General features: G+C 39.2%; 6 protein-coding genes, 4 long non-coding RNA genes, 3 other non-coding genes and 4 pseudogenes across 43 annotated transcripts; 8 read left to right on the forward strand and 9 right to left on the reverse strand.

Annotated features, from left to right (window-relative positions):
- The first annotated feature begins 37,978 nt into the window (after positions 1 to 37,978).
- Positions 37,979 to 188,345, forward strand: WNK1 (WNK lysine deficient protein kinase 1). Of its 11 annotated transcripts, none has more exons than XM_032349185.1 (29): positions 37,979 to 38,849; positions 105,120 to 105,292; positions 115,769 to 115,989; positions 118,270 to 118,427; positions 140,087 to 140,175; positions 142,423 to 142,642; positions 143,426 to 143,759; positions 144,630 to 144,817; positions 153,115 to 153,198; positions 159,255 to 159,404; positions 160,596 to 161,054; positions 161,803 to 162,075; positions 162,213 to 162,266; positions 162,755 to 162,843; positions 162,947 to 163,109; positions 163,741 to 163,857; positions 164,174 to 164,347; positions 164,554 to 164,611; positions 164,739 to 164,861; positions 165,404 to 166,854; positions 168,029 to 168,112; positions 170,636 to 170,719; positions 171,355 to 171,415; positions 173,897 to 173,970; positions 175,353 to 176,014; positions 176,663 to 176,865; positions 178,256 to 178,450; positions 184,669 to 184,856; positions 185,321 to 188,345. In XM_032349185.1, exons 1-29 carry the CDS (start codon positions 38,091 to 38,093, stop codon positions 185,636 to 185,638), a joined length of 7,206 nt encoding a protein of 2,401 aa, XP_032205076.1. In that variant the 5' UTR covers positions 37,979 to 38,090; the 3' UTR covers positions 185,639 to 188,345. The 11 variants fall into 11 exon arrangements, with proteins under 11 accessions (XP_032205076.1, XP_032205077.1, XP_032205087.1 ...); XM_032349186.1 differs by having other exon boundaries at positions 159,258 to 159,404; XM_032349196.1 differs by lacking the exons at positions 160,596 to 161,054; positions 162,213 to 162,266 and adding an exon at positions 149,538 to 150,767.
- On the forward strand, positions 178,457 to 184,662 carry LOC116594169. 2 transcript variants are annotated; one of them, XR_004287082.1, is made up of 3 exons: positions 178,457 to 179,454; positions 181,714 to 181,755; positions 183,693 to 184,662. It is a non-coding gene; the product is annotated as an uncharacterized LOC116594169 (long non-coding RNA). The 2 variants fall into 2 exon arrangements; XR_004287083.1 differs by having other exon boundaries at positions 178,457 to 179,433.
- Positions 188,346 to 188,894: 549 nt separating the features above from the next.
- On the reverse strand, positions 188,895 to 225,597 carry RAD52 (RAD52 homolog, DNA repair protein). 5 transcript variants are annotated; one of them, XM_032349200.1, is made up of 13 exons: positions 225,491 to 225,596; positions 223,773 to 223,897; positions 211,063 to 211,167; positions 209,710 to 209,811; positions 209,044 to 209,137; positions 208,805 to 208,872; positions 206,145 to 206,263; positions 204,982 to 205,054; positions 191,948 to 192,144; positions 191,670 to 191,806; positions 190,614 to 190,706; positions 190,053 to 190,268; positions 188,895 to 189,604 (listed from the first exon to the last, which is right to left on the reverse strand). In XM_032349200.1, exons 3-13 carry the CDS (start codon positions 211,147 to 211,149, stop codon positions 189,543 to 189,545), a joined length of 1,248 nt encoding a protein of 415 aa, XP_032205091.1. In that variant the 5' UTR covers positions 211,150 to 211,167; positions 223,773 to 223,897; positions 225,491 to 225,596; the 3' UTR covers positions 188,895 to 189,542. The 5 variants fall into 5 exon arrangements, with proteins under 5 accessions (XP_032205091.1, XP_032205088.1, XP_032205093.1 ...); XM_032349197.1 differs by having other exon boundaries at positions 204,982 to 205,057; XM_032349202.1 differs by lacking the exon at positions 190,053 to 190,268 and having other exon boundaries at positions 204,982 to 205,057; positions 225,491 to 225,597.
- Positions 225,598 to 251,122: 25,525 nt separating this feature from the next.
- Positions 251,123 to 257,129, forward strand: LOC116594478. The gene is made up of 2 exons (XR_004287243.1): positions 251,123 to 251,164; positions 257,092 to 257,129. It is a non-coding gene; the product is annotated as an uncharacterized LOC116594478 (long non-coding RNA).
- Positions 257,130 to 263,993: 6,864 nt separating this feature from the next.
- LOC116592555 lies at positions 263,994 to 265,088 on the reverse strand (annotated as a pseudogene).
- Positions 265,089 to 276,191: 11,103 nt separating this feature from the next.
- On the reverse strand, positions 276,192 to 276,294 carry LOC116594606. Its single transcript, XR_004287316.1, has one exon. It is a non-coding gene; the product is annotated as a U6 spliceosomal RNA (small nuclear RNA).
- A 1,841-nt stretch (positions 276,295 to 278,135) lies between these two features.
- ERC1 (ELKS/RAB6-interacting/CAST family member 1) lies at positions 278,136 to 819,164 on the forward strand. Of its 13 annotated transcripts, none has more exons than XM_032349203.1 (20): positions 278,137 to 278,430; positions 318,729 to 319,552; positions 375,801 to 376,217; positions 392,810 to 392,884; positions 401,068 to 401,223; positions 402,515 to 402,607; positions 405,829 to 405,996; positions 426,345 to 426,512; positions 459,897 to 460,034; positions 461,787 to 461,927; positions 462,892 to 463,032; positions 474,062 to 474,255; positions 481,419 to 481,430; positions 510,797 to 510,932; positions 530,319 to 530,450; positions 565,528 to 565,688; positions 679,611 to 679,755; positions 737,709 to 737,807; positions 774,053 to 774,241; positions 813,566 to 819,164. In XM_032349203.1, the coding sequence occupies exons 2-20, from the start codon at positions 318,884 to 318,886 to the stop codon at positions 813,701 to 813,703; spliced, it is 3,372 nt and encodes a 1,123-aa protein (XP_032205094.1). In that variant the 5' UTR covers positions 278,137 to 278,430; positions 318,729 to 318,883; the 3' UTR covers positions 813,704 to 819,164. The 13 variants fall into 13 exon arrangements, 12 of the variants coding, with proteins under 12 accessions (XP_032205105.1, XP_032205106.1, XP_032205094.1 ...); XM_032349211.1 differs by lacking the exon at positions 813,566 to 819,164 and adding an exon at positions 739,293 to 739,359 and having other exon boundaries at positions 774,053 to 774,138; XM_032349205.1 differs by having other exon boundaries at positions 278,138 to 278,430; positions 402,515 to 402,598.
- On the forward strand, positions 319,952 to 320,057 carry LOC116594597. The gene has a single exon (XR_004287309.1). It is a non-coding gene; the product is annotated as a U6 spliceosomal RNA (small nuclear RNA).
- LOC116594582 lies at positions 498,092 to 498,195 on the forward strand. Its single transcript, XR_004287295.1, has one exon. It is a non-coding gene; the product is annotated as a U6 spliceosomal RNA (small nuclear RNA).
- On the reverse strand, positions 555,911 to 557,005 carry LOC116592413 (annotated as a pseudogene).
- Positions 724,551 to 725,287, reverse strand: LOC116594171 (chromatin complexes subunit BAP18-like). Its single transcript, XM_032349216.1, has one exon. It carries the CDS (start codon positions 725,231 to 725,233, stop codon positions 724,817 to 724,819), a length of 417 nt encoding a protein of 138 aa, XP_032205107.1. The 5' UTR covers positions 725,234 to 725,287; the 3' UTR covers positions 724,551 to 724,816.
- LOC116594172 lies at positions 754,359 to 754,706 on the reverse strand (annotated as a pseudogene).
- Positions 819,165 to 847,215: 28,051 nt separating the features above from the next.
- On the forward strand, positions 847,216 to 954,477 carry WNT5B (Wnt family member 5B). Of its 4 annotated transcripts, none has more exons than XM_032349219.1 (5): positions 847,216 to 848,009; positions 942,205 to 942,356; positions 943,578 to 943,825; positions 948,218 to 948,510; positions 953,051 to 954,477. In XM_032349219.1, exons 1-5 carry the CDS (start codon positions 848,004 to 848,006, stop codon positions 953,507 to 953,509), a joined length of 1,158 nt encoding a protein of 385 aa, XP_032205110.1. In that variant the 5' UTR covers positions 847,216 to 848,003; the 3' UTR covers positions 953,510 to 954,477. The 4 variants fall into 4 exon arrangements, with proteins under 4 accessions (XP_032205110.1, XP_032205111.1, XP_032205112.1 ...); XM_032349220.1 differs by lacking the exon at positions 847,216 to 848,009 and adding an exon at positions 939,996 to 940,251; XM_032349221.1 differs by lacking the exon at positions 847,216 to 848,009 and adding an exon at positions 940,456 to 941,065.
- Positions 906,141 to 908,945, reverse strand: FBXL14 (F-box and leucine rich repeat protein 14). Its single transcript, XM_032349222.1, has one exon. It carries the CDS (start codon positions 907,984 to 907,986, stop codon positions 906,784 to 906,786), a length of 1,203 nt encoding a protein of 400 aa, XP_032205113.1. The 5' UTR covers positions 907,987 to 908,945; the 3' UTR covers positions 906,141 to 906,783.
- Positions 910,730 to 912,125, reverse strand: LOC116594175 (annotated as a pseudogene).
- Positions 954,478 to 972,137: 17,660 nt separating the features above from the next.
- Positions 972,138 to 973,870, reverse strand: LOC116594179. Its single transcript, XR_004287086.1, has 3 exons — positions 973,794 to 973,870; positions 972,849 to 972,955; positions 972,138 to 972,641 (listed from the first exon to the last, which is right to left on the reverse strand). It is a non-coding gene; the product is annotated as an uncharacterized LOC116594179 (long non-coding RNA).
- LOC116594178 lies at positions 972,881 to 989,448 on the forward strand. The gene is made up of 3 exons (XR_004287085.1): positions 972,881 to 972,968; positions 982,874 to 982,971; positions 989,410 to 989,448. It is a non-coding gene; the product is annotated as an uncharacterized LOC116594178 (long non-coding RNA).
- The last annotated feature ends 21,809 nt before the right edge of the window (positions 989,449 to 1,011,257 follow it).

Genomic DNA, 1,011,257 nt, shown 5'->3' on the forward strand with positions numbered 1-1,011,257 from the left:
CAGAATGATTCTTGAGAATCTGTCTGAAAAGCAGAATCTGTGGGATAGATATGTATTAACCTATACTGATCTCCTAGGCATATTATCATGCTCAATGGGCACCCAGCCTCATAATGCTATCTTCTAGGACTTTGTACCAGGACTCTGCTATTTGGTATTATTTTGAACTTCAGATAGTACTTACTAGTTTACAAGATCCATCTCTTTATCTATATCTATCTATCTATCTATCTTCTAGCATTACTGTGAGGTTTAATGAGATAATGTGAAGTACCTAACCCAGTGCTTAGGACACAGTAAGATCTCCATGCATATAAGCACTACCTTCCTCTCTACTCTTGTTTCCCACTTCGCAGCTAAGCTAAAAGAAGGCACAAAGCCAAAGGAGAGATGAATGGATGACAGCTGGCAATAGAGAGATGTTAGTCAAATTCCACAGGATTAAATGGCTGTGAATCAGAGGTGTCAAGGTCCACTCCCAAGATTCCAAAGAGTAAATTTAAGTCTTGAAAGAAAAGTTGGTGAGAAGAGGGATAAGTGAGAGGCCTGCTGGAAGAAAGAGGAAGTAATTATTCTAGCAGAGGGTGCAATTGGTTCTTGGGATTCCTTCACTATCATGAGTGACTATTTTGTTGGCCAGGATGGACTGGCCTAAGGTTATTTAGAGATCTATGTATCTCATTGGGTCATCTGCATTTTACTGAGGAATAGGAAGATTAATTGCAGGCACCTGCCAGTCTGGTCATCCCACTTAATGCAACCAAGCCTGGAAAGTCCTCTCACATTCCAGAAACTGCTCAGTCTCCTGTTTCAACGAAGTTTGCCCCATCTGTCTGGAAAAAGGCATTTCAGGCCACATTTTTCCCAAGCAATAGAAAAGCCCATCTTGACAAGGCTAGAAGTTTGTCCTAAAAATCTGGAAGATTACTTAAGAGATATTTCAGCAACCTACATTTTCAGTAAGACTCTCCAGAAACAGACTGGAAGAGGAGAAATTACAACTGATACTAAAGAAATACAAGGGATCGCAAGAGACTAGTAAGAACAATTGTATGCCAATAAACTGACAACCTAGAAGAAGTAGATAAATTCCTGGAAACATATCATCTTCCAAGACTGAATCATAATGATGTAAAAATCTGAATAGATCAATTACTGGTGAGGAGATTGAATCAGTAGTCAAAAACCTTCCAACAAACAAACATCCAGGACCAGAAAGCTTCCCTGGTGAATTCTACAAAACATTCAAAGAAGATTTAATACTTAACCTTTTTTAAAAACTCTTGCAAAGTACTGAAGAAAGGGAACACTTCCAAACTCATTTTATGAGGGCAACATTACCCTGATACTAAAACCAGACAAGGATGCCACAGAGAAAAGAAAGAAAGAAAGAAAGAAAGAAAGAAAGAAAGAAAGAAAGAAAGAAAAGGGAAGGAAGGAGAGAGAGAAAGAAAGAAAGATAGATTATGGTGCTTGAACCTTTGAATTTATTGTAGAAGACACAAATAAATGGAAAAGTATCTTATGCTCATGGATTAGAAGAATTAATTTTGTGAAAATGTCCATATTACCCAAAGTAGCCTACAATTCAATGCAATCCCTATCAAAATTCCAACAGCATTTTTCACAGAAATAAAGCAAATAATTCTCAAATTTGTATGGAACCATACAAATCTCAAATAGCCAAAATAAACTTGAGAAAGAAGAACAAAGGCATCATCCTCCCTGATTTCAAACTGTATTTTAAAGCTATAGTAATCAAAACAGTATAGTATTGGCATAAAAACAGCTACATAGTCAACAGAACAGAATAGAGAACCCAGAAATAAACCCAGCATATATGGTCAATTAATTTATGACACAGGAAGCAAGAATATACAACTCAGGTCATGATCTCAGGGTCTTACTAGTTATACTTCAAGAGCTCAGTAGCCACATTTGTGGCTAATGGCTACCATTTTGAGCAGCAAAGATAGGTAACATTTCATCATTACAGAAAGTTCGATTGAACTTCACTTTTGCCAAACAAAAGAGAAGGAAAGTTTTGTGTATTTCATAGATTATAAAAAAAATTCTATTTGGGGCTGGAAAACTGCCAGCACACCCCAGCTGGCCCCTTCTAACACAGCCAGGAAGCTACAGTCTTCATGTTCCAGCTATTATTATCATTAAATATGCAAGTTATTGGATTAAAAGGTAGAAGGATCTCTGTTTTAGCTGAATGAGTCTATATAAGAGAAGCAGTTTTTGCAATCTACATTTGTAGGTACAGTGGTTCTTGCCTTTCTCCTGGGACTACCAGGGAATAAACTAGCTAGCAGATAAGAGTAAACCAAAACTTAAAAGATCCTAGAAGAAAAGTGAATGTGTTGCTACCTGACTTATTAATATCATTCTTTATAGATTTTTCTAAATTAATAATCAGAGAACATCATCAACCAGAACATCAGTTTATAACCCAAGTCTGTGATGAATTTCATGAACACAGCAGATGTACTCCTTCTCTTAATTAGCCTTTTGGGAGAAACCATGTTTTGAATTGCTGCCTGCAGCCCTGGGAGTCTTATACAAAGCAGGCTAAGATTAAGCTCTAGAAGAAAACCGTACCAAAAGCTGATTTTTACATACGATTTGGTGAATCTTGAACAGACACTGGCTAACATGCAAGATGTAACCAGGTAAAAAATGAGAAGACTATGTCATTATCAAAGGGAGAAACCATAAAGGATCTAATGTAAACATATTAAAAAACTATACATCAAAAACTGTCAAAATAAAATTAAAGACAGATGACTTAAATTTTAAAATATTGCTACCTATGTGACAGAATTGATATCATTATTACATAAGAAGTTCTTACAGATCAGTAAGGAAAAGACAAATCCCTCAGTAGAAAAATGATCAAAGGATAAGCAAGTCACAACACAAAAAATACAAAAGGCTAATAAACATTTAGTGTCTAGAATAGTACTTGTCACATGTTGCTGGTCAGTAAATATCCACTGCATGAATGCATGTCTGTTAAAAAATGTTTGATTTCAGGACTGAACAAGAACTGCCAATTAAAAGAACAGTGAAATGCCATTTTCACCTGTCAGCTTTGCAACAATGAAAACTAATACCCAGTGTTGATGGGAGGGTAGAGTGGTATAAACTTTTTGCTGGGAAAGTTGACAAAATGAAAAAGCTTTGTCTGAACCTTTGACACAGCAATTTCTTTTTTCAAAGATTTTATTTATTTATTATTTGAGAGTGAGAGAAAGAGAGAGAGAGAGAGACCATGCAAGCAAGAGGGAAAAGGAGAGAGAATCTGAAGCAGACTCCCTGGTGAGTGCAGAGCCCTACATGGAATTGGCTGGATCCCACCACCACAAGATCATGACCTGAATCCAAACCAAGAATTGGAGGCTTATCCAGCTGAGCCACCCAGGTGCCCCACACCCCTTTTGAAAAGATTTTATTTATTTATTTGACACAGCAATTTCTAGGAAGTTGTTCTAAGAGAATTCTTTGAACTGCCCATACCTATGTATACAATGGTAAGGTAGATGAAATGTATTTTTTGTTTGTTGTTTGTTGGGTCATTCTTTATAATATACCCTCCGGGGCTTAGTAGTTGGTACAGAGACACGGGATACACACAAGTCAGGCTTCTCCTTTCACACAATTATCCAAGTTGGAAATAGAAAATGAGTTCCTCTTGGTCTGTGGCATGTTGGCTTCTGGGTCAGCTCTGGAGTATACAGTGACCATGTCTCCACTAGAATGCAGTCAATGTACAGAAGTAGAAATGAGATTGAAAGATGGAGGGAGAAAGAAAGTGAAAGTATTCTGGTGTAATTTGAGTCAAAAGATCCAGTCAACCTTAAGGCTGGTATAGATTCTTCATTTCTGTGGTTATATTATGTGAGCCAATTAATTCTATATTTTTGATAAATTTGTATGAGACTTCCAATTCCTGTGAAGATGGAATTGTAGACGCCAAATTTATCTTTTCACCCAAAACAACTAAAAACATAGACAAAACATCTTTTAAATAACTATTTTCAAGACATTGGACATCAGGCCATGAAGAACAATGATCCCTGAGAGATGGGAAATAAATGAGGTAAGCCGCTATGATTGCCCAGCTTACTGCTTTGAGAGAATTTCCAGATGGTGGCACAGAAAAATGGAATCTATGTAGAGCCTGGCAGATTCCCTGGGGTGAGGAGATGAAGCAGAGAGTCTAGGGAGATCAAGACAGCTAGAGTTTGTAAGGTAGAATACCAGCTAGGAGACAGCTATGTACAAAGAGAAAAATGACTAACAACAGCAACAAAAATCTAGAGATCTTCACAAGGTCCCCATCAAGTATTCAACCGAATACTCACCAGTACATGAATGTGAGGAACTTGTTTAAGGCCAGGTAAAGAACTGCCTGAAAGTATTGTGGGAACAGTAACTAGAACTCATCAGGGACAGAAGAGTTCCTGTTACCACCAGCCAGATTGGAAATCTCGTAATTCATGGGGCATTAAGTAAAGTACTCAGAAGGCCCTTACCTCAATCGTAGAGTAAAATTGGCCCTAGCCTAAAGGCTGCTCTTCTCCTGCATAACAAATTTTAAAAGCAAGACTTGAAAGAATCAAACTGTTTCCAAATAACTGTGCTCCAAAACAAACTCAAGAATATTTATGGAACTGCAAAAATATCCAGCACTCAAGGTAAGGTAAAGTCACAAAGAATAGCATTACTGAATAATTATTGGACATACAAAGAAGCAGAAAATATGAACCATAATGAGGAAAGTAATTAATCAAATTGACCCAGAAGTGATGCAAATGGGATACCTGGGTGTTCAGTCAGTTGAGTGTCTGACTCTTGGTTTTAGCTCAGGTCATGATCTCAGGGTCATGGGATTGGGCTTGGCATTTTACTTGGCTTCAGCACTGGGTCTGCTAGAGATTCTGTCCTTCTCCCCACGCCCCTATCCCCACTGGTGCACACTCTCTCTCTAAAATAAAAATAAATAAATAAAATCTTAAAGAAAAAAAAAGGAGTTATCAGACAAGAGCATCATAATAGTTATTATAACTGTACTCTGTAGATTCAAGAGACTAGAGAAAAAATCAGGTATATCAAGTAGAGACATGAAAGATATTTTTAAAGGACCAAACTGAATTTTAAGAAATGAGAACTATAATGTATGAGATGATTACTATACTGGTTGGAATTAATGGTATATTATCCATAGTGTTTTCAAATTTCATCCATATTGTACATGTATTAGTGCTTCATTCTTTTTTTTAATGCCCAAATAAGATTTCACTGTACAGATAGGCCACATTTAATTTATCTATTCATTAGTTGATGGGCATTTGGATTGTTTCTACTTGTTGGCTACTGTGAACAATGCTGCTATGAACATTCGTGTACAAGTTTTCATGTGGACATGGGTTTTATTTCTCTTGGCTATGTACCTTTAAGTGAAATTTTTGTAAACTTCTTTATCCTTCTGATCTCCATTTATCAAGTATATAAGTAGCCTAATTCCACCCCGATTGTGGGGATTGCATCATAACTCTGTGTGTAACTTTCTGAGGAAGTGACAGTTTTCCAAAGCAGCTCCCCTACTTTATGTTCCTACCAGCAATGAAGTCCAATACACTCATTTTTGTTGTTGTTGCTTGGGCATCCTATGTAAGAAATCTTTGCCTAACTAAAGGTCACAAAGATTCACTCCTATGTTTTCTTCTAGTAAGGGTTCTATAGATTTAGCTCTTCCGTTTGGGTGTATGGTCCATTTTGGTTTAATTTGTGTGTGTGGTGTGAAGTAGATATTCAGTTTCATTCTTTTGTTCATGGCTATCCAGTTGTTCCAGATCATTTGTTGAAAAGACTATTCTTCCCATTGAATGGCCTTGACATTCTTTTTTTTTTTTTTTTTTTTTTTGAGAAAGAGAGAAAGCATGCATATGGGGGCAAAGCGGAAGAGGTAGAGAGAGAATCTTAAGCAAGCTCTATGCCTTGCATTGAGCCCAGTATGGGGCTTGATCTCAGGATACCGAGATCTTGAACTGAGCAGAAATCAAGTGCTTAACTGACTGAGCCAACCAGGCACTCTGATCTTGGGATTCTTGTTGAAAATCAACTAATCAGAGGTGCCTGGGTGGCTCAGCCAGTTAAGCATCTGCCTTCATCTCAGATCATGATCATGGATCCTAGTTTCAAGTCCCACATTGGGCTCCTTGCTCAACAGGGAGTCTGCTTCTCCCTCTCCCTCTGCCTGTGGCTCCCCCTGCTTGGGCGCTCTCTCTCTCTCTGTCAAATAAATAAATAAAACCTTTAAAAAAAAATCAACTAATTATAAATGTAAGGGATTATTTTTTGGACTCTCAATTCTAGTCCATTGATTTACATGTTTATCTGTTATGCCAATTCCACCCTATGATGATTCCTGTAGCTGTGTACTATGTTTTTGAAATCAGGAAATGCAAGTGCTTTAGCTTTATTCTTCAAGATCATTTGCTATTCCCTTGAGATTTCATGCAAATTTTAGGATCAGCTTGTCAATTTTTGCGAAGAAGCCAGCTTAGGTTTTAATAAGGATGATGGTGAACCTGTAGTTTAATTGGAGAGTATTTTATCTTAATAATATTAACTCTTCCAATTAATGAACATGAGATGTCTTTCTGTTAATTAGGTCTTCCTTGATTTCTTTTCACAGTGTTTTATAATTTTTAATGTATAAGTTTTGTACTTCTTTTGCTAAATTTATTCCTAATTATTTTATTCTTTTTGATGCTGTTGTAAATTAAATTGTTTTCTCAACTTGTTCATTGTTATTGTACAGAAATACAATTGATTTTTTAAAAAATATTTTATTTATTTATTTGACAGAGAGAGAGATTACAAGTAGGCAGAGAGGCAGGCAGAGAGAGACGGGGGAAGCAGGCTCCCCGCCGAGCAGAGAGCCAGATGCGGGGCTCGATCCCAGGACCCTGAGATCATGACCTGAGCCAAAGGAAGAGACTTTAACCCACTGAGCCACCCAGGCTCCCCACAGTTGATTTTTCTATATTGATTTTTTTTTAAGTTATTTTAAAAGGAGGGAGGCAGGGGTGCCTGAGTGACTCAGTCACTTAAGTGGCCAACTCTTGATTTTGGCTCAAGTCATGATCTCATGCATCATGGGATGAAGCCCTGTGTTGGGCTCTGTGCTCAGCAGGGAGTCTGCTTGAAGATTCTGTCAACTCTGCTCACATGCACGGACATTCTCTCTCTCTCTCTCCCTCTCTCTCTCTCAAAATAAATAAATAATTCATTCTTTCTTTTCTTTTATTTTTTTTTTTTACTTTTTTTAATTAACATATTATTTGTTACAGGGGTACAGGTCTGTGAATTATCAGTCTTACACAATTCATAGCACTCACCATAGCTCACACCCTCCCCAATGTCCATCACCCAGCCACCCCATCCCTCCTATCCTCTCCACTCTAGTAATCCTCAGTTTGTTTCCTGAGATTAAGAGTCTCTGAAGGTTTATTTCCTCCCTGGTTTCACCTTGTTTCATTTTTCCCATTCTTTCCCTATGATATTCTGTCTTGTTTTCCAAATTCCTCTTATCATTTCCCTTAACATAATACCCTCTCGTTCCATCCACTTCATTGCAAATGGTAAGATTTCATTTTCTTGATGACTGCGTAATATTTCACTGTGTATGCATATATATATATATATAATCACATCTTATTTATCCATTCATTTATTGACAGACATCTAGGCTATTTCCATAATTTGGTTATTGTGCATATTGCTGTTATAAATACTGGGGTACAGTTGCCCTTTTGGATCACTACATTTGTATCTTTGGGGTAAATACCCAGTAGTGCAATTGCTGGGTCATAGGGTAGCTCTATTTTTAACTTTTTGAGGAACCTCCGTACTGTTTTCCAGAGTGGCTGCACCAGCTTGCATTACCACCAACACTGTAGGAAGGTTCCTCTTTCTCCACATCCTCACCAATATCTGTCATTTCCTGACTTGTTAATTTTAGTCATTCTGACTAGTGTGAGGTGGTATCTCATTGAGGTTTTGATTTAAATTTCCCTGATGCCAAGTGATGTGGAGCACTTTTTCATGTGTCTGTTGGCCATCTGGGTGTCTTCTTTGCAGATATATCTGTTCATATCTTCTTCCCATTTCTTGATTGGGTTATTTGTTCTTTGGATATTGAGTTTGATAATTTCTTTATAGATTTTGGATACTAGCCCTTTATCTGATATGTCATTTGCAAATATCTTCTCCCATTCTTTCTGTTGCATTTTGGTTTTGTCAACTGTTTCCTTTGCTGTACAAAAACTTTTTATCTTGATGAAGTCCCAATAGTTCATTTTTGCCCTTGCTTCCTTTGTGTTTGGCAATGTTTCTAGGAAGAAGTTGTGGCTGAGGTCATAGAGTTTGCTGCCTGTGTTCTCCTCAATGATTTTGATGGATTCCTGTCTCTCACATTGAGATCTTTCATCAATTTTGAGTCTATTTTTGTGTGTGGTGTAAGGAAATAGTGCAGTTTCATTCTCCTGCATGTGGCCGTCCTATTTCCCTAACACTATTTGTTGAAGAGACTATCTTTTTTTATTGGACATTTTTTCCTGTTTTGTCAAAGATTAGTTGACCATAGAGTTGAAGGTCTGTTTATGGGCTCTTTTTTCTGTTCTGTTGATCTATGTGTCTGTTTTTGTGCCAATACCATATTGTCTTTGTGATTACTGCTTTGTAATAGAGCTTCAAGTCCAGAATTGTGATGCCACCGGCTTTGGTTTCTTTTTCAACATTCCTCTGGCTATTTGGGGGCTTTTCTGGATCCATACAAATTTTAGGATTATTTGCTCCATATCTTTGACAAAAGATGGAGCATTTTTCCATTTCTTTGTATCTTCCTCAATTTCTTTCATAAGTACTCTATAATTTTCCGAGTACACACTTTGCCTCTTTGCTTAGATTTATTCCTAGGTAGCTTATGGTTTTGGGTGCAACTGTAAATGGGATTGACTCCTTAATTTCTCTTTCTTGGGTCTTGTTGTTGGTATATAGAAATGCAATAGATTTCTGAGCACTGATTTTTATGTCCTGACATTTTACTGACTTCCTGTATGAGTTCTAGCAGTTTGGGGGTAGAGTCTTGGGTTTTCCACATAAAATATCACATCATCTACAAAGACTGAGAGTTTGACTTCTTTTTTGCTAGATGCCTTTTATTTCTTTTTGTTGTCTGATTGCTGAGGCTAGTACTTCTATGTACTACGTTGAATAGCAGTGGTCGTAACAGAGATCCCTACCATGTCCCTGACTTTAGATGAAAAGCTCTGTTTTTCCACATTGAGAATGATATTAGCTGTGGGTTTTTAAATACATGACTTTTATGATATTGTGGTATGTACCCTATATCCCTACACTGTGAAGAGTTTTGATCAAGAAAGGATGCTGTACTTTGTCAAATGCTTTTTCTGCATCTATTGAGAGTATCATATGGCTCTTGTTCTTTCTTTTATTAATGTATTGTATCACATTGATTGATTTGCAGATGTTGAGCCAAACTTGCAGCAAAGGAATAAATCCCACTTCGTTGTGGTAAATAATCATTTTAATGTACTGTTGAATCCTATTGGCTGGTATTTTGGTGAGAATTTTTGCTTCCATGTTCATCTGTAACTCTCTTTTTTGATGGGGTTGTCTGGTTTTGAGATCGAGGTAATGCTGGTCTCATAAAATGAGTTTGGAAGTTTTCCTTCCATTTCTATTTTTTGGAACAGTTTCAGGAGAATAGATATTAATTCTTCTTTAAATGTTTCATAGAGGGCGCCTGGGTGGCTCAGTGGGTTAAACCGCTGCCTTCGGCTCAGGTCATGATCTCAGGGTCCTGGGATCGAGTCCCACATTGGGCTCTCTGCTCAGCAGGGAGCCTGCTTCCTCCTCTCTCTCTCTGCCTACTTGTGATCTCTCTCTCTGTTGAATAAATAAATAAAATCTTTAAAAAAAAAAATGTTTCATAGAATTCCCCTGGGAAACCATCTGGCCCTGAGCTCTTGTTTGTTGGGAGATTTTTGGTGACTGCTTCAATTTCCTTACTGGTTATGGGTCTGTTCAGGTTTTCTATTTCTTCCTGGTTCAGTTTTGGTAGTTTATACATCTCTAGGAATGCATCCATTTCTTTCAGATTGTCTAATTTGCTACCATATATTTGCTCATAATATGTTCTTATGATTGTTTGTATTTCTCTGGTGTTGGTTGTGATCTCTCCTCTTTCATTCATGATTCTATTCATTTGGGTCTTTTCTCTTTTGTTTTTGATAAGTCTGACCAGGAGTTTATTGATCTTAATTCTTACAAAGAACCAGATCCTACTTTTGTTGATCTGTCCTACTGTTCTTCTGGTTTCTATTTCATTAATTTCTGCTCTGATCTTTATTATTTCTCTTTTATGCAGGTTTTAGGCTTCATTTTCTGTTCTTTCTTCAGCCCCTTTATGTGTAGGGTTAGGATGTGTACTTGAGACCTTTCTTGTTTCTTGAGAAAGGCTTGTATTGCTATATACTTTCCTCTTAGGACCAACTTTGCTACATCCCCAAGATTTTGAATAGTTGTGTTTTCATTTTCATTTGTTTCCATGAATTAAATTATTCTTTAATTTCCTCATTAACCCATTCATTCTTAAGGAGGATGCCTCCATGTATTGAGTTCTTTCCAACTTTCCTCTTGTGATTGAGTTCTAGTTTCAAAGCCTTGTGGTCTGAAAATATGCAGGGAATGATCCCAATCTTTTGGTACTGGTTGAGACCTGATTTGACCCAGGATATGATCTATTCTGGAGAATGTTCCATGTGTGCTGGAGAAGAATGGGTGTTCTGTTGCTTTGGGATGGAATGTTCTGAATATATCTATGAAGTCTATCTGGTCCAATGTGTCATTTAAAGCCTTTATTTCCTTGATCTTTTGCCTAGATGATCTGTCCATTTCCGTGATAGAGGGTGTTAAAGTCCCCTACTACTGTTGTATTATTGTCAAGGTGTTTGTTTGATTTTGCTATATAATTGGCTATTCCTGTGTTAGGGACATAGATATTTAAAATCGTTAGATCTTCTTGTTGAATAGACCATTTAAGTATGTTATAGTGTCCTTCCTCATCTCTTATTATGGTCTTTAGTTTAAAATCTAATTTGTCCGACATTAAGGATTGCTACCCCAGCTTTCCTTTGATGTCCATTAACATGGTAAATGGTTTTCCATCACCACCCCCATTTTAAATCTGGAGGTGTCTTTGGGTCTAAAATGAGTCTCTTGCAGATAGCATATCAGTGGGTCTTGTTTTTTTATCCATTCTGATACCCTGTGTCTTTTGATTGGAGCATTTAACCCATTTACATTCAGGGTAACTATTGAAAGATATGAATTTAGTGCCATTTTATTGCCTGTAAGGTGACTGTTACTGCATATTGTCTCTGTTCCTTTCTGGCATATGTTACTTTTAGGCTCTATCTTTGCTTAGAGGACCACTTTTAATATTTCTTGTAGGGCTGGTTTGGTGTTCACAAATTCTTTTAGTTGGTTTTGTGTGTGTGTGTGTGTGTGTGTGTGTGTGTGTGTGTGTGCTGGGAGATTTTATCTCTCCTTCTATTTTCAATGACAGCCTAGCTGGATATAGTATTCTTGGCTGCATATTTTTCTTGTTTAGTGCTCTGAATATATCATGCCAGCCCTTTCCTGCCAGGTATCTGTGGATAGCTCTGCTGCCAATCTAATGTTTCTATTGTTGTAGGTTATAGTCCTCTTGTCCTGAGCTGCTTTCAGGGTTTTCTCTTTGTCTCTGAGACTTGTAAGTTTTACTATCAGATGATGGAGTGTTGACCTATTTTTATTGATTTTGAGTGGGGTTCTCTCTGCCTCCTGGATTTTGATACCTATTTCCTTCCCTAAATTAGGGAAGTTCTCTGCTTTAATTTGCTCCAATATACCTTCTGCCCCCCCCTCTGTGTTTCTTCTTTTACTGGGAGCTGAATTATTCTAATATTGTTTCATCTTATAGTATCACTTATCTCTCAAAGTCTCCCCTCGTTATCTAGTAGTTATTTATCTCTCTTTTTCTCACCTTCTTTATTCTCCATCATTTGGTCTTCTATATCACTAATTCTCTCTTCTGCCTCATTTATCCTAGCAGTTAGAGCCTCCATTTCTTATTGCACCTCATTACTAGTCTTTTTTGTTTTTTAAAGATTTTATTTATTTATTTGACAGAGATCACAAGTAGGCAGACAGGCAGGCAGAGAGAGGGAGAGGAGGAAGCAGGCTCCTGGCAGAGCAGAGAGCCTGATGTGGGACTCCATCCCAGGACCCTGAGATCATGACCTGAGCTGAACGCAGCGGCTTAACCCACTGAGCCACCCAGGCGCCCTAGTCTTTTTTGTTTTGACTTGGTTAGACTTCAGGGGTTTTTTATTTCTCCAGAAAGGGGTTCTCCAGTCTCTTCTATGCTTTTTTCAAGACCAGCTAGTATCTTTACTATCGTTATTTTCAATTCTTGCTCTGACATCTTACTAACGTCCATATTGATTGTGTCCCTGGCAGTCAATAATGCTTCTTGTCCCTTTTTTTTTGTTTTTGTTTTTTTTTTTTTTTTGAGGTGAGTTTTCCTGTTTTGTCATTTTGTCCAGAGAAGAAAAGATGCATGAGAGAACAAAATGCTAAAAGGGTAACAATGACCCCAGAAAAGTATACCCTACACAAATCAGAAGAGATCCAAAACTAGGCAGGGGGTGAACAGGAGGGGGAAAAAAAAAAGAATATGATCAGGCTGGTAAATAGAACAGAGCCACACCCTAGATTTTGGGTGTATTTTGGTGTGTTAGAAGAAATTACCTCCCAAATATTTAAAGAAAAAAAAACTTATATATATACAAAAATAAGGGCAAATATTAGGACAGGATGGAATATGTAAAGATGAAAATTTAAAAAGAATTGCAGAAAGAAAAAAATTAAAAATTTAAAAAAAAAAAAGGAGAGACTATAATCAGGCAGGAGACTAGAACAAAGCCATACACTAGATTTAGGGTATATTTTGGTCTGTTAGAAGAAACTGTATTCCAAAATTTTAAAGACAGAAAAACTTATATATATATATATACAAAAATAAATACAAAAAATTTATATATACAAAAAATATATATATACAAAAATAAGTACAAAAAAGTATATATATATACAAAAATATATATACAAAAATAGGTTAAATATAATAATAGAATATGACTGTAAAAATGAAAATTAAAAAAGATTTTTAAAAAGGAATTGATAAGATGTTGGTTGAAAAAGGAAAGAAGAAAGATTCAAGAAAAATAGAAAAAGAAAAAAATTTTTTAAATTTATATAATTAAATTTGAAAGACTAAAGAATCCTGGGGGAAACAGCATGAATTCTATGTGCTGTATTCCCCTAGCACTGGAATTTTGCAGTTTTTCCTTGATAGGTAAACTTGGGCTTGGCTGGATGTTCTTGCTGATCTTCTAGGGGAGAGGCTTGTTGCAGTGATTCTCAAGTGTCTTTGCCCGAGGCGAAATTGTACCACCCTTGCCAGGGGTCAGGCTAGGTAATCTGCTTGGGTTTGCTCTGGGGAGCTTTTGTTCCCTGAATGCTTTCCATGCAGCTTTGGAGGACAGGAATGAAAATGGTGGCCACCCAATCTCTGGTCCCAGAGTGGCCAAGAGCTCAGGACCACACTCTTCAGTGCAGCCTCAGAGAAAAGTGGTTAATCACTCCTGTCTCCCTGGTCTCCTGTCACACTCTGAGCTCACCCAGTCTGTGACCAAGCATTTCTATCTCTGGTGCATGACCCCATTTGGAGTCTCCAAACCCAGCAGATTCCTACAGTGAGCTCCCCACTGTTCCTCCTGGAGAAGGAAGGAAGGGGATCTTCCCAGATCTGCCAGTTGTACGGTTCCTGCTTGAAGAGTGGTGGCCCAACTTTGCCTTGGATCACAGTTTAAAGCAACCCTGAGCTGAGAGCCCCCTCCTCTGCTCCATCTCTGTAGCCGGCTTCCCTGCTCCAACACCTGGAGCTCTGCCATGCTCGGACACCACTGTCTTTCTGTGACCCCGTGGGTCCTAAGACCACACTGTGCCTGTGAGGGCTCCACTCCTCTGCTTAGCCTCTGGAGCAATGTCCCTCAGTGGAGCAGACTTCTTAAAGTTCTGATTTTGTGCTCTGCTGCTTTCTCACTTGCCAGTAGCTGGCTGATGGAGACTGCCTCCCCACCATGGTCTATCCTCCCAAATATAACCTCTGTTTCACTTCTCTGCACATCCTACCTTCCAGAAAGTGGTAGCTTCTCTGTTTATAGAATTGCTGCTATTCTTTTCTTAGATTTCCTGTTGAATTTGTTGGTGTTCAGAATCATTCAATAACTATTTAGCTGAATTCCTGGGATCAAATGAAATTTAGGTCTTGCTCCTCGTTATTTCTTTCTGTCTTTCTTACTTTTCTTTTCTTTTTTTTTTTTTTTTTTTAAGATTTCATTTATTTACTTGAGAGAGCACAAGCAGGAGGAACAAAAGAGGGGAGGGAAAAGCCCAGGCTCCCCACTGAGCAGGGAGCCTGTTGTGGGGCTCGATCCCAGGATCCTGGGATCGTGACCTGAGCCGAAGGTAGACACTTAACCAGCTGAGCCACCCAGGCACCCCATAAATAATTTTTTAAAAAGAGGGAGGCAAACCATAAGACAGACTCTTAACTATAGAGAACAAACTGAGGGTTGCTGGAGGGGAGATGGGTAGGGGGATGGGTTAAATGGGTGATGGGTATAAGAAGGGCACTTGTTGTAATGAGCACTGGGTGTTGGATGTAAGTGATGAATCACTAAATTCTACTCCTAAAACTAATATTACACTGTATGTTAACTAACTGGAATTTAAATAAAAACTTGAAGTGGGAAAAAAAAAGCCATTTAAAAATTTTAATTAGTACCATTTACCAATGGAGAAATGCTCTTTATTTACACCAGCAGCCATAGGAGCAAGGGAAATACCCAGTTAGTTAGCAATCTGTATATGACGCATACTTAGACAAAAAAAAAATCTCCATAACAAAGGACAGTGGTGAACTTCACTACACTTCCCCAGTGGTCCCAGCATGTGATAATGCCAGGCAATGGCCCCTGGACATGAAGTGGTAGAAACTATTGTATGGAAGAAAAAGCCATAAACCACAAAAATTTGTTAAGAACCCCTTCACCCTAAACACACACACTCAGATACATAGTAGAATTACAGGGAGATCAACATACTTAATTGAGGAAGGAAGGAAGGAAGGAAGGAAAGAAAGGAATTCTGCTGTTAGAGGGGAGATAGGTAGGGAAAGAGAGAATTCCTAACCACGTCAACTATATGGTAAGGATTGCTCACACCCCAGAAAAGAAAGGAGTTAGTTATTCCCTCAGGCACCTGTTGGACCTAGCCCCCTTCATACCTTATCCAGGATAGGTCAAGGGCTACTGCCCTAATAATGTCAGGACAAAAAACAAAAACCAGTAAGTAAGAGGGAGGTAATATGAACCAACATTATTCAGAATTACTTTCCACTTCTTCCTCCTCTAACCAAGAGAAAGACCAGAAAGGAAACAGAAATGTCACAATCAGATCTCCCTCTCTGAAGGAAGGGTGGACCATGGCTTTACCACCAGCCTGTTTCCCAGATATTATTTGGAAGCAGCCAAGAGTTTCACTTGGACCCTCCTTTCCCTCTGCATCCCCACAGAAGAAGATGTCTATAAGTCAAGGGCAGACATCTAATCATTTTAGCTCTTGCCAAGGCTTAACCTTCTAAAAAATTACCACAGTTCTTGGATTGCAGACCAATCCGTAGGTCGACCTGAACCCTGATTAGCACAATCTTAGGGGGAGAATGCAAAAATAGATAGTCTTTTTTTTTTTTCCACATTGACCTTATATCCTGTAAACTTGCTAAACTCAGTATTAGTTCTAATAGTTTTTTTAGTAGATTCCTTGGGATTTTTTATATATAAGGCACACCATCTACAAATAGACATAGTTTTCCTTTCCAATCCATTTTTGTTTAATTGCCCTGGCTTGAACCTCCAGGATAATGTTGGACAGAACTGGCAAGAGCAGACATTTTCGTTTTGTTCTAGATCTTGGAGGAAAGCATTTAGTCTCTCATCATTAAGTATGATGTTAGCTATTGGTCTGCATTATGTTTATTTTTTTCTAATTAAGCATCTTGCTAAATTCATCCTGGTCATACACCAATATTTTACATATAGTTGTGAAATTTACTTATCTCTCAATCACCTATTGAATATTTAGAAGGAACAGAGCTAGTTTTATCTCCAGTATGTGTTGTACAAACACTCGAGCCCAGCTACCAGTTTATTTCCATTTTGTGCTGGCAGTAACAACAACAGCAGAAGATATTTTGACCAAAACATTAACCTTCTTCAAGGCTCCATTAAGCTTTTTTTTTTTTTTAAGATTTTATTCATTCATTTGGCAGAGAGAGAGTGATAGAGAAGAAACTCAAGCAGGAGGAATGGGAGACAGGGAAGCAGGCTTCCTGCAGAGCACAGAGCCTGATGTGGGACTTGATCCCAGGACCCCGGGATCACGACCCCAGCTGAAGGAAGATGACCAACAACTAAACCACCCCAGGCACCCCTCATTAAGTTTAATGCAAATATGGGGTAGGCACTGAAAGACCCCTGCCCTGGAGAGTCCCCTCCCTTAAGAGATAAATAGGATGGCTTTAGATGTCCTGACAGCAGCCCAGGGTGGCACATGTGCAATTATCAAGACAGAATGTTGTGTGTACATCCCAGACTATCACAAAAATGTCACAGGCCTGATAAAAGATATGAATACCCAAATTAAGGCCCTACAAGATCCTTCTCTCTCTCTCAGTGAATGGTTAAGTTCCTGGTTTGAAGGAGGACTATGGCCGAATCTCCTTTTCGGGCTTCTCATTCTTATCGCCTTATTAACCTTAATATGTTGCTTTGTTCCATGTTTCTCTGCTTGGTGCCGAGACTCCATTGCTACAATGACTACACCACGACAGACGATCCTTGTCGCGTGCGAGGATGCCTCTTCACTGTCAGCGCTGGATTCAGCTGCCTCCACCTTTCGTAACTCCCTTATACATTCCTACCCTGATCAATATCGACCCCAGTAGGTAGGGACAGCTCTACGCCCCTATTCAGCACGAAGAAGTTACAGAAGATGAGACCTTCCACCTTCAACCACCTTAAAGATTTAAGGGTCAAAATTGTTCAGGGGGGAATGATGAGGGAGCAGGAGGCTGGCTGAGGACAAAGCAAAAGCTGGCGCCTTGCACCCCCCCCCCTTTCATCCGCTCCCCTCCATATGTGTAGCATTCCTCAGGCACCCCTGACTGCCATAAAATGATAAATAGTTAACTTGCTGAGATCGCAATCCTGCAAGACAGGAGTCTCCCTTGGTTTACAAATTTCCTTGAGATTACAACAAAGTTACCTTATCAATAGCCCTAATGTCACCCTCCCCTCCATGAAAAACGGAAGGAGGCGGAGGTAGAAGGAAAAGTAAATAAAGTTCAATTTCTTCTAAACCTAAATCTCATCAAGGATGCTTGATAGCAGGAATGTAACATTCCACCAGGAGACTCCCAATTGTCTTTACTTGATAAGTAACCAGGCCTTCAATATCCTGGTAGTGCTTTTTTTTCGCATGCGTGGGCTAACCGGCCAGTTCTGCTTCTGTAAGATTGCTTTGTCTGCTTTTCGCGCGGGGTCCCCTGACCCAATCCACTGACGCCAAGTATGCCTGTTCAAAGGATCAATCAATCAGCGCCGTCCCCACCCAAAACTTGTTTGTACCTGTCTATAAAAACCCCGCTTTCCCCTCGGTCGGTGTGCTCGGTTAGCTGGAGCTGCCGACCACCCGCCGGTACCTGTGTCCCAATAAACCTCTTGCTGTTTGCATCCAGTGGCAGTGTTGGATTCTTGGGTAAGGGGATCCGCGGGTCTTTCAGGCACAGCATAGTTTTTATAAACCCTGAATGGCTATTTGGATGATCACAATGCCTTACGCATTGTAGGTTCTCAATAAATATGTGACATGTTGTTGCAGGTTAACTGATAATGGGAGAAGGAATAACATGGAAAAACAAAATCCAGAGATAAGACAAAATTCAAGTTTTAGACAGTGTTTTTTTATCCCAGCATCCCTCCTCACATTTTTTTTTCCCAAAGCTTCTTTATCCTTTTGTCTCCTTTGTCATATATATAAGTAGCCTAAAAGATAGGTAAGCCAAGAGAGGAGAAAGGTTGAATAATCCACAAACATTCTAATTTTTATGTGAATTATGAAAAGGAGTTGGTATACAAAACTCCAGTTTTATAAGAAATTCTTTTTTTTTTCTTTTTTTTTTTTTTTTTTAAGATTTTTTATTTATTTGGGGCGCCTGGGTGGTTCAGTGGGTTAAGCCTCTGCCTTCAGCTCAGGTCATGATCCTAGGGTCCTGGGATCGAGCCCCACATGGGGCTCTCTGCTCAGCAGGGAGCCTGCTTCGCCCTCTCTCTCTGCCTGCCTCTCTGCCTACTTGTGATCTCTGTCTGTCAAATAAATAAAAAATCTAAAAAAGATTTAAATAAAAAATCAAAAAAAAATCTAAAAATAAAAATCTAAAAAAGATTTTTTATTTATTTGACAGACAGACCACAAGTAGGCGGAGAGGCAGGCAGGGGTGGGGAGCAGGTCCCCGCTGAGCAGAGAGCCTGATGCAGGCCTTGATCCCAGGATGCTTAGATCACGACCCGAGTCGAGGCAGACGCTTTAACCCACTGAGCCACCCAGGCGTCCCTTTATAAGAAATTCCTACCATCAGGAAAGTAAACTCCCTGTTGGGACTGGGGAGTCCTCTGTATTCAATAGGCATTTGCCAGCTTAAAAAAAAGTATTGTAGTTTTAATATGCCTGGCTGGTAAAAGAATATCAGAATCTTGGGACAAGTAATTTAGTTTCCTTAGGTCATAGTTTATTTATCTGTTTTATTATTCTATTTAAGTCCATATTTTTACTCTGGGAAGACAATATTCTCTATGCTTCATTAAATAAAACCAAGAAACCACAATATAGATTAAAAACACTTTTCTTTTTTATTTGGGGATGGTGGGGAGAGGTACTAGGGAATTTGTCTGACATTGACAAGGATCAGGAAATCAAAGAATCTCAGAGTTGAAAGAGTCCTTACTGGTCATCGAGGCTAACCTACTGTCCAATGTGGATATTCCCTTCAATATCACTGACTGCAGATCAGTCATTCAGTTTCTGCTTGAACATTTCCTGTAACAAGGAGTTCACTGGCTCACAGGACAGTTGATTCTAATTTAGTGCAGCTTTAATCATTACCAAATTCTTGCTTATGTTAAGCTGAAATCTGTCTCCTAGTAACTTCTACCCTTCTGCCCTTTGGAGCCACACAGAATAAATCTAATCCATTTTACACACAGAAGTCCTTTCAGACATTTGAAGAATGTCATCATGTCCCCCCCAAAAGTCTCTTATCCATGCTATGTTTCCTAGGTTTCCACTGTTTTTATAAGACATGATTTCCAAGCCTTTTGCCATCCTGGCCTCTATTAACTGGGACTTGTTTTATCGGTTTTTTTAAAATAGTGTTCAGAACTGAACACTATGTTATAGATTAGTGGTTCTTAAGCTGTTTTTCTCTGATGGCGGAGAAGTCGAAGACACACCTGTAGGACTCCACTGACAACTACGCACACTCTCCTTTTAAAAAAAAGTAGACAAAAACTCATCATTTGCACAGGCTGTTCGGTGAATTTGAGAATTGTCTAAAGCCTTTATCTGCAGACCCCAGTTATTAAATTGTATTTATGGAATATAATAGGTCTATCACCTTCCTGAACTGAATATTTGGTAAATTCTAAGGTTTCTATTGTCTCATGTTTGTTTATTTGAATATTCAACTTGTTGGGGCACCTAGGTGGCTCTGTCAGTTGGAGTCCTGGAGTCCCCTGCATTGGGCTCCCTGCTCATCAGGGAGTCTGCTTCTCCCTCTGCCCTTCACCCCACCCACGCTCTCCCCTCAAATAAATAAATACAACCCTTTTTAAAAAATGAACATTCAGCTTGTCAATTTTGGCAAGTAGTCTTTCCTACCTTCCTTCCTTCCAACCTTCCTTTCTTCCTTTTCTTTTTTGTTGTTGTTAATCGGCAGTCTCTTCAGGCCTCATGTCATCTGAAAATTTAGCTCCCGTTTCTTTTAGTGTTTGCAGAACACACTGATTAAATTGTTGAATTGTACAGGCAAAGGACGGAGTTGTGTGGCATGTTCCTGAAGACCTCCTTTCAGCATGTCGCCTATACTCTTTTGATACCTCTCTGTTCACATTTCTCCCTTTTGTCTGTAAAAATAACCTAAGGGATTTTGTAATAAGCTTTGATAAAAATAAAATGACACTATGTCTTACGGCATTTTTTTTTCTTAATTTATCAAGGTAGTACTCCTGTCAGAAAAGGAAAAGAGATGGGGAGCCTGCTGGTTCAGTTGGTGGAACATGTGACCCTAGATCTCAGGGTTGCAAGTTTGAACCCCACATTGGGTGTAGAGCTTACTTAAAAATAAAATCTTAAAAAAAAAAAGTAAAATGAAATGAAATGAGGATTATTACAAGGAGTTCGTTTCAAGGTTGATACATATCTACCATTTTATGCAGCAGTGGCCCTCCTAAGAAGATTTATGCAAATCATGTATCAATAACAACTAACAGCCTAGGACTCTTCTGAATTTTTTTTTTTTAATCTACTCACTTGTTTATTTGATCTAACATCCTCTGAGGTGGGTACTGTTGTCATTCCCATCTTACAGATAAGGAAGAAAGCTGAGGGAGCTCAGGAACTTGTACAAGTTAAATTCCTATTAAGTGGCAGTCAGGGTTTGAATCCAGATAGGTTTTTGTTTTGTTTTGCTTTTTTTGAGAATTTACATGTGAATTTAGTTTCCTCTCTCATGACTTCTACCCTGCTTCCACAGCACAAATGAGTCAGAGAGAATGAATAGAGCATCCTTAACACTTGCTCTTTGCCCAGGAAGTAGTCTTAAGACAGGCAAGTTTCTTTCTAACCAGTAAATACGAGGAGAAAGCATGCTAAGATTCGGTAAGATCCAGTGACTTGGTCTACATGGAGGCTCTAGCTCTAATGCGAACACCAGAGAACATACTAGGTCAGTTTAATCACTAGCTGGGTGGCCTACCTCTTCCCTTTCTGTGTTGCAGTTTTCCCATCTGCTTTGTCCCATTCTTCTTCCTCAGAGGGACTGTGGGAAAATGGAAATAGGAGTATGACTTTGAGAAGAGCTTTGAGTTCGAAAGATACCAGGAAAATACAAAATGCTGTTAAAATTGATCTGTCCTGAACAATAACTCCTTAAAGACCAATTATCATAACCAGTATGAGTAGGCCATTGCGTCATCACCTTTTAAAAACAAGGACAGGCACCTCCACTTAGAAAACTATTTAATCTTAAATTAAAGGTGAGGATTAGGACTCCTGACTTCATTTAAATTACAAGTTACATAAATTGCCAGTGGCTAGTTTAGGGATTTTAACTGTGGAACGGACTGTTGTCAGTATTAGGCAGGTCAAACTTTATTTGGACACAATATGCACTGTCTCTGGTGCCTTTATTTTTACGTGAAAAACTATATGTAAAAACTGAGTGGGAAGGTCTTTTTAAAATCCCAGTGAATATTAAGTAAATACCAAAAGCTTATAGTGTGTTAGAAGCTGACAAGGTATCATAATATCTAAATGGATTTGTTGACCTTTAAAATGGAGCTTGGCTCTCGTGTCTATTTGTCACAATTTCCTACTTATTTCCTTCCACACCTTTTCCCCATTGTCAACTCTTGTTATTCTCAATGGTCATGGAAAAAATACATTAGTTTGAGTGCCTTAATGTAGCCAAAACAACACAGACTGGCAGGTCATCTCTCCTTCTTACTGAACTATTTTTCTTTTCTTTTTTTAAGATGTAACTGACATACAACATTAGTTTGAGATGTATAACACAATGATTTTATATTTGTATATATTACAGAATGATCACCATAACAAGTCTAGTTAACATACGTTTACTGAAGTATTTCATTTGGGCTCATTACAGAGCTTCTACCAGTAAGAATAAAAACCTTTAACACAAAGCTTGCACCAACAAACAGAATCTCATCAAGATGTTCAATTTGGCCTTCCCCCTAAACTCCTCAAGAGAATGTTCTAGTAATAACATCCAGTCCGATTGTATATCTTCTACACGTGATTAAAATGAACAGGATTATCAGGTTGCACAGACTTTGAAGTGGTCTTCTTATGAAATGAACAGTCATTGTGTTAGTGTGAAGAGAGAAACCAAATACTGGGAAGGAAGAATGAGTAAAATGATGAACTAGTGTAAATCAGATGACTGGGTGAGTCCAATTGGAATGGAGAGGGAAAGCAAATGAAGCTCTAGATGTTATATTTAGTATTTAAATAATAATTTAAAAAAATCTTTCTTAAAGAAGGTGTGTTGATGGGGCAGGCCTGGGGGAAAAGAAGAAGGCCTCTGGGGGATGCAGTCAGTTCACATTTTACTTGATTTCGATTTCCTACTCGATTTCCTTCTGTTCACAGTTTCCATTTTAGAGACAAATCTTCCAAAAGTATACCATATATAATACTGAAATATTAGTAACAATTTTAAAGTCCAGCAATGAAGTAGAGTTTAAGTAAGTCTTGGTTTACACTATGCTGTTATTTAAAATAACATTATAAATAAAAAATAATGATAATTTTGATGGTAATATGCAAATATTATATCTTAGGTAAAAAAATAAAGTACCATATAAAAAGCATAGATAATATATTGGAGAATATTTTTGGAAAATTTCAGATAATGTGGTTATCTCTCTGTTGTAGAATTATGAGTGATTTTTACTTTTTTTGCTTATTTTTCTTTCTAAAGTTTCAAACAAGAACATGTACACTGTTCGACTAATAAAATAATAACATTTTTAAAAGACTGCAATAAATAAAAATGTTTCTTGCCTTTAAAGAGATAAAATAATGTAATTATTTAAAATATGACTTTTGCTGTTACAGTGAACAGAATATTTATTTTTTTTAAAAACTTAGTTTGGGGACTCCTGGGTGGCTCAGTTGGTTAAGCAGCTGTCTTCGGCTCAGGTCATGATCCCAGCATTCTGGGATCAAGTCCCGCATCAGGCTCCTTGCTCAGCAGGAAGCCTGCTTCTCCCTCCGCCTCTGCCTGCCTGTGCTTGCTTTCTCGCTCTCCCTCTCTCTGACAAATAAATAAATAAAATCTTAAAAAAAAATAAAAACTTTGTTTGTTGTATGACTGTAAGTGTGGGAGTGGTTTGGATACACAGAGTTAAATTTAACATTTTGGATTAATCAATAGATAACATCTGCTATGACCAGGGCCCCCTCACAGATATTGTAGAAGACAGACTCATTATGAGGCACAGATCTTGTTTATAGAAAGGCTTACATCTGATTGTTGAAACAAGGCTTAAGCCAGCAGAAATATCAATAATAATCGTCATGACTAGCTGATGTGTTTTTCCACAAGTCATTACATGATGTTTTCATTAATGTAACTTGATGACCAAAAGATGCCTCTGGAGAGGACCTGTACAGTTGAAAACATCTTAGCTAATCTTTTTCTTGTGGGGGTGGGGGGGATATTATCTATCTCTAGGTAATCACCATGTATCACAGGCATCTGAAGAGGCAGGACATTTTTTTTTTCCATTAAAAAAATTGAATCAGAATTGATTTAGCCTAAGATAGGAGCTAAATCTTTACAGGATTTTTAAATTTGTCTTTGGGCCAGGGTTCAGCCTTTTGGGCCTCCTTCTAATTAGCACCCTTGACTTTATTTTTTCTAATCAAGACTTAGCATTTGTGTTCTGATTCTTTTGGGTAGCCAACCCAACACTTCAATCTGTCCTGGTTTGTTACAGACAGAGACAAGTGATAAGATTCGCCAAACCTATTCTGTCATAGCTTAATGTGACAAAACTCAGTGATAAGAGCTGGCAAGATGCTCAGAGAGCTAAAATTTCAATCTGGCAGTTGCAAATGTCTACTTTGAGAAGCTGCTCCCAACATGTACTAAGCTTTACGGCAACATTATCTTGTCTTTCTCTAGGAAACCCCTACCTTCTAAATTTAGATTCCACATGCTTATCTAACCTGGCCCCCGATTATCGTCATGATTGTTATTATTGCTTAGCACCCTTATCAAAGAATTAAAATCACACACATACAAAATGTGATGTTCAACGTCCTTCCTCTCTAGAGGGCACATAATCTAGATACACACACAAAAGAAATTTAGAACTATCTTAGGAAGAGGGAGGAGGAAGGGAAAGCAGTAGAGTGGCAAAGAAATAATCATTTTAGAATTTTCCTAGAGAACGTATAAAGGAACTTCACAGGAAGTCCCAAAGGGAGTAGGTTGAGGTCACCTGCCACTCTTGACAATGGAATAGCAGCTTATTATTAATTCAGTTCAATGAAAGGCCCAGCTTTGCAAAAGGAAATTTGCTAAGGTCTCATCCATTACTAACCTGAATGGCCCAGGTTCCTTTTCTTCATCTTTTTCCTCTATTGTTTCCTTGTATTGTGTATAATTTTATGAACTTTGTGATTAAGTTGAAGAAAAATGAGACTACTATTTAAGGACTATTATTAGTGTTTTAGAATGTATACTTCTGCCTACTGTAGTGTATTACCCAATGTAGAAGTTGGCACTTTTCCCCTAATTCTCAGATGTTCTAGGAAAGCACATTTACAATGATATCTTTAATTGGCCTCAACAGATATATTTGGAAGACAATAACATTATTGTTGTCAGGAAGTTTACCGAATACTCTTTTTAGCTGCAGAATGAATCTGTGAAGGTTACTAACCAAAGTATATTCAGTAAAATCATCACCTTTAGATTCAGAAAATTATCACTGAATGTTCATTTTATAGATATTGATGTAGTACATAGGATTTCCTTTGATCATAGATTACTAAATAATGCAAGCAAACTCTTAAGAGAGATCATATGTAATTGTAAAGCTTATCTTCCAATTTATTGGTAAAAAGATACTCAGAAGATGAGCAGTGATTATGTTCATAATTCTTTTCAGTATTTTTCCTCATAGTTATCCCTGTCCCTCCAACCAATGGAAATGGATGAACAATACCATCGCCTAGGGGTTTATCTAGCTGAACTAGTAATCTCATTTTTTCATTTTTACCCATAAAGTTCATGTAGACTTTTAAATATTCTGTTTAATTATAAACAGAATAAAATGCTTTGCAGAGTATTTATGTTTCAGTAATCTTGGCAGAATTATGTGCCACTTTAAAAATCTACTTTATTGAGGTAAACTTCTGTACAATAAAAATTGCCCAGGGGCTCCTGGGTAGCTCAGTCAGTTAAGTCTTTGGCTTAGGTCACCATCCCAGGGTCCTGGAATCAAGCCCCGCATTGGGCTCCTCCTTAGCAGGGACCCTGCTTCTCGCTCTGCCTCTACACTTTCCCCTGCTTGTGCTTATACTTTCTCCCTCAAATAAATAAATAAATAAATAAAATCTTCTAAAAAAATTATTCACTTAACCCAAAGTCACAGTGATTTTCTATGTTTTCTTCTGGAAGTTTTATAGTCTTAACTCTTATATTTAAGCATATGATCCATCTTGAGTTAATTTTTGTGAATAGCACGAGGAAAAAATCAAGGTTTATTTTTTCCTATATGGCCATCGATTTTTTTTTTTTAGCATTATTTGTTGTAAAGTTATTTACTTTTCCCATTGAATTACCTTAGCACATTTGTCTATGTGTCTTGGCACTCTCTATTCTGATCCAATCATCATTTGTTAATCTTTATGTCTGAACCACACAGATGACTCAATGATTGCAGCTTTATAGTTGAGTCTTGAAATCGGTTAAAATCTTTCAACTTTGTTCTCTTTGCAAATTGTTTTGGCTATACCAGGTTCATTGTATTTCTATGTAAATTTAGAACAAGTTTGTCAGTTTCCATTTTTTAAAAAGACTGCTGGGATTTTGATTAAGATTGTGTTGAATCTTTTACGGAGGGCTAACATCTTAATATTGAGTGTTCTGATCCATAACAGGGCAATATCTCTGAATTTATTTAGGTCTTTAATTTCTCTCAGCAATATTTTGTGGATTTTAACTTAAAAATCTTGTGCATAGTTTGTTTAATTTTTCCTGAAGCATGTTTTTTGACACGATCTTAAATGATATTTAAAATTATTTATTTACATTAAAAAAAAGTTGTATATATCTAGGGTATACAACATGATGATTCGATATACATATCCATAGTGAAATGATGAGTACTGTCAAGCTAATGGATGTATCTTCTCTTCACATGATTACCATTCTTCATCTGTGATGAGTGCACCCGAAATCTACTCTCTACTTTCCAGTGTTTAATACAGTATTATTAAGTATAGTCATCATGCCTATGCATTAGCTTTCTAGACCAACTCATCCTACGAAACTGTAGCTTGGACCCTTTGACCAACATCTCCTCATTTCCCCATTGCCACCTGCCCCAGACTCTGGTAAACACCACTACTCTCTGGTTCTAAGAGTTTGACTTTTTTTCTTTTTTCTTTCAGATTTCACATATAACTTAGATCATACAATATTTGTCTTTCTCTATCTGGCTTGTTTCACTTAGCATAATATTTTCAAGTTTCATCCATGTTGTCACAAATGGCAGGATTTCCTTTTATCTCATGGCTGAATAACATTTTGTTGTATATTTATACCACATCTTCTTTATCCATTCATTTTGTCAGTGGACACTTAGATTGTTTCCATACATTGGCTTTTGTGAATAATACTGCAATAAACATGGGAGTGCAAATATCTCTTCAAGATCCTATTTTTATTTCCTTTGAATTCCATTACCTTTCCTGAATTGGGATTGCTAGATCATATGGTTCGATTTTTAATTTTTTTGAGAAACTCCCATACTATTTTCATAATGGCTGTACCAATTTATATTCTCATCAACAATGTACAAGGATTCTCTTTTCTCCACATCTCAACAACATGTTATCGTTTGTCTTTTTGGTAATAGCGATTCTAACATGAGATATTGACTTGCATTTCCCTGATGATTAGTGATGTTGGGCACATTTTCATATACCTGTGTGTCATTTGGATGTCTTCTTTTGAAAAATATCTGTTCAGATCCTTGGCCAATTTTTAAAATTAAAATTAAAATATTTTCTTTTTCTTTTTTTTTTCTTTGCTACTGAGTTGTGTGAGTTCCTTACATATTTGGGATAGTAACTCTTGATCAGCTATATGGTTTCAGGTATTTTCTCCATTCTGTAAGTTGCCCTTTCATTTTGCTAATTATTTTCTTTGCTGTGCAGAAGCTTTTAAGTTTGATGTTAAGTCCCACTTATTTATTTTTGCTTTTGATGCTTGTGCTTTTGGTGTTATATCCAGGAAATCACTAATTGTGTTGTTTATTTGTGGTTTGTTGTTGTTGTTGTTGTTGTTCCTTAAGATTTATTTATTTATTTGAAGGAGAGAGCATGCACACAAGTGTAGGGAGGGGCAGAGAGAGAGAATCTTCAAGCAGACTCCCTACTGAGCAGGGAGCCCCACGAAGGGCTTGATCTCATAACCCATGAGATCATGACCTGAGCCCAAATCAAGAGATGGGCTCTTAACCAAGGAGCCACCCATGTTTTCTTGTTCACTGAATTTCTTTCAGAGGATTATTCTCAATTCTTTGTCAGATAGTTCATAGATCTCCATTTCTTTGGGGTCGGTTATTAGAGCTTTACTAGTTTAGTACCTGTTTCCTTATTTGTGATCCTTGTGACCCTATGTTGGTGTATGTGCCTTTTAAAAAGTGCAGGCTGGCTTCAGCAGGGAAAGCCCTTCACCAGTCAGCCCATCCAGAGATCATGGGTGGGTTGTCTGGTGGGGTCCGTGGGTGGGGCTTGTTGCTGGAATCCTTAGTCAGGCAAATCTGGTCCTGGGGTCAGCAGCTGGGCAGGCTTTGTGCTTAGGTCCAAAGGGACCAGACTGGTGCCTGAGTCATTGGGAGGAATGCTCCTGGAGCCTGATTCTATGGGGAGAGTTCTAGAGCTAGGCTTATGGGCCTGGCCCAGTGCCAAGGACTGCTAGTGCAGTCCTGGGCCCTGATTCTGCTGGAACCTGGGGCCTCGGGGGTCCCTCTGACACTACGGTGTGTCTGGGGGCTGGGCGAGGGGAACCATCAGGGAGTACGGGGCCACCTGTCATTGGGGTGGGCCCAGTCCTGGCATCTACACTGAAGATGAGTGTTTGCTTTACTCACTTTCTCCCATTGGGAAGGTATATCTCTCTGTATTGGACTGCTTGGTCTTGAGGAAAGAGTGACAGGAATAATGTGAAATGCATGTTTTCTTATTTCTTTGCTCCACCCAGGTGCCATAACTCCCACCTGGCATCCTTAGCTCTTGTGAAGTTATTTTGACGAGTCAATATTTGTTCAAACTCATATATCTGTGAGGGGTCAACCACTGGAAACCTGCTGATGTCTGAAAGCCAAATGGTATATTTTTAAATTTTAAATCATCCATTGCTTGTATATAGAAATGCAATTGATTTTTGTATTTTAACCTTGTATCCAATGTCATTGTTAAATCACTTATTGGTTTTAGTAGGGTTTGTTTTTTAGCTTCCTTGGGATATCTTTTATGTATGTCATCATGAGGTCTAGGAATAAAGGCAGTTTTACTTCTTTCTTTATAGTCTGCATGTCAGTCATCTTCTTCCTTCTCTTGTCGCATCAAGTCAGACAGCCATGTTATGAAAAATGGCAAGAGTGAATATTCTTTTTTTAAAAAGATTTATTTATTTATTTCAGTGAGAGAGGCAGAGAGAAAGAACATGCAGGGGGGAAGGGGCAAAGATGGAGAAAGAAACTCACACAGACTCCCTGCTGAGGACAGAACCTGATGGGGGGCTTGATCTCATGACCCTGGGATCAGACCTGAGCTGAAACTGAGAGTCGACCCAGGCACCCAAAGAGTGAATGTTCTTACTGTGTTTGCCATTTTAGAAAGCATTTGTTCTTTTACTTTTAAGTATGGTGTTACTCTAGGTTTGGTTTTTGGGTTTTTTAAAAAGATTTTATTTATTTGTTTGAGAGAGAGATTGTGAACATGAGCAGTGCGGAGGGGCTGTAGGAGCCAGTTTTTTTGTAGATGCACTTAACCATGTTGAGAAAGTTCCCTTTTATCTACGGTCAGCTGAAGTTTTGAGGTTTTTTATGAATATGTTGAGTTTTGTTGCATGATTTTTCTGCATCTATTGAGATATAACTATAAAATGTCTTTTCTATTTCCCAACACATTTATTTTTCCATTTCTCATTCCTTGTTTTATTTTTTTTGTTGTTTTAAAGATTTTATTTATTTATTTGACAGACAGAAATCACAAGTAGGCAGAGAGGCAGGCAGAGAAAGAGGAAGGGAAACAGTCTCCCCGCTGAGCAGAGAATCCAATGTGGGGCTCGATCCCAGGACCCTGGGATTATGACCCGAGCCCAAGGCAGAGACTTTAACCCACTGAGCCATCCAGGGGCCCTCTCATTCCTTGTTTAAGAGTGCCTTAAGGGTGTTAAGGGTGCCTCTGTCAGCATATGACTTCATCTCAGGTCATGAACCCAGGGTCCTGGGATAGAGCCTCACATCAGGCTCCCTGGTCAGTGGGGAGCCTACTTCTCTCTCTCTCTTTGCCCGCTGTCCCACCCCCGCCCCCTCTTGTGTTCTCTAAATAAATAAATAAATAAATAAACTCTTTAAAAAAATTTAAAAACCCTAATTTACTAATTCAACTATTAGTATTTTCTTTTCCTGAAGACTTAGAAAAAAACAAAAACAAAAACGGTTCTTATAGTGTAGGTCTACTTACAATAGGTTCTCTCTCCAAATATTCACCTGAGTTGGGTAGGGTAGTGGTGGTAACACCAACACAATACAACTCCAAGAGGTGTATTTTGTAATAGCTTCCTAGGCGATTCTGATAAATCTCTTCCTGTGAGAGCTTGTTAAGGCCTAAACATGATAGGGATTCCTGTATTTGTAAGGAATTTTCCCTTATGTTCTTTCTAGATGATATAATAAACTTATACTTGGTAATGTCATATGATGGAATCCTAGGTGGCCATTTAAAATAATGTTTCTAAAGAATATTTAATGACATTGGAAATGCTTATAACATAATTATAGATTTTTTTTTTACCATTCTGAAAAGAATGATACCTAAATATCAAAGGCTGGTATCTATTTTTTTTAATTTTACTGTCCTTTATTAAATTATGAGCACTTTCCAATATATTTAAATGTTTTAATAGCTGCATAATATAATTTTATTATTAGCAATTTTTGAAAAATTTAATAATGGAATAATATAGTATATATTCTTTTATGCCTGGCTTTCTTCAATTTTTTTATTGTTTCAAATTTTTATTTAAACTCTAGTTAGTTAACATATTAGTATAATATTGGTTTCAAAAGAAGAATTTAGTAATTCATTACTTATATATAATACCCAGTGCTCATCACAAGTGCCCTCCTTAATGCCCATCAGCCACTTAGCCCAACGCCCATCTATTGCTTCTACAGCAACCCTCATTTTGTTCTCTATAGTTAAAAGAGTCATTTATGGCTTGCCTTCCTCCCTCTTTCTTGATGTTCATCTGTTTAGTTTCTTAAATTCCATATATGAGTGAAATCATACTGTATTTTTCTTTCTCTGACTGATTTATTTTGCTTAGCATAATACTCTCTAGTTCCATCCACATCTTTGAAAATGGCAAGATTTCTTTTTTTTTTTGATGGCTGAGTAATATTCCCACACACACATGCGTGTGTGTCCATTCATCAGTTGATGGACATTTGGGCTCTCTCTCTCCATAGTTTGGCTATTGTTGACAATGCTGCCATAAACATCAGAGTTCATGTACCCCTTTGAATCTGTATTTTTGTATCTTTGGGGTAAATACCCAGTAGTGCAATTGCTGGGTCCTGGGTATTCTATTTTTAACTTTTTGAGGAACCTTCATACAGTTTTCCAGAGTGGCTGTACCAGTTTGCATTCCCAACAACAGTGTAAGAAGGTTCACTTTCTCTGCATCCTTGTCAACATCTATTGTTTCCTGAGTTGTTAATTATAGCCATTATGAAAGGTGTAAGGTGATATCTCATCATGGTTTTGATTTATATTTCCCTGCTGATGAGTGAATTTGAGCATTTTTTCATTTGTCTGTTAGCCATCTGGATGTTTTCTCTGGGCAACTATGTATTCTTGTCTTCTGACCATTTCTTAACTGGATTATTTGTTTTTTGGGGTGTTGACTTTGATAAGTTTTTTATAGATTTTGAATACTAACCCTTTATCAGATATGTCATTTGCATTTATCTTCTCCCATTCTGTAGGCTACCTTTTAGTTTTGTTGATCATTTCCTTCCCTGTGTAGAAGCTTTTTATCTTGATGAAGCCCAGTAGTTCATTTTTGTTTTTGTTTCCCCAAGCTCTGGAGATGTGTCTAGTAAGAACATCTAGTAAGAACAAGAAGTTGTAATGGCCAAGTCAAAGAGGTTGCTGCCTGTGTTCTCCTCTAGGATTTTGATGGATTCCTATCTCACACTGAGGCCTTTAATCCATTTTGAGATTATTTTTGTGTATGGTGTAAGAAAGTGGTTCGGTTTCTTTCTTCTGCATGTTGCTGCCCAGTGTTCCCAACACTATTTGTTGAAGAGACTGTCTTCTTTCCATTGCATAGTTTGCCTCCTTTGTTGAAGATTAGTTGACCATTGAGTTGAGGATCCATTTCTGGGTTTTCTATTCTGTACCACTGACCTATGATCTGTTTTTGTGCTGGTAATATACTGTCTTGATGACTACAGCTTTGAACACAGCCTGAAGTCCAGAATTGTGATGACTCCAGGTTTTCTTTCTTTTTTTTTTTCAAGATTGTTTTGGCTATTTGGGGTCTTTTGTGGTTTAAGACTGTTACAGTTCTGTGAAAAATGCTGGTGGTATTTTGGTAAGGATTGTATTAAATGTGTAGATTGCTTTGGATAGCATAGATACTTTAACAATATTTATTCTTCCAAACCATGAGCATGGAACATTTTTCTGTTTCTTTGTGTGATCTTCAATTTCTTTCATAAGTTTTTACCTCTTTGGTTAGGTTTCTTCCTAGGTATCTTAAGGTTTTTGGTGCAGTTGTAAATGGGATTGATTCCTTAATTTCTCTTTCTGCTTCTTCATTATTAGTATATAGAAATGCAACGGATTTCTGTACATTGATTTTGTATCTTGTGTGACTTTCCTGAATTCATGGATCAGATCTAACAATTTTTTTGCTGGACTTTTTCAGGTTTTCTACATAAAGTACCATGTCATCTGTAGATAGTGAAAATTTTACTTCTTCCTTGTTTATATGGATGTCTTTTATTTCTGTTGCCTGATTACTGAGGCTACAATTTACAGTTCTGTGTTAAATAATAATGGTGAGAGTGACATCCCTGTCTTGTTCTTGCTCTCAATTTTTCCCTGTTGAGGATGGTGTTAGCTGTGGGCCTTTTGTACATGGCCTTTATGATGCTGAGGTAAGTTCCCTCTCTCCCTACTCTGTTGATTTTTTTTTTAATCAAAAATGGATTTTGTCCAATGTAATGCTGTATTGTATGCAATATAGTGCTGTCCAATATAATGTCCAATGCTATATTTTGTCAAATGCAAAAGCTGATATCTGAAAGGTTAAAAGAGTTGCTGGGGATTTGCCTTTCATATTCTATTGTATTTTTCAAATTGTCTGCAATGAGTGAGAATATATTGGGAAATTCATACAATATAGATAAGAGTATTCCCCAGAAGTAATCCTGCTTTTCATGTTGGTGTATACTGCCCATACTTTTATTGTGTGCATTGAAATACATATAGAAACAAAATTTTTAAAAAAATACAACATATGATCTAGTACATATTATTCAGCAACTTGAGTTTTTCACTTACTATTTTTATGCCACTACATATATATCTACCTCCTTCTCTTTTCTTGTTGCATGATGTTCCCAAAATTAGATATACTATAGTTTAACTACATGCAGATTGTTTCAATTTCTTGTTATAGGCAAAGCTATAGTGGATCTTCTTATAGATATTTGTTAGTGCATATATGCAAAGTGTTTCTAGACGGCAGGGAAGGGAAGGGAAGGGCAGGACAGGGAAGTTTCCCAAGAAGTGAAGCTGCTAGCTCAAAGGCTGTGCACATTGTACATTTCAGTAAGTAGTAACAAATTACCCTCAAAAAAGGTTCTTCTAATTTATGCTATCTTTAATAGCACCTGAGTTCTCTACACCTTTACCTGTACTTGATATTTTAAATGCTTAAAAATTTTGCTAATTTTATAAGGGAAAAGTATATATCTTGTTTCAATTTGCACTTCCTTAGTTACTGAGTTTCACCATTTTAAAATTTAATTTAATTTTTTTTTTAAAAGATTTTATTTATTTACTGACACACACACAGAGAGAGATCTCTCTGTGTAGGCAGACTCCCTGCGGAGCAGAGAGCCAGATCTGGGGCTCTATCCCAGGACCCTGAGATCATGACCTGAGCTGAAGGCAAAGGCCCAACCCACTGAGCCACCCTGACGCTCCCACCATTTTTTTAAAGCTTATTTTTGTCATCTGGATTTCCTCCTGTGTCAATTGTCCCCTTTTTCTATAGGATTGTATTCTTTTGTGATTTAAGGTGTTATTTATATATATTTTGAATGTTAGTCTTTTGTTACACGGGTTTCCAAATTTTTTTGTCAGCTCATTGTTTGTGTTCTATTGAACAGAACTGTCAATTTTGAAATAGTCAAATATTTTTCTTTATGTTTTTTGGGTTGTTCTTTGATGTCCCTTCCTATCCTGTGTTTTCCTAGACTCTTAAAATTCTCAGAGCTTATTTTGAAAAGTGAGTCTTTAAACTATGTGAACACTAATTTTGTGAAGGGTGAGGGGTAGACATTGAACCTAACTTGTTTTTCAAATGAATAACTAGTTATCCAAACACTATTTAACCTTTCTCCTTTGACATGAGATGCCATCTTCCTCATATGCAAAATTCCCATCTACACATAAGACTCTGTATTATTTTTTTCTGTTTCATTGTCTATGCTTATCTCAATGTCATATAGTTAGTCTATAGTTTTATAATGTGCTTTGATATAGGGAAGTTCTACCTTCCCCAATATTTCATTATTAATAAAAAAAGGTTTAAAAAAAGTCTCTTCTTCATTGTTTAACTGCCTGGCTCTTCCTTCTTCCTTGAGTTCCATAGGACAGCCAGGTAAAATTAAAAATATCCATGGGGGGGCACCTGGGTGGCTCAGTGGGTTAAGCCACTGCCTTTGGCTCAGGTCATGATCTCAGGGTCCTGGGATCGAGTCCCGCATCGGGCTCTCTGCTCAGCAGGGAGCCTGCTTCTCTCTCTCTCTCTCTGCCTGCCTGTCTACTTGTGATCTCTCTCTGTCAAATAAATAAATAAAATCTTTAAAAAATATCTCCATAGGCATGGGAAACGAAAGGAGACAAGAAAAGAAATGTTCTCAAGATGGTATTTTTCCCCCTATACTTCAAGAAGCTACCCTGTGGATTATGCCACATACAAAAATAAGGTAGATTTTGAATGTTCAGCCACTGTCTAAATCAAAGCTGTTTCTGATTTCATTATTAGCCAGACACCAATGGCAGGGACCATGTTTACATAAATTGTGAGCTGATGGGAAATAGAACCATGACTCAGTTTGAGAAAATGAACAAGGACTAAAGTGAACAAAGAACATGGGAAGAGACAATAAAATACTGGGGATCCACCTGTCAGGAGCTAAAATCTCTGAGCTTAGCACATCCATGGTATCTTGAGTTTTTTCTGCTGCTTCTATTTATTTGATGTTTTATATAGATTACAGGGGGATCCATTCTTTATTTGATCATTGAAATGACAGAGAAAGGGAACGTACTATTAGGGATATTATAGTAATGAGTAACAGAAAATATCTTGTTAATTGGAAGATGGTAAACATTAAAAAAGGAACTTGGAAATGATAAACAGTTCAACCTTTAAATCCAACCATTGTACACAATATGGTTATATTCAACATAAAGTTGTACCTGTTTTCATAGTAAAGCTAATGTTATACTGGTAGGAGAAGTTGTCAGGTGGGCAAAGGTGGCTTTACCTCAACAGCTAATTATTTACAATGAATTTAGTTGTTTGTTGTTGAAAAAAAATTTTTGATAAGGCATGACTGTCAAGGACCTTGATAGTATGTACTCTAGTTGCCCTTCCTGAATTCATATTTTTAAGGTGTTCATATTCTGTCAGCTTCATGAAACCTAACAACCTTTCTTTTTAGAACCAACAAACTTTTTGTAAATCTGAAAGTGTAGCTTTTGAGGAAAAAAATTGAAACATAGTGTAACTATTTTACATATCAGATGAATCAATATAAATTATAAAGCAAATCTTCTCTAGGTGGAGTTTATCCCGATAAGTTGTGGGCATTTTCTAGGAAGCTGGTGCTAACGAATCTTCTGTCAGGTTGCTTCCAAACTACTCATACTCTTAGGGGGGCGCTGGGCTAGGAAGTGTGCTTCTGAGTTCCTTCGATAGCGGGCGCTGATCATAGGCGGGAGCCTATGGACGCTCTGCTGCGTTTGCGTTCGTTTAAGATCTTCCCGCTCTTACGGTGGGCTAAGAGCTTTACTTTTAACTGCCATCTGACTGGTCGGGCTTCCCACTCTGTCTGGTGCCCCCTGGTGCTCATCACCTGTACAATCTCGAGTAGTTGCGAGGAGCAAAGGGGTCCAGATAGCCTAAGGATGCTTTCAAGAAAAGCATTCCATTACTGTGAACCACCTGGATCTAGTTTTCTTCTATGTCCAAAGCCACGTATAAATTACATGTGTACATTCATGTACCTCTAGAGAAACGGGATGTTGTTTTACTAAGCCCTCAAGCAAATGAAAGATGGAAATGAAGCTCAACCGACTACATAACAAAGTCAACTCTGCTCTTTCAAGTTTGTGGTAAAAGACGCAAAGATCTCTTTAATCGAATCCTCGCTCACCGCATCGTTAATTTTTTCTGGTAAAGCAAAGGATTCGCTATGATCCTGGCTTTCAGGAGGGCAGCCCGTCTTTGAGAGCCAGAATATCTATCCTGGGGCTGCAGCTGAGAGTGTGGCCTTAATTGTTATGGAAGGGAAGAGGAGAGGAGGTAATACTCCCTGTCTCCTCCCCCAGCCCATTTAATCACTATTAATCCCATGCACAATCTTCACAAAATTTCTTTTACCCTATGGAAGGAGTCTTCAGCCCCTCTGGCTCTCTGGGCTCAGGTTCTGGTTCTCTTTGCTTTGCTTTCCTCCTCCACCCCCACACCCTTACAGTCACTCAACACTACTGCGGCTCTCTCCATTAAAGATGAACAACAGATCATCTTTCATCGCATGGCAACCTCTTAGCGCTCTCTCGCCTCAGCAGAGCATGATGGGAGTGTCTCCTCTCGTTGTGCCTCCTTCTTTTTTTTTTTTTTCTTCCGGCCCTTTTCCCACAATTAAACCCTAAATAATGATTTTCCTAGCTAGCCTTTAAGGATGGGGTTTAGCGACCTACGGTGACGCTCCCATCAGCCTTCCAGAGGGGGCGGTTTCCAAAGAAAACTACAACTCCCATGAGGCATCAGGCTAAAGCAACCACAGAGCATCACGGAAGTCGTAGGCTCCCTCCTCCCCAATCTCTTTCATGCTTCAAAGGCGAAAACTACAAATCCCAGAGAACCTCGGTACTAGCACGGCTGCGCGAGAGCCCCGAGAGCCGGGTGGGGGTGGGGCGCCCCGGGCGGCGGGGGGCGGGGTCCGAGCGGGCTGTGTGGAGGCTTCAGACTCCCGGCGCCATTTAGCGCGGAGAGTTTCCCCGGCGGACGCGGCTCTCCACACTCGGCCACTCTGCACCCCCATCTTCGGTGATAGAAAGCGCCTGGTGGGGGTGACTACTTACTCTCCCTAACCCCCGTCACCCAATCCTCTCGGTCTCCTCTCCTCTCGGCCCAGAGAAGCAGCGGAGCTCGGGCCCCGCGGTGAGCGGCCCTCCCCTCCCCACCGTTCCCTCCCTCCGTCAGCCCCCGGCACCGGCCCGGGAGGAGACGGGGTTTGCCAGGCCCGGGGCGGGCGGGGAGGCCTCGGGGAAGGGGGGGCCCGCTCCTCAGGCACCGAGGCTTCGAAGCTTCGGCCCTTCCTGTCCGGGCGATGGGCGCCCTGTGAGGCTGGTCCCCCTAGCTGGGGGCGCGTGTGGGAGGAGGCGACCGACTGACTGACTGACCCGGAGTCCCCGGGCCGGCCCTCCCTCGCCTTTCTCGGCCCCTCCCACCCTCGTCGGCTCTGGGACTGCCACCGCTCGGGAGTCCGCGCTCGTCCGTTCCTCGCGTTGCCGCCGCCCCCGGGGCCTAGCCTGCCCAGCCCCGGGAGCTGGAGCAGCCGCCGCATCCGCCGCATCCGCTTCGACTCGGTGCCGGCTCCTTGCCCTGCCCCTCATGACTGCGGCGCCTCTGCTGTTCCAGGCTTCCCGGCCGCCGCTCGCCGCAGGATGGATGCGGACCGTGAGGCGCTAACCCCCGTGCCTCAGCTCCTCGACCGCCCGCCGACGAGCCCGCCTCGTGAGCCGCAGCAGCCGCCGCAACTGGGCCCAGTGGCCCGCGTCTCCTTCGGGGCGGCTTGTCAGTGCTGAGCGAGGAGCCGTCCGGGCGCATCCGACCCCGCCGGGAGCCGGAGCCCTCGTAGCGGGAGCCGCACCCCGCCGCCGCTCTGCGGGCTCGGCCCCTCGCCGTCTCTTCATTCACAAGTCCGAGCCCGCTCGCCTCGCTCCTCGGACCGACCATGTCTGGCGGCGCCGCAGAGAAGCAGAGCAGCACTCCGAGCGCCCTGTTCCTCTCGCTGCCGGCGCCTTCCGCCAAGAATGGCTCCAGCTCCGATTCCTCGGTGGGAGAAAAACTGGGCAGCGCGGCGTCGGACGCTGGGACCGGCCGGACGGAGGAGTACCGGCGTCGCCGCCACACTATGGACAAGGACAGCCGTGGCGCGGCCGCGACCACGACCACCACGGAGCACCGCTTCTTCCGCCGCAGCGTCATCTGCGACTCCAACGCCACGGCGCTGGAACTGCCCGGCCTTCCCCTTCCTCTCCCCCAGCCCACCGCGTCGGCGGTCGCGCCTCAGAGTACTCCGCCGGAGCCGCACCGCGAGGAGACCTTGACCGCCACCGCCGCTGCCCAGGTAGCGCAGCTCCCTCCTGCCTCTGCCGCCCCCGGGGAGCCAGCGGGCGCGGGCCCTGCCGCCGCGACAGCCCCCGGCAGTACCAGCAGAGATCGCCAAGTGTCCCCGCCCAACCATGTGGGGAGCAAAGAGGAGCCTCCGTCGGCCAGAAGCGGCAGCGGCGGCAGCAGCGCCAAGGAACCGCAGGAGGAACGGAGCCAGCAACAGGATGACATCGAAGAGCTGGAGACCAAGGCGGTGGGAATGTCCAATGATGGCCGCTTTCTCAAGTTTGACATCGAGATCGGCAGAGGCTCCTTTAAGACCGTCTACAAAGGTCTGGACACTGAAACTACTGTGGAGGTCGCCTGGTGTGAACTGCAGGTATAGCCCCACTTCTTTATTTTACGGTGGTTTGGACCTACATTTGGCTCGGTGAATCCAGTTGATTGAATTTCTCTTCTACAGGTCATTCTCTTAACTGTTCGCTTCCGCGGGGGCGATGGGAGGGGTGGGAGGCCAACTTTTGAAAGAATTGAAAGTAGAATTTGGGGCATGACCAACGTAGGATAAGAATTACTGGTAGCCAAAAAGAGGTTTGCTACTAGAGCGGAGTGATGAAAATCTTCTTAGTACAAACGCTTTACCTACTTGTTACTCTTTTAGTGTCTGGCAGGAAACTCGAAGTTAGTGGGAAAGTTTCTGAGTTTGCATTTCAGTCTCACAGGAGGCTCTGCACTGTTGAGCTGCTGGTGTGTTACATGCGAGTTTCCATGCCTGAGATCAGGCTGTACTTTTAAAGAAAGAACGACCTTGTTCCTGAATGACCTTACTTGGGCTATATCTTAGTTGGTGATTGCACAGGCATTTAATATAAACTATGAAAAAGACTTTCTTCTCTGGATAAATGCCTTCGTACTAGAAAGGTACAGTAAGTGTTTGCTATTGTCCCTCTTGATGCTTAAGCTTTTTGGTAGCTAAGAGTTCTCTGACAGCATAAATTAAAACTAGTAAGTCTTCATCTCATTCACTATACAGTGACTAGTACAAGAGCCCATGTAAAACTGTGTAAGTGCTTTGAGAGTTGTAATGTCACTATGGTTATTTTAAACTTGTTATGAAAGGTTTTTAAGTCAGTCTTTCCCAAGAGTCCAAAGGACTCACAGTGCTTTGCTTTTAACCTCTCAGGGAGGTTTTCATGGTGTAAATAATGGTGTGTCATTCTGGTTGACAAGTATATTCTATGTTTAAATAGCCAGGTTTGGACAACTTGTTGTTTGACCTATAGCTGCTTGATTGAATGTTGCCCTCATCTGGAAGTGAACGGAGGTTATTGGAGGAATCAGAGTTAGACTGAATGAAAAAGTCAGTTACAGTATACAGGAAAAATGCCATTATTCATATTCTTCTTGTCAAGAAAATGGACCGAATGGATCAAAATAGGATATGAAAATGACCGAGTAATCTAGGAGTTTATTTTATCCATGAAATAATATGTTAACACTTAACCCTTTGAATGCCATCTTCCAAATGACCAAGGCCATATCAGAAGTGAAGGGAAGTCAGTGTGTGGAAGGAAGTGAACTTAAAAACTGACAAGTTCTTTAGGAACATAATAATTTCTTAAGTTTTACAGTAAATGATGTAGAACTTCTAAGGCATTGTGAAATAAAAACTAATCAATTTTGTGGTGGTTTATATGGGCAAGGGTTCAGGCCTTTTTGAAAAAAATCTTGTCAAACTATAACTTTATTCCTGTAGGTCAGTCATACTCAGAAACGTAGTTCTGATTCCTTTTGGTTTACAGGTTTACAGGCAAAAATTCTGGTGTACATGAGGACACTTTTTTTTTTTTTTTGCTTTTGTACTTGGGGTGCCTATTGTTGCTGATCCTGGATTTTACTCTTTTTTTTTAAAGATTTTATTTATTTATTTGACAGAGAAAGATCACAAGTAGGCAGAGAGGCAGGCAGAGAGAGAGGGGGGAAGCAGGCTCCCTGCTGAGCAGAGAGCCTGATGTGGGACTCCATTCCAGGACCCTGAGATCATGACCTGAGCTGAAGGCAGAGGCCCCAATCCACTGAGCCACCTAGGCGCCCCTGGATTTTATTCTTTTGTAAGGTTTTACATTTGAAGAGGTGCTTTATAGATCAATATTTTTTTAATTGGTTACCTTACTTTCTTAAGACTGGGCCCAAGTAAATTTTGAGCACTTTATGGACTAATTTTGTTAGTTTCAATGATTTAACTTTGAAGATTCATCAGAATGTAATGTGTGTGTTTTCCTTAATTACCGGGAATTTTTAAATGATTTTACTTATTTATTTGAGTGAGCATGAGTGGACAAGGTGGGGGGGAGGGGCAAAGGGAGAGGGACCTGCAGACATCGCCCCTCCCCCAGCAGGGAGCCTGTTGTGGGGTTGGATCCCAGAACCCTGGGATCATGACCTGAGCCAAAGACAGCCAGTTAACCACCTGAGCCATCCAGGCGCCCCTCACCTGGCATTTTTTTATTGTTCATTTATCTTGGAACTTATGATACAGTGGAAAAATCAGTTTGTCTAATGTCATAATAATTTTGTCTAAGCTTCTCAGTTTTTCTTTGAACTCATTGCTTTTTGGATTTTTGTTCTATATCTAGACTTGGGCATGGTCAAATTAAAGAATATCTGATGCCTTATGTATAATATCACCATATTATTTTTAAGCCAGTTGAGGATTTGGCTGTAGAACCAAATAAATCCTAGCTTATTGAGTGGTACCCTGCTTTAGAAACTTTCATGTGTCATTTGACCCTGTTCATATAATTTTTTTGTTTTGTTTTTTAAAATGTGGTTTTCCTAGCCCCAGGATCCTTAATAGCAGTAGTTGGGCAGCATTTTTGGTTTCTTGACCCAGGACATTTGTCTGATGTGTTCATTAGGTATTTGAGTTCTTATCTTCCTATACAAATTAAAGGACAAGTCAAGGGATTACTAAAGCATTGGGAAAAAAAGCAAAGCTTTTTTCACTGGAAGTATACTCCTAACATACATACTTGTCTGTAGGAAGGTAGGAGAAATATTGTATTCAGTTGTTGAGTTAAAAATCTTAGTGTATTGAAATTGTAAGAAATCATAGGTTATTCTGCCCAACTACTTACTGGATAAATAAAGAACCTGAAATCATGGAGCAGGTAAATGACTTACTTAGACTGGTAAAGGACAAATTTTAAACTGGTTAGGATCAGGGCACCTGGATGACACAGTCGATTGGGCATCTGCCTTGGGCTCAGATCATGATCTAAGGGTCCTGTGATTGAGCCCTGAGCTGGGCTCTCTGCTCAGCTGGGAGTCTGCCTCCCTCCTTCAGTATTCTTTCTTTCTCAAACGAATAAATAAAATCTTAAAAAAAAACTGGGTAGGATTTTTTTTTTAAAGGTTTTATTTATTTATTTAACAGTGAGAGAGATAGCACAAGGAGGGGGAGTGGCAGAGGGAGAGAGACAAGCAGGCTCCCCGCTGAGCAGAGAGCCGGATATGGGGCTCAGGGCTTGATCCCAGGACCCTGAGCTCATGGCCTGAGTTGAAGGCAGACTTTTAACTAACTCACTGAGTCGCCTAGGAGCCCCCCAAAAAACTGGTTAAGGTCTAATGATTTGGGAAATGTTAAAGCATTTGTAGTTTAGTAGATGCTGATTAGTACATCTCAAATGAAGCAGTTGTATTTTGGTGTGGAAGTCAGGGTCAGATTTCTTCAGAATTCTATAACCATATCAAATTCAGTACTTTGGTTTGGGTATTGATTTTATCAATTCAAATGTGTAAATAGACTTTTTTGGGATGGAGAATGAGGGAATGTGGTATACAAATCAGATTTGTTTCCACCAGGCTAATTTTTAGAGTCACAGTATGCATAGTTACCTACTAAAACAAGTATCAATTCCTAGTAAATAATATTAGTTAATACTTTGATACCATAGGATCTTAAGTCCTAACTTTGGTCTTTTAAGATGTAGGTTTCTTTACTTGATTTTATTAGGCAAATGATGTACCTTAATTTTGACACTCAGTTGCCTTGGTCAGAAAATGTTATTCCTGGACTTTGCAGAGTTTACATTGCTTTTCTATGTACGGAGCTTAGTTTTTTAAGAAATGTAGCATAATTTTTTAATGAATATGTATTTTATACACAGATTTGTAAATGATTTTACTTCACTTTAAGTACATTCTCCCCAAATTGCTTCTGTAGAGTTTGCCTGATAATTTGATACTTTGTGTATTCACTTTGTATATTGATGAGATTGTTTCCTGATCAACTTGGAAGGGGAAGTCAAATTTTGTTTAAGCTCCAGTGTTCTCAGTGTTTGCTTTGCTCTGGGTTCTTTTTGTTGTTGTTGTTGTTAATTAAGGGTCATGTCTCATCATGAGTATATGATATTAATTTTTTTGAACTTAATTTTCTTTTTTTAAGTTGAAGTGTAGTTGACACACAATGTTACATTAGTTTCAAGTGTACAGGTTTTTATTAATGTTTTATAAAGTTTAGCAATGCTGCAGAAATGTGATATGGTTCTGTGATTTCTTTGCTTTAGTTCTTAACATAACTCCTGAACTGACTCTTCCATTTGAACATTAATGTGTTTTTTGCTTTTATTTTTTACATTTGTGCCAAATTCCTTGTTTTTCAGGATGAGAATCTTCAGTAATTTTTCAGTCCCAGAACAAGATTTCAGGGAATAGTCTTTGGAGGTTTTTCTTGTTTATTTTAAGGTCTCAATCACTGATAAGTATGGGCAACATTGAGATAACTCAAGTGTTGCTGCTTTGCAAATTAAAGAATTATTGGTAACTTAAAATGTTGCAAAAGAAAAAAAAAAGAATTATTGGTAACTTGTTTGAGGTAATCCTTTTTCCCTCCTAACCAGACAGTGTGATTCAAGACAGCATAATTTTGGTTAGGTATGATTTAAACTCTATGTAAATTTATTGCTGTAGGAAGTAATTTTTGTGGTACAGGAATTGAGAATTATATTTAAGTTGACTTTTCAATGCTTTTCTTAGTGTTAAGGGTTTAAATGTTTTCCTTTTCTATTACTTTTTTCCCCTCACCTTAAGTATCTTAAGTATCACAGTTATTCCTAGTGTAAGGTTGATTTTGTGTAAAACAAATGAGGAATCTCTTGTACGGTGATTGAGTTCATTTCTTGATATTTATGTTTTAGTGCAAGATTCCCGTCACTGAAAGTCATTCTGCTTAATCTCTATGGAAACTTTGAACCAAAACTGAGCTCCCGTTTTCAGAAATTACTCTAAACCTGTTATTTGGGTTTTCTAGTAGCTCTTAAGTTTTTTTAGATAAAGCTGTAAAAGCAAGAGTGGTTATGCTCAAATTATAATTTCTGAAAATGTTAGTATAACATGAAAAAACTCATAATAGTTACTAGGTTTTGCTGTACCAGTTCTTTGTATTTATTTATTTTTTTGCATCTTGCATTTTATTTGAGGAATTTTTTGGTTTTTTTTCTTTTTTTCTCTTTTAACAGGACTACTGTAGTGTGCAGGCATAGGTGAGACTTACTATGCATGACCTAAATTTAGGTTTGAAGAGGGCATTATTTTCTGCAGTGTAACATAGTCATTAGTCATTAAGAACATAACTGCCTGAATTCAAATTCTGACTCTGCTAATGATTGTGTCACTGGGCAACTTCTGTGTTAGTTTTCTATTGATAAAATGGAATGTAATAAGAGTACCTACTTTATAGAGTTGTTGTAACAGCTAAATGAATTATATAAGTGTAAAACATTAGGGACAGGGCCTCGCACATAAGTATTAATTGTGATGATACAGCATATTTTTAGGTTGTCCTTTTGAGGGTATTTGTGAACATTTTGTTTGATTTGTCTATTCTTAAGCTTGAAAATTCATGTAGCAAAACTCTTACTGTTGCTATCATTCTTTTGGGGGAACTTTGGAGTTGAACATGTTGTCATCAGTGCTTTGAAATTCTTTAGCTTTACCTGTCTTCTGCCTAACTTTGTAATTTTATGACCTGTCACTTTCTCAAATGCCAGCCTTTTTGAATTATTACCTTCCAGAATTTGCTGAGATCTTTTTTCTTTTGGGATTCTTATGGTGTTCTTCAGAATGATTCAAAATTGTTTATATTGTCTCCTTAACTAGTTCTTGAGCTCTTTGAAGATAAAAGTAGATTCTCAATATACTTTAATAAATACTATGTTCTTTCTAAGTTAGAAATAGTTGTAGAACATTAGGTTTCTGTTACTCAATTATCTGACTCTGAGTAAGGAACTTAAATTTGTAATGCTGATTTATTATTAGTAATAATGACTTAACTGGATTGCTGAAGATAACTGAAAACCTATGTGAAGGTACTTTGTAAAGTGTTATAGATAATAAAAGGATAATGGTGCTTTAAAAAATCCATATTTTAAAGGACTTATGTTGTCACTTGTTACAAATTGGTGGGATATTTTAAACTTCTTAAAGTTGGTCTTTAGGACATGCAATAGAAAATTGGGGAAAAGGCACTGGAATTATAATTGAGTTTAAGAAAAGCTGCATTGGAAAGATGATATAATTCCTTTTTTCACTACTTTATTTAGCTCTGTAAGAGTTAAAAAGCAAAATTTTAAAAGTCTGGAAGAGAATAGCACCCAGATTCTAATATTGACAGATTCTTTCCTCATTCCCACCCTTTCCTAATTGACCTCAACTGGATTAACCCAAATAAAAGTTAGTAAAAAATAAAATAAAGTTTCTAGTTAGAAAAAAAAAAGTTGAGTTTTAGGAGCGTTTTGGTTTTTCAATTTTAGGAGTTTTATCAAATCTTAAGACAAATGGGAGCAGCTTTTCAGACTGAAGAGAAGTTGACAGAAGCTCTTCATTAGAGTGCTTTTATTTGGGAGAGTGTGTTGTCTTTATCAGGTGTAGACTTAATATTGTGTGTACTTTTTTTTTTTTTTTTTTTTTTTTTAAAGATTTTATTTATTTAACAGACAGAGATCACAAGTAGCTGGAGAGGCAGACAGAGAGAGAGAGAGGAGGAAGCAGGCTCCCCGCTGAGCAAAGAGCCCGATGTGGGGCTCGATCCCAGGACCCTGGGATCATGACCTGAGCCGAAGGCAGAGGCTTTAACCCACTGAGCCACCCAGGTGCCCCTACTTTTTTTTTTTTTAAGATTTTTATTTATTTATTTGACAGACAGAGATCACAAGTAGGCAGAGAGGCAGGCAGAGGGGGACAAGGAAGCAGGCAGAAGGCGGGGAAGGAAGCCGGCTCCCTGCTGAGCAGAGCCCAATGTGGGGGCTCGATCCCAAGACCCTGGGATTATGACCTGAGCTGAAGGCAGAGGCTTTAACCCACTGAGCCGCCCAGGCGCCCCTTGTGTGTACTTTTTAAAAGGTTGGTTAATGATAGTCTACATGAGAGGAATGATGTCAGTAATTTGCTTGGTTTTGTGATTGACATAATTGATCCTATCTCCACCTTAATTTATATTAATTTAGATTTTTCAGATGGGCTTTATTTTCTCTCTCTCTTTCTCTCTTTTTTTTTTTTTTTTTGAGTGGGGAGCAGAGGGAGGGAGATAATCTTATCTTAAGCAGGGTTCGTGCCCACCACACAATTTACCTCACAATCCTGATATCATGACCTAAGCCAAAATTACTAGTTGGACACTTACCTGGCTGAGCCACCCAGGTGCCTTTCAGATCGACTTTCATGAAGAATTTGCTTTTTGGCATTGTGACTTGAATCTTGGCATTGCAAGATTGACGTATTAAGTGTGTTATGCTAAATGAATGTGCTTAATGATTTTTTAGGAAGGAACCTTCAGGTAAACTGTCCTTAAAAGCAAATACAGTTTTTCTAGGAATTCAAGAATTCTTAAGAAATTTAAGAATTTAGGAATAATTTTTAAAGAGTGTTTAGAAATCTAGTTGGTATTTTCCTGTTAGTTAAGAAAAAAATATTTCTATAGAAATGTGCAGCCAAGGTTCTGCTTCTCAGAGACAAATGATTTTTTTTTTTTTTTTGGTCAGTATGTGTATAGTGGATGGTCTTGTGTTAATTAAACACAAGCTAACACAAAAATACATAAACCAAACAGTGAGAGATGAAACTAATTAGTAAATCAAATCATTATTGGTGATCATTTTCTCTACTAATAGAAGTAAACAACTTGCTTGGGATAATGACGGGATCATTTTATTTTTTAAGATTTTATTTATTTGAGAGAGAGAGAGACAGTGAGCAAGAGAGCATGAGTAGGGGGAGGGGAGACAGATATATATATAAAGAGAGAGAGAGAGAGAGAAGCAGACTTCCTGCTGAGCAGGGAGCCTGATGTGAGATTCAATCCCAGGACTCTGGTATCATGACCTGATCGGAAGGCATGTGCTTAACCAACTGAGCCCCTGACAAGATCATCGTAATGGCTAGTAGTTTTGTGCTAAATAACTTGATATATCCATTTCTATGGGGATACTCTCCTTGCTTGGACTGTTAGGTCATTGTGGATTAAGATAAATTTGGAATGCACAGGTCATCTCTTTAACATTTTGAAGAATTCCTAGCAATCATTATCATGTTTATATTTACATGCTCTTTGAATCTTCCACACACGCCTCCCACACAAATAAACTCAGCTATAGGCAGTGGAGAGTAAGTAAAGAATTATAAACAAAGAAGGTAAGTAGATTTGCATGGTACTAATTGTGGAGAATGGGTTTAAGGAATACAAGGGATGTATAGAGTTTCGCTAGGGATATGAGTATGAGGTTTCTACAGCCTGAATGAGGGCAGTAGTAGAGAAAGGAATCTTCATATTTCGGAGATAAAATATTCAGAGTTTAGTGATGAATTGGCATTTGGAGACAAAAACGAAGCACAGATAAAAGGGTAGGAATAGATGATTGTGCTGTCAGCTGAGGGAAGGAATAAGAATTAGGGATTTTATTTTTGTGGGGAGAGGAAAGGCTATGGAGATACATTCAATTTGATACATTAAGCCTGAGGTACTTGTGAAACCTCCATGAAGAAGTTCATTAGGCACTGAATCTCAAAAAATAGGTCCAAGGTAAAGCTATAGATGCCCGAATGTCTATGTTAGTCATTCAGTTGGCTGAAATAATGAAAGTACAAGAAATCATCTAGGGAGAGGATACATATAAATATACAGAGAAAAACAGAGTAAGAGACAGGGGAGGATAATTTTCCTGGGGCAGAATAGGAATAATTAGTGGGTGGGCAAAGGTAAAAAAGAACCCAGGGGTTGAACTAAATAGAACACTAGAAGAATGGTAGCATCAAGGGAATAAAATTTTAAGAAAAGAATGTAGTAGAGAAGTCCAATTTGCATAGTAGTAGTTTTGGAGAACAGATTTTAGAAGAACTAGAAAGGAGTTGTAGAGATTAGTTAGACTTTGGAAATTTATCGCATTTGGCTATTAAATCATTAACAAAATTCAGTATTATCTAAGAGAGGGGATGTGAACATGGGTAAATGTAAGTCACTGGTAACATCCTTGATTTATATACTGTTCACTAGCCTCCTGTGGCTATTTAACTTAATTAAAATGAAATAAAATTTTAAAACTCAGTTCTTCAGTTACACTAGCCATATTTCAAGTGCTCAAAAGCCATGTGTGCCTGTCCTGTTGGACGGCACAGATATAGAGCATTTACATCCTTGCAGGAAATTCTATGGGAACATGTTGTATCTAAATCTTGGGGTAACACGCGCGCGTGCGTGTGTGTGTTTGTGTGTGTTTATTTTTAACAGTTTCGTTGAGATGTAATTTACACATCATGAACATACAGTGTTGGGGGGCACCTGGGAGGCTCAGTTGGTTAAGTGTCTGACTCCTGATTTTGGCTCAGGTCATGATCTCAGGATTGTGAGGTCTGTTGTGCACTGGGTATGGACCCTGCTTAAGATTCTCTGTCTCCCTCTGCTGTTCCCTCACCTCTTCAAATACACACACCACACACATGCAGAGTATGTTGCCTTTATAACTTAAGTTCCATATTTCAAAAATATATTCTGTATTAATGAAGTAAAAATGGTTGTTCCTTTTTTGGGGAAGAGCTATATAAAGGATGTTATCACAAACTCACATTTACATGCAGAATTAACAGATTAACATTTATGTCACATTTGCTCCAGGTATTTGGTACTCTTACAGTTTCAGAATAGTGGAGAATTTGCAGTGGATTTAAGGGAATAGCTCAGGAAGGTTAGGAACTAGAGATAACAGAGTAGGCTATTTCTCTTATTCAGACAAGTTTGAATGAGTATGGGGCAAGAAAAATTGGCTAAGTGGAAGGCATGATCAAGGATGAGATTTATAGATCAGCAAGGAAAGGTCTTTAAAACCTGAAGCATTGAAATAAAGTATTTTCTCTGCCTCAGTATCTATCTTAAGGTTTTGTTCTAAGCTAATTATTTTAGTTTTGGTTATTTTTTGTGGATAGTTAGATTTAGTCCAAATAAGTTTTCATGTTTTCTTACTTCATGCTATTTATCAGCTAATGCCCAGAATACTTATGAGAATACTCATTGGAAGGAATGTTCTGGTTAAACAGTTTTTTTCTCTCCTATTATCACTGGCCCTCATGTTTCGTTTACATAATAGTATGGTGATATATATTTTTTAAGTGAGCATCTCTGAAATGACCATTTTTGTGTTTCACTTGAAGAAACAGCCAGATTTCAATTAAAATTTTATTACAAGAAAGATTCTGAATTACTGCACTGTTTCTAGAATGTGGTAAAAAATGGACCTTTCTATAACAAAAGCCCCAAATACTGCATACCTTTCTTTAGGCCTTTTTTGCAAAGTGTTCCTTGCTAATTAATCTGGAAAGGTATTAATAATAACTAATACTATCTAATGAGAGCTTCTTTTTGTAACAGGCACAGTACAAGGCAGATATTTTCTTAATTTTATATTTGAAGAAACTAACTTAGGTTTAATAACCAAAGATCATGGCATATCTTCTTCTTTCCACTGCAGAATACTTCAGTTAAATCAGGAAGAATTTGAATTCTTGTAGAATTCTAAGTCCTTTTGCTTTATTTACTAATTATAATTCATCATTGAGCATCTTACACCTTTATATTTCACTTTATGAAATAAATCTCTATTTAAATGTTCTTTAAAAAAAAAGAAAGAAATGTTCTTTTAGCCAGTATTTATATGTAGATTCTGTAAGGAGGGAGATGGCAGAGTCTTTTTAATTAACTTCTTGGTGCTTTCAGAGTTTTTTATTTTCTTTATTTTATTTTTATTTGAAGATTTTATTTATTTATTTGACAGAGAGACACAGTGAGAGAGGAGACCCAAGCAGGGGGAGTGGGAGAGAGAGAGAAGCAGGGAGCAGGGAGTCCCCTGTGGGGCTCGATTCCAGGACCCTGGGATCACAACCTGAGCCAAGGCAGACACTTAAGGACTGAGTCACCCAGGCGTCCCAACGTTCAGAGTTTTTTAGATGCTATTTACATGCATTGGTTATCACAGACTTAAGTATTTAAGGTAAAGCAGTGTTATTTCTGTGGCCTGTGAGTATCAAATTTCCATCTAACAGATAAATTGAATGGCTGTAGTGTTAGTAGATAGTGTTGTCAATGGTCTTTAGAAACTTCTGTGTATAAAGATTGTTCATTTTCTAGTATTACATTGTTAGTAAAAATTAATTAAATTCCTAAAATTGTTAGGCACCATTGCGATTTTTTTACTCAACCGGGAAAGCAAAATTAAGGATATTGGAGTACGTAATGAATAGATCAGCATTGTTAATTGTTATTGTAAAACTTCATAGGACTTAGTTTTATTTACTTTAGAGATTTAAGTTATAGTTTGTTAGTTTAGTTCTTAATGCTGATGGTAGGAATTGACTTTTTTCCTTGATTTTTTAAAAGAATTTTACCTCCCCTCCCCCACTGTGTACTTTGACATATTACATATACTATTGAGAAGGATTTGGCTCTCTTGTCCGTGTGAGCTCCAAGTAGAAGTCTCATTTAAATTACATAATTATGTTTTGAAATCCCCTGGAACGTTTAATTTATTCAGCATTGTTATAGGAATAAGATGTCATCTCACCTCTAGTAAGATTTCCAAATAAGTGAGATTTTCTTCTTGAAATATCAAAACTTTGTATTAATTTAGCAAAACACTTATAGTGTATCAGTTGATATTATTGGCCTGTGTATACACCAGGATAGACTAATAAGCGTGTCATCCCATAAGCCTGAATTCCTGGATGTTCTTTAGACTAAAATGGTTCTTTGAAGTCAGACAGTTCCTTCCCCTTTTATACCAGGGGTAATACATGTTTTGGCACATAAGATCTTGCCTCAAAGTGTGGCAGATTGTTCAAAATGTTCTTGTTTTGTTTAGAGTAACTGGGTCTGTAGGGGTTTTCAGCTTCCTTCTTTCATCCTAGGCATAGGTTTAGGCTTTCGTTGTCTTCCTTCAAGGTAAGTTGCGTTATTGTAGATGTTGAGGATGGGGGAAACTTCCCAGCCAGTGGACCTCCTTTAGGGCCATTTAAGTCTATCAGTTTCTAATAACGGTAGACTTGAAAGGCCTTGGAGTCTGCACACTTACCTAAGAAAGCCCCCTCCCCCTTTTTTTGCATATTTCTATGCACTTTCTCTTAGCTCAGTACCATTAAATATTATTGGTAGGGATGCTTTTATTAAGTCAAAATAGAGCCTGGTATGGACCTTCTCTAGGACAAAAGAGAATCTATTTGCCTCGATTACATTACTGAGAAGGGCCACTCAAATTGTTCTTCCCAGAACAAAGAAGGTGATGCTCAGGTGCAGTCCTCTTTTCTGCTAGACCAAAAAAAAAAAAAAAAAAAAAGCCACCAACAATTTTTAAATGGTAGGATCTCAACTTAAATATTTGTTCTGTTTGACCAGGCACCCTGTTATATGGAGGTACTAGTTTAGATACTACTTTTGTTGGACAAATTGTCTGTGTTACATTAGTACCGGCATCTTTATCTCTAGAGATACTCCTCCGCCTCACATTAAGTGGAGGGGTGGGGCATAGTGATATTCTGCTGGGGAGAATCTTGACCATTTTCTATCCCTCTTGTAAGGATAGAAGTGAAACTTCCCTATTTGCCATAAATGCCACTATTACAGGCTTTCTCAGATCTTACTGTGTATGTACTCTGCTTGAATATCTTATTTAATGTTTTAAACATCTGTCATCCTTAACCCTGGTCACAAGATGACTTCTTTAACAACCAGTACTTAGCTAACTATTACACAACAGAAGTTTTTTCCTCTTGTCTTTATGTGATAGATATACTAATACCTTAAAAAAGCCTTTTTACTATGAAATATTTAACAGTTGTCCCAGATTGGGCCAGAAGCTGCCTTCTGTGTCCTTTTTATTAACATGCCCCTATCGTTTTTTGATGATGTTCTTATTTTTTGCACAAGATGTTCTTTCCCCAGCCTGGCCCTGGACCAGTCATTTCTCCAAAGGAAGCAGGTTCCTTATAGTATAGAATAGGATTCGGAAAGCAGTGTGTACTCATGGCTACTGGGACATCACTGTTACGAGATTTTTTAGTGAAGAGTTAGGAAGTATTTATATGTATGCATGAGTGTTTGTGCTCTTTTTCTTATAAGTGTATATATATAAATGTGTATATACACATTTAATATGTGTATATATCAAGTTCACATTGATAGATCTAATTCCAGTTCAACATAGAGTTCATTATAACTTTCCCCTTTTCCTACATGTATGCTTCCCTTCTCCAGTAGTGAGAAACTCAGTTCTGATCTTGCTAAATATATGGATGAATTTGCAGAGCTCCTGTTTATATGGAAGTGGCATAATAAATATATATTTGATCTTTGCCCCGGCTCCTGACACAGAACTTGTAAACTTGGAATTTCCAGAGTGATATCTGCCATCTGGCTGACTTTAGACTGTATCCTTTAGCATTAACTGGTAAGTAAACTGTTTGAGTTCTTTGAGCCATTCAAGCAAATTATCAAATGTGAGGACGTTGGTCAGAAGTATAGGTGGCAGTTATCCTGGGACTTGGAGCTATCATCTGAAGTGGGGGCACTTTTGTGGGACTGAGCCCTTAATCTGTATGCTTTGCACTAACTTCAGGTAGTTAGTGTCAGGAATGACTTCCAGAGAATTGAAAAATTTGTTGCTGGTGTGAGAAATCCCATGCAGTTGGTGTCAGAAGTATTGAGAGTAAAAATATGAATATGAATATAACCTCTTAGCTCAACTGGGCTGAAGTCCCCTTTGGGACCCTTCTCACTGCAACAGAGCTGCCATCCTTTCCTCTAATATCTTCCTCTCTGGCAGTGGTACTCTTTTTTAAAATTAATTTACTGTTTTTTACTTTGACAGTCTTTCTACTGTTGCTTTGGGGATATGATGTGCACTTTTTAGCCTTAAAGGAAAACAAGTGATATAAACTGACCTGTTTTTACTTTGAAATCATAGGAGAAGTTTGCAGTAATCACCTCACTCACATTCAAAATCATTCCTAATAAATGCAGATAAATTCTGTGAGTCTTAGTTATCAAATTCAGTATCTGTTTTCTGTGGTTTTTCTGATAAAAATTTAGCATCCAGGGGCCTCAGTCCATTAAGGGTCCGACTGGTGATTTTAGCTATGGTCATGAACTCATGGGTCGTGGGATTGAGCCCCAGGTCAGGCTCCACATTCAGCAGGGAGTCTGCTTGGGATTCTCTTCTCTTCCTCTCCCTCTGCCCCTCCCCCCACTTGCCCATGCTTATGTGTGCACTCTGCTTTCTCTCATATAAGTAAATAAAACTTTCAGAATATTTAGCATCCAATTTGAGATGTGCGTGTGTAAATTGCACACCAAATTTTGAAGACTTAGTAAAAAACAAAGTTAAAATATTCCAATTTAAAAAATTGATTACATGAAATGATCATGTTTGGATATATTGGGTAAATATTAATTTCAGCTGATTCTTATTACTTTTAAAAATGTGACTACTTGAAAATTTAACATTGCATGTATAGTTCACATTGTTTTTCTGGCCATCTCTGACCTAGACTAGTCTGTTAAAATAAAATGTAAAGGAGCTGATGCTACAGTAAATTAAGTATACTACTTCCTTTAAAAAAAAAATGTTAGGGCCTTCCTTTCTGTGGTTTCTTTTATTAGTACCCTTTACAAACCATAATTCTTTTGCTGTTGCTGAACAAAGAAATTTGGGTTTTTGAAGTCTTTTCTGTTTGGTTTGTGGTGCTTTTAATATCTATTTTATGAAAATTGACATTTAGTCCTTTAAAATTTTATCTTATATTTTATTACTTAACCAGCATAGCTGTATTAGAAATGGTATTTCTTATGGTCTTGTTCTTTGGGTATTTTAGTTGTTGCTAAAAATATTAGAAGTCAGTTTTTATTGCAGGTATCTTGAAATATTTGGTAAATACTCTTGTTTATTTCACATAAACTGCTAATACATGTTTGGATATATACTAAACACATAAACTTGCTGCTTTATTTATATTCTTTAATTATTTCTGGCCATTGTGTTTCTTTAAACTTATTAACCAATTTAGTGCCCATATTCATATTTTAATGATACTGAGGAAAAAGTTGAGTTGATTTTTCATATCTACTGCTTATAAAAGCAGTATTTGTAGTTCAACTATTTGTGTTGACTTTTTCCAAAATAGTTCATTCATGGCTAGTTCTTCCTGTACAATAAGTAAGGGTGAAAAGATTAATGAAAGTGTCTTAGGTGCTTTGTTTTAATAAAATTATAAAATATCTGAGATGCCAAGGTAATGCTTTTCAAAAGCTAGATGGTAATTTAATAACCATAGAAGCCTACTTTCCTTTATATAAGGTTCTTTTGATAGTCATTGTTTAGAAAATGCTGATTTGATTTTGACTCCTATTATCAAAGTTATAACTTCACTTATTTCTACCTGGGTTTTGTGACCATCCTTAAATCATGCACAAAAAAGATTTTTAAGAAAAACATTTATAGAAGTAATATATTCTTGTTATAAAAGTTAGGAAATTAGAGGAAAAATGAAATAACAATGACCAGTGAATCCCTTCATCCAGAGATAAGCCTTGTTACCATATTGAACAGTCTAATTTCTATGTGTTTGATTTTTGTTTTTATAGTGTGATCATACTGTATGGTGGTAGTTTGCCTGTTTTACTGCATAGCAAAACCATAGCAAAACTGCGGTGTCTACCTGCAGCTCAGATCATGATCCCAGAGTCCTGGGATCGAAACCCGCATCCAGCTAGCTCCCTGCTTAGCCGGAAGTCTTCTCCCTCTCCCACTCCCTCTGCTTGTATTCCCTCTCTTGCTGTCTGTCTGTCTGTCTGTCTCTCTCTCTCTGTGTCAAATAAATCAATAAAATCTTAAAAAATAAACAAAAAGCCAGTATTGTTTGTATACTGTTTTCCTAATTGGGGTGTGTGTTCCCATAGTTGTGATTGTTATGTATAGTGGTATAATTTGCCCGATTTTCCTCACAGAAAAATACATTTCTTATGTTAAAAACTAGAAATTTTAGATAAAAATATGTATTATTTGTACACTGTCATAATTGTTTTTGAGACTTAGTACTACTACTGCACATGCAGTTGTGATACCAGTTTCAGAACTAACATTCTGATCTTAAATTAAGAGTAATAACACTTGAATTCCTACTTGACTGTGTATTTCTTTTAATTCTCAAGAGAAAGTCAATTAGAATATTTTGCCCACAAATGCTAACATTTAGTTACAACTACATCTAGGATATTGGTCATTGATGCATTTGATCACTCTGAACAGAAGTTTATTTTTTATTTATTTATTTTTTAAGATTTTATTTATTTGACAGACAGATCACAAGTAGGCAGAGAGGCAGGCAGAGAGAGAGGAGGAAGCAGGCCTCCTGCTGAGCAGAGAGCCCGCCCGATGTGGGGCCCGATCCCAGGACCCTGAGATCATGACCTGAGCCGAAGGCAGAGGCTTAACCCACTGAGCCACCCAGGCGCCCCCTGAACAGAAGTTTAAAAGTCATCGTTGATATATGGCAAAGCTGATTAATTTTTTCACTGTCAGCCTTTGTTCAGAGATTTGCTGAAAGTTCATTCACTACCTCATGATTTTGGGCATAGTCAGAATATTTTAAATCAGTAGTTTGTTTTTAGAACAGTGTTATTCTACTGGTACAGTTTTTAAGAGCCAAGTATTAGTACATTGAAAGTTCTTTGAGGAAGTTTAGTCTTGTATATTGACTAAACTATAGGAGAAACAGCTTTAGTGTGCTTTTTCTCCTTCCTGTCCTTCTTCCTTTATTTAAGTTTTAAGCTATCTATTCTAGAGGTTACCAAAGATGTTTTGAAAATACAGGATTTCTTTTTCTTTCTTTTTTTTTTTTTTTGTGGCAGAGAGGCAGGAGGGGAGGGGAAGCAGGCTCCCCGCTGAGCAGAGAACTCGATGCAGGGCTTCGTCCCAGGACCCTGAGATCGTGACCTGAGCCGAAGGCAGAGGGTTAACCCACTGAGCCACCCAGGCGCCCCGAAAATATAGAAAATTTTAATGCATTTAGAGGGAATTACTTCCCAATTATTATTATTTTTTTCCTTTATGGAAGTAATATATAGTCAGAGACATCTTAGAAGACAGGGAAAAATAGAAACCAAAATAACCCCACTAAAGTTCTATCACTAAAAGACAATGCCAGTATATCAGTTTGGAATATTTTCCTTTTCTCTCTCCCCTAGATGGGTTTTATATTTATTCAGTAACTATTTATTAATTTCCTCCTATGTGCCAGGTACTATCTTAGTTGGCAAATAGAGGAAAACCCTGCCCCTCACAGAATTTATGTTCTGCTGGGATCATAAGTGTATGTGTACATATAATTTTATTTCATGATAATTTTATAATTCACTGGAACATAAGAATCAATATAAACCTTTTTGACAGGGGTGTTTAACAGCAGTTCTTAGGCAGAAACACCATGATTTAACCCCATTGTTGCTATTATGTTTTTTCTTATACACATACAGTAGGCATGAGTCTAACCTGCTAAGGTTGTAACCGTGAAATATATTCCCATTTTTACCAAAATTTAACATGTTGTGTTGTGACTTCACCTGATTTCATTGGTCATTATTCCCTTGTATAACTCCTCCTTCCCCCCGTCTTTGGATAGTTTCATTTATTCTAGAACACTATCAGGAAAGGGCTTTCTAGCATCTACACTGCTTGTCAGTGACATGCTGTTTATATAAGCCTGAAAGGTTCTTTTGAAGGCCAACTTACAGAGAACCTTGAGTAGTAGGATCTTTCATCAAATTTTCCAAAACAAATTTTACTATCATTGTCTCTCTCTTATCCCCACTGCATCCCCATCCTCTTCTTCCACATGCCACTCCCAGTGGGATTGGGGACAGGGGTATTGATCTGAATCCTTTAAGTCCCTTGTTTCCCCCCAATTTCTATCTCTTCAACTCTTCATTCTTTCCACCCCCTCCCTCTCTAGTACTCCAGCAGAACTTCTCTTTTTGGGCCTGGGGTTTCTCAAACAATCCAGATGAAGGACTTTTCTTCTAACTGCTGGTTCTAAAATAATATAAAAGACCTTGAGACAGTGGCTTTGGAATGGAGGAAAGGAATTTTCCTATTGCCTTGTGAGCAAAACCCAAATTAATACCTCAGATTTCACTATTTAGACTTTTTTTTTTCTTTTTTAGGATTAAATTTCAGAATGTAATTTATTGGTTTCTAAGGCTAAGAACATTTAAATATTTTCTACAATCAGATTGTTTCCAAGAGAGATGCTCATGTATATTTCAGTGCCCCAAGTGAGACCTATTTTATTTATCAATACTGTTTTCTTTAAAATTTCTCATTGCTTTATATTTTATTTCTTAAGAACTTTGCCCATGTACTTAATGATAAATTATATATTCTTTTGTCTTTTGATATTTTGCCTACTTTCAGATGCCTTACTACTATAATCAATTTCCTAAATTCTTCAAAGCAAAATTAATAATCCTTTGTTATATTTTTGGAAAATCTTTTTCAGTGCTGGGAATTGAGTGTCAGTAATGTGATATTCTCTTTTTTCCTTCATTAGAATTAATTTTTTAGAGCCGCTTTACATTTATAATAAAATTGAGAGAGGGGTACGGATATTTTTCCATACACCTTTTTGCCCCATATCAACATCACTGACCAGAGTGGTATCTTTTTCTTTTTTTAACCGAGGATGAACCTACACTGAGACATCATAACCACCCAACGTCCGTGGTTTTTCCTTAGGGCTTTTTTTCTTAGGATGTTAAACATTCTGTGGGTTTGGACAATGTATAATTACATACATCCATTATTATATCATTTAGAGTATTTTCACTCCTCAAAAAAATCCTTGGTGCTGTCCCTATTCATCTTTTTCTCACCCTCACTCTTAGCAACTACAAATCATTTTACTGTTTCCATAGTTTTGTCTTTTCCTGAATGTCACATACATGGGATCATACAATACATAGTCTTTTCAGATGGGCTGCTTCTGCTTAGTAATCTGCATTTATGGTTATTCCCTGGAACCTTTTCATGACTTGATAGCTCATTTCTTTTTAATGCTGGATAATATTTCATTGCGTGTGTATACCAGTCTATCCATTCATCTCCTAAGGGACATCTCAGTTGCTTCCAAGTTTTGGCAGTTATGGATAAAACTGCTATAAACATCTGTGTTGCAGGTTTTTGTGGGGACTTAAGTTTTCAGCTCCTTTGGGTCAATGCCAAGGAGCATGATGCTGGACTGGATGGTAGGATCATGTTTAGTTTAGGAAGAAATTGCCGAAGTTTTCCAAAGTGGCTGTATCATTTTGCGTTTCTGCTAGCAATGAATGAGAGTTCCTGTTGCTCCACATGCTGGCCAGCATTTGGTACTATTGGTGATCCAGATTTTGGTCATTCTAATCAGTGTGTCGTGGTATCTCATTGATATTTTAATTTGCACTTTCCTGGTGACTTATGTAGAATATAATTTCAGATGCTTATTTGCCATTTGTCTGTCTTTGGTGAGGTGTTTGTTAAGTCTTTGGCCCATTTTTTAATCAGGTTATTTGTTTTTTTATTTTTGAGGGTTTTTTAAAAAGATTTTATTTATTTGAGAGAGAGAGCGAGTAAGTGAGCACAAATGGGGGGTCAGGGAGAGGGAGAGGGAGAAGCAGAGGAAGGGAGCCTGACTCCCAGGACCCTAGGATCATGACCAGAGCCGAAGGCAGATGCTTAATGACTGAGACACCCAGGTGCCCCTCTTACTGTTGAGCTTTAAGAGTTCTTTATATATTTTGGGTAATAGTCCTTTATCCAGATGTATCTTTTGCAATAATTTATCAGTCTGTGGCATGTCTTCCAGTTCTTTTGTATTGTAATTGATTCTATTTTCTTCATACATTTAATTATAGTGAGTCTTCACTCTAAAGTTAATAAATGAATTCCTAACTTCTTATCTCCTGATCTTCGTATTAAAAAATTGGATTGTCTTTTTGAGTGTATTTATGCTAGAGTATTATGATCCAAATTTTAATTTAACACAGAAGTAGATTATTTTAATGTTTATTTTTCCTTTTATTTTTCCCAACTCATCAGTGTTTAAAATTTTACAGTTACATTATGGTTATTCTCTCATTTCAATGTTTTTATTAGTATTTAGAGAGTAAATTAACAGATTACTGTGATGAGGTAAATGGCACATTGAGCAAGATGACTTCTGGTGACACAGAATAGTTTTTAATTTAGTTGTCTTTAAATTTCTGTCTTATTGTGACAGATTGTGGCTTTTTTTTTTTTAATGGTGATTGGATTTTCTTTTTTAAAGTTTATTTATTTCAGTAATCTCTACACCCAGTGAGGGGCTCAAACTCACAGCTCAGATCAAGAGGATCATGAGCTTCCAACTGAGCCAGCAAGGCATCCTAGTGACAAATTCTGTTTTTATTACTAGTTGCTTCTAGAGTCCAATGTGAGGTTTTATGAGAAATTTGAAGTGTATATGCATTTGTTTTTAAAGGACTTGGGAAAGGGCTGGGGATTTGGAACTATTTATGGTGCAGGTCCTGTGTTTTACATATATTCTCATTTAATTCTTATAGAACTCAATCATTTTATAGGTAAAGAGGCTATAAAAGTTAAATAATTTGCCAAGATCACAAGTAGCACATGGTAGAAATGGAAGTTGAGCATGGAACTTTTCTTTTTTGTTTCCTTTTCATTTGTGTTTTAAAAGCTAGCATGCTTCTCTTCAGACTTCGTAATTATCTTGTAGTACACACTAATAGGAATAGCTCAAGTTGTTTGTATGATCTAAAGACCAAATTGATAATTTTTCAGTTTTTTTTTTAAAGATTTTATTTATTTCTTTGACAGAGAGAGATCACAAGTAGGCAGAGAGGCAGGCAGAGAGAGAGAGAGAGAGAGGGAGGGAGGGAAGCAGTCTCCCCACTGAGCAGAGGACCGGATGTGGTACTTGATCCCAGGACCCTGAGATCATGACCTGAGCAGAAGGCAGAGACTTAACCCATTGAGCCACCCAGGCCCCCAATTTTTCCGTTTTTTTATCTGGTGTTTGAAGTATATGAAATTAAAATTGGATCTCAATGTGTTCCTCCTGTGTATGGCATTTGTAGCTGGTCTAGTGCTTTGAGAAAGAAATTGTATGGTATTCCAATGATTTCCAAGAGGCAATAAAATAAAATAGGGATCTAGGTAAGAATATGAACTGGGAAATTAACCAACAAACCTGTGTTAGTGTCATAATTGTTGATTAGAATGTTTACAAATGCCTCCTAGAATTGGGTACCTCTTCAGAAGTGTTGAAGACAAAAGATTGGAGAGATGATCTTTTCTTACCACTGTTCTGTGATTTATTGAAAATTATGTGCATGTATTAAAACTCATTCCATGATGTACAGTGTGACTTTTATGAGACTGATTATCCTACCTGATGATTACAGTTTGACTTTTAGTTATTCTCAGTGTATAAAAATCAGTCAGCATTGGTGGTTTTTCATTTGCAGTTTTAATTTTTTATTATTTTTTCAAGATTTTATTTAAATATTTGAGAGATTGCGTGAGCGAGAGAGAAAGAAAGAGCAGGAAGAAGGGGGAGGGGTAGAGGGACAGGAAGAAGCAGACCACTTCCAACAGAAAGCCTGATGCGGAGCTCATCCCAGGACCACAGGACCATGACTTGAGCTGAAGGCAGATGCTTAACGTATTGAGCCACCCAGGCACCCCTCATTTGCAGTTTTTAAATAGCTAAAGAGTTAGATTGGTTTCTTTGAGAAAGACAAATCTTTATCATGGAAGCATAGATGCTCCTGTTACTGAGCCAAACGTAATCTGTTAGAATTTTGAGATACAGCTAGATAAGGTCTACCATAGAACTATTACCAGCTATATAATTTCTCATTAGTCTGAGCTAAGAAGCATTTGAAGAGAAATAGTGAAAGCAAAACTTTCTTATAAGTATGGTATTTCTTTTGAAATGATAAATGGTAAATATTTAGGATGAAAGTTCCTTGTAGTTACTCAAGGAAACAAATGTTAATATTACATGTATCTATTTTAAAAACAATTTACTACAAATTCAGGAAACTTTAGAATGTTTGGCTTCCAAAAATTTACACTATTTTTGGTCTGTCTTTGTGTCTTGAGATATATGACAGGATTGTATTATTAAACTTGATCTTTTAGTAGTATTTAATTTTGAGTTGTAGCCACAGGTAAATATGACTCAAACGTAATTTAGAAGTTTTGGTGATGGATAGATACCTTGTTAGTTGATTTAGAAAGACTTCAGATTTCATTTATTTAGTGCCCTAGCTAGAATTCTGTAAGTGGTAGCTGGCTCCTGGTTTCCTAATGATTTAGGAAATCCTAATCCTAATCCTAATGATTTAAATTATATTTTCATCTAAGAGGAATTACATTCCAACCTAAGTGATTTCATGTCATTGCTTATAAATGAAGGTTAAATTTTGTTTAAACTGTTTAGTTGATCTGTGGGAAACTAGAACAGGACTATTGTCTAATAGTATTTCACATCTAGATTTTTCATACCTGTGAGTATGATCTTTTAAAATTTATTTTGCCCCCCATACTCCCCCACACACACCCTGAGCTCCACCATCTACGTCGTCTTCCTTACACTCTGTACCCCTGGCTGGGGGCTGATTGGCTCCAGCGCCCTGCCCGCATAGCCCTGGCTCACACCGCATCGTGATTTTAGGGCTTTGCCTATTTTCGTTTTATTTTAGAAAAATGAGTGAATGAACTTTGGCAGCTCTTATATTTGGCATGTGATTGGTGCTTGCTTTCAGAGTTAGAATTCCCTGTTGGGGAAACAATCTCTGTTATGTTGCGGTCGGCATAATTTAAGCATATACAGATGTACACATATTTATAAATTCCTCTTCCCTTAATCTTCTTTTTTTGATTAATTAATTTGTCAGAGAGCACAAAGCGGGGGGAGGAGCATCAGGCAGAAAGAGAAGCAGACTCCTGACTGAGCAGGGAGTCTCATGTCGGACTCCATCCCAGGACCCTAGGATCCTCACCGGATCGGAAGGCAGGTGCTTAACTGACTGAGCCATCCAGGAGTCCCTCCCTTAATCTTTTAAGAGAAAAATTCACATTCAATCTTGTGAATTGGCTGGACTGTAGATTAAAAATATTGGATTTTTAAATGTCTCTAGTACATGTACAGGTTTAAAAAAATAAAAAATAGGACATTTCTCTTTGGGTGTGAAGGACACTTGCCTCAGTCAGTTTCCCTTTCCCCTTCCCTGTATTTGTTTGCAATTTCTGTGTACTTCTATAAGGCTCAGAAGTCAGACGAAATAACTTTATAGCTCTGCTATTCCCAATATTTAGTGATTTTTAAAATCTGCATTTTGTTGGTAATCATTAACAGAATTAAGTGTAAACAATGATTTTTCTTTATAGAAGTAACTTGAGGAATTGCGGGGCATTCTTTGCAAGTATTATGAGTTATGGATATTGGTAGAGAGGATGTAGAAATAAATCTTTGCTCATAGTATGAAGTGTTATGATCTGCTTCCTATTTTCAGTGTTTAATCTTTTTAGCTCTTTGTAGAGATCACTTATGTTTAGTCTTCAGTCCTTATATTTTTCTTCTCTTACTGACTTAGTTATTGGTGAAGATTTATTTGTCAGGAGATGGAAATGAAATATTTGCATATGGTTCTCACTCTAAATGAGATCTCTTAAAATATTTATAATGTTTTATATAGAGTGAGGTATACAGATCACAAAAAAATTCGGTCTGATTTAGTGAGAGTTGTACTTTGCTTCTAAAATTTGAACAGAATATAGAAATTTAGGAAAATTTCATTTATGTTATGGTCCTGGTCATGCATTTTCAACAGCAGTGTGTTGCATTCCTAACCAGTGTATTGCATGCACTGCTGAACATAATGGGAAAAGAAAAGTGCCATAAAAAGCTAAGTACCAAGTAACTAGCTGGAAAAAAGCTTTTAATGGGAGAGCTGGTGAGGTCATTAATCTGTTAGAATAGTATCTGAGGAAATAGTTGCATGTGTTAAGCTGCAGTTTCTTTTGGACCAAAATAGGAAATTCAGAATTAGCATTAAAATGCTGATAACTTTTTTTTTAAAGTGACTTTTTGCAGTCTAGTTTAGTGCATTGAAAATTAGGATGGTGACTTGGTTTTAATGCTAAATACAAGTCTGACCTTGGATAAGTATGTTGTCTTATTAGTGAATTGAGTGGTAGAATTGCTGAGGATCCTTTTAGCTTTAAGCAATTGCCTTAAATGTGCCTTATATCCTCTTGAACAATCAAAAGGGAAGATTTTTAGTTTGATTGTTTTATTTCTCCCAACAGTCCTCCAGTTAGTAAACGTGTTGTAGATTTGCTATATGCAGGCTATACAGTGTCTTTCAAACCTTTTTGACTGAGATCCATTATAAGAAATATATTTTATGGGGTACCTGGGTGGCTCAGGGAGTTAAAGGCTCTGTCCTGGGATCGAGCCCCACATCTGGCTCTCTGCTCAGCAGGGAACCTGCTTCCTCCTCTCTCTCTCTCTCTCTGACTGCCTCTCTGCCTACTTGTGATCTCTGTCAAATAAATAAATAAATAAAATGATTTAAAAAAATACATTTTACATTATGATTGAGCACATTCACAGATAAAAAGACAAGTTTCACCAAATACTAGTGATGAATTATGTTTTCTGTTCGATTTCATTAAGGAGGGGGGAACCTCCCCCCTTTGTAAAGATTTTATTTATGTATTTTAGTGTGAGTGAGAGTAGGGGAGAGGCAGAGAGAGAGAGAATTCCAAGCGGACTTCTCCTGGGGCTCTATCCCAGACCACCCCCTCCCCATTATGACCTGAGCTGAAATCAAGAGTCAACCAGCTTAGCCACCCAGGTGCCCCAAAAGCAAAGGAGGAGCTGGGGGGTAGCTCTTTATAATCTACTCTTTTGTTGTTGTTGTTGTTTGTTTAAAGATTTTATTTATTTATTTATTTATTTGGCAGAGAGCACAAGCAGGGAGTATGGCAGGGAGAGGGAGAGGAGGCAGAAGGAAAGGAAGAAGGGAGAAGGACTCCCTCTGCAGGGAGCCCATGTGGGGCTCCATCCCAGGACCCTGGGATCATGATCTTAGCCTAAGGCAGATGCTTAACTGACTGAGCCACCCAGGCGCCCCTATAACCACTCCTTGAAAAATTCTTTATTTAGAGTATAAACTTGAAGCCAGATTTTTTTAAGTTAAATCAAGCAATAAATTGTTGTTAAATACTTGCCACAAAATGAAGATATAGTGGCTATATGAAGTTTAGCTCCTGCTTTGTTAATCGTAACACAAACTTTGAACATACTTGTTCCTTCCTAAGAAGGAACACTGATGATGATTTGGGGTAACAGCTGAAGTTAGGCACATGTAAAATTCAAAAGTTGCTTTTCTTCAATCCAGATAATTTAACGAGCTGTTAGTTTTATTTCATTTCTTATTTAGTTCCTTATCAGTGGGCACAGTACTAGCATTGGCTATAACACCAACTAGTGGTACTAAAAATCTTCAGCACCTTTTTGGATTTGAGTTTTGGGAAGATATTTTGTGGAGAACACATTTAATTTTCAGGCATACTTGTGCTGTTATTCTAAGTGAGTTTTTTGCTTTTGTGTTTTAATTATCTAGATACATTTTTTTTGAACCTTTAATTTGCTGAACTCCTAGTTCTGTGAGATTCCTTAATCTCTTTCCCCTACCCCCTTACAGGATTTGTAGCTTACTTTTTCTAACCTAAGGATTAAAATAAAGTTTTCTAGGAATATTACTTAATACTTGTATGACTCTGAACAATCCCACTCCCTTAAATTACTTATTTGAAAGTGATAATTTTCTGTACTTGACTGGATTATTTTAAATAATATAACCAAAAAATATATTACATTCACAACATAGTGTGAAAATTTATACAATTGTAAGTCATTGACATAGACTTGACTTTGGTAACTTAACTTCTGAGTTTTTTGATCTGAAGTGACCCAGCAAATTCATGACCTAATTATCATGTCACTGAAACTTGAATTCAAAGCCTGAATTCTGAGAGAAAATACTGTAGAAGTAATTACGTAGCTGACTATTTAATCTAACAAGTCCAGAACAATGCCAGTTAGTTCTTCTGTAGTACCTCTTTTCATTCAGTTCTCTCAGTAGCCCATACATAGTATGTTGTCATCTCTCTTATAGATGAGAAAGCCAAGGGAACTATTTGGTGGATAATGTTTGTAAAATAAGGGAACCTCCAATAGGTCTTAGTTATGTATAATTGAATATATTACTTTGGAGTTCCTAGGTCTATGACATTAATTAGAATTTAGAAATCTAAATCCAAGGAAAACATGATGGAAATAAAATAGTAGTGAGAGATTTTATCTTAACTATATTTATCCATAACAAGTTAAGTAGTTTAAAAAATTAATGTCTTGGGATGCCTGGGTGGCTCAGTCGGTTAAGCACCTGCCTTCAGCTCTGGTCATGATCCCAGGGTCCTGGGATTGAGTCCCACATTGGGCTCCTTGCTCAGCAGGGAGCCTGCTTCTCCCTCTGCCTGCCACTCCACCTGCTTGTGCGTATTCTCTCTGACAAATAAATAAAATCTTCCAAAAAAATTTTTTTTATATCAGCACTGTCCTAAATAGAAATATAATACGTACCACAGATGTAGTTTACATTATCTATAAATTTTCACGTTAAAAAACAAACAAACAAACAAACAAACAAACAGGTGAGGAGCACCTGAGTGGCTCAGTCGGTTATGTGGCTGCCTTCGGCTCAGGTCATAATCCCAGGACCCTGGGATCAAGCCCGGCATCAGGTTCCCTGCTCAGTGGGAAGCCTGCTTCTCCCTCTCCCTCTGCCTGTCGATTTTCCTATCTGTGCTCTCTATCCCTCTGTCAAATAAATAAATATATATTTTTTTAAATTTTACTTATTTATCAGATAGAGATCACAGGTAGGCAGAGAGGCAGACAGAGAGAGAGCGGGAAGCAGGCTCCCCTCTGAGCAGAGAACCTGGTGCGGGGCTCAATCCCAGGCCCCTGAGATCATGATCTGAGCTGAAGGCAGAGGCTTTAACCCACTGAGCCACCCAGGCGCCCCCTCAAATAAATAAATCTTTAAAAAAAAAAAAAAAACCCACAGGTGAAATTAAACATTTTATATAGCCCATAATCTCTAAATATCATTTCAACATGTGATTAGTATAAAAATTATAAAGATGTTTTGTATTCCTTTTTTCTGTTTAAATCTCCAAAATCCAGTGCATATTTTACAGTTTTACCCTTAACTGAATTCACACCAGCAACATTTCAGTGAAATATTCAATAGCCATATTTGGCTAGTAACTGCCATTACTGTATAACTCAGTTTTGAGGTTTCCAGTTTTTTTTTTTTACTTCTGAATGCTAAGAACCTCATTAAATTATTCTTGAGTAACCTTTTCCTATTATCTCAAGAAATTGGTGATGGTTTTAAATTATGCTGTATCAGTGGTAGGGCTGTGGTTGCAGCCATCGATGAAGTATCTGAGTTCTCAGTTTCAAGTTTAAGAAAATATTTTTTTAAAGGTTTTCATTATCAGAGTATTTTTAAAAAAGATTTATTTTACTGAGCAGCAAGTCTGAGGGGAAAGGGACAAAACAGAGGGAGAGAGAGATTCTCAGCAGGCTCCATGCTCAGCAGAGACCCCTGTATGGGGCTTGATCCCGGGACCCCTTAGATCATGACCTAAGCCAAATCAAGAGTTGGCTGCTCAGCTGACTAAGCCACCCAGGTGCCCCTTCATCATGTTTAGAGTATTAATCCTGGCTCTTTATGCATATTTTGGAAGATCTAGAGAAGGAAAGGAAAAAGTAATGCTTTTTCTTGTATACAATGGAATATTATCCAGCCATTAAAAGAAGAAGGAAATCTTGCTTCCTGTAACAACATGGATGGACCTTGAGAGTGTTATCTTAAGTGAAATAAGTCTGATAGATAATTAACTTGTGCTCTTCCTTGTATGTCGAATCTAAAACAGAACAACACAAACAGGTCATAGATACAGAGAACAGATTGGTTGTTGCCAGAGGGGCAGGTGAAGGGATGGTGAAAATGTAAAGGGACTCAAAGTGTAGAAACTTCCAGTTATAAAATAAATAAGTTCTAGGGCTGTAGCGTATAGCATGGTGACTATAGTAATACTGTATTACATATTTGAGAGTTGTAAAGAGAATAGATTTTAAAAGTTCTCATGGCAGGAAAATTATGTATAGTGAGGGATGTTAACTAGACCTTAATTAGACTGATGATTTCACAAAATATACAAATACTGGGTCATTACACCTGAAGCTTGTATAATGTTAATACATCAGTTGTACTTCAGTAAAAAACCCCAAAACTGTTACCTATCATCCAAAAATATTATGTTAATATTTTAGTGAATTTTCATCCAGTGTTGTCTGTGTGCAGGTTTTTCTTATGGTTTAGTTTATTTTGCTTTTCATGTGACTATTAGTGTCTTGCTTTATAATATATAGTTTAGTGGGGTGCCTGGGTGGCTCAGTCGGTTGGGGGTCTGCCTTTGGCTCAGGTCATGATCCTAGGGTCCTGGGATCCGGGCCTTGCATCAGGCAGGCTCTCTGCTCAGTGGGGAGTCTGCTTCTCTTTCTCCCTCTGCTCCTCCCCCTGCTCATGCTCTTTTCTCTCTCAGATAAATAAATAAAAATCTTTTAAAAGATAATATATATAGTTTAGCACCTAACATGAATATTTTTATGACATTTTTAATTTTATTTTTAAAAGTTTAGTGGAGGTTTAACTGATGATACAAAAAAGCTGCGTGTGTTTAAGTTTTGTAAGTTTTGATATATATACAAGTTTGTGAAACCATCATCACAGTCAAGATAATAGTTTCCTTGTGCCCCTTTGCTTGGTTTTTCACTCAGTATAATTAGAGTATCAACCATGTTTTAGCGTGTAACAAAAACCTCAGTTTTGTTATGGCTGAGGAGTATTCCATTGAATGGATGTACTAAATTTGTTTATCAATTTACTTGTCCTTGAACATTTGAGTTTTTATAGTTTGTGCTATTGCAGATAAAGGTGATATGTATATTTGTGTGCAGGTCTCTGTAAGGATATGTGCTTTCATTTCTCTTGTGTAAATACTTTGAGTGGAGAGGTAGGGTCATATTTTAGGTGTGTGTTTAATTTTTTGAGATACTGTCAAGCAGTTTTCTAAAATATTGTATCATTTTACATTTCTGCATGCAGTGTATGAGAGTCGAGTTGATAGACATCTTCACCAGTACATGGGTCATGTAAGAAAGGAATGAGGGAAAGTGATTTTCAACACAGGTACAAAAACAACTCAGTGAAGAGAGTCTTTTCAACAAACAGTGCTGTAACAATTATATAGTCATAAGAGAACATAATGAACTTCAATCTACACTTCATACCATATACAAATATTAACTCCTAGACCTAAATGCAAACCTAAAACTGCAAAACTTTTAGATAATCTCTGTGATGTTGGGTTAGGTGAGGCTTTTTTTTTTTTTTAAGATTATATTTATTTATTTGTCCTAGAGAATGAGCACATTCAGACAGAGTGATGGCAGAGGCAGAGGGAGAAGCAGGCTCCCCACTGAGCAAGGAGCCTGATGTGGGACTCAATCCCAGGATGCTGGGATCATGACCTCAGCCGAAGGCAGCCGCTTAACCAACTGAGCCACCCAGGCATCCCTAGGTGAAGCTTTTTTAGATATGTCACCAAAAGGATAAATTATAAAAGAACAAATTATTAATTCGACTTCGTAAAAATTAAAAACTATTGTTCTTTGAAAAACGTGAAGAAAGTGTAAAGACAAGCCATGGATGTAAGAAAATATTTAAAAACTCATATATTCATCAAAGGACTTGTATCCAGAACGTATAAAGAATTTGCAAAACTTAATAATGAAATAAACAAACCAATAAAAAAAGGTGGGCAAAATATTTGAACAGACACTTCACCAAAGATATATAGATGGCAAATAAGCACATAAAAAGATGCTGAACTACATTATTCATTAGGGAAATTAAAATACATGGGTCATTACACTGTATATTCAGACTTATACCTTTCATAACGGTATAAATAATTTATTAAGTGTCTTGGCTTAGTGCAAACGTGTTTGTGTAGGATGGATCCCCATTTGAACTGCTAGGGAATTAGATATGCACATTTATTACTTAAGTTTTAAATTTTATAATAGATTCTGTGCCTACATAATTTGGATTAGTTCTGTGTTGCTCACTACAGAAAATAGTAGTGCTCCTGTTCTCTCTCCCCACCGTTTTTTTCCTATTTCCTAGTCCCCAGAAGTACCTTCTTGCAATTTTTTTAGCTATTTCTTTTGGTGTTTACTTCCATAATATCTATGTAACATACTACAATTCTTGGTTTTTCAGTTTTCAACATTAGTTTTTAATACTCCCTATGGATTAATCTAGCTTCTTTCATGCATACTTTTGTCTGTCATTTCCCCAATGAAGTTGAAGTATTTAGTGTTTGTATCATTATGATTCTGTAAACGCTGTACAAACAGCCTAGTAATAAATGTGATTATTTTATTGTACAACCTTTTGTTTTCTCTGGAGTTAATATTGAGTTTTTGCTTAGTTTCCTGTGTATTTATTATGTTTTCCCCAAATTCTTCCCCTGGTTGTTTAAATTTCCTGTCAATACATGGAAACTTCAAGATATACTTCTATTTTGATGTTCCTCTTTTAAGGACTTCCAACCTTTACCACTTTATACTGATTGCTTTCTAGTTTATGCCCAGATTAGGGGTCTCTTATCATTCATTTCAGGAAGTCCTTTTATTTCTGCCTGATGTTTGATCTTGATTCTAGAATTCCAAGTCTTTCTGGCCTCTTCCCTCATTTTTGAAGCTATAACTTCATAGTTGTTTGACAAAAGCCATTTGGGAGAGAGAGTTTTTTTTTTTAAGACCTTGCATTTCTAAAAATATCTTCCTTCACCTTTCTTTTACTCCCCTCCTTAATTGGGAGTTTGGATAACGATTTATTGCATACAGAATTTTAAAGGCATTGCTCTGTTTTCTTCTAACTTCCAGTGTTACTATTAAAGTTTGATGCTAATAGGACTCTCTGTCCCCTGTAAAATCTTTTTTTCTTCCCTTTTGGCAGTTTTTAGATTTCTCTATATGACCTGTGTTTTAAAACTTCAGTGATACGCCTTGGTATAGGTCCTTTTTTGGAAAAGGACCAAATGGAAAACCCCATTGTGGCTCTTTGTGTCTGGAAATTCATTGGTCATTAACTCAGATAATTTTCCTTCTGTTGCTTTATTTCTTACTGTGTTTTGTCTATTGCTTCATCTGGTGCCCCTCTTATATACGTGTTGTTTCTCTTAAACCAGTGGTCTAATTTCCTATTCTTTTTTTTTTTTTTAAGATTTTATTTATTTTTTTGACAGAGAGAGAGATCACAAGTAGGCAGAGAGGCAGGCAGAGAGAGAGAGAGAGGAGGAAGCAGGCTCCCTGCTGAGCAGAGAGCCCGATGTGGAACTCGATCCCAGGACCCTGAGATCATGACCTGAGCCGAAGGCAGCGGCTTAACCCACTGAGCCACCCAGGCGCCCTAATTTCCTATTCTTATTTCTCTTGTTTTTCATATCTTTATTTTTCAGTTCTGTTCTCTAGATTTCTTCTTGGAAGATCTTGACTTGACTATGCTCTTGAGGGTTTTTTTTTTCCTCTCATATTTTTTGACTTCCATATTCCTTTTATAGTGTCTGCTTTTTCCATTTCTTTACTGATTCTAGTTGCTCCTTTTTTTTAAAGATTCAAAAAAAAAAAGTTATTTATTTATTTATTTGAGATTGAAAGAGCAAGAGAGAGAGAGCACACAACAGGGTGAGAGGGAGAAGCCCAGTGCAGGGCTCTATCCCAGGACCCTGGGATCATGATCTGGGCCTAAGGCAGACACTTAACTGACTGAACTAACCAAGTGCCTCTTTAGTGGCTCTTTGATATTAAAGGCTTTTTGCAAGTATCTCTAAGTCTTGGTTATGTGCTGATGTTTGAGTTGGGCATTTGAAAACTGATAACAGTTTTAATGGCTTGGCTTCTTTACTGTGGGCTCACTGTGATTTGACTGAGCTGTTGAGTAACTGTTGGGGCATCTTTTGAAACCTGAATGTTAGAATTTTTAGATCTTTCCATTTACTAGTTAGATTTACTAGTTAGATTCCTAGCTTTATTGCATATGGCCAAAGAACAGCTTATGGTTTGTGTGATTCCTACTTTAGGAATTTTATTAAAACTACTTATAGCCTAATATGTGGGTGTTTTAAAAATTGAAGTTCTGTGATCATTTGACTAAAGTTTTTTCTGTTAGGAGAAAATATTCTACATTTGTTTGTCATATTGCTTAAATTGCATGTATTTTTGCCTTGTTAGACCATTTGATTATTGAGAAACACTTATTAGCCCTATAAAATAATTGTGAATTTATCAGTTTCTCCTTGTATCTTTTTTCTTTCTGAATCATTCTAGTTTAGATATATTTTCTTATTACAACACTAGATTTAAAAAAATTTTGTTCCAAAGGTCTCTTTTTTTTAAAAAAAATTTTTTTAATTTATTTAACAGACAGTTAAATAATTTAATTTAACCCATCATGTCATCTTGATGTATTGGTAATCCAGCTGACTGTTGAGCATCCAGCTGTATCATCCCTGTGCAAGTACCCAAACCACCCCATCCATACAGATCAAACATACAGATCTTACCTTTCCTGTACTGCCATCAGACTCATTTACATGAAACAAAACTTCATGTTTCATTTTACTTTCTGTTGCCTAAAATTTAATTTTTCTGACTGAAATTTCGAAATTGAGAATGCATATTGTAGGATCACAAGAAGCCCTGCATTGAAGAAACCAGTTTAACTTAGTTCTGCCAACATTTTCCAGCATTATACTCTTGTTGGTATGTCTTTTAACATTCTAGAACGGTGTTCCCATTTTTGGGAAGTCCTGGCCTGTTACAAGATAAAGTCTAAATTCCTTAGCTTTGTCAGGTTTTTAGTCTTGTTCCAAACAATATTTTTAGCTTTATCTCTTTTCTATCTTATACACATAAAGTTATTCAAGGAATGAATATTGAGGATATACTCTCAAGGTACTGTAAAGATCAAGAAGCCGTTCTTTGTCCTCAAGTTGCAAATCGTTTTTGTAAAAAGTCTTGTGGTAGCATTTTCTGTGTTTAAGTGTCTTCTGAAAGGGCTAAGAACTTTCAAGATGTTTTTGGCTACAAGTAGTGGAAAATCCAACTTTACTCAATAAAGATTTATAGTTTTTCATAAGAGAGGGGAAATTTCCATATAATTTGATTCAGTTATGTCATTAAAGATCTCTTTGCCATTCTCAGCCTGGATCTCAGACCAGTGGTCCTTATGGTCCTGTTCCCAAGTGTATAGTGCGTCCTGGACAGCATTCAACAGCAGATGTAACTTTTTCTTTTGGATTGTCTCATGCCTAACTGGCCATGCCCACGTTCCCTTGCGCTGGAGGTGGAGCCTACCCTTCTTTCAGCACAGGATAGGTACTTGAACCAGATAAATGATTATGGTTAGCAAGAAGGAGGAGGCTTGGAAATGGCTGGTAGACAGTTCACAATTTAACTCAGTCTTAATGAACGGGTAGGAAGTAGAGTAGAAGGAAACAACTTTTTCCATAAAGTGATTTTAAGCTGAGTTTTGTGGACAAGGGGAGATCAATAGAGACACCTTTCCTTTTCCTTCTAAGCCACCTTTATTATTGTTTGTATTGTCTTTTTTAAGAATAGCAAACATGTTTAACCTATTTCTCTAGGAAAGTATCTTGACCTTCTGTGTATATGTGTGTAAAAGCTGTATCATGGACTTATTTAAAAGGAGCATGTAGCAGCTGATTCAGTTGAATGAAATATGTTCTGTAAGATTAAGGGTTTATAGGAAAACTGCTAATCATTGTTTATGAAAATGACAAAAAAATTTATTGATGTTTCATATCTTAATGTTAACTTAAAAAAAAAAAACTTTGAAAGATATTAAGAGTTTACAGCCTAAATGTTATTTTGTTAATGTTTATTCTGTCTCTCTTCTTTCCTACCATCCTTCCATCTTTCCCTTCTTTCTCCCTCTTTTCCTTAAGAGAATGCTTTCTGAAATAACTTGAGTACATCTTTTGGTTCTCTCTGCCTGATCTTGTTCAATTTTAGAGATGAAAATGTAGAAATCCAAAAAGATTAAATGATTTGTTTGAGATCATTTGGCTAGTAGACCTAGGTTTAGTAATCAAGTTGTTTAGGGAAATGAAATGCAGCTGAGGTGGAAAACTAGGAGAAATATGCTATGTTAAGACTTGAGAGACAATTGTCTTACAATCTTTTTTACTCCAAAAGAGCCTGATAATTTAAAAGAGGGTATAAAACTGTTTTTGCTAGGATTGGTGGGTTATTATAATTTTGTGGATGTCATAGTACCATCTTATAGTAATTAAGTAGGACCCTTAGAAATCTAGAAATGTCAGGAACAGAATTTTACTATTTTTAAATTATGAACATATGAAAAAGGTCTTTCTTGTTCTTACGAGAAAAAATAGGTAATTACATGAATAGTGAGGCTCTTCTGGAAATCTTCATGTATATACACTTAATTTTAGTGATATCAGAATGCTATTATAAATACTGGTTCTTTGTAACTATGTGATAAGAACTCTTTGTATAACATGGTCCTTAACTAAAACCTGGATCTGTGCTTTTCTTACTTTTTTTTTTTTTGAGATTTTATTTATTTATTTGACAGAGAGAGAGATCACAAGTAGGCAGAGCAGCAGGCAGAGAGAGGGGGAAGCAGGCTCCCTGCTGAGTAGAGAGCTGGATGCAGGCTCCAGTCCCAGCACCCTGAGATCATGACCTGAGCCGAAGGCAGAGGCTTAACTCATTGAGCCACCCAGGTGCCCCTAAATTTGTGCTTTTCTATATTCCTGGCTTAAGTTAATACTTGACCCAAGAAGAGGTGTTCTGCTTGGAGAGCTTCTTTTTTAAAAAAAGATTATATTTTGTAAGTATCCTGCCACCCTAACATGGGAATCCCATTTTATTTTAGTTCATCAAGTATTTATTAATGATTTACTTCGTGAAAGATCCTGAGGAGGGCAGATAAAATTGTCTGTGTTTACAGTTTACTTAGTGCAGGGCATTGTACTTGAAGTTTATAACACTAATATGATTGATGTCTTTTCTGATAATTTCTGTCCATTTCTAATCTTAATTGGGGGAGGATGTTTGCTTTTTTAAATCTAAAGTACATATGGTGATACAAGAAACATTTTTTAGTCCAGGTTTAAAACATTTCATAATACTCACACTCTTACCTCCAGGTCCCGTTCGTGAATAGTTTTATTTTACTTAGGACCTGTAGCTAGAGTACCCACAATGGAGGAGAGAAATTAGGGGATTCCTCATTACATCAAACTGTCTGCCTTTTTCCCCACCTAGACCTAAACACTACTACTCCTATATCCCCTGTTTCCCAAAAGTGAGATATGAGAGAATTCATTAAAGTTTTGTGAGGGAGAAATTAGCTATCTAGAAGTTGGGGAGGGAAATACGTATGTCGTAGGCTGAGGAAGAACAGAAGTTTAAAAATGGAGAACTTGGCACAGAACTATAGTAGTATATGTATTAGTTCTGATTAATAAAACTATTTTTTCCATTTTTGTTATATTGTTATTCTCATAAAAGAAAAAACATACAAATAGGAAAGGGTTTACATTGTTTAATATTAAAGCCAAATATAAATGTTGACAGCAGAACCTTAAGATTCCTTTCCTCTACCTTACTGCTTTCACTTTGCCAGAGGCGATCATATATTTGTGTGCTTCCAGTTCTCCATACTTTTATACCAATATGTTCCCATTAAAAAACAAAATCAAAAAACTTGTAAATATTGTCCTTTGACATGCTTTTTCTTTTCCTTAACTCTAATTCATGGAGATCTTATCAGGTCCAGTAGGACTCTGAGGAAAAGAGACATGATTTTTGGATTCAAATACCGCTAGCCGTTAAGTCTCTATTTTCTTCATTTGTGAAATGAGGTTAATGATAGCATCTACCTTTCAGGGTTATTACAAAGATTAAATGAGACTATATATGGACTCTCTAGCATAGTAGTTCTTGGTAAACTAACACGTGGTATCTATTATTATTAATAAACAAGACCAGTACATTTCTCTATTATCCTCCTATACTTAAGAAATGAACTTAGGGCAATAAAGCTCAGTCAGCCTACCCTCTAAATCTGGAGAATAAAATCTTTATGGGGCCTACCAGCGATGGCCGTGATGACTGTTACCAAATGATTAAAGGACTGTTTCATGAAGAACAAATCAGACCTTTCTCTGTGGTTTTTAGAACCATTGAGATACCAAATTGGTAGCTGTTTATAGACGCACTTTATAAAGCACAGCTTACCAAAGTTTGATGACCTGAAAAGTCTATAAAATGATAAAGGAGAAAACATATTGGTCTTCCTAATTGTCCTATATTAAAATATGTAGCCACCTACAGAAGAGCTAAATAGTAAGTTTAGGACAAAAATAAGGATTATATTTCTCTATTCAGTGGGTAGTAAAACTGGAACTAATAATTCTAAGCAAAAAGAGGGTGATAACAATTTTGAAAGGATTTAGATAATAGAGATTCAGATTGAGTGATAGTATTGTTTTAGTTAGGACTCCCTCCACAATTCTTTCTAAAGGAAACAGACTATTTTTTCTCACTATACAGTATATATGTTACTTTCTGGCACTGAGAACATGGATTAGAGAGACCATAAGTGTGAACTAAATATGGCAATTCTGAAATCTGTTTGGTGGTGGTTTGTATTATTTTATTAGCTTGATATTTGCATTTTTAAAAACAGCTTTCTTGAAGTAATTCACATATATTACAACTCACCCATTAAAGTTACATAATCCAGTGATTTTTTTTAAATATAGTCACAGAGTTGGTGTAGACATTGTAAGTCCATTATAGAACTTTTCATCACCTGCCAAAGAAACCCCATTTCCCCCATTTCTAACTATTCTAGCTGTGGGACACCACTAACTTATTTTCTGTCTCCATAGATGTGCCTGTTCTGGACATTTTATGTAAATGAAATAATATAATACATGGTCTTTTGTGACTGGCTTCTTTCCTTTAGCATGTTTTTAAGATTTATTTATGTTATATATGAATCAGTATCAATACTTTATGTATCAGTACTGTATTTCTTTATGAATGTATAATATTTCATTGTATAGATCTCATTTTGTTCAGTCATTCATCATTTGATTGATATTTGTTCCACTTTTTTTTTAGTTATTGTGAATAATGCTGCTATGAACATTAATGAACTGACTTCCGTATGGACATATATTTTCATTTCTCTTGGGGGAGATACTGAAGATACAAACTGCTAGGTAATATGGTAGCTTAATTTTTTATCTTTTGAGGAGCTGCCAGCCTGTTTTCCAAAGTGGCTGCACCATTTTACATTCCCATAGCAATGAATGAGAGTTCTAATTTCTCTACATCCTTGTCAACAGTTTTTGTATACCTTTTTTATTTTAGCCTCAAGTGTGTGTGGTGTCTTATTGTGGTTTTGATTGTATGTTTCCAGTGATTGTGATGTTGGGCATCTTTGTGGCCATTTGCAAATCTGTTCAGATCCTTTGTACATTTTTATATTGGGTTGTGTTTCTATTGTAGAGTTTTAAGAGTTTTCTACATAGGCTGGATACAAATCCTTTCTCAGAGGTAGTAGGGTTTACAAACATTTTCTCCCATTCTTTGTATTGTCTTTTCACTTTCTTGATAGTGTCCTTTAAGTACAAGAAGTTTTCATTTCAGTGGAGTCAGCTGATTTCTATTTTGTTGCTTGTGCTTATGGTTTCATATCTAAGAGACTATGCCCAACTAAAGATCACAAATAATTTTACTACTCCTCTGTTTTCTTCTCACTGTTTGATAGTTGTAATTCTTACATTTAGGTCTTTAATCCACTTGAATTGGTTGTTTTTTTTTTTTTTAATGGTGTGAGTGAGGAATCTGATTTCATTCTTTTCAAGTTGGTATCCAGTTGTCCCAGCAACTTTTTTTTTTCTTCCCCAAAAAACTTGTTTTTTTCCCCCTATTGAATAGTCTTTGGTACCCTTGTTGAAAATCAATTGACCATAGATGTTAGGGGTTATTTCTGGACTCTGATCCGTTCTGTTTAGTTTATATGTCTTTCTTTATGCAGTCCCACACTGTTTTGATTACTGCAGTAGTACTTTTATAGTAATAAGTTCTGAAATCAGAAAGTGTGAGTTCTCCAGTTTTGTTCTTTTTTTAAGATTGTTTTTACTTCTTGGTTGCTTCGCATTTACATATGATCAGCTTGTCTATCTCTGCCAAAAAGACAGACTTTCGGGGGGACTTTTGATAAGGACTGCTTTGAGTCTGTAGATAGTTTGATAAGGATTGTCATCTTAACAGTATTTAGTTTCCTGAACCATGAGCATGAATGTCTTTTCACCTGTTTAGATCATCTTTAATTTCTTCAACAATCTTCTGTGCTTTCCAGCATACAAGTCTTATGCTTCTTTGATTAAATTTAATTTGAATCATTATATTCTTTTTGATGCAATTACAAATGAAATTTTGTTAAATTTCAATTTTGAATTGTTAGTGTGTGGAAACACTCCAAGTCTATGGAAATATAATTGATTTTGTATATTGATCTTGCACCCTGCAACCTTATTGAACTCATTTATTAGTTCTAGTAGTGTTTTTGTCGATTCCTTAGGATTTTTTACATACAAGATCATCTCATCTGTGAATAAAGATAGTTACTTCTTCCTTTCAAATCTAAATGTCTTTAAAAAAAAATTTCCTCTCTAGTGGCCCTACCTAGAATTTTCAGAACAATGTCAAATAGAATTAGTGAAAGCAGGCATCCTTGCCTTAATCCTGATCTTGGAGAAAAGCCTTTAGTCTGTCACCATTAAGATTAAATAAAATGTTAGCTGTGGATTTTTTCGTAGATGTCCTTTATTGGATTAAAATTGTTCACGTCTACTCCTAGTTTATTCAGTGTTTTTATCATGAAAGGGAGTTGAATTTTGTTCAGTGCATTTTCTGAGTTTGCTGAGATAGTCTTGTAGGCTTTTTACACTCTGTTAATGTGGTATATTGCATTGATTGATTTTCAGGTGTTAAATCATCTTGCATTCCTTGGATAAATCTCACTTGGCATGGGATAGAGTTCTTTTTATTTGTTGCTAAATTTGGTTTGCTTATATCTTGGTGAGGATTTTTGTGTTTGTATTCATAAATATATTGTTCTGTAGTTTTCCTGTAATGTCTTTTTCTGGTTTTGGCATTAGGTTAACACTGCCCTCTTAGAATTTCTCTTCTGTTTTTTGGAAGAGTTTGTGAATGATTGGTGTTATTTCTTTAAACCTTTGATAGTGTTTACTAACGAAACCATCTGTGTCTGGACTTTTCATTGAGAGAAGTTTTTAAAAATTGCTAATTAAGTCTATTTACTTGTTATGTACATCTAGTCAGATTTTCTGTTTCTTCTTGTGACATTTTCCATAGTTTGTGTACTTCTAGGAATTTTTTTTTATTTCCTCTAGATTATCTAATCTGTTGCTATGTAGTTTTCCATAGTATTCCCTCATAAACAGTTCATTTAAATTTAATAGGATTGCTAATTCTGTTGCTAGTTGTTTTCTCTTTTTTTCATTTATTATTATTATTTTTAATCTTTTTGCCTTTGGGTTAACCGAGCATTTCTGTTTTATCTCCACCATTGGCTTAATAAGTGTTTTACTTTTGATATTTTTTTAAATGGTTGCAAAACATTCTGAGAATCATCTTAGACTTCTCTTTTTCCTTTATATCTTTTTCACTTCCCATTTCTTTTTTTTTAAGATTTTATTTATTTATTTGACAGACAGAGATCACAGGTAGACAGAGAGGCAGGCAGAGAAAGAGGGAGGGAGAAGCAGGCTCTCCACTGAGCAGAGAGCCAGATGCGGGCTGCATCCCAGAACCCTATCATGACCTGAGCAGAAGGCAGAGGCTCAACCCACTGAGCCACCCAGGTGCCCCCACTTCCCATTTCTAATCAACCACCTTGTAATACTTTGATTCTGTCTTTTCTGTATCAATGCAGTTGTCACCAAAAATGATTTTCCTAAGAAGTCTAAGTACATTTCTCTAATATGTGTTTCATAGCAGTGCCAATGTGATCTGTTGAGGGTGCAAATCTGATGACATATTTAAAATTTTTCATTGGTGTTCTATTCTCTACAGTGTAAATTTACAATATAAATATATTACAAAATATAAATCTCCTTATTAGGCTATGAATTTCTCCCCAAGATTTTACTGATGTTTATCTATCCTCCTCTCTTAACATTTCTATTCTAAAATTGTATGTTTAAACAGTTCCTGAACTTTTGTTTTGAAGTTATCTATATGCATACTTCTTTCATTTCCATGCTTATGTTATTTTTTAATTCCTAATAAATTCCTAATTCCTAATAAATTAGTACTGATGAATACTAATAAATTAGTATTTGTTTAAAAATAGGTAAAAATAGGTAATTACTTGACTTAAATTAAATTAATTTAAATTAAATTAATCTTTTTTCTGTCTCTTTGCTATACTTGGGTATTCTAATATTGATCTAATATTCAATATTGATTGATTGTTTTCTATCTCTGGTACACAGTAAATTCTTTGACACACTTGATTTTCATCTGTAGATGCACATGTATCAGTTGTAACTTGCACTTGTAAAGGTTGAACAGAGTTTAGCTAGAATTTAGTAACATTTTCCCAGTTTTATAATTGCCTTGTCTATAAGGCAAATACACATCATTGGTTTTCAGTCAGCCGTAATGTAAAATTTCCTTTTACCCATAAATTTAAGTTTTATAAAAAGATTAGAGATTTGAAAGTTTAAAAAGGTTATGATAATACAGTAGCAATTCAAATGGTGGTATTGAAATGATTGGGAGTTTAACTGTTTCATAATCTACCCATGCCAAACCTTTATATATTCCATCAAAGACAGGCAGTTTCTATTTTCTCCTTTGTAAGATGAAGATAATACCATTCTTACTCTGTTTCCTTTAATTCTTTTTTTTTTTTTAAGATTTTATTTATTTGACAGAGAGAGATCACAAGTAGGCAGAAAGAGAGAGAGAGGGAAGCAGGCTCCCTGCTGAGCAGAGAGCCCGATGTAGGGCTCGATCCCAGGGCCCTGAGATCATGACCTGAGCCAAAGGCAGAGGCTTAACCCACTGAGCCATCCAGGTGTCCCTCTTTCCTTCAGTTCTAATATCATACCTCCATTATATGTATTCTAAATTATAAAAATGATTAATATTAACACCCTGTGTTCTGTCCATTAACAGTATCTAGAATGAAAGTCAAGTAAACACTTGATGACTGCCCATGTTTATCTTTGAGCCATATAGTATGGATACAGTTCCTTTGCCTTGTACTGCTATTTTTCTTAGAGTTTTCAATTACCTTTGTATTTTTCTGATCATATTTTCAAGTATTTTTTAAATCATCCTATCCAGTATATTGAGTTTTCTCACTCCCAGAGAATTCTTTCAGAGTTTCCTATGACCCTGTTCTGGACTTGATCTCTCTATACTCTGTTTACATATACTGTACAACTGTCTCTGTTTCTCTCATGGATTGAATCTACTGTTTCCTGAATCCCTTGTGTTCCTTTTTTTTTTTTTTTTTTAATTTGTGAATACATCTTAAGTGTCTTGGTAATAAGAAAGTATGCATGTATAATAAACTTTGAGTGCTTCCACATATGAAAATACTTTTTAAAAAAATTCTGGATTTATTTAGGATTCTGTTAGTATCATTTTCTTTCACAGTACTGCTGTTATTCCTCCTTATCCCCTAGATATTCTGTGATTTTGGAAATTTGTCTTACAGGAATGGGCCTCCTCCTCTTTGCTTTTTATTGTCACTACCATCCATTGTGTTGGCTTGTTAATGACCCTTGTAAATGTGCTTATACTTTAGGAAATGTTTGATTTTTTGGATAATTCCCACTCCTCTATTTTTCTCTGTTGTTTTTTTCTGAGACATATTTATTTGTATGTTGAAACTTTTACAATGACTGTACTCTCTACAACTTGCACCTCTCAGCTTTATACCCCCAACCCTTTGTCTGCCATTTTTCTGTTTGACATAAATAAATTAAATAAATAATTGAATATTGAAATATTCAATAAATATTGAAATAAATAAATTAAAAAAAAAAAGAATAAGGCTTACTATTCACAGACCTGTACCCCTGGGGATAAAAATATATGTTTATAAAAAATAAAAAATTAAAAAAAAAAAAGAATAAGGCTTACTGTGAGTCCTGAAAATGGGTGGACCTTTTAACTGTCCTACTTCACACTACTTCACTCTCCCAGAGCAGTCGGGGAGCCCCTAAAATGACAGAACCTACTGATAAGAGGTTTTGTTTAGGGTACTAACTCCTGGTTTAATTGCCCCACTAGTTGCTTTGATTTCTTTAGAATAAACCTTAAGTTTTTTCCCTACCACCCAAAAATAAACTCTTAAATGAGCATTTTGCCATGTACAAGGAAGAGAATGGGCATTGATTAGTATGCCCTACAGATTTTTTTCCTTTTTTTCTTTTCTTTTCTTTTTTTTTTTAAAGATTTTATTTATTTATTTGACAGAGATCACAAGTAGGCAGAGAGGCAGGCAGAGAGAGAGGGGAAGCAGGCTCCCTGTCGAACAGAGAGCCCTATACAGGGCTCAATCCCAGGACCTGAGATCATGACCTGAGCTGAAGGCAGAGGCCACTGAGCCACCCAGGCGCCCCCTTTTTTCTTTTTTTAATTCGATGTCTCATTTCTGCTTTACTGAGCCTAATTGTTTTTGAGGAAAGGATTGGCTCCCTCCTTAGACACCCTCTATATTCTCAGCTCTTACTTTTTGGGTCAGAATGTCAGCATGCCAGACATCATCTACTGAAGGCTCCTCTCCATCCTTTCATTGTTTTGCATTTAGTATTTATTTCTCAAACTTTCCTGGGTTACTATGTTAATGGGGTCTGGAATGAAAGTAAGATAAGATGTTTATACTACCGTTTCAGTTGGAAACTTCTCAAGTTTCACACTTCTTAAACAATGATGTTGAATCATCTTTCTATATGAAGATGACAGTCTTGTTCCTTCATGTTAGTTGGTTATTTGCTTAGCAGAGCTTAAAAATTGGTGTATGGGGGTAGGAGGTTTTAAGATGGTAGTTGACTAACAGTTGCAAATACAGCCTTTCTTATTTTTCTTACTAAAATAATCACGAAATCAGGAATGAATGAAAACTCCTAATATTACCAGGAATGACAATTGATAGACATAAAGACAGAATGGGACTAAGTGTTACTGATGATGAGGCAGATTCAGCCATATAGGAATACTATGTAGTTTTCAGCACATGGAGTTTATATTGACTGGGTTTCTTTTTTGTTGTTGTTGTTTTTAAGGTTTTATTTATTTATCTGACAGACAGAGATCACAAGTAGGCAGACAGGCAGGCAGAGAGAAGCGGGGCGGGGTGGGGGGGGAGCGGGGAGGAGATGCAGGCTCCCTGCCAAGCAGAGAGCCTAATGCGGGGCTCGATCCCAGGAGCCTGGGATCATGACCTGAGCTGAAGGCAGAGGCCTTAACCCAATAAGCCACCCAGGCGCCCCGTGTTATTGTTGTTTTTTAAAAAATTTTGTATTAACATATAATGTATTATTAGCCCTACGGGTACAGATCTGTGAATCATCAGGCTTACATATTTCACAGCACTCCCCACAGCACATACCCTCCCCAATGTTCATAACCCAACCACCCTCTCCCTACCTCCCCTCCCCCGAAACCCTCAATTTGTTTTGTGAGATTAAGAGTCTCTTATGGTTTGTCTCCCTCCCGATCCCATCTTGTTTCATTTTTTCTTTCCCTACCCCTTAAATCCCCCACTTTGTCTCTCAAATTCCTCATATCAGGGAGACCATATGATAATTGTATTGACTGTTTTTTGAAATGAAGATCACCAGCAGGAAAAAAAAAATCCCTTATCTATCCTCATTATTTGTTCAAAAGTCTGACCTGGGACCTGAGTTATAGAACGTTGATCAGACATCAACTTTAGCCACTCTTACATGAGATGAACTGAGTGTCCTTTTTTCATGCCTCTAGTATGTGCCTCTCACAAATTTTCTGTATGTAAGCCTATTAGTAAGTGAGGTCGAGGGGAGAGGAGTGTATGGGTAGTAACTGTTGTACATGTAGTATACTTGGGATTGTTATCCAAAATATGGTATGTATACTTCTAGAGATAGATATTTTTAGGGGGTGCCTGGGTGGCTCAGTAGATTAAAGCCTCTGCCTTCAGCTCAGGTCATGATCCCAGGGTCCTGGGATAGAGCCCCGCATCAGGCTCTCTGTTCGGCAGGGAGCCTGTATCCCCCGCGCCACCCCCCACCGCCTGTCTCTCTGCCGACTTGTGATCTCTGTCTGTCAAATAAATAAATAAAATCTTTTTTTTTAAAAAAAAGATATTTTTAGGTGATACATGAAAGAACATTTGAATACTTACAAATTTTTTAAAGGGGGAGGAGGGGCAGAGTGGGTGAGAGAATCTTAAGCAGGCTCCATGCCCAGTGCAGAGTCCAATATGGGGCTTGTGTTGAGGCTCATTGCGCAGCTCTGAGATCATGACCTGAGCCAAAATCAAGAATCAGACGCTTAACCAGCTGAGCCACCCAGGTGCCCCACTTATAAATTTGTTTTAATCATCAACAAAACTAATTGGTTAAGAGGATGTCAAATTATATACTAAATAAAGTGATGTATTATAAATAAAAATACCAAGTAAATATTACTATAGCTAGTATTGGTTTTAGAAAAAAATTGTGAAAATGATGGGCAAGTGACAGAAGTTTGAGAAACATCTCCAGTAGATAAAAGCTTACTAGGAATTGGCACTAGTATTGCTATTTATGTATATCACAATATAAATATGATAAGGGAATTTGACTTCTATGTGTGTGACAGGCCATAAACCATGGAAGATCTGTTCTGTCCCTTTTATTCCCATGGCTTATTCAATTTTAAAGTGCCAATAATTGATAGACTAGGAGAAAATTTTTCTGAGTTTGAAAAAGAAGTTCTTGGTACACAGACACAAAGAACTCACTTAGTTCTAATCAAAAACCAAGGAAAGAGATATGTCCTAGCAAAATAATTGAACTTTAAAGTTTGGGGAAAGGGCAACTTATTAATATCAATGTAGAGAAGTGCTATTATTTATTAAAGATCTAAAATCAGATTTTTCAATATTATATGCTAGAAGACCATGGCATCTACTGTGTTTAAAGGGACTTGAGTATTGAGACAAGAATTAGGGTATGAAAGATCAAAGTCATTTTGTAATGAGTGACAGTATGTGTGAAATGGTTAAAATTGTAAACATGGCTATGAAAGGAATATAAATGCCACATGACCGACAATCTGTGGCATCAAAAGGAAGCAATAGTCAATATTTAGATTACTTTAACAACTGAGAAGTAGGTAAGGAAGGTGGTAAACATATTTTGAATTCAAATGTAATGCACTCCAAAGATCCTGATCCTAGATATAAGTTTAAGAATGTTGTTGGACAACTTAAAAGTAAGCACTAACAGAATTAAATAAGGTATCTTCTGAACCACTGGGAATGAAAATGAAAGTAATTCCATCATGTTAGGTTGAATTATATGATATAGCCTGTATTCAACCAAGATGACTGACAAAAAGACGATTTTCTTTGGTTCAACTTTATAATATGGTTAATTATATTTCTGCATTTTTAAAAAATCCTGAACCCCCCACCCCTCTTTGAGTTTCTTAAGTGCAAGTGCCACACTTTTTTTATACTTTGAATTGCTTGTGTTTTAGCATTGTCCTTAATAACCTTGTATATTATATCAGTAAGAATTTGGTTTTGCAGAGCCGACCTTAGGATTAAATAACAATAACTTTCCAGCCAACCCAAGGCCATATATAAAATATAGTTAGATCTAATTTTGGAAAATTAGGTGGATATGTTCAATAAATAAGAACTTTCCTTTGCAGTATCCATAGTTTGAAAATGATGTAGCTTAAAGAAAATGTGCATGTTCTTTTTTTTCTAATTGACAATTTCTAAAAGTATTCTAACTCAAGAATTAGTTTTATGTGTTGCAAATTGTAATAAGTAAATAACAGTTACTTTAAAAATGCAAATTATTGTTGCTGATTTGACCAGGATATTGCCACTGATTTGACAAGGATATTACTTGGGTATACTCAAAGGATGGTCTTCTCTGTTGGAATAGGAAAATAGTTCATTAAAAAAGATCTTAAGCAAAAAAGCCAGATTTAGAAAAGATTCAGAATAGCATTTAAAAATCAAATATCAAAAATATCAAGATACATAAAAAATCAAAATATATAAAGCAGTATCATTCATGAATGTGTACATATGTTGTAAAAATTATAAAAATATACATTAGGATGATAAATGCCATATTCCAGACAGTGTTTAGGTATGGGGAGGGGAGGGAAGGAATGACATTTTTATTTCATATAAAATAACCTAAAACAAATATGGCAAAACATTACGATATGGCAAATAGAGAAGGTGCATACATATATTCTACATTTCTCTCTGCTGAAAAAGTTCATGTAAAGTTTCAGTGTATTTAAATTTCCCATATACACACTGATCATATTGTAACAGATTTTTTAAAAAGATATATTAAAACCAGTTCATTGGGTGAAATGACACTTGGTAATGAGAACTAGTCTAGTTCCTAGTTAAAATTATCAAGAGGTTTGTATTGAGGTAGGATTATTTACTTGCCTTTGAAATAAGAAATTGTGAGATTTGTAACTTATTTTTTCTCTTATTTAGGGAGTTAATAAGATGATTAGTTGAGAGTATTTTTCTCTTAAGTGTGAAAGACTTATATACAATATCTCATATATATTTCAAGGTAAACATCAAGTACTTACCTAATGTAGGAAATAGAACATTATCTATAACTTTGAGGTTTTCAGTGTGCTTTTTCCCGGTAGTATCCCCTTGACTCTCCTGTCCTGAATTTTGCATTTCATTTTTCTTAAGTGTCAAGAGCAGAGTTTCTCAAAATCAGGTAATCTATAAACTTTTTTTTTTTTTTGGTGGTAAAATATACATAACATTAATTTACAAAACTTACTACTTTGTAAGTGTATATAATTTCAGTGGCATTAAGACATTCTCAGTGACGGGGCGCCTGGGTGGCTCAGTGGGTTAAGCCGCTGCCTTCGGCTCAGGTCATGATCTCAGGGTCCTGGGATCGAGTCCCGCATCGGGCTCTCTGCTCAGCAGGGAGCCTGCTTCCCTCTCTCTCTCTCTCTGCCTGCCTCTCCATCTACTTGTGATTTCTCTCTGTCAAATAAATAAATAAAATCTTTAAAAAAAAAAAAAAAAAGACATTCTCAGTGACATGCAATCATCATCACCATCCATATCCAGAATTTTTTCATCATCCCAAACAGAAAATCTGAGCTCATTAAAAACTTACTTGCCATTTTACCTTCCCCCCAACCTCTGGTAAACTCTTTTCTACTTTCTACCTCTGTGAACTTATCTATTCTAAGTACCTCATAGAAATGGAATCATACAGTATTTGTCCTTTTGCATTTGGATTATTTCACTTACTATAATGTCCTAATGCTTCATTCATGTCATACATAGCATCTGTCAGAATTTCCTGTTTAAGGCTGATTAATATGCTGCTTTACATATTTACCACATTTTGTTTTCCATTCATCTGTTGATGGGTACTTCACATTGTTTTAGCCCATTGAATGTTGTGAATAATGCTTATAGAAATACTAGTGTACAAGTATTGGAGTCCCTGCTTTTAATGCTCTTGGGTATATACCAAGGAGTGGACTTACTGGATCATATGTAGTTCTGTTTAGTTTTTTGAGGAAATGTCATATTTTCCACAGTGGCTATATCATTTTACATTCCTACCATAATGCCCAAGGGTGCCAATATTACCAATGTATCCTTGGTAATATTTGTTAGTTTCTAAGTTGGTTTCTTTTCTTTCTTCTTTTTTTTTTTTTTAAATAATAGTCATCCTAGTGGGTTTGAAGTGGTATCTCGTTGTTAGGTGTGTGTTTTTTTTTTTTTAATAAGATTTTATTTATTTGACAGAAAGAGAGAGATCACAAGTAGGCAGAGAGGCAGGCAGAGAGAGAGGGAGGAAGCAGGCTCCCTGCTGAGCAGAGAGCCAGATGCGGGGCTCCATCCCAGGACCCTGAGACCATGACCTGAGCCGAAGGCAGAGGCTTTAACCCACTGAGCCACCCAGGCGCCCCTAGGTGTGTTTTAAAGGAAAAACCAATTAGGGGACCCTTAATGTGAATTAAATTATTAAAATGTTACATGTGTAAATAGACAACAGAATACACAGTTCTTGTGTTTTATAGGTTATAGACAACTATAAAGTCAAAACACACTTGATTTAAATGCAAATTAAAATCAACTAATCAACTAAAATCAAAGTAGTGCTTACTTCATAGTCTGAATCAAATTATTGCAGTAAATCTTCCTTTATAAATAATTTAGTCTAATGAGAATGCCTTTACCAGTTACAAATTATAACTTGTAATTTTGTCTTTATCTTTCTAACTTTTTTTTTTAAAAAGGTTTTATTTTTTTGGCAGAGATAGAGATAGGGAGAGATGGCACCTGTGTGTGCACACGCACAAGCAGGGAGAGTGGCAGGCAGAAGGAGAGGGAGAAGCAGGCTCCCTGCTGAGCAAGGAGCCTAATATGGAGCTCAATCCCAGGACCCTGGGATGTGACCAGAAGGCAGACTCTTAACTGACTGAGCCACCCAGATGCCCCAGCAATTTTATCTTTAAATAGTAAAGGAATTCAGAGTAAATAGTTGACTGGGGAAATTTGCTGACATTAGGACACACCAGTCTACCTGCAGCCAAAATTAATTTTTTAGCAAAATTAACAATACATGGAATTTATAAATTGCCACTTAGCTTATCATTTGATTACTAATGTAATTTGGAAAATAAACTGCCTTGTGAAATCTTTTGGTCATCTAGTTGAGTCAGAATATACACATATAAATTTTATTTAATTGTCTAAGAGCACAGAAATCTTTTAGCTATTCCTGTTATGTCTGTAGTCCCAAATTAAGGAAATGCTACTTCTGATGACTTTCTTACCAGTCTCTTTCACTGCAGTATAAAAATGGCCAAATGTGAATTATATTCAGGAATATGTATGGGATAATAAATCCCTATGAATGGAGTAGCTGCCATTAAAATAATGTTCTCAGGGATACCTCGGTGGGGTCTCAGTCCTTTAAGAGTCTGCTCAGGTCATGATCTCATGGGTGGTGAGATTGAGCCAGGCATCAGCACTCTGTGCTCAGCAGGATATGCTCTGCCCCTCCCACTTGCGTTTTTACCCTCTGTTTCTCCAATAAGTAAATCTTTTTTAAAATGGTCTTACTTTATATAATTACTTTAATAGTTTTAGAAGCTTGCATGCAGTGTGTTAAATTCTCAGAATAATTCCTAGTCAAGAAAGATGAGGTTTTCGTTTTACAGCCAAGAAAACTTCGGGTCAATTACTTCAGCTATAAGAGTACAAAAGAAGAGATAAACATGGCATGTGAAAGTATAGGAATCCCTCCTATCTGGTGGGTTATGGTGGAAAGCTTTTTGGCGGGGGAGGTAGATCTGAGTGGCTTTTGAATTTGGATTTAATGTAATAGAGTGCTTTTAAAACATCTTGGTCATAAGAAGTACTTCCCCTGGTGACTAACTCACTGGGGCTATGCTAATGCTTCTGGAATCCTTAGTTGACAAATGCCACAGAAAATTCCTATAATTAGGCAGAGTTGGCTAATTTTTACTCCCTATTTCTGAGCAAGGGACTTGGCATGATAAAAGTAGTGTTTTGGAGGAATCTGCCTTCAAAGATTGATGTAAGGAACATGTAATCGTTGTTTTGGTACGAGATAGTTGTATGTTTTACTAGTTAGCAGCATGGAAATGGGATATGGAGAATTATGGAATTGTGGAATTACAAGGATTGAAAAATTCCAGTCTTATGGCCTGGGAAGACAAAGAGAAAGTGGGAAATTGAAGTTGTTAATAAGCTAATTTGTGGAAGAAGCTTTGTAGGGTTGGAGATTTATTGAGTCTTTGGTGATAAAGTGTGCATTAGACCTTTGTAAATACTAATTTGAATTCCAGAATTAGTAAAGTGTTACATTAAAATAGACCCTACAACACATGAACAAAAAACTTCATTAAGGCAGGTGCACTTGTGCAAAAAATTGGGCTTTTTTATTTTGTTTTTTCTCTGCTCTTTAAGTGTTACTTCTTTCTGCATTCCTGGGTCTCCCTGTAAAGTGGAAATACTTATTTCCTGCCCCCCAAAGTGGATTTGAGAAGGAGGGAGAGGTTGAGATTAAGCTGATAAGGAAAGGATCCTACAAGAAAAAGTGATACACAAGTATTTAAATATAATGTGAATGGGTATATTATACTCAGAGACATCTCCATATTTGTGTGTTGTGTGTCTCTCTTTTAAAAGATTTTTTTAGGGGCGCCTGGGTGGCTCAGTGGTGAAGTGTCTGCCTTTGGCTCCGGTCATGGTCCCGGGGTCCTCGGATCGAGCCCCACATCGGGCTCCCTGCTCGGTTGGGGGGAGCCCTCTTCTCCCTCTCCTTCTGCCTGCTGCTCCCCCTACTTGTGCTCATTCTCTCTGTGTCAAATAAACAAATAAAATCTTAAGAAAAATAAAAATCTCTCCAGATATTAAAAAAAATAATAAATAAATAAAAGATTTTTTAAAGTTGTGGCTTTGGTCTTACTTCTTAGGTCATGCCTTTTGACAAGCTAATGTGTTGTGTTCTTATATACTGGATTTAATTTTATTGATTTCTTTTATGGACATATGAGACAAGTTTTGGATATCAAACTCAGTGAATACTTTGGTGAGATTCTTGCTTTGCATTGTGCATCTACAGCATTTACTTTCCTGTGGTGCCGGATTCTTAACAGGAAGAAAATTTAGTGGATACTAAGTTTCAATGCTAATAACTGTTTGAGTTTTTAGTTATGTTTTATTGGCCGCCCCTTTGGGAACCCTTTGTTCCCCCCAAAATTGGAAACTTTCTCATACCCACTGCAGGGTATCATTTATCTCCGAAGTGTAAAATATCCTTTCTTTAATACGCAAGAATATTTTTAATCTTTCTTTCCACATTCAACTTCCCGTCTTGTCCCCTTCTCAGTCCTTTTGCTTTCTTTAAAAAGTTTTAGTCCATAGTCCTATCTATAACGATTGGAGTTAAGCTCTCTCCATTAATTGTTTTCTCATGTTCAAATGAATCTAATCTTAATAAAAACTTTTGAATTTTTGTGGATGGCTAAATAGTGTTCTGAGTTTTGCTATTACAGTGGATATTGTAAATGATTTAGTGAAAATGGTTTGCTATTTCTTAATAGGACTGAATGTGCTTACTTAAATTTGTGTGGTTCATCTGTTGTATCTGTTATATTTGTAGCATTAACGTAAAGCTTTCTATTTGTGCCAGGTTCTGGATACGTTTGAATTATTTCACTTTTGTGCCCTCTTCCCCCATAAGGAGATGGGTGGAGAGAATCTCTTAGGCTTCAAATTTACGTATTTGTGGCCCAGATTTGGGGGTGAATTGGGAGGATGCTTAATGATAAAACTATATAAATAATTAGTCTGGTTTGAGAAAGCATTCAATTTTTTTATGTAAGTAGATCATTTTTTCTTGCTGCTTTAAAACAGAGAACCTTTTTGGGGCGCCTGGGCGGCTCAGTGGGTTGGGCCTCTGCCTTTGGCTCAGGTCATGGACCCAGGGTCCTGGGATCGAGCCCCGCATCGGGCTCTCTGCTCAGTGGGGAGTCTGCTTCCATTTCTCTCTCTCTCTGCCTACTTGTGATCTCTGTCTGTCAAATGAATAAATAAAAATCTTTTTAAAAAATTAAAAAATAAAATAAATAAAATAAAATAAAACAGAGAACCTTTTTGTTTAAAAAAGAAAAATGAGACAAAATAAAGATGAACCAGACTAGGAAGAAGGGATTGATTGGGAGTTAGATCAACCAGGAGTTTTTTTTGTTTATTTGGTTTGTTTTTTTTACTATTCTTTTGATGACCTTTTTTGGTCTCTGAAGCTGGTACTCACTCTTTCAGAATAGTTCTAAAAAGACTCCATGGACAAGCAGGTGATACAAAGTAATTCTAAAAATATCCTTTTAGGGGCGCCTGGGTGGCTCAGTGGATTAAGCCGCTGCCTTCGGCTCAGGTCATGATCTCAGTGTCCTGGGATCGAGCCCCGCATCGGGCTCCTTGCTCAGTGGGGAGCCTGCTTCTCTCTCTCTCTGCCTACTTGTGATCTCTCTGTCAAATAAATAAAAATCTAAAAAATATATATATATATCCTTTTACTCTCTACTCTCCCTCCCCTTCCCATAATGATCGTATCTATTGACCTTTTTTGGTCTCTGAAGCTGGTACTCACTTTTTCAGAATAGTTCTAAAAAGACTCCATGGACAAGGAGGTGATACAAATTCTAAAAATATCCTTTTACTCTCTACTCTCCCTCCCCTCCCCATAATGATTGTATCTATTGACTTACTGAGTAAAATTAAGCTAACGTAGACTTCTGTATGGGATAGACCCTATTCTTCTCTAAGGGTGCGGATAAGAAGGCCATAAAGAAATTTGTAGTAGGAATTTACTCAACAGATTTGGCCACTTAAAATCCAGCTTTAATTTCATATTGTATTTCAAAACACCTTAATAGCGCTGTTAATCATTTTTGTTGTTAACATTTAAGAGTTTTTGCATGAGAATCATCATTTTGCTTCTATTATTTGTTTTCCCATCTTTCCCCAGGCCTCCAGTCTTTATTCTGAAATTTTCAAGACAAAAAACACAAGTTACCTAAATAGTTTAAAAAAGCAAAAATACTGGGCGCCTGGGTGGCTCAGTTGGTTAAGCAACTGCCTTTGGCTCAGGTCACGGTTCTGGAGTCCCGGGATGGAGTCCCGCATAAGGCTCCCAGCTCCATGGGGAGTCGGCTTCTCCCTCTGACCTTCTTGCCTCTCATGCTCTCTCTCACTGTCTCTCTCTCAAATAAATAAATAAAATCTTAAAAAAAAAAAAAAGGCAAAATACTTAAAAAAAAATACTTCTGTCATCTTGGAATTGTTATTAGACCATGTAGCCCTATGCAGGATAGATATGCCAGACTTAAATAATTACTTACATGATTCCTTTCTTTCAAAATATAGAATAACCTTTTAAAAAATTACTTCTTTACTAAATGGTAACTGAAACTCATGCTGCACTGGAAGGCAGTGTTTCAAACTGCTTTCCTCCTAAAGACAAGTTTAATTTCATTATCCCAACACCCACAATTAAGCATCACTTTAAAAGATGTAATAGATGCCTAGGTCTTTGCTAAGTCAGAGTGGTGCAAAAAATGATAAGGAGGGAGGACTCCAATACTGACCTAAAATATTTTAATCACAGAATTCCAGGCACTTCTCTCCACCCATATTTTGATATGTAAACTTATCATCTGTGGTCTTAATTTAGCAGTAAAACTTTGAATATTGCTAAAAATAAAATGCTATAGAAGGCTAAATGTTAATAAGACTTGAGTGCCAGATATTTTCAGGGTACAGGAGGGCCAATAAACTTAATTAATGAAAGCCAGCCTCACTGTTTTCATTGAACAGGAAGGTTTGCTTCTGGGCTAATAAAATAAACATTAAACATTAGTTAGGGATAGGGTTGTTACTTCAGAAAATAGTGAAATTTGTGGATAAAGAGAAAATGCCTCTAAAGGATGTTTAAAATAAGCTTCTTAAAAGCAAGCAAATGAAGAAATGCAAATTGCTAAAGGCCATTGTACCAAATATTAACATTGTGTTTTTCACCCAAGAAGAAATTACATCAGCAAATAATCTACTGAGCACTGTTATTTGGATGGTACTGAGATGAACAATTGTTTTAGTTGTTACCCAGCTCCCCACCTCTGCCCCTCAGCAGCCTGGAACTCTGTATATTATGGGAGGTCACGTGACAGTGATCCTTGGTTTTGTTCATTTAGCCTGTCAAAACAATTTTATGTAGGTGGAAAGAAATGAATGAAATGAATAGAGTGGGTTAGATGCATCAGCTCTAGTTTACACTGAAGTAAATGAATGATAGTGTATTAAGCCCCCAGGAATATCCAACTTGATAATGTTGGGGAGAAGGTCCTAAAAAGCAACAGTGGCTAATCAGTTTGAAATATCATTTGATTCTTTATTTTTTAATTTTATCATTATCTTCATGATAATTTGATTGACAGTTGGTAACATTTAAATAGTATATATTCCTCTTACTCTGTCTTGAATTATAATTTAGTAAAGTGACTAGTCCTTTTCAGTGATCTCTAGGTAATAGAAATATCAACATGGCTTTTATGAGAACTTTGTTTTAGAAGCTTCACAAAATGTTAAAATGTTTGTTCTAGTATAGTAAATGGAACATGAGCTTTGAATCAAATCCTCATTTAATTCTTGGTTCTTCTCCTGTGAACTTTTTTTCTGAGTTTGCTTATCTGTTAAAGTCATACTATCTACTATCTCACAGGTTTTTTTCCTGAGAATTAATGAGAACAGAATTAAACAACCAGCTACTAAGTAGCAAACACTTAGCAAATATTTTTAAAACCCCACTTATTCTTAATGGTTTGTGTGCTTGTTGGTTTTGATCTATTTTACTGTTGTCTTAAAAAAAGATTGGGGGGTGCTAAAATAATGTCATTCTTAGATATTTTATGATTATAGGTAGAACAAGTTGACAAATTAACTGAAAGAAGCACCAAGTTACTTGTTTGGGTTTTCTCCCCATTTAGTTGATAATCTGTACTCATGTAGTTACATATTTCTAATTTTAAAGACTTAATGGTTCTCAGACCTCTTAAATCATCAGTAATTTTCAAGGATAAAAATCTGCACAATAAATATTTAAAATAGCCTCTATTTCAGTATAGATGACATAGCAAAAGTAGAGAAAAGGTAATATTTCGATAGAATTTCAAGACTGCCATTTACTATGTTTACAAGGAAACTGGTTATAGTTTTTTGGTGAGGAAGAAGTCCCTGTTTGAGGTCCCCCCCCCTTTTTTGTACTTTGTGGTAGATAAAGAGTTGGCAGCTTTTTACAATGAGCTTTTACAAATTGTTTTTAAAAATGAAAATGGCTGTGACCGTTATAAGTTGGCCATTGTATTAGACTTACTGAGACTCAGAGACCTAATTTTAATTCTCATCTTTTTTTTTTTTTTTAAGATTTTGTTTGACAAAGAGAGAGCTCACAAGTAGGCAAAGCAGGCAGCAGGCAGAGAGCCCGACGGCAGTGGGGGTGGGGGTTTGAATCCCAGGACCCTGAGATCATGACCTGAGCTGAAGGCAGAGGCTTAACCCACTGAGCCAACCAGGCACCCCGAATTCTCACCTTTCTTTTAAGTCATAGAAATTTCTTTTATTCCTGGGGAAATGCTAATTGCACGTTAAGGATATACACATTTTTTTTTCTTGGAAAGCACTTTCATGGATTCATTCAATACATGGTTATTAAGTAAGTTCATTATGTTAGGTTGTCAGATACTAAAGATAGAACACTGAAAAAGCATTTTGTCACTGCTTTTAGAGTAAGTCTCAATGTAATATGACTTCTGAAGAGGCATATACATAGTTTATGAAAAGATACGTACGTGTGTGTGTGTGTGTGTGTGTGTGTGTTTGTGTAGCGGGGTATGATGACCTAGAGTAAAGGACAGTCAGGGGAGGTGTCCCTAAGGAAATGAACTGATCTTTAAAGGATGACTGTGCATTAACTAGATTAAAAAAAAAAAAAAAAACGTTGTTAGAAGGGTGTCCTAGATACAGAGGAAACTGAGTGTATGAAAGACCTGTATGGGAGGAAGCATAGCATGCTTATTAAGAGTGTAAAAGGTTAGATAAGAAATTAGGCTTGAAGAGTGGGCAAGGACGGTACTATGTGAGACCTTTTAGGTCACAGTGATTTTCCCCTTTGTCCTAAAGGCTGTAGAAAGTTATTAAACAATTTAAACAGTATCATGACATACAATATTTCATTGAGTCTAAAACTCTAGTAGTGGGACACATTCTAATTTCAGAAATAAGAAAAAATGTGAAAATGGTATTTCTAAAAATTATATAGAATTGATTAAATTGGCACTAAAAACATTCTGGCTATATATGGACAAAATGGAGAACAGATTATATAAGGGTAAGATTAGATTGGGAAACGATTTAGTAGGTTTCAGAAGAGATCATCCTGGCTTGAAATAAGATGGTGGTAGTAGAGAAAAATAACAGTAAATTACTTTGAGTTTCAGCAGAAAATTTGGCAAGCCTTGTTTTTTTTAAGATTCTATTTATTTGTCGGTAAGAAAGAGGGAGAGAGAGCACAAGCAGGGAGAGTGGCAGGCAGAAGGAGAAGCAGGCTCTCCGCTGAGTAAGGACTTGATTTCAGGACCCTAGGATCATGACCTGAGCAGATGCTTAACTGACTGAACCACCTAGGTGTCCCAAGCCTTGTGTACTTTTAAACATTATTGAAACTTTGAATTGTAGATATAATAGAACTGTCTTTAGATTTTAAATACAATTAAATTTTAAGTACAATTAGAGTGACTTGTGTTAGTGTCATATTTCACATCTAGTTTGTTTAAAATTACCTATCAGTTTAGAGAAGACACTTCACAATTGATGATTCAGTATGTCTTTTAAACTGTAAAGATTTTGTGAAAGCCCTATACAGAGAATTATTCAGACTTAAAATTAACTTCCTATTTGTACTACAGTGATTATATTTACATAATTTATATTTAAGCTATTACCCTTAAGCAGTATTCTCCCTTATCCATATTCCAAGTTTCGGCTACTGTGGTGTAAGTGATATATTTCCTAGCAGTTCCAAACTATGGGTGAATAAAATTTAAGTAAAATAAGTTGAAGTTTCAAAGCTCACTGTTATTAAGTTTGAATCTTCTCGACCCCAATCTATAGCCTACATTTCCAAGTTTTCCTTTACCACTTTTTACAGATCTTTGTGGTCTTAAGCATTTCAAGTATTATGTGACCACAACTGTGGGTACTTTCACGCCCATGATCTCATTTAATTCTTAAGAGTATCCTGCTGATAGGGTTTCTTCTTTTCTTACATGATTAACTCTAGCTTATACACAATCATGTACACAGAATTGGGTCTTTTGTAATATGCTCTCAGAGTACCCAGTTTTTTTCTCTTCATCATACATAATAAAATTAATGCCTCTGCCTCCTACACTATAAAGTCTATATAGCAGGACCTTTGTCCCTGATGTTGATTATATCCTGTTGTCTGATCCAGGGTACTCAAATCATTTGTTAAAATTAAGCAAACATTTATGAAGATGTAGAGTAATTGCTAAAAACAAAAATGGATGTTGCATGCTACAGAAGATAAGATTACTCATTAAGGGCGCTCCTGGGTGGTGCAGTCAGTTGAGCCTCCGAATATTGGTTTCAGCTCTGGTCATGATCTCATGGTTGGGAGATCAAGCTCCCCAGGGGCTCCTGCGCCCCTGTGCCCTCCTGTCCCCCACTTGCTTTCTCTTTTTTTTTTTTTTTTAAGATTTTATTTATTTATTTGACAGACAGAGATCACAAGTAGGCAGAGAGGCAGGCAGAGAGAGAGAAGCAGGCTCCCTGCTGAGCAGAGAGCCTGATGCGGGGCTCGATCCTAGGACCTTGGGACCGTGACCTGAGCTGAAGGCAGAGGCTTTAACCCACTGAGCCACCCAGGTGCTCCAAAAGGAAGGATTTTTTTTTTTTAAAGATTTTATTTATTTATTTGACAGAGATCACAAGTAGGCAGTGAGGCAGGCAGAGAGAGAGAGAGAGGAGGAGGAGGAAACAGGCTCCCTGCAGAGCAGAGAGCCCAATGTGGGGCTCTATCCCAGGACCCTGGGATCATGACCTGAGCTGAAGGCAGAGGCTTTAACCCACTGAGCCACCCCGGTGCCACCACTTGCTCTCTTTAAGTAAATCTTTCAAAAAACCACTTATCAAGACCATCAAGAAAGACAGACTATATATTAAAATATAAAAAATAAATGTCTTTGGGTGCCTGGGTAGCTCAGCGGGTTAAAGCTTCTGCCTTCGGCTCTGGACATGATCCCAGGGTCCTGAGATCGAGCCCCGCATCGGGCTCTCTGCTCAGCAGGGAGCCTGCTTCCTCCTCTCTCTGCCTCTCTCCTTACTTGTGATCTCTGTCTGTCAAATAAATAAATAAAATCTTTTTTTTTAAAAGTGTCTTAATTGCAGCTAGAACATAATTCATTTGGCTCATGTGATTGCTGTCTTCTGATTGTTTTGAGACTGGAGTAGCTTCACAATTTCTTTAAAATGTCTTCTTAATTCAACTATAGTGAGGTTTAGTCATGTATAAGGGAGTCAATAAGTGATCTAGATTTTTATGTTTTCTGTATAAATTTTCCTTAAATGAGGAACATTTAGGGATGAATGTATGGTAAATAAGATTTTTTTAAAAGTATTTTGGGAAGGGTGCCTGGGCAGTGCAGTCAGTTAGGTGTCCGACTCTTGGTTTCACCTCAGATTGTGATCTCAAGGTCATGACCCCTGTCAGGCTCCATGCTCAGTGTGGAGTCTGCTTAAGACTCTCTCCCTCCCCTGTAAAATAAACAAATCTTTAACCAGCTGAGCCACCCAGGTGCCCCAAAATAAACAAATCTTTAAAAAATATATATATATATATATTTTTTTTAAGATTTGTTTATATATTTTTATATACACACACGTGTGTGTGTTTGTGTGTTTATTTATTTATTTATGTAGGGAAACCCTACTGTAGGTCTTAAATGGAAAATCAAATAAACTGAAAACTCTTCCCACTGTAAAACACCAGATATTTTGAAAATTTTTATTAAAAGAACAATAAAAACCATCCTTTTAAGTATAAGCTTGTAGGAATGTAAGGATAATCTCCAAGGTCTAAAAACTAAGAAGAAACAAAAATCCAGAGTGGGAGAAGTGTGAACTGACACGATGAGAACTTTTCTGGGACAGTTGCCAATCTTGTTAATAACTAAGAGGCATGGTTTTACCATATATCTAATGATAGATGAAGTCTTAAGCCCAAGCAGGTAGTGGAATTGAGATGCAGTAAAGTTGTTCCTTGAAGAGAGCTACACCTTTATTTGAGAATTCAGACTAGAGAAAAAATCCATTTCTTTTTCTTTCTTTCTTTCTTTTCTTTTTTTTTAAGATTTTTTTTTTTATTCATTTAGAGAGAGACAGAGCACAAACAAGGGGAGAGGCAGACGGGAAGAACCAAACTCCCAGCTGAGCTTGATCATGGGGCTCTATCCCAGGAAAAGACAAGCTTCTTCAGGTCAGGTGAAAGAAAAGTTTACCCTGGAAACTTATAAACAAGGACCTGTATTCACACAGGTGATTTTGATTTTGAGCTGATTGCATGGAGTTAATGGCCAAGGCTAGTAATATCCCTAGGGCACTAGACCTAAACAAACTTCAGACCATCTACAGGGATACACCTGTAACTGAGGATATTCCAACAGTCAAATCACCGTTTAAGATAACCATTTTATTCAGTATTCTGAATCACATGAAGAAACAAACCACCACAAGTGAACCAAAACAGTAGGTAAAATTAAAGCCCCAGTAACTCAGATAAAAGTCGTATTGAATTGAGCCTTTAAAGGTAAGTTATTTTAAAAAGTTGAAGGACTAAAAACATCAAGTTAGTGTTAGAAAGGGGTAGTGAATGACTGATTTAATAAAGACCTGGAAAGAGATTCAAGAAATGAAAATGCAAAGAAAAAAAAAAGAAAGAAAGAAAATGCATTGTGATTAAAAACTGACAAATGGTACTTTCCTCAGGTATCTGCCTTTAAATATTTTGACTTTAGGGGCGCCTGGGTGGCTCAGTGGGTTAAAGCCTCTGCCTTCGGCTCGGGTCATGATCCCAGGGTCCTGGGATGGAGCCCCGCATCGGGCTCTCTGCTCAGCGGGGAGCCTGCTTCCTCCTCTCTCTGCCTGCCTCTCTGCCTACTTGTGATCTCTGTCTGTTAAATAAATAAAATCTTTAAAAAAAAAAAAATATTTTGACTTTATCTTTTCACTGTCTGTTCTCTCCAGAACAGGAACTTTTTAGGAGGATAATTCAGGACAAAATATCTCTGCTGCCATGGATCGGAGTCTCAGTGGACTTGTGGATAATTGTAGCATCTAGTTGAGAGTGGGAATAGAAGTGATTAAGGGCTGTGAAAAGGGGCCTTTATGGAACTTTGAGAGGAGCCAAGCTTGCAGTGATAATTTGGAGGTGGAGCAGGACTCTGGAACAGAGGAAATTCCAAGGAAGGTGCTGAGAAAACTTAATGTTCATGAAGCAGGGAATGTGGGGAGGTTAAAGGGGTTCTTTCCAAGTTGAGCTACCAGTTATCATGTCTCATTCAAAACCCATGTGTTAGAGTTGCCACTGAATGGGGAGGGCAAGTCTTTTCCCCAGGTATTAGGCCTGGTGAAATGGCAATAGAATTCCTTCCCCAGTGAAGCCATTAGTTAAGTGCCCAGTCTTTTTGTTCTTTTTTCCCTCCTAGCTTTGTTTATGATGTTAGGAGAGTAGGGACGGGAGTGGTGACTGAGTTCCTTTTATCACACCCTTTGATGGGTGCCTTTGGTGACAGACTAACAATTTTATTTTCTTTGCGGATGTCCAAATATATGCCCTCTTACCTTTATACCTAGCTTCCAAGACTTGTATGGTCAGTTGGAAGTGTTCATCTGGTTTGTGTTCATTCATCTCTTATTTCTGGAACAGGGACTGAGACTTGGCCACATGTCTTCTGCATCCCTTCTTCCTTTGGAGTTTAAAGTTTGATTAATTTAAAAGAGTTAATAAGCAGTTTAGATATAATGACTCAAGAGAGACTTAGGGAACAAGAAGGTAGATCTGAGAACATTGCCCAGAAGGTATAAGAAATGGAAAATGAGAGATAAGTTAAGATAGGAGGGATAGAGCTATGTTGTGTGCACACACACACACACACACACGTACACACACCTTCACACATAACACAAATAAATCTTACAAAGAAGAGAAAGGGAAATAGGAAGAGGCAGTAATCCAAGAGATAATAATTGAGAATTCTCCTGACTTGAAGACAAATACTGGAAACTTTTGGCTTAGAAACACAGTTATTATAAATACATAAAATTTATGTATAAATACATAAAAACTAGGTGCATGGTATTTTATGTTTATGTATAAACATTTGTATAAACATTTATGTATAAACATAAATATTTATGTTTATGTATAAATACATAAAACTAGGTGCATGGTACTGAAAGTGCAGAGCACAATTTTTTTAAAATAGTCTTTAGAACAACTGGAGAAAATTCAGATAAATTTACAAAGGAAGACATTTATACTGACAGCTGTAGTAGACACCAGAACACCACAAAACAATATCTTGAAAATGCTGAAAGAAAAATAAGCTAGCCTGGATTTCCACATCTATCTAAACTATCACTCAAGAGTGATGATGAAGTAAACATCTCAAACAACCTAGGATTATACCACTAATGGAACGTTTACTAAAAGAATTCTGAAAAACATTTTACAGAAAAAGAAAAATGAACCGAGATAAAGAGAACAGGGAGCAAAATAGAAGGGTGAACAAAAAGATATGTGGGTATATATAAGTAAGCAAATACTGCTAAATAACAATTATAATGTTATCTAAAGGAGTAACAGGACAAGAGGGAGCTAAAGTAGTAGGAAGAATAATGTATAAGATAGGGAGGGGATGATGAGAATAGTGATTTTTTTTTTAGTGGCATGTAAATTTACAATAAATTCTTTAAAATTAATTTATACCACTTGGGAAAAAATGTTGAACAGATTATCTATATAGTCTCTATAGCATTACAAATTATATGCCTTTAGTTAAAATTCTTGATAATATTCTGATAGTTTTAGTTGGCTTATGCTGTAATTTCTACATTATAGAAATAAAAGTCTTCTTGCTAGAAAAAAATAACCAAGATAATTTAGAAAATAAAGTTGAGGAAGGATTATAGGAACTGGTTCTACCAAGAATGAATTATTTTAAAACTATAGCAGCTAAGAAACTGTGGTATTAGTGCAGAATAGACAGACCATTGGAATAGAATATAGAATCAAGAAATAAAATTACACTTATATGGAAAGGATGGATCGTTCATCAAATGGTATTAAGTTATTGGTTGATAAAGAAAAACAAAACAGCCAATCCTCCTTTTATCCAACCAAATAAATTCCTCAGTAATAAATTCCCTAGTGTGGCAAACAAAACATACATATTTTAAAAAGGAGAGGAAAAGGTATGTCCTCAGTGTCTGGAAGAATTACTGAAGAGATAAAGCCCACCTACCTGCCATAAAGTAGAAGATTAATTGAACTGCAGTGAAATAAAAACATCAAAATCAGAAGACATCCTAAGCAAAGTGAAATTACGAACCACAAATTGAGAAGACATTTGTAACATAAAATTAATAAAAGATTTGTATGCAGAATATATTGAGAACTCCTACAAAGAAGGAAAACAAATGATATGATTCGGCATCTCACAGAAGAAGAAACTCAAGTAGTCTACAAAGAAAATAAAAACTTTTTCTCATTCTTGCCTCTAAAAATGTAAATTAAAAAACAGGATATGAGTTTACACCCATCACATTGATAAAAGTTAATGTCTGGTAATACCATACTGGTGACCATGTTTAGCAATGGAAACCTTCATACAATGCTATTAAGAGAGTATGTTGGTATAGTCCCCTTGAAAAGCAGTTTGTTGGTAGCTATGAAAATTGAAGGTGTGGAGTGCCTGGGTGGCTCAGTTGGTTAAGCATCTGCCTTTGGCTCGGGGCATGATATCAGGGTCTTGGGATCAAGCCCCGCATTGGGCTCCCTGCTGAGCAGGGAGCCTCCTTCTCCCTCTCCCATTCCTTCTACTTGTGATCTCTCTTTCTCTGTCAAATAAAATCTTATAAAGAAAGAAGGAAAGAATGAATGAAGATTGGAAGTGCCTATTTCTAATGATTAAGTAATTCTAGACATGATCCTAATAGATGTTTAGTATTTTTTGTGCCTCATGTCTCTTTTGAAGGCTAGAATAGTATTTTAAGTCTATATGGTAAAATACATAGGATTATAAGGAGACTAATTGTACTAAAATAGTTATAAAAATTTTTAAAGTCGGGGCGCCTGGGTGGCTCAGTGGGTTAAGCCGCTGCCTTCGGCTCAGGTCATGATCTCAGAGTCCTGGGATCGAGTCCCACATCGGGCTCTCTGCTCAGCGGAGAGCCTGCTTCCCTCTCTCTCTCTGCCTGTCTCTCCATCTACTTGTGATTTCTCTCTGTCAAATAAATAAATAAAATCTTAAAAAAAAAATTTTTTTTTAAAGTTGTGTTATAGTGAGCATTGTTAGTGTATACTGATCAGATCAACTGAAAGATCTCATTGTCAATTTCAAAGTAATGATTAATGTAAATGATATTTTGAGGTAATCTATAACCACTGTTAAGAGATATCAAAATATCTAGGGCTGTTGGTGACAAAAATCACAGGATTACTGAATACTTTCAGGTATATATATTATTCATAATTGATATATGGGCTTATTTCTAGACTTCCAATGCTATTCCTTTGGTCTACCTACCTGTCCTCATGCCAGTACCACACTGTTTTGATTACTTTAGCTTTGTAATAAGTGAAGAACCTGTTTCCTAGAGACACATTTAAATGTATAGCCAAGGAGATTAATATTGTAATACCACTGCAATATTATAGTAGCAAAAAATGGGGACTAGCCTAAAGATTAATCAATAGAAGATGATATAAATTATGATATATTTAGGTAACAGGTAACTGTGTAACAGTGATGATGAACAAAGCCAAGTTATAATAATATGGTAGATACCTTGTAGTGCCTGGTATATCATCACAGGTGATCTCAAACAATACTGAGTAAAAAAAACAAGTTTTTAAAGAAAACATACTCTAGGGGAGCCTGGGTGGCTCAGTGGAGTTAAAGCCTCTGCCTTCAGCTCAGGTCATGATCCCAGGGTCCTGGAATGGAGCCTCCACATCAGGCTCTCTGCTCAGCAGGGAGTCTGCTTCCTCTTCTTTCTCTCTCTCTCTCTCTCTCTCTCTCTCTGCCTGCCTCTCTGCCCACTTGTGATCTCTGTCAAAAAAAAAAAATCTTAAAAAAATAAAGAAAACATACTGTGTACATTTTATGAAATTTTAAAATGTTAACAAAAAGTATAAAAAACCATAGGAAGTGGTATGTCCAAATTCAGTCTAGTAGTTATTCAGGGGTAAGGAGTAGTGATGGGAAGGACAATCTTGTTACATAGGGGGCATTTAATTATGTCTATGTTTATTTAACTGTGTGATGGACACATTACTTTATTGTATGCCTGGAATCTTTTGTTAAAATATGTATTGCTTGATTTGACAGAATATTAGTGTGACAGAGATAGTTTCAGTTGTAATATACAGAATAATTCAGAGTATGTGTATATGGGACCTTGTCAAGGGAGGATCAACAAATTAAGTGCTTTGCCCTAGTTCATCTCAGAAACATCACATCACCTATGAAGTGCCAGGTGCTTTAAACGTGATGAAAGCATACCTAGTAGATTATTTAATATTTTCTTAAAGAAAATTCTAATCAGAGCAAAGACAGAATTAGAATTTACATTTAGATCTTTTTGCCTCCCAAAATCTCATACTTGTTCCATGTTATTAAATTGCATATACTGCATAGCAATAAATTATTATTTTAGAAGTGGTAAATTAACTGTAGCCACAAAATGATACTGTATTTGAGGAACATGTTAACATAAAGACATTGAAATAATTTCAAGCACATTATAATCCAGTTTTCTTAAGTATACTTTACCCTGTTCTCACAGTCATGAAAGGCTGAAGAATTATTAGTTATTAGTAACTTTAATGTTAAAGCATTCCTGATTTAAACATTATCGATCATTGTAATTTAGTACACGTTTGGCATTTGAACTTATTTTTGTGGGGTTTTTTCTTTGTTTTTCCCCCATTTAAAAAAAATTAACAATTAATATATTATTTGTTTCAGGGGTGCAGGTCTGTATTTCATCAGTCTTACACAATTCACAGCAGGTACCATATAGCATATACCCTCCCTAGTGTCCATCAGCCGGCCACCGCATCCCTCCTACTCTCCTCCACTCCAGCAACCCTCAGGTTGTTCCCTGAGATTAAGAATCTCTCATGTTTTGTCTCCCTCTCTGGTTTTGTTCCATTTCCTTTTTTCCTCTCTTCCCCCATGATCCTCTGTGTTTTTCTCAAATTCCACATATCAGTGAGATCATATGATAATCGTCTTTTTCTGACTTATTTCACTTAGCATAATACCCTCTCATTCCATCCACATCATTGCAAATGGCAAGATTTCATTTTTTGGTGGGTTTTTTTTTTCCCTATTTAAACTATTTTATTTTTACTTAAATATAATTAGCATATAGTGCTATATTAGTTTCAACTGTGCAGTATGATTCAGCAGTTCTATACATTTCTTATCAAGATAAGTGTACTCTTAACAGCATTTAAATTTGACTGTGTGACTTGGTATTCTGTTATTTTAAACCACATTTTGTTTTGGTTCATGATTTTAGGATCGAAAATTAACAAAGTCTGAGAGGCAGAGATTTAAAGAAGAGGCTGAAATGTTAAAGGGTCTTCAGCATCCCAATATTGTTCGATTCTATGATTCCTGGGAGTCCACAGTAAAAGGGAAGAAGTGCATTGTTTTGGTGACTGAACTTATGACATCTGGAACACTTAAAACGTAAGTCTATCAATGTTATAAAAATTGACCAAGAAGTTTGAAAGAACTTGAATTTTCTCATGTCATATTTTATCAGTCCTGCTTTTCTTGCCAAGCATACCAAGGAGGGAACAATCCCTCCACCTCTTGGTAGGACATTTTCCTGCCCACTAAGTCCTCTGGTGTATAAAATAATTTGATAATTATTTAATGGTAATATTAAAATAAGTTATTACAGAATAAACCTAGTTATTTTAAATCATGTTGATTTGCACTTCTAAAATTGAGCAACATCTGAGGGATCATGAAATCATATGACAATGTGGCCCTCTAGTGGTTTAAATGAGGTTGAAGCTTATTTACTTTTTCCATTTACTCCATTTACTTTATCACCTTGTATTGGACAGTTTGTGCTGCATCTGTGCAACTGTTATTATGTCAGATTCAAATGGTACTGTGACAGTTATTGCTAGATAAATACATTTGCCTTAGTATCAGAAATTAAAGCCGAGGGGCGCCTGGGTGGCTCAGTGGGTTAAGCCGCTGCCTTCGGCTCAGGTCATGATCTCAGGGTCCTAGGATCGAGTCCCGCATCGGGCTCTCTGCTCAGCAGGGAGCCTGCTTCCTCCTCTCTCTCTGCCTGCCTCTCTGCCTACTTGTGATCTCTCTATCAAATAAATAAATAAAATCTTTAAAAAAAAAAAAGAAATTAAAGCTGAAATAGCTAGACTCATCATTTCTTTCACGAAAGCAGGTCAAATGCAGAAATTTCTTGTTCTCCATTTGAACAATTCCTAACAAGGTATTCCCTTTCCCTAAAAGAGTTTTAAAGTAGGAATGGGAGTTTGCCTTTGGAATCCCAGGTCTCTCAGATTACATGTACTCAGAGAGGAAACTACAGTGAGAAAACTACAGTTAACCCTGAACAATGTGAGAGTTAGGGAGAGTTGACCCTCCATGTAGTTGAAAATCCAAGTTTAACTTTTGAATCCCTCAGACTTAATTACTTAGTAGCCTACTGTTGACTAAAAGCCTTACTGATAACATAAATGGTCGATTAACACCTATTTGCATATTATATGTATTATAGACTAATTTTATAGTAAAGTAAGCTAGAGAAAATAAAATCATTAGAGAATACATTTAGAGTACTATACTATAAAAAGTCTGCATGTAAGTAAATCCACACAGTTCAAACCGATGTTGTTCCAGGGTCAAATGGAGTATAAATTATATGGTTTAAATTTTTTATTGTGGAGGAATTGGACCTTTAAAAATTGTATCTTTTTTAAGATACACTTTCTTTAGTTAATATTACTGAGCTAATTCATCCCAGATATTTGAAACAGTTTTGTATCTTTTGGATGTAATGATTTGCATGTGCTCTTGGATGCTCAAGATTAACATATTGAGAAGCCAACAGATTATTTCCCTCCTGCATATTCTGGTTTCCCCACTCAGCTTCTCCAATATTTATGGTAACACCTTTATCCTCATCATCCAAGCTGCTTGTTAATATATCTCTTTCTTCCATTAGATTGTACTCTCTAGCACTATGCCTGAAATTTAAAAACTGTTTGAATGAATTAAAGAAAATTGTGGTTATTAGTTATGTGTATATCTGTACCTTGAGGTTCTTCTCACCAGTTTAGGTACTTTAGTGGGCTGTCAATAATCTGTTCAGGCATACCCTATAAGAGTACCCTCTGACATTTGTTTTAAGTTTGTTTTTATTTGTTTTTAAAAGTTTATTGAGAGACTTTGGGTTAACATAGTAGGCTAAGCTTCTGTGGAATTGACCCTCAGTTGGTAGAACACACAACTCTTGATCTCGGGATCATGAGTTCTAGCCCAATGCTGGGTATAGGCAATTATTAAAAAAAAAAAAAAAAAAAAAGTTCAGATGTAATAAGATCCAAAGAACTTTTAGAAATAAGAATAAATCCTTTTAAAAAATCCTTAAAATTAAAACTTCATTGATTAGGTTAAACAGCAGACTAAATTGAACTAAAAAGGATAAATATGAATATCAGAAAGCAAAAAAAACATGAGACATGGAGTGAAAAGACATTCATTATCATTCTAGAAGGCAAGAATCAAGAGAATAAGGAAGGACTTGAGGATGTGTATTTAGTTCTCAGCAAATAGATTCACTTTTAAAAATGAAGATTTTTAGAATTTATTTGACAGAGCACACAAGCGGGGGCAGCACCAGGCAGAGAGAGAAGCAGGCTCCCCTATTGAGCAGGGATCCCGATGTGGGACTCAATCCCAGGACCCCAGGGTCATGACCTGAGCTGAAGGCAGATGCTTAACCAACTGAGCCACCGAGGCGCACCCCCCACCCAAGCATGTGGATTTAAAACAAATCCATATTTTCATATAGTTACATATGACTTCCATACAGCCATGAAAGCAAGTCCTATAAGCTGCTTCTTGTTAATACTTTGTTAGCAGTTCAAATGAATAGCAGGACATTTAAGTTGTTTTCTTTCACAGTGCTTAATAAAGTTGACCATAACAGAGAACCAAATCTATATTCATACTGGAAGAATACAGAATAATTAGTAATATTGGTAGCATTTAGAGAAGCAAAAGGGGTAAAAGGGATGGGAGTTTGTTCCAACGTTGATGCTTTTTGGACTTTTTAGGTTTCTACCTTTGTTCCGCTTATTTATTAATACTTAAATTGGTACCCATACCTGAAAATTAATATGGGTTAGAAAATTTGATTCAGGAAGTAGAATAAAGCTAGATTTTTTTAATTGACATGAAATTCACAACATAAAATTAAAATTTTTAAAGTATGATTCAGGTATAGATATTTTGTCTATACAGTGTTGTATAACCACTACATGATTTATCAAGTTCTTAAACATTTTCATCACCTCAAAGGAACACTGTACTCATTAAGTAGTTATTCTCCATTTTCCTTCCCATGCTGTGTATTTACTCTTTAATTGCACACCATCAATACTCTGGTTTCTCTTCAGATCATATAAATCTTTGGCCTTTTAACTGCACACCATCTAAGTTCTTGGCATTTTCTTTCTAAGCTTAAAGTTCTCTTTCCCTATCATTGTTTCTGTTTCCGAGCCTCAGAGCTAAGGGAGCAGGAGGGTGTAGTAGAAAGCACTAAACAGAGTATGAGTGGTGAGTTCTACTCCTAGCTCTGTTTCTGCCTGACTGTGATTTGGGTCAACTAGCTCCCCATGTCTGGGCCTCAGTTCTCCATGTGCAAGATGAGGAATTATACTGAGCTCTACAATTTATGGATAGGAATTTTTTCTGTGACTAAGAAACATAGCAGGGTGCCTGGGTGACTCAGCCAGTTAAATGTCTGCCTTTACTTCAGGTCCTGATCCCAGGGTTGTGGGATTGAGCCCCTCTCAGATTTCCTGCTCAGCTGGACATCTGCTTCTCCCTTTCCCTCCGCCCCTCCCCCCAGCTCTTGCTGTCTCTCTCTCTCTTTCTCTCTCTCTCTCTCAAATAAATAAAATCTTTTAAAAAATAGCATAAAATTTGCCATCTTAATCATTATTAAGTGTGCAGTTCAATAATGTTAAGTACATTCACATTGCTGTGCAACTATTCTTTAACACTTTTTCAGTCCTGCAAAACAAACCCAGTAAGCAACTCACCATTTCCCCCTAATCCCAGCCCTTGGCAACCACTAACTGCTTTTTGTCTCTGGTTTTATCTGATCAAGCTATTTCGTATAAATAGAGTCATAAAATAATGGGGCCTTTTGTGTTTGGCATAATGTTTTCAAGGTTCATGATGTTGTACATATTCATACTTCATTCCTTTTTAGGACTACATAATATTTTGTTTCATGGATATACCACAATTCATTCACTTAGAGACATTTGTTTCCACCTTCTGGCTATCACTAATAGTCCTGCTATAAATACTTGTGTATAAGTTTTGAGTATATATTTTCATTTCTTTTGGATGTGTGCCTGTAAGTGGAATTGCTAAGTCATGTTAATTTTATGCTTAACTCTTTGAGGAACCACCAGACTTTTCCACAGTGACTGAGCCATTTTACATTCCCACCAACAATGTATAAGAGTTTCAGTTTCTCCATGTCCTTGCCAACACTTGTTTATTATTTTCATAGCCATTCTACCAAGTGTGACATGGTATCTCATTGTGGTTTTGATTGGGATTTTCATAGTGACTGATGATGTTGAGGAACATGTCATGTGCATATTGGCTGTTTATCTGTCTTTGGAGAAATGTCTATTCCATAATGTCTTCGGACAAATCTCTATTCAAGTCCTTTGCCCATATTTAATTTTTTTTGTTTATTGTTGAGTTGTAAGAGTTTTTTATATATTCTGTAAGCCTTTCCCAGAAATATGATTTGCAAATACTATCTCCCATTCTATAAGTTGTCTTTTTACTTCCTGTGATGTGTAAAGTTTTTAATGTTGATGAAGTCCAATTTACTTTTTTCTTTTCTTGTTGCTTGTACTTTTGGTGTTAGGTCTAAGAATCTATTGCCAAAACCGAGATCATGCAGATTTACCCCTAAGCTTTCTTCTAAAACTTGTACAGGTTTGTCTCTTACATTTACATTTGTTTCATTTTGAGTAAACTTTTGTGTATGTGTGAGGTGTGCAACCCAACTTCATTCTGTAACTGGTTATCCAGTTACCCAGCACTCTTTGTTGAAGAGACTGTTCTAGCCCTGTTGAATGGTCTTGGTACTCCTGTCAAAAGTCATTTAACCATAGATGTATGGGTTTATTTCTGGGCTCTTGATACTGTCCTTTTAATCTGTATATTTGTCCCTAGCCAGTACTACACTGTTTCGATTACAGTAGTTTGTAATATGTTTTCAAATTAGGAATTGTGAGTTTTCCAATTTTGTTCTTCTTTTTCAGTATTGTTTTGGCTAGGGGTGCCTGGGTGACTCAGTCAGTTAAGGGTTTGCCTTCAACTCAGGTCATGATCCCAGGGTCTTGGGATCGAGTCCTGCGTCAGGCTCCCTGATCAGTTGAGAGCCTGCTTCTCCCTCTCCCTCTTCATGTGTTCACTTTCTCTCTCTCTCTCTCTCTCTCTCTGTCTCACTTAAATAAATAAAATCTTTAAGAACAGTATTGTTTAGGCTATTTGAGGCCCTTGCAATTCCATGTGAATTTGAGAATTAGTTTTCCATTTCTGCAAGAAGGTTGATAGAATTTTGACTCTATCTGTAGATAGAATTAAATATATTTATAGATGCATTGAATCTATAGGTCACTTTGGTTTTTATTGCCATTTAACTAACTATATTAAGTTTTCCAATCCATGAGCACAAGAGGTTTTTACATTTTATTTAATTTTTCAACAGTGTTTTCTAGTTTAGAATGCATAGGTCTTTCACCTCCTTGGTTAAATTTATTCCAACATATTTTATTCTTTTGGGTGCTTTTGTAAAACAATTGTTTTCTTAATTTCCTTTTCAGGTTGTTAATTGTTGGTATATGGAACACAACTTATTTGTGTATGTTGATCTTGCACTCTTGGAACTCTGATGAATTGTTTTACTAACTCTAGTTGTGAGGGTGTGTGTATTCTTTGGTATTTTCTTTATATAGGATCTTGGCATTACAAATACAGTTTTACTGCCTTTCCAATTTGTATACTTTTATTTCTTTTTCTTTCTTAGTTGTTCTGGCTGGAACTTCTAGTACAATGTTGGATAACAGTAGTTATCCTGGTCTTATTTCTAATCTTAGGAAGCTTTCAGTGTTTCATTATTGAGTATGATGTAAGGTTTGGGTTTTTCATAATGTTCTTTATCATATATTCTCTGCTACTCCTAGTTTGAGTATTTTTATCATGGAAAGGTATTGGAATTTATCTAATTCTTTTTATCAGTTGAGATGATCATGAGGTTGTTGTTTGGTTTTGTCTTTTTACCTTTGTTCGAAGGTATATTATGTTGACTGATTTTCTAATGTTGACGGATACTTCCATTTCATGGATAAATTGTACTTGGTATATAATCCTTTTACTGTGTTGTTGGATTCAGTTAGCTAATGTTTTCCTGATGACTTTTGCATCTATATTCCTAAGAGGTATTAGTATGTAGTTTTCTTGTGGTGTCTTTGCTGACAGGGCAGATGAATGACTTATGAAGTCATTTTCTACTTTTTGGATGAGTTTCCTCCTTTTCTACTTTTTGGAAGAGTTTGAAAAGGATTAGTGGTTTCCCTTTAAATGTTTGGTAGAACTCAGCAGTGAAACCATGTAGTCCTGGACTTTTCTTTGTTGGGAGGTTTCTTGAGGGAATGTTCCATGTGTTTTTAAGAATATGTATTTATCCGTTGTTGGGTATCATGTTCCATATATTTCTCTTATGTTTAGGTGGTTTATTATTCAAATCCTCTATTCCCTTAATGATCTTCTGTCTAGATGGTCTGTCCACTTTTTTTTTTTTTTAAGATTTTATTTATTGACAGAGATAGCAAATGCAGGAACACAAGCAGGAGGAATGGGAGAAGGAAAACCAGGCTTCCTTCTGAGTAGGGAGCTCGATGCATTGTTTGATCCCAGGACTCTGGGATCATGACCTGAGCCAAAAGCAGACACTTAATGACCGAGCCACCCAGGTGCCCTAGTCTATCCACTTTTGAAAGTGGGCTATTAAGTCTCCAACTATTGCTATAGAACTTGTGTACTCCTCCTCTCGATTCTGTCAGTAATTGCTTCATGTACTTAGGAACTCTTTTTGATGTATATTATGTTTATATTTGTTATAATCTTCACAAATTGACCCTTTTATCAATATATATTCTTTATCTCTCGTATCAGTTTTTGATTTAGTCTATTTTGTCTGATATTAATATAACCACCCTATTCCCTTTTGGTTACTATTTGCATGGAATATCTTTTTTGTGTTCTTTCATTTTCAACCTGTGTGGGTCTTTGAATCTAAAGTGAGTTTCTTGTAGACAACATGTAGTTGGATCATATTTATCTCCATTTAGCCCTCTCTTTGATTAGAAAATTTAATTCATTTATACTTAAAGTAATTGGTGATAAGGAAGCACTTTTGCTATTTTTTTTTAATGTTTTGACACCTTTTTGTTCCTTCTCATCATTACTGCTTCTTAAAAAAATTTTTTTTGTAATAAACCATTTTAATACCCTTCTTGTTTCCCTTGTATATATTTTTAAATTATTTTCTTAGTGGTTACCTTAGGGATTACAATTAACACCATAAATTTCTAACAATCTAGTTTGAAAGGTTACCTGATTAGCTTCAGTGGCTTCAAAATCCTTGCTCCTATACAGCTTTGCACCTCTTTTGTATTTTTGTAGATTTTCAAAGATCCAAATTGCATCTTTATATGTTGTGTCCCCATTAATACAGATTTATAATTATTGATTTATGTATTTGCCTTTTAAACCATGTAGGAAATGAACAGAGAAGTTATAAGCCAAAAACACATTAATACTTGTTTTTATATTTAGCTGTGTAGTTACCTTTACCAGAGATTTTATTTCTTCCTATGGCTTCAGTTTACTGTCCAGTGTCCTTTTATTTCAGCCTCAAGGACTTGCTTTAGCATTTCCTGTAGGGCAGGTGTACTAATAATAGTCTCTCAGCTTTTGTTTAATGTTGCCTTTATTTTTGAAGGATTTGTTTTTGCTAGTTATAAAATTCTTGGTTGACAGGTTCCCCCCGACACACACCTTTCCACACTTTAAATATGTCATTTCTCTGCTTCTGGCCTCTGTGGTTTCTGCTGAGAAGTTGGCTGACAGTCTTCCTGAGGATCTCTTGATTATGATGAGTTGCTTCTCTTTTGCTTTCAAGATTCTCGTCTTTTGTTTTCAACAGTTTGAATGTAATATATGAATCTGAATCTCTTTATATGTATTCTTCTTGGGGTTTGTTGAGCTTCTCAGATATGTGGATTCATGTCTTTTGTCAAATTTAGAAAGTTCGTGACCATTATTTTATCACTATTTAGCTAAAAGAAGCAGCACAGTGTCCATCAAGGAAAGAGTGGATAAGCAAAATGTGTGTGTGCGCGCACGCACGTGCCTGTCTGTCTGTCTCTCTACACACACACAGTTGAATGTTTTTCATCCTTAAGTGGCAAGGAAATTCTAACACATGCTATAATATGAGTGAACCTTGAGGACATTATGCAATGTGAAATAAGCCAGTTGCAAAAAGTCAGATACCACTACTGCTTTCACTTTCTGTGAGGTACCTAGAGTGGTTGATTCATAGAAACAGAAAGTAGAGTGGTAGTTTCCAGAACCCAAGGGAAGGTAGCTTTGGGGAGTTATTGTTTAATGGGTATGAAGTTTCAGTTTTTTAAGATAAAAAGAGTTCTGGAGATAGTTGGTGGTGATGATTTCAATTACTTAGTGTCACTTTAAAATGGTAAATTTTATGTATATTTTATTCTAATAAAATGGGAAAATACAGTGTGTTGAATTTTCTCAAAATATAGAGATGGAACAATTATTGTTTAACTCATTTTATGAAGCCAGCATAACACTGATATCACTGATATCAAAACCTAAGATATTATGGAAAAAGAAATTTTTAATGAACAATGTCCTTCATGAATATTGATGTAAAAATCCTTTACAGAATAATAGCAGATTGGAGCCAGCAATTACAATACATTAATACCAGAGAGGGTTTATCCCAGGATCACGAAGTTGGTTTAACATTGAATGAATCAGTGTTATTCATCACATTAACAGAATAGTGGAGAAAAGCATATGACCATTTCAAAATATGTCGAAAAATATTTGACAATTCAGTATCTATCTATTTATGGCTAAAAACTCTTAGCCAAACTAGGAATGGTAAGGAACTTTCTCCAACTGCTAAACAACATCCACCAACCTATAACATATATGTCACACTTAACCATTGCTCCTGAGATTAGGAACAAAGCAAGAATACTTGTTTTAGCCACTTACAGTCACTGTTGTTTCAGAGGGCCGCCCATTAAATAAGACATAAACGCAGGAAAACTAGTAAAAGGCATAAAGATGGGAATGTAAGAATAAGAAATACCATTGCCCTTGTTTGCAGGTTATGTAATTGTTCACATAGAAAATTCCAGTGATTCTAAGCAAATTTAATGAAATTATAAGTTACAAGGTTAATATATAATTATGTTATGTTTTATATACTTGATCATTTTGTAAATGTGAAAGAGACTCAACTTTTTCCCAAAATTTTCTCCTAGAATTTTTCAGTTATACAGAAAAATTGAAAGAACTACCAATGAACATGTACATATTCACTGCCTAGGTTCTGTTATTAACTTTTGCTGCATTTACTTTACCACATATGTCCATCTAATCATTTCCCTATCTTTCCTAATTTTATTTATTCCAAAGTAAGGTGTAGACCTCAGTGTGCTTCACGTGTAAACACTCAAGTGCTTATTTCATTAAAGTTCTAATATTTATATGCTTTGTTTTTCCTTACAGTAAAATTTAAATACAATGAAAAGTGTAGTTAGTCATAATGGTATCGTTCTATGAGTTTTGACAAAGGCATATTCACTCAAGTAACCAAAATCCGATTAAGGTATAGAACATTTTTATTATCTTAAAAGAGATTTGGGCAGAATGACTATTCAGGATTTGGGACTCCCCTTCTCTACCACCCTTCTGGGATTTCCCTCCTTTACTTTCTAGATCTCTGCTGTCCACTGGAACTCTCTGTGGTGATGGAAATGTTTTATAATTTGTATAATCCAAAATGGTAGCCACTTGATATATGTGGCTGTTAAACATTTAAAATGTGGCTGATGCAGCTGAAAAATGGAATTTTAAATTTTAATTTATTTTTGTATAGTGAATACTATATTGAACAGACTGTCACTATAGAAAGTTCTTTTGGACAGCACTGTTCTAGCTGCTGTGGTCTTCTTGAACTTTTTCTGTTTCTCAGCTAATAAGGCTACAAGCTTCTATTTAGACTTGAGCTGATCTGTACATTCAGGCTAGAGCCTTTCCTAACTGAAAAGATTTAGAAAATAGGAAGCTCAAGCAGTGCTTCCTTTTTCCCTCATGTGAGCTCCCTTTCAGTTCATGCCTAATTTTGATTGCTCTCAAGAGCCTTGAAGTGGTTGTTTTTATTTTTTTTTTACACTATAGTTTATAATTATATCTGTGTCCAGTAAGAATTACTTCACCATTTACCAGAAGTCAAAATCTACCCCTTTACTTTTTTAAAATTTTTGTTGTTTATTTTTCTGTCTCTTAACTTCTATTTTAGTAGTGATCCAGTTTTAAGGAATTCGTTTTTTGTGTTTTGTTATTAGAGTTCATTTACCAGCCACTTGTTATTCTTTCCTCTTTAGCCTTGTTAAAAGTATCACTAACTTTTAAGGTTCCTGAATCTTAATATTGTAAATTTGATATTCCCATCTCAGATATGCTAGAATTTAATGGAATTCTTCAAAGCAGTAAACTCATATCATTGATAACCTGTTTGGTGTACTTTGCCTTTTCTAGGTACCTGAAAAGGTTTAAGGTGATGAAGATCAAAGTTCTAAGAAGCTGGTGCCGTCAAATCCTTAAAGGACTTCAGTTTCTTCATACTCGAACTCCACCTATTATTCACCGAGATCTTAAGTGTGACAACATCTTTATCACTGGCCCTACAGGCTCAGTCAAGATTGGAGACCTAGGTCTGGCAACCCTGAAGCGAGCTTCTTTTGCCAAGAGTGTGATAGGTATGTTTCAGGTGTACCTTGCATCCTAACTGGTTTTCTGATATTCCTTTTATTTTGATACCTGACCCTGTTAGAATTTTCATTATGTGAAATAAGCCTTCAAAAATTCCTAGCTTGAACTCAGGAAGTGATCAGTTTTACTTACGAGATGTGGAGTTCTCTATATGCTTCTGGAATCATCTGGAAGACTAACTCTTTCATAAAGTTATGTGAAGAGAAGTAAAGGGAATTTTGTTGACAAAACCTTATGTAATTATCAATCTTACTGGGTCATTCCGTTTATATGTATTAATTATGTAGTTATTCATATAATTATATAAGTAATGTATAATAATTATTATATAATAAATATAGAGTTACTTTCTTATGAAAGAAATTGAATTTATATGTAGTTTACTTTCTAAAAAAGTGTTAGGTTATATGTATTCAAAAGTAACTACCTGTTAAGACTTTATTTTAAAATGTGAGAATGAGTTTATTCTGAGTACTTACTTGGTTTTAACTTTTCTTACTCCTACTCTTCAGAAGATGTATCTGAAGCAGAGCTTTTCAATCCTAGTGTTATTTTACATTTGGATAGTTCTTTGTTGTAAGGGCTTTCTAGTGCATTATAAGATGATTTTAGATGCCAGGAGCACATCCCCTTTCCAGCCCCGCCACAGTTGTTATAGCCAAAAATGTCTCTGGACTAAATGTCCCTGGGTAACAAAATCACCCCTTGTTTAGAATCAGTGATCTAAAGAACAAGACTGTCCTTTCAGACTTTCAACTATATGTTATAGAGTTGCAGCTAGGAAAATAATTTAATGCTTATTATTTTGATAAGCTTTCACTCTCTGAAGAGGATATGACACTTTGAAAATTTGAAATCTTTGGGGATATTCTGTTCTCCCCCCCCAAAGTTGATGTCAGCAAGGAAACCATTAATTTTTAAGTGTGCTAGAATTTCATGTATTAAGAGAAAACCATAAAACACCAGTAATTTGTACATTCTTCTAAAATAGTGTCCTCCATAGAATATTATGTGACTTGGATTTGGAATGCTATTTTTAGATTTTCTTAAAATAGATTAACAAGAAGAATTGGGAAAGAGTTATGTAAAGCTGAATTTCCTTTTTGCCTTCCTTACAGGAAAAGGAAACATTTCTTTGATTGTCTTGAAAATCTCTAACCCTTGGGGCGCCTGGGTGGCTCAGTGGGTTAAGCCGCTGCCTTCGGCTCAGGTCATGATCTCAGAGTCCTGGGATTGAGTCCCGCATCGGGCTCTCTGCTCGGCAGAGAGCCTGCTTCCCTCTCTCTCTCTCTGCCTGCCTCTCCATCTACTTGTGATTTCTCTCTGTCAAATAAATAAATAAAATCTTAAAAAAAAAAAAAAAATCTCTAACCCAAGAGAGGTTCCCCCCACCCCTTTTTTTTTTTTTTGCTTAAACCATGCTATGTAAGCCTGTTCTTGGAAATGTCCTACAGTTTGAGGTATCCAGACTTAATTTCTTTGGAACCATTGGAGAACCTGGTCTGTGGGATCACATACTGCTTGTAACTCAGTCTGTATTTGAGTTCTTCATTTATGTGTATTTGTTTTTTGTCTGTAAGATCTGTAAGATGTCCTTCACTGTATTTCTTGTTATCTGCAGTAGACTTATTTGTGTACTGCAGGTGGTATGGTAAGTATGTAAAGAAAGGCTTCTGGTGAGTGGCCTTTATACCATTACACTTTTTTTTTTTTCTTTTAAAAAACATATTGAATGTTGGATTTTTCACTGCAAGGCCTCCTTAAAAGTGAAACTGATCAGGTGGAATTAATGGCCAAAGACTAGCTATAAATACTAACCTTACAACTACCGTACAGCAGGGGGCAGGCAAGTATTTTGATCTTTTTTAACCTATCTTGTCTTACTGGCGGATACCATTGTATCCTTTTTATTTCTTGCTAGTCTCTTACTTTTCCTTCCATTTGTTTTCATTATGAATTATATCAGTTTTTCTATTATGTTTCTATTTTGACATTGTATAACAGTAATCCATTTGAAACAGTAAATAAATAAATACTTGACCCTGTCCTGGTTTCTTTTATGAAGGCCATGCAGCAGAAGTTCTGACATACTTGGTGGAAGATACTAAGATTTTCTTCCTCTTCCCTGCCCCCACCACTCTTCTCTCTTCTCTTCCCTCCCTTCCACTTGCTTCTATCTCATAGGTCAACCCCTCTGCTTCTCCCCCAGGTGAGTAACATCTGTAGCCTCTGCTCACATTGAGTCTAAATTGTTCTTTTAATTTAAGGTACCCCAGAGTTCATGGCCCCTGAGATGTATGAGGAAAAATATGATGAATCTGTTGACGTTTATGCTTTTGGGATGTGCATGCTTGAGATGGCCACATCTGAATATCCGTACTCAGAATGCCAAAATGCTGCTCAGATCTACCGTCGAGTGACCAGTGTAAGTCTTACCCTGATTGATTAGTGAGCTTAAGTCACACCAAAAAAAAGGAATGCCAAGCTGGATATCATTGAACCATGCAAAAGGGTGCAATAGTAGAACGCATACTCAGTCGCTGGGGGAAGAAGGAGTTGAGAGATTTTATTGCTTCTGATTTGAGAGCAAAAATAAAGATCAAAGAAGTACCAGTATATTCTGGATTCTCCTTGCATACATTTAAAGCTTTATTTTGAGATATATTATGTTTAAAAATACTCTTAATACTACTGTTCAAGCCCTAATTGATTCTTCTAAGTTCTCATTCCCTCCGACCATAAAACATATTATCTGAGTTAAAAATAATGCTCTTACTCAGGTTGCTTTGTTCACAGACCTTTCCCTAAGTGGTTTAAAATTGATTTATGAATTTATTAAATCATTTATAAGTAACCACAAGGGTTTAAGGCATAACAGTAATTTCTGGATCATCTGAATACCCTCACCTATTAGGATATTTCTCCCATTGTTTCAGAGATGCCTGTTTACAGTCAGTGTTCAAAATAGGACCTATCAGGGTCCACAGAAGGTACTTTATTGTATGTCTCTTAATCTACAGCTGTTGCCCCCTACTTTCTTTTTCTCAGGCTGGGCGAGGGCAAGAGAAATGTAGTAAGTGTAGTTTGTTTAGCCTTCAGATAATTCTGATGAGTATCCTAATCACTATTGTACTTTGCCCTTAGAAAGTTCATCTGCTTTGCTTCTTAGATATCTGAGTTCTATATCTATATCCCAAGTTCAGTATTCCCCAGTTTTCCCCCAGTGCCTAATAATTTACATTATCCCTTTTTTCTTTGGGGAGTAGGATGGGACAGTCACTAGAATGAATACCCCTGTATTTTATCTAGAAAATAAATAAATAAATCCTCCCCGCATTTTATTTAGAATTCTTGAAACCTCAAGAAGTATATTCGATTCCTTGTTTTTCTATTCACCAGATCCTATTTATCAGGTTCTTGGTTCAGAATAACTCTTAGATATAGTCCTTCTTCATTCCCACTGTCAGAGCTCTGATTTCACATCTTACTTAATTCACACCTTACACTGCCATCCTGAAGTAGTTAACATTATGAACTTGTTTTTCTACTCCACTTGAACTAGTTGAATTTCCTTGCTATTTCTTTTTGGTGTAAGAAGCTTTCATGATACCAGTTTGCTTATGAAAGCATATACAAATTCTTACTATAATCTTCGCTCTTCTTCATCTTTGTCTAAACACCTTTTTTAGTCAAGCCAGTCTTCTTTATTTTTTTATTTTTTATTTTTATTTTAAGATTTTATTTATTTATTTGACAGACATAGATCACAAGTAGGCAGAGAGGCAGGCGGGGACTGGGGGAAGCAGGCTTCCGCTCTGAGAAGAGAGCCCAATGTGGGGCTCAATCCCAGCAATCCCTGGCATCATGGCCGGAGCCAAAGGCAGAGGCTTTAACACGCTGAGCCACCCAGGCGCCCTGCCAGTCCTCTTTATTATCTTGCACATCTGCCACATCCTTTCCTTTTTTCCTCTCCATTTGTACATGCTATTTACCTTGTATGCATGCTCTTTTGCTATCCAGTCAGTTTTTATACTGGATTTAACAGACTTCCCCGACAAAATTTTATCTGATGGGCTTCACTACATAAGGATTTTCACCTTTTCCAGGCTTCTCAACTGATCTCAATCATAACATTTTATTTGTAATTGATGATTTTAATTAGGAGTTCAAAAATTGAATTAATATAAAGCATTTAAAATGGTGCTTAGTATACAATAAGCACTATATGTAGGTGCTTGCTGTTTATTTTTACTGCTTTATATTCTTCTTTAAGATTTGTAGCCTTATCTCTACAAAGTATTTCTGTTTAATTCTTTCTTTACCTTTAGCACTATCCCAAATATAAAAATAAGTCTCACATGCAAATACATGCTACATACCAAGTTCAGAGCCTGACATCAAATAATTAAATATGAATAACATATATATTCTCTGTCTTCAGAAAACTAGCTCCAATATAGAAGATAAATGTGTAAGCAAATATTTCTAATTACAGGATGCTGATAAAAGCTTATTAACTGTATGTCTTTTCTCCTTTGGAAAAATGACTATTCAGATCCTTTACTTGGTTTTTAATTGGGTTATTTTTCTTTTTATTACTGAGCTGTATGAGTTCTTCATATATTCTGGATAGAAATCCTTTATGAGATAGGTGATTTCCAATTATTTACTCCCATTCTGTCAGTTGAATAATTTTTTTTTTAAAGATTTATTTATTTATTTGAGAGAGAGAGCCGGGGGAAGGGCAGAAAGAATCAAAGAATCTCAAATACACTCCATACTGAGTGCAGAGCCCGACGCAGGGCTCATTCTCTTGACCCTGAGATCATGACCTGAGCCGAAATAAAGAGTCAGACACTTAACTGATTAAGCCACCCCAGACACCCCAGTTGTAATTTCTTAATAGTGTCATTATATTACTAGTGCCTTTTAGGACACAAAAGTTTCTCATTTTGATGAGGCCGAGTTTAATGTATGTTATGTTTTATTTTTCTCATGCTTTTGGTGTCATATCTAAGAATCCATTTCCAAACCTCAAGTCATGAACGTTTACCCCATGTGTTTTCTTCTAGGAGTTTTATAGTTTTAGTTCTTATAATTAGATCTTTGTTTCATTTTGAGATAATTTTTGTATGTGGTGTGAGGTAAGGGTTTTAACTTGATTCTTTTGCTTATGACAACTATCCAACTGTCCCACTACCCTTTGTTGAAAAGACTATTATTTCTCCATTGAATGATTTCACCCTTGCTGAGAAGCAGTTGACCATAGGCACATGAAGTTACTCCTGGACCCTCAATTCTGTTCCATGGATCTGTATGTCTTGCTTTGTAGTAAGTTTTGAATTCGTTAAGTGTGAGTCCTTCTATTTATTCTTCAGGTTTTGGCTCTTCTTGGTCCTTTGCAACTCTATATAAATTTTAGAGTCAGCTTGTCAATTTTTGTAGTTCAGCTGGGATCCTGGTACATATCGCATTGAATCTGTAGATGAATTTGGACACATGACAACCATCCTGAGTCTTCTAGTTCATGAACATGGGATGTTTTTCCATTTACTTAGATCTTTTGTAATTTCTTTCTGTGGTGTTTTGTAGTTTTCAGAGTATAAGTCTTCTACTTTTTTTATTACGTTTATTCCTGAATAATGTATTTTGGGGGGGATTCTATTATAAATGGAATTGAGTTTTTTTTATTTCAATTTTTGATTGTACATTACAAATACTATTAATTTTTGCATACTGGTTTTGAAACTGACAAACTTACTTGAATTTATAATAGTTTTTTAGTAGATTCCTTAGGATTTTCTATATACAAGATAATTGAATCTGCAAATATAGTTCTTAAAAAAAAACATAAGGCTAGGGGCACCTGGGTGGCTCAGTGGGTTAAGCCGCTGCCTTCGGCTCAGGTCATGATCTCAGGGTCCTGGGATCGAGTCCCGCATCGGGCTCTCTGCTCAGCAGGGAGCCTGCTTCCTCCTCTCTCTCTCTGCCTGCCTCTCTGCCTACTTGTGATATCTCTCTGTCAAATAAATAAAATAAAATCTAAAAAAAAAAAAAATAAGGCTTGGCAAATATGGGTATATGCTTTACTTGTGAGAAAGAATTTTTTTAAAAAAGGCTGACTTAGTTTAATGAACAGAATTTAGGGATAAAGTTGAAAAAACAAAAGACTGGGTAGTGGTTGGTTTCTGGGAATTTTCTAATGTGAAAAAAGAGACCTATATCTTGATATGTCATATTCCCCCCCCCCCACGATAATTACACAATCTGTATAAGAGAAGATAAACACATAGTTCTCAACTTTTTCAGTGAAAGAACCAATAAGAGTTTAGTTTTAAAAATTAACTATCGGGAGGCCTGGGTGGCTCAGAGGGTTAAGCCTCTGCCTTCAGCTCAGGTCATGATCTCAGGGTCCTGGGATCAAACCCCACATCAGGCTCTCTGCTCAGCGGGGAGCCTGCTTCCCCCCCCCACACCCCACCCCCCGCCTACTTATGATCTGTCTCTCTGTCAAATAAATAAATGAAATCTTTTTTAAAAAATTAACTATAGGAATAATAAGTAATTTTATAAGTGAATTACATGTATGTATGTATGTATTTGTTACATTTCCTAAGGGTAATTTGCCCTTTTTTAAAAAATTGCCTGGGATTTTATTTCCTTTCGTTAACGCTCCCGATTTTGCTAGAAATGACAGACTAGTTGACAAAATACTACACTAAAACAAATTTGAACCACCTACTTTTTTTTAGTTAATCTTTTAAATTTTTGACCCACTTGTTTTGATAGGGTCCTGTCAGATCCTTTTTTGAATTCAAATATGTGAATTTAGTCATCTATTTTATCATATTACATTACCACATCCACACATATTAATTTTTTTTAGCTAACTTTCAAGGAAGAGTTGAGATTTGGGAGACACAGGAAACTGTATACACCTGAAGTATAAATTGGTTCACCAAGTATTTGAGCATAGGGAGTTGTTATAACAAAGGGCCACAAACTGGATGGTTTAAACCGGCAGAAATTTATTGTCTCACAATTCTGAGGCCAGAGGTCCAAAATCAAGGTTATAGCAAGGTCATGCTCTCTGACACATGGAGGGAAGTACTTTTTTTGTTGCCTCTTACCTTCTGATGGTTAGCTAGCAATCCTTAGCATTTCTTGGCTTGCATCTGCAGCACTTCAGTGTCTGTCTCACATGGTGGTCCTTCCTCTTCTGTCTGTGTCTTCTCTTCTTAGAAGGACACCAGTCAGAGTGTATTAAGGGCCCACCCCACTCTGGGGTTGTACCTGTAATCACAATGATCTGTTTTCAAATAAGGTCAGATTCTGAGATACTGAGGGTTGGAATTTTAACGTATCTTTTGGGAGGGCAAGAATTCAACCCATAATAGTTCATGCGTTCATCCAACAAATTTTTTTTTAGAAGATTTTATTTATTTATTTGAGAGAGAGACAAAGCGAGAGAGGGAACACAAGCAGGAGGCGTGGGGAAGGGAGAAGCACGCTTCCCACTAAGCATGGAGCCCGACGACGTGGGGCTCAATCCCAGGACCCTGGGATCATGACCTGAGCTGAAGGCAGATGCTTACCCAGCTGAGCCACCCAGGTGTCCCTGAATGTTTTTTTCTTATATCAAACAGACTGGGTAGATGAAATACACATTAGATAACCATGTATTTAAGCACTCTTAACATACCAGCCTCCTTTGTTGGTCTTATAATATTTCTCTTTTGAAAAGGGGGTAAATTTTGTTATGTACCAGCAGAAAATGGCTCTGCTGTTTTGTAACCTGTTGTTAGAGACTCGAAATAGGTATTGACTGGGCTGTCTCTTATTTAGTGGTAAGTCTCTCTGATTAATCTTGCAAATTAACTTACTTATTATTTCTCTAAATCAAGGTTGATATTGAAAATATCTCAAGGGATCATGACTAAGCCACCCAGACACCCCTCACAAATGTATCTTTTTTTGCAGATGCAGATCCAAGCTCAAAATCCCCTTCTTAAATGAGAGTTTTTCATATTAATGTAATAGAACTGAAAAAGACCAATACCACTTTTCCATATTCTTAGTATAGTATAGTTCCATATTCATAGTATAGTATGTAGCCTGTTTTCAGTTTTTCACCATGTTTTAAGAAAAAATTCACATACCATGGTGCCTGGGTGGCTCAGTGGGTTAAAGCCTCCACCTTCAGCTCAGGTCGTGATCCCAGGGTCCTGGGATCCCAGGGTCCCAGAGAGCATCGGGCTCTCTGCTCAGAATGGAGCCTGCTTCCCCCCCCCCCCCCCCCACTTCTGCCTGCCTCTCTGCCTACTTGTCATCTCTGTCAAATAAATAAATAAAATCTTTAAAAAAAAAAAAAAAAGAAAGAAAGAAAAAATTCACATACCATAAATTTATCACTGAAATAGTTTAAGATGTACAATTCAGTTTTTTAATATATTCATATTGAACCTATCACCCCCAAAAAGAAATTCTGTACCTCTTGGCAGTCACTCTCCATTCCCCCTTCCACTGAGGCCCTGTCAACCACTAATCTACTTTATGTCTCTGGATTTGATTTGCCTGTTGTGGACATTTCTTACAAATGGAATCATATGATATATGACCTTTTGTGTTACACATTTTCTGTTAGGTCTTTTGTATTATGCTTTGAAAACATTAGCTTAGTGTTTTCAGGGTTTACCCATGTTGTAGCATGTATTTCATTCTTTTCATCAGCATTTCATCTTTTCTTATGACTGAATAATATTCCATTGTATAACTATACCACATTTGTTATGTTCAGCAAATTTTATTTCTTCCTCCTTTTCTCTTTGTTAAACCATTTGAACCTATAGCTACCGTCCCTTCTGGAGAGGGACTGGGAACCGAAAGGATGAAATGTATAATGTCTTAAAAGACATATATAATGTCCCAGAGTCTGATTTATCAAGTCTTTGTTTATATGTATTCTGTTTATAGCATAGCATATGGAACATTGTAGGCACTTAGTAATATTTTGAGAATAAATGATTGTTAACTTAAGGAATCCCAAATATAGGCAGTCAGACATTGTGTAAGTTTGGAAGTTTGAATTTACCTTGCAAAAGAGGAATGAAACATAAGGCCACCTTTGAAGTATTAACAAAATTATCCTAAAATGAAATTGAATCATAACAAGTAGAAGCTGATACACATATAAAAGCAATACATATTATAGGATGAGTAAAACTATTTGATACAAGTAGAGCTGGAAACAATGACTTTAATAATTAGAAAAAATCAAAATTCCAGGATATGAAGTATATTCAAGAAAGCAATCTATACACATATTTTTCCATTGATTCTCAAATCTCTTATTTGTAAATTTTTTTAAATATTTATTTATTTATTTTAGAGAGCATGAACAGGAGGGGCAGAAGGAGATAGACTTTCAGGCAGACTCTGTGCTGAGTGTGGAGCTGAACGGAGGGCTCATCCCAGGACCATCAGATCACAGCCTGAGCTAAAACCAAGAGTTGGATGCTAACCAACTGTGCCATCCAGGCGCCCGTCATAGTTGTAATTTCTAAGTAACTCTTTCCGTTACGAGGCTAGGTCTGTTGAAGTATTTCACCATTATTTTTAACACTGTGATCACTTGCACTTTCTTTTCTGAGATTTCATAGGGAAAACCAGATCATAATTTCACTTATTAATACCTCAAATGTTTTGTTTTATTTTGTTTTGTTTTGAAACACCATGCTTACCATGAAACCCCTTAAATGCATTTTTATTTACTTTTACACTGTCACAGTAAACATCCACGAAATACCAGCTAGATCAGGGAATGGGGAAAACACACACACACACACACACACACACACACACACACACACACACAGGCGAGCCCGTGGCAGGGCCATAGTGACTTAAATGTGCCATATCCCAGGTTGCCATTGCCACACTTCATAGAGAGTTTTGCAACACAGGGTACTCAGCCAGCCCAGGAATCCTCACGAAAGCAGAAAGATTTCCACTCAAAAGTGCCAACGATGTATTCAACAGGCAGATTAATGTTGAAAACACAATCAGGTGTGGATTGGTGCTACTTTAAACAAAAAGCCCCACTGTGGTCTTTCGTTCAATATTGTACAATTTAGAATTCTGTCCAACACTAATTTATTTTGTCTTGAGTTTTACTACAAGGTGAGGCTGTGGGTCCTGTATGCCTGAATTCACTAAAGCCAGGGATGTGTAAGGCACGCTGCTCTTGTAAGACTTCTGTCTCCTCCTCATTGGCACACTTGCGGCTCATTACAACTTGTAGGATAGCATTCAATGTGATTTTCCACTCTCCATTTCTCCATGTTAAAATGAACGATTTAGGCACTACGTACAATTGGTAAAGGAAAAACATTTAAGAGTTTTAACTATATGTAAACATTGTATAATGGTATGGAATAAAATGCACACTGTAGGACATTTTCCAGCCACCTGGGTGGCTCAGTTGGTTGGGTGGCTGCCTTTGGCTTACATCACTATCCCAGGATCCTGGGATTGAGCCCCACATCAGTCTCCCTGTTCGATGAGCAGCCTGCTTTTCCCTCTCCACAGTTTGTGCTCTCTTACACTCTGTCTCTCTCTCAAATAAATGATGAAATCTTAAAAAAAAAAAAAAAAAAAACTCAAATGTTTCAGGCAGTTCCTGATTCATGAGACCTTTCTGATTGAGACCCATCATTTTCACTTTTAAGAGCTATAGGTTTCCTTCACTATCCATAAGCAGAGCATTCCTGTGCAATCTTTTATTAGTTGCAAAGGCATAAAGTGAAAGAATTTATATTAAAATATTTTGAGTACTCTCAAACCCTGAAAATAACCACTCTTAGGCTTTTTTCTAATACCTTAGGACATATCTTGCTAAAAAACACATAAAATAAGTCAAGATAAAGCACAGGTGTTCATAGGCACAATTCAAAGCTATAGTATCTTGATGCTGAATGTAGCTCCCAGGGGACTGAGCTTGGCATTGCCATTCTTGCTGCTCAGGGTATGTACTGTGTCTTTACTGGCTCACTGTAAAATAAGCCCTGAATTCTGTTTTCACTTTTTGCCCTTTTTCATAAAAGCAAAAGTTCTCTTTGGTTTTCTTTCAGTTAGTGAAAACAGGTACTAATGTAGGTCTTTCATAAAAGCAAAGTGGCATAATACAAACTTTCAAAAAGCAAGGATACCTGTTCCTTTAGATTTCTTGAGTGAAGGGACTTAACATGCTAATTAAAAGAGGGAGGAGCTCAGCAATTGTTTTCTTTAACCTAGAGGAGACTAAATAAAAAGGAAGAAAAATCATAATTCATGATAAAGAACTTGAAAAGATTATACAACATTACAAAGGCCTGCAAAGGTTTGAGATTCTATCCATTAAAATCTTCTGAGGAGATTAAGATAGCAGCTACCAGACTTGAATGATTTAGTTCAGTGGCTGTCAGACTTTTTTTATCAGGACCCTTTTATACCCATAAAAATTACTGAAGACCCCAAAGAGCTTTCATTTGTGTTATATCTATTTTACCATATTAGAAATTAACACCAAATTTTATAATGTATTGATTAATAATATAAAAAGCCCATTATATGTTGACATCAATAACATTTTTGCAAAATATGATTTTTTCCAAAACTAATTTTAAAGATTTAGTGAAAAGAATAGCATTTTTACATTTTTGCAACTGTCTTTAATGTCTGGTCAGAAAGAAGACAGTTGGGTTCTTGTATCTGTTTCTGTATGAAATCAGTTACAATATTTTTTATTTGGTTGAAATGTATAAAGAAAATCTGGCCTAATGCAGTTATGTCATTGGAAAAGAGACACCTCGTAGATCTCTGATAGAGTTTTGAATACTATACACTGAGAGTCTCTGATTAGATCTTTGCTATGCAAAGTGTAGTCCCCAGACGAGCAGATTTGGTATCCTAGGGCACTTGTTGAAAATGTAAAATTTCAACCCCCTCCCAGACAAATCAGATCAAAACCTAGCATTTTACGATATCCAAAGATGATTCGTGTGTGCACTGAAGTTTGAGAAGTGTGAGTGGAAACTGATCACCTCAGATCCTTTCTAATTATGTGTACCATAGACTAAATAATATAATACCAAAACGTTAACTGAAAATTATTATTCTGTCATTCTTGAGACCTTTTTACTAGCATTATAAGTAACCAGACTGATTTAGAAATTTTACCCTATTTAATTGCATTTTTTTCTGACTTATTTAGGAATTGCTTTTTTTTTTTTTTTTTAAGGAATTGCTTTTTTAAAAGCAAAAAAATAAGTCAAGCTGTAGAAAAGATGGAATAAAAAGCTTGAGGAGTTCTTTAAATCAGTTGGAACTTTTAGACTCCTTAGTTTCTAGGGACTTCTGCATGACTCGGTTAAGCGTGTGACTCTTGATTTTGGCTCAAGTCATGATTTCAGGGTCCATCGGATTGAACCCTAGCATGAAGCCCACTGAAGATTCTCTTTCCCTCTTCCTGTCCCCATCCCCCACTCTAGAACGCACCCATGCTCGCTCTTTATTTTCCTCTCAGCTCTGATAATTTAGCTCTGTATTATCTATAGTCCCTTATTCTGTCCTATCAGTCATTATATTTCTTATCTGGGAAATGTCTTGATTTCACCAACCTCCATCTTCTGGCTTCCAATTAATTCTGGCTTCCAGCCAAGAATTAAAAATGGCTGTGTCCTTTTTTAGTTTTCTAAAGGTTTTCTCATGTTTTGGGTGCTAAGATAAACATGGGGGATTGAAGTAAATCCCTAGCTTATTCAATGATTTATGTAATTATGTAAACAGTTAGTGATGACTGTTGTGATGAAATCCATCTTGAGTCTGCCCTGGATATAAATTTAACTAATTTTTTTTTTTTAAGTAAATGTTAGCATCCCTGCCTAACTATTACACATTTATAAAGGAAGCGTGCTTGGTTATCTATTGAGAGATCATAGGCCTCCCTAATGCAAATTCCCCCCACCCTGTCATTCCCTTACCACTACTACCATACAGTGCCCTTATCGCTCCATATTTCTGGTTTCCATCCCAGATCTACTATGTATACCCTATTAGTAATCAGTAAACATTGAAGTAGTAATTACACTAAAGCAGATGGATTTTATAGGCATAAGGAAGTAGCGTATTTGATCTCCTTTAGAGGGTCAAAGACAGTATTCCTGGAAAAGTAAGTTGAGAACTTTATTGGCCCCCCTGTCACAGAGGTGGTGAGACAAATTTTATATGAAGTAATTACCAGTAGCTTCAGCGCCCTGGCACTTTTTATCAAATATTTTAGCATTCTTGGAAGAAAGTCATGCCAATATCATTCTTCTATGTTCCCATCATATTCTACCTCTGTTTTATTAAAATAATAATTATTATTTGTTACTAACTGTTGTCCCCCCATTAGAACTGAGCCCTTCAAGAACAGGTTTCTTTTTTCCTCTGTAGATCAGTCCACTACTACATGTCGGATCCTGCAGTGGTGCACTGTCATACAAATATGTGTGATAGCAATGTAAATATTAATAAATAAACATCCTTTTGTACCAGACCTTGCATAAAACACTTTGCAACTCTTCCAACAACCTGGAGTGGGAAGTGAGTAATTGCTACTCTTATCAACGTTTTATAAATAAAGGTCTGAAACCCAAGAAGGCTAGCCCAAGATTACATATCTAGAAGATGAGAGAGCATTCTGTTATTTCTGTTATCTGATCCCAGATCCTGTGCCCATATCAAAATACTGTATGAATCTATATGCTTTGCTCATATCAAAATACTATACTGAATCCAGGTCAATTACAGTGTCAATCTGTGATCTAAAGTTATTTAAACCTGTCTGTGTAAGTGCTGATTTGGAGGGGGTAAATGTACACTGTGGCTTAACAATTATGTTCTATAGTGCACTGATAATAAATTGTTTCATGTCATTGTCTGTACATGCAGTTTTTTCAGGTCTGTACCTGAAATGTTACTTTCTCAGAGAGGCTTTCCTTGCCCACCTCTCTAAAATATTTTTCAGTGCATACACACTTTATTTCTGTTCCTTTTATTATTTTCCTTATGGCTTTTTTTTTTTTTAAGAATTTATTTATTTATCTGACAGACAGAGATCACAAGTAGGCAGAGAGGCAGGCAGAGAGAGAGAGAGAGGAGGAAGCAGGCTTCCTGCGGAGCATAGCCCGATGCGGGACTCAGTCTCAGGACCCTGAGATCATGACCTGAGCTGAAGGCAGAGGCTTAACCCACTGAGCCACCCAGGCACCCCTTCTTTATGGCTTTTATCACAGCCTTACAGCATTCATCTAAAACCCCAATTAGAATACATATTCTGTGGGTTAGGGGTTTTATTTGTCTTGTTCTTTGCTCTATTCCTAGTGTTTATAGACTGACCAGTCATAGAGCTCAGATTTTGTGAAATGTATACAGAATTGTAGAGAGTGAAAGCCAATTTTATGTTGCCTATGGAGGTCTCTGGAGTTGTGTCTCCTTAAGTTTAAATCCCAGCCATGTCATTTCCTAGTTGTGATACCTTGAGTAAGTTATTTAACTTCTCTGAACCTAAGGGGTTTATGAAGATTAAATGAGAAATGTATGTAGAACATAGACACGTGCCTCACATACAGTTAATCAATCCGTACTTAGTAGGTATTGCTGTTGTTAGCATTAACATCATTATGACATGCTTAGTAGTGTATTAAGTTGTCTCTTGGTCCATTCTTTATCCAGTGACATTCAGTAATTTGCAGTTATTAAAATGTGTTTAATGAACTTAAAATAAGTCAAGTTTTAGAACAGAATGAATGAGCTAATGTTTATTTTTAATCTTGCTTCTTGCCAGTAACCTTGGAAAGTGCTTTACATATACTATCTTATTTTTTTCCTGGTAAGTAGATAATATCTTCATTTCACAGATAATAGAATCAGAAGTTAAGTGTTTTGTCCCAAGGACATGAAGGAGAAATAGTAGTAATAATAATAGCAGTAGTGGTGCTGATGGTAGTGTCAGAAATCAAGCATATCTAGCATGACATTAATGCAAACCTTAATATTTTTTCTTGGCCTGTTTTTGCTTTTTAAACTTTTTTTTAGACCTCAATGGGAAAAAAATCTGAGCATAAAAAAATTAGGGTACACGGGCAGCATAAGGCTGTTATTACAGGTTTGAGCCCAATAGAGAGGGCTCATGATCCCTGTTTAAAGGAGAAAAACTTCAGTTATCTTGAAAATCTGCCATTGGTAATGAGAAAATCCGAGTAAGAGTAGTAATGTCCTTAGCACAATTTTTAGAATATTAAAAGAATAGAAACTACAGTAAAAATTGAAAGAATAGAAACTATTAAAAGAATAGAAACTACAGTAAGCAATGGCATCAATTTTTTATATGAAGGATAGTACACTTTAGGTTGGAGCCATACACAAGCTTTCATGTATCCAGAGAGTAATGAGCCTTGGGGAATCATGAGGTAAACTAATTTCCTTTGATTGAACTAGCTAGATTTGGTATAGAGTTTGAAGAGGTTTGTTTTCCAATGGGATCATAAGGTATGCTCAAATTCCTGTAAACTAATGGTTCATACCAATAAGAATCTGGCCGAATCCAGCCTCATAACAACCAAGTTAGAAATAATGGGGATTTTTAATTACTTTGTTTGTGTGATTTGACTTTGTCACTGATTCTATTAGCCATTGGATTGCAAGGTTTGAACATTCTGTCTGGGAAAAACAGAATTAAAGCAGTTAGGGTGAAATTCCTTTTAGTTTTTTATATAACAGATTACAGTTCGCTCCATTTTTTTTTTTTTTTATAGAAACAAGTGAGGCTGATTCCTGATTAGATCGTGTTTGAAAAATTGAGGGAAACTTTGTATTTTTTTCTTTAGCAGCTGGAATTTTTTATGCGATCCCAGAGTTCTAAATCCACTGGGATTAGCTGAAAATGGTTCCTTTATAAATTTTATTCCTGTTATCATCCAATAAATTTGAATTATACATGTAAAAAAAAAAAAAACTTTGTTCATCATGGGCTCTAAGGAGCATTTTGCATGATTTTCAGAGGCATTCCATTTTTCTGTGATTTTCTTTTTAAGATCTTTTTTATTTATTTGAAATAGAGAGAGAGAGAGAGATCACAAGTAGGCAGAGAGGCAGGCAGAGAGAGGGAGAAGCGGACTCCCCGCTGAGCAGAGAGCCCTTTGCGGGCCTCGATCCCAGGACCCTGAGATCATGACCTGAGCCGAAGGCAGAGGCTTAACCCACTGAGCCACCCAGGCGCCCCATTTTTCTGTGATTTGGTTAATTTTAAAGGTTCTTAATCCATCTGTTAATCTTAAACCAAACAGTTCTGATCACCATTGTTAATGTTTTAGGTACTAAGGAACAGTTGTAAAATTCTTATTTCAGAATTTCTCAAAAAGCTGGGGTTTTTTATACTCACTGAATGTTGGCCTATAATTCATAAGGCATTAGACTATAGAATAAAATAGATATATAGTCTATATAGAGAGAGATGGTTTCTATATTTAAGTACATTATAGCAATAATGGGTTTCCTGGTATTTTATAAATAACTAACATGCCAAAAGATTCATATATAGATGCTTTGTAGTTGCTGCCTTCTCATTATATATGATTTGTGGTATACCTTAAAAGAAGTGTAGAACTCAGTTGGCTAAAAAAGGGAGGAGTAGGAAGAGTATTCTTGTCAGTGAAAATGTGCACTAAGTACTTGGTGAAAAAGTAACCAGTTTGACTGGACTTATAGTCCAGTCAAATAGAGTAGAGAAGGTGGAAGTTGGATTGTGAGGGTTTTTCACACCAGATTAAGGAAATTAAGGAGGACTGTTACGTGAACTGAAGTAACATTGAGCTAGGCATGGTCTCTAGTTTCACTTTACCGTTGATGAGGCCCTTACCCACAGAAACAGACTGTTTTATTCTAGGTTCTGAAGGTAATACAGTGTATCTGGCAGGTATCTAATAATGACTAGAGTAGGGTAGATGTGTTACTCCACAGATGCCAGTTGAATTAATTAGTTAATTCTAGCTTTAACATGGCATTAATCTCTCTGGGCCGAAAATTGTCTCATTTGAACAAGTAGGAGCTCTCACTCTTAGTCTTCCTAGGTCTGTGATCCCATGGCCATCTTTAGATATGGAGAACTTTTAACCAGTTTTGAGTAGTGTGGTGTAAGTTAAATGATGTCAGGTGACTGGAAATAGCTAAATGTTAGTTGATTAAATGAAGCCAGATGACTGAGCTGGCCACAAAATAAAATACAAATAGGAGATGGAGAGAATGGAAAGAGTGAAGCCCATCTTAAATTGGTTAAGTTTAAAGAGGTGACTGGACTTTGGTGGTCACAATTGTTAAAAGAAGCAATGACTTTGAGAGGTAACAAAGAAATGAGTAAAAATCTAATTTTACCTGGCCAGAGATCTTTGACTATTGGAGGGACAGTTAGGAATGCTAGTAGCAGAAGTCTTTACCAGTTGCTTTTTTATCTTTGTTTAAAGAGCTCATAGAGAAAAATAGTACTTAAATATTTTGGGAGAAGAAGCATCTAAAAATGATTTTTCTATTCTGAATCATGAAAATAGGGATGGTACCATTGAAAGAAATGAGGAAATGTAGAGAAAAACACTGACTTAAAGAGGAATTAGAGGGGCGCCTGGGTGGCTCAGTGGGTTAAAGCCTCTGCTTTCGGCTCAGGTCATGATCCCAGGGTCCTGGGATGGAGCCACGCATGGGGCTCTCTGCTCAGCAGGGAGCCTGCTTCCTCCTCTCTCTCTGCCTCCTTGTGATCTCTGTCTGTCAAATAAATAAATAAATAAAATCTTTTTAAAAAATAAATAAATAAAAGAGGAATTAGAGCTGAGATGTGTTAACTGTTGTCTGTATGCGGATGGTATTTTTATTGTATATGTTGAAAATTCTTATTTTGAATATAGAAAAGACTGGTCTTTATAAATCTAGATATTTGTGCCTGTATTATGCCTTCATCCAAAAAAAGTGATCTCACCATGGTTTTATGTGTTGCCCAGCAGTTTTAAAAGCCAAGCAACAAATCACCTGTTTTCTAGTTCTTTCATTTTCATTTAGCTAGGTCCTAAGCAGGCTTACTCAAACATTTAAGTTAAAAGTAATGCTGGACCACATTTATTGTATTTCTGACCAATACCTGTCGTTTTAGACTACCTACTTAGTAATGATGAATTATGTTGAACCAGAGATCAATGGCAACTACTTTGAGGTGGCTTCTTAGAATTAGTAGTCATTAGAAAAAAAAATAGTTATTTCTAGTCTTTAGAGTAGAAGTCTTCCTACCAAATAGCTTCTAAGCCCTTATCTTATGTTACTGTTATTGAATAATTAAAGCCTTAATACCCACTGTCTTGATGGGGATTCCAGCTTACCACATTACAAGGGATAGACTTTATTCTGTTACCCGTACTGACAGTGCACTTAAAGGTGCTTTTTCTGTCATCTTTGTTAATGCCTTGAAGAAAAACCTTTTTTTAATCACTAAAGTAGTAGTTATTTGGGTTCATGAGATCTTCCTGGTAAATGCAAATATCTTTAGTTATAAATGCATAGTGAGGCTTTCAATAGAAGGGAAGGGAGAAGAGTAAATTCTTACCAATTTTATTTACTAATTCACAGCTGGTTTTTTTTTTTTTTTTTAATGTACCATGAGAGAGTAGTAAGGTTTTAATATCACCTCTTTTTCAAGTAGGTAAACATTTAAATTAGTTAATTTAGGTAAACTATTACCCACAGTTTTCATCTGAGTTTAAGGGATATGGCCCAGGTTGCACACACAGACTTGGTATATGAGAAGTAGACCTGAGAACCCAACTCTGGTATTGTGATTTCCTTGAACAGTGTTCTTTTGGCTACATATTCAGAGTTTACATTTTGGTTGTTGAGCCATTTTCCTTTAAAAGCATAGTTTGAACATGATTAGGGGTGAGGGAGTGTTTCGATAAATAGATTCCTAGTGTGGGTTTTGATGTCAAGGAGGCAGAACCTGTGAACATAATGGGTGGAGCTTTGACCAAGTAAAAATCTCTTTTTGCTTGTCCTGGGATCCATTGCTTTTGGAGGAAAAGCAGGAGCAGAAGCAGAACAGTTTCCCTGCTGTTCAGCATGTAGGTTTGTTTAAAGGGCCAATCTAGAACTATTGGCTGAGCATAGTTAAACTCATGTCTGAGAGTTGGAGAAGCATGGCTAGTGTTAAACTAGAAACTATGCTTCAGTCTGATTTTGATGTCTGCCTTGCTTATGCTGTAGGCTAATTTACTGTTAATTTCCATCTTATCCGTTCCCCCCCCCTTTTCTCTAACTATACACAAATCTATTTTGCCTTTTGTGATGGATTTTACAAAGAAAGACTTTTGCTCAGTGTTTGTCATCGTAAATTCTCATTGCTGCTGCTGCCCTCAAAAGGATTGTATAAATGAGGTGGGTAAGAATTTTGAATGTGTACAAAAGGTATATTATAGCCATTTGGTAATATATGTAGCAATATTAAACTGTTTACTTTAGAATGTTTTTTAAAATACTTGAATTTTTGTGGTTAACTTTCACTACATTTTGTATGAGGAGGAAGGAGGCTTTTCTCAATTCTAAATGGTTAGGAAAATTTTTACTTTTGTGAAAATACAAATGTTACTCTGACACATTTGAAACCTGAACTTTTAAGAAGCAGGTGCAGGGGCACCTGGGTGGCTCAGTCATTAAACTTCTGCCTTGGACTCCGGTCCTGATCCTGGAGTCTGGGATTGAGCCCTGCATCAGGTTCCCTGCTCAGCGGGAAGCCTGCTTCTCCCTCTCGCACTTCCTCTGCTTGTTTTCCCTTTCACTGTGTCTCTGCCTCTGCCTCTGCCTCTCTGCCGATCTCTCTCTCTCTCTCTCTCTCTGTGTGTGTTAAATAAATACATAAATAAAATCTTTATTTTAAAAAAAACAAGTGCTGTCTGTCTTAAGAGTTAGAATATTGAAACAGAAAATATTATATTATGACTCACTTTTATTTTTCCAGCAGATTAGTTGGCAAACCATAAGTATAAGAATTAAAAGAAAAACTAAGTGTATAAGACGCATGTATGTCTTCTTTATTTTTCTTAGTTCAGATCAACATTTTGTAAACAATTATATCAGCTCTTAATGTGACTTTGGAAAGAGCCACAATTGTTTTCTTTCTTTTTTTTTTTTAATACTCTAAAATTGCACAGAAGTGGCCTTTGTTTTAAGAGAATACATAATTTTATATAAATTCAAAAGTAAATTGATACACATTAGATGCTCAAGAAGAACTTTTGTTTAGTGCAGAGAAACATGCTACTCCCGTGTCAAAAAAAACATAACATAGCATAATATGCCTAAAGAGAGATCCTATGAATTACAAAAGTAAGCAAGAATATTTCTAGAGCCAGTGGGTTGCTGGCTGTAGAAGAATGGGGTAAGAGGGTATGTCTCTAACCAGATTTTTCTTATGTGTAAAATATTAGCCTAACTTATCTACCTTAGTACTTTTTTTTCTTCTGTTTTGTGTTTTTAAATCTCATTCAGAATAAGTGAGCAAAAATTTGCCTTTACTGGTCAGAACTGGACTAGAATAGTACTTGGTGGGGTCAAATCAGGAAGTAAAGGAAAGAGGGGACATTAGGAGGATTTTAAAGGCTCCAAATTGATCATCTTTGTTGAAGTATATGAACTAAAAGGGGAAAAGATTAAGACAGAATTTTATATTACCAAATATTTTCTCATCATTACTTTGGTGCTTAAAATCATGTTTTAGAGTAATTTTAGATCATTTTTTAATTTAAAATATCATCAGTTACCAAAAATATTTTTAAATATATTGAGTTCTTTCATTTCTTAAGAATAAGAAGCCTGTAAGTATGATGAATGTATCAAAATCTGTACTTGTTTATGTTAAGCAGCTTTCTCTTATATGTCCCAGATAACTTTTCTGTAGATCACTTTCAGGGTTAATGAGGTTTCATGCTCATTTTTACATTTTGAGGGTCATTTTCAGTATACAATCCTCATATATTCTTGCTTCTCGAATGATTCAGAAGCCAGATATTTTGATAATCCTGGCTTCTGGATGGTAGCTGACTGGTAGCTGAAATTTCTTCTACCTTTTTCATTATCTAAGTGGGTAACAGTAAGCTGCATTAATCTTTTAATACTATCTGCTGGTAAGGTGTATCTCAGTTTTATTGGCTCCCTTGGTACCTGAAATACATTTTTTAAGTTGGCAGTGCCATCAGAATGTTACATAGCATTGGTATGGAATTTTCTATATTTGAGTCTTGGATAGGTTAGGAAAGCAACTTGACCTAGTAGATGTGATTCACAGTTGCTGGTTTTGCTGTTATGACATTATATAGCTCATTTGTTCAGCTAGTAGAAATTCCTGTTTGTAGAGCAGTGAATGTAAATATGTTAGCTTGGGTAGGATTAACAAAAGTATTACTTTTTTTTTTTTAAGTAATTACTTATTTTTAATGATAACCAAGGATGAAAGTAGGTTCACTATAGATCTTGGTGATTCTTTTTTAAGAGAATTCTTTTGTTCCTTTTAGCCCTAGTTCCTTTCAGATCCTTGGAGATTGCCTCTGAATTCAAAAGTGGCCTTACATCAGCAAACTTAATTCAGAGAGCTTTCAATCTAGATACTACATCTGATTCTAGCTGCCATGAATATAAGTTGTACAGATACTATCCCCATTTGCTAGGCAAGGAATCTGAAATCATCTTTTCAAGATGCCTATAAATCAGAATAGGAAAGTCTTTTAATATAATCAATGCATGTGTGTTTTATTAATATGTAGTCTTACTGCCAGAAGACTAAACTGCATTCCCCTAAAATATATATGTTTATAGAAAAAGCATTTCTCCTAATCATATTCTATATTCTCTTTAGCCATTTTCCTGTAATACTTGAGTTGTCTCTACCTGCAAAGGCCAAATATGTATAAGTGTTCCAGTTTTACCAGAGAACATTCTTTTAGATAATTCATTCAATAGTGAATGTTCTGCAGACTTAATATGAGGTATTTTAGATTGCTCTTCATATTATGTTTATAAATAGCATCTTTAAAGTTTGCTTTTACACAGTTTTACATGTTTGTTGTAGAACATTAAAAACGAACAAACACAAAATCTCCAGTGTTTCTACTACCAGAGGACTTTTAGACTGTGTCATCCATTTTTTTCTTAAAACAGTTCATATTTTCTCAAGCCTTAGTCTGAACTACCATACCAGTTTGCTCAATTAAAGCGGCTTTTTAGTTTCAACAACATTATTTTCTTGTTCTCATTAGAGTTATTGTATGGTGACAAAGACCAGTTGGGAAAACTTAGCTGGATTTGAAAAATAAGAAGATTGAAGAAAATTGTGACCTTTTAGTCAGTACTTAGAAACTAACCTTTAAGGGATGCCTGCATGGCTCAGTCAGTTAAGCATCTGCCTTCAGCTCAGATCATGATCCCAGGGTCCCACATTGGGATCCCTGCTCAGTGGGGAGCCTGCTTCTCCCTTTGTCCCTCTTCTGACTTGATGCATGCGTGCTCTCTCTCTCTCTCTCTGACAAATAAATAAATAAAATCTTTTTTAAAAAAGAAAGAAACTAACCTTTTAAATGCATGGATTTAACTTTAAGGCCAGCCCTACTGACAGTTTCTTGGTGTAGAAAGTTGGCCCTAGAGATAGAGGTAGAATCTTCTAAATCAGGGGTTTTGAATAATGCAATTAAAAAATTGATGAGATGGGCGCCTGGGTGGCTCAGTGGGTTAAGCCGCTGCCTTCGGCTCAGGTCATGATCTTGGGGTCCTGGGATCGAGTCCCGCATCGGGCTCTCTGCTCAGCAGGGAGCCTGCTTCCCTCTCTCACTCTCTGCCTGCCTCTCTGCCTACTTGTGATCTCTGTCTGTCAAATAAATAAATAAAATCTTTAAAAAAAAAATTGATGAGAATTATCCCATCACAACTCCAGTATTTAAAGACTTTTTAGTGCTAACCATTTGATGCATTTCATTTCCGTCTATGAGAGGTTATATGATTTACCAAATTATTATCACTAATTCTGTTTTAATCTATCTTATCACTGAGACTATAGATGATTAAACTTTATATACTGTATTCTAACTTTTCTAGTCCCTCTCCCTTATTTCCCAATCCTTGTGTTTTATGTGTTTAGAGACTTACAGTGCTACTTGGGCAGTATATTAGTGCAGCTGCATCAATCCATGTGGTTACTTAGGGTGGGTAGAGAAAATGAGATGTTTTTCTCCATGTCACCTTTCAAGATTGTTTGTTACATCTTACATATATTTTCCACACATTGATGAAATTTTTATTTGCAAAAAATTTATGTTATGAAGATTCTAAAATACTACTAGAATACTATATAGTATTATATATTATAGTGGTATTGAGTTTTCTTCTGAAATTAATTAGAAATCCTCTTTTATTTGAGTCTATCACTTTTCATTTTATGTTTTCATATGTACAAGACAATTTGTTCTTTTATCATGCCAAACCAGTCCAAATCCTTAACTCCTATACTTGTTGAGTTTGTTGGAGTACTGTGGTAATAGAATACCTGCCAAACTAAGCATGTGAATTCATGCCCATTCATGGATTCACTATTCAAAGTAGTTAAATACTGTGTTGATTAATGTGTTAAGGAACAAGGCTGCACAAAAGATCTAACCATTTAGAACATTTAGACTTCTTTAGCCAGTAACTTCCTTTACCTGAAACACAGCAGAAAGATAGTGACAACAGCCTCAGTTTTTCTGTACTTATATGTGGAGTCCATGGAAGTAAGTGACTGCACTATCTGACTGTTCCTTGTTTTCTTATGGGAGCTAAATTGCCACTACCCAACTGTCCCTGCAGTGGACCAGCTCCTGCAGGCAAATCAGAAAAAAACCAGGATGGTGAAAAGACAATCTAATAGAACCTTAAGAGGCAATTCAGAATCAAAGTTCAAAGAACTTGCCTTTATTGATCTGTTTCTGCTGCTATTTTCATGTTTCTCAGGGGGTGAAGCCTGCCAGTTTTGACAAAGTAGCAATTCCTGAAGTGAAGGAAATTATTGAAGGATGCATACGGCAAAACAAAGATGAAAGGTAAGTTGCCACTTTGGACTTAAGTATTGCTTAAAAACCTAAAATGTAATATTATCCTCTGAATACAATATTCAATCTAAAGTGTATTTAATACTTTACTTGTGATTAATTTCTCTATTTATGTCATGTAAATATCTTTAAAAGTAGAGTTCTGGGAGTGCCTGGCTAGTTCAGTCAGTAGACATGCTACTCTTGATTTCAGGGTGGTGAATTCAAGCCCTACACTGGGTGTAGAATTTACTTAAAAAATAAAATAGGGGCCCCTGGGTGGCTCAGTTGTTAAGCTTCTGCCTTCAGCTTAGGTCCTGATCCCAGGGTCCTGGGATCCAGCCCCACATAGGGCTCCCTGCTCAGCAGGAAGCCTGCTTCTACCTCTCCCACTGCCTCTGCTTGTGTTCCCTCTCTCACTTTCCCTCTCTCACTGTGTCTCTCTCGGTCAAATAAATAAATAAAATCTTTAAAAATAAAATAAAGTAGGGGTGCTTGGGTGGCTCAGAGGGTTAAGCCTCTGCCTTCAGCTTGGGTCATGATCTCAGGGTTCTGGGATTGAGCTCCACATTGGGGGTCTCTGCTCAGCAGGGAGCCTGCTTCCTACCCACCCTCCCGCCTGCCTCTCTGCCTACTTGTGATCTCTGTCTGTCAAATAAATAAATAAAATCTTTTTTAAAAAAGTAATAAAAATTTTTAAGAATCTTTAAAAAAAAGAAAAGAGTTCTATCCATTTAAGATAGTATTGAGATTTGATAGAGTGGAATGTAAAAATGTGATATGGTAGAGTTTAAGTGAACCAAAACCACCTTGAACATAGCTGTTACATTCAGTGAGACCTACTTATAAAGCATAAACTACTTATAAAGCATTAGCATGATTTATAAAACTCAGTAAGCTTCAATCTCTCTCTAGCCAGATCTGTTGCTTAGTTCTTTACCCCTTGAATTCTAAAAGGTGAAATAAAATCTTGGCTTTTTAAAATCAGCTCAACTGCACATCTTGATTTGCTGACATTGTGCCAGAATTGAAGAGCAAAACATCAGCATTCCTTTCAGTAAAAAGAGACACCTTTGCCCAGAGCTTAGGAGGAGATTTGGCTTAGTCATTTGTACTAACAGGACTTTTCTCAGAGGAGTGGCAAGTATCTGATCTGTCATATAGCTGATTCATCACCCGCTAGGCATGGCAAAGATCCAGTGTCTGTTTTTAAAAAATAATCTACCCTTACCATCCCCACTCACCTTCCAAAAAAGAAAAAGTAGACTAGCAAGTATAAATATAAATTGTAAATTGAGCATAATCTACCTCCTGAACAATGTGAGTGATAAGGTGTATCAACCAAATTAAAGAATTCAGTATCTTCACTTCTCCAGTCTCATACTCTTTTTATAACTGTGTTATTTGGAAGAGCTTAACATTATGATCTTTAAGGCTGTTTAGTAGAAATTTAGTTTGGGTTTCTAATTTATACACAATGTTTGAAAAGGAGAGTCCTTCATCTCTCTTAAGAACTTTTTTTTTACTATAAACAAAGGAATATTTGTTTCCAGTCTTAGAATATACTACTCTGTTTCTTTTCTGGATGGTACAGTTTACTAAATTACTGGTATTTTGAAACCATTTATCTAAAGATTATTCTACAGTCAGACTTCTTGCCTATTACACAAATTGTCGAACAAGGAATTAAAAGAGAATTTATTGTGGTAAATAAAGTTGTAGTAGAAGGTAAAGAACTAGAAATCAGAAAACTTACTTTCAAATTTTGATTCAACCATTTGAGGCTTATAACTATGAGCAAGATTTTCACCTCTCTAAGCCTCTGTTTCCTAAAAATCAGAAAATAATATCTCATTGGATATTGGTCAAGGATCAGATAGGATCATAAAAAAGAGAAGTATTTGTTAACTATAAATTCTACATAAATTATGTGGTATTTTGAAGCTATGACATTCTGTATATTACTTGCCATTGTTAGTACATTGTTAACTAATACGAGATTAGATCACTTAGATTAAAAAGTATTGCTCTCAGCTCTTATTTATAAGTGATGTTGTATAACTTGAGAGTAAAGCTATAATCACTATTCACATGAAGCAATATAGAAATGAGTTATAAAATTTCCTTTGTTTTTTATGTTTTACAGCCTTTCTTTATTATTCCTAGAATAATTAGCCACACTTAAAAATTGTGTTTTCAATCTAATGTCATTTTGTTTTGTTTTGTTTTGTTTTTGTTTCATTTCTCTCTCTTTGGAAGATACTCTATCAAAGACCTTTTGAACCATGCCTTCTTCCAGGAGGAAACAGGGGTACGGGTAGAATTAGCAGAAGAAGATGATGGAGAAAAGATAGCCATTAAATTATGGCTACGTATTGAAGATATTAAGAAATTAAAGGGAAAATACAAAGACAATGAAGCTATTGAGTTTTCCTTTGACTTGGAAAGAGATGTGCCAGAAGATGTTGCTCAAGAAATGGTAAATTAACATGGATGGAACTAGAGGGCATTATGCTAAGCAAAATAAGTCATTCGGAGAAGGCCAGATATCACAAAGATTTCACTCTTATGTAGAATTTAAGAAACAAAAGTGATGAACAAATGGGAAGGGAAGGAAAAATAAGATGGAAACGGGGAGAGAAACTGTAAGAGACTCTTAAAAAACTCTTAGAAAACAATCAGGCTTGCCTAAAATAGTTAATATGCAGAGATACTCATAGAATATCTCTACTAGAATTTATGATAACTATTCAATAGAAGTTGCCTCTGAGAAGGGGTCAGGTATGAAGCATATTTATTGTAATTGTTAATTTTTTATACTTTGAGAGATTTGTATATGTGTGTGTTTAACTTTCATGTATTGATCACAGTTGTTTTATCTGGTTAAGTTGTTGCTTAGGGAAAAGAAGTAAAAACAACCTGGGTTAATATTAATAGTTACATGTGAGCAAGATAGAGTGACTAGAATAAAAGGAGCCTTATTGGCTTTATTTATTGTTTATTATTTTAAGAAGTGAGAGTATAACTACTTGAGTTTCTACAGAAATAATGACACCCACTCTGTGAGTATCTACAAAAATGAATGAGAAATGCATAATGCAGATAAGTAATTTCACAATTTTGGTTAAGACCAGTTGTTGTGGAGGTCTTTCTCTTTTCCCTTACTCCTACTTCTTTCCCCAGAAGTGCCTTTTTTGTTTTATATTTAATTTGTTTTCTTTTGATATCATACTGCTTCCTAATGCACTCTTTTATCCTGTAGGTAGAGTCTGGGTATGTCTGTGAAGGTGATCACAAGACCATGGCAAAAGCCATCAAAGATAGAGTGTCATTAATTAAGAGAAAACGAGAACAGCGGCAGTTGGTGCGGGAGGAGCAAGAGAAAAGAAAGCAGGAAGAGAACAGTCTCAAACAGCAGGTAGAACAACAATCAAGTACTTCCCAGCCAGGAGTCAAGCAGATCCCATCTGCCAGCACTGGCATGCCTCCTGCTTCCACCACTTCAGCTTCAGTTTCTACACAAGTAGAACCTGAAGAACCTGAGGCAGATCAGCATCAACAACTACAGTACCAACAAACTAGTATATCTGTGTTATGTAAGTATTTTGGGAAGTGCACACAAGTATACTCAGGATACTCCTAATTGACTTTTCATCTTGTTCGTTTTGCACTAGGCTCTTGGTTTGAATCATGAATCCACCGTATAAAAAGAAATTTGAAATGATCACTGTCTACTTTTTGTTTCTATTCTAATATCCATCACTAATAGACTAGAAGGACAGGACAGTAAGGAAATATGGTTAGGATATAAAATAATTTTACAGGATCCAACATCTTGGAAGTTCCAATTTGCAGATGTTTACTTTTCACAATTCCTTAAAGTAAAATGTAATTCTGAAACTAGTATTACAGTGTATGTTAACTAACTGGGATTTAAGTACAGAATGTTTTTAAAAACTTACAATGTACAAAAATAAAATGAAATGTAACTAATAATGAAAAATGAACAAGTTTATCCTAGCTATTTGTGATTGAACCCATTAGTCTGGTTCAGCTTTTCTTCGCAATGCTGAATGATGTATAAACTAGAAACTGACAAGGTGGTTAGTTTTCTATTGAACTGCCTGCTTAATACAAAGAACACACTGGTCTCCAAAGTTAAGACTTGTGGCTTACAGCATTCCATTTTATTTCCCTCATTCTTCAGGTAATAAGATTCTGTAATAGCCATGACGTTTTTTGTTTCCTTTTTTAAAGACATTAAACCTTTTTTTCCATATGGACCCTTCATGTTTTTAAACATAGAAATCGACTTAGTTAAAAACTAGTATTCATCTTTTATTTAGATTAGGTCTTTGCAAAGAAAAAACTAACTAACCCTAAAGTCTTGGGTTTGTAATGGGAAAATATAAATCTCCATTTTGTGATTTGTCTTTCTGTTTTTTGACAATGTATTTCTCCTTTAGCTGACGGGACGGTTGACAGTGGTCAAGGATCTTCTGTCTTCACAGAATCTCGAGTGAGCAGCCAACAGACAGTTTCATATGGGTCCCAGCATGAACAGGCACATTCTACTGGCACACTCCCAGGGCATACAGCTTCTGTTGTCCAAGCACAATCTCAGCCCCATGGGGTCTATCCACCCTCAAGTGTGGTAAGTAACTGCATAAAAGAGTGTAAGCCTATAATCAGAGCCAGTAGATAATGTGTTAAATTCACATTCTTCCTACTATCCCAAGTAATAGCAGGAATCTGAAGTAGAAAGTATAAATGGTATATTTCTGAAGGAAATAAGTTTATTACAGAGTACAGTTAGAATAGTTCTGGCAGGCTAAGACATAAACATTACTGTGTGAGAATTAGCTGAAATTCATATTTGAAGAAAGAAAGGATAAGATTTAGAGTAATCTGCATTTGGTTAAAGATAATGCTCTCTTTAGCACTTCAGAGTTGAAACTGTTCAAAGCAGCATAAGTTGGACATACAGATGATTTGGGGGTGGGCACAAGAAGATTTTTCAAAAGGTTACTTACTAAAAGGATTACTGAGCATTTTTTGTAAGATTTCTTACTGTATAAAACACAGGTAAGACATTCAAACCATTATAGAATGCTGCATGTGAGTAAAGTGAAGAAATCCTTTATTTGTATGACCATTTAATTTAGCGCTTGTGTTTAGTTAACCATCAGTTGCTATGCGTGTTCCTGCCTTAAAGTCTGTGTCGGACACAAATTTCTTCCCCAGTATACGTTCATTTGCTTTTTCTCTTTAGTTGGTATTGTTTTATTACAGATTTATTTTCAGAATCAATTTATGGAGATTATTTCTTGAAATATTGTATGCATTTATATATATATATTAACCCCCCCACACACGCACACACATAGACCCATGTTTTACATTAGTAACTTTTGCTTTTCATATAGAAAATGTTAAAATAGATCAGGTAATACCCCATTTCTTTTGTTGACACTCCATGAAGTCTTCAGAGGTAAATAAAGTACATCATCTGCCTCATGAAAGAATTGGAGAATAATTGATATAGCACTTATTTAGTGAGATCTTTAGGCAGATAGATTTTTTTTCTCTTTCTCAAAAAGCTTTTAAATCTGAATGTATGGAATTTCTGCTCTGCAATAAATGAAAATCTTTCTCTCTTAAGAAAATAAAATTTCTGCTTGCTCTGTTCGTTTATCCTACAGCTTGAAATAAAAGATGTTTGTTTGTTTCAGAGTCCATTCATCAGTCCTGCATTGTCTAGGTCTCAAAATGAATGGCCACAGTAACACAGACTATTAATACTGTTTTAACAGTCTACTTTTCTGACCTTTAAAATAATTAGGTAGGGTAGAAGAACTTACAAAAACTATATAGATGAATTTCTTTGTCCTAACTTATAATTTGTCAGCATTTCATGTCCATTTCTACTATTATTCTAATTGATTTTCTTTGGATCATAATAACTAGATTTTTTAAAAACTATTTTTAATCTCTTGGCTTCCCTCATCACATGGTAATGAACATTAGGTATTTCAGTTTGAGAAAAGGGAATAGAATGATCATTTATGAAGATTTTAAATATTTGAGCCACAAACATAGCTGTATTTATTGATGCTCTAAAAGACTATTAATGACAGCCTTGCCTTTTATTGACAGTATTATGTGGAGGTAGCCTATGAAGAGTTATCAAACATTGAGAATTTTTTTAATCTTATGATTCCTTATGATTTCTTATTCCAGAAAGAATTTATTGTGGCTTACAATAATATATCAATGTGGAATTAAAAAAAAAAATTAGAGTAAAAAAGAAACAAGTGTGGAGAAAAACAGAACCAGGAATGAACTAAGTATGATAAGTATAATGATACTTTCATACTTCCTACTGGTAGGTCACAATTTTGGCTCAGTGGATTCTATGCAGCCGATTTTGGAAAAGAAAATATGATTAGTGACACAGCTCACAGTACCTAAAAGAAAGTGGCGAGTTTGCTCAGGACAAGCTCAACAATATTAGGTGTACTGCTTTGTAGCTATATTAAAATTTTATGTTATAAAAATTTTATGTTAAGGCACCTCAGGCTTTGTAAACTTAATTTGAATTTCTGATATGCCAGAAAATTGTTCAATTTACTCGAGATTCAAATATAAGATGCTTTTCCATTGACTACTTTAGTAAAACTACACAATGTGTCTGTATCTATTGTGAATTACTTCTAGAAAGCTAATGCTTTTCCTACCAGAAAATGACTTTCTACCCTTTACAGATAAAGATAGGAAGTGGAATAAATAAAATACTGAGCCAGCAACTTTTCTTAGGCTGATGCTTTCTAAAATAGAAATGGAAAAACCTTTTCTGAGGTTTCCAGAGTTCCTACAAAGAAGTCCAGTCTTAAAATCTTCTACACCTTATAATGTGCATTAAACTAACATTTCGCTCTTGTTTAATTTTAATAAGTTTGCAGAAAACTGCAATCCAGTATTCATTGTTTTCCCTGTTATACTACCTTAGTCGGCCATTCTTATTCATACATTCATAATAATTGATGTTATTTCAGCATATTTAGGAAGAGAATTGATCATTATCATGGTTGTTGATAACCTGTATCTGACCAACAGTATAGAGAGAATAGTTGTGATCTGCCAGTTGTACTTTGTGGAATTATACCTCTCCTCAAAAAACTTGGATTTGTGGGATTGAGGGAGGTTGGAACACTTCTTTATGTCAGCTATGCCCTATTTTCATTGTACATTTGGTTATTTTGTTTTCAAAGTACTGTGTTTTTCATGTGTGTGTTTGTTTTCTGTTTAGCCTCGTCGTGGCCGTAGCATGTCGGTTTGTGTTCCCCATCTTTCTGCTGTTCCCTCTCTGTCCCGCATCTCTCCCAGTGCTCCTTCTACCCCACCACCAGTGCTGTCTGCACCTCTTTCTCCTTCCCTCCTTCGGATTGCCCCTGAGGAAACTTTTGCCGAAAAGCTTTCTAAAGCATTGGAGAGTGTCCTGCCTATGCACTCTGCCTCTCAGCGCAAGCACCGACGCTCCAGCCTGCCTTCCCTCTTTGTCAGTACTGTATGTAACCATAAACTTCCTGACAAATGAAAATTTATTGCCAATGAATACATCCAGGCATCAAGAATTTTAATAAAAATTAAATAAATAAAAGGACTACACTTAGTAATATATTATGCTTTCAGAATAACTGTTCTTCCCATAGGAAACTTTTTTGTTACAAGGCTTTAAGGGGGTCAGTGGGGAAGCAAGGAGGTAATGAGAGAGAATGCGAATAATGCCCTGGGCACATAGGAATATGTACACAATAAAATTTGACTTTTATTATATTCTCCAACTGACTTGTATAAATCTTTGCATTTTCTTATATTAGTAAAGAATACATATTACTTCATTGGCTTAATCAAAAGCAAATTTTCTCTTTATCAGAAATAACCCAAGTACATTTTCTCTTCACTTTAGTCTAAAGAGACATTAATGAAACTGTATGAGTCCCTTTTTTCCCCATAGTGAAGAGTAATTAAAGAGTGAAAGTTGGTTTTTAATTTGTTAGCTGTTTAAAATGGTTTGTTGACACACTAAAAGGCCACATGTTCCCTTGTGGAAATTTTTTTCTTAAAGAAGGTGGGATCTTGACCGTAATGAGTATATTAGATATACATGTAGTACATAAGATTTTCTTTGGCCCCATTTATATCTGTAAAAGATCCGTCTTTTAAAGTTTTGTTAAACACTGTGGGACCTTGCTGCTGCTTTTTCAGATAGAGAATATAGTTAATTTTTTGATTAATTATATTCAATACCAGAATCTTCAGATTTTTACTCAGGAGAATGATTAACTATATAATATTTTATGACTTCAGGACTCTCCTTGAATAAAGAGGAAAATATAACATTCTGGCTTAAAATAGAGGCCCTCTTTTAGCTGTTGTGAAGAAGTAACAGTTAAGCTATTTTACTAATTTGATAGGGACCATTCCTACAAAAGAATGAAACCAATCTGCTCTTTTTAAAAAGAATCCATGAAACTACACTGTTTGCATTTGGCAAGGTAGGATTTTGAATTTAGATTCTTATATGTAGAACTGCCTCTGTATATAAAAAGTGCTGTTAAGTCCATGTTATTTATATTATCCTTTTCACTTGATTTGAACACCAAATTACGCAACCCTTAACTAGGATCAGAAAAGTGGACATGCAGTGATTTGGCATCTGTAACATTTTTCATGTAGTGAAATTAACTGCATCTAGTCTGGGATAGATGTGAAAAGTACATTACTGTCAGTAGTCAGTAGTGTGTTTTTTGCTGTCCACCAGAAAAACCTCTTTTGATTTCTAGTTAGAAGGCATATGATTAATTGATAAGAAAATGACACTGGAGCCTGTAACACAGCACTGGATAATAAGAACACAGAGTATAGCAGCTTAAAATTGTATTGCAGCTTAAATTTAAGTATCTTACCTTTTTAAAAACCTGGGCTTATATTGTCTTACTGTCTTCCCTTAACTCTTACTATTTGAACTCTTTTTCCATTGATGTAATTTACATTATGTGTTAAGAGTAAGAATACTTATTGGTGGTAAAAACAATAAACACTTAGAAAGTTCTTCCATTTCCTCTGAGAGAGGATGTTGTGGAAAAGCAGCTCCTATCTGATGCCAAGAGTCCCACAGAGTAACTTTATTGACCCTGGATGTATTTAATGGATTTTTACTATGCACATAATTTTCAAAAGCATTGTTATTTATTAATTATAAATTTGGTGTAACCATTTCATAGGGTTACACAGAGCTACCCAGTTTTGCATGTCTACTGTAATTTCACATATGAATGTATGAATTACTTGTCTTATTCATGTTGATACAGCCTCAGTCCATGGCGCATCCGTGTGGGGGGACCCCAACATACCCAGAATCACAGATATTTTTCCCAACTATTCATGAACGTCCAGTTTCTTTTTCACCACCTCCCACCTGTCCACCGAAGGTGGCCATTGCCCAGCGGCGTAAGAGCACCTCCTTCTTGGAAGCCCAAACTCGCCACTTCCAACCCCTGCTGAGGACTGTTGGCCAAAATCTTCTTCCACCTGGTGGCAGCCCAACTAACTGGACACCAGAGGCTGTAGTTATGTTGGGCACTACAGCCAGTAGAGTAACTGGAGAGCCATGTGAGATACAGGTCCATCCTATGTTTGAATCAACTCAAGTTCACGGTGATTATAGACCTGGACTAGTACTTCCAGAAGAAGCTCACTATTATATTCCTCAGGAAGCGGTGTATCTAGCTTACCAGGCCCAGGTGACAGAACAGTATGAGGGTATTCCATACAACTCACCAGTACTGTCAAGTCCTTTGAAACAGATACCTGAACAGAAGCCAGTACAAGGGGGCCCTACCTCAAGTTCTGTCTTTGAATTTCCATCTGGACAGGCTTTCCTGGTAGGACACCTTCAGAATTTAAGATTAGATTCTGGATTGAGTCCAGGATCTCCCCTCTCTAGTATTTCTGCACCTATCAGTACAGATGCTACACGTTTGAAATTTCACCCTGTCTTTGTTCCTCATTCTGCACCCGCTGTATTAACTCATAACAATGAGAGCAGAAGCAATTGTGTATTTGAGTTTCATGTTCATACTCCAAGCTCCTCTTCAGGAGAAGGAGGAGGAGTTTTACCTCAGCGTGCTTACCGAACTCGACAGGTTGCAGTGGACTTGAATCAGGAAGAACCACCTCCTCAATCAGTTGGATTACATGGTCGCCTACAGCCCGTGACTGAAGAACAGCGTAATTACCATGCCCCAGAATTGACCGTTTCTGTGGTAGAGCCTATGGGACAGAACTGGCCAATAGGAAGCCCAGAATATTCCAGTGATTCCTCACAAATTACTTCTTCAGACCCCAGTGATTTTCAGTCACCTCCCCCTACAGGGGGAGCAGCTGCACCTTTTGGCTCTGACGTCTCGTTACCCTTTATCCGTCTGCCTCAGACAGTGTTCCAAGAATCCCCACTTTTCTTCTGTTTCCCCCAAGGAACCACATCTCAGCAGGTTTTATCTGCCTCATTTTCTTCAGGAGGATCTGCACTCCATCCACAGGTTATAGGAAAACTTCCACAATTCTTTTAAACTACCCTACTATGCATCATTACATTTAAGTTTTCTGTCTGTCCTTTCCATTTATAAGGATTATTTTTAATTTTATTAGTAGAGTTTCTCCTTTTGGGGGGTTTATAAACTACTTGTATATAAGAACAAACTATAATATGCGCAAACCCTTGAGAAAGAGAACACAAAAAGTAGAATTTTAGTCACTTGTTAAAATCTATTTGTACATAGAATAATTTCAACTTGTAGTGAAAATGTAAATGGCTGTAACTCAGTATTGATTATTTATAAATGCTAATGTGAAGTATTTTTTTTCTCCCTGGAGACAAACATGACTGGTTTTTGTTTTTGTTTTTGTTTTTTTAAGAAAAGATAACCTTGTTTTCTGTAAAACCAAAAAAAAAAAGAAATGGAAAATAGGGAAATTTCTTTTAGAGTATTAAGAATAGACAAAATTTACGGGGCGCCTGGGTGGCTCAGTGGGTTAAGCCGCTGCCTTCGGCTCAGGTCATGATCTCAGGGTCCTGGGATCAAGTCCCATATCGGGCTCTCTGTTCAGCGGGGAGCCTGCTTCCCTCTCTCTCTCTCTGCCTGCCTCTCTGCCTACTTGTGATCTCTCTCTGTCAAATAAATAAATAAAATCTTTAAAAAAAAAAAAAAAAAGAATAGACAAAATTTTCATTAGTGTGGAATAGACAAAATTTTCACTAGTTAAAAAACAGAAAGGAAACATCTTAAGAATTTAGGAACAAGTGAAAATGCCTTTTAAAATGGCATCATTTGAACAAGTCACTGTAAATTACATGTCCAAATAAAATGTTAATCCATAAAATTGACTGATTCTAATTTTTAGTAGCAAAGTTACAATCTAATGTGGGGTTTTTGTTTTTACAAATTTCTGATATATGTTGCAAGCTAAGAAACAGGTATCTCAGGCCTTGATTCTTTCCTCAACAAGTTAATTTGTTATTTATATATATGGGCATATGTACTCTGCTGCACATAAAGACAAAGTAATGGACGTAATAGAATTCAACAAGTGGAATCAGTCTTAACTATTTTCATGTATTCCATATATTTTATCAAATGTATAAGTCTTATGAAATCTAGCGGACTTCCAATTACATATTCAAGGCATCATTTGGATCTTCTAGATTTTCCACTCTTAACATTATACTTAATATTGTATGTTCTTGATACTTTCTTCCTGTGTTCTTCCCTCATAAGAGGCATAAACAGCCCCAAAAGTGTACATAAAGTATCAGTTATTTAGAATAGTTCTAAGAAGCCAAGATCCAGAAACTTGAAAATTATGCTGCACGGGCATGCAGTATACTCACATTAGTGCATCAGTTGTTAGCCTGTACTGTAAATCCTAATGCACTGTCAGCCATTCATCTTTAAACATTCCAAAGCAAAATATCAGGAGGTTAATTTCCAAACCTACTGCAGGAAGAAGGCATACTTAGTAGGGTTAAGATGCAGTAGAATGTCAGATCCAAGTAAACTTAAAGAGAAATCCCTCCAAACTGAAATTGAATGCCAAAGGTGGGCCTTTTCATTTCCTTAACTTACTTTATAAAATCCTGTGAATACAGGATTTCTCACCTCATTTAACTTGACTTAGACGCCTTCTAGATCAGGGTTTCTCAGATTCATCACTACTAATGTTTTAGGTTGGATAATTCTTTGTTGTGGGTTGTTCTGTGCATTGTAGGTTATTTAGCAGCATCCTTGGCTTCTAATCCTTAGATGCCTGTAGCAGTCACCTCCCTCAGTTGTGACAACCAAATGATCCCTGGGAGGCCAAAATCACTTGTAGTTTTGACAGCAATTACTCTAGGTTAGTGATGATAACAGGTTTTTTACATTTTTGGTAGAAGTCACCTCGGCACTACAAGAAGTAGCAAAAGGAACCAAATTAGCACTATCAAATCCCCTTTTGTCTTTGATTGTTCAGATATGGAATTTTTTCACATCGGTAGTCCTACTACTATTTTCCTGATTATTATATTTCAGTAAGAATTTTATTATGAATTTTGGTATTTTGTCAGGTAAAATTATAGCCGGAGCACAACAGTAGTAGGTTAGGTTTTAACCATCAATGGTTTTTGTGTGGGATCAGAATATGATCTGTGATACAATCCTTCCCTAACCTTTCTCATAAAAGATGCCCCAGCAGCCTCTCCCATACTAATGATTGATTAGCTTAATCAAGCTGCTGTTTTATTTTGCTCAAGCAAACTCTCAGGAGTTTATATATTTATTGCAAAAGCCTGACCTCTCTATATACTTAATTAGGGCTTCGCTAATTTGTTGTATTCACTTTTTCCTTCAGGCACAGGGGCAAAGCCAGGGTCAACCATCCTCAAGTAGCTTAACAGGCGTTCCATCTTCCCTACCCATACAACATTCTCAGCAGGTAAGAACAACTCATTGCTACATTTTATGGATTATCTGTAACCAAAACACTGCTTAATATCTTTTCATGAATTACATTCCTGATGTAAATAAAGGCTTGCTATGTTTTTGAAAGAAAAATCAAGAGATACAACATTTCTTGTATTCAGTAACATTTTAGAAAATCTAAAAGACATCAAGTCTTTTTAAACTATCTGCTGAGTTAGACATAGCATTGAAATTCAAAAGAATCATTGTTAACTGATACATTATTCATCTGCCTTGTGAAATAGATGATTCTAAACAATTTAACAATCCAGAGAATATCAATTTTGTTTTTATATTTGTGACTTATCCTTTTATGAGCATTTTGCCATTTCATAGTATTTGACTCTAATAATGCTAAACTCCTATTTAATTATTTCTAACTTGTGAGATGGGGTATCAGATTTTAAGCGAAGAGAAACTGAACAGCTATTTTAGGAGCTTCTTAAACATTTTTTGAACTTTTAATTTGGGGAATATAATTCCCCAGTGTTCAAGGAGCTCAAAAAATTAGTACTGCGCTGATGTATTGAACAGCAAAACTACTATTTCTAAAATTAAACATCTGTAGTTCATTATTGATATTAGTTAATGGTAATTATCTGCATGGGAATAATGCTTTTTTTGTCACTATTGACTATTTATTAACTGTTAGCCACTACATGTATCATAAAAACCTCCTGATGGACTATTTCCTTGATAGTTTCCTACGAAGTGTTTTTTCCAACCGCCAAATCATAAATTGGTTTCTCTTTCTATTAATTTGTTAAACAGAGCTTTTCCTATTACAAAATAGTCCCCTCCTAGTCCAGCATGTGATCATACAATCATTTGATACTAGTTTAAGATTAAATGTTCCTTGTACAAGATTAGTTTAGTTGGGGCACCAGGGTGACTCGGTTGAACATCTGCCTTCTGCTCAGGTCAAGATCTTAGAGTCCTGGGATCAAGCCCCACATCAGGCTCCCTGCTCAGTGGAAAACCTGCTTCATCCTCTGCCTGCTGCTCCCCCTCCTTGTGCTTTCTGTCTCATTCTCTCTCTATCACAAATAAATGAAATCTTTAAAAAAAAGATTAGTTTGCTTATATGTACATTTATTTGGTGACCAACAGCCCTGTCATAGAATTTGCTTTGTCTTGCTCTTGCTCTTTCAGACAAGTAGCCGAATCTGTATATAATTAAATTTAAGTAGTCATATTTTTCCCAACCGCAACAAATTGTGGGGTTTTTTGGAAAGATTTTAATTATTTATTTGAGAGAGAGCATGAGAGGAGAGAAGGTCAGAGGGAGAAGCAGACTCCCCATGGAGCTGGAGCCTGATGTGGGACTCGATCCTGGGACTCCGGGATCATGACCTGAGCCGAAGGCAGTTGCTTAACCAACTGAGCCACCCAGGTGCCCAACAGATTGTATTTTAATTGTATTAGTAATCCCTAATAAGAATACAAACAAAGGGGCCTTTGGGTGGCTCAGTCAGTTAAGTGTCTGACTCTTTTCACAGCTTAGGTCTTGATCTTAGGGTCGTGAGTTCAAGCTCTGCATTGAACCCCATGGTAGACATCAAGCCAACCTGGAAAAAAAAGAATTTACAAATTAAAAGTTACATAAAGGTGTTTGAGGACAGAAACACTATCATGGATACCACTGTCCTTGTTTGTTTATCTGTGGACACACCCAACACTAGAAAGCTGAGCAAATTTAAGTGTGTACTTTGTTTTTTCCTTTTCCAAAGGAAAAGATTAAATTTCCTTTTCCTTATATATTTTATATGTGGGCATGTATGTGTATACTTATTAACAAATGAAGGTATTAGTTGATTGGTAAGAAAAATATGTGGGGGTAAAGGTGGGTAGTGTGGCAGTAAAGGAGGGCAGTTCCATAGATAACAGGTTAAAAGAATTAGTTGAATCTTCTGGGGGAAAAAATGTAACTAAATAGGGCTGTTGCTGTAATACAAAATTTATATGTCAGTGATGCTTTTTTAAGGTAGCTTTATTTTATGAATTATTTTAAATATAGGATGGTATTTAAGTTGAGTAGAATCATAAAACTGAGCCCTCAATTTACATAAGTGTATGCAGTCTAGAATACTTGACTTTTTCAAGATTACATAGCCAGTAAGTGGATAGAACTAAAAACTACAAGTCAGAATTCAGTATTTCTAAAATAGTAAGAGTTTTTTCTGTATTAAAGTTCTACAGGGACTTTTGATTCTGCAGAGGTGCTTAAGAAGCTACTGGGGTTTCCTGTGTTTTTTTTCCTAAAGTGTAAGCCCTTTGTACTATATGGGTGGAGTTGTTTTGGTTTTTTGTTTTTTGGTTTTTTTTAAGATTAATTTATTTATTTATTAAAGAGTGAGCATAAGCAGGCAGAGGGGCAGGCAGAGGGAAAGGGAGAAGCAGACTCCCCACTGAGCAGAAAGCCCAACTTGGAGCTCTGTTCTAGGACCCTGGGATCATGACCTGAGCTGAAGGTAGACGCTTAACCAACTGGGCCACCCAGGTGCCCCAGGTGGAATTTATTTTTAGAGATGAGTTTCACTTTACCGACTATCAGTTTCCAGCCCCATCTTACAAAACCATATCTCTAGTTTTATTAGAGTGAGGAAAGAAATGTACTTAGCTAAAATTTACTTTCTTTCATGGGTTTCTGGAATGTAAACAATAAGGGATTGCTGTTTTGTTTTGTTTTGTTTTGTTTTGTTTAAGATTTTATTTATTAATTTGAGACAGAATGAGAAAGAGAGTGAGCATGAGAGGGGGAAGGTCAGAGGGAGAAGCAGACCCCCTGCTCTGCAAAGAGCTTGATAGACCCGATCCAGAGACTCCAGGATCATGACCTGAGCCTGAGGGCTGTCGTTCAATCAACTGAGCCACCCAGGGGATTGCTTTTCTCATGTTTTTAGCATGAGTCCTTTCTAGTGCTATGCTGTATATTAATGAGGTACCAAAAAGTAACTTCCTCCCACTAGAACACTTAGTATTTCTTTGCTATATGCCATACAGGCTATAACCCAGCTTGCTTAATAATTTCTTCCAAAGAACCATGTAGAGTCTTCATGTATTTAACTTTCTGTTCAACTAATGCTCATGAACATTTTTTTTTTCATCAAGTACCCTTCCTTGTCCAACATACACGCTATAGTCCTTATAGGCTATTTGAACTGGTTTCATGGGACAGGTTAAAAAACACGATTCTGAATTGCTGTGTGCAACAGTACCTGTTTGGCTGAAGTGCTGAATATTAGCCAGTGGGATTGTGCACAAAAGACCACTATATTCTCCTGGCCTACTCAGAGGTGCCACTTCTCCCTAAAGGCTCTAAAGTAAAATTGGCAAACGTGCCTCTCACTCTTATTTAAGCACAGAGTGATGGTATATGTCTATAAAACTGTTCTTTCTTGACAGTTTACACACACATACACACATACACATACACACACACCACTAACTATATAAATTATTTCCTAATTGAGTTCATGCTCCCAAAGGCCATTGCTAGATAGGCACTGAGGGTCTATCAAGATGGACTGATAAGATGTGACTACTTTCAAAGGAGCCTAAATAATCTAGTAAACATATCTGCCAACTCCTACAAAACAAATAAGCGTAGTAGATAAGATTATATTCAATGTGCAAAGCACTTTGCCTGTATTTATATTTAATTTTTATATGAACCCTATAAGTATACTGTTATTATTTTCATTACACAGATGGGAAGGCTGAGATAAGATCTGGAAAAGATAAATAATTTATCCAAGCTTAAACAACTTATAAGAGGTGGAAACAGAATTTAAATCCAAGTTGCCTAACTGCACAACCCACCAGTTAACTACTTCCCAGTTATGCCATTAAAGGAGAGAAATTACATCACTTTCAAGCAGGGAGAGGGGGTTAAGGAAGGCTTTATGAAAGAGATAGCATTTAAACTGGACTCTGATTATAAGTTATACTCAGATGCTAAGACTAAACAATATTCTAGACCAAAGGGAAGGAGGGGGTAAAAAGCACAAAGTAAACAGAAACAGATGTTTTAGTTCAGTTTAGCTAGAATGTAAATAAGTGAATGTGTATATTGGTTCTGCATTAATAGCGGGGAGAGGTAATCATATGCCTGTGTATAAGGTGGGAATTTTTTCCTCAAATTTCCCTCTTTCCCTTAATAAAGAAGGGAGTCACATATATTTGAACCTTTATCGTACTTCCATATTACAGGCTTTATTTTGAACAATAGCCAAAAAAATGTTAATGGAATAAAATAAAATGTGAAAACGCATGTGCCTGTAAGGACCTTAAAATAGTGTATATATAGTTGGAAATGTTTATAGACAGTATCTGACAGAATTGGTTTTAAACTAAAAGCCAAGGGGCACCTGGGTGGTTCAATCATTAAGGGTCTGCTTTTGGCTCAGGTCATTATCACAGGGTCCGGGATCAAGCCCCGCATCGGGCTCCCTGATTGGCAGTGAGTCTGCCACTCGCTCTCCCTCTGCCTGCCACTCCCCTTACTTGTGCTCTCTCTCTCTGTCTCCATCTCGGTCAAGTAAATAAATAAAATCTTCTAAAAAAAAAAAAAAAAAAAGATACTGGTTGTAGGATTATTTTAAGTGCCCCCCCCCAAAAAAACTACCAAAATGTTCATTATTAGGATATTGATGCCATTGATAAATTAAATGAAAATAGCACATTAGAGAACAGTATTTATAGAATGGGCATGCTTTTGTTTCAAAAAACAAATATGTCATTGTGTGTAAATGACCACTTATAGGGTGTGTGAGTAGCTTAGTAGGTTAAGCATCTCACCAGCTCTGGTCATGATCCCAGGGTCCTTGCTCAGTGGGGAGCCTGCTTCTACCTCTCCCTCTGCCTGCTACTCCCCCTGCTTGTGTGCATACATTCTCCTTCTCTGTCAAATAAAATAAAAGCTTTTTTAAAGAAATGACCACTTACATACAGAAAAAAAATTCATAAAGGAGATGACCAAGCCATTAATAGTGGTTGCCTCTGAGATATGGGGCTAGGGTATTTCTTTTTTCTTTTTTTTTTTTTTTTTTTAAGATTTTATTTATTTATTTGACAGAGATTACAAGTAGGCAGAGAGAGAGGAGGAAGCAGGCTCCCTGCTGAGCAGAGAGCCCGATGCCGGGGTTGATCCCAGGACCCTGGGATCATGACCTGAGCCAAAGGCGGAGGCTTTAACCCACTGAGCCACCCAGGTGCTCCGTTAACAATAATTTTAAATTACTTACAAGTATTAGAGAGTCTTGAAAGTCAGCTATGAAGTTCAGATTTTTGCTGGGCTCGAGAGAGCCATTAATTTATTACAAAATTTACAATTACGTGCCATGTGTTAAGTGTATTATACCAGAATGTCTAGCGCATGTTTGATTGCTAAATGTCACTTACTCCCTTTTCCCTACGTTGAATCAAGTGATCATGTCCTTTTTAAAGAAAGAAATATCTTCTTGGCAGTAAAACGAACAGTCTCTCAGGTGTTACAGCTAGTAAATGGTAAAGCTAAAATTCCACATTCAATGCTTTTCTCAATATTTTGTGGCTGTAATCAGAACCGTTCTTCAAATTAGTTACACAGTTGATAAAATACAGTAAGAGAAAGATTAAAATAGGAGATTGGATTTGTTTGATATAGGATCAAATTGTAAGAGGTGATACCAGGAAAGAGGGTAAAAAAATGGGGAGCAGTGGTTGGAGGAGAGAGGATCTATTTGGGTATGTTATCTAAAGATCTTTGTGAATGACTTACTATTGGAGTAAGAGGGATGATAGGTGAAGAACCAGTGGTGACTCCGATTTTGAAACATTGGTTAATTGCTCTTGGTTGTACCATCACAATGAAAGAATAGCAGAGGAAAAAGAGAAATATAAAAAAGAATTGTTGAATTTGGATTTATGCATGTCTTTATTACTAATATTGTCATTTACACATGCAGAAGACCTTAGGCAAACATACTTCCTTAGAGCCAGGCTGTTAATGAGTTGAAATAAAACTGAATAATTCTATTTTATTTTTAGCAGCAGGGAGTACAACAGACAGCACCTCCTCAACAGACAGTGCAGTATTCACTTTCACAGACATCAGCCTCCAGTGAGGCCACTACTGCGCAACCAGTCAGTCAGTCTCAAGCTCCACAGGTCTTGCCTCAAGTATCAGCTGGAAAACAGGTAAACTCTCAATTCCTAAATAGACACTAAAAAAGAATCTCCATAAAACTTTCTCATGGATAGGTTTCCATCTTCTCTAATGGTGAAATACTGACGTTGGTTATTTTTACCACAGAAATAAATTGACAGTTGTTCCTTTTGTGCACATGTATTGGTTACTGTAAATAGGTACATACTGACAGCATTCACAATCCAAAAATGTTTAACTTTTAGGTTTGTTAATCTAAAGCCCATTTGACAGGTATTTGAATCGTGGTGGGTTAAATAACTGCTTTGGTAGCTGAACCTGGACATTTTGTAGAATTGTGTCAACTATCCCTAATATTCTAGGTTTACAGCTATGCTGTATTTTTCATGTACATTTATGCATTGTTTCCTCCATTGCCTACTGACAGTAAGTTATAAAAACCCCTTTTATGGAATTGTGTTTGTCATCTTTCTAATCACTTTGGAAGGTATATTTTACTGAATGACCTTTTTTTAACTTTAACACTGGGGCTTGTCCTTGTATTTTGGCACAGTGTATTGTTTCTGTCGTATTTCAGACAGATAACTGAAATTATGAAACGCACCATTATTTTATGTAACCAAGTACTGACACACCATTAATTACAAACTGTGTCTCAGTTTCACAAATGTTAAAATGACCAGATGGTAGAAAGGGATGATTGCATCCTAGAATCAGTGAAATATGGTACTTACCTACCTACTTTCTTAGGCCAATATTAGACTTTAGAATTGTAGAAGCAACATGAATTGGAATCTACTTCCAGGGAGAAGGAATTCATTTTAATTCCAGTAACTACTATAGTAACAGTCATACATTTAGTGACAACAAACATGACAAAGGATTAGAGTACGTGAAATACATCTAAATAAAACTGTAAAAAAACAGAAAAGGCTTTGCCTATGGAAGTGTCCTCTTTTTATTGTTAAATGATGAAGCATGAACACAGTTTTCTACAAAAGAAGATCTGAAACAGCCAGTCTGTCAGCCTCTTTGTCTCCTATTATCCTTTCCCTATTCTTGTGTTTCACATTAACTTACACTAATGTATGCAGGGGTTTGGGGGTTTTTTCCTTCTTTTTGGCTAATTCATAAATCTTGCTTTAGGCAGCCTTGCTTTTTTTTTTTTTTTTTTTTTTTTTTAAAAAAAAGTCTGTCTGTTTTGTTTTTCTTTACCTTCCCAGCTTCCAGTTTCCCAGCCAGTACCAACTATCCAAGGCGAACCTCAGATCCCAGTTGCGACACAACCCTCAGTTGTTCCAGTCCACTCTGGTGCTCATTTCCTCCCTTTGGGACAGCCACTCTCTACTTCCTTACTCCCTCAGTATCCCGTCTCTCAAATTCCCATATCAACTCCTCTTGTGTCTGCGGCTCAGACAGGTTTCTCATCCCTTCCCGTTACAATGGCAGCTGGCGTTAATCAGCCTCTGCTCACCTTGGCTTCATCTGCTACAGCAGCCGGGATCCCAGGGGGACCAACTGTGGTTCCTAGTCAGCTTCCAACCCTTCTGCAGCCTGTGACTCAGCTGCCAAGTCAGGTTCACCCACAACTTCTGCAACCAGCAGTTCAGTCCATGGGAATACCAGCTAACCTTGGACAAGCTGCTGAGGTTCCACTTCCCTCTGGAGATGTTCTGTACCAGGTATTGTGTTGGCTAGCCAAAAGGAGGGCACCAGAGGGTTTGGTTCTACTAGTAAACCATCAAGGACTTGAAAACCTAATAGCTGAATATCAGAATAACTAGCAATAACAAAGTGTAGCTGATCTCAACCAGAGAAGCTAATATAGTAAAATTCAGAGAAAAGATAGGGTAATGAGATCTGATAATTCATTTCCATTTTTCTCAAGACACTTCTTAGGAGAAAGATGGTTCTGTTCTATTTGATGTAAGCTGACTGAATGCTAGATACCAGGTGTCTCCTTTTTTTTTTTAATAGGCTAGAGTAGCCAACATGGTTGGTACCAATAAAAATCTTCAGATTGTCCTGTCATGGTATGACTAGAATGATTGATACCTTGAAGAGTTTTTTCATTCTCCCACTTAAGATTAGCTAGAAAGTTGATATTTTTCTAAAAGGAATTACGTTTATTCCTCCTATTTAATCTTCAGGAGGAGAAAATCCAGCAATTTATAGTTGTAGAGTCCTGTTGCCTAAATGGAAACCAGTTTACCATTTCAAGAATCATCTTTGAATCTTCTTTAAATTATTAGAAAGAGAGTGGGCTACTACTGTTCTTCTTTGCTTTGTGCTTTCTTTTTTTTTGTTGGGGTTTTTTTGTTTTGTTTTGTTTTTGGTGTTTTGTTTGTTGGGTTTTTTATGCATGTCTTACTGTTTTGCTAATTTGATGACCCAACCTGCACTAACTCACCTTCCTCATTTCTGTCACAGGGTTTTCCACCTCGACTGCCACCACAATACCCAGGAGATTCAAATATTGCTCCCTCTTCCAGCGTGGCTTCTATTTGCATTCCTTCTACAGTCCTATCCCCTCCCATGCCTACAGAAGCACTGGCTACACCAGGTTACTTTCCTACAGTGGTGCAGCCTTTTGTGGAATCAAACCTTTTGGTTCCTGTGGGCAGTATAGGAGGACAGGTTCAAGTGTCCCAGCCAGCAGTGAGTTTAGCCCCCACTACATCCTCCCAGCAAGCAGCTCTGGAGGTAAATGGAATTACTGCATGTTTATATATAAAACATACAAACACATGGGATAAAAATGACAAGAAACAGGTGCCCCTGTTTTAGAACTCATTTGGAGACTATTTTCAAACTAACTTCTAAATGACTTTTTCTTCCAGCAGAATGAAATGCCAATGTGGGGGCCTTGTTGCCACTGGCTGTTCTGTTGGGAAGTGAGTGTGCCTTGGAGAAGATTAACCCTATTAGCACTTCACTTCTCTAGCTAGTACTTTAGCCATTATTCTTATCCTTTCATAAATTCTTGCCATTGGCAGTCATAAAAGGATCTTACCCTGCTGTGCTCCCGGTAATCATTTTTGCCCTGCTAGGAGAGAGATCTGAATCATCTTTGCACTTTGCTCTGCCTGCCCTGTTGCACACCTCTAGGAAGATGCTGGCTGCATGCAAGTTACTTTCTTACTACCTAGCAGCTATGTCGGCTGATGTCCCACCATGCAGTCTACACCACAGACTTAGCTCTAGAAAACTCCTTTGGAATTTTAAGACCACTGTCTCTAGATGCTGAATACTGAGAATTACTAGTAAATTTAGTGCTTCTAGGACTTAGACGGGGGAAAAAAAAAGAGTAGCTTATTGGAGATGATGAATAATAAATAAAATGTATTACTGCCAAGATATGTATTATTCTTTCTATTTACAGAGTACTCAGGGAGTATCTCAAGTTGCTCCTCCAGAGCCAGTGCCAGTGGCACAGGCACAGCCTACCACTTTGGTCTCTTCTATAGACAGGTATGTAAAAGTAAAATTTTGCTTCCTTGACTGGTAGGTAGGATCATCTAAAACTTCAAAATATTAAACCTTCAAGCACTGAACTTTTTCTCTTTTTTCAAAGTGCACATTCAGATGTTGCTTCGGGAATGAGTGATGGCAATGAGAATGTCCCATCATCCAGTGGAAGGCATGAAGGGAGAACTACAAAACGGCATTATCGAAAATCTGTAAGAAGTCGCTCTCGTCATGAAAAGACTTCACGTCCAAAATTAAGAATTTTGAATGTAAGTGTTAACCAGTTTATGGGTTTTATACATCTTAATATCATTTAAATATTTCTATGGCTCAGGTGTATTGATGAAAGACTGGAATTTTCTAATCACCCAGTAACATTGTTAAATTCCATATTTTTATAGTAAGGCATTATTTACTTTTTAGAAAAAGAATTTTAAATTGTAGAATAGGGGCGCCTGGGTGGCTCAGTGGTTTGAGCCTCTGCCTTCGGCTCAGGTCATGATCCCAGGTTCCTGGGATCGAGCCCCGCATCGGGCTCTCTGCTCGCTGGAGAGCCTGCTTTCCTTCCTCTCTCTCTCTGCCTGCCTCTCTGCCTACTTGTGATCTCTCTATCTCTGTGTCAAAAAATAAACAAAACCTTAAAATAAATTGTGGAATAGAGACTTTACATTCCTTTCAGACCCTTCAGTGGAAGATGAGGAAGTAGCACAAGGACTGATATTTTCTTAATGTTTTCTTGCTGCCAGTTTAAGAGGTAAAGTACCAACAGGTCTTCAAGGAATAGTGATAACATCAGGCTTAAGTTCAAGTGATAATCCACATTCCTTTCTCAAATTCAGTAGCAGCATTGAATATGGCTTCTGCAATACTAAGTACATTTTCTTTTCTTTTGTTTTTTAGGTTTCAAATAAAGGAGACCGGGTAGTAGAATGTCAGTTAGAGACTCATAATCGGAAAATGGTTACATTCAAATTCGACTTAGATGGTGACAATCCTGAGGAGATAGCAACAATTATGGTATGTCTGCATTTGGAGCTCCAGATTTTGCTTTAGTACTTTTTCATATCCACTGCCCTAAGAAAATGTACAGTATTTTATAATCTATTTTGACAGTTATATATTTATTTCAACATGAATATAATTAGTACACCAAACATGTGATTTAGAGATATTTTTGTCTAGGACATGTCTAACTCTAGGTATTGAAGAACTAACTTACGTAGCAAATAAATAGTGATTCAGGTGGAATGTGGGTAGGACAAAAGGCAACTGGAATGACCTAAAACATGTGTAACTCTCTAGTAATCAGACTGACATCACATTTCTTCTGCAGGTGAACAATGACTTTATTCTAGCAATGGAGAGAGAGTCATTTGTGGATCAAGTACGAGAAATTATTGAAAAAGCTGATGAAATGCTCAGTGAGGATGTCAGTGTGGAACCAGAGGGTGACCAGGGATTGGAGAGTCTGCAGGGAAAGGATGACTATGGCTTTGCAGGTTCTCAAGTAGGTTCACCATTCCTATAAAGAAGCGTGTTTATTCAAAATAATGCTGTGGTGGTAAATCTTCCACGCACAGCATTCAGTGATACCACATTACATCTGTGACAAGATTATCAGACATTTTTGTTCTCTCTGCATGTGGCCATTGGCTTTGCCCAGTCTCTAAGATTGTGTTTGAGAATGAATTTGATCACTTTTGTTTGTTGTAGAAGTTGGAAGGAGACTTCAAACAACCTATTCCTGCATCTTCCATGCCACAGCAAATAGGTGAATTTCTTTTCTTTCCATGTTTTCTCTTACCTTTGACCTAAGAAGTTGTATACTAATAATGAAGCCTCATGTTGGTGACAATATATAAATAATGCAATTAAGTGGTTTGTTTCTTTTTAACCAGGCGTTCCTACAAGTTCTTTAACCCAAGTTGTTCATTCTGCCGGAAGACGGTTTATAGTGAGTCCTGTGCCAGAAAGTCGATTACGAGAATCAAAAGTTTTCACTAGTGAAATATCAGATACAGGTAAGGAATTGCTTCTACCACAACCTCTATTAATCCTACAACATCTCTGCTGTATTGGAAGGTTGGTTATCAAGCCGTAGTTTACATGATGACATAGACAATAAAGAAGAGTAGAAAGTTGAGATTATAAACAACAGATATGGGGAGGGAAATAGATGATGAATAGAGAGGATTGAAAGACAAGAGCGGGAGAGGAGAACTGCACTAGATGTAGTCTGTGTCGTAGAATCTATGTCCTTACAGTAGTATGTGTTCATTCCTCCATTTAGGATTATTATAGATGCTCTGTGGTGACTTCTTTTCCGTTTTTCCTCCTTATCAAATTTTTTTGAACCTAGAAATAGATATTCACACAAGCCAATAACTTATTTTGACCAAACTGCTCTTTTACTTTGCTGTTTTAGAGCCTGTCATTTCCTTAGAAGTTTTAAGCCTTGTTGGTATGTGGCAATGTTGATAATCCAAAAATAGATTGTTAGGACAATTTTGAGCCCAGCTTTTTAAAAATGAACTAGTTCTGAATATTGTGTTTTCCTTTGCAGTTGCTGCCTCTACTTCTCACGGCGCTGGAATGAACTTGTCTCACTCTGCTTCATCTCTTAGCCTGCAGCAGGCCTTTTCTGAACTTAGACATGCCCAGATGACAGAAGGGCCCAACACGGCACCTCCCAACTTCAGTCATACAGGACCAACATTTCCAGTAGTCCCTCCTTCCATGAGTAGCACTGCTGGAGTCCCAACCACAGCAGCAGCCACACCTTCAGTATCAGTCCCTGCAACTAGCAGCCCTCTTACGGACATTTCCACATCAGTAATTCCATCTGAGATTCCAGTGACCACTGAAACAGGGATTGGGGGAGTTGCCACCTGCACAGGCGTGATACCTTCAAGCGGTCCCCCTGTACCACCTGTATCTGAATCACCAGTATTTTCCACTGTGGTTTCGAGCATCACAGTACCTACAGTTGTCTCGATATCCGCAACATCCCAGCCAGTTCAGGCTCCCACATCTGGGAGCACTGTTTCTAGTGTAGGCACTTTGCCTTCTACACCAGTTCCAACAACTTCAGCCTCTGCAGTGGGCAGTGCTGCTGCCCCGGGTGCTAAGCCTCCACCTGTACTATCTCAGCAGGTGGCCAGCAGTGCTACTGGGGCAGCCACATTAACATCTATTCCTGCCACCACGCCATTCCCCAGCATAGCTCCACAGCCATCTCTTCAGCTTAGCAGTAGCACCTCTGCTCCAACTCTAGCCGAAACAGTGGTGGTTAGTGCACACTCACTAGATAAAACATCTCAGAGCAGTACAACTGGGTTGGCTTTGTCCCTCTCTGCACCATCATCTTCCACCCCTGGAGCAGGGTTACCTAGTTCTGTTTCTCAGACTGGTGGGGTGCATCCTTTGGTCACCCCATCAGCTATAGCTTCTACTCCTGCCCTTCCTCAAGCAGCAGGACCTACTTCTACACCTTTATTACCCCAAGTACCCAGTATCCCACCCTTGGTACAATCTGTTGCCAGTGTGCCTACTGTGCAGCAGACACTAATTCATAGTCAGCCTCAACCAGCTTTACTTCCCAACCAGCCCCACACTCACTGTCCTGAAATAGATCCTGACTCACAGCCCAAAGCGCCTGGAATTGATGACATAAAGACTCTAGAGGAAAAGCTGCGGTCTCTCTTTAGTGAACACAGCTCATCTGGAGCCCAACATGCATCTGTCTCACTAGAGACTTCACTGGTAGTAGAGACCACTGTCACACCAGGCATCCCAACCACTGCTGTTGCACCAAGCAAGCTCATGACTTCCACTACAAGTACATGCTTACCACCAACCAGTTTGCCATTAGGCACAACTGGTTTGTCAGTTCTGCCAGTGGTCACACCTGGGCAAGTTTCTACCCCAGTCAGCTATGTGTCAGCCCCAGTCAGCACTACACCAGGAGTGAAAGCTGGAACTGCTCCATTGAAGCCACCTTTAACTAAAGCTCCAGTAAGATTCTTGTTTTGAAATAATTTGATAAATATGATCATTCACCCCCCCCCACGCCCATAAGTACGTTTTTTCAACTCAGCCTTGCAAATTAGAAATGTAGTTATAAGGATAGCCTGATCTATATTAGACATTTGGTATTTATTAAATAAGTTGAAAATGATTTTAGGATATATGTACATTGAACACAGGATACTTTTTTCTTTTGAAATATGGCAGGATTTGGGAGTTAATTATACTGCCTGATTTTCTAAGGATGTATAGTAGGTAAAATGTAGACATTTCTTCCCGTTTGGTACCAACTAAAGAAATCTGTGTCCGAAAAGGAAGCTAAATATTTCTGCTACCCAGTATACATAGTAATAGAAGTTCACAGCCAAAAAAAAAAAGAAGTTCACAGCCTTTTTTTCACTGAGAATGAAGCAAATTTTCTGCTTTGCTTAGATTCCACAGATGTACAATTTGGGATTTATAAAAAATTGAAAGTTGGCGATGAAATTTCATATAGAGGAAAAAAATCTAATCTTAGGAATAAAATAACTAAAATGTGTTTTCTAATTCTGCTGTGGTAGATTTCCTCTCGTTCTGCCGTCTTTAGTCTCCCTGATCTTCTCCAAATAATAAGGCTGTGTTTTTTTCTACTATGTTCTGTGCTACACTCATCTATCTGCTTTGCCAGTGATTGTAAAATTCTTTTTATAGTAGGGTATTAATAGAGGCTTTGTACAAACTGTTCAATAGTATTAGATTTTTGATGACTTTTGTTATCAGACTTGACCTTTGGTTGTTTCTGAACTGTATTGTTTTCTCAGAAAAGTGTTTGTTTTAAGAAAAGCCTGATGAGACTATACCAAAACAGTGGCTCAAGAATATCTGAACTGTACTGCTTGTGTCCTTAAAGCCTCTGATTCTATTTTCCCCTGGGGAATAAACTTTTACTAAATTTTACTGTTCGTTTTACTGGTATACAGTAGTAACCCCTGTAACAGTATCATGGTCATATTGTCCTTTATTTAAGATAGGTACCAGAATATATGCCAGGTGACAAGCATGTCTTAACTATAGATGTATTTTACTCTTACATTTCTACATTGAAATTAATTAATTTGCTCTCCAGTATGTAGTCTTTACTCTTAGTGTCTCATGGACTTGAATTTCCCTTCATTGTCTATAGGTGCTGCCAGGGGGTACTGAACTTCCAGCTGGTACTCCACCCAGCGAGCAGCTGCCACCTTTTCCAGGACCTTCAGTAACTCAGGTGCCCTGCCCCAAGACTTGGCAAATTTCTTTTTGTATCCCTATTTTTCTTTCACAAAGCTTAGTTAAATTCTCCACTGCATGATCTTGGCTTCTGGCTCCTCTTTGGTTTTGACTTAGGAACAACATTCTTTCAAAACAGTGTAGCTGGGGCACCTAGGTGGCTCAGTTGTTGGGTGTCTGTCTTTGGCTCAGGTCATGATCCCAGGCTCCTAGGATCAAGCCCAACAGGCTCCCTGCTCGGCAGGAAGCCTGCTTCTTCCTCTCCCACTCCCCCTGTTTGTGTTCCCTCTCTCGCTGTGTCTCTCTCTCAGATAAATAAATAAAATCTTCAAAAAGAAAAAAAAAACCACACAGTGTAGCTAATTATCCAGGCCCTATTTAAACTAAGAAGCTTCATAGTTCTTTTGTTTATAATACTGCTTCAAGTCATCTAGAAAACATTTGATAGTAATACTTTTTCATATTTTATGAGGGAAAAAAATGGCAAGGTTTACATTTTACCAGACCGATATAACTCCTGTCATTCACAGTTTTGTGGAATGAAATTGTATCTAAGGACTGAGATTAGGTTCTAGACTATTGTGGAAGTAAAAACTTAAAAGTAATCAAAATCAACTTTGAAAGTTCTTTAAGAAAAGATACCACACTGATAACGATCATGCCCCTTCTCTGTGAGTTCAACTAGTTTTTTTCTTGAATGTTTGACATTTCTTTCATTGATGACCTAACAAAGTAATTGGTTTATGTGTAGGTGGATGTAAGTGTCCTACTTCATAAAAGATAGGACAGTTTTCATAAAAGATAGGACAAAAGACTGAAAGATATATGTATTATATCTTTCAGTACAAAACCCACACAGCTCAGTTAACATGAGATTGATTACTCATACAAGAACTGAGACCAGTGACATGAATGTCAGTTTCCTATCTCACACTCAGTTCTGATCATTGGGTAGAACTATGTGCAGTATTTAAATTATCATTTCCCTTTCCCACCCTACTCCACCACCCCACATTTAGTTGAATTCCCATAAGGAAAGTACTTACTATGAATTCATTTTAACCCTGAGAACACTTCAGCCCTGAGACAAAGTAGTAACCATTGAAATTAAGCAGTGATTTATTTTAAAATTGTATCTAAGGAAAACATGATATATTTCTAACTTGAGAAGGCTGAATTTATCCCTGCTTATATAATCCTAGATGTACAATAGAACATAACTTAAAGAACTTGCTAGAATAAAGTGATAACTCCAAAGAGAACTCAGTCCATCAGCCACTAAATTTTGGGGAAAAAATACATTGTGCAATTCTGTAAATTAGGGGTTTTACACTTATTTTCTCTTTAAAAACGTGTTCAGACTCTTAGCTAAGAGGGCTCAAATAAGATAAGAAAGGCAAATAAGATTGGGGGATAGGATGAAGGTAAGTAGATATGGAAGGAGAAAGATAAATGAAGGCTGCAGGACAATAGGTTGATAGAAGCCAAACATGTGGGATTACAGTCTGTGTCAAAAGTAAAAAGTTAACGGCCTTGGGTGGATGGTAGTAAGACCCAGATAAAAGGATGGACTGTCTAAACCTCTAGTTCCTTCTTGCTGCCATCTGTAGCATATAAGAAGTATATATTATTAGGACTTAAAAGAATAATATCTCTCGATAGTAAAAGGGTATATTAATGCCATTTATAAGGACCAGTTCTCAGAAAATGTACCAAACTGAAAGGAAAATAGGGAGCGTGATACAATTAATCTACTGATAGATCTTGATACATTTATCAGAATGTTTTTTTTAAAAGATTTTATTTATTTGAGAGAGAGGCAGAGAAAGTGACAGAAATAGCAAGAGAGAACAGGAGCAGGGAGGAGAGGGAGAAGCAGACTCCTCATTGAGCAGGGAACTGACATGGAGCCCTATCCCTTAACCCTGGGTCGTGTGACCTGAGCCAAAGGCAGACACCTGACTGAGCCATCCAGCTGCCCCTATCAGAATATTTTTAAAGAGACGACAATTAGAAACTTTTCTGTCACTTTAAGTAACTTCAAACATAAACGGTAAGAAGACCTCAAAACTGTAAAAACGTAAATATAACTGAATTTCTCTAAGGCTTGGGAAATTGACATAAGTCATTCAAGCAATATAAGTTATTTAGTATATTGTTTCATTTTCATTGAATAGATAATGTGTTGTGTTAATCTAAAGCATCAGGGGCGCCTGGGTGGCTCAGTGGGTTAAGCCGCTGCCTTCGGCTCAGGTCATGATCTCAGGGTCCTGGGATCGAGTCCCGCATCAGGCTCTCTGCTCAGCGGGGAGCCTGCTTCCTCCTCTCTCTCTCTGCCTGCCTCTCTGCCTACTTGTGGTCTCTCTGTCAAATAAATAAATAAAATCTTAAAAAAAAAAAAAGGTGATTTATAAAAAAAAAAAAAATCTAAAGCATCAAACAGTATTTCTGTAAGATTGGCTATATATAATGGCTCTAACTATGCTGAAGACTTCTGTTTATTGGGCTTGTTTTTGTTAAGTCCCAGCAACCTCTGGAAGATCTTGATGCTCAGCTGAGAAGAACACTTAGTCCAGAGACTACTGCAGTGACATCCACAGTTGGTGTAAGTTTTGAAAATCTTGACATCTTTCCATAATCAGAATATATCATATTCCCAGAGCATACTATAACCTATTAATACCAGAGTTAGAACTATTAATTCAGAGTCTTTGCTTATTCCAGCAAACAGAAATGAGGCAGTTGGATGTAAGATTAACAACTAACCCAGTGGCGTCACTGTGGAAAAGATTTCATTTATTTGAAAGATCCTTTTCTTGTCTTACCTCTGGTTAGAATTACACCATAGATCAGTCCTATGGATTTTGCTCTTACGCTTTGGAGGAAGCTGTACTCTTTAAGTTAAAAGTTTTAACTTCTTCATTTTAAGCTTGTGACACAATGTTCTGATTAAAACTATTTTTCTATGAATATCGAAGTTACACTCTTAACCATGAGAAAAATGAAGAAAACAATATAGAAACAACTCAGAATTTCTTCCTTTTAAAAATCTTTTTTTTATATCAGACTTATTTTTAGGCTGGAAAAAAAAAGTAGAAAGCTCCCTTGGACATAAGTGTTTCTTCACATATACTATATTTCTTTTGCCCTTTATAAAGACCAGAGGAAAGACAGCATGGCAGAAGTTTAAAGAGTGACTGAAGCTAAAGATTTTGTGGTATCTGTGTGTATGTTTTGCAGCCTGTGTCTGTGGTGGCTCCAACAGCAGTTACGGAAGCAGGAGCACAGCCTCAGAAGGATGGTGAGGAGCATCCTTCTTCCTCTTATGTTACCATTCCCAGTCCTCTCTATAATCAAGTATAGATAGGGATTACTGTTTCAAAGACTTTCTTAAGAATGTAGGTGTATTTGAGACAATTTTTAAAAACACTTTTATATATTTCATAACTGAGGAGCATCAGTACTAATATTTAGAACATGTCATATTAGCAAATTAATGAATCTTTTGTATTGTTTTTATTTGTTTTCAAGGGGGGCATGCAAAGGGTAATGAAAGTTTCTTAGAATAAGACCATTTGTTATTAGCTGAGCCAGATCCTTGCTAAGAGAGATGAGGAAATTCAGGCGTATTTTCAAAAGTTAATTTACCTTAACCTCTTGGCTTTTGTGACACTAGAGATAGAGATAATCTTAAATAACATGGATGGTAGAAATAAAAATGTAAGATTTTAATCAGTTCAAGCATTTTTACCTATTTCTAGAGTCTTTAAAATTGGCATGTTCATATATATAGTCTCTTTAGAAGGTCACATTTCCAACTAAATTTTGTAAAAATAATCCATACCAACAATTAAAAATTTTCATGAGCATGCGCTAGGTCATAAGTTCATAATATCTAGTTCTTTTCTAAAGCTTTGTTGTGAATCTCAACTTATGACATCACCAGTTCCCCAGAAACTAGGAAATTTAAAGCTTTTATTTTCTGTCGCCTTTCCCCTTAGAACCATTTATTTTCAGAAGTGGAAATAATTCAGTGTGAGCTGTACTTATGTGATTTTGTAGAGCACTTGCTTAATATTTTTTCTTTTTATATAGTTTATCCATTCTCCTCACTACCACCTCCATAGATATATTTCCCTGTATAACTATTAGTAAGATTTACTTGGAATGCTCAGCTTTCTTTCATCCTTAAATTCTAAATTTCACTTCCAACGTCTCTAAATTATTTTCAATACAATTGTATTCTGAATTAGCTTTCTCATTTTAAAAGAAGTGACTTGAAAATCAGTGGAACAGACCAGGAAAGTCTAGAAAGGGACAAACTGTAAGAGAATGTAGAATATGAAAAAGGTGGGCTTTCATATCAGTGAGAAAGTGCTGGGATAGACAACTGGACAGCCATCTGGGGAAAAAACAAAAAAATAAATCACCAGTCTCAACCAAAATAAATTCCAAATGGATCAAAGATGGAAAATGGTATTGTAAAATAGTACTGTAACAAAACATAAAAGGAATCTTTTTCTTCTCTTTCTTCTTTTTTTTTTTTTAACTGTTTAGAGCAGGGTCAACAGACTTTCTGTAAAAGGCCAAGAAGTATGTATTTCAGGCTTTGCTGGCTGTATAGTCTCTGTTGCAGTTACTCGAATTTCCTATTATACCCCAAAAGCAGCATAGATGATACATGAATGAATGAGTTTTGCTCTGTAATCTGACAAGATTGATTTACAGAAACAAGCTATGGGCCGAATTTGGTCCTTGATAATAATTTGCTGATCCCTGATAGAGAGGAAAGTGTTGTTATTACTACATTTAATACTCAGCCCAGAAGCAATAATAGATTCAAAATTTTCTGCATTGGAAAAAGTGCCATGAGGTCCAAATAATGAAAAACAGGGTTGGGGGGTATATTCGTATCACAAAAAAGACTAGTAAGTGATAGCATTTCTTACCTCTCACTGGTAAATTCAGAAGTTTAATAGTTACCAGTGACTTGATACAACCTCTTTGGAGATCAATTTAGTAATGTCTGTTGAAGTTTTAAATGGGTATAATCCAGCATGTCCATTTTTAGGTATTTATTCCACAGATCTATAAGAAAATATTTGGTAGAGCACTTTTATAATAGCAGGTTCTGAAACCCTTAAATGTCCATCAGCAGAAGTCTGCTTAAAATAGGGTATATTTGCATACATACAGTAGGCAGACAGACCTAAAACACTATGCAGCCATGAAAGAGAATGAGACCGATATGGAATGTTCTGTAAGATCTCTTGTTAAAATATCAAAATTAGTGTTGTATAAAATACAACTTACTAGTTGTATAACATAAAGAAAATGCTGGACATTATCTCCAGGAATAAAAAGAACCTCAAACAAATGACTGTCCCTAGAGGGGAGGACCTAGGTGACTTTAAAGTTCAAAACTACTTATCAGTGATTCTGACACCTGTACTTTTTGTTCTAGGATTTTTCCTAAGTATTGCCTAAACCAGTTTGTCATGGTGATTTTCATTTAAAAATGGGTCTTTAATATCCTAGGTAAAATCTCGTGCTTTCTCTTCATTTACTTACATCTATCTTTTGAGTTAAAGAATGAGTAATTGAATTCTTACTGTCTGTTAACCATAGTTTTATAGTATCTCTTATGTTGTCCTGGCCTCAAACAATTTTCCTCACCTGATACATAGTTTTATTTTGCTATATTTCTGGCCTAAGGGAAAGGAAATTAGCTAAAAAGAGATGCTAATTTAAGTTCTTTTTCTCTTCCATGTACTTGTTTTAGTTTCTCAGATCGCAGAAGGTCCTGTCCTAGCAACTAGTTCAGGAACAGGTGTTTTTAAGATGGGACGATTTCAGGTAAGACAACTACTTTTCCTTGCCTTGATTTCCTCTTTGGGGTGAATAGGTATATAATAAAATTATTAATTTGGGCCATAGTTGCCAACTTAATGATATATCTTCTTTATAGCTCTTTATTATTTTCCCCTCTTAAAAGTAATGCATGCAAAAAAATATGTATATATATGCTGGGATCCTTGGCTGGCTCAGTCAGAAGAGCATGTGCCTCAGTCTTGGGGTCATGAGTTTGAGCCCCACATTGGGGGAAGAGATTACTAAAAATGAGTAAATAAGTAGACTTTGAAAAATAATAAAAAAACATGCCAATTAAAGAAAATATAAAATACTTAGTATAGTATAGAAACAGTAAACTATCTGCCCATCCCCCCACCTCCCTTCCCCATCTAGGATTAGGAAGGTGTGTTTCCTTCCGTTCCTTTTCTGCGCACATGTGTGTATCTACAATTGACCCTGCTACTTCTCTGAATGATATTTTGTGGCTTTTCTCCCCATCTTTTTTGTTTACCTAACTCATTCTCCCATTATTAGTCAGTAGGTTGTTTCTGATTTTTCCAATATAGTGAAATAACAGGAAACATTTTTATATATAAAAACACTTTCCATGTTTAGGATAATTTTTTAGGATTAATTTCTGAAGTGAAAATACTGACTGTGCATCAAGTGATACCATATCATTATATTTTCCCAGCTGGTCCAACCAGTGAATTTTTCTTCTTCTTCTTTTTTTTTTTTTACTGTTTCACAACTGCTTTCCAGTTATTCTCAGGATAGCACTGGGAGTTGGGGATAGTAGTGGATCCTCCTTATAGTCCCAATTAGTTGTGTTGATTCTTGAAGTTTAGTTTGCATTTAACATTTATTGGATTTAATCTTTGTAGTTTTCATATGCACAAGCAGCCTTTAAGATTCTGTTCCCTGTTGTTATTTCTATTTCCACAAAGACATAAATGTAAGTCCTGTGTATAACATGAGATATGAAAGTAAATAATTTACTTAATAAGCTTAGCGAGCCGCTGAGAATCTATATATCTAATCTATAAATCTCTGTACAGATACGTTGTTCTCTATAATGGTATTCCATTTATTTTCGCAGTGAAGATGGAGGGACTTTCTATAAAGACATATTTTACATACATAAAGACTTAAGTAAAAAACATCCTGGGAAATAAAGTAATTCACTTTTTTAAGATTTTATTTTTTTAAGTAATCTCCACTACACCCACTGTGGGGCTTGAACTCAGAACCCCAAGATCAGGAGTGACATACTCTACCAACTGAGCCAGCTAAACACCCCTCAATTTTTTTTTTTATTATCGTCCATTTGAAAAATTGAATATTGGAGACTGTTTTTTAATCTCAGTTTGGTCTCTTTCTATCAGGTTTCCGTTGCAATGGATGATATCCAAAAAGAGGGTAAAAATAAGTCAGAAGAAACAAAGTCTGTTCATTTTGAATCCAGTACTTCAGAGTCCTCAGTGCTATCAAGTAGTAGTCCAGAAAGTACTCTGGTGAAGACAGAGCCTAATGGGATAACCATCCATGGCGTCTCATCAGATATGCCAGATAGTGCCCACAAAACTCCTGCCTCAGAAGCGAAGTCAGAAACCGGGCAGCCTACCAAAGTGGGACGTTTTCAGGTGACAACTACAGCAAACAAAGTAGGTCGTTTCTCTGTATCAAGAACTGAAGACAAGATCACTGAGGCAAAGAAAGAGGGACCAACAGCATCTCCTCCTTTTATGGATTTGGAACAAGGTGTTCTCCCTGCTGTGATACCAAAGAAAGAAAAGCCTGAACTGTCAGAGCCTTCACATCTGAATGGGCCATCTTCTGACCTGGAGGCCGCCTTCCTTAGCAGGGATGTGGATGATGGTTCAGGTAGTCCACACTCCCCGCATCAGCTGAGCTCGAAGAGCCTGCCTATCCAGAATCTAAGTCAAAGCCTTAGTAATTCATTCAACTCCTCTTACATGAGTAGTGACAATGAGTCAGATATTGAAGATGAAGATTTAAAATTAGAGCTGGGAAGACTACGAGAAAAGTAAGTATATTTTCTTCTGTGAAAGAATAATGGCAGAACTCTGTTAAGACCTAGCTCCTGGTGCCTAGATGAGTATTCTTTTCACTGCAATATGTTTATATCTCATTTCTTTTAAAGAGAGGGTGAGACGCAAAAGCTATTATCTGAATGTAGTTCTCATTACGTCTCTTATAAGGACCCAGAGCATTTCTACTTCTAGAACTTCTTCACCTTTTGTTACTATATTTCTTTTTTGTTAATAGCACTCTTTATCATTATTAACCTAATCTAATTTATTTACTAATCTACCAAATGAATCCAGTAATGGCATTAGGATATAGATTATATTGGCAGATTTTATAGGTCATATTTAATCAGCTGGATCAGAGTAACAATTCAGTACTCCTGTGTATAGCCTCAAAAGTCAGGAAACCTTTTCTCCTAACACATCATCAACTATCTGTTGGTGGTTAGGAGCCTGTTGGAATGAAGGCCAACAGTATGAGATGACGAACTAGAACTTCAAGGTAGTAGAAATTAGGTTAAGTATATTGGGAAAATTCATGAGTAAGTAAATACTAGAATGGAGGTTAAAGAATATTTTATTAAATCTTAATTGAACAAAAGTGGTCATAATGTTTTTGAATGATGTTTGGTTATCTTTCATAGACATCTTAAAGAAATTCAAGACCTGCAGAGTCGCCAGAAGCATGAAATTGAATCTTTATATACCAAACTGGGAAAGGTTCCACCTGCTGTCATTATTCCTCCAGCTGCCCCTCTTTCAGGGAGAAGAAGGCGACCCACTAAAACCAAAGGCAGCAAATCTAGTCGCAGCAGTTCCTTGGGGAATAAAAGCCCCCAGCTTTCAGGTAAAAAGCCATGGACCAGGTCAGCCTTGGCTTTCCCATCCTTTGTTTCTGTCTTCAACTCTGTATGTAACCTATTGAACATTTGTTGTTTTTGTTAAATTTCAGAGGAGTTTGACTTTCCTAATATTCTTGCTTCCTTGATTTTTCCTCTCCCCCTGTTTATAGTACCTCTTTTTGTTGAGTCTGTGAAAGTAGACTGGATGAGGACAGTGGCTTATTCCATTGTGATCCATGTTACTATCTACTGGTAGTCATTTCTGGTTGTCCTTAAAGATAAATAATTGAGCATTACCTGGTTTTTCATATAACTCACATTTCACCAAACTCACAGGCAAATGGAAGAAAGTACACTATTTAGTAAAGTTCAGGTAGATTTTTCCCTTCAGTGAACAAATTATTCATAATTGCAGCTGGAATGAATGTAAATTTCATATATGTCTTAGTTGGTACTTTTTTTTGATTAAAGTTATTATTTCATTTATCTATATTGAAATAAACTTGCTAGTGGTTGTAATTTAAAAAATAGTTAAATTATAGTATCTTGTAATGAGCTATAGTTTGTCTGTTTTGCGATAGAATTTTTACCCTTCAGTGAAATTTTGATAATGTTAACAGATAATTAGTTGAAAAGTGAAAAAAACTGAAATAAGTTTGTACCTGTATTTTCTCTCCAGATCTAATGTAAATATATGTTGGAAAGCAGTTGCAAACTTCTTAGCAGCTTTCCATTTCTTGGAAGCTTTCAGAAACCCAAACCTCTTCTCTGGCACGTTAGAACCAATTCAGTGGTGGAAATACGATTATAAGGGATATCAGCTAATTGAGATCCTGATCCCAATTTTGACATACTTTTTCAGTGGCCTTCTATTCCACAAATTAGTAGGGAGCAGACACATTCATCAATTTTAAGACAGTTGTCTAGGGAATAAAAGCCACCTGCCACAAAATAATTTTAAAATATGCATTACTCTGTAGTCACTTGAATCAATTTTGACACCACTTCTGTACTCAATCTGACACATACTTGGGAAAAAGACTAAAAAGAGACTACCCACCAAACCTGTTGATGTCATGCTGCAATTCACTGTTTTATAATAGCGTTTAGGAAAGTGATCATGGAATTCTCTCCTACCCACGGAATGTTCTACTCGCCTGAGACTTGGGAACCTTCTAGGTCATCTAAAGCTACCTATATCCCTATTGCCTGTTGATTCTCATGTCATTCCTCAGTTCCCCTCCCATGAGGGAGGCCTTTTTTTTTCATCACTTACAGCTTCTGACTTGTGATTTGTCACTTAGTGGGACACAGTGGAGAAATGAGAATAGTGCCTATTCTCTAGGCACTGGGAAAGCTGTACATGTTTTCTCATGCCGCTTTATCTTTTGGCAGGTAACCTGTCTGGTCAGAGTGCCGCTTCAGTTTTGCACCCCCAGCAGACCCTCCACCCTCCTGGCAATATCCCAGAGACTGGACAGAATCAGCTGTTACAGCCCCTTAAGCCATCTCCCTCCAGTGACAACCTCTATTCAGCCTTTACCAGTGATGGTGCCATTTCAGTACCAAGCCTTTCTGCTCCCGGTCAAGGTAAGCAGTCAAAGCAACCTTCAGCTTCTAAACCCTGCCATATCTGTGGCAAACGCCTAAAGAGTAACCTATTGTTAAGGTCAGTTGGAAAAGCAGCTGACCAGAACACAGCCTGTCCGTTGTACATTTATGGATCTTGAGCTGGAAGGGGGAAATTGGGTAATGATTAGATAGGTGAACTCACTGCTCTTATCAGATGAAATCACTTTTTTCAAAGGATTATAGCAGAAAGTTGAATTTGTGACTTATATGAGGACTTTAACCAAATTAACAGCTCATTTGGGATTTGGAACGTACACTTTAATATACTAGAACAAGATTTCCTGAACCAAAATCAAAGAAATTTTAGTAGTTTCTGAAAGCTATTTTCTTAGCCAGTGCAGACTTTTTAAACTTTTAAGTATGGGAGTAGCACACTAGATAAATAGCCCTACAGTTCAGTTATTTATCTGTAAACTGCTTCCTAAATACAGTTTTATTTATTAATGATCATTTGAAACATTCCTGTCGAGGAGAGAGCTGCTAGCAACAGCAGGATGACCATTGGAATGACTTAGGTTATCTGGGTGGAAAAGAGTAGGAAAAGATACAGGTAACTCGCCTAGGGGCTTTTGTCACAATATCACAGGAATTTAAGATTAGTTTGTCTCTTCACAAAATGAATATACTTGCTTGCTTAGGAGTGCAGACTAGCTGGCATTATCCCCACTGGGAGGAGCTAAAGCATTTGGCAGAGGGAGGGCATTGAGACCTGGTATTTTCTGTCCTAGATATCTGACCTTTCCCTGGAAGCTTGTTCTTCTGTGTGCCATCTTAGCGCATTTCACCACTCCAGCCTCAAGTTTCTAACATCTTGTAGTTGTGTTCTGTCTCTTCTCTCTCTGTTCTTCCCTGTTTTTCCCCTCTCACAGGCTGTGCGAAGTTTAACTGTGCATCTGAACAGGTGACATTCAAACCTGGTGGCAGGAGGACCCGATTTCTGAGTACGCCCTGCTTGGCTCTTTGTGTGTAACACCTTTACTCCTTCCTCGTCCTTGTTTTTCTGCTGCTTGGATCTGATGTTTCATGCAGTCCATTTTCATTTGTCTCTTTGTATATCATCTACTCAGTGGCTTGGCTGAACAACTGTTGCCATCAGAAGTTTGAGTCTCTGTTAGTTATGATTAAAGATACAGAGATAATAATAGGTTTCTGTAAACTTCAAAAAAACTTTCTGGTAGAAGTGCTTCTTCAGAAGTCCGTGACAGAGAGAGAGAAGGTGGTAATGCTGTAGAGACTGCTGGCTCATTTGGATTAAGTGAAAACTGACGTCCCTAGTCCCTTCCGCCCCTTGCCCTAGCACTGGAAGTAACAGAGAGCTTCTTGACCACTGATACACTTAGATCCTGGCACCAGGGGAGAATTACAACCTTTTTTTTTTTAATTCTTTTTCCGAGTAGATTGAAATCTTTTTTTCTTCTCAGTTAAGCCTAACCATCTCTCAGTTGAAATGATGCTAGAGTCTCTGCATTGGATCCTTTCACTCCCCTACGCCCACCCTCTAAGTCCATAAAACCGGCACTTCCAAAAGGGTTTCTGTATAGTTATTCTGACCAAAGCCCAGCACCTGCCAGTGAAAATGGTCTTTTCAGCATGATTGCTAGGATTTCCCAGCTCTCTTGTTAAAAGTGAGATGCAATAGCAGATCACCCAATTTTCTCAGCCTGTCGTCCCAAAGGTGAGATGAAGATGATGCCTGTCTCTTAGGGTTGTTGTACAAATCAAATAAGATCACATGCACAAACACAGGCAGCACTTGGGAAGCACATGTCATTTCCTTCTGATCAGCCAGTGCTTACCTGGCACATAGTAGGCAGTCAGTAAATGTATATTGAAATAAAAATTTGAAAAACAAAAACAAGGCTCAGGTAGAAAACCTTTATTAGAGTTTGGTTAAAGATCTTCTTTGTTGAGGCCTCAAACTTCTGATGTGGTTATTGAAGTGCTTTTTAAATGCATGTGCAAAGGTCATCACTGTTTCTGAGTGTAGTTCACAGGTCCTTGGGCCTCACGTATCACCAGTCCAGGACTACTGAACAGAGGTGGAAGGTGTTATCCAATTTGGTAGCTTTCCAAAGCATGTATGGTTTTTGGGTACTCAGGTGGATAACTTTTCTGGTTAGACCAGGCTGGACCGAGCATGTTAGCACCTTGACACTTAAGTAAGCATTTAATTTCTGTGTCCAGCTAGCAAGATGAAAAGAATTCAGTAGTAGGAGACAAGAGTTGTAAAGTAGGATGTAACATGTCAGGCCTATATTATACAGCCTGAGATGTCTAAGAGGGAAGAAAGAGAACCAAGGCTTTTTTGCGAAGCATAATGTGAGAGATACACTTGAGATTAATTAATTAAATTCTCACACACTCTTAAAGGTAGGTGGCACACTTGTAACATCAAGTGAAAGTGGCTATAAATATTAAATCTTATCACTTCCTTTTGGGTCTAAAAAAAGAGACCCTACATCTGTTGAAGGCACTTGAGTATACATCATATAAGCCTTGGTGAACAAATTTGCAGGAGGTAGATTTTAAGCAAATATGGGAGGGAAAACAGGTACTTAACAGAGGTGGGATGTTTCTAGTTTTAGATGCGTTATTCTGTGCTCTCAAAATAGATTATGGTTTGGAAGCACGGCTTGGCTTAATGCTTTATTTATGTTCGAAAGTTGCTCGTTTTCCAGATACATTTAAAGATCTCTGGAGGGGAAGCGGTTAGTGTGTATATCTAGGATTTGGAAATGTATCAGCCAGTTTAAATTGACTCAAAACTATAATGGTGGTACTGGCAGTCTACTGGGGTAGAATTGCTAATGCATTTAATCAAGTGCTTTTTAACAACCCAGCAGGAGAAACAGAAAGTGGGACAGGGTCAGTGGAAAGACTGCTTGGGTATTTGCAATTCAAGCAGTAAGACCTGAGAGACTGGAGTTCCTCTCCCATCCCAGAACCTTAGTGCAGAGCATTACTCTTAGATCCAAAATTGGGTATGGAAGCTCTGCTGTCAGCCAGGTACCTCCGTTCTTCAGACACCCATGTTACAACTACGTAAGATGCGTCCATAGAACTTTACCTGTGGCAGGAACTCCAAGGTCCCACCAGTCTGTCTCTCTCTCTGTTTTCTCTTGCTGGGACTTTGTGTGCTATTTGGAGATTCTAAAGATTTCTAATATTTTACATTGATGTTTTCTTTATCTTTAACACGTTGCTCTCTCTTTGTGCTTCAGGGAAGATGGTGAAAAAAGTCTGTCCTTGCAACCAGCTCTGTAGTAATTATCTTTTCTTTCTCTTACTTTTTGGTCCTTGATTGCAAAGCGTGTTACCATGAGTTCTTGGAACCCTGAAGCTTCACAACGTCCTCATTCCCAATTTCCATCTATCTAGTTCTGCACCCTTTTCTAAGATTTTTTTTAACATGCTTAATTGCTGACCACTAGCAGATTAAGAAATCACCTCATAGTCTGCTCTCATGTGATGACCCTCTGTGAGTCTGGCTTTGTGACAATTACAGGTTGATAGCCCATGATATAGAGAGAGATGAGGGATGCCTGGCTCTTTGGGGAAAGGGAGTCCTTTAGTCAGCAGGTCCATGCCAGCCACTCTTCCGCCCACTGGGAAATCAGCACTGATCCAAACACGGAAAAATCCACATCCACAAATCATAGTGGGAGACATCTGGTGGATTGGTGAAGAGAGAAGCACTACTTTATAGAGTTGGCTTCTTAGACTGGTGGCTTCTCATTAACGTGCAGACAGTTCAACTACCCAACCGGCCACTTAGAGGGTCAGTCAGAAAACTCTGTATATTTGGCATATTGGGCAATGAGCTGTGACTCAGAGTAAATTATTGTTCCTAGGATCTGGTGGTGTGGGGTGTGGGAAATGTATTATGGCAGGAAAAAATTTAAAAATGGATTGTGGGTGGTAAAACATAGACTACTTCTTAGAACTTTGCAGCAGAACTGAGAAAGGTTTCAAGGTTACTTCTCTCTGGAAGGCAGTCAGCATTCTCAGAAATACCTGTATTGCAAGTAGTGTTCTTAACCCATTTACTGCTAAGATGGACTAAATGCGCTAAACGTACTCTCCATTCTCCTAGCTTTCGTAGTCAAGTCAGCTGTTGCCAGGCGTTTATTTCTGGTCAGAGAGAGATGTGTTTATTTCCTTTAATGGGAAAGCCTGTTTTCAGAAACCAGAATAAAAAGGTTAACTGTATGGTTGACCCCTCCCGCATCATGGTCTATAAACCCCACTTCAGAATCCAGTCCTGTGTAAGACAGATTAAAATGAAAAATGAGATTTGGTTATAAAGGAGCCTCACGGCATCAGAGGCGACTAGAGAGGTGTGACGCCCAGCATGGCCCCTCGCGAACGAGCAGTGTTCACCTCTACTGAGCTGCTTCGATTTGGCTTTTACCAGTTCTGCTCACTTGTGATTGTTTGTGGTTTTCATTTTGATTGTCTCACTCATCATCAAGCTCACCAAGCAATTATTACTCAAACAGGAAGAGAGTCCTCATGCATGTGACATGCTTGCTTTCTGGATTTTATCACTAGCACAACTGCCACCCTCACTGCTTGCGCTTCTTCCTCTCTGCTTCCCCACCACGGTCTGTCTTGCTTTTCAAGGTAGGCTGTTTCCTGTGCTTTTATCCTTTTCCACTTGGGTCTCCTGTACCGTAGGGGAACTGACACTTCCCTTCACGCTGTCTGTGCAGTAGCTCTCCCCTTGTGGCTCCAGTGGGCACTAAGAAGTAAGCTAATACACACACTGCAGTAGATCCATGTCTTGCCTTGGTGGTAAGAAGCATGTGACCGTCCTCACTCTGCAGCTTCACCTCAGAATTAGCTGTTAGTCTAATGCAGACATGCTTGTGTGTGCTGTTCCCAAGGTATATAAACTTGACCTGAGTCCAGTGATGAATTATCTAGGGCTTTTATGTGGCAGAGTTGCTTCGGGGCATGCCGCTGTGCTCTGGTGCTGCGTGGACCTGGAAAGCAGGAATATGTATGCATTTTTTTGAGCCCCCAGCATTACTTGGATATCTGAAGGCCTAGCAGCTCACAGCTTACCTTAGTAGCTTCTATTTATTCTGCAGGAATAAATGTGAGATCTGGTAAGAAAGTGGGGGGTGAGGGAAGAAAAACAAGATCCTGACTTTTCTTTCCCTCTTCCCTAAAACTTGCCTCTTCGAATAATCTTCAGTGTGCCCTCCAGCAGAGCCGAAATCAGGCAGGACACAGACCCCTTCTTCCTTTCTCATCAAACCATAGAAATAGAATTCCTTCATCATAACCTCAAAGCTTCCTCCTTCCCTTTGCACTCCTACCTCAGCTGAATGTTCCTGTTGCTTCCACTTGCGAGTGCTTGCTCTTCTGGGAAGGGGGGAGGGACGAGAATTCATGAACCAGTTGAAACTGAGGTCATCTTCAGGAAAACCATGTCTTCCTGCAGTTGAACGATTCAGGCACTGCAGAGAACCTTCCTCAGGAGTAATCTTGGTTCTTAACTCATAGGCAAATGGGAGAGGTTGAAGCCTTCATTCCTCCCGAGTTCATGTTTATGAATGTGTGTGTGTGGGTCCACATGAAAAAGGTTTTTGAACAGAGCATGCTATCTCTCCTATCGCTTCTTTCTGTTAAAGAATGGCTGAAGATTGTGGCATAGTATCCACATGGTTTGGGAACCCCATCTTTTCCCGGGCCAGGCAATCTACCTTTGCATTCCTTTAACTCCTGCTTTCAACCCTGCCTCAGGGCTCAAGAAATCATCTTCTTTTGCCCTGCATTCTGCAGCATTCTAGAGCCTCACTGACCTTAGCGCACCTCCCTCATCAGCGTGATGCTGGGAATGGGGTGCTGAAAGTTGAGTTTCAGTACGCTGAAATACCATGTGAGTGGGCTGAAAGCAGTCCCCAGCCTTTGTGCCTGCCCTCATCCGGAGTTTTTAGCTTCATCTGCCACAACTCCTAAAGAGAATCTGTTTTCATTACCCCGTTACCTATGTCGGAACATATGGCCAGACAAACCCTTGAACCCTTCCCCTCTTGCATGCCTTCCCAGCTTATCCTCTCCTCATTCAGTGGCTTGCCATTCATCATCCTGTGAAGTTTTCCCTCTTTCTGAAGTTCTAACCCAAGCTCCTTTTAATGGTTGTGTTCTGTTGCTTCGTCTAATTCTAGGGACCAGCAGCACAAACACCGTTGGGGGAACAGTGAACAGCCAAGCCGCCCAAGCTCAGCCTCCTACCATGACGTCCAGCAGGAAGGGCACATTCACAGATGACCTGCACAAGCTGGTGGACAATTGGGCCCGAGATGCCATGAATCTTTCAGGCAGGAGAGGAAGCAAAGGACACATGAATTACGAGGCAAGTCTTCTCTATTTGTCATTTCCCTCATCTAGCAGAGTATCACTTAGCACACACCTGAAGCAGAGGTGATACCAACTACCTAACTAGTGCTTAGCCTTCCATGTGGTAGCCTTCTTTAGCAGCTCAGAAATTCTAGCACCCAGTTACCCTTTTGCCTTTGAATCCCTAGCTCCCTGTTTGTCAACTCGGTTTTTTCTCCCCTTTTCTCTTACCACCCTGAATTGCATACATATATATATACACACACATGCACGTGACTCTACCCACTTCCAAGCACCGTAGTTCTTCTACCCTTATTTGGCAAGTGTAAAGAGACAGTAACTGTGAAAGGTTTGGTTTTGGTTTTACTATACCCTGTAAGGTTCAAACAGCCCCAGTTTTAGAATTACATTTCGGTACCACCCATTTCCCCTCTGGGCTAATACCACACCAAACTTGACATGCAGTTGTTTTGTTTTCAGGGCCCTGGAATGGCAAGGAAGTTCTCTGCACCCGGCCAGCTGTGCATCTCCATGACCTCAAATCTGGGTGGTTCTGCCCCCATCTCTGCAGCATCAGCTACCTCTCTAGGTCACTTCACCAAGTCTATGTGCCCCCCACAGCAGTACGGTTTTCCAGCTCCCCCCTTTGGCACTCAGTGGAGTGGGACAGGTGGCCCGGCACCACAGCCGCTTGGCCAGTTCCAGCCTGTGGGAACTGCCTCCTTACAGAATTTCAACATCAGCAATTTGCAGAAGTCCATCAGCAACCCCCCAGGTTCCAACCTGCGGACCACTTAGACCTAGAGACATTAACTGACTAGATTTGGGGGCAGGAGATGGAATGCTGAAGGGTGGGTGGGAGGGGGGAAGTGGGAAAGTAGCCTATATACTAACTACTAGTGCTGCATTTAACTGGTTATTTTTTGCCAGAAAGGAATGTTTTTAATACCGCTTAGAGCCCTCAGAATTAAGACTGTCCCTCCCCTTTCACCATTTATTGGAGTGGAACAAGAAGAAAAGAGCAGCTTTCTTGTGATGGGGCGGCTTCAAACTATGCTTTCCTATTTCTCTACACCCAATAGTGAGGGCTAGAAAAGAGAATCATTTATCAGAAAGCAACAAGAGAGCTCAGTGGAAAACCAAACCCATCTGTATATTCAAATGGGTGGAGCTCTTAATTTTGGTACCCACCCCAAATCCCTTATTCCCTCAAGAATCTAAACCACAAGACAAAACAAAAAAACTGTTGGGCTCTCTCCTACCCTGTTCCCCCTCCCATTTTCCTTTCTTTGTTTCTACTTTTGTTTCTTTCTTTTTTGGTTTAGAACCCAATGAAAAACACCAGGGGACTGAGGTTTCAACCCTTTCTTATAATAGGTCATTAGTGCTTTAAGCAAATGATATTAGCAGCTTTTGACTGCAGCATTAGCAATTAGGAAAAAAAATTAAGTCCCCTGCGGACATGTAACTTTGCCATCAGTTTTGATGTGGAAACACTGTGATATATAAATGTTGTTGGACAACAGTAGTTTTAAGAGTAAAATATGAAAGGTTTAAAAAGTTGAAAAAAAAAAAAAAGCAAGCTCTGTCCTTTACTTATTGAGACACTTTAGCTTTTTTCTTTGTATTTCCATTGTAGTAGATAAATAAATGTGAATGTAAGATTGTATAAATTACTGTACTTGAATACTTCTGTTCTCCCAGTATTGCTTGCTGGATATTTTAGTGCCTTGGACTTCTACTGCTTCTGCCATTAGCACCAACTTCTCATCAGACCCCAGGTCAGCAGAGGGCATATGGAAGGATATTAGGTCCATGTGACCCCAGCAGAGGATTATGCCAAAGGGAAACTGAGTGTTTTGTTCTGTTGTTTTTTGTTTCGTTTTCTTTGTTTTGAAGTCATTCAGTTTTGTCTAGAGCAGGTGTAAGATGAGCAGGGTGAGAAGTTACGTTGACATCAGTGGTTGAAAGCAGAAAGTTCCTGTTTCAAGAACAGTAAGGAGGGGTGTGGTAACAAAATTGAGCAATTTAAAAGATTAAGGGTGGTGTGTGATAAATGAAAGAAAGACTTAAGAACAGGAGAACAGACTTGTCGGGAAGCCGTGTGCTGCCTGGCCCACGGGGTGTCATGAGCCTTACTTAATCGTCAGGCTTGATAGACAAGACCTAGTGGAAATGGCTGAATAGAAAGGGAAGGGGGTGGGGGCTACTTTTTAAGTTGGGAAACGTTGATAGTGGAAAGTCACCGATGAAGAAAGATGCTCTAAGAAAAACTTTGCTTTCCTCTTGTTGCAAAATATATCCTGCATTTCTCAGCTTGGGGTACTGTATTTTGTGGAAAGTGGACCCACATCTGAATTAAGCATCAGAAGACAGAGTGCTTATTCCTATTCATTTCCTGTGTGATGTCCAGATGGTTGCAGGATCATACATCTGTTGTGCCACCTCTGTGTCTAGAACTGCAGCTGATATTCTCACATCCTCATATAAACAAATACTCCCCCGAAGTAATGACTGCAACCAATCAGTATTATGTAGTGCTACGCCTAGTTGTAATGGGCAATTCTGTTATTTTCAGAGCTTTCAGAAAATAACTCTCCTAATTGGCTATGTCTGGGATCTCTGTTATCTATGAAGATGCAGAAAGAAGCTAGGACTCCTAATCTTTTGGGTGCTTCTTCTCTTGACTCTTGAGTTGGGAAGTTAACACATTTCCAGTTTCTTACCCACCTCAACAGCACATCCCAGGAATCACCACAATAGGGGGAGCCTGCTTGGCTGTCCTATCCTGTTGTTCCTTCGTGGGCCCTGTTTTCGTCAGTAAGTTAGCCTAGGTCCCAGAGATGCACAGAACACTGAAGGTTTAGGAGAGTAGAAATGAAAAGGACAGGGGTTCCAAGCCCTGCTTCAAAGTTGTTTACTTATTTATTCTCTGCTTAAGATTCTTGGGGAGATGGTAAGAGTAAGGATAGAATAAAGAAGGTGCCAAGTAAATGAGAAATGGACCACCTAAGATCAATGAAACCATACTTTTTACTAGAGGAACGAGGGAACCAAATGCAGCACATTATTTTTTGTTATTTTGGTTTAATTTTGAGATCTCTTCACTTACACACAAAAAGTAAGAACTGGTTTTATTTACTGTTGATTTTTTTTCCCTCCTGTGGATGAAGTAACTAAAGCCTAGAGGAATGAACTAGTGCTACTGAACTGTTTAAATTATTTTTGTGTTAATAGTATACACTTTGAGTATCTTTTTCCACATTACAAAAAATCTTTCTGAATTATAAATGTTTTCCTTACATTATTTAACAATGTACACTGTTTAAAAAAACAAATAAACTGAATTCAAACCTTGGGGGTTTCTCAGCAGCCGTTAATTGTACATTTTGCACTAACTCTGGGTGTGGCGCTTCTTGTAAGACTGCGCTTCCTGCTTCAGTTTGTTACCTTTGTAGACTTATTTAATGAAACCATTCGAATAAACCAAACTTGCTTTTGTTGAGCTGTGGGGTTTCATTTCCAGCAAATTCCTTTTGCATGATCTCATTAGCTCAGTTTTGAGTTGTGTACAGTTTATAACTGGGTTCCTGATTCCGGGAACTTTTTTAAAGCAGCAGTTCTGAACTAAGATTACGCTTCAGAAAAGGGAGAGATTTTTTTTCTGGGGGAAGAAAAAAGGTAAGGATGTCAAAACCAAAAGATGAACATATGACCAGATCCACATGATGAGAGATACGATAAAGGGGAAATCATGGTAAGCTACAGCCTTTTCATCTTTCAAGGGAATAGAAATGCCTGACTGCCTTCCTGTAGGTTAAAGGAGTGCCCTGCCTCGGGTTCATAGCTTCCCACAGATGGATCTGTTATCTAAAAATTAATAAAAGCCACAGCTTGAAGATTAGATGAAAGGCACAGCCCAAGATGCATCTTAAAAAGAACCTGCAAATTCATCATGGGGGCAGGGGGTTATGAAACATTTAAAACTATGAAAAAAACCCAAGTTAAGATGGGTTATATCTCACATCTGAAATGGAGAAATACAAACACCTACTTGTGTTTTTTGTTACAAAGGAAAGAATTTATTTTGCTGTCTTAAAATGCCTTTTCTTTGGCCTTCAATCATTTCCTTGATCAGGAAAAAAACTGCAGGATAGTGACACCATAAACCTATAAACGAGAGATTATCATAGATGAAGACTGCAGCCAGGATTGCAAGGTAGCTAAACGCCGCTGTAGCTTTTGTTCTCAGGAGGATACACAACACAGTTGTGGACAACAGTAACACCGAGCCCCACGGTGAAAGGCGGCAGACGTTACAGTTCCATGTAGGCAGTTGTAAAAGTTGGTGCTTAGTAGTACGGCTTATGTTGCTTACAGGACAGGTAGCCACTGGGCATTCCTAAAATTTCTATACATACTACTAACACAGCACCTTAGCAATAAATAGTGAAGAACCTCAAGAGCCAAAGAAAAGGTGGTTCAGCTCCGAGCATTCCCCTGCAGGGTGTAAGCGCGGTTTTCTGACTGCTCAGCTTTATCTGCGGCAAGTTCCAACAGTCAGATCCTCTGGTTAAGTCGAAGCAAGGCAAATCCTTGGAAATAAAGCTTATTCCCTAGGAACGATGAACGGTTTTATGGCGAAAAAGTAGTTTTTGAAAGTTCCTTTCTGACAAAGTCAAGGATGTGACCTGAGCCTCCATTAGGATGGATCCAATTTCCTTTTCTTCAAGTCCTGGTTCTTCCCAGTGATATCACAGTTTCCTACGGGAGAAAAAATAATTTAAATGTGGCTGCTATTATTTTCCAAGTAAGAAATAAACTGACAGCTAGTGATTTCTGAACTGTTAGTTAACAATCCTAACTTAAGCTAAAAAGCCAAGAATGAAAACTTACAAGGGCAGAGCCCTCCGTCAATGCTAGATCAAGTTGTAGTAACCAAACACGATGGGCCTACTTTAATGAGGAAAAGCTCTTCATTCAGTTCATGGTTAAGCTTCCTACTACTATCAAGAGTTACGAGGGGTTGCACCTCTAGTCAGGAACTCAAAGGAACAGTTGTGGCTCAAACCAGTTACTTGTCATTTTCTTAGACCGCTGTTCCTCTGGCAAGACAGTACCCAACTTCTTCAAATGGAATATCATTCTTCCTTTAAAAGGCATAGAATCAAGCCCAAGTTCTTTTAATTTTTGTTCCTAAACACTTCACTACCTGTTACATCTTGGTTGAGGTTGTGAGTTTGGAAATGGGAGGGTCCCGATTTTGCTTGTGGATTCCGGTGGCACATGTTCTGTGGGGTCCTGTCCCAAGTCACCCTCTGGTTCTTCAGAGCTGGTGTAGCAGAGGTCTGGAGCAGTTCTGGTTTAGACAAGGGCCTGACATCACTGTCACCTGCATCTGGATCCATATCCCACATTCCAAGACTGTCTGCAAGGACCAAGATCATGGGAAAATGCAGCATCGCCCAGTGTTTTCACATAAAGTGCTGGGGAAAGCTGGTCCTAAGAAATCCCACGTCACATGTGGACTGGGAAGCTCCTGGCATTTCTCCTTCCCCTACCCTTGAAAGTACACTGGAGCTTCTCTTAGGCCAATCAAGGAGCCAAGTGTGTGTCCTCAGACCTGCCATCAGTCCATTGGGCTCCCTTTTTTCCCCAAAACTTCATGGGACTATAAAACAGATAAAAATGAAGATTTTTTTTTTATGCCAAAAGCGCATGTTGTAGGTACTTACTGATCAATGCTTAAGTCATACCCGTAGCTCTTACCGACCTGTAAGGAAGTCTTTCTCTGCGAGTGGTTCAGAAACGGCAGTCACAGGGGTGCTGTGCGTCAGAGGAGGTGCTGGCGGTGCTGCCAGAGTCACTGGGGGGTTGGGGGGTGGGGAGGACAAAGTCACAGAATCACTTAACCGTTGGAGAGAGCCTCAGAAGAGCAAAGCTGCTGGAGTCACACCAGTTTCTAGCACAGCGAGGAGCAGAGAAGATTCCTGATCCCGTCCCCGCCTGCAGATAGATCTACAAGACTAGAAAGACTTTTTTCTTCTCACCAAATTGGGGAACGGGGTTAAAGAGTTCATTTCTCCTTAAGCAGCAAAAATAGGTTATTATTAGAAGCTATCTCGTCCTTTTTTTTTTTCCCCAAAAAAAATCTTAAGCAGAAATTCAAAATGTAAAACCAATAGAAACTGCGGCTCTGGCTGTGGGAGGTCACTTCCCTGCAGCCTTCCTGCCGGGAGCTTCGGTGGCCTGGAAGTTCAAGATCCAGAAAAAACGTTACTATTAAGAACATCCCCACCACCGTAAGTTTTCTTCCCCCTACACTAGTTTAAGCCTGCCAGTGCTGAGGGGAATATTAATGACATAAACGCGAAGAAAGTCCTCTGAATCTTAGAGAGAAGCTGGGCAAAAGTCCAGCTGGTCTGGGATAAGCCCCTTCTTTGTTTCTACTCTGGGAAAGACAAAAAAGTCTGCTACTACTAAGTTGGCCTCGAATAAACTGAAGTTCACAGCTGAAGCATGGCCAAAAGCCCCCACTATCCTCAAACCATTCCGCCTTCTCTTCACAGATCACTCAGAAAGGCTTTATTCTAACAGACACGGCCAAAGTACCTGAGAGAAATGTTCTCTACCCTGAAATTTCTAGTTCTAGTTTCCCTCAAGGGCCATTTCCTTCCCTTAAAAAAAAAAGAAAAAGAAAAAGAGGAATGTCTTGAAAAATGGGGAAATGATCTTAGGTGCTTAGACTCCTCTAACCTGCGGGGAACCCGAGAGAAGTCCTACTGAGGTCTGCTCGGCCCCAAGCCCGGCCCCCACCCTTCTCACACACCCCGAGTCTTCTTCTCAACCTCCCGAGCAGACAGTTGAACTTGCTGCTGCTTCTCCATTTGCTCCCGGAACTGCTGCTGCAGCTGCTTCTGCCGGAGCTTCCGCTGGTAGGTGGCCTCGCTCTCGGCTGCGGTCAGACTTGAGCACCACGAGAGAACAAGCTGGGGTGATCCGGGGCCCGCGTAGCGAACAGCACCCAATGCGCTGGCTCAGGCGGTGAACGGGGAGGTAGTTCCACCCCGCGGGGAAGAGAAGAGAGGGAGGGAACCATGACCGTACCGGGAGCCGCTGGCCTTCTCTTCCTGCCCCACAGCGTGCGCATCACCCAAGCGGCTCGGTCTGCAAGGGGAGGTCACCTCCTGTGGTTTGGGGGACCCCAGAGCCACGTTCTGCCGGCAGCTGCTGTATCTCGCTTGTTCCACAGATGGTTCAAAATCTTGTCTTTTTGCTTTTGTTAAATCCACTTCAAGAGGCAACTAAGGACAGAAAGGGGGTAAGTAACTTCTTCCAGCCACACTTGCCCTTCCTTGTCCCTGTCTCAATGATCTAGATTCCTGAAAAATGGCATTTGATAGTCCTCGATCCATCATTCCCTCTAGGTCCTGAAAAGCTCAGACAATGGATCCACACTTCACCTAGTATTTTTATTACAGTAAAACAATTTCATGTTCTACTTTACACCATTTTGTATCGATCAAGTTTTGATAAAAAGGATTACCTTTATGATCCAGGGCAAATGGTCGATAGACCCTAATTGGAATCTCTCGTCAGCTGGATCAGTCTGACGCTATCTACTTTTTCACTCTTTTCATGGAAATGATCATATGTAATCTGTGGAGGCCTACCCCTTCTCTGCCCTTTCTCCTAGGACCTCCCCCTAAATACAACACTCATCCCTGAAGAAGCCTCGGGTTGCTTCCAATGAGAGGAAGAAAACTTGCAAAGCCCGGATGCAGGGTGCTAGCTAAGGCTCCTGGGAATCTCCAACTTGGGGTCATTCCTGCATCTCACCAAACGTGAAAACTAATGATAGTTCATGGCACTGGGCACAGTGCTCTACTTCCAAGCCCTAAGCACTACAGAAACCCAGAGCTTTTCGCTTGGGAGAACTTCTCCCTCAATTCATATTGATAGAATAATTGAAAAGGAGAAACTGAGATGACCACATTTTGATAAAGACAACCTAAAAATGATAACTGTATTATGAAATTTCTTATCTACATTGGAAAGTAACTAAGTAGGTTCAAAATAAAGGAACTTGGGGCACCTGGCTGGCTTAGTTGATAGGCTACTCTTGATTTCGGGGTCATGAGTTCGAGCCCCCATGTTGGGGGAAGAGATTAAAAATAATAGTAATGTATTTTTACTTAAAAAATAAAATAAATGAGCTTGTGCTACAAGAATGAGCACTGAGGACATTTGCTAAGTGAAATTAGGGCCAGTCACAAAAGGGCAAATATGTATGATTCCATTTATATGAGGGATGGACTTAGAGTAAAAAAGCAAGACAAAGTAGAATAGTGCTTGCCAGGGGCCGCGGGGAAGAGGAAGCAGGGAGCTGTCGTTACAGTTTCAGTTTTACAAGAAAAGAATTATAGAGACGGATGGTGCTGATGACAAAGGTATTCACTACCTCTGTCTACCTAAAATGGTTAAGATGGTAAATTTGGGGTGGTTTTTTTGTTATTTTGTTAAAGATTTTATTTACTTATTTGACAGAGAGAGAGAGCACAAGCAGGGGGAGCAGCAGGCAAAGCTTGGGACTTGATCCCAGCTCTGTGGGATCTTGTGGAACTTGATCCCAGGACCCCGGGATCATGACCTGCACTGAAGGCAGACACTTAACCAACTGAGCCACCTAGGCGCCCCAAGATAGTAAATTTTGTTATGTATATTTTACTACAAGGGGGAAAAATAGGGAAAAAGTGAGCTTTGAAAAAAGCTTAAAAGACTCACAATGCTAAGTACTGTCAAGGATGTGGAACAGCTGCAGCTGTACAGTGCCATGCAGGCGTGTGAATTTGTACGACCACACTGGAAAACTGGAAGAATCTGCCAAAATGAAACATGCTGTCCTCTGACCTGACCCAGGAATCCCCAAGACAAATGTGTGTGTGTGTGTGGTTGTGGGTGCACCAAAAGCTGTGTACAAGGATGCTAATAGCAGCTCAATTCAAAACAACCAACAACTACCCAGAAAACTCCAATGTCTGTTAAAGTCAGAATGGACAAATGAGTTGTGCTATGCTCATGTGATAGAAAAGTATACAATGGAAATGCTACATGCAACATGAATGAATCTGGCAAACAGGCTGAATGAAAGCCAAACACAAAATAGTCCGTATATTTGGGCTCCCAAACGTACAAGGAATCCAAACTAATTTATGCTGCTCAAAGTGGTTACCCGTAGTAGTAATGACAAGGGGAGGCCTTGGCAATGACTTGAAGGGACGCTACTGAGACTTCAGGGACACTGGCAATGTTTTATCTTGATTTAGATGCTGGTTAGGTGGATGTGTTCATCACACTGAACATGTATGATGCATGTACTTTTCTACATGTTTACATGTACATTTTAATACTTAAGTGAATTTTTATAAAGAATAATTTCATTTATCTGAAGTTCAAAAACGGGGAAAAATCTACAAGGCTGGGGCACCTGGCTGGTTCAGTCATTAGAGCATCCAACTCTTGATCTCGGGGTTGCAAGTTGGAGCCCCACATTGGGTGCAGAGATCACTTTTTAAGAAAAGAAAGAAAAAAATTCTAAGACACTGAAAGTCAGAATAGAGAAGTCAGGACAACAGTTCCTTTTCAAAAGAGAAGTCGAGGTAGTGAATGGGAGGGGGCAAATGGGGCCCTGGGATGCTAGTAAGTTTTAGTTTCTTATCTGGGAGATAAGTAACTGTTCACTTCTAAAAATTCATCAGACTGTGCTATTATGAATTATGTAGTTTTCTGTGTATATGTTGCACTTCATTTTTTTAAATCTTTTAAAAAATAATAGAGTAAGAAAAGGAAAGGAGAAAAGGAGAAGGATGTTATCAAAATGGTATACTCGAAAGCTCCAAGTGCCCCCTCCTCCTAGAGACACTGAGTTAAGTTACAGACTAGACCCTGCATCTAGTTAGACTACCTAACTAGACACAGACTAGAATACCTTTGTGAGAACTCCAGTGACCAGCTGAGAAGCTACAGGACTCAGGCCAGCATAAAACCAAGATAAGGAAAAAAAAAAAAAAAGACAGGATTCCAGTAAAAGGGGTAGGAAAATTCATGTTATTTTGCACGCCCACTCACACCCCTGCCCTCACCCAGCATAGAGCAGTACAACCAGGAGGAAACTTCCCATCCTGAGCTCTCCCCAGGGGATGGAAACACAAGAGTAGACTATGCCTCCACTGTTGTGGCTTGTCTGGGAGCTGCCCGAGGCACTGGTTTCTGTCTCCCTGACTCAGCACACTGATGGGACCAGCAGAGTTTAAGAGTCACTAGAAACAGGGACACCTGGGTGGCTCAGTTGGTTAAGCAGCTGCCTTCGGCTCAGGTCATGATCCCAGCGTCCTGGGATAGAGTCCCACGTCGGGCTCCTTGCTCAGCAGGGAGCCTGCTTCTCCCTCTGCCTCTGCCTGCCATTCTGTCTGCCTGTGCTCGCTCTCTCCCCCTCTCTCTCTCTGATAAAGAAATAAAAATAAAATCTTTAAAAAAAAAAAAAAAAAAAAGAGTCACTAGAAACAGAGCACCAGACCACAATGGAGCTACAGTGACGCAGTCAGATGCCAGAAGGAGAAGGAGATCACAAAAGGTTTGAGAGGTCCTAGGACCTCTAGCTGGGCTTACTGGTAAAGGTCTTCCCCTCCACAAAAGCAATACATAAAGACGGGGACAGGTGGTTGTTTCCTCAAATGCCACATCTCAACAAAAGATCACAAGGCATAGAAAGAAATAGGGAAATGTGGCCCAAACAAAGGAACAAAATGAAACCAAAAATTGACCCTACCCTCCCAAAATGCAATCTATGTGGTACCTAACAATGAATTTAAAATAATGGTCATAAAGATGCCTAATCAGCTAAGAGAGCAAACACACAACTAAATGAAATCAAGAAAATTATACATGAATGAAATGAGAAGAATATCAACAAAGAAAAACAGCCAACAGGTTCTGGAACTGAAAAATATAGTAACAGCTGAAAAAGTAACTAGAGGGATTTTACAGCAGACTTGAACTGACAGAAGAAAGAATGAGCAACAAGAAGACAGATAATTTGAAACCATCTCATCAGAAAGCAAAAAGAAGAATGAAGAAACATGACAGAGCCTAAGGGGCCTCTAAGACACTTGTCACACTATGTATTAAGAGTCTCAGAAAAAGAAAAAGAAAGGGGCAGAGAGATTTTATGAGGAATTAATGGCTTAGAACTTCGAAAACCTGAGGAAAGAGAAGACACACAAATTCAAGAAGCTCAAAAAACTAAACCTAGGATAAACGCAAAAGGCTCATATAATCAAATGGCCAGAAGTCAAAGATGGTACACTAATAAACAAATTACCAGAAAGAGAAATTAAGGAAACAAACCTATTTATAATTGCAACAAAAAGAATAAAATATTTAGCAATAAAGGAACCAAGGAGGTAAAAGACATGTAACTGTGAAAACTGTAAGACTGATGAAAGAAACTAAAGAATAAATGGAAACATATTCCATGCTGTGGACTGGAAAAATTAATATTGTTAGAATCTCCAAACAAACCAAAATAATCTAGATTCAGTGCAATCCAATGGCATTTTCCACAGAAACACAACAAACAATCCTACAATTTGTATGGAACCGCAAAAGACTGAACAGCCAAAGCAAACCTGAGAACAAGTGGAAAGCATCATGCTACTGGATTTCAAGCTACACTACAAAGTACAGTAATCAAAACAGCATGCTACTGACATAAATAAAGGAACCTAAAACAAGGGAACAAAATAGCTCAGAAAGAAACCCATGTTTATACGATCAACAAATTTATGACAAAGCCAAGAAGGTACAATGTAGAAAGGACAGTCTCTTCCACAAATGGTGTTGGGAAAACTGGACAGCGCATGCTAAAGAATTAAACTAGACCACTATCTGGCACAATACACAAATATACTCAAAATGAAGTACAGACTTATGTTAAGGCCTGAAACTGTAAAACTCCTAGAAGAAAACACAGGACATAAGCTCTGTAACACTGGGTTTGGTGATGACTTTTTGGATCTGACACAAAAACAAAGCCAACAAAAGCAAAAACAAACAAGCGCGACTCCATCAAACTAAAATGCCTCTGTGCTCCTGGGTGGCTCAGTGGGTTAAGCCTCTGCCTTCAGCTCAGGTCATGATCCCAAGGTCCTGGGATTGAGGCCCGCATTGGGCTCTCTGCTCAGCAGGGAGCCTGCTTCCCCCTCTCTCTCTGCCTGCCTCTCTGCCTACTTGTGATCTCTCTCTGTCAAATAAATGAATAAAATATTTAAAAACAACAACAACAACAAACTAAAATGCTTCTGCACAGCAACAGAAACTGCCAATGTGAAAAGGTAATACAAATTTTACAAATATTATATATATTTGTAAATATACAATATTACAAATATTGTATAAATATTTGTATAAATATAATATTATATTACATAATATTTGTAAACAATATAACTGATAAGGGGTTAATATCCAAAATATGTAAAGAACGCACACAACTCACTAGCAAAAACAGCAAATAACCCAATTAAAAATGGCACAGGGTCTATACAGACATTTTTCCAAAGAAGACACAAAGATGGGCAACAGACACATGATACTCAACATCACGAACCATCAGGGAAATGCAAATCAAAACCAAAATGAGATACCTGTCAGGGTGGCTATTATCAAAAAGGTAAGAAAGAAGTGTTGGAGGGGACGTGGAGAAAGATGAACCCTTGTGCACTGTTGGTGGGAATGCAAATGGGGGCAGCCACTGTGGAAAACACTATGAAGGTTCCTCAAAAAATTAAAAATAGAATTACCATGTGATCCACCAATTCCACTTCTGGGTATTTAGCCAAAGAAAACAAAAACACTAACTCGAAAAGCTATCTGTACTCCATGTCCACTGTGGTATTATTTTCAATAGCCAAGGTACAGAAATAACCTAAGTCTCCATCCACGGATAAATGGATGCAGAAAATGTAGTAAATACATAATGGAATATTATTCTGCCATAAAGAAGGAAATCTTTTATTTCCCATAATATGGATGCACCCTGAGGGCATTAGGCTAAGTGAAATAATCAGAGAAAGACAAACACCATATCATCTCACTTATATGTGGAATCTGGGGGAAAAAAAGAAAAAGAGCTCATAGGTACAGAGAATAGATTGGTGGTTGCCAGGGAGAGGCAGGTGTCAGGCAAAATAGGGGTGGGGGATGTGAAAAAGTACAAACTTACAGTTGTAAGTCATGGGAATATAGTATACAGCACAGTGATTACAGCTACTAATATTATATATTTGAAAATCGCTAAAAGTAAATCTTGGAGGTTCTAAAAAAAATTTGTAACTAGCTTTGGTGATAGATGTTAACTAGACTTATATATAATGGTCATTTCATTATATATACAAATATCAAATCATTATGCTGTATACCTGAAACTAAAATAATGTTATATTGCAATTATATCTCAATTTCTAAAAAGTCAAAGACAAAGAGAAATCTTGAAAGCAGCAAGAGAAAAGAAAATCATCACATACAAGAAAGCCTCCATAAGATTATTAGATTTCCTCTTACCAGACAGAACAGAATGGGATAATATATTGAAAGTGCTGAAAGAAAAAAGCTCAGCCAACAATATTGTATCCAGCAAAACTATCCTTCAAAAATAGAGAAATTAAGACTTTTACATAAAAACAAAAGCAGGGGGAGTTCATTTCCACTAGACCTGCTCCACAAGAAATGCTAAAAGGAGTTCTTCAGAGAAAAAAAAAAAGATGCTAGACACTAATACAAGGCTACATAAATATAGTAAGTTCTCCAGTAAAGGTAAATACATAGATAAATATAATAGCCTGAATTAATATCCTTTTGGTACACAGAATTTAAATGAAAAAACTATTAAAACTATATAATGAATATAGAAGTTTTTAAAACAACTATAGTTTTTATAACTGTAAATCTCTGTATATATATTGTATATATATATATACAATATATATTATTAAGTTATATATTATATATAATATAATATATTATTAAGTTAAGATATTTTATATATTGTATATATATATACAATATATAAAGATGTAGTCTGTAACATCAATGAGATAAGGTGGAGCAGGTGTGGAGTTGTAAAGGAATAGATTTGGGGGCACCTGGGAAGCCACTAATTACACTTAATTAGTTAAGCTAGTTAAGCAACTGCCTTCAGCTCAGGTCATGATCCCAGGGTCCTGGGATCCAGCCACATGGCAGTCTCCCTGCTCAGTAGGGAGTCTGCTTCTCCCTCTCTCTGCCTCTACCCACTCCCAACTTGTGCCCTCTCTCACTCTCTCTCAAATAAATAAAATCTTTTTTTAAAAAAAGGAATAGTTTTTGTATGCAAGTGAACTTGTTATCAGTTTAAAACAGAATGAATGCTGCAACTTTAAGATATTTTATAATTGCAAAAATAATCACAAGGAAATTATCTCTAGAATATACACAAAAGGAAGTATGAAGGAAATCAAATCATGTCACTACCCAAAAGTAAAACAAAACACAAAGGAAGGCAGTAAGGGAGGAAAGGAGGGACAAAAACAGCTATAAGACAACAACAAAATGGCAACAATAAGTTGTTCTCTAACAGTAATACTTTAAATGTAAATGGATTAAACACCCCAATCAAATGACATAGATTGGCTGGACAGATTTAAAATTATATGCTTTTTATTAGAGTCTCACTGTAGATCTAAGGACACAGGCTAAAGGTGAAAGGATGAGAAAAGATATGTAACTGGTACCAAAGGAGAGCAGGATGAGCTGTACTAATACCAGGCAAAACAGACTTCAAGTAAAAAAAATTGTAACAAGAGACAAGGAGAACATTATATAATGATAAAAGGGTCAATTCACTTAATATGTATAACAATTACAAATATTTGTAATTGTTAAACACCAGAGCTCCTAAATATATAAAGGAAACTTTCTCAGAACTGGAAAGAGAAATAGACAGCAACAAAATATAATAACAGCAGAAAACTTTAATATTCTACCTCCAATAATGGGTAGAATAAACCGAAGATTAATAATAGAGGATCTGAACATTATAAGCCAAATGGACCTAAACGACATATACAGAATACTCCACCCAACAACAGTAGGTTATAAATTCTTCTCAAGTACACATGAAATATTCTCCAGGGGAGACCACATGTTAGGCAACAAAACAAGTCTTAACCAATTGGGTACAGAAATCATACAAAGTATGCTGACTGATCACAATGGAATGAAACCAGAAATCAATAGCAGAAGGAAAAAGTGGGAAATCCACAAATGTGGAAATTAACAGTACACTCTTAAATAACCAATGGGTCAAAGAACAAGTCAAAAAGGAATTTAGAAAGTATCTTGAGACAAATGAAAATAAGACACACCAAAAGTTATGATACGAAGCAAAAGCAGTGCTAACAGGTAGATTTATAGCGGACATGAGCTAGTGAGAAAATGAAAGAAATGGAGATACATGACAGAGAACAGAAATGCAATAGGAAGAAATAAGGGACAAAACAATTTTTTGAAAAGATCCACAAAATTGATAAACTCTTAACTAGATTAACTAGAAAAGAAAGAGAGAAGACTCAAATAACTAGAATCAGAAAGTAGGGACATTACTACTGATGCCACAGAAATAAAAAAGATTATAAGACTACCCTGACCAGAGGCGTCTGGGTGGCTCAGCCAGTTAAGCCTCTGCCTTTGGCTCAGGTCATGATCCCAGGGTCCTGAGACAGAGCCCCATGTTGGGCTCCCTGCTCAGCAGGGAGCTTGCTTCTCCCTTTCCCTCTGCCTGCTGCTCTGCCTGCTTGTGTATGTTCTCTCTCTGTCACATAAATAAATAAAATCTTTTAAAAAAAGAATACTCTGCACAATTATATACAAACAAATCAAATAACCTAGAAGAAATTGACAAATTCCTAGACATATACAACCTACCAGACTGAAGAAACAGACAATCTGAACAGACCAATAACTAGTTAGGAGGTTAAATCAGTATTCCAAAACCTACCACCAACAACCCCAGAACTAACTGGCTTCGTGGGAGAATTCTACCAAACATTTAAAGAATTAACAGCAATCTTCCTCAAACGCTTCCAAAAGCTAAAGTGGAGGGAACACTTCCAAGCTCATTCTATAAGGTCAGTATTACTAAGATACCAAAGTCAAACAATGACACTACATAACACTTATCATGATGAGCACTGAGTAATATATAGAATTGTTGAATCACTATATTGTACATCTGAAACTAATGTAACACTCTATGTTAACTGGACTGAAATTAAAATTTTAAAAAACTTAATAAAAATAAAACAAACAAAAAAACCAGTGATACTACAAGAGAAAAACAACACTTTGAGAAAACTACGGAAAAATATTACGAATATTAATACAAAGATCCTCCAGGGGCACCTGAGTGGCTCAGACAGATAAGCAGCTGACTCTTGATTTCAGCTCAGATCATGATCTCAGGTGTCATGGTACTAAGCCCCAGGTTGGACTCCATGCTCTGCAGGGAATCCGCTTCTCTCCCTCTCTCTCTCTGCCCCTCCCCCAGCTCATGCATGTGTGCTCACTCTCTCTCTCTCTCTCTCTCAAATAAATTAATTAACTAAAAATTATTTTTTAAAAAATCCTCCAAATACTAGCACACCAAATTTAATAGCACATTAAAAGAATTATACACCATGACCAAGGGGTATTTATTCACAGGATGTAAGGATGGTTCAACTCCACAAATCAATGAATGTGATACACTACAGTAACAGAAAGAAGGGACAAAAGCACATGCTAATCTCAATTAATGCAGAAAAAGCATTTCGTAAGACTCAATACCTTTCACAATAAAAATATTCAACAAACTAGGAATAGAAAGAATATACCTCAACATCATGAAGGCCATATATGAAAAACACACCACTAACAACATACTCAATGGTGAAAGACTGAAAGCTTTTCCTATAATATCAGAAGCAAGGCAAGGATGCCCACTCTCACTACTCATACTCACATACTGGAAATCCTAGCCAGAGCAATTAGGCAAGAAAAAGAAATAAAGTGGAAAAGAAGTCAAATTATCTCTAGATGCAGATGACATGATCTCATATGCAGAAAACCCTAGAGACCACAAAAAAATTGTTAGAATAAATTGTTAGAACAAAAAGTTGCAGGATACAAAATCAACACACAAAAATCACTTCTGTCTATACACTAGTAATGAACAATCCAAAAGGAAAATGAAGAAAACAATCCATCTACAATAGCATCAAAAAGAACAAAATACTTAATAATAAACCTAACTACCACGAATGTGAAAGACTTCTACACTGAAAACTGCAAAAAGGTTGCTGAAAATAATTAAAGAAGCAACAAATAAATGGAAAGACACCCCATGTTCATAAAATTTAATATGGTTAAGATCCCCAAACTACTTATTCAATACAAACCTTATCCAAATTCCCATAGCATTATTTGCATAAACAAAAAAAATTTCATCCTAAAATTCATATGGAATCTCAAAGGACTTCAAATAGTGAAAACAACATTGAAAAAGAACAAAGTTGAAGGATTCATACCTTCTCATTTCAAAATAAACTGTGATCAAAATGATATGATACTGTCATAAATACAGACACACAGTCCAATGGAATAGAGAGCCCAGAAATAAACCCTTTCGTATATGATCAAATGAATATCGGCAAGCGTGCCAAGACCACTTAATGGGAAAAAGAGAGTCTCTTCAACAAATGATGCTGGAAAAAACTGGATATCCACATGCAAAAGAAGGAAATTAGACTGGTATCTTACATCATAAACAAAAATAAGTTTAGACAGACTAAAGACTTAAACATAAGACACAAACCATAAAACTCAAGAGAAGAAAATATTGGGGAAAAGCTCATGACATTGGATTTGACAATGATTTCTTGCATATGACACCAAAAACACAAAGCAAAAATATATAAATGGGACAATGTCAAACTTAAACATTTTAAAGGGAACCTATGACACAGGAAAAAATATCTGCAATCATGTCTCTGATAAGGTGTTAGTATTCAGAATATATACAGAATCCTACAACCCAACAACAAAATATTAAAATCCCCAATTAAAAAATGGGCAAAGAAACAGACATTTCTCCAAAGATGATATACAAATGGCCAAAAAGCATATAAAAAGACATTCAACATCAAAACTCATCATCATAGAAATGCAAATTAAACCCACAATAAGATAGCATCTCACACCCACTAGGATGGCTGCTATCAAAAAAACCCCAGAAAATAACAGGTGTTGGTAAGGCTGTAGAGAAATGGAACACTTGTGCACTGTTGGCTGAACACTAGTGTGGCCACTACAGAAAACACTATGGAAGTTCCTCAAAAAACTACCACATGAGGGCTGAGTCAGTTAAGTGTCCTACTCTTGATCTGAGCTCAGGTCTTGATCTCAGGGTGGTGAGCTTCAGCTCTGTGTTTTAAAAAAAACAAAAATACTACCATATGCTCCAGCAACACTACCTCTGGATATATAACCAAAATAACTGAAAGGAAGGTCTTGAAGAAGTATTTGCAAAACCATGTATATAACAGCACTATTCCCAAGTCAAGAGATGAAAGCCACCCAAATGTCCATTGATGGAAATATAAAGAAAATGTGGTGTGGAGACGCCTCGGTGGCTCGGTTGGTTAAGCAGCTGCCTTCGGTTCCGGTCATGATCCTGGCGTCCTGGGATCGAGTCCCACATCAGGCTCCTTGCTCAGCAGGGAGCCTGCTTCTCCCTCTGACTCTGCCTGCCACTCTGTCTGCCTGTGCTCGCTCTCTCTCTCTCTGACAAATAAATAAATAAATTCTTTAAAAAAATAAAAAATGTGGTGTGTACCTACAGTGGAATATTATTCAGCCTTAAAAAGGAAGGTAATTTTTTTTAAAGGACTTTATGTTTAAGTAATCTCTACAGCTAACCTGGGGCTGTAGAGCAACCTGAGATCAAGAGTCCCACACTCTACTGAGCCAGCCAGACGCACCAAAAAAAAGAAAGTAATTCTGACACAGGCTACAAAGCAGATGAAACCTGAGGACGTTGTGCTAAGACAACATAAACCAGACAGGAAATTCATAGGAGCCAGAAGTAGAATGGTGGTAACAAGAGGCTGAGAAGGGGGGAGAAGGAGAGTTGTCCTTATGGGTATAGAGTGGCAGAATCCCAACATTAAAAAGTTCTGGAGATCTATTTCATCAGTAAACTGTACACTTAAAAATGGCTAAAATGGTGAACTTTTGTTATGTTTTTTTACCACAATAAAAAAACATCCCTAATATCACTCATAAACACAGACACAAACGTCCTTAACAAGATATAAGCAAACGGAGGCCAACAACACATAGAAAGGATTTTAACAAGGGAAAGTGTGGCGTTTTGACAGCTGCCAAGTGCCATGCCCCTCTGCCAGGGCATCCCCCACCAGCAGCCCTCAAGGACAGGCCAGGGAATGCTGCCCTGGGCTGCAGCGCTGCAGGGAGGCTCTGACAACGCCCTGGAATGGACAGCCACTCGCCAGCCACCGGAACGCACCACTACCTGCCACAGCCCCCGCCAAGAGCAAGTCCAGGGCTGCGTAATCCCAGAACCCCCTCCAAAGGCTCAGCTCATGTGACAGGCTCAGGTGGAGAAAAGGGGACCTAGGCCGTGACCCCTAGAGCACAGACGCAGGCTGAGAAGGTGAGGTTCTTTCTGAGTGTTTCTAAGGAACCAGAGGGGTGCTGCAGGGAGCTCTGTGCTCCTTTGGAGGTTTCACACACCATTCTGGAACACAGCTCTCTGTGCAGAAAACAAGTAGCATGGATTCTCTAGGCTTTAAGTCCTTCAGCTGGAAAATTCGGTGATTGGTTCCTGCTGGCTCTGGTAGGCAGACAAGTCTGAAATACACATTCCAGACCCTCAAAAGGGCTGAGTCTCCCCTTCTTCTTTCTCCGTCCAGATACTCAACCCATGCCCCTGGGGCACTGGTCCTATCTTTACTGTGATGCATTCCATTCATCCATTTCTAACATACCTGGCGGGGAAGCTTATTTAGTGACCTCAGATAATCTTTGTCCAGAATACAATTTCCAAGTGCATTCCCGAAACTTCTAAGGGTAAGGAAGAAAAAAAAAAAAAAGAAAGAAAGAACGGAACAGGTTGAGAATGATTATGTGTCAATATCAGAGAACATAGTTAACAGTTACAACATTTGTGGCAAGGTGCTTCTCCACTGCGGCAGAGGAGATGGACCCCAATATACATGCAGAGACACTTCTTGGGCACCTGCCACTTTCAGGCACTGTATGAGGGTCTCAGTACAGCATGTGGCACAGCAGTCACCAGTCTCTGCCCCCAACAAGAGGCAGGGAGGTCCAAAAGACTAAGAAAACATTTGCAAAACCCCATGAGTTACCTCCTGCCATTCTTTTTTCAGGGGCGGTTCCAATTCCCCAGTAATAGTGGGCAACTCACTTAGGGCACACCATCCTCCATGCCTGAAGTTCTTTACTTGGAACATCTGGCCTCCCGCACAGGTTAGAGCACCTCAAGTTTTTAATGTAGGTTCATTACATGTGTGATTTAATTCACGTCAATTCTCAAAGGCCATGTATGACCTCCCAAAAAAAGTGTAAAAAAAAAAAACAAACAAAACCCTGTTCTATGCACCTTAGTTGTACATACCCAAGGAAACACTGTTTAGGTGTTTTAAAGAGAATGGGAAAGCGATCTCTGTCCTCGTGTGGAAAGGTTTCCAAGACACACAACTGAGATGGGGGTGAGCAAAATCAAGTACAGAGTAGAGAATATAGTATTCTTTTTTTTTTTTTTTTTTTAGATTTTATTTATTTATTTGAGAAAGCACGAGTGGGGTGAGGGGCAAAGGAAGAAGCAGACTCCCCACTGAGGAAGTCCGATGTGGGACTTGATTTTGGGACTCCAGGATGGTGACCTGAGCCAAAGGCAGATGCTTAACCCACTGAGCCACCCAGGTGCCCCGCGAATGTAGTATTCTACCACTTGTTCTCAAAGAAGGGAGACCTAAGCATAAAGAACCACAGGGAAAATTCAAAGTGTAGGAAACAGGGCTGACAGGGACAAGGAGGGAGTGAGGCTTGGGTTATTACAACTTTTTGTACCACGTGAATGAATTGTCTCACCAACTGACGCAGGTTAGACTCCAGCCCTCGTGCTCACCTCAGCGCCCGCTTCAGCCCATCTGTCACGGCCTCCTTCCTGGCCTTCTCCAAAGACAAGGCTTTTGACTTAAGGCCCTCGCTGACACCGTAGCCCACATCTTCATGATATGAACCATCCTACAGGTAGAAAAGGAGTTCAGAGTCCAACGTGAAGAGCTGCAGTTGTGTCCTGGTTCCACGGCTCTCCTCACCCTCAAGGGCATTTGCGCCAGGGCACACAGAACCTGGGCGCCTTGCTAAAGGGCACACGGGCACAGAGAGCTGGAAGAGAATTCATTTCCAGTGCTACGTCCTTGACCTGATCTGCCCGGAAATGTACAAGACAATTCTCCGTACCCACTTACAAGTGCACATAAAAAAGGCACATAGCTAACCCACCCTAAATCTTCCTAAGGTTCACTGCCCCAAGGTATAAAAACCTCTGGGACATGAAACAAAAGAAAAATGTGAAATACTGTATTTAACAGACTCTTAACGATTGGCTAGCAAATCAAAAAATCTTTTCACAGGTCAGGTGGTATCCATTTCCTGGCTTTCATCAAAAATGAAGGTATACCTGATCAAATTATTAGCTGACAGAGAACCAAATGTAATTTTGGATAGCACTCTGATTTCTGAGATATAACTCAGAAAGCTTATTCAAAGAAATGGTGATACTGCAACAAAATTCTCTCCATTCCCAGTTTATTTATGTGAGTAAGGTTTCTCAGTTTTGTTTTTGGTGTTTTTTTTTGTTTTTTTTTTTACTTATTTGTCAGAGGTAGAGAGAGACATGGCACAAGCATGGGGAGCAGCAGACAGAGGGAGAAGCAGGCTCCCCGCTGAGCAGGGAGCCCGATGCAGGACTCAATCCCAGGACCCTGGGATCATGACCTGGGCCCAAGGCAGACACTTAACTGACTGAGCCACCCAGGTGTCCCAAGTACTATTTATAAAAATAAGAAGTGAGAATAGAATTAATGCTGAATGTTCTATCTAGGAAAAAGTAATATTAAACTATGGAAATATAAACCACCCAGAAAGAAAAAAAAAGCTTCATCCATCTCATTAAGAAATGCATTTTCCAAAAAAATTTATTTTTATTAAGTATATAAATTTTGATGTAGTTATTTTGTCCCCCTCATAGACCCAACTGACTGATCAATTGTGTTAGTAATACCTGTAACAGTAATTCAATCCAGAAGAAATTTTTTTAAATTTAGAGCCTTAAGGTCACTGAAAATTTACCCCCCAAAATTACATTTATATGCCCATACATACACATACACACACACACACACACACACACACACACACAGGAATATGCTAAGGTTATTAATAAAAATAATATTACATGTGTTCATGTAATATATATACATAATATATATTCCAAACATATATTTTGTTTATACATGTATATGGACAAAAGCCAATGGGGAGACAGAATGAAAATATCAGTTTGAGAAGAAAAAAATGTAAAATTTCTCATGACTAAAGAATAGCTTGCTCATGTATTTTTTTAAGTGGATCATAGTATTTAATCGTTTATGATATTTAAAATACATTGATACGGGGTGCCTGGGTGGCTCAGTGGGTTAAAGCCTCTGCCTTCAGCTCAGGTCATGATCCCAGGGTCCTGGGATCAAGTCCCACATCGGGCTCTCTGCTCAACAGGAAGCCTGCTTCCTCCTCTTTCTCTGCCTGCCTCTCTGCCTACTTGTGATCTGTCAAATAAATAAATAAAATCTTTTTAAAAAATAAATAAATAAAATAAAATACATTGATACATTTTAAAAAGATGTAACAAGAAAAGAAATGTGAAATAACAGGGACTGAGAATACATTTATCCTGATGAGTCGTGAAAAATGTGTCGAAGTGCTGAATCACAATATTGTACACCTGACACCTATATACCACTGGATGTTAATTACACTTGAATAAAAAAAGGAAGAGAAAGATGTAACAGATTTTAGAGTGTCAACTTTTACAATACGCTAAAAAACATACCGTTGTAACTACAGGTTTCCCCTGCTATCCGAAAGTAGAACGAACATTCTCATGAAACCTTCCGTAAGCCAAAATAGTATAAAGCAAAGAATTGCCATTAATTTATATGGAAAAATCTCTCAGCATTCCCAGATCCAAAAAATAACCTGTTATGCTTTTCTGATAACATAAGGACACATCTTGCTAATGGATGCACACAATAAATGGAGCTAGAGCACAGATGCTCACGGACAGAGCTCAAAGCCCTGGCAGCTCGATGTCAAGATGGTGAGTGTAGTTCCCAGGGATGGACTCAGCGGGACCCCTCTTGCCACCAGGGTGTGCCTTTTTTCATAGAAGTGAAAATTCTCTCTAGATTGCTTTCAGTTAAGGGAAAACAGGTACCAGCGTAGGTTTTCATAAAAGCAAAGGGGTGCAGTGCAAACTTTTGAAATGCAGAGGACTTACAGTGCATTTGTACTTATGGTGAAACCTTTTAGGTGTCAACTTAAAATGTACAGGAAACACGCATTTTTCAGCATTCATTTAGGGGGCACGTGAGTAAGAATGTCTAAGGAACACTGGCTGAGCCCCAGCTCTCTAGGCCCAGTCCAGAGAATTCTCTACCTGCTCATTGTCTGTCACCACCCACCCGGCCCTTGGAGGCAGCGAGTCTGCTCCATCACCCTCACCTTCAACTGGACTCTCACAAACGCACAGACTCCCACGTAGAACTTGCCATTGTTAAGGTCAACAAAATCTAGGAGTGGGAAAGAGAACCAATTGAAGAGGATACTGACCCCTGTGCCTCACCCATATTCCTCCTACCAGCAACAAAATACACCGACATCCTCACCCACAAAATACTCTCATCAGAAATTTACACCAAAGTAAAGGAAATTAAGTCACCATTGCCAGGAAACATACTCACCCACATTCTGCTGTGTGATGGAGTGTGCCCAGCCGTTGTAACCGAACATCTCATTGGCCAGATTAATTACCCTGTGACCCTCAATGTAACATACCTGGGAAGAGAAATTAAAGGCAGAGGGGGGAGCTGGTTAAAAGTCCCTGCCATACTAAATGAGAATCAAAATTTACTTAACTTACTCCTTACCAGCTTTTTTGACAAAACTGCCCTTTAACATTCCAGGAAAATTCTCAGTGAATTGATTTCAAAGATCTTCCAGAAGGAACCAGTTAGAACTATTGTTTTGTCTTGGGGGAGGGATTAGACTCAGAGTAGAAAGATACCCACTCACCTAGCAGTTTCCAAAACTCACAGCTTCCAAAAAAGTACAAGTCTCAGGCTGACATATATTATAGGAGACCAAAAATGTACACATAAAATTAGAAGCAAAGGGCAAAAGAAACATTTTTAAAAGATGGTGTAAATATCTCAAGATGGAAGACAACACTTGGGTGGCTTCAGATGACAATGCCAGCTGGAACCCATCCCCTTCCAAAGACACTAGGAAACATCTAGCAACAGTGAGCAGGAGACCTTCTGAATCCATGAGGACCCAGAGAGGGAGAAAGATCCTCTGAGTAGCCAGCTAGAGGGGCACCCACTTCTCAAGCGTGTCATCTCTCCTACCCTCTGGCCTCCTCCAGCCATGCGGCTACTGATGTATTCCGGGCCCAGCCTCTGCCTCAGAGCGTTCTGGATGGCCTGGTACTCATCTGCTGTGTACTGATACTGCAATCCAGAAAAGGAAAAATTAAACTGACATTACCCCATTCCTATGCCAGCAAGTCTCCAGACCCTGTTACACTCTTAAAAAGTATTGAGGGCCCTAAGAGCTCTTGTTTACGTGGGTTTTATCTACCAATACTAGGAATTAAAACTGAGAAACTTCTAAGGCACACTTTCCATAAGCCATCAGAGCAGTATCCCCCCAGGCTGTGTGTGCTCTGTAGAGTCTCACTGTTCACTTGTAAGAGAATGAAAAGGAAAAGGCAAGAAGTTTTTTAGTATTATTATGGAATCTTTTTGACCCCGTGGACTCGGGAGAGGTCTGGTGGACCCCAGGGGTCACTGGGCCCCATTTTGAGAGGCATTGCCCTAGGTGTCACCACCCTCCTGATAAAATTTTCTCGAGTCAGAATTGGTAAACTGAAAAGTGCCACCTCAGAGTCTGTATATGACATTTATGCCCACAAGGTAGCAGGAGACATACCTCTTCTCTAGTTCAACACTCTTCCATCTTATACATACATAAATATACCACTACTTATTTGACTACTGTTCCCTTGGTAGTTTCCCCCTTGTCCTATTTAAATGAAATAAATTGGGGGTGCCTGGGTGGCTCAGTGGGTTAAGCCTCTGCCTTCAGCTCAGGTCATGGTCTCGGGGTCCTGGGATCGAGCCCAGCATTGGGCTTCTCTGCTCAATGGGGAGCCTGCTTCCCCCTCTCTCTCTGCCTGCCTCTCTGCCTACTTGTGATGTCTCTCTGTCAAATAAATAAATAACATCTTTTTAAAAAAATAAATAAATAAATGAAATAAATTTTCACAAACAGATCTATGGTAAAGACAAAGATGGACTCGAGGGGACAAAGCAAGAATCTCTTTTATACGTACAGAATATTGCCACAAAGAATAGGACACTGGAATCCTTGAAACTGGGTGAAATGTAGACAGGAGTGATGGGGAAAGAGCAAGACTTTGCATTCACATACAGTCTACGTTTCATTTTGAATGCTATACCATATGAATATGTAATGTATCAAAAAAATAAACAAAAGGTAAATCTCAATGTAATCCCCAGTACTACAAGATGCTACAGTTCCACGACACCCTGAGAGTTCCTCAGAGTCCCAAATAATGCACGGAACGGAAAACCCACTGACCGTAAATAGCTTCCACGTACATGATTATACCCTACAAACTACTTTCTCCTACCTTTTCACTTAACCTCATTCTTCCCAGGTATGGAAAACACAGTTACCTGTCCGAAGCATAACACGGAGTTGCCGCCAGCCACAGAAGGATGGTTGCCACGGGCTCCAAGAACTGCTTCCTCGGTCCCAGACATGTTGATTCCAGGTGACCTCTATAAAAAGAGAAAATTTAAAAAGATCTCAAAGAATGCTGAAGGTAAAAAGCAAGAGCCTCCACACAAAATCAGACTAAAGCATCCAAATGTAGTATCCTACAAGTCGATTTACTTAACACTTAATGTGGGTTTTGTTTTGTTTTTTTTAGATTTTACTTATTTATTTGACAGAGACAGAGAAACAGTGAGAGAGGGAACACAAGCAGGGGGAATGGGAGAGGAAGAAGCAAGCTTCCCTCTGAGCAGGACCCCAATGTGGGACTCGAACCCAGGAACCTGGGATCATGACCTGAGCCACGAAGGCAGATGCTTAACGACTGAGCCACTCAGGCACCCCAATGCTTTTCTTGTAAGCACTGCCCCAATCAAGGACTAAGTTCCTCAGTGCTTAGCGATCATCCAACATGGCACTAAAAATCCTTTAGGGTCCACTTCTATCTTTCTGTTAAAATTCTGGCTAGGGTTGGGGTGCCTGGCTGGCTGAGTCCGCAGAGCATGCAACTCTTGATCTCAGGGTCATGAGTTCAAGTCCCACATTGGGCAAGGAGCCTACTTAGAAAAACAAACCATAAAATGTTCATTTGGTGTTATTTAAGGTGATTTTTGAATTATAATGCATTATAATTGCAATGTTTATAATTGAAAAAGTCAAAATTACAAAAACACTCCAAGGGAGAGTAATCAATCAACTCATTACTACCTCATATATGAACAACATGATTCTGGCTTCCGTGGGGTCAAAAAGAGAAGTATAAGCCAGGGGTGCCTAAGTGGCTCAGTCATTAAGCAACTGCCTAACTCAGGTCAGCTCAGGTCATGATCTCAGTATCCTGGGATCAAGCCCCATACTGGGCTCCCTGCTCAGTAAGGAAGCTGCTTCTCCCTCTCCCTCTGACTCTCCCTGTGCTTGTGTTCTCTCTCTTTCTCTCTCTCTCAAATAAATAAATTAAATATATATATTTTTTAAAGTAAAAGCCACAAGAACTCACCTGCTTTCCAGGAGCTGGTAGGAGACTAACAGGAAAGAGCAAGAGAAGGCAGTGTGGATGGCCCTAATATTCAGGAAGAATAAAGCATTAGACCAGTTAGGTCTTTTGCAGCATCAGCATCACCTGGGAACTTATTAGAAATGCAAATCCCTTGGGACGCCTGGGTGGCTCAGTTGGTTGGACGACTGCCTTCGGCTCAGGTCATGATCCCGGAGTCCTGGGATCGAGTCCCACATCGGGCTCCTAGCTCCATGCGGAGTCTGCTTCTCCCTCTGACCTTCTCCTTGCTCATGCTCTCTCTCACTGTCTCTCTCTCAAATAAATAAATAAAATCTTTAAAAAAAAAAAAAGAAATGCAAATCCCCAGGTCCTACCCTAGACCTCCTGGATCAGAAACTAAAGGCAAAGCTGAGGAGTTAGTGCTTGCCCAAGTCCACCACGTGATTCTGACCCCGCCTCAAGTTTGGGAGCCAGTGCATTAGACTGAGACTATGCAAATGTACAGTCCATTAGTAAACAGAATTACCCTCAGAAGCAGCATTTGCCACTGGCTGACCCACTACCTGACTATCCCTACACCTGTCTCAGATCAGATGGATTCAGTGCTGGGCCCCAGCCTTTCTGTCCCTTTCCAGCGTTTAAGATATGGAAGCGAGGACATGGTGGGTCCTCCGGTGTGAAATTCCGGATTTCCTGGCTCTTCCAGTAGAAGCCATGATCAACTGTGCTAACAGCACAGGAGCCAAAAAATCTGCAGATGATCTTGGCGAGGGGGATCAGGGGCTGAACAGGCTTCCTGCTGCTGGTAGGGGTGACATAGTGACCACCACAGTGAAGGAAGGCAAACCAGAGCTCAGAAAGAAAGTATATCCAGCAGGTAACTGGACAACGGAAGTCCCTACTGGTGAGAAGCTGGTGTGTTTCTCTCTTTGGAAGATAACATGGGGGTCACAGAAAACAGTAAAGGCAAAATGAAAGGTCTGCTTTCACAGGACCAGTTGCAAAGGAGTGCGCACACGTGCGGCCCGGGACTGCAGCCGCTGGGGGTAGCACTGCAGGATTCTTTGGTGTTCACAAAAAATGAAAATTTATTTGCTCCCAATAGTTGCCTTCCTGTTCTTTACTACAGGTCACCTTTCTTGACACCACCTGACCCTTGCCTCCTTTAGTAAAATGAAATTGCTTGGTGCAAACTGGCTGTGGGTATGTGCAGAATAAACAGTACTTGACAAAAAGAAAAAGAAAAGTGTTGTGCCTCAGCACACTAGTATGCTGTAGTCTTCAGGTTATTTGCTGACAGTAAAACTACAAATCTAGGAATGCCCGGTGGCAGAACATTCCCCACCGCACCACAATACAGCGTTTGGGGGCTCAAGTTCCAAAGGTCGGTTTCTGACAAATACCCAGTAGGTGCTTGACCAAGGGAAAAATCCTACAATCTCTCTAAATGATGTCCTCTCATCTAGAAACGGACATAGTAATAATACCTGCATTTCCTACGGGTTCTGTCGAGATTACCACGATACTGCATGAAAACTGCATTAGAATAGTGCACACAGGAAGTACTGAAAGGTTAGCTATTGCTAAGTGCATCTTACCTTTCTTACTGTAGTATGACGAAAATGCAAAAAATCATTTAAATGATCACAAAACATTACATTTCAACTAACAACAATTAACTATTTCTAACCTGGCACTAAGAAAGTAGAAGAGTGACATATACTAGGTTAATTAATAATTAGTGTCTAAAATTGTTACAACAGGGCCATCTGCCTGGCTCAGTCAGAAGAGCATGTGACTCTTGATCTCAGGGTGGTGAGTTCAAGCCCCAGCCCCAGATTGGGGGTAGAGATTATTTAAATAAATAAATAAACTTCTAAAAAAATTGTTAAAACAGAATCACTGTATTATACACCTGAAATTAATATTACACTGTATGTTAACTAACTATATTTAAATAAAAACTTGAAAAAAAAGAAATACTTCACACATACTGGGATAGCTACAGTAAAAAAGAATAACCAACATTAGCAAGGATGTGGAGAAACTGGAACATACACAGACACACACACAATCTGTTAAAACAGGTTGGGTGCCCGGCTGGCTCAGCCAGTAGAACACTCAACTCTTGATCTCAGGTTGTGAGTTTGAATCCCACGCTGGGCACAGGGATTACTTAAAAAACAAAAAACAAACAAACAAACAAAAAAACACTTAAAATTGTTGCAATAGGAAATAGTGGAATAAGGATCATATTTAGAACACAATTATAGGGGTCCCTGGGTGGCTCAGTCATTAAGCATCTGCCTTTAATAAAAAGAAAAAAAATTGAAGACCTATTATATAAAGCAGAGGTCTGCAAACCTTCTCTTTAAAGTGCCAGATAGTATTTTAGGTTTTGCAGACTATATGGTCTCTGTCACACCTATGTAACTCTGGCATTTTAGTGTGGATGCAGCCACAGATGATATGTAAACAAATGGGTGTGGTTGTGTCCCAGTAAAACTTTATCACAAAAAGAGGTGGCAGATTTGGTCCACAGGCCACAGTGTACCAACCCCTGCTATAAAGCACACTTTGACTGTTTGAGTCAGATGTGGTTCAATATCACCCTCCATCCAATACGTTAAGTTGGACAATTACTCAAACTTTCTGTGTTTCAATTTCCTCATCTGTAAAGGGGAATATTATTAAAATCAACCTCATAAATGTATCATATTAAAATGATGTGATAAGAGACGCTGGGTGGCTCAGGCAGTTAAGTGCCGGTCTTTGGCTCAGGTCGTGATCCTGGAGTCCCAGATCAACCACCGCTGGGCTTCCTGCTCAGCCGGGAGTCTGCTTCCCTCTCTTCCTCTGCTCCTCCCCCAGCTTGGGTTCGTTCTCACTCACTCCCCCTCTCAAATAAATAAATCTTTAAAAAATAAAATGATGTGATAATAACAGTACCCAGCAGAAATCATCACTAGATACAAGAAAGTTGTAGGGGAGATTTATAAAGTCTCAAATGAGCACCTGTCCACTTATTTGTTAAAAAAACAAAGGGAAATACACTGGGAATATACCCAAAGCCACCGAGCTACACACTTAAAAATGGTTAAAAATATGGGGCGCCTGGGTGGCTCAATCGTTAAGAGTCTGCCTTCAGCTCTGGTGGTGATTGGGATCGAGCCCCACATCTGGCTCCCTGCTCAGTGGGAAGCCTGCTTCTACCTCTCCCACTCCCCCTGCTTGTGTTCCTGCTCTCACTGTCTTTCTGTCAAATAAATAAATAAAATATTTTTTAAAAAATGGTTAAAAATTTGTTATGTATATTTTGCCACAATAAAAAAAAAGGAGATAAAATAACACAATGAAGGTTTATATTCCTTCAGGTACCCAGTCTGGTGGCCCTGCCCAACCGGTGGCTGTGTCATCTAAGCACATGTGACCTCCAAGGTCATCACTGCAAGGGAAGAAAGAGTTGTTAAAGTCACACGGGTTCGTAGCTGCCTTAGGCCAGAAGCGATATGCATCACTTCTGGTCACAGTTCACTGGACAGAACTTGTCACAAGGCTCCCACTTAAAGGCAGTGGAGGCTAGAAGTATAAGAAAGCATTTGGTGGGGGCGCCTGGGTGGCTCAGTGGGTTAAAGCCTCTGCCTTCAGCTCAGGTCATGATCCCAGGGTCCTGGGATCGAGCCCCGCATCGGGCTCTCTGCTCTGCAGGGAGCCTGCTTCCTCCTCTCTCTCTCTCTCTCTCTCTGCCTCTCTGCCTACTTGTGATCTGTCAAATAAATAAATAAAATCTTTAAAAAAAAAAAAAAAAGAAAGAAAGCATTTGGTGAGTACTGTCTCTTTCATCTGCTTTCCCCACTCCAGTGTGAGCCCTTAGAAGGCAGGAGATTCTTGATTCTTCTTGGCCCCTCAGTGAGCAGCATGGTAACCTGTTCCCCCTAAGGGGTCAGGAAGGGAAGCATTCATTGGGGGAGTGATTAAGTGAATGGATGGATGGATGGATGGATGATGAAGTACATAGTGTAGGATACAGAGACAAAGTATATTTTTTAATTCCTTAGAAACTGATTTTATAAGGCAAGAGTTAATATTTCTCACACTTCAAAAGCAACTTGCTATTTTTCTAAACAATATCTTAGAAGAGTCAACCTTTTATCACAGAAAAGGACAATTTCATCTCTGCCCACAAAGTAAAACATGGAATCATTTTTTTTCCCCTGCCAGTTACTATTTGAGAAAAAGCTGACTGCCTTCCTTTCTAAAACTGTCTACAATCATTTTCCCATTATAAAATTACAACATCTTTATTATAGAAAGCTTTACACATATATCAAAAAATATGGAAGGAAGTAAAATTTGACTGGATCACCAACAACAACAGAAAACTCTTTTTCCTGTATGTGATCAAGTTCATGTATGTTTTGTGTGTGTGTGTATGTGCACACTTGCTAAACAAAAATCTGGAGTCTTCCACATTTATCAGGCATATCTTATGCAGCACCTCAAATCTTCTTTGCCTTGCCGATATCTGAGGCCCTTGACTACTTTTTCTACCCCGGTTGCCATGAGATAGACCAAATACGCATTGAGTTCTAACTGAATGCACAGAGGCACGACCACCAGTCCCTCACCTCCTGCTCATGCCATTTGCCTCTCACTCCCTCCCGGGGCTCCCCTCTCACCTTGAAGGTGTGATAACCTGTGGGACCCACCTGATGCCCACACATGCACAACCTGGAAATCTGAGGGAGGGAATACAGCATGCGGCAAACCTTTTACCGATGAGATACAGAAGCTGAGGGTTAAATTCTTCTCCCTCCTTTCTTTGGTGGGGAAGGGGCTGTCCTGGGATACAGAGCTTCATACATGCTTCTAAGAGACAGCATTAAGAGATCAAGCAGTCAGTTGTACTTGTTAATCAAGGGGTGGCCAGCTTGGAAATGTCCCCTTGAAATGACTTAATCTTCCTTCTCTCCTCAATCTCCCTTTCCTCACTTCTGCTTCCTGAAGAAATCATAGCACATAAGGTTTTGCCTCAAGTCTAGATTCTGGGGTTCCCAGGTATAGAGATACCATGGACACTCTGCTAACTATCCCTTCAGCTCTTACCACAATCATGCACCTAGGCCTAACTGCCAAATGCCAACATTTGTATCTCTTTATCTGAGGGCCTTTTTTGGCATCCAGGGCCCATTTTGTGCCTGTTCATGGTAAATTGGAAGCACCAGAGAACCGATGCCCTTGGGAGCAGCCCTCCACTACTGACTGATGGGAGCTGGTGTTTAAAGACCCTAGATCTCTTACCCACTTTGTGAGATAACACTGAGCTGTGAGTTCTACATTGGCTTGAGTTTCCCAGTGAAATTAGGTTTGGTTGCCCACTAGTGGTAACTGGCTTGGCCATGCACCTCACCCTCTGATAAATGCCCTTTCTTTCCTGTCTCACTCCCCTCACCTCTACGGCACATCCTGGGCTCTTCTCTCAGATAAGTTACGTATGTTTGAAGAAAAATATAGGGGAAGCAAAAGATACCTTTACAATTGAGAAATCTAGTAGATGCTACCTTAATCAGGTAATCAAACATAATGTCACCAGTGATAGTCCCATCATAAGCTCCCTGATGGATATACTAAAAAGGTCACAACGTCACTTAAGGAGTAGTTCTACCAATTTAATCATGACTCTAATCAAGAGGAAATAATTAGACAAGTTGAAACCTCTAACATTTGGATTCACACCATGTCAATGTCTTAAAAAGTAAAACAAAGGAGGGTATGTGCTTTGGTTGAGTGCTGTGAAGTGTGTAAACCTGGTGATTCACAGACCTGTACCCCTGGGGCTAATAATACTTTATATCTTTATAAAAAAAATTTAAAAATTACTTAAAAAATAAATAAATAAAACAAAGCAAAATATAGAATAAAATAAAACAAAGCAAATGAACTCTTCTAGATCAAGAGATTAAAGATACACAACGCACAACAACTACAACTACAGTGTGGTTCTTTGAAAGGATTTTAGATCAGGGGAAAAAAAAAACTGTAAAGGATAGTCTAGAGGGGATTCGGATGATGGACTGCATATTATTCAAATGCATTGCACTGTTGTTAAATTTGCATCAGAGTTATGTAAGAGGATGATCTTGTCCTTAGGAGATATATGATGAAGTAGTGGAGTGAACTGCCATGTTTTCTGCAACTTACTCTCAAATCAATCAACTAATAAAATGTGTGTGTGTGCACACATTCACAAAGAGGAGGAGAGGAAGATAAAGTAACAAATTTATGAATCTAGGTGAAGGATATGCAGGCAATCCTTGTATAACTTTTCTGAAAGCTTCAAATGTTTCAAAATAAAATATTAGGAAAGACTTTCTGCACAGCCACAGTTAGGGCAGCTATATAAATCCAAATATCCCAATACAACCAATGCAGACCAAAAAGAGGAACAAATAAAACCACAAATATCCTGTATCTTCTAATATAATGAGAAGACTGAAAATACTACAAGCTTCAAATTGCCTGAAATTAGAAAAAATAAACACCAACTTCTGGTGGAGATATTTCTCAAATGCACATCTTAACTCTTCAAGGAGAGGAAGGAGGGACAAGGATGGGAAGAGAAATGCACAGGAGAGAGAGGAAGATGGAGAGCCAAAGATGGAACTAAAATTGCTCCCAGAAGATAACCCACACGAAGAATGAAGATACTGACAGAGTTCTGGTAGGTCAGAGCAGTCCATGAAAAAAAGCATATACACTACTCAAGGAGGCAATCTTGGAAAGCCCGTATTTCTGGGGAGAAGAGGGCAAAAAAGAATGAGGTGCCTTTTGAAATGACACTGTGAAGAACAGAGAGGGCAGAGTATAGATCCTACAAGACAAGAGAAAATTCAAAATCACAGGACATATAACCATGTCCCTTTTTTGGCTTTTTTGCCTTCTAATAAAGAAACCATACTCACCACACTTCCAAAAGAATAGGAACTGTTCTTGAACTAGGAATTGATAAATCATCTATCAATCCTGTTCACAAAATACAAAATTAAAGACAAAAAAGAGTCAATGAACTTAAAGATGGTGCCATAGAAATTATATAATCTGAAAAGGAGAAAAAGACAAACTGAAAATAATGAGAGTCTCAAGGTCCTGTAGAATAATATAAAAACAGCTAACACAAATATAAATGAAGTCCCAAAAAAAGAGGTTAAAGCCAATGGAAAACAAAACAGTACCAAAAAAAAATTAATGACTTGGAATTTCCTAAATTGGGTGACAGGCATAAATTTATAGATTTAAGGTTAGAAAACCTCAAGAAGAATAAAAACAAAGAAAATCACACCTAGACACACTGTAGGCAAACTGCTGAAAAAAATAAATAAAGAGAAAATCTGGGAAGCAGTCAAAGAAAAATGGCCCATTATATACAAAATAACAATAAAAATGATGACTCCATCTTACATTAGAGTTAAAAAGGCATAATTAGGAATAAATTTAATGAAAGATATATAAGATCTTCCCACTAAAAACTACAAACAGATATGAAGTTGAGAGGCAACGTGGGGAGTTTGGGGGATAGGAAAGGAATAAATGAAACAAGATGGGATCAGGAGGGAAACAAACCGTAAGAGACTCTTAATCTCACAAAACAAACTGAGGATTGGTGGAGGGAGGGAGAGGGTGGGGGGGTTATGGACATTGGGGAAGATATGCACTACGGTGAGTGCTGTGAAGTTTGTAAACCTGACAATTCACAGACCTGTACCCCTAAGGCTAATAATACACTATATGTCAATAAAAAAATAAAAAATTGTTTTAAAAAAAAACTACAAACAGTCTTAAAGAAATAAAGACCTAGCAAAAAGGGGGGCACCTGGGTGGCTCAGGGGGTTAAAGCTCCCAGGGTCCTGGGATCAATCCCCACATAGGGCTCTCTGTTCTTCAGGGAGACTGCTTCCCCCCCTCTCTCTCTGCCTGTCTCTATGCCTACTTGTGATCTCTGTCAAATAAATAAATAAAATCTTTAAAAAAAAAAAAAGAAAAGAAAAAGACCGCAAAGGGAGATATATCATGTTCATATGTTTCGATAATCAATACCATTAAGATGTTAATTTTTCCCAAGTTGACCTAAAGATTAAATGTCACCCCAGTTATAATCCTAAAAGACTTTTTTTTTTTAAAGATTTTATTTATTTATTTGACAGACAGAGATCACAAGCAGGCAGAGAGGCAGGCAGAGAGAGGAGAAAGCAGGCTCCCCTTGGAGCAGAGACCCCGATGTGGAGCTCGATCCCAGACCCCAGGATCATGACCCAAGCCGAAGGCAGAGGTTTTAACCCACTGAGCCACCCAGGTGCCCCCTAAAAGACTTTTTTATAGACATTGATAAAATGGTTCTAATATTTATATGGAAAATGCAAAGGAACTAGACTGTCCAAATCAATTTTGAAAAACAACAAAGTTGAAAGACCATCAACAAAGTTGATGTCACACAGTCAAACTCATGGCTCACTATAAAGCTACAATAATTAAAAGAGAAGTAATTAAAACTGACATAAGAATTGATCAGTCGTGGGGCACCTGGGTGGCTCAGTTGGTTAGGTGGCTGACTCTTGGTTTTTGGCTCAGGTCATGGTCTCAGGGTCAAGGTCTCTGGGTTGTGGGATCAAGCCCTGCATTGAGCTCCATGCTCAACGGGGAGTCTGCTAGAGATTCTCTCCCTCTCCCTCTGCCCCTCCCCCTACTCTTGCACACACTCTCTCTCTAAAATAAACAAATAAATAAATCTTAAATTAAGACAAAAAATCAGTAGAACACACAAAAAAAGCCCAGAAACCAACCACCATTTATACAGTCATCTGAACGGCAATCGGAATTGCTAAGGTACAAATGTAATGCAATGACATTTTCAACAAATGGTGGTGGTATAACTGGATCTCCATATGGAGAAAAAATTTTATATTTTCCACAAAATATTTTTCACACAATTCACAAAGAATAGAGATGGGTCATAGGCCTAAATATAAAAGCTACAATGATAAAATTTCTAGAAGAAAATATAGAACTGTATCTTCACATCCTAAAGGTAGTCAAAATTTCTTAGACAAGACCCAGAAAGTAGTAACAATTAAAAAAAAAAGGATAAATATGACTACACCAAAATGTAATACCTTGCTTACCAAAGAGCACTCTGAAAATGATTAGGCAACCACAAAAGACTGATATCTAGAACATAAAAAAGATATAACTCCTGCAACTCAATAATAGAGACAAATAACCCAACTTTAAGTGGTCAAAAATCTGAGCAAGTACTTAAAGGAAGATACACAAATGTGAACAAGCCTAGGAAAGTGTTCCAAAATCATTAGTAATCAAGAACTAAAATTAAAACCATAATGACATACCCCTCCATACCCTCCAGAATGGCTAAAAATAAAAACTACAGCACCAAAAGTTGGCAAGGAAGTGAAGCAACTAGAATTCTCATACACAGCTGGCTGGAAAAAGAATGAAAAAACTATTCAGCTGTAAGCACGTTACCCTCCATGAAAAAAGACTAATGACTTGGGTTCAGAGGGTAGAACAGCAGGCCACAGAGGATTATCCCCAGGCCTTGAACCCTAATGGCTCTTTTTATATTCTGGAGGTCAGTCTTTTGTTAGGTAGGTGTCTTGGTGCTTGCCTATTCATTTTCTTAGAGTTGTCTTTGATGAGAAGTTTTGAATTTGTTGTTATCACATTTTTTAAGTGGGTATTGCTTTCTAAGTCTTGTCTAAGAAAGCTCTGCACACCCTCGGATGTGTCATGAAGCTATCCTTTTAGATTTTCTTCTAGAAGAATTGTGTTTTATAATTTTGGAAATTAAACTGATAATTTCTTTAGAAATTAAACATGCATCTGCCATATGACCCAAGAATTATTCTGATAGGTATTGTCTTAGAGAAATAAAATCATATAACCAAGAAAAGATTTGTGGGATGGAGACACCTGGGTAGCTCAGTCAGTTAAGCTCCGACTCTTGATCTTGGCTCAGGCCACCATCTCAGGGTTGTGAGACTGAGCCCCCCGCTGGGATCCACATTGGGCTCTGCACTGGGTATGGAGCCTGCTTAAGATTCTCTCTCTCCCATCTCCCTTGCCCCTCCACCACCCTCTCAAAAAAAAAAAAAAAAAAAAAGAAAAGAAAAGAAAAAAGATGTGTAGGATGGAAAGGTAAAGAGATTGAACCAGGACAGGGTCTATGAGCGAGAAATGGATGATTTTGAGTTATATTAAGAAGGTCAATGAGATTTGTAAAAATGTTTTTATTCTGATCTACTTCCTTCTCACCTAAAAGCATTTCTAATTATAAGTGGAGAGAAGGAAGGAAGGAATAAGGAATGAGGCATGTTACATAAGGAAATTTTCCTCTTTTGTCTGACCTTTTCTCATCTGTATTAAAGAAAGGACAGGGGGCACCTTGGTGGCTCAGTTGCCTAAGCGTCTGCCTTCGGCTCAGGTCATGATCCCAGGATACTGGGACAGACCCCAGCATCAGGCTCTCTGCTCAGTGGATTGCCTGCTTCTCTCTCCACCACTCCCCCTCCTCTCCATGAAATAAAAAAAAAATCTTAAAAAAAAAAAAGACAAGATAGGCAGGGCATAGAGGGTAATATTAGTCACCTTAAAAAGTTTGAAACATTAGTTTATAAACCTTGGGACAGCAATGGAAATTTTAAGCTGAGAATGATGAGATTATATTCAGGCATCAGAAGGCTCTTTGTCAACAGTGAATGAGGGAGGGATAAGTTAGGAATCTGTTCCAACAGTCCAGAGAGAAACTGATAAAGGAAGATCATGGCCATGTGAAGAAAGAATGGACTCTGGATATGTATTACAGGGGACAGAACTGGCAACTCAGTGACAGCAAGGATCTGATTGCAAGGATAAAGAACAGCAGGATTAGAGACCAAGTTTTTTTTTCTTTTATTTTCAGGTATGTACATGCTGCTGTAACATGTTGTGAAACTTCAAATGTCATCTTCTCTTTGAAGCCTTATGCAGGTTACACTCTAAACAGAATCAATCCTATGTTCTCTAGCATTTTAGACATACATCAAAACACACATTCCAAAAAAAAAAGGCACATACTACACTCTAATCCACACTCAGGCATTCAAGAACAGAAAGGCCATATACTAATTACTGAATCTCCAGCACTTAACATAGTCCTGACCCAGCACTAGAGCATTTTACTTTTATTTTAGCTTCTCTTCACTTTAAAACTGCCAGTATGGTATTAAAAACGAATGCCTTGAGTGGAAAAATGTTAGAAGTTATAGAGATAGAAGAATATCCACACTAGGCTTTCTGTCCTTGAATAATTACATTGGTTATACAGTCAATTCTCATTCATGGTAGTTCTATGAAGTCATCGTGAACACTGAATTATCAAATACTGAACCATTTGCTCCAAGGAGAAACACAGGGTTAGGTCCTTGTAAGCCTCTGGTCCCATTTTCTTAAACTAGTCAATACAGAATCTTGTTTCATGTGTGTTTCTACTGAAAGATACCTCACTCAATATATATTAACTTACTAATACTGACCTCACAGCCAGAAGCATGTAACTCATACCTGAACAATACTTATCTAAAAGAAGCTTTCTTTTCTCTGTAAGAGACATCACAGCCTTCTTGGACTTGTAATGCTAGACAGCACTTCGGCCACATGCTTGGAAGCCATTCCAAACTGCGAAATCACTAACAAAAAGTACAAAAATGAGAAAAATGTGACACTAAATATATCTCAAAACACTATGAGTGTTGATTTAGGGGTTACAAAAATTTATGGGTAGGTACGTCCCAAATAAAGACTCTATGAATAGGGGCACCTGGGTGGCTCAGCGGGTTAAGCCTCTACCTTCGGCTCAGGTCAGGATCTCAGGATCCTAGGATGGAGCCCCACATCACGCTCTCTGCTCAGTGGGGAGCCTGCTTCCCCCTCTGTCTCTGCCTGCCTCTCTGCCTACTTGTGATCTCTGTCAAATAAATGAATAAAATCTCTGAAAAAAAAAAAAAGAGTCTATGAATAATGAGGATCAACTACAGGTTTTTTTTGTTTGGTTTTGAGATAAAACCGCTCTCCCATAGTTCTATCAGCTACCTTTTTCATTCACTCATCCACCTACACCCAGTTTGTATCACAAGGTCATGGCACACATCATGCAGCAACACAAATATTTCTCTGCTAGTTACCACTACAATTAGCGGTTTAAGAGAGGACTTTAAAAGATAACTTACCCTAAAAGATACCAGACCTGAGGCCACTAAAATACCTGAGCCAATCCCAGAGTTAAACGCTGGCTTAGGAGAATTATATTTAAAAACGTGCCTCAGACTGTGAGTTCTGTGGAGGAATAGACCTTAATAGGTCTAGGAAGCCAAAAGTAGAAACAACCCAAATGTTCATCAACTAATGTAGAAACAAAATGTGGTATATCCCTACAAGCGATTATTAATATTATTCAGCCATAAAAAGGAGTGAAGTATTGACAATGCTTCAATAGGCATGAACCCTGAAAACGTTACGCTTGGTGAAAATGTGCCCAACACACAAAAACTGTAGGATTCCATTTATGCGAAATATCTAGAATTGGCAAATTCAGAGGCAAAAAACAGATTAGCGAGGTGGGGATGGGGGCAAATGAGAAGTGCCTGCTAAGGAGTTGTGGGTTTCTGTTCAGGGTGATAAAAATGTTATGGGACTAGATAATGGTGATGGTTGCACAACCTTGTGAATATACTAAGCCCACGGAACTGTTTAAATGTATGAGTTTAATCGTATATGAATTGCATCTCAATTAAAAAAAAAAAAAAAAAAAACCTAAGAAGGCTAACTATGCGGCAAAACACCAATGTCAGATTCCTTTAGATGAGTAATTCCTTCCCAACTGGGCCACTCCTCTCGACTCCGCCTAGCTATGGACACAAACTTCAGCACCCTTCACTCCTGTCAACAGGCAGCATTGGGGAGGTCTCACGCCCGTGCATGGGACCGCCACGCCACAATTAACAATACGCCGCCTGCACCCCGTCGTGGGGTCTCGGGGTGTTGGTCCAAGTCTCCTGAACCCCTGTCCCTCCTAACCAAACTCTCAGTTAAGCCCTGACCCTGAACTCCTACTGTTCTAACTAGTACAGGCCCCGGTCTCGGGACCACGCTGCTGGAGCCCTCAGGACGACCTCAACCGCCTCCCCAATCGATCTACTCAGAATCTGCGCCGCCCACGCTCCACAACCCCGGGCCGGAACCACCCCAATTGGACCGTCCTCCCTCCCTTCCTCTTCACTTACGCGCCTCAGGCAGCGCGCGGTGCACGCAGGGAGCTCGGTCTAGGCTAAATGCAAGAAGAGAGTTTAGGTAGAGCCGCGCGGAGGAGCCTGGGAAAGAACTGCAAGAGAACTCTGGGAAGAAGGTCCAAATCGAGTACGACGAGACCGGGGCAGGCGGGGAGGACAGGAGGAGGAGCTAAAAATTAAGTCCAGGGAGACGAGCCGCAAGGCAATCTGCCGAAAGCCGTAGAGCAACCTGGCAGCGCGACGCTGACTACGACGTGCCAAGGCCAATTTCTCCGAGTCACTCCTACTGCCTCCATCTCCCCCAAACTCCCTTTACTTTTGCTGCCGCCAGGTCTCTGCTGCCCCCTGGCGGACTCGGCAAGCTAACGAGGAGCATTTCGGCGCCTTACTGAGAGATCTCACAAACCCAATCCCCAGATAGAATGAAGCGATGGGGTGGGTAGGAACTTCTCGGATCCATCCGTGCACGCGAGGGATACTGCAGGAAAAGAAAAACAGGATTTTAAGTGTTCTTTAGAATGGTCATCACAGTCCTTTACAGATTCCACCTCAGGCAGGCTCAGCAAACCGAGGTAGGGTGGACACATTCGCTCATTAAGCCCTCTTCCTCTCCCGCTACTGCCGCACGCGCACACAAACACACACCTGATGGCTTCTTAAATTAGCTGGGACCGGAGGGAAATGAGAGTGTGGCGGCATGTAGGAAGGGAGTTCTTTAGAATGGCCCTTGGAACTGTGCCTTGCAACTGGGTGATGACTGCACACCCTATTAGCAGTGTTCAAAAACAAGATTAAAATGTTTAGTCATCACAGCCCCTCTTAAATACTAAGGACTCCAACAAAATCATTCTCTTACGTTTCCAAATTGGTTGTTTCAATACATCCCTTTAACCAGACCGTTCATTATCTGAGCAGCAATACTCCAGAACAAGTCATTTCGTGGATGACTACTCACTCTTCCCAGTAACACCATCGGAAGCTGAGTAAAAAGCCTAAATCAGATACAAAGCATGAACAATTTGTTTGGTAAAGGTAGCATTTCAAATCAACCAAGAAAGGAATGGTTTACTTTTAAAATGGTGTTGGGATGATTAATTAACCGTTTGGGTTGATTCCTTATCAAAACATACACTAAAATAAATTACAGTTGAATTCAAGAGTGAAATGGTAAACAAAGATACACATAAAACAAAATAAAAGATACACAGATGAGTATCCCTCAGAATGGAGGACTTTCTAAGTATAAAAATGAGACATAAATCATAATGTAAAAGAGGGACAAAATGTAACTACATAAAACTTTAATCTTCTGGAAGTTGAAAATAAACTTCAGAAGTAAACATGAAAAAGGGGGAGAATCATGAATGGTAGAGAGAGCTTGTGTATAAAAAGTTCTAACAAGAATAACAGACCAATGGTATGAGTAGATATTTCACAAAAGGATAATACAATAAATATGAAAAAATTTTTAATTTTAATAAAATTAAAAAACACGCATATTAAAATAAGTGTGTCATTTCACTCACTTCTGTGTTAATTTAGGAAATTAAAATAATTTACATAAATATTACATGATCACATTCTTATTGAAAAATACACACAATAAAAGTAAAAACATTTTATTTGACCACTCATACATCAGAACCAGTTTTATTCTCAGATTTAACCATTGTTGTCAGTTATGTATATTCTTGCTGACCTTGTATTTATGATCATACATTAAAATAATGTCTGAAGGATGCCTGACTGGCTCAATGGGTGAAGCATGGGGCTCTTGACCTCGGGGTCATAAATTAAAGTCCCATGTTGGGTGAAGAGCTTACTTTAAAATAATTAATTAAGGGGCACCTGGGTGGCTCAGTGGGTTAAGCCTCTTCCTTCAGCTCAGGTCATGATCTCAGGGTCCTGGGATGGAGCCCCGCATTGGGCTTTCTGCTCAGCAGGGAGCCTGCTCCCTCCCAACCCCCCGCCTAGCTCTCTGCCTACTTGTGATCTCTCTCAAATAAATAAATAAAATCTTTAAAAAATAATAATAATTAATATTGTCTGATAATATTCAGTGCAGATGATACTCTTACACTGCTAGTAGGAATATAAACTGATGCAATCTTTTAGGAAAGAAATCTGACAATATATATTAAAATTACATATGCTTCAGGGATGCCTGAGTGGCTCAGTTGGTTGATAGTCTGTCTTCTACTCAGGTCATGATCCCAGATCCCTGGGATTAAGTCCCACATCCAACTCTCCGCTCAGAAGGAAGCCTTCTTCTTCCTCTCCCTCCACCTCTTCCCTTGGCTTGTTCTCTCTCTAAAAAATAAGTAAAATCTTATTTTTTACTAAAAATCTTAGATTTTTAGTAAAATCTAAAAAAAAAATTATATATAGGCTTTGACCCAGGAATTCAACCTCTAGGACCTTATCAGCTAAAGAAAATATCAGGGATGTACACAAAGATTTCTACCCTAAAAAGTACTGGAAACAAATTAAAATACCACATTATGGGATCTGTTAAGCCACCTGGGTGGCTCAGCTAGTTAAGCTCTTGCCTTCAGCTCAGATCATGATTCCTGGGTCCTGGGATGAAGCCCCACACCGGGCTCCCTGCTTAGTAAGTAGACTGCTTCTCCTTCTTCCGCTACCTCTCTCTCTCTGCCCCTTTGCCCCTATCCCACTCATGTTCTCTCTCTCTCTCAAATAAGTAAATAAAATCCTTAAAAAATAATAATAATATGGCCATTAAAAATCATGTTTAAATGTCCATTGACATGCAAAAATTGTCCAAGATCTTTTTCTGTGGAAAAAGCAGGGTCCAAAATTATACACATAAAATAGCTTGCCTATACCCATTAGGATGGCTAATAGTAATTTTAGAATCTTGATCAGGATGTAGAAAAATTAGAACCTTTGAGCCCTATTGGTAGGAATGTAAAATGGGGCAAACACTATGGAAAACCACTTAATGGTTCTTCAAAAAATTAAAAATGGAATTACTATTTGATCCAGCAATTTTCCTTCCAGGTATATGCTCAAAAGAATTGAAAGCATAGTCTTAAAGAGATATATTTGTTTAAGATTTCATTTATTTATTTGATAGAGAGAGCGAGCAAGGGCAGGAACACAAGCAGGGGAGGGGGAGAAGGAGAAGCAGGTTTCCCACTGAGCAGGGAGCCCAATGTGGGGCTTGATCCCAGGATCCTGGGATCATGACCTGAGCCTAAGGCAGATGCTTAACAACTGAGCCACCCAGGTGCCCCTTAAAGAGATATTTATATACCCATGTTCATAGCAACATTATGCATGATAGCCAAAAGGAGAAAGCACCCCAATGTCCATTAACAGGTAAGTGGATAAGCAAAATGTGGTAAATACATACAATGGAATATGATTCAGCCTTAAAAAGGAAATAAATTCTGACACCTGGTACAATATGATGAAATTTAAAGACATTATGCTAAGTGAATTAAGCCTGTAACAAAAAAACAAACACTGTACAATTCTGCTCATGGGAGATACCTAAAGTAGTCAAATTAATAAAGATGAAAAGTATTAAGAGTATTATCAGGGGTTAGGGGAAACAGGAAATATAGAGTTGTTATTTAATGGACATTGAATTTCAGTTTTGCAAGAGGAAAAGAGTTCTAGAGATTGGTTGCACAACAATGTGCATATATTAATACTACTGAGCTATACACTTAAAAAATGGTTAAGCTGATAAATTTTATGTGTATTTTACCACAATTAAACAGTTTTATTTTTTTTAAAGATTTAATTTTTTATTTAACAGAGAAAGAGAGAGCGAGAGGACAGTAAGGGGAACAGCAGGAGGAGAGGGAAAAGTAGGCTTCCCCCTGAGCAGGAAGCCAGACTCAGGGCTCAATCCCAGGACCCTGAGCCAAAGGCGGATGCTTAACAACTGAGCCTTCCAGGTGCCGCTAAACATTTTTTTTAATTAGAATAAAATCGGTCTTTAAAAACTTGCCTACAATAAAGTAAATCAAAGAGCTTCCATACTGTCAAGGTCTCCAATGAACTGATTAATAGTTCATTCTTAAGTGTGAGGGCAATAAAGGAACCAAGGAATATCTTTGACATAAAATTTAAAAAAAAAATGAAAAAGTAAAACCAAGAGACAAGGTGAATGGAAAAACTTTTTTTTTTTTTTCAAGAAAACAATGGGACGCCTGGGTGGCTCTGTGGTTTAAGCCCCTGCCTTCAGCTTGGGCCATGATCCCAGGGTCTTGGGGTCGAGTCCCACACCAGGCTCCTTGCTCAGCAGGGAGCGTGCTTCTCTCTCTGCCTTTCTGCCTGCTTGTGTGCTCTCTCTCTCTCTCTTTCTTTCTGACAAATGAATGAATAAATAAAATCTTAAAAAAAAGAAAACAAATAATTTTCTCAGATAACAAGATATTATAGTCTATTCATGAATAGGATAGTGTGTTCTAAGAAAAAAACCTTTAAAAAAAAGCTTTTAGAAATTAAAAATATGATAGCTAACGTAAACATCTCGCTGATAGGTTTGGAAGAGAAAGTCAAGGAAATCTCCCAGACAGTTGATCCAAACAATGGGTAATAAAAGAGAAATAATAAGAAAATTAAAGTGTCAGTCAAGGAAATCCAGTATCTGACAAATAGCTTTCTGGAAAAAGAGAATAACAAAACACAAGGAAGAAATTAACAAAGAAAAAAACACAAAAGAAGTTTTCAGAACTGAAAAGATGTCTATGTGTCTATAGATCTTCATATTGAAGGAACCCACAGTAGAGCTCTGCATGATTAATTAAAAGCTATGCTGAGAGGGGCGCCTGGGTGGCTCAGTGGATTAAGCCACTGCCTTCCGCTCAGGTCATGATCTCAGTGTCCTGGGATCGAGCCCCCTATCGGGCTCTTTGCTCAGCGGGAGCCTGCTTCTCTCTCTCTCTCTCTCTGCCTGACTCTCCGCCGACTTGTGATCTCTCTGTCAAATAAATAAATAAAATCTTTAAAAAAAAAAAAGCTATGCTGAGAAATTTTAGATCATTATAGATGGAGGAAATCTCTTAAATGAAAATATCCAAAGTGAATACCAAAAAAGTATCATTATAAACAAAGTATCCAGTTACATCAAAAGAATCAGGAATCAGAATGACCTTGGCCTTCCCTCGCACAGCAATAGAAGCTAAATGACACTAGAGAGACGCCTTCAAAATTCTGAGGGAAAATAATTTCCAGCCCAGAATTAAATATCCAAACTATCAATAAAGGGAGAGTAAAAGTAACGATATTTCTAGACAGACATGTTCTCAGAAAAAAAATTCACTGGTTGCCCAACTTTTTTTAAAAGGTAAGAATGTGGGGCACCTGGGTGGCTCTGTGGTTTAAGCCCCTGCCTTCAGCTTGGGCCATGATCCCAGGGTCTTGGGGTCGAGTCCCACACCAGGCTCCTTGCTCAGCAGGGAGCCTGCTTCCCTTTCTCTCTCTGCCTGCCTCTCCGTCTACTTGTGATTTCTCTCTGTCAAATAAATAAATAAAATCTTTTTAAATAAATAAATAAAAGGTAAGAATGTGGGGCGCCTGGGTGGGTCAGTTGGTTAAGTGTCTACCTTTGGCTCAGGTCATGATCCTAAGGTCCTGGGATCCAGCCCTGCATCAGGCTCCCCGCTCAGTGGGAAGCCTGCTTCTCCCTTTCCGACTTCCCCTGCTTGTGTTCAGTCTCTCACTGTCAAATAAATAAATAAAATCTTAAAAAAAAAAAAAAAAAAAAGGTAAGAATGTGTCAAAATGTAAAACAAAACTTAGGAAGAGGGGACACCTGAGTGGCTCAGGCAGTTGAGCTTCTGACTGTTGGTCTCAGCTCAGGTTTTGATCTTTGGGTCATGACTTCAAGCTCCGCATTGGGATAGAACCTACTTTAAAAACAAAAATAAAATGAGGAAGGAAGAAAGCACAGGAATTAGGAAACAGGATCCAACACAGAAAAAAGGCCTGAAATTTCTCAGATGGTAAGAAGTAAAAATCTCTGGAAGGCAGCTATGCAGCAGGCCACAGGCCTATCAGTGCAGAGTGGAGAGAAGAATGACAAGCCCCAGATGGAATGTATGGGGGGGGGGGAATGTGTACAGGGGGAATGTGATAAGATAACGTGGCTTTTCTAACATGTGGAAAAATTGAACTGAGAATAATTAATGAGTCCTTCTGAATTAAAAAACAATAATAAAAGGGAGGTCTCGTGTTTTAGCAGAGTGACAAAGGCTAACTGACAGATGTCGAGGAAATGCCAGCCTTGGAAAATGATCATTTGGCAACCATCAAGCATCATCAGCAGGCAAGCATCATCAATGGGTACTAAATTTAAGGGGAAATTTTCATGAGGAGTAGACTATTTGCATGATCAGAAATTGTCTCCCCATAAACTAATAAGTTGCAAAGGAGGGAAAAAAACAGTAAGAGTATAGTGGAGAAATTGGGCAAACCTTGAGTAGGTGATCAAAATTAACATTACCAAGGAAGGGTAGCCAGCCTCCAAATGTGACATCCTGAGAAAGACGCAGCATCACCTGTGCGGTGTTCCTGAGAGAATGTGTGACCTCGATCTAATCACAAAGCAACATCAGACAAACAAAACGAAGAGGCTTCAATTACAAGAAAAAGTGTTATCTATTAGGGGCTGGGGCATGAGGCACTGCATTCTTCAAAATGTAAATGTCAGAAAAGATAAAGACTATGAAAATGTTCCAGAAAAAAGGAGGCTAAAGATATTTGACAACTATGTGTAATGCCTGACCCTAGACCGTGCTGGATGGGGAAAATGTTAGAAAGGACATTTTTGGCTCAGTCAATAACACTGGAATATGATTGGTAGATTAGATGAAATTCTTAAATTAATGTAAATTTATAAAGCTGACAACTGTGGTTATGGAGGAGAAAATTCCTTAGTCTTGGGAAATACACACAGAAGTATTCAGGGGTGATAGAGCCATGATGTAAGTAACTCACCTTTACACTTTTTATTGATATAGATGATAGATACAGACAGATGACAAAGAAAACAAATGACAAGGCAGATGGAGTAAAATGTTAACAAGAAACCATATCTGGGTAAAGGGTGGACAGGTATTCTGTGTGTTCTTTTTACTTTTGCAACTTTCTGTTAAGTTTGGAATTATTTCCAAATAAAATGTTTTAAAATACTGTAAATGCAATGTGATACTAATTTTGGATCGTATATATTATAGATGTATTCATTTTCTTAAAAAGACCAAAAGAAACAACGGATTTTTCTGGGCAATGGGAATATAAGTGATTTTATCTTGTTTTTATAAATGTGCACATTTGTTTCCCCAGCCCCAGCAAACAGAAATAAAGTGTTGCCTAAATGGCAGCCGAGGCATTCTTTGTTTCTTTCGGTCTATGCCTCCCATCCCAGCTTCACAATCGCGCTGCCGATTGGCATTCTGATACTTCCTCAATTCGCCTCACCACAACCAAGTTATTCATATTAAAACCCCTGCTGTTGGGGCCCTGGCTGGCTCAGTCCATAGAGGATGCGACCCTTGATCTCGGGGTCCTGAGTTTAAGCCCCACATTGGCCACAGAGCCTACTTTTAATTAATTAATTAATTAATTAATTAATACACCTGGTGTTTATCAAACAAGCTCCTTCTAACATGCCCCAGGATTTTATTTTTTTAAGATTTATTTTATTTTATTCATTTATTTGACAGAGAGAGAGAGCCCAAGCAGGGGGAGTAGCAAGCAGAGGGAGCGGGAAAAGCATGCTCCCCTCTCAGCAGGGAGCTGGATAGGGGGCGGGGACTCGATCCAAGGACCCTGAGATCATGCCCTGAGCCAAAGTCAGATGCTTAACTGACTGAGCCACCCAGGAGCCCCTGGGATTTTTCATAAAAATTCTACGTTATCCTGAGCATAATTCTTTTTATTTATTTTTAAACCCCTCCCCCAAGCATAATTCTTTGAGGTAGAGACAGGAGGGGTTGACTCATACCTGGTAACAAGGACGTTACTTCTTGTAACCTTAGAGCACCCCGCTGTGAGCTCTGCGGTCCGCTCTCCTCCCCGTACCGCTGTTTCTGTGACTCTGCACACACTTAAACCAGGCATACTAAAAATCTGTCTTTCCTACCTGAGTTGTCACCGGGGTGTAAGGAGAACTGAAAGGAGGGATGTGAAATAGACTAAACAGCAATCTGATGTATTTTCAGAGCTCACTGATTCTTCATTTCTGGAGCCCACGGGTATCCTGGAGTAAGAGAGAAGGAAGAACGTCTCTAGTCCCACAAATACTTCCCCTGCTACCCCCCACCCCCGCCTTCCGCCTTGCGTGACCCTACTCTACTGAAGGGATGCAGAGGTGAACCTAACCCCAGAGAAACAGCAGCAAAACTTTAAGAGATGACCGGCTGACTTTGTTGACAAACAGCAGCTGGGACCCTGGGAAGGGTTTAACAGGGCAGCAGGACGTGAATTAACCTTCATTTCCCATACATTCTCCTGCCTGTTCCTTAACAAGAAGAGGCTTTGAGCCCTCACGCCATCAGTGGTCATGTGGAAATCTCCATTCTGCATTCTTTCAATCATTTTCATTCCACAAAGCCTACCTTGGGCTCAAAATCCAAACAATCCGTTTCCGACCTGGAGCCAGCTGGGATCAGAACTACCCTGCCTCAATGAAAAGTACCTTTTCCCTACTAATCTCTGGGGGAGAAACTATTTTCAAGGGTCTTGAGGCAGTGGCAGGCAAGGAAGTTTGGAGATGCAGGGCTCGCTCTTCCTGTCACTGTAGTATCAGTAAGTGTTGAAAATGAAGTGAGTCTAGGGGCGCCGGGATGGCTCAGTGGGTTAAGCCCCGCCTCTTGATTTCAGTTCAGGTCACGATCTCAGGGTGGTGGGGCCAAGCCCCAGGTCCCAGCACAGCAGTGAGGCTGCTCGAGATTCTCTCTCCCTCTCCCTCTGCCCTTCCTCCTTGCTTGCAGTCTCTCTCTAAAATAAATTAATTAATCTTTAAAAACGATGAAGTGAGCCTTTGATAAGGGATTTATCTTCAAAATGGTGGACCTCCTGGCAGACTGTGAAGTGGCAGAATGGAAACGTGGGTCAGCATAGAGCCTGTTGGGCATGAAAGAGAAAGAAGGCCAGTGCTACCAACACAACCTCGCCTGCCTTCGTTTGGAGTCTTCATTTGCATTCCTTCTTACTGAGAAAAGTTTAAAGAGTCTGGCTCTCAAAGAACTTACTGTATTATCAGAGGCTTTCCTCTACTTTGATGGCATTAATTCCTAGTTTCCAAGACTATGTTTTCACCTTGGAGAAACCCCTAGTTTTCCTTTTGCGGTCCCCATGACTTTACTGTTTATGCCACTCCATCAGAAGCTGGATTAGGGAGAGCAACTCTTGACTATTTCCTTACATAAAAATATAATAACAAGAGAACTTACATGGTGCTTTGTGCCAGGCCCTGTTCTAAGCAGGTTATGTGATTTAACATGTTTTGTTTTTTTTTTTTAAAGATTCCATTTATTTACTTGACAGACAGAGATCCCAAGTGGGCAGAGAGGCAGGCAGAGAAAGAGGAGGAAGCAGGCTCCCTGCTGAGCAGAGAGCTGATGTGGAGCTCAATCCCAGGACCCCAGGACCATGACCTGAGCCGAAGGCAGAGGCTTTAACCCACTGAGCCACCCAGGCGTCCCGTGATTTAACATGTTTAATCTTACAATCTTTATAATGACTTCATGAGATAACCAATGAGATATCAGATTCACGGGATCTAAGATGTTGTCAAGTTTAAGACTCACCAATATTTTATTTACCATTAAGAAAGAAAAGAAAAAACTTCCAATTAATGATACATACCTGTTCACTAATCTGAAATTAACACCTATTGCTCTGTTTCCTTGCCTTTTTGCATACACAAAAAAGTTTAGTTTCAATGTCGGTTTATACTGTCTTTTTTTTTCCTTTTCTTTTCTTTTCTTTTTAGAGAGAGAGAGAGTATGCGCAAATGGGACGGGGTTTGGTGGGGCTGAGGGCGAAGAGAGAGAATCCCAAGCAGGTCCCACACTCAGCACAGAGCCCGTCGCAGGGCTCTCAGGGTGGCAGGGTCTCATGACCTTGAGACCAGGACTTGGACCAAAACCAAGAGTCTGATGCTTCACTGACTGAGCCACCCAGGCGTCCCTACACTGTAATTTTTTGAAAGCTATTTTTAAATACATGTGGTGTTCTAAGATTGCATATAGCTCATTTCAAGTATGAACAATATGAACTGACAATTAAGCCACAACTGCTATCTTGGTGACAGTAATTCTAATAAGCACCCTGATTTCAGAAATGTTAAAACAATTGTGTCTTAGACTCAGAGAAATTATCCCCATTTTATAGACACAGAAACTAGGTCACAGAGATTTAGTGGTTTGCCAAAAACCACCCATGTAGCAAGTGACTCAGACCAACTTTGAACTCAGGTGGTCTGGCTTCAGCGTTAATGCTCTGGCCACCAAGAGACTTTCAGAGCTGAGTAAGATTACACTCTATATACCTTCAATAATCATCCTATTTCTACTGGTAGAGACTCTGCAAGATAAGAAACCTCACCTTACAAGTCAGCAAATCTATTTTTGGACAACTCTAATTGGAAGAAAGTGCTTCTATATCAAACTTCTGCCCTCTTGATTCATCCTTTGAGACCACAAAAAACAAATTGAATGCCTCTTTTATTTATTTATTTATTTTAAAGATTTTATTTATTTATTTATTTGACAGACAGAGATCACAGTAGGCAGAGAGGTAGGCAGAGAGAGAGGGGGAAGCAGGCTCCCAGCTGAGCAGAGAGCCCGATGTAGAGCTCAATCCCAGGACTTCGAGATCATGACCTGAGCCAAAGGCAGAGGTTTTAACCCAGGTGCCCCGAATGCCTCTTTTATATGACAGTATTTTCGTTTTATTTTCCCAAATAATGTAGGGACTGGTTGTATTGCATTCATGCAACAAGTATTTATTGAACATTTATTGTGTGCAAAATACCATGCAAGGAACTATAGAGAATACAAAGAGAATGAAAGACAGCACCTACTCTTAAGGAACTTACAATGTAGTAGAGAAATAAGACATACAGAAATAACTACAACACAGGGGTGCCTGGGTGGCTCACTCAGTTAAGTGCCTGCCTCCAGCTCAGGTCATTATCCCAGGGTCCTCATCGGGGTCCCTGTTCAGCAGGGAATCTGCTTCTCCCTCTGCCTACCATTCCCCCTGCTTGTGCACTCTCTCTCTTGCTCTCTCTCTCTCTCTGTCAAATAAATAAATAAAATCATAGAGACAAAAAAAAAAGAAAGAAAGAACTACAATAGAGTCTAAAAATGGTATATGATAAGAAGTCCAGATAATGGAATTTGAGAAGAATGATGTTACTTCTAAAGAATCAGCAGGAAGACTTCATGGAGGAAGCGGCATGTGAACTAGGATTTAGTATCTGTCTGAACTGATATCAGAACTTAGGCTATAGAAGGCTAGACACTGCACATAATGCAATATCTTAGGAATATTATTTTAAAGTTTGCTGAATTTTTAGAAATTGCTTTTTCTAAAGGGATTTTAGTAATTTGGGGTTTTTTTTCCTTTTTCTTCCTCTTGCTTGTATAGATCTCTACCTCTGCTTCTCTCACCTATTCTTCCATTCTTCTATTCAGCACTACTTGAAATAAACTTAAGGGTCATCTCATTTAATATTTTTCAAAATCTTAGAAAAAGTATCCTTCTTGAAAAAATGAAATTGTAGATATAACCAACAGAGAAAATGCAGTGGTTTTGTCTTAATGAAATTAGAGTGGGAGTGTAAAGGCTTGCCCTCTCTGCCTTGAAAACCACTCCCCAGTCAAAGATTCAGTTTAAATAGCAAATAGTCAAGCAGCTGGTGTTTGACCATCTGTCTTGACAGATTATTATAATAAATGCAAAAATGAGTTATATATACACATATAAGTGAATTAAGTTATTATTTTGAAGGCATAAGATATTATATTGAAGTCAAAATTATTTTGAATTCAATTATATTGAAGTCTTCATTTATTGCCTAACTTTGAGTCTTATCTTCCCCACCTAAAAAAATGGAAATGAAACAGAAAAACTCGGATGGAGGAATATTGTACAAAATAAATGGACTATATGCCTAAAAATGCCAGGATCATGAAAGATAAGAAAAACTGAGGACTTGAAGGCTAAGGAGACAATGAAAACTGAATAAAATCTGTGATTTCAAATTTCCTTTTTCTATAAATGGCAGTAGGGAACAATTGTCAAAATTTGAATAATGTCTGTAAACTAGCTAATAGAATTATATTGATGTGAATTTCCTGATTTTGAAAGTTACATGGTGGTAATGTAAAAAGAGTATGCTTGTTTCTAGAAAATACACATTGAAACATTTAGAGGTAAAGGACCACAACTTCCAAACAGGTCAGGGAAAAAACCAAATGAACAAATGTGGTTAAATGTCAACAGTTGGAAAATCTGAGTAGGGTATATGCAAATTCTTTGTGCTTCTGCAACTTTTCTTTAAGACTGACATAATTATGTTAAAATGAAATGCTTTTACAAGGGAGATAATACCTGTTTATGCACTTCATATGATTTTGGGAAACATCAAATAAAATCTTGTGAGTGAAAGAGCTTTGTAAACTGTAAGTCTCCTTACAAATGTAAAACATAATTATTGCTACTGAAAAGAGCTTTATAAGCTATAGGGCTCTCTACAAATGTAAAACAATTATTTTTACTGCATTTTTATAGCTTCTACAGAGAATAAGTCTGGTTCTGTATCCATTAACTCAATTATTGCTCCTCTGAGAGAAGGTTTTTTATAGTCAAAAAGGATTGCCCTTTGGTTTCATTGTTTTAGAGGGTCAGTGATCAAGAGTAACTTTATTACCTCGCTTATTACCGAAAAATCTGTATCCTGAGAAATTTTCTCTTGTTCTGTATTTACTGTCTCAGACTAAATGTCCTCCAAAGTCCCTTTCCAACACTGGCATTTCATGATGTAACAAAAGCAATTCAGGAAAGTTATGGGAGGACTGGTGCTTCTTGTCCCTGTATCATTCCATGGCTGAGCCATGATGCTGTTTTCTTTGATGCTATGTGTTACTGACCAAACTATGGTAGGCTAGCACATAGTAGGTGCTCAATAGTACAATATATATAAATGAATCCTAGAAGACAGATTGAAGGACTTCTGCAAATTGGATCTAGCCCATCTTTCTTCCCTATTTCTTTTTTTTTTTTTAATATTTTATTTATTTATTTGACAGACAGAGATCACAAGTAGGCAGAGAGGCAGGCAGAGAGAGAGAGAGAGGAGGAGGCAGGCTCCCTGCCGAGCAGAGAGCCCAATGCGGGGCTCGATCCCAGGACCCTAGGATCATGACCTGAGCTGAAGGCAGAGGCTTTAACCCACTGAGCCACCCAGGCGCCCCTTCTTCCCTATTTCTGATGAATTTCTTCTTTTGTTTGACATATTAGAACCATAAGAAATGGACATTTTTACACGTCCAAAATGGTTGAATATTAGCAATTTCTTATATTTAAACCTATGGTTGAATGAATCTATTACATATGTATTAGGAGGTGTTCATTATTTATTTATTCTGGCACTAATAGATATGTAGTGCTGGATTATTTAGGCGGCTTGCTTCCCTTCCCCTCTGAATGACTACAGTTTGGTCCTTCCACAACTCGTTAATACTACCAAACGTTGGGTAGAGAACTGCAACTTATTTGTTATAGCTGTTCTGGTAAAACATTAGGTAAATTAGGTTGAGATTATTGCCTTCAATGTAACATGGGAATTCCTGTAGATTTTAGTTGTTCATGAAATATCAGTTTCCTTTGTTGCCAAGTAAAATCAGATGTTGGTTTGTGTGCAATTGTTCCTAAGCTAATGAAAGTCTGGGAGGAAATAATTTGCATATCAATGGCAGAAATAAAAACAGGCACCATTGTTTAAGTTCTGAAAGAAATCTTCTGCAAGAATCTGGGCTCTCTGCCTGGTATCATTTCAGTCTTTCTTTCTTGCTGACAAATTTCTTATCTGTATAAGGTTTTCATTGTGTTGTTACTGTAATTTATCTGTTTACTTGTGTGTATTCTCCTTAAAACTGTGAATTCCTGATAGGAAACTTGTATGGTGCTAGGCACAGAGCAGGTGACCCATAAATGGCTATTGTGGGGGGTGGGCATGGGGAGGTTGGGATAGATGACTTAATGTAACTTTTTTTTTTAAAGATTTTTTATTTATTTATTTGTCAGAGAGCGAGCGAGAGCGAGCATAGGCAGACAGAGTGGAAGGCAGAGTCAGAGGGAGAAGCAGGCTCCCTGCGGAGCAAGGAGTCTGATGTGGGACTCGATCCCAGGACGCTGGGATCATGACCCGAGCCGAAGGCAGCTGCCTAACCAACTGAGCCACCCAGGCGTCCCTAATGTAACTATTTTTATCTCTCAGTCCAGAATCTTAGAGTCCTCATAAATTGTCCCTTTAATGCTGTAGTTATATTTCATTTAAAAGAACCAACTTCCAAAAAAAAAAAAAAAAAAAGAACTAACTTCAAAAAACACAAGCAACGAAAGCAAAAATAGGATAAATGGGACTATAACAAACTTAAAAATCTTCTGAATATCAAAAGAAGCAAAGTGAAAAGGCAACCTATAGAATGGGAGAAATTACTTGCCCATTATATATCTGATAAGGGATTAATATCCAAAATTATAATGAATTTATACAACTCAGTAGGAAAAAATTCACTTAGAAAATGAGCAGAGGAGGGGGTACCTGGCTGGCTCAGTCCATTAAGTGTTTGTCTTGGGCTCTGGTCATGATCTCAGGGTCCTGGGATTGAGCCCCATGCCAGGCTCCTGGCTCAGTGCGGAGTCTGCTTCTACCTCTCCTTCTGTCTCCCGCCCCGCTATGCTCCCGTCCCCTGCCATTGAAAAAAAGAAAGAGAGAGAGAGAGAAAGGAAGGAAGAAAGAAAATGAGCAGAGGAACTGAACAGATCTTTTCCCAAAGAAGACGTACATATGGCCAGCAGATACGTGAAAAGATGAACATCACTAATTATCAAGAAAGGCAAATCAAAACCACAATGAGACATCACCTCATACCTGTTAGAATGACTATTATCAAGAAAGAAGATAAGGAATCACAAGTTTTGGCAAGAATATGGAGGAAAAGGAACTCTAGTGGCCTGTGGATGGGAATGTAAATTGGCACAGCCACTATGGAAAACAGTGTGGTGATTCCTCAAAAAAAAAAAAAAAAAAAATAGTATTAACATATAATCTAGCAATGCTAGTTCTGGGTATCTATCCAAAGGAAATGAAAACAGAATGTTGAAAAGGTATCTGAACTTCCGTGTTTATTGCAACATTATTCACAATAGCCAAGATATGTAAACAAATTAAGTGTCCCTTGAGGGATGAATGGATAAAGAAGATGTGGTGGACAGATAGATGATAGACAGATAGACAATCAAATATTATTCAGTCATGAAAAAAGAGGGAAATCCTGCCATTGGTGATGTGAATGGACTTTGAGGACATTATACTGAGTAAGATAAGTCAGACAGAGAAAGCAAATACTGCATGGTATCACTTATATGTAGAATCTAAAAAATCTGAATATGTAGAAATAGAGAGTAGAATGGTGGTTACCAGACTCTGGGGATGGGGATAGAATTAGGGAGATGTTGGTTAAAGGGTACAGATTTGTAGTTAGAAGATGAATAAGTTTACAATACACAGCATTGTAATTATAATTAACAATCCTGTATTATATACTTTAAAGTTGCAATGAGACTCCATCATAAATGTTCTCACCAGAAAAAAGAAATGATAATAATGAGACATGACAGAGGTGTTAGCCAATACTGCAAGGGTAATCATATCTCAATATATAAGTGTGCCAAATCAACATATTGTGTACCTTAAACTTACAGAATGTTCTATTTCTTTTTATTTTGTTTAAGTAGGCTCTGCACTCAGTGTGGGGCTTGAACTCACCACCCTGAGATCAAGAGTCACATCTCTACTGACTGAGCCAGACCAGCACCCCATAATGTTATATTTCAAATATTTATCAATAAGAAAATAAGAGGCAGGGGGAGAAAGAAAGAATCTTAAATAGGCTCCACGCCTACCTGGGAGCTGATGCGGGGCTCAATCCCAGAATCCCAAGATTATGAACCAAGCTAAAAGCATATGCTTAACCAACTGAACCACCCAGATGCCCCAGAAAAATAGTTTTTAATTTTGATGAAGTATTATTAATTTTTAATAGTTTGTGCTTTTTTTTCAAAGATTTTATTTAGTTTATTTGAGAGAGAGAGTGAGCAAGAGAGAGAAGGAGCAGGGAGATGGGCAGAGGGAGAAGCAGACTCCCTGCCTAGCAGGGAGCTCAATGTAGGGCTCAAACTTATGACCCCAAGATCAAGTACTTGTCACAAGCTCTATGGACTGAGCCAGCTAGGTGTCACTCATCTTCTTGGATATATACTCATAAGTGGAATTGCTGGATAATATGATGTTCTACTTTAAATTTTTTTAAGGTAATTCCATACTGTTTTCCATAGTGGCTGCACGAGTTTTCATTCCCACTAACAGAGCACAAGGGTTCCCCTTTCTCCACAGCCTCACCAATAATTATTTCTTGTCTTTTTCATTATAGCCATTCTGACAGGTGAGAGGTGATATCTCATCATGCATTTCCTTATTGATTGGTGATATCAAGCATTGTTTTCATGTGTGTGTTAGCCATCTGTATGTCTTTTTTGGAAAAACGTCTATTCAGTTCTTCTGTCCATTTTTTAACATTTGGGTTTTGTTTTATTTTGGTTTGGTTTGTTTTGTTGCTATTGAGTCATATGAAATTTAAAAAAAATACTTTGGATATTGGGGCTCCTGGGTGGCTCAGTGGGTTAAGCCGCTGCCTTTGGCTCAGGTCATGATCTCAGGGTCCTGGGATGGAGTCCCGCATTGGGCTCTCAGCTCAGCAGGGAGCCTGCTTCCCTCTCCCTCTCTCTCTGCTGCCTCTCTGCCTACTTGTGATCTCTGTCAAATAAATAAATAAATAAAACCTTTAAAAAAATACTTTGGATATTAATCCCTTACCAGATATATGTTTTGAAAATATTTTCTCCCATTCAATAGGTTACCTTTCTGAGTTTTACTTTTTTTAAGATATTATTTTTAAGTAATCTCTGCACCCAATATGGGGCTTGAACTCACAACCCGGAGATCAAGAGTCCCATGCTCTACTGACCGACTGAGCCAGGTGCCCTTGGTAAGGTTTTTACTACAAATTCAATTTCTTTTAGAGATGTAGAAATATGTGATTTATCTATTTATTTATTTATTATTATTATTATTTTAATCTACTTTTTTTTAAAGATTTTATTTATTTATTTGACAGGCAGAGATTACAAGTAGGCAGAGAGGCAGGCAGAGAGAGAGAGAGGAGGAAGCAGGCTTCCTGCTGAGCAGAGAGCCTGATGCAGGACTCTATCCCAGGACCCTGGGATCATGACCAGAGCTGAAGGCAGAGGCTTTAACCCACTGAGCCACCCAGATGCCCCTTTTTTAATCTACTTTTGAGTGCGCTTTGGTATGCTTGCCTTTCAAGGATTTTTTTCATTTTATCTAAGTTATTGGATTTATTGACATAAAGTTGTTCATAGTATTTCTTAATCATCCTTTTAGTGTCTGTAGCATCTGTAGTGTTGTCTCCTTTGATTCCTGATTTTAGTAATTTGTGTCTTTTCTGTTTTTTCAATCAGTCTAGCTGGAGGTTTGTCAATTTTATTGATCTTTTCCCAGAAAGAGCTCATGATTTTATTAATTGTTATAATTATTTTTTATTCTTAAATTTTGTTCATTTTAAAATCTTCATCATTTCCTTTCTTCTGCTTACTTTAGTTTTAACTTACTATTCCTTTTTTCTACTTCCTATTGCGGATACTGGACATTTGATTTTTTTTTTTTAAGATTTTATTTATTTATTTGGCAGAGAGAGAGACAGCGAGACAGGGAACACAAGCAGGGGGAGTGGGAGAGGGAGAAGCTCCCTGCTCAGCAGGAAGCCTGATGTGGGGCTCTATCCCAGGACCCTGAGATCATGACCTGAGATGAAGGCAGATGCTTAACAACTGAGCTACCCAGGTGCCTCTAGACCTTTGATTTTTTGACACTTCTTTTTTTCTAATATAAGCATTTAAAACTACATAATTCCTTCTAAAAAATACTTTAGCTGTATCCCACAAATTTTGATATATAAGTTTTGAGGGTTTATGTATTTTTAAAGTTCTCTAAATGTTATTGAATAGAATATCATTCTGTTTCTTCGTCTTCCTCTTCTTCTTTTTTTTTTTTTTTTTTGGCAAAGCATCATGTTTTTAAGATTGTTCCTGCTGATGTTTGTTGAGTGAATTGTGTCCCCTAAAAAGACATGTTGAAGTCCTAACCCCTACTATCTGTGAATGTGACCTTAATTAGAAATAGGGTCTTTGTTGGGGCGCCTGGGTGGCTCAGTGGGTTAAGCTGCTGCCTTCAGCTCAGGTCATGATCTCAAGGTCCTGGGATCGAGCCCCGCATCGGGCTCTCTGCTCAGCGGGGGGCCTGCTTCCCTTCCTCTCTCTCTGTGATCTCTTCCCTTCCTCTCTCCTACTGTGATCTCTCTCTGTCAAATAAATAAATAAAATCTTTAAAAAAAAAAAAAGAAATAGGGTGTTTGCAGATGTAATCAAGATAATATGAAGTCATAACCAATTAATGATGGAATTTAATCCAATATAATTTGTATACTTACAAAAAAAGAAAACAGACACAGACAAAGAAAGAAGACAGTCATATGAAGACAGAAGCAGATGGCCACCTGAGTGGCTCAGTTGGTTAAGGGTATGACTCATGATCTCAGCTCAGGTCTTAATCTCACTGTTTTGAGTTCAGGCCCTGCATCAGGCTCCACTCTGCGTGTGGATCCTACTTTGAAAAAATGAAGGGGGAACCTGGGTGACTCAGTCAGTTAAGTGTCTGCCTTTGGCTTGGGTCATGGTCCCAGGGTCCTGGGATAGAGCCCTGCATCAGACTCCCTGCTCAATGGGGAGTCTGCTTCTCTCTCCCTCTCCCTCTGTGTGTGCTCAATCTCTCATTCTCTCTCTTGCTCTCACTCTCTCTCAAGTAAATAAAATCTTTTTAAAAAATGAAGAAGAAGACAACAATGACAGAGGCAAACATTGGAGTTATGATGTCACAAGCCAAGGAACACCTAATAATACTAGAAGCTGAAAGAGGCAAAGAAGGGTCCTCTGCCCTTAGAGTCTTTGGAGACTACTAATACCTTTATTTTGGATTTCTTGCCTCCTGACTGTCAGAGAATAAGCCATTCTATCTGTGGTAATTTATCATGGTGGCTCTAGGAAAATAATACTCTAATTCATTGTGTCTACCTGCCATAGGATTTTCCACAGTGTAACCTGCACCACATTTCACCTATTTACTTTCCCCACTATAGACATCCAGGTTTCATCCATCTCCCCATTACCATAAATAATACTGTAGTGAATATAATCATACATGTCTCTGTATACACCTGTGTGGGAATTTCTTTGGAATATACATATAGGAGTGGAATTGTTGGATCATAGACACAGGTTTCATTTGCCTAAGCAATGACAGATTGTGCTCCACAATAGCTGCAGGGCAGGAGAGGGTTCTTGTATTTTTCTAACCTTTCACATTTATACACTTGGCATTACATAGCTTTCTAACTTTTGACAGTCTAATAGGTGCAAAAATATACTTTATTGTTTTTTAAAATTGCATTTCTAATTACTAGTGATTTTAAACATTTTCTCCTATGTATGCTCTGTGTAAGCTTTTTGGTTTTTTTATTCTTTAAGTTGGTTGTTCATATCATTCTTCTATTGATACTTCTTTTTCCTACATGGTCATGAATTTTTTCTTGTTGATTTGAGGGTATTATTGAAATTCTGGGTTTTAATCTCTTGGTAGATTTTGACTGTGTAAATATCTGTGTTTATTCTGTTAACCTATTAACTTTGTCTGTGGTGCCTTTTCTTAAACACAAATCCTTAAATTTTATGTAATAACACCCATAGATATTTCTCCTTATTGATTTCTACTTTTAAAATCATATCTAAAAATCCCTTCCTGGCTATTTTTATCTTACATCTCCATCAAAATTATAAATTAAATATTGATAGTGTAATCTTTTATATTTGGTCTTTAATCTAGAATTTTCCTTTAAATGTGGTATTGGTTAGGGATCCATGAGGGATGTGACTGAAGCATTCTAGATTTACAGCCTCTTAATTCTGTCACCAATAGGGCAAGGGATTCCTTTTTCTAGATCCAATTTGAAAAGTTATAGAGAAAGACTGATAGACTAACTTGAGTCACATACCTATTATTATGGCCTGATTAGCAAGATGCTTTACCAATTGCTAGGCTAACAGAACAATAGTCACTATAGAAGTGATAAGATAGGGGTGCCTGGGTGGCTCAGATGGTTAAGTGGCTGACTTTTGATTTTAGCTCAGGTCATGATCTCAGGGTCCTGGGATCTGGCCCCACGAAGGGCTCTAGGCTCCATGCTCTGTGCTCAGTGGGGAGTCTAAGGAATCTTTCTCTCACTTAGCCCCTCCCTCGGCCCCTCTCCCTGCTCACATGCTCTCTCTCTAAAATAAATAAATCAAAAAAGTGATAAGATAGGGGCACCTGGGTGGCTCAGTGGGTTAAGGCCTCTGCCTTCGGCTCAGGTCATGATCCCAGGGTCCTGGGATCGAGCCTGGCATCAGGCTCTCTGCTCAGTGGGGAGCCTGCTTCCTCTTCTCTCTCTGCCTGCTTGTGATCTCTGTCTGCCCCTCCCCACAAAGTGATAAGGTAAATATACCTATTAACTAGAATTTAATTAAGTTAACAGTTCTTAAGACTTCAAGTGTAAGAACAATTGCACCATTTGGGGGGAACCAGATAATTTTTCATGACAGAAATGACATTAAAAAAAAGAAGAAGAAATTACATTTTCTTTTTTTCCTTTCAGATTTTATGTATTTATGAGAGAGAGAGAGAGAGAGCAAGCACAAGTGGAGGAGAAGGGCAGAGGGAGAAGGAGAAGCAGAATCCCCACTGAGCAGAAAGCCCTATGAGGACCTCCATCCCAGGACCCCAGGATCAGGATCTGAGCCAAAGACAAATGCTCAACCAACTGAGCCAGCCAGGCGCCCTCAGAAATGACATTTTCAATAGACTAAGTATGAATAAGATTTAGACACATAAGAAATTACATGTGTAGTGACTTTTAAGTAGAAAAAAAAAGCATAATAAAAATTCAAGGGCTGGAAATTAGGATTGTGTCCAAATTGGACAAATGTGCCAAATTTCTCTGGAAAAAAGTTTAGTGTGTTCTGACACTCCGAAAAGGTATTTTTTAAAAGATTTTTATTTATTTCACAGACAGAGATCACAAGTAGGCAGAGAGGCAGGCAGAGAGAGGAGGAAGCAGGCTCCCCGCTGAGCAGAGAGTCCGACGCCGGGCTCGATCCCAGGACCCCGGGATCAAGACCTGAGCCGAAGGCAGAGGCCGTAACCCACTGAGCCACCCAAGTGCCCCTGAAAAGGTATTTTTAAAGGATAAATTGCCCAATGGCAATTACCCCAACCCACATCTTCGCTAACAGAACCCTGATTTGGGATGCCAATGGATCTCAATTGATCTAAGTCAATGGTGGCAATTCAGTTCCTCCAGGGCTGACACTCATATTCCTAGATTCTCTTGAATAAGAGGGAAGGCAGCCACCTGACTCAGTTCTGGCCAACTAAAACACAAGTGGATTTTGCATTTTGGGTCCTTCTCTGTCCATTCACTTCTATTTGGCATCTTGTGTCCAAATGGGAAAGGACAAGAAAATTGCAGATGCAAACCCGGAGTTCTGACATCATCAGAACTAGGTTCAGCTTCACAGGACCAGTCACACAGGCCTTAGCACTTAGAGCAACCTTACACTTGGTTGAGCACTCTGCTGTCACTGTTCTAAAATTAGGACAAATTTTTAAGAAGGGACCTTGCATTACCATTTTGCATTAGATCTCACAAATTATGTATCAAGTCCCAATTAGTGTGGCAGTATAAATTCTGGAATCTCTTATTTCTAAACTTCTTGCTAACAATACGTATTCTTCAGGATGGGCACACTATTTGGGGTTTTCTATTACTTGTAGCGAAACACATTCTAACACAATACATGAACTTGAGACAAGAGTCAAGAATGCTTCCTGTAAAATCACTGGATTCCAGTCTTGAGCTCCGAGTTGTGAGTCTGAGCACCATGTTTGGGACAGCATTTACTTAAAAAAATTTTTGTTTTTCTTTACTGCCCCACTCCCCTCCCCCCCCCCTTTTTTAAAGAAATCACTGGATTCTCCCCTCAGAGAGATGAAGACTGAAATTATGTAAAGATCATGAATTTTGGATTCAGGCAGCTCTATAAACTTCAGCATTTTGCTCTAAGCCTCTGAATGTCCGTTTCCTTTCTCTTAAAATGGGAATAGTTAACTTTAATGAGAGTTGCAGGATTAAATGAGTTGACGTATAAAGCACACAACTTAATATCTTACATTTAATAGATGTTCCAGAAATGTTTCTTGCAGTTTTTCTCAATTCTACACTTTACAATAACCCCACCTGATAAAAGAAGAGAAGCATAAGAATTCCATGCAGACCAAAGTCCTTGCTTGGGCAAACTGTTTTCAGATCTCAGTAAATAATAATAATAATAGGCATTTCAGAGATTAATAAGTAGATAACATTGTTTAAATTGAAGAATTGAAAGAATATGAAGAGTGAAATACAATTTTTATTTGTTAAGAGTTACCATTTTGGTATGGACATTGGCAAAAAATGGGCTTTATCCACATTCATTTTTCTCCTGTTACAAATAATATTTGTTTGGAGAGGGAGCCATCTTTTGTTTTGCTCACGACTCTCATTTCAGGCAGTGTTTGGCAAGGCAGCTTCAACTCTGCTCTTTGCGCATCCACTTGGATGGCCTGACTGGGGGCTGTGGGAATGGTTTTCAAGATGGTTCATCCATGGGGCTGGCAGGTAAGTGCTGAGGCGCAGCTCAGATTTCTGTTGTCGATAGGGGCTGGGACTAGGTTCTTCTCCATATGGCCCTTTTCACAGACGGCTGGGGACTTCTCATAGCCTATGACTGGGCTTTAAGAGCAACCATTCCAGAACAGCGGACAGGTGTATTGCTTTTTGACCTAGTGTTAGCAGTCACATAACATCTCCCTGAAAACCATAAACACACCCAGATTCAAGGGGAGAAAATATAGCCTCACCTCTCAGGAGAGAGTGACAAAGTCACAGTGTAAGAAGAACATGCAAAAGGGAAGGTACGCCATTTTGGGCAAATACTGTCTGCCACAGAATACTAACAATTTGGGCCAGGACATGAAGTGGTGGGTAAGGCTGAAATTGGAAGGACCTGGGCAATGTGGAATGGATGCGGTGATTCAGAAGTTCTTTTATTTTACATAAAATGGAGGTGGGTGGGGTGCTTCAGTGATAGGATCAAGTCTGGCTTCGGGAGACTGGGTGGCATTTTCCTCAAACATCGCTATGTGGGTATTAGTAACTTGGCCAGGTTCCAAGTCTGGTAATAACATTCTGTTTCTTTGAATTCGCCACGATCCCTAGAGGACAGAGTATTCTTTTTGTTTCCTGTCCTTGTCTATTGTATGGCGGCAGCTGGACTGATTATCAAGGCACTGCGGCTCTCTTCACCAAAGAAAGATGTCTTTAGGCCTATTCTGAAAGAAATTCTGAAGAAATAAAAATGCTAACATTAATCATTTACTCAACAGTATGCTAAGTGTTCAAGATGCAGTATCTCATTTAATTGTTAAAACTTCCCTAAGAACTAGGCACTATTATTATTGCTATTTCATAGTTATGGGAAGTGCATTTTAGAGAGATGAGGTAATTTGCAAGGTTAGGGAGTATCAGAATAGGAACTCCTAACTCTACTATTAAATTTAAAAATGTACTTTTGGGGCACCTGGGTGGCTCAGTTGGTTGAGCATCTGCCTTTGGCTCAGGTCATGATCCGGGAGTCTTGGGATCAAGCCCCACATTGGGCTCCCTGTTCAGCAGGGAGTCTGCTTCTCCTTCTCCCTCTGCCCCTCCACCTGCTTGTGCTCTCTATCTCTATCTCTCTCGCTGTCTCCTTCTCTGACAAATGAATAAATAAAATCTTTAAAAATATATTTAAAAAAGAGAAATGATCAAGAAGATACCTTGATGACTCTATAAGGAGTAGTTCTTTGGGAGCCTGAGTAGAATTGAGAGAATGGGAAATGAGGAAGTGGAAATGGCCGCTAAAGGCCACCCTCTGAAGAAGAGTCATGAAAGTGATCAGAGAAATGGCTGTACATGGTAGAAGTAAGGGCTATTTTAAAAAAAATGAGGGTCGCCTGGGTGGCTCAGTCATTAAGTGTCTGCCTTTGTCTCACATCATGATCCCAGAGACGTGCCTGCCTTTCTGCCTACTTGTGATGTTTCTTTGTCAAATAAATAAATAAAATCTTTAAAATAAAGTAAAATAAAATAAAAATTTTAAAAATGAGGCAGAAGCTAGAGAGTGATGACAGAAATGGTACTATTTTATTTATTTATTTTTTTAAAGATTTTCTTTTTTGAGTAATCTCTACACTGAATGTGGGGCTCAAACCCATGACCTTGAGATCAAGAGTCATATGCTCTACCAACTGAGCCAGTCAGGCACCCTGAAGTGATACTATTTTAGATGGAGTGATTCCTTGGGAAGGCATCTGAGAAGGTGACATTTACAAATGAAATGAGTGAGAGGGTATAGGAAAAACTAAACTCTTCCTCCTGTTGTGTGTCTCTTTTACTCTCATCACACTCTCACACTCACACCACCGGCTGGGTGTTCTACAATTCACTAACTAGAGTTTCTGACACTAATTAGAGTTAGGCAGACTCCACCAGTCAAGGGCTCAGTCCCAGGAGACTGCCCCTTGGTTCAAGCTCTGACTGCAAGTAGGAGGTTCCCAAGTTACCCACCGTTTTGCCCAAGTTGGCTACAAAAGTAGAGGTTCCCATTACCCCTCTTTGAATTAAGTCACTTTCTAGAACAACTCAACAGAAGTCAGGGAGACACTTAGATTTACTGCTTTATTAAATAATAAAGGATATGATAAAGGATGTTGATGAACAGTGAGATGAATAGTTACATACAAAGAGGTTTGGAAGGGTCCCGAGCACAGGAGCTTATGTGCTCATGATCTTGGCATGTGCCACCATCCCCACACATAGATGTGTTCACCAACCCAGAAGCTCTCCAAACCCCACTTTTGAGCTTTTTATGGAGGCATCCTCACAGGGGTATGATGGATTGTTAACTCAATCTCCAGTCCCTCTCCCCTTCCCAGAGAATGAGGGGTGGAATGAAAAATCTTTCTGGTGACCAGCCCCTATCCTGAAGAAATTCGGAAGCCCACCAAGAGTTACTTAAAACAAAAGACACTCCAGGGATTCCTGGCTGGCTCAGTTGGTAGAGCATGTGACTCTTGATCTCAGGGTTGTAAATTCCAGTCCCATGTTGGTTGTAGAGATTATTTAAAAATAAACTCTTAAAAAAAAAAAAAAAAAGACATTCTTGTTACCCAGGAAATACCGTGTTTTCTAAATCTTTGTATCATGAACCCAGAGTCAAAGACCAAATATTAGAACAAAAGATACTGCTAGCACTCTTACCACTTAGGAAAATACAAGGGTTTTACGAATTCTGTGCTGGGAACTGAGGACAGGAACCAATCTATATTTATGGGGTTTTTTCTTCCTTTTTTTTCTCTAACTGTATGCCATTGTACAAGTTTAAGGTGTATAATGTGACAATTTGATATACATATGTAGTGGGAAATGATTACCACCCAAAAGTTGGTTAACATGTTCATCATCTTACATAGTCATCTTTTGTGTGTGTATGATAAGAACTTTCTAAAAAATTGTTTTTATTTTTTATAAACATATATTTTTATCCCCAGGGGTACAGGTCTGTGAATCTCCAAGTTTACATACTTCACAGTACTCACCATAGCACATACCCTCCCCAATGTCCATAACCCCACCCCCCTTCTTCCCACCCCCCTCCCCCCAGCAACCCTCAATTTGTTTTGTGAGATTAAGAGTCACTTATGGTTTGTCTCCCTCTCAATCCCATCTTGTTTCATTTATTCTTCACCTACCCCCTTTACCCCCCATGTTGCATCTCCACTTCTTCATATCAGGGAGATCATATGATAGTTGTCTTTCTCTGATTGACTTATTTCACTAAGCATGATACCCTCTAGTTCCATCCACATCATTGCAAATGGCAAGAGTTCATTTCTTTTGATGGCTGCATAGTATTCTATTGTGTATATATACCACCTCTTCTTTATCCATTCATCTGTTGATGGACATCTAGGTTCTTTCCATAGTTTGGCTATTGTAGACATTGTTGCTATAAACATTTGGGTGCATGTGCCCCTTTGGATCACGACATTTGTATATGATAAGAACTTTTAAGATGTACTCTCTTAGCAATTTTCAATTATACAATAAAATATTAACCAAAATCACCTTGCTATATATTACACCTCTAGAACTTACCTTATAACTAGAATTTGTACCCTTTGACCACCCAGCCATCCTTCCCCCTATGCCCCCTGCCACCAAGCTACACTGTTTCCATGAGTTTAGTTTGTTGGGTTTTTTTTTTTTTTTTGAGTCCCCATGTAAATCAGATGATAGAGTATTTGTCTTTCTCTGTCTGACTTATTTCCCTTAGCATAATGACCTCAAGGTCCATCTGTGTTGTCACAAATCACAGGATTTCCTTCCTTTTTGTGGATGAATAATATTTCATTTTGAGCAACATAGGTTTGAACAGCATGGCTTCACTTATTTTCATTTGGATTTTTCTTTTTTTTAAGACTTGAGAGCAAAAGCCACAAGGCATTTATTTATAATTTCCTCCAATAGGAACAAATTGTAGGTGACTGGCACAGAGGTTAGGCTTGCTGCCCTCTAGGCATATGGGGAGGCCACAGAAGCCATAAGTAGCCCTTGGTTGATTCCGTGTCTTGGCTGTTGGAAGTAATGCTGCATTGAGCACAGGGGTGTATATATCTTTTCAAGTTAGTATTATCACTTCCTTTGGATAAAAACCCAGAAATGAGGGGCTCAGTCGTTAGCGTCTGCCTTTGGCTCAGGTCATGATCCCAGGATCCCTGAATCGAGCCCACATCGGGCTCCTTGCTCAGCAGGAAGCCTGCTTCTCCCTCTCCCACTCTTCCTGCTTGTGTTTCCTCTCTCGCTGTGTCTCTCTCTGTCAAATAAATAAATAAAATCTTAAAAAAAAAACAACAGAAATGGGAAATTCTGTTTCATATGGTAGTTCTATTTACTCCTCGTAAGAAGGAAAGCCACTGAAGGATTTTGAGAAGAGCAACATTACCTACACAAGTTTTAAAAGGATCTTACTAGCTGCTATGTTCAAACTAAAGGGGGTAATGATGTTATACAAGGGAACTAGTTAGAAGTCTATTTCAATAATCTGGATAAGAGATGATAACGACCTGAGCTGGAAATGAAAGAGTTGGACAGTAGAATTCCTTCTGAAGGTATAACTCAAAAGATTTGCTGACGAATTGGATACAGGCTGGGAGCAAAAGAGAAGAGTCAAGAATTTTTTTTTTTAAAGATTTTATTTATTTATCTGACAGAGAGAGAGAGAGATCGTAAGTAAGCAGAGAGGCAGTGGGGGGTGGGAGGGGATAAGGAGGCTCCCTGCCGAGCTGGGAAGCCGATGCAGGGCCTGATCCCAGAACCCTGAGATCATGACTGAGCTAAAGGCAGTGGCTTAACTCACTGAGTCACTCAGGCGCCCCAAGAATTTTCTTTAGGGACACCTGGGTGACTCAGTCGGTTGGGCAGCTGCCTTTGGCTCAGGTCACGATCCCAGGGTCCTGGGATTGAGTCCCACATCTAGCTCCTTGCTTGGCAGGGAGCCTGCTTCTCTCTCTCCCTCTGCCTGCCACTCTGCCTGCTTGTGCATGCTCTCTCTTTCTCTCTCTTTCTTTCAAATAAATAAAATAAAATCTTTAAAAAAAAGAATTTTTCTTTAACTTTATAAAACGTTCAGAGTGACTCTCTTTTAATCATAAATATTACTCTTAACTGTTGAGTGAGTTATTCAACTATTAGAATTAAAGCAATGTAGTCAATATAAACACAATCCAAGTCACTTGGGTTTCTACTTCTGAGCTCCTGAAATAATGTTTGCATTTATTGTTTATAAAGCCAAAGAGTTGGGGCACCTGGGTGGCTCAGCCTGCCAAGTGTCCGACTCTCGGTTTTAGCTCAGGTTGTGATTTGGATGAGATGGAACCCCACATTGGGCTCAGTGCTCAGGAGGGAGTTTGCTTGAAGATTCTCTCCCTCTGTCCCTCCCACAACGCGTGTGCATGCTCTCTCTCTCTCCCTCTCTCTCTCAAATAAATAATACATTTTTTAAAGATTTTATTTATTTATCTGGCAGAGAGAAATCACAAGTAGATGGAAAGGCAGGCAGAGAGAGAGAGAGAGAGGGAAGCAGGCTCCCTGCTGAGCGGAGAGCCCAATGCGGGACTCGATCCCAGGATCCCGAGATCATGACCTGAGCCGAAGGCAGCGGCTTAACCCACTGAGCCACCCAGGCGCCCAATAATACATTTTTTTTAAGCCAAGGGTTTTTTTCATTAATAAGTATGAGGATTCACTAAGGAATATGCCATCTGTTCTACAAAATGTACTGAGTTATTGGCATTTGAGAGAAACGTCTAAATCAGTCTAAACAAAGTTGTTAAACTAAATTTATTTTTTGCATTAAATTAATTTTCATATTGCCACTGTGTTAAGTTGACCTCTTTTGGGGCAAAACCAGATTTTCCTACCTTTTCCATTTTTTCCTACAAATGACTCCTGAAAGGATTAAAAATAGCTGCTTTGAAAAGTTGAATATGAGCAAATTCTGAGTGAAAGTTTCTGATCAGTCTCTCTTTTAAAGATATTAGCACATTAGGGGTGCCTGGCTGGCTCGGTTGGTAGAACATGCAGCTCTTGATCTTGGGTCGTGAGTTCAAGCCCCATGTTGGGCACAGAGCCCAAAAACAGAAAAAAAGAACAAAAATATTTGTACATTGTAGCACAGTGTGAGCTACGTAGGTTACTAGTTTTTACCTATATGCCCCAATTTTTAAATATTTGATGTTTTGGATAGGTATCTACAGAAAATGTGTCATACACACCTTTGCTTTCTTCACAGAATATTGGTACACATAATTTAACAATTTCATGAGGTCTCAGGATCTGCATTATTAACACCTATTATTAGTAAGTGTTGTTCTATATTATGGTTATGCTGTCTGTGTTCAACAACTCTTGATACATACAGGTTAGTCTTTTTGCTTCCTGATCAAATTGTCCTTCTGACAGAGATTGCTAGTTGTCTACCAAATCTATTGTTTCCTTTCTCATGAACAGAATTCCAAATTTTAGCTGCTCAGATAAAACACTTTATGTCTTAAGTTTCCTTGGATCTAGATCTGAACAGGTGACTAATTCACTGCCAATAAGATGTAAGTGGGAGTGTTGAGTGGAACTTCTGGAAAGCTCCTTAATATGGAAGAGTGTGTTCTTCTTTTCTTCTACTTTTTTATTGGCTGTGATAATGAAAGGCCTAGTGTTTATCTTGACCTGGAAGGGGTCTTGAGACTAGCAACCATGGGCTAAAGGTGGCAAAGTGGGAAAATGCAAAGTTGGGTCCCTCAATGAAAACTGAGAAATATCTTCTTCATACATCCCAACTACACTTCCAGTGATAGAATCTTAATTTAGTCTTTGTCTCTGGAGTCACAGTCCTTTGGTGTTGGTTTATTCTTTCATATGTGGACATTGGATTCTTATGTAGCACAATCTAATATAACCAGGAAGTTATTCATAGATTAAAATAAAAAGCAAGATATTTATAACCAAAAATGAAAGAACATTTCTTTTTTTAAAAATTTTTAAAATTGTATTTATTTGACAAACAGAGATCATAAGTAGGCGAGAGGCAGGTAGAGAGAGAGGAGGAAGCAGACTCCCCGCTGAGCAGAGAGCCCAACATGGGCAATCCCAGGACCCTGGAATCATGACCTGAGCTGAAGGCAGAGGCTTCAACCCCCTGAGCCACACAGGCACCCCAGAACATTTCTTTAAACCAAAATTCTTCTTGAAATTCTTGTAGTTTGAAAGGTTGGCCTATTATGAAAGGTGGTTAACAAAGATTATTAGCTGTTAGGTTAAAATAACAACTGGAGCGGTGAGGTTGAATTTGGGGTTGCAAGTTTGAGCCCCACGTTGGGTATCGAGATTACTTAAAAAAAAAAAAAAATCTTAAAAAAAAATGGCAAAGAACAGCAACCAAGTAGGAACTGTGAAACACTGATTTAGAAAGGCAGTGGGAGTGGGCATTAGGAGGAAATGATTGCAAATGGTAATTTAGAATAACATTTGGGAGTAGGTGGCTCATGAGACAAGGTGGTATCTGAAAGAAGTGAACTAGCAACTGAGTTATTTTATTTATTTATTTATTTTTAAAGATTTTATTTATTCATTTGACACAGAGAGATCACAAGTAGGCAGAGAGGCAGGCAGAGAGAGAGAGAGGAGGAAGCACGCTCCCCGCGGAGCAGAGAACCCAATGCGGGACTCGATCCCAGGACCCTGAGATCATGACCTGAGCCGAAGGCAGCGGCTCAACCCACTGAGCCACCCAGGCGCCCGCAACTGAGTTATTTTAGATAGGATTCTGGATTAGTTATTTGAATATATATGTATGTGTATATATATATATATATGTATATGTATGTAGTAATATACAGCCATATGTATGTAAGTATATAGCTGTATATAAATAACTACTCTCATTCTATGAAAATGTAATTAATTGTATGAATTTACTCAAGCAGAGATATATAATGCATAAGTATACATTCATAAATTACAAGGTGCTGAAGACATTGTGGGGAGGGGCATGGTATTTTTTTTTAAAGGCATAATCATGAAGGCAGATAAACTGCCTCTCCCTCTAATGTGAGATTCTGTAACGTAAGATAAAATCTAATGAGTATGACTTAGAATCCTGCACTTAGGGGACCAGTATGACCCTTAATGGAGGAAAACAGGAAGCAGTGTTTAGGATAGGTGATAAAATTCATATTTAATTATAGTTAACCAAAGATTAGTCAGAGTCACAAAGGTGAATAAAGCTGAGAAAACCTGTGGATGAGATTTTAGTTTTTTTAAAGTACTATTTTTATTTATATTATATTTATTTGTTTAAACATACTATTGATGGTTATAAATATTATAACCATATATATATATTTATTTATTTGTTTAAACATACTATTGATCGTTATAAAGACTCTTGATCTCGAGGTCGTGGGTTTGAGCCTCACACTGTATGTAGGGAATACTAAAAAAAAAAAAAAAAAAAAACTTTAAAAAATATGGAAAAATAATCAAATCTCCTAGTCTTCCCTATAAAATTTGTAGAAAATTTTAATGTGTAATGCCTAGCAGGAGCATCTTATAGCTAGTGCTCTCTACCTAATTGTATCAATCATTTCAGACAGCAATTTGATAACTTTTATTAAAAGCCAAAAATGTTTTTTTCAGTTGTCTTATTTTGGAAATATATACAAAGGAATTAGCCATAAAATATGGAAGTAATATGTATAAAACTTGGTACACACAAAGCTTGAAGCAACCCAAATGTCCAGGATTATTTGCTCATTCATTTATTCATTAAGCAATTTTTTTCTAAGCACCAGCTATGTTCCAAGCACTAGGGGAAAATAGGGAATAAAAGAATAAAAGAAAGTTTCTCTTATAGAACTTACATTTCAGAAAACGAGAAAATAAACAAAAAAGGGGCACCTGGGTGGCTCAGTTGGGCATCTGACTTTGGCTTGGGTCATGATCTCAGGATCCTGGTATCAAGCCCCGAATCAGGCTCGCTGCTCAGCAGGGACTCTGCTCCTTCTCTTTCTTCTGCTCGTGCTTTCTCTCTCTCCCTCTCTCAAATAAATAAATAAAATAAAAATCTTGAAAAATGAAAAGAAACAAACAAGCATAATTCATATACTACATATATAGTATGTTAGATTGAGATAAATGAAACAATAGGGGGATAGGGAGTACATAAAAAGATGGCTGTTCTTTATTTGTTGATTTTTATTGCCCTTCAGGGTAGAGAGCTGGCTGTTCTGTATAGGGAGCTGGGAGGCTTCAGAGATGGTGAGATCTGAGAGATCTGAGACCTGAAGGAAGTGAGGAAACAAGGCTTGAAGCTATCTGGAAGAAGGAAGAAGATGTGCCCATCTGAAGGAGCAAATCTTGAGGCAAGAGCATGCTTGGCATTGTTGAGAATCAGTAAGGAATTCAGTGCAACTGGAGCAGAATGAACTAGAAGGAGAGAACGGGATTATGTTCAAAGAGTCAGAGAGGACCAAATCTTGTAGGAATTATAGGCTACTCTAAGAATTTACATTTTGGGGTGCCTGGGTCGCTCAGTGGGTTAAAGCCTCTGCCTTCGGTTCAGGTCATGATCTCAGGGTCCTGGGATCAAGCCCCGCATTGGGCTCTCTGCTCAGCGGGGAACCCACTTCCTCTTCTCTCTCCTCTCTCTCTCTGCCTGCCACTCCACCTACTTGTAATCTCTATCTGTCAAATAAATAAATAATATCTTTTTAAAAATTCACATTTTGCTGTGATTAAGATTGGAAACCACTGGAGTATTCTGAGCACAAAGGTGATATAACATGATCTAGCTCTTAAAGGAATGACGGGGAGGGGGAAAGAAGCACAGAGACCAGTTAGGGAACTATCAAAATAATCCGGATGAGAAACCCCCGTGGGTTGGGTCATGGTGGTAATGGGGTGATGAATGTGGCTGGGTCCTGGACGTACTCTGAAAGTGGATTGAATGGGAGGGATGAGAGAGAGGAATTAAGGAGGACTTTTGGCTGAGTAGCTGGAAGGATGGAGGTGCCTCTACTCATACCTTTGGTGTCTCATCTTGGCTCAGTTTTACCAGCTGTGGTGGATTAAAGTTCATCTAGCAGCTGAATACCATGCAGTGAGTGACCTCAGGTGATGCCACGTGAAAGAGAATAATTGCCCAGCTGAGACAGCCTCAAATTTCTGATCCACAAAATTGTGAGCTACCAAAAAAAAAAAAAAAAAGTTGTTTCAGACACTAAATTTTAGGTTAATATCTCTTGTTGCAATAGACAACCAGAACAAAGAACCATCTCTTTGCTGATGACCCACATATTGACTGAACCCCTCCTCTGAATTCAACATTCATATTTAATTGCATATCTGACATTCCCACTTGGACATGTCTTAATTTTGGGTTCTAACAGAGGCGGACTCCAAGGCAAGGATTCAAGTACAAGTTAGCTTACTTGGAAGATGAGCTCAAGAAGTGCCAACAGAGTAATGGGGAAATGAGACAGAGAAAGCAAGCGGACAACAATGGGTGTGTTATTAAGCCAGTTATCACTGAAGAAAACTGGTCCATACTATTGGGAAACTTGGAGAATTCATGTCAAACTTGTATCTCACAGATTTCATGCTCAGAGGGCAAGGGAACTAGAACACTCACTTGCTAACTTGTATGAGACATCGGTTGAGGGCAGCTCCTGGGAAAGCTAATTCCCCATTGGTCCACTTTAGGCAGAGGTTTAAAAAAAAAAAAAAAACCTCACTGGGGCACCTGGGTGGCTCAGTGGTTTAAGCCTCTGCCTTCAGCTCAGGACATGGTCCCAGGGTCCTGGGATGGAGCCCTGCATCGGGCTCTCTGCTCAGCAGGGGGCCTGCTTCGCCCCTCTCTCTGCCTGCCTCTCTGCCTACTTGTGATCTCCCTTTCTCTGTCAAATAAATAAATAAATAAATAAAATCTTTTTTAAAAAGAAAAGAAAAAAAGCCCTCAGACAAAGAAATGAAAAACTGGGAGTGGGCAACACATTAAAGTGGGAAAGTTAAGGAAAAAATAGGAGCAGGACTCTGACAGCATTTGCTAGGACATTAACATTTTAATGATTCCAGGACAATTGTTTCTGTTGTTGATCTTGTTGTTGTTTAAAGATTTTAAGTAATCTCTACCCTCAATGTGGGGCTCAAAGGTACAACCCCGAGATCAAGAGTTGTACACTCCACTGGCTGAGTCAGCCAGGTGTCTCTCTGGAACAATTGTGTTGTAGAATGTTCTACACACTGGCTTCTGGGAGATGGTTCTCCATGGTCTCACATTTCTTCATGACTTGTGAGCAGAAGCACAGTCCTCTTGCTTTGGATTATCTTTCTGAAGATCTTTAGATAGTGAACAGTCTTGGAAACTAACATCTTCCATCAAGACGGGCTTATTTACCATTACCCAGTGTGATAAAGGTAATCTCTCTGCAAGGCAAAAGTCAGACATGTTTGCTTGCAGCCCGTTATAAAAAACTGGGACACCCTAAGCTTAGGATTCCTCTCCTGTAACTCAATACACATAATGTGCAGGTCTCACCCAGCCCTTGTATCATCCGGTGGTAACTGGGGCTTGGGAAACCGGCACAAGGAAATAATGATCTGTGATTGTTGTTACTGTTATCCAGCAGTCAAAAGCACTATTTCTCACAATAACCTCAGTGCATTTACTTTTGTGCTCTACCCTATAACAAAGACAAAATAGTTTCAGAATTACTATTCCACTGATGCCAACAATAACAAATCTAAGTAACTGTCAAAATTTCTTTGTAGTTAGTAGACTAGGTATTATTAAGGATTATCGTCTAAATACTATGTTCAAAAATAACAAGTGAAATTTTTCATCAATGTGGTTATGTACCAATTGATATGATCAAGTTCATTTGTTTTATTCTTTTTTTTTTTTTTTAATTTATTTAGGGGCGCCTGGGTGGCTCAGTTGGTTAAGCCTGTTTGCCTTCAGCTCAGGTCATGATCTTAGGGTCCTGGGATCAAAGCCCCACATCAGGCTCCTTGCTCCACAAGAAGCCTGTTTCTCCCTCTCCCTCTGCCTTCCTCTCCCCCTGCTTGCGCTATCTCTTTTGTTTATTTATTTGTCAGAGAGAGAGACTGAGTCACCCAGGCTCCCTATTTCATTATTTTTTAATTAATTTCTTAAAAACATATAAAGCATTGATGTGATTAAAAATTCAAACTTTACAAATAAAATTGTAAACTTCACAAAACAGTATGCTCAGAGAAATCTCATTAATATCCATATCCATTCCATTCACTCCCTAGAGGTAACTGTCATGGACCGAATTTGTTCCCCCAAAATTCGTGTGTTGAAGACCTAACCTTCAATGTTACTGCTTTTAGAGATAGGGCATTTAAAGAGGTAGTAGAAGATAAATGAGAGCATAAGGGTGAGGCCCTTATCAGGTAAGACCAGTGTTATTGTAAGAAAAACAGGAGACATCGGAGCCCCATCTCTCATCTCTTTCCCATCTCTCTCTCTCTCTCTCTCTCTCTCTGCACATGCAGAGAGAAAAGACCACGTGGGGACACAAGGAGGAGGCAGCCATTTGTAAGCCAGGAAGAGATGCCATCCGAGTGCGTGTATCAACAGAGACCGAATTTCCTGGCACCTTGATCTTGAACTTTTAACCTCCAGAACTGTGAGAATATACATTTCTTTTTTATTTTTTTAAAAATATTTTATTTATTTATTTGACAGACAGAGATCACAAGCAGGCAGAGAGGCAGGCAGAGAGAGAGGGGGAAGCAGGCTCCCTGCTGAGCAGAAAGCCCGATGCGGGACTCGATTCCAGGACTCTGGGATCATGACCTGAGCCGAAGGCAGAGGCTTTAACCCACTGAGCCACCCAGGTGCCCCTACATTTCTTTTTTAAAAGATTTTATTTATCCATTGGACAGACAGTAGTAGTAGACACAAGTAGGCAGCGAGGCATGCGGAGAGAGAGGAAGAGAAGCAGGCTCCCTGCTGAGCAGAGAGCCCAACGCGGGGCTCGATTCCAGGACCCCGGGATCACGACCCGAGCCTAAGGCAGAGGCTTCAACCCACTGAGCCACCCAGGCGCCCCGAGAATATACATTTCTGTTGCTTATGCCACCCAGGCTGTGGTATCTTGTGGTAGCCTCAGCAGATTTATACAGTAACTACTAATTAGGATTTGATTTATTCTTCTTTGTTTCTTTGTTTCTTTGATTTCTTCTTCTTTTTTTTAGAGATGGGGAGGGGCAGAAGGCGCGCGTGCGCGTGTGCGCACGCACAAGAGAGAAAGAAAATCTTAAGCAGCTCCACACCCAGCACAGAGCCCAAGGTGGGGTTCCGTCCCACAACCCTGAGATCACAACCTGAGCTGAAATCCAGAGTTGGTTGTTGAACTGACAGACATTCAGGTGCCCCTCTTTGTTTGTTGTTTGTTTGCTTTTCCAGAAAATAAACAAATATTGCTACTTTCTTATACAAAAAGTAGCATATCATAGACCCTTTTGCACTTAACAACATACCTACAAATCTCTCTGTATCAGTCTGTAGAAATCATCGGTCTTTTTCACAATTCCATTTCTTTATTATATGTATGAAGCATAGTTTGTCAAACTGTATTTGCAATATTTTACTACTACAAAAATGCCTGAATGAATTACTTTATATATATATATTGTTTAATGTTTGTGGTGGTACTTTTTTAGGGTAAATATCTCGAAAATGCATAGCTGAGTCAAAGGGTACATGTATATGTATTTTTGTTAGATAATGACTAATAATCCTTTAGAGGGGTTGCACTGTTATACATTCTCTCTCACAATGTATGAGAGTGACTTTTTCCTCACCGCCTCACCAACAGCGTGTTGTCAACTTTTGAATTTTTGGCAATCTGATAATGAGAGATAATATTTCATTGTATTTTTAATTTACATTTTTTAAATTTTTTTAAAAAGATTTTATTTATTTATTTGACAGAGAGGCAGAGAGACAGGCAGAGAGAGAGGAAGGGAAGCAGGTTCCCTGCTGAGCAGAGAGTCCAACATCGGACTCGATCCCAGGACTCTGGGATCACAACCTGGGCCAAAAGCAGATGCCTTAACCCACTGAGCCACCCAGGTGCCCTAATTTACATTTTTTTAATCATAAATGAAGTTGAATGTTTTGTCATTTTTTTTTTGTTTTGTTTTGTTTTGTCATATTTTTATGGGTAATTTGTATATCTTTTTCTCTGGTTATCTTTTTAAAACTACATTTTTTAAAAAGTTTTTTTTTTTTTTTTTTACAGATTTTTACTTAAAGATTTTATTTGACAGAGAGAGAGATGGTGAGAGAGGTAACACAAGCGCGGGGTGGGGGCGGTGGGAGAGGGAAACCAGACTTCCCACTGAGCAGGGAGCCCAAGGCAGGGCTTGATCCCAGGACCTTGGGATGGTGACCTGAGCCTAAGGCAGACACTTAATGACTGAGCCACCCAGGTGCCCCTTAAAATTACATTTTCTTAAAAAAAGGAAAAAAATTACATTTCCTAACCAGGGTATAGCATATGCTTGATTTTTGTATATCTATTTTGTGTCTAGGTACACTATTAAGTCATTTTATTAACTCAAGTGGTTAGTCTAACAGTTCTTTTTTTTTTTTTAAGATTTTATCTATTTATTTGATAGAGAGCGATCAGTAGGCAGAGAGGCAGGCAGAGAGAGATGGAGAAGCAGGCTCCTTGCTTGCGGAGCAGAGAGCCCGATGCGGGGCTTGATCCCAGGACCTTGAGATCATGACCTGAGTGGAGCGCAGAGGCTTAACTCACTGAGCCACCCAGGCGCCCCTAGTCTAACAGTTCTTTTATGTAAGAAACTCTAAAGCTGACCATCATATCAGTTGTGGATAATAATATTTTTGTCTCTTCCTCTTTGATCCTTATAAATGTCTGTTCTTGTGTTAATATGCTAGTTAGGACAATGATATGATGTTGAATGGGAGAGACAATAGTGGATCTGCCTTATTACTGATTTTAAAGAGAATGATTTTAATGTTTTTCCATGAATGGTAAGGCTTGCTATAAGCATTTTATTAATTTTTGTATTATTATTATTCTTTACTATAATCATTTTTAAGACCAGTAGGCTTTTTTTCTAAGTGGAGCTCAACATGGGGCTTGAAATACGACCCTGAGATTACAATCTGACCCTCAAAAATAGCTCTCTAGTAGATTAAATTTCTCCTCCATAATTGCTTTGCTAAAAGGTTTTTTTGCTTTTGTTTTTATTTTTGACTGGCCATGGTTTGATACTGTTCAGTGAAATGACACTTGGCCTCAGAAATCTGCCACTTCCTGCAATTCCAGCCCTCAGATGTGGTCCCCTCTGAGCAGGTGAATTCCTCTGCTGAAACTTGCATACTATAAGGAGACAGTGTCACCAACAGCCAGGGAAGTCAAAGGTCCTAATCTATCCAGGGACAAGGTGAACAAGCAGGCTCCAATATATTGGTTCCAAAATGTGACTCTGCAATCATGTCATGTAATAAAGTAGCAATTATAGGCATTGAGGCCAGTGCTCTTGGTAGAAAGATGCAGGATGCAAGAGTCTGGAAATGCCCTTATATTCTCATTTTCTGTTCCATGTCTGCCTTATGTTCCATAATGTGGCTTCACAGCCTTCCCCTCCAAAGCCGTTGCTGCAGGACACATATTTGTGTCTGTCCTTGCTGACCTTGCAGAAGTCTGAATATTGCTGCTTTGTAGGAAATGCATGAGGCACCTGCAGCCCCCGACTGTCCATAATCTGATGGTTTTATCTTCAGAAGTCTAAGTGTATGTTGTTCTTGGGGGACCTAGCGCAGCTAAGTGACTGGGTTCCTAGAGGCGGAGGCTCTCTGTACACGAGTCCCAACATCCCACAGAAGCAGGGTGCTGTCCCAAGAGCCAGGACACAGCTGTGACATGTCTGGACTCATAGCCAATGCAGTGACCACCAGGGTGTGGCTAGGAACTGTGGCCTTGGTTGTGAAGGACCATGTACGTCCCACATCATGACCATTCTTTCACGACAGGTGCTGAAGAACTGACTTGATTTGCAAATACAGGCTACCTTAGTGATTTCTTGTTCCTGTCCTCTGAACCTTTCACCACATTTCCAGTTTTCAAGTTAGAGGCCATGACTGGCTTATCTTTTCCTCTGGAGACACCCAGATCTGAGTTCAGAGCAACAACAGAGACAGTGTTCATGGGGGCTGGGCTCTACTGCTGACAAGCTTTAGTTCGAGTTCTCTCTTCTGCAATTCTGCTGGCCTCTATTTTTTTTAACTGAGAAGTGCTGTGTTTGAGTTTGCTTTGCAGTTTCCCCATCAGTGCACAGAATCTACATAAAACCTTCTGAGAAAGAGCTCATTTCAGAGGGCACCTGAACAGCAGCACCCTTGTGGCTGCTGGAAGTTGTGTCCCCCCCAGACCAATAGGATTTTCTTGGGGTGTCTGCCTGGCTTATTTGGTAGAGCATGTGACTTTTGATCTCAGGATTCTGAGTTTGGGTGTAGAGGTTACTTTAAAATAACAAAAAGTATATATATTTTAAAGATTTTACCTATTTATTTCTTTCGAAATAGCGAGAGAAGGAACACAAGCAGGGGAAGTGGGAGAGGGAGAAGCAGGCTTCCCGCTGAGCAGAGAGCCTGATGTGGGGCTCAATCCCAGGACCCTGGGATTGTGATCTGAGCTGAAGGCAGGCACCCAACAACTGAGCCACCCAGGTGCCTCAAATTAACAAAATCTTTTTTTTTTTTTAATGGGATTTTCTTGGTGAGTTGCTGTTTCAATGACTTGTACTGTTTATCCTTTGGAAAACAGTTCGGGCAGCCACTTGCTAATCTCTGTGATTCCAGCCGGCTGGCAGGTCACGGAGCTGAGGCTGGTGGGGCACAGAGTGGAGGGCGTCCACAGCTCCCACACTCCACAGCCTCTGGTGCCTCTGCCCTTAGCGGTGACATGCATCGCTAGGACAGGAGGTGTTTTGCTAGAATTTGTATCATAAAATGAGTATTGGATTATCAATTTTTTTTGTGTATCTATTATACATGTTTTTTCTTTAATACCTTAATTTGGCAAAGTACAATAATTTTGTAGTATTAAATTACATTTGTATATCCAGCATAAACCCAACCTAATTATTACACACTATCTTTTAAATATATTATTGTGTTTGGTTTGCCACTTACTATTTTTTGTACCTTTCATGAGAGTTGTTCTATAACTTAATGTTCTTAAACTGTCCTTGTCTGGTTTTGGTATTCATATTTTATTATTAACTTCAGTAAATGAGTTGGACTGGGGCATTTTCTAACTCTATTTTTCTATGAGTTATCTGGAAGAGTTGGAAATAAGTTTAAAATTATCTGTTCCTTACATATTTTGTAGAACTGATTTGTAAAAACTTCTGAACTGTTTTTTTTTAAATGAGAGAGTTTTTTACTACCAAATTTCTTTTTTATAGAAATATTCAGGCTTACTATTTCTTCTTCAATCAGTTTTGTAAAGTTATAAACTATGTGTATTTATTTATTTTTTTTCAAAAGATTTTATTCATTTATTTGTGGTGCCTGGGTGGCTCAGTGGGTTAAGCCTCTGCCTTCGGCTCAGGTCATGATCCCAGGGTCCTGGGATGGAGCCCCGCATCAGGCTCTTTGCTCATGGGGAGCCTGCTTGCCCCTCTGTCTCTGCCTGCCTCTCTGCCTACTTAGGATTGTTAGGGTCCGTGATCAAAGGAACAAGACAGACACAAAGTGAAAGTCAAGCAAAGCTTTATTTCGTGCCAAGCATCGAAAATCAAATCGACCAGTCAGGGCTGTCTTACAAAGAGGTGATGACGAGACACTGACCCCAAGGACTCCCCTACCCAGCGGGACCGCTCCCTGCTCCCCGCTCCCCAGTGAAGCTCATGACACCCCGGAGGATGCGGGCCCCACGACCACCAATCCCAACCTCACAGACTAACTTTTATAAAGGTGGTGGGGGGAGTTGAGCCCCGTCCACACACAGGTGGCCAATGAGATTGCAATACACAGGGAAAACTGCACAGTCATGCTAGGTCGGCAATACGGGTGACCAATCAAATTTCAATTTACCATAGTAAATATATGTGCACCCCACTGATTGGATGTTTCCATCTGGACTGGCCTGCTCCTATATCGGGGGGCCTGCAACCAAGTTCCTCTGGGAAGGGCAGGGTCAAACCAAGGCCACAAGGAAATGGCTCCCTCTGGCCAACCAGGCCCTTATAGTGATCTCTCCCTCTCTCTCTGTCAATTAAATAAAATCTTTTAAAAAGAAAGATTTTAGTCATTTATTTGACAGAGAGAGACAAAGTGAGAGAGGGAACACAAGCAGGGGGAGTGGGAGAGGGAGAAGCATGCTTCCCACTGAGCTGGGAGCCTAATGTGGGGCTTGATCCCAGGACCCTGGGATCATGACCTGAGCTGAAGGCAGATGCTTAGCCCACTGAGCCACCCAGGTGCTCCCAGCTATGTGTATTTAGATATCTCCCCTTGTTCATTAATTTCTTTGATCACCACATTCCTGTCTTTCAGAACTTTTTTCTAGGATTATTTTTTTTCCTGAAGTGTCACTTATATTTTCCTTTGGTGAAGATCAATTGGTAATAAACCTTGTGCTTTTGTTTATGTGAAATGTCTTTATTTTGTCCTTGGTCTTATAAAATAGCGTTACTATGTACGTAATTTCAAGATGACTTATTTTCTCTGAGTACTTGAGGATATTATTCTGTCTTCTGCCTTCCCTTTTGTGTTAACAAGTCTGCTGTCAATCTAATTATGGTGCCTTTGTAAATAAGCTGAGTTTTTTTTTTTTTTTTTTTTACTGATGTTAAGGGTTGAATTGTGTCACTCAAAAAGTTACGTTAAAGCCCTAAGCCCCAGTACCTAAGAATGTGACCTTAGTTTGAAACAGGGCAACTGCAGATACAATTAGTTAAGATAAGGTCATTTTGGAGAAGGGTGCCCCATTAATCCTATATGACTGGTGTCCTTTTAGGAGAGGAAAAGAGACACAGAGACACAGTTATATGAAGATATAACAGATGATAATGGAGTCAGAGATTGAAGTTTTGCAGTTGTGAGCCAAGGAATGACAAGGATTGCTAGCAAATCATCAGAAACAAGGTAGAGGCAAGAAAGGATTTTCCCCTACCAGTTCAGGGGAAGCATGACCTTGATGACCTTGATGACCTTGATGGCTTTTGGACTTCTAGACTTCAGAATTGTGATACAGCAAATTTCTGTTATATTAAGCCACCCAGTTTGTGGCACCATTATAGCAGCCCTTAGGAAAATAATGCAACTGATTTTAAGGTATGTTGTTAAAAAAAAAAAGAAAGAAAAAAAGGTATTATCTTTCATGTTGTCAGCTTCACTGGAATTTTCTAGGTTGGATTTCTTTTTACTTAGTCTTCTGAGTGACTTTTGATGTGTATAGATTTATGTTTTTTATCAATATGAAAAAATATCACTCACTATATGGATATAAGCTCATCTCCATTCTCTCCATTCTCCTCCTGGGACTCTCAAGTAGATTTAAATCAAGAAACTGCCTTTTCTATCCTCATGTCCCTAACCTGTCATATTTTCATCTCCTTGTGCCTCTGTGCTGCTTTCTAGATAGAGATGTGAGGCATCTCATTGTTGACTGCTAGCCATTTTCTCTTTGTTTTAGTAATAGAACTTAATTTCAATGGGTCCATGACCATCCACAATAAAAGCTGTATTTCCAGTTTGCCCTTGAGCAAAGAATGACCATGTAGTGAGCTTTTGCCATGGGATATAAGCAGAGGTGGTGTACACAATTTTTAGGAGATTTTCTTTTTGGCTACTTGTACATCATTGGAGAAATATCTATTCACATTTTGTACCCATTTCTTTAATGGGGTTATCTTTTTATTGTTACATTTTAAGAGTTATTTATATATTCTAGATAAAATACTAGATATACGGTTTGCAAAATTTTTTCCCATTCTATACACTGTCTTTCCACTTTCCTGACCGTGTCTGAGTGAGTCTCCTAGGGCTGCCATAACAAAATACCACAGACTGAATATGGCCGCATTTAACCTTTATTGCCTTTTATTTTATTTTAAAGATTTTATTTATTTATTTGACAGAGAGAGAGATCACAAGTAGGCAGAGCAGCAGGCAGAGAGAGGAGAAAGCACACTTCCTGCTGAGCAGTGAGCCTAAGGCGGGGCTTGATCCCAGGACCCTGGAATCATGACCTGAGTTGAAGGCAGACGCCTAGTGACTGAGCCACCCAGGACCTCAACATTCTCATTTTAAAAGAGAGAAAGAAGAAAGAGGGTGTGGATCCAAAGGAAGTCCAAAACTTAGCAATGCAAATTCCGTTAGATTTGAAGGCTCTAGTATAATCTTTTCTGGCTTAATACTTTGTCCTCTGGGCTATGGAGGTGGCAGCATCATCTTCTTGGTCCTGGGCAGTAGCTTTGTTCCTGAAGGACTGGTTGGTAGCAGCCTGACCGACTTAAACTGAGGATACAGCTTTGTCCTCCACCCCCAGACCTATATCCTCAGGGCTCATGGTAGGAGTGACAGCTCTGCTGATCTCTGAAAAGCTTTTGGTGCTATTCCTCCCTTTTCTTGAAGGATAATGGGGACTGGCAGAGCTCTATTTTTTTCATCCTGTAGAATCCCAGAAGTCCAACAGGATTCCTTTATTTTGTTGACTCTGTCCCCATTACTAAAAGTTGGCAGTGTTTCTGCTGGTATAATCTCCTCTCTATTCCTTCATACTTCTGAGATGGCTGACTGAATCCATGAGTCACACTGTTGGGAAGAAGAATTTTCTCTACCTTCAAGGTCCTTCTTGCTGGACTAAGAATCAAATTGATACAAGAGAGATTAACAGAAAATCAAATTTAATAGCATATATACAGGGAATCTACACAGACATGGAAATTCCAAAGACAGTCAGGCAACATGATGCTTACATGAGTTAAAGAGAATGCAAAGGGGAGAAAGACCATTAGCAGGAAGGTGAAAGATGTTTAGAAAAACAAGGTTGCCTTATTATGTAGACAAGTTTCTTAGGTAAAGAGGAATCTCTATTAATAGCTCTCTTCCTGATACAAAGAGAGAGTTGAGGGGGAGGTAAAAAGCTTTTTCTGAATCGGCTGGGTTTTAACTGTTTTTAGTTCAAAATAACGTTCACACCAAAGTGACCCATCTTGGGGCAGCCTGCCCTTGGATCCTATAGCATCCCTGATCTCTTTATTAAATGATTTTCCAGTCACACCTTTGATGTGCTTTGTAGAATATACCTTTTCTTCTTTTGTAATATGGCTATTCATTGAGTACTGCCCTCAATCCCAACATGTGGAAGGGACGTGGGTTACCCCACATTACCAAGGAGTTCTCTAGACACCAGCTGTGTATCTTATAATCCAACTCAATTCTGACAGTATCTATGCAGAGATGGTATCAGATCCCACAGGTTAAGGGGTCAGCCCCATAGGAGTGCTGTCACCCCACACTCTTTTCTGCTCCTTCATATGCCAGAAGCAAGTCTGTGTTATTACCTGTGTCCCTGGCCAACTGGCTACAAATCGGAAGTTCCAATGTTCCCCTCCAACTCAGGATGCCATATACAAGTTCAAATTATTACCTGTACTTCTGACCGGTTGGCGATAAATCAGAGATTCCCATGATCCCCTCCTTAGGGGATCAGAGATTCCCATGACCCCCTCCTTGAACTTCCCAGAGTGGCTCACAGAACTTAGAGACACATCCTTCTCAGTGGTTCTTCCTTTCTTACTGTTTTATTATAAAAGGATAGAACTCAGGAACAACCAGATGGGTGCGAGGCATTGGGCAAGGTATGGTAAAAGGATGAGAGCTCCCTCCACACCCTTGCATCACTTAACCCTCACCTTTGTGTGTTCACTATCCCAGAAGCTCTCCAAATCCCATCCTTTTGGATTTTTGATGGAGGCTTGATTGCATAGGCAAGATTGATTAAATCACTGGCCATTGGTAATTGATTCAAACTCCAGCCCCTCTCCCTTCCCAAGAGTTGGGGGTGGGGATGGGACTGAAAGTTCCAAACCTCTATTCCTGTTTGGTTCCCCTGGCAACTAGCCCCTATCCTTAGGGGCTTTCCAAAAGTCACTTTACTAACATAAGCCCAGTTGTGGAAAGGAGCTTGTTACAAGACATCTGTTTCACTTATGTCACCAAATACCATGACAAAAGATGTTCCCATTGCTTTTATTGCTCATGAAATTCCAAGGGTTTTGGGAGCCCTGAGCCAGGAATAGTAGATATATTTGAGAAATATGTTTGGTTATCTGAGTGACCAAATATAAATCATAATATCACAGATAGGCTAAGAATTTTCCAAATCTTTAATTCTAGTTCTTTTTTGCCTAATTCCTTCAATATATCTCTCTTCTCCTGCATTTTACTATAAGCAGTAAGAAGAAATCAGGCTGTACTTCAGCACTTTGCTTATAAATATTCAACTTTATTACTTTTAAATTCTACTTTCCAGGGGTGCCTGGGTGGCTCAGTCAACTAAGCATCTGCCTTTGACTCAGGACATGATCCCAGGGTCCTGGGATCGAGTCCCCATCAGGCTTCTTACTCAGAGGGGAGCCTGCATCTCCCTTTCCCTCTGCACCCCGGTTGTGCTCGCGCTCTCTCTCTCTCTCTCAAATAAATAAAATCTTAAAAAAAATTCTACTTTCCATAAAATATGAGAACATAATTTGGCCAATTTCTTTGCCATTCGATAAGGGTCACCTTTCCACCAGTTTTCAGCAACATGCTCATTTCTGTTCGAGAGCTCACCAGAATCACCTTTGATATCCATTTTTGTACCAACAGTCTCTCTTCAAGGCATGCTAGGCTTTTTCTAACATGCACTTCAAGACTCTTGTAGCCTTTAATCATAATCCAATTCCAAAGCTACTTCGACATTTTTTAAGGTATTTGTTGCAGGTAACATCTCACTTCTCAGTATCAAAATCTGTATTAGTTTGGGAGGGATACATTAACAAAATATCATGGGTTAAACAACAAAAATTTATTTCTCACAGTTCTGGAGGCTGGGTATCTAAGATCAAGGTGTCTGCAGGTTTGACCAGTTTGCTAATGGCCATCTTTAGGTTGTGTCTTCATGTGACCTTTTCTCTGTGCATATTCCCCAAGTGTCTCTTCCTTTTCCTACAAGGACACCAGTCCCATTGGGTTACGGTTCCACTCTTACAACCTCATTTACACTTAATTACCTTTTTGAAGGCCTCTCTCCAAGTATGTTGAAGGTTTGGGAAAGGGTGAGGAACTTTGAAGAGACACAATTTAGTCCCAACTAGTATACTTGAAGTATAAGAGATAATTTTTTTTTATTGTGGTAAAATATATACAACATAAAAGTTACAATTTTAACCATTTTTAAATGTACAGTTGTATGGTATTAAGGGCATGCATATTGATACACAATCATGACCATGATCATCTCCAGAACTTCAGCTTCCCAAACTGAAGTTTGGGAAGTACTAAACACTAACTCCGTATTCTCCCTTCTTCAACTCCCTTTTACTTTCTGACTCTATGAATTTGACTACTCTAGTTATCTCATATAGATGGAATCATACAATATACAGTCCTTCTGTGACTGGGTTATTTCATTTGGCATCATGTCTCCAAGACTTATTCATGTTGTAACATGTGTCAGGATTTCCTTCCTTTTTAAGGCTAAATAATACAAAAGTTTTCCATTTTTGGTGAAGTCCAGTTTCGCTACTTTTTTTTCTTTTGTCACTTGTATGTTTGGTTTCATAGCTAAAAAGCTATAATCGAAGGTCACACAGATTTATACCTGTTTTTTCTCTAAGAGTATTATATTTTTAACTAATTATATTTAGGTCTATGGTCCATTTTAAATTAATTTTTGTAAATGTGATATAAGGGTCCAGTTTCATTCTTTTGCATTTGGATATACAATTGTTACAGCATCCTTTGTTAAAAAGATTATTCTTGGGGGGTATGGATGGCTCAGTCAGTTAAGTGGCTGCCTTCAGCTTGGGTTATGATCTCCAGGTCCTGGGATCAAGCCCCACACGGGCTCCCAGCTCAGTGGGGATTCTGCTTCTCTCTCTGTCTCTGCCCCTCCCCCTGCTTATGCTTTCTCTCTCAAATGAATAAATAAAATCTTAAAAAAAAGACTATTCTTTTCGCATTGAATTACCTTGACATTCTTGTTGAAAATTAATTGTCCATAAATGTATGGGTTATTTCTGAACATTTAAGTCCATTTCAGTGATAGATATGTTCATTACTTTTCCAGTTCTACACTATCTAGATCACTGTAGCTTTGTAGTCAGTTCTGAAATCAAGAAGAATGGGTTTTCCTTTTTTTCTTTTTAAGGATTATTTTGGCTATCCTGTGTCCCTTACACTTCCATGTGAGGGACACAACTTGTCAATTTTGGGGGGAAAAAAAAAGGTAGCTGAGATTTTAATAGGATTGCATAGAATCTGCAGAAAAAATAGGGGCAAAATATTGCCATTATAACACTATTAAGTCTTCTGCTACCATTTCTTGACGAACTACCTAGATCGATGACAACTTAGCTTACTTATAAACCTTGTATCTTGTGTCTTCCTACCCTTTCAGTATAGACTAACAATTATTTGCTCCTCCATTAGTTACTTTTCCTACTTTGAACAATACGTTTTAATAACCAGAAAAGTTCTGCCAATAATAAACATAATCTCTTCAATGCTTTAGCTTTATTTCTACCTTTTTGCCTCTGTATGTTCCATGTCTTAAACTATCTACTGTATATTTTCCTTTATATTGCCCATGGTATAAATTTACAAACTATGCTTTAATGATAGCAAGATTATTTATAATTTATTAATATGTTGGGTCTAAAAGTTGAACACCAGAAAACAGCATTTTCTAAGCCTTCTATCACAATAATTAGTTATTCAGTTGAATTCTTTGTTTTTCGGATTTCTCTTCGAGAGCTCCTCTCTTTCCATGCCAGTCTAGTCTGGAGTTCTTGGGACCTCCCCGAATTAGATCCAGTAATCCTTGAATATGATATTGTCAAATGACCTATTTTCTATCTCATTTTGCTTAAGGATGTCTTCAAGGAACTCTATTTAAAAAGGGTTTTTGATATAAATGACTCTTAATCTCACAAAACAAACTGAGGGTTGCTGGGGGGAGAGGGGTTGGGAGGAGGGGGGTGGGGTTATGGACATTGGGAAGGGTATGTGCTATGTGAATGCTGTGAAGTGTGTAAACCTGGTGATTCACAGACCTGTACCCCTGGGGATAAAAATATATCATGTTTATAAAAAATTAAAAAAAGAAACTGGAAAAAAAAATAAAAAGGGTTTTTGAGGGGCACCTGTGTGGCTCAGTCTGTTAAGTTTCTTCCTTTGGTTCAGATCATGATCTCAGGGTCCTGGGATTGAACCCCCACCAAAGAGTCCCACTTAGCCAGGAGTCTGCTTTTCCCTCTCCTTCTTCTGCTCCCCCTGTTTGTGCTCCCTCTCTCTGTTCCTCTCTTTGTGAAATAAATAAATAAAATCATTAAAAAAAAAAGTTTAACTTTATGAATCCCTGCAGACCCAAAAATGTCTTCATCCGGCTCTTTACTTAATGATAATTTAGCTAGGAGTGGAATTTTTTAAAAATTGATTTTTTTCCCCTTAGGTTGTGAGGTTCAAGAAGTATTTCCCTAAGAAACTTGGAACTCTTTGTTATCTTCTTATATTTAGAGTTGCTGGTAAGAGTTCTAATGTCAGCTTGTTTTTGGGTCACTTATTTCCCCCCCCTTTGGAAATTAAAGATCTCTATTTTTGCAGTTCTAACATTTTTACAAGGTTGTTTTTTCTTTGTTTTTGCTCTGCGTGAGTAGACACTTTAAGCTCTGTGAAATTTTCTTCCATTATTTTTGAGTAATTTTCCATTCTTTATTTACTTTGTTTTCTCTTTCTCTTGTAATATTAGTCCTATTGGATTGATTCTTTCTCATATATTTTCTCTTGCAATTTCCATTTCTTTGCATTTTTTTTTAAAGTTTATTTACTTATTAGATCAAGAGTCATGTGTTCTCCTAACTGAGGTAGATAGGTGCCCTCTATTTCTTCTATTTGTAAAAAATTCATTCACTTCCTCTTTTAACACGTCAAGTGAATTTATAATTTTGGCAATTTCTTTCTTTCTTTTTTTAAGAGTTTATTTATTTGTTTGAGAGAGTGCGCTCACAAGCTGGGGAGGGGGAGAGGCAGAGGGCGAAGCAGACTTGCTGCTGAGCAGGGAGCCTTTATTCCAGAATCCTGGAATTTTTGACCTGAGCCAAAGACAGGTGCTTAACCAACTAAGCCACCCAGGCACCCCTAATTTTGGCAATTTCTTATTTATGATTTCAAGACTTTTTATTCTTTGATTGTTATATACTAAGTATACTATGTATGTTATTCTTGTTTCATAAGTGTAATAAAAAGTCCATGAGCATACTAATTATTATATTTTAAGTTCTCTGAAGTTTCTCTACTTCCTCTATGGCCACATTTTCTGTTTATCTTTCTCCCCTCCCCCTAAATTGGAGACTTCTTTTAAGTAGCTATTAATCTAATCCTTGGTTGTCTGTTCATGTTTAAGATGAAGTAATTGGAATGCTGATTAGGAATCTTGTGAACTTGGGAGGGTCTTGCCAACTTGCACAACTTCACTCAAGGGTGAGTGGGTAGAAAACCAGCTATTGTGCCAGTGAAGACTGAATGAAGACTGTTTCATTCTTAGTCATTATATACTCAAACAGCAGCCCAAATCCTCCCCAGAGATTATGAGAATGCTTGATTTTTAGCCTGGGATAAATGCCTACATACTGTATCGGAGATAAGGAAGGGTTCTTCAGTTCTGTATCAAGGTCTTTATTTCATCTTCCTGTTGGCCTCAGTATCCCCTGCACCTACTCCACATTATGGTTTCTTTCATTTTGTTTAGTCAGACCGCACTCACTTGGGGTGTAAATTTAAAAATATATATATGTGTTTTGGTGGTCTTCCCATTTTCTATTATGAATGGGTTTTGTATCATTTTAAAAATTCATTTATTAGCATTTTAATGGGTCTCAGGAAGAAGAGGTAATGCATGCCTGTACTTAGCTAGCTTTTTTAAAATTTATTTTTAATTTATTTTTATTACTATTACTTTAAAAGATTTTATTTATTTGAGAGGGAATGAGAGAGAGAGAGAGCGAGAGAGCACGCAAGAGCGGGGGAAGAAGCAGAGTCCCCTCTGAGCAGAGACCCCAATATGGGGCTTGATCCTAGGACCCTGGGATCATGACCTGAGCTGAAGGCAGATGCTTAACTGACTGAGCCACCCAGGTGCCCCCTAGTTTTCTTTCTTTCTTTCTTTTTCTTTTTTTTTTGTAATTGAAGTATAGTTGACAACCAATGTTACATTAGTTTGAAAATTATGGAATGCTTCATTAATTTGTGTGTCATCTTTGCACAGGATCTACACTGATCTTCTATCATTCCAATTTTAGTATATGTGCTACCCAAGGGTGCACTCAGCTGGCCTTAACGAAAAAATATAAAGCATAAGTTAAAACAAAACAAAACAAAACAAAACAAAACGTCTGGGGCAGAGTAGGAAATAAAAAAACGACCAGCGGAAGGGCAGAAAACCAAAAAATAACCCCCCCAACACAAAAAAACAAACCACCACAATTCTCAGTCTGTGATATTGATAGCACCCTGTGTACGTATAATCTAGTGCTTAACATAGTAACTCTTCAGATCCACATTATTTTAGCGACATAGCAGATCTCAGACATCGAGTTCACACTCCATTTTACAGTTAAGAAAAGTAGAACCCAGAAATAAAGTGATTTTGCCAAGGTCATTCAAGTAGAGCATGGCAGAATGGAAACTAGGATACAACTCCCACTTTGTTTTCTAAACCTCCCACACTGCTGGGGAGTAACAGGATGAGCAGATCAGCAGTTAGATGAGAAAGATCTTGAAAAACAGTCGAAGAAAGATGGCTTTTTTTGGGGGGGGGGAGGGTAAAAAGCCAGATGTCTAAAAAAATGAAGTATTTTAGGATGCTTCTTTGGCAGCTCTACAATCTTCTTTGGCAGCACAGTCCAACAATTGGTAGGCATATGTTGAATGTACTGAAGGGGGCGACGGTACAGCAGGACGGGGAACTGTAATAATCCAAGTGCGTGGTGATCTGGAAGGGAGCAGAGTCTGGGCAGGATGTCACTGTAGAATTTGGTGAATGAATGAATATGACTACTGAGGACAGACGGGAAAATGTTAGTGGGATTATGAAGGAGTGTAAATTGGTTAATTGTGGTGGAGAATAAGGAGGGGTAAAATATGAGTCAACCCCTTCTAAGGGCATTTTAAATTACCTGATACAACCTAAAAGACTGGGGCGAATATGTATCACATCACTCCTACTTTCTTGATTAGGGATAGTTTACCTACATTCGTAAATTAATGGATGTAGCTGCCCTCTTTGCATGACTCCAACAAAAGAAAAGCTGACTGCAATTCAGTACAAGAAAATTGGGTTTCCTGAAAGAAGGTACCATTTGCTTAGTAGACGCGCCTAGCTGCTGTGAAGACCAACTAAGACAACGTAGCTCCGCATTTGGCACATCGCAGGAGCTGAATGTGTATCTTAAATTCCGCCCACGCTCTGCTCTCCCGCCGGGTTCCCACACAAAAACCACGTACACTGGCGTGGGTCTTCTGCGACGCCGAAGTTCTTTCCCTAAGGTCGAGTGCACAGCCCCGCGACCACATTCGCAAAAACTAAGGGTGGGGTCAAAATCCAATTTCCCTCGGACAAAGGGTTCCCCCCCCCGGCCTCGTGAGCGCAGCTCAGAGTATACCACACTGCTAGACCTACTCCCCTACAGCAGTGGCGATCCTGGGGCCTGTGTAACGGGCCCCGCCAAGGAGGGGGTGGGGCGACTCTAAGGTTTGGGAAAGCGACGATTCCGCTCTTCGGGCCTGGCCGGTCCACTTCCTACGGCAAGCAGAAGGAGACAAACGCCGGCTTGCCTCGCTCCCACCTACCGCTTCTTCCCGGAGCCGGCTCCGGCTTTCCCTTCCCGTGGCCGCAGGGGCCGCGCGTGCGGGGTGTGGACGCCCCGCGCCCGTTGCTCTGCTTGGGCGCGCAATCGCCGCCGGAACCTTGAGTCACCCCACTCCCAGCCCGTGACCCGCCTTCCTCCTGAAGGCGCCGGAGGACTGTGGGCTGCCAACTCGCACTCCCTGGAGGGTGCGGGAAGGGTAGGTGGCCTGCTCGGGAGGAGGCGGAGCTCGCGGTGTCTCGCGGCCCGGGGCGGGGCTAGGTGTCTCGCGCAGGGGGCGGGGCGCAGTGACGTCGGTGGGCGCTGGGGCCGTACTGTGGCTGTGGTGGCGGCGGCGGCGGCAGCAGCGGTAGTGGCGGCGGCGGCGGTGGCGGCGTCCGGGCGGCAGCAGCAGCAATAGCGGCAGCCTTGAGGAGGGTGAGGCGGCCGCCGTGACGGCAGCTCGGAAGTCGGGCGGGACGGAGAGCTTCCCGCCTGCCGCTGGCGCTGAGGCTTTTTTTTTTTTTTTTTTTTTTGCCTTTTCTTAGCTTGCTTCTTCCTCACGGCCCTGGCTAGGGCTGGGCAGCGCGCCCCCGGGGAGGGGCGGAGCTGTAGGTGAGGCTTCAGGACCCCCTCCCCCTCCTCTCCCTACCGGGGGGGGGGGGATGGGAAAGTCCGGGGAGGAGCGGACCCCACCCCACCCCACCCCAGCCCCCCGCGGGCTCCACCCCACCGAGCTCCAGGAATGGGCGGGAGCTGAGGCGGTAGATGTGGGGAGCCCGAGGTGGGAGATGGGAGATAGGGGTTCTGGGCGTTTGGAGAGCTGCGGAGGGTTTGAAGCCTGATGTTGCGGGTGAGGTAGTGGCGAGATGGAGAAACTGGGGAGCCATGAGGAGGTTGGGGTGCGGTCAGAGTAGACCTGTGTGTTTAGGCGACTGATGTAAAATGTGGAAAGAGGTGAGGATTTTTTTCCTTCTGTGAAATGGTAAGCTAGGAGATGAAGGGTTGTATTTCAAAAGGAAGATGAACTGTGGATGTTGCCTTTGAGACAGTTGGAGAAGCTATTGCACTAGGTCTCACATTTCTACTTTAGGGTTTGGTTATTAATATTTTCCCTCCTGGCGAGATGAGTCGGGAGGGAAGAGACTCCCTCTGCTTTTGGCGCAGGTGGGTACTTTGTGAGGGTAGCTGGGTTTAAAGTTTTACACCCTTTAAGAAGAGTGAGATCTTGGATTAAGACAACTTCATTCTGGCAGCAGCAAAAGGGAATAGGTCCCATTACACCTAGTTCTTTAAAGGTGTTACCGTCCAGTCTTTTCTCTGTGCCTGAAAGATCTCTTTATATCACCTCACTTATAAGCATTATCCTGTCCCCTTAAGAGAAGGCCTGAAAAATCAGATGGTTGCTTTGGAAGATACGTTTTTGAGTAATAGTTGCAGGTGGTTGTGGTTGACTGCTTTGGCTGGATGATTTGGACAGTTCTGTTGGAGCTAATTATATGAAAAATACTTAATACTTAAATACTTAAGTATTTAAAAAAATACTTAAATACTTAAATACTTAGTATTTAAAAATACTTTTAAAGCACAGCTGTCTTTTACAGCTCGTTTTTCAACAGACCTTGACATTTAAACATTTTGTGTTCAATTCAGTTATTGGGGATTATTTTTATTTCTCAGTTGCAGATGTTGTTATTAGACAGTTTAAAAATGGAAGTGGAATAATCCTTCTCTTTTTTTTTTTTTCCGGGAGGTCCCTCAATTTCTGAGAAATGTTCTTGGAGTCTAGTGCTTTTAAAATGCTCTTTAATAACATTTTGGGGACATGTATCTCAATTGATAGGTAGATACATGTTACTAAGAGTAAACAGTGTTCAGTGTTCTTCACATCAGTGTTTCACAACTTTATTCATTAAATCAGAATCTTTTCTCGATTCCTGCTCCCTATTAGATTACAGTATTCACTGACCTTACCTATCAATTAGTGTCATTTAAGCTGTTTCTTGCTCAGAAAAACGGTCCTGTGCTGGACATGTATTATGTAAAGGATGGAAGTAGGCATGACTCTCAATAATTTATTTGTGGAGGAAGAGAAACCGTCATGAAATGGAATTTAAGCAGTGACTTTCCCAAGGCTTACTCAATTTATTTGGGAACAGAGCCAGAGAAGTGCTTTCCTGTAACCCAAGAGAGAAATATACAGATGTGAGTGTCAGTAGTTGCGGATCATTGCCCTTTTTAACATGCTTAATTAATGAGCAAACTACGATCTTCTAGAAATACTTCTGCTTCAGACTTTAGGCAACAGATGATACAATAGCTATTAAGTGAGAGTGTCCAGTATGTAATTCTAAAAGATTCAATTAAATGTATTCAAACAAATCAAATTAGAAGTTGGTAAATGAATACTTTTGATTTGGATTAGTTACTTAGAAGGAAAAATGAAAATTCACCTACCTAGTTTTGGCTTTTAAATTATACTTTGGGGCGCCTGGGTGGCTCAGTGGGTTAAGCCGCTGCCTTCGGCTCAGGTCATGATCTCAGGGTCCTGGGATCGAGTCCCACATCGGGCTCCTTGCTCGGCAGGGAGCCTGCTTCTCCCTCTGCCTCTGCCTGCTATTCTGTATGCCTGTGCTCGCTCTCTCTCCCTCTCTCTCTCTCTGACAAATAAAAATCTTTAAATTAAAAAAAAAAATTAAAAAAAAATTAAAAAAAAATTTAAATTATACTTTAACTGGGTATGAATGAGGACAAATGTGAACTAAGATACCAGGTGAAACTTTGTGCGTATATTGCTAAAATTACATTTGCATGGCTGACAGTGGGATGTGCTTTTTTGTGGGAATGAAGTCATGGGATTTGGGTGAAAGTATCAGGTAGAAGTGGCCTGTTTCTCTTTAGAATTTCTTGTGCCTAAAAAAAATACTACATTTTATTTTTCAAGAAATGTCGCTTGCTAGTCTTTACTGTGATGTTCTTGTTGAATTTAGTGAGCTCTCCCCTCCCCACCATTACTAAAGTCAGGTAAGTATGTCAGTTTGTTAATTCAACATTAGTACTGGAAGCAAGATAAAAGTGAAGGTTCTTACAGCAACAACTCCTCTTCTGTTCTAGGTTTATGCTTTTAGAAGTAGTAGCAGATTGTTAAATGTGTGTTTTACACATCTCCTATCAAAACTTCAATGGAAGACCAGGGAATTAAGTATTTATATATACTATTATATATAAATAGTATATTTATATATATAATAAAAAATCAGTACATTCTTTATCAATTTTCAGACAAATGTAATGAAGTAAACCATACAGGTTATATAGAATATAATTTATTTCTATAGCTCTTCAGTATCTGACCCTTGGGGGCACTGATTCATTCAATGGTTATTTTATTGAGTATTGTTCTAGGTACTTTTTTAGCCATTGGGGATACAGTAGTGAACAAAATTGACAGAAATCCCTGCCTTCATGGAACTACCTTCCAGATACCTTTTGGGGAGATGAGGAGAAAACTGGCAAAGGAAATTAATAAAAGGTCATTGGGTTAGGAAAAGCAGGAGAATGTGAGGTACTAGTAGTGACGGAGAGGAAGTTTTTAAGGAGAAGGCAATGATCAAGTGTGTCATTGTTTGAAGATGTGTCAGAGTGTTGGGTTAAGGAAGAATTTTTCATGGTTATAATGTCTAATAACAGAAGTATGAGTAAATGCTATTTAGTGTGAGATGAAATAGATGTAGGACTTTGTCAGCTTTTTACTTCCCTGGGTTGATTTTTTAAAAACATATATTAAAGTTTTTATTCTTTTCAGGATAAAATAGGCAGTATAAGTATACTTATATAAGTATACTTACATTAAAGACAGATATGACATTTTGGTTATTTTGTTTTTTTAATATACTAATAACTTACACTCATTTAAAAAAAAAGGTAATGCACATACCAAATCAGAAAGTATACAAGAGTTCTTAGGGAAAAGTAAGTTTCCTGCCCCATCACATTGTTCCTGAAGGCAGTGTAGTCACTGTTTCCAAGTTCTTGTTTTTCCTAACCAGTGAAATTTTGTGCAATAATATGGTTTAGCTATTTTAAAATTGCATAAATGTAATGTATTTTATCTTTTTTTTTTTTTTTTTGGGCAGGCTTAGTATTTGTTTTCATAATTTAAGTCTAGCTTCTGAAGGCCTTTTGTTTTTATTTATAACAGCTTTATTGAGAGATAATTCATACACCAGACAGTTCACTCATTTAAAGTGTATATTTCTTTTTTTTTTTTGGTGTAACTATCACCACAATCAATTTTAGAGCATTTTCTTCACCCTCAAGAGAAGCTGTTATTTTCTGACCTTTAGTTTAAGTATTCTTTTATATATTATGTGGGAAAAAATGTTTGTGAAATACTTGCTTACCAACTAAATGGCAGTTAAGCCATTTAGTGTGTACTTTTAATGTTCTCTGACTGAATTGGATTATAGGTTTGTGTAAAAGTCAACTTAGATAGCATTTTATTTGGTTGAATACATGCTTGTGAAATGACTTGATTACGTGTCTTCTTTTCATTATTCCTTCATTTATCACATATTTATTGAGTACCTTTTGTGTTCTAAGTCCTGGGCTAGGCCAGATGGAATCCATGATGAATAATGCACAGTGTCCCTTATTCTTAAGGAGTTTTATTCTGGTGAGAGAAGAGGAGTAATTAATAGGGGTTTGTGGGCTCCTGTGCTTCAGTAGGGTTCTACATCAGCTCATAGGATGAATTCCTAAACAGCATTGTTAGAGAATCTGAGATGAGATCTTAAGGATAATTAGGATTAGGCTAAATGAACAGGGTGCAAGTAGAGGGAACAGGGTTTGTAAAGACTGAAGACCAGAAAGCTATAGGGTGAATTGAGTGATTTGAAAATAGTTTGGTCTGCTGGAGTGTTGAGTGCTAGTGTGAGGTGTTGGTATCCTCCCTTCCTTATGTTAAATAGTGTATTGTCTTTTTATTTATTTTTTTTTTAAGATTTCATTTATTTATTTGACAGAGACAGCAAGAGAGGGAATACAAACAGGAAGAGTGGGAGACGGAGAAGTAGGCTTCCCGCTGGGCAGGAAGCCCAGTGCGATGCGGGGCTCGATCCCATGACACTGGCATCAGGACCTGAGTCGAAGGCAGCCGCTCAACGACTGAGCCACCCAGGCGCCCCAGTAGTGTGTTGTCTTGAAAAGCAAAATCATGGAGCACCTGGGTGCCTCAGACCTTAAGCGTCTGCCTTTGAATCAGGTCATGATCCCAGAGTCCTGGGATCAAGCCCCGTGGCCCCCTCCTTGCTCAGCCTGCTTCTCCCTCTCCTACTCCCCCTGCTGGTGTTCCCTCTCTCCCTATCTCTCTGTCAGATAAATAAGTAAAATCATAAAAAAGAGAAAGGCAAAATCATTACATTGTTAATTTGCTTAAACTCTATGGATTGCTGTCACTTTGTAGCTGTATAACTTTGGGTGAATTACTTTACTGTTTAAAACTCAGTTAATTTTCTCATCCATAAAATGGGAAAAATAGTCCTACTTCATATGATTGTTGTGCAGAATAAATGAAATAATACTCATAAAGCTTTTTTTTCTTAAAAGATTTTATTTATTTATTTGACAGATCACAAGTAGGCAGAGAGGCAGGCAGAGAGAAACGGGGAAGCGGGCTCCCCACTGAGCAGAGAGCCTGATGCAGGGCTCAACCCAGGACCCTGGGATCATGACCTGAGCTGAAGACAGAGGCTCTCACCCACTGAGTCACCCAGACACCCCAATACTTATAAAGCTTTTAATAAAGTGTTTGGAATATACTAAGTACTCAGTAAAAATCAACACCCTGATGGTGATGATAGCGTATGGTGATGGTGGTAATGAGGCCTGATTTGTGGAATTCCTTTAGGATATTGAGGAGCCCCAGGGCGTTCTCAGGAGACTGGAAAATGATACCTATCTTTCTTTTTTTTTTTTTTTTAAGATTTTATTTATTTATTTGACAGAGAGAGAGAGAGAGGGAGAGCAGGGAGAGTAGGAGTGGGAGAAGCAGGCTCACCGCCTAGCAGGGAGCCCGATGAGGGACTTGATCCCAGGATCCCGGGATCATGACCTGAGCCGAAGTTAGACGTGTAACGACTGAGCCACCCAGGTGCCCTGATACCTGTCTTTTTAACACTTTTTCTGAGAGGAATGAAATGAATACTAAAAACTTTAGGTTGGCACTGTCCAATAGAACTTTCGGTGGTGATAGAAACGTTTTATATCCCATTCAGTACAGAAGCTACTGGTCCTATGTGCTTACTGAACACTTCCAGATGTGGCTCGTGTAAGTGTTGAGAAATAACTAAAATTGTTAATTTTGTTAAGATTAATTTAAATAGCCACTGTAACTAGTGATTAGTGTTGGGCAGCATGGCAGTATGTTTATAGATTGATGACTATGATACTAAACTCTGGCAGTGTTTTAGCATACATTATTTAAAAAGTAGTTTCAGGGGCGCCTGGGTGGCTCAGTGGGTTAAGCCTGTGCCTTCGGCTCAGGTCTTGATCCCAGGGTCCTGGGATTGAGCAGCGCATTGGGCTCTCTGCTCAGCAGGGAGCCTGCTTTCCCTCCTCTCTCTCTCTCTCTCTCTCTGCCTGCCTCTCTGCCTACATGTGATCTCTCTCTCTGACAAATAAATAAATAAAATCTTTTAAAAAAAAAGTTTCAGAGAGTGTCTGGGGGCTCAGTTGGTTAAGCATCAACTCATGATTTCAGCTCAGGTCATGATCTTGGGGTCATGGGATGGAACCCTATGTTGGCCTCTGAACTCAACTCAAGAGTCTGCTTCAGATCCCTCCACTCCTCTGTGCTCTTTCTCAAATAAACAAATCTTAAAGAAAAAAAAAAAGGTAGTTTTAGAAGCCTTGTTAAAGGATATAGTGATCACTGGAATATAGCGTGGATTCATGAGGTCACTTCAGATAATAATTTCCATTTCCTAGAGTTGACATGGTTCCTAAGCTGATAAGGAAATGTAGTTGTAATTTATCTAGACTTTACCTCAATCTTTTCATGCTGTCTTTTTGGAAAATATGAGCTATTTTATGAGAACAAGGACTGTCATATGTTCTCTACTGAACAAATAGTAGATACTTGTTAAATATTTGATGAATGAATGATTGTAAGACAATTAAGTGAATTCCCAACTGGCTGTGAATGGATATACCCAGAGAATAGAGTTGCTTACTGAGAATGATGGGTTTGAGGAACCGGTATTAGATGACTCATCCATGTGTGTATCGAGATAACCCAGGAGCGGTGATGTTAAAGACAGTGGCAGTGGGAAGTAGTTGCCAGCCATCTACCCACTGAGAGTGGAGGATGTCCAGGTCATTAGCTGAAAAGGCAGAGGTAGAAGACTGTGTTGCTGAAAAGCATGAGAATCAGAGAAACAAAGATTTTACATGGGAGTTCAGGATTTTACATGGTCTGGAGGTGGCATGGGAAGAAAGAAGGGTACCGGTCTCATTTCCCAACATTGAAAGCGGAATGTGAGAGACTTAATAGCCTCCACTTTAAAGGGCTGCTTGGAAAGAGGGTCCTGGGAAAATCAGTTTTCAGTTAAGGCAGAGAGGCAGTAAAAACTTTCGGAAGAGTTTCTTCATAATGGAACACAGTTCCTTGAGGGTATTTTTCCACCTTCCTGGCTTCGAGTCCGTTAAATTAACTTATTTACGTATTTACTTACTTACTTATTTATTTATTTATTTTAGGTAGGCTCTACTACTGATTGAGCCAGCCAGGCACTCCTCATCACTTAAACTTTATTTATTTTTAAAACATATGTGTGTATGTAATCTCTGCACCCAACATGGGGCTTTAACTCATGACCTAGAGATTAAGATTTGCATGTTCTTCAAACTGAGCCAGCCAGGCACCCCATCATTTAAGCTTTGAAATATCTGTCTCTTCTTAACAAAAAACTCATCTCCCATCTTCATACTTTCTCTAAGTTGCTGTCCGCTTTATAGCCACACTTTTTAGAAGACTTATCTACATTTGTTACATTGTCTCCATTTCTTTGCCCATGATTCTCTTCTTAACCTATTGTTTCTGTCTTCACAATTTCATTAAAACTTTCTTGCTCGGTTACTAATGTGTTTAAAGCCAATAGTTATTTTTTTGTCTCTTATTTAACATTTTAGCTGTACTAGTTTTCTATTGCTATGCAACAAATTACCCTCCCAGCTTAACTTAAAACAACAAACATTTGTTGTTTCACAGTATCTGTGGGTCAGGCATTTGGGTGTGGTATGTCTGATTCAGGGTCACTCAGAAGGCTGCAATCAAATGTTGACTAGGATTGCAGTCATCCCAGAGCTCTACTGGGGGAGGGTCTGTTTCCAAGCCCAAGCATTTGGCTGTTGGCAGGCCTGAGGTCCTTGTTGGTTGTTTACTGAAGAAATCAATCTTGCCATTTGGGTCTCTGCAACATGGCACCTTGCTTCTAGATTGAGAACTCTGTGGAGGAGGAGCAGAGGTAGTAGCCAGTTTTTTGTAACCTATTCTTGGTAGTGCCAGTCTCTCACTTGCTCTATTCTGTTCTTTAGAATGGACTCTGCAAGGTCCGACATATGCAAGGAGGGGTTCCACAAGTGTGAATACTAAGAGGCAGAAATAATTCAGAGCCATTGTCAAGATTGCCTATCCCACCAGCATTTGATCCAGCTAATTTCTCCTTCTTTGTAATGCTCATTTCTTTTACTCTCTTTAGATCATGCTTCTGTGTTTTTTCCTGGTTTTTGGCTTTCTTTTCTGTCACCTTTGTTGAATCCTTCCTTAGCCATTTTCATTAAATGTGTGAATTTCTGTGAGTGATCTCATCTCCTATCTCATTTTTCAGCTACATGCTGAGTATTCATTTTTCTGACTTCAGCTTTTACCTCTTTGCTGACTGTAAGGACCATTGTTAGTCAGTATTTCCATTTGGATGCCGCTTAAACTCAGCACATCCAAAGCTGGTATTCTTGATTTCTCTTTATTCTTTTTTTTTTTTTTTTTTTAAAGATTTTATTTATTTATTCGACAGAGAGAGATCACAAGTAGGCAGAGAGGCAGGCAGAGAGAGAGAGGAGGGAAGCAGGCTCGCTGCTGAGCAGAGAGCCTGATGCGGGGCTCGATCCCAGGACCCTGGGTTCATGACCTGAGCCGAAGGCAGCGGCTTAACCCACTGAGCCACCCAGGCGCCCCGATTTCTCTTTATTCTTATACCTTCCATTTTATTGTTCCTATTGATTTTATAAAAGTCATTGGTGTTCAGTGATGGTGTAAATGTTTTTAATGAGGTAGTGCATCCCCTTTCAGATTCCAAGCATTGACTGAATGTTTGCTAGGTGGTTTTTAAGTTTCCTTCCCATTTTGAGTTACTGTGTTGGTAACTAGTGAAGATTTTTGATTAGGAGACACATGATCGGACTGTGCTTTGAAATGTAGCAACTCTTGAATTCATTAAAAAAAAAAACTTATAAGGGCAGTTTTAGGTACACAGCAAAACTGAGTGGCGGGTACAGAGATTTCCCTACTCCCACCCCACACATGCAGAGCTTTCTCCATTATCATCTCCCACCAGAGTGATATATTTACTACAGTTGAGCCTTGATCAGCACATCATTATCTCCCAAAGTCCATATGAACTCTCATTTTTAGTGGTTGACCAAGAAGGAAACTAAACTTGGTATTCCTTTTGGTTTTTTTTATTATGGTGGGCTATGCGATGAATAGACAGTGGTTTTCATCAGATAGTCCTTTATGTGTATTATTTACATTTTCCCTTATTTTATAGTTTCACTTTTTTTGTTTAAAAGACCTTTGTACGGAAATTAGGTAACTGGACAAAAATTGTCTGAACCTCAGTTAAACATTTCTGAAATTGTGAAAATATTTCAAGAAATAAGTTTGGACCTTAAACATAATTTTATTGTAGTAGTATAGTTTATTGTGAAGGAATTAATTTCTCCTTGAAGTCCTTCTTTAATGTAACACACATACAGGAAAACGTATAAAACAAATATATAGCTTAACTTATGAAACAAACACTTGTGTAACCATCATCTAGGTCAAACGCTAGCACCTTGCCATGATTCCATAGACTTTGTTTGCCTCTTCCCAGTTACATAAAGATAATTGTTGTCTTGACTTTTATGGGAAACATTTTTTACTTTTCTTTCTTACATAAACCTATATTTAGTTTTGTCTGTTTTTCCATTTTATATTTATGGGATCATATTGTATGTATTTTATGCTTGGTTGCTTTGACTCAGCATTTTGTGAGATTTAGGTTTGTTGTTTTTAGCTGTAGTTTGTTCATTTTCATTGCTGAATAGTCTTCCATTGTATAAATACACGACAATTTATCCGTATATCAATGATGGATATTTAGGTTGTTTCCAATTTTGGGTCATTATGAATTATGCCACTGTGGCCATTCTTGTACAGGTTTTACGGTGCATATGTTTCTGATGACTGTAAGAGCCTGGAGTGAAAGTTCTGGGTCATAGAGTATGTCTAAGTGGAGTTTTAGTGGATAATTGCCAAACAATATTCCTTTGTAGTCTGCAAACTTAACTGCCCCAAAACAATATTTGAGGGTTCCTTTTGTTCTATATCTTTGCCAGTATTTGGTATTGTTACTGGTAGTGTTACTGATAGCAGCTATTCTGGTAGATTTATGGTGATATCGCATGGTTTAATTTGCTTTTTACTGATAACTAGTGAAGTTGAATAACTTTGTCTTTTGGTCATTTGAAGTCGTTTTATGAAGTGCTTATTAAAAAAACACTTTGCTCAATTTCCTGTTTTGCTCAATTTTCTGTTTTTTTAATTTTTTTTTCTTTTTTTGTTGTTTTGTTCTTTTTTCTTTTTAAAAAGATTTTATTTATTTATTTGACAGACAGAAATCACAAGTAGGCAGAGAGGCAGGCAGAGAGAGAGGGGGAAGCAGGCTCCCTGCTGAGCAGAGAGCCCAATGCGGGGCTCCATCCCAGGACCCTGAGATCATGACCTGAGCTGAAGGCAGAGGCTTTAACCCACTGAGCCACCCAGGCGCCCCATGTCTTTTTTGTTCTAATTAATTTATAGGAGTTATATATTTTGGGTATGACCCCTTTGTTGGTTATTTGTGTTGCAAATACTCCACGCTGATCTATTGCTTGGTATTTTGCCTCTCAGTGGTGTCTTTTGAAGAACAAGATTTTTTAAAAAAATATTTTATTATTTACTTGAGAGAGTGAGCAAGAGAGAGAGAGCACAGCTGGGGGGAGGGGCAGAGAGAGAGGGAGAAGCAGACTTTCCACCGAGCAGGGAGCCTGACATGGGGCTCAGTCCCAGGATCTCCGGATCATGACCCAAGCCTAAGGTAGACACTTAATTGACTGAGCCACCGAGGCATCTCTTAAAGAACAAGATTCTTAATTTTAGTGTAGTCCAATTAACATTTTTCTTTATGGTTGGTGCTTTTTTTGTCTGCATTCAGAATCATTCCCTACCCTAAGGTCATGAAGTTATTCTCGTTCACTGTTTTCTGGAAGTGTCATTGTTATATAGCACTATGGTCTGCCTGTAATTGATTTTTTTGGTGTATGCTCTGAGGTAGGAGTTGTGGTTTATTTTTCTCCTGTATGGTTAGCTGATTTTCTCAGCACCATTTGTTGACAGTTGTTTCCTTTTCAAATTGCTTTGTCGGGGTGCCTGGGTTGCTCAGTCAGTTAAGCATCCAACTGTTGGACTGTTGGTTTCGGCTTAGGTCATGGTCTCAGGGTCCTGGGATCAAGCTCTGTGCTCAGCGTGGAGTCTGCTTGGGATTCTTCCCTTCCTCCTGCCCCCTCCACCTCTCCTGCCAGCTTGTGTACTCTTGTTCTCTCTTGCGCTCTCTCTCAAAAAAATAAATAAAATTAAAACAAACAAAAGCAAAGAACTGCTCTGTAATAAATTAAGGCCCTCTATTCTGTTCCACTGGTTTCTATCTTGGTCCAGTGCCAGACTGTTTTAATTACTGTAGCTTTATAGTAAGTCTTAATACCTGGTAGAGTAAGTGCTCCCACCTTGTTCTATTTTTCAAGAATTCTTCTTCTTTCTTTTTTTTTTTTTTTCCCAAGTAAGCTCTAGGCCAAATGAGGGTCTTGAACTCATGAACCTTGAGATCAGGAGTTGCATGCTCTACTGACTGAGCCAGCAAGGCACCTGAAGAATATCTTCACATTGAATGTTAGTGACTGTCACGGTCAGTAATCAAGACAGTGTGGTATCAGCATAGGGATAGCCATATGCGACAGTGGAACAGAGTAGAGTCCAGAAATGAATCAACATATTTATGATTAATAAATTTTCAGTAAAGGTACCAAGGTAATTCAGTGGAAGAAAGGATAGTCTTTTTAATGGAAAGTACTATAACAATTGAGTATCAGCATGCCAAAAAAATGAAACTCAAACCTTACCTCATAGGAGAAGATCTTTGAGACTTGGGTTAGGAGATAATTTCTCAGATATAACACCAAAGGCATGACTCAGAAAAATATTGATAAATTGGCCTTTATCAAAATTTAAAAATTTTGCTTTTCAAAAGAACCCTTTAAGAAAATAAACCATGAAATGAGAGAAAATATTTGCAAATACTTTATCTGATAAAGGACTTGCATCCAGAATATCTAAAGATCTCATAACTAAGTAGTAAGACAAATAACTCTCCCCAAAATGGGCAAAAGATTTGAATAGACAACTTCATCAGTGAAAATTGGCTGATGGTAAGCACTTGAAAGAGATACTGATTATCATTAGTCATTAGGGAAATGCAAATTAAAATTACAATGTGTAACTACTGCTACTAGAATGTGTTACTTTAGCCACTAGAATGGCTAAAATAAAAAAATTGAAATACCAAATGTATCAGGGATGTAGAGAAATTGGGATTTTTGTGTATTGTTGGTGGGAATGTTAAATGTCACAGGAATTTTGGAAAATAGTTTGGTAGGTTCTTAAGTTGAACACACATTTACACATACACACTCTGTATCTTCAACACACTATGTATCATTCAACTCTTAAGTATCTATCCAAGGGAAATGAAAACATATATCCCCACAAACACTTGTCTACATATATTCGTAATAGCCTTATTCTTGGTAGTAAAAACTGGAAGCAAGCCACATGTCCATCAGCTGGTCAGTTGATAAAATATGGTGTATTCATATAATGGAATACTACTGAGCAGTAAAAAGGAACAGACTACTAATTTAACAAAATAAACCTCAAAAGTGTTTAGCTGAGTGAAAAGACTGCCAGTTTATAATTTTACTTACATGAAATTTCTAGAAAAGCCTATATTGCTGAGGCTAGGCATGCAAAGGAAGATTTGGCTACAAGTGTGCATAAGGGAACTTACTGAGGTGATAAAAATGTAAAACTGGAATGTGGTGATGGTTGCACAACTGCATGAATTTACTAAACTCCTCAAACTAGATACTTAAAATGGATGAGCGTTATGGTATGTAAGTTTTGGCTTAATGAAGCTGTTCTTTAAAAAAATGTTTTGGTTGGGGTGCCTGGGTGGCTTAGTTGTTAAGCGGCTTCCTTCAGCTTAGGTCATGATCTTGGGGTCCTGGGATCGAGCCCTGCATTGGGCTGTCTGCTCAGCGGGAAGCCTGCTTCTCCCTCTCCCTGTCCCCCTGCTTGTGTTCCCTCTCTTATTGTGACTCTCTCTGTCAAATAAATAAAATCTTCAAAAAAAATGTTTTGGTTATTCTTGGTCTATTGTATTTCCATATAAATTTTAGAGTAAGTTTGTCAAGTTAAAATTAAGTGTTGGTGAGGGGTGCCTGGGTGGCTCAGTGGGTTAAGCCGCTGCCTTCGGCTCAGGTCATGATCTCAGGGTCCTGGGATCGAGCCCCGCATCGGGCTCTCTGCTTAGCAGGGAGCCTGCTTCCTCCTCTCTCTCTGCCTGCCTCTCTGCCTGCTTGTCATCTCTCTCTGTCAAATCAATAAATAAAATCTTTAAAAAAAAAATTAAGTGTTGATGAAAAAGAGAGAAAGAAAGGGAAAGAAATGTTGGTGTCCTGATTGAAGTTACATTGCATTTATAAATTAATTTGGGTAGAATTACTTCCTCATAATGTGGAGTCTTTGAATCGCTGAATATGGTATTTTCATTTATTTGTTTTTCACATCTCGGTAATGTTTTATAGTTTGTTGTGCATTATTCTTACACATCTTTTGTAGATTAATCTTAGGTTTCTGATGGCATTATAAATGGGATTTTATTTATTTTTAAAAGTTTTATTTATTTGAGAGAGAGAGTATGTGTGCATACACGAGCAAGAGGAGGGGCAGAGAGAGAAGGACAAGCAGACTCCCAACTGAGCAGGGAGCCCAACTCGAGATTCAGTCCCAGGACCTCAGGATCATGACCTGAGCCAAAGGCAGTTGCTTAACCAACTGAGCCACCCAAGCACCCATATAAGTGGGATTTTTAAAAAAAGATTTTATTTATTTATTTGATAGCACACAGGTAGGGGGAGTGGCAGGCAGAGGGAGAGGGAGAAGCAGGCCCCCTGCAGAGCAGGAAGCCCAGTGTGGGTCTTAATCCCAGGACCCTGCAATCATGACCTGAGCTGAAGGCAGATACTTAACAAACTGAGTCATCCATGGGTCCCTAAATGGAATTTTAAAATACATTTTACTTTCTGTTTGTTGTTGACATATGGAATAAAATTGAATTTGAGTATTGGTTCTATTTTGCCAGGTTTTGACCAAATCTTATGAATTCTAAAAACTATCTGTAGGCTCTCTTGGATTTCCTTCTTATGTAATCATGTCATTTGTGAATAATGACTGTTTTGTGTCTTTCCTTGCTGTTCTTATACTTTTTCTTGTCTTACTTTGGCGAGGATCTGTGGTGTGTTGTTGAGTGGAGGGGCAATAAGAGAGATCCTTGTTATTTTCCTGTCTCAAAGGGGTTTAACTTTTCACTATTAAGTATGATGTTGTCAAGGGTATACACATAAGACAAGGCCTGACTGATTTAACTGATACAGATACAGTGAACCCTTTAGACTTAAGCAGTTTATCTTACGTGGGCGGTGGAAAAGTGAATAAGCCAAAGGTGCCAGTTCCCTGTGACCCTTGTTTCACACATCAAAAAAGTCAATACCAGAACAAAAACCTTGCCAGTGAATACAGTGGGGTACCCTATTGATGGAAGAGCCCATTCAAATTTGCCACAAAGCAATTTTGTGGTCTATAGCTCTATTCTGAGATGGGCAGGCTGAAAGTCACCTAATGAGAAACTGTCTCATGTCATCCTCTAGGAGAGATAGAAAAAGCGATGGGAGATGGTCTAGTAGTAGCTCCTTATGGGCCTCCCATCCTTTCCTGTTCTGGGGGGATTAAGAGGCATTCTGCCCAGACTTAAGTATGGTACAAGTTGCCAAAAAAAATGGAACAGCAGGGGCACCTGGGTGGCTCAGTGGGTTAAGCCTCTGCCTTCAGCTCAGGTCATGATCTCAGGATCCTGGGATCGAGAGCCCCATATCCGGCTCTCTGCTCAGCGGGGAGCCTGCTTTCCTCCCTCTCTCTGCCTGCCTCTCTGCCTACTTGTGGTCTCTGTCTGTCAAGTAGATAAATAAAATCTTTAAAAAAAAAAAAAAAAAGGAACAGCAGAGCTCTTTCTCTGCAGATATTTACTTGCTTTTGCACATGTCCTTTATTAGATTAAGACATTTCCTTCTATTCCTAATACAAGGTTTTTAATCATAAGTAAATGCTAAAAATCTGCCTGATGCTTTTTCATATCTATTGAGACAGATTCTTTTTTTTTTTTTTTTTTTTCTTAACCTGGTACTGTGGCTTATTACATGGATTTTTGAAATGGAATTTCTACTGAGTAAGAGTTTCTTAACATTGCTTTTATAAGCTTTCACTTTAGGAAAAAACTATTGACAGAGACTTTTGTTTTCTTGGACGGTTTGCCTTTTTTCTCCCTTAAGTATAATTTTGCCCTTATACATATAGAATTTACTGTTGCTGACCTTTTCAAGGAAGAGACTGATTTGAACTTAAAATTGGTCAGTAAGTTATTAGAGATCTAAGAGAATAAAAAATCTGTATGAAAGAAGAAGTAGGTATGTTTTGACCTCTCTTTGAGTATATCCCTTCATATCTTTTAGGATACATCCCTACAGATGCCATGTAGGTGACCTTTCTGCCTTCATGGCAATATTGACTTCACTTTGATTAGTGGCAGATCATTTTGAGTATTTCAAATAGTTTTTCATTCCTTTTCTGAACTGCTTTATTAAATATAGGCCAAACCTTTGCTTGATGTTTTTCTTCCCTGAATAAGAAGAAAGAATGATTGAAAGGAGAGTTATTGACCGTTTCACTCAATTTGTTCAGGTGGCTTTTCTAATGGTCTGCTGGTTAATTTTATAGTATTGCCAAGTTTCTGAACCCATTTTGAAATAATTTGGTTATGGTAAGGCTTGGTATTTTTTAATTTTAATAGAGCAGCAATTTTTCTCTATTTCCCTGATTATTACTAACAAAAGTTAACTGAAAACAAACTGCTAGTTTAAATGGGAAGAACAAACTGCTAGTTTCCAGAGGGGGGGTATGGGTGGAGGGATGGGTGAAATAGATAATGGGGATTAAGAAGTAAAAACTTCCAGTTATAAGATAAATAACTCATGGAGATGAAAAGTACAAGGTAGGGAATGTAGGCAATATTATTCTAATAATGTTTGGTGGTAGATGGTGACTATGTTTATGGTGGTGAGCACTGAGTAATGTATAGAATTGTTGAATCAGTATGTTGTACACCTGAAACTAATATAACACTGAAGGTTAATTATACTTAAAAAAATAAGTTAGTGGAAAATGGATATAAATTCTTTAGGTTTGTATTCACAAATGTGAGGTAAGTATATAAATATTTATTTCTACATTGCAAGTATGTGTGTATAGTTTTTTGAAAGTACCAATCAAGATTTTCTTGAAAAATTCAAAAGTGGGTTGATTCATGTTAAATTTTGTTGAATAATATAACAAAAGTATCTACTCTACCGAATTTTTATTTTCATAGTTGTTCAAAAGTAGTACATATCTATTTCCTTTTTTCTTTTTTTCCCTTTCTTCCCTCATTCAAAAAAGATACATGGACAATCTAGTATACTTTGTTAGTATACTATGTGTATTATGTTCTGTCTTAGCAATGTAATGTTTGAAACATTGTCTCTGCCCTCAGGATGCTAGTAGACTGGGAAGGCAGACAAGTAAACAGGCAGTGTTAGTGGAGTATGATAAGCGGTAATGATACGACAAGAACTGTCGTGGAAGGGAGTGGTGAAAGATGAAGTTGGTGATTGGGTTTGGATCATGAAGGGCTTTGTAAATCATGTTAGAGTCTGGAATTTTACCTTGGGGCAATGGCAAGACTTTGGAGATGAATAAAGGAAATGTTTATATTTACATTTTATGAAGAGTAGGTAGGAGGAAGCTAAGTGAGGAGGCCAGCTAGGAAGTTGTGGCCTCAATCCATATAGTAGAAGTGGAAATAGGGAAGCAGACAGAATGGAAACCTTTAGAGAACGCAGGACTCTCTAATTCAGAGTGTGTGTGTGTGCGTGTGTGTGTGTGTGTGTGTACACACATGTGCTTTTATGGGGGAAAGGACAGTTGATGGGGAGGAAGGAGACTAAGTTGACTTACAGACTTTCACATGGAGCACATAGAACAGTGCTGTCCAGTTAGGAGCCACTAGTCGTATATGGCTACTTAAATTTAAAGTAATTTAAATCAAATAAGACATAAAATTCAGTTCTTCAGTTGTACTAGCCATATTTCATGTGCTTAATAGCCAAATGGGACTCTGTATTGGAAAGTGCAGATACAGAACATTTTCATTGTTGCAGAGAGTTCTGTTGTACAGCACTAGTCTGCAGTTTTTGTACCTACTACCTTTTCCCCAGAGGGAAGTCAAAATAATAGGTGGTATTTGCCTAAATCTCCTAAGAATTCTGGCTCCACAATATTTTAAGAGATTCTGTGAGTCTCACATAGTTGTAACCATCACCACCAGCACCAGTCGTCATCAGATCTAGAACATTTCTGTAATTAGAGATGGTTGGTTGGAGTGTTGAACTAGAGGGATGTCATGCCATTTACTGAACTACTGATTGCTGTGGTGAGGACAGCAGGGACCTCTAGAAGGTATTGGCCAATAGAAATATGACAGCAGGGACCTCTAGAAGGTATTGGCCAATAGAAATATGGCCAATAGAAAAATAGCCATGTATTAAAATTGCAGTATTCACATTACAAAGAGAAACTATTAGATCTTATAATTTTTATAACATTTTATTTAACTTAATACATTCTAAATATCATTTTCAACATGTTAAAACATATTTAAAAAACTATTAATGAGCAATTTTACATTATTTTTTCATACTGAGTTTTTGAAATGGGTTGTATACCTTTTTAATAGCGTACCTGTTCTTGTTTTTAAAATAAATTTTTTGTTTTAGTAATCTCTACATTCTGATCATGGGGCCTGAACTCATAACCCTGATCAAGAGCTGCATGCTGTTTCGCTCAGGTGCCCCCTTTACAGCACATCTTAATTTACATGCTAAGTTTTTAACCAGAAATACTTAATCTACATTTAGATTTCATAAAATTTGCAGTTGAAAAAGTGGCTTCACATACCCGACATTTTCCAAACATGCTTAAAAATTTTCTAGTAACTGAATTATCAGTTTTTCAGTATAACTTTTATTTTTATTTATTTTTTTCAAAAATTTAATTTGAGAGAGAGCGAGCAAGCATAAGCCATGGGGGCGGGTGGGGTGGGGGAAGGAGAAATAAGGAGGAAAGAAGCAGATTCCCCGCTGAGCAGGTAACCTGACTCAGGGTTCAGCATGACAGGGATGGGGTGGGGGCTCTATCCCAGGACCCTGGCATCATGACCTGAGCCAAAGGCAGGCACTTAACTGACTGAGCCACCAGGTACCCCTAAATTGAACTTTTAATTACAGTGACATAAAATTTAAAATTCAGTTCCTCAGTTTCACTAGCTACATTTTAAGTGCTCAACAACTAACTCCATGTGGCTAGTGACTACCATGTTGGGCAGTCCAGTTCTGGAATAACCAAGTACATTCCCTTGATAGTTGGAAATTCAGGTCTGGAGCTCAGGAAAGAGGTATAGAAACAGACAGCTAGATGGCAGGGACTGTGAGGAATGGGGAGAGAAATAAATTTGTGATTTAGGACAAATAAGTATTAACTTTTTTGGTGCTTCATTAAAAAACTGTAAATGCTTCTGGTATGATTTAAAATAGTAGCTGAGTATGCAGCATATTGTAGTGGTTAAGAAAGAGTCAGGTTTTGTGATCATGGGCAATTTACTGAGCCTTTTTAAGCCTTAGTTTCTTCATCTAGAAATGGAATAATCTTTCTCCCTGAAAGGTTTGCTGGAAGGGTTATAGGAAGAATCCATGGTAAGTATTTACCATGTATAATACCATGTCTCATTTCTAAGTTTCCATTTCTTTCTTGGACTGTACCATCAATTTAATAATTTCTTTATTTTTTGAAGATTTATCCACTTGAGAGAGAGATCTTGAGAATGTGGGCAGTGGGAGGGGCAGAGTGAGATGGAGAGAGAAACTCAAGCAGACTGTGCACTGAGCACAGAGACTGACGGGGCACCCAATCCATAACCCTAATATCACCACCTGAGCTGAAATCAAGTCAGATGCCCAACCGACTATGCCACCCAGGCTCCCCTTAATAATTTGTTTAAAAAATATATATACATGTTGATGTATACTGAATCCCAGTTTCAGGAACTTTAAATTATGAAAGAATGTTTAATTTAAAATAGAGGAAGTTGGGGTGCCTGAGTGGCTCAGGTTGGTTAAGCGTCTGCCTTGGGCTCATGTCATAATCCCAGTGTCTGGGATTGAGCCCCGCATCCAGCTTTCTGCTCAGTGGGTCTCCCTCTACCTGTTGCTCCCCCTGCTTGTCAAATAAATAAATCTCTAAAAAATAGAGGAAATATACTTATGTTCATACTGATGAGTGCTGATTATGATCCACATACTATGTTGAATGCTTTAAATGATGTGAAAAGTTTTTTTTTTAAAAAGGTACAGTGTAGCATATTTCTGTTGTAAAGTTTCACATAACCAGATTTTGTAATAGAAAATACATTTTAATTCTGGGACTTTGAAGTACATTATGGTCTACATCTTTTTTTAGGTAGTCCAGGAACCATTGAATTCTGTTTGAATCTCTTTGGATCTCTTAAACTTCTGATTTTGTACTATTTAAGAGTCTGTAATTCTATATTTGTGTATATATGTATAAAGAATTATAAAAAAAATAACCTTGGTGGAGTTTATTCAGAGAACTGTGGTAACAGGAGAAAAATGGACTCTCAAAGAGAAAAGAATTACAGTTTTTACTGGCTCTGCAGTTCTTTTTCTCAAGTCTTTTCCTGAAGTCCTGTCTTGCTCATTATATCTGGCAGTGTGCCATTTTTCAAGTGTGCTGGTAAAGACAAACATTTTTATAATGCTTACCCCATATGTTGAATACCTCGCAAGTCCTGAGAAATCTTGGCTGTCTTTTTCACAGTAGTTCCCATATACTCACTCAGGTCTAAAATAATATTAGACATCTTGCATCTGTATTATTACAAATAATGAAAAAAAGTTGTGATACCTTTAGGGCCAGTAGATAGGTTTGATATTATATTTGTGTATTGGGAAGGATTTTGAGACCAGGTTCAAAATGAAGAAATGATCACCTTAAATTATAGTGGCTTTTCACTCTTGTCTCTGTTTAAAACTTTAAAATATTTTTTTCCTTTTTTAACAAGTATTATATATCCATTTGGAAAATTTTGACAACTGCTAAGAACAGAGTAGACAGATTTCCTCTGATTCTTTTTGTTTTGCTTATATGGGTATTTGCAAACTCTAGAGTACACTATATGTTAAATGTATATCCATTTTCATGTACTGTATTGTAAATATTTTTTATGTCAGACATTAATTGTAGATGTATTTTTGTAGGTGGCGTATGAAATCTATAAAATTTTATGTAAACATTTCCCAAATGTATGAGTAATAATAAAGCTGGTATATCGTAATTCATAATATAATGGATTTATGTACATTTTAGATCATTTAAGTAGATAGGCTTCTTGCATATGGAATTATTGTATCAAAAGATACGAATGTTTTTAAGACTCTGAGCGAAACCATTTTCAAACTTGATGCTTCCCAAATGCCCTTGTATTTTAAGAAAGGAAACAAATATTTTGAATATAAATGCCTTTATTTTAGGCAAGAAAATCAAACATTGGGTACCTACAATTTTTCACTTAAACTTTTAAAGTTTATGAAATATTTTACTAAAGATTTTATTTATTTATTTGATAGAGAGAAATCACAAGTAGATGGAGAGGCAGACAGAGAGAGAGAGGGGAAGCAGGCTCCCCGCTGAGCAGAGAGCCCGATGCGGGACTCGACCCCAGGACCCTGAGATCATGACCTGAGCCGAAGGCAGCGGCTTAACCCACTGAGCCACCCAGGTGCCCCTAAAGTTTATGAAATATTTTAGATGTGCTAGAGGTTAAAATCATTCCCTGATTATAAATGGCTTGACAAACAATGATGTGGATATTTGATCTTCTCCAATTATACAGGCCTAAGTTTTTTGAGCAAGAATTCAGAAATTGTCAGATTTTAGAAAAGTGATACGATGCATATACTATATATATCTAATTTTCTTCTTCTTTTTTTAAGATTTTATTTATTTATTTGACAGAAATCACAAGTAGGCAGAGAAGCAGGCAGGGGGAGGAGGGAAGCAGGCTCCCTGCTGAGCAGAGAGCCCGACACGGGGCTCCATCCCAGGACCCTGGGATCATCACCTGACTGAAGGCAGAGGCTTCAACCGACTGAGCCACCCAGGTGCCCCTGTATCTAATTTTCCAAGCAGGATTGAGGGGCATCTTCCAATTCCTTCATCAAATACAGAAGTATTTCTGCATCACTTAAGGTGTGGCTTTGCCACCAAATTGGTTACAAAAGTTTTTGGTTTCCAGAGATTTTTGGAATTCAGGTTTGTGGATAATGGCTTGTGATAAACATGTGCAATTATCTAGTCACTGTGTTCAGTTTAATCAGTCTGGTAGGATTTGTTCATCTTTCTGTTGAATTGATCATAGTGTAGTAGTATGAGATGTGTAAAATGAAAGGTAATACAGCTAGAATTTAAAAAATTGAGTATTTTAGGCTCCAGCTGGACTCTCTTGAACTAAGTTGGCACAGGTTGTTTTAAAAGTAGAGAACAACTATGATTAAAACTTGTATTTGCTTCTAAGTAACTGCTTGATAAGATGTTTTTCATGTGAGAACTTTGATAGACCTTACAATTAACTTGATTAACTGATTGATAAGAATTACTAAAAACCATAATTACCTTAACTATAACTGAGTTAATCACCTTCTTTTCCTCCCATAAAGAAGAATGGAGGGCACGTGGGTGGATCAGTGAGTTAAAGCCTCTGCCTGCAGCTCAGGTCATGATCTCAGGGTCTTGGGATCGAGTCCCGCATCGGGACTCTCTACAGAGCAGAGAGCCTGCTTCCTCCTCCTCTCTCTCTCTCTCTGCCTGCCTCTCTGCCTACTTGTGATCTCTGTCTGTCAAATAAATAAATAAAATCTTTAAAAAAAAAAAAAAAGAATGGAATGGCAGCCATGACAAGTGTTGTGTTATTGCTGCTCCTGGCAGAGGGGCTTTTTCTTTTGGGTGTGTCACCAAAACTTTGCTACTGTAGCCACATAATTCTGTAATTTTTTTATTCTACAAGAATCCTATTATGGTCATACAAACCAATGCATGGTGTTAGCAAACCTGAAAAGCTGTATAGGAGGTTGGAAGTGGAGACATACGTGCTTTAACTGATTTTGTGTGTGTGTGTGTGTGTGTGTGTGTGTATGTGTGTGATGAAACTACTACCCACAGAGACTTTATCAGCCAGGAGCCTAGCCCATTAATTACCATACAGTAGTGCTGAATGGTTGAGGTCCTTACTTTAAGCCTTAAGTTTATAGTGAGAATGTGTGTGTGTGTGTGTGTGTGTGTGTGTGTGTGTGTGTCTATGTGTGTAAAAGTAATACATGCTCACCGTTAAAGGATTAAAAAAAAGTATATATGCAAGGGAAAAAGTAGTTCTATCTGACCTTTCAGAAATAACTTCTTACTATCCAGGTCATTTCTGTGTATATGCAAACATACATATATATAACCTTTTGTATACTGATGGGATTGTATTATACAGTTCTTCTGTAAGCTTCTTTTCTCCTTCAAAATGTATCAGATGGGGGTGCCTGGGTGGCTCCGTGGGTTAAGCCTCTGCCTTTAGCTATTGTCATGATCCCAGGGTTCTGGGCTCAAGCCCTACATCTGGCTCTCTGCTGAGCAGGGAGCCTGCTTTCTCCCCTCTCTCTCTCTGCCTGCCTCTTTGCCTACTTGTGATCTCTGTCTGTCAAATAAGTAAATAAAATCTTTAAAAAAAAAGTATCAGATGTCTTTATAGAGGTTGTCAGATACAGATTTAAGGAATTTTTTAAAAAAGATTTTATTTGACATAGAGAGTGCCCACAACTAGGCAGAGCAGTAGGCAGAGGGAGAAGCAGACTCCCTGCTGAGCAGGGAGCCTGATGTGGGCTTGGATCCCAGGACTCTTGAGATTATGACCTGAGCCCAAGGCAGACGCTTAACCGACTGAGCCACCCAGGTGCCCCCAAGGAATTTTTTGTAATAACAGTATTTTATTTTCTAGTTTGTAAATATCATTTTTTAGTCTCTTGGTAGAAACTAAAGAGAGATTTCTCTCTTTGCCATACAGATCATACAATAATTGAACATCCTTGCACATATATGCTTAAACCTGTGGTATTTTATTTATTTATTTTAAAAAAGATTTTATTTATTTATTTGACAGAGAGACATCACAAGTAGAGAGGCAGGCAGAGAGAGAGAGGGAAGCAGGCTCCCCGCTGAGCAGAGAGCCCGATGCGGAACTTGATCCCAGGACCCTGAGATCATGACCTGAGCCGAAGGCAGCGGCCGGACCCACTGAGCCATCCAGGCACCCCAAACCTGTGGTATTTTAAAAGTGAGACTTTTAAGTAGGTCAGAGGGCATGCACACTTGAAATGCATTTGATTGTTTCTGCCAAATTGTACTTGAATGGGATTTTAAAATTTGTTATGTTAATCTTTGCTTGAAGTACTTAGGATAGCAGCATACTTGCCCCTAGTGACTTTTATAGCCCTCTGACAAAATGAACAGAACCTTACAAATGTTGAAATACAGTATTTGAAATATTCAGTTCATTTCTGATTATAAATGCTAATTACTCATGAATATAACCCATCACAGCAGGTTGGACTAGTAATTTTGAGATTTAGTCACAATTTCACACAGAATGCTTTAAATAGCTAATGGGTGATGTATTTTCTAGTTTATGTTGCAGATATCCCAAAGCACATCTATGGCAGTTGTAATTAATTTGTAATAGGTTACTATGTTGCTTTTGAAGGATTTTCTCCTTTCCTTAGATTTATTAATATTTGGTGTTCCTTTGGAGATTCAGGTTGTAGAGCGCTATTATCTTTTTAATGTGTGAGGAAAGCTTTGAGACTATTGTTTGCAGTTGCCTGTTATGCTTGTAGCTATTTGTGGGAAGAGTGAGAATTAAAGGCTGACATACAATCATTGTGTGTGGAAACCTTTTTATTTTTAGGCTTCTGGTTGTACTCCAGGATTCTGAGAACCTGTGTATGGATGTCTGTGGGATAGGGTGCACTGGAGTGTGTTTTCCCTCAGTATGTATGTAGGTACCGGTACCAGTGCTCTTCTTATGGGGAAAAATGATTTCTGGAATTTTCTGGTATTCTTTTTATGGTTTTCCTAACCTGGTTGGCAAGTTTTGTGGGGTGAATATGTAGTAGTGGCCAGGTCTGAACTGTTTTGTTATTTCACTTTAAGACTTTGTGGAGATTTGGTCATGAATATGGGAAGTCTGTTTATGGGAAGTCTGAATATGGGAAGGATTTAGGATGTTAAGAAAAACTCTAGGTCACAAAGAATTGACTTCCACAAGCTATGCCTCTATCACCTTCCTTGAAGGTTTTGTCTCAGCAGCATTTTAGTTCCTTTTGGAGGCTTTGAAGTAGATTATTCTCATAGTTACTACTTCTGTATGGCCATCTGTATGTTCTGGCTAAGGGATACAAAAAACCACTTCTCCTGATAGGAATGAAAATTGAAATTTTCCAGAAGGAGCTTTTACTAAAGAACTTATGGTAGAAAACCCCAAATCTAACCTGTCCCTCATATACATGAGAAGGGTTTTAAAAATAAGAGAATGGGATAGTAAAAGCAATACATGTTTATTGTAAAAATTGTAAAATTACAGAGATAGGATACTACTTTCTTACTCTAACCTTTAGTTGATAGTTGCTGGACTGGTAGAGCTTATAGGATGTATAGATTCATGCTTTCACCTTAACTATGTCTCATGTTGATGCTGGTGAATGGATATTATAAAAAGGTACATAATGTCTGTAGTAGATTGGCTTTCATATTCTTGATGGCCTGATTTTTCCACTTCTTTTCTCCCCTCACCTTCCTTCCACAACTCTGTCCATCTGTTTATAACCATATAGTGACTGAATGCATGCTGTGATGCACTAATGACTAAGGTATGTGTTTGTATTAAAATCCTGTTTTCGTGGAGTGTATGGTGTAGTAAGAAATACAGAAAAAACACGTAAAGGAAGTATTCATAAATTCTAGTGCATCCTAGGAAGGGAGCAGGCAGAATTACATGTGCTCTGTAGTTCCTGTTACTATCTGGTTCTGCAGTGAGTAATGTTAACATTGTCATCGTATTTTAAACTATTTATTGGCTTTCTGTTTTTAGAGTTGATTGGTAGACAAAAGAAGACAGTTATAGATCAGAAAATAAATGTATTTTTACAATGCATATTGTAAAAATTACAGTAAAGGTGATTCATGTGAGGGGCACCTGGGTGGCTCAGTTGATTAAGCATCTGCTCTTGCTTTCCATTCAGGTCTTGGTTGAGAGTTCAAGTCCTGCATTGGGCTCCATGCTTGGTGTGGTGCCTACTTTAAAAAAAAAAAAAAAAAGTGATTCATGTGAGGAAGTTGGGTGTAATGGAAACCTAGATTCCTTATCGTATACTGAGATAGGTGGTAGGAGGTTAAGAGTTTAAATTTGGGGGGCACTGGGGTGGCTCAGTTGGTTAAGCGTCTGCCTTTGGCTCAAGTCATGATCCCAGGATCCTGGGATTGAGCCCTGCTTTGGGCTCCCTGTTCACAGGAAGCTTGTTTCTCCCTCTCCCTCTGCAGCTGCCCCTGCTTGAGTGTGGGCATGTTCTCTCTCTGTCAAATAAATAAGTAGAATCTTAAAAAAATATATTTATTCATTCATTTAATACATTTATCACCTACCTTTTATATGGTAGGCCCCATTCTAAGTGCTGAGGTACAGCAGTGGACAAAAAGTGAAGATTTTACTGTCCTCATGGAGCTTTCATTCTAGTGAAAGAGGCTGGCAATATCAAAAGGGAGAAGTGGAACAAATTGCATATTATATGGTAATAATAGGTATGAAGGAAAAGTTAATTAATTTAGAGTTATTTAAATTGCTTATCTAGAGTTAAACTAGACTTAAATGTAGAATGGTCAAAAGTGGTTATCTGCAATGAGAAGGACAGAAAGGGAGAGACTTTAATTTTATTATTTGAATTTTTATTTCTACATGCATGTATTATTTAATAGTAATATTTAATGCCATAAGTATAAACATATTAGTAACATAGATTACCAAAATGGACACTAAATATTTTTGAGTCCAAACAGTCTTATAATTTTTTGAAGATTTTTATTTAAATAAAAAGTCATAACATCACGATCACATTAAGTTAACACTTCACACCACCTAGGATGGCTAGATGAATAATACAAAGTGTCCATGAAGATGTGGAGAGATTAGTACCCTCATACTTTGCCACTGAGAAAGGTAAACTGTTGCAGATGCTTTGGAAAACAGTTTGACATTTCCTTCAGATGTTACATAGAATTTTCATATTGCTCAAATAATTTTACTCTGAGGTATGTACTTAAGAGAATTGCAAAGTATGTCTACACAAAAACTTGTACATGAATGTTCATAGTAGGATTTTTTATAATAGCAGGAACCCAGATGTCCATCAGCTGATGAATGGATGAGCAAAATGTAGAATTTCCAAAGAACAACATTTTTTTAGTTTTAGTTTTTTTTTTTAAGATTTTATTTATTCATTTGACAGAGAGAGATCACAAATAGGCAGAGAGGCAGGCGGAGAGAGAGAGGAGGAAGCAGGCTCCCCCCTGAGCAGAGAGCCCGATGTGGGGCTTGATCTTAGGACTCTGAGATAAGGGCCTCAGCCGAAGGCAGAGGCTTTAACTTACTGAGCCACCCGGCGCCCCTCAGTAGAACAAAATATTATCTAATCATTATATGGAATGGAAATCTGATATACTACACATGAATGAACCTTGAAAACATAATGCTAAGTGAAAGAAACCAGACACAGAAGGCCTCATTGTATGTTTCTGTTTATATGAAATGTCCACAGTAGGCAAATATATGGAGACAGTGGTTTTCAGGGCCTAGGGAATGAGAAATGGGGAGTGACTGCTTATGGGTTTGTGGGATTTCTTTTTGCAGTGATGAAAGTATTTTGCACTTAGTGGTATAATGTGTACAACCTTGTGAATATATAAAAAAATCTCTGAACTATACATTTTAAATACAACTATACATGTGAATTTTATGATACATGAATTATAGCTCATTTAAAAAATGCTGACGCAAAAATGAAAAGGCTTACCAAGAAAAGTGTATTGATTCTCAGTGGGGCATGGAGGGAGAAAACACAGGGTATTAGAATATGGCGCTTTTATCAAAATGAAAAATGACTGCCTGGCCTTTTTAGTATGTCTCCCACCCTCAATTTGATAATGTCTATCAAAGTAAACTATTATTGATGGTAATGTGTCATATCCCTTAAATATGTTGGGCTGGGAAAATAAAATTAAGGAACATCAGCAACTTGGAAAGAGGCAAGACTGTGTGGGTAAGTAGGCTGTTTAGGAGATTGTTGCAGTAGTACTGGCCAAACAGGTTGAGGTTGTAGCTGTGGGGATGGAAAGGAAATATATTAGAAAGGTAAGAATTGATGGTACACAGTGATTATTTAGTTAATGAGAATTGAATAGAGAAGTGAAAAAGGAGGCATCAAAATGAATTCTGTCAAAGTAGGGAACATAGAAGCTTATGTTTTAGGGAAAATGTATGCTTAGTTAGAACTGCTGAGTTGTCGATGGGAAATCTTGGTAGATCTATATGGTAAGTAGTTGGTCATAGAAGTCTACAGGCCAGGGGGGAAGCCAGAGTTGGCAATATTGATTGAGATAACCTAAACTAAAATAAGTACCTGACTAAAATAGGTGATAGTTGACGTGAGTTGAAACAGTGGCTGTGGATAAGATTGCCCAGGGAGAGTGAAATAGCAGGAGATAAAACATGTTTGGGCATAGAGCTATAAGGTACATATCAGTGTCTTAAGGATAGGTAGAGGAAGAGCAGCTAGTGAAAGGTATGAAAGAAGGATTGTCTTGGAGAGATAGTAGAATCAGAAGAGTAGTATTAGAGAGACTACTTGAAAGTCCCTGAAGGCTTTCAAGATAGAAGTGGGCAGTAGGGTCAAATGCAGTGAAAGTAAACAGAGTCCATTGATTTTGACTATGAAGAAACCATTCTGGCTTTATTCTAGAAGTGGTAGTGGAATTTCTAGTGCCTAGGGATTCATCTTATGCCAGTATACCATTTCTGTTGGATATCTTTATACCACCCATTCCTGAAAAAGTTTTATTTTTTGGCCTGATTATAAAAAATGGTATGCACTTGAAAAGAATCTGTGGTTTGGCAAGAAAGTGAGATCACCAGTAGAAATCTTTCTACCTAGAGTTGTACATCCTGCTGAAACTCAGAAAAGACCCGGCCAACCAAACAAACTCAGGTAGAGTCTATGTTTGTAACTGTTTATTTTTTCTCTTTGGTTTGACAATGGATCACAGACATCTTTCTCTGTCATTAAGTATAGAGCTACATCATCAGTTATAATGAGATGGTGTATTAGTTTTCTAGGTCTGCTATAACAAATTACCACAGACTTGGTGATGTAAAAACCCAGAAATTTATTCCCTCACAGTCTTCGAGGCTGGAAGTCCGAAGTCACTGTAGGCAGGCCTTGCTCCCTCTGAAAGCTTGAGAGAGAAAACTCACTGGTTGCTTCTTCTTGGCTTCTGGTAGCTGCTTGCAATGTTTGGTGTTCTGTGGCTTATAGCTGTACTGTTCCATCTCCACCTCCATCTCCTGTGTGTGTTTCTGGGACTGAATCTCTCTTTTCTCATAGAAAGGCACCAGTCATTAGATTTAGGGCCTACCATAATCCAGTATGAATTTATCTTAAGTTGGTTACATATGCAAAGACTGTATTTCCAAATAAGGTCACATCCAGAGGTCCTAATGGACTTGAATTTAGGGGTGACACTATTCAACCTATTGCAGATGGTATTTCATTTTATATTTTTGCCTTAACTTATATAGTCAGTGCCCCATTGTTGGACATTTAGATTGTAATTTTTCCCTATTATGAAAATAATGGAGACAGGGAATAATATATGTAGTAGGTGATCCAGCTGGGCACCGTTTGGTACTTCCTTGCCCATCTTATTTATTTATTTATTTATTTATCCATTCATTCATTCATTTGACAGAGAGAGACACTGAGAGAAGGAACGGCAAGCAGGGGGAGTAGGAGAGGGAGAAGCAGGCTTCCCGCTGAGCAGGGAGCCCTATGAAGGGCTTGATCCCAGGACCCTGGGATCATGACCTGAGCTGAAGGCAGACACTTAACGGTTGAACCACCCAGGTGCCCTGGCCTCCCCTTGCCCCATTTTAACTGGATGGACATTTCCAGTAACCCTGGCCTGAGATAAACATGATCCTCAAGAGGTTAGCCCCTTGGGAATAAAAGTTTGGGTTGCCATCAGGCAAGCCACTAAGACCTGTAAATAGGATGAAATTAGTGGAAGAAGGAGAAGAGTACCATTTGTGTTCTTGAGAGACAGCATCTGTAATTTATTCAGTACCTTCCTCTTTTGTGATTCCCCTTAAAAACAGAGGCCTGTGAGAATCATGGAGAAGGTGCTTCCTGTTCCTGTGCAGAGAAGTAATTTCTGCAGTGCAGGGGGTGGACTGTGGAAGCCATATGGATGTACTGTTCAGATCTCCTGTTCTGGGGAGAATTGCCTCATTTTCTCTACTGTTACTGCCTTTGTACTTTCATCAAAAATGAGTTGTCCATATATGTGTGGGTCTATATTACTTTTTAAATTATGAAAGTAATTCATATTCATGTTAAAACCTCAATCAGTGTAGAAAGTGTAAAAACCCACTTCTCCTCATGACTTCTTGTATTTTTCTTTTAAGTTTTTTAGAGATTACATTTATTTATGTATTTATTTAATTTATTTAAGATTTTATTTATTTATCTGATAGAGATCACAAGTAGGCAGAGAGGCATGCAGGGAGAGAGGAGGAAGCAGGCTCCCTATTGAGCAGAGAGTCCAGTGGGGGCTCGATCCTAGAACCCTGGGGTCATGACCTGAGCCAGAGGCAGAGGTTTTAACCCACTGAGCCACCCAGGCTCCCCTATTTATTTATTAAAACATTTTTTTTTTATTTATTTAACAGAGAGAGAGAGAGAGATCACAAGTAGGCAGAGAGGTGGGCAGAGAGAGGGAGGGAAGCAGGCTCCCTGCTGAGTGAAGGCAGAGGCTTAACCCACTGATCCACCCAGGCACCCCTTGTATTTTTCTTACAAATTAAAAAAATGTATCTTGTATATCTTATATCTCTTATTACATACAGATTTGATTTTTTTTTTTGAGTTGGGGGAGCAGGAGAAGGAGAATCTTGTTTTTTTTAATTTTTATTTTTTTAAAAAAGATTTTATTTATTTATTTGACAGACAGAGATCACAAGTAGGCAGAGAGCCAGGTAGAGAGAGAGGAGGAAGCAGGCTCCCCACTGAGCAGAGAGCCTGATGCGGGGCTCGATTCCAGGACCTTGGGACCTGACCTGAGCCTAAGGTGGAGGCTTTAGCCCACTTAGCCACTCAGATGCCCCAAGAGAGAAGGAGAATCTTAAGCAGGCTCCAATGCCCAGTGCAGAGTGGTGGAGGGCTCGATCTCACAACGCTGAGATCATGACCTGAGCTGAAATCAAGAGTCAGATGTTTGCTAAACCGACTAAGCTGCCACCCAGGTGCCGCAGACTTACGTTATTATTTTTAATATATTTAAAGTATTACCATAATTTTAGACTATTACCAGAGTCCTGTTATTTCAAAGAATTCAGTTTACTTTTACTCAATTTTCCTACTTGTGTGAAAGCATATGTAAGATGAATTCTAGAATGTAATGACTAACATTGAAAACCTACTAAGAACTAGATTGGTATTTTATACTTATTCACTGATTTGGTGGTCCTTTTAGCTATCTTTTGAGGAGGATACTATGTCCATTTTATAGACGAGGATACTGAGGTTCTGACAGATTTCATTTATTTGTTTAATGTTACACATTTAATAGTGGAGCCCAAGCCTTTCCCACTAGTTCCTACATTACTAAGCTTCAGGAGTACAGTAAGAATTATTTCACAGGGAGCTTGTTAGGATGAAATGTATATAAGGTCTATGCATTACATTTTTGTTACTGCACATTTTTATATTTACTTCCCAGAAGGTTTCAGGTCACATTTTTTGGTTTTATACTTGAACACAGTGTTATTAATATGCTTAAATTAAAAGAGCAACAGTGATAAGGAGGATAATATAAAAGCTGTGTATGTATTCTGAGCACTATTGCTTAATGATATGGAATTGTATTTTTATTTTTATTTTTAAATTTTTATTCATTTTTTTTAGAGTGGCATTGTATTTTTAATTTTTGTCATTCTACTTCATTTGGGGAACTTTGAAAAAAAATTTTTAAATGACAGTTGTTTTAAAAATAAATGTAATTATTTTAAATGTTGATTGTTTTGTATACTTCTAAAAAATTCTTTGCTTATAAGTGTATATCACAAAAACTAAATCAGTTTTAGGTTTCTTGATTTTATTTTCTGAGAACAAACTGAACCTTATCTTGATAGGGAAACCCACTATTTTGAGGCTTTTTAGGCTGTTTTTCAGTTAAGAATGCTTGTTTGGTGAAAATAGAAACTCAGTAAAAATTGTAATTTTTTATGGGACCATGGAAATACTATTCGATGATGAAACTATGTTAGTAATAAACACTAAATTTAAGATAAACCAGATTTCTAGTAATGTTCTTGTCAAAATTAGATTTTAGAACATTTTTCTAAACATAAGCCTGGGTAAACTTGCAGAGATTTAAATGCTGTCCTCATATTTTTTAGTATTTTTAAAAACACAAAATATATGATAAGAAAACTCATTTAAAGTACTTAATAGGTCTTGGACTATAGTATTAACTTGACAGATAATTTATTAGAGATTTTTCAGTATTAAGAGCAGTGTTGGGGGCGCCTGGGTGGCTCAGTGGGTTAAGCTGCTGCTTCGGCTCAGGTCATGATCTCAGGGTCCTGAGATCGAGTCCTACATCGGGCTCTCTGCTCAGCAGGGAGTCTGCTTCCCTCTCTGTCTCTGTGCCTGCCTCTCTGCCTATTTGTGATCTCTCTCTGTCAAATAAATAAATAAAATCTTAAAAAAAAAAAAAAAAGAGCAGTGTTGTATCCATAGGCATATTATCTACAGGTGATTGCTGTGTGTGTTGGGGAGGGGAGAGAGAATTCTTAATTTTCTTATAAAATGAGAGGTATTAGTCTATTCTTATTGAGCTTATGGTGTCTTTTTGGAATTAAAATGTAGCTACAGGATTTCCCATTTTTGTTCGTCTAAGAAGAACAGTTTGTTAATTAAGAAATTGAAATCTTGACTGTTCAGTACAAGGGCATTTATTAGAGGGCAAAAATACATAGCTATACGAAATAGAGAAGGAGGTTGTCAATGTAAGGAATTTGGTTACAATTTAAAAATGAAGTTTACTAACATGAAGGAAATGATAAAAGGGCTTTCATTATATTTGTCTTACACTGCATTCCTTCTCCTTCAACTAATTTCAACCTTACTACCACCTTCTTTATATAGGAACTATTTTAATGAATTGTACTCAGATTTAGGTTAATTTGTGGATTCAGCAAACATTGTGTATTTGATTTGTATTAGGCACTGTGCTAGGTTTTATTTATTTATTTATTTAAGATTTTATTTGTTTATTTGACAGAGAGCGAGAGAGGGAATACAAGCAGGGGGAGTGGGAGAGGGAAAAGCAGGCTTCCCGCTGAGCAGGGAGCCGATGCGGGGCTCTATGGGGCTTGATCCCAGGACCCTGGGATCATGACCTGAGCTGAAGGCAGACGCTTAGTGACTGAGCCACCCAGGCGCCCCTGTGCTATGTTTCAGAGATAGGATATTCCTTTAAGGAAGCAATTAATTAAAACATAGTGGGTACATTATTTTGAAAGCCCTTGGTTCCGTGGGGCACCTAAATTGGACTGAGGTATTTAAGGGTTTATGTAGGACTTAATTTGGAAGAATGAGCAGTAAGTAGTTAGCAGTTGTTGGGGAAGAGGAAGGTCATAGAAAGAAAAAGAAAGCATGGTATTTCAGGAAATTGCAGGTACTTGATCATGGTTGTCACATGAGAAAAGAGTGGTTAAGCAGTTAACTGCCTTAGGGAGGTAGGCAAGACCGAAATCATAAAAAATCTTACATGCACTGCCAAGGAATTTAAATTCTTATTTTGGGAAGCCATCAAAGGAAGTATGTAGGTGTGCTCATGTTATATTTAAATTTTAGAGCAGTGGTTCTTAAACTTTTGTTTTTACACTCTTGAAATCAGTGAGGACTATAAATAGCTTTTGTTTATGTAGGCTATATCTATTACTATTTACTGTTTTAGAAAGTAAAGCTAAAAAGAAGTAAAACTCAGAAAAATTTAAAGCACAAGAATATACAAGTATACATTCTGTTAGTTGTCAGCGGGATATACCACATATCTTGTAGCCTCTGAAAGACAATACTATACATTTGTAAGAGTGTACAGTGAAAAAGGCAAATAATATCAGAGTATTATGAAAATAATACTCATGGACTTCCTGAAAGGATCTTAGGGAATGGTGTTGAGAATTATTTAGAGCCTACAAAAAGAAATACACTTTTAATTGTGATGCAGTGTGTACATATGCTGCCCCCCACCCCGAACAAAGATTTCAGGAACAACTCTGTATCAGTTTCTTCTGTGGTATTAAAAGTTAAAAAAATTACTGGATTAGAAAAACCCAAACATCTTACAGTTGTTATGTGGAGCATGGCTGACTCAAGGGTCTGTGGCTCAAGATACTTTGTGAGGTTGCAGTCATCTGAAGGCTTCTTTGGGGTTAGAAGACTTTTTTTTTTTTTTTTTAAGATTTTATTTATTTATTTGACAGAGATCACAAGTTGGCAGAGAGGCAGGCAGAGAGAGAGCAGGAGAAGCAGGCTCTCTGCTCAGCAGTGCAGAGCTCCGTCTCAGGACTCCGGGATCATGACCTGAGCTGAAGGCAGAGGCTTTAACCCACTGAGCCACCCAGGCGCCCCATAAAAGACCTTTTTTGAAGCTATCTCATATGCCTATTAGAAGGAGGCTGCAATTTCTTACTATGTAGCTGTCGGGTAGCTTGAATATCCTTACAAATGGCAGTTAGGTCCTTGTAAAATGAGGGATCCAAAACAGTGACCAAGACAGAAACCCCATTGTCCTTTCTGAGTTTTCTTGGAAGTGAAACATCATCAGAAGCAAATCACTAAGTTCAGTTCACATTCAGAGAGACACAGAGAGGGGAATTTTGCTTTCCTTCCTAAAGGGAGCAGTATCAAAGAATTTATGGCGATACCCTAAAACTACCAAAAGACTTGTCAGGAGAGCAGTCATTCATGTTTCTTTTCTTTCCTGCATGCCTTGCTGGGTATGCTAAGAATACAAGGCCCTGAGTGCTCTTAACCTGGGCCATTTCTCAGGATTTTGTATGCAGCAAGCCACCTTCAGGTAGTGTTTCCCAAGGGGACAGAGCAGGCTTTTACTGCTTGTTTTTAAAGTGGTGGATTCCCAAAACTCAGTATCCTTAGCTGCAGTGCAAACCCACTGCATGTGTAGCATCTATCTGGGCCCCTCCTGTCACCTGTTGGACTTGGGGTTAACAGGTTAACATCCAGTGCAGACAGGATGCTCATACTGTTAGCTGTGCAGTGAGTAATAAAGCTTTTGGTCTCAGACCCAGGAGACTCATGTGTTCTGTTTGGCAGGCAGAGGGAGAAGATTTGAAATAATCACCACAACAGATAGTAGATAGGGAGCTAACAAAATATGGATAGGAAGCTAACTAAAGGACTCTGGGAACAACATTATGGGCTCAAACTGTACAGCTGCATGATTTTATCCAGCAGCAATCAGGATTCCAGTTGTATAATCAGTGAAGGTGTTTCTTTGGATTAATCAAGGACAAGGGAGTTTGGAATGTGAAAATTTTTTTCAAACTTTTGTAATATAATTAATGTATGCTAAACTGAATGTATTTAAAATATATAGTTTGACGAGAGGTGCCTGGCTGGCTCAGTCAGAAGAGCATGTGACTCTTGATATTGCAGTTGTAAGTTCAAGCCCCCCCATTGGGTGTAGAGATTACTTAAAAAAATAAAATATTAAAAAATATATATATAATTTGATGGATTTTGAAATGTATATGGCTATGAAACCATTACCCCAGTCAAGATAATGAATGTTTGGATCACCCTGAAAGTTTCATCCTCCTCCTTTTTTCCATGCCTTCCCCAACCCATCCCGCACTGATTTGCTTTGTGTCATAATAAATTAGTTCTAGAATTCTACATACATGGAATCATACTGTATAACTTTTTTTTGGTCAGAATTCTTTTTTGTCAGTTGTTTAAAGTACAAGAATTATTATTTTTGTGGTTGTGTGTCTGACATATTTTTAAAAGAAAAAAAATTTTTGAACACTATATTCCCTGAAGCCCATGAGATTAAAAAGTCAATGTGAGGAATTCAGAGCTAGTAAATTCCTTCCTTTTGTTGTAAATGGCTATAGTTCTGATAATAGCAAAGACTCCACATGCAAATGCCATTTTAGATCTGAAAGTGACTTGAACATTAGAGTGCACCTGCTAATGTTGAAAACTTAAGGGAATATTTGTTATTGGATCTTAGCCTATTCAGTGTGATTTAGTTACTTGACTACACAAAAATAGAATTCTGCACAAAAGCACAGTTGGGAATTTTTTTTTTTTTTTAAAGATTTTATTTCTTTATTTGACAGAGATCACAAGTAGGCAGAGAGGCAGGCAGAGAGAGAGAGGAGGAAGCAGGCTTCCTGCCGAGCAGAGAGCCCGATGCGGGACTCGATCCCAGGACCCTGAGATCATGACCTGAGCCGAAGGCCTTGGCCCAACCCACTGAGCCACCCAGGCGCCCGGGAATTTTTTTCTTGAATGTGCCGGTTTAGTGTTCGGATGTCACGATTCCGGAGACTCTGAATTATTATTACTACTTATTTTGTTAGTTTTACTTACTTTATTCTTTCGCCCACCATCTTATAAAGAAGACTTTCTCCTTAATAGAAAGATTAGTGTGATTATTTAAGCTTTATACCTGGAACACCTATAATTGCCTTAATTGAGTATTAGATTAGCAGGACACACTGCCTTAAAACTGTGGAAGCCTTTAATATCCTGTGAACAGTTGAGATGTTCTCATCAGCAGATGATCCTGGTTAAGTAGAGTAGTTAAGAGCCTCCAGGGCTGTGGAATTAGGCACCCTAATTCAAATCTTGACCCTACTACTTAATGGCTGTGTGACTTTAGATGTCACTTAACACCCATAAGCCTTACCTGCATCATTTCTGAAACGGAGATAATGATAGTACCTATGTTATGGGAGGCTTTTAAATATTAAATTAGATCTTATAAAATTTTTAGCACAATGCCTGACATATGGTAAATATTCAGTGTTAGCTCACTTAAGGTATTCTGGATAATGAATGGCTCTCTTATTTTAAACAGCATTCAGATTATTTAAAAAAAGAAAAAGCTTTGCATCTCTCTTTGATCTTGAAATAAAATTCAAGCAGTAATATGTAGGTTATTACTTGTCACCTGCCTCACAGTTCAGATTTATCATGAACCAGTCAGTAGAGCGCGTGACTCTTGATCTTGGGCTTGTGAGTTCAAGCCTCATGTTGGGCGTAGCGCTTACTTTAAAAGTAAAAAAAAAGCATGGAAAGAAACTTTTACTTCTTAAGCTAGGTTATTCCTGGAGAGGAATTTCCTAATGTTACTAGTAGAATATTGCAGTTTCCGAACTTGGTGTACTATTGCTGTTTCTGAGATGGAACCTTAAAGTTTCAGGCTCTGTGTATTTTCTTTTCTGCTTGTTGTTACACTGGGGCTGTCTTTAATAATGTTAAGGTGAGACTGCCAGTGTATTCATATTTCTGAAGAGTAACCTGTTTGAGTGTGACTGAAGTGTGTGGATTTTCTTTACAATCCTATTTTTGACATGTCAGTTATTTGGGTAGTATTTTTAGTGAAGAAGCACTTTTTTTTTTTTTTTTTTAAGATTTTATTTATTTGACAGAGACAATAAGAGAGGGAATACAAGCAGGGGGAGTGGGAGAGAGAGAAGCAGGCTTTCCGCTGAGCTGGGAACCTGATGCAGGGCTCGACCCCAGAACCCTGGGATCATGACCTGAACTGAAGGCAGATGCTTAACAACTGAGCCACCCAGGTGCCCCAGTGAAGAAACACTTTTAAGAATTCCCCAGTGAAGAAACTCTTTTAAGAATTCTACTTAACAGTGGGTTTTTTGAAAATATTTAATGTGCTAATGCCTGTTACTTGATCTAAGGCAAGTCTTTGGTACTATATCAGGAAGGTGAAAAATATATCCATATATGTGTAAAGATCCATTACAACATGTATTAAGAATTCATACAGGGAAATGCCAACTTTGAAAGAGCAATGATAAGAAGGATGGGAACCTGTATTGTAAGACAGGGTTGGGGCCAAAATGTTTATGGAAGCTTTAGGTTCACTTTATATTCATAATACAGTAAAACTCAAATTTTGGGGGGCACCTGGGTGGCTCAGTGGGTTAAATCTCTGCCTTTGGTTCAGGTCATGATCTCAGAGCCCTGGAATCAAGCCCCACATCCCCCCCATCGGGCTCTCTGCTCAGCGGGGGCCTGCTTCCCCCTCCCCCTCTGCCTGCTTCTCTACTTGTGATCTTTCCCTCTGTCAAACAAATAAATAAAATCTGTTAAAAAAAAAAAAAAAGCCCTCAAAATTTTTTGAAGAAAAACATGTTCATATTCTACAAGAATAATTAAAACCAATTTTAAAAACACATATCACAGCTATCTACTGTCCACACTTCTCTCAAAAAGAAACAAACTAGACCTCCATGGCTTCCTGATATAGTTTTTTGTTTCTCTTGTAATTTTGCTTAAGGTATTTTTTGGTATAATACTTTGCCCTTTCGACATAATTAAATATATTATTATTATTTTTTTTTTAAATTTTTATTTATTTGACAGACAGAGATCACAAGCAGGCAGAGAGGCAGGCAGAGAGAGAGAGAGAAAGAGGGAGGAGAAAGCAGGTTCCCCGCTGAACAGACAGCCGGATGTGGGGCTCCATCCCAGCACCCTGGGATCATGACCTGAGCCGAAGGCAGAGGCTTTAACTAGTGAGCCACCCAGGCGCCCCAATTATTATTTGTTTTTCTTTATGGTTTTTGCTTTTTGTTTCTTACTTAAGAAGCCCTGCCTTAACTCAGGTTCACAGTGGTGTTCTTCTGAGTTTTCCTCCAGTAATTTTGATAGTTTTAAAATTTATATCTTTGGGGTGTCTGGTGGCTGGGTGAGTTAAGCATCCAGCTTTTGATTTCGACTCAGGTCACGGTCTCAGGGAGATGAGATTGAGTCCTGCTTTGGGCTCCATGCTGGGAATGGAGCCTGCTGGGGATTCTCTCTCTCCTCCTCCTGCACTGCCTTCCACTCCTGTTCACGATGCGCTTGCACACACACTCTCAAAAAACCCAAAATTTATTTTTTATTTATTTTTTTTTTAAAAGATTTTATTTTATTTATTTGACAGAGAGAGATCACAAGTAGGCAGAGAGGCAGAGAGAGAGAGAGAGAGAGAGGAGGAAGCAGGCTCCCTGCTGAGCAGAGAGCCCGATGCGGGACTCGATCCCAGGACCCCGAGATCATGACCTGAGCCGAAGGCAGCGGCTTAACCCACTGAGCCACCCAGGCGCCCCTTTTTTTTTTTTTTTTTTTAAAGATTTTATTTTATTTATTTGACAGAGAGAGATCACAAGTAGGCAGAGAGGCAGAGAGAGAGAGAGAGAGAGGAGGAAAACCCAAAATTTATATCTCTAATGTACATAGAATTTATTTCTGTGTACTGTGTGAAGTCGGGATGTAATTTATGTTTCCAAGAGTACCAGTTGTTCAGACCGCATTTATTGAATAATTTGACTTTTCCTCACTCTTTTGAAAGTCCATATACTAGGATATACTAAACTTATATATACAATTTATGCTGTGTTCTTGAACCTGTGCTATGCAGTTTTAAATACTATAGCTTTAAAAGCCTGTGAGTCCTTATGAGAAATCCTGGTGGTCAGATGTGGTTTGGAGTCCAGATTTTTCCCCGATACCCAGTGGACATTATGTAGTATCCTGTAATCATATACATTGTTTTCTCAACAAGGTATGAACAATACCTATAAACAATAAAGTGACCTCATACCAGATCAAGTCAGGTTTTGCTGCTAAATGGTTTAAGAAGAAACAAAACTTACTTTTTTTAATGATTTTTGGATTGCAAGTAAAGGATCACGGACCTGTAATTTATCTTGCTATTTAGGGAACATCTTCCTTCTTTGTTCTTCTCTTGCAAATTGTTTAGATTATTCTTAGACCTGTACTCTTTTTTTTTAAATTTTAGAGTCAGCTTGTTGAGTTATTTGGAGAATCCTATAGAGATTTTTATTGGGATATGAAGTATTTCGTACTTGGACCTTCTTATTAGATTTATACCAAAGTGTTTTTATGGTTTTGTTGCCATTGTGAGTGGGATTTTTCTTTTTAAATTGCATTTTCTAATTGTTATTACTAATGTGCAGGGAAAGTACTGATATTTATATGTTGATCTTGTATCTGACCGATTTGTAGATTTCTGTTAACTTAATAGTTTATGATCTTGGCTTTTCATGTTAGAAAATCGTATGATCAAACATTGAGTTTTATCTTTTCGTTGCTAGTATTTATGCCTCTTATTTCTTTTTCTTTCCACTTGCGTGGCATGGTTTTAGTATTCAGTTTTGAGACATACATGCAAAATACTGTTAAAAACAATGTTTACAGTAAAATGTGCTGTAATGCATGAATTTTGAATGCATGAATAAATAGATGATAGAAAGGGAGATCTTTCTTATGGTGGGGTAATGAAAAGTTTCTGAGAGGCAAATGTTTATTATTGGGGGATATAATGTGTGATCTTTTCATTACAGATATGGTGTAAGGTATTTCTTCAAGACGGGACAGCCGAAGACGTGTTACTTCTGATTAGTCTTAAGCAGACTTAGAGCCATCAAAAACCTCACAGAATTTCATATTTTGCTTTCTGCTTTATACCTTTCTTGGCACCGAAGTTCATCTTGCAACCATGTATGGAAGTGCTCGCTCAGTTGGGAAGGTGGAACCGAGCAACCAGAGCCCTGGGCGTTCACCTAGGCTTCCACGTTCCCCTCGCTTGGGTCATCGTCGAACCAATAGTACAGGAGGGAGTTCTGGAAGCAGTGTTGGAGGTGGCAGTGGGAAAACCCTTTCAATGGAGAATATCCAGTCCTTAAATGCTGCCTATGCCACATCTGGCCCTATGTACCTAAGTGACCATGAAAATGTGGGTTCAGAAACACCTAAAAGCACCATGACACTTGGCCGTTCTGGGGGACGTCTGCCGTATGGTGTCAGGATGACTGCTATGGGCAGTAGCCCCAATATAGCTAGCAGTGGGGTTGCTAGTGACACCATAGCGTTTGGAGAGCATCACCTCCCTCCTGTGAGTATGGCATCCACTGTTCCTCATTCTCTTCGTCAGGCAAGAGATAATACAATCATGGATCTGCAGACGCAGCTGAAAGAAGTATTAAGGGAAAATGATCTCTTGCGGAAGGATGTGGAAGTAAAGGAGAGCAAATTAAGTTCTTCAATGAATAGCATCAAGACTTTCTGGAGCCCAGAGCTGAAGAAAGAACGAGCCCTGAGAAAAGATGAAGCTTCCAAAATCACTATTTGGAAGGAACAGTATAGAGTTGTGCAGGAGGAAAACCAGGTTAGTTTTATATGTGTGTTTGTCTTTATTGACTGAATTCATGTAAGTGAAATGAGCTGTTCTCTTTCTTTCTTTGTTAGGTTTTCCTCTTCTTGCTTCATTTATCTTTCTTTTTCCTACTTACCAGAGTATTTTCTATCCGTCATTTCTTAACCTTCTCTGGATTTGATTCTGAACCTGTTTTTTTCTGGTTGCCATGTCTGCTTGCTCACTATTGTTGCTTGCTTTTCCCACTTGCATTTTCCTGCTTCTCTTTCTCTTCCTGTCTTTTCTTTAAACCTGTATTACCTTTCTCCGTTCTTTGGAGAGTATAATTTTTTTATCTGCTCTAAGATACATTATCAAAATTATTCAGGCTACGTATCTTAAGTGTGAGGTGTAGAAGTAAGACTTACCATAGTGCTCGCTTCGGCAGCCCATAGACTAATACTGAAATGATACAGAAGATTATCATAGTCCCTGTGCAAGGAATGACACATAGATTCGTGAAGTGTTCCGTATTTTTGCTGGTTGAACTTGGCGTTCAGGCATCATGCCCCTAGCACAATTTATGGGTCATGTAATTATCTGGCAGACTGGTGTGCTGAGACTCATTTCACCTGACTCGGAATCTATTCCTGGGCACTGCTCCCTGTGTGATGTTAAGTTAGTCATTGCCAGGCCTAGCTCTAAAGTGAGGGCTCGGATAAAATGAACTCAGAGGTCTTTCAAGTCGTCATATTGTATTGGTCCATTTGTTTGTATGTAAAGTATCCAAATCTCCAAGGCCTGCAGAGTTTGGGGGAGGGGGCAGAGAAAAGGGAGGGAAGAGATATATAAGTGTTAGTGGCTGCTGCACAACTGTGACATCTCACTAGTCTGCCAGGAAGACTTAAGAAGGCAAGAGGCTGTCCATAAAGAGAAAAGGAAAAAAGAAAGAAAGAAAAAGATTTACCATAATAGGTGTCAAAAAACCAGTCTTGAAAAAAACCAGAAAAACTACTGCAAGGCAAATCAGTATGTTGATAGCACAGAATGAAAATTAGTTTTAAGAAGTGAATATTGATATAAATATTAAGTACCAACAATGGGAAGCAGTTTTTTTCTGTTGGCATTCATGAAAGTTTAACTTTAGGATGTTTATGTAGCTTTTTAAAAATAAAAAAAGTTTTTTTTTTCTTTAGTTCTTCAAATATAAGGTGTAAGAAATGCAGCTTGGTATGGTTGGTTGCTTCTAGAAAATAAATGCGATAGCTAGGCATTTTAATTAGGGCTTTGCAGTTTGAGAGCTAAATGCTATCCTATTAGATATATGAAGCACTTTTTTTCTCTACTCCTCCAGGTTATAGTAGATGTTTTGCCAACACTGTCATGTCACATTGAGTGACATATGACTCCAAGGATGTGAACAAATTATATTTATGCTTCCATCAATTAAAATCTTAATCATACTTTTTGTTTGAGACTTTTAGAACTTTTCTTTAACTTGTGAGTTTGAATTATTTGCCTTCTTAAAAAATTCTACTACTCTTACAGGAGAATTTTAAAGCAGCCATCTTATTGTTGATTTTATACTTCATTTTGGGGTTAGTTAATAAAAATTATGAAGAAAGTAATCAACTTATTTGGATTTCTTCAGTGTTCTTGAATGATGCTAAGAAAGAAGGAATTAGAAATGACCTGTCTTTGAAATAAATCTAAGATTTCTGTTGATTGTTTTACCATTCTATTACTAATACTTAGTTCAGGCATTCATATCTACTGTTTTGGTTATTTGAAGAAGAGTGCTAGTTACATTGTTTTGTATGTTAAAGCCCCAGACTTACCTTTTCAGTAATAAAAATAGCTTGTTCAGTCATAAAAATAATACTGAAAAAGATAGATATGAAATAGAAATTTATCCTAAATCCTCCCATCTCTGGTAACTTTGCTTTTCCACTGTTAACATTTTGTTGTTTCTCTGTAATGTACATCTCTGTACATACACACATAAAATTAATCCAAATGGAATATTATAGGTGTTACATTATTACCTTTCTTAGCCAACACATCTGCTGTATATTAAAGCCCCATGTGACTGAATCATTATTTTAATGCCTATATACTATTGTGTCTGTACTAATTAATTTAACATCACAGAGTTAAAAATCTTCAAATTTATTTGATAGTACAGTATGAACTAAAAACTAAACATTGGGGCACCTGGGTGGCTCATCAGTTAAGCATCTGTCTCTTGATTTTGGCTCAGGTTATGATCTAAGAGTTGTGAGTTTGAGCCCTGCGTTGGCCTCCACACTCAGTGAAGAGTCTGCTTAAGATTCTTTTCCCTCTCCCCCTGCTTCTCCTCTGTTTCTCTCTCAAATAAATAAATCTTAACAAAACAAAACAAAAAAGGGGCTCCTGGGTGGCTCGGTCTCGTCAGTTAAGTGGCTGCCTTCGGCTCAGGTTGTGATCCCCGGGGTCCTGGGATCGAGCCAGGGGTCGGGCTCCCTACTCGGTGGGGAACCTGCTGCTGCTTCTCCCCCTCCCTGCTTGTGTCCCTCTCTCACTGTCTCTCTCTCTGTCAAAAAAAAAAAAAAAAAACCACCAAAAACTAAACCTTTAATTCGTTTAAATCAGAGATTTAAAAAGAATTAGAATTTATAGGGGCACCTGGGTGGCTCAGTGGGTTAAAGCCTCTGCCTTCGGCTCAGGTCACGATCCCAGGGTCCTGGGATCGAGCCCCGCGTCGGGGGGTCTCTGCTCAGTGGGGAGCCTGCTTCCTCCTTTCGCTCTCTGCCTGCCTCTCAGCCTACTTGTAATCTCTGTCTGTCAAATAAATAAATTAAATCTTAAAAAAAAATTAGAAATTATAATTTTCTCTTTTCCCAGATATAACCTCAAACTACTTTGCATCTAGTTTTTAACTAATGATTAAATGTAATTTGTCATTACACAAAATCTGAATGTTTTATTAGTATGCTTAAATCTTACGTCTCTTAAGTCTCTTATCGACCCAGCCTTTTTTTTTTTTTTTTTAAGAAAAGAGGAAATAGCCTTTAAAAAGTATTCCTTAGGAAGTTTCTTGAGTTTGAATCTTTAAGACTTTAAAAACAAAAATGTGAAAAGAAAGAGAAGAATTAAAATAGACCCCAGTGTTACATCTTAAAAGTAAGGACAAGTTTCCTAAATGTTAGTTCTGATACACTTACTTATTTAAAATACAGATTTCCAGGCCTTTTGCTTCATAAATATCTCTGGAGATGGAGTCCAGGAGCCTGTATGTATGTATGTATGTATGTATGTATTTATTTATTTAAAGATTTTATTTATTTATCAGAGAGAGAGGGAGAGAGCGAGCACAGGCAGACAGAATGGCAGGCAGAGGTAGAGGGAGAAGCAGGCTCCCTGCTGAGCAAGGAGCCCGATGTGGGACTCGATCCCAGGACGCTGGGATCATGACCTGAGCCGAAGGCAGCTGCTTAACCAACTGAGCCACCCAGGCGTCCCAGGAGCCTGTATTTAAACAAGCTTCTCTGGTAGTTCCGAGATAAACTAATTTTGGAATCTTTAGAATGTCGTACATCTAATTCTTAAACTAGTTTGTTGCTCATCTGCCATAGGGAATTCATGAATGTTTTCTTGTCACCTTTGAGCTTAATTGTGACAGAAGGGAAAATAAACAAGGGACCATTGGCTAAGTGTTTCTCAACCTTTTTTTCCTGCCTACTGCATTTCAGAGTAGCGACAGACTCCTGTACATAATGATCATTAACTGTGACAGTGACCTTTAGTAGAAGGAGTGTGTGTAGAGAAAAAAGTGTTTAAGATCTTAGATAGGGTTATTTAAAAAACACTCTGGTGATTTGATGTCTCCTCACCTTGAGAATCATTGATGTACAAGATAAGATATTTAGATGACATAGGACAGTAGAAAGGGGAAATATGTTGTCTTCAGTTCACATTTATGTTCATGGAAGGTGAAGTACAACACAAAAGTTTATCATTCCTAAATATGAAATAATAGTCGATACATTCTGAAAGTTTTTACAGTTTGGTGTTGAATTGTAAATATCAAGAGAGAAAAAAGGAGTTTGCTTTGTTTAATCTTTATTTTTTTTAAAGATTTTTTAAAAATTTATTTATCAGAGAGAGAGAGAGGGAGAGAGAGCGAGCACAGGCAGACAGAATGGCAGGCAGAGGCAGAGGAAGAAGCAGGCTCCCAGTCCAGCAAGGAGCCCGATGTGGGACGCGATCCCAGGATGCTGGGATCATGACCTGAGCCGAAGGCAGCTGCTTAACAACTGAGCCACCCAGGCGTCCCTGCTTTGTTTAATCTTATGGTAAGGTACTAGTGTAGCATGGGTCTTAAAAACTATCTGTATTTCAAGAGTAGGTATTAGGTTTTTTAATTTGTAAAAATCAGATTAATAAATTTGGAGTATGTACTGATAGTGTTTCAGTGTTCGAATATGAGGTACTTTGTATGTATTTAGATAGTTAAGCATCATAGTGTATCATACTTGAATATTACTCAATCTCAAATATATTGTTAATAAGAATCAGTTTACTTAGGTTTACCTGAAAAGTGGTTGAACTGTAACTTATTATATTGTGTAAAAATTACACATTAATAAACAATTCCCTTTTAAGTTTCTGCCTTTCAAGAGTATATTGACAATATATGTGTATATAAATGTAATGTGTATCAGTATAGGTGTATGTATAATTTAAAGTGGATTTTGGCAGAAGTGGAATTGAGATTACTAGATTTATCCTTGAATTAGCTAGCCTCCAGTATACCTTTCTGATGATGCTGAAAATAGGCCTTTCACCAAGATGGTTTTTATCATCAAGCAACTTGGAAATGCCTATTTTAACAAGGGAAAAAAATTATTGGTATATGTCTTTATTTTCAAATAATCGAGGCTGCTAATTATGTCTATACTTTGAAAGCTGTGTGGATAAAAAGCAATGACAATATTCTTTGTAGTTACTAAACTACATTCAAAAGTAAGGTATTTGAATCTTCTGCAGAGTGTAGGGGGAACTCAGCACTTCAGTCCAGTGGAAGTGAAACAGTCCACAGGACTATGATGCCAAAAAAACCATATGCACTGAAGGAGGGTGAACACAGCCTTATCTAGATTCCGCCCCTTGCCCTAATTAAGCAGCAGTGCTGGCAGGAATATATTCTTCCTGCACCCACTATAATTACCACACAATACTAAAATTGTATAACTTTAGTCCAAAAAGCAAAGGGTGCAATTTTAAAGTAAAGTGAGACACTGCAATGAGATATAGAGAACTGAGAATGCTAATTAATAGATTATAGTGAGCCAACAGTGGGCCCTAATTAAACTCTGCATTCATTATACCCTCCAGAGCCCTCAGAGGTCAGATATTTTCCACTTTACAAAGAAGATTGGTTTAATAGGATTTACAGTAATTAAACAAATTTCCCCATTCCAATTTGAGACTGGGGATTTAGATGCATTCTAAATGTTTGATCTGATTGGGCCACAGAGGTTTGTTCTAGAATCTATCAAATGTAAAAACACATTTGCTTAGAATTGCCTAATATGTGTGGTTCATTATTACAGAGTTCTTTTAGGAAATTGTTTCTAAAATAAATACCCAGCTGTTTTTATGTTTCATACCCCTTTTGTTGTTTCAAATACTGGTGGTTGGAGAGGTGGAACAATACATGTTTTAACAGGAAAGACCTTTTCTTTTTCTTAAGTTGAGAGTGAAGAAGGTTTTTAGTGTGTGTTTGCTGAAGAATAAAAGTCCAGGTATGAGCTTGGTTGAATTGCAAAGCTAAGGCTTTCAGTGATTTCTGTTTCATTTTATTCTAACCAAGATTTAACAAGTTATTATCATACTTTTTTAATATTATGCCTTCGTAATATTTTTATATGTTGAACTTAGTTGGAAGCTTAATTTTATTTTATTTTATTTTTTTATTTTTTTTAAAGATTTTATTTATTTATTTGACAGACAGAGATCACAAGTAGGCAGAGAGGCAGGCAGAGAGAGAGGAGGAAGCAGGCTCCCCACTGAGCAGAGAGCCTGATGCGGGGCTCGATCCCAGGACCCTGGGATCATGACCTGAGCCGAAAGCAGAGGCTTTAACCCACTGAGCCACCCAGGCGCCCCGAAGCTTAATTTAAAAAATAACTGTTTTAAAGCAATCATTGGGATTTTGTGTGGTCAAAGTACATTCAGTTCAACAGTTCAGTATGGTGAGTGAGTTTAATGTTTTATGTATTTTTTTTTTTGTTTTTGGAGTCTGATTTTATTTAGGATTTGATTTTTTGGTTTTTATTTTATTTGTTTAAGGATCAAGAGAATTTCCAAGTTCAGAAATACAAAAAGATAAACTTTGTTCTTTGTTCTGTTGGCACACGGGTGGCTGTTAACATTTTTACAGTTTTAGGTCGTACCTTCATTTGTAAAAGCTATTATAAGCTTTTTCATGATGTTGCTAATTGTTTCACTTTCATTTAAGTTGATCTTGAGATCTGGAATCTGTGTCTTGGACTATTTAACTTTTTGATAATTCTTTTTTTAACATAGAGATGAGTTATGAATGATAAAGCACACTATGGTGGATACAGATAGATGTGATCTTTTTAGGTGTTTCAGAAATGAGATGTGTTAAGGAACTATGCAGAATGAGCCGAGAATATTAAATCAGATGTAAAGTAGAGTAAAGTGGTACTTTGTAGAGAACCATTTGGGGAGTTGTCCTCCCCATCCTTCCACCTCTTTTTCTCCTCCCCGTCCCTTGCTTCCTCCCTCTCTTCCTTCTTGACAGCTTTATTGAGATATAATTCAATTCATCCTTTAAAAGTGTGTAATTTTTTCTTTCTTTTTTTTTTAAAGATTTTATTTATTTATTTGACAGAAGGAGAGAGATCACAAGTAGGCAGAGAGGCAGGCAGAGAGAGAGGAGGAAGCAGGCTCCCCGCCGAGCAGAGAGCCCGATGTGGGGCTCGATCCCAGGACCCTGGGATCATGACCTGAGCTGAAGGCAGAGGCTTAACCCACTGAGCCACCCAGGCGCCCCGTAATTTTTTCTTTCTTAATCTGGATTTTATTTGAAGAAGAATTTGAAGAAAGTAATAGGAAGTTGCCCTAGGGATTTCTTGAGCAAGGAAATGAATGACATAACATTAAATACTATTTAAGAGCAGCTTTTGTTGCTGTCAGCAGAATGGATTGAAGCACAGAAGGCGGGGAAAAGCAATTGATTTTGTGGCAGAAGGCCTGGATTAATGTGGGTAGTAGGAATGGAGAGGAAGGTACACAATCATGAGATACTTTCAAAGAAATATTTGGATATAGACTGTGATGGCAAAAGAGAAGACTGTGATGAACCATGGTATTGAGATAGGGGAAATGTTTGGCTATCGAGGGAAAGTGGATAGAGATTAGAAAGTGGAACTAGAAAGCATAAGCATTTAGAAATAAGGGACTAATGACTGTGACCTGAGGTACATGTACGTAGACGTTATTACATATGTGCTTGTGAGTGTTGGAAAATTTACTGCCCTGGTTATTTCAGTATCCCAAGCTACAGGTCTCTGCTTATGGGAGTAAGGAGTGGAGAGGCAGAGAGAAACCATTAAATGGTGTATCTTTGATAGGTATTTTCTCACCGAGCTATTTATGTGTTTCAGTCTTCTTTGTTGTGCATTTCTTTGAATGCAGACAGCTTGAGAGAATCTCTAATCTCTAAATTAAAAAAGGGTAATAATGGTTTATGTTCCTGTGATAAGTGGACTTCTTTGATAATAGATGTCTTTTAGTTAGCAAGTTCACCGAAGATCATGTACCTTTGTGTGATGAATTTGGAGTGAATTTGTCAAAAACAGAAATATTGCAGAAAATGTGCTTTCAGGAGGAAGTGATTAACTTTGTATTGGAAGTGTTCTGTTCTTTCCTTATGGACAAGATTAGAAATGCTTTTTTGAACTGTATTTTTCTTTTTCTGTGCTGCCATATGTATCTCTGAAAATAATTTTCTTCCTGGAATTGGGAAGTTTTTAGCAGAGATCTGTTCCTTTAATTTTTTCATATTATTAGCAATAATGCTTATTGAAACTACCTCCTTTTCTATTTGTTCTGGCAGTCTTTCCTACCTGATAGGCTCATGGTAAGTTCTGTTACGTTTTGACAGTTGGTGGAGAATATGGGATTGAAATGATACCTTTCTAGCTTAATTTCATCTGTGGAGACCTTGTGAGCTGAGAAGGTGAGAAACAGTTCATCTTTGATGTGCACACTGTACCATCCTTCAACAGCGATTGGTGGCTTATGTACTTTCAGAGTTTGTGATATGCAGAGACCTGTTGCTTTGAAATCACTCTGGGATAACTCTTCTGGGATTGTATGAGCCCTCAGGCACCTGTATGGATCCCTTTAACAGCAAGTCTCAAATGTTTTGGCCTCAGGAGGTTGTACACTTGTAAAAATTATTGAGCCCCAAGCAGCTTTTGCTTATGTGGACTTCATCAATATTTGCTATATTAGAGACTAAAATAGAAATTTAAAACAGTTTATTAACATTTAAAAATAATAGACACATTAAATGTTAACAAAAATAATATTTTTTTTTTTTTTTTTTTTTTTTAAAGATTTATTTATTTATTTGACAGAGAGAGATTACAAGTAGGCAGAGAGGCAGGCAGAGAGAGAGAGGAGGAAGCAGGCTCCCTGCTGAGCAGAGAGCCTGATGCGGGACTCGATCCCAGGACCCTGAGATCATGACCTGAGCCGAAGGCAGCGGCTTAACCCACTGAGCCACCCAGGCGCCCCAAAAATAATATTTTTAATGGAAACTAGTTTTGCAAGTCTCATGTCTGACTTAATAGAAGACAGCTGATTGTCAGAACTGCTGCTTCCAATGATCTATTGCATTTTTAAATTTTGGTTGAAGTATTTGAAGGAAATTAGGCCTCACATAAATATGTGGTTGGAAAAAACAGAAGTGTTTAAAAAGCCTTTTTAGGGGGCACCTGGATGTCTCAGTTGACTGAGCATCTGACTCTTGATTTCAGTTCAGGTCATGATCCCAGGGTTGTGAGGTAGAGCCCTGCTTCAGGCTCCACGCTGAGTGGGGAGTCTGCTTGAGATTCTCTCTCTCTCCCCCTCTGCCCCTCCCCCTGCTCTCATGTGTTCTCTCTCTCTAAAATAAATTAATAAATAAAATCTTTTTTTAAAGCCTTTTTTTAGATAATCATGGATATTTTGAAATGACACAAAAATTTATTTTTTGACACTTTACTGATGTTTTATATGCCCTAAAACTCATTGATTTTTAGTGTAAATGCAGTTCAGTGACTTAACTTTTGTTTTTGTAGTAAATTTGCTGAGGTGTGCAACCATAACCATAATCGAGTTTTAGAGTATTTTCATCAAGTGGTTGTTGCACTGTGGAATCTGAACTCTTATCAATGAATTTTCCATAATTTGTTATGTTAAAATGAATTGGTCTGTCTTGTACCTTGAGTAGATCTTGTAAAATGTAGAGAATATACAGGAATACATATACTTTCTCCAACATTTGTAACATTGCATAGTGGTCATTTGGAAGGTATTGGTTCATTTGAGTTATGCAGATCTTCCAAATGTTGCCATATTTCATTAGACAAATAAAAAAATTTGCATTCATTGGTATTAATTCCTAGCTCATTAGAAAAGTCTTTTTCAGTTTTGGTAGGCTATAATCTCACCAGATGGGAGATACAGGTTTTCCAGAATTCTGATTTTTGCATGAAAATTCAAGTTTTATCACCAGCAAGAAATACTGTCCATTATTGTCTTTGAAGTGACATGTTTGTTTTGTTAATTTTTGAGAAAAATTGTCATATATGAGACAATAATTATAGGTTGTCAGTTCAGTCTTTAAGGTGTTCAGGTAACCATTATATTTCAGTATGCAGCAAAAGTGTTTTATGCCTCTTTGAAGATGTTACTTGAGCAAAGAGAGACCTGAGTGATGTGACTGGGATAAAATATTCCAGGCAGAAGAAACTAACTGTCCAAAGGCCTTAGGATCTTTTGATTCTAATAAGAGGTTGCCAGTAAGGGTCTTAACTAGATTATTCTTTAGCTAATAATGTTCCTCTTCTGTCTATTCAGTGTTGTAATAAGATGCCACAATTTGTGACCTCAACAAGGCTTTTGGTTCTTTGCCATAGTTTAGGAAGGTACACTATTTCTTCAATAATAGTGAATAATGGGAAAAGATTGGCTAAAACCTTATAGGCCACAAGATAGCCCAGGCAATATTAAATAAAAGGAGAAAGCGTCACTGTTCTAGAAAGCCAAAAAAAGCACTTTTTAGGAAAAATTATTTATTTATTTATTTATTTACTGACTGACAGAGAACACTAGTTGGGGGAGGGGCAGTGGTAGAGGGAGAATCTCAAGCGGACTCTGTGGTGTGCATAGAGCCTGAGGTGGGGCTCAGTCTCATGACCCTGAGATCATGATCTGAGCTGAAATCCAGAATTGGATGCTCAATCAACTGAGCTACCCAGGCACCCAAAAACTACTTCTTCAAAGTTTTGGAGGGAGTTTATCCATGCATATTGAATAAAAAATTCTGCTTTGAGATCTGTCGATAATGTTTTTTGATTTTACATTCACAGATAATAACTGATTAGAGATGTCACCCTTTTCCTGACAAGCTATAAAAGTGTTCATCTGTTACTAATTGCTACTTTTAATATTTATTATTTATTTATTTATTTATTTATTTATTAAAAGATTTTATTTATTTATTTGACAGACAGAGATCACAAGTAGGCCGAGAGGCAGGCAAAGAGAGAAAGGAGGAAGCAGGCTCCCCACTGAGCAGAGAGCCTGATGCGGGGCTCGATCCCAGGACCCTGGGATCGTGACCTGAGCCGAAGGCAGGTGCTTTAACCCACTGAGCCACCCAGGCGCCCCTATTATTTATTTTTGATTTAACAAATATTGAGTACCTTCTTTTTATCCTTAAATTTTTCTTGGTGAACTGCCCTAAGTAAAAAATAAAGCTGAAAGCAGTGTGAAAACTTCACAAGATAATGACTTGTTTTCTTGAGTTTTTAGATTCCTGAATTCACATTAAACTTAATTTTAGTGATTTAGAGGATGTATACAAAGAATACATACATTTTCTCTTGGATTTTTTGAATATTGTCTTATATTGTAGAGTAGAATGGATTTAAAGATAATAGACTTCTAGAAATATGTAGTAACCCTTAGAAGAAGCATCAGTGATAGTAAGAACTACAAAGTGAAAAAGGCCAAAAGAACCAGTGCTTTTTTTCTTGTTTGTTGATAGCATGTATTTCTGTCCTTAGAGTTTCGCTAGGAGGCTCTTAAATAGCCAGTAGTTACAGTCGGATAACCAGAAAGTATTCTCCTTATTGAGTGTTTTGTGGTAAGGATTCCTTTTTGTCTCATCAATTACCCAGCTTTTTCTGTGAAGAAATTAAAAAAGGGAAAGGATATATTGATTTATTTTTGGTTGGAATGGTGTTCACACTAATACTAATTTTGTTCTCCCACTCTCTGGAAGCTATTTAATATAATCATATCCATAGCCCTAAAAGGAGGGCCCAAACTCTTCAAGAATCACTGTATACTTTAAAAATTATCCTTTTTTTTTTAAACCAGCAAAAGGTGGACTTATTTGGGAATAGCAGAAAATTGCAATCTGGGACTGGCAAGCTATAGATAAGTCCCCCAAATTATTATGTCATTAGCAGTGCTTGAACATTATAATTCATTGCCTTGAAGAAGAAGAGAACAAGTCATCTAGAATTTCTTGACATTTGGAATCTATATTACCATTACTTAACTATTAGAAAGCATTGTAAAATTCTGAAAGAGAGTTCAGTTTTAAAGACTAAGAATATGACAGGCAATGCATAGTAAGCCACTCTCATGGAAAATTTTATGTAACTTTTTTTTAGTTAAATATATTAAAAGAATTTTAATTCCAGTGTTTTTAACATGCAATGTTACGTCAGTTTCAGGTATACAACATAGTAATCCAAGAGTTTCACTTAATACTCCGTGCTCATCAGAAGAAGTGTACTCTGTATCCCCTTCACCTGGTTCACCCATCCCCCTACCCTCACCTCCTTTCTGGTAACCATTAGTTTGTTATCTAGAGTTGAGAGGCCGTTTCTTGGTGTCTCCCTCTCTCTCTCTTTTTTTAAAGAGAGAGAGTGTGTATGTGTGTATGAGTGTGAAGGTGGGATGGCGTGGAGAAAAGAGGCAGAGAAAGAGAATCCCAGTCAGGCTCCCACTCAGCACCGAGGCTAGAACCGGGGTTTGATCTCAAAATGAAATCATGATCTGAGCCAAAAACCAAGAGTTGAAGGCTTAACCAGCTGAGCTACCCAAGTGCCCCCCCCCTTTTTAATGTAACTTTTTATTACCTAGTTTGTGCTTGAGGAGTACAATATCTTCCTCCCCATTTTATCAAGCTTAAAATAAGGTATTATTTTAGAATGGTGAGCCCAAGATTGTGTTGCCTTCTGCTGAAGTTACATTGTGTGTTAGAGGCCTGTTAATTCTGTATGTTTCATTTTGATTTGCTTTTAAATTCTCTGTATCATAAAAAAGAGTATTGTTATTTTTTGAAACTTTTAGTCTAAGATCTGAAGAGAGGTTGTCAGTGTAGTACATTTTTTTTTTCCCCCTGAAGCAGGGATTTGGACAAGATAACTTGTAAGTTTTCCTTCATGGTGTAAAATTTTGTGATAAAGAAACTTTGTTTTCCATTTTCATAGTATCTTAAAAGCGCTACTGAAGGAAGTATTTTTTTCATAGTTTATATTGAGGTTTTTCTTTAGACCTTTATTTACTAGAGAGTATGAGTAGAGGGAGGGGCAGAAGGAGAGGGTCAAGTGGACTCTTCACTGAGCACAGAGCCCAATGAGGGGCATGACCCCTGAGATCATGATCTGTGCTGAAGTCAGAAGCTTAACTGGCTTAGCCACCCAGGCACCCCTGTATTGACATACATTTAATTAAGTAAGTAAGTAACAGAGAGAGTGCGCAAGTAGGTGGAGTAGCAGACAGAGGGAGAAGGAGAAGCAGGATCCCAGCTGAGAGGATCCTGACATGGGGCTCAATCCCAGGACCTTGGGATCATGACCTGAGCCGAAGGCAGTTGCTTAACCAACTGAGCCAGCCAGGCACCTCCGTATTGACTTTTTATTACACATTTTGTGAAATCTAGGAGGAGATATCTCTCTGGAATTTAGGTGTTTTCATTGCCAAAAATTATAAATAATGGTATGTTATAGTTTATCTGTTTGGAGTATAGAGTTTTAGATAGGCATCTATATATACATATATATATTTTTTTCTTTTTTTAAAGATTTTATTTATTTATTTGACAGAGTTTACAAGTAGACAGAGAGGCAGGCAGAAAGTGAGGAGGAAGCAGGCTCCCTGCTGAGCAGAGAGCCTGATTTGGGGCTTGATCCCAGGACCCTGGGATCATGACCTGAGCTGAAGGTGCCCATATATACGTATATATATATTTTTTGAACACAAGTGTCATTGCTGTCATTGGTCTGAGGTAATGGTATTAAAATGAAAAAACTGCTTTGATTAGCTGTTTACAGATACATATTTATTGTATTAAAAAATATATTTTTAAAGATTTTATTTATTTATTTGAGACAGAGAGCACAAACACGGAGAGGCAAAAGGAAAGGGAGAAGCAGGTTCCCCCACTGAGCAGAGAGCCCGATACATGGCTTGATCCCGGGACCCTGGGATGATGACCTGAGCAGAAGGGAGACGCTTAACTGGCTGAGCCACCCAGGCGCCTCTTTTAAAAGTATTTTTTTATACAGTTACATCCTGTGTGTTTGCATTATATAAATTTATTGGCAACAAAGGGAAAAGACTGTTGGGTTGAAAATCTGAAAAGTTGGAAGAATATATTCAGAAAACTTTTTTTTTTTTTTTAAGATTTTATTTATTTATTTGATACCGCAAGAGAGAGATGACAAGTAGGCAGAGATGCAGGTGGTGGGGGAGTGCAGAAGCAGGCTCCCTGCTGAGCAGAGAGCCCTGATGTGAGGCTTGATCCCAGGACCCTGAGATCATGACCTGAGCCAAAGGCAGAGACTTAGCGCATGGAGCCACCCAGGCGCCCCCAGAAAAAAAACATTCTTAATTTTGATTATCTTTCATAGATTTGATAACCTGTATACTAAGTAACTTAAACTTGCCACATGGCTCTTTTTCATGCGAATACGAACTTAGAATAGATGCCAGATTCTTAGGAGAGAAACATACTTTAATGACTATTTCCAGTCTTTCCTGTAATTTCCTGGGGGTATATTTCTTGTTTCTCTATGAAAGCATGTTACCCATGGTACAGAGCGTTTTGTTTTTGTTTTTGTTTTTAATTAACAAATAATGTGTTATTTGTCCCAGGGTTACAGGTCTATGAATCATCAGTCTTACACATTTCACAGCACTCACCATAGCACATACACTCCCCAATATCCATAACCACCCTATCCCTCCCCCCCGACCCCAAGCAACCCTTAGTTTGTTTAGTGAGCTTAAGAGTCTACAGAGCATTTTTTAATAGGTGAAGCAGATAAAAGAGAATCTGTTCAAGTGATGGCAGGTAAATTCTTGATTTCCTCTTAGTATTTCTGATGATACGAATTTTCAAGATGAGGTATGTTGGTTCTCATTTATTGGAAAGTTGTGCTTACATTGGCTGCTAGAATAGCTTGGAGGCAGAAGGTATTTTTTGGATTTAGGTTAGAGAGGGCTTAGGGTTGCTAAATATCCTGCAATGCTTAGAATGGCCGTGCGTATTTATAAGTTCCCCCACACTCCATGATTTTCAGATGTCTTGGCCAGAAATTTGTGTAGGTGAAATGCCTATTTATAAGATCCTAACTACATAAATGTGCATAAATGGATTAGAATTTTTTGAATGGCTTCAATATATGCTGAATTTTCTAGCAGTGGGAGTACTGTTTAAGTTGATGGAAGATTGTATATTTTTGGAACCTTACCTATAGTTTTTTTTACTGGAAAATCACTTTAACAGCAGCATTGCCTTGTTGGATATAACCGCTTTTTCAGCCTCTTTTTGGGAGTACATGTGTCTTTGGGTGTAGCTGTGCCACAGCATTTACACACACATGCACATATTTAGCATTTACATATTAGCCCACATTTTATTATAAAATCCCTTTTTTTCATAGAGCATTACATTAGTTCTTTTTTATTATATGTGAGGATGTGCTTATTATCTATACACTTCATTTCAGAATAGTAAAGGCCACATTACAAAATATTATAAAAAGGGGAGGGGTGGTTTTGGGTCTGATGAGCTTGAGAATCACTGGTGTAGTGGACACTGAATTTTAAAAAGGGAGGTTTGTGCATTTTTGTTTTGGTCCTGGTCTTGCTAATCAGTGACTAGGTGTTTGAGACCACAGGCACGTTGTTCAATCTTTTTGGACCCAGGTTTTTCATCTGTAAAATCGAGAGAGTTGGACAAGGTGTTCTCTAGAGATTCCTTCTTCTAGGATGATCTGATTTTAGTTTTGTCTGCTACTCTTTTTTTCTTTTTTTTTCTAAAGAATTTATTTACTTACTTGACAGGGAGATCGAAGTAGGCATAGAAGCAGGCAGATAGAGAGAGGGAAGCAGGCTCGCTGCTCAGCAGAGAGCCTGACATGGGGCTCAGTCCCAGGACCCTGAGATCATGATCGAAGCTGAAGGCAGAGGCTTAACCCACTGAGCCACCCAGGCACCCCTTGTCTGCTATTCTAGTGCCATTCTCTAGTAGTTTTTTCACCTTGATTATAATGCCCTAATTCAAGACTGATTCATATAACCAAGTTAGTACTTCTGGGAATAAGAAATACTTGACTTTCTTTCCAAGGTAGGCAGCATAAAATCCATCCTTCTATATAAAGAGCAAGAGAGTGGTCATGTGAGTTTCATCAGTTGTCAAGTGGAGAAGATGCTGTTATGTTTGTTGTGATAGTAAATGAAATTAAAGGAGATATTACAAGTATAATAATAAAAGTGTAAAACTATGGACAAGCTTACTTGACATAATCGACATGTACTACAATAGAGGTTAATTGAATAAGTCAGATATTTTATAAATACAAATAATATTGTATAACATTTTTTGAAGTATGTAATGTACCTTAGAGTCTCCCCTGAGAAGAGAAATAGTAGGATGGGATCTATATGGGTTTCCTGGAAAGTGGGTCTCAATGGATAATAAGTTTCATTTGGATAACTAATCACTACTAGTGTAGCCTTAATAGTCCTCAAGGAGTTACCAGGAACCTTGAGTAGGGTAATTAGCTCTCAGAATTTTCAGTTACAGTCGTATCCATTATTTAACATTTTTATTTCCACAATGACTCATCCTGAATTATAGAGTGCTTTCCCAAAAGGAATGTAATATTGCTGGAAATAAATTTTTTCACTGCTCTATTTTCTTTCTGCGGCAAGGAGTTCCTGGCTGGTTAGCTGGACCCAAAACTCCCCGCAAATAAACTATGTGCCTTTGTGTGAAGGAGACTTAACCTTCACAACACAGTGGAGATTTTTAAAAAAAGGGCAGCACAGAATGCTTATATTTATTCATTATGTTTATTTTATTTTACCTTTTTAAAAAATTTTTATCTTTTTTTTTTTTTTTTTTAATTTATTTATTTGTCATAGAGAGAGAAGCGAGAGCAAGCACAGGCAGAGGCAGAGGGAGAAGCAGGCTCCCTGCCAAGCAAGGAGCCCGATATGGGACTCGATCCCAGGATGCTGGGATCATGACCTGAGCCGAAGGCAGCCGCTTAACCAACTGAGCCACCCAGGCGTCCCAAAAAATTTTTATCTTTTTAAAAAGATTTTATTTATTTATTTGAGAGAGTGCACATGCCTGCACTCAGGCAGGGGGAGCTGCAGAGAGAGAGGGAGAAGCAGGCTCCTCGTGAGCAGGGATCCTGATGTGGGGCTCCATCCCAGGACTCTGGGATCACGACCTGAGCTGAAGGCAGACGCTTAACCGACTGAGGGACCCAGGTGCCCCCATTATGTTTATTTAAACTATTAATTTCTGTGCTGTGTGGGTTTTTTCTTTAGCTGAAATTTTACATAAATGTATGTTACTAAAAAGGATGCTTTGCTCACATTACTTATTTGACTGACTTCAAAAATGTAGCATTACGGTGTTTTGCAAGGCATTAGGAGTCATTAGTGTGGTTGGAGGGTAGGGCAGTGGTGAAGGTTGATTTTTGACTTGTAGTTCACTTTATTTGGGAAGTTGCTGTTTTTTGTTTTTAATTTTTATTTAAATGTAATGCAAATAAAACTGCTGTGCATTCTTTAGAGGGAATTGAATTTGCCCAAGTGTTGAGTTGTTTTTGAATTTTTGCACGTATGTGGTTTCTGCCTGCTATGTTGTTGAGTGTTGGTGGTTTTTCTTCCTCTTATCCCTTCCATTCATAATTTGACACTAATAAGTTTGAAAAAATGTTTATTACAAGAATTAGCTGGAATTAAAACCTAAAACTTGACTCTACCAAGGTTAAGGTGGCATGTTACAGCCCTTGACAGCTCCTGCCACCTCTTTTTCTTGTGACAGATGGCTTCCCCTCCTGATTATAATCCACTGCTGATTTTTTTTCAAAGAATGAATACCATGTGTTCTCCATTTTGGCTGTGATTGTCTTCTGCCCACTCATTGGCTTCAGAGGAACTTGAAATTGGATGTACTTGCTGCTGGCATTTGTGGCAGGAAGTGGATACAACTGTGACTCTCTTTGCCAGGTGTTCATTTATTAGAAGAATTGTAGCTTCCTAAAATTAAACATTATGTCTTTGTCATACCAAGTGTAAGTGGAAAAAAAGAGTGAAGTGAATTTTATTACTTTTTTTAGAATATACTTTTTACTTGATGATACATAGTAAATATTTTTTGGTGGCATGTTTATTACAAAATAGGCTTTTAAACCTGAATTTCACATACTCAGAAGTATATGATGTATTAGATTGCAGTGTGTACAAGATACTGAATAGATTTAATTTTACTGATTAAATATAATCTTGAAAGGGATTTATATCAGAGAGACCCCAAAAACAATTGAAATTGCTTGTGATGTATGGTATTGAACTTTGTACCTATATTTGAATTTACTTTGTGGTACAAATGGGCACTAGTATCTGTTCATAGTTTCCTGCTCAATATCTTTCTTGTCCATTGGTAGATATAAATGATACCAGCATAGGCACTGAGGAAAATTATAAGTCTAAATCTGAGCTAGTTTAATTCTCTAAAAATTCTGTTCATATTTGGAGGTATGGTGTTTGGCTTTAAAAACACTTGCTAGGTCAGAGTAAACAAATACAGGATATTTCTTGACAAAAAAGAACTCTAAACAAATATTTGCATATTACCCTCATTAGTGTCGGAATTTGAATTTCTGTCCTCAGAAGTCACTGTTCTCTCAAGAGTCCCCTGTATTTGGCTAAGTGAATCTAGTGCAGTAATGGCTAAAAGTATTGCCCACCCATGGCAGACAGCCTCTAAATGTATCATGTTAATCTTTCCAGCTGAATCTAGCTTAGTGGTTCTCAATCTTGGTTGCATGCTGGCATAATTTGAGGAACTTTAAAAAACAAAAGTGCCTTGTCTTCCTCACCTCCAGAGATTCTGATTTAACTGGGGCTAGAGTGTGGCCTTCATGTGGAGGTTTTTAAAAGCTCACTGGATAATTCCAATGTTTGGTTAAGGTTGAGAACCTCTGGTTACTACTAATGGATAAAACTTGGTAGAACTGAAAGCTGTTTTTCAATTCTCTGCCTAGTGAGGTGGTTTATAAACAGGGAGTGGTCTACAAACATTTAAAAACAAATTTCAATTTGAATGGATACAGAGAATGTTTATCCTTGGGGATTGAGAGTACAAATACAGCCTGGGGGTGATTAATTTGTGCTGGTATCCTGTGACATTTTAAAAGAATTAGCTTCACTGGGTAGCTGGAAAGGGGGAAAGGTGTGGAAGAAGAGGTGGACATGTTGGAGTGGGATACTCAGGGCAGGGGACTCTTGTAAGGAAGATGAGAAAGGTGAAAGGAAGGGAGTAAAGTCAGAATGAGCTTCTGGAGACTTGTAAAAAGGGGGATAAACTGGGAAGTCAGGAATGGATCTAAGTTCTGTAGTAGAAACGACTTCTGCTCACCAGGTGGGTGTGGCTGGGGCTCACCCTTCTGAGAGACCAGGATGTGATGGTAATGAAATGAATGGAATGAGAGGGCTTCCTTTTACATCCAATTTGTTCTCTGCCCAGTGGCAAAAAAGCTGAAGGACCTCTTATTAGAGCATTTCTCAAGCTTTAGTGAATAAGAATCACTTTTACATTTATGGGTGCTACTTCCAACCTTTATGGTTTAGGACTGCTGGGGTAGGCCTCAGAATCTGTGTTTTTAATAAACACCTTGGTCAAAGTTAGCCAAACCTTTTTTTTTTTTTTTTTTTTTTTAAAGATTTTATTTATTTATTTGACAGAGAGAGTTCACAGTAGACAGAGAGGCAGGCAGAGAGAGAGGGAAGCAGGCTCCCTGCTGAGCAGAGATCCCGATGCGGGACTCGATCCCAGGATCCTGAGATCATGACCTGAGCCGAAGGCAGAGGCTTAACCCACTGAGCCACCCAGGCGCCCCAAGCCAAACCTTTTTTGATTGCCTACCGTCTTTGCAGTGTTTGCCTTATTTCTCGTACCATTCTTCATTTAATTTTTTAAAAAAATTGACTCACTTTTAGAAAATGGAATCTTATTTATTAGGAAATCCTTACTGACACACATGGAAAACATATCACTTGGAATTAACAAAAAACCGTAAAAGAAAATACATAGCTATTTAAAAAAGTTTCTTATATGTATGTTATCACTGAAGATAACCTTGAATGTAATTTTGAATATCTGCCTACTGATTCTCATACAAGTAGTTTTTCTCATCATACTTGGAAATATATCAAATAGAGACAACTATCATTTAGACTGAGTGGTTTTCAGCTCTGGTTGCACACTGCAGTTGCCTAGGGTGCTTTTAAGATACTTTTGGCCAGTCCCCATGCCCAGAAAATGTGATTTAATTGGTTTGGGAGAGGAACTGGGCATCAGTATTTTAAAAACATTCTCTTAGGTAATCTAATCGTAATGTATATTATGGGCTGAGAATTTAGAGATTTTTAAAAAAATACAGTGTAAGTAGACTAAAAAGCATACCACTCATGAGTGCTAAATGAATATATTTGGGTAGAATTAGAAATTAGAAAGAGTGGCCTTGTAGGGGTCTGTAAGGAAGGAGGTGAAAGCAGGTGAATTAAAGCACCAACACTCTTTATCCTCATTATCTCCTCTGCCTCAACCCCCTTCTCTTGTCTTCTGTTTTTGATGAATGGTAAGATTTTTTAATCTAGTCAGATGGTCCTCAGACTTGTGTAAATCAGAATACATGGGGAGGGTTTGTTAAAGCACAAATTGTTGGGCCCTAGCCTCACAGTTTCTGATTGAGTAGGCCTGGGGTGGGACCCAAGAATTTGTACCAGCAGTTTCCCAGGTGATGTTATGCCACTGGTCCATCTGGGCTAGAAACCTAGAACATTAGACGTACATTTATTTTTTTCTCTATATATCCAGAAAAGTTAAAAAATGGTAAACATAAACCCATGTTTCTGTTACCTAGAATTATCAAGTGTTAATGGTGTGTGGAGAAATACTCATTATGAATTAATATTCCCTTCTTGGTCATTATAGGCAGTCGGTATCTTATTTCGCACTTTTGAGTACAAGGAATAAAATAAAGGCATCTTTTCTGGATTCAAGATCAGTGCTCTTTAGGTTAAACTGTATTTTTCTATTTAAATAGTTCCTTTCTGGGGCACCTGGGTGGCTCAGTGGGTTAAAGCCTCTGCCTTTGGCTCAGGTCATGATCTCAGAGTCTTGGGATCAAGCCCCACATCGGGCTGTGCTCAGCAGGAAGCCTGCTTCCCCGTCTCTCTCTGCCTGCCTCTGTGCCTGCTTGCGATCTCTGTCAAATAAATAAATAAAATCTTAAAAAAAAAAATAGTTCCTTTCTTCAAATAGTTCACAGAATTAATAAGCTGTATTTATTTGTGTGTCTAGAAACTGGGGAGGAGAAAGGGTAAGCTGTTAAATGTAGGGTGGTATAAACAGTGTGACAGTGTTGTGAAAACATAGAAAGTCAGAATCTGAAGGAATAACTGTATCATTTATTCAGTTCTAAAACAGCATGTTCTCCCTATGGGTAACTGACATTCTGCACAAACATACAAGTTAAGGGGAAAGAATATTGATGGTATTATTTAATAAACAGTGAATTGATAATCAGTGCCAATGACTTGATTCTGCAACAGTTAAGGTAGTTTTGATTGTTTAGCTTTTTGTCATGTTTTAAATATATATATTTTAAAGATTATGTTTATTATTTGACAGAGACAGCAAGAGCAGGAACACGAGCAGGGTTGTGTGGGAGTGGGAAAGCAGGCTTCCTGCTGAGCAGGGAGCCTGATGTGAGGGCTTGATCCTAGGACCCTGGGATCATGACCTGAGCCAAAGGCAGATGCTTAATGACTGAGCCACCCTGGCGCTCTGTCATGCTTTAAATAGATGCTTCATTTTGGTACAGATGTCTCTTGCCAAGTTAGTTTTGTGAGATAGCCATGATGCTGTTTTTATATTCTTCTGAAGGACATTATTAATCACCTCTGTGTATCTTTTTCTTAATCTCGGAGCGAATGTCAGGATTCCCTGAACTTGCCAGCCTCTGAATTTTCCTGATGATTTTTTAAATTTAAATTTAAAATTTTTTAGAGGGTGAGGGGTGGGGCAGAGAGAAAGAGAATCTCAGGCAGGTCCATGCTCAGCCCTGCCCTATGCAGGGATTGATCTCATGACCACTAGATCATGACCTGAGTTGGAGCATCCAAGGGTTGGATGCTTAACCAACTGAGCCACTCAGGCACCCCTTCCTCAACACTTTTTAAAAAAAAAAAGATTTATTTATTTGAGAGAGAGAGTGAGCATGGGAGGGGAGGGGTAGAGGCAGAGAGAGAAGGAGAGGGAGAAAGAGAATCTCAAGCAGACTCCTTGCTGATCTCAGAGCCTGACTTGGGGCCCAGTCCCAGGACCCTGAGATCATGACCTGAGCCCAAACCAAGAGTCAGATACTTAACCTACTGACCCACCCAGGGTGCCCCTCATCACTTTTTGAAGTGAAGACTTGTGCATGGCTTTGTAAAGTATAAACTTACTGTGTGATGAAAATCCTTGTATAGCTTCAGTTTGTCTTCCTTTTTCTGTCCTTTCCTCCTTCTTCCCCCCTCCCATTTGTACATCCATCTCTCCATTTATTCTTTGTATCACAGTATTTCCTACATGTATCTTCTTGACAAACTTGTTTCTTTCTTTCCAGACTCTTTTCCTGTTTGCTTTCTTTCTTGGATTATTTATTCCATCTTGCTAGAATTCTTTATCATAAGTCACATCTTCCGTAGAATTTAGGAAAATAATCCTTTCCTTTTTTTCTTTTAAGGCGAGGGCAGTTGTTTTTGTTTGCAGCTCACATAGTAAGTATGTGCAGGTGGTAGAAGGTAGATAAAAGCAGAGACCATATAAATTACTGAGGTGCTTGCTTCAGTTTTCATACAGTCTGGGGATTTTTTTCTCCTCTCTGGAAAAATGCTTGCTTACTTGCTTGCTTGCTTTCTGTTCTTCCTTTCTTTGTCTTTTTTCCTTTGGCAAACGAGGTATGGCCTTTAAGCCATCCTTGACTTTCTAGGTAGTAGTTGATCATCTTTCAAGTATTTGCAGTAATTAGAACTAATACATCAAAGCACACTACCTATGTTATTTCTGATGTCTGGGTCTTGTAGATTCAGAGAAAAATAGGTTATTGATTTTTTTAACTGAATTTCTCCTGTTTGTGGATAAGGATCTGTAAATTCACAAAGAGGAAATCATTTTCCGTATTATGTGCTGTAAAAATCAGGTATTCGAAGTTCGAACGATCACAACTTTGAGTTCGTGAGTAGTAGCCAAACTTTGAAATTTAAGGCCAATCATTAGCTGACCCTTGTAGAGGGCTTCTCTAAAGCCAGGTGATTTTCCAGGACCTAGACACATGGTATGGTGAACATCACAGAAAATTGCAGGTGGTTAGGAACAGCATGTTGTAAGCCTCTTAGGATTTTCATTTTTGCTGGTCATTCATGTGTCACTCAGATTCTTGCCTCCTTTTAAAAATAATTCACTTAGTTTGTACCTTGCCTGTTTGTATATTTACCTGACCGTAAATGGTGCAGTCAAAGTTCAGTATTTAGGCAAAGTGGGTGGCAGTGTTAACTGTTTTTCTCTGGTATGTCACTATGCATTATCTGCTGTGGAATGCTTTGTGGGTCTCTTGTGGTTTCCTGATGAGAGAAAGCTGGTCCAGCTGCATTCACTGTCACAAGATGACCTTTGTTTCTGCATATTTTCTACTTCAACATAGCATTGTCTAACCAGTCTATCAATATATATTTATTGAGTGCCAACTGTGAATGCCCCATAGTATGCTGGGTGCTTTGAATGATTCTTTAAGAAAAAGGGAGAGGGTGAAAGAGAAACAGACATGCTTGTGAGGCGTTTAAAACCATGTTGTCATGAAGTATATATGCTCTGTGGTTTCAGAAAGATGAATTTTACAAATGCTAGAATTCTAGAGTATTTTGGCTTAGACTAGCTTCAAGATTTGAATTATTCATAAGAGTAAGCTGTTTCCTTACTAAGGTGCAACTTGTTCATGTAAATGGAACATTATTATTATTTTTTTTAGATTTTATTTATTTGACATAGACAGAAACAGTGAGAGAGGGAACACAAGCAGGATGAGTGGGACAGGGAGAAGCAGGCTTCCCTCTGAGCAGGGAGCCTGATGCAGGGCTTGATCCCAGGACCCTGGGATCCTGACCTGAGCTGAAGGCAGATGCTTAACGACTGAGCCGCCCAGGCACCACTGGAATATTATTTAAGGTTAAGAATTTCCTTAAATTTGGTATTTATGGATTTTAAAAAATCATTATCTTAAAATACATAGTGTATTTCTTACAATTTCAGGATTTAAAAAATCATTGAAATGGAAAGATACTCATAGATGGTATATATACTATGATCAAGTTTTTGGAAGAAGTATAAAGTCATAACATAGTGTTAAAAACACAAAAAATGAGGCCAGACTGCTGGGTGGTTTATAGGAAGGTAACCTGTGGCCGGTTACTTTTCTTCTTTGTGTCTTGGTTTCCTTATTTGTAAAAAGAAAATAATAATAGTGCATTATGGGAGAAATGTGAGATTTATTTGAGTTCAAAATACATAGAGCAGGGGTGCCTGGGTGGCTCAGTGGATTAGCCGCTGCCTTCAGCTCAGGTCATGATCCCAGGATCCTAGGACCGAGCCCCGGCATCAGGCTGTCTGCTCTGCGTGGAGCCTGCTTCCTCCTCTCTCTCTGCCTGCCTCTCTGCCTGCTTATGATCTCTGTCTGTCAAATAAATAAATAAAATCTTAAAAAAAAAAAATATGGACTGGCACTAATTAAATGTTAGCTGTTTTATTTTTATTATAATCTTGTTTCAAAAGGTGAAATTCAGCATAGGAAAAAATGTTTTGAAGGATATTCACCAGAATATTTTCAGTGATTTTTTTCAGATGAGTAGGATTATGGATTTTTTCTTTTTGTTTATCTGTAATTCCTTCTTTCCTCTTACGATGGGCAGCTTTTCTTACATAATGAAGTAAAAGGTAGTAAGATTTAGTCTGAATGTTCATATGAATTGTTACATGACAAAAGCTAGAATTAATTGCTAGTAAATTAGTAAATATTTGAGTGGTATTGAATGGGTTATTAAGGTATGATTTTATCTTTTAAAGTTCACAATTTAGGGGCACCTGGGTGGGTCAGTGGGTTAAGCTTCTGCCTTTGGCTCAGGTCATGATCTCAGGGTCCTGGGATCGAGCCCTGCATTGGTCTCTCTGGTCATCGGGGAGTCTGCTCCCTCCCAACCCCCCGCCTGGCTCTCTGCCTACTTGTGATCTCTCTCAAATAAATAAATAAAATCTTCAAAAAAAAATAAAGTTCACAATTTAGTATAGGAAACTTGGTAGGAATACGGATGGGAAGAAATTCTTAAAGGCGGTCTTGTTCAACTCTCCATCCACCTCTTTCAGAATGTTCCTGACAGATGCAATATCAGCATTAAATTTGCAGTGACTGATTGTTATGAGGTAATTTGTTCAACTTAAAAAGGGCTTTTTGATAGACATCTAAATGTTAGAAATTTTCTTAGATTGAACTAGACCTACCTTGTGTAATGCTTCTTCCAGGACAATGATGTAGTAGAAAAGAAGTTTATCAAATGGATGTTGAGTAGCTTACAGAATTGCTGGTAGGCTGGTGAGGCTTAGCTTCTCCAGTGTTCTCTGCTGTGGTGATGAAGAAACTGTCACTGCTGCTGTTGGGTCACTGGATTCTGGGGGAGATTCTGTAGTTGAGGCTTTGGTGCCTTAATAGAAGAATTGACCTTGTGATCACTGGGAGACTGCTGCTGTTTCTGTCTCCCAGAACAGGAGTCATCTGTCATCAGCTACACCGGTAAAACGGGAAATAGGGCCTTTTTGTTTTTGTCACTCAGTTGCAAGACAGTCTATGCATACATCTGATTGGCAGAGTCTGGGTCACATGCCTGGGCCTAGCTACAGGGGAATGTGGGAATTTGAGGTTTGATTCCTACCTTGGCGAAGTGGGCCCCCTAACAAGGGGATTGCTTCGTATGTAGAAAGGCAACTTGAAAGATTATAAGCATAAGCACATGAAAAGATGTTCAGCATTCTTAGTCCTTAGGGAAATGCTGGTCAAAACCATCCACTTGGATGGCTATAATAATACTGAAAAAAAGAGAAATAACAAGTGTTGGTGAGGAGATAGAGAACACTTTTACATTGCTGGTGGGAAGGTATAGTGGGCTCAGCTGCTGTGGAAATCAGTTTGGCAGGTCCTGAAAAACTTGAATATAGGACTACCATATGACCGTGCAGTTTCACTCCTGGGTATATGCCCCAAAGAAATGAGAACTGATACTCTAACCAGTACACATATATACATGTTTCTATAGCAGCATAGTTCACAATAAGCAGAGTTTGGAAATGTTCCACATATCCATCATTTGGGTAAACAAATTGTGGTATCTAAATACAACAGAATATTATTCAGGCATAAAAGGGGATGAAATTCTGATACATATTAACATGCAGGGGTACCTCCAAAATGTTATACTAAGTGAAAGAAGGCATATAAAAAAAGGTCACATATTGTTTGATTCCATTTATATGGAATCTCTGTAATAGATCTGTAGAGCTAGAACAGGACTTGGTGGTTGGTCTGTGGGAGGGAGGAGTAGATGGAAACTGCTTAATGACTAAGGAGTTTTGCTTTGGAGGGATGGAAGTATTTTGAAACTAGATAAAGGTGGGTGCACAACATTGTTCATATACTAAATGCCACTGAGTTGTTCACTTTAAAAGAGTTGATTCTATGTTATGTAAATTTCACCTCTTACAATTTTTTAAAGATTTTATTTATTTGAGAGAGAGAGAGTGTGTGTGTGTGAGAGACAGAGGGAGAGCGAGCGAGAGAGAGAGAGAGAGAGAGAGAGAGAGATCAGACCAGGGGGGAGGGGTAGAGGGAGAAGCAGACTTCCCACTGAGCAGGAAGCCCCATGTGGGACTCAGTCCCAGAACCCTAGGATCACGACCCTAGGCAGACACTCAGCCGACCGAGCCACCAGAGGTGCCCCTCTAAATTATTTTTAAAAAAAGTTTATGAATAGCCATTAACAAAACATGTTCACTATGAAGATGATGAAGATTTATTTACTATAGGCTGAAGGCTTCACATACATTGATTCTAATGGCAACATTGCAAGATAGGTATTCGGGACAAGAAAACAAAGAACTATATTAGTGGGTTAAAAAAATTCTTTACAGTTTAAAATACTGATTTTGAATCAATCAGATTAAAAGTGAACTTTGAAATCAAAGATTGGCCGGTAGGGAGCACTCTTGTTACTTAACCTTGCTCTTACTATGTGCAGAGCATTTTATGTCATAAATTTAGATTTGTTGTATGAGTTTGATGCTTTGAAAATTGACGGTTGGCAGCATCTGCTTATGAACTTACTGTTCTTTGAATTTGTTTTATCTTCCAGTTTTCAGTATTGTAGTTGAAAAGTTGTTTTTTCCCCATTAAAAGGTATATTTGCAACCGCATGTATTTGAAGTGTAGGATATTCTTTATTTAAAAGAAACCATGAAAATTACAGTTAAATAGTAAAAATATATGTATTGTATGGTTTGTTAAACGATATATGGGTGATTTGTTTAAAAGAAATAGTAAATTAGTCTTTTTTTTTAAACTAGGAAAGGAATTTCCTTTTTGATAGTCCATTTACATTTTTGTTTATTTGCTTTAAATTAAAAAAATAGGAGCGCCTGGGTGGCTCAGTGGGTTAAAGCCTCTGCCTTCGGCTCAGGTCCTGATCTCAGGGTTCTGCGATCAAGCCCCCACATTGGGCTTTCTGCTCAGCAGGGAGCCTGCTTCCTCCTCTCTCTCTCTCTGCCTGCCTCTCTGCCTGCTTCTGATCTCTCTCTGTCAAATAAATAAATAAAATCTTTAAAAAAATTAAAAAAAATAGTTTTAAAAATATTTTATTTATTTATTTGAGAGAGTGAGCGAGAGAGTACACAAGCAGGGGCAGAGGGAAAGGGAGAAGCAGGCTCCCTGCTGAGCAGGGAGGCCCACACAGAGCTTGATCCCACGACCCTGAGATCATGACCTGAGCTGAAGGCAGATGCTTGACCAACAGAGCCACCCAGGTGTCCCTGTTTTGTTTTGTTTTTTTGTACTTAGTTCTAAATCCTGGCTAAATAAACTTTTTTTTGGGGTTGCCAGATATTGATGTTTTAGGCATGACTGGTCCATTGGGAACATTATATGAACGAAGGTTTGCATCCTTCAGTAGCACTTTGAACTTAAAAAGTGGTAGTCATTTTTTCATAATTTTTTTTTTTTTTTTAAATGTAAGCCTTAGGCACTTGAACTCAAAACCCAGAGATCTACAGTTAAATGCTCTACAGACCAAAACAGCCAGGCGCCCCCTGGTGGTCACTTTTTACAAAAAATTTTAGTAACCATTCTTTTTAAGCCATTTAGTGACATCTAAAATTTTGAATTAATTTAGCAATATATATTTTAATTTGGCATACACAGAATGCTTTTTTTGTCATAACTTATAGAAATATGTCATATATGCCTCAGTAACCAAAATACAAGTTTCTTAAAACATTTTCTCTTTATGGGAGTTGTACTTAGATATTTTAAATTTTATTTTTTTCTGAGAAGATAATGTTGGTTGTCAACCACTAAGTTTATTTTACAGCTCATTTTATAACAAGTCAGCTTGAAAATTGCTAGTGTTGTGTTTCTTTATCACATGGACACCATCAGGTTATGTAAGATTTCCCTGTAGGAAGGTGAGGGTTTGGGGGAGACTCTCAAAATATATGCAACTTTGTGACTATGACAGTTAACAGAAATAATAAATGGTGCCTCAGGAGATAACTTGGATAGCTCCAGGATGGCAGGTCATTTTGGTTGGAGGTTGTTCCAACAGAGGCTGAAAATTCATAATAATAATAGAGTAGAAATGTTTGCTTGCATTGCTGATACAATGCAGATGGAAGTGGAGTTCTGAGCCCAAGAGGAAATGCAGCCTGTCTTGAACAGAGAGCCGTGAGTGCTTAGGGGTGTGCTCCTGTAGGAAGGGAGTGCCTTGGCTGCAGGTGCTCATTTTTAATTTTCCTAAAATAGAGCTGAAAGGATTCCTGTTTATGCAACAGCCAAGCTGAGGGCATTTTCCTTTCCGCTGAAGGCTGTAATTCTGCTTCTGCCCTTTGTTGTTTCTTTGCCTAGGAGAAATTACTTATGAATCAACACAACTTTGATGTGATGATAGTTCTCTATTTATCATGATTATGTAGGAGCTAATACATTATATAAAAACACACTTTATGGCAAAACAGCCTGTATGTGTGTCCTTTGGAGTTTGCCACTTTGACTGTATTCCATTTTAGCTGCTGCTTTTTAGAGTAATTGCCATAGCTGGTTGTGTTAGCTTGACATTTTGATTTCAAAGATCTTATTATAGTCTTGTTTGAAATGTCAAGCAGTGACTTCAGAGTTTCTGAATGATAGGCACAAACTCTTACTAGTGCTTTGTTAGAGCATAAGATGATTTTACAGTTTCTTTGTTACTGTCTGTATCTGTAAACTCTGTGTATATGGCTTAAGTGAGAGTTTTACTTGAGTCTAGAAAAGACATTTAGATTGCCAAAAGAAACTTTTATATATATGGGCTTCAGGTTATTTGCTAAGTTTATACACTTTTGTGAATTTTGAGCTTGGTTAGAAACTTGATGACACTAGGTGGAGAATGGATTTTCACATAGGTGGAGAAGCACCAGGTGGAGAAGCAGATTTTCCATATAGGCCACATCTCAAGGAAAAGTATTGCTTAATACAGTTTTTTCTTTTTTTTAAGTTGAAAGTAAGTATAAATAAGTAATCTCAACACCAACATGGAGCTTAAACTCACAACCTCAAGATCAAGAGTCACATGCTCTCCAACTGAGCCAGCCAGGCAGCCCAGTTAAGATAGCTTTTAAATGTCCCTCATCAGTGTATATTTGAAGGGTCAGCAAATTTTTTAGTTTTAGTGTACTAACTGTAGTAAACATTTAGCTTACTAAATATGCACGTGGTTGTAATTAAAGTTTGTTGACTAAGTTTATTCCCAAGAGACTGACTTTGGTATATGTGGAAAGATATTATCAGAGTAGTACTGTCAAGAATATTGATCTTATATTCTTCAAGAAGAATATGTGTTTAATTTCTTTTATAAAGCACAATTGTGTCATCTTCAGGAAGCAGACTTTATATTTTAGCAGTGTTGCTTCTTTGAGCAGGGTAGATCATATAGTAATTTCTAGTCATTTTTATAACCTTTGTTTCTCCTTACAAAAGTAGTAAAATACTGGGGCACCTAGGTGGCTCAGTTGGTGAAGTGGCTGCCTTCAGCTAGGTAGGTCGTGATCTCAGGGTCCTGGGATTGAGCCCTGCATCGGGCTCCCTGCCCTGTGGAAAGCCTGCTTCTCCCTCTCCCACTTCCTCCCGCTTGTGTTCCCTCTCTCGCTGTGTCTCTCTCTGTCAAATGAATAAATAAAATCTAAATAAATAAATAAATAAATAAAGTAGTAAAATACATTTGGTAAAACATCTTAGTATATAAATATACGTAGGAAAGAAAACTCTTGTAGTTCCATTTGTCATAGACTTATCCAGTTGGGAGTATATTTAGTGTGTCTATTTGTCTATGTGTGTGCATACACATACACTCTGTTAACTTTTTAAAATTTAGTATGAGTTGAGCATTCCCCCTATGACAGTAAATATCCTTCAGAAATGTTATTTTAAATGACTACATGAAATTATTGAACTTTTAGCCATTCTTCTATTGTTAGACGTCTAAGGTTTTTCAAATTTTGTTATATGTAATACTGTTTTGGCCATATTTGTTAATGGATTTTCACATTTCTGATATTTTCCTGGGATAGATTGCTGAAAAATTGAATATGTTGATCAAGGAGGGTCAAAAGATTTATAAGAGAGTTGCTTTTTTTTAAAGATTCTATTTATTTATTTATTTATTTATTTGACAGAGAAAGAGAGAGCACAAGCAGGAGGAGTGGGAGGCAGAGCAAGTGGGAGAAGCAGTCTCCTTGCTGAGCAGGGAGCCCAATGGGGGACTCTATCCCAGGACCCTGGGATCATGACCTGAGCCAAAGAAAGACACTTGACCAACTGAGCCACTTAAAGCGTCCCATAAGTCATGCACATTTCTTGTCAAGGTTGCTACTGTGTAATTTGTAAAAAATTTTTCTTTTCTTTTTAAAAAATTTTTACTTTTTAAAAAATGTATTTAAATTCAATTAATTAACATATATTATTAGTTTCAGATACAGAGTTCAGTGATTCATCAGTCTTATATAATACCCAGTGCTCATTCTATCACATGCCCTCCTTAATGTCCATCAACCAGTTACCCCATCTCTCCAGACCTGCCCAAATTTTTTTCTATTTTGGAGTTTTTTTTCCTATCATATTTTTGAGTAATTAAAAAGCACAACCTCAGACTTAGAGAAAAGTTGACAAGGATTCGCTCCTACAAAATGTTAGTATAATCAAATTCACAAAATTAACATTAATACATTGCTACCATCTCTTTCTCAGACCCTGCTTAGATCTCATCAGTAATCCTAATGATAATCTTTTTTATAGGAAAAGATTCAGTTTAGAATCACAGGTTGCATGTCTCTTTCAGTTTAGGGCTGTTGCTCAGTGTTTGTCTTTTATGACCTTGACACCTAAAGATTATAGACCCATAATTTTATAGATTATAGTTTAGATTTGTCTCATGGTTTCCTCATGATATATTCAGGTTGTATATTATTGGAATGAATAGCACAGAAGTTGTTTTGTTCCTGTCGTTGCATTCTTTCAGGTGGCACATGATTTTCATTTGCCCCATTACTGATGATAATCTCTTTGGTCACCACTCAGTTAAGGTCATGACTGTCAGGCTTCTCTGGGGTGCAGTTATTCTTTCCTTTTGTAATAAATATTTTGTGAGGAGATACTTTGTGACTTACGTAAGCAGCCCTTCCTCATCATGTAGGTTGTATACAACCTTTATTATTATTATTATTTTTAAAGATTTTATTTATTTATTTGACAGATAGAGATCACAAGTAGGCTGAGAGGCAGGCAGAGAGAGGGAGACGAGGAAGCAGGCTCCCTGTGGAGCAGAGAGCCTGATGTGGGGCTCAATCCCAGGACCCTGGGATCATGACCGGAGCTGAAGGCAGAGGTTTAACCCACTGAGCCACCCCAGTGCCCCCAACCTTTATTATTTTGATGCTCGGTTTGTCCCAGAATTGGGCAGTTGTAGTCCATTGAGTCTAGTTCCTGTATCTGTTTGACATGTTTCCATTATTCTTCGAGCACTGTCTTTCTGGCATAACACGAGATTCCAGACTCACCTTGAACTTTCTATGCTTCAGCCTACAATCAGCCATTCCTTTAAGGAGCCTTGGTTCCTTTTAGTGGAAAATATTTAGAAGCCAAGATCTGAACTTGAGGTGTGCTTGTTGCTCTTGAGATTTTACTGGTCCCAGTCCATCTCAGTGGACAGAGCTAAGGCATTTCTGTATGTGTGTGTGCATAAATATATTTGTCTCTGTACACTAAAAAGCACGAGTTCCAGTCCCAACACCACAGGATTCATTCTAGTTCTTTTTTTTTTTTTTTTTTTTTTAATTTCTGTTTCTGTAAATCCCTTTCTTAGAGTAAGGAACTTGGCTACCATTATCCTTAATATATTTGCGTATTTTATCAGTCTATATGTGACTGTGTCCCATGTCTGCTGAGGCCCTCTCCCTCCCTAGTGTGTCTGAATGTTATACCACAAACTATAAAGTTTGTTTTATCAACACAAACAAAATTCTGAGCTTAAAATTGCTAACACAGTGAGTTTTAAATATTATAAAGCTGAGGTGTTATTTCTGTCCTAGTGCACAGTGTCCCTTATTAATGCATATATATATTTATATGCTTTTTCTTTGTAGTGTGGGTATAATGAAAGAACCTAAGGTTTTTAATATTGGTTGAGTAAGGAAATACTGCTACATTTTATTAACTCAGTTCTTCAGCTTATCAGTGGCTTTTCTTCATTTCGGACTTCTCATCCTCCTAAATGTTTTGTTGCAGGTGCTGATTTTGTGCCTAACCCTAATAAGTTTCTTCACTTAAATGCTCAGAGATCACTGAGCTTTTATTACTCCTGCAGTTTGGTGTTCATTGTTATTTCTTATAATCTTTGGGTTTGAGAACACGGTGTTAATTGCACTGCAGTCAGTGCCATTACTGCCGTCAGAGCATCATAGCCTTAGAATCAGCAGTTTTGTTGTTTGTTCCCTTAAGATTGCAACTGCATGAACACTGAAGAGTTAAACTTCATTAAAATCACATAGGGCTTTTTTTTTTTTTTTCATGGAAAATAAGGTTGGTTAATATACTCAGATTACTTCTGGTTTCTTTTAGATATGCCTGTGCAAAGGAAAACACTTGGCTAGAGCACCAAAAAAAGTATTGCAGCTTTCTATTTTTGAAATTAATTAACTTTTTTTTCTAGGGGGAGAGGGGCACAGGGAGAGATTAAGTAGGCTCCATGGCCAGCACAGAGCCCTTTTTGGGGCTTGATCTCAGGACCCTGAGATCATGACCTGAGCTAAAATAAAAAGTCGGATGCCTAACTGAGTAAGCCACCCAGGCACCTCTGAAATTAGTACCTATACAAACTTTCTTTTAATAACCTTTTCTTTTGCTGTTAATTATTTATAATTAATTATTTTTCACGTCATCATCATGTCTGGTCCTCTCTGAGGCAATTATCCCACATATTCTTTAGTTTACTCTGTAGAGCCCTTGCTTCTCTGGTGCAACTGAAAATTCTCAGGGACACTTAGTTTGAGAAACTCTGAGTTACAAACATCCTTGCACTTTGTTGTAAAATGGGACAAAGATTTTATAGAGCCTTGCAGATTTTGTGTCCAAGACACTGGCTGTCTTTTTTACTTTCCTACTAGTAGGAATTTTCAGTGACAGATCAATTAGCACATAATCAGACAGGTTGTATTTTTTTTTTTTTTGAAGGCTTTAATCTTGTCTTTCTTTTAATGTGTTTCAAAATTGTATTCTTTTGAATTGCTGTTGGGATTCTTATGACCTAGCTTGTGAAGGACATTTTGAGCAATTATGTAGGATCCACAGGGTGGATCAATAGTTGTCTTCATTTTAACAACTAACCTAATAATGAGGAACATCAGAATGAATTTGGAAGATTTGCTATGAAGGGAAGTGACTTCTGAAAAGTTGTGTATTTGTGCTTATACTGCAAGGTAGGAAATATTTGTTGATAGGACATTGGCTTATTGAAATTTGTGGTAATAAAACTTGGTTTTCCATGCTTTGGCATGTCATATAAAGATTCCATTTTAAGTGTGTATTTTAAGGATTTATAGATAACATGGGTTTTGTGTACTGTCTCTGGCCACAAATTTTCTCTCCTACTTTTGAAGAACAGTTCCTCAACCCCCACATTGGGTGTAGAGCTTACTTAAAAAAAAAAAAAATCAATTTTTCAGTACAGAAACAGCTAGTTGATTCTTAACCATTATTCTAATAATGTAATTTTCATAAATTGTAAGTTTCAAATTGGGATTATGTTATCAGATGTGTTGTTTTGTTCTTTTCTCACAGATTTTACTTTTGAAGAAGAACTAGAGATTAGAATCCAATTGAAGGCACTATTGAGATAATCCAGTCAGTGGTTTTTGAAAAATTTTAAAAGTTGCAGATACCTTTTTTCAAACAAATATTATTCCAATATAAACAAAACTTACCTTAAGCAGTAAAATAAAGAAGGCAGAGCTGTTCTGATTGAGACAAGAATGTGACTGTCCACCTCTTCCAGTATTATTCTGCCAGGCATTTCCTGAAGATGATCTCCAGAATCCCTAGGACTTCACAGAGTGTGGTTTGATAAGCCACCTACCAACTTCTTGATTTTACAAACAACTACAAATAGTAATTATTATTTATTGATAACTTGCAGTGTGACAGATGCTCTCTCTGTTATTGCTAATTACAATAATTCTGCAAGTTAAATTTCATTATGTTCATAATATAGATTAATAAATTAAGGTTCAGAGTGTTTAAGTAAATTCGCTGAAGTCATCCTAATGAAACGAAGAGTTAAACACAGTGCCAGATCTTTCTTGGTCTGTGTTTTTCCCTTAACCTAGAGAAGGGGGTCTTTTAAATAGCAAAATTTAACCAAGTGAATTTTAAAGATCTAAATTGGCTTTATTAATTAATTCATGAATTTCAGGCAGTATCCCATCTAACAAGTAGAGGCAAACTCTGGGAACTGTATAAAGTAAAAGCATTTCAGAAATGAGCATCTCATTTAGTAAAAGAAAAGATAGGACTGTTTTAGGTATCCTCACCTTTCCTTTAGGGACAGGCAGGGAGTCTTACTATATGCATTTCCTCATCTTCCTTTGGGGGAGGATAGAGATTGCCCACATGACAGATTACCTCATTGGTGCTGACCAGAATGTTACTAGCTGATGGGTTAAGAATACATTTTAGGGGGAGGTGGAAACTGCAGTTAGGTGTTAAGTCCTGGTTTGGTGACTTGACCTAGCCCTAAGTGACTCCATTTTGGGCCTGTGGTTTTTTCTTTTTCACAGGTCCTATCGCTTCTGCTGCTGCTACCTTTTTTTTTTTTTTTTTTAAAGAGAGAGCATGAGCTGGGGAGAGAGGCAGAGGGAGAGGGAGAAGCAGGCTCCCCACTGAGCAGGGAGCCTGACATGTGGCTCCATCCTAGGACCCTGAGATTATGACCTGAGTTGAAGGCAGATGCTTAACTGGCTGAGCCACATAGGCACCCTTGTCACTTCTTTTAGTTTCTGTGACATGTGTTTTCTTGACCCCCCCCCCCCCATTTTTTTGGCTGCTCCTCTTGTCTCCTTTGCCTCTCATACTGTACCTGCCATTTAATGTAGGCTTAGTCGTTTGACTATTATTATTATGTCTATTATTAGACTATTATTAGACTATTATTATTATGTCTTACTCTCTTTTTTTAGGGATGCTTGTTCACTGTTGTGGTTTCAGTTCACATCTGTCTATCAAAACTTCCACATGTGTATCTTTGGCTCATGTCATTCCTTCAAGCTCCAGACCCACATACTCAGTTTGCTCTCTTGAAACCTTTTATCAGTATCTCAAAGGCTCCTTAGATTCAGCTCATGATTTTCCCTTAATTCTTGTCTGTCCTATTTTCCCATTTTTATCAATGGTACCACCGCTTGTCCAGGGTGTTTAAGTCAGAAACCTTATTATTATTATTATTATTTTATTTTTTAAAAGATTTTATTTATTCAGTTCAGAGAGAGAGCATAAGAGAGACAGAGGTCATGAGTGGGGTGAACGGGTAGAGGGAGAAGCGGACTCCCCGCTGAGTGGGGAGCCCTATGTGGGACTCCATCCCAGGACCCCAGGATCATGACCTGAGCTGAAGGCAGATGCAACCAACTGAGCCACCCAGGTACCCAAGTCAGAAACTTTAGAATCTTCCTTGATTCCTTCACTCCCTCATTTTCCACCTGGTCAGTCAAATCCTGGTGATTTTTTTCCCCCTCTTGAGTATTTCTCTAAGCCATCTATTTTTCCACCCCCATTGCCACTACCATCATAGTCTGGTCATCATCATTGTTAGCTTAGATTATTGCAACGGTCTCCCAGTTTTTTCATCTTTTTCCTTCTTCCTAATGTTTTAACTTTTAGTGATGTTTGAGTCCTGGCTTCACACTCACTAATTATATGACCTTTGTCACGTTGCTCAGTCTTTTCAAAGCTTAGTTTTCTCACCTGTAAAATGGTTCTAATAATCTTTACTGCCTGTGATTGTAATTTAATGGTATAATATGCGCTTGGCATGTGGTAAGCGCTTGATATATTAGTGATGATGATGGTAATAATACTGCCCTCAGAACTTTTCATGGCCCCCTGCTGCCCTTTAAAGTCTGTTAAAACTCCTGCCACACTTCCTTTAAGTTCTTGATGCTTCCATCTCCTTCTTAATTCTCATTATGTGTCATGCCTCCTCCTTTAGATTCTTCTTGTATGTTGTCCTCTCTTCAAGAGAGTAAGTGTCATTTCTTTAAATAGCTAATAGAAGTTAACTTACTCTTCAGATCTCATTTAGTCCCCAAATCACATTTTTTGGGTGAACTTTTTGAGGCCCTCACAAGGTAGGTTAGGTCTTTTTGTTATGTATTCTCTTCCATGAATTTGTAGCTTTTTTTCCTGTTTGCAGGTATAATTGTGTGTATTGTATATATATTTTGATTAATGACTATCTTATCTATTTTTATGTGGACACAGATCGTGTTTATTATGCCTACCTACCATTGTGTCTTTAGCAACGAATATAATGCCTGGTACGTAGTAGCTACTAAAAATATTTTTTCCATCAGTGAGGGATTATACTTTAGTATTTTTTCTTTCATTCTTCAATATTTGGTTAAGTCTATTTTTTCATTACTGCTGCCTTATCTTTAAAGCTGTCTGAAGTAGACTCATTCATGTTAATTACTAGCTTTTGTTATTGATGGGGAGATCTACCAGGGTGGCCAGATTTTTTTCCTTGAGTTGCTAGGGGTTTCATGTTTCTGTGGTGCTGGTCTGTAGATTGGAATTGAAAATTTCTTTTGCGTAAGTCTATATTAGGAACAAATATGAAATAACTTAGGTTTGCTGAAGTCCTTAAATATTCCTTATATTCCTTTGTAAACATCTCATTTAAATGTTCTTATTTTTGACCTCGGGAAAATAGCAGAGTATGAGGACCCTAAACTCACCTAGTCCCATGCATACAACTAGGTAATACTTTGGTGTAAATGATCCAGAAAACAACCTGAAGACTGGCCAAACAAACTCCACAACTAAATGTAGAGAACAGGCCACACTGAAGAGGGTAGGAAGGTCAAGGATTCTGTGAAAACCTAAACCCATGCGCCTGACCTCTGGAGGGAGGGAATTGTGGATGTGGAAAGGGGCAGGGAACACACTAGCACACCAGGGAGCCTGCATAGTGAAGGTGAATCCCCAAAACATTTGGCTTTGATGGTCAGAGGGGGACATTTCATGAGTTCTTAACAACCAGCAGGACTTTAAGCCTGTAACTTTTTTTTTTTTTTTTTTTTAAGCCTGTAACTTTAAAAAATTCGCAGGCTCACCTCCAGGAGAAGGAGGGCAATAGGAGGCTGAGTCCCCACTTTTTTTTTTTTCTTTTTAAGAGAGAGAGGTGGGGAGAGAGAGAGAGAGAGAGATGTGTGTGAGCAGGGTGGGAGGGAAGGACAGAGGAGAGGAGAGAGATAATCTTAAGCATGTTGAGTATGAAGCCTGATGCTGGGCTTGTTCTCATGACCCTGAGATCATGACCTGAGTCGAAATCAAGAGTCTGTTGCTTAGCTTAACGTGTGAGCCACTGAGGTGTCCCTGAGTCCCCACTCTTAAAGACAAATAGCGCTTAGAGATACTGCTTGGAAGCAGCAGTTTGAAAAATGCTTGGGATATGTGGGAGGGAGAGGGAATTAGTTACTAAACTCAGTTTGCTGAGGGACTTCTCTAAGAAGAAAGGAACTGACAGGCACAGTTTCCTTCCTCCGCCCCCAGCCCCCAGCATATTCACACGGCCACCTGCTAAACTAGTTCAGTGCTGATTAACTACCTAACTTGCTTACACTACTCCCCACCCCCTCCAGGTAGGCCTGTGTTAGTCCTGGTGCTGTGGGTCCACTCCCAGAGAAGACCTGTGCAAACCTTGCCAGCACTACCTCTTTTGACCTCCTGCAGAGGCCACTCATATTTTCTTAAAGCTGTACCCCATTCTGTGTACGCCCTTCCAGGAGTGGTCCCGTCTGACCCAGTCTCAGTAGCAGCTATGTATCCCCTGTGGAAGAGGATCAGCACCACCTTAATAAAGTGTGTGCCTGCCCACTCCTTTCAAGAGCAGGGGATCTAGCTAACTTTCCTCACTCACAGAAACAGATTTAGGCAAAATGAGGAGACAGGGTAATATGTCTCAGATGAAAGAATAGGATAAAGTCACAGCAAGAGACCCAAGTGAAACAGGTAAGTAATATATGTGAGGGAGAATTTTAAGTAATGATTATAAAGATCAGTCGGTGGACTTGAGAGAAGAGTAGAGAACATCAGTGAGACCTTTATAAGAGAGAGAGAAAAATAACAAATCAGAGATGAATACAATAATTGAGATTAAAAATACACTTGAAGGAATAAATAGCAGGCTAAATAAATAAATAAATGGAGGAAGCAGAGGAACAAATTAATGACCTGGAAGACAGAGTAATGGAAAGTAATCAAGCTGAGGAAATGAGGGGAAAAAAAAACTCTGCAAAATGAGAACAAACTTAGAGGACTCAGTGACTCCATCAAGCATAATATTTGCAGTATAGGGATCTCCAGAGAAGAGAGAAAGGGGCAGAAATGGCATGATCCATTCAAAGTGCTGAGAGGGAAGAATCTGCAGCCAAGAATACTCTGTCCATCAGGGTTATCATTCAGAGTAGAAGGAGATATAAAGAGTTTCTCAGATAAAAACTAAAGGAGTTCATGACCACTAAACCAGCCCTGAAAGAATTATTAAAGGGGATTCTGAGTAGAAAAGAAAGACCACAGGTGGGAGTATGAAAAGTATGAAACATAAAAACGGTAAAAATAAGACATCTGTAAAAATCAGTCAAGGGATTCACAAAAGTATATAAAATATGACACCATATATTTAAAACATGGGGTGGGAGAGGAGTAAGGAATGGGTTCAAACTTAAGTGACCATCAAGTTAATTTAGACTACTATGTGCATAAAATGTGGTATACAAATCTAATGGTAACCACAAATCAAAACCCAGTAATAGATATGCAAAAAATAAGGAGAAAGGAATCCAAGTAAATCACTAAAGAAAGCCAACAAACCATGAAAGAGAGCAAGAGAAGAAAGGATCAGAGGAAAACTACAAAAACAACCACAAAACAAATAACAAAATGGCAATAAATACATATCTATCAACAATTACTTTGAATGGGAATGGACTAAATCAAAAGACGTAGGGTAACAGGGTGGATAAAAAAACCAGGATTCATCTATATGCTGTTTGCAAGAGACTCATTTTAGACCTAAAGACACCTGCAGATTGAAATGAGGGGTTGGAGAAATATTTAACAAACAACTGTCCAAAGAAAGCCGGGATAGAATACTTACATTGGAATAAATAGACCTTAAAACTAAGGTTGTAACAAAAGATGAAGAAGGACACTATATAATAATAAAAGATACAACAGTTGTATCTTTTATATCTTATATAAAAAAAAGATACAACAATTGTAAAAATGTATGTATCCAGCATGGAGGCAAATACATAAAAGAGTTAGTAACAAACATAAAAGAACTAATTGATAGTAATACAATAATAGTAGGGGACTTTTTAACACCCCAGTTACATCAATGGACAGATCATCCATACGAAATCAAGGGGAAGCATCTGGCTGGCATGGCACGGTAGGGGGAGGGTGCGACTTTTGATCTTGTAGTTGTGACTTCAATACCCGTGTTGGTTGTAGAGACCCCCCCCCCAAAAAAAAAATCAACAGGGAAATGTTGGCTTTGAATGACACACTGTATCAGATAGATCTAACATATATTTAGAACATTTCATCCTAAAACAGAATGCACATTCTTTTCAAGTGCACATGGAACATTGACAAAACAAGTCTAAACAGATTTTAAAAGATTAGAGTCATACCATGCCTCTTTTCTGACCACAATGCTGTGAAACCAGAAATCAACCAGAAGAAAAAATCTGGAAAGAGCACAAATACATCAAGACTAAATAGCATGCTACTAAACAATGAATTGGGTTGGCCAAGAAATCAAAGAAATTAAAAATTACATGGAAACAAAGGAAAATGAAGCACAATGGTCCAAAACCTTTTGGGATACAGCAAAAGCAGTTCTGAGAGGGAAGTTTGTAGCAATATAGGCCTATCTCAAGAAGCAAGAAAATCTCAAATGAACAATTTAAGCTTACACCTAAAGGAGCTAGAAAAAGAACAACAAAATCCCAAACCAACAGAAGGAAGAAAAAAAATAAAAGATTAGTGCAGGAATAAATGGTATAGAAATTAAAAAATATAGAACAGATAAATGAAACCAGGAGCTGGTTCTTTGAAAAAATCAACAAAATAGGTAAACCTCTAGCCAGATTCATTTAAAAAGAAAAAAAAAAAAAGAGGACTCAAGTAAACAAAACCAGAAAGAAAGAGGAGAAATAACAACTGACACTACAGAAATAAATTAAAAGAGAATATTTTGAAAAATTAAATGCCAACAAATTTGGCAACTTAAGAGAAATGGATAAATTCCTAGAAACATATAACCTCCCAAAACTGAATCAGGAGGAAATAGAAGATTTGAATAGGATCAATGATTACCAAAAGTGAAATTGAACCAGACATCTTCACAGGTGAAGTCTACCAAACATTTTATTTTTTATTTTTTAAAGATTTTATTTATTTATTTGACAGACATACAGTAAGAGAGGAAACACAAGCATGGGGAGTGGGAGAGGGAGAAGCAGGCTTCTCGCCCAGGAGGGATCCCGAGGACCCTGGGATCATGACCTGAGCTGAAGGCAGATGCTTAACAACTGAGCCACCCAGGCGCCCCTCTACCAAACATTTAAAGAAGAGTTGGTACCTATTCTTCTCAAACTATTCCAAAAAACAGAAGAAGGAAAACTTCCAAATTCATTCTATGAGGCCAGTATCAGCCCAATACCAAAACCAGGTAAAGACACCACTGAAAAAGAGAACTACAGGCCAGTATCTCTGATGAACATAGATGCAAACATTCTCAACAAAATACTAGCAAACAAATTCAACACTGCATTAAAAAAGTCAATCACCACCATGATCAAGTGGGATTTATTCCTGGGATTCAGAGGGTGGTTAAGTACTTGGAAATCCTAGTCAGTGTGTATCACACAAATAAGAGGATAAAAACCATATGATCATTTCAATAGATGCAGAAAAAGCATTTGAGAAAGTACCACATCCATTTCTTTTTTTTTTTTTTTTAAAGATTCTTATTTTATTATTTATTTATTTATTTGAGAGAGAGAGTGAGAGAGAGAGCATGAGAGGGGAGAAGGTCAGAGGGAGAAGCAGACTCCCCATGGAGCTGGGAGCCCGATGCGGGACTCGATCCCGGGACTCTGGGATCCTGACCTGAGCCGAAGGCAGTCGCTTAACCAACTGAGCCACCCAGGCGCCCCACCACATCCATTTCTGATAAAAACCCTCAACAAAATAGGTTTAGAAGGACCATACCTCAACATGATAAATGTCATTTAGGAAAAACACACAGTGAACATCATACTCAATGGTGAGGAACTCATAAAATGGAATATAGGTACAAAATCCCTTCTTCCAAAATACTTACGGCAGATGTATTTTCGAATTTAGATTGTTTCAGATTTTGAAAGGTAATCCTGTGTGTGTGTGTGTGTGTTTGTGTGTGTAGTATTTTGTGTTTGGCAGCAGCATACTAATATATCTGTAGTGTAACTTGGGTGTATTCACATTAATTGGATAAAGAGATGGTAAACACCCTCAGCAGTTGAAGACTTGTTGGATCATATAGTAGTTCTATTTTTTAATTTAATTTAATTTTTTTTAGAACACATAGGTCAGGGGCGGGGTGGAAAATCAGAGGGAAGGGGAGAGAGAGAATCCCAACTCAGTGGCTCGATCCACCACCTTGAAATCATGACCCAAGCCAAAATCAAGAGGCGGCTCCTTAACTGACTGAGCCTCCTAGGAGCCCCCCATAGTTCTATTTTTAATTTTTTGAGGAGCTTCCTACTCTTTTTCATAGTGGATACAGCACTTTCCATTCTCAGGCACATTAGCTAGAGTAACAAAACAAGTTGTAAAGAGAAGCATGTACAAATGACATCATTTATATGATTTATAAACCCATAACAGAGTGTGTGTGTGTGTGTGTATGTGTGTGTGTGTGTGTGTATGAGTGAGAGAGAGAGATAGATCTGAAGAAAACTAAGGCACATTGTTGATGGTTATTTCTTTTGTTGCATATTTGAATGAGGGTTTTTTTTTTTTTTTAAAGATTTATTCACCAGTTTTAGCGAGAGTGTGCACACTTGTGAGCTGGGGAGAGCGGCAGAGGGCCAAGGAGAGAGAGAATCTCACAGATTCCTTGTTGAGCTCAGAGCCCAATGAGGAGCTTTATCTCATGGCCCCAAGATCTTGACCTGAGCCAAAACTAGGAGTTGGTAACTCAACTGACTGAGCCACCCAGGAACTCCTGAATGAGTCTTTAAAACCCTAAGCTTCTGCCTTTTTCTCTTTTACCAGTTTAAGAATGTAACGTTGGGGGCACCTGGGTGGCTCAGTGGGTTGAGCCTCTGCCTTCGGCTCAGGTCATGATCCCAGGGTCCTGGGATCGAGCCCCACATCGGGCTCTCTGCTCTGCAGGGAGCCTGCTTCCTCCTCTCTCTCTGCCTGCCTCTCTGCCTACTTGTGATCTCTGTCAGATAAATAAAGAAAAAAATCTTTAAAAAAAAAAAAAAAGAGAGAATGTAACGTTGCCACTGAGTCAGGTGATAGAACATCCTACAGAGCATGTTAGAACTGGAAGAGTTCTTAAATTGACTAAATTACTGTTGTTTCTTTTTAAGTGAAGTCGTTACTAGTTAAAATATCTTGAATATTTAGTTTTTCCTTTTCAAAGGTATACCTTTAAGTCTTGATTTTTTGTTTGTTGTTGTTGAGAAGGAGGGACGGTATGGGGGAAGGAGAGAGAAACTTGAGCAGGCTCCTCCCTGAGCTCGGAGCTGGATGCAGTGCTCCATCTCATGACCCTGAGGTCGTGACCTAAGCTGAAACCAAGAGTTGGATGCTTATCTGACCCTGCCACCCAGGGACCCCGTAAATGTTCTTTTTATACATATGTGCTTGTGGACACGTTTTCACTTCTCTTAGGGAGATACCTAGGAGACTTTATGAGAAACTGGCTGGGGTACTTGGATGGCTCACTTGGTTAAGAATCTGCCTTTGGCTCAGTTCATGATCCCAGGGTCCTGGGATCGAGCCCCTCGTTGGGCTCCCTGCTCAGTTGGGGAGTCTGCTTCTCCCTCTCCCTCTACCACCCCCCCACTCATGCTTGCTTGCATGCTGTCCCTCTCAAATAAATCTTTTTTTAAAAAATTATTATTTATTTATTTGACAGAGATCACAAGTAGGTAAAATCTTAAAGAAAAAGAAAAAGGAAAAAAAATTAAAAAAAAAAATACACCTGGCAGACTAATTTCCAGAGTATTGGTATAATTTCACATTCTGGTTGCTTCACAGGTTTCCTATGGTTACCAATGTTAACATGTAGAAGAGCTACATGTTACTCTTCTAGTGGGTATGTGGTGGCATCTCATTCTGGTTTTAATTTTCATTTCTGTAATTACTAATGACATTGGTCATTTTTTCACTTGCACATTGGCTAGTTGTGTATCTTTCTTTACAACGTATATAAGTCTTTCACTCATTTTTAAAGCATTAGTGTGTTTGTTTTTATTTGTGTTAGAGGAATTGTTTATATATTCAGGATGCAAGTCCTTGGACAGTCACTATTTCTCCCAGTATGTGACTTACCAGTTTATAATAGTCAGTTTGATAAAAGTTTTGATAAAGTTTTAATTTTGGTTAAGTTCAGTGTGTCAGTTTTTAATTTTATCAAGTGTGCTTTCTAACATAGATGTCTAAATATATTTTACTTAAAAGTATTCAGTCAGGTGAAGTGATGAAAGATTTTGTGGACTTATGTCTAAGTATTTGAATTCCAAATATGATGTGGTAAATATGGGTGCAGGAATTAAATATTTGAAAATAATGGTAACAAATGTATTTATTGGGGTTTATATGGTAGAATTGGTGAGAGTCAGCAAATTAGTTTTCCTTTTTATACCCCATGAAGATTCCATCTGGTGCTTTTATTTGCTCTTAACAGCAATGCTAAATCATGAGGCAATCTTTTATACTGTTGTTTACTACCCAAATTCATTTTTTTTGTTTCTTCATTAATTTTTCAAGAAATTTCATTAATTTTTAAAGATTTCTTTTACCTATGCTATTTTATTCTATTTTTATAGAAGCATGTGCAAGCACCTTATTTGATGATTGCCATGGAGAATATTAAAGGATTGTGTACAATAAATATTTATCTCAGTTACTTTTCAGAACGATTTTTGATTTTATCTATAAAAGCTTTGTATTTCTGTTGTTGTTGTTCATATTTATCCCCAGGTACCTTTTTTTTCTTATCAAGCTTCTCTCTCTCTCTTTTTAATTATACTTTTGAAAGATTTGTTTCTTTGTAGAGAAATGTGGTTTTTACATGTTGATCTTACATTTACCAGGTTGCTGAACTCTTGATACAGATGTCTTGTCTGTAATTTTTTTCTGAGTTTTTATCAAATAATCCTGTATAATGACTGTTTCTTCTTTTCTGATTCTTATACCTTTCATTTCTTTTTATTTTTTATTTTTTTTATTTTTTTTAAATCTTTTTTTTTTTTTTAAGATTTTATTTATTTATTTGACAGAGAGAGATCACAAGTAGGCAGAGAGGCAGGCAGAGAGAGAGAGAGAGGAGGAGGCAGGCTCCCTGCCGAGCAGAGAGCCCGATGCGGGACTCGATCCCAGGACCCTGAGATCATGACCTGAGCCGAAGGCAGCGGCTTAACCCACTGAGCCACCCAGGCGCCCTCTTATACCTTTCATTTCTGACTACACTTGTTCTTAGTATTTCTTTCTTTCCTTTTTTTTTTTTTAAGGTTTTATTTATTTATTTGACAGAGATCACAAGTAGGCAGAACAGCAGGCAGAGAGAGAGGGAAGCCCACTGCCAACTGAGCAGAGAGCCCGATGCGGGGCTTGATCCCAGGACCCTGAGATCATGATCCGAGCTGACGGCAGAGGCTTAACCAACTGAGCCACCCAGGCACCCCCTATTCTTGGTATTTTTGTGGTAGACTATGGTAGTCTGTCAGTTGCCTAGTGTAGTCAGTTTCACTCTGATTTGTTCAATAGTTAGATCTGATTTTTTTTTGTTAGATTTGATTTTTATAGGAAAGCACATTTAATAGAAATAAAGTATTGAGATAAGATGTGAATAATTTGGGTTAGTTTATTCTTTTTTGAATGTTCTTTGTGTATGTTTTCTCCAGAGAGAATTAATTATATACATAATTTTGTTGGGCTTCATCTCAAAATTTTTTTGGTGATAGTATATGTCAAAGTATTTTATTTTTTTATTTTTTAAAAGATTTTATTTATTTATTTGACAGAGAGAGAGATCACAAGTACACAGCGAGGCAGGCAGAGAGAGAGAGAGAAGGAAGCAGGCTTCCGGCTGAGCAGAGAGCCCAACGTGGGGCTTGATCCCAGGACCCCCAGATCATGACCTGAGCTGAAGGCAGAGGCTTTAACCCACTGAGCCACCCAGGTGCCCCTGTCAAAGTATTTTAAATAGTAGCACTGTACATGAATGCTTTTCTTTAAGGCTCTAAGGTCATGATCTCCTTGTACTCTTAGTATCAGTCTTCCTTGCTTCTTTCTCTGGAGAACGTGGTGGGGGAGGGAGAAAGAAATTCTATAGTTTCTGATAAGCTGTGGGCACACAGTGACTTCAGTGTTGACATAGCTCTGTGGCACTCAGACATCAGCCCCTGGCAGCTTTATGTTGTGTGCTGCAGCTGAATGTCAGCAGGGACTCCCTTCAGATTGCTAAGCTTCTTGCTTCCTGTGTGTATTCATTCAGCAAAATCTATTCCCCAAAGCAGCATTGGCAAGATTAGCTGTTAGCACTCTCATAGCTGATGCATATCACCTAACTCTTTGTTCTTTATTTTTCTTTCTTTTTGATTCACATACCAGTATTTCAGTGACTAAGTTTGGGGATTTTGTTAACCTCATTTACCTTTGTTGCAGGTGTTTGCAACTTTTGGGTTATAGAAAATGAAGAAAGAAGTGAATTTGATACTTGAAATGCTGCTGGAATGAACAGTATCTTTCTTGTAGTTTGTAGTTCTGCCACTGCAGTTGTTAACTGCTGAATGTTTTCAGGTTAAACATTTATGGAAATGGTTGTGGTAGGATCCCTTTGCTGGTGGATTTTACTTTTGAAGTGTTGGGTTTGTTTGTTTTAAGTTATTGGATGTTATTTACAATGAGATGAATCTCTTCAATCCTGGTATTGCTTAGCATGATAGTTTTACTATTTTAATTTCTGTTTTGGGGTTCTGTCCTTTCTATACTTCTTTTACCAATTCCTTCTTCCCTTTTTCTGTCTTTGTTTCAGTTGGGGGAGTCTGAACAGGCTTTCTAGAGGACATAATGCCTGAGCTAAGAGTGATAGGACAAGTAAGATTTTACTGAGAGTGATAGAGGGAAAGGGCAGAGACTGCATAAATAGAGGTGAAGGGGTAGATGATAGTATGGCAATTTGGATGTAACTAAAACTAATTTGGAATTTCTAGGACTTGTAGTAAAAGTGGTTTATTGTTACTTGAATTGTTGATTATGAGGCCATAAAATATAAAATGTACAGTTGACCTTTGAGGAGTGTGGGGGTTAGGGGCACTGTTCCCTATACTGTTGAAAATCTGCATATAACTTTTGACTTCCCCCAGATTAAGTATTAATAGCATACTCTTGACTAGAAGCCTTACTGATTATATAAACAACACATATTTTGTATATGTATTATATACTATATTCTTATAATAAAGCAAGCTAGAGAAAAGAAAATGTTATTAAGAAAATTATGAGGGGGAGCCTGGGTGGCTCAGTTGTTAAGCATCTGTCTTCTGCTCAGGTCATGGTCCAAGGTCCTGGGATGGAGGCCCACTTCAGGCTTCCTGCTCCACGGCAAGCCTGCTTTCTCCCTCTTCCACTCCCCCTGCTTGTGTTCTCTCTCTCTCTTTCTCTCTCTCTGTCAAATAAATAAATAAATAAGTTTTTTTTTTTTTTTTTTAAAAGAAGATCATGAGGAAGGGGCGCCTGGGTGGCTCATTTGGTTAAGTGCCTGCCTTCTGTTCATTCTTGGGATTGAGTCCACATCAGGCCCCCCGCTCAGTGGAGCCTGCTTTTCCCTCTCCCTCTGCTGCTCCCCTTGCTTGTGCTCTTACTCTCTGTCAAGTAAATAAATAAAATCTTAAAAAAAAATGCCCCGAAACAAATAATACATTATATGTTAACTTTTAAAAAAATCTTAAAAAAAAAAGAGAAAATGTGGTTACATTTATAGTACTATACTGTTTATTGAAAAAAAAAATCTATGTGTAAGTGGACCCATGCTGTTCAAACCCATGTTGTTCATTCTTTTTTTTTTTTTTTTAAAGATTTTATTTATTTATTTGTCAGAGAGAGAGCGAGCGAGAGCGAGCACAGGCAGACAGAGTGGAAGGTAGAGTCAGAGGGAGAAGCAGGCTCCCTGCGGAGCAAGGAGCCCGATGCGGGACTCCATCCCAGGACGCTGGGATCATGACCTGAGCCGAAGGCAGCTGCTTAACCAACTGAGCCACCCAGGCGTCCCCATGTTGTTCATTCTTGAAGGTCAACTGTATTTTGACCTTAGGGTTTCCCTATTTTGATAGCATTTTCATTTATTCTTTAACTTCCATTCTGGGTTATACTACCATAAAGATAGATACTCTTATATTAACTGGATTCAAGAGCAGAGAGTAGCTGCTAGAATTCTGTATAATTGCTTGTTCATTTTCTTGACTCTTTCTTTTTTAGAGGAGAATCAACTCAAATTAGAGGGTGAGAATGTTAAATAATTTTTCTTTTTCTTTTCTTCTTCTTCTTCTTTTTTTTTTTTTTTAAAGATTTTGTTTATTTCACAGAGAGAGAGAGAGAACGCAAGCAGGGGGAGTGAGAGAGGGAGAAACAGGCTTCCCGTCGAGCAGGAATCCTTATGTGGGCCTCGATCCCAGGACCTTGGGATCATGACCTGAGCTGAAGGCAGTTGCTTAACAACTAAGGCATCCAGGCGCCTGATAATTTTAATTTTTCCATTTGAATTCTGTGTGGTTGTTTCTTGCATTGGAGTGTGTCTCTTGCTGATGTTTAGATTAGTCTGAGAACTTGATTTTGGTTTAATATTTGCTGCACAGAAAATAAATCCTTGTCATCAACTGTGTTAATAGTAAACTGATGATTAGTAGAAATGAAGGGCACCTGTGTGGCTCAGATGGTTGAGCATCTGCCTTCAGTTCGGGTCATGATCTCCAGGTCCTGGAGTTGAGCCCCATGTCAGGCTCCCAGCTCAGAGGGGAGCCTGCTTCTCTCTCTCTCCCTCTTCCTCTCCCCCTACTTGTGCTCTCTCTTTCTCTCTAATAGAAATAAATAAATAAAATCTTTAAAAAAAAAAAAAAAAAAGAAGAAATGAATTACCTTAAAGGCACTTCCACTGGTTCAGTTTCTGAGACTCAGACTGATTAAATTACTCACCAAGTTCCTTCTAAAATGACAGAAATTAGAATACTTTCTTTTCATATTAAGGATTCATGAGTCTAGCTCAAGTGATCTCTAATAGGTTCCAAACTTCATCTTACTATATTGCATGTAGAAGAAGTGCTTTACATGTATGTGTCCCATTTCTCTCTTGAATATTGTTTTCTTTCTTTCCTTTTTTTTTTTTTTTTAAAGATTTTATTTATTTATTTGACGCACAGAGAGTACGCACAGGCAGGGGGAGCAGTAGGCAGAGGGAGAGGGACAAGTATGCTCCACTGAGCAGAGATCCTGACATGGGGCTCGATCTCAGGACCCCAGGATCAGGACTCAAGCCAAAGGCAGCTGCGCTTAACCAACTGAGCCACCTACGTGCCTCTTGAATATTGTTCTTAATTTACAATTTGTGATAAGATATAGTGCTGGTGAGTGAGTGTATCTCTGTAACTATTATGTTTTATCATTTTCTAAGCTTTATTTTTGGACAAGAACTCTATGTGCTTTGTACAGTACTAAAAGTATAAAGTTCTTGTTGACTGTTGATTATCTGAAAATACTTCTGTTTGTTTTAGATTGAACATGAATAAATTCAGGGATGGCTGGCTGGCTGAATCAGTGGAGCATGTGACTTTTGATCTTGGGGTGGTGGGTTCAAATGTCACATTGGGTGTAGAGGTTACTTTAAAAAAAAAAACACAAATAAATCCAGAGTATATAGTTAACATTTTTTGATAGGATTTTGTTTTGTATTTTGGATAGTTAGTATTTAAGATAGAATTTTTTTTTTGTAGTTGGTAAAGAACTAATTGTTAGAGAAGATGAATAATTTATTGTATTACAGGGGAAAGATACAGCTTTCTAGGAAAATTTGATGTACTATCTACTAGCTGTTTACTTTCAAAATAATTTTTCAAAATTTGTTTTGGTCATTCTTTCATCAAAAATTTATTGAGCACTAACTATACCAAGCACTATGCTATGCCCCAGAGTAAAGAGATGACTGCCCCAAGTCCTAGAAAATTTTTAATGAAGGCAGAAACAAAGAAATACATTTCAGATTAGTCTGGTAGGTGCTGTTGTTTAGGGATATAGTAAAATGGCAGTACAGATCAGACCATCACATAGCCTGAGGAAGCTGTAAGCTTGACTCAGATGACTTCAATAAGAATTATTATAAGCTCTTTTGCATCTTACATGAATAAGGTTCCTTAATGTATACATTTTTATGTTTCAGAAAAAACTTTTTAATTTAACATAATATGGTGCAATACTGGTACTTTTTCTAATGGATCATCTTGACAAATGGTGCATTGAGTTCTCCATGATGTATTGTTTTTAACGTTGACCATTTTCTTGTATCTATAGTAGAGTAGTCTGCCCTTTGCATGGTTTTGCTCTCTGTGGTTTCAGTTAGTGGTGGTCACTTATGGTCCAGAAGCAGACCTCATTTTCCTTCTGATTTACTGTTAGAAGGTCACTTATAGCCTAACACTACCTCACAGTGCCTGCGTCATTCATCTTACTTCAGTCTGTCACGTAGGCATTTTATCATCTCACATTATCATCAGAAGGTTGAGTACAGTACAACAAGATATTTTGACAGACCACATTCACATAACTGTTATTACAGCATATTGTTATAATTGTTCTATTTTAGGTATTTTTGTTAATCTCTTACTATGTTTAATTTATAAATTAAATTTTTATCATAGATATGTATGTATTAGAAAAAACTTAGGATATAGAGGATTTGGTACTATCCATAGTTTTAGGCATCCAGTGGGGATCTTGGAACATATTCCCGTGGAAAAGGTGGGGAGCAATACTGTATTTTTTCTTTTTTCCTAATTAAAAGTAGCTCTAGACTACAAAGTTCTGTCATTTTAGAAATCAGGATAAACTGGATCAAAGTGTTCTGTTGTTCCAAGAAAACTAATGATTGTATTTGGGAAGTTCTGCCTCACAGGAGTTTCTGATATGTACCCAAAAGATACTGTATGAAGGGTGATCTTTCATTGTTTTCGCAGATAGATGTGTTAATTTTCTAATTAAGTCATAGTCCCTGTCAGAGATTACGGTTGTTCACAGTGTGCTGCCATTTCATTGAGATACAGCATGGTGTAATAATAGCACAGTCCTTGGAGTAAATTTTAAGCCGTTACTTTTCCAGTCTTTCTAGATCAACTGAATGTCAGAGTGGAAAGTGGTAGACTGGTGAGTGTTGGTATAACATTTGGAATGTGAGAAGTGTGAGTTCGTTTTGGGGAGTGTCATGAGCAGAGTTCCCAAATAGAAGCTCTCCTGATGCTACTCTCTGTTTTTGGTTGATCACTGTGTAAGACACTTGTAAATGTCTGTGAGATGTGCAGGTTTGCTCATTTTATCATCTGTATGAATATGCTGGAGAAGGAGTAGCCTGGCTTCTAGCCTGCTGCTGCTTCTCCCAAGGGAACTGGCAAGAATTTTTTTTAAGTAAAGCTAGCTTGAATGTGGCCTTAAGTAGGAATGGTGATTCCTATTTCAATGGAGAAGATTGCTCTGTAGCTTTCTAGACTGCCAGTCAGACCATCATTTTGTATTTCCTAGGAAATATTTCATAGTAAAATGTGTGCAAGCAGAGCTGAAGAAGTAGACCTTAGTTAGTAGCTGTAATTTTTTCTTCACCAAAATGATAATTGCTATACTAGATATAAACACAAGTGGTAAAGTATATGTGAGACCAAAAGCTATTTTGGTCAACGTCTGTTTCTCCTGACTTGAATAGTGATGAATGTCCAAAAAAACGAGGAACAGTTGTACCTAGAAATCAGTTTCATTGTTGAATTTTACTTTTGATATTTCTCTTTGGGATAAATTCCCTCAGACTTTTTCTGGGTTTTTTTATTTCCAGGGGTAAAGAAGGAAACTAGAATTGATCCTAGACTTCAGAGAATTAGCATTTTGACATATCTTTTTACTAAGGATTTTGGAACTCTACAGTTGTTAAGAATCTTTACAGGGTGATGCTGACAGTTAAATGCATTTAAAGAAATCCTGTTCCTGAATTAAAATATCTGATAATTCTGTTCTTGGTAAGAAAAAAGCAGTGCTTTTCAGAAGTTTGAAGATTATCAGAATTGAAAATTCACTACTCGCCAAGCATAATAGCAAAACCAGAAACTATGAAAGAAACAGTTTGTATGTTTGCACTAAATAAATGAATAAATTCTCTATAATACTCATCATAAACCTTGTTAAAAGAAAAATGACAGCCTTGGAAAAAATATTTGTAACATACACAGCAGGCGAAGGTTATTTAATCCACTTAGGAAAATAACAAAATGGGCAAAGAACAAGAACAGATGAGTCACAAAGGAAGGACTGCAAGGTGCCAGTAGATATGTGGCTAGATATTCAGCCATGCTTGTAATTGAAGAAATGCCAGTAAAAGAAAGAAAATGCCCAGAGTTTTAAAATGTGTGGGAAATGGCCACTCCAGATATGGTTTGGTGTTAAGTTTAAATGTGTACAGACCCTTTTAGAGATAATTTTAATATATATCAAAATTATAATTGCATATCCTCCAGTTAAGCAATTCTACCTTTGAGAATTTATCCCTAGGAAAAAATTGGATACATGTACAAAGACAAACATATGAAGGTGCCACTTGTAATAGTGTAAACTGAGAACCAACCCAAATGTTTATCAGTAGTCATAAATAAATTATTTCCATATCCATACATTGGAATTTTATGGCAGACATCATCTTTCCTCATTTTCTTTATTGTTATAAAATACACCTTATATTTACCATCTTTTTTTTTTTTCAAGTTTTTATTTGTTTGACAGAGAAAGTACAAACAAGGGGAGTGGCAGGCAGAGGGAGAGGGAGAAGCAGGCTCCCCACTGAGCAGGGAGCCTGGTGCGGGGCTCGATCCCAGGACTCTTGGGATTGTGACCCGAGCTGAAGGGAGATGCTTACCAACTGAGCCACCAGATGCCCCGAAACATTTACCATCTTAACTATTTTGCAAGTTCAGTGGCATAAAGTACATTATGTTATGCAAACATTATTACCATCCACCTCCAGAACTCTTTTCATCCTGTAAAATTGAATCTGTGTACCTATTCAGCAGTGACTCCCCATCCCTCCCCAACCCCCACTTTTTCCAGGCCCTGGCAGCCATTCTTCTACTTCCTGCATTTATAAATTTGACTACTCTAGATACTTCATGTAAGTGGAATCATATAATATTTGTCTTTTGTGACTGATTTATTTAGATTTCATCCATGTTGTACCATGCATCAGAATTTCATTCTTTTTTAAGTATAAAATATAAACTTCTTTAAAATTTAATTTTTGAGTGAGTAGAACATCTGTTCAAATTCAAGAGGATGGTTGGGAGGAGAGGAGATGGGATGCGAATGCATAATTGGGATGGGATTTCTCCAAGGGGTGATGGAAGTGTTCTAGAACTGATAGTGTTCCAGGTACAACTTTTAATATGCTAAAAACGACTGAATTATATACTTAAAACTGGTGAACTTTATGGTATGTGAATTGTATTTCAGTAAGACTGTTACTAAAAAAAATCCAATGTCAATTATATTATACTTCAGGTAAAAAAATTTTTAAGAGGAATACAATACATTTCTAGTAAAGGATTCTTACAAGGTGTCCCTCAACTATTCTAGTTTTACTTTCTTTCTTTCTTTTTTTTTTTTTAATAAGAGAGAGAATGAGAGGGAAAGGCAGAGTGGGGAGAGAAACTCAAGCAGGCTCCATGGTCAGCAGAGAGCAGGTTACAGGGCTTGATCTCATGACCCTGAGATCATGACCTCAGGTGGAATCTAGAGTTGGATGCCCAACCAACTGAATCATCCACGCACCCTCTAAAAAAAAAAAATTATTTCTCATGTGACTTTCCAGAAATATTTTTATTTTTTGTGAATATTTTATTTATAGTAAATATTACTCCCTCCCTTTTAACAAAAGTGGTAGTAAATTGAACATAGATGGTATTCTGTACCCAAGCAGACATCTCTGAAGTCTGTTTCTCTTGGTTTTAGGTTAAAAGGGTTTTTTTTTTGTTTTTTTTTTGTTTTTGTTTTTTTAATTACAAAAGGATCACATGGTTAGTATAGAAAAGTATGAAAAAAATGTAGAAGCTGTCCATACCTGCGATAGTCATTGGCAGTTGCTTATATATCCTTTTAGACTTTTCTCTCCATGTTTGATACGCTCTTTTGAAAATTAGAATTGAGATCATCCTATACTTGGTATTGTGTAGTCAGCTTTTTTATACTTTAAACAATATATTGTGATCATAGTTTTTAATCAGTAAATATCTGTATTGTGTGGACATTTCTCACTTACTTTAGCTCATCACCTGTTAATTAAATCTATTTAGGTTGTTTCTAATTTTGTCACTTTATAAACAAGAATGAATATCTTCCTGTGTACACCTTTGTACCCTTGCCAGATCATTTCTTCGAGATACTTACTACATTGGTATTTTGCAGTCTGCCAAAATCTTTTAACAGCCTGTGTTTTAAAATATAAACTTATAAAGATTTCCACGGTACTGTTAACTCTGTGAAAAGAGGGTGCAGGTATTTAAATCCTTATTTATTTTTAAATATGAAGGGTCTGAAATGCTGAAAGTGGCATTGTGTCCACAATTGCATAGCAGTTAGTGTGAGAGCCGGCGCTAAAACTCATGTCTCTTATTGTGGGTTAGTGTTCTTTCCACTGTGGCATACTGCCATTCCTTAAATACCTTCAATACAAGGAGTGATTTTGTTATTACTGTTTCTTCATTTCTAAAAATATGATTCTAAAAATGTTAGTTATTGTTTAATATTATTTAATACTTATTTAATATTTAATTTAATTTTCACTTTATTTTATTATTTATTTTTAATTAATATAATTAATTTATATAAATATACACAATTATTATTTTATTATTTATTTCATCATATAATTAATTATTTAATTATTGTTTGTTATTAATTATTTAATATGTGAATTTAACTTCTTAATAGTCATTTTGTGTTTTGATATCCTTTGTATTTTTTGGTGAAACTTTAAAAAATTTTTCAATTTTTTTAATTTTTAAAAATTAATTAATTGAAAAGATTTTATTTATTTATTTGACAGAGAGACAGTGAGAGAGGGAACACAAGCAAGGGGAGAGAGAGAGGGAAAGGGAGAAGCAGGCTTTTTGCTGAGCATGAATCCCAACGTGGGGCTCAATCCTAGGACCCTGGATGATGACCTGAGCCAAAGGCAGGTACTTAACCACTGAGCCACCCAGTGGTCCTGAAACTTTTCATTTTTAATTAATTAATTTATTTGAGAGAGAGTGCCTGAGCATGGCGGGAGAGACAGAGGGAGAGAATCTCAAGCAGACTGAGCCAAAATCAATCATTGCATGCTCATCTGACTGAGCCAGTCAGGCACTCTTTTTGATGAAACTTTTGTTGATGTGTTTGTATTCCTGTAGATTTCCCCTTTCTCTCCCCTCCCCTTTGGTTCTCTGTAATACCTCTTACTGATTTTGAACAATCTCTTTATTTTGTTATGGCTCATGCAAAGTGAGGAGCTGTCCTCTTTCCTGTTGGGAATAAACACATGTTAAATTACTGAGATTTTATAGATTATCACAATCATTTTTTTTTTTGAGACAATGTAAAAAAACAATTTATTGAATTCGGGGTTCTGAGAGCCATGGTAGCTACTTCCTGACTTCCCCAGTCTGCTTTGTTTTTTTTTCTTGAGGAGGAAAGCTGATTTGGGGTTTTCTTTTTTGTCTTGCTTCTAGCACATGCAAATGACAATCCAGGCTCTTCAGGATGAATTGCGGATCCAGAGGGACCTCAACCAGCTGTTTCAGCAAGACAGTAGCGGTAGGACTGGTGAACCCTGTGTGGCAGAGCTGACTGAAGAGAACTTCCAGAGGCTACATGTGGAGCATGAGCGGCAGGCCAAAGAGCTGTTCCTTCTTCGAAAGACTTTGGAGGAAATGGAGCTGCGTATTGAGACTCAGAAGCAAACCCTAAATGCTCGGGATGAATCCATCAAGAAACTTCTGGAGATGTTGCAGAGCAAAGGACTTTCTGCTAAGGCTACTGAAGAAGACCATGAGAGAACAAGACGACTGGCAGAGGCAGAGATGCATGTCCACCACCTAGAAAGCCTTTTGGAGCAGAAGGAAAAAGAGAACAGTATGTTAAGAGAGGTGAGTGACCACTTTTTCCATCTTAAGACTTACTGATGGTCCTTTTTTCCCCTGATTAGTCAGCATCTTGGCTTTGATAAATTTACATGTTCTATTGAGTTAGTGGGAGAGAATTTCTTCTTTGTTATTTAGGTGCTTCACTGATTTCTATTCTGATTTGCTCTCTTGCATGAGATGGCATTGATTGGTATGTACGCTGGCTTGATGACTTTCTGTGTCTTTTTCTGCCTCTGTTTGATTTCTGTAGACTCATTTTGTTGCTAGAGGGGCACAGAATTTTCTTTGTTACTTATCTCTTAATTTGTTCATAGAGACACACCCAACAAAACCAGAATCAGAGTACCTATTATTTAATTTTAGAATATTACTAAGAGAAAGTAAGTGGTTACCTCAGTTTAGGTGTGCTTATATAAATAGTCCTTGGCAGTAGTAATGGATGTTTGCCCTGTGGTTTCCATGGAAACCTGCCTTGCTGTAAAAGATATGTAATAAAAATCATTTGCTGCCATGGAAGCACAGTGAGAAAGAATGATATAGAGGCATGCTGCAGTATTTTTTTATAGAGAAAACTCAGACTTAAAAAACTCAGACTTCAGCTGACCACTGTGATTGTTAATTTTTCACTTTCCTAAGTAGTGAGTCATTTTGAGAAAGAATAAATGAATTTTTAAAAATTGACATATAATTCCTTACATGTGGTCAGAGACTTCAGCCATTTGGATGGGGAAAAAAAAAAATTTCAGAACTGTGTTAGTGCCAGTCTGAATGAAGTATGAGGAAAGAAATTTTTAAAATGGACTATTCCCCAAACGGCAAAATAACAACTTCAAAAGGATACTTCTAAATTTGAAGTTCTGTGACTTCTCCTTTTGTAAAAATTCTGAAATATTTATTTACAGTGAGGATATTTTATTTTTGATAAAGGGGAAATTCATGATTTTATTACACAATAAATTCACTGTAGATTATTGTAGTAAGGTTAGGAAATAGTTAAGCAAAAATTTAAAACCCCAGGTGTCATTACCTAGCGATAAACTGCTATGTATATGTTTCTAGTCATTTTTTTTTTTAAAGATTTTATTTATTTATTTGAGAGAGAGAGCGGGAGAGAGAGCATGAGAGGAGAGAGGTCAGCGGGAGAAGCAGTCTCTCTGCTAAGCAGGGAGCCTGATGTGGGACTCGATCCCGGGACTCCAGAATCATGACCTGAGCTGAAGGCAGTTGTCCAACCAACTGAGTGACACAGGTGCCCCTGTAGTCATTTTTATTATGTATAGAATCTTCTACATTTCTTTCTCTGAAAAAGATAGAATACCAGGGGTGCCTGGTGGCTCAGTTGCTGGAACGTCTGACTCTTGATTTTGGTTCAGGTCATGATCTCTGGGTTGTGTGATCGAGGGATTTAGCCTGTGTCCCTGGGCTCTGTGCTCACTGGGGAGTCTGCTTGGGATTCGCTCCCGCTACCCCTTCCCCTCTGTGCTCTTTCTCTCTCAAGTAAATAAATAAGTAACTCTTAAGAAAAAGATAGAATACTATCCATTAGTATTGTCTAATACAGCTTTCTGTGATAATGGAAACGTTCTGTATCTGCTCTGTTATAGTAGCCACTAGTTACATGTGCCTATTGAGCCCTTGAAATGTGTTGACTGAGGACCTGAATTTTAAATTCTATTTAAATATAATTAATCCAGAATTAAATTTAGTTAATCAAATGTAAAGTGTCTGCATGAAGCTAGTGGCTGCTGTATTAGTGCAGGTATGCATAATGCAGTGTTGCCAGCTTTTCTTAATAATTTGTTTTGACCACTTTTCTTTTGTTAGGTACCTGTAGAGTACTGTAATTTCTGATGAATTTATAAAGTTCCGTTGCATTTATTTGAATACTTTCTACCACTGAAAATTTTATTTTCATATTAATTTTTCAGTATAATAAAACTGCTTCACTGAATATCCTTAACCATATATCTCTCTACATTGGCTTTTATGTTTAGGATACATTTCTAGAAATGAATTTGCTCAAAGTGGGTGCACATTTTTGAAACTGAGTACTCTTATCTTCCAGAGTGATTACACCGGCTTATCTTCCCAGCAGCATCTAATATGTTCTTAACGATTAATAGGCAACTATGTACACGTTATTCTCTTCAGATTATCAGACTGTAATATTTTAGGAAATTGTTAACCAGGTGCTTTGTCAAGGAACATCCTGAGTTTGTTTCAGTTTGCTTTCAATTTACTTTACTTTATGACCTGACCATAGAACATGGTTAGAGAAGTTGTGGTAATCTTACACACAGTGCAACAGCAGCATCATGAATTTCGAATGTTAGGTTTTTAAGGCTTCTCTTCTGAATATTTCGACCATTGCATATTTATTTATTTAAAAAAAATTTAAGGGGCACCTGGGTGGCTCAGTGGGTTAAGCCGCTTCGGCTCTGGTCATGATCTCGGGGTCCTGGGATCGAGTCCCGCATCGGGCTCTCTGCTCAGCAGGGAGCCTGCTTCCCTCTCTCTCTCTCTCTGCCTGCCTCTTCATCTACTTGTGATTTCTCTCTGTCAAATAAATAAATAAAATCTTAAAAAAAATAAATAAAAAAATTTAAATTGAAGTAGAGTTGACATGCGTTGTTAGGTTGTTTTCAGGTGTACAGTACGGTGATGTGACAAGTCTATACATAATGCGCTTTGCTCACCACAATATTTGCTGCCATTTGTCACCATACAATGCTATTACAATACCATTGACTATTTTTCCTCTGCTGTACCTTTTATTCTTGTTACTTATTCGTTCCATAACTGGAAGCCTGTATCTCCCATTCCCCTTTACCCATTTTGCCCACCCTCCCAACCCATCTCCCCTTTTGTTCTCTATATTTATAGGACTGTTTCTGGTTCTTGTTTTTTCATTTATTTTGTTTTCTAGATTCCATGAATAAGTAAAGTCATGTGATATTTGTTTTTGTCTCACTTATTTCACTTAGCATAATGCCCTCTAGGTTCATCTATGTTGTCATAAGTGGCAAAATCTCACTCTTTTTTATTATGCCTATTTAATTTTGAATTTTGAAGTTAGTAAGTAATGAATAGTGAAGGACTGTGAAAAGCCACACTGTTATTCTGGCAGAGAACCATTAATAACATGGTAAATTTGAAAAACTCTTAGAAAAAAATAAGAATGATCTTTCAAATAACAAGCTCTACAAATATTAAGTCCAACTTATGTACATAATATGTAAAGAAATATAGGCCTTGTCAGTCATACCAACACACAATTCCAGTTGCCATTAGTCACAGCATTATTTTATAGGAGACACAGTCATGGGAATTAAAATTACTCAAGAGCAAGTGGAAATGATTGCTTCAGAAACAAAAGACTTATTTACTTAGAATGAGCAAGCATGAGTTAGGGGGGCTAGAGGGAGAGGGAAAGAAGCAGACTCCCTGCTGAGCATGAAGCCCTGAGTGGGGCTTTATCTCATAACCCTGAGATTGACATGAGTGAAATCAAGAGCTGGGTGCCTAACCAGCTGAGCCACCCAGGTGTCCCTGGAACCAAATATCAAAAAAAAAAAAAATGTTTAGAGTTCTTGTTCTCTCTGTTTCTCCTATTTACCTTCAGGACTTAGACCAAATTTCAGTTCTTTTATGTTTTCCTTGTGCAGCTTTATACATATATGTAGATTAATCAGTCATAGTATATTTATATTTACATGTATGTTTCTTCATTATTCACTTAATTTTTTTGCGTCAAAGATACATTTTCTATTTTTTATTTATTTTATTTTAAAGAATTTATTCATTTAGTTGACAGAGAGTGACACAGCGAAAGTGGGAACTCAGGCAGGGGGAGCAGGAGAGGGAGAAGCAGGCTTTCTGCTGAGCAGAGAGCCCGATGTAGGGCTTAATCCCAGAACCCTGAGATCATGACCTGAGCTGAAGGCAGATGCTTAATGACTGAGCCACCCAGGCATCCCAAAGATACATTTAAAAAAAAAAGGTTTTATTTTATTTTATTTTTTTTGAGAGAGAGACTGCAAGCTGGGTGGAGGAGCAGAGGGCAAGAGAGAGAATCTTAAGCATGCTCCATGCCGAGCACAGAGCCTGACAGAAGGCTCAGTCTCACGACCTTGAGATTGTGACCTGAGTTGAAATCAAGAATTGGTCACGTAACCAACTAAGTTACCCTGGTGCCCCTAAATATTTTATTTTTAAGTACTCTCTACACCCAATATGTGGCTGAACCCACAACACTGAGATCAAGAATCCCATGCTCCTCTTACTGAGCCAGCCAGGTGCTCCCAAAGATACATTTTTTTCTTAAAGTTTACTTTGAAGATTCGTTTATTTATTTGAGAGAAAGAGAGCGTGTGTGCACACATGCACACATCATGTGGGGAGGGGCAGAGGGAGAGAGAGAGAGGGAGAGAATCCTCAAGCAGACTTCTTGCTGAGTGGGAAACCCAACCTGGGGCTCAGTCTCACAACCCTGAGATCATGACCTGAGCTGAAATCAAGAGTCGTAGGTTTAAGGAACTGAGCCAAGCACGTGCCCCACCAAAGATATATGTTTTTAAAAAATCTTTATTTTGCCAGTGTCTAACAAACACACAGTGGATACTTGAGAAATGTTAGTTGAGTAAGTTGAAGTGCAGGAAAAAATTTAAACCTGGATCTTACATATAGGATACCATTTTGAGTTTTTTCCCCCCTGGTGTGACCACTGGGTACTAACACCTGATGAAGGTTTGAAAACAAGTTAAGCCCCAAAGTTAGTTTTGCTTCTGAGTTCAGTTATACATATCATAAATAAAATATTAGCAGATAGAATCAGCAATATGATAAAATGATAAATAAAAGTGATAAATAAAAATGATATTCTGATCAGAAGGGGTTTATTCTAGGAATGGCAGAATGACTCATACATAGTTATAGTTTGTATTAGGTAAAAGGAAAAGAGAACCTTGTGGTATTTGATAGCTGTCTCAAAGATACTAGATAAAATGTTACAAGTATTTTCATTGAAAATGGGACAAAATGAACTAAAAATAAGGATTGAATGTTACTTTTATGGTAAGATTTAAATAAATAATAACATAATAAATGTATATTATAAACATACTTGAAACTAATAGCCATCATCCAGCTTACTGTGACATACTAGAAATGCCCATTGAAGTTAGAAAGTGGTCAGAGATGGTTGTGTTTGTTCATCAGTATTTAACATTATTTTGGAAGTGTTAGGGGGTGCAATTAGATAAGAAAATGGAATAAATAATATCAGTAATGGTAATGGAAAGGAAATGGCTAAATTTTCATTACAGTATCGATGGGAATAGTAATATAAAGATGTTACTTTACCCTAAATCTGTAAATTCAATGTAATCACAATGGGAATGATTTTGAAAGATGCCCTACAGATGTAGTTTATTTGCAAGAACAGTGCAAGAACACTTACTTAAACAGATCATGATGCATGTATTTGAAACCCTGTGTTATTAAAATGTGTGGTATTGGCATAGCAATAGATAGCTAAATCAATGAAACAGAATAGAATTTAGAAATAATGTAGTTTTCAGTACATAATAGATGTTTTGAAATAGTGGCCATTCATTTGGAAAACAATTACATCATGATATCAAATTCTGGATGAAATAAAGAGCTACTTTTTTTTTTTAAATAAAAATACTAGAAGAAAATATAAGTAAAAAATTTTTTATATAATCTTGAGATAGGAAAGAATCTTTTATTGCCATAGCGGAAACCTTAAAGAATTAAATTTGTGTAAACTAGAAAATACAGTTAACAAAAGTTAAAATGATAATTTGGGGTAAAGCTTTGTAATATATGGCTAGGTTAATATATAAAGATTGCTTCTAAAACAATAAGAGGCTAAAGGCCCTTGGTACCATTTTCCTTTCTCATTTATTCTGTTGAGTCTCTGATATATATTAGATCCTGGGATGGTCATGGGGTATCCATTTTTCATGTCAGCATATGTGGTCTTGGCCCTCCTAGAATTTAGAAATCTGATGGGAGACAGTAAACTGATAATTACAAGATAAACTACATGATTGGGTGGTGTCTAATTATGTTGGGGGAGGGGATTTCTGTAAACAGGATAAGCATCTTTGAGGAGGTGCCCCTTAAGGGAGATCTGAAGAAAGATAAGGAGAAAATCTTACTGAGCATTTGGATAAAATCATTTCCTGAAGAAAGGTTAACAGTTTCAAAAGGCCTGATGGGAAGGAATTTTGAGGGAACAAGATGGCTAGAAGGCAAAATTGTTTAAGGTGAAGGCTGGCATCAGATGACAGGTTGCAGAGGTAGCTAGGGCCAAATACCTTCCTTTCATTCATCAGATATTTACTGGGCACTAACCTTGTGCAAAGCAGGGAAATAGCAATGAGCAAAACATATCCTAGAAGACAAAGTACTTGGCTTTATGATCCTTGCAGGAAATGTAGTTGTTATATTCAAAGTGCAAGAAGAGTCCATTCCAATGTTTAATCAAGGGATTGTTAAGATCTGGTCTGCTTGGCACCTGGGTGGCTTAGTTGTTAAGCGTCTGCCTTTGGCTCAGGTCATGATTTCAGGGTCTTGGGATCAAGCCCCACATCGGGCTCTCTGCTCAGCGGGAAGCCTGGTTCTCCTTCTCCCACTCTCCCTTCTTGTGTTCCCTCTCACTGTATCTCTCTGTCAAATAAAATCTTAAAAAAAAAAAAAAAAAGATCTGGTTTGCCTTTTAGAATTTACTCTGGTTGTGTTGAGAATGCATGGGGCAGGGAAGTCTAATAAAGAACTTAACAACTCTAATCTGGGTTAGGTGAGTGGCAACTTGAAATGGCCATTGCATGTTCTGTTACTAGTGGATTAAGAAAGTCAAAAGAATTGTGAGTTGGCAACACCAAGATATCCATAGGTTTTGTTATTTATTGGACTTTGTCCATCTTTAAAAAAAAATTAATATTTCATCAATTATAAGACTCACGGTTTTTCATACTTTAATAATATTGAATTGAGTTAAGTCTTACCCTTGATGGCGTCTTACAGTCTGTCCGCGAGGCAGTAGTCATGCTGGATTTGTTTGCCTGTTCATTATTCACAGTCGTACCTGTTCCTTTTGTTACCACTTTAGTTGAGGGTGTGAGCATTGTTGGTATTTCACATATTAACTTTAATTGTTGATCTATATGTCATCGGTAATATTATGTAGAGAATTGACATTGAAAACAAAGTTACTGGCAAGGGGAAAGCTATAAAAATAGTTCAAAATGATATATAGTTAATCTTGGAAAAAGTAAAAGAACTCTTACAGTCAGTATAAAATACAAATTTTGAATGATAAAGCTTTGTGTCATAATTTATTTGGAGGCATTTCCTCCCTTTCTTTCCATTACATAAAACAGTGGTATGTACTACAATGAACGGCATCTTAAATTTGATGAAGTACTATAACATTAAAATGGCATTCATATCCAGTAGCATTTGTGATTAGTTTTCCATTTTATTTATAAAAATGATCCTGTAGCTAAGAGGTAAATAATTCTCCTAAATAAGAGCCAAAGAAGAAAAAAAAATTTAAATTAAGCATCATTTTTTTTGTACTGAAATTACATTTTTATGGGCATTTATTATTAGATTTTATATTGTTTCCTGTAATACTTTTCCTTTGATTGATAGAAAAATGAAGACATTTATTGAACAAATGTTGAACCACACTTGGGGACTTGGGCATACAGAGTTTTAACAAGCTTTATTAGTAATTGAGTTATATACTAAAGTGTGAGACCCAAGTTTGGGTTCTCAGTCGTTTGGCAGAACATAGCTAAGTTGGCTATGGAATTTTTTGGCTCTTCATTCCATATGCATACCAAACATTATCTTTAGGACAAATAAATATTTCATACCTATATATGCTCTGAATTTTAGAAATGTAGATGCTGTTGTGGTAAATAAAATATAAATTTGTTTTAAAACATTATTATATTCATGCTAGTTTTTGTATTTGTAATATTTCAATCAACAAACCTTGTTAGCATGTTGGGATTTACAGAAATGTTTGAGCTTAAAAGTACTAATATTTGACCAGGTTCTAGGCTAGGAATTCTGAATTTAATTGGTATATCTGAAGAATGCCTGTTTTTGCCATTAGCAGTTGTAAGGTAGAAATAGAGAAGATATGAGGGAAAAAAAAATAAGAGAAAAAGTAGAAACAATAGACAAAACATAGGAAGAATTTAAAAAATTTAAAAAAGAATTAAAAAATAAAAAAATTAGAAGAATTAAGAAGAATTAAATTAAAAAAAAGAATAAAAAAAGTCAAGTTTGCTGCTTTGTGAGTGATTTTGGAAAATATGGACAGTTGCATACCTTAATCAACTTATTCCTCCCCTTTTCCTTGTGTCATTTATGCCCATTTCAAAATTTGACAAGAAGATCAGATTCTCTCAGAGTAATGCCATTATTAGAGGTGGTAAAGGGTTAAGGTCTAATGGTTTCTGACACAGACAACCAGGAGGATTCTTTCTGCTTATTCTCCACATCTTCTTTATTCCTGTCTCCTCTGTTTTTGAGTACAGTAAACCCAGAACTTGTGTGGAGGATTGAATCTGTGAAGGGATCTCACAAGCAATCTGGAACTTCTACCCTTGAACCAAGGGTGCTGGGGTCTGAAACCTGAAACTTGAAAAAAAAGAAATTTCAGACATAAGTACTACTTTTCATTCACAAATACTCCTTTCTCTCAGTTGTATAAGTAAAAGTTGACTTACTTTTTAAAAGAAACTACTAAAAAGAGAAAAATATGAGAATTCCTAACTTGCTTGTTTTCTAACTCGAACTCTTCATTATTCCTTGGTAAATTAATGGCAGAAAAAAGAACACCTTTTCTGTTGTCTACCATAGTTGACAGTATAACAAGATCCAGATAATCCTACCTGTACGTTAATTGTTTTTGAAAGAAAAATTTCAAGCCAAAGGAGTGAAATAGGACTAGCAAAAAAAAAAAATTCTAGTTCCTATATTTATTTGAACAGTACATTCATTTCTATTTCCAGTCTTCTCTCTTTATTTAACAGTGCATGAGTCAGAGGCTTGATGTACTCAGTGGGAAAGGGGAGTTTATCAGCTCACTGACTGGAAGATATGTTCATAGTGAGTTTTAATGTGCAGGCCTTTGAATGGAAATTTGTTACAAGTGATAGGTTTAGAAGTGTCTTAATGGTAAAACTTTGTGTCTTCGAGTGATTTAAAATGCATCCTAGTTCTTTAGCAAAGGAGGATTTTTTTTGTTCAAATGGATTTCGGATTTCTGTTTTCTGTTTTGCTTACGTGCTTATTAGCATTTAAAATAAAATTATTATCATTTAACCTTAAGACATTTGGAGATCTACCTTAGTTGGAACGACGTAGTAAGAAAGAAGTCAGATAAAATTAGTTCACTATCTGAATTGTGAGGTATTTCAAAGAAAGGCAGTTTGAATATTTTCAAGTTGTTACAGAAATACCAAATGAAAAATGTAAAGTATATGTTATAGAATTTTATTAATAGATGAAGATAATTTACAGTTAGCAGGATTCATTTTATTTTTATTTATACTTTTTAAAGGTTTACACTCATTTTATTGAATAATATTATTAAATATCTGCTCTGTGCCCAGTTGATCATCTTGCTTACAGTGTGGAGAATAGATGAAATGTGGACAAACTGGAGGCTCAAGAGGAAGTGGATGAGGTTGCTGTTTTAATGTAACTGAGAGAATGTTGTTGCCTGAACTAATGTGTTTGAGATTTTGTCCTGGATTAGTGTGTTCTGGACTTTACTCTCTTCCTTAATGAAGTGTTTTGCCTTGTGAAAATTAATTGTGGATTGGCTTGATCTTTAGAAGATTTGCTTTTAAATGCTGTTAGGGCTGACATAGATAGCCTTTCCTCTTTCAGGGCTAAATTAGCTTTACTTCTAAGACTTGGCCTTTCTTTTTTTTTTTAAAGGTTTTATTTATTTATTTGACAGAGATCACAAGTAGGCAGAGGCAGGCTCGCTGCTGAGCAGAGAGCGGGATGCGGGACTTGATCCCAGGACTCTTGAAATCATGACCTGAGCTGAAGGCAGCGGTCCAGCCCACTTAGCCACCCAGGCACCCAGACTTGGCCTTTCTGGTGTCTCTACGAAAAGCTTCTGATGTTCTCCTTACTTTGGCCATTTGTAACTAGAGTTTTCCCCAGCCCCATGTGAGTTGAGGTAGTTGCTCAACTCATAGCTCTCTGGTAGTTGTTCTGTCGCTAGTAATTGTTCTTTGTCTGACATTGTGGAGTCTTGCCTTGTGCACATACACTTAGTGTTTGGCCAGAGAACAATGAGACTCAGGGGGACCTGTGTCAGATTAGATATTGCTGCTTTTATGGCTAGCTTCCTTCTCTGTGATATTCTGCTCTGCAGAATTTCCACTGTCTTAGGAGTCTTTTCTTTGATCTGTCTTCTGAGTTGTGTATGACTTGTTTTCTCTATGGGCTTCCTCTCCTTGTTTCTCATACTGAATAGCAAGCCTGGGCCATCGATATTTGATTCTCTTCTTTCAAAGGATCATAGACCTATGCGCTTGTTTTCCAATGTCTGAAAAGTTACTTTGTGCATTTTATCTAATTTTAAAATAGCTCACAACAGGAGGGCCAGTCTTCTATCCATTATGGTTAGATCATGTTGATTTTGTAGAGAGTGAAAAGTAAATGGGAAATTCATTGAAGGAATCAGAGAAGACTAAACTGTTTAATTTGTTGATGCTCTATGGAGATTACCCTGTTGCTCTCTTGAGAATGGACAGAGGAAGTAGAAGGAAACTAATGGCTGTCATAGTAATCTAGGGTTCAGCTGAACTGGAAATGGAGTGAAGTAGAATAATTCAAGATATAGATTGAAGATGGAACAATCCCTGCCTTCTGTTTGAGTTGGTTGTGGGAAATGAAGATCTGGGAAGAATGAGACACTGATGTTTAGCTGTGCCACTGGGAGGATAGTGCCCTTTAATGAGTGGAGAAGACTTAATCTCTCATCACACTTAGCAGATGAGGGGCTAGATTAAGGAAGAGAAAAATCAAGAGTTTAGTGAGGGACAATGTAAATTACCTATTAGACATCTAAACAGAGATATTAAATGGGCAATTCGATAAATGAGTCTGAAATCAGAGGAGAGGGCCTAGGAATTCACTAGTGTTTCAGTTGAATTTTAAGCAATGTTATGCATTAGAGAGTTTAGATGGAAAAGAGAAGAGGTTTTAGTACTTGTAACCTGGTCACTATAGTACTTAGGGGTCTAATTTAGAAGGAAGAACCTGCTAAAGAAATAGAAGGAGCACATGGAGAGAAAGAAGAGTAGGAGAGTGCGGTATCATAATAGTCAAGAGGAAATGTGTATATAGGAGGGAGTGGCCCACTGCTTTGAATGCCTCTGAGAGTTCTAGGAAGGTGAGGACAGAAAGATATCCACTAGATTTGGCACCCTGGAATTCACTGGTGGTGGTGGATGAATTGTTTGAATGGAGAGGTAGAGAAAGAAATAATTAAAATAATTAAAGCAACAGTCTTCAGGGTGCTACTAGGGAGATCAACTTTGGAAGACTGTTGGTATCATCCAGGCAGAATCTCTAGGAGGGCTGGAGAGACTGGGTGCAGAAGTTATATAGCCAAAACAGTCTCCAGTCCATCATGTTCCTTTATGGGTTTGGTGAAGACAGGGCTGCTCTTGGTGCAAGGCGCAGACACGCAGCTTATTTGGCTGCCCCATTGACCCTGCTCACTACCCTTAGAGCTTCTTTCATTCCTGGGACTGGGAGCGTGAGGTTGCTGCTGCTTCTACCACTCATTCTCAGAGTTGTCACTGTTCATGTCCCCAAGTCTTCTGTTTAAAAGATTCTGATTAAAAAGAAGTGATGTATGTGTCTGGTAGGGGAGATTAGGTCTTGTGTCTGGACTTTAACTGCAAGAAAGGCTGGGAAAAAAAAGTATGTGACATTTTTAGCTTTTAATGTGGAAGGAAGACTATTTTAAAATGTGGAATCCCCAAACATAAAAGGGAGATTAGATACCATGGCATGAAAGAGTGATAGATGTCCACTACAAGGTTAGATAAATAGCTTTTCCAGGTTATCCAGGGAAAGGTATGACCGTTGACTTTTGAACAATGAGTTGGGAGCTGACCCTTGTGTAGTCGAAAATCCTCATAAAATGAATGTCTTACTCCCTGGAACTTAACTACTAATAAGCTACTGTTGACTGCAAGCCTTACTGATAACATAAATGGTTGATTTTACATATAGTTTGTATGTTATATGTATTATTTACTGTATTCTTCAGGTGAGCTAGAGAAAGAAAATGTTATTAAAAAATCAGAGGGAAAAAAACCAAAAACAAATCAGAGAAAACACATTTACAGTACTGTATTATATTTATAAAAAAAAATACATGTAAGGGTGCCTAGGTGGCTCAATCGGTTAAGCGTCTGCCTTTGGCTCAGGTCATGGTCCTGGACCCTGGCATGGAGGCCTGTGTTGGGCTCCCTACTCAGTGAGGATTCTCCTTCTCCTGCTCCATCTGCCCTTCCCTCTGCTCGTGGTCTCGCTGTCCCTCTAATAAATATAAATAATAAAATCTTTAAAAAAAAAAAAGAAAAAATAATACATGTATAAGTGGACCAGAACAGTTCAAACCCATGTTGTTTAGGAGTCAACTGTAGTTGAATCTGTGGGATTGGGGAAGGGCTACTTTGTATGGTTGGTGTGCATGTTGTTCAACCAAACAAGGGTTTCCTGCTGATGGAACAGGTGGGGCCTAAAACTCTACCAGTGTTTCATGGTGAGGTTGCATCTACTCCAGAGGGTTTGCTTTTTTTCTAATTCATTTTAAGTTTCTCTGTGGGCTAGTAGTGTTCCTGGAGTGGGGCTATAGAACAGTTCCAGGGATGGAATTTAGAAAATGTCTGTGCTTAGGGGAAAGGACAGAGAAGAAGCCTTCAGAGCTGGGATAGTCTTTAAATTTTTTTTTTTTTTTAAAGATTTTATTTATTCATTTGACAGAGAGATCACAAGTAGGCAGAGAGGCAGGCAGAGAGAGAGAGAGAGGAGGAAGCAGGCTCCCCGCGGAGCAGAGAACCCGATGCGGGACTCGATCCCAGGACCCTGAGATCATGACCTGAGCCGAAGGCAGCGGCTTAACCCACTGAGCCACCCAGGCGCCCTGGGATAGTCTTTAATAGAAGGCAGTCGATAATTTTATAGCTGTTCCTCCCTTAACTCTCTCTATGGTTTAAAAAAAAAAAAAAAAAAAAAAGCTATTACATGGAGTTCAGAAAGGATGTGGACTGATGACAAAAGCTATTAGATTTAGGAACAAGGAGGTCCTTTATTTGATATGGTAGAGAGAGTCGTCCAGTAGAGAGGTGAAGAAGAAAACTAGCTGATAATTTATTCATTTTTTTCAGTCTTTTCTTCATCTAACAAAAGAAGAATGGATATGAAGGAGAAATAATTTTTAATGATTGCTTACATGTCACACAGTGTCTGAGGAATACAAAGGACAGTTTTGCTCTGAAGGAGTTTACAGTCTGGTATGTTAGAGAAGATTATTCCAAATACACTGTAGTAAGTGTTAGAGGAGGGCTATGTAGAAGTTAGAGGGGGTGTATGTGATTTAGCACAGGAATAGAAAGGAGTTCAAAGATTTCCTCTTCAAAGAGCCAATTCTTGAAAGTTTGGTAGCTTTGTTATTCATTCACTCATCATTCATTCATATGTTGTTAGAAGATACATCCTCTGGGAGAAGGAAAAGTAGAGTAAGGGGTTCTTTTTTTGTCAGTTTGAAGTTTTAAAATAAGGAATGTTGTGTTGACATTAAATGTTAATTTTTTAATGAAAAATGTCAAACCTATACTTATCACTTAGATATACCAACTACCAAAGTTTTGGCGACACTTGCTGCATGTGTCCTATTTTTTTCCTTTTCTTTCTTTTTTCACCAAAGATTTTAAAACAATTTTTTAAAATTTTTTATTTTTTATAAACATATATTTTTATCCCCGGGGGTACAGGTCTGTGAATCGCCAGGTTTACACACTTCACAGCACTCACCAAAGCACATACCTTTAAAACAAATTTTCAACATGATGTGATTTACCTCTACAGAGTTTACTATACGATCTCTAAAATATATGAACATTTTCTTATATAACCACAGTGTGATTATCACAACTCATAAACCTAATAATCTAGAGAAGACATTTGAGTCAAGACTTGAAGGAGACAAAGTCCTCCCCATGAGCTGATGAAAGAGAGTTTAGGTAACGGGAACATCTCGTGTAAAAGTCCTAAGGAATGGGAGAATGCCTAGCATATTTGAGGAACAGCGAGGAGTCCATTGTGGCTGAAGCCTGGTGACAGAGAAGAGTGGTGAGAGATGAGGTCTTGTAGGCTACTGAAGGGACTTTGTGCTTTGAGTCAGATAGGGAACCATGACAAGAATTTTGAGTAGGGGAGACAAGATTAAATTGAATAGAGGAGACAAGATTAAATTCATGCTTAAAGGTCACTGTGAGTGCTCTGTTGTAGACTGCAGTGGGGCAAGACAAAGGGTGGGGACCCTAATTAGGAGCTTGTTATTGTGTTTAAAAGATACCTACAGATGTATATGTATATATGTGTGCGTACACACAAACTCTCTTTCTCTCTCTCTCTCTCTCTATATATATATATATATATAAATATATATATTTATTTTTTTTGAGAGAGTGGGAGGGAGAGAGGGAAAGAGAGAGAGAAAGCAAGAACGAACGTGCTGGGGGAGGGACAGACAGAGAGTCCCAAGTAGACTCTGCTGAGTGTGGAGCCTGATGCGGGGATCCATCCCACGACTCTGAGATCATGTCCAGAGCCAAAACCAAGAGTTGGATGCTTAACCAACTGTACCATCTAGGTGCCCCTAAAAGATATATTTTTGTTGGTGGCTTATTCCAGGTGGTAACAGTAGAGATGGCAAGAAGTGCTTGCATTTTGGATATGTTTTGAAGGTAGAGTTTACTGGATTTCCTGATTGACTGACTATAGCTCCAAAGCAAAAGGAAGGCATTAAAGACTCAGGTGTTTCACCTGAATGACTGAAAGGATGGAGCAGGCTTTAAGAACACCTGGAGTTAGGGAGAAAAGTAGCAGAAAGAGTGTTATCTATTAATAGTGGTTTGCACTATAGTTTCAGCAGCCAAGTGGTAAATGTGGATGTTCAAAAGTTACTGGTTTTTAAATGCTGACTGTTTATAATTTAGAACTTTTGTCAGTTCAATTGTACTGCTCTTTCAGGAAGAGGTAACTCTGTGAAGTGTACCGTTCTGTTTTCTGTTTTCTCTCAAACCATTTTTCCTGGCCAGGCAGGAATGAATAAATTAGGTGAAAGGTATAATTAAAGTATTATACATTCCTTTCATTATGGTTGAGTATAGTTCAGATGGAAAGTATTCATATGTGTATTCTCTGGGATCACTGAACTTGATCTTAGCCAAAAGGCCGAGAAGCACTTCTCTCTGGGATTATTAGAAGCTTTGCCAGGGTACTTTGGAAATGTTGACTGGTTAAGTCGGAGGCATTCACGAAATCTGACAGGAAATAGCCTGAGGTGGTCCGATAACTTTCCTGTGACCCTTGAAGACCCTGATTATGATATTACTACCATTGCTTCCTTTCTTCCTGATTCTGAGATCACTAAAATTTAGATGAAAAAGAATAGTTACGTTTTTATGACATTTTATTTTTATTTTTTTTTTTTTTTTAAAGATTTTATTTATTTATTGGACAGATGGAGATCACATGTAGGCAGAGATACAGGCAGAGAGAGAGGAGGAAGCAGGCTCCCCGCTGGGCAGAGAGCCCGATGTGGGGCTCGATCCCAGGACCCTGGGATCATGACCTGAGCCGAAGGCAGAGGCTTTAACCCACTGAGCCACCCAGGCGCCCCTATGACATTTTATTAACATGAACAATCTTACTTTCTTTTTTCTTTCTACTTGTCACCCTGCTAGAGAGAGATTTTCATCCCAGGTAGCCAGGTTGTTACTCTGGAGTAGGTGCTGTAGAAAGGATGTGATTAAAACAAATGCTTTTAGTAGCTTTGTGCAGTGCAGACTGATGTCTGCTTTTATTTCTCCTTTTAAAAAGGAAATATTTCTGATCTCCCTTTGGACTGTGTGTGGAGTTCTGATTTATAGGTCTTAGAGTCATGTGGAAAATTGACACTGCTCTGGGATTGCATTGTAGTTTCCATCTGTTGTACTGATTTCACCTGTGTGACTAATTTTAAATAACTAGGTGTTCACTGACAGGGGCTCATATGCCTGTATGTGTGACCCTTATAATCCTTTAGCCTGAATGCAACCTGTGGTTCTCTGATCCACTGGGGAAGGTTTGGTAGACAGGGATCTGAGTGTCTTGTAAGGCTGGGGTAGTCATTTTTTTTACACAGTTATTCCCTCTCGCCATCCTTCTCTGCTCTCCCTTTAGGAAAAAAAACAAGAGTGAAAAGGAGGACACTTACTCTCATTTTTACTTTTCTGATACAGGAGATGCATCGGAGATTTGAGAATGCTCCTGATTCTGCCAAAACAAAAGCCCTGCAAACTGTTATTGAAATGAAGGTAAGTAAGAGTCTGCAAAGAATCTTGTGAGTCACTTTATACTTTTAAGTGATTGCACATTTTCCTGTGTGAGTTTTAGAAAATCGTATATAATAATATTTCACTTATTTTGTAGATTGAGAAGACATAGTAAGATGATGAAAATGACACTTCAGTTTTATTCACTTTTAGTTACAGAAAACTCAAATGGGACCAAAAAGGCTTGTCCAGAATTTCTTTTAAACAGCTGTGCTTAAAACTTTTGATCTCAGGACCCCTTTTTCTCTTAAAATGACAGACTCATTCATTGGTTTTTAGAAAATGCCTGCCTAATACTAAGTCTAGTAACCATAGTTAGTCAGTTGTTCTTTCAAGTAAAAGTGATGTTACATGAAAAAATTACCTAATGCAGCAAAGAGGCAAACAAGTGCTGTTCCTAAGGAACAACTTTTGTACTTCAGTGGGCAGAAATGCCTAGCTCCTTCCCATTTCATCACAGAGAATATTAAAAAAATGTGTTCTGAAGGGTTGTGATTAATTAGAAGTAATAATTTTTACTGCTTCATTAGGAACATTCTCAAGGGAAGCAGTCTTCCAAAACTTTTATTTCTAGGGGCGCCTGGCTAGCTCAGTTGGCAGAGCATGTGACTCTTGACCATCGGGGTCAGTGTGACCTCAGGGTCACATTGGGCCTAGAGCTTATTTATTTATTAATTTTTAAATTTCTAATATTTCTTTCTTTTTTTTCTGTGAGCGTCTGATGCTGAAAAGTGCGATGACTGCTGGTATGGTTTGGTGCTACTGCCTGTTGTCCTAAGACACTAGCAGTTTTTTTCCCCTCACTATTGCTTATATACTTTTAGTGCAAATGTTAACATAGTGGATAAGGCAAATAAAGTCATAGTATTATTATGAAAATGGCTTAGACTATGTAGACTTCTTGAAAAGGTCTTGGGGGATCCAGAATTTAGAACGTGAACCATACTTTGAAAAACTCTGCCTTAAGTTAATGAATAGTTAGAAGTCTTTGAGCTCTGTATTATATTAAGAGCTTGCCTTCCAGATTCCTTGGTTTCAAAATTTGGCATTCCTTGAATCAGTTACATGATCACAAAGTAAGTTACCTAACCTCCCTATACCTCAATTTCTTCACTGTTAGAAGGAGGTAATAAGAGTGCTATCCTATAGGTTGTTTTGAGGTTTAAATTAGGTATAGCAAGTAAAACACTTTGAACAGTACCTGGCATGTCACAAACTGTTAGCTGCTGCTATTATTACTTTTATGAACATCGTATTCTTTGTTCCAAAAGCTGAAAGACTCTTACAGGTAAGGATCTCTCTGTCTTTCTCTTTTTTTTAGCTTTTTCATATTCCTGAAAAAGATTGACACTTTTTACTTTGTGAGCTTTTATTTAATATTTGTTAATATAACAAGAATATTTAGTTATTGGTATATGGTTTTATGTAAATAGAGGCTTCCCAAATACAGTTTTAAGAACTTTTCTCTGAATTTAAATGATTTCCTGTTAAAATTTTGTGTATATCTTTATTTCCAGTGGGGAAAGGATTTACCAAACAAATTCTGAATTAGTAGAATTCTGGGCTGTTTGTAGTTAGTTTACAGTCTTGAACATAATCCTGCAAAGAGCCTTAAAAAGTTTCATTGTATGTTCACATTTCCCACAAATCTCTTTGTGTATTTTATTTCCTGAGCCCTGTTTAAATCTAAGAATAAAACACATGAATGTACCTGTTTCCAAAATCATGTTACTCACCTTTTGATAGAATAGGGAAATATAGGGGGCACCTGGGTGGCTCAGTGGGTTGAAGCCTCTGCCTTTGGCTCGGGTCATGATCCCAGGGTCCTGGAATCAAGCGGCTCTCTGCTCAGCGGGAAGCCTGCTTCTCCCTCTCTCTGTCTGCCTCTCTGCCTACTTTTGATTTCTGTTTGTCAAATAAACAAATAAAATATTTAAAAAAAAAAGAATAGGGAAATATAATAGTATTAATTGGTAGTGGCTTTATTTTAACTTGTGTTAACCTTTAGCCATTTGATTAAGAAACAAGAGATTCTGAGATTCTGGTGGCCCAGCTGGGTCAGGTGGATGCTTTGCTAAAATCACAGCTGCAAGTATAGCATGAACTTGAGAGAATTATGAAGGTCTAGAATAGTCTTGGGGGGAAGAGGAAAGGAAGATGGTTGATAGACCATAAAAAAGCCCACTGTCTTCAAGGTGATGTAATTTTCTTTTCTCTTCCCTTTGCCTTTTCTTCCTGTTCTTCCTCCCTTCTCTTGCCTTCTTCCCCCCGCATCTTCTCCCTCTCCACTCTACCTCCCCCTTCCTTCTTCTCTAATTTTTTTTCTTTTTTCCTTTAGCAGTGGAGGAACAGGTATGAATTACTGTGCTGCTCTAGGTGAGAGTTTTGTCAGGTAGATAATGGCAGAATTATTGGGATGCATATGAATTGAGGATCATGGTGAGAGAGTTTGTATAATCAGGAAAAGAATGTAGTGTGGATAGTAAGAAAGAGAATTCAGAATGGACTGACAGGTTGGGAGAAAATGTGACAGGGAATGTCTATGAGGTTTACGAATAGCAAATAGAAAGTGATGGTGCCACAGGCCTGGGGAGAGAGTCCTGGTTTTAGGATCCAGAGTTTAGTCCTGTCGAGTGGGTAGTGAAGTGGACTGGTAGATGAGGTCATTGGAATTAAGGACATCATGGAATTAGAACATTGAAATCCCAGGATGATGGCAGGAGTGGTATTTGAAGGGAAGATTGATTGTGAGTCAGGAGCCAAAGATGTTTTCAAGTGGCCGGAAGTGATTGGGAAGTCCCTAGATGGCAGCAGCGAGGAGGGTAAAGTGAAAAGGAGTGTGTGCTGTAAATAAAGGGAGGCAACACTTTTCCCCCTGCTCTTTTCTGGTACTGGACGGTTAGTAACCTTCATCGGGGATAATGCAGGGAAAGTATATCCTTTGTGAAAGCCAAAAGGTTTACCTTTTGGTGAGGAGAAAATTGTGGGGGGAAAAAAGGTGAGGATTTGAGAAATTTTGCAAGGAACAGGGGATGTCAGTAGGCTCATTGGAAATGGCTGATTAATGATGGGAGACCCAGGGCTGGGGGAAGTACAGAATAGTAAGATGATAAATAATTTATTTACTTAGTTATTATACATTCTAGGAGTAGGAAACTTGGTTGGAAGGACTGTCCTGACATAAACCCAGTCTGGTTGAGTTGTGGTAGAACAAGTTGAGCATATCAGACCTTGTTTTTCTGCCTGATTTCAGTGAGTAGTCTGGCAGGTCTCTTATCTGGGCAGTCAGTGGCTGCCTCAGGACTTTCAGAGTTATAGTTTGGTCCCTTTTGGGGAGAAGCTTTTATGGGACATGATTTGGTAGTGAGGGTGCTGATTGCGTTAAGAACTGCCTCTGTATTTGTGTTGGAGTTCGGGGAGAAGATTGATAATGTTTCTTGGGGCATTGTGGGGACTTTGTAGAGTTAGAGGCTGTGTAGGTAATGTGCAGAGCTTGAGTTCATAGCTGGAGGCAATTTTGTGTTGTGTGGAGTACCAGTTGTGGAGTACCAGTGGTGCTGTGGACTGCTCTGCAGTCCCTCTTGGCATTGGCCCCTTTTTATCCACCCACCGCCCCCAACTAATGTCAGAGGTTAGCCACGTTTCATTGGTAGGTTAGTCCCATGCATATGCCTGGTATTTTAGCTATTCTTAAGGAGCTACATCCTGATATTTCCAGGAAGATGTATAGTGATCTTGAAGGTAAATTTTCAGATAGTACAATGAAAACAGTTTACAGGCATACCTCGGTTTATTGTGATTCACTTTATTGTGTTTTGCAGATACTGTCTTTTTTTTTTTTTTTTTAACAAGTTGAAGGTTTGTAGCAACCTTGTGTCAGACAGGTCTTTTTTTAAAAAATTAAAAAAAATTATTTTTATTTTTTTAAATTAACATATAACGTATTATTAGCCCTGGGGTACAGGTCTGTGAATCACCAGGTTTACACACTTCATAGCACTCACCATAGCACATATCTTCCTCAATGTCCATAACCCCACCACCCTCTCCCTACCCGCCTCCCCCTGGCAACCCTCAGTTTGTTTTGTGACATTAAGAGTCTCTTATGGTTTGTCTCCCTCCTGATCCCATCTTGTTTCATTTATTCTTTTCCTGCCCTTCCCAAACCCCCCACACTGCATCTCAACGTCCTCATATCAGGGAGATCATATGATAATTCAGACAGGTCTTTGGGTACTATTTTTCCAACACCATTTGCTCACTTCATGTCTCCGTGTCACAAGTTAGAAATTTTCCCAGTATTTCAGACTTTTTCATCATTATTATATTTGTTGTGGTGATCCGTGATCAGTGATCTTTGATGTTGCTATCATAATTGTTTTGGGACACCACAAACTGTGCCTATGTAAGATGGCAAACTTGATAAATATGTGTGATCTGCCTGCTTCACTGACCTGCCATTCTCCTGTAACTCTCCTTTTCCTCAGGCCTCCCTATTCCCTGAGACCCAACAATATTAAATTAGGCCAATTAATAACCCTACAATGATCTCTATATGTTTAAGTGAGAAGAGTAACATGTCTCTCACTTCAAATCGAAAGCTAGAAATGATTAAGCTTGGTGAGGAAGACAGGTCCAAAGCTGAGGCCTCTTAACACCAAATAGCCGAACTGTGAAGGCAAAGGAAATGTTCTTCTTTTTTTTTTTTTTTTTAAGATTTTGTTTATTTGACAGAGAGAGAGAAATCACAAGTAGGCAGAGAGGCAGGCAGAGAGAGAAAGAGGGGAGGAAGCAGGCTCCCTGCGGAGCAGAGAGCCCGATGCGGGGCTCGATCCCAGGATCATGACCTGAGCCGAAGACAGAGGCTTTAACCCACTGAGCCACCCAGGCGCCTCAAAGGAAACGTTCTTAAAGGAAATTAGTGGTGGCTACTCTAGTGAAGACATGAATGGTAAGACAGCGAAACAGTCTTATTGCTCATATGAAGAAAGTTTTAGTGGTCTGGATTGAAGATCAAACCAACCACAATGTTCCCTTAAGCCAAAGCCTAATCCAAGGAAGGCTCTAAGTCTCTCAGTTCTGTGAAGGCTGAAAGAGGCAAGGAAGCTGCAGAAGAAATGTTTGAAGCCAGCAAAGATTGGTTCATGAGGTTTAAGGAAAGAAGCTACTCTATGACATTAAAGTGCAAGGTAAAAGAGCAGGTATGGAGGGAGAAGCTGCAGCAGGTTACCCAGAAGACCTCATAAGATAACTTATGAAGGTGGCTCCATTAAACAACAGATTTTCAGTGTAGATGAGACAGTTTTCTGTTGGAAGAAGATGCCATCCAAGACTTTCATAGCTGGAGGAGAAGTCAGTGCTTGGCTTCAGAGCTTCTTGTGAGGGGCTAATGCAGTAGTTACTTTAAGTTGAAGCCAATGCTCATTTACCATTCCAAAAATCCTGGAGCTTTAAGACTTATATGGAGTCTGCTCTGCCTTTGCTCTGTAAAAGCCTAGATGGCAGTGCATCTATTTGCAACATCACTGAACATTTTAAGCCCACTGTTGGGACCTACTACAGAGAAAAAGAGTTTCTTTTCAAAATATGGCTGTTCATGGACAATGCACCTGCTCACGGAAGGGCTCTGATGGAGACGTACAAAGAGATTATTGTTGTTTTCATGCCTACTAACAAAACATTTATTCTGCAACCCATGGATCAGGGAGTCATTTGATTTCCAGGTATTATTATTTAAGAAATGGATTCGTAAGGCTATAGCTGCCATAAAGAGTGATTCTTCTGAAGGATCTGGGCCAAGTAAATAAAAAACCTTCTGGAAAGGATTCACCATTCCAGATTCCTGTAAGAACACTTGTGATTCATGGGAAGAGGTAAAAATATCAACCTGAATAGGAGTTTGGAAGAAGTTGACTCCAACCTTCCTGGATGACATTGAGGGGTTCAGGACTTCAGTGGAGGAAGAGCTGCAGATGTGGCAGAAATAGCAAGAGAACTAGAATTAGAAGTGGAGCCTGAAGGTGTTGAATCTTATGCTAAAACTTGAACAGATGAGGAGTTGCTTCTTACGTATGAGCAAAAAAAAAGTCGTTTCTTAAAATCGAATCTTCTCTTGGTAAAGATGCCATGAAATGCAACCAAGGATTTAGAATACTATAGAATGTTTGTTGATAAAGCAGCAGCAGGGTGTAAGAGGATTGACTGTAGTTTTGAAAGTTCTGTGGGTAAAATGCTGTCGGACAGTATCATCTGCTATAGAGAAATTGTTCATGAAAGGAAAAGTTAATTGATGTAGCAGACTTGTTGCCTTATTTTTAGAATTTGCCACAGTTGCCCCAAATTCATCCACCACCACCACCACCACCACCCTGACCAGTCAGTACCTATCAACATGTAGGTGAGTCCCTTCCCCAGCAAAAAGATTATGACTTACTGAAAGCTCGTATGATAATATTTTTTAGCAATAAATTATTTTTAAGTTAAGGTATGCATATTTTTTCCCGTAATGTTATTATATACTTAATAGAATATAGTATAAACATACCTTTTGCATGCAGTGGGAAACAAAACAATTTATTTGACTTTCTTTATTGTGATATTTACTTAACTGCAGTGGTCTGGAGCTGAGCCCAAGATATCTTTAAGTTATGGTTGTATTTATTCTTTATGGGCCAGGAGATTAAGTGTGTCCCACTGTTTTTGTGTGTGTGTGTTTTTTTAGGCTGTGGTAGAAATGGGATGCACCCACTTATTTTAAACAAGTAATTCACAATTTAGGTTTGTTGTATCTCTTGATTGCATTACTTCGGTGCATTTAATTTTGAACTACATCTACGTTTAACTTGGGTAGATTTGTAAAAGAAAATTTTTGCTGTGATATTTTTAAAGGTAACACAGGACAAGTAATATATCCCCCTTCTCTCCCCTGAACCTAAATATTGCTAGTTGTACTTGTCTCGTGATAAATCCTTAAAAACTTTTATCTTCATGCTCTAAGATTTATGATAACAAAGAATATCAATCAAGAAATCTTTGAGGTAAAGTACAAAAGGAAGTAATTTCAAAATTCTTTCTAAAGGAGTGGTTTCTCTGAAGTTCCAAATAAAGTAAAACTATACTTAATTTATGATTCTACTTCTTTATTTGTTAGGTGAATGAAACATATACAACTTTAGGAAGTGTTCATTCTGTGTAGGAATTTTTCTGTAATTGACATCTAATGTGATCTTTTTGCAATTGATAATACCTAAAGTAAACTCGGGGATAAACTAGATAGTGTGACAAGCTAAACCAAGAAATTGAATATAGAAGAATATTCTACTGGGAGATGATATTTGTGGAGATGATTTATAAGGACAGTGATTTAAAAAAAAAAAATTATTATAAAATACTTAAAATGTGTAGAAAACTAGAGAGAATAATATGATAAACTATAATTGTTAGCATAATCATCCCTTTGTTATTTTTACAATGAGATGCTATAAAATATTATTGCAAATATAGTTATATACATTATTGCATAAGTCTTTGAAACACTTTTACCTTCCTCCTTCCTTTGGGAGGAGAAATAAACCTTTTAGGGGTCACAGAGTAGAATGATAGAGTAGCTAGGAATGGTTTTTCTGTTAATATTACAGAATTTTTCCCTAGAAATTTGTTGACCACAAAGAAACTTTTTTTTCTTTTTAAAGATTTTATTTATTTATTTGACACAGAGAGATCACAAGTAGGCAGAGAGGCAGGCAGAGAGAGGAGGAAGCCGGCTCCCCACCGAGTGGAGAGCCTGATGTAGGACCTATCCCAGGAACCTGAGATCATGACCCGAGCTGAAGGCGGAGGCTTAACGCACTGAGCCACCCAGGTGCCCGACCACAAAGAAACTTTAACTAGCTTTCCATTTCTTTTACTTTTTAAAGAAGATAATTCTCTCAACTTTAAGCAAAGGGGTATAGACTGGAGGAAGGGACAGAGGAAAAATCGTATTCTAGATATGAACTCTCCTCCTTTCACCCAAGGGGCCATAAAGGATATAATTTAGAAGCAAGGCACCAAATGCTATCTTTATTTGTTTATCTTTATTAAATTCAACATTGTAAAGACTTAGTTTTTCAACGTCTCTCATTTGTTGTGAATACTTTAATGTCTAAATCTTCCATTGTCTTCAGGATTCAAAAATTTCCTCTATGGAGCGTGGGCTCCGAGACTTGGAAGAGGAAATTCAGATGCTGAAATCAAATGGGGCCTTGAGTACGGAAGAACGGGAGGAAGAAATGAAACAAATGGAAGTCTATCGGAGCCATTCTAAATTTATGAAAAATAAGGTAATGGTGTGTGATACTATAGTTTTTAAAAGAGTTTTGAGAAATTGATGCATATTTCTATTTCCTTAGTGATGATGAAGAACTTCACATTGTTTTATCAGACTTCAGGGAAGGATAATTAGAATTCTTTCAAATGCAACTTTCCTAGAACTAAAGTCAGAATTACTGATTGTAATTTCAAGTTTTCACTTAAAAGAAAATTATTGTAATTTCAAGTTTTCACTTAAAAGAAAATTATTCCTATGAGCCTGATTATGTGTTGTCACAGTTTAAGATTTATATCTATCAGTACTTCTGAGATGATTTATTAGAATTCTTTTTTTTTTTGATTTATTAGAATTCTATCCAAGTTGAATTTTTCTCACTACATGAGACACCAAGTTCTTTAACTCTTGTGTAGTATTTTAACAGCCAAAATCCTGAACCCAGTTCCCCCACCTATTTTTTTTTTTCCTGAAATGGCTTAAATAATATCCTATTTTCCCTTCAAATACAGTTCTATAAAGAAAAACCCTTTGTTCTGTCCCTTGGAGAAAATGCGTTTGTATCAGGTTTATTGTTTCCCGTGTGCACTTCAGATATACCTACAGTAAGATCACATACCAGCGCAGCATGTCAGTCCATATTTAGAAACTCAGTCACAATATTTTTTCCTTAGATCCAAAGCCATTTAGTTTGATTCTATAAACTATTTGGGCAAATTGGAGGATCTAGTTTATTATCGTTATCAATTTGCCAAGTTTGTTTTGGTTTAATTAAAAATCACAATTATGATTACATAATATTAGCTGCAAATAAGTACCCCTTGCATCCCAATTGTATTAGTTCCTCAGTTTCTCAGAACAGAAAACTGTAGAGGAATGATACACAATTATTCTAACTTCCTCTCCAGTTTCTAGCTTCTTGCTGTGGTACTCAGACCTGACATAAAAGTCAATAGAATATTCCTTTATTATTTTAAGAATCTGTTATCAATGACTACTGAAAATCGATGCTAATTTTAGAACTTAAAAATTCACATTTTCAACTTCTATTAGTTTGTATTTTTCACGCTAATTTGAGAAGAAAATAAACTACCATACAGTCTCCATTTGCTGATTGGCACATTTAAGTCCATTAAAAAATGTGAAAATAGAGAAACTATCTAGGGTTCTTTGAAGAGGGAATTAGGGGAACAGATTTGATTGTGTTATACAGGTTATTGTTATTTCCAGTTACTGCTCTGGCTGAAAAGCAGATAGTAAGACGTAGATTGACACATAAGTGAAAAAGAATAACAATGTCGTGACAGGTAGAGCAACTGAAGGAGGAACTAAGTTCGAAAGAGGCTCAAGGGGAGGAGCTGAAAAAGAGAGCGGCTGGTCTTCAGGCTGAGGTCTTTGCCGTAAGATTTACTCTTTGTGTGCAGTGATCCCACAGTGGGACCCTGCTAGCTCTGGCTTCTGGGTGGCTTATACTTTCATTCTCTTTGGTTGGCAGCTTTGCCCAATACTAGCACTAACCAGCCTGCTCTGCTCTTTAACTGACTCCTGTTCACCAGTTTGACCCATATTTCACTTTGTGTGCAGTGAGCCCTCACTTGTTCTGGTTCTTTATTGTTGCTTTTGTCATTGTATGGATGGGACTTCGAAGCGTGTTTTTTCTCCTTTCCTTTTGTAGATAATTGTTTTATATGAATGGTGATCTCCATTTCTTCTTCGGTATAAGAATATGCAGATGTTCTCCGTTTTAGGGATTATTTGAATTTGAAATCCTTTTTTTTTTTTTTTAAACTGAGATATAATTGATTTATAACTTTATATTTCAGATTTGCAACATAATGATTTGAGATACACACAGACACACACACACACACACACACACAAATGATCTGCACAGTAAGTCTAGTTAATATCTATCACAAAAATTTTTTTTCTTCCTTTGATGAGAACTTTTAAGATCAACTCGCCTAGATTTTGAAATTCTTGAGTAAAGTGCTTTAAGTTCATAGGTATTTAACTTTAAGTCTCCATTAGGTGATTTTCCAACAAATGTTACTTTTTAAAGAATAGATGTGTAGAAAGTGATTTGCTTATTTAGAGTTAGCTAGTCAATTAGAATTAGCATGAAACATAAAATCTCTAAATCTAGTTTAATCTTCTGTCTAAAGAACTTAAAATTCCATTTCAAAATGTAACAAAAAAATAATAAAATAGCTAACACTCAAACACTTATAACCTGCCAAGGTTGGTATATGACCCAACCCCAGTTTATAGATGTGGAAACTGAGGTAGCAGAGTGGTACTCAGGTGATATACCTGGTGAGAGGTAGAGCTTGATTTTTACACAAGCAGTCTGGTTTCAGAACCTGTGCTGGTGAGCTTTTCCATCTTCTGCCCTGTACTAGGCCACGTGCGTGTATGTCACACCAGTGTCAGGGAAAAAACTGCTTCTGAAAATAATTGTGGGATAAGACAGGAACACAGCATTAAAAAAACCAAACCAAACCAAACCAAAACAGAATTTGTGCTGACTTGATGTTTTTGCTATTTATGGGCCCCTTTATTAGTACAGATAGTAAAGTGAAATATTTTGTCTATAAGGCACTTATTTGGTTTATGGTAACTGTGTATTTTCTAGAGGAGTAGTTGATGCATAACTTTACCTTTTTTTTCCCTTAGCTATTATAAATATTTCTTTCTTGTGTCAGACAATGGGCTATGTACATTCCATACATTATTTTATTTAATCTCCAAACAGTATAGTAGCGTCTGTTTACTTTCTCCATTTTACTGGTCAGGAAACGAAGGCTTAGAGACGTAAATACTCAGAGATACACTTATCCCCAGGTGTGAGTGACTGCAAAGCCTCATGATCCTAACTTTTATGGAAAATGTGTGCTTTTAAACTCTGCTTTCCACTTAGAATATTTTCTTCCCTTTCTCAGTCTCTGTGGTCAATATAGCAGACTTTGATGATTCTTTAATAAAGTAGATGATGAGGAAACAGGGATTTTATACCTATTTTTAACTATGTGATTAGAGGTAATCTTTAAACCATAGTAGTTCCTTAGTTGAGGAAGTGATAACATTTTAAACATTCCTCCTGAATATTCATTCATACACAAGTATGTTTTTAGTGCAACCTGTATGTTAAGGATGGAATAATATAAATATGTACTTTTTGTTGGAAAAGGGATGTCATGAAAGATGCCACAGCATTACATTACAGGTAACTCCAAGGTACATATTTATATTATAGGGTGAAGATAGCTGCCATTTATAGTTATCTTCCATTGATGTTCTTAGTACCCTCAAGTAGTTTGCATACAGTATGCATATAGAAATATTTGTGGAATGAATGAATAACGAAATCTGCAAGTAGAATTTTCATGCATATGAGAAAATGCTTGTCTTCTTGCTAAACAAGAAGAGTAAATTAGACACTTATTTTTAGCACTCCTTAAAAGTCTAATTTAATTAAACTGATATTTATTTCATACCTCCTTATGGGAAAATGTTCCCCAAACTGTCCCTTATACCTAAGATTATTATAGTGAAAATACTATAGGTACAGTCAATGAAAAAATACAGAGAACTTTCATCAGTAATACTGAAATTACTGAACTTGTCAGTCAGATTTATACTTCCAATAATTAATCTTCTTGTGCATAGCTACCTTGCTAGGCAGAAGACAGAATAGAATGTAAAAGCAAATCTGATACTTACTTATTTGGTGTACATTTAGAATAAGAGACTATTTAGAAAATTCTTAGAAACAGTAGAATGTAAATGAAATGTTTGAAATAAAAATTTTTTAAGTTGAGATGAGAGAAATTTATGGGAGATTGATTGGCATCTTTTGACTATGGATTCCTCTGTCAGTAATTCAGTTTTAAATTACACGTGTTGATTCTTACAGAATGAGCCTTTATGCATTTAAGTTATATGCTTTTTAATCCCTTTAGCTAATAGACATTGTAGATGATATAACTTTGTAGGTGAAATCTTTTTTAAGGTCAGTATCTCTAACTCATCAAAATTATATGATTTCTGAGAGGCACAGGTTTATAATGCCTCATAACACTAAATGTGGCTTTTTAAGATAAGGGTTTTATATAAACTTTTGTTTGCGAATGAAAAAAGTAAACAGTATACCGGCAGCAGCTTTCGAATTTAACTTTAAATAGCAATGCTAGGAGGTTTTCTTTTTCCCTTCTGTTTTGTATCTACGCTAATTCTACTTTATGTTTTAAGAGGTCTGACTTAATAAAATGAAAACTGTTTCATCACTGCAGTGGTATTTAGATGCTTCCTGCTATTGCATAGTAATCTAATTGAATTGGGATTTCTCTCCCTCTATTCATTTTCTAAGGGATTTTGAAGAGTATTTAGGAGATGCAGTAAATGAAAACTGGAATTTCCCTATTTGTTGAAAAACTGTGTGTGTGTGTGTGTGTGTGTGGTGGTTATCCAAGATTAGATGATGGAAAAAAGATGAATTATGTTTTGTCAGAAAACTAATGCTTTTAGTTTCATATTTTGTGACTCAGATCTGTCAAAGAGCCAGATCAGAGGTGGTTGTTTCATTTCTTTTTTCCTTACAGTATTTTATTATCTTCTCTAGATTGGTCAGGTGAAGCAGGAGCTATCCAGAAAGGACACAGAACTACTGGCCTTACAGACAAAGCTAGAAACACTCACAAATCAGTTCTCAGACAGTAAGCAACACATTGAAGTGCTGAAGGAGTCCTTGACTGCTAAAGAACAGCGGGCTGCCATCCTGCAGACCGAGGTAAGAAGAATTCTGGCTTTGGCAGGCAGTCATTCCTTGGCACCTTTTCATGTGTATCACCTGTGCAGTTTTTTGTCATACTTAGATTTGGGAGATATGAATAACGTGCTGAATAATTGTTTCGCAATGTGGTCATACTGTACTAAAATAGAACTATCTTGTTTCATTTCTTAGATCTAACAGTCTGGTGCAGTTTATGTATGCCTTTAATTCTTTGAACTTGCCCTAAGTTTGTACTACTAAGTATACTTAAACATGAAATGTTGTAAAGATAGTTGTAAAAAAGAAATCCAAATCCATCTTTTGTTCTCACCCATGGTGAATCATGAATGGCAGTGAGCTCGGTTACCCTTTGTTTAGATTATTAAGGGTTCTTGAGTTTTGATATTATGACTAGCTTTATGTAGGCAAGCTGCAGAATCTAGAAATGTTCTAAATAGATCTCATTTTGAACTTCAGATCATGAGACAATGTGCCTTCATATCCTATTTGAAAATGAAGTTAGAAATTGTAGATTATTTAGCCTGTCTTCCTTTTTCTTTTGAAGAACTGGATAGGTAAATAAGGGTGTACTTAGATGAAAAAGAGGAATGAAAAGTAAAAACACATAAAAACATTATAGACCCAGAAAATGAGAATCCTTTAGTGAGGAGGAATGGGGAAATGACCAAAACTCTTTCATGTAATATTTTATTTTTGTATAGGTTGGGACTTTGTTGAAAATGAGAGATTCAGATGTTGAGAGATTTGAATGATGTATTTGTAATTTTCCTTACAACTCAGACTTTCCTTCAGTCATGTTTCTTATTATCAGAATATAAACCTCATTCTACCTCACAGGGATATTTTAGATAAAAATTAGGCTTTGGCTCTGGGGTCATAGTTGCTGAGTTTGAACTTCAGCCTTACCACTTAGTACCAGGTATATGATTCTGGGCATGTTATTTAAGTTCACTGTGCCTCACTTTCCCTCCATCTGTAAGATGAAGGTAATAGGAGTGTCTGCCTCGTCGGGTTGTTGTTAGGATTAAACTAGTTTATTACACACAGTAAAGCCTTTTTCTGTTATTGTTATCATTGTAGCTATTGTATTAAAATCAGCTGATTATACACACACACACTGAAAATAATTAAGAGAACACAGTTGGTTTTCTTTCCACTGGAATACATTTTATTTAGAAGATCTGCTCTTTCTTATTTTTATTCAGCTAGTTTTATGTTCATCCAGGGAATTGCAAGTATAAAATTATCTGGAAAATGTTACCTGCAAAGTTACTAACTCATGCCTTTATTAGAGTTTTTCACCCCAGTAACTGGTGTGCATGCAGTACTACACAAGGGTCAGAAGAGGGTGCCAGTGTTTTAGAGGTGAGCCTACTTCCAAGTTTAGGAGTGTGACAGTGTTGGCTAGAGGTGGCAGGTGTGCGAATCGGAGAACCAGGCAGTTGGTTTAATGATAATGCAAACATTTAAAACCTTGTCACAGTCTAATAAATGACTTTTTTCCTCTTGGAAGTCCATCCTTTTCTTTGTACCCCTTTCAAGTAGTGTTCTTATTCGATCACAAATGGGCTTGTGATTGATTTCTTGTACCATAGAGAGTAAAAACTGTATTTGTGGTCATTCTTGAATGGTTCTTATATTTGTTTTTAGCCATGTGGGAGTAACTGAGTTTCAGTGATTACCCCTATGAGTCACTAGGACAACTGCTCTAGTATGACCATCTCATCCTAAAATATAACAGTGTAAAAGTCAATAATCTTTTGAGTATAGGATAATTAAATGAAATTGATATGGTTATTTATTAGCATGTGCTTTTTTTTTTTTTTTTTTTCCAAATTACTCTGGTGACATTTTACAGGGGTCACTTTTTCCCAACATCTTTCTCATGTTAGAGCCCAATAAAAGGCAGTTTGAACCAGCTCTTGGAAAATTCTCACTTTTTTTTTTTTATAATTTGCTCTTAACTCATACTGTCCTCATTTCTGCAGCTGCCCTAGACTTTGATCTAACTCTCACAGCACTACGTTAAGCATATATGAAAAAGAACATGGATCAAGGAGTTTTTAAGAATCCTTTAAGGAAAAATAGGCTATGGCAAAAGACTTGATTTTCTTCTTGTTCCTGGTCTGGGGATTGAGGCCCTTTTGTTTTGGGCAGTGTACAATATATACTATTTCTGGAATTGCTCTTATTTTATGACCATCCCCCCCCGCTTTTTTTTTTTTTAAAGATTTTATTTATTTATTTGACAGAGAGAGAGAGCGCAAGTAAGCAGAGCGGCAGGCAGAGGGAGAGAGAGAGAAGCAGGCTCTCTGCTAAGCAGGGAGCCTGATGTGGGGCTGGATCCCAGGACCCTGGAATCATGACCCGAGCCGAAGGCAGCCATTTAACCAACTGAGCCGCCCAGGCGCCCCATGAACTTCCCTTTTAATCTGTTGATCTTCACGGAGGTGGTCTGTATTTAGTAACAGAGGTTAAAAGCTTGGGCTTTGGAGTCAGACCTTAATTTGAATGCAGCTATCTATGTTTATTACTTATGTGATCTTGGATGAATTACTTTACCTCTTTAATCCTTCATTTCCTCATTTGTAAATGGGGATAATAATAGGATTGACTTCCTAAAATGGTTGTGTCTAGAATAGATGTTTAATTATGTAGCTCTCATCTGAATTGAGAGGGAAATTCTAAATATCAATAGGTTTCAATTTTTTTTACTTACCTTATAGTTTATAAGCCCTTTTATTTTTTAAATTTCTGTTGATATATGTGATCTCAGATTAATGGTATTTATTAGGCAAGATAAGTTTTTTTTTTTCCTTTCATTGTGGGGAATTATGTGAAGTTTTTAATTAGCATATGACTTTTGGTTGGTACTTGAGGCCAATTTCAGTAGTACCCTGGGACTTTCAATATTGGTTATAATATTTTCAGGAAATTTTCTGTTTTATGTCCAGTGGCTTGTTTCTGAGTCTTGATGACATACTGTGGACCTACCAGTGAATTTATTTTCTTTTTGAGTTAAAACTGTGCAGAGCTGATTTTTCTCAATAAATTAAAATAATTGATACCTTACTGCCTCAAAGTAGTACAGTTTTTTCTTCTTCAGGACATTGAATTTTAGAATTCTGTTCGTTATAGGTGAATATTATCTCTATCTTACTGACAGTTTATAGGAAGTGGCTCTTTGTTCATAGCTGATCCAGCACAAAGTAAAGACCTGCCCTGGCTCTAGGATGTTTAGGCACTGGAGCTTGGATGTTGTTTGCCATGCACCTTCTACTTGCATTCCCAACGCGGTGCCCCAGTGTGCTGTGCTCTTCAAGCTGGAGCTTTGAACTTCCCCAACACATTGGGGAATTCTAATTAGAATTCACATTCTAATTCTAATTAGAAATACATCCTTAGGACAGAAGTGCATTTTAGAGATCTAGTCTTTCCATAAATTCATAAAACATGTTTGATAATACCTGACATTGGATGCTTTCTGTGTGTCATGCAGGGATGTATATTTTCTTCCGTTTTCTCAGTTAATCCCTGCAGTAATCTTCTAAGAAATAAGAATTGTCGTAACATCTTGAAGATGGGCACATTGAAGCTTGGAGAGATTGAAGTTACATGAGTAGTTGAGTGATTACCTGGGATTTAGAATTTGATCAGTTGAAACTCCAGAACTTATGTTCTTGATCATAATGCTATAATGCTTCCCTGTGAGGAATCTGAATATATGTGTATGAGTGAAACAGCTGTTCAGTATAAAAGAGGATTTGGCATCATGAGGTGGTTTGGGTTATTTTTCAGTAACTGTTTCTCTCTTATTGTTCTAGGTGGATCATTGCTCCATCACCACTCTGAGCAGTCCTTAGCCTGTTACGAGTCATGGGGTGGTGGTGAGGCAGGTGCTGTAGTGTAATATTGGTGAGGTACTGATTAGCTTCTGAGTGTCCCCTTCTTCCTCCACATTACCTATACCTGAGTAGAAGATCACCTCAGAAAAAGTGTTGGCAGAGTAGAGATACATATTATTACACTAGAGGTTCTCAGATTTGGGGGCTTCCTGCCTACCACCACCAGTCCCCCAGTTACAAATGGTAGAGTTGGCACTGTTCATAGTGGTGATGGGGCAGTGTCTTCTTTTGAAGGGATACAGATGATGATAAGCTTAAGAAGATGACAGGAAAATATAAGTGTAAGTATGGCTGTTAATATGCTAGGGGAATAAAACAATGTATAAGTTTCAAATCTTAAGTATAAAACTCTCAATTTATCTAGTGGAGAATAGAAAAGAATAGGGGAAAGGGCGGGGAAAAATGAGAGGTATGTAGACACCATGAAAAATGTTGACCAAAATGGTATGAATAATGAGAAAAGCAATATATTAAACTTAGATTAAAATACTGACCTCAGTTGGATTAAAAAACAAGATGCAGAATATATTGTCAATAAGAGTTAAGCATAAGGCAAAAAATAGTAGAATTAAAAATAAAAGAACAGGAAAATTTTTTATAAATAAAAGGTATATCAAGAAAATGTGTCTTCTGAATCTGATTTATTTTAACATAAGTTAAATTATCTATCCATCTATCTATCTAAAGTAGGCTTTATACCCAGTGTGGAGTACAACAAGGGGCTTGAACTCATGACCCAGAAATCAAGACCTGAACTGAGATCAAGATCTGGATACTTAACTGACTGAGCCATCCAGATACCACTAATTAAATGATCTTTTCTTTTTTTTAAAAGAGAGAGTGAGTATGAGCCGAGGGTGGGGGGTGCGGAGGTATGGAGTGGAGGAAGAGGGACAGGCAGATTTCATGCTGATTGTGGAGCCCCACATGGGGCTCAGTCTCATGACCCTGAGATTGTGACCTGAGCCAAAATCAAAAGTCATATGCTTAAATGACTGAGCAAAGAAGTTATAAAGCACACAGAGGAATGCTACATATTGATAAAAAGAACAGTAGATCAAGAAAATACAATGATTGTAGACATTTATGCATTTAAGAATATTGCCTTTAAGTGTATAAAACAACAGTGGGAGAAACAGATAAATCAGCAGTTGCAGTTGGTCATCAGTACATGTTCCTTTTAGAACTTGATCAAAGAAGCAAAAATAAAAAATAATTTAGAAAATTTCAGTAACATTAATAAGCTCAAATAGGTATTCTGTAGAATATTGCACTAACAAACAGAGAATATGCATTGATTTTAAGAACTTAATGAATAGTTATAATAGTTAAAGGCACTAGGCCACATAGGAAATGTCAAAATTCCCAAGAATTAAAGTCTCATGAACTGTGTTCTTTGACCCTTAATGCAGCAAAATTAGAAATCAGTAATGAAGAATTGCAACATAAAACTAAAATAAATCTGGAATCTGAAAATATAGTACTTTTTTTGTGGGGGTATAGTTGATACACAGTGTTTATTAGTTTCAGTTACAGTGATGATATTATCAAGTTTATACATTATCCTGTGTTCACCACACGAATGGCTACCATCTGTCCTATTATATTGCTGTTACGGTATCATTGTATTCCTAATGCTTTTCATTTATTCCTGTGACTTATTTATGCCATAACTGGAAGCCTGTACCTCCCACTCTCTTTCATCTCATTTGCATAACTCCCCCCTCCCCTGACCTCTGGCAACCATCAGTTTGTTCTCTGTATTTATAGGTCTAATTCTGTTTTTTTCTTTTTGTTGTTGTTGTTCATTGTTTTAGATGACATGGGTAGAATCATATGGTATTTGTCTTTCTCAGTCTGACTTACTTCACTAAGCATAGTATTCTCTAGGTCCATCAATGTTGTTTCAAATGCCATGATCTCATCCTTTTATTATGGCTGTGTAATATTTCATTTATATATCTACCATGTTTTCCTTATCTCTTTGTCTACTTATGGACACTATATTACTTCCATATCTTGGCTGTTGGAAATACTGCTGTAAAATAAATATAGGGGCGCATATATCTTTTGGATTAGTATTGAAAATATACTTTGAGTTAAGGGAGACTAGAATAGGGGTGCCTGGGTGGTTCAGTCAGTTAAGCGTTTGCCTTTTGATCTTATCCCAAGTCTTGATCTCAGAAACGAATAGAAAGTAAAAGAAAATCTGTGGGATATAACTAATCCTCTAGTGTTTAGAGGGAAATGTCTTGTTATATTTATCAGAAAGCAATAAAGAATGAAAGCAAATAAGCTAAGGATGCAAACCAGGAGACAAGGAAAAAAACAACAGCCAAAACCAAAGAAACAGTAAGATGGAGGATAATAGAAACTAAGTCAGGAATCATTAGAGGATCAGATAAGTTGTTAGTTGTTTTAAAAAGGCTAATCAGATAGGATCATCTCTTATAGAATGATAAAGAAGTAACTACTAGTACCATACAATTTAAAAATAATGAAAGATTATTATATTCTAATAAGCTTGAAAATACAGAACAAATACATTTCTGGAAAATGTAACAAAGTAGGTTCAAGAGGTAATAGAAAATATGAATAATGATCATTATGAAAATTAAATTGCTAATCAGTCTCAACCCTTTCTCCTTCTAAATCCTATGTTCAGATGGCTTATCAAAAATTCAAAGATAAATAATCATTTTTACATTTAAGTTTTTCCAAAAAAGTAAAAAAAGCAAGAAAGCCCAAGACTCTATAGGAGGATGAAGAAAAAGAAATTCAGAGAGATCTGTTGATATCAGTAGGTGGTATAATTTAATACTGTGAGGATATCAGTTCTGCCTAAGTTAGTGTATACATCAATTGAAATGTTCCCAGCAGTAAATTTTTAGAAACTAATTTTACCTTAAGTTTTACATGGGCGAGTCACAAAAAGATATTATCATTTCACTTACAGAAGATTCTAAAGAAGTCAGTAGAATGTTGGTTGCTATGAGTTGGGGGGAATGAGTTTTTTTGTTGTTGTTTTGTTTTTTTATTGAACAGTTTTTGTTTTGCAAGATGAAGGGAGTTCTGGAGATTGGATATACAACAGTGTGAATGTCACTGAGTTCAGCACACTTAAAAATGGTTAAGATCGCAAATTTTATGTTTTGTATATTTTACAACAATTGAAAAATTTTAAAAATTATATGGACAAATAAAACTATCTTAACATTAATGTGAAGAAAAAGAGGAAAAGAAGGGAGATCTGCTCTAATAGATCTGAAAATGTACTTCAGAGCCATATAACTAACTAAACCAGTCAGTGCACCCCAGAATGGTATAGTACTGGTAGAGGAATGGGCAGATAGAGCAGTGAAAAAAAAAAAAAAAAAAGAGTTTAAACATGTATGTAGAGGGGAGCATCATAAACTAGTGCTAATTAAGTGTGTGTTAGAAAACTGGCTTACTATATGGAGAATAAAATTGGCCACCTACCTGGTGCCAGATAGAGTGGACTCCATATTGATTAAAGACCCCAGTGTGAAAGGCTAAACCATATAGCTAATCAATGAAAATGTATCTTAGGTGAGAAATCTTAACTGACACCATCAAATTTAAGTATTTTTGTTCAAGAAAGAACACTACTGACAAAGTTAACAGATGTGTGACTCATTGGGAGAAGGTATTTTCACACCTCCCAAAATAACAAAGATTGACATACAGAATAAAAAAAGGATGCTTGTAAGTCTGTAAGAAAAAGAGACTATAAGGAGAGAGAGGATTTAAATAAACCTAAGTGGTTAACAAATAAATATAGCATGGGATCCTCAGTCTCATTAGTAAACAAAGAAATGTAAATTTCAGAGACAAAAAGCTACATTCCATTGTTCAAATTGGTATAAATTAGAAAATGAGTCAATGTTTAGTGTTTGTAAGGAAGCTAACAGGAACATAGATGGCATAGTTGGTTCCAGTAATCCCACTCCTGGATATGTTCCCTAGAGAAAATTTCCCACTGGTCTACAGGAGGACATGTATAAGGATGTTCACTATAGGGGCGCCTGGGTGGATCATTCAGTTATTTAAATGTCTGCCCTTGGCTCAGGTCATGATCTCAGGGTGCAGGAATCAAGCCCCGTATCAGGCTCCCTGCTCAGTGGGAAGCCTGCTTCTCCCTCTTCCACTCTCCCTGCTGTATTTTCTCTTTTGCTGTGTCTCTCTCAGTCAAATAAATCAAGAAAATCTTTAAAAAAAAAAAAAAAAAGGTTGTTCACTATAGCACAGGGGATTGAAGGCAGTCCAAATGGTTTTTCACTGGAGGGGTTAGATAAGTGAAATACAGTGGATATATACCATGTAATACTATGTAAAAGTCAAAAGCAATGATCTAGAAGTATTCATAGGGCCACAGATACATATTTTTTAAAAAAGTAAGAGAATGAGGTATAAAGCATTCATATAAATTAAAAATACGTACATATTTTTAAATTTAAAGAGGCTTAAAAATAAGCCTCTATATTTCTAAGTTATATGCACATTTAGTAACATCACACACAGAATGGATGTGTATTGAATGAGGAGTGGATATTGGATGTGGATGGAAAAATAATAAAATAAGACAACAATAGAACTAAGTGAATTGAGGATTCTGAGTAATTTAGTTCTTTCTTCAAGTTGATAGGCGTTTGAAAGCATTAATTCTGACTATGTAACTACCGTGAGGTGTGTTGGTTATGGTGTATGTACCACATTGATTCTCAGAGTTGTTTTGGCAGATCTCTCTGGCAGGGCAGATGTCCCTGTTTTTCCCCATCCCTTCCAACACTATGCATCTGTCAGCAAGGACTCTACTACGGATGTTCTGAAGGGTTATTCTTTTTGGTAACTGAGGGACTTAGATTTTAATGGTGACATGTTGATAGCGGACCTTGGCCCTAAATGGGGTAGGGTTTTGAAACTGATACTCCTGTGTAAATCCAGGACTTTCCTGGGAATAAGTGGACTAGAAAAAGTTCCTTCTACACTATTAGTTGACAATGTGAGAAACTAACTTACCTGGTCTTAGGGTCAGAAGAAAGGTGTCTTCTCATAAGCTTTGAGTTTGTATATGCACAGCTGCTGGTTTTTTTTTTTTTTTTTAATCTTTTGTTTATTTATTTGATACAGAGAGAGAGATCACAAGTAGGCAGAGAGGCAGGCAGAGAGAGAGGGGGAAGCAGGCTCCCCACTGAGGAGAGAGCCCGATACGGGGATCGAACCAAGGACCCTGGGATCTGACCTGAGCCGAAGGCAGAGGCTTTAACCCACTGAGCCACCCAGGTGCCCCTGCACAGCTGCTGTTAACACTGATTTTAGCCTAGTTCATACAGAATCCCATAGATGGGAGCTCTGCTTAAATGAATTTGCAATCCCAAATTACTTAATTACCTGTGGAATTTAATCTACCCCGAACCAATATTAGAAGTAAGAACAAATAGAGTGATTAGACCCTTAGGAACATTGGGTAATAGAATGAGACCATAAATGAAATGATTAAAATAATGGATGGAGTAGTAAGCATAGGCACACTCTTTAGAATGGAGAAGATAGAGCTTCTTGGGCTATTGTTTGAGGACTGTTGAGAGGAAAACCTGAGGCAATGTAATAAAGGTAGCACTAGCTCTAGTTGTTCAGTGTCTTTTAGTCTTGGCTTTGCCATTTACTTGTTATGTAAGTTTATACTTATTGTGCTTTAATGTCCCTATTTATGAGAAGAATAATAACATTACCTTCTAGAGTATTTTAAGAGTAAAATGAATTAATGCATGTACTTTTAGGGCTCAGTAAATACTACCAATATCAAATATATGAAGGAAGGATTTAAAATATGAGCAAAGGAAAAAACACTACAAATAATACCAGGCAGGTTATTAAGGAACAAAAAAGTGTTGTAAACTTTTTTTTTTTTTTTAAGATTTTATTTATTTATTTGACAGAGAGAGATCAGAAGCAGGCAGAGAGGCAGGCAGAGAGAGGAGGAAGCAAGTTCCCCGCCGAACAGAGAGCTCAATCCCAGGACCCTGAGATCATGACCCAAGCCGAAGGCAGAGGCTTTAACCCACTGAGCTACCCAGGCACCCCAAAAAAGTGTTTTAGGTACGAAATACCTAATAACTAAAGTCAAAGAATAGTATAGCGGTTTAACTGCAGAGGAGAGAATGCTATAGGAAAAGTTCGTGAATTGAAAGATACGTCTGAGGAGTTATATCCAAAAAGCAATAAGGCACATTAAGAGATAGGAATTAAAGAGAAGTGTGTTGAAATAGAAATCTAACATAATATGGGAGTTTCAAAAGGGGAGGCTAGAGGGAATGGGAGGCAATTTTAGAAGATGTAATTACTGTGAGTATTTCTGATTACATGATAGGAATGGACCTTCAATTTAGGAGCAAATAATTCTTGAGCAGGAAGATATCCACAACTACCATAAATCACAGATAAACTGATTTTAAAAACCACCAGAGAGGAAACATAGTGTACTACAAAGGATTAACAGGCCAGCAGCAGGCCTTCTAAGAGCAACAACAGGAGCAAGAGAGAATATTGTAGAGTGGAATCTTCAAATTTAGTGAAAAACTTTGGCAACACATAATTGAACCCAGTGAAACTATTATTCATCAGTGGAGGTAGAATAAAGACTTTTTTTTTCAGACTAACACAAACTGATAGTTTACTACCTATGGATCACATATAAAGAACTGCTAAAAACAAAATTGTTCTACAAAGAAGGAGTGAGATTCAGGAGAGAATAGTAGAAAAGGGAGATTAATGTGACAGGAAAAGAAAATCAAATATCAATGTAAGAATTTGGCATAGTCCATATAACAACAATGCCATTAATATCAAAACTCAGTGGTGCCTGGGTGACTCAGTGGGTTTTAAAGCCTCTGCCTTCGGCTTAGGTCATGATCTCAGGGTCCTGGGATTGAGCCCTGCATGGGGCTCTCTACTCGGCAGAGAGCCTGCTTCCTCCTCTCTCTGCCTGCCTCTCTGCCTACTTGTGATCTCTCTCTGTCAAATAAATAAATAAAATCTTTAAAAAGAAATCAAAACTTCAAAATAATTGATGTTATCCAATAAAAGAGAAGACTTTCGGAGGAAGATCATAAAAGGTTGAGCTTGTCATTTGCTTCTGGTTCTTGGTATAGAGTTGTTAAATGATACAGCAGGTGAAATTCTGCATCTAGATTGCTGTTGTCTTTTCTATAATAGAACTAAAAGGAGTAGGCTGTGTATTTAGTGTTGGAAAAATGAAAGTGAGGGCCCAAGATGTGTGAAAAGAGAAATTCTAAGAAAGCATTCAAGAGATCTCTTCAAAGTGTGATTCAAAGACCAGCGGCCTCCATTCACTTAAGAACTTGAAACAACATCTTTTTATTTTTATTTTTATTTAAATTCTAATTCATTAATGTACATGCATTATTGGTTTCAGGAGTAGAATTCAGTGATTAATCACTTACATATAACACCCAGTGCTCATCACAATAAGTGCCCTCCTTATTACCCGTCACCCAACTAGCCCATCCTCCACCCACATCCCTCCATCAACCTTCTATTTGTTCTCTTTTTCCTAAGTGCTATTTTAGGGTAGAATTGTTGGAGGGCCTTGAATTGGGAATGGTGATCGCTAAAAGTCAGCATTAAAACTAGGTCATCTAGGGCTAATTTTATATTATTCTTTGGCAGTATTTCTAGTTTTGGAAGATCAGGAATTTATGAGAGATATAGTAGACCTTTACTTCTTCAAGGCACTGGCAAGGCAGTGTAAGTAAGATGGAGAAATGTAAGCTAGTTAAGGTGATAATTAGGTTTCTTCATAACTGTAGGTTTTTTCATAACTATAAAATGACTTTTCCCCAAATATGGTGTTTAATGATATATGGTAACCTATGTAAAAGCTTCTGGTGATATTATGTATTCTCTAAACTTGACTCCTCCTCGTTAAATATTTTTATTAATGAATTGGATGGAAAAAATATGGGGGTTAATGTGTATGTTAGATAAGAAATTTAGCATTCTGAAAGATCTTTAAAGAGCAGAGTAATGTCTAAACCAAGCAGGATAAAAAATTTAATAGGATAACTGTAAAAGTCTTTAGAGTTCTCTCCCTCCCTTTCTCCAAAAAAAGCTAGCCAGTAGAGGTGCCTGGGTGGTTCAGTTGGTTGAGGTATGATCTCAGGGTGGGATCAAGCTGGGAGGTGGGCTTCCTGCTCTGTAGGGAATCTGCTTGTCTCCTCCTTTCTCTGTCCCTCCCCCCACTACTGTGTATGTCATCTTCTCTTTCAAATAAATAGTTAAATAAATCTTTAAAAAAAAAAAAAAAGCCCTAGCCAGTAAACAAAAGAATCCCAACCAAACCCATAAAATCTGACAAAAGCAAAACAGTCTACTTCAGTAATTCTTCAGTATCTGTGTAGTGGCTGCCAGAATACACCCTCAAAAACAAAAAAAAACATATGCAATCTTCAGTTGTTTTGTAAGTGTCTAGAAGTAAGGGTGAAGTAATCAGCCATAACATACTGAATTCTGGGTATAATGATTTAAAGGGCATTGGTATATTTAAGCATGTTTAGACGTAAGGAGTCTGAAACCATGGCATATTAAGGAATAGTTGAAGGGTAGCTTGGAAAAGAAATGCTTTTGGGAGTACATGATAGATGCATGTATCTGAATGGCTGTTATGTGGAAGAACATCTAGCTTGAGGGGTTGAACTTGGGCCAGTCAATAAAATTACAGAAAAAAAATATATATATATATATTTTTTAAAGATTTTATTTGTTTATTTGACAGAGAGAGACAGAGAGGTCACAAGTAGGCAGAGAGAGAGAGGGAGAAGCAGGCTCCCCGCCAAGGAGAGAGCCCGATGTGGGGCTTGATCCCAGGACCCTGGGATCATGACCTGGGCCGAAGGCAGAGGCTTAACCCACTGAGCCACCCAGGCGCCCCCAGAAAAATATTTTTTTAAACTTCGAGATCAGAGATCGCTTTTATGCCTGGTAAAAGCAGAGCATGGGCAGCCTCTAGAGAAGAACTGTGTACCTGGGTTTTACTAGAGGTTTTCAAATACTAGAGAAGCCTGTTTATTTATTTATTTATTTTACAGACAGAGATCACAAATAGGCAGAGAGGCTGGCAGAGAGAGAGAGAGAGAAAGAGAGAGAGAGAGAGAGAGGAGACAGCAGGCTCCCTGCTGAGCAGGGCCCGATCTGGGGCTCGATCCCAGGACCCTGGGATCATGACCTAAGCCGAAGGCAGAGGCTTTAACCCACTGAGCCACCCAGACGCCCCTAGAGAAGCCTGTTTAAAGGGGATATAGAGGGCGCCTGGGTGGCTCAGTGGGTTAAGCCGCTGCCTTCGGCTCGGGTCATGATCTCAGGGTCCTGGGATCGAGTCCCGCATCGGGCTCTCTGTTTGGCAGGGAGCCTGCTTCCCTCTCTTTCTCTCTCTGCCTGCCTCTCCGTCTACTTGTGATCTCTCTCTCTATCAAATAAATAAATAAAATCTTTAAAAAAAAAAATAAAGGGGATATAGAGACCTGGGATTTAGATGAAAGATTGAATCAGGTGACCTTTAAAGGTCCTTCTAAGGAGGATATTGTCTCTTTCTGTGATTCGAAGGGTTCCACACAGAGAGGGGTATAAGGTTTAATAAGGAAGTGTTACATATGTGTTGGCTTAGAGGGGTCGGGGTGGAAGAACTATGATGGCTGTCTTGCTTTATCAGATTTGCAGAGATCAATATAACGTTTCTACTGTGACTACATAGCTGAATACAGTTTGTTATTGTATACATTGTACATTGTTATGTTGTCTTTAAAACAACTTGATTATTTTACAAAGATTATGAATTTTCAGGGTAAAGTGGGTGGAGACAATATTGACATTGGTTTTTAAGTCTAAATTTGTAGCCTCTTTTTTTTTTTTTTTTTTTTGGTGTGCAAAGTACTGATAAACTGTACTGTGTACTGTAGAATAGCACATCTGTAACCCTGGCCTTTTTGATGTTTTTCTGAGCTCTTCAACTTTTTGTCAGGTAGGAAGCTTCAAACAGAGCTCAGTGCAGTTTGTCAAAATAGCCTTTTAAAAAGGTTTACTTGTGGATGTTGTCAATCCCATGGCCCAATGCTCTTCATTCAGCCTCTTTTCTAGATGAGAACAATGAGAAATATGGTGATAGGAAATTATACTTAGTGATCTTGGGCAAATCACTTAGTTTGGGCTTTGATTTCATCACCTTTAAAATGAGGAGTTTAGGGGCACCTGGGTGGCTCAGTTGTTAAGCATCTGCCTTTGGCTCAGGTCATGATCTCGGGGTCCTGGGATAGAACCCTGCATTGGGCTCCCTGCTCAGCAGGGAGAAGCAGGTCTCTTGCTTCCCACTTCCCATGCTTCCTATGTCCCTTTCTTGCTGTGCCTCTCTTTCTGTCAAATAAAACCTTTTAAAAAAACAAAATTTGCTTAGATTATTAATTTTTTAAAATTTTATGAAATAATGCCAAATATAGGGAAAAAATGCAGAAAGTAATATAATAAATACCAAAAGATTTAACTTACATTTATGTTGGACCACATTAGGTGATATTTAAAGGTTCTTTAAAAGAAAAGGTTCTTTAAAAATCTTATTCTAAACTAAATATTCAGTGGAGATCTGGATTAGGAAGATTATTTTGTTAGAACCTCAAGATTTTTGTACTGTTGGGGTTGGGAGTAAAGATGAGGAAGTTGTTATTATGGAGGTGGTGGTTAAAGCCTAGGATTGAATTGGTTCCTCCAGAGGAAGTTATATAAAGTAAGACGTGAAGAGGGGAAAATGATAGAGGATCCAGTGAAGAAAACTGATCCAGTGGGGTCAGAGAGTTAAAGAGGAGTGAAACATACTGGCAAAGCCAAGTTAGGAGTTATAGGAAATAAGCCATTGTATCCATGCAATTCTTAGTGCTCATGTGTATTTAGATAGATGTATTTATTGATGTAAAATGAAAGAAGATAAGATAAATAATAGTTAAGATAAATAATAGTTTTGTGCTCAGAAGTGAGAGGCCAAAAGAGCAAGGTAGCCATTTTTCTGCTCATGTCCATTGGTAGAAAAATCTTATAGAGAAAAACCTTCTGTTTTTGTTGAAGTTGGCATAACCTGCTTGCCACAGACCTTGACTCTTGGCAAGGTAGGTGGATGCTGTTCTTCCATGCATTTGAATTGAATAAACAAGGTCTTATTCCTCCTGCCAGGTATGGTATTAGGGTGATGACTGTGTGTCCTGCTAGTCTCTGAGGGGCTTTCCTGAATGTGTTTTTTTGTGGTTTGCAAAATATGGACCCCACACAAAATTGTGCTATGAACTTTTAGCTCAGTACTGACCAAAAAGATCAGTGTAGAATTCAGAGCAATTAATCTAGTAGTAGCAGAGTGGTTTTTGTGGTTATTTTTATCTTAGATCTCCAGACCAGCACATTTAAATTCTGTATTGTACAAAAAAAACCAAAAAAAAGCAGACCAAGAAAGAGAGTATGGATTAAATAACTAGTAAAGGAAAGATCACTTAGTAATTAGAGTATGGACTTGAGTAATTTCTGTACCTAATATTTGTGAGATGAGATTTTTTTTATGTGAAAGACTGAATTCCCAGCTACTCTTACACTGAAGATGTAAGATGAAAACAAGAGTTTTCATTTTTGGCCTTTTTCACTCACCAATTCCTGTGGGTCTCATACCTGACATTCCCTCAAAATGGCATGCAGGTATTTATGACTGGTTAGCACTGGCACATTTACGGGTCACTTAACTGAGTGAGGGATCTAATGTAAACATGCAGCTAGGCCATCTAGGTACTCTTGGTAAAGAAGCAGCAACAAGAGGTCTTACAGTTATTGTTCTATGGGACTTTAGTACTATCAGAATGAGAAACATTTGGAAATGCTCAGGGATGTATTCCTGCTCTATTCTGATTCCTTACCCACAGATGGAAAACATTTTATTTTTTGAAATTAATGCAGAGAAGAACTGAGAGACAAGGAAATTAGGCATTTAAGACTTACCTATAAGTTTAAATATCTGGGCTTTTTGTCTTTATAAAAATAATTTAATAATGCACTTTGGGACTATTGTGTGAAGTGTTTTTTGGTGAGTTAGTTTGGTTTTTGCTTGAGGTTATTGGGATATGTGGTAGATACGTTAGAAGTAAGATATACAGTATACAGAATACAAATTAGAATGTAGAAGTTAGGCACAAATGATTTAGCATAGGATTTTTTTATTTTTAAAATTTTTGACATGTATACTTTGCTAAGACTTTGACCTCTTTGTGCAGAAGAGTCAGTGGGTTCAGTAAGCACCCTCTTGAATAACCGTGACTGATGCCCTGTAATGGATTCAGCTAACAGGAACCAAATCTGATACTGTCAAATAGGATTAGTAGCTATGCAGGCCAGTTGAGCTGTGCCTGAATGCCAAATGGATAAGGGTCAGTTGGCTCTTTTGGCATCTTAAGTAGGCTGGTTGTTGAATTTCATATTCCACAAAAGTCCTTGTTCTATGGTGGCAGTCCTTTTCTCCAAATTGAATCCGTATTCAGTTCTGACATTTGTCTTGTGGACCTTTTTGCTTCTTTGCATGGTAGAGTGTTTCTGATTTTATTTTCATTTATTTATTTATTTATTTATTTATTTATTTTAAAGATTTTGTTTATTTATTTGTCAGAGAGAGAGGAGCGAGAGTGAGCACAGGCAGACAGAGAGGTAGGCAGAGGCAGAGGGAGAAGCAGGCTCCCTGCCAAGCAAGGAGCCCGATGTGGGACTCGATTCCAGGACGCTGGGATCATGACCTGAGCTGAAGGCAGCTGCTTAACCAACTGAGCCACCCAGGTGTCCCTGTTTCTGATTTTAATAGGTTGGTGAAGAAAAACCAAGGAAATGTAAAGACTTTTGTCATCATGCACTTTAGAAAGGGCTATTGGGGAACTCTGTGGAAATCACATCATTCATCTTTGTTTTGCACTAGATTTTAATTCTTGCTGTGAGATCTTTAGTGCTGAATTTAGGCACCCAAACTGGACATTTTTAGTGGTAACATCTCGTGGATTCACTGGGCTTGATTTATTGTAGTTCTCCTGTTTGTCAGCAAAACATTTATTATTACTTTATTACTTTTATCTTTTATTACTTTATCTTTTCTTTTTCCATGTCCCTGAGGAAAATTTTAAGTAGGCTGGCTATCTTGACATGCATTTCATAAAGTATTCAAGGAAAGAACACATTTAGACAGGTTTTTTTTATTAGTTGTAATTGTCAGCATATAGATACTTTACATGTTTTGTTATACCTAGATATTTAAATATTTTTGAGGGATTGTAAATGGTCATAAATTTAAAAAATTGAAGTTCAGTATTGGATCTTACTTAAATTTGTCAGTTTATAAAATATTTACATTTTTAAAGCAAGTGTAAATATTCATCTATTTTCTTTAATATTATTGCTATTAGGACCTGTTTTAGGCACATGAAATATAGATAAAAAAATAAAACAAACACCATGAAATGGTATCATGATGCAAAGTTTTAAATTATAACAGAGTTGGATTTACCACTATTTTTTCTTACGATAAATCTTTTCTGTTTCTTTAAACATGAAACCTTACATGCCTCTGTGTCCTAAAAGTATTTTCCTGTATTTTCTTCCAGTACCACAGTTAAGATAATGAACATGCCCCCCATATATTTTCTTGTGCCTCTTTGGTAATCCTTTTCTTTTGCTTTTCCCTGATATTCTTCACTACTTTCCCCTTCTCCCTCTTCCCAGGCAACCCTTGATTTATTACTATTCTTTTCTATTACTGTAATTAGTGTATATTTTCTAGAATTTCATATATATATGAAATCATATTTACTTTTTTTTGTCTAGCTCTTAGTGGAGTAGTATATAATTAGTCGCTGAGATTGTAGGATCTAGAGACAGTCCAGTTAATCTTAAATTCCTACTCTATTGCTTATTTTTATCTGTCTTTCCTAAGTGTCAGTTTCCCAGGTTGCCATGGGAAAGTGCAATTGTCCACAGGGAGGATGCAAGTGAAGAAGATACAATGCTTGAAGACAGAATTGGGAGGATTTTTAATATACTGTATATAGCGTTGGCAAGCATATACATGACCATATGCAGAAAGGTTCTGAAATCTAAGGATAGAATGAAGAAAACCATTTAATTTAGAAGTAAAGATTTATAAAATAAGTATGGCTAAAATAGAAAGGAGATGATAAGACACTGTGTTGGAAAGGATTGCTCAGACTGGGAGAAAAGACAAACCAGAATAGGGATGAATGATGAAAAAGAGATGATAGATGAGAGGTAATGCTATGCACGAAGAGTAGTTTTAGTAAGTATAGAAGAAAGGAAATGGTGGTTTCAGAAATAAGAATTTAAATGTTTGGAAATTTTTAGGTGGGCCTTTCCAGAATATAACAAGGTTACCATATATCATTTATTAGAATAGAGGAAAGTCAGAAGTGGAAAGTATTTATTAAGGGAGCATGGTAGAACTTGTGGTGAAGAATTATAAATGGAACTTACAAAGATTACTTCCCCAGTATCTGGTTTGGTGGGACGAGTGGTATTGAAATGGTTGATAGAAGTGTAGTTTAGCAGAATGAAACTTGGTTTATTTACATGTTTTCCCTTTCCAGCATAGTCCAAGATAATCTGTAAGTACATAATGATTTAACTATAGAGTCTCAAATGAGACTAGTCTTGTAGGACAATTTTGCATAGTACTTAGCAGTGAGTAATACCATACACACGGTATTGGTTCTTAGACATCTTACAGCTTAGATGTAATATTATATTTTCCCTGAGAGTTTTGGTGTGCTCTAAATATGAGTCATTACCCATGTTACCGGTTTTTTCTTTGTGGGTTGGTTAATCTACAGACAGCCAGGAAAAATAATATAGGACAAGTTCAAGATTAAGGATGTTTTATAGAAATATACTTGTATCTTAGATTTGCACTTTCAGTGTTATAGCCACCAGCCATATGTGACTGTGGAGCACTTGAAATATAGTAATCCAAATTGAGATATGATATAAATATAAAAATTAGAATATGCATTGGACTTTTAGGACTTAGTATGAAACAAAGAATATAAAATAAAATAGTTGATTATTTTTAATATGGATTATGGGTTTGAAATGATAATATTTTAGATAGATTAAATAAGTTGTCTTATTAAAATTGTATCTGTTTCTTTCTTATTTTGTAATAGAGCTCCTAGAAAGTTTAAAATTTCATATGTGGCTTATATATGACTCACATTATATTTCTATTGAAAAACACTGTCTTGGGGTGCCTGGGTGGCTCAGTGGGTTAAAACCTCTGCTTTCAGCTCAGGTCATGATCCCGGGGGTCCTGGGATCAAGCCCCACATCGGGCTCTCTGCTCAGTGGGGAGCCTGCTTCCTCCTCTCTCTGCCTACCTCTCTGCCTACTTCTGATCTGTCAAATAAATAAATAAAATCTTAAAAAAAAAAAAAGAAAAGAAAAACACTGTCTTAAGATGAAAGAAATCCACCTCTCTGTGTTGTTATAATTGTATAACTGTTTGCTGAATTGTAAATCATTAGTGGAAAAGCAAAAAAAAAAAAAAAAAAAAGCACCCCCGAAAACAAAAACCCAAAATAAATTTGATGTATGAGTATGCTTAATGAAATTTGCTTCGAATGGATTTAAAAATAAGTACTGTCATTAGACTTACTTGATTTCATTAGATTTCTAATTATTTAAACATTCTATTTAGTCAAAGCTGTTATTAAACTTGGGGGAGAGAGTTTACTGATGCCAGACTTTAGCTAACTAGTCTCTGGGCCTGAAAGTGGACCTTTGCTTTCCTTTGTGTGATTTCATAGTGCATTATGGGATTGTTGGTCTCAAAAGCATCATATTCTACCTCTAGTTTCTATTATGTGATACAGCGAGTGTCATGCTTGGTGATGTTTATGGTTTTCTTTCTAATTTTAGATTTTCTAAATCAGTGTAGCATCACTGGGAACTTGTTAGAAAAACTAATTCCTGAGCCCCAAACCCACTGAATCAGAACTCAGGTGGCTGGGCCTGGGAATCTGTTTAAAGCCTCCAGTAGAAGTGGCAAAACTCAATTTCTTTATGACAGTTCTCAGTTTTGTCTCTTGATTCAGATCTATTTATCCTGGTATCATGGTATATTTAACTAATGTAAATTTTATTTTTATTACAAAAGTGCTCATAGGTTTTAGGATTTAATTTCTAAATAGCTATATTTATATTTAGAGTAGCATTTTATCATTCTAAAGAAAGTTTACTGTATAAATATCATTTGGGCAACTATACACAAGTATTTGGAAGAATTACGTTCCTTTCTTTTCATTTAATCAATTGTAAAAAATGTCACATTCTTAGGTGGATGCTCTCCGATTGCGTTTGGAAGAGAAGGAAACTATGTTGAATAAGAAGACAAAACAAATTCAGGATATGGCTGAGGAGAAGGGGACACAAGCTGGAGAGATACATGACCTCAAGGACATGCTGGATGTGAAAGAGAGGAAGGTTAATGTTCTTCAGAAGAAGGTAAAGTGCGGTGTTTTTTGGAATAGTTTGAGAAGAATACGTATTAACTCTTCTTTAAATATGTGGTAGAATTCCCCTGTGAAGCCATCTGGTCCTGGACTTTTGTTTGTTGGGAGATTTTTGATTACTGGTTCAGTTTCTTTGCTGGTAGTTGGTCTGCTCAAATTTCCTGTTTCTTCCTGTTTTAGTTTTGATCATTTAAAATCCTGAAATTTATTCATTTCTTCTAGGTTGTCCGATTTGTTGGCATGTAGTTTTCAGTAATATTCCTGTATAATTGTTTGTAATTTTGTGATGTTGTATTTCTCCTCTCTCATTTGTGATTTTATTTATTTGGGTCCTTTCTCTTCTCTTTTTGATGTGTCTGGTTAGGGGTTTATCAATTTTATTAATTTTTTCAAAGAATCAGCTCTTCCTAGTTTCACTGACCTGTTTTTTTTTTTTTTTTTTTTTTTGGTAAAGTTTCTATATATTTTTTTAAAGTTTCTGTTTCTGCTCTAATCTTTATTATTTCCTTCCTTTTGCTGGCCATAGGCTTTGTTTATTGGTCTTTTTCTAGTTCCTTTAGGTGTAGGTTTAGGTTGTTTATTTGAAGTTTCTTTTGCTTCTTGAGATAGGCCTGTATTGTGATAAACTTTACTCTTAGAACTGTTTTTGCTGCATCTCAGAGGTTTTGGACCATTGTGTTTTCATTTTCATTTGTTTCCATGTGGCTTTTTAATATGTTGTTTGATTTCTTTCTTTTTTTTTTTAAGATTTTATTTATTTATTTGACAGAGAGAGATCACAAGTAGGCAGAGGCAGGTGGGGAGAGAGAGAGAGGAAGCAGGCTCCCCGCTGAGCAGAAAGCCCGATGCGGGGCTCGATCCCAGGACCCTGGGATCATGACCTGAGCTGAAGGCAGAGGCTTTAACCCACTGAGCCACCCAGGCGCCCCTCTTCTTTGATTTCTTAGTTGACTCATTCATTATTTAGTAGCATGTTGTTTGACCTCCATGTCTTTGTGATCTTTCCAGACTTTCTTGAGGTCGACTTCTTGTTTCATAGTGTTGTGGTTAGAAAAGGTGCACAGTATAACTTCAGTCATTTTGTATTTATTGAGGCCTGTTTTGTGACCTAGTACATGTTCTGTTCTGGAGAATGTTCCATGTGCACTTGAAAAGAATGTTTGTTCTGCTGTCTTAGGATGGAATGTTCTGAATAGATCTGATAAGTCCAGCTGGTCCAGTGTGTTATTCAATGCCATGCCTCCTTATTGATTTTCTGCTAAGATGAGCTGTCTGTTCATGTAAGTGGGGCATTAAAATTCCCTATTATTTTGTTACTATCAATTATTTCCTTTATGTTTGTTACTAATTGTTCTTTATATTTGTGTGCTCGCATGTTGGGTACATAAATTCTTACAGTTGTTATATCTTGTTGAATTGTCCCCTTTATTATTATATAGTATGCTTGTCTCTCTTTATCAGTCCTTGAAATCTAGCTTGTCTGATAAAGTATTGGTATTCAGCTTCCTTTTGACACCCATTTGTGTGGTAATTGTTTCTCCATCTCCCCTTCACTTTCAATCTGGATGTGTCTTTAGGCCTAAAAAGAATCTCAGGGCGCCTGGATGGCTCAGTTGTTGAGCGTCTGCTTTTGGCTCGGGTCATGATCCCAAGGTCTTGGAATCGAGCCCCGAATCAGGCTCCCTGCCCTTTCCCCACTTCCCTTGCTTGTGTTCTCTCTCTTGCTATCTTTCTGTAAAATAAATAAATAAAATCTTTAAAAAACTAAAATAGGGGTACCTGGGTGGCTTAGTGGATTAAGCCTCTGCCTTCGGCTCAGGTCATGATCTCAGGGTCCTGGGATTGAGCCCCACATTGGGCTCCCTGCTCAGCAGGGAACCTGCTTCACCCTCTCTCTCTGCCTGCTTCTGCCTATCTGTGATCTCTCTCTGTCAAATAAATAAATTTTTTAAAAAATCTAAAAAAAAGATATAAAAAAAATAAAATGAGTCTTTTTGGGTGTTGTTTTTTTAATCCATTCTGACACTCTCTTTTGATTGGAACATATAATCTATTTACATTCAGAGCAGTTATTGATAGGTGTGTAATTATTACTTGTTTTGTGGTTGTTCCTGGAGATTTCCTCTGATCCTGTCTTGTCTTTTTCATGTTTTGCTGATTTGCTATAGTGCTGTATTTGGATTTCTTTCTCTTTATTTTTCTCAAGTTTATTAGTGGCTTTTGATATGGTTACCATTGGGTTTGTATATAACCTCTTCTGCAAATATCAGTATATGTGTGTGTGTGTGTGTGTGTGTGTGTGTGTGTGTGTGTGTAGACTTAAAAGATTTATTTATTTATTTTAGAGAGAGATTGTGAGCATGAGGGGTAGGGGCAGAGGGTGAGGGAGAGGGAGAATCTCAAGCAGACTCTCTGCTGAGCATGGAGCCTGATGCAGGGCTCCATCTCATGACCCTGAGATCACAACCTGAGCTGAAATAAGAGTTGGACACACAACCAACTGAGCCACAGAGGCACTCCCAAATATCAGTCTGTATTAAGTTGATTGTCATTCAAGTTTGAACTCATTTTTTCTTCTTCTCCTCCCCATGTTTTAGGTATATGTTATTATATTTATATCCTTTTTATGTGAGTTCCTTGATGGATTTTTAGGGAAGTATTCATTTGTACTGGTTTTGTTTTTCCTACCTTTATTACTGTCATTTTTGGTCTCTCCTTTCCACTCAAAGAGTCCCCTTTAATACTTCTTGCAGGACTGGTTTAGTGGTCATGAAATCCTTTAGTTTTTGTTTGTCTGGGAAACTCTCTCTCTCCTTCTATTCTGAATAATAGCCTTGTTGGATAGAGTATTCTTGGCTGCAGATTTTTCCCATTTAGCACTTTGAATAGATCATGTCACTGTCTTCTGACTTGCTCAGTTTCTGTTGAGAAATCTCCAACTAGCCTATGGGGTTTTCCCTTGTAAGTTATGACTCCTTTTGTCTTGCTGCCTTAAGACTTTTTTTTTTAATCACTGTACTTTACAAATGTAATTACAGTATGTCTTGGTGTTAGCCTGCTGTTAATGATTTTGAGGGGAGTTCTTTTTGTCTCCTGGAGCTGGGTGTTTGTGTCCTTTCCCAGATGAAGGAGGTGTTCAGCTATCCATCTATCCTTCCTTCCTTCCTTCCTCTCTTTCTTTTTAAGATTTTAATTTATTTGTTTGACGAGAGATAGAGAGAGCGAGAGTGCGCACTAACAATCGGGGAGCAGCAGGCAGAGGAAGAGGGAAAAACAAGCTTCCCACTGAGCAAGGAGCCTGATATGGGGCTTGATCCCAGGACCCTGAGATCATGACCTGGGCCAAATGCAGACTTTAAACTGACTGAGTCATCCAGATGACCCTCAGCTATTATTTCTTGAAGTAAATATTCTGGCCCCTTTTCTCTCTTCTTCTTTTGGGACTTCTATACTATGAATGTTATTATGTTTGGTGGAGTCACTGAGTTCCCTAAATCTGTTCTTGTGTGGCATAATTCTTTTCTCTTGTTCGTTCAGCTTCATTGCTTATCATTACTTTGTCTTCTAGGTCATTAATTTGTTTCTCTGCTTCTTCCAGCCTGCTGGTCATTGCATCAAGCATGGTTCTAATTTCATTTATTACACTCTTTATCTCTTTTGATTCTTTTAAAATTCTTTTATCTCTGTGGTAAGGGTCTTACTGATGTCTTCTTTTCTCAAGGCCAGTGAGTATCCTTATGATTGGTGCTTTAAATTCTTCATCAGGTGTGTTCTTTATGTCTGTTTCACAAAGATCTCTGGCCATGGCCTTATCTTATTCTTTCATTTGGGATAAATTCCTCTGTCTTCACATTTTATCTGTGTCTCTGCCTTCTTCTGAGTGTTAGAAAAGACAGTTATATATCTTCCTGAAAGTAATGGCTTTACAAAGAAGAGGTCATGTATTTCCCAGGAAGAGACCTGTCAAGGAGTATTTCCTATATGTGCTACAGGTGCTCTGCTTTTGTGTTCTGGCTGCTCTGTCCTTCAGGCCAGTCATTTATAGGGGCTTTCCTTGCCTGCTGTGGTCAGTGTTTGGTCCCTGGCCTGAATGTGACAAGTTTTTGCTAGGTGTGCTCTGGTCTGCTTGTGAAATGAGACTTGTCACCATCTCCACCATAATCGAGGCCCTGCAAAACTTTATGGTCTGGAGACATGGTATGGATGGGGGTTAATCCTGGTCTTCTGGGACAGGGTCCTGCTGCACTGGGACTGAGGCAGGTGTGACTGAGAAGGGCAGTTCCACTAGAGCCCAGTGGGGTAGGGCTTAATATAAGTTAAGCAGCCAGTGTGGGTGCTATGCTGTTTCCCACAGTTAGCTCTGTATGTATGCTGAGGGGCAAGGGAAGGAAATGGTATTGGCAAGCTCTATTGTTCCCAGAGATGTGTCTCTGTGAATGCTGCCTCTCAGGGAAGTGCTCTGGGAAGTGTGATCTCCCCACTCTGTACCCCAGATGCTCTTCAGATCGTTGTTTCTACACTGTCTGCCCTCATGTTTTTTGCCTGCCATCTCTCCAGGAGCAGTTCAGTGCCCTCCAGACTCTATTCCAGCTAAGCCTGCTGACCTTTAAAACTCCAGGCTCTAATCTCCACTGCTTGGAAGAACTCATGAAATATACCTCCTCTCTTTTTACAAGTCAGTGACTTTGGAGAAATACTCTCCTTGTGCTTTCCCCTGTGCTCCTTTCTTTCTCTCTCACCTTTCTCTGACCACACCTTCCTCCCTCTGCAAAGATCTTTGTCTCCCCCAAACCATGTCTTCATACTGCCTGCCTTCTCCCATGTGGCCTCTTCTCTCCCTTTAGTTGTAGAGTTTGTTCTGTCAGTCATCAGGTTGATTTCTGGGGTATGTAGGATGATTTGATAGTTATCTAGTTGTGTTTGTGGGACAAAGCGAGACTAGGGTCCTCCTACTCTGCTGCCATCTTCCTGCTTCATACCCCAAGGTTTAAATTTTTATTTAATTATTGGTTGCTCTAGAATTCCTTTGAAAATATTTCAAGAAAAATCATAGGTGCTATGTTTCCTAAGTTCCTGCTTATTAATTATGTGTTAATATATTGTCTCTTTATATTTTATAATTATTTCAAAGATATGAAGAATATAGAGAATAATAAAATAAATAATGGTAATTATTCAGCTTAAGAAGTAAAATTTCAGGGGCGCCTGGGTGGCTTAGTCAGTTAAGTGTCTGCCTTCTTCTCACATCATGATCACAGGGTCCTAGGATTAAGCCCCGTGTCGAGTTCCCTGCTTGGTGGAGAGTCTGCTTCGTCCTCTCCCGCTGCCTGCCACTCTGCCTACTTGTGTTCTCTATTTCTCTGTCAAACATACAAACACATACATACATACATTATTGAAAAAAAAAAAAAAGGAAAATTTCAAATATAGTTGATGTTCCTTGGCATATCTTCACTTGATTAGGTACTATTGTCCTCCGTTTGTCCCAGAGTTGAACATTTAATTTTGATGTTTATGCATGCCCCCATATATTAGATCAGGATACATGGTTTTATACTTTTATAACCTATGTATCTATTAATGAAACATATATAATATGAGGAAGTATACCTTACAAATAAATATGGTAAGTATTTATCTGAATGTAATCAGGGGAATGTAAAATAAGACCAGATTAAGAAACAACTTTTTACCTATCCTTTTACGCTATGTTGTCAAAAATTAGAGGTCTGTGACAGTATCAAATGTTCATAAATACAGCAACTGGATTTCTTGAACAGTGCTGTTGGATTTTTAAATTGATACAATTGCTTTGGAAAGTAGTTATGAAATTAAACATAAGCATACCCTCCCTGATACAGACACCTTAGATGAACTCCAGGGTATGTGTAGGAATGTTCATAGTAGCCTTGTTTGTCTGTAGAAAAACAAAACAAAACAGAACCGAGGAAACATTATACAAAAGTTCATTAAGAGAAGAGTGTGTAGGTAAATTTGATATACTCACTCAATAGAACCTATTATTTTAAGGGAAATTAATGTTTCTGATTAAAAATTCAGCAGAGTAATTTCTTCTAGGTGAAGGGAGATAAGGAGGAATATATAAGTATCTTGAGATGAGTTAATGAGTTTGTGTATATTATACTTCACAACATATATATATTAAATAGTATTTAATATAATTTAAAATAACGAGGCAGATTAAGTTTTGTTAAATTTGCATGGTACATTGGTGTTTATTATTATATCTTTTATATATTTTCCTCTGTTTGAATATTAATTTAAAAATTGCTTAGAATAAAAGCCTCCATATATATGCATATTAGTATTTTCTTTGAAAAAGAACTTTTCATATATTTCAGTTTAAATTTGTTCCTAATTTTATAGTTATAAAATTAGAATCACTTTTCCCTAGAAGTTCATTTATACATTTTGAAACAATGTCTGATACAGATGTAGGGTCTTACTTGATAACGTTTAACTGCCTGATTAAGATTTTTCATTTAAATTCTCTGGTAAAAGGGTTTATTTAGCTTATGGTCAAGTATGTCCAATTATGATGAACTGATGACTTGGACAGTTTGACCCACTTTCCTAGAACCAGAATTTAGCTATTTATAGTATTTGCTGATTGAGATGAACTTGGGGCTGTATTGAACAAGTATAATCCTCCTCCAGCAGGATGACTTTTTAGATATTGGGAACTTGCTGTTTGACAGCCCTCAAATCTTACTTTTCTAGATGGTATATTTCTGTTCCTCCCAGTGTTCTCATTTGCCCTGGTTAATTTTTCTGATTGCAGTTATTTGTCTCAACTCATTTTTCTCCTGTACTTTAACAGTTGGAACTTTGGATCTAATTGCAAGAGAGATTAGAACATTATTGATATTCTTGGTCCTAACTGGTATGATATTGGGCAACTCACTGAAACTGGCTAACCTCCAGTTTTTGTTTTTGTTTTTTTTAACTATAAACAGTATAATAGTTATGTCAGGAGGTTTTTGTTAAATGATGTCATGTGTAGGAAAATACCTTGGAACCTGTAGAGTGTTGCATACTGTGGATATAAGGTCATATATATATATATGTATATAAATTTTATTATTTTTAAAAGATTTTTGTTTATTTGAGAGAGAGAGCACGTGCACATGAGTTGAGGGAGGGGCAGAGAGAGCGGGACAAGCAGACTCCTCGCTGATCAGGGAGCCCTCTGCTGGTTTCGTTCCTGGAATCCTGACATCATGACCTGAGCTGAAGGCACGCTTAATCGACTGCGCCACCTAGGCGCTCCTTGATATTGTTTATTCTTACTAAATTTTACTTTGCTTGATTCAGCCAATTAATCTTTGAGGATCTTTATCTTTATGCCTTCTACCCATTTATTCTTTATACTTTCATATAAGTGATAAAAAGTTGAATAGACCAGAAAAGGCTTTTGTGATATATTTTACCTCTTTCAGATTGATAATTTATTGAAATAGTTCTCAAAGCTCTTTTTGTTGTCTGTAGAATTTTTTTTCTTATAGGCTCAGTTTGTTTTCAGTTCTAGCCTTTTTAAAAATCCTTATTTCTCAGTGTTCTTCATTTAGACCATTACAAACCTGTCTTAAAAATCTGAGTCAGTTGTAGAGATCGCTGTGTAATTCTTTCTTACAGCAGTGCCTGGATTATGAGCCAGTGATATGCTCAGCTGTTTTTGGCTTTTTCAGAACAACTACCCACACATTTTCCTAGCTTTCTAAGCAATGTATATATTTATATACACTGGAGTGTTGTTTGGTCTTTCTCCTTTTTCTCCCTTACTGAGTACATTTCTAGTTGCATAGTCAGACTGTGTTTTGTGGCTTCCCCATCTTCCTAAACTGCCTTTTTTCATCCATTCAGTACCTTCTGCTATATAGTAGGCACTGTGCTAAGTACAAAGACAAATGAGATGTGGTTTCTGCTCTCAAAGTCTTAGATTTCTGGGAGTTAAGAAGTGATGATATACATGGTGTACAGTGAGGTACAAAGCAAGAACTTTTCGATTTGAACGTGTGTGAAAGGAGCTAAGTCTTGAAATTGAATGAACTTTTGCCGGGTAGATGGGGAAGGATTGAGATATCCCAAGCCAAGAGAGCACTGTGAATGAAAACTTGGAATTCCTTTCCCCAGTGTCATGCCTTGGAATTCTGCCTTTGCTTTTTAAACATTTTGTAATAGGAATTCTTAAAAGTTTCTGGTAGAGCTCTGTCTGTGAATGCCTTTTCTTTCTTATTATTAACTCTCTTATTACTTAGTCTCTGGGAAAATTATTCCCAGTAGTTGTATAATGTGGAAGTTTTCAGTGAATATGCTCATCTTTATTTTCCTTTCAGTGAGTATACTCATCTTTATTAAATTTATTTAGGAAACTAATAAAGAGAATTCAGCTTTTCTTTTCTCTGGGCCTGAAGATTTTCTTTCAAAAACTGAATATTTATCTGCAGTGGGATATTAAGATAACCTTTCAGTTAGAACTTAAGGTATTCCTGGGGAGATGGCTTAATTCTGCACACACTTAACCAACTTTGTTTCTTGATTCAGACTTAAGCCATAAGGAAGAAGGATAGGTTAACTCTATTTTCATCCTTTTCTTATTTTTCTGACATCAGAGTTCTATAATCATTTTTTCCACAAATATTTATTATTATATGTTTAAGTAATATTTAAGGAGGAATACCAGGAAACATATTACTTTGGGTATATTGGATATGCATTTTAAAAAAAATATTGTTTTTTGAGAATAGTAGCAGCCGTGATAATTGCTGGATTTTAAGTCACATACTCTGCACTGTTTATGTCTCTCTTTTGGCCACTGCTGCCCACCCACAATCTCCTCAGTAGTCTCTAGGCAGGGTATGTATTTGTATGCACTGGGATAACCCTGTGCTCAGAAAACAAAATGGGACCAGAGCAGATGGCCAAGCATGCTGTACAATGGGATTAGCATTGGGCTCCTCCTTCCCAGGGTTCTCCCCTATGGTTTTAAGTAGTTTCGTGTTACAGTAAATTTCTTATCTTTATAATAAATCACTGACCTGGAAAATGTAATTGAGCATTTGAATCTTAGCTTCATTCAAAAATCTGTGTTAAAATTGTACAGCTTCTTGCTTGATTGATTATAAATGATAATGTAGCTTGGAGTTTAATTTGCTGATGCAGATGTTACCATCAGTCCCTTCTATGCTTCTGTAACTTACGTTGATTTTGCCTTGCTTACTTCTCCAGTTTCCTAGGTTTGGGTATTTAGAGTTTAGATTTAACAGTAGCAGAAAGCTGATTGATACAAGAATTAGAAGGTTGCAGTTGGTTTGTTAGTTTGGTCCCAGATTGGTTCTTACAAGTCTCTTCTGGTATTTTGTTTTTGGTAGGAAGGCAGAAAGAGTACGTTTTTTATATATCCTATTTGTTTTCTGTGAGTCTTGGTTTAGATAGTGTTATTTTCTTCACTTTTTCCATATCATAAGATGGAAAGGAAACTATGTTTTATCACTAAAAAAAAGTAAAAAAGTAATTTTACTCAGAAAATTAATATAAAAATTGTTATATTTTATTTTTAATAAGGATTAATTGCATTGTTTTCTCAGTTATTTTTAAGTCACAACCCAGCTATTAATGAAGTTAAAAAGAAGAACAAATCAGTCTCTAATCAAATATTAAGTTGGAAGTTTAGTATATTTAGGCATTAGAATTTTCTATTTTCATTCTTTTACTTATTTTTTAATATAATACAGTTTAATTAAATTTTTTTGTTTCTGGGGAATATGTACAGCTAAATTCTTAAAATGTTTTGTCAAAAGCTAGAATGTGTAGTAGATAAAGTCTGATTGATGATGGTATTTTTATTGGGAATATACTCTGTATAGATTTACTTTGCTTCATATAATCTTTCCTATCTCCTTCCCGCCACCCCCTCCTTTTCAAATAAACCTCAAGGAGATTAATAGCTGAATTTGGACAGTCTGATTTAAGTTCTAGTTTGTCAACAGGTAACTTTTTAAATGATGTTCGTTTTATACTATTGACATTTTGTAATGAGTGATGAGTTGTTCCCTAAGAAAAGTTGACCTTTTTATAAATTGCCTTAATTATGATAGATTCCTGCTCAACATCCTTTATACTTCCAGAACATATCTCTCCAAAAAATAAAAGCAATAAAACAAACACAACACCCCTTGTCTCTACATCTGATAATCTAGAAACCAGAAACTTTAGTAATGTGTGATTAAAGCAACAATAGCAATAGCACTGCTTTCTAGTAGATGGAGAAAAACCTACTACTACATAATGAACTATTTCTAAAGCTTAGTAGCTTAAACAACCATTTTTGAATGCTCACTTATTTGTGAGTCATGAATTCAGGAAAGGCTCTCTTGGGTAGTTTGTCCCTGATTTGTTTGATGACAGCTGGGGGTGTCAGCAGTTGTATGATCCACTGCCAGGCTGTGGATCACTTTTCACTTGCATACATTCGTCTAGGTATTCCTTGGCCTCTGGCTACATGGCTGCATGGTGTGTTTTGCCTCAGGGCTTCTGCATATGTCCTGGGTATCCCACAGCATGATGAGAGTCGTCACACTTCTTATGTGGCATCTAACTCTACAGTCATAGATGTTAGAAGCAGAAGGTGCCTGACAAGTTAAGATTTATGCTATGAATGGGTTTAGAAGTGACAGAGGACTCCTTTTGCTATATTCTGTTTGTTATAGTTACAGGATTTATCTTGATTCAGGGGGTTCAGGAAACAGACTTCACTTCTTAATGGAGCTGTGGCAAACCACATTGCAGAGGAGCCTGTAAGTTGGGAGGTATTATGGTGGACATATTTGGAAAAAAACACCTACTCCAGTTCAATAAAAATACTGAATAAAGGAATAAGATTATGAATCTTTATTCAGTCATCCACTGTTCATCCACTGTTCATCCACAGTAATCCACTGTTCCCAAAAGAAGTCACCTGAAATCAGAAGGAATTCTGAACAGTCTGTGATTGTTTTACCCAATTCAGGAATTATCACAGGGTATAAAAATATAAAAAAAGAGAACAAAGGAATAAAAGGGAAAGAAAGGATACAAAGGAGAGACTAACAGAAGGTGAATTAATGCTCTTTTATTTTAGAGATTCACCTTAGGTAAGAAGCATAACTGTCTAGATGAAAACTTTGTGTATTAGTGCTCTCAGATGGAAGAGACTGCCATCTACAAGATAATTGGACTGAGTATGTGCATAGATTCAAAATAATTTGAAAGTCTTTAAAGAAGAGAGAAACTTGGCTAAGTTTTTTTTTTTGTGTGTGTTATTTGGGGAATAAAACAGGATAAATCTTAGGCTTAAGATTTTTTTTTAAATTTTTTATTTTTTATAAACATATATTTTTATCCCCAGGGGTACAGATAGGCTTAAGATTTTTAAGCTAGCACTAGAGGTTAAATTTTTATTTTTCCTAATTGAGCTATTATTCACCTATCATTGAATTTACCATTTTAAGCTGTAGAACTCATTGTTTTGTGTATACTTACAAGTTTGTACGACCATCACCACTATTCAATTCCAGAACATTTTCAAGAAGAATCCCATACCTGTTAGCACTCACAACTCCTTATCCTCTGGCAGCCTCTCATCTACTTTTTATCTCTATGAAGTTGCTTGTTCTGACATTTCGTATAAATATAATTGTATAATATGCAGTATTTTGGATCTGGCTGGTTTTTTTTTTTTTTATTTTTTAAAAATTTCTTTTCAGCGTAACAGAATTCATTGTTTATGCACCACACCCAGTGCTCCATGCAATACGTGCCCTCCATAATACCTACCACCTGGCTTCCCCAACCTCCCACCCCCCGCCCCTTCAAAACCCTCAGATTGTTTTTCAGAGTCCATAGTCTCTCATGGTTCATCTCCCTTTCCAATTTCCCTCAACTCCCTTCTCCTCTCCATCTCCCCATGTCCTCCATGTTATTTGTTATGCTCCACAAATAAGTGAAACCATATGATAATTGACTCTCTCTGCTTGACTTATTTCACTCAGCATAGTCTCTTCCAGTCCTGTCCATGGTGCTACAAAAGTTGGGTATTCATCCTTTCTGATGGAGGCATAATACTCCATAGTGTATATGGACCACATCTTCCTTATCCATTCGTCTGTTGAAGGGTATCTTGGTTCTTTCCATGGTTTGGCGATGATGGCCATTGCTGCTATAAACATTGGGGTACAGATGGCCCTTCTTTTCACTACATCAGTATCTTTGGGGTAAATACCCAGTAGTGCAATTGCAGGGTCATAGGGAAGCTCTACTTTTAATTTCTTAAGGAATCTCCGCACTGTTCTCCAAAGAGGCTGCACCAACTTGCATTCCCACCAACAGTGTAAGAGGGTTCCCCTTTCTCCACATCCTCTCCAACACACATTGTTTCCTGTCTTGCTGATTTTGGCCGTTCTAACTGGTGTAAGGTGGTATCTCAATGTGGTTTTAATTTGAATCTCCCTGATGGCTAGTGATGATGAACATTTTTTCATGTGTCTGATAGCCATTTGTATGTCTTCATTGGAGAAGTGTCTGTTCATGTCTTCTGCCCATTTTTTGACGTGATTATCTGTTTTGTGTATGTTGAGTTTGAGAAGTTCTTTATAGGTCCTGGATATCAACCTTTTGCCTGTACTGTCATTTGGAAATATCTTCTCCTTCCATGGGTTGCCTCTTTGTTTTGTTGACTGTTTCCTTTGCTGTGCAGAAGCTTTTTATCATGGTGAAGTCCCAAAAGTTCATTTTCACTTTTGTTTCCTTTGCCTTTGGAGACATATCTTGAAAGAAGTTTCTGTGGCTGATATTGACGAGGTTACTGCTTATATTCTCCTCTAGGATTCTGATGGATTCCTGTCTCACGTTGAGGTCTTTTATCCATTTCGAGTTTATGTTTGTGTATGGTGTAAGAGAATGGTCACTTTTCATTATTCTACATATAGCTGTCCAATTTTCCCAGCACTGTTTATTGAAGAGACAGTCTTTTTTCCACTGTATATTTTTTCCTGCTTTGTCAATTATTTGACCATAGAGTTGAGGGTCCATATCTGGGCTCTCTACTCTCTTCCACTGGTCTGTGTGTCTGGTTTTATTGTCTGGCTGTTTTTTAAACAATGTTTTCAAGGTTAACTCATGTTGTAATTCTTTACTCAAGTATCAGTACTTCTTTCCTTTTTATGTCTGAATAATATTCCATTAGGATGAATATTTCGTGTATCCATTCATCAGTTTATGGACATTTGGATTGTTTATAGTTTCTGCCTATTATGAATAATGATTTATGAACATTGATGTATAAGTTTTTGTATGAACTTGTATGTTTTCATTTCTCTTATATATATATCTGAGAATGGAATTGATGTTAATGTCACGGTTTTTTGAGGAACTGCCAAACTGTTTCTAAAGCAGCTCTATGACATTCCTATCAACATGTGTTATTTTTCTTTTTAAAATAATCATTCTTATGGGTATTGCATTGGTATCTTTTGTGGTTTCATTTGCATTTCCATAATGACTGATAATGTTGAACACCTTTTCATGTACTTGGCCATTTGTATATCTTCTTTGGAGAAATGCCTGTTCATGTTTTTTTGGTTTATTTTTCAGTTATTTGTCTTTTTATGATTGAGTTCTGTAAAGTCTTTATATATTGGAGACTCCACCCATATCAGATAAGGGATTTGTAGATATTTCTCCCAGTCTGTGGGTTATCTTTTCATTTACTTGATAGCATACTCTGGTGCACAGTATTTTATTTATTTATTTATTTATAGATTTTATTTATTTATTGACAGAGATCACAAGTAGGCAGAGAGGCAGGCAAAGAGAGAGGTGGGGGAAGCAGCCCCTAATGCGGGACTCCATCCCAGGACCTTGAGATCATGACCTGAGCAGAATGCAGAGGCTTTAACCCACTGAGCCCCCCAGGCGCCCCTGCATGAGAGTTTTAAATTTTGATTAGGGCCAGTTTATCTTTTTTCCCTTTGTTGCTTTTGCTTTTGGTGTCATGTCAAATAAACACATTGCCTAATTGAAGGCCACAAAGATTTCCTCCCACATTTTCTTCCATGAGTTTTGTAGTTTTAGGTGTTTGTATTTAGGTCTTTGATCCATTCTAAGTTAATTTTTGGTGTAAGGTAGGGGTCAACTTCATTATTTTGTATGTGGGTATCCAGTTGTCCCAATACCATTTGTTGAAAAGACAAATCTTTCCTCATCGAATAGTCTTAGGACTCTTGCTAAAACTCAGCTGCTTATGGACATGTGTGCTCATTTCTGAACTCTTAATTCTAGTCCATTGATATATATGCCTCTCCATGTGTCGTACTACCCTGTCTTTTTTTTTTTTTTTTAAAGATTTTATTTATTTATTTGACAGACAGAGATCACAAGTAGGCAGAGAGGCAGACAGAGAGATGGGGAAGTTGGCTCCCTGCTGAGCAGAAAGCCTGATGTGGGGCTCGATCCCAGGACCCTGGGTTCATGATCTGAGCTGAAGGCAGAGGCTTTAACCCACTGAGCCACGCAGGCACCCCCAAACTACCCTGTCTTGATCACTGTAGAATTTTGTAGGTTTGGATATTGGGAAATTATCTATCTTTTTTCGTTTTCAAGGTTTTTTTTGTGGGGGTAGGATGGGTCTCTTATAATTCCATATGAATTTTGAGATCAGTGTGTCCATTTCTGTAAAAAAGGCATTTAGAATTCTTGTAGGGATTGTGTTGAAACTTTTCACCAATTTGGAGAGTATTGCCATATTAACAATATCAAGTTTTTCAGTTAATGGACATGGGGTCTTTTGCCTTCTTTAGGTTGTCATTAATTTTCTTTATCAGTGTTCTGTAGTTTTCAATTGTTAAGTCTTGAACTTCTTTACATTTATTCTTGAATATTTTATTCTTTTTGATGCTATTGTACGTGGAATTGTTTTCTTCATTTCATTTTCAGATTATTAATTTTTATAATTAGATATATACTATATATATTTAGATATATACAACTGATTTTTTGTTTACTGATTTTGTATTTTCAACTTTGCTATACTTGTTTATTAGCTTCTAGTAGTGTTTGAGTGGATTTTTAAATATTCTGTATATAAGATCATGCCATCTGCAAAGAGGTAGTTGTACTTCTTTTTTTCCAGTGTGGCTGTCTTTTATTATTATTTTTTTTCTTCCCTAATTGCTATTCCAAAATGTCCGGTACAGTGATGAATAGAGGTAGTGAAAGCCTATATCCTTATCTTTTACTTAAAGTTTTATTTTATTTTAATTTTAAGAGACCTGTACACCCAGCACGGGGCTGAGTGAGACCAAAACTTACATGCTCTACTAGCCAGGCACTGCCCCCCCCTCCCCTCCACCATTTTGTTTTTTATCTTAGGAGAAAGGCTTTCATTTTTCACCGCTAAGTGTGATGTTAAGTGTGGATTTTTCATAGATAACCTTTATTAGATTGAGGAAGTTTCCTTTTGTTCCTAGATTATTGAGTATTTTTATCATGAAAAGGTGTTATACTTTGTCAAATGGCTTTTCTAGATTTATTGAGATGATCATGTGATTTTTGTTCTTTATTCTATTAATAGGGTACATTATATTGATTGATTTTTTTTGTATGTTGAATCACCCTTGCATTCCTCGGGTAGGGATGAGTGTTTTTACATAGCCTTGCAGTTTTCATCTGGAGGAATGTGGAAGCTTGTTCTATCAACATTAGCATCTTGGCAATAGGAACATACCTGAGAGAACATAGCCTTTGGATAAATGCCTTATTTTTTATTTTCTTTTTGTTAAAGGTTTTATTTATTTCACAGAGAGAGATAGAGAGGGAGTGCAAGTAGGGGGAATGGGAGAGGGAGAAGCAGGCTTCCTCCTGAGGGAACCCAACGTGGATCTCAATCCCAGGACCCTGGGATCATGACCTGAGCCAAAGGCAGACAATGACTGAGCCACCCAGGTGCCCGTAAATGCCTTATTTTTAAGTGCTAAGGTATAATATAAGTAAGAACCATTCAAAGACTTATATTGTAATGCTTATACAATAGAGAAGTAGTTTTGACCCTTAATTAAAATATCATTTCCTTGGACTTTAAACTATGTTTGAATAGTTATTAAGTAACTTGAGGATTTACGTTTATCTGGATCCATTTTCTATTGATAGAATGCCATATAAATATTCTGAGTCTTGCAAGTTCTAGTTCAGAGTGCTCTGATTTCTGCTTTGATTGAGCACATGTTTTAAACTTGAAAATGGTAATTAGCAAGCAGATATGAAAGGGTCAGATCCCTGTTGTGATAAAGGTTGTTCTGAGAGGTCTCTCAGGAGACCTCATAGCAGGAAATTGTTAGAGTAATAAATACATATAAGTATCTGGAAAGGGACAAAGGAATAAAAAAAATACTGATCAAAGTTTTGAAGCACAGTCAGTATTTTCTTCTGCTTAAAAACTGCTTCTAATTTGACATGAATTAACTTGCATTGCATTCTCACCTGTGGGAATGGCCATTTGGATAAATGCCCAGGTGCCTGTCAACTCTGGTTACGAAGTTGAAATAATTAGCCACCTGAAGAAGTTATTAAATCAGACTTCGATGGAGTAGCTTTTCCGCTGTTTCTTCTTTCTGCTACACCAGTATGTGCCCCCTAACCAGAATATAGCTTCAAATGTCAGACATGTATTTTGTCTTTATCTGTTTCATCTTCCTGTAATTGCCAGACCTACTTTTTTCTCCTAACCCTTTTTTCCCTAGAGGAATTTTTTTGGATTAGAAAATTCAGGGGTGCCTGGGTGGCTCAGTCAGTTAAGCATCTGCCTTTGGCTCAGATTATGATCCCCAGGTTCCTGAGATTGAGCCCCCATTGGGCTCCCTGCTCAGCGGGAGGTTGCTTCTCACTTTCCCTCTGCTGCTCCCTGTGCCTGTGTGCTCGCTCTGTCAGATGAATCAATAATATCTTAAAAAGAAAGAAATTCTTCCAAATCTACCAAAGAAAATATACTAAAGTTGATAAGATCCTTAGGTTTCTGTTATATATAGACAAAGGACTGTTGTTTGGATCCATTTTCCCTGTGTCTTACCCAGGCCAGACTCTTATTTTAGACACAGTGAATTTGGTAACACAGTATTTTTATAAAGTAGCTAAGTGAGCAATTTTCAATGAAGTGGCTGTTGATTTTAAATGACATTCTGGGTATTTGAAAAGAATGCCACTGATGAATGATATTTAACTTCCCCTACCCTTTTGACAATCTGATGAAAACTGTGGGCTCTCTCCATATAAAAATGTATATAGCTCATTTATGTGGACTTGGACATCATACACCCTGCTGTCCGTGAGCTTCTGATTAAAAATGAAACAAAAATTATTTGTTTCACTGTCTGTGAAACAAACAAGTTTGTAAGAAGGGCCCCTGGGTTTTACAAAGCCATTAAATTATGTGTGTGGTTCAAATACAAACAATTTCATGTTAACTGTAATTTAACTACAAAGTGTATAGCTGCTGGGTATAATGGATACTATGATGAGTGACACAGAGTGCCTCCTCCACCACCACCTCTCTCCCACCCCGCCAGGGGGTTGAGGATGTATTCACCCCAATGCTGGAAGTGCTGTTGACATAGTCCTTAGTTGTTAGCTTCTGTGGAGATTGCCTGGGTGAGAGACGTCCCTTGCATAAGAGCATACCACTTTCCTTTGAAATCCCAATAATTGATCTCTATAGGATACAGGGGATTGAATTCATTGCCTCGACTTGAGACAGCTCTTAAAGATCATCCTGATTCAGAGCTCCTCAAGGATTTGTCTGCATCCTTTGGAACTTGGTGGCAGCTGATTTTTTCCCTCTGCACAATCCTGTTCTACCCCGACCTCCTTCTTTTCCGCTAGTAGTGATCCCAAAAGCACCCTTTAATATACTTCTTGCATAGTAAAATCTGTCTCAAGGTCTGCTTCCTGAGAAACCCAGCCTTGTCACACTGGTATTGAGTAGTAGTACAAGTTAGCTTACTTCAGGCCATAAAATTAGGCTTGGCTGAAATAAAAGTTTAGTGAGATGAACTTGAATTTAGACTCAAAATACGTGAAACATCTCAGTATTACTTTTAGCCTTATATTTTCAATGGTTTTTGGAAATCTGGCTTCTTTGAATTCATTGGTGGCTTCCCAGTCTTACTTTAGCTTTGCAGAAACCCCGCAAAGTCTCTAACAGCTTGATTTGTTTGGTCCCACAGCATGAAACTGTGAAAGGTATATGTTATATGAAGGGTTACTTACATGTCCTGCAGAAATCCCTGGAGATTTCCCGTGTTGATAAGTACATATGATAAGAGAACTCCTCTTGTCATAATCCTAATCATGTTACTTATCACAAATCCTAAGATTTCTTTCTTAGATAGTATTTAGAAAATTCTTGCTTTTGTCATTCTTATTGAAATGATATATAGGTCTATTCTTAAGTATTAGAAAAAGATGGAAAACCTTTAACCAGGAAAATTCTATGTGAAACTAAATTTTTCTTTCCTTCAAATTGTTAGAATGCTGTACATACTTTTTGATAACTTTTATTTTTCATGTAATATATGATAAACAAGTTTCCATACCCTCAGTTTATGAACTGTATATGGCTGCATAATATTCCATCCAGTGGATAGACCATGTGTCACTTAGCTAGCCACCTGATGTTATGTCTTTGATTTTTCTCAGCTTGGTTGATGTTAATAGGTAGCAATAATCATGGTTGCTTTTTCTTTGAAGCTAAGCCGAGCACATCTGTTTTAATTAATTAATTAAAAATACTAAATGTACTAATCTAAATGAACAGTACTAAATGTACTGAACCTTTAAATATAAGACTGTTCTATCTTGATAGTCGTTGCTGTTGTGCAACTTAAAGGGATACCATTCGTACAGATGATGTAAGTTGTGTTCCTAAGTGCAGTGTCACCATTGTCACCGCCTCCAAAGGATTGCCATTGTGAATTTGTAGATCTTCTTTGTTTGATTTTTGCACTGGAAGGTCAGGCAAATTTTTATGTGTGCCTGCCAGATAAAAAAGTTATTTGAGATATTTATAGAATTGTCTATCAAGCATACCTTGACTTACAATGACCTTTGGTCTTCCCAGGTTTTGCTTCAGATTACCCTTTTAATGCAGGTGGTCCCTAGTTCCATTATCTGTCCCATAAGCAAGTTTATCAAACAACTTACTTTCCCTCTCAGCAATTTATAAAATCTGTCAGGAGCAGTGGACTCTGAGTGTCTTGTCCTAAAGGTCTTACCTACACTTTCTGTATTGTTCAAATTAAATAGTTTTTAAGATAAAATATAGTGGTGCTCTGATGAAGTTTATTACTTGTTAAATGTTCTTGTCTTCCCCCTAAGAATGCAGTTGTATTTATAATTGAAAGGAATATTACTGTTCTTTTTAAAAAGATTTTATTTATTTGAGAGAGATAATGAGTGAGAGAGCAGAAGCAGGAGGGAGGGATATGGAGAGAGACAGACTCACCGCTGAGCAGGGAGTCTGCTCTGGGACTCTAGGACCCTGTGAAGCAGATGCTTAACCAACTGAGCCACCCCAGCGCCCTATTCTTCTGTTTTATAGTAAAGTAATTAGAAAGATCAAGTAATTTGCCCAAGATGACATAGCCAGCTAGTTTTTCATTACAATAATCCACTCCATGACTTACATGGTAAGAGAATAGCACAGTTGAGAAGGAAACTCAACCAAAGAAATAGTTGGTTACCAACCAGAATCCTTGCTGGGCTTATTAACGACCATAAACAGTAATTGCCAATACAGGTGTGAAAGCTTTTCACAACCTAAACTGAGTTTAACACTTTGGGTTAGAGTTTCTCATGATTTTGTTGTTCTTATCTCATCTCATAACTGAAAGCACATGATTGGACAAGTAATACTTTTTTTCTCCTTCCTTCCTTTCTTTTTTTCTTTCTCTCTCTCTCTCTTCTTAAGATTTTATATATTTATTTATTTGACACAGAGAGAGAGAGAAAGAGAGAGAGACAGAGAGAGAGAGAGCGTACAAGTAAGGGGAACAGTAGAGGGAGAGGGAGAAGCAGACTCTCTGCTGAGCAGGGAGCCTGATGTGGGCTGGATCAGAGGCAGAGGCAGATGCTTAACCAACGAGCCACCGTGGTGCCCCTGGACAAATAATATTTAAAGGCCAATATAAATAGTCTGGGCAGAAACTCATTTTGGTAAGTTGTAATTGTGCCTAGTTGAGTTTTTTTGCCAGAGCGTAGGGTAGTAGATAAACAGTTACCTAGAAATTAGGGGGCTTAGCAAATTTTTCCTTTTTCTATTTTATTAATTACTGTAGTTCCCTTTTGCCCCTGATTATGGAGAGTTCATATGGAGAGACTGTACTTCTGCCATTGATATTGGAAGATACCGTTAACAAAGTAGGTAAAGGTCAGAGCCTCTCTATAATTTGCTCCACATAGTAAGTTGATGCTGATGACTGCTTAGAACAACTGTGGATAATACTATTTAAATGATGTTTAAAGTAGCTAGGTGATTGCAGGAAGTGTTTTGGGATTCCTTGTCCTTAGAACTATATCCTAGAGGAAGTCTCTTTTACCTTTACTCAGTGATTAGAACCTCAAAGGCAGAGTAATCAGTTCCACTTGACTAGGAATAAATCACCCACATTGAAACATGATAGTTCCTGACAACTGGCAAGGCTGATAAAAACCAAAACAAAAGATGTCAAAAAAAATCTGTGCCAATATGGAATTGGTATGCAGCTTTGTAGAATTCACATGTAGCATGCATTTGGCATTAGTCTTGCTCTGGTTTCCTACATTTTTCTCTCTCTTTATAAAATAAAAATTATACAAGGAGAAAAAGGCTTTATATAATATAATAATTATGTTGTTTCAATTTTTTTTTTAACAACCCAGTTATCAGAGCTATACTATGATTAGAGAAGGAAGTGTCATCTTTCTGTAAATAGTTATTTTAAAAAAAATCTTGAATTCTAAGTTCTGCTCTATGGTAATAAACTGTATGTGTAAACCTGGTTGATTCCTCTCCTTTCTATTTATCATCAGGGACATAGACATAGAGAATAAGCACCAATTACTTTGATCTCTTCAAAATTATACTCATGCAGAAGTTGAATATACACTAATAGGTACTTTATGATCTCTTTCTGTGTCAGATGGGGTTTATGGAAAGTAGGAAAAAAGCCCGTAGGATTATAAAATATGTCATTTTCTGTAGCAGTCATTAATTTTCAATATGATAAAACAAGTAAGAGAAGGAAAATCTTTTAAAATCTTTTCCACTGTTTCATTGTCAAGTGCTTTCTAGTCCAAACTAGCTACTTCTTTCTAGCCCTTGGACATCAGGGTACACAGACTGTTTTAATAATACCTTGATACTGAAATCCTGATTATCAAGCCTGTTTGGCTCTGCCCACTAGCTTGAGTGTATTGCGTTTGGATATATGTTTCTTCCATGGAAGATGTACTTTTGCATTTGCGGTGTTTTGGTACCTCCAGCCTTCATTCTTTGCTTCAGTAAGGGATTGATTTTAGTATAAGTGACCATAGTAAAATGTACTATGTTTATTAGTAAACAGTATTTAAAAATAAGGGATAGTTTATGTAAAGATGCGTAAGTCATTTGTATTATTGTCTTTTCTTTTTTTTTTTTTTTTCATCACAACATAATTTATAGCATAGTGATTTAAGAGTAGGATTCTAAAGGTTGATTACTTAGTAATTAGTCTTCTTAGTAATTCATAGTCTTCTGGTGATGCTTAAATAGTTGTTATATATAAAGTTCTTACAACAATGCCTGACTTAAAAAGAATACTATTATTTTTTTAAAAGATTTTCTTTATTTATTTGGGGTAGGGGGGGCAGGAGAGACTGAGTGAGAAGGAGAAGTAGACCCTCTGCTGAGCAGGGAGCCTGATCCGGGGTTCTGTCCCAGGACCCTGGAATCATGACCTGAGCTAAGAGCAGACACTTAACGGACTGAGCCACCCAGGTGCCTCATGAGGATACAGTGTTCTTTTTAAATGTTAGTTATCACCACCTCCTCCTCACCACCACAACCATTATGATTATTGTTATATTGTTATTTTAGGGATTTTGTGATTTCTGTTCCCACAAAATGGAGAGGGCTCCCCCCCGCCCCGATAGCCCAAGCATATTTAAAAGAGTGTTTTCCCATTTAACACGATCCCAAATCATTTTTATTGTTCACATTCAAGTATGTATGCAGTCGATCCAGTTTTTTCCTTGGATATTATATTCAAAGCTCTTTGTAAGTTTTTTTTTTTTTTTTTAAGATCCTGTTGATAATTGAATTTAGTACAGAAATAGGAAACTGTATATTTTATAGAAATTGCATAGTAAGTACTGAAATACCATGATATGACACTATTGGGGTGATCAGCTTTTACATCATCAACAGTAGTTGAGAGCACGATTTTGAATCACAACCACAGTGAGGATATTTAACAGCAGCTCTCTGTAGGGCTCATGTTATCCATCATGTTGCTGGGTAAACTAAAAGAGAAGAGTTTTGTACATCCTCCTCCTCCCACATACCACACACAGCATCTTTAGCGTTTATTCAGTGCTTATGTAGCTAGTTTGCACATATCAGTGTCTGTTTCAGGTCTCCTTGCTGATGGCAGCTTCCCCAAAGGAGGCAATTTTACTGTCCACTGTCCTTCATTTTGTCCGTTCTTTTCACTATGGAATGTTTATTCCTCCTCTTTAGACGTGAATAGCCATCCTTTTCTTCCCCTCCAACTCAGCAATCTGTTTAGACAGCTGGGTAATTGAAAAAGAAAGTAGCTTAGGGAGAACTTGTTAGTGGGGATTTTACCAAGTTTAGCAGCTTCTGCACCTGAGTATTTTATGAAAAGTTTTTGCCTGCAAAGAAGAATGGATTCCTTTAATAGTGTGACTACATAGAAATTGTATGATTGGTATTGTTAGTAGTTTGTTTTAATTTCTTTCTTAGATGCTGAAGATGGTGGTGGGGGGAAGAAGGGTGTTCTCCTTATGATGCATGTAAGGGCTATTTGTGTATTAGGTGGGCTTGTAAAACAAAATCTGTTTTCTTGTATGTAAAACTTGGTTGGTTCTTTGAAATTTTATTTTAAATAATGGCTCTTGTATTGCTCTTTCTTGACAAGAAAGTCTAATTAGCAGTGTGATTTTATCTTTTCTTTGCCTAATAAGGCTTATATGTTAGCAACTGGAATGACATGTGTAGCTGGTTGAACATGTAAACAGCAGGACATTATGTTCTCTGTGTATATGAAGTATTAGATTTTTGAGTGGCAAAATTCTCTTTACTGGTTGTGAGTTTACCTAAGGATTGATCCACATGAGACTCTAATAGAAATGTTGATTAAATGAAGACTAATGATTTTCTTCTGTGATGGTGTTTTCTCTGACAGCAGCTTTTGAACTTTCAGTGGCATTGAAAAGACTGAAACCCATTTCAGGGATTTTAGTGGTTTACCTGTATGATTATTTCATTGTTAAAGAATAAAAATCTAAGCCTTACACAGCATTTATGATATCTTCGTCTGAAGTTACCATATCTTTTAGCATAGCTTATTTTTTCTTCTAGTGGAATTCTTATTCACTCTAGAGAGAGACTTTTCTCTTTCCCTGTAGAATGAGGCAGTTACTTAATGAGCTTATATTAAATTGATTAGTGCAGAAAGTTATCTGATTGTTGTATCTAGACTTCTGTTTTGTTTGTCATTTTTATTAAATTCTGGTTAGTTAACATATAGTGTAATATTTTCAGGAGTAGAATTTAGTAATTTATCACTTATATATGACATGCAGTGCTCATCATGATAAGTGCCCTCCTTAATACTCATCGTCCGTTTAGCCCACCCCCCCACCCACCTCTCCTCTATTAACCATCAGTTTATTTTCTGTAGTTAAAAGTCTCTTTTAGGGGCACCTGGGTTGGCTGAGTGGGTTAGGCCTTTGCCTTTGGCTTGGGTCATGATCTCAGGGTCCTGGGATCGAGCCCCATGTTGGGCTCTCTACTCAGTAGGGAGCCTGCTTCCCCCTCTCTCTCTGCCTGCTGCTCTCTGCCTACTTGTGATCTCTCTCTCTGTCAAATACATAAAAAATCTTAAAAAAAAAAAGTCTCTTTTATGGTTTGCCTTTCTCTTTCTCTTTTTTCCTTTCCCCTATGACCATCTGTTTTAATTCTTAAATTTCACATATGAGTGAAATCACATGGTATTTGTCTTCCTCTAACTTATTTCTCTTAGCACAATACACTCTAGCTGCATCCACAACGTTGCAAATGGCAAGATTTTATTCTTTTTGATGGCTGAATAATATTCCTGTGTGTGTGTGTGTGTGTGTGTGTGTGTGTACGTACACCACATCTTCTTTATCCATTCATCAGATGATGGACATATGGGTTCTTTCCATAATTTGGCTATTGTAGATAATGCTGCTATAAACATCAGAATGTATGTGCCCCTTCGAATCAGTACTTTTCTATCTTTTGGGTAAATACCTATTAGTGCAGTAGCTGTATTGGGGGATAGTTCTATTTTTACTTTTTGAGGAACCTTCATACTGTTGTCCAGAGTGGCTGCACCAATTTGCATTCCCACCAACAGTGTAAGAGGGTTGCCCTTTTTCTGCATCCTCGATAACATCTGCTGTTTTTATGTTGTTAATTTTAGCTACTCTGACAGGCGTTAAGGTGGTATCTCAGTGTGGTTTGGATTTGTAGTTCCCTGATGATGAGTGATATTGAGCATCTTTTTATGTGTCTGTTAGCCAGTATCTCGACTTCTTTTGTTGTTCCATTCTTGGCAGGAGTTTATGTGTATGCCTAAATTCAGTTTCTAGAAGTCTAAGCTTATATATTATTCATTTACTGATTAATGAACTGATATTTATCATACACCTAGTGTGTGCCAGATATGAGGGGCAGGATCCAGTCTACGTGTAGAGACACGTATCAAAGAATTACAATATGGTCAGGGATTAGTGTTATAATGTAGATGGGATAAATAGAGATAAAGGTGGTAAACATATAGATAGATGAAAGAATGGAGAGAGTCTGTGTATGTATATGTAATATGTATATGTGTGATTGAGTATAAAGAGCATTTTATTCTCAAGGAGATCTTTTCAAAGGAGATAATATTTATGTTGCTTTTTGAAAACCATGTAAAATATACCAGCTCACTCTAGTATTAGTTTAGAGTGGACTAATTTATATCTCTTCTTGATTTTTCTCTATAGTACTTATCTCTAGCTTACATACTGTGTTTATTTCATTCATTTAATGTCTGCTGTACTAGGATGTTACCTCTTTGAGGATAGGGATTTTTGTCTGTTTTGATTACTTCTATATTCTCAACACTGAGAAAAGTTTCTGGCACATAGCAAGAGCTCAAGTATGTGTTGAATGAATGAATGAAGTTTGTGAGATCTACAGTAATTACCTTATTTTCTTTTAGTTTATTAAGACTATCTTGCTACAATTCCTTCATGTTTATTTCCTCAGTGTTTTTCATTATATGTACTTTAACCTCCCATGATAACATCCTGTCTCTATAGTGTTTCTCAAACCAACCCTTCTTTTCCCATCTCTCTTAGCTCATTTAATCTTCAGTATCTCTTGGGGGATTGATAAACTCTAATTATTTTCCATCTCTATACAAGTCTCCTTAAATTTTTTTCTCCAGAACCATCAGAATTATCTGTCTAAAATGCAGAACTGACCGGATCATTTCTTTGCTTAAAAATACCTAATGGTTCCCATCTGTCTAGAATAAAATTTGTGCTCTTTAGATTGCACACAAGACCATTCTTAGCTTGGATTCAGCTACATAATGGTTAGTTCTCTTACCATCTTATAATAAAACTTGGTCTATTCATTTTTCTTTGTACCCACTAGTGCCTTGCAATATAATAAAGAATTTGGTAAATACCTCCTTGAGTAAATGAATGCATATAGATGTGTATGAAGGAATGAATATCTACAATAAGGAATTTCATTGAAAATGCTTCACGTTTACATAAAAGGTGATATAAAAATATATTTTTACACTAGCATTTAAGAACAGTTTTTCTTTATAGAGCTGATTTGTCTTTCTTACTATCTTGCTCTGATTCACTGTGAAGTGATTTACAGTGTCATTATTGAAGTTATCCCATTTCCGTTTTTTATATATAGTTTTTTATTTTTTAAAATAAATATATATTTTTTATCCCCAGGGGTACAGGTCTGTGAATTGCCAGGTTTACACACTTCATAGCACTCACCATAGCACATACCCTCCCCAATGTCCATAACCCCACCCCCCTTCTCCCCACCTCCCTCCCCCCAGCAACCCTCAGTTTGTTTTGTGAGATTTAAGAGTCACTTATGGTTTGTCTCCTTCCCAATCCCATCTTGTTTCACTTACTCTTCTCCTACCCCCTTAAGCCCCCATGTTGCATCTCCACTTCCTCACATCAGGGAGATCATATGATAGTTGTCTTTCTCCGCTTGACTTATTTCGCTAAGTATGATACCCTCTAATTCCATCCACATCGTTGCAAATGGCAAGATTTCATTTCTTTTGACAGCTGCATAGTATTCCATTGTATATATATACCACATCTTCCTTATCCATTCATCTGTTGATGGACATCTAGGTTCTTTCCATAGTTTGGCTCTTGTAGACATTGTTGCTATAAACATTCGGGTGCATGTGCCCCTTCGGATCACTACGTTTGTATCTTTAGGGTAAATACTCAGTAGTGCTATTGCTGGGTCATAGGGTAGTTCTATTTTCAACATTTTGAGGAACCTCCATGTTGTTTTCTAGAGTGGTTGCACCAGCTTGCATTCCCACCAACAGTGTAGGAGGGTTCCCCTTTCTCTGCATCGTCGCCAGCATCTGTCATTTCCTGACTTGTTAATTTTAGCCATTCTGTCTGGTGTGAGGTGATATCTCATTTGGGTTTTGATTTGTATTTCCCTGATGCTGAGTGATATGGAGCACTTTTTCATGTGTCTGTTGGCCATCTGGATGTCTTCTTTGCAGAAATGTCTGTTCACGTCCTCTGCCCATTTCTTGATTGGATTATTTGTTCTTTGGGTGTTGAGTTTGCTAAGTTTTTTATAGATTTTGGACACTAGCCCTTTATCTGATATGTCGTTTGCAAATATCTTCTCCCATTCTGTCAGTTGTCTTTTGGTTTTGTTAACTGTTTCCTTTGCTGTGCAAAAGCTTTTGATCTTGATAAAATCCCAATAGTTCATTTTTGCCCTTGCTTCCCTTGCCTTTGGCGATGTTCCTAGGAAGACGTTGCTGCGGCTGAGGTCGAAGAGGTTGCTGCCTGTGTTCTCCTCAAGGATTTTAATGGATTCCTTTCTCACATCGAGGTCCATCCATTTTGAGTCTGTTTTTGTGTGTGGTGTAAGGAAATGGTCCAGTTTCATTTTTCTGCATGTGGCTGTCCAATTTTCCCAACACCATTTATTGAAGAGGCTGTCTTTTTTCCATTGGACATTCTTTCCTGCTTTGTTGAAGATTAGTTGACCATAGAGTTGAGGGTCTATTTCTGGGCTCTCTATTCTGTTCCACTGATCTATGTGTCTGTTTTTGTACTAGTACCATGCTGTCTTGATGATGACGGCTTTGTAATAGAGCTTGAAGTCCGGAATTGTGATGCCACCAACTTTGGCTTTCTTTTTTAATATTCCTTTGGCTATTCGAGGTCTTTTCTGGTTCCATATAAATTTTAGGATTATTTGTTCCATTTCTTTGAAAAAGATGGATGGTACTTTGATAGGAATTGCATTAAATGTGTAGATTGCTTTAGGTAGCATAGACATTTTCACAATATTTATTCTTCCAATCCAGGAGCATGGAACATTTTTCCATTTCTTTGTGTCTTCCTCAATTTCTTTCATGAGTACTTGATAGTTTCTGCGTATAGATTCTTTGCCTCTTTGGCTAGGTTTATTCCTAGGTATCTTATGGTTTTGGGTGCAATTGAAAATGGGATTGACTCCTTAATTTCTCTTTCTTCTGTCTTGTTGTTGGTGTAGGAAATGCAACTGATTTCTGTGCATTGATTTTATATCCTGACACTTTACTGAATTCCTGTACAAGTTTTAGCAGTTTTGGAATGGAGTCTTTTGGGTTTTCCACATATAGTATCATATCATTTGCGAAGAGTGATAGTTTGACTTCTTCTTTGCGGATTTGGATGCCTTTAATTTCCTTTTGTTGTCTGATTGCTGAGGCTAGGACTTCTAGTACTATGTTGAATAGCAGTGGTGATAATGGGCATCCCTGCCGTGTTCCTGACCTTAGCGGAAAAGCTTTCAGTTTTTCTCCATTGAGAATGATATTTGCGGTGGGATTTTCATAGATGGCTTTGATGATATTGAGTTATGTGCCCTCTATCCCTACACTTTGAAGAGTTTTGATCAGGAAGGGATGCTGTACTCTGCATCTATTGAGAGTATCATATGGTTCTTGTTCTTTCTTTTATTAATGTGTTGTATCACATTGATTGATTTGCGGATGTTGAACCAACCTTGCAGCCCTGGAATAAATCCTACTTGGTTGTGGTGAATGATCCTTTTAATGTGCTGTTGAATCCTATTGGCTAGTATTTTGGTTAGAATTTTTGAATCTGTGTTCATCAAGGATATTGGTCTGTAGTTCTCTTTTTTGATGGGATCCTTGTCTGGTTTTGGGGTCAAGGTGATGCTGGCCTCATAAAATGAATTTGGAAGTTTTCCTTCCATTTCTATTTTTTGGAATAGTTTCAGGAGAATACGAATTAGTTCTTCTTTAAATGTTTGGTAGAATTCTCCTGGGAAGCTGTCTGGTCCTGGGCTTTTGTTTGTTTGGAGATTTTTGATGACTGTTTCAATCTTCTTACTGGTTATGGGTCTGTTCAGGCTTTCTGTTTCTTCCTGGTTCAGTTGTGGTAGTTTATATGTCTCTAGGAATGCATCCATTTCTTCCAGATTATCATATTTGTTGGCGTAGAGTTGCTCATAGTATGTTCTTATAATTGTTTGTATTTCTTTGGTGTTAGTTGTGATCTCTCCTCTTTCATTCATGATTTTATTTATTTGGGTCCTTCCTCTTATCTTTTTGATAAGTCTGGCCAGGGGTTTATCAATCTTACTAATTCTTTCAAAGAACCACCTCCTAGTTTCATTGATTTGTTCTATTGTTTTTTTGGTTTCTATTTCATTGATTTCTGCTCTGATCTTTATGATTTCTCTTCTCCTGCTGGGTTTAGGGTTTCTTTCTTCTTCTTTTTCCAGCTCCTTTAGGTATAGGGTTAGGTTGTGTACCTGAGACCTTTCTTGTTTCTTGAGAAAGGCTTGTACCACTATATATTTTCATCTCAGGACTGCCTTTGCCATGTCCCACAGATTTTGAACCATTGTGTTTTCATTATCATTTGTTTCCATGAATTTTTTCAGTTCTTCTTTAATTTCCTGGTTGGCCCATTCATTCTTCAGAAGGATGCTGTTTAGTCTCCATGTATTTGGGTTCTTTCCAAATTTCCTCTTGTGATTGAGTTCCAGCTTCAGAGCATTGTGGTCTGAAAATATGCAGGGAATGATCCCAATCTTTTGATACCAGCTGAGGCCTGATTTTGGACCGAGGATGTGATCTATTCTGGAGAATGTTCCATGTGCACTAGAGAAGAATGTGTATTCGGTTACTTTGGGATGAAATGTTCTGAATATATCTGTGATGTCCATCTGGTCCAGTGTGTCATTTAAGGCCTTTATTTCCTTGTTGATCTTTTGCTTGGATGATCTGTCCATTTCAGTGAAGGGAGTGTAAAGTCCCCTACTATTAGAGTATTATTGTTGATGTGTTCTTTGATTTTGTTATTAATTGGTTTATATAGTTGGCTGCTCCCACGTTGGGGGCATAGATATTTAAAATTGTTAGATCTTCTTGTTGGACAGATCCTTTGAGTATGATATAGTGTCTTTCCTCATCTCTTATTATAGTCTTTGGCTTAAAATCTAATTGATCTGATATAAGGATTGCCACTCCTGCTTTCTTCTGATGTCCATTAGCATGGTAACTTCTTTTCCACCCCCTCACTTTAAATCTGGAGGTGTCTTTGGTTTTAAAATGAGTTTCTTGTAGGCAACATATAGATGGGTTTTGTTTTTTGATCCATTCTAATACCCTGTGTCTTTTGATTGGAGCATTTAGCCCATTAACATTCAGGGTAACTATTGAGAGATATGAATTTAGTGCCATTGTATTGCCTGTAAGGTGACTGTTACTGTATGTTGTCCTGTTCCTTTCTTTTTTTTTTTTTTTAAAGATTTTATTTATTTGACAGAGAGAGATCACAAGTAGGCAGAGAGGCAGGCAGAGAGAGAGGAGGAAGCAGGCACCCTGCTGAGCAGAGAGCCCGATGTGGGACTCGATCCCAGGACCCTGAGATCATGACCCGAGCCGAAGGCAGCGGCTTAACCCACTGAGCCACCCAGGCGCCCCATGTTCCTTTCTTATCTACTACTTTTAGGCTCTCTCTTTGCTTAGAAGACCCCTTTCAATATTTCCTATAGAGCTGGTTTGGTGTTTGCAAATTCTTTCAGTTTTTGTCCTGGAAGCTTTTAATCTCTCCTTCTATTTTCAGTGATAGCCTAGCTGTATATAGTATTCTTGGCTGCATGTTTTTCTCGTTTAGTGCTCTGAATATATCATTCCAGCTCTTTCTGGCCTGCCAGGTCTCTGTGGATAAGTCTGCTGCCAATCTAATATTTTTACCATTGTATGTTACAGACTTCTTTTCCCGGGCTGCTTTCAGGATTTTCTCTTTGTCACTAAGACTTGTAAATTTTACTGTTAGGTGACGGGGTGTGGACCTATTCTTACTGATTTTGAGGGGCGTTCTCTGCACCTCCTGGATTTTGATGCTTGTTCCCTTTGCCATATTGGGGAAGTTCTCTCCAATAATTCTCTACAGTATACCTTCTGCTCCCCTTTCTCTCTCTTCTTCTTCTGGAATCCCAATTATTCTAATGTTGTTTCGTGATGTCAGAGGCAGGCCCCTGGCCAGGGCGGCCTCCACCATTAAAAGATGGCACCTGGCTAGTTGCCAGGTTAGGATTGCCTCGTGAGACTAAGCGGAACGCCCAAAGAGGAAGTAAACAGCATTGGTTGCTAGCGAAGTTGTTTGTTTAGGTGCACAGCCTGATTTGCTCCCTCCTGTACCCTGCTTGCTGATTGGTCATGTAAACGTATATAAGTGTGTAGACTTGCGGAAATAAAGAGAGAGAAGATACATCTGAACTGGGGCTTCTTGTTGTCCTTGCGGGTCGAGGGCAATATGTCTTATGGTGTCACTTATCTCTCGAATTCTCCCCTCGTGGTCCAGTAACTGTTTGTCCCTCTTTTGCTCAGTTTCTTTATTCTCTGTCATTTGGGCTTCTATATCGCTAATTCTTTCTTCTGCCTCATTTATCCTAGCAGTGAGAGCCTACATTTTTGATTGCACCTCATTAATAGCTTTTTTGATTTCAACTTGGTTAGATTATAGTTTTTTTATTTCTCCAGAAAGGGCTTTTATATCTCCCGATACGGTTTCTCTAATATCTTCCATGCCTTTTTCGAGCCCGGCTAGAACCTTGAGAATCGTCATTCTGAACTCTAGATCTGACATATTACCAATGTCTGTATTGATTAGGTCCCTAGCCTTTGGTACTGCCTCTTGTTCTTTTCTTTGTGTTGAATTTTTCCGTCTTGTCATTTTGTCCAGATAAGAGTATATGAAGGAGCAAGTAAAATACCAAAAGGGTGGCAACAACCCCAGGAAAATATCCTTTAACCAAATCAGAAGAGACCCCAAATCATGGGGGGGTTGGGGTGGAGAAAGGGGATAAAAAGAGGTTCAGAAAAAAAAAAACGCAATTAAAAAAAAACTAATAAAGAAATAGTATAAAAAAGAAAAATATATATATTAGATAAACTAGTTAAAAAAACGTTGAAAAGGGTAAAGGTTAAAAAATATTTAGCAGAAGAAGAGAAAAAAAATTGAAAAAGAAAAAAAATTAAATTTAAGTACAAGACTAAGTAATCACCGGGAGAAAGCCATGAGTTCCGTGCTTTGCTTTCTCCTCCTCTGGAATTCCGCTGCTCTCCTTGGTATTGAAACTGCACTCCTTGGTAGGTGAACTTGGTCCTGGCTGGATTTCTTGTTGATCTTCTGCGGGAGGGGCCTGGTGTAGTGATTCTCAGGCATCTTTGCCCCAGGCGGAATTGCACCGGCCAGGCTGAGTAAGCTGCTGGGGTTTCCTTTCGGGAGCTTTTGTTCCCTGAGCACTATCCCTAGAGTTCCAGAGGACGGGAATGAAAATGCGGCCTCCTGGTCTTTGGCCTGGAGGAGCCGAGAGCCTGGGGCCCCACTCCTCAGTGTGCCCTCAGAGAACAGCGCCCAATTACTCCCGTCTCCGTGGCCTCCCGCCGCATTCCGAGCTCACCAAGCCTGTGACCGGTTCAAGGTAACTCCGAGCTGTGAGCTCACTGTTGGTTCTGTCTCTTTCGCCGGCTTCCCTGTTGTAATACCAGTAAGGTCTGCAACGCTCAGACACCCACCATCCTTCTGTGTCCCTGCTGGACCTGAGGCCACGCTGACCCCGCGTGGGCTTCGCCCCAGTTTAGCCTCTGGAGCGATGTCCCTCAGTGGAACAGACTTTTAAAAGTCCCGATTTTGTGCACTGTTGCTCCGTAGCTTGCCGGGAGCCGGCCCCTCCCCCCAGGGTCTATCTTCCCTTCGCCTTGGATTCATTTCTCCGCCAGTCCTACCTTTCAGAAAGTGGTTGATTTTCTGTTTGTAGAATTGCTGTTCTTCTTCTCTTCCATCTGCCATTGGATTTGTAGGTGTTTGCAGTCTTTAGATATGCTATCTAGCTGATCGCCTGTTAGCTGAAGTAGTCTCAGCCTGCTACTTCTCCGCCATCTTGACTCCTCCGGAAGTTATCCCATTTCTCTTGTCTTTCCTATCTTTCCACTCCCAATCCCATCTCTGAATGTTGGCTCTTTTCTCTCTAGCTACTTTCCTTATTTTTTGAGAGATTTATATATATGCATATATGTCCATAGCTACATGTGTGTCTTTTCTGTGTTCTGGCTCTAAATTCTGTCTTTTAAATTTTGCATTCAGTTTGGAGACCCTTAGTATTAAATTATTTCTGTGGAACACACATTCAGAGACAGCCCTGATCTGTTTCTAACGTAAAATGATTTTTATTGTGACTATTTGTATTTCTCTTAATTTCCTTTTTTTCCCCCACACTTAGATTGAAAATCTTCAAGAGCAACTTAGAGATAAGGAAAAGCAAATGAGCAGCTTGAAAGAACGGGTCAAATCCTTGCAGGCTGACACTACCAACACTGACACTGCCTTGACAACTTTGGAGGAGGCCCTTGCAGAGAAAGTGAGTAACAGGTTTGGACCCTTTGTAGACACATTTGCTCTTCTTTCTCGTTAATGTTAAATTTAGTAATGAGACTTGGATTTAAAAGGCAGAAGAAATCCCTTAGGGCAAAAGAGAAAAGAGTTTTCTGTAATATTGCTGTTGTAGATAGTATAAAGGGATAGAAAAGCCATTTTGTTTTTGTCAACTTAAGCATCTGTTGCTAGGCAAGATGGATTTCACACTGGAGAGCAGTGGCTGAAAGTTTTCCCCTCTCCTTTCCTTCTTCTTTCCTTCCTCTTTTTTCTTCTTTACTTTAATAGATATATTAAATATCTATTAATGTAAATATTAAATATTAATAGAGGGGGGGAGGGGCAGAGATGGAGAGGGAGAAATAAACTCAAGCTGACTCTACACTGAGCTAGGAGCCTGATGTAGGGCTCCATCTCACCATCCTGAGATCATAACCAGAGCGGAAACCAAGAGTCAGACTCTTAACCAGTTGTGCCACCCAGGTGCCCCCATTGGCTGAAATTTCTAAAGACTAAGCCATAAGTTCCCACTTACTGTCTCCTGAACGAAAAGAAAAGTACTTTTTATTTATCTCATCTGTTTGAATTTGAGGATGTGAAAATATCAGACATTGACCATTAGGAAGCAATATATAATTAGTTCTCCTTTACTGTACCATGGTAGTGCCTAATAAAATATGGGATTTTAGTTATCAACAGAAACACACTTGTTGTTTTTCTAGTCTTGGCCCAGCTACTTCGTTTCACGTTTATGAGCAAACCTAAGTTTTCAGAAATGGTTGACATAATAAAGAAGTGGCCCAGCCAGTTAGGTGTTAATGTATTAGAAGGAGGTTTAAGGAATCTTGGTGGTGCATTGTAATTGGATTTTTTTAAAGGAATAGGGTCACTGTTCCTTAAGTCTCTTGGACTCACAAGCTTCAGGGTATGTGCCAGGGATCAAGTCTTGATCCCTGGATATAGTCAGAAATAATAACCAGAAATATACTTAAAATTGCTTCAACTTTCAGACTTACCGAGTATCTGTTGACAGAAGTTTTAATGGACTGTCCCTCCGAGAGATTGAGAGAGAGAGAGAGAAAACTGAGAAAGCAGGGGGAGGGGGAGGGTGGGAGGAACAGAAGGAAAGGGACAAGCAGTCTCCCCACTGAGCAGGGAGCCCAATGTGGGACTCGATCCCAGGAACTTGGGATCATTACCTGAGCTGATGGCAGACACTTAATTGACTGAGACACCCAGGTGCCCATCTCCCCCTCGCCCCCCTCCCCTTTTTTATGCTTTAATTCAACATATCGAAATCTCCTAAATCTCTTCCTTTTTTGATATGCAAATTGTGAGTCATTTCCATTGTTTGTGGGCAACATGTGAGTTACATATAAAAAATATGTGTTACTTATCAGTCTTAGGTCTGTGTGTGTGTGTGTGTGTGTGTGTGTGTGTGTGTTAAGTTTTTGTTATTGGGAATTGAATAAAGGGGATTTTTTCAAAAGGACTTCTAATACTATTTGAGATTATAGGAAAAGAAACCTAGGGGAATCAAAAGAGCAAAGCTACATCTTTGTTATTGCAAGAGAGGTAGGAAGGGTGAATTCCTTGAAAAGTTGATTATTAACAGCTTATCCCTGTATTTTGAATGGAGCATGAAAATGTGAAATTTTATCAGCTGAAAGCTGAATTAGGGTCATATAATATAAGTATGAAAGGAATTTTCTTACATATTGATGTGTTCTCTCATCAGGAGCGGACAATTGAACGCTTAAAAGAGCAGCGGGACAGAGATGAACGAGAGAAGCAAGAGGAAATTGATAACTACAAAAAAGATCTTAAAGATTTGAAAGAAAAAGTCAGCTTATTGCAAGGCGACCTCTCAGAAAAAGAGGTTAAGATCACCAAAATAGAATGATTTGGTTTGCTTAGTGCATTGTATGTATATGTTGTTGGCGTTTACATAATGCAGAAAAAATGTATTTGATGGAAGATTTTCCTTAATATTCTTACAACAGGGCTTTTCAGAAGATATTAAGGGGAATTATGGGAAGCTTTGCAGAGACATAATAGATTGGATCATTCATTTCCTAAGTCTTTAGCTTTTTCAATATGTTATATTGGTTTCTTACTCGTTAATGACATTTTTATAGATCCTAAAATAACTGAAGTTGTCACACATGGAAATGCTATGCTAATGGTAAGAAGGGTGATAAACAAAATTTTATGTAATGGAGGGCTGTGTATTTATAATATCTCTTAAAGTACATCTCAGTATTGGCAGAGAAATCATAAGTAATTGCTGACTAATTAGATTACTTAGTATATTTTGGTCTTGCTTTTGGAAGGTCCTGTTAATGTGACCCAAATAGTAAAAAATACTGCCTGTGATCATGTAATAATGCCTGAGCTTTAGGGGCACTCTTGGATTTTATTTCTGGTTATTTTTAAGACAGTTTATGGATATTTAAGTTTCTAGTGGAACTTTCCTTTTAAAAGGGAAAAGTATTTTATATTTAATTCATTGTAGCTACTGCAGTAACTAGTAGTGAGTACTACTGCTAATGACTAGTTTCATTCATGAAACTTGATCTACTTTCATTTAATTTATGGGAATGAATATGTATTGGTAGAACTCTTTAAATCACAGTTCAGTTGGTATTTCTTGGGAATTAAGCTTTAGTTAGGACTCAGAAGCTGAAGCTGACGCTGTTTTATATTTCATGAATGTTCTTGAAATGGAAGTGTCAGTATATAGTAATAAAGAGCAACTACAAGCCACCAAGATAATAAATTTTAAAATTTACATTTCCATTTTGTCTGTACTGAGTATTCTAGACATGTTTTGCTTCTTTCAGGCTTCACTCCTGGATCTGAAAGAGCATGCTTCTTCGCTGGCTTCCTCAGGACTGAAAAAGGACTCACGGCTTAAGACACTGGAAATTGCTTTGGAACAGAAGAAGGAAGAGTGTCTGAAAATGGAATCACAATTGAAAAAGGTTAAAGAAAATTTTTCTACTTTTCTTACTTTGCTTTAAATAAGAGCGTAGTAGAGAGCTCTGCAGTGTTCAATGTGTAATAATTTGCCAATGGTGTAATATTCCCCCATAGTTCAAAATATCATTTATACCTTCATTAGTTCTCTTAATGTTCTTGTCTTGTTTTATTTTACTACTGAGAATCCTCAAAATTTTAGAGAATTGACAGATCAGAGAAAGATTAAAAAATGCAGCCCCTTTATGGACAAAGTATAAGACAGTGTAAAAATCTTAATTTTCTGATATGTTCCTTCCATTAGCATTAAGTCTCCTAGAAGGAGGTAATTTAGCAATGATAGTCACCCATGCTGCCAAGTATTAGGATGTGGGACATATATTTGTTTTCCATTTCTTTGATTTATTTCCCTCTAAGATTTATATGGCAATTTATAGTTTTCAAAACACTTTCATATTTTTAATCTCTGAGCTACCAACTCTGTGATCAGTTTATAGTTACAGTTTGAGCAGTTACATTAACTGAGGCCAGTTCAGTTAGTCTCAACTATTGAGGCCAACTCAGTATTGATGACTAATGAGAAAGGGTGCAGCCTAGTCTCGACACTTTAAGTCTTGTTCTCCTTCCATATATTGGGTGTATTCAACATGATACCCTTACACGTAGGGTGTGTCAAAAGTAAAATCATGTTTAAAAGCAATAATCACCCAGTATATTAAACTGCTATTACTTTAAAGTGTTACTTTTAGGTGAAGAAAAAGAAAGAAAGAAAATCTAATATCTTAAAGTTACTCATGAATAAGTAGGAGAATTCTGTTTGTGAGATTGCAGATTTTGATTATGACCAATTCAGATTTGATGGCTGGCTATTTTTCCTCACTGAAAAGGTGGAGGTAATTTTTTATTTTATACCTGAATATCGAAGATGAAGCTGCTTATATGTATTTTATGTAATAGAGGAGTAACTATCAAGAGTGATATTATTCATTAATATTCTAAACTCCCTTGTTGTGACAATCCCACATTTTCTTCTGTTTGTTTATTTTTAACTTCTTTGTTACCATAGTCTCTTATATCTTGGACTTTAAATTTAAGCTTATGAAAAAAACTAAAGTTATCTTTGGGTAGAGGAGGTTGATGGCTTTCCCCTACTTGAATTTATTTATTTTACTATTGGCCAATTTTCTTTTCATATTTTCCCTTGTTTCATTCTGGATTATTGTTTCTTTCATTTTAATTCATTACTGATATTTTCCTATTATACTTCTTCCACAATGCCCAACTCCAGTAGGGAGGTTATTACTTTAGTTTTCTGTATGTTTCATTTGTTTTGTGCTTTTTCTCCCCTCTTTTAATTGGGCATATTTTATAATTCCATTTTCTTGTTCCTTTTAACATATCAGTTATATTTCTTAAATCTTCTCAAGTGATTACCCTAGAGTTTGCCATATACATTTTGACTTATCCTCCAACTTTATTGAGATATAATTAGCAACTAAAAATTGTATATATTTAAGGTGTACAACATCATGATTTGTGTATACATTGTGAAGTGATGACCACAGTCAAACTAGTTAACACATTCATTACTTCACATATTACTGTTTTATTTTTTTGTGTTGAGAGAACTTTTTAATACTCCTAGCAAATTTCAGGTATATAATATAGTATTAGTAAGTATGGTCACCATCCTAAATGTTAAATTCCTGGAGCTTATTGATCTTAGAACTGAAAATTTGTACCCTTCCTTTGATTAGCATGTCCTCACTTTTCCACCCTCCAGCTCCTGACAACCACCATTCTATTTTGCTTCTATAAATTCCACTTTTTTAGATTCTACATATAAGTGAGATCATGCAGTATTTGTCTTTCTGTGTCTAGCTTAATTTCACTTAGCATAATGTCCCCCATATTCATTCATGTTGTCACAAATGGCAGGATTTCCTTTATTTTTATGATTAAATAATATTTCAGTATACACACACACAAATTGTATTTCCTTTATCCATTCATCTATTGATGGACACTTAGATTCTTTCAGTATTTGGCTCTTGTGAGTAAATGCTGCAATGAGCATGAGAGTGCAGGTATCTCTTTGAGATAGTGATTTCATTTCTTTTAGTTGCTGGATCACGTAGTAGCTCCATTCAAGAATTTCTGCGAAGGTGTCATCATACTGTTTTTATAATGGCTGTATGAATTTGCATTCACACCAACAGGGTACAAGAGTTCCTTTTTTTTCATACTCTTCCCAACTCTTATTTCTAGACTTTTTTTTTTTTAAAGATTTTATTTATTTATTGGACAGAGAGAAATCACAAGTAGGCAGAGAGGCAGGCGGGGCGGGGGGTGGGAAGCAGGCTCCCTGCCGAGCGGAGAGCCCCATGTGGGGCTCAATCCCAGGACCCTGAGATTGTGACCTGAGCCGAAGGTGGAGGCTTAACCCACTGAGCCACCCAGGAGCCCGTCTAGTCTTTTTGATGATAGACATTCTAAGATGTTAGTTGTTACCTCATTGTAGTTTTGATTTGCATTTCCTTGGTGGTTAGTGACATTGAGCTACTACTTTTCATGTACCTCTTGGCTATTCGTCTGTCTTCTTTGGAAGAGTATCTATCTGTTCAGGTCCTTCACCCGTTTTAATGGGATTATTTGTATTACTTGTGTCTGTGCTATTAAGTTGTATGAGTTCCTTATATATTTTGAATACTAACCCCCTGTCAGCTATAAGGTTTACAAATATTTTCTCCCATTCCGTAGGCTGCCTTTTTATTTTGTCGATAGTTTTCTTTGCTGTATAGAAGCTTTTTAGTTGGATGCAGTTTACCTGTTTTTGCTTTTGTTGTCTGTGCTTTTGGTGTCATATCAAAAAAAAATGCAGTAAAACATTTTTAATCTAAATTCATTTTCAAAAAATGTTATCCCACTTTATATGTCATGCAGGTACATATAACAGAATACTCCCAGCTCCTTCCTTCCTTCCCTGATAACACTGTTATCATTCATTTCATTTATCCATGTACAATAATCACCCAGTACATTACTGTTATTACTTGAAAGTATTACCTTTTAGGTGAAGAATAAGAATAATAAAAAGATTTAGTTTTAGCTTTCTGTATATAAATATATATTTATATAGCTTTCTATATAAGATGTAGTTTTAGCTTTTCCTTCTCCAGTTCCCTTTTATATATATATGTGAGTTTCTGACCTATATAATTTATTTCTGCCTGAAAACTTTTTTTTTTTTTTTTTTTGAGAGAGAGAGCGCGTGCCAGAGTGCATGAGTTGTGGGGGAGGGGCAGAGGGAGAGTAAGACTCTTAAGTAGGCTGCACTCCCAGGGCATGGCTCCATCTCACAACCCTGAGATCGTGACCTGAGCCGAAATCAAGAGTCAGAGGCTTAATTGACTGAACCACCCAGGTGCCCTCTGAAGAATTTCTTTTAATATATTTTTGCAGGGTAGGTCTCCTGGCTATGAATTTCTTAGTTTTTATTTGTTTAAGAAAATCTCTATTTCTTGTTCACTTTTGAGAGATGACAACACTGGACGTGGGTTTCTAGATTGGACACTTTAAAGGTTTCACTCTGCTTTCTTAAGTGATTTCTGATGAGAAATCTACTGTAGTTCTTAACATTTTTGTTCTATAGATAAAATGTTTTTTCCCCCTCTGACTTCTTTTAAGCTTTTTTGTCTTTCACTTTCTGCATTTTTAATATGGTGTGTCTTTGTATAGATGTATAGAATTTATATTGCCTGGTGTTCTGAACTTCCTGATTTGGTGTGTATCCATAATTTTGGAAAATTCTCAGCCATTATTACTTACAGTATTTCTTCTTTCCTTTCCTTTTCATATTCCAGTTATGTGTATGTTGCACATTCTGAAATTGCTCCATAGTTCCTGAATGTTCTGTACTGTTCTTTTTATTATTTTTTTTCTCTTTCCATTTTATTTTGGGAAGTCCCTGCCTCCCTTCCTATGTCTGTCTGTCTGCCTTCCTTCCTTCCTTCCTTCCTTTCTTCATTAAGATTTTGTTTATTTGATAGCACACGCAGAAGGGGATGGGGCAGGGGGAGAGGGGTGAGCGAACTCCCTGCTGAGCAGGGAGCCTAATGTGGGGCTCATTCCCAGAACCCTGAGATCATGACCTGAGCTGCGGCCAGACACTCAACTGACCACTCAGGCGCCTCCATTTTGGGAAGTTTCTGTTGACTTGTCTTTAAGCTTACTGATTCTTTCTTCAACCATATCCAGTCTACTAAAAGGGTCCATGAAAGGCATTAATTTTTCTTGTGTTTTTTATACCTAGAATTTCCTTTTGATTCTTTCTTAGAGTGTCCACCTCTCTGATTGCATTACCGATCTATTTTTGATATTGCCTACTTTCCCCATTAGAGACTGTAAAGTTTTTTCCGGCGAGATAAACACAACACCAGGCAAAGTGGGTGCAAGGCAGGATTTATTAAAAATCCTCTCCGGCGAAGTTTCAGGGCTCAGGAGAAGGGGAGCCAGGAAAGTTGTGCCGGGAGGAGGTGGGCACCCTCGGGCGAGGTTCTGCGACTCTGGAAAGCAGAGTGGCGGAAGTCGCGCCCAAGGCAGGGAGGAGGGGGCTTTTAAGGGGTCTCGGAGGAAGCTCAGGGGTCTTTTGGAAGTTTCCCTTATTTGGATATCCCCCCTGCTCATCGGGATCCCATTGGTCCACGGGAGCCCGGGGCGGGGGTCTCAGATTCCTGCTTGGGTCTTTGTTCTCCTGTCCGAGCTCAGGTCTTGTGGCGGGAACTTTCGCCATCTTTAGTAGCCCTTCCTGCCAGCCCAACAGAGACCTTAACTGTTAATCAGTTATTTTAAATTTCATGTCTGATTAATTCCAACATCAGTGTCAGATATCTGAGTCAGGTTCTTATGTTTGCTCTGTCTTTTCAGACTGTGTCTTTTCTTTTAGCACACCTTATAATTTTTTTGTTGAAAGGCAGGTATGTTGTATTAGATAGTGGGTAAATAGGCCTACGTGTAAGGTTTTAATCTGGCTAGGAGTTGAGCTGTATTTATTGTTTGCTGTAGCTATAGGTGCCAGAGGCTTCAAATTCCTCTAGTATTCTCATCTCTTTTACTTTGGGTTTCTCTCTTCAGAAAGAGTTTGCATCTTGTAGCTCTTTCAGCTGTTATCCTTTGTTATTATATTGGAGCCCTATTGGTGTGGTGGTAAGATGTGGGGGAAGATAAACTTTCTATAGTCTCCTGATTAAGTCTTTGGTCTTTTATGAGCCTTTGTCCCTGGCTGTGACCTTCACAAAGGTTATCCCCCTTAGCTAGAGGGGGTAGAATGAGAGAAATGCCTGTCTGCCAGGTGGGATTAAACTCTGTTAAAATCTTTGCTCCTGGAGGCTCTGTGTTTGGGTAGAGTATAGTTTGGGCATATTTCACAATTACTGCTGCCCACAGCCTTACCAGAACCCAAAGGGATTTTTGTCAGTTCTTCACTTTGAGAACCTGGTGGGGTTTCTGGATGTAAAGTCCATCAAAATAAGGTGAGTTTGCCCTAAAACTGCAGCTTCTAGGACTGTCATGCTCACTGTCATGCTCATCCACACTCAGCCTCTAGTAATTCCTCAAAGTCACCATTGAAGTGTTTCTACCAACAGCTTTGCTCTAGGTGGGTAGATTTCAACTATGACTCTTGATTTCAAAGATGTAGTTTGCCCTTTGACCTTAGTTCTCTGATAGGTCCCAGAAAAGTAATTGATTTTCAGTTTTTTAACTTTTTCTTGTTTTAAAAATTGTAGTGATGACTTACAGACTTTTTACATGTTGGAGCTGAGGTTACAGCAGTTTTTTATATGGAGCATGCCTATACATTCTTGTTTTGTGAAGGTGTATATGTGAATTTTGCTATTTAGAATAACATCTAAAACCTAAAATAAAAATACAATTATTGCCTATATCTGGGAATCAACTTTAGTTTTATTAATTAACACATAAATATTTGTGAAATCAATAGGTTACCTATCCCAGGGAATTTGAGATTATATCACAGAGCTCGAATTAACAACATACATGGCTATTTATTTACTTATTTATTTATTGGCAGGGTGCATATCTGTATGACTCCGGGGAGGGGTGGAGGAAGAGGGCAATAAACAGACTCCCCGCTGAGCAGGGAGCCTGATGCAGTGCTTGACCCAGGACCCTGAGATCACAACTTGAGCTGAAATCAAGAGTTGGAGGCGCAAGTGACTGAGCCACCCAGGCACCCTCAGTACACGTCTCACATAGCTTTTTTAGTTCTACTAGATGTCAGATGAACTTGAGTATTTTGTATTATCAGAGTGTTTCTAAACTCATTAATTTATATTGGAAATTGCCTTTTAAGAAAAAAGAGAAAAATCTTTGACTTTAAAATATTTCTTAGAATAAATGAGAGTATATTTCCTAATGTAAGATTGAGATAAGGATAAAGCAGTAAGATGTAATAAGACTCAGAATAATTGTTAAATATTGTGCTTCAGATTTTAGCTCATTCTAGTAGATAAATTTTTCCCTAGCACTATTAACATTTTAAAAGCAGGGCAGTGACATAGAGAAAGACAAATACCATATGATCTCACTTATATGTGGAATGTAAAATCAAAAATAACCTGAATACATAGAACAGATTGGTGGTTGCCAGGAAGGTGGGGGGAGTGGTGGTGTGTGGGCAAAATGGGTGAAGCAGGTCAGAAGGTAAAAACTTCCAGTTATAAAATAAGTAAGCCCTGGGATATAATGTACAGCATGGTGATTATAGTTAGTAATACTTTACTGTATATTTGAAAGTTGCTAAGAGAGTAGATCTTAAAAATTCTTATCACAGGAAGATTACTTCTAACTTTGTAGTAATAGATGTTAATTACATTGTGGTGATCATTTCACAGTACACCACAGATTTGTCAAATCATCATTACAGTATACACCTATAAATAATATAATGTTATATGTCAATTATATATAAAAAAATAGAGCCAAATATCATCAAATGGTTTTTGGTTTTTTTTTTTTGCTACAACTTTAATTTTTTTCCTTAAGGTTTTATTTATTTATTTCTCAAAGAGAGAGTGTACAAGCAGGGGGAGAGGCAGGCAGAGGGAGAAGCAGGCTCCCTGTTGAGCAAGGAGCCTGATGCAGAACTCAATCCCAGGACCCTGGGATCATGATCTGAGCTGAGGGTAGACACTTAACCAACCAAGCCACTCAGGCGTCCCTACAATTTTAATTCTTTAGGAGCTTATTAGGCCTAGGATTGTGTTGTCTTTGTTTTCTATATTAGCATTTGTTTTGTTTTGTTTTATAGCTTATTTGTAGGTTTATTTATTTATTTATTTATTTATTTATTTATATAGAAACTATTTTATTTTTTGTTTGTGGGAACTTTAAAGATTTTCTCTCAGCAGTTTGCAAATTGAACAGTATTGTTAACCATAGTCACCATGCTGTGTAGTACATTCTGAGAACTTACTGTTTTATAATTGGAAGTTTATACTCTTTGACTGCTTTGATCCATTTCACATACTCCTCTCCCTGCCCGGGTAACCAGCCATCTGTTCTCTATTTGTCTGAGTTCAGTTGTTTAGATTCCATGTATAAGTGAGAGCATATAATATTTCTCTTTCTCTGACATACTGCATTTTGCCTGATGCCCTGAAGCTTCATCCATGTTGTTAGAAATGGAAGGAATTCCTTCTTTTTTTAATGGGTTAATAGTATTCCATTCTGTATATGTACCGTGACTTCTTTACCCATTCATCCATTAGTGGACGTTTAGGTTAACTCCTGTCTTAGCCTCCATAAATAATGCTGCAATGAATATGGGAGTATGGATATTCTTTTCAATAGTGATTTTGTTTCCTTTGGGTGTGTACTCTGAAGCAGAATTCCTGGATCATATGGTAGTTCTGTTTTTAACTTTTTAAGGAAGCTTCATACTGTTTTCCATTTCTACCAACAGTGTATAAGAATTCTCTTTTCTATACATCCCCACCATACTTATTTCTCTTTCTCTCTCTCTCTCTCTTTTTTTTTTTTTGGTCAAACTATTCCAAAAAATAGAGAAGGAAGGAAAACTTCCAAATTCATTCTGTGAGGCCAGCATTACCCTGATACCAAAACCAGATAAAGACTCCATGAAGAAAGAGAACTACAGGCCAGTATCCCTGATGAACATGGATGCAAAAATTCTTAAAAAAAAAAAACACTAGCAAACCACACAACAGTGCATTAAAAAAAATCATTCACCCAGTCAAGTAGCATTTATTCCTGGTTTGCAGGGGTGGTTTAGCATTCGCAAATCAAAGTGATACACAACATTAACGAAAAGAGCCATATGATCATTTGAGTAGATGGAGAAAAAGCATTTGACAAAGTATAACATCCATTCATGAGTAAAAAGCCTTAACAAAGTAGATCTAGAGGGAGCATACCTCAGTGTAATAAAGGCTTACACAAAAATCCTACAGCTTATATTATTCTCAGTGAGGAAAAACAGCTTTTCCTCTTCGTACAGTCAGGAATAAGACATAGATGTCTACGCTCACTGCAGTTATTTAACTTAGCACTGGAAGTAGTAGCTGTAGCAATCAGACAACAAAAAGAAAAAAGGCATCCAAATTGGTAAGAAAGAAGTCAGACTTTCACTATCTGCAGATCATGTGATAGTTTGTTTAGAAAACCTGAGACTCCACAAAAAAACTGCTAGAACTGATAATTCAGTAAAGTCTCAAGGATACAAAATAAACTTTGAGAAATCTGTTGTATTTCTATACACCAATAATGAAGCACCAATAATAATTAAGGAATCAGTCCTATTTATAGTTGTACCAACAACAGTTAAGATCCTTAAGAATGAACCCCTGACACAAAGAAATGGGAAGACATCCCATACTTATGGATTGGAAGAGCAACTATTGTTAGAACATCTGTACTACCCAAAGCAATCTGTACATTTAATGCAGTGCCTATGAAAATACCACCAGCAGGGTCACCTGGGTGGCTCAGGTGGTTAAGCATCTGCTTTCAGCTCAAGTCATGATCCCAGGGTCATGGTATTGAGCCCTACAGGGGGCTCTCGGCTCAGCAGGGAGAGGGTCTGACTCTTCCTCTCCCTTAGCCCCTCCCCACCTTTGTGGTCTTTCTCTCTCAAATAAAGAAATAAAATACTAAAAAAAAAAAAATACCACCAGCATTTTTCACAGAACTAGAACAAACAGTCCTAAAATTTGTATAGAATCATGGAAGATCGCAAATAGCCAAAGCAATCTTGAAACAAAAGCAAAGCTGGAGGCATCACAATTCTGGACTTCAAGTTTTATTACAAAGCTATAGTGATCAAAACAGTACGGTACTAGCACAAAAATAGAACAGAATAGAAATGGAGTAGAAATACTTCTAGCTTAGGAATTTATATCCTCTATGTGTATTTCCATATTTTATGCCTTCAGCATGAGATAATAACCTCAGAATTATTAAGGAAAGCCTTGAAGTTGAACTTCTGAGTTACTAGAACTGTAAAAAGTGCTGAATTCTTTTTTTTTTTTCCTTGAGGGGGAAAATAGCTCTTTCTGGAGGATTTTTTTGTTGCAAGTTTTAAAAAATTACATATTTTTATTTTTTTACTTTTCTTTCTCTTTTTTGTTCTTTTCTTATACCATACCTTTTCCATCTATGTTTTTTCTTCTTTTCTTACTGACACTTTCCCCCCCTTTAGGATCCTGAAATAGTATTAAGTCACCCATTTAGACCAGTAAGTGATGTGACAGAGTAGTGCCATAAAGTCCTGGTTGGTGTTTTTTCTGTATTTTGTATGAGTGGTTTTTTACTACTCTGTAGAAAATGAAGGCACTTTGACCTTTTCTCTCCCTTCCTCAATTAGGAACTCTAGATTTTTCAAAAAATGACTCCTTTCCAAAGAATATTTGGATGAATACAAAGTGGGAAAGTTTCTATGAGATCACAATTTCCTCCCAGGCTTGGAAGTGTTTCATTTCTACTGCTTTTGCCTTGTTTTATTCTTAAATGAGTTCATTCATTCATTAGGGCTGCCTCTCTTTCCTCTAGATTTACTCTGTTGTGGCTTTTAACCATACCAGTTTAGGTTAGAATTTTGCTGACACATTAAAATACATGTCTGCCAGTGGAATCATTTTTAAAGGCCACTGTTAGTAACTGGATTTTCCTAACCGATTAAACCTGAAACAAAAGATGTTGGTAAAGGTTTTGGTCTTAGAAGTACAGCTTTTGCTTTGACAAAGCATTTAGCCCAATTTATGGGAACATTTCTCTTTTACTTAAGGTATTTTGCATCAGTGCTTTCTGAAGTATTTCCTAGCAATATATATGTACCCCTTTAATATATTTTTTAAAGATTTTATTTATTTATTTGATAGAGAGACAGCAAGAGAGGGAACACAAACGGGGAGTGGGAAAGGGAGAAGCTGGCTTCCTGCAGAGCAGGGTAGTCATACATGTATGAGTATGAATGTTTCATTAATACATAAGCATGATTCATACATGCTTGGTAAAGCAGTATATAGGAAAAGGGAAGGGGGAAGTAAGGGTCAAGTGGGAATTAGAGCTCAGCATTGACATTGGTTATAGTAACATCAACAGTGAATCTCTGGCAATGCCTTTTTGAGGGAGATTGGAAAGATTATCTTGGAGAGATCAATAACAGATGAATAGTAGTCTAATGGCTTGTCTGAATATCTCACTTAGACTTAAAAAAACCCGTGTGTTGTCATATGATGATTTTTGGCCTGATATTCAGATATGTACAGTAGTACATCTAAACACAAATCCATTTGAAATCCATGATAATTATTTCTCAAGTTATTACTAATATTTTGTCTATGTAATATTTAAGCAGAGAAAAACTTCATAAATTAAAGACGAGCTATTAGATATTTGATAATTCTCTATTTAATTGAAATACAGATGGTCCTTTGGGACATGGTTTGCCTGCTGCCACTATATATGTCTTATACTGAACACTTTTCTTTGAAGGCACATGAGGCAACACTGGAAGCCAGAGCCAGTCCAGAGATGAGTGACCGAATACAGCAGTTGGAGAGAGAGATTGCCAGGTATAAAGATGAATCTAGCAAGGCCCAGGCAGAAGTTGACCGCCTCTTGGAAATCTTGAAGGAAGTGGAAAATGAGAAGAATGACAAAGATAAGAAGATCGCAGAGTTGGAAAGGTAAGGATAGGCAAACTGAATGATGTATTTACTATGTTAGAAAGGTTAAAGTATGGTTTTAAAACTGTACTTCTGGGGACATACTTGTTCGGTATATCTGCCTCTTGGACTTTAGGTTCTTGTATTATTTTATTAACTTTTTATTCTGAGTCATTGTAAATTAATTGCTGCAACATCTGAAAGGCAGCAACAAATGGGGATATATTAAGAAGTTGTGGACATCAGCATCATTGATTGGAAAGTAAGAAAGTATTCATCAGTGGAGAAGTTAAACTTTTCTATTAGCTAATCATGAGAGTGCAAGTAGCTACTTGCTTTTTAATTACTTTATTATCCACAGAGCAAATGAACCTCAAGTTCAGGGAGGTAATACTTTTTCATTGGCTTAGACTTTTTTTATTGAGCCCGATGCTCCCTTTTGGCTGTGAATTTTTAGACTTTACACAGTTTGTATTGTGGAGAAGCCAGCTATTACATCAGTCCCTAGGTCAAATTTAGAAGAAGCGCCATTTTGAGGATAATTTCAGTGACTTGGATATGATTTTTATGGGTCTTGACTTTGAATTCTTCAAAATGAGCTGTGTTTACAGATCTAGCCCTACAGCTCTCTTGGAATCAATCTTTCTTTCTTTCTTTCTTTCATAAATAGGGTGTTTTATACTAAAGATTAAGTAAATGCCTTTTGATCTCTTCTTTTACAGCATGTATTTAACATAAATTTATAAGTACATAGAAGTAGTTCTTCTAGTAGAATTTCATTAATCACCTCTATTCTTCTAGAGACAACAGTGACAGAATGAAGTCATTAACCTATGGAGCTGAATCTTAGGAATATTTTATTTTCATGTTCTTGAAGATTGGGAAATATGAAACGACTTTCATAAGTTGTTTATTAAGTCTAAAATTTTTGGGTGACTGGGAGATTTGATAATCCCCTGTGGGATTGATTTTTCTCTTACTCTGTTCCCAAGAAACTAAAACAATAAAGTCTAACCCTCATAATTTTTCTTCACTATACTGATTGCATACTCATGAGATTCCTCTTACTTTTGATATTAACTCTATTCATATTTTCTGGTTCTGGATAAGATGAATGGATAGAATCTTTAGATCAGAATTAAAAATTACCCATCTTAAAATGAGATTATTGAATTTTTGTATGCCCTTTTTCATGTTTGTATTGCAGTTTGTCCCCCAGCACACACACACTACATACTCACAAGAACACATGCCTCTCTGTTTTTGTGTTGGCCTGAAATCAGCAGTGCTGCACAGGTTTTAAAATGTAATAATTTTGATGGATTAGTGACTTCCCACCAAATATTTTAATATTTCAGAAGAGAAATTCTTTGATCATGTTTCATTTTTTGGTTTGTTTTCTTGTATTAGAAATCTACATTGAAATTACTGTTTGTTATTCCAGGCAGCTTGCTTGAAAAACTTCTTGATTCATTTTTGGACCTAATACTGATTTTTGGAGTTGGGTGTGACTTGAAAGACAGTAAGAAATAGGATTAAATCTATATTTTATACCCAAAGCACACAAATTGCTTTTATTAACCACTGTATTTCTTACATTTTGAGAAAGTTGTAAATGATCTACTCTTTCCACAGAATATAACTTAAAAGGTTGAAAAGCACTGCACAGTTTTAGCTTCTGGCAGCATTGTAATTTTGTCTTAGGATTTGACACAAAGTTTCTTGGCTACCAAAAAAAGGAAAGTTTTTAAAACTCAGTTTTTGCTCCTGGGTTCATAATTTGTTGCTCAGCTATATAGTTTAAGATCTGAATGATAGAGACAGTTAGGGTTATATTATGCCTCTTGTTCCCCTGTTTAGTACTGAGGTGCATGTGTGTGGCTGCCATGTTTCTTACTAACCATTTGCTTCTTGTGTTGCCATTCCACTATTTCCTAATGTGTGGGTGTCTGTCTCCCCATAATTTATCATTTGAATTTCTTCACCTTTCTTTTAATTTGTATTATCATGGTCCTAATCCATTGGGGTTTTGGTCTCTGTGTGTCTCCCCTCTCGGCCATGCTGTTTCTCAGAAAGCCAGTCTCCCGCAGTTTGTATCTTCCACGCCAGGTTTCTGTCCCTGCACCGTCAGGGGGGTTTGTTTGGGACTTCCTGGGAAAGTGAGTGTTATGTAAGGCTACAGTACTGTACTAGACTGAATTGCTCCTGCTGCTCCTGCTACTGCTGAGGCTTGCTGGGAATTTTGCTTGATCAGAATTAAAGAACAGCCAGTTTGTGTCAAGTTGAACTGTAATTCTTGGGTACTTGTTTTGTGGAAAAAGTATGAGTTCTCTCTGGTAAGGTTCTGGTATTGTCGATTATGATTGTCGTTGTCTTTGATTGTCGTCTTGATTATGATGTCATCGTCTTGATTATGATTGTCATTAGACGATTCCAGCTTCGTCTAATGCTAGAATGCCCTTTAAGTAATGTCCCTTTACTAGTGTGATGGTAGTGCCACACCATAATTCAGGATGTAGAATTCATTCCCTAGGGTGTTCAGCAACCTTCTAAATGAAATAACAAAACAAAACAAAACAAAAAACAAAACAAACAAAAAACCATAATTGAACTAGAGAAAATTCTTAGTAAATTTTGCACATGTCCTAGTATTTCTTACATAAGGATCTTCAAGATTAAAGAACTCACAAAGAATCCCCAGACCCTATTCTTTGTGATCTAGATAAAAAATGATTAGTCCCTTACATTGCCCTTGTAGAACAAGAGTAGCTGCTGTTAGAAGATGACTCAGTGTTGTACCACTCTGCAGTTTTTAGATTATTTATTTATTTATTCATTTGACACAGAGAAATCACAAGTAGGCAGAGAGGCAGGCAGAGAGAGGGGGTGGGGGAAGCAGGCTCCCCGCCAAGCAGAGAGCCTGATCCAGGGCTTGATCCCAGGACCCTGAGATCATGACCTGAGCCAAAGGCAGTGGCTTAACTCACTGAGCCACGCAGGTACCCCAACTCTGCAGTTTTTAAAAGGATTTATATGTATATATCTGTACATATATATATAAATATCTGCACATATAAAGTATTTTCCCAACTAAATATAAGAAGTATTACTTCTAAATTCATATTTTATACTGTGGTGTGATTAAGTTGGGAGTGCAGCCAGAGAGGCAGAAGTAGTAGAAAATACACATATTATATATAATGTCTGGAAATTTATTACAAGGAGTTGTCTTGCATGATTGTGAGAGACTGTCAAAGGAAGTCTGAAATCTGAGGGACTAGCTAACGGAAAGAGAAGGTCATCAGCAGGATAGAAATCCCATGGGCATGGGCAAAAATTCTGCCAAGTCCACAGGCAGAATTTTTTTTTCTCTCCTGGGGAAACCTCAGCCTTGCTTTTAGAGGCCTTCCAAAGGATTCAGTTATACCCACTCTGATTATCTGGGATAATCTCCTTTACTTAAAGGGATTAGAGGATTTAATTGTATCTGCAAAATACCTTCATAGCAACATCTAAATTAGTGTTCAGTTAAGTATCTGGGCACTTTAGTCCAGCCAAGTTGACATTTTAAGAAGTAATCACCTGGTGATTTTGGATAGTCTTAATAAATCAATTTAAGGAAGAATAAAAACAAAAATAAACAAACCCTGGAGCTTTACCTGTCCTTATATAAGTAGATCAATTTAGATTAGCCTCAGGAACCCTGAATGTAATTAAGAATTTTGCTTCTAAAGTGATCATAGTAGAGTTTCTATTTAGATTTATTTTAGAGAGGTTGATCTTTGGCATAATGTTTAAAATATTGAGAGAAGAGGAATGTAGGCTGATAGAATTCTGATTTAGTATCTTTTCAGACTTCTGCAATAATGGTTTAAAACATTTTTTAATTAAAGAAATTATTTTTATTGAGGTATAATTGGCATATGACATTATATTAATTTTAGTATACAACATAATGATTCAGTAGATTGTGTAGATTGCAAAATAATCACCACAATAGCTACAGTGAACAACGTCATCTACCTTTTTGTAAAAGCCAGTTTTACTAACTTCCCTGAGGTAGTAATTTCTCTTTTCTTTATTTGTGCTATTCTTACAGTGTCTGTCATGTTCTGCTCTGTGACTCTACATTATTGAGGGCCTAATCAGTATATAGTTTGATACAAAAAGAGCTCCTTTCTTGTTTCACTGTCTAATCATCCCACATTTCTTTCATTTTTATCTACCACTTGTGTATTCAGACCTTTCATCAATTAAATAGATGATTTTAGTCTATTATACACTTATTAGTGATACTGCAAATATTATTTTTTACTCATTTCTTCTATGTTTGTAATGTGTTTACAGTTGTGCCTATACTTTTCCTTCTGTAATAGTATAAGTAAATTCGTATCTATAAAGTATTTTTATATAATTTAAATAATCCTGTGGGATTATTTTTCGATCTGTAGGTTAGATAGAGGTGTAGATAACTTCCTACCTCTTTTGTCACAATGAAATACCAATTGTAACTTTTATTTTTACATTTTAACATCTCTGAATCTGGGATATGTGTGCAAATAATGGCACCACATAGTTTAATTAGTATTTTTTTTCATCTTAGTGATACATAAAGTAATGGTACATCTTCTGTCCTTGGTGAATTGATTTTGAAGATGCATGCAAAGAGAGTGAATTAAATTGCTTCAGAGAATGTGGAAGTGGAAGAAAGTATTTCCAGATTAACTTTGTTTTCTGATGTACCCCATTTTAAATGTGTGTGTAGTCAAATGTATATATTTAGTATTATAATTAGATATTGATTATCTTACCTACTTCCTGTTTATTTATTTATATAGGTTGACCTGAAATTTTTTTGGACCTTTGTATTGGGAAAATGAGCTTTATGTTTGTGATTGCTTCATATTGGTTTCACAGTATATTTAGCCATCTACACAGTATAACCTGAAAATGTAAACCTATATATTTAGTCTTCATACTTACAAATTTTTTTTCGTAAAGAAATGCCAAATTGATACTCAGCTTAAAGTCTTCCGATATCTTCTGTCTAAAAATTTAATTAAACTGTATATAGCTTTGGCATAAACTTGTATACAATTATGAGGAAAATATATCCTTAGAGAAGAATTTCCTTTCTTTTAAATTCATGATTATGTATCTTTGACCCATGAAGTTCAGTGTCAGAAAATGTGGTCTTCGTGTAGTTTGAGTAGAAGAGAAGTGACTGCTGCTGCAGGGGTTGTGTGTTCTTGCTTGAGGGACAATGGACTGTGTTTTTTTTTTTTTTAAAAAAAGGAAAGAAATATACTAAGAATATGATAACTGAAGATGACTGGTTCTTTATCTGATCCTGCTTGCTTCAGCTTGCTTTCTGATGAAACTGCTTGTTCTTTCTTCTTCTTCCTTGATGAATTTCACTGATTTTATTTAAAAGAAGAATAAATCACACAGCTTTGCATAGTCAATTCTGTTAGATCATTTTTCCAAAATTTCTTGTGGGCACAGCACCTTGTAATTTGTTAGTACAGTCTTTATAGGAATTTTTGTTTAGTGGTTACCTAAAGTTTTTACATGAAGGGGCAAACATTAGAATTCTATGGAATTATTCTATATGCATATTTTTTCTTCCATATCAGTTTCCCAAGAGCTATAGGTTGATGCCAAAGTGAAATATGACTCATGAACAATGAAATAGGTAAAAAGTTGCTCACTGTTGGTAGGAGTAAGCTTAATTTTTTTCCTGGTGGATGTACCCAGGTCTTATTTAAAGCCTTGCAACCATGGGAAATTTCAGTGTCATTGTTGATCTAAAATTATTCTGATTTATTGTGTCATAACCAACAAAGAAAAGATACTTGAGAACAGTCATTTAGAGATTGGCCTATTTTTGGATTTGAACATTGTCTGCATTCTTTACTGTGTTAAATATGCCAAAGATGCATGGATTCATTTTATACATTCCCTTTAGGAATCTGTAAGCATCACAGAACATATAAAATATGCCCAGGGAGATGTCAGCAGACCCACATTTTTATCCTGCATCTGCCACTTACACATTGTGTGATTGTGAGGAAGTAATTTTTTTTCTCTGTTTTTCATTTCTCTTTATCTTATAGAATTGGACTAATAAATTTTGTCATCCTTACCTTTCATTATTTTCACAATGACTTTTAAAAACCCTGGTTTTAAATACTGAAAATTTAGAAAACATTAAAGTACAAATTGAAATGGTGCTTGCATTCAAGAAATAAACCTTTTGTTTTGGATTCTGAAAGTAAAATTTAGATCCTAAAGACGATCTGCATGGTGCTAGCCACTAGAAGTCTAAGTATTTGGAGGATAATACTAACTTCAGTGAAATTGATTAATTTTTAAAAGGGAAAAACTGCCTGTTGTTATAAAAAGCAATAATGAACCACTGGGGCTTCATTATGTGTAGGAATATTGAGCATGGCAATTTTGCATCTCTAAGTGCTGAGCACTATTAGAAATGGGATCATGTTTATAGAGCTGTATATTCTTGTTCATTATTGCTTTTAGATTGCACCATTTCAGGTAGATTTTGGTAGATTTGGAATGAGAAAAAAATTAGGCTCTAATTAGGAAAAAGTTACTGTTTTCACATTTGGGATCATTATTTCAAGTTCTTCCTCATTATTTAGAATTCTGTGTTCCACAGAATGATTGAATCTCTTGATGTTTTTCTGCTTTTGTTGTGGATAAGTTGGATCCCAGAAATGGAGTTGGGGGTGTGTAAAGGAGTAGTCAGTTATAAGGTGGGTATGTATAAAATTAAGATGATTGAAGTTGTGAAATCACAGTTAACTACTTAAATGAGAAGAGGGAAGCGTTGACCTTCTCTCTTTTTCCTTTGTGTTTAATAAATTGTTTCTTCCCCCTGCTTCAAGAAATGATAAATTTTAAACAAAAGTTTTCCTTGAAACTTATATTAAGGTACAATGGTGTAATCTAATATGAAAAAACACATGTTGAGAGTTGAAAATCTGAAATTACTAATTTTTAGTGCCTGTGCAGAATCTGTGTTACTCCCTTACCTTCTCTAATCCTGTGCTTTTATGTTTTGTCTGTGTCTATGAATAACATTATTTCTTGAATATTGTCCTTATTAATTCTTTCTAACTTTCTCTTTCACATTTCCTTCCTGGATTTGCTGTTTTCTTCAGTCTCACCTCAAGGTCAGTATGCTTGTACTAAAACAAAGATTAAGAGCATGGCATACTAACATTGTCTTGAGCTTTATTTAATGAGGTACTGAAACGATAGCACTTACCCCAAGAAAGATATGTCTAGAAATCTTGTTAGGAGTGTATAAAATGTCAGAAGTTCTAGGTTTACCAGAAGAGTGGATTCAAAGTTATGTGCTTCAAAAGACAAAGTAGTCAGAAAGCAAGAATCAGACTGAGCAGGTTTTGACTGAGAGCGAAATAAAGATGAAAGGAGTCACCAGGGGAATGAGAAGAAAAAATGTTTTAATTTAAATTTCATCAAAGACATAGAAAATGCAGCATGAATGTTGGAGGGAAAATTGCTATAGTCTGTGGATTTTTAGAAGAATCTTAAAATTATTTTACATACACAATCCTTTACACCCTTGAAATTTTGGTTTTGTTTTGTGATTCTGCTGAATGGTAGAATAAGAGATAATCAAAAACAGCCGGTGCCACTTCGATTTATAAGTGCCAGAGGCACTACAGTAGAATCTTTATATAGTTCATTTCAGTTGCTCTTCCCAGCCAGTATGTAGAGAGATTTATCATTTCCCCTGTTCAGGTGGATAGCATAAATTCTGAGCCCATTAAGTAATTTGTCCATCTTTATTAGGAACAGAATCTAACAGTGCACAATTGGAAACCTGAATTTTTAAAAAATATTTTATTTATTTGACAGACGGAGATCACAAGTAGGCAGAGAAGCAGGCAGAAAGAGAGGAGGAAGCAGGCTCCCCACTGAGCAGAGAGCCCAATGTGGGGCTCGATCCCAGGACCCTGGAATCCTGACCTGAGCCGAAGGCAGAGGCTTTAACCTGCTGAGCCACCCAGGCGCCCCCTAAATTTTTTTTTAAAGAGTGAGGGGGAAGGACAAAGGGAGAGAGAGAGCATCCCAAGGAGGTTCCACACCCAGTGTGGAGCCTCATGGGTTTTGATCTCACTACCCTGAGATCATGACCTGAGTCAAAATCAAGTCAGACACTTACCAGACTGAGCCATCCAGGCACCCCAGAAACCTGAATTTTAGAAGTTATCTCTTTTGCATGTGAGCATGGAAATGTAAATGAAGGCATGAGAATTTCTGATGTGGTTCCAAAAATGATATGGTTAACACCATATGCACTTTACCTGGCTGCTGTTTTCTAATAGTAATGGCATCATGTAAATTACTGTTTATCAAAGCAGTTGTCTTCTTTGAGTCTCACAGGTAGTGTATGGGTTACACAGGACAGATTATCATTCTGATGAGCAAGAAAGATTAGGGAACATGATTTCTCCAGGGTCAACCAACTAGTAAGTGGTGGAATTAGATTTGAAGCCAGAGCTTCTCATTTCAACCTCAGGACTTTATGTATTCTCTGTACTCTAATGTCAGAATTAGAGTATGAGCTATAGAGTCCCAGGTAGGTTGAATCTTCTTTGGTAGATTTTTATCTGTGGTGTTTTCATCTGTAAAATTGCGATAATTATCTAATTTAAAGAGTCCTTGTCAACACTGAATGAGTTCATATAAATAGAACAGCATCTGGTACAGGGTAAACAATCAATAGATAGAGCTATTATGGTATTTTTGCCTTTTCATGGAGTCCTGTTGGATCTAGCATATGATAGTATGGTAGTATGGTGTGAAATATTTCAGGTTCTTTAAAGTACTATACTGTTCTTACTGATTCTTACCACGGTTAATAGAAAGTGCAAAGTAGAATCTCAGGGCAAAGTTGTATTTCTGTAGAAAATGTGAAAAGGAGACATATTCCTTCTGTAATGATATTTTAAGACTCCACTTAACCTTTTTAGGTGCTACATTTCTATTATGGGTAGATAAGATGTTGAGGCGTTTTAGGAAAAAGGTTCTCTTTCCCATTTCTGCTCCCTGGTATTTCTTCTCATTGTTTAAATTGATGACCTAAATGATATTTCTGAAAAAGTCCCCTTACCTTTGACTTATTTAAGAATAAAGCAGTTTGGGGGCACCTTGGTGGCTCAGTTGTTAAGCATTTGCCTTTCTGCTCAGGTCATGATCTCGGTGTCCTAGGATCCAGCCCTGCATCAGGGTTCCTGCATCAGGCTTCCTGCTCAGTAGGAAGCCTGCTTCTCGCTTTCCCACACTCCCCCTAGTTGTGTTCCTGTGCGTGCTCGCGCTTTCTCTCTCTCTCTCAAATAAATAAAAAGATAAATAAAATATTTTTAAAAAGTATAAAGCAATTTATGTGGGTTTGAAATACAGTAAAAAGCAAAATTAACCTGGGTCACCTGGGTGGCTCAGTGGGTTAAAGCCTCTGCCTTCGGCTCGGGAGATGATCTCAGGGTCCTGGGATTGAGCCCTTTGTCGGGCTCTCTGCTCCGCGGGGAGCCTGCTTCATCCTCTCTCTCTGCCTCTCTGCCTACTTGTGATCTCTGCCTGTCAAATAAATAAATAAAATCTTAAAAAAACAAAAAACAAAATTAGCCCTTCTTTCATACTTACACTGATCTAGTTTTTGAAGAGGTGTCTTCTTCCGATTTACACTGTTCCATTCCTTTTCTCTTAGCAGATAACTTCCCATCCTTTGCCCGGTAAATAGAGCTTTAGGGTATCCATAGTCCTGGGATAATGTTTTCACTCATGTTCCAGCTCTTTTCCAAGGCCACATTTTCCTATCCTCTTTTATTCCTTCCCTCTTCTCTGTTTTAAAACCCTTGCTCCGTAAGTGAAGTGTTCTTCTCCTTATTTCTATTCTCTTCCTTTCCACCGATTATCGCAAATGTAAAACATATACTAGTTTCCCCCATCCTTAAAAAGAAACAGAGGTAATCCTTCTCAGTATCTTTTCCTTGGCCTCAGTTCAATACAGCTTCTTATTTTTACCTTTTTTTTTTTTTCCTACTGACTTGCACAGTTTCTGGAAGAAATCATTTATGTTTCCTGCCTCCACTTTCCACACTTGTATTTCTTTTCCAAATGTAATCTGGACTCTTTTCTCACAGGGGTGCTAGATGGCTTCAGTGGTAGGCTGTTGCCGAATTTGGTGACTTTGTTTGTGTTGGGCCTTTTGACCTTTCTGGGGTGTTAGATATTATTATCTCTTTTCTTTTAGAAGGCTGTCTTTTGTCATTTATGTGACATTGTTTTCTACTAGCTATCTTAACACCTCCTTGACCTCCTTCACTCTATCTTGCTTTTCTTTCTTTCTTTTCTCCTCCTCCTCCTTTTTCTCTTTCTCCTTCAAAGATTTTACATGTTCATTTGAGCGAGAGTGGGACACAGGGAGAAGACACTCCGCGCTGAGTAGGCTGAGCAGGGATGCTGCTGCAGGGTGGATCCCACGGTCCTGGGATCTTGACCTGAGCTGAAGGTAGACTCTTTTTTTTTTTAATTTTATTTTATTTTAAAGATTTTTTGTTTATTTATTTGACAGAGAGATAACAAGTAGGCACAGAGGCAGGCAGAGAGAGAGAGGGAGGAAGCAGGCTCCCTGCTGAGCAGGAGCCCGATGTGGGGCTTGATCCCAGAACCCTGGGATCATGACCCAAGCCGAAGGCAGAGACTTTAACCCACTGAGCCACCCAGGCGCCCTGAAGGTAGACTCTTAACCAATTGAGCCACCCAGGCACCCCTGCTTTTCTCCCTTTTATATGTTCCTTAACCCTTGGGCTTTCTCATAATCCTTGTAAAAAAAAATTCATTTTTGTTTACATTATTGGTTACCTGCCTTATTACTACCAAAGTCTCAGTTTTATTTATTTTGTTTTGTTGAAGTTTTTATGGAACTTCTATTTCAAACCGTACTTACTACAGAACAAATCCTACATTGTTTGCAATAAAAGTAGCAAGCACAAATACTGCATTTAAACAGTGTTATTCCCATTATCTACTGTAAATGTTTTCTCCACATACTTTAATAAAGCAGTGTGGGTACCACTTAAGTAATTCCAAGTATTGGTACAGTCTGAACACAGTTCACCTTTAGTAACAAAATACCATGAAGGCTTGTGTTTGGAGAACTTTGATCTCTAACTTAAACATGAAGTGGACATATTTTTACGGGGAGGTTTTAGCACTTTTGCCTTTTGTATGACAGGTTTTGATCTAAATACCTCTAAACAAAACCTGCCCCAGAAGAATTTGTCTGTGGAAGTCATTGTTGTATGCGTAATTCTCTGAGTTACAAATTGTGCTAATTATCATACTGTTAGTTTTTTGTAGTTTTTACTCCAGTAATAAATGCCATTAAGCTGTACTTACTTCTAAATAAGTTTATTTTCCAAGGAATACAAAATAAAACAGGTTTTGTTTCTCCATTGGCAAAGATCGTTTTGGTTGTGGGTGTAAAAAAAAGTCTTTCTTAGCTTCAGGTTGAAATTTATGCAGTATTTTTTTCTGTACAGAAGCATTTCACTTGGTTTTGCCAAGTCCAGTTGAGCAGATCCTTAAGAGAGTATTAATAGTTTAAGATTGGATTGGATAATTTGTATAACTTCATTATGGGACCTTGGGCAAAATACTTAACTCTTAAGTGTTTGTTTTAACCACCTGTTTTGTGTTAATAGTGACACTTAAGCGTAGTGTTTGTTTTTTAAGCATTTCTGGTTTGGACAGATTTATTTGTTTTCTCTCCTCCTCTGTTCTCTCTGTTTTCCTCTGTCCCTGTTTCCATTAGTACAAAGCAGAGAGATTTTTATTTAGAGTGATGAGCCAGGAGCTATTTCTCTGATTGCCCATCTTAAGAGTTTTTTTTTTCATTATTGTCTGATACTAAGCTCTAAGACCTCATAAGGTGACATTTACAAAAAGAGGTGTAACTATATATTCAAGGCTTCATTCTTTTTTGTTTTTAGCTGAACTGTTCAGGATTTTGTAGGCCCCAAAGCATTTCTGACCTTGTTTTATCTGTTTACAAGGCGTTTGATTCATAGACAAGAGTTTTTAAATCTAGGAGAATGACCTGTTTTTAGTTGCATTTTTTTGTTCCTTACCTGTCATTCTTTTGGCTTTCTTAAACAGCATTATTTTTCAAGAATGTATCTCCTTATTTTTTTTCCTTTCAAGCAATACTATTGCCTAGTCTTTTTTTAATGGGTTACGCAAGCATAGTGTAGCCACACCTCCATTAACTAACTTCTCCTGAAATATAGTGTTATTATTTTGAATTATTCATTGGTAGAAAAAAATGTATGAACACATACTTGTTCTGATCTACCTGACTGTTCTGCTGAAAAGTATTGAGTTTTGTGCCATCTTGCACTGAGAAGTGGTAAATGTAGTTTTTCTTAGTAGAGCTGTAGACAATTACGTGGCATTCTGTACATGAGCTAAAGATGGCAAATTCAATAGCGAAGGGAAGAAAGTCTAAATTTACAGTTAGTTGAAATTTGAATTTGTATATGGTTGCCAGATTTAGCAAATACACATATGAGATACCAGTTAAATTTGTAAACAATGACTACTTTGTTAGTATTAATGTGTTGTAAATACCAGGACATACTTGTACTAAAACATTGTCACATATCTGAAATATAAATTTGAAAGGACTTTCAGTATTTTATCTGACAAACATCATTCCTCCCAATCTCATTCTTTATCTCATTTCATATCATAACAATTCTAGGAAGTGGATGATATTTTCCTGTTTTACGGATGAGAGAGAATTGAGGTTCAGTGGAGTTAGTGGACTTACTTAGGGTTATTGCTACAATATGGCAGAGTCTTTAGTACAAATTCGGTTTTTCTGATTTCATGTTTACCACATACTTTAATTTTCCTGTTTCCTGTTTTATATATCCGTGTGAGGTCCAGATGCAATCTGTAGATTATAATATGTTTTAAATATATATTTTTACTTCCTTGGAATATGGGGGTCAGAAGTTGGATTAATTGTGTTATCCTTTGGTGAGAATTGCCTCTCTTACCATTTCTAGCCTGCTGTATGAGATACTCCTTCAGTAGTGATGGGATTATTTCCGGGTGTTCCCCTGATGATTCATACAATACTTACAGCTTTGTTCAAGAAAAGCTCCACAATAACTTATATTTTAGATAGTGTGATTTGTTTGGTAAGGTTAATTTAGAACCTTGCTTCCTAAATTTTAATAGCATACAAATTATATTGGAGTTTGTTAAAATGTTTTTCTGATGTGTGGGTTTGGATAGGGCTTGGGCTTTTTACGCTGATAACAGCTGTCAGACAGTGTCAATGATGCTGATTTGCGGATGTTGCTTTGACTGGCAAGGCTTTAGAACACTGGCTATGAATGAACAGTTTTGGAATTGATTTTTTTTTTTTAAGATTATTTATTTATTTATTTGACAGAGAGAGAGAGAAATCACAAGTAGGCAGAGGGGCAGGCAGAGAGAGAAGGGGAAGCAGGCTCCCTGCTGAGCAGAGAGCCCGATGTGGGACTCTATCCCAGGACCCTGAGATCATGACCTGAGCCGAAGGCAGAGGCTTTAACCCACTGAACCACCCAGGCGCCCCTTGAATTAGTTTTTATCTTTTTAAAAAATTTTTCACATTTAACATTATCCCTGTTGATTTCTCTATATCAGCTCATATTTGAACTTACAAGAATCTATTCTTCATTGATTTCAAGGTAGTAATGCCACCTTTTGCCTCTGTTAAAGATCCTCTGGGGTGTCATACTGGCATGGATACAGAGACAAGTGGAACTCTTCAGGATACTAGAACAAAAACATTGTTTTCATTAGCACCTATTACCTGGTCATTTATATGTATAAAAACACGTTGAGTAGTATAATGGAGTAACAGAATTGAGAATGGAGCAGGGGGAAAGGAGTGGGTCACAAAACTTAAAGACAGTTGGCTGGCTTGGGTGCGGCTCACAGTTTTGCAGAAACCTTCCTTCCAACCTCCAGTTTCTATTTTCTGTATGACTTCGAGGTCTCAGAATTTGAGATTGTAGACTAGGAGATAAAGATGAGGAAATCAAGAGTCTAAATGGGCAGCTGTAAGGTGATTTGGTGGTGTTTGGTTGGAGTGTTTATGTTGGTCTTTGTCAGTGAAGATGATACAAGTTTAATGAAATGGAAGAACTTGACCTTTGTCATATACAGGAAGAAATGTATTTGCTTAAATTTTCTTCACTTATTTTTCTTAAGAGAGAATTATTTTGTTTCTGTTTTGCTTGGGATATTTACCCCCACTGGCCCTAAAAGACATTGTTAAGATGTTGTTGCTAGCTCTTTGGTCTAGGTATTAAGCATTTCAGTGTTAGTTATGAGTTTCTAAATTAAAAAATCACTAAAGTTTGTTAAACTTAACTATTTTGAAAGAGGTAGCAGAAATTTATTACCTTCATATGTGATCTTTTAATTGAGATGTAAAAAGGAGAGTTCTTTGCAGATGACTTTCTAAGGGAGCTAAAAGCAAGGAGTAATAGGTTTAGAGAAGTGGTCATGATTTAGTTTGGAGATAATAAAAAAAACTTAGAATATGTGTTTTGAGAGGAAGAGTCAGCACAGGCTATCCTTACCTGATTTAAGGGAGGTTGGTTAGTATAAAGTATATTAACTTGTCTGTTCTCATTACTAGTTCAGTTTATCAGTGTAACTTCAGGGCAAAGTCAAATTGATCTTTTTTTGCATTACTGTAAAAGCTATCTAACTGTCCCTCTGTCCCCCAAATTATGATTCCCCTTCAGTGTGTTTTCCTAAATTTTGGAAATCTGATTGTACCACTTCCCTATATAAAGTCTTACACATTTGGGATAAACTGCCAATTCCTTGCTTAATGTTACGTAATTATTTGATTTTTGTTTATTTTAGCTTCCTTTTTCTCTGTTCTCCAATTTTATTTTAAAAGTTTAAAGATTATTTACTTATTTATTTAGAGCATGCATGCAAGCAGGAGAGGAGCAGAGGGAGAGGGAAAGAGAGAATCTTTATCTTTTTAAAGATTTTTTGTTTATTTATTTGAGAGAGAGCAGAGCAAGGAAGAACATGAGTGGGGCAAGGAGGGGGAGAAGGAGAAGCAGCAGGGAGCCCAGTGTAGGGCTCCATCCCAGAACCCTGGGATCATGACTTGAGCCAAAGGCAGCTGCTTAACTGACTGAGCCACCCAGGTCCCCCGAGGTAATGTCTTATAGATGTAGAATTATTCCCTGACTCTTTCTACCTGAAGCTTTTGGCTCCTTTTTTGGTCTCTCCACGTAAAGTTAAAAGTTAAAATGTCTTATGTTTAGTTTCTAATAGTTCGCAGTACACTTTCACATCTACACCATCCATACACACATTTACACCATCCAGTGTAAACGAAGAGACGAATGTATGGAAGAACTAAAGGCTTATTTTTTTACACTCATAGTTTTAAGTCGAGGGAAAGTGTAATTTTTAAAAGGCAGGTCTGCATAGAAATGCTCCCAACTTCAGGGCTGAAGCTCACTATCTGAAGAGTTCAGTTGAGAAAAATGAAATGAGTCAATATGAGAATGCCAAAATGTGCTGGTTCTTCTGGAAACAGGAAAAAAAGACTGAAAGATGAAATTTCTTCAGAACAAAGGAAGCCATGGAAGATAATAGCTCTATAAAGCTATAGCTTTCCACCTTTCGCTTATTGTGTATGTATCATGTAAGCCGTATTAGTCAGTATTTGGTTTCAGAGATGTTACCAAATAATCATTTTTTGCTTATAATTAGACTGGTTAAGTATATGATATTTGTAGTCAGACAGCCCTAGAGTTGAGTATTATTTCTTTGTGTGTAAAACTGTAATTTGGGCTAATTACTAAATTTTATTGAGGGTTTGGGCTTTTATCTATAAAGTAGAATAAATGAAAGCTCATGAAAGTGTTTTGAATAAGGTGACAAAAGAGATGATGTGATGATAAACATTAAGGTGCTTGGTATATGATGAAAAACTTACAAAGGTGATAAAAAACTTATATGATGAAAAACTTACAAACTTACAAAGGTTATTATTTTACTTATCTAACATAGTGCTGTACTTAACATTCAAATATAGAATGTTCAGTCACACACAAACCCACCTAGCCCTTCCCACCACCTGCAAAGGTAGGTGAGCATTTCTGTAATTCCATAATTCTCTGCAGGTTAATGTTTGGGGAATTTAGGATTTACATTTATGTATTCTTATATAATAAGGTAGATATGTGTGTTTATGTGCATGTATGCATGTGACAATGAATGTCACTAGCTTTTTGCCATGTGCCAGATCCTATGCTATGCATTTTTCATACATTCCACATAACAACTCTATATCACAAATTAAAATATAAAAAACAAAAAGCCCCGAAACTTAAAAAGAGCATTTGATCACTTAGGTAATGAATAGTAAACCAATATTTAATCCAGAGATCTCCAATCTTAATCATTATATTCTCATGAGGGGTTCTCACAGTCCCAGGGACCTTGAACATGTTTTGAGATTTATGAGTTTCCTATGCTGATATTATGATTTTGTATTTTTATTTCAGTGACAGTTAAAAACACAATTTTTGTACATATTTTGGATCTTCTGGGTGAAATCCTATAACTAGCACATTTATCCATATGCACTCAATTCGTGGTTATGATCTCATTGTTATTAAGTATTACTCCTGTAATTGCTATGGACCAATGAGGAAAGAAGGAAGCTTTTATTTCAGGCAAAGTTCAAATGATGTTATGATGTGCTGTAGGAAGCAAACCTGTCTTTACCACTTTGACGAAGGAAAGTTTGGGGACAGTTTAATCTTCTTATGAGTCAAAAGCACTTGGACCATAGTAGTAAGTACCATATGTGCACTGTGAGCAGTGATTTGCCTGCATCTTAAATCAATATTGGCAGTTTGAATTTCACTGTGTATTTTAGTTTTTCTTGTATTTAATCTCTAAGTCTAGAGTTAATATTTGTGTATTTCAAGTAATATAATTTATGAACAGAGTCTAGAAAATATTTTCCTTTACACATTATGCTATAATATATCATACTAGTTCAGGTGTAGACCCTTCAGTCATGGGGATGAAGCAGTTCTGGTCGCGGGGAGTGCTGGAAAGCTTTGCCAGGATGCTAGCATTTCAACTTCATTTTAAAGGATGAGTACTTGTATACTAGGCAGAGATAGGGTAATGGCATTAAGACATCTGAAGAGCCCAAAACAAAAAACTTACTGCAGGAGGAAATAGAATTACAGACACATGAATAGAAATGTAGATGATCGTTAAGGGCCTTTGGTGCTAATTAAGGGAGTTTAGATTTTATTATGAGGTCACTGTGTCTCGAAAGTGAAACACCGGCATGTAAACTAAACTTTTATAATTCACTTGTGGCATACTGAATTTTTATAAATTAAATCATGTTTTGTGTATAGTTGGAACTCTGTTGCTTAAAGACCCCTTGGAAGAGGAATTTAAATGTTTTTGTAATGAAAATACAATGTAAATTTTCAGATTTATAAGTTACAATTTTTATTTATTTTTGCCTCCCTTTCTTCCTGTAGCCATCCTTTATTAATGAAATCAGAAACTTTAAACTTGATTCTTTCCCTCCATTTCAGTGGAATGCTTTAGTGATTGATAGTCTTCTACCCAGTTGATTTAATAATTTTCATTGAATTTTACCCAAAATTTATGAAGAAAACCACTTAGTGAGTTTGCTGATCGCTAGCTTTTATTTGCACCAGAGAAAAACTGTTAACATTATCTACTCAATATATCTGTTTTTTATTAATGTTGTATTAATGCTTTGATTCCCATAGTAGCCTCCAGCTATTACTTATCCATGTGCATGTTACAGAGAAATGTCCAAGTTAAATTAGTTTTTAAGCTGAGCCCTGTGAAACCAAGTAAAGAAGTATGAAAGATGTCCTCTTTCTGCACACCAAGCTTGGTTTACTGTTTTGTGGTGTGATTAAACTGGCATTCACAGTGCTTATCATTGGCAGAGCCTTGGGCCAATAAAAATAAATGCCTTAATATCTACAAAGCACTTTTGAGATAGAAAGAGGGAAACAAGAGAGCAGGAAGTAAAAAGCTATATGTGTTCCATTGTTCTTTGTGCTAGAATGTTACTTTTCCTAGGTCATGAGGCCTCCTAGGTCTGACTTCCACCAAGAAGGGTTGTTATCTCTGGTTGAATCTGTGAGGCCTGAGGTGTAGAAACAAAAATATGAAAGAGAGAAGAAAATTAAATAAAGTAGGAGTGTTGGGGAAGAAGAATAAAATTGGAAAGAAAAAATAGAGGTGAGGCTTGAGGATATATATGTTTATTTCTCTTAGTACCAACATTTTGCTCAAAAGTCTAATGTAGGGGGCACCTGGGTGGCTCAGTGGGTTAAGCCTCTGCCTTTGGCTCCAGTCATGATCTCAGGGTCCTGGGATTCTCTGTCTCTCTCTGCCTGCTTGTGATCGATCTCTCTCTCTCTCTCTCTGTGTCAAATAAATAAGTAAAAGCTTAAAAAAAAAAGTCTAAGGTTATATGTCTTGTTTTAGACAATGATAGAAATTAAGATTAATGCATAAAATAAATGGATGCTCTCCATAAAATGCTTGTTCTTTCTTGTGTCATTATCAATAAATTAAGGAGAAATAGAGTGAGCAATACAGACCCAGCTCTTTTTAAAGAATGAAAACAAATGACAGTATAATTATTTTGCCACAGATCCCAAAAGTCAATTCATTATTTTTTTTTTTTTTTTTTTTTTTTTTTTTTTTTTTTTTTTTTTTAAAGATTTTATTTATTTATTTGAGAGAGAGACAGTGAGAGAGAACATGAGCGAGGAGAAGGTCAGAGGGAGAAGCAGACTCCCCATGGAGCTGGGAGTCCGATGCGGGACTCGATCCCGGGACTCCAGGATCATGACCTGAGCTGAAGGCAGTCGTCCAACCAACTGAGCCACCCAGGCGCCCCAATTCATTATTTTAAGGCAGGAATTTTCTTTCATTTTCTGTTTTTCTATCACATGTTCAGATTTCTTGGCACAATACAACCATAGCATTGTGTCATATTCTTGGTCTGGTTTTTTTGGACTTTAGAAATTGATTTCGAATATACCAACAGTGCTGGGTTCTTCCCTTTATAGAGTTTGGGTAACAGGCATCAACTGTTGCAGTAAAACAACTCCAGAAGTTATATTGAGATGTGAGAATGGGTTCTCTCATTTTCTTTTCCTCTCTTCTGGTGTCATTCTAAGCAGAGTCTCTTTTCTTAGACGTGGGGGATTGTGTGCTTGTTCTGGCCAGCCTAAAACTTCTTCTCTCTTTCCTTTCCTGTGTATTTAAGTATGAGGAGATGATGGTTATCTGTTGGAATTCTGCATGTTGGCTGAGTGCTGTTACAAGATACAGTGCAGCCCTGACTGCTACTGCACTGAGATGCTGAGTAGAACTTGGGAGAAGAAGACACACAACTGTCCTGACAGGTCTCGCTTCAGATTTATGGCTCCATATTTCAAATGTGTTCCCAATTATACAGGCAAATGCCTATTAAATTTGATTCTACATTTCCAGAGATGATTATATCCAACTCTCTCTTCTCTTATAAAATCTACAAAGTCCCTCCCCTCTCCCCCTCTCCCCCTATCTCACAGCTGCTGACCTCACTTCATATTACAGTGAGAAAAATGCAGATCAGATGCCACTCACTGCATCTTCCCAGCATTAGATCTGCCAGTTTATGTGCATCTGTACTGGTGTGTTTTGCATGTTCTTTTACAGTGGTGTCACTATTCTAAGTTTAACACTACCACTTTTTCTCTTAATCCTATCCTAGTCCCCCAGTTCAAGAATGGTGCTTTCCTTTATTTTAGAAAATTTGCTCTCTCCTAGTGCATTATTTAAGCATACTTCAACATTTCCACCCTCTGTCTTTGAAAATCCCTCCCTTGACATGATAGTCCTTTCTAGCTGGCTCTCCCTTTTTCTCTTTCCCTGCTCAGTAAATCTTGTTAAAAAATTGACTGTATATAATTGCTATCAGCGTTATCTCACCTTTCTTCAAGTTCATCAAGTCAGGCTTCTCTTTCATTTATTTATTTATTTATTTATTTAGGCTGTTTTTAATCACTTCCTTGAAACTGCTTTTGCCAGGATTTCAGATGGTGTATTTCCAGGTTCCAGGTCCATAAGTCACTTTCTGTCACCTTACTTTCCCTTTCAGCATCATTCTATCCACTCCCTTCTACCTTCTCCCTTCCTTGAAACGCTATTTTCTTTTGGGATTTCTGACAACAGATTCTACTTATTTCATCTGTCCTTCATTTGTCATTTCTTCTCTGTTGTCATTTCTGGCTCTCCCATACTCCCTTAGAATTCACAGGGCTCCATTTTTAGCCCTCTTGTCTTTTTTATTACGTATACATTTCTCAGAAGATGTCTTCAAGTCTTATGACTTCACGACTTTCAATATTGATCATGTATTTATTGCTCCCATCTATTGTGTATATGGGATGTATCTGTCATGTATATATACATGTGTGTACACACATACACACACACGTAAGAAGCTCCAGAATAATATACTGTGGAGATAATTTCTCCATGATATCTTTAATGAGATATCAGACTTCACTTGGCCCAGAACGAATCTCTTCATTTTGCCCTGCCTTTTCAAAACTTGTTTGCCACGTTCCCCAGTTTAATAAATGGTATCACATTCATCTGTTGCCTAAGAATAAATCACCAACTAATTCCTAATTTGTCTCTCACTCCCTACATTAAAACTATAAGGAAGTCCCAATATATATGAAATTCAACCTTTTCTGTCCATGCTTTCCTCCTGTGAAGCATCATCTCTTGCTCAGACTACCAGAGTAGCTTTCTGACTGGTACCTTCTACTAGTCTCTTCTCCATAGCTAGCTAGACTGAGCTCTTAAAGCTTATAGTAAATGTGGTCACTCCTTGCTTAAGGCCTTGCTGTGCTCCCCGCTTACACTGAGGATAAAATCCAAATTCCTTACCATGGTTTATGAGATTCTGCATCTCTGACTACTTGCCAGCTCTGTGACCCCACCACTTACGACTTCTCCTCACGATATCAACTTTAAAAAAAAAAAATGAGCCAAGTTTTTGCTATGCTCAAAGCATTTATGTTCTCTCTACCTCTTCCTCTAGTTCCTTACATGGCGCACTTTTCACATCCTCCATGACAGTTCCTTAGTGATATCTACCCTGACCATTGTAGCACAATAAACTATATCTCTATTCATGTATTCAGTATCTCTATTACATGGCTCAGTTTTATTTTTGCCATAGCACAAGCCACTGTGGTATGAGATGCTTCTTTTTTAGTTTATGTTGTTTTGCCTCTTTCAAAAATAAGTTCCATGAGACCAGTGAGGTTATACTCTATTCTCTTTCTTAAAACTGTGCAGCCCTTGGTTGGCATTCAGTATTTGCTAAATAGATAAGTGGAGGTTAGCTCTTTTCAGAAAAAATTGACAGTTGGGTTTAGAAAGCATGCTGGATTCTCCCCCACCCCCCACCATATATGTGCTGCCAAAGCAAGCATGAGGATTTTTTTGTTTTTTTGTCTTAAGATATACTTATTTATTTGAAAAAGGGAGGGAACATGAGTGGTGGAAGGGGCAGAGGGAGAGGAAAAGAGAGAATCTCAAGCTGACTCCCCCTTGAACATAGAGTCCAACTTGGGGCTTGATCCCACCACCCATGAAGTCATGACCTGCGCTAAAATCACCATTTGGTTGCTCAACTGACTGAGCCACCCAGGCTTTCCAGAATGCATACTGATTTTAACTTTATCTTAGTTGGTAGAAACTTGAATTTTTATTAGGTTATTTTTAATTAGTTTTTAGGAGATATTCTTTTGTACTTTATGATACCAAGGGATTACTTCCTAAAGGAGAAGGTGGGGCGCCTGGATGGTTCAGTTCGTTGTGTCTGGCTCTTGGTTTCGGCTCAGTCTGTGATCTTAGAATCATGGGATCAGGCCCTACATTTGGTTCACTGCTCAGCTCGGAGTCGTCTTGAGATTCATAATCCCTCTCCCTCTGCACCCTTCCAAATAAATAAATCAGTCTTAAGAAAGGATAAAATAAAAGGCTTTTCAGTGACTTATAAACTTCTGCAGCAAGGATAAGCAAACTATGGGCCCTGTGTACCCTTTGTACAGCCTGCAAGCTAAGAATGGTTTTCATATATTTAAAATGGTTAAAAACAACAGAGAAGAATATGTGACATGGATTAAAAATGGCTTACAAAGTGCATAATACTCTCTGGCTTTTTACCAACCAAAAACAAAAAACAAAAATAAAAAACCCAAAAAAAGTTTGCACACCCTTGCTGGAGGGTCTGGCCCTTCATTCCCTGTGTGACCTCATCTATCAGTATGCTGTGTCTCCATCTACTTTGATCACATTAGTCAGGCACACTCTTAACATCAGGACTTTTGCATCTTCTGTTTCCTCTCTATGGAACACTCTCTCCTTCATAGGTGCATAGCTGTGGCTTATTTCTCCTTTTCCTTTACATCTTTACTTAGATGTTCTATTCACAGTGCGGCTTTTCCCAAGCACTTCATTTATTTTTTAATTTTAAAAGATTTTATCACTTACTTGACAGACACACAGAGGGAACACAAGCAGAGGGAGTGGGAGAGGGAGAAGCAGACTTCCTGCTAAGCAGGGAGCCCAATAGGGGGCTCGATCCCAGGACCCTGGGATCATGACCTGAGCCAAAGGCAGATGCTTAATCAACTGAGCCACCCAGGCATACGCTGAGCACTTCATTTAAAATTGCAGTCTCACCCCCATTCCCTCTTTTTCTCTTATTTTTTTCCACTAGATTTATTACCACTGACATGCAGTGTATTTTACTTATATTCTCTCTCTTCCCATAGAGAAGGAAGAGAAGTTTGGGTTTTATTCTGAGTGTAAGGGGGGAGCACAGCAAGGCCTTAAGCAAGGAGTGACAGGATTTACTGTAAGCTTTAGGAGTTCAGTCTAGCTGACTATGTAGAAGAGACTAGTAGAAGAGTAAAATACAGAAGTAAAGGTACCAGTCAGAAAGCTACTCTGGTAGTCTGAGCTAGATAATGCTTCACAGGAGAGCATGGACAGAAGTGGTTGAATTTCAGATATATTTGGACTTCCTTATAGATTTAATGTAGGGAGTGAGAGACGAATTAGGAATATTCCCAAACTAATACCTAGCACATAGAAGCTTTCATGAAATATTTATTGAATTAATGGTAATGGATTAGAGTTTCTTTGAGATCAAAATTTTAAAAAGAGCTTTTGGGGCACCTGAGGGTCTCAGTCAGTTAAGCATCTGCCTTTGTCTCAGGTCATGATCTCAGGGTCCTGGATGGAGTCCTGCATTGGGCTCCCTGCTTAGCAGGGAGAGGCAGACTCCTTCTCCCTCTGCCTCTGCTGCTCCCCTTGCTTGTGCTCTTTCATGCTCTGTGTCTGTCAAATACATACATACATACATACATACATACATACATACATACATATTTTAAAAAGAGATTTCTGTCAAAAACATCAATTCTGTTAACTTTGAGTAACTGCTGTCAGTTAGGCCTTGCCTCAGATATGTGGAGATATATAATACAAGGTCCTTGCCTACAAGGTGACTAGTGTAGTAGTGAGAACAAACATGGAAATAAGTGAAATTAAATATAAGATGGGACTAATCATGGTGCTTTTCCCTTGCTGATTAAAAGCTGTTGAGTTGGTGCTCCCTTCGGCAGTACATATACTAAACTTTGAACAATACAGAGATTAGCATAGCCCCTGCAAAAGGATGACAGGCAGATTTGTGAAATGTTTTATTTATAAAACAAAAACTGTTGATCATTTAAAGCATTTTTTGTAAAATTTAACAGTGTTTATATCAAACTCTACATTGTTAATGATTTTATATTCTTTTTTAATGATTTTTATCATAAAATCTTTCTTTTTTTTAAATCATGACTTATTATCTGTAGATTGTTAAGGATACAGTTCCATAAAAATAAATGTCCCTCCTTAAAGCAGCTCTTAAACATTGTCATTAGACATAAAACATATAAAACTATTATTTATTTTCTTGTATACTTTTGGGGATGGTATCATATGAAATTGATATATGTTTTTAAAGGTTTTATTTACTTATTTGACAGAGGGAGCAAAAGCAGGGAGAGTGACAGGCAGAGGGAGAGGGAGAAGCAGGCTTCCCGCTAAGTGGGGAGCCCATTGTGGGGCTTAATCCCAGTACCGTGGGATCATGATCTGAGCTGAAGGCAGACGCTTAACTGACTGAGCCACCCAGGCACTCCTGAAAGGGATATTTTTTAAGCCAAGTGTAGGTGTTTAGGTAGTATTACGAAATTTCACATCTTAGTTTTTATACTAAGTGAGTGTTAATGGAGCTGTTCTCAGGAAGATAGAAGGAGAGGAAGTGTGTGTGTGTGTGTGTGTGTGTGCGCGCGCGCGCGCGTGCACACACATGCAATATCTGTATATTCTCTCTCTCTCTAGCATTTTCGACATTATATAGATGTTTAATAGGTAATACTTTATCAGTATAATTTTGCTTCTAAGTAGCATATTTTTAAGCTCTTTTTCTTTTTTTGAAGATTTATTTGTTTTAGAGAGAGAGCATGAGATGAGCAGGGGAAGGGACAGAAGGAGAGAGAGAAAATCTCAAGCGAACTCTGCACTGAGTGTGGGGCCTGACACAGGGTTCAGTCTCATGCCCCTGAGATCATGACCTTAGCTGAAATCAAGAGTTGAATGCTCAACTGACTGAGCCAGCCAGGTGTCCCTTTTAAGCTCTTTTTTTTAGCTTAAACTTCTTTTTTCTGGTGAAAACACAAATAGCTGAGTCAGGTTTGATTTTTGGTATTTCTTTAAACCTGACAATAGTAGCATTCTATTTTTTTCTTAAATTTGCGTGGGAGATTTTTATGTTGGGTAACCTATTATGTATGTATTATGTGTGTCTTTTTGAGAAAGGGAAAGCCATTAGACATGTAGTTTCTGAAAAAAGTATTGATGGCTTCTTAATAAAATGGAAGTTTTGAAGAGCAAGAATTATTCCTTTCTAGTTGTTCTTAGGTGCTTAAAGATAAGGAAAGTGTTCATTTTTCATTGCATTGTAATGTTAAACTGTATTTTCCCTAAACTCTATTGTTTTGGGTAGATTTATCAATAGAGGGGATGTACTTAGTTTCCTTTTTATGCATGTGTTGAACAAATATTTAATGAGCATCTGTACACTAGGAGGAACTATGCTAGGTGTTAAGAATTAGGAAAATGTAGCAAACATGGACCTTGAACTCTAGGAAAGCATTTTCATTCCTTTTTCTTTAGTTTTTTTTTTTTTAAGATTAAAAAAATTTTTAAGTAATCTCCACATCCAGTGTGGGGCTCAGACTTACAACCCCTAGATCTAGAATCATAGGCTCCACTGACTGAGGTAGCCAAGCGCCCCTAGGAAGACATTTTCATAGATACAATGAGATATAAATCTGGTTCACAGTAATATAGCAGCAATAATAGGAACAAATTAACATGTCATAAGTTATATTTAGTTAAAGTGAATGCAGGAGCTGAAAGGGATCAGTAGTAGTTATGGCCTAACAGATTTACCTAAGTTTGGGTTTGAATTTTAAGAGGTAGAGACTGAGGGAACAATGACAAATTAAATAGGGGCAGATTTAGTAGATCTGATGTGATCCTGAGAATTCTGTATTTTCAGCAAGCTCCCACATGATGCTAATGATATATATTCATATAAAACTTCTTGTGACGGAGACCAGTAGAGATCAGATTGTCTTTTCCATTTTTGCTTTTTTCTCTTCTTACCCATTAATTTATTCATGTTTGTGTGAGAGTGGAGAGTGTTCAGTCTATTATTTATCATTTCGTTGTTAAAATAGTTGAGAACTCATCAATTGAGAATCAGATTTTAAAGGATTAATTCATTTATGAATCTCCTTTCTCCTTTTCCTGCTTGAAGAATAATAAATATATAAGTCCACTTAGAATTTAATCCCAATTAATTAATTCAGGCATAATAGCAGTCTGAGAGAGTTTATAAAAAAATCTATACTAAGCCATTTAAATCCTTTTCATTCTGTTTGTACTTTAAGGTATGGATTTACTAACATATTTGGATTTTGTTGTCAATTTGGATTTAAATCAAATTATATATTGATCTTTTATAAGTAAAGAAAAGGTAATTTCATGTTTCAAAGGTTCTGTTTTGTCTCAGAATATTTATTTCTGAATATACATTGTAGTAACATCTTTTATTTTTACTCTTAACATATGTTTTGATGATACTGCCTTTTGTATTCTTTACCTAAGAAACAGTATTGAAAAGGATATTAGTGAGATAAGAAATTGGGTGTATTCATTCCCTCTAGTTAATTTGTGAATTCAGAATTCTACATACACTCGTGCTTGTGTGTGCACACATACATAATACAAGGAGGAGGGGTAGAAAAGACAATAGGAGAGAGATTGATTTAATCCTCTTATAATATTCTGTACTTTTTTTTACTTCTCTGACTTTCAAGATAAAATCGTTTTATTTTCATATTTAATTATCCTTTATTCTGTACAGTGAAAATATAGAAGTAATAGCCAGAAAACTAAGATAAAGAACAGAAATTGAAAGTATAAAAAGAAAACCTTAGGAAGTAGAAAATTAAAGATCAAAAAAATAAGGGAAACTTAAATGTGCCATAGTTGGACTACCTTCTATTAGTGTGATACAGAAGACCCTATTTTGAGATAAAACTGTATCTCATTTAAAAAAATGTAGGTATTTATGTATTTGTTTTAGAGAGCATGCATGTGTGTGCACGTGAGCAGGGGGAGGGGTAGGGGGTGAAGGAGAGAATCTCAAGTAGGCCCGGTGCCAAACAGGGAGCCCCATGGAGGGCTTGATCTCATGACCTAACCTGAGCTGAAATCAAGAGTCTGCTGTTTAACCAACTGAGCCACCCAGGTGCCCACATGTCTCATTTTTTAAAAACATAACTTTAAAATGTTTTAAAAAAACTTTGTCTATTGGGGCATCTGGGTGACTCAGGTCATGTCTCAGTGTTGTGAGATCAAGCTCTGAGTCAGGCTTCACTCTTAGCTTGGAATCTGCTCGGGATTCTTTGCCTCATCTTTCCCTCTCCCTCTGTTCCTCACCCAAACTGTGTGCTCTGTCTCTCTCTCCAAAATAAATAAAATATATAAAAAGTATTTTGTCTATTTTAGAAAATTTAGAAACTACAGAAAACCATTAGGAAAAAATTAAAAACAGCTGAGATTTTTAACTTTTTAGTATTTTAATTTTTAATTTTTTTGATTTTGCGTGTGTATGTGTGTACATGCACACATGTATGTTTAGGATCATGCTTTGAATTCAGCTTGGTATTCTGTATTTGTTTCTTAGCATTTTATCATGTCTTTTTGGAGTTGATGGAGATAATCATTAAAATTCTGTGACCAGTATTTTGAAAATCAGAAATAACATTTTTGGTTTTTAAACACACACTACAAGTTGGATTGGAATGGTTGTTGGGATGGGGTAGGGACAGTGGGATTTTTTTATTCTCTTTTCTGAAATACAGCTAAAAACACCCTGAACTAGATCTGTGACTTAAGGGTAAAGTCAGAAATTTTAAGAAATCATTAGCTCTCGGATAATATTATGATAAAAAGTACTGAAGAGTGAAATGGGTTTTAATTGGATTAAATGTTAAGCGTATAAAGTTGGCCCTCGAACCAAAAAATACACAGGTAATTTTAATTAGGTTTCTTACTCTATGTAACCAAGTCACCAGGTTGCTGTAGGCATTAGTGGTTGCTAGCACCATCTGGAATAATGCATATATGTAGAGTGAGAAGAATTATACGCCAGGTGAGATTTTTTTCTCCCTTAAAACAGAGTGAAATGTTTGTACCTAGTAAAGCAATGTTATGAGGAATTTAATTTTGAGAAAGAGCAATTTGATTCATGAAAACAATTTTGCTTCATTTTTTTGGCCTTTTTAAATGCAAAGTACCAATCTTTTTTTTCCATTAGTTGATATAATTGATATCAGACTAACAAAAATGGAATTACTAGCATAGAAAATGATGTAATGAGGAGGGTGAAATGTAAACATGACTTAGGTTTCTATTTCTTTTATTGGTAACTATTTTTATTATATTCTCTGTGGTTGAATCTTTCTGTGAATAGTCAAGATAGCAGAAAGTACAGATCTGAAATGTGACCTTGGCATAGCTTATTAGTATGTACTTCCATTAGAGAATGACTTTTTATCCTACTATTTATGTCATTAATATAGTATTTGATTTTGAATAAGTTTTTTAGTTAAAATTCTATGCTGAAGAAACATTTAGAAATTACTTTTAAAAATTTTGTTGCGTGTAGGTGGGATCATATTCAGATCAACCTAAAAGAGAATGTGTGTTTTCAAAACCTTGTAGAGAGGATTCCACAGTTATGTTTTTGACAGTATTATTAACTATATTCTCTGAGAAACCTTCGTTACAGACAACAATAAAAATGCCAGAATTCTTTCATTAATTTCATAAATGTATAGTTAAGCTGGAGGAAAGTAAAGAAATTTATAGGGGTAAATACACAAAATATAAAAGATAGGGTTTGTCTTGTGATAAAATTGGTTTAACATTGGAAAATCTCAAAGACATGTCAATAAAATAAGCATTCATGTATTCACAACTAAAATGACAACTTTTGGCAGACAAGGAAAGATTAAAAAGTTCCCACAGAAAAAAGTTAACAGATATTCTAGTCAATTATGAAATGTAAAAGCATTTTGTTGAATCAAGAGAAGGACAAAGATACTCACTCTTACTACTCCTTTTCATCATGCTTCTGGAAATTCTAGGAAGTTCAATGAGAAAAGATAAAAAGAATGAAAGATTGAAAAAATCCTGAAATACCCAAAAGAATATACAGAAAAATTATTAGCAGAAACATTTACCAAGATCGTTCCATATAAACCCACATATTGAAATCAGATGCATGTCCACATGCCAGCAAGAAAACATTAGAATAAAATTAATTTAATAAACTATATCACTGGAATAATTGATTTAAGAAAGGTTCATCTGGGTTTGGGACTATTAGATGAAAAGTTGATGAAAGGTGAATTTTATACACAGATGAGAAGGCTGTTACTACCTTAATACATTGATGAATCCTAGCTTTGTTAAGAATGGGAAAACCAGACATTACATGCTTTCCAATGTGAGGCAATATGAAATATACACTGCCATTATTTAGTATTATGACTTACAGAGTTAAAACTGAATCTGGTCAAGTCTTTCAGGCTAAATCTCAGTATCTAAAGAAAAGGAAAAGCAGGAAATGAGTTAAATGACTCCATGAAGAAACAGACAAATAGCCCAAAATGTATGTCATTTTATAAGAAAAACTGAAATCTGTTTCTTTAAGAAGTCAGTGGCATTTTAAAAAGGGGGCAGAGGAAGAAGTGAGGGATTTTTCACTAGATTAATAGAACTTGGAAGGATTTAACAAACACAGTGCTGTGAACCTTTAATGAATTCTGATTCAAACAAGCCAACTGTGAAACAATTTATTTTGAGATGACTGGGGACCATTGAATATGTATTGGACATTAGATAACAATGAATTGTTAATTTTGTCAATACTTACATTGTTGAAAACTATTTTTGGGGGAGTACTTTTTATAAGGAACTTTGTAATGACATGGTGTCTGAAATTTAAAATGACAACAAAAAATATAAGGTCCCTAGGAATAAAATAAAGTCTTTTATTGAAGAAATTCAAACACTTGTTGAAAACAAAGGTTAAGGATAACTAAATAACTAGAGAGACATACCATGTCAATGAATTGAAAGGTTAAAGAGCATGAATATGTCTGTTCTTCCCATATTGATTTGTAGATTCAGTACAGTTTCAATAAAATTCCCAAAAGGTGGCTGCTGAGTTTTGATTGCTCTAGTTGATTGGTTGATTGGCTGGTTTTGCAGAGTTTGATAGCCTGGTTCTGAAGTTTATATGAGAAGTCTAAAGGCCAGGAAACACCAAAATGGTCCTGAATAAGAACAAGGTAGGCAGGCTTGCCTGAAATAACTATTGAGATTTTGTATAAAGGCATAATAATTAAGGAAATACAGATTTGGCACAGAAATTTGCAAAGATACCAGAGAGCCACAAAATAGGCACACTTGTTTTCAGAAACTTTCTATATGACAGTTGTGACAGTGCATGTTAGTGCTGCTAGGACAATTAGCTATCAATATATGTAAAAAATGAAATTTTATTCTTACCTCATGTCATACCCGAAAAGTGAAATTATGTCTTTAGTTCATATCATATACAGCATCAGTGTCAAATGGATTAATGACTTCAGTGTGAAAGACAAAGTTACAAAATTTTTAAGAGAATATCTTTATGAGGTTGGGATAGGGAAGATCCTGTGAAAAAAATCACAAAATTGCAAACCATAAAGAAGATTGGTACACTTGATACAATAAAAATTTTAAAATTTTATAATTAAAAACATATCATAAAGGTAATTCATAGATTGGAAGAAAATATTTGTATAACATATAATAGGGGATTATTATACAAAATACATAAAATATACTTAAAGTCATTAAGAAAAAGATACCTAATTAAAAAATGGGCAGAAGATATAAGTAGCTATATCACAGATGTAGAAACAGGAATGGCCAAATACCATATGGAAAGATGTTCAGAACTACTGGGGAAGATGGCAGAGTAGGAGGGCCCTAAGCTCACCTCATCCAATGGATACATCTAGATAACAGCCACATAATTGTACATAACCCAGAAAATGACCTGACGACTGATAGAACAAATTCTCTGTAGCTAAATGTAGAGAAGAGGTCACATTGAAGAGGGTAGGAAGGGTGGAAAAGTGGTCAGCAGCTAAAGGGACCCACAGGGTTTTCTGTGGGAGGGAGGGATGCCTGAGATGTGCAGAAATCAAAGAAACAGACTCTCACACTAGGAATTCCAAAATCATTTGTCTTTGAAAAACAGAGGTGCTGAATTTCATGAATTCTTCTAGTGAGTGGGGCTTAAAAATCTGGAAATCTGAAATTCAGCAGACTCCTGGGAGAGCCAGTAGAGTGAGAGGAACCTGAGTCCCCACTTTCAAAGAGATAGCACAACAAATAGCTCCCTAGAGATACAGCATAGAAGCAGCAGTTTGAAAAATACATGGGGTATACTGGAGGAAGATTTGTTTACTAATCTCAGAGTGTGTGCTGGAAGGAGAAGCATCCCGTGAGATTTCTCCAGGAATGAAGAAGCTGTTGGACACCATTTCCCTACCCAACTCACAAGCATAAACACATGGCCACCTGTGGGAACAAGCTCAATGTCCATACTAGTATGGAAACCACTTAAGGCTTTCAGCTGACTTTACAGTAGAAACTTTGCAGGCCAGAAGGGAGTGGCATGATATATTCAATGTCCTGAAAGAAAAAAACCTGCAGCCAAGAATACTCTATCTAGCAAGACTATTACTCAGAATAGAAGGAGAGATGAAGAGTTTTTCCCAAACAAAAGTTAAAGAAATTCATGACCACTATACCAGTCTTAGAAGAAATGGTGAAGGGGACCGAATGGAAAAGAAAGACCATAAGAGTAAAAGCAATAACATAAAAGAGTAAACACAATAGAATTAAGTATATCTATAAAAATCAGCCAAAGGATTCACACAATAAAGAGATGTATGATACTGTATACCTAAATGTGGGAAGTGTACGGGGAAGGAGTAAAGAATGAGCTCAAACTTAAGTGACCATCAACTTAATATAGACTGTTACCTGCATAAGATGTTGTATATAAACCTAATGGTAATCATAAAGCAAAAACTGATAATAGATATGCAAAGAATAAAGAGAAAGGAAGCCAAATGTATCACTAAAGAAAGTCAACAAATTGTGAAAGCAAGAGAAGAACTACAAAAACAACCATAAAACATGTAACAAAATAACAATAAATACATAGCTATCAAAAATTACTTTCAATATAAATGGACTAGATGCTCCATTCAAAAGATACAGGGTGACAGAGTAGATAAAAAAAAAAAAGCAAGACCCATCTGTGTGCTACCTACCAGAGATTCGTTTCAGACCTGAAGACACATGCAGATTGGAAGTGATGGGATAGAAAAGCAATTATCATACAAACCAAAATTAAAAGAAAGCTGAGGTAGCAATACTTGTATCAGACAAAATAGACTTTAAGACTGTAACAAGAGACAAAGAAGGACACTATATTATTATAAAGGGAACAATTCAACAAGAAGGCATAGCAATTGTGGCAATTGTAAATATGTATGCACCTGACGTGGCAGCACCCAGATACATAAAAGAGCTAATAAACATAAAGGAAATAATTGATAGTAATGGGACTTGAACTTCAATTGATAGAAGGGACTTCAACACCTAATTTACATCAACGGACAGATCATCTAAACAGAAAATAACAAGGAAATAGTGTTTGAGAAGGACACATTGGACCAGATGGATCTAACAGATATATTCAGAACGTTTCATCCTAAAACAGTAGAATACACCTTTTTTTCAAGTGCGCATGGTTACGTTCTTCAGAATGGATCACATATTAGGCCACGAAACAAGTCTCAACAAATTCAAAAAGGTCGAAGTCCTACGATGTCATTTCCAACCACAGCACTATGAAACTGGAAATCAACCATAAGAAAAAATCTGGAAAGACTACATATACATGGAGGTTAAACAACATGCTGTCATACAATGAATGGGTCAGCCGTGAAATCAAAGAGGAAATAAAAAAAATATGAAGACAAACATAAATGAAAAGACAGCAGTCCAAAATCTATATAGCAATATAGGCCTACCCCAAGAAGCATGACAAACCTCAACTAACCCTCCTGTAAGAGCTAGGAAAAGAAGAACAAACAAAACTCAAAACCAGTAGAAGGAAGGAAATAATAAATAGTAGAGCAGAAATAAACATAAACTAAAAAAGACCCCAACAGAACAAATCAGTGAACCCAGGAGCTGGTTCCTGGAAAAGATCAACAGGATTGATCTTGACTTGACTCCCCACAGAAAGAGAGGACTCAGATAAACAAAATCAGAAATGAAAGAGATAAAACAACTGAAACCACAGAAATACAAGGGTTATAAGAGAATATTTTGAAAAATTATATGCCAACAAATTGGATAGCCTTGAAGAAATGGATAAATTCCTAGAAATGTATAATTTACAAAAGTGAAATAAGAAGAAATAGAAAATTTGAACACATTGATTACCAGCAATGAAATTAAGGCAGTAATCAAAACCTCCCAACAAATAAAAGTTCATGACTAGAGACTTTTAGAGATTATTTCTACCAAACATTTAAAGAAGACCCATACCTATTCTTTTCCAAACTATTCAAAGAAACAGAAGAGAAAGAAAAGAAAGCTTCCAAATTCATTCTGTGAGGCCAGTACTATCCTGATACCAAAACCAGTTAAAGACTCTACTAAAAAAAAGAACTGCAGATGAATATCTGCATGAATGTAGTTTAAAAAATCTCTGATGAATGTAGTTTAAAAAAAAATCTCTGATGAATGTAGTTTAAAAAAATCCTCAACAATGTATTGTCAAACCAAATCCAACAATACATTAAAAAAAAATCAGTATCACCAAGCGAGATTTATTCCTTGGATAGAAGAGTGGTTTAATTCATAAACTAATGTGATATGTTACATCAGCAAGAGAAAGGATAAAAAACTGCATGATCATTTCAGTACATGGAGAAGAAGCTTTTGACAAAATACAACATCCATTCATGATAAAACTCTGAACGGAGTGGGTTTTCAGGGACCACGCTTCAACATAAAAAAGGCCATATATGAAAAACCCACCATAGGCATCATACTCAAATGAGGAAAAGGTGGGAGCTTTTCTCCTAAGTTCAGGAGCAAGACAAGGATATCCATTCTCACCCTTTCATTCTGGAAGTTAATAGGCTGGATTTAATAGGCTGTGTGTAACAGACAAGTTGGGGGAGTCTTGCTTTAGTGTGTCCTGCCATCCCTAGGAGGCTGCCAGGGTACTCTTTTTTTCTCTCTGTCAAGTCACTTTCTTTTGATGGCTCTTGTCACCATGATGGCAGTGAGGTCTGGGGACTGGAGACAGTGTGTCCCTAGAACCACAGCACGAATTCCTTGCCAGGGCCCGAGCATTCCTGATGCAGAGGCTGCTGCGGTCTCTGCTGTGAGCGCCTGCTCCTCTTGGCTCATCGTTTCTTCACATTCCATGTTACAGAACATCTGCACCCCAAGAAGGGTCTGGTGGAGGCAGATTTAACCCCTTGTTTTCCAAGGATCATGTAAAGTCATTGAAGTTGTGAAAGTCTATTTTTTTCCCCTGTAAATCTATTTTTCACAGAATATAAGAAACATCAATGACCGGATCTGTCCTCCCTCCTCTTTCCCCTTCACCTAAGATCATCATTCCTGTTTGTATTGTCTTTATGTCCAGAATAAACTAGGTGACTTATTTGTACAAAATGTTATTTTGTCACAAGAGACAGTAATAAAAGATTTTCACAGTTAAAAAAAAAAAAAAAAAAAGAAGTACTGGAAATCCTAACCATAGCAGACAACAAAAAGAAGTAAGAGGCCTCCAAATTGTCAAAGAAGAAATAAAACTTCTATTTGCATGTGACATGATACTGTATACAGATACTGTATACAGAAAGCCCTAAAGATTCCACCAAAAACCTTCCTGAACTGGTAAATGAATTCAGTAAGACCACAGTATACAAAAGCAATATATAGAAATCTGTTGCATTTCTATACATAGAAGCAGAAAGAGAAAATTAAAAAATAGTCCCTTACACAGTTGTACTAAAATATAAAATACCTAGGAATAAACTTAACGAAAGAGGTCAAAAGCCTATAATCTGAAAACTATAAAACATTGACGAAGGAAATGGAAGATAACACTAAAAAATGAGAAAATATTCCATGCTTATGGACTGAAGGAACAAATACTGTGAAAGTGTCCATATAGCTGAAGTAATGTATAAATATAATGCAATCCCTATGAAAATATCCATTATTTTTTTTCAGAGTTTCAGAGTTAGAACAAATGATCCTAAAACTTCTGTGGAACACAAAAGACCCTGAATAGCCAAGTGATCTTGAAAAAGAACAAAACTAGAGATGACACAATCCCAGATTTCAGGATGTAGTACAAACTTGTAGTAATCAAAACAGTATGGTACTGGCATAAAAATGGACACATAGATCAGTGGAACAGAATAAAAAACCCAGAAATAAGCCCACAATTACATCATCAATTAATCTATAAAGGAGGCAAGAATATGTAGTGGTGAAAAAGTCTGTTTAAAAAAAAAAAGTCTGTTTAAGAAATGGTGTTGGGAAAACTGGAGAGCTATGTGCAAAAGGGTGAAAGTGGACCACTTTCTTACACCATACACAAACATAAATTCAAAATTGACTAAAGACCTTGAAAATCCTGGAAGGAGATATTACTATTACAGATAGTAATTTCTCTGACATCGGGTGTAACAACATTTTTCTAGATATGTCTCTTGAGGCACGGGAAACAAAAGCAAAAGTAAACTGTTGGGACCACATTAAAATAATAAGCTTCTGCACAGCATAGGAAGCAATCAACAAGCAAGAAGAATGCGAGATCTTTGCAAATGACGTATCTGATGAAGGTGATAGGGATAAAGTATATAAAGAACTTCTGCAACTCAACATGAAAAAAACAAATAATCCAATTTAAAAAAGGACAGGAGACATGAATGGACATTTCTCCAAGGAAGACGTACAGATTACCAAAAGACACATAAAAGACGGTGAACACCACTCATCATCAGGGAGATTTATTTATTTGACAGAGATCACAAGTAGGCAGAGAGGCAGGCGCAGAGAGAGAGAGAGTAGGAAGCAGGCTCCCCACTGAACAGAGAGCCCGATGCGGGGCTCGATCCCAGGACCCTGGGATCATGACCTGAGCTGAAGGCAGAGGCTTTAACCCACTGAGCCACCCAGGCGCCCCCAATCTACTCTTTCATAGCACTGATGTTGGTAGCCTTTCCCTGTTTCCAACATAAATATCTGAATTGATTTCTTCAGACTACCCTTTCTCATGTTTTATGGCTTTGTGCTTCGTAAAGTACGTGCTTAAACTTAGTTTCTGAAATATCATTGTAACCAATTTGCTACCTTTGTTAGGAAAGAATTTTGAATTGCTAGAAAAATCTTGCAGCAAGAATTCTTTGTTCATTTTCAGCTGTTACTTGGTGTCAGTGGTATAGATTTGTAAATGAAAATGTTCTTTTCTGTGCATATATATGAAAAGCTTGGTTTTTCTCCCCTTTGTCAATAGGCAAGTGAAAGACCAGAATAAGAAGGTAGCAAATCTGAAGCACAAGGAACAGGTAGAAAAGAAGAAGAGCGCACAGATGCTTGAGGAGGCGCGACGAAGGGAGGACAATCTCAACGACAGTTCCCAGCAACTACAGGTTAGAACATGAGGACAGTCTGAAAGGATTGGGTGAAGAGATTTGATCCATAATTGCATGTTGTTTTCCTCTTCACCTTTATCCTCCTCTTTTTTCTCTTTGTAACCCTGCTTGCTGCCTTCCTCTGAGACCAACTGTTTAGCAATAAAGGAATGGCTTTAAATAGAAAAGGCAAGTTTTATTCCACAGCTTTGTGAGGACATCCCAGCATAGGAGAAAGTTCACCTTGCTTCAAGTCGATCACATTTAATTGGTAAGTTCAGTGTCAGTTTAATGAGTGGGTTCTGTTAAACTTCAGGGTGGTCCATGTTACAGTTTGCCATCTTCCTTCATTAAAGTGCGTTGCTAAACTTGGTTCATGTCTGTTGAGCTTCCCCCTGTGTTTTTCATTCTTCTTTTCCCTTTTTCCCTGCCTTTTCCTTTTTGACCTCTCCCTCTTTCTTCCCTCCTTTTTAAACATTCAGTGTAGAAAGCATATTTCACAGTCATACAGGATGTATAAACTATACTTTTTTACTTCAGCAGAGTGATAATTGATGTGTAGACCTAATGATTCACAAATGAGGGTGTAGTGATGATATGAGAAGTGTGTATATGTGCCCAGTACTTGGCCGTAGGCCCTGGTCATTCATAGCTTCTAACCTTTACAGTGATCCAGTGGGACAGATGGTTTTGTACACATTTTATAGGTAAGGAAACAGACTCAGAGAAATTGAATTAGTCACCTAAATGCACACAGTTTTCAAAGTGGCTCAGCCGTGACTTTAACTGAGACTTTGTGGATCTCTAGCCTGTCAGAATGAAGGTTTAAATTTTAGAGAAGACTATCATAAGCTTTGCTAGAAACCTCTGAAACTTCTGCCAAGGCTGCTAAGCCATTGTCACTTCATTTTTCTCTTTACAACTTCGAATTGGGTATGAGAGACTTTGTCACAGTTGCATTATCATGAAATCTTTACTAGAGAGATTTGGAGGAGTTATTACTGTAGAAGCCATTTTTAGGCTTTACAACAAAGTCTATTTCGGACATATTTTTAATTTCTTTTTTCATTTATCTTTTATATAAAATTTATTGATTATAAAGTACATAGTGCTTATAGGAGTAGTATACATTTTCTCAAATGCAGCACCTTTTGATAAAGCAGCATACCAATTTTCCCTCCCTCTTGCCAACAACAGTCAATACTGCCAATTTTCTCTTCCTCCCTGCCAATCTGATGGATGGAAAATATTTAATTTTTGTTTTAATTTATATTTCTCTGATTACCAGTGAGGCTAAGTATTTATTCATGTCTTAAATTGTCATTTGTTAATGTAAATCAGATATTATTTCTCCTCCGTGTTGGCCCTTTTCCCAAGCATTTTTTGGTTCATTTATTCCTGTTAAGGGAACATATAAATATTTATCTACAACTATTTTTAAGTTGTTCTGGGCTTTCACTTTTTACCTATATATTTTTTTAAAGATTTTATTTTTTTGAGAAAGAGAGACAGAGCATACACAAGCCAGGAGAAGGGGCAGAGGGAGAGGGAGAAGCAGACTCCCAGCTGAATTGGGAGCCTGATGCTGGGCTCAGTCTCAGGAGCCTGGTATCATGAACTGAGCCGAAAACAAATGCTTAACAACTAAGCCAACCAGGTTCCCTCACCTTTACGTTTGTTTTTTTTTTTAAAGATCTTATTTATTTATTGAACAGAGATCACGAGTAGGCAGAGAGGCAGGCAAAGAGAGAGGAGGAAGCAGGCTGCCTGCTGAGCAGAGAGCCCCATGAGGGACTGGATCCCAGGATCCTGGGATCATGACCTGAGCTGAAGGCAGAAGCTTTAACCCACTGAGCCACCCAGGCACCCCTTACCTTTACTTTTTCTTTTCTTTCCTTTTTTTAAAAAAAAAAAAAAAAAAAAAAAAAAGATTTTATTTATTTATTTATTTGACAGAGAGAGCACATGAGATCACAAGTAGACAGAGAGGCAGGCAGAGAGAGAGGGGGGAAGCAGACTCCCCACTGAGCTGAGAGCCCAATGCAGGACTTAGTCCCAGGACCCTGAGATCATGATCTGAGCTGAAGGCAGAAGCTTAACCCACTGAGCCACCCAGGCATCCCTACTTTTTAATTTAAATTATTTTAAGGTATTTTGTGTCATGAGGGTCTTATTTTTCTTCATTGCTAAATTTCACTACGTTATTGATAGGAAATTATTTCATTGCTCACAAGTTTGAATTGGCATCTTTATATTTGATGAAATTATTTAATAGACTATTCCTAGGATTTCTTTCAACCTCATTTGTTGAAGTAGGATCACATTATTTTTAATTACAGAAAATATTTATTTTATAGGACAAGCCCTTATTTATGTTACCTCCTTAACGATTTCATTTATCTTGTGCCATCTGTCCCTTTAATGTTTTGTTACTTGTCTATCTGTGTAAACGGAAAGATGCCCTTTTAATCTTTTGTCGGTTTTTATGTTAACATCAAAGAAGTCTTCACGTGTAATATCCCATTTCCTCTTAGTATAATTTAAGAAGTAAGTCAGATTATTTATTTATATATTACATAGAAAAACTAATTTAGAGTAGATGAATGATTTTTCCAAGGTGTTTCAGTAAGTGATAGCTATAAATTTTATGAGAAATGATAGTTCATGGCCATATACAAGATACACATGGATGTAATTTATTGAAATATAGGGAAAGGGCATAGTATTACAAATAGGATAATTTGCATCTGGTCTCAGCTCTTTTACTAATTTTGCCACTTACTTCTTAACCATTTTAGTGCAAATGACAACCTAGTGGTAGCTAGCATTCAGATTGTGATCTCTGAATAGGATTCCCCACTAAAAGAAGCTAGAGATTCTTGGAGAAATGGCTAATCACAGTTTTCATAGGAGTAAAATAGTAGAAAAGCAATTGATTTAAGATTTGTATTAACAGTAGCTCTTAATACCTGAATCTTTTTGTGTTTTAAATTTCTGCATATATATTTGGGCCCATCTATTGATGGTTTTATGAAATAGGAAATGCAAATGGAAGGAATTATTTTAGTATTTCCACTATAGGCATAATAATTCTAGGATTATAATATGTTCTCTATCATGTTAAAAAGTATAGTTAATGATTTCAACTTTTATGAACAATGAATATTTAATCTTCATCAAATGCCACCTGTCTTCCAAAGATTAATTCTTTTGATCATGTTAATAAGCACATAGTGTGTTTTGTTTGTGAAGATTTGAACCTACTTTAAAACTAGAAGGTTCATTTTCATGTTTTGTTATTCAGTGACTGACTGCCAGCTATGGTAGTTTATTGTGGCTTCAATTTTCCTAGCAGAAATTACAATTTGCCGCAAAGCAGTAGTACTGCTTTTTAAATTTGCCTTTCTTTATTCTGAAAGATAAATATATTTTAAAAAATACATAATAAAACGCATATGCATACACACAGTGTAAATAATACATACAAAGTGATCATCTCAGGAAATGAGAAGATTATTGGTATCCCAGAAGTCACATGTGGATTCCTTCCCAATCATTATTTCCTCCCTTCCTCTAGAGGAAATTATTACTTGGACTTTTATTGCTCTTTGCAACCTGTTTATATATTAAATTAAAAGTATAAGTTAGCTTTACATATTTTTATTTTATATAAATGGAGTCATCAAATTTATTCTTTTGTGACTTATTTTGTTCAATATCATATGTGAGGTTTGTTCTTGATAGTTGTGTGTAATATTTGCACATTTGTCCTTGCTGTACTGTTTTGTTTTTTAACTTCAAAAAACTATGTTTTATCTTGAAAGTGTTTTGAAAAGATAACTTCATTTCTTCCCAGTTTTCCATGTTTTGAATATTTAGTTGGAACTTAAAGTATTCCTTTTTGGCAGAGCACGAGTTTGGAAATAAGTTGTTACTTTACTCATTGTCCTTGGCTCAACACATTAAAAATGTTCCAAAAAGATTAAACAGATTCCTTACATATGAAATGAAAATCATACCTGATAATGGAGGGAACTTGGGAATCCTGCAAACTATAAACATAGCCATTGTTTATCATGGCCTTAGTTATGAGTGTTCTTTTTAAGATATGACTGCATACCATTGTATTCTGTTTGTACCTTTGTATTTTGGACTGTTATAACTAAGATATATTAACTAGTCTCAAACTTTTTGGTTTTAGAAGTCCTTTTATACTCTTAAAAATTAGTAAAGTCTCAAACAAGATTTTTTAATGTGGGTTATAATTAGCATATACATATACAGTTAGCTTATTGACCTGGGTATCCTTCATCTCGTTGTATCTGAAGATGCATCTCCAGTAATATAAAATATTCACATAAAAAGTTATTTTCAGTGTTGTTGGTAAGTGTGAACTATTGGACAACCTAACTGCCTATAGATAGAGAGTGCTTGAATCTCCTGTGGTACACCCACACATTGGAGACTTGGCAGCTTTAAAAAAGAGAGGAAGATCTCTAATGAGCTGATACGGAATGATTTCCTGGACATCCCATTAAGTTGAGGAGGGGGAGAAGCACAAAAACCATTTGTTGTATGCTAATCTTTGTATAAGAAAATATACACATATCTGATCTTTTTTTACAAAAGAAAACAGGAAGGGTAAACTAGAAAGTAGAGAGACCAGTAATCTATGGGAGTGTTGGGAAGAAGAATGGAAAGAAGGGGGAAATGGAATTGGGGTGGTACATTTGAAGAGAACCTTCTCTTAGCGTATCTCTGTAGAGAATAGCTCTGACTCGCCAAACCACAGTAATATTTCACATACTCTAAAACCTAAGTAAACAAAACCAATCAGATGCATTGGGGGTAACCAAAAGAGAATACAAACACTAACAAGCAAACTTGTTTTATAAACAAATAATACAAACACCCTCAAAGGGGCAGGGAGGAAGGGAACGAACCTAAGTAGCTTTGGAAAATATTTTCTTGATTGAATGCTATTAAGCTAAATAGAACTGTATATAAATCTTGTAATCTAGTAATGTGTTTCTCACAGACGATAGGCTAGCCATTCTGAAAGTACTTGATATGTGTACTAGAATTCAAATAAATATTGATAATGAGGGTTGAGGTTTTCATTGTTCAAGAATTTATAAATAAGTAAAGTGGGAAGGCTTAAGTGAGCCTTGTGGTGTTAGACTGGAATCAAGAGATATTACTACGAAGTCATGGTATTTAATTTATATGCAGATAGATGTAGAAATATTACTGCTGTGTGTATGTGTATGGGGTTATTGTATATGCTTTTATTTCCTAACTATCCATTAAGAGGGCTTAGAAGCAATATGCATACCTAACACCCAGATTTTGTTTGCTGTATACCTTTCTCCAGTGAAGTGGACCAAGGCATCATGGAGAAGTAGTTGATTTCAGGGCTAGGGCAGGGAAAATAAACAGTGAGCCTGGATAACTTTGTGGTTCCAGAAAATAGGAAAGTGCTCAATAGAAAAATGGGGGCTTGTGGAAAGAAAATAGGAGCCAACCTAAAGGAGCATCTGATAGCTAGCTCATGCTAAAACAATTTGAGTTAAAAAAAAATGATAATATTTTAATCCATAGTATAAAATAAATAGTCATGAGTCCATACTGATAAAAGTAATCAAATGCGAAAGTTAGTGCAGGAGTAAGGATAGCTCTTTTCCAAAGAAGATTTCTAATTAGTAAGTGTAGAAGGAAATAGATTTTAAATAATCACCGTGAAACAAACACCTCAGTAAGAACTGTTGCAGACAAGATCCACTGATGCTTGGTGAAAATTAGTGGGTGAACATTTAAATCATCATAAGATTGGCATAGTTTCAAAATATATTCCCTAAGATGTTTACTAATGTAAGACTGTAATGGTTCAGTGAACGGACCTAGCAGATACCTTAACAAAATGATCAAGGTTAACATTACCAGTAGTCAGATATACTGAGAAAGAGACAGTATCATTTTTGTGTTGCTCTTTCTCCAAAATAAATTATCATATTCCAGTCATGAGAAAATACCAGGCAAATCCATATTCTGGGACATTTTATAAAATAACTGTGCAGGGGGCACCTCGGTGGCTCAGTGGGTTAAAGCCTCTGCCTTCGGCTCAGGTCATGATCCCAGGGTCCTGGGATCCAGCCCTGTATCGGGCTCTCTGCTCAGCAGGGAACCTGCTTCCCTTCCACTTTCTCTGCCTGCCTTTCTGCCTGCCTGTGATCTCTGTCTGTCAAATAAATAAATAAAATTTATTTAAAATAAATAAATAAATAAAATAACTGTGCAGGATACTTTAAAAAGGTATCAAGGGGGGTGCCTGGGTGGCTCAGTGGGTTAAAGCCTCTGCCTTCGACTCGGGTCATGATCTCAGGGTCCTGGGATCGAGCCCCACATTGGGCTCTCTGCTCAGCAGAGAGGCCTGCTTCCCCCCACCCTCTCTGCCTCCCTCTCTGCCTACTTGTGATCTCTGTCTGTCAAATAAATAAATAAAAATCTTAAAAAAAAAAAAAAAGGTATCAAGGTATCGAGATCATGAAAGACAAAAACTGAACACTGTTATAGGTGGGTTGGTGGGGACTTAGAAGAAATGTTAAGTAAATGAAATGTGAGATCCTGGATTGAACCCTGAGACAGATAGAGGACCTTAGGGAAAAAATGTTGAAATTAGAATAAGGCCTTTAGTTTGGTAAAAAGTATTGTACTTTTGTAAAGTATTGTCAGTTTCGTAATTTTGATCATTGTTATGTAAGCTCTTAACATGAGAAGAGGTTGGGTGGAGAAGTATATGGGAACTGTGTACTAATTTTGCAGCTTCTCTGTATATTTATAATTAGTTCAGAATAAAAAATTTATTTAAAATTGTCATTGACTCTCTTTTCTCAGCAATTTTAATTACCTACTTCACTTTCCCATCCCCTTAAAAGAAATGAGTGATCAATTTCAAAAACCTCTTACCACCAAGCTTAATGATACAGGATAGATATATTAGGCTTTTTTTGAAATAGTGTTTCTATGTTTGCAATGCAGATGCTATTGTGTTCTCTATATTGTTTGATATCCTAAAGGCTTAATTTAATGTAGAATTTAGTTGAACAAGTTGATTGATCTGAAAATTCGACCCAAACTGTAAAGCCATGATATGATAATATGGTTCTTTTGTTAGAGCTGATGTACTTTGACTAGTCTCTATCCCTCTAAGATATTAAGCTTACTTTTCACTCATTTTCCTTGATGTCTTTCATTTATTCCATATAAATTCATCAAATGCTTTCTAAGTGTAAAGTTCTATTGCTAGAGTTGGTTATAGTAGTGAAAAGTCTTATTTCCTGTCCTTCTGGAGCATATTGTCTTATGGTGAAGACAATACACCATAACGATAAAACTAACCAAGTAATAAATAGAAATTATGGTAAATTAATTTGGGGGACTTGAGTTTAAAAATAATTCTGAACTCCATAAGAATCAGTGATATCACCTAGAGGTAAACTATTAACAGAAGAACATGGAGTTAGAGTTGAGCCCTGAAGGTCCTCAGTAGATAAAGATGGGGTTAGGTGGGAGAAGGTGGTGTTTGAAAGGAAACAAATGAAAAGACCAGTTGAGGTGGGATGGAAAAGGAGACTAAGGCATTATAGAAGGCAAGAGAGAAGATTGTCTCCAGAGAGGGAGTAATTACTTCTTGCTAATGGTGCTGAGAGGCTGAGAATGAGGACAGCATAGTTGAGTGGTGTGGTCCAGTGTATTCAAAATGGTCAAGAGCAGTGGTGGTCTTGGGTTAAAGTAAATAGATGTCTTCATACCGTATTGACCTTGGAGATAGTTAAATAGTCCTATGTTGATGCAGACACTTCCTCTGAACAATTTTTCTGTCACACACTCACCAAAATTACTGTCCTAAGGTCACAAGGTCTTTATAATGTCTTTCTTGGGTATATACATAACTAATGTTAAGACTTGATTATACGATGGTTAAGGTGTTTTTAGTATGATCCATACATACGTTTAAACTATTCTACAATTCCAGTTGATATTCACAAATATAGGACATGAATGATAAAAGCAATGCAGTACATACTCGCAATGAGTCTTTCCCATTATCATGTTTTTTAATTATAGTGCCTCTTCCCTTGATATTCAGCATTTAATTTTGCCAAATTTTTTTTTCCTTACTCAAGATCTTAGTTCTGTGTTAAATTAGTTCTGAGTTGTTTCATTAATGTTTTTTGTAAGCTGTATTTTACTTTACTTGACTAAATAAGACTTTAGGATAATCTGTAGTTGTCCTCAGTAAACATTTATTGAGTGCCTATTATGGAATTGTCACTGTGCTGAGTGCTGTGATATGCTGGATATGTTAAAAGGAGTGTTATTGTACAGTTTATGAACTACAGTAATTGCTGTATAAAAAACTGAAACTAGGCAAATCCCAACAAGGGCTTCTTCCTTCCTAAATAAACATTATATGAAAGCATAATCTTTGCTGATTTGACTGATGGTGATGTTGCGATTAGAAAAACTCTCTGTTGAAAGCCTGCCCATCTTCTGAGGTTCAGATCAAATGCTAACTGCCTAAACCCTCACAGTTGGAATTAATCAGGCCCTGTGTTGTAAATCTATTAGACTTTGTTTCTGCTTTGATTTCAGAGCTTATTTTCGCTTACTTTGTATTATATACTAATAATTTGTGTGCTGTTTCCCCCTCATATTTGAGTTTGGGAACCAGGTTTTGGTACATTGTACATAGTCAATTCTCTCTAAAAGTGTTTATTTATTTCAGTGGCATCAAGAGATGTCCAGAACCCTCCTTGTTCACAGGCATTTTAGCTTGGCCTTTGGAGTCTCCCATCAGCCAAACCTTTATTTCTAACCTAATTTTTAGGTGAGATACTTACTAGCATAGCTACTGTATCCTAGAGAAGCTGATAGTGTTTATGTTTCTTAAGTACGGTTTATTGATTTTCTAATCTGTGCTCTTTTTCTTACACAGAATCCTTTCTCTTTAGATTTCCAGTTTTACCACCTAAAGATTCTGGCTTAAAATTAACCTTTGTTGATCATCTCTACATTCTGTTTTGTTATTATTTTATTCCTTGTTCCTCAGCCTGTATGTTTAATTGTGCTATATTGTTTTTTACTTTTTAATGTTATAATTATTCCTGTGTGATTTAGTCACTCTTCTCTTCTCGACTAGTTTCTGTCTGCCTTAGGTTAAGGGCTATTTAAACATTTCTTTTCAGAAATATTGAAATAATGTTTTAGGTAGGTAACCATTCATTAAGTGCAGCTATCATTGTTATAAATAATAAAATATAAAGATTTAGTTACAAATTAAAAATTAAAATTCTTAAAAATTTGATTGAAAAATTAAAAATTTTAAAAAACCTTGTATGATGCTACAACATTTAGCATCCTAGTATTCTCTAAAATTTCATTGGTTACCCTTTAAGGAGTTCCCATATTTTAACAAAGGAAATAATCGGGTTTTTACCTTAAATATTTTTTTTCTTTAAACAATAACACTCACTTTGTCTTTTGACAAAACTTCGGTTTTAGTCATAATCTAATAAGACAAAGGAGTCTGAAACAGGGAGGGGTGAGGAGCTCATATCAGTAGTAGTTTAGTGCTTTGTTTTTATTTATAACAAAGATAAGTATTTGAATTTAACCTTGAGAGAGGCTACTGTCACAGAGATTAATGGGGCTGCTGAAAGAACACTGCAGCTCTTGTGAGTCAGCTCTCCTGAGACCAATGAATATTAAGAATAAAGTTCAAAGAAAGTGAAAACAACAGAAATAGAGATAGGGAAACTTTACATGTATTTAGGCATATTCTCTTTTTAGATGCATTATCGGTGAAACATTTGTGTTTTTCTTTAAAATTTGATTGGATTTGCTCTGTCAAAAATAATTTTTCCATTTTAGCAAGAGATTTTTTTTTTCCTTTCTGAAATGAAGACTACTTATCTTTGGTTTTCACATTGGCCATGGGGATACTTATTTAAGAAAACCTTTAAGAAAAATTAAGAGTGTCTGATACCTTTCTAGAAATACTATGGGATGCGTCATCTGATTAGATACCTCTGATCTATTAATGTTCTTGTAAAAATCAATTTTGGTTTCTTAACAGACATTCTCGACCTCTTTAAATATTTAATCCTGTATTATTTATTCCTCTTTAATTAATTTTTTTTCTTGGCAAGAAAGTTCTTTTTTCTGTCTAGAGTATGGGCATAGGTGGGGTTTTATGATGTTCTCGGCAAATATTAAGTAGAGTTAGGGATTACACTGGAAGAGTATACATACAGATAGCATCCATTTTAACAACCTTTTGCATAGTTGATGGAATTAACTTGAAAATTTGGTTTTCCTGCAGGTGAAGCACCTACTCAAATTGTTGGCATGTGTGTGATTTTTTAAAGCTTTTAGCCCAAACTGTGCTGCTTTTTATCATTTAGAAAAAAGCAAAACAAGTCATAAAATCATTTTAAGGAACTCTACAGTGTTGAAATGGACTCTATAGATACTTTTCTTTGGCCAAAATTCAGTTCTGTTTGATAGCCAGTGAAGATACTGAAGGAGTGTTTATTGATAATATTCATGTGTAGGTAGCCTACTGAGCCGCTTCCTGCTGTTAAATTAGACCTATTCTATGGAAACCATTAGCCAACACACTTTTAGCTTATTACAAGAATCAAGAATCCTCTCCCTAAAATAATGAGTAGTTAAAGTTACATCTGGCACTAAAATTCTTACAAGTACTGTGTCCTCACTTCAGTGAAATGAATGGTTTAGTCCTTTCTTTTGTGTTGTTGTGGAAACCCCTCTTTTATATTTGGAAAGTGAAGTCTCTGAGAAGATTCTTTTTATTTTTGAGAGAGCAGAAGCAGGTATTATGTATCCCCTTTGCCAAGACCTCAAAGACAAAGGTCATTCTCTTATGGACCACATCAGTTGTTTATTATTTTAAGTAAAAGATTATCTTTGGGTTTTTGGTAAAGGCTTTGAAAATGTATGCTTGTTGTTTTTATAAACGTTATTGATCAGAGGAGATGTGTAGTAAGATCAGGCAAAGCCTATGTCCTTGCTCAAGTTTCTGATACCCAGCTCCCAGAATTTTTAAGATAAGAACCTGGCTTGTCTACATGGATATTTGTACAATATGCTCTGTAAAAATTATTTTATATGTATATATTTCTGTTTCTTTAATGAAACCCATCTGCTCTTGTTCGACTTTGATTTTTAACTATTAAGGTCGTAACAGAGTTCTCTAAAACAGGGGAGATATTTGAGGGACTTTGGACAGAAGGGGGAAGAAAATATCTTTAAATATTGACCCCAAGCATTTCTTTAAAATAAAAAGTAGTTGGTGTATAATCAGTTTCTGTCTCTGTGTTAGGCTAGCTTTCTTTTCTTAAAATTGACTTTATCAATGCATCTGGCTTCAATTTTTTCACCTCAGTAAGCATATGAGTAGTTAGTAATTGAATTCTGACATGTTGAATGATTTAAATGAAATCTTCTGCTATGTGTGTATGCTTGCGGGATGGGGAAAAGGGAGGAAGAATAAGCAGTGGGGTGGAGAGTAATGAAGAATTACTGTCTCTTTACATTAAGGATAATGGATAGCAGTTAACATTAATATCTTTCAGAACATGTTAAAGCCTTTTTGGTAAGTGGTGTTTACTCCATGGGAAGTAGCTCTTAATATTAACCCAAAGAAATGACCTCCATAATCATGGCAGAGTTCAAGTTGGATGGGTGAACAGGGGAGGCTGGGTTACCTTGGATAATCTGTGGGAGATCTGCAGTGACTTTCCCTCTGCTACTGACAAAGGGAAAGGTTTAATAAGATCTGTCATTATCAAATGATTTCTTTTTAGGTTACTGTAGTATTGAACCTTTTTCCCTTTTAATTTTGATGGTGATATTTGAAGAGAACAAAAAATTACTTTTTAACTGCTGCATTGTTTGTTTGTTTTGCCTTCACTGTTCTTATTGAATGTTTGGTTTGAGGGAAAGGCAGTGGAGACTATAGTCTAACAGCTGCAGTGGTATGTAGTTGATGTTGACAGAGCTAATGCCAAGAAGCAAAGTTCAGATGAGTGTCAGTAGTTGTCATATGGGATTTGCTAGAATCCGGTCTTCTTGTTAATGTGTGTTAATGTGTCACAGCTTTTGCCCTAATTTCTCGACTAGTAGGAGTCTTCTTATTTAAGGATATGAGGAATTTTTTGGTAGCTTCCCACTTCCTCTGTCCCTTTACCATCCGCCCAGAACTAGTCACACAACCCTCCTGTTTTGAACCCTATACTCTGTAAATGAAGTGGTCTTATTTAACCTTATTTGGTAAGTGTAGTTGGCATAGTAAGTAGGTTTCAGCACCTAATTTAGGTGTAGGAAAACTGGTTTGTGTTAGTTTTGATGAGTGCAAACATAATTTGTAGCAATTGAAGTAAAATTCTAAAGATACTGCTTTCATTTTAAGTGATAAGAACTATTTAAAATGGTGAAGCATGTTCCTTTCCTGTCTACAGATAGATTTTAAGTGAGTTACAGTACATGTCTAAATTTTGGGTTGCCCAAATTGGTTAAACAGAGTGAAATTCCAAGTTACAGTAGGTGAATGAAATTCAAATTTCTTTCTCTATCTAGTTTTCGCCCTCCCATCCAATGCTGCCAATTTGATATTCTTCTAAATAATGAGGGCTAGAAAATTGGATAGCTCCAAACAGTACAAATAATTCACCTCTTTGTAATTTTGAATTAGACTTGGTTTTTGCTAAATTTTATGATTTTTTTTTTTTTTGCCTCTCAAGAGTAAAATCAATTTTAATGAAAATTCATAAGGGAACAGAATTTAAGGAGGGTCTTTAGTCAGTGGGGGCCAACAAGACCAGGAATACTTCATTCTCATAATTACCTTAAAAATGGGTTTATTCCCCAAAGAGCATCACTAAAATATGAAGACTGAATTTATTAAATAACTTCTATTATATATAGCTCTTTAAACATCTACCAAGTAATTTTTTTTTAGTTGATCTCTGACTGATTGGTATATCATTGAGTATTCTTAGTACTGAACCACTAACAAATTGAATTGGAATCCTCATCATTTTTACCTTAATCATAAGAAAATATTTCATTAGAACTCAGTCCAATTGCAAGTTTTATTCTGAATAATTTGTGACAAAAGGCATATTTTGCTCATCTCATATCCAATGGATATCCCAATTTTGTGTAGTATCTTTAATCTCTGCCTTTTACATTTTAGGTAATCTAGTGTAATTCGGTTCCATTTCAATATAACCTCATGAAAAACGCTCTTTCTGGTAAAGACCCTGCTATCCTAACAGGTATTTTTCTGTCAGGCGCAGTTGTGATAATCACTGTTTTCATGCCCCATTGCTTTGTTGATAATTTAGTTTTCTTATGCTGAGTATACTCTAGCATACTACGATAATCATCTTCGAAGATGGCCCCAGATCATCCTTACCTCCTGGTGTTCAAGCCCTTGTGTAGTTCTCTCCCACATTGTATCAGGATTAGTCTGTGACCAATAGAAAACATCAGAAGTAGAAGTATGCAACTTCTGAAGCTAGATCATAAAAGATACTGCTGTGTCTGTCTTGTTTTTTTGGGTCACTTGCTATGAGGAAAGCCAGGCGCCATATCATAATGACACTCAAGTAGCCCTGTGGAGAAGAAAAGAGGCCCCTTGCCAATAGCTATCACCAACTTGCCAGCCATGTAAGTGGAAACAGGACCAAATCCTGACTGACATCTTGACTGTGACCCCACAAGAGACCCTGAAACCAGAACTGTTTGGCTAAGCTGTTTTTGAGTTTTGGACCTACAGAAGCTGTGCATGATAAAAAAAATGTTCACTGTTATTTTAAGCTACTACATTTTTAGGCAATTTGTTATATAACAGTAAACAACTAATACAGGTACTTTATATCCTATGTATTAAAGTGATATGCCATATATTGAATTTTTTTCCTTGAAATCCAGTTTGTTTTTCTCTGTTGGGAGAAAGTTAATGCTATTTGAATTTCTTTTATTAATGTTACCACTGCAGTACCTTTCAGTGCTTTAGATTGTTAGAATTTTAGGCAGTTTGTCATAAGGATTCTTACCTATGTAACTCGTATTTCTATGTTAATGGGCTCTGAGCTAAGAAAGGAGATGAACCTATTTTCTTTTAAAGCTTTTATTTATTTAACAGAGCGAGAGAGCACAAGCAGGGGGAATGGGAGAGGGAGAAGCAGGCTCCCCACTGAGCAGGGAACCCAATGCAAGGGTCAATTTCAGGATCCCAGGATCATGACCCAAGTTAAAGCAAATACTTGACTGACTGAGCTACCCATGCACCCCAAGAGATGTATTTATAACATGTGTTCTAGTTATTGCTGTGTTGTCCAGCAAAAATAGAAATGTGGGTACATATATAATTTTGAATTTTCTAATGGCTTCATTTAAAAAACTAAAAGGAAACTTAATAATTTTAATAATGTTCTTTATTGAATTCAGTATATCCAAAATATTATCATTGCAACATATAATCAATGTGAGGATTATCACGTGACTTTTTTGGTACTGTCTTCAAAATTTATTGTGTATTTATGGCACATCTCATTATTTGTGTTGTCTAATACAGTAACCACATGTGGCTGTATTAGACAACACAAATAATGTATTTGCTATAACTCTATTAGACAACTCAAATAATGTATTTGCTGAAGATTTTATTGCAGGCTAAAGCAGCAAGTCTTAGAATGGCAGGACTACCTCATGATTTATCTTAAAGACTGGTGTATGTGGGCTTTTTAAAAGAGAAAATAGAATTAAATGTTTATAGCATATAGTCAGAGCCTTAGGATGTATCTGGTATAATCACTGTCACTATCTGAGCGACCAAGAAGCACTTCCCAGGGGTTTTTTCACATCCCCTTACTTCCTCCAGCCTTGTGTTAACAAAAGCAGAAGTATATGAACTCCTTTGTGTTTTGCAGTTTCTGAAAGTGCTATACCTTACTGACATTTTATTGGCTTACACATATTTGGAGAAGTGGGTGATAACTGTCACTTTTTCTACTTAAAGTTTAGGCGTTGAATAGAGATTTTTCTCTTTGTTCAAACCAAAATACACCGTTAAGTGTAGTGTAAATGAACAGTTCTGTCACTAGAATTTTGTGTCAAACTCTATCACCAAAATCTACTCAACTACTGTTTTCATAGGTATTAAAAAAAAGAAGAAGAAGAAGAAGAAGAAACTATTTGCGCAGAAAGGGGGATGGGAACAATTTTCAAAGCGCTTGGCTTGGTGCTGTGTCTTACACATATGCTATTGGTATATTTATGCATTAGGTATTTTCAGAATAATAGCAGAACTTACTGGAATATTTTATCTCTTTAAAAAAAGTTCTTATTTAGAATATTCCATGGTTACCTAAAGACTGGAAAAGAATTTCTCATAATTTTGACCTGCTATGCAAATTATTTGCATGACGAAATTCAACTTTTGAACAAAAAACTGAGGAAGAGAGTGACTTGAAATTCATATATTTTTTTCACCATTGGCACTGTCTTGAGATACATTTGCCCAGTCTTTTCTCTTTACAGTAAATAGTTAGCCCATATGTTTAGAGTATCCATACCTGAAATAGTCACCACATTTTTAACTATTTCCAGAAATTCAGTGTTCTTATTTATTTGCATTATCTGCTTTTCTTTCTCAGCATTTTAAAATTCGATTTTGAATTTTTTTCTAACAGTGCTTATTTATATAATTTACAAAGTGACATAATACTGCATGGCTTATAAAAGTGATAGTCCTCTACCTCATTCTTGTCTAACCTAGATTCCTACTCCCCTGAGACAAGCATGCTTTCACCCCTTTTTCTTGTTTCTAATACTGTTTAACACTTCCACCTCTCCAAATGACATTTTTGGACTGTTGTCTTCTTATTTGAACATTAATTATCTACTGACTTCTTACTATGAATGATGAGGAATTAGCCTTTCTAAGCAAGTCACCACACATACTTCCCTCTTTCTGTCTTTCTAATATAAGTTTTACATTATTCTGTCTCAGTTACATAGTATATTATGATTACATTTCCTCTACTGTACTTTTAGTTTTTCCTGGTGGTAATAATAGCATTGGGTTTTTAAATTTGTTTTATTATTTATTTGTATACATATCTCCAGTTTATTCCCAAATTCCTTTCTCCTACTATAACATTCCTCTCAATGTTGCTAATTACAGAATTCATAAACCCTGACTTATTAACCTCATAATCAGTTCATCCACTGTTTTTTCTTGGAAATATCTTTCCTTGGGTTTCTATCCTCTCCTGTGAATTCTCTTTATTCTCTAGGCTTCTGGTTACCCTGAGGTTCCCTTCACTACTCATTTATGGTAGATATCCTTTTTTTTGGGTCCCATGTCTTCCTCTTTCTAGGTTGACTTCTTAAGTTTGATGGACCACATCCCTAGTAGCTTTCTGAGAGAGTCTGTGATTTTAAGATTTTGATTTTGCATTTTTCCCTTACATTTGATTGATAGTTTGGATATAGAATTCTAGATCAGAAAGCATTTTTCCTTCAGAGTTTTGAAGGCATTACTTCAGTTGTCTTCTGATTCTTTGTTTTACATAAAAAATTCCAGTGATTTCCAATTTTTTATTCTTTGTGGACAATCATTTTTGGCCTTTCTAAAACTTAAAAATCTTTTCTCTAGTATTCTAAACTTAAAATAAAAAAAGGTAGAATACCCATATTATAGTCTAAGTATAATAAATGTATTTAATCTTCAGTGAAAGTGTAAGAAAAAGGAAGGCTCATTATAAATATGATCTAGCAGTGTGCTTAGGACCTCAGTATTTGTAGAACTAAAAGATTCTATTCATTCCTGGCACTGGCTCAATATTTTATTAAATAAAAAAGATTCAAGGTGTGTAATTCAGTACAAAGAAAACTTCCTTGGTGTACCTTAGCAGGTATCTATTAAGATTCTGAAAATAAGACTGGAGCCACATTTTACTCACTAGATGGATTAAGTAGTTATAGACTTTGTTGGTCGTGGTGTTGAATGTGATGAGAATATTCGCTGTCTTCATTCTTTTGTTACTACCCTGGTTTAATACAGCTTTCTTGGACTGCATGGTTCCATATGTTATTTTACATTGATTTCAAATTGTATTGTAAGTTATGTAATTTACAGTATTTCATAAATAATATTTTAACAGTTTTCTGATTTTTATTTGTGGTATTTCTTTTGTTTTTTGTCCTTATTATGGACACGGATTTTGAGCCATCTTTACCATTAAGTCCAGAAAGTTTTCTTAAATAAATGGCCTTGTACACAGAGCTCATCGGATAGACTCTAATTTTTGTACTGGTTTTGATGAAACTTGCAGTATGAAAACTGATTTTCTGGATTATGACAGATTACTAAATATCCTCTCTCTAAAAAAAGTTTTACTGATAAAGCCACAAAGCTATTTTTCAGCCAGTGCAGAAAAGCAGATAATCCTGTTTGTTTGAAATAGGTTCTGGGAAGTTATCTGGGATAAGTTTTTCAGCCTCAGTTTAGGTTAGAATAACAGAAGCCTCTCAGGAGATCTCTCAAAGACAGTGTTAAGAGTAAAGAATATCACAGACTGGACAAAAACATAATAATATTGTGTTATTCAGAACCAGTTGTTAATGGGAAGCATTTGTGTTTCTTTTTGCTTATAGCAATCTGTAATTCAGAATCCCATGTTACTACAAATAAAGTGATTCATTGGAGTTTTTGAGAGGACTAAATTCACTGACAATTGCATCTGTCTCTTTCCACATAATCCTTCTGTTACATTTCATATTCTTTGAATCAAAAGGAACTATGTTGGACTTTGTTTCTATTGTCCTTCTCTGCTTGGCATTGTTTTAGAAATGTTCCACAGTAACTTCAGCAGTTTTGGAAGCTGCACTTTGCTGCTCACAGCAGGCCACCTGGAAGCATTAAGATTTCAAGAAAAAACATTTTTTGATATAGCTAAACTGCCCTTATAAGAGAACCTTACTTATGGGGCTAAATCAGGTTATTTTATAACATATTCTCCTAGAAAAATGAACACTTAAAAACAAATGAATGTGCCATACATTACTGAAATGTGAATATTTTTTTAATCTCATTTTTTTTTAGTTGAGAAAATGAGAACATAAGATTTATCAACTTTTGATTATGAAAGATGTTAAATAGTAAGATATTCTTTCAGTGCTAGGAGAAAAGTCTGATTTACCTTTGACAGATTTCCAGTTCTGGATTTCTGAAGACAAGGTTGTTAGAAAGGACTTTCTGTGCCTTACACTTAAAAAGTGAACTACAGTCTAATTAAATGAGAGTTGCATAGATGAATGACAAAATCCTGTGATATCTTTTACTGATACGAGTATTCTGAAAGTTGGAGAGTGTTTCAGCAACTCTTGTTCTTTTGTTTTTAATTTAATTGTATTAGTAAAAGATAGCACTTTAGAATCTTTTGGTTCTAGAAAAATTTCAAGAGGAAATGCTTAATAATAACCTGATGCATCTAATTCTTAATACTGCTTGAACTCTGCTTCATTTATCCTTTTTATTTTAAGATCTTTCCTTTCTTACATGTTCTTACATGTTCAAAATCTGTAGGATTTTGTCTTTCTTTTAGGAATCCATATTTGCCTTCCCAGGAGTTAATTTTTAAACTTATTTAGAATATCACGGTTAGTGGGAATTGGTTGGCTAACTAAATTACTCATCCTCAGCCTGATCACTTATATCCAGTGACCATTTTTAGTTTTCTCTAGGAGATTAAGAGAAACCTTTGATGTCTTAAAATCATTAGGAAACTACTTTCTTTTTCATTTATTTTTTTTTCTTAATTTTGCTGACAGTTGTCTTTGTGAAGAATATAATCTGAAAAATCATGCTATTTAACTTTCTCATCAAGGCTGAACTTTGTAGGGAGAGAATGTTTTGATATTAAGTCTTATTACTTAGGCTTCATCAAAGCTGGCTGAAAGCCCAGGTTAGAAAGTAATTCAGAAACAGCTTTGTGTTTTTAAGTAATCAAGCCCTTGCTGCCTATGCTGTTTAACACAGTTTTAGTCTCTCTGTTTACAGAGAACAAATCCGTCACTAATTTCTCTTGCTTAACTAACTTGACCTTTTGCTCTTAATAATATACTTCAACCTCCTACTATACTTCTTTTCTTCCCTTGTTCTTTGCTTTGTGAAGATATCTTTCTGGCTTGGATTTACTTCTGGAGGGAAGGATATTTAATAAGCAAATAGTCCTTTCTTGATAAATAGTCTCTCCTTGGGTTAACTAATTAGTCTACTTCACCTAGTCTTCCATCGTTTTCCAGGACAGTCTCCGTAAGAAGGATGACAGGATTGAAGAGCTGGAAGAAGCACTAAGAGAAAGTGTACAGATAACTGCAGAGCGAGAAATGGTGCTGGCACAAGAGGAGTCAGCCAGGACCAGTGCTGAAAAACAGGTCTGCAATTTCATACAGTTACTGGCAATGCTGCTGGTTAAACACAAGGTAAAACCCAACCAGTATAGTATAGGTCAACTGTACATATGTTCAGAGGGTTTCGAAAGCACTTCATCAGGTGTAAGTACTTAAACCTAAAAAAGAATTAAAATAAGAGAATTGCATAAGAACGAATTGAAATAAAAGAATTGTGTAAGAACGACTCATGTTAAGAGTCAATGCATTAATAAATTGGGGCTTATTTCACATATATGGGTGTGGTATATGCTCTTGTATCTGGTGAGATGGAATGGAATTTGTCTGTTGTGAGACTGGTCACAATCCTGATTTTAAATTGAATGGGAAAACACAAACATTTCTGAGTTAAAATGTTAAATTTAAATAACAGTTTATTTTATACCCTGCCTTGTTCAAAAGAGCAGTTAAAGTTATCACAAGATATTGACAAGGTTAGTAGCAAGTATGAAGGACATAGTTATCATGGGACTTGAGAGCCCCAGAGCAGCATGTCTCAGCCCTGAAGTGACTTGCTAAAGACTTCTGCTGCTGTGTGTGTGGTGTTTGCTTTATATAGTTTTTACGTCTTTTAGATTCCTGTACACTTGCTTTTGACTTTTTGTTAGGATGGATAAGTAAAATTGGGAAATGTGAATGGAAGAAATGGTTCTAACAAGAGAAGGCTCTGATCTCAGTTCCTAGTGTGAGTGTGATTGGAGGTTTTGAATGTCCCTTAGAGATTCGTGGCATGTAATTTTTTGTTATTGTTTCCTTTCCATTTCTTTGTTGGAGAACTGTATGTGCTAAAAAGGTAAAAAATTCAATGAGAGGGTAACCTGAATCTTTTGGGGAACCCCCATGATGAGACCCCCTGTGGTCTTGTGAGTTAAGGTAGTTGCACAGCAAGGAAGTAGGGTACATTTTCAAAGGAGACATGATGTAGTGTGTGCCATAAGGGAGTCCCTTCATAACTGTGTTAGGATGAGGATATGCTTTCTTTAGTGCTAAATACAGAAAGAAAGACAAACTGATAGTTTTTAGTCAAACTGAAGAAAAATGGAACTTTTCATAGTCTTTCAGTGCCCTGTTCCTACATAAATGCCTTATTCACTTCTAATTTGAATATTTCCAGAAATAGAGTGAAATAGAGCTTAGGTAGTAGAGAGCTTCAGAGAAGGGATGGTGACAGTCATTGATCCAGGGTGAAGAGGGATTTTCTTTTATCTTGATTTACCTTTTTTATATTCTTACCTTTATTTTCAAAATGTCCCTATTTTTTTTTTCCTTTAAAGATTTTTTCTGCTTGGCGATCGTTATTTAGTGACAGGTCTTACATATCATGTAGAAATGTTGGCCATTAATGATTATACATCATGTCATTATGGCATATAAGTTGCTAGTATGCTTTTTAATTTTAAAATGTCTTCTTGTGTGAACTAGTTATAATTTGCTTTTTGGGGGCTTGATTTTTATATATTTATGCATTTATGTATTATTTAAAACAGACTTATTTTAGATCAGATTTTTTTGTTTTGTTTTGTTTTGGTTTATAGTTTACAGAAAAGTTGAGCAGAAAGTACATGGAATTCCCATCTTTTCCTTCTTCCTCCTCAGTTTTCCCTATTGTTAACATCTAGCATTGGTGTGATAGATTTATTAGAATTGATGAGCCAATATTGATACATTATTAACTGGTCCATAGCTTAAATTTTGGTCTGCTCTTCATCTCCTACAGTTCTGTGGGTTTTGCCAAATGTCTGATGTCATATATTCACTGTAACAGTATCATGCAGAATAGTTTAATTGCCCCAAAGATCCTCTGTGCTCCACTTGTTTGTCTTTCCTCCATCTCCCCAATCCTTATCTTTTTCCTCTCTCCATAGTTTTTCCTTTTCTAGAATGTCATATAGGTGGAATAACAGTATGTAGCCTTTTCTAACTGAGTTTTTCCATTTAGCCTTGCACATGGTTCTTCCAGGTCTTTTTGTGGCCTGATAACTCCTTTTGTTTTACTTCTGAGTAATTTTCCAGTGTATAGACATGCCACAATTTGTTCCTTCACCTGTTGAAGAACATCTTGATTACTCCCAATGTTTGGCAATTATGGATAAAGGTTCTATGAACATTTATGTGTGGGTTTTTGTATGGACATAAATTATCAACTCATTTAGGTAAATACCTGGGAATTACTGGATTTTTTGATAAGACTATAGTTAGCTTTGTAAGGAACTGTGAAACTCTCTTCCAAAGTGGCTATATGTAATTTGCTTTTAATTGCATGCTTTTTCTTTTTCTCTTTCCTGTTTATCTTTTTTCCACCATTCTGCTACTCACTGCCTTTCTGAAGCTGTTGAATGAAGTATTGCATGAGACCAGTCATTTGGGCTCTAGGTGGTTTAAGGTATGAAGAAGCTGTTTTCATGTTTGTATTTCTGAGGCCGTGTAACCTTCATCCACTGTCCCCTCCTGCTGTCATCTTCTGTTCTTATTTTTATCTTTTTCCATCCTTTAACTCCACTGTTAATTTTACTGATACATATTAATTGTATATAATACCAAGGTACTCTACAGATACTTATTTTGAAATATCTTAAATGGGTAAAGCTTTTTTTGGCTGGGGATTTTATTCTTATTATCTATTCAGGTTCAGAAATTATCTATCTCTTATCTAAATTTAGCCTCAGAGAAGAAATAACTCCCTGTGATAGAAGGAGGATATCTATATCTCTTGATTTCTTGAAGAGCAAAGCAAAATTGTTTGGGAATAATTTCTTTTAACTAAAATAAAGTACAGAGCCTTTTAAAGTTTGAGAGGGGAAAACTCACAAAAGAAAAAAATTTCTTCTTATAGGATCCCCTTATAGTTTCTTTATTCCCAGTACTACATGTTGTTCCATATTGAGCCCATGCCCCAAATGAGAAATTGTGTAATGATCCCACGAAGGAAGATGTCCTAAAGCCTGTGTTGTCAAATGGAGAGATGAAAGTGAATAATCCCATGAGGGCAGTCCCAGGGGCTCTGTTTACTTTAGCTTTGTGCTTTTCTACATGGATTTTCTTCTTCTGAAACTTACCTCTGCTCAAGTTTTAGCAGGTTTTGTGTTTTGTTGAACGTGAGAGTCCATTTTCTTAAAATGAGACTAGAGTAGAATCTGTTCTCTAAAGTCTCAGGATTCTGAGGAGGTAGGGAGCAGCATCTGTAGTTCAGCAGTGCTGCTATCAACTTAAATTTAAATGCAGTACGTGCATGGAGTACTGGGTGTTATCCGCAAACATGAATCATGGAACACTACATCAAAAACTAATGATGTACTGTATGGTGACTAACAAAATAATAAAATTTAAAAATTAAAAAAAAAACAACCTTAAATTTTTGAAATGTTTTTTTTTCTTTTACTTAAAAAGAATGGTTTAAATATCTTCACTAAGAGTAAGTTTATTTTTTGAAGAACCTTTTTGCCAACTATATTGCTAACTAAAGTTTTAAAAAATGCCTCTCAAGTAATATGGTATTTTTTTGTGGCTCAGTAAGCTGGGTTTCTATCTGTTCCTGAAGAGTATTTCTTTTTTTGAGCAGTGATAAAGATATATCCTCTCAGTATAACTGAAATTTGCACATGAATTCTAACTTTTATTTTTATATAAAAGCTCATTTTTAATAGTGTTACTCATTTTTTAAATTGCCATTTTTGATGATATTTGGCTTGAATGTTAAATATAAATTTTGACCTAGAAGATCATAAGGTTTTACCTATGATTTGCAAGTAGTTATGGAACAATGAGCATTTTTTAGGGTTATATCCTCAACCCTCCCCCACATCTGTATTTTAAATATTGTGCATTCCAATAATTAAAATCACTTGAATAGCAAAAATGGCAATCTGATTAAACGGCATATTATAGCTTAACAGGACATGTTGGACCCACTTGGTTTTTTACTCTGAATCTCACAGAATACCCAGCTGCTTCTTTTAGTGTTTAACTTCTTTTCCTTCCCTTGGCCTTCACTGCCAGTAGTTCTTGATTTTTTATTGTGAAAAGGGGCAGTAGAGTCACTTAAATTTGATCCAGTCTCTTTGCGTCTTACAAAATTAAATAGCTAAAAAGAAGTAAAATAAGAAGGCAGTGCTAATGGCATGTATGGTACATATTGGTGGCACATGCTTCATTATGATTCGCTTGTTTGCTTCTCGGTTCCGTTGTTACTTTTGAAGGCAGTGGATTTTTTTCTTGTGTTTCTATCTTCTTCAGTTTCACCTTAATCAAATTTCTTATCCTCAGCCATGTCTGGTTTGTTAGACACAGTCGTGGAGGAAATGGAGCGAGGTGCAAGAGTGAGTGGGGTCCAGACTGCAACTGGCAACTGCCAGGTGTCCCATTTTTTTTCCTTCTTAAAGATTCATTAAATTCTCTATTGGCTGCGAGTCAATTCCATCAGTTTTATAGCATTTAAATACTTTCTAAACAGAACAGGTTACCACTACTGAAGCATCACTAGTAACTGGGTAGCCTGTAGAAGATGATGTGTGCTAATAAAACTATAGTTGTACTCTCCAGTACTTCCCATGGCCTTCTTACTTTTAGCTGTTCCCAGAGTTGACAGTTTATTCTTTGGCCATATAATCACAGTCCTGTACTGGTCTGAACATTTGTAGTAAGCTATATTTCTCATTTTTTTAATTAAATGGCAGTAATGCTCAGAAAATAAAATAATGATCCTTTTACTAATGCTACTCTTTCTGCAAAGATTTATTGGCTACCTTGTAGTTTTGCAGATATTACACTAGGTGCTGGAAATAGAAAGGTAATAAAAACAGTCTCTGCCTCAAGAAGTTAATTGTTTATTTGGAAAGACTGAAGAATGAACCTATAATTATGGTTCAGTTTGATAAGTGCCGTGGTAGTGATCTGAATAGAGAGCATTAACAGTAGAAGAGGAGGAGCAGGCATACAGGCCCGATCGGAGAGGTGCATAGAAGGCTTCCTGGAGGAAGTGACTAATGCATGGGCTGAGTCTTAAGAAGAAAGAACTAAGCAAAAAGGAGGTGGAAAGATATTGACCATAGTCCATATAGAGGGATCAATATATGTGAAAGCTGGAAGCCTCGGGAATCTTTAAATAGCGGTTAGTAGCTATAGTTCAGGATAAATATGTATGCCACAATCTGTGGGAAGGAGGGGAGTGTTACAGTCTGATCATGCTGAAGCATGTTTAGTCAGATGTTGTGCTCCAGCATTTAATTTTATGATCAAGGCAGTGGAGAACTATTGAAGCATTTTAAGTACGTAACAATATTTTATGAAGAGTTTGCTTCCTCATTCATTCATTCATTCATTCAGCAGATCTTTATTGAGCATCCAGGGGTCTCTGGTAGTCTGGGATAATATATCATGGTGCAGAAAGCAGCTGTGGTCTCTCCCTTGAGAAAGCTTATAGTCTGCAGAGGGACACAGACACTAATCCAACAAAAAAACCATTTAATCACAAGTTACCACGAAGTACTGTAAAAAATTGAAATAGGTTTTCTATAATTTGGTGGAATTTGGAGAGGATAGAACTTATTTTTAATTGAGTGCTCAGAGAGGGTCCTCTGATAAAGTAACATTTAACCTGGGTCTTGAAGTGTGAGAAGCCTGCCATGTGAAGAATGGGGAGGAATCAGTGTTTGTGACGGCAGTAAGGTGGAAAGAACTGGACATGTGTGAGGATGACTGGTATGACTTGGGGGGTGAGAGCACCGCAAGGCATGCGGGGCCTTAGGTAAGGGGTGGTCAGGAGTTGGCATTTTTTTTTAAGTGTTTTTTTGTTTGTTTGTTTGTTTGTTTTTTACAGAGATCACAAGTAGGCAGAGATGCAGGTAGAGAGAGAGGAGGAAGCAGGCTCTCTGCTGAGCAGAGAGCCCGATGCCAGGCTCCATCCCAGAACCCTGGGATCATGACCTGAGCCAAAGGCAGAGGCTTTAACCCCCTGAACAACCCAAGATGTCCCGATCTGGGATTTTTTTAAGAATGGTAGAAGCCATTAAAGAGGTTTAATCAGTGCATGACATCCACTGATTATGTTTTTAAAAGACTGTCTGGCTGCTAGTTGGAAAATGGATTCCACAAAACTAAGAATGAAGCAAGAAGATCAGATGAGTTATTAGAGTAGCCTAGGCCAGAGTTCTTCAAACTGAGGTACACATATATCTGGAGATGGCACGAACATTTTCCAAACGGATATATGGGCACAGGTGCCCAGCTTCTAAACATCCTTTTCCTTCAAATTGGTCTGCCTTAAAGGGCACCTAAGATGAGCAGATTCTTTTTACTTCCCTTTTCATAGTGTGCATCCCTCACTTTACAATAGGTGCATCTCTCCTGAATCTTAGTGTTTTATATTCCTCTAGGGAGGAAAACAAAACAACCCTGGAACAGTTACACACAGATAATTGCAAATATTGGCATTAAGAAGATGGATCAGAAAATTCAGATTGTTTATAATTCTTTGTTTTCAATAGAATTGGATAACCTAATTAAGTTGTCAGCTGATAGATAATTATAAATAATTTTTAATAATAGGCTACTGTGTGATTTGGTGCATATAATTCTGAAGGAGTGCAAAATATTGGGACATACTGCTATAAAACATTTCCTTCCATTCCTGTCTATTTATATAAAGGTTTCTTAGTCCTATGAAAAGGAAGCATGCAATAGAATTGATACTAAACCCTGAATGAGTAATACTCATCAAGGAATAGCTAAACTAATAAAATAAAAATTCCATTAATTTCATTAAGATAAATATGTTTAATGATATGACACATTTTTAGTAAAATTTTACTTTTCACATTTAATATGTATTCTTTCAAAATATCACATATATAAGTTTCGATTGATAATGTAATAATATAATATTACATTGATATATTAATCGATATATTATCGATTGATAATAATAATAATATAATAATCATTTTGAAAGAATTTTTAATAGAGTTATGATGATAGGAAATGTAAATATGAAATTTAAATGTATTTATATATCTTTGATGGAGAAAAGTATGAGAGAGGATCTATACAAACAGTCTAGCATAAAATAAATTACATCATTATAAAATTTTAGGAAGAAATGGAACAGAAATACCAGGTTAAAGAGAAAAAGGAACACGTAAAATGTTTAATCACTTAAGAATAGTTTGTCTTTACAGTTTTTAAATAGATAAAAATATATATAAAGTCACCATAGTATTTATATTTAATTGGATACTTTCTTTTTAAAAAAAGAATGACACTTTATTTTTTGAAAATATTTTAAAATACCTAAGAAATCACATTCTTTGCAGTTCTTTGAACTTATGAGTTAAAAATAGATATCAGGTTAAAATTATAGTTATGTAAACTATTTTAGGAGGCATACTAACAAAGTCATGTAGGCTTCTGGTCTAGGCAAGAAACTGTAAATTAGGATGTAGGTGGGTAAATTGCATAGTGGCAGTGGGAATGGAGACAAGTAGATGGATTTAGAATGTCTTTTGGAAGTAGAGCTAAAAAGACTTGGTGAATTCCATCTATGGAATATGGTAAGGCTGAAGGAGAAAACAAAGATGATTTTCCAGTTACTGGCTAGACAACTGGATAGATGTTGGTTCCATTTTCTGAGATGAGAAATCCTCAGGGAAATACTTGTTTGAGGATAAGAAAGAAATCATGCTAAAAAAGATAGTTAGTATTATTAGTAGTGGAATTATTACCACATCAGATGTATATATCAACCCAGTTTTCTCTTCTGAAATAAACTATTGTCTACTTCATGTCTACTTTGTACCTTTTTTCAGCTATTTCATTGACATCTCAACCTGAAACCATCCAAATCCAGAACCCTTGATTCCTTGCCTTAAACCAATTTTTCCCCAGGCCTTTTCATCTCATGTGAGAAAACACTCTTATCCTACAAATCTGAAATTAGTCGTGGTGTGAGTTAGGAGAAGCAAGTCCGAGAAAGGCTGAAGTGATAGGTTAGGTACAGAGATTGTAAACTCTGGTTCAGAAAGCTACTCCAGAGGTTTGGGGAAGCTGTATTACATAGTGGCTAAGAAAGTGGGTTCTGGGTTAGAATCCTTGATTGGAAGTATGGTTTAATCACTTAAAAATTATAATTGCAAACAAATTATTTCTGTGTCGATTCCCTGAGCTGTCAAAAATACTTACTGTAACTGCCACACCAAGGAGAGGTTATATGTATAAAGCACTTATAACAGAGTTGGCATATAGTAAGCACCCAGTAAACCTTAGTAGCTAAGGTTAAGTAGCTACGTAGGCTTCTCTTGTTACTACTGTGGCTCTTGATAGCACCAAGGAAAGAGGTTGCTGTCATCAGCAAACAGCCCCAGAGAAACTTACTATCTACAGACCCCATCTTAGTGGTCAGTACTGGTGATAACCAGCTTTTTCTTAGAAGTTACCATTTGCATATATCAAGTTTTAATCCTTGGGACGTGAGGAAATTCTGTCCCCTGGCACTTCACAGCCTAGAATTTATAGTATCTGTATCCGCTGGAAATACCACAGCCAGCTAATAGGTTAGTCAAATGGGTATCGTTCTTATCATTCAGTTATTCCTTCTCTGAGAGTCTGTCTTAGGTCAATGCAGGATCTTAGTTCTGTCCATTATTTTCCAATATTCTTTTAGCTTCCTCTCACAAAAATAGTCTTAGTAGCTTTAGTAAATGGTTACAAATTTGTGCTGTGAAATCCAATCCTAATGCTATCCTTCAGTTTTACAGAGTTATGTATTATTCTGTGATTTCCTTCGGAAGGAAAGTAGGGAGGGAAAGAAGAATGCTTTCTTTAGCACAATTTAAAACAAAATGAGAATTTGAGAACATTATGCTTAGATTTTATTCATAGAAGTCGGAAGATAGAGAAAATTTAAGATTAAAAAATGTTGTGTTTGATCCTCATAATCTTAAATTGGAAATATCTGATTGAATATTTGTGACTTTTTCCTCTTACCAAACACTCAGATGCGCACACAAACATACACATTTCCTGCATACTGAAAATACCTCAAAAACATTATTTCAGTTGCAGTGCACCTTCCTAGTGCCCAGGTAGGGTATCCAAATACCACTCGGTATTAAGAGGATTTGAGTTCCAAATAGAAGTTACTTTTTTCTTTTCACATAAAGTGAATTCTAGGAATACACATTTTTCTTCACAAGTGCTTATTTGTGACCAAAACTTCTGTAGTCCTTATAGCAGCATTCTTCAATAGAACTTTGACCCAATGGAATCTCTTCTGTTCAGTATGGTGGCTGATGAACACTTAAAATGTGGCTAGAACCCCTGAAGAACCAAATTTTCAATCTATTTAATTTTAAAATCTATTTAATATTAATTTAAATGGCCACATCTGGCTAGTGGCTGCTGTATTAGACGGTGTGTTAGATGGATGGATACTTATATAGACATATACGTTACTTAGCAACTACCATTTAGTTTTTCCTCCTGGGCCTGACAGAGTTGTAGTACTGCTGTATAAAGACAGGCACTTTCCTGATGTTGTTGATCCTTTTTTTGTTTTTGTTTTTGGAAGTTTTTCCAAACTGTGGTCTTAAAACGCATTTGTCAAAAAGTAATTATTCCTTTTTTATTCTTAAGATTTTATTTTATTTTTTTATTTGACAGAGAGAGAGAGAGAGATTACAAGTAGGCAGAGAGAGGACGAGAAGCAGGCTCCCTGCCAAAGCAGAGAACCCAATGTGGGGCTCGATCCCAGGACCCCGTGACCATGACCTGAGCCGAAGGCAGTGGCTTAACCTACTGAGCCACCCAGGCACTCAAAGTAATTATTCCTTTAAGAAATAATGGTGAAAGACTAGGTTAGTAAAAGACAAGGTCACTTTCAAGAGATACCATAATGTGTGTGTCTGTGTGTCTCTGTGTGTGTATTATCCCATGTTTATAGAGTAGTAGACATTTCAGTTTATAGCATGCATGATGGAATTAGTATAGGAAAAAGGAATATAAAAGTTATAGAAACAAGAAAGCAGTGTCTGTCCATAGAGAGAATATGCCACCCTAGTGTTAAGTGTTTAATGGCTTCATAGATAACCATTTACTCCATTACTCTGTTATTCATTCCAATAATGCTTATTGAGAGTTTACTATATGCTGGGAAATGGAATACACTAGTGAACAAAACAAATATGGTCCCTTTCCTCCTGGTGTTTATTTGTTAGGAAGATTAATCACATGTTCACATACATAAACATACTCTTTAAGATTGTGATACAGTCAAATAAATGAAAATATAGAATTATAAAAAGAGTATAACAGGGGGAACTTATTTAGAATGAATGGTCAGGGAAGACATCCCTAAGACACTGATACTTAAATTGACACATCAAAAGTAAATAGGAACTGGTGAGATTTAGAATGTCAGGGAATTTACTTCATGGAAACCACCTGTGTGGACACCCTAATAATGGGAAGAGCATGGTATAGTTATGCTATAGAACTAAAAGGAAATCACCAGTTAATGGAGAATGCTAAGTAGAAGTGAGTTGGTGGCTGGGTGGGTAGGTAGGTAAGTGAGTGAGTGAATAAAGGAATGAAAGAACAGATGGTATGACATGGAGAGTTAGGGAGGAACCAGATTATGTAGGATGGTCATGTCAATGATTTTAGATTTTATCTTAATTGTAATGGCTAGCCTTTAACTCACTTTAAGAAGAAGAATGATAAAAATCCATTTCATGTTTCTTTAAAAATTTTTTTAGTTATTTATTAATTTATTTGACAGACAGAGATCACAAGTAGGCAGAGAAGCAGCCAGAGAGAGAGGAGGAAGCAGGCTCCCTGCTGAGCAGAGAGCCCGACTCAGGGCTTGATCCCAGGACCCTAGGATCATGACTCAAGCTGAAGGCAGAGGCCTTAACCCACTGAGCCACCCAGGTGCCCCACCATTTCATGTTTTAAAAAGATTATTCTGGCAGTTATATGAAAAATAAATCAGGGATAAGTAAGAAAAAAATAAATGAACAAGGACACTAGGCAGAGTACCTGTTAGGAAGATATTGTGTAATCCAGGAACAGAGTAGGGTGTTAGCCATGGAGATGGAGAGATTTATTTGGAGATAGATGTAATGGGATGTGCTGATATTTTGCATGTGGAAGATCAGGAAGAGGGAGGTGGTATTTGAGATATCTGTGCCCTCTTTCTCATGAAGGTGTTGTCAACTAGGGACTTGGGTATATGGCTTTAGTTCAGAGATGTGCTGTGAGCTAAAATAGAAACATACTCCAATTACTCTCAAATGCACATAAATTAAGAAAGTACCTCTTTATTATTACTAGAAAATGTGACACACTGGACGTATATAGCATCTTACTCTTAATATAATTACAAGGCTTAAGATACTGACATATTGATTACCTATTAACTGCTGATCATTGTGATAAATAATTAATAGTATTTAATCACTTAAATTCTTAGATATATTAGTGTTTCCTGGAGAGAGAAAGAACATCGGGGCTCATAGGGTACTTTTTCAGAAGAATGAAGACAGGTTTGCATTTGTTCCCTCTCAATGAAGCAGTGTCTTTATCTTTATTCCATCCTCTTGTCTGGATAAATCCTACTTCTCCTTCCATAAAACCTTCTTTTACCCCGCAAGTCTGAGTTACATGTCTCTCCCATGTTTTTCAGCAGCACTCAGTTTGTTTGATGACACTGTGTTATTATTACTTACTCTGTCACTCTAAGAGTTTATCTCCACCTTCTCTATTAGAATGAAAGCTCCTTGAGGACAGGTGTTGGGTCTTGTTTATTGTCGTATCTTTAGTAACTACTGCCATCATGTCTGGTACATAGTGGCATTCAGTGAATATTTGTTGAGTGAATGAATTAATAATGAGTGAATGAATAAAATTTTATTCTGACCTCCTGACTGCACTCCTGGTAACAGAAGCATCACTTTATTTACTAAACAATGTGAAATTTAATTGCAGTTTTATGACTCTTACATTAGTTATCAAAAAATATTTTGTATTATTATAAAAATATATTGAATTATTACAAAAATGTTTTGAATTGTTTTCTTACTTACAATTCCTCTCCATGGGATTTGATGAAGTACTTTGTCATTTGCCGGAAAAACTCAAAAAAGATTTCACAATCGTAGATTTAAAGAATTAGATAGTATTACTTGAAAGCTTATTTTTTGTGGTAAAGAGTATTTGATATTAAAGCATGGTAGCTGCAATGGAAAAATAAAATTTAGAAATCTTCATTATCCCTGACCTATCCTTACTTTGGAAAGTAAGAGGATTTGCTATGTCTCATGCAGTGAATATGTAGCACTCTGTCCCACCGTGACTGATCTTTCAGATAGTGGGAGCTAACAGAAAGTGATGTTATATACCATCTAGTCTTCAACTCTGAGGTAGCAATAAGCCATGTCATAAAAACATGTAAAATTTCAAAACACTCTACAGAGCAGATGTAAACTGTGATCAAATTAGGATGAAAATGTTTTTGATTCTACTTTATTTCCATCTGGTGGGACTAATACTTATGATCATCACCGGTGATTTCATTAGGTTTTTCAAGATTTGTCTCATCTCTCCTGCCTTAAATATAGATTTATAATATTAAGATTGTTTCCTTTTATACAATACTCTAATGGGCTACATTTATAGCTTATAGAAGTTTCTTAACATATATGTATGTATTTTACTATTTATCCTTTTATGCCTTAAGTCAGTTTCTGTGTTGGTAGTGATGGGGGTTTTTGAGGTGAGTAGCTGAGCGGTCTCAAAGTATTATAAATACAAACATGTTTCTCAGCTACGTGTCTTAGAAGAAAATCCAGTCGTAAATAAGCAGTATGAACTTTGCATTTAAAAGAGATTGCTGATTTCTGCAGAAGTCATCATTTTTGGTCAGTGCAAAAATTGAAGGTACTTTGTTCAAAGATTTCGTTTTTAAAAAGATGTTATTATCAAACATTTTATTGGTAAACATGGGGAAAGTACTACGTTTTTAATATTCCAAGAATCTGATATGGTGACAGTTAAATTCACAGTCATTTTCTCTTTGCCATTGTGTAACCATTTCAGTGTTTAAATCAAGCTCTGTCAAGAGGAACTTAGTAAGTTTCATTGTAGACTCTTGCTCTAATGTCAGTGAGTTTGAATCTCCTTTGTTATGGTGACTGGTTATGAAATCAGTCACTTGACAGACCCTGAAGTGAGACTGCTGGAAATACGTCATGTCTGCCTTCATGGTGACAGCTGGCTACAAAACAAACCCCACCAGAGCCATTCTGCAATTGACAAGGGATTTCAAAGGCCAACAGGGCTGCCACTTCAAAGAGAATTCTGCCATCTCTGGCTTGTTGAAAGAAGAAGTTAAATGGCTATACCCTGCCATAGCAGAAATCTCCATGTTTAGACTTCTCCTGCTTTTGATCTTAGAAAGATGTATGAAATGCTCTTTAAGTTAAAGGAATGATATAGTCTATAGCAATGGCAACCCAATATTATTCTGCATTTCAATTTACTTCTTAATGGAAATTACCCAAATATGTTCAAATAACAGTAGGTCTAAAAACTCAAATGTCTCAGAGGATGAGTGCTCAAAAAAGGAATCAAAACTTCGTATTAATGTTGTAGCCACTTTCACAAATGTGGAGTAAGTCAGATGGTGAATAAAATGGAGCTCTCAGTGTGTTTTTAAAACTCCTTCAGTTTCTCCTGGTAATTTTAGTCTCCTTTAGTAGAATCATGTTCTGAATATTGATAGTAGGAATGGCAGACAACTAAAACCTGTTGTCTCAAGTCCAATTTGCATGGTTTAAACAGACATTTCTCTTCCTCCCCTTTTAGTAACTTTGTACTTGAAATTTTAAACTACCTTGTACTGTTTGAAATGTTACTCATCCAGTTATGCTGGATACGATATTGATATAATTACCTTATTGTATTCAACAAAGGGAAGATCTCAGAGTTTTAATAAAACTCTTCCAATAAAAGATCAAAATACTAACAAGCATCTTGAAGAATAACAATGAAAAGGCAGCAACATGAATATTTTCATTTAGAATACTGATAGCCATGAAAGATACTCATTTGATGGAGTTATGTGTAGTGTACTTGAAAAATAAAAAAGGAAACTTTATAAATAACAGGGCAGTAAAAATATGGAGATTTTATATGTAGTATGAAGCGAGAGTAGGGCTTGGCTTGAAATCTAAAATTATTACAAGTCAATGGCATGACCTTTTTTAATGGCAATGTTTTCTCTCTCATCCTCTGTATTATAGGGTAAAACTAAGAATCCTTAGATTATTTTGCCCTGATCTTGTGTTCTTTTCTTCTCTTAAAATTTCTACTTACATATAATAAAAGGGTTGACTTAGCAGAAGCTTTAGAGCACTGTAATAACTTCCTCTTTAATTTTGCCAGATGGGGTCAGTAGACAACAAGTAAAAAAATTCTGAAGGGAAACTGGAGCTCCCAGGAAATAACCACATGTGATGGTATGACCAAAAAATAATAATAATAATAATAAAATAATAATCTTTTTACACATGAGTGGTTTGTAACAGTACTTTTGAAAGTAGTGCATTTGGGTATGCCTTTTTTATTACAGTTTTTTGCTCTTGAAAAGTTTTTGATAAAATAGTACATGATTATATTATTCTGGAAGTTCAGGAAATATCTATGTTTCTAAATTTTGGCTTGATTTTTCCTTTTCTTTCAACAAAAGGACCACATCTGTGTTTTCCAAAGTTATAATCAAATGAAAAATTAACTGCAGTGGAAAAAAAATAAAACCTTGGCACACCCTAAAATTGAACCACAGAGATGAGTGCCAGACTCTGTAGATACTGGTTTTCAAAGTAGACATGTTTTTATACTTCTGACTAAACTATATAACCACTACTGCACTGGGAAGCACTTTTGGAATCTATGTGGCAGATCTGTAACAGATGATATTTAGTTTGCTTCTAATGAGTTCTTGGGGTGTTTGGCCCTTATTCTGTTATCTCCTACTGAGAAGTTTGATAAACCAAATTATTGACGATAGAGGCAGTCATCCAAGATATCGCTGAAGGTGAAGTCATGAGAGCCAGATGGCTTCCCACTGATTTTTATATGCAGTTTATGTTCTCCTTGGCTGCACCTTCTTGGATGTTTTCAATAAACATATTTTCCTAGAGAAATATGCACAGCAGGATTTATCCTACACAACAGATAGTTTTTGTGTGTGGCATGGCCCATGCTCTGTTTTGGCACTCATTTGTCCCCTCCTCTTATCTCCACCCTCTGTAATGAATGAGTAAAGAGATAATAAGGGCTAGTGTAAAGTGCAGTGACCCAGAAGTCCAGTGATGTGGATTTTAGCTCTTCTGTTTACTAGCTGTGATTTAAGGTGAGGTTCATAGTCTTTCTAAGCCTCTGTAGTGGAATGAAGTAATTATTAGCCCACAAGTGTTTTGGTAGCTTATAAAGACAGTATACAAATGTCGAGCATTATTGCTCAACATTATGGCCAGAATAATCTTGTGTGTGTGTGTGTGTGTGTGTGTGTACACATTTATGTCATGTTTATGAGTTCTCTCTTGGTGTCCTTGAGTTGCCAGACATTAAATCTCATCATTTTGTATTTCTTCTTTGACTAATAGTAAATTTGTGGTAAGTAAAATTTTGGTATTTGATGTTACTATTTTTAATAGTATAATATTAATTTTTGATTTTCATATAACTTATTTCATTTGCCAGTATTTTTTTTATGACCTTTTTCAGGGGTTATATTGAAATAATATGTTTTCTCCACAAAAAGCATCTGCAATTGATGAAATATCATTCTGTTTACTTCTAGGTAGCTGTTTGACTTTTTTCCAGCAGTGCAAATGAGAAGGATTAAAATTTTCCATTAAAGAGTCAGTAATCTTTTATTGTTGCAAACTTAAGATAGGAGTATGAAGCTGTTTTATTCAAATTGTTTATTTGATCTTAGAAAAAGGGCTAAGACCTAAATGCTCTGGTCTCTGTTGGTAACTTTATGCTAGTGAGGGGATTGCTGTTTTCTGTCACGAAAAGGAATTAATATTTTCTCCATGTGAAATGGCCAAATGGTTTCAACTATGAAGGAAATTTTTTTTCAAATGCTGGGTATCTTGTACAGCCTTCCTAGCCTGTACTTTAGTCTGTTTTTTGTTTGTTTGTTTGTTTCTTTTTTTTGTGTGTGTGTACTTTAGTCTGTCTTGACTTTCTAGTAATGCAGAAAATAACCTTTTTATTTTTCAGAAGAGAATTTACTAGAGCTTGAAGTTCAAGGGAAAGTCTTGTCTTCCCACCTCTGTTTATATTTCCTTGAATTACTCATTTGTCACAAACTCTAATGAGATATAAGGAGGTCTCAGACCCAGATGCAGAAGAGTGTAAAATGATGGTTGCCACATCTTGTTACTGCTGCTGGAGAAAAAATGTGATGTTGCTTAGATTATTTCTATCCTTTTTTCTTACAGGAGTAGAGAAGAGCCATGGAGTCTTTGTGAACCCAGGCAGTTACTAATTTTTGTTTCATTTGATTCTGGTATGAATTCTTGGTTGCTGAAGTAAGCAAATTATAGGAGACATTAATCAAGAAACAGTCTTCTGAAAACAAACAAACAAAAAGTAGTTTTGAGTGCTTTAATTCAGATTTTTAGTCATTTTGATGCTTTGTTACCAAAAAAATCATTTAAGTGGAATTAGCAATGAGATAAACATTATTAGCCCTTCTTAAACCTGCTTTCCAACCTTGGTGACACAAATGATGAGATTAATAGCAGCAAGGGGACATTTGCTTTGCTTTGAAAATGTACACCCACATTTTATTGCTGTGGGATTTTTAAAGCTCCACTTAGGAATGATAAGGGGTTATATTATAGGGTTTATCTACCTAAGCCCTCTGGGTTGATAAAGAAAAATTGAGATAACTTAGGGGATGGGGGAAGCATTTCTTTCACATTGTTGTGTTTGCAGTCTTTTAAAAAAATTTTTAAAAACAATGAAATCTTGCCATTTGCAACTACATGGGTGGACCTAGAGGGTATTTATGCTATGCAAAGTAATTCAGAGAAAGACAAATACTGTATGATTTCATTTATATGTGGAATATAAACAAAAAAAGCAAATGATCAAAAAGAACAGAAACAAACTCATAGATACAGAGGACAAACTATTGGTTATTAGAGTAGGGAAGAATTGGTGGGTGGGGGAAATAGGTAAAGGGGATTAAGAGGTAAAAATGTCCAGTTATAAAATAAATTAGTCATGGAGTTATAATATACAGCATATGGAATATAGTCAATAATATTATAATTACTTTATATGTGTATGGTGACAGGTGACATACTATTTACTAGACATACTGTGCACATATTGTGTCATTATTCAATAATGTATAAAGATACTGAATTACCAGGATGTACACCTGAAACCAAAAGGTTATTGTATGTCAATTATATTTTTATTTAAAAATATTTATCTTCAGCTAAAGATGTGTAACCACAGCACAATATTACTGGAAACTTAAAGGGAATTGCCAATGAAGAAACATAGCCCAGTCAGTGTACATTTATTTCTTCTACAAGTCAGTCTTAACTGTGGGTTCTTATAAACCATATGCTTTTACAGAAATACCCAGCATCATTAACTGTCCTATGGGAATGTGAGCCATATTTTTAGAGATGGTAAAAACATTTTGTAAATTCCTCACCAGTGGAACACTAATTATTTCAAGTGTCTTGCTGATTTTATTCACACTCACAAACTTTTGACATTGTTGACTTATTAGAGAAATGCCACACTATTTAAAAAGTTAAGAAATCTAATGACTCCCAAGTTGAATTGGAGAAATGTGTTTTCTTTGGTTTCTTTTTCAGTGTTATGTATGTGACTCCTACTCATATTTTGGTTCTTCATAAGGTCGGGAGTAAAAGATAGCAGTAGTACCTTACAATTCCTAATCTTTTTTTTTTTTTTAAGATTTTATTTATTTATTTGACATAGAGAGAGATCACAAGTAGGCAGAGAGGCAGGCAGAGAGAGAGGGGGAAGCAGGCTCCCCGCTGAGCAGAGAGCCCGATGCGGGGCTCGATCCCAGGACTCTGGGATTGTGACCTGAGCCAAAGGCAGAGGCTTTGGCACCCCCCTAATCTTAATATACTGCTAAATTCAGTGTTAATTTAGTAAATTAAGTTACTTCAGGAATCACAATATCTTATTTTCAATAAACAATAGAAAATTAAAGCAGTGCTATCATGTAAGTCATACACATTAAGGAAGTAATTCTTAATTCTTACTTTGGTATCATCTTTATTTCGAAGTTATGGCACAGTAGGGCCAGTGTCCTCCACCCTTTTTAAAGAACTTAGTAGAATTAATTTTACTGTGCCTTTCATCCTAGATTTCATTAGAATTGTCCAAAAAAATAAGCCTCCAATTATCTGTACTGCACCATTATCCGTATCTGTTCAGTACTTTCTTTGCCTCAACGTATTCTTCAGTTCTTCTTACTCCTTCTACATCTTCCCACTTTGTCACCAAAATTCAGATTCATTTGTCTTCATTCATTCACCAATTCACCAGGTAGTTACTGAGTTTCAGTTCTGTGCCAGGCCCTGACATATACATTCTTAATTTCTTTTCACTCCTCCTCCCCCACCTCTTCCTTAATTGTAATTAACATATGGTGTTATATTACTTTAAGGTATATAGTATAATGATTCAACAATTCTATATATTGCTCAGTGGTCATCATGGTAAGTGTACTCTTAATCCCCTTTATTCCACACATATACCCACCCACCTGTCCTCTGGTAACCATCATTTTGTTCTCTGTATTTAAGAGTTTGTTTCTTTTTTGTCTCTTTTGTGTGTTTGTTCATTTTTGTGGTTCCTGTTGTTTCCTGAATTCTACATATGAGTGAAATCATGCTGTATTTGATTTTTTTTTTTTCCTTTCTTGAACCATCTTTCACCTTCTTTGCATGAAGTGTCATTTTGCCTCTCCTTTGACAACTTCCAGCAACTCTTTCTGGTGATACATGTTTCTCCTGAACCGTAGGGTTAGAGGTAGGACTCTCATCCTGTTTCCTGTTACACTTTCAGACCATTATTCTATCACGTTATTATGAGAACCCCTACTTCTTCAAGTCCCATGCCATTCTGATATAGCATGGAAGGTTTTCGTTGAAGATTTTTATCTCACTGATTTCAGAATCTGCGTGGATAAATCATTTGTTTTCTAATCCTTTCAGTTTCTTTACCTTTGTCTCCTTTGACTTTTTTCATCCCATATCTGGCATTCTAAACCTTATAATCTAGCCTGCCTCCAAATTCACTCATTACAGTATCTTTCTCTCTAAACACAATTGCCTATTATTTTAGCATTCTTATTCATTTGTACTATCTTTCCATGTCATTTGAACAACTTTTTCTCTTTTTGCTTCATCTAATCCATTAGTCCTCTCTTTCCTTCCTTTTGTATTCCCCGTCTTTGCCTCTTCCTATATTCAGCTTAGAATCCCTTTTCCATTATTTTAGTAGCTCTCATTTTCACATTCTGAGTCTTCTGGCCCCTCTATTTAGTCAGAATCCCTTTAGTACCTTTCTGTTGTATTTGTGAAAAATCCCATATCCTTCATGTAGCCTACAAGATCATTCTACATTTAGCCCCTTTCTCCCTCTCCTACATTTGTACCCTTCTCCTTGTTCTCAGGGCTTGTATCTTTAATCTTCTCTCTCTGCTTTCCCATTTTAGGGCTATTAGACTAGCTGGAATGCCATTTTCCTCCCCATCTGCTTCTTACTTTCTTTGGGAAACTCTCTAGGCCCCCAAAACATAGATCAAAACCTCATGTTACTTACTCTCATGGTATATGTACTTTCTACATAACATTGTACATAGTTTATAATTAAATATTTATGAATTTTATTAATGACTATATGGACTCAAAGCTCAGGAGCTATAGAGAAATATGTCTGTTTTGTTTTCTGTTACATCTTCAATGCCTAACACATAGTACCTGGCACAGGTTGGGAATGAAAGGTTTAGAAGGTAAAAGAGAAGGGGGAGAAAGGAAGGAAGGAAAGATGCAAAACTGGGCATGGGAGCACTCTGCGGAGCAATTTATTAGATATAATTGTGGAAAGCTGTTATGGAACAGTGATACATTGTAGCAAAGCAAAAATAACTCTGAATATAGTGGGTTCCGGCTGCCTAGGTTGGAATCCTGGTTCTATGCCCTCTAGCTGTTAAGTTACTTAAGCTCTCCAAACCAATAGTATTGTCTTCTATAAAAGTGAGATAATAATAATACTTAATATCTAGCCTCACAGGCTTATTGTGAGGATTTAATGAAATGATATTGTAAAGTGCTTTGAACACTGAAGTTTTCAGACAAGGTAAGTTGCTGCTGCTGTTGTTATTATTCTTTTAAAATAGCTACAGCTATTCCCTGTTAATAAAATACTGTACTATTGGTATATATCCTGTCAAAGAATTACCATGCATTGACGAAAAGAGTATAATGGGGAAAGAGAATATTTCTAGTATGTAGGCTAGTATGCAGCGTAATTCTGTAAATTTAAATACACAGTAGTGGTGATTGTGTGATACCTAGAGGATTTTGTTGGGAGAGGATGGTAGAAGGTGTATATGAATATATGTGTGTAAGTTCTCACTGATACTTAAGAAATGCTCCTCAACTCAGGAGCTTTTTAAAGAAAAACTTTTTTTAATTTAAAAAATTTGGGGGGTAATTCTGTAGCAGAGTGGTTCCTAATCTAGTATTTCTTTGAAATCAAGAGAACTGGTGGACTTCTCAAATGAAAATCTGACTTCTATGATGAATGCTTAACCTCTAGGTAATCTTCCTTTGTACACTCCTTTTTTCTTCTAATTGTTTCATTCTTTTGGAGACTTATGCTTCTTACCCTCCTAAGAAACCATAACAAGATAAGCATCTTGGAAATGACAAAAAAGTATTTTGCTCTCTGTTGGGGAATGGAAGAAGGTGGGAGACTTGAAGATGCAGTCTTTGCCAGCACCTGAAGCACCTAATTTCTTTGCTTTCTTAAGGAAAATGGGTCTGTGGTAAAATCATAATTTGTTCCTTCTTATTCTGAGTAAAAGTTTATTAGCTTGTGATTTAAGCAGACCATCTGGTCGTGCTGGCACTGCACACTATCAAGCCCTGTGCTTTCTCTTAGTATGTTACTGGAGGCAGTTAAGTTGCATACTTGAATCCCAGCTCTGGCCTGGCTTTTTTTTTGTATCTTGAAACATATGTTTTTAAAGATCATACTGTAACCTGGAGCACATTTTTAAATGGTGGAGAATTTCTTCGTTGTTTAATGTGTTATATATCTCTTCATTTCTTCTGTTCAGCTTTCATTACTTTCATCTCTCAGTGACTATACCTAAAACTGTATAACTAATGTGTGGTAGGCATGTAATGGAACATATATCCAAATGGAGATAGTTGGATGTATACTCTGGAGTTGTGGAGAAGTAACAGAGTAGTTCAGTTTGACCTTGAAACTGTTTCCCTGGCTGGAGCCCAAGCACAAATGAGATAATTATTTGGAAATCCTTGCCTGTGGTACCATTCTAGCCTTAAAAACAAAAATGCTTTAACACTTACTTGGTCATATGTATTATCTTGGTTGTATGTATGTATAATAAGCTAGGAATACCTTGAGGGTCTGGCACTAAAATGGTTGGGAAAATGAAGCAATCTTTAAGAAAATTACATTTTGCTAACAAGCAAGATTCTGTAAGTGGAAGTATGGAATGAAAGTTAAAACATGTCTGTAAACAGAGCAGACTGGATGCTGGGAAAATAACTTCCACAGAAAGAACTGAAGATGGTTGATAAAATATGTATCATAAGTTGAAAAGAAAGTAAGGAAATCTCAGGAGCTGAATAAGACAGGGAATTAAAATACAGGTATTTGATGAGCTGTTAAACTTGAACATTAGCTCTTAAACTTAAACTTCTTAGAAGGAAAATGGTCCATGGATGCCCAAAATGGAGAATCTAACAGACAACCAAATTCCCTATACCCTTTTTATTTTTTATTTTTTTAAGTAGGCTTCATACCCAGTGTAGAGCCCAACACCAGGTCTGAACTCTTGACCTGAGATCAAGCCCTGAGCTGAGATCAGGAGTTGGATACTTAAAATGTCAGAACCACCCAGGCACCCCTCCCCACCCTTTTAAAAAGGGATCCATGGCCACCTGGGTGGCTCAGTTGATTGTCTGCCTATAACTCAGGTCATGATCTGAGGCTCCTGGGATCTAGTTCCACATGAGGCCCCTTGCTCAGCGGGGAGTCCGCTTCTCCCTCTCCCCTCCACTGCTCATGTGTGTGCACATGTGCATGCTCTCTCTCTCTCACAAAAATAAATTTAAAAAACCAAAAGGAATCCACAATACCCAAAATTGGTCCTTTGAAAACATTAAGAGAAGTGGCTTTTGGTGATATTAAAAGTGTAGGGGGCAGGCAGAGTGGGGGCGCCTGGGTGGCTCAGTGGGTTAAAGTCTCTGCCTTCAGCTCAGGTCATGATCCCAGAGTCCTGGGATCAAGCCCCGCATCGGGCTCTCTGTTCAGTGGGGAGCCTGCTTCCTACTCTCTCTCTCTCTCTGCCTGCCTCTCTGCCTACTTGTGTCAAATAAATAAATAAAATCTTAAAAAAAAATTTGAAAAAGGCAGAGTGAACAATTTTTGAAGTGATAAAGGACTTATAACTATGAATCCTGCAAGTTTTAAAAAGATAAAAGAATATTTCGCCAGTACATATGACAAAAGAATTTAGCAAGACTCACTACATGTGAAAAAGAAAACATGAAAAAATGAGTCAGTAATAAAATTTTTCCTACAAATTTCAATCCTGAAGAGTTAACAATGGTGACTTTTTAATAGACATAAAAGGACAAATAACTTCAATCTTACAGAAACAATTCCAGAAAATTAAAAAGAGGGAATAATTTATCACGAACATACTTTATAAGATTAACATAACTTCGTATCAAAATTTACAAGATTAGTACAGGAAAAGAAATGTTTAGGCCTGTCTCAACCGTGAACATAAATGCAAAAATTCCTAAACAAAATATTTCCAATTTAAAGTTAGTGTATGAAAAAGAAAAATAAACATGAAGACATTTTAGGCCTGTTGCAGGAGTCAAGATTGGTGTCTTTAGAAAATTAACTACCATAATCTGCCACATTAAAAGATGTTAGGGAAAAGTCGTATGATCATCTTAAGAAATGTAGAAACTTTAGAAGGAAATTTCTTTTAGAGGTGCATAGCTGGCTCAGTTAGTTAAGCGTCTGCCTTTGGCCTATGTCATGATCTCAGGGTCCTGGGATTGAGCCCCATAGTGGGCTGAGACATTGGATGTCCCTATGGGGAAAATGAGATTGGTTCAACACCATACACAAAAAAGCAATTCCAGGTAGTTTAAAGACTAGATGTCAGACACAATACTTAACACTCTTGGATAACTTGTCATTTAGGTATTGTACAGTAACCACAAAATAACACAAGTTGTGGTGGTTAATTTTATGTGTCAGCTTGCTTGGGCCACAAGGTGTCCCGATAATTTGGTCCAACAAACTGTTATTTTTTTTAGAGTGTTTTGGATGAGATTAACATTTAAAGCAATACACTTGAGTAATTCACATTGCCCTCTGTAATGTGAGTCCTGTTTTATTCAAGTTTTCCAGTCAGTTGATTCTCCTCCCCTGACAAGGAGTAAATCCTGCCTGATTGTGTTTGAACTGGGATGTTGGCTTTTGCCTGCTTTTGGACCCTAACTGCAATACTGAGTCTTGAGTCTTGAGTCTGTCAGTCTTTGGACCAGAACTTCACAATTGCTTGCCTCTCTTGGGTCTCAAGCTTGCTCATTCAGTTTGGAGATCTTGGCATTTGTCAGGTTCCATAATCATATGAGCCAGTTAATTTTAAAAAATATATATGTATGTTTTCTAATATGTATTACACATTACATTTTGTGTATAATTTCTTATAAAATATACATTTAATATATAATATATACAGTGTACTTCATATATTGATATAATTGCTATGGTATATTAATATAACTAATTATCTTAATTTAACAGTATATTTAATTACTGGTTATATTTCTCCAGAGAAACAAAACTAATAGGATATATATTCAATACAGTATGTGTGTATATGTATATGTTTGTGTATGCATGCCTATACAGGCGTACTTAGGAGACTTTGTCAATTTTGGTTCCACTACAATAAAACATACAAGGCGATAAAGTGAATCAAATGAATTTTTTGGTTTCCCAGTGTATACATATATAAAAGTTACGTTTACACTGTATTGTAGTGTGTTAGGTGTACAATAGCATTATGTCTAAAAAATAACGTACATGCCTTAATTAAAAAATACTTTATTGCTTAAAAATGCTAACTAGCATCCGCACTTTCAGCAAGCTGTAATATTTTTGCTGTTGGAGGTTCTTACCTCTGTTGATGGCTCTGACTGATCTGGGTGGTGGTTGCTGAAGGTGGGGGTAGCTGTAGCAGTTTCTCTATTTTCATTTTTTGGGGCTTTTTTTGAAAAGTATTTAGGACCTTTAGTAAGATTTTTTTTGCTGTTTGTTGACTTTTTTGAAAAAAAAATCAAGTTAACTTTTTATTACAAATAGAAATGAGGCTTTTATAAAAATCTCATCGTGGGGTACCTGGGTAGCTCAGTTGTTAGGTATCCGCCTTCAGCTCAGGTTGTGATCCTGGGGTCCTGGGATCGAGTCCCACATCGGGCTCCCCGCTCTGTGGGAAGCCTGCTTTTCCCACTCCAGTTCCCCTGCTTGTGTTCCCTCTCTCACTGTGTCTCTCTCTGTCAAATAAATAAATAAAATCTTTAAAAAACAGAAAAAAGGGGCACCTGGGTGGCTCAGTGGGTTAAAGCCTCTGCCTTTGGCTCAGGTTATGATCCCAGGGTCCTGGGATGGAGCCCCACACCAGACTCTCAACTCAGCAGGGAGCCTGCTTCCTCCTCTCTCTGACTGCCTCTCTGCCTACTTGTAGTTTCTGTCTGTCAAATAAATAAATAAATAAATAAAATCTTTAACAAACAAACAAACAAACAAATAAATAAATAAATAACATTGAAAAAATAAAAATAAAAATCTCATCTTGCCCAGATATGAAACAATTTAAAAACCCTTGTAAGTGTAGTAGGCTTTTTTTTTTTTTTAAAGTTTGTCCTTACTAAAAAGGGATGTTTTTAGGCAGAAACAATAAAAACCCCATACTACAGATAATGCAGATAGTTCTAGTTATTTTGTTGATGGGCAAAAAAACAAGCACTTAAGAGCTTCAGCTCCAGTTTTTTGTTAATTTCTTATTTCTGGAATATCAAACTCATTTCTTCTTATTGGATGACTGAACCAGATGATGGTAGAGAATTGATAAACCAGTATTTACTTGGCCCTGCCCTAGTCAGAAGTTGGGGGATTGGGGCAGATGAATTCTTTGCTGGTGGATCAGCTGCTTTTATCTCTTTGCCACTTTGTTGTTTGGGGTTTCCTCGACACTCGTGTCAGTAATTGAAGTTGTGGAAGTACCAGTGTTGAGGTGGCTGCTTACCGTGGGTCTTATGTCCTTGATTTTCCTTAATTTCTTTATTGCTGTCTTCTCTATGTTGTCTCTGGTAAGGAGGCCCCTGCAGAATTGTTGTCTGTGACCCTGATACATACTCTCTCTCACTGGTCTACCTTGTGCTCCTGAATTCTGGTTGTCAGCACCTTCCAGCACTTCACCCTGCCCAAGCGATTTAGAAGACTGTGGTTGATGCCCCCATAGTCTCCACATATAGTAAGATGGGAGTTGTTGCCTGCAGAAGGTCTGGAACTGTTGGGTCTGGCCTTGAAAGCATGTCTAATTCCTCATTCGTATCCCCACTCTCACTATTTTGGCAATTCTGCTAGTAATTGCATGGAGGACCCATGTGCCATGGATAGTGCCTATAATGGTTACGATCTGCTGCATATTTACTGCCTTGTACTGGAACTCCACCAGCACCTATACCATTTGCTACCTCCTTACATTTTCCCCTTCACCAGCATCATACTCCATAGTCCCTCCATCCTCCTACACTATGAAGGTAGTTCTTGGGAGTTACTCCTCTTTATGACAGTCAGGTGTACAAATACATCTTCCTTGTTTATTCCTGTTGATGAGACCATATCCATATCTCACATTGGACCATTCTGCTCTTTCCCACATCTTCTTACACTTGCTGGCAGTGATGTGAGGCCTCCACCACCAACTGTGGGGTCAGGCTTGGTGTCGGCAGTGATGGGACACGGGCCGGGACTGGGTGACTGGAAGGTTTCCACTTCATTGCTCATGGTTGTAGTGATGGTGACGGGGCTGGTTTAGGCAGCTGCAGCTCCTCCTGGGGTATGATGGTAACTAGACCAGAGTTGGTGGGGCTCTTCCAGGCTTTTTGAGGTCTGCTCTCCATCCCACTACCTATTGGAATTTTTTCAAATACAGAAACAATGGAGGCACCTGGGTGGCTCAGTTGGTTAAGCATCTGCCTTTGGCTCAGGTAATGATCCCGCGGTCCTGTGGTCAAGCCCTATGTCGGGCCACCTGCTCATTGGGGAATCTTCTCTTCACTCTCCCTCGGCCTCCCACCCCCCACTCATGCTTGCTTTCTCTCTCTGTCCCTCAAATGAATAAATAAAATCTTAAAAAAAGAGAAAACGATGAAGTTTTCCACATCAACTTTTTCTTTCACAGACAGTTTCTCTGTAGCATATGATTCTCTGTGTTAGCATTGTAGTCACAGTAGAACTTCCTTCAGAGTTGGAGTCAGTCTTCTCAAATCTGTTATTGCTTTATCCAGTAAGTTTACATAATTTTTAAATTTCTTTGTTGTTGTTTCTACTGTCTTTATGGCATCTTCAGAGGGAGTAGATTCCATTTCAAGAAACCACTTTCTTTGCTCATCTAAAAGAAGCAACTCCTCATCTGTTCAAATCTTATCATGGGATTGCAACAATTAAGTCAGGTCTTCCGGCTCCACTTCTAATTCTAGTTCTCTTGCTATTTCCACTACATCTGTAGTTCCTTTTCCACTGAAGTCTTGAACCCCTCAAAGTCATCCAGGAGGATTGGAACCAACTTCTTCCAAACTCCTGTTCAGGTTGATAGTTTTACCTCTTCCCATGAATCACAAGTGTTCTTACCAGCATCTAGAATGGTAGACTTTTTTTCCAGAAGGTTTTCAATTTACTTGTCCCAGATCCATCAGAGGAATCCCTGTCTATGACAGCTGTAGCCTTCCTGAAATGTATTTCTTAACTAATAAGACTTAAAATCTGAAATGATTTCTTCTTGCTCCATGGGCTACAGAATGAATGTTGTGTTAGACATGAAAACTACAATAATCTCATTGTATGTCTCCATCAGAACTCTTCAGTGTCAGTGAGCAATCATATTTTGAAAGGAATTATTTTTTCTGAGCAGTAGGTCTCAGCAGTGGACTTAAAATATTTAGTAGACTATGTTGTAAACAAATGTGCTGTTACCTAGGCTTTGCTCTTCCATTTATAGAATATAGGCAAAGTAGACTTAGCATGATTCTTAAGGGCCTTCGGATTTTTAGAGTGGTAAATGAGCACTGACCTCACTTAAAGTCATTAGCTGTGTTAGCCCCTAACAAGAGAATCAGCCTATATTTTTAAGACAAGCGTTAACTTCTCCACTCTAAGATGACTTCTTCTTCCAGTAGAAAGCTGTTTCATGTACATTGAACATCTGTTGTTTAGTGTAGCCACCTTCATTAATGATCTTAGCTAGATCTCCTAGATAACTTGTTGCAGTTTCTGTATCAGCAGTTACTGCTTCATCTTGTACTTTTATGTTATGGAGATAATTCTTCCCTCAAACCACATGAACCAACCTCTGACAACTTCAGATTTCTCTTCTGCAGCTTCCTCACCTCTCTTAGCCTTCACAGAATTGAAGAGAGTTTGGCCTTGCTCTGGATTAGGCTTTGCCTTAAGGAATGTTACAGCTGTTTTGGTCATTCCATAGAATGGAGGGTTAGTAAAACTTTCTCCATAAAAGTAATAAGGTTGTTTCTCACTTTCTTATTGTTTGTGTATTCACTGAAATAGCATTTGTAATTTCCTTTAAGAACTTTTCGTTTGCAGGAGCACCTGGGTGGCTCAGTGGGTAAAGCCTCTGCCTTCGGCTCAGGTCATGATCTCAGGGTCCTGGGATTGAGCCCTGTATCGGGCTCTCTGCTCAGCAGGGAGCCTGCTTTCCCTCTTCTCTCTCTGCCTGCCTCTCTGCCTACTTGTGATCTCGGTCTGTCAAATAAATAAATAAAATCTTAAAAAAAAAAAAAAAAGAACTTTTCCTTTGCATTCACAATTTGGCTGTTTGGTACAAGAGGTCTGGCTTTCAGGTATCTTAGCTTTGGACCAGTCTTCCTCACTAAGCTTAATCATTTCTAGCTTTTGATTTAAAGTGAGAGATATGTGACTCTTTCTTTCACTTGAACATTTAGATACCATTGTAGCATTATTAATTGACCTAATTTCAGTATTGTTATATCTCAGCAATAGAGACGCCCAAGGAGAAAGAAAGTGACAGGGGTTGGTGGAGAAGGCATAGTACACACTACATTTGGCAGATAAGTTTGCTGTCTTATATGGGTGCAGTTTGTGGTGCCCCAAAAAGAATTAGAGTAGTAACATCAAAAATCACTGATCATATACCACTATAACAAATATAATAATAATGAAAAATGGGAGAATTAACATTGTAACAGACATGAAGTGAGCAAATGCTTTTGGAAATAAGGAAACAGACTTGCTTGACATGGGTTGCCACAAAACTTCAATTTATAAAAAATACAAGGGCTTTGAAGTGCAATAAAACAAGGTATGCCTGCACACACACACATACATAATGTATTCAGAATATATCCTATTGCTTTTCTTTCTCTGGAGAACCCTAACACACCTATAATAATCATTTATTTCTTCATCACATAGATTGGAGAGTTAGTATAGTTGGCCTTGCTTTAGTTGTTGACTGGGATGGCTATGCCCTCATGATTCTTTCTAGAACCCAACTGAGAGGGAATAGCTACTCAGAATGTTGCTTTTTTGGCAATGGTGGAAATGTAGCCTAACCACATGTATTATGAACTTCAGCTTGTTTCTGAATTGCTCACATCCCAATGCTCAAAGCAAATCACATAGCCAAGCCAAAATCAAGGGTCAGAGGAGTATTTTCTTCCCATTATTATGCTATGGGAAGGATGTGGATGAATACTAGTACCATAGAGGAATGAATAATTGGGACCACTAATTCAGTCTATTCCTGAAGGCAGTATAAAAGTAGGAAATACCATATGACCCTGAGAATAGGAAGGATTTCTTAAAGAGGATATAAAAGTCACAAATCTTAAAGGCTTAATAAATTTGTTTATATAAGATATTTGGGGGCACCTGGGTGGCTCAGTTGGTTAAACGTCTGACTCTTGATCTCAGCTCAGGTCTTGATCTCAGGGTGATGAGTTCAAGCCCCACTCTGGGCTCTATGCTGGGCATGGAGCCTACTTTAAAAAAAAAAAGATATTTTTGATCATACAAAGATATCATAATAAAAGGGACAGTTAAGGTACACGCTGGGAGAAGAAATTTGCTAAGTGTTTAATTGATGAAATGTTGGTCTCTAGAATATATGTTTATGGGTATGTTTAAAATTCCTCCAAAATCAACAAGGATGAGAGAAGCCAGTGGAGGTGGGAAGCAAAGATTTCAGCTTCAAGGAAAAGCAGCACAAATGGTTCCTAAACAAATGAAAAATGTTTAGTCTTAACTGATAATTATTGAAGTAATAAAGAACTTGATAAAATATGTATTGAGAAATTTATAAAGAGGAAATCAGATTATTGTTTTCTGAACCCGTATCTGATCAATGTTACTGCTATAAGTGTCTCTTCACTTGATATGTCTCTTCATTTGATACAACATGAAGTACACAGCTTTATTTGTGAAGTACTATTGTTAAAAAGACAAGTCAGATCTCAATCTAATGAAGACTTTAGATATAACTGTCATTTTATAGGAAGCATGAAGATAAGAGGAGCAATGTAAATAGCACCATTAAAAAAATAGTTCACCGAATCCAAAATGTGGGACATCGTATTGGACACATTACTCAAGTTTGTTTATTTCTCAACTCAGTTCTTTTCCATTGATCTCTTTTTCTATCCTTATGGCAACACTACCTTGAAATTTTATAGATTTTTGAAGTCAAGAAGTATGAAATTTTCAACTTTATTATTTTGTTTCAAGATAACTTATTCTGGCTCCCTCATTTTAATATCAATTTTAGGATTAGCTGGTCAATTTCTGTAAAAAAAGACAGCTAGCATCTTTCTGTGGATTACATTGAATCTGTGGATCACTCTGGGATGTATAGTCAACTTAAAAACCTAAGATCTCTGAACATGATATTTTTCCATTTATTTAAATTTTCTTTAATTTCTTTCAATAATCCTGTAATTTTCAGTGTATATATAATGCATTTTAAGTGAAATTTATACCTAGCTATTTCCTTCTTTGTGATGCTATTTTAAGTATAATTGTTTTAAATTTCATTTTTGAATGTTTATTGCTTGTATATGGATAGACAGTTGATTTTGTATATGAATCTTATATTCTGCAACCTTTGTATACTTATTGATACTTTGTATTCTTATTGATTGATATACATGTATATATATATATTAAAATATATATATCTACTAAATATATATATATTTATATATATATATTTATATATATATATATTTAGTAGACTCTTGGTGTTTGTCACTATATAAGATCATGTCATTTTCAACCAGAGAAAGTTTTGTCTTCCTTTTAATTTTTTGTGTATTCTAATTTTGCTGGCTATCACTTCTAGTACAGTATTAAATAGACATGGTGAGAAAGGACAGTCTAGTCTTGTTCTTGGTGCTTGTCCTAGAGGGAAAGCATTCTGTCTTTCATTGTTAAAGTTTATATTAGCTGTGAGTTTTTCATAAATGCCCTTCATCAGGTAGAGAAAGTTTTTCTTTTTCTCTATCTTCTTGACTGTTTCTATCATGAAAAGTTGTTGGAAATTGGTAAATACTCTTCTGCATCTTCTTAGATGATCATGTAGGTTTTTTGGCTTGTATTCTACTGATACGGTTTATTACATTTAATTTTATATGTTAAACCAACCTTGAATTCTTAGGATAAATCTCAATTTTTATATCTTCCTACGTTTGATTTTCTTTTCTTTTTTTCCTCTGTATTCAGAAGGAATACTCCTGTGTAATTTCCTCTTTTTTTTTTTTTTCTTTTTAGATTTTTCTGGCTTTGTTTTCAGGGCTTCTGCATCATAATCCCTGTTTGCCATGATTCCCATTTCTCTTACTTTTTGGCATAAATTGTGCAAAGTTCATCTTTTGTACATTTCTTCCCCCAAATCTGGAATCAGCTGTGTTTTTACGGAGCCTGTTCAATTTAGTGGGAAACTATAATCTGGGTGTTGTAGTGCTCGAAGTTGTTGGCTCTAACTGCTTTTAACTCCTAGGTAGTACATATGTAGGTGTGTTTTTTCCTTTTGGTTCTGGAATATGTAAAGTGTAGGCCCCTTTTTATGTACATGAAAAAACAAAGTTGGATGAAATAAGGAAGTCAGAAGATTCCATTATAAAATCTTCATAAACTGATAGAATGAACCAGTGATTTATTTTGGAATATATATGTCAAAGACAAAAACAAAGAAATGGAAGGGATTAAGTAACAAATTTAGAATGGTGATGAACTGTCATGGGGGACTTTTGGCCATACAGTTGGATAGATGCACCTACAAAGCTTGTGGATAATGAGTATATAGATGTGTATATTGTTCTTGGTTCTGGAATATATTTGTATTCCTTCTTTATATACATATATTTCACATTGGTTATTTATGAAACTTAAAGGTATTTTATGCACAAAGCATTGTGAAATTATCTTTCCTATTATTTTTAAGTAGTCTTTAGATAATTTGTGTTCTTGGGTGCCTGGGTGGCTTGGTTGAGCGTCCGGCTCTTGGTTTCGGCTCAGGTCATGATCTCAGGGTTGTGTGATCAAGCACTGTGTCAGGGCTCGATGCTCTGTAGGAAGTCTGCTAGAGATTCTGTCTCTCACTCTTCTCTCTCCCTTTGCCCTCCCCTCTTTTCCCTTCTCTCTAAAAATATGTAAATAATTCTTTTAAAAAAATATGTAAATAATTCTTAAAAAAATAATTTATGACCTTTTGCCAACTGGACCAAAAGTGCCTTCTTACTGTGGCTATTAAAGTTCTTCTTACTATTTATAATGCGGAGTTAGTTCAATACCCATATTGATAAAAATGAATTATGACCATTACACTGTATTTATTCAGTTGCATTTATATTGTAGATCTAAACGTGAAATAAGTTAGAGAAAGACAAATACTGTATGATCTTATTTCTAGATGGAATCTAAAACAAAACAAAAGATACAGACTCAGAAAAAGGATCAGTCTTGTTACAAGAGGTAGGGGGTGGGTCAAATAGGACTTGGAAAAAGGTGGTCAAAAAGTACAAACTTCCAGTTAGAAGATAAGTAGTAAGGATGTAATGTACACAGCATGAGGACTGTAACTAACAGTGCTCTACTATATATAGGAATGTTATTAAGAGATCAGATCCTAAGATTGGCCATGAAAAGGAGGAAGTTGGTTTTTTCTTTATTCTTTTTATTGTATTTATATGACAAGATGGATGTTAGCTGATCATATTGTGGCAATCATTTCACAATATATGTAAATCCAACCATTATGCTGTACATCTTAAAATTACACAGTGATGTATGTCAGTTCTTTCTCAGTGAAACTGGAAAAGGGCTTTTTAAAAATTGTTTTTATCAAAAGTACCTTCAATAAATTTTGCTAATTTCATACAGTAGAATTCTATATAGTTGAGAGAATTACAGAACTATAATTATTATACCCAGTAATATGGATAGATCTCTGAGTGAAGAAAATCTGTACTTAAAATTATATAATAATTCCATCTGTACAAAATTAAATAGGCAAAACTAATGTAGTGCTAGAATAAAGGTTAGTCTTAATCTAGGAAGCGGTTTTGAGATGTGTTTCTGGGGGACTGTTAATGTTTTGTTTATTGGTCTGTATTCTCATTACATAGGTGTGTTCAACTTAAAGAAAAATTTTCAAGTTGCACATTTATCATTTGTGTATTTTTCTGCATTTACATTGTATTTCCATAAAGCATCTACCAAAAATTTTAGATGCATAAGCGTATATATAAAATGAGCTTCCTTTTAAAGGAAAAAGGAATAAATTGTTTGTAATACATCTAAGTTATATAAGAAATTGATACCATAACTTACTTGGGGTAGTGAAAGACAGTTGGGAGGCAGATTTTTTTTATTTGTTTAAGGTGAGTTCATAAGATATAGAAATATCGCACACTTTATTAGAGCTTCTATAAATGGTGACGTCCATTACTGATTTTGTGTTATAAGATTTGTGTTATAAGAACATATTATATGTCATTATATCATTTTAATTCAGTTTTAAATAAGATTTTAAATGAATTAAACTTATTAAAATGAGATTATCCTTATTTGCAGTTTTCAAAGGGTGGATAATGATATATGGTAACATAAAGCTTGTAAATATTTAAATACATATCCAAGGAGAGCTGCATGATGATATATATTCTCACAGCAGTGTTCTCACAGCTGTTAGCTGAGAACATTAACTTGATCACTTCTGAAAAGATACACAAAGTAGGATGATTCAGGTGCCAAAACACTAAATGTATCTGTTTATTATCAGTGTTGAGCAGCTGTTACCAATCAATATGGAAAGTTTGGTTAGGTCTGAGGCACTAACATCCTGGGGTCTGTTAACAACTCTGATTTGTTATATTGCAGTTTTGTCTCTAAACTGTTCTCAGTTTTAGTATCATACAAATTGATTTTATGTAGAAGTCAGTGAATGGCAAGTCCCCACCCATCTCTTCCTCTGAAAAGCCTTGTCATCACTAAAATTATTTCTTGGCAAGCAGCAGCCTGACATAAACTCTTATGATTGGTGCAGTTGGCTGGTTGATTACCTGGTTTAGGTTGGTTTTGGTATTAACACATTTTTGCCTACATATATTTTGCTTCGGAATTAAAATGTACTTGTTTAAGTAATTCTGATTTGGATGCCACCCAGAGTGAGTGGAAATGACTGATGAAGTGTGTACTGTGTTCTCTTAGTTCCTTGTGTTGTAGAGTTCTGTCTTTTCTCCCTCAGGAGTTTTTTCAAGTCTTGTTAAAGCATTCTCTCTCCTCTCTTTGTGGTCATGTATTTTTCTTTCTCTTTCCTGCCTTCCTTGAGAAAACTCTACTTCAGAGCAAGAAGTTGTCTGATTGAATTCCAGCTCTTTTCTCCAAAAGAAATTATTTTTAATGGTGTAAACAGAAAAATCTTTGGATGAATAAAAATGACTTATTTTGTTTATACTGAGTGTTATTAGTCAAGTTTATGTCTTTTTTTTCTTATAATCCTTCAAGAGAAATTTACTATGATTTTGTTCCTTATATTTTTATCTGTGTTATATTGTGAATTCCATGGAAATTTGTGGGCCTTTTCCAAAAAATTATAACTATGGCAAATTTGACTTCTTGAACTGATACAGTTGTATTTATCAAAAAGAAAATGAAGTTCTTTTCCGCGTAACTTGCGAAGAATTAGGGGGGAGGAGAGACCAGAGATGCATTTCTTTATTTGGTATATGGTCTGGGTATATATGTTTGAACCAACAACAGTACAGGATTTTTGCTATAAGTGTGTGTTTTTAGTCTTGTGGACCTGGAAATTGCCCGTTACTTAGCTCCTCCGTCAAAATGCCAAAATGATCAAAATGCTCAGTTTTTCTCTTTTCCACACTTATCACAGGTGGAGGAATTACTGATGGCCATGGAGAAGGTGAAGCAGGAACTGGAGTCCATGAAAGCCAAGCTGTCCTCTACTCAACAGTCTCTGGCAGAAAAGGAAACTCATTTGACCAATCTTCGTGCAGAAAGAAGGAAACACTTAGAGGAAGTTCTGGAGATGAAGTAAGTGTTCATAATCTTATTTTTCAGGCATGTGCTTAGTAGAAAACCTTTTTCTCATTGCTTTCATCATCGGACCCAATTTATTACCGCTAACGCGTTAGCTTAATTTTAACGCAAACCTGTATTTCTCACTCCCTAGAACAAATTTGAAACAAATTCTGGTCAAATCGAATTATTTTTGCCTCCTCACTGAATTTTAAAGTCCTCTAGAGAGGGAGAGAGAGAGAGATAAAGAGTGTGTATAGGTGTGTGTGTATAACCATATCCAGTTGCATCTCTGAAATTTCTAAAATCTTCTGGAAAGTTTGCCGTATTGCTGAGCTTCCTGAGGAACATGACTGTTGGTCCTGAGGTCCTGTGATAGCCAGGCACTTTTTAAAAACATTTTTTATTATAAACACTTCCAAAGGTATACAGAAGTAGAGAGAATAATATAATGAGTCCCTACATAAATATCCTCCATATTTTCCTCTGTCATTTTCCTACTAGTCCCACATCTTGTGGCTTCCTGAGATAATTTGTTGTGAAATATGTGCATGTCTGCTAGTCCATAGCAGATGCTCCTTTTTCTTCATTGTGGCACCATGCCCAACCCTCACCCCTACAGAATTGCCCTGCTTCCAGGTTTTATAAAGACAGATTTATCCTGGGACAGCTCAGCAACCTTCTTTACCTCAGCAGTTATCCACATTTTTGTTGTCTTTTCTTCTGTTTCAGAAAAGATGCTCTCTCTCCATCATAAGGCTAGCTTCTGATCTTTTAAGCACACGTCCCCTTCTCTGCAGTCTTCATCTGTTAGTCTACTCTCACATAATCTGTGCTCATTTTCTCTTAGTTTCTTCTTCTCTGCATAAAACTGAGTCTTTCTGACCTACATTAAGTAGACTTCTCAGCTTAGCAAGTACTTTGGGTTAATATCCCTCTTCTTTTCTGCTGTTTGGAACTATCAATAAGTGTTGAGTACTCAAATTACAGAACAGACGAGCATCTTGCCATGAGAGTTTTCATGACACATATGATATCCTGACAGCAGCCTTAGAGTTGAGAAAGCAGTTGTTGGGGTGTCACCTGCATGTAGGATAGGTTATTAGGCCACAGTGTAAGGTTAAGAGATTCTAATCTTTCAGGAAAGCGTTACAGGTGATCTACTTTTAGAAGTGATGAGTACTTGAAGCCACAAATTAATTTGGATGCTGGGAGAATAGGGGGAGGTTAGTGTTCTGAGTATCATCACGAGGATAAACTTTGTTAATATGCTGCAGTTAATGTAAGACAAGTGTTTTGTCACTGGTGGTTGAAACTGAAAGCTTGGTATTTTGGAGATGGAGTAGTAGAGGTAACTTTTGAATAATAAAGCATGAAATTATTTGAATGGAAGAGGTCTGGGAACCATTCCTAAAACATGGTAGGGGATAGAGTTGAGAAGCAAATTAAATCACAGCCTAAAGGATTTAAGAAGATGGAAGAAGGATGGATATAATGTGGAAAACAGAGTATCTCATGATGTTCTGAAGCAGAAACAGGCCTCATTAAAGTAACAGTAGGGTAATGTTGGTTTTTTTTGCTCCATACACCAATAATCTTGATTTTTACCTGTCAGATATTTCCTACTAAGTACAGGTACTTGCTTATAGCAAAATCATGGTGTATTTGTATGGGAATTTTCTCTTATCATTAGGACTTTGAAAAGATATGAAAGACGTTTTAAAGGAATGCTTGACTTCAAGTCATGAAAAGGGAGTGGTGTATAATTTTTTTTTTCTTTTTCGGTACTACAGTGCTATACTCTGTTGTGGACTTCCCTTTCCAAACCAGGTCTGGGATTACATTTCTGAAAACTATTATGATTAGCAAAACTATTTTTGGTAATATCAAGCACTCACACAATAAGGCATGGGATAAACGATTAAAGTATGTAGAGAAATTTTTAAGTAGTCTGGAAATTTAGTAAAACAAACATTAAATGAAAGTTTTAGAAATAAAGTGCTAAAACCTGGCTCTGATGGACGACCTATCTCTTAAATCACCTTTTTCAGTTGCCCATAGTATATTCTGTGGCATCATGACGCTCTAAGATTTTTCATTAGTTTGTGTCATACAGATTTACCAACATAAAGGTTTTGTTGTTATTGTTGTTTTATGTTTTGGTCTGTGGTTTATTTTTTTTATTATGTTCAGTTAGCCAACATATAGTACATCATTCGTTTTTGATGTAGTATTCCTAGCATAAAGTTTTAAAAGTTGTCCTTGCTTTAATTTCCACTTAAATTTCCCCTTGTCTTTCAGTTTCATATCTTAGTAAAATAGTGGTCAAATACTTCCCTTTTAATAAGTTATCTCAGCATTTTAGACATAATCCTCTATGCACATATTCTGTTGGGAGTGTGGTTGTTCTTTAACTGGCCTGCTCTGTTTTCACTGCCCTGTAGGCCTACCAAGTCTAGAAAGCAGCTAGTATTCTGTTCTTTCCTCTTAGAACAGTGAATTGAATTCCCTATTTTTTTAAAATGCAGATTTCCAATGTATGGCTTACAAATACAAAGTAATGCTTCATAAAACCTCAGTTGAAAACTGTAACCTAAGTGTAATTATATACAAAACTCTATGAATAGTGTGGGTTCTCATACAGCGAGCTTTTGATTCCTTTTCGCTATGAAACTGAGCAAGAGAAGAGCTTTTCTTCTATATTTTAGACTCCATTCTATATGTTGAGCAAGTTCTTCTAATCACCTGTGCTTGGTTGGGGGTGTCTCAGTTCCTACAGCTTTGCTCCGAATTTACTTCATTCTTTGGTTAGTTTATAAGGAGTTTACTCCCTCCAACTAGTTCCGCATGATCTCTGTCTCTAATTATTTACGGCAACTAGTAAGAACATACTTCATGGAATGAAGGACTCTGAATCAGAATTTACCAGTTCTATGACTTAAGCAAGTTCTTTAACCTCTCTCTGCCTCAGTTGGCTCATTTTTAGAATAGCGATAATAATTGTTCTGCTTCATAGAATTTTCATGACATTTTTTCATTGTTTCATGGCAGGACCCACCATATTTTAAATGTTCACATTGCTTAATTATGGATAATTGAATAAGTAAAAGGATTTATTCATTATAACCTGAGAACTTGAAATGTAGAAGAAACATGAGAGGAATGGCAGTGTGCAAGAGACTGAGACACGTATATGTGTGAGTCAGAATCTAGAATAAGAAACGTCTCTCCTGAGAAAAAGGCAGAGCTGACCTATATATCTAAAAATATAGAAAATTTTTTTAAAGATTTTGTTTATTTATTTGGCACAGAGAGAGAGAGAGAGCACAAATAGGCAGAGGGGCAGGCAGAGGGAGAGGGAGAAGTAGGCTCTTCACTGAGCAGGGAGCCCAATGTGGGGCTCGATCCCAGGACCCTGGAATCATGACTTGAGCCAAAGGCAGTTGCTTAACCGACTGAGCCACCCAGGCGCCTCTAAAAATATAGAAATTTTTTTTTAGCAAAGCACAGGAATAGTCTAGTTTTCTGCAGTAATCCTGACCATGTCAGACCAAAAGGAATGACCTAATCATACTTCTCTAACCCTAGCATTTATGATTGTCATTTCTGAGCATCTTTTACAAACAAATGGTGGCCCTGAGTTTGAAGACATGTGAAACTGCTCACTTAGTAGCCTGCTAGTGAGCCAGTAGAAACATTTGTGTTGGTTCACCAGCCTTGAAGGAACATTTTTATTGGCAGATCCCCTGTTGGTTCTTCTTTTCCTTATGCCATGGTTTTGTTAACCTTTATTTTTTTATTCCACTTTTATATTAGTCTCTTTCCCTAAGAAAGAGAGGATGAATTGGAGAAGGGGACAAAGTAATAAAATAACAATTATAATAACTGTAATAAATTTTAAGTATCAGCTCAGGTCATGAGTTTGAGTAGTACGATTTCTAGATGAGAGCTGGCTCATTCTCCACTGCCTTGCATTCACACTCCTACTGCCGTCTCACCCTATGTTGGCACTTTGAATAAAAAGACTCATTTTTCATGTTTAATAAAAATTTTTATGAAACTATGAATTTGACTACCCTGAGAACAGGTTTGTCTGGGAGAAGTGGTAGAAGAGCCCTTTTGTTTCTTTGAGATTCCAGAGGCATTTGATAAGTAGCATTCCATTAGTAAAGTTGGCAGAGAAATTCAAACCTCTCTGGGCTAAATTATATACTCTTGAGATGCCTTTGGCTAAAGAAAGCTCTTAACTTCCCACAACAGAAAGTAAATTTTCATATGTACCTAGGAAGAATCGTATAATACAATCTAAATTCTGACGTTTAAAGTATCTTTTAAGAGAAAGGAATAGAATATGTTTAGAATTAAGAAAGTTATTGAAAATGCTTACTTGAAAAAGTTCAGACTATTTGGGGATAGTATAGGTTAGGTGTCAATCTATTAATACCTTGAATAATTAAAATGAATCTTTTTTTTTTTTAAAGATTTTATTTATTTATTTGACAGAGACATAGAGAGGGAACACAAACAGTGGGAGTGGGAGAGAGAGAAGCAGGCTTCCTGCCGAGCAGGGAGCCCAATGTGGGGCTTGATCCCAGGACCCTGGGTTCATGACCTGAGCTGAAGGCAGACTCTTAACAACTGAGCCAACCAGGCGCCCCAAGTCAGTATTTTTTTTAAAGATGTTACTTATTTGAGAGAGAGAAGACGAGAGAGAGCAGTAGAGAGAGAGAGACCACGAATGGGGGGAGGGGCAAAAAGAGAGGGGAAGGCAGGCTCCCCCCTAAGCAGCAGCCCCTCCAAATGCTGGGATGGATCCCAGAGTACTGGGATCACAACCCAAGCCGAAGGCAGACCCTTAACTGAACGAGCCACCACGTGCTTGAGAGTTTGTATTTTAAATTGTTTTATCTTCTGATATCCTATATTTCATTTTCAAATTTATTATAATGTTGCTGACATTAAAGAAAAGAAATCCCAATTGGGCATTTATGACAGCCTTCTAAATTAACCACAAAATTGAAAAGTCATGCAAATGTATCATAGGAACAGTTATACCCTAGTAACAAATTGAAGTGTTTTCTAAGTAACATTAGAACATGTATGCTTTTTGCATAGCCACATTTATTTATACGTCTATCACATACCTTTATTAGAGGCAGTAGACATATGATAAAGGACTTGTAGTGAAACTGGAAGCATTTTTCACATTGACTTGAAATACTGAAGTTTAAATATTCTGTAGGAAATCACATAAATTAATATAAAAATTTCCTGTACTTGAAAAAGAAAGCAAAATATGCTGAATAGCATAACTATAAACAAGAGACAGAGCTGGGACTGGTCCTTGATAAAATGATAAAGTAGAGTTTGTGTCTATAATCAACTCTCCCTTGGGACTTTGGGTCTTTCCCTCTGGTCTTAATTCCTTAATTCTGCCCCCTTTTCTTCTACCCTTATCTCCAGCTCACTTATGTATCCCCCTAATAGGAAGTGTAATCTTAACTGTTCTTTGTATCTTTCCTCATTAGACTAATAGTTTACTTGAGGCTCTTAGTTATTTTAGAACAGTGGAAGAAATGGCTTTGTTAATATAATAATTGTTAGAATTTTCTACCTCTTTTTTCTCCTAAACTTTGACCACGATGCTCAGCTTTTCACAAGATAGGGATGTGTATTATAAATGTTTTTCTCAAATGTTTTTATTTTCTTGTGACCTGAATTGGGATGAATTACCAGTAACCCCAAATATCCCATGCCTTTCTCTTCCCTAAACCTTAATCCATCTTTTAGCCATTTAAAGCCACATATCACTTCCAAATAGAAGAAACCATATTCTTAAAAAAATAATAATAATAATAATAATCATGCTTCTTAATCATCTTTTCATGTAAAGAGCCTTAAAAGGCTGGAATAATCTCTAAGTAACAAGTAAAGCATTGAGCTTTTTAGATAAAGACCCTCAAAGTACCTTTCTTTTTCATCCTTCATAGTACTTTCTCTGCCCCATCAATATATATGGTTTGTGTGTAAGAATGTCCTTGTATATGCAAGGATGAAATTAAGAATATAAGTCATCTTCTTTCTCTCAAAGGAGAAAGGAGTATGATTTATTATCCTACCTTCTTTTCATTTTCTCCTCTCCTGGAGGTGTAGGGTCAATCCTGGTCCCTTCTGTTAAATATAAATGCATCAGTTAAAGGACTGACTGTTGCAGGGAGGTAAGCCTTAACCTAATTGCAATACCTATTTTGAGAAAATCTGTTGTGTAATATACAGTATGAAAACTTTTTTGGTTTGAGAGTTAAAACAAACTTTTCCTTTCATGACCTTTCTTTACTGTGCCCTCAGAAGGTGCTTTACAGAAGGTACCTACCTAGGTAATTACTCATTCTGTAAATGGGTAAAACTTCTGTTGGGCTTTGCATGTAGATCGTAGTAATCCATCCATTTAATCCTAAGTTTTTCCTATCAGAAGGTCCAGTTATGAGTATTATAAACATCAAAGATGCTCCCTGCAGCAAAGAGTGTGTTTACATTTAAGCCAGTTTGCTTATATATAAAACAGGTATAATAATATTTAGACCCACCTCATGCTGTTGTTGTGAGGATCAAATCAGGTAAAGTTATGGAAACATTTTAAAATTAGTGAAGCTGAATATTTGCAAAGCAAGATACTCAGAATTGAAGATCCAGTTCTTTTTCTTAACTCCTTTTTTCCTAACTTTCCTAATTTCTTAGGTCTGCAGTTTTCTTATTCTGAAATGAAAGGGTTTCTTAAATCTCTAAGATCCCTATCATTTAACAGTTATATGTATAGTTCTTTAAGTGACCATTTGAAGTCCCTTGATTCTATAGTTGTAAATGCTCTGAGTAAATCTGGGAAGTAACTTACATGTAAACAGCATACTGAAAAGAGGTTGGGGGTCAGATGTCCATGAATTCTTAACCTAGAACTAGGCTGCATATTCTTTGGATGAGACTACCCAGGGTTTACCAGAGATTAACTACTACAGGGATGAAAGTGGAATTGTGTGATACTAAAGGTAGAGAAGGGCTGGGGAATTTGGAGTTCTAATCCAGTCCAGAGTGGCAAAATGCTTGTTAAAATGTCTGGCATCTTGCTGAAGTAACAGGAAGCTGGGGGGAGGGGGTTGTTTGTTTGCTTTGTTTTGTTATTAATTATTTTTATTAACATATAATGTATTATTTGCTCTAGGAATACGGGTTTGTGAATCATCAGGCTTACATACTTCACAGCACTCACCATATCACATACCCTCCCTAATGTCTATAACCCAACTACCCTCTCCACACCCCCCTACCCCCAGCAAGCCTCAGTTTGTTTTGTAAGATTAAGAGTCTCTTATGGTTTGTCTCAAGAATAGGGAACATGAACTCTAATAAAGCCTACTGTAGACCCAGACCAACAAAACTTGAAGTTCTAAGAAAGTCTGTAGGGAAGATTGAATTTGGAAAATGAATCTTACCAAGATAGAGAGATCTGGGAAATACCCTGCGCTTTTAGCAGATTAGCCTAACAAAGAATAAATATAAGCCTACAAAAGGATAGTGAAGTCATCTGTTAACTAAATTACCTTCTAGAATAAAAAGTATTGCCCTTCAGAGGAACATAACAGAATCCAGAGTCTTTATAGTATATCAACTACGGTATTCTATATTGGGTTTTAAAGTTTGCCAGACATGCAAAGAAACAGTAACATATACCCATAATGAAGAAAAACATGTAGTAGAAATTGGTTCCAAGAAGTCCTATGTATCATATTTAGCAGAAAAAGACTTTAAAGTCACCTTATAAATATGCCTCAGGGACTTAAAGGAAAATGATGATATAGGAAATCTTAGCCAACTAAGGAAACTATTAAGAAACGGAAATTTGGAAACTGAAATTTTAATGAAAAGCTCACTGAATTGCTTTAGTAACAGATTAGAGCTGTCAAAAGAAAGAGTCTATAAATTTTAAATGAAATCAATAGATATCCAGTTTGAAGAGCAGGGAGAATGAGGGGTATTACAAAATGAATGGAGCCTTCGTGATATGTTGGGTAATGGCAAATAGTAGACTAACATACAGGTAACTAGGACACAAAACAATTAAAAGAGTAAGACAGGAGCAGAAAAAAATTTTTTAAATAATAACTGAAATATTTCTCTAATTTGAGTACATAGATTTAAATACATAGATTAAATACATAGATTTAAAGAGGTCTATAGGAAATTTAATTTTTTTGTAAACATAAAATCGCTCTAAAAATATCTTAAAACAAAACACATGTATTTATAGACCCAGAAACTTCGTGAAACCTAGTAGGATAAATACAAAGAAAACCACAACTGTTGACATTGTAATTCAGTTGCTGGAAACAAAACATGGGGAGAAAAACAAAAGCAACAAGAGGAAAAAAGACACTACATAAAAGGAAAATATGGTAACTGAGTTCTTACCAAAAACATTGGAAATCAGAAGAAAATGGAGCTTCTTTTAAAGTACTGGGGAAAAAATTGTTAGACTAGAATTCTATGGCCAAATAAAAGAGTATTAAAAAACTAGGGTTAAATATGGACATTTTCAGTTAAACATGAAAAGGCTTTGTTTCTAGAAAAACTGCTCTATAAGAAATGTGAATGGATGTTCTTCTAGCTGAGAGGAAATGAAACCAGATAGGAGCATTGATTTATAGGAGAGAATAAAGAACATCAGACCTGGCAAATTAGTTGACGTATATAGAAGACTTGTTTTTTTCTTCGCATAGTCTCCTTAAAAGACAACTGACTATTTGAAGCAAAAATAAAGCATTGTTTGGTTGAGTTTATAATGTGTATAAAAGTGAATATGCCAAAACTAGCACTAGAGGTGGGGATGTAGCTCTATATTGTGTTAAGGTTGTTACCTTTATGAAATAGAAAGTAGGAAGAATCAGGAAGTTTTATAATTTCTAATCTTAACAGACTGTGGTAAGTTGAAGATGCATATTGTTAGCTATAAAGCAACTTCAAAAAGTTAATCAGAAAACCAAAAATAGAACACACACCCCCCCGCCGAAAATCCAGTAGAGGAAATAAAACATAATACTAAAAATTATTCTATTTAATCAGAAAAAAAAGGACAGGAAGAGGAACAATAGAGGAACAAAGAATGGAAGGGATAAATGGATGACAGATAGAAATTCAGCATATCAATACTTATATCAAAATCTAAAACACTCCAATTAAAGGACAGAGATTATCAGAATGGATTTTTGAAAGAAGCAATGTTGTCTATAACGCACAGACTGTAATAAACACAAATACAGGGGCGCCTGGGTGGCTCAGTGGGTTAAAGCCTCTGCCTTCGGCTCAGGTCATGATCCCAGGGTCCTGGGATCGAGCCCCGCGTCGGGCTCTCTGCTTAGCAGGGAGCCTGCTTCCTCTTCCCTCTCTCTCTGCCTGCCTCTCTGCCTGCTTGTGATCTCTATCTGTCAAATAAAATAAATAAAATTAAAAATAAAATAAAATAAAATAAAATAAACACAAATACATTTAAATTAATGAATGGAAGAAGATGGTCTTTGTAAACAGTAATCATAAGAAACCTGGTATGGCTGTATTAGTATCGGATGAAAGAGACTTCCAAAGAGTCTTTCTGAATTAAGGATGTATCATAATGATAGAGGAAATAATTCATCAGAAAGATATAACAGTTCTTTGTAATGTAGGTACCCAAAAACAGAGTTTCAAAATTCCTGAAGGGCAAACTGGAAGAACTCAAGGGGAAAACAGACAAATCAGTAGTTATCAGTCATCACTGAAGATTATAACCCCTGTTTCTCAGGATTTGATAGAATAAGTGACCAAAAAAAACAAGCATTAAAAATATAGAATATTTAAGATTATCAACTTGACCTATTTGATATTTATAGAATAATACACCTGAAACTGAAGGATTATATATATTGTTTTCTGAATATGTGTGGAGTGTTCACCAGTGTAGACCATATGTTGGGCCATAGTAAATCTTAACCTCACAAGACTAAATATGTCAGAATTGTTCTCTGACCACAGTGTAATTAAGTTAGAAGTTATTAAGATATCTGGAAAAGCCCTCAAATGTTTAGAAATTAAATAATACAGTTCTAAATACCATGGCTCAGAGAAGTCATAAGGAATATGAGAAGTCATTTTGAACTGAATGAAAATGAAAAATGTTGAATTTTGTGTTATACATTCAAATAGTGCTTATACCTTTGAATGTCTGTATTGGAAAAGAAGAAAGCTTAAATTCAGTTATTTGAATTCTACACTATGAAACTAGAAAAAGAAAAAGCAAAGTAAACCAAAGTAAATAGAAAGAAGGAAAAAATAAAGATAAGAGCAAAAATCAAGGAAATAGAAAACAGCATGGAAAGTTCACAAAGTCAACCATGGTTTATCAGAGAATTAATAAAATTGATCAGCCCCCTAGCAAGACTGACCCAAGGAAGAAGGAAGACATGTGAACTAACATTTTTGGAATGAAAGAGGGGAAGAGGGCATAACACTCAAGATTCTAAGGGCATCTGAACAGATAGTAAGAATATTTTGAATAAGTTTATAAGTTAATAAATTTGATAACTTAGATATAATAGATTAAATTCCTTTAAAAATACAGTTCATTAAAACTGGTTCAAAATTAGGAATATCAAATTGACTATATGTATTAAAGATACTGAATTTATAATCAAAAAACATTTCCACAGAGGAAACTCCAGGCCCAGATGGCTTCACTGGTGAATTATACTAAACACTGAAGTAAGAAATAATAACAATCTTGCAGACTCTCAGAAAATAAAGAAAGAAATACTTAATTCATCTTATGAGGCCAGAGTTAGCCCCACACCTAAACCTGGCAAAGACATACAAAAGGAGAATTTTACAGGTCAATCTACTTCATGAACATTGGCATGAAAGTCCCCAACAGAGTCTTAGCAAATGGAATCTAACATAAGGAGAAAGCTAATGTATTAACAACCAAATGAGGCTTATTTCTGGAATGTAAGGTTTGTTCAATATTTGAAAATGAATTAAGTTTACAACATAAGAGAATAAAAAATAATACAACTATCAGTACATTGAGGAAAATCTTTTGACAAAAGGTAACACGCAGTCATGTTAAAAACTCTTAACTGACTAGGAATAGAAAACAGTTTACTCAGCTAAATGAAGGGCACATGTGACAGACTGACAGCAGATGTCCCGCCTAATGATGCAAATTGAAGACTTGCCCTCTGAGATTGAAGAGAATATAGAGATGTCCATTCTTATCTCTCTGTTCTTAATTATATTGGAGATTCTAGTTATGTAGTATATCAAGAAAAGAATAAAATTCCAAAGGAAGTAGTACAGTTTTCTTTATACACAGACAACATGATTATCTAAGCAGGGCAATGTATAAAAATTTCCATACACTAGCAGCAAGCAAATGGAAACTGATATTTTAGAAAATATTTACAGTTGCTGCTTCCTGACAGCTCATGGGAGAAGAATTAGGCACACACAAGTCAGCTGCCAGAGAAAGGGAGCGGGGGTCAACAATAGAAAAGACTTGCCGGGAACAACTCCTTAGTCTCATATTTATTGGAAAGTAGGTAACTACCAACAAGGAATCTGGAATAGGTTACCCATTGACCTTGAGTCTTGTAGATAAGTAAGAAGAAGGGCAACATCTATCTGGTCAAGCAGTATAAAGTTTATAGTTGAGCAAGCACATTTAAAGGGATCATCTAATTAGCCACAGGTGGTCTCTGGAGTAGGGGCTAACAGAAAAGAGAAGCCGGCGGGTTCCCAGCTGCTCGGCTTCAAGGATGTATACCGTCTTCTCCCCCAGAGGCCTGTTGCCACTACATGTTTTTCTTAAGGCTATATCTAAGCGTGCTTAGTGGCTAGTATAATTTCTCATGGATTATATTTTAAGCAGTATGTTGTTCTGAGGGACAGTTACAACAACAGCATCAAAATGCATAAAGTATTTCAGAATAAACAACAAAAAATATATAAGATCTCTACATGGAAAACTACAGAACATTACTGAGAAAATTTTAAAAACATCTAAATAGAGGTACATCTAGTTAATGGTTTGGATAAGGAAAGTTTGAGATGCCATTTCCCCCAGGCTGATTTATATTTGTACCTCAATCACAGCCAGAATCACAGGGAACTTTTGGGATAGAAAACTGACAATTGGAATATAAAATTTATATGGGATTGCAATGGCTGTAGCAGAGCTAAACCACTTCTGAAAAGAACAGAGTTGGAAGACTTGCACTACCTAATTTTAACTCTTGCTATAAAACAACAGTAATAAAAATGGTATTGGTATGAAGACTGGCATATAAAATAATGGAACAGAATACAGAGTATAAAAATAATATATATACATACATATGTATGGTCAAAGGCACCAATGGAAGAACCACCAATTACCTTTTCAGTAATTGGTGGAGATACAGCTAGTTTTTTGTAGGGTTAAGATAAAGTAAAAACCTCAGACCATATGCAGAAATTAATTCAAAATGGATCATAAACCTAAACATAAAAGGTAACCATAGTCTTTTGGAGGAAAACAGGAAACTTTGGAATAGGCAAAGATTTCTTAGTATACAAAATATACTAACCAAAAAGAAAAAATTGATTAACTGGATTTGACCGAAATTAAAAACTATTCTTCAGAAGATACCATTAAGAAAATTAAAATAATTAAATGTTAAAGATAAAAGGTATTTATGTGAAAAGCATTCTGCACAGGAATTTTTTTTTTAAAGATTTTATTTACTTGAGAGAGAGCACGAGGCAGTGGGAGATACAGGGGGAGAGAGAGAAGTAGGTTCCCCACTGAGCAGGGAGCTTGACGTGGGGCTTGATCCCAGGACCCTGAGATTGTGACCTAAGCCAAAGGCAGCCACTTAGCTGACTGAAACACCCAGGTCCCCCTCTACAGAACTATCAAATGGTAGTTAAAGGGGTGCCTGGGTGGCTCAGTGGGTTAAAGCCTCTGCCTTCGGTTCAGGTCATGATCCCAGTGTCCTGGGATCAAGCCCCACATTGGGCTCTCCGCTCAGCGGGGAGCCTACTTCCTCCCTTTCTGCCTGCCTCTCTGCCTCCTTCTGATCTCTATTTGTCAAATAAATAAATAAAATCTTTTTTAAAAAACGGTAGTTAAATATCTATTTCATGTGTGTTTCTATAGGATTTACCCCACTATGTTACAGTCATTTATTTGCAGGTTTTTATAATCTTCCTCCAGACACCTGACATTTAGAAATGTTGCTCATCTTAAATCTGTCAGAATAAGCCTAGTACCCAACATATAATTGGCACTCAGTAAATATGTTGGAATTGTATTTTTATCTTCAAAGTGAAAGTAAGTATCCTAAGAGAATATAAAGCCAAATAACTTTTTAAAATAGCCTTTGTATTTGTCTTTTCTGTAAGTTAGACACATTAAATATTGTAGGCCGAGAGTTCATCTTTTCTCTCTGGTTTAATAATCTAGGAAATTAAACAAAAGAGGCTTATTTGGTTAGGAACTGTTGCTATGGAAAATATTTGTGATATGCTCATCAATTTTATATATGTCATTCTCAGAGGGAAAACAGATGAACCTTTCATTTTAAGAGAGGGTATCTTTGCTGTGCATGTGAAAGCAATTGTGGCTGGATTCATTCTTTTTCATCTTTGTCTTTTCTTTCACATAGTGACATTCTTATAACACCCCATCAACACTTGCACTACCTAATTTTAACTCTTGCTATAAAACGACAGTAATAAAAATGGTATTGGTATGAAGACTGGCATATAAAATAATGGGACAGAATACAGAGTATAAAAATAATATATATACATACATATGTATGGTCAAAGGCACCAATGGAGGAACCACCAGTTACCTTTTCAGTAATTGGTGGAGATACAGCTAGTTTTTTGTAGGGTCAAAATATTTGACCCAGAATTTTCTACCCAGAATAAATTTATTTCTTCTCAGTGTATTTGTGGTCATGCATTTTATGGTTAGAGATACTGTTGTTTTTCGAGCAAGGTGATTGGTTATTAGCTACTAGAGATAGCAAATACTTTTGGTCTTGAAATTGAGCTTGAGTTTCACAGGTGGTAGTGTACACATCTGGAGTGGACTTACTAGAATATGTCTCCCTATTCAGGGCTCTGGCATCATGTTTGGTGTTATCTTTCAAGATCAATGTACCCAAAACTATATAACACTTTAGTATTCCTTTGTCTTTCGGTACATCTGCCTCATATAACTTTCCTTTTCTTCGTTATTTCTTCGGTTTGGTTTTTTGAGGGAGGGGTGCTTTTTGTTTTTTGGCTTTTTGGAGTCTTTAGTTTTGCTTTCTTTCTTCTTTTTCTTTGTATTTGCATTTTCTTAGCTCATTTATAAAACATTTGCAGTACTTAGAATTATCAAATGGTTAAACCTAGAGTTGGGGTTTAAAATCATAAAAAGAGCCAGACAGTGAAAATAAGATGATTCTCTTCTCACAAAAATCTGATCAATTCAAATGTTTATGGATATTGTTTGTTATCTTTTAAAAATAATCAAGATTTTTAGTCACTGTTACTTTGTTATTGTTGAAAGGCAGATGTTAGAAATATTAATTTCATATCATGGTTCCCTTTCCTGTAACATGAAATATAATGAAGTGTCATGTTACTGCTTTCATTTTCTTTTTTTCATTTTTGGGAGTGAGTGGTGTTGTGTAATCCATATCACTGAATTAAATGTGGACTGGCTGAAAGTACTATCATGATCTTTCTAATATCCAGGCTTCTATTTGAAACATTTATTTGTAACAAATTCCTACTTTCATTGGTAACATAAATCTGATTATGTTGTACTCATGTTTGCAAACCTTCAGAAGGCCCATATATCAATTAAACCTCTGTAATTTTGTCCCTAGATAAATTTCTGGCTTTTTATCCCTTTATACTTTTTATCTTCATTCTCCAGAAACATCTAACTTATATTCTCCTTCCCAATGCTTTTGCTAAAACCATTCTTCATAATTCTATCTTTTATGGTTCTACTTTTTTCTCATGGCTCACATCAAATCACATCGGCTATAGAGAAACCTGCCTAAATCTTGATGGTTGTCACTAATTACCCTGAACTTGGTTCTTTGTTTTGTTCCGTCAGCGCATTTTACAGTATTTATGCCTCATTTCTAGACTTACTACATTTCTGAAACTATGCAAAACATGGTGAATGTTTTCGTTTCATTTCATTTCATTGAGATGATATGTGAATCTTCAGAGAGCGCATAGACTTAAGCACAATTTTTTGTAAAATGAAGCATAAGGTTCTGTGGGTGAATATAAAAATAAATGGCCAATATGAGTGGGGTACATCCTTAGATAAAACATCCTGGAAGAGATAATATACTTTAATAGAATTGGTTTCATATGTGTTAAAGTTTTGTTTTTTACACATAAGTCTTTAATACATCTGAGTTGTTTAATGTGAGGAAAGTTGTTTTAGTTTTTCCCCTATGGAAAGTCAGTTATGGAAAGTCACCCATATAATATAGTAAGTTCCTGTATGTGCTTGACTCTGTTTCTGGGCTCTGTACAGTTTTCCATTCACCTATTTGTTATTGCTATGCTAGTTAATTACTATTTTATTTACCGTTTTACTTTTGAATTCTGGTATATGGTGAAACAAATCTCTATTCAGTGTTCTTTGAATCGTTGGAACCCTTACTTTTTTCAGATGGGTGATATTTTTTTCTGTTAAATGCTCTGGTTTTTACTGCTGTGTGCAGAAAGGCTATTTTTTAAAGAAAATATTGCTATTGTATACCATATTTCCACTTTAATACTTTTATTAGTTAGAGTAGCACGAGCTGTTGTAAAAAACTCACCCCGAACTTTCTGTGGCTTAACACAATAAAAGTTTAATACTCACTTGCCTAACAGTCTGGTGCTATTATTTCTGATTGGTGGGTCCTTTAAAAATCTGTATTATATTTATGCCCTGTTTTCATTCATATACTTTGTGACGTTTTTTTTTTTTTTTACATGTTCATTGTCACTAGAAGTTTGTCTACTTTATATTTCTTTTTAAGGAGCCACATTTGGATGTTGTTTAATCTCTGTTCTTAGGCACTAGTTTCTTTTCTGTTAATGACTTCCTTCTATTTTCCTTATATTTTTAATGTTTGGTTTTTTTCCAAGTTACTTGAATTGAATATTTTTAGTTATTATTGAATGCTATAAATTTTTTTCTAAGACTCCAATTAGCTATATCCAAATTTTGATATATAAACATTTCTCCTTTATGTATTATAAAGTCTTTTAGTTTCCTAAGCTTTTCTCCTTTATATGTTATCCAGAGTGCAGTGGTTTTGTATTATGAAATTGGCAGGAAAAGTACTCATTGTTGATTTCACAGTATTGCATTGTAGTGAGAAAACAGTCTGTAAAAGGTAAGCCAAAGAGGTATAAATATAACTACAATTTAATGTAGAAATGTTTAAAATTATCCATTGACTGAGTATACTGACCTTAGACTGTATGTTGATTGTATCTTGTTATCATGATGATGACAGCATTTACAGGTGTTCCTGAGACTCTTCCTAAAATACAAGAACAACTTTCTCAGAAGTCTTCTTCCTTCTCCCATAGTAGGGTTCCCTTGAACCCTACTTGAAGGGTTGACCACAAAGTGGCCAGCCTGAGTCACATGATAAGTGATTGGGAAAGGAAAATGGGATTGCCATTTTGTCTTATTTTAATTACTGTCTACTTCTGAGGTCTTGAGGTAGGGTCTTTATCTTCAAGTCACAATGTGGAAGAGATGGATACATGAAAAATGTTAGAAAGAAGAAGGTAGAAGATAGGAATATGAATGTTGGTTAGATAGCCCAGTACAGTCTTCTACAGTTCCCTCCTGGTTGCCATATTTCAGTATGCCTTGAGCATCAGTGAATTCATCAGAAGGGAGAAAGAGGATGTTGATTTTTCTGGAGAAGTCTGATACATGGCATTCTGTTAGGAGAACTTCTGTTATTTCTGTTAATTGCCCTTTAACACACTTCAGTTATTTAGTTTTGATAGTGTGAATTCTCGTCTATGGCCATACCACCCTGAACATGCCTGATCTCATCTGATCTCAGAAGCTAAGCAGGGTCGGGCCTGGTTAGTACTTGGATGGGAGACAATATAAATTCTTTGGTTTGCGGTAACTTTTAACTTTTTCTCATGAGGATTTTTCTTACATGGTTTGTAATTTTTGATAATGAGCTCATCTTCTGTGGGGCTACTTTTCTTGGGAGTCTTACTCAGATCAGCTTTGAATTGGTGCAAGGACCAAATACATTCTTGAGAAGTTTCTGGATCAATTTTTATATGGATCTCTGTGCTTGTGTGTTTCATGACTCTAATGATTTCTTATGGATGATTGTTTTCTCACCCTTAACTATAGACTCTTTGCTGCTCCACTGGCCTGGTAGGCAAAGTTTTTCTGGTCCTCATTTTACAAAAGGAGCCAACCTTTGTGACTTTCTTTAGCTTTAAACACATAATCATTTCCATCTCTCCCCAAGCCTGAATCCTGGAATCTTCTCCCTAATCCTTAGCTATTAAGACCTATAGCCCAGTTTTTTACCTCTCATAAGCCATTTCCACTTAAGCTCTCATCAGTGCTCTTTGAGTTCAATCTTCATTACTCACACTTCTGGTTTAGCTCATGCTTGATACCTAATTGTTATTTTCTGTTTCATGCAGTATTTTCACAAGTTTTGAGCAGGAGAGGAGGGTGTTTTTATGCTTGCATAGTTGGTAATATTTATCAGAATTATAAATTCCATTTAAACCAGATTTATTTTCAGTATGTTAGTTTTTTTTTCTTTTTCTCTTTTCTCCTAATTTTTGGTGGCCTTTTTTTTTTTTAAGATTTTATTTATTTATTTGACAGAGAGAAATCACAAGTAGATGGAGAGGCAGGCAGAGAGAGAGAGAGAGGGAAGCAGGCTCCCTGCTGAGCAGAGAGCCCTATGCGGGACTCGATCTCAGGACCCTGAGATCATGACCTGAGCCGAAGGCAGCGGCTTAACCCACTGAGCCACCCAGGCGCCCCTGGTGGCCTTTTTTTGTGTGTGTGTGTATATATATACATATATATATATATATATGTATATATATACACACTTTTCATTCCTGAAATCTTCAAAACCCATAACAAGGGTTTTGATTACTACCTTATAGACAGAGTATGTGTATCAAAAATTTTGCTGTTTTTTAAGGGATGGGATAAATTACAACTCTCTTAAACCAAAATTTTATGTGGAAAGGTAGCAAGAAGCAGTGATGAAATATGTGCTTGCCCCTCTTCATCTGTATTTCTGAAATGTTATTTTGTTCTCTTTAAGTTTTTTTAAGTTACAGATTTACTTCTGCATAAAAACTTTCATCTTTACCCAAACTTTGTGTGTCTTAGGGAATAGTTTATTTTTCCAATATACTTTAGAGAAAAAAAAAACCTTTCTGTTCCCAGCCTGCTCATGCTATCCAGCTCCTGTTCCTTTGGCTCAGAGTTCCATTCTACCTCATGATAAACACCTTCGTATCTCATTATATCTTAAACTCTGTAAGCTCTAGGAGCAGACTTATAGAGGAAACTTACTATACTATCTAAATGAGCCATGACAAGCCTGGGAGTGGAATTTACTGCTGGGAAATAGACCAGGTGGTATTACAGAGACTTGTTCCATGTGGTAATATTGAAGCAAAAACTGAAGGAGTGAACCTTTTTTGGCTGCTAATTTCCTGAAGAGATAAGACAGTCACACTGTGCTTGTGTATTTCCATCTCTCCATGTAGAATTGTTTTTAAGGACTCTTCCTGTTATTTCTAGGTCTGATTTTTTATTCATTTTATTTTTATTTTTTTGACTGGCTAAATGTAATTAAGACCCTCAGTACTAGAATTGTAAGACACCAGGAGGTAGATTAAATTGTTGTATTATTAAATAGACTCTACAGCTCTTCTTGCTACAGATAAAGGCTTATATGAAGAAGTAATATTGTTCAAAGATGTCAATAATTTCCAGATGTGGAAGAGAGCCTAAGCAGAGTGTTGCTTTACCAAAACAAATATACATTTTCTAGTTGGGTCTGTGTGCTAATTAAAAGAGTGTTTTGTTCACATTTTGTCATTATTCCATTTGTTAGAAAATATCAAAGTAATTGCACTAAACACACAAACTTTTATGCATTTATCACATGCAAACAATAGAAATATTTTGACATGGTTGTTTTGGGGAGATTTCATATGGGGATAGTGTGGGTAAATAAATACCCTCTTCTTCCCAGTCACCATCCTAGAAAGTACTGTTAGACTCTAGAGCAAGAACAGCGCTAAAGACCGTTTATAACCCATATCTTTTGTCACTAAGTTGAGGGCTATTTTAGCAAATGGCAGCTGTTCTCAGTTTCTTTAGATTGAAAGTAAATAAATTCTGTTTTTGTTCTGCAGATAATTAATCAGGTCACTTAATTTTGAGCCAATAAATACAGAAGGAATAGTCAAGTTTAAAAAGGGTTACATAAAATAAATTGTTTGTGATTTGACTCTGAGTGGAGGTATTTTCTTCCTTTTTTTCAATTCCCCCAAATCCTTTCATACTGCATCCCCTGCTTTGTGGTTTGAACAGAATGCTTTAGTGAGTCCACAGGCCTAGGAATCATGTTTGTCATGTTTTAGTACTTGAGATTGAGTAGAACTTCTTCCCCTTGAAGTTAACTCTGGGTGTCATCAGTTTGAAGGAGTTCCTTCTCATCCAACTGCTTTTTAGTTTTGGTGCTTACCTGTTGAATCTTTCTAATAATTACATCTTTCTTCTCAATTTTAAAGTAAAAGATAGTTCCAGAGCTGTGTTTTATCTTTATTTTAAACTAATACCAGAGTACGTCTGTAGTCATCAATCACTGTTTTGGTAAGTTGGTGAGTCCTTTATGCTACCCAAGATTTTTTATTTAAAATTGAGCATTTTTTAACTTGCTTTTTAGGTCAGGGGAATCATATGCTCTGTGGTATTCCTTTTTCATCTCAGCTTCTTAAAGAAGTGCTATAAATAGAGGCATTCAGCTTAGAAAGCACTGTTTATTTCATTGACTAGAACTAAACTGAACTGTAAGCTAATAAAAAGTACCAAATGAAAATATTATGGTATCTGATTGCATTCTATTGTAGGTGTAATGTAGTGTGAACAGTAGTAGCTTTGATTCATTGTAAATCCCATCTGAATACTGGCAACATGGTTAAAAATATCAAGAGATAAATCCCATAGGTCACATTTGTGGGAATGCTCATTGTACATATGTAAGACCTTATTTCATTATTTAAAAAACAGCAGTATTGCTTGTAAGGTAGGGTAATACCATATAGGCTGTGACAGGGATAGAGGTAACGTGAGAGGTGTGAGTGGCTGCTGAATTACAGTACTCATGCAGCTGAGATTTTTTTTCTGTTTTAGCTATAAGCTTTTTTGCATGTATAGTAGTGATCACTTCATAGGCAATTTTCCCTTAGATCCCAGAGTATTGCAGCAGATCAGAAACAGGTAAAGACCTGAAATTTAAAAAAAACCTCAGTTTCAATTATATTAAAATGAGGTATTTTTAATGAGAAACAAAAATCATTTATGTTGTTGCACATGGACAAAATGAAGGGGTATGTGAAATTTCTTCAAACTTATTGCTAGATATTATCTTATAACTTCCTTAAAGGAAATCCGTTTATTTACAGTAGGGCAGAGATTCCCAAACTTCCTTGGTTCCAGTGCAGTCAGCAAATTTTTCATGACCTCTAGCCAGGATAAATACCCCAAAATTCCTGATAGTGATTAAGTTCATACAATTTAAGTAATTGTTTTCCGATAATTTACTAATTACTCAAAAAAACCTGGTAATTTGAATGAAAAACAAATTTTAGGGTGCCTTGTTGGCTTAGTTGGTTAAGCAACTACCTTCGGCTCAGGTCATGTCTTGGAGTCCTGGGATTGGGAGTCCTGCGTCCGGCTCCCTGCTCAGCGGGTTCACCTCTCCCTCTGACCTTCCCCCTTTTGTGCTCTCTCTCGCTCTCTCGTTCTCTCTCTCAAATGAATAAATAAAATCTTTAAATAATTTTTTAAATTTCATCCTTAAGTCACCACTGCAGCTTACTACTGGGATGTGTGCTTGTTGGACACTGCAATTTTTCAAATCTTAGTATCAGATTGAACACTGCCACCTGATTCCTTCTTCTACATTTCTGTGCATTATGCTTATAATCACAAGGGCTATGCTTATAATCACAAGTATTGAAAACTCAGTTTCACGGAAAGAGATTGTCATGAAGTGGAACATAGCATGATCCCAGTGGTAAAGCCGTAAACTACTTTGAGCAAGTAATTTTCACATCTGACAGATGTCACTAAGTTTCCCCCATGAATTTAAAATGTTCTGCAGCTCCCCTGTGAGTTCGCTGGGTGATTTGGGAACTGAGGTAGTATTGTAGAGATTAAAATTAGCTAATAGTAAGTATTGGTGGCATCTTAGTTCAAGAATAATTATTGCCCTGCCAAACCATAGGGGAAGTGGGTAAATTGTAGAGTAAGCAATTAACTGACTATTCATCTACCTATGGGGAGACTGCATGACATATTAATTAAGAATAATGACTTTTAAACTCCTTTGACTTTGACCACAATAAGAAAAACATTTTTACATCTTCTCTGCTTTCCATTCTCTCTCTCTTCTTTCCCTCTCCTCTTCTCCTCTCTCTCTCTCTTTTACTCTCATACATGCACACATAAGTGAAACGTGTGTAATGACGATTTTCCTCATTTAGAAAATGGGAATTAATAATATACAGTGTTGAGGAAATTAAATAAGCTAACACATGTGAATCACTTAAAGCAGACTTTAGCTGTTAACTACTGCTGTATTATTTATTATTAGAATCTTAATTCAATAATCTCAATGAATAATCCCCAAGTATCTTGATGAGGTTAGGACTTTTGGGAATTGGAAAAAAAATAATAGTTCCAACCTCTAAAAAGGGTAATATATGTAGTAAAGGGCCCAATTATTTTCTGGATTTTTACTCCTGGGCAGATGAGTTTTGTATCCCTTGCCAAAGATTTTCTGCATTTTTGCTTTGAATTTGGATCCAGTTGAGAGATAGAGAAATCAGACCAAGCGAGAAGAAAACGTTATCTTTATACTGATAAAGCTGATAAGAATACATGACTTCATATTTACAGCCAAGTGGCCCTTCTAATATTTTATTTCTGATTTAGATCTACCAACTAGCACAACCGAGTAAGTGCAGACATTTTATTACATGCAGAGAGCAGAACACGATCTTCTTTCTAAATAGAGAAATCAGAGGAAAGGAGAGCACAGGAGGCTGAAACAAGCAAGTGTGTCTTTCTTCAAGACTTGCCAGTAAGCTTTCAAGGGAGTGAGGCTGGAAACAGAGGCAAAAAAAAAGTGGAGAATGAGTCATGTTACCCTAATAATGGGAACATCTTACAGGAATACAGGGGGCCCATAATCAAGTTTATGTTTCATAACTTTTAGTGTTAGGTATCCTTTCTGGTATGAACTTTAAAGATAGACACATTGGGATTTGAATCTTGCCTGTCTCATTTAATTGTACTGGTTTGGGCAACCTAGAATGTCTAGGAGCCCTAAAACAGACCCAAATAATTTGTTTGTCAGAAAAATTGACCACTCATTTCTCTTCCCCCATTCCATTCATATACTATTAAGCTTATTAATGTTTGCTTTTTTAAAAATATTTTTGTTTATTTATTTGGCAGAAAGAGAGCAAGCATAAGCAGAGGGAGCAGCAGGCAGAGGGAGAGGTAGATGTAGGCTCCCCACTGAGCAGGGAGCCAGATGCAGGACTCAATCCCAGGACCCTGGGATCATGACCTGAACCAAAGGCAGCCGATTAACCAACTGAGCCACTCAGGCGTCCCAGTGTTTACTTGGGATTGATCTACAGTACTGTTAGAGTCATGAGACCAGCCTTAGTTGATCAGTAGTTACTTCTGATAGAATAGTTCTGTCACTTTGCCCCTGTATTAATTGTAGTTGATACTTCCATGAGGTTGTAGCTGGTAGAGTAGTACATAATGCCTAGCGCAGGTTATTAGGTTTTATTATGTTAAGAGTATATAGAACTTACCCTTTTCATTATAAGAAGTGGTAGAGTTATCTTGGCTTGTTTTATAGACATACTTACAGTGAAGAAGTTTTCCTGGTGAGAGTTTTGATTGCCCTCTACTTCTTTTCCTTTACTCTTCATCTTCTTCCTCTTGCTTCTTTGTCCTCCCCCCTCCATCCTTTAATAAACATCTAGAGTAGCACCTGTGTCTTGGAAACGATACCAGATAATAATGATATAATTTTGAATAAGATGTATTCAGTCCCTTTCTCTAAAACCCTAGTAAAGCAAGGACACATTACACAAATAATTATGATTGTGATGTCTGCCTGACAAGAAGTATAGTATTAAATGAAAATTTATAACTGAGAGTTTGAACTAATCTGCTATGATTTTCCTTGTGAAGTGGCATTTAAAATCTAAGAAATGAGAGTGATAGCCAGAATGGGAGTGTGGGACTTTCTAGCACTCTTGGACCTTCCAGAAACATCAGTTTGAACAACTCTCTCTGTGCAGAATACCTTCAGAGGAACCAGGGATTTGTGTGAGCGATTATAGCATCTGCATGAAGTACAGAAATAAGAAAAGATATATTGAGGAGGGTAAAAAAGATAGATTTACACTACTCCCATCACCCCTTCCCCAAGCACAGGCAACATCGTGCAGTGAGTGTTACCATCCCTGTGGAAAAGGGAGATTGAGAAGTGAGTACCCAACTTCGCCGTGGTTCCTGAAGTTGGTTCACCCCAGCACTAGGAAAATTCCTGAAGCCATGGGTGGCTCTTCCTGGGGTGGCTACTGTAGCTGCAGGCAATTCCTGTGGCCTCAGGCTCCTGATGGGTTCCTGTGAACCCAGGGTCCCAGCACATCCTAGCACTGGGTTACTCCTGTGGCCCAGGATTTCCATTAGCTTCTCTGAACCCAGTTCCAGGTGGATACTTGTGAACCCAGGCTCCCAGCTGGGCCCAGCACCATGCCAGCAGCTATCACAGACCCATGTTTTGACCCATCCTGGGACTGAGCCAACTCCCATGGTACCAGACTTCCAGTTACTCCAGCATGAGGCTAATCTCTGCCAACCTAGACTCCAGACCAGCTCCTGTAGACTCAGGATTGAAACTCACTCTAGCACCATAACATCCCCCCGCAGCCCCACCTGCCCATATCCAAACTCCCGGGTTGGCCTCTGCAAAGCAAGTCTTCTGGCCTTTCCCAGGACTAGACCAGCATCCACAGATCCAGACACTGAGCCCAACCCAAGTGGTTCTTGGTACCTGACTGGCCCCAGTGGATCCAGGATTGAGGTCTTCCCATGCAGACCCAGGTCCCAGGCTCTTCACCACGGACTCAAGTACTAGGCCTACCTTCACAGACCCAAGCACAAGACCTGCCAAGCCAAGGACTCCAGCAGCCAACTCACTCTTAGACACCACCTGACAGTACACCTGGAATCTCTGGATGGACTGTCTGGTGAAAGGTTTTCCCTGTCAAAGTCAGCAAAGACTGGAAGCCTGCTTCCTCAAATGCACAGACACCATGCAAGGGCCAAAAGAATCATGACTAATCAGGGAAACATGACACCACCAAAGGAAACTAATAAAATTCTAATGACTGACCCTAAAGAAATGTATTTTCTGAGAAAGGATTAAAAACAATCAATTCCCTCAAAGAAAAATAGTGAAGTACAAGAAAACACAGACAACTAAATAAAATTCATAAAACAGTGCATGAACAAATGAAAAGCTCAATGAAGAAATAAAACCATTTCCAAAAATCAAACAAATCCTAGAGTTCAAGAATATATTGGCTGAACTGAAGAACCTGTAGAGAACTTTGTTAGCAGACTAGACCCAGTAGAGGAAAGAATTATTTAACTGGAATACAGGTAAATATAAATCATCTAATTGGAGAAGTGGGGGAAAAAAAATTTTTAATAATAGGAAGAGGAAGTTTCTCAGATATATAGGAACCCCCATAAGGTTATCAATAGATTTCTTAGCAGATACTTTCAGGCCAGGCAAGAGTAGGATGATACATTCAAACTGCCCTGGGACAGGATAAAGGATAAAAGATAAAGGAGAAAACTGCCAAGGATACCTTACTCTATCTGGCAAAGTAATCTTTCAGGAATGAAGGAGGTATAGACTCAAAACAAAACAAGGTATAGACCCCAAACAAAAGCTGAGGGAGTTCGTCACCACCACACCTGCCTTAAATGAAATGCTGAAAATTCTTCAAGCTGAAACAAAAGGATACTAATTAGTAACATTAAAAACATAAGAAGCTATGAAGCATATTGGTAAGTGCTAAGTATATAACCGACCTCAGAATATACAAATCCTGTAATACGGTGGTGTGCTAATCACTTAACTCAAGATTAAAGGTTTAAAGGACAAAAGTTTTAAACTATATAATATATATATATATAATTATATAACTATAATGTATGTGTAGTATAGCTATAATAATTTTTAATGAATGCATAATATAAAAAGATAAATTTTGACATCAAAAACGTAAGGGGAAAGGAGAAAAGGATAGGGCTTTTGATGCTAACTTGTTATCAGATTGAAACAGACCATTATATATCTGTAAGATTTTTTTTTTTAAAGATTTTATTTATTTATTTGTCAGAGAGAGAGCAAGCACAGGCAGACAGAGTGGAAGGCAGAGTCAGAGGGAGAAGCAGGCTCCCTGTGGAGCAAGGAGCCCAATGTGGGACTCGATCCCAGGACGCTGGGATCATGACCTGAGCGGAAGGCAGCTGCTTAACCAACTGAGCCACCCAGGCGTCCCTTTCTGTAAGATGTTTTATGTAATCTGTGATAACCCCGAAGCAAAAACCTACGCAAAAACCTACGCAGATACACAGAAGATAAAGAGAAGGGAATCAAAGCATAGCACTATAGGATGTCATCAATTCATGAAGACAGATAACAAAATAGTAATAAAGAAAAGGAGGAGCCAGAAAACAATTTATAAGATGGCATTAGTAAGTCCTTACCTGTCAGTAATTACTTTAAATGTAAGCAGATTAAATACTCTAATCCAAAGACCTAGAGTGGCCCTATGGATTGAAAAAGAATACCCAACTGTGCTAACTGCAAGAGACTCATTTCAGCTTTAAGGACACACATAGGCTCAAAATGAAGGGAAGGAAAAAGATAGTCCATGCAAGTGGAAAACAAAAGAGAGTAGGCATAGTTATATCAAACAAAATAGGTTTTAAGTCATAAACTGTAACTCAAGAGAAAGAAGGTGATTATATAATGATAAATGAGTCACTTCATCAAGAGGACAGAACATTAATATACATTTGTTTACCCAACATAGGGACACCTAAATTATAAGGTAGTTAATAATATATCTGAAGGGAGAAATAGACAGCAATACAGCAATGGTAGGAAACTTTAGTATGTCAAAATGGATAGATCATCCAGACAGAAAATCAATAAGAAAACATTAGACTTAAATGACACATTAGTTCAGATGGACCTAAAAGACATTTGTAGATAGTTACATCCAGCGGTCACAGAAAACACATTTTTCTCATGTGCAAATGGAACACTACCCAGGATAATTCGTATTTTTAGGGCACAAAACAGTTCTTAATAAATCTGAGAAGGCTGAAATCATATCGCACATCTTTCCCAGCCACATTGGTGTGGAACTAAAAATAAACAACAGGAGAAAAATTGCAAAATCCACACACATGTGGAAATTAAATGTATACTCCTTAACAACCAGTAGGTCAAAAAAAGAAAGAAAACACCATCTTGAAGCAAACTGAAATGGAAACAACATACCACAACTTATGGGACAGCAGAAGCAGTTCTAAGAGGGAAATTTATAGTAATTAATGTCCACATTAAAAAAAAAAACAAAGATTACAAATAAGTAACCTAACTTCATACCTTAAAGAATTAGAAAAAGAAAAGCAAACTAAGCCCAAGTTTAGCAGGACTAAAGAAACTACAAAGATCAGAGCAGAAATATACAAAATAGAGATGAGAAAAATTATAGAAAAAATAACCTAAACTAAGAGTTTGGTATTATTTGAAATGATAAAATTTAAAAATCTTAACTGGATTAGCTAGAAAAAAGACTCAAAATCAGAAATGAAAGCAGAGAGATTACAACAGACAATACAGAAATACAAAGGATCATAAGAGACTACTATGAACAATTATTTGCCACAAATTTGATAACATAGGATGGATAAATTCCTACAGGCAGGCTTCCAAACTAAACCATGAAGAAACAGAAAATTTGAACAGACCAGTAACAACTAAGGGGATTGAATCAGCAATCACAAACCTTTCAATGAAGCAAAGCTGGAGACCAGATCATTTCACTGATCTGAATTCTACCATACATTTAAAGAATTAACACCAGTCTTTCTGAAATACTTCAAAAAAAAGTGAAAAGGTTAAAGTCTCACAAATTCATTTTATAAAGCCAGTATTTCCTGGTACCAAAGTCAGATAAGAACACCACAGGAAAGGAAAGTTACAGTCCAAAAAAAAAAAGAAAAAAATTACAGTTCACTATCTCTGATGTGAACATAGATATAAAAATATTCAACAAAAATTGAGTTTAACAACATATGCAAATCTATGTCATAACACATTTGTAATGAAAATCATATTATCATCTCAATAGATGCAGAAGAAGCTTTTGACAAACTTCAGCATCCTTTCATGATAAAACTTCTCAACATATTGGATATAGAAGGAATCTACCACAACATAATAAAAGACTATATATGCCAAACCCATAGTCAGTATCATGCTGAATGGTGAAAAGTTGAAAGATTTCCCAGTTGAATTGGGAAAAAGACAAGTATCCCTACTCACAGCACTCATAGTCAACATAGTTCTAGAAGTCCCAGCCAAAATAATCAGACAAGAATAAGGAATTAAAGGTATCTGAATCAGAAAGTGAGAAGTTACCTTGTCTCTGTTTGCAGATGATATGATCTTATATATAGAAAACCCTAAAGAGGGTGGCTCAGTGGGTTAAGCCTCTGCCTTCAGCTCAGGTCATGATCTCAGGGTCCTGGGATCGAGCCCTGCATCAGGCTCTCTGCTCAGCGGGGAGCCTGCCACCCCCTCTCTCTCTGACTGCCTCTCTGCCTACTTGTGATTTCTGTCTGTCAAATAAACAAATAAAATCTTAAAAGAAAGAAAGAAAGAAAACCCTAAAGATTACACTAAAACTTTCTTAGAACTATAAAATAGAGCCTAGGTGGCTCAGTTGGTTAAGCAACTGCCTTTCGCTCAGGTCATGATCCTGGAGTTCCAGGATCAAGTCCCGCATTGGGCTCCCTGCTCAGTGGGGAGTCTGCTTCTCCCTCTGACCCTATCCCCTCACATGCCCCCCCGTCTCTCTCACTTTCTCAAATAAATAAAATCATTTAAAAAAATTTTTTTAACAATTTTATTTATTTATTTGACAGTGACAGAGTTCACAAATAGGCAGAGAGGCAGGCAGAGAGAGAGAGAAGGAAGCAGGCTCCCTGCTGAGCAGAGAGCCCGATGCGGGGCTCCATCCCAGGACCCTGAGATCATGACCTGAGCTGAAGGCAGAGGCTTTAACCCACTGAGCCACCCAGGCGCCCCTAAATTTTTTTTTAGTAAATCTTAAAAAAAAGGAACTATAAAACAAATTCCTTAAAATTTCAGGATAAAAATCGATAAAACAAGTCAGTTATGTTTCTGTATGCTAACAGTATACTCTCTGAAAAAAACAAAAAACAAAAAAACACAATCCCATTAATAATAGCATCAAAAATAAGGAAATATCTGGAAATAAATTTAACCAAGGAGGTGAAAGAATTTGAAGAAGACAAATAACTGGAAAGATACCCCATTTTCATGGATTAGAAGAAATTAGTACTGTTTAAATGTCCATATTACCCAAAGCCGTCTATAGGTTCAGTGTAATCCGTGTTAAGATTCGAATAGCATTTTTCACAGAAATAGCAAAAACAATCCTGAAATTCCAATGAAACTGCAAAAGTTCCCAGATAGCCAAAGCTCCCAAGAAAGAAAAACAACACTGTATGCCTCACAATTCTTGGCTCCAGACATCATTGTCAAGCTATAGTAATCAAAACACTATGGTACTTGTGTAAAAGTGGACACATAGAACAGTGGAACAGAATTGAGATCCCAGAAATAAACCCCTGCACATACAATCAGCTAGTATTTTGACAAGGGATCCAGGAATATCTAGTGGGAAAGGGTAGTTACTTCAGTAAATGTGGTTGGGAAAACTGGATATTCTCATGCAAAAGAATGAATTTGGACATCTATCCTATGCCATACACAAAAATTAATTCAAAATGAATTAAAGACTTTGAAACTGCAAAGTGTAAAACTACTAGTAGGAAATGAGGTAGGGTTGGGAGGGACTCCTTGGCTTTAGCCTTGGCAATGATTTTTTTTTTTTTTTTTAGATTTTAGTTATTTTATTTGACAGATAGAGATCACAAGTAGGCAGAGAGGCAGGCAGAGAGAGAGAGAGGAGGAAGCAGGCTCCCTACCGAGCAGAGAGCCCGATGTGGGGCTTGATCCGAGGACCCTGGGATCATGACCCGAGCCAAAGGCAGAGGCTTTAACCCACTGAGGCACCCAGGCGCCCCAATGATTTTTTTTTTTTTTTTAATGTGACAGCAAAATTTCAGGCAACAAAAGCAAAAAAAAAAAAAAACAATTGAGACTACATCAACATAAAAAGCTTTTTCATGGCTAAGGAGACAATCAGCAAAATGAAAACTCAGCCTACAAAATAGGAGACAATATTGCAAACCATCTATCTAATAAGGTCTTAATATCCAAAATATACAGGAATTCATATAACTGTACAGCAAAACAATAACAAAGAATCTGTTTTTTTAAATGGCAAAGGAGTTGAAGTAAGCATTTTCCGAAGATGTACAGATGGCCAACAGGTACGTGAAAAGATGTTCAACCTTACTGATCATCAGGAAAGTGGAAATAAAAACCACAATGAGATACTACCTCACATTTACTAAAGTGGTTGTTAACAAAAAGGGAAGCCGTAATGAGTGTTCACAAGTGTGGAGAAAAGTGAACCCTTTTGTACTGTGGATAAGAATGTAAATTGGTACAGCCACTAGAGAAAGCACTATGGAGATTCCCCAAAATATTAAAAATAGAACTGCTATATCATCATCAGTCTCACTTATTTGTATGTATCTGAAGGAAATGACATTATTTCAAAGAGGTATCTGTACCCTCGTATTCATTGCAGTGTTATTTAAGACATGGAAAACAACTAATATGTCCATCAATGGATGAACAGATATAGAAAAAGTGTTGTAGGTATATACAGTAAAATATTCGGCCATAGAAAAGGAAATTCTTTTATGACCATGTAGATGGACCTTGAGGAAATAAGACAGAGAAAGGCAAATGCTGTATATTCTCACTTTTTTGTGGGATCTAAAAAAGCTGAACTCATAGAAAGGAGAATAGAATCATGTTTGCCAGAGGCTTGGGCTTTGTTTTGGTACAGGGGTATAACCTTCCAGCTATAGAATGAGTAAGTTTCAAGCATCTAAGACACAGCTTGGTGAGTGTAATTTACAATGCTGTGTTATGTACTTGAAAGTTGTTAAAGAAAGTATGTCTTAAATGTTTCCGCCAAAAATAAAAATCATCATTCTGATGAAATGAAGATATTAGCTAACCTTTTTGTGGTAATTTTAAAGTGTGTGTGTATGCACACACATATACACACACACACATCAAATCATCATGTAGTACACCTTAAACTTACATACATTACATACCAGTATCTCAGTAAAATGAAGAAAATAATTACATTTCTAAAGATTTAGATAAAAACGAACTGGGGGATGAGTAGGAGTGCCATCTGACTAAGGAGGCCAGTAAGGGATTAGAAGAGAAGAATATTCCAAGCAGAAGAATCAACATCAGCAGAGGTCCAGTGGTGGTAAAAAGCTTAGTTTATTCAAAGATCTGAAAGAAACTAGTATTGTTAAGTATAGAGAATGGGGTAAAAGTATCCAAGATATGTGAAGATGGTAGGACTTACATCGTGCACGATCTTTTAGCATAGTCAAGGATTTTACACATAAATTTTACACATAAATCCACATAATTTACTTAATTTTAATTTTCTGCTCCATCCTTAATATTAAATTTTATAATTTTGATTTAATGTGGTGTCTTACGGATACACTGTGTGGTTTTTTGTTTTAAGGATTTATTTATTTATTTGACAGACAGAGATCACAAGTAGACAGAGAGGCAGGCGTGGTGGGGGGGGGGTGGTCAGCAGGCTCCCCGCTGAGCAGACAGCCCGATGCAGGGCTCAATCCCAGGACCCCGGGACCATGACCTGAGCTGAAGGCAGGGGCTTTAACCCACTGAGCCACCCAGGCGCCCCAGATATACTGTTTTTGAATAGTTTCTTATTATTTCCTTCCCCTTTATTCCACTGAGACTTTGTTCTTTAAGAAACACAATGAGGAGCTCTGGGTTGGCTCAGTCGTTAAGCATCTGCCTTCCGCTCAGGTCATGATCCCAGGGTCCTGGGATTGAGCCCTGCATCTAGCTCCCTGCTCTGTGGGAAGCCTGCTTCTCCCTCTCCCACTCCACTTGTTTGTGTTCCCTCTCTCTCTTTCTCTCTGTCAAATAAATAAAATCTTTCAAAGAGAAAGAAAGAAGCACAGTGAAAAGTATTTGGTTTTATTTGGAATGAATTAGATCCTTAAAGTTACTGCTCTCAGCTACATACTGGATAGCAGATTATTGTGGTTCTAAGTCTAATGTGACAATGTTTATTAATTTATAGATGATCTTATTTTAGACCAGAAATTCCTAGAAATGGTTGTTATCCATGGCAGAAAATTCACAAACACTATTTTTTTTTTTTTTGACTCAAAAAAGAGCAATTGCTTTCTTGTACAGAGTTACCAATTATTCTTCTGGCTATTTCACTTGAACTAGCCATGCTTTCCTTTTTACTGTGGAGATATATAGCAAAAACTAAGTGTTTTCAACAGTTGAATGGAATGGCGTTTGATTAAGTCCGAGTAATTTAAACTTTTCCATTGGCTTATATGATTGAATTTGTACTATGGAAAACTAAGCCAAGTATTATTTATGCTTCCCAAAATATATAATTGCATTGTTTGAAAACCGTGTACCCTTTTCTTCCCCAAGAACCTAATTTTGTTTTTTGCATCTCAGTTCAGGAGTTGGATAGCATATTTTCTTCTCTTAGCAGTGTATTTTCTCTTGTCCGTGGCTACAGTTTGTATTATTTAATCAATAACAGGAATAAGTGGGGCTCTTTATTGGTAATCAGGAGTATAACCACACACCCCATATAGAGTTTTTAGTAAAATTTTAGTATACTGCTGAATATACTTTCAGTACCTTGAACTTGAACCCTGGCCTTAAACATGAAAGGTTATAGGGAAAAAAACAGTTGGGGGTGGGGGGAGGATGTTTGCTTGTAACCCACAAACATTTATATATTGACTTTGGTTGATTCTTTCCTCACTCCTAAAATAATTCTCTTTCTTAAATTACATTTATTTTTAGGCTTGAATCATCTACCATATTTGTGAATCGTTCCATTTTTTCACATGAGTTGGATTTGTTTTGAGATATTTTCTTGCAAAGTCTCTTAGATTTCATACCTTTTCTGTTTCTGCAGCCACTTGCATTTTAGCATTTAGTGTGTTATCCCTGAATAACTGCAACCTGTCTTCCTAACTCTTTTCTTAACTTTAAACTGACATGTAAATTTATCTGACATGTAAATGCTAGAATGACTTTTCTCAGTAATCAGCTTTGACAGGATACTCTCATATAATTTAGTATTGTTTTCATTTTTAATTAAAATCCAAATGATGCCCCTATTCCAAAAAAAAGTGTAAGAAAATATTAATAGGATAGGGTTTTATTTTTCTCACCTAACAAGAAATACAGAGGAAGGCAGTCTAGTACAACTTGCTTGGTTCTATGATACCAGAGGGTCTGGGCTCATTGTTTTTTGTTTTTTTTCACTATTCTTTAGTACATGGCTTTTCTCCTTATGCCTGCAAAATGGCTGGGTACTACAGATTTGCATGAGTATTACAGACAAAGACACATACAAGGGGCAAAAGGTGTTTGCCCAAATAGTCTAACTCTTTCATTAAAGACTGACCCACTAGATTTCCTTTTATTTCTTACTGACAAAGGAGCTTGTTTTAGTTGGTGAGGGACACTGTGATTCAAAGCCTAGATTCCATTAGAAAACAAGGAAAATGGAGGGGCACCTGGGTGACTGTTGGTTAAGTGTCTGACTCTCGGTTTGGGCTCAGGTCATGATGTCTAGGTTGGGGGGTCAAGCCCCACACCAGGCTCACCACTTGATGTGGAGTCTGCTTCAGGTTCTTTATTCCTTCCCACCTGTCCCTCCCTGCTCGCTCTCTCCTTCTGTCTCTCAAATACATAAAATCTTTTTTAAAATAGAAAAAGTAAAAGAAAACAAGGGTAATGGAATAGGTATTGAATAGGTAACTAATAGTGTCTGCCAAAGTCTCTTGTTCGGAAAAATAACTCCAGAGACCAACCAGAGTCAGGCATTTGGAGGCTCTAAGCTACTCAGCGAGAAAAACAAAAAACAAAACAAAACAAAAAAACATCTACTTGCCTCCTATATGTAATTCAAACTTTATTATCACTTGAACAAGATATGTGTAAAGAGGACCAAAAATGTTCTGATGTATCCATTACTGTTTCAGGGTTTTGTTTTTTTTTTTCAAAAATAACAAATGTGATTTTAAAAACATTTTTTGTTTCCTTGTTTGTGGTGGTGGTCATGGGCTAGAGCATGTCCTGAGCCTACACGCTACGCTTACTGCTGATCAGAATTTCCGCAGTACTTCCTATACATACACCTATAATGTTAGAAAGACACCCAGATTTTAACTTTAGGGATATTATTAATTCGCTATAGAGCCTTGAGGAGGTTAACCTGTCAGGGCCTCTGTTTTCTTCATCTATGAGATGGCAACATTGGTCCTAATAGAAAAGGAGGCTAAAGATATAAATAATCAGCTCACAAAAATGGAAATGCATTTGTCCAGCAGAATTACTTAAAAAAAATATTAAGCCTCACTTATGAAAAAAGAGTATCTAATTTAAGAGATGCCTTTCTCAAACATGTAGCAGAGATAATACCCCATTACAATAAGAATATATATATATATATATAATAAGTTAAGATTTTTCCTTTTCTAGTGCTGTTCTACCTTCACAATATTCTATACATTTACATTCTAGACTTGGTACATTGAGAGACAGGCAAAGATAAGAGACAGATGGTATAATGGAATTTCAGAAAGGCAAGTGAGTCATGGCTCCTACCTCTCATCACTTGATAAAATTGATAATAATTATATTATCTCTAGAAGCACAGATACACAGTTTAAATGCTAAACATCTTTTTTATTTTGATGGGCACTTTGAGGCTATATAAGAAGCCCTTCTGATCAGTTTATCCTTAACCCTTAACATACTTGTTAGATTAATTGAGGCTTTATTTTTACTGTGTTAAAGATCCTAATACAATGCTAGAACATCTAGGGGCACCAGGGCGGCTCTGTAGGTGAAAGCCTCTGCCTTTGGCTCAGATTGTGATCCCAGGATCCTGGGATCGAGCCCCGCACTGGGCTCTCTGCTCAGTGGGGAGTCTGCTTCTCCCTCTCTCTCTGCCTGCCTCTCTGCTACTTGTGATCTCTGTCAAATAAATTAATAAAATCTTTAAAAACAAAAAAAAGAATGCTAGAACATCTAGTATACCACTCTCAAATATACCCTGCCAATTTCAGTTAACCTTTTGAGTTGTATGATTGCTGTAAGTTATGTTTGTTTTCAATATATATATCAAAAATATAATTATATTGTTAATTACAATATCAAGAATAAGTAAAATAAGTATTTTTATGATTGATGAAACTAGTGACATTTGTAAGACCAAATATTTTTATGAAACTGAAGCTGAAAGTTGATGTTATGAGAAGAGGATACAAGGAAGTCATTTAAAAATCATTGTTGAGGGGCGCCTGGGTGGCTCAGTGGGTTAAAGCCTCTGCCTTCGGCTCAGGTCATGGTCTCAGGGTCCTGGGATTGAGCCCCACATCTGGCTCTCTGCTCAGCAGGGAGCCTGCTTCCTCCTCTCTCCCTGCCTGCCTCTCTGCCTACATGTAATCTCTGTCTATCAAATAAACAAAATCTCAAAAAATAAATAAATAAATAAATAAATAAAAATCATTGTTGAATGAGGTGAAAAGATAGTTATTAAATATTGGGGGAATTTAAAAAAAATTTATTTACTTGAGAGAGAGAATAAGAGAGGGAGAGAGAGAGAGCATGAAAGGGGGGAGGGTCAGAGGGAGAAGCAGACTCCTTGCTGAACAGGGAGCCCGTCGCAGGACTCAATCCTAAACTCCAGGATCATGACCTGAGCTGAAAACAGTGCTTAAAAAACTGAGCCACCCAGGTGCCCCTTAATATTGGAGGAATTTTTCATTTTATTTATTTATTTAAGAAAGGACATTTTTTTTTAAGATTTTTATTTATTTATTTGACAGAGAGAAATCACAAGTAGGCAGAGAGGCAGGCAGAGAGAGAGAGGAGGAAGCAGGCTCCCCGCTGAGCAGAGAGCCCGATGCGGTACTCGATCCCAGGACCCTGAGATCATGACCTGAGCCGAAGGCAGCGGCTTAACCCACTGAGCCACCCAGGCGCCCTGGAGGAATTTTTTAAATCTGAAGATGTTTTAGGCTGAAATTGCTTTCAAAAATCTCTAAATTCTAGTCCTACTTTAACAAAACGACCTAGACAGGGTACAAGAAAGACAATGCACAGTTGAAGTCAGTGGGTCATATGGTGAGCTTTGGACCTCACCTGCAACAAGAATTGGTAACACGGTATACATTTATATGTGCAATTTTTCCATGCTATAGTCAGCTTTTTTAAAGTTAATCAACTAGCAGAATTGAGTATCATAAAAAGGACATCCTCTATAATTTCTTACAAATAATCTGTTGTTTCTGGGAACCTCAAAAGAGAAAGTTTTTATACAGAGTGCTGTGTAGTATAAATTATTTATTAAAATGTTATAAATACCGGATTCTCAAGTGATAAATAAGGAAAACCTACAGCACCTTTTCTATGATGTAATATCGTCAAGATTTAATACAAATTGGGTTAAATTTTTTCATATAGATTTGTTTTGAATTTTGAGGACAACTTGATCAACAGATATTTTAATTTTTTATATGCTAAAAAGTAATTTTTTTTCAACCCTCACAAAAACTAATTCTAATCCTTGGGAAGTCAAGACAGCTACATCATGATATGACTTGCCTAGGTTTGATGTTTTACTGAGATACTTGCCAATTGGAATTGAGACCCTATGGGTATAATCAGGATAGACTTAACTATTGGCTTACTCTATTTAAATCAGAATGAAAAGCTTACAGAATTTTGTACCCGTACCCTGAAAAAATGTGAAGCTGTTTTGGACTAAAATTTCATAGCTTTTGTGGCTAATGAGGCATGAAATAAATTGGCAAGCTCAGACTACTCAGAGTACAGTGGTACAGTGTGCATTTTCTAATTCCCAGCCCTTGGGATTCCAGCAAAGGTCACAAATTAAACAAAGTTGGGATTAATCAAAACTACAATCAAATAAAACCCAATCATTAATCCTCTCCCGAGTTACAATGGAGTGATTGTGTAATTGTGTGAGAAGCACTGGAGAGGGCTCTTTTGTAGTATATAGGAAAATCAACATTAAGGTGTCAAACAGAAAAATGAAACCCTGCAGGTGAAGCTGTCTCTGGAGCCAAGAGAAACTGGCAATTTATGCAGAGTTGCCAGTGAACCTTCGGAGTATTGAAAAGGGTGTTGGCACTAGCCGTAGAACATGTGGGTCTCTCAGTGGGGCCCTCCACAGAGATCAGTTTATGGGCTGCGGCAGGCCCTGTTTGCTGAGAAGCTTAGTGTTTGGGTGTAACAGCTCTAAGCAACAGTCTCTCCAAGGTTAACTGCCAAAAATTTACTGTGTAATTCTCAGCTCTTTGTAATTTTAAAAGAATTTATAGAAAAGCATTTCCTCTGTGGGAGTAATTAAGTGTCAGAATATGTCCTTCCCAACCAAAAGGAGGAAAATTCGCAAAGAAAAGTTTAAGCCCACATTTCTTCTATGTTTCTGACTTTTGAACTTACTGATGCTTGCTTTATGATTGCTGTCTTACTGTTTCTGCTATTTTCTATTCCACAGTGATTATTTTCTTTATTTTTCATCCCTTAGTATCAAGTCAATGTCTGTTTTGCCTATTTTAGAAAGTCAACAGTGATATTAGCCAGTTATACTAAGATTATAACTTAAGAAACAATTTTGATGTTAATTTATTCCATATTGTTTATATTATATATGGGGATAGTTCGGCATGTGTGCTTTAAGGATAGCATTGAGTTTTTATTGGTTAGCTCCCTGCTTTGCTTCACATCCGGAAAAGAAAAAATTAAATCATTTATTCCATCTCTTACCTGGTTACTGGTTCAAAAGCCCCAAAACAGATGATTGATTGCCTGTTATTACATGACTCAGACTGGGTTTTTGTATTACAGAATTTCTATTTCTTAACTTTTTTTTTTTTTTTTTTTGTCCATTTATGTTCTAAGCCCTTTGTGTGTGCAGGACAGTCTTAGATGCTGTATGGGATACCTGTTCTCTCCTCTCAAGTAATTTACCAACTAGCATCCATGCATACTTACAGCTAGTTAGTCCCATAAACTTAACATTACTAAAAGTATCACTTGGATTTTATCCTCAGCATTATTATAACGAGGTATTATTTCAGGTTTTGTCTTCATTTATGACATTTTCATATCACCACTGAAACATCACAAATTGAGCTTTATCATTGGAAAATAAAGGGCTTGAAATTTTAATAATTTGATTCTTGCATTTAAACTTTTGGCCGCTACAAAGATGTTCTTGGTGTGTTTAAATTCTGCATGTCTTTACTTAACTACAATAAGTTTTCATTTTCAAAATAGCAAATCTTTGTTCAGTAGAAAAGGGAAAACATATAGGATACTTGTGTGTCTGTTTATGTGTTTGTGGTGGGGGTAGAGTTCTTGTTTCATTTTATTTTACATTTGTTTTTCTGATTTTATGTACATAAATGAAATGTTAGTTACATTGTTCTGCAATGTATTTTAAAATGTATTTTAACTGAAGAATATGTCATGGTTATTTTCTCCCATCCAAGTACTAACCAGGCCCCACCCTGCTTAGCTTCCGAGATCAGACGAGATCAGGCGCGTTCAGGGTGGTATGGCCGTAGACGGTTATTTTCTAATGTCAAAGTAAAGATCTGCTCTCTTCTGTTTAACAGCTGGTTAGTGTCCCATTACATGCATGTTATACTATTTTTTAAAATTATTTTCTGCTGAAGGCCATTTGGATTATTTCCAGTTTTTCAGTATTGTACCCAAACTGCAGAGAATGTTATGCATCTTTTCACATGCAAGCATCTCTCTGTAGAGTAGATTTTTTTAATGGAATTGTTGAGTCAAAGCATAATGCATATTTTATTTTGGTACCTGTTGTTAAATTGTTCTCAACAAAAAAGGCTCTCCCACATATGCTTTCATCAGCTGTGTACGAGAGTGTGTATTTCCTCACACTGTTGGGCGTACTCTACATTATCTTTTAAATTTTTGCTGACCTGTTTTTATATTTGGAATATCTTTCCATATCATTAGTCTTTCTCCTCCAGTAGGATGGTATTCCATGGCACTATATTCAGTTAGTTCTCCATTTTTGGGAATTGAAGTCACTTCTAATACTTAGCTATTTTACATACAATGCTACAAAATAGTAATAGGGTTATAATACAGAATTTGTATAAAGATATAAATAACCCTGTACAAAAGGTATTTTGCATGTATGCAGGTATATCTGTAGGATAAAGCCCCAGAAGTGGAGTTGTAGGGTTAGATGGCATATACAACTGAAATTCTAGTTATTATTAAATGAAAAAAGGAAAATGGAAAACAGTGTGCATAATATGCTGCCAATGGTTGAAAAGAGGGAGGTGGAGGAATGTACATGTGTTCTCTCTCTCTCTCTCACACACACACACTATAATTTTTTGGATCAGTGGAGGACAAAAGGATGGACAAGAGTTAGAGGGATATTTTTCGCTCTGTGTACATACACATAATTTTAAATAATTTTTTAAAATTTTAACAGTGAGAGCATATTACGTATATGATATTTTAAGTGTTTCCTTAATGTTGTGATAAAATCCTGAGCTTTCAAGTTAAAACTAAATTTAACATGCACTGCATGACCTTCAGGATTTATTTCACTCTGGATCTCAGTTTCCTCATGTATGTGTATGAAACTGGTAAATGCTGTCTTGTAGAGTTAGAAGACTGAAATAAGAAATTGTATGGGAAAGCATATACATAGTGGCCAGTGTTTGACACATGTAAGTAAATAGTAAGTTCTTTTAGATTTTTTTCATTCTTTCTGCCAGAGTTATTCCTGTAAAATGAAATCCTGAGAGGTAATGTTTTAAAGGGATGAAACTTAATCACAAGAATGTCTGTTATCTGTTCCAGTTTATGTACATGTGACTATAGAGGCAGAGGTGAACCATTTGGTTTATCAGGAAGGAGTCCTTTATCCTGGCCTGATTTTTGTGACAGTGACTTCTCTTATGTTACCAGACAGTGAGAAAATGATCATGAGTTCGAAACTAATACTTATCAGTATACACACATACATGCACACATAGAAGAGCTGTTACAGTGCTTCACTGAGTAAAACATTTACTCAGAAGCTATGACTGATGCAAGCGGTCCTTAAGCCAGGTTCATATGTTATCAGGTGTATATGTTGCAGTCTTGCATTGGGGGGTGTGTGTGTGTGTGTGTGTGTGTGTAAATGGGATGTATTTAAAAGCCACTAAAATTTAGCTAGTGATAGCTCCTTGGAAATTCTGTGAAGAAATTTTAAATTAGTAATGTGTATATACACAAAAGAATATCAGCTTTTTGTAGAGCATGCGACTCTTGATCTCAGGGTTGTGAGTTAAAGGCTAACGTTTGGTGTAGAGATCACTTAAAAAAATAAAAATATTAGAAAATAAATAAAATAACAAGTACATTACTACAGTATATTTAAGTGTCTCATGTTTCTTCTTCACTACGTTTTACTTCTAAATCATCTGTACCTCAAAGACTTCATAAAACTTTTTTCTTATCAAAGATGTCAAGTTACAGGGGTGCCTGGGTGGTTCAGTCAGTTAAGTGTCTGCCTTTGGCTCAGGTTATAATCCCAGGGTCCTGAGATCAAGTGCTGCATTAGGCTCCTTGCTCAGCAGGGAGCCTGCTTCTCCCTCTGCCTGCCATTACCCCTGCTGTGCTCTCTCTGTCTCTTTCTCTCTGACAAATAAAATCTTTAAAAAAATGATGTCAAATTAGAGAAGACTGCTGACAAGTTTATCCCTAGAGGTTTCTACACCTTGGGCAAAGGTCTTTTAACTCCAAAGAATTGAAGAGGTCTTAAATGCAATTTTTTTTTTTTTCTCTCTCTCTCTCTTCCTAAAATTTTGTATCCTGTACACTAATTTTCATCTATTTCCTCTGTATCAGTTTGCTTTGCAGTGCTTCAGATTACCCAGCCCCCTCTCTGCCACTTTGGATGGCCAGCAATTATAAAAGATAAATTACTTACTAACACTACTAAATGTGTAGCAATGAAAGTCCCTCTTTGTATATCTACTGCTTAAGAGAATAGAACATGATTTTAGGTGATTTAAATTGACTCGGTAGGATATTAATCTAATTATTCTCTAGACTTTGAAATGTTACAAGAATTCATAGTCAAGCATACTCAAGCACTGTAACATACTCTAGAGTTAACTTGCTACCTATTTTTCCCATAAGTCTTTAGATCACCTTTGCTAAATCTACTGAAATATCTAAACATGTAACATATACAGACCCACACACACATTGCATTCTGTCTCACTGAAAACAGTTTCATTTAATAATACTTTCATTTTCAAATGAAGAACATTCTGGTATTTTATATTATTTCATTTGTTTTACTATAGATAGAGCAGCACTAAATTGATGGATATTACTGTGTTCTTCTTCTGGTGACCAGCATTTCTAAGCCTTTGAAGATACTGTAACACCTCAGTGATTTTCAGGTATTTTTCTTATAAAGTCAGCCTGTCCATAAGCTGCCTTTTCTATAAACATAGTATCTCCATGTAGACTACAACATATACAATTATACAATAGGTCTGCAATGTTCTGTTTGTATCCCATTCTACTTATATGATATGGAAAAACTATCTACTTTTATAGAACATTCAAAAATATTTTGGGGTAACTTTTACAATTTCTATTTCAGAATTTTTTTTATGTAGCTGAAAGGTGTGGCTAACACTAAAGAGATTGTTTTGTTGTTTTTGTTTTTTAAAGAGAGAAGACAGACTCTTTTTTTTTTTTTTTTTTTTTTAAAGAGGCTTTTATTTATCACAAGTAGGCAGAGAGGCAGGCGGGGCCTGAGGGTGCAGGAGAGGGGTAAGCAGGCTCCCGCTGAGCAGAGAGCCCAATGCAGGGCTTGATCCCAGGACCCTGAGATCATGACCTGAGCCAAAGACAGAGGCTTAACTTACTGAGCCACCCAGGCACCCCTCTTGTCCTCTTCTTTTAAACACAACTGTCACTAGTATAATTTGTACCTTCATGTCGATTTTTGCTTGAATTTCCTTAATTACCTCCTAAGTGATCTTGTCTCATTGTAATACATGCTTCATATTGCCTGCCATAATGCTTGGCATATCGTTTGGGTAGGTGAATCGTCAACATAAAATTCTTCAGTGTCTCTGTTTTCCTCTCTCCTCATATTCCTCCCACACAAAAATACTTTTCTTAATATGGTATATTTAGATCTTCATGATCACTTTCTTTCTGCTACACCTACATGTAGTTTGAATTCATTTATTCTCATTGCTATGTAGATTCTAGACCATGACTATACAGCAATTTGTCAATTGAACCATAGGTTAGAAATTTGGGTTGTTTGCAGTTTGGAGATATTACAGATAAAACACATTATATTTTATTTGCCTCTTTACCTATAGTCTCTTCCGTATAGATCTTGAATTTATCAAGGCCATATATTGTTTTTATCTTTGTAATTTCTAGCACATTGCTAGCACATTCCATGGCATATAAATGTTCTTGAAAGAATGGAGAGAGGGAGCAGGAAGTTACTCTGCTGTTGTAACACAACAGACAATACCCATTGCCCTTCTTAGAATGGTATTTTTAAAAAAAAAATTTGCCCTTTATTTCTCAGGCTCCTTATTGTAGCTATGTTCACTCATAAGCCTTTGTAATGGGAAAGCAAACTCATATCTCTTTTAAAAATTTTAGGAATTTATTAAGATGCCACTTCTCCATATCTCCACTTAGTAAATTCTTCCGCTTCTTCCCTGACTATTGAGCACATTTTTGTTGTGTCTTAGAGACAAAGTTGTCTACGTGAAATCAGTGGTAGAATGTTCATATATACAGTCAAGCTGTTAAAGTTGCTGGAAGAATACAGATGACAGGGAATCAAACCTATACCTTTCTGAGACTTTCCATCTCAAGAATCCACAAGGAATGAATCTACCTTACAATTGGCAAGAGAGAATCCTTATCATGGATTATAATTTGAGGATGTAGAGATAGATTACAAATTCCAGTATCTTTAATCCATTCATAAACTTAGTCTTCATTGATTTTACCCACAGTTTTATTTACATATTCTTATTCAGGAATTTATGGTGATGTGATTGAAGCATAGTAAATAGGTATTTTGCTGTCCATTTAGTTTCTTGATGTGCAGCTACCCTGCGTATTTTCTAAACTAAAAGTGAAAACTTCACTAAAAGTGAAATGGTTGCCCCTTTCAGATCATAGTCACTCTAAGAGGAATTAGGATTGACTAACGGAATAGAAAATTAAGGTTTGTTTTCATTTAATAAATTTGAGAAACAAGTACAATCAACCCTCATTATTCATGGATTCTGCAAATTCACCTACTTTCTGAAATTCCCTTTAACTCTAAAATCAATACTCATGACACTTTCAGAGTCATTTGTGGACATGGACAGAATGGCGAAACTTTTTGACTCACCCTACATGCCCGTCACTAGCTGAGGTTGAACAAGGTGATGTTTTACCTTCTTGTTTTAGCTCCCAAGCCAAACAGTATCCTTTTCTTTTCTTTTCTTTTCTTTTTTTGCCACTTTTCACATTTTTGCATTAGTGTTCCTAAGACACAAAAGCTGTGATGGACCTTATGGAGAAAATATGTGTGTTAGTGAACCTCCATTCAGGCATGAGATACAGGGCTGTTAGTGATGAGTTCAGTGTTAACGAATCAATAATATATATTTAATAAGATACATTGAACAAGAACACACATAAAATACAGTTATGTATTGATTGGTTGATGAAAATGTTGTAGCAGAGGCTTACCCAACAGTATTGTCCTTAGGAACAGAAGTTTGGTATTTGCTAATTCAGTTACTGTAGCTACTTTATACATTGTTAACTACCACAAATAAGAATTATTGACTATATTTGATTGCCTTTTACTCCTGCTGTTATCAAGCTAAATTTATTACTATTTTCTCAGTCTTTTTTCCTCTAGCACTTAATATGAAACAATTACCTTCACTTTGCTGTAAATATATCTAACTTTATCTCAAGCTTAAATTTCTTTTGCTACATATTCTCATACGAGACAGGTTTCTGTTGTAAAAGTAGCAGCTGTCTGGTCACATAAACACAGTGGAACCCGATTGTCAATGATGGTTTTTATTTAATCAGTTATACATTGAATTCTCAGTATAGAAAATGCTGCTTCTGCTTTGAATTACCAGTTTCACTTCAAAGTATAATTTAAAGGGGAAGCAGCTTCATTCCTAGAAACTTGAGACCTCTAAAGTGTATTCTCTTCCTCGTGAGTGTTCTCTGTGGGCACTTCAAATAGAGTATCTTTTACCTGCGGTTTTAGGTGATACACTGGGAAAGCATGCAGTTGCTTTAGAAGCTTTTATAAATAACTCTTGGCTATTTGTATAATAAATATTTATCTTCCTTTAACATTTCCTACTTCTATTCCATAAGTTTATTGAACTCACTGCCTCCAACTATATGTATTAAGCACGTCTCTCCTTTTTTGCTAATAAAATAAAAGACTAAGAATCACTCTCACATTAATAGCATATTCCTACAAATAAGGGATTATTTCTTTCCATATCATGTTCAGCAGTACTAATCCTTTTAGAACCAATGATGGAAGCAGTTTCTGTATTTTAATGCTTTGAGAAGCAGTCAGTCCTCCCCTTTCAAGTTTGTTACAGGAGAGAGTAAATTGCTCATATAGAATTATATACTTGAATCAATATCTACCTACTTGATGCAGTGGGGGGACTCAGGTCCCACACTGAATTTGTCATATGCAGTGTTTGGAATTATGGGAATTTATAATCTACATTTGAGTGAAAGTGCCTAACTGGAGAAGCACCTTTTTCAATATGAAGTTGCAGAATTTGTTTACTTAACAAAAGTTAAGGAACAGACTGTTGGTCCTCATTCTGTGTAGATGTTCTATACTATTTGCTATACCCTACTAATTCCCACCACCCCATTCTTTTCCTTAAAGCTGTCTCCTCCGTTTGACTGTATGATCCCTCACTCTCGTACTTGTTGTCTTCTACTAGTCCTTTTAACCTTTGGATAATGGGCAGTAATGAGTAGCTTGTTATGAGTGGAATGATGAGGTTAGGAGGAAAAGTTGGAAACAATGCTGTGAAAACATTCATATGTATTTCCAAAGATTTTGGCATTTTCCCTATATTTTGAGCCCTTATGCAAGAATATAAAAATAAGTTTGTATCTCTTTGGCAGGTCACTCTGGTCACAAAATGAGAAGTAGATGAGGGAGAATAGAGATTGGGATGGGAAGAACCTGTCAGGGAGCTAGGACAGTACGCCAGACACATATTTTGGTCCTGTTGTCTATTCTGTAGGTGTGACTTTGGGAAAATTAGTCTCCTTGAATTGACTTTCATCACTTATGAAAGTGAGAATACTAATTCACAAAGATGTTACAAGCATAACATGTTATTATCAACTAAGTGAAAATAACTAAGAATGCATGGTGTACATAGTGGGCTCTTAGTACGTGTTGGTTTCTTCTCTTCGTTTCCATTCTCTTAGTTTACATTTAAAGAAAGAAGCATTCAGAATGGCTAAGTAGTTTGTACAGTCAGACCAATTTAGTGACAGAACTGGGACTAGATCTGCAACTTGGATTGCCCGTGGATTCGTTCCACCATATCAAGCAACATCCATATTCATTTATTCTCAAGTATATAGTTTTCAGTGAGAAAAAACAAAAACTACTGGTTTATCTTTTTTTCCCCTTGGTATAATAAGATCTAGTACTTAAAGAAATTGCTAAGAATTAAGCACTCATTATACTAACCCCATTCCAGAAAGATGGGTGTTGAGTTCCAGTATAGTCGTCTTCACTAATATTTCCACAATTATCAACAGTTGTTTTTAAGTTTGTCTCTTAAGTGATAAAATTTTTCATATCTGAATTTTTATTTTTAGTAAAAGCTGCTATAGCATTTGGGATATGTTTACATTTTCTAAATTTTCATTTCTAACTCAGTTTTCCAGTTTGCCAAACTCATTTAACCTATTTTATTTTATTTTATTAAGTTTTATTTACTTATTTTAGAGGTAAGGGGAAGAGTGAGAGGGGAGAGAAAGAATCCTCAAGCAGACTCCCTGCTGAGCATGGAACCCAATGTGGGGCTTGATCCCATGTCCCTGAGATCACGATGACCTGAGCTGAAACCTAAGAGTCAGACACTTAACTGACTGAACCACCCAGGCACACCCCAGTTTGCCCATTTTAGAACAGCCAAACTATCCCTGAATTTGCTAGATCAGTTCTGTTATCTCTGATATAATTTTTCACATCCAGATTTCCTTAGTCTTGCTGATTAAAACTTAATAATATGCTTTAATAGTAGATTGATAAAAAGAAAACTCTAAGAATTGAGAAACCTGCTCTCTTTTGCATCTCTCTTCTTACTGCTAGGCTTCTTCAGCATAACAAGAGGAAAAATTACATTTGTAAAGTAATTTTGTATCATAAAAAAGAGGGCCCAAGTTGATATATAGTATATGTTTAATGAGGAATATGAGTAGTTAACTTTGACAATTAATTTTGGACATAAGTAGGTAGAGTAGAATAATTCTGATTTTAATGTCAGCACGCCTGATGACTTAAAATATGATGCTGTTAATAGAAAAATGAAAGCTTACATCCTAAGATACAACATTTATAGTTACTTACAATGTGTTCTGCCTTTACTTTGAGTATTAGCTTTCCTTCCTGCCAAGGTAAACTATTAACTTTGAAGATAAAAACTACTTACATTTACATGTTGTAACATTTGAAAGCAATTTTATATTCTAATGATGTATATGTAAATAAAATTATATTTCAGCATAAAAAATGCTTAATGTTTATGTTTCTTTTATTATCACACCATTTGGAAAAGACTTCAAAGCTTACCTTTCTATGGATACTGTAAACTGTAAGTCAGGAATCAAATGCTGTATTTGTCTAAGGAAAATACAGTCATATCTAGAATACAGTTTCTTATGTTTATGTCTAAAATCTGTTCTCAGTAATCTTAAGTAAGTTTTCTTTCTGAGTATGGACAGAAAATGTAGCGAATTAGTTAGTGATTAGAGTAGAGACTTAACTATGGCTACAATTTACCCAGAGAAAAACTGAAGACTTGAACCCATGTTCGAAAATAGGAAAGGCACTGGGAAAATATTTTGTGTAGGATTGATTGCTTTTGTCGTGTTCTCTGAAAACAAACCAAAACACCACACATATTCCCCATTTTAAATGTGCAGCATGTAACTACTTCTTATCTTGAGGCTTATATTGTTAGCTTTTCTACTTCCTGGGGCACTTCATTGCTTTTACCAGGATTTCACTTCTGCTGTTTTGCCTTCTGAATCTGCCAGACTTGAACCCAAGTATTTGCATTAAATCAAAGGTAGGTTAGTGCTTTTATGTCCCCCAATTTACATCTTGATTTACTTGCTCTTAATTCTGACAATTGAGTATTTGAATGGTGCCCATTTAGTCACATATCTAGTGTTAGTTGTTTCCTCTTCTTGGTTGAGTTAATTGATCTAATAAATTAAAATGAATAAATGGGCATTGTAGGCTTAAAAAGTATCTGTTATGCTTTTGCTTTAGAGAAGTCAGAAAGTCTGGTTGTTAGTGAGTGGTTTAGTATTCTCTCACCATTGGAGCTGACAGACATACTGATGAGGTGATAATGAACTCATATGTCTGAGCAGTGCCTGAGTGGGAAGGGAACCCAGATAGTAGGCATTGCTTCACTCTGGAGCCTGCCAAGATTTTTACTTTTTAATAGAATACATTTCCAGCTTAACAGGTAGACATTCCTGGATACTTGTCAGAAGTGTAACATGTCATTCATGGGTACCAAAGAGGAATGTATGTAATCTTACTTTGGATGTAGCAAGTCAGAGGTTTTAGTCACAGTCACTGGGGATAGTCCAGTAATAGAGAAAGCATTGCAAGTAGGATTTGAATGCAAAGTCCGTGTGTGTGCTCTTGCATGCGCACATGCGTGTGTGTATGTTTGTGTGTGAGAGAGAATTAGTTGCAGAGAATTAACAAGGGCCATATTTTGCAAGGTGGTTGGGATAAATACATATGTCATCTTGGTGATCTCCCCCTCTTCAAATTTCTAATGAGCTGACTCTTCCTTTGAGCTTCCATATGATATCTCGTGCATATCTTTTAAAAGATATATATATATATAAATCTCTATATATGTCTTTTCTTTCCATTAAAAAATTATCTGATACATATTGTATATTACATTAGCCATCAGAATTATTAGGTACTCTTATATGATTTCTTTTTTTTTTTTTTCTTTTTTTAAAGATTATTTATTTGAGAGAGAGAGAGCCGGTACATGCAGGTTGGAGGAGCAGAGGGAAGAGAAAATCTTCAGCAGACAGTGCTGAGCTGGAGCCCAATGTGGAGCTTGAATTGTGACCCTGAGATCACGACCCGGGCACCCCTAGCTACTCCTATTTGATTTCTGAAAAAAAAAATTTTTTTTTAAGTTCTTAATAAAGATTTTACTTATTTATTTGACAGAGAGAGAAAGAGATCATAAGTAGGTAGAGTAGCAGGCAGAGAGTGGGGGGAAACAGGCTCCCCACCAAGCAGAGAGCCCATCTCGGGGCTCAATCCCAAGACCCTGGGATCATGACCTGAGCTGAAGGCAGACGCTTAACCAACTGAGCCATCAGGTGTCCCGGAAATGTTACCTTCTACTAGACAAGAGTTGAATGTTTCTTCCTTTGCTTTGACAACTTTTTGTTTTCTGTAACTTTTTTTTAATTAACCACTCAAATAAAAGTATAAGATAGTTTTTAAATTTCTGATACTCAGTCTATAATTCAAATAATAATAATATATTATGTGATTCCAATGTTTAAGATAAGACATGGGCTATTTTTTTTTTTACTGTGGAAAATTTTAAACATATTCCAAAGTTGACCAAATAGAATAGTGAATCTCTGTACTTACCTGTCATTCATCTGCAATAGTTAGCAACTTGTGGCTAGTTTTATCTATATCCTTACTTCTGCCATTCTTTTTTATTTTGAAGTAAATTTTAGACATCATATGATACTATACTAAATCTTTCAGTATATATTTCTAAAAAATGAGAATTCTTTTTAAAAAACATAGCAACAGTACCATTATCACAACTAAAAAATATTAATTATTCTCATCAAAATTAATATTTCTATTTCCCAGGTTCTTTTTTTTTTTTTTTTAAAGATTTTATTTATTTGTTTGACATAGAAAGACAGTGAGAGAGGAAACACAGTAAGGGGAGTAGGCAAGGGAGAAGCAGGCTTCTCCCGGAACAGGGAGCCTGATACGAGGCTGGATTCCAGGACGCTGGGATCATGACCTACGGCCAAAACCAGACGCTTAACAACTGAGCCACCCAGGTGCCCCACCCCAGAATGATTTATCATTTTGATTATTTATAGCTTATGGAGTTTGGCATCCAGTTCAGTATACATATTGCTGTTAGTTTACAGGTCTCTCGACTCTCTTTCAAGTTACCCCTCCATCTTTTCTACCTCTTTCAGTGTATTTATTGAAAAACTAAGCTCTGCATTTTAGATTTTGCTAATTGTATCACTGTGAAGATATTTAACAGATTCCTCCATTAATAGTATTTCTGTACATTGATTCTTAGACTTATAGGCCTGTCGCATTAAATTGTCATTTCCAGTAATCATATTTTTGCTGGCAGTATGGGTGTTTAAAGACATAGGTCAAAATTAGAGACAAAAATCTCTGTCACTTGTTTGGCTATGTAAATTTGAACAAGTTACTTAACTTATCTGTGTCTTTCCTATCTCTAAAATGAAGATAATCACATCTACCTTTTTGGGTTGTTGTGAAAATTAAATTATTATCATTATTGGTTGTGGTTTTGGCATTCATGATCATACTAATGAAAAGATTGATCAATGGCTTGAAAGTAGTCCACTGATTGCAAGAAATATTTGATAGAAAAGTGTCCTATTATGTAATGAAAAACTTACTGTTTTGTTATTGACAAAGAAGCTCTTTAGCTTTCCCTTTTCAGTTTTAGGCAGATCATGAAATTTAGAAAGTTTTAACAAATTATCTTATTAATACCCATCCAGGTTTCCCTTTTTTCTTTATCTACAGTAGTGGCCCAGTAGTTTAGGAGATTGATTAGAAACAGAAAGCCACATTGTTAAAAAGAAAATAGTATGAATAAAAGCAGTTTATATCAGTGTTCTTGGAGACTGTATCGATGCACATTTCCAAAATGTCAGGGTCTTTTCTTGTGTAACTTCCATTGATAAATTTCAGGGAACCAGTAGTGTGCTTTTTAAACTAGATTAGAGGATGAAAAAAATGCCAGCTGATTATGTCTGGAGGTTTGGTCAGTGTTCCTGATCTTGTCCAGTAACCCCTGAGTTTGGCTTTTTTACTTGTTCTTTCTAACTAGCATTTTCTGCTGTAGGAGAACAAACCTCAGAAGCCAAGACAACTGATTTTACTGTTAAGCATATAAATGAGGGCATGTTTCACAGAAGCCTGTAAATTTAACATTAGAAGGAGAAAGCAATTCAGTAAAAAAAAATTACAATTTAAACTTTACATTTGCTTTTCAGATTTGATTTTTAAAGATTGTGATTCTTAATATTGTTCTTACCAATCACTTATTCCTTTTTCTTGAGGAAAAAAAATGAAAAAGCAAAAATGTGGCAACATTAGGGAATAATATAAAGATAATAGTTCTGAGTCAATTTCTTTCATCAATATAGCTTATCTCTTACCTCTTCCATAACACAACCTACGTTGTAATTTGTCTGCCGGTTTCCTCTTCACTTCCCCATGCCTGCTTCTTTGTGTCTTCTTTTTATTTTATTATTAATTGTTACCATAGGACACAGTTATTTCAATTTGATATTTGCTTTAATTTGGTAGTATACAAACACATACTGAAGTCAGATAAACCTGATCAGTTTCAGGGACCTTCTGAAACCATCACTCTTCTATTTGAATATTCATAATTGAAAAACTTCTCATTTTTTTGGGAGAAAACAAGCCAAGTTAGTTTGGTGTTAGTAGTCTTTAAATTACATTTTGATTTCTTTTCCTTTAAAGAATATCAGAATTTTTTACATATTTGGTGTGAATCCTTAACAAAGCCAAGGTAGAAAAAGCCTCACTATACTGATCATAACCTGTGGCAAAGTGGAGCAAGGTTAGAAGCAAGACATTTTACTCAAAGTCTCTTGATTAAAAATTGATAAGTCAGGGTCTGGCCTAACAATCCTTGACCTGACAAATTAGATTGAAGACCTAACTGCACTAAATCCCATTATTCCACCTAAATTGCCTAATCATAGATGGTAACTTCTGGAGAGCCTTAGGATAATACTGAATCTATAAAACTGAAAGTATTCATAACAAAAGGTCACTTTAGTGTACTGCCTTTGAAGCAGAAAAGCAATTAATCTGTATCCAAAAATGATGCAAACTAAGTTTTGATCCTGCTTGATAGTGCTGTTTCCAAATTGAACTTTGTTAAAACATTTTTTTATCAAAGCCAGAAAGATTATACGCAAGAAGAATTTGGGACAGACTAGGAGCCATAATTCTTTGTGTTTGAAATGTGAGGTTTTAGATACAGAGCAAAAACTCTCCCATGAGTTTATAGGATCTGCTTATAAGGACAAATGTTTTAGGTTAAAAATCCAAGTATTTTTTGGTTTGTTTGTTTCCTATTTATGAATAATTCATAGAGTAATAAATCTCCAGTCATTTACAATTATTTCTTCCTCTCGGAAAGGTTAGGGATTGCCTAACAGGAAGAAAGTACTTCCTGTTTATACATGTCTTTTTTCAAAATGAAGAATACAGCACAGTCATATTATTCCAGGCTTAATTTTAGATAATCTCCCAGTACACTATTTTTTTTTTTAAAGACTTTATTTATTTATTTGACAGACAGAGATCACAGGTAGGCACAGAGGCGAACAGAGAAGGAGAGGGGAAAGCAGTCTCCCTGCCGAACAGAGAGTCTGATGCGGGGCTCTATCCCAGGATCCTGGGATCATGACCTGAACCGAAGGGAGAGGCTTAACCCACTGAGCCACCCAGTGCCTGCACTGCACTATTTTTTAAAATAATTTCACTATTTTTTAAAATAATGACATGTAATAAGTTTGCCCACATTCCACTAAAATGAAAATATTTCTATTGGTAATCGAATGTACAGTACATGTCATGTTAACTCATTTATAGTGGTCCATAAATTCTGAGGTTTTTGTTTACTCTTTTTATATCTAACATTGAAAATCAACACAATTTGAAATTATTTTGTGGTCTGATTTTAGTTCTAAATCTTGGGTCCTAAGTTTTCTAGTTGCCGTATCACTTCAAATTTATAACACGCCACCTCCCCCACCTCCACCACTTCCCACTTTTTTTAAGGGCTGGAAACCGTAAGATGTTCCTGTTAAAATAACAAGAATGAATTTTATATGTCTTTGTGGACCCATCCCTTTAGAATCCTTTTAGAGTCATATCTCATATCTTTATGTTCTAACAATAAGCTTCTTATGAATATCATTATTATATATATTATATAATATATAACTATTATATATAATATAATTATATTTTTTTAGCAGAATAAATGTATACTCAAGTATTTTAGTTACTTAGAGCAATGTTTAGAGGCTTGATGAGTATATAGCATTAAATGGATCTAGCTGAAATAATTCTTCTATAGAAAGTTCTTCACATTGTTTGGAGATTGATCTTTGGTTCTTTTAATTACTTATCCTGATTTTCCTCCTACCTCTTTGGCCATTTTTTAAAGGGTTCATTTTTCTTTCTCTTAAGGTTTATGCTCCCCATGAGTCCATTTTTTAGTTCCCTTCTCTTCTCCTCTACTTCCGCCCCTGATATTTTCTCCCCAAGTAATTTTAACTATTTAATGGCTTCTACCATCTATATGTCCTGATGACTTCCAAGTAGAAATACATACACATACATTGTTTATTCCAGCCCATGTCTCTCTTCCAAGCTTTGAACATTTATATCAGCAGCTAACTTTAAATGACCTCCTTGACATTTCAAAAATCTCAACATGGCTAAAATTATGCTCATCATTTTCTTTTACAAAAACACACATGGGGAAGCCTGGCTGGCTCAGTGGACCCATGTGACTCTTGATCTTGGGATTGTGAGTTTGAGCTCTATGTTGGGTATAGAGATTACTTAAAAACAAACAAGTGAAACCACTCTTACTCTAGTGTATCTAGTATATCCAGTAATAATAAATGTGATCCATTCATTCAGTTGTTCAAGGCAGAAACCAATAAACAATTACTAATGGCTGACTTTCTTTTGCCCTCCCCCCCTCCCCCCTCCCCCAGCTTTTTCAGTTATGTCTTATTGATCTTTCGAATTATATCTCCATATCATATTGTTTCTCTCCCTATAGCAGTTGTTCTCATGTTTTATTGCTTTTGTTTTTGTAACACCATCTTAAATAAACAAAACTGAGTAGTTTTGTCCTTCTAGTGCTTCTCTTCTGTTTCTGGCAGGTTACTACTTTTTAAAACACATATATGGGCATGTCATTTCCCCTTAAATTTTTCCAAAGACTATTCATTGCTTTCATAATAAAATTAAAGCTCCTTAGCATATTATTCTTAGTTCTTTCTCTTGTCCTTTCCTTCTGTTCACCATTTCCCGGGCCTTGGTACCTCACTTCCATCTTATTTCTTCCTCCCTAACTCCTCCCTTTGTTTTTCTTTCTTCTTCTTCTTTTTCTTTCTTTCTTTTTTTTTTTTAAATATTCATTTATTTAGGAGAAAGAGAGAGTACAAAGAGGGGGAGAGGCAGAGGCAGAGGCAGAGGGCAGAGGGAGAAGCAGACTCCCCGCTGAGCTGGGAGCCTGACATGGGGCTTGACCTTAGGACCTAGAGATCATGACCTAAGCCAAAGCAGACGCTTAACCATCTGAGCCACCCAGGAACCCCTGGTTTTTCTTTTTTCTCTCTCTCTTCCCCCACCCCTTTTTTGTCAGTTTGGTACCACAGCAGGGAGTAGTCACTACTTGCTCTGAGTTTGATCTGAACCTCTCTTACTGCTTGTCATTTTCTGCCACCAATTGAAATTATCTGTGTATATGTTTTCTTTTCTATTAAATTATAAGCGTCTTGAAGCTGTGTTAGGATCTCTTTTACATTCCGGCAGTATAGCTGTGAATAAGGCACAGTCTGTTCTCAAGGAGAAAAGGAGGGTTCTCACCTTTTTCATTCTTGGAACTCCTGAAGACTTAATGATAGCCTTCTATGAATGAAATCCTATTTGGTAGGCAAAAAGATGCAACAAATACACCACCACTAATAATAATAGTATTATTAGATTGTTTCACATTTTCTGAGTACGTACGGTATTAAGTTAATTTATGGAAGCCTCATTAGCCTGTGAGAAAACTGCCTTCATTGTACTCATAATAATTGAGGTGACTGAGTAATAAAGTGAGGGTAATTTTGCAAGTTATACTAATAAATGGAAAGCAACAGATACAAAACCTTGGTTTCCTTTTGCTGCCTCATGCTACTCTTATAAATCTTACCTGATTGAGGAATAGGGAAAATGAATAATTAAGATACTGAAAAAGGAGATGTTAAAGTAATCCAGGGAAGAAGTAATGAATTAGGATTATGTTAGAGGTAGACAATGAAGAAAATTTGAGGAGGTAGAATGAAAGAAGATTTAATGACCAAGGGATATGTGGACTCTGAAGAAAAGGAGGAGTCAATGATGATTTAAGCTAAAAGCTCCCAAGACTTTTGACCTCAATTTTCTGGTATGCTTGGTTTCTCCTTTAAGGAGACTGGAGAATAGTTTAACAATTCCCACTGGAAGCAAATTATAAAAGCTGAGACGGAACTACTTATTTATGTTTTATTTTTTCCTATCTTCAGTGAATATTTATTCATTTACTTTCTCAAGCCAGAAACCTGTATTCTTCTCAGTCTCACCTCAAAATCTTGAAGCTATGTCTCCATTTAATCATTATGTCCATTTAATTGTATTATATTACTCAAAGCCATTCTCTTAGGTCAGCTTCTGTGTAAACTTACATCCTTGTTCTTTCTCTGCTGTATTTCTGCAAGTTTTCTACCATGTCTTTATTCTTTTCCCATTTAGTTCTATATGCCATTTGCTGCTTGAGTGCTGTCTTCTCAGCATAAAGCTAATCCTGTCTGTTGACTACCTAAAGGCCTCACATTGCTCATTCTGACTTTCAAGATAAAAACTATGTGGCAACATGTGCCGGGCTCTTTAGTATCTGCCTTGAGTTCATCTCTGCAGCTTTTCATCTTGTCCTTTCTTCACATCACAGTTCTTTTTAGCCACACTTCTCAATTCTTTGACATAGTTTTTTTTTTTTTTTTACTTATTTCTCTATTTTTAAATATCTTCATATTTTATTTACTTACTTATTTATCTTTTTTACTTATTTATTTTTAAGTAAACTCTATGCCTAACATGGGGCTTGAACTCATAGCCAAGACTTTCATGCTTTACTGACTGAGCCAGCCAGGTGCCTCTAAACTTGGCTGTTTAAATTCAAATTAATTAAAACTAGGGTCACTGGAGTGGCTGAGTCAGTTAAGTGTCTGACTTGATTTCTGCTCAGGTGATGATCTCAGCTTTTTGGGATTGAGCCCCAGTCTCACTGGGTGTGGAGCCGGTTTGGGATTCTCTTTTCCCCTCTCTTGCTGCCCCTCCCCCCAAAAACTTGAATTAATTAAAACTGAATAAAATTTTAAGATCTGTTCCTCGACTCCTATATTGGACAACTCAGATAAAAAATATTTCTAGGGGCGCCTGGGTGGCTCAGTGGTTTGGGCTGCTGCCTTCGGCTCGGGTCATGATCTCAGGGTCCTGGGATCGAGCCCCGCATCAGGCTCTCTGCTCCGCAGGAAGCCTGCTTCCCTCTTTCTCTCTCTCTCTCTCTCTGCCTGCCTCTCTGCCTACTTGTGATCTCTGTCTGTCAAATAAATAAATAAAATCTTTAAAAAAAAATATTTCTAACATTATGTAAAAGTTGTAGTGGATAGTGCTATTCTTGATTATGTATTAAGCCCTCTTTTTCCTATGTCTTTATGTACGTTTCGCTCCTTTACAGAATGTGTGATGTGTCCTTCCTTGTTTTGCCTAGCTATTTGTTTTGTTTCTAGCTATCTGTTTTGTTTCTTAAACTCCACATGGTTTCTTAAACTCCTCACGTGGTATTTGTCATTTTCTGACTGACTTGTTTCACTTAGCATTGTACTGTCTAGCTCTATCCGCGTCATTGAAATAGCAAGATTTCATTCTTTTTTGTGGCTGTGTGTGTGTGTGTGTGTGTGTGTATCACATCTTTATCCATTCATCTATCAGTAAACACTTAGGCTGTTTCAATAATTTGGTTGTTGTAAATAATGCTGTTATAAACATAGGGGTGCATGTATGTGACATGGGAATATTTGAATCCTAGAGCCAGCAGCAGTGGACTCAATGCTGATTATAAGTAATAGTTTTGTTTTATGACTGAGAATCAATATTCTCTATTATGTAGCTAGGAACAGCAACTTCACTTTTCAGAGGACCAACATTTTCTATTATCTTCTTTGTGAGATATATAATTAACATATTATATGACCATGTTGCAGAATCAGATAATACAAAGGGACTTAAAAGGAAAAACAACAATACTACCTTTCCTGCCAATGTTCGACCTTCTAGAGTACATTAATTTTTCTTTTTGAGGTTTCTTCATTACTCTAGCTTCAGTACTATTTTTTCTTACTGACTCCTTGCTACAGATGTTAAGATTTAGCTCACTTAAACTGCTGCTTGCCTTCCCTCACTGTCCCAGTATTCCTATCTGTTACCTGTGTGACTTTGAATCATATCCTTAAAACCAGTTGCTGTTCTCTCAACGTTTCATAGGCTCTCTGATGAGCAGCTATGCAAAATCTAATTGTCAGTATCTCTTCTCTCTACTTTTCCCCCTCTAGCCTTCAGCTCCTAAATGTTGCCATAATTTTTATTTTTATTCATTTTATACAAGACACACAGCGGTGCTTTAAAATGGAAAACTCAATTTTTTTTTTTTCTTATTTTGGGAAATGAGCAACGGTTACCTATTCAAATATTCTTACTCCAGTCTCTCTAGAGTTCTTCAACTCCTAGTGGACTTATAGTAGAGTCTCTCAGTCTTTCTTCTGTGTCTCTTAATTTCTATTGTCTATTTTTATCTCCTTATATCTCTTTTCTCTGTTTGAGTGAATTCCCAATACATTTATTCTTTCTTCTACTATGTTCGGTGATAAGTCTCACACTTAATTTAGTTTTTTGTTTTTAATTTCAGTAACAATTTCAGTTCAATTCTTTGTTGAAGTATACTACACTTATAGGAGAAAGCATTTTGTTCAGTTCACTACATTTTCACAAATTGAAAAACATAAGTAAATTGGTCCCAGTTCAGGAAACACAGTATTACCATCTTCAGAGGTCGTCTTTGCGTTCCCCTCCCTTCAGTAACCAGCATTCTGACTTCTGAAAGCATATATTGGTTTTACCTGTTTTTGTATTACATAAAATAGAATTAGGAAGTAAATACTGTATCTGGGTTCTTTCACTTCATATTTTTATTCCACTTGTTACATGTAGTTCTTTCAGTCTCGTGCTATTTATATTACATCATGTGATTGTATCACTCACTTATCTACCACTTATCCATTTAATAATTTCTGTAGTGTTGATGGAGACATAGACTGTTTAGGGCACTTAAAAATAGTGGTACCATGAACATTTTCAGGGGTTCCTGACCCACTGTGATATTGAAACTTTTACAAAGATCAACTCACAGAGCTAATAAATGCTCTTTTCTCTTTCTGTTCTTGAGACTGTCTTCCTGATTCTCTGTGTCCTAATCCTAGAGAGCAATTAATGATTGGGAAGGATGAGGGGTAGGGAATTTTGGCTTCTAGAGCACTTTATACTTCTGCTCCATTTCTGATCCACAAATATGTTTAGATTATATTTAATCCCAGCTATAGCTTTTTAGAGTGCTCTCTCTTTTATCTCTCACTGCTATATATTTTATGCCTGAAAGCATGAATTTACTAAAATATCTTCACCAGAAGTCTTTCTTTGAAGACTCCTGGGTTTAGGAACATACCCATGTCTGTTTTTCCCCATTTGTGTAAGCTCAGAAAAGTTCTAGTGTTAGTTCTTTGGCCATTTTCTTTTCTCTATTTTTACTATTCTTCAAAAATCTCTAATAGTTGGATTTGAGATCTCACTAGATTACTTCTCACTTTCTCTTACATTTTTAACTGTTTCCTTCTTCCTTCAGTTCTAGGAGTATTTTCTTGACTTTATCTTCACTCCTTTTGAATGTTTTTATTTTGGTAATGAGATTCCAACTTTCTCACAATCTGAATGTTCTTTTTCATGCCCTCCTAAATCTTGTTTTATACCCTTAATATCTTCATGAAGTTCTCTGAGAAAAGTAATTAAGTCTTTTTTAAAAAAACTTCTTTTGTTTACTGAATTGTTTTTTCTGCTACCTCAATTATTAAGATTTAAAAATTTCTCTCTTGTTTTATTTTTTTTTTTAATTCATTTATTTGAATGGTAGAGAGCATGCATGTGCCAGTGGGGGTAGGGGCAGAGGGAGAGGATCTCAAGCAGACTCCCCACTGAGGGTGGAGGCCAACACAGGGCTTGAACCTATGATCTGTGAGATCCAAGATTGAGAGTTGGATTGCTTAATCGACTGAGCCACCTAGATGCCCCTCTCTTATTTTAGAGGTTTATCACATATATCTGCTGATCCTTAATTGTCATTTGTATTTAAGAACAGAGTTGATTATAGTATGTGGCTGAATTGAGATTCCTTTGTTGGTGTTTGTAGGTTTACTTCTCTGCTAGCCCTCTCCTCTGAATGGTATAGCTAACAAATAGTTTTATATACATAAGAAGAACTTGTCAACTATCAGGAATCTCTTTAGAGTGGATGGGCATAGATCCAGCTGTTAGGTTGGAGACTGCCCCCAAATGCAAGAATTAAAGATTTACTCAAGGCCACCAACCCTGACATAAACAGCCTTCTGTTCTCCCCAGTTATTTAGTTAGTGTCATAGAGAAAATCCCTTCAGATTTCTTTACTTGCCTGTTTAGTTTGGGGAAAATAAAAAACTGCTTGTCCTATATAAAAGGACAGGAAAGTAAGAAGGAGCATTACGCTATTCAAAAGATAGAACTTTAATGTGAAGTCCCTTATTTTTGGCTTCTCATTTCTATTCCTTACACTTGCTGGTTTCGAGTCCTGAATTTCTTCACAGAGTTTTGCAGATCTGCTCCCATTTCAACATTAGTCCTCTACTGCATGAATCCTGGATGTAGTTCGCCTCTATTTCTGTTTCTTTGTCAGCCTTCTTGCTTTCATGTTATTTCTTCCAGAAATGTGTTGAATTCCCCCATCTGATATTAATACTATAGAAATACAAACAGGAAATAAACCCCTAAAAGGGAAGTTATATCCCCTTGTATTTCGTTAGTATCATTTCCATAGGATCTCCATTAGACTAGGAGAGTTTTCAGATGCCAAGCTGAAAGATATATTTGGAAAGTTTATACAGCTACTGCCAAATAATACAGTTATTTAACAGCAATTAATTCATTCATCACTTACTAAATATCCCTTGTGTACTGGAAGGTGTTCTAATATCAAGACATACACAAGTGATTAAGACAGACAAGGTCCCTGCCTTTATGGACTTATTTTAGTGGGGAAAATGGAAGTAAAATGAGTAAATAAAATGGTTTTAGACAATGATTAAGTAACAGGAAGAAACTGTAAGAGTTCTTTTCATAAAGGTAGACTAAGCTAGAGGAGTTTGATGGTATACTGGGAAAAATTTTAGATAAAGAAGTTAAGAAATGCTTTTAGGTCATTTAAATTCCAATTATTTAACATAGTATGTAATACTCGTTTCAGATGTACAATATAGTGATTCAGAATTTCCATACATTTCCCGGTGCTCATCACAGTGCCCTCGTTAATCCTGTCACCTATTTATCCCATCCCCTCAAAAACCTCCCCTCTGGTAACCATCAGTTCTCTATAGTTAAGAGTCTGTTGGCTTGCCTCTTCTCTCTCTCTTTCTCTTTTTCATGCCTTTACTCATTTCTGTTTCTTAAACTCCACATGAGTGAAGTCATGTGACATTTGTCCTTCTCTGACATTTTGCTTAGCATAGTACTCTCTAGCCCTTTCCACATCATTGCAAATGGCAAGATTTCATTCTTTTTGTATGATTGAATAGTATTCTGTGTGTGTGTGTGTGTGTGTGTGTGTGTGTGTGTGTGTGTACACACATATTCTTTATTCATTCATCAGCTAATGGACATTTAGGCTATTTCTATAATTTTACTATTGCAGACAGTGCTGGTATAAACATCAGGCTTATGTATCTCTTTGAATTAATAATTTTGTATTCTTTGTGTAAATACCTAGTAGTGCAATTGCTGGATCACAGGAGTTCTATTTTTAACTTTTTTTTTTTTTAAGATTTTATTTATTTATTTGAGAGAGAAAGTGAAAGAACATAAGCAGGGGGAGCAATAGAGGGAGAGGGAGAAGCAGGTTCCCCACTGAGCAGGGAGCCCAATGTGGGACTCGATCCCAGGACCCTGGGATCATGACTTGAGCCAAAGGCAGATGCTTAAACATCTGAGCCACCCAGGCGCCCCTATTTTTAACTTTTGAGGAAACTTCATACTATTCTCTGAAATGACTGCACCAGTTTGCATTCCCACCAACAGTGCAAGAAGGTTCTCCTTTCTCCATATCCTCTCCAAGGACTGTTTCTTTTTCTGTTGCTTTTAGCCATTCTGGGAGATTTGAAGTGATATCTCATTATAGTTTTGATATCCTTTTTTTATGATAAGTGATGTTGAAGCTTATTATCAGGTGTCTGTTGGCTATCCGTATGTCTTCTTTAGAAAAATGTCTATCCCATTCTTCCCATATGTTAAATTAAATTATTTCTGTGTGTGTTGAGTTTTATATATAGGTTCTTTATATATTTTGGATACTAACCCTTTATCAGATATGTCATTAGCAAATATCTTTTCCCATTCCGTAGGTTGTCTTTTATTTTGTTGATTGTTTTCTTCACTGGGTAGAAGCGTTTTATTTAGATGTAATTCCAATAGTTTATTTTTTATTTTGTTTCCCTTGCCTCGGGAAACATATCTAGAAAGAAGTTGCTGTCTCCGCTCTCTTTAAGGATGTTTGTAGTTTCAGGTCTAACATTAAGGTCTTTAGACCATTTTGGTTTTTGTTTGTTTATTTTTCTTAAGGTTTCATTTATTTGTCAGAGAGATAGAGAGAGCACAAGCAAGGGGACAGGCAGGCATAGGGAGAAGCAGGCTCCCAGATGAGCAAGGAGCCCAGTATGGGGCTAGATCCCGGGACTCTGGGATCATGACCTGAGCCAAAGGCAGACGCTTTTTTTTTTTTTTTTTTTAATGTTTAATTTATTTATTTGACAGAGAGAGATCACAAGTAGGCAGAGAGGCAGGCAGAGAGAGAGAAGGGGGAAGCAGGCTCCCCACTGAGCAGAGAGCCCGATATGGGGCTCGATCCCAGGACCCTGAGATCATGACCTGAGCTGAAGGCAGAGGCTTAACCCACTGAGCCACCCAGGTGCCCTTTTTTTTTGTCTTTTTTAAGATTTTAATTTATTCATTTGACAGAGAGAGCAAGCAAAAGCAGGGAGAGCAACAGGCAGAGGGAGAGGGAGACACAGGTTCCCCGCTAAGCAGGGAGCCCAGTGTGGGGCTGGATCCCAGGACCCTGCGACCATGACCTAAGTCGAAGGCAGGCACTTAACTGACTAAGCCACCCACGTGTCCCTTTAATCCATTTTGAATTCATTTTTGTGTATAGTGTTAGAAAGCAGTCCTGTCCGGTTTTCCCAATACCATTTGTTGAAGAGATGGTCTTTTTCCCATTGCATGTTCTTTTCCTGCTTTGTCGAAGATTAACTGACTGTACAATCATGAGATTATCTCTGGGTTTTCTATTCTGTTCCATTGATTTATGTATCTGTTTTTGTGCCAGTACAATACTGTTTTGATTACTATGGCTTTGTAATATAACTTGAAGTCCTGAATTGTGATGCCTCCAGCTTTGCTTTGCTTTGCTTTGCTTCTTCTTTGATGTGCTTTGGCTGTTGAGGGTCTTTTGTGGTTCCATACAAATTTTAGGATTGTTTCTTCTAGCTCTGTGAAAAACGCTTTTGGTGTTTTGATAGGGATTGCATTAAATGTATCAATTGCTTTGGGTAGTATAGACATGTTAATAATATTTGTTCTTCCAAGGCATGAGCGTGAGCTGTCTTTCCATTTCTTTGTGTCATCTGCAGTTTCTTCTATCAGTGTTTTAGAGTTTTGCAGAGTATGGGTCTTTCACCCCTTTGGTTAGGTTTATTCCTGGGTATTTTACTGGTTTTTGTGCAGTTGTAAATGGGATTGATCCCATAATTTCACTTTCTACTGCTTCATTATTGCTATATAGAAATTCAACAGATTTCTGTATGTTGATTTTGTACCTTGTGACTTTACTGAATTCATTGATCAGTTCTAGCAATTTTTGGTGGTGTCTTTTGCATTTTCTATTTATAGTGTTGTGTTATCTGCAAATAGTGAAAGTTTGGCTTCCTTGCCGATTTGGATGCATTTTCTTTCTTTCTGTTGTCTGATTGCTGTGGCTAGGACTTCCAGTACCACGTTGGATAAAAGTGGTGAGAGTGGACATCCCTTTCTTTTTCCTGACCATAGAAGAAAAGTTCTCAGTTTATCACCATTAAGGATGATGTTAGCTGTGGGTTTTTCATATATAACCTTTATAATGTTGAGGTATGTTCCCTCTAAAGCTACTTTGTTGAAGGTTTTTATTATGAATGGATGTTGTACTTTGTAAAATGCTTTTTCTGCCTCTATTAAAATAATCATATGTTTCTTATCCTTCCTTTTATTAATGTGATGTATCACTTTGACTTGCAAATATTGAGCCATCTTTAAGGCTTTTCTTGAATTTATCTTCTTAATACTGAAAAAAAATTTAACCAGGCGAATATCTAGGGTAAGAGCATTTCTGGCAAAAGATAGTACAAATACAAAGTCCCTGAGGCAGAACTGAGCTTAGAAAATAGAAAAAAAAAAGAGAGAGAGACCTTGAGTCTAATAAAAGAGGGGATTCATAGGAAATGTGCCCAAAACCGTTGGAAACACCCAGGTCATTTAAGACTTTAAAGAAGTTTGAGTTTTATTCTAAATGAAGTAGGAGACCATTGAAGTATTTTAAAGAGGGTTTGACATGGTCCAGTTTATGTCTTTAAGGCTTATAGACCTAGAGTATATTTTGCAGGTTGAGCCTTTGGCATTCTCATGGACTAAATATTGGGGGTTAAGGAAATGGAGGGATCAAGAATGGCTTATTTGCTTTTGGCCTGAATAATTGATCCTGCTTAGTTCTAGGGATACTCCTATTTTGCTGTGGTGCTGTGCCTTGTGTAGCTCAGATTTCTGCAGTGGCCACTGTGGTGACCCCTACTTAGGTTCCAAGATTTCTAATTTACACTCAAATGCTCAGACAGTTATTTGGCATATCCAGGGTGTGTAAAATCAGAAGGACTTAGGAGCAGGGCGCCTGGGTGGCTCAGTGGGTTAAAGCCTCTGCTTTCAGCTCAGGTCATGATCCCAGAGTCCTGGGATTGAGCCCCACATCAGGTTCTCCACTCAGCAGGGAGCCTGCTTTCCCCCCTCTCTCCCTGCCTGCCTCTTTGCCTACTTGTGATCTCTGTCTGTCAGATAAATAAATAAAATCTTTTAAGAAAAAAAAAAAAAAGACAGACTTAGGAGCTTAGCAGTATGGTGTGCTGAAACTAGTCTTCTCCCACAAAGGTGTCATGTTTTTCAATTTATGAGACACCTGTATATTTTTAAGAAGTACATGAATATGAGGAGTACATTGTTAAGTCCACATAAGTGAGAAGATTCTGCCTTGGCTGTTTGCTCCAGTTTTTCAATCTTGTAGGCCTATAGAAGCAAATCAGATATAGTCAGTGATGAAACAGGTAATATAAATTATTGAAATGGAACATAATACAATCATTAAAGTGGGACAGTCTGAGGCACTCAACTTCATTGAAAATCAAAACAAATGCCATGCAGATAAATAAAAATATGGTAAACCATATTTATACCACAGGAAGCAATTTCTGATAGCACTCTACAATTTTTTTTTTTTTTTTTTTCCAGTTCTTGAGGTGGGAGGTGGGGCTGGAGTGGAAAGACAGAGAAGTGATGTCAGCTTTGTGGCTACATAAGATCTTTCATTTTAGTCGTTTCCCACAAACCCCCAACAATAAATACTTGGCATCCATATACAAACAAGAGTGTCTTTGTGGGAGCTATGGGATTTCCCACTGGACACCAATAGACCTGGAAAGAATCTTGCCCACCCATGCAACATATGATAGGCAGAGAGACCTTTTTCCTGTCTGTGGACACTGAAGTGATCCATGTATCAGCTCTTGACCAAAGTCTGGAGCCCCTGGAAAACACTAACTCAGACAGTCACCAACAAAGAAGAAAGCCTTTGTGAAAGTTTAGGTCACAGAGGATGTAGCTCACTTTTGGAGCAAACAAAAATGAATTTGGACATCCTGGAGTGGGTCATGGTTCCCACTTCAAATGTGAAGACAATACAAAATTCAAAGGAACACAAATAACCAAAGAAATAGGACACCACCACAGAATCATGATAATCTTCCAGTGACGAAACCCCCAAACATGGAGATCTACAACTTCTACTTAAGCATTCCAAATAGCTGTTACAAGGAAATTAATTGAACTACAAGAAAAACTCGAGAAAACACAGAAAGACAATTCAACAGAACCGTGAAAACAATGTATGAACAAAACAAGAAGTTTAACAATGAGATAAAAACTGTGAAAGGAATCAAATAGAAACTCTGGTACTGAAGAATTCAGGGAATTAAATGAAAAATGCCTCAGTAGCAGGCTTGGTTAAGCAGAAAAGAAATCAGTGAGAACTAAGACAGGAATTTTAAAAATTATCCAGTCAGAGGAGCACACAGGAAAAAGAACGAAGATAGTCTACATGATTTAAATGTTACCACCAGAAGGACCAATTTGTGAATGATTGTAGTTCCAGAAGGAAAAGAGAATGAGAAGGGGACAGAAAGCTTATGTAAAGAAATAAAAACAGGACTTCCCAAATTTGGAGAAATATTTTGGATATCCAAGTTCATGAACCTTGCAAGTCACAAACAGAATCAACTTAAAGAAATCCTCTGCTGGGGTACTTGATGGCTCAGCCAGTTAAGCATTTGCTTTGGGCTCAGGTCATGTTCCCAGGGTCCTAGAATCAAGTTCCACATTGGCCTTCTTGCTTGGGAGGGCATCTGCTTCTCCCTCTGCTGCTGCTCGCTTGCTCTCTCGCTCTCTGTCAAATAAATAAATAAAAGCTTTTTAAAAAAGAAAAAGAGGAAATCCTCTCCTTTCTATTCGACATAGTATAAAAATCCTAGCCTGAACAATTAGGCAAGAAATAGAAATTAAAGGCATCAGAATTGGAAAGGATGAAGTAAAATTGTCTTTATTTAAGATAACATAGTTTTAAAATATAGAAAATCATAAGGATGCCGGGGTGGCTCAGTCTGTTTAAGCATCTGCCTTTGGCTCAGGTCATGATCCCGGGATCCTGGGATCAAGTCCTAAACCAGGCTCTGCTCACTGGGGAGCCTCCTTCTCCCTTTGGCTATTGTTCTCACTGCTTGTGCTCTCTCTCTCTGACAAATAAATAAAATCTTCAAAAAAAGAAAATCATAAAGACATTACCAAAAAACCATTAGATCTAATTTGTGAATTCAGTAAAGTAGCAAGATACAAAATTAACATATAAAAATTAGTTGCATTTCTTTCACTAACAGTGAGCTGTCTGAAAAAGAAACAATCACATTTGCAATAGCATCAAGACAATAAAATAGTTCATTAATCTAACCAAAGAGGTGAAAGATCTCTATAGTATAAACTACCAGACATTAATTAAAGAAATTGAAGAAGATACAAATAAATGAAAAGATATCCTGTGTCATGGATTAGAAGAATTAATATTGTTAAATGTCCATGCTATCCAAAGCCATCTATACATGCAATGTAATCCCTACCAATGTTTTGATGGCATCTTTTACAGAAGTAGAAAAAGTAATCCTAAAATTTGTATGGAACCACAAAAGATCATGAATAGCCAAAGCAAACCTGAGAAAGAACACAGCTGGAAGTACCACATTCCCTGATTTCAAATGACATTACAAAACTATAGTAATCGAAACAGTATGGTATAGGCATACAAAAATATGTATATATCAGTGAAATGGAATTGAGAATTCATATTTAAACTTACACATATACAGTCAATTAATTTATGACAAAAGAGCCAAAAATACTCAGTGGGGAAAGCATAGTCTCTTAATAAAAGGTTTTGGGAGAACTGGTCACTGTCATGTACCATACAGAAAGTCATCTCAAAATAGATTAAAGACATAAACATAAGACTTGAAACCATAAAACTCCTAGAAGGAAAACAGGAGTAACCTCCTTAACATTGGTCTTCAGGGTGATTTTTAAAATTTGACACCAAAGCTAAGAAAACAAAAATCAGTGAGTGGGACTATATCAAACTTAAATGCTTCTATACAGCAGCACAAACCATAAATGAAATGAAGAGCAACCTAGGGAATGAGAGAAAGTATTTGTAAATCATATATCTGATAAGGGGTTAATTTCAAAAGTATATAAAGAACTCATGCAATTAAATTGCAAAAGAATCTCTTAGATAACCCAATTAAAAATGAGCACCTGAGGTGCCTGGGTGGCTCGTTTAATTAAGCATCTGCCTTTGGCTCAGGTCATCATGATAGATCCTGGGAATAAGGCCCATGTCTGGCTCCCTGCTCAGCAGGGAATCTGCTGCTGCTTCTCCCTCAGCTCCTCCCCAACCATCGCCCAACTCCTGCACTCGTTCCTGCCTGCTCACTCTCAAATAAAAATAAATAAAGTTTAAAAAAAAAAATGGGCACAGGACCTGAATAGGCATGGTTCCAAAGAAGATAATCCAAACAGCCAAGAGCTATATGAGAAGGTGCTCAACAAGACTAATCATCAGAGAAATGCACATCAAGGCCATAAAATCCGAATCACCTCATGCCTGAGAGAATGGCTTTCATCAAAAGGACAATAAATAGCGAGTGGTGGGGAGGATGTGGAGCAAAGGAAAGTCTTGTACACTGTTAGTAGGAATGTAAATTGTCACAGTCACTATGGAAAACAGTTTGGAGTTCCTCAAAAAATTAAAAATAGAACCTACCATATGATCTAGCAACTTAATATCTGGGTATATATCTGGAAAAAAAATCACTATCAAAAAGATATTTGCACCTCCATGTTCATTGTAGCATTACTTACTATAGCCAAGACATGGAAACAGTCAAAGTTTCCAACAGGTGAATAGATGAAGAACATATGGTAGATATATACAATGGAATATTATTCAGCCCTAAAAAGTAAGGGAAGTCTGCTATTTGCAACAGCATAAATGGACCCTGAGAGCATTATACTAAGTCAGAGCAAGACAAATACTCTGTGATCTCACTTACATGTAGATTCTAAAAAACACCAAGCTCATAGAAAAGAGATAAAATATGTGGTTTCCAAAGATGGGGAGTGGGGAAATTGGGTTGGATTAAGATGTTCAAAAGGTACAAACTTCCAGTTTTAAGATTAATAAGTACTGGGGGTGTAATGTGTACAACATGATGACTATAATGCTGTTAATTTTTTCTCTTTGTTAAAGAATGCTGATATACTTAAATTCAATGATAAATATTTTAAGAGGAAATGAAAATCACTTATAATCCTACCTAGAGCTAACTAATTCATCATTATATAACTGTTCAGGCCTCATGCTCTGTATCTTCAAGAAAAGAATTTTCCAATTTAACACTTAGCACTAAAAATCTTTTAAAATCAACTAATGTTGATCTTTATCATTCTTTTTTTTAAGATTTTATTCATTTATTTGATAGAAAGAGATCACAAGTATGCAGAGAGGCAGGCAGAGAGAGAGAGAGAGGGAAACAGGCTCCCTGCTGAGCAGAGAGCCCGATGTGGGACTCCATCCTAGGACCCTGAGATCATGACCTGAGCCTAAGGCAGCGGCTTAGCCCAGTGAGCCACCCAGGTGCCCCTTTATCATTATTTTCAATGCTAACATAATACTCCTATGAATGATATACCATAAATTATTTTTCTGGCCCCTTTTTTTAAGGATATCGTGTTTTCCGTTTCTTATTATTTTAACCGTAAGTAGTATGTTGTCATTTTACTTTTGGGAAAGTGAAACATCTCTGTGTTTACTGTTATTCTGGAGGAACAAATAAATACATATTAGTTTAAAGCATTAGGTACTAACATTCCTATTTTCCCTTGAAATGCTATTCATTCTATACTATACAAAATATGTGAGAGAATTTGGAGATTGAATAAAGAGTTGCAGAGACATAAACTAGATCCCAGAAATACACTTTATCTGCTAGAGAAATTTAGTTGTTTAACATATTGAATCATTAAAACTAATTGAGTGTCTGCTATATATCAAACATTGCTCTGAAGCAGACTTTCATAGTCATTATATTTATGTTTTAGCTTACAGTTGTCTTTTTAATTCAGGACTTTCTTTACAGAGATGAAAAAACACAAGGCATTAAATTTGCCATTTCAACAAATTTTAAATGTGCTGTTCCCCTAGTGTTATGTATTTTACAGTGCTATAAAACTGACCTTCAGATCTTTTTTACCTTGCATTAAACACCTCTTCTTTACCCCCTTCCCCTCTGCTCCTGGTAACTTGGTAGTGCTTTCTGTTTCTATGAATCTGACTACTTTAGGTAAGTGTAAGTGGAATCATTCAGTATTTGTCTTTTTGTGATTAGCTTATATCTCTTAGCATGATGTCCTCAAGATTTATCCATGTTGTAGCATATAACAACTTCTTTTTTTTTTTTTAATAGGCCAGGAATTTGAAACTTTGAGATTAGCTTGGCATACTTTAGGTAATTCTGTTAACAAGTTTGTTTCTGAATCACAGAATGGATATTCAAAACTTTGGAAAAATATTTTTAAGAACTTCTTATATTTCACAAAATGTTAAGCAGTTTGTGCCAATTACTGGTCTTGGAGAATTCATAGATGAAAGCCATGGAAAACAGGAAATCATAATATATTGTGATGAAAAATATAATGGAGATATGAACAGGGTTCAATGGGAGCTTGAAGAGTGGGAGTCGCCCAAATCTACCTGTAATTAAGGTAGACTAAGAGAAGAAAGCATTGGAAGTATTCTTTTTTTTTATTAATTATCTTTATTAACATATAATGTATTATTTGCCCCAGGGATACAGGCCTGTGAATCATCAGGCTTACACACTTCACAGCACTCACCATATCACATACCCTCTCCAATGTACATAACCCAGCCACCCTCTGCACACGGCCCGCCAGCAACCCTCAGTTTGTTTTGTGAGATTAAGAGTCTCTTATGGTGGGACGCCTGGGTGGCTCAGTTGGTTGGACGACTGCCTTCGGCTCAGGTCGTGATCCTGGAGTCCCGGGATCGAGTCCCGCATCGGGCTCCCAGCTCCATGGGGAGTCTGCTTCTCTCTCTGACCTTCTCCTCGTTCATGCCCTCTCTCACTGTCTCTCTCTCAAGTAAATAAATAAAATCTTTAAAAAAAAAAAAAGAGTCTCTTATGGTTTGTCTCCCTCCCAATCCCATCTTGTTTCACTTATTGCTTCCCTACCCCCCAAACCTCCCACTCTGCATCTCAAATTCCTCATATCAGGGAGATCATATGATAATTGTCTTTCTCTGATTGACTTATTTTGCTCAGCATAATCCTCTAGTTCCGTCCACATTGTTGCAAATGGCAAGTTTTCATTTCTTTTGATGGCTGCATAGTATTCCATGGTATGTATGTATGTATATATATATATATATATATATATATATATATGTATATATATATATATATACCATATATTCTTTATCCATTCATCTGTTGATGGACATCTAGGTTCTTTCCATAGTTTGGCTATTGTGGACATTGCTGCCATAAACATTTCGGTGCAGGTGCCCCTTCGGATAACTACATTTTTATCTTTAGTAGTGCGATTGCTGGGTCATAGGGTAGCTCTATTTTCAACTTTTTCAGGAACCTCCATGCTGTTTTCCAGAGTGGCTGCATCAGCTTGCATTCCCACCAACAGTGTAGGAGGGTTCCCCTTTCTCCACATCCTCTCCAACATCTGTTGTTTCCTGACTGGTTAATTTTAGCCATTCTCACTGGTGTGAGCTGGTATCTCATTGTGGTTTTGATTTGTATTTCCCTGATGCGGAGTGATGTTGAGCACTTTTGCATGTGTCTGTTGGCCATCTGGATGTCTTCTTTGCAGAAATGTCTGTTCATGTCTTCTGCCCATTTCTTTTCTGGATTATTTTCCTCGTTCATAAACAAAACATTTGACTGTTGTGGGGTACCTGGGTGGCTCAGTGGGTTGGGCCTCTGCCTTCAGCTCAGGTCATGATTTCGGGATCCTGGGATCGAGCCACGCATCGGGCTCTCTGCTCAGTGGGGAGCCTGCTTCTCCCTCTCTCTCTCTGCCTGCCTCTCTGCCTACTTGCGATCTCTTTTTCTCTGTCAAATAAATAAATAAAATCCTTTTTAAAAAATAACAACAACAACATGTGACTGTTGTGTCATAGAATTGAAGGCAGGGGAGTATCCACTTTGGGGGAGGGTCTTTTTTTCTTCTTTCTATTTTTCTTTTTCTTTTTCTTTTTTTCTTTTAAGAGCACTGATCACTCTTGTGTTGTTTTCTTTGCTAATCATGCTCTTACTTTCAGGATGCAGTAAATCCTGTCACCATCTCAATGGGGAAAATAGACTTTTAATACACTTTAAATATAATATTTTCTTTGCATTGAGTCAAGAAGATACCAATTTCTCAGCAGGAGGAAAGAATCTGAAACCGCGTGATAATTTGTATTGTGAAACCCCTTTACAGTACATTTTGGTCATCGTGTTGTAACAAAGCCAACAGTCCTTAGGCACATGAATCTAGGGAGGTAAGACCCATGACTAAAGGATTCTTAACTAGATGTTAAAAGATATAATTGGAGAGAAATATAAAACCCAGGGTCTAATTGGGTTTCTTCTTTGTATTTGTTAAGTGCCTTCCATGTGTCATATTCACAGCTGTAATGAGGTATATTGTTTCTAAGTGCCTCAATCTTAACAACTACTTTGGGAAGTTTAAGAATTTGTACAACCATTTTATAGATAAGAAAAATGAAGTTCAGGAAGTCACTTAAGTCACACAGGTAGTAAATGGCAACATTGAAGTCCAAAACACATATTCTTGTTTCTGATAGTACAGCTCAAGTCAGAGGGTTTTATTTATCTGTTTGTTATTATATTCTTTTTAAACATTTAAACAATAGCAGAGGCACCTGGGCGACTCAGTCAGTTAAGCATCCAACTCTCGGTTTCGGCTCAGGTCGTGATCTTAGAGGCCTGGGATCAAGCTCCAGGTCAGACTCCACACTCAGCAGGGGGCCTTCTCAAAATTCTCTCTCTCCTCTTGCCTCTCCCCGCCACTCATGTGCATACTCTCTTTCTCTCTAAAATAAATAAATAAATCTTTAAAAAATTGAATCAATAGCAGAAGTAGAAAGAATAAAGCAGAAACAAAAAAGGCTCAAAAGTTAAGTGCTTAGGAAATAATCATTATATGAAGTGAGTATTGATTCCTGTCATATTTCTGTGCACATATAAAAAAGGGAAAATGAAGAAATAATAGAATCATAACAACATGCCATTTTGGGGTTTGTTTTTTTTTAAGATTTTTAAAAATTTACTTGACAGAGAGAGCACAAGTAAGCAGAGAGGCAGACAGAGAGGGAGAGGCAAAAGCAGGTTCCCCACTGAGCAGAGAGCCCAATGTGGGGCTTGATCCCAGGACCGTGAGATCATGACCCGAGCCAAAAGGCAGAGGCTTAACCCACTGAGCCACCCAGGTGCCCCACAACATGCCATTTTGAATGAAAACTGAATTTCATTTTACTTGATTGTAACAGAATGAACAAATGGAATTTCAAATATTTCTTTACTGCACACGAGAATTTCTAAGACTTCCTCTCAAGGAAAAAAAAAGATAGAGACTAGGGTCATGTTTTTCAGTAATAATCAGTGTTAATTCATCCCATGCTCCAAAAAATTAGGAAATTTACACTTCTCACCAATATTTAAATATATTTCCCTCATTCAGCTTCACTGAAGTTTGTATCATTTACATTTTATTATAACTGTAATTCCAAAATTTACTTTATCTAGGTTCTACATTTGAAGTCAGTGGTAATTACTTTCTTTCCTGAATTCTTTTTTTGTTGTTGTTGTTTATTGAATGTCATCTTTTTAAATAATTTTTAAATTTTTTTTAAGATTTTACTTATTTGAGAGAGAGAGCACCCTTGAGGTTGAGTTGGGGGGTGGGGCAGAGGGAGAGGGAGAAGCAGACTTCCTGATGAGCAGGGAGCCCAACACAGGGCTCCATCCCAGAACCCTGTGATCATGACCTGTTCCAAAGGCAGCTGCCTAACCCACTGAGCCACCCAGGTGCCCCATGAATTTTATCTTTAATTGGCTGTTTCAGGAAAGATTTATGGATATTGAATTCTTTTCTTTCTTTTTTTTTTTGTTGTTTGTTTTTACATGTCTGATGTTTATTTTGCCATTATACTTAAAGAACTATTTAGCTGGTTATAAAATTCTTGGATATATTTCTTCTAATGTGGAGTGGGCGAATATTCTCTGATACCTTTCCTTACCCCTCCCTTATCTGAAACCTGGTTGCTTCCTCCTTCTAGACAATAATGTAGCATTGAAATGACTTTGCTCTGCTTTGCTATAGCCTGAGGAGGTGAGGAGAAGGGACAGTATTCAGCTAGGGCCATGCACAGTCTTTGTTGTACCACCTCCTGGGCTCAGTTTTTTTGTGCTCTGTAATTTGATAAAATAGCACATGTTCATCCTGCTAGGAGTGAGTAGGATTCAGATCATTTGTGAAATTCTTTAGTGATTCCCAGATAATGATCTAACCTGGTCATTTTCTTGCCTATACTGAGGCTTCTGTAGGTAAATATTTCTCCTGATTGTCTTTTTGTAAGCTGTCAATTCAGCTTTCAGTCTTATTTTCTCCAAGTTTGGGGTTATTACTTGGAATCGTCACCTTTTGTCACCTCATTTCTAACTTTGTTACTGTTTCTGGCCTTAGAACACATTTAAGAACTTTTCCCTTCCCCACCAGCATTTTTCTTTCATTTCCTTAGATGTGGCTTAAAATAAGGTTGTGTCTTCTGTTTTGTTTGGTTCCTGCAAGTGAATATTTTCAGGCTTTTACAGTGTTTTATTTATTTCTTCTAATAGAGAAGACATTCTGAAATCTGTCACCTTTAGGCAAACTTATCATATTTAATATTAAACGCAATATATGTGATTTCATTTAATATGGAATCTAAAGAAAAATGAATAAACAAATAGGAACAGACTCATAAATACAGAGAACAAACTGATGATTGCCAGGGTCGGTGGGGAGAAGGGCAAATTAAGTAAAGAAGATTAAGAGGTACAAACTTCCCATTATAAAATAAATCATGGAGGTGAAAAGTCCAGCATAGAAAATCCATTCGACAGTATTGCAACTACATTGTATGGTGACAGATGGTAACTACACTTATCTTATTGAGCGTTGAGTAGTGTATAGAATTGTCAAAATCAATATGTTGTACAACTGAAGCTAATATAACATAGTATGTCAAATACACTTTAATAATAAAATTTTTTTAAATTATTTATTTATTTTTTTATTTGACAGAGAGAGAGAGAGAGATCACAAGTAGGCAGAGGCAGGCAGAGATAGAGGGGGAAGCAGGCTCCCAGCTGAGCAGAGAGCTCAGTGTGGGGCTCGATCCCAGACCGTGAGATCATGACCTGAGCCGAAGGCAGAGGCTTTAACCCACTGAGCCACCCAGGTGCCCCAATAAAAATATTTTTAAAAGAGAATTTAAGGGGCGCCTGGGTGGCTCAGTGGGTTAAAAGCCTCCGCCTTTGGCTCAGGTCATGATCCCAGAGTCCTGGAATCCATCCCCGCATTGGGCTCCCTGCTCCTCAGGGAGTCTGCTTCCCCCTTTCTGTCTCTGCCTTCCTCCCTGCCTACTTGTGATCTCTGTCTGTCAAATAAATAAAATCTTTAAAAAAATAATAATAATAATAACAGTAAATAAATAAATAGAGAATTTATGCAGGGTATTGCAACCGATATGAGCCAAGAGCAACCTCATCTTGTTACCTTTAGCAGACTCTGTGCTGTGTTACCTGAGTTTTCTGAACAAATATCACTTCCTTGTGTTCCATGTTCAGAAGGGATTGGGAAACATTGATCTAAACTACAGGACCTGAAATCCTCATGGTTTCTTTTTTTAACAACAAAATTTTTTTTGTTTTGGGTATGGATTACCTAGGAAACATTCTCTGTATCTCTATAGACCATTAGTTTCCTAGGCATAAAAAGTTTTGATTTGTTACTAGAGTAATTAAAAATAGCAGATTAAAATTATAATTACAGTTCTTGTTTTTTAAAGTTGTGTATTTTTATTGAAAAATAATTGATATGCAGTATTATATTGGCTTCAGATGTACAATATAGTGATTGAATAGTTGTATACATTATCAAATGGTCACCACACTAAGTCCTTACTGTATATTACTACACATCGCTGTTACAGTATTGTTGACTGTATGCTGTACGTTACATCTCTGTATCTTACTCATTTTAAAACTAGGATATTGTACGTCTTAATTTCCTCTTCCTAGTTCATCTACCACGTACCTGCCTCTGCAACCATCAGTTGTTCTCTGTATTTATGAATTTGTTCTTGTTTGGTTTGTTAATTTGCTTTTCAGATTCCACGTGTAAGTAAAGCCAATATGGTATTTGTTCTCTGTCTGATTTATTCCACTTATTATAGTACCCAATAGTCCATCTATGTTGTTACAAATGGCAAGATTTCTTTTCTTTTTTTGTTTAATGGCTGAGTAATATCACATTGTGTACATTTCCTTTAGCATTCATTTATTCATTGATACTTGGGTTGCTTCCGTATCATAACTATTGTAAATAATGCTGTGAGGGATATAGGAGTGCATGCTTCTTTTTGAATTAGTTTTTCATTTTCTTTGGATAAATACCTGAGAGTGGAATTGCTGGATCATATGGTAGTTCTATTTTTAATTTGGGGGTGGAATCTCCATTGATGTTATCTTTTTTTAAAGATTTTATGTATTTCTTTTGAGAGAGAGGGGCAGAGAAAGAGGCAAAGGGAGTCTTAAGCAGACTCTGTGCTGAGCATGGAGCCCAGTATGAGCCTGAGATCATGACATGAGCCAAAACCATGAGTCGGACACTTAACCAACTGGACCACGCAGGTATGCCCCATTACTATTTTCCATAATGGCTACACCAGATTTACATTTCCCCTAACAATCCATGGGGGCTCCCTTTTCTCTACATCCTCACCAACACTTGATATTTCTAGTTTTTTTGATAATAGCAATTCAGACAGGTGTGAGGTGATACCTTACTGTGATTTTGATTTGCATTTTCCTGATGATTAGTGATGTTGAGCATCTTTTCTTTGCCCTTTTTTTTTTTGCTCGTGTCCATTTTTAATCAGATTTTTTAAAATTTAGTTTCATGAGTTCTCTGTATATTTTGGATGCTAATTCTTGAGAGCTTGTTTGGAGGTTCTAGCAGGGGAGCGCTGCTACTCGTATACCCTTGACCGAAGAACGGTCCTCTCCTCTATCGGGGAAGGTCGTCCTCTTCGACCGAGCGCGCAGCTTCGGGAGGGACGCACATGGAGCGGTGAGGGAGGAAGGGGACACCCGCCTAGCCAGCCAGATCAGCCGAATCAACCCTGGCGATCAGTGGGGTGACAGATGTCGCAGCCAGATCGCCCTCACATCCATGGATGCTAATTCTTTATCAGTAAAATTACATATTTTAAGTATCCATGTACTCTGGTTATATTAAAAATTTAATACAAGTGTTCATTCAATAAGTGTTTATTGAATACCAATTTTAGATACTAAGGAGGAATCTGTGAACAAATATATTAAAGCGTGATCAAGATAAAAAATGGAAGTGTATACATAAAGCCATGTATATTGCACATATATTGACTACAACTCAAGTTGTGCTAGGCAGTTGGCCATATATAAAAGTAGCACAGAATTCTGGCAGTGGCCAAATTATCTGAGACATAAAGGGAATTGGTGAGCAGGAATGGCTTTGAGGAGGTTGTGATATCAAAGAAGCGGGACAGCCGTTGATAAGATATGGTGAATTTTAAGTAATTGATAATATTAAAGCATAAATTAAAATTGTGGGAGAGAGAACACCATAATCATAGCTCATATACCATGCTATGGATTTTAGCCTTTATCCTATATTTCCACCTAACAAGTTATCCCAGATTTAGTCACCTAAAACAAAAATTACTGTCTCAGCTTCCGACGATCAGAAATTTGGGAACCCTTTAGCTGTGTGCTTCCGACCCCAGACCTCTTATGAGATTGTAGTTAAGATGTCAGCTCAGGCTGCAGCCATCTGAAGCTTGACTGTTGGGTTCAAGAGCCGTGACCTGGATGACTAACTCACATAGCTGTCAAGAAGAGTCCTCGATTTTTCATTGGCTATTTGCAGGAGCCTTTACTTCCTCACAGAATGGGCTTCTCTGTAGGCTGCTCATAGCATGGCAGCTAGCTTCCCATAGAATGATCCCAGGGTGAGAGGACACTGAGGAGAGAAGCCACAATATTTTTTATCACATGATCTTGGAAGTGATTTACATCACTTCAACCATCTTATCTTATATAGGTCACATAGATCACCACCGGTATGATATAAAACGAATTTATAAATCCTATGAATACCAGGTTATGGGGAACCAGTGGGGTCCATGTTGGAGGCTGACTGTCCTATCATGGAAGCAGTAAAGAGCTATTAAACATTTTAAATGTAGAAGTGACATTTATATTTGCATTTCAGATATATGATTCTGCTGTGGAAAATCAAGTGTAGAGACAAAATTAAATCATGAAAACACTAGTAATCTCAAGTTTTTGAGGCCCTGAAATAAAGCAGCACTTAGGAGGTGTAAGAATTTTTGAGAAACACTTTAAAAAGACAAAATTTATTGGTTGCTGATTGGATATGGTGAATTAGGAAGTAGAGGAGTTAAGGATGCCTGTTAGGTGTCTGGGTTGAGAAACTAAGCGGATGTTGATGTGGTCCACTGAGATGCAGGACAGGAAAGTAGATCTATCCAATAGACAGTTGGATATCTGTAAGTTTGAAGTCCAAACAGAAGGGAATGAACAATAGAATAAAATGAGAAGAGGGCCTATAGTAGTATATCGCTAGGGAATTCAACACATGGATGAGGGGGAAATGATCCTGCAAAGGAGATGAAGAAGAATTGTTAGGAGCTAGATAGTAAACCAGCAAAGTGTGATTTTATGGAAGCCAAGAGAGAATGCAGTGTTGAGAAAATAAGGAAGGATAGTTAACCTATAAGCATTAAAATGTAAAGCTCAGTGAAGCTCTGAAGTATAGTTTCAAAAGCCTAAACTAAATGGTTTAATTTAGTTGGTATGGTGACGCTAACCTCAGTGTGAAAACAAAATGTAATTTTTTCCAGGATAGAAGTGTTAGGATCTAATGATCCCCCCTCCATAATACACACACATACACACACACGTACATGCGTGCACATGTGCATCTACCCTCCCACACACACAGAGCCCACACGACTTTATAAGACAAAATTAGCTTCTTCTCCACCCCTCCCACATCTTACTATGGTGGCCAATAAAAGGAGTCAGCACACTTTTTTCCATAAAGAGCTGGATAGAAAAGATGTTAGGCTTTGTGGGTCATATGGTCTCTTTTAAAACTACTTAGCTTATGAACTACTCAGCTGTGTCATTGTAGTAGAAAAGCAGTCCCAGATAGTATGTAAATAAATACATGTGGCTGTGTAAGAGTACAGCTTTATTTACAGAAACAAGTGGGACAGCAGTTTTACTCCTAGGTACATAGGCAAAATAATTGAAAGCGGGAACTCAGATACTTGTACACCATTGTTCATAGCAACATTATTTACAACAGCCAAAAGGTGGAAGCAACCTAAGTATTCATCAACACATAAGTGGATAAACAAAAACAATGGAATATTATTCAGCCTTGAAAAGAAATGAAATTATGGCTTGTGCTACCACATGGATGAACCTTGAAATCATTATGATGAGTGAAAGAAGCTGGACACAGAAGGACAAATATTACATGGATCCACTAATCTGAGGTAGATAGAATAGGCCAAATTCCTGTAGACAGAAAGTAGACTACAGGTTACACCAGCTGAGCAAATGGGGAATGGGGAGTTATTGTTTCATGGGTACAGAGTTTCTACTTGAAAGTATGATCAAGTTCTAAAAATGGATTACGGTTTTTACTTATGTACTGTGATGTACTTAATGTACTGTGATGTACTTAATGTGACTGAATCGTGCACTTAATGGTTAAAATGGTAAATTTTATGTATATTTTACTACAGTTAACAACAGCAACAACAATAATGATGAAATAGACAGCAGGGTAAATTTGGCTCCTGGGTTATAGTTTACCAGTGTCTGGACTAGAAACTCTTGAGTACAGAGACTGTTTCTTTCAACTTAAATCCGTAGCATCTAACACAGCTGCTTTATTAAAGATGTGCAGAAGCTCAACATAGCCAAATGAAATTAAAAATTTGGATCGTTCTCTATTTACTTGTATATTTATTTTCATAGTCTGGTTAATGTTTATTTAGTACTTGTTTGATTTTTTATTGCAAATTGAACACATTTATGATGTCTAAAGATCACAGGGGGAAAAAGAAAATACATTTTTGTCATTACACATTAAATGACTTTTATCTTCATACAGTTTTGAAAAATATCAGTTCTGATGAGCTCATCTTATACACAAAATGTTTATGTTTTCTCTTTGCACATGTAAATAACAGCCTTAGGTTTTGCACAGTAACTGGCTTATTTTCATGGTAGAATCTGGGAAAACAAGGCTTCATGTCAGTCTATAGAAATCACTAATACTGGAAAAAACATCAAAGGGTTTTTTGTAGAAGAAACCTGTACTTTTTTCACATTACATCATTTACGTTTCTTCAGGGCTATTTACAAATATTTATTAATGTTCATTTTTTTAAATATAGGTTCCTCTTTACAAGGAAGGAAATTGAGAGGGTAAAGCTTGGTAAACTTCAAAGGGAACCATAGTTCTTAATGGCAGGAAGAATCTTCATCTTTCAGTTAAGAACCTTAGTCAGCTATGGCCCGACTCAAAAAATTGACCACCTTCCTTTCATTTCTAGGCGAATCACTGATTGATTGACCCTAACAGAGTAAGTAGATATTATCAGTTAGTCTCTGTAGTATGTAAGAAACAGTATGTTGTGACATTTGTTTCCTATAGATAGATGGTTTTGGAGGTTTTTTTCCTTTTTGGGTTTTTTGTTGTAGGGGTTTTTTTTGCTTGTTTGTTTGTTTGTTTTTTAGACTGGGGGTCAGAATCAAGTGAGGATGATATTTTTTAGTTCATTGTATAAGTAGAATTGAGTCAAGACTCTTGGCTGTTTTCAAGTGTATCCTCTTGAATAGCCACTGAAATACTAGGATATATTTTAGTGCCAGTACTAGTGTCAAATTTTAGTTTTTCAAACTGTGCTTCACTTACTAATCAATTTAAAATGCGCTCAAAACAAAATCAACTACCTTGAAGGGGAAAGTTGAAATAATATAGTAGTTTCTTTGTAGAGAAATTGTGTGCAACTGAAACATGTCTATTTTGATGGTCCTTAAGCTTTATTTCCTATACAATACTAAATAAATTTTGTGACTGGTATCAATTTTCACATTAGCCCAGGAAGTATTCTTTTACTGTCAGGTTTAGAATTGAAGGCTTCTCTAGAAAAGAGCATTTTTTTTTTTTCTTAATGCCAGTTTTTCATATGTCTCTCCAATTTGTTGATTCTCTAGAGCGTGATCCATTTTAAAGCTTACCTGCAGTGTTTACAGGCTGCGAAGGCTTGTGGCATTTCCTTTAAAAAACAACCCACAACCAGTGTAAATGATTTGCCAAACACTTCTTCATGATTTGGGTGTCTTTTCTAGTAAGATGCAGATGCAAGAAGGGAGCCAGAGGTTATTAAGAAGAAACATACCTGTCCCTCTTGTTTATACAGAAGCTTTCATATTTATTAATTAAAGAACTTGTGTTACTGAATTCTTTTTAGGAAACTTGTTGGATTGTACAGTCAATGATTAAGTATCAACTCTTACGGAAAAAATGTATAATGTCTTAAAACATAATATGACAAGATTTACAAAAACCTATGTCCGTTGAGAGTTATGAGCAATCAATCCCATTGTCCTCAATATGTAGTTTGTTTATAGTTGCTGAGAAGTCCCATAGTCATTTTTTTCTTTTTGATTCACTGAAAAGCTTTTCCCTTGATAGGTTTATGATTCAATTATTATAGTTTTCCTTGATCTCCAGTTACCATGCTCAAATTTTTGAACACCTCATGTATATGTACAGTTCGGTCACTTTAATGACTTGGGAAATTGTAAAGCGGCTAAGGAGTCAGACTCCATATTTTCTCTTGGCCTGTTTCTTATTGCAAAGGAATGTAGTAAAGCACTGCAGCTTTTTGTCTATTGGCTCCATGTGCCCAAAACCTATTCAGTCAAGTACGTCTTTATTGATAAAAGTAAATTTGCCTCCATTATATCTGGACATGGGGGTCATGGGCTCCATGGGGGCTCCTTTTTATCAGGACATGGGGGTCAGTTCTGTGGTCATCATAATAGAGAGTCCCAATACTTTTTCTCCAGGCTTTCTTCAAGAAGAAGTATAAAATAATATTAGTATGTGATGGGCCTTTGGTTTGGAGACTTTAGTAAATGCATAAAGTGATATTGATCATCTAGCCTAAAAACTGGTATCTTGGCTTAAAAGTAGTTCTTTTTGATAACCAGGAATGTGGTTTTGTTTGTTTCAGTGGCTTTAAGCATTTTATCAAAAAGTTGAGGACATAAAAAGATAACTTGATGATTATACTGAGATCCTAATGTAAAAACCCCGTAAGAATTCACCAAACATTGGGGCGCCTGGGTGGCTCAGTGGGTTAAAGCCTCTGCCTTCGGCTCAGGTCATGATCCCAGGGTCCTGGGATCGAGCCCCATGTCAGGCTCTCTGCTCAGTTGGGAGCCTGCTTCCTCCTCTCTCTCTCTGCCTGTCTCTTGGGCTACTTGTAATCTCTGCCTGTCAAATAAATAAATAAAATCTTTAAAAAAAAAATTCAACAAACATAATTTTGACAGCTGGTTAGATTTCCAGTTTTCCTTAGCAACGGTATGGAACTATTGCCAGTCCTGATTTAAAGTATATATGATACCTACAAAAATCGCACTGATTACAGTATTAGGTCTCCAAGCCCAAAGAATGCCCTGATGACTGTCTCCAGGACTGCTCTAATTGGTACTCCTTATTAAGTTACAAGAGGGAAGCCCAGGTTCATAGTCATTTGCTTTTTTTAATTTTACACACCAAAAGGTGCTTTTCTTGGTTTATGAGTTTTAAAGACTGGGAGATTTACACAGGGAATATTATTTCTTGAGTGGGTAAATAAAGTTCAGGAAAAGCAGTGAACAAAGGAGGTTTAAAAAAAGGATGGGATGCATTTAAATTTATTCTGTAGTTCTGTTACCATAATAATTCACTCAAAAGGGATTCATTTTGAATTTAGTATTTAGTGTTAAAAGGAACAGAGCTAGGGCAAGTGCAGGCCGGCACTAAGTAACAATGGTGGATTGAGACCTATTGTATTTTTTAAGTGATTCCAGGGCTGTCCAGGTGTCCTGATTTAAAGGCTGCTTCTTGAGTCAGGAAATTGTATCTTGTTCTGAGGTTTACTGTAATAAAGTGCATAGTCCTAGGGGATGGTACTGCTGGCCTCATGAATCACTTTACAGGCTAGCTGTACTGACCTAAGCCCCATGATTTATTTGTGTCATACCATAGTAGGAATGGCAAATATGTAAGGCGCACATGGTTTCTGGGATGGTTCCTTAACAGGAAAACTGCCATAAATCCATAAAGTGAGATAGGGCAAAGCCAGCCACAGCTCACATCATGTCCAAGAGATCTCTTCCTATTTTATAGGATATATAGTTTTAGCATGGATAAGTTTAACATTCTTCTTGGAATGAGTCCATGGGCTTTTTGTGTGCTATGTTTTAGGCTACCCAGTCTTAGTTTCATTACTTACATCATCTTTTGTATCTAAGCTTGTGATTGACAGCATTGCAATAAGATTAGAATTTTACCTTGTGTCTGAACTTCATTTGATTCCCAGCATTAATAAAGAGATTCTCTTAAAATTGCACTTAGGATGTAAGCTAGTCTTAGGCTAGTCAAATATTGAGCCAAAATGGTCAAGATAATAATTAATTTTTCATTTAAATCTGAATGAAATAATCTGTTATTTTAATTAAGCTTTTTATTTTGAGATAATTTTAGATTTTATAGATTCACAGGTAGTTGTGAGAAATAATAGAAGATCCCATTGTACTCTTCAGGCAGTTTTCCCAGTGGTAACATCTGGCAAAACCAAGATACGATATTGTATACAGTAGCACAACCAGAATATGGACATTGATATGGTCAAGATACAGAACATTTCTGTCACCACAGAGACCGCTTTTTATAGTCACACCCACTTCCCCTCTCATCCCACCTTCCTTATCTCATGGTAGCCACTGATCTGTTCTCCATTTTTTAATTTAGTCACTTTAAGAATGTTCTATAAATGGAATCATACAGTATGTAATCTTTTCAGATTATTTTTCACTCTACACAGTTATCTGGAGATGAATCCAGATTGTTGCATTTATCGGTAGTTCGTTCCTTTCTATTACTGAGTGATGGTCCATGGTCTGCATATACTACAGCTTGTTTAACCAGTCCCCTGTAGAAGGACATTGGAATTGTTTCCAGTTTTTGTCTATTATGGAAAAATCCGCTATAAGCATTGGTACATATTTTTTTTTGTAACTTAAGTTTCTACTTTTCTGGAATCAGTTGTACAGTTGTTAGATCATATTGTAGTTGCCTATTTAATATGTTAAGAAACTAAATGGGGGCCCAGTCAGTTAAGGGTCCAACTCTCGGTTTCCGCTCAGGTCATGGTCTCATGGGTCATGAGATTTAGCCCTGCCTCAGCTCTGCACTCAACAGGGAATCTGCTTGAAGATTCTGTCCCTCTGTCCCTTCTCCAACTCACACTCTCTCGTACCCTCTCTCTCTCTCTGGAATAAATACATAAATCTTAAAAAGAAAAAAGAAACTGCCAAACTGCTTTCCAGATGGGTGGCACCATATTACATTCTTACAGTGTGTAAATGAACCTATCTTTCCATATCCTTGCTAGCATTTGGTATTGTCTGTTTTTATTCTAGCAGTTCTGACAATTGTATAATGGTATCCCATTGTAGGTTGTTTTTGTTTTAGATTTTATTTATTTATTTGACAGAGGGTAGGCAGAGAGGCAGGCAGAGAGAGAGGAAGGGAAGCAGGCTCCCTGCTGAGCAGAGAGCCTGATGCGGGGCTTGATCCCAGGACCCTGGGATCACAACCTGAGCCGAAGGCAGAGGCTTTAACCCACTGAGCCACCCAGGTGCCCCTCTCATTGTGGTTTTTATTTTGCATTTCTCTGAGGGAGAATAATATTGACTATCTTTTCATGTGCTTATTTGTCTCCTATATATTCTTTTCAGTGAAATGTCTCTTCATGTTTTCTTTCCATTTTCTAATTAGAGTGTTTATTGTTGAGTTTTGAGAATTCTTTATTCTGAATACCAGTCTTTTGTCAGACATATGGTTTGCAGGTATTTTCCTTCAGTCTGTGTGTTACCTTTTCATCCTCTAAACAGACTTATAACTGTGACTTTAGTAATTCAGTGTATCTTTTAAGTTAATTTTGTTTTTTAGGACAGTTTTAGGTTAATAGCAGAATCAAGTGGAAATTACAGAGTCCCCAGGCTCTGCAATCCCCATATATACACAATCTCCCCCATATATACACAGTTTCTCCCACTATCAACAATGGGTACCAGGGTGGTATATTTATTACAGTCAATGAACCTACATTGTCATTGTTACCCAAAGTCCATAGTTTATATCAGAGTTCACCCATAGTTTTGTACATTCTTTATATTTTGAAAAATGTATAATGTCATGTACCAGCCACTGTAGTATCATACAGAAGTTTCACTGCCCTAAAAATCCTCTGTGCTCATTTGTCTCTTCCTCTTCCTAACCCCTGGAAACTGCCTATCTTTTTATTGTCTCCATAATTTTGCCTTTTCCAAAATGTTATATAGCTGGAATTTTATTCAGTGTAGCCTCTTCAAAATCACTCTTTCACTTAGTAATATGTATTTGAGTTTCTTTTACATCTTGGCTTCTGTAGCTCATTTCTTTAGTGCCACACAATTTTCCATTGTCTTGATGTAACACAGTTTATCCACTCACCTACTGAAGGATCTCTTGATTGTTTCCAAATTTTGGCAGTTAAGAGTAAGGCTGCTATAAACTTCCCTGTCCAGGTTTCTTGATGTAAGTTTTGTGTGAGCATAAGTATTCAGTTCATTTGGGTAAATGCTGAGGAGTCTGATTGCTGGATTATATGGTAAGAGGAAGAGTTAGTTTTTTGAGCAGAAACTGCCAAACTATCTCACAAAATGGCTATATACTTTTGCATTCCCACCAGTGGTGATGAGAGTTGTTTATTCTCATCAGCATTTAATATTGTCTGTGTTTGGATTTTGGCCATTCTATTAAGTGTGCACTGATACCTTATTGTAGTTTTAATTTGCAGTTCTCTAATGACATCCAATGTTCAACTTTTCTTTGTATGTATCTTCTTTGTGAGATGTCCAGGTCTTTTGCCCATCTTTAAAATCAGGTTATTCATTTTATTAGTGGTGAGTTTTGAGTTTTTTTAATATTCTGGATAATAGTCCTTTATCATTTGTATCTTTTGCATATGTTTTCTCCCATTTTAAGGCTTCTCTTCTCAGTCTTTTGATATCTGAAAAAAAAAATTTTTTTTTTTAAAGATCTTATTTCTTTATTTATTTGACAGAGAGAGAGATCACAAGTAGGCAGAGAGGCAGGCAGAGATAGAGGAGGAAGCAGGCTCCCCGCGGAGCAGAGAGCCCGATGTGGGGCTCAATCCCAGGACCCTGGGATCACTACCTGAGCTGAAGGCAGAGGCTTTAACCCACTGAGCCACCCAAGCACCCAATATCTGAAATTCTTAAGCACATGCTTTATGAAATAATGGTATATGTTTATTTTACAACAGACATATCCAAAGACTTGTATGTGTAAATTAAATAATTTGAGATTTGTTTGTTTTAATAGTGAGATATTATTAATAAAATGTAGGGAAAATAATTCTTAGATATACATGTTAACCAAATAGGAGAGGGATCATTTTCCAGGTTTATAAGTGTCATTTACAAATAACTTTTTTTAGAAGGTAACAACCAATTCCTTTTTTAAAAAATAAGATTAAACAATTGATAAATTACTACTTAGATACTGCCTCAAAAAGCCCCCAAATCCATTAGACCACCAATTGCAACCCAGCACAACATACTCCTCTCCCCAGAGCTTCAAAAGGCCTAAGTCTTCACCTGCCTTATTGCCTTGGTTCTTAGGGCACTCCAAGCTCAGTCTACCACCAGACTTCATAATGCTCCCATGTTCTAGTCACCTAGATTTCTCAGGATAACATATTAAGATTGAGGCCTTATCTTGGCTCAATGCTTAGTTTGATCTTTATCACATACAAGACATTTAATGAGTGTGTACTGAACTGAGCTGAACCAGCAGGAGCAAGAGGGATTAGAACACTGAATTTTAAGTAAAAAGGGTTTAAGAGGCACTAAGAAAGTATAGACTTGGGAAACGTGAAAATTTTCAAATGACTAAAGCATCAGTCTGGAAAATATGGGTTGGAGCCAAACCGAAGGGTTGGAATGTCGTGTAGAGTTTGTAAATTGATACACCTACCTTTTACATAGAATGGTGAACTTTTGTAGGTAAAAGTATTTAGAATTTATATTCTTAATCCAAAAAACATCAAATTGAGATCTGTCAGTAGATCCTCAAATAATTTCTCTTTCTCCTGTACCTTCAGTGTTAAAGCAGGTATCCTCAAATACTGGCACATGTAAACAGAATTCAGAGAAATTGCAAAACCTAAAATAACACATGAAATTAGAAATTATCTGGGGTGTGTTTTTAGATGATAACACTTGCTTTTATTCTTTCTGTTGCTTTCTCTCTTTTTTATTTCTTTAAAAGTACATCCAAATACAACTTCCTATATTCATGATCTCCTCTTAAGACTGTGTATTTGCAATAGGACTGTTTTAAATTTGAGGTACCTTTTTTCTTTTTCAAATGTAATAGTAAATGCCAGTTCAGTATGTGTACTCAAATCAGTCTCTCAGTTCTCAGTGTGATAAAATTCTCAGGTATGAGAAGCAATCAAGTCTTCTTACCCAGACATGTGTTCAGACAAATGAGATAATCAACTTTATTAATTAATATATAATGTTATGTTGTGCTGTTTTTACCTTCACAAAAAGCTTTTAATTTCTTCACTTCCTAGACTAGTAGCAGAGATAAGGTGTCTTAAGAATTGCTACTCTGGGGGCGCCTGGGTGGCTCAGTGGGTTAGGCCGCTGCCTTCGGCTCAGGTCATGATCTCAGGGTCCTGGGATCGAGTCCCGCGTCGGGCGCTCTGCTCGGCAGGGAGCCTGCTTCCCTCTCTCTCTCTCTCTGCCTGCCTCTCCATCTACTTGTGATTTCTCTCTGTCAAATAAATAAATAAAATCTTAAAAAAAAAAAAAAAAAAAAGAATTGCTACTCTGCAGAGAGTATCATAGAAACTACCACAGGGAAGTTAACAGAACTCCCAGCCAATTAGTAGATAATAAGACCCTTTGTTGGGGGCCTCCGTGGCTCACTTGGGTAAGCATCTGCCTTTAGCTCAGGTCACGATCCTAGGTTCCTGGAATTGAGCCCCACCTCAGGCTCCTAGCTCAGTGGGGAGTCTGCTTCTCCCTCTCTCTCTGCACCACCACCCCCCCGACTTGTGCACTCCCTCTCAAATAAATAAAAATCATTTAAAAAAAAATAAGCCCCTTGTTGGCTGTGATATTCACAGAAAGTCATTTCATTTTGCTTCATTTGACTCAAGCAAGAGCATTCTGTGATAATGTTATATTTTAATCCCTATGAAATTTAATAGTATTCTAATCATGAACAAACCATGGAAGATGCACATTTGTTGTTTTTACTCTTACTGGTAATTTCTTAAGCTTTACTTTGTTCTCAAATAATCGAGGTGGGAGTTCCAACATCAATTAACTATTTAACTGAGATTAGAAGAATATACTTTACTAATTTACAGCGTATAGATTTCTTTAAATGAAATATTGGGATTTGGGTTGAAGATGGTGACATATGAAGTTCATAAATTCACTCCCTCCCCTGGATACAAATGAATATACAACTGTATATGGAACAATTTCTTTTGAAAAAGACCAGGAAACTGGATGAGCAGAGTCACCAACCCAAAAAAAAAAAAAGCATCAAGATGGGTAGGAGACCTACCCCCTTTGTAGCAGTTCACCATTATGAGAGATCTCAAAAATGCTGAACTATTCCCTAATGAATGAGCAGTTTCTCCTCCACATCAGGCATGCCAGCCCTTGGATTCTGCAAAAGAAATAAGACCCCTAAAAGCCGGGTTTTGAAATACAACAAGGACTATGTCCAGGAAAGCCACAGATCTATAGGGATCAGAGAACCACCCACTCTCCCGCCCTTAAAGGGCTCACTCACAGATTTATTACCCTTGGGACCTAATGCAAAAACACCAGTTTGAAAAGCATGTAGACCAGTTGTGAAAGACTCCCACTTACTAAACTTAAAGTGCCTATTAGAGAGGTAGGAAACTGTTGGGACTTTCTCCATGGATGGAGACATTGACAGATACCATATTTGTGATTTCATCCTACCTTGCCATTGTCAGTGCCCCACATGCTCAGTGCAAGTATGTGTCACAGCCAGGTTGGGTGACAGCCTACCCCACATGTACTCTCCAGTTTCAATCACATGTTGCAGCTGGGCTGGGCGATAGCCGTGCCAACCCCCTCACAGCAAATATGACCCCATCATAACATATGGGAGCACAAAGTCCACACAGGGGACACCGCTTAAGTGCCTAGCTCTGGCAGTCAGAGGGGATCACACTTCTGGGATCCATGTACCATCTCCTTAAAAGGGGGACTAACTCCTTTAAGAGTGGGAAAGGTAGTTTTTTTGCCTAAAACATAGAAACAGAGTTAAGCAAAATGAGGAGATAGAGAATCATGTCCCAAATGAAAGAACAAGACAAAACATCACAGAAAGACATTAATGAAATGGAGATAAACACCCCACCTCATAAAGTATTCAAAGCAATGGTTATAAAGTTGCCCACCAAGCTCAACAGAAGAATGAATGAACACAGTGAGATCCTTAACAAAGAAATAGAAACATAAGAAAGTTTCAAATAGAAGTTACAGAGCTAAAGAATATAATAACTGAACTGGAAAATTACACAAGAAGATTTTAATAGCAGACTGAATGACCCCGAAGATCAGATCAACAAACTAGAAGACATAACAATAGAACTTACCTAGTCAAAGAAGCAAAACAAAAAAATAATTTTTTTAAATGAAGATAAATTCACTCTGGGGACAATGTCAAGTAGAATAATATTTATGTAATAGAGCTCCCAGAAGAGAGAATAAAGGTCAGAAACTTATTTGAAGAAATAACGGCTGAAAACTTCCCTAATCTGGGAAAGGAAACAGACATACAGATCCAGGAAACCCAGAGAGTTCCAAAAAAAATGAACACAAAGAGATCCACACTAGACACATTATAATTAAAATAGTAAAAGTTAAAGACTGAATCTTCAAAGCAACAAAACAAAAACAACTTAATGCATACAAGGGAAACTCCATAAGGCCATCAGCAATTTTTTTTAGCAGAGACTTTGCAAACCAGGAGAAAGTGGCACAACATATTCACAATGCCAACAGGAAGGATAAAACAAAAAAACAAAAACTTAAACAGTTCCCAACCTGTCAAGACTATCATTCAGACTTGGAGAGATTAAGAATTTTCCAGACAGATCTAAAGATGCTGGCTTTGGCAGTGAGGGACTCTGTGGTGCTGTACATGAGTACTAGCCAGCCCGTGGCTTTTGTCAGAAAAATTCCCTGGACCGCCACCTCAATTGAGCTCAGCAAACACTTTGCTCAGTTTGGCCATGTACAAAAGTACACTGTATGGGGACGCCTGGGTGGCTAGGTGGTTGGACGACTGCCTTCGGCTCAGGTCATGATCCCGGAGTCCCGGGATCGAGTCCCACATCGGGCTCCCAGCTCCATGGGGAGTCTGCTTCTTCCTCTGACCTTCTCCTCGCTCATGCTCTCTCTCTCACTGTCTCTCTCTCAAATGAATAAATAAAATCTTTAAAAAAAAAACAAAAACCAAAAGTACACTGTATGGGTTAAAGCCTCTGCCTTCGGCTCAGGTCATAATCCCAGGGTTCTGGGATTGAGCCCCGCATTGGGCTCTCTGCTCAGCAGGGAGCCTGCTTCTTCCTCTCTCTCTGCCTGCCTCTCTGCCTACTTGTGATCTCTGCCTGTTAAATAAATAAATAAAATCTTAAAGAAAAAACAAAAACAGAAACAAAAGTACACTGTACCTTCTGACAAGGATACCGGATTTCACAGGAATATGAATTGGATTCAGTTTTCTTCAGAAGAACTTTTAAGGATGCGCTACAACAAGAATATCATATTATTGATGGAGTAAAGCTCCATGTCCAAGCTCAAAGATCAAAAGTTTTGCAAGGGGATCAAACATCTGATGAAGAAAAAGATTTTTGAGACTGTTCATACCTATTAAATAAACAAAATTGGCCAAAAAAAAAAAAAAAAAAAGGTTTTCCAGACAAGCAAACATTAGAGTTCATCACTGCTAAACTGACCTTAGTGGAAATAATAAAAGGACCTCTCTAAATTAGAGGAGGAAGTACTAATTAATTACAAGAAAACATACAGAAGTAAAAACCTCACTGGAAAAGGTAAATATGTACCAAAAGTAGTAAACTAGTCACATAAACCAAACATGAAGGTTAAAAGACAAAAGTAGAAAAATTAACTTAAATTACAATAATTAGTTTAGACATTAAAGGATGCTTACTTTAGACATTAAAGGTTGCTTACAATGAAAAGATATAAAATGTGACATCAAAAATAGATTAGTTGGCATTCACTTTTCCCATTGCTTGACTTATTTCTCTTAGCATAATCCCCTCTAGTTCCATCTGTGTTAATGAAAATGGTGGGTATTCATCTTTTCTGAGGACTGAGTAATATTCCACTGTATGTATGAACTGCATCTTCTTTTTCTGTTCATCTGTTGAAAGGCATCTCCGCTCCTTCCATATAGTTTGGCTATTGTGGACATTGCAGCTGTGAACACTACATCAAAAAAAATTCTCAGTCTAACTTTAAACCTAGGAAATAAAAGAATAAATAAAGTCCAGTTTCAGTTGAAGGAAGGAAATAATAAAAATCTGAGGAGAAATGCATGAAATAGAGACTAAAGTAAACAAAGATACCTATGAAACTATGATATGGTTCTTTGAAAAGATAAATATAATTGACACACCTTTGGCTAGACTAATCAAGAAAAAAAACAGAACAAGCTTTAATAAAATCAGAAATGAAAGAGGAAAAGTTAAATTGACACCACAGCAATGCAAAGAATCATAGGAGACTATTATTGTACAGCTAATATGGAAGAAAAAATTGTACAACCTTAAAGAAATTGATAAATTCCTACAAACATATAGTTTTCTAAGCCTGAATCACAAAGAAATAGAAAATCTGTATACAAGTAAGGAAATTGAATCAGTAATCAAAAAAAACAAAAAATAAATCTAGGATCAGACAGGTTTACTGGTGAATTCTACCAAACATTCAAAGATTTAATGCTTATTTTTCTCAAACTGTTCCAAAAAGTTGAAAAGGAAGGAACACTTCCTAACATATTTTATGAGGCTGGCATTACCATTATATCAAAACCAGGCAAGGATACCAGACGCGCAAGCATACATATACACAGAATTACAGGCCAATATCATTGATGAACATTAATGGACAAATTCTCAACAACATCTTAGCAACCAAATTCAGTAATATGTTAAGAGGACCAAACACCATAACCAAGTGGGATTTATTCCCGGGATGTAAGGATGGTTCAGCAGCCACAAGTCAATCATCTTGATAAACCACAGCAACAAAATGTAGGGGAAATATCATGTGATCATCTCAGTAGATGCAGAAAAAGGATTTGACAAAACTCAACATCCATTTATGGTAAAAACTCAACAAACTGTGTAGAAAGTGAACTTACATCAACATAATAAAGGCCACATGTGACCCAGAGCCAACATCATACTCTGGTGAATAGCTAAAAGCTTTTCTTCTTGGATCTGGAATAAGACAACAATGTCCACTCTTACCACTTGTATTCAAAATAGTATTGGAAGTCTTAGCCATTATCAGTTAACCAAAAAAAGAAATAAAATGTGGGGTGCCTGGGTGGCTCAGTTGGGTAAGCAACTGTCTTTGACCTGGCTTATGATCCCAGAGTCCTAGAATCAGAGCCCTGGGGAGTCTGCTTCAGCCTCTGTCCCTCCCCACTCCTTCTCTCTCTTACTCACATTTTTGTGTAAAAATCTTCTAAAAAAATAAAAACAATAGAGGGGCGCCTGGGTGGCTCAGTGGGTTAAAGCCTCTGCCTTCGGCTCAGGTCATGATCCCAGGGTCCTGGAATGGAGCCCCGCATCGCGCTCTCTGCTCAGCAGGGAGCCTGCTTCCTCCTATCTCTCTGCCTGATTCTCTGCCTACTTGTGATCTCCGTCTCTCAAATAAATAAATAAAATCTTTAAAAAAAAAAAACTTTAAAATAAATAAATAAATAGAAAATAAATAAAAGGCATCCAAATCTTAAGAAGTAAAACTGTAATTATTTGCAGATGACATGATATTATATATTAAAAAGACTCCACCAAAAAACTTTTAAAACCAATAAATAAATTGAGCAAAATAGCAATATACAAAATCATCATACAGAAATCAGTGGCATTTCTATACAGTAATAAAGAATTAACAGAAAGAGAAATTAGGAAAACAATTCCATTTATAGTTACAACAAGAAGAATGTAATGCCCAAGGAAAAAATTAACCATAAGGTGAAAGACCTGTACAATGAAAACTATAAAACTCTCATGAAAGAAACTGAAGGAGACACAAATAAAGGAAAGATATTCCATGCTCATGGATTTCAGGAATTAATATTGTTAAATGTCCGTATAACCCAAAGGAATCTGTGGATTCAGTGCAGTCCCTATCTAAATTCCAAATGTGTTTTTCACAATTCTAAAACTTTTATGGAAACAAAAAATCCTGAATAACCAAAGCAATATTGAGAAAGAGTAGCAAAGCTAAAGAAATCATACTCCCTGGCTTCAAACTCTCCTACAGAGCTATGGTAATCAAAACCATGTGGTATTGGGCATAAAAACAAATCAGTGGAATAGAATTGAGATCCCAGAACTAAACTCACACATACACAGACAACTAATTTACATGAAAGGAGCCAAGAACATCCAATGGAGAAAGGATAGTCTTTTCAATAAACAGCTTTGGTTAAACTGGACAGCTACATGCAAAAGAGTGAAACTAGACTACTATCTTACACTGTACACAAAAATTAACTCAAAATGAGTTAAAGGCTTGAATGTTAGACCTGAAAGCATAAAATGCCTGAAATAAAACATAGGTGATAAATGTTGATATTGGTCTCAGTGAGATTTCTGTGGCTCTGACCCCAGAGGCAAGGGAAACAGAACCAGAAATAAATAAATGGGATTATATCAAACTTAAAAGCAGCACAGTGAAAGAAACCATCATTAAAACAAATGGGAATCCTACTGAATAGGAAAGGATTTTTGCAAACCATATATCCAACAAGGGATTAAAATCCAAAATACGTAAGGAACTCATGCAACACATCACAACAGCAACAAAAAAACAACCCAAATAAAAATGAACAGAGGTTCTGAAAAGGCATTTTTCCAAAAAAGACATAGAGATGACCAACAGGGACATGAAAAGTTACTTAACATCACTAATGATTAGGGAAATGCAAATTAAAGCTGTAATGCAGTATTACCTCATACCAGTTAGAATAGCTATTATCACTATTACCAAAACGACTAGAAATAACAAGCATTGAAGATGTGGAGAAAAGGGATCTCTCATATACTTTGTGGGAATATAAAATTGGTAATACAGCCAGCAGAAAGAAGAGTATAGAGTTTAATCAAAAAATTAAGAATAGAACTGCCATATGAACCAGTTCTTCCTCCTCTGGGTACTTATTTAAAGAATTCATACATGCTGATTTGAAAAGGTATACCAAAAAGAGATGTGTTTACTGTACCATCATTTACAGTAACCAAGAAATGATAGCAACCAAAATGTTACTTGATGTATTGGATGGATTAATGGATAAAGAAATATTGTGTATGTGTGTGTCTGTGTACACACACACACACACGTATACATATATATGTAAAATTGATCCCTTCACTCCTTTTGCCTACCTATCAGCCTCCTTCCCCTCTGTAACCACCAATCTGTTCTATGTGAGTTTTTCTATATTTTGTTTTGTTTGTTCATTTGTTTTGATTTTTTAGATTCCACATATAGCTGAAATCTTATATTTGTCTTTCTCTGTGCGACTTATTTCACTTAGCATAATATCTTCAAAGTACATCTGTGTTGTGGCAGAATATCTTTTTTTGTGGCTGAGTATTATTTCAGAGTGTGTGTGTGTGTGTGTGTGTGTGTATGAGTGTGTGTGTTTACTCCTCAGCCTTTTCAGTATGGCTTTTGCTACCAGCCCTGAAGCTGCTTTCTGCAGTAACTAGAAACATTCTAAAAGCTAAATCAAATGGAAATTTTGTAGTCTTAGTTTTGACTTTGTCTATAAATTCTTTAAAGTATTTGATCTTTGGTTATTTCTTGAAACTTATTTCTTTGGCTTTCAGGATACCACTGTCTCCTTGTTTTCTTCTGTTGCTAAGACTGTCCCCCCTCAGTTCTTTACAGACTTTCATTCTGTGAGTGCTATGTGCCTCCCTTCTGATCTCGGTGGTTTCTTGCACTCCTGTTATTTCAACTACCTTCTCTGCTGATCATTTCCACATCCATCTTTAATTCAGGATCTGGCTCCAGGCCCATCAGTACAACTGCCTACTAGATACGTCCTTTCTCAAATTCATAGAGTTTTTGTAAGGATTAAATTACTTAATCCACATAAAATGCTTAATAGTAGCCGACTCTGTAGTAATCTTGTTGGCAATATTGATCGTGGTGAATTTTTTTCCCAGCACATTCATACTCTTTTATTCATTCTTTCAAGATCCATTGGCTTCTGGTTAAGTCATTACTTTCCAAACTGTGTTCTTGAAATATTAGTATGCTTCCAGGTATTAATTGGTATTCTCCAGAAAACTGAGGAAGTAGTGTTCCATGGTCAACTAAGTTTGGGAAATAATTTATAAAAGGCTTGCCAAACTTTTTCTCTGAAGAGCCAGATAGTAAATATTTTGAGCTTTGGGGACAATTTGGTGTCTGTCATAACCACTCACATTTTCTCTTGCCATGCTAAAGTAATCATAGAGAATACATTAACAAATGAGTATGTTTTGCCTCATTCATATTTTTTTTATGGACATTGAAATTTGCATTTCAAATCATTTTCATAAAATACTATATTTTTATATATTAGAATATAAACTATGTGTCATATATATGTTATATTATGTCACAAAAAATTTCTTTTCAACCACTTAAAAATGTAAAAGCCATTCCTTGTCTACAGGCTCTATATCAGCAGGTGGTTAGTCAGGGTTGGCCTGTGGGCAGTGGTTTGGCTACCCCTGCTTTAAAATATAACATCCTATTAAAGATATGTCATCTACACCATAGAAAGCTCTTGTGAGTTCTGTATCAGTGGGCTATTAGATTAGCCCAGTGTTCCTCCTATTTATTTGACCATGGAAATCTTTTTTTCATGGGACATATGTTAGTATCTGTCCATACTTCTGTGGAATACACTTTTGAGAAGTGTTGACCTAGAGAATAACTGTGTGTGCTAAAGGTGAAATTTTGAGCTGTGGAACAGACTGGAAGTAAGAGAAAGTATCTTGCCTTTATTACTCCTCTTATCAGGTGAGCTAACTAGTCAGAGAGAGAATGCGCTTTGGAAAATTGAATTACCCCTGGAAGGAAGGCACTGGTTAGACACTATAGCTGAGTCAGATTGGCTGACTTGAAGGTAGACTTGATTAAGTTCATGCCATCAGTTGGCTTTCAGAAATAGGGAAAACATGTACAGTGTTATAACGTAAGACAAATAGAGGTGCTCTAAGAGAGAGAAAATATCCAGTTGTGGAAGAAGAAATCCAGAGGCCATAAACAAAATGTAATCAGTAATAGTTATCATTTTCTCTAGTTTTAAAATATTTACTCCTCTTTTTAAAGTAACAAGCAAAGTTTAAGAGTTTTTAAGTAATCTCTCTACCCCATGTGGGGCTCAAACTTACAACCCCAAGATCAAGAATCACATGCTCCACTGACTGAGCCAGCCAGGCACCCCTAAAAGATATTTTTAAATTTTAATTTCCATGCAGTAAAATTCTAAAACTTGTTTTGAAATAATATTTTCAATTGTCATTTTCCTGTATTTTTGAGAAATAAACATGTGACTTAGTAGGCTGTGATGGTTATTGCTTTACTAATTTTGAGCATAGTTTCCCTGTTAGAAATAATAGAAATAATAGGGAATAATAGAAAATAATAGGGAATGCTATGTAGAGCAACTTCAGAAGAAAAAAAAAACCACCAGAAGATTCTGCATTTCACATTGTTTTATGCTTACCATAACCATGTGCCCCTGATATATATATATAAGAAAAAATAGGTGTAATAACCATGCTTCCCAAATTGTGTTTGGCATTTTGTAAGTAGGAGAATCTAGGAAAAGATGCAGAGAAGGTGGAATCATCCAAGCTGGCAACAGTAATAATTCATCTGCCAAATACAAGCACAGCTTGTTACCCATTCCTATAGAATTTCCCCACCAGATGTTTCATTCCAAAGCTGTGTAGGAGAGGAGTTGTTCTTATAATTTTTGCTAACAAATCGACAGCAGATGGACGATAGAATTGTTGAGTCATTAACAGAGGAAAGTAATAAATTACTGAATTTGTTTTCATCTATTTTGGCCACCAAGTACTTTTGGTGACCTTCAAGATTTCAGCAACCCCGGTATCTCTAGTTCTCTCTCACCACTCCCCACAGTTACTCATATATATCCCTGTAGATTTTATATGTATCATATATAGCCTAAAGAAAATTGTGGATATTTAGTCATTGGAACATTACCCACTTTTTTTCAGGCAGTATACCAACCAATTCAAACATTACATGTTCTCTATAATGTAGGATTTTTTAAAAATCAGGACACACTTAGCTGTTGATTATGCTGCAAGATAGAGAAATGAGTACCATGATACCAAGGCATTCTTCTAACAAGTGTCATAGCAAACAGACTTGGAATGCAATGGAAGCTTTAAAAACAGGGAAGCTGGCCTCCACGGTAGCACAGTGTGGACAGCTGGTATGAACATGTTATCCATCTATGACTGGAAAAGGTTAACTAAACAGTGGGACAGTGACAAAGTGCAGGGATTAATTGCTTAAAGCATTCAATAATTCTTAAAACAGACAACTAAATAAATGGGGGTGTTCTTGAGTTTGAATTCTGAGAAACAACATAAGACTTTATTTTCCTTTGGAAATAGAGGCTTCCCTAAGAAGACACAATAAATGGTATAACCCAAAAGTTTGAGTAGAAGAACAGCAGGTGTGCCTTATTTTGAAGGGACTATGTCTTTATAAGGGGAATTTGTATCCTGAAATTTTCTGTTCATATTATGCCATTAAACTTGAGGCAGAACAGACATACTATTATGAAATAGTAAAGACAAAATGAAAGAAAAGACCAGTATAAATCATTTTGTACACATCATCCCCAGATGTTACTGTGAACCCACCACTTAGCTTCATCTCTTGAGGCTCAGCCTAAGCTGTCTGTCCACCCCCCAACTCCAACAGAAATCAGTGGGTTTAAGAACATAATACACTAGGGATTTTGATAGGATTTGAATAATCCCCAACAAAACTCCCCTGGCTGCCATCTATTTTTTAAAGGCAGAGATTTAGAAAGCAGAATATCCTAAGTTCACCTATCTGTCTTGTGATGGCCCTTACCATAAAGAAAGGAGGAAATTTACCTATGAATGCATTATGAGGTGTTCAACTAAACCTTTTCTCAAACAGTCTGTTGGGTAGACCAGAAGTCCTCTCCGTGTTAGATTTCTAAATCCAGTAATGGTCAATATTGTTAGTTTCTACAATATCAGAATTTAAGAGTTTAAAAAAACTGGTCATTTTCACTATAGAATTGGAAGATTTTCTATGTATTTTTGAATTACAAACAGTAAATGTAAATCCTAAATGAAAACTCAGTCTTGGCGGGGGCGGGGGGAGGCGGTTGGAGATACCTGTAATACCTTACTATTGGTCTTTTAAATTAGTTCCTCTGTAAAGTAATGGATCTCAAATTATCTGGACTGCTGCTTAAAAGTTATAGATGCCCATCCTCTGAAATTCAAATATAGTAGGTCAGCAGTAGAGCACAGACTTCCATTTTTAATAATATTTGAGAACCACTGTAAGGTAAGTCTGATATATTACTGTAAGTTATACTACTTTCTATAGCTATTGACCTGATCATTCTTGAGCTCTTCTTGGGTAGGTAAATCTGCTTCCCTCTCATAGCTGTTTCCCTCAGCAGACACTTTGGATTGGTTTTCCTGTGCTAAGAATTTTCTATCCATTTTCTCTTTATGTTATCATTTGCCATAACATAAATCTTACTGTATCAACAAAGGTTGGGTTTGTTTCTGTTTTTTCTTCTCTTGATATTTGAGAATGATTTTCCTAAAGTAGAAGGGAACTGAGGTTTTTGTTCTGTCATCCTGAAATAGAAATCCAACATTTTAGTTAGAAGTCTATTGGAGTTTTTAAAATTTTGGCCAGGTGTGTCCATTGACAGATGAATGGAGAAAGAAGATACAGTATGTGGCTACAGTGGAATACTACTCAGCCATTAAAAGGAATGAAATCTTGCCAGTTGCAATGATGTGGACGGAACTAGAGGGTATTATGCTAAGTGAAATAAGCTAATCAGAGAAAAACAATTACATGTGTTTTCACTCATATGTGGAATTTAAGAAACAAAACAGGATTATAGGAGAAGAGAGGAAAAAGTAAAACACATTGAAACCAGAAAGGGAGACAAACCATACTGAACAAACTGAGGGTTGCTGGAGGGAAGGGGAGTGAGGAGATGGGGTGGCTAGGTGATGGACATTAAGGAGGGCACATGATGTAATGAGCACTGAATATTATGTAAGACTGGTGAATCACTGATCTCTACCTTTGCAACTAGTAATATATTACATGTTAATTAATTGAATTTAAATTAAAAAAATTTTTAAGAATAAATAAAATAAAATAAATTTTTACCAGGAGGGCAAAAGAGAAGTCATAGCAGTTTAGGGGAAAGTAAGGCCTATGGAGGCTTTTTTTTTTCTTTTAAGAATAAAATAATTGTAGCATGGAGAGGGCCTGAACAATCAGGCATTTTAGATCAAATAAAACACATTTTTGCTTTTTATGAGTTCTGTCTGGAAATAGCTAGGCATTAGGTAGAATCAGAAATCACTTCTATACTGAACCAGAGATAGAGACAACTTACTCTAATTAACTGTGGCTATATAGAAAACAGTCTGAGGCTCTTACCCAAATGATATTACTTTCCTTTCTGATATGATGTTTCATTATAAATTATAGTTCCCTGCATAATACATTGAAGGGACTTTTAGAGTCCATATATTTGGGTGTCACAAAAAATACTTGATCATTAGAATGATGAACACATTGTCTAATTAGAACCCTCTAATTAGAATGCATAGATGCATTTTATATACAATTTGGTAGTTGACTATAGTTCTATATTTTTTTTAAAGGTAGGTATTGTGTACCATTATTTTACAAATTAATATGGATCCTATAAAATTTTAGTGGATCTTACTTTAATCAATAAGTAAAGTGACACATCAATAAGTAGATATTATCTTAACAAAGTAATCCTTTCTTTATGGCTTCTTTTTTTTTTTTTTTTTTAATGTATTCTGAGGATGCCCGGGTGACTCAGTCAGTTAAGCGTCCAACTCTCTTTTTTTTTTTTTTTTTTTTTTTGAAAGATTTTATTTATTTATTTGACAGAGAGAAATCACAAGTAGATGGAGAGGCAGGCAGAGAGAGAGAGAGGGAAGCAGGCTCCCTGCTGAGCAGAGAGCCCGACGCGGGACTCGATCCCAGGACCCTGAGATCATGACCTGAGCCGAAGGCAGCAGCTTAACCCACTGAGCCACCCAGGCGCCCAAGCATCCAACTCTTAATTCAGCTGAGATCAAGATCCGAACCAGGGTTGTGAGATCGAGCCCCAGGTGATGCTCTCTACTGGGCATGGAGCCTGCTTAAGATTCTCTCTCACTCTCTTCTTCTGTACCTCCTCCTCCTTCTCTCTCTCCCTCTCTTAAAAAAAAAAAAAATGGGGCGCCTGGGTGGCTCAGTGGGTTAAGCCGCTGCCTTCGGCTCAGGTCATGATCTCAGGATCCTGGGATCGAGTCCCGCATCGGGCTCTCTGCTCAGCAGGGAGCCTGCTTCCTCCTCTCTCTCTCTGTCTGCCTCTCTGCCTACTTGTAATCTGTCTCTGTCGAATAAATAAATAAAATCTTTAAAAAAAAAAAAAAAAATGTATTCGCAGCGTCTGGGTGGCTCAGTTGGTTAAGCATCTGCCTTAGGCTCAGGAGTCCTAGAGTCCCAGGATCGAGCCCCACATCGTGCTTTGTACTCATCGGGGAGCCTACTTCTCCCCTCTCTCTTTGCCCCTCCCCACTCATGCCCTCTCTCTCTCACGCTCACTCTCTCTCTCTTAAATAAGTGGGTAAAATCTTTTTAAGTAATGTATTCTGAGACTAATTCTTATCCTTAATTTCTCTTCTAATTTTTAGATTCCAGTTATATTGTCTATTTTACTGTAGACTTTTTACTGTAGACTTTTCATGTATTTTACTTCATGTATGCAAAATACTAAGGAGATTTAAAACATTCTATTAAAACTAATTTAGGATTTATATTTTCCTGCTTTGACAAAAATAGCACGGTAAACTGCATATAGATTTGTGTCTCTTTCATGTAATAGCCCAAACTATGGTATTATAACTTCACTCCATGAAGTTTTCAGGAGTTCAGAGTCATGAGTTCAAGCCCTGTGTTGAGTATGGAGAAAACTAAAAAATATTTTTTTAAATTTTTTAAAATAGAATATCTGTAATTAGTGTGTAGTAACTGAAACATTTTATCCCCTATTCTTTTCATTTTACTGTAGGCATTTTCTTAAAGATGCCTTTCCTGTTTATTAGGCCAGTTATTGAATATGAGTTGGATAAATTTCTTACGTGTTTGACAAACTAAAATTAATTTTCCCCCTCTGAAAAATCATTACGTTATTAAATTGCAGAGTAGCTTGAGTCAAAAGCCTCTCATTCAGAAATCTTAAGTGATTTGGCTTTATGTAAAAGTGTCTTCTTCCTTAGAAATCATACCATGCTTTCCTTCTACAATCCTATTCAGTTTTTATGTAGATGTTTCTTACTAGAGTCAGAAAGGGATGCTGTTTTCTGTAGGGCAGTATGCACCTTTAATGTACTAGGACTTCCTCAAGAAAGTTTCATCTTTAAAAGATCAGCATAAAGAAAAGTGAACATAGCAGTCTTGTGCAAAGAATTATTTGCTTTCTGTGATCCCATAATTGTGTAATTATTGAGGAAAATTTGTTTGTTTGATTATTGAAGGGTCTATCTTGTTGCATATAGGATAGGTAATGCTATAATTAGTCATTTATCATTTTCTTTTCTCTAATGTTTGGGTAAATGGGCTTTCCTACCATTGGTTCAGAGACAGTTGACCAAAAAGTATTTTTAGTTCTGGACTAGTTTAGTTTTGAACAGTTGGCTCTAATTTACGTGTGTGTTTGTGTGTGTGGAGGATATAGCGTATATGAGGATAGATAGGTAGATATATCTAAATGGAGGATATACTGTAATTAAGACATGGTCTCTATACTCAGGAAACTTACATCCTACTTGAATAGTCAGGATTTAAATATGTGCAAAATTCCCTTTTTAAAAAAAAATTTATTTATTTATTTTAGAGAGAGAGAGATCTCGATTGAGGAGAGGGAGAGGGAGAGAATCCTCAAGTAGAACCCCTGATGAGCAGGGAGCCCAACTCGGGGCTCAATCCCAGGACCCTGATCATGACTGAGCCAAAATCAAGAGTCAGATGCTTAGCTGAATGAGCCACCCAGATACCCCTCAGAATTCCCTTTTTTAAAAATCCTCCTCAGGGATGCCTGGGTGGCTCAGTCTGTTAAGCGTCTGCCTTCAGCTTGGTTCATGATCCCAGGGTCGTGGGATGGAGTCCCGGATCAGGCTCCTTCCTCAGCAGGGAGCCTGCTTCTCCCTCTGCCTGCCACACCCCTGTTGGTGCGTGCGCAGGCATGTGCGCTTGCTTGCTCTGACAAAATTGTTTATAAATAAATAAGTAAATAACCCACCTCAGCTTACCAGTAATGTCTCTTCCAAAATCATATATATGGTATAGGTGATAAAGTTCTTCGTGATTAGACAAATGAAAGATGTCAGAAATAAAGAAGCTTGAAAAGATTTTATTGAGAAGGTACATGTAGACTTTAAAAGAAGGCAAGGTATTCAAAGACAGACCCATTAAATTGAGGTGATGCTGCTTTAGTCTCTAGCCTAAAAAGAAAAAGTTGTCTGTTTGTATTAGACTAATCAAGAATTTATGGAAATCTGTGCTTCGGTGAATTTTGCATTACAACCTCACTTTCTCTTTAGGGAAGCTTGGTACTGTACTTAAATACCAGATCCCTGCTGCCTTCTTAATCTTGAGCACTGTAAGCAAGATCTAGATCTAAACATTCCACAGTCAGGAATATGGAGTGAAAATCTCCCCTGAAATTGGTTATATAAAAGTGTCTTTAAACAAGCAAAGCTCTGGAACATTGGACCACATAATGCATCATTTGTAAAACTATGATTATTCATAGGGTTGAAGTGTAGTTTTTGAAAGCTTTTTGCTTATTGTCAGCTAGTCAGTCCAATGAAGGATGAAACTGACAGCTGACTCTTTGTATAAAACTTGGGAGTAAAGAGTAGAAAGAATGTCCAGACTTTATTGGGACCTTATCTACAGTCAGGGAAGCTAATTTTACTTAAAATATTCATGGAAAAGGAGCTGAATTCCATTGTTTCTTAAAAGTAAACCATTCTGTTTTTGCATGAGGTTCTTTATTTTAGACTTCTTATCTCCAGATTGCTTTATTCTGTTGTTAGTACTTAAGTGTTATTATCTCATATAGCTCGAGAGAAAATTGGACAAGCTTTTTTATAATCAAATACTTACATCAAGTTTAACCAAATATTAGAACTCCAATAAATATCACCCTCACTTTCTTAAAGAGATATTCAGTATCACTGTAAATGATATTTAATGCCAAAAGAAAACAAACTGCAGAAATTCCAAGTTATGTACAGTCTAGCAGCACTGAAGCCCTGAAGCCATGTTTCTGTATTATACTCTCTTTTTTAAAAAAGATTTTATTTATTTATTTAACACAGATTGAGAGAGAGAGAGAGAGAGAGAGAGAGATAGATACAAGTAGGCCCAGAGTTAGTCAGAAGAGAGGTGGAAAGCAGGCTCCCCACTAAGCAGAGAGCCTGGTGTGGGGCTCGATCCCAGGTCCCTGAGATCATGACCTGAGCCGAAAGCAGAGGCTTACCCCACTGAGCCACCCAGGCACCCCTCTATATTATACTTTTGAACTAGACTTAATAAGGGAGAGCATCGGGACCCCAAGGAGGCCAGTGTCATTCAATAAGTCCTGTCAGTACTTCCACCTCAGACCTTTCCTCTTCTCAGTTCATCCTAATCTTGGCTCTTCCCACCACCACTTCCTTGTCCAACTATAACTATAAATAAAAGGCATAGTTTTTAGGGATGTAATTTTCTGTTTTAGAAAACAGTAATAAAGGAAAAGAGTTTGAAAGAAGGAAACTAATTAGGAAAAATACTACATACAAAACATACAGTGTATGTTTTGTCTTAAAGATCACTTAAATTTGGAAGAATAAAAATACATTGTATTTTAAGACATTATGCTAAGTGAAATAAGCCAGATACAAAAGGACAAATACTATATGGTTCTACTTATAAGGAAACTAGGGTAGTTAAAAATTCATAGAGATGGGAGGTAGAATAGTGGTTGCCCTGGACCGGGGGTCGAGGGAAAGGCGAATTAGTGTTTTATGGGTACAGAGTTTTAGATGGAGAAAACAAACAACTTCTAGAAAAGGATCATGATTTTGTTGGTTGCACAACATTGTCAGTATATAGTGCTACAGAATCATATGTTAAAAAGTGATTAAAATGGTAAATTTGATGTTACATATATTTTACTATAATAAAAAGATGCATTGTACTTATTGTTGTCATGTTAGCTGTGTAATATTCCTCATTCACAAAATGTTTATGATTTTGAAAACTATTTGATTATATTATTGTTAAAATAAAATATATACACGTTAAGGGTATAATGTGGTGAGTTTTGACAAGTATAGACACTGTGTTACACCCACCATAGTCAAACTATAATACATTTCCAGAAGGTTCTCTTGCTTCTCTGACCAGCCTTTCTGAAGCCCCTGCTCCAGTCCCTGGCAACCACTGATTTGCTTTCTGTCTCTTTGTGGATTAGGTTGCAATTTTTTTTTTAAAACAGATGGAAAAGATACAAGCTTCTGTTTTTTCTAACAAATATAGCTACAGACATCAACTTTGCCAGTCTGAGAAGTAGGCAGAAACTTTATAACAGAAGTATCAATATCATAGTAGACCTGTATCCTCCAAATGTGTCACAGTCTGCCGGTTTGGGAATACCAAAACGTTCATAGTTCAGAAAAAATGAGGAGAAAAAATGAACACAGGTTTTCTATGCAAAATTTTGTTTAATCAGCTTCACTTACTGAGCTGTAACTACCAACAGTTACGGATTTTATTGTGTTAACTTTGATTCTTTTCAAGGACTTCTGAAAAATAAATCAGCCCATATTGGGATAACTTCTTTGCCCCTTCTTATGTCAGTGTATATCTTAATATAAATCACTTTTCTTCCCTGATTTCAGGAGATAGAGAGACATTAAACAAGAGAAGATTGAGAAGATTCCAAATTATTCTGGGCAAAGGCCTTGCTACAGGAAGGTTATATGAGGCAGGACCCCAGCATGCCTTATTGGATCAAATGCCCTGAGATAGTCTGTATTTGGTAACATTTGAAAGTTATTTTCCAAGGGTGCCCGGGTGGCTCAGTGAGTTAAGTATCTGACTCTTGGTTTCTGCTCATGTCATGATCTCAGGTCCTGAGATCAGATAGAGCTTCATGCCTTGTTCCTCCCCAAGCTTGCGTGCACAGGCTCGCGCTCACTGTCTCATAAATAAATAAAATCTTTAAAGAAAAAAAAAAGTTACTTTCCAGCATCAAAACATAAATGTGATGTATTTTATATTTCATATTCATTGAAATATATAGCAATTTATCATAGTCCCACCTTTGACTTTTGAATCCGTAATTCAGATAGCATCATTTTATTCTTCATTCCTTAAAAATAATTTTTGTAATGTAAGTTTTATTCATAATACATCTCCAGCAGTAACATCCTGACCTTCTGCTTTGAGAATCATTCATTCTCCCCTCTTTGCCTCTAAATCAGTCCTTTCTAAACCCTTGCTTTACTTTTCTAGAACTTTTGATGCTACCATATTATCAGAATCAAATTATTCTTAATTCAACATTTTGAGTAACCCCTACTTGTCAAGTTTGGGTCAGAATCCTCGAGGATTTCATAATCTTAAGTGTATTCCTTACTACTATTCCACACCATCTCTACTCTGATCCAAAGCCACCTTTTCAGTTTCTCTTTGCCCATGGAGACCCTTGAATCCAGCTATGCAGTGTATCCTCACACATGCCTGTGCTTTTACACTTGCCACTTTCTCTTTCTCACTATCTCTGTCAAAATAGGTCCTTCTCAGGTTCCAAGTCTTCAGCCTAAGGTGATTTCTCTGTACACTGTATGACTTGAGCATCTATTGTTCATCTATTGTGCCATCTATTGTGCCATCTATTGGCACTTAAAAATTTATTGTCTCATCTCATTCGTTTTATTGAAATATTACAGTTAAAGAGGATAGACCAACTCAAAACAACACCATTTATACAGTATCTCTGATAACCTCTTTAAACACCCAGTCATGGAAAGCCCTACCACTTTTTAGGTTTCCAATTCTTCTTATTAATACAAGTTAATACATTACATGTTTCATTAGATGAAATCTCTTTGTGACTTTCCCCCCTTTAATGCCATTTGTGTCCTCTAGAGGACCACAGATCTAATGTCTTACTTCTGCTGTTCTGACAGCAATCATGTTATATGGATAAATCTTTTTGGATTAACATGCCTTTTATAACCCCATTCTGCCACCTTCCTTTGGATACCCTCTACTTGGACACTGTTGCTTAAATTATAACATCTAGAATTGAACCTATGACTCCAGTTGTCATCTGTCTTCTTAGAGAAAAAACAAAACTCTTTTCTTTAAGTGAAAGATAAATTAGCCAAAGTTAGTGGTCTCTTTTCCAGTCTTGGTTTTCTTCATGTTTTCAAATTCTTCCCACTCTCTGCTCACTAGCTTGCCATGCTACTGGACAAAACAAAACAAAAACAAACAAAAACTTTAAAGTGAAATAAGGGAATAGCTTCAATAAGGGAATACATTGGAACAGTTGGGAAACCAAGCCACCAAATTGGATAGAAATGGAAACAGAATTGGAGGAGCTCTTGGCACAAGATGAATTTGTGAAGTGCCTACTCCATTCCAGGAACTATTCTTACACTTGGGATACATTAGTGAACAAAACTGATGAAGATCTTGCTTTCTTGGAGCTTATATTCCAGCTATTTTGAAGCAAAGGCTTTAGGCACAAAGGAAGACTAGAAAATAGTATCAGAGTATATAGAGTACAGAGAATACCTCATACCAAATAAAAGAAAAATTGTAAATGGTTTAGGGACATGCAATGCAGAAAATTAATATTTGTAAGCTTCTGGTGTGCAAAGCCATGAATTTAGACTCTAAGGAAAATAATATATTTTAAAAATTAAAGATGGGGTATTATTCACAATGGGCAAAGGTGGAAGCAACCCAGATGTCCATCAGCTGACGAATTGTATATATACAGTGGAAATTTTTCAGCCTTGAAAAGGAAGGAAATTCTGACACATGCTACCACACAGATGAACCTTGAAGACAATATGTTAAATGACATAAGCCAGACACAATAAGACAAATCTGTGTGATTCCCTTTATATGAGGTTCCTAGAATAATCAGATTAATAGAGACAGAAAGTAAATAGTAGTTGCCAATGGTTGGGGGTGGGGAATGGGGAATTCTTTATTAGGTACAGTTTGAGTTTTACGAGATAAAGAGATTGGTTATCTGGAGATAGGTTACACAACAGTATGAATGTACGTAACACTACTGAATATACACTTAAAAATGGTTAAAATGGTAAACTATATTATATGTATTTTACCACAATAAAAAAATTTAAAAATATTTTTGAAATAGTGAGCTAAATTGAAAGACCAATAAACTCATAGAAACCTGAAAAGAAAATTTTAAAAACATAAACCATAAACATAGTATAGTTGAGGAAGCAGACCTTCGGATGTGTAGAAGAATTGGAGGACATTTACAGAGCGCATGTCTATTAATATCACTTAAACTGAACGTACTGAAAGGAAATACTGAATAGACAAAAATTAGGTGAGGAGTCAGTTTGCTTTTTTTTTTTTTTTTAAAGATTTTATTTATTTATTTGACAGAGAAATCACAAGTAGGCAGAGAGAGGAGGGGAAGCAAGCTCCCTGCTGAGCAGGGAGTCTGGTTCGGGGCTTGATCCAAGACCCTGAGATCATGACCTGAGCCGAAAGAAGAGGCTTAACCCACTAAGACACTCAAGCGCCCAAGGAGTCAGGTTTTAAAGGAGAGATAGTTTCAGGCATTTCAGGTAGACGGCATAGCATAAACCTAAGTGAAAACATGCAGTAACTCAGTGATACAAGGTCCTTAAAGGACAATGAAGAAGTAGGTTGAAAATTGTAGCTGGTCAAATACTAAGCCAAAGTGCTTGATGTGGTAAGAAAGCAGATGAAAATGAATTGGGAGAGTAGGACATTGTATAAGAATGGTGAAATCGGAATGGGCTTAAGAATGATATAGACCCAGGGTATCTGGGTGGCTCAGTTGGTAAAGCACCTGCCTTGGACCCAGGTCATGATCCCAAGGTCATGGGATGGAGCCCTGCATGGGGTCCTTGCTCAGCAAGAAGTCTGCTTCTCCCTTTCCTTCTGCCTGCCACGCCCCCTGCTTGTGCACTCTCACACACTCTCTCTCTCTCTGTGTCAAATAAATAAATATTTAAAAAATGGTATAGACCCATGATAAAAGGATGGTAGTGACTGTGATAATTACAGATACAAAGCCCAAGGCTCATTAAAAACTATTAGAAATGAAGCAAACAATGTGAATGTTGGTTATGGAGAGCAAAGAAGTCAGATTACTTACATGTTAGCCTGTGGATCTAGGAATATAGTGATTTAATTAACATGGAAAAAAAAATTATGGTAGATGAAAAGTTTTATTTAGTGTTGGCATTCTACATTAAAGATATTTTTGGGTACCTAAAACAGAGATAATAAGACCAAGGCTTGAAAGATCAGATGTTTCAGTCAGGAATGCCCAAGTAGGCTCACCCACAGGCTGGTTTTCACTGAGCTTAATTAAGGTAGTGTGTCTGCCATACTTTCTGAGACCTCTCTGTAAGTGAAGTTAGAGAAAATAATATTCAAAAGGATTTCTCCAGGAAATGAGGTGGAAGAGATTTCCCGGTAGTTTACGAGTCACTCTGGATAGTTAAATGGTTAAATAACAAGTAAAGGAGGCATCAGAATCAAGGAAGCATCAATAAGAGAATCTAGATTTCAGGTTTATTTTAAATTGAAGTTGATTAAACTATGCTTACATGTCCATGACAGTAATATATCTAAAGCAACTGACTTTATTCTTACTGTTATCTGAGCTCTCGTGATGTTTTCAGGATTATGTAATTTATGAAACATGATTGTGTAATCATTCAATTTGAAATACCCAGTTGGAGGAAGAAGGGAAAATAAATCTTGATGGTATCCCTTCATTCTCACCCCTTTTCTGTCTGTCATTTCAGTGAAAAACACTCAACATAGGGATGCCTGGGTGGCTCAGTCGGTTAAGCGTCTACCTTCTGCGTAGGTCATGATCTCAGGGTCTTAGGATCAAGCCCTGCCTCGGGCTCCCTGCTCAGCAGAGAGATTGCTTCTCCCTCTGCCTCTGCCTGCTGCTCTCCCTGCTTGTGCTTTCTCTCCCTCTCAAGTAAATAAATAAATAAAAATTTTTTTTTTTTTTATTTTTTATTTTTTATTTCCAGCATAACAGTATTCATTATTTTTGCATCACACCCCGTGCTCCATGCAATCCGTGCCCTCTATAATACCCACCACCTGGTACCCCAACCTCCCACCCCCCGTCCCTTCAAAACCCTCAGATTGTTTTTCAGAGTCCATAGTCTCTCATGGTTCACCTCCCCTTCCAATTTCCCCCAACTCCCTTCTCCACTCTAAGTCCCCATGTCCTCCATGCTATTTGTTATGCTCCACCAATAAGTGAAACCATATGATAATTGACTCTCTCTGCTTGACTTATTTCACTCAGCATAATCTCTTCCAGTCCCGTCCATGTTGCTACAAAAGTTGGGTATTCATCCTTTCTGATGGAGGCATAATACTCTATCCCCAGGGGTACAGGTCTGTGAATCACCAGGTTTACACACTTCACAGCACTCACCAAAGCACATACCCTCCCCAATGTCCATAATCCCACCCCCTTCTCCCAAACCCCCTCCCCCCAGCAACCCTCAGTTTGTTTTGTGAGATTAAAAGTCACTTATGGTTTGTCTCCCTCCCAATCCCATCTTGTTTCATTTATTCTTCTCCTACCCACTTAAGCCCCCATGTTGCATCACCACTTCCTCAACACACACACACACACACATACATATTTAGGACTCACTCTTAAATTGTTAACCACCATCAATCCAACACTGATCATATTTCTTTTTTACTAGTGATAGCAGACTAATGTTGTGTTGTCCTCAAAGACTCGGGCATTATGGAAAAGATTTTGAGCTCCATTTGCCTTGGATGTTTGCTTCCTATTTCTAAAGGTTCTCAGAAGGGAGATGGGGACAAAGGAGGTGGTCTTACTATTTCTTAAAGCTCAAATGACACAGTAGAATACTTTTAGAGACATCTTGATTCTATTAGAATTTTCAGGTCAAAGGGCAGGTTCAACTGTTATGTAGTTTAAAGCACCAGGGATGGATTGAAAAGACCTCTTTAATGACTTAAAGTTGGATTTCTGCTACTACCTACTCATTATGCAAGTAATATGGCATGTTAGTCAAGCAGTAGGGGGCCACTAATCACTTTGAAAGGTTCTGTGTATACATTTTCTTTTTCTTTTTCATTTTTTTAGCTGAGGAAAAGACATTAACAGAACAAGGAGAGCAGTTGAGCATTGCAGTTCTTTATTTTGCTGTGGGCTTGTGGCATACATATATTACCTTTCATATTATACGTGCTTGTATTACTCCCTAGGGGCTCATGGGAAATGAAGTCAGAATGTGCTTCACTAGCAAGTCTTCCTTTTCTATAGATAGACTTTAGTTAGTAAAGCTCTTGAAGTCAGTTATTAATCCATATCAAGGTTCATTTTCTTTAAAATAGCCATGTTAGACTTAGAATAGGTGAGTTCCACATCTCAAGCAATTGACTCTGATTAAAAAGGAGCTATTTCTGGTATTCTTATTTTCTTCTTTTTAGTTTTTTGGATCTTCCAGTTTTTATTCCATGAATGCATATTACTTTTGTATTCTTATTTTCTTCTTTTTAGTTTTCTGGATCTTCCAGTTTTTATTCCATGAATGCATATTACTTTTATCAGAAGATATCTTTCTTTTTTCAAAGAACCAATTTTATTAAGAGTTAAGTGCCTACTAAAATAAGATACTAAAATAATTTGCTTTTTTTTTTCACTCTGAATTCCATTCCCTCTGGAAAGCAGGGCATTCTTTAAAATTTTTAGTTTTGACACTTCTGAGTGCTCTCTGTGAAACTTAGCCACGTAAGTTCAACTATACCATATAGTCTTTTCTATCAAATAGTATTGAGGGAACAACAGTTTTCTTATTCCCCAAAATTAAATGGCTGTTACTGTTTATTAGCTTTAATATTCTTGACGGTCTTTCAGATTTCTAAGAGATTGCTCTCCTTATAATTGTCCATTTCAAATTTACCAAAATTGTAGGCAAGAGAACAATACTCTTTCAAAAACAAAAGAAAAACATAAAAGCTAATATATCCATAAAAAATACTGACATTACCCCCAAGTTTATATGTTTATATGTGCAGTGTGTAATGAAAAATTTTATTCTCTTGACTATCAATTGACCTTTTTTTTAAAAAAAAAGATTTTATTTATTTATTTGACATACAGAGATCACAAGTAGGCAGAGAGGCAGGCAGACAGAGGAGGAAGCAGTCTCCCCGCTGAGCAGAGAGCCCGATGCGGGGGGTGGGGGGGCCTCGATGTGGGGCTCAATGCGGGGCTCAATGCGGGGCTCGATGTGGGGCTAGATGCGGGGCTCAATCCCAGGACCCTGGGATCATGACCTGAGCCGAAGGCAGAGGCTTAACCCACTCAGCCACCCAGGCGCCCCTATCAATTGACCTTTTTAGGCATATACACACATAGAAATCACTATCAAGAGTATACTTTCAAAATGGAAAAGACAGTAGTGTGTTAAGTTAGAATATATTTAGAGGTTGAGAGCGATGGGTATGGGAGAGAAAGTTTGATTCTGTGCAGTTTGTAGTATTTATCAATGCTCAATAAAAAATAAATGACATAATAAAATTTCTATTTGGATTTTATATAAAAAGAACAAAAGACTTAAAATTATATATCTTAGTAAAAAAGACATTATTCTAGTGGCTCAGAGTCTAGTACTACATCCTTTATTTTAAAAATTTAGAATCTGAATTGTCACCTGTTATATCATATTGCAGTATGGGAATATGACATTTTACCCCAGAGATTAACTGTACCACAGTAGCTGACCAAGCATATCATTTATAAAAGAATTTGGAATTCAGTCAAGATACTTCACCAACATAGAATAATTTTTACTATTTCACATTATGATACTTTCCTTAAGCACAGAATGGAACGCAGATCCCATCACCTTTGTATCTTCCATTTTGCAAAAGTGCTCCTTACTTCATCTGATTGGGTAATTTATCTTTCATTCATCTTCTGTTATTTGCCTGCTGCTAAATGTGTAATTCTGTTAGTGCACAGAAATACTGCAGCACCCTTATTGAAAAAACACATTTCTCATTCCAGCTTTGTCAGTCTTTGAGCTTCCCCAAAGGGAATAGATGACGGCAATCGGCAGGAAATTGTGCATAGTGAGACCAACTTGAACTCCTTCACCTTTAAGCTCATTTCACCACTTAACATATTTTTTTCAAGTGGTCAGTGGGTATATTTAGACTATTGTTATCCCTTTGCTTTTGACTAAAGCTTCATGGGATAAGCCATCCGCCATTTTTTAGAAGTATAGAGTTTAGGGACAGTGGAAAATTACAGTGGGGTCAGTCAGAATCTTCTTCCCTTCCAACAGCAGAGACTGGTTAAACAAATCTTCATTTCCATAATGTAAGCTGATCTGTCTCCTCCGTTTGTTGGTACTGCTTGTTCAGAGTTCTCCAGACCTACCCATCCAGAAAACAGAAAATCCTTGTCAGAATATGCAAAAATAGTCTTCCAGTTTGTGGCTAAACTAAAACTCTTCCAGATGACTGCTGTTGAGGCATAATTATCTTAACAAAAGACAGAAGCAAGGTTAAACTTGGGCAGTTCGTTCTTAGATTCAGCATTTCCTCAGGTCAAAAGCTCAGGCCACTTAAATAGTTCCTGTAAATCAAATCTGCCTTCTCACTGATGACTTAAATAATAGATGAGCTATTGAGGAATGCATTTTTGCCAAGGAGACTAACTGTTCACCAACTTCATTCAGATCATTTTGTAAATTTCTCGTGTTCACCCTCTTCTAAATCCCACCTTCTTTTCCTTCTGGATGTGAGCCAAAAAGTAGTTAGCTAAACCACAAGGAATCCGTAAGGTTCAAGTTATTGTTTCAAAGTCCACAAACGTTTGCCAAATAAAGCCACGACTGGAAACTGATTTGCATTGATGAGAGAAAGAGAATTATAGATGTTTAGAATGCCCCAAGAACAGATGGCTGATTTTCTAAATCCTATTTCCTAATGTTTACAATTTGTTACACACTCTATACATAAGAGTGTTTTCAGTTTCAGTAATGCCTCAATTTGCCTGGCAGGAACAGAATGCTTATGAAAAGAATGAATTAATTGGGTAAAATGTATGGGTGATAGTTTTAGTCTTAGTTCTAAAAATTCATTAATTTTGTTTACTTTCTGAGTCTAACTATAGGAACTCTTTAGTAAGATGTCAGGATAACACAATGATATAGACATTTAGAGTCAGAGAAATCTGAGTGGGATTCCTAGCTGCACCATTTACTTCAAGTGTGAACTTGGGCAAGCTATATAGACTCTCTGAGCCTTGGTTTCATCACCCATAAAATGGGGGTGATTATAATAACTTCAAAGGATTGTTTTGAGTACAAATGAAAGTCTTGGAATTTTCTTTATTTTATAGGCAAGAAGCTCTTCTGGCTGCCATTAGTGAAAAAGATGCCAACATAGCCCTTTTGGAGCTTTCATCCTCTAAGAAAAAGACCCAAGAGGAAGTGGCTGCACTGAAGCGGGAGAAGGATCGTCTAGTGCAGCAGCTCAAGCAGCAGGTAATAACGAAATACCAGGGAGAGCCCATGCTAGAGAGGCAGTAAGACCAGCTCTCACACCATTCTCTACCTTTGTCTTTGCCAGCTTATTAGACATCTGATCTTTGTATCTAGCTAGGTTTTGTTTTTTGGTTTTTGTTTTTCAAGGTGGAGAGGGACAGACAGGACAGACAGAATCCTAAGCACACCCACACAGAGGCCTTTGCGGGGCTTCTTGCTCTCACAACCCTGAGATCATGACCTGAGCCAAAATCAAGGGTCAGTCGCTTAACTGACTGAGCCACCCCAGGCATGCCTCTAGTTAGTTTCCATAAGCAGAGACTTTAATCTTCTTGACATATCTCTGGCTATATCTTGGAATTAGAGAGTGTTCTAGGTAAGAGCACTAGTGTAGAAGATGTTACAGGTCGTCTGTGAGAGGGCTTTTTAACTTAGCTGGATGAAATTAGCAAAGTTCTGCCTACTTAAAATGAAAAAGGCTTATTAATTTTTTTACATGCACCCAAACTCCTACTAAAGCAGGCACTAAGTATAGGGTTTTTTGTTTGTTTGTTTTGTTTTGTTTTATTTTAAAGATTTTATTTATTTATTTTGATAGACAGAGATCACAGGTAGGCAGAGAGGCAGGCAGAGAGAGAGGAGGAAGCAGGCTCCCCGCTGAGCAGAGAGCCCGATGCGGGGCTCGATCCCACAACCCTGAGATCATGACCCGAGCCCGAAGGTAGAGGCTTTAACCCACTGAGCCACCCAGGCACCCCTACTAAGTGTAGTTTTAATTTAAAAATTTCTAGCTACTCAGAGCTGAGTAAGCTTTGAAGATAAGAGTAAAGTTTTCTTTTTCCATTTTTTTTCCAGCCTAATCTTTCCCTTAATTTCATGCTTAATGTTTATGTAAGACCTATGAAAATAAAAGCTAAACATTTCCCCTTTGTTAATGGTCTGACAACAGTATAAATGTACTTAATGGACACTTAAAGATGGTTAAAGTGATAAATTTTGTGTTATGTATACCTTATTACAAATTTAAAACTTGGGGGAAAAAATCTTTGAGAATGAAGAGAAAGCAGAATTTTAAAATCTAAGCCTCTTTCTTTATTTTAATGCGCCTCACTGGTCATTCCTTCACTATTTGCAGTGTCCACAAGTCCTGCCTTCTAGTATCATCTCCTTCATTCTTGGTCACGTTTTCTGTGCATTGTGTCTGCCTAGATTTTCTTTTCTACCTGAGGTAATAAGACTGGGAAAGAATTTTTCAAGTGAAGGAATTTCTTCTTTCCTATGCTGGGGGATCAGTCATCAATTGATAGCATTTTTAACATAATATTTAATGTTCAAATGAATAAGAATCAATATTTACACAATAAAGATATTTCTGTTTGTAGACCAGTACTTAAAACTGCTTTGAAATAGATTTTATATTTATTTATGGGACCAACTTTGCTGAGAAAATACCAAAAGTGTCCCTTTTCTATAGGATAGATCAGTAACCAGCAAAAAAATAACCCATTGCTCATTTATAAGCAGAGAATCTTTTCCAGTGTCCTAAAATACTTTGTCATAAGAAGAAGACATCATGCAGTATTTGGATACCTGTTAAGTAAAACAAGAAGAATGTGCTTAATATTAAAGACATCTGTCCAGTAGTTCAAAACTGAAATTTGGCTTATGAAAACTGATAATATGAGCCGAATAGTGGTTGCAGTGGCCTAAGAGGGTGGGGAAGGTGGGGAGGTGTTGGTCAAAGAGTACGAAGTTTCAGTTATGCAAGATGAGTAAGTTCTAGGGATCTAATACACATCATGGTGACTGTAGTTAATAATAACCTATGGAATATTTGAAATTTGCTAAGAGTAGATTCTAAGGGTTCTTAATAAAGGTAACTTGAAGTAATAGAAATGTCAATTAGCTTTATTGTGATGGTGATTTTATGATGTATACATGTATTAAAACACATTGTACCTTAAGTACATACATATATATAAATATATACAGTTTATATTTGTCAGTTATACTTTTAGGGGTGGGTGCTGATAAATGAAAAAGGAGGATATTGTTGAGGAAAGGCGTTCACTTAGTTTGTGAGTGAGTTAATTATCAGTTCCCCTAAGTAGTTAGGTCTAAATGTATAGACATAAGATTTAAGTAGTTCTTGGTCCCTCTACTTTCAGACACTAAAACAGAATAAAATGTCTAGCAGACTAGAGTACTGTATCTTATTCTTAGTGGCTTTTGATTACTTCATTCTTAAGGCTACATGTTTTCAGTAGGATATTCATTAATCCATGAACTTGCAGTCTTAAAAAAAGAGCATCTTAATGTCTTTCCATCTCACTATATGCCCTGAATATTCTGTAGTGATGTGATCTATGTAAGAAAAAAGATAAATGTAGTTTTGGGGAGTCCTTCCTGTTTTTCTATCTGCTTTCCATGTAAAGTTTCACATTCCTGCCCTCTCAGAGAGTGTCTAGGATTCTGTGAGCAAGAAGGAACTGGTCTTGCCAAAGATATTTGATTCTTTAATTTTTCTAAGTGTGTGTACTAACTTTAAGACAAGGGAGAGGCCTTTTGGAAAGAGGATACGGCATCAATATTGTTTTAATTTAAAGCTTCTAGTCCTTGAATTGCTGGAATGTGCCTCAATCTAAAGGCCATTTCCTAACAAGGAAGCAGTCAGCATTGACCAGGCTTTCCAGTAAGTGGAGCTGCCACTGGCTGATGGGCTCTTGATATTTGTGTGCAGTTCCTATTTTCAGAAAGGGATTTACAGATTTGGGGGTCACCCTCTGAGATGGGCCCAATTTGCATACCCATCCCAGGGTAACTTCTCTCCTTGATTCATTCATGGCAAAGCAGCACTTGGAGAGGCTGCATCAGAGGAAGGGGCCAGAGCCAATGAAAGAAAGTAAAAAATAAAGGTTGTCTAACAAACTCCAGATGTGCTGTGGTGGGTGCCAACCAGTATGTTCGGATTTTAAGTCATGAAGAAGCCCCCGCTGTGATTGTCAAGCACCCACACTGGATTTAATGTAAACTCACATGGAACCCTGGAAAGCATTAACACAATCTGTTTAGCCACAGCAGCTGTCACAAGATGGCCTTTCTCTCAGCAGTATTTTCTTCTTTTCACCTCAAGAATTTTACAACCTCCATATTATATTTGCTGTTAGTGTGAAGTCTGGCTCTGCCCCTATGTGCTCTATACAGAATGCGTCATGGGCAGATTGGGCTTCTCAAGACAAGCTGCATGGTTTGGTTTGGTTTGGTTCTTTCTCTGTTTTTTTAAAGGTCAGCGATAACAGAAGAGGAAAGGCTACAAACTTACACTGATTTGGTTCGAATCTAGATAATCTCATTTACATCTGTAATTGTAGAATCTTCTGGATTAGGGCGAAATGTCAGACAATATATTCCTTTATTCCAGCAATGTCTAGGCATGAGGGATATAAACAGACAATACTTGCCTTAAAGAAGCTCACAGTATAGTGCTTAAAATACTAGCTATTCTAAACATTTGGCAAAACCATTCTGCAGAAGGTAGCCTTACCATCTTTTCCTGCTGACAGCAAATCATCCCTGCATTATGTGATTTATTTGCCCGTCCATTTCAGATTCTTTGAGTATCTCCTATGTGTCAAATACTGTATTCATGGAAAATGAATGTCTCTCTTTCTAGTTAACAGCCTGGCAGCTAATCAGACCTAGGTTGTACCTTTAACTATCTCTTTTACCAGTTAGACAAATTTTTTCTCTGAGGTTCATGTTCCTTGTCTGTAACATTTGGATGATGTTACCTACCTCACAGGGTTGGTGTGGAATTAAATAGTATAGAAATCCAAAACATTTAGGCTCCCACTTCTGTTCCCTCTCAGGGATCTCTGTTTCACAGTAAACGCTATGCTATAGGTGATACAGGCTACAATGAGAAAAGGGGAGACATCAGTAATTATGGCTCTCATTCAGTCATCTGTATTAACTATTGAAACTATTGAATTTTCAATATGACTATAGTATTTTTCTTAAGGTTTTATTTTTAAGTGATATCTACACCCAGTGTGGGGCTTGAACTCACAGCCCTAAGATCAAGAGTCCCATGCTACCAAACTGAGCCAGCCAGGAACCCCTCATTATGACTGTAGTAATTAGAATTATCCAACCAGTGCATTGTGTGGAAGAACATATTTCTCAGAGCACTTAGGAGAATAAGTGGTACATTTTATCCTTCCTTTATTCTACCTGTTTTTTTTAAAATGATACAACTATAGTATAGCCTTTTTCAAAAATAATTCTAATATGTCTTTCTTTAGTCTTGCATTTTCATCATCAAAGAACATTGTTTAAATGCCCACCTACCTGAAATTGTCAGCACTAGGAACCTTATAACTCCAAGCATGAGTTCTATCTCACTCACTCTCTAGTTCTGTGACTTTCTGCTTGCCTACGTGACTCTTCTATCCCTGACTCATATGACTTTACAGAAATATGTGAAGATAGAATAACTACAAAAATGGCTACCACTTATCATTTGACTATACATACTATGCTGGGCACAGTTGCTTTGTATATATCATATCTAATCCTCACCACAATTCTGTGTATTATTATCTTTATTATGTAGATGAAGCACCTGAGACCCCAAAAGATTACATTTCTTGGGTAGATTTCACAAGGACTAAGTGGTAGGACGAGAGCTGGTTCTCTTCTTACTCCTACCATCTTATGTGGAAATTCCAGACAATTGGTAATTAGAAATGTTGTATTAGAATTAGAATAATACAAACAATGCAGGGGTACCTGGGTGGCCTGATCAGTTAAGTGTCTGCATTAGGCTCAGGTCATGATTCCCTGGTCCTGGGATTGAGCCCCGAGTCTGGCTTCCTGCTCTCCGGGCCTGCTGCTTCTCCCTCTGCTTATACTCACTCGCACTCTGTCTCTCTGTCAAATAAATAAAAAAAATTTTTAAGTAAAAAAAATAATACAAGCAGTGCTATTTCAAGTCTTATGGCACTTCTTTGTTCCCCGGAGACATAGGAAAGGGTATTTGTTTATATTCCAAACCCTCCCCTCTCTGTCTCTGAAGAACCTGAAACAAAAAACAAATGGTGGATTTGTCCCTTTTCTTCAGATTACTAAAAGAAGTGATATGAACTTCAAGCTACAAAATTACAGTGAAGTATATTAGCTTCTTTTATGTCTTTGGTGATGGCAGTCCTGTATCAGAACTACACATGCTATTGTTTTCTAACAGTGCACCTTCTCATTCTGCCTTCTTTGAACCATCTGCAGACAATTCCTAAAAGCACCAGCTGGGAGCCAGCCTCCAGAGACTTTGACCATCCCGAGTATATGGAGACTTTTCAACTTCAGAGTGATTATAGAGGAGTGTTTGGCCCCCTGGTCCCCCAACCTGATAGTGAAGGGATATTCTAACCTTGTAGCTATCTAGCAAGTAGCCTGTTCTCCCAGTCTGGCCTTTACATGGGGTTAAAAAGTTGCCCACCTAAGCTCTGGTCCCCCTGAACCTTTATCACCTATGAACGTGATGTGCATGGATTAAAGAGCAATTACAATCTCCTGAGAGCAGGCAGTCACAGTAATCGTTTCAGGGTCCTACAGGTTTTAAACTCCTGTTCTAAAGAATATGTAGTGGACCACCCATTTGAGATTTAGACTGAATTGATTTAGTTGCTTTACAGAATGAGTTTCTTTTTAAAAAAACAAAAATCAGGGCACCTGGAGTGGCTCAGTCAGTTAAGCGCCTGCCTTCGCTCAGGTCACAATCCCAGGGTCCTGGCATCGAGCCCCGCATTAGGCTCCCTGCTCAACAGGGAGCCTGCTTCTCCTCCCTCTGCCTACTGCTCTGCCTACTCATACGCGCTCTCTCTCTCTCTCTCTCTGTGTCAAATAAATAAATAAAATCTTTTTTAAAATTAGAAAATCATTATGCTTTTAAAAAATAATCTGAAATAACCACCTCTAAAATATTAATTTTTCATAATCAGAGGTTACCCTGAAAACTTAGTTCTTGATGATGTTATTCACTGTGAACTTTTCAACTCTTGAGTTCCATAGGCAAATGCTCTACTTTCTGTAATAGGATAATGCTAAATTAGGTTTAAGTAAAATAAGTAGATAAGTCAATTCACTCATAATGAGAAGCCCCAAATTTTGATTAGTTGCTTTTTTTTTTAAATCACTGCTTTTGAGTTATATCACAGAAGATGTTTTAGGCTTTAATGTTTTCTTTTCAAATATTAATTTCTTATAGTCATAATTTTTTATGAAGATTATTGTCAGCATTTAACCTGTTTCTTTATACCTCTGTATCCCCTTCTCCATGACCTGAACTACTTCTCATTGATGATATGTTGAGAAAACTATCAGGAACTCTCCTCTGTGGTGATACTGACATCAAAAATCAGTTGAGTTTTAAAAGGATCTTTAGAAAGTCAGGATGGCCTCACATTTTTATTATACCCACACACCTTTGGCTATCTGTAATATTGAGCTTTTTTAGTAATATTGTCTTGCTCCTTGTTGGGTGTTTGGAAAATTCTCTCATCATTTTCTAACAACATCCCCTATAAGGAAAACAGGTTATTAATAATAGAGTTCCATTTCACAGAAGATAAAATCAAGGCCACTGATCAGCTAAGAGCACAATCAGCTATAGGTATCAAAGAGCAGGGTCACACTTCAGCACAGTTAGCATACACCATCCTGTCAGTGTTCCTAATTGGAACTCTGGGGCTGTAATTCAAGACAGCTGTAGCGTTTCCCCTGCTGTCCAGGAATCTTCCTTGACCCACACCCTTTACTGTTAACAGACCCTTCCAGACTCTCATCTAAATTAATTTAGCATAGATTAACTAATTTAGCACTGTCCACAAATTATTATTTAGTACTTACTATATACCAACCCTCTTCTAGGTGTTGGTGATAGAAGGGTAAGCAAATAAGCATGGCTCTTGGAGACTTCTCTTTATTGCACATTCAGTCACTTTACCTAGCTTTTCTAGGTATTTTTGTCACGTAAGAATTTCCAGGTCATCTAGTTTGACATAGAAGTTGTACTTCTTTTATACTATACAAAAAATTGACCAAAATATTTATTCGTGTTTTGTCAAAAATTTTTCATTCTGAGAACTTTAATTTTAATTTGTCCTTACTTTATATATTCTGAATAAATTAGCAGTTTCTAAAATGCTCAAATAGAAGAATTATAAGTAGATTAAAGATAGTCAAGTTTACTAGCTGAGTGGGCCTAAGGAATCATAAAAATGCACACGTCCAGTAAGGTGGATACCAAAAAACTTTGGATAAGTTGCTGTGTATCTGTGCTTCATTTCTCCCAAACAGGATGAGTATTACCTGTTTCCTCTTTCTGTTCAGGAAGTTTGAAGATCATTTAGAACCAAGATCTTCTTGGGGCATCTGGGTGCCTCAGTCAGTTGAGCATCCAACTCTTGATTTTGGCTTGGGTCATGATCTTGGGGTTGTAGGACCTGAGCCCTGTGTCAGGCTCCACACTCAGCAAGGAGTCTGCTTGAGATTTTTTCTCCCTCTGCCTCTCCCTCTCCACTCGCTTCCTCTCTCTCAATAAATAAATAAATAAATTCTTTAAAAAGGAAAAAAAAGACCCAAGAACCAAGATCTCCCAGAAAAGAAGATCTGTATATAGTATATAACTACTGTGTATAAGTATAGAGCTGTGTGTGTGATACATCAGGATCTCCTGGTGTATGTTCTGCAGAAAGCTGTCACATGGGGAAGCTCACTGACTGTCAGGTTCATCTGCACATTTTTCAGATAACCAGAGCCTGCTCCTGGTGTCCTTTTACTGTTCAGTCAGAATGTCGCCTTTCTGTTCACATAGTCTTTGCCAGTTGCCCCACTTCTGTTTCCTTGCAGTTACGCTCCAGTGACCCTGACTGGTACTGGAGGTGACCCTGTACTCTTAAGTGTTACCATTTTCTCTCTTAGTTTTCTATTGTATTTGTTTTATTTGTTTAACCCCCATAAGACTATTTCCCTAATCTCTAAGTTCTTGATGGAAATGGGTTGCTTCAGTGTTGCTCCAGGTATTTTTAGTAACTACAGTATGAAAAATAAATGAAGTGAATTATACTTTGTCTTTTATTAAGTTCTGCCTACTCTCAAGTTTTTTAGTCTCTTGCAAGGAGCTATGTATGGCATATATGATACCTTGTATGATACTTTTGTTTATTGCTTAATCAGGTAGAGCTAAGAACTTTGACAGCCTCTGATAAGGTCCAGGAAACTGGCCTGTGCTTTGAGTTGGCACCTACTAAAGGCCAGCTTAGCATACCTTCACTCATCCATAAACCCACATGTATATATTTTCTTGGGCTTCCTCAACCCTGTTAGGGTGCTGGTGACTGAGAATGACAGTATACAATGTGCCGTCCACATGTCTCATTCAGAAACAACCGGTTCTGTAATATGGATTTGTTCTCTTTTACTTCCTTTATTTTGGATTATTTTACACCGTTGTTTGTGAGCAGAATGCATGTATATAGGTTAACGCCCTTCTTATTTTGACTTTAGACCCTTTGCTCGCATGTTATAGGGCTGACCATTGGCCCACCTTTAAAGAGAAATCCATCGTCTCTCTTTTCCTCATAGCCACGAAGGCTACTATTATAATAGCATGATGTGCTAACTCTGAAGTTAGAGTTGAAAAAAGTCACTTATCATAACCACTTAGGCACTTAGAGCTTTCCAAATAAATTATCCTTTGGACTAAAATTTCTCATGCTTATTCATGGTCCAAAGGAGAATAAATTTTTGAAAGTTCAGTAAATTCCTTTTGTTCGGTACTGACGATTAGGGCGCAATAATATCATTTGTTCCAGCCCCAACTTTGGTGCACGTGTTTTTTTTATCACAGTTTCAATGAAAGAAAGTGCTATTTCAGTATTGATTCTAAGTAAGCCAAGCTCAAATCATTTTATTTTGTTTGAAGTGTCTTTCTCTACCTATCTCATAGTTTTGAGTAAACAATGTAAATCTTTTGTTTTGTATGTAAAAATGTAAGTGCTTCTTAAATTTACTAAGTTTTGGGAAGAACTGGCTCGACTTCATTCTGAAAATTCAAAGTATAGGATAGTTACATTAGAACAAACACAGCAACTCACATTTGGTTTTCATATTCATTGCCCCAGGCCCTGACCCACTTACTGGAATAACATTTATTCTTCTTTTTTTTTTTTTTAAGATTTTATTTATTTGACAGACAAAGATCACAAGTAGGCAGAGAAGCAGGCAGAGAGAGAGGGGGAAGCAGGCTCCCCGCTGAGCAGAGAGCCGTATGTGGGGCTCGATCCCAGAACCCTGAGATCGTGACCTGAGGCAAAGGCAGATGCTTTAACCCACTGAACCACCCAGGAGCCCCTGGAATAACATTTAGAACTACCGATTTGGAGCATGATAAATAATTGGATTTTTACTTGCCAGACTTATTGTTGATTCTCTGTAGTATGCATAGGTTTTTTTCTGAACAGAGCTAAAATAGTGTGAGGGCATATGTAATGTAATGTAATGTAATGTAATGTAATGTAATGTAATAATATAACAGTATGAACTCAGTTTAGTGAAGGTCATGACTTTGGATTGTCTTTTATTTTCATAAATGGAAAAAATTTACAAAAAATCCTTTTAACTAGCCAAGAAAATAGACATTTCAGAGGCTGCTTATTCATTTAAAGCCTTTTCCTTACGAATGAAATTCTTCATGGAAGTGTGTTGCCAATAAGTTTATTACTTGTTAAGTTCCCCTAAACATGTAAAAGGACCAAGGTAAGCTATCCTTGGGGTGGATACATTAGTGCTTTTCTTTCCTCTCATATAAGAAGCAAGAGGGTACCAGGAACACACCTTCAGGCCTCTAGCTGGAGGTCTCTTTAAATCACTCAGTTCATCAAGTGCAGCTTTTGACCTTCCACATTACAGCTGATAATGTTGTGGCTGAACTTTCTGCTGCTACTTAACAAGGATCCCCTTGGGCGCCTGAATTGCTCAGTCGTTAAACATCTGCCTTTGGCTCAGGTCATGATCCCAGAGTCCTGGGATGGAGGCCCGCATCAGACTACCTGCTTGGCGAGAAGCCTGCTTCTCCCTCTCCTCCTCCTACTCCTTGTGTTTCCTGTGTGTGTGTGTGTGTGTGTGTGTGTGTGTGTGTGTGTGTGTGTGTGAAATAAATAAATAAATAATCTTCTCTTGAGGGCCCCATTCATCTCCTCCTCAAAACCTATTTCTACTGTCTATTCAAGGCATATTACATTTTCACTAACACTATCCTCAAAATCTTTCCAGCTCCTCCAGCTTCCACCCCACTGCCCAATACCAAAGCCACTCCCACATTTTAAGTTTTTGTCATGGCAGTTACTAAAATTATCTATTACTGCATAAAAATTACCTTAAATTTAGTATCTCAAAACAACAAACATTGGGGGCTCCTGGCTGACTCAGTCGATGGAGCATGTGGCTTTTGATCTCAGAGTTGTAGGTTCAAGCCCCACAATGGGTATAGAGATTACTTAAAAATAAAATCTTTTGGGCGCCTGGGTGGCTCAGTGGGTTAAGCCGCTGCCTTCGGCTCAGGTCATGATCTCAGGATCCTGGGATCGAGTCCCACATCGGGCTCTCTGCTCGCCAGGGAGCCTGCTTCCTCCTCTCTCTCTCTCTGCCTGCCTCTCTGCCTACTTGTGATCTCTCTCTGTCAGATAAATAAATAAAAAAAATCTTAAAAAAAAAAAAAAAAAACAGGTTACTTTCAGAAACAAAACACTTTAAAAAAAAATAATAAAAAAAAATAAAATCTTTTAAAAAGCACACACACAGATATTTGTTATCTCACATAGTTTCTGGGTGTCAGGAATCTAGGATCAGCTTAGCTGGTTGTTCCAACTCAGGGTCCCTTGAATGCTTGACTAGAGCTACAGGATTCACTTCCAAATTCACTCATATGATGCTTGGCTCTACACCATGAAGGCTTCTTTATAAGGTTACTTAGTACATGACAGTTCACTTCCCCCAAGCATGTGATCCAAGGAAGAAGAAGAGAGCAAAGAAGATGGAAGCCACAATGTCTTTTATAGTGTAATCTCAGAAGAGACATACCGTCACTTCAACCTTATTCTATTGCCCACATACACCAAACCCCTGTGATGCGGGAGGGAACAACCCAGTGGTTTGAATAACTATAGACTGGGGTCAAGTAAAGGCTGGCTACCACACGTGAGTGAATAAACAAATTGTGGTATATACATGCAACGAAATACTGCTTGGCATTAAATAGGAAAGAACTGCAAACACACACATGACAGTGTGGATGAATCTCAAAAACAGAGCAAGCAAAAGAATCCAGACAGAAGAATATTCAGTATTTATATTAAACACTAGAAAAGACTTTTAATTTATTACCTCAGAAAGCAGATCAGACAACAAGGCAGAACTGGTTTCATCTTCTTTTCCCTACCTCAGTTCACAAGCAGGGCGCACAGTAGGAAAGGGACAGGTTCTATTCTCATTCCTGTTTTTTCCCCCTCCTTGGTGTCAGGGCCTTTGAATGCTGTAGCAGTCCTCTCACACAGTTCTCTGACCAACACTGACTCCCCGCGCCACCCCCCCCCCCAGTTCCTCGGGGAAGAGCAATAACCGAAAGACACAAACCTGGCTGCTTTCTGTAATGTCACTTGCCTTGTAGGAAACTTAAGCTTCTTTGCTATGCTTATCAAATAGTGAGAATCTATAAGCCTACAGACTGAGTACTTCTCTGTCCAGCCTATACTTGTTTCCAGTGGTCTCTTTTCCTTCCCAGATAAGCACAAGGCAAATCAACAAGTCTGATGCCTAAGTAGGTATGGAACACAGGAATGAGATAGCCATTTCCTTTCCTTTTACTCTCACCCAGTTTTAGGATTGAATATACTAGAATTTAGGATTGACTTCTGTTTGCGCCTTCACACTCAGCTCAGACACAGGGACCCTCACATGCATGAATATGTATCCCTATGCTATCAAGTTTCCTGTCCCAGTCCCAGCATCACCCTCACATCAGTCTCAAGAGAAAGAGGCACGTGCTGACATGTTGGACTGGTGGAGAGTCATCCCTTTTCTACGATTTCTTAGTAAGCTCTCTTTATAATATGGCTTAGGGGCACCTGAGTGGCTCAGTCGGTTAAGCATCGGCCTTCTGCTCAGGTCATTATCCCAGGGTCCTGGGATCAAGCCCCACGTCGGGCTCCCTGCTCGGCGGAGAGTCTGCTCCTCCCTCTCCCTCTGCCCCTGCTTGTGGTCCCTTGCGTACTGTGTGTCTCTCTGTCAAATAAAGATATAAATAAATAAATATTTAATATATATATATAATTTATATATAAATAAATATACATGTATATGTATATATATATATTTTTAAAACTTTCTTACATATATATATGTATATGTATATATTATGGCTTGTTTAACTCTTTGTCCCCAGCTTTGGTCCCTAATCGCTAATTCTGGAACCACTGAAAAAAACCATTAATCATAGTATTAACACTAGTTTAAAAGTGACCTCTAAAATTGAAGAGAGAGCAATAAAACTATGTTACATTCTTTAGAAAGAGAACATTAGTAAGGTAAGCTACAAAGAGCTCCTGAGTTGTTAATGAACAAAGGGGAAAATAAATAGCAAGTGTTGAAGTAAATTGAGCCCTACAGAAACTCTTGGTACAAAGTAAAATCTAGCAGTCATCTGTTCATCTCACTTGGCAGTGTAAATTCTTAATAATGGAGAGCATTCCATTTGTCCATCACATATATATAGTGCCATGTATCTTTTGCTTGGTGGGGCATACATTCTTCGAGAATACATGTGCAGGCAGTACTGGACAACTCCTTGATGATCGCACTTGACTGTGCCTGCTTTCTCCTTTATTTGCCGTATAACGTGTCCACCGCTCAGCTCTCCGGCGCACATTATCTCCTGAGTGACTGTTATTTTGTGATCGCAGGAAGTAAAAACCATCTGTCTAGGTAAAACACGTAATATTCAGAAGTGGCCAGAATAGAAGATTGCAATTCAATCAGTATTTAATGATTCAACAGCCTTATTGACTTGGTCAGATAAAAATGTTAATCTCAGTGGCTCAGTCTGTTAAGCAGCTTAGGTCATGATCCCAGAGACCTGGGATCGGGTCCTGTGCCCCACTCTCCACCCCCCACGCCTGGGATCCATGCTCAGGGAGGAGCCTGCTTCTCCCTTTCCTTCTGCCCTTTTCCCCAGTCATGTGTTTTTTCTCTCTCATTCTGCTCTCTCTCGCAGATAAATAAATAAAATCTTTTTAAAAACATTAATCTCTTTTTAATTATCTTCTCTTCAATTCTAGATTTTTATGTATTAAGTTTTCACTATACATATTTCTTTCTCTAAACCACTACAAACGTTAAGATCAACTAGATTTTTCCTGCTGATGGCATCCAGATTTATTTGAAAGGAACTGGATGCAAAGCATTTCCCATTCACTGTCCTCACCTCTGGAATTGCCTCCTACTTCCTCATCTAATCTCTACTTTAATCTTTACTTGAAGACTTATCTTTGTAGTTTGGAATTTCCTAGCCATGAAATCTAGTTTGATTTTTTCTTTTTCTTTTTTTTTCATTAGCAAAGTCATTCTGTGCCTTTTTTCACTCGTGCATTCATCCTCCTTTCGGTGGAAGTTGAAATGTGAGAGTGGAGGAAGAAAGAAAAAGAGAAATTATTCACTTGATTGTACTACAGTTGTTAATTTTATTTATTCCAAGCCAAGTTATTCTCGTTGGCATGGCTGTTTCTTCAGATATAGGAATTCCCATTCTGTAATGGTACGGGAAAATAGCACAAAAGTGAGTGTCAAGAGACCTGAGCTCCAGCTCTAACTCTTTTAATAACTAGGAGTATAATCTTAAGCAGTAATAACACCATCAACTAACATGCACAGTTCATAGTTTACAAAGTACTATTCAGATACTTGATAGCACCTAACCCTGTGCCTCAGTGAGCCAGGCAGATAGCGTAGATTAAAGAAGTGAGTGAAGTGTGGAAAACAGTAAGACAGACTGGGGCCACATGCTTTTTTTATAAAAGCAGCCAGTTTTAGGGGTGCCTGGGTGGCTCAGTCTGTTGGGCAGCTGCCTTCGGCTCAGGTCATGATCCCAGGGTCCTGGGATTGAGCCCCACATCAGGCTCCCTGCTCAGCAGAGAGCCTGCTTTATTTACTCTCTCTCTCCCTCTGCCTGCCACTCTGCCTATTTGTGCACTCTGTCTGTCAAAGATAAATCTTTAAAAAAAAAAATAAGCCAGTTTTAATTCCACTTAGGGCCGTGCATGATGTGAACCTCATGTTATGCAAGGATCCACTTTTTCCTCATAGAATCCACAATTTTACATAAATCTCTTGAGATATAATCAACATATAACATTGTATTAGTTTTAGGTATGCAGCATAATTTGATATATGTATGTACTGTGAAATAATTACCACAATCAGTACCGTTAACATCCATCACACTCATGTTTACACATCTTTTTCTTACGTTGAGAATACTGAGATCTATCTGTAACTTCCAAATATACAGTATGGTTTGTTAACTATGGCCACGGTGCTGTACATTACATCCCCAGAACTTAAATAAGTAACTAGAAGTTTGTCTTTCTTAACCCTCTTCACCTTTAAATCTCTTGATATCTAAATGTTGGCATCTGGGGCGCCTGGGTGGCTCAGTGGGTTAAAGCCTCTGCCTTCGGCTCAGGTCATGATCCCAGGGTCCTGGGATGGAGCCCCACATTGGGCTCTCCGCTCAGCGGGGAGCCTGCTTCCTCCCTCTCTGCCTGCCTCTCTGCCTCCTTGTGATCTCTGTCTGTCAAATAAATAAATAAAATCCTCAAAAAAAAAAAAAAACAAAACAAAACTCTTTAAATGTTGGCATCTAATTTACTTTTTGTTTGTTTTTCATATAAAGCCAGGCCACAAGTTGCCTCACTTACCTCACTGGGTTTTATCTTCCTTATCTATAATATTGGAAGAATAGATAAAAGGAATTTTGAAGTCTAAAGTTCTTTATTTTTCGTTGTTTTAACAACTTAATGTATTTTCTTATAGCTATATTATCTGCTAATTGCTGACATTAGGAATATTTTTAGAAAAACAATTACAAAGCATAAGAAAACACATATGTATATAAAGATTATTTAAATGCCTGTCTATAGAAATTCGCTTATTTTATTAAAGTATTGCATTTTGACGTAAAAAAATTCTGGTTACTTAGTATCCCTTGAAAACCTTTTTTTATTTTGCAAAAAAATAGATCATCTTTTGATTTTTGTTTGTTTGGAGTTAAGTGAAGTCCAGAGGTTGGAAGATGTGGGGAAGTCTGGATTCCTCTCAGTCTCCTTTCATCCATCTGTTCCATCTTTTTGGTCATCAATTCCAGATGTAGGAAAATTCTTCACAAAAATTTGATAAGACTTTCTTCCCTTCTTTTCTAGCATCAAATCTAACTTGCCCTTCCTATTGTCAGGCTGCTGCCTTTTATAATGCAACAGGGAATTTATAAATCTTCTGAGTTTCTTGATCCCTCTTGAATTGTCTCAGTGCAGATAAATCAGCCTAGGTTTCCTGCCCCTATGCATGTATCCCTCCTATTCCTGCTTCTTCTGTGTCTTGTCAGGTGCCATGATCTATAACTGTGTTTCTTGTGCTTATTGACCTTGGTCTGAGGAACTCATTAAGCATAAGTAAAACTAGAAAGATTGGTTTGAGGGTGTTTCCCCTCTCCTCCACTAAACTTTTCTTGATAGGAATCAGTCAGACCAGTATATTCCACAGAGTATATTCCTACTGCCTTTTTGTCTCTTTTGAACTAACGTGGATACTTATTAATAAGTCAAGAACAGCAAGAGTGATATTAGATAAACTCCAACATTTGCTTTCGCAGAGTGTCCTTTACACGAGCAGTTTACATAACCAAATTAAATCATGTGTACTACTACATGGCTCTCTAGAAAACAATACTCATGCCATTATTCATCTCACAGATAATAATATCTAACATTTATTGAGCTAAGCCTTGTTTTGAGGGCTTCATGTGAATTAGTTAATCTTTACAACAGCCCTGTATAGTAATCCTCATTTTACTGCGGAGATACTGGGAGAGGGAAGTTAAATAATTTGTCCCAGGTCACATGGCTAGTCAGTGACTGGGCTAGGAATCCTAACAGCTCCTATCATTCCAGTGCCGGCACTACTAATGACTACACCAAAAGGTGTTGCCATCACTCTGCTTTTGGTTAGAGATTTCAGTGGTCTTCAACCATTATTAATGATCCCATAATTCCATCTTGTGATAAATAGTACTTTCATAATCTCTTATTTGTTTGGTTGTTTATTTTCTAATATAATTACCATGCAGTGTTAACCTTAATTTCAGGTATACAGTATAGTGATGCAACAATTCTATTCATTTCTCAGTGCTCATCATGATAAGTATACTCTTAATTTATTTCACTTATTTCATCTGTCTCTCGCCATCTCCTTCCTCCTGGCAACCACCAGTTTGTTTTCTGTATCTAAGAGTCTGTTATATCTTTGTTCATTTGTTTTGTTTCCTAAATTTCAAATATGAGTGAAATCATAAGATGTCTGTCTTTCTCTGATTGACTTACTTCACTTAGCGTTATACCCGCAGGATCCATACATATTGTTGCAAATGGCAAGATTTCATTCTTCTTTTACGGCCGAGTTGTATTCCATTATATATAAATGCATACACACCACAACTTCTTTATCCATTCATCAGTCACTGGACACTTGGGCTCTTCCCAGAATTTGACTATTGTAAATAGTGCTGCAGTAAACCTAGGAGAGCATATACCCGTTCGATTTAGTATTTTTGTATTCCTTGGGTAAATACCCCATAGTGCGATTACTGGATGATACAGTAATTCTATTTTTACTTTTTGAGGAACCTCCGTACTATTTTCCATGGTAGGTGTACCAGTTTGCATTCCCACCAACAGTGCACTGCCGCTTCCAGTCGGCGACAAGAGAAGAATTTGGCACAAACAAGTCAGCTGCAAAAGACTGGGAGCAGGGGACAACAGTCGAAAAGGACTGCTGCCACGAGCAACTCCACAGTCTCACTTTTATTAGATAGAAAACAAGAGCCAACAGAAGGACTGATGAAGGTCAAACGTTAATCCAGTCTTGCAGACAGGCAAGAAGGAGGATAAAGTTTATAGTTAACCAAGCACGTTCAAAGGACTCTTCTAACTAACAGCGAGCACTTCTGGGAAGAGAAAGGAGCGATAACGAAAAAGGGAAGCAGGCGGTTTTCGTTCCACCCTGAGCTGACTGGGCGTTCCCGGATGCTGGGCTTCCCTGAAGCAGGCGGCGTTCGGCCCTGGGCGGGCCGGGCATCCCCAGCTGCCCAGCTTCTGTGAAGGGGCAGCATTCCACCCTGGGCGAGCCGGGCATCCCCAGCTGCCCAGCTTCACGGTCGTATATCGTCCTTCTCCCCAAAGACCTGTTGTCAGTATCAGTATTTTTTTAAGGCCATGTCTAAATGTGCTTGGCAACTAGTAAAATCCTCCAGGGGTTACAGTTTAAGTAACAAATTGTTCCGAGGGGCAGCAGCAGTGCATAAATGTTCCTTTTTCTCCATATCCTTGCCAACACATGTTGTTTCTTATGTTGTTGATTTTAGTCATTCTGACAAGTGTGAGGTTATACCTCATTGTGATTTTGATTTGCATTTAACTGATGATGAGTGACGATGAGCATCTTTTCATGTATCTATTGGCTATCTATCTGTATGTATTCCCTGAAGAAATGTCCATTCATGCCTTTTGCCCATTTTTAATAGGATTTTTTTGTTTTTTGGTGTTGGCTTGTGTAAGTTCTTTATATGTTTTGGATACTAAACTTTTATTGGATATGTCACTTGCAAATGTCTTTGCCAATTACACAGGCTGTCTTTCAGTTTTGTTTCCTTGGCTATATAGAAGCTTTTAATTTTGATGTGGTTCCAAATATTTTTGGTTTTGTTTCTGTTGTCTTAGGAAACATCTAGAAAAATGTTGCTAAGACTGATGTCAGAAGAAGTACTGCCTGTGCTCTCTTCTAGGATTTTTATGGTTTCAGGGCTTATATCTGCTCTTAAATCTATTTTGAATTTATTTTACGTATGGTATAAGAAAGTGGTCCTGTTTCATTCTTTTGCATGTAACTCTCCAGTTTTCCCAACATCATTTGTTGAAGAGATTTTTTTCCCATTGTGTATTCTTTCCTGTTTTGTCAAAGACTAATTGACCATATTAGGTTTATGTCTGGACTCTCTATTCTATTCTATTGATCTGTGCATCTGTTTTTGTGCCAGTACCATACTGTTTTGTTTACTGTAGCTTTGTAGTATATCTTGATCACCGGGATTGTGATATCTCCAGGTTTGTGTTTTGTTTATTTTTTTTTTTCCAAGACTGTTGTGGCGTTCAGGTCTTAGATGATTCCATACCAATTTTAGGATTATGTGTTCTAGTTCTGCGAAAAATACTGTTGGCATTTTGATAGGGATTACATTCAATCTGTAGATTGCTTTGGATAATACAGACATTTTAACAACATTTGTTCTTCCAGTCCATGATCATGGAATAGCTTTCCATTTGTTTGTGTCATTTTTAGTTTCTTTCATATTTCATATCTTTCATAAAATTCCTAGGTATTTTATTATTTTTGGAGTAATTGAAATAGGATCATTTTCTTAATTTCTCTTTCTGCTACTTTGTATTAGTGTATAGAAATGTAGCAGATTTCTGTCTTTTGATTTTGTATTTTGTGACTTTACTGAATTCCTTTATCAGTTCTAGTAGTTTTCTGTTCGAATCTTTAGGGTTTTCTATAGGTAGTATCATATCATCGCAAATAATGAGTTTTACTTCTTTCTTAGTGATTTGTATGCCTTTTATTTTTTTCTTTTCTGATTGCTGTGGCTAGGATTTCCAGTACTATGTTAAATAAAAGCGGTAAGAGTAGACATCTTTGTCTTTTTTCTGACCATAGAGAGAAGCTCTGTTTTTCACCATGGACTATGTTAGCTGTGGGTTTTTCCTGTATGGCCTTTATGATGTTGAACTGTGTTCCCCTCTGAAGCTACTTTGTTGAGGGTTTTTCTCATGAATGGGTGTTGTACTTTGTCAAATGCTTTTTCTGCCTCTATTGAAATGATCATATGGTTTTTATCCTTTCTCTTATTGATGTGATGTATCATATTGATTGATTTGCAAATATCAAACCACCTTGCATCCCAGGAATAAATCTCACTGATTTATTTGTAACGTATCATTGGATTTGTTTTGCTAATATTTTGTTGAGAATTTTTACATCTATATTCATCAGAGATCGAGATATTGGCCTATAGTTCTCTCTCTCTCTCTCTTTTTTTTCTTTTTTGGTAGTGTCTTTATCTGGCTTGGGGTTCAGGGTAGTGCTGGCCTCAGAGAATAAATACAAAAGCTTTCCTTCCTCTAGTATTTTTTGAATAGCTTGGGGAGAATAGGCAGTAACTCTTCTTTAAATGTTTAGTAGAATTCACCTGTGGAGTCGTCTGATCCTGGACTTTTGTTTGTTTGAGTAACCATCTCTTACTTTAAGTTATACTGAAAATACATAAATTATCATAAAAGACTGCTCTCAATCCTGAAAAATTATTTAGAATCTCTTTTTAAAGATTTATTTACTGATTTTAGAGGGAATGAGAGATTGCAGTGGATGGGGAAGGTGGCAGTCCCAAGTAGGCTCCATGTTTAGCACAGAGCCTCACTTGGGGCTCAATCCCATGAACTTGAGATCACAACCTGAGCTGAAATCAAGAGTACGTTGCTCAACTGACTGTGACACCCAGGCACCATTTATTCAGAATCATGACAGGTCAAGACTCTTCCCCATCTTATATCAAAAGATGTCTCATTTCAGGGTAATCTTAGAAATTGTTGGCTGGATTAATGAAAGTTAGAAGTCAGAGAGTTCTGATTCAAAGAATATCTGAAATCAGATAGGGTGATTTATAAGCAGCCAAGTTTGAAAACCTATATGCTAGTAACCCTAAATTACCATCACAAATAATTCTGGTATGAAAATGCTAATATATATATATTTATATGGAAATCTGACACCAAGATATGACATGGCATTTATTAAGATAGCTTTTGGACACCAGAATTGTTTAGTTTTAAGAATCAGTAAATTTGCAGGTCACCTGGGTGGCTCAGTCAGTTAAGCTTTGGTTCAGGCCGTGATCTCCCAGGGTCCTGAGATTGAGTCCCCCATCGGGCTCCCTGCTCAATGGGAAGACTGCTTCTCCCACTCCCTTGGCCTGTCTCCCATCCCCACCCCTGATTGTGTGCTCCCTTGCTTGCTCTCTCTCTGAAATAAATAAGTAAACCTTTAAGAAAAAAATAATCAGTAGATTTGCATTCTCAGGAAAAGTTCATAGAGATGAGAGATTGAAACTCTGTTATTTAGAAGGCTTCCCCAAATTAATGACTGTTAAAGAATGAGCATTGATTATACCTGAGCTCATGGTTTTTCCCCCTTCATATTCCAGATGTTTTATAAAACATAAGAATTTAATTAACTAAATTGTTGAGATTTAGTACAAGAACAGTATTGTGATCATTGGTTTTCAAGGTGGACAGTGCTTAAAATAAAGTTTATGGTCTTACCCATCATGTTCCTGAATAAGGCATTCTGAACTGGATATGAGGTTTTCCCTGGACTTGTGTAAAATTGCAGCCTACTAATGGCCAATTCTAAAATTATGGGTTCTCCGAAAACAGTTTAGGACATGCACTTTCTAGGCCTCCCTAGCTTTAAACAAGCTGATTCATCAGAAATACACAAAGAGCTTGAATTGCTGTTTAAATATCTATATGTTCTCTCTAAAAGTATTCCCAAATTGCATACCTGAAATGAATACCAAGCTGTCTATTAAGACTCACAGTGAACATTCTTAGGAGCCTGGCTGATTCTTCATTGGCTCTTAGTTACTGGCCTGAATCCAGTGAAAGAATATAGTTGTATCATATCCCTGTAGTCTCTGTTTAACATTTGTTAATATCAGTCATTGTTAAATGGAAGATTCTTAAAATCAAATTGTCTTTTGTAATGGTTTTCCCATGACTGCCTCTCTATTTGCCTTATTATTTAGGAGAAAAAAAAATAGCCAAGCAGAATTATTATGGCACAGGAAACCAATTTTCAGTGGTGGTTCTACTTCAGCTGATTGCCATCATTGACTCTATTTGTATTTAGATGTGGAAACAGTGGTCACAGTAATATTTCCTAATCCTGATTATTGTCTTGAATGGTAATGATATTACTGACTACCACCTTGCAGCAGTTCCTGTGGCTGCAAAGTGAAATAAATGTTTCTTTTAATGTACAGTAGGAAAGATAGCTAAATTATATCTTTTAATCTGAGATTGAGATGGGTTTCTCACCTTTATGTCAGCTGATGAGAGCACTCATAACTTAACATCTTTTCATTACCATAATATTGTAATTATAGAAAAGATAAAACATGAGCTATAATCGAAGGAAATGACTTTCCATCAAAGATCATTTCCTCTGTTGCTTAAAGCTTCTTGTAGTACAACCTTTTGAAAAAGTCTTTTTTATTGAAATACAACTTACACATAGAAAAGTCACATCATAAGTATACATATCAGTGAATTGTCACCAAAGAACTTATTGGTGTAACCAACATGCACATCATTAGTTACCAACACCTCAAAAAGTAGCCCTCATGCTCCCTTTCAGGCACTGTACTTCCCAGGCTTGGGAGATTAACTGCAATCCTAAATTCTAACAATGTTGGTTAGTTTTACCTTAAAATCAAGAATTTAAATTTAAGATACTATGTTAGTGAAGCTACTGGGGATAGGGAGGCCCAGAGACAGAGACCAGTAGAGCAAGTGCTTGCCCAGAGAGCAGAGCTATGAGCCACACAGGCTCAGTCACAGGCCTTGAAATATAATGGAATTTGTTCTGCTTGATTTCAGCTTACTTAAGACTGATGACCCCTTCATTACTTCCAGTTTTTCTCTTTTGGAATGGAAATGTCTATCCTGTCTATACCTGTCCCAGAATTATAGTTTAGAAACTGATAATTTGTTTCCTAGTTTCACATGTCAACAAATGCAGAGGAGTTTTCCCAGGATGGATCATACCCAGAATATTCTTGACCCAATTTTGATGGTGAGATTTGAGACTTTTTGAGCTGACAGTATTTAGATGAGATTTTAAATTTAGAGTTGATGCTTTCATAGGTTAAGACATTGGGGGATGTTGGGTTAGAGTGAATGTATCTTGCATATGAGAAAGATACAAATTTCGGGGGCTAGAGAACATGCTTCAGTGGTGCTTTCTAGAAGTGGATGTCCATGTCCAAATCCTAGAATCTGTAAATGACCATAAGTTCCAAATAATTGGAAAAGCAGTCTTGGCAGATGGAATTAAGTTAGAGATCTCAAGATGAGATCTTTCTGGATTATCTGGGTTGATCCCAAATTCAATAACAAGCCGTAAGACCCAGAAGAGAAGACAGCTCAGAAGAGAAGGCAGTATGAAGGCAGAGGCAGATGGAATGATGTGGCCATGAGCCAAGGAATGCCAATAGCTACCAGAAGCTGAAAGAGATGAGGGAGAATTCTCCCCTAGAGCCTTCTGAGGGAGTATGCCCTATGAATTTTGGATTTCTTGCCTCTAGAACCATGTATAAATATATTTGTGTTGTTTTAAGTAATTTGTTACAGTATCTTTAGGAAACTGATACATGGGTGTAGATGATACAGCTTCTTGAGTCCTTCATACTAACCATTTCATTCTCCTATATCTTCAGGGTTCCATAATATATAAATGAAAGTGGTTATAAAAATATATAACTTCTTATACTTATATTCTGAATTTTGTTTGTCTCAAGTTTACTCTGGGATGTGGGGTAAGAATTCGGTTTAACCTTTTATTTTGTGCCAAGTATTTCTAAGTGTAGGAATACGAAGACAAATGGGACAAATTTGTTGTCTTTGAATGTGTTAGGTTTGCTCTTTATTTGAAAGAGAAATATAGATCATTTCTATGTAATGATTAGCATTCTTAGATATAGATATATGCATTCTCTCAACAAGCAATGTTGCCTGGAGGCAGCTGAGTCAAATAATATTTTCTGAGAAAGGAGAATCCTAAAAGAGTAATAAGAGATAGCTTCATGGGGCACCTGGGTGGCTCAGTGGTTAAGCATCTGCCTTTAGCTCAGGTCATGATCCCAGGGTCCTGAGGTCGAGCCCCAGATCATGCTACCTGCTCAGAGGGAAGCCTCTCACTTCCCCTGCTTGTGTTCCCTCTACTGCTGTGTTTCTCTCTGTCAAATAATTAAAATAAAATCTTAAAAAATAAAAAAAGGTAGCTTCATGAAAAATACTGGTAAAGAATCCTTTTTAGGTGGAGGCATGAAGGAAAAAAAAGCATGAAGAAAGCATCATGAGATCAGAGCGGTATAAGACATTCATTATTATTACTGAGTATATTCTGCTCATAGGAATGACATAAGATGAGACTCTAGAGCTAGAAAAGAATGATATCCTAGAAACCCTTGCATTCACAATGCTGATGTTAGTTTGGAATTGATTGTATAGGTAATGCCAAGCTGTGGAGAGGTTTTTAATCTCACTGATATTTTCAGAGTGTTATTTTAGGTAAATCACTCTGGCAGTTAATAGGAGTTTGAGGGGGCCTGGAGTGATAAAAGTATGGTAAGGTGAAAGACGGGAAGATGAAGAGTCTCTTCCAATTATCTAGATATGAAAATGATGAAGCTGAAAATACAGGGCAGAATCAAGAAGATTCTGGTAAGATGGCACTGAAGGAAGTACCAGGAATCCCCACCAAAACAGTTGTCCTGGCAGAATCTGTCCAATGTAACATTTTTGGAACTCTGGAATCTGTTGAAGGCTTGCAGTTTCCAGGGGGAAGACTTGCATTTTCCAGGGGGAAGACTTGGTTTGTAAATTACGGTTAATTACAGTCAATTTCAGCTCTTAGCAAACTAACAGCTACCCATCCTCCACTACCAGCCATGTGGCAGGCAGCTGTGTATGTGTTCCTGCAGCAGCTTGCACACAGCTTCCAAGAGGCAGAATTGGCAAAAAGGGCCCATCCTGCAAATTCTGGAGATCTGTGCTCTGATCACTGATTGCTGCTTCTGATCACAGAGGTGCAAAGAGGCAGGTAGCCCTTGTTGTTGTTCCTCCCTTTCTTCCCCCACTCCATTATTGTAAGGCCCTCCTCCTCTGGCTGAAATGACTTCCAGGGGACTTAAAAGGCTAGCCCCATCTCCCGCCTTTCATTCTTTGCATTTTCCACTATTGGGAACCAAACTTTAAAGACCAGGACATTCAAAAATAATTGAATATTCAGGGAAAATTAGAAAATGACCATGCATGCTCAGGGAAAAGCTCAGAAAAGACCTTAAGTTTATACCTCAGGCTGAGCTTCAGCAGACAGAGAACCTACAACAATCAATCAGTTTAATTAAATGAATTAAATTTAAAAAAATTTTAAAATTTTCAAAATCCGAGGGAAGAAGGAGAATTTATTTCCAGAGTTACCACATTAGCAAATTCAGATGGCCAGTATTCAACAAAAAAACCCACAAGACATACTAAGAAATAGGTAAAAGTTTGTGCTATTCAAAGGAAAAAATAAATCAACAGAAACTGTCCCAGAAAAAGACTTACTGGCAAATATATTAAATAACAACATTAAAACAACAGCCTTAAAGATGGTCACAGAAATAATGGAAGATGTGGGAAAAGTCAAGGAAAAAATATGTGTGAATAAAAGAAATATCAATCAATAAATAGAAAATGTAATAAGAAACCAAACAAATTCTGGAGGTGGAAAGTACAGTAACTTTTGTAGTAAGTAAAGTAAAGCAGAAGAATCACTGCATTTGAGGATAGGACAATGGAAATTGTCAAAGCTGAAGAGCAGAAAGAAAAAAGATTGCAGAAAAGTGAGCATAGCCTAAGAGATATCAACAAGTAGATGAACATATATGCATCATAGGAGTCCCTGAAGGAGAAGAAAAAGGGTTAAACTAATTGAAGAAATAATGGCTTAAAACTGCCCAAATTTAATGAAAGACATGAGCATAAACATACAAGAATCTCAACAAACTCGAAATAGGATAAATTCAAAGAGATCCACACCTAGACATATAATAATTTCAAAAGATATATAATAAGAAAATAATTTCAAAAGATAAGGTGTGAACTTGAAAGGCAGCAAAAGAGAAGTGAATCGTCACATACAGTGGGGTCTTCAATATGTTTTTCAGCAGATTTCTCGTCAGAAACTTTGAAGTCAGAAAACAGTAGGCTGATATATTCAGATCACCAAAAGAAAAAACAAACAAAAAGAATCCTCTGTCTGGTAAAACTGGCCTTCAAAAATGAAGGCAAAGTTAAGACATTCCCAATTAAAGGGAGTCCTGCAGTGAAATGAGAGGACACTAGACAGTAACTTGAAAACCTGTGAGAAACAAAGATTTCAATATAGGTAAAAAAAAAAAAAGGGACTTTTAAAATCTAGTGTTATTGTAACAGTTGTTTGTGACTTTACTTTTTCTGTATGATTAAGAAGCTAATGCACTTTAAAAAGCAGTTATTAACATAAAACCTCATACTACTCTAACTTTGGTTTGTAACTGCATATCTCATTTTCTATGTACTTAGCAGATGAGTAATTTAAAGGAATTACTAGTTTATGTTTTCAGGTACAAAATCTGTAAAGATATAATTTTGTACATTAAAAGCTGAAAAGATTGACACAGCTGAAAAGGAGCAGAGTTTTCATATGTTACTGCAGTTAAGCTGGTATATATTCAAATTAGAGTGTTACAACTTTAGGTTGTTAAATGTAATCCCTATGGTAACCATGAACAATATAGCTATAGAATATACACAAAAGGAAATGAGGAAGGAATTTAAACATTTCACTACATAATTAAAAAAAAAACACAAAATAAGATAGTAATGCAAGAATTGAAGGATAAGAAATCTATAAAGCATATAAAAAACAAATAGCACAATACAAGAAGTAAGTCCCTCCTTATCAGTAACTACTTTAAGTGTAAATGGATTAAACTCTCCAAAAGACAGATTGGCAGAGTAGATGCAAAACATAGGATCCAACTATATGCTGTCTACAAGAGATTCACTTGAGATCTAAAGACAAAAACAGTTTAAAATGAAAGGATGGAAAGTGATGTTACGTGCAAATAGTAATCCAAAAAGAGCAGGGATGGCTGTACTAATATCAGACAAATAGACTTTAAATCAGAAATTTACAAAAGACAATGAAGGACATTATATATTTATTAAAGATTCAATACAGCAAGAAAATATATAACAAATATAAACATTTACATGCTTGTTGACTTCAAAATACATGAAGCAAAACCTGGCAGAACTGATGGGAGAAATTCTTTTGGAGTAATAGTTGGAGACTTTAATACCCCACTCTCAATAATGGATATAATCACCAAACGGAACATAAGCAAAGAAATAGAGGATTTAAACAACACTATGAACCAACTAGACCACACAAACAGAAAGAGCACTCTACTCAACAACAGCATATACCTTCTTCTCATGTGAACACGGGACATTTTCCCAGACGGACTATATGTTAGATCACAAATTCAGTCTCTGTAGATTTTAAAAGATATCATATAGAGTATCTTCTCTGACTACAACACAATGAAAATAGTAATCAATAACAAAGTAAAACTGAAAAATTTTAAATAATTGTGAAAGTTAAACAGTATGCCTTTAAATAGTAGATCAAACAGGAAATGACAGGTAAAATTAGAATATACTTAGAGATGAATGGAAATGTAGCTACAACATACCAAAACTTACGGGATAAAGTGAAAGCAGTTCTAAGAGGGAACTTCATAGCTGTAAATGCTTATGTTAAAAAACAAGAAAGATCTCAAGTCGACAACCTACCTTCACAACTTACAGAAGGAGAAGAACAGACTAACCAAAGTGACCAGAAGAAAGGAAATAATAATTAGAATGGAGATGAATGAAATAGAGAATAGAAAAACAAACCAAAAAAATCAATGAAACTAAAAGTTGGTGCTTGGAGACATACAAATGGCTAACAGACACATGAAAAAATGCTCAACATCACTAGCTATTGGGGAAATACAAATCAAAACCACAATGAGATACCACCTTATACCAGTTAGAGTGGCAAAAATTAACAAAACAACATGTTGGAAACAACAAATGTTGGTGAGAATGTGGAGAAAGGGGAACTGTTGGTGGGAATGCAAGCTGGTACAGCCACTCTGGAAAACAGTGTGGAAGTCCCTCAAGATGTTAAATCTAGAGCTACCCTATGACCCAGCAATTGCACTATAGGTATTTACCCCAAAGATACAGTTGTAGTGAAAAGAAGGGGCACATGCACCCCAGTGTTCCTAGCAGCAATGTCCACAACAGTCAAACTGTGGGAGGAGTCGAGATGCCCTTCAACAGATGAATGGATAAAGAAGATGTGGTTATATATACAATGGAATATTATTCAGCCATCAGAAAGGATGAATATCCACCATTTTCATTGACATGGATGGAACTGGAGATTATGCTAAGTGAAGTAGGTCAAGCAGTGAAAGATAATTATCATATGGTTTCACACATATGTGGAACATAACCAATAGCACGGAGGACCATAGGGGAAGGGAGGGATATCTAAAGGGGGAGAAATCAGAGAGGTAGACGACCCATGAGAGGCTGTGGACCCGGGGAAACAAACTGAGGGTTTCAGAGGGGAGGGGACTGAGGTGAGGGGTAACAGGGTGATGGGTATTAAGGAGGGCACATGTTATGATGAGCACTGGGTGTTATATGTAACTAATGAATCACTGAATACTACACCAAAAACTAATGATACAGTGGCTAACAATGTAATAAAAAGATGGACTTGAACTTAAAAATGAAAAAAAATAATATATATATGTATGGTCCTGAATAAATGCTGCACTTACACACACACACAAAGTTGTTTCTTTGAAAAGGTTGGCAAAATTGGTAAACCTTTAGCTAGAAGACTAAGAATAAGGAGAGAAAACTCAAATTACTAAAATCAGAAATGTAAGTGCAGACATTACTACCGATTCTACAGAAATGAAAAGGATTATAAGAGAGTACTGTGAATACTTGTATGCCAAAAATTTGGATAGCATGCATGAAATGGACAAATTCCTAAAAACACAAAACCTACAAAGACTAAATCACAAAGAAATAGAAAATCTGTGCAGATCTATAACTAGTAATAAGATTGAATCAATAATCAAAAATCTCCCAACAAAGGAAAGCCATGGTCCTAATGGCTCCTCTCTTGAATTCTAACAGACATTTAAAGAACTAATGACTATCCTTCTCAAACTTTTCCAAAAATGTGAAGTCCAGGAAATACTCCCTAACTCACGCTGTAGGGTCAGTATTACCCTGATACCAAAGCAAGAGACTACAGGAAACTACAGACCACTATCATGAACACTGATGGAAAAATCCTCAGCAAAATACTAGCATAAAAAATTCAGCAGTATATTAAAAGGACTATACACCATGTCCAACACATTTATTCCTGGCATGCAAGAATGATGATTCAGTACAAAAATCTATCAATGTAAAACACCACATCAACAGAAAGTGGGGGAAGCATGGGGGGGACCCACATGATCATCTCAATTGATGAAGAACAAAGACCTGGCAAAAACACATTTTCACTATAAAAACACTCAACAAAATAGGAATAGAAGGAAGCTACTATCTTGCACATAATAAAAGCCATATATGAAAAACTCACAACAAACATCATACTCAGTGGTGAAAGAGTGAAATGAAATCTTTCTTCTCAGATGAGGAACAAGGAAAGAATGCTCACTTTCACTTCAGTATAGTACTGCGAGATCTAGCTAGTGCAATTAGACCAAAAAAAAAAAAAAAAGTAAAATATCCAAATTGGAAAGGAAGAAAATTACGTCATTGTGCAGATAATATGATCTTCTATGTAGAAAACCCTAAAGACTCCACACAAAAGAAACCTGTAAGGACTAATAAATGAATTCAGCAAAGTAGCAGGATGCAAAAAGTCAACAGAAGAATCATTTTGGAAATAGAGAACTATAACTATATGAACAATCTTAAAAGGAAATTACGAAAACAGTTCTATGTAGAGTGGCATCAAAAAGAATATTTACCCAAACAAAACAAACACTAATTGGAAAAGATACATGCACCCCTGTGTTTATTGCAACATTATTTACAGTAGCCCAATTATGGAAGCAAGTGTCTATCAGTAGATGAATGGATGCAGAAAAGGTGGTATATAAAAATAATGGAATATTACTCAGCTATAAAAAAGAATTAGATCTTGCCATTTACAACAACATGGATGGGAGAGGATATTATACTAAGTGAAATAAATCAGAGAAGACAAATACCATATGATTTCACTAATGTGGAATCTAAAAAACAAATAAATGTATTCTTAAATACAGAGAACAAACCGATGGTTGCCAGAGGTAAGGTAAGTGGGGGTATTGCTATAATAAAGGAATTAAGAGGTACAAACTTTCAGTTATGAAACAAGTAACTCATGGAGATGAAAAGTACAACATAGGGAATATAGTTAATAATATCATAATGTTTTTTGGTGACAGATGGTGACTATACTTATGTGTACTGAGTAATGTATAGAATTGTTGAATGAATATGTTGTACACCTGAAAATAATAGTGTATGTTAATTACACTTCACTTTTAAATAAGGAGAAAAATAAATACAATTTTAAGAAGACTGCTTAGCAGGGAATTTGCTTGTCTCCCTCTCCCTTTGCTCCTACCCCCTCCTCTTGCACACTTGCTCTCTCTCTGTATAAATAAATTCTTTTTTAAAAAGACCTAATATTGTTAAAATGTTGGCAATATCCAAAGCAACCTCAATGCAGTGTTATATAAATTCCAGTGATGCCTTTGCAGAAATAGAAAAATCCATTCTAAAATTCGTCTCTCAAGGGACCTCAGATAATCAAAACAATCTTGAAAAAGAAGAACAAAACTGGAACTCACACTTTGTAATTTCAAAACTTATTACTAATCGATAGTCATCAAAACAGTATTCTAATTGGCATAAAGACAGACATACAGACCAATGGGTTATGGAGCACAGAAATAAATCTTACAAAACCAAATGATTTTTAACAAGGGTGGCAGGATCATTCTGTGAGAAAAGAACCATCTTTTCAACAAATGATACTGGGAAGACTGGATATCCACATGCAAAAGAATGAAGATCGGGGCACTGGGTGGCTCAGTCAGTTAGGCATCTGCCTTCAGCTCAGGTCATGCTCCCAGGGTTCTGGGATCGAGCCCCGTATCAGGCTCCTTGCTCAGCAGGAGTCTGCTTCTCCCTCTTCCTCTGCCTGCTGCTCCCCCTGCTTGTATTCTCCCCCCCCTCTCTCTTTCTGTCAAATAAATAATAAAAAAAAAAAGATTCAAGTTGGACACTTACCTAGGATTATATGCTTAAAATTTAATTGAAAATAGATCAAGGATAAGTTTAAGACCTGAAACAATACAACTCTTATAAAAGCTTTATGAAATTGGATTTGACAATGATTTCTTGGATATGACACAGATAACAAAAGGAAAAAATAGACAAATTAGACTTAATGGGAATGTTTAAATTTGTACATCAAAAGATACTATCCAAGATGTAAAATGGCAACAGAATGGAAGGAAACATTTGCAAATCATATTTCTGATAAAGAATTAATATCCAGAATATATAGATAACTCCTTCAACAACAAAAACAAATAACCCAATTTAAAAATGGGCAAAAGACTTATATAGAAATTTCTCCAAAGATATATAAATGGCCAATAAAAACATGAAAAGATGTCAATATCACTAAATATTAGGGAAATACAAATGAAAAGTGTGGTGCGGTATCCTATCACACCAATCAGGACAACCACTGTCAAGAAAATAGAAAACAAGTGTTCCCAAGGATGTGAATAAATTGGAACCCTTGTGACATATTGGTGGGAATGTGAAATGGTGTAGCTGCTGTGAGAAACAATATGGGTGTCCCTCCCAAAGTTAAAAGTAGAATTATCATATGAGCCAGAAGTTCTGTCTTTGAGTATATACCCAAAAGAATTGAAAGCAGGGTTTCAAGGACCCAGGTTCATAGCAGCTTTATTCATAATAGCTAAAATGTGAAAGTAACCCTAATGTCTGTCAAGGGATGAATGGGTAAGTAAAATATGATATATACTGATGACTCTTCAACAACATAGGTTTGAGCTGCATGAGTCTACTTATCTATGGATTTTTTTTAATAAATCTAGAACTATGAAAGTATTTTCCTTATGATTTTCTTAACATTTTTTAGCTTCCTTTATTGTAAGACTACAGTATATGATACATATAAGATATGGGTTAATTGACTATGTTATCAGTGTGGCTTTAATTTTTTTTTAGATTTTACTTATTTATTTATTTATTTATTCATTTGACAGAGATACAGCGAGAGAGGGAACACAAACGGAGAGAATGAGAGGGAGAAGCAGGCTTCCTGCTGAGCAGGGAGCTGGATGCGGGGCTTAATTCCAGGACCCCAGGATCATGATCTGAGCTGAAGGCAGACGCTTAATGACTGAGCCACCCAGGCACCCCACCAGTGTGGCTTTAAATCAACACTAGGTTACTAGTAGTCAAGTTTTGGGGGAGTCAAAAGTTACATGCAGATTTTCAACTGCATGGTAAGTTAGTGCCTGTAACCTCCATGTTGTTCAGGGATCCATTGTACATACAATGAAATATTATTTGGCCTTAAAATGGAAGGAAATTCTGCAATATGCTGCAACATGAATGAAGCTTGAAGACATTATGCCAAAATAGCCAATCAGAAAAAATCAAATACCCTATGATTGCACTTAAATGGGGTGCTTAGAGTAATCAAAATAATAAAGACACAGAATATAATGGTGGTTGCCAGACACAAGGGAGAAGGGAGACTGGTGACTTCCTGTTTAATAGGTATAGAGTTTCAAAGTCACAAGATAAAAAGGGAGTCATGAAATTAGATGGTAGCAGTGGTTGCACAACTGTGTATTTAATACCACTGAACTGTACATGTAAAGAGAGTTAAAATGGCAAATTTTATGTATGTTTTACCACAATAAAAAGGTGGTTTTTAAAAAGATTTTATTTATTTATTTGGCATAGAGAGAGAGAGAGTGAAGAGAGACGGGGAAGACAAGCAGGGGGAGTGGTAGAGGGAGAAACAGGCTTCTTGCTGAGCAGGGAGCCCTATGAGGGGTTCCATCCCAGGACCCTGGGATGACCAACTGAGCCACCCAGGTGCCCCAAGAAAAGGTTTTAAGTTAAATTAAAAAAGAAAATAACAGGGCAGTTGAGATGAATAGATAGTATATATCGTAGACTATAGTGTGATAGTAAACACCACATAATCTCAGTAGTTTAACACTGTAGAAGTTAATTTCTCCCATTACACAGAATCTGCTGCTTGTCTTGCTGCCTTGTGAGGTATTGCTCCCCGTGCACCAGTGCAATGATCTCAGCCTGTTTAAATTTTTATAGCTTAACTCTGTCACTCTGAAGTCTCCTCAGTGATTGCGGAAGGAAGAGACAGCTGGAGGGTTCAGTGCAGTTTCTTCTATGCTTGGGCCCAAGATTACTTGCACCCACAGATCACTGGCCTGTCAGATACCTGTTTTGGGTGAGTGGAGGTAGTTCAGTAGTTGAGACAGTTATTCCAAAAGAAATACCATATGTGGAGGAGAAGAGAAAACGTTCATTTTTACTAAAGTTGAATCTAAGGTATCTGCAGGATATACCCAGGTAGAGATATCAAGAAGGCTATTAGACAGATTAGTATGATGTTTCAGATAAAAGTGAGAGCTAAAAATACTGATTTTGGAGTCATCACAGAAGTCCCTATAGTTAAAGCCACAGGAATAGATTATCTTAAGAGAAAATACAGGTAAGTTTTATTTACTTTTTACTGTTTCCTGAGACTCATATTAAAATATTAATTAGGGGCACCAGGCTCAGTCAGTTAAGCATCTGCCTTTGGTTCAGATCATGATCCCAGGGTCCTGGGATCAAGCCCCATATTGGGCTCCCTGCTCAGTGGGGACCCTGCTTCTCCCTCTGCCTGCCACTACCTCTGCTTATGTGCACTCCCTGTGTGTGTGTGTGTGTGTGTATGTGTGTGTGTGTGTGAAATAAATAACATCTTTAAAAAAAAAATTAACTCATGCCATTCTTTTCATCCTTACGTAATATAATGAGCATATGCCCCCTATACAACTTACTATTTACTAATTTCAGAATTTGCTTTAGTGGATAAAAACTGAACAAGTTTTTTAAATGCGTTAAGCATTTCTGGCACAGTGTATCACAGGCAGTTGTAATATATTATGTACCCCTTAGCCATTTTACTGTTTTGACATTATAAATTTAAATATGTTTCTGGAAACAAGGAGGATGGGGGTATAAATGCTACACTAATCTTTCAAAGAGGTAAAATAAAGGAAAGCCAAAAAAAAATTCCTTAAAGGAAATAATTCAGTCCAAATCCTATCAGTTGCAGGTTATTTTTTTCTGTTTCCTATAAAGCATCTGAAGTTTTCAATCTTTACATATTTGATTCCTTAGGAAAACTATGTAGTATCCTTTTGTTTGTTGGTTTTTACTCTGGGTAGGTTAACCTATTAATTTAAAGTGCCATTTAGTTCTTTTCATCTATTTGGGTAGTGAGTTGTACTTCAAAATACAAGTAGAAGTTTGAGTTTTTAAAATAAATTTTGGTTAATTGTTTCCTTCTAATCACAATAACAAAATTCTATATTATGGTTAGTAATTAGCTTATAAAAAGCATTTTAACAGAAATAAATTAGCCTGTTCAGTAATAAACCTCTCTCTTGATATCATTAGAACTGATCCTTGGCCAGTAAATTTCTATGTATTTGTAGAACAGTATAGTCCCCTGTAATATAAATTATAAGTTTTTTAAAAATCAATTATACAGTAAATACCAGATGTCCATTAATATTGATTAATAAGTCAACTTTAAAAAATCAGTAATTTTTCAAGTTGGTAAAAGTAAATAATATATTGATAAATTACTGAGTTAATTAGTATTTGTTGTCACTAATCTAAATGGGAAGGAGCTGCATGTGTGACAAGGAAGGAATCTTTTTTTAACCTAAAACAGGAAGGAAATCTGGAAGTCCCTACCTGAATATGCTTAGAAAGTCCAGAGGTATTTCACTTCTTCTGGAAGGGTGTGGAGGACATTTAATTACTTCCAAAATGGATCTAATGTCAAACATAAGTTCTGGGTGATTAGATGAACTCAGCTGCAGCACTAGGGCCACAGTTTTTTTCTGTGGCCTTTGGAGTCGAGTGATTATTGTCTTAAATTTTTTTCTGTCTCGCTTCACTGGCCCTTTCCTTTCTAGACTTCTGTGGCTAGAGAACAGAAGCTTTTGAGGTTTGTGACTGTAGGCATTTCCAGGTGGCTGGGTTCTGCAGCTCCAAGTCTGGCTATATGAGGAAATCCAGGGAATTTACCACTTGTATCATTCCTTGGGTCCCAGTTTCCCTAATCCTGTCTTTTCACCACCCTTTTTATATTTGTGTGGGGTTGGGTTTGTGGGGATGTAGTTTGGGGGTGGGGGGCGGACAGTGAAAGATTTATTTCAGTGAGAGAAAGAGAGCAAAGGGGGGAGGGGCAGAGGAAGTGGGAGAGAGAAATTTAAGAAGACTCCCCACTGAGTTTGGAGAGACATGGGACTCAATCTCACAACCGTGAAATCAGACCTGAGTCAAAACCAAGAGTCAGTCCTTTAACAGACTGAGCCACCTAGGCACCCCAGATGTAGTTTTATATGAATATATACCTAGCTTATACACAGTTGTAAGTTTTACTTTTTTTTTTTTTTTTTAAACTTGTACTTTTGTACTTATTGAAAGGGTTAGGGAAAGGTATGTCTACTCTGTCTTCTAGAAGTGGAAGTCAAAGCTAACATTTAGGAACATCTGGGTAGCTAGGTCAGTTAAGTGTCTGCCTTCAGCTCAGGTCATGATCCCAGAGTCCTGGAATAGAGCCCCAAGTTGGGCTCCCTGCTCAGCATGGGAGTCTGCTTCTCCCTCCCCCACTCTCTCAAATTAAAAAAATAAGATCTAAAAATAAATAAATAAAGCTAATATTTATTATTGAAGGAAGATGGGCAAAAGTGTTTTTCTAGCTGGGAAATTTTCTACTTAGGAAAACATAAATTATCTTGGGTTTAGATACCTAAGTAATCAATGGGCTAAATTTTACTGCTTGTATTTTTAGATAACCCATTTTTTTTGAATCACAGTTTTCAATCACTACCATTCCTCCAGCCCCAGTTACATATTAATGTGTTTAGAAAATGTTACCCCTAGTAGTGGACAAATTTTGTTGTCTAGTATCATTAATTTATTCAGTCTCTAATCTTATTTATTTTATTTTTTATTTTATTTTGTTTTTTTTTTTTTTAGAGATAGTGTGTACATGAGCAGGGAGTGGGGTGAGGGGAGAGAATTTTAAGAGGGCTCCACACCCAACAATAGCCTAATCTCACAACCCTGATATCACGACCTAACCCAAAATCAAGAGTCAGACCCTTAACTGACTGAGCCACCCAGGCACCCCTCTAATTTCTTTTTAATGGCCCTTAATGGGTATCCATTCCTTATTAGAATCTGCCTGTACCTACTGTGTCTTATTTATTTCTAAAATTCAAAGTTTCTTTTTTAAAGATTTTACTTTTAAGGAATCTCCACACCCACCATGAGGCTTGAGCTTATGAGAGTCTCATGGTTTAGTGACCGAGCCAGTCCTCAAAATCAAAGTTTTTTAAATACTTGAGTTTATCATATAGATAAGTGAATTATTTCAATAGCCATGAATCTTTTAAAGTACTTCTCTATATTTTAAGAAGTAACTTTGGGGAATGGAGAAAACACCAAGAAGGTACTGGTGGTAGTATGCCAGTTCTAACAGTTTATCCACATATAAAAGTTTGTAAAACCACATAGGTACAGAGAAATCCTTTTATAAGGAATTCTCACAGAGTAGGGAGAGAAGGTGGGACTGCAGAGTTTGGCTCTATGTCCATTGCTTCAGTATAAATGGTTTTCAATAAATATCTGAATGCTTTCAAAGCGCCTAGGTTTATTTAAAGATACTGCAGTGCACATGCACTTGAATGTACCCCTTGTACCTAACATATTCTGAGTCAGTTTCATTCTTTCCTTTCCCACACATGCACCATGATTTTGTGAAAAAGAAAGATTAAATTTCCTGAAAACTTCTTACTTTAAGGATTTTTGATTCATGTCATCTAGTCTTTTTTTTACGTATGAGTATATTTAAAATGCTCAGAATTCTTTTTTTTTTAAATTTTTTTAAAGATTTTATTTATTTGAGAGACAGAGATCTCAAGTAGGCAGAGAGGCAGACAGAGAGAGAGGAGGAAGCCGGCTCCCTGCTGAGCAGAGAGCCCAATGCAGGGACTCAATCCCAGGACCCTGGGATCATGACCTGAGCTGAAGGCAGAGGATCTAACCCACTGAGCCGCCCAGGTGCCCCAAAATGCTCAGAATTCTTGACAGCCACTCCTCTGTCTACCTAATTATTCTCAAACAGGATAAAAAAAATTTTTATCTAAAGCATTAAATAATTTTAAGTTGATTTCTATGTAGTAAGGAAAAGGCTTTTTATTTAAAGGGAGAATACTAAAATTTTCCACTTTGCAGCACTAAGTTGTTGGGCAGAGGGTGTATCTGATTGTAACTGATACCTATGGTCTTACAGTCCTAGAGAAAATGATTTTTTTTAACTTGTTCTAAAAAAAATTTTTTTAAGTATCTTTTTCATTAGATGTGAAGAAATTTAGTGTCACCTCTTTTCTCCTGGCTTTCTGTATTGGTAAAATTATATAATTGTATACTCAGCCACTCAGATAGCCTTAGCCATAGACAAAACTCTGGTAAATGTTTTCAAATCCTGGCCTTTGTTGATTTCTACAATAACAGAAAACACCTGCTTACATTTTCTTCTTTCCTTAGGTATGATGGTGATTCTCACTGGATCCAGCTAATAGTTCCCTTAAACATTCTGGTTGCTTTCCAGAATGTAGGGTGTCCATTTCTTTGAAAATGGATACAGCTGGCAGAAATGATCCTAATGATATTAAAACCGGAATAGGGTTACTTTAGGCTTCTTGCAAGGATGAGGAAATATGTGCTAGAGAGTAAGGTGGCACTTTCTAGCACATAAAGAAAATTTCGATTGTACTTTGAACAGTCTCATTTCAGACATTAGTTTGGGTCAGTAGAGGCAAGTGGAGCCTATAAAATATTTCATTTCCTGCAACTTAAGTTTGTGACCTAATTTTAGAAATGACTTTATGGATCTGATCTGACTTTAGCACTCCAGTGTACAGCAGTTACACACTAGACCTTGCCAGAAAACATCACAGCTGTCAAAATGAAGAGTAGAGTAGAAATTTTTATTTAAAAATTTTTAATTTGGGGCTCCTGGGTGACTCAGTCAGTTAAGCATCTGCATCCAGCTCAGGTCATGATCCACGTAAGAGTCTTTCATCAGGCTCTATTCTCCATGGGGAGCCTGCTTCTCCCTCTGCCTGCCCCTCCCCCTGCTTGTGCTCTTTCTTTCTCTGTCAAATAAATAAATAAAATCTTTAAAAATTTTTTAATTTAAAAATGCTGAATATATCTTTATCATGTTAATTTTTTAGACAAAGAAAATATAGGTTAAAAAAAAAATAAGATAGGGGTGCCTGGGTGGCTCAGTGGGTTAAGCCGCTGCCTTCGGCTCAGGTCATGATCTCAAGGTCCAGGGATCGAGTTCCATATCGGGCTCTCTGCTCAGTGGAGAGCCCACTTTCCCCTCTCTCTCTCTGCCTGCCTCTCTGCCTCCTTGTGATCTCTCTCTGTCAAATAAATAAATAAAATCTTTTTTAAAAAAATTAAAAAGAAAATATAGGTTGCTCTCGTCCACAGTTAATGTCTGCATGGCATATAGGAAACTGTTAGATATACACAGTAATCAGAATTAACCATTAATATATTCTTTCTGACAGCAAAGATGGATTATCTTCAGTTTGGTGAAATCTATTAACTATGTTTAAAAATTCTCCTAGCTATATTATGTATCTCTGTTATAGAAGCAAGAGTCGCATACAAGCCTCTCTAAGAATTAAGAAATGATCATAATGTGATGGAAGAGTTTTGGCTCCTACAAACAAGCAGATGGACAGTTTTGTGGGTATTTGTTGTTGATTTGGGTTTTTTGGTGTTTTGTTTGTTTTCCTTTCAACTGAGAGAAAAAAGTGAGATTTTGGTAGGAAATACAGAACATTGAAAGAATAGATATCCTATGAACTTAATGCTATAAATGGTGATGTACCAAAGAGTACTCTTTTTTTTTTTTTTTTTTAACTAGGAACTGAGTTGATACTAAGGTGAGTGAATGAGTGTCCCCACTCTCAAACTTACAATCTATTGGAAGAAAATATATGTAAACAGATTATTGCAGTCTGAGAGAGGTTCCAGATAACATTGAAATGCTTTTGTTCCAAACGTAAAGATGCAAGCTTTAACTCCTCTCAAAATTTTTGATGCATGATTGAGCTCATTGAGAGAAAAAAAGCAAAGTCTCCAGGTGTCAGAAGCAAAGAGGGTATCAGAACGCAGAGATGGAGGTATATGAATGAATGCAACAGCAGCCCTGGGAATTATTATTGGTTATGACCCAGTTATAACTAGGAGCTTGGATTTCATAAGGAAAGGGGGAGAGACATTAGGATTACATGAGGTGGGGAGTTGGGACTGAACTGCTGTAGGATAGGACAGCCAGAGGAATGTAATAAAAGGGAAAGAAAGACTAATTCAGTCAAACTTTTACAACCGGTAGGTGACAAACAAGTTTTTTCTCTGCCATGCCTCTGAAAAGAAACCCAAAGTCCCTTATAAGATGTCAGAGTCCTAAAGCCTGTACCTCCTGCAGATTCAGAGTACAAATTTACAGTTGGTGTGGAAGTTCCTACCTGAAATACTAGTTTAAAAATTTATCCCAGACTTATATGCTCCTTTAAAGCAATTACAATATCACTGTAAGATCCTTCGACAACCCAGACTTCACAGTAAGCCATAGAATGAAAAGGTGCCCCTTAAGATGAGTTCATAATCAGTCCACCATGAGAGGGATGTAAGAAACAGGAAGATCACCTCTTTTAAAGACTAGCAATATTTTTATTTTTTTAAAGATTGATTTATTTGAGAGGGTGTGTGTACCCATGCACAGGGTTGGTGCAGAGGGAGAAGGAGAGAAAGTCTCAAGCAGACTCCATGCTGAGCATGGAGCCTGACTCGGGGCTCAATCCCACAACGCATGAGATCATGACCTGAGCCTGAAACCAAGAGTCAGATGCTTAACCAACTGCAACCCCCAGGTGCCCCAGGAGCAATATTTTTAAATGACTTTAAAACAAGAAATAAAGTACAAGGAAAGAACAAGGGATGCACTATAGTATGGTAAAGAGTATGGGCTCTTAAAATTAAAACAAATGTGAAACTACAGAAAAGATACTATGTCACAAACACCTACTATCCCTAATAAAAAGATTTTCTGAAAATTCAGAAAATAATTTAATGGGGGAAAATGGTTAAAAGGTCATAGGGAAGAAAGGGAGATAATTTGCCTATTCTAGGCATTTCATATAAATGGAATCCTATAACAAGATCATGAGTATTTACTCCTTTTTTTTTTAATAAGAGTTTCATAGTCTTAGCTCCTACATTCAGGTCTGTGATCCATTTTAAGTTCATTCTTTCATGTTGTGAGGTAGAGGGCCAATCATTTTTTTTTTGCATATAGGTATTGATTTCTTACAACATCGTTTGTTGAAAAGACTGTTCTTTCTCCACTGAATTGTCTTGGTAACCTTGTCAAAAATTGACCATAATCAAGTTAAAAGTTTATTTCTGTACTCTAAATTCTGTTTCCTTGGTCTGTGTTTCTGTCCCTATGCTGATATCGCATGGGCTTCCGTAAGCTCTGTGGTAACTTTGAGATCGGGAAGTATGAATCCTCCCAACTTTGTTCTCTTATTTTCTTATTTCAAGATTGTTTTGGCTGTTTTTATATTATTTTTTACAACTGCACTGAATATAGTTATTTCAAAATTAAGTTAAAAGAGAATATAGAGGGGCGCCTGGATGGCTCAGTGGATTAAAGCCTCTGCCTTCAGCTCAGGTCATGATCTCAGGGTCCTGGGATCGAGCCCCGCATAGGGCTCTATGCTCAGCAGGGAACCTGCTTCCCTTCCTCTCTCTCTGCCTACCTTTCTGCCTACTTGTGATCTCTGTCTTTCAAATAAATAAATAAAATCTTTAAAAAAGAGAGAGAGAGAGAATATAGAGATAATAAATAAAATAAAGAGAAGGGGGAATAAAAGAAACAAGTAGAACAATATAATGATTTCTTTTTTCTCCTTTTGTGTAAGTTTAAAATTCACGATATACAATGTATTTTTTTTTTTCAGTTATAAAAAAGGGTAGAGTTTCTTCTTGTCTAGAAGCTAGACTGTTGGTATTAGCTTCTAGCCCTTTGAATTATTCATCATATGAACTTTATCACATTTATCACTGGGCTCTGTGTACCTGCTTCTTCATATATAAAGTTGGGATGATAATTGTACCTACTTCCTGTTTTTGCTATGAGGATTAAGTTAATTAAGTTACCTAAAGCTCTTAGAATAGTGCTTGGCACATAGTAAGCATTGGGTTGGGGAAGAGGAACTATTTAAAAAGTATATATAGATTTGCCAAATAATCAATATGAAATGAAACAAAAAATCTAATCATTTAATTAAAAACTTGGTGAGCAAATTAACACATCTAAAAAGAGAATTAATGTTTTGAATGGTAACATTGCAAAAATCACCCAGAGTGATCACAGAACAGAGAGATAAAAATAAAATCAGAAAAAAACAAAACAAAACAGACAGATAAAAATCACAGAACAGAGAGATAAAGTGGGATAGAAAATTAGAAAGAGATTAACAGACACAAGAGCTAGACTGAAAAGGTACAACATTCATCCAATAGGAGTTTTGAGAAAGACGATAGAGAAAATTCAAAAGAGGCAATATTAGAATGGATAAAAATGTATTTTTATTATTGATGAAAATCATGAATCCTCAGACTGAAGATGCACTGCAAGTCTTGAGATAGACTGGTAACCACACATACAAATCTTTTAATGAAACTGCAGAACATCAAAGAGAAAAACCTGTTACAAGTAATCAGGAAGAACAGATAGATTACCCACAAAGATATAAGAATTTGTCAGTAGATCCAATAGAATCAATAAAAGGCATAAGAGAGTGAGGTGATAAGTATCTTTAAAGTGTTAAGGAAAAGTAACTGCAAATCTAAAATTCTGCACCCAAAAGTATGGATGAAATAATATTTTCAGACAAAGGCTGACAAAGTTTATCACTCATGCTCCCTCATTTAATATATGTGCTGCCGAAGCGAGCACATCATGCTCCCTCATTTAAAAAATAAACTACTTCAGTAAAGAAGAAATTAGGTGAGATCCCAGAAGCAGTACTTGGGGGTGGGAAGAATGACTGTGTAGGCAAATCCTCATAAGCATTGAGCATAAAACATTAATTTAGTTAACAATGATAGATTTCCCCAAGTGTTCATATTATTAAGAAAGGAGAATAAAGATGCAATAACTTTGTGATACTTGGCAAGCATATGTGCTAGTATTATAGGTAAGCAGTAAAATAAAAGGAAATAGAGTGTAAAACTTCAAAATCATGAAAGAAAGCACTAAATAAAAATTTTCTTCATCCACTACCTGAAGTCAAGAAAGAGGTAGTAAACAAAATACCTATATGTTATCAAAAATAATGTTAAAAATGAATCTAAATGTGTCAGTAATACATTAAAGGAAAATAAGTTATATTTTATTGAAGATGAAAAAAATCAAAATCTAGTTCTAGGCTGTTTTTAACTTCAGCCAATATTCTTTAAAATGTAAGCTCCATGAGGGAAGGGGCTTTTGTTCATTTATCACAGCACCTAGAACAATGTCATACACATAGTATTTGTTGAATGAATGAATGAATATGCTATTTTTGAGAAACATCTCTAAAAATGATACAGAATGAAAGAGAGTTAAATGATTTTTTAAAAATATGCAGGGCAGATACTGATCGTAGAGTTGAGCTCTGTGATTATTGGACAAAACAGGCTTTAAAGCAGAAAAGCAAAATTAGGTATAAAAATACTTATTATAGTTACAAATGGAATAATTCACCTGAAAGATAATAACAGACCTAAAGCTCTGTGGACCTAAGAACAATGTCACCTAAAAAGAGAAATTCCCAAGGTTATAATCGCGTTGAGAAATTTAACAGATCAAACATGAAAAAACTAAAAAGGACATAAAAGACAGTTAACAGTCTTTACCTGTGTGTGCCTGTAGAACCCTGGACCCAACAATTAGAAAATAAACATTCTTTAGAAGCACACATGAAACATTTATAAAAGTGATCTCATACTAAATCTTAGAACAAGATCAACAAACGCCTATGAGTTTATACTATTCTGATCAAGTTCTCTGAATATAATGCTGTAAAGTTAAAAATCAATAATAGTAAATGCCACACATCTGGAAATATTAAAGCTCATTTTAATCAGTTCTAAGGGAACTGGCAAAATATTTAGAGCAACAGTGAAAATACTACATATCAGAATTTGTGGGGGTGTTGTTAAAGTAGTTCTTGGGGGAAAATTTATACCCTTAAATGCATATATTAGGAGATTAAAAATTAATGAGCTAGCATTACTCAAATTAAAAAGATGTCAAATTAAATCCCCCCCAACACACACAAACCTAAGAAAGGAAATAAAAGCAGAAATTAATGAAACAGGAAACAAACCATAGAGAAGGTTAATGAAAACAAAAGCTGGTTCTTGGAGAAGACTTGCAAAATAGAATTTAATGACTTTATTGAAAATGAAAGATAGGAGGACAGATTAAGAAAAAGACCAGATGTAGAGAGGCAAAGGAGACACATCTACAGCTATAAAAGAAACTTTTAAAATCATAGAAAAATAGGATAAATGGTGTGACAATATGTAACTTACCAAACCTGAGAAGTTTGGGTTTTTTTCAAGCTTTTTGTTTTAATTCCAGTGTAGTTAAAACAGTGTTATTGTCAGTTTCAGGTGTACAATATAGTGACTCAAACTTCCATACCACAATGATGCTCATCATAATAAGCGTGCTCTTTAAACCCCATCCCCCCACCTAGGTGGCACCTAGGCTCTGCCCCGAGCCTAGCACCCCTGGCTCCCCACCTGCTGAGGAAGGGGCTAGGACTGGGCCCCCAGAGCCCACGCATCAGGCCGAGGTTGCTAGCACTGGAGAGCCCCTGCCAGGGTCCGGGGGCTTGGCCTTGCCTTGGGAACCCCATAGTCTGGAGATGGTGCTTATCGGCTGTCATGGCTCTGGCACAGTCCAGTGGACCCAAGAAGAGGGCACAGGGGTCTGACTGCTGGCCCAGGAACTCAGTGTTGCAAGACATGCTGCCATCTGCTGCCCTGCCTGGCCTCGGGGCGGAAGGAGGGTGGCAGCCACCCCTGGACTCTTTGCTGCCCACTGGCTCAGGGCCAAGCCCCGACTTTCAGTGGGCTGGAGCCTAAGGGGCGGGCCCCAGGCTGGGACTCTCTGGGCCCCTCCTCAGCCTACTCCTGTTTCCCTCTGCAGGGTGGGAGACAGAGGCCTGAGGCCAGAGAGGGATTTGGTTATCCATCCCCTGCAAGTGTCCCTGCCACCTCGGGGCACCCATCCCCCCACCACCTCCCCTATAGCAATTTGTTCTCTTGTAGTAACAATCTGTTTCTTGGTTTCTCTCTGTCTCTCTCTCCCTTCCTCCCCCCCCCCCCCCACCTTTTTCTTTTGCTCTGAGCAGTTCTTGAAGTAACAGATATAAATCAGCTTAAAATCTTCCTAGTAGTAGATAAAGATCCTGCTTGTTTTTAGAGGTTAGTTCCACCAGACAGCAAACAGCAAATAATTCCTACCTTAAAACAACTATTCCAAAGAATACAAAAAAAAGGAAAGTTCCCTGATTCATTTCATAAGTTTAGCATAATTTTGATGCTAAAATGCAAATAGAAAAAAATCATGGGCCAATATTACCTATGAATGTAGATTAAAAAATTCTAAATAAAATATGAGCAAATTCAACAATGTGTAAGAGTATTACACAATTACACAGTACAGTTTATCTTAGGAATTTGGGGATGTTTTAATGTTTAGATTCAGAGCAAATGGGAAAAAAGGATAATCTCAATATATTCTGAAAAAGCCTTGGGAAAATGAGGCTAGAGTGGTAGGATGTGATCAGACAGTGAAGGCCTTTGGTATGTAGTTCATGGTGAGAGTTGGACTTGTGGCTGTGCTTGCCAGTGGATAGATTTTTGTTTGTTTGTTTGTTTGTTTGTTTGTTTTGGAGAGGGCAATCTTTATTGTTTTCTGTATAAAAAAGTCCATCAGGTGGAGGTCAGAGGGGTTTGGGGGCAGATGCGTGTACAGGAACGGCGTGGCTGGTGTGGCCCCAGCAGCCTTGTGACTGTCCCTCTCGTGCAGGCTTGCTCAGAGTCCCGGGCGATCCACAGGTCCAGGGGGAACAGTGAGAGGGGTCAGAGGTGGGAGGCTCAGCGAGAGAGTAAAGGAGGGTCAGCAGAGGTCATGAGAAGGCCAGAATCCAGGGTCAGGCCTGGTCGAAGTTGAGTTTCTTGGCTGGAGGAGTTTCTCCTAGCCCTTCAATATCCACCAGGTCGCTGTTGGCATCCGAGTCATTCAGAGCACTGAGTGTCACATCGGCCTTCTGTTTCTTTACGGGAGGCCCCCCGGCCTCAGGGACACTGGAGCCGCTTGGCAGAGGGGCAGCTGGAGGAGGTGACAGGACACCGGAGGGCACCTTCTTGGGTCCTTTCTTGGGTGACTCAGCTGGAAGAGGGATGCTGGAGTCTTCGTAAACCTTGCGCTTCACGGTGGCCTTTATTTGGGCCCCCGCGGGGGAAGAGTCGGCCACGGGATGCAGCTGCATCGTCAGCTCCCCGAGCTTCGTGAAGGCGGCGCCCGCCGCGGAGAAGATCTCTCTGACCTTGGTGGACGCTGACGTCATGGCCCCGCGCACCTCCCCACCGAGGAGACGCCGCCGCCGCCGCTGCCGAGCCGGGGACCAGATTTTTTTTTTTTAAACAGGATAGTATTAGGATCAAATGGTCTTTTGGAAGATAACTGTGACAGCAATTTAGAAGAAGCAATAAAATAGTATGCCAGTGATAATACAGATGAAACTGTACACTTAATTACAGGGGAAATATTTGGAAACAGGATCACTAGGGCTTTGTGGTGTAATGGGATTAGTGAAAAAGGAGGAGTCTAGAATGATTCTGAGATTTTTTAGATTGAGCAACTAACTCAGTGAATAATGACTGCATTTATGGAGATAAGAAACAGCAAGCGGAGAGTTATATGTGGAGTGGTAGGAAAGGAGTGGAGAGTTCAAGTGTTTCTGCATGGTAATATGTTTGACATATGCTGTCCTTTTTGTGTCTTCATCTTTAAGTCCCCGCACTGATGTGAAGAAACAGCATAAGGAAATAATACAACAGTTAGAAAGAACAATTTGTGATTCATAAGGAGCCTCACAAACTACCTCTAACCTACTCCTATTTGTCAGAAGTATAATAGCTTTAACAGTGACTTAATCTGATGTCCCTTTATATCTCTGTTAAAGGATGTAGAAACCTTTTTTAGGCTGCAACAGAGCCTGCAACTATAACTGTTAGATGATTTATCAATAATGAGAACATAGGGTGCCTGGGTGGCTCAGTTGGTTAAGCAGCTGCCTTCAGCTCAGGTCATGATCCTGGAGTCCCGAGATCGAATTCTGAATTGGGGTTCCAGCTCCATGGGGAGTCTGCTTCTCCCTCTGAACTTCTTCCCCTCATACTCTCTCTCACTCTCATAAATAAATAAAACCTTTTAAAAAAATGAGAACATAATATATACCTATGTCATTATTTCCATAAACCTCAGAAATAATAAAATGGATACAAATAAGATACTTGAATATATTAACCTTTCTATGTCAGATAGGAATACATTTTTCTAAGAGGTGTATATATTTTTTGATGCCATCATTGTTCATTGGTCTTTGTTTAAATTAGGTAAAAGTCTACTAGATATATGGGTGTTTTTTATCCATTCTCACCCCTCTTTACCTTTGGGTGAAACCAGGTATATATCTGAGGAACCTGGCCTTCCTAACATTCCAGCCATATGACCAGATTTAGTTCTTTCAGCTAAGGGGGAAAGCTGTTATTTGGAGGAAGAGTGGTGTAAAAACTAATGATACTTAGTTTTAACAGTTGAGTTTTATCGGTTTTCATATACACAAGATTATTATTTATAACATTGTAACAGCAAAATATTAGAAATAATCTAAATCTGCATCAAGAAGTCAACAAAAAGAATGAGACAGCTCTTTATTTGCTGATATGGAAGGCTCTTCAAGATAGTTAGATGGAAAAAAATAGTTCAGAACAGTGACTAGACTATGCTCCCATTTGTTGGAGGGAAATGTGTGTGTGTCTGCACGTGGCTGTGTAGTTATATAGCCGTGGAATGTCAGGAAATCTTTGGTGGTACACACAAGAAACTGCTAACTGTTGGTAGCCGCTTGAAAAGGAACTGTCAGGGATAAGAGATAGACTGACTTCTACTGTTAAAAACTCTCGTACCACGTAAATATCAAAAATATTCAAAAGAATCAAAATTAAATTTTTTAAAATAGCTTGGCAGTGATGGGGAGAATTGGTCAGTTCAGGTCACTGCAGCTGATTTTCTTCCTGGTTTCATTTTTCTTGATGTATAATAGTGTTTGCAGGATAACAAGCTTCAAGATTTCATCAGTTAACTCAAAATACTAATCAAGACCACCAAAATTAAACTACCAGACTGATTTATTTAAGAATGAAAACAAAATCAGTGGAAGATATACTCTGTTGTTTTAGAACTTGAACACCAGTTGAGAAAATAAAATCGGATGTGAAGGTAATCTGACTGGGACAGCTGTTGGGCTAAATTCAGTACAGATACTCCTTCTAATCTTGTTGCCTTCCCTTCATACTGCACTGCCTCACATTGTTCTTCTGAAAACTGTTCAGCCAGTGGAATACAAACGTTCCTGGCTACAAAGATAGTTCTCAGTCATTTGTGTATACAGAGACAAATATATAGCACAACTCAAGAATAGTTAATGACTGAGGCCCCTGGCCGGCCCAGTGAGTAGAGCATGCAACTCTTGATCTCGGGTTTATAGGTTTGAGCCCCACATTGGATATAGAGATTACTAAAAAAATAAAGTAAAATCTTTAAAAAAAGAATTAATGACTAATTTATATTTTTTTATGATACGAAGTTGTTTAAAACAAAGCTTAAAGGTAATTTGTTGAGATTTTGTTAAATGTATAAGGAGCACTGAATCTGACACACCTAACTGAAATTGTTAGGGATTATGCTTTATTCATTTTGTATATCAAATACCAATATAACTAATTAAAGTTTAATTATAATTCACTATGATAAAATTATTTCCAAGGTTTAACAAATGTATACAGAAGTAATTTTAATATTTTCTTAAAGATAATTATAATTGGGGGCACCTGGGTTGCTCAGTGGGTTAAAGTCTCTGCTTTCGGCTCAGGTGGTGGTCCCAGGGTCCTGGGATCGAGCCCCGAGTCGGGCTCTCTGCTCAGCAGGGAGCCTTCTTCCCTCTCTCTCTGCCTGCCTCTCTGCCTACTTGTGATCTCTGTCAAATAAATAAAATCTTTAAAAAAAAAAGATAATTATAATCGGAAATAATCCAAATTAATAAAGGTAAAATTTATTCACAATGTTTTCTAAAATATCTCAGAATATTTCCTTCCAACTGTGACTATGTCTGAAACTATTTAAGTGGTTTAGTAACAATAGCACAAACTGAAAAGCAAAGATTAGTGAACTAGAGAAAATCTTAAAGATTGGAATTCAGACCTTTTCTTTAAATACCTGGGTTTCGATAGCTTACATACACCATCTTTTACCTTAACTAAGTATTTTTCTGTGAAATATAGTTTATCTAACTATAACTGACATCTTAAAGAAAGGATTACAGAATGAACTCCTTTTCCTCTGAGAGGGTATGTATACCTGTATACATAGATATATGCCTTTACAACTAAAGAAGCTTATTATTTTAGTAAGTTTCTTCCTTTTTCTTTCCCTTCCTTTCTTCAGTCTTATTCTTTATGTTATTGGGATCGGGGGAATTCAGCTATCTGCACATGCACATGGCATGGCCTAAGAGGGAAAATATCTGGATATAAACTACCTTTCATATCAGTAGAACATGAAGGACTTACTCTTTTTGCTTGTTGGTCTTATCTTCAGAAGAGCAGAGTAATAGGGCTCCTTAAGAGCAGAGAGTCATTGATACGATCTGTAATTGCTAATGCTCTGTGAGCGGTCAGTATTTTAGAGCTCAATCTCATGACTATGCAGGGAACAAACTTTGAAGTTCTGAACACTAGATATAGAAGCACTAAACTTTGATTATCTTCGTGTCTTCTGAAAATGGAGAACTAAGTTCTTATGACTATTTTTTCTTTCACTTATATGTATCAAATAAGTAGTCTTTGGTCTTATCTGTCTGCTGTGATCAATTCCTTTGGGAGGATTTCATACTCCTAAGAAATATTTGAAATACCTTCTACCTTCAAAGTGGATTTGTGTGTGCTTTATTAGAACCTCTTTTTAACTTTCTATTTTTATTCATTTTTTACATGAATGGCTCCTATTGGAGGTCACTATATATATATATTTTTTTTAAGATTTTGTTTATTTGAGAGAGAGACAGAGCACAGGCAGGGGGAGCAGCAGAGGGAGAGGGAGAAGCCAATTCACAGCTGAGCAGGGAGCTCAACACAGGGCTCAATCCCAGGACCCTGTGATCATGACTCAAGCCAAAGGCAGACACTTGACCGACTGAGCCACCCAGGCACCTCAAATTACTTCTTTTTAAGTTTTTAAACTTAAACTAGGTATCACATATTAAAGATTAAGGATGACATGTTCTAGGAAAATAACTAGCCAAGAATATTTTCACTGTGCATTACTACTAAAGTCAACATGGAAAAGTTTCTCAACCATATGAATTACGTGCAAATGTTTTGCTTATTTTCTAGGTACACCTTTTTATCCTTTCCTCTCTCCTGTCCCCTTCCCCAAGACCCACTTTGCAAAAAGACTTTCCATTTGTCACGCAGTACCACATGACATAGGAGAAATTACCCTACATGTTTTCAAGGTCACCCTAAGTCATCTCTGAAAAGAGAAATTTGGTTATCCCAGACAATTTTTGGTATTTTCTTTGCTATCATTTTTTGGAGGGAGGAAACAATTTAGTAATGTGCATGTATTACCAGATGAAAATGTGGAGAACCTAAATGACCAACAATGAGATTCATTAAGCATCCATTCAACCGAATACTATGCAGCCAGTTAAAATTAGACTTAAGAATAATTTTTTTTTCTTTCAATTTTTTTTTAAAGATTTTACTTATTTATTTGACAGCGATCACAAGTAGTCAGAGAGGCAGGCAGAGGGGCGGTGGGGGGAGCAGGCTCCATGCCAAGCAGAGAGCCCGATGCGGGGCTCGATCCCAGGACCCCGGGATCATGATCCGAGCTGAAGGCAGAGCCACCCAGGTGCCCCTCGTTTTTTTTTTTATCATGATAAATGTACTCTTTAATCCTTATCACCTGTTTCACCTCTCCCTCCACACATACCCCCTCTGGTAAGCATCAGTTTGTCCTCTCTAGTTAAGAGTGTTTCTTTCTTGTCTCTCTCTCTCTCTTTTTTCCCCCTTCATTCCAAGAATAAGTTTAATATAATTAGCATTTCAGCCTACTGACTTTTTAAAATTTCATAACTCACATTTTTTTGCTTGTAATTTTTTTGAAAAAACCTGTAGAAGGAATACACAGTTCCCATGAATATTTTTAAATTATAAAATATGTAAAATAATAACAGCTTAGAGAACAATAAGGTACATAAAATAAAATAGGAATATGACAGTACAAAGAATCTGTCTCTGTAACTTGATGAGAAATCTCTATACATATACCATGTCACCTACTCCAGATAATGTACAACAATCCTTTCCCCTTTCCCACCTTCCACACCACTAACTTCTACTTTTATGGACACTTGTACTATGTATGTATATATTCCAAAGCAACCAGTACAATCGATTCATATGCTTTTAAGCGTTATGTGAATGGCATCATGAATTTTAAGAATATGTTCTAGCTCTCTGAAGTTATTTTTCAGTGCTCTGAGGGACTGTTTGTGATTTCAATCACAGATAATTTATTGTATAGGAGAGTGTGTATCTTTCTAAGTTCATATATTACTAGCTATTGTTATGTTTTCTCATATTACAGTTTTAATTGGTTAATACTTGTATTTAACAGTCATCTGTCTCATAGTTTATAGATTTCACAGATATTTTAGGCTAATGCAAATAATGAAAGTTGTATCTTTTCCTTTTCAATTTCTGTATCTTTGATTTTATTTGATTTCCTTATTGCCCAGGCTGGGACTTTCATTATAATATTGAATAAGAGCAGTGGTTAAAGATAGCCCTTTGGGGGGACACCTGGGTCACTCAGTCAGTTAAGTGTCTGCCTTTGGCTCAGGTCAGGATCCCAGGGTCTTGGGATCGAGCCCTGCATCAGGCTCTCTGCTGAAGCAAGAGAGAGCGAGCCTGCTTCTCTCTCTCCCTCTGCTGCTCCCCCTGCTTGAGTGCTTGTGCATTCTCCTCTCTGTCAAATAAATTAAATCTTACAAACAAACAAACAAACAAAAAGAACCCATTCTACTATTGAAACCATGAAAGTTTTCCTTATTATTCCCTGCATTGTAAAGAGAATTAACAACTTAAAGAAAACAAAACAAGAAAAACAAAAACAAAAAAAAAGGTAGGCCTTTTTGTCCCTCAGTTTAATGTTTTCACTTCAGAACTTTCACCATTTCACAGGATGTTTGCTCTTTAATGAAATGAGGAGAGAGTTCTTCATTAACTGTTGATTTATTAATATTTAACATTTCTTTTGCATCATTTTTGATGTTATTTAAGAAAAGTATCCCCTTTACCTAAGTATTTAAATGTATTGGCGTACATATAGTATTTGATGATTTTTAAAATCTCTGCCTATAGTTATGCCCTCATATTTTGGTTCCTTCTAATATGTGCTTATGTCTTTTTTTCTTGACCTGTTTTGGTGGACATTTATTATTATTTTTTAAATTTTTTAATGATTTTATAAACATATCATGTATTATTAGCCCCAAGGGTATAGGTCTGTGAATCGCCAGGTTCACACACTTCACAGTACTTACCATAACACATACCCTCCCCAGTGTCCACAACCCCACCACCCTCTCCCTACCCCCCTCTACCCAGCCCCCCTCAGTTTGTTTTGTGACATTAAGAGTCTCTTATGGTTTGTCTCCCTCCCAATCCCATCTTGTTTCATTTATTCTTTTCCTACCCCCCAAACCACCCCACGTTGCATCTTTACTTCCTCATATCAGGGAGATCATATGATAGTTGTCTTTTTCTGATTGACTTATTTCGCTAAGCATAATATCCTCTAATTTCATCCACGTCATCGCAAATGGCAATATTTCATTTCTTTTGATGGCTGCATAGTATTCCATTGTATATATATACACCACATCTTTATCCATTCATCTGTTGATGGGCATCTAGGTTCTTTCCACAGTTTGGCTGTTGTGGCCATTGCTGCTATAAACATTTGGGTGCATGTACCCCTTTGGATCACTATATTTGTATCTTTAGGGTAAATACCTAGTAGTGCAATTGCTGGGTCGTAAGGTAGCTCTATTTTCAACTTTTTGAGGAACCTCCATGCTTTTTTCCAGAGTGGTTGCACCAGCTTACATTCCCACCAACAGTGTAGGATGGTTCTCCTTTCTACTGGACACTTATTATTAATTTAAAGAACCTGATTTTTATGTTGTTAATTATATCTTTTTAAAATTCACTAATATTTGCTTTTGTCTTTGTTTCCTCAATTTACTTTAGGCTTAACTTACTTATTTTCAATCTTGACATTTTTCATTTTTAATTTTTCTAAAGATGATTTGAGAGAGAGAGAGTGCACAAATGTGAGTGCAGCGGGGGTGGGCATGGAGGGGAGCAGAGGGAGACAGAAAATCTCAAGCTGACTCCACATTGAGCATGGAGCCCAAATGCAGTGCTCCATCTCATGATCCTGAGATCTCTATCTGAGCTAAAACCAAGAGTCAAACACTTAACCCACTGCACTACCCAGTCACCCTCTGACTTTTCTTTAAACAAGCGTATTCAGAGGTTGTTCGAGGTTATAAATTTTCGTCTAAGGACTACTTTAAGTTGTATTCTCAAGTTTGGGTATATTGTATATTCATTTTTTGTTGACTATAAATAGCTTACAATTTCCATTATGATTTCCTCTTCTTCTTTTAAAATACATTATTTATGGGTATTTACCCCAGAGATACAGATGTAGTGAAAAGAAGGGCTATCTGTACCCAAATGTTCATAGCAGCAATGGCCACAGTCACCAAACTGTGGAAAGAGCCAAGATGCCCTTCAACAGATGAATGGATAAAAAGATATGGTCCAGGGGCGCCTGGGTGGCTCAGTTGGTTAAGCAACTGCCTTCGGCTCAGGTCACGGTCCCGGAGTCCCAGGATCGAGTCCCGCATCAGGCTCCCAACTCCATGGGGAGTCTGCTTTTCTCTCTGACCTTCTCGCCTCTCATGCTCTCTCTCACTGTCTCTCTCTCAAATAAATAAATAAAATCTTTAAAAAAAAAAAAAGATATGGTCCATATATACAATGGAATATTATCCCTCCATCAGAAAGGATGAATACCCAAATTTTGTATCAACATGAATGGTTCTGGAGGAAATTATGCTGAGTGAAATAAGTCAAGCAGAGAGAGTCAGTTATCATATGGTTTCACTTGTGGAGCAAAGGATTAACACGGAGACATTGGGAGAGGGAGAGGAGAAAGGAGTTGGGGGAAATCGGAAGGGGAGATGAATCATGAGAGACTGTGGACTCTGAGAAACAAACTGAGGGTTTTGGAGGGGAGGTGGGGTAGGGGGTTGGGTGAGCATGGTGGTGGGTATTAAGGAGGGCATGTATTGCATGGAGCACTGGGTGTGATGCATAAACAATGAATCTTGGAACACTGAAAAAATGAAATAAAATAAAATTCATCACATCACATTATAACATAACATAACATAACATAACATAACATAACATAACATAACATAAAAATTTAGGAGTGCCTGGGTGGCTCAGTCAGTTGGGTGTCTGCCTTTGCCTTAGGTCATGATCTCAGGGTCCTGGGATCAAGCCCCATGTCCAGCACTGTGCTCGGCAGGGAGTTTGCTTCTCCCACTCCCTCTGTACTCTCCTCTTTCTCTCTCATTCTCTCTCAAGAAAGAGGTTTATTTAAAAATAAGATCTTCTTTAAAACTTTAAAAATACATTTAATTTTTATACAGTTTTTTAAAAAAGATTTTTATTTATTTGACAGACAGAGATCACAAATAGGCAGAAAGACAGGCAGAGAGAGAAGGGGAAGCAGGCTTCCTGCTGAGCAGAGAGCCTAATGCAGGAATCCCTGGACCCTGGGATCATAACCTGAGCCAAAGGCAGAGGCTTTAACCCACCGAGCCTCCCAGGTGCCCCAAAAAATACATTTTATGTTTTTAAATGTTCAGTTTTTCTTATTGTACTTTAAAATTTTATTGAATATGATTAACATACAGTTTTACATTAATTTCAGTATAATGATTTAATAATTCTGTACAGGGACAGCAGGGTAGTTTAGTCAGTTTAGCATCTGACTTTTGATTTCAGCTCAGGTCATGATCTCAGGATCATGAGATGGAGCCCCACGTCTGGATTTCGCACTCAGCAGGTCTTTTCTCTCTCCCTGTCCTTCTGCCCCTACCCCCAGGTCACGTGCACACATACATATGCGCGCGCGCTTGCGCGCGCTCTCTCTTTCTCTCTCTCTCTCTCGCCAAAACAAATGTTTTTTAAAAATAATAGTTCTGTACATTACTTAGTGCTCATCACAATAATGTACTCCTTTGGGGGGGTTCAGCAGAAGTAGATGTTAGAGTGAAATTTATGCTATAAATGCTTGTATAATAAACAACTAACATTACATCACAAGGAACTGGGAAAAGAAACTTGGCTGAAATTTAATAGAGGAAGGAAATAACAAAGAAAAATCAGAAATAAATGAAATAGAAACCAGAAAAACAATAACAACATTAAAACTAAAGGCCATTAAAAAAATAATAAAATTGGTAATGCTTTAACTATATTTGCTAAGACAAAAAAAGAAGGCTCAAAAACCAAAATGAGAAACGGAAGAGAAAATAAGACAACAGATAACCACAGAAATGCATAGTGTGATAACAGGTTACTGTAAATAATTATATACTAACAAGCCAAATGGCTTAGGGAAAATAAAAACAAATAATTCCTAAAACCTCACAAGTTACCAAGATTGAATCATGAAACTTGAATCCAAAAAGTAGGAAATCTTCTTAGACCAATGAAAGAAATGGAGACAGAAAATCTGTCTGTATGAAAGGAGAATTAAAAATTTTAAAAATCTGGGCGCCTGGGTGGCTCAGTGGGTTGAGCCGCTGCCTTCGGCTCAGGTCATGATCTCAGGGTCCTGGGATCGAGTCCCGCGTCGGGCTCTCTGCTCAGCAGGGAGCCTGCTTCCCTCTCTCTCTCTCTGCCTGCCTCTCCATCTACTTGTGATTTCTCTCTGTCAAATAAATAAATAAAATCTTAAAAAAAAAAATTTTTTTTTAAATCTCCCAGCACAGAAAAGCCCAAGACTATAATGGCTTCATTGGTGAATTCTACCAAACTATCTATCTATCTACTTTAAAGATTTTTATTTATTTGACAAAGAGAAACACACATCAAGAGAGGGAGCAGAAGCAGGGGGAGTGGGAGAGGGAGAAGCCTTGCATCAGGCTTCAGGCTCAGCATGGAGTCTGCTTAAGAGTCTCTCTCCCTCTGCCCCTCCCCCCCCACTCTTATGCATTTGCAAATGCTCTCTCTCTCAAATAAATAAATAACAAAAAAAATTTTTTTTTAAATAACCATATTGTAAGGGCATGCATTTGCCTTCAGCTCAGGTTGTAATCCCAGTCTCCTGGGATTGAGCCCCACATTGGGCTCCTTGCTTATCAGGGAGCTTGCTTCTCTCTCCCTCTGCTGCCCCCCACATGTTCTCTCTGTCAAATAAATAAAAGTCTTGGAAAAAAAAATACCATATTCTATTAGAAATAGGGAAGGGGCACCTGGGTGCCTCAGTGGGTTAAAGCCTCTGCCTTCGGCTTAGGTCATGATCTCAGGGTCCTGGGATTGAGCCCCACATCAGGCTCTCTGCTCAGCGGGGAGCCTGCTTCCCCCTCCCTCTCTTTGCCTGCCTCTTTGCCTACTTACGATCTCTGTCAATTAAATAAATAAAATTTTTTAAAAAAAGAAATAGGGAAGGAATAGAGAAGAAAATGAGAAGAGTATGCCACTTTTTATGTTTACAGGGAGGAGGCTGAATGGATACACCTAAATAATAAGAGGAATTATTATTTATCAGGGATTTACAGGTGATTTTTCAGGTTACCTACAGTAAACATTTTTAAATCACACAGTATTAGGCATTTTCTTTTCAATGCTTTAAAACTTTAGGTTTTAGCAATATTTTGTTAGTGCAGTATATTGCTATTTAGTTTTATGCATAGGCTGCCCTGCAGTTTCTGAATTGCTTGGTGTACTTTTAAAATGTGTCTGTAGATATATATACACACATACTGTGGGACATCCTGATCAGATGAGGAGCCAGTGGCATAAGCAGTAAAAGATTTCACCCAAGACAGAACAAAAGAGCTAGAAGTTTATTAAATACACTGCAAGGGAACGGCAGGCAAGACAGCAAAGGAGAGACTGTCTGCAACAAGGCAGTGTTGAGGGACCAGTTATAGCGCAGAGTGAGAAATTATGGGAATTTATTGAATTTTCCCTTTTTTGGTTAACTGTGCCTGGTTTTATATAGCACTTTGGTTAGTTATGGCCTCTGGCTGGGTCACTTAATGAGCCTGTTTACATCAGCTTGGCGGTCACTGTGGGCCCTTTCATCTTGCTCAAGTTCCATTGCTCAAACCTATTGCCTAAAAGCAGCCTCTGCATTTATATTTATATTTATCCTTATACCTGAATTTATATAATACGTGTGTGTGTGTGTGTGTGTGTATTTTATGTATTCATTCATTTATTTAGGTCTTGTATTAACCAATCACACAGAATCACCAGTCCAGTCCTTTACGGTAAACATGGAGAAAAGACGATGGTGTAATAATCTTCTAGCCTAGTGTTGAAGAGAAGAATTTCAGAATCTCTGACTTATTTTGAAAACCCAAACGTTTATTGATGGTGTTAAATTAAGAAAGCTATTGAATTTTATGTATGTAGCTTCTGTGTGATCATATTACTAAACTTTATTATAAGTTGTAATAGTTTTTCAGTTGATTCTCTTGGATTTTCTAGGTATATAATCATTTCATTTACAGATAATGATTACTTTTTTCCACAATATTTATGGTCTGTATGTTATATAACATCCCCCAAAATGGAATAGTTGTTTAAAAAATGAGTAGTTCTTAAAATAACATAGAAATATGAGTCCTATGTATCATGAAATGAAAAAACAGAGTTACATAGTCCTATCCTAGGTATGGTATAATCCAGTCTTTATTTTAAAAAACAAAGCAAGCACTGCATAGAGAGCTTGATTTGAGAAGATTACTCTTTCCTTCAAAATTTCTGTACTAATTTAGGTACCTGTCTTAGTTTGCTTGGGTTGCCGTAATAAAAAAGCATAGACTTGATGGCTTAAAGCCCAGTCTAAAGGCTGGGGAGTCTAAGATCAAGGTGCCAGCTGATTCAGTTTCTGATGTGAGCTCTCTTCCTGGCTTGCAGAAGCCATCTCCTTACTGTTTCCTCCCTTGGCAAGGAGGGAGAGAAAGAGAGAAAGGGAAAAAAAGAGGGGGGGAGGAGTGACTGAGAATGAGGGAGAATGAGAATGATCTCTCTTCCTGTTCTTACAAGACCACAGTCCTATCAGATTAGGGCCCCACCCTTATGTCTTCATTTAAGTTTAACCTTAATTACTTCCTAAAGACTTGAGCCAGATATAGTTACACTGAGGGTTAGGGCTTCAACATGACTGGGGTTGGGGGGGAAGGGGTGCACAATTCAGTTCAGAGCAGTGCCTAATTTTTTCCCCTGATCTCTTCAGAAATCCTATGTTTAATATTATTTCAGACAGAACTAGTTTAATTATTTCTTATGACATTCTTAAAAGACTTGTTACTTTACAGTGTATCATAGAAATTTTATCTCAGTTTAACTTCATGAATCATTTCTTCTTAGACACAAAATCGAATGAAGCTAATGGCCGACAACTATGAGGATGACCACTTCAAATCATCCCATTCCAATCAAACCAATCATAAACCCTCCCCAGACCAGGTAAGACTGTTTGTGAATGTTTTATAAAAACAAATGTGCTTTTATTTTCATGTATCTTATACTAGCATGTTATAAATGCCAGAGTATAAGTTAGAAAAATAAAAATAAATAATTAATTTCTGAAATCTCCTTCACTCATATTTTTAAACACAGATTTAATTTCTGTGCAGGAAGATGGTGGTAGATGATTCTGAATATTTTAAGAGGAGATACTCAAAAGATCTGAGGACCATAAGGAATCCTTGAATTAGTTGAGAAAAAAATTAATCTCAGAAATACATACTAATTTGTAAATGTCCTACTTTTCTTATTAAAACAGTGCCTTATTTAAAAAAAAAAAAGACTTGTGACTCAGTAAGACAGAATTCTGTTTAGAGATTACTATTGTTTAATTGCAAATTTTTAAATCTCTCATCATCACCTATTGTAAAGAGTAAAAATTTTTTCTCTCCCATTTCCTTGGTTGATTCCTCAAGTATATGTTATTCTCAAGGAAAATTGTTGGCCTTCAGCTTCTCATCATTGCAAAAGAGGCATTGATAAGTCTGAAGGGAACCATACTCCACTCCAGTCTTTTGGAAGAAGGGAACTCTCCCAAGATCTTGAAAATGATGGATGGGAGAGAGTGGTGAACAGATTACCTCATATCCCATTGCCAAAAATCAGATTTCAACATCTCCATCACACTCAATCTTAAAATATAGAGCTGAAGGGAAAAAAATAATAGTTAAGTAATTACATCCATATGACTAAAGAGCCAAGGGAAACTCCCCCACTAAACATCTCCATTGAATGATAGCCGTGACATTGTCTTAGAAGAAGAAATGTTGCAGATGAAAACAGCAATAATACCCAAATTACAATTTCTTCTAGGATTCAGAAGATACAGTCACAGTATGATGACGTTTACTAAGCCTGTTGAGGCTAGTCTTATATTTTAGAGGGAAAACAATACCAATCTTCATGTAGGCAGAATGCGGAATAATCTGCCTGATGTCAGCCATCTTTCTTTGCCAAAAAATGATTTTGCTATCTCTGCCTGTTCTTGAGACCCAGAATTAAATTTATGCCAGTGTATATAAGATGAATACTAGATCCTTTCCTTGAAACAGGTTTTGATCATGAATAAATACAAGAAATTGGATGCCTGGGAGTAGTGGGAGGAAAACAGAAATGAGGAAAGTTTGAAGAAAAGGCAAAAATAAAGAAATCCTCCAACCTGATAATTTTGCCCAGATCCAGCCCTGGGATAGACACAGTGTCTTGGAAGGGTAGGAAAGTAGAAGTGTAATGACAAACTAATTACTAATTTGGGTAGGTTAGGGAATTTAGAAAGTTAGAACCTAATATAAAAGGAGTCAGGAAATTAGAGACCATTTTCTTCTACTACATTATGCTTATGTCTTTGTTTTAAATACTAACCAACTCTTTTTCATTCCCATGCTGCTCTGGGGCATTGTTCCCTTTGTCATCTCTCTCCCCTAGGATGAGGAGGAGGGTATATGGGCATAGCCAATCAGATGCTCTTAGTTCAGCCATTTTGTTCAGAACGGTGAGAAACACCTTTCCTTAACTATAGATATGTTTTTTGTTTGTTTGCTTTCAATTTTTTTTTTTTTTACACAATCATTCTCACATCTTATTTCCCTGTAATTCATGAAGTTGTTTGGTGTGCTTTCTGTTTTCTCATTTTCACATGATTCCTGTGTGTATTTCTTTGCTTCTGACATAGTGGGATCGGGTTTTGTGGGGTTTTTTTTTCTTTTTGTGTGTCAATAGTCACTTTTATAATTTCTTTTTATACATTTTTGGGAGAACTTCCAGGGCATATAATTAAATTTCTCCTGTTGTGATTTTATTAATAAACTACCTTATCTAGCGTGATTTTACAGTGTCCTGGTAAGGTTTATAGTGACTTACATCAAACTGGAACTAGAAAATTGATCAAATACTCTGCCGGTAGGTTTGGGATATACTTTTTATGATAATTAATTATAAATATATGTCTTTAAAAAAAATTGTACTGTAAACTAAAACCTTTGTTTCTGACTGTAAAAGGATGCTCTGAATTCTCAGGGTCAGTGGTTCTTATAAAGTGCCTACCAAGGACATTCCCCTAGAGCTTTGACATTACTCTCAAACTGTCCTTAAAAATAAGAAGTAAAGGAAGACCTTTGAAAAAGTCGGTTTAAAGAATTCTTTTTCCTCTCTTTTATTGATTGCTGCTGTATTAAACAGTTGCCAGGACACTGTCTAGATTCTCCTTTTCAGGCCAATTGGCTGGAAAATATAGTCCAGCTGTGGCAGTATCTCCCTTTGATCTGATGCCCTGGAGGTTTGACTAAGGAAATCCTTTTCTTAGAAAAAATAATAATTACAATTAATAAGTTCACACATATTGGTGGCCTTGCACTCCCTGGATTCACTGCCCTTGCTTATTGGTGATCTCACTCTTTTGGAGTCCGTTCTCTCTGAAAAGTCTGTGTCTTGGTGTTACACTTCTTAAAATGATGAGGACATGTATAGGCCTCTCACTAGCAAACACAGCCAAGAAGGATGATGAGGTAAGTTGTGGAAAGGGGCATATACCGTGAAGATGGGAACCTCTCCAAATCACTTTATCCTGAGGGTGTACAAGGCAAAATGTGTATCAGCCAAAAAGCTCTTTGGGTTAGTGCATTGCATGCCAGGCAAAGCTAAAGCTGAGAAAATTCATGTGCTAATTCTCTTTATCTATACTGCCCCCTGCAAGGGAATTTATTTGTCATCATGAAGGATGTGGGGGCCATCCAGTAGTTGAATGTAGAATACCAATCCACTCCCTCTAAATGAATCTGCCTTGTCTGTTTTGACAGAATATAGGAGCCTCTTGGTATGCCTTAGCAGGAAGCACATCCCTGATGTATATGAATAGGATTATATTGGTTGAATACCCTTTTTCTAGCCAATCAGAAGAGACAAGTTAGTGTTACAGGAAAGAAGGGGCATTGATAACTTCACCAGGAGACTGAAAGATAAACAAACCTACACATAGACTTGTTCCTAAAGTCTCCGTTTTATTTTCTCATCTTCCCTAGTAGAATAGCTGCTAGTAAGAGTTCAAATGCTATTGATTTTGTTGGGTTTTTTTTAAATTATTGCACTGTTGAGCTTACTGCACTAAAATATTAATTGCCAGTGGTTTAACAGTACGGTTGCAATTACCTGGCCGTAACTGGAGTTTCTATGATGTGCTATTAAAATTTTTTTGAAAATGTCTTAAAACATTTTGTTCATGTTTATATATATGTATATGTCTGTAAATGTCATAATATCATAAGGGCTTTACCTAAAGAAATTCATGAGTGACCCCTAGAACATTACAGAAGTCTTGACTTGATCTCAGTTTTCTTCACTTGTTTTCTTGCTAATTCTAGAGAACAGATTTTCTTAACAAAAGTTCAGATTTTTGAAATTGATGATTTCCCTTTCCAAACTTAAGTATGTGAATAATGCTTTACAACTAAAATATTTTATAAAACACGGTATATATGTCAGCAAAGCATGAGTCGTACTAGGTATAATCAGTACTCAGACAGGGAGAATCAGAAGTAGAGACCTGAAAGGGGTCTAGGCAATTTCACAAGAAGTGGTAGAACATAACAGTTAAGAGTGGAGGCTTTGGAGTAGAATGCTTCTGGTCAGATCCTACCACCACCATGTATTAGTTTGTGACTTTGGACAAGGTATTTAATCTCCCCGCACTTCAGTTTCTTCATCTTTCTAACGGAGGTTGTTGTGAGAAGCAGATGAGTTGTTAGAGGCATAAACTCTGGAGCCAGACTGCACAGCTTTGCACCTAGACTCCTCCATCTTCTTTGTGGCCTGGGGAAATTAACTCATTCTTTGAACGCCACTTTTTCTGTAAAAAGGGATTATTTTATTTATTTGTTTTTATTTATTTATTTATGTATTTATTTTGAGAGGAAGAAAGAGAGAAGAGGGGAGAGGGAAGGATAGAGGGAGACGGAGAGACTTAATTAACAGGCTTTTCATGCTTGGTGCAGTGCCCGACATGGAACAGGATCTCACAACCAGGAGATCCTGACCTGAGCTGAAATCAAGAATCAGACACTTAAGCAACGGGCCACCCAGGTGCCCCGGTAAAAATGGTTTTATTACTGGCCTACTTTGTAGGGTTGTTGGACAGATTAATAAGTTAACGTATATGAAATGAATTGAACAGTGCTTTCCACCATGTACTCTGTTTATGTTATTATATTTGTTGTTGCCGTTGTCATCATTAACTTGAATCCATCTCTAGGAAGTAGTCAGTGTTTAGTAAGTGTTAACTATTTTTCTTAATGTCTAGTCAGTGCCCTCATTCTGTAGGTAAGGGTGCAAATAAATAAATAAATAAATAAAAGGATTTAGATGTGATGTTAAGGTCCCCAGGCATTTCTGTGCTCTGGAAAGAGGAGCTCATAGCTGACAGTGAAAGAGATAATCTAAGACATACATATTAGTGATTATATCTCCCTTTTCATCACCAAAAATGTAATCTCTTATATCCTGAGGAATTTTTTCCCTTGAGAAAACACCTTGAATTTTTCTGTAAAAGGAATTCATTCATTGAAACTTTCATTGAATTTGCTATCATTACCCTCCAGAGACACACAGAATAAAGCAAGTGTTACCTTCAATTAGAAAACATGAGAGTCCCTTCTCTCTCCTCTCAACCTATAGAGAATCCATGTGAAATGTGTCCCTGCCAATGACTATCCCCTTAATTTGTGTTTTCTTTCTTGTTGTTCCCTGAGAGTAGAATGTAGGCCCTGTGGGGACAGGGACTTTAATATGTTTGCTTTTGTATTTCTATTATCTAAAATAATGACTAGTATGCAATAGGCCCTCAGCAAGTATATATTGAATTAATTAACTTCTGAATTCATGAAGTCCAGAGAAGAAACAGTAAAGTTTACATTGAAACCAAGAGCATAGAATTAGCTGTTACCTTTAATATCAGCGTTACTAATACAAAAAAGGAAAATTTTGAAAGGGGAGATAGGAAAAATATCTATAAACAAAAGACTTAGAGAGAGAAATGTTAAGAATTTAAAGGAAAGTCATAATGAAGTCATAGAATCTGGCCCCTGTAATTTCATACTAAATAAAAAACAGTTGAGTATAATTTAGAAATCTTTTCTACTTGAAAACTGAACATCCTTCAGTTTTCAGTTTAATTTAGTATAATTTAGTTTAATTTAATTTTAATATAAATTAGTTTTAATTTATAAGTTAATAAATTAATTTAAATTAGTATAAATTTAGTATAATTTAATTTCAGTATAATTTAGAAATCTTTTCTACTTGAAAACTGAACATCCTAAAGTAGAAAACAGTTTTCTGCTTGAAAACTGAATATCCTTCAGGTGGAAACTTTTCTCCAAATAACCTGTAGTTCATAGCCATCAAGAAGAGCCCACAGCATACTAGGCTATACCATGGCCATGTGCTCTTCGTGGACCTCATTCTGGGGAAGCGCTTTGTGTAAACTGGCACCAGACCCCTCAAGTAAAGGAAGTACTTGTCAAAAAGCTTAGCAGTTGGCCTTATTATAAAACCATCTCACTAAAATCTAGAAATGAGTTGAATGACTATTAGATCAGCTCTATAGCCTCTCAAAACATGATTTGAACCAGTAAGTTATGAAACTTTTCTTTTTTAATTAGAGATGATATCAGTGTTAAGACAAGCTTTTAAGACAAATGTTTTAAAACAAGTGTGTCTTTCTTTAGGCATTTCCTTTTCCTCATTGTCTGTCCTAATTGAGTTGTCCACAGAATCTTCTTCTTACCAGTTTGAACCATCCTGAAAGTATTCTCTTGGTTAGTACTACAGTGGAGATCTCTTAAATCTCTAGAGAATGTATCTCTAGAAGAGGGGTATTAGATTAAGATGTTACAGAATTTTGGGGGTAGTACATTAGAATATTTTGTCAGTGTGGTCCAAGTTGTTTATTGGACCAACTGTTTAAACAGTTTGGACAATACCAGGATCAGTTTTTGACATAAGAGCCAAGAAAGAATTTGACCTTGTATTTTCAGAAGTGGATCAGAGAGTTTAGCAAGATGCTTCTTTCGTAAAAAGCTTGGCAAGACCAATAGAATTAAGGAAGTAGGAAAATCCTAGTTGTAGGAAAAGGTAACATTTGTTAAACACTATGGGCCAAACACTTTCATATCTCTTATCCCATAATTAATTTTCACAACCACTCTGAGAACATGTTTATCAGTGAGGAAACAGCTCGTACAAGTTAAATAATTTTCCAAGATTATACAGGTAACAAGCGGCAGACATTTTAACCCAAGACTGACATCATATTCCCATGCCCTTTCCACTATACCATAATTTAAAGAGAAGGAATATTCTACTTTACAGTTCTTCAGTAGAAGTATGTTGAATTGAATTGTATTTCTGTGTATGAAAGTAACAAAATTGCCTTTGCCAGTAAGGGATTTTCCTTATAATAAAGGAACCTAAGTGGATTTCTGACTTCACTTCACTGATTTTTTTAAAAATAAATATAACTATCCAAGAATCTGGTGACAAATTTAGAACTGTAGAGATTAAGAAGGGACAAGAAATGGACCTTGGAGGGTGGATAAAGTTTGGGTGGACGGAAGAGGAAAGAAAAAGAATTTTAGATGGGAACTACCTTGAAGGAAGGCCCTAAGAAGGAGAAGGGGCCAGTGCAGAAACCAGCCGTGCTAGGACAAAGGATGTCATTGTCCTTTTATTTTTTCATTGTTTTGTCCTACCCATATTTCTGTTTTAATATAGGGTACCCATGATTCAAATAGGAAAACTATAAATATGTTTCACAAGAACAGTTTTATTTTGAACTTTACAAAAGATTAAAATAGCAGTCAGGGGGCACCTAGGTGGCTCAGTCATTAAGCCTCTGCCTTCGGCCCAGGTCATGATCCCAGGGTTCTGGGATCAAGCTCTGCATTGGGCTCCCTGCTCCACAGGAAGCCTGCTCCTCCCTCTCCCATTCCCCCTGCTTGTGTTCCCTCTCTCACTCTGTCTGTTTCTGTCAAAAAAAACAAATAAAATCTTTTAATTAATTAATTAATTGATTTGATTAAATACCAGTCAGCTTCCCCTGAACATTGTCTGAACCTGTGTTCTGAATTCCTCTTAATCTACTTCTGATGCTGTAGGGTCCTAGTCAGAATGTGGGCTTTGGACCAGATTGTCTAGTTCCAAACATCTGTGTACCTACTTTATTCATTTGTAAAATGATAATAGTAATATACCAACCTCATAGGATTGTTGGATGACTAAATGATATAATATAAAACCTTTAAAATATTGTATATCGTGGTTGCTTGATTAATGTTAACTATTAATGTCTGCAACATGAAGACACATTGACAGTTTATAGCATGATGTTCACCTCCCTTCCCTTCCTGCCTCCCTCCCTCTCTTCATGCATTCTCTTTCTCCCTCTTGGTTCTTTTGTTCTTTTGAATAGGAGGATTAGGTGGGAATTCATTAATAGTTACCGTTGGATTCAAGGTATTCTTCTATCACCTAAACTCCAGTTTAGTAGTATTTCCTGTATACTCTCCTCTAAGAAGTGCACAAATTAAGTTACGGTATTCTGTGAGTTTTGACAAATGTATATGCATATACTTGTGTAACCTCAACCCCTAGTGAGATACAGAAAGGGGTTAGCAAATCAAGCATCACACAGTAAGGGTGCCTGGGTGGTTCAGTTGGTTGAGTGTCTGACTCTTGATCTCGGTTCAGGTCTTGATCTCACAGTTGTGAGTTCAAGCCCTGCATTGGGCTCCACACTGGGCATGGAGCCTACTTAAAAAAAAAAAAAAAAAAAAAAAAAAAAAGGCATGTAGTAAATATTTTGGTCTCTGTAGCAACTACTGACGTCTGCCCCTATAGTGGAAAAGCATTAGTGGACAATAAGTAATTAAATAAGAATGGCTCTGTCCCAATAAAGCTTTATTTATAGTCACTAAGATTTGAATGTCATGGAATTTTCACGTATCATGAAATAGTTTTTCCCAACCATTAAAAAATGCAAAAACTGTTTTTTGCCAGTAGGCTTACAAAAATGACAGCTGCCTAGATGTAGACCATTTGACCATTGTAGTTTACAGATGTTCTGATACAGAACATTACCATCTCCCAAGAAAAATTTTTCTTGCCTTTTTCCAGTCTGTACCTACTCTCACACCTAGAGGCAAACAGTTAATGTTTGTGCGTTTGTTTGACGTAACTTAGTTTTCCTGTTCTGGAACCACATACAAATGGAATCATATAGTCTGTACTGTTGTGTAAGACTTCTTTTACTCAGCATAATACATTTAAAATTTATTCATTTTCGTGAATTAAGGACCTAAATGTGAGACCTGAAACCATAAAAATCCTAGAGGAGAGCACACGCAATAATTTCTCTGACTTCACATATACCAGCATCTTTCTAGATATGTCTCCTGAGGCAAAGGAAACAAAAGCAAAAATAAACTATTAGGACTATATCAAAATTAAAAGCTTCTGCACAGCAAAGGAAACAACCAAAAAAACTAAAACACAACCTACTGAATGTGAGAAGATATTTGCAAATGATATATCTGAAAAAGTGTTAGTATCCAAAATGTGTAAAGAACTTATACATAACTCAGCACCCCAAAAATAATAATAATAGTACCATTAAAAATGGGCAGAAGACTTGAATAGACATTTCTCCAAAGAAGACATCTAGATGGCCCACAGACACATGAAACAACATGACTCATTATCAGGAAAATGCAAATCAAAACTACAATGAGATACCATCTCACACCTGTCAGAATGGCCAAAATCAAAAGCTCAAGAAATAACAAGTGCTGATGAGGATGTGGGGAAAAAAGGAAACCTAACCTAGTGCACTGTTGAGCATCCAACTCTTGATCTCAATTCAGGTCTGAATCTCAGTGTTGTGAGTCACCGTAGGCTCTTTTCATACTGGGCATGGAAAAAAATAGAACTGTGATCCAATAATAACACTACTGGGTATTTAGCCAGAAACACTAACTTGAAGGGATATATGCAGCCTTGTGTTTACTGCAGCATTATTTACAATGGCCAAATTATGGAAGCAGCCCAAATGTCTATCAATAGGTGAATGGATAAAAAGTGTGTGTGTGTGTGTGTGTAAAATGGAATATTACTCAGCCATAAAGAAGAATGAAGTTTTGAGGCACCTGAGTGGCTCAGTGGGTTAAAGCCTCTGCCTTTGGCTCAGGTCATAATCCCAGGGTCCTGGGATCAAGCCCCACATCAGCCTCTCTGCTTGGCAGGGAGCCTGCTTCTCCCTCTCTCTCTCTCTGCCTACTTGTGATCTCTGTCAAATAAATAAATAAAACCTTCCAAAAAAAAAAAAAAGAATGAAGTCTTAATTAAAAAAAAAAAAAAAAAAGGAATGAAGTCCGGCCATTGTTAACAACATGGGTGGAACTAGAGAGTATAATGCTAAGCTAAATAAGCTAGTGAAAGGAAGACAGATACCATATGATATCACTCATATGTGTAATCTAAGAAATAAAGGAGTAAAGGGAGAAGAGAGAGAGAAAAACCAAAAACCAGACTCTTTAACAATAGAGAACATGCTGATGGTCACCAGAGTGGAGATGGGTGGTGGATGGGTGAAATAGGTAAAGGAGATTAAGGGCACCCTTATCTTGATGTTCACAGTCGTATATAGAACTTTTGAATCACTATATTGTATACCTGAAACTATTACAACACTGTTAACTACACTGGAATTAAATTCATTCATTTTCTTAATTGTAGAAGTTTATTTTTATTGCTGAGTAGTATTCCATTGTGTGATGACTGATAACAGTTCATTTGGACCTCTTGAATAATCTGGCTCATTTCTAGTTTGAGACAGTTATGGATAAACCTAATATGAACATTCTTATACATGTCTTTTGGTGGACATATGCTTTTATTTCTTTGGGTAACTACCTACAAATGGACTTGCCTTAGTATTATAGTTATATGTTGAGTTTTATAAGAAACTGCTACTTTTTCAAAGTGGTATTATCATTTTATGCTCCCACCAGCAACAGATGAGAGTTGTGGTACTCCATATTCTAAACATTTGATACTTTCCATCTTTTTAATTTTGACCATTTTTAGGCTCTGGAAAGGTATTTCATTGTGGTTTTCATTTTAATGCTGCCACTGACAAAGTGATGAACACTGTCATGTGTTGACTGGCTATTTGTATGACTTTCTAAAGTATCTGAAGAAAGTACTTCTGTCCTTTCTGAAGTATCTGCTCAAATGTGTGTTTTTAATTGGATTTTATCTTATTAAGTTGTAGGCATTCTTTATATGGCCTAGATACCAGTCGTTTTTGAGATAAATATTTTGCAAATATTTTCTCCTAATCTGTGGCCTGTGTATTCAGTTATTTTAATGGTGTTTTTTCATTATCAAATGTCTTTAATTTATTCAAGTCTTATTTATCAGTTCTTTTTAAAGATTTTATTTATTTATTTGACAGAGATCACAAGTAGGCAGAGGCAGGCAGAGAGAGAGGGAGCGAGGGAGGCAGGCACCCTGCCAAGCAGAGAGCCCAACGCGGGGCTCAATCCCAGGACCCCCACAACCCAAGCTGAAGGCAGAGGCTCCACTGAGCCACCCAGGCGCCCCTATTTATCAGTTTTTAATGGTTATTGCTTTTTGGCTTCTAAGAAACTTTTGCATAATGCATAGAGCTTAAATATTACCCTGGTAATATTTAAGTTCTTTTTTCCTGTACACCTTTGTAAAAAAAAAAAAATCGAAGATGTAAATATGTATCTATGTTTGTGCCTTCTATTTTTTTCATTATTTAATTTGTTGATCTGTATTACCACACTGTCTCAACTACTATAGTTTTGCAATTTGTTAAAGTCTGGTAGTGTAAGTCTTTCAAAGTTAAACTTTTTAAAGATGTTTTAGTGATTTCAGGTTGTTTGCATTTTCGTATAAATTTCAGTTTGTCAGTTGCTTTTTTAAAAGATTTTATTTATTTGTTAGAAAGTGAGCATAGCAGGAGGAATGGCAGGCAGAGGGAGAAACAGACTCCCTGCTGAGCAAGGAGCCAGATGCAACACTCTGTCCCAGGACCCTGGGGTCATGACCTGACCTGAAGGCAGATGCTTAACTGACTGAGCCTCCCAAGGGGAGTCAATTTCTCTGACAGTTTGTCATTTTCTATGACAAATCCTGGAGGAGGGGTATAGAGATTGCATTGATTCTGTAAACCAATTTGGGGACAGTTAACGTCTTACCACTATTAAGTCTTTAAAATCATGAACATACTGTTTCTCCATTTAATTAGATCTTCTTTGGGGTGCCTGAGTGGCTCAGTTGGTTAAACGTCTGCCTTCAGCTCAGGTCATGATCCCAGGGTTCTGGGATCATGTCCCGCATCGGGCTCCCTGCTCAGCAGGGTCTGCTTCTTCCCCTCCTTCTGCTGCTCCCCTGGTTTGTGCTCTCTCTCTCTCTGTCAAATAAATAAATAAAATCTTTTTTAAAAAATTAGATTTTTAACTTTTTAAAAAAACATTTTATTTATTTATTTGACAGAGAGGGACCGATCACAAGCAGGCAGAGAGGCAGGTGGGGGGTAGTGGGAGGGAAGCAGGCTCCCCACTGAACAGAGAGCCCGATGTGGGGCTCAATCCCAGGACCCTGAGCTTCATGACCTGAGCCAAAGGCAGAGGCTTAACCCACTGAGCCACCCAGGTGTCCCAGATCTTTAACTTTTATCTACAGTGTTTTATTTCAGTTGTTTGCTGCTAATATATAAAAGCACAAGTACCTGGAAGTACCTTACAACATTGCCAACTTTTTTCCTAGTAGTTTTGTTATTATTTAAAAATCTCTTCTCTTTTTCCTGTAGATTTGCAAAAGTGTCTAGTTTCAGTTTTTCCCTAGGTTGTATGGTTATTGATTTCTAGGTTGATTCCATTGTGATCAGAAAATATACTTTATATTATTTTAATATTTTACATTTTCTGAGGCTTATGTTTTGACCTAGAATATCATCCATTTTGGTGCACATACTTTATGCTCCTGAAAGGAATGGTATTGTTTAGCTGTTACATACAGTATTCTATAAATATCAGGTAGGTCCAGGTGGTTGATAAAGTTGTTCAGATATTCCATGACTTTACTAAAAAACTTATAGGGTGGGGGAGTCCAGTCTATTAGTTGCTGAGAAAGAAATACTAAGATCTTTGAGTATAATTGGAATTTTTCTATTCATCCTTTGAATTATTCAATTTTTGCTTCATGTATTTGGAAGCTGTTATTATTTGTATAACCATTTATGAGTGTTTCATACTCTTACTAAACTTCTTGTCATTAGGAAATACATTTCTAGGAATGCTCTCTTAAAATTATTTTACTAGTCTTAAATCAATAAGGAGCAATATAAAGTGACACTAGAGGTCATTTACATGTTGTCTGGCAAATAATAGGCATTCAATGAATATTTCTTGAATATTGACTTTCTCCAGCTTTTTTTTCTCAAGATTACTATTAACTATTTATGGTCTTTCATGGTTCCATACATATTTAAAGATTATTTATTTCTGTGGAAAATGTCTTTGGAAATTCAATAAGGATTACACTGAATCCTAGATTAGATTGCTTCATGTAATATGGACATTTTAACAATGTTAATTCTTCCAATTCATGAACGTGGAATATCTTTCCATTTATTTGTGTCTTCTGTAGTTTCTTTTGTTAATGTCTTACAGTATTCAGTATACAGGTCTTATACCACCTTGGTTAAATTTGTTCCTAGGTATTTTATTCTTTTTGATGTAATTGTAAACAGAATGGGCTCCTTAATTTCTCTTTCGGATAGTTTATTGTTAGTATATAGAGACACAAAAGGTTTTTGTGTATTGATTTTATATCCTACAGCTTTATAGAATTCATTTATTAGCTGTAACAGTTTTTGGTACAGCCTTTAAGGTTCTCTGTATCTAATGTTATGTCATCTGCACATAGTGACAGATTTACATCTTCCTTTTTGATTTGGATGGATTTTATATCTTTTCCTTGCTCAGTTGTTCTGGCTAGGACTTCCAGTACTTTGGTGGAGAAGTGTGGTAAGAAGGGAGTTGAGGGAAATTGGATGGGGAGATGAACCATGAGAGACTATGGACTCTGAAAAACAATCTGAGGGTTTCAAAGGGGCAGGGGGTGGGAAGTTGGGTGAGCCTGGTGGTGGGTATTATAGAGGGCACGTATTGCTTGGAGCACTGGGTGTGGTGCATAAACAATGAATTCTGGCACACTGAAAAGAAATCTAAAAAATTTTTTAAAAATCACAAGAATTAAAAAAAAAAAAATAGACATTCTTATTGTGTCCTGATCTTAGAGTAAGCACTCCCATTTTTTGGTCGCTGAATATGTTAACTGTGGGCTTGTCATATACGACCTTTATTATATTAAGGTATGTTCCATCTATATCTACTTAGTTGAGGGTTTTTATCATAAATGGATGTTTAATTTTGTCAAATGCTTTTTCTGCGTCTCGAGATAATCATGTGATTTTTATCCTTCATTTTGTTAGTCTGATGTATTGTGTTGACTAATTTTGCAAATGGTAAAGCATCCTTGCATCATTGGAATAAATTGCAATCAGGGGTGTGATCAGGATCCTTTTATTGTATTGTTGAATTCAGTTTGTGAATATTTTCTTTGAGTATTTTTATGTCCATATTCATCAAGGATATTGGCCTGTAATTACTTTTTCCTGCGACATTTTTTTCTGTTTTGTTTTTGTTTTTGTTTTTTTTTTAATCATAAAAAGAGTTTGGAAGAGATCCCACTCTTCTGGTGTTTTGGGTTTTTTTTAAGAGTTAGAGAAGAATTCCTGTTGATTCTTTAAATGTTTGGTAGAATTCACCAGTGAAACTATCTGGTCCAGGGCTTTTCTGTTTGGAGAGGGTTTGATTATTGATTCAGTCTCCTTACTCAATAATGGTGTGTTTCGGTTTTCTCTTTCTTCATGATTCAAGCTTAGTATTTTGTATATTTATAGAAATTTATCATTATCTTCTAGGTTGTCTATTTTTTTGGCACGTAATTGTGCCCAGTAGTCTCATGATCCTTGGTATTTCTGTGGTATCAGTTATAACATCTCTTTTATTTCTGATTTTATTTATTTGAATCCTCTCTTCTTTTTTTCTTGGAGAGTCTAGCTATTATTTGTCAATTTTGTTTACCTTTTCAAAAAAACAATTCTTAGTTTATTGAATTTTTTTCTATTATCTCTTTAGTTTCTGTTTCATTTATTTCTGCTCTGATCTTTGGTATCCTCCCTCTACTGACTTTAGACTTTATTTGTCCTTTTTTTAGTTCCTTGAGGTGTAAAGTTAGATTGTTTACTTGAGATTTTTCTTGTTTTTTGAGGTTAGACATTTATTGCTATGAACTTCCTTTAGGTTGGTTTTGACATTTTAAACAGAAATAAAGCAAACACTGAAGTAGTCACCTGTGATTTTCTTTATGGACCATCTGCTGAAACATTGGTCTTGAGAAGAGCTGATGATGTATGTACTCTGCAAGTCAATAGTAACTCACTAACTCATAGCCAGAGAAAATACTAGTATGGCTCGGGACCTCAAGAAGCTTATACTTGAATCTTTAAAACCTAAGAATTTTTTTTTTTTTGTCTTTTCTCTCTGTTCATTTGGTTGTTAATCTTTTTAGCTTTGGAATGGCACTTTGCTGCTTAGACTAGAAGAGAGCTAGGATTCTTGGCTGCCAGGACCTGTTACTTTCACATTTGTATTTCTGTTATATAAAGGGTGTGTGTGTGTGATTTTGTCAATTCACTTGTGCTGGATTGTGCTTAATAGCTAAGAGTGAGAATACTTTTGGGTATGTGATTTTGGTATATCTCTTGTGGAGATAGTAATATTTTCCTGCAACAGTGGGTGGTATCCTTTTCTACTTTCTGCTTCCCTCTTTCCCCCAAACTCGTAACAGTCCTGATGAACAGAGTGGAGAAACAAGCATTGTGCACCAGCATTCTCACCAGCCTCACCAGATCCTGAATCTTTTACTCACCTAAGAGAGGTGTCGGTCATCTATACCTATTCAGCCTTATCTCACAGCAAGAAGAAGAAAAAATTGGTTACAAAAATAATTATTCCTCTATGAACAAAGGTCTCATGCACATCCTCCTTGATTTATTTGGGCTTTCCAGAATAACTAAGGGACCATGTTGATCTGTTTATATGACTTGGATAGGGGGCTTTTAGCTTTTAGTACAGCCTTCCAACTGCCAAAGTTGTTTTTCTCTGATAGACTTACTATTAGGATCAACTATCATTTTTCTGGCCATCATGCACTGAGCTATTAAATTCCTCAAAGTTCAAATATGTCTGTTTTTCTGTTTCACATGAACTGTCCAAGAAAAATGTAGACAGCTGTTTGATATAATTAAAAAAACACTGAATGAAGGTCAGAGATTTCAAGTAAGTCATTAACCTCTTAGAACCTCAGTTTATTCATCTCTAAAACGAGTGTGATGATAACTATCCTATTCTCTTAAGGCAGGATAATGAATGTGAAAGTTGTAAATCCGTAATTTGCTATGCAAACAATAGGTGTTATTTGGTGACCTACACACAGCCAGCACTCACTTCTGTATAGCTTCTGTGTGGTACTTGAAATATAATACAGGCAGTCTTCATTTTTAGTTTTAGAACATTTTTAATGGATACATCAAAGGAATGCTGATGAGAGCAGAATATAATTGTTTGATGCCAAATCTCTGTATTTTTAACACCAACATTCTGTATTTTTAAGGTTAGTCACTCTTCCTAAGAAAATCAACATTTTATGAAGCCCATGCTTTGTGATAGCTTACAAATATTCTCAGAATTCTAGGACCTTTGCTCTAGGCCACAGTTTTTGCCAAATTCAGGCTACAACTATGTTATGTGCTTTGTGGATTATAATCATTGATACAGTAAGATAAAGTAGTGCATACTAATGAGATTTGAAAGTTCTGTCAACATTATTGTAGAAATAGAATGTGGCTTCTATTTCCTAATGATAACCATGCCCCGTTTTTTTCACCATGTTTTGTCTGCCTTTGTAATTCTTAATTCAACTTACCATTCTCTTTTCCTTCAGAATTTAGGATGGTCTGTGACTGAACCAGATTTTATCTTCTTTTTTTTTTTTTTAAGATTTTATTTATTTATTTGACAGAGATCGAAAGTAGGCAGAGAGGCAGACAGAGAGAGAGAGGAGGAAGCAGGCTCCCTGCTGAGCAGAGAGCCCGATGCGGGGCTCGATCCCATGACCCTGGGATCATGACCTGAGCTGAAGGCAGAGGCTTTAACCCATTGAGCCACCCAGGTGCCCCAGATTTTATCTTCTTTATCTTTTTCTTTTCTTTTAAATATAATTTCTTTCTTTTTTTCTTTTTTTCCCCAGAGGATAGCTTTTCTTCAGCCTTAAAAACTCAGCTCCTTACATTGGCTTTGGCAGAGGTGATGGGGCAGCACCTGTAGGTCTAAATCATGGTTGAAGGTGTTTGGTTCTTCTGGGCTTCACAAAAAACATCCCTGACTACCTTGCTGTGAATGGCACAATTCCTGCAGTAATGTAGTTTCACTGACAGCTTGAGAAACATAAAGGTGTCAAAGACCCTTGTTTCAGAGATGTCCCGATGCTGCGTCCTCTACTGTGTTTCAGACAATGAATGTCTTAATGGCCTATTCCTCAGGTACACATCAGGCACAGTTAGTGCTATAAATAAGCTGCACATGGTTGGCAGCACTTTTCTTCATGATTATTGTTCCTTCTTTTCTTGGTCATATTGGAAGCAATCACCTAAGAGCTCCACTTTTTCTTATAAAAACATTTTTCCACTGTAGAGGTGTTGTTAGTGTTGGGATTCCTTCGAGATAGCTTCCTCTGCCCTCCTTCTAATAGCCCACTAGGACATTTAGGCTTCTAGAACCCACAACACACTGGTACTCCAGGTGAATTTATACATCTTATTCCCAAAAAGATTTCTCTCATAACTGGTCACCAGCCTAGAAGTAGATACTTCAAACTCCCTTTCACTACTTTTTTTTTTTTTTTCTGAAAGCCTAGACAGAGTCTTCCAGAACTGGATTACCATCAAAATAGAGTCATACCCGATTCCATATTCCCATTCCAGATGCAGGAAAGGAGTAGGCTTCACTGTATCTCCTAGATTTATATGTACTGTCTTCTCTCTGCCTGTTGGAATGCACAAATACTGCAGAAATGAGTATGTGAGGACTTCTTTGTATGAAACCTAGATGTCTTGATGCATATCTGAGCTTTTACCTAAGGAAGGGAGATTGAGAAGAGGATTTGTAGTCAAAACCAACCACTTAACTTGGAAAATAGAAAAGGAAAAGAATTACCCATAATCCCACCACCCTGAAGCAATCTCAGTGAATATTTTGTTGTCTCACAGTCGAGTATTACTGACTTTCTGGTATGTGTTCTTGTCATAGCTATGCTACATGCACATTAGTGCACTTAGAAGTTTCTTTTTTTTTTTTTTTTTAACATTTTATTTTATTCATTTGACAGAGGGAGAGAGATCACAAGAAGGTAGAGAGGCAGGCAGAAAGAGAGGGGGAAGCAGGCTCCCTGCCAAGCAGAGACCTCAGTCCCAGGACCTGAGGTCATGAGCCGAGCGGAAGGCAGAAGCTTAACCCAATGAGCCACCCAGATGCCCCAGAAGTTTCTTCTTTCTTAAAAATGTAGTATTACCTCCCACCTGTGAAACTGACAAACTATATTTTCTCTTGCGGTTCTTTATAAGGCCATTGTATTCTTTTTATGGCCTTTTAGCTTGGTGGTAAATAGCATGTTTTGTCTTTAGACCTAATTTAAATGTCACTTGGTAGCTGTGTAATTTCCCACAAATCACTTAACCTCTTCTCTCAGTGTCAGGTTCCTCGTTTGTTAAATGGCAATAATAAAACCTGCAGCAAAGGCTATTGTGCAGATTAAATATAATAAGGTATTTAGTGCACTTAGCTCTTTGCTTGGCACATAGGAGGTAATCAATAAATGATAGTGGCAATGACATTTATAGTGGTTGTGATACAACCCTAGAATATTTATGAGATCCACTGATGCTACTGTTTATTATACAGATTACTCCTTTCTTCTAACATTACTTTAATTGCACAAGTAACCCACAATCCTGGCAATTAATTTTTCCTGCAGCAAAAGAAATTATTTTATTTCATGAATCTCTAATTGAATTGTTCAAGTTCACCAGTACTGCCTGAGAAACAATATAGGTACCTCTCCAAGGCCTCAGGGCATGGGAGGTTAGCCACAGGCGTTGTCAGATCTAATTACCTTTCATTAAGTACCCCTGGTGGCAGGTGACTTTTGCTTCTGGAGTTTTCTGACCTGAGGGTGATTTTCAGGCAGTAGTAAGAAGCAGAAGCCACCACCTCTACACTGGTTCTAAAGTAATTCTGGACAGGCTTGCTAATTACATGAGCTCAATGGAGGCAGAGACCTCTTAGACAATGTGAGAAAATTGTAATTTGCTGGAGAGAACTTTCTCTTAAGTATTCTTAAGACATCATTTATAGTGTTCTGCAGGTATATCCTATGTGTTTGTAGTTTCTCCTGAATAATTTAAGGTGGTATTGTCTTGTGACTCACATGATTTCTCTCTCAGACTCAAAATTATAGTGTTTTAAATGTCTCTGGAATATACGCTCTCAGATCCATTGGTCCTTAGTAATTATGAGTATTTGACTAATGAGGAAAAGCTGTCTTTTTCCTCTTTGGAGTATCATTTGTGATTGAGACATTCTTCCAGGACAATAAAAATAATCTTATACTTTAGGGGCACTGAGTGGCTCAGTTAAGCGGCTGACTCTTAATTTCGGCTCAGGTTATGATCCTCAGGACCCTGGGGTTCATCTCATGTGGCTCTCCACACAGCAGGGAGTCTGCTTGAGGTTTCCTTCGGCCCCTACCCCCACTAACACTCTCTCTCTCTCTCTCAAATAAATAAATAAATCTTTAAAATATCCTTGTACTTTGTACAAAATAGAATTCTTCACATCTTACTTGATTTTTACAGCCATCTGAAAATGTGGGGGCCCTGCAGAGTTCAATATATATTTATTTGAATGAAAAAGCTGGTGAGTTTTTACCCTAAAGGAAAGTTACATGTTTTGTTTTTTCAGTAGGCTCCAGGCCCAGTATGGGGCTTGATCTCACAACCCCAAGATCAAGAGTTGCATGCTTTACTGACTAAGCGGGGCAAGTGCCCCATAGAGTTGCATGTATTTTATTTAAGGTTTTATGCATTAGTAGTAGATATTTTTAATCTTTTAATTTCCTCGTGTACCTTAACAAGTTATTTATCCTATAATCTGACAGCATTCATGTGTATCAGTTTCTCGGACTGATCTTAGCTCTAGTCAATGTCTGGTGTACCTTCTAGAATATACCATTAAGTTTACCCACATCTACCAGTTAACATATGATAGGATTCCCTTTTAATAGTTTTGGAAGACAGGCCTAGCAGTTGCCTATTAGATCATATTTTTATTTTATGGGGTTATGTTTTGGAGGATATGATTTGAATCACATTTTATCTGAACTATCAAACAACAATCTTGTTACAATAGGGCTCTACATTCTTCCTTTCATTAACTTGTCCTCAGCTTCTCACTAATTTGTTATTTTCTGTACATTCTCTCTGTCTTTAAGATTACTGTCTGTTTTGGGTTAAAGGAATATTTTCTTGGATATAAAAATGTATCATCAACCAAAACAAAAGAGTCATTCTCTGTTGATGTGTCTTCCTCCTTCCTCCTGATCTGAGGATGACGAGGCTGAAGTTTCCAGCTGGATCTGGCAGTCAGCATTTCTGGGATAAATTAAATGAGCACACTTGATTGAGGTGTAGCTGGACTGTATCACTGTCTTCCTATTATCCTGGGAGATCAAAGCAGAGCACAAAATGGGGCTTAGTCTTTAAAATATTTGAAACAGATGCTGGTTCTTTTTGGTGAAAATTCAGGTTTTAAGGCAAACCACTTGTTAGCAAGACTTCATTTCTTTTCATTGAAAGAATAGTCAACAATGAACATATACCACTCTTTTCTTCCTCATTTTCAAGACTAGAAACACAAACTTTTTGCATGAGGAGGTATTTGGCAGACCTAGAAAGCACTTGGACTGTCTGGGTTCCTTTTCATATAAATATAAAATAAATTATTCAGATTTTGCTTTTGGCATTTTGGGTGTTGAATGAAAACATCTTAAATGTTTAAATTTTCATAGTCATTTTGTTGATGGATCACTATTTAAAATCTAGCATTCATATGGTTGTATCTTCTAGAAATTGAACCAGGATGTTTACCCTCACTTCATGTTTTAACAAACCAAAACACCCATTCTCTAAAACCTTTATCATTGACATATGGGTCCTAAGTTCATATAGAATAATTCCATAAGTATGGTTTGAGATTTTTATTATTTGGTTAAAACAGACTGAAAATGAGAGAATTTACTCAAAAATACTTCTTGGGCGTCTACTCCCAATCCATATATACTGTGTTAGGTGTATGGATTTAAATACATCATTCAACACTGTAAAACAAATAGTAAACTACATATTCTCCAACAGAAAAGTTATACAAGGTATAGTGGGAAAACCCAGGCCTCTACAAAGAGGCTCAAGGTTTCACAGAGAAAGTGACCCTTGAGCTGCCTCTTAAAGGAGCAGTTGGCTTTTGCCAAGCAGATGTAATTTTAGACAAGGACATAGACATATAAATAGCATAACAAATTTGGTATACTCTTTTTTAATTTTTTTTTAAGATTTCATTTATTCATTTGAGAGAGAGAGATAGACAGTAAGAGAGAACATGAGACGGGAGAAAGTCAGAGGGAGAAGCAGACCCCCCTGCTTATCAGGGAGCCTGATGCGGGTGTGATCCCGGGACTCCAGGACTATGACCTGAGCCAAAGGCAGTGGCTCAACCAATGGAGCCACCCAGGCACCCCCAAATTTGGTATATTCTAAATAGTTCATGATGAATAGTGCTTAAGATGTATTTTAATTATTTGTACATAACCTATTACTCCCAAATTTGGCAGCATAGAAAAACAATAAGCTTTTGTCATTTCCATGGTTTCTGTGGGTCAGGAATTCAGGAACCACTTAGCTAGGTGGTTCTTACTTAGAGTCTGTTATGGGTTACAGTCACGATGTCAGTTGGGACTGCAGTTATCCAAAAACTCGACTGAGAATGGAGCATCCAGTTTCAAGATGGTTCATCCACTGTCCATCTGGTTATTGGTAAGAACTTTCATTTCCTTGCCATATGGATCTAGCCACAAGGTGGCCAAGGTGGCCAGCTTCACCCAAAATAAATGATTCAGGAGAAGAGAACAAGGATGAAGCCACAAATGCCTTCTATAACCTAGAATCAAAAGTTACATATCATCACTCTTAGCATATTCTGTTCCTTAGCAGCAAGTCACCAAGACCATCCCACATTTAATGGAACAGAGTATCTTGAGCTCTACTTTTTGAAGGGAGGCATGTCTTAGAATTCATGGACTTATTTTAAACATTACAGTGTGTCAAGGGGATAACAATAGGATAATAACAGGGGATAAGGGGATGACAAGCCATGAGGGTGATGCAGTCATCAGGTAGATCATGAAGACAGATGGACAAAATAGGGAGAATACTGGAGACAAGGGCAGTTAAGATTAAGTTCTTATTTTGTCCTGGGGAGTGATGCTAAAGGCCTGAATGGATACAACTGCGGAATAGTTAGTAAACTGGGAATATGTTCATTATCAAGAAACATTGGTTCTTCTAAGAAATGTCCTAAATTGTTTCCAGTTTGGTTTAGAAAATAGAGAACACAGTCTGAAAGGCCAGTTACAGTCCAGAAAGTTAGTGTGTCCAGAGAAACTATTTGGATAAACAGCAGTGAATAAAGCCTGCATGTTTTGTATTGTTCAAGATGAGAAGCATCAAGCTGTGACACACATGGCCATTAAGCTGAGCTACATAGCTCCTAACCATATTTACAGGTCAGGTTACTTCTCTAGGCCTTGAGCTTTTCATTTAGAAAGTAGGGCAAGGAGAAGTGGAGTAGATGACCTACATGATCTCAAAAACTCCTCCCATCTCTTGTGTTCTGTACTGAAAATGAGTACCAGGTGCCATTTTGATCCAATTAGTGTTTAATTTTTGTTGACCTTGAGAATGTTTGACTCAATAAAAATATTTGACCTATTCGCCCATATTTAAATCAAAATAAGCGGTGCCCGGCTAGCTCAGTCGGTAGAGCATGAGACTCTTAAATCAGAATAGACCAGTATCGGAATTTTCACTGAATATTTGCTGGAGCTGAAACTAAGTTAATTCCATTTAATTTCTTTTTTTCTTTCTTTCTTTTTTTAATTATTTATTTGAGAGAGAGAGAGAGAGAGAGCATATGCATGTGTGACCAAGGAAGGGGTAGAGGGAGAGGGAAAGAGAGAATCTCAAGCAGACTCTCCCCACTAAGCATGGAGCCCAAAGCAGGGCTCAATACCAGGACTCTGAGACCATGACCTGAGCCTCAATCAAGAGCTGGCCTCTTAACTGAGCCACCCAGGTGCCCCCAGTTTGATTTCTTTATCAATTTTCTACACATATAATTGAAAATACCTAAACTTCTTCAATATTCTTATTTTAGTGAATCATTTTAGTATCAGTTATTTTCCATATTTAAATTGTATAATGATTGGGGCACCTGAGTGACTCAGCTGGGTAAGTGTCTGGGTCATGATCTCCAGGTCCTGGAATCAAGCCTCATGTCAGGCTCCCACCTTAGCAGGGAGTCTGCTTCTCCCTCTCCCCCTGCTTGTGCTCTCTCTGTCTCTCTCTTTCAAATGAATAAATAAAATCTTTAGAAATAAATAAAAATAATAAATAAATTGTATAATGATTTTATTTATCATTCAGAGTTTTGCCCATATCAGATTTTACTAATTACAGTTTTCTGCAATGGAATTTTCTTTCTGTGTCTGTTGCCAAATTCAGTTATCTATTTTGCCAGTATTTTGTTTTGATATGATGTCGATGCAAATAATATTCATTATGAATTGATTTTATCTATCATTTTATTTTTTTGTCATGATAAGTGTATATTCTCTTTAATCCTCATTCTCTTTTTCCCCCATCCCCCTACCCACCTCCTCTCTGGTAACCATCAGCATGTTCTTTGTTCTTTATAGTTAAGAGTCTGGTTTCTTTTTCTTTTCTTTTTTTTTTTTCCTTGTTTTATTTCTCAGATTCCATATATGAATGAAATCATACAGTGTTACCTTTCTCTGACTGATTTATTTTGCTTAGCATAAAACTGTCATGTCATTGCAAATGGCAAGAATTCATTCTTTTTTAGGCTGAGAAATATTCCATTGTGTGTACCACATCTTCTTTATCCACTTATCCATCCATTCATCCATTTATCCATTCATCCATCAATGGACACTTGGGCTGCTTCCATAGTTTGGCCATTATAAGTAACACTGCAAGAAACATAGGAGTGCCTATGGAGTTATTAACTGAATTTTTTTAATGGTAATTATTATTTATGTCTTAACTAGTCTGTGAGAAGATTATAAGAATTAACTAATATTACAGTTACCCCATTGTCTGGAATTGATCTATTGTAGGGATTGGCACATTTTTTGTGAAGGTTCATATGGTAAATATTTTGTACTTTATGAACCCTGTGCTCTGTCACCACTATTCAGCTCTGCTGCTGCAGTGTGAAAGCAACCGTAGGCAATGTGTAAATAAACGAGTATAACTGTGACCTAATATAACTTTATTTATGGGTCCTGAAATTTGATTTTTATATAATTTCTACATGTCACCAAAGGTTCTTCTTTTCTCTTTTTTCAACCATTTGAAAATGTAAAAACCATTCTTAGATGTTAGATTATAGAAAACAGGCAGTGGTATTAAATTTGGTCCACTGAATGTAATTTACCAACCTCGAGTCTATTGCTTATCCAGTTCTTCGTTGTTCTCATCGCTTCCCATGCTGTTATCTTACCATCCACAGTTGTTGGTGGAGCTAAGGGCAAATGATAGGGTTACAGTGTCCTCAGGGTCAGAATGTCAGCTAAAGTTATCAAGAATAATTTGTATTTTACATGGATTCGGATGCATTTTATAGATGATAAAACAGAGTCTTGAAAATAATAATTGTTAATAATTACTGAAGGAGCTTACTATCTGGTAGACACATAGATTATTACAACTCCATAAAATGTACTGTCCCCAAAGTAACTTGTCCTAGGTCTCATAGCGAGAATGTTGCAGAGCCTGGAATTAAACCAGTCTCCAGAGCCCATGCCTCTTAACAACATGGTATTGCTCTCTAGTTCTTCACTTCCTCACAAGAGTCATCAATACAGAGCAAACATTTTGGAGCAGGTAATATAAGTGATACAAATCTGTCTCCGGTGAGGGCAGGCTCTGGGTAAAAAAGCCTTTCTTCACCAGTCCTTGAAACTACTGGATGCCCAGTAGTTAATATGATTACCAGCCAAGGGCCTACATGCTTATGGCTACATGTTTATGGGTGTAGTACTATACGACGTGAGATGCCACAGCAGCTTTTGCCAGAGAAATACTCAAGTCGATAAGATTCTTAACTAAGATCCTAAGATACAGAGGACCACCAACATTACTTTTTTTCTGTAGTTAACTAGCAAAAACTTACATGAGTGAAGTAACTAATATGAGGCAGGTAAAGCAGGCAGCCAGGTAAACAACTGTGCTTTCCTAGAAGGTACAAGTTATAATTGCTCCAAGAGACACAGGGATGCAGGAGTTCCAGCTCAGAGGAGCCCAGGCCCTGCTGATCAAACCTCATAGTGCATTGGCGGGGAGAGAGGGGTGTTAAGTAACACGTGAACCTGATGCTTTATTCTCATGCACAGAAAAGTATGGTTGTTTAGATGAGCCTGTTAAATGAAATCAAGGAATGCTAAGAACCTCCCAGTACCATAAAATGTATGATACTGAACTCACAAGATAGTCTGAGACACAAATGTCAGCCTTAGGATGCCTTTGCAGTATTCTTTGTTTTTGTTTTTTAAGATTTTATTTATTTATTTGACGAAAGATTCCACAAGTGGGCAGAGTGACGGGCAGAGGGAAAGGGAGAGAAGCAGGCTCTCCGCTGAACAGGGAGCCTGATGTGGGGCTCGGCCCCAGGACCTTGGGGTCATGATCTGAGCCAAAAGCAGCTGCTTAACCAACTGAGTCACCCAGGTGCCCCAGCTTTGCAGTATTCTTTGAAATGGAATATCTGGGAAATGACTTGTGGATGGTTTATTAAATAGACAAATACAGAAGTACACCAAACCAGATGAGATCTTACTGCTGAGATGAAGATGGCAGAGACTTTGCTTCCTGTGGATGATCTGAAGCTTCTGATTTCTTGCCAGCAGTAACATCTCATATATATAAGATTACAGCTGCTAAAGCCTAAAAGCAATAGAGTATGAAGAGTTCCCCCAAACTGTATTTGAGCAGATTGCTTAAAACATGGAGAGAGCTATTCCTCCTTTCAGTTGCTGTGAAAGTCTGTGGCACTGAAAGTGTGCTCCCTGGAAAGAAACCAAGGAAGAGCACTAATGACATGAACAGATTAACACATCGAAGCAAAGGTGTATTTTGCATTCTCTTTTTGTTTTTCCTCTTTGCATGATCTTTAGAGTTGGAGTTGCTACTTCACTTTTCCATCCCATTTCCTATTTTCTAAACACCTGTAATGTGTCAGGGATCTGATTTTATCAGGAACACAGTCTCTAACCTTCGTAGTTCCTCACTAAACTGTTATAGAATTTGGATGTGGGTCCATTTATATGGTAGCTCTTTCATGAGGATGAAAAGCTGGGGCTAGAGCCCGGTAGATAAAACAAATTTGAAGATTCTGCAGAAACATAACTTCTTCCCCCACTGTCAAGTCACTAGGAGCCTTCCTGCTCTGGTGTGTCACATATCTTCACCTGCTTCAGTATAGATAGACTCCCATTTCCAGGTCCTCGGAGCTTTCTCTCTTGGTCTGCTGGCACTCCATTTTTTCACTTGCTAGCACTCTAACATTTTTCTCCCCAGATCTGTCAGCTCTATCAGAACGCTTGTGTTGCTCTTTCTGACCACTCTGTTCTCACATTCTGGTGGGACTGCTGCACTCTGCCATTGAACTTCACAGTTCTTCAGTCAGCACTTAATGAGCCCTGTGTTGGATCAGAGGGAATCAGGGCACATGGATCCTTCTTCCAAAAGTTGGGGGATGGATATAGGGGTGTGGGGGTGTGTGTGTGTGTGTGTGTGTGTGCGCGCACACACACACACACACACACACACATATACATACAGAAAACTTGGCTTGCCCCACATTATTTAATCCTGAAATCTCCTGGCTGTTACCTTACAACACATAACATCAGCCACATCTTGTAGGATTTCTGGTACTTCTATGCTGAGCCTATTTTGTCATAGTAATGTTTTTATCCTCAAATAATAATAAAGCTTTGCTAAAGCATCAGCTACTAGTCATAATGAAATGGTGATATCTATCAGAGTTTGTGTTTTGCTAAGAAATTTTAACTTTCAGAGAGTGAGGAGGGGAGAGATTAATTCAGTGACTGTATGGGAGGTTTTATTCTCAAATAAAGAAAATGAGTAGAGAAAACCATCTTGCTAATTTTTGTTTTTCCCCAGTGTTTTTTTTTTTTTTCCACCCAAATCCTGGATTGCTCCCAAGGTAAAAGTCGTAATGTCTGGAAATCGTTAATCCGTGGGATTTGTTCATGGTGTATAAAATTTTCAGAAAGAATTTGCTCCTTAAATATTATTTCCTGATTGACTATGGCAGACATAAATCCAGGAAGGACAGCTCTGTCGGAACAGCCAAGAGCCCTCCCACATTTTTTGGTGTGTGTGTATGGAGTGGAAATAAAGATTCTCCATGCGGGTAGGTCAGGAGGAGAGAGAGGTAAAGGGGAAAGGAGAGAACAGGGATGCTGCAGGGGTGGAAGGAGGGGCCGCACATCCTGATCTCTTGGAATTCGCTGCAAGCTCACTAGGATCCTAGCTTTATTTCAATTTATAATAATGAGAGAAAGAAGTTAAGGGATCACCCTTTGTGCCTGTTGTGGTACTGGTTCTGAAGCGCGCCCATCCTCCCAGTTGGCCGAGTTCGAAGCTGTGCTCAAGCTGAAAATAATGGCTAAGGGCCATTTTACACAGGTCTTTTCTTGCATTTTGCCCTTGTCACCCCCCTGTCACTGCAGGCACATATATGTGCCCTCTCATGCACACCAGATCACGTGTCTCCACCCTGTCATTTTGTTTCCTGGTTATTTCTGACTTTAACATTAAGAGATCAGATTTCTGTACATAATTAGTCTTTCTCTAAATAGTGCAGATACTTCACTTCTGATATTTATACACAGCTGCAGATCCATTTATATTTTCCTGCATTTCAAGTGAGAAGTAGACTCTCCTTCTCTCCCACCTGCCCCCTCCTAGGCCATGTTCTTGTTAAGCGCTGTTTAATGAAGAGCCATATCTTCCAAAGGCTTCAGACACAGAATGAGCCCCTCAGTGGTCCCAGTCTATCAGCGAGCATTCTGCAGTGAACTTCTAAATACCTGCATGGTCCCCTTGTGTTTGCTTTGACACTAGAGTTGAAATAATAATGTGACTAGTGGCAAACTATCCCATTCTACCCCTCCCAACTCTTAGATTTACACAGACACACCACGCACGTGCACCTTTAACCTGACCTTGAAATAAGCTAATGACAGAACAGTCTCCTCCGAAGACTGGCCTCTGTTTGGGAGCCCTTATAGAGGTAAACTATCCAATCTTGTAATTGCTAGATAATCATACTTGGCTCTTCTCTGTATTCCTGTAGACTGTGAGAAGGAGCCAGTGGATGTGTTCCCTGTAGTGTAGATTCATATCCTTTGTTATGTCGTTCCTTATTTATTGACATATATCAAGGTCGGAAAGTTCCTTTTGTTTGACCTGGACACCTCTACTTGGCCTTCTCTTCCACTTCTGGTGCAATTGGTACATTGCATTAGAAAGAGAAGAAAATGAGATGTTATGACAGATTGTTACCGTGGTTTGCCCTGCAAGCAACAAGCATGTTGCTGTTTTCCAGATCCATCTGTCTAGCAGACATGTAATAATGCCAAGAAGTGTTGTTGTGCTTGACTGCAACAAACAATTATAGCAGGGGTACTTGAGGCACCAGACCTCAAAGGATCAGAATGGAACGTGAGTTAAAATTTCAGCACTCAGATATGTGCACAGGCATGCGAGGAGTTGAAGCCGCCATTTTTGCCTGTGGCCAACTGTCTAACTAGTTTGCAGCATCAGCATTCATTTGGCTCACCTGCTCAAAGAATGTGAGCCTCTTCTTCTGCCTCATTATTCTCCCCCATACCTAGGATTTTTTCCACATAATTTCTCATTCTTAAGTGTGTAGCTGTGGAACTTTCCTGTAGAATGGGGAAGTCATTCATCTATTTGTGCACTTTTAGGTGCACACACACACAAATATTTAAGCCCTGCATTGTTCATTGAAATACAGTAAATGATTTGTTGTGGCCAAGAACTGAACTGAAGGTGGATGCTTTCCCATCCTTACTAGCTCTTAAGAGCAAGGAGGAATTTTGGAACACACACCTGCTCTTAGCATTTCTTAATCTAAGATCTTAAGATCTTTTTTTCTTAAGATCTTATTTATTTATTTGACAGGAGCTGTAGGGAAGGGAAAAGCAGGCTCCCCACTGAGCAGGGAGCCTGATGTGGGCATCCATTCCAGGACTCTGGGATCATGACCTGAACCAAAGGCACACGCTTATCCGACTAAACCTATCCAGGCTCCCCAACTGGATGGCTTTCTTAATTATTCTAATTATTGAACTCTCTCATCTGACTACATTTTCTGGGAGCCTAAAATATGTGTCCTCTTAATGGGTTAGATTATAGTAGCTTCTGTACCTCCTAATAGCATTCTCTCCACTTAATGTCCATTTATCTGTACTTCTGCATCTGTACATACTTGTCTGCCCCCTTAATAGTAAATGACCATATTTTTATGTATCTTACAAGTTTCCAAATATTGAAGTAGGTACTTGAAATACCTACAGACTTAACATCCTCCGTAAGCATATAAATAAAGGGGCTCAGCAGATTTCTTCCCTCACTAGTGGGCAGTCCCCCAATACTCTACTATATTTGAGTAACATTTATTATACTGCATAAAATAAAATAGGTCTTAACAAAATGGAGAAAAAAATAGGCAAAATGTAGTTAGCAGTTCTGTGGTTCAGATTTTGGGATTCATTTTATTCTGTACCATTTCCTATCTCCTTATGACTTCGAGTACAGAATTTTTTTTCTCCGTCTAGATCAACAAGTAAGGGATGTTTTGTTTTGTCTTGCCGAAATGGTAATATATGCTTAAAGAAAAATTGACAACAGACTTCTGAGCTGTAAGACTAAGAGGAAATGATCACATATTATTTTAAAAAATTACTCCCACTTTTGTTTGTACTTCAAAACCCGTAGTCTTTTTTGGCTTTCATAGACACATTTAAACTTTAACAAACCATAAAGCCCTTTAAATCTGAAACCTTTGAAGAGAGTTTTTACTTTAAGAACCAGATATTTCTATTTGTGGTAAGATTTCTGATGAACATTTATTCATCTCAGTTATCCAGTAGTCCCTGGACCTGAACTGCTAATGATAACCAAGTATTTACTCTTTCTCTCCTTTACCCAGTGTTAAAGAAAAAGAAAAATTATCCATTCACTTCTTAAAACAGTAAGACAGACTTCATTCAGGACCATTGTGATAGATATAGGGATCACTGCAGTGGAGTTTTTCAGTGGGGAGAAAGATTGTGCTTAACAGTCTTTAAATACAACAAGGAAAAGTGGAAATTATAGCCAAGGAGCAGGGTAGGGGTCAGTAGGTGGAGGCTTACTAAGAGGAGACTTTAGGGAGAAGGGCGCATTTTGGCTCAACCTACCTAACAGGATCCTCGCTAAAGGCAGGCCAGAGTGATCAGATATCACCTGGAGAATGGTGGAGGGTGAGAATCCTGGTCAGACATTGAGGGTAATCAAGTATCAAGGATGAGAGATTCTTGATAAACCAATTTAGCAGGATTCTTGCTAGAGCTGGACAGTGTAGAGATGAACTCATATTTGAGATACTTAGTAAATATGTATAACATGAGTTATAGTAATAGTATAGTATAGTATACTAAATAATATAGAAATAGTCTGAATTATTTTGCTTTTGTTGTGATTTTTATTTTTGGTTTGGAAGATAAATGTAAGACAGCCACATTCTATACAATATGGGGAGTCAAAGAGATCTACATGAAAAGCACTTACGAAGTGAGGGTCAGGATTTGGAGCCCTTAAGTTTTTTGTCTTTAACTTTAGGTTATCTCTTAATTTTTCCTGAAATTTTGGAAGTCTATTGACTTACCCTAAAAGAAAGGCAGCTATGCTGTTACAGAATTGTTCTTCAGTAAGTGACTAGTCCTCTAAGCACAAACTCAGTCTAAAGCTGTTAAAATTTTCCAGATTCTCAATTTTAACAACAAGGTTTGGTTTTTGATGGAGGTTATGTAGATATATCTTATAAACTGTTCTGAATTTTTTACTTTTTTATAAGCTATTATGAAGGTACAGACATGCTAAGCATATTTCTGTCCAGTGTGTCTCTTGCAGGAGAAGTATCAAATGAGGGCCAGTCTCAAATTTATGTATTTGATTCTATTTCGTAGGGTTAAAAATGGGTAAGGACTGTAACACCAAAAATATTTAGGGAGTCCACTAATTGTCCACTTGGGCTTCAAATGAGAAGGCTGATTAAGAAGTTGGATCTCAAGGGTGGCTGGGTGGCTCAGTTGGTTAAGCATCTGCTCTTGATTTTGGCTCAGGTCATAAGATCAAGCCCTGTGTCAGGCTTCTCTGTCCCTCTCCTTCTGCCCCTTCCTGCCTCTCAAAAAAAAAAAAAAAAAGAAGAAGAAGAAAGAAAGAAGAGGTTGGATCTCAAAGACCATTGAAAATTAAAAACTTGAATTTTATGACCTTATGTATGAAAACTAAGTTAAGCTAAGTTTCAAATTAAGGCAAAGAGGTTTATTTAGCAATATAAGTGTTTACCTGAAGTAAACTTCAAAAGTAAACTTAATGCAATTTATGCATTTTTATTCTTATGTACATTCAACATAAGGGAACACATTAGTTCCACTATTTCATGATTTTTAAAAAAATGTAGACCAGAACCACACCTTATTCTTAATATTCTCATCAGCTAAAACCAGACATGGCATGGCACAAAGACATTCACTAAAGGTTTGTTACGTGGTAACTTTTTAGTTTCAATATATGTCATTTGATATGCAACATCTAATCAATGAAGCAAAAGTATTATGAGGATTACTGTATTTTTCAGACAACTCTATTCTTTTACCAAATTGCTGCATATAAGTGAGAACATAACACAGAGCTCTAAACCTTTGTAAAGAGACTTAACACTATCCTTCATCTTTCTGATCCTGAGATATGTTATGGTCAAGAAGATAAACTTAGTTATTGAGGGGGGGAAAAGACTTTGAGATTAGACTGATGTATTTCATTTTCTTGTTTCCTTTTTTACTTTTCAGAGTTAGTTATCTGCTGGGACCTCTGGACAAGAATGCAATTAAGAGAGTAATGTCTCTAGAAAGATAATATGTTAGTTGTTCTGCGACTTTCTTGATGTACCTACATTGGGGGATAGAAGTATAATGGTGACCCAGTGAACAATCAGAACTACCACCAGCATTTATGCTGTTAATATATGGACAGTTGAACCTGCCTCTGAAGGCTTCAGCAGCAAATAGAAAGAACAAAAAGGTTTTGTAGCCAATTAAATAAAGGCAGTGCACTAACCACAGAAAAATCATAGTAAATTTAAAATTGTTTACAAGGAACACAGTAAATGATCAATAAACCTTAGCTTTTTAAAAAATGGCATATTTCAAACAACAAAATATTAATTACCCCAAAAGCAAATACCTTAGGTCCCAAATAATACTCAGTACCTACCCATTTCAGTCTTTATGAAGGTAAAGCATTCCTTTCAAAATGAGTTCCTAGAATGTGTTACAACCAACTAACCCATATTTAGAGTAAATGTCTGACACAGAAACAATAGAACAGGAAGAGAAAAGCAGGCTATGGAATGGACTAGTTAGGAGTCTTTCACTCTGCACAATCCATCCTCGTATTGAAGAGTCAAATGGTCTGAGAAAGTATGTTCAGATACCATAGATAAATGGGTCGCAGAAATGGAATATTGTGGAATTTTCAGCTAAAATCTACATTGAACCTGAATACAGGTTCCTGTATACAGATTCCTGAACACAGGAGCAACTCTTCTGTCTTCCAAAAGACCTTTTCCCATCTAATCTTACTTAAGTGGAAGGGAGGTTAAAATAAACACCTCAGAAGATCACTGTCCTCTGTCACCATATGTCATCAAACACTGGCCTGTGAAGTCAGTTTGAGAACCTAGTACATAAGCAAATAAATCCTTACACGACACAACAAAGCTATCAGTACTTCAACCAAAAATCTCTCATCCCTTTTTACAATTTAAGTACTTTTCCTTAACTATTTGGTAAATATGGGATTGGGGGAACATTGCCATTTGTCATTATATTTGATACAAACAGAAGTTGTCATACAAGTTCATTTTTTAACTTCTTTTTGCCAGAAAAGGTATATAACGATTGTTCTGCATAGCTATAGAACTCATGTAGCCAGACCACATCTCTCATAGTTTTTGGTAGGACTTCTGCCAGTGGGCTGACATTGTATGTGGACAGAGATATAACTTAGGGATCCTATAAGGCATCCTCATTCTACTTGGCAAGTGTCCCCGTTCCCTCTTGAGATTATGCAGTGGCAGTTCTACCTTGTGGGAAATGCAGTTTCTTTTCTAAGTGGCCTGCCCAAGTCGGATAGAGAGGAAAAGAAAGAGATAAGGGCATTTCCCACATGATTGACATGGTTAAATATGTCCCAAAGAGGCCAAAGTGATTTTTTTTTTTTAGTGGGTAGATTTGGGAACTGTGCTATTTGGGCTGTTTCCTATTATTTCACGTAGTAAACTCCATGGGTTTTGTTTTGTTTTTTTAAAGCAATACCCTTTGACATGGAAAGAAAGGACAGACATCTGGGCTATTACATGGAATGAATTTTTGTCCTGGAAAAAATGTCGAATTCCATCATTTTTTTAACTTTTCAATTTGGACTTTGAAAAATTCTGGAATGCAAAAGACTCTTACATTTTTAAAATCAGTTAGCACTTAAGCATGAAATGCATTTAAATTAACTTGAAATTTATCTTTGATTAAGAACAAAGACCTAAAACATAAATTTTTTCATCTGAAGTCATATAGTGGTGAGGTAGTATCTTTCTAGATTCCATTTACCCATAAGAAATTTGACTTCTCCATTACTGCCATTTATCACATTGTCCCCTTCCTCTGTAGTCATATTTGTCATACTTTTTTATGCCAGTTTGCCTATTCAAACAAACATTAATTACCTAAGATACCAGCTTTTTCAGCCTTGCATTCCAGATGTGATAACAACTATAGATACACACACAGAGAATGGGAATAAGTGGAAATCCCAAAAATGAACCCCCTCCCCAATTTGTTTTCAGTGTGTCAGTGAAAGAAGACAAGGCCAATCTGAAAAAAAGAAAAAAGAAATAGGGGCTGCATTGCTTGGAGGCCTCAGGGATGTGGTATGTGGTAACAGAACCATGACTAGGGAGTTTAGTTACTAAGGTGCAAAGTGTGCGTTCATTTAAAGGAATACTGCTTTTAAAGATTATGCTTTAGAATTCTTTATAAAATTTTCTGCAGTGGGTATGCATTTATGATCAGAAATAAAATACAATTCTTTTTGAGAGATAGGTGATGTTTGTGGAAAATTAACCAACTTCACCACTCTCCAAATCCTTTGCTTTCTTGAAACAATTCCTTCTTGGGCTCTTACGTGGTTCAGTTGGTTAAGCATCAGCCCTTGGCTTGGATCCTGATCCCAGGGTCCTGGGATGGAGTCCTGCATCAGGCTCCGTGTGTGCCTCTCACTCTGCCTCTCTCCCTCTCCCTCTTTCTCTTTCTCTCTCTCATGAGTAAATAAAATCTTAAAAAAGAAAAAGAAAGAAACAATCCCTTCTGTGACTGGCAGTGTTCATATGTCTATCATAGGTAGGAAATGCTAATGAAGAACTGGTACCATGAGCCTGCTGCTAGGGCTCTCGTATAGAGCCCAAGAACCTTCCACATCAGCCCCTAAATGTTAAACCTTATCCTTGAAGAATTGTGTATATGAGTTTAAAAAATAAAATAATGCTGAGTTGATCTACTTTCTCTGGTTTGTATAGCCAGGCCTCAATTTCTATAATGTGTAATACTAGATAGGCCTAAACTCTGAACTCTCATCTTTTCATAAGCTAAAGATTATTTTAGCCATTCAGCTCTCTTAATTACTTCATGGAAATAACATAAAAAACAGGAAATGTGATTTATTTATAAAGCAATCATTGAAAACCATGTTTTCTAGGAATACATGATATTTGAGTAGTACTCATAATATTGAATAGATAAACAGTATATCAAGCAAATATAAAGTGTGATACTATTAAAAGCTGAATTATAAAAGTTTATAAAAAGGCGTGGAGGAAATCAATGTTGTAAATAGTAGTCTTGTTGGAACACTTATAGCCTATTTTATTATTTATTTTACACTTTTTCCCCATATTTTTCAGAGTCAAATATGTATTGATTTTATAATAAAAAATTTAAAACTTTGTTCATTTAAATACTCTGAAAGAGAAACAAAGGAAAGCAGCAGGAGCCAGCCTCTTAGGAGGCCAGGGAGAAATCAGTGTCACTTTTGAGAGTAATACCAGTCCTCGTTTCTGTAAATGAAGATTACTGAGCTCCTTATTCATTAGGTGGGTCAGAGGTGTCCTGTGCATGGAAAATGCCAGCCTAGTGAAATGCAACAGGTGCACTGTAAGCCCTGGGAACATTTTGAGAATTGCCAGCATTTTGGTGGGGCTTTGCAGCTCTCACAGCTGCTGTGTGTCAAGCAGGTGCTGCTCTAACACTTTAGCATTCTGAGATGTGAGATCCGGCCCAGCTCTTCCCAAGCACACCAGCCTTTGACCAACTACCAAGTACCTAATCAGAATGTTGTCATAAGGGCCGTCAGATGAATTTCTGGGCAGAAGCCATCTGTCATTTAATGTGTTTCCAAAGGGAGCAAAGAGATAGTTAATCATCCAGGGTGAAGGAAATACAAAAAAATAAAAAATAATAACATAGGACTGTTTTTCAAGAAAAACATCAAACCAGTCTTACAACTGAGAGAATTTCAAAGTCCTTGGCTGTGAGTCAGGTGTTTGGTGTTATATAAGGATTTATCAATCACTGTTTAGAAGGAATATCGGATAGCTCTGTGAAATGAATGAGGGGAGCTTAAGCCAGGTTGAGGCAGATTTAGTAATAAGTTCACTCATCACATCTCATGGCCAAGAAAAACATGCACCTTCTCCAGAGACGGAATTTTTCTTCCATTCCAGGAAGAGAAGGAACATATGAAGTATATGTTGTCCAGGCTTTCAGTGAGCAAATTTCACTAGCAGTTTTTTGTAACCACTCATAAATAAATGGGAAGAGAAATCGTGAGGTAACTGGAGTCTTTCTGTATCAGGAATGTCATCTTTGTAAAAACAAGTTAGTCCTGTGTTTAATCCCCTGCCTAAATATGGAACTCTGTTGATAGACTAAGTCGACATTCCCTACCTGTCTCCAGAAACGGTTGGGTGTGACAGTGTAAATGTGCAAGTGTGTGGAACAGTATCTTTTATAATCCTGAAGATTTCAGTGGTGCTTAGAGGAGCTTTAGTCTTTGGTCAGCTTTCTTTGACTTGGGAGGCATGAAGATATTTGAACTTCTTGTTTCAGAATGACCTTGACTTTCCTCATTTTTTTCACTTCAGATCATCCAGCCCCTCTTAGAACTTGACCAAAATAGAAGCAAATTAAAGTTGTATATTGGACACCTGACAGCCCTCTGCCATGACCGAGACCCCCTGATCCTTCGTGGACTCACTCCACCAGCTTCCTATAATTTGGACGATGACCAGGCAGCTTGGGAGAATGAGCTGCAGAAGATGACCCAGGAACAGGTAAGCCCTCACTTGAACTTTGACAAGACCTTGTTAAAATTCAGCTGCTAGGGGCACCTGGGTGGCTCAGTTGTTAGGCGTCTGCCTTCAGCTCGGGTCATGGTCCCGGGGTCCTGGGATTGAGCTGCACATCGGGCTCCCTGCTCAGGGAGGAGCCTGCTTCTCCCTCTCCCTCTGCCTACTGCTCCCCCTACTTAGCTTATTCTCTCTGTGTCAAATAAACAAATAAAATCTTAAAAAAAAAAAAAATTCAGCTGCTACTTAGGTTGGTGCAGTTAGAGCCCCTTGAGAAGTTCAGTGTTCAGATTCAAGATTCTTAGCAATGGGCAGTTCTTCAACAGATATAAGAATTACCATTTGCAAGAAGTACCCTCAGTGTGACTTACTCAAGTCAGAAAGGGCTGATTAGAAAGGTGAGGGTTGGAGTGCCTGGGTGGCTTAGTTGGTTAAGGTCCAACTCTTGGTTTCTGCTCAGATCGTGATCTCAGGGTCTTGAGATGGAGCCCCAAGTTGGGCTCCATGCTCAGCACAGAATCTGCTTGAGATTCTTTCTCTCTCCTTCTGTCCCTCCCCCTTCTGTGCTCATTGTCTCTCTCTCTCTCTCTAAAATAAATAAATCTTTGAGGAAAAAAAAAAAAGGAGAGGGTTAAAGGTAGTCTGTTAATATGCTGTACTTTATTTCATAAAAGTGATGACCACTAATAATTACGGCCACTGAAGGAAAATCTGAGCTAAGGATACTTTGATAAAGGATTTTTTTCAAGATTTTTTTATTATTCATTTGAGAGAAAGAGAGGTAGACCACAAGACCCTTGGGGAGGGGCAGAGGGACACAGAGAAGCAGGCTCCCCACTGAGCGGGGAGCCAGACCTGGGGTGGGGGGATCAATCCCAGGATTCAGGGATCATGAGCTGAGCTGAAGGCAGATGCTTAACTCACTGAGCCACCCAGGTGCCCGCGGATAAAGGAGTCTTGACAAGTCAGTAGCAAGTATTTTCAGTTGTCTATAAGGAACAGTGGGTCACAACAGACTAAGTTTTTAAGTGAAAGAACCATTAGATGAATTAATTTAGGTGCTCTGCATGCTACATTTTCTACATACTGTTGCCTGTAAAAATCCAGTGATTCTCTTTTGTTCATACTGTGATTTTTGTTGTTGTTGTTCGATAAAGAAAGGCTAGTCTGGAGATAAAAACTGAGGATAAAAGAAATAGGGGCGTTTGGTGGCTCAGTCAGTTGAGCGACCAACTCTTGATTTCAGCTCAGGTCATGATCCTGAGATCCTGGGATCGAGCCCCAAGTTGGGTCCCTGCTCAGTGGGGAGTCTGCTTCTCTCTTTCCCATTGCCCCTTTTCCCCCGATTCATGCTTGCAAGTGTGCTCTCTCTCTCTCAAGTAAATAAAATCTTAAGAAAAAAGGAATAAAAATTGATGAGAATAGCAATAAAGAGCAGACATGGAGAGTGAAGGAAAGAAAACTAAACACAGAAAAAGAGAACAGTTTTAAAACATTAGCTCTGAGCTCCTTTAGTTGCTCTTCACAGAGGGGTTGATGATATCCCTAACTAGGCTACGATCATACCAACAGAGAGACTTAATTGCACTCTTGTTGTAAATTCACTAAAATTCTCCAGAATTTTGAAGGTATATGCTATTTTCCAGCTAAATCCTTGCGATTTGTTAAACAGTCTTTGTTTACTCATAATGTGTGAAGAAAAATTATGTTAAATACAGACACTTCCATGGTATAATATTAAAGTCAACCCACAGATCAAGAAATACAGATTAGAGGCTTCGAGCTCTACTTACTTCTCCATGATATGGATATTGCCTCATAGTAGTCATATTTAATAGCCTATAGTTATCTGCTTTACACTATTTGATGAGTAAAGGTAAGACCTACCTCTCAAATTTAGCATATTGCCAAAAGAAATTTTGAATTCCCTCTTGAAAGAGGGGAGAATGTAAAGGACAGAATAAAGTTGGACTCCCAATAGCTAAAGGATATTAATAGCCATGTAGTAAAAACGTAATTGAAAGCCCACTGGAAGCAGAATGCATGCCGAGTTAATTTTAAAAACTTTCACTTCCAAATTTTACAGAAGAACAGTGCTTCCTGTGACGCCTGAGTACTCAGTTAAGCATTTGCTTTCAACTCAGGTCAAGATCCATTCCTCTCCCAGGGTCCTGGGATTGAGTCACCTCAGGGCTCCCAGCTCAGCAGGGAGCCTCCTTCTCCCTCCCTCTGCTGGTCCCCCTGCTTGTGCGGTCTTGCTCGCGCGTGCGCACGTGCTCTCTCTCTCTCTCTCTCTCTGTTAAATAAATAAATAAAATCTTAAAAAAATAACAGTGCTTCTTAAAGCACTGACATAGTGAAGTATCAAAATTGAACTGCCATTAAATTATGTCTTTGTATAACAGCTTGTCTTTGAAATGAAAAAAGTATTTTTGCTTTGTTCTGTTTTTCAAATATGCTTCAATGGACTTAACTTAGTTTTTCTAAGGGAAAAAATACCTCCAGGGTGAGACCAAAATAGGAAATTTCAAACTAAGAATTTTTCGGAAAGTTTTAAATCAGTGAAACCAAGAATTCATTAATAGGCTTGCCATTATACATTATGTTACAATCAAGCTACTATAATCATCAAAAGAGTTTTGCTCACATACATGAATTGTGTTAATATGTTTCATCTTGACTGAGAACGTTCTTCAGTCACTGAAGTTATTGCCTAAGGTGTTTGAAGTTGTCTATTTAGCAGGCTTCCCTGGGAACCCTGAAAAAGAGAGGACTTAAGTTATCTGTAAAGAAATACAGCAACTAACACCACCTTCTGTAAGCTTCTCCTTGGGTGATAAACATTGGTGGAGAAACCAGCCAATTTTCTTCCACCTCACCACAACTAAGAATTGAAGGGAATAGTACAGGCTCTTGAGAAAGATGACCCCCTAGCACTGCAAAATGATTGGTCTGTGAAAATATTATGATCGAGGTTTACTATAGTTTTTGAAGCCCAGAAAACATAAGACGCGAATCATTGCCAAATACACACATTGGTTTATTTTGTGTAGGCAAAAACATTTTTGTTTTGGGGAATGTAGAGGCCTCTGCAGCTGACATTTGTGTTATCCAACTATGTGTGCCCAATGCCTTTCACTGCCACTGTGTTTCCCCCCACCCAATAACACCCTCATGAGGACAGGAAAGAGCCTTGTCTATCCCCAGAATAATGCATAGCAAGTAGTATCTGCTCAATAAGTATTTGTTGAATGAATAAGAAAAGACAGATTGGATAAACTCCATACTCCTTATTATATCCTACAAGGCTTTCTTTCATTGGCCTGTTTATTAAATGCACTTCTCTTCTCATCCTAGCCTTGAAGCATACCCAACCACTTAATTTTAAACTACTAAAAGTGTTTATACTTTTTCCCTTTTGCTCATATTGATCCTTCTGCCTAATATGCCCTTCCCTACCTTGTCTCCCAGACAATACCTAAATAGGAATCTATTTAGTTTTTAAGTTCAGCTCAGACATCATTTCTTCAATGTATGCATTCCTGAAACCCTAGGCAGAATGTGCTGCTCCCACCTTGGCGTTTCTGTAGTACCTACGACAACTTGTTCTACTTGTTTTTATATCCGTCTTCCCATTCTAGCCTTTCTGTCTGTTAAAGACATGAACTATATAATATAAATTAGCACCATATCAACAAGTACCACTTGCGCAGTAACTTAAATGAGTGAGTGAATTCTAGTGAGTTCTGCGTATTTATCAGTTAGTGTTTTCTATTTGAGATTCTTATTTCCCCAACCAGGAAAGTCTTCACTGCTGGAACCATGTCTTATATTTCTAAAGTGCCTAGCACAGTATTTGTTTCGTGTATATACTTAGTATATACATATATACACAATGTATGTTCATACATACTTAGTGTATACTTATACACACAGTGTAAGTTTTGTATATACTTAGTGTGTACTTATATACACAGTGTATGTTTAATATATACTTAGCTGATTATTTATCTATTGGGCAACCCAAGACAGTTTCCTCCAGGCCTTTCAGTAGCTTTGGATAAGCTTACTGTTGATGTCAGGAACCATTCAGACTCATCCTGAGTCATAACCCTGTAATCCGCAACAGCCCCGCCTATAGAAACGTAACCTTATATCTGAAGATTTACCAGAAATTGTTTTGTTTCCTTTGCCTTTTTAGAACATGGCTACCATACCAACTTAACTTACAGATTTGCTTATTTTTCTTACTGGTTTTTGTTTTACATATCCTGAGGCTCTGTTATTAAGTGAATACACATTAATGATTATTATGTCATCTTGATGAATTAATTATTTTATTATTATGTGACAATAACATAATCATTCCAGCTTTCTTTAGGTTAATATGTGCATGGTATATCTTTCTCCATATATTTGCTTTTAAGCTGTCTGGGTCTTTATTATATAAAAAGAGTTTCTTGAAGATAGCATATATTCCACCAGCACCGGGTACAGGTTTAGGGGGCAAGGCTATCTCTTCCTCCTTGGTTCCAGAGGGCAGGGCTACCTCCTATGTTCAGTAGACCAGGCTATCACCCAGGGCCAGAGGGGTGGAGTTGCCACCCCAGTGGACCTGGAGGACAGAACATCCAGCCAAAGAGGATTATTCTTGAGCCTTAAAACCTAATGGAGTTTACCCTATGAAGTTTTGAACTTGGCTTGGGATCCATGACCCTTTCTAAAATAGGAATGTCTAAACTATGCCTGTCCTACCATTGTATTTTAGAAGCAGATAATTTGTCTGATTTCAACAGATTCACATCTAGAGAGGAATTTTTGCCTCAGAGACTCAATGATGCCTTGAATCTCCTCTACCTTTGATTTAGATGAGATTCCAGATTTAGAATTGAGGCTTAAATGAGTTAAGACTTTTGGACTGTTGGGATGTGTTATGCATGTGAGAAGCACATGAATTTGGGGGGTATGAAGATGAGGTATTATGAGCTGAATTACATTCCCCAAAAATTGTATACCAAAGCCCTAACTCCCAGAATGTGATTGTATTTGGAGATAGAGCATTCAATGAGGTAATTAAGTTAAAATGAAGCTGAAGAGGTAGGCCTCAATCCATTGTGACTGGTGTCCATATAAGAAGAGGAGATTAGAACCTAAAGAGAGATGCTAGGAATATGTAATCACAAAGGAAAAAAACATGTAAAAACACAGAAAGAAGGCAGTCATCTGCAAGCCAAGGAGAGAGCCTCAGAAGAAACCACCCTGCCAACACCTTGATCATGAACTTCTAACTTCCAGAACTATGAAAAAATACTTTTTTTTTCTGAGTGTTGAGCTACCCAGTCTGTGGTACTTTGTCTAGCAGTTTTGCTAAATATGCCTTCTTTTTGAAAGATACTTTCTCTGGGTACAGAATTCTAGGTTGTCTGTTTTGTTTTTTAATATTTTAAAGATGCTGTTACATTTTCATCTGGCTTCCATAGTTTCAGATGAAAAGTCTTTTATATTCATATTTTTTTTTCTTGGTCATGTTTCTTTTTTATCTGACTGCTTTCAAGATTTTCTTTTTATCTTTTGTTTTCAGTCATTTGAAAATAATGTGGCTACTTGGATTTTTCTTTATATTTCCTGTTTGAACTAAAACCCTCTTTTGGATGTCTAAGTATCTTGAGTCTGTGTTTTGTTGGCTTTCATTAATTTTAGAAAATTCTTGGCCATTATTTCTTCAAATATGTTTTTGTCCTTTCCGTCTTCTTCTATAACTATAGTTGCATATTTGTTAGATCATCTAATCTTGTCCAACATCTTTTGTTTTGTTTTGTCTTTCATATTATATTTAGAGATTCCTGCTATCCTTTTGGATAGTTTCCATTGATCTGTCTTCAAGTTCACTTGGGTTTTTTGTGTGTCTCGTAATTTTTTTTATTAAATGGCAAATATTATATATGAAAGAACAGTTGAAACTGAGGTCAATAATATTTTTATCTGGAAATAGGCATTCCTCTTTCATAAGACCTTTAGCATTGGAGACTATTCACATAAGGCAGTAATTGAGGGGCGCCTGGGTGGCTCAGTGTGTTAAGCCTCTGCCTTTGGCTCAGGTCATGATCTCAGTGTTCTGGGATCAAGCCCCACATTGGGCTCTCTGCTCAGCAGGGAGCCTGCTTACCCCACCTCCTCTGCCTGCCTCTCTGCCTACTTGTGATGTCTCTCTGTGTGTGTCAAATAAATAAATAAACCTTTTTTTTTTTTAAGTCAGTAATTGAGCTGGATTTGAGTTTTGTTTTTGCTGTTGTTACCTTCACTACATCACAGACTCCACATTTCCTGTTGAGTTACCACCATCACATCTTTAACATAAATTCTAGAGTATTGATTTTTTTTATTTTCCTACTTTGTTCTCAGCTTTTAGCAGATTCCTGATGCCTGTGTCACAGAGGGCTCTTATTGTATGCCTTTGCCCTTCTCCAGGTGGCAGACTGCTTTTGTTTCTCAGTCCAATACTCATGGGGGGAGGGGCAGGGGAATTTCTTCATTTTTCTGCTCCAGACTTAGTCTTAGGCAGCCTCAGTTTCAGTGTTCCTGCCCCATCTCCAGTGACAGACAATTCTCCCTGCTCTTTAGTGCAAGGTCTAGACTGCGGAAAGATTTCTTGCCCTTCCCCAGTAGCAGCAGACTTCTGCTTTGAATCAGTTAAGACAATGGGGGCATGATGGACTTTCTGTCTCTTCTCTGGTGATAGATTTCTTTGCCTACTGTCAATGCAGAAGGTAGGCTGGATTTTTTACTACTATAGTGGCAGCCAGTCTTTGCCTAGGAACAGGGGTCATGGGGGTTCCTGCTCTGCTCCTCATAGCACACAGCTTTTCTTGTCAAAACAAGGTTAGGCTCTAGCACTTCTGCAGCACATGATTTTCGCTTTATATCAGAAAAGAGTCCAGGGTCAAAGTGTACCTTGGGTGCCTCTTCTCATGGCAGCCATTACCACTTATGCTCAAACAGGGCCCAGAGTGTGGAAAGACTTCTAGTGCTTCTGCTTTACCCTCAAACCTTGCCAGGCCCCACATTCCTGTATCATAGAGGGAGGACTGTCTCAGGATTCCTGCTCTGCCCCTTATCTTTCTAACAAATATACTGTGACATCCAGTAGAATTATTAGGAAATATGAGGATTGATACCATTTTTATTTTTGGTGTTGCATAAAATTGACAGAACTGGCATTGACTTACCCTGATAAGTCCTTTTTTGAAAGGTAGAAGATTGTGTAGGCCCATAGCACTATTAAAGTTATTTTTTTTTTCAACCTGTCAGACTTAATAGGTTGGTAGCTTAATGGTAATTATAGGATAGCTAGATGGCAGAATGTGATGAATTCTTTCTAGGCTCTGCCTTGAAACAGTTCACACAGTGACTTTTTCTGAATTTTGTCAGTCTTCCTCCAAATTTTATACTCTCTGGAGTTGTCTTTAGTTAAAAGTTTTGATTGGACTGAACTTGATAGATAGGTACATGGATAACAGGCAAGCGTATATACATTAGTGCTACTGGTGTCAGCCTCATGGGAGATGAGAAGTGGTAGATTTTAGTTCCTCATTATTTTCAGTTATTATTTTACTAAGACTCTGTCTCATGAGCCCCTATCAACCTTGGAATTTTCACTTGTTCTAAAATCTTGAACATGAAAAATTCTGACCCTACATCTCTAATCATATCTGGGCTTTCTTAATTTCAGGCTTCCTATCATACTGAGTCCATGTTGTTATCTATGAGAGCAATCTTAAATATACATATTTTAGGAATCACAAAAATGTTTTGCAGAAGATTGAGAAAACCTATAGTTGCCATTGTTTATGTTATATGTATTTGGTTGCAGTTTTGGTCCATATGTTCTTCTCTGTGTGTGGTTGTACCAAATTTTTAATGAAATTTCTTAAGCATTCAGACAAAGTAGAGAGATTAATATAACATCAGCTTTATACTCAGAATTAGCAAATATTACTTTGTTATATCTACTTCAGGGGTTTTATAATACTAAATATAGTTAAAGTCTTTATGCCCCTTCTCAGTTGCATTTTTCCTTTTTCATCTATAGTGGCAATCACCATCCAAATCTGGTGTGCATTTTTTCAGTCTACATTTTTACCTTTTTAATAAAAAACACTTATTTGTTTCTATAAACAATATGTAATATTGTTTACTGTGATACAAATTTGGAATGAATGATACAAACTACTTAGGCTATAAATCTTACACCATTTTACATATAATTCTGGAGCCCCGAAGAAGCTTTCTTTGAAAAAATAGATTGAGGTAGTGTCAAAGTAGAATGCTATTATGGTACAAAGTGGCTAGTACTAAGAAGAAGTTTTGTTAAGTTCAATTTTAGATTTTAACATCTTCTCTGTTTATTTTAGTCCCATATTTGATCACTGTCTGTTATCTTCCAGAATCACAGCTCATAATGGCAATTCCAGATCTGTGTTTCCCACACTACACTTCTACCCACTTCTCCTACATAAGGTGCCTTCATTTCTTTGCCAGACCCTCTTGCCACCTCTTGGACAGGAAATCTTGTTAGTGTCTCCCTGAGTCCAGCATTGACACTAGCTAACATATGACAATTTAATCTACTCAAGGAGTTGGGTTATTGGTTCTTAGGGCAAGTATTACAGAACCATGGAAATTGGTGAATTTTCACCTAAAACTTGTCAGTGTATACAGGAAATTAGAGGCTTTAAATTTTCAGACTTATTTTCATTGAGCTCAAGAATTTGGGTCTTGATGTATTTGGGATGGATAATGATGAGTTTAACGCAAGTGTTACATATGTCTTTAAAAAGGTTATATCGAACATACACTACATATCATCTCCTTGGTTTCAGAAAGATACGACAAGGTGGGACACTCCAGATATTTGCAGGTGCAGATATTAGAAAGACCACACCCCTATGTGTAAGCTTTCTCATAGCTGCAAGTGATTGTATCAGACTTTACAATGAGGTGAGGAAATATTTACAAGTCTCCAATGGCTCTCCTATTCATACACTTCTGTGTTGTATAACATGATTTCCCTGCAACAATGAACAACTTTTCAACTTGTCACCAGCACAGTGGCTCATAGAAAGTGAATGTGGTGACCAGGGTGGAGCATAATATTATTCATGGGTCAGAGTACCCTGATTTGAAGATATTGTATGTATTGTGATGTACACACACTGGCCAGAGTCAATATAGTCACCAAAGACTAAATAGATTCGTTTGGGAATACCTGTAGTTAATTGTACCCACTTTTCAGTATTTTGGTTTGCAGGTGAATGGATACATGCATACATACTTTATATTTTAAGGACTTCATATTTGAGTCCTATTCCTTTGGGCTTCTGTCTCTACACTGTACCAGGCATACATTGTTCAAATAATGAATTTAAGGCTATTTCATCTCCAGCTGTGATTTTGTCAAGGTCAGACAACCACGTAAACTTGGAACAGGTCACATTTGAGATCATTTTTGGCCAGAGAAAGCTTGTTTTTAAATATCTTGTATACATGAAAGAACCATTATTTTATCTTTGAGATAATTTTTTCTAGCTCACATTATTTTTACTTCTTATCATAAAATTAAGAAGTTATATTCACAATATTATATTCATTCAGCTTTGAGGTTAAAGGGAGCCATGTTCCAAAAGGATGGAATGAATAATCAGAAATCAGTCTAGGGCACCTGGGTGGCTCAGATGGTTAAGCGTCTGTCTTCTGCTCAGGAGGGTCCTGGGATCGAGTACCGCATCCGGCTCCCTGCTCAGCGGGAAGTCTGCTTCTCTTTCTCCCTCTACCTCTCCCCCAGCTTGTGCTCTTTCACTCTCTCTCTCAAATAAATAAATAAAATCTTAAAAAAAAAAAAAAAAAGAACTCAGTCTAAATCTTACAATACTCCAAATTGAGTGAGTAGTCTCGAAGCAATTCTTCTCTGAAGGAATAGAGGATATCAGAATCTCCTGAAGAACTGTCCTCAACTCTACGTTCCCATCTTCATGATTCTAATAATCAAGGGGAAATGAGGTTAGAGAAAAATAAGGCAAATGTGGAAGTGAGCTCTCAGGCACTGTCAAAAGAGGAGTTTGATTGGTTATACAGTCTGTAGTGTCTCACAAGATTAAAACAAACTGGGATTCCCCATGGATCCTCATCTAGGATCAAATTTTAAGCTGCATCTTCAACCTTCTTCCGGTATACACAACAGTGAGTTTTATAGGCTTTTTTTTTTTTAAACATCTCAACAATATAATAACACCAGAGTTCATTTAAATAGAAATGACGTTAAGGAGATCCTAAATATTGCTGCCCAAGTACTCAGATATTCAGGACTCCTTGGAGACATGTTGAGTCTAACGCCGTGTGTGGCATAGCACAACATAAATCTAGAACATCTCACTATACCAGAAAGTAAGGAAGTGTTCCAAGAGTGGTAGAATATATCAAAAGGACATGGGGCTGTCAATGGCAAAAATTTGGGAGAATGTGAACAACAAAATCAATATTGATAATAGATTATAACCCATTGAATAAAATAGAAATCTATAAATCTATACTGGTATAAAGATGTAAATGGATAAACAAAGGGGAGGGAAAGGAAAGCTTTATCCTGTGAGAGAATGTGAGCTAATAAAGGTGGAAGGAATGATGGAATTAGAGAACCACGATTTGGCAACCATCTTAGTAATAACTGCTTTGGGCAAGAATCATCAAGAAATGTGAAAACCAGTAGATAAAAGTTTATATTTGCATAGTCTGAAGGTATCTCTTCATTAATAAAGTATTTCACTTAGCATAAAACTCTTTTAGTTAATTTACATTGGAAGAACCTAATAAATAACATTTAAACCAAATGACTAAAGTTAACGTCACCATTAGTGGGACAAATCAGCATTACATGTTTTCTTTTTTTTTTTTTTTTTTTTTTTAAAGATTTTATTTATTTATTTGACAGAGAGAAATCACAAGTAGATGGAGAGGCAGGCAGAGAGAGAGAGAGAGGGAAGCAGGCTCCCTGACGAGCAGAGAGCCCGATGCGGGACTCGATCCCAGGACCCTGAGATCATGACCTGAGCCGAAGGCAGCGGCTTAACCCACTGAGCCACCCAGGCGCCCATACATGTTTTCTGATAATATGCACTGAGAAGAACTCAGATTTCTGCCAAACAATATGTAATCTAAATTTAACAATTAGGAAGCATATACAAAGTTACATGTAGATATAATAAATGAATGATAAAGCAAAGATAGTGAAATATTGGCAATTAAGTAATCTGGGTGAACGGTTGGACAGTTCTAGTATTCTTGCAACTTTTCTGTAAGTTTGAAATTTTTCAAAATAAAAAGAATTAGGGGGGCGCCTGGGTGGCTCAGTGGGTTGGGGCCTCTGCCTTCGGCTCGGGTCGTGATCCCAGGGTCCTTCGATCGAGCCCCGCATCAGGCTCGCTGCTCAGCGGGAAGCCTGCTTCTCCCTCTCTTTCTGCCTGCCTCCCTGCCTACTTGTGATCTCTGTCAAATAAATAAATTAAAATCTTTTAAAAAAATAAAACAGAATTGGAGGACAATTGGGTGGCTCACTCAGCTGGGCATCTGCCTTTGGCTCAGGTCATCATCCCAGGGTCCTGGGATTGAGTCCCTCATCCGGCTCCTTGCTCAGTGGGGAGCCTACTTCTCCCTCTGGCTGCTGCTCCCCCTGCTTGTTCTCTCTCTTTCACTGACAAATAAATGAAAAATTGTTTTAAATAATTTAAATAAAGTTAAAATTTAGGTCAGTAAATATGGGGTTCAGATTTTCATCATCTTGTGAAAATGGAGATGCCTAAGAGTATTGAAAATATTAAGAAGTGTCTAGACAACTCTAAAATATTACCTATAGGCAGCAACAAGATGATACAATCAGTTACAGAATGAACTTTTTGTATATTGACTGATTCAGTGTGGGGTAGACATAAGAAGGCAGTTTTTATTTTTTATTTTTTTTTAAAAATTTTATTTATTTATTTGACAGAGAGAGATCAGAAGTAGGCAGAGAGGCAGGCAGAGAGAGAGAGAGAGGAGGAAGCAGGCTCCCTGCTGAGCAGAGAGCCCGATGCGGGACTTAATCCCAGGACCCTGAGATCATGACCTGAGCCAAAGGCAGTGGCTTAACCCACTGAGCCACCCAGGCGCCCAAGAAGGCAGTTTTTAGTTAAACAAAAAAATCTTACTAGATCTGTCAGAAAAAAAAAAAAATGGACAGCTGTATATGAAATCAGTTCTTTACTAGAGGAGAAACTGCTCAGTTGGATTGTATAAGGAATTCAGCATTGGGAGAGAATTTGAGTCAGATTATTTGTAAGGTTGGTTTTTCACCCCCCCAACCCTGATTGTCTATTATTCTAACATAAACACCCTCCCAAAATTTTAGGACTGCATTTGAATGTGACATTGTAGCTCAAGCAAAAAATGAAATAATTAGGGGTGCCTGGGTGGCTCCGTGGGTTAAAGCCTCTGCCTTCAGCTCAGGTCATGATCCCACAGTCCTGGGATCAAGCCCCACATTGGGCTCTCTGCTCAGCAAGAAGCCTGCTTCCTCCTCTCTCTCTCTCTCTGCCTGCCTCTCTGCCTACTTGTGATCTCTATCTGTCAAATAAATAAATAACATCTTTTTAAAAAATAAAATAATTAGAAGACTTAAAAAGAGGAAAATAGAAATACTTCAAAAATAAACAATTGTTTCAAAAGGGCAGCTTACATAGAAAAAATAAAGATGTAGAACTCAATTATAGGGTTAAGGCTTTTGTCTAAATGGTGAGGAAGCCTGTGTTTCTCCTTTTTTCTATTTCTTCTGAGAGCAAAATGAGAGAGTATATTAAATTACATAAAGAAATATTTCAGTTAAACAAGGAAGGATCTGTGAACATGGAATTAATTTCAAAGGGCTGTCTTAGAATTTCCTTTCAGAGAGATTTAAAAACTAACGTTGAGTCTAGACATTTAGTGCCCCTCCCTAACCCCATCATACTTGTCAATATTGTGCCCATTTGATACAGATCATCTCATACTATCAGTAAATATATATAGCCTATATAATGAATGATTGAATATTTTTAAAAAGCGGGAGTTTTCATTTTTAAAACTTTAATTTTAAAATTAAAATTTAAAATTAAAACTAAAATTTTAATTTTAATTTTAGGTAAAGCCAGTGTTTTGGGTTCTAAAATTGTGCCTTTGTAAACAAGGATTAGCAATGGGTAGTTGTTTTAAGGACTTTAATTTAAAAATGTGTTTTAATTTCAGGTATTAGCCACATGCATATATATAGCTATAAGTACCCTCACTTTAGCAGGCATAGAAATGTAAAACACTAAACAGAAAATTTTTTTAAAAATTGGACTTTATCAAATCTTTAAACTTGTGTTCATCAAAATGCTGGGAGAAAAATATCCACCGTGTGTGTTAAGCAAAGAACTTCCATGAGAAGATATTTTAAAAGTCTATAAAAAAAGATAAAATAATAAAATTTTTAAGCAGGCAAGACTTGATTGAATAGACACTTTACAAGAAGAAGATACACAAATTAGGCACATAAAAAATGCTCACACAGTTGAAAGCCACAATGAGATTGTACTAACTACAGTCCCACAAAAAAATGGTTGAAATTAACAAAACTGGTAATACTGGTTGTTAGTTGGGGATGTGGAGTGACTGTAACTCTGAGAAATTGCTGGTGAGAATTTAAAGTAGTACAAGACTTTGGGAAACTGTTAGGCAGTTTCTTATTAAGTTAGATATACTCCTATAACTCAAGAGAAGTGTCCACAAAAAGATGAATACAGGAGTGTTCATAACAACTTTATTTGTAAAAGCCCAAAACCGAAGACAATACATGTTTTATTGATAAAATAGATATTTTTAATTATTTTGTGTCATGTAATGGAAACTAAACAATAAACGACAGTGAACCAATATAGGCAACTTTACAAATGAACCTCAGAAACACTCTCAAGCAAAAGAAGGCAGTTACAAAATAAAATGTAATTAATGTATGATTTCACTTATATGACAATTTATGAACAGGGTAAACAATCTATGGTGGTAAAAATTAGAACACTGGTTACCAAAGGAATTGACTAAAAAAGAGAGTACGAGAGACTCTGGGATGTTGAAAATGTTTGGTTGTGGAGACTCTTTATGTGAGCATATGGATTTATCGAAATTCACCAAATTGTACACTTAAAGATCCATGCATTTCACAATATGTCAATGATAGTTAAATTAAGAGGAAGACAGAAGGCGCCTGGCTGGCCCAGTCAGAAGAGCATGTGACTCTTGATCCTTGGGGTCGTGAGTTTGAGCCCCATGTTGGGCATGGAGCCTACTTTTAAAAAATAAACTTTTTTTTTTTAAGTTAATAAAAAATGAAAACAGGAAAAGCATACCCCACTACCAGTCTCTTTTTAACTTATTAAAGCAGTTTGACTGATAAGCAGCATCTGCTAAAAAGCTAAAAATGGAATTTCTCCTTAGAGTGCAAATTTTTTTTTTCCACCATGAATGCCAGCCTCCCATCAGGGGCCCAACCACACTGGAATGAACTTGTATCAGCCAGCCTGCTCTGTGGGTCATGGAGCTTTGGATTCCAGCTCCCTTTCCCAGCACTCTGTCCCATTTTTTAATTTCCAGGGAAGTATTGTTCTAAAACTTGGCTCAGACCTTGTCCTCTCCTTGGATTCCTTCTTCCATTTGTTTTCTTGATTTTGATCAATCACTCTTTGGCTTATATCCCTCTCTTTTCAAGGTGGTGAATCAGGGGGGTTTAATGCTGGGGCAGTATTGGGCACAGAACCTAGAAGTCATCTCCCTCACTCAGGGAAGGCATCAATCACCCATCACAACATGACATTTCATTCTTCTCTCTTGAATGCATTTGCACAGATTGTTGTCCCACACAAGTGAGCCAAATGGACTTATGCGCTATTGGGGGACAAGAGATGGGGGCAGCAGGAAGGGAAAATAAAGGGAGAAAGAAAAAGAATGGTTCTTTGTGGGGCAACAAACTTTGTTCTGGTTCCCAGCCTGACTGTTTCTGATCTGGTTTTCTTCTTTCTGGGATGTTTGAACTTGTTTCCTCAGCTCCGATGTTGAACTCTTGTCCAAAAAACTAAGAGCAGCAGAGTGTGAGAGGCTGAGAGAGGCAAGGCCAGCAATCCAGCAAAAATAAATGCAGAGCTGTGAAGATAAATGTGCGTCTGTATAGGAACTGGGCTTGAGAATGGGTGGGTGTGTGTGTGTGTGTGTGTGTTAACAAATTTATGAGAAACACCCTGTGGAGTAGCCTCACCGCTTCTCTCCCTCTGCTCTCACAGAGTCTGGCACTTTCTCCTCCCTCTGACAGCTGCCATTAACCTTTTTCTGCAAAGAGCAGAGTATCTTGCCAGTTGGATGTTGAAAATCTGGCAGAGACAAGCTTGTTCAAAAAAAGGAGGGAGGAAGATAGGGAAGAGCTTGGCAGACACCATAAGAGAGGATGGGGGCTGACAGGGTGCTAAGCTGGACTGCGGGACACAAAACTGTTGCCTTACTTCTGATTAAAACCCCCAAAAGCTGAGTTGGGCAAAGGAAGAAGAAATGAGGATTTGCATACAGAGGCGGTAAGGACCTCTTACGTAGCTGAAAGGACACAGTTACTAAGTTTTATTTGCAGCTCCCCAAACTCCCAAAACTACAAACTCTGTGCAGAATGTAGAATAATCTTGCTTATGGAGAGAGAGAGAATATTAAGAGACCCAGCTAGACCAAAACTTTTTTTGATAGAAAAGATCTCTCCAACCCTTTCCTTTCTTAACTTGTCTCAGAGAAGCGGACTTCTCCTGTTTCTGTTTTGTTGCAGGTCTTTCCCTCTGCTTCTTGACTAGGATAGCTCTTGGTCCTCATTACTGGGGCGTAACCCCAACAAGCCTGGACTAAATAAAAGTGAGCGTAAAACACCTACTCTGAGTTCACCTCATGTGTCCTTGGCTTTGCAGCGAAGAAGGCAAGAACGTTTTTTTAGTCCCGTTTTTATTAGCTTGGTCTTGCGCTGGACTCTTCAAAGTTCTAAAATATGAATATGGAATATTTTGTTAATTACAAACCTCTGTATTTATAGAGATCATAATGTTTTCTAGCTGCCCTAATTGCATTTTTCCCTTTGTTATTTAAAGTATTGCCATGGGAGAAGAGGTTAATACTCCTGATATCCTAGAGCTCCTGTAGAAGCAATTATTTACCATCTTGGAATTTTAATGAGTCTTGACAATTACTGTAGTCCAGTATATTAAACACAGGTCTGTCGTCTCCAGTGTCATCTTATAGAGGTAATGCTCTCCCAACTAAGCAAGGAGAAAATTAATCCTATGGATACAAAACAAAATAAAATAAAACAAAAAAACCCATGACCAGCATAGACAGTGCAAATTTTAAAGCCAGTGGAACTTAGAAACTTTGGAAATGACAGTTTTTTGGTCTCGTCAGAGCATTTGAAATAAATGGCCCTTAGCTTTCTTCCAAACTATTTAATTCTTTACCAGTGGTTTGGTGGGACAGTCCAGAAATAGAAGTAACTTAAATTTTTTATGGGTAGTATCTCCTGTGGTGTATGCCAGGGGCTCTCAGCCATGTTTGTGCCCCAACACCCCAAAAGGATACAAGGCTCCTATGGTAACAGGGCTAGATGCAACAATAATTCTCTCAGGGAAATCTGTTTAAACTTAGGAAAAAACAAAGGTGTAGGACTGCACCCCTCTCGAGTGGGGCATGATCTCTTAGGTGTAAAATCAAAAGGGTACCCTGCAATATAAGCAGTCTTCAGTCTCCATACAGGCAGTACTGTCATTCCTGTGCCCTATAACTTACAATGCCCCACTTCCAGAGAGTAGGGGGAAATGCTGCCACAACGTCCCTTCCTGTATTAGTCACTCGTCTGAGGAGTCCCTGCTACGTGAATGAGCCAGCCCTCCTCAGCAGCCACTGGCTGCCATTCTAGCTATTGCTGTTACTCCCTGAGCCTCTAAGAGAACCTCCTGCACCCCTTATAGAACGTCCTGCTGCTGGAGCCGCCTCCATAGAAATGAGGTTTTCTGCCAAGCAGAGATGGGACTGGGCCACACTCACTTGCCACTGCCGCAAGCAAAGACGTATTTCTAATGTCTGGAGTTAGATCCCAGAAGGGATCTTCCAATATGTAAAATGTTATGAATGGTGGTTAAGTTCCACGACCCCATACACCAACAATACTGTCTTCATTTGCAGGGCTGCCATAACGAAATACCACAGACAGGGTTGCTTAACAACAGTAATTAATTTCTTACAATTTTGGAAGGTAGCAGTCCAAGATCAAGGTGTGGGCAGGGTTGGTTCCTCCTGAGGCCTCTGTCCTTGGCTTGCAGACGGCCGCCTCCTCGCTGTACCCTGACACAGCCATCCTTCATGTGCACGCCTCCTTGGTGTCTCTGGGTCCAGATTTCCTCCCCTTCTTCACAAGGACACCAGTCGTTGCAACCAGACACCCCCTACCAAACTCATCTGAACTGTTACCTCTTTAAATACACCTCTTTAAGTCTCCGCCTACAGGCACCTTCTGAGGCTATGGGATTAGAGAGCTTCAACGTGTGAGTTGAGGGAGGGAGCATGATTTGGCCCATAACAAGCATTATGGTCAGTAGTCTTGTGGGGACTACTTGGGAACCTAACTACCACTTAGGTAATTGTTTCTGGCTTTCAGACAACCGACTTTGAAATGGACTCTGGAAACGGCATTCCAAATAAATCATGGGGCCCTGCCTATTAAAAGGTAGGGGGGTACTGCGCAGTTGGTTACTCACATCCACTAATTACAGAGTACTCCCTCAGGGGGGTTGCAGAGCATGCTGGTGATTTCAGTCCAGAATACTGTATGAAAAGAACTTAGTAACTGGACTGTTCTTAAAAACCTGTGTAATCTACATAAAGGCACATAAAACATGAAGCAGATACTTGTTTGTGAATGAGTGAGATCAGGAACTTTCTGGAGGTATTCTTCTACATGGTGTAAATGCTATCTTACTGCTTTGTCTACTTATTTTTCTATGAGACACCACCTAGACACAAAAGCAAATCTCCGTAGCTGGGATACGCCCTTCTGGAGAAAGCTGAGCCTTTAATTTTAACACTTAATAGATCTCGCTGTAATTTTAGTGATGATCAGGAGCCCTAAAGATTAGGTTTTGAGGGGTACCTGGGTGGCTCGAGTCAGTTAAGCATCTGCCTTCGGCTCAGGTCATGATCCCGGGGCCCTGGGATGGAGTCCCACATGGGGCTGCTGGCTCTGCGGGAACTCGCTTCACCTTCTCCCTCTGCCTGCCACTCCCCCTGCTTGTGTGCGCTCTCTCTCTCTCTCTCTGTCAAATAAATAAATAAATCTTTAAAAAAAAAAAAAAAAAGATTAGGTTTTGATTGATGAATTAGGTTTTAACGTTATCAGACTAAAGAAAAACCTTACTTTTTCGTTGAGAATTTATTTTTAGGTAGTCTCTATACAACCCCAAGATCAAGAATCACATGCTCCACTGACTGAGCCAGCCAGGCACCCCTACTTTTATTCTTTTCTTTTTTTTAATATTTTATTTATTTATTAGAAAGAGCATGAGGGAGTAGGGGAGGGCAAAGGGAGAGGGAGAAGCAGAATCTTCACTGAGCAAGGAGTCCAGTGCAGGGCTCAATCCCAGGACTTTGGGATCATGACCTGAGCTGAAGGCAGACACTTAACTGACTGAACCACTCAGACGCCCCTAATCCTACCCTTTTCCTTTAATTATTTTTATTAACATATATTATTTGCCCCAGGGGTACAGGTCTGTGAATCATCAGGCTTACACAGTTCACAGCACTCACCATAGCACATACCCTCCCCAATGTCCATAACCCAACCACCCTCTCCATACCCCCCCAGCAACCCTCAGTTTGTTTTGTGAGATTAAGAGTCTCTTACGGTTTGTCTCCCTCTTTTTTCCTTCCCTACCCCAAAACCCCCCACTCTGCCTCTCATATTCCTCATATCAGGGAGATCATATGATCATTGTCTGTCTCTGATTGACTTAATTCGCTAAGCATAATACCCTCTAGTTCCATCCATGCTGTCGCAAATGGCAAGATTTCATTTCTTTTGATGGCTGCATAGTATTCCACTGTGTGTGTGTATATAGATAGATAGATAGATATACAAAATCATCTTTATCCTTTCATTTGTTGTTGGGTATCTAGGTTCTTTCCATAGTTTGGCTATTGTGGACATTGCTGCCATAAACATTTCGGTGCATGTCACTACTTCAGTCACTACATTTGTATCTTTAGGGTAAATATCCAGTAGTGTGATTGCTGGGTCAAAGGGTATCTCTATTTTCAACTCTTTGAGGAATTTCCATGCTGTTTTCCAGAGTGGCTGCACCAGCTTGCATTTCCAGCAACAGTGTAGGAGGGTTCCCCTTTCTCCGCATTTGATGTAATCCCTAAGCCAAAGGTCAGGTGCTAATATCCTTTTGTTAACTTAACAGGAAAGAAGGATAAGATAGTGGCTTAGAAGTAGTAGGGTGGAATGTTTGGTAAAGCTCCTGCCTATGTGCCTGAAATTTCACTGTTCAGTTTATTCCTTTGAACCAGTTACCCTCCAAAGTATTCCTTTTTTAAATGCAGATATATTTTTTTAAATATTTTATTTATTTATTTGACAGACAGAGACCACAAGTAGGCAGAGAGGCAGGCAGAGAGAGAGGAGGAAGCAGGCTCCCCGCTGAGCAGAGAGCCCGATGTGGGGCTCGATCCCAGGACCCTGGGATCATGACCTGAGCCGAAAGCAGAGGCTTTAACCCACTGAGCCACCCAGGCGCCCCTAAATGCAGATATTTCTAGGAAGGATAGCATGTTAAAATCATCACCTTTGCCTGCCTGGGTACCCGAACAACAGAATAAGAACAGTGAGTAACTGGGGAAAGTTCAAGAAAGGACCAAATTGCCAGATTAAAAACTAGATTAATCTCCTTCTCAGTGTAACCCAGGCCTGGTGATAAAACATCACTGTACTTCAGATTCTCTTATTTTAGGCTATTTGATATATCTAGAGTATATGGAAAATCACACCAACCTTTTACACGTATTTAGCGTAAATTCGAACCGTTAGATATTATTCCTAAAAGTACATTTACCACAGATGGATATTAGGAAGCATCTAGCAGAAAGGTAGGGAATCCAGTTAAGGTACTGGGTTTTTTTCTAGCATCCTATGTGATGAGACACAGAGAAGACAATGTAAAGTCTTCATGAGATCTGAAAAAGTCCTCTAACTAGAAATAGCCTGCAGACTTCCAGTTGGGGATCACTGTTCTAATGGTATTTTGTCAGGAGTGAGCTATAGTTATTCATAGATAAAGTTGGAGAGAATTTAGAGATCTTTGAATCTCCCCCCACCCTTCTTTTTTCTTTTGCACACGAGAAGGCTGAAGCCAGAGAGGTGAAATGACTTGCCCAAGATGCTAAAGCTAAGTGGCACCATAGGGACTGGACATTTCAGACTTCTTTCCACTATTGCACCCTTTGGAAGAAAACCCTCTCAGCCAGTAAGAGGAGGCCCTGCTAATAACCGTATTCTTCCACAGCGATGTGACTTTTTTTGAGGGAGAAAAGTACATGGTAGACCACTTAATATATCTGCTAAGAAGTTTCTGTAACCTCTCTCAGGGCTGCAGCTTTGCCAGCATCCCTTTTGCTCCCTGCACACACTGCTGAACCCTTAGCGTTCGGCTCTTACGTACCATCTAGGGTAGTACAGCCCACAGGCAGCAGTCCTGTAGGCACTGGGGATACTTGGAAAGAGCCCAATGCGGGACTTGTTGGGTTCTGTGTGGTGAGATAATCCCATGACTTCTCCATCTTCTCTTGAAGAACTGGCTTTCTCACTTGGCTACTTCTGAAGGTTGAGCTCCCGTCCCTCTCCAGCTGCCTCCTCAGGAGGAGACTTAGAGCAGAAAGATCTGGTGAACCTTCTCCCCTTCAGTAAGCTGGGTGAAACTTCCCAGAAGTAGTTGCTTTGGTGTGGACTTTCCCTCTCAGGCTTGGTCATTCCTTCCATGCGGAAATGCAGCTGGGTGAGGCCCCTGGAGCTCTGCACTGCTGCGGCTTCGCCTGCACTTTCTGGGGAGCCATGCTTATGAGTGTGGTGAGCCTTAGCATTTGCTGAGCCAGGTTGGGCTGGAAATGTCCCTGGAGTCTCTCATTCTCACCCTTCTTCACCTAAGTAAACACTGACTGCAAAATTTTTTGAGCATTAGGAGTCTATGGGAATATTTTTCTTTCAACCCCAACCATCCCCAAGAACTTTCGAATCACATCACATATTTTCTTCCCTTTAGCAATCCAAAATTAGTTACATACAACTCCAGACCCCTACCTCATCCCCATCCTTCTCCATGTCACGAGACCCGATTTACCGTATCCCTGTATTATGCTTGCCCCTCACAGCTACTCATGGTCCTCCATAAGATGGCCACGCATACCCAGGGGAACCACTCAGAACCGCCCACATGACTCCAGAGCCTTGCTCAGTAATGACACCCTTTCCAAGGCCCTTCTGAATTACTGGACCAGCAACTTGTACCATACTCAGGGTCATTTTGTCATCTCACTAAGGAGTCAGGAGATACCACCCAGGCAATGATTCAGGTTGGCAATTTAAAAAAAAAAAAAAAATACTCAAGCAAGATCCATAGTTTCCTGTGGGAGGCTTTCTAGTCTCTCCCTGCCACACTCATCCCAGAATCAGATCCAGGTGCTAGAAACAGCAGACAGCAATCCCGGACATAGAGTGTGCATTGAACACATGCCACTGTGGTGAAGGAAATTTCCTTCTCTCTTCCTGCTCTGCCAGAGCGATGAGCTGGAACTGGCTCAGGCTTTAAGGTGGTTTAGCATTAAAATCTCAGCTGCAACAAAGCCTTGTTCTTACCACCCTGACAGTTTTCAGCATTAGATTTCTTATTAGTTGTTTGGTTTTTTTTTTTTTCCCACCCTCTCCCTTTTGACACTTTTCTTTTCTGAGAGCCAAACCAAATACGCTGGGCTGGCTAGCTAGCCTGTATGTGTCTGCGATTCCCAGAACTCCGCTGCTGTTCTGATGGATCCCTTTGGCAAGGAGGGAAATATTTCTTCATTTTGATAATGACAGACCCTTAATTTTAACGTCTTTTTATGTCAGTTAACAGATTCTAAGAGATAATGTGAGATACTACCAATCAGCTAAGGCAACCATATGAAAATTCTGCCTAGCTGGAAAATATGGTTCTTTGTTTATAACACTCTACACTTTCTGCAGCCTCAAGTAATTACCTCCGTCAGTCTTTGGACTGGTAAAGCCTTGTGCAGACCATCCCATCCATCTCTGTGCCTCAGGTGTCTGCTTCATGTGAGCACCCCACCCAGAAGGGTAATTGGCTCGTTGGACTTAAAGGCTAACACACGACTGGTCCTGAGGCAAACACTTCTGTTGGTCGAAACTCTGCTGGCCGCTGTACCTTCTTAGGCCTTCATTGTCTGACTTGCTTGCAGGGCTAGAGAACTGAACTAGTAGTTCTTAGCTCACTTCCAGGCTTATGATTCTCAGGTTCAGAATCAGTAGTTCTACTGTTTGATGTTTTGTTGGGGAGGGGATTAGTGTGGAAAACTAAGTTACAGTCTTCATATTAATGCAGGTTCACTAAAATTCTTAACTACTTATTTCCATCAGAGCTAGGGAGCTTCTGGCACTGAAGGATTTTCAGAGCCACAGCTAAGAAAGAGAGCAGCTCCTGAGTTGCTTTTGTTATTATTTTCTTTTTAACCTTTTAAAAGGAAAGGTAAAAACACATAGAGAAATCTAGCTACCCCAAGGCATATGGCATACATTCATTCAATAAATATTTGGGGGGCACCTACTATGTGCCAGGCATAACATGCTCTTGAAAGTACTAGAAAGGGGTGCCTGGGTGGCTCAGTGGGTTAAGCCTCTGCCTTCAGCTCAGGTCATGATCTCAGGGTCCTGGGATCGAGCTCCACATCAGGCTCTCTGCTCAGCAGGGAACCTATTTCTCTCTCTCTCTGCCTGCCTCTCTGCCTACTTGTGATCTCTTTCTGTCAAATAGATAAATAAAATCTTAAGAAGAGAAGAAAGTACTAGAAAATTCTAGAAAGTCATTTATGATTTTCTTGCTCTGAGAGGCTTAAATACCCGGGTTCCCTCCGACCCTGATGCTTTAGTCATGGGGGAATGAAATGAGGAAGTCCCTTTGGTGATATAAAACCAAATGAGTCTTGGGGAGATCTCTGTCGTACTGCTCAGCAGTGGAATTTTGAGTGTGGATCATGTATATACAGGCCCCCTTAGTGGAATGGAGCTAAACTCTTGTTTTTATTACGCCATTTTGTTAAAGATTCATCATGGAGGAGCAGCAACATCTTTCTTAATTTTGGCCCAAGGCAACAAAGAGCCTTTCCTTCCTTTTATTTTTTTTTTTAAAGATTTTATGTTTTAATCTATTTACTTGTTTGAGAAAATGCGAGAGAGCGCAAGGCAGTAGTGGGGGACAGAGTGGGAGGGAAAAGGACAAGCAGATTCGTGCTGAGCGTGGAGCTCGATGCCAGGCTCAGTCCCATGACTCTGAGACCCCGAGACCATGACTCCTGCCAAAATCAAGAATTGGCCACCATCCAACTGAGTCACCCAGGTGCCCCTGGCCTTTATTTCTTATGAGAACAAAATCAGACATTGCCTGACAAAGGAGCTCATTACAAGTTAGGGAGAAGAAGGCCCCATAGCAACCTCATGATCATGACCACTTCCACTCAGCATTGCACAGAGCCCAAAGCCATGGTGGCTGTTGCTCCAGGCTCCACATGCCAGGCAACTGGGGCAGATGGAGACCTCAGGAAAAAAAACTATAGGAGATTCAACCTGCAAGCTCAGACTTGAAAATATCAAGGAAGAAAGAATTTCGGGGTTAGTCTTAATCTGTGGGAAATAATCATAGGACAGATACTTCAAAAGTAACTTTAATTCTCCCTGGTACTAAATGCTAGAGGAACCCTACAGAATGAAACAGTGGCCTGAAAAAGCCTGCCGAAAAGTAAATGACCAGACAAGCAATACTCACATGTGCTCAGATCCCTCTGACCACGTACGTGCACTTCATGTTTTATTAACAGGTATTGTGACAAAAGACATTTTATTTTATTCTAGTTTTTCGAAAATCCAAACTCAGAAGTTCTTTCATGTCTTTAAACTCCTAAGCAGATGTGGTTGAACAGCCTGCTGATTGGGGCTGGGGGGCTCTAGCCCGGGTCTGGCTGGGGTAGAAAACCATTTCAGCTTGATCCGTCACCTCCAAAAGGCTCCAATTATCATGCCAGTTACCACCTCAGACCTCATGGCCTATGCATCCTGGGACCTAGCTGTTAAAAACCTCAAGTTCAGATTCTTGTCTGCTTCGACCAAACTAAGCATCTCTGTATAATTTCCTGCCCACCGCAAAACCATCCTCAGAAAGGAATTAATCTGAGTCACTGCCAGCCACAACTGAATTCATTCAGTTACATCTCTTGTAACCATATCCCTTCTTCATATGCATCCATCCACCCTCTTCTTTCAGCTCCCCTGCCCCCGCCAACTGTGACTGTGAATAGAGCTCTTTACCTTGAAATAAAGCTATTTTTCTCTCCTTTAAGACTGCCTAATTTTGTGAATTTCTCTTAGCTCTCCCTGTGCCTTTACTTGGCTATGGAGACATATAGTAGCTATTCTGAAATCCTGACCTGTGCTGGGCAGGGAATGTTCTGGGGCAATTTCCCCGAACCAGCCAGCCCGTCCCTCAGCTGCCGTTCTCGTCGTCCATCCAGCCCAGCTACGTTCCTTATTCTTCATACCCTCAGCTCTGTTCTCTGACAGACAACCATCCTAGCATTGAAAGCAGGAAGGGAACTTGGTTTGTTTCCTCTTACTGCCAGCCTTTTATAACAATGTTTTTGGATGGGTGTGAGGCTGTAGAACATCGTCTTTGAAATACCTCAGTTTCTTTCTGAGCTCCCCTGTCCGCTCGTCCCCGGAGCAGTGATGGCGGCTGAAGCATTCTCTCCTCCCCTTGTGTTCACACACTTCCAGTGTGTGTTGCTTCGAGCACTCAGAGTGAGTAACTTTTGCATTTGTGATTCTTGGCTCGAGTCCCTCTAGAAATCATATTACTGCTCTGAGTTCAGGGAGGGCTGGAATAGCTACTAAGAACAGAATACATTATAATAACATTCAGCAGACAAAGCCAGAAAAAACTCTGGCCAGAGACCACCTTAGTATCCTTTACTTGGCCCATATTCCATTTTCTGAGAACTTTAAACCAAGTGAGATGCCACCGTATACGGTTTACATGCCCCGCTGTAAGATCTGCATCATCACACCGTCTTGTTTTTGAGATGATTCACATTTTATCTTAAAAAGCTCTTTGGAGAGTTATCCGTGTTTTTCCTCAGTCACCAGCTTCGGGCAGGATATTTTTGCTAGGCAGCATTGGTATGTAAAAACCTGTCAAGGCATTTGAAGAAGAGTTGGGGAATTAAACAAATAGCCAACTGTTGAAACATGAAACCAAATTAATACTTCAGCACTAGTTCCCTCTGAACAGAGAAGGCTTCACAGAGGGAAGAGCCCATTGGGCTCAGTTGTGAAGAGTGAATAACAGGGAAGAGGGATGTGTAGGAGGGAAGGTTGTCTGCATTCTAGGATGTGGGAAACACGTCAAAATAAAAGCAAAGACGAGGGCATGTACCAGGAGGCTGTATGCATATGGCGGGGCTATCCCAGGAGGTGAATTTAGGAAGGTAAGATAAGGTCATATTGGACTCTGTTTTGTAAGTAGGAAATCATTTAAGATATTGGAGGAGGAGGCAAGAATCTAATCCAGCCTGTTTTTAGAAAGAGTGTTCTCATAAGCCAAAGCTAATCCTGCTTGTGAAGCTATTACAGTAAGCAAGGGGTGCCTGGGTTGGCTCAGTCAGTTAAGAGTCTGCCTTTGGCTTAGGTCATGATCTCAGAGTCATGGGATGAGTACTGCATTGGGCTCCTTGCTCAGTGAGGAGTCTGCTTCTCCCTCTCTTCCCCCCTCATGCTCTCTCCCTCTCTCAAATAAAATCTATATAAAAAAATATTGTGTGTGTGTGTAATATATTATAATAAGCAAAAGATACTAGAATGAGAGAACTTACATTAGGGCTGTGACCAGGAGATCAGCAAAGAAACTTAAATCAAAAGAAACATAGCCTGGGACACCTGGGTGGCTCAGTGGGTTAAAGCCTCTGCTTTCAGCTTGGGTCATGGTCTCAGGGTCCTGGGATCGAGCCCCGCATTGGGCTCTCTGCTCAGCAGGGAGCCTGCTTCCTCCTCTCTCTCTGCCTGCCTCTCTGCCTACTTGAGATCTCTATCAAATAAATAAATAAATAAAATCTTTAAAAAAAAAAAAAAAAAAGGAAAGAAAGAAAGAAAGAAACATAGCCTGGAAAGGCCATTAACAGGAATTTCCCAGATTAAGAAATGGCCAGTAAATATACTTATAAATGTTTGGTCTCAATTTTTGGCATCACTACAAATGAAAAGAATTACAAAGAACTACAAATGAAAATAGCCTCATCATATCAGCAAGATTGGGGTGTGTGTGTGTGGCCCCAATATATTGGGTAGGTGGGATAATGAGCACCCTTATTCATTGCCTAGAATCTGAAAATTAGTGCAGCTCTGCAGGAATAGTTTGGTAGCATGTCAGAAGCTTAAAGAGGTATATACACTTTGACCCAGAAATTTTGAGAAAATGATCATAAATATGCAAAGATTTATGTACTAGCAAACAACATGTTACTATTTGTAGTAATGAAATATTGAAAACAAAATAAACTTCTAATAATGGAATTATATAAATTATGATATGTCTATAAAATGGATTACAGTGTGACCTATCTAAAAATTACGTTTTAGAAGAATATTTAATCACATGAAAAACTATTTGTAGTAGTAATTAAGTGAAAACAAGAGTTTATTAAACAGTATGAATGGTATGAGTTGATGTGTAAGTGGAATATTCACAAAAAAGTGTTTATTCAGCATTTGAAAAATGTGGGTCGAGCTCCGTAAAGAGAAGGGAGTTAGAATTATATTGACATACCTTGATAATCCTTAAGTTTAGGTCACATATGGGTTATTTTACTATTTTCTTTTGTATGTGTATGAAACTTTCTATGCTAAAAGTTATTCAAACCCCACAAAAACCCACCTCAAAAGAAATAATTAAATTTGCAAAGAAAGTAGATTTGCAAAGAAAGTGTTAATGCACTAAAGAATAATAATAATATAGAATAATACCTGGACCATAATAAATGTCCCTTAAGTTACTTGCTGTTTTTATTACCGCTTTATAAAGCTAAAGATAGATAGTGTTACCCCAGCAAAGGACAAAAGAGGAAGAACAGAGGAATGCCTCCCCCCGACTGGAGCCCAGGAAGCCCCTGCATGTGTGGGACGAAGCAGAAGAGGAACAGGGGTAGGAAAGAGAAGAAAGACAAGGACAGGCCGAAGAGAGCCAGAAAGTCAAGAGGCAGAGAGATTTTAGAAGGAGATGTTATCAGAGCAAATAGCCCAGAGGAGTTCAGGTAGGTTGAAGACAGTTAAAGCCATTGGATTATGCTGTTCAGGAATCCTTGAGGTTCAGTTTTGGGTTTTGGGTTTTGGGTTTCTTTATAACATGCATGCAAAAAAAAATACACCGATGAAAAAATGCAACTCAACAAATTTTGACACACTCACGTAATGAGCCTTTGGAACAGGAAGCAGAAAATTCCCCAGCACCTCAGAAGCCTCTTGTCTTGCCACTACTCTGCCCTCCATGGGTGACCTGACTTCTAATACTGGAGATAAGTTTTGCCTGTTTTTTTAACTGTTTGTCCCTGGAATCAAACAGTGTGAACTCTTTTGCGTCTTGCTTCTTTCGTTCAACATCATGTTAATGAAATGTGTCTGTTATGATATACATAGGTATATTTCATTCATTCTCATTGCTGTACGATACTCCATTGTATGAATGACTATACCACAGTTTATCACCTAGTTGTTGATGGACATTTCAGCTATTCCCAGGTTTGGGCTATTTTTCTGGATTCCCTTCTCTCTTCCATTGGTCTGTATGCCTGTTGTGCCAGTAGTAAACTGTGTTCATAACTATAGCTTCATAGTAATACTTTTCTTCATGATTGTTCTTCACGTTCTTATAACTTTGTTCTTTGAGTTTGCTTTGGCTGTTGCTGTCACTTTACACGCATGCGTGCATCCACCAGCCAAAGTTCTTACTGGGCCTGCGTTGATACTGTAGATTAGTTTGGGCATAATTAACACTTTATGCTACTGAGTCTGACGATCCATGGCCATCATGTATTCCTCCATTTAAGATATCTTTTATTTCTCTAAATGATGTTTTATAATTTTCAGTGGAGCAGGCTTAGCTTAGTAACCTTTTGAGAGAGCAGTTTCAGTGAACAGCAAAATGTAAATTCTCAGATGCTAAAGAGGGAAATGGGAAACAGAGGTAGCAAATGTAAACCGTTCCTTTGAGATGTTTGATAGTGAAAGAAAGAGGAAAATTGGTACTAGTTTGTGAGAGAAGCAGATTTGAAAGGTGGTTTCGGCAGAGAGTGCCCTCAGAAACCATGGAGAGAGTCCCGGGGGTAGGAGAGGTTGGAGGCACAGAATGAATTAAAGGGACAGGGACATGGAAGGGTGGCTCAAGTTAGCCTGGAGAAGAAATTAGGAGCAAGGAGTGTTGTGAAGTTATTTTGAGGTAGTGTGTTCATGTCTGGATTACCTTAATAACAATTTCTTCAGACTCACTGGTTGCTTACACAGTGAATAGTACTGAGCCATCATGAGTGCTGTGCCCGTTGTCACTCATGGCACCAGAACTCACATTCAGGGTGTTTGGAGCAGCAAGACTTGCTGCCCTCCCAGTCATCCCTAATCCACATGCTCAAATCCCTATTTCTTTGAGCAAAGCATATTACTTTGTATTTTCTCCACTGTGCATACTCATTCATTTATTATTCCAATAATCCCCTCTTCCAGAGTATCTTAGCTAAATTGAGGCTTAGTAGATAGGGGCTTTTCCACTAAATCTTGAGGTGCCCGAGAGACTTGAGGAAGATTCTGTAGTAGAGATTTTGTATATGGAGGAAATGATGGTGCTGAGATAAGGGATTTAATACTTAAGTTCTAGAAAGAGCTTGCCGGATTCACAGGAACAAATCTGTTTGGTAGTTTAGTGGAAGTTATTTTACTTTGGAAGTAAGTTTTTAAGTCTGTTGTTTGCTTTAGGTGCAAAGCTTTCAATACATATACAGAAAATTGTATCTTTCCATCTAGAGAGGGCACTATGTAAACTTACGTGCTACATATAATTACGGTGTTTTCAAGAATGTAAACCAAGAAGACAGTGTTTTCACTGTAGTACTTGCAATGGTGGAATTAGCTTGCCAATATTAGAAAGTAGAGAATAGGAAGTGGAAGATCTTGTTGGATTACTCAGCCTTATATCCACTAAGTTTGGATAGGTAGCTTTAACAAGGAAGGGAAAGAGGGAGAGAAAAGGATTTAATTCATTGCAGCTAGGATATAATAAGCATTTTCATTGAATCCCAAATATTACATGTTTGTACTTCTGGGGAAATTCCTTTCTGATGTTAAGTCTAAAGTGGCCTTTCTTTGGGGAGAAGGTGAGAGTTGAGTAGGCAGGCATGGGGGCAGGGCATGGGCAGTGGGCAAGGGATAGAGGGAACAAGAATGTCTTGGGTGAAATCTGGTAACTGACACTTCAGAAGCTAGAACACACTTTTCCCAATTTAACCATAGGACACGCTGCATACTGGTAACCATACAAAAACTTCTTTTTTTTAAACATGTGATGCACATGCTAAAGAAATATTTTAAAATAACAAGGTACAAATACATTCCAAGATTTGTTTTTACACCTGTGCTGTATAACACATCTGTCTACGTTTTTAGTTTGATAACTTCACATGGCCTTTCTTTCCTAAGTGCTTTTTTTTTTTTCTTTCACACATTCCTGTAATCCTTTGACTTCCGAATGACTAAAGCTTTGCATTTTCAAAGTCAAAATAAAAATCCTCACTTTTAATGTAATTCCAGTTTTATAAGAAAAGTTGGTCTTTGAGATTTTTTTTCAAGACAGGAAATGTTAGCATATAATGGCTCAAGTGCCAGTGAGCTCTCTCTCTGCTCAGCCGTGCCCACCTCTAATATTGCTTGCAGATAGAACACAAACCATGCCTAATCCCTGGAGAACAGAGAAAGCCCCACCAGATGGAAAGCAACTTCAGCTAATGAAGGAACACTTCCTTCTCTAAACTTTGTGATTCTTCTGATCTCCTCTCTTTCTAAACACCTTTTCCCAGCAAACCATTCATTAGCCTTTGGAAAAAGCATAGTCTTACAGTGTGCCTCTGGTTTTTCCCCCTGATCTTTTTCTATCACTTCTAGTTCTAATTCCTCCTCCAGGGCTAAATCAGTCCTTCTGCTTCTCGTGTACACCCTCCTGACATTTGTAGGTCGTAATCACATTCCCTCCCCTTCGCGTTCAGTTAGTTCAGGCCTACTGCTTCGTTCTTCTAATCCTGCCTCATGAAATGATCCTTTCAGCTTCTTCGTCATGCCTGCCATTTGCCTTTGAACTTAGTCCAGTTTGTCTCCATTTTTTCGGGTAATGAGGTGTGTGAAATGGAACGCAGTGCCCTAGGTGTGTTTTCACGGAGCCACTGAACAGAGCAAGGGCCCTCTGAGGGATAATGCCCAGGCCTAGCCAGCCTGAGGGTCCTTTTGTCAACCTCAAAGACTGGTATTGCTTCTGTCAAGACCCAGTAATTCCTGTATTCCTGACCTCCCATGAAGAGCCAAGTGCACATCCATGCTTTGGGAGCTCATATTTCTCCGTTTGGAATGATCCTCTGTTCTGTTCTCTCGTATCAACAGTCATATTCCTCAAGAAGTTATCCCTTCCTTCTCTCCTTTGTTCCGTCCAACCTGAAGGCAGCAGCACTTTACCTGTCTGTGGGCATTTGCTTCATAGTATGTTGAATAGAGTACTCAACGGTATTTTTTTTTACAGTGTTATTGAGCTGTAATTCACACACTGTATAATTCACCTGTTTGAAGTGCACAATTTAACAGGTTTAGTACATTCTCAGAGTTGTACCACCATCACCACATCCAGTTTTCAACATTTTCATCATTCTAAAAAAAAATCCATGCTTCTTAGCCACCACTTCCATCTACCCCATCCCACCCCAGCCCTAGGCAGCCACTAAAATCTACTTTGTGACTCTGAACTAAAGACCTGAATGTGAGAGGGGCACCTGGGTGGCTCAGTCATTACCTGGGATCAAGTCACACATCAGGCTTCCTGCTTGGTGGGGAGTCTGCTTCTCTTTCTCCCTCTGCCCACCCTACCCCCCACCGCCAATTCATGCTCTCTCTCTCTCTCTCTCTCAAATAAATAAATAAAATCTTTAAAAATAAATAAATAAACAGGGGCACCTGCATGGCTCAGTGGGTTAAGTCTCTGCCTTCAGCTCAGGTCATGATCTCAGGGCGCTGGGATTGAGGCCTACATCAGGCTTTTTGCTCAGCGGGTAGCCTGCTTCCCCCTGCCTCGCTGCCTGCTTCTCTGCCTATTTGTGATCTCTCTCTCTCTCTGTCAAATAAATAAATAAATCTTAAAAAAAAAAAATTAAAAATAAAGACCTGAACATGAGACCTGAAACTGTAAAAATCCCATGAGAAAACCTAGGCAATAATTTATTTTTGCCATTTGCCTTGGCCACATTTTTCTAGATTTGTCTTCTTAGGTAAGGGAAACAAAAGCAAAAGTAAACTATCAGGATTATACCACAATAAAAAGCTTTTGCACATTGAAGGAAACCATCAATAAAACAAAAAGGTAACCTACTGAATGGGAGAAAATATTTGCAACCTATACATCCAGTAAGAGGTTAATATTCAAAATATATAAAGAACTTCTACCACTCAACACCAAAAATCCCTCCAAATAATCCAATTAAAAATGGGCATAGGACTTGAGCAGATATTTTTCCAAAGAAAATATACAGATGGCCAACAGACACATGAGAAGACGCTCAGCATCACTGATCATTAGAGAAATGCATATCAAAATGATGATGATATGATGAGATCACCTCAACACCTGTCAGAATGGCTAGAATAAAAATGACAGAAAGTAACAAGTGTTGGTGAGGATGTGGGGAAAGGGAAACCCTTGAGCATACTTGGTGGGATTGTAAAACAGTACTGGAAGTTCCTCAAAAAATTAAAAGTAGAAATACCATATGATCCGGTAATTCCACTACTGGCCTTTTTACCCATAGAAAATAAAAACACTAATCAGAAAAGATGTATGTACCCTTATGTTTATTGCAACATTATTCACACTAGCCAAATTATGGAAGCAACCCAGGTGACTGTCAGTAAAGGAATGGATAAAGATGTGATACGTGAGAGAAACAGACAGACAGATGTATCTACACACATACATATCTACAATGGAATAGTACACATCTGTGAAAAAGGAACGAGCTCTTGCCACTTACAACAACATGGAAGGATCTAGAGGGTATTATGCAAAGTGAAGTAAGTCAGACAGAGAAAGAGAAATACAAAGATAAATGATTTCACTTACGTGTGGAATCTAAACAACAAAATAAATAAACAAAAAAAAAACATAAACAGACCCATAAACACAGACAATGGGCTGGTGGTTCCAGAGGAGGAGGGTAGGCAGCTAGGCAAAACGGATGAAGGGAAGCAGGAAATACAGGCATCCAATTATGGAATGAATAAGCCATGAGGATAAAAGGTACAGCAAAAGAATATAGTCAGTGGTATTGTGATAGTGGTGTATGATGACAGACGGGAGCTACACGTTTGGTGAGCTTAGTATAACATACAGGTCTGTTAAATCACCATACTGTACACCTGCAACTAATGTAATAGTGTGTGTCAGCTGTATTTCAGTTTAAAAACAAAAAAAGGTAGTAAAGATTGGAAGTCCTTCCATCCATTCAAACTACCTATTCTTAATAGTTTTGGATTTATCTTTACATATTCTTTAGATAGACAGATTGATCTCCAAACATACCAATCTCTCTGACCTCTTGTTTGCTGCTGAGACTGTTAACAAATTTTTGTTCTTGCAAATTGTCTTGGCAAACAAACTTGTGTATACATTCTTAAATTTCTTACTGGTGTATTCCACTTTTAATAATTCCGATCTCTTAAAAGTAGAAGTATTTGGTCAATGGATATTTGCTTTTAAATTTGATTGATGAGTCCAGATAGCCCACTATATTCCCACAGTAATGTGAGACTGCCCACTTCTCCTGATAACAGTCTTTCACAAACTTTTGCCAGTATGATGAGGGAACAAAACCCTTCCCAGGGACGCCTGGGTGGCTCAGTTGGTTAAGCAGCTGCCTTCGGCTCAGGTCATGATCCCAGCATCCTGGGATTGAGTCCCACATCGGGCTCCTTGCTCGTCAGGGAGCCTGCTTCTCCCTCTGCCTCTGCCTGCCATTCTGTCTGCCTGTGCTCGCTCTCTCTCTCTCTGATAAATAAATAAAATCTTAAAAAAAAAAAAAACCTTCCTTATTTAATCTGTATTTCTTTAATTACAAATGGAAGAGCATTTTTATGTGCTTATTCACCATTTGCATTTCTTCAGTGAGTTTTTTGTTCAGATCCTCTGCCCATTTCTCTGTTATTAGGCTGTAGTACCACTTTCATCGATACCAATACTTGTTCTTTTGTCTTTTCTCCCTTTATTGTTGAGGTATATTCACTTTGTACCCTCTTGGTTGAGGGTTGTTATCATAAATGAATGTTGAATTTTGTCAGATGCTTTTTCTACATCTGTTGAGGTGATCATACAATTTTTATTCTTCATTTTGTTACTATGGTGTATCATATTTTTGATTTATAGATGTTGAAGCATCCTTGCATCCTTGGAATAAATCCCACTTGATCTGGTGTATGATCCCTTTAATGAAGTATTAAATTCAGCTTGTTCATATTTCATTGAGGATCTTTGCATCTGTGTTTATCAGGGATATTGGCCTGCAATTTTCTTTCTTTGTGGTGTCCTTTCCTAGTTTTGGTATCAGAGCAAGCAATGCCAGTCTTATAAAATGAGTCGGGAGTATTCCTCCTCTTCTGTTTTTTGGAAGAATTTGAGAAGGATTGGTATTCATTCTTCTTTAAATGTTTGGTAGGATTCACCACAGAAGTCATCTGGTCTTGGACTTTTGTTTTTTGAAAGGTTGATTAATGATTAATGATTCCGTTCCCTTGCTAAGAGTCGGTTCAGATTTTTTTGTTTCTTCATGATGCAGTTTTGGTAGGCTGTGTTTTTCTAAGAATTCATCCATTTCTACTAGTATGTCTGATTTGTTGGCATATGATTTTTTATGGTAGTCTTTTTTGATTCTTTGTATTTCTCTGGTATAAGTTAACATCTCTTCTTTCACTTCTGATTTTTATTTGAGTTCTCTTGCTTTTTTTCTTGGTAAGTTAAGCTAAAAGGTTTGTCTCTTTTGTTTATCTTTTCAGAACACCAGCTTGTAGTTTCATTATTCTTGTCTGTTGCCTTTTTATAGTCTCTATTTCATTTATTTCCACTTTCATCTTTGTTATTTTGTTCCTCCTACTAACTTTGGGCTTTTTCTAGTTCCCTGAGGTGTAAAGTTAGATTAAGATCTTTCTTGCTTCTTATTGTAAGTATCTGTGAGTTTCCCTCTTAAGAACTGCTGTTAGGGGCGCCTTGGTGGCTCAGTAGCTTAGGTGTCCAACTCTTGACTTTGGCTCAGGTCATGATCTCAGGTTTGTGAGACTGAACCCTGCGTTGGGCTCCATGCTCAGTGGGGAGTCTGCTTGAGATTCTCCCTCTCTCCCTCTGCCACTCCTCCCCCTCTCTCCCAAATAAATAGATCTTTTTTAAAAAATGCTTTTACTTTTTTAAAAAATGCTTTTTACTTTTATATATCCCATATATTTGGTATATTGTATCTCCATTTTTATTTGTCCCAAGATATTTTTTAATAAATTTTATTTATTTATTTGCCAGACAGAGATCACAAGTAGGCAGAGAAAGGGTGGGGAAGCAGGCTCTCTGCTGAGCAGAGAGCCTGATGCAGGGCTCGATCCCAGGACCCTGAGATCATGACCTGAGCCGAAGACAGAGGCTTAACCCACTGAGCCACCCCGGCACCCCAGCCCAAGGTATTTTTTTTATCTCTCTTTTGATTTCTTTCTGGACCCATCAATTTTTCAGTCACATGTTGTTTAATCTCCAAATATTTGTGAATTTCTATTTTCTTTTTGTAACTGATTTCTGGTTTCATACCATTGTGGTTGGAATACATGCTTGATGTGACTTCAGTCTTAAATTTATTAAGGTTCATTTTAAGGCCTTACATATTATCTGTCCTGGAGAATGTTTTGTATGTGCATGAGAAGACTATGTCTTTGCAACATAATTTTTAAATTTAGATCTTTAGGTAATTTTAAATTTATGCTTATATAGGGTATGAGCAGGAATCTAACCACAAGGCCCAGTTGACCTAATACAATTCACTGACTTCAAATTACTCCTGCTCATATTCTAAATCCCAGTGATCTAATTTTATCAGTACAATACTCTTCTAATTAGAGGCTTTTTGCAGTATGTTTTATAATCGATAAGCCAGTCCACACATCATTTTTTTCCTTTCAAATATTTTCTTAGCTCCTTTTATATATATGAATAAATTTAGAATGAATTACCAAGCTCTGAAAGAGCCTTTAGGATTTGGTTTCTGAAATGTGTTTGTGGTATATTTTTAGGTGAAAACAAAGTCAGTTCACAAATAATCTATATACTGTCATTGCCATTTTGTTTCTAAAATTACCTGTATATATAATAAAAGAATGTCTCAAAGGATATACAACAAAATAAGTGGCAGTGGTTATCTCTTGATGCTAATATTGTCATTCTTTTTTTTCTGGGTGCTTTTGTTTTCCAAATTTTCTACAGTGTTTGTGTAGTACTTTTTTTTTTTTTTAAGATTTTATTTATTTATTTGACAGAGATCACAAGTAGGCAGAGAGGCAGGCAGAGGCGGGGCGGGAGCAGGCTCCTTGCTGAGCAGAGAGCCCGATGTGGGGCTTGATCCCAGGACCCTGAGATCATGACCTGAGCCGAAGGCAAAGGCTTTAACCCACTGAGCCACCCAGGCACCCCTGTAGTACTTTTTAAATTAGGGGAAAAAAAACCTGAAAAAATAATAATTTTAAATAAATTTAAAATGTTAGAAACTTCATTATTATCTACTTAACAAACAGAAGCCAAATGGGAATGGAAAGTATTTCACAGGAAGTAAACATGTGACTTATAGAGAGTGAGTGCAGACACCTGGCTCTGAATAAACCAAAGATGCCTGGGGTATTCCTGGGAAGGACTGAGATGGGAAACTGAGGCAGAACAGCCATACAGTCTCCTCCATTACTTTGCGTGGTTGACTTTGGTTCTGTTCAAGAGATTTGAGAGTCGTCGTGTCCTCACCTAGCAGTCTTTCCGGGCTGTCGTCTGTGCAGCTAGATTGAGAAGGCACCTGCTTTCCTTGGTTTCCCCGTTTCAGAGATTCGCATTCACACAACACAGCCAGACCTTGAGATGGGTCAAGACTTAGGGTAGTCTTAATCTGGTCCTTGTGTGTCCTGGTGTTTTAGTCAACATTTAACAGAAAGAAGATTGCAAAATCTGTCCCCAGCTCTTTGATATATTTGAAGCAGCGGCATGCTCACTCTTGGCTCAGGGCACGCAGATTCTGTCAGCGGTGCAGTTAGAACTTGGTTCTGTGTGCTCTCTAATCAACATGCTCTGTCAAGGTAATCTTAACCAACTTAGCAATAATTACAACAACATCTAACATTTGTCAGACATTTTCTGTGTCAGGCATTGTACTGCACTTTATATGAATATCCCACTAAATCCTTAAAACAACCCTATGAATGTTACTGCCTCATTTTATAAATGAGAAAACCGTGCCGGCTGACATTGAGACCCAAAGGACCTAATCAGAACCTGCATCCTTAATACATTTGGAACTCAATTTTTAATCTCTCTGCTTTCCTAAAAACCTTCTCTGCCTTATTTTCAGTCTTGTTTAATGTCCCCAGCTAGAGCAATCAGAATGATCCTCCCTCCCCTCTCTCTGAACTTCACCTCCCATCAGTCCTACATTTGGGAAGTCTCCTGCCCATCTGTTGCCCTCCATGTCCCCTGGCCCTGCCCCAGGGCCTCTGGGCTTGCCACAGTAACCTCCCTTGACTGATTCTTCCTTCCACTCAGTCTAACGTGTTTTTATCTTCCCGGTTCTCTTCTGAGAACATGAAGCTGATCATGTCACTGCACTATTTAAAAGCTCTTAGACTTCCTTTTTTGTTTTTTAACCAGATTAAATCTGAGCTCCTCAGCTTTCCATCCACAGGCCGGCCCCGGTCTGCCTCTTCTCAGCTTCATTGCCTGTCATTCTTTGCGCAGTGCCCTTACCTTGCGCTCCAGCCACACTGAAAGGTTCCATCTTCCCAAGGTCTGTGCCGAGCCCCTTCATAGCTCTCACATCTGCATTTCTTTCATCTGCTTGAAAGCCTCTTGTTTGATCTCCCAACAGACTCCTATTCTGCTCTCAGGCTCCACATCACATACTGCCTGTAGTAGCGTCTTCTCAGACCCCTCTGGGACGCAGCAGTCATTCTCACGTCTTCCCCTGTAGCACGTGTACGGGCCTCGCTTGCGGTAATTAATTATCTGTGTATATGTTTGTCTCCTCCATTAACCTGCATGGATCTCGGAGCAAGAACCAAATGCATTCGTCTTTCAGCACCCAGCACCCAGGAGGCCCTCGATAAATCTGGCTTAATGCTTGAAGGGATGTCCAAGAGAGCGTTTGAAATGATAGGAATTTAGAATTATACTTAGTCCTAAACAGAGGACTATCTTATGTGTTGCTCCAAATAATCTCTTTAACTAAATTATCAGGTCGTCTGACATACTGAATAAAAGTGGTTTATAGCAAATGGGGAAGGTCTTTTAAAAACAAGTTTCCCCAGGATAAAGGACCATTATGCAAGATTAAGATCCGATCTGAGATCACGTGTGTGCCCCGGTCCCTGTGCTGGGTATGGATATGATACTGCGACACATTAGAGAGAACTTCCCCCCGGCATGAGAGCGCTGGTGCTGGCTTTCCAAGCCTTTGGGACTTGGACTAGTCACCCCTTCATGAGCAAACGCTCGATATTAACTTACACCCTTTCCTGGTTGGGAACTCTGATGCAGGAAGACTTCCCATAGAAAGTGCCTTTTTTTTTTTTTTTTGGTCATTTCTTTTTTCATTTTCAGCTTTATTAAGGTTTAATTGACAAATAAAACAGACATAATAAACGTATAACATGATTTGATACACGTTGGTGAATCCCACACTCGAGGTAATGCATCTGTCATCTCACATCACTCCTTTTTTTTTCCTTATGAGAACATTGCAGTTTTACTTTCTTAGCATATTAATAATATTTTTTAGATGGGGGAGGGGCAGAGGGAGAAGGAGAGAGAGAACCCCAAGTAGGCTTCATGCTCAATGGTGCGGTGCCCAATGCGGGGCTCGATCCTATGACTCTGAGATCATGACCTGAGCCAAAACCAAGAGTCAGATACTCAACTGACAGAGCCACCCAGGCTCCCCTCTCTTAGCATGTTTAATTATACAGTACAATTGAATCAACTGTAATCATATTATACATTAGATCTTCAGACCTTATTCAGGTTATAACTGAAAGTTTGTACTCCCAATTTCCCCCACTCCCCCAGGCCTCAGTAGCTACCATTGTGCTTTGTGTTTCTGTGAGTGTGACTCTTCCCCACTCCCCCGGATTCCACTTGGAAGTGATACCATGTAGTATTTGTCTTTCTGGCTTATTTCCCTTCACATAATGCCCTCCAGGTTCACCCATGTTGTTGGAAATGCCATTTCCTTATTCGTGAATAATAACCATTAGCCCAGTGCAAACAGCATCACTTTATTTTATCTGAAATTCATCTTTCCTCTCCCTTTCAGCTTCAGAATGAGCTAGAGAAAGGTGAACGGGACAATGCAGAGCTACAGGAATTCGCCAATGCCATTCTCCAGCAGATAGCAGATCACTGCCCCGACATCCTGGAGCAGGTGGTCAACGCATTGGAAGAGTCGTCCTGACCCTACTAAATGGGGAGCAGCCAGCCCGGCAGTGTTGCTAGAGTAAACCCGGGAACCAAGAAGAAGGAGCTGTAAGGAACGGGCACCCAGAAACTTCCTGGCACCCAACAAACACTACAAACTCTGTCCTATTTTGGTTGGTCCTTCGAGTGTGATTCCACCAGCCTCTCTACAGCTGGCATCTGACCTCTGCCTTTCTATCTTGGGTATTGTCTCTACACTAATCCTCCTGATATCCAGGGTGGGTAAGTGGCCAGGTTTCCATGAAGAACTGCCATCCCGTCATCAGCAGTGGAGAACTCTGGAAGCTGGTGGTTCTGCCCTTACAGAGGGACATGGAGTGGAGAGCCCTTTTTCCTTCTGTCCTTGACATGAGAACTAAACAGGAATCTCCTTGGAGTTCAACATATTGAAAGAAACTTCCCAGTGGACTAGAGAGCTGAGTGTTCTAATATCACAACAGGTGCTTTCTCCTAAAATGGTTAAAAAAAAAAATCTGAAAAAGAGAGAGGGGAAAAGAAAGAACAGGGACAAAGAGAAACTGACTCTTCTCTTCTGCTTTCTTTCACGTGTAATGTTTTATGCAGGGGAGCTGCGAGCGGGCCTCATGATGGCTTCGTGAACACTAATAACCCAGGTTGCGAGTCACTACCCAGCCCTGTCTGTCTCACTCATCCTTGCTCTTCTCAACCAGTTAACAAGAGGATGGTGCAGACAGTTCTCCCCCAGGTCCCTCTGGCTTTAGACCTTTGACCTTAATATACTTCAGTTGTCAGATCACATATCTGGATCTGAAAGAGAAGGGTTTGACGTGAGGGCCTGCCTTCACCACCTACAGCTCTGCTTCTGTGGAAAATGATGGCTCCCTAGGCCCGGGCTGGTTTCTCCTAAACATCTTTCATTGGCATTCTAGGCCCCTGAGCCCCAAAAGAATGTTTCTGCCGTCCCACCACCCATGTTCCACGCTCTTGCAGCCCAGTGTTTGCTGAAGTTCATGACCCACCTTCCTCCCTTTTACCTTTACCCTTGATGTGCACGCCCAGAACCGTAGCCTCGAGCATTGTCTGGAACCTCCTTCTGGCACAAATGAATGTTTCTCATCCCTCACACTCTTCCTCAACTCTTTCATTCAGAGAATATTTATGAAATGCCTACTATGTGCAATTCACTGCTGGGTACCCATCCTTGACAAAAGTCTCTTCAGTGAGGGAGAAATGTGAGGGACTCTATGAGACGTACCTGCTTGAGTTAGAGCGCTCAAAGGCGTACCCTCCCCGCTCCTTCTGTCTTAGTAGAGGTTATCTTTCCAGAAGACTCTTTCACAAATGAGCCTTTCTCATTTCTCATTATAATGGAATGAGTGAGTTTGGGAGGCAGGGGGCTGAGTCTTTTACTTGCCTTCAGGATCTTATTGGGTGGGTGGTTCAGGATTGTTGTTGCTGTTACCCCACAAGAGTGTAGTGTTTAGGGGGGCTACAGTGGATAGTGTTATCTTAACACATCCGCACACACCACGTGGCACTTGGCCAGCTCCGTGTCACAGATGAGAAAATGGACCCCAAAGTTGCAAATCTGGTTGAAGGTATTGGCATTTTGAAGGGCGTTCTTCCCAAGCCCGGACAACAGCAGTCATAAACAATCAGGCAGCAAGAAAGAGCCCACTTAACCCCAATCTAGCTCTTTGACCACCTCTCCGGCCAGACTCCCACCAGACACTCACATCTTCTGATAAGAGTTGCTGAGCTAAATGTTTTTGTCTTACATTTCCCTCTTTCCCCCTCCCCAGTTACTCACCCCAAGAATCTGATGCTGCCTGGAAAGTCACCACGGCTGTCAGTCCAGTATCTTCCCACCGGCAGCCCTTGACTATCCCATTAACTTATATGGTCATATCTCCAGCTGCCCTGATTCCCTGCTGTCAAACAGGCTCCCTGTGAGACAGCTGTAGAATGTTTCCTTTCGAAGGTTTAAATGGACTCTGCTCAAAACCTTCTTAGTGCAATGCTTCCTGATAGCCCAGCTGGCCAGAAGCGGGCAAGGTGGGAGATGGAGGGGTTAGATGGTTGGTGGTGGTCGTTTGTGGTCAGTCACCACAATTCCATGCACTGCCCGTAAATCCTGTAGAAGGCCCCCTGTATTTTAGGCCTGGAGTATTAGAATCTCACTTTATCTACCCTAACACAGAGAACTGAGGGATGAGGACACCCTTGGTAGGACTCCTGCAGAGCAGAGCAGGCAGGAGCAGAGGCCATGCCCAGAGAGGTGGCCCCAGCCCCAGCTGCTGTTCTCTAGACCTGCGAAGCAAGCAGGTCTCCCCGGGTCTTATTCATTCTGTTTCTGCTCTCAAATACAGGACCTGCCACACTTGTCCACTGTGTGGGTGACTCTCACTGTACCTCCTTTCTTCCCCTTTTGTTTTCAACCCTTCCTGTTGCTTCCCTTGGAAGTCCTCTGGACAAGTGCTTCTGAGAAGAAAAATTTCTGGGCCACCATCATCCATCTGGTTTCTGTGAATCTCCTTGATTCCTCTTGGATGGCCATCCTAGCACCTCAAATGGTTCTGGGGACTTCTGGGTTCTAGATGAAAGTAGGTTCTGGCTAAAATTTAATAGCACACATGACCAGATTTTATATTACAAGGGCAAAATTACTACAGTGTCTAGCACTTAGAGTATCTTATTGAGTTGAGATCATTCATCAGGCCACCTTTTACTAAATGCGCAGTGCCCGTCACACAAAGACTTACCAGTACATGGCACTCTTCTAGTGTTCATGGTTTCACAAGGTCACTCAGCTGCTGGGGAAGGACTGTAGTCTGAACACTCACTGCAGGTTGTCTGTTATATTCACCAAATTTGTCCACTCTATTGGCAAGTCTAGTTGCCCCTTAGCACCTGAAGATCTGCACCCCAAATCAAGGTCATTGTAAAAGGGGACAGGAAGAAGAGTGGGTGGAGTTGAACGTGGGGCTCATGACTGAAAAATACAATGTGATTTTTCTCATCTTTTCATATACCTCTATCCCAGGTACTCACTCAGTTCTTGATGAAGTATCTGAATTGAGATTTACAAAGACTTGGATACCATTTGAAATGGAAAAGATTTTAAATGGGCTTTAATATGTTAAGAAATACGAATGGGAATCCCCACATCCATCTCAGCTCTAACCCTGGTACCTTATAGTCTAACAAAGAGCTAAGTGCTTCTCTGTCTTCCTTACACTTGATCTTTAGAAATACTAGTAAAGCAGATGGGACCCAAGACTGCCTTCAGGGTCAATAGTGGCAGTGTGACTTAGTACCTTTTGTCAATAAAAGTCTGTTTGATTTTCCATGAGGAGCTCATTGGCTCACCCACTCCTCAGAGAAGAAGAGGAAGTCATCATCAAGTTTTAGTCAACTGCTGAGCTAATCCCTCCCCATGACGTTCAGGATTGGCATTTGGATTTGCTGCTAGAGAGTTCTGCTGATCCCAGAACCATCCTGCCCTCCCCTTTGACCCTAGTCATGAAGCACAGGCCCCCGGCTACCCTCAGCGGTTCTGAGGAAAGAGCACATCAAGAACGTGATGCCACATTGAATGTGACCTTCCCATCACCCTTCCTGAGTCACAGTGGGCCGTGTCCATAATATCAGTACCTCATGTCTGCCTCCCCAGCCTCATCCCACCCGCAAGAGTCCAGAGCTGTGGGAAAGCAGATGAGGACAGAGTAGATGCAGCAGAGCCCACTGACCTTTGCCAAGCCTGCCAGGCCAACCCATCCATCACTGCCAGTCCCTGGGCTTCTCAGGACAGCAACTTGAACTGGTCAAAGAAATGTTTTAAAAAGAACCTGGAGTTTTCCCCCCACATGGACTAAGGGAATGTCTGGGCAAGAAAAAACACACACACATTACAGGGAAATCCTTCTGAACAAAATGGCTGTCTTTACTTAATCTTTTTAAGCAAAAACTGTTTCCAGACTTTTTAGTGTCAAAACTGTAACCAAGTGTCTCCTGATTTTTTTTCCCAATGTGTTTGGCGAGTGCTGTGACCCTCTTGTAGGTGTTTCTCCTCCTGACTTTCTTGGGGGAAAGGTGGTTTTAGGGATTGATTTGGAGGGATTTTGTCCCACCCCACCTCCTCTTTTGTTTCTCTGCTTGTCAATATTGTCTGTGTGGTTCAGAGCATTGGGGCAGTTACATTGTGTCCATTGTTGAGATTATTAAGATATTAAAAAGTAGTTTGTAGAACTGAAAAGTTAAAGAGCTGTGTTTTAAGAAATGCAAAACGATATCATGTTAATAAAGGAATTCAAGCTATGGGGCAGCCCAACTCCTCCCCGCTTCCTCCCAAGCTGGCCGAGGTGGCAGCTGGGCTAGTCCCTTGGAAAACACCAGTGGCCACCCTCCAGGTTGGCGACTGCCTGAGTGAGAGAGCTACTGAGTAAGAATTGGAATCCGGGGCTCAGAGAGTCCCACTGGTGCCAGTGGTCTCCTTTACATCCTCAGGACCTCTGGGTAGACGTTTCAAAGTTTGAGACCCCATAACCACCCTCAGAGACCCACTTGGTCCCAGCTCCGTGTGCCTAATACTGTGTGGTAACCCGGGCTTGGCCCTGCAGCCACGCAGCCGGCGGCAGCCCCATGCGGGCCACAGACCCGCTCTCCGCCCACTTGGTGCTATGTCAGCCAGGGAGTCAGCCAGCACAGGCCCAGCCCGGGCCAGCCTGGAGCCCACAATCCAGGCCGACGAACTGTACTCAGATCTCAGTTCCTTCTGGCTTCAGGCCCCAGAGTCTTGCCCTTGAAGCTTTTTAGACCCCACATCTCCCATGCCCAGGCTGTCTCGTTTGGCCCCAGAGATACCATGGTCAGCCAAGAACGGGATCCCTGCGAAGCCTGGGGTGAACTACGCCCTGGGCCAGCACAAGTGCTCCAAGCCGGGCCCTTCTCTCCACGCCACACCAGTATTGCATTCGTGCTCTGATGCAGCCAGACCCACCTGAGCGCCACACCCCGCCCACGCCGGCCAGCCTGCCCACGCCGGCCAGGACTAGCCCACTGGCCCGGGGTCCTGCAGAGCACACCGGGCTGTCCAGGGTGGAGACCCAACGTCTGCCTGGGATCTGCCCCCCGCCCCGCCCCTGAAGACAAGTGCAGCACTTGAGTGAGAGGCATTGGGGGCCCTGGGCACTCACTCCTTTTAGCTTGAGTTCCTTGTGGTGACAGTAGCAGCCGCAATGATGGTGTCTGTGATGCAAATGCACCTGCTGCCTTCAACTGTGTGTGTGTGCATGTGTGTGTGTGTGAGAGAGAGAGAGACGGCCGGAGTCGTGTTACTGACAGGATAATGACATTACAAAGAAATTGTGTTATAGTCAACTTTGCCTTGATAATTATTGTAAACACTTTGTCCATTTTTTTTCTTTTTTATTCACAAACTAAATCCATCGGGAAATTATAAAGTTATTTAAAAATCGTGTGCTGTGTCTTTCTTTGAGTCTAATCCAGTCTAATAAGCCAAGTGAGACGAGTCCTCAAATGCCAGAAAAGCAGGGAGAAGCCGGTGGCCTCCAAGAGATGAACGCCACGGTAGGTAAGCCAGGAACCAGCTGTGTCCAGAACCCCCAGGCTTGCCTGGGGTGAAGGCAGGGATGGAGGAGCCAAGGCTGGCTGGGCCCTGATAGGCCTTGGCGGGGTGATGTCCTCAGAAGAGTCGGTCTGCTTTAGGTCTCCACCTGAACTCCGGTTTGGTAGCCCCGTAATTGCTCTTCGAAGTCAATTTCCACCTCCCTTTCTCCTTCCTTACGTGCTGGACACGGAGCCAGTTTCCCCATTTCGCATTGAACTGTGTTTCTGGAGCTTGGGGTGGGGGGAGCAGCCAGGGCCTGGTGGAGGGGGTGGTTCACACAGGACTTGGACTCGGTCTTCACTGGGGTGTACGTGACATGTTAGCTCAGGGGTGCGAGAGCTGTAGCAGCCAACAGAAAGCAAACCCCAAGAATAAACGAACCAGAGAACCTGTGCTGGAAAATCCCCCAGTGTGGGTATTTGTCTTGGGCCTTATGCTCAATAAGAAAGTATTCTGGGGTGGGAGGGAGGGCGGACTTGTTGTACGAGAACTAGTTTTCTGCTTAGCTCCATTTATCCATCTACCCTCAGAGGGGATCAACCTGCTTGCCTCACTCTGCCCCCCTTCCTTGGAAATTCCTGCCCGCTGTGCACTGGCTCTTGGGAATTGGACGGGAGAGTCAGCCATCGCCCCTCCTGGCAGGTTCTCCCTGCACCTGGGCTCTGGCCCTGCCTCCCTCCACCTGGAACAGCTGCTGAGACGTCCCGCCAGGTGGAGGAACACCTGGGACACCACGCCACTTACAGGACTCGGAACCTGATGTTGCTCATCACGTCGTCATGAAGCAGGAGCAATTTCACTTGTGGAACATGTCTCATACTGCAAAATACAAGATCACAACCACAAGCAGATGTGTCCACAGAAAGCTGTCAGATTACACTGCTCAGCTGTTTCCAGGGTTTTCCATTAATCTTATTTCACTATTTATTCACTCTGCGGTCTACCAGCACTCTGTTGCAGACAAATGGACTCAGAGACCATAAGGTTCAAGGAAAATAGGAGAGGAGAACTTGCAATTGAGAATTCCATCCATTAACTTTTTTTTTGTCTTTGAATGAGGAAAAGACTACTACTATTAATTTTTTTAGGTGGAATATCTTGGACTGGCTCGAAGATGATTAAGAACTAGTCAGACTTGGGGCACTGGGGGGCTCAGTTCGGTTAAGCGCCGGACTCTGGATTTTGGCTCAGGTGGTGATCTCAGGCTGGTTGAGATCAAGCCCCTACATCAGGCTCTGTGCTGGATGTGGAGCCTGCCCAAGAGTCAGCCTCTCTCTCCCTCTTCCACTGCCCCTCCCCAGCCCCTGCCCTCTCTTGCATGCGCACGCGCTCTCTCTCAAAACAAAACAAAACAAAAAAAAAAACCTAGAGTCTGGAGTGAGGGAGTGTTTGAGATCCCCAAGCTTTCCCAGATGTCCTGGGAAGAGCCCTGGACTCCCAGCCCAGAGCCTTTGGCTGCTCCCTGACCCCCCAGCCTTTCTTCGACCTTCCCCTTGAAACTAAAGCCGCCTTCATCTAAGCCATAAGTCACAAAGCCATAATCCATGAGGAACCATATATGATTATGTGTTTTCTTTTTGAAAGCTCCTTTGAGAGTGTAAAGCATAAAATTGCTCTTTTTGCACCTGCAATTTGCTTAAAGCCCATCCAGCACATGGGGCGGGGCATTGGCGAGGAGCAAGTCACCCGTACAGAAGCATGGGCAGTGGATCAGTGTCTGGCAAAGCTGGAGATCGGATGCCCGCAGCTTGTAATCCCACTATTACCCTGTATGTTTGAAATGTCCCCAAGTTAAACACTCACGCCCTTTGATCATGCTCCCCAGTCACCGCACAGGGACCTTTTCCCCAGGATCCAAGTCATCTGAATCCTGAACGGATTCATGCTCTGCTGTGGTCTGGGCACCGGTCATGCCAATAAGAGCCTGGGGCGTGTCTCCCAGGAGCCAGCTTCAGGTGTCCTCACTCCCCCAGCTTTCTCTCACTTCATCTTCGTAGCCATCCTGTGAGGTGGGTGCTGCTGTGCCCATTTTACAGATGAGGCATGGGGCAGTGAGACAACCTTCCCCAGGTCCTGCAGCTCAGACATGGGGTTCAAGGTTCAACCCGGCTCCAGCTCTGGCTCCATGGCCTGTGCTCTTTAACCCACTACTGTGGCCGCTTCTCTTGGGGAGCTGGGACCAGTGGCAGAAAGGAATCCCATAAAATGTGGGAAGACATAAAATGTGAAGGCCATGCTCTTCACAGAACTTCAAGTTTGACCTTGAAAGGTAAACTGCATTTTGCCAGTGGAGGAGTTCAAGGATGAGGGAGGCAGAAAAGAGGGCCTGAGCAAAGACAGGGAGGTAGGCAAGGACGCAGGGTATTCAGGGATAGTAAGCAGTCTAGTATCAAGATCAAATACTGCTTGGCCTAAGACCATGGAGGAGAATGAGGCACCTGGGTGGCTCAGTCCATTAGGCGTCTCCCTTTGGCTGCCATCGTGATCCCAGGGTCCTGGGATTGAGCCCTGCTCAGCAGGGAATCTGCTTCTCCCTCTGCCCCTCCCCACTTCTCTCCGGTCCCTGCTCATGATCTCTCTCTCTCTCTCAACTAAATAAATAAAATCCTTAAAAAAGAAAAAAGACCATAGAGGAGAAGACATGGTGGCCACAGTCACACCTTAAAAGGTTGGATGGGCTCATACTGTGAAAGGTCTCTAATGCTCTGGAAAGGAAGGCCAGACTGGAGGAACCTTAGCCACACCACCACCAGTGACCATAACCACAGCCAGCATAAGAGGCTGGTCAGTAAAAAGAAAGAAAAAGAAAAGCACCTGGGTGTGCCCACTCTGGAAAGCATCCAGGCCTAGTGACGGTGGGGGTTGTGGAGGTGGCCAGGAGCAGGTGATGGCTGGAGCCCTGGAGGGAAGTCTCCCAACGCCCAACGTTACAAGGCCAGGAAGTGATGGGCCCCGGGTTAAACCGGAGGCAATCTGTGTGCGGGTCTCTCTCTGGGCAGGTCATTTCCCCAGCCCCCAGGCCCGCCAGAGCTCATGGCCAGGCAGGAGGCTCTGTGTGACCCCTGCAGGGCGGGAGGCACCCAGGAAGGAAGAGGGAAATCCTATGCCCCATTGTCCACCCGCGGGGTGGGATGAGTCACCCAGGAGTCTGCTCTCTCCGCCAGGCCCTGGATGAGAGAGGAATGAGGTCTGAAACCCCGGTGATGCGGTGGTAGCCCTCCCGGGCACCGAGCCCTTCCCTTGCCATGCCCCACGGGGAAGAAGTGACGCCTCCGCCACAGGCGGCGCTCACAGGGCGAGGTGCGCTGGTCCTGGTCCCGGCCTCGTTCCCAGCCGCACTTCAACAGCCCGCTGGCCTTCGTCCCTCCCTCTCTGCATGAGCGCTCCTGGTCTCCCTCTCTCCTTCCGGCTCAGCGCCTCCCCGCCAGCCCCGGTCCCCAGCACTTCAGCCTGGCTCCTGAGGGTGAAGACCTTGACCCGTGTTCATCTAAGAGGGCGTGTGAGGACAAAACGTCCATCAAATGCAGGGTTTCCGTGCCCAGATGCCCCCTCGCGCCCCCGGCGGAATGCACACGCAAGGCGCGGGTCCTTTTGGATCATCTTGGGCTTGAATTTTTTATATTTTGATTTTATCCTTTGTGTGTGTGTGTGTGTTTTGTTTTGTTTATTTTATCCTTAAGGAGTGTCTGAAATGAGGCATTGGAGGGAGTCCATTTGCAATCTTACCTTGCAATGGCATGTGCAGTTGACTGGGGTGGCACCCCTGACTCCTCCCCGTGTGCATGCGCGTGCGTGTGGGTGTGTGCTTGCGGGGCTGGGGGTGTAGCAGAGATGGGCTGGAACAAAGCCCAGCCCTGAGAATGTCCGTGTGAGGCCTGCAGCCATGGCTGCCCCTCCCCTGGCAGCGGGAGTAACTGGTCAGCAAAGGGGACACGCCAGGCGACCTTGGAAACACACTGCTCCAGGGTGACAGGGTGGCTGGAGGTTTTTGTATCCAGCTTTCCTTTGATTGTTATCATGGGCACTGATGATCAGAAGATCCCGCAGCTTTGAGGAGTCAGCTGACTCCAGGGAAAAAGAAAAGCCAAGAAGCCAGTCAGCCCTCCTCATCTGTGGGGCTCATCGCTGGCTATCCCCGCGGCACTAGCTGCCCAAAGGACACTTGTCCAGCGGGGCCTGTGCCGTCTCAGGGCGGCTGAATCCAGGCCACACCGGCTCCTGGCCTACACAGCCTCTGTGTGGCCCGCAGGGCTGTGGGGGGACAGGATGCTTATCCTGCTGACTGGGCGGAGAACAAAAGTAACACAGGGCTTGATGTGTGGAAACCCTGGCCCTGAAATGAAGGAAGACCCAGGTTCTCATCTTCTCTTCATTGCTTATTAAGTGTGTGACCTTGGAGAATTCACCTGGCTCCTTTGACCTTCGGTTTTTTTATTTTTAAAACAGAGATAATAGTGCCTAGGGGCGCCTGGGTGGCTCAGTGGGTTGAGCATCTGACTCTTGGTTTGGGCTCAGATCTCAGGGTCATGAGGTCGATCCCTGTGTAGACTCCAAGCTCAGCAAGGCGTCTGCTTGAGATACTCTCTCTCCCTCTGCCTCCCCCACAACTGTCTTTCGCTCTCAAATAAATAAATAAATCTTTAAAAAATAAAAATAAAGAACAGTGCCCACTTCACAGGTGTATAGTGAAGCTAGGCGAGCTGATGCACAGGAAGGCCCCTGGGAGCCCCTGCAGCTGTTTGTGGCACTAATCAGCGCAGGTGAGCCATCCTTGGCCTGGGAAACCCTTCCTGGATCGCACCTACCATCTGCAGGATAGAATCATCCCCGTGGCCTCAGAGTAAATCCACGTATTATTTTGCCTAAAGACTTGCCAAGGAGACCATCACCCGCCGGAGACCATCTGACCATCTGACCGGGGCCTACCAGTGCTATTTCCCCTGTCTGAAATCCTACAGATGGGAACGCTCAGGCCCGGAACCAGGAGTCTTACGTGGGGGAATCGCGCCCACCTCTCCCCTCCGCCCCCATCCGAGGATCCCTGCTGGCCCTGTGTGAACTCGAGAAAGCACATGGGACAGCTCTGGGCCTGTCTTCTGGGCGCCCAGTCCCGGCTGAGGCTGCTGTGCCCTCCCCCAGGGCAGTCCGATGCCAACAATCATATTGCTTCTGCTTTAGGAGGAAAAAACCCCAGATGCCAATGTGCCTGCCTCATCAGCTGGGGCTGTGTTATCCTCCTGCGGGGATGGGCTCCTGAATGCGAGCTTTGTCTGGCCTGCCTGTTAGTCACTGTGACAAAAGAGACCCAGGGAGACTGGAGCCCGCCGTTGGATTCTTTGGCCAGAACGTCACGTCGAGGAGGCCAGGCCGCCGCGTGCAAGCAAAGTCCAGGACCTCTGAGCTCTCCTGCGTGCGCTGGGACCTGCAGAAGACGCCCGAGGTGTCCCTGTTCGACCCCACCCATGAGCGCACGCTGGGCCCTGCATTCCCTGCCCTTCAGACTCCACGGCCCCTTCATCTCCCCGAGGGCAGGAAGCCGGGCTGCCTCCCTCCTGGGTCCCCCGCGGGCCCGCAGCCCATGCTCTAGGGCTCACTAAGTGGTCCAGACTGACGTGTTCCCTTGTGGGCTGCCCTCCATCTCTGGATTCTGCGCTTCTCTTTTCCACAGCTGCCCAGTGTTAGCCCATGTCATTGGAAACGTATTGGTCCCTGAAATACTCACACAGGCATCTGTCATGAGCCCAGCTTCCCCCCTTGGGCAGGACGAGTCCCAACAAGCCTGTGCCTGGGCTACCTGATGTCATGAGGAGTCCCGTCTGCTGCCTCCTCGGCCCAGTTTCTTGTTTCCAGGCCAAGCCACAGAGCAGCAGGTCCCCAGGATTGCAGCTGGGGCGGGGGCAGGGGGTGCGGTGCTCACATGCTGGGAGGGAAGCAGCTGGGGTTTAACCTTGAAAGTTCAGGATCCTGTTTGAGGGGCTTCCCAGGGCTTTCCCTATTCCCCCCATGCTAACCTCTTCGTGGGTTTTCCCTGCGTGGGAACGAGGGCAAGTAGGAGCCCTTCACAGGAAAATCTTCATGCTGAACGGCTCAGTGGATGTCTTGGGAACTTGCCAGGGACTGAGATGCGGCCAGTCTTTCTAAAGGTTGCTCCTGTCCCTCTGAGTGTGTGCATACACACAGCCATATGCCCGAACTCCGTGTGAATGCACGCTCACACACACTCACACACATGTATACACACAGGCTTTGGCCAAGTGTGAGGGTCTCCATGTTAGGGAGGGACTAAGTAAACAAGCTCAGCATTTCTGTTTCCCTCTGAGGCTTGCAAAGAAGGTGTTAAGAGCACAAGATTTAAATCATAAACTTTATTAAAAGCCAAACAACCCAGTGTGTGACTCCTGCCAACTCGGACAGTCTTTGGGGTAAAGCTACGCTGAGCTAACCCAAAAGGAATCAAGTAGAGAAGACAGCGGGTGGGAGGAAGCCAAGGCACCCAACCTACAGAAGGTAGAGGGGCGGCCGCCCTGGGATTCAGCCGCCAGCCCAGCGGAGCACGGAGGATGGGGCAGGAGCCCAGTTGAGGACTTCAGAGTGTTGAATCTTTGTTTCTGACTTTCTTCATTCTATTTCCTTAACAAAGGGAATAGAATTTATATCCGAAAGACTCCTGGCAAGGCCGGGGAGCCCGAACTCCCGCCAGTCTCAGAACTGGCCCAGATTGCCCAGTGAGTAGCATTTGAGAGACGAGCAGGAGAGGACTGTCCAGCTGTTCCCCGGCCAGGCTTGTCTCCACTCAACCCGAGGGAGCCTCCCTCCTCCAAAGATTAGTGGCCTCTTTACTGGGGACGAGGACTATGGCCTCAAGGCAAGGAGTTCTAAATTCAGTTAGGGAATCAGAACAAAGACACGAATCAACAGCAAGCACTTTGATTGCCCCGCGAGGACAGGATCGGGGCAGACGGAGGGACCAAGCCGAGGAGCTTTTCCAAGCCAAAGGGAACCACTCTTGCCTCCCACCCAAGTTTGGCTCCAAGAGGTCTTCCTAAAATGGCTCTGCCAGACTCCGGCACTTCACTAATGCTTAGCCCGGCTGCTGTCCTCCATCTGTTCCATCTCCTAAAGACATTTCGGCACCACTAGTGTGGACTGAATGGAGTCTCTTGGGACTTTGTTTCATTGAACTTGAAAAGTCTCACCTCCACTCTCCAACGCAAGCTGGCCAAGGAGGAGAGCCTGTCATTGCAGAACCCTGTGGCCCCTGGGATAGGAGCCATCCCATGCCACACCTGACAGAAGCCCTCCATCCCGGAGCTGGCCCTCGTGGGCTCTCAGACCCAAGGGGGCCAGTGAGGACCCACAGAAAACAAGGGGGCCAGGAGGGAGGGAGACAGCCTTGGTTAGCAGACACGGGACCATGCTGTTCTTTTTTTTTTTTTTTTTTAAGATTATTTATTTATTTATTTATTTGACAGAGAGAAATCACAAGTAGATGGAGAGGCAGGCAGAGAGAGAGAGAGAGAAGCAGGGTCCCTGCTGAGCAGAGAGCCCGATGCGGGACTCAATCCCAGGACCCTGAGACCATGACCTGAGCCGAAGGCAGCGGCTTAACCCACTGAGCCACCCAGGCGCCCCCCATGCTGTTCTTTTTCAGGCCAGTTAGACTTCCTAGGCTGAGTGGCTTCAGAAGACCCACCTGTCTTTTTTTTTTTTTAATATTTTATTTATTTATTTGACACAGATTGAGAGAGAGAGGGAGGGAGAGGGCAGGCATGACCAGGGGAACAACAGGCAGAGGGAGAAGCAGACTCCCCACTGAGCAGCGATCCTGATGCGGGGCTCAACCCCAGGACCCGGGATCATTACCTGAGCTGAAGGCAGATGCTTAACGACTGAGCCAGCCACCCAGGTGCCCTGAGACCCACCTGTCTTGTATTGATTTTATTGTAAGGTGTTAAAGATCAGCAAGGGCCAGGCTGGCTGGGTTAACAGAGCACAAGACTCTTGATTCTCAGGGTTGTGAGTCTGAGCCCCACTTTGGGTTAGAGGTTAGTGTAATAATAAAATAAAACGCATTTTTTTTTTTAATCATCAGCACAGCTTGGGACCGGCCACAGCATTCTTCCAAATCTTCTCCGTGTAATCTCCTGGGAGCACGGAGGGCCTTTGCCCAGAAGCCCTACAACCTTTAAAGAGCTGAAGTGTGGAGGTGGGTCTGGTGGACTTGATCTAATCCCCTTGGAACAATTTCCCATATACGTGTGTTTGTAGGTGTCTCTGTAAATAGCGATTAAATATTCTTGCCTGGATATCTGTGTCTGCAAACCAGGGCTTCTATTAAGTGTAATTACTTCCTCCTGGAGCTCTTTGATTTCTCCCTCCTGAGAGAGATGAGCGAGGAAGAGCGGAAAGGTGTGCGCTTGAGCCTCGCTGGAGAAGCCAGGGTCTGCAGTGGCTCGCGCAGGCCATGGTGACTGGTCACACTTTTCCTTGACAGCTGGGAGAAGCCACGACCCAAGAAGACCCGGGCCTGCGGTCCCTCTGCCCCCCTTACCCACACCTGCCCCGAAGCCACCCCAGCGGGACAGCCTCTCCTCCCCAAACCTGCCCAGCCTTTCCCAGCAGCTGTTCTTACTTTCTTTCTCTTCCATTTTCTCCCTTTGCCTAAAAAGATCCCACCACAAAATCAAAACAAAACAAAACAAGTATTCTCTTCTTCCACATGGAGCCGCCGGATCCGGCAACCACAGGGGCTGGAAAGCGCGCTGGTCTGCAGGCCGGGGGTCCCCCTCTGCAGGTGTGGGCCGAGGACGGGTTCAAGATCCCCGCTCCACTCCCAGCAAGCCTGGGAAGGAATGTGTCCTGCGTCTCCGGGACACAGGATCCCAGCTGCTGGTGGCGGGGCCGGGTTGGTGGAGAAACTCCATCACTTATGCTCCCTGCCTCTCCCCAGCTTTTCCTGGGATGCCTTTTGAGGTTTGCTGATACGTGTTTGTTTCCAGGTTTGCGTCAGTCACAGTTGACTGTGGGTAACTTTCGTTACCAGGGCAAACCTGGGCCCGGCCAGCTCCCCACAGTGCCCCGGAGGCCTCCTGCCCCAGCCGCGGCCCGCTGACCCGACCCGGCCCCCCACCCCTCGGTCTCCCCTTCGAACACACTGCTCTCGTCCACACCACCCATCCCTTGGGTGTGCTGTTATTTTCACAGTGGCCCTCTGTGAATTAAAAAAAAAGAGAGAGAGAGAGAATTAAAAGAGTTATTTATATGAATAGCTCTGCAGGAGGTTATTTATATGAGGACATATAGTATCCTTGATCATCTGGCTGCCGAGTTCAAGGGAAGGAAAGAACCCTTTATTAAGTGCTTCTGATGAGTCAAACCCATGCCAGCCCTCTCCTATGTGGCTGGGATCGTTGCCCACGTTTCAGACAGATGTCGAACGCGAACATGACCCACATCTGTTTTACCATCCATATAACCTTATGCTTAGAAGAGTGGCGGGGGCATTCTAGGTGTTCAGGAAAAATGTGTTCTATAAATGAATGGAAAGGAAACAGGCTCAGTGCAGGAGGCTCCTGATGTGGAGTCACACGGCCTGGCCGTGACCAGATGGACGGAGCCCCAGGCCCGCCTGACCCTCAGCCCGGGCTCCTTCCCTCCACCTTCCACGGGTCCCCCTCATCTTCTCTGGAGGTAGCCACTGGGGCTCTTGCAAAGGCTGGTGTGTGACTCAAACGGCACGGTGTTTCCTCAAAAAGTTAAGCAAAAAACAACCATATGATCCCGCAGCCCCTCTCCTGCGTGCCGCCCCCAGAGAACGGAAGGCAGGGTCTTGAAGAGACGTGCGTACACTCGTGTTCGTGGCAGCATTAGACACAATAGCCAGAAGGCTTCGGAAGCAATGCAAGTGGCCGGCAATGGATGAACACGTAAAACTAAACAGTCATCAGTGGCATCTTACTTTGCCTTCGAAAGGAAGAAGTTCTGACACAGGTCACAACGGGTCTGGACCTGGATGACATGACACGAAGTAATTAAGGCCGATGCCCAAGGAAAAATGTGGAGGGATTTCTCTTATATGAGGGACCTAGAATAGGCAAATTCATAGAGACAGAAAGCAGATTAGAGGGCACCAGGGGCAGGAGGAAGGGCGGGGGAGGGGGTAGTGTTTAATGCACAGTTACCATTTGGGAAGATGAAGAATATTCTGGAAAGGGATGGCAGCAGTAGCAGAACATGGGGGTTCTTAACGTCACTGACCGTACACATACAAGTGGTTCAAACAGTCATTTTTAGGTGCTCTAAATGTTATCACAATAAAAATTAATTACAGCTAATAAATACAGGGGCACCTGGGTGGCTCAGTCGGTTAAGCGTCTGCCTTCGGCTCAGGTCATAGTCCCAGGGTCCTGGGATCGAGCCCCACATCGGGCTCCCTGATCAGTGGGGAGCCTGCTGCTCCCCCTGCCCCTCCCCCTCCTCAATGCTCTCTCTCTCAAATAAATATATAAAATCTTTAAAAATAAATAAATAAAAGTATACCCGAAGGCTTCTTCAATTTTCTAAATGTGGAATCGGAAGCAAAGAGGTTGAGTAAACTACCTTTTATTAGATTTGTTTAGTTTAGAGCAGAACGCTCCTGAGGAATTCACTTTATATTAGAGAAAGGCTGCTTTCGATTAAAGGAATCATAAGAGAGCAGTGGGGTTGACACAACTTCCCTCTCACGGCAGGATCCCCTCTTACTCTCTAAAGCAGCCGGTTTTATTTCTGAACAGATTTTTATATTAGAAAACTCTTCCCTATAGGTTCATAGATAATGAGAGCCAGAAAGGATCTTAGAAACAATCCTGTCCACTCTCTTCATTTTCAGTAGAAGGGGGTTGAGAAATACTAAGCAACGTGGTCAAGATCCCACTTTTGGTGGCATCCAGACCCCTGTTTTAGAGGCTCGGGCTCTCTCCAGGATGGCACAGAAACGTGGTCAAGATCCCACTTTTGGTGGCATCCAGACCCCTGTTCGAGAGGCTCGGGCTCTCTCCAGGACGGCACAGAAGACCCCTGAGCTGGGATGACCCTGCCCTAGCTAAACTGGACCCCAGCCAGAATCTTCTTCCGACAGCCCGTCTGCCTCCTGCTGCAGCCCCAGCAACGAGCTCCCCTTGCTCAGGGAGCCTCCCTGTCCACAGGCAACGAAGGGCACACCTTCCCCAAGGTCAACCCAAGAGCTAGTCAGCTCGAGGCCAGGCCCAGGCTGCGCCCAGATACCCATCCCCAGGTCCTTTCTCCCTCAAGGAGAATAAATCAGTTCAACTAGAAATAGCAAAGATCAATATTATTTGCAGCAACTAGAAGTGGACACCCCGCTGGGACCGTCTGTGGAAAATGTGTCTCCCCTTTATTTAACAAGTTGATGTTATCTTGTGGCAACGGCCAGACGCTGGGTGCTGCTGGCAAACTGCTGGCAAGCTTACATCTCAAAATCGCCGGCGACTACAGGGTGTCGATATGAAACTTTGCGGATTAGATGGGGAGTCACCCATCCCCCACTTTGGAGCCAGAAACTGTATATCCGCTGCCTAGGTTTGCCCCGAATTCAATCGCTGTCTCTGACAAAAATGCTATTATATTCAGCTGCATACACGGCCTCTGAAATGATTTGAGGAAATGAAGCCCAAATAACTTCAAAATAACTCAAAAGTAATTTTTCCACCTTATGAAGGTATATAGAGCAGACTTTCACATGAGTTCTCACAGTTCCAAGAAACAAGACTTAAGAAATGTATGCTTTTATACTTTAACTTCATGTATGAAGAGAATATCCTGCATTTTCCCTGCTATTTTGGGGTCAGCCTGGGAGGGCCTCCTGAGCTGAAGGACAGGCGCACACAGCAACAAAGCTGACTTAAGCCGCCTTGCACTCCCCCACCCCCACCCCGCGGATAGCTAGTTCTATCAAAAAAAAAAAAAAAAAGAGTCTAATTTGCAATGATTTTTAATGACTCCAAATTGAGTCCTAGTATGTAATAATTTTTCAAAGTATCTAGACAATTTAATAATTTTCTTTAAATTTTTTGCTGGAGACTAACATTAAATTAAGAGTGTGTGTGTGTGTGTGTGTGTGTGTGTGTGTGTGTTTGAATCCCTAGAACAGAGAGTGGAAAACTTTTTTTTTTAAGTTTATTTGTTTATATTCATGTGGCACCTAGATGGCTCAGTTGTTAAGCATCTGTCTTCAGCTTGGGTCATGATTCCGTGATCCTGGGATCAAGCCCCAGGTCAGGCTCCCTGCTCAGCATGGAGTCTGCTTCTCCCTCTCCTCTGCCCCTCCACTCCTGCTCTCTCTCTCTCAATCGTGCCCACTCTCTCCCAAATAAATAAATTAATTCTTTTTAAAATATGTTTTTTAAGTTTATTTATTTATATCCTCTACATCCAACATGGGACTCAAACTCACAACCTTGAGATCAAGAGTCGCACACTACACTGACTGAGCCCATCAGGACCTCCAGCAAACATTTTCTGGAAGGAGCAGGAGAGTAAATATTTTAGTCAGTGCTGGCTTCCTGGGCAGTCACACAGGACCCTGACTTTAGAGAGGCCAACATACTTGGTTTCATGTTCTCTCATGGCCATTGTGGAATTTTTAATATTCTTTTTTAACAAGGGGCCCCAGGTTTTCATTTTGTACTGCAAATTTCATAGCCAGTCTTGCTCTCAGGCCCATACAGTGTCTGATAAAACTGTTCAGCTGTGCTACACTGCTTGACAGCAGCCATAGGCAATATGGAAACAAATGCATGTGTTCCAATAAAACTTTATTTGTAGACACTGAAACATTCAATTTTCACATGTCATGAAATACCAGTCCTCAAAAGAATTTTTCCCCAAGCATTTAAAATTGTAAAGCCGGGGCGCCTGGGTGGCTCAGTGGGTTAAGCCGCTGCCTTCGGCTCAGGTCATGATCTCGGGGTCCTGGGATCGAGTCCCGCATCAGGCTCTCTGCTCAGCAGGGAGCCTGCTTCCCTCTATCTCCCTCTCTGCCTGCCTCTCCATCTGCTTGTGACATCTCTCTGTCAAATAAATAAATAAAATCTTTAAAAATAAATAAATAAAAATAAAATAAATAAAATTGTAAAGCCATTCTTAGCTTGCCATACAAAAATAGATTGTCGTCTGGATTCTGCCCCTGAGGTGTAGTTGGCTGACCCCCTAGTCTACAAAAAAATCTGGGGAGACCATAATTTTCCTCTTGTGGAAGTTCTAGATGTTGGTTCAAATCCTGGGACTTTACACAGGCCATGCTAGTGTGCTGCCATACAGGGTGCCACCACATTGACTGCAGGAATAAGATGTTACCAGTTAAGAGCTCTGGATGTCTGCACCATGGTGGAGAGGAGGGAAACGGACCCTTTGCCAACACCTTTCCAGGAAACTGGCTTCTTCCTTCTGACACCCTGGATCTGGCCCACCCAGTGAAAGTAGAAACGGAGATTCAGCCACTGCTCCCTTCTCCGTCTCCTTGCCCCTCCCTGTACAAAGCCACTGAGTTGTAATGTCAAGTCACCTTCCTCTGCCTGACCAGAAACAGGAGGGACGCTAGAGAGCTCGGTGTCAACACATGTGCTGAATCCTTCCCAAAGACTCTTACTTATGTATCTCTCTGGGGAGCGATGGCAGAGGGCAGAGCCCTAGTCTGACCCCAGAGCATCAAGGCTTTGGAACACCCAGAACTTCCCTCTCAAAGGCACCCCTGAGCAGATGCCCGCTACAGCTTGCTGGCTCAAGAGCCCTCGGAGAAGCACATGGAGACAGAATGGAGAGGCAGCCTTTCCCACTCACTGCCTTTGACAGAAGCTCCTACTCCAGGCATCTGAGTTTCACAAACACCCTCCTCCCACTGGCCTGTCTCCCTCAGAGCCTCAGCCCTGACTGATGTTATGAAAGGCGGTGAGATCAGGCCCACTCAGCGACAGCCCGGCCCTTTCCCCAGCCACTAATTCTTCTTCAGTTACACTTTCTCTGGCTCCCTCCTAATGTGCTCATCCGGAAAGATGGATGACTGCGGCTAAGCGCTGGTGTCTGAGTTCATTCCAGACTCACGTCTTGAAGGAGCCAAGTCAGCCCCCCAAGGAAGGTTATAATTGCTGGAGGAAATAATCAGGAGGGGAAGGGTGGGGGGTGGGCTATGGTGAAGACATTGCACATCCAAGACCTTTGCAACTTGGACTTCTCCAGGAAAGAAGAGAAGAAGCAAGAATTAGAACCTCATTGATGGCTGAACTCAAGCCACCTGCAGGCTCACCAGTGACTGTGTCTGATGCAGGATCATCTAGATAGCTGGCCAGAGTGAAGGTGGATATCCAGCGGTGGGTGTGAGAATAAGCTCTCATGATCAGTGGCTGCTTTAAAGTCAGTTAACAAACTGGGCAAAGGGCTGTTGAAAATACAAAGCAGCCTAAGTTAAGGAACTTACCCTGTAGTTAGAAAAGTAAAATGAAGACAGAAGTAGACGTTTAATGTCAATACAAGGCCATATGTGATAAGTTCATAACACTTATTCAGGAAACCTGTGCTGAATGCCTACTGTGTGCTTGGTAGAGACCTAGGTTCTTCCTGTGTGGGGGGTCGGCAGAGTAGGCTTCACAGAGCATAAAGACTGAAGATGGGTAGAATCTAGGTGGGCTAAGAATGTTGTGAAAGGATCTCTGTGAGTAACACTGCATGCAAGTCAGTCTGGGGCCATAAAATATTTCAGTGGAGGAGACAGTTTGTGTGGACAACAGTGGGAGGAAGTAATGGACATTTTTTTTGAAGTAGGCTCCACACCCAGTGTGGAGCCCAGCATGGGGGCTCGAACTCATGACTCTGAGATCAAGGTCTGAACTGAGATCAAGAGTTAAATGATTCACCGAATGAGCCATCCAGGCCACAGACATTTCTGAAGGAGGCATTTGGCAGTTGGCCTCCAGGGCCCAGGACTAAGCCAAGAATTTGGCCCTTAGACTTACACTCAGGAGAGTCACAAGCAAAAGTGGTGTTTAAGAAAAAACATAAGGGGGGCGCCTGGGTGGCTCAGTGGGTTAAAGACTCTCACTTCGGGTTAGGTCATGATCCCAGGATTCTGGGATCAAGCCCCACATCAGGCTCTCTGCTCAGCGGGAAGCCTGCTTCCTCCGCTCTCTGCCTGCCTCTCTGCCTACTGGTGATCTCTGTCTGTCAAATAAATAAATAAAATCTTAAAAGAAAAGAAAAGAAAGGACGTAAGCTTTCAAAAGGCAAGGATTTGATCTGATTAGCTTATATGGATGCCATCGAACAGGATAACCTGAGGGGTGAGCCACTCAATTAACATTGATTGAAATAAGTGCACCGGGCTCATTTCTGAGTGGTGGTAATTTGGGCAGTCAAAGTCAAAACTTGACCATGCCTTCCTCCTCATGCTCTCAACCTCAAAAACTCATGGGCACTTCAACTCCCTCAAGGCTCCCTCAAGGAAGATAGGCTTTAAGGTCAGGCTGACTTGGTTTGAAACACAATTCCACCACTTTGGGCCTTGGTCTCCTTGTCTATAAAATGGGATAATAATACATGCTTTGCACCACCATGAAGACATCAAACAATGATCCTTGGAGAATGCGTGCTTCAGGTCTGGGCAAAGGAGAAATGTTCCATGACACTCACTTCCCTTGTCTTTCTTGTCTCTTAAAGATCTGAGTGCATTTCTTCTAGTCCTTTTATTTATTTATCTGGATTGACAGGAAGTTACAAAAATAGTACTGAGACATCCTGTGAGTGCCCTTCACCTAGTTTCTGCCAATGGCCTCCTCTTACCTAACAATATAAAAACTAGGAAACTGACATGGTAAAGCTATAGACCTTATTCCGAGCTCACCAGGGTGTTCATTTTCATGAGTGTGTTTCTATGAGACGTTATCATGTATAGATTCTTGTCAGCCAGGGGACAGAATTGTTCCATTGCCACTCCCTTATGCTATCTAAACACTCCATCCTCTTCCTGCCCACCTCCTCCTTAACCCCCAACACCACTAATACATTCCCATTTTTATAATTAGTTTTAGACTTTTCTATCCACAGAATCATGCAGTAGGGAACCTTCTGAGTTTGACTTTTCTCAGCATAATGCCTCTGAGATCCATCCAAATTATTGCATGTGTCAGTAGTGAGTTCTTTTTCATTGCTTAGTAGTATTCCGTGGCATGGATATACCATAGTTTGGGTAAACAGACACCTCTCAAAGGATATCTGGACTGTTTCCAAGTTGGGGCCATAACCATTATAGCTGCTATGAACTTCCACAGTTTTTGTGTGAGCATTGGTTTTTGTTTCTCTGGGATAAATGCCTAGGTATGCAATTACTGCCTTGTATGGTCAGTGTACGCTTAGTACACTTAGTACACTTTTAAAAGAAACTGCCAACCCATTTTCCAGAGCAGCGTTACCATTTTATATATTCACTGGCAATGTGCAAGGAAATTCAGTTTCTCCATATTCTGCTGGCACTTGGTGTTGTCCCTTATTTTTATTTTTGCTATTTATTAATGCATGTGTAAGTGATAGCTCGTGGTAGCTTTAATTTGCATTTTCCTAAGAGTTAATGAGAAACATGTTAATTCTGGAACAAGTGCGAGATTTAGGGTTTAATCCATGGACGTCCGATGGCTCCAGCACTGACCATTTGTTGAAAGGCTAATCTTCCTCCATCAGATGGCCATCGTATTTTTGCCAAGTCGGTTGGGCATGTTTGCGCACGTCTCTGCCTTTCTGAGTTCTCCACTCTGTTTCGTTGATCTGTCTGTCCTTCCACTGAGACCATATTGTCTTGATTGCTCTAACTATGGAGTAAGCTTTCATATCAAGTGGAGTAATTCCTCCCATGTTATTCTTCCAAACGGAGTGGATTTTTTATTTTTTTTTATTATTATTATTTTTTTTTAGATTTTATTTATTTATTTGAGAGAGAGACAGTGAGAGAGAACATGAGCAAGGAGAAGGTCAGAGGGAGAAGCAGACTCCCCGTGGAGCTGGGAGACCTATGCGGGACTCGATCCCGGGACTCCGGGATCATGACCTGAGCCGAAGGCAGTCGTCCAACCAACTGAGCCACCCAGGCGTCCCGGAGTGGATTTTTTAAAAAGATTTTATTTATTTGACAGACAGAGATCACAAGTAGGCAGAGAGGCAGGCAGAGAGAGAGGAAGGGAAGCAGGCTCCCCACTGAGCAGAGAACCCAAAGCGGGGCTTGATCCCCAGACCCTGAAATCATGACCTGAGCCGAAGTGAGAGGCTTTTTTTTTTTTTTTAAAGATTTTATTTATTTAGCTGACAGACAGAGATTACAAGTAGGCAGAGAGGCAGGCAGAGAGAGAGGAGGAAGCAGGCTCCCTGCTGAGCAGAGAGCCTGATGTGGGGCTCGATGCCAGGACTCTGAGATCATTACCTGAGCCGAAGGCAAAGGCTTTAACCCACTGAGCCACCCAGGCGCCCCCAAATGGAGTGGACTTTAAGACAATATTCAACTAGATTTCATATTGAACAGGAAATTTCAACATAAATTGGGTGATCTGAAAAAAAATTTTTAGGAACCTGTTAAATGTGTGTTTTTTTTCACACACACACACACACACACACACACACACACACAAGAATGAACCCATTCTCACTCTTTTTCCTGTTTGTTTTTCTTATGGTAAAATATACACAATACAAAATTTACCATTTTAGCCATTTTTAAGTGTACCATTCGGTGCCATTAAGTATATATACATTGCTATGCAACTATCCATCCCCACAGCTTTTTCATCATCCCCAACAGAAATTCTGTGCCCATCAAATAATTAAAAACCCACTCTCTCTTCCCTTAAGCCTCTGGTAACCATAAGTCTACCTTCTGTCTTTCTGGGTTTGACTAGGTACTTCCTATAAATGGAATTATACAATATTTGTCCTGTTGTGTCTGGCTTATTTCACTTAGCATTAGATCTTCAGGTGTCAGCCATATGGTAGCACGTGTCAGAACTTCCTTCCTCCCTAAGACAGAATAATGTTCTGGAGTGCCTGGGTGGTTCAATCGGTTAAGTGTCTGACTCTTGGTTTGGGCTCAGGTCATGGTCTCAGAGTCGTGAGATCAAGCCCAGGATAGGTCTCTGGACTGGGTAGGCATGGAGTCTGCTTAAGATTCTCTCTCTCCCTCTCCCTCTGCCCCTCCTCCCACTCACCCCTGTCTCTTTCCCTCTCTCTCCCTCTCTCTCTCTCTCAAATAAATAAATAAATAAATAAACAAATAAATCTTTTTCAAAAAGAGGACTGGATAATGCTCCATTGTTTACGCATTCATCTGTCAATGGACATTTACGTTGTTTCCACCAAAAGGTGAATATTGTGAAAAATGCTTCTAGAAACATGGATGCATGTTTTCCATTCCTTCAGGCATATACGCACCAGTGGCCATTGCTTCTTAGGCCGCAAACATCTGCTTCCTTTTCTTTTGGAGAGACCCCAGGGGCCATCAGCAAGTGGGTCCATTGGGCCACTAGGGGGAGCTCCCCACCCTGGGATTTGGTGGGGTCTTTGCTTTGCAGGATGGTAGAGGCGAGAAAGGACTCAGCGGGACCACAATGAAGGAAAAGAGCAGCCCTCCTGTGCGCTCAGAGCCATTTCTCATGGCTTTGACCCAGTCACAACCTGAGCGGACTTGGGGGGTTTTGTGTCCTGGAGTTCTAAGCACACCCTCAAACTTCCTTTATTAAAAGCAACCCTTCTGTGTCCCCAGGCGTGAGAGATTGAGGAATCAAAGAACTGACCTTTCCTCAGTTCTTAGTTTGGGGAAAATTGGTTTCCTGCATTATTGTGAACTTGAACAGATTGTATATAAAAAGCAGTTTACCTTCCACATTTTTCTCCAGTTCTCCAGCCCCAATCTTCCTCTGCCACTATTTATAGAATTAGAGCCAGAGTGGATCTCCTGTCCCTGAGAGACTGAAGGCAGTGGGAGTGGAGGGTTACCTCTGGGTAGGTCTGTAGTGGTTTCAGGCAGAGAATCTGACCTAAACTGCTGTAAGGGTCCTCCTGGTTGTCTCTCCCCTCAGGCTCTTCCACAACGCGTGTGCAGCTGACCCAGCTGCCTGTCAGCTGCGGAGTTGTGGGTAGGTAACTTGACCTCTCAGTTTTCTCATGTGTAAAATGGGATAATAATGGCGCCAACTTCATAGTGTTGTGAAGATTAGATCCCTCGACACACTGTAAGCACTCAGTTAGAACGGGTTATTATTGTTGTCCTGATGTTATTATAATTCTCCTATAGAAGTAAGTCCTGGACTGAGGCGGGCAACCATCCACATACTTTCTCGCACTGCAGACCAAGAGAATGGACAAAAAAGCAAACACCTGTACATACGGGGCAGTGCGATGGGCTCCCTCATTAGCAGCCAGGGAAGCCTTCTCAGTCCAGAAGCTTCTCCCGAGGACTGAGCTCCAGAATCTATGCTACCAAGATTGGGCTTCTAAGGCTAAGTTCTGCTGGAGAAGGCGTTCCCTTCCCAAGCCACTAAGGACCATCAGCCTCACCCCAACCACCGTGCCTGGGGCGCTGGAGTGAAACCAGAGAGGAGGAGGCTGCTGGGCCGGGTCCAGGAGAAGATGGACAGCTCCTCTAGTTAGAAACAAGGGCCTGATGGAGTTACTTCCTCCTCCTTCCTTGTGTCTCTCTCGGCCGCCCTCTGGAGCAGAGCAGGGGTCAGGTGGGAAGTCCCAGAAACAGCCCCGGGTTAAGTGGTTCCCCTTGTCGCTGCAGCGTGAGTGACGAAGAGTTAGCTGACAGCGGGCGGGGTGTCGCCCAGGGCTGCTCCGATCTGGGGTTCCGGGAGCCAAGTTTGTATCTGTGGGGTCAGCGGCTCCGAACTTCCTTTATTGCTACCAGTTGGCCAGCCCTCTCTGACTTCACTGAGACTGGAAATCAAGCTGCAGTGGGGGTTCTGTGGGTTTCAGCCTGGGGGCTGGGGTGTGAGTGGGGGGTCGTGCGTAACCTACATCGGGAGCATCTGCTTGCCGGCACAGATTCCGGAGCCCAGTCCACAGCAGGGCAGCCCTGCTGACCTGGGGCAGTGAGCAAGGGCCTGTGGTCACCTCCCTCCCTCTCTAGGTGTTACTCCGTTCCCTCCTCCCATCTTTGGCCCTTGGAAGACCAGGCTGAGATCACTGTTTCAAACAGGGCTGAGAACCCAAGAGGGCCCCTTGGGCCCTGGCCTTTGCTGGTGAGGGTGATGCAAGGCCCTCTCAGGCGGGGCTCCCCTCTCTCGTGCCCTCTCAGGACCCCGCCATGCCCTGGTGCTGCCAGATCCAAGCTGCCCTCTCCAACTCCTGCAGCTAATAGACAGCTGCTCCCCAGAGAAGAAACTCCCCTTCTTTCCCCATCCTGGCCCAACTGCCAACCTGCCTGGTCTGTGCCTCTTTCCTACCACATGAAAGGCACACGGGCCTGGCTCAGACTGAAGTCAATATTTATATACTTGCTATTGGGAACAAATGAGCGTCCTGTGTCTGTCTGGGTCGCCGTCATCAGCCATCATGGCGAGCAAGGCCAGACTCAGCATTCTCTAAGTGAAAAGGGACAAGGTTTTAAAACAGTGTCTGTGACCAGATTTGTTCTCATCCTGTAATCTGTAGAATGAAGGCAACTTTGAAACATGCACTGAAAACCCCTTCCAGGGAGGAAAGTCCTAAGCACTGTGCATTGCCCGGCATAGGTTTTGATGACCTGGGCCTTCCCTGTCAGCTTCTGGGGACCTCTTCCCCGTAACTTACTACAAAGCCAGATGGACATTTAAATTAAGGAAGCCAAACAAGCAGCCACTGGCTTCCTGCTCCGGGCTGGGGCAGTGGGGAATCCTGAGCAGAGCGCCATGGGGCGGGGACGGAGGTGGGCAGTTGCTGGGTGGTAAGACCCAAAGACACTGGGGAGGCTCCCTGTGGACCCCCCACTTCCTCAGGAACCCCGAAATATCTCCTGCACTCAGAGGCCTCAGTTCCTGAAATTCTACCAGCAGAGAACCATCTGCTGGAGATCTGGTAGCTCTTCTGTTTCCAGAACTTCCTGCCTAAAGCCCACCACAGATGGCAGCCCAAGAATGAGATCCGGGTGGGGATATAGGTATGGTTGCCAGGCTACAGGAAAAGCAAGAAGGAAATTAAAAGGGGAGGTAGGAGGCATGAAATGAAATAGGACCACAGCGCCCGGCAGGAGGGTGAGGTCACCAGTCAGTACTGCCTCTCCCCGGGCTAGTCGCCTCTTGCCCTGTTCTCTCCTTATCTGTTTCCCTCCTACCTCCTCGGGCTCGGGCAAAAGCAAGTCAGCTCCTCCAGCGTGTTCCTAAGCCTATAAAGGCAATGATATTTGTCTGTCCACTCCCCTCTTAGATTCGAAGGTTTCAAGGCCTGTATCTGAAACGTGGCAGGAAAGGAAGTGCAGATGCAGTTTTCAGTCTCTGCTGATGAGCATTCTTGATCTTGGTGTCTTCGTGGTGATGCACGGAGTTCCGAGAAAGACTTCGAGAATGGGAGAAATGTTCAAGTCTAATCATTCACAGTGGGGCTGATCGCTATTTTATTGGAATCCTTTTTACTGATCAACCTATTGAAGACCCTCAGGGATTAATGCGGGGCGCTCCAGTTAGCTCGGCGGTAGGACCCAGATGCAAACTGTGCAGTGAGAAACGACACCAAGGGAGGGCGTGGCACCAAATATTTATTTATTTACTTATTTTAAGATTTTATTTATTTGAGAGAGCCACGGAGGGGGGTGCGGAGAGCACGAGTGGGGAGGGAGGATGGGGGAGGCAGAGAGGGAGAAACAGATTCCCCACTGAGCAGGGAGCCCCCTTTGCAGGCTCAATCCCCAAATCCTGGGATCATGACCCAGAGCCAAAGGCAGATGCCCAACCGACTGAGCCACCCAAACCCCCCTCCCCCCCCCCCAACCAAATGCTTTCAAGTTAACATTCGGAATGTTAACAATTGTCCATTACAATGATACATTTTCACGTGTCACTGTTTGTGTCTTGTGGTACAACCACGTTTCTGCAAGCCAAACACACGCTTCACATAGGAAACTGCCTAGCAATTCATCCCAGCCCTGAGAGTGGAATTCGGGAGTTTATAAATGCTTTTGATGATAATTACAGATCAGAACAAACTGTTACTTACCTTGAGATGTTGGGATTACCTGTGGATTTCCTTTATCATCCTTATTAGTACCATTTAGCAAAAGGTAACTCGAGCACGTGGTAATGGCGGCACCTGGAACCCAGGCTCACTCAGGTCGAGCGCACCCCACCTAGACCTTGCACAGGCCAACACAGGAAGGAACCAGGCTGGTGGAGACCCCGGTGGATGGAGCCACACCCCTTCCCTTCCTCCGCCACTGCAGTATGGTCTGAGACGAATAAACTGGCTATTTCATGGGGCTCAGGGATGGCCCCAGTCAGCACAGTTCAGCAAGCGCCTCTTCCATACTCACATACCCCCCACCGGCAGTTGGCTGGGTGTGGGACCTCAGCGACCTCGTGACAGGCGACCTGTGGGGCCTTCAAAGTTGCAGACTGCAGCCCCATGTGTTTTGACGGTCTGACGTGTAGCCTGGGAAGCTATTTCTAACATTCATTCTTTGCTGGAAAATTCTGATAAACCAGCAGTTCAGGTGGCCTGGGAAGCCTCCCAGGGAGCTCCGTCAGAGCCAATGACCTTGGGACAGCCTCTGGTCACAGGCAGAGGGTTCTCTCCTGCTTGGGGCCACTGTAAGGCTCTTGGCTGCAAACGCAGCCTGCTTTATTCCTCCTTCGTGCTCTCGGTACTGCCTTTCCTGGCGTCCTAACAGTCTCCTGAGAGGAAGGAAGAAGGGCCCCCCTGTCATGCTGTGGAATGCTACCTCCCCCAGCTGTGCTCCTGGCCTCCCTCATCGAAGGGAATCAGATCTTGCTCCAACGCTATCCCAGCCCTTCCTAACAGCAGGGATGTCCCACCCTCCCCATTTTTCTTCCCTCTGCTTTCAAGCATGTCCAAGGCCCCCTTATCATGAAAACCACATCACTTGACCCCACGCCCCCCTGCTGCACGGTCGAGACCCTCCCCCACTCTCCTCAGCTAAACTTGCAGGGATTATCCACACTTAGATGCAAGTTCCCGGCCATCTCCTGAGCCTTGACCCTCACAGCCGCTCTGTTTGCCAGTTCCCCTGGATGTGGTGGCGACTGCATTTCCAGCCACCCTGACCTTTAACCCTCCTCCCCCTTCTCTGTTCTGGCTGTCAACACTGGCTGTCCCTGTTGGCACTCCCAACAAAATGGTCTGGAGCAGTCAAATTCATTGTCTTCCACCCACGCTTCCATCATTCTGTCTCTCCTTCGATTCAACCACAGATTCATTTAGTTCTGGAAGAAATCTCCAGGATTCTTTAGGGAGACCCATGCTCTTTACAGGTGAGGACACTGAGGTCCGGAGAGAGGAGGCGAAATGCCCAGGGTAAAGGAGCCCTTCGAGGAAGGAAGCGGGGACAGCCCAGGCTTCTACCTGTAGTCCTGATGGATGGCGTAGCTGCCGGTCTTCAGCCCCAGGGGGTGTCTGTCTTGGGCATCTGTCCTTGGTTTGGTGTCTCTTTGCTCTAACCCTGGCCCCACCATGAGAGCAGAGCTCCTTGAGGGCAGGTATCCTGTCTCCCTTCCCTCAGTAGGTATCTCAGCACAGAATACGAGAAAGGACTCCAGTCAAAGCTGAGAAGGGAAGACACAGGATGGCCGTGTGAGACTATCGAAAGGGAAAATAGCATTTCATGTTGATTACAATTCCAGATAGTGCCTCATACTTTGGTCAAGCTTATTAATAGGACTGTATTCATTAGCACTTCTGATTTTCTCTTTATTTTTTACTTACTTATATTTTAAAGATTTTATTTTTAAGTAATTTCTGCACCCAACATGGGGCTTGAACTCACAACCCCGAGAGCAAGAGTCACACACTCTAACTACTGTGCTCCCCCACCCCAATTTTACAGGTGGTACCCACTTGAAACTTTTGCCTCCCCTGTCAGCTGGGGGCTCCGGGTTTGGCCAATTCTTAGAGCCACCTTCACCTGTGTCATTCTAGGTATTTGTAAAGTGGGAATTCATTCAAGGGATAATTTAAGACTCTGTCTTCTCTCGGAAGAAAAAAATGGGGATGAAAATCCAGGAGTTCGGGATGCCTGAGTGGCTTAGTGGGTTGGGCCTCTGTCTTTGGCTCAGGTCATGTTCTCAGAGTTCTGGGATCGAGCCCCACATCGCAGGGAGTCTGCTCCCCCCACCCCCTCTGCCTGCCTCTCTGCCTACTTGTGATTTCTCTCTCTGTCAAATAAATAAATAAAATCTTAAAAAAAAAAATCCAGGAGTTCAAGAACTAAGAGCAACATTAGACTGCCAAATGAAAAATCAGGTCATGTCTACTTAATAGGAATAATACTATTAGTAATATTTATTGAGTGTATAAGACATAGTTCTTGTTCCTTTTATCTGTATTATTCAATTCAGTTCTCACAGTCCCATAAAGTAGAAAATCTTGCCACTGCTCCCTTTCAGATGAGAACACTGAGGCTTCCAGACCAAGATCCAAGATCCAAGTTCACACAGGTGTGAATCCAGTGGAGACTTCCTGGCCTGGGACAACTTGAAGCCATCTGCTCAGTGACCATGCTTGATCCCCTCCCCGAATGGGCACTCATCTCTCTTTTGGGGGGAACTCACCAAAAGTGGTGAGCGGGACTCTTCTCATTTGACAGATCTCTGTTAACATAAAAATAGAAAGGCCATTTGTAAACTGGTAAATTCTATGCACATACCAGGTGTCAAGACTTATCAAAACTTTCATTCCCTCCCCCCCCCCCCCCCCACCGACCTTCTGACTTGACATAAATGTCTTCAGCTGCTGGCATCTTCATGTGAGCTTTCTACCCTACAACTAAGAGGCAGAGCCAGGTTCGAACTCAACGAGAGCAGAGTTTTCTTACCAAGCCTGCTGCCTTCAGCTCTTAGAATTTTCCTCGACCCAGATGTCCCAAATTGTCTTGTAAGTCTGTGGGGGTAATCTATGCATGATGTCTGGATATTTGGGTCAGAATCTACCAGTTCTGTAAGCCCTTGTTCTTAGGGAAACATCCAGATAACAAGCACAGAAGGAGCCCTGAACATCCTGGAGGTAAACCAGCTGTGAAGCGGCTGTCGGGATGAAAGGTCACTAGTTTTGCCTCTCTGATTGTTTGGGGCTTCGAAGGCTCATTAGACTGGTTTCCCCCAAGACATTTTCTGTTCATCTGAAAGAAATGCTTTGAAAGAGACCAGAGAAGCAGGCTGGGGCGGAATGGGAAGACTATCCAACAACAGGGGCCACCTGAAGCCCTTCCCGCTGAGGCTGGGCTGGGTAAGGGAACAATTGCCCTAAGAAGGCACAGTCCAAGGGCCAGAGGTCAGCCCGAGATCTGCCCCCATAGGAAAGCCACAGAGAGCTAAGGAAATGGAGGAGCCTGGCTTCTCTCTGACTCTTTCCGACAAGGTTTTGTGAGCCCATCTGACTCAGAAGAGACCTCTGGGGGTGGCTGGTGGCCTGTGAGGGCATGGCCAGGAAAGGGGGGGACTGCATCTCCACCAAGCGGAGCAGGAATCAGTACACGTTTTCATAGGCCCAAATATTTGTTTTTACTTTCTTTGTTTAAACCACAAATGCCAAGTCAGAATATGTTTTTTTCGGGGGGGAGAAGGCAAGAGACCCCACCCAGCAATCACAGACAAAACATGGGTGAGAGCCGTCAGCATTCCCATCAGGGCTTGCCTCCAGGGCTGGCTCTAGACTCCCCAGCAGCTCGCTGACTCAAGCGACGGGGCACTCACCACTTCCCTTGGGAATCTGGCCCAGGACTCTGCCTGCTCCTCATTCGAATGTTTTCCCAGTTACTGGGCCACAGGCTCCTTTCCTGGGGGCACTGCAGCTTTCCTCTGTGGGCCACAAGTTTTGACTCATCCTGGACAGACACTGTGGCAGGAGGGGAAGGATGATATGCAGGCGTTCAACTGGGGCTGCTGTTGTCTGTCACCTGCTCCTCTCCTGGGTCGTCAGCGGGACACCAAGCCAAGGTGTCCCTTCTTGTGCTCATGCTAGGCCCCAGATGAGAAGTATGTCCCCTAACTCCACCCCACTCCTTAGAGTTGAAACTTGTTGAGCTGGGAACCAGTCTCAGGCATCCTCTCTATGTTGAAGGCTCAATAAACAGTTTATGAAGCATCCCCCCCAATCCCCCAGGTTGCATTCCAGAATGATAGGGGCCTCCAGGACAAGACTTCCCCTTGACCTCCCACAAAGGCCCTACCCCCACGACTGATGCTTTCTTCTGAGGAGGAGAGGAACTGAGCCTATTTGAAATTTGACAAAGTGGATTCAAAGCCTTTATGGCTGCTTTAGACCAGCTTTGCTCCCCTTCCCATCTGTCCCCAAAGATAAAGCCTTGAACTAGCTCCCCTCGGTGAAGGCAGCCCCCCCCCCCCCCACAGCAATTATAGGCCATTCATTTAAGGTTGCTGGACCTGGTCTCATAAACCCCATTCACTGGGAGGTGAGAAAAGTCGTAGAGAACCTCCGGCCCGAGGCAGCACAATTCCAGGGAAGCCTTTCCCTCTAATTAGTCAGGTATTTGCTAAAACAGCTCTTACTTTCCTTATTGTAAAAGCTAAAGGACAATAGCTCCTTATTGCCAAGCCAACATGGTGGGTTCCTGGGCCCTCATTTCTTCAGGCTCCCTGTGGCCCCTTCCCCCACTGAAAGGGGAGGCTGTCACCTTGTTGCGTTACTAATTAAGAAAAGGCAAAGCCTTCTGATTATTACAATTGTTTTGTTTTGTTTCCTCACTGTACTGCATTCAAAGGCAATTTCTTTAGCAGGGTGACCTCCTACTCAGGGAAGAGGGGGTTTCAGAATGTAAAAGAAAAGGCATTTTGAGGGCATGCTGGAAACCTGCTGACTGCTCTTGGTTGGTATACTGTTACTAGAGTCTGGAACAGGGTCCAGCAGCAGGAGCTTGAGCCCTGTCTCCTGTGAAGCCTTGAACTCCACGCACAGCTCACCCAGGAGTGCTGGGACTCAACAGGACTTGGGGATTTCAATAAAAGTAATTAAACATGGGTCTGGGCTCTGGCTAAAAACTGAGCTCTAGGGACTTTTCAGACTACTAATTCCCTTTAGTGACTTAGTGGTCTGATGGACTGATAGTGCCAATTTTCTGTGCCTCAGTTTCTCCATAAAAAGGTAGGCCAGTATTTCAGCGCCAGAGCCGTGGCACCAGCGATCAGGGGATGCATTTCCCGTTAGGAAACATTTCACTCGGTGAGCCCTTCCTCCACCAGATTTCCTCATCCCGGAGATCTCTGCTGGGTGCTGTAGAAGGGTGGGAGTCCCGAGACAGGAAGGGATGACTTGGGTTTGTAAAGTGTAACAGTTCACTCTACTTCTTTGGGGGCATTCAAAGGAAGACAAACCCATGCGAGTGGCTGGTGTAAATGGAAGAGCTGTTGAAGTAACCCTCCTGGCTCTCAGAACCTCTAGCTCCACCGCGCCCCGAGTTCGAGGATCCTGGCAGGAGAGCTGGGTGCCCCGAGGGGACTGCTGGACTGGGAGAGTCCCGCAGGTCCTCTCGGAGGACCAGGTCGAGTTCCGGGAGAAGGAGGCGGCGGGGGGGAAAGGGGCGGGCGGCGCGCCTCCGGGGCGGCGGGGGTGGTGGGTACACTGGCACTCCCGCGTCGAGGCCCGGGGCAGTTCTGCGGAGGGGCCGAGGGGCCGAGGGGCCGGGCGAGTACGCCCGGGCGGCGGGAGGCAGGTGCGGAGGTCACGGTCCCAGCGCCTGGGAGGAGCCCTGGGGAGGGGTGTCGCGGGCTCTGCCGGTGGGAAGGAGTGAGCCCGGGGCCGGCGCGGCTGCCGGGGGGCGGGGAGGAGGCGCGGGAGGCGGGGCGGAGGCGGTGGAGCCCTCGGGATCCACTAGCCCAGCGTCGGCCTCTGCACTCCCAGCCGCGGCCGCCACCCGCCCCGCAGCCAACTTGGGGCCGAAACTTCTTCGGGTCCCGCGCTCCCGAGGAGGGCGCGCAGCCCAGCGACTACAGACGGCCGCGGCCCGAGCCGGGCGCCCAGGGCCCAGGGCCTCCCTCTGGCTCGGCCGCGGGCTCCGCTTCCCGACTGCCCCCCCACCCCCTGAGCTCGGGGGTCCCGGACGCCGAGCAGGGAGTCCCCCCCAACGCCGCCGGCGGCAGCAGGGTACACGGACCCGAGACCAGGACCCCCCGGGGAGGAGGGGCGTTCCTCCGGGCCCGCGGAGGCTGCCCCCGCATCTGGGGGACCAAGCAGACGCGCCGGCGGGACTCCCGGAGCGGAGCGCGCTGGTCCGCGCCGCCAGCCCCGCGCCGGGCGTCGGATGAAGAGTCCAGTGCGGGGGCCCAAGCCTGCTCGCTGAGAGGAGCAGGCAGGGTCTGCACCGGGCGCCCCCGGCGGGGCAGGGCCCCCCGACCGCGAAACCGCCGCGCCCCGGCCGACCCGGCGCAGCCGGGCGCTGGAAGAGCCGGGCCGAGCGGAGCGGCGAGCCGGAGCCCGCGGGCCTGCCCGGCGGCGGGACATGCAGGTAAGCGCCGACTGCCCGCGGTGGGAAAGGGAGCGGGCGGGCCTCCGCCGCCGCCCCCGGCCCTCGGCCGTCGCCGCCCAGTAGGCATCCCCGTCCCGGGTTCCGCGGCCAAAACTTCCCGGCGCGCGGTGCCTTCGCGGTGCCCCGGGCAGCCCGGCGGCGTGCGGCTCCCGGCAGCAGGGAGGACCGAGGGGCGGCGGCGCGGCGGTTCTGGGGAGCGGGGCCCTGCGCTCGGCGGGGGAGCGCGGTGCTCGGGCGGAGCGGACGGCCGCGGGTCAGGTGGGGGGCAGGGAGCGCCCGGGGAAGAGCAGCCCCCCGCCCCGGGCCGCGAACAAAGCTGGGGCGGCGAGCTCTCCGCGAGCGGCTGCCTCCCGCGAGCTTGCGGGGCTGGGTGCCGGGAGCGCGGGCAGGTAGGTTGGGGCTTGCTCGCCCGCCCCCCGCCCCGCCGCAGCCCGGGCTCCCGCGGCTCTGCGTCCCCACGGCAGGGCGGCCGGGGAGGGAGCCGGGTGTGCGCCGGGACCGGTTCGAGGCCCTCGGAGCTTCTTGCTCACTTTTCTGGGCTCAGCTGGACTCCTGTGAGCCCCACATCAGCGGACTGGGATGAGGACTACATCTGGATTATTTTAACCCCCTGGAGCAGAATTAGTTTGGTGCCTGAATTCCTGCCTAACCCTCAGAGCAGGTAAAGCCCTGAATGGAATTGGCGACCTTTCTGTTTTCTTTTCCGCTCCTCGGCCTCATCCATCCCTGCCCTGGGAGAAGTGAGAAGGGACCTTTCTCCATCTTCTAGTGGAGCCTCCGTGGCTATTTGGCCGTGCACTCTAGTCAGAGCCAAATGTCCTCGGTATTTCCATCCTGCAGGTCATTGTGAGAGATGATTCAGTGTGTGTGGAGCACGATTGCTCCCGTTTTGCAAGAGGAAGACTGAAATGGTTCAGCTCGGGATTTGGTTACCCAGCTGTGAACGGAGGCATCTGCTGGCCGCTCTGCCCAGCCCCTCCTTCACTGTCTTCGCCACCTGACCACTTTGGCAACAGCTTTCAGTTACTACCACTCCAGGCAAAGTTTCAGCCTAGTACCTGAAGGAGAAAGGCGCAGGATCATGTTACGAGCCCTCTGAACTGCTACGGCCACCCAGGAACGTGCCCAATTGATAGAGCTGCACCATGCCACAACGTGGGTGCAGAAAACTCTGGGTCAGTGGGGCAGGGCCCAATACCAGCACCTACGCACCCACATGGGTGGAACCTTAGGGTGACTCCTTCTGTGGCTGGCCCCTAAGGCAACAGAGGGCCCTGGGAGCAGTGGGCACACCCTCAGAAAAGCCTGGGGACCCTTTCCTGGACCCAGCCACTCCTGCTGCTGTCGGGTTCACACATGGGCTTGACTTATCAAAAGCAAGACTCCCAATCTCAGGCATGGATGAGTGGATGCCAGGCCCCAAGCTTGTGCCCACATGCCTGTCCAGGCTCACAGACACAAGTCCTGGCAAACATATCAACCTATGAAAGGCTGAGTGGTGGTTTTCCTCCATTTCAAAATAGTGTCTGTTCTCTCTTTGACACAGAAGATTTGTGGTTATAAATAGCAAGAAGGAGGTGTGTCTCCTGGGAAGGGAAGGCAATGCTGGGAGACCTCTTTTGCACAATTGTGAGCAGTGATACATGTAGCTGGCTCTTCATGGAGATGAAGTCAAGTCCATGAGCTCAAGGGAAGGGGTAGACAGAACACCAGGTCTTGGCACTAAAATGTGCAGGTGGACCTGACCCCAGGCTAGGAGCTGAATAGAATAAAAGGATCTAAAGAGACAATTTGTGGATAAATTCCTAAGGGCAGCCACAGCTCCCTTTCCTGTCTTAAAGAAAATCAGACCTAGGGCATGTGGCACACTGAGGGCGGGGTGGTAGCAGGGAGGGAAGGGGCACAGTTCTCCCTGCATGGGGAACAGGAGCTGGCCTTGGAGGAACTGGCTGGCCCCCTTCCATGTGTGGATTTCCTACTTTCCCAGGCTCTGGTTTCTTATGTATTTGAGTATGAATATATGAGCGAGGGCGTGTGTGTGGGTTAGGGGTTTGCCCAGGGTGCCTAAAACCAGTCTCCTCCTTAGTCCATTTGGCTATTGTAGTATCTCGAAGGGTGTCTTACTGACTTGAAAAAAAACTGTTTCCTAAAATTGTTTCTATCCCCAAAGCATAAGTGAAAGGGTTCTTGCCAAATTGCTGGGCGCCATATGCTGCAAAAAGCAGAGATCTGGGATTGTTATTCACCTGCATATTTCATGCCCCCTCACCCCCACACTCCTCACTCTCATGGCAGCTGAAAGATTATTTGGTTTGCTCTTCTTCAAGAAGGGCATAGGCCTAGTTCTAATTTTTACTTCTAGGACGGTTCTTCTGGTTTCTGGATTGCTCCACCTGGCATCTCCAGCAGGAGAGGAAATTTTTATATGAGGTGATAGTCCTTACCTTCTCTGAAATAACAACCAAAACGTCCACAAAAGCGTTCCTGTTCCCTCTTCTGATTTTGTTCTGCCTAGCAACTTTCCAAACTGTCATTTACCTCCTTAGTAGTCTTCTACACAGGTCTTCTCTCGGCCTCCACCTTTTCCCACACCTGAATGCCCCCCTCAGTTATGGTGGCGGTGGTGGTGGGACTGGCTTTTGTGTCTCCTCAGGTCGTGCAAGACTCACGACAGCACTGATAGAAAGATCCCCAGCAGGGAGGGGCGCCTTGGGTGGCTCAGCGGGTTAAAGCCTCTGCCTTTGGCTCGGGCCCTGATCCCAGGGTCCTAGGATCGAGTCCCTCCGTCGGGCTTTCTGCTCAGCAGGGAGCCTGCTTCCCTTCCTCTCTCTCTGCCTGCCTCTTTGCCTGCTTATGATCTCTGTCTGTCAAATAAATAAATAAAATCTTAAAAAAAAAAAAAAAAAAAGATCCCTAGCAGGGAGAGGATATGGGGGCTTCCCCAGCCTCATCAGGGCATTCTTGGCTGGTTTCTACTGAGCATCTTCCAACTGTGGGCAGGAATCCAGGAAAATCCAGCAGAGGGTTTGGGAATAGAGACTGTGATAGGGATGAGAGGGTCGGATAGTTTACAATCCGAGCCACCTTTGAAAGTAAAAATAACCTTCTACCCAACTCTGAGGAGCAGTGTGACCCCCTTGTTGGCGGAGCCCTGGGAGCGGGCCTGCTGTTTGGGGCAGTTCCTGCCACAACCTCCCTGCAGTGAGAGGTGGTGCCCCAACTCCGTGCAGCAGGTGAGAGCTCTGCCACTATCTCCCCACCGTGCACCCCCCCCCCCCGCAGAGGCCCTGTTTACCTGGCTAAATTTAAGCCTCCACCCCCTCCCTCCCAGTTCACCCCACTGGCTGGCGGTCTGGCTACTGCACTGGCTGCTCCAGCAGCATTTCCTGACTTTTTTGCCCCTGTGGTTGCTATTGGGTCATTTGGGCTGCATGAATCCTCTTCTAGACTTTCTAAAGTTGGTCTCTCTCCTCCCTGCTTCTCCACCCATGTGGCTTTCTTCCCAACTCTTTTCCTCCTGGGTGACTTGAAACCTGTCTTGGTACTTGGAGGAAACCCTCAAAGTGCCATGCATGGAAGTTGCAGGACACCTAGACACAGACTGCCATCAGAGGTCCCCAGGGCCCTTGCTGACAGGTCACTACCCAGCCCCACCCACCCGTCTGGCTCTGGGACCCCCTAAGAGGAAGTACCGTGCTGGTAGCCATGCAGTCCTTAAAGGGGTGTTTTCCCAGACTTTGTTTTTGCACCCCCAAACCTCCAAACTTCCCAAATCCCAACCTGTCTATATGTTCAGTTCTTGACATAGCCTCTTTTCCTGGGGGGTTGCAGTGAAGATTATATTGCCCATGGGCTGGGGGGGAAGGGGCGGAATGCATCATAGCCTCTGGTTTCGGGGTGTCAGTTGTCACTTCCATAAAGTGAGGACATTGGAGGCCCCTTCCAGGGCTAGTATTTTGTCATTTTCAAGAGCTTTAGCTGGTTCTGTTTTGGCATTCCCTCTGCTCGGGCCCAGGCCTGGGAGGGGAAGCCAATCTGGGAGCCAATCTGGGGAGGTGCGTTCCCCCCAGAGGGGCTGGCTGGGCTGGCTTCTTTCACTGAGTTACTGTTGCACAAATCGCGGTCTTGCAGGCCTGGTTTGTGGTCGAGCCTGAGGCTCTGGTTGTGCTCCTGGCTTTGCGCTCCAGCCTGGCAGGGGACTCTGTGGTTAGCCAGCCTCCCGAGGAGGATTGCGGCGAAGCTCTTTCTCCAGCTTCGGGTGACTTGGGGCTGGTGCCTGAGTTCCTGGGGGGAGGCCCCCGGAGTCCATTCTTAAAAGGGTTTCCAGTCCTCTCTCCTCTACAGCCTCCTTGAGCCCCAGAAATGCTAACTCCTCAAAGGTTGCTCTTGTCTTGACTAATTGATAAAAGGTCAGGAGTGGATTTCCCCAGGCCTGGAAACTGATAGCTGGGCTTAGTTAGAAAAGGCAGTGGATTAGAAGTTTTGGGTTTGCAAACTTTAGCCCCGAAAGGTCACTTGAGAGTTATCTAGAATGTTTAGTCGGTAGATCTGCTCTGATTCCTGCTGGGGGAGCGAAGACTATGGCGGCAAAGCTTTTCTGACCCCAGCTGGGGGTAATCTGGGATGCATCTCCCCTCTGCCCTGCTTCCAAGAAGGGGGAGCCAAGACTTTCAGGGAAGAAGCTACAGTAGCCTGAGCTCCTGGGCCTGCCCTTGGGATACCCCCTGGGTCTGAATCAGGACTCTTATACCCCCTGTATTTCTCTTCCCAGCAAATACCCCACAAGGGTGGGAGGCTGGAGGCAGCTGAAGCTCCGATGAGTCCCTTCATAGATCATCTCTAAGATTATATACCTCACTGTTGAGAAACTTCTCCTGGGAAAATTTCAAGAACGAATTACTAAAAACTTCACACAGATCTTATTTGGGCCACAAGGGCTGCAACCTTTAACCTTCAAAAAGAGATTTTGCACAGAAGGTTGGAACTAGAACATTCCAGGTCACATGCGGGAGCAGGAGCTAACGAATGGGGCACGGGCAAGGGGAGGGGAGAAGAGGTCGGGGAGGAGTTCTAGATTGTTCTATCAGGATATGCCATGATACAAGAGGCTGTAGGGAGCTGAGACAGTAGAGACCAGGGCTTTGGAGTTGGGCTGCCTGGGTGCAAATCCCAGCACTTAGTAGCTAGCTACGTAGCCTTAGGCGACGCAGATTACCTGACTTCTCCATGCCTCAGTTTCCTCCCTTGTAAAGCAGAAACAGTAACTTTATACTTATGTGATCACTGTGAGATAAGTTTGTGGTAAGCTTGGTGTATATAAAGCACTACCACCGTGCCCAGGACTTTGCGGGGCTATGGAAGCGTCAGCTCTTCTGGTGCTACTGCTGAAGACCAGTGGGCAGCGTAGTTAGAAGTCCTTTGTCCCTGCCCCCTGCTTGCTCTGCATCTAAAGACAGAGGCTGTTCTGTGTGGAACACTAGCAGCAAACCAGTTGCCTAAGTCAGCGTGTGCTCACCAGTTCTCGAAGGACTCTCGTGAACACTGGCGGTGTCCAATCAAGCCTAGATACTTTGTTTTAAAGATTTTTTTTTAATGTATTTGAGAAAGACAGACAGAGAGCACAAGCAGGGGGATAAAGAGCAGAGGGAGAAGGAGAAACAGACTCCCCACTGAGCAGGACGCCCAACATGGGGCTTGATCCCAGGACCCTGAGATCATGACCTGAGCCGAAGGGAGCCGCTTCACCAACTGAGCCCCCCCAGGTGGCCCAAGCATACATATTTTGATCATTACTTCAACAGGGATTGAGGGTCCCAGTTTGTGGAGTGACACAGGACGGGAGAACACAAAGGTTCAGGGTTGGCTATCATGAAGGGAGGGAAAAGTGGAACAGTCTCAGGAGGAGAGTGGATTCTGATGGGGTCCTGTAGGGTTGAGATGGGAGCAAGTCCCTGGCTGGGAGGGAAGGGGTCTTGCTGAGCCCATATCAAACACATCTGTTGTTTAAGCAGGTGCGGATATATTGCCTGTGGTTGGAAACCAAATTCTTGACATGTTGTATTTTCTTCTTCTTAAAAGGGTAACCTCTATGGTATTAGATCTAAAATAAGCTTTCAATATAAAGGGGAAGATGAGATTTGAGAGTTTTCCTTTCTCTCCTGGGCCAGGTCTGGCTCCCGCTGTGACAGAGCTCTATAGTAGATCTGCAGATGGGAACGCCTCAGGGTCTCCCACTCACACGTCCCCGGGTACCAAGCAGGTTCCCAGATGGAGTGAAAGAGGTGGTGAGGGTTTATAACACAGCAGTGGGTAAAGGAGAGTTCCCTGTGCAAACTGGAGAGCCTTCCCATTTACAGACATTCCAGTTCAGACATACAGAACTGACTGTACACCCTCCGGAACATCTCTGCCGTCGCGGGGAGCCCTGCTCCAGAATGGAGGCGAGGCTGCCCCTGGGGGGTTAGATTGGGTCCTTGAGTTCGTCAGAGCCCAGAGATTACCTACCATCGGTCCTAAAGTAGTTGCTCCTAACTTAATCTTCCAATTTCTGTAAGAGAAAGGCGTCTCTTCCAGACGTGTCAAAAACAGGCATTACAAACAGGGTTCCCTACAGGGTTTGTGTGTCATTCCTGAAATTCACAGGGCGCTTTCACACTCCCTTACCCTCCTTCCCTCCGCTGTGACTTAAAACACAACGCAGCCCCGGGGCATGTGGATGGTTCATTCGGGTGAGCGGATAAGTGTCAGACTCTCGATTTCAGCTCAGGTCCTGATCTGAGTCTCTGACTCGGGTCTTGAGATGGAGCCTCATGTTGGGCTCCATGCTGAGCATGGAGCCTGCTTGAGAGTCTCTCTCCCTCCCCCTCCACCCCTCCCCAGGACCCGGACGCGCACTCGCTCTTGCTCTCTTTCTTTTTCTCAAACAAAAATTAAAAGGTAAATCTGAAAAAAGACAACCCAGGCCTGCAGGAAGGTCTACTGGGGCCCTCCACATCCTGGGTCCTGCCTCTCCAGCCTCGTCTTGCACTTCTCTCTGTCACACCCAGTTTCTGCCACACATCGGTGTGCCTGATGCGGCTCAAACACCTGTAACCCTTATGGGGCCTCTGCACCTGCTGCTCCTTCTCCCTGGACTGTGCCCACCCCTTTTGGGGCCCGATGGCTCCTCCCCACCCATTCAGATCCTGGCTTCTCAGGGGGTCCTGGGAAGCAGAATTGCCATCTGCCCCCTGGTACTCTCTGTCTTCTCTGGAGCCCTTGCCGCCATCTGAAAGTCTCCTGTTCTTCTGTTAGTTCTTGTTAAAAGTCTGTCCCTTGCCCCATGTTTGTCTGGCTCTGCAGTGCCCCCTCAGAGCTAACACAGCATCAGAACAGGGTCCAAGCTTAGAAGATGTCCAACATATGCTTGTTATTGTTAATCTAAGGGCAGTGAACGTTGGAATTATATGGCATGTTCATTGCTAGAAATTGGTCCATTGTGCCTAATAAGTGTGCCATTCCTTTACTGACTTTCTGATGATTCTTGAATTATACACATAACAAATACTGACCCAGGCACACCCCAGGTGCTGGAGATCCAAGATACAGTTCCAGACACGCCCCAGGTGCTAGAGATCCAAGACACAGTTTCAGAACTTCAGTAGCTTTCCTTCTGGTAGCTTCCACAACAGGCAAGTAACAAATGTGCCCTATTCCAAGACCTCTCAAGTCGTTTATCCTCCTGTATCTTGGGCTTCAGAGCCATCTTGTGATTGTGAATGTCACCGGCGGTTTGGGCCTGCAGCATAGGGTAGAAAAGCAGAAAGAACGGGAAGCCATAGGAAACCGTCCAGGCCCAGTTGTGGATCCGTGACATGAAGCGCTGCCCCGACCTGTGGCTCAGGCTGGATCCTCAGGTCCTCTTGAGGGGAGCTGGAGCGTTCCTGCATGTTGCCTTTATGGGGGAGAGGGGAACAGTGTTTACCCATGTCTGTGCCCAGATTGAGAGAAGGTGAAGGAACTGGTTTCGGGGTTCCCCAGGTGCCTCAGTTCCTGGGCACTCAGTCATACCCCTTGCTAGGCTGTCGTTCCAGATGACTGGAACCATCTAGAAGTTACTAGATCTCATCTGTTCAGTTCCGGGTTGCCTCACACTGGTATCCAGGAAAGCCACATTGAGTATAATTTGAAATGAACCAGTAGGAAAAGATTTCAGTTCGCCACAGGCAGTTGCTCCATCACCTCCTCTGTGATGCGTGGCCTCCGACTTTCCCTTCTCTCTCACAGGCAGCGGCTTTCCTGGTTTCCTTTATCCCCATAGACCTCTTCTCCGCGTCCACGTTGGGGGCCGTTAACACCCTCTGCACTCTTACCCACCCCACATTTTCGTCTCCTGCCTGCTGGTCTCCCTTGACCTTCACATGGCCTGCCGCTTTCTTCGGCAGGAGATCACCTCCAGGAGATCCAAGAGCCATCCCAGCCTCGCTCTGGCCTCTTCCCTTAAACCTGCTCTTCCCACGGCCTTCTCTGTCTATCCTTCTTGAGACATACACTCTGGAGTCATTCTTTCCCCCCCCCTCCCCCCAAGATTTCATGTATTTATTTGAGAGAGAGAGCATGAGCAGGGTAGAGGGAGAAGCAGACGCCCTGCTGAGCAGGGAGCCCAACGCCGGGCTCGATCCCAGGACACTGGGATCATGACACGTAACCGACTGAGCCACCCAGGCACCCCCCCCCACCAGAGTCATTCTTGATTTCTCTCTCTCACCACCCACATCCAACCCACCAGGGAATCTTGTCCCGTCTAATTCCAGAAGATACCCAGATTCCCGACCGCTCTTCACCTCCCCCACCCCTCTCCTGGCGCATTCCACCAGCAACTGTCTCTGGGATCGCAGGGACGGACTCCTTGCTGGTCTCCCTGTTGAACCACCTCACATCTGCCACTCTCTCCCTCAGAACCCACTGGTGGCCTTCGGTCTGGCACAGGGAAAAGGCCAAGTCCTTACAACGGCTCACTAGCCTGGGCGACCTGACCCTTGCTTCCCTCTCTGACCTCATCTGTTCTCTGCCTTCTCTCCAGCACACGGTCCTCTTGCTGGTCTCTGAGCCCAGCAGGCGCTCTCCTTCGCCCTGCCTCGGGGCTTTGCTGTTCCTCCGCCGGCACTGCCCCTGCCTCCTCCCCCTGCCCCCTCGGCTCTCCTTCTATCACGTGTCACCTCAGCAAGGTCTTCCGTGGCTTCTCTGTATAAACTACATCCCTTGTACCTATTTTCTTTTTTTTTAAGATTTTATTTATTTTTCAGAGACAGAGGGAGAGAGCGCGAGCGAGCACAAGCAGACAGAGAGGCAGGCAGAGGCAGAGGGAGAAGCAGGCTCCCTGCCGAGCAAGGAGCCCGATGTGGGACTCGATCCCAGGACCCTGGGATCTTGACCTGAGCCGAAGGCAGCTGCTTAACCAACTGAGCCACCCAGGCGTCCCCCTTGTACCTATTTTCAACCCTCTTTTCTGCCTTCTTTTTCTCATTAGTACTTATAACCACTGAACATACATATTTTAATATGTTTTTCATATTTGTTCTCTTGTCTGTTTCCTCTTACTAGAATCTCAATATCCCAAGGGCAGGGATTTCGTCTGTTTTGTTCAGTGCTGTATCTTGAGCACATAAAACAATGCCCAACATGTAGCCAGGGGAGGGATTGAAGGAACCGGTGGGGGGGGGGGTCTCCCACGTCAACCTGGAAGAGTCTCCAAGTGGGGGGGTCCTTCCTCTGCTCCGTGGCTCCCCATTCTCCATCCCTCACCGGATCCCAGAGACAGGGCACCTGGGGTGAGGTTGGAAGGGAAATCTGTGGCCCAAGGACCTACTTCTCTTTGTTCTAACTGATGAGATTGAGCTGTGCTCACTGAAAAACCCAGAATTGTTTTCATTTTTTTCAATTCATCCCTGTTTTCATGGAAAAACATGGAGAGAAATAAAAGTGTGAAATCCAAGTTAGAGACAATCACTGATATTTCAGAACATTCCTTCTTAGTCTTTCCTGCACACACGTGTCCAGGCACCTCTGTGTTCATAGACGTGTTTGGGTTTCTGATGTGCTTTCTCCCTTCCTGCCGGCAGGGCCTTGAGGACAAGGACTGTGTGCGTTCCTGTCTTGGGTGCCGCTCGTAGCCTGACCTGTAGCAGGTGCACAAACTTACAGATGAGAGGAATGACAGACAGGTGTGTGGTCTGTGCCGAGCCAATCCCGGAGTTTCTCTGCTTTTTGGTCTCAGGCCCAGCGTCACACCTTTACTTTCCACTTTTGTTTCCTTGTGGCTCTAAAATGATGTTTCTGAATTTCACCCCTATTGATTATTTTGGACCTGATCATTCTCGGTTGAGGAAGGCCGTTCTGTGTGTTGTAGGATGTTCAGCCGCATCCCTAACCTTGCCGCACTAGACGCTGGGGCACCCTCCTCCCAGGGGTGGTAAGGAAACGGGTCCCGTGAGGGCCAAGTCTCCCCTGGTTAAGCACCATTGTTCTAACGTGTCTCTCCTGTTTCCCTTGTTTTCGTGTCCCCTAAATCCTTTGGAATTGACCTTTGCCTGTGCCCCTGCCCAAGTGCGAGTTTTTAGGCATCACACGTGAATTAGGGCCATAACTTTCCCACCGGCTGTTTGTCCCTAGTCCGTGCCCCACAAGGGCACCTCTCCCCCTGCTCCCACAGGGTCTTGCTGTTGCTCACAGTCCCTGTCCTACTCAAAATTCTCGGGGGTAGGGGGCTCCACGTTTCCCATCTGAAGAGCTATCTTTACTCTGCTATTCAGAGCCCTTGGAAATCTTACCCTGAGCTACCTCTCCAGATCTCTCTCCGGCTACTTCCCTGTGTTGCAGCCAAACCAGAAAACCTGCTTCTTAGCGTTTGCTCAGGCCACGGGCTCCTCTCAGATGCCTTCCCCTTCCTTCTCCTCCTATCTGTATCTGTCTGTTCTTCACGGTACAGCTCACATGCCACCTCCCTGGTCACCTCTGTCAGCAGTGACCTCTCTGTGGCTTGGAGCTGGCTCCCTGAAGAGCTGTTCCGGTTCAGGGGACATTCGTGACGATGGCCTTTCCCACACTTTGCCCTACGTTGTAATTACTTGTGTTCACGCTCCTTTTCACCACTCGTTGTGTGGCTGGCTAAACTGTCTTCCCACGTGCAGCTAGGCCTGTACCCAAATCACCTCCAAAAGGTGAACAGCCATCCTACTGATCAAGTGGGTCCCCAGATTGAGTGAGCTCTCCCGTAGCCGAAGGGGGCTTGTTGTTTACTGGGTCATCGTTCAGACAGAACATCAGCCTTCTGGACTTCACGTCAGAGTAGCAGTGATTTTCAAACCTTGAAAAGCCTTCATCCTCCCTGCTTTCTGGCCCCCTGTCCAGTAGAAAGCGCATGGCCTTTGAGGGGCAAAACGGACTCCGGTTTGAACCTTGACCAACCTCACCCTGGTTATTTAGCTTTTCTGAGCTAAACATTATGAAACATTAATGAAACATTATGAAAGGGTTAATAATGCCCAACTCATACAGTTATTTTGAGAATTCAGTGTGATAATGTACGTGAAGCAGGGTGTTAGAATTTTTCTCTAGTTCATCACTGAAAAAGAGAAATGGGTGTCAAGAAATTGTCATCGACATGCTCCAAATACCTGCTCAGAGTTTGGTCCAGGAGAATTGAGTCTTTCATAATCGGATGGGTCTTGACCTTAAGGAGACAGAGGAGACCGGAGAGACACTGCCCCATTCTCTGCAGCTCCCGGCTCTCGAAATCCTCCCTGAGGACCCGATATGAGAGGGGGTTTCTGAATGCTGGAGATGATGATACCTTTACTCATCTTCCCTCTTCTCTTCCCACTGATGGGCCTGGCACTCGGTGTTGTTACTGCTTAATAATACCGATAAATTAAAGAGCTGGTGGCTTCTACAGAGGTTAAAATCCCCAGTTTGAGGAAGCTAGTCTTGAACTTCATATTTCCTCATTACTAAGATACATTTCCATAGATCTGAGACTAGGACGCATCTTAAAATCAGTGGGTGTCATAGTTTAATTGCGAGAACTTTTCTTTCTTAGTGGTATGTAATAATGGTGCATTTTAGAATCCATAACTTCTAATAAGTCAGGTAATGTCACTATTGAGCAGAGGACCTGTTGTCATTTCCTGGTGCCTGCCTTAGCGTGTCCTTGGAAATGTGCTTCTGTTATTTTGCCAAATAGGATAGTTCAAGTGTCACCTTCATGTTGAACATCTACCCACTAAGAGATTGAACTTGACATAGGAAATGTTGGGCCGAGAGCAACTCATGCTCCAGGATGCCCAGCCGCCCAGCAGCCACTGGCGAATCTGAAGTCTGTGCTCTCTGCCCCTGTGTTACCAGGGAGCTTGGGCAGAAGATGTCTTGCACGAGTCTCCCTGTCCTCCTTCCTCAGAAGGTTCACAACAGGAGCCGTGCCTTCCCTAGCTCACAGAGCAGTTGTTAAAATTGAGACGGGGATGTATGAAAGTAGTTTATAACCAGTGTAAGACACTGTTCCTACCTGTAGTCGTGGAAATGTGCAGAGTGGAAATGTGACCCAGACAAAGACTTTTGAAATCCACCGACAAGATGCAGCCCAGGGTGACTCAGCACTGATTCATACCTGGCACTGGTCTTCTTATTTCTTTATTTCTAGGAAAGAGTCTTTGAAACTTTGTAGGAGCCTGTCTGGTAAAGGGAAATAGTATCCCAAAGGACCAAAGACAAGTTCTATCCTCTAACTAGAGTGTGTGCTTTTCTCATTTTTCTCCGTTTTGTATTTTCCTGTTTCACCGCCGTGGCTTTGGAAGCTTCGTCAGATCAAGTATCATCATTGTTAACACAAATGTGGAGCCCCTGGGTGGCTCAGTCGGTTAAGTATCTGCCTTCAGCTCAGGTCATGATCCCAGGGTCCTGGGATTGAGTCCTGCATCAGGCTTCCCGCTCAGTGGGGAGCCTGCTTCTCCCTCTGCCCCTCTCCCCGCTTGCGCATGCATGTGCTCTCTCTCTCTCAAAAATAAATATATATATATTTTAAAGCTACATTAACACAAATATCTTTCTCATGAAAGAGTGGGTCTAATCTCTTCTGTATAATACTGAAGAAATCAATCAGATTGTGCAACCGGATAGATGCCAGCTCAGTCTCGGCCCTGACAGCAGTGTGAGTAGCACACAGAGGTGACCTCTAGCAAGTTAGTCCCAAACCCTCTTGACCTCAATTTTCTCATCTCTTAAAACCCTTAAAGAGGCTCTGGTGAGGATTACACAGAATGCATGCAAAGCACTTCGCAGGGCCTGACATACAGAAATCCCTCTGTAGCTCTTTGCTCTAATTATGCTCCTAAACAACAACGAAAAATCAATAGTGACTTATTCCGCTGACGTCTTCAAAAGCGTGGCTGTGTCTGGAAAGGGGATGGAGTTGGTGTTATTTTCATAGTTAGACACAGCAAGCGTGTCCATTCAGCAGTCATCAGACCTCAGTGCCGTCGCATCACTGGAGCCACACAGTTTATGATACTATAACCCGGTCATGGGAATCCTGGTCCAAAGCTTACCAGACAGCTGTTAAATACTTTCTTTCCTGTGAGATTTTTGAAGTGTGCCATCCACGTGCTGAGGACTAGTCTTCGGTGACATCCTCCTTGTAGCCTTAAAAACTGGCGCTGGCTGCCCTGAGAGTGAGCTGTGGGGAGGTGGGCTACCATGGCTAACCCTGGTCCAGGAGGGAGCACACCCTTCTGAGAGAATGTCCTAACTGACTTCTACGGTCTGTTGGAATCTGGGGTTAGGCTAAGTCTCAGAGCCCAGACCCATACACTTCCTACGCCTGTCTTCTGTCTCTTCACGTGCTGCCCTAATCACCACAGCTGAGCGGCGGGAAGGCTTCCTACCTTTCCTTTTTAGTCAGCTTCACTGAAGTATGATTTGCAAACAGTAAAATTCACTGGTTATACGTGCGCACGTCCATAAATTTGGACCCCCATGGAGCCACCACCCCTATCTTATTACTACTTCCTGAGAAAGTACCCTGGACCCCCTTACAGGCTCTACAGGCCAGCCCTTCCCCCCAACCTCAGGCAAACACTGACCTGATTTATGTCGTTCTAGATTACTTTTACCTGTTCTAGAATTTCACGTGCCTAGAACTGTACCAAAAGTCTCAGTGTTTGATATCGAAGAGATTACTGCCTATGTTCTCCTCTAGGATTCTGATGGATTCCTGTTTCACGTTGAGGTCTTTTATCCATTTTGAGTTTATCTTTGTGTACGGTGTAAGAGAATGGTCGGGTTTCATTCTTCTACATCTAGCTGCCCAGTTTTCCCAGCACCATTTATTGAAGAGACTGTCTTTTTTCCACTGTATATTTTTTCCTGTTTTGTCGAAGATTATTTACCCATAGAGTTGAGGGTCCATATCTGGGCCCTCTACTCTGTTCCACTGGTCTATGTGTCTGTTTTTATGCCAGTACCATGCTGTCTTGGTGATCACAGCTTTGTAGTAAAGCTTGAAATCAGGTAACGTGATGCCCCCATTTTATTTTTGTTTTTCAACATTTCCTTAGCGATTCGGGGTCTCTTCTGATTCCCTACAAATTTTTGGATTATTTGCTCCAGCTCTTTGAAGAATACCAGTGGAATTTTGATTGGAATGGCATTAAAAGTATAGATTGCTCTAGGCAGTATAGACATTTTAACAATGTTTATTCTTTCGATCCAAGAGCATGGAATGGTCTTCCATCTTTTTGTGTCTTCTTCAGTTTCTTTCATGAGTGTTCTGTAGTTCCTCGAGTACAGATCCTTTACCTCTTTGGTTAAGTTTACTCCCAGGTATCTTATGGTTCTTGGTGCTATATCAGCCACAGCAACTTCTTTCAAGATATGTCTCCAAAGGCAAAGGAAACAAAAGCGAAAATAAACTTTTGGGACTTCATCAAAATCAAAAGCTTCTGCACAGCAAAGGAAACAGTCAAGAAAACAAAGAGGCAACCCATGGAATGGGAGAAGATATTTGCAAATGACAGTACAGACAAAAGGTTGATATCCAGGATCTATAAAGAACTCTTCAAACTCAACACACACAAAACAGACAATCATATCAAAAAATGGGCAGAAGATATGAGCAGACACTTCTCCAATGAAGACATACAAATGGCTATCAAACACATGAAAAAATGTTTATCATCACTAGCCCTCAGGGAGATTCAAATTAAAACCACATTGAGATATCACCTTACACCAGTTAGAATGGCCAAAATTAACAAGACAGGAAACAAGATGTGTTGGAGGGGATGTGGAGAAAGGGGAACCCTCTTACACTGTTGGTGGGAATGCAAGTTGGTGCAGCCTCTTTGGAGAACAGTGTGGAGATTCCTCAAGAAATTAAAAATAGAACTTCCCTATGACCCTTGCACTACTGGGTATTTACCCCAAAGATACAGATGTAGTGAAAAGAAGGGTCATCGGTACCCCAATGTTTATAGCAGCAATGGCCATGGTCGCCAAACTTTGGAAAGAACCAAGATGCTCTTCAACAGACGAATGGATAAGGAAGATGTGGTCCATACACACTATGGAGTACTATGCCTCCATCAGAAAGGACGAATACCCAACTTTTGTAGCAACATGGACGGGACTGGAAGAGATTATGCTGAGTGAAATAAGTCAAGCAGAGAGAGTCAATTATATGGTTTCACTTATTTGTGGAGCATAACAAATAGCATGGAGGACATGGGGAGTTAGAGAGGAGAAGGGAGTTGGAGGAAATTGGAAGGGGAGGTGAACCATGAGAGACTATGGACTCTGAAAAACAATCTGAGAGTTTTGAAGGGGCGGGAGGTGGGAGGTCGGGGTACCAGGTGGTGGGTATTATAGAGGGCACGGATTGCATGGAGCACTGGGTGTGGTGCAAAAATAATGAATACTGTTATGCTGAAAATAAATAAAAAATAAATTTAAAAAAAAGTCTCAGTGTTTTAGCTCTTTGGTGCCTGGCTTCTTTTGCTGAGCACAGTATCTATGAAATGTGTCCATGTTGCTGAGGTATTAGCAGTTTGTTCCTTTTTATGACTGAGCAGTATTCCATTGAATGAATATGAGAATTTGTTTATTCCCTTTAAAAAAAAAAAAAGATTTTACTCATTTGTTTGAGAGAGAGAGCATGAGAGGGGAGAATGTCAGAGGGAGAAGCAGACTCCCCATGGAGCTGGGAGCCCAATGCAGGACTCGATCCTGGGACTCTGGGATCATGACCCGAGCCGAAGGCAGTCGCTAACCAATCGAACCACTCAGACACTGCTGTTTATTCCCTTTTGATGGATGTTTGGATCAATCAAGATATATAGTTAATATAACAATCTGTCTTTTATTTTTTTAAAGATTTATTTAGTTATTTTAGAAAGATAGGAAACGAGTGGGAGGGACAGAGGGAGAAAGAGACAGAATCTCAAGCAGACTCCTGCATGGAGCCCAATGCGGGGCTCAATCCCCGGACCCTAGATCAGGACCAAGAATCGGATGCTTAACCAACTGTGTCACCCAGGTGCCCCAACAATCTGTCTTTAATTGAGATGTTTAGTCTATTTACATTTAGTACTATCTTTTATAACTTTTTATTTTGGAATCATTTTACACTTACAGAAATGCTGCAGTGGTAGTTCAGAGAATACCTCTATGCCCCTCCCTTAATTTTACCTAGAAATAACAATTTAGACAACCATAGAATGGTGATCAGCAATAAGAAAGTCACTTTGCACTATTATTAAGTCATTCCAGATCTTATTCCAATATCACGTTTTTTTTTTCCTACTGTCTTTCTCTGTCCCCAGATCGAACCCAGTGTCTCACCTCCAGTCAGTGACACCTCCTCAGTGTCTCTTACGTCCTTCATGACCTTGACATTCTTGATGTACACATTTCTAGAATGTTCCTCCCTTGGTTTGGGTTTGGGCTTGTCCGTTGTTTTCTCAGGATGTGATGGTGGTCACACATTTCTGGCAGGAATACTACAGACGCAATGTTGTGTCCTTCTCAGTGCATCATATCACAGTGTACATAATGCTGCTATTTCTTACTACTGGTAGTGTTAACTTTTCATCATGTAATGTAATTTTTGATAAGGTTTGCGCAAAGTCTACCATGTTGCTATTTGTTTTCCGCTCATCCCCTCCCATATTTTTGTTGTCATTTTTTTGTTTTTGGTGGACCCCTAAGGCTAACTACAAGCATCCTTAACTTATCAGGGTCTGTGTAGAATCCACGTCGCACCTCTTCACCGTCCACACTTTTACAGGCCTGATGAAGTTACAACAGTGCAATTCCATTCACCTGCTCCCATCTTAATGTCATATCTTTTCCCTCAGTATATGTTACAAACTCCTATTCATAGAGTTAGTACTTTTGCTTTATTTATTTATTTATTTAAAATTTTATTTATTTACTTCAGAGAGAGAGAGCGCACGCAAGTGAGCACATGAGCAGGGAAGAGGGGCAGAGGGAGAGGGACAGAAGGAGAAGCTGACTGCCCCCTGAGCAAGGAGCCTAATGTGGGGCTCGATCCCAGGACACAGGGACCATGACCTGAGCTGAAGGCAGAAGCTTAACCGATTGAGCCACCCAGGTGTCCCTAGTACTTTTGCTTTAAATAGTCATCTTTTAGGTAAATTGTGGGAGGAAGGGAAACAGGTTTTTTATATTTTTATTTATCATTTCAGGTGCTCTCCTTTCTTCCCTGCAGACCCATGTTTCCAACCTGATGAATATCCTTTAGCATCTACCTACCTACCTTTCCTTTTCTTCTCTTGTCTTGTCTTCTCTTCTCTTTTCTCTTTCTTCTCTTTCTTTCTTTCTTTCTTTCTTTCTTTCTTTCTTTCTCTCTTTCTTTCTTTCTGTAGTGCAGGTCTGTTGAAAGTGAATTCTCTCAGCTTTAATTGATCTGAAAATGCCCTTATTTCATTCATACTTGTTTTTGAAGGGTAGTTGTGCTGGATATAGTGTTTTATTCTTTCGACACCTTGAAGATGTTGCTCCGTTGTGTTCTGTCCTCTGTAGTTTTTGATGAGAAGTTGGTTGTCTTTGTAAAATGTTTTGTTTCTGCATACAATGTGTCTCCCCCACCTGCAATCCCCAAAACTTTCAAGATTTTATCTTTATCTTTCAGAATTTTGACTATGATGTACCTAAGCATGGCTCTCTTTATGTTTATCCTTCTTGCAGTCTGGTGAGATTCTTATAGCTATCAGTTAGTGGTTTTCATCAAATTTGGGAAATTTTTGGTCATTCTTCTGATTTTTTTTAATGTGTGTGCTCCACTATCATCCTTTTATGGTGATATTTTAATTACATTTGTATTAGACTGATTAATACTAGCACTCGGGTTCCTGAAATTTAGTTCATTAATAAATTCAGTTCATTTCTCTTTAATTGCTCTGTCCTTTAGACTTGGTAGTTTCTATTGATGTGTCTAAATGTTCACTGACTCTTTCTTCTCCCATCTCCAATTTGATTATCCAGTGAATTTTTCATTTTAGTTACTGCTCTTTTTAGTCCTTAAATTTTCAGGAAGACCATATTCTTATTAAGCTCTTTGAGCAATTTTCCTTTAATTATTTAAATGTAGTTATAATAGCTACCTCAAAGTCTTTGTCAGCTAAATTCAAAATCTAGGCATGTCAAATTTGATTTTTTAAAAATATTTTATTTATTTATTTGAGAGAAAGAGAGCGGGGAGGAGCAGAGTGAGAGGGAGAGGCAGGCTCCCCACTGAGCAGAGAGTCAATGCAGGGCTCTATCCCAGGAGCTGGGATCATGATCTGAGCCAAAGGCAGATGCTTACCAACCAATGGAGACACTCAAATTTGATTTATTTGGGCTATTTTGTCTCAATTTTTTCCTGTTTATTTATTTTTTCTCATAGTTTTTTATTGAAATTTGGGCGATCATATGTTTTAAAGACTCTGGATTTCCTTAGCTTTCTCTGAAGTGTGTTGATTCTTGTTTTGGCAGACAGTTAAATTGCTGGGTGATCACTTCGTGCCAGTGTAGGTTTGGTTTAACACTTGGTTAGTGCAAATCTGCAGAAAGCACACACTTTAACTAGGCAGGATTCAAACCCTAGCTTCATCTTTCCTGCGGATCTTGTGAGGGCTCAGTTTTAGACTTTATTAGATTGGGTCTAGATAGAGGAGGCCTCCCTGTAGGGCATGGTCCTTACTCCTAGGGCACGTGTCAGCTGGATTCAGGGGTGTTAACAACCACATACTTTATATATATATATATATACACACAATTTTTTGGAGATATAATTCACATACCATACAATTCAATGATTTAAAGCATACAATTCAATGGTTTTTATTCTATTCACAGGGTTGTGCAATCATCACCACAATCAGTTCTCGAACATTTCCATGTCCCCCAAAAGAAACTCCATACCCATTAACAGTCACTCCGTTTTTCCCCACGTCCCTGTATCCTTCCCAGGCAGCCACCAGTCTGCTTTCAATCTTTATAGATTTGTCTGTTCTGGACATTTCATGAAAGTGGAATCATGCAACATGTGATGTTTTGTACTGGGTTCTGCTGGTTAGCATCATTGCTCCAAAGAAAATCCTTGTTGCAGCACGTATCAGTGCTTCATTCATTTCTTCATGTGGCGAACACCATCCCATTGTACACATTTTCCACTTTTTCTTCTTTCATCAGATGGATGACATCAGATGGATGGACATTGACATTAAGGTTGTTTCTGTGTTTTGTTTTGTTTTTTAAAGATTTTATTTGTTTGACGGAGAGAGACACAGAGCAGGAACACAAGCAGGGGGAGTGGGAAAGGGAGAAGCAGGCTTCCTGCCGAGCGGAGAACCGGATGTGGGGCTCGATTCCAGGACCCTGGGACCATGACCTGAGCTGTAGGCAGACGCTTAATGTCTGAACCACCCAGGAGCCCCGGGTTGTTTTTACGTTTGAGCTGTAATGTATAATGTTACTGACATTGTGCACAAGTTTTTGAGTCTCTCGGGCAGATACCTAGCAGCGGAATCTCTGGGTCAGTTGGCAACCCCGCGTTTAACCTTTTGAGGAACCGGCAGACTACTTTTCGAAGTGGCTGTACCATTCTGCAGGGCCACCAGGAATGGAGAAGTGTTCCAGTTTCTCCACATCATCATCAGCCCCCATTATTATCTTTTTTCTTATAGCCATTCTAGTAGGTATTGGTGTAGACTGATTTAGGTTCTCCTTAGATTCACGTGTTGAAGCCATAATTCCCAGTGTGATGGCTGCAGGGCCTTTGGGAAGTGATTAGGGCTCGATGAGGTCATAAGAGCAGAGCTCTCATGATGGGATTAGTTTGCTTCTAAGAAGAGAGCTGAGAGTACACACACTCTCCCTTGGCCTTGTTGAGGACACAGTAAGGAGGTGGCTGTCTGTAAAATAGGAAGGGAGCCTTCACCAGAACTGGACCATGCTCCGCACCTCAGACTGCCAGGCTCCAGAACTGGGAGAAAATCAGTTTCTGTTGTTTAAGCTACCTAGTCTGTGGTAAGACTAAGACACGTGTGAAGTGACCTTTCATTGTGGTTTTAATTTGCATTATTGGCCATTGGTGTATCTTCTTTAGAGAAATGTCTATTCATCCTTTGCCCATTTGAAAAATCAGATTATTCATCTTTTAATTATTGAGTTGTGAGTCTTCTTGGCACCTCACAGCTTATTATCAGATATTATATTTGCAAATACTTGCTCCTGTTTTGTGGGTGACTTACTCTTGGGTACATTGCTTGTACCACTAAAGATGAGACTTTGAAACATATTGAGTGGCTAATACCGGTCTCTGGGGCATCCTGCGTTAGTTATCAATAGAGGAAATGACCTGAACGTGTTTAGAGATGCCAGTCAAGCTGTGATAAATTGTCAAAATATAAATCCTTATGTAGAGTATTTAATGTTGTTTTCTTGTATAGTAAGTAGAAGATCTTGTAATTGTCACTAACTGATATTGTTAGGGTTCCAGGAGCTCAGAAGCCTAGGGACTTTCTTTTGGAACAGATGACTTGTGCGTGAAAGCCCCGTTTGACAGCTGGCTTGTTGAAGGGGAGTGTTGGCTGAGTGAGGCACCTAGTGGTTAGAGCTCGGGGATCTTAGGAATGTCCAAATTCCACAGTAACTTGAGCCTTTATATCTATAGCGTCTTTTCATAATTTTAGAAGCTTATAGGCAAGCGAAAGTCCCCTGAAAATAAAAGCAAACTTTTTGGAATGGAAACATGTGTCATTATGTGTTGTGAGAACTCTTCCCTTGCTTCTCCCAAAATACTACATCCTGTGTGTCTTTTAAATGTGAATTGAAATTAATTTAGTTTTGTGTTTCACAATACCTCTTAAGATAGTTATCTTAAGAGACTTGGAGCTAATTCGAGGTAACACAAAATTCTAATCAAGTATTACCATCTTGTTAAATATTCTGAGAAGCATTTCCAGGAGTCCTATTTCAATGGTATGTCCGTCACTGGGGATGAGCCAAGTCTCGCCAGCCTGTTCTTTCCATCCACTAGCACACTTGCAGTTCATGGGAATCATTTTCCCAGAGCAGGTGATAATATGATAATGCTTCACATGTGTGTGTGACCTCAGGCAAATCATTTCACTCTGCCTTTTGCCCATTTGTGTGGTAGTAAGAATGCTTTGAGCTGTTCGGATTAAAGATGAGGTAGACAGGTCCTGACTTGGAGAGGTCTGGATGTGGGAAGTCACCATCTGACCCCAGGCTGATATTTGCCTTTCCTGAGTAACGGTTGCCTGAGGAGCTCTCGTGTGCCCCTTCCCTGAGGTGTCGTGAGATCCGTTGAAGGGACTTGTGTGAGGGGACCTTGAAAATGGCCCTCGAGCCCTCAGATGTGGAGGAGCATGGGAGGTGCTGTCAGGGCCTGTTCTGGGAGGTGGAGAGTGGCCCCCTGGTTGCGCGGATGGCCCACACGGGAATGAGCGGTTCGAGAACCGAGAGGCCCGGGAGAAGGAATGTGGGAACTTCCCGCTTCGGGTCTTTCGAGAGGTCTCCACACTGACTGACCACGTGGTCCCAGATGGTTTCTGCACAGCCCTGTTTACTGAGCTCTCTGTCTCACGTGTAACTTCCACCGGATGATTTCCATGGTCTCGGGAGGTCTATGAATCTTGTGTTCTTAACGTGCTGTCATCTCCGCTGCAGGGGCTTGTCAGCATTTCGGCATGGCAGCTCCATTTAATCCTTATGGACTTTCTCCTTGGCTCCTTCCCTGGGGACACATTTTCTGTCAGCCACCCCATATTAAACATACAGACATACCTCAGGCTCAGGATTTAGGAGGGTACATGAGGTGAAGTGAATTAAATGAATTCCTGCAGACAGCCGGTTTCCCTCCAACATACTCTGCACTTTCTTCAGAGGAGATCTTTCTCCAGAGAGGAAATAAAAATCCTTTTTAGAACAGATAACTGGGAAATGTGGCTCACACCCATGCATTAGGCTAAGTGTATAGGGTTGGGATTTCACCGGGCTCGGTTGCAGAAGTCCAGTCAGGAGCCACTGGGGAAGGGCTCCTGCCCGGAAGGCCCAGAGTTGCTCAGAGTGGGGATGGGGGTTCTGGGTTCTGCCCCTGGCTGAGGATTCAGACCCTGGGCACCAAGGCCCCGAGCCACCACTGTGGAGAGGCCAGGGTCAGACATGGGCTCCGACGAAGCGAGAGGGAGCCACTGCCCACCCAACCCGCTCACCTGCCTCTGGCACTTCACCTGGGGCCCCCTGGAGTCATGGGTTTTGGCCCACACACACAGTTCACCCCTTGGTGCTCACATGGGCTTCATTTTACAAGTGTTCGTGCCTGGGGGGCTGGGGACTGGTGGCTGTTCAGTGCCGTCCATGCGGGCCCCCCGGAGCTGAACGGCCACCGCAGGTCAGGGTCTGAGCAGGCCACCCTGCCCTCGAAGGGCTTCTGATTCCCCCAGGCAGACCTGCCGCTGGCCAGGAGGGACATCACCTGGTCACCTCTGGGAAGGCCATACAATCAGCCCTTCTTTCTTCTTTCTGGATCATTTGGTGCCTTTTTCTCACCATTCAGCATGGCAAGGACAGTTGGTGACTAAAATTGTCACAGGTACTGTAACAAGTGGGGCCCTTTTGGTGGAGATTAACCCGAGAACTGTTTATTGTCTATTTGTGGCATGACACGTGCTGACTTCTGCTGACTACAAACATGGCTAAGACATACTCCTTGTCTCTAAGGAGCTTATGTTCTTTTTCCTTTTTCTTTTTTTTTTTTTTTAAGATTTTATTTATTTGAGAGAAAGAACACACAAGCTGGGGGTCCTGGGGAGAGGCAGAGGGAGAAGCAGACTCCTCACTGGGCAGCAAGTCTGACTCAGGGCTCAATCCCAGGACCCCAAGATCATGACCTGAGCCTAAAGCAGATGCTTAACCAACTGAGCCACCCAGGCTCCCCTAAGGAGCTTATGTTCTAAAGGAGGGCCTTTTTTTTTTTTTTTATAAAGGCGCAAATGACTGTATTACAAGGCAGAACCATCTCTTAAGTCTAAGACCTTGGGAAAGTCATCCAACTCTGACCTTCCGCTTTCCCGTCTCTAAAGGGAGTTATGAGATTTCACCTCCAAGAGCTATTGTGAAGTGATTTAAGAATGAAAGAAAATATTTCCTTTCAATTGATGTGTGTCATCTTTTCAGTGACTAAGATATTGGAACTAAGATATTGAAACATAAAGGCTTATTAAGTTCTTTAGTAAACACTTAAGAAAAGGAGCTATTAGGTATTTCTTTTCTTTTTTTGAAAAAAAGATTTTATTTATTTGAGATTTTATTTTATTTGAGATTTATTCTATTAAAATAAAAAGATTTTATTTATTTTATTTATTTGAGAGAGAGAGAGCAAGTGTGTGCGAGCATGAACGGGGGAGGGGCAAAGGAGAAGAGAGAGACTCTGAAGCAGACCCCCTGCAGAGTTGGAAGCCCACCGCGAGGCTCGGGGGGGGGGGGCTTTATCCCTGGACCCCGAGATCATGACCTGAGCCACAGGCTTAACCCACTGAGCCACCTAGATGCCCCCTGTTATTGGGTATTTCTTTTTGCACAGGCACGCCACGAAAATGTACTGAGATACTAAGCTTGACATGTACCAAGAGCTTATCAACTCTAAGATGCCTTTGGTTTTACACTCCACCTTTACCTCGTCTTGAAAAGAAAGACTAACCCTGCTAATAAACTACAATACAGTGCCTCTAAAAGAATCCTGTGGAACACAGGAACTGATGCCAGCCTCTCTTGCTTTGCAGTTTCTTTTGTATGTTCCAGATGTTCTAAGAGATTCATCCATTTCTCTCTCCAGGTGCGTTGTTTGCCCTATAATCAGCATATCTTTGTGGGAATTAACTTAACTTTTCCTACCTGTGGCTATCTTTCTAAGGTTTTATTGTTTTGCAGTAAAATTTGGAATTTTGGTCATTTCTCCAGCGGCAAACATATAATGTAAAAATTCTGTTTCCATGCCTCTCTATGTACCAATAACTTTGGTTTCAGTGCTGAATGATGGTGTCATCACTTTGAAGACATTTAAAACGGCAGTTAAACTCCGTGCGGGCAGTACCAACAATGCACAGCAACAGTATAAAAACGATGACCGAGTTCTGCCCTCCAGAGGCAGCAACGGTCATGTGATGACTGCATCATTGCCGCGGTGGAGTGTGTTTGGCTGGGAGCATGGACATTTGCCCTCCGATTGCAGAGTTGTTCACTGTGATAAAATGTGTGCTTCTGTCATCCGGAGTGTAGACTTCCGTTCACCGATGGCGGCTTCCTCGGCTTGTTGACTTTGTGAAGAAGGATCTCGAGGCCAGCTGTGGCCCAGTGGGTAAAGCCTCTGCCTTCAGCTCAGGTCATGATCCCAGGGTCCTGGGATCGAGCCCCGCATCAGGCTCCCTGCTCAGCGGGGAGCCGGCTTGCCTGCCTCTCTCTCTCTGCCTGCTTGTGATCTTTCTATCCAATAAATAAATAATCTTAAGGGCGGGGGAGAAGAGCTGGACTGGAGGTGACTAGTCTCTCCAGGGAGCTGTAACTGAGAAGTTGGGCACCGAAGGTCGGGAACGGAGGGTAACTGGAGGGGGCAGCAGAGGTAAGGAGAAAGAGCAGCGGGTGGGGAAGGGGCAGAAGATGCTCGAGAGACCAGTGGGGGCAGCAGAGCGAGGTCCCCGAGGCCTCGGGAGGGAAGGGGTGAAGCCATGACTGTTCACACCTGGAGAGCGTGGGCTTCAGCTGGCGGCAGCTTGCTGTTCCTTCCGACCCCGGTACCCCTTAGCCCTTCCGTTTTCTTCCTTCTCAGACCGAGGTTACCAGATTCTTCCCCTCCTTCCTGCCGTCATGCTTTCCTCTGGGACTCTTTTCTGCTTCCCTCTCTCGGGCCCGTGGTCCCTGAGGACACGACTTCTCTCGCTTCCAAGCAGAGTGTTCTCATGAAGGCCCCCTGAGCCCTCTCTCAGTCTTTCTTGGCACCCCGAGGATCTCTGGGGGACCCTCAGGCGTTTTCAAACTTTTCCTGATTGGGTCCTTTTTTCCCTTCTGATGGAGGTTTTCCTGGCTTTAACTTTCCACCAGTTTGTTTTCCCCTGGGACTTTTTCAAGCTTTCCGCATTGTTTCTGTCCTCACTCTGGCCTCCTACGTGACCCCTCCCCATTAGCATCTCGCCCTTTCACAGAGTCACACCCGCTTCTCTGTCCATTATCTTCTTAGAAGGACTGTTAGTGTGTATAAAGCCCAATTATATTTCAATTACTCCAGTTCCAGCCCAGTGACTTATTCTCAATCCATACAGCGGTGGGTTTTAATGGCTGAAAGGCAGGCTGGAAACCGTCTCATCTGGCACTTTCCCACATGTGTTCCTCCCTAGAGGCTAAGAGATATTTGGTGGGGGGCGGTGGGAGAAGAACTGTGTGATTAAATAAGTTTGGGAAATGCTGGTTTTGACCAAATTAAACACTTTATTTCCCCCCCGACCACAGAACTGTTATGTGTTCATATGCAGTGTGAATCCCTCAGGCGGGGGAGTGTTTCCCATACTTACGGGACTGGGAAACCCTCTTGCCCCAGCACGTCATTGCCCTGGTCCATTGCCATCTTTAGTAGATGCACAGACTCACACGGACTGAGCGTGTGACATCACTGATGTTACTTGTCTACAGTGGACTCCAGTGATGGCCTCATGGCCACTGTGGAGGTGTCCATGAACCTCTAACAATGCACTCTGCGAGGGTTCGAGCGCTACTGTGAGGCCTGTGGGAAACTTTTCTGAACTTTCCCAACTGAAAATGAGAATTAGCTACAGAACCTGATGAGCTCATAGCTCTTTTACTGGGGACCCAGGAGCAGCTGGATCCTCACACCTGAGTGTGGAGTTCCAAGCCCTTCCTGCCCGTGGGCCTTTGCACATTCCCTCCCCACTGTTGACAGTGTCCCTTGGCACCTTGCAAGCCCATCAGATGACCACATTTACCACTAGATTCCTTCAGAGGGACCCTCCTTTCATGCCTCCCAGACCTCCCTGGGCAAGGTTGCTTTACTCAGAGCTATAGAAATTCTAACAGATTTGTCCCCGCAAATTCTAACACACAATCTAGTACATTCCTTTAACAGTTTGGTTAAAGGAAACTTTAACCAAACTTTTTTGGTTAAAGGGGGCAGAGACCCCTTCCCATTCACTGCTGTGCCCGTAGCAGCATACCGTGCTTGACCCAGGCAAGATCTTAGTGAACTTGGTTAAATGAATGACCCTCCTCTGGTGAGGCTCACCGATCGGAGGAAGGCACATGGGAAGTCCATGGGAGCCTTTCAGAGACAAATGGCTTTGGAGGAAGCACTTGGAGGAAGGCATCAGACCAGTGAGCAAGAGAGGGAAACCCTCTTGCAGGTACAGGAGAGTGGCAAAGGAAGACGGTAGAGGTGTGGCAGGGAAAAGGAACAGAAGGCAGAAGGCAGAAGAAATCATTCTCCTGGACAGAGTGTGGAAGTGAGGTAGGGCAGAGGAGCAAAGAAGAGCTGGGATCTGGCAAAAGAGAGGGTGGAGGGCTTTGAAGTCCCAGCGTGCAGTGCGGGGAGGTGAGGGAGGTGGAGGACAGCCTTGCCAGCTGGGGAGGCTCCACACCCAGACGGCCTCCAGCTGCCGCGTGGTTCTCCGGCCAGTGTCTCACCCAGATGTTCGCTCAGTGCCCAGGCCAGGCTCTGGCTGGCTCTCGAACATTCAAATAACGGAAACCATCTCAGAGGAGGGTGTATTTTTAGCCAGGGGCTCTGCCTGTGGTAGGCGATGACTCTGACCATCCAGATAGTTCCTGCAGGGGCAGAAGGGCTTGGATGGCCGGGTCAGATTTGAATTCTAATTCTGACCTCCCTCCTGACAGACGGGGAGGTGCTGGGAAAGTCACCTGACCTTTTATTCTACATCACGCTTTGCCATTTGTACTAAGGGAGAATGGCAGATACCCATATCAAGGATTAAATTAAAAAAAAAAAAAAGGAATAGAGGACATTTTCCAGCTAAAAGGTGCTACCCAGAGTGTTAATAGCAGTTCTGTCTAGGTGATAGAATTTTAAGTGTTATTTCTTCCCATTTCTTATTTTCTAACACTTCTGAAGGTAAACTGGTAATAAAGTAAAACCCAAAAGTTACCTTTAAGTGTGCAAATACTAATTACTTGTAATTAAAAAAAAAACCCTAAAACATGTAATATGTACTGGAATAACAGCTAAGACCTGCTTTTTACTTGACTTTGACATTGACTTAGTATTTGGCAGTCATTTAATTTCTCCATACATTTTCCATGTATTATAAAGAAATCTAGAATACCAGCTCTTGGGCCTCCTGGGTGGTTCTGTTGGTTGAGCATCTGACTCTTGGTGTCAGCTCAGGTCATGGTCTTGGGGTAGTGGGATCAAGCCTTGTCTCAGGCTTTGCATTCAGCAGTGTGTCTGCTTGAGCTTCTCTCCCCCCCTCTGACCCGCCCTCCGTTCATGTGTGCATGCCCTCTCTCTCTCTAAAATAAATAAATAAATCTTAGGAAAAAAAGAATGCCCACTGTTAAGACAGATCTTTATAGTTGATGCCAGTGGTACGGTGCCATTGAAATTAAACGACAGTACCCCAGGTTGCAGTGCATTTGGTCCCTTTCTGAGAGAGCCATGGCAGAAGTCTCCCCTCTGTGGCCGTGGGAAGGAGGGAACCAGCTGGGAGAGTCCTTATTTCTCCCTGATCATGGGCAGTATTGCCTGACCCCCTGCGACGTTCTGTCAGTTCCAAGGATCCTCTAATCGTGCAGGTTAAGGACGTGTTACACCGGAGGTCACGGTCAAAAAGGCCTCCATGTGTCTTTTGATCCAAGGGGGGCTGCTAGTTATCCAGTGGGGCAATGGAAAGGGGGACACTGTCCTTTCAACATAGCTTTGTATCTGGGGGCATAAGTACCTGGCCATTCACTGAGCTGAAGAAGCCGTAAGTTCTGAGAGGGACTCGGGGAAAAAGGCGTTTAATTTCTTCAATTACCTGGCAGGTTCACAGACATTATTGTGTTGTTGTTTTCTTCTTTTAAACACAATAACAAAATTGTTAATGTATATACAACATAAAATGTACCACAGTCAAGTGTACGGTTCTGTGGGTTGAAGTATATTCTCGCTGTTGTGCAACTCACACTCGGAACTCTTCTGTCTTCCCCAAATGACACTCCCCATTCAATCCAATCCCCTCTCCTCCCTCCGTCTGGCCCCTGGCAACCACCATTCCGCAGTCTGTCTCTGTGAATTTGACTACGCTGTGTGCTTCATATAAGTGAACTTCCACGAAAATTGTCGTTCTGTCTGGCTTATTTCAGTAGCATCATGTCTTCAGAGTTCATCTACATGTCATCGCAAGCACGTACCACATTTTGTTTATCTGGTCATCCATCGTTGAACATTATTGTTTTTTAAAGTTTCTCTAGTTAAGGTTTTTAACACCTGACAGTGATTCTCTTCGCCACTGGACTGTAAGCTCCTTGGTGATTTTATTCATCTCCTTCCTGGTGCTGGGCATTGGTCAGTAATGTGCGGAAAGTATGAACAAACGGTGAGCTAGCTGGTACTTGGATTTGAGTATTTGCCCAAGAATCAGAAACTGTTCTGATCTCCCTTGAACCTGTTGTTCTGGGTAGAAGGAGCTACAGATCTTTCCTTGTCTGAGCCTTCGTATCTATGATATGGGACATCATACTCGCTACTCGATCATTTGCCTGATCCAACACTCTTTGAGCTTTTCAGGTTGAAGTTGCTATTGAAACACCTAAGAAATGAACACTAACACGTTTTCCCCCCTAGGAGTCTTCTTGAATTTAAGAAATTCGAAAGCGGTTCCATTGAAAATCTTTCAAAACTTGCCGTGCATTTATGTTAAAAAAAAAAAAAAAAAAAAAAGAACAAAACTATGAAAAGAAAATAGCTTGAAATACACCCAAGTCCATGTCTTTCTTTTCGTTTCTGTCGTAGCGAGGGCCTCCCCCACGACATCTCCTCTCCTGGCTCCTGGGCCTCTCTTCTCTCTGTGTCCTTTTCTGAGACCGTGATTTTCGTCAAGTCTGCCTTCATCTCTCTTTTCTTTTCTTACATGACTGTTTCTCACTGCATCTAACCTATTGTTGCTATCAGAGTGATTTCCAAAACTTAATCTCTGCCCAGAATTCTCTCCCGAGCTTCACTTCTGCACTCCGGCTGCATCTAGGTATTTCTATCTGGAGAAGTTCCTGTGTCTGATGCGAAAGCTAGTTTCTCCCATGTGCCACCATCCTCCCCAGGAATCCATCCGTCCTCCGCCTTGACCCCCAACACCTCCTTCACTACTCAGCACATCTCTGTTGTTCCTGAATGACACTGAGTGACAGGTGCCAGGCACCATTCTCCACACATAATCAGTGGGTTCGTGCAACAGTTCAGAAAATGAATCGCCAAGCCTCTAATCCACAGTCTTGAGCAGTTGTCTGGCCTCCGTTTCCTTGGCTGTTTGTCACGTATTCTTTTCCTAGGGCTGCAGGAACAAGTGCCACAGGATAGGTGGCTTAAAACAGCACAAGTTTATGGTCTCACGGTTCTCCAAGCCACAGGTCTGAAATCAAGGCATCAGCAGCCCTGGTCCTTCTGAGCCCTGGGAGGGAGAATCTGTTCTGTGCCTCCCTCCTGGCTGCTGGTGGCTTAGCGGCCATCTTGGCATCCTCGGCCTGCAGACCCGCTCCAGTCCTCCATCTTCACATGGCCGTCCCCCTGTGTCTCTGCACACAGTCTTCTCTCTGTGCATGTCTCTCTCTGTCTGAGTGTCCCCCTTTTCTTTGAAGGATTTTATTTATTTATTTGAGAGGGAGAGTAAGCAGGAGAACATGTGCACGAGCAAGGGTGGGCAGAGGAAGAGGGAGAAGCAGGGCCCCACTGAGCGGGGAGTGCCGAGGCCTAATCCCAGGAGCCTGGGATCGTGACTTGAACAGAAGGCAGACCCAACCAACTGAGCCACCCAGGTGCCCCTAATTTTCCCCAAATACACTATAGACTGGTCCTATTGGATTGGGGCCTACCCTAATGACCTCACTTTAACTTGATTACCTCTGTAAAGAACCTATTTCCAAATGAGGTCACATGAATGAATGAATGGATGAATGCATGGATAAGTGAATGAATGAATGGGTGAATGAATGAATGAATGAAATATTGAGCTGGTCTCAGTCTTCCAGCCTCTGTGCCATCATTCCCATCCAAGCACTTTGTCCTCTGGCCCAGTGTTTGTCTTCTGTTCTCCATGCTGTTTCCTCTCCCGGCCCCCTCCAGTTCCAATTCTAGCCCTCAGCTCAGGGCCGTGTCAAGTTCACGTCCATGCTGCCACCGCCCCACTGATGTCTGCCTTCTCCTCATCCTGATAGTGCTCTGCCGGTGCCTCCTCTGTGGCACTGTTAGCATCACCTTCATGTGACAATGATGTATCACGGACCTTACTCCTGGTAGAAGCCACCTTACAAATGGGCCAAGACCAAGATTTCTGCATTTGACCACTTTGGGGCATCCTGAAAACCATGATGGATGCCTCAGCCCCACACTCCGAGATTCTGACCAGCAGGTGTGGGTGGGGACTGGATTCTATATTTCCAAAAGCTCCTCTAGGAGATACCAGCACCCAGTCAAGTTTGAGAACAACCAATCTGTTCTGACCTCCCTCTTATACGTCCAGGGAAACTGAGCTCCAAGGTTGTTGTAGGACTTGCGCATGGTCAGGATAATCAGTAGTGGAGCCAGCCAGCAGTATGGTTCTCTTCCCTTCTCAATCAGACTGAAGCAGCTGAGGAAGAGAGTCTCTGCCTCTCTTAGCTTTGTAACCCATGCGCTCCCATCACCGTACGTCAGTCCAGACTAGCAATTCGTATTGAGTCACAGACTAGTGGCCATACCGGAAGCTCCAAGAGGATGGCTACCAGTCTGTCTTTGCTTACCTGGCATAATGCCTGGCAAATAGGCAGGTGCTCAGTTAATACTGGTTGGGTGCACGAAGCATCTACCACGTACCAGCCCCTGTAGTAGATGCTTTGCATAAATCATCTCATCTCACAGATCTCAGCTACAACCCTGTGAAGTAGGTTTCATACTCCCATTTTACAGATGACGAAACTGAGGGCTAGAGGTTAGAGAACCTGTGCAGGGTCATGCAGCCAATAATGGACATGACTAAGTTTTAAACCCCAGCTCTGTCTTCAATGCTCAACTCTCTTCAGAAGCTCTAAGGCACCACCAAACAATACCTAATGCAAAGATATTTAAAAGCCCCCGATGTTTAGAAAGCTCAGCTCGGTTCTCAGCTTTAACTCAGCCTTGCTGCCCCATGAGGTAATAGGAAAGGTTGGCCCACCAAGAGTTTTACTGTGTATGTTACGGAACAGGCAGTACCTGACCACTTGTGTGCTTCTGTGAGCGTGACTCAGAGCTATCAAAGGCTTTTACATGTGTGTCGTCCTCTTTCCCTGGCTTTTTAAAACATGCTTTTAGAATCCTGCTCCCTTTGTAGGGCAGAAGTGCCAGCACCAGGGCAAGGAGAGTTCAGAGAGTGTCCCAGCATGAACTATTCTAATACCGGGTTTCAAATAGGAGCTGATGGCTGAGAAACCCGAGCAGAGGGTGCGAGCGGGCCCCACACACCCAGTCCCCGCCCAGATCACTTGCGCGGCGAGGGGGTTTCGTCTGTACGCGAGGCATTGCGTGTCAGAGACTCCGTGTCTAGAAATGGCAGGGCTCCGATCCGAGCTGTCCGGCGGGAGAGGGAAACCTAAGTAGCCACATCCCAGAGACAGTTTCAGCTTTGTCATCTGAAATGTTTCTGTTATTTTTTTCTTTCCAATTTGATGTTTTCCTTGGATCTTGGCCTTGAATCTATTCTCCATGTCGACGATTTCCTCGTTCCTTGTGGCCTCCTTTTCATCACTTCGGAGACCAGTCCTTTCTGGGACTGTAAGCTCACCCTTCCCCCACCCAGCCTCAGGGACGCAGGAGTGAATGGGGGGGGGCTGCACTCGCAGGGTCCTTCGCGGAAGGCCCAGCCCCCCACTCTGCTGGACCCCTCCTTCTCCTTCCAAGTGCAGTTCCGCCCTGCCCCTGCGTTTTTCCAGTACCTATATTTGTTTCAAATTCTTAACTTCTCTTCCTCTCTTTTAAGGGCCTTGAACATAATCAGTTTAAGGACTCTAGTCTTGTGAATAACCAAGGAGGAGGCTGGGATGGAGAGCCCACTCCCAGAGGCGTCCCATGAGGTCACGGGTGGGCCTGGGGAGCGCTGGCAGTTCTTTGCTCGAGGGTAGCGAATTGCCTGACTACCTGGGGAAACCGAATGACGTGAGGGGGTCTCGGGGACTGGTGTTCCAGTGTCAGGTTGTGTTAATAGGCAGCCATTTTCAGGGTGGGGGTCTTGGAAGCCACTGGCTGTCTGAATTATCAGATCTATTGCCATGAGGCCAATATATGTAAATACACTATAGACAAAATGTGTATCTTTAAACAATTTTATTTATTGAGAGAGAGGGAGAGAGAGTGAACAAACAAGCAGGGAGAGGGGCAGAGGGAGAGAAAGAGACAATTCCAAGCAGGCTCCCTGCTCCACGCAGAGCCCAATGTGGGGCTCAGTCTCACAACCCTGAGATTGTAACCTGAGCAGAAATTTAGAGTCAGATGCCTAACGGATTGAGCCACCCAGGCATCCCTATAGGCAGTCTTTTTACAGTAAAATTGAAAACAGTATCCAAATTCTTTGGTAGTACAGCACTAAACTCTGGCTGATTAAGTCTTACTGGAGTTTATAGACCATGAGCTGGATTCTAATTTTGTTTTATTGTAGTGATATGTGTTCAATGGCATCTGACCTATATTACTTCTGCCAAGAGGGAATTCAGAATTGCCAATTGGAGTTAATGTGGTACAAAGAACCCCAAACTTCTCATTCTCAGGATGTGAACAGGAGTGAGTCTTTAATGAAAGCATTGAGTCAGTAATTTTTGTGGCTAAGTATTGCCACGTGTAGTTCTGTAGGGGGATAGATTGTCTGAGACAGAATGCTGTAGTAGAAAGAGCAAGAAATTAAGCATCCGGAAAGTAGACTGGCCTCTAGCTCTGGAACCCAGGGCAGTTCACCTGACTTCTCTGTGTGCCCATTCCGTTGACTGTAAGATGAATGGGCTGGGCTGGTCAGGACATTTTTGAGACTGTTCATACCAAGGAGCTAGTGTGGAGATCCTTTCCCTCTCCAAGTTCCACCTGCATAAATGTCTTTATTTTTCGTGCTTCAATATGTGATTTTAGTAGAAAAGCAGAGTTCTAGCTCTTAAAAAAAAAAAAAAGTTTAAAACCACTGGACTAGATCATCACCATCTCTGTATCTTTGTGATGCACTGTAAGGTCTACCTGTCAAATTGTCTGCACCTCTGGATAGTTCTCATGGTCTTAGGAAGGGTCTCTACACCAAAACCGTGAGTCAGGTACAGCATATAGGCAAGCACATGCCTTGGGAGCCTTCTACTAGAATCCAAGTCCTTTTGGGCAGCAGAGAGAGGGTTCTTATTAGTGTCCTTGGAAAAGGCATAGGCAGCAGTTTCTAGAACAATCAGAAGAAACAGAGTTCTCTAACAACTCGATCATCCTGGCTGGACGAAGGCAGGCCCAATACAGAGCTTTGGAAGAGAAAATGAGGTTCTATCTCTTTGGACTTCCGAAGCTGCATAGCACAGAAGTTGGTCTCTGTGGCTTTGACGTGGGGACCAGGAGAATTGGGTCCCATCGAGCTGACAGGGTAATTTGAGAAAAGGCAGTGTGAGGAGTGATGGTGGGACAACTGTTTCTTGTTATCCGCTTGGCCTCCTCTTGACGTATGCTCTTCCGCACCACCCCCACAATGATTCTTCTTTGACCCCTGCTTGTGATGACCTGCCACCGGGAACCTTCCTCCATGCTGACGAGGGGCAGCTGGTTCCATTTGCCTTGACTCCGCTTCCTTCCACCCCTATGCCCAGTCCTCTCAAATGTTCCTGCAAGATTCCCTAACTCACGGAAGTGAAATGATCCAGCTTAGATGATAAACCAGGAAATTATTCCTCTGGACCAGAGAGAGAGAAGAGAGAAAAACAGGAAACAATGAACTCAAATGGAATATGTGAGAGGAAGACATACATATTCTATAGTTTCCATTAAAACAAGCGGTCCAGGGGCACCTGGGTGGCTCAGTGGGTTAAAGCCTCTGCCTTCGGCTCGGGTCATGATCCCAGGGTCCTGGGATCGAGCCCCGCATCGGGCTCTCTGCTCAGTGGGGAGTCTGCTTCCTCCCTGTTTCCCTGCCTGCCTCTCTGCCTACTTGTGATCTCTCTTTGTCAAATAAATAAATAAAATCTTTAAAAAACAAACAAACGGACGGTCCATGGGGAAGGCTGTTGCAACTGTGAAATGCGCAGTGGGATTCTTTCACATATGGGCACTCAGGAAACAGTGTTAATGAATGAGAAAGATCTGTCACGTGACTGAAGGTGTTTCAGGGAAGGAACAGGGAAGGAAAAATGGAGACATTCTTATATCTCAGTGGGGAATTACTAGGCAGGCCATCCAGATGCCTTTGCTGTGGGGCATTGTGAATTCCTTGTGTGTCCAGCCATCACCGTGTAACCTTTCCTTGTTCTCTCAGAGCTATACGCAATCATTATATTTATCATTGTATTATGTATATATACATACACACACATATACATATGCATGTATATATAACACATACATATATATATAATTAAAGCATGCTTCTGTGAGGTCACTTTGCACTGGGCAATACAAAGTATAGCCCTAGACATTAAAAATAACCTAAAATAGGGATGCCTGGGTGGCTCCGTCGGTTAAGTGTCTGCCTTGGGCTCAGGGTCCTGGGATCGAGTCCTGAGTCGGGCTTCCTGATCAGCAGAAGTGAAATGCTCTTCTCATCCTCCCTTTGTGCACAGTCTTTCTCTCTCCCTCTAATAAATAAATAAAATATTTTAAAACAGAACAATCTAGAAATTACCTTTAATATATAATCATAATAATCTTAAAACCAGCTTCGTAAGGATGAGGAGTAAAGAACACAGTATAATTCTTGCAGAACTATCGAACAGAAAAGGAAGACATAGGTGCATCTTTGTATGTGCTAACAGAATCAGTGTTGTCTTTCTGTGCCTGCGTGTACGTATTTATGGAGAATGTATCTGTAAGTTGAAGCAATGAGATAGCCTGAACTCATCCTGTCTCTTCGTCTTGCCTTATCCTTGATCTCCTTTTCCTTTCTCTTTCTAAGTTGAGGAAAGGTGGTGGTGGTTTGTGTAGATTATTTACATGGTGAGGGAACCACCGGTCAGGGAGCGGGAGAGTGGGGCAGGGAAAGGAAGGTGGCCAGTAACAGGTGGGCTGACGAGCTGGTTACCACTGGGGGCTTTTGAGGTTGAGCACTCTGAGAACGCAGCCAGGATGGGGCGCTGGAATGGTCACCAGCTGCTGTCAGTCATTGGCTGAGGGCCATCCCAGGGAGCCTGACTTCCCAGTGCTTACTTCCCAACAGGATGGGCAAAGAGGGCTTTGCTACAGAATGTCCAGTTAAAAGGTGGGCTCTTGTGCCCTGAAGCGGTGGAGTGGAGGGGCGTTGGCGGGGCGGGGGGCGGCTGCATGGTTTAGACCTGCGATGTGTCTTTTTTTTTTTTTTTAAGACTTGTGAGCATGAGAGGAGGGAGGGGCAGAGGGAGAGAGAGAAGCAGACTCCCCGCAGAGCAGGGAGCCAAATGCAGGGCTCCATCCCAGTACCCTAAGATCATGAGCCCAAGGCAGACGCTTAACCAACTGAGCCACTCAGGTTCCCCTGCAATGTGTCTTTGCTGAATCGCACCGTATTTCATGCTTGGTGATTCCCTATAGTCTTCCTTGAATCTAATGTCAAGGATTATGTATATAGTATTTTGTCTGGTTTTACAAGGACTGCAAGGGAAGGCCAGTCAAGCTAAGCCAGGGACTAAATGAGCAAAGCAGAATAGGACCCAAGGTTCTTGACTAGTTTGCCTATTTTAGTCCGACCATACACTAAATATTCAATAAATCTTTGGAGAAATGGCCATGGAGACCACATGGTATTAGTTCTTTGCTGTCTCTCTTCATGTTTACCCCTTTGGTGATCTCCCCAGTGGTTGTACTAATGCAGGGTAGGGGCGAGTAGTGTCACGAAGGCCAAGTGCAGACCCCAATGTCGTCACAGCTGCTCCTTTTCCCATCTGCTGAATCTCGAGAGAGATCCCTGTGAGACTGAGGCAAATTAATACGCCATTACTGTCAACAGTCCTCCTTCTGTGTGGCATTTGTTTATGACTGATAATTGGTCATTGCTGGGGGCGCATCGGTGGCTCAGCCTTAGGCTCAGGTCGTGATCTCTGGATCCTGGGATTGAGCCCCATGTCACACTCCCTGCTCAGCGGGAAGTCTGCTTCTCTCTCTCCCTCTGCCTGCAACTCCCTCTGCTTGTGCTCTCTCACTCACTCATCTCTCAAATAAATAAAATATTTTAAAATAATGATAATAGGGGCGCCTGGGTGGCTCAGTTGGTTAAGCGACTGCCTTTGGCTCAGGTCATGATCCCAGAGTCCTGGGATTGAGTCCCATATCAGGCTCCCAGCTCCATGGGGAGTCTGCTTCTCTCTCTGACCTCCCCTCTCATGCTCTCTCCCTCTCTCTCTCTCTCTCTCTCAAATAAATAAATAAAATCTTTAAAAAATAAAATAATAATAGTAATAATCAGTCATTGCTATGGCCATTTGCCTGAGCAGTCCTTCAATCACTGCTGTTGAATCTTGTGACCATTTAGAATTTAGATAGACTTGTGTATATCTCCCTAAGCGTGTTTTTGTGTGGCAGTAGTTGTGAGACACTTGCTTTTTTAATTAGCAAAGTTTAACAACGTAGCTCCTCAACTGTACAAACCAAAGGAATGCTTTAAAAAAGATACTTGCAATAGTCTAATCATCCGTGTTGTTGCTTTGACTTTGAAATGGTTACCTTGAGGTAGGGACACAGCAGTTATCAAAGAATGACTCATTAATAAGTCTGGGCTTTTTGTAGATTTCTCCCTTGCAAGATAGCCCCTATTCCATTTGTTGTCGTTGCTAAGAACTTCGTCTGCCTCCTTCTAATCAGAGGCACTTGTGCCTCGTGTGCAAAGTATGTACCTTCCACTGCACTGGTTTCTCAGATACTTAATGAACACCTGCTATGCTCCGGGCGCTTCCCTGCGTGGAGGGCTCACCAACGTGAAAACCATTCCTATGCTATGGTCCCTTGAGACCTCGCCACCCTGAGCCTGGCATTTCTACAATCCATGTTTTAGGTTCCATAGCTGGAAATTTTTCTGCCACAAGGGATTTCAGAGACCTCACCATCAAGCATGGGGAGGGATGACCAAAACTGTGGGGGACAAGAGAAATGACACCCACATTTGCCTGGGGGAGTCATGAGAGACTTCATGAAGTAGTGAAGACAAAAGGAAGATTTTTTTATAGGTAGGTAGGCAGAGATAGAGCATTTTATTTTGTTTTGTTTTATTTTACTAACTCAATGAAGACTCTTTTTTCAAGACCTCATTCATTTATTTGAGAGAGAGCATGAGCAGGGGAAGGGGCATACAGAGACAGAAAGAATCCCAAGCAGACTCTCTATCAAGGAGAGAGCCTGATGTGGGGCTCGATCCCAGGACCCTGAGATCATGACGTGAGCCGAAATCAGACCCTTAACCAACTGAGCCACCTTAGTGCCCTGGGATGAAGCATTTTAGGTGATAGTATGACAATTCATGCAAAAGGTAGTTTTGATGGAGGGAACATTTTTTATAACAACTCTAATGGTAAGATGTAATTAATGTACAACAAATTGCCCTCATTTAAAGTATACAATAAGGTGTATACCGCATGAAATCACCACTACAGTCAAGATTGAGAGATTTTCTTCATCCCAAGAAGTTTCCTCCTACTCCTTTGAAATCAGATGCAGGAACATTAATGTGCCTTTTAAAATTCAGGAACATTTCATCTGATGAAAACAGTATTCCTTATACTTTGGCTTTTTTGACACCAGGCACTGTGAACTGTCCTTAAGTCTCAGCTCGTCTTCCAAAAGTCCCTGGAGTGACTGGGTGGCTCAGTTGGTTGAGCATCTGCCTTTGGCTCAGGTCATGGTCCCAGGGTCCTGGGATCGAGCCCCCTGTCAGGCTCCCAGCGCACCTGTTTCTCTCTCTCTCCCTCTGTGCTCCCCCTTACTTGTGCTTGTTCTCTCTCTCTCTCCCCACCAAATAAATAAAATATTTTTTTAAAGTCTCCTGCACTGGACCACCAAATCTAGGGGTCCTGCCCCCTTCCCAGAGGAGGGCTGCAGTGCAAAGAGCTTAGAAGAGCCACTACCTCAGGGACACAAGGATGCTGGCATATATAGCTTGGGGACAGGAGACAGCGGAGAGGAAAGGTGGGGGCCAGATCACCAAGGGTCATGGAGGGTGTGTGACAGAGTTTGGATTTTAACCTGTAGGCAAGGGTCATTGGAGAATTGTGACTGAGGGAGGAAGGGACAGAATCAGATTTGTGCATTAGAAAAATCACTGTTGGAAACTGGGTGAAAGTTAAAACTGAGAAAGATTGATTGAGGGCGGAGGTGGAGGGTAGAGGGACAAAAACGTGGGATCTAGAAAGTAGGGCTGACAGGCTGGGATGGCTCTGATCGGGCACAGGGTTTAGTAAGAGAGGGTGAGGAATCATACATAATAACCCAGGATTATTGTGTGGCTGACCAGGGGGTGCCTTTTATAGAGGCTATAGATTAGTTGGGCAGGTCAAGTAGGTTTGGAAAGAAGATGTTTGGTTTTCTTTTTTTTTTCAAAGATTTTATTTATTTTATTTGACAGAGAGAGATCACAAGCAGGCAGAGAGAGAGAAGAGGAAGCAGACTTCCTGCTGAGCAGAGAGCCCGATGTGGGGCTCGATCCCAGGACCCTGGGATCATGACCTGCGTCGAAGGCAGAGGCTTTAACCCACTGAGACACCCAGGCGCCTCAAGATGTTTGGTTTTAGAAGTGCCGGGTTGAGATGTCTGCTGAGTAGAAATGTCTCATAGTCAGGCCTGTGGGTCCAGAGGTCTGGACTATTTCAGGATCATCTACATTCAAATGACACTTAAGAAAATGTGTTTGGCACTTTGCTAGGATAGCAAAGGTAAGTCCTGGCTTTGTCTGGGAGACAGTCCCTGACTCCTAGGCCAGGCCAGGTCCTTTTGATTTGGGTCCCTCACCCAAAACAACGACTAGGTACTTTTCCTATCAAAACATTCATCCCTCATTATTGTAATTACTTACTAATTGTTTCTTTTCCGCACAAGGCTGTAAGTTTGTGAGACTGGCGCCAAGCTTGGTTCGTTGCTGTGTTCTCAGCCCATTACAGAGGCAGGCAGCTAGTAGAAGTTCAACACATACTTTCGTCCCTGTCAGTTAAATCCCAACCACCCTAACCCCGACCACCCACCACTTGGAGATCCTTCTAGGGAGAGGGAGTGAGGCCGGACAGAGCCAGACGTGCTAAGACCGGAGCCTTGTACAATGTGGTGTGGGGACACACAGGAGGAAGTAATGGAAGGCTCTACAGAGTTCATTTGAGACGGGCCTTGAAGGGTGAGGAAGAGTTCTCCAATCAAGGTGGGAGGGAAGCACAGTGTAGGCCTGGGGGTACAAAATAGCTAAGGGCACAAAGAAGTGAAAAGGTTGCATGTGACCAGCAGAAGAGGCTGGGACTTCGAAGGAGGAAGCCTGGCAGGAGATGGATCTCAAGGAGTCACTGGAGACACTGCAGGCTTGTGGTTCTATAGTGAGGAGTTGGGACTTGACTCTTTAAGCAACAGGAAATTAGTGGAGGTTTCTAAGCAGGGTAACACTATGGCCAGATTACAGCTTTAGGTTGAAATCTCTGGGATAGAGTAGAGAGTTTGCAAACCCCTCCCCCTAAAAACTGCAATTTGGGCAAGCACCCAGGTGATTCTTCCACAGGTCATCCTGAGACCACACCTGAAGAAACAGTGGTGTGAATGAGAAGCAGGAACAAATTAAGGCTGGTGGCCGAAGAGGGCCTCAGGAGGCAGGCACAGCGAGTCCTCTGGGAGCTAATGAGGGCCACTCCAGCTAGTCAGCCCAAGGAGTCTTCAGAACCTTCTTCTGTGGGGCACCCGGGTGGCTCAGTCGGTTAGGTGTCTGCTGTCAGCTCAGGGCATGATCTCAGGGTCTTGGGATGGAGCCCTGTGTGGGATTCCTTGCTCGGCAGGGAATCTGCTTCTCCCCTCCTTCCGCCCCTCCCCCTCCACTCCTGTGCTTGCTCTCTCTCTCTCTCTCTCTCTCTCAGTCTCAAAATAAAATCTTTAAAAGAAAGAAAAAGAAAAGAACCTTCTTCAGAGGCACCCAAAACTCAGAACCTCGGAACCTCAGAGGTCCCATCCGAGAGGGTTCGTGGTAATAAGCCGCAGGAAGCTTTGCAGTCCTGCCACATGGATGTTTTCGTGGTAGGATGTGGGCAGAGAACTCTAGGGACATGGCCAGTAGGGTCCTACCTTAATTCAGACATGATCTGATCACAGCCCCTGGGGTCCTGGTGACCATTTTAGTCCTAACGTGAGCATGACTATGCCTGTCGGAAAGGTTTTGGTAGGAATTTGTTGGAAAAGCCAGGGGCCTTCTTCAGCAGTCATCTTTGATGAACTGAATAGTGTGTTTCAAAAGTACTTTTTGGCTGGTAACGACTAACAAATTGCTTCTGAGCTAGATGGGAAAGATCTGAACACGTCCTCTAAGCACAACAGTGTCAAAAGTACCTCTCCTGGTCTTTATTTGCCCTTAAAAATCTGTTCAAACAAACATGAACAGACTCTGGGCTCTAAGAATAATATTTTCTGTGGACGTATATGGACAGATAAGCAAAACCCCGAGGGAGAAGAAACTTCTATTAAAGTAAAAATAAAGACCCCCCCCCCCACAGCTTTATCCTTTGCTCACTGGGGTTTTGTTATTCCGCTTTGAGATAAAAGTACTTCAGTTTCTCAGGAGATGCTGATTATGAGTTGAACAGAAAGAAAGTATTTTTTGTCTACCTATCTACCTTCCTACCTACTGATCTCTGGCCTGGAATCCTCCAGCCATAAGCGCAGACCTTTCTGCATGGCTGGGGTTATGGTGCTTTGGATAAACACTAATACTGCCATGCGGGAGCCCCAGGAAAAAAGCCCTCCTCTTCACTGGTCAGTGTGAGTACTGCACTCACAGCCTCTACACTGTCAAAAAGCCCCCCTCTGAAGCTCACACACACACACACACACACACACACACACATACGCACACACGCACACATACGCACACACGCACATGCACGCACACCACCCCCACCGCCTGGCACAGTGTGATCCTTGCTCCTGGAGTTGCTTTTGGCTGCTGTCCCTGCTCTGTGTCCGCGTATGGAGCTGACAGTCGTGGGAGCATGCGGAGGCACCTGGTGGCTGGTCAGCAGGAACACACGAGGGAAGTTTTCACGAGCTCATTGGAGGAAAAGCACAGACAGGGTGACCATTTCCATGGCAGTGTCTTTGGGGAACTGTCTGTGCTTCCATCTGGGGGAATTATTACAGAATGGTATGCATGTTTGGGGGGGTGCCTGGTTCAGCCAGTAGAGCATGTGACTCTTGATCTCTGGTTGTGAGTTCAAGCCCCACATCAGGCATGGAGATTCTCTTAAAAAAAAAAAAAACTTTTTAAAAAGATTGTTTCTTTATTTATTTGAGAGAGAGAGAGCACAAGAAGGAGGGAGAGGTAGAGGGAGAAGCAGACTCCCTGCCAAGCAGGGAGCCTGAGGCAGGACCCTGGGATCATGACCCAAGCCGACAGGAGCTGCTTAACTGACTGAGCCACCCAGGCACCTGACCTCCCCAAAATAAACTTTTTAAAATAAAAATAATAAGAGGGGTGCCTGAGTGGCTCGGTCGGTTGAGTGTCCATCTCTTGATTTTGGCTTAGATCATAATCTCGGGGTTGTGGGATCAGGCCCTGGGATGGGCTCTGCCCTCAGTGGGGACTCTGCTTAGGATTCTCTTGCCCTCTCCCTCTGTCCCTCTCCCCGCTCGTGCTATCACTCTCTCTCAAATAAATAAATATTAAAATAATAAATAAATAAATGGATAAATAAATAAGGGCACCTGGGTGGCTCAGTCAGTTAAGCATCTGCTTCTCCCTCTCCCTCTGCCTGTTGTTCCCCCTCCTTGTGTTTGTGCACTCGCTCTCTCTGTGTCAAATAAATAAATGAAATTTTTTTTAAAAAAATTATAAGTAAATAAATAAATAAAGTGGTCTACAGGTTGGGCAGGAACTCTGGACTTCCTCCCTTCACGGCATTTCCTGGAGAGAAGGTCCCATCCTAAGAGGGCAGCTCAAGGGAATGTCCCCTTGCTTGCAGAGCCCGCGGGCGTGTGTTTGTGTCCACACTGAGGTGCACATGACAGACTGCATGCAAAGCCTCCACACAGCCCAACAGGTTTTTTCTGTTTACATTTAACTAGCTCTGAACAGCAGGAGGAAACCTTAAATATTTCCTTTCTTCTCACAAACCCTTTTTGTAATAAAACAAAATTACTGGAGATGAAGCAGAGAATAATTCAAATAGTCATTTAAATCAAGGACCTGGTTTGGCTTGGCCTCCCTTGGAGACTTTTTAGCTTGTGCTAATAAAGGCCAGGCAGGCTTAGCTGACCTGAGCGGAAGGTCAGGGGGCAGTCGCAGAGACTAGGGGGGAGAGGGGGCCAGTGGAGGCCACTGGGGCTCCTGTAGCCCCTCACTCAGTATTTTTGTCCCAGGGAAATCAAGTTGAAACTGACATGGAGGGCCGCTTCCAGGAGGTTGGGGCAGAGACCGGGAGGAGAGCGGTTCCAGCGGGGACGGGGACCAGGCAGTCACTCTCTGGGGAGGCTGGAAAGAATTCGGTGTCGTCTGTCCACAAACCTCAGTTCAGCCTCCTTATCTGCCACTGCCTGGTTCTTCCTGCACTGAGAACTCTTAGAGCAGCAACCCCCAACTTTCTTTCTTCCTTTCTGTTTTTTTTTTCTTTTTCATTTTCCTAAAACACACATGAGGCACACTCCCATGGGCATATCCAGATTACAGGCTGCGGCCCAGATAAATCAGGCTGTGGGTTGGGAGCAGTTCCCAGTGAAACTACACTTCTTCCTCTCCCACTCAGGAAAGCAGACCTCTGTACAAGCGGGTGTAAGACGTGACTCTGTATCCTGAGGCCTGGGTGCGGGATGCTGGCCAGTAGTAGCTGCCAGATAAATATTTACTAAGTGAAAGATAGCCTTGAATCCACACTAATTTGTATTTTTTGAGAAGTCATTCATAAATTCTAGCATTTTAACGATTAGTTAGCAATTAATCCCCATAAACCAGGAGGATCTCGTGATTGTGATCGACTGTTACATGGGTTGGTCAGAAGGAATATTTGTTAGCATTTTTATAGGCTCTTAAAGACGTTTTAGCTCTGTAACTGATAAAGCCACGCACCAGCCTTATCAGTCCTGCCACTTGTCTGTCAGCACTATGTAGATAAACTCGTAATAGTTCCCAGAGAGGAACTTTTTAAGAGATTCTTAAGCAGGAGACCAGGGGAGAGATATTCTTAATATTGCCTGATTACTGTAGACCCTTTGCGGGCTTAAGGTATGCTGGCAAAAGGTTAAGTTCAAGGTCTTACACAAATAAAGGATAAGATTCTCTATCAGATCCAAATTTGGGGCATTTGTCACCTTGCTGGGGTTGGCAACTCTGAAAGCCACAGTTGGATCCAGAAGGATGCGGCCCGCTCTGTCCCCGGGGACATCTCAGGGGAGGGAAACGGCATCCGACGAGGGACCGAAGGGAGACTTGTCCGAATGTGTCTATTCCGGATGACTTTTTTAAATAAGGATTTTCTGTGATAAGGATTGATGTATCCCTTTAAAGAACAGCCTTAACTAGGAGGAATGCTTTAGTAAAAAATAGTACTTAAAACTGCGGTGCAGAGATTGTCTCTACGAGTCTGGATGATTCTGGGGAGTTCCACAGCGGGTGGGGGTGCCGGAGCAGGCGAGCAGGGCAGGCAGGGGACGCCGGAGTCAGGAGCACAGCCATCCCAGGCTGGGACGTGGTGGCTGAGCCAGATGGTAAGTGTGCCCATAATAATGGAAAATGAGCAAAGAGGGAGAATTTCAGAAATATGAAGCAATAAAACAGAGGTAGCTGAGCAGGAGTCAGGTGTCAACCTAGGAACGTGAGAGAAGAAGCGAGGGAAGACACTGAAGAGAAGGAAGCCTCCCTTCCTCCCTGTAGGTTACCCTGCCTGGAACCATCAGGGGAATATGGCCTTTCTTCTCCATGGATTCAAGGGCACATCCCAGCGATTTTAGGAATGCCAGCTAGACATGAACTCTGGACCGATAACATTTCAACCTCAAGATGTCATTTCCTTCTCTCTTTAGGCCTTCAACAAAATTTTCTTTTCCTTAATTTGAAAGCCCATACTTGGTACTTCTTAACTCTAATCTTGTATTTTGGGTGGAAAATTAAGAAAGTTGGTCTTAGGTTGTACACCTTTCTGACAGAATGAGAGTGTGGAAGATGTTCACATCCCAATGGACTAAAATCTTCAGCCACCCTGAAAAATCTGAGATACATTGTCATTATTGTTGTATCGAACTGTTGTTTTCAAATTGCTATTTTACTATTACCCAAACTGGTTTTGATAGGAAGAACAACTTCTAAAACGACTGATACTTTGTTGGATACAGGACATTAAAAGAGTGGAGAAGTATAAGAATAATGATGACTATTAAACTAACATTGGGGCGCCTGGGTGGCTCAGTCGGTTAAACATCTGGCTCTTGATTTCAGCTCAGGTCATGATCTCAGGATCGTAGGATAGAGCCCCACGTCAGGCTCTGCGCAGGGCATAGAGCCTGCTACCCTGCTTAAGATTCTCTCTGTCACTCCCCCCTCCCTCTCTCAAATAAATAAATAAAAATAAAACAAAATAAAATAATGCTGTAAGCCAAGGAAAGAAGCCAACAGGCATTCTGGGTAATGATTCAGCAAGTGTATCTGGGAGAGGAAGATTTGGAACAACTCGCCCTGTCAGGTGCACTTAGCTCATGGTTTGCTCCTTATTTAAGGAGCCAGGTCCCCTTTAGATCTTTAGAGCTAGTCCACTGTCCCTGCCAGTGCCCTTGAATGTATCACTTCACTTTGCTAAACAAGTTCATCTTCATCTAAAGTAGGCTGAAGATTATTTACTGCCAGAGAAAGCTGTCACAACATTTTGATATCCAACAGAAGTGATTCAGCAAGCCTGTCTGTCATTATTTGGGGAAAGGACCCCAGAGGGGCCACCCTTACTTACTGTCATTAGCGAAACTGTATGGCCCCCTCCTCCTGCAACGTCCACGAAAAGAAGTGTGACGGCCAACGCAGAATATGACGATGGTGTTAGTAGGAAGCAGTAAGTGTAATGTATTCAGTGTAATACTTGTGCTTTTATCCATCTGGTTCTCACTGGTTTAGGGTTTTTCTGCGGGAAAACTGAAAAATCAGTAAGGCAAAATAAATCGACAAGGCATTTATACTGACCAAAACAGACCAGAGTTGGGTTTTCGGGGGTTTGTTTGGATTTGACCAAAGGTGTTTTAGGGACTTTGAAGGGGACCTGAAAATTGTTACTCGGCCTGGCATTTATTTTGCCATATGTGCTGACTTCTAGCTTTCAGAGCTGAACAGCCTAATCCTTGATCATCCCAGAATGAGTTTAGGAATTCGTAATCATTTCCTTTTTACTGGGTATTTGCATACATCACTAACCAGCTCGGTTGAGAAGGATGAGCAGTCCCTCTGTGCTGAAACAGAATGATGAGAATTTAGGGCCAAACTGAAACGTCTATTTATCAATTATAAATGAGCATTTATGGATAGATGACAATATGCAAAGAAGACAAACCTCCTTCCAGAGTGCACATTTTCAAATAGGCTACTCAGAATGGCTAGGGTTTTTATATTTTTATCCACGGTTTGCATTAGGGCTCTGTGCTGAGGGGAAGGGTCAATGTATATAAATAAGAAGGATATCTCGCAAGATTGGGAACATGACCTCTTGCCCTCCAAAGCCTGGGAAGCCCTAGTGAATGCTCCCAGTCTTAGCAGTGTATGGACATGGTGTGAACTCTCCCCTCTGCATACAGAGTGGGGGTTAGAGGTTAATGAATGAGTGCTCTCCTCACACACGAGATCCTGTTCGATGGTGGCTTTATAAAGAAGGGCTTAAATGGGGTCAGAATAGGACCTGCATATTGCTTCCAAACTCTCTAAATCTTTTTGAAGTGATGGCGCTCAGAGATGACACCCTTCCACCAGGGAAGGGAGACGTGAGGCTCTCATGCTTAGGGAATTGGACGCAGCTACTGGTTCCATATGTCTAAAAGCAGGACCAAATGGAAAACAAAGCCGGGAAGGGGGGAATCCTTGCTGCCCCCTATTCTTCTCTAGTAATCCCTTAAAAAATAATTGCAGACCCAAACCTCTGGCCTCCAGCACATTTTCCACTTGATTAGAGGCCTTTGTGAGGTAGGGAAAGGGACCTGCAGCCTTGTACATTGTGCTGAGGCCTGAAATGTCCAGCTGGGATTTTTTTCCATCAAAAGGGGATTTTAGTAAAACCATTATCAGGGGCTTAAGAAGAAAAGCTGTTGAGCTGCAAGTGAGGGGGTAGATTAGCATTAGCAGGCTTGTTTTGGGCAACTGGTGGAAGGGTGGGAAGGTGTTTGCAGCCCTGCACACAAGTGCTGTGGTTTCTCTGCAAGTTCCTGGCAGGTGCAGAGGCAGGAATGGGCACAGGAGTGGGAGCTCCAGGGCTTGGGAATGGTTCATGGTTGGGGAGGGGGGCGCTGCCCCTATGGGGCATCAAGTGCAAGGCACCCCAAATCCCCCAAATCCAGGAGGATTGCAGGAGAATGCAGGACACCTGCCGGATGGTGTGTCAGAGGCCCGGAGCCATGCTTCATTTGAGGCCATGTACATCCATGTCACCCCACCACCGCCACCATGCTCTGTCAGAACTCGAAGAACTGGGTCGTGGCTGTTCTGGATTAGCCTGGATGTCTGTGTGGACACCTTTACTTTTGTGGGGCCGAGACTAATGAGATGTTAGGAAAGCAGCAGCCGTGGCTGCCCTGTGAGTAGGGGAGTGGCCAGGCTGTGTGGGCCGGCAAGCTCTGCCCTGGGAGCCCACTATGGGCAGGTTTCAGGGTTCTCTAAAGGCATCTTCTGGGGATCTCTAGAGCTGTGGGCTACACCTTCTTTGCCAAAATGAAGTCCAGAAGCCTGAGTGGAGTGGAGCTGGTGGGCAGTGGAGCCAACTGCTGCCTCAAGGGCCTGTGTGAAGGATGTCACCCCCAGCGGCCCTGGATGTTTTCTCTGTCTTCCTGGCTGCACTGTTTTCCTGGCTTCTTTTCCCTGTGCAACCAGGATGGTGACTGGAACATGCTGTTCATCCTGCCTGCCCGGAGCATACAGTGGGAGCATACATATAGCAGGAGCATGCAGTGGGAGCATACAGTGGGAGCATGCATATAGCAGGAGTATACCTACAGCGGGAGCATAAATACAGCAGGAGCATACAGCAGGAGCATTCATATAGAGAGAGCATACAGCAGGAGCATAACTACAGTGGTAACATACATATAGCGGGAGCATACATACAGCGGGAGTATACAGCAGGAGCATGCAGGGGGAGCATACCGCTGGAGCATGCATATAGCGGGAGTGTACATATAGCGGGAGTATACAGCAGGAGCATGCAGAGGGAGCATACAGCAGGAACATACATATAGCGGGAGCATACAGCTGGAGCATACATCCAGCGGGAGCATACAGCAAGAGCATACATACAGCGGGAGCATACATTAGTGGGAGCATACAGCAGGCGCATAGAGCAGGAGCATACATCTAGGGAGAGCGTACAGTGGGAGCATACATACAGCAGGAGCAGGCAGGAGCATACACAGTATGACAGGAGCATACAGCTGGAGCGTACACACCGTGGGAGCATACAGTGGGAGCATGCACATAGCGGAACACACAGCAGGATCATACATACAATGGGAGAGTACATATAGTGGGAGCATACACCGGGAGATGAGAATGGCTGTCAGGGGCAGGGCAGCGAACAGCGACCTGTCTGAGCAGAACAGGGTCAGGTGCCCGGTGCGGTCACCTTCCAACTCGTCCTCCCTCGCAGTTCACCTGAGGCCAATCTGGTGGCCTGTGAGTTGGAAGTTTCATGTCAAGTCAGGCTCCCAACAACCAAAGAAAGGGCGCTGGTCTTCTTGCAGATGTGTGCAGGCTCATGAGAGCTGGTCTCGGAGATGGCCAGTCATTCTTCTACCAACCATCTGTAGGAGCTGCTGGTCCTTAAATAGCTTATGCTATCCCTCGTTACGTCACCTGCCTCAATTGTTTCTGGCTCCGGAGTCCACCCTGTGTTTTCTCCTCCTCAGCTCCGTGTGGAGTGATCCGGGCTGTCTCTTCTTGCCACTGGACCCCTTTTCCTTACCAGGGTTGCTGCTGAATCTGGACCTGGTGTGGTCACTGACAGTGGCATATTGGAGCTACAATGTCCCTAAAGCTGCCTGGGAAGATTTTCTGCTTTTATAAGACCTTCATGAATGGTCCCAGGAACGGTGATTTGCTTCCTGGCTGCGCCCTGAGTTCCAGAAGGCTTTCCCTTCTTTTCTCATTCTCTAACCCAGAATGACCTGTCTATTACTGAGTGAATAAAGCGGTGCCCCGTCCAGTGACTACAGTTTGGTACAAGTAGCCACGGGGATATCCACCTTCCTCCTCCACACATTTATTCCACGCCTGCGCCAACTGCTCTTCAGATCCCAGGTGTGGATTCCCTGAGGCCAGACTATTGAGCACCAAAAGGGAAGAGCCCCGAGGCCTCGCCTCACCAGCCCTCAGCCTGCCCCTGATTGTGTCATTTTATGGAATCTGGCCAAGTCGACTTACAAGTCCTTTCCCTTTAATTTCTCTTGCTTTCTCCCAATGTCTTTTCCACAGAAAAAGATATGGGAGCGACCTTACTTCTCTATCATGCTCTTAAACATTTTCTTTTTTTTTTCCCAAGATTTTTTATTTATTCATTTGAGAGAGAGAGAGAGACACAGAGAGAGCACAAACAGGGGGAACAGCAGGCAGAGGGAGAAGGAGAAACAGGCTCCCCACTGAGCTGGGAGCCTGATATGGGGCTCTATCCCAGGACCTGGAGATCATGACCTGAGACCAAGGCAGATGCCTAACCATCTGAGCCACCCAGGTGCCCCTACATTTTCAAGTTCATAGACTCCTTTAGATTTTATGAAGATGTCTTCATCTGGGCAATAAAGATTCTCATTCTATAATAAAATAATAAAACTAGGTACTCCTAAAACTTAAAGTTTTGTTTTTCCTGAAAGGCTCTCTAGAATTTTTTATTAGAGATGATATGCTTTCTATTTTTTTGCACTAAAAAAAGCCAGCAATTTTACTATTGTGGTTAAAATTATCTCCATGTAGGATTGCAAACTTTTACCCCATTTGTTCTCCCAAACTTCCCAAATATGGAAATGTGACAGGATTTGTACAAGATGGTCTTTAAGAGAAATTAGAAATTGATGTTTGATTCCCACAGCCTCCAAAAGCAACGCACCTACTGTGAGCTAAATTGGGGAACCTTTATGAGGTCACACCTGCTACCTTGCTTGGAAAACAAAGTGCTGCGCACCTGGGCTTCTTAAAATAGATTCTCTGATGCTTTAAAATTCTATTTTATCTTTTTGGCAACACGAGATTCCTCCTTTGTCAACTCTCAGACCCTGGGGAAATTCTCTGGGGCAGGGGAAGGTGGTGTGGGTGGTAACCAGAGGGCATTTGTGTGAGGGGAGGAGGTCTGAGTTCCCCACTGGAAATAACCTCCAATTTGCAGACAATGCTGCCACCTGCTGACAAAACACAGGGCTTGCAGACTTTGGGGAAAAATACAGTCCATGCTTCCCCTTTCCGTCTTCCCCATTGGAAAACGAATTTCCATTCCTTTGCATTAACTATATTTTCTTTTGCTGCCGTGTAGTGGATCTTAAAATCATCTTAGTAAGCTCGGAGAAAAGAAAAATACAAGGTTGGACTGCCAGCTAGACCTGATTCGTCACTGCATCACAGTGGGGAGGATTAGTCTTATGCAAGTGGGAAAGGTTTGCTGTTTTTGGGTTTTGTGGGGATGGGAAAGGTCAAGGAACAATCTAGAAGGAGTCAAAATTCATTTTCAACCCCTGCCTTTCAATGAAGTGTAGTGTTTGACTTCTCTCTCCTAACTTGCATATACACATTTTTATTCCTTTTTTTAAAGTTTTATTTATTTAAGTAATCCCTACACCCAACATGGGGCTTGAACTCATGACCCTGAGATCAAAAGCTGCATGCTCTTCCAACTGAGCCAGCCAGGCACCCCTATCTGATTTTATTTCTAAAGTAAGCAGCAATGAGGCTCTTGGCTGCTAAAGCCTGTGTGGTGCTTACTCAAGTGAGTTTCTGCAGCTCCTCTTGTGATTCCACTGAAATATAGACCCTTGTGTGTGGGAAAAAGATAGGGCAGCTGTCTTCCTTTGGACCATGCTGTTCTGATTCTCGTCAGTTGACTCCGAGCACAATGGCAGGACATCTGCTCAAGTGCACAGACGGCAGCGAGGGCTGGAAGAGCCAGTCGTCTGTCTATCCCAGACTTAGAGAATGCGGAGACCTTCCCTGCTTCCTACAACAGCAAGCTGGGAGCTTGATAAAGCTTTGGGGATCAGAGAACCTGGCCATACCATCTTTCCAGATTCCTGAAACTCATTAAATTATGTGCATCTGAAATGATGAAGAAGAGCTAGAAATTGTCACTTTTATTTGTCATTTCCATATTGTTTGCTTAGGACATACCTACTGTCCTTTTGTTATTTTATTTTATTTTAGGTTCACAGCAGTGAGATTTTGAACTATGAAACAAAGGTTTTAAACACTGAAGTAAAAATGGAGGGTACCAATTAGTTATCTTCCATCTGAGAACATTAAGAATCTGAGGAGCTTAACTATTGCGATTCCTCCCTTGTTTTATCCATCTGTCCAGTTTTAGCCTCGGGGGTTTTACTAAAGATTCTAGGAGTCGTATAACTAGTTTTTATGGTTCCTCCCTATTTAGAGACCATTTCTCAAAAAGCAAAATGGTAGCAGGAAGCTATTCCTACGCAGATGTGTACATAAAAATGCCAGTTTAGGGTAAGGATTTCCTAAGGAGAAATATTATGGATATTTATAAATATTTTCATATTCTTTTCAGATGAGAACAGTTCTTTCCAAGCCATGCTGCACTATCCCGTGCTATTTTTTAAAAAGTTAATCTGGTCTCAAAGAATGATTTTCCCACAGTCCGATTCCAGGGACTTGAATCCACTCTGAAAGGAGTAGTAATTATTTAACAGACAGCGGCGTGCTGGGCCCCCCCCTTCTGGAGTGTGAATTACATAAACTGAGGAGTAACAGACATTAACAGCGTGCCTGATACTTACAAATGAAACCCTTGTACTCTTTCTGGACAAGAGGGATTGGTAACTAAAACATCTGTTAAGTCAAGCCTTTTTACCTTTGAATGGAGAGGAATCGCTGTGGATCCTGCTGCTCGATTCTACTTTACAAGGACTGGGTGACAGACGGTGGTGGTGCGCTGGACACGTGCTAGATCCGTAGCTTTGGGACTAACCTCGAGCACAGACTTAGAGCACAAGCATCACTGTTTGTGACAAAGCAGTGCCTGGAAAACTGGTTCGAGTCCTCTGAGGACAACAGGTGACAGGTGTGACACAGCTGGCTACCTCAGTACCCTATAGCCCATTTACCCAATTGCTTCTTGAATAACCCTATACATAAAGCTTGTAAGACACATCTAAGTTTGCATAACGTAATGTGTAAGTAGTAGTAACTTTCAGCAGTTGGGTTGTTCTTGTTTTTTTTCTCCCAGTGAAAACGGGCTCTGGTTTGGCACCTTTCTGAAGCCAAGGGGTCAGAGTGGTATTTGCAGGGTCTCAGGGAAAGATCAAAGAGCTACCTGCCTGTTTATCCCTCTCTCATGTGGTCTTAAAGTCTGAAGCAGTCCCCGTTCTGATATGCGCTCCTCACATCACCGAGGCAAAACCTTTGCAGCCTTGTCAAGCCTCTTTCCCCATTTATAAAATTAAGTGTGCATATCAACCAGATTTGTGACAACAAACATTTTTAAGACAGAAATTGAACACTACGTTATGACAATTCTTCCAGCAGATTGCATTCGTGTCCCTAACATGGTCTTACTGGGGGTTTCTTTGAGGCTGCAGAAGGACCTCATTCTTCTCTTCTTTGTAATGGACACTATTTTCCACCATCCCAAATAAAAGCGAACTTACAAGGATATGTGGCATTTGTCCTTTAAACAATTAAAGTCAAAGAGGAATGAGAGAATAAAAACTTAAGTTTTTTTTAAAGAAAATGACATGCATTTTTCTGGGTTAATAAACAGCAAGCAGAGGAATTCCACTTCTATTTTGTTTTATTTGCAGGGCTGCTTAGCATAGCCCACGCTATTGCTGCACAGTTAAGATCTCAAGCTTACTTTCTTTCGCACCTTAACTGGAAGACTTGACTTTACATGGTACTGAATGTTCTGGGCTGGTACAGGCCACTCCACCCAGCAAAGTCAGAGCAATCCCTGGAAAAGAGGAAAAGACTGAAACTGATCATTGGTGAACATTTAAATGTACTCATTGTCCAGAAAGGATTCGCTTTCTCTCCAAGCCCTGAGAGTACCTGCTCTTATTCTGGCTGTGCACTTACCTTTGCTGGGTTTTCAATTATTAATAGCTGGTAGTGATGCGTGTCTCATCTGTTTGATACCATTCACTTTGCAAAAGAGTTTAACTTCTACATCATGTTGGAACAAAAATGAGAGACGCGGCCTAAGCACAGGCCTGCATCTGGACATAGGTTTCCAGCGTCTGGTCCTGTGCTCCGTGTTAGTTCATCAGAAACCCTCACCCCTGCCTCTCCACGGGGGCACAACATTCAGGTGTTGCCCTCTACTAAGTGGCCTGAGTGACCTGAAAAGGGAGTGAAGTGAGCTGCAGGGAAGAGAAGGGGCAACGGAGAGGGCGATGGCCACGGGACTGACTGGAGCCTCCCTCTCTCCAGCAGGGCAGCAGGGAGCAGAGGCCAGGCCTTCTACCCCCTTGCAGGGGAATGGCAAGGGACAGTTGTCAGATGCTGCTTGAAGCCTCGGTTTTGTTTTACAAATGCGATCTTTTAATCAAGAGGTTCTTGTTCTTTGGAAACAGGGCGGTCCTGGGGACCATTACCTTTTCCCCTTTGAGAACTTGAGTTCACATTTCCTAAGTCAGAAGTGAAAAAGGGTTTGCTTATTTCAAGACCAGCTTCTCTCTAGTAAGCACGGCAGGAAAGCACCAGGATTTAGCGGGGAGGCCATGCTTCAATTTACATATCAAGTGTCCTTTTCTCAGTGAAAGTCCTTACCTTTAAAGGAAACTCCAATAAAAAGAAACATTTGCTTTTCTCAGGTCTTTGTTGCTGATATGAATCATGAAAGAGTATGATCAATTTGAATTTTTAGATTTTATTTATTTGACAGAGAGAGCGATCACAAGTAGGCAAAGAGGCAGACAGAGAGAGGAGGAAGCAGGCTCCCTGCTGAGCAGAGAGCTCGATGCGAGGCTTGATCCCAGGACCCTGAGATCATGACCTGAGCCGAAGGCAGAGTCTTTAACCCACTGAGCCACCCAGGCGCCCCAATTTGAATTTTCTTAACTATTTAAAGACACTGTAAGTTAGGCAAGCATCCCTATTCCTGTTGCCAAATGTGGGGTAAATGGGGCGCCCCCCGCCCTTAGGACTGGGGAATCTGGCTGAAGGGAGTCCACAGCGGCGAGGATCACAGGGCACCGCCCAGCATTGCTACCTGGAGGCCTGCTGTGGCTCTTAAGGGAGTGCAGAAACGGAACCCCACCGTTGCCTTTAAAGTCCAGACAGACTTTAAGGGCTACTGCCCTCAGAAAGGTACATGGAGCCCTGTCCCCACCACCACCCAGGCGGTTTCCATGAGGTTTATTACTTCTACATGATGAAGTTTATAACAAGTTCCCATTTTGGTTTTTCACTTCTGAAGTGCAGCCAGTACCTGAATGAGGTTTTTTCTGCTATTCTAAAAGCTGCCCTGAAGTGCCTTTTAACTTTTGTAGCACCCGCAAAATATTATCAAGTCCTTTTCTTTAGTGCTTTTAGTCTTTAAAAACATTTCCTTCCATTCCAGTAGATACGGTGGAGATAGGATCCACCCAAATTCCCTTTAAGGACGGCCCTGTGGCCTGCGCTTGTCCACATGGTGATCAAACAGCCACCACTCACTTCTGTGAGGTCACCTCACTGAACTCAAGGTAGGGTCAGTAACTGAACCATCGCAGAGTACAGAAGGGAGCTGGCCTTGGGAGCTGGCCCTGGTGTGAGTCCTGGTCTCCCTCCATTAGTGGCTGAGGGACTTCAGACGAGTACTACGTATCTGGAAATCAGGATACCTGTTTCAACAGGCTGCTTTGAGGACCGAAAGGAGAAATTTACAGGTACCATGCAAAGCATTCCCCAGGTTCTCAACACACACTCCTTTCTTTCCATCCACAAAGGTTGAGAGATAAACAGTTAACCTTGGCTGATGAAAGTAAATGGTTTATTCATCATTTCCAGAGACACTCCAGATATATTCTTAAGTATACCCAGTTTAGGCTGAGGACAGCAGGCCCGTGATCTTCACTTTCAAACATTAATTTACCGACCTTTAGTCAAACTTATCTCAGCCTTTCAAGTAAAAACAAAAACAAAAACAAAACAAAAAACAACCAAATAGAAAAGTGTTAAAGCCTTCCCGGTAGTTGGTAGGATTATTTTGTGTATTAAAATGAAGAATGTGAGCACAGAGTCGAAGACTTAGGAGGTGCTCAAATTTTTATTGACCGAATCCATAGTCATGCAGTCTTTTGGAGGAAGAAAAACTGTCCGAGAACTCACAGCTTGTGGAAGCTTAATGCGGTATAGTGCCAAATGCTAAATTAGAAAGCTGACCCTAATTCCAGGTCCCGACTTCTTACTAGGGTTCACATTTTTTTTTTTCAGGCAATAAGCACTGTAACCTAAGAGGGAAGAAAGAGATCCACACCTTCCCCAAAGAAAAGGAAGATGGATCTAGTGTCAGGCTCAATTAGACCCAATTGTGATGGCTCTCCAAAAAGGAACAATGCCGCTTTTGTGATATGCTCAAGCAGAAAGCTTGGAAATTTTACAAAACAATCTCACCCCGAGAGAAACTTGGGTTCTAGCTCTCTTCCTGGAAAGAGATGTCTTTGCAGGCAAGTTTTATACCGCTCTTATTAGTCCTTGCTGGGATCTGTATTTGTTTGTTTAAAAATAATCTCAGAAACAGCTAAGAAAGACCTATGTGAAACGAGGAATGTGAATTACTCCGCTGTTGGAGTATTTATGCCCTGCCACTTCCGCAGCCCGGTCACAGGGGTGTTGATTATTTAGTTATTGTCTACCAGAGGGAACCCTTTGCTAGAATTGTTGGTATTCATTTCTCCGCCCCGAATTCAGCCTAAGAGCCCTCACCACAGTGGATCTGAGTGGCGAGCTTCGGCGCTGTGAGTGCTTAAAATGCAAATGTGCAAGAACTCCTGGCCAACCTCCCCATCCCCCAGGAAAGTGCTTAAATGCAGCGGGGCCTGGAGGAGAATGTTAAAAAGAGGGGCTGAACTGCCTTCCTCCTCTCCACCAGGACCCTCACTCACACTGTGAGATTCAGCATGCATGACTGAGCAAGTGAGCGGGCAGGCAAGGACAGCGCTCTTTTAACTTTTCTGAACAATGGCTTCAGTTCCCTCCACCCTTCACATCCTCCCCACACCCACTCAGAGTGGAAAGAAACCCATCTTTTCTTCCCCACTTCCACATCTCTGGACCCATTTTTCAACAGGACCCCTGGATCTCATTTCCACCCTGGGCAAATTGTGACTCTTAACAGATCGAGTTTTTTTGTTTTTCTGGGTTTTTTTAAGTTCCATTTTCTTCCGTTTCTTTCAATTTCCATGTTGTTGACAGTTTAAAGCCGAAAATTATATAAATCTCCAGTCCAGTCACATTTCTAGCAACAAAACATTTAGAGGTCAGTAGTAAACCTTATACAGAATAAATTTGTAACCATGAGCTTACTCACAGCACATAGGATGCACTGAACTCTATACCTTATTTCCTCCTAGAGTACAGACAGCACCTCCTACTTTGGCAAGTACCCAAACACACACTGCCTTCAAAATAATTCACAGATACAAGGTTTTTTGTTTTTGTTTTGTTTTTTTTTCCAAAACATACTTCATATTTCCTCTTTTATTATATAAATATCAGTTTAACCTTTTACTGTAAGAATATAAACGTTTTAAGAGGATCTTTGTTATTATTTATACAAATTCACAAACAGTACAATTAATTGATAAAGGTCTCTGGGTTTCTTTAACTCCATGGTCTCGCATGTTGCTGTGGAGGATTCTAAAAAAATAAACAAACGAACAAAAACTCCCAACAAAAATATACATCCTACTCAAAAGCGGTTTTTTTTTTTTAAAGCCACAAGTCCCAACCCCCACCAAAATAAAGAAAGTCATCTATTCCTCCATTTAGAAACAGATTGTTGTAAAACCCACGAACTCCCGTTTTATTAACAGAGATAAGACATGAGTTTCAGTCTCCTCCCCTTCACGTTAGAGCCCCAGGGGCTCCGCAGGCCAACTCTGCTCCTCCGCTTCCAACAGGAAGCCTCACCGTGTGACCTTTTTGTGGGGAAACTTGGAAGAGGGTGAGGGTAGGGCAGAATTTGCATATATAATAATCATTTTCAAGACACAATCTGCATCTCAAACGAACAAACAAACAAAAGTTCGACTCTCATTTCTTCCACACATTTGTGCTATAAATTAAGTCAAGATTTATGAACACCGTTGGGCCCTCAAAATCCCAATGGGCAGGGAGAAAAAACGATAGCCAGAATGTGGAAGCGGGATACATTGGATGGATGGGGTTTGGGAAGAAGCCAAAACAAAAAAGACCTACAAACCCAATGGGCATCTTTCCAGTCTAGGCACAAAAATGTTTCAGTCTCAAAATATCTCTCTTGTAGAATTCCAGGGCTTCAGAGAAAAAAGTAAACTAAAACGAGGTAGCCAGACATATATATATGTATATATATATATAATTTATATATATATAATATATAGACTATATTCAGCAGAAAAAAAAAGGACCGTGATTTCAAATTTCTTCAAAAAACAAAAACACGAAAAAGAAAGACAATTAAAAGGAAATGAGCGTGAATAGCAGAGTACTGTAGAAGTGATGAGAAGAGCCTGGGATTAGTTACAAAGTGGAAGGAAGAAGGGTGAAAAGGCCGTGGTAGTTGGGTTTGCTCTTTATACATTTCAAAATAAAAACCAGATCACAGTATTCAAATGAAAGCTTAAGTGAAGGCAGACATTTTCCTCAACTCCCCAGGGTCTTAAGGACTAGTCACTCCCCACCCCCTCCCCCGTTTCCAAATGCAAAGCAGTGGGGATACAGTAGCTCAAACAGTCCTCCATCCCCCTGCAGAGAGGAGTGGGTAAGTAGCTGAATCCGTCCCTTCATCGTCAGGGGAAACAAGAGGGGAGGAAGGTAGGGGTAGCAGAGGAACCCCAGATGCAATGGGAATGGGCGTGTAGTGGGCCGAGGTGCCCGAGGAGGGAGAAAATGAGCCTGAGGCTTCGTGTCCCTGCCCCCATCTCATCCGCTGCAATGATCTCTGTGTAAGTGTGCATGTCGAGTGAGGGGGGCGGGGGCGTGGTGGTGACCCGAGGATAAACAGGGCGGGACAGGGGGAGCAGGTGCCGCCGCCCTCACCTGACCTTCTCACTGTCCGTCATCTGCCAGAGTCCCAGGTTGAGTACCTTGAGGCAGGGCAGCTGCGTGATGCGCTCCAGGCCGCGCTTGGTGATCCGGGTACAGCCATACAGGTCTATGCCGGTGAGCTGGCTCAGGTGCTCCGCGATCAGCTCTAGGCCCTTGTCTGTGATGCGCACACACTGTCCGATGTTGAGCGTGCGCAGCCCGTGCATCTGCCGCACCATGCGGTTGATGCCATCATCGCTGATGTGGCAGGAGCAGAGGGACAGGGACTTGAGGCCGTCCAGGCCCTGGGCTATGTAAGCCAGGCTCTGGTCCCCCACCTTGTCACAGAAGGACACATCCAGCCCTGAGAGGCGCAGGCTGCCCATGGCCAGATGCATGATGCCCGTGTCGCTGATGTTATCGCAGGAGCGCAGGTTAAGGCTGCGGAGGCTGCCCATGTGCGACAGGTGCAGGAGGCCCGCGTCTGAGATGCCCCCGCAGAAGCTGAGGTTGAGAAGCCTCAGGCCAGTCAGCCCCCGGGAGATGTGCTTTAGAGAAAGGTCGGTGAGCTTCTGGCAGTCCTGCAGCGTGAGCTGCTCCAGGCCCAGGCAGCCCTCTGCCGCGCTGCGCGTCATGCCGGCCAGGTGCCCGATGCCCACGTCCGAGAGGTGGCGGCAGCTGCGGAGATTAAGGCTCTTGAGGCGCTGCAGGCCCCAGGCGATGAGCAGAAGGCCGGTGTTGGTGATGTTGCTGCAACCCCCCAGCTCCAGCACCTCCAAGCCCTTGAGGTACTGGGCTATGCGGCCCAGGCTGCTGTCGGTGATCTGCTTGCAGAGGCTCAGGTTGAGGGCACGCAGGGAGCCGATCTCCTGCACAAACGCGTGGCCCAGCCCGTTGTCAGTGAGGTTGTAGCAGCCGCTTAGGTTGAGACTCTCGATGTTGGCCATGCCCTGGATCACGTAGCTGAGGCTGCGGCGGAGGCTCAGGATCTGCACACGGCGGATACCCCGGGCCTGCAGGCTGGGGAACAGCGACGGGTTGGCCCGGCGCAGGTGCAGCTTGGCCTCCACCCCCCGCCACACCGACTTGTGGTAGGCGGCGTCCCGCCAGGCCGTGCACACCTGCGCCGCGCGCCCCTTATCCCGGACGTCCAGGTAGCCGAAGATCATGGCCAGCAGCTCGGGAAACAAGCACGAGATGTGGGTCTCCATCTTCCTCCTCCCCCCTCCGCGGCGCCGGGGGGGAGGAGGCGCGGGCCCCGCCGCTCCTGTCCCGAGAGGCGACAAGAGCGGTTCGCCCCAGCCGCTGCCGCCGCCGCCGCCTCGGGCCCAACGGACGGCCCCTCCCCGCCTTCCGGCTCCGGCCGCCGCCGCCGCTCCTCCTCCTGGTCCGTCCGTCCTTCCTTCCTTCCTGCCGGCTTCGCCTCCCTTCCCTTCCCTCCCCCCGCCCCGGGCTCCGCTCGGTCCTCACATCCCGGGCGGGGAAGGCGCCCTCTCACTCACTCCCGAGCCCGGCCGGGCCGCCGCCTCCGCCGCCTCCGCCGCCTCGGGTCTAACCACGCCGCGCTCGGGCCGCGCCGCTCCGCCCGCTCCGCTGCCGCTCCCACGCCCCCTGCCGCATCCTCTGCCTCCTGCTACTGCCGCCGCCGGCCGCCGCTGCTGCTGCTCCGGGCCGGCGGGCCGGCCGGGGGGCCCCGGGGGCTGCGAGCACGGGCTCCGGGCGCCGAGGAGGCTTCCTGCTGCCTTTGTCTCTCGCCCGCTTTTCAAACCTCCCAGCCCGGGCCGCCCGCACTCCGCCGCCCAGGCGGGGGGACCTGGAGGCCAATCCGGGCCACCGGGCGCACGTTCCTTCTCCCCCCGCCGTCCGCGGCCAGTTGGGAGCTGCCGGCCCGGGCACGGAGGACGCCGCGGCCGGCGCGGCCGGAGCGCGGCTCGGCGCCGGGCCCGGGGCTAGCAGGCGGGCCGGGCGTTTGGTAGAGTCCGGGCCGGACCCCTCTGCCCGACTGCTCCTTCGCGCGTCCCCTCCCGCCGCGCTCCCCCCGCGCGCGCCCGCGCAATGGTACGAGCCTGCGCTGCCGGAACTGTCGGAGCCGTTACCCTGGAAACCGAGTTCTTCCTAGTCTGGGCGCCCCGATTTTTAACCCTGTAAGCGCCATCTGAGAGCAGCTGTCAGCCAGGCTCTTCCCCACCCTTCTCCTTTTCACCCCGTAGCCCGCTGTTGAGCCATTCCCTTTCTGGGCCACGCCCCAACCCCGTTCCTTCTCTTTTTCTTGGCTGCTGACGTCTGAGCAGTCTTTTCCCAGAGTTTACCCCTACCATTCCTGACCCTTCCTTTACACCCTTCTCCCTTTATTATCCCGGCAAGACCCTCCTCCCAGTGGTAGTACTCAATAATCGTCACTCCAATTCTCCTTCCTTTTTTTTTTTTTTTACTGTTCCTAATGCCCCTTAACACGTCCCTGTTATCACACCCCCAGTCCTCCCCAACGGGGCTGCTTCCTACGATCCCTTTCTCTCCGGTCTTGTGCCTCAAATTACGGAGAAACTCGGCTTTATCATCACTACCTTAGCTTAACAGTGACACTCCTCAGCCCTCAACCCATTCCTGCTCCCTTCTAGCATCTTCTGGTTGTTTCCAGACATCAATGCGGTACTTTATACATCAAAACTTCCCTCCACTTCCGCACTTTGTTGCTGAACTGTGGACTGACGGGAGCGCCACGATGCCCTCGCATCGTGTCAGCTTTCTTTGCGCTTAGAAGGGAGCAGCCGTCCCTAAGTCTTTGCTTTATGGTCTTTTTCCTTCTCACCAGCTTCTTGGACTATACATTGTATAGACAGTTGTACTGAGAGTATATTTTTATCTACTAACGCAGAGATACTTTTAAAATAAAATATAGCGACTATTGGACTTGGTTTAAGAGGCTGCAAGCACATGTCTGTCGGTTTATAAACTGGGTTTTATGGAACCAGGGCAGTGCTCTCTTTTAGAATGTGGCTCCTGGGTCTTAAATGCCCACACAGACGATGGGATTTCAGCGTTTCCTTTTAATTATACCCAAACCAAGAATCTTGAGATCAGAGAAAATTACCCTCTGTACTCTTAATGAACTCACGGCTCCATACAACATGATGCAGGACAATCTGATGTATTTATCAGAAAAGGAAAATGGTTTTATTGATTCTTTGAGGACCCAAACAAGATTTTGAATAGGTTTCCTATTTGGTATGTGAGATTAACTTTTGGCGCCTCTCTTTGCTCAAGAGACCAACATTAGACCAAGTATCTACAGATTCACTAATAAGCATAAGATATTTTAGACCCCCACCCACCCACACACCCACCCACCTCTCCTGTTCCTAAATCAGGAAATGCAGAAGCAAAAATTCTTACAAGTTTCCTACTTCACCCACATTACACATGGTGTGAGGCCCATAGATTTTTATAACCTTTCTGAAATGATAGACTGTACTGTTAGTCACCTAGATGCCTCAGATGTGCTGTGGCAATAAGATATCACAATTCGGGCCATACCTGAGCTAATACTCTTCTCCTAGAGTGTTTCCCACCTTGTATTTTTCTCAGTCACTGATGCCTGAACTTTTACCTTAAACTCTACATGAAAGTCACTTTTTGTTGTTGTTGTTGTTCTGAGAATGTAGAGGTGTTTGTACTGATGTCAAAGTATGAATCCCTTAATCCTACTGAACACAAAACAAAGTGCCAGACCACACATGGGGCCGGGGGAGTGTGTTTGTAGGGGGAGCATGACCTGAAGAAAAAGAGCTTAGTGGTTTTCCTCCTCTAGACTGACCATTGTTCTCAAGTCTGAGAGAGGTGCCTCATTCAGTGGTGCCTAGAGCACTTTCTCTAGAAGCTGGCCACTTGATTCTAGTTCTAGCAAAACGTTTTCCTGAGTGGAACTCTGGAATTTTATTAATACGGAGGCTTTTGTTTAAGACATTCAAACATTTCAAGGATTTTCAGTCATACGATTGTTTTCACATTGAGTAAATAGGAAAGTAAACATTAAGAGGCATCTCAGGATATGAACATCAGTGGAGAAAAAGAGGTGTGGCATCACATGAGGCCTGTGTTGTCACATGGTGACTTTGTACAGCTTTGAGAAAATGTGTCCCTTTTTTGGCTCTCAGTTTCCTCATGTGACACAAGGGCAGTTTGACTGGATAATCTTCAGGGACCTTTCCAGTAGTAACACTCTAGGAGACCATGAGTCTAGATTATTCCTGCTGTCTTCTCAACCCTGGAAGGTATGGATTGTTCCTAAGGCAGTTCAGAGATTATTTTCACATGCAGTAGTTTCTTGGGGATTTTGGTTTAGGTTCAGATTTGGGGCACAAAAATGCATGGAGGGTGTCATGGAGCAGAGACCCTTATAACCTGAAGAAGATGGATACCGATGTAGAAAATCCTGTGGATAACCATTTTTTTCCCTCACCTTCCTGAATTTTATTGAAGAAAAAGCAGTGATGGTAAATCAGTAGAATGTGGACGATTTTCTGGCAGTCTTCCCTCGAAAATGTGACACTGGATTTCCAAACACATGTCAGAGCACACATGGTTCCCAATTTACTAACTGGGTGAGAAGCTGAAATCCTAAAGTGTCCCCCAGTCTGTGGTCTGGCTGTGGATCTGCAGTAATTGCCTGATCGGCTACTGTGGCTTCACGAAGTTTTGTCTGTAGCTCTCCAACCTCTTCTATGTGCAGGAATCACAGAATTGGAGCAGTTTCATTAAGAACTGCATTTCCTGTGTCAAAACCAAGAGTATGTTTGTCTAAAGCAACAGGAAAGCCCTCTTTTGTTTGATTTGCTGTAGCAACTGCATCCTGAACCAAAATGCGAATTGCCTTAAGCATTACCAGGTAGCCATCCTGACGGGGAATCTTCAGAAGGTTACCCAAGGCCATTACAGCAACCTTAAAATCAGGATTATTTACATCCAAATGGATCAATGCCTCTACACCACTGGCATTTTTTGTATTATCAAGTCCCAAGTTCTTGTATGTTTCAGCATTATCTCCAGACTCAAGTCCTACAGCTAAACCAAAAACCCAGTCAATTGTTTCTTGCCCATCTTGAATCTTGAAAGGACAGTTAACATCTCTGAGATATTTTTCAAAGAACTTGGGCCAGTCACTACTGTGGATATTTCTTCAATTAACTCTGCCTTCAATCTTGTACTGTCTGATTTTCTGGTCTTCGAGCCAAACAATCAAGTTTCTAAATTCTGGTTCATCTTCGTGGTTGAAGTCAGCAGGGTTGTGGTAGTCGAGGGCCATAAGCTTGCCTTGGAACATGGTCCCTGCTTCTTGCTCTAGTTCCCTGGGCTTCTCCTGGGAGTGGGGGAGGCAAGAAGGAGCAGGCAGTTCAAGTACATATTTTAAGGACTTGTTGAGATTTTTGTGTATTATTCAACAAGTTGCAACCAGAAAGAAGTTTTTTCTGAATGAGCTTCTGTAAAGAAGCAGAAATGATAGCCTTGTATAGGAAGTCTCTCCAAAACTTTACCAAGAATTTTTAAGGGACAAGATTTGCAAATAGGGTGTGTTTTTCACCTGGGTGAGGCCTGGGAAAATTGAGAGGCCCAACCCAAATATCAAGCTTACTTAAGGGTGTGTATACTTCCTCATTCAGAGAGGGAAGATCTGGCAGGAAAGATCAGAAGACATCTGTAGCTTTTTAAACTCATTCAAAAAAAACATAGATCCAAAACTAATGACCTAGAGTCTTGCTGGTAGTCTTTTATTAGATCAAAGGAGTTAAAATATCTGTGTGTGTGTGTGTGTGTGTGTGTGTTTTAAAATTTATTTATTTATTTATTTGAGCAAGAGAGAGTGTGTGCGAGCAGGAAGAGGGGCAGAGTAGGAGGGAGAGAAGCAAACGTCCTGTGAGTGGTGAGCCTGACTTGGAGCTTGATCCCAGGACCCGGAGATCATGATCTGAGCTGAAATCAAGTCAGTCCTTTAACTGACTGAGCCACCACAGCACCCCTGATGTGTGTTTTATATTAACTCTAAAGTCTCCATGGCACAATGTCCATTATATAGCAGGCACCCTGTAAATGTTGCTGAACTGAAATGAATGAGAGTAGTAATAACATAATATTTTTATGAAAGACTTTGGGTATATCAAAACTTCTCCAAGAGTTTGGACAAGCAATAGTAATGGATAGCTGAGATTTATAAAATGGTACCTTTCCAACTGCTTTCTAACTTCAGGATTTCCCAACAGCAACATTCTCTTCATTTCTAGTATTACTAAACAAGAGAGTACCTTGGGGCACCTCTTGGTTAGAGAATATTAAAGATAATAGTGGGCAAGGACTCGATTCACTGATTGTGAATAAGAGATTTAAGCAGCAGCAAAGGAACAGATAGCCTGATTTTAAAATGGGCAAAGAACTTGAATAGGCATTTCTCCAAAGATGATATACAAATGGACAACGAGCAAATGAAAAGATGCTAACCACCACTAACTGCTAGGGAAATGCAAATTAAAAGCACAATAAGATAGCACCCCATACCTATTAGGAAGCTACTATTGATAAGACAGAAAATAAACAAGTGTTGGTAACATGTAGAAAAATTGGAACCCTAGGGCACCTGGGTGGCTCAGCGGGTTAAAGCCTCTGCTTTCAGCTCAGGTCATGATCCTGGAGTCCTGGGATCGAGTCCCACATCGGGCTCTCTGCTCAGTGGGGAGCCTGCTAACCTTCCTCTCTCTCTGCCTGCCTCTCTGCCTACTTGTGATCTCTGTCTGTCAAATAAATAAATAAAATCTTTAAAAAATAAAAAAGAAAGAAAAAGAAAAATCGGAACCCTGACATACTGTTGGTGGGAATGTAGAATGGTTCAGCCCCTGAGGAAAACAGTATAGTGGGTCCTCAAAAATTTAAAAATAGAACTACCACATATATAATCAGCAATTCCACTTCTGGGTTTATATCCCCCCCCCATATGAGAGCAGGGTCTCAAAGAGATATTTGTACATTCATCATTATTTACAATAGCCAAAATGTGGAAGCAACCCAAGTGTCCATTGATGATGACTGGATGAGCAAAACCTGGTCTATACATGCAATGGAAAATGGAAAAGCTGTAAAAAGGAAGGAAATTCTGATGCAGGCTACAACGTGAAGGCATCTTGAGAACATACTGCTAAGTGAAATAAGCTAGTCACAAAAAGACAAATGAGTTCACTTATATGAGGTATGTAGAATAATCAAAGTCAAAGAAACAGAAAGTAGAATGGTGTTTGCCAGTGGCTTGGGGGAAGAAGAAATGGGGAATTGTTTATTGGATATAGAGTTTCATTTTTGCAAGATGGAAAGTTCCAGAGATTTGTTGCACAATGTGAATATACTTAACACCACTGAATTATATACTCAAAAAATAGTTAAGATGGTAAGTTTTACATTATATATATTTCACTGTAATTAAAAATGTTTAAATAGAATAAACATTTTGAAATAAAGATGTAAATAAAAGGAAAAAAATAGGTGAAAATTGTTCTCCTATTAACAGGTTGCCAGGAATACCCTGAACTATTTGTTTACTTTTCCCAAATTATTAGTTTGCTATATCCTATAAACATGGGCTTTAACCACCACATTGAATAAGGGTTTGGGGTCTGGGTAGCTAGAGCCCAGCCCTCTCCTTAAGTTGACTGTGCACTTTATTTTTTATTTTCATTATTACTATTTGTCGGAGGGAAGGGGGTTTTATTTGGGCAGACCTGGGGACAGGGAGGTTCTGCATCCAAAAGAAGATGTTGGGCGGGGCGCCTGGGTGGCTCAGTGGGTTAAGCCGCTTCGGCTCCGGTCATGATCTCGAGGTCCTGGGATCGAGTCCCGCATCGGGCTCTCTGCTCAGCAGGGAGCCTGCTTCCCTCTCTCTCTCTCTGCCTACCTCTCCGTCTACTTGTGATTTCTCTCTGTCAAATAAATAAATAAAATCTTAAAAAAAAAAAAAAAAAAAGAAGGTGTTGGGCCTCTTGGTGGTGACGCGTGGCTTGTGCTGGCGCCACAGGACCCGCTGGGATAGCGGCTTGATCTGGGAGTGGTGGAACTGCCCCAGGGCGGGTCAGAGGCACGCTGGCCGGGGACTCCTTCACATTCTGGATCTGGATCCAGTGGGCGCTCAGGTCCGGGTAGCACCGGTGACAGCGCCCCCAGTGGTCAGGTGCCGGGACTCCCAATACAGGCCGTGTATGGGTGCTGCTCTGGGAGTCGTGGCGCCGCCAGGGTCCCAAGTTCCAAACCCAACGGGGGGGATTTCTCCAACACCTGTCTACACTGGACAATTTCTCGTGAAGACTTCTTCATCTTCTTCCGCTGAGACAGCAAAGCACCAGAATGGGGGACTTGGCGACCACATGATGAGGTGCCAAGATTCGCAGAGTACAGCGGCTGGGGTGGGCAGGCGGCATGCCCAAGCTTCAGGGGGCCGTCCCTGCTCTCGCGGGCACCCACGAAAGGCGACTGCGCAATTTGTTGTCCGAACTGGAAAAACTCAGGAGAGCGAAAGAGGGTGCTACTAATGATCACACTCATACACACACACACACACACACACACACCATGAATGGTCACTACCCCCTTCTCGAAACGGGTTGCCATTGGTAATTTGTAATTTGCAAGTTTTCAGCATTAACTCTAGTTATTTTAACTCTAGTTATTTTATTTTATTTATTTTGTTAAGATTTGACAGAGAGAGCATAAGAAAGGGGAATAGCAGAGGGAGAGGGAGAATCGGCCTCCCCGCTGAGCACGGGGCCCCGTGCCAACTGGATCGGAGGACCCTGGGACCACGACCCCAGCGGAAGGCAGATGCTTAACCCTCGGAGCCACCCAGGCGCTCCGAGCATTAACTCTAATGTCTGTTTTGGTATTTTCAGGGACCTAAGGATTAGAAATATTATGCTAGAATAATCTTAAATATCAGTTGTCATTTGTAAATAATAACAAAAACCTTAGGTACTTGTTACAAAGCAGACAGATAAAGCAACTCTTAAAAAAAAAAAAAAGTGTAAATACAGCTATTTCCAGGGCAGTGAACATCTAAAAAGTTAGATTTCAGTCAGTCAGTACTTCGGAAACGTTAAAACAATTTTTGTGCACTGCTTCGAGCTTTGACATAGACAGAGATGTGTCAGTGGTGTTTCTGCCTTTAAGGATTTAGGAGGGAGCAGTGAGCTGGAGAGCACCTGCTCCTACTGGTGTGTTTCCTGGTGCCATTAGAGTGATGGAAATAAAATGTTTTGGTTTAGAGGGTCACCTAGGAAAGCCTAGAATTGCTGAGTAGGTATTGGTGGAGGAAGGTTATTACATAGGGTGGAAACTTATTTAGAGAATAGGCTGAAGTTTTTCCTTAGTGGTTTAGAAAAAAAAATAAGAATACTGTATGACTAGCGGCCCTACATTGTCATACTTATTTATGGTTCTTCCATCTTGGCATCAGTTAGGTTAATTGCAAAAAATAAAATAGAAAAGAAAGTCACCTTTACAAAAAATTTTTGGCTTTTTTTTCCCCTTCGAGAACAAGGAAACTTTAACTCCTACTTGTCTGGAATTGGAATTCAGTATCTGAAGTCAGGAAATTTGAGTTGGTGGCTTGGACTTCGCTGCTGTTTTTACAAACTAGATTGCCTTGAAAAAAAAAAAAAGAGTTCTTGGGGGCACCTGGGTGTCTCAGTCGGTTGAATGTCTGCCCTTTGGCTCTGGTCATGATCTCTGGGTCCTGGGATTGAGCCCCTTATTAGGCTTCCTGCTCAGTAGAGATTTTGCTTCTCTCTCTCCCTCTCTCCCTCAGCCCCTCCCCACTGCTCATTCTCTCTCTCAAATAAATAAATAAATAAATAAATAAAATCTTTAAACAAACAAACAAAAAAGAAAACAGAAAAAGAAATGTTCTTAATTGGTGGTCTTTCTCCTCATTTGCCCAATTCTCTGCTCTCTGACAGGAGAGGTGAATGGCACACATCCAGACGGGGATGGAAAAGAGGAGCCATTCAGTGTTCTACCTGGCCCAAAAAAAGACCCAGGGGCGAGGGTGACTTCCCTGGGTGTCTTCCTTGAGTGCCTGGGACATGGGGGCTCCTTAGATCACCTCTGTTCCCAAGACAGCCTCGTGAGCTCAATCTCCACCAGATTCGGAGTCTGAAGTTGGGCACTGGAATCCCGGCTCTCCCATTATAGATACATGGCCTTTGGCAAAGTGACTGAAATTCTTTGAGGTTCAGTTTCCTCATCTATAAAATGAAACTAATTCCTATTCACAGAACAGTTGTCCGAATTCCCTGAGTGGGGAGGTGGAAATCCGCAGGAAAGGCAGGGCCTTAGTGCAGAACCTGGCACAGAGGAGAGATCTAATAAATGCTATTTTGGCTTTTCTTTGATAAATGCACTGTGGGGGAAAAAAAACCCACACAGGTGTGCCCCCAAATTGTGTAGATAGACGTTTGCTGACAGTTAAACATTTTTTTAAATGTTATTTCCTGTTTTTAAGAAATGTGCAGGTTAAAGGAACGGAAACATAGCAAAAGTGCGAGTGCATGATACCATGATCTTTTGGGTAGAGCAAGCCATCTGTCTCTCTGCACCTCCTTGTCTCCTCCGAAAGTCAGGAAGAGCAACGTCTTCCATTCAGTCACCGGTAGTCCCAGCCTGCTCTTCTGCTAGAGGAACATCCAACTTACTGCCTTCAACATATAAACATACGTTTATACGACCATCACTCACACTTTTTCTTAGAGCAGTGGATCTCAAACTTGAGCATGCGTCAGAAGGCCTTTAAAGCCTTCTGAGTCAGGAAGTCTGGAGCGGGGCTGGGACTTGGTATTTCTAACAAGCTCCCAGGTGATACCGATGCTGCTGACCTGGGACAACACCAGCCACCACTGCTGAGCAACTTCCTACTACCCAGTTCTCTTTCTCCTGCTTTAAAACTTCTATTAGGGGGCCCCTGGGTGGCTCAGTCTCTTAAGCGTCTGCCTTCAGCCCTGGTCATGCTCACTAGGTCCCAGGATGGAGCTCCATGTTGGGCTCCCTGCTCAGCAGGGAATCTGCTTCTCCTTCTCCCTTTCCCTTTCCCCCCTGCTTGCACTCTGTCTCTCTCTTAAATGAATAAATAAAATCTTAAAAAAATAAATAAAACTTCTATTAAGTTATACTTCCTAAAGGGAGAGCCCTTCTTAGTAAAATAAAAATAACATAGAAAAAACAACAACAACTATGTTTCCCCCACTTGTCTTTTATCTTTTAGATCATAAGCTCACGATGACTGCATTTTTCCCCCCAGGTGATAGAGTGAAAAGAACATAGGCTTTGCTGTCAGACAGATTCTGGCTTAAAATCTTGACTCTATTACTTATAAGCTCTGTGATTTTGGACAAGTTATTTAACCCATTGGGGCCTTGGTTTTCTTGTCTGTGAAATAGCACTAGTGGTTTTTTTGTCTTGAGAGTTTGGGGAGAGTTGAATGGGATGATGCATGTCACCTCCTAGTATACTTCCTGGCCATAATGAAAATATCTAATATCCATGGAGCATTTGTTGTGCATTAGACTTTCTTTTAAGGTCTTTTTTTTTTTTTTTAAGATTTTATTTATTTATTTGGCAGACAGAGATCACAAGTAGGCAGAGAGGCAATCAGAGAGAGAGGAGGAAGTAGGCTCCCTGTTGAGCAGAGAGCCTGATTTGGGGCTTGATCCCAGGACCATGGGATCATGACCTGAGCCGAAGGCAGAGGCTTTAACCCACTGAACCACCCAGGCGCCCCTCTTTTAAGGTCTTTACACAGACGGACTTACCTGTTCTTCACAACAGTTAACTTGTACCCCCTGTGGAGAGAGTTCCATTTTACAGATGAAGAAACTATGGCACAGAGCAGTGACTTGCTCAAGACCAAACAGCTAGTGGAACGGGAATTTGAACTTAGTCTGCATCTGGAGACCACATTCTAAGTCACTGTGCAGGTTGATTGTTCCATCGTGCTAGGATGCAGGTTCTGTATGACACCAAAGAAGGATGGGTCCGTGAAAACAACGGTTAGCAGGGAATGAGATAGTGACAGCACTGGGAGCAGTATTGGGCTGGGGCCCGGTGTGGGTTTCATGTAACACTTGAAGACCCTGGTTGGTTAGCTAGCTGAGGTAGGTCGGTATTTGTGTGCATGCTTATGTGTGTGAGAAAGAGCGCGAGAGAGCAAGAGCACATGTGTGAGTGTGGGTAGATACACCGATCATCCGTTTTACACCTCCAGGCTTACAGGTGGACGCCTGGATGGCTCTGGCCCCCTGTGGTCCCCAGGGAATGCACTTGTGTGTAATTATGTCCCCCTCTAGTGGCTGCTTCCCCATTAGCCCTTTCTCCATGAAACAGTCAGGCCACTCTGTGCTTCTTCCAAATGAGACTCCTTGAGCCGAAGCTGACGACCTGGGCATGGAGGGGCCAGGCTGAGAGAAGAGGAGCGAGGCCCAGGGCAAGAAGAGAATGGGAGAGTATGAAGGAAGGAAAACCCACTACCGGAAACAACAACTCGTCCACTGCTGGCGGGGAGGAAGGGGAGGCGGGAAAGGCGGAGCATTCGGAGAGAGCGGAGGACGGAAGGTTGTTGGTGTCAGTGAGGCTCCTACACACCAGTTTCATGAAGTACTATTTTGTGTTTGTGGGATGGGACAGTTACTGCACCTAGACCTCCTTCCAGAGCGTCAGTACTGAGGGCTGGGGTGGAAGCGGAGAAAGAATATTCTTAGCCAGTTTCAATTCTCTTTTCCGAGGGGAAGTAAGCACAGACTGTGGGGCTGACAAAGGCTGGCTACACTCCAGGCTTGCCTCTCCATAGCCTCAGGCTGTGGTTCTTTCTGCCGGCGAAGGTCATCCTCATAGGTTTGTCATATCTTGATAAATATTTCAAAAGGGAAGCAGGGGTCAAGATCAATCTTACTCAGAACTGGTTTGTAACTGCACATCGGGCCTGGGACTCTGCTGTCTAAAGCCTTACTGAGCCAGAGTCTGAAGGTGATTCCTATTTTGAAAAGGTATTGGGGCCAAGCCAGGCTTTTCTGGAAAGTTCTATATGGATGAACCAGAGCATTTACATTTCTTACATAATCCCAGACCCAGAGGAGTCTGAGGGACCGGCCTTGGCCCTGTTGCAGAGCTCACAGCCAGCTTCCCTTTTCTGCCAACAGGGTAGGGTTAAAGGTCTAGAAAATAGCCAGAATTAACTCTTCACATCCTGGAAGAAAGATGGTTAGGAGACAAAAATCAGCTCTCTACATCATGTGATCCTGCTGTTTTCCCGAATACCAGTCATTCCTAAAGATGTCAGTAACACTTGACACAGGTCTTCCCTCTTCTGGGAGGGACATGAAAACAGTACAAAAACCTGTCCAAGTGTTTTCTAAATTTGGGACAATTTCTCTCAGTTTCGAGGCCTGGAATTCAGTGAGGTTTTTGATTTGTTGTTTACTTTTTTTTTTTTTTTTTTTAACATTTCACTTACCACTTCACAGCCAAAGTGTTCAAGTAACTGACTCAAGTAACTGTTCAAGTAACTGGCTACTGTTGTAACTATCAAGAATTCTTTGATTCAGGGGCTGAGGGCACAAAGTGGAATTGGAGTTGTCAACATTTTGGCATAATGACAAAACAGTAATTAGATGGCACCTGCCCTTTACAGCTCTCAGAGCACCGTGCAGACATTAAGTAGCAAACACTTGTTTGTTTGCAAATGGAGACAATAAAGTATAGTATAAAGAAATTATTTTCTTGGGGTCCCGGGAACAATTGAGGTTGAGTCCCTCTTTCCCAGGATCTGAAGGACATCTTTGAATTCTGCACTCAGGTGCACGCTCAGGATTGACTTCCTGCTCGATGTGTGTGGTAGGAAGGATAATCAGACGTTGGCAGCAGTACACAGAAATCTGATCACTTATGCTACTAAGTGGTTAGGATAGCTAATTGATTTAACTGCAATAAGGGAGGACCCGCGAAACTTTTATTTTAGGTAGAGTGATTCTGTGTGTACCCCAAGCATGTCAGTAACAAAGTACTATGCGGAAAATGGAAGAGAATCTTTGGGATCCCCTTTCAGCCTAGTCCTCCATTTTTTCTGATTTTAAACCTATAAATTTTAAAAGTTTGGCACAGTTTGAAATAAGTGTATAAACTAAGAAATGTAGCTGACAGAGCTAAAATTGAATTAGCTTGCAGATGATTTCATCAGCAACATGTCTAGTCTGTAATGCATCACTATAGGGACTGCATATTTGCTTTTATGTGCTTCATTTAATATCCTGTTTATCATAATTTTCATGTTTATCAAAACATTACATTTATTTTATTTTATTTAAATATTTTATTTATCTATTTGACACAGAGAGAGAGAGAGATCACAAGTAGGCAGGCATTGTGGGGGGGAACAGGCTCCCTGCTGAGCAGAGAGCCTGATGCAGGGCTCAATCCCAGGATCCTGAGATCATGACCTGAGCCAAAGGTAGAGGCTTAACCCACTGAGCCACCCAGGTGCCCCAAAACATAGCATTTATTAAACACATTCTGGGGGTGTCTGGCTGGCTCAGTCAGAAGAGCATGTGACTCTTGATCTTGGGGTCGTGAGTTCAAGCCCCATGATGGGTGTAGAGATTATTAAAAACTAATAAATAGGGATGCCTGGGTGACTCAGTCGGTTAAGTGTCTGTCTTTGGCTCAGGTCATGATCCCTTGCTCAGTGGGGAAACTGTTTCTCCCTCTGCTTGCCGCTCCCCATGCTTGTGCATGTGTGTGCACTCTCTTTCTCTGTCTCTCTGACAAATAAATAAATAAAATCTTAAATAAATAAATAAACTTCAAAAAAGAAAAAAAACATTTTGTAAGGTACCCTAAACTGGCAGAAAGTTGTAGCTACTACATGAACTGATACATAAACTAAAGTTTTCCTGTGTTCTATGGTGTAAGATAGTAAGTGTTTAAGATCTGAGCTCTTCTTAATCCTTGACCAACATAAAGAATCATACAGTTAACATTAAATCATCTTAAATTATCTGCAGCTCTGGGAGAAACTGGCTGCTCAGTTCAGATGCATGGATCATGTTCCAAACTGAGGGTTGTATTTGGTTGGTTGGTTGGTTTTGCTTTTTTAAAAAATACCAAGTTTCATTTTTTTAAGTTTTTCCTTTTTTTTTTTTTTTTTTTAGATTTTATTTATTTGAGAGAGAGAGGGAGAGAGAATGAGCAAGGGGAAGGACAGAGGGAGAAGCAGGCTCCCTACTGAGCAGGGAGCCCAATGTGGGGCTCAATCCCCAGACCCTGAGATCATGACCTGAGCTGAGGGCAGACACTTAACCGACTGAGCCACCCAGGCGCCCCATACTTTTTTTTTTTTTTTTAAAGTTTTATTCATTTAAGTAAGCTCTTAAATGGGAGGCTTAGGGCTCGAACTCATGACCCCAAGATCAAGAGTCATATGCTCCTCTGACTCAGTCAGCCAGGCACCCCTCAAGTTTTATATTTTTTTATTCTGTTCATTTGAATTCCAAGACAAGGGACGCCTGGGTGGCTCAGTCAATTAAGCGTCTGCCTTGGCTCAGGTCATGATCCCAGGGTCCTGGGATCAAATCCCACATTAGGGTGCCTGCTCAGCATGGAGCCTGCTTCTTTCTCCTGCTGCCTTTGCCTGCCGCTCCTCCTGCTTATACTCTCTTTCTCTCTCTGACAAATAAATATATAAAATATTAAAAAAGAGAGAGAGAGAGAGAGAGAGAGAGAGATGAATTCTAAGATAAAGCTGGAAAAGGAGAATTGAAGACCTGGAAATAATATTGTCTGCTGTTGGGGTTCTACCATGGGAAAAAAAATGGCCTCAAAAAAAAAAAAAGAAAAAAAAGTTGGTGGGAACTAAGTTTGTAGCGTTATGCAAGAGAAGGAACCTGGATTACATATAAAAGTTAAACTGCTTTCACACCCTGTTCTTGAATGTAAGGGATGCAAATATGTGGCAGCAGTAGGTGGGAGCCTGAATGTTTTCCGAAACATTTCTTAAATATTAGGGGTCCAGAAAGACTCTGAGTCAAGTAGAAAATCCTATAGCAAATGAGTGTCTGTGTATCTAGCTCCTGCTTGAGTGGACCTCCTTTTGCCCCCTTCTGTTCACAAAAAAAAAGAAACTCTCTCTAAACACTGAAATAAAATCAACAACAATAACACAGCTTTTAAAAGGCACGTTAGAGATCCAACCAGATTCTATTCCTGCCTCTTTCTGTAGCATATCGATTTGATGTGCTTCATGGCTAAATGGTTCTTGATCTGGTTGATGGTTTTGGGGGTGTATACAATTGTAAAAAATTCAATCAAGCCGTATATTTAAGATTTGTGCATTTTTCTCTATGTTTTGTTTCAATAAAAAACCTGTTTATTTGTTTAAGTCACAGGGGGTTTCATGGGTCAAGGACAGTTTACGTCTATGCATACAAATTATCCCAAGTTCTCTTTGTTCAACAGACTGACCAAACAGGTAGAGATTTTAGCAGCAACTGGTGCCTAGAATTTAACAGGGATGGGGACTTGGCACCCTGCCCCCCCACAACCCCACGGCCCCATCTTACTTGTGATTGTCACTCCATTCCCAGACCTTCCTGGCCTGGCTCCCGAGAGCGAGGACTGTGACCGTTTTATTCCTCCTCACCTCCAAGCCTCCTGGTACAGTGGATGCAGTCAGCACTCAACAAATATTGCCTCTAATTCTGATTATTTTTCTTTGGCTAGTATATAGTGGGGGTGGGGAGTAGAGTGGGAGAGAGAGGGGAAGAGGACACTGCTTCTCTAAAGAATGGATTAGTGAATGAATCTGTGTTGTGGGAAACAACCGCAGGGGTGGGGGGGCGGGTGCTGGAAGAGACAACACAGGCATTTCTGGGTTTGCCTCAGTCTTTGAGAATTGTTTTCTCAACCTTGGCAAAATGCAAGAGTTCTATCGTTTGCTGCGCGCCATTCCATGCTGTTCCCTACCGAGCCAAATCAGGTCCCATTCTTGCTACATTTTCCGTTGACTTTTTGGTTGTTGATATTGGCCTTTTAGGATAGGGTGTGTGGTTTCTCTTCACACAAACATGAACACGTTTACCACCGAAACAGTCCTAGGGGTCTGGTCATCTTCAGCTGGGCATCGTGTTTGGGATGTGTTTTTACATTCCGTTCTTACTTCCATCTGTGGGTACCTCCCCGCCCCCCCCCCCCCCCCCCCCCCCGCCGTGGCTTTCCATGGTTGGTGAGCATGCTACATAGGAGTAGAAAAATGCAGCCAGGAAGTCGCGCAAACCGTGGTGATGCCGTGTGCCACTGACGCACGTTTGTCTGTGACCTAGCAGAGCCTCACAGCCAGCTGTCTTTGCCTGTGACTGCCATCCCAGACAGGGATATCCGCAAGGACAAGACCCTTTTTGCAAATCAAGGACACTCCTTGCTTATTCGTGCCCCAATGGCTGCGATCCAACAGCAGTCCTGCTAATAATGTTTCCTTGATTTCAACTTGGGGGGCATGGCCACTGGGCAGTTTTTGCAGAGAACCCTCATTAGAATCTCCCCCTCCAGGGACGCCTGGGTGGCTCAGTCCGTTAAGCATCTGCCTTCGCTTCAGGCTATGATCCCAGAATTGTGGGATCCAGTCCCACATCGGATACCCTGCTCAGCGGGGAGTCCGCTTCTCCCTCTGCCTGCTGCTCCCCCTGCTTGTGCTCTCTTGAGCTGTCTCTCTCTGACATAATATATAAATAAATAAAATCTTAAAAAGAGAGAAAAAGAATTACCCTCTCCATTACCTTTCTGAACTATTTAAGCGGAATTTCTTTTTTTTTTTTTTTTAAGATTTTATTTACTTATTTGACAGAGAGAGATTACAAGTAGGCAGAGAGGCAGGCAGGGAGAGAGAGAGGAGGAAGCAGGCTCCCCGCTGAGCAGAGAGCCCGATGCGGGACTCGATCCCAGGACCCTGAGATCATGACCTTAGCCGAAGGCAGCGGCTTAACCCGCTGAGCCACCCAGGCGCCCTTAAGCGGAATTTCTAAATCCTATTGAAAGTAACAGTGGTGTTTCCTTTTGCTAGTAGAATGCAGATGGCGGGAGAGAGTTGGTTTCTTCCGTCATTCGAATCCCGGCACATGTCAGGACGGTGCCCCAGCCACGGAGCGTGGTGAGGTTCGGAGAAACCGCAGAGCCAAATCACGCCTTCTGACTCAACACTTCCGTTCTCTGGGTCACTTCAGCACGTATCTCGTCACGGGGTTTCTTCTGGCAGAAACAAGCTTTTGCACGGGAGTCAGCCAGGCAAAGCCAGGTTTCCGCGGCCGGCTGAGTTTGAGGACCCATCTGGCTCGCCCACCACTAGCAGCCTTGTGGGTGTAGGGCCTCTCCCGAGAATCGGTATTCACGGAGAAGCAGAAAGAAGCTCAAATAGCCCAGCTGGATTTCCAGGTCCTGAGTGGAATGTGTAACCCCTTTGACTTCTGAGCTGAGAAAATTGGATGCGGCTGTCACCGAAAGAGAATAAATATGGAAGCCCACAGTGCTCTGCTCGCAGCCACTTTTATTCCGTTGAATTGAGCACATAATGGAAGGCAGGCGCGCTCCAGGAGGCACAGGGCCGGGCCGGCGCGAGGAGTGCGACTGTTCAGTCCGTTGAGCCCACGGCTGTGGGCAAGATCCTTTAGGCGCCTTTAGCTGGCCGCTGAGGGAGAGATGCAGGCGGGAAGGTCCCCTTCTGGGATCCTCCCGCAAGTGTTCTAATCTTAAAGCTAAATGACTTATGCGAGAGGAAATACAGATGGCTGATCAACACCTAGAAGTGTGTATCCTCACTAGTGATCAAAGAAATGCAGCTTATTTATTTATTTTTAAAGGTTTAATTTATTTATTTGACAGAGAAAGAGACAGCGAGAGAGGGAACACAAGCAGGGGGAGTGGGAGAGGGAGAAGCAGGCTTCCCACTGAGCAGGGAGCCCAACTCGGGTCTCAGGACCCTGGAATCATGACCCAAGCAGAAAGTAGACGCTTAACGACTGAGCCACCCAGGTGCCCCAGAAATGCAGTTTAAAATCGGATGGCCGTTTTTACCTATTATGAGAAAAGATTCTTTTAAGTGGCACTATCCAGAGTTAATCATAATTAGCTTCTGTCACTTAAAACTAAAACCTAGTGTAGTGTTTTATTAGGCTTTACTTTCATTAAAGATTGGAAATCTTTTTTAAAGATTTTATTTATTTATTTTAAAGATTTTATTTATTTATTTGACAGGCAGAGATCACAAGTAGACAGAGAGGCAGACAGAGAGAGAGGGGGAAGCAGGCTCCCCGCTAAGCAGAAAGCCTGATGCGGGGCTTGATCCCAGGACCCTGGGATCATGACCTGAGCCGAAGGCAGAGGCTTTAACCCACTGAGCCACCCAGGTGCCACAAAGGTTGGAAATCTAAAAAATATTTTATTTTGGAAGAGCCATCAGTCACCCAATGTACTTAATGAGCCAGTTTCCCTGGGTTGGTTGACTGGTCAGTAGATGCCAGAGATGTTAGTGCTGCACAAGACATTAGGGATTGTATGGTTCATCGTTTTATGACATCATTGAGAAATCAAGGACCCAGAGCAGCTGTGTGACTTGTTTAAGGTCACACAGTCAGCAAGACCCAGGACTGCATTAGCAAAATATGATAAACTAGTATTTAGAGCTTGCTGTAGGTAAAATAGCTTAGTATGGGATTAAACTTTTTTTTCTTTTTTAATAGCTCAAGAACATTGTGCTTTACCATCTTTCCAGACAGACAAAATGTCTTGGACCTCGAAGAATAGGAATTTAGGCATTGTTACCCTCACTCAGTATGTCCTCATATGACTGAGTGACTGGATATCTCCCTATATTTTTAATGAGGATAGGAATTTATCAACAGTTGAAGTCCCCCCCTTTTCTTTTTGGTAAAGATTTTATTTATTTATTTGAGAGTGTGAGAGAGAGCACATGAGCAGGGGGAGAGACAGGTGGAGAGGGAGAATCAGGCTCCCTACTGAGGAGGGAGCCTGATACAGAGCTCAGTCCCAGGACTCTGGGATGGTGACCTGAGCCAGCCAGATGCCCCTACAACTGAAGTCTATTTGACTGTCTTAGAAACCACTTGAGCAACTATAAATAAAAATGGAGTGTTGACAGTCCAAAAAGGGGGTTTTCTTTCTGATGGGTGTGGAGCCTGAGGCTCCCACAACCAGTGAGATCATATCTGAGCTAAAACCAAGAGTTGGATGCTTAACTGACTGAGCCACCCAGGTGCCCCCAAAAGGGGGAGTTTCTACAAGTACAGAGATGAGTCTCACACAAATTAGCTTGAGAGTCGTAAGAGTTAGGCTAAGGTTAGCTTCTGTATAAACACCCAAGTGTGATCGGCTCTAAAGCCATTGAAGTTTGTTCCTAGCCCAAGTAAAAGGCAAAATGCATGTTCCTTATTGGCAAGCTGTTCTCTGAGTGGTAATTGTTGGACCTGGGCTTTTCTGTCTTAAGGACTCTCCTCCTCCCTCACTTGGAAAGCCACCATACTTATCTACTTCAAGGTGAAAGAAGGAAAATGAGCATGGGGGACTGCTTGTGGGTGGATTTTGTGGGTCTGGAGTGGAAGTGGTAGACATAATTTCTTCTAACATTCCATTAGAAAGAACCCAGTCTTTCTGATGACAACATCTTAGTCCTTTGGAGGCTGGAGGACGTCATCAAGCTGTGCGTGGTTTCAGTGACGATCAAGTGAGCTCTGCTACAAATAGCTTTGAGGGTCTAAAGTGGGAAGACAGCATATGGCGTTGAAGTAACTTCTTGGGCAAACATATATATATGTGTACATACATACAAACCCAGGAATGCAGGCGTTATCGATAATTCTATTATTTTTAAAGATTTTATTAAATAAGGGGCGCCTGGGTGGCTCAGTGGGTTATAAAGCCTCTGCCTTCGGCTCCGATCATGATCCCGGGATCCTGGGATCGAGCCCCGCATCGGGCTCTCTGCTCCACGGGGATCCCGCTTCCCTCTCTCTCTCTCTCTCTCTCTGCCTGCCTCTCTGCCTCCTTGTGATCTCTGTCTGTCAAATAAATAAATAAATAAATAAAAATCTTAAAAAAAAAAAAGAGATGGCCAGATCCCATGGATATCAAACCTGTTCCAAGCACCTCATGGATCCTTGGAGATGAGCATAAAAATAGTGGGCTCTCCCCGAAGCCACATGCAAACATACTATCATCAATATTCCTTTTTTTATATAAGATTTTATTATTTATAAGAGCGCGAGAGAGTGAGAGGGGAAAGGTCAGAGGGAGAAGCAGACTCCCCGGTGAGCAGGGCTTCTATGCGAGACTCAGTCCTGGGACTCCAGGATCATGACCTGAGCTGAAGGCAGTTGCTTAACCAGCTGAGCCACCCAGACATCCTCATCAGTATTCTTTATTTCAATTTAGTAGTGACCAAAGGCAAGTGGTGTGAGGGCCCGTGCTGGAGGTTGGTTCCCACCACTAACATTTGTCATTCTCATGGATGCGTAACGCATAGACCACACCTCCTCCCCTTCCTTCCACTCGGGCTGACCATGTTTTTTCTGCCCCTTATCGTGTTTCTGTTGGATTAGTCCTCCCAGCTGGGCTCCCCGCCCCTAGACTCTTAACTCGCTGTTGCTGGCAAACCATCAGCAGTTTTCCCAATACGGATGCGATGATGCCTCTCTTCTGTTTAAATGCCATGGATGGTTCCTGCAGATGACAGAGGAAAGCTCAAACTCCCGGGTGGGCCCTCAGGTCTTCCGTGGGTAGGTCCCAGTGTGAAGAGCCTGCTTCACCAACAGTTAATGACTTTTTTGCTTTGAATTTTGACTTTGGTTCTCTCTCTGTTTTGATTTTGTTTTTTAAAGAGTTATTTATATCTTTGAGAGAGAGAAAGAGAGAGAGCTTGTGCTCACGAGTACAAGTGGGAGAGGGGCAGAGGAGGACAACCGTGAAGCAGGCCTCCCCGTGGCGTGAGGAGCGCAGCGCAGGGCTCAGTCTCACGACCCACGAGATCGTCACTTGAGTCAAAACCAAGAATCTGACGCCCAACCAACTGAACCACCCAGACACTCCTCTGTTTTTTTAAAAAAATAATTAATTAATTAAATTTTTAAAGATTTATTTATTTATTTGAGAGAGAGAGAGCATGTATGAGACTAAGAGGGAGAAGGGGCAAAAGGAGAGGGAGAAGCAGACTCTCTGATGAGCCGGGAGCCCAATACGAAGCTTGATCCCAGGACTCTGAGATCATGACCTGAGCTGAAGGCAGAGGCTTAACTGACTGAGCCACCCAGATGCCCCTATCTTTTAATTTATTTTCAAGTAGGCTCCACTCCCAGGGCAGAGCCCAGTTCAGGGTCCAAACCCATGACCCTGAGATTTAGACCTGAGTTGAGATCAGCCGTCGGACGCTGGGCTGACCGAGCCACCCAGGCGCCCCTCTTTCTGTTTTTTATAGTTGAATTTTGGACATGAAATTGTTGTGTGATGTTCTTATCATTCTCGAAGTGTGTCCTGTGTTTGCAGGCGTCTGCACTTCTCCCAGTCGGCAGGGCTCACTCTCTCATCTCCCCTTGTGGGAACTCTGCCTGTCCTCTTAGGGACAAGTTCAAATACCACTCTATCGTGAAGCATGCCCTCCTTTGGAATTAATTACCCTATCTTAGGACCAGTACTTGGATTCAAAACATAACAATCAGAAAGTAGTTGCTACCTCCATCATAACACGTCACTCTGCTAAATATTGGCATCTTGTGCATGTTTGCCTCACCCCTGCAAGATCGTAAGAATTTCTTTTACCCTTTGAGTAAGACCTAGTAGATGCTCAATAATGGGTACTGATTAGAATTGGAGTCATGGGAAGAATTTCATTTCCATTACTTTCTGGCATTTTTCATTGGATCTGAACTTTTTCCTTTTCCCTTGAGCAGCAAATGCAAACTAGTCACGCATTTAATTCTAATCATGAAAAATTGCTCCCAACTTCGTTACGTTGTCTCCTTTTCCCAATGATAACTCTAAAGACCGTGCATGGGATTGTCACTGGGATAGAAAAAGTGTGTCTCCCTGGCTGGTAGGTGTGGTGTTGGGGGTCTTGGTCCCAGGCCCTGGGATACAGAGTTAGCCGCCCTCACTCAAGTTCCTGTAACAGCTTACGTGTTCCCTCTATTACAGTAGCCTTCATTGCACCAAACTTGAATAACGGGAGCCCTTGAGCAAGAGGGCTGGGGCTCCATGAAGGAGGCCGGGGAAAGAGCCCTAAAAGAAAGGAAAGAATCTCAGCAGTGAACCAAAATACTCTTTAATGTGCCCTGGCCTGCCTGAGTTGGTGATCCTGCTTTTTCCTGAAGCAGCCACCCAACTCAGTTGTATTGAATTCCCCAAACCTGAACCTGCAAGGCCCACGAACCCAGTCTAAAGCCGGCTGGCAGGGAGCCCCTTGGTGGCGACTAAGATGTGATGGTCTCAGTGCTGGGGGAGGTGAGCGAAGCGGCCGCTGGGCTTCTCACCTGGTGAGGAAGGGAATAAGGCTGCGTCTGAGAGGGACCCAATGCTTTCTGTCAGTGTGGTTCATTAGAAAGCTCTTGGCACTTTTTCCCTTTGAGGACCTAGGAGCTCTTTCCTAACACCATCTGAAGGTCAGCTTGAAACACAAGAGTGGCAGCTCAGGGCAGTGACATAACTTAGAGTGACTGGTTTCCCTCCAAATAAAAAGCCAAATGTCATTTCTGCATGAACAAGTCGGCTGGGCGCAGGTGGGGGTGGGGGTAGTTCAGTGGCTGGCTGTCCTTTCCCACTCTGCTGTTGGAGCCCAGCCAGCCAGCCTTTATACTGCCGTTGTCTGCGCGCACTCGCGGCTCAAGGCCTCTGGATCCAGAGCGCTGTTTCTGCGACTCTTTCCAAGGCAAGTTTCACCTTCCACTTGTTGATAGAAGTGAAACAATCATCCTATCCTTCCAAGTTGAAAATGCCCATGTTTGAAGTCTAAGGGTGGCAGCTTCACTAAGATTCCAAGATGGCAAGAAGACTCGAATGAGGGGAGGCAGTAAGTTCTCATCCAAACTTAGCTCCTGGGATGGAATGACAGAATTGTTTAGAAAAAGAGTAGAGTTAGCATAATTGTGTTCAAAACTCCATATGTGCAAATCCAGATTTATAAATGGTTCAGAATGATTATTCTTATAGTAAAATGACTATTGTATATGTAACATATATAATATATAATACACACATGACGGTTCCTTTAAATAACAGTGGCATACTGAAAAGCCTTAGGGCACTTGACAAGCAAAATGTATGTGTGAAACAGCCAGGAGAAATGCAATGGAGAACAGTAGGAATTTGGGAGAATTAGGGAGCCTGTGCACCCCTTCCCACTCACCGAGACATTTATATTCCAAAAATTTAAAATCATTGTGTTAGCCAAAGAGATTTTGTTTGCCAGTTGGTGAGCCTGCTTTTTTAAATAATAAGATTTCCCCAGGTCTTTTTACAATATGCTTCAGTTTGCAAAAACAAGAACACATTTTCTTGACTGCATAAGACACATTTTTATTCTAATAGCCTCTGGCATAGAGAGTTCATCCCCCTGCCCAGGATGGGGAGCCAGAATCTTTGTTTCATTTGCCCTATCCAAGCCAGGGAATTTGCAGAAGTGAGTGGCAGTCTCCCAGGAAAATATTTTTTCCCATAGAACCGGACTCAGTGGAAATAAAGTTACTTGGAGAAAGATGAGACTGCTTTCCCGTCAACTCCCCAACTCTCTTGAAACAAAGTCCAAAACCACAGCTCCATGCTTCTAGAACAGTTTCCTATACCACACTGATCGGTGGCCATACCCCTCTGCCTTCTTTGTTAGAGCATCTTTTGAAATTAATTTATGAGGATTTAGGAGAAGGAAAAATTTCTTTCTTATCATCTGCATGGAGTAAGACCTCCGGGGCACCTGGATGGCTCAGTGGGTTAAATGTCTGCCTTTAGCTCGAGTCATGATCTGAGGGTCCTGGGATCAAGCCCCTCCTCGGGCTTCCTGCTCAGGGGAGGAGGCTGCTTCTTTTTCTGCCCTCCTCCCTTGCACTCTCTCTCTACTCTCAAATAAATATAAATCTTCAAAAAATAATAATAATAATAATACTTCTGGGTGGGAGGGACTGCTCCTCCTGCCCCGACCGACCCCAAGCCCAAGTGTGACAGACAAGGAGGGGCCCGCTGGGATGTACCACTTCTGGGAACTATGCAGGGCCTGGAGTCTCGGGGATTTGCTTTGCCTGGTGTGTGGGATTATTCTCACCGGGTGTGAGTGGCCACTTCCACACTTTTCCAGGCACTAGGAGCTGGAGACTTGGGAATCTCTCTTCTCTGAAACACCAAGAACTAGATTTTAGTGTGGAGGCCTCCGGATTTATTTCTGTGTCCCTGTCACCCTGTGTTGTGATTATTATGTCTCTTTTGTGCCCATACTTCCCAGATGGTGAGAAATTTCTCATTGTGAATGGCAAACACGGCTTCAAGGAAGGGCAGTTCTGTATTTTTCTTGAGGGCCAGATTAAAATCTCATGCTCTTACCCCCTCTGATCCTTTACACACACACACACACACACACACACACACACACACATCCTCAGGGCATTATTTCTCCTGCAAATGAGAGAAACACAAAGAAGACACTAGATGGGAGATGAGTAATATTTTGGAAGCTGGGAATAACCGCTCCAAAAAACACTTTAATTTTATTTCCACCAACTGTCGGGAAAGTAGACCACACAAAAGAATGCTCTGCCTCAGGGCTGAGAGGATTCATTGAGAAAAGCTTGGAAGGAAGAGCTAGAGAGACCTAGAGTCAGAGAGAGACCCTTGGGAGAAATAATTAAGGCTGGCAGGGAAAGGCTATGTTAATTGAGCTGAGAAGAAAGATGAGCATCTGGGGATTCCTTCAAGAGGTTATGGGATTTTTTGATCCAGTCTTGGGTACGTAATTGCATTCATCTTTGGTCACTACTTTAAAAATATTTTTAAGGGAGAAGAGTCTCTATGAAAAAAATCCATATGAGAGAAACAACTAGCTATAGGAATAAATGGCAAAAATTGGGGGAAATGGGGGGGCGGTTTGCAGCAGGCAGAAGGCGGTTTTGTCTGATCCTCGTTTCCTGGAGGGAGAAGAAAAGAAACAAAACGCTGGGCTGGCCCCTGGTACGGTCATGTACAACGTCATGTACACATTTAAGGGTACAGCCCATCTAGGCCTTGCAAGCCACGCATGGTCCCTCTGTGGTTTGTGCTGAACAACACCCTCCTTCCCCAGAAACCCCACATGCCCTCAAATAGTTATCCCAAGTGGTTGTCTCTGAGCCTACATTTTTCAACCTGCATTTCAGGCAGAGGTTTCTTTTTGAATATGAGGACCCTTTTTTAAACTCCTCCCCACAGAAGGTCACGTGGCCCCTGAGACTATAGTCAAACTTTCCACTGAGGAAATATATAAAGATCCCCTTAAACCATTGGGTGTTAAGGAGACTTTTTCTCATTTTATTTATTTATTTATTTATTTTTAAAAAGCTGTAGGCCAAACATGGGGCTTGAACTCACAACCCTGAAATCAAGAGTCATGTGCTCTGAGTCAGTCAGATGCCCCCACTTGTTCTCATTTTAAAATACATTTTAAAGGGGCGCCTGGGTGGCTCAGTTGGTTAAGCGTCTGCCTTCAGCTCAGGTCATGATCCTAGGATCCTGGGATCAAGCCCCACATCATCAGGCTCCTTGCTCAGTGGGGAGCCTGCTTCTCCCTTTCTCTCTGCCTGATTGTACTTTTTCTCTGTCAAATAAATAAAATATTTTTTTAAATGTTTTTTAGGGATGCCTGCCTTCAGCTTGAGTCATGATTCTAGAACCTGGGGATCGAACCCCGTGTCAGGCTCCCTGCTCAGTGGGGAGCCTGCTTCTCCCTCTGCTTGCCGCTCTGCCTTGCTTGTGCTCTCTCTCTGTCAAATAAAATCTTTTTAAAAAATGTGTTTTGTTATATAATAAAACATATAGAGAACAGTGCCCAGAGCACATATGCACAACGTAGTACATTGTTTAAAAGGGATCTGCCACGTATCCATTACTGAGGTTGAGAAATAGGGCATTGCCGGCACTCCAGAGATTAATTCTCTTATGTCCTATCCTCGTCATGGTCCCCTTTCCACCCTTGAGAAAACCACTCTCCTGACAGTCACAGTCAATCTTTCCCTGCCTTCTCCATGTACAGATCCCTGAACAATATGGAATCACAGTTTATATATTTTCCCTTGTAACTTGCTTCATTCACTTTCACCAGTGCCTAATATTTCATTAATTGGTCCATCCATTGTTGATGGATAGGTGTGTTGTTTCTAGTTTGAGGCTTCTATTTTTTTTTTTTTTTTAAGAGACTGTGTGCATGTAAGCAAAGCAGGAGAGGGGCAGAGGGAGAGAGAGAATCTTTTTTTTTTTTTTTAAGATTTTATTTATTTATGAGAGAGAAAGAGGGAGTAGAGGGGGGGGCCGAGGGACGGGAACAAGCGGACCCTGCACTGAGCCCCATTTGGGGCTCAATCCCAGGACCCTGAGATCATGACCTAGAGTCAGACAACTAACTGACCAGCCCCGTGGGCACCCCTCCAGTTTGAGGCTCTTAATAGCACTGCTATTCTTGACAGGCACCCCTGTGTGCACGTGGGCAGACGTCTCCAGCAAGATGGAATTGCTGCTTTATCAGGAACGCTTAAAAAATAAAATGTAACATCTTTGTTGAGATATAACTCCAGTACCATAGGATCTGCCTGTATAAAGTGTACCATTCAGTGGTTTTTAATATGTTCCTGGGGTTGTGCAACTGCCCCCACAATCATCAGTAACACTTCCAAATGAATTAGTGTCTTATTAATTGTAAGGGTCTACATACCCGTAGACCATCACGGAGGGGAAGTAGTTGGACGTCTGTATTCCTTCCAGAGATAGTGTTGATTTGTATATGTTCTTTGGTTCCGGGGCGCCCAGATAAGGAGCCACTGGGTTAAGGCATTGACAGATAGAAATTTGCCACTAACACAGATACACGTTACCTGAAGGATTTAGCCTGTTAATTCCTTACAGAGCACCATGCGCTGCTTTATGGCAGAGGTTCTTAAATTTGGGTGTGCATCAGAAGCACCTGGAAGGCATGTGGAAACAAATTGCAGTTGCAGAATTCAGCAGGTCTGGGTGGGGCTCAAGAATTCGGATATCTAATCAGCTTCCAAGCCGTACTGATACTGTGAGTCTGGAGACCTCACTTGGAGCAACCTGGTAGCTGGCTATTACCCTGGAAATTAGAGAACGGAGAGTGGAAGGAATTCATTCAGTCATTCCAAAGATAAGAATTAGACAAAAGACACAAATCGTTGGAGGCATTCACAGGCTCTTGTGGCTCGGAGTGGGGCAGCAGGGGCGGAGGGTGGGGAATACGCTTTGTAAATACTACAGAGCCCCAGTCAAGAGGACTTGACAATTGGTTTGGTGTGGAGGGCAAGGGAGAGGCAGGAGTCAAGACGGACAGCAAGGTTTTAGGCCTGGATCCAGGAAGAGACTTGGAGAACAAAGAACAAGCAAGATTGTAAGGAAGAGTGTGATCGATCAGTATCTCAACTGCTGTCCTTGGCTCTCTGGGAAGATTCACCCAGCTTCCATTTCATGGTCAGAAAGGTGACTGATCCCCGTCAGGTCCCATTCCTGCAGATCACGCAAGATTTCCTGGGTGACAGATGCTGAATGCTTTCGGTGGGAATTCAGTATTGGGGTTCAGAGAGACTCCGTAAATTTAATGAAAAACAATGATTCTGAGGACTGGAAATTATTGAAGTCCTTCTTTATTGCAATCTCTCTCCAACCCTTCTCAAAGCACCTTGAAATGTTCTGTCTTTGACCAAACGCATCTTGCTGGGAAATCCTTCTTCCCCTTTTCTCCTCCTTAAAGCCTATCGTTCTTCAAGGTCCTACTCCAGTCCCGCATCCTTGGAGGATCCTATGAAGGTTCTCTTGGACTCCTCAGGCACTTTGTGTGTCCTGCCTTTCAGAGTAGGTTTCTCATGTTTCCCACAGCTAGACCCAAGCCCTGCAAGGAGCAATGTCTTAGACATTTTCAGGTTATCATATAATAAATGGCTTTAGAGGCTGCCGGCTACTCTTCTCTTTGAAGCAAAGGTAGTTTCTAAAGCTGAGACCTGGAATCTCCAGAATCTCAATTAGCACTAACAGTAGACCCCCAAATAAGAAGATATGGGCTGGGCCATCAGGAAGCCCAAAGGCCTCCTTTGTCTCCACAAGAGTCTGGCCTCCCTAGACTGCCTTCTATTTCCTTTTTCTTAAGATTTTATTTATTTATTTTTTTTTTGAGAGAAAGAGAGCAAGCTAGAGAGAGCCCGAGCTGAATGAACCTGAGCTGGGTGGAGGGGCAGAGGGAGAGAAACAGGTAGGGACTCCTTGCTGAGCAGGGAGCCCAAGGACCTTGGGCTTGAATCCAGGAACAGGACAGGAGCTGAAGGCAGACGCTTAACCAACTGAGCCACTCAGCCCTGCCTTCCATTTTCTTGAGAGCTCACATTTGCCTGTTGGCCTGGTTTGTCTTTTCTACCCCAACATAAACATAAACACCAGCTCTCTCAAAGCTATTGTTCTATTTCAATTTCTCCAGCGTTAAGCAGCCAGACCTATTCCTTTTTTTTTTTTTTTTAAGATTTTATTTATTTATTTGACAGAGAGAGAGAGTGAGAGAGGGAATACAAGCAGGGGGAGTGGGAGAGGGAGAAGCAGGCATCCACTGAGCAGTGAGCCAGATGCGGGGCTCGATCCCAGAATCCAGGGATCATGACCCAAACTGAAGGCAGACACTTAATGACTGGGCCACCAAGGCGCCTGCCGCCAGACCTATTCTCAATCCATATATCATTTGGTTGGAGAAAAGTCTGGCTTTTTCCGTCCAACCGTGTGTGTGTGTGTGTGTGTGTGTGTGTGTGTGTGTGTGTGTTTATACTAGCAACTTTGCAATCAGCCTTTTTTTTGTGGAGGGGGATAAACATTGCTTTTTGTGCTACTTCCTATAAATCAGGGTGTTATTATCTGACAGTTTACTAGTCACAGCCTTAGTGCAATGGTGAAAAGAAGAGAAACAGTGGAGAAGGTGTTATGTTCCACGGACGGGGGAACTACCAACAGGGGAGGAGCAGAAAGATCTGGATTCCAAGCTGGGGTCGACCCTTCCATTGCTGTATGAGCAAGTGTCTTAACCTCTTTATGCTTTAGTTTCCCTATATTCAGAGGAAGGATAATAATGGCATAGACCACACAGAATTTTAATGAAGATTAAATGAAAAAATTGGCTGGAAGATATTTGGCTTAGTGCGTGTAGAAGGTGCTCAGTAAGTTGCCTCTAATATGAAGTACTGTCACCACTTATCCACCAAGAGCAATTTCTTATTGCCTAGTATACTGGGCACAATGGTGCATACAGAGGAAGTAGGGGAGGTAGGTTTGTACATTTGGAAAATGTTGCATCTACTGGAAGAAACATGCACAGTTCCGAGGCAGCCTGTGTGGGATGGGGTCCTCACAAGGGCCCAGGAAATCCCAAGTCAATGGAAGAGTTTTCATGGTGTGGGATTAATCAAAGACAGTTTTATGGAGGAGGTGAATCTTGAGCATGGACTTTAAGTATCGTTGGAGACTAGAAAGCATTGCTGGGAAGAGGAACAGAATGAGGGCTTGGGGGGAAAGCAGAGCTTGTTCTAGGAGCAGGGGGAGGTTGGAGAAGAGACCCCATAGTGGGAATTTCAGGAGAAGAATAAGATGTAAAATGAGGCCAGGCTGGGAAGTTTAGGACAATAGAAGAGCTGGGAACCACTGTAAGTCTTCAGATGGGAATATGATGTGAGATCAGTGTTTCACGAAAAAGGGGGGGGAACCATTGGGTTAAACCACAGAGGACGTCTCTGGTGTTCAGGTGTAATGAGGGTGGGCACTTATCTGAAAACAGGGAAGGCCATTACTGAACTTGGGTGCATTGTAGGAGGTGTTTGCCAAGTGTTTTTAGATCCATATAGAATCTTTCTTGAGGCACCTGGGTGGTTCAGTCAGTTAAGTGTCTGACTCTTAATCTCAGGGCCATGAGTTCAAGCCCGGCGTTGGACTACATGCTGGGTGTGGAGCCTACTTAAAAAAATAAATAAATAAAATAAAAGACTCTTTCCCTACAGTGGTGGAAATGAAGTGGCAGAGGGAAGAGAAGGCTCTGTCCCTCCTTCTCCTCCTCCACCTGCCCCCACAGAAATCATCCAATCACTGACAGGCACTGGGGCATCAGTGTAGCCAGAGTGTCGCAAAGGGAGCCACTCGCTTCCCCAAGACTGCTAAGAGTGTCTATCTGATTATGTCAGGAACATTAACAAAATCGCAAAGGTGCTGTTTTTTAAGGAGGTTCCACACCCCAGCTTGAACTCACAACCCTGAGATTAAGAGTCATGTGCTCTACCACTGAGCCAGCTAGGTGCCTGCAAATTTTTTTTTTTAATATTTTATTTATTTGTCAGAGAGAAAGAAAGAGAGCACAAGCAGGGGGAGCAGCAGGCAGAGGGAGAGGGAGAAGCAGGCTCCCCACTGAGCAAGGAGCCCAGTGCGGGGCTCCATCCCAGGTCTCTGGGATCATGACCTGAGCTGAAGGCAGCGGCTTAACGACTGAGCCACCCAGGTGTCCCTGCAAAATGTATTTTTTAATCAAACGTTCCATAGCTCCTCCTTGAGTCACACAGAATGAACTGGCCAGTGGTAACTAGGAAAAGGCTCCCATGGAGCCCGCTGGTTATTTCTGGGTAGGTTTCCAGATGTGAGGATGCCTCTCTGGGGCAACGGGACAGGTGTGCGATACGGCACCAAATCATGTGCAACTCATACCTTGCTTGAATTCTCACGCTCTGGGGGAGGTCCGTCCTGAACCCCCAGAGGTGACTTTTGTGAACAGCTAATGACCTTGTCAAAGCCCTTGCCGCATGTGCTGGGCACTCCTTTGGTTGTGGGGGTAAAGCCGGTCCTCTTGGTCTCAGTAAAGGACATGGCATGGTAGGGTCCAGGATGTGGGGTCACAGCCGCCCTGTCACCTCCCTGGCACCACAGCAGTTTGAGGAGAGGTGGGCTGGATAGATAGTTCAGAGTCTGGCTTTCCCTACAGGACCCTGAAGAATGCAAGCTCTCACCATTTACGATTCTCGGTTCTTGTCCTGGCTTTTCTTCTCCTTACAGCGTTCACTGGACCTGACACATGAGGCATTGATTTGCTCCCGTTGACTGCCATAACTCTGGCCCTCAGAGCAGTCACTGCCACAGACGAGGCCCCCAGTGCACATCTGATGAACGGCTTTAATGAATAAACAAATAATGGACTGAAGAAGTAGGGCAGAGCTGATGTCTGCCCAGCTCCTCCTGGGCCTCTGCAGGTCTCTTCCCCTCCCCTGACCCTCTACCCCTAAAGGACAGAGACCTTGGAGTTCCCCACGATTCACTGTGTTTGCAGTATTTGATATGGGATTCACCCCCGCTCCCCAACCCTTCTCTGAGGAAATCTGTAGTCAGGACAAAAGGCAGCACAAGGAATTCTCTCTCCCTGTCTTTTCCGTATTTACTAGATCTTTCTTCCTACGTGAAGAAGAGCCTCCCCTGGTTGAGTCCTGCTGTAAAACTCACCTGTGACCCGCAGTCAGGGCTCTCCACGTGTCCTATCCATCCCCACCCAGCTTCCCTCCACCCTGGCTGGGCAGAGGCCAGAAGTTTCCGCGCTGCCCTTGCTGATGAAACCAATCGCCAGTCTTGGCTTTTCTCCTCCCGGCTCTGCACAAGGGAAGCCAAGAATGTCATTCAGGGCAGAGAGCTGGCCCACTGGGCTTTGTGACAGGCCGAGGGTGGCTCCCATCTGCCTGTACCCTGAGGGGTTGTCGTGGGGAGGAGGAGGGAACATCGTACAATTCCAGGTGCCGAATATCTGGAAGGCAGAGAAAGAAGTCACCACACGGGTGGCAGTCTTTTTTCTTTTCTTTTCTTTTTGAAGTTTTTAAAATATATATTTTTTTAATGAGCTGAAAGTTTGATGGAAAGCACAGCGTGGAGGGAACAGCTGGGCAGTGAGCCCTGATCTGTTATGTTTGCCAGGCACCGAGGGGCGGGATTAGCGGCTCTTGGGAAGTTTGGCCCTAGCTGGCCTGTCACTGGGGAGTCAAAGCCACAGTGACCGTTAGCAGGCACGGAGTCCTGTCCTTGGCTCAGAAACGGTCCCCCACTGCCACCACCATGTGGCCTCGGTTGAACCCAGGAGCTGCAGAACCAGAAAGGTTTCACAGGAGCTTGACGAAAAGGTGTGGCAGAAGTGAGAGACGCTGATGTGAGGGGGCATCCCCGGGGATAAGAAGTGTCACCCTTTGGGAGACAGAACTCTGCGCGCTGGCTGGCAGTGGCAATGTGTGAGGCTGTCTGTGAGGGCAGGCGGGAGGCATGGTGGTGGGAGGGCAGGTGTGGGGGAGGGAGGAGGACCACAGGGAATGGGGGCAGCTCTGACTCCTCAGTCCCCATGAAGGACTGGTAGGTGGAGTTGAGGATGTTTGCACAAGCAAACCCTTTGAAGCTCTTCTCTCGTCCTCCCCGCTCTGGACCTGGTTCCCTCCCCTCCATAAAGCCATTAGCTTCTGGTGCCAGCCCTATCTCTGCTCCATCTCTCTTGGTTCCAGTCGGTGCATTCACAGACCTCCTGCCCTGAGGGACGGGGAGGATTTATGGGGGGGAGAGGGTTGAGGGGGAGGGGGCATCCTTTAGAGGAGGAGAGGTCTGTTAGGAAAGCAGGGTGTGGAGAGCTGTTAGTCGGCCGCGCTAGAGGCCGGATCATTTCCGAGCTGGCTCTGCATGACAAAGGGGAAGGAGCAAGTTTCTTCTTTGATCTGCCCCCTGCCGGCCCCGCACACCTGCCTGTTGGTGCTCCCGCCCCAGCTGAGACCTCAAGAAGGAAAACCAAAAGGGGGTGGGAACCAGGCTGTGGCCCAGCTTTCCTGGATCCTGTTCAGGTCACCTTCCTCTCTTGGTGGCCCCAGGACAAAAATATCTCCCAGGCTGATGACCCGAAGCACCTGCCGCCCCCTCCCGGAGAGCCTGGAGTCCTAGGGCCGGGGGAGCCTCGCGGTGAGACGGGGTGGGAGCGGCTGGGAGCGCGTGCCAGTTTGTGTGCGCGCGCGCGTGTGTGGGGTTGGAGGTGTTAAGGGGTCTGGGAAGAAGACTCATTGGAGACGTGGGGTCACGCCCTGGATGGAAGCTAAGGGGGAAACGAGGTGGGGGTGAGAGGGAGGGGGCGTGTTTTTATAGACTTGCTCTAGGATCCAGAAGCAAGGATTTTCCGCCTGTTTCGAAGGGCTGGAGAAAAGGTGCTCTTTCGGGGGATACAGACACGGGCGCGAGTTACAAACAGCATAGGCAAAGACGTGGGAGGTTCTTGAGCTACAAGGGGAAGGGGTCGTTGCTTCTGGAAGATGGGTCCTGGGCACAGACCATTGAGGCTGGGGTTGCAGACCAAGAGCTCACCGTTGCCGTCAGCGCTCCTGGCCGCCCCTAGAGGGCCACAGCGCAGAGGAGGGCAAGGAGGCCACCTAGGAAGAGACCACCTCACCCGAGGAAGCTTTGGGGACACATGGCATTTCTCAGACAAGTTGCCCTGAGGAAGTGCAGAGTCCTCACTCTTCTGTCTGCTCTGTTCCCGGTAAACAAGGGCTGGGATGTGGAAGCTTCCTTGGAGTGGGAAGGGTACAATTGGGGAGGGAAGACTCCTATTGGGCTGTGGGCAAATCCAACTCCCCAGCTGTTCTTAGTGCCTGGAGGAGAGTTTGGGCTGGAGTAAGACGCACAGGGAGGAGCGGATGGTACGGTGGTTTCTTTGGATGTTCTGGAAGAAGGGCAGGTGTGCACTAACTACAGCGACCAAAGCATCTTCCTCAAAGATACCTTGAGCACACTCTGTTCTGGAAATGACTTGTTTTCCTTTCTCTCTTCTCCTTTCTCAGCTCATTGTTCCCTTTGGAATTGGGTCCTGGGTAGGGTTCCCACAGTTTGGGGTAAGAGACACAAAGGCGGTCCCCTGGTGAGAAGAGCAGCAGTAGGAGATGGAGGATGGAAAGAGGCTGAATCTCTTTGTGGGGGGAACAGAACTTGATGTTGGCCCCCCCCCCTCCCCGGCTCATTCTCGGTGCTTTCCCCATCCCCCTCTCCGCAGGTCCTGCCTCGTTGGCTACATCTCCACATTGATTCTCCCTCCATTCTTTCTTCTCCAGGGAGCCCCATTTCAGAAGCCAACCACCCCCGGGGTCTTCCCAGGGCACTGGGGAGGGCCGAGGCCCAGGCCCACCATGCCCAGCCTGTTGCTGCTCGCCGCTGCTCTGCTGTCCAGCTGGGCCCAGCTTCCGGCTGAAGCCAGCTCCTGGTGGTGAGTGAGAGAGGCTGAGGCCCTTCTCTACAACCTACGCCTCTTTGGTAATTAAATGTGGAGAAGGGTCACTGTGGGTTGTGTTCGTTCCTTTATTCGTAGGACTCCTAAGGACCGCTTTTATCCCAGGAAAACTAGGACAGCCTTTTCTCTCACAAGCCCCCAGAGCTATAGGTTCAGCAAGGATAAAGGATTAGTGCATTTGGATTTTTCCTCTGATCCTGTCCGCTTTCCCCCTTTTTGGGACCTTCCTCTGTCCCCATGGATTGTTAGAAATAGCTCTTGCTTTGCGACTGGATCAGTAAGAACATGGATTTCTTTTTTTTCCCCGGTGGGTACAGGGAGAGTAGAATTCCTATTTGATAAGTCTGATGACCGGATGAGAGATTTGCAGGACCATTGTGCGTGGCCTTCTTTTGTGTTTTTAAGACTATTGTCATGGCCAAGTCAACCTGGAAATGGCCAGCCCTCCCCACCTATCTTGCCAAGTCTGGGCCCCCTTACATTGGTCTCAGAGGTACCTCTACCGTCTTCTCCTCTAACTGACCACCTGTCTGTTTCTGGTAGAGGATGAGCTGAAGCGAGAGCCCCTGAATGGATAGAGTGGCTTAGGGGATTTGTGGGTGGGATATGGAAGTGAAAACGTTTAGACTAGGTTGTAATGTATGTAAACTGGCTTCTGTTTGCCAGGCATAAGGGCAGTATTACTTGAAGGAATTTACTGCTTTCCATCACACCCTGCACTTGGGTTAGAGTGAGTGCGTCACCCGCACTCCCCGAATAAGTCATGTGCTCTCCTGTGGAGGCTTGGCTGTTTCTGTCCTCTGCCTGGAATGAATGTCCTCCGCCCGCTCTGTCGCCCTTCTCTGCCTGTCCTCCATCCTTTAAGACCCCCTTCACACTCTGGCCATTGCCTTATAAAAATCTTTTCTCTGGCTGGAAGAGCTCTTTCTCTGTCTGATCACCATGGAGCCAGAAGCTCAAGTCTAACTTTGGCCCTTGACCTCTCCCATATCATCCGTATTTGTGCCTCAGGTTCCTACAGAGCGCTGTGAAGGCAGGGCCTCTGTTTTAGCAGATTTCTTTTCCACACCCTTAGTACAGGGCCTTGCACACAGAAGGAAAACCCTTGCTAAATGTGTCGAGTGAATGATTTCAGGCTGCACGCAAGCCTAGGCTCACCCCTGGGCCTTCCGTCCCCTTTCTGGATCTCCGCTGTAGGTCATTAGCTATGAACCCGGTGCAGAGACCTGAGATGTTTATCATCGGTGCCCAGCCCGTGTGCAGCCAGCTTCCTGGGCTCTCCCCTGGCCAGAGGAAGTTGTGCCAACTGTACCAGGAGCACATGGCCTACATCGGGGAGGGAGCCAAGACGGGCATCAAGGAGTGCCAGTACCAATTTCGCCAGCGGCGGTGGAACTGTAGCACAGTGGACAACGCGTCCGTCTTTGGGAGAGTCATGCAGATAGGTAAGAGCCCACCACCAACACGTGGCTGGCTACAGGAGCCGGGCTCACCTCCCTGGCCTGGCACAGAGAGCCCCCACGAGTGTCTAGGTGAGTTCTCTGAGGCTTGGAAGTGGTGTGCAAGGGGAGTGGGAGATGCACATGGGAAGCAGAGTCTCAGATGGGATGTCGGTCCCCACCCCTGCTAGCGCTCTGCGAGCCCTCTGCTCCCAGCTTCACCCTAACTGGGGCAGTCCGCTGGCAGCTCACTCCAGTAAGGTAGCAGAGACAGCAGAGCTGAGTCAGAGTGGATTAGCAGATGTGCCCACCACCACTGACCTTTGTCTCAGCACAGGTGGGTGGGGGTCAGACAGGGGAAGGGCTTTGACAGCATTGGGTAGAGAACCGAAAATCACAGCTCTGAAAGTCGAGATGAATTTTGCCTCTGCCACTTGGAACCTGAGCGAGAGAGAAACTTTGGGCCAAACTGATGATAGCTGTCATTAACCTGACCCAGATCCAGTCCTGACTTTTTCATTCCAAAGGGATGTGTGTGAATGTGGGGGAAGGGAACACATCCAGAAGAAGGATGAGAGGCCACCTCTTCCTGGAGTCCTGTCCCTTCCCCTCTCCCCCACTCTCGACTCTCTGGCTGCCCTATTGCTTAGATGGAGGTGTGATTTGGGGTCTAATTGTTTTAAGGTCCTTTTGAAATGCAACCCTCCCCTCCCTGGCAAGAAATTGAGAAATCCGGCCCTATTCTATTGGGTCTGATCCCCAGGGCCATAGAAAGAAGGTGTTAGGGCACTGTATTCTCCTGTCTCCCTTCTCCAAAAGAATTTCCCCTCCAAGGAAGGAGGACATTTGGGAGTTATCTGGGGCTGGGCTTTTCCTCTCAAAGAAGAATGATTTTAGCAGCAAGCAAGGTATGAGGAAGGCCCCTCCCTCCTGACCTCTTTCCCCTACCCATATTGACAAGTGAGGACGGGGGCAGGGGTGGGGGGGGTGGAGGAGAGTATGCTTTGAACCTTGCTGCCCTAGTCCTTCCTCTAGACTCAAGGTCTAGACAAGGGGGCTCACGTGTTCCTGCCACAGTCTTACTCGGCAGCTTTCCTAAAGGAATGGACTTGGGGTTGATTGGGAACTGTTATAATTTATTGATTCTTTTCAAATACACTTAGTATCCAGTAAAGTCTTAGCAGCACTCCCGGCACTGGGTTCTGGGTGTGGACAGCAGGAGGATCACAGGTTTAGAGAGAGGCATCCAGAAATCACTTTTCAGGGACCTAATGTGTGCCTGACATCAGCTAGATCCTTTTTGTGTGTAATTTTATTTGAGTGAGGGCCAAAAAGTGAGCTTCACTTGAGGAAAGGAAGGAGTTAGCAGGAATGGAAGTGCCACTGGGTGCAGACTGGCTTGGGGAAATGACTTGTGCAAGCCTAACCTCCCATTCTCCCTGGATCCTATTCTGTTATGAACGGAACTGACTGCTTGCCTTATTTTCACAGTTTCTCTTTGTAGCTTCCCTGCAGACTTATGCTACCTGGGAAGCTATCCTCCATTTATGCCCTTGGGCACAGGGTGCCTCTTGGGGAATCCTCCCTCAGGGCTCTCCTATATGACTTCCAAGAAAGTCCTCCCTTCTTTGAAGCTGCTGCAAGGGTCCACCACCAGAGGGCAGCAGAGCAGCTTGGAGGGAGCCAGGGGCACGTTGCTCAGCCTTGGTCGGGGTGCATCGGGGCACCTTCCTGGCAGCTGGGTTGAACTACTGAGGAACAGAGAGAAGGCGTGCTCGTGTCCTGCTGCCTCCTGGTAGGGAAACGATGTCAAGTCTCTAGCAGCAACATGGCTGCGGGTTAATTAGCCTTTATCCTTGAGGTGGTTCAGGTTTCCATTCTGAGTTGTTTCTCCTACAGAGAAGCCCCCCCACCTTGCTGCCCATTCCGAAGCCCTGCATTATGTCTTGCTGGCTGAGAGTAGCACTACTAGTCTGTACTTCCCAAAGGACCCAGTTGCTCCCCAGGAATGTAGAGCTGCCCACCCTCGGTGCCCCAACCAAAAGAGGCAGAGCCCTTGCCAGGACCCTAATCCACCTGAGGACAGAGTGGGATCTGAACCCATCATGGTAGGGCAGGACCGTCAGAGCCCATAGTGTCTGCACTATTTTGCTCAGATGCAGGCATATTATTTTGAAAGGCAGTTCTGAGAGGCATGATTCAGCTTGGAAAAGCGTGTTTGCTAGAGCACTGAAGAAGAAATCAGACATATGTAGCCTGGAAAAGACAACACATAAAAGGCCTATCAGTTGTTTTCAAATGCTGAAAGGCTGTCAAATGGGAAGGGATTAGACAGCAGAGCTCCAGTGGGTGGAAGTTACAGGGAGGCGTTTTCCAACTGACTATAAGAAAGAACGTTCTGGTGATTAAAGTCATTAAAAAGATGATGGGCTGGGTTGCCTTGAAAACCCAGCCAGCTTCCCTGAAGGAACGCAGTGTAAAGGAAGAATCCCCGTGGGAGGGATGTAGGCTACAGATCCAGGCTCCTCCCTGTCCCAGGATGCCCGGTCAGGGGGTTGAGATGCCATCTTGGGAAGATTTTTCAGGCATGGCTCCCTCACAGAGGGCAATAGGCCCTCCTCCCTTCAAGCCTGTCTGTCACCCTAGCATCCTGGTTGCTCATTCTCCTACTCTAACTACCCTAGATTAGATAGAGCCCTGGTCTCTGGCCACGGATCAGCCCTGACTCAGATGTGGGTCCCGATGGCTGAATCATGACTATAACTTACTGCCTCATCTGGGTTTTTCTTGTCCTGCTCCTAGTCCACATCTGACCAGAAGTTGACCCCTGGTTCCTTGAGAAAAACTGACCTGCCCAGTCTGGTCTGGTGGCAAGCTTGACTGTGTCCCGCCTAGATGATCAAGAAGGAGGGCAAAGTGAGAGATCCTCCTAGACCAGATGAGGACTGTAGACTGATTCCATCTTCACCAAGACAGGGTTGTCTACTTCTTTTATTTTTTTTTAAAAGATTTTATTTATTTGTTTGAAAGAGAGAGAGAGAGAGAGAGAGTGTGTGTGTGTGTAAGAGAGAGAGCACAACAGAAAGAGAGAGAACACAGCAGGGGGAAGACGTAGAGGGAGAAACAGACTCCCTGCTGAGCGGGGTGCCAGATATGGGACTTGATCCCAGGACCTTGAGGGATGATGACCTGAGCCAAAGGCAGACCCTTAACTGACTGAGACCCACCCAGGCGCCCCTATTTTATTTTATTTTTAAGATTTTGCTTTTTTAAGTAATCTCTATACCTGTCGTGGGGCTTGAGTTTACAGCCCCAAGATTAGGAGTCACACACTACCGACTGAGCCAGCCAAGCACTCTATTCGTTGCCTTTTTGATTCTAGCCATCCTCGTGCGTGTATAGTGGTTTTGCCAGGTGATTTTTTTTTTAAAGATTTTATTTATTTATTTGTTGGAGAGAGTACAAGCAGGGGGAGCAGCAGGCAGAGGAAGAAGCAGGCTCCCCGCTGAGCCAGGAGCCCAGTGTGGGACTCGATCCCAGGACGCTGGGATCATGACCTGAGCGGAAGAAAGACACTCAACTGACTGAGGCCCCCCAGGCGTCCTTTCATGGTGATTTTTATTTGCATTTCCCTGGAAGCTGAATATTATTTTTTATAAACATTTCTATTAAAGTGGAACATGTATCCTAGGAGTTTTAAGTGGTTCGCTAGAGCAGTAGAGAGGAACACAGTCCAGAGTTTCTCCTGGAAGCGATCTGGACATTTAGTGGGATCGTGCCTAGTATCCTGTAGCTGTGGTTTCCCGGTGCTCTCGAGTCAGGAGGGGAAGGCAGAGCGAAACAGTGTGGATGATTCTGGACATTGTAATTCCGGCTCACTTCTCCTCCTTGTCTCCACCACTGTCTAGCTAGATAATGGCAACAATAAAAAAGACAGATGTGTGGCCCATCAAGTGGTGAGAAATGGTGACCTGCATTTTTGCTAGGATACAGACTCCTGCTATTGGTCCCATGATTTCTACTCTGGCTCATTCTGTTCGTCCCAGATGTCCCATAAACTCCTTAATGCCCACTCTCCCCTCCATTTAGGTCTGCCTCCTCGGAATCTACTGGCCACGTAACCTTCCCTGGAATGGATGTTAGTGTGGGCGGGGGCTGGAGGGATTCATTCTAGTGTGTGAGCTCGCAGGGTAGAGGAGACAAATTTCTGCTCATTATCAAGAGGAGTTCCTAACCACTAGAGCCATGGGATGTGAAAGATGCTTCTCCTGATATTGTTTCCCTCCTGGGAGTGTGAGAGGCCAGGCAGTGGTGCTGGGGCCAGGAAAGGTGGAAGGAAGGAAAGGGCCTGCTTAGGGAGCTGGCATCCCTCACCCCCTCTCCCGCCTTCTCTTGCAGGGAGCCGGGAGACCGCCTTCACCTACGCAGTGAGCGCCGCGGGGGTGGTGAACGCCATCAGCCGGGCTTGCAGGGAGGGCGAGCTCTCCACGTGCGGCTGCAGCCGGACAGCGAGGCCCAAGGACCTTCCCCGGGACTGGCTGTGGGGCGGCTGCGGGGACAATGTGGAGTACGGCTACCGCTTTGCCAAGGAGTTCGTGGATGCTCGTGAGCGGGAGAAGAACTTCGCCAAGGGGTCGGAGGAGCAGGGCCGGGTTCTCATGAACCTGCAGAACAACGAGGCGGGGCGGAGGGTAAGAGGAGCTCTCCCACCTCCACACGCACACGCGCGCACACTCACACGCATGCATGCGCGCGCGCGCGCACACACACACACGCTAGCTAACCCGTTGCTCCTGGGCTGAGCTGGGACCCTGGCCTGGCCATGAGGAAGGGGGTCGTCCTGACACAGGGAATCTTACCTCCAGGATAATGGGATGCCTACTTTTTTTTTTTTTTTAAGATTTCATTTATTTATTTGAGAGAGAAAGAGAGCATGAGAGAGAGCCCACATTGCCGACCCGATCCATTTCACAAGGCTCCATTCCCCAGCTGGGCACGTGCCACTGTCATTTTTATAAACTTCATTAATTTCTCCCCAGGATGGCTGTCCCTAGAGCCCTTAGGAGCAGACTTGTCATCAGAATTCAGGCGCTCAAAGTAGAGTTCTTGTCAAGCAGATAGGACAGTTGGAAATTGAGGCCATGAGACCCAGCCTAGGGTTTATGATTTGTGAGAGACACAGGGGAAAGCAGAGTTGACATTTAAGAGCTGGTGTCGTGCCCATCCAGAGGCCTGATCCTAAAGCACGCGTCCACGCTAATGGCAGACACACTTCGACACCAGAGGGCCGTGCAGGAGGCAGGTGGGTGCCTCAGGGTCTCCTCTACAGAGAGGCATGACGTCTGAGTGCTGGGTGGTACGAGTCACTCCCACTCCCGGCTCAGGGCCGGGGGTGAGGGGCACAGACCTCTCAGGAAACCACACAGACTTCTTTCTGGGCGTGTTGTCTGCCTTCAGGTCTGTGTCAAGCCAGCTGGCTCTGGGGCCCAGGCAAGATACTGTCGCAAGACCAAAGAACTAATGAGAAACAATGAGACTAGCGGTTTCCTGGGAAGAAATCAATTCAGAAAGTTCATGTTGGTTCATTTGGTGTTTCAGTGACAGGATATGGATATATTTCTAAAAAAGTATTTACCAATTTTTAAAAAATCGACTTCTGTTTCTTAGGAACATGTACCAAATAAATGGAATTGAAACAGCTTCTCATGGACTGGGGACCTGTCATGTTGGGTTGGTAGAATGTGGCACGCTTGTGGAAACTTGTCTCATCAGTAGTGGGATGTCCCATTGAAATTAGAGTTCATTTGCCCAGAGCCTTCCTTTCAGAGCCCATCTCCAAAGGCTAGAGGTGTGTGTGAGGGGTAGTGTGAATCCATGGGGTCGTGAGTTCTGGTTGTTGCTCTGGTTCGAAGCAGGGCACAGAGAACAGCACTGTCTTAGATGACCTTCCACTCTGAGGACATCTGTGGGGCCACTTCTTTCCCCCATGACTTACTCTCTGTTTGGCAGCCTGCATGCCAGGCTTTGGGGATCTAACCGTGTGAGAGCCTGGTTAAAAAAAAAAAAAAAGGTTAAGATCTTCACTTTATCTCCCGACTGCCCAAACTCTATCCATTTTTTAAGATCCCGGTTCAAATACCACCTATTCCCTAAAATCCTTCCCATCCCCCATCATGAGTAGTCTCTGCTTCTGAACTGAGGGAGGTTAACTGCTACCTTTTGAGGTACGGCCTCCTTCGCCTCCTCCCACTGGCTATAGCTCCCTCAGCTACAGGGATTCCGTCCATGGCTCTTGGCAGCACTCTCACTGTGCTTTACGCGGGTGGGTGGGTGGGCGCGTGCAAATCAGAGCAAAGGTCCCACGGTGCCGCCTAGGAAGAGGTCAAATTCATGGAAGGCTGTTTCCTGTCTCTGCTCTGAGCTCTCCTTGGGGCGTTGTGGCAGATGCTGAGGTGACTAGGCCTTCATCCTAATCTGGGCTCCATTTCAGTCACAGTCTTGACCTCACTTCTGCTGGCTCCTCGTTTTATTGCCCTTAATTGTTTGTTTGTTTGTTCTGGCCCTTATCTTGGCCAACCTTCCTTCCATCTGCCTTGTTTCTCACTTACACACCTTCCCCGTCTTCCTCTGTCTGTCTCCCTGCCTTTGGGCCCCCTTCCCCCAGTCTCCACACCTCTTCCACAGCCTTTATCTCTCCCTTTGCTTCTGTCTGCACCAGGTTGGGAATTCCTGTCCCTCTTTATTTTTTATCCGCTCTCCAAGAAGCAGGCCTCCGCCATCAATCACCATCTGAGGCCCAGGTGCTCACCTCCCACCTCCTCACACCTACACAAAAAAATTCCGTAGGGAAGACGAAAATGGGGGCAGGAATTGAAAATTCCCTGGATTTGTATTTTACAACCAGTTAAAGGTTTTATTTTTAAGTCATCTCTACACCCAACACGAGGCTCAAACTCCCGGCCCCGAAATCAAGGGTCGCACGCTCCACCGACTGAGCCAGTCAGGCGCCCCAGGCAATTTTTTTTTTTTTTCCCCCTAATGGAATATCTAGGATCTGACATCTTGGCCACAGAGTAAATCTGGAGCATACTTTGCAGGAAATTTCTCTTGGCCTTTGAGAGGCTCTAGTAACCCCATTTTAGACATTGATGGCCAGAGGGTTGGTTGATACTGCCTTGTCACTCAAGGGCTTAAGCATTTTCCAGATAAAAGCTGTCTAATCCTCATGACATTCCTATCAGTTACAAAGCTCAGTCACACCATTAGACAGCGCAGAAGAGGGACTTAGGGCTTTGTCAGGAGGCAAGATGCAGAACTAAGAAAATGTTTTTAAATTTTGCTTTTATTGCTTTTCCAGTTGGCAGGAAAGGCTAAAAATTGGGATTTATTTTTCTGCCTTCTCCTGTCAGAGGAGCTTCTCTACGTGATCAAGAGTAAATATTTAAGAATATGACTGTTACAGTGTCCTTCTTCATAGAGGCGGGGTGGAATGAATGTCTCCTTACTGAAGATCTGTGACACTCTTTCCTCTCCGATTTGTTTTACAGAAGCTCCTGTTTTTCCTCTGCGGTGTCCTCTTTAGCTCTCCTTCCTCAAATCTCCCTAATTGTTGGCTCCCAATAGAGATGCTTATCCTGTCCCCTTGGTCACTTAGTGGCAGGGTACACAGTTTTAGGCCCTTAATGTTTCCTGCTTCCAGCAGCACCAGATGCCTGACCTCCCTCTCTAAACCAAGGACCATTTCCAGAGGAATGTCAGGCCCCAGCTCAGACTGGGGGGGGGATTTGTGCCAGAACAGGGTAATTGCAGACCTCGTCTTTGAAGTGTCTGTTGGAATGGAGTGTTGGTTCCTTTATGCCGTGGGCCTGGAGCTGCCAGCCCAGTACTGGTGCCTTTAACCTTGGGGAGGAGCCTCCATCCTTCTTTCCCCTAAGCCGTTTTTAAGCCTCAAGACTGGAGTGCAAAAGGGCTAGTCATTCTGACTCCCTTCTGGGTGGCCCTGAACAGAATATTGAGCCTCTCTAGAGCTTCAGTTTCTCCAGCACACAACAGTAGGGATAATTCCACACCAGAAAAAAAAAAAAAAATCAGGAAGAGTTTTGACAATAGTGGTATGAGCTAATGATGGTGAAGCTATTTCTTGCACCTGCAGTGGTGTCTGCACAGTGCTGAATAAAGACACAATCTGGAGACTCTTGAAAAGAAAACCGAGAGAAACCCTTGAAAAAGGAGTCCCGACTCAGTTGGTGACAATAGCTGTGGCATAAGAAAATGTTCTGCAGCGGGCTTGCATTTTTATCCCGCCATCTGTACGCCCGGGCCTGCTGCCAGGGCCGTCGGACACAATGCATCAGGGTGCTTTTCATTGAAAAGCACTTTGTAAGCAGCATTCTGGTCGACTCTTGCTTTTTAAAAAAATTTTGATTTGGGATAACCCAAGTTCAAATCCACTCCACGTTGTTGTGGTTCAGTGGCTTCAAGATGGGTTTGTTTTCAGATGAATCACCCCTGTTGGTGGGCCCAGCGACCCACTCTTGCCCGGCCCAGGGCTCCACTCTTCTTCTTCCCCGCTCAGCCTCTCCAGGGGGTGCTGGGCACAAGGAAATGGTCTTGTTCAACAGCCCCGTGTGGTCTGTGCTGAGGTCCCTGTGACTCCGGGGAGTTCATGGCCAAATGTTAACACAGAAAAGGGGGCCGTTGAGTTCTTAGGGGATTTGGCGCAGTCACGGACAGCTTTTGGCCAGCCACCACCATGCAGTTTCTGTCACAGGCTGGTAGTACAGCTGGATTTTTTATTGTAGCCCCTGACTGTACTCCATCTCATGCAACATCTGGACACGGTTTGTTGGTTTGTATTTGTTTGTTTGAGGCTTGGTTCAAGATAGAAATATCCTTTTTTCCCCCGATTGTGAAAATGACACATGTATCGTAATAAGACATGAACAAAGTAGGAAGGGCAAGGGCACCAAATGCCATCGTCCTTGGAGCCGATCTGACATGGACATTGCCTCCCCCGCGTTTTTCGGTGCTCCTTTTATCTGCTTTTAATCTGGGTAATCAAGCTTCCTGGAAAGATCTTTCTGTACATTTGAGAAACAACTCTTCTGCCCCTCCCAGCCCCTTCCGTGTTTGGCCTCTGGGTGCCCCCAGCCACCCTCCTACCATCCCCACCCCCTCACCCCCCTACCCCCGCTCCTCCTCCTGATCGCCTTCTTTCTGCCCCCCCCTCAGGCTGTGTACAAGATGGCAGACGTGGCCTGCAAATGCCACGGCGTCTCGGGCTCCTGCAGCCTCAAGACGTGTTGGCTGCAGCTGGCCGAGTTCCGAAAGGTGGGGGACCAGCTGAAGGAGAAGTACGACAGCGCGGCCGCCATGCGCATCACCCGCAAAGGCAAGCTAGAGCTGGTCAACAGCCGCTTCAACCAGCCCACCCCGGAGGACCTGGTCTACGTGGACCCCAGCCCGGACTACTGCCTGCGCAACGAGACCACGGGCTCGCTGGGCACGCAGGGCCGCCTGTGCAACAAGACGTCAGAGGGCATGGACGGCTGCGAGCTCATGTGCTGCGGCCGCGGCTACGACCAGTTCAAGAGCGTGCAGACGGAGCGCTGCCACTGCAAGTTCCACTGGTGCTGCTACGTCAAGTGCAAGAAGTGCACGGAGGTCGTCGACCAGTACGTCTGTAAATAGCCGGCGGGGGTGCTCTTCCGGCCGCTTCGCCAATCTGCCTCACAAAGTTTATATTATATAAATCTATATAAATCTATTTTATATTTGTATAAATAAAGGGATGGATGATAAATAATTAAGAGAAGAAAATGGAAAGGAGAAGCTTATTTAAGAGACGCTGGAGGTGTTTGAGGATTGCGCTGTGCTTGGTTCTCTACTCCCAGTGGGTGTGGGGGCGGGGGCTCTCCCCTGCTCCCTCTTGCGGGGACTCTCAGGATGTAGGGACATGGGACTAGTCACTGTCTATCCACCATGGCCTTGAGGAAACAAGTGGCGGTTGGATGGAGAAGATGATTTTGTCTGGAAGTCTGGAGCCTTTGCCGGCTGGATGACCACCCTGTGACCCCTGTCACTGGGCCAGGAGACCCTGTGCAAGGCAGCAGGAACTCTGCTTACACCCTCCCATCTTCAGGGTCTTGTCGGGAATACTGACTGGTTCCGGAAGAGGGCAGGTGTTTTCTTACCCTTTCACTCGGGCATGTCCTGGCAGAATCCACAGTTAACGGGAATGAGCTGAGGTCTGATGTCGTCCCTGACAGGTGACCACAGAGGGACCTGCACCTCCGCAGATTCCCAGGCCTGTCTGTCTAGCGAGAATCACCCACCCTCCACAGTTCACCAGGTCCTGCCACTGGTTCCCACACCGAGGGGAAAGGGGTTCGATTGGCCTGACATGTTGGGAGAGAGATGAACTGAATGTTTGTGCCTGAGCCGCAGAGAGCCAGGAGTGTAACTGGACCGAGCGATGTTGCACTGTGCTCCCACAGGGAGAGGAAACGCGATGCTGCTGCTGTCACTTCCTCCACCCCGGGGGAGGACCCCTGAGCTACAGGATGTGTGGCCAGGTCAGGCTCGGCTGGCCGGCATGCTCTTTTCATCTCTGCCCCAGATGTACAGTTTCTCTCTGACATTAAAGACCCTTCACTGGAGTTTCTCTCCCTTTCCTTCTTTGGACACACAATCATCTTTCATGAGTCTCCTTTTCTTTTTGATCTGATCCTTGGAGCCCTGGTACATGGCGTGTGCATGTGGAAGAGGGTAAGGAAATGGAAACTTTGCAGGGCTCTAGTCTGGTGGTTGGAGACAGAGACAGAGTAATAGGAGAATTGAATAAGGGAAAGCAGTTAAGCACTCTCCCCAAGGACCAGCCCAAACTTAAATCCTCGTAAATGCCAGCTATTACTATTACTCTTAGGAACAAAGGAATTCAGAGATTTCAGTTTAAACGTCATGTTGACCTTCCCTTCTTCTCTCATCCTACTCCCATTCCACCCCACCCCCGGTCACCCCTGGTTTGTTCGCTGGGTCCTTGGTAGAACACAGGTAATGGGACACTCTCTGCACCCTTGTCTCTGTTGCCATGTCCAGTCTCAGACTCCAGAATCTGGAGCCAGGAGAAAGAAGAAGACAGAGGATGATCCACGAAGGGAGATGTTACATTCTAGAAAGGGAGGAAGTAGTTCCTGGGACGCATGGGTCCAGGTGCACAAGAGTGACCAGCCTACAGGGGACCCAGGGAGTCACCCCATAAAGACACCGGTTTCATTCCAGAAAAGTTTTAATTCTGGAGAAATAATGGAATTCAGGAGTCCACTTGGGTTATAATGAGCAAATTATATTGCAAAAAAATCTCAAAGAGATTCTGTCTGAATCAGAAGCGGGTTCATGTGTACCACTTGTGTCTTTAGGGCCTAGAGAAGAGCCTCCTGACTTGTCACCAAAGAACCTCAGGCCTCGGGTTGTTTCACCCTATTCCTCACGCTAATACTCAGAATCCTTTGGCTGACATTTTCGAGATAAACAGTTCATGAAAGAAAGTGATGAACTCAACTGGCCTATAAAAGATCCAAACCACGTCCTTGATTTCATTAGCTGGCATTCAGCCAAATGAACTTGGTCATGCAGATCCACCAATAATCATAAGGGTTTGGGACACTGGCTGGCACTCCTGCCCTTCCTCACATTACTGTCGTCACTCCTGGAGGGTTACCTTATGTCAGGTGCTCCTGCAGAGTCACGGTGAGGGGATGGAGTAAACATTAAATATTTTCGTTCTGACCTAGGGAGCAAGTCATGTGTTCAAACACCAGTGTGACTGTTGCAACCGCTGACCACCACGGTTAGGAAAGATTGACTCGTCCAAATAGATTGGCATGAAGTTACGGTTACATGCGTGTTAAGCCCTGGTGAGCTGGCAGTTGTCTGTGATGTGACCAGTAGTCTGTAGGAATGTGGCTGGAAAATCTGAAGACCCACCCAGGACAGTGAGCATCTGCTTAGAAACCACACTGCAAAAATGCAGAGTCCTAGTCTCCAACATCAGCAATTTGCATCCAGTTGGTCTGGGGTCGAGCTAGGGCAACTGTCAGAATCTTTAAAAAGGCCCTGAGGGGCTCCTTTGCTGGTCAGGTTGAGCTGCAGGGAGAGAGGCATCTGGCTGCCCTGTGCAGGATTTTTCTAGAACATGAAATATATTGTGATCGACACGTCATCTTACTGAAGGATCACTGCATTGGATATAATGCCTTGACCAAGAAATCCTAGCCATCCTGGGGTTCCTTTCTATTGAGGGTAAAGGGCATTCTGGCCCAGAGCAGAACTGGTTTGTCCTGGGATGTTCCACCTCCCTCCTCTGCCCAGAACTGGTAGGGGGAAGCCTACAGATGTGTTACAAATAAGAGTAAGGTAATACTCACTTAGCTATCTTGTCTTCAAGATAAAATTAGGAGGAAGTTATATCTGACTGCCTCCATTTCAATAGGAGGGTAAGAAAGCAGTCCCAGGCTTCAGGTGAGGGCAGCCCTCTGTTATAAAGGCACTCTGATGAAAGTCTCCCAAGAATTTGGATTCGAAACCCTAATCTGGAGAATTCAGTTCCTGGTCAGCTGCTCTCTATGCTCGGCAAAGGTGAGAAACAAAACTTACCGCGTTTATTCCTCCCTGCCTGGTGTCTCCCTTCGGCTTTGTCACCCACTAGAGTTCTAGAAGCTAGCAAGACATCAGCTGCAGTCCTTTATCAAAAAAGAAACCTCCTGCTTGGGCAGAGAGCCACACGATCCCGAGACGGTGGAAGAAAATAGTCATTTCCATCTTAAAACGGGCTCTGACGCATAGCCAGACCCCACTGACACTGGTCACATGTATCTTGGGAGGACTTGAGTGTGTGCGTGCGTGTCTGCGGGTGGGTGTGTGGGGGTGTGCGTGCAAGCTCCTACACACCCATGCACGCAGGAATGGATGTTTCTGGTCAATTCTGGAGGGGAGATGGGGAGGCACTTGAGGCAAGGAAGCTGTAAAAAAAAAATCACTGTTACCCCTTCTGGCCGAGATGCTGCAGAATGTGGACGGTGCCTTTTTACTGGAGGTTCTTGTGCTCTAGTTGGCTAGCCATGACAGCCTTCCTAGCTCTGGAAGGAATGTGGGGAAGCTGAGAAGGGCCACCTGAGCCCTTCTTGCTTGCTAAAATTCTTGGTAGTTATCATTCTGGAATCCCTGCACTGTATTTACAGCAAAACACTAAGTAATTTAATTCCTGGTTTTACATAAGATTGATGGGTAATTCGCCCGTAAGGAGGAAGGTTTTGCCTAGATGTGAGGGTCAGGCATTAGGCAACATGAAGACTGAGCCTCAGCTCCTCGCACAGCTAATTTTCTAGATGGTTTGGGCATTCATCCTGTAGATTATCCACATTCTTAGCCTTCTCCCTCCTGCTGTCTGCCTTTTGGTCTTCAATCTGTTCATTTGCAACTCTACCAGAGGCAGCAACGGAAGATAGAACCAAATCAGTTCATTTGGGCCTCCTAAGTAGTTTTGATAAATAACGGAGTGGGAAAAGGAGGGGCTAAAATTAGATTTTAAAATTATCTGTGAATTTAATGTGTCACTTATGTGTATTATCTACTGCTCCCCACGATAACTGAAAATAGATGGAAGCTGTCTGCAGCCGGAGCAGGTAGGAAACCACAGTATCTGTGAAGACAGAAGTTTGCCTCGGGGTGGGGTCTCTCATGAAGCATCAGAAATCAGTGAAGCATCAGAAGGGACCTATAAAAGAAAAGATGCTTTGGAAAGGATAAACTTTTTTTTAAGATTTATTTTACTATTAATATTTTTAAAGATTTTATTTATTTATTTGACAGATGGAGATCACAAATAGGCAGAGGGGCAGGCAGAGAGAGAGGGGGAAGCAGGCTCTTCACCGAGCAGAGAGCCTGATGCGGGGGTCGATCCCAGGACCCTGGGATCATGACCTGAGCCGAAGGCAGAAGCTTTAACCCACTGAGCCACCCAGGCGCCCCTTATTTATTTATTTTTAAGATTTATTTATTTATTTGAGAGAGAGAGAGCATGAGATGGAAGAGGGTCAGATGTGGGGCTCGATCCCGGGACTCCAGGATCATGACTTGAGCTGAAGGCAGTTGCTTAACCAACTGAACCAGCCAGGTGTCCATTTTTTAAAAAATGTATTTATCTACCTTAGAGAAAGAGCTAGCCCAGCAGGGGGAGGGGCAGAGGGAGAGAAAGAGGGAAAGCAGACTCCCAGCTGAGGAGGCAGCCTAATGGTGAGATCAGCTTGATCTCATGATCCTGATAATCTGAGCAGAAACCAAGAGTTGGAGGACCAACTGACTGAGCCACCCAGATGCCCCAGGGTACACCTTTTTTTTTTTTTTAAAGATTTTATTTATTTATTTGACAGACAGAAATCACAAGTAGGCAGAGAGGCAGATAGAGAGAGAGGGGGAAGCAGGCTCCCTACTGAGCAGAGAGCCCCATGCGGGCCTCGATCCCAGGACCCTGAGATCATGACCTGAGCCGAAGGCAGAGGCTTTAAACTACTGAGCCACCCAGGCGCCCCCAGGGTACACCTTTTTAATCCAATTTTATTATAAAGCCAAAAGGAAGGGGTATTGTTTAAAGTGGCCCTCTCCCTCCAGTAAATTCTCTAAGACTTGGGGCTTGTATTCTGTGTTTTGGGTCAACAGGCCCTTCTCCTGGCACTCGACCTTAAGTTTATGACCTTTCCTCATATACTTACATTATTTCCAGAGACCATCTGAGTAGAGAGGAAGTTTCATAGAGGATTTTTCAAAATCTGTTTCCAGCTGTGTCTCCTAGAACCTTGAAGAGTGCCTAGCTCAGAGAAAGCATTCAGTAGGTATTTGCTGAGTGAATGAATGAATGAATGAATGATGATTTTTACTGAACAGGTGAAGGACATTGAGGGATAAGATAAACTGCCCAGGCCACTGTGTAGTTTATTCTTCCAAAGTTGTAAGCAACAGAAATCAGCTTGAATCAGCTTCAGGGGAAAGAGGCAGTTATAAGGCTCCAGGACAGTCTTAGTGACTCCAGAGTCTTTGGGAGCTGAAGGCAGACCCCTCAGGCTCTCTCTCCCTCCTCCTCCTTCTTCTCTGCAGACCCGCTTCCTCTGCTCCTCATGGCGAGAAACTTGGCCGCCCACGGCATCCGAGGTAACAGACTCCAGCTCCAGCTGGAGTGACTCCAAATCTGGAAAGTGGAAAGTGACTCCAAATCTTTATTCACCCCTGTGCCAAATTCCCAGGCAGGGGGCTCTCGGGCCAGGACTTCCTCTGCCATTCGGTGACCTGATGGGGGAATCAAGTCAATGAAGTGGAAGGGTTTAAGAATGTATCAAAACAGGGAGGGGTGCCTGGGTGGCTCAGTGGGTTAAAGCCTCTGCCTTTGGCTCAGGTCATGATCCCAGGCTTCTGGGATCATGACCCACATCGGGCTCTCTGCTCAGCAGGAAGCCTGCTCTCCCCCACCCCTGCTTGCCTCTCTGCCTGCTTGTGATCTCTGTCTGTCAAATAAATAAATGATATCTAAAACAAAACAAAGAATAGGGAAAGCTGCTCTGCTCTCTCCAATTTCTCTGCTGATGGTTAGATCAGACAACAGGTAATCTACCTCCCGCTGTGCATGGAAATACCTAAGCATTCACAGTGGAAATGCTCATGAAGAGTCTTCTCTCTGTGAAAATGCCTGATTATGGGACAAGTCCTGAAACTCTTCTCCAAGAGGTAAAAACAGGAGCCCAACAGTGTGAAAAGGCTCCAGTTCCCCCAAATCACTACTAGGATGAGGAGGATACCCAATGACGGGTCTGATGGAGTTGAGGGAGTGAAATTGCTAGGAAGCAGATGACTAGACCAGACTCTGTGACAACCTCTGGCTGACATGCCATCCCACAGATGTAGCCATTTTTTATATGGTTATTTTATACTGTCATTCCTGCTCATGATTTAGAGATACCTTCCCTCTGACCCGGTAAGTCCGCGGTGGCAATCGCTTCTTTCATCCTTTTCCCAGTTCTTTGAGGTCTGAGTACATGCCAAAAAGAAACACCTGAGAGGACTAAGGATTGCAAGATTTTTCTGTAAATCTTCCACAGCCCCCGAGAGGAGTGACACAGCAAACATTTGAGACTTTACACATGTCCTGTGTCTAGCCTTCTTCTGTCCTTTTTGCTCTGAGAGCACGCGCCATCCAGCCTTCAGATCTTAAGCTGGGGGCAGGGCGGACACATATGTCAGGTAGGAAGCAATTCTTCTCACGTTTGCAAAGTGCTGTGTTTCCTTCCTCCTTTTGGGTTCTAACTGGCGGATCTAACCGCTTCCTCGCCTGCGGGAGGACTTTGGGCTCAGGCGGCTGGGCTGTCTCCTGCTGGCCACACGGTGTCGCTGTTCTATCAGTTCTGGCCACACGTCTTTGCGGCTCACGCCTTCGCTCAGCGTTTGGGCGGTGGGGTCCTAGAGCAGAGGGCAGAAACAGAATCTGAACTGCAGCAAAGCTGAGTTTTAGATTTTTCGTTTGGAGGATTTTGGGAAGAGCTAGATGTTATTTTACTTATTTTTTAAAAAGATGGAGTGTGGGGCGCCTGGGTGGCTTAGTGGGTTAAAGCCTCTTCCTTGGGCTCAGGTCATGATCCCAGGGTCCTGGGATCGAGCCCCGCATCGGGCTCTCTGCTCAGCGGGGAGCCTGCTTCCTCCTCTCTCTCTGCCTGCCTCTCTGCCTATTTGTGATCTCTGTCTGTCAAATAAATAAATAAAATCTTAAAAAAAAAAAAAAAGATGGAGTGTAAAGGTAGCACAGTCAAGGAAACCGTGAGATTACAAAAATCCAGCAACCCTGGGGGAAGGTGGGGGGGCAATCAAAGGAAACGGTGAGAACAGTGCCTAGTCCGGCTCAGCTGGGCCACAGAATATGAGCGATGACAAAGGAGTGCGGGCCAGGAAGTGGCTGCATTCCAGGCATGTGTTTAGCTGCGGTTTCTTCCCTGTTCCTAACTAGTGTCAATGCAGCCAAATACTTTGCATGCTTGAGGGTTATCATCAGAGAGGTGGGAAATAATTATAGCTACCAATTACCAAGTACTTATTGTATTCCAGCAGCTTGTCATACATTATATGCAATTCTCTCAGGACCTCTGTAGGCTAGGCATTATTACCCACACGTGACAAATGGGAAAACGAAAACTCAGAGAGGCTAAGTCACATCATTTGACTCACACAGCTGATAATTGAGGCTGACACCCGAGCTCTTTCTGGTTCCTCAGTGGATTTCTAGGTAATTATAGCATCGAGTCACCCGAAACAAGAGATGCCCATTTCCTTCTAAGTCTCATGGTGTGTGCAGTAATCTTCCCCATCTGGCCACCATGAATTTTAAATGAGAAGAGTGACTGAGGAAATTTCTTTTGATGGGGCACACTGCAGAGAGAACTTTGTGATCTCAAATCTACAGTATGGGGACAGGGGCACCTGGCTGGCTCAGCTGGGGGAGCACGGGACTCTCGATCTCGGCGTTGTGAGTTCAAGCCCCATGTTGGATGTAGAGTTTAGTTAAAAATATAAAATTGGGACGCCTGAGTGGCTCAGTGGGTTAAGCCTCTGCTTTCAGGTCAGGTCATGATCTCAAGGTCCTGGGATGGAGCCCCCCATTGGGCTCTGCTCAGCAGGGGGCCTGCTTCCTCCCTCTCTCTGCCTGCCTCTCTGCCTACTTGTGATCTCTCTGTCATATAAATAAATTAAATCTTTTAAAAAATATATAAAATCTTAAAAAGAAAAATATAGTTGGGACGCCTGGGTGGCTCAGTTGGTTAAGCAGCTGCCTTCGGCTCAGGTCATGATCCCAGGGTCTGGGATCGAGTCCCACATCAGGCTCCTTGCTCGGCAGAAAGCCTGCTTCTCCCTCTGCCTCTGCCTGCCTCTCTGTCTGCCTGTGCTCACTCGCTCTCTCTCCCTCTGTCTCTGACAAATAAATAAAATCTTAAAAAAAAAAAAAATTAAAAAAAAAATAAAAGCTCTTTAAAAAAAAAAAAGAAAAAGAAAAATATAGTAAAGAACACGGCATACAGGGCCGATGACAGAAAATCAGACACAAAATGACGAGAATATATTGACAGACGTGTTGAAGCAAGAGAAAACTATATACTGTTGGATTTGGGGGGTTACATGCCTAGGACAATGCAACCAACAAGGCGGCTCACAGTATGAATTATAGAGCCGCCTCCTGGTGGGGTCATTATACACAAGAGTTGGCTTTTTTAAAAGTAAGCTCCAGGGGCACCTGGGTGGCTCAGTGGCTTAAAGCCTCTGCCTTCGGCTCAGGTCATGATCCCAGGGTCCTGGGATCGAGCCCCGCATCTGCTCAGCAGAGAGCCTGCTTCCTCCTCTCTCTCTCTGCCTGCATCTCCACATACTTGTGAATCTCTGCCTGTCAAATAAATAAATAAAATTAAAAAAAAAAAAAAGTAAGCTCCACCCCCAACCTGAGGCTTGAACTCAGGACTCGGGGATCAAGAGTGGCACGCTGTACCAACTAAACCAGCCAAGATGCCCTGGCTTTTGTTTTATTTTGGTTCCTCTGAAAATCTTAATTTGTTCAGGCAATGAAACTAAGCCCTCAGGCTAGGCAAGACATTCTGGCCCTCGGAGAAGACACCAGGCTGGCAGGACGCAGCAAGATGGATGAGCCGCCAGATGCGTGATGGGTAGGTTTCAGGTGTCGAGGGCCCAGGTGCTAAGAGGGAGAGGATGAACTGTCCCAGCCTTAATGTGGTGCTTAAAAAGAAAGAATACCTTTCAATTATTAGGGAGAAGTCTGAGGGGAAGGGGGCAAGTGCCCATGGCTCTCCCCTCCTGGACTTATAAGGATCGGGGAGCAGAAGAAACAGTGGGAACGGGCTGGTGGGAGACCGAGAGCAAGAAAGGGAGCCACACAGTTCCCTGGCTTAGTGAGTCAAACCCTGGGCTTGGCCTTCATCCCCCAGGGCCAGAGCAGCATCTCATCCTTCTGAGGAGATGGCCTGAGCTGGTGGGACCGGAAGGTCAGCTTTCCTGCCTTCCCCAGGATCCTTCCATCCTTTGTTACCAGGATTCCCTTGTGTCTGAAAAGCCTTGGAGCAGTGAAGTCTCTCTCCAGGAATTTCCTTTCCAGTCAGTAAGCAGCCAAGTCTCCTGGCAGAAATGTCCTTTCCCTACCGGGAGGGTGGAAATCTGGCCAGCCCTCAGGAAGGGGCCCCAGAGGCTCCCAGTGGCAGAGAATGGCCGCTCTCTACTCTCCTGCTTCCCCCGAATTTATACAAAGGGAGACTCCCTTTCCCTTTCCATTGCCTCCCCCAGGTATTAGGAGTCTGAGGTTTTGAATAATAGTGCTCTTCATAATTCACAAGTGCTCTGAAAATGTCTGCCAGCAAACAGACAAAACCATGGACTGAGCTTCTGAACTTCCTCTCCTAATGTGCTCTTACAGCCGGTTCGTCTTCATCACAAAGAAGTAATTTCTATTGGAAGAAAAGGAGACAACCTGAAATTATTTTTTAAAAAAAGATTTTATTTATTTGAGAGAAAGAGTGAGCACAAGCAGGGGTAGCAGCAGAGGGAAAGGGAGAAGAGGTTCCCTCCCCATGGAGCAGGGAGCCCAATGTGGGGCTCGATCTCGATCTCGGGACCCTGAGATCATGACCTGAGCCAAAGGCAGACGCTTAACCGAATGAGCCACCCAGGCGGCCCCCTCTTCCTTTTTTTAAAGAATACTTTTGGGGCACCTGAGTGGCTCAATGGGTTAAAGCCTTTGCCTTTGGCTCAGGTCATGATCTCAGGGTCCTGGGATTGAGCTCTGCATCGCATCGGGCTCTCTGCTCCGCAGTGAGCCTGCTTCCCCCCCTCTCTCTCTGCCTGCCTCTCTGCCTACTTGTGATCTCTGTCAAATAAATAAATAAAATCCTTAAAAAAAAAAAAGAATACTTTTAAATTACAGGACATTTTCAGCCATTGAAAAGCCCGCTCCCCAAACTCAGTACAGCCTTGGCACTTGGCTTTGCTGCTGGTACCGCCAGACCAGTCAAGGCGTGGAACCCGCATGGGGTCAGAGGCACTATGGGGACAGAGAGCAGGATGCGCAGGCCTGTGTTTTCATGCCAAGTGAGAACATGGAGCTCTTCTCACTCCCACTTCCCAGGTGTGCTTGAGGGAGTGGTTTACCAGGGTTTCTGGGCTCAGAACAAGAGTGGGAGAGTGCTGTGGAGGGAGGAGCTCTTGGAACTCCCCATTCTCCAGCTGCTGAGAGACAGGAGCTCGGGTCAGAGCAAGACGGGGGAGGAAGCGTGAAATGGGCATGAGCAGAGCTCAGAATGCAGCTGGTTCATCGGAGTCCGGTGTGCAGCAATGCTCTATCTAGGGTATGGAAATGGTTAGATAAGGGGCTGTGTTCCCCTTTCAGTGATGCTGCTAAGGAGGGCACACTAGGCACTAGTTCCTCACTGTCAGCCTTCAGTCTGGCTGAATGGAAAACTCAGACTCCCAGGACCCAGACCTGGAATGCTGCTGAGTGAATATGGGGAGGGGTCTGGGAACCTGAGTTTTAAAAAGACACCTTTGGGTGATTTTGTTCTGCTGCAAGATTTTGGGAATTGCGGCTTGGTTACTGCAGTCTGACCACATCCAGCTTTCCCTGCAGTGAGATGGCTGTTTGCAGGAAAAGGTGGGCTTAGAAGTAGCATGACCAAGGCATCGGGATGTTAGAGGTCTGAGGATGGGAACCCAGAGCAAATCATCGAATCAAATCATCACATCCACACACTCAAGAGTGAACTGGGAGAGGGCCTGGCAAACCATCTTGGATTAGAATCTCCCAGGAGACTACAAATAGTACAGTCCGTCCCCAAATCCTCCTACATGATAAGATGTGCGAGTGTAACCTCCTGAAACCATTTGTAATCTCCCCCGAGGTCAGCCGGCCCTTCTGGCTGTGGAGAGATGCTCGAGACACAGCGGGTGTCAGGCTATGTGGCCCTCAGATTGTTTGGGTCGGTGCGGCCTCCGTGCGGATTCGGGCAGGCCCGAGACAGAAGGGCTCAGGAGAAACCTCTTAACGTGGCCATTCCCGCGCAGGCCAGAGCAGGGCCAAGTGCACAGCTGGGGCCTCTGCCCCAGGACCCACGGGTAGAAGCCAGCTGGGGTTTCATGTTCTCTAACCAAGTCCTCAGGAGAGAGCATCTCTGTTTCTGCCTTCAGCAGTCCTGCACCGGGGCTAGGCACTAAAATTAAGAACTGACCCCAGGAAAAACCTGGGTAACCTATAAAGTCAACATGACCCTTAGATGGGCACAGAGACCTGGTGTTTTAGTCCCAGGGCCAGAGACCAGAATTCTAGTCAGCTCTGTGGTAGATCAGAATCAGAAGCTTGAACAGTAATAACACATCAGGCTTCCAGCTGTGACCTGGCTTCCTGGCTCTTGGCCAGCTCTACCCATCCCTGGGGGCTTTGTAAGGTATAGCTGCCACAGAAGATGTGGAAGTAATATTGAAAATGTGGACAATTAAAAAGGTACACAATCCATTCTCGTGTTAATTACTGCTTCAGTTTTGCTGTCCATGGTGGTGAATGGGCCCACTCGCAGGCCAGTCCCGGTTTTCTCAGCCCCCTATTGTGTTTTCCCAACAGAGTAGTAAAAAAACACTTTCTTGGCAAACCAAACTTTTTTCTTTTGGTAACGGAAAGAATCAAGGTGGATATAAAGGATGTCTTTCTAATCGACAGAGGCTGTTTGTCACCAGGACAGGTAACTGAGAATTATAGATTTCATTCCCTAGAGAAATTCTGGAAAAGAAGAGGCATTTAGATGTTTTGGGGGACAGGGAGAAAACCAGACATACTCCAGAGACTCAGTTCAGCTACAGGACTCTGGAAGTCCTGCCTCCCAGGGGAATTAACCAACCTCTAAAAACCATTAGGTAGGGCACGAATTTGGGTGCAGAGGACCTGGCTTCCCAAGCAACGAGCTAAGTGATCTCTTGCAGTTTCCCTAGCAATGAAACAGGGATAATAATATCTTTAACTTCAAATAAGATAATGGATGTGAAAGCCTTTTGTAAAATATAATCCTTTTTTTAAGACTTTATTTTTAAATTTTATTTATTTTAGATCACTTATTTATTTATTTAACAGACAGAGGTCACAAGTAGGCAGAGAGGCGGGGGTGGGGTGGGGGTGGGGGTGGGGGGGGAATGCAGGTTCCCTGCTGGGCAGAGAGCCCAATGCGGGGCTCCATCCCAGGACCCTGGGATCATGACCTGAGCTGAAGGCAGAGGCTTTAACCCACTGAGCCACCCAGGGACCCCTAAAAACTTTATTTGAGAGAGAAAGAGAGAGCAAAGTAGGGGGAGCAGCAGAAGGAAAGGGAGAAGCAGGCTCCCCACTGAGCAAGAAGCCCAACACCAGACTTGATGCCACCACCCTGGGATCATGACCAGAGCAGAAGGCAGACGCTTAGCCAACTGAGCCAAGCAGGTGCCCTATAATCCTTTGAAAGAGAGAGATATTGGTATGGATGTGTTGAGCCTGTATTGAGGCAAGAGCAAAGAAAACATGATTTTTAAGAAATACAGGATTATGACGTATAAGATCTTGGGAATCATCACTCAATTGGAGCGCAACTACAAATTCAAGGAGTCTAACCCGAATCTAGTTTGGTCTTGGTATAGTTGGAAATCCACCATTCTTTCCTGTGTCAATCATGGCCTTTCCTGAAAGGGTCCTTAACTGAAAAATAAGCGAAAATTTATCAACTAAAATTTCAAAAAAAGCGAAAACTAAAAATCCAGTGAAAAATTCCACTCCTCTTTCAAAGGGAGCCACTTTTTAGAGCTACAGTGTGTTTACCATTGTTTCATACCATTGTTTCTCACAAAGACCTTATGAAACTTCAAAAGGGCCAAAGAACCTGGACTAGGAGCAGAAGGGAAGTAGGGTTATCACACCAGAGGCTCAAAGGGATTCTGAAATTTACTCTGCCTTCCCCCTTCTCTGGTCACTCCACTGCTAGCTCCGTCTTCTCTTTGGCTTCTACACCATGCCCGGGCAGTCACAGAACCCTAGAAGGACTGTGATGAGGGAAGGAGATTCCCGGGATCTCGGATTAGAACTTGGAAGGCATTTTCTGAAGCAGACGCAGGGTGGGGTTCCTGTTCCCTTTGTCCAGGTGAGGATTTCGGGGACAAGCCACAGAGTTCTTTTGGGTTGCCCTGACTAATGAAGATTACACATAGCCTTGTTTATCTAGGGGAAATGCCTTGCAGTTTCTAACAATCGACCTATAAATTCCCTTTCTGAGAACAATGCCCATTCATGAGCCGGGGACATTCTGTGCAAACAATTGCTGGTCAGCAGCCACAGTCCTCAGGAGAGGGAGGTTGGGAGGGTGTCACCCCTACAGGGAAGGGTGTGCTTAGAAACTCAACTCCCAGTGTTTGTTAGGGACACAGAAGCACACTGAGGTGACGGGTCCAAACTTGCCCAGGAGATCACACCCTGTGCATGTGACAGTCACAGGTCCTAACAGCGTGTCACCTAACCTTTACTCTGAGATGAAGGATATGGGGTAATTGTGACCTCCACTGAGGACTAGTAACACACCTTCAAGTACAATCCAGGGCAACAGTGCTAAGAAGAAAGGAACTAACTCTCAGGCAGCACACTTCTCATTTTTCCTGCTTATCTGTTTTTTTTTTTTTTTTCTTTTTAAGATTTTATTTTTAAGTCATCTCTACGCCCAGCAGGGGCCTGGAACTCAGAACCCCAAAATCAAGAGTCCCATGCTCACCGACTGAGCCCACCAGGTGCCCCTTTCTTGGCTATCTTTTAACAACAGGGGACCAGAGAAATTATTTGGAAATCAGAACGGGGAGGTTTTTTTGTTTTTTTGACTGTTTGGGGTTTTGTTGTGGTTGTTGTTTGTTTTGGGGGGTTTTGGCTTTTTTTTTTTTTTTTTTTTTGCATTGCAAAGGGAGAGTTTTATTTATTTCTATTTCAGGTTTTTTGAGGTATCATTGACATAAGTACTGTACAATTTAAGGTGCACAGCATAATGACCTGGCTTATGTATATTGCATACTAATTGCCATAGTAAAGTTTAGTTAATACTCACTACCTCAGAGAGAAAAAAAAAAAACTTTTTTCTTCCTGAGAACTTTTAGGATCTACCCTCTTATTAATGAGGGGTCAGAAGGCAAGCTGAGGACAAAGCACGAGCTGACACCCCACAACCTCCCCACCCCCCCTTCCCCCACTCCTTAGGTGTGACATTCCTCCAGGAAACTTCCCACTATCTTGATGTTAATGCTTTGCTAGAGGGAAAAACACCCTTAGCTTGATAATAGCAAGTCCTCCAGTATCCTGAGGGTCCTTTTTAGCATATCAAAGTGTTTTTGGACATCTCCCTTTTCCCTTTCCAACCCCAACTCTGCAGTAGGTAATCGGCAACTCCTCACAACTCCCGTGCAGCAGCCCTTTCTGTCCACGGTTCCCTGTCCCCATGATGTGGAAAATAATCAGACCGGTGAGATTCCAAGGGATACTCAGAGACGCAGGAGAACTCGGGTTTATTTTACGCTGACGGATCCTGATGAGCTCGCATTCGAAATTCCGGGCCCCAGGCAGCAGGGTTATAAGGGCTTTTTATAGGGGAATGTAGGGGGTCAGTTTCCCAACTGCTCGGTGGACTGCTGGTAGGTGGGTTTAAACAGGGTGGGGTGGTTGCTTTAGGCAAGAACATTGGTTAGGGCAGTGGTTAGGGTGGAAGGGGAGCTTGTAGGGGGAAACCTCTTTACAGAAGTAGAAACCTCTGGTTATCTCTTGCTCCACCGATGGAGCTAGAAACTTTCCATCATCTGAGGCCTGCTCACTGGCCTGCTCTGGGTAATTCTCCTCTTCACCGGTGCTTTCATAAAACCACTATTTTGCACCAAAGACGTCTCAAGAATTCTTTCTTGGCCCATTGGCTCTGGACCTCACCCCACCAAACCTCACCACCGTTCTAAAACAACATCATTAGCAACTTTCAAATGTACCATAGAGCCGTGTTAACCATAACCATAGTCATCACACTGTACATTACATCCCTCATGCTTATTTATAGAAACCAGACTTCTTCCAAACCCACAATTTGTAGAGTTCTAGGTAGAGGTAGATGAAGCGTGTGTGTGTGTGTGTGTGTGTGTGTGTGTGTGTGTGTGTGTGTGTGTGTGTGTGTGTGTGTGTGTGTGGCGGGGGGGGGACAATAAAAAAATTGTGAATACAAAATTATGAACAGAGCCTTACAAAACAAGAGAGAGGCCCTGAAGCTTAATCTTTATTCACTTTATGTAAGAGTCAACTCTGGTTCTAGGGAAAGTATCCAGAAGATTCCATGAAAATCTTACAGAGCCTTAAATTACTTACAGTAAAACATTCTCACCTTCTTGCCTTAACTGATTTCTGGATTTTCCCTGGCAATATCCTCTGGAAAAGTTGAAACACCCTCTGGGTAAAAGGCTCTTCCTTTTCCCATGTCCAAATGCTGTGGTCTCAAAGGGGCAGGGGCTGCTGTCGGCAAACTCTCCACCAGACCTTTCCCTCTGCCCACCTGGGGGGTCTGCAAAGGCAGTGGGATTGGGGCACAGGGCTACGTCTTCCTCCGATCCAGTCTCTGAGAGCAAGCTGGCCACAGCTGTGGAACCTGTTCCCTCATTTCTGTATTATTTGGCAGCTCCAAAACCTAGATCCCGGTCCCAAAGCCCAGCCCCAGCCCCTGCCTCCCCTGTCTCACCCTGAGGCCTGAGGACTTCCAAACCTGCCCTGTGCTCTCATTACTACACTTCCCCGGGTGTCTGCCCTCTGCGGCTCTCCTTTTCTCCCCTTGGGACCCGGCCCTTCCAGTCAGGTGCACCCCCTCCCACAGGCTTCCATCTTGCAGGGGCTGCCTTGTTGAGAGCGGCACTCAGCAAAACGAGGTACAAGGGTGAGCTGGGTGGCATCCAGCCACAGAGGAAATACGCTTTGCTTTCTCTCCCACTGGGGGAAAGAGCTTTCTCAGAGCTATTAAGCAATCTGATTCCTGGCCCCTGCAGGGTATTAAGTCTCTTGCATCTGTATACATGTAGCTTTTATATATTCCAAGCATTTCCCGGGGCATGACTTTGAACTATTCCCTTTCCACCTTGACCTACCACTGTCTAATTTGCAGCTGTTCGTTTCTCCTGCTGTGGAGTTTGCTGAAGAAAATCGCATAACTGGGCCAATTTGCCCTTTGACCCACGCAGCTCCACGTCCCTGCCCCTCAGCTGCACACCCCTCCCCTCTTGGGTCCCCCCCACAACTGCATACACGGGGGTCCTCCCCGCTGACCCTCCTCTACCCTGGGCTTAGAGACTAGGAGTGTCTTGAATTTCTGCCACTTCTCTCCCCCTCTCCCTCCGAACTCGCTTATAACTTCATGCTTCCACCCGGACAGACTGAATAGGCCTGGAGAGAGAGAGTTTAAGAAGTTCCCATGTGGTTCTGCCCACAAATGCGCGAGATGCCCTCATCACATGGAGAGCAGTTGTCTGCATGTCTGTTTCCCCTTTCAGATCACGAGCTCTCTAAGGGTGGGGACAATGTCTTACTGTGCCTGGTCTACAACCTGGCATGTGGCGGTTGCCCCATAGGTTCATACACCTATGAGCCTCATACAAAGAACTAGAAGGACCTTCTGAAGTTAAGAGAGCAAAATACAGAAGAGGATTGTGGGGTGAAAATGATGAATGCTATACGTATGAGCCGGACCCTCAGGGGAAGTGGGGCCACCCCCAGCCTGCTGTCTCGTCTAGGAGACCAGAACAGGAGTCTGGATTCCTAGGGAAGGAAGGAAGGCAGCAGAGTAGGGGCTAGATGGGTGGCCCTTAAAGACGGCCCGCCCCATCTTCTGTTTGCCCCCAGCACCTGCACAATGCCACGGCCACCTGCTCCGTGCCCCTCGACCAGCTCCCACTTCTCATCCATACAGCTCAGGTCCGGAGGTCTTCCCTCTGCCCCTGTGAGGAGAAAGTGAGCCAGAGTGCCCAAATGCAAAGTCTCGGTTATTACTGATCTGCTAGAAGCAAGGGGATCAGAGTATTTCAAAGCTCTCCCCTCCAGGGGGAGAGAGAAAAGTGCTTTTCTTGAGGCTACAGTGAGGACCTGCTAATAGCCACCTTTCCAGTGAAGGTCAGCTTCTGGAAGGAAGGGCCCTGGTTTATTCAGTGATTCATTATTATGTTGCTGGGCCATACACTTGCTGAGGGCAGCCCCTGTGTCCTCTGATACACACCCGTTCGCTGCCAGATTGCCTGGACAGGGGAACCTGTGACTACACATGTTAAAACTCAGTAAACATTTGTAAGGAAGGGAGGGAGGAAGGAAGGAAGGAAAGAACATTGGGGTAAATGTTTTCAGGGGGAATCAGCCATGCTAAAGGCCCATAGAAGATGCAGAAGGTCAACCTCCTGAGAAGGGCAATGGAAAACAAAAAGGCTAAAGGAATTCACCATTCAGTCCAGAACAACTAATGAACTTCTTAGTTGTGTTTTTTTTTTTTTTAAGATTTCATTTATTTGACAGAGATTACATGTAGACAGAGAGGCAGGCAAAGAGAGAGGAAGGGAAGCAGGTTCTCCACGGAGCAGAGAGCCCGACGCTGGGCTCGATCCCAGAACACCGGGATCACGACCCAAGCCGAAGGCAGAGACTTTAACCCACCAGCCAAAGGCTTTAACCCCACCGAGCCACCCAGGCGCCCGTAGTTGTTTTTTTTTCTCCAAGATTTTATTTATTTATTTGACTGAGAGAGAGAGAGAGCACAAGCAGGGGGACTGGCAGGCAGAGGGAGAGAAACAGGCTCCCCACTGAGCAGAGAGCCTGACACAGGGCTGGATCTCAGGACCCTGGGATCATGACCCAAGCCAAAAGCAGATACTTAACCAACTGAGCCACCCAAGGATCCCTTTAGGTTTTTTTTTTTTTTATTTTTTTTTTTTTTTACATTTATTTATTTATTTATTTGTTCCAGATTTTATTTATTTATTTGCGAGAAAGAGAGCACAAGCAGAGGGGAGAAGCAGAGGCAGAGGGAGAAGCAGACTCTCCACTAAGCAGGGAGCACGATGCGAGACTTGATCCCAGGACCCCGAGATCATGCTTAACCAACTGAGCCACCCAGGCTCACCCTTATTTATTTATTTTCAAATTTTATTTTATTTTCTTTAAATTCAAGGAACTAATTCAGGGAATAGTGTATTATTACATACAGTGCATTTCTGAGGTAGAGTTCAGTTGCACAGCAAACCCAGGGCTCATTCCACAACGGCCCTCCTTGATGCCCATCACCCAGTCACCCCATCCCCCCACCCTGTTTTGTTTTTCTCCTTGGGTCTTAGTTTTTTAATCCCCCAGTGCTTTCCCGCAGCAGTTTCTATTTGTGATAGAAGAGATGTGGGAGAGCCCAGGAAATAGCGGGCCACACCCCTGTCTCCACAAATGGGGGAGAGAGAGTCAACGAAGAAGATGAAGAGGCTGTGTGTGTGTGAAACCTTTGAAGGCTGCACAAAAGCAGATTTTCAATTGTGCACGCAGCTGTACTATCTGTATTTCTCTCGATAGCTTTCTCTAGGGCTTGGAAGTCATGACTTCACGCTGATAGCCAGATTCCAATTCCAGTGGACGCCATTAAAGTTCATTCTTGTTTTCTCTGACAGTGAGAAACCTGGCTCTAAGGAGGAGTATTTTAAGGAGCTGAAAAGAAGAAAAAAGAAGCAATAGGTTGACATGATCTTTGCTTCCCACATGCCAGCCTCCCTGCAGTCCCTTTAAGGGCAGAGGTCAGACGAGGACAGAGGCAGTGTAAGCAGACCAGCTTGGCCGTGGGACACCCCCAGATTGTAAGAAGTCCCAGAAGTGTTAGTGCCTCGGACTGATTTAGGACACCCTATAAATACACACCAGGGCAGAGTTGAGTCCAAGCCAGCTGGAACCTTTGTTTATATCAAAGCTCCAGGGTTCACCTGGATTATCTCTGGGTGACTTCAGTTGCTGATCTCATTTTAGACCTAGGAATATGAGGTATGATTAATTTTGGTATTTGGAGAAAATGGGAAGGGAGGAGGGAAGGAGAAAGAAGAGAAGGCAATAAATGTATCATCACTTCAAAGCATTCGTAAAGATGGATAAAGTTGACCACATACAGAATATCCATGGGACAAAAATAATAAGGCAAATCAGAACATCAGAAAATCAGGCAGTAAACTGGGAAAATCTTTGTAGTGTACACCATGAGAAAGAGCTAATTTTCATGTGCACATGCAAAGAACACTTGGAAGTCAGTAAGACCATTTAACTGAAAGAAAAGTGGGCAAAGGACCTTAAAAAAATTATAAAAGAAGAAATATGCAAGGCTTTCAAACCATGAAAAAGTGATTAGCCTCCTTTTCAGCAAAAGAAATGCAAATTCAAGTTAGAAGAGAGAATTTTTCACCTAATCGATGAGTAAAGATGCATGATTTCGGTAAAATACTGTGTGAGAGAGAATGTGGAGAAACAGGTGCTCTATGCATTGTTACTGGGAGTAAAAGTTGGTACCACTTCTTTGGAACAATCTATTAAAATGAAAAATGCACATATCCTTTGCTCCAGTGAACCCCCCTCTACAGAATTATCCTAAGCATACCCTCATGTGTCTGTACAAAGATGTATGCACAAAAAACTTCCCGCATCATCATTTGAGGAGGAAAAGTCTGAAAGACTTTGTCTATAGTGGGAATGAATATCACACATGGCTATTATGTAAATTGAAAAATTATACAAAATGGTTCTTAGACATATATACAGATGCATGTGAAAGTATACAAGCTTATTGAAAAGATATAACAAATTTATGATAGTGCTTACCCCGGGGGATGGAGAGGAGGAAACAGGATTGGCTGTGAAGGTCATAGAATTTTTTCTGTTGGTCATAGAATATTTCAATTTTTCTGAAACATTTTATTTCATTTATGTAAGAAAAAAGAAACAGTTATGACTAAATGTTCTCACCAGCTCTGAAACTTCCTGTATTATACTCTCACTTTTCTGTGTTTTTCCATGAGGCACGATACAGATCAAGGGGTATAAGGTGATATCTTTTGTATAAAAGAGGCGTGCTTGTTTACATGGGATTGTCTCTGGAAAGACAGACAAGGTGACAGTGGCTGACCGCTGGCAAGGGGAACAAGGAAGCCTGTCAGGGGTGGGAGGGAGATTTATTTTTCACAGCACATTCCAACTGTGTTCATAGTTAACCCTGTGAATGTGCTACTTACTAATTATAAGGAGCAAACAAACAAAAAGCCTGTGTTAAGAGCCAGTGGTACTTAGGAAGATAAGCATGGCCTGCCCTCCAGGTCTGGAGTCACCTCGTGTTACCAAAGGAAGGAAGGGCTTCTCTGGGTTCCCCTGAGGTCTTTTGCCTGAGGAGAGAGTCAGGGGTGCACACCCTCCCATCTTCCTGGGGAGCCAGCCTGAAAGCCAGGGGCTGCCATTAACACAGCCATTACGTACTGGACAAAGCAGGCAAAAAACACTGAAAAAATGTCCAATATGGTAAAGATATGTATATTTTAAGGTGGTGAGACGGAAGCCCCGTGGCCAGACCAACTATCAGGTGGCTATCCTGTTTTCAAGTCAGAGTCCTCAGCAAGAAAAACAAACAAACAAACAAACAAACAAACAGCCCAATCCATGGAAAAGAAGCCATACAAATTTAAGGGCAAATACGGATGACCCTTAAAGCCTTTATGCTAAGTGAAAGACACCCATCACAGAAGGACAGTTGCGGTGTGGTTCCACTTCTGTGAGGGACCTAGAGGAGTCGGAGTAGTCTCCAGAGAGACAGAGTAGAGTGGGGATGGCGAGGGATGGGGTGGGGGTGGGGGGCGGGGAACTCACGTTTAATGGGGACAGAGTTTCAGTTGGGGCTGAAAAAGTTCTGAAGATGGATGGTGGTGATGGAGGCACCGCAATGGGAAGATATTTACACTTAAAAATAATTAAAACGATAAATTTTATGTTACGCATATTTTACACAAGAAAGAAAGTTGCCTACCTAGCTAACAGACAATCCTAAAACCTTGAACTAGTCATTTCTTTATTTTTTTTAAAAGATTTTATTTATTTATTTGACAGAGAGATCACAAGTAGGCAGAGAGGCGGGGAGAAAGAGAGGGAGAAGCAGACTGCCCGCTGAGCAGAGAGCCAGATACTGGGCTGGATCCTAGGACCCTGAGATCATCCCAGGACCCTGGGATCATGACCTGAGCTGAAGGCAGAGGCTTAACCCACTGAGCCACCCAGGCACCCCCTAACTAATCATTTAAAGGTGGCAGTGCTTACCCAGTCTTGTTATTGCCTCCTGATCTTTAACCAAACCCTCCTTTATTTTTTCCCTATAAATTTTCTGAGGACAGTGTGAGATACCACTTTGACACTCATACATAAACAGGGGAACCTGTTTGCTATTAACATAACAATGTATCTAGAACCAACAATGTATGTATAACCAAACTAAGCAAGCATCGCTCTTGAGTGATAAAGGCAGTGAATCTTACTTAGATTTCCTTTACAGAGAGAGGAAACATCCAAAAAATCCATTTCTGTTTTCTGTGATGGCCAAGAGAGGAGAAAATTTGCAGTTGTGAGAATAACCCTGCCCCCTACCCCCAATCCTTCCACACAAAGCCACCCCTTGCTAACATTCCCAGGGGGATGAGATTTCACTGCTCTTTCTGACTTTTTCTCCAGTGTCCTAGCTGAATTTCTTTCCACAGACAGTGTCATCATCTGGGTGAGAGAGCCTATCTCCAGCTCTGGGCTTTAGGGAGAGGCCTGGTCTCTGGAATCTGAACAGAATTAGGGCAGAGGGATTCTGGTATGTGGAAGAGATATTGCTATCTACTTATGCCAGCCAGATGCTGGTTTTGTAACTTTGGGTAGCCATGACCCAATCCCTACTTGCCCTAATGCCCACTTTAGTCTGCTTTTGAAATAACAGTCTGAGTGAGAAACAAGGTGTCTGGTGGCGTGTCACCCTATATGGCATCTACCAATGAGAGGACCCAACCCGTGTGCCCAGCCCAGGTCTGTGCTCTGGACTCTGAACTTTCCACTCAGCACCCTGGGGTCAGCGTATGGAAACACAGCCTACTGGCATGGAAATGTAACCGCCATAACTGAGACTCTGCCCAGGGAGAAACCGAAACACCCATCATGCATTGGCAAATCTACCTAAATCTAATGAAAATATTCCTCATCAGCCTTGACCCTTGCCTGAAAAGAACTTTTGTTTCACTTGGGGTTTATTTGTCTGGCAGATAGGAGCTCTGGCTCCGGGAGCAGGACTGGGAGAAAGAGACGACTGCAGCAATTGTACCTCAAATGATCTCTGCTTAGTTGTCAGAAACAGCACAAGCTTTGGCTCTCCCAGACCAAAGAACCCCTCAGTACATCGTATTTTTTTCTGGTGTGAGAAAAAACAGGGCTCTCTCCACAGCTTTACAAACCTGCAAACATTCAGGCCACAGGTGATCCTTGGTTTCTTCCACACTCCCATCTGACTCTCTTTTTGGAAAAACACGGAGAGGCAAGTGCTAATATCACATCCTTTTCTTTTCTTTCTTTTTTAAAAGATTTTTAAAAAAATCTATTATTTGACAGAGAGAGAGGGATCACAAGTAGGCGGAGAGGCAGGCAGAGAGCGGGGGCAGGGGGAAGCAGGCACCCCACCGAGCAGAGTGTCCAACGTGGGACTCGATCCCAGGACCCTAAGACCACAACATGAGCCGAAGGCAGAGGCTCAACATACTGAGCCATCCAGGCAGGTACCCTTTCTTTCTTTCTTTTTTTTTTTTATATTTAAGATTTTATTTATTTATTTGACAGATAGAGAGTACAAGCAGGGGGAGCAGCATAGGAAGAGGGGGAAGCTGGCACCCTGCCAAGGAGGGACCCCGAAGGGAAGTGGGGCTTTATCCCAAGACCCCGGGATCATGTCCTGAGCCGAAGGCAGCTGCCCAACCAACTGAGCCTCCCAGGCACCCTCACATCCCTTTCTGAGGGATTGAGCCTCTCATCAGGCTTTCTGCTCAGTGGGGAGCCTGCTTCCCTCTATCTCTGCCTGCTTCTCTGCCTACTTGTGATCTCTGTCTGTCAAATAAATAAAATCTCTTTTTAAAAAGATTTTAAATATCTCTTTTTAAAAAGATTTTATTTATTTATTTGACAGAGAGAGAGATCACAAGTAGGCAGAGAGGCAGGCAGAGAGAGAGGGGGGAAGCAGGCTCCTTGCTGAGCAATGAGACCGATGCAGGGCTCGATCCCAGGACCCTGAGATCATGACCTGAGCGGAAGGCAGAGGCTTAACCCACTGAGCCTCCTAGGCGCCCCAAATAAATAAAATATTAAAAAAAAATGAGATGGTTTACAACTCCTTTGGAACTTGTTACATTTCTCACTTCAACTAAGTTATATATTTTTTTCAATATGAAGTTGTTGGGGTATTATCAGATGCTGTCCAGTAGAATGTTGTGAGTCACACGTCTATACCAGACATCTGGCCAAAGGTTGGCCAGTGTGTTTACACCTGCAATTACAGTGCTCATTGTACCCTGTGGTCCTCACTGGTACCAATGTCTTAATCTAGAAGATGGAGAAGTAGAACTTTTCCCTGAGATTCAAATATACTTACTTTTTCACCTTTAAAAAACCCCCAGCATTTTGGGATGCTTGGGTGGCTCAGTCAGTTAAGCGTCTGCCTTTGGCAGGTCATGATCTCAGGGTCCTGGAATCAACCCCCACATGGGGCTCCCTGCCCAGTACCTGCTTCTCCCTCTGTCTCTACCCCTCTCCCTGCTCTCTCTCTCTCTCTCTCTCAAATAACTAAATAAAATCTTTAAAATGAATAAATAAATAAAAATAAAAACCCAGCATTTTAATTTCACCAGTACCGCTAAACATGTATTGTTTTTCCTTCCATTGGCTCCTCAAGCTGGATGCTCCTGGAGTTTCATGTCTCTCCCAGGCCCATTCCTGGTCCACAACAGGGATGGGAAATACACAAAGGCCTCAGTCCCATTGTTGTAACTCTGATTACAGCCCCGGGGTGTGCTGTTCCCCTCTTAGTTTTTTACATTGGTGCCATAGGTCTGGGTTTTTACTTGATTTCCCTGTGTAGCCTTCTAGTTTCCTATTGAGATTGAAGACTACAGTGTTTATGTCTTCCCAATATTGGTTCCTTTAGGCACCCCTCTAAAGTTTAAGTGATTGTGGTGAAGCTATGGAGGCTGACACCATCTCCTTCCTACTCCCCAGATAATAAAGCGTGGGTGTGTGGCCTCGGCTGTCCAGTCAGAGGAGTCCAAGGTAGAACCCATGCCAGCCCAAACAGAGCCCTTATTATACTTTTTTTTCTTTTTCTTTTCTTTACTTTTCTTTTCTTTATTTATTTTAAAGATTTTATTTGTTTATTTGACAGACAGAGATCACAAGTAGGCAGAGAAGCAGGCAGAGAGAGAGAGAGGAGGAAGCAGGCTCCCTGCTGAGCAGAGAGCCCCATGTGGGGCTGGATCCCAGGACCCTGGGATCATGACCTGAGCCGAAGGCAGAGGCTTTAACCCACTGAGCCACCCAGGTGCCCCTATACTTTTTTTTCTTAATGAAAGTTACTTGGAAAGATTTTCTCTGTCCATTAGGACTGCCAAGCTTGGAAGACAGGAGCAGCTAACAGCCATCTCGCCTTTGGCAACAGAGCTAGAAGCAGGGAAAGACAAGCAGGGACAAGGAAATTATGGAGAAAGCGTGGTGGATTGGATTATTGCTTCTAACTCTTTATGCTTAATTTGAAATTATATAGAGATCTATCAATATATCGTCTATTTGTCCAGCTGTCTCTCTCTCTCTAATCTTTTGCAATTTGACTTTGCAGTGCCTCCCACTAGAGTAAATGGAATTTACATCCATGCTCATTGACTTTGGACTTAGTCATATGACTAATCTGATACCATGAAGATTAACACCTATGTTTTCTCCTAAGAACTTTATCTGTTTAGCCCTGACATTCAAGTCTTTGATCCATTTTGTGTTAATTTTTTAAAAAATTGTTGTTAAAAAAATAAATATTTTATTCATTCATTTGACAGAGAGGGAGAGCATAAACAGGCAGAGTGGCAGGCAGAAGGAGATAGAGAAATAGGCTCTCCACCAAGCAGGGAGCCGGACAGGATCATGACCTGAGCTGAAGGCAGCTTCCTAACTGTCTGAGCCACCCAGGCACCTCAGCTGTGTTAATTTTCATATGGTATGAGGTAGGGGTCTAAATTCATGATTTTGAATATGGCTATCTGTTGCCTGAGCACTGTTTCTTGAAAAAAATATTCTTTCTCCAATGAATGGTCTTGGCGCCCTTGTCAGGAATCAACTGACCATAGATGTATGGACTTATTTCTGGACGAATCATTCTATTCCATTGATATATATGTCTATTCTTATGTCAATATCATGTTGTATTGATTATTGTAGGTTTGAAGTAAGTTTTGAAGTTGAGAAGTATGAGCCCTTTGACTATTTTTTTTCAAGATTGTTTTGGCAATTCCATGTCCCTTGCTTTTTCGTGTGGTTTTAGGATCAGTTTTCTATTTCTGCAAAAAGGTAGCTGGAATTCATAAATCTGATTCAAATCAACTCCTCAATAAGGCCTTGTTTAACTTGGTCATTGTATCTCCAACATCCAGCTCAGGGCTGGACCCAAAGTAGATTCTCAATATTTTGTGCATGAATTTAAAAAAAGGTAGTTTTAAAAAGCAGTAATAGAGGGGCGCCTGGGTGGCTCAGTGGGTTAAGCCGCTGCCTTCAGCTCAGGTCATGATCTCAGGGTCCTGGGATCGAGTCCCGCATCGGGCTCTCTGCTCAGCAGGGAGCCTGCTTCCTCCTCTCTCTCTCTGCCTGCCTCTCTGCCTATTTGTGATCTCTCTCTGTCAAATAAATAAATAAAATCTTAAAAAAAAAAAAGGCAGTAATAGAGTGCCTGGATAGTTCAGTCAGTTAAGTGTCTGCCTTTGGCTCTAGTCATGACCCCAGGGTCCTGGGATCAAGCCCCACATTGGGCTCCCTGCTTGGTGGGGCCCTGCTTCTCCCTCTCCTTCTGCCTATGACTCCCTTACTTATGTGCTCTGTCAAATGAATAAATAAAAATCTTTTTAAATTTAAAAAAAAAAAACTGGCAATAATGTACCTATGCCATGATATGGAACATTATTACACCTCAAAAGCCACTTGTATGCCACTCCCTGATCAAACTTCCTCATCATTTCTTTTTTCTTTTCTTTTTTTTGAGATTTTTATTTATTTATTTGAGAGAGAGAGACGGTGAGAGAGAGCATGAGCAAGGAGAAGGTCAGAGAGAGAAGCAGACTCCCGTGGAGCTGAGAGCCCGATGTGGGACTCCATTCGTGGACTCCGGGATCATGACCTGAGCCAAAGGCAGTCGCCCAACCAACTGAGCTACCCAGGCATCCCCTGCATCATTTCTTTCCTTTTTTTTTTTTTTTTTTTTTTTAAAGCTGACTCTGTGTCTATCCCAAAATAGTACATTAGTTAGTTTTGCCTATTTTTAAACTTTTATATCAGTGAAATCCTATTGTATGTATTTTACTGTGACTTGCTTATTTCAAAACACATTATATTTTGCAATTCATTTATGCTAACGTAGCTTTTTAAAACTGAAGTATAGTAGACATACATCACATTAGTTTTCAGGTGTACAACATGATCTGACATTTGTAATGTATTGCAAAATGATCACCATGATGTCTAGTTACCATCTGCAAAATAATCTTTTGCTGTAACTGGTCTATTCAGACTTTCTCTTTCTTCATGAATCAGTATTGGAAGACTCTATGTTTTTAGCAATTTATTTTTTTCTAGATTGTCAAATTTGTTCGTATATAATTGTTCACAATAGTCTCTTATGATCTCTTGTATTTCTTTTAGATGCAAAATGTGACATCAAAAACAGAAAGTTACAGAGAGATGTAAAAATGTAGTGTTAGAATGCATTCAAATTTGTTATCAGCTAAAAATAGACCTCAGTTTGCTATCACAATTTACATATTTTTATTTTGTACATCCCTTAACTAATTACTGTGGTTGTAGTTATTTTTGCTACTTTAAAAAAAATATTTTATTTATTTGACAGACAACACAAGTAGGTGGAGAGGCAGGCAGAGAGAGAGGGAGAAGCAGGCTCTCCGCTGAGCAGAGAGCCCAATGTGGGGCTTGATCCCAGGACCCTGAGATCATGACCTGAGCCGAAGTCAGAGGCTTAACCCAATGAACCACCCAGGCACCCCTATTTTGCTACTTTTACTTTTTAACCTTCATACTAGCTTTATAAGTGATTAACTCACTACCTTTACTACATATTTACCATTGAGATTTTTACTCTCGTATGTTTTCTTCTTACTAATTTGTACCCTCTCCCCCACCTTTTTTTTTTTTTTTTTTTCCCCTAAAGCAAGCAATGCCTTTAACATTTCTTGGAGAGCCAATTTACTGGTGACGAACTAGTCCTTTAACTTTTGTTTGTCTGGAAAGCTCTTTATGTCTCCTTTAATTCTGAATGATAACCTCACCAAATAGTGTGCTCCAGGTTGGACATTTTTCCCCTTCAGTACTTTGAATATATCGTGACACTCTCTTCTGGCCTGAAGCTTTCTTTTACACAATGATTTGTTTTTCTCTTGCTGCTTTTAAGATTTTCTCTTCATCTTGACATTTTAATTATAATGTGTCTTGGCATGGGTCTCTCCAGGTTTATCTTTTTCTCAAGTCTTTGGCTTCCCTGCATCTGGATGTCTTTTTCCTTCTCCAGGTTAGGGAAGTTTTCAACCATTATTTTTTCAAATAAACTTTCTGCTCCTTTTACCTCTCTCTTCTCATTGGGAGACCCCTCGAATGCAGATGTTATTCTGTGTGATGTTGTCTCACAAAAAATTATTTTTTCTTTTTGCTGCTCTGATTGGGTGAGTTCCACTTTCCAGCTCACTGATTCTTTCTTCTTCTTTTTTTTTTAATCTTTTTTTTTTTTTAAGATTTTATTTTATTTTATTTGACAGAGAGAGAGATCACAAGTAGGCAGAGAGGCAGGCAGAGACAGAGGGGGAAGCAGGCTCCCTGCTGAGCAGAGAGCCCGATGCGGGACTCGATCCCAGGACCCTGAGATCATGACCTGAGCCGAAGGCAGCGGCTTAATCCACTGAGCCACCCAGGCGCCCCTGATTCTTTCTTCTGCTTCATCGAGTCTACTGTTGAACCTCACTAGTGTATTTTTTCAGTGCAGTTATTGTATTCTTTATTTAACTTCTGTTTGGTACTTTTTATATTTCCTCTTTTCTCTTTGTTGAAGTTCTTGCTGTATTCCTCCATTCTCCTGAGTTCAGTGAGCATGTTTATGACCAATATCTTGAACTCTTTATCGGGTATGACACTTACATTAGTTTCTTTTCTTTTTTGTTTAAAGACTTTATTTTTATTTATTTGACAGAGAAAGAGCATAAGCAGGGAGAACAGCAGCAGAGGGAGAGGGAGAAGCAGACTCCCGCTTAACAAGAAGTCTGATTCGGGGCTCAATCCCAGGCCTCTGGGATCATGACCTGAGCCGAAGGCCGTTCCTTAATCAACTGGGTCACCCAAGTGACCCCTTATCTTTGTTTCATTGAAGTTTTTCCTCCCTTGGGTTTTAGCTTGTTCTTTTGTTTAGGACATACCCCTATCTCCTTATTTTGCTTGACTCTCTTTTTCTATGCATTAAGTGAAACAGCTATCTCCGGTGTTGAAAGAGTAGCCTTTTGTAGGAAAGAAAGCTTATCATTTAGCTTACCTTAGCTCTTGGTTGTTTCTCAAACTTTAGTGATTGTCTAAGTAACCTGATTTATTCCTGGTAGGTCCCAGTTACTGAGAGACTTCCAGTTCCAGAAAGAAGGGTCTCAGTCCCTAATTTCAGGCTGATTGGAAAGTAGACCCTCAGGCAGCAGCTTTTAAGGTAAGTACGTTCCTGTGGTACCATAATGAACAACTCTGCTGGCCTCCTGGCCAGGTAATCTGGAGGTTTCTCCATGGAGATAGTTATAAAAAATTGGGGCTCCAGATGAGTCTTTTCTAAGAGGTATCAGAAAGCTTTAGTGAGGCCAAGGGAAGTGCAAAGATGGCACCCCCTAGGGTATGTTCATTCCCAGAGAGCATCTCTGTAGCCTCCGGATGTGTGGCAAACCTGAAATGTGCCCCTCAGGTTGAAGCTCCAGTAAAAATAAATAGGTGTTTTTCACAGAAGGACTGGAGATGTGTTTTGGTCTGATATCTATGAAGTGCCCTGGGGGGCGATAGCTTGCCAAGAATTGTGTCTTCAATTATCTCAGAACTGTGAGGCCCAGAAACACAATCCTCCCTGGCCACCAAAGCCAGACAATCAAGGGGCTTCCCCTATGTGGGCTACACATACCTGCTGGCTCTGGCATGGCTGTGAAGGTGATATGGGAGTGGGGTGTACCCACCAGTGCTAGCGGGTTAGAGGGACAGTGCAAAAATGTTGCCTGCCTGTGCCTCCATTCCTGGAGAGTCTTAAGAGGACAGGTCCATCCAACATATAACTAAAGATAAGCAAAGAAATCTACTACACATACAGTCTTAGAACTTTTCAAACTGGTACTTTCATTCTGGGTCCCAAGATGAGTGAGACTGCATACAAGCCTTTCATGAGTAGAAGCTCTATTTCCTGTAGTCCTATGCTTCTTTTGTATATAAGCCCTATTGGTTTTCAAAGCCAGACATTTTGGGGTCTCATTTCTCTAGGACAGATCCCAAGGCTTGAGGTGCCTAATGGGAGGCACAAACCCTTTACTCCTCAGGGAGAATCTCTATATTTGTGAGATCCCTCCTGATGGTGAGTCACTTCAGAGACCATGTCTCTGCCCCTCCTACCTGTCTCCATGTGGCCTTTTTATCTGTTGTGGAGGAGGTGCTCAGCTGTCTTTCAGGCCTTTGTTGGAGGGAGTTATTTCATATGTAGTTGCAGATTTGTGTGGTCATGGGAATAATTGAGTTCAGGATCTTCCTAGCCCACTCTCTTGAAATTCCTCCTCCTTGTAGCTCTTGTTTATTCATTAATTTCCACAGTTTATTCTATTATGTAAATGTACAAGATCTTATTTATCCATTTGGGTTGTTCCAAGGTTTTTGCTATAATGACACATGATGCTAGATATTCCTGTATGTCTTTTAGTTACACATATAAGAGTTACTATACTTAGCAATGAAATTTCTGGGTCATAGGATATTTGTATATTAAACTATACTTAGTAATCCAAGCTGTTCTCCAAAGTGGTCATATAACTTTACACTCCCACCTGAAGTAGGTGAGAATTCTCACCATCGTCTTTTACATTTTATTCCTTCCTTCTGGATTCAGTATCCTTCTCCCTGAAGAATACACTTTAGTTGTTGGTTTTTGTTTTTTTTTGTTTATTTCCAGAGAAAATCTGCAAATGCTAAGCTGTCCTGGTCTTTATTTTATTTATAATGTTTTTGTTTTACCTGCACTCTGAATGAGAATTTATCTGAACATAGAATTCTATATAGACAGTGATTTTTATTTTTCTCTCATCATTTAAAAAATATTATCCCATCATCCTTGGGCCTTTATTGTTCCATCTGCTTGTAATTCCTGTCTTTTGTCTCTGGTACAGTTTAAGATCTTTGTGATACCTACAACTTTGGCTTGATATGTCTAGGTGTGCATTTCTTTCTTTCTTTCTTTCTTTTTTTTTTTAGAGATTTAAAAAATTTATTTATTTGACAGAGGGAGACACAGAGATCATGAGTAGGCAGAGAGGCAGGCAGAGAGAGAGAGGGAAGCAGGCTCCCTACTGAGCAGAGAGCCCGATGGGGGGCTCGATCCCACGACCCTGAGATCATGACCTGAGCCAAAGGCAGAGGTTTAACCCACTGAGCCACCTAGGTGCTCCTAAGTGTGCATTTCTTTTTGTTTATTTTACTTGGCACTTGTTTTGATCCTTGAATTAGAGGATTCATAGCTTTCATTAATTCTGAGAAATGACCAGTGAGTAATTTCTGAGTTTTGACTCTTTCTCCATTTTCTCCTTTTTAAATTTTTATTTATTTATTTTTAAAAAGATTTTATTTATTTATTTGTCAGAGAGAGTGAGCACAGGCAGACAGAGTGGCAGGCAGAGACAGAGGGAGAAGCAGGCTCCCCGCTTAGCAAGGAGCCTGATGCGGGACTCGATCCCAGGACGCTGGGATCATGACATGAATCGAAGGCAGCCGCTTAATGACTAAGCCACCCAGGCGTCCCAACTCCTTTTTTTAAATTTAAATTTTAATCTTTTAATTTATTTTCTAAAAGTTTTTATTTTAATTTCCCAGTGCTCATTGCAACAAGTGCTCTCCTTAATCCATATTCCCTATTTTGCCCAATCCCCACCTCCTTCCCCTCTGGTAACCATCAGTTTGTTCTCTTGGTTTGTCTCTCTTTTTTCCCCCCTATGATCTTTTGTTTTTGTTCATTCTTCTTTTTTTTTTTTTTTTTAAGGTCTTATTTGTTTATTTGAGAGAGAGAGAGCATGAGCTGGGACAGGGACAGAGGGAGAGGGACAAGCAGTGTCCCCACTGAGCTGGGAACCCAACACAGGGCTCGATCTCAGGACCCTGAGATCATGATTGGAGACAAAGTCAGATGCTTAACCAATTAAGACATCTAGGCACTGTGGTTTTTTGTTTGTTTGTTTGTTTTGTTTTTTCTTAAATTCTACGTAGGAGTAAAATTGTGTGGTATTTGTCTTTCTCTGACTGATTTATTTCTCTTAGTTTTATACTCTCTAGCTCCATCTGTGTCATTGCAAATGGCAAGATTTCATTCTTTTTTATGGCTGAATAATATTCTTCTTCTTCTTTTTTTTTATTTTTTAAAGATTTCATCCACTTCTCTGACAGAGAATGAGATCACAAGTAGGCAGAGAGGCAGAGACAGAGAGAGGAGGGAAGCAGGCTCCACCCTGAACAGAGAGCCTGAGGCGGGGCTCAATCCCAGGACCCTGAGATCATGACCCGAGCCGAAGACAGAGGCTTAACCCACTGAGCCACCCAGGCGTCCCGATATTCTGTTATCTATATATATCTCGCATCTTTATCCATTCATCTATCCATAAACACCTGGGATGCTTCCATAGTTTGACTATTGTACATAATACTGCAATAAACATAGGGGTGAATGTATCCCTTTGAATTAATGTTTTTGTATTTTTTGGATAAATACCCAATAGTGTGATTGCTGGATCATAGGGCACTCCTATTCTTAACTTTTTGAGGAAACTCCATACTATTTTCCACAATAGTTGTACCAGTTTACATTCCCACCAATAGTGCAAGAGGGATCTCCTTTCTCCACATTCCTGTCAACACCTGTTGTTTCTTGTGTCGTTGATTTTAACCATTCTGACAGGTATGAAGTGATATATCATTGTAGCTTTTTTTTTTTAAGATTTTATTTTTAAGTAGTTTCTACACCCAAAGTGGGACTCGAACGTTCTCACAACCCTGAGACCAAGAGTCACGTTCTCCCCCGACTGAGCCAACCGGGCACCCCTCATTGTAGTTTTGATTTGCATTTCTCTGATGATAAGTGATGAGCATCTTTTCACGTGTCTGTTGGCCATTTGTATGTTTTCTTTGGAGAAATGTCTATTCATGTCTTCTGTCCATTTCTTAATTAGATTATTTGTTTTGGGGGTGTTGTGTTTTACATGTTCTTTATATATTTTGGATTCTAACCCTTTTTTTTTTTTTTGATATGTCATTTGCAAGTATCTTCTCCCATTTTAAAGGTTGCCTTTTAGTTTTGTTGATTGTTTCCTTCCCTATGCAGAGCTTTTTATTTTGCTATAGTCTCAATAGTCCCTTACTGTTTTTGTTTCCCTTGCCTTGGAGGCCTATCTAGAAAAAAGTTGCTAAGGCTACTGTCAGAGAAATTACAGTCTGTGCTCTCTTTGAAAATATTTGTGTTTTGAGGTCTTCACATTGAGGTGTTTAATCCATTTTGAATTCATTTTTGTGTATGGTATAAAAAAATGGTTCAGTTTCATTCTTTTGCATGTTGCTGTCCAGTTTTCTCAATGCCATTTGTTGAAGAGACATTCCTTTTCCCATTGGATATTCTTTCCTGCCTTGTTGAAGATTAATTGACCATAAAATTATAGCTTCATTTCTTGGTTTTCTATTCTGTTCCATTGATCTATGTGTCTGTGCTTGTGACAGTATCATACTGTTGATTACTTCAGCTTTGTAATATACCTTGAAGTCCGGAATTGCGAGCCTTCAGCTTTTTTCTCTTTTCCAAGATTGCTTTGGCTATTCAGGGCCTTTTGTGGTTTCATATAAAGTTTAGTATTGTTTGTTCTTGTTCTGTGAAAAATGCTGTTGGTATTTTGATAAGGATTACATTAAATGTGCAGCTTGCTTTGGGTATTATAGGCATTTTAACAATATTTGTTCTTCCAAGCCATGAACATGGGATATTTTTCCATTTCTTTGTGCCATCTTCAATTTCTTTTATCAGTGCTTTATAGTTTTCAGAGTACAGGTCTTTGTTTAGGTTTATTCTTAGGTCTATTATTATTTTTGGTGCAGTTGTAAATGGAATTCTTTTCTTTTTTTTTACAAAAACATTTTTACAAAAGATTTATTTATTTATTTATTTATTTATTTATTTATTTATTTATTTAACATAAGTAGGGGGAAGGCCAGAGGAAGAGGGAGAAAGAATTTCAGGTGGACTCCACACTGAGCTTGATCTCATGACCCTGGGATCATGATGTGAGCCAAAGTCAAGAGCTGGACATTTAACCAACTGAGCCACCCAGGTGTCCCTTGGGATCTTGGGATTGTTTTCTTAATTTGTCTTTCTACTGCTTCATTACTGGTGTATAGAAATGCAACAGACTTCTGTAGATTGATTTTGTACCCTGTGACTTTATTGAATTTATTTTTCAGTTCTAACAGTTTTTTGATGGAGTCTTTGGGGTTTCTATATATAGCATCATGCCATTTGCAAATAGTGAAAATTTTACTTCTTCCTTACCAATCTGGATGCCTTTTATTTCTTTTTGTTTTCTGATTGCTGTGGCTTCTAGTACTATGTTGAATAACTATGGCGAGAGTGGACATCCTTGTCTTGTTCCTGACTTTAGGAGAAAGGCTCTCAGTTTTTCCCCACCAATGATGTTGTTAGCTGTGGGTTTTTCCTATATGGTCTTTATTATGTTTAGGTATGTTACCTCCAAACCTACTTTTTTGGGGTTTTTTACCATGAATGGATGTTGTACTTTGCCAACTGTTTTTCCTGAAACTATTGAAATAATCCTATGATTCAAATCCTTTCTCTTATTGATGTGATGTATTACATTGTTTGATTTGCAAATATTGAACCACGCTTGACAATCCAGGCATGAGTCCACTTGATTGTGGTGAATGATTTTTTTAATGTGTCATTGGATTTTGTTTGCTAGCATTTTGTTGAGGACTGTTGCATCTATGTTCCTCAGACATATTGGCCTGTATTTTTCTTTTTTTGTTGTGTTCTTATTTGGCTCTGGTTTCAGGGTAATGCTGGCCTCATAGAATGATTTTGGAAGTTTTCCTTCTTTTTCCTATTTTTTGGAGTAGTTTGAGGAGAATAAGTATTAACTCTTCTTTACATATTTGGTAGAATTCACCTGTGAAGCCATCTGTCCCTGAACTTAGGTTTGTTGGGAATTTTTTGGGGAGGGGGGATTTTTAAATTACTGATTTCTCAATTTCTTTGCTGGTAATTGATCAGTTCAAATTTTTTATTTCTTCCTTTTCATTTTAGTAGTTTATATGTTCTAGGAATTTATCCATTTTGTCTAGGTTGTCCAATTTGTTAGCATATAGTTTTTCATAGCAGTCTCTTATAATTGTTTGTACTTCTGCGCTGTTGGTTGTTAGTTCTCCTCTCGCATTTGTGGTTTTATTCACTTTGTGTCTTTTCTGTTTTTTCCTTGTCTTGTCTCTTTTTTTTGTCTTTTCTCTTTTTTCTTGTGATTTTATTCACTTTTGTCTTTGTCTTTTTTTCCTCTTTTTTGTTTTTTCCATTTGCATGATAATAGAAGTCCTGTAAGTGGTTTATGGGTCCCGTATCAGACTCCTTGTTCAGCAGGGAGTTTGCTTCTCCCTCTCCTTCTGACTGCTGCTTCCCCTGATTGTGCTTGTTCGCTCTCTCTCTCTCTCTGTTTTTCTCTGACAAATAAATAAATAATAAATTTGTTGAGGCTTATCTTGTGGCCCTAAATGTGATCTGTTCTGGAGAATGTTCTATGTGCACTTGAAAAGAATATGTATTCTGGTGTTTTTTTTTTTTTTTTAAAGATTTTATTTATTTATTTGACAGAGAGAAATCACAAGTAGATGGAGAGGCAGGCAGAGAGAGAGAGGGAAGCAGGGTCCCTGCTGAGCAGAGAGCCCGATGCGGGACTCGATCCCAGGACCCCGAGATCACGACCTGAGCCGAAGGCAGCGGCCCAACCCACTGAGCCACCCAGGCGCCTGGAATGTTCTGAATGTATCTGTTAAATCCATCTTGTCTACTGTGTCGTTCAAAACCTTTGTTTCCTTGTTGATTTTCTGTTTGGATGATCTGTAGGTGAGGGGTTAATGACCCCTACTACTATTGTATTGTTATCAATTAGTCCCTTAAGTTTCTTGTTAACACTTTTATGTATTTGGGTATACCCATGTTGTGCGCATAAATATTTACAATTGCTGTATCTTGTTGGATTGTCCCCTTTATTATTATATAGTGTCCTTCTTTGTCTCTTGTTACAGCTTTTTTTTTTTTTAAAGATTTTATTTATTTATTTGACAGACAGAGATCACAAGTAGGCAGAGAGGCAGGCAGAGAGAGAGAGAGGAGGAAACAGGCTCCCTGCTGAGCAGAGAGCCCGATGCGGGACTTGATCCCAGGACCCTGAGATCATGACCTGAGCCCAAGGACCCACTGAGCCACCCAGGCGCCCCTTGTTACAGCTTTTTGTTTTAAAGTTTACCTTGGTATAAGTATTGCTATTTTTGCTTTCTTGTGACATATATTTGCATGATAAATTTTCTCTATTCCTTCTCTATCAATCTGCAGGTATCTTTGGTAGGTAGCATATAGATGGGGCTTGTTTTTCAACCATTCTGTTATCCTATGTCTTTTGATTAGAGCATCTAGTCCACTTATATTCAAAGTAATTATTGACAGATATGTATTTATTGATGTTTTATTCCTTGTTCTGTGGTTGTTTCTGAAAGTTTTTCTTTTTTTTTTTTAAGATTTTATTTATTTATTTGACAGAGAGAAATCACAAGTAGATGGAGAGGCAGGCAGAGAGAGAGAGAGAGGGAAGCAGGCTCCCCGCCGAGCAGAGAGCCCAACGCGGGACTCGATCCCAGGACCCTGAGATCATGACCTGAGCCGAAGGCAGCGGCTTAACCCACTGAGCCACCCAGGCGCCCCTGAAAGTTTTTCTTGATCCTTTCCTGTTTTTCTCCTTCATGGTTTGCTGGTTTTCTTTAGTGGTATATTTGAATTTTTTCTCTTTGTTCTTTGCATATCTATTAATAGTTATTGATTTATAGTTATAATTTGGTTTATATATAATATCTTCTGCATATAGCAGTCTGTATTAAATTGATGGTCATTTAAGTTTAAGATTTTATTTATTTATCTGATAGACAGAGATCACAAGTGGGCACAGAGACAGGCAGAGACAGAGGAGGAAGCAGGCTCATGCTGAGCAGAGAGCCTGATGCATGGCTTGATCCCAGGACCCTGGGATCATGACCTGAGCCGAAGGCAGAGGCTCTAACCCACTGAGCCACCCAGGCGCCCCTGTGGTCGTTTATGTTTGAGCCAATTTTTACTCCTCTTCTCCCCATGTTTTAGGTATATGATATCATATTGTACATCCTCTAATTTTGTGACTTCCTTGGCTTGTTTTTCACAGAAATATTCATTTTTTACTGCTTTTTTTGTTTCTTACCTTCATACTGTCACTTTTGGCCTTTCCTTTCCACTCAAGAGTCCCCTTTAGTATTTCTTGCGGGGCTAGTTTAGTGTTCATAAACTCCTTTGGTTTTTGTTTGGGAAATTATCTCTCCTCCTTTTCTGAATGATAGCCTTGCTGGATAGAATATTCTTGACTACAGGGTTTTCCCTTTCAGCACTTTGAATATATCATGCCAGTCCTGGCTTGGAAAGTTTCTGCTGCAAAATCCACTGATACCCTCATGGGGTTTCCTTAGTATGTAACTGTCTTCTTTTATCTTGTAGCTTTTAATACTTTTAAAAATCACTATATTTTGCCATTTTTAAAAAAGATTTCATTTATTTATTTGAAGGAGACAATGAGAAAGAGCATGAGAGTGCAGAGGTCAGAGGGAGAAGTAGACTCCCTGTGGAGCTGGGAGCCCAATGTGGGGCTCGATCCCAGGACTCCGGGATCATGACCTGAGCTGAAGGCAGTTGTTGCCTAACCGACTGAGCCACCCAGGTGCCCTATATTTTGCCATTTTAATTACAATATTTATTGGTGTGGATCTGCTTTGATTGATTTTTTGAAGGTTCTCTGTGACTCTTGGATCTGGGTATTTATTTCTTAGCCCAGATTAATAAAGTTTACAACTATTATGTCTTCAAATAAATTCTCTGCCTGCTTTTCTCTCTCTCTTCTTCTTCTTCTTCTTCTTCTGGGACTCCTATAATACAAATGTTATTACATAAGTCTCATTTGCATAATTTCTTTTTTTCCTCTTTTATACACTTAATTACTTTCCATTACTCTGTCTTCTAGGTCATTGATTTGTTCCTCTGTTTCTTCCAGCCTGAAGTTTATTCCATCAAGTGTGTTTCTCGCTTCTTTATTTATTTTTTTTAAAGATTTTTATTTATTTATTTGAAAGACAGAGATCACAAGCAGGGAGAGAGGCAGGCAGGGGTGGAGGGAAGCAGGCTCCCTGCCGAGCAGAGAGCCTGACATGGGGCTTGATCCCAGGATCCTGGGATCATGACCTAAGCTGAAGGCAGAAGCTTTAATCCACTTAGCCTCCCAGGCGCCCCCCTCATTTCATTTATTGAGTCTGTTGTCTCTACTTTGTTATTCCTTATTTCTGTATTAAAGTTCTCACTCGGGGTGCCTGGGTGGCTCAGTGGGTTAAAGCCTCTGCCTTTGGCTCAGGTCATTATCCCAGGTTCCTGGGATCGAGCCCCACATCGGGCTTTCTGCTCAGCAGGAAGCTTGCTTCCTCCTCTCTCTCTGTCTGCTTCTTTGCCTACTTGTGATCTACATCTGTCAAATAAATAAATAAAATCTTAAAAAAAAATAAAGTTCTCACTCATGTCCTCCACTCTAATCAATTCCAGTGAATATCCTTATGATGATTGCTGTAAATTCTCCATCAGGGATGTTACTTACATCTGTTTTGCCTAGATCTCTGGTCATGGCCTTGTCCTGCTCTTTCGACAAATTCCTCTGTCTTCTCTTTTTGTCTCTCTTTGCCTATTTCTCTGTGTTAGGAAAGTCAGCTATGTCTCCTGTTCCTGAGGGTAATGGCTTTATGAAGAAGAGGTCCTGTAGTTTCCTGCAGCATAGCGTCCTCTGTTCTCCAGGGCCCGTCACTTCCAGGAACATCTCCAACATGTGGTACATGTGATCTGCTGCTGTGTCCTGGCCACTTTAACCTGGCCAGTTGTCTGTAGAGGCTCTCTCTTTGCCTGTTGTGGGCAGTGTTTGGTCTCTGGCCTGAATGTGGTGAGTCTTAACTATGCGTGCTCTGGTCTGCTTGTAAAATGAGACTCATCACCTCCACCACCAGAACCAAGGCCTCAAATAACTCTTGGGTCAGGAGACACAGTGTTGGGAAGGGTTTGGGCTGGACTTCTTGGAGAGGGGCCCACTGCATTGGGAATGAGGTAAGTGTAACTGAAAAGGGTGCTTCTTCTGAAGTGTCTGTGGGGGTGGGGTTTGTTGTAAGCAAGTGAGGTAGTGAGTGTGGGTGCTGTGCTGATTCCCACAGGTGGCTCTGGGGTTATGCTGGGTGGTGAGGGAAGGAAATGGCACCAACTATCTTTTTGTTTCTGAAGAGGTCTCTCCATGTATGCTGCCTCTCTGGGATATGCTCCAAGATGAGCAACTACATCACTACTGTGTGCCCCAGGCATTCTTTAGGTCACGGTTTCCATGCTGTATGTCCATGAGTTCTTTGCTTGTCTTCTCTCCAAGAGAAGTCCCAATGGCCTGTGAGCTCTCCTAGAGCCAAGCATACTGACCTTATGAACTCCAGGCTTTAAGCCCCACTGGCTCTAAGAACTCACAAAATGTGGGTCCTTTCACTTTACAAGCCAATTGTTATGGGGATTTGTTTTTCCATGTGCTACCCTGTGTGCTAGTTTGTTTCTTTATGTGTTTCTCTAATTACTAGTTTTTGTTCATCATGTGACAACTTGCATTTCATGTATTTCACATTTTTGGTGTATTTGTTCCATGGTGCCTTTTAAATTCATACCCTTGATGCCTAGCATGGTTTTTATTACGTAACAAATATTCAACAAATCTTGTTAAATAAATGATTGAATGAGTGAATGCTATTATAAAGAAGTTGAGGGGCACCTGCTTAGCTCAGTTAGTAGAGCATGTGACTCTTGATCTCTGGGTTGTGAGTTCCAGCCCCACATTAGGTGTAAAGATTACTTAATTGATTAAAAAATAATCTTAAAACACAGAAGGTGAATGATATTTTGGAATCACATTTATGACACTACTAAAGAACATTAGGTTACCTTTATCCTTCTTTTCTCCCTTTCCTTTTCTCTATCAACATTTATTGAGTTCTCAGTACAGGTAAGCACCTGTACATGCTGGAAATTACAAGGATTTATTCTTTCATCTTGAAATAGTTTGACAATTGATGATAAGCTTTAAGGTTTGTTATTTAAAAATACCCAGTTCTTGTATTTGATGACATGGTAAAAGTGTAAGGCTATGGATTTACTGTTGCTCTGAGTCTACACTTCACAGAGCCATTAGATTTTAAAAATATTTTTGTTTTTGATAGTGACAGCTATTTTACAATTTTAAGTGACTAGTGTCTAGAGTAGTCATTTTTAGCTTGAGACTGAGTCATAAAGGTAAATGTATGGTCTTGGAGGAACAAAGGCAGTCCTATGACAGTTTGTAAATATGTGGTGTATGTATTTATTTTTCTGAGGGATATAGATTCTCAAAGGAGTCCATAAGCCCAAAAATGTTAAGAGCAATTTTGTTTGCTTTGTTTCTTTAAGTTCCCTTTTTTACCCTGTCTAGTGGTTAAGTACTTAGGTAATGTAGTCATAGTCCCCATGTTTGAATCTTAGCTCTGTTATGTAATAGCTGTGTGACCTTAAACAAGTCACTTAATCTCTTTGTGCATCAGTTTCCTCATCTGTAAAATGGAGGTAACAATAGCACTATGTCATAGGTTAATATGCATGCATAAATAACTCAGAAAATACCTAACACATAGTATATATTCTAAGTATATAGCCACTATTATTATAATTATTACATAGATGTGGCTTGGTGATAATGATGGTGAAAATTATGATGACTTATACCTTCCCGAAGACACTTAAGAGTGAATGAAAATGAGCAATCATAAGAAATGTTGCATAACCTGTTGCCATTCTGGGTAAAGCTAATACAGCTTTTCTCTTCTTATTCTACTTTAAGGATAGCCAGACTCTTAAGCCTGGGTAATCTGATTCAACTGCTGAGATTGAATGACAGTGACAAAAGCAGTTTGCCTCTTAGATTTAGCTGACATGTATATTGATTCTGTTTTTTTAAAGATTTTATTTATTTATTTGGACGGGAGGGGCAGAAGAAGAGGGAGAAGCAGACTCCCTCACTGAATAAGGAGCCCTTACACAGGGCTCCATCCCAGGACCTAGGTTTCATGACTTCAGCTGAAAGCAGGTGTTTAACCAACTGAGCCACCCAGGTGTCCCTAAACTGATTCTATTTTTTTAGCCCGGGATGGAATTGACTCATTGCTGTGGTTCTGTTTTTTTTACCCCATGGAATGTGCATTGTTGATGTTTTACCAATGATAAACAATGCATGGGGAAACGGGAACCTTTAATAGCTGTCCTAATTGGTCCCAGTTCTCCCACAAAATACTGTGGCAAACTGACAAACATTTTCTTGAAGTCCCCATCTCCACCCACTGACCTTTACTGCTGAAAGGGTTAGTCAAATTAGATTAGATTAGAATTTGTTTCCAAGGTCTTCAACTTTTTCTAGCCTTCTTTTTTGTTTTTTAGGATTTTATTATTTTATCATTTTTTTTTATTATTTTTTGCCAGAGAGAGAGAGAGAGAGAATGCACAAGCAGGGGGAGCAGCAGGCACAGGGAGAAGCAGATTCCCCACTCAGCAGGGAGCCTGATGTGGGACTTGATCCCAAGACTCTGGGATCACGATCTGAGCCAGAGGCAGACACTTAACTGACTGAGCCACCTAGGCATCCCAACCTTTTCTAGCTTTTAATGATCAAAGTTTTCTTTGAATAATTGAATTTTAGGGTTATCTTTTTTACCTTTGTTGGGTCAATTTTGTCTCCCCTCAAATGCTTGAGAGTGATTTTTTACCCCCTGTGTATTGTTTTTGAGGTCTCTATTTTCTTGCTTCCTTGTACAAATAATTTCCAATTCCTTTAACAACTGCCCCTGGGAATTTACCTCCTGTAGTGATGGCTATTTCTCTGCATGGGCTCTACTTCTAGAAACAATCCCACTCAGGAACCCTGGATCCAAAAGTGCCAAGTAGAAATTGTGTAAAGTGGTTTTATTCAGATGCTGGGTATCTATCAGACTTAAAATACAATAGATCTATAGATAATTGCCTGAATAGTTTCAGTAGTGAAATCTTGAAGCCTAAGATCTAACCCCTATTGCATTTTTTTTTTTTTTCAAAGTGTGGTCCATGGAGACAGGACAAGTTCCATAATTTTCAAGACCCATTATAAAATGAACACTGAAGGGAGGGTCTTTTGTTCAAAAGGTAAGAATTTCAACAGCTGCAAGAGAGCATTAAACCCAAGAGAAGAGTCCTTTTGAGCAATAGCCTGTGTCAAGACATAGGGCATGAGTCCATGAGACCAAGCCTGTGTGGAGCCAACTGTATCAGAAGCTCTGGAATCTGGTAAATCTGACATCTAGAGCCTACCAGAGAATTAATGAATTAGAATCTCTGGAGTTAGTGTTTGTGAATCATCATTCTTAACAAGCTCTCCAGTGTTAATTTTGTACAAAATTACCACAAAAAGTTGATAAATTCTCACCTATTTCTTTCATCTGCTTGGAAAAAAAATAAAAACAAATCTGTTTTTTAAAAGTATGTGGCTTGCGTGCCCTGATAGCTACCTGAGGCAACTACTTTTTGGCTTTTCTTTTTGCTTTCTTTCCTCTTCTTTTCTTTTCTTTTTCTATTTTATTCTTTTCTTTTTCTCTTTCTTTCTTTCTCTACTCTCTTTCTTCCATTTCCTCTTCTATTCTACATTTGTTTGGGTCCTGTCCGTACTATGCCAGGCATGGCTAAACTTGGATGATGACACTGAAATGAAATAACTAAACAAAGAAAATTTGAGAGGAAGCGGTAAGACTTCCAGTGGTCTAGGCCCTTTTTCTGTAGGGATTGTGGTGTGGGGTTTTTTTTTTTTTTTTTGTCAAAGCCAACTTTGCTTTTACTTCTAAAAACAAAACAAAACCAAACAAAACCAGAAAAGGAAAAAAAAATCAGAGAAACAGTGCTGTGAGAACAATCCAAGTCCCACAGCCTCACCCTCAGTGACTATTTGGTCACATTTACTGGAATTCAATTCCAGATCAGTCCATTTACTCTGCAGCAAATGCCTGTCAGTTCTTGGAATTTATTTCTACAAATTGTCTCTTCACTAAATTGTAACCCCAAGGGCTCAGGAATCCTGGGTAACTTCATGAGAGAATTGTTATCGAATTACCTTAAACATTTGATTTTCACTTCTGAGTTTGACTGTGTATCATCAAAATAATTCAAGATTAATAAACCTCTTTATATTACAGATCTCAAAGTTTAGCATAATAAATGCTCCCCCCCCCCTTTTTGGCTCACAGTTTTCTCTGTGTGGGTGATTGCTGGAGTAGTCACTAAGAGCAACAGATGCTGTCTTGAATTTTTGCTTAATAAAAAGCAGACAGATTTTTACTAAGAGGTGCTTCTAAATTCCTTATGAAATTACTTTCTTCTTTATTGATTTTCACATCTATTTTCTGTTTTCCCCCTAGTATTTGTAGTTTTTTTAAACACAGAGCTTTATTACTCTGTTTTTAAAGTAATGTAAACTTTTATGTTTCTATTTCCATTCTCAAAGCAAATGAGAGACTAAATGACTTTGAAATATTATGTAACCTTGATTTTTAAAAAAGAATTACTTATTTATTTAAGAAAGAGAAAGAGAGAGAGAGAGCAAGCTCACATGATTGGGAGGAGAGGCAAAGGAAGAGAATCTCAAGCAGATTCTGTACTAAACCTGGAGACCAAATTGGGGCTTGATCTCATGACCCATGAGAACATGATACCAGGAGTCAGACACTGAACTGACTGATCCTTCCAGGTGCCCCTATAACCTTGAAGTTCTTCAAAAATATTTCCTGTTTGCTTTTTATTGTCACAAAGAACTTCTATAGAAGAATGCATAAAGAACTTTTACAACTCAATAAAAAGAAGGGAAACAACTCAGTTTTAAAAATAGGCAAAAAATTGGAATGGACATATTACAAAAAATATATAAGCATGGCCAATAAACACATGAAAAAGTTTCACATTTGTTGTCAGATAAAGGCAAATTACAATAAGCTAATACTAACATAGCCACTGGAACAGCTGAAATAAAAATATCTGACCAAACCAAGTGTTGTCAAGGATGTAGAGCAACTGGGAATTTCATACATGGCTGGTGAGTGTATAAAATGATTCAATTATGTTGAGAAACAATTTGGCAGTTTCTTATAAACCTAAGTTTAAACATAAAGTTATCATATAACCGAACTATTTCTTTTCTAGGTATTAACCCCCCAAAGATGAAAATATATGTCTTTTCAGAGATTTATACATGAATGTTCAAAGCAGCTTCATTCATAGTGGTCAAGAACAGGAAATACCCATAAATTCATCAATGGGGGAACAGATGAAACTGTGGTATATGCATACTGCTTAGCAATAGAAAGAAATGAACTACTGATATGTGCAATAACATGAATGAATTCTCAAAAATACTATGCTGAGGGGTGCCTGGGAGGCTCAGTTAGTTAAATGTCTGCCTTTGGTTTAGGTCATGATCCCAGATCTCCCTCTGCCTGCCGCTGCCTCCTGCTTGTGCGTGCTGTCAGATAAATAAATAAATTCTTTAAAACAAAACAAAACAAAACAAAAACATTATGCTGAGATAAAGAAGCCAGACCCAGAGGAATACATATTGCACAATTCCATTGACTTGAATTCTAAAAGAGGCAAAACTAATCTGCAGTGACAGACAGAAGATCGGTGCTTGCTTAGGGCCAGGTTTGGGAGGGGGCTACTGAACTCCAAAGGGGCATGAGGGAATTTTAAGGGGTGTTGGGAGCATCCAATATTTAATATTTTTTAATTTTTCAAAGATTTTTCTCATTTATTTATTTGAGAGAGAGAAAGGCAGAGAGAGAGAGAGCATGAACAGTGGGGAGAAGGAGAACCTGGCTTCTTGCTGAGCAGGGAGCCGAATGTGGGGCCAATCCCAGGACTCTAGGATCATGACCTGAGCTGAAGGTAGATGCTTAACCAACTAAGCCACTCAGGTGCCCCTGGAAATATTCTATTTTTTGACTGAAGTGATGCTTCCATGAGTGTATATCTTTGTCAAAACTCATTTGAATTTGAAAGCTCTTGAACTCCCCTCCTCTCATGGACACACCAAGTGCATAGCTACACACAGAGCAATACCTCTGAAGGAAATCCAGAAACTACCTACACATCAGGTGAATGAGGAAATACCATACCAGAATGTGTAGGAAAGGGTGAAACATGCTCACCATAAATTCCATCCCCAGGAGGGAGTCCCACAATTTTGGAGGGAACTCCCAACTCCCAGTTCCTCCATGAGGAGCAAAGGATTTGGACTTCATATTTAGTACCCCAACTTTTAAGATTCCCACCTAAGGGATGGGCTTCCCAAACACCCAGCTCTGAGAGCCAATGAGGCTTGCATCCACAAGACCCATAAGAGTAGCAATCAAAGAAGCAGTTGTTAACTGGCATTCAGTACTCACCAAATGGCAGAGAGAAGGCAGAAATGTTCATGTATCTGTCTTTTCCTGAAAGGGATCCATTTGTATACTTTGAAAGCTGCTCCCTGAGGGTCAGGCTTCTAATTTAGCACACATCTAGGGGCTGTTTGTGACCTCCCTAGAGACCGAGGAAACTGGTGGACAGCTCCCACACTATCTCCCTCCAGACTACTTAGTATCTCTCAAAGTATCTCTTTGAGAGACTGTACACACTGTGCTCCAGCTTTTGAAGCTGTTGCCCAAACGACAGGTTTCTGGATTACCAGTCTTTCTTACCCAATAGGACTTCCACTTATGAGTTCCATTGGACTACAGCAAACAAGTAGGAAGACCTACTTGGGTACAAGAGCACATTCTTGTAACTTTAGACAGGGCCCAGTGCAGAAAGAACAAACAAAAATGTCTGTCTCCTAATTTCTTCCTGAAGGGGATTAACTGCATACTTTTCTAACTGCGGCTTGAGGCTCTGGCTTCCAATCAGCCCTTATCAAGGTGCTGAATGAGATCCTTCCCTTTGGAATACTGATGGGTCTTCACAAATTCTCAACTACTGGGAGCCACTAAGAACAAGGAAGGTGGCTTAGGTAATCACAAGGGTTTGGGAGACAATAAGGGGCTCAGGCTGGGCTGATTGACAGGTTTGATGTCCTACATGGGACCACAAGAGGTGGCTGTTTAATCTAATATGCAGAAACCATCACAGAGAGTCAAGGAAAATGAAAAAACAGAAAGATATGTTTTAAAAAAGACACAAATTTCCAGAAACATATGTAAATGACATAGAGATAAGTGATGTATCTGGTTGAGAGTTCAAAATAATGGCCATAAAGATGCTCAGCAAGGTCAGGAGAGTAATGCATGATCAAAGTGAGAATTTTAACAAAGAGTTTGAAAATATTAAAAAGTACCAAACGGGCTGCCTGGCTGGCTTAGTCAGAAGAACATGTGATTCTTGATTTTGGGGTCATGTGTTCAAGTCCCATGATGTGTGTAGAGATTACCCAAAATAAATAAATAAATAAATAAACTTAAAAAAAAAAAAGAAGTACCAAACAAAAACTATAGAGCTGAAGAATATGATAGCTGAACTGAAAATTTCAATAGAGTGGTTTGACAGAAGACTACATCAAACAGAAGAAAAGGATCAGCAACTAGAAGGCAGGGCAGTGGAATCCATCCAATCAGAGAAGCAAAAAGAAAAAGGAGTGAATAAAAGTAAAGATTCTTTAAAGAACTTATGAGATAGCATCAAACAGACCAATATATACATTATAGGTGCCCTAGGAGAAGAGACACAGAAAAAGGCAGAAAGCTTATTCAAAGAAATAACGGCTAAAAACTTCTTTAATCTGGAGAAAGACACAGACATCCAGATCAAGAAGCCTGGAACCTAAACCAAAGAGACCCACACCAACCAACATTATAATGAAACTGTCTAAATTTAAAGAGAAGGAGAGAATCTTAAAAGGAGCAAGAGGAAAGCAAGTTTTTAGGAAAAATGGAGCCCCCATGAGATTTTTAAGCAGAAACTTAGTAAGTCAGAAGACAGTGGCATGATAAAAATGGTGGGAGAAAAAAACTGCCAAACCAGAATACTTTACCTTCCAAAGTTGTCTTTCAGAATCAAAGTAGTTATAAGGTTTTCCAGACAAAAGCTAAAGGAGTTCATCACCACTAGGCCAGCCATACAAGAAATGTTAAAAGGAGCTCTTTAAGTTAAATCCAAAGGATCCTAATTAGTAACAGGAAAACATACGAAGGTATAAACTCACTGATAAAAGTAAACATATATTGACCCCTGAACAACATGGGTTTGAATTGCACAGACCCACTTATAAGTGGATTTTTTCAATAAATACAATATAGTACCATAAATGTATTCTGTTCCTCATGATTTTATCAATAGCATTTCCTTTTCCTAGCTTACTTATTATAAGAATAGAGTATATAATACATGTAACATACAAATGTATGTGTTAATTGACTATGTTATTGGAAAGGCTTCCAGTTAAAATATGCTATTAGTAGTTCATTTGTTGGAGAGTCAAAAATTATACATGGATATTTGCCTGCACGAGGATTCGGTGACTCTAACTCTTGTGTTGTTCAAAGGTCAACTGTATAGTTAACTTTAGAATACCCTATTGTTATAATTGTTGTGGTAAAGCTCTTATACTCTAGTAAGATTATTAAAAGACAAAAATATTAAAAATAATTATACTACAATAATTTGTAAATGAATACACAATATAAAAAGATGGAAATTACAACAGAGCATGAGTTTCACAAAATGGGGGGAGTGCATCATAGTGTAAAGCTTTTGCATGCGTTTGAAGTTAAGCTGTTATCAGCTATAAATAGATTTTTATAGAGATAAGAGTTTTATGTAAGCCACATGATAACCACAAAGCAAAAACCTATAGCAAATACACAAAAGATAGAAAAATAACTCGGGACGCCTGGGTGGCTCAGTTGGTTAAGCGGCTGCCTTCGGCTCAGGTCATGATCCCAGCGTCCTGGGATCGAGTCCCACATCGGGCTCCTTGCTTGGCAGGGAGCCTGCTTCTCCCTCTGCCTCTGTCTGCCTGTGCTTGCTCTTGCTTCTCTCTCTATGAAAAATAAATAAATAAAATCTTTAAAAAAAAAAAGAAAAAAAAAAAGAAAAATAACTCAAAGCATACCACCATAGAAAACAATCATACCACATGTACACCTGAAAACTCATGCAACATTGTGTGTCAACTATACTTCAATGAGAAAAAAAAAAATCATTAAGACATGAAGGAAGGGACAAATGAAATAAAATAATTATAAAACAAACAGAAAACAATGAACAAAATGGCAATAGTAAATTCATATCTTTCAGTAATTATTTTAAATATAAATAGACTAGATTCTCCAATCAAAAGACAGAGTGAATGAATGGATAAAAACAAGACTCAGCTATATGCTGCCTAAAAAGAGATTCATTTCAACATTTTTAAAAGATTTTATTTATTTATTCACTTGCGAGAGGGAGAGAGAGCGAGCATGAGAAGGATAGGCAGAGGGAGAGGGAAAGAGAGACTTTCAAGCAGATTCCCTGCTGAGTGCAGAGCCCAAGGCAGGGCTCCATCTCAGGACCTTGAGATCATGACCTGACCATAAATCAAAAGTTAGATGCTCAACCAACTGAACCACCCAGGTGTCTCTCATTACAGCTTTAAACACACACATAGCTTGAAAGTGAAGAGATGGGAAAAGATAGTCTATGCAAATGAAAACCTAAAGAAAGCAGAGTTAACTATACTTATAACAAAAACCAGACTTTAAGCCAAAGACAGTAACAAGAGAAAAAAGCCATTATATAAAGAGATCAACTCATCAAGATGATATAACATAAGTAAATATTTATGCTCCCAACGTAGGAGAATGTAAGTATATAAAGCAAATGTTAACAGATTGATAGGGAAAAATAGACAGCAATACAATAATAGTAGAGAACCTCAAGACCCCTTTTTAACAATGGACAGAGCATCCAGACAGAAAATCAATATGGAAACATTAGATTTAAACTACATATTTGATCAGAAGGATCTAACAGGTATTTCACAGAACATTCCATTGAATAGCAGCAGAATACGCCGTCTTCTCCAGCACACATGGAACATTCTCCAGGATGGATTTTATTTTAGGCCACAAAATAAGTCTTAATAACTTCAAGAAGACTTAAATCATGTGAAGCATCTTTTCTGACAATAATAGTATAAAACCACAAATCAACTACAAGGAGAAAACTGAATAATTAGCCCAATATGTGGAGATTAAAGAACATGCTACTAAGCAATCCATGGGTCAAACAAATTAAAAGAGAATTCAAAAAATATCTTGAGACAAATGAAAATGGAAATAAACATACTAAAACTTATGGGATGGAGCAGAAGCAGTTCTAACAAGGAAGTTTATGGTGATAACTGCCTACATTAAGAAAAAGAAAGATATCAAACAATCTAACTTTATACTTTAAGGCACTAGAAAAGGAAGCACGAATGAAGTCAAAGCTAGTAGAAGGAAGAAAACAATAAAGATCAGAGTGAATATAAATAGAGACTAAAAAAACAACAGAAAAGATAAATGAAACTAAGAGCTGCTTTTTTTTTTGAAAAGATAAACAAAATACACAAACTTTTAGATAGATTTACCGAAAAAAGAAAGAGAATGCAAACAAAATTATAAAATAAAATTGGAGAAGTTATAACTAATACCAAACAAATACGAAGGATCATAAAAGACTGCTAAGAACAATTGGGTCCAATAAATTAGACCTAAAAAAAATGGATCAATTCCTAGAGATATACAACCTACCAAGACTGACTCATAAAGAAATAGAAAATCTGAAGAGATAAACTATTAGTAAGGAGATCAAATCAATAATCAAATACCTCCCAATAAACAAAAGTCCAGGGTGAGATGGTTTTACTAGTGACTTCTAACAAACATTTAAAGAATTAATACCAATCCTTCTCAAAGTCTTCCAAAAATTGAGAAGGAAACACTTTTCCTCATTTAATACCAAAACCAGACAAGGGCACTGCATGAAAAGAAAATTAGAGGCATGGGGTGCTTGGGTGGCTTAGTTCATTAAGTGTCTGCCTTAGGCTCAGGTCATGATCCCAGGGTCCTGGGATGAAGCCCTGCCTTGGCTCCCTGCTCAGTAGGGAGCCTGCTTCTTCTCTCTCTGCCTGTCATACTGCCTGCTTGTGTTCTCTTTTTCTGCCAAATAAATAAATAAAATCTTAAAAAAAATAAAAAAGAAAATTAGAGGCCAATATCACTAGAGAACATAGATACAAAAATCCTGAACAAAATACTAGCAACATTAAAAGGATCAAACTCCACGATTAAGTGGAATTTATTCTAGAGATGGAAGAATGGTTCAACATCCATAGATCAGGGCCCCTGGGTGCCTCAGTCAGTTAAGCATCTGCCTTCAGCACAGGTCATGATTCCAGAGTGCTGGGATCGAGTCTTGGGTGGGGCTTCTTACTCATTAGGCGGTCCACTTCTCTCTCTGTTCCTTACTCATGCTCTCTCTTGCTATCTGTCACTCTCCCTGCCTCTGTCTCAAATAAATAAGTAAATCTTTAAAAAATCCATGAATCAATCAACATGATACACTACGTTAATAAAATGAAGGATAAAAATCATATGATCAGCTGTTGTGTCAAGCCCACAACTAACATTACACTCAATGGTAAAAAAGCTGAAAGCTTTTCCTCGAAGATCAGGAACAGACAAGTATGCCCACTCTTACCACCTTTATTCAACACAGTATTTGAAATCTTAGAGCAATTAGGCAAGAAAAAGTAATAAAAGGCATCCAGAGGAAAAAAATTTGTCTCTATGTGCAGATGACATGATCTTATATTAGAAAATCCAAAGACCCAAAAGATTGCATCCAAAATCTGCTAGAACTAATTAATGAATTCAGGAAATTATCAGGATAAAAAATCAGTATACAAAAATCAATTGCATTTTTATACATTAATGATATACTATCTGAGGAGAAATTAAGAAAACAACCTCATTTACTATAGCATCAAAAAGAATGAAACACAAGAATAAATTTTTTTTAAAGATTTTATTTATTTATTTGGCGGAGAGAGAAGGAGAGAGAGAACACAAGCAGGGGGAATGGAAGGCAGAGGGAGAGGGAGAGAGAGAACCAGGCTCTCCTCTGAGTAGGGAGCCAACATGAGACTCAATCCCAGGACCCTAGGATCATGACTCAAGTCTAAGGCAGACACTTAACTGACTGAGCCACCCACCTGTCCCCATTTAGGAGTAAATTTAACCAAGGAGGTAAAAGTTCCAAATGCTGAAAACTATAAGACATCGATGAAAAAATTGAAGACGACAAAGATAAAAGGAAAGATATTTCATGATTATGGATTGGAAGAATTAATGTTGTTAAAATATGCATGCTATCCAAAGTGATCCACAGATTAAATGTAATCTCTATCAAAAATATTTTTTAAATTTTATTTATTTGAGAGAGAGAGAGAGAGAGGGAGAGGGAGAGGCAGACAGAGAAGCAGAGGGAGAGGGAGAAACAGGCTCCCCAGTGAGTAGGGAACTGAACTTGGGGCCCAAACATCCTGGGATTATGACCTGAGCTGAAGGCAAAGGCTTAATTGACTGAGCCACCCAGGTGCCCCTTTATCAAACTTTCAATAACATTTTTCACAGAAGTAGAAAAACATTCTTAAAGTTTGTATGGAATCACAAGAGACACTGAATAGCCAAACAATCTTGAGAAAGAACAAAGCTGGAGAGATCATGCTTTCTGGCTTCAAAAACTATATTATATAGTATTGTATAATTTTGACATAAAAAAAGACATAATAACCAACAGAACAGAGAAAAAACCCCATGCATATAAGGTAAATTAATTTTTGACAAAGAAGCCAAGAATATACAAGAAAAGGATGGTCTCTGATAAATGGTGTTGGAAAAACTGAATATCCATATGCAAAAGAATGAAATTGGACCTTTATCTCACATGATATAAAAAAGAAATCAACTTCAAAGGTATTACAGACTTGACCATAAGACCTGAAATCACAGAACTCCTAGAAGAAAACAGAAAGAATAAGCTCTTTGACATTGATCTTGGCAATGAATGTTTGGATTTGAGGCCAAAAGCAAAGACAACAAAAGCCAAAAATAAGCAAGTGGGACTACCTCAAATTAAAAAGCTTCTGCTCAGCAAATGAAGCCATCAACCATGAAATGAAAAGGCAACCTATGAAATGGCGTAAAATATTGGAAGTCACATATCTGTAAAGTGGTTAATATCCAAAATATAGAAGGAACTCCTGCAACCCAGTAGGGAAAAAAAAAAAAAAAAAGAAAGAAAGAAAAAAGAAAAAAGTAACCCAATTTCAAAATGATCAAAGGACCCAAATATATATCGTTCCAAAGAAAACATACAAATGGCCAACAAAGACATAAAAGTCTCAATATCACTGATCTTCAGGGAAATGTAAATAAAAGCTATAAGATATAACCTCACACTTGTTAGGATGTTTATTATAAAAAATACAGGAGCTAACAAATCCTGTCAAGAATGCAAAAAAAAGCGGAGCACCTGGGTGGCTCAGTTGGTAAGTGTCTGACTTGATCTCAGCTTGGGTCTTGGTCTCAGGGTCATGAGTTAAAGCCCTGCATTGGGCTCCACACTGGGCATTGGGCTGCATGCTGGATTAAAAAAAAAAAAAAAGAAAGAAAGAATGTGGAGAAAATGGACCCTTTATATGCTCTGGTTGTATGCTGCTGATAGCAATGTAAATCAGCATAGAGGTTCATCAGGAAATTAAAAGTAGAACTACTGGGACACCTGGGTGGTCTAGTTGGTAGAACATGCAACTCTTAATCTTAGGGTCATGAGTTTGAGCCCCACATTGGGCGTAGGGTTTCCTTAAAAAAAAAAAAAAAAAAGTAGAACTACCATATGATCCAGGTATATCCAAAGGAAACAAAGCCATTGTCTTGAGGAGATATTTACACTCCTGGGTTCATTGCAGAATTATTCATAATAGCCAAGGTGTAGAAACAACTTTAAGTGTCCATTAATGCCTGAATGGATCAAGGAAATATGCCATATATATATATACAGGGAATATTACCAGCCTTAAAAGAAGAAAGAAAAGAAGAAATTTTCTTCTTAAAAAGAAGAAATTCTTCTTTTTAAGAAGAAAATCTTATCATTTGCTACAGCATGGATGAAGTTGGAGTTCATTGTGCTAAATGAAATAAGCTAGAGAGAGAAATACAAATACTGCTGCATCGTATCACTTACATGTGGAATCTTAAAAAAAGTTAAACTTGTAGAATCATAGAGAGACAAGAGGTTGCCTTGGACTGCAGGTAAGGGAAATAGCGAGAGATTGGTAAAAGGGTACAAACTTGGGGTGTGTGGGTGTCTCAGTTGGTTAAGTGTCTATCTTCAGCTTGGGTCATGATCCCAGGATTCTGGGATGGAGCCCCACATGGGGCTTCCTGCTCAGTGAGGAGCCTACTTCTTCCTCTGCTCCCCCTGCTTGTGCTCTCTCTCTCTCTGCCAAATAAATAAATAAATAAATAAATAAAATCTTTAATAAAAAAGGTACAGACTTTTAGTGAAATGATGAGTAAGGTCTGAGGATCTAAGTTATAACATGGTGACCATGGTTCGTAACACTGTGTTTTATCGTTGAAACTTGCTAAGAGAGTAGAACTTAAATGTTTTTGTCAAGACACACAAAAGTAAATATATGAGGCAATGTATGTGTTAATTAACTTGCTGGTTGCGGGGGGAATCCTCTCAGAACGTACATGTATATCAAATCATCATGTTGTAAACTTTAAATGTCTTACAATTTTGTTTGTTCATTACACGTCAGTAAAGTGCAGAAAAACCTATGATCTGAACTGTGCACAAAGAATCATGCATTTTAGTGTACGCAAAGTATGCTTCAATGAAGGTGATTTTTCAAACTACACAAAAATGTTTAGAGAAGGAGAGCCTAGATGGCTCAGTTGCTTAAGCTTCTGACTCTTGATTTTTGGCTCAGGTAAGGGTTGTGAGATTGAGCCCTGCATTGGGCTCTGTGCTGGGCGTGGAGCCTGCTTAAGAGTCTCTCCCTCTGCTCTTCTGCACCCTATCCCCCCCCACCCGCCCCCGTCTAAAAAATTTAAAAATAAATAAATAAATAAAATGCTTCTTACTCAAACCTGTGTTTATAAAAATATTTGGAGAAGACTCTAACACACACCCGTGTAACGCATCACCCAAGATTAGTAAATGTCAAACATTTTTCATTTGCTTTATCTGTTTTCGTGTAATAGAAATGAACTGTTACCAATGAAGGTAAATTCTTAGTTCCCAGACCTATTTTCCACCCCTTCCCACAAGAGAGCACCTTCATAATGTGTGTTTCTTTTCTCTGTTCTTTTAAAAAATGTATTAACAGACATCTTCATTTCATTGATGATGATATCAAAGCATAAGAAGAACTGTGCGTAGGTCACAGTGAAACACTGAGTCAGCAGTACAGCCGGGAGTAATGTTCTCCCGCTCCTGCTCATTCCCTAGGGCTATGTTACTTAACCGGTGTTTGTGGAGCTGGTATTATGATTTATGTAATTAGGAGAATGTTTGTACTGTTCTTTATCCTCAGTTTTATTTATTTTTTTTCAAAGATTCCATCCATTATTTGAGAAAGGGAGGTAGAGATAGCAAGAGAGAGCATGAGCAGGGAGGAGAGGGAGAAACAAGTTCCCCACTGAGGAGGGAGTCTGATGTGGGGCTTGATCCCAGGGACCCAGGATCATGACCCGTGCCAACAGCAGATGCTTAACCGACTGAACCACACAGGCGACCCATCCTCAGTCTTAGATGTTACTAAAATGTGGCCTAAATGGAAATTCAGTGTGTCATGATGTTTCTCTGTTTCAAATATGTATTTTTTGAGATTTTATTTATTTATTTGACAAAGAAAGAGAGATCACAAGTAGGCAGAGCAGCAGGCAGAGAGAGAGGGTGAAGCAGGTTCCCTGCCGTGCAGAGAGCCCGATGCAGGGCTCCATCCCAGGACCCTGAGATAACAACCTGAGCAGAAGGCAGAGGCTTAACCCACTGAGCCACCCAGGCGCCCCTCTCTAAGTGTTTTATTTTATTTTATTTTATTATTTTTTTTAAAAGATTTTATTTTTATTTATTTGACAGAAAGAAATCACAAGTAGATGGAGAGGCAGGCAGAGAGAGAGAGAGAGAGGGAAGCAGGCTCCCTGCCGAGCAGAGAGCCCGATGCGGGACTCGATCCCAGGACCCTGAGATCATCTCTAAGTGTTTTAAATGGCCTCCTTGAAAACTTTCAAATCTAAGACTAATATGATATTTATCAATATATATTTGATACCATTTTAATTACAATTAAGAATACAGATATTTTATTTTTTGCACTATGCTATATAGATTACTGGATTATTTTTAAAGCAACTAATACCTTTGAATCCCAATGCTTCGAAGTCCAGTGAGCTGGCTGCATTTGACTGTTTTACCCTGAAGGGGTCCAGAACGTGCCATCCCAAAATATGACACTTTGGTATATTGATTATTTTGAGTTGAGTGCACTTGACAATCAGCAAATGCATGAAGGGCTTTTTATCCTTCCCCTTTCTACCTGAAAACATAGAATTTCCCATGAGAAAGATAGCCTTTCTTTGTCAGAAGGAGAACATTTTTTTTTCCTCCCAGTTTTATTGTGATATAACTGACATTTAACATTGTGTGAGTTTCAGGTGTAAACATAATGATGGGATAAATGTATACATTGCAAAATGAATACCACTATAAGTTTAGTAGATATCCATCCCTTGACAGGAACAGTCATATCAGAGATTGGGATTTGATGCTAATAAAATGGGACATGTACACACAAACCTACTAAAGTAACCCTTAGTTTCCCCAGTATAGTTCCCAGTCATTGCCCCACAATTTACTGTTCTTAGCAGAAGTCCCTTTGTCTTGTCACATCCCTACAGTTTTTCATTATTTGTGTAAAAAGTGTATAAGCTTTTGTGTCTAAAGTCTTCCTCAGGGACACTGGGTGGATCAGTTGGTCAAGTGTCTGACTTTGGCTTAGGTCATGATCCCAGGGTCCTGGGATTGAGTCCACGTTGGGCTCCTTGCTCAGTGGGGATCCTGCTTCTCCCTCTTTCCTGGTGCCCCCCCCTGTTTATGCTCTCTCTCTGACAAATAAATAAAATCTTTAACAAATGATAGTCTGCCTCAGGCTTTCATTTTCTTTCTGAAGATACCTGCATACATGTAAAAATATTAAATACATTTGCATGCTTTTCTCCTCTTAATCTGTTTTATGTCGATTAATTCATAGGCCAGCCATGGAACGCAAGTTTATAGAAGAGTTTCTCCTTTCCTACAACATATATATGAGGTAGCCACAGGGACTGGTTTGATATTCCTTGCTTTTTCTTTTGGTTTATCTGTTTTTATGGTCCAACTTCTATATTGTCCAGATTTTCCCTTCAGTTTTAATCTTTATATTTCAAAAGCTTTTTTCTGGGGCATCTGGGTGGCTCAGTGGGTTAAAACCTCTGCCGTCTGCTCAGGTCATGATCTCAGGGTCCTGGGATCGAGCCCCGCATTGGGATCTCTGTTCGGTGGGGAGCCTGCTTCCCTTTCTCTCTCTGCCTGCTTCTCTGCCTACTTGTGATCTCTCTCTCTGTCAAATAAATAAAATCTTTAAAAAAAGCTTTTTTCTTTTTAAAAAGATTTCATCTATTCGACTGAGAGAGAGTGAGCAAAAGCATGGGGGAATAGCAGGCAGAGGGAGAGGCAGAAGCAGGCTCCTTGCTGAGTGGGGAGCCAGCTGTGGGGCTCTAACTCAGGAACCTGAGCAGAAGGCAGATGCTTAATGGCTAAGCCATCGAGGCACCCCTCAAAAGCTTATAGATATTGACAGAGAAAAGAAGAATTCGAAGACCTTTAAGTATTTTGTAATAATTAAGCTGATTTTTCTTTCTAGTCTTTTGAGGGAAAGTCATAGAAACAATTCTCTCAAAGAAGACTACTAATTTTGATTTTCTCTAGCAGATAATTTGGCTTGTTTTTTTCTTGAAAATAGCAATTGTTCTGATTAGAAAAATTATGAATAGAATAATTCCTCCTCTCTTTTTATAGAAGTAACAAAAATCAGTTGTGAACTCAAGTTTTAGTTCACAATGTAGTCCAGAGTGCTTTTTTTTTTAACCCTTAGAATTTGAAAGCTGCATCTTCATTTGCTTGTTGTTTTAGATACATTTTCAACTCCCATTGGC

Source organism: Mustela erminea, chromosome 6 (genome assembly GCF_009829155.1).
Source record: "Mustela erminea isolate mMusErm1 chromosome 6, mMusErm1.Pri, whole genome shotgun sequence".
Taxonomy (NCBI): Eukaryota; Metazoa; Chordata; class Mammalia; order Carnivora; family Mustelidae; genus Mustela; species Mustela erminea.

Excerpts from the sequence above, each read along its gene's own strand:
- LOC116594171 (XM_032349216.1), bottom strand. The coding sequence starts at position 725,233 with ATGACGTCAGCGTCCACCAAGGTCAGAGAGATCTTCTCCGCGGCGGGC.
- ERC1 (XM_032349203.1), top strand. The coding sequence starts at position 318,884 with ATGTATGGAAGTGCTCGCTCAGTTGGGAAGGTGGAACCGAGCAACCAG. Across the intron at positions 530,451-565,527 it reads GGACCAGTGCTGAAAAACAG|GTGGAGGAATTACTGATGGC; the intron begins GTCTGCAATTTC and ends CACTTATCACAG. Across the intron at positions 737,808-774,052 it reads ATAAACCCTCCCCAGACCAG|ATCATCCAGCCCCTCTTAGA; the intron begins GTAAGACTGTTT and ends TTTTCACTTCAG.
- FBXL14 (XM_032349222.1), bottom strand. The coding sequence starts at position 907,986 with ATGGAGACCCACATCTCGTGCTTGTTTCCCGAGCTGCTGGCCATGATC.
- WNK1 (XM_032349196.1), top strand. The coding sequence starts at position 38,091 with ATGTCTGGCGGCGCCGCAGAGAAGCAGAGCAGCACTCCGAGCGCCCTG. Across the intron at positions 173,971-175,352 it reads TTAAGATGGGACGATTTCAG|GTTTCCGTTGCAATGGATGA; the intron begins GTAAGACAACTA and ends TCTTTCTATCAG. Across the intron at positions 176,015-176,662 it reads CTGGGAAGACTACGAGAAAA|ACATCTTAAAGAAATTCAAG; the intron begins GTAAGTATATTT and ends TATCTTTCATAG.
- RAD52 (XM_032349198.1), bottom strand. The coding sequence starts at position 211,149 with ATGTCTGGGACCGAGGAAGCAGTTCTTGGAGCCCGTGGCAACCATCCT. Across the intron at positions 205,058-206,144 it reads GGGCTGAAGCGGGCGCTGAG|AAGTTTCGGGAATGCACTTG; the intron begins GTGAGCACGAGG and ends CCTTACCCTTAG. Across the intron at positions 190,707-191,669 it reads GGTTGAGAAGAAGACTCGGG|TGACTCTGGCAGCACCGCCA; the intron begins GTGTGTGAGAAG and ends CCAACCCCCCAG.
- WNT5B (XM_032349218.1), top strand. The coding sequence starts at position 941,568 with ATGGCATTTCTCAGACAAGTTGCCCTGAGGAAGTGCAGAGTCCTCACT. Across the intron at positions 941,637-942,204 it reads TTCTGTCTGCTCTGTTCCCG|GGAGCCCCATTTCAGAAGCC; the intron begins GTAAACAAGGGC and ends TTTCTTCTCCAG. Across the intron at positions 948,511-953,050 it reads ACAACGAGGCGGGGCGGAGG|GCTGTGTACAAGATGGCAGA; the intron begins GTAAGAGGAGCT and ends CCCCCCCCTCAG.